The 1,050,928-nt window shown below is 39.9% G+C and overlaps 26 protein-coding genes, 3 long non-coding RNA genes and 1 pseudogene across 50 annotated transcripts; 17 read left to right on the top strand and 13 right to left on the bottom strand.

Annotated features, from left to right (window-relative positions):
- The first annotated feature begins 8,596 nt into the window (after positions 1-8,596).
- On the top strand, positions 8,597-54,191 carry skila (SKI-like proto-oncogene a). The gene is made up of 8 exons (XM_074688468.1): positions 8,597-8,836; positions 12,110-13,398; positions 39,924-40,019; positions 40,747-40,835; positions 43,736-43,878; positions 47,459-47,847; positions 48,297-48,527; positions 49,808-54,191. Exons 2-8 carry the CDS (start codon positions 12,277-12,279, stop codon positions 50,066-50,068), a joined length of 2,331 nt encoding a protein of 776 aa, XP_074544569.1. The 5' UTR covers positions 8,597-8,836; positions 12,110-12,276; the 3' UTR covers positions 50,069-54,191.
- Positions 54,192-56,640: 2,449 nt separating this feature from the next.
- Positions 56,641-61,883, bottom strand: gpr160 (G protein-coupled receptor 160). Of its 3 annotated transcripts, none has more exons than XM_074688215.1 (3): positions 61,680-61,883; positions 58,043-58,157; positions 56,641-57,947 (listed from the first exon to the last, which is right to left on the bottom strand). In XM_074688215.1, the coding sequence occupies exon 3, from the start codon at positions 57,874-57,876 to the stop codon at positions 57,007-57,009; it is 870 nt and encodes a 289-aa protein (XP_074544316.1). In that variant the 5' UTR covers positions 57,877-57,947; positions 58,043-58,157; positions 61,680-61,883; the 3' UTR covers positions 56,641-57,006. The 3 variants fall into 3 exon arrangements, with proteins under 3 accessions (XP_074544316.1, XP_074544315.1, XP_074544317.1); XM_074688214.1 differs by having other exon boundaries at positions 56,641-57,944; XM_074688216.1 differs by lacking the exon at positions 61,680-61,883 and adding an exon at positions 59,040-59,085 and having other exon boundaries at positions 56,641-57,944.
- On the top strand, positions 57,113-78,358 carry nadkb (NAD kinase b). 6 transcript variants are annotated; one of them, XM_074688207.1, is made up of 12 exons: positions 57,113-57,177; positions 66,384-66,656; positions 66,760-66,843; positions 67,429-67,558; positions 68,909-69,017; positions 69,781-69,866; positions 70,318-70,420; positions 71,686-71,846; positions 75,768-75,867; positions 76,014-76,171; positions 77,333-77,415; positions 77,540-78,358. In XM_074688207.1, the coding sequence occupies exons 1-12, from the start codon at positions 57,137-57,139 to the stop codon at positions 77,697-77,699; spliced, it is 1,488 nt and encodes a 495-aa protein (XP_074544308.1). In that variant the 5' UTR covers positions 57,113-57,136; the 3' UTR covers positions 77,700-78,358. The 6 variants fall into 6 exon arrangements, with proteins under 6 accessions (XP_074544308.1, XP_074544311.1, XP_074544310.1 ...); XM_074688210.1 differs by lacking the exon at positions 57,113-57,177 and adding an exon at positions 63,153-63,293; XM_074688209.1 differs by lacking the exon at positions 57,113-57,177 and adding an exon at positions 63,153-63,312.
- A 19-nt stretch (positions 78,359-78,377) lies between these two features.
- On the bottom strand, positions 78,378-91,207 carry sec62 (SEC62 homolog, preprotein translocation factor). Its single transcript, XM_074688206.1, has 8 exons — positions 91,098-91,207; positions 84,328-84,436; positions 83,430-83,535; positions 82,221-82,446; positions 82,044-82,139; positions 81,897-81,957; positions 81,683-81,802; positions 78,378-81,584 (listed from the first exon to the last, which is right to left on the bottom strand). The coding sequence occupies exons 1-8, from the start codon at positions 91,131-91,133 to the stop codon at positions 81,034-81,036; spliced, it is 1,305 nt and encodes a 434-aa protein (XP_074544307.1). The 5' UTR covers positions 91,134-91,207; the 3' UTR covers positions 78,378-81,033.
- Positions 91,208-92,796: 1,589 nt separating this feature from the next.
- On the bottom strand, positions 92,797-96,944 carry samd7 (sterile alpha motif domain containing 7). The gene is made up of 8 exons (XM_074689285.1): positions 96,842-96,944; positions 96,528-96,651; positions 96,302-96,426; positions 96,097-96,178; positions 93,967-94,643; positions 93,768-93,883; positions 93,572-93,682; positions 92,797-93,188 (listed from the first exon to the last, which is right to left on the bottom strand). Exons 1-8 carry the CDS (start codon positions 96,942-96,944, stop codon positions 92,949-92,951), a joined length of 1,578 nt encoding a protein of 525 aa, XP_074545386.1. The 3' UTR covers positions 92,797-92,948.
- A 9,324-nt stretch (positions 96,945-106,268) lies between these two features.
- On the top strand, positions 106,269-108,113 carry LOC141804669 (apolipoprotein D-like). Its single transcript, XM_074689253.1, has 5 exons — positions 106,269-106,695; positions 106,778-106,911; positions 107,057-107,178; positions 107,681-107,769; positions 107,859-108,113. The coding sequence occupies exons 2-5, from the start codon at positions 106,792-106,794 to the stop codon at positions 108,095-108,097; spliced, it is 570 nt and encodes a 189-aa protein (XP_074545354.1). The 5' UTR covers positions 106,269-106,695; positions 106,778-106,791; the 3' UTR covers positions 108,098-108,113.
- Positions 108,114-111,616: 3,503 nt separating this feature from the next.
- LOC141803941 (apolipoprotein D-like) lies at positions 111,617-449,570 on the bottom strand. 3 transcript variants are annotated; one of them, XM_074688062.1, is made up of 6 exons: positions 115,348-115,409; positions 114,041-114,147; positions 113,827-113,960; positions 113,595-113,716; positions 112,044-112,132; positions 111,617-111,948 (listed from the first exon to the last, which is right to left on the bottom strand). In XM_074688062.1, the coding sequence occupies exons 3-6, from the start codon at positions 113,944-113,946 to the stop codon at positions 111,704-111,706; spliced, it is 576 nt and encodes a 191-aa protein (XP_074544163.1). In that variant the 5' UTR covers positions 113,947-113,960; positions 114,041-114,147; positions 115,348-115,409; the 3' UTR covers positions 111,617-111,703. The 3 variants fall into 3 exon arrangements, with proteins under 3 accessions (XP_074544163.1, XP_074544164.1, XP_074544162.1); XM_074688063.1 differs by lacking the exons at positions 114,041-114,147; positions 115,348-115,409 and adding an exon at positions 449,567-449,570 and having other exon boundaries at positions 113,827-113,963; XM_074688061.1 differs by lacking the exon at positions 115,348-115,409 and having other exon boundaries at positions 114,041-114,354.
- On the top strand, positions 115,498-130,038 carry apoda.1 (apolipoprotein Da, duplicate 1). The gene is made up of 6 exons (XM_074688064.1): positions 115,498-115,585; positions 128,072-128,208; positions 128,335-128,473; positions 129,086-129,207; positions 129,319-129,404; positions 129,512-130,038. The coding sequence occupies exons 3-6, from the start codon at positions 128,357-128,359 to the stop codon at positions 129,745-129,747; spliced, it is 561 nt and encodes a 186-aa protein (XP_074544165.1). The 5' UTR covers positions 115,498-115,585; positions 128,072-128,208; positions 128,335-128,356; the 3' UTR covers positions 129,748-130,038.
- and2 (actinodin2) lies at positions 130,914-153,232 on the top strand. 2 transcript variants are annotated; one of them, XM_074689119.1, is made up of 7 exons: positions 130,914-131,063; positions 145,468-145,570; positions 146,081-146,164; positions 147,915-147,959; positions 150,640-150,803; positions 151,265-152,176; positions 152,390-153,232. In XM_074689119.1, exons 1-7 carry the CDS (start codon positions 131,007-131,009, stop codon positions 152,816-152,818), a joined length of 1,794 nt encoding a protein of 597 aa, XP_074545220.1. In that variant the 5' UTR covers positions 130,914-131,006; the 3' UTR covers positions 152,819-153,232. The 2 variants fall into 2 exon arrangements, with proteins under 2 accessions (XP_074545220.1, XP_074545221.1); XM_074689120.1 differs by lacking the exon at positions 130,914-131,063 and adding an exon at positions 138,943-139,060.
- Positions 131,815-138,643, top strand: LOC141804419 (COP9 signalosome complex subunit 9). The gene is made up of 3 exons (XM_074688833.1): positions 131,815-132,036; positions 132,950-133,022; positions 138,004-138,643. The coding sequence occupies exons 1-3, from the start codon at positions 131,941-131,943 to the stop codon at positions 138,039-138,041; spliced, it is 207 nt and encodes a 68-aa protein (XP_074544934.1). The 5' UTR covers positions 131,815-131,940; the 3' UTR covers positions 138,042-138,643.
- Positions 206,550-282,687, top strand: LOC141804835 (RNA-binding Raly-like protein). 2 transcript variants are annotated; one of them, XM_074689467.1, is made up of 9 exons: positions 206,550-206,884; positions 232,954-233,231; positions 271,690-271,765; positions 274,418-274,465; positions 275,248-275,438; positions 277,847-277,960; positions 278,147-278,304; positions 281,154-281,191; positions 281,845-282,687. In XM_074689467.1, exons 2-8 carry the CDS (start codon positions 232,976-232,978, stop codon positions 281,184-281,186), a joined length of 876 nt encoding a protein of 291 aa, XP_074545568.1. In that variant the 5' UTR covers positions 206,550-206,884; positions 232,954-232,975; the 3' UTR covers positions 281,187-281,191; positions 281,845-282,687. The 2 variants fall into 2 exon arrangements, with proteins under 2 accessions (XP_074545568.1, XP_074545567.1); XM_074689466.1 differs by having other exon boundaries at positions 206,551-206,884; positions 232,957-233,231; positions 281,845-282,685.
- Positions 289,256-310,371, top strand: lrrcc1 (leucine rich repeat and coiled-coil centrosomal protein 1). The gene is made up of 19 exons (XM_074688898.1): positions 289,256-289,681; positions 290,090-290,295; positions 290,456-290,521; positions 290,608-290,775; positions 292,737-292,903; positions 295,216-295,431; positions 295,699-295,898; positions 296,452-296,611; positions 301,294-301,442; positions 302,491-302,695; positions 304,259-304,398; positions 305,069-305,270; positions 305,875-306,060; positions 306,288-306,462; positions 306,912-307,075; positions 307,187-307,395; positions 307,561-307,698; positions 309,980-310,115; positions 310,217-310,371. The coding sequence occupies exons 1-19, from the start codon at positions 289,638-289,640 to the stop codon at positions 310,325-310,327; spliced, it is 3,042 nt and encodes a 1,013-aa protein (XP_074544999.1). The 5' UTR covers positions 289,256-289,637; the 3' UTR covers positions 310,328-310,371.
- On the top strand, positions 311,281-322,979 carry e2f5 (E2F transcription factor 5). Of its 2 annotated transcripts, none has more exons than XM_074688900.1 (8): positions 311,281-311,621; positions 313,139-313,248; positions 313,402-313,563; positions 313,954-314,062; positions 315,722-316,034; positions 319,776-319,913; positions 320,228-320,263; positions 321,777-322,979. In XM_074688900.1, exons 1-8 carry the CDS (start codon positions 311,493-311,495, stop codon positions 321,851-321,853), a joined length of 1,074 nt encoding a protein of 357 aa, XP_074545001.1. In that variant the 5' UTR covers positions 311,281-311,492; the 3' UTR covers positions 321,854-322,979. The 2 variants fall into 2 exon arrangements, with proteins under 2 accessions (XP_074545001.1, XP_074545000.1); XM_074688899.1 differs by having other exon boundaries at positions 311,284-311,621; positions 320,225-320,263; positions 321,777-322,640.
- ackr4a (atypical chemokine receptor 4a) lies at positions 326,021-331,099 on the bottom strand. The gene is made up of 2 exons (XM_074689195.1): positions 330,983-331,099; positions 326,021-327,248 (listed from the first exon to the last, which is right to left on the bottom strand). The coding sequence occupies exon 2, from the start codon at positions 327,245-327,247 to the stop codon at positions 326,144-326,146; it is 1,104 nt and encodes a 367-aa protein (XP_074545296.1). The 5' UTR covers position 327,248; positions 330,983-331,099; the 3' UTR covers positions 326,021-326,143.
- On the bottom strand, positions 339,436-341,414 carry LOC141804763 (uncharacterized). The gene is made up of 3 exons (XR_012599654.1): positions 341,275-341,414; positions 340,594-340,978; positions 339,436-340,146 (listed from the first exon to the last, which is right to left on the bottom strand). It is a non-coding gene; the product is annotated as an uncharacterized LOC141804763 (long non-coding RNA).
- Positions 346,326-349,259, bottom strand: LOC141804726 (uncharacterized). The gene is made up of 3 exons (XR_012599651.1): positions 349,080-349,259; positions 348,767-348,928; positions 346,326-346,748 (listed from the first exon to the last, which is right to left on the bottom strand). It is a non-coding gene; the product is annotated as an uncharacterized LOC141804726 (long non-coding RNA).
- On the top strand, positions 365,290-376,940 carry LOC141804724 (plasma membrane ascorbate-dependent reductase CYBRD1-like). The gene is made up of 7 exons (XM_074689330.1): positions 365,290-365,362; positions 367,688-367,760; positions 370,238-370,340; positions 375,156-375,462; positions 375,552-375,760; positions 375,841-375,995; positions 376,088-376,940. The coding sequence occupies exons 4-7, from the start codon at positions 375,288-375,290 to the stop codon at positions 376,251-376,253; spliced, it is 705 nt and encodes a 234-aa protein (XP_074545431.1). The 5' UTR covers positions 365,290-365,362; positions 367,688-367,760; positions 370,238-370,340; positions 375,156-375,287; the 3' UTR covers positions 376,254-376,940.
- On the bottom strand, positions 384,975-427,479 carry LOC141804880 (vasoactive intestinal polypeptide receptor 2-like). The gene is made up of 13 exons (XM_074689535.1): positions 427,189-427,479; positions 409,613-409,718; positions 403,151-403,264; positions 400,340-400,431; positions 395,070-395,167; positions 394,798-394,930; positions 394,034-394,184; positions 393,863-393,923; positions 391,852-391,921; positions 390,349-390,440; positions 389,566-389,695; positions 387,781-387,822; positions 384,975-387,526 (listed from the first exon to the last, which is right to left on the bottom strand). The coding sequence occupies exons 1-13, from the start codon at positions 427,237-427,239 to the stop codon at positions 387,353-387,355; spliced, it is 1,314 nt and encodes a 437-aa protein (XP_074545636.1). The 5' UTR covers positions 427,240-427,479; the 3' UTR covers positions 384,975-387,352.
- esyt2a (extended synaptotagmin-like protein 2a) lies at positions 431,193-484,905 on the top strand. 4 transcript variants are annotated; one of them, XM_074688057.1, is made up of 25 exons: positions 431,193-431,350; positions 432,380-432,771; positions 449,806-449,847; positions 452,431-452,565; positions 453,115-453,191; positions 453,942-454,014; positions 457,756-457,845; positions 462,993-463,048; positions 469,006-469,126; positions 469,201-469,377; positions 469,462-469,544; positions 469,629-469,677; positions 469,765-469,854; positions 469,948-470,043; positions 471,763-471,864; positions 474,277-474,339; positions 477,248-477,322; positions 477,421-477,507; positions 477,587-477,736; positions 478,437-478,864; positions 478,960-479,058; positions 479,153-479,284; positions 479,379-479,484; positions 479,708-479,757; positions 481,328-484,905. In XM_074688057.1, exons 2-25 carry the CDS (start codon positions 432,388-432,390, stop codon positions 481,371-481,373), a joined length of 2,811 nt encoding a protein of 936 aa, XP_074544158.1. In that variant the 5' UTR covers positions 431,193-431,350; positions 432,380-432,387; the 3' UTR covers positions 481,374-484,905. The 4 variants fall into 4 exon arrangements, with proteins under 4 accessions (XP_074544158.1, XP_074544160.1, XP_074544159.1 ...); XM_074688059.1 differs by lacking the exon at positions 471,763-471,864; XM_074688058.1 differs by lacking the exon at positions 474,277-474,339.
- A 1,407-nt stretch (positions 484,906-486,312) lies between these two features.
- Positions 486,313-724,701, top strand: LOC141804092 (receptor-type tyrosine-protein phosphatase N2-like). The gene is made up of 23 exons (XM_074688343.1): positions 486,313-486,626; positions 501,090-501,140; positions 517,440-517,553; positions 526,112-526,226; positions 526,320-526,464; positions 530,032-530,413; positions 530,513-530,821; positions 533,594-533,634; positions 534,542-534,915; positions 541,337-541,423; positions 556,171-556,250; positions 609,804-609,868; positions 653,586-653,798; positions 665,892-666,089; positions 682,421-682,568; positions 686,024-686,097; positions 695,778-695,855; positions 700,164-700,283; positions 702,020-702,186; positions 709,613-709,666; positions 713,521-713,585; positions 718,536-718,609; positions 723,072-724,701. The coding sequence occupies exons 1-23, from the start codon at positions 486,530-486,532 to the stop codon at positions 723,141-723,143; spliced, it is 3,123 nt and encodes a 1,040-aa protein (XP_074544444.1). The 5' UTR covers positions 486,313-486,529; the 3' UTR covers positions 723,144-724,701.
- A 14,943-nt stretch (positions 724,702-739,644) lies between these two features.
- Positions 739,645-755,292, bottom strand: LOC141804674 (uncharacterized). The gene is made up of 3 exons (XR_012599649.1): positions 755,219-755,292; positions 755,046-755,141; positions 739,645-739,696 (listed from the first exon to the last, which is right to left on the bottom strand). It is a non-coding gene; the product is annotated as an uncharacterized LOC141804674 (long non-coding RNA).
- A 25-nt stretch (positions 755,293-755,317) lies between these two features.
- lactb2 (lactamase, beta 2) lies at positions 755,318-758,797 on the top strand. Its single transcript, XM_074689257.1, has 7 exons — positions 755,318-755,547; positions 756,069-756,229; positions 756,334-756,454; positions 756,537-756,715; positions 756,802-756,950; positions 757,062-757,149; positions 757,343-758,797. Exons 1-7 carry the CDS (start codon positions 755,426-755,428, stop codon positions 757,384-757,386), a joined length of 864 nt encoding a protein of 287 aa, XP_074545358.1. The 5' UTR covers positions 755,318-755,425; the 3' UTR covers positions 757,387-758,797.
- Positions 758,798-758,950: 153 nt separating this feature from the next.
- On the top strand, positions 758,951-761,543 carry LOC141804671 (tripartite motif-containing protein 16-like; annotated as a pseudogene).
- Positions 761,544-762,178: 635 nt separating this feature from the next.
- On the bottom strand, positions 762,179-764,717 carry LOC141804672 (tripartite motif-containing protein 16-like). Its single transcript, XM_074689256.1, has 2 exons — positions 764,511-764,717; positions 762,179-764,305 (listed from the first exon to the last, which is right to left on the bottom strand). The coding sequence occupies exon 2, from the start codon at positions 763,971-763,973 to the stop codon at positions 762,366-762,368; it is 1,608 nt and encodes a 535-aa protein (XP_074545357.1). The 5' UTR covers positions 763,974-764,305; positions 764,511-764,717; the 3' UTR covers positions 762,179-762,365.
- A 1,404-nt stretch (positions 764,718-766,121) lies between these two features.
- mppe1 (metallophosphoesterase 1) lies at positions 766,122-791,036 on the bottom strand. Its single transcript, XM_074689598.1, has 9 exons — positions 790,457-791,036; positions 790,252-790,360; positions 786,364-786,467; positions 778,210-778,290; positions 775,663-775,771; positions 775,236-775,316; positions 771,795-771,917; positions 771,434-771,574; positions 766,122-767,179 (listed from the first exon to the last, which is right to left on the bottom strand). The coding sequence occupies exons 1-9, from the start codon at positions 790,708-790,710 to the stop codon at positions 766,994-766,996; spliced, it is 1,188 nt and encodes a 395-aa protein (XP_074545699.1). The 5' UTR covers positions 790,711-791,036; the 3' UTR covers positions 766,122-766,993.
- An 8,960-nt stretch (positions 791,037-799,996) lies between these two features.
- On the bottom strand, positions 799,997-807,003 carry LOC141804468 (cathepsin Z). Its single transcript, XM_074688910.1, has 6 exons — positions 806,812-807,003; positions 804,541-804,704; positions 804,205-804,384; positions 801,422-801,572; positions 800,577-800,742; positions 799,997-800,328 (listed from the first exon to the last, which is right to left on the bottom strand). Exons 1-6 carry the CDS (start codon positions 806,940-806,942, stop codon positions 800,215-800,217), a joined length of 906 nt encoding a protein of 301 aa, XP_074545011.1. The 5' UTR covers positions 806,943-807,003; the 3' UTR covers positions 799,997-800,214.
- A 9,930-nt stretch (positions 807,004-816,933) lies between these two features.
- On the top strand, positions 816,934-934,387 carry piezo2b (piezo-type mechanosensitive ion channel component 2b). 2 transcript variants are annotated; one of them, XM_074688533.1, is made up of 54 exons: positions 816,934-817,058; positions 817,139-817,498; positions 829,195-829,290; positions 835,782-835,907; positions 849,664-849,706; positions 853,104-853,266; positions 855,648-855,912; positions 857,498-857,711; positions 865,437-865,611; positions 870,531-870,647; positions 871,660-871,777; positions 874,734-874,915; positions 878,326-878,556; positions 879,054-879,174; positions 881,089-881,285; positions 881,727-881,875; positions 883,587-883,760; positions 888,916-889,217; positions 893,852-894,012; positions 894,113-894,289; positions 894,379-894,501; positions 897,079-897,279; positions 897,362-897,566; positions 898,075-898,176; positions 898,264-898,429; positions 904,190-904,433; positions 904,510-904,618; positions 906,298-906,463; positions 906,786-906,875; positions 908,605-908,726; positions 911,543-911,611; positions 912,617-912,723; positions 914,515-914,613; positions 914,916-915,036; positions 915,118-915,198; positions 916,169-916,335; positions 916,408-916,601; positions 916,755-916,928; positions 919,096-919,770; positions 919,962-920,220; positions 922,031-922,207; positions 922,439-922,763; positions 922,971-923,103; positions 925,334-925,481; positions 925,817-926,028; positions 926,186-926,344; positions 927,036-927,183; positions 927,531-927,719; positions 927,857-927,949; positions 929,103-929,272; positions 930,753-930,872; positions 931,103-931,182; positions 931,301-931,514; positions 932,812-934,387. In XM_074688533.1, the coding sequence occupies exons 2-54, from the start codon at positions 817,435-817,437 to the stop codon at positions 933,062-933,064; spliced, it is 8,970 nt and encodes a 2,989-aa protein (XP_074544634.1). In that variant the 5' UTR covers positions 816,934-817,058; positions 817,139-817,434; the 3' UTR covers positions 933,065-934,387. The 2 variants fall into 2 exon arrangements, with proteins under 2 accessions (XP_074544634.1, XP_074544635.1); XM_074688534.1 differs by lacking the exon at positions 914,515-914,613 and having other exon boundaries at positions 816,934-817,498.
- A 1,499-nt stretch (positions 934,388-935,886) lies between these two features.
- napgb (N-ethylmaleimide-sensitive factor attachment protein, gamma b) lies at positions 935,887-940,968 on the bottom strand. The gene is made up of 12 exons (XM_074687793.1): positions 940,787-940,968; positions 940,461-940,528; positions 940,289-940,373; positions 940,191-940,208; positions 940,078-940,108; positions 939,884-939,993; positions 939,422-939,488; positions 939,254-939,324; positions 939,067-939,145; positions 938,887-938,966; positions 938,649-938,778; positions 935,887-936,962 (listed from the first exon to the last, which is right to left on the bottom strand). Exons 1-12 carry the CDS (start codon positions 940,840-940,842, stop codon positions 936,825-936,827), a joined length of 933 nt encoding a protein of 310 aa, XP_074543894.1. The 5' UTR covers positions 940,843-940,968; the 3' UTR covers positions 935,887-936,824.
- A 1,701-nt stretch (positions 940,969-942,669) lies between these two features.
- On the top strand, positions 942,670-954,436 carry rab12 (RAB12, member RAS oncogene family). Of its 2 annotated transcripts, none has more exons than XM_074689354.1 (7): positions 942,670-943,071; positions 944,573-944,633; positions 948,560-948,698; positions 948,901-948,990; positions 949,115-949,219; positions 951,429-951,569; positions 951,783-954,436. In XM_074689354.1, the coding sequence occupies exons 1-6, from the start codon at positions 942,846-942,848 to the stop codon at positions 951,534-951,536; spliced, it is 729 nt and encodes a 242-aa protein (XP_074545455.1). In that variant the 5' UTR covers positions 942,670-942,845; the 3' UTR covers positions 951,537-951,569; positions 951,783-954,436. The 2 variants fall into 2 exon arrangements, with proteins under 2 accessions (XP_074545455.1, XP_074545453.1); XM_074689352.1 differs by having other exon boundaries at positions 951,779-954,436.
- Positions 954,437-954,738: 302 nt separating this feature from the next.
- On the top strand, positions 954,739-1,050,693 carry mtcl1 (microtubule crosslinking factor 1). 5 transcript variants are annotated; one of them, XR_012599652.1, is made up of 17 exons: positions 954,739-956,140; positions 962,746-962,970; positions 963,429-963,587; positions 1,001,387-1,001,446; positions 1,003,520-1,004,899; positions 1,011,622-1,011,750; positions 1,015,695-1,015,796; positions 1,017,348-1,017,572; positions 1,020,556-1,020,726; positions 1,025,400-1,025,567; positions 1,031,448-1,031,720; positions 1,034,100-1,034,432; positions 1,036,879-1,036,955; positions 1,037,264-1,038,815; positions 1,038,995-1,039,019; positions 1,042,109-1,042,166; positions 1,049,492-1,049,560. XR_012599652.1 is itself a non-coding variant. In XM_074689351.1 (16 exons), the coding sequence occupies exons 1-15, from the start codon at positions 955,253-955,255 to the stop codon at positions 1,042,145-1,042,147; spliced, it is 5,781 nt and encodes a 1,926-aa protein (XP_074545452.1). In that variant the 5' UTR covers positions 954,739-955,252; the 3' UTR covers positions 1,042,148-1,042,166; positions 1,049,492-1,049,633. The 5 variants fall into 5 exon arrangements, 4 of the variants coding, with proteins under 4 accessions (XP_074545452.1, XP_074545450.1, XP_074545449.1 ...); XM_074689351.1 differs by lacking the exon at positions 1,038,995-1,039,019 and having other exon boundaries at positions 1,049,492-1,049,633; XM_074689349.1 differs by lacking the exons at positions 1,038,995-1,039,019; positions 1,042,109-1,042,166 and having other exon boundaries at positions 1,020,556-1,020,716; positions 1,025,399-1,025,567; positions 1,049,492-1,050,693.
- Positions 1,050,694-1,050,928: the final 235 nt, after the last annotated feature.

The raw sequence follows: 1,050,928 nt of genomic DNA, 5'->3' as shown, positions 1-1,050,928 counted from the left end.
TCAAGAATAAAGTTTGTTGCAGAAAAACTTTTAATGCTTCTTCAGACGATCACTCGATGAATCATAATGATTTAATTGATGCTTTTAACCATTTTATTCAAAAGAAAAAAGAATATTAAAGCATGTTTTTTTTTTTTTTTAAATAATCCATGGAAAAATTGATGGAGTCTTTAAGTTTTAATAATAAAGGTTAAAAAGGCTTAATTAAAAGGTTTGTAAGGTTTAAAAACACTTTCATAGAAAGTGGAAGAAAAAAAAACCTTTATTTAAAAATGTCAGAACACTGCCCCATGAGGCAAACCCTACAGTGGGGAACCTGGGTCAAATCCAACCTGAAGCACCTTTCTCGTACCTCCCTCCCCGTTTCCTGCTCTCCACTGCCCTGTCCTCTCTGAACAGAGGAATAAAAATAAAAAATATAAGAGTAACTTCATAAAAAACAGCTTTTACTGCTCAGATCCAACCTGAGCCCTCAGACTCTCACGAGCGTCTGGAGAGAAGGGAATTAGATGTGAGTCGTTAAGCTTGAGCTTTTCCACTCAGGCTGCCTGAGCGCCCGTGTGTGTTGGTGTGTGCAGGTCACGTGACTCCCTCCTGGCTCTTTCAGAAGACCCTCGACGTGCCTCGGGGTCAAAAGGTCACTGACACCATCGCCCCCCTCCCTCTGCCCTCACACAGCGCTGAGCATCAAGAGGTGAAAGAAAAAGGCGTTGTGGAAATGATGATGTGTCAGAAATAATAAAACGGATTGATTTGTGAGCCGCAATAACTCGCACAATGGTGGATAGAAAGCCATTGTGTGCGGCTTATGTCACATCCCGCACCACTAAACCATTGTATATTGTCTCAATTGAAGCTGATTTCGTGGAAAATTACTCCCCTTGTAACTGCTGCATGAGACAAAAACAGCACAGCCGCACACGGGACGGGGATGAATGTCTTTGCATAATTCTGTATTCCCATGATGGCGTGTTTGACATTGTTCCTGTGCCCTCTGAGGTGGAGAGTGAGGGGTACGCCTCCCCAGGCACTGGGGCTCCACATCACCTTGTGGAAGACACAAGGAAGACCAACCTTGTATAATTAATGATGTAAAAACTGAGGGGGATCTAAAAACATCCTGTTTTAATTGCTCTTATCTTGTTGGGTGTTTTATTTCGTCCCTGAAGGGATTAATTAAGCCGCAGGAAGAATCATACTCGCTGCTGAATGCAACCCCTTAGTAAAACACACACTGCGGTGTGAGGAGCATCTGCTCGGCCCAGGCTGCGTCTTTCTTACTCCATGTGTCTGAAATCTTAAACGTAGCTGAGATAACGAGTTTGTCTGAGTGATGTCACTCTGTAAGGTAGCTTTAAATTGGTGCATGCTGCTCCTCTGACGGTAAATTCACAGCAGAGGCTTCCTCAGATCTTGAAGCAGCCTTCAGACTCACACACATGCTGTGGATTAATAAATGTAGGCTTACAAGTAGCATAATGTTTGAATGACTGCTGTAATGAAATATATTGATTCAAACAGGAGGAAAAACCTCTGATTGCCTCAGACGTACACCGGTGGGATTTATCGCAGATATATCTCATTAGAGAAGATGAAAATTGGATTTAAAAAAAAAAACCATAAACACAAATTACACTCTATAAAATCTTCAGCAAGAAGAACTCTGAATTATTAATGCAATCAGAGTGAAATGTGGGTTGTGTTTGGCTGAATGTCTGGAAGCAGTGGTTGGAAATCCCCTGTCTGATGTGAGCGTCTGACACATTTTGTTTTCTGCAGTTTCAGCTGCTGCAAGTTTCTCTTTCTTTACGCATGTTTGTCTTCATGGTGTGTTTTCACAATCTGACCAACACCATGTCACAGATTTTGAATATTTAGCTTCACAAATGTTAACCCTTTATGGTACCTTGTTGCCTCCAGGCAGCAAATCCACTCACACAACACATCCAGGTTGTCATGAATTACTTTTAAAAAAGAGGAAGGAAACATGTAAAAATGCAAATGTTGCCCATTACAGACTCATCATGACAACATTTTGGTTTACCGTTTTTGGATTTACAAACTGCTCAAATACAAACTGGTCATTAAATTTTTTTTTTACCTCTTCAGTTTCCAACAAGCACAGTCTCATATCCTCCTCACATTTTCCCACAATAAGAAGTCTGTCTCCTGAAAGCCACAGAAATGAATTCTTTTGTTAAATAGCTCATGTAAAGTTGGATAAAACATGTTTAAACTCCTTGACCCATTCATTTCAATGGGGCATTCCTCAGTGGTTCAGTGTCACCTGCAGGGACATATAAAATTATCATTTTCTAAATTTATTTTATTTTTATTTTTTTTACACTTTTTATGGCACTCATTGTAAACTGTTGTGGCCCTCAAGTATTTTTATTTATTAATTTTTATTTATTTATTTATTTATTTATTTTTTGCAAAAAGTGTAAATTATTTTTTAAATTTATTTATTTATTTATTTTATGTTTTCAGTTTTCACAAAGCACAGGCACATATCCTCCACTCATTTTTCCCACAATAAAAAGTCTGTCTCAAAAAAGCCACAAAAGTGAAGTCTTTCATTAAATAGTTCATGTAAAGTTGGATAAAATATGTTTGACACATTGACCCATTTATTTCAATGGGGCATTCCTCAATGGTTCAGTGTCGCCTGCAGGGGATGTTCAGACATGAAATCTTATAAAATTATTATTATTTTTTTATTTTTATTTTTTTTTTACACTTTTTATGGCATTCATTGTAAACTGTTGAAGCCCTCAAGTTTTTTTTTTTGTTTTTTGTTTTTTTTTAATAAAAGTGTTACAATATAAATAAATAACTCCCTTTTGTCATTACTGACCATTTTGGTACAATGTTCCCTCAAGGCTACAAACCCAAAAAATATCTATAAAAAATATTTTTGTGAACATTTCTTTAGATTCTTTTTATTTGATCTATTTTGAGACAAAAAAAAACATCCAAAACATTTTTCTTTAAGTGGTATTACTATGCGTACCATACAGGGTTGAATAGTAATAAACCACTCTTTAATATGCTCATTCCCTCTAATGCTAGATGTACTCCCTCCTGCCCTGACTTGTTAACAAAGCCTCTTTGTAAAGTAATAATAGTAATAATAAAAATGTCAGGATGAAATGAAGCTTTAATTTGCTCTTCTCAGCTTTGAAATGAACTGTACGCACTGTAACTGGTTAATAATGTATACAAATGTAAAAGAAATGCATTAGATGTGTCCTTCAAAGTGCTCAAATGTCCGGTTTTCTGCGAGGAAGTAAAATTGCTTCAGTTGCTCACCCTGTCAGGGTTTAAAACTGCAGAAACATCCTGCTCATTATACAATCAAAGATTAGACATGATACTAAAAGTTTCAATCCAGGAAACTTGAGTTTTCATCAGGTACTTGGGGTATTTGTCTGTACATGTTAGCCCTAGGTGCCACCTCTCCACCAATGACAGCAAAGACAGGCTTTATCCCTCCCCCGCCTCTTTAAATAGCGGTTGTATATCTACTAAACCAGATCTAGGGCTAGGATACAAAGGCCAAGGTCAGATAAAACCTTATTTGTGGTATAAACAGTAAAGTTGATATTTTGGTTAAAGCATACAGAGAGGATAATGAGAAAATCATTTCAAAGCTTTACCAGAGTTTTCAGACACAGAAAAGGAACAGCATAGATTATAGTGAATCAAAATGGAAAAAAAGGATTTAATCTGGAAATGTCAAGGGAGAACTGATGTTCAATGTGGGTCACACAAAACTCAACCAAAAGCTCAAAGAAGTGGAGAGAGTTTGGATGGAAGAATCTGGTTCGTTTTTTATAACACCACACATCAAAATCAGACAATCTCAACCACAGCAACAATGCTGGAGACTGTGTGGACATGTTGACGCCAATCACTCCCACGTCTTTTGGAAGTGTCCAAAAAAATCCAGACTTTTTGGGTGAATGTTTGTGTTACTTTAGAGAAGATTTTTGGTTGATATAGAGTTCCTCTGTTTTTGTTTGATAAGAGAAATTCTTGTTATGCAAAAAGATTCATATCTCTGTAAGATACTGCTCATTGCCTCTGAAAAATATATAAATACATTAAAAAAAATAAAATTAAAACATAAAATAATAATAATAATAATAATAATAATAATAATAATAATAATAATAATAATAATAATAATAATAATAATAATACATAAATAACATCAAATAAAATAACCTGAATAAAGTAAAAAATAAAATAAAATAAAATAAAATAAAATAAAATAAAATAAAATAAAATAAAATAAAATAAAATAAAATGAAATTTAATTTAATAAAAAAATAAAACAAAATAAAAAATAATGAAAACATAAACCTGAGCCTCTGAATCTCAATGAGTGGACAGAAATAGTAACAGAAATATACCAAATGGAAAAGACTAAGAGGAGCATCCTTGCAATAAAATGGGAAAGATGGAGAAACTTTGTCTCAATGAAGAAGAGCACTATCTTCTTTGGACTTATTCGAACTTTTATGGACTTCAACTGGAAAAAATATTCTTCAAACTTGATGTGTTTTATATAAATGTAAAGTTTGACTAAATAAAAAGTATAAAAAACAGTCAAGTTAAAGTTAAGATTGAACTGATATGACTCTTTAAGCCATGATACCAAAACCAAAACCTGGACTTTGGTATCAACCAATACCGATACTGCTCTGATCTGCTATTATCACGTTTACATTCTGTTTCCCTTAATGTGAGGATGAGACCATTATCCCATCTAATGTTTCTGTATCAGCGTCGATACCCAGCACCAGGATGGACTCAGTGCATCCCTGGTTAAACATTTCTGCTTTCAGCTTGTTCAGCACTCTGAAGCTCAGAAACTGCACCTCAGCAATGCTTTGTCATTTGTGCACCAATTTGTTCCAAAGTGTAGAGTACACATTTAGTGAATTTAGTAGAGCACTGGCATCAGTTTCGTACTCAGTATTGGCAGGAACTTTGAGAGAAAAGGTTGGATTGATGCAGCTTGGAGCCTCTTTCTTTCCAAACGTTTCCACTGAGAGTTGAACATTCACACTTGTGGCCAAATGTTTAGTTGTGTGCTGGTTTAGATCTGAGATATGATGCTGGAAACCTGGTTTTAGATATAATTTTATTAATGATTATAACAGTTGCAGAGCAGTTTATGATGTGTGTGTGTGGTTTTGCTGTAATTTATCACATTTTCTGCTCTGTAAAGGATGAAAAAACATCAGATCAGGTGTACATGCTTCATTATTGTCATATTTTTTTTATCTTATATAAAACCTTCCAGGCAGAAGCTGAATCCCAACAGAAACTTTTGTTGAAATAAATGTTGCTAGGCGCCGCCCTGTTGGCTATGGCTGCCTTTTGCAGCAGCGCTCTCTCCTTTGTCCGTTTCTTGTAATTTTTTTTGTCTCTTTTTCGTAATCTTTTTATTTGGAGTGGATCATTACTTTGTATGGTTCATTTGTTGGTCATGGACACCAAACTTTTTGTGGCTTCAGTGATATTTTTACTACTTTTTCTCCTGTGTTTGTGTGGAGATCCTACATGTAACCATGGCTGCATTGTTTACATGTGAACGCAGCTGTTAGCAGCCTGTAGCATGTCAATGCTAACTGGTGGAAGGCCTGATGTTTCCCCACAAGGTGAGGACGACGTGGTTCTCAGGTGTGAGCTAAGAAGTGACGACATCTACCTGTCCTTCCATCCATCGTTATTGGGAACGTAAGATCTATCTCCAACAAGATGGATGAGCTAGCTGCGCTGCCGCTAACCCAGCAACAGAGGGAATACCAGAAGGCAGAGTAGCATCATGCTATTCACAGACATGGCTAACGAAGCTAACATCAGACACCAACACCATGTTGGAAGAGCTTCACCTGCTGTGAGCAGACAGGATCCAGGAGACAGAGACTGAACAGACTGCTGAAGAAATGACAATACAATGGCAATAAAGTTCTGTTCAATTCTATTCTATTCTATTCTATTCTATTCTATTCTATTCTATTCTATTCTATTCTATTCTATATTAAATAAAACTGTAAAGGACCAGGTTTCTCAGCATGATTTGATGTTAACAGGCACAGAATCGCCCTCAACTGTCTGTCCAAAGCCAGGCACTGGGGCGCACTCACTGATAATGTAATCAATGATAATTGGCTGATGACACAAACACTTTAGAAACACCAAGACTAGCCTTTAACGTGGCCTCTGTATCAGATATGACACCATCAGCCCACACGCACCAGAAAGCAGAACATTCCTGGAAACCCACCATGAACTGTCTGACACCTCTGACTGTGTGTGTGTGTGTGTGTGTTTATGTGTATGTAGGTGTGTGTTTGACCTCAGACCTGCTCTCCAGCAAGCATCATTACCTCAAATTACAGACGCATCCTCTGATCAACAGCATTCATATTCCAATATCCCTCATCGAACCCAGACAGGATGTATGGAAACGACTGTCAGCCCCCGAGGGTCCACTTAGCACTGAGTCCAATAACACTTAGACTGAGTGTGGTCTTATCAGTTTGCTGTTAGAGTCTGTCTGTGAACCCCAGCTAACCCCCCACACCGATGCTAATGCTAACATCATCCCTCATCTCTCAGCTATGTGCTTTAGCTCTAATGAACAATCAGTGCAGGTCACAATAAGGCAGATATGAGATTAATTTAGTCCCTGCAGTACACAGAGTGATGTTATTACAGGAAAATCAATGTCCCTCTTGTTGTTCTCAGGGGCTGGACAGGGTGTACGCACATCTGCTCTCATAATACAACTGCTGACCTTGCTGTCAGAGAGCTAGAGAGGGAGAGAGGCTGCAGAGAAACGACCGGCTGTGTTGTTTATCAAAGCTTTATCAAGCCCGTGTGCGCCCACGGACGTGCGACATCAGACCGTGGGTCAGTCAGCCAGGGTGCACTCCAGCTGAGAAAGAAGACGCACTGCATATGTAGACAGGGCATGATAACCTCTGCAGATCAGGATTCAGCAAAATAAAAAATAAAAAAATAAAAATAAAAAAAAGATTATCTTAGGAGGTAGATGTTACTAGAGGTTTTATGAATCCATGTATGATCTATAATTCATAAAACCTCATTATTGACCTGCTCAGATTTTATGAACTCTCACCATCACTGACAGCACAATGGACGCCTGAATGACCCCATGACCTTTTTTTTTTCCAGAGTAGGTCCATAAAAAGAGGGAGAGGGAGGGGGAGGGGATGGGAGGTGGGAGAAGTCAACCCTCCCTTTTGCTCAGTGTGAGTTAGTCCTCATGACAGCACAGTTAATGGATAGAAATTACCGTAATCAAGTCTTCAATGTATTATTCATTCAGCGTAATGTAGTAATGTACATATTTAAAGCACAAGTGTACACACATTTACACATATACTGATAAATACATATACAGTGAAGTCATCAGAGAGGAAAACATTTTTGGAAGTCATGGACAGACCTTTCATGTTTTACATTCTGACTGTATTACAACATTTTGGCTCTGTAGTAGAAGAGAAAACAGGAAACCTTGGCTGTTGAGTGGCTTAAATTCTATATCAGACAAGAATAGGACAACATTTCACTCACAAAACTCTCGAAAGTCAGTTCCTGAATGTTTGATGTTTTGTTTAAAGATGTGATGCAACATACCAGTGAACTTGCCCTCAGCCTAACTGCTCTGAAATGTCTTGCTGACATCAAATTTGAATTTTAAATATATTAATATTACACGTTATTCATAAGACAGTAACATTTTTGTTTTTTTAATTATATTTTCAATTATTAGATAACAACAGCATCAACATTTTACCCAATATCCCACTGTTAATATGAATAATTTATATTATATTTATATTTTTATAAACATAAGACAACTCTAATTTTTTCTTAGTTATGAAATAACCAACTATATACCTTGATTTCAAATGATGTTTAGATTCTAGTATATAACCCAATTGTTGTTTATTTTTCCTTGTGATATGTTTGTGATCAATAAAAAAAAAAAACATTTTATCTACAAAGAATAAATCACATTATCCCAATTATTTCAAGGGAAGAAGGAAAAATATTTTTAATTGTTTATATGGAAAATAGTGTATTTTGATTATTTTATTTTATTTATTTTGAAATATAGGCTACCTTTATATTTGTTTATATTCTAATGCAATTGATACTGGTTGTGATATTTATTGAGCCAAATATGTGAAAATCAATCAGTGTTTGGGTTTAAGGAAGGATTATTATCAATGAAATGCTCATAAAGAAAAAGTGGAATTATGATATTGACTTTTTTTCCATCTGGTTTTGAAAAATAAAAGTAGATTTCAGCATTTTTTTTTTTTTTTTTTTTTAGTGCTTAGTACCTTTAACTGGTTGCAACTGTCTTTTTAGGTTAAATTCTGTCTGGTTTTATAACATTACAGAAATGCTTGAATTGAATTAACCTCCAAAAAGTCCACGGACTCAGTCTTTAGCCTCCTTAGCCAGCCTGCAGTTGACATATATTTCCACTTCTCTCTGCTCCAAGCTTTAACTACTGCTGGAGGAAACAAATCCCTCTCGGGCAGTGTGAGACAGACGCACCGACAGACAGACAGGGAGGGAGGGAGGCAGGCAGACAGACGAGAGACACCCCCGCATAGTTTCCGTCAGCCGGATGACGTCTCCGCCTCTCAGCCCGTGTGCAGTGTGACGTTGCGGGGCTGTAGTGGAACCTCTAGCTGCATCTTGTTGACGGTCCGCCAGGCTTTTCCAGTACGGAGAGGACCACAGGCGAGTGAGGACCGAGCGACACCGCGGCGTTCAGGCAAGTGTTTCCACCATTTAAAAGAATAAATGACACAATAGTGACTGAGCCTTTTCAGAAACCGTTAGGTTTTAATTCGGCTGTGTAATCCGCGCTTGACGATTAACGGTTGAATTCCTGTGTTGAGCCGGAGCCGACGGAGAGGAGGAGGGGGTGAAGCTAACACGGTTTAGCCTGCTGTATCGCTCTCTATCTGGGGTTAGCCTGCTGCAAATGTTAGCGCTCTCGGTCCTTACACTGAACCAGCTTTCAGCGCTTAATATCACATGATAGCATTCCTTAGCCTGTGTAATGTAAGATTATTTATCTTTGATGTTGTCACTGTAAATACTGGTTAACCGATGAATGTTTGGTATATTTATTATAGGGTTAAGTTAGCCTGGGTTACGCTACGGACCTATTGAACGCGACCAATTCGCCTCGTCAAGCTTTGCCTCTCACATTCGTGTGAATTTGAGAGTCTTTTCAATGAAAAACCCGCGGCACAAGGCTGTGTTCTCATAAATTGTCCACAGTTTTCTCATGAGGCGATGATTGCGACATAGTGAAGGAGTAAAAGGAGACGCCGCTTGCTGGTCGCACCGCTCCGTTATCCCAGCACACTTTCCTAAGCGAAGTGGTCGCTTGTAATACACAATGAATTCGCGCGACACTTCGCTTTTGTACTGTCAGCTCGAGTTTGACGCAGCTAAGCTAGTTAGCGCAATTAGTATCCCCCTTTTCAAAGACAAAACGGCTATTTCTGAGTCAATTCTTGGATGAATGCTATTATATTATGTGTCCGCTTGGTTTGTATCTTGATTGTAATGGTATCAAATCATGTTGTTCACAATTTCATGAATGTTTCAGTCGTTTTCGTTATATTTTAATGCCATTTTGGGGGCTGTTTAATCGTCGGGTCGACCATATTCTTGCGTGTGACATCCAGACAAACCGCTGTTGTAGTGAAACCCCCACCGTGCCCTCACCAGGTCGGTGTGTGCGTTACGCTCGACCGCGGTGCCTTCCCAGACCAGACTGTAGTGTAGACAGTGAATGTCATTATCAGCGCTGTCTGCATACCAGTGCAGCAGAGGAGGCGAGGTACAGTTTGCAGACTGGAGAGGAGGAGGAGGAGGAGGGGTTGGAGCTGTATGTGAGGATGGAGCAGAGCGGCAGCAGTGTTATACGCGGTGTCCTTGTAGCAGCAGAAAAAAGGATACTAGACGTGAGAAATATGTCCTGCATACTATGAATGGCTGTGAAGTGCTTTGAAAAATAGTATTCAGCGCAGGGAGTGAGTGTTTGTCTGGGATTTTCTCACCAAATCAAAGCGTGTCTTTGCAAAAACAGCAGGTGAAGTGTGAGGAAAGATCTGCCCCCACCTCCAGCCACAGTATCGACTCTGATGTGATTCTGCTGTTTGTTTCTGTCTTTCTTAAACCGTCCCACGGTTAAGTTTCCAATTAGTCAAACCACATCTGAATAACTCGAGGTTTGCTTTGCAGCAGCTTTTCAGTCAGTAGGAAAAACATTGGATGCTAAAACAAGAGAGAGCATGTAAGCCATTCACTGAATGATTTTTTTGTCCTTCTCTGAAAAGTGGATATGACTGCTTTAGAGCTGAAACGATTCCTCGAATGATTTGAGGTACTCGATTACAAAAATTACTCGAGTAATTTTCTCCGCCTCGAGGAATCATTTAATTTGAAAAAAGATCAAAGAGTGGTATTTCAAATAGAGCTGAGGCCATATTAAGAGAGTTTTCAGACCCCTCAAGCTACCTCTCATACAAAATAGCAACTAGCAACAAATCTAGCTTCTTTTCTGGAGTCTGGAGACTAATGGGTCATTCTACGAAACGGGTGCCATTTGGGTCCGCAACATTTGATGAGATGTACAAGGCACAAAAAACGAGTCAAAGTGTGTTTACAAATTTTGGAGCTACTCTTAGTGACATGCTGTATCAGAAAGTTCTATTTCTTAAAGAGAAAATTTTTCATTTGGAAAATAACTGCTCTTTAACTGAACAAAAATGTATTTTAACCGATTACTCGATTAATCGATGGGATTTTCCGTAGAATACTCAATACTAAAACATTCGATAGCTGCAGCCCTAGATAGAACACCTGGAAGATCAGAAAATTTTGGCTTTTTTTGCCTCCAAAGTGTAATTTTAAAACATGCATATGATTACTCTGCGCATAAATTTATCAGATGAGTTCTGCTGTTTTTATCTACTTTTAATTTTGCAGCACTTAAAGCAGCACATGTCTCTGGCATGGTGTGCATATATTTACTAAGAACTTCAACTCTAATGTTCCTTTTTGTGAGGAAAATGAGCTTAATCTTCTTTTAATGGCTATATTATTTAGTATACAGAACCATGGCTTTGTAGATATTTGATTTACTTTATGGATATTTTAATGGTAAATCCAACAAAACAACAGAAACCTTTAAAAAATGCAAAATGTTGTAATAATGTTGGCCATCACTGTATTTTTGTGACTCAAAATGCGCCCAGTGTGTCATTTTGAAGCCATCTTTTGGTGTCATACTTAAGAAGTAGTAGATATTATCATCCACATTGCATTTTAAATCAGTGTTTACCTTATACAGTGGTTTGGTAACACATATGAGTAAAATAGGGGAGGGCGCCTCTTTCCACATCCCTGCATGTCAAGCTGTGAGAGTGCTAAGGGAGGGGGCTGACTGCTGTTAAAGCTTTTATCAATTGTTTTTCACGGAGCTGATGGGGTCAGCGTGGGGTAAGCAGACCTGAGGGAAGGCTCAGTGTGGTTTGGAAGGACACTTTCATTTGCAAAGTGAAATGTTCTCAGACTATTGTATCAGCCGTGCATTAACAATGTAATGGGAGAGGGGGGTACGGGTGAAGGGTGGTGGGGAATTTCGCTTGGCTTGTCATGTCTGGTCAACTGGTTTCGCTTGTTGAATTTCTCACTCTGTGGCAGAGAGTTTGTCTCTAAAACCTGAATGCGAATTTCCTCTGGGGTTCAATTACAAGGGCTGCAAAAGCCCAGTGTTTGTGTGAAGTATGGTAATGGCCATTTGGTTTAGTGGTCCATGCAAACAGCCATTGACCTCCTCAGCCCCCCGGCTGGGACAGCTGCCGTAAAACATTTAAACTCCTTATGGATATTTCCCTCTCAACCACACTTTTATGGGATAATTCCAGTTTGTTTATTCAACAACCGGAACAGAATTGATTATCTGTGGTGAAGATGTCATTGAATTATTTTTCTGTTTCCTAACTCATTCTTCTTTCATGTGCAGGTTGTGAATCAGAACAAACAACCGATCAAAACATCACTCATCATCATGCATGTGTCTAATTACCAGAAGATTTGTGTTATTTGAGAAGACTTGAGGGAAAAACAGGACTGAGAGGAATACGAGAACTCCTTCAGCAGAGAAAAACGACAGTAACCCAGAGCTCAGACATGGCCAGCACCCAGACCAGTTTGAAAACTCCTTTCAAAGACTTGACCTCATTCAAGGGCAACATGAAACGGCTTTACAGAGAGCGGCTAGAGGACGCACCAATCAAGAAGCGAGTGATGGCGGAGATCAACCTGAAGCGGCGCAGCTTAGACTCCTTTCCTAAAACTCCAAAGGTGAAGAGGGAGCAGATGGAGGATCTGCACCATGACTCTGACATGGATGTGGAGGGAAGGGCTGAGCTGCACGTGGTGGGCTCTGCTAAAGCCCTGGACCTGAGCCCTGGGCTCAAACACACACTGGCTCAGTTCACCCTCAGCAGCCAGAGCTCCCTAGGGGGCCCAGCTGCCTTCTCCGCCCGTACCGGCCACGAGCACTCCCCAGCCGGCATGCCCCCACTGTCCTCTCCTCCTGTCCTGGGAGGGGGCCCTCTGCTGGTTCCCTGTGACAGCTCCACTGAACTCACCCACTCACTGCTGGAAGGAGAGTCCATCTCCTGCTTTGTCGTCGGAGGAGAGAAGCGGCTCTGCTTGCCCCAGGTGCTCAACTCTGTGCTCCGCGACTTCTCACTGCAGCAGATCAACACGGTGTGCGACGAGCTCTACGTCTACTGCTCACGCTGCGATGCCGAGCAGCTGCACATCCTGAAGGTGCTGGGCATTCTGCCGTTCAACGCTCCTTCCTGTGGCCTCATTACACTGACAGATGCACAGCGGTTGTGCAATGCTCTTCTGCGTCCCGGGGCAGCACTGCCGGCTGACCCCAGCGGTAAGCTGTCCACCCAGGGCCTGTTGAAGGAAAGCGAAGCCAGCTTCCAGGTGGAGCACCAGTGTCTGGGGAAGTGTCAGGGTCTCTTTGTGCCGCAGTTCTACACCCAGCCCGAGGCGCCCTGCATCCAGTGTGTCGAGTGCCAGTTGCTCTTTTCGCCACAGAAGTTCGTCATGCATTCACACAAGTCACCTGATAAGCGGACCTGCCACTGGGGCTTTGACTCGGCTAAGTGGCCCTGCTACCTGCAGCTCGCCAGGAAGTACCAAGGCACATCTGAGGAGCCGAGGCTGAAGCAGCTCCTGGACGAGGTCAAAGAGAAGTTCCACTACAAGCTCAAGAGGTCGCTCGACAAAGTAAGAGCTTTTATTTACCTTTCCACCTGTGCCTGTCCACCTGTCCTTGAGATGATATAGTTTATAAAATCTAATTTAAACCTTTTCATTCTGTGTTTTCAAACTCTCCTGCTCCTGTCGGCTCTTTACTCTTCTTCTCTGTCATAGTCCGCTTCCACATTGTGTGTATTCGGCAGCTTTGACCTGGCTGCCTCGCGGCTGGTGTTTTCTTAAACCAGCGTTGACCTAGTGTGTGTGAATAGAGGCCTGGGACAGGTGGTGACATCTGCCCGGCCAGGTCTGGTCAGACGAGGTCCGGCCAGCTGGCCACAGCTGAAGGGGAAGTGCATCATTTGTCCCACAGGTCAGCTGGAGGTCACTGGGAATGTCACAGGACAAAAGGCCAATAAAGAGGGCTCAGGAGCTGCTTCTTTAACGTCTGTTTTCAAACTGGTCTGTCCTTTTGGAAAACTCAAGATTCTCAGACAAAACTTACTGGATGATGTGCAAAATCTGTTATAGAAGTAGTTTTTAAACCATGTTTAAGTTTCAGCAACACAGGAGATCTTTTTGTTTAATGAAGTGTCTTCAGACAGTTTCAGTGTTGGCTCATTAACAAAATTTACGACTCGTCCACCTCCAGGACAAACCTGAGAGTGACTTCATTTCTTCACCACTAGTTATCTCTGAGTCTCCCCAATGATTTATGGTGATGTTTAATGATTATGGCTCTTTTCTTTTTGTTCTTGTTGTGTAAAAAATGTCAGTGCACTATCCAAGCCACAAGGGCAGCAGGGCTATTGAACAGTCAGCATTCAGCTGAGGGGAAAAGCTCTAGATTGTTTCCCTGCCATTGACTGGTTTTTATGTCTCATGACCTCCCTCTGACCACAGCGGGCTGCGCTTGTCCCATTGTTTCATGGGTAAAGGTCGGTGCGTGCTTTCTGTCAGTGATTTTTGGTGAAGTAGAAATGAAGACGCTTTGTACGGCCTCACCGGCTAGAAACGGAAACACAAGGTATAAATTCTGTATTGTTCATGTGTACCTGAGTTTGAGGATGCTTTTTTCTGCTCGACTTAGCCAGCGAATGTTCCGGAAATACTGTCTGCTTTCGGCTCCAGCGTCTCGACCACATTCCTGTCTCGCCTCTTCCCATCTGTCCTCCTCCTCTTCCCCTGTCTCGGCTTTAAGGTATGCATCTTGGCAGACGCTGACTCTTTTTTTTTTTTTCTCAAAGTCTGGGACGTTTTAATGGCACAGAGGAAAACAGCGGTGTCAAAAACTCACAAACAACAAACCAGACGCTCAAAAAATAAGCTGGATGATGAGTCCTATACTCTGTGTGCATGTGTGTGTGAGTGTGTGTGTTCATATGTGAGACATTGCCAGCCTCTGTGTGTGTAATAAGGTGGTAACTGGCGGCTGGTATGACACATCCTCGTCTCACACTTTGCCAGTCTCTCTGGAGCCGCTGTCTCACCACAGTCTCAGGTGCCATCTCCTCTCAGAGGGGGATTTGAAGCCTGAGTTTTTGTTTCATTCTTCTTTTTATGCCTTGCAGAAACTTATCCGTCCACTGTGACATTTTTTGACCTTGTTTGTTTATTTGACCGGGCTTAGTTCAGTGGGAAATGGCGTTAGAAGTTGTTGTAGACACGGCGACATTCCTGGAAACACGGTTGCCTAAAAGTCTGCAGGAAGCAGGTGATTGGAGCATGAAAAGAGGAAAGCATCCCCCCATCGCCTGAACAGATGTAAGGTTTTGTGAAGGTCACCTCATAGTCCCCCTCCGCACCCTGTCAGATAGAGCTGAAACGATTCCTCGAATGATTCAAGGTACTCGATTACAAAAATTACTCGAGTAATTTTCTCTGCCTCGAGGAATCGTTTAATTTTAAAAAAGATCAAAGAGTGGTATTTCAAATAGAGTAGAGTAGAATACTCGAATACTAAAATATTCGATAGCCGCAGCCCTACTGTCAGAGCATGGGATCCTTTTCATTTAACACACTGTGTTTGTGCGTGTGTTAAAGTGTGTTTGACTGAACAGGAAGTGAGGCAGACGGACATGTCTCTCACCCTGAACATCCTCCAGACTCTCGGTGTCCAGCCGCCTCCACTGCACTGGCTGTGTGACTCATACTTTCCACATCCCAGTGGAAGTTACTGGGAGGCCGGCCAGGCAGCTTGTAGTCACACAGGCTTTTTAGAAAGAAGGCTCGCCCCTGCGTGTTGCTCTAACCCCGACTGCAGCCCCCTTTTCCCTGTGGTCCTTATTTACACACAGTGTCAATGTGCACGTTTACAAGCAGCTCATAGTTTCACCCGAGCGCTCGGGGACCTCTGAAAGAGAAGAGACACAAACAAGGGAGCCTTCTGGAAGTTTTTTCCCACCTTCTCCAAACGGCTACTCCTTCCATATCCTGCTCGGCGTGTTTGGTTTGTGAAGGTGTAGTTAAAAACTCCAGGACCAGCTCTCTATAAACGCTGCTTTGTGCCTCAAGGCCCCGCTCCCCTGTCTACTGATCCCTGCTGTGTAAATAGACTTTTCTAGACAGACGCCACCAACAGACAGTAACAAGCTGCAGCCTTATCTCAAGAGTTACTCGAGTATCTGACAGACATTGACTTCATTTTGTCCTCAGGGCTTATGACAGACACTTGTACTTTCCGTCGAGACAAAATCGAATGTCGTCATTTTATAAGGGTGAGTTTTTTTTCCCCGTCAACAAAGTGGAAAGTAACAAACACTCATTTGGTTCATCATGGGTTTTCTTTTTCATCTGTGTTTGTGTCATTTCATGAAGCAAGCGCTCGCAGCTCAGAGCATTACAAAACAACTTAACCCCGAGAACTTTCTGCGGTGTTATTGGTTTGATTCACCAGTGTTGAACTCTCCTCGACGTGTAACGGAACCTGTTTTGAAATAAGAACATCCTGACCTACTATAACAGACAGATTTCCTGTCTCCAGCAAACACAACGACATAGTGAACATAGCTGCGTGTTCCTGATTTGCCTCAGCCTTGTTTGTTGCGTCGCTCTGGCCCCGAGTCAGAAGTGTCAGACGGAGAGAACAGCCTTCCTCTGTCTGTCTCCCTGGCTGGGCTGACACAGTGGCTGCGGCACAGACGGCAGACAGCTGCATCTCTCTGGCTTCCTCTATTTGCTATTTGGAAACCAGTGACTTCATTACCGCAGACCAGTGCAGCTGCACTCTCTGGCTGTCTCCTGAGCTGTCTGCTCTGTCTGTCAGTCTGTGTTCTTGTCAGTCATTCTCTTGGGCTGTGTCTAATTGGATTTTGGCAGGCGTGCTAATCGTTCACTGTGCTTCTTTTGCTTCCTCTGCCTCCATCTTGACATCAGTCTTCCATCTGCCTTTTCCTCCCAGGTACATGTCCTCCACCTTGAGTCTGCTCTTTCTTTTTCCTTCCTACTAGGGGTGTCCCGATCCAATACACTGATCGGTATCGGTGTCCAATATGGCTATTTTTGGAGAATCGGATAGCATCAGATTTCTTAAAGTGATCCAGTTTTCACGTTTTCACATGTCCTGGGCCGAAAACAAATTTTGCTGGATGTAGGGATGGGTACTGAATTAGGTACTTGTACCAACCAAATTCTGTCAAAAGTACCAGGTACCGATGCATGTAAAATCAAAAGGTACCATGTTTAGGTACCTGAATGCATCCTTGTGACTGTGAGGGAGTGGAAGAGTAGGTGATTTTCCATGCCGGACATGATCACAGCATTGCAAGGTTATATACCGAAGAATAAATATGTTAAATTGAAAAAAAAAACATTTTATTTTTAAACAAATTGATATTTTTTACTACATAAACATACAAAAGTACCGAAAATTGGTACCGTTGAGTATTTGGTACCGATTGCCAAGTACCGGGAATTGGTACCATATCGTTTCAAATGTGAAGCTAGCTGGATGATATAATTTTAAGACCAAATTAATCACTAATATGAAAATAATATATTATTATAATGCAGTGTACCCTTTAAAATGCAATAAAACTTTATTTCTCATGAGTATTAGTTGAACAAACCCTCTTGTCATCTCTGGGGTCCAGAGCCTTCAGTCGTTCTGCGACTCATTGACTTTTTTCAAATCCTGACTGCCATCCATCTCATCTGTTAAATCAATTTCTTTTAAACTTTTATATCTACATTGTTACCTCCCGCAATTAGGTTATGTTGTTGGGAGAGTTTGTCTGTTTGTTTGTCTGAGAACATAACTCAAAAAGTAACAAACGGATCTTGATGAAATTTTCAGGAAATGTTCAAAAATGAGACAAGGAAGAAGTGATTACATCACCGCCTGGATCTAGGACTTTTTTAAAGGATTCCTTATCATTGTGAAATAGGGCCGTTTTCACCATTTGTGTATATAACTCCAGGACAAATGGTTGGATTGCTTTGCAAAACAATACAAGACAAGGTCACCATAATTTGTGACAGATGTAAAAGTACGATCCAGATCCCGCAATATTCTGGATACTAAGATCCGATAGACTGTAGCAGACAGTCTGCTGAAAGGGAGTATAACATTTAAGTCGGACTTAAGTGTTGGTGGCAATCACAATATGCTTGGTGGAAATCTGCGCTCTCTGAGTGCTTTTCTAGTCTTTTTTTAACTTCTGCTGAAGTGTTTTTAAACTATGTTATGTACGGCGTCCTTGGGTATCTTGAAATGCGCCTTGAAATAAAATGTGTTATTATTTTGATTGTCCGGCCCCCCAACGGAGAACGGGATTTATCAGAGAAAGGTATCGGTATCATGAAAAAATTGTGTCGAATCAGAAGTAAAAAAAATCTGTATCAGGACATCCCTACTTCCTACCTCACCGTCATCTTTCTTCTTTTTACCAAGGCAGATCTACTGTAACCGTATGAGTCTGTAAACAGTCAATACCCCCAGGGCCCCAATCAGTGGACAGTAACAAAATAAGCAGCCAAATGACCCGATAAGTCGATCGTTACATAAGCAATAAGACCACTTGTGTGCGTCTGCGAGCCGGATGAGAGGAAAGCCAGCGGCTATTGATCGGGTCTCCAACCTTGATGGATGTGGCGAGTTGTAGGGTGACACGGACGCTGAACAGAGGAGGAGGATGGCCTGAAAGAAAAGCAGAAGAAGAGTGAAAAAGTCTGAGTGAGTTAGGACCACAGCTGCTGTTGCATAAGTTCCTGTCTGTGTCCTGACTTCAGCACCATGAGCTCACCTCTGCGTCTGCTCTTCATTTCTGTAACTCAGACAGAAGTCGCGTCAGACACGCAGAAAAAAGGGCATCAGTGGTCAGAAAACACAGCAGCCCCCTGGGGGAGGCACTCGAGCTAATGAGGTTAGGCTGACAGAGAGAAAACACAGGTAGGTGTAGCCGTCTCAGGTTGTCTCTAACTGCTCCTCACTTGAGCTGTCTCTCATAAAACAGAGAGCAGGTTGTTGCACAGAGCTGGGCCCCAACTCTTCTTTCCCCCAGTTAAAAATTAACCTCCGCAAGACCTGAGCTGAACCACAAATCTCGCCTGGAACAGCCCCTCTGGATCGGCCAATCGCATACCAGCTGGCTCACATTTCCCCGGCTCACCGCCACTCCTCTACCTCCCACCCAGACACATATTTCTCTGTCTGTCTGTCTTAGCAAAGAACAATTACCCACTTATGCTAAACACACAGCTGCTTATTTGAACGCTGGCCTTGTGTAACCTACAGTCTATATGCATGTGTACAGTTTGATGTGGGCTCTTGTTCCCTCAACACAACAGGCTGCGGCTTTCAGTGTTTGCTGCCTGTTGTAAAGGGCTAAACGGGGCCCCACAAGGTGGGAGGAGCCAAGCCGAGGGGCCTCTGGTATGTCACCATCAGGTCAGTGCCAGTATCACGGCTCTATAACAGGAGAAGTCATTAGTGGAGAAATCTTCACAGGTTGAAAATGTTCAGAAGCCTCAGCAACGGTTTGATTTACGGCTTGGACTCGTAGCACCAGACCACAGCTCTCCCTGTGAACTCCAGCCCCTCATTAAAATATAAACCACCGCTCGGCTGCTTGTGATTTCCCACCGCAGCAGCAACCTGCTATTTCTCTCTGTTTCCTCGGCCTGGACTCCTTCCCCTCCTCGCCACCAGAAGCAGGAGGAGATAGTCGTGCAGCAGAGATACGGTGGAGCCTCTGCCACGTCTGCCAACAGCCTCATAGACTAAACAAACGGGCTAAACTCCGCCCACCCAAACGTCCTGCAGGCTTTTAAAGAGTCCTGGATTGACAGCCTGTTTGCATGTTCGCTGAGCTCTGGCCCTCTCCCCTCCGGGCGTCAGACCAGTTTGTTGTAGGAAAATGAGAAGAGAGGAGAAGTGAAAGAGAGGGGGATATAATGGGCTGCGAGTTCAAACAGGAATGAAAGAGGAGAAAGCGGCTCGGACCGCAACACAGCCGAGGAGCTCGTCCGGCTTGTTGCATGAGAGCGGGATAATGAGGAGTCTTGGTATTAATTAATCGATGTGTTGATGAGAAGATTAAGTGTCCGCTGTCTGGTCTCCCTGGGAGACAGTCAGACAAACAGGTTGTGTGTGTGTGTGTGTGTGTGTGTGTAGGGGGCAGGGAGGAGGTGTACAGTACAGAGGCTGTGGGAGACTGCCAGCCCCTGCGTGTTGTGTGTAAGCAGAGAGCGCGGCACGTTTGCATTTGAAAGACTCCTCTGTGCTGCTTTCCCGGTGGGAACGGTGATTAATGAAGATATAAATGGAGCGACCCAGAGACAGCGCTTTCCATAGGAGCAGACAAACACACATTACACACACACATTACACGCACACACACCATACAGGCACTTAGGCTCCCCCTCTGTCATATTTTCTCCCACAACCACTGTCTTCCAGACAGGGAGATAAACACAGGATATCAAAGGCGTGTCATGACGAGTCCCACTGGGCTGCATCCACAACACATTAAGCTCAGCCACTACACTGATCAATTATTCATGATGCAAACACAGAAATCATGGTGAAATCGTCAGGAATCCCCAACTCTCCACTTTGCCAACCATTTATTTACGTGTTTGGTAATGGCTCCTCATTTCCATATGGAAGCTGCTCAGTTTCTGCTGCTGAGGTGCACATTTACCAGGGGTGGGATAAAAATAACTTATCCAAGTATCCTTAAATCCTGATCAGTTGTATTTTTCAAATTTAAGTCTTGGATTTTTGTCTTTTTTTACAAGCTGGGTTGAAAAAAATGGATATGTCACATCCCTGAATAAGTCCTAAAAACTGACTCACATGTGATGTGTATTGTTTGGGGAAATATGGCGCCTGATACGGTATGTAGACATCATCATTTAACTTTTCCACAGGGTCTGGGGTTAAAAAAGTAAACAAAAAATCATAAACATGGAATAGTAGGGATGGGTACCGAATTAGGTACTTTTATAGGTACCAACCAAGTTCTGTCAAAAGTACCGGGTACCAATTAACGAAAAAAATCAAAAGGTGCCATGTTTAGGTACCTACATGCATCCTTGTGACTCAGAGGGAGTAAAAGAGAGGCGGTTTTCCATGCTGGACATGAACACAGCGTTATAAGGTTTTTTATTGAATAATAAATATGTCAAATTAAAAAGAAATACATTTTCTTATTAAACAAATTGATATTTTTTACCACATAAACACAAAAAAGTACCGAAAAGTGGTACCGTTGAGTACCGATACTGATTGCCAGTTACTGGGCATTGGTACCGTATTGTTTCAAATCTGAAAGGTACCCATCCCTAAGGAATAGCCACCCCAAAAATTGTAAAATAATCGAATGGTGAAAAAAGTGCATCGTCCCACTACAGCCTGCATGTACGGTGGCCCTGAGAGCTCACAGCGCTGAAACTCAAGAAAACACATGCAAAAAGACAAAACACAAGCAAATTAAGAAAACATCTTCATTGATTTTACAACACGTTAGAAAAACACTCTGCAAATACACCGCAACACAACAGAAGTGTTTCCAGAGGATACTCAAAAGTGATGCACATGTCCCGACACGCTTGTTGCTGACGCAGATTTTCACTCACAGCTTGATTGTGGTTTTGTTTTAGTCAGCTGTGTTGCAAAATGAGGTAAAAAGTATGTGTTTCTTGATTGATTTAACATTGTGGGACATGTGCATCACTTTTAAGTGTCCTCTGGAAACACTTCCGTTGTGTTGCTGTGTATTAGCAGAGTGTTTCTCTAACGTGTTGTCAAATTGGTGAAGATGTTTTCTTAATTTGCTTGTGTTTTGTCTTTAAAGTTGCAGTGCTGTGAGCTCTCAGGGCCACCGTACGTGTGTGATTAATCACACACACCATCGTATGTTTCATGGCCCGTGTTAGTTCTGACCTTCAGCTCACACCAGATGAAAGTAAAACGCAGAGAAACCTCTGTGAGAAGCTAACTTGCCAAACTCTGAGGTGATTACTCTCCGGCCCTGGAAGTCCTTTGTTTGCAGCCTCACCTTTGCTCCACTAACATCAAACACCCTCCAACTGCTTCTTTCCCGTCCACCGCTGGCGGCTCCTCTACCCTGTAAATCCTTATCACCCCGGGGGCCTCACTGATGTGCTCAGGGCGAGGCTGTAAAGTTTGCAACTTGGAAACAGACCATATTAGTGAAGGTGAAAGAAGTCACACTCTGTGGTTTACCCACTCTTCCATACTCCTCTGCCTTCCAAATATGTTTACCTCCCTCTTATTCTCTCCTGCAGTGCTGCCCCTCATGGGACTCATTCATGTCCTTCATTTTTCTTCAGGCAGACACACACACTCACACATACATGCAAACATTCGCTCTTCTTTGCCTCATGCCCCTCAGGGGTCCAAACCAGCTCATCAGGATCCTGTAAATAGGTGACAGTGTCCCTCTGGACCCTCAACAGCCCCTCTGCTCCTCTTCACATCATCAACTAAGTAGTAGCAATCCTCGAGGTCGTTGACCTCCAGGTGCTATTAATTATCTGATGGCTTTCATGAAAGGAATATGAGATGTGTTCATTTTTGAAGGAGTGTACTTCAGCTGCGGGGCCTCATTAAGTGTTGCATGTTTACAGAATGGTGAGGGCTCTCCAGCATCCTTACATACAGGCTGATAGAGGAGTCCTTTTTACCTCTGGCTGTGCGTTGTTCACTCACTGAACAGCCGTGCAGCTGGAGCCTCTTCGGCCTTGACTTTTTCCTTTCGAAACACAGTGAAACTTTGCCTCGTGGTTTACAGTCTGGCTACATTTTAACCAGTTCCTGTGACAGGCAGCTTTGTTATGCCAGACATTTTCTGTGTCATCACTCTCAGAGTTGGGTGGCTGAGGCACATCCTGATCCCAGATGAGGCCAAAAGTACAGTAGAGCTTCAGAAGTTTGACTCACGGTGAGGGAAGAGCTGTAGCCTCCAGCAGAATGATGGTAGAGCTTTGGCAGGCTTGCGTTAGCTGTCAGCTGCTTTGGCCGATGCTCAGGAAGTCTTATTTTCTCTCCTGTGAAAGAAGTTTAGGAGAAGCTGTGGTTGAAATTCAAATCTTCAAGTTTTGCCCTTGTGTCATCAGAAGTGAATGACAAAGAGCCAGACTGTGGCGTGAGTTATGTGATGACCAAGGATTTAATAGTTTTGGATTTTTAGTTTAGTTTTAGTTTTAGTTTTAGTTTAGTTTTTGTTTAATTTCAGTCTAGTTTTAGTGTTTCATATCTTATTAACCAGATGCATGATTCAAAAAGGTCAGAGTAAATATTTTGTAATATTGTTTATTTTCAAGACATAAATTAAATAAAAATAATATAAACTTAATAAAAAAAATATAAACATAAATTATATTAAAAAATGTTGACATAAATTAAATGAAAATAATATAAACTTAATATAAAAAATATAAACAAATTATATTAAAAATGTTAACATAAATTAAATAAAAATAATATAAACTTAATATAAAAAATATAAACATAAATTATGTTAATTTTTGTAACATAAATTAGATAAAAATAATATAAACTTGATATAAAAAATAGAAACATAAATTATATAAAAACAATGTTAACATAAATTACATAAAAAAAATAAATGAATTATATAAAACAATATAATATGAGCTTTAATAATTAGAAACTTGGACTCTGTATCAATAAAGTCAGACTCATGAAATTAAACTATTACAGATGCTCTGAATCATTGCTCCACTACGTTTGGTCGTAGCACAGCGCACAACCAGTCAGTGCAGTAAATTAGTCCCTATACGTCGCTATGATGGTGCCGTACGGCGCTGACAACTGCCGAAAACTGTCGTAAAATTGTTTGGTAAAATGTGTTGGATTAATTTAAATCCTAAAAGCTATTACTATTGTCAGAAACGATAACGAAGGACATTTTGTCTATAATTTTGGTTAGTTTCAGGTAGTTTTGTGAACACAAGATACAGTTTTAGTTTACTTATCGTTTTTCTTTTCTTTTCTAGTTTTTATTAGTTTGAGTTAACTGTAATGTGTTTTAAATTGCAGTTTTTGTTTTTAATTTTGTTTGAGTTAACTATTATAACCTTGGTGATGACATCTCTTATTAGAAAGATGACGCACTCATTCACTCGGGATGCTGTGTGGATGACACAGTGCACAGCTCTGAGTTAAAAGGAAGTCAAACGGGTCAAACACAGCCGAAAACACAGCCAGACACAAGAGACACAATCACTACCACCGTCAGCCACTTCCTCCCGTCACCACGCCAACCCTATCCTGCAGCGTGAGTCACGGTGCTCCATCAGCGCCGCAGTCTGCTCTCAGCTCATCAGCGTCACCGTGGAGCCAGGACAAAGATTTATCACCGTCCCGCTCTGTTTGATCTACACCCAGGTGTGTTCACTTAGAGCTCTGACTCAAACATAATGACATTTACCAAAGCCAGCCACGCTTCGCTCGGGCTGCTGCCGAGCGTGCCTCAAACAGCGACCGTTTTAATCAAAGAAGTCTGCTGATCGAGTGTGGGCTCACCTGCCGTACTTTCTGGTTTGTTCCTATCAGTGCAGGCGGGATGGGTAATGAATAGCCGCCCCCGAACACATGCTGCCGGATTTCTGAGCGCGTAGGTTTTAAAGTTAAAGTTCTTCTCTTAATTATTCAGATTTTACAGCTTAAAAGTACACGTATCTCGTGAATCCAGCAACCCATGAGCTTTTGTAAAAGTAGCGACTTGTTTTGAAAACCAGGGCTTGTCACAGAGAGAAGGAGAGAGTAGAGTCATGGATTTGCATTACTGGAGTGTGTGTGTGTGTGTGTTGTGTGTGTGTGTGTGGGAGAGACAGGCGAGCCCGAGGGGCCGGGACAGCAAAGGCAAGCTGCCCATGCAAAGACGAGCAGTCGAGGCTTCAAACAAGCTCTTGCATGTAATATGGATGAGAGCGGAGCTCCCTGCAGAACAGTCCGAGGACCCAGGGCTGGATTTAACCGTCTCTGCTTCTCCGTGTGTCTGTAATAGATTGAACCCTGCGGGGTGTTTCAGCCAGGTGGAGCGCTCTCTTTAGAGATCACAGGTCAGACCCTGGCTTCACCCTTCAGTTTGTCTTGCTCCTTCTCATTTCCCTCCTCCTCTGGCCTTGTTGCAGACAGCGAGGAGCAGGCCAGCATTGACATTTACTGCAGTATTCCACATTACAGCAGAGCAGCCTCCCGCGCTGAGGAAGAAGTAAACAAACCACGGATCGATAAATGGCTGCATGCGAGCGCCTGTAAAGCAGGGTTTAAGTCGAGGCCAACTCCAGCTCCTGCATTAAAACACATCATCTGAGGCTTTTCTTTTCCAGACTCACACTAAAGACGTCATTAGGGTCATTTCTTCCTGCTTTTGCTTTAAATGTTTTTTTTCAGCGTCAGAAACCAGGGTTGGGAGCAGGTTTCCGATGCATTGACCTGCCACGATAATCAATAAATCGATTAACTTAACGATAAATAAAAACGTCCTCGGTAAGTTTGCCAGCCTCGATCAACTGACACGTGCATGCATGTTTGTTTTCCTCCTCTCTTTCGACCAAAGAGGCTGAATGAGAAGATGGCTCACTACGTCTATCTTTCCTAACATCGGGGTGCATAGGTTCTATAGCGGATTTATAGCAGAGTGAGCATCTGTCAAAAATGCGATCTTTGGGGTGAAGACGGGGCTGCTCGCGCGTACACACGGAGAGAGCTGAAGCGAGCGTCCTGAGGGGTAAGGAGGAAACACACGCTAATATGAGTGATGGCACCAAAGATATGGTTCTTAAGCCGCCTGCCACAGTCCCAGTGTGGGAATATTTTGTTTTTTATCAGAAGGAACTAAGTGTGAGCTCATGAATACCAATGAGCTGATATGTCGCATTTGTTTGAAAATAGTGGCGACGAAGAAGAAGGGGAGGTGTAGCAGAGCCTTGTTCTTTGACAATCCGCTCTTACTGAGGCTTTTGGTCTGCAAAGTAAATAGAAATAAAAGCGCCAAATGGTGGGCGCTCAAAGACAGCTACATTGCCAAAGAAATGCAGTCCTTCAATACGGTTGAAAGCCAGAAATGTTAAAAATGTTTGACAGACAGTTCATTGTATTTTTTTCTCTTTCTTGTTTGTTAAATTTATTATATTTTTTGTTTAATTTATTTTATTTAAAAGATCCTGACCTTTTAATTACAGTTAAATACTCTTAAGAAATTAAAGTTTCTTGCTTTTGATATGGTGTACTCACTTTATTATCCCATTTATCATAATTACATCAATGAAAAATGGAAAAAAATCTAAATAATATTGACAATAATATCGTTTATCAGCAATAATATTTGGGAAAATTATCGTCTAGCACAATTTGTTATCATGACAGGCCTACCGATGCATGTAGAGGATGCTGTAGAAGTCACTGCGAACACAGGGCTGGGCAGTGTCTCCATTTTGTGTTTTCTCTCTGTAGAGATAGCACAGCATTGCTGGCTTGCTGACAGCCTCTCTCGGCTTTCAGTCTGCTTAGCAACGCTCGTCCTCTCTCCGCAGCTCCCTCACTTCCCCCCCTGTCTCCAAGCGCTCCGACTTGTTTCCAGCATCCGAATACTGAGCCGAGTTCCCTTATATAGAAATCCAGGCGGCAGAGTTGTTTCGGTGCAGATAGCGCGAGCATTTCTCTCCCTAATTGCGAATTAGAACAAGTAACCCACCTCCAAACTGCCGCCTCTAGAGACTTTCTCTTTCGTTTTTTGTAAAGATGGTGTAACACACACGCACACTGGCGAAGATGAAGCCGGAGAGATGATGCATACAGTCATCCACAGACAAGACAAGAGCCCAGTGGCCTCATTTTCAGTCCCATGTTTCCTCTGGGGAGAGTAAAGTGTGTCTGCTGATGTCTGTGTGCACGACAGTTTGCTTGCGGTAAAACTACGTCACCCTCTCCATCCTCTAACTCCTCCGCTGTTTGATGGAGCAGTTGCTCTGTTTATTTATGTGTGCATGTGTGTGTTGGAGTGTGTCTGAATCCCGGCCTGGTTGACTTCCATAGGTGAGCCCGACAGCTTTGGTAATTAACGCTCTTGGGGGCACTGGGGAGGGAAAGTGGAGCACACACTCACACACACTCACACACACACGCACACACACACACTGCGCTGTAAGCTGCACATGTATATGCAGCTCTCTTGCGCATGAATGATTTTTAAATGCCCTTCACTGACTCAAATACGCTGCCGTTCTCTTCTGCATACGCCTGTGCAAGATACAGGAAATGAACATCAGCAGCCACGTTTTAAAGCCGGTCTGTAACGCCTCACGTCAGGTCTGCTGACAGGTAGAGGGAGGGGGGGGGGGGGGGGGGGGGGGTGCAGGAGAGGCTCAGATTCATCATGCTCTCATAATCCTGCTCTGAAGGTGAAAAAATGAAAACTGAAACGCACGTTTCCTCATAAAACAGCATGATCTCATGTTGCAATATGCTCCGTCTGGTCACAACCATTAATCACTGAACTCAACATTCATGATTTGATTAGTGCGCTTCAGCCCTCTGATGCAACAATGGTATAGTTACAGCATGCATTTGAGTAATGTCTCATTAAGTTCACATTACGCTCAGCAATATTGATCCATAAATCACAAAGTATGTGACAGCTTTCTTTCTCAAGTTATCAGATTCCTCATTTTTCCGTGCCGAATTCTTGGGATCTGAATCCTGAAAGTGTGTTTTTGATGTCTCTACTTGACGAATGACTTCACTGATTAACGATCAGAGTCATTTTCTGGCTTATCGATCTGCACTAATCATCTCCGTTATAATCACTGAAACTTTTAACATAACACCACGGCGGTGTTTTAAAGTGAAGTCAGACAGCACAGTGGAGATGAAACACGACTGATTGACTGACGGACACTTTGAGGGTTATTGACTCGTTTCATTAATTTGTTGACAGATTATCTGTTCGCAGCTAATCAGATTTGAATGTTAATCATTTTCCAAGTCATCTGTTACGAGAGGGGTGATTTTTTTATTCTGTCTGCCGCACAGAACAAGACATCATGAGAGATTCTGACCTTTAAAGCCTCGATACCAAAATGAATACCTGAGCTTTACTATCAACTGATACTGGATTGGTGCATCCTTTCTTTAACTGTGATGTTTTCTTTCTTTATTAAATGATTAATTTGGGTTTTCCAGAGTTTAGTTTGATGTTGAATTGAATCGTAATGTCTGAACTAGGGAACTAATGTCTGGTTCAGGGATTTGCTGATATAACTTTTCTGGTCTCGATATGGGCTTCAGGTATCGACTGATACCATTTCTGATCCGATACCAGTGTTAAATAATAACCTAATAATGAGGGAGAAAGATGGTTGCCTGGATTGACACCATGGGTCGGCCCCTTCCCTCCGATACTGATCCAGCCTTGAGGGGCACTGGTCCACCGATATCCGACCGGTACCAGGATCGATCGGTGCAGCCCTAGTTTGGTTTTCCTCACTCGGTCCTATTTTCTTTTTCTCTTCAGTTTGAAGCGAGAATGTAGCATAGGGATGCACCAATCCAACACTGGCATCAGGTATTGGCCCAAAAGGTGGATCGAGTATCAGTGGGAAAGGATCGGTCCAAACTTGACACTAAGGCTAAACTATTATTTAGTCTACAATGTATAAAATTTACAATTGAAAAGTCATTTCTGTAAGCTCTAAAGCTTTGTTTTAACTGAACTGCTGTTAGACATTTCAACACTCATAGTTTAAGTAAATATCAACCTCAGTAATTCCATAAGTACCCATTTTATGTCTTTTGCTCAAGTGGCAACCTCCGGTCTAAGAATATGAGACAATGCGGAAGTGCTAAAATTTGTTGTTTCTGGAGTGTTCGCTTGAGGCTGGCTCTGGAAGTAGCGAAAGTCACATCCAGACCAGACAAGTGTGTGTGACCCCAGATAAAGGAGGAGGGCTGACATTTAGACATAAAAAAACAAGAATGGGCTGAAGAAAGTTAATTTGTTGTTCTTAACATGTTTATGATGTTGTTTTTCCTGCTTTCTGTCTCTCTCATGTAATTTCTCTCTCCTACAGAGTCCATGACAATTACATGCAAATGGTTTATTATGCAAATCAGACAGCAGCATCATTTAGTGACTTCTGGGACAGTAAATAGTGACTTTCCTTACTGAGGAGTTGAAACTAGCAATGTTTCACTCAGCTTTAATGATGTTTGATATGGGAAACAGCCTCATTCTTCAGGATTTTCATGACTATACATGACAGAATTGATTAAAAATAATCTGTTAACAGTGGATTATTAGGGTGTGTGGTAATCTGGGGTGTTAAAAACAACAACAATGTGCACCTGAGCCTGTACGTGACGTGGGAATGTGGGTTACCTCGACCTGCTTTGTGTATTCCAGTCAGACAGTTTGTCCATTCATGAGGTAACATTATTACAACCCTGCTCATGCGCTGCTGTGAATATAGACTGAAGGCCGCCGCCGCCTGGGACTGAACCGTGAAACATGAGAAACGAAGGAGGAGGGGAGGAAGGGAGATGAAAAGAAGAATTGATCCAGAGTCTAACGAGAAATCATTTCCAACTTTAACTAAAAAAGGCGGGACGTTCCTCACAGTCACTTTTTTATTTTGCTTCATGTTCTTCCTTTCTCCTCTCTGTTGGGTCCGATTGACCATCAAGGCTGAGGTGTGTGTGTTGTAAAATGGCTGACAGTGGAAGAAGAAGTCAACAACATGTTGTAAGGGGTGTGTAAGTGTGACGTGAATGCGATAACTGTCTAGACGGCGTGCCCATGTGGTGCAAAAAATGTGCCCGGGGCTTAAAGCCAAAGCAACCGGGGAGTGAACCTGTCCTTATCTGCTGTGTGTGTGTGTGTGTGTGTGTGTGTGTGTGTGTGTGTGTGTGTGTGTGTGTGTGTGTGTGTGTGTGTGTGTGTGTTTGAGTCTGCCATGACTCGTCTGGCTGATGCTTATCAGTGTGCTTGTCTGGTTCTGTTCTTTCTGTTTTGTGTTTGGAAAGCGGGAGGAACAGGTGTGTGTGTGTGTGTGTGTGTGTGTTTGTTTGTGTGTGTGTGTGTGTCAGGGGTAAAGACACACAGACAGTCACATGCTGTCTGTGTGTCTCCTCTTCTGTCTTGGCTGTCTGCCTGTTTTCTTTTTTTCCTGTTTGCTCCTGTCACCTGTTTGTCCAAGTGTCCACCTGTCAGACCTGACTTCACCTGCTCGGTTTCATAACCGACTGACGGAGAAAGAAAACACAAGTTGAGAGCTATCTTTTCAAAAAATACTCTTCTTTTTAAGTCAGAAGTGAACGCCTGACCCTCTCTTAGACTTAATGGCTTCACATATCTGTTGGCTGACTTGCTCTGAGTCATTGAAGGAAGGACATAAAACTTCTATGAAATCATTGTAGAGCTGAAACGATTCCTCGAATGATTCGAGGTACTCGATTATAAAATACTCGAGTAATTTTCTCCGCCTCAAGGAATCGTTTAATTTGAAAAAAGATCAAAGAGTGGTATTTCAAATAGAGCTGAGGCCATATTAAGAGAGTTTTCAGACCCCTCAAGCTACCTCTTATACAAAATAGCAACAAATCTAGCTTCTTTTCTGGAGTTTGGAGACTAATGGGTCATTCTACGAAACGGGAGCTATTTGGGCCCGCAACATTTGATGTGATGTACAAGGCACAAAAAATGTGTCAAAGTTTGTTTAAAGAGAAAAATTTTCATTTGAAAAATAACTGCTCTTTAACTAAACAAAACTGTATTTTATCCGATTACTCGATTAATCGATGGGATTTTCAGTAGAATACTCGAATACTAAAATATTCAATTGCTGCAGCCCGAAATCATTGGCATGGATCCAGCGTGCTCACCTGTACGTATACAGGATGAGACATAAATGTTTACGACATTTCCCTGAAAACAAAACTCAGAATCTTTCCGCTTCTGGTGTAGTGTGAGATATATGACACCCTTAGTGACCGGCGACAGACGTGTCCACAACAAATAACCACTCTGGCGCTCAACCCTCAGTCCCAGTCTTCCCATTCCACAGAGCTGACTTAATTACCAAAAGAAAAGTGTATTCCTTTAAATGCCCCACTTTGCAGCCTGCTTCCCTTGTGGGCTGTTATTGATTCTGCTGCTGAAACAAAGTGCGGCTCCTGGTCCATGGATAAATGGCTTATTGGATTAAGACCTCCATATAAAGGCCTCTGGTGTGTGTATGTGCAGGTGGGACCACCAGAGCACCAGTTAAACACAGAAACTGGTTTCCTCAAATGAATCATATAAAAATGACGTCTGCGGCTCTTTGGTATCAAGCCGTCGAATGGTTTCGAGCCAGGAAGTCTGAGCGTGTGTGTATCTGCTGCCTGATCTTTGACACAGTTGACGACTGCAGCAGAACAGGATGTGGTCTAGAAACAGACAGGGCGTGACTGACTGACTGTCTCTGAGTCTGTGTGTGTGTGAGTGTGTGTGTGAGTGTGTGTGTTACTCCCTCGCCGTCTGAGGCAGAATGAAAAGGCACCCAAATAAAAGCTGTTTACTTCCTCCTGAGAGAGGAAGAATGAGTTGCATTACTGCGTCCTCCTCTGCTGCCCACTACCAACCCCCACACTCCTCCCCCTCCTCCTCCGTCTCCGTCCTGCATGCCAGCCTCATGAATGGCTCAGAGGGGGAGGAGGAGGAGGAGGAAGGAGGAAGAAAAGAGGAGGATGGGTGGCACAGTTTTGTTTTGGGGAACCTCTCTGTTCTGGGCCTGCAGCGCTCGCCTGGGGTTTGTTTCCATACACGACCAGTGATGCCCGCGTTTCAGCAGATGTGAAGACAATCGAGCCCAACAGTGCTTGTGTTTTAAGGCACAGGAGGGATTTTTAAATAGATTTTAATAACACACACTCACACACAAACACACACACACACACACACACAGCCTGCCGCTCAAGGATTAAAGGTCAGAACGGAGGCTCGTGTACTCTTTATTGTGCCCTAGATAAGATACGCCATCGGCTTTGTCCAGGCTTGTTGGGATTGTGTCAGTGTGTGAGATCCTGGGCAGGGTTTCACTGTGAGGCCGTTTTGATGGCCAATTCTCAGAAGGGTCAAAAAGTCACGCTCATGGCGTTGAGCTCGCAGCGAAGGCTCCGAATTTAGATTCTCACCCGTTGGTCTGGGACAGGGGTCTGCAACCTTTACTTTCAAAAGAGCCGTTTTGCCTCAGCTCACCTGAATGAAAGTCCTTCGGGAGCCGCAAAATCTACTTTATCTTCACATTAAGACAAAAAAAGTGTATAATCAGGTAAATAATTATCTAAACGAGAAGTTTTCATGTTAGAAATTTGTACGTGTGATTTCTTAGTTTTTTATTTTTATTAATTAATTAATTTAATTAAGTTAATATATTTTTTTAAAATTGGCAAATTTAAGAAAAAAAAAGAAATTTGTAGTGTCATCAATTTTATAAATTAAGCAAAATTTGGAAATTAAAAAAAAAGATAAACAATTTGCAAATTAGAAAAATGAAGTTAAAAAATGTGCAAAATTTCAAAGAAATTGATTAAATGTCATAAATTTGCAAAAAAAAACCTAAATAATGCAATTTCAAAATTTTGCTTAATTTCCAAAAATTGTAAAAAAAAAAAAAAAAATATCTAAAATTGCAAAAAAGGGGGATTTATGTAAAAAAAAAAAATCAAAAATTTGCAAAATCTTTTTAAAAAATGTGGAATTCTTTATCTTAATTTCCAAAAATGTCAAAAAATTAAAATAAAAAAATTTCTAATTTTTTTGTTTTTAAAAAGAACTACAAAAAGATTAAAGCTTTGTTTCAAGAGGTGATGCATTTTTAGTCCAAAAATTGTGATTTTACTTAGTGTCTGTGTTGTTATCATCAAAATATTAAAAACCCTTTATTTTAATAATATTTTTTAAAGCTACAAGGAGCCACTGCAAAGGAGCCAAAGAGCCGCATGAGGCTCCAAAGCCACAGGTTGCAGAGCCCTGGTCTGGGATCTTATGTTTCCTGGTCGAGTCTTCAAAATACGGTAAAATCATAAAAATCTGAATGTGTTTATTAAAAAGTGTTTCGGGACTATTCCGTTTTAAAGGATGTAGAAAAAGCTGCAGATTTGTGTGATAATGTGTGTTTACCCGTCATCCTCTCAGTCGTCTTCGCTTTCCCCTGTTTCCAACTAACGGCTGATTTCCTCCACGGAAAGTACAACACTGGAGTGTGTACATGTGTTAGGGGGGTTGGGAAGCAGTGTATGTGTTTTATTATACATGTATAGAGGCAACGTGTGTATTTATAGCACGTTACTGTTACTGCTTGTGTGTGTGTGTGTGTGCTTATCTGCTCTGAGACGACAGTCATCTGGAGTGTCCATGTGACTTAAGTGGAGGAGGAGGAGGAGGAAGAAGAAGAGCTTGACCTCGGACTTGTTTGCACTGTGCGTGGCAGTGTGTCAGACTGTGTGTGTACCATTAGTTCAGATCTTATAAATTACGACCAGAGTAGAAATGAAGGCTGGCATGTCCAGTTGTCTGTGGGTAAGAAGAAAGATTGGCTCGAGCTGAGACACTCTCTTAGATCTTGTGTCTCAATTACCCAATGGTGTCGTTTTTTTTTTACAAAGTTTGAGTCACTGAGTGGAATTTTAAGTGATCTTGAAATAGTTTCACTCTTACACATATGCTGTTTCACAATCCATGGTTTAAAATAAAATTATCAGACACAAAACTGGTTAATTTCTGAAAGCTTTTTCTCAGCATCTGTGCTCAGATCAGATTTTTCTAAGAGACCATGAATCCACTGACTGCACGTGGACAGGAAGTCTCTTTGATGACGCTACACCGGCCAAAAATTAGCAGCGAGAAGTAGGGATGGGTACCTTTCACATTTGAAACGATACATTACCGATTCCCGGTACCTCTCAACGGTACCAATTTTCCATACTTTTGTTTGCTAAAGTGATAAAAAATATCAATTTATTTGATATTAAAAAATATATATTTTTCAATTTAACATTTTTATTCTTCAATAAATAAACATGTAATGCTGTGTTTATATCCAGCATGAAAAATCCCCGACTCTTCCACTCCCTCAAAGTCACAAGGACGCATTCAGGTACCTAAACATGGTACCTTTTGACTTTACATGAATCAGTACCTGGTACTTTTGTCAGAATTCGGTCGATACCTACAAAAATACCTGATTCGGTACCCATCCCTGGTGAGAAGTAGAACTGGGACGATATGCTATTCTCGTGATCTGATTCTGTTACGATTTTTGGGATGCCAATTCGATATAAATTGTGATTCCTTGATATTACCGATTTTTGCGATGTTAAGTTTCCTTTTTTAACACCAGATTGACTGTACAGGCTGTATCAGAAACATTTCACCCTCTGCTGGAGGAAAGTATTATCTTTTTCCCAACCCAGTTTTGAAACTAAGACTGAAATTAATAATTTGAACTTGAAAAAAATAGGTTTTTAGACAAAGAATCCTGATTTTGATATTGCCAAACATAAAATCTCGATATGTCCTTCTACAATCTCTTACTCCTGGTAAGAAGCAAGATCTGTCTTGGTTGAAGTCACGTCTTTACAACAGTGGGTGATGGTGCTCATGGGAAACGGGGTCTTCATCCTGGATAAACACTAGGGCTGGAATGATAAGCTTTTCTCCTGATTTGATTGTTTTATGATTTTTGGGGTGCTGATTTAATTTCAAATGCAATTCTGTGGTATTCCCGGTTTTGCAATTTTTAGGCCACGTTAACACAATGTTTCAGCTGAAAACGCAGCCTAAAACAGTTATTGTGTTAACAGTCCCTTGGTTTGCTTTTTTAACACCAGACAATGTGAAAAGTTGAATGATGATAATGTCTTCAGACTATATCAGGAGCCATATTTGAAAAATGCACATCACATGTGAGCCAGTTTTTAGTATTATTCAGGGGATCTGACATCGCCACCTTTTTCCAACCCTGCTTACAAACAGAGACTGAAATGAAGGATTTAAATTAAAAAAAAAAAAAAAATTACACTTAGTTTTTTGTCTCCCACTCCTAATAAACCCCACCGATTCCAGCCAGAGGTGTCACTGCAAACAACTCTGAACAATTAGTCCTCACAACGTCCTTGAAAATCTAATAATGAAACTCTTAAACTGCCTTTTTTAGCACCACTGTTTCCAGAAGTGTCCCTAAAAACGTCAGCCTCCATTTCAAACCCCTCTTTGTGTTGAACGATACAGCTTCAAAGCAAAACGTGACCACATGCAACAAGTGTTTTGGAGTTAAAGGCTTGTCGGTGCTCTGCAGCGGTGAGCACAGATGGAGCTCACGGTAAAAAAAAAAAAAAACCCACACAGCTGCAGCTGAAGTGCTTTTACTCTCCTCCACCCGCGCTAGCCAGACTGTGTATGGTAATGTACGGTCATGGATGTCTGTGTCGTAGAGTGGTGCTTGTTATTGTTGGATTTAACAGCACTCAGGCTACACACACACACACACACACACACAGAAAAACACTTTGTGCTCCATTAATGCGTCTGCTTTAGAAATGTCACGTGTGCTAATGGTCTGGGGACCGAACTAAGGCTCTGGAAATGGGTCATTAAAAAAGTTCACATGGCTGTGTGTGTCTAAGGGAGTATGTTTCATCTGGCTGTGCAGTGCTGGGATGTACTGTGTAAATGTGTGTGTGTGTGTGTAGCAGCAGGCAGACTGCTGGTGATTAGGAACAACAGGGCAGAGTTCAGCTGAGCGAGTGTGTGGAATGCTAATCCACATTGTCATACGGCGAGCTTCAGCCTGACAAAGGGTCCAAGACATGAGGGGGTTTGGGGCTGTTTGTGTGTGTGTGTGTGTGTGCTACATGTGTGTGTGTTTGTGTGCGGCTAAGACCCAGATAAGAGAGGTGCTTCATTATGGTTGATCAGGGCAGAGTAGCAGCATGGTGTGTGTTAATAAACGGGGGAGACAGGGAGGAGGAGGAAGGAGCAGGAAGGAGGAAAAACGGGGAACTGTGAAGGGGGAGAGGAAAACAGCTGTGTGTGGAAATGTGCAAACGTTTGCACCTGAACACATTCATTAAGGAATAAAGAGTGCCGAGCGGCAGGAATAATGAGCAGGAGTGTGTGCGTCAGTGTGTGTGTGTGTGTGAGTGTGTGTGTGTGTGTATTTGTGTGGGTGGGTAGTTGGTGTTAAGCTGTCAACTGAAAGAAATTACAGGCAGAGACACAAGCAGCCATTAGTGGAACATGTCTTACCTTTATATGTGGATACACACTCACCCAACGCTCATACACACATGTGTGTAAACATCAAGTCACCAAAGAATTTCACTCATGTGCACACACACACTCACACAGGCGTAGTTACCTTTTAATGAGCTGTCAGTCGTCTCATCAGCAGCGTCGGCTGTCGTCAGGGTCACCAGATGAGAGACCCTCCGCTGACCTTTGGCTAATGTCAGTTTGGCCTCAGTGTGTGTGTGTGTGCTGCACCTAATCACACACATTGGTGCAAAGGGAATCACAGGTTTCACACTGAGGGGAATGTAATAACCACCCTCTCACACACACACACACACACACACACACACACACACACACTTTCAGACAACCTTGATTCAGGGAATCCAGCCAGCAAAGACCCACTGCACCACTGCAGCGGCTTTATTGTTGTTTCTGTCAATTCAACCTTCTCTCTATCTCTGCCTTGTCCCATCACACACACACACACACACACACACACACACACACACACACACACACACACACACACATACACACACACACATACACACACCCCCACCGTCTCTCCTTCTCTGCCTCCCCTCCTCCCTCCTCCTTAGTGCTGCAGTGCTGCCTTCTGGAGAAGGAAAAAAAAAAGGAAAAGCTACCAACCACAAGCGCTCGTAAATGGACGAGCCCCCTTCTCTATAGACTCGCTGGAGAAAGACACACCTGGCAACGCACACGGCTCCAGCCGGTTAGATTTGCATTCACAAGCTCATGCAGCCGTGGCGTTGTAAATAGAGGACTCTCCCCTTCATAGTACAGCTCATATGAATTCACCCCCACTCACATGAGGAGGAGGAGGAGTAGTGGTTGTTTTCTCTTTGACGGGAACGTAACAGGAATGTAAACAGGTGCAGGTGATACAGTCACCATCATCAATGCATCACTCCAGATATAAATGTCCTTGCGTAAAAAACTGTTAGCGCTATTTCTAAGTATCAGTGGCTGACCTGAACAGTCCATTTAAGGCAAAGTTTAGCAGTGAGAAGCAAGAGCTGTCTTTTTCCCTGAAATATTTTCTGTGATTGGGACTGAAAAGGACAGGAAAAAGTAAACAGGAGAATGATGGAGCACAGGCTAAAATGCTAAAGGGCAGCTAACAAGCTTTGTTGCAAAATATATATATCATCTTGTTCAGCGATGGTTACCTTTCACATTTGAAACGGTACGGTACAGATGCCCGGTACCTAGCAACCGGTATCAGGACTCATGGGTACCAATTTTTGGTACTTTTGTGTGTGTTTATGTGGCAACAAATATTAGTTTTTTTAATCATAAAATCTCAAAGCTTTTCAATTTAACATATTTATTTCTCAACATATAACCTTGCAATGCTGTGTTCATGTCCAGCATGGAAATTACCTACTCTAGCACTCCCCTACAGTCATAAGGATGCATTTAGGTACCTAAACATTGTACCGTTTGATTTTGCGTGAATCTTTTATAACCCCAGAAAAAAAATTCATGAGAACGGCAGCTGTCAATCATTGTGAAATGGGACGTTGAGACTCATTTTTAACGTCTTATAACTAATGGAAACAAAACTTTTCAGAATAAAAAAGACCTGGATACAAGGCAACCTAATGTTATCTTTAAATCACCACAAAAATAAGATATGAGAAAAAATTTTACGATGTGTTAATTTTTTAAAGTTTGACCACAGCTCATCTGGAATGACTGGGGAGATGGATTTTTTGACCTATATCGCAGCCAGCCACCAGGGGGAGCAGTTTTTGTGGTGACCTCACTTTGCGCCAAGCAAGATGACGACCACTTTTTTTACAGTCAGACTCTGTACCAATAACATAACCTAATTGGGTACCCCTCCCTAATCTCGTTGCTTTGCATCCTGGGTAAAGTGGTCTTGAACAAAGAGACTGTTTGGTCCACTTTAAACTGACCAGGGTTCGTTTCCCACACTGGTGCGAACCTTTCATGCAGGTGTGAATAGACACAAACGGGTCCATCCGAACTAACTACAGGATACATGCGCCTTTTGGGCCTATAAAGCCACCGTAACCTAACCGTCTTTGGTTCATACCTGATCCTCCATCTTCTGTTTAGCCACGCTGTTGCTGGCATATTGAGGGTCAGGACACGCAGAGCATAGCGTCTCCTTGCTGTGCACATTCGTCTTCGCTGTTCCAAAATTGTAAACGGCGTTGCTAAGCCTGCTTTGAAGGAGCTGCTCTTGAAACTGAAAATGATTTTGCAGCTCTAATAAGAGCACAAACACATGTTTACCTCCATTTCCGGGTCTGTATTCTGTGTGCCGCCTTTGCCAGTGCTGTCCAATGAGAGCAGTGATTGTCACACGTGGATGTGTTTACAGAATATAGTCCACTTGCAAAAAGAACAATCTGAATACGAACCGCACCAAACTAAAGAAAATAAAGTCCGCTTTTGGTCCGGACCAAACAAGTGGACCAAAGGACTTTTCTGGTCTAAATACAGCCTTAATCTTAAACAGAAAAGCTTAATTTGCTTGTAGCTAATAAAAGTCTTCATGGTCTAACACCTGTCACAGGAATCCGCCTGCATTGTTCTGAGGCTGTTTAGCCTCGTTAATGAAAATGTATCAACTGATACTATGCAGTAGAAAATCCTTACATCCTGCAGATGAAAGGCTGTTCATTGTTCACCGTGTGAGTGTGTGTATGTGTGTGTGTGTGTGCATTCTGTGGATAAACGTTTAGATGGCTTTAAAAGGCTTGTAAGTCAATTATTGATGCTTTCTACAACCTCTATCTCTCTTTCTCTCTTCAGTTTTCCTGTTTCCTCCTCTCCTCCCACGTTATCTCCTCTCCTCTCCTCCCCCTCTTCTCTCCTCTCGTCTGTCTTCTTCTCGTCTGTTGCTGTGGGCTAGCTGGCGGTTTTTACTTCTGTAACGCCAGAAAGTCTCGTTCCTCTGGTGCCTGTGCTACCTGTCAGTTCGGTTGAAAGCGCATGTGTGTGAACTGTGTGTGTGGTTGTGTGTGTGTGGTGTCAGGCCTGTCTGCCACAGATAAGCATCAACTCCATCAGCTTGTGGCCTCTTGCTGAGCGTGTCCTGGATTTGCTCAAAAAACACACACACAAACACACACACACGCATAGACACAACTCGAGGCAGTGCCAGCAGTATTTACTGAACACACACGGCTCAGAGGATACGAAGCTGACACAATGAATCATAAACATTCAGCAGAAAATATGTCTTCATGTTGAGCGAATGGCTGGCTCCTACTGCGTCGCATGTATACCAGTGACTCACACACACATACACACAGGAAGCACATAATGACAGGCCGTGTCGTAGCTGTGTTGTAGCCGTGTTGACTACGAGTCGGGCTTCTCTTCTGTTTTATTCATAGGCCTCCCTCAGCGGGCTCATTCAGCTTCTACTCTTAACTTATCCATTTTCCTGCTGCTGCCTTTTCTCCCACAACGCTTCCCAGGCCATAGCTCACTCCTCCTGCTCACTTTTAACGCCATTTATCTCCATCCTCCATCTCCTGGATGTCATTTGTCTCTATATCCTTTTGTTTGAACGCGATTCGTCTTTCCTCCTCTGTGACCACGGCTGTATTTTGTTCCTCGCCGCTTTCTTCCCACGCTCCCCGACAGAGTGTGCATCATTTTAATTGTTAAGAGTATCCTATCAAACACACTAAATACTGCTCTCCATCTTGATTAGGTTTAGCGTTGTGTGTTTTTGATTCTGTGTGGTAAACACCGTCTCCTTCTCTTTGTGTGTTTCAGAAGGCGGTGGAGGAGGAGGAGAGCCAGGTGAGGAAATCCTCTGCAGGACTCTGCTCCCCTGGCAGCAAGTTACCCGACTCCGACCCTGCCAGAAAGGTCAGTGCAGTGTGTGTGGTGTGCTTCCTTCCCAGTATCCATCCAGCCGTCCCTCCATCACCTCCTACTGCTCCAGCATCCCCCCTCGTCTCCTCCTTCCTCCTCTACACATAGGTCACCTCTCAGGGTCACTACCCCCTACCCTGACTGACAGACACACACCCCCTGTTCAGCCATTCATGGCGGCACGCTTCTCCTCTCTGACCTGTCAGGAAATATCCTCACGCTGCTGCTGAAAAGCTCCGCTCTCCTCCTCCTCCTCCTCCTCCTCCTCCTCCTCCTCCCCCCCGCTGCAGCGTGCTCATCAACTTTACCAGCGCACACTTGGAAGAAGCTCTTTATCATGATTATCTTTTTTTCTCCCAGCACGCACACACACACACGCACACACACACACCATCTATCTCTCCTGATGGCTGATGGATGATCCCTCATCCACATGTACGCATGCATATATTAGCTTTATTAGATTACAGCTCCAGGAGCGCCATGTGCAGTACAGCACATTCCCTGCTCCTCCTGCTGCGTCTCTCCATGTCTTCATATATACTATTCAAATGTGTGTGTGAGTGTGTGTGAGTGTGTGTCCCATGATAATTCATCCAGTCAGCTGTGAAATAATGCATGAGGATCAATAATGGGAGATATCATTCTGTGTAATTTTGAAGAGATGATGTTGCAGCAGTTTGTGATTTTTATGTTTGTGTTGTTGTTTTTTTTTCCACAGGGGAAAACGTCTCCATCCACTCTGGTGTTCAACCGTCTCTTCTCAGACATCAAGGAGGAGCCAGGACACCCCAGCCTGGTCCATCCCAGGTACTACATCAGCTTCAACTACAGCGGGGTGATATGAGAAAAAATCCTTTAATGAGAATTTTTTTCATATTAGTGGATTTGTATCTGATAAAAATCAAATAACAATTTTTCAAGCTTAAATACTCGTCGTTGAGACTTTTGACTTGGTTTATTTTTTTTGTCAGAGGTTGAAAATGACAGATGTACTGAAGAAATTTATACAGCTACTTTAGATAAATAAAACAGGTACATCTACTTTACTTTTATTGTACTAGGACTGCGAGCAAACCGCCCTCTTTAAATGAGGATTTAGCTTGTACTACCTGCTGTCACCATTGAGAGTTAGGGAGAGCAGGGTGGCCGTAGAGGAAAAATGAAGTACAAAGCCATGGAGGTGGAGAAATTAGACGTATGGGTCAAAGGCTGCTGCACAGGAAGTGGTCCTTCAACTGAGTCGCTGGCGAATGGAGAGGAAGGTTCATCTCCTGCGCTCTCTAGAGAGCGCAGGAGAGGAAGGTTCATTGCGCACAGGTGGAAAACACAAAACTCCAGTTAAAAAAAAAGCTCAGAAATGGTGTTTAGATAGATATGTCTCCACTGTTTTTGTTTCTGACGGTCCAGCTGTGTTGATACGCTCCCATGTCTTTTATTGCACCGCCACGCCACAATGACCGAAGCTGTTTGAGTGTAGCGCTGTGCCAGTTTGCGCCTTTCAAACGTGCTAGATATAGACATGAAAACAGCAAACACTGACAGTTTCAGGTTTGATAAATGACTCTGTGAGCTCTAAATGATAATATTTGCATCTCCTCGCCCCAGATATGATTGGCTAACCATGTCTCATATTTCTATCAAGGAAAAGTAACTTTTGCGATATGTATCTTAATAGTTTTTTCGCCCAGGCCTGGCTTTAATTCACTAACAACATTCAAGGGCTCCAACTGTCTGATTTTATTTATTTATTTATTTTCTATATTCTTTATTTATTGAAGAAGAGCAATCACTTTACAACCAGCATTTATTAACTGTTGAGTTCAGGAAGTATAGTAGGGAAATTGTACCTGATATTGTTCCAACATTTTAGCTCTGCAAAGTGTTTTTTTTAATAACTCAAGAGATACAACAAAACAGGTTTAACATATTCTGTCCATTTGGACCTTAAGAGAAAACGACAGCTTCTCCAGAATATAAATTTGATATATTATTTAATCCAGTCATCAATATTTGGAGTAACTGTCTGATATTTAGGAACTTATTTGTCTGTAGGATAAAGACTTTAGTTGTTTCTTACATTTTTGAATCTCATTATCAGTCCTGCAATCTATTTATATCTAATCAGAAGAATAAATAAAACATTAATTCCTCATATTTGAGAGATGCAACCAAGAAATGTTGAGGTATTTTTATTGAATGCTGAACATATTGCAAGAAAAGAGATTCATCTAACTCCTATTTTCGTTCCTTTAGTTGAGTAGATAATGCTCCAAAAGTGAAATAATCTCAGAGTATTCTTGTTTAGGCTTCAGTTCTGTTATCAAGCTGAAAAAGAAATCCCCGTCTCTAATTTGCTGCTGCTGCCCTCCCTCCCCTGCTCCATTCGCTCTCCGTCCTCCAGCCTCCATCACGTGTGCCGCTCCCCTTCTCTCCTCGCCTCCCTCCCTCCCTCCCTCCCTCCCTCAGAGCGTACCAGCCTGTGTTTGGATATGGCGCTCTGATAGCTCGCGCTGTAATCTGACCCAGATTAAAAGCTGGAATTAGATGCTTTAATGGCGCCACCGCTTCATGTGACTGCCTTAACATACCGACTGTGTGGAGGCGTGCAGACGTCATGCCAGACAGACTGGCAGGATTAGAAATCTGGTCACCTACCAGTATCACATGACTGCTGCTCCACTCTCAAACCAGTCAGAACTTGCACAGACCAGTTTGGAGGAACGCTTTTATTACAACCTGGAAATAAAAGTCTGAAAATTCACCGCCGCTGGTGGACGTCCACGGCACTTAGCGCTGCATTTGGGTTACCACCGACATCCATTAGCGGAACACTTGTCAAATACAAGGCAGGCTTACATTATTCAATCACATCTTAGGCGTTTCATGTGAAGGAGTTTCAGATTCTCACTCAGGCGAACAGGCAGCTCTTCTTTTACATCCAGAAGAGAGGGAGAGGAGGGAGGGAGGAAGCATCGCTCGGCTGCTGTAGTTTTTCAGGCAGAGCCCCACTGAGCTGTCATGCTTAACCTAGTTCACAGCTCCAGCCTCAGCTCTGTCTGGAGGGGACTGCTGATGGGGGAGGGGTTCAAAGCTCCTCTCCTCCTCTCCTCCATCTGCTTCTCTATCTCTCCGTCTCTCTGTCCTCCCTCCATTTCCCGCCATGCAGCCAGGAATAGACAGATAGTGTTGGCTCACTGGCTTCAGAGCATCTCCAGGCTCTGTATCTCTCTGTTCCTACCTGGACATTGGTGATAAGACCGAGGTCTGTTTGGGCTGATATCCTGTAAACACATGATAAGAAATATCCATATTCAGTGTCTTCAGCTCCTGTCTTCAGACGGAGCAGTTATTGTACACAGGAGCACAGAAATCACTCTTTCTTCTGCTGAGATTCAGACGTGTTTTATCGCAGCAGAGGAAGTAAAAGCTCCATGTGAGTTATAGCAGACGTATGTGTTGTTGTTTATGTATGGCTGCTACAGCAAAGTCCATAACTCGTAACATTTTATTATCCCTCCTGCAAAGACGGGAGTGTGTAAAAGGTAATGCTCCTCACATCACGTCTTGAATAACAAACAAACACAAAGCAGATGCTTCGTTCTTAATGGACTCAGCCAGCAGCAGGGAAACTAATCCCTTCACAGAGGAGCGACGTGTGAATTTTTTGTGTTGGCATTTAAGATTTACCTCCTGTCTTTCTCTTACAGTTACTACCTGTACACGTACGATAAGATGGTGGCCCCCAACGTGTCTCTGAGGAGGGAGGCCGAGATGAGCCCCGAGATGTTTGGAGCTCTGCTCAAACACCACTACAGCCGCAGAGCGCTGGGCCATGACGAGCCGCCCATGGGTCAGTAATGAGAGACACTGTTATAATTCACTCTGTACAGTCTGTTTCCTCTCCTATCTCCTATTTAAACTTTGGTTAAACATTTCCTTATATGTGTCTTAGTAAACATGTGCATGTGAAGTTATAAAGCAGTTGTTGTGTGGTGAAACATCATTTTGTTTTTGTAAGGGTTAAGGCTGGCACATATTACAGGATTCTTCAAACCTTCATACATTTAGAGACTGCATGCTTGGTGATAACAAAAAATGGATCGCACAAGATCTTTCTTCTGACCCTAAAGTGTGCAGTGTGCACTCTGGAGCAAACCACACATTAACCAATTCTTCGGCAGAGTATCTGCTTCTTCACGCTCAATATTCCAGGTCTCACGCAGTAAAACGGGACTTCGGTGTAACCAAACATGACGAACAAACAGAAAAAAGCAAAGATGATTATTTTTGGCCTCTAAAATTAACGAAAAAACTCAAAAAAGAAAAATGATTATGGAACAAGTCGAACTCAGTCAGCTAAGTCAGCTAACATACCCCTTGGAGTGCCCCACACACTACAGGATTTTTAATCACAAATATCAAAGATGTTCATTATCTACGATTTCGCAATCGGAGGTCTTGCGAGCGGCTCCGACCAGAAGAAATCACTCTTAATGCACCCCACACCACAGGAAAATCACACACAATGTCATCTGCAAGCATCAGACAATCAGGACTTTGCTGACTTTGATCGTAAGGGGGAGATCAGGAGAAAAATCAGCCCCATTATCCTGTAGTGTGTACCAGCCTTTAGCAGTGTTGCCAATTTAGCAGGTTTTTAGACCCCTCTAGTGACTCTTTAAAAAAAAAAGTGACTAGCAGTAAGTGTAAACACTTTTGCTGGAGTTTGGAGACTCTGACGTGGAAGCATGCATTGCTCCCACTTTTCTCATCGAGCAGTTGGTCCTGGTGTGGGCTCCTCCTTCGCACCAAAACACTCACAGGGGGACGAGACCTCCTCACTTGCTTGTCTCTTTTGGGTCACTTTTGCTGATTCCAAGCCTGGACAAAGGATGAGGGTTGTTATTTTGACTTAAGAAAGCAAGAATTGACAGAATTATGTTTTTTTTTTACTTTCTGTCTCTCTCAATATGTTATTCCTTCTCCCCTTGAGCATCCATGAAAATAACATGCAAACAGCAAATTAGATGTTAGCGTCATTTAGCTACTTCTGGCTCAGCCAATAGCTCCTTTTCTTACTGAGAAGCTGGCATCACTGAGGGTTAGGGGAGTCAGTACAAACTAGGGAACCAAATTAGGTACTTTTGTAGTCTGTCCGTAGCACTGAGTAGGCCTACCGATTCACAAAAAATGAAATACCTTGTTTAGGTACCTAAACGCATCCAAATGACTGTGCAGGAGTGGAAGAGTAGGTGATTTTCCATGCTGGACATGAACACAGCATCTCAAGTTTATATATTGAGCAATAAATATTAAATTGAAAGACTCTGAGGTCCAACAAATTAAAGTTTATATTCACATAAACACACACAAAAGTACTAAAAATTGGTTCTATTGAGTACCGATACTGACTGCCAGATACAAGGCATCAGTACCGTATCGTTTCAAACGTGAAGGGTACTGGAAACCAACATTGCTGTTTCCTTGTTTACCAAAATGATGCTAATAGAAGCTTAAAGTTTGACCGCTGCACAGTCTGTGGTGTCAACAAACACAAACTGAAGCCTCTGAACTCTTTCTGTGGATTGATTTAACATGACGCGATCTGTCTGCCTCAGAAAGTTAACATCCCCTGCCAATAGATTTCGACCAATCAGCATCAAGTATCTTATACACCTGGAAGATCAGTAAGAAAGTTGGGTATTAAACCCATGTTATTAAATAGTTACAATATTTGAAAAAAGTGCTCGAAGGCAAACAAAATTTGAAAACAGAATAGTAATGTTTTATCCGGCTTTCTCTCTTATGAATTCACTATTTGAAAAGGTTGTTTCTAATATGCAGTAATGTTCCCCACAGACACCATCAGATCATCCCTTAATATGAATTACTATTTAATCAATCCCCTCAGAGTGTTCTCTTCATGTACGGGCGACGCACAAACATGTCTGACACATGCCGTCTATAAATACATGACACACATACAGCCAGCGTGTGCGTTTAACAAACATCCGACATAAGCAGAGGAGACATGCAGATCCTGTTAATGTAACACACAGAGTCACGTGCTTACTGTAAACATACGACACACACACAGCACACACATTAGCACACACACAGGGAACAGTGCAGCCTGCAGCAATGCACATAATCATGCATTGACCTTCACATAAAGACTCTGGGGGCACCTCACTATTGATGAACAGGGGGAGTGGAAATGGCAGTGACCTCGCCTCTCTGCTCCGTGTGTTTTATGTACACTTAGAGTGTGTGTGTAGGCTGCATGAGTAAAGAGTGTTTGTACAGGTGGAGTCGGAAAGAGAAGGAGGGGAAACAGAGGAGTGGTGTCCGTCTGCCGTTATTACGCCACGTCTGACTGCCAGCCTGTCTCCCGCTCGTATCTCTCAGGCATTTTGCTCCACCCCCACTTTTTCTTTTTTCTTTTTTTTCTCCTCCAACCAATCTGTCTCCCTTGCCTCCATCCTCCCTCTCTTTTCCCTGGCAGCGATCTCCACATCCTTTCCGAGTTCGTCCTCCGTCTGCTCCAGCACTTCCTCTTCCATCCATCCATTCATCCATCCTCGTCTCTTTCATCTCCGCCTCCCTCACAGTCTGCTGTCACTTTCTCCCCCCCTCCCTCTTCCTCCCTCCTCCTCCTCCTCTTCTCTCTTTTTACTCACTGAATGCTTTCCTCTCCCACTCTCTGTGTGCCTTTCACTCTTTCTCTTTTGGCTCTCTCCCTCTCCGGCTCTTTTCCTTTCAACCCTTCCCCACATTATCCACTCCTGTTATTTGTGTGCCTCCACTATCCACTTTGTGTGTGTGTGTGTGTGTGTGTGAACGCACATGTGCATGACAGTTGGTGCATGAGAGTCCAGAGATGCAGAGCGTGCTGTTTCCTCTCACGCTCATACAGTATGAGTACATTCAGCGGGTGAACGCCGTTCTGGTGCGCCCTCTGTCATCCTCCTGCCCTCAAACACGTCGACACATGTTTCACTGCAGCATCTTCGCACATGTGAGAGTGTGACTCTGCCTGTTTTCGATCCTTATCTCCCCTGATGTTTACCGTAAAGGCCACAGTGAGGGGACCTGCAGAGTTGGAGCGGAGGAGGAGCCCCCGCGGAGCACTGCAGCTCCCACACACTCTGATCACACACACACACACACACACACACACACAGAATGGTTTTTGGTTTAATGTTTGGATCCTCTGCTGTTGCCATGCTGTGCCTGTGCGCTCGCGCTGAGTTGAGGTGCGAGCTTCTATGAGCCTGTGCGAGGGTGTTACTAAGCGTAGGCGGGAGTGTGCACCAGCTCGGCTCGCACTTCCTGTCGTTCATCCACCTCTTCTTCTCCTCTAATAAAGAAAAGTCGTTTCCCCCCTAAAAAAAACTCCCTCCTTCATCCTCTTTCTCATCTCTCCCCAGATCTCCACGCTTCCCCTCCCCTTGCTGCTGGCGCCGAGGAGGCCAAATCCCAACGTGCCACTGCTGCCTCGGCCACCGAGCGGGAATGCCAAGCCCAGGCAGTTTCCATGGAGACAAGCAGCCCGAGCTGCAAGACAGCCACCCGCATCCCCGCCCACAGCCCTCCTCCTCCTCCTCCTCCTCCTGCGTCGTCGTTGCTGTCACCGTTAACGGAAGTAGCGGCTAAGCACGCGGGCTGTGCAGCAGGCAGCGCTGCAGCAGCAGCGGCGGCGGCGGTAGGGGGGCTGGAGGACGACAAGGACAGGATTGTTGTGGAGATCATGCAGATGTACAGCAAGCAGCAGGAGAAGCTCAACTCCACCTTGCACAAGCAGCTGCAGCTTGAAATGGTGAGTGGGTGCTTGGAGAAGAACAAATGAGCTCCTGACTGCGCCGTAACTGTTCCCGCATATTAAGGATGTCCTTGGCTGAGAAATGGAGGTGATGCTCACCTTCCAATGACCCTCAGTGTCTGCCTCCCACTGCCTGAAAAATCCAAAACGTACTCTACGCCGTCCAAATGTTACTACCAGATGGTTCTACAGTTTCATAAAGCAGTCAGCAACCTGGCTCATGTTAATCACATTGTAAACAACTTTTATTTCACTTTCACACACAGTAAAACAGAGGCTTACTGTACTTTATGTATATTACAGACTTCCACTAGTATTCCAAAAGAAGGGAGCTCACTTACATAGTTTTTTAGCGCTGTTATTTTGTGCAGGACTAGTGAACCATAACAGGCAAATGAGTCCCCTGGAGGTTGGTAAAGTGTTAAACTCATCCTATGTGTCACCAGGAGCTGGAGGCGCTGCGCGGAGGTGAGGCGGCAAGGCTGCGGGAGCTGAGCGCCGAGCAAAGGGAGCTGCGCAGCGAGCTGGAGGCGGTGCACAGCGAGCAGGCGCGGCAGCTCAGCCAGGCCCGTCAGGAGCAGCTGGAGCTGGAGACCCGTCTGGAGCAGCTCCGACAGCAGGCCTGCGCCTGTGAGCCGGGGTCACAACGCCAGCAAGAGGCTCACTACACTGCACAGGTATGGACGAGGAGAAACATCAGGATGAGGATGCTAAAGATGACAAAAATAATAACTATTTTTTTTCTTTGGAGAGTCTAATCACTTCCTGACTCTACCTCCCGACATATTTTACAATCCCAGAAAAAATACATGAGAACGTCAGCTGTCAATCATCGTTAAACGTTACGTAAAGCCTCGTTTTTAACCTTGTAAAACTAGTGAAAACAAAACTTTTAAGAAAAAAAGAGGACTTGGATACAAGACAGCCAAATGGTATCTTCAAATCACCACAACATTTAGACGTGAGCAACATTTCTACCAGGTGTATTCATTTTTTAAAGTTTGACCACAGCTCATCTGGAATGACTGGAAAGCCAGATTTTTTAACCTTTACTGCAGCCAGCCACCAGGGGGAGCAGTTTTTGTGGAGACCTCACTTAGAGCCGAGCAAGCAGACGTCCATTTTTTTTACAGTCTGTGGTTCTGCAACACTAACAACCATGCATTTCACAATTTTTATACCGATACCGATACCGATACCGATACCAGTGTTAAATAATAACCTGCATTCCATACTGTGGAATAAGACTGGTAATGCTTTGGGTAAAAGGCAGAAAATTTGTTTATGGAATTACTGAAGTAAATTTTTATTCAAACTATGAAATATAAACAAAGCAAGTGCATCAGAGGTAACATTTCAAATCAAGTAGCTAAGAGCGCTGGTAGAAAAAAAAAAAAAGAGGTATAGAGCTGATAGCCTGGATCAGCAACATGGATCTCCGACCGATACATTTTTTTAGTGTAAAAATGAAAGAGCAAGACTTTTCACAGATTCAAAAACATCCATGCAACTTTTTAATTTAATAGATTTAGACTTCAGGGTGTGACGTCACCTGATAAACCTTCAACATCAGTTCAGCTGGAGGATGTGAGGAACAAGGTGAAGCCAAACTGTGGGCTTAGAATCAAAACCTGACATCTGGTGGCTGAAGAGTGACTAAAGCTGAGGTTTACAGCCATGAAAGGTGTAGACAACGTGCTGCTTTGATATCAGGATGTTGTCATGCATTTACAGTAACAAAATGAGAAAGATAAAGAGAAGATAAAAGCAGAGTGAAGCCGTCTAGTCATGAATCATCTTTGTCATCAAGCTTTTATGAAGTCTGGAACTAACCACCCCAGCCTGTTGTTTAATGTGATAATGTGTCAGACCACACGTCTTCTGATTAGCTGTAGGCACACGTTGACCTCATGTCTGTCTCTCTGTCTGTGCCCCCCCTCATCTCCTCCTCCCTCAGTTGTCAGAGCTGCGTCAGAGGCTGGAGCAAGCGGAGGCGGACCGGCAGGAGCTGCAGGAGGAGCTGCGCCGGGAACGAGAGGCACGGGAAAAACTGGAGCGCACCATCTCCCAGCTCAAGCAGCAGATGGCCCAGTCTGGCACGGTGGGAGGCAGCCCCTCTCCTCCTCCAACCCCTTCAACCGGACCCCCAAACGTCCACTCCCCGCCCTCTTCCTCCTCTTCCTCCTTCTCAGAGGCCCCAGCGGCTGGCCAGAAGTAACTGCAACCCCTCCAGGCGCCTCCCCTTCCTCCCTTATTCCTCCCTGAATCACCCGCCAACTCTACAGACACAAACAAATCAGCCTGAGGCCGAGAGGAGCTTCACATCTCCGGGCTGTTTTCAACTTGTGCCCCCTCCTCCCTCTCCTCTCTGTTTCACTTCGGCGTAGGACTGACTTTTGTTTGTAATTTAACATCACTTAAAAAGTTTTCTGTTGTGTTTTTATCTTCTTTCGTTTGCTCCCCTCTCCTGTCTTTAAACAGTATTTAAAGTTTTGGGAGCGTATATGTTTTATTTATAATTTTTACTGAACAAACAGCTGCTTCACAGACAGGAGTTAGGTCAGGTAGAGACCAACTCAACATATTACTGTTGTTTTTCCCTCCCTCCTCAATATCCCACCTTCCTCCCTCCTTTGTTGCTGGCTCTGGACTCAGGAGCTAAAGACTTTGAGATGTCAGCAGACACAAAGACTCGTCGTAGCTCCTCACAGATGTCTCTTAACGCTACTACCTGGCACGGCGACTGGTGCCCACGGACACGAAGCGGCAACTGGTTACTGAGCCCGTTTTCCATCTTTGTGTGTGTACAGCGTGAACGCTCAACAACCAGCGACTGCAGGAAACTGCATGAACATTTCAGTTACCCTTTTTTTGTTGCTCCTTGTAAAACAAAAAAGAAAAGTATAACATGTCAAAAAAAATCTATATGGAGGAGAAAGACCTTTACTGTACAAAAAGACAGATGTCGTACAACCTCATGAAAATATGCCAATATTGATGCTGAACTTGAAATGAGTGTTTTTTTGAGTGTGACCCCCTTCGAGGTAGCTGGCTATCAAACCGTCTGGCCTGGCCTCCAGCTGCTCCTCACACAGACTAGCCTCCCTCTTCTCTCTGCTGGCCAGCAACTGGACTCTCCTGTCGCAGACCAAACAGTCTGTCAGTTGATCTACCAGCTGCCCCATGTCTCCACCAACCTCCCTCCACACACACACACACACATACACACATACACACATACACACACACCTCTTCCCTTACAGGAGACCTCACCCCCTCTAGCACCAATGCCCTCTGCTGGGAAACACCTCCACGCTGTTGTTTTTCACCCACTTTGAGCCAGACAGGAAACTCTGCGCTGTTTTCAGGCTTGGCATGAAGAAGCTCACTTGCGGTGTTTTGCACTTAAGGAGCTCTCCTCCCCCAGAATCCCCTGGGAAAGGAATGTGTCTGCACATGGGGGCTGGCTGAGCTGTAGCTTTTCTAAGAAAGAAGAAAGGCAGAGTCTCACATGTGCGGTTAGCTGTACTGTGCGAGTATAATACATACGACACTGAGTGTGTCGGTGCAGTTCAGGCATTCAGGCAGAACAATGGCCGTGGCGTTCCCAGCAGATGATCAAAGCTCTGCTCTGCCCCTGTTTCTGGGCTTTTTTTTTTTCTTATGATTTGACTTCATTGTTAGCAGACGGTTTTATCCACACCCTGTTCCACACCCTGCGTCTTCGGAGAATGTGGGTCGCAGGTGAAAGCAGTTAGTCCAGGGTGGTATGGGCCTCGATTCTGGCCCCTGCTTCACGTTATTCTGCCTGGCTGAACAAACATTACCGGGCAGCGAGAGGAAGCGAGGGGCGGCGAGGATTGAGGGGTGCGCTCAGGGGGGACTGGTGCACTCTTACCCGCGGCAGGCTGGGTGGCCCAGACGCCGGAGGTACAGAGGGAGCCCTTTTTGTTTGGTGCCGTCAGAATGGGGGCAGCTGTTGTTGTCTGGGGGCCTCCACTCACCCTCGGGTGAGACTGTACAGGAGCCCCCATCTTTCAGCCTCCCTCCCTCCCTCCCTCCTCTCCCACAAAATGACCGTCACTTACTCACTCACACGAACCCGTCCATCCATCCCCAGCCCCAGATCAGCTGGGGGTGTGCAGTGTTTTGTAGATGCTCAGGAGAGCAAGCAGGCGTCCTGCCAGAGGAAGAGAGGACTTTATTGTGTCAGTTGCCAGGCAAAAGCGCTTTTTATTGCCACTGAGGAGATCCCTGTAAGCGAGTGTGTGTGTGCGTGTGTGTGTGTGCGTGTAAATAATTGTTTAAAAAGAGAAGGGGGATCGGCCTCAGCTCAACTCTGAGCTTTTTTATGCATCTGCTCTAAATGCAAATTGATAGACATTCCACTGTGCTCCATCCTGTTCGATGCAGAGTTTCTTACACCGCTTCCCTTTACAATAACCGACCTTAGAGACCGGCGGAGGACAGTTGTGGTTTGTTGAAAGTCATATAAGCAGGTGCAGGTGTGCAAACCAGTAAAATCAAACCCATACCGAGATGTACACCCTACTGTTTAAACCTCCATTTAAACCTTTATTAAAAATTATGAAAGAAAATATTTAACATATTAACTAAAGATTTATATTCACTTTGTAAATACAGTAGTCATTAATATATTAACTGTTCTTATATGAAAAATCTTCAAAAGGTTATATAAATTGGACCAGAACTAAGGCTTTGGATGCTTTTGCTTTCATTTATTAAGTGATCTTTGCAGATATCAGAGCGTGACGTTTGTCAGCTGGTTGTTGGGGAGTGAATCGCATGGTTTACTGAGATGTGATGCAGGACAAAATAGGAAAAAAAAAAACTTTGTTACACACTTTCCCCCCTTTCTGAGATGCTTTTTTTGTGGATTTCATCTTGATGAACTTTTTAACGTGTAATGTAACATTTTTTTTTTCCCTCTTTCTTAAAATTTTCCCTGAAGCTAAATTGAAAATTTGTTGAAGAAAAAAAAATCATTTTGGAGAAAAAGAAAAGTAATTTTTGCATGTTTTGCTGCCCCTGATGTTTTGTGTCACTGGGCCACTCTATCAACCTGTTCATTGATTTACAAAAAAATGCCCCCCTCCCCTAACTTTCCCATGTTGCGCACAAATTATTGAGATGGCTCATATGCATGAACATTGATCTGTGCAAGTTTTCTATCATTATTGGATGAGAGGCTGGCTGAATATGGAGTCAGATTATGAAGAACATATAATGTAGCTCATTTGCTTTGGAAATGATGTGCGAGTGTGTGCGAGTAAGAGAGAGTGTGTTTGTGTGTTGGCTTTTACATCTGACTAAAGCACAGCAGCTTTGAAAAAGGGAAAGAGAAACATGCTCATGTAGCTCTGGATGTGTTGTTATATTTTCTGATTCTGATCATAGATCCTTGTCTGGATGTGTTGAAATCACCCAAAAGATAATCAGTATTTGATTTAATGACTAATTATCTCTTGTTGAGCAAACATCCTTAAAAAAATCATTTGAATTAACCATGAACGCAGAAAAATGAGTCTACAATTGCTGTCGATTTACTTTGTGTATGCTGCATTTGATACACAAGGGGGCGTTGTTTAGCTTCTCTTAGTTCACCCTTGTTGCAAAAAAAAAGACTTAATGTTGAAAGAACAGGGAAGGAGAGTCCCTTGTAACAAAATTTGCTGGGCCTTTTTGCATTTTGCAGTGTTATAAAAATTGGATATGCTTTGTACAGAATTTTTACTGGCGTGAAGTTTGCCCAACTGATGAAAACAAAGTGAAAGCAGTTTCTCATGTGAACCACATTTGAATACATGATTTCCATAACCATCACATCCTGGCTTTGTGAAAACAACCATTGAAGTAGTTTTCAGTGTAAGAGACTGATCACAGTTTACTAAGAGGTACATCATGTTTTAATTTACACATTATAAAAATATTATATTATATCCATAGCTTGGCTTCAAACGACCCCCTTTTCCCCCTAAATGCTGTTTATGAAACATGAAACACAGTGTCTGTGTATGACCATTGCATACTACGTTGCCAATACTACAGTGTGATGAGACTTTTGTTCTTGCATGAATCGAGACACTGTTCTCCTACCTCATGTTGTGATATAAAAAGATGTTTTTTAAGCAGAAGACACTGCATCTCTGTTTATCATTGATATTTACGAGTAAAATACATACCTGTAAATGCTTTTAGCTAATACCTCAGTTGTATCTAGTGTTTGTTATTTTCTGTTTATGCCCCTCCCTCAATTTCAAATCTTGTAAATATACCCTGTATAGACAATGAACTTGGATCAAATTCAAGTAAAGTTCCGTAGTGTCAATCCAGTGATGTCTTTGCCTTTCTTATTGAATGATGGATGAAGGATCCTTCCTCCTGATGATCTCTTTTATTCACATTAACACACTAACTCAAGGGTCTGCAACCTTCACTTTCATAGGAGCCATTTTTCCTTGGCTCACCTGGATAAAAGTTATTCAGGAGCCACAAAATCTACTTTATCTTCACAATAAAGACAAAAAGTGTATAAATTTGAAACACATTAAAATCTAGTGAATAATTAGAAGATTTTGTGTTTATAAAATTGTACGTTATGTATCAGTTTTTTGCAAATATTAAAAATATAGAAAACTATGTAATATCATAAAGTTCATAAATAGATAAGATATTTCAGTAAGTTTGTGATGTAAAAAAAAAAAAATACAAAAAAATTGCTGAAAATGCAAAATATTTTAAATTTTAAAACTGTTTTAAAATTTCATAAATTTCCAAAATAAATAAATAAATAAATAATAAAAAAAAAACCTCTGTTTATAAACTTGCTCCATTCAAAATTATTTCAAAAAATGTTGGGGGGAAAATGCAGAGATTAAAAAAAAAAAAAAAAAAAAAATCTAAAAATTTGCAAAATCCTTTAAAAATTAGAATTTTTATTTCCAAATTTGCAAAAAGTTTACAAAAAATAATAAAGTAAAATGCAAAAAGTTAAAAAAAATTAAATAATGAGACAAATAATTATTCAATAATAAAATTATAAATAAAAATTCTTTATTTCGTTGTTATTATTATTATTTTTCAAATCTACAGGGAGCCACAGGAAAGGAGTCAGAGAGCTGCATGAGGTTACAGACCCCTGCACTAACTGAAAGTCATCAAAGCAATATCGGGGTGGATTTAACTAATTCATGATGAATACTGTAGCTAAAACAAGTAAATTACATTCCAAACATCTATCTGTGTAAATGTTCAAGTCAAGTCAAACTGTATCAATATATCACATTTCAGAACAACCTCAGTTGACCAAAGTACTGTACATGCTTCAAAACAAGCTCAATAAAACCTTTGATGAAAAAGTAATTTAAAACAGTAGATAACACAACTTACCCTCAAAATAACATTTGTTTAATATTTTATACGGGACAGCTCAAAGAGATGGTGTCATCTTTACTTTGAGTTGTTTTGAAGCATTGAGTGTTTATTATTTTCAGGTCTGTTGAGCCTGAAAGGTACGCTAATATGATTAACTCATTGATGGGGATAAAATAGGTCTAAATAGTAATTTAACATACATTTTTGTAGAGAAATGACCCATGCAGAGTGAACTTATTGAGGAACATTTTGCGAGCAGGAGGTCGGGCCTACCAGTCCTGCTTTAGCTAATAGCTACTTGTTTCTGCGAGACCAGTAAAATTTAATTCAAACTATCTTTAAAACTGTTTTCTCAGGGAGAACACAATTTCCAAACCCTGTGGTCAGAATTTACGGAGACATAAAAAGCTAAAGCTAGCCTAAAAGGTAAATATGTTCATCATTTAGCGTGTTAGCATGCTAACGTTTGAACTAGCATGATAACCGGAAATAACCAAAGCCGTTGCTTCCGTGGTTCGGCAGGTGTTTGCATTTACCTCGGGCGGTATATTATATTCGTTAATCCATAAACAATTACAGTTTTTAAAAAATAATGATAAAAGGAAACGAGTCCAGCTTGTGCAATTAACTAAAGATAGCGTAAAGTTATGCGTCAAATAGGCTGCTAACAGGTCAGTCAACCAGAAACATTCAAATCTGGTAAAAGTCCAACGGTTGCTGTCATCTTGGGTGGAAAAATCAAAAGTTTCTTGACGATAAAGAATGTTAAGAAACATTTTTAGCTCTATTTATTGGGTAAATAATGTAATTAAACATTTTTGACATCTATAATTAAATGTCAAATTAAACCATATTGTTTGGCCCCATCAAACACTTTGTAACAGTCCAAACAGTGACAGCTCTTTTACCTGATATTACTCAGTTTATGCGCATGCTAACATATATGATGTTAGCAGGAAATAAAGGACTTTTAGTCGACTTTTCAGACACATTTTTTTTCTTAATGTAATGTTTTTTTCTTCTAGAATACTGAGGAAACGGATACCTTGATCAGTGTCAGTTATATCTAACCAAATAAAGTCACTTCCTCAAAGCAAAAACCTTGAGGGTGTGTGTATCACAGTTTTTTGTAAACTGTTTTAAGCAAACATGACAGAAAACTTCAGGGTAGTTGTTAAGTTTCTCATTAATTTCATAATTTATGTATATCTTTATTTTTTTGTGGAAGACAACACTTCAACTTGATATAAATGACACGACAAAACAGCAGATTACACAGCTCAAGTTTTGCCCAGTTTAAAAAAGACTTTGACAAAGAAAAAACATCTATGAATCTAGAAATTAATGCACTTCTATGCTACTCAAAATTACAAACATGGACATTATAGGGTTCAAATTTAGAAGAAAAAGATCTTTGGTACTAATCTTTTGGGGAACATACATGGCTTTTTTACTGTGATAAATTTTTATTGGTTATTTTTCCAGCAGCTTTGGCATTGTAAACATAGCATTAGCAGCAATACATTTGTCATTTACCCTGCCACCATCCAACCCCACTTCAGATGGGAGTATGCCTAGAGCAAAAAAATTCAGAAGACCAGAGCATCTAAGCATCTTTAAAAAAATGGTGTAAGCAGTGCTTTGTTTAAAGTTTTGTTGTTTAAAGCCTTTTTGTAATCTTCTATAGAAACACTTCTGAGACGTTCATGTCAAGGCATCTATTTCCATCTTGTTACATTTGTCCTGCGTGTATTTGCAGTGTCATGTCCTGTTCTCTGCAGCCAAGATAAATTTAATCCTCCACTCACAGAAGCTGTCGGGAGGAACTGCTGCCAAGCCCTGCACGAGTTGTGAGGCTGGACAGACGGCACATAAAAGGAGAGCTATCAGGATGCTGTTGAGGAAGCTCAACCAGACAACGTTCAGACCCAGGTATGCAGGTATTCCCACAGGTAGCAGGAAGAGCACGGCGAGAAAAAACAGGAACAAGACCCAAGTGTTAAGAAAAATATGTGTGATTTGGTAAACAGTAGTTCTTTGGTCTGTGTTTTGGTCTTTTGGTAATTGTTTGTTGTACCGAGCATGAAGCGTTGTATAGCCCAGGGAGAGGAGGAGCAACACAACAACCTGCAGGATCTGAGACGTGTGGAAGACCCAGCACTGCTGAATTTGGTTGTAAGGCACATTTTCAAGGATAGGGTTAAAGTCAGACAGCAGGAAGACGAAGACAGCAGAGAGGTACCACAGGCAGCCCGACACAAATAAATAGACAAGTTGTTTGGCTCTAGTAACGGTGCTTTCTAACCTTCGAGTGAGGGACTTGTAATGATCCAAACCTGCCAGAACCACAACAGGCCACTGCAGATTACTGTACACCTGTCCCAGAATTTGAACCAGCAGACACACATGGAACCTGGTGAACTTGACTCCGATGAGGAGGATGTATCCGTCGTTAAGGAGGTGAACGGTGGCGGCAAAGAGAGTCAAGGCTGTGTCGATGACAGAGAGGGAAATGCTGAAAACTCCCAGGAAGCTTTGGCAAATGTGGTTCCTCTGGATCAACACCAGCGCCCAGTTGAGGAGACATTTGACTCCCAGGCTGAGCAGGATGGAGGGGATGGAGATAATCATGGTGTGCGGTGTGGGAGAACTAACCGGATGAGAGGCTGCTGCTGAGGGCCATTATGAGGACTCAGCTGCTGCTGGAGTGAAATGAAGTTAAATCCTTTACGAAAGACTAAAACAGATCTAAATGTAGATTCCATTCAGGTTTTTCTTGGTAATCAAAAGCACTTACCACTTCAGTGTTCCCTGTGTGGACATGGAGGCTGTGTCTCGCCAACTCTTCCTTCCTTCCATTTGGCTTTTGTTTCAGACTCTTGATGTAGTCTGAAGAGTTTTAAGCCCAGCAGCTGAAATGAAACACCCAGAAGAAGAACTGATTATCTATACATCAAGCTTTTCCCACAGCTATTGAGGTTATATATCTCAAAGGTCTTTTATTTCTGCTTCCTCTTTCAGTAATGTTAGATACATTGTGCTGCTGTCCTGTTTTTAAAGCTATGACAAAGAGCACATCTTTCTGTAACAATAGCTCATTCTGCCCCTCCCTACGAGCCAAAACTCAGCCTCCATCAAGGCTCAGTCTGATTGGATAAGATAAAAGTGACAGTGACCCCATGTAGGAAATAGTTAAGCTTGAATTTTGCCTTGACTGCACATGAACCTGCAAAACAGGCCAGTCCTGACCTGTTTGACATCATAAACTCCATTATAATACTGTTGATACGTGCTTTGCTGATCATTCCTGCAGGTAGCTCCAGTAGTTTCAGCTCTTTTTCAGGTGTCACATTTTGAGTAAAGTAAAGCTTTTGGTGCCAATATTCTTACATGGACGGGAAGAGTGTACACCTTTTAAAATGTTAAGATTTCATCCTGTCAAACACTCTTTTTATTTCTAGAATATGAACTAATCAGTCTTCTCCCTGAGTCTGTATTTGTCCTTTGATTATCAAATGATTGTGCACTTTTAACAAATATAAAACACGTAGGCACTACCAGCTCTCCAGGACTATCCTGGACAAAGAGTGATTCCCATGAGCACCATCACCCTTTGTCACAATCTTAACAAAGTGTGCATTTGGTTTGGAGAGCAGATCTTTTAATCTTTTTAACTCTTCTTAGTTCTAGACAACTTTTCACAGGATGCAAAGTGACAAGGTAATGTATTTATAAGATGTTAGCTTAGTTTAGTGTCCAGAAGGTGAGCAGACTATCTGTTTAGTTTTACGCACAGCCCGTTGCTCTGAGACATGTCTGTAACATGCACATAAGTGAATTCAGTGCTCATATATCAACTTCTTTTTGACAATCAAGCTCCAGAGTCCGCCATTACTGCAAAATAAATCAAAGAAATCATTTTCAGCGGAGAAAAAGACAGAACGTGCTTATCAACGCTAAACTTTGCCTGTTGGCATCGTGCCGTCAAAGACACATTTGGTAAATCAATCTGGTCCTGGACAACCCAGGTAGGGAAATAGCATTTCATGTATTACATTCAGGCAAATATCTAGAAGTGGGACTTCTTCAAGATCACTTAGAAAGTCCTCACAGTTGAAAAGCAAACTTTGGGATCTGTGCAGCACAATTAAGCATCAAATGCAGTATTCATCTGACTTAAACTTAAACTGGTTTTGTCTTCAGTGATATTTTTGCTTTTGCTCTTGTGTTTGTCTGGAGATCCTACATGTAACCATGGCTGCATTGTTTCCATGGGAAATCAGCTGTTAGCAGCCTGCAGCATGTCAGTGCTAACTGGTGCAAGGCCAGATGTTTCTCCACAACGAGAAGACATGAGGACAACGTGCTGGTAGTGAGGTGTGAGCTAAGAAGTGACGACATCGACCTGTCCTTCCATCCATCGTTATTGAGAACGTAAGATCTATCTCCAATAAGATGGACGAGCTAGCTGTGCTAACCCAGCAACAGAGGGAATACCAGAAGGCACAGTAGCATCATGCTATTCATAGACCTGGCTAACAGAGCTAACACCTGGACACTTTTTGTACTATACACTGTCATACTTTTGTATTGCTACTGTGAATCCTGAATTTCACCTTGAGGATATTATATTCTTTCAAAGAATTCATACTTCTTTTTCAATCAGATTTTGGGTCTCATCAAATACATTCAATACAATCCACTGTTCACTTGAAAATGAAGATGATAACTCTTTTATTTGCTCTCAACATAACAAAACTACAAAATGTGCTTCCTTCTGTATTTGAGAGAGAGGCCAAAGTTTGCTTTGAAATGTGAGACACTGGACTCCAAACTGGATCAGTTCCTTTTCAGCTAACTGCTGAAAAAGCCTGCGCCTTTTCTTGTGTATGAATGTGAGTGAAAGTGCTTTGTGTGATTGTTTGATTAGTAAAGGGCTTTAAAGTGCATTTACGTGTAATGCACAATGGGGGATGGCCTGACAAAGACCCATAGCTAGCTTCCCTGTTGGTGCTAATACCTCACTGCTGTGTTTGGAAGACACTCACAAAAAATGCAAATTGAGGGAAATTATAAAAACCCAACAGAAACCACGATCAGAGTCCATTGTCAAACAGGAATAGACTGGTTTGCAGTGTGGCTAAAGATGGTAGAGTCCTCTTACATATTGAGTGTTTACATGTTTTTTTAATAAGTAATTTAACCTGACAGCCTACCTCAGGGGTCTGCACCTTTACTTTCATAAGAGCCATTTTGCTTCAGCCCACCTGGATTAAAGTCATTCAGGAGCAATAAAATCTACTTTATCTTCACAATCAAGACAAAAAAGTGTCTAAAATTCTAAAATTAGAGAAATTCTAAATGAGAAGTTTTTGTGTTTATGAAACTGTAACTGTGATGTCTTAATTTTTTTTTTGATCAATTTGCCAATATTTTTAAAAACTTGAAAAATGTATGTAATAAATGTAAAATGCAAAAATATGTACAAATTTAAGACACTTCAATAAGTTGCAAAATTTTTCAAAAATTAAAAAATTAAAAAATTTGTTGAATTAAAAAAAAACCTAATAAATGTGAAAAGTTCCCAAAAATTGCCAAAATTTCATTAGTTTGCAAAAAAATATAATTTCCAAAATTTATAAATTAAAAAAATATGTCAAAAATTGTAATTCAAAAATTAGCGAAAACTTAATTGCAAAAAAAAAAAAGCTTTATTGCAAAAGGTGAATTATATTTAATTATACAAAATCATAACACTGTTTTATTTAGTGTCAATATCTTTAACCATCAATACTCTCTGTTAGAAAGATAAAAACTCTTTATTTCAATAATAGTTTTTAAAGCTACAAGGAGCCACTGCAAAGGAGTCAAAGAGCCGCATGAGGCTTCAGAGCCGCAGGTTGAAGACCCTTGGCCTACCTAAAAATACCAAGATGCAGTCTGTTACCTGTGCTTGTTTACATCGGGGTAGTAGAGCTTTTATAACACTAGCAGTTATGATTAACAGGAACTACAGCTCAGATAATATTTTATGGTCATTACATCAAGTAGGGTTATTCAAGGACTCCTATTGATCCAGGAGGGAGTGATACTCAGCTTCAACAACCCACAAGTTTTTGTTTTATTTTTTCTCCTATTGTTTGATTGAACTGACCTGCACAGACACTGAAAGCATATTGCACTATCACGAGACGGTTTTGTATCATCAATACACAGATATTAGAAACCACTTGAGGCAGCTCAGGATTAAATGTGTGCTTTAAATAAATATAGACCCTAGGAGAGCCTTGTTATGTTGTATTGGTGTAGAGTACAGCTTCTCAGACCCATGTTAATCAAGTCATATACACTGCATCAGCTTTAAACACCACAACACTCTCAAATCTAAAAAATACACATGCAAAGCAGAGGTATTGTTCTCACAGAGCTGTTACCTTTGTGAGTGCAGAGATGTCGTGTTAAATGCAGCTCTGCATCTGTCTTCGTTTCCCTAAATGATGTCATCAAATATGCTTGATCCAGTTTCAGTGCAGCAGAGATATCCAAAGGTCTCGTCCGTAAGGCGTGGCTGACAGAAGGGCTGTCATGTAGGACTTTCATACAACCCTGTTGGAGAGTTTAAAATGAGCATGCACTCTTGGCTTCACCAGCTGGAAAAGGTGTGGTTTCATGATGACTAAGCCTAATCTAACCTGATTATGTCCATTATTATCCTGCCTGCCATTTCCTCCATGGTGGAAATGACACTGATGCATCAATAAACATGCAAATAGAGAATATGATGAACTGAAAATTTACATTTGAAAGCAGAAGTAAGTATTTTGAAACAAGAAGAGAAAACGAAAGAAGAACTATAAAAGTGGAAATTAAAAACATAAAGGAGATGTTTTTATACAAAACACACATAAAACACAGTGGAGTAGTAAAATCTTTAACTATTTCATACTTTTTAGGCGAATGATATATGCGTATTTCTCATTTATTCCTCATATTATTATGATATAATTGGAATGTTCTAATGTATTTTCAGGATTTTGGGCATTTCTGTTTGAACATTTTTTTAAATTAATTTTATGTAATGTATGTATAATGTTGACAGAATATAGTTTTATCAACAGATTTGTGATGAAAAACTATTTGAACACATTGATAACTTAAGCTTACACTTCTGTTTCCTGTTTGAGGAGGCCTTTATCAATCAGTCATTATCCATATGGCACCAAATCACAACAAATATAAACTCAAGACTCTCTACAAAAACATGAAGTCTAGATGTCTTGTTATTTTTTAAGACCCAACATAAAGTCGGATAAGGAGTCTGACTTAATCTCAACCCACCATGAGTAGAACCCTTTGTGGAAAGCTGGAAAGATTTTGAGAAAATTAACGAACATTCTTACTCTGAAAGTTATTACATGAATAGCAAAGGTGTTTTTATTCCCCCAAGAAAGAATGCCTCTGTTTATAGACATTCAAAACAGCGGGAAATTGAAGCTCACAACATGTTGAATGCAGAAAATCATGAAAGGAGCCACTGATGAATACAGAGAGGTGGTGTAGGCAGGGCAAGACACACTCAGTTCAACATTTTTTTCTGTAATAAAAAAAATTACAGAAAAAAATTGTCCCAAATTTGCAAACACATTATGAAATTTTAATTTTGTGTCAAATTGCTGCAAAAGTTAGGCCACCCTTTTTAATTGATAAACAAAGAAACACCTGGCAGAATTCAGAAATGTGTCCTGGGTTATGTTTTGTATTACAAAAACTGTCCTAATGTTTTTGAACTCGCCCTGTGTTAAATATCCAAACAGCTCGTTCAGCAGGCGGCGCTGTTTCTTTAGCTGACCTTACATCCTGCGCAGTAGTCTGTTTACAGTGGTTCCCCTGAACGCATCACTCTAAAACGTCACACCCCCTATCCTCGGGCTCGGGTCATGCACGCGCTGAATATTTTGTAACACACCAGTTCAAGAGTCTGTCGATGCTTTTTGCCTCTAAATTTAGAGTCTAATTACGCTTGATTCTCAATGAACGTGTGGTGAAACGTTTGTTTCTTCTGACACAGTAAGGCTTTCTTTCTTTGGACGGTTTTAGACCGGTTCAGTTGTTAGCTGTTAGCTCATGTAGCTCTGTTACATTAACTGTCAACAGACCAACGGTCACAACGTCTGGGACTATAACGGCTGTTCGGTTTGTTTCTGTGTCAGTTTGATGGTTAGCTAAGAGACATGAGTTCATATAAAGACGGTCTTCCATCTTTAACCGAGGGCTAAGGTCGGTACAGGGAACAGAGTTACTTAAACTGGGAAATAAAAAGCTAATCTTACCTACAGAGCTGCATGTTGCACTCACAACCTGATCACGTAACGTTTGATAATGTGTTGTGTTATTTGAATATGTGTTGCAGAGCTGAAATAATCAACACGATTGTTATATGAATTTTAATTTAGGTGACATTAAACTCAGTGACCCTCCAAATCACACGCACCAACCCGGTGTGTTCAGCCTTAAGGGCTACCTGAAATAAACTAATTTCTGGCTTTTTCATGTTTGTTTATCTTTAATCTGAAAGTTTGATGATTAAATTCAATTAACCAGCTATTATTTTGCTTAAAACCATATTATGTATGATTTTCTCTGGAATTTGTCCATTAAATAAATAGTTACAATTAAGTCTTCATTAAGAAATCAGGATGACATTTACAAAAGTGCTTGTTCGCCTAACTCACAATTCAAAAACCAGTAAAATGTTTAATTTACAATAATAGAAAATAAGAAAACCCACTTTTGTTTAAGACAGATACAGATTTTTGCAATTACTTTTCTAAATAAGGAATAAAACAAATTATAAAAGCAAGTAACTAATTTAAAATTGAAAGTAAGTTTAAATCACTGCTGAAAATAAAGCCTCAAGTAAAAGCATGAACAACTGAGAGTAGTCAGACAAGTGCAGTGGTTTGAAGGTTTAGGCATCCCTCTGAGGCAGCATAATGGTTTACTCTGTCTTCACAGAAAATGATCCCATTGGCATGCCATTCATTTTCTAATAAAAGCAGAGTACTGGGGTATTTTCCAGACAAATAGCAATATTGTATAATTTTATATATTATATATTGTATAAGTGTAGCAATATTAAGTTGTATGAAATTAAATCAGATATGACAACTAGGCTGTGCAAAAATCCAGGCACCTTTGTCTTTGTGTCTGGACCTCCAGTCTGGATATGGTGTCACTGTGCATCGTTCAACAATTCAATGCATTTTGCACAGAGAGACGCTGTATGGGTGAGTGATGCAGAAGAAGCCTTTTCTGCACACACGCCACATACAGAGTCGCTTGAGGTGGAGGTCGAATGAGTCAGTCACAAATTTGAAGTTACTCCAATTTCAACAGGACAACGTCCTAAAACACTCATCAAAATCTACACAGGCATTCATGCAAAGGAACAAGTAGAAATTTCTGGAATGGCCATCCTAATCCCCAGACCCAAATGTCACAGACAATCTGTGGCATGATTTGAAGCGTGCTGTCCATCAAACCTAAGTGACCTGGAGATGTTTTGTAAGGTCCAAAATACCTTTATCCAGATGCTTATTATGGGCTATGAGCCATCTAGAGGCTGTTATTGTTGCTAAAAGAAGGTTGGATGAGTATTGATGTGATTTTTCTGCTGGAGCGCTAAGCCTGTCACGATAACAAATTTTGCGAGACGATAATTTTCCAAAATATTATTGCAGATAAATGATTTTATTGTCAATATTATTTTGAGTTTTTTTCCATTTTTTCATTGATCTAATTACGATAAATGGGATAATAAAGTGAGTACACCATATCAAAGCAAGAAACTTTAATTTCTTAAGAGTATTTAACTGTAATTAAAAGGTCAGGATCTTTTCTATAAAATAAATTAAACAAAAAATATAATAAATTTAACAAACAAGAAAGAGAAAAAAATACAATGAAAATGAAATGGACTCTCTATTAGAAAAAAATACATGTCAATGAAAATAATTAATACTAATCAAAAACAATATAACATAGACCCTGTCTCTAAAGAAAAAACAAAGCTCCAAAAAAAACCCCAACAATAAAAACTATAGCCTAAATAAAAGGGAGTTAATACAGTTCCTGACTTGTTTGTAACATGTACTTTTTCCCTGTCAATCCGTACTGTCTGTCAAACATTTTTAACATTTCTGGCTTTCAACCATATTGAAGGGCTGCATTTCTTTGGCAATGTAGCTGTCTTTGAGTGCCCACCATTTGGCGCTTTTATTTCTATTTACTTTGCAGACCAAAAGCCTCAGTAAGAGCGGATTGTCAAAGAACAAGGCTCCGCTGCACCTCCCCTTCTTCTTCTTCGTCGCCACTATTTTCAAACAAATGCAACAAATCAGCTCGTTGGTGTTCATGAGCTCACACTTTGTTCATTCTGATAAAAAAACAAAATATTCCCATACTGGGACTGTGGCAGGAGGCTTAAGAACCGTATCTTTCGTGTCATCACTCATATTAGCGTGTGTTTCCTCCTTACCCCTCAGGACGCTCGCTTCAGCTCTCTCCGTGTGTACGCGAGAGCAGCCCCATCTTCACCCCAAAGATCGCATTTTTGACTGATGCTCACTCCGCTATAAATCCGCTAAATCCGCTATAGAACCTATGCACCCCAATATTAGGAAAGATAGACGTAGTGAGCCATCTTCTCATTCAGCCTCTTTGGTCGAAAGAGAGGAGGAAAACAAACATGCATGCACGTGTCAGTTTATCGAGGCTGGCAAACTTACCGAGGACGTTTTTATTTATTGTTCTGTTAATTGATTTATTGATTATCATGACAGGCCTATGGAGCGCCCAAATTTATGCACCTGTCTGATTTTGTTTTGATGCTTTTTTCACATTTTCTGTCACCCTAATAAACCTCATTGCACTACTGAAATAATTCTGTGTCCATCAGTTATTTAATTGATCAAAAAGAAATTGCTGATCCAAACACCCAATGAAAATAGAAACTGTCAGGGGTGCCCAAACTGTTTCATACCACTATAAATACAAAAGCACTGTTTATTATTTAGACATTAACTCGTTTCTTTCTCCTAAATGTTTGTGTCGGGTCTTTCCGCCTTGCTTCCCCATAGAATGGACAACTCAGAGTCCAGTCCCCCTTCAGGGCCCACTGCCCACTCCCCAGCGCCCTCTGGTCAGCTGTCCGACTCACCCAGGCCTTCCAAGCACAGGGAGCACCTGTCCAAGTCACCAAGGAGACGTAGGAAGGGGACCAAGTCGCAGCGGCGGGGGGGTGATCATGAACAGCTGCTCTGGGAGATCGAGCGGCGGAGGTTGCCAGGCCAACACGAGCACTTGGAGCCCTGTGGCTCGGCGAGCGACACAGCAGAAAGCTCTCCTAAGAGGTTTGCTCTGCAGGTGGCCAGCTGGTCCACCATGCCACTGTTGCCCCTGACTTGAGGTGATAGTGACTTGACTTCCACCTCTTTTTTTTTTCCCTCCTCGCAGGAGAGCACACTTTCTTCATGGACCGTACCCAGCTACTCACTTCGGACCCAAAGCCTGCATTCTTCCCAACCCAACTTCAGTCATGTAAGCATGAAAGAGTGGAACTTTGTGTGCACAGACTATACTTTGTTTGTGATTGGGGCCGTTGACACAGAAAAGCTTGTGTAACTTTGTTAGATAAGATAAAGATGAGTACGCTGTGATTGGAGGGGACTTAAAATGGGATGGGTAACAGACAGAGGACTGATGCTAAATGTCACTCAGTCTCATGAGTGTTTCCTCGTACTTGAACTGAAACACAAAATGCCTGTCGTCAGCCGCGAGAATGAGGAAGGAGACAAACGGTAATAAGAAGGAAGGTGTACTTTTTTCTGACAGTTGGAGTTTGGACCTCACTCCTTCAGTAGTTTCATAACAGTTAATGAGTGACAGCAGCTGTTGGTGAGATAAAATCCATCTTTACTTTATTTTGAGATGAGGTGAGCTTAAGCTAGTGATAGTGTCATGAAGTATTTGTCAGCTTTTTTTTTTTTTTTTTTTTTTTTCAAACATATAATTGTAACGTTCTTGTGTGTTTCTTTGCTTTTGTTTTTTAACTTTCTGGTGGGTGACTGTGTTTGGATACTAACTTGTACATCTCTGTCCTCTGTGTCTCTTCCTGTGTCCCAGGCACATCCAGGACCCCGCCAGCCAGCGGCTCACCTGGAACAAACCTCCTGTCAATGTACTTGTCATCAGGAAAATCAGAGATGAGAGCCTCGTTGAGCCTTTCAAAGAGCTCTGCCGGTTTCTGGTAGAGGTAAGGAGCACCAGGCTTTAACATGACAGACTTCTTCAGAGACCATGTCCTGAGCTGTTCAGGTGTCCTGTATCACTCTTCATTCCTTACATTCTTGTTTTTACTGAAAAACATTCAGACAATTTGTGTGCTCTGGAGTTCATCACTTTGACTTGACTACCAACTTCTCTCTGACTCAGTGAAGTGACTGAAAGTTCACAGCGGTGTTAAACCAAAACATGTGCAGAGTTACTTTGCGTAAAGTCTGTGTATGCAGATAAGCAGCAGGCTTTAAATAACAAAAATTGCATATATAGACACCACAAGGAGGAACTGAGGTGATGGAAGAATGTAAATGAGCTCTTTATCAAACATCTGCAGAAGCTGTAATGTCTGCAGCTTTTGTAAACACAAAATGTTAATTCTTTAAATTAAGATAATTGAAATGTTTGTGATTTCTTGTGGTGCTTTCAGGGGTCAGAATCTAAAACTGGAATGTTGAAACAGACAGGGTGTGTCCGCACGGGGATGTTAAACAATTTTGGAAACTTTGAGTGAACAAGTTTAGACTTAAGCAAAAACTGTCTCTGCTGTTTGCTGATATGGCTTCAAAGTTCATGTTTTCATTTTGAAGAAGAGTTTGTTTTGAGCCAACACTTAGTTTGACATAATATCATTTGAATGTTTTCTGGTGCTTATCGTGGTCGTACTGTTTGATTGTTTGTATCAGTTTGAGATAGTGTTGTGTCCTGTTAAAAAGGTTTCCTTTATAGTCTCATACTTTGCCCTGACATATAACATTTTTAAGCATTCTTTGTAGATTAAAAATTTAACATTTTTAAAGAAAAACCCTTTAAAACTCTGGGTTTGTGCTGAGAAAATCACCATGTCCTTTATATTAGATTATATTCTCTCTTATCGTATCATGAAACATGCATCCTAATATTATTTCACTGTGTGAGATCAGTCTGTCACTTTTCCCCATTCTTCTTATAGTTTGGTCTGCCAGTGGCCCCCTGAGAGAAAGTTAAACATCGAGTCCAGGAACAAAATGTTCGATGAAACATTTGTGGTCCTGAAGGACCAACAGTCTCAGATTTGAAGTAAAACAAAGGAAATGACCCAGACATGTAGGTTGTCAGTGAGCTTCTCTATAGTTTCAACACCTTTCAACCACATGTTTGCAAAACAAGCCTTGCTTTGTGTGACGACTCGGACAGAGACATCCAGAAAACTCACTTATTTACATTCCATATGAATTCTGTCGCGTTATAGACATTTGACGTACGCTCAGCTCTGTCCAAGAGAGAGCTCATCTGAGAGGTGTGTGTGTTTTGGCTGTTGCCTCTAAAGCGTGTCTCTGTGTCTCAGGAGAAGCAGATGATGGTGTATGTGGAGCGCAGGGTGGCAGATGATGCTACGCTGTTGAAGGACGAGGCGTTTGGCTCCATCCGCAACCAGCTGTGCACCTTCAGAGAGGGTGAGAGTCTTCATGTCGAAGCACACAGCGTGAACACAAACTGATGCTGGGGGACAGTGACACAGCGTTTTACTCCACTATAGTCTTTGCTCTTTTTCTTTTAGTGGAAAACTTAAATTTGCTTCAGTTAAATAATCTGGCTGCTGGGATTTCACAAAGTATCTGTTACACACAGTTGTAAGGTTTTATTTGTTCTTTAGCTGAAACAAAATGTCCTAAACGTGTTGGTGGACAACAACTTGTGTAATCAGTTCACAGGCTGTCATTTTTCTTTAACAGTAAACTTACAAATATCTGAAACTTATATTTATACTCTTAATTCAGTTTACTAACTTTGAGAATGCATCTCCAAATTATCTTTCTTAGTATGGATCAAATATGTACTATGTTCCATAACTGCATGAAAGCTTTACATGTTAAAAAGGAACATGTTTGATAACATTGATCATACTTTCATATGTCTTGTTAGGCTGTGAAAAATACCTGTTTGAACACTGAAACCTTAAAATAACGTCCCTCAACATCTGAGATTTTCTAGATTTGCACTCATCATGCTTTTTGTCTTTTCTCCTCACCTTATTTGACCCCCATTGACTGAGCTGCACAGAGGACACAAAAAGACCCTCCTCAGGCTACGATAGTTAAAATTCTTGTTGTAGAAAATGTTTTGCTTTGTCTTCTCGCGATTACTCGCTTCTATAACTGTGTTTGTCCATTCAATATCAGATTACATGGAGCTCTTCTTGTTTCTGTTTGCTGGCAGGATATGATGATATCTCTGACTGCATAGACCTGATCATCTGCCTGGGGGGAGATGGGACTCTGCTCTACGCCTCCTCTCTGTTCCAGGTAATTAAACCTGGAAGCAGCTGCAGTCAGATGTCTGTTGCTACTTAAAATTGCTTCTAAGTATGGCTAAAAGATGTCAGCATACATGAAATCAAACATCAGACATTTTAAGGTTGTTGCTTTTTATCTTTGAAAATGTGCCCCTGTAGGTCGGCTTTTGTGCTTTCTGTTTTTATTTCACTTTGAAGCGGCTCTTACACTGATCCTCATGAAACACCTGAAAAAGAAAGTAAAGAAAAGATTTCATTAGTTTGGAAATTCTGTGGTAAACACTTTCCTGGCATGTGTTACATCGTCTGATTTCTTAACGTGATTTGAGGAACTGAATGTATACATATTGCCAAAGTGGTTGTTTTGTACAATCTGTAGTTCCCAGCAGATTTTTAGTCAGCTGATTGTGATTGCAGCAGAGCGCTCAGAGTTTTTTGTACGAACTGTTTTCTTTCTGCAGGGCAGCGTCCCTCCTGTCATGGCCTTTCACCTCGGCTCTCTGGGATTCCTGACTCCTTTCAAATTTGAATCCTACAAAACAGAAGTGGCCAAAGTGTTTGAAGGTAGACTGAAGATTTAAACACAGTACTCTTCATAGGTCTGTTTGTGTTTGTCTGAGCATTTGTATTAAGGATGGGCAAGTTCTGGTATCGGGTATTGGGCTGATACCAGCAGCCGATACTCGAGGCAGAAAAAACCTTAGGCTGAGTAAGACCTTCTTGCCAGTAGTTGGCGCTACATTGCTGTGGCTTTAAAACCACGAGAAATGAGCGCCAGGTCCTTTTCAGACAATATAGAATAGAAAATACTTCATTTATCCCCATTGGAAATTCAGGTGGAGCAATCAAGAAAACAAAAGTAAGAAAGTGTATAGAAAGTGCAAAAAGGTAAAAAATAGATGATGACAGCTTGTCCATCATTGTCCAGTTCAGCCAGCCTCCACCTCCACAGGGTCCAGGACTGAGCTTCTTCAGCAGTCTGTTCAGTCTCTGTCTCCTGGATCCTGTCTGCTCACAGCAGGTGAAGTTCTTCCAATGTGGCGTTGGTGTCAGGTGTTAGCTCTGTTAGCCATGTCTGTGAATAGCATGATACTACTCTGCCTTCTGGTATTCCCTCTGTTGCTGGGTTAGTACAGCTAGCTCGTCCATCTTATTGGAGACAGATCTTGGATGGATGGAAGGACAGGTCCATGTCGTCACTTCTTAGCTCACACCTGAGAACCAGCACATCGTCCTCACCTCCTTCTCCTCACCTTGTGGGAAACATCAGGCCTTGCACCAGTTAGCACTGACATGCTACAGGCTGCTAACAGCTGATTTCACATGTAAACAATGCAACCATGGTTACATGTGGGATCTTCAGACAAACACAGGTGCAAAAGTAGTAAAATATCACTGAAGACACAAAAAGTTTGGTGTCCACGACAAACAAATGAACCATACAAAGTAATGATCCACTCCAAATACAAAGATGACAAAAGAGAGACGAAAAAAAATTACAAGAGACGGACAAAGAAGAGAGAGCTGCTGCAACAGGCAGCCAAAAAAAAAAAATTACTTAAACTCTGACAACTGTTAGTTTTATTTTGCACTTTTGTTGATTAATTAAAAAAAAAAATTTTACACTTAGAGAGTAGTTGGTGTTTTATTTTGGACTTAACAGCAGGGTGACTGTGATGTCTTTGTTAGAAACGATCTGTCACTGTTAACTGATAATTGTGGTATCGGTACTCGGTATCAGTGAGTAGTCAAGTGGGAGTACTCGTACTGTTATCAGTCTGAAAAAAAGTGGAATGGAACATCCCTAATTAGTATGTGTGTGTTTTCAGGTAATGCAGCCATCACTCTGCGCAGCCGTCTGAAGGTGAAGGTGGTGAAGGACATGCTTCAGAGAGAAGGCCAGCAGCAGCAGCAGCAGCAGGATCACAACGGACTCCTTCCTCATGGACTAACAAACAGCGAGGCTGGGAAGGTCACCCTGCAGCTACAGGTGAGAACCAGAAGCTCAGCTTTATTTCCTTTTTGTACTTTTCAGGGAACAAGGAAATAAGTGGCTTAAATCCAGAATCACTTCTTCGAAACTCAACTAAGACCACAGAATATTGCAGGGAGTTATTTTTTACTGGAATTGAATCCAGTGTGTCTGGTCATTCCCTGATTGTTTATCTCAGTAAGAGTTTTTAAAGTAAGCTTCTGTCTCTTTAAGGAACCCCACTCCACAAACAAGCCCAGCAAGTCTGGCAAAGATCTGGTGAAGATCTCATGCTGTGTTTTTGAATGTAAAAAGAGCTGACAGAAAAAAAAGGAAATGAAAAGTTCTGAGAAGAAGAGCTCATTTTAACTTTCTTTTATTGTTTTTTTTTGCATTAATTATAAAATATCTTATTACATATTCATAAAGCAATATTTGCACTCAAGCTTAAAGTAAGATGCATGAATAGTGAACATATAAGCTTTACCAGCAGTACAAACAACACAAAAATTACCATGCCTTGTAAGAAAATGGAAATAGAATAATTTAAAAATAGTAATATGTATTTAAACAAAGCATACCAACAGTTAGAAAATATGTAAAAAATAAATAAATCAATAAATAATTATAATAATACAATAACTTAAATAAATATATTTTTCTAAATACAGCAAATAATAATACTGGGAAGAAGAGCTTAAAATATAAAATTAGTATCTTTTATTTCAAGTTGTTAATGCTACTCATTGGTTTCCACTCGGAGCTTTGAAATGAGCAGACTTCACAGAGTTATTAGTCATGCCCTTCAAGCCGATCCTCTGACCATCAGTCTTCCCACAGCAGTCACGGGATGTAACCGCCGTTTAATGTCATTATGATGGAATCGGAGCGAGAGCGCTACAGACAGTCAGATAACCTTTCCACTGACATCAGAGCTCTCAGTGTCTCTATCCATGTCTGATTTCACTGATTCCAGACGTCAGAGTCATTCATCAGTGAAGTGATAAAACAAGGGGAGAGCTGTGTGTATTAATCCTGTGTGGAAGATGCGCTCAGAGCGATGTCATGTTTCTTAATTGGTTGAACTGATCTTCATGGTTTCCAGATGAAGCTTGAAGTAACATTCATAAACAAATTTCAAGTTTTATTCTGCAGTTTATTTACTTTGATGATGATTTTTCATCAGCCTGATTAATCCCCATGATGCAGTGAGTCAGTGAGGATGGGAAAAGCTTCCTGTGTGTGTGTGAGTGTGTGTGAGTGTGTGTGCAAGTGTCTTTGTCCCGATGTCTCATCATGAGCTCGTTCATGCGTCTTTCACCTGTGAGTGAGCCGGGCTGCCATGGCGACAGTCATAACAAAGCCGAAGATATGGGGAGAAAAAAAAAAGTTGAATGTTGTGGAAGTCCCGCAGAGCGTGGTTGCCATGGTAACACTGGCGTCAACGCAGCTGTCTAAGCCTAATGGAGATGGAGCGAGCTCTGACGCTCTCGGTCTGGCACACGGTGTAACTTAACATCATGCCTCAGTGCTGCTGTCAGACACACACACACACACACACACACACACACACACACACACACACACGCACACACACACACACACACAGACATTTGTTTTGGTCTCCCTGTGAACTTGAGTTTGAGCTCAGTGACATCACGTCTGCAGCGTTTGCTCTGAGCTCAGCTGACGTCAGAACATCTGGCCGCCATCAGCGCTCGTGCAGCTCTCCCTCTGTTTGTGTGTGTGTGTGTGTGTGTGTGTGTGTGTGTTTGACTGTGTCAGGTGAGGAACGTGATTTCAGGCTGTCATCTGGACGCCTTTCTGTGTGTGTGTGGTGTTTCTGTCTGTAATCTGGGATTGTGATGTTATCCTGCTTCCATGGTGAGCTGAGTGATTAATGAAATGACAACATTAACTTTCACGTTTTCTGTCTCATGATTTATTCCTGTCATTGGCTTTCACAGGATTATACATCAGTGGTATAAGTCATTTGAGTTTTGCATGAACTTGGTTACTGTAGGGAGGTGTAAAAAATATTGATCCAGCAATATATCTTGATACTTTGGTCTCTGATACAATATCAATATTTCAACTCTGAATATTGATATTTTTGTAAAACTTTATATTTTAGCCAAGTTGGATAAAAAATACTACTTAACCTTTTTTTAAGCTATGTCAGATTTTTATTAGGAACATTGTTTACATTAATTGACATTTATAATTTTCACCAACTGACCACGTCTTTCACCAAATAACTTCTTTGCAACTTAAGTTAAATGTCACAGTAGTTTATGTGAAAAACTTGATGCATTTTATGTTTTTAAGTTAAGAATATGTGTGAAACACTGCATCTGACTCTTTCTAACTGAAAGAGTTACCTTTGGGAAACACTGGAGGTAAAAATAATAAAAAGGAATAAATAAAACCTGTCAGACTAAAATGGTGAAAAAGTGAAATAAAATGAGTAGGTGAATAAGAAGCTTTATAGCACGTAAGAAAAAAAAAAGAAAACAAATTAATTAGGAAACAAACAAAAATAATAATTAAAAACCTTAAGAAAATTAAAAGCAAATAAAACAGTATATAAAGGCAATTATTAGTTTTATATATTATATATTTGAAAGTTGAAGTGAGTCTTGAGCCTCTTCTTAAAAACATAAACAGTCTCTGTGGCCCTGAGGTTCTCCAGCAGGCTGTTCCACAATCGGGGGCCACAGAAACTAAAAGCCACCTCCTCATGTGGTTTGGATCTAACTTTGGGTATTGTTATTAGGCCTCTGCCAGAGGACCTCAGGGTCCCTGAGGTGACTTTTTCCTCACCTCAGATCTTGGTGCCCAGCCATGTCTCCTCAGCGACAGCCTCTGTATGCGTGAGGGTGTATGTATGTCTGTGTGTATGTGTATGTATGTGCATGGGTGTGTATGTAACTGTGTTGCTATGGGTATATTTGTGGGGGTGGGAGGTTTGGGGTTTTTAGGCTATTCATTTGTTTCTTTTTGTTTGGCTTTATTATGTTTTTGTTTTTATCCTCTGTGAGGCACTTTGTGTTGCAGAATGCATTCAGTTAAGTTAAAGTTGATATGGTGAAAGTAAATCTGATAAATATGCCGGCCCAAGACCATTAAGACATATAAAAACTAGTAAAAGCACCTTAAAATCAATCCTGAAACAAACAGGGAGCCAATGCAGCGATTCTAAAACTGGGGTGATATGCTCCCACCCTCTGGTCCTCGTCAGCACCCTGGCAGCTGAGTTTTGCAGTAATTGAAGGGTGTGTAGGTTCTTTTTGGGTAGCCCAGAGAGCAGGGCAGTCAGTGAACTCATCAGCCCATTTTACTATACCATACCATACCAACTTTATGTGTAGAGCACTTTTAGAACCAACCACAGCTGTAAACAAAATGTTGTACAGGTAGATCAGAATAAAATGATAAAAACAGATAAGAAAAACAGACACATCAAAGAAAACATAGTAAAAACAACTAAAAACAAATAAAAGGGAATAAAAGAAAATAAAAAAAGAATAAGACCAAACAAGTCTCGCTGGGGTTAAAAGCCAAAGAATAAAAATGGCATTTTGAAATGAACTGACCCACACAGCTCACTCTGAGAAGCTAATGAGATTTTTTAAGATACATTTTCATATTTCAGTCATTCAGGATCACATCCTCATCTGTTGTGTTTCTGCAGAGTGAAGATGCACTTAAATGTGTAAGAGCAGGTGTGACCCTCAGCCTGTAGGTGGCACTGTAGAAACATGTTTATCAAAATTAAGATCAGAGATGATAATTTTAAACTTTATGTTTTGTCTCAAGTTAAATATTTCTAACAGCATTTTCAGCCTCAAGAAGAGTTTATGCTGTTTGTGAGTTCTAATCTTTGTTTTTCCATGTGTGTGTGTGTGTGTTTCTGTGTGTGTCTGTGTGTGTATACAGGTGTTAAATGAGGTGGTGGTGGACCGAGGCCCCTCCTCCTACCTGTCTAATGTCGACCTGTACCTGGACGGACGACTCATCACCTCAGTGCAGGGAGACGGTAAAGCAGCTCATTCTCTACGAATGGATTTATCTCAACACAAAAACACCACCAACACAAACAGAAAGAAGATTTAATGAAAAAAACTACGAGAGATGTTTATATTAAATGTGTTTAACCTCCTCTCCGCCCTTTCTGTCCTGCAGGTGTGATTGTGTCCACACCCACGGGTAGCACGGCGTACGCAGCTGCAGCAGGAGCCTCCATGATTCATCCCAACGTCCCCGCCATCATGGTCACCCCCATCTGCCCGCACTCGCTGTCCTTCAGGCCCATCGTCGTTCCCGCTGGAGTGGAGCTCATGGTAAGGGATCCTCAGTACTCTGAATATTCAATATTTGTTCAAACTCAGTGAAATCTTGGACAGGTGCTCCATTAACATGTGACAGACTCAGAGCAGCATGTATGTGTACTCTTCGGCTACAGGAGAGTTCAAGGCCGTCGCTCTCACAGTGATATCAGGACCAACATATTACCTCATAAGTTACAGACTGTCTTTATATTCTCTGTTTACACTTAAACTTTTATCCACGCTCACTGAATCAGATCACTCTGATTTACTACAAACAACACTCCTCTTAAAGGGACAGTGCAGGTTTCAAGTCACTGGAGCTTCTGTGAGGAAGTGAAATCTGAAAAGAAATCCGTTCAGAGTGTAAACTAAGATGTTAATATTTACTCTAGTGAGGACAGTTGATATGTAACTCACTGATGTTTGATCCCACTCCAGCTTTGTGACTTCAGAGTTTTCTACAGAGGCTCAGAACTTGTATGTTACAGTTTTTTTATCCATGTTCCTCAAGATTAAGATATTTTTGTTGTTATTTTACAATAGCAGTGTCTTAAACTTTTCTTTAAGGTGTTCTGTGAGGTGTGTTGTGAAATATTGGACTGAGCGTCTCTCAACTTGTCTCAGATATTCTAGTTACAACTCAAAAGATGAATGTAGTGACGCTTTAAAGGTCCCATATTCTGCTCCTTTTCTGCAGTTTAATATGGATCATTGATGTCTTCATGAAATGGTAGTAACATGTTTTGGTCCAAGAAGCCAATAAATCAAGCACAACAGCATTGTTTCCAGGCTCTCATAGCCCCTCTGTTCAGAACGCTCTGATTTAGTGGGCGTGGCCTTCATATGTAAATGAGCCACCGCTGATGCCGCCCCGCTCTTCAGCGTCACTGAGAGCGGCGCCACAAGCTCCGAGTGCACAATGTTTAGAAAACAGCGAAGCTCGTTTACCGTAACATTACAGGCTAAAACAACAGGCTAACCGCAGCTAAAGTTAGCATCCTGAAGCTAACACAGAGACAGGGGGGACACTGAGGAAAAGACCGTCAACAGATTATCACACATGATGCAGCTGCAGTGGATGTTGTGGAGGAATTAGTTACCTGCTTATCTTTGGTGTATTGGTATAATCTTTGTAAGTGTTAGCATTAATCTTCTCACTTCTCTCCAAAACAGATCACCCTCTCCCCTGACGCCAGAAACACCGCCTGGGTGTCGTTTGACGGCAGGAAGAGACAAGAGATCCAACATGGAGACTGGTACGCTTTATTCACGCACTCCACCACCTGCTGGGTTCACGCACTCCACCACCTGCTGTGTTAACACACACGCATCTCCTAACCCAATCAAAGATTAAAATGCTTCTGTTTTTCACGCCAACAGCATAAAAATCACCACATCCTGCTACCCAGTGCCCTCCATCTGCTGCCACGACCTGGTGTACGACTGGTTCGAGAGCCTGGCTCAGTGTCTGCACTGGAACGTACGCAAGAGGCAGGCGCGCCTGGCCGACGTCTCGGACTCGTCGGACACAGAAAACTAAAATCATGAACTCTGAGGCTTTTTGCAACACAAGAGGCTCCGGTTTGAAACGCTGAGGCTGCAGCGCTTTTAAGAGAGCATCTCATCATTACATTCCACGAACAGATCCATGTGTCGCTTACAGGAGGAAGAGCATGTGCCTAAGATAGAAATAAGATAACAGATTCAAACAGTTAAATTTGATAATAATGTGAAAGTAAAATGTTTTGACTGAAGCACTTTATCATCTCTGTGATGATCGGTGTGTTCGCTTCAGGCCTTTCCAGCACGCTCACAGGCAGTAGGTGGATGTGTTCACACAGAAAGCCTGGGTGGATTTATTTAACGCCATATTTATGTGCTATTTATACTTTGTCTTTGTGTCGGCTTTGTGAGACTTTACCTGTGCTTTCGGTCAGCCAGAGCAGACTTTATGACTCCATACGGAAGCTGTGAAGGATTTTATTTATTTCTGAAGATGTTTGAGCTCCAAATCAGACGACGTGAAACAGAAACAAACAGGAAGAGATGGAGAAAAGTATCATGAGATGTTTTTCATCATTGTTAAAAAGAAATGCTGTATTATCCATTTAATTTATCCATTATTTAAAAACGTTACAGAACATCTGCTGGAGTGCTTCACCAGGCCGATCTGTTTGCATTGCATAAATAAATGACAGAAAACACACTTGAATGCTTTCTATATTTTTATTGCAATGATAAGATACAGACATCCAGTTTAATTAAATTATACTCCAATATTGCATGTGACAGTCTTCAAGAATGACATTGCTCCTGATGTGGACGACTAGGCGATCAAAAGACACGCTTGTTTTCTTTTTTTCTGACCAGAGATAAAACACAGATGTTTGAACAATTTCACTTTTAGTTCCCCCAGAAATGTGCGATGAGAAGCAGCAGCAGCAGCAGCGTAGAGAGTAAGAATAATACTACAATATTTAACAGACCGATACTGTGCAACAGTCAAGAACAACTGGGAGAAGACTTTTCTCTTTTTCTTTTTTAGCAAACTGCGATCGATGACGGCGACTGGCAACTCAGGACGCAGAGATGCACTTTGCCCGATGCGGGGTGAAAACTGAGAAAGGAGATGGTGTGAGAGCTACAGGAGATAAGGATTTAAGGTCTGTTGTGTGGATTAAATTCAGATTTTCCTTCCTGGCAGGTCGTCGTCTGAGACATCGAACGAGTGTGTTCAGTGAGAAATACAGACAAACCATCTACACACACATTCAATGTTATGTCGCAAATGGAAAAGACAGAGAAATGCAAACAAATCCTGTTTTCTCCCCCGGATGTTGAGTTTAAATAGTAAGTACGCTCTTTCATGATAGTATAAAAAATGTATTACAAACACTCAAAATCCTCCGTATACAAAAAGAAAAGAAGAGCGGGAAGAAGCTGAAAAAAAGGAGCTTTAATAGACTTTTAGACTAAGTATGCTATATATTTGATATATCAATAGAATTCATATATAAATGATGCTTTTCTATTTAAATATAATCCTTGCTCTAACTAAAAAGAGAATGTAAAACGCTCGTGGCTTGAGGTGGATGTGAAGGAACAGCTTGGACCACAGACTTCCACTGGAAATGAAACTGGCCTGAGGCTGCGACTTCGGCTGATCTCCAAAACGGATAAATCAGCGGCTCTAGAGAGGAATCGTTTGGTTGAATATCTTTGAGCTACTTGACAAAGAAAAGCAGCAAATCTTTGATTCAAGAAGCTTCTTGAATCTTCTTTTAGTTTCTGAGAAATTGCAGAAAACAGAAATTGATTATCATCATGGTTGGGAGGAATAAACTGATTGATTACATCGACTTAGTGCTTCCGTTGCGGTCTGGTCAGAGGAGCTGTATTCCTGATAATCATAAACAACACAGAGCAGGTTTTTCGATGTGAGTCGAGCTTTAAATGGTTTCATTGAGACCAAAAAATCTTAGTTTAGCTAAAACCTAACAACCTCTAGTTTTATAATCTTTACTTTTCTCCCAAAGTCATGAAAGATTGGAGGAACTATGACATTGCGGTTATAAAATCAAACGGACGTTTACTCGTACGTGTTACTCTGCACTGTTTGAAATCAGCATGCATAACATCTGGTATTGTTTGGCACTAGAGTTAACGTTATATCTTGGTTCCTGTTTTGCAAATAGACTTTACATCATCTAGTTTTTAGTTGTACAACAAATGCTGAAATCTTTTTTTAAAAAAGAAAATTTAAGTACGCCAGCTGTGTCCCAGTTGCTCACATTGACTCGAACAGATGAGTCCCACATTGAACATGAACTAGACTGTGAGAGAGGATTGCACGATGAGCATCAGTCTCAACAAACACTTGTCGTTACGGAGAATGGCGAGTACCTCAAAGAGCCCAACACGATCGGGATTTCTTGTTTCCTTTGAGTCGTTTCAGGATTTGGTCCGTCTGGATTTAACCCTCGTCAGTTTTCTGCACTGCCTGCCTGAGAAAGCGATCAGACTCACTGGTGGTCCTGGAAAAACCATGACACAGTGGATAGGAAGTGAAGCCAAAGGATTTCTAGCTCCCCCTGGTGACTGGCTGCAGTATAGGTCTGCTTGTAAACAAATTAACAAAGTTTTAAAGTTTTATGATTAAAGTTACTTCCTGTTGTGCTCAGTTTTCAACAAGTTATTTAATTATCTCCACAAGGAGCCAAACCAACCATAGCAAACTTTGTTGTTTGATTAATTCGTTAAATGGGACGTCAGTATTGGACTCAAATGTGAAGCACCTGTTGAAGGGAGATTTTGGCATCACTTTTGTAAACAGGAGAAGAATGTGTGGTCCATCTTTTTTAGACCAAAGGATTCCACCAGCAGCTCAAAGACGACACTAAAACCGGAAAAAATGGGCAAAGAAAGCAGCACCAAATCTTTTCTCCGTCGTCTGCGTCTTAGATTTGACCTCGCGTACAAAAGTAACCAAAGACATGGAGGCAGAAATGAAGGTAAACGCTACGTCGTGACAAAGCAAATGAAGACAGAGATAAGAGAGCTGTTCGTTAGTGTTTGACGGTCTGATGGTTTTTCTCCGGACAGCTTCCTCAGGCAGGGTTCTTTCATCCTGACGTAAATCACATCAAACATGGAGGAATCCGCTCCACTGTAAGGCTTCTTTATCATACAACGTGTTTTCCTCATTGTTGCTGTTTGTTTTCTCCGGTCCTGGTCTGTGGGTACTGTGTCAGTGGAAGAGATGGAGCGTCTCCTCCAGACGAGGAGGAGGCGGGACAAGCGGGTCCTGGGATCACAGTAGAGGGGGAGGAAAGGACAGAGAGAGGAAAGTAGAGAGTGATGGGGTAATAAGAAGTTTATGTTTCAGCAGTCTGGCCTTTAGTCTCACTCTCACCCTCTTCTTTCCTCTCTTGCGTGTCCTCTTCCTCTTCTTCCTCCTCCTCCTCTTCTTCTTCTTCTTCCGTGTGCTGCTCCAGCTCCTCCCTGGTGATCATCTCAAAGTCGTTTCCGTTGCTGTGCTGCGATCCTTCGTCCTCCCGCCGGTCGCTGTCTGTGTCTGAGTGTCGATCCGTCCCCTCCCCTTCTGCTTCTTTACTCTCCTCTGCTGCGGCTGCCACCTCTTTGCTCTCCTCCTCTTCCTCCTCCTCCTCATCATCCGCGTCCTTCTTCTCGCTGTCTGATTTCTCCTCACTGTCTGATTTTTGGGCCTTAGTGGAGCCTCCGTTGTCCTTCTCGTCTGTCTTGTCTGAGCCCTTCTTGCTGCTGGCTCGTGGTCCTTTGTACTCGTGGGTGTAGAGCGGCCTGAACGAGTCGATGAAGCCCACGTCTGCCGTCAGGTTCGGGAGGAACCAGAAGTGATGACGTCCCCCGGTCACCACCCAGATGATTAAGAAGAGGATACACCGGGCTGAGGACAAACAAAGATTGGAATCATTTCTTACCAAGAGGAAGTTCATGAAGCTGTTTGAATGTTTTTATGTGTTCAGGTTTTTGTGAAGCACTCACCAACAGCCAGGAGCAGAATACTGGCCACGAAGCAGCCTGCTGCTACACTCAGATAATAAACTCCTACTCTCATTTCTGCCGGCCACAGAGGGAACAGCGTGGCTGCGATCACTGCGATAACTGAGGGAGAAAACCACAGAACAGACAGTTTGAGTTCAGATAACCCTTCAAGCAGCTTTTCTTTAAAACAACTCCTTTTCCACTGTTGACTCACCGAGTATCAGCCCCATCGCAAATGTCTTAAAATGGACTGGATCATAAATCCAGACGTACACCTGAAGAGGGGACACAGGCCGGGTTTGACGTCTTTTCTGATCAGACACACACTTTTTAAAGTTACCCATCTCCTTCACACTCTCACCTCGTTTCCATCGAGGAACAGCTGATCCTCATGAGGCTCCAGTTTGAACTTCTTCTTCACCTCCTTCTTCTTTTTGGGCGTTCCTGGACTGTCATCCTAACAACAAAAACACACCTGAGTCATTATGAACACATCTACCATTTGTAAATCTGAGGCTAACAGCTACAGGTGACGTACGCTCTTCTCTTTCTTGGTTTCAGCGACCTCAGCCTCTTTCTTCTTCTCTTTCTCCTTCTTCCCTTTTTTCTCCTCCTCTTTGCTGCTGTCACCCTTAGCCTTCTCCTTTTCCTTCTCTTTTTCCTTTTCCTTTTCTTTCTCCTTCTCTTTCTCTTTCTTGGTTTCCTTTTCAGGTTTCTTCTTCATCACTTTGAGGGCCCGGTGGAAGAACTGCTTCTTCAGGAGTCTAAAGAGAAAAGAGGAGAATGAAGATTGAAAACTGTTTTAATCATGACGTCTTTTGGCTTTAGTGTCGATCGGAGCTCTATCAGCTGGCACAAAGTTAGAGACTTTATAAACTTAAGATTTAGACCTGCATGAACCATTTTCCGTTCTTTCCTGGATCATTTCTAGATAATGAATAGTCTCTCAAGTCTTGTTTTTCACCCTCAAAAATGTTGCTGTTGTTATTTTTCTTTTTCGTATTGCACCGCTGCTATCAACATAGGATGCTGTGTTGAACTTTAAAAGAACATATTCTGATGGTGCACAGACATTTAACCCTATAATTACTCAACAACAGTGAAAAGACGAGAAATGATGAAACTGAGAAAATTTGAAGTTGATGCCAGCAAGCTGTTTCCTAACAGTTGGGACAGAGGTGTGCTAACCATCCTTTTGCATCACCTCTTCTTTGAACAACACTCTTACCAAACAAAAGATTTCACCTGCTCAACAGCTGATTCTGGTTCTCCTTTCATCATGCGACAGATGTTTTCAGTGGGTGTCAAGTCAGCACAATAGGGAGACCAGTTTAGCCCCTGGACTCCTCTACTACAGAGCCATGCTGTTGTATGTGGTTTGGTGTTGTCTCGCTGAATAATCTAAGGTCATCTCTGAAAGTCGTTGTCTGAATGGCAGCATGTGTTGCTTCTTAACCTGTCAGTATTGTTCAGCTGTAATGGAGCCTTCACAGATCTGTAAGCGACCCATGTCATGGACACTTGAGCATCACCTCACCATCAGGGCCGTGAACTGTGGGCTAACAAAAAATAAATGCCCCCTCTCTTCTTTAGAGAGTTAATGTTTTCTAAAATGAAAATCTCCCGGTTTATTTTTCTGCATATTTAATGAAACTGTTTTTCTCAACATTTGCACATCATCCTAACTGTTTGGAAACTGGGGTTGTACATTTTTAATGTAAGCAGTAAAGTGCTCCACATAGCTCACCTGGTGCAGTAATCCACCACAGACTCCCTGGTGGTAAACACAGCCTCCTCTCCCTTCTTGGCCTTGGCCCACTTTGAGTCCAGCAGACAGTCCACTGCCTTGGAGGCTAAATATAGAGACACAAAGGTGGACGTTAAAGAACACTGGCCCTGAAAATGTCCTGCTGGGATTATGCTCACAGTTATTACAGCTCTAATGACGGGTGAGGAGCAGGAATGTTCTCCTCAAACCTGAAAAATATGACATGAAACCAACAGCTGTGATGTTGGACTCCCCAGGGAACATTGTTTCTATTCATATCTGTTTAAGAAATGTAAATGATCACTCATCTCTGCTTGTTTTTTCTCAGCAACAGATAGAAATAGAGTAATCTAAGGTTTAACTATAAACTTAAAACAAAACTGTAAGAGCAGGAGGAGTGAGGGGAATCAAAGTACAGATCCATAAACAAGCAGAAACCTGCTCCAAACCTCCATCCAGTTGAGAGCAGATTTAGCTGCTACTTCTCTGAACATTCATCATCACAAGCTTTTAAACTGTCACTTCATATTTTCTCATATTACAACAGCATTGACCAGAACTGTGTAAAGAACGTTTCCTGATCACTGTTACTGACTATAAGATAAACAAAGCTGAGGAAATGGTGAGGAAAGGGACTGTAAGGTCACGAGACTGTGCCCACGACTCTGAGTTAAAACAGAACTTCCTATAAACAACAAATGGACCCACACAGGGACAGGAGGAATATAAATACTGAGTGGGAGGACTGGGTCTGTGTGTGGGAGTGAAAACATTAAAGAATCAGACTTCTCTTTAGAAACAGAGGACAGACTTTCTCAGCTTGCAGAGTGTGAAGATGTACAGCTAGAACGACTGTCTGTCCAGACTGAGCACTCACCGATAAAGTAGTCCACTCTGTGGCCCATCATGTTGGTGGACTTGGTGGGGCAGTTGAATCTGAGATATTTGGCCACCGCCTTCTCCTCCTTGGTGGGCTCACTCACCTCCTGTAGCGAGAAAAACACCAACATAAACAACTTTAAATGAAACCCTCAGAGCTTAAAAAACGATGCTTAAGTAGATTTAACTACCAACAAAGCCTCAAAATATGACTAAATTTAATCATCAAAACCACACCCCTTTTACCTTTTAGTGTCTTAATGTGGCAAAGCAAACCCAAAGATCTGCTTAAATCTAGTTTTTACATCCATTTTTTCCAAGCTAACCAGGTAAAGCTCGATTAGGGATGGAACGGTTTGTGCTTCGTTTGGTTCATGTTTTCCTTTATTCTTCATTGTACAGCTCAGTTTGAAGCAAGTATGTAGCTCTGATCATATGCAGGAAACGTGTGTTGTTTACATGACAAGTGGAGAAGATAGAGTTAGAGGGTGTACCTGTGGCGTTCTGCTGTCTGGGAGCTCTTTAGATTCAGTGTGAGCTTTGATGACGGCGGTAAGAAAGTGGAGGATAAAACCACGACTAAGTGTTGCCAATTTAGAGACTTTATCGCTACATTTAATGACTTTTCAGACCCTTTGGCAAGTTTTATCAGAGCGGACAGTTCTTGCAACTTTTCTGGAGTTTGGAGAATCTGAGGTTAAAGCGTGTTTTGATCTCCTCAATGGTCAGCGTGTGTGAGTCCCTCCCCTAGGGATGGGTACCTTTCACATTTGAAATGATACAGTACCAATTCCGGTACTTGGCAATCGGTATCGGTACTCAACGGTACCAATTTTCGGTACTTTTGTGTGCGTAGATGGAAAAAAATATCAATTTGTTTAACAATAAAATGTAAATTATTTTTATTTAACATATTTATTCTCTAATATATAACCTTTTGATGCTGTGTTCATGTCCAGCATGGAAAATCACCTACTCTTCTTCTCCCTCAGAGTCACAAGGATGCATTTAGGTACCTAAACATGGTACCTTTTGATTTTACATGAATCGGTACCCGGTACTTTTGACTAAATTCGGTCGGTACCTATAAAAGTACCTAATTCGGTACTCATCCCTACCCTCCTCTATCCCAAAACACAGACAGACAGTTCTCCTCAATCACAGCAGATGAAATCACCCAAGTGTGTCTCCTTATGGTCACTTCTGCTGGTCCCCAGCCCAGATAAAGGAGGAGGGTTGATATGTTGTGTTTTACCTGCTTATTTCTCTCTCCTACAGAGTCCATGACAATTACATGCAAATAGTTCATTATGCAAATTAGACAGCAGTTTATTTAGTGACTTTTAGTGACTTCTGGGACAGATAATAGCGACTTTCCTTACTGAGGAGTTTGCATGTTGAAACTAGCAATGTTTCCCTCAGCTTTAATGATGTTTGAAATGGGAAACCGCCTCATTTTTTCAGGCTTTTCATGACTACACATGACAGAATGGATTAAAAATAATCTGTTAATAGTGGATTATTAGGGTATGTGGTAATCTGGGGTGTTGAAAACAACAATATACACCAAACCAAACCAAAAACCGTGACCACAAAACTGTGACAAGAACCAGACTGTGGTTTTTGTGAACTGTTCCATCCCTACATACAATGCCAGATAACATAAATAATATATGAAGAAATCAAGTTTTGTTAAATTTTACTGTAAGTTGCACATATCTTGTTTGTTGTGCATTCCACAATTTATGCTGGCTTATCTTATTATGGAAACTTTGAGCAGAAAAAGATGAAAAATATACAAATTAGAGTATAACTGTCTGCTGTGAGTGACAGATCGCTGTGTGATCCGCCTCACATCAGCTTTTTTTAGTTACTGAACTCGTCCTCTGAGGTGTCCCACCTCGTGTCAAAGTATCTGGATCAAAAACTAACAAGATGACATCCTAAACCCAAAGCTTCAGATCATGAATCCAGAAACAAAGCGTGACATCTCAGTGTCTGCCTCTCCTCTCCTTAAACATGCAGTCAGTGTGAGAAACAGCTGCACTCTATTCACCTTCAGTTTCATTGATTTCATTTTACTGTAGACACTGTCCTGGAACAATAACAGACAGAGAGTCTATATCTCCCTCTAACACTTCCTCTTTTCTCACCACATCTGCAGCGTTTGCCACCCTGCCAGCAGCTCTGAACCACACGCCAACACACAGGGAATGAAAGCATCAGCACAATGAGATTCAGTGCTGCTTAAACCAGTCCAGCTGGCTCCGGCTGGCAACACGAGGAAGAAGAGAGCATCAAACAGGCCTTTGTTTGAAGAAGCAGGTATCAGACACGCAGCTCGGTTTCATGAGACCCCTCAGCCAAACAAGCCCCTTGTTACAGTCTATACGATCTACCTGGCTTCACCACAGGAGGATAAGCTGCTGAAACATGCCAGCATCCTTCAAGTCCTGGACAAAGCAGAGCACAGTTCTTAAAACTTATGAGGAGGGAACAAGTTTGCTTCTAAAAGTCACCCACTTTGAGATCCTAAACTCTTTCGTGCTCATCAGGAAAGAGACGTGAACAATGAGGAAGAATTCAGTCAAAAGTTATAAAAGCTGTACTAAGTGCTGATCTTAGAGGGTTGTTTTGTTGAAGTTTACTCGTAAAAGAGATAACAGTTTGTGATGTTATGCAACTGATCTAGGACATTCAGACAGGAAAACGGAACATAAAGCAGTTTACGGCCTGGTTGCTCTGTAGAAATATAGCATAAAGCTAGGCCTGTAACGATTATCAATAAATCGATTAACTGAACAATAAATAAAAACGTCCTCTGTAAGTTTGCCAGCCTCGATAAACTGACACGTGCATGCATGTTTGTTTTCCTCCTCTCTTTCGACCAAAGAGGCTGAATGAGAAGATGGCTCACTTCGTCTATCTTTCCTAAAATCGGGGTGCATAGGTTCCATAGCGGATTTAGCGGATTTATAGCGGAGTGAGCATCTGTCAAAAATGTGATCTTTGGGGTGAAGACGGGGCTGCTTGCGCGTACACACGGAGAGAGCTGAAGCGAGCGTCCTGAGGGGTAAGGAGGAAACACACGCTCATATGAGTGATGGCACGAAAGATACGATTCTTAAGCTGCCTGCCACAGTCCCAGTGTGGGAATATTTTGTTTTTTATCAGAATGAACAAAGTGTGAGCTCATGAACACCAACGAGCTGATATGTCACATTTGTTTGAAAATAGTGGCGACGAAGAAGAAGAAGAGGGAGGTGGAGCGGAGCCTTGTTCTTTGACAATCCGCTCTTACTGAGGCTTTTGGTCTGCAAAGTAAATAGAAATAAAAGTGCCAAATGGTGGGCGCTCAAAGACAGCTAAATAGCCAAAGAAATGCAGCCCTTCAATACGGTTGAAAGCCAGAAATGTTAAAAATGTTTGACAGACGGTAAGAATTGACAGGGAAAAAGTACATGTTACAAACAATTCAGGAACTGTATAAACTACCTTTTATTTAGGCTATAGTTTTTATTGTAGTTTTATTTTTTTAGGGTTTCGTTTTTTCTTTAGAGACAGGGTCTATGTTTTGTTTTCTATTCGTATTAATTATTTTCATTGACATGTATTTTTTTCTAAAAGAGAGTCCATTTCATTTTCATTGTAATTTTTTTCTCTTTCTTGTTTGTTAAATTTATTATATTTTTTGTTTAATTTATTTTATTGAAAAGATCCTGACCTTTTAATTACAGTTAAATACTCTTAAGAAATTAAAGTTTCTTGCTTTTGATATGGTGTACTCACTTTATTATCCCATTTATCATAATTACATCAATGAAAAAATGGAAAATAAATTAAAATAATATTGACAATAATATCGTTTATTAGCAATAATATTTTGGAAAATCATCGTCTAGCAAAATTTGTTATCATGACAGGCCTAAATAAAGCTGTTCCAGAGAGGTTTTAATTCAGCTTAAAGTTCATTCTATCAGCTGTTTTAATCTTTACTTTGATATTCTGTGAGGTATTAAAAGTGGTGGACACAATATTTAAAAACTACTTCAACAAAAGTGATCATAATTTAGTTGTGTGATAAAAAATGGTGTTAAATGGGATTAAAAGTAAAAAGGAACCATGTGTCAAGCAGACATGACTCTTTTAGTTGTGGTCTGCTCCTATCAAGATAACACTATGTGCCGTTATGCAACGCAATGCAAACAAGCAAGAGAAATGACTATGGTTTAGAGAACACACTTTGCTCAAACTAACAGTTTAACACAATATAAATCCTGTTTTATGTTGATTTAAGATATTAATTTGAGGTTTAAATGGTTTCCATAATGCAGATACACTTTGTGTCGCCAAAGCCAACACATATAAAAGCAAAACGCAAAGATTTTACATTCATAAAGGCAGGGATTTCATCAACACAAATGCATTCCAGTCTCAAAAAAGGCAGAGTGGTGATATGACAGGGCTTTGTGTCACTCTGTATTGTTATGCAGCCAAACAGATTATTATGTCAGCCTAATGCCCTGTAACAGGCAAATTCAAGACAGTCTGAGATCCACAACAACAACAGATGGAGCGAGAAAAGTTAGCTCAGCTTTGCTTATCTCTCTGCACCCCAAAGCTGTATTAATGTACTTTCTGAGCAACAGAAATAATAACTTCTGACTTCAGATATAACACACACACAGTGGCACATTTTAAAGGGGACATATCATGCTTGTTTCTCCTTTTCACTATGCCAGACTAGGATGCCTGTAAAGCATTTTTGCCCTCACTACAAGTCATCTAGTTCCTTCATTGCCCCACAATAGCGTTCTCAATATCCTCATTTTAGGCCATTATGAAGATCTCGTTGAAACGCTCCGTCTGGAGAATGACCTCCAGTAACCTCACAACATCACAGCCCTTTGTGCTCTGATTGGTCAGTTCTATCAGAGGGGCGGAGGGGGTAGAGCCAGGGGGTGGTTTTTGCAGCATGGCAGTATTGACAAAATCACCATATTGGATGGGGCAGACCGAGCGAGTTTGCTGTTTGCCAAAACTTCACTGTAAGGCATTGATAGCACTAATAAAATGGCAGAGTGTAGGATACGTCCTTTTGTATTGGACCCCGAGTCAGACCCAGACGGTTCTGCAGCTCAGGAGGAAGAAAATCCACCTCGACACAGATCATCTCAGGACGCTTCAGTGTGGTGAGTCAAACCGGTACTGTAACATGTATAGTTCATACGTGGAAATAAAGGCAGACTTCACCAATAAACTATTTCTATAACAATGCTCCATCTTGCTCCTTCACTTTTCTCTGTCTGTTTTATCCATCATGCTGAAAGTGTAGTCTAAAGATTGCCTCTACCGCCGTTTCGTCACTATGTTATTACCGCAGCATTATTGTGGTCCAGGTTCACAGTGCATGTCAGAACAAGCATGCAAATATCACAGTCTCACCAGTATTACAACGTCTGCTAAAACTACAGTGTTTTATCTGCTAATTCACCATGTAAAGCCAAGCTGCTCAGCAGAGCAGAGTCCCTGCATCCAGCATCTGAGGGGGGATACTCGGCTCTTGGTGGGTGTATCCCTCGGTGGCGGTTGTGTGACTGACTGACATCACAAAGGAGGAGCTGCTTTATCAGATTACTCCAATAAAAAGAAAAGATCCTCGTGTTGTCATGAGGGTAGAAAATTCGCTGCCAACTGGCAATGAGCTATTTTCAGAGGCATCAAATCTCGTTCTAGGATATCAGAAAAAATACAATATCTCATTTTTTGAAAATTCAGGAGGTGAAAGGTCTTGTTTTCAAATTCATTATATTATATGTAAGTATTAAATCAGGGATCGGCATGATATGTCCCCTTTAAAGTACACAACCAGCATACTTAACGATATATGTTTAAAGAAAATGTCAACAAAACTTTTGTCCATCAGGTATCAAAAAGAAAGGCCTGGAAAATAGGGGCTTTTTTGCCAGTGCAAAGAAAAAATCTCTGTTGTTCAGGAAAAGACTCATGACTAAATTACAATTTCAAGCTCGAAGTCAAATTCAGCACTTGCACTAATTGAAAATTTAATGGCATCTGCTTCAGTTCATCCAGGTTACTTTAAAAATAAATGTGATCAGCGCCTGACTATGATGCTACACACACAGACTTTGTGTAAAGATTGATGCCTGCATGTATGTTAAATATGTACACTTTGTACATATTTAACTTTAATGTGATAGTAACAACTCCTCAGTCTGCTGCTTTTAGTTTTTGTACTTTTTCAGTGCTGCCACATAATCTACCTGTGACCTGCACGTTAAGTTCAGTAACATTTTGATGCGCTGAGTTGACTCATTCATTTAAATTCCCTCTGATTGCTCCACGTTATGTAAACACGTCTGATTTGGGCTGACGCAGCTTAGCCTGAGAACGTTTGCAGCCACTTCAACAAAATACAGATGGTTTAGTTTAGAGACAGCCGAGTTACAGATGAGTTAAAGGCTGTTTCGATATGTAGTCAAAGATGTGAGTGTTTCTCAAAGAGATGATAAGCAGCTCCAGAGATGTCGCTTCATTAAATAATTACTTCCATTTGTTTTTGCTAGCGAGCCACAGCTAGCTAACGGTTAGCCTACATTTGGTCTCATTAACCGCCTTTTAACGGCTGCGCACGAGGATGCTGTCGTTAACGGACACCCAGCAGCTCGTCGTCAAACAGCGGCTCGTTTTTAAGCTTTGTACTTCGACATGTTTGTGAAGTATTTCACGTGAATCAGGGGATGTTACCTGGATCCGTTTCTTGTGCCTCCTGCGCTCCGCCATGATCCTCCAACTCAGCTCCGCCAACGTGCGCGAGGCCGAGCACGCGCAGTGAGTATGAGGTATCGCGAGACGACTGAGTAACGGTTGGAAAGATGTTTGTGATCTTCATTCATAAGTTACACTCGTCGCCTCGAGGTTTAATGGGCTTAAATACCATAAATACCATCAGTTAATACGATAATAAAATATAAAATACAAAATATAGGTTCTATGATGAAAAAATATACAACAAAAAACGATTTATTTTCCACAGAAACTCGCATGAAATTTGTCTGATGTTAAAGCAAATAAATAGGATACGCTGGCATTATTACAGTTAAAAAAAATCATGATTTTAATAAAGTGAAGTTTTCTTTAAAATTTGCCTTTATCAAAGCAAACAAAAAAAAAAAAAAAGAAAAGAAAAAAAACCCTGCTATATAATCCCACCTTTACTCATCAAAGCCTGACAGACCTTAGTTTTTTTTTTATTTTTATTTTTTGTAAGTTATCTAATGAGATTTCACTCAATCTTCCTGGAACATCTCCCACAAGATGAATGGATACCAGAGTCAAAGGTTACAGCATCAATTCAATAGGGTTTAGACCCAGAAACAGTGCGGGCCACTCCATTACAGTCAGAGTTCTGGCTGACTGCCTGTTCTCCAGGTATTGCTGGTACATTTTGGAGGTGTGCTTTGGGTCAGTGTCCTGTTTTAAAATGAAGGTGGTCCCAATTAAGTGCTTTCAGCATCTTTAAGTCACCTCACTGTTGATTGTGACTCTGGAATTTGACGGGTACTACTTTGTGCAACTGCAGACCTGTGAGGTGTCTTTAGCTTAAAATACAAACTCTTAATTTTTTTTCTTTTTGCAGTTGTGCATTGGGCCTCCCTCTCCTTTTTTCTTGGCATTAACAGCATGGTTAGAGAATTTCAGTTTTCTCACACTTTCTTGCACTGAGTAGCCTTTAATTTTAAACACAACAATAGACAGATTTTTAAAACTTACAACTGCTGATGCTTCAGATACTAAATAGACTGAGAGAATGCCATGGTCCCCCTTGTGCTCCTTTATTGGTACAACAGTTTTCAGCTGTGCAACATAACTGCTTAAGTCAGCGGCAATACCAAGAGACTGAAGCAGAGGTCAGTTTCTCATAAAAGGTATCTATGCAAATATGTGGATCATTCTTCAAAAATCATCTGATTAATTTTGATTGTTTATTAAACGGCTGAAAATGTTTGTGTCTTCAGAAAATAAGAAATATGCGAGTGATCCCACACTTTTGAGCTGTTTACATTTTTAAAAAGTACTTTAACTTTTCTAATTTAAAGGAGATTCAATACTTTTTTCAATTATTTTCATTCCAATATGTTTTTTTTTTATTTTGGGGATCTTAAAATGTGTGTTTCTTCAAATATATGATCTATGATCTTCTATTATATGTCTCTAGACCTTACAGAAATGTGATACTGAAAGTTTTTAAGTAAAAAACACTTTATTTACAATCCAACAAATGCATCAATATATCACAGCCAATTAAAAAATAACTCATCGTTCAGTTACAAAACCATTACCATGTTATTTATGTGGCCCTTATGCAGGCCTACAGTAGAAATACACTCAGCAGCATGGGAGAGTTAATTTAAAGCTAGAAAAAAACAGACAGATGCCTGTGCTGACGAAGAAAAACTATGTCGACCTTGGAGTTATGAAATCACATCATCATGTAAACAAATCCACCACTGCTGCAGCAGGACACACTGTGCTGAGCTGTTCCCACAGACCGGGACGGACAAGGTCTGCTGCATGTGTCCACGTTATCAGTGCTGATTACGCCGTCTCACTGCTGGCGGATGGAGGCGAGTTATTGTTCTCTGTCTCTTGAAGGTGCTCTGAGGACTTGAGGATATCAGGGTCCCCGGGACTCGGCAGCATCTCCTCGCTGTTGCAGTTGACAGGTGAGCCGATTTCTGATGAGCGGTCTCCGGGCTTCTCTGGAGTGGCCTGCAGGGCGGCGGTGGACAGCGGGAGGTTCATCATGTACAGCATGTTCCCTAGACGCCTGGACACCTGTGGGGCAAAGAGACTTTTAGATATGGCTGGAAACACCAGAGGACACAGCCCACATCATTTGGTAAGAAGAAGTCTTTGGTAAGTCAGACTGTGTATCATGAAAGAGACTCTGTTACAACAAGTAGAATAATATGGTAAATTTGCCTTTTTAAAGTCATTTATTTTTACTTTTACGTCCAGTTAGTGTAAATCTGATTTACTCTGACCTCTATTTTACATTTTGTGTACATTCACTTTTGCTTAGATGTGCAGATCTGAAAGCCCTCAGATGCAAATTTGCAAAGTCCTTCCTTTTTCTAGTAATCAAACCTCTTTTTTTTTTTTAAATTTTGAGGCTTCACTGTGTTTTTATATCTCTGTCTGAAATCTGTGTTTCCCACCTGTGAGCGGATCTTAAGTGCTGGTCCCAGTTTGAGCCCCAGTGTATCCAGCAGATGCTCCTCTGACAGGAGGGGCAGGGTCTCACCGTCAATCATGTGGTCCTTGAACGTCTGAGGAGTGAAATTATGTGTCGTTACACATGAATAAAGGCTCAACAGAAGGAAAACAGTTGAAGAAAATCATAACACAACCAACCTGAGCGTACTCTGAACAGGTAGGTATACTGTTGATGAAGTTGTAAACATCATTCACGCTCCACTTCCTAATGTCTTCCGGCACCTCGTCACCATTCAGAAAGAGATTGGCTGGACCTAGAAACAAAATGACAGACCATTAGTTAGATCTTATCCCACAGGTTTGGTTTGGTGATGTATAAGCTCTGTTGGGGACCCACCAGGTGGAAGGAAACCATTCCCCGGGACTGGGAACATGTAAGGCATCCCTGTGAGTGCGCCCCCTGCAGACGGGTACATGAATTTCTCCTGGAAAGCCGAACACTGGCTGGTTATGTCTTTGTCGTTCGTGCTGCTGTTGGGGACATCCGAGCAGCCGTCTTGGCTGTTCACGCAGGATTTGCGCAGACTGGACTCCCCCTCCTTGTAGTTCTTCCTGCTTCCTGTGCTCAGCTCTGAGTCTATTTTGGCCTGATGGTGGGTCTTACTGGTGGCACACTCCTCTCCCATCTCCCCCTTCGCCTCCACCTCTTTCTCCTCCCCTGACGTGGCCCCTGGACTCTGCTCCACACCTTTATCTTCTGTTTGGCCCTTCAGGTTGGCCGCGTGGCTCTCTGAGGTCTTGTGGGCTGTAGGCCTTCTACCTGCCCGGCGTCCCCGCTCCCTGTGCAGGGTGCTGATTGGTGGGTAGGGGCTGGCTGACATGAGGAGGCTGTTGGAGTGAAGCTCATCCAGGGTGGGGCGATGGACGAAGACATCATGGCCGTCTGGGAGGCGCTGGCGGCTCCTGAACGCCATGGGGTTTGAAGGATATGCCATGGGGTTATTAATTCCCATCAGCCCCTTTTGATGAGCGTTCTCCAGCTCCTTCTGATGCAGTATGGCGTTCATTTCCATCCTAAACAGGAGCAAACACAATTACCGGACTCGTTATAACCTGATTTTTAAAGGGATAGTTCAGAGAATTCAGGAATTTATGAAGGTGCGAGGTTTCAGACACGATTGCTGGTGTCAGCACAACTCTTAAATCAATGCTTTGTTTTGCTCCACTGGTCTATGATGGCCAACTTCCCTAAACCAGAGGTTCAAAAACTTTACTATGCCAAGGTCCCCCAAACAGCATTTGCTTCTGTCTGGGGACCACCTTTGGAAACCAACAGACAATATTTTCTTTACAAAATATGTAAAGAAATGTCAACTTTAAGAATGTATTTTTTAAACTGTTAACTATTTGAAGTAACTATTACATTTGTTTGGAATAGGAAATTATTAACAGATGAAAGCCAGACTCATACAAGTAGGCTGTTGCAAAAGAGACAAAGCATTTTAGCCAAGGTGGGATACTTCTTTCTTACATAAAGCCTGTAGTTAGACAGGGAAAGAGACTCAAAGTTCAGGTCAGATTTTTAGATTTAGATTCACAACAGGCCCAAACCGCCAGGTTGACACAGATCATGACATCATCATGCCGAAGTTGCAGCTGTCACATGAGGTGCAGTTAGGTACACTTGAGAATCTAACGATTGTGGCACTTAATGGGTTGTATCTACAGGACAAATGATTATAAAAATAAATAAAATAAAATAACATAAAATAAAATAAAATAAAAATAATAATATCTTATTTTTTTCCATTCCCTCAAATTTTGTATCACCCCCTCTGGCAGTAATCTTTTAACTTCAAACGAACAGACCATAGTGTTAATAAAAAAAAACCCAAATAAAATAAATAATGAAAATGAATAAATAAAATAGTATATAACAGAATTAATAAAACTAATAATATTAGAAATATAATAATAATAATAATAATAATAATAATAATAATAATAATAATAATATCTTATTTTTTCCCTTCCCTTCAATTTTCTAATGCCCCTGAGCATTAATCTTCAGTTAACTCAGGAATACACAGGAAAAAAGATATATTACAAAACACAAATAAAAAGTATCATTTTAAAACTCAAGGGGAGGCTTTTTCACAAATGGCTCCACTTGGAAAAATAAATATGTTCTGCACAATAAGGCAGCCAGTCCATAATTCTGTTGTTGTGATGCTGGACAGGACAAGTAAAAAAAAAAAATAAATAAAAAATAACAACAATGATTTAAAACAATTAAATAAAATAATAATAATAATAATAATAATAATAATAATAATAATAATAATAATAATAATAATAATAATTATTATTATTATTATTATTATTATTATTATTATTATTATAATTAGATCTAAATTTTTCCCTTCCCTCCAGTTTTCTAACGCCCCCCTGTAGGCCCCCATTTTGAAAACCACTGCTCTAAACATCCAGCTTTATGATGTTGTCTTTGTGAAATCTCTGCACCAACCTTGCTATGTTCTGCTTGTGTATGAGCTCCTGTCTGCGAGCCACTGTCTCCATGGGCTCAGAGGGCAAGAAGCCGTAACCAGCTGAAGGAAAAGAAGGAAAAGAAGGAGAGAAAAAGAGGCAGGCAGGTTGTTAGAGCTGGTTCACATTCCTTAACACAGCCTGGTAATTCTCTCAGGCTCGGACATGCTCTCTGCAATGCTCACCTGCTCCTGGGAATGCTCTTCCAGGCAGGACGTTGGCATGTGGAGGTAGAGGTGGACCCAGGTGAGGGCCCATGTGCATCTGTCTGGCCTCAGAAGCTACCATCTCTGTTGGGGGAACGAGCTCCCTTGAGAAAGAAAGCACAGAAAATTAACTTTCCAGACACTGAAACATCCAGACAGAGTATTAGCTGCTGACGTTTTAAGAGTTTTAAAGTCTAGGACATACCTCTCCATGAAGCGAGGTTCAAACTGTGCAGGAACTCCCTGCAACCTCTGCTGGCCCTGGGTGAGGATCTGTGGAGCCATGGCCATCTGGTTTCTCATTATCATCTCCTGCCTCTGCCTGAGCTCTGCAAGAGAGGGAACAAAAGTAGCAAAGGTCATTCGGCTGAGAGTGTAGCCTTAAAACCTGAGAAACGCACTGAATCTGAAAGCTGGAAACAACGCAAGAAAACTCCTCCTTCTTCTTTTTTCAATCATGTTTTTAATTTTTTGAGATGCTTGATGCTGTTTTATTGTCTTAATGTTTCCACGTCTCACCTCCAGCAGACATGCCATTAACCAGACGGTACCAGTGCTTCTCATCCAAAGCCCCCTGCTCTCCCAGCGCTGTCATCTTCCTCAGCTGCTCCCGTGGGGTCATTACACACTCAGCGACCTTTGACCTCCACCTGGAAGTTAAAGATTAGAAATGTGGGAATAAATCACTGCAGCACAAAACTCTAATAAACTGGTGAGTAGAATATAACACGGTAAATTAAATGGGATGGAAACATATATTAGTAGTTTCTTATGTGGACCACTAGGGGGCAGCAAATATCTTTACATTAAAGAGCTGTAGCTGTTCACTGAAGTTTGTGGGTAAAAATATTTCATTAAATCAACCAAACATGAGTTATCAGTACAGAGGAGGTTTTTTGGACATATTTCAGGTCATTAAACCTTACATTTTTATTTATTTTTTCCCTTATCCCCTGATATATTCAAACACTGCTATGACCGTTTGTGTTTTGTTTGTGTTGGTCCAATCAGAGACCAGAACAAGCTGTCTTCACAGATCCTCATCACTCACAGACGCTGACTAAATTCATCCTCTCACCTTTGATCCTGAGCTTCACCTCTCACCTCTATCCCATCTTTAAGCATTAATCTTAACCCTACCTTAACCCTAACACTCAGCATACCCTAATCCTTCACTTAAATTTAACACCTAATACCAAATCCCAACCTTAATTCCAACTCATTAGAAACGTTGAGATCAGCAGAAATGATTCTTCTTTTTGACTTTTAGGGGATTTTTCCTCACCATTCTTTCATGTTCTTGTGTTTTCTTTAATTCTTTCACCTTTTCCTCTATTAATGGATATTTTTGCACATACAATCATGGTATATAATTCAGCTTGTGTGCACAATAAATCTGACTTAGACACCCTCAGTTTTTCTCTAACATAGCAGAAATCCATTACAAAATATGCACGGTGCAGTCTGATTTTTGGGTGTTTGAAACTCGACCTTATGTCCCTTAAAAGTCTACTTTACAATCATTAAACTTCTGCTCTTTTAAATCATTTTTGCATTGATGCCTTTGTGCAAACTGTGCACATATTTACCCGTCGTCCCCTCCCCCCAAACAAATGCTGCCACAAGATTTGCCCTGAGACCTTGTGCATTATCTGCAGTCACTCAAGTTCCCTCTGAAGCCCATCTAATCTGAGGGCTGTAATCCTCCTATTAGCCCTGCAACAGTCTGCTAGCTACATCTGCTGACCTGCCTGCAGAGCGCCCTGCCAGCAAGTCCAACCCCCTCCCAGCCCCACCCTCTGCAGGCCCCCACCACCCCCAGGATCCTATTAGCTAAGTCCTGGCTATACAGCACTTTAAAGGGATGTGTTGGAGGTAATCCGCACGTTTAGAGTTTTACCCTCAGCAAACCTTGCCTGTAAGCATCCCGGACAATACACCCTAAGTGCTAAGCCTATTAGCCTCCATTAGCTCCCAGGATGTCCTAAAAACACCTTGAGGATAAATCTGGGGATTCAATCGGTTTATGTGGAGCTATGTAGCGCGAACACATGCACCCTGCATCCGCCTACTTCTCTGCCAAAGTCATAAAAATCAGTATCAGCAAATGGGAAGAAATGTAATTCAACATTTATGTCTGTCTAATTCCTAAGTGGGCTCTAAGCCCTGAGCTGCTGGGTATTAATGATTCACACTTTCTAGGGTGCTAGAAGCTGGACTTCAAGATTACTGGACTTTGTTTGTGTCAACGTGGAAGTACATGAAGGATGAGTAGGCTGTTATTAGATCATAGAAGTTAAATAATGAAAGTGTAAACCAAGAAATAAACAAAGTGTTAAAACTTGTGTAAAGTATAGTCCGAGTTAAAGAGTTAAGGCACCAGATCTCAAATAATAAATACTCAGCAATCTTTGAAAAACATTTTCCCACAAAGCTCTTTTCTCTTCCACAGTGCAACAATGGTTTTCTCACTGTTTCTCAAAGTGTGATTGTATTCCCCTGACATGTGTCTCCAGTCTTTTCTAAACCATCAGAATATTGGCGTGCCAGCTTGTGTGAAAATTCAAGATATTGCAGAAAATGTTCGACAGATGTCTCGATGAACTCAGCAAGAGAAAAAAACAGACTTAGATGTTGTGCAACTTTTAAGAAAACAAAGTGGCATAAATATGAAATATAAGTGCCACAGTCATCTTTCTTTGTTGGTTATGCAAAACTCTGGGTATGTTTCGTGCAGAAAAAAGGTTTCCAGACTTGTTTTTTTTGAGGCGTTTCAATGTTTACCTCTGTTGTTAGAGTGAGTTAGGTCAAGCCTTCTGTGAAGCTGACTCCCTTGGAGGAATCCTTCATAAGACCGGCTGGATCGCAGCTAAAACTTTGATTAGTTTTTCTTTTAAGTCTCTTAAGTCATCCTGTATCCTGAGACTTAACTACTGTAACTCTGCCTCTCCAAATCAGACCTCGTCAGGAATCCTTCACCATCTCAACGACTTCAAGTAGCATTTTGGCTTTTTCCTTTCTAACTGAGCGTATCTGTTTTCTTACCAGATACTCTTCTCATATTTCCTCGACAGGCAAGGGCCACATCCCAGCTGCCAAATCCTGGGATTGGACTGGTTGGATTTGCTGTTGCCTGGTTAATCTCATTATAAGAATGAATTAAAGGGAAAAAGTGCTGACGACTTAGATGGAGTCCTGAGGAGGTCATATCAGACAAGACAGAAGTATTGTCTAGTCCTTCTTAATCCTCTCTCAAACAACAAACACATGCTAAAACCAGGTTTACTCTGCATGTTGCATGCAGCAGATTAAACTTTACGAGGGTTGTTTATTAAACCCCGGGATGTGTTGATTTCATAAACACAAAGAGTCAAAAACTCAAATGACAAAATGTGGAAACGTTATGAATTATTGTACAGGAAGGAGAGAGTAGACACATCATACAGTTTCCTGCAAATTCAGAACAAAATGTAAGTAATCATAGCTTATTTTCATAATATCCTACAATTTGTGCTAATTATGAGGCTAATTATCCAGATTTCAAGGTTGTTCCTAATAATCGCATAGGCCTTTAGTTTAATCATAAGCTGAGGGATCTGCAGCCTTTCATGCGCTTTTCTGCCTACGAGACACATGAGACTTACTGTTTGACAGTTTCACATTGTTTTTAGGAAAGTAGAGATATTTTTCAGGGTTACTTTGACATGAAAGTGCAACATTATCCCATTTTTCTTCTTTAATTAGATGTAAGTTGTTTGAAAAAAAGATTTTGTGTTTTTTAAGAGCGCCAGAGTAAATGCAACAAAGTGCAAACAAATAAGAAATGTGTGAGAAGAATGTTGGAAATAAAAGTTTTGACTCACCTGATGTTCACACCTGAAAGCAGAGCCTGAGATTGTTTTTATATCACTTCAGAAAAAGTCAAAAGTGTTGTAAAAAGTCTTCAGACTCGTCTCAGACAGTCTCTCCTCTGTGTCTCCCTCAGGTCCGACTGACCGGCCTCCCTCCAACTCGCCAACTGTCCGCTGCCAGCTAACTGCCTTAACTAAAAAAGACCTTTTAAATACCGATTCATTTCATCTCCATTAGCTGGCCTTATCTCCTGCGGTAAGCCCTCCCTGTACTGACATCACCATGATCTCCCTTCCAACTGCTTGCTGCACCTTGCAACTGATGTGTAATTACTGCAGCAGCCCTGGCCCTAAGCATGGAGTGCTAAACCTCTTTCATCGTTTACCTCACTAATCCCTTGTTAGCACTTTAGACCATAGTTAAGACACCTAAATGCTTAGCTTCCTTTTCCAGTGGCAAAATGGCCAACCCCTCCTGAACCGCTCTGAGGCCACATGCAGAGCAGCTTGGTGATGCAGTGTGTAGATTTTACAAAATCCAAGAGATCAGCTTTGTTTTTGTTTTTCCTCACATGTCCAGTTGGCTTGTCACAAGTATGGAGCACACCAGGGTGCCAAAAATGTTGACCCAAACATGCTCTGTGGTAATTTGCCAGAAATCCGACTAAATGTTGGCTGGATCATCCTCTCAGACCTCTTAATCTGACAGTTTGTGCTCACCCACTGATTATAGCATGCAGGCCTGTGCTTCTGTGAATGATGTTTTTCTTTAATGCGTGGAGAGCAGGAAGGAGGGCTCAGCGAGAGGGGAGATTCTGCTGAACATATTGTAATTGTCACCAACACTTTAGTCCTACTTTAATGTTATACTCCCTTTCAGCAGACTGTCTGCTACAATTTGGTGTTAGTTGCAGGTTTGTACGATAATTTGTTTCCTGACAGTATTGAAAATGATGATGACCCAGTTCATATTTCATATTCTGGATCTTAGTATCCAGAATATTGCCAGGATCTGGATCATACTTTTACACCTGTCAGAAATTATGGTGACCTTGTCTTGTATTGTTTTGCAAAGCAATCCGACCATTTATGGTGGAGTTATATACACATATGGTGAAAACGGGCCTATCTCACAATGATAAAGAATCCTTTAACAAAATCCTGGATCCAGACGGTGATTCAGATCACCTCCAAAGTTTAATCACTTCTTCCTTATCCCATTTTGAACATTTCCTGAAAATTTCATCAAGATCTGTTTGTTACTTTTTGATTTATGCTGTTCCCAGACAAACAAACAGACAAACGCATCTCTGGTATGCACATTCTGCAATATGCATTAAACAATATATGCTGTTTAATGATGATGTCTAAACTTAAAATAACTGCATTAAATGTTGCATTACACATAGATTAGCATCAAAACACAAGCATATTGACTGCTCACGCATTAGCACTATGCTAGCTTTGGAGCATTGAAGAGCAAGAGCCAAAAAAAAGGCTGCTCTCATAAAGGGTTTCCTAAAGTAAAAAGCTGTTTGCTCAATTCAAAACCTTTTAATCAGCATCATTAAATCAGAGCTACAACTGAAAATCCCTTAATATAAAAACAAGTTGTCTGCTTGCTCCCTACATCTATATAAAAAAATCACAGCTCTACCAATGAGCGCCTCAGTCCTTTTCTTTTTTTATTTTCAATTTTTCCATTTTTTAAGGTCCCATATTATGCAAAGCCCACAAAATGTGATATTTGATGACAAAACCTGTACTTCATGGTGTTTGTGAATGAAAAATTCTGACCTAAAACGAGCTGTTTGGATTTTGGGGATTTGCTGACATCAGTGATTCCCTTTTTTTGACCAATCAGGAGGAAGTCTGACCTGATTGGTCCACGTGAGCAGATACCCCGTATCACCTCCCCGCCTACTTCCCTCCCCGCTGCTGGAGAGAAATCTCATCTCTCCAGCAGTGGGGAGGGGAATGCCAAAGTTAAAGAGCCATCACTGCTCTGTTTTTGGCTGTAAACAGCCACATAGTTCCATACACAAGCTTCCCATCTCGGAAGAAGACAAGACTAAGTGGCTGGAGTTCATTTATCAAGGAAATGTTCCAGCTACACTCAGTAAAACTGTGCATGTGTGTGCTAGTCACTTCAAAGCCGACTGCTTTTCCAACTTTGGACAGTACAACAGAGGGCTAGAGAACAGACTGGTCCTGAATCCAGGCGCATTACCAACCATCCTCCAACAAACCTGGGACCCTGGAAATGTGAGTATTTTAAATGCTGTGTGCTGTGGAGCAGATGTACGAGCTTTTCCTGTGTCCCCCCTGTCTCTGTGTTGGATGCTAACTTTAGCTGCGGTTATCCTGTTGTTTTAGCCTGTAATATTACGGTAAATGAGCTTTGCTGTTTTCTCAACATTGTGCACTCGGAGCTTGTGACGTGGAAGAGCGGGGCGGTATCAGCGGTGGCTCATTTACATATGAAGGCCACGCCCACTAAATCAGAGCGTTCTGAACAGAGGGGCTATGAGAGCCTGGAAACAATGCTGCTGTGCTTGATTTATTGGCTTTTTGGAACAAAACATGTTACAACCATTTCATGAAGACATCAATGATCCATATTAAACTGCATGGACCTTTAAATTAATCACTACATTAACCTTATTCAAGATCCCCTGTTGCTGTAACCCCGTCACCTGAGAAAAGTGAAAGCAACAAATCATCAAGATCATTATTAAGAGTGAGAAAATGGATGGAAGTGGTGTTTTGCATTCATTAGTGGTTGCCTATAAGGAGGGGCTGATTTCCTATGATGCCTAACACTTTGGTGAAAAAAGCTTTCCACCTTTCTTTTCTCACCTGACTTCAACACTGGTCTCAAAGCCCTTGTTTGCAAGAGTATCACATCTTAAACATGAAATAACACATTAACATTGAGCTTCTCCAAAAAACAAAGACATGACTGTAAATTCACATAATAAGAACTCACTATAGAAACAGAAACTGTGTTTGGAAATGTTACCTGACGTGCATTTTAGGGGGTGGGTGGTGGGTTGAGGTACTGCTGTTCCTTTCACAGCCTCACAAGGCAAAAATGTGGGCTTTGTCTTCTCTTGTTTGAAAACTTGTTGCTTAGTGTGTTGATGTGTGTGTGTGTGTATGTGTGTTTTGCCAGGTTGAAATTACCCTCAGGTAATGGTGCGGCTCATTATTCTGCTTTTTACTCTCTGTGAAAATTGTAGAGTATCACACATATATGCTTGTTACAGTATATACATCCCAGCCACTCTCACTGCCTAAAGCAAAAGGTGTGTATGTGTCTGTGTGTATGTGTGTGTGTATTTTCGTAGAGCTATTTCATACCATGCAGTGGTTTGACCATTACCTATAATAAGCTTTGCTATTTGCTGTTTCTGACCACCATACATCACTTTTTCATTTTTCAAACTCAGGAAAAGTACTATAAGCTCATATGATCTAATAATAGAAGCAATAACAGAGTTTAAAAAGCCCTTTTAAAATAATGTATTCAAAACTGCACTTTAGTATAAGACGTATCAGCCTCTAAATTTACTTAGATCATATTCATGTACTGAGGGGCTAAAACCAGCTGCTTGGGGATGAGCATGTGATCTTTGTACACATCATTAGTCCCATAGCATAATTGCCAGAGTCATAAAATATAAGAATTAAATTTATTATTTTGTCGGCCTCATAGCATGATTTTCAGAGTCAAAGAACTTAAATAAAATAAATGATTTAATGATAATAATATTTATTTTATGAAAATAAAATTATAAACAGTTAAAAAAAATATAAATATATATGTCTATATGTCTTTTCTGAAAAATTGAGACACAATTTAGAAAATTATGCTAATATTATATAAATATTCATACTTAAGCAAAAGCTAGCTACATCGCTAGATTCTTGTGACATGGTACCATTAATCTGAGGATTGCCGGAAAAATTATAGTTAAATGGAGATACTTCTTTTACTCTTTATTTTCATTTAAGATTAAAAATAAATAAATAAATAAATAAAAACAAAAGAAAGCAACACCCCAGCAAACCCCCCCGAAAAAAACAAAAAAACAACAACAAATGAATAAATAAATAAAATAAAATAAAATAGAAATAAAATAGAAATAAAAATAAATAAATAAATAAAAAATGAAAAAACAAACAAAAAAACAAACAAAATCGGCAACAAGAACAGCAACTTTTGCATTGTTTTGTCACTTATCGGCCAACGTAAAAAGTAAATTTAATTCCATATTTATCCTTATTTTAATGTTAATACACTTACAAACTGCAAAGTAATATAACAAAAAAGCTATTACTGGTTGAAACTTTAATAAAGCCACAGAAGTGACAACATCAGCAGACACATCAGGAGAGTTACCCCACTTTTAGATTTATTAACAGCTCAGGATCAAGAAAGAAACATAATTTTTTAAAAGACAAACAGGACAGAAAAAGTATTGCTGATAAAGAGGAGAAGAATTAAGAGAACAGAGCATTAGAACATCTAAACCTCTAATTAGAGACTCTCCCAGGTGTAAGCTTTTTATAAGGGATTTCAGTCCATGTTGTTTGCACCCAGCATTATAGTGTCACAGTGAGGCGAAGGGATCAGAGCCGGTTTAACCTCAAGAAACAGGCCCAGCTATAAATTCACTGAGTTAGCTCAGGCACGGACACCATCCATCTTCTAATTGCAGTAACAATCTGGTATCCGGATCTCCTGGATTTCCTGGATTCTTCCCTTCCAAATGACAATTGCACTGACGCGGTAATCCCTCAAAGGTTGAGGAATTACGTCTTTTACACTTGGAGAAAATCTTGTTTAGGTCTCGATTACTGCGAGATCCTATATAGAAGGATTCTTCAGGATAATGAATCCCTAAAATACCTGGAAAAGCCTTAGATCTGAGCTGTCTTACCTTCAGGAAGTAGGCCTAACCATGGCCTGAAAGGTCAAATGTCTCGAGTTTGAAAATGCTCAAAGAAAGTTTGTGGAAAATATCTCATCTACCTTTGGATCGCAAAAAACTCTCATCTTTTTAGCTGTCTGTTTCAACTTGGTTTATCAAACATCTGGTTTCAGCTATGAGAGTCAGTCCTGCAACATCAGGGGTCTGCAACCTTTACTTTCATAAGAGTAATTTTTCCTCAGCTTACCTGGATTAAAGTCGTTCTGGAGCCACAAAAATTACTTTACCTTCACAATACAGACAGAAGAGTGTATAAAATTTTAATCACAGCTAAAATCTAGTGGTTAATTATCTTAACAAGAAGTTTTTTGTGTTTATAAAATTTTACATGTGATGTCTTCATTTTCATTTTTTAAAAAAAAAGATTTGCAAATAATTAAAAGAAATTGAAAAAAATTGTGATGTCATATTTTTAAAAAATGCAAAAAGTATGAAATTTCAATACATAAAAAATTCAAAAAATTTAGAAATCTCCGAAATTCACAAAATTTTCTATAAAAATTAAATATAAAAGACAGTCATAGAATTTTGAGATTTCAAAAATTTTCAAAAAATGTCATAAATTTGCCAAAAAATTCCAAGAATGGCTTAATTTTCTAAAAAGTTGTAAGAATTTTCAATTTTTTTAAAATTTGGAAATTTCAAAGATTGACAAAATTTTCCAGAAAATGAAATTTAGTCCCCAAAAAATAGTCCCAAAAGTTTTGCAAAAAATTTCATTAATTTGCCAAAAAAAATCTTAAAAAATGCTTTATTTTCTACAATTGTAAAAATTTTAAGAATTCATTTTTAATCAAAAAAAATAAAATTATTTGCAAAATTAAAGAAAATTAAAGAATTTTGTAATATGCACAAAAAATTCAAAATTTGCAAAATCTTCAAAATTTGTTAGAATTTTAAAAATTGAAATTCAAAATATTTGCAAAAAGTTACAAAAAATTGCAAGAACCTTAAAAATTTTAAATTTTATTGCAGGAGGTGATGCATATTTAGATCAACAAAATTTTACCCTTAATACCCTTTGTTAGAAAAATAAAAAAAATATTTCTTCAATAATATTTGTGAACATTGTGTTTATCAACAAAGGGCCACTGCAAAGGAGTCAAAGACCTCCATGAGGCTTCAGAGCCGCAGGTTTCAGACCCATTTGCAAAATGTTTGAAAACGTTTTTGTGAAGACAGTTAAATAGTCAAAAAAAAAAATGGCAAAAGAGTTACCTGTGAAAAATAGAAATAAATCATGATACTGTGCTCTGTTACTTAACCATGAAACATTTGTTTTCTTTAAGTTGTTATCAGCATCAGTCAAGGTCTGTGAATGTTTACGTGTATCAGTAAGTCACCTGTTTTCTGTCAGAGGCCTCTTCAAACACAAAATACAACCTCACCAGGTGTTAGTTCTCACGTAATTTTCCTAACATAGCCCTCCATGTAAATGTTTAGAAAGGAGGGGGTGCAGCGCTCACACTGAGCTGTATATAAACACCATCAAAACGGACACCTTCACTGCTTCCCAGTAACACAGGTAAGCAGGAGGAGGGCTGGATTCATCTTTTCTTTATGTGACTAGAAAGCTGATTTTACCTCCGTGCTGCTGCTCTCTACAGGTTGAGGAGAAAAGATGAACGCCCTCCAGGTGATTTCCTTCGCTCTGCTGTCTGCTCTGGCAGCCAACGCTCAGGTCATCTCTTCAGGAAGATGCCCCAAGGCGGCCGTGCAGGAGAACTTTGATGCTGCCAGGGTGAATACACCAAAACAATCCTATCTTTCAGTTATTTCTGTCTTTCCAGTGGGTCACAGAAACAGCCACTGAAGCTTCATTATGCAGTAAGTCATTAATAAAAGCTGAAATTCCTGCCCTCATGCTCTCTTTTCTGCCTCTGCAGTATCTTGGTAAGTGGTACGACATCCAGAGGCTGCCACACACCTTCCAGAAGGGCGAGTGCTGCACTGCCACCTACAGCCTGCTGAGCCCCGGAGTCGTTGGAGTCCTGAACAAGGAGCTGCTGTGAGTCCTCAGCCTGTTTCCCTCCCATGAGGGCAGCTTGAATATTAAATTAACTTTTTTTGGGGTCAGCTTTGTGTCGCCTGTAAAAATTCTTAACGATTTGAGGAGGAATATATTTCTCCCTGCAAAGGAAATGAGTGTTCTGTGTTTTAAAACTTTAACTTTAAGTAAGATGATACTCAAGTCACCTCATTTAATGCTGTCCTTAACCAACAAATTCAAGGTAATTCACTTCAGTTGTGACTTTTTTACATGTGATAACTGTAATTTCTTAACAAGTTATACATTTTTTCCTACAAAGTTTAAAAATCCATCATAAAAAGTTATCACCAGTTTGATTTGAAGCCTGGTTTGTGGAGAGGCAGATTAATCAACCATTAAATAGCTCTTTTGTTGCACTTTGGATTCATACTTTAATATATTTATAGTGTGGTGTTAACTTTTTGTTTGCTATGTCCGCTGTCAGTGTGGTTTTAATCCTGTATCCATGTGTTTCTCTCAGTGCTGACGGATCCACCAGCTCCATCAGCGGCTCTGCCTGGGCCAAAGACCCCTCTGAGCCCGCTAAGCTGCAGGTTTCTTTCTTCGAGAGTAAGACCTCTGCTGAAAAAACTAAGATTTCTACTCCAACACTTTATTTCCCGGTGTGACTCCACTGTGCTGTTCCTCCTCTCCTCCAGACTCTCCTCCTGCTCCTTACTGGGTGCTGTCCACCGACTACGAGAACTACTCCCTGGTCTACAGCTGCACCGACCTCGGCGTGATGCACGTGGAGTTCGCCTGGATCATGAGCAGGAGGCCCACACTGGCCGAGGAGACCCTGGAGGATCTGCACAGCACCCTGACTTCCATGGGAGTCAATGTGGGCAAGCTGCTGACCACCAACCAGGACCCAGCTTTGTGCAGCGCCATGAACTAAGAGCCAGGATCCTGAAGAGTCGTTTCAATAAAGTTGTTTACACAGCAGCGCAGGCTCTGGTGTCTTCTCTGGATGGAGTGAAATGTTGGTAATTGATTTCCTGTTTGTAACACAACCTTTGTCTTAAAGGGTTTGACCTCTGACAGTTGCTATTTTCTACGTTCTTCCTTCATTTGCACTTTATCAGTACTTTATGAATCTTTTAGACTACAAACAGGAAATTGTTTTCATATTTAAGGAAACAGATAAATATGAGGAGGAAAAAATGTGTTACCTTTAAATCTAAAAACCAGATGGAAAAGATTAAAAACAGAATCAGGCAAGAGTTTTCTTTTTATGTAACTTCATGTTTGTGAGTTTTTTTTCTTCCTTTCTTGTGTTAAGTGTTAAGTGTTTAGGGGGGCTGTCATGCTTTAAATAGGAGAGGACAGAGCAGGAAACAGGTCAAGAGTGGGGAAAGAGGCCACAGGTTGGAATCGAACCCTAGCCACCTGTGCTAAGGTGAAACCTCATGGTGCATCACTGAGACCAGTAAGCCATCTATGCCCCTGTTTATGAGTTTTTTTGTATTTTACAGTCCAGTTTAGCATTTAGCTGACTCAAAAATATTAGTATTTGCACTAAATTGAAGTAAAGAAAGCATTTAGCAGAGTAACATGTTTTTTCAGGTTTTAAACTACCCTGTAGCATGTCAATGCTAACCGGTGCAAGGCCTGATGTTTCCCACAAGGCGAGGAGGAGGAGGTGAGGACGACGTGCTGGTTTTCAGGTGAGTGGTGTTCTTCCATCCATCGTTATTGGGAACGTAAGATCTATCTCCAATAAGCTGTATAAGCTAGCTGTGCTAACCCAGCAACAGTGGGAATACCAGAAGGCAGAGTAGCATCATGCTATTCACAGACATGGCTAACAGAGCTAACACCAGACACCAACGCCACATTGGAAGAGCTTCACTTGTTGTGAGCAGACAGGATCCAGGAGACAGAGACTGAACAGACTGCTGAAGAAGCTCAGTCCTGGACCCTGTGGAGGTGGAGGCTGGCTGACTGGACAATGATGGACAAGCTGTCAGCATCTATTTTCTTATGGAGCTTTTTACACTTTCTCACTTTTGTTTTCTTGATTGCAGCTGTGACTTCAATTTCGTTGTACTTGTTACAATGTCTTTAAAGTTCTATTCTATTCTATTCTATTCTATTCTATTCTATTCTCTGGTGCCTCTAAGGTAGCTTTAGATGATTTACAGTTAAAAGAAGGAAACTCTCTTCTCACAATGGTGTTTTAGGAAACCCTTAACTGGGAAGTCAGCAGTGGGAATGACTTAAGGGCCGTTTACACAACAACGGCCTTAGGGTGAAACGCAAAAGTTTCTTTGCGTTTCAGCCTTGCGTTTACATGGAAACAGGGTTTCAGCCGACCTTGAACACAAACTTTTGAAAACGGCCTCCAGAGTGGGATTTTTCTGAAACGCTGCCGACACCATTGCCGTGTAAACAATAAAAGCCGGCGTTTTCAGTGGAGATGCTCACGTCACAGTCTGCCTCGCGCGCGTATTTAACAGGATAACAGTACCGTTGGTACGATAGTCACGAACTACCGTGTTGTGCTTGTGCTACTCAATATGCTGTATCTGCTGACTGTCTTTCAACAAAATCTGCATCTGTTGCTCCACTTTTTGACTTGGTATTCCTCAATACACCAGATGACCGGCTCAACTCTACTTCGGCGGAGATCCCACAAAAGCGGCTTCTGGACAAGACAGTTATAGCGCCACCTATAGGCCTGGGATGCTCACTACAGCGTTTTCAGTCCATGAGCGTTTCTGTGTAAATGCAGACTTTTTTCACTGAGTTTTCACAGTGTTTTAGCATTTTCAGATGAAACATTGTCGTGTAAATGGGGCCATAATCTCAGAGTTCAGCGTTCCAGTTGTCAAGCTGGAAAAACCTGCCACAACAGCAGAATTTTTGTATATAAACATTGAATAGTACCATGTATACGTCTTTTTTATTGCCGCAAACACGTGTCAGAAATTCTAAATTAAGTTAATTACGGTTTACCACTGAAGTTGGAATCTCCTACTGGGAACTCAGAGGTGGTGTGGATGCTCCGATTTCCCAGTCGGGGTGTTTTAATTGGGCTTGGAACTCAGTAATTCTGATTTCCGAGCACAAACTAAACGCACCATTAAACCTCCTTTCCTCTGGTTGGCTAGTCCCCTAGAAGCCTAAACTGACCTTGGTGTTTGAGGCCCACCCCTCTAATGTGTCATGAACCAGTCAGGGGCAAGTCAACGAAGATCTCATGCTCTGTTTTTTGAACGAAACTTTTGGATCAGATCCAGGAAAGATTCAGAGATTTCTACAACATATAAACATGTTGGGACATGAAAATTCTCACACGTTGAGTCTGACCATCCAGCGTAGTTACTTTATACCCATGTTTGAAATACGAGAAAGCAGAATACTTCCTCTAATAATTACTCTCTTTAAAAGGAAAAACACACAACGAATGACAGCAGTCACACTTTTGTAAAAACTCTTCAAGGAATTTAAGGTTAACCTGGGTTTTGGCGCCCCCTGTGGGGAAAGTAATACCTGATGTCTCTCTGCTTATATTTATTGTTTCTTTTTTACTTTTTTACTACTTTTTTTGTGTCTTTTACCTACCTACTGTTTTATTTTATTTTTATTAAAATTTGTCATTTTGTGTTTTTATTGATCTTGATTTTAAGCCTGTACTTCAGCACTTTGGCCAACCGTGGCTGTTTAAAGTTTTTTTTTTTTTGAATTTGTTTTAAAATGTGCTACGTGAATAAAGTTCGACTTGACTTGACTAAACTCTGATCACATCCAGAGCATGTGCCGACATCATTTAAAACAGCTTCACAGATATACCTGCTTGTCTTGTTGATGGTCATGTTTACTTTGCTGGGTCATTGAAGGGCATCAATGCTCAGTCGATAACCAGAACTGTGGCTACGTTTACATTCAGTCAATATTCAGGTTAAGGTAAATATTCCAGTTTCTGAAACATTTGGAATAACCTGTTTACATGCCCAAGCAAACAGGGTTATTCCTGTTTACATGGGGATATCCCGATGGGCGTATAAGAGCATATTCTGTTTTTTAAAAAGGGTTATTGGTGTTAACGTGACTGTGCGCAACCGGGATATTGCTAATATTGTAAATATAAAAGGGTGAAAGGTTTGACAGTATGTAAATGTAGCCACTTGTGAATCCTCACAGGAGCTTTAAATGAGGCATGAAAAATCTATAAAAGAGGATAAAAGCAGTTTGACCTGTGAGTTAGCTCTTACTGTTTGAAAGATTTGCTTTAATTTGTGTGGGTAATGACCATACAGCACTTCCCATCTGTTTGACTCCCCAGGCTTTAAACACTTTCATATTTAATCAAAAACCCACACTGGTGTAAAGAATGGGGAAAATGTTTTTGTGGCTCAGGAGGAACACTAATGTAAAGGAGAAAAAGCACAGCAAACATGAATGTTTTCCTACAGGTTTATTGCACTTTTCCTGACGTACAGACAGGCCCTCAGGCGTCTCCGTCTCACAGTCCCGTAGGATGAAACAGGAGTATCTCAGGTTACTCGAACATGGGGGCGCAGTAGGTCTCGTCATGGTTGGTGGTGACCATCCTCTCTGGATTGACTCCAGCAGCAGACAGGATGCTGTGCACCCTCTGCAGGGTCTCAGCGGACATGGTGGGCTCCCTGCTCAGGATCCAGGCCAGCTCCATGCGGAAGAGGCCGAAGTCTGTGCAGCCGTAGACCAGAGAGTGGGTCTCGTAGTCAGAGGAAAGAACCCAGTAGGGACCAGGAGGAGAAGGAACTGGAGGGAAGAGAAGGAGGGTCAGAGCTGTCTGTGGATTAACTAAACTTAATGTAAATGACTGCTCATGTTGGTGTGGATGAGATCACTCTTACTGTCAGCGAAGGAAACCTCCAGCTTGGCGGGCTCAGAGGGGTTCTTGACCTTGGCAGAGCCGACGATGGAGTTGATAGTTCCATCATCGCTGGAAAAAAAATAAAAAAACACAGAAATCTTCATTTTCATTCAGCAATTCTTCACTCTGATTTTTTAACTCAAATTTATCTTAAATCTATGGAAGCCGGTGTCTGCTGGGTAAAAAAAATGTTCAAAATTTCGACTTGTTTTGTCCACATGCACTTTAGCGGCAGTGATGTCTCCACTTCCTGTTTCTTACCCAAACATGCACAGGATGTTAATTTCTGAATAATAATTACTAATTTTAAGTGACTAGAGTGTTTAAAGATTTAACATACAATGTTGTTTTTAATGCTTCCTTTTTGCAGATTTAATCATTGTGAAAGATTAATATTTTACTTTCCCCAGGTAAGTAAAATCTTTTTTTTTTTTTTTCAACTTTTTGGCTTGTAATTTTGATTTTTTTTCATCATAATTTAAAATAGTGTCTCATAAGTTTGAGTTTATCCCAAAATTCCAACTTTTTTGTTGTCATTTTAATTTTTTTTTAACTCATAATTTCAACTTTAAATCTCATACTTTCAATTTGCTATCTCACAATTTCAACTTTTTTACTCATTTTGGCTCAGTATCTCATATTTTTTTTATTTTTTTCAATCTCATTATTTGACAGAATCTCATGATTTCAATTTTTAAACACATTTCAAGTTTTTCTGATATATACAACTCAGCTCAACTTTATTTATAAAGCACTTTTAAACAACCACAATTGAAACAAAGGGCTGTACATTAAAGGTAGTGCAGGAATAAATAAATAAATAAAACAAATAAATCAATAAAACAAAGTTTTTTTAATCTAAAAATTTTCCCTTTCTTAAGCCTCTTAACACATAATTTGATTTTGTACCATAATTTTGTTTTAGTTCCTCAAAATTTTCACTCTTTATCTTAAGATTTTAACTTTTTTTCTTATAATTTCCATTTTTCACTCATATTTTTTTAGTTAACTCTCTCATAACTCTTCTTTATCATAATATTATAACTTTTTATCTCATAACTCGACTTTGATTTTAACAGGAAGTCTAATTTTTTCCCCCAATATTCATTTTTTAACCTTAAAAGGATTGCTATAAAATTAGAGATTTCCCAGAATGCTTTACTTTACTTTACTTTACTTTACGCTGTATTAAACAGAGAGACATCTGCCGAGTCTGATGTGATTACATAAGATGGTTTTTGGCTGATAACTAAGCTGTTCAATTAAGATCCAAACATAAAAGCTAAAAAAAATGTTCAGTATACGTTTGGAGAGTCAGACAATCCTGGTTGGAAACACTTTCTTGAAAACAGCTCTTACTTGGATGATAAAACAACTTTTGTTTTGGTCTTTTTGTAGTTTTAAGATCAGTGGGTGTGAAATTGTAGCTTTGTAACTTTTGGTTGTGTAAGATGTGTTAATGTTTAAGTAGATGCAGATTAAAAATCTATTTTAAAAACATGTATTGAACACTCAGAAGGTCTGTACTCACAGCAGCTCCCTGTTGAAGACTCCGATGACTCCAGGACTCTTTGGGCTGTAGGTGGCAGTGCCGCACTCGCCTTTCTGGAACTGTGTTGGCAGCTTCTGGATCTCATACCACTTACCAACGTACTGCACAGGAAACACAGGATCACATGGAAGTGTTTTTCAAAATCAGGACTGAACAGTTTTGTTTTTTATTTAAATCACAGGCTGGTTTGGAGCTGGAGTTTCAGACTCACCCTGCTGGAATCAAAGTTGGCCTGGACGGGAGGTTTGGGACATTTCCCAAACCTGATGATCTGAGCGCTGGCTGCGAGAGCACACAGCAGAGTCAAAGCAATCACCTGCATGGCCTTCATCTTCACACAACGAGCTGCAGAGGAGAAAACAAGTGAAACTCAGAGAAGAGGACGACACTGGGTGAGGTTTCACCAGAGGGTCGTGTCTGCTCACCTGTATGGACTCAGCGATACTTCCTGTGTGCCTCTTGGTCACATCCAGGGGTCTTTTATAGAGCAAAGCGCCGGCAGTTTCATCACTGATCCTGTTCCTTCCCCCTCCTCTTGTGTTGACACAGAAAAGTGTGAGATGAGGTGGAGTGAGTGTGAAAGCTAACACCTGTTGGAGTGAAGAGGCTGTTCAAACAGGCCTCTCTTATCTCTGTATGTGTAGGTTATATCATTCCTTTCAATGAAACTTGTTTCTGTTTTTTCTTTGCTTCACACATAACCAGTAACCATTAAAACAAACGAGGGAATGAATGAGCGGCAAACGCAGAGAGGATGGAGGAACGAGTCGCTAAAGCTAACAGCTAACGAGCTAAACGTCACAAAACAGCCGTAAAAACATTTTGATCTTTAAGAGTGATGCATGCATAAGGTGAAGGGTTTGTTTGTGAAGCTTTTGCCACATTTTATCTGTTTGTTTTGTGTTGTTTGAGATTATTTATTCCCCCTGCACGCTTGACGGACCGCAAACGCTCGCTGAGTCGTTGTAGCGCATCAAAAATTAAGCAGAAACTCTGACGTATTTACATAAAAACTGTCAGTTTTTTAGCTTTCTCCTTCCACCTATCACACCAACACCTGAGCTGTCAGGCTGACTGACGTGTGGATGCTCTGCTCGGTTGATTTTCTTGCTTTTCAGACAGAAATGTACCAACAGAAGGAAAGAAATGTTGAAGAATCTGATATTTGCACGTTCTTACATCACCTCCGTGAGGTGTTTGTGGCTTACGTATTAGCAGCGTGGAATGTGTACACTGTTAAAGATGAATGAGATCGAGAGTTTGCAGACGACAAAGAGAAGAGTTTGTGCCATTGGAAGTCAAAAACATTCCTGAATGCACATTTTTACACAGTTTTCCGCTCTTGTGTTTGAAACAGAGGAAGAAAAGGAGCTCGTGCAGGAAGAAGAAATCCAGTTTCTCCTGACAGACAGCCAGAAAACATCCATTATCTGCCTTCACCGAATCGAGGCGGCCCGCAAATTACAGATCAATAACTTTAACCGTCAAATTTAAGCAGCATTCTCCTCATCTCACGGCGAAAACAGGATAAATATGAGACATTCATCGCTTTAACTAGCAGGATATTTTCCCCTGGAAGAGGAGAGTTCACTCAGAATATTTATTTTCCCCTGATAGACATCAACGAGAAACTGTTCTCATCAATAAAACACTTTCCCTTCACTCTGTCCAACTCTGGGAACGTGAGTGAAGTCTCAGGGAAGCATTTACTACATCTCCCAGCTCCACAAACCTCATGTTGCTTTTCTCTCCTCACACACACACTAAGGTCGCTAGGAGGGATTAATCAGCCACAGGTGTGTCTCACTTCCTTGATTGCATCTTTCTCTCGCTGCCTTTGGGTTCACCTTTAACCCACTGCGCTCACAGAAAACTGTCAGAGCCTTTCACAGAAACGTGTGGGAAGTGAGGAGGAAATCTTGTACATTGATAGAGAAGAGACAGAATCAGACAGAGAGCTACAGGAGCAGGTAGTAAAATGCATTAACAGCAGTTAACACGATACACTGTAGGGATGGGAATTGACAATATTTTGTCCATACTGATGCCCTTATTGATTCTGCTTATCGATCTGATTCTTTATCAATTCCCCTATCAATTCCTGTTGTGAATTTTCTTGGTACAAAAAGTAGCTTTACAGGTTTTCTGTGTCAACAACGTCTAATTGAGTTTATACTGTAAGTGAATAAAATGTAATTGGTCCCTGAGTCTGGATATTAAACAGAAACAGGTAAAAATTGCACAAAATGTGACGTTGATGTACTGTGTTTTCATATATCAATAATTCAAGTAGGCCATCTAGTGTCTCAAAGTGGTTATAGCAATAGTTTAAGTTGTTTGGAACCTTTCCGTAGTTATGAAGTCAGCCATGAGCCTTTCAATTTCCTGTTAGCTTTTAACATTTGAAATTCTCAGTATTTTTTACAAAGAGTTGATGAAGTTATACTGATGTATGCTAACTGCTAACTGCTAGCATATCACTGCAATTTCCCATATACGTTATCATCAAGCTTGCACTATTTTGTTATTTTGGTAAATAAGGTGATTTATACCATTTCAAATGTACTGAATATGAATCTCCTGAGAGAGAGTAATGTACATTTCTTTATGAAGTCAGTTCTTCAGTAAAACTTCAAGCTGAAAACAATGAATCAGAGTTTTTTTGGGAAACGTTATCTAACTGCTAAGCTAAGGTAGCTGCAGCAAACTAGTCGATGTAAGGCTCAGCGGCTCTGGCACAATGTAAAGAATTGATAAGGGAATCGTTAAGCACAAAGGCTAACGATATCAATGGATTGAAACATTTCTTATCAATTCTCAACAGGAACCAGATTTTTTGATTCCCATCCCTGATAAACTGTTTCCTTAAAAACCTGTCTAAACATTTATAAAAATGTGTAATACCCCCATGAAGATTATCATCCCACTACAGGCAGCTGAAGTGGTATTTTGGCCTTTTTGAAAATGGCTGCTCTCGTGAAATCATCCACATGTTTTATGAAAATCTTTGCTAATTTTTAAGTCTGCTTCATTGTAGTACAGCTCCGGTTATAAGACGCAGTCAGACTCTGAATTTTAGCCGCCCCCTCATGAGATCCATCAGAAAAGTTTGTCTGGAATGCGACTTGTTTTTCAGGATTGTGATTTTGGACATTATAATCTTTCAGCACTACAGCACACTTGTTGCAGAGCAAACACATTGGTTTGTTTTTTGTACTTGGTGGTAAAATAAATATTTTACACTCCACGCAGGATTAAACTGAAGATTTTCCTTACCCATTTTCTGTCTTAGAAAGAGACATGCTATTTACACCTGTGTAGGACTGCTGATGTTAACTTCTCAAACACACCTGCTCAGTGACACAATGCATTGAGTTAGTTGCTAGGTTACGATAGGTGTTGCAGTCAATATTTGAAATAATGTTGAAATTCTTGTAAGAACTTGTCAGTGCTTGTAAAATATTTTTTTCTCATCAGACTCAAATCCTTATCAACTAGTTTGAGGCCACATATGGCCAGCGGGCCGCTAATTGAGTAGTGTAGTAGTAGAGCTGATCTATATTATTACTCATTCATCTATTTTCTGAACTGCTTATCCTGTTAAGGCTCACGGGTGGCCGGAGCCTATCCAAGCTGTCTTTGGGCGAGAGGTAGGGTACACCCTGGACTGGTCACCAATTAATCACAGGGCTTACACAGAGACAGACAATCATTCACACTCACACTCCTTTGGTGTTCAATTAACCTGATGAGCATATTTTTGGACTGAGGAAGGAAGCCGGAGAGAACCCATGCATGCACAGGGAGAAACATGCGCTAACCGTTGTGCCATCGTGTGGCAGACTTGTGTCTGTTTCGGCTAGGTTTTATTGAGTCCCTTTAAGTGTGACCTGGGTCCACTAAAACCCTGACAATTGGGCTCTCAGTCTTTTAAAGGCCCATTAACGTTTATTATTATTATTGATCCAAGTAGAGAATTTCAGTGTTTGTTTGAAGCTGTAGAACATGGAAATTAATCAGTGTTTTAAGTTAAATGCAGCTCGACCTGGGCACGTTTACCTTTTCACAATTTTAGTTTCATTACAGACGCACTGTGAAAGGGCTGTGAGGACTTTCTAAGGGAATTCTCCCTACTAGATATATGCCTGATTGTAATCCACACTTTAAATGACAAGAGATAAATGTGTATTTCTGTGATTGTGATAGTGATGGTGGACACTGGGGCCTAACTGTTAGACAGAAGAAAGAGCAGAAGACAGCTAAACAGGAGAGTGACAGTGCACGAGCTAAAGGCTAACAGGGGCTACAGCAGTTATTGGACCCCATGCAGCCGTTATTCTGCAATGGTCTGTTCAAACCAATTAAAACAGATCCTCCTCATAGCATCTTACATTGCCTCTGCATTATGACATAATAAATTCAATCAGATATCAATAAATTTCAATAAAAGTTCAATATCATGAAGATATTTTTCTTATAAAAATGATGATAGGAGACTGGGGGGTGGGGGATGTCTTTGGGGACTCAGGGATTTATGACAATGTTATTCATTGTGAGTGGAATCCAAATTTTAGTGTAGGTATGTAAGTAAGGAAATGTGTATGTATCTGTGTACATGTGTGTATATATGGATATGTATGTATATGTGTATATTTTTGTGTGTCTTCCTTTTTCTTTTTTTTAAATTTATTTTTTCAAATTACTATTTATTTATCTGTTTTATTTATTTATTTCATAATTTGTTATTGTTATTTCTATTTATATATGTGTATGTGTATGTATCTGTATGTATGTATGTGTGTGTATGTATGTTTGTATATATGTATATATGTGTATGTGTGTGTGTATGTGTTTATGTATGTGTGTTTGTATGTGTATGTATGTATATATGTATGCATGTATATATATGTACTTCATTTATTTATTTAATTTTTGTATGTGTATATATGTGTAAATAAATGAAGAAATATTCTAATATGTATATACCTCTACAACTGAGCCCTCTAGATCCCACTCCACTCTATTCTCCCCCTTTCTCTTTTTTTTATTTTTTCTTTCTATTATTTTTGTAATTGTTTGCACAACTGTTCGGTGTTCCTTATTTGAAGTTAATTATTTGTTAAGATATAATAGTACAACTGGCTAAAAAGAGACAGAGATGTATATTTGGAATGTATGGGATATGAATACTCAATAAAAATCTATTAAATTAAAAAAAAAAAAAAAAAAAATGATGAAACTTCCTCCATTCTGGGCTCACTTGCTGAGACTGAAATTAATATCGAAACCTTTTATTTCCTGTGCTTCACCTGCATCACTTTAATCTGATTGCTGAACATGACTTTTATAAACTTATTAAATCTGTAAATTTGAGGTGCTGGTCACTCCCCACTTTCACCTCTTTTTTTCTCTATAGTGTTGAGTACTCTCATAAAAAAAGCAAACAAAGACTGAAAAAGATAAATTTAAGGAATAAAAATCTTTGTAGGAATGTAAACATTAATCAATCTGAATTTTCTGAATGAAAAAGTCCATTCATCAGTGTAATCAAACATTGATCCATCATGCTTTCACCACATAGTTTCCTTTGTTTTTCTCTTTGCTGTGAAATGACCTTTGACCTCCTACAGTGACACATTCTCAGGCCCACAGCTATGAAAATAAAGGTGACAGGTTTCTTATCACTACTTCACTAACGTTTGCCTGCAGTCTTTGCGGTAACAGCGCTGAAGCTAACAGACGAGTGACTCATCCGTCTCAGGAATGTTTGATGCTTGTATAAATATAATCTCTGACTGAATTAACTTCAGAGGGAGCTGGCCTGTTAATCACAGATATTCTCTCCTCCTCACGAAGTCGCTGCCGTAGGTCATAGATCACTCTTACATCGGCACTCAGAGCTTTTAAAGAAAATGACCTGGATGATATTTTCTTACAGATCTTTTTTTAAAGTCAACAGTTTCGGCTGTTTCTAGTTTCTTACAGATTTTTGGAGTTTACTGCGGCCTGAAAAGAAACCAACACTCTGTGTGATGTCTGGAGGGCTGTAGATGTTTTTTTCAGTTCATCTCTGACCTCGCTCTGCTCTTTTGTACATTTTGTTTCATTCAAGGAAAGCAGGAAAAAAGCATCGAAGAGGAGGTTTATTTCTCTCTTTGAATCGTTTCACAGGTTCAGGTAGAAATTTATAAATCATTTTAAATTAATCATTGATTATTCCAATCAGACACGTCTCATAACCTTAAATTCAATAAAAGAAGGAAAGCGTACATGTGAAACTCGTGCGTTCCCAAAAGCCAAACTAAAATGTATCTGAGGAAACATTTCTTTTACATCTTTTACCGTCAGAGTCCCAAAGCACAGAGGAGCTTTCAGCAGCAGCAGTTTGGACGACAGCCTCCTGATGCAGAAAAACATGTTTACCATTAAAGTCCTTTTATAGGTAACAACAGGAACTCAGATCCAGCATCAATCGGTCTGCTGCAGCTGCAAAAAACATGGTAAAAGAAATCAAACCTTTGGGAAATATTAGCCTCCAGGTGGTGTGAACGCAGTCAGGGTGGTATTGATCCTGCTCAGAGATTGGTTAGATCAGGGGTCTGCAACCTTTACCTCATTTCACCTGGATTAAAGCCAGTCAGGAGCCACAAAATGTACTTAATCTCGAAAAAAAAAGACAAAAAAGTTTTAAAAGATGTTCTAAACAAAATAAAAATCTAGTGAATAATAATCTGAATGAGAAGTAAAACTGAACATGTGATGTTTTAATTTTTTATTTTCAAGAAATTTAAAAATGAAAATGTTTTAATGCCATATATTTCATAACTTTGCAAAATTAATGAAATTTTCATTAAGTTGCAATTTTTTTTCAAAATTTTTGAATTTTAAAAAATTTGCAAAATTCTTTTGAAAAAATTGCAGAAATTTTGAAATTTTAAAATTTTGCCATAATTTCATGAATTTATAAAAAGAAAAATGTATTTGGTTACGATACTTAAAAAAAAAGAATTTAAATAATTTGCAGAAATTCAAAAAGTTGCACAATATACCAAAATATTTTTTTCTAAATTTAAAAAAAATGTCAAAAATTTGCAAAAATTAAAAAAAAATAATAATAATAAAAAAAAAAAAATTATAAGCTTTCTTGTAAGGTGTGATGCATATTTATTTAAACAAAATGTTCATACGTGATTTTATTTAGCATCTCTGTCTTTAAACATTAATACCCTTTGTAAGAAAAATAAAAATTCTTTATTTCAGTAATATTTTTTTAAAAGATACAGGGAACCTTTGAAAAGGAATCAAAGAGCTACATGAGGCTCCAGAGCCGCAGGTTGAAGACTCTTAGGTTAGATGTTGTTATAAATGACAAGCATGAACAGTTTTTAATGCCACAAATATCGTCTATATTTACAGTTATAGATGATTCACACAGCTAGGATGAGTTGCAATCAGCCCATACAGGTGAAAAAACTTACAAGCTTCCTTGTTTCTGATTTTGGCGCCCCCTGTTGACAAATTGATGCATGTTATCCCTTTGCAAGAATCTTGGTCAAAGAAAATGTAGAAAAGACTCTTTCTCCTGAGGTGGATTAATAACCAAGCAGTCTGATACCCGCTGCATATTTCAGGCTTCTTTTATAGAAATAATCAGTCTGTGCTGATGGTCTCGTCTGCTTTAGCCGGCCCAAAAGAGACATCCGCATTAATTTCAGTCTGTTTTATAAAAATCTAAAAGCTCCACACAGAAGCTTTAATGGTGAAATTATTCCAGCCCTCTCAGTGAGTCACTCAGTTTAGTTTCAAAATGTTAACCAAAGTTAAAATCAGCTTTTTAGTTTTCCTTTACTTGGACATGGAAATGTAGCATCCTCTAAAACCCTTCAAATTACAGTCCAGGTTTTACGTCTTTGTTTCAGTATCAGATTTCTCCAGTTCCTAGAAATACCGCGGAGTCAGTCGAGGTTAAAGGTCAGATATGTTGCCTAAGTTGTCCTTCAGCAGCAGGACATGTTCTCAAGCTCTCTCTCTTTGTGTGTATGTGTGTTCATTACAACATATGTTAAAGCATGTTTTCACTTCCACATGTTTAACCTTCACTGTGTGTGTACACAGGTGAGACACACCTCCAGTTTTAGCAACACGTGAGGCTCTCATGTGACGGTCAGTGTGGCTGTGAGTCAGGCGTGTTCACGCTCATGTGATGATAAACCTTCAGGAATACTACACCGCGTTTAGACGTGATGTGAGTCTGTGAAAGAAAGACTCTAACTTCAAGTAACGTGTTTCCAACAAAGCAGACATTTTTGTACCCGTTGGAAAAGATTTTTGTAAATGAACAATTAAAAAAAAATTAGTTGTGTTTTTGCAGGCTGGACTGAGCGCCTTAATAAGATAATTACCTGTGATGGAAAAGATCTGCCATTTTAGATCAAATTACGATGATAAAGAAAGTTTGAATACTACTATATATCAACATGAATGCAAAGGCTACAACAAAACAGGAGTACGGCCACAGCAGAAGTTAAAAAGGTTAGTTATCCTACTGGATAGGAATAGTTGCAAAAGTAAGTAAGTGATTATCTTTTATAACTTCATCTATGATAAATTAAGCTTCATAGGAGTCTCACCTTGTAATATCCTTCATATACTGTAAAAAGTGAAATCTTATTAAGTGTTTTGTCTTATTTCATTTTAGAATTGTCTTCAACTGATTAGTCCAGAAAAATGTCTTGTTTTGAGTTCTTTAAAGATAAGGTCTATAAAAGGTCTAAATTGCTTGTAACAAGTAAAAAAAAAATCTGCCAATGAAACAAGAAATATTTCCTCAAAACTAAAAAAAAAATCTTAATACAGGAAACTTCTTTCTTGTTCTATTGGCAGATTTTTTTTTAACTTCTTACAAGCAATTCAGACCTATTTTTTTTGTTTTTAAATAACCTTAAATAAGACATTTTTCTGGACTGGTCAGGTAATTGTGGCTCATATTAAGTCTAAAAAGACATTTTCTACTGAAAATAAGACAGACACTTGATAAGATTTCAGTTTTGTGCTGTGTAGTACTTATGTGTTTTTTAACCCAAAAATATGTCATCATTTAGTTTTATGAATAAATAGCAATAGCATTAAAGCTGTATTTATCATAGCTGAAGGTAAAAAAAGAAAATAATCATATACTTAGTAGTAGTAGTAAAGTTTATTTCGGACAAAATAATGACAATAACAACAATAGTACTAAAAATATAGTAATGATAAGGATAATAATGATGATAATAATAAACAAACAAACAAAAATACTCTACAGAAGCTGAACACATGAAAAATAAGCAATAAAGAAATATCAAATGATTAAATAGATCATCTGTGTCTGTTAAGAAAACTGTCCTCTTAACCAACGTTGTGGCTGTACTTCTGTTGTGTTGTGACTTCCTCATTTGTGTTTTTGCTCTTGCATTTGTGTTATTCAAAGGGCAACATCCGGTTAGTAAAAATGATGCCTATGTGGAAGTGCTAAAAGTCGCTGTTCAGCGAGAATCCTCTTGAGGCTGGCTGCAGAAAGACAGGAAGTCCCGTACACACCTAGCCATAAAAACTAACTTTTACAGCATTTAAAACATATTTACAGCCTGGTTCAAAAAACAGCTTGGGTCCAAAATGTTGATTTCACTATCAACACACACTGTACGGGGAGTGATTTTTTTCTATCTCTGAGGATTAGAAATTATTAGGAATATTTGATTTTCCAATCAGAGGTGCGGCTCAGGTCACGTGACCATATGGTGTCCTGTAGCTGCCCGAAGAAAAACTAACAGCTGGTGTCATAGTAAATGTGTCTGTGTCGGTGGATTGGCTTCATTTCACGGATTCAGGAACAGACGGATGACGTCGTGGAGGCTACGTCCATGTTTTATACAGTCTATGGTGTTATTGCTTTTACAAATCGGCTGACACCTACAGGCAACTGTAGTTGCCTGGTGGTCATGCTAGCTTAGTTGAGCTATCATAATTCAGGTGTGTCCAAAGTGAGCCCCGCGGACCAACTGTGACCTGAGGACTATACTCATATGACTTCCAGCTTTCAGCTTACAATGTATTAACATTTACATTTTCTGCCAAGACCACAAACAAAACCAAAGTTTATCCAATAACGTCTCTCTAAACTACATTCAGACCGTGCATGAAGCCAAAGTGCTGTTCATCTGCAGAAACTCAACCACTCTTACAGCTGACGCCTTTAAATGAATGGATTTATCATGACGTGAAAAAAAGAGTTTGAAACACACATTAGAGATTGAGGTTATGAAATCGAGTAGAAAAGCTGTTCAGACTGCAGGATCAGAAATATTTGGGTCTAAAACTGTTGTTTGCAGGTTAAATTAGTATGAGTTTGAAAAACAATCTGCTTAAAATTCAGATCCTGATCCTGTCATAAAAACATCCTGACATGCTTACCCTGTATCGCCCCCTAATGGAAAACATGTTCCCTGGTCAGAAGCAGAGTTTGCTGATGTTTACAGCACTTAACTCTGCAGAAAACTGACCACTGATCATCTGGGATCAAGAGACACCTGAAAGACAGGTGAGGTTTGATTTCATCAGTCTGTGCTGGTGGTACAATGATGTTTGAGCAACTGAGAGACTGATTTTTACAGAAACATCAAACAGAGCTTTCATATGCTACCTAGGCTTGTCCCCACAGATAAGTATGAGTGGGGATTGGGTGGTTAAGTTCAACTACAGGTAACCTGAGCAGTGATAGCATTAGCCTTCAAAAGAGAGTAGAGAGCGCCACCCACAGGATTTTGTGACATAAACTCGGACCCCAAAATCACCACAGTGCTGGTCAAACTGCTCATTAGAGTAAATTAGGCACCAAATAGATGTAAGGACTGATAGTCCAGTGAAGCAGCTTTCCAGGTAACTCATCAGAGGCGCAGGTTTCACATTCAAAGCAGAAGATAAAAGCAGCATGGCCCATATTTAAGCTGGAATACTGCAGAGCAACTTCTCTAACACTCCCCCACGTTTAATATTTATTTCTGGATCTGTGAGCGAGTGTGCCGGCGCAGGCTGCTCCTTCCCTTGATCATGAAGTGACCGGTCAGCCTCATCGCCTCCATCCAGGGGAGAAGCTCGCCGCCCCCTCTTCAGCCAGGCTTTGATGTTTCAGGCTGCAGTTAACAAGTTTTTCCTCTCTGAAATGTATTAGCTGGAAATTGAACCTTTTGATCCTTCTCATCTTTCTCATCTTTCATTTGACCTTGTTTGCAGCTGTGGGGCTTTTTTATACGACAGCAGAGAGCGTTAAAGGATATTTGTGTTTGGTTTTTAAACTGTTTGGAGGGTCTAACTGCACTAGAACAGATGTTTACATGACAGCTTATCAGGGACCCTGGTATTAAATAATGTCAGGTAAATGTGTTTGGAGCGTGTCCATGGCTGAAGATGACTTTCTCTGTGAATTGATTATTTTGGCAGATATTCAGCTTGTACCTATCGTGCCAGCTCTCTGACTCTAATGCTAGGACATCAATCAGTGGAAAGTGCTGTAAAACAGTGAGATGAACAACAGAAGCAACAACATCTCCTGAATACTAAAGAAAAAAACTTCATATTCATCTGTAGCGCGAAAGCGACCTTTGGATAGTTCAAGATTGAAATCAAATACGAAAACAAATATTTGACATTATTTCTATTAAATTTGAAGGAGATATTTATGTTCCCCTGAGGATGAATCCTGATAACTTTCCTGATCTCCTGACCTTTCATTTTCCAATGCAACAAGTCTGACATTTGTGACTCTGAACAGATGGTCTCTATTGGAGGGAATATTCTGGATCTCATGAGGATGAATTCAAATAACTTCTGTGATCCTCTGACTTTCTGTCAGCGCTACTGTGCGGTTGACTTTTATGAGTTACAGGCCTCATTAGCAAACATGTAATGAAGAATAACACCTGGAGGCAGCTGCAGACTCTTCAGGTCCTCTGATGTAGTCAACAGATATTTGTTTTGGCATTTACAGCAAGAAACAGCTTCAAATGTGAAAAATGAAGCCAATGTTTTACTGAAAGCTCCAAAATGTCGAAGAGTCCAAGTGAACATCCATATCAAGACAATCAAACTGCAAAAACTGAAATCCAAGCCAGTGTTCACATCTTAATTTAAGTCATAAATTGTGTTAATGGAGACAATATGGGCCACATTCATCAAACATGTCAAGAAAATGTCTTTTTTCAAGATGTTAAAAAAACTAAAAACAAAAAACTGAATTTCTACAACAGCAAAAACAACAAAATAAGAACAGACAAACAAACAAAAAATCTGACAAACGTAATTTTTGATTTTTTTTATTTCTTATTTATTTATTGATTTATATTTAAACTATATTGATTTATGTATTTATTTTCAAAATGCATGTATTATTATTTTTTAAATATATTAATTTAATTGTATTTATTTATTAATTTTCTAAAATATAGATACATTTTTTAAAATTATTTATTCCAAGAATTTATTTCTAAATACATTTATTTATTTATTTTTAAAAAAATATGTATTTAATTTTATTCATTCATTTATTTATGTATTTTCTATATATATATATTTTCTCTCTCTCTCTCTCTCTCTCTCTCTCTCTCTCTCTCTCTCTCTCTCTCTCTCTCTATATATATATATATATATATATATATATATATATATATATATATATATATATACATATATGTATAATATTTAATTCTTTAATTATTTTTCTAAGAAGACTTGTCTTGTTTAAAAAAACTTGGCAAGCAATTAGTTCTTGCCCCATCTGCATTTTTAAAAGCATTTTAGGTGTCACTCTTCTCTTTCACTGACTTAAATAAAACATTTTTTTGGACTTGTGGCTTATGTTGAGGCTAATACGACAATTTAACTAAAAATAAGACATAAACACTTGATTAAATTCCAGTTTTTGCAGTGCATTTTAAGACAGGTGGTTTTACATTTGTTTTCAGCGTGGTACGAAAGATATTTTTGGTCTTAACAGCTGATTTATTTATTCATACAGAATGTTGGTGGTTGGAAGTTTGAAATCCCATTGATTTTATGGACTTTTATGGATTTAATTTTGAATTCTCAAAGTGTGAGAGGTAGATTTGTGTGGTCAGTGGTGTCGCTGAACTTCTTTACACACAGGCTCTTTGTAGCTGTTTGTCAGGCAGATAAAAGCTGGGAGGTTATTGGATTTAGATAAGATTAGATTACACTTTATTGATCCCCAGGGCGGGGGGTTTAGTTTGTTTCAGCATCAACAGGCATGTAAACAATAAGAACAAAGTGGATAAATAGAGCAGAATAGAAAAATCCCAAATTGAACAAAATAAGATTTTACAATCTAAAATGTATTAAATAAATATGAAGTTTAGATACAACATTTAGAGACAGATAAGGGACAGTTACAGAATAGGAAAGCCACATTAAGACTGGAATGAGCGTGTTAAGCTAAAGCTCAGCCTCACAGAAATTTATAAATGGCTTTAATATAGAAATACTACACCAAGTTTCACCCATCAGACTTCTTTTGGGCTCACTGAGTGAATCCACAACATCCTGTTTCTCTCCATATATCATCCACAATCAATACTCCTGCACCAGCTCTGGCAGGCCTGTTCCAGGTGGACTCCACCTGAGTCCTGAGTTTCCCAGCAGCGCTCTGACTGACTGACAGCATCAGGATCACTCATCAAACCTGCTGACAACCACCACAGAGAGAAAGACGGGATTCTGCTCACAGCTCTGAGAGGAAAAGTTAGCCCAGGACTGAAAACATTGGCACAGGATTCACATTATTCTGCCTGTCCTCATAGTCTGACCTTCCCCGCCCGCTCGTTCTCATGTTCCTACTTTTTCTCATTATCACATTTGTCTGCCTCGAGCACTTCCAGATAGGTTGACCTGTTTTGGTCCACATGCCAGTCCTTGGCCACCACTGAAGTCTTAACTGACCCACTTGTCTCTGTTTTGAACATCTGGGCTCACACGTGATTTTTTCTCTGGAAACTCACAGTAGCCAAAAACTTTAGATGTTCTGCTCAGTAGATGTGTGGATACTTCCCTTTAGCATGTAGCACTGCAGCTAATAGAAATGCTAACTGCTAATTCAGTTGTTGATGCTGCTTTGAAAGTAAAAGTTAGTAACTAAGTTTCAAAAAGGAGAAAATTGATCCACTTTAACCATGTTCTCACTAAATTACTCAATAAAAAGCTTAACAAACATGTGGCATGAAGCAGAACAACCAACTTTGAATCAGGATCTTTTTAGAGACTCTTAAACTCACAATGTCTCGTGAGTAGCTGGTGTTTTTTTGTGGCATCCAAGGCAGAGACGCATCCAGACCGTTTTATAACATTTCCCCTGATACGTCCCCCATGACTCCACTTTACTAATAGTTTACTTCATGTCTGAAATAAAGCTGCCTCCACACAACGGCGTCCATTGATGACTCATCGTCCCAGCAGTGGAAGACCTCGTGGAGAGCAGCATCTCAGATTCAGAAACCAGGATTTGTTCGAGGGGGAGAGCATATATCTAAACCACCAGGAAGCAGCGGTAAGAAAAGATGATAAGTTATTCATATTTATATTTAACAAAATAAAAACGAGGTTAATAAAAGACTATATTCTTGCATTTAGAGGAAAATAAACTGATTTTTGCTTCTCCTGATTAACTTTGCAGGTTCCAAGACCCGGTGTCCAACATGAAGAGCTGTTTCATTCTGGTTTTGGCGTTTATCTTTCCGCTCATCAGAGCTCAAGTGCCTCACTGGGGACCGTGTCCAGAACCGACCGTTCAAGCTGCCTTCAATCTCAAACAGGTACAAACGATTCTGCTCAGAAAATGATCCATAATCTGGCTCCACGGTGAGGCAGGGTGATAAGATTTGCAGATTTCTGCTTTGGAAGAAAAAAAATGTTTTATCACATTTCATTTCATCAAAGAAATTTATTGTGTATATAACTATTTTTGCCTTCATTTTTATTCTATTAGACGTGGACTTTATCAATACAAAATTGAAAATTTGCTATGAGGAGTAAGTTGATCAAAGGGTATCAGACATTTACAAGCAGCGCCTTCATTTTAAAAACTGCTTGACACACATTATACTGTAGTTGGTAGCATATATGTCATAATCAATGCATTTAAACATCATCAAAAGCACTAAAAATCCTAAATTATCTGCTTTCTTGAATGTTAAAGTCTAGTGCTGAATTTGGAAATCTCACAGTATCTCTGTAAATGTGGATTCGTACGTTCTTTGTAACATCTACATGTGAAATGAAGCAGGGCATAAGATTGAAGAGGCATACGAGGCAAATACAGCCGCACATTTTCCTGTCTCGGCTAAGACATGTAGATTTATTCATACTCTCTTCTGTCAGCGCTCTCAATTGTCTTTGAACTCTCGTGTGTATTCCTGCCCTCTCAGTTCATGGGGAGATGGTTTGAAATTGCCAAGCTGCCGGCCCAGTTTGAGAAGGGACGATGCATCGAAACCAATTTCACTTTGACGACGGACAGCTCCATTCGGGTGGTCAGCTCGGAGATACTGTGAGTTCTATCTGCAATTTCTTTGTGCAAATGTGAGGTCAAGAGGTAATATTTCCATGGTTTGTGTATACTTTTACGTGACATGAAATTTGAATGTCTGGGCTGAAACAGAAAAGGAGAGCTGAGGAAAATAGAAGGGACCGGAGTCATAGAGGATATGAAGAATCCGGCCAAGCTGGGGATAAGTTACTCCTATGGTGAGAGGACGTTTGATTCAGACTGACTGCAGAGAGCCTCTCTGTCATGTCAGTGACCTTTGACCTTTTCTACTTCATGTAAGAGATGACTCTTTCTTCTTTCACAGTGCTTCCATACTCCCCATACTGGATCCTGTCTACTGACTACGTGAACTCCGCCCTGGTCTACTCCTGCACAGACATCCTGAGACTCTTCCACGTCGACTTCGCCTGGATCCTCGGCCGGACACGAACCCTGCCGGATACAGCGCTCGAGAAAGCAAGAGAGATCTTTGCAAAAAACAATATTGATGTGAGCAGGATGATTGCTAGCAGACAGCAAGGCTGTGACAAAACTCTGTAACAGAGCAGCACAAGATGAGGCTGTTCATGACAAGAGGAGGAAGATGTTAAAGCATCTGTTCCAGAAAAATCTTTCTCTTATTTTTTATGCTGATTGGAAGCTAGATTGAACTTATTTACTCATGTTTGGAGATGTTCTGCCTTGTCATGACAATATAAATGTTTACAGCACAATGACACAGCATGCTTTTCTGTACATTATCATAGGTCATTGTGGTAATCATTTATGCAAAATCAAAATTATTTTGTTGAATGTACCATCACTGGTTGTAATATTAAATCAGAGGGTAACTGGGGTAAGATGTTAATTTTGTCATAACTGACAATCCTTCCTGTTCCATTTGAAGGATGAAATTGAAAAATTAAATTTGAAACATAATATATGAACAAATCTGATTATATGCAGTAGACTGCAAAGTGAACACATAATTAAAGTGTTTAACTCATCTTGTGATTCTTATTCGGCTCTGTTAAAGACTGCACTAAAAAACACAGGGTGACACTGAGGGCAGTTCAGAGATTAAAACAAAATGCAGGCATAAAAGATCAATTTAAAGTAATAAGATTAATGGGTTGATTACTTAAAATGAGCCAGTAATTGAACAAAAAACACTTTGGTTTTATAAGCTTCAAGCCATTAAAGTCATAAAGTAAATGGTAAAAATAACTTTATTTATAAAGCACCTTTAAAATTTAATGTTAACAAAGTGCTTTGATTGATAAAAGCATGGCAGAGAATAATAGGGTTGACAAGAAAGAGATTCACAGTTGTGAAGTGAGTGTAATAACAGACAACACAGAAATGCTAAAATCTGCAGTTCGTGAAGTGTCCATTTGAGGCTGGCCCCGGAAGTACCAGAAACCATACACACCAAGCCCAAACAGCATTTTTGCAGCAGAAATAAAGGTTTACGGCCTAGTACAAAAATGTCTCCCATCTGACTCATCTGAATAGCTAAGCTAATATCAGCACCATCAGCACACATTGAACAGGGGTGATTTTTTGTAACCCGAGGTCGTCCAATCAGAGGCACAGCTCAGGTGACTCCCCCCACGATTTGCTCAAAAATTCCTTTTCAGAAACACAGGTCGGGGAGATTACGTGGTGCATTTGTTATACAGTCTATGGTTGGTTTCAGTTATCAGTTACTGCAGAAGCTGCTGAAATCTCGAAGAGCTGGTGAGAGGTTTGAGGGAGCCGGTAAAGAGGTGAACTCATAGGCTGCAGTAATAGTATAATAAGTTACAAAAGGTAGAGACATGGCGCTGTCCTTTGGCGGGCTTCGCAAAGAGGCCACGCGCCCTACTAAAACTGAGGTAAAGTGTTTAGGTATGATTCATAAACATGTTTTATAATTTTTTTTTAAATAACGCAGTTTAATGTCATTAGCTCTTATTTTATGGACAGTCTGTGTTTCAAATTTCTCCATGAGAGGATAAAGTTGATAGATATTTATCTTGACACCCCTGGGAATTCCTTGAGTACACAGTTCAGTTTTTTATTGTACTAACAGGCAATGTTAAGCATGATGGGGGAAAAAGTGACATAAAGAAGGGTCTTTGGAAGAGGGTAAAAATAAGAGGGATGAAAAGGAAGTAAAACAGTGAGATATGAGGAAACAAAAAAACATGAACAGACCAAACAAATATAAAAATTACACCATAAATATTAAAAATGAATAAGATAAGTAAATCATAAATATAAAACTATTTAAAAAATATATTGAAATTAAAACCCAGTAAAGACGTGAGATCAAATTACAGAAAGTTTTTAAAAGTGAGTTTTAACAAAAGATTAACAAGATGTCACTGAGTCTGCAAGCCTTATTTCCTCGGGATGCTCATTAAAAATTGGGGAAGAAAATTTTAACTAATTTTTTGTGACTTAAGACACAACAAGAAGAATCAAAAAGAAAAGGAAAGGAAAAAAAAACAACCAAGCTAACTGACTAACTAACTAACTAACAAACATAAAAGGTCAGTAGGAAATTTTTAACCGAGGAATTCAAATAATTATAGACATACGGTTAAAACGTTATGAACTTACCTAGCACTACGAGCGGAACCATAGTGTCTGGACTCCCCTTCCACTCCGGATTTATTTTGAAGCGGCACCACGGTACCAGCGCTTGTAGCATCTCTAGCAGTAAATAAATCAATATAAACTGAGGAAAAGAGTCTTTTTGTGTCATCAATGCCACTTAAGGATCAGTCCAACTCCACCGTGATGAAGCCGGCTGTGGACGAGATGTTTCCGGAAGGCGCGGGGCCGTACGTCGATCTGGACGAGGTTTGTTTACCTGCTAGCATGCTAACCTGTTAGCATAGATAAGCAACGTCTGTAACTTCAACCGACGAGTTTTGGTTTGGTCTTGTATATTGCAGTCCTTAGACCACCACTCATTTAACAACGAATAAAAGCCTTTAATTTTTAAATCCGAAAGATAAGGGTATAAACGTTTGCGTAAGCTTGCATTGTAATTTGACAAATAGTTACGTTGCTAAAGCTAATGAATGACCGTTGGTTCAGCTCATTCATTTATTGCAACGCTTATTTAAGGGCTTTGTATTTCATTTAGCCATTCATTTACCCTTCTTTATTTTGGAGGGAAAAAAGTTTCATACTTTAATGCCTTTTTATGCTGATATGGATATATGGATCTGAAATTAAGTATAATGTAAAAGTAAAGTTAGCTGTCTTGGCATTAATACAACTAATGAATCCTGATATATCACACGACATGGCTTGACATGATGTAGTAAGCCATCCAGAATTATGAGTTATTAAAATCAGGCTATGGAAGCATTAAACAGACGCAACATTTGTCTGGCACATGTTTAATTTGTATGGTAATCAAAGAAAATAATTTACAGTGTGATTATCTTATGTGAAATGTCATCATATGTAATCTAACCCAAATAATATTTTAAAGAAATCAGGTATGATGTAGTGTGCCACAAATTTTCTCACTTTTACAAAGAGTTGAATTGAGATAAATGATTGAAATGATCAGTTTTTAAAATTCCACATCTTCTGTTGTTCAGCATCCTGTTGGTTTATAAGACTGTGATCAAAATAATTAAATATTACTGAATTAAATCATTGATTTAATCGTATTTAACTTCATTTTATCTGCATGACTGGGCGCTGCCTGTGAGGCTGTTAAAACTGCTGACTGAGCTGCATGTTTGTCCTCTGGCAGGCTGGGGGAAGCACAGGACTGCTGATGGACCTGGCTGCCAATGAAAAGGCCGTTCACTCAGACTTCTTCAACGGTAAAAAGATTTTTTAAAACAATCTTGCTCCCCACAGACTGAGATCCTCTGTAGTGTAAAAAGCTGAACCCACATTAAAGGGAAATTACCCCAAGGGCAGCAGCTTAGGCTACTTACAGTGATTGTTCTTGATCCTTGTTCCAAAATAAAGGTTGATAAAGGTTTTTGAAAGCCAGCTATTGGCTACAAGTCCGGTAAGCCCTTGCACCCTGTATGGGGAAGTGCACAATTATTGATTTTCCCCTGCGATTTTGCCCACTTAGTGGATGTTCTGTGTTTCGCCATTGACTTCACATGGAAAGAGTTAAAGGCCTGTAGCTCCTGAAGCAGACCTTTTGCCTTGTTGTCACTTCTTCTTGCAGGTTTGTTAATCCACGGTTAGTTTGTGGCCTTACACAGCTCTTAGAAGCTGCAAAATTAGCACTGTCAAACTTTGGGCTTAAAGCCCGTTCACTGATTCATTGTGTTGGTGTTGTGACTCAAATGGGAATTATTTTTAGAAGGTGAGTAAATTTGAGTAGGTGTTTCCTTTGAGGGATTTGGCAGGTGATAAAAGTCGGAAGATCGTCATTCTTGGCAGTTGATTACAGATTTTTGATGAAATTTGGGGCCAATTTGATGCTAATCTGCGCCTTTGGATCAATTTGTTAATCTCTGAACATAAGAATATAAGAGTCCCTCCACAGGATACACAGGAATCAATGCAGATTAATTTATCTACTCAGGTAATTTGAAGTGAACACAGTCCGACATCTTCACTGAGGAGGTTGTCACTCAGGCAGGTTGAATCTATTAGCTCATGATGTTTTTTTCACCCCTAGGCGTCAGAGCTCTGCTGGTTCCACAGCAGGAAATCTCTTTACTGGCCTGAAACATTCCTCATACCCCAGCTCTCCTTTTTACTAACTGTGTTTATAATATGGTGTGATCTCTGTCCTGAGGCGCAGCTACATCAAACAGACACAACTTCTCACCATATGTGTCACAGGGTCCACGCAGACTTCTCAGCAGGGGCTCTGTGCGTGTGAATGTGTGAGGCTCATTTCAGGCGGCAGGCGTTATTCCCTTCAGATAGAGATGCGTGCCTTTTCACTGTCTCCAGGCACATTGGAAGCAACTCCACATCCCCCTGGCCTACATTTGTAAAAGGATTTTAAACGATCATTCATTTAAACAATCAGTGTCACAATGGTTCAGCTCTGTCACAGTCACAAAAGCAGAGCTGTGGTGACAGTTTGCTGCTAATTTGTGTCGCTTTGCACCGTGCAGGAATGCTCAGGCTAACAACAGCTCTGTGGGAAAAAACAAACTTGAGTGTGGGATCCAAATTCTCCATCTTTATATTCAAAACTGAAGCACAAGTCCCCAGTTACTGTAGAAAAACACACTCATGTGTTTTTGTGAAAATGTGCAGAATCAGGTGTCTGTGTGTTTTAAGTGTATGGTTGGAGGAAATATATTTTTAAACACCGTTCATGTGTTGGAGTGTAAATATTTTTGCATGGATGCTGATGTTTATTTATCAGTCCTTATCCACCCCTGCTGCTAGCTTTCTCCTTCTCTGACTCCTTCTCTTTCAATTGACTGCAGGAGCTACTGGCTGAAAACATGACGATAGGTTTGTTTTCTCTTAGGCTTCAGTGCTGTGCTATATAATTGAATCTAAATACACAAAAGTAACAGACTGAAATGTGTTACAGAATAAATATTTTGATGATTTTAAAACTTGTTGCCATGTTTTAAATTGAAGCGCTCTTTAACTGTTGATAAATACTTTACCTTTTCAAGTAATATCCATTAAAACGTTGTCTTAAACAAAGTTCAGTAGTTTGAAAAAGATTTGCGCTCATATGCATGTCCAGCTATTAGTGAGGAAAACGGACTGTTTAACTAATGATGAAAAAAAAAAAAGGTTAGCAGTATGTACGAGCCAGCTTAACGGGCTAAAAGAGCGCTAAATTTAATGGAGGTATACCCCACCATTACAGCGCCTGTTCAGCTGTTTAAAGGCAGATATTTTGCAATGTGTAACTGTTTGAGAAGAAATTTACAAAGAGGGTGGACAATCCTTTTGAAAGGAGGTGAACGATGTGCAGCCAGTGAACAGATTTGATGAGGGAGACAATCGAAGCCTTAAACCGGCAAGGTTTGCTGCCGTCAGTTTAACAAGTTTGATTCACTCTTTGCTTTTATGTGTGTGGTGAAATGTTTGAGTTAATAAACTGCTTTAAGAGTTATTCATCCAGGTACAGGGGCATTGCTGCAGTGCTTGTTTTGCAAAGCAGGTTTCATGTTACTGATTTTATTATTGAGGTTTTCTACTGTGCGCTCAGAAACACCCCATGCATTTACTCTGTTCAAGATCACCAAACTTTCTCTTTCTCTTTGTTTACCTGATTGACTCACTGATAACAGCTGTTTGTGTATTCTTATAAAAGAAATCTCCATTTCTTTCTCTGAATTTTTTTTTTCTTGATCTTCTCTCAGTCACATCATTACTGCTCGCCAGTTTTATTTCTGTTTATTAGTGGTAAACATGTGCAGTTTGAATTTGTTTGATGGGGTTTTCCAAGAGGTTCCCCTTAAAGTGATACTCCGGGATGGAACAAGTTGGGTCCTAACACAAGGTTTAGGGCAGAAATTACCCCTACAGCAGTGATTTTGTGCAGCAGAAGCCCAGGGCGCACGCACCAAACACCCCCTCCCTGCTCCTCTGCCGGTTTCCTCTGCACTCAGACGGGGCAATTTTTACTTGACCAAAAACACAAATAAATGGACTCCCGCTGAAAAAATCTGATATCGGTCTGCATTCACGCTTTATTTAGAGAATTTTCAACGCGTTACTTTCACACAAAAACACCGCTAAATAAGGCTCTAGTTACCATTGTGTCTCTTCGTCCTGGCAGACTACCTGCGTTTGTTTATATCTGGCACGCCGTGCGTGTGGACTGATACACTAAGCAGCGAGTTCCTCGTAGCCAGCTGTGTATCTGCAGTGGAGGTAGCACCGTTTTACAACACGATGAGAACTAGAGCCTTATTTAGCGGTGTTTTTGTGTGAAAGTAACGCGCTGAAAATTCTCTACATAAAGCGTGAATGCAGACTGTTATCAGATTTTTTTGGTGGGAGTCCGTTTATTTGTGTTTTTGGTCAAGTAAAATATGGCCCCGTCTGAGTGCAGAGGAAACCGGCAGAGGAGCAGGGAGGGGGTGTTTGGTGCGAGCGCCCTGGGCTTCTGCTGCACAAAAACACTGCTGTAGGGGTCATTTCTGCCCTCACTTTAATTTTGACATAATCTGCATCGGTGTCTCTTTCATGGTGTAATTAGTTAACTGTGGTCTGTGGTCTGTGGACTGTCTTGCATGTGACTAATGCAGCAGCAGAATTAGCCGTTCCATAACAGTACGTTAGGACAAATGGTCTTTGTTAAGAGCCGTGTCATCCAGCAGTGTGCGAGCGAATCCATCCAAAGATGTCGCTGCAGTCTGCTTCAAAACTGATGGTTCTCATTGAGTCTTTAATAATGAAACATTCAAGACGTATAAACCCATTTCCATTCTATTAAAACCCTTCTTCATTTGGTGCCGTACTTCCTCTCTTCCATTACAGGGAAATATAACAGATTTCATGCACATGAATTATTAATCTATGGGTCCAGAGACAAAATGCTGTTCTTAGAAAATTTCTGGTAGTGATTTGCTTTTGAAACCAGTCAACTATTAACCAAAAAAGATCTAGCATTTATGTTACAAAAAGATATCTGCCTTGTTTTATTGATGTTGTTTCTCTGAATTCAAAACATAAAAAAAAAATTAAAACTGGGATGTATGAGATTTAGATTGAGGGGCTGTACCTGGTGGTTTTCTGAAATTAACCTTGAGACAGTTTTTCCAAGTATTGAAAAAAAGCTACAGATTCTTTTGTGCCATTATTCAACCAAACATGTTAAATTCTTTAGTAAAAATTGGCATTTAACAATGATATCTATGGGGTTTCCTATAGCTTTCGGAGCCAGCCTCTAGTGGACACCCAAAGAACTGCAGGTGTAGTTGTTTTTCCCAAAGTTTGGGAAGATTAAACATTAAAATTCATGAAGCAGTTCTTGAGACAACAAGCAGCTGTGCTCAAAAGTAAATTAGGAAACACTTTCTTGTTGTTATATAACAGTCGCAGAGACATTTTTCATATTCAAACAGCCAAAATATTCACTCTTTGATCTTGTCAGAGCTACAGAATGAGACGATGAGACATTTCAGTCAAGTCTTTATATTTCTGTTGTTGCAGCAGCTGCAGATTGACAGAAAGAATGCTGGGACTTGAGCATACCTGTCTTTTGTTGTGTATTGTTTTCTTTGCGAAGGCTTTAATCAGGCAGAAAATGCTGTTTTCCCACCGTGTGCTGTCTGATTTCTATGTTTGTGTGTTTGATGACTGCTTTTAAAACAGTCAGTCTGCTTACTGTCTGCATAAAGACGACCTGTGGAAGACAAACTCGCTGTATGTACGCTGACAGAGCATCTGTCTCCAAATCCTAAAACTCTGTTGATGTTGTTAAAATATTAAAGAGGAGGGATCTAAAACAGGAAATGTCAGATGTAGACAAAGATAGAGCAGCTCTGACCACAACAGCTTCAAAACCTGCTGAATAGATTATCAGTCAGTCCAAACTGAAAGCTTTCTCCATCCTAACTGTGTCAAATATAGTTTCTCTGCAGAAGTGGTTGATGTGGCACAGCTTCTCATGCATGTTCGTACAGTCCTCCTGCTGACCTTTGACCCCACAAACTATCAGACCCACAGGAAGGCCCTTCCACTCAACTGTTTCCAGATCCCTTAACTTTTACCACCCTGCACCCCTCCAACCCTCTGACCTGTAACGCTGCTTTACGATGAAAAGCCAGGCCTGCAGAAAAGTTAAAACACAGCCAGCTGTTACATAACGAAGTGAAACGAAGTGAAATGTGTTTTTGTTTCCCACAGATTTCGAGGATCTCTTCGATGATGATGACATCCAGTGACTTGATGTATTCAGGGTGAAGATGGATGATATTTGCACCACCCTGCACCTTTTCTCCCCTCCTCAACCTTTATTTTTGTGTGGAAGCAAACCATCCATTTTCTGCCTAATGACATACAATTTGCTTTCATAGTCGTTCTAGTTTCAGGCTTTTTAAAACATCCTTAAAAAGTGGACAGCGGCTCCAGATGTTGTGAAATTCTTCAGATCCCAGGGATTCCTTTATATGTGGTATGTTAGAATTATGAGCTTGTATCCCGCTCACGTCTCAGTCTGCTTCCAAACTGGATTGCAGGTTTTAGTGAGCAGAAGCACACCTGTTAGGAGAGTAATTATACATGTGATGTGCAGAGGCTCCACATGCTGTCGCCCCTCAGCGTGCTGCAGGTGGAGTATGATCGATGATGGTATGTTAAAATCACTTAAGCTATTTGTATGTTGGTGTGTGATAGTCATAGATCATCTGCAGTGGGTCACACATCTGTTATGTCATATTTTGTACATTTGTGTACAGTAGAAATACATAGTTGTATTTTTGTGATGTGACTGTTCAAAGTTAATAAATGATATTTTGTATTTATGATGAAGAATAAAGTCTTCATTTGAAAAGACCAAAAACATGTCTTCTGTCATTTTTTAAAAGATAATCAAGAGTGTTCAAGATAAAGAAGCTTGCTTGATGTTAATTGTTTTTATTTCTTTTAGAAGACCCTGCTTACACGACAGTATTTCATTTAAAAACTCTAAAACTAAATTAAAAAAAATCTGCGTTTACACAGAAACGCTGAGGGACCGATAACGCTGTAGTACACATGCCAGGCCTGTAGTAGGCGCTATACCTGTTTTGCCCAGAAGCTGCTTATGGTAGATCTCCGCCGAAGTAGAGTTGACCTGATCATCTGGTGTATTGGTGAATACTAAGAGCAGAAGTGGAGCAACAGATGCACATTTTGTTGAAAGAAAGTCAGCAGATTGGGCAGCACAAGCACAGCATGGAAGTCTGCAACGATCGTAACAACGGTAATGTTTGACAGTTGCACGCGCTCGCGCGAAGTGGAGCGTGACGTCAGCGCTTCCACTGAAAATGCCGGCTTACTGTTTGAACAGCAACGGTTTCGGCAGATTTAAAAAAAAAAATCCACTCGTTTTCAGTCGGCTAAAACGCTGTTTCTGTGTAAATGTTTGGCTGAAACGCAACAAAACTTCTGCGTGTCACCCAAAAACCGTTGTCGTGGCCCCTTACGTTCCTGTGAGTGAGGAGGAAGTCTCACTTTATATTAATCTGTTGTTATCTATTGTTGCACTTCCTCTCCTGACCACAAATTCACACTGTGTTACATTGGGAGTAGGGTGGCGCTAGTCCCAGGAAAAAAATTAAAGCAGGTGTCCAGTTATATTACAATTCCTTATTTTAAAAGGATGGAAAATGCACTATTTTGGTTTCATAGGAGCAAGTTTTGTCCCATGTTGTTAAGGTTATATTGCTCTAAACGTCTTTGAAGACATAGGTCTAGTATTTGTTCCATATGGATGTTCAGTAATTTCATGCTGTGTAATACAGGAAAGAAAAGTGTTTTCATTTTTAAAATTACTTGCATGAGTATTTGTTTTGCAGAATTATGCTATAGGCACGTTAAATATCATGCACTGCAACAACCCCCTGATATGTTTTTGGCCCTTCGCTGAAATTAATTTTCACACCCCTGACCTAGACCAAATGTCCCTTTGATGACACTAAGCTGGCTGGCAAAGTATAGCAGTTAGAAGTGAGATTTTTTCCCCCCATGGATTTCTCGTATTTATTTTGTAGTAATGTTGAAAACTAGAGCTGGACTGTCAGAGCAGAAGAAAGCCAAACAGGAGAGAGATAGAGCACGAGCTAAAGGCTAACACAGGGGCTAAGCTGTTTATGCTAATGTTCATTCCAACCCACAGTCAGCAGTTATTCTGCAGTGGTCTGTTCAAACTTGAGAGTCTATCAATAAAATGAAGAGTGACGTTATGCTTCGACCTCAATTTCTGTAAATTCACGACTCTCTGACTCTCAACTCAGTTTATTCTGTAATTTCGAAAAAGTGACTGAAATGACCATGCGCTGATGAACAATTAAGGGTTACTGAAGTAATGGAATTGAAAGCATACATCAACTAGAATGAAAATGTTTTGTGAATAAAGCAAAAAAAGCAAATTTAGAGTGCATAAAAAGGGGATAATAATCCAAATAATCAGCGTTTTAATGCTGGTTAGAAGTTCTGATTGTCAATTTTGATTATTTTTAATCACCCAGCCCTTGGTCTCAGAGCACTGAGCTGTGAGTAACACTAAACAAATAGTCTGCTCATCTTCTGGACACTAAACTACAAACTGAGTTTACAAAGTTTGATTGTTGTCATGCTACTGGAACTACTTAACTACAAATAAAAACAGTACCTTGTGGCTTTGAACCCTAAGAATAGTTGTCCTAAACAAAGAAAAGTAGATTTAAAAAGAAATTCTGCTCTCCAAAACAAATGCACATCTCATTAAGAGTCATGTCTTTATGACAGTGGGTGAAAGGGCTCATGGGAAATGAAGTCATTATTCTGTAAAAACAGCAAGGATCCCACATACTCTGCACCGTGCCTTTAGATTAAAGGCTTGAATTCCACAAAATAAATGGCAAAGTGACAAATCAGTATCTTCTGTCGCCTTTCTGCTAATGAATGCATTTACGGCCCCCAGGAGACTATTGCAGTTAATGCCAAAGTCATTCAGGTTTCTCCTGAGCTGCTAAAAAATTTGATTAATGATTCGGAAACTGAACTTACAAACTAAATGCTTTTAAAACTGTACTACAAATAAATTAACTTAGGATGTACAGCTAATATGAGAAGCCAGGAGTCATTTTCCCTTAATAATAATGTCTGTTTGATGTCAATAAAATACATCAAAAGAACATCTTTGGTGTCCGATGCAGAAGAGTTTGATAAAGTGAGAGATTAAGAGTTTCTTTAGTGTTGATCTTTGGGTCACTTTTATTTACATTTTGGATAACAGCATATTTATGTTTTATTATGATTCAGCAGAAGCTGAAGACCGACAAGAGGCTTCTTAAGAGCAGGAAGTGCCAACCTCACATTTTTAACAGCAGTCTGCACAGAATCAGCAAAACTGAGAACAGTGTGGTCAGCAGAGACGTTTCCAACAGTTGTCTACAAGACAGAAGTATTAATAAGAGTGAGAAACTCTCCTCAGAGCAGCCGTAAACAGAAAGAAAGCTGGATCTGCGAACAACAGAATTAACCACAGCTCTCTCAGGAGACAGTCAACAAACGAAAAAACACATAAAATAAGAATAAACTTTATAAATTGAATCAGAAATTGGTACCACACATTAAAAATGTATAAACTCTGAAAGTTGAAGGGGCATAAATAATGTTTACCAGCAGTGATTTAGAGCTATGCTAACAGCTCTGTGGAGCTGGTGCTGCTGGATGCTAACAGCTGACACTCCTTGTTTGATTTCTAAACTTTGCATACTCGCTGTTAAAATGTACTTTTTGGCTCATTAACAGGAAGCTGATGTTGAAATTTCATATTCTTTGTATGTTCTCAGCCAGAAAGCAAAGTATTGATATCTGTCATAAAGATCTTTGTAAGTTTCCAGGAGAAAACCTGTCAGAACACAAACAATAGTCATATTTCTGCCTTTTCCTTGAACTACAAATGTGCAAATGTAGCCCAAGAAGAGAAATCAAAGTGACACCAAATAATTTTGATTTATCACGAACGCCTCAGAAAATGTTCGTGTTGAATCTCCTTCCTTGTCTCATTTGACAACAGCACTGAAAGCAGCGCTGAAGTGCTCACATAAAAGCTTCTGACAGGCACCGACATTTTTACAAGGGTCTGTGTTCCTAATGAGCTCCTCTTTCATAAGAAGCAGGAGCAGCTTTATGGGTTCCAAGCCAAATCTGGGTGAAGCTGCAGTGAATTTTCCGTGCACATAAAGAGACAGACAGCTCTCCTTAAGGCTGGATACTGTGAGCTGGAGAAAATGACCGTTTGTCTTCTCCTCTGACGGCTCCGCTTGTCCTGAAATGTGACAAATGCAGAGATCATGGGTGAAGACGAGCCACCGTCAGATGAGACAAAAATCTAAAGAGACGAAATGTTCTGCTCATTGTAAATCAGTTTGTGGAAACTAAATGGTTTATTACAAAACTATTCCTTTACATGTAAAGATTTCAGTGGGTCTTCAACTGTTTACCGTGTCTTTTGAGCTGGGTTAAGAAAATATGTACTACACCATTAAGATGGGGTGCACTTTTACTCAGCTCTTCATACAATCTCCTATAGGTAGGGTAAAAATCACTGAGTAAGGGCGTTAAGAAAGCTAGCGCTCAGAAGAAATAGTATTAAGTTAAAAAGTAGCTTGAAGTGATGATTTTACAGGTAAAAAAGATAAAACTATTGAAGAAATATCTGACATTAGGTACCCATGAATAAAAAATTGGCTAGAATGTTTCTCTACAAAGATAAATGATGAGTAAAGTAACTTAACAGTGATCAAACATATAAACTAGAGTGAATAATTGGAGTAACAACCACAAAAAGTGAAGAGTAGATATAAAAAAGGGGACATCAAAAAGCATGAAATGAAATAAAACTCTTACAGTTAGCTTAAAGTTATTGAGAAATAGTACGATTTTATAGCGCCAACTACAGGTCTGGCATGCTTACTACAATGTTTTCAGTCCCTGAGCGTTTCTGTGTAAACGCTGATTTTTTGTGATTGCATTTTAGCACTCCTGGATGAAACATTGTCATGTAAACGGGGCCTTAAAGAGACCAATGTCCAATCCAGAGTCATGGTAGCCTTGTTCAATGATGACAACTTACTTCATTTGTATGTTTGAACCATAATGACCAGCGTTAAAAACTGTGTGCTCATCCCGTTGCCCAAATCACTACTTCGCCTGTGCCGTCCTTGTAGTATTCACCTGCCAGTTTACCTAAAGTGCCCCTTGTGGTGATTGTGTATGTGACTAAAAATAAAACAAAAAACAAAACACCTAAGTAAAATAGCTCATACAGATGTGTTTAGGTGAGCAAAGTGTTACATAGATGATTCAAATAGCTTGAGTAATAGATAAGTGTTTGGAAACACTAGCTGTATTATAAATGGACAAAGTCTCTGTGACATCACCAGTTTGTTTCTGATACAAAGTTTTGAAGCCCATCATCAACAGTAGGCTTTTTGGAAATGCTAAACTTTGTTAAAGTTATAGGATGAGGTAGAGAAGTGGGCTTTTAGCCTCTTTGCAGACAGCTATAGCGCGACCACCTGTCAGTTTAGTCAGAAATGACCTTATATGGGCAAAGCTCATTAGTCTAATAACTTCAAAAATGACGAGTTGTTTAAAAATAGCTGCCGGTCAAGTTTGCGCTGACAGAAAAATGAGTTACTCAGACCCAAATCTTTTTTTTTAACCAGGCTGTGAACATGTTTATTAACGCTGTAAAAATCTGCTTATTTGGCTTGGTGTGTGTGGCTTTTTGTGTTTTTGCAGTCAGCCTCAAGTGGATGGTCAAGGAACTGCAGTTTTTGACACTTCTACGAAGGCTTCACACTTTCAGACCAGAAGTTGCCACTTTTCTTAGAGGCTGTTTACACGACTACAGTTTTAGGGTGAAATGCAAGAGTATTGTTGTATTTCAGCCTTGGGTTAACACAGAAATGGCGTTTGAGCCGACCTAAAATGAAAATTTCAGAGTGGATTTTTTTTCTAAAACGCTGCTGAAACTGTTGCTGTGTAAACACTAAGCTGTTTTTTTTTCACAGTGTTTCAGCGTTTTCGGTTGATACGTTGTCGGGGCCTTAAACCAGTGCTGACTGAGATAATTGGCACGAATAAACAGTTGAATAATTTGTGAAAGTTTCCTAATACTCTTAAATTACTCATTAAAAATAGGCTTAAAGTCTATGATACATGGTTAGATTAAACTTAAAGGTTAAAAGTCCTAAGCTAAGGTAAAAGTTGTAGACATACATGGAGTTTTAGATCAGTAGTTGAAATCATTATTAATATTTTTCATTAAAACAGCATTAGTTTGAGATTTTTGATTAAAACTACGCTTCCTTTAAGTTATGGGTGGAGGATTAAAACAGCTCCTGCATCTTAAAGTACAAATAGTGCTCTAAGCATCTGATTCGTATGGAAAATTATTGTAATAATATCATTATCTTTTTATTAGATTGAGCTCAAAAAAAGGTAAAGAAGTGGATAATGGTTGCGTATGGGCTTTCTGTGTGCTCCATATTTTACTGACATAAACTCTGAGGCTGCACGTGCAACGTGGCACAATCAAGAGTAGTTTCAAGAGCCTGCAGCAAACAAACAGAGGAGTTGGCATGCTGCTCCTAATGGCTCCACTTTCCCCCTCAGCATCATCATCATCATCAGCAGCAGCAGCAGCAGCAGTCTCATTGGTAGATGTGCTGAATGAAGCCATGCCTCTCCTGTTGCCTCCACTTTCTCCATTTCTTGTTTCAAAGAAAACATGCGTGTGCAAGAGGGACGTAAATAAAACAAAAAAGTAGAAAGCTCGTAGACAGCAGTGCTCCCTCTGTCATCCACAACAAAAAGCACTGAGCAGGAGATGTTATCAAGTTGTACGAGTGTTTTCTGTTTTGAAAAGCTGAGTAACTCTCAGCCGAAACAGAAAGAGAAATCTGCAGACTTCTGAAAACATAAAGGATGGTGCAACTGTGGCTCTGATGCAGTGATGCAGTATTGCACCACTGAAGTGAAAGGAGTCACGGTCCTGTCATCCTGGACAATATTGCTCAAACGCTTGTCAATACTCTGACGCAACAGAAGAGTTGTTTTGGAAATAGTTCTTTTTCTGTGCAGAGATTAAAAGCATGAATAAAAACTGGAGGTTTATAAAAAGACTGGTTTCTTTTGAAGTAAAGGAAGTTGTTTTTATCCATTAATAGTTTCTTTTCCATCAACATGAGGTTCACTTCTTGTCATGGTTTCTTTCCACTGACAGTTTTACGTTCCTCTGGCCTCAAGCTGAGTGATTTTGACAGTTTAGAGTTTCAGGTTCATGCCCTCTGAGTCATTTCTGTAAATGTCAGATCTGAAAATCAAACTGGAGTCTGATACACTCCGTCTTTCTACACGCTGACCCCTAAATTCCAGACCTGTGAGGGGAAAAAACCTGGTGCTAAGTGGCACCTTGTTAATGTTCCTCCACGGAGAGCACTCGTGCTGCTCACCTCCACTAATTACAGGACCCCTATTGGTTGAACGGATGGCGGTGCAGGAGCCAATCCTGGAGCGCCTACCAGCACGCCGGAGCCGTATGACATGCATTTTTGTTTTTAATGATCAAGGGAGCTCCTTAAAAATGTCTGCCTGCCCGTCCGTCCCATACAGGGGAGCAGAGAGGAAGAGTGTGTAGCTCAGACGTCCACAGCACAGCGACGAACCAGAGAGCCTCGCCTGAGCACAGGAGGCCACATCTTCAGCACCTTTCCAGGTAAAGACTCATGTGTGTGATGCCTGTACTAAAGTTTATAGAAATGTTAAGAGAGCCTCAGAAACTGGCATGAAAAGTGACAAAGCTCTCAGATTTATTCATGGGACAGTCTCTGCTCTGAGCTCAGTAATTCAGCAGCCATCCTCGCAGTGATGGAGAGGAGCATTTCAGCCGTTTCATTGTTCACTTTACTCGCTCAGCTTGATGCTCTGATACTCATAACCAAAGTCTTCTATTTCTTGGTAATCCCTGAAAGGCTCTCTTACAGTGTGTCCTAAATCTTTTCTCCTGGCTTCACTCAGTTAAAGAGGAGCTCCCTCTTTGTGCAGGAAGCTTTGTCTCCTCATTTCCATTTCTAACAATTTACTGAGAACTCTGAAACAATAAAGGAAGAGGAAGCAGGGATAAATCCAATTCTAGCTGCATTGTTGTCAGGGGGTGTAATGGCAGAGGTTCAGGGTGTGTAATCCATCCTCAGTGAAGGTTGATTCTGTTTCTTTTTTTTCTCAGAAAAAGTGAAAATGGCTCGCGTTGGACGACCATCGTTCTTCCTGATCCACACAGGATTCCTGCTGGCCATTGTTTTACTACCAGGTAAGACTTTCAGTATCAAATTTTCATTTATTTGACTTTCTATGAACTGTACCACAAGTGTTCAGTTCAGTTAAGAGATGTAGCGCCCACTCTCATTTTATATTGGATACTCACCATTACTTTAAACAGCAAATACAGGGAGAATTTGATGGATAAGAGGTTATTTTTAAAAAGAATTTAAAGGGTATTTTATTTTAAAATTTTTACTTAAATGAGAATTTCAATTAATTTATTTATTAATTTATTTTTTAAATTTATTTAATATTTATTTATTTAATATTTATTTATTTTATTTTATTTTATTTTATTTTTATTTTTATTTATTTTTAATTAGACAGAGTATTTTGTTAAAACACAACTAACACAATTAAAACCAAAAACACTTTCTTTTTTTTTATCTCCCAGCTGTGAGTTTTTACAAATTGGTCTTTTTTAATTAGGCTTCTTTAAGTTTCTCACAGCTAGAATTTTAAATTTAATTTCAAAAATGGGAGAAAAAAATTGACAAAAACTAAAAACATAGGAGAATAAGATCCTGGTACAACGTCACCTACTTCCAGGGTGCATGGAGATAAAGAAGAAAGTCTGAAAAGTGTCAAAACTTCAGCAACACTTGTAGTAAAAACATACATTTAAATATATATCTCTTTTTTACACTAACATTTCTCAGCTTCTGGCCTTCGTCAGGCTCATAGTAAAAAATATTGCAAATAATACTTAGTATGATATAATATCTTTCATTCAGTCGTCTTCCTTCTTTTGAAGGACACATTACATTTCTCCTTTCCAGTCAGCAGGTTAAAGCCAGGTATAAGAGAGATACTCAATCTTTATATATAATCAGGAATGTTTCCTCAAGCTTTACACACAGATGAAGTCTGTATTTTAATTTAAAACCCTGAATCAAGACGAGATACTTTCTTAAGCACTTTGTAAGATTCCTCAGATTATGGTAGCAAGAAAAATATAAAATAGTGTAAATAAGGCTGTGCTTTGACTTTATTGACTTTTACCTCTAATTTATGATCTATTCTTACTTTCAGTACCACTCATGATCTCAGTATTTCTTTGTTAGCTGGTGTTAAACATGTGCTGGGAGTCCAGAGCAGAGTCCATATTAATTACAGACCACCACCATGCTCCAGTCTATTTGAAACAAAAACCTCATGTGATGCAGAAGCAGCCTGTAAGTACTACATAATCCTGCCCGAGTCATTAAAAGACATCCATCGCTGCTGCTCTGGGAGACTGTCCTCATTATGAAATGAAAGGCGATGGAGGTTTCTGCTGTAATCAGCTGACTCTGCTGTTTTTTTAATCTCTTAAAGTCATAAACTTCTGAAGAAATTCCCTGGTGGAGCAGAGGACACGGCACATGTGGAGACAGGGACGCGCGTAGACACCGTCCTCATTTACAGTGTAGGGGTAATTGGTTTGTGTGAGGGCCCGCTCTTTGTAGTTTTACAGGTAAAAGAGGCCCCCAGTATTTGCACAAACTGCACCACTGTGGTTCAAAGCCTCACCGGGCATGCACAGGTCCTGGTGGGGGTCTACAGGAAGACTTTGGAGTGTTAAACCTGCAGGATGCTGCCTGTGTCGGGGCGCCAGAGCCCCAGCACCTGCCGTGTTTCACCCAGGGGCTTATTAGCAGCTCAGCGTTTTTCTTAATGTGGAGGAAAAGCTCAACATCTGGTCCCAGTCAGCTCCCGGCCCCGCTGCTCCTAATGTGGCTCCTGCTCCTGTTTTACAGAGTTTCTGAGGGCCGTTCCAGTGGAGCAGCTGAAGGAGGAGGAAGGTGAGGCTCTGGGACGTGGCACGTGGGAGGGGACGCTTTAACTTTTTAGTCTCTAAGATCAAAGCTTTGGGAAGTGAAATTAAAATAACCCAAGCATCATCACGGTAAAAGGATCACTCAGGTATTCAGCCTGTGCATAAATGTCATATTATCAAACCCAGTAAGTAACCCAATGAAAAACAAGCAAAAACAAATAATCCAGAACTCCAGCTTCTTTAAATGTTGGTATTTGATACCAAACAGAAAATTCTGGGTTGAAAATTGTTAAACAATGAGCTGTATTATTATATTCAGTAAAGCAGCAAGAAACTTAAATATGCAGTCAGTTATCATCAAACACCAACTGTTGCGAACGTTTCAGAGTTCATTTCCTGTCTGCAGTGACTCAGAGACAAACTTCACAGGTGCTGGAATTTGAGGATATATGTTTTATTTCAAGATGTTCCTGCTGAGGTAAAATAAATCATTGGAGATGAATAATATGTCCTTTGTACTCAGAGAAAATGCCAAAGAACATTAAAGAACATCAAGCTCTAAAAAACAACAACTGTTTGTCCTCTGACAAATAAAACAAAAACAATATCATGAAAACCTCTGAAACACACCAACAGGTCCACTTTTATTGACCTCATAAATAAAACTGTTCTGTATTTGAGGAAAGAAGAATATTGTGAATCTTAACAAAGAAGAAAAGAAGAAAGTGAGAAAAACATTCACAGGACTATGAATCACTTTCCTTTAAAACTAATAAATGACACTATTTTACTTTTTGCACATTTAGCCTGTGAATCTCAAAAAAGGAAAAAAACAAAAACAAAAAACAAAACAAAACAAAACAAAACAAAACAAAACAAAAAACCCTTTGTTTTGATTATTTCTGAGACTTTGTAGAAACAAAATATAAGATTTGCTGCCTGCAGACCAAGCAGTAGCATCTTGTGTTGAAAAATCAAGCCAACATGCAAGTGCGAAAAAAAAAGGTGCAATTCCCCAAATGTCCACTAGAGGCTGACCCCAAAAGCTTAAGAAATCTCGATAGGTCCCTTGTTAAAATGCCAGTCTTTACCATGGCATAAAACACGTTTACAGGGTAATACAAAAACAGTTCTGGTCTCAGGAGCTAGTTTCTTTATTCATTCACATTTTACCAGAGCCAGATCTATTTGTGACCAGTGAAATTATTGACAGACAGGTAATAGTGTTGAACTGTAACCTGAGAGACTTAAGGGAAGACAAAAACAAATAGTCTAGAATGATTTAAATCCTTTGGAAAGTGGCTAAATTTTTGTTTTAACTCCAGACTCTTTGAAGTGAGGCTTTTCTTCATCTTCTTTGCAAAACAATCAAAAAAAAAAAAAAAACCCAAACAAGCAAAATGACCAAAACGAAACAAAACAAAACAAAACAAAACCCTTTACTTTGATTTTTTCTGAGATTTTGTTGAAACTTAACTCAAGATTTGCTGCCTGCAGACCAAACAGCAGCATCTCTTGTTGAAAAATCAAGCCAACATGAAAGTGCAAAAAAAAAAAGGTGCAATTCCCCAAAAGTCCACTAGAGGCTGACCCCAAAAGCTGAAGAGTTCTCAGTATGTCCCTTGTTAAAATGCCAGTCTTTACCATGAAGTAAAACATGTTTACAGGGTTTGGTTTTGGTTTTAGGAGCTAATTTCTTTTCTTCCTTTTCTTCGAGGCTTTTCTTCATCCTCTTGAAAAACAAGACAAAAAAAAAAAAAACCCAAACAAGCAAAATGACCAAAACAAAACAAAACTTTACTTTGATTTTCTTCTGAGATTTTGTAGAAACAGAATTCAAGATTTAATGACAGTTGATCAAACAGCAGCATCTAGTGTTGAAAAATCAAGCCAACATGCAAGTGCAAAAAAAAGGTGCAATTCTCCTAAATGTCCACTAGAGGCTGACCCCAAAAGCTGAAGAGTTGTCAGTATGTCCCTTGTTAAAATGCCAATCTTTATCATGGGATAAAAAATGTTTATAGGGTAATACAAAAACAGTTTTGATCTCAGGAGCTAGTTTCTTTATTCATTTGCATTTTACCAGTCAGCTTATTGACAGACAGGTAAGAGTGTTGAAACGGTAACGTTAGAGACTCAAGGTCACAACAAAAACAAATAGTGTGGAATTTAAATCCTTTAGCTTTTCTTCATCCTCTTGTTTGATACTTAACAGAAAATTTTGGGTCCACACCAATGTCTAAAAAAACTCAAAAGCTTTATATGAAGTTTGGCTTTTGCAAGTCTGTGATAAGTTTTTATCCTATGAGCTCACGGCTTATATTTAGTGAATCAGCAAAAAACTTATTTCTCATTGCCCCAACTGCACCTCTGAATATTTCTATCTTTAGGCAGCATTTTCAAAATTGCTTCAGAAAAATTTTCAGATTCCAGCTCTTGAGTTTAATGATACTTCATCTACATTTTTTGCTGCCTAGAATAGTCCAAAGATGAAGGAAGGCTACAGCATTGACCTTTGTTTTCAGTATTTATGATAAGCTAAGCTAACCAGATAAAACAGCTTGCTGCAGGAAAACAAATTAGCTTTAATTTGAGCATGTTAAAGCTGGTTTGGTTTTAATAAAAAGCACATGGTTGTGGCTAACACGACTTAAGTTTAGTACCAACTCACTTCACTCAGTCTCCTCTCGCCTCTGCTCCCTCAGCACCCGCAGAGTCCGAGGATGTGAAAACTGAAGCCATGGAGAGCCTGACAAAGCTGGTTCGCAACAGAAGGAACGTCCCTGTCTTGGCTGTGCCTCAGTTCAAACGCGTGCCAGACTTCTGGGGATGGTACAAGTACTTCATGGACAGCCACAACCAGGAGGGAGTGAGTGGAGTTTGTTTCACATTAATAATTCAGCTTCTCCCAGCTGGGACTGTGAGCCACAGCTTTGTTTTTCCTTCTGAAAAATGAGGCAACAATCGAGTGCTTCTCCTTCTTTTTGATCATAGATGCACTCAACAGTTTCTGCCCAAACACAGTGACTAAAACAGAAATAAATACTTTATTTCTTAGGCCATGATTATGTAAAAGTATTAATATGTCATTGCCCTCTCTGCCGAGTTATTCCAGTCGTGCTCCAGCAGAGGAAGAGCTCTGTGGATTCAGAGTCAGCAGTGTGGTTTGAGTAACACAACAGGGACTGAAGAAGTGCACGTACTCCCCCTCTGAGGGTTGGAGTTTTCTTTAACAGTTTTATTTTTAGGTTATCTGAGGTCTCTGAGGCGTGTTGGTGATCTGGATTAAGAACAGGTTTCTGATTCTGGGTCCTTCTGTCTTTGTTCCAGCTGGAGGATCTGGATCGTCTGTACATGGCTTTCCTGCAGAACAAGCACAAGTCAGAAGAGGGTCCCACCTTCAACCACTACCTGCAGCACCTCAGTGAAATCTACAAATCCTGCGCCGACTCTGATGACCCAGAATGCATCGCCGAGTCCACCAGCAAGCCAAAGGCTGCCCTGATGATGCCCGCCCACATCAAGTCTGCCGCCATCAGGATGTGCAACCCTTACCTCGACCCCTACTGCCTCTTCCCCCTCCTCCCTCCGGTGGCCGCCCCTGCACCTGAGCCAGCCCCAGCTCCAGCTCCTGTCAAGATCCCAGCCCCCATCCTCACCCCATTGCTGCCCATGCCCCTGAAGAGCCCCACCGGCTTCTACTACTACGCCCCGGTCCTGGAGCCCTTCCTGAGCCCCGAGCAGAAGACTGAGCTGCTGAGGATCTGCAACGCTGAAGATGTCGAGTGCCTGCAGTACCACCTGAGGGCGGCGTACGGCTACCGCCCAGCTCCTGGCCCTGCCCCCTCCTACGCCGCTCTGAAGTGTGATCCCAAGAACCCGTACTGCATGCCAACCCTGGTCCAGAAAGCTCCCACTGGCTTCTACCACCTGGTCTACCCTGGCTGTGACCCTGCAGTCGATCCTCTGTGTGTGACCAGCGTCGCTGCTCCTGCCGCCCTCGCCGAGGAGGAAGAGGAGGCTCCTAAAGAGCAACACTGCAACCCTCTGTTCGACGCCGGGTGCAACCCTCTGACCGCCACCAAGCTGTCCGGCCTCACCAAGCCCGTGCTGGAGTACCTCCCCAAAGATGAGCCTGCACCTGCTGCTCCTCTGTCCTGCGACCCCCGTGAGGATCCGTTCTGCATACTCAAAGCCGCCGCTGCTCTGCGCAAGCCTCCCCCGAAGATCCCCGAACACCAGGTCTGAGAAGTCCTGCTTCTAGGATTATAGTTCAGTATTTTGCTAACTTAGTTTTCTCTCTCGTTAAATGGTTCTTTTAATGTTTCCTTCCTTTAATTTGTTTATTAAATGATGTCGTAAAATGAAATTGGTGTTGCATGATGCTTTCACTTGCTATCTTCCATCTTCTTTTGCATCTGTTTGGACAAAAACACAAATTAATCGACCAACCAGACCCGGTACAAGCTCGGCGTCCCCGGCAAGACCAAGGACGGGCACGACTGCTACGTGCACTATGACAAAGACTGCACCCCGGTGAAGCCTGGCTCAAAGGCCAAGGCCGACATCAAGGCTCCAGCCAAGGCTCCCGCCAAGCCCGCCTGCCACCCGTTCGACCCCAACTGTGGGAAGTTTGCTAAGCCTTCTGGCATCGTGGCCTCAAAGCCCAGCAAGGACGGTATAATCCTGCCTGACCCTGACTGCGACCCTGAGTTCGACTACAACTGTCGCCTGCGACGCGCTGAGCCTGCAGAAGCTGCTGATGAGCCCGCCGCTGCTGAAGCTGCTGAGGAGAAAGCTGCAGACGAGCCCGCCATGGAGGCCGCCGTTCCACGTTTTGAAGACTTCCTCAGAGGCTACATGAGGCAGCACAAGTATTTTTAAAAACAGCGACAACACCAGCTGCACGATGGAGCTCGCCTTGAAGTGGTGCATTTTACAGATTTCACGGACCACACTCTTCAAACGAACAGATCAAACCAATCATAGTCTTTTATTGTGAAAGGGAACAATAACGTATTACAGCTTTATGTGAAACTTGTGGATTAAACCCTTTGTGTGTGTGTGTTTGTAGAAAGAGTCGTGTGTATAAATGTGTGATAGTTTAGGGGTAGTTTGATTTCATGTCACTGGGTAAGAATTTCTCTGTGTTGTACATTCTGTGTTTCTATTTGAGTTATCCAAAGTGTATTTAATGTTGTTTTCCACATTTTTCTCTGTATCTCTGGAACTCATGAAACTTAATCTGTGTAGTTTTTATAAAGTTATAAATAAAAAAAGAATTTATAAACTTTGAAATTGTTTCCTCCTGGACTTTTTTTGCCCATAAGGGCAAGAAAAAGTTTCAAACCTCCTGATAATAACAGCAAAACTTCAATCCCTTGAAAAAAAACACATTTTTTTTAACAATGTCAGAGGCAGTGCAGTGGTTTTATGCGCCTGGTCTTCCAGCTAACGGCCCCCAGATGTTACAAAGAACATGAAGCAGTGTTCGAGCCTCAGCGTGCCAGATGGCATGTTGCACATATAGCATTTTATGCTCCAGCATTAACATAACTTACTCCATCTACATATTTTACACTCAGAAATAATCACCAGGGAGGGCTATCATGATTGTACACCCTACTGTAAGACCCCTAATGAATTATAAATGCACGTTTTTGAATATATTTGCAGAAATGGAAAGTAGATGCAGAATAAATTGGGAATGGCATGCAGTGTCAAAATCAGCATTTATCCATCATGTCTATAAGAGCAATGAGATTCAGAATGATGGACAGAAGATTTCAGCTCTCTGCAGCAAGAGTAACACTGAATGGACATACTGGTGGATTTTAATGGGGCAACAAAACTGCAATGACTCAATTGTCCACTAAAGGCTGGCTCCAAAGTCCAAAGGATCACTACAAGAATCCCATTTCCACCATAGATTGTAAAAAAAAGGCAACATTTTGCTCGGCTTGAAGTGAAGTCGTCACCAAAACTGCTCCCCCTGGTGACTGGTTGCAGTATAGGTCAAGAATATCCAGCTCCCCAGTCATTTCAGATGGGCTGTGTTCAACCTTAAAAAAATTAACACACCTGGTAAAAATCAGTGGTGATTGCTCTAAGACTGCAAGGGAAGCTCAGCTTCACCTAAAATGTCCCCAAAGAAGTGGTGATAAGTTCTGCTGTGTGTGCATATCATGGACAAAATATGCGCTAGAATTCTTTCATCTTTTGTTCAGAATCAGCTGGAAAGATTCCTCGAATGATTCGAGGTACTCGATTGCAAAAATTACTTGAGTAATTTTCTCCGCCTCGAGGAATCATTTAATTTTAAAAAAGATCAAAGAGTGGCATTTAAAATAGAGCTGAGGCCATATTAAGAGAGTTTCAGACCCCTCAAGCTACCTCTTCTACAAAATAGCAACTAGCAACAAATCTAGCTTCCTTTCTGGAGTCTGGAGACTAATGGGTCATTCTACGAAACGGGTGCCATTTGGGTCAGCAACATTTGATGAGATGTACAAGGCACAAAAAATGTGTCAAAGTGTGTTTACAAATTTTGGAGCTACCAAAGCAAGTGCTCTTATTGACATGCTGTATCAGAAAATTGTATTTCTTAAAGAGAAAAATTTTCATTTGAAAAATAACTGCTCTTTAACTAAACAAAAATGTATTTTATCCGATTACTCGATTAATCGACGGGATTTTCAGTAGAATACTCGAATACTAAAATATTCGATAGCTGCAGCCCTAGAATCAGCTCCTATCACAGGTAACTGGCTCCACCTCCTTCTCATTCATCCCCGCAGCGTCTCAGCGCTTTAACACAGTCGGACGCTGAGCGTCTTCTGACTTCAGTGTGGAAGCGTAGAGTGGGTTGTTCCACTGTGGAAACTGGACGGTCATTGGCTAAACGCTGGGCTTTGTCCCGCCCATCGGACCCTCAGCGTCTCTGGGGGTCTGTGAGGCAGTGGGCTGACCTGGACGCTGGGCTTCTGCATGATGATTGGATGATCTGTCTGAGGCTGAATCCCTTTTTGATTGACAGTGAAATGAGCCAGTCAGCGATCTTGAAGTATAACTCTCCACCGGAGCATCTTCTAAGTTTTACATTTACTTGTTCTGGACTGATCTGGAGGCTTCATCGATCCCCAGCGAGTTTACCTTTATTAAAAACGACGAGTGTTGTGTTTAAAGATTCTCTCTCTTTTCACCAATAAGCAGCTACAGCTACAGCTGCAGAGCTTCTCCCTGTCACTCACACTTACAGCCTGTCGTAGTCTCATGTAGCAGCTCCAGCTGATAACAAGTTGACACAGAGGGTAGAATTTACCTTTGAATTTATAGACAAATTTATGGTGTAGACTGGAAAAAATGAGCTTCCCCTTCTTGACTGACCAGCAGCCGCCACTGGTTTTGATCAGGCGCTTCAGCATGTATTTTATGGCGTTTCCACTGACTAATCCTGGGACAGATCCCCCATTAACCAAAATGGACCGACCCACTTTTTGGGGACCCGGATCTGATCCCGGAAGATGGAGCTACAACACTGCAGATCGTTGATTGATTGAAAGAATCGTCACTTATCGTGCTACAACGGTTGCTGTATATCTCCTCACAACACACAGTCTTCTCTGCTGCATCACGCTGCTCTAGCGTCCTACTGTTATGTAACTGATGCAGCTATTGGCGCCAACCATGGGGGGAAAGTTGGCAGTGGAAACACAAACAAGATCAGGCTTAACTGACCCAACCCGCAACATGCCACCGTAAGTTCTTGTCACGACGGTATTTTTCAGTAATATTCTGGGAGGCTGTACGGAAAGCCCTGCGGGTGTGTGTCTGTCTGTTTAATTTTGCACTTCCTGCTCCCTGTGTGTCTAGCTTAGTTTTACCTCCTGCCTCTGTGTTTCCCTCCTCTTTGATTGCATTCATTAATTTCACCTGCAGTAATTAACCTCCTGTGTGTTTAGTCCCTGTTTCCTCACTTTTGTGTCAGTTTATTTGCGTCAATAACCTTGGTGTCATTACACCTCTGCTTACCTGTGATTTTTCCCTCATGGCTGTGCTCCCAGTACGTGTTGAATTTTGTTTTACAAACTCTTTGTTCTCTTTAATCTTATTTAGCATGCCTTCACTTCCTGCTTCTTCTGCAAGCTGCTGAACAATACACCTCTACCTTACCCCAGCTCCTCCTTTGTGCTGTGTCTGATTTAATCAGTGTCATACATGTGATCACCAATGCTCTGTTTGCTGCTGCTCTCCCTGCCTCAGCTCCTTTGGAGTGTACACAAAAGAGAAAGGGGAGGTGTGCTCTCCCTGCTTCAGGCTTTCACCTGCCTACACAGGCAAAATAACTCAGTGCATGCCAATAATTCACCAGTTTTACAGGATTTCAGTCATAAAACAAAGAACTGGAGATTCATAGCACAGCTTTTACACTTGCAAGCTCAACACAGAGCGTCTGAGTCCTCGTTTGTTTCTGTTTTAAAAGTAAGGAGAAATCTACCTTGGAGGAAACTCTTCACTTGTTTCATAAAAGAAACAGGAGGATTTGTTTTTGTGTCGGTACGATGGTGTATGAGCAGGAGGACTTTAGTTAACTAGGCTGACCGAAAAAAATAGGTGTTTTTTACTTACTGAAGACAAACTGACCATGAAGTTTTCTCTCCTGAAGCTAAAACGTTATCAGAAAATACACCGCAGCTGTTGTTCAAGGACTGCAGTGTGCTTTTCAGTTACTGACTTCTCTGCACACAGCTCTCGCCTCAAGGAGAAAAACTCTGCTGCTGCTGACAGTTTAACGGGCTGATAATACACAGCCGGGCCTGGTAATGACCACCTGAACACGACATGCTCTCAGAAAGACTCATGAAGGTATGCTCCTGATTGTAGCTGCCGTCCTGTAAAGTTTGGACTTGTGTTCACTTCTTTCTGTTCAGTTCTACTCGAGTTAAACTGCCTGAGGTTACGTTTTGATACAGTCAGGATTATAAAGTAGGACATTTCACTCTGACCGTTCTTTAAACACTGAGGATGACTTTATAGCTGTACAATTTATTGGGTCAAGCTCTTCTTTGACCTTTGTGAGCTGTGAGCACAGTTTGATTTCAGTGACCTGCGAGTGAATGTTGCTTAACATAACTTCAGTCGGAGAGTAGCTGATTTCAGGTTAGTCAAAAATGCCAAAACACATCCAACAGTTAATCATGTTTTATGGTAGAAATGTTTATTTTTAAAGCTGTTTATACCACAGGGGACACTTTAAAAATCTACTCTCTACTGATACAGCGTCATGACAGGATGCAGAAGTCTCTGTGATGGTGTAATCAGGAGAAAAATTACAGATTAAAGGTCCCGTGTGTGTCAAAAAGACAGAGGACAGACCCAAACCACAACCCTAAAGGAGTCAAAACTACACACAAAAAAAACTAACTTTTACCAAATCTACAAGAGTAACAAGCGCACAGGGACACTGGAAAGAACAAGGGTAAGGGTTATGGTCAAGGTTAGGAACAAGAAAAAGATGAAACAAAGAAGGCTATCTAAACAGGTGACATAATCAAGGCTGTGGTCAAAAAAAGAGGACAATAATACGGACAGTATAAAATATGGGCCTAGTCTCTATGACATCACCGATCTGTTCCTGATACAGAGGATTGAAGCCAATTGTCAGCAGTAACCATAATGATAATGCTGACTCAAGAGGCGGGCTTTGAGTCTCATCACTTACAGCTCTAGGGCACCAGACCTGTCAGTCATGAGAGCTGTGCCTCTGATTGAACAACTTAATATTCTTGATAACTTCCAAACTGCTGAATTAGACAAAGTATCCCTCCGCACAGTGTGCCATTAAAAAAATGAACTATTCAGACGCAAGCTGATTTAGAACCAGGCCGTAAATATGTTTTTAATGCTGTAAAAGCCTGTTTTCTGTTTTTGTTTTATTTTTCTTTTGGTCTAGTTTCTGGTTTTTCTGCAGCCAGCCTTAAATCATCAACAAACTGCAACTTAGAGCCTTTCTTCAAAAGCCGTGTTTCCACCAAGCAGTCTGGTTTGGTTCAGTATGGTTTAGTACGGTTAAGCCTGATCCGGTTTGCGTTTCCACAGCAAACCGTGCCTTCTCGTGGTAGGCGGCGTGTAAACTGGATGTCGGAAGCTGCAGCTGCTAAATAAAAGTGTGACACCGTAGCAATGCAACATAGTTTGCCCTGCTAATAAACCCAACGAAGAAAAATGCGACACAGTAAACAAAGAGCAGAGATGGAAGACATGCAGCATTTCGTCCTCTCTGTGATTGGCATGTAGCTCTTTGATACAAAGAACAATCAATCTTTGTTTCAGAGAAGTCTGTGTCCAGGAGAAATGCAGCCGCTGTCGGAGTAAGTGACGATTCTTTCGACCAATCAACAGTCTGCAGTGTTGTAGCTCCACCTTCCGAGAGCGGATCGGTTCAGTCTGGCTCCCATACGACAGGGTCCCAAAAAGTGGGACAGCTGGTCTTGGTTATTTGGGGATCTGTCCCGGGATAAGTCAGTGGAAACGCCACAAAATGCGCGCCGTACCGAGACGAACCGAACTGGTCTGCTTGGTGGAAACGTGGCCAACACACCTGATTCAAATGATCAGCTCGTCATCAAGCTCTGCTCGAGCCTGATAACGAGCCATTCATTTGAATCAGGTGTGTTGGAGTCGGTAACATCTGAAACATGCAGGTCAGGGGTCCTCCAGGACCAGGGTTGGGCAACACTGATTTAGGATCCCCCAATAAAAGAAGAAAGGAGCAGAATGTAAACCAACGTGCAGTCGGTTTCTTTGGAAAATCCAGATTTTTATACCATGTTCTTTCAAATGGCTGATACAGTGAGACTGTGTTTTCTCTTTAAGCTTTAATTCATGCAAAGAAACTGTACAACCAGAGCCGTCCAGACATAACGTCACACTGGTACGACTGCTCACCTTTATTAGCTAATGATTGTAAATCTAAGTTTATTCAGTTTAGTTGCTGCAACGTTAATGTTTACAAACTCACATTTCTTCAGATGAATACATGACCTCTTGAAGATGCCCTGTATTCTGTTCCTTTGCTTCTATGACAAATACACACTTCGTCAAGAGTCAGACCTTTAGGATAGTGTGTGTAGATTGCTGCGTTCCATTTGTACTCTGAACTGGGAAGTCTGGAGTGGGAATGACATCATCTACGAGTTCAGCGTTCCAGTTGCCAAATTGGAAAAACTTGCCATAACAGCAAAATTTCTGTCAATAAACATCGAATGATACTATGTATACGGCTGAATTTTTACAAACAGTAGTCAGAAATCAAAATAAAAAGAATCTAACGGGAGCTTAATCACTGTTTACTCCTGAAGTCGGAATTTCCTACTGGGAACTCGGGAGGGTGTGGGTGCACTAACGTACAAGTCGGAAATTCTGACCTTGGGGGAGGCGTTCCCACTTGGAACTCGTGAATTCCGACTTCTGAGTACAAATGGAACGCAGCATCAGGACAGTGTGTAAACATATGTATGTGATGGTGCTCATGGGAAATGTAGTCTTCATCCTTACCAGTCTCCTAGTGCCTTTAACAAAAAGTTACATCCCACATCATAAATCAACATCCCCCAAACACTGACAACAACAAGATGAAAAACAAATGTGTTTAAAACAGAATGAAGAAAAATAAATTAAGAATCCAGTCTAGAGACAAAGCATGCTGGGAATTGGGGCATAAGAAGGATTCTGGTGCTTAAAACAAGCTAAAACCTGATATTTGAAACCAACATAATGGATTTTGAACTTTGCTGAAATGTTTATTTTTCTTCTCCTTCAGATTATTTTTCTTGTAAATTCTCCCAGTCAAGGACAAAGTCATTAAACCTAAAGCTGTGTACATTATCACCGAGCTGTTTCTGCTCTCTATTTTCAGTCAGAGCCTCTTTGTTTACATGCAGCCTCCACCAGGTGGCTCTGATCTCCCAGAGCCTCAAACACTGAGGCTTAAAGCAGGTCTACCATCTGCCTGCACCTGCTGTCTCCATCCCCGTCTCACCGTCGGGCCTGTTTAGCCGTAATAAAAGTGCTGATAGTAGAGATACTTGATTGACTTTGATGAAACATTTCAGTACACAAAACCTTCAATGACAAATCTGGATCAGCTGTGAGAGTTTCACAACCGCCCCTCTGGTACATCATTTGGTAATCTGACGGATACAAACACGTTATCAAAGATGTGGGTTTGATACCTGTAGGTGAGACGCTGCATAAAGAGGCGTTGTTTAAAATTGAATTTCATCAAAGGTCGTCTCGGGAGAGCAGAGATCAAACACTGTGAGGAGGAGAAAAAGAAAATGTTTGGAATCAATTTCACGCCTCTGTGAAGAATAATTGCTGTGGATTTTAAACATTATGATATTAAGATAAGCGCCGTTCAGCCTGTCACAGCAGAACGTTTTTTAGTCGACTGCTTTATCAGCGCTGTTAATTACTAAATAACTGATGAGTTTATCTGCCGTGAAAAACACTTTTAACTCCTGCAGCTGCTGTCTGACAGTGTACAACACACAGATAGACAGAAAGATAGGAGGATAGATACATTTAATCCCTTAAATGGGAGGAAAATTACAGATATATGCATGAGGAGACCACACAAGTTGTATAAAGCTTTCACTGAGGAACATTAAAATGCGATTCGTAAAAAACAAACACTCATATCAAGCTTGAAAACATTCAGAAAGCTTCAGAAAGAAAGATTCAGGGTCTTCACATTACAATTCAACATAAAACTAAACTGAAGTAAGAGTTTTCAAAGAATAAACAAATAAAAGTGTGTTTTTCAGTTTCCCTCCATTGGAAGTCATCCAATACTTGAAGTATCTGCCTAAATGTCTCTTAAGTGACCACAGTCTGCCCGAATGCACTTCAGATGTTTCATTTTCTATCCATAAAGCACGCCACATCCGCTCAAGTGATCTTGAAGAACCATTACGACATCCAGCCGATCAGTATGAGCTTTACATCTCATGTGCCTGCCCTGCAAAAGCCACAAACTCACGCTTTCACCACACCCTGACAATCCCACGATGCCTGAACCAAAATGATACAGGGCTTAACTCAACAGCGAAGGCATGTCTGCTTCCTTAAGTGCCCAAAATGAGAGCTCCCTCTGGGATGTGGAGGGACTAGTATCTGCTTAATTTACAAAAAAACAGAGCAGAATTATAATTTTCATATAAACTTTCCTCATAAATTTTGAGATAATTGTCTCATTAATTCAGGAAAAAGCTAACTTTTTTTTTCCCTCTCACATGAATTATGCATTGAATTTTTAACCTCTAACTCTTTCTTATTTATTTATTTTTCACTTCTTTGTTACCGTGGCCACATAAGCTGTGCAAGTGCTGAATAAACATGCTGATATTGCAGGAGAAGTGCACAAATGTAGCACCTGCTGTGTCTTATATCCAGGGGAGTATTTAGTCGTTTTGGGGCCCAAGGCAAACCCAATCATTGGGGGCCTCCATGTCCCTGTAACTCATCATCAGAGCTCGACTGGCCTTCCCCTGGTCATTGTCTTTTTCTGAGAATCAAAGCATGGGATAGTGTTTAACTTGTACCTGGTAACTAGGGATGGGTACCTTTCACATTTGAAACGATATGGCACCGATACCCAGCACCTGGCAATTGGTACTGGTACATAACAGTACCAATTTTCGGTACTTTTTTGTGTGTATGTGATAAAAATATATCAGTTTGTTTAATATATTTTTTCAATGTAACATATTTATTCTTCAATATATAAACGTGAAATGCTGTGTTCATGTCCAGCATGGAAAATCGGCTACTCTTCCACTCCCTCACAGTCACAAGGATGCATTCAGGTACCTAAACATGGTACCTTTTGATTTTACATGAAGTGGTATTTGGTACTTTCGACAGAATTTGGTCAGTACCTATAAAAGTACCTAATTCAGTACCCATCCCTAATGGTAACATAATGCAACTAAATACATTTCCCCAAGTTCTGTACTTTAGTTTGATTTTTATAAAAAGTGAATACATTTTTGCACCGTGTCCTGGGTTTATAATCTGTTACAGTTATTTGACAGCTTAAGTCACTAATTACATAACCATGTTTAAGATAAGAGATGATAAGATACGGTATTTTCCTTTATTTGTCCCACAGTGGGGAAATGAACAAAGTAACAGTAGTAAACAATAGAGTATAAAGTGAAAATCATTACCAAATATTGAATAGAATAATTCAGTACATATCAAGCTTAACATGAAAATCTGCTGAAAGAGGTGATACTTACAGTTTATTATCATATAACAGTTATATATTTTTATATGTTCCCCTGTCCAAAAAATAGATTTTGAATATTAATGACTCAAAAATTTTAAGTTTGATAAAATTATCCTGCTTCCTGAGCTAGATAAAGTCCTTAAAATCTGTCAGAAAAAAAAAAAACTTCATAAATCAGTTTTTAAGAGATGTTTTAGGGCCCCCTGGGAATCTCAGGGCCCCAGGCAATTGCCTGTGTTTCGCTAATTGTAGGTACACCCCTGCTCATATCGGAAACTTCTTTTAGTATGAAGTCTGTATTACTTACTACGGCAGGATAGTGTTTCACACCCAACTTTTTTAAGAAACACTGGATCAGAAAGGTTTCTACCAAAGTTTATAGCTGTGGCCCAATTCAGCGGCTGCAGCCTACAGAGGCTGGATTTGAACTGATAACGTCACAGCAGTACATTGAAGGCTGTCTCAGTTCAGAGGCTCCTCCAAAATGCGGCTGACGAATCTGGCCTCCTTTAGGGTGCCGGTGAATCCCTCTCAACCTCGCATATCCCATGATTCATTGCGCTTGAATGCCGAAGATGATGGACACGGCCGAGCCCCAGAAGGAGTCATGTTTTATCCACTTGTGAAGGATTTCTGGCAACAACTATGTGAATTGTAGTTCTAAAACAGTGAAGAAGATTTTATTTTACTGCGGAGAAATGTTTGTTTAGGCTCTTTTTTTTAAGCAAATTACTGAGGAAAAACAGTTCTTCTTAATAAATCTTCTCGTTATGGAAAAATTCTATGTTCACAAATGTAAATTCTCTGGAAAAACCTTACTTGGTGTTTTATAATTTTTACTTTTACAGAAAATTCAAACAATAATTTAAATCAATCCAATATTCTTAAAAAAATATTTTAAACCTTAACAGCTTACATTTTATAATTTTTTAAGTAAAGCTATTTAAAAAATAACAGCAAAAAACATCCTGTAATGTGAGAACTTATGTAAGCCTGACAGGTCAGGGTGGTGCTGTGTGATGTCAAGAGTGACAAACAGGAAATGCTCCGTCGACCAAACTGTCTCATTTCAGTTTGGTCCATGCAGGTTAGGACTAACTCCATTGCTATCTGGCTGCATCCCTGCTCCGGCAGGTAGCAGCAGATATGCAGTGTGTTATGCCCTCTGCTGCTCCTCAGCAGGAGTACCTCTCCCCCTCCCTCTCTGTGTTTTGATTGAAGGAGTGGGACCTGGTGTGCTGGAGTTGGGTGGCAGCTGTTCCTTGTTGCAATCAGCCTTGTTCTGCTTTATATACTGGGCTTTACCTCCACCATGCAGCCAGATTGTTGACCCAACTACACATTTGGTCACTTTTAGTTACAGCCACCTGAACTCCACCCTGGCTCCTGTCTCGCTCCCCTCATCCTCTGGATTATCCCTCTGTTCTCTGTTCTTTGGACTTTGGACTGACTCTCTCAGGACTAGGTGCTCAGGACTCAGGACAGCTCCATGCCATTCACAAACAAGAGACTTGGAGTATTTTTGGTTTATTAATTTTGGCAAATAAACCCTTTTGCTCCAGCCCTGCCTCTGAGTGTTTGGCGTTCTGCTCGTGGGTTCAGTTACTACAGAAGCTTAACACAATCGTCCTGTTTGCTGGATGCTGGAGCTGTGACCTGTCAATTAAGTGTAGGGCGGATTAAGTGGGACAGGAAGTTGTGCACAGAAACCACTGAGCACATCAAGTGACTTTCAAAATAAAACAAACTGTCAAAACCAGATCATATTTTGCTTGACTCCAGCATGAGCTGTGCCAGACCAGAAGTCAACAGGTTTGAGGTTTTACAGAAGGAGGAGAAGATCATCAATGAAGGAAGTCATCGTGACTCCAGCTGACTGAACACGCAGCCAATGTGACCTGATGGATGAGTGAGCACACAGTCAACATGCAACAGAGCAGAGACAGACTGGGAAAGCAACTGGAATGTTCCCAGCGTTACACACTCAAAAAAGTAAGTGTATGTACATCAGTTCATGATTTAAGACAAAGCAAAGCCGAATTTCTAAAACGTCAAGTTTGCTCTTCAAAACTAACAGAACACATGTTTGTAAACATTTCAGTATCATTTGTTCGAAAGTAAGTAAAACATGCTAAAGTTGTTTAAAAAACTATTTTAACAATTTATATGGATAAAATGATTCATTTTGTGTGTGTCTGAGAAATCTGCGTTACCCAATGAAAAAAGCCCTTTAAATCAGAAATGGTTTGCCCCCAAGTCACATGACCCAAATAAGCTGAGGTCACATCCTTTTTGTTGGGAACCTTGAAGAAAGTGTTGCATATTTTAACTCCTCCGCTTCAATATTTATAAGAATGATTGTTTGTCCATAGGGCGCATTAATTCTTCATCAACTGTTACCAACATTTTCTGGTGTTCTTATTATAAATGTTAAAAAAAAAGAAAACTGTGAAGAAAATGAGCAGAAATATGAGGTGATGGAGGTCAGGTGGTGCCATGTTCAAGGTCTGCAGTTAGCACAAGAGCCAAAAAAATGGAGAAAATGTCAACCATTTTCTCTTGTCCTGTCAACTGGGTTACTGTGATTTTTGTGCCATTTTTTAGAAAATATTTTGTCTAAACTGTGACATAAATGATGAGGAACATTTCTAGAGAGCGTAGCCTTGCATAGAAATGTTGAATAAATCGAAATTCAGTAAAATATGGATTCATGTTGACAGTGGCATCTGCTGGTCAGTCAAGGAGGGGAAGCTCATTTTTTTTCCGGCCTACATCATAAATTTGTTTATTTATTTAAACGTAAATTCTACCCTCCGTTCCTTTTTCAAGAAAATGATCTGTGACCCTGTCGTACCAACCTGGTATTTTACCAGTGTTCTCTCAATGCTAGTTGTTTTTTAGAAAGGTAAACTCGCTGGGGATTGATGAAGCCTCCAGATCAGTCCAGAACAACTAAATGTAAAACTCAGAAGATGCTCTGGCGCAGGATTTTACTTCAAGATCGCTGACTGGCTCATTTCCCTGTCAATCAAAAAGGGATTCGGCCTCAGACAGATCATCCAATCATCATGCAGAAGCCCAGCGTCCAGGCCAGCCCACTGCCTCATAGACCCCCAGAGACGCTCAGCGTCCGACTGTGTTAAAGCGCTGAGACGCTGCGGGGATGAATGATAAGGAGGTGGAGCCAGTTACCTGTGATAGGAGCTGATTCTGAACAAAAGATGAAGGAATTCTAGCTCATATTTTGTCAATGAAATGTAAAATGACATTTTAGTGGAAGCTGAGTTTCCCTTGCAGTCTTGGAGCAATCGCCACTGCATGTTGAAAAAGTTGTCTCAACTTTTGTCCACAATACGGTTGAGAAAGTTATGCTCCATTGTTTTTAATTACTTAAATATCTAAGAATTTAATAGAGCTTAAGCTTCCCAACTAATGGATTTGGTACATTCCAGGTGTATCATTTGCAATCAAATAGAATAACAAACAAAAAAGCACTATTTCAACTTTTTGTTTACCTGAACTGTTCCCCTAATTATAGAACTACTCAGGTAAAGACACCTGTTTCCTTGCACTAGCTTAAATGTCACAAAACTTGCATTTCTTATAAAATCCCGGCAACACAAGGAAAACTAATAATAACATTTGTTCAAAAGTTAAAATGTTTTGAGATAAACCTGAGAGGCAACATTCAACTGTGAGAAATGAAGATGATGTGGAAAATGCTGAAAACTGCAGTTTGTGGACTGTCTGCTGGAGCCTTGCTCCTCAAGTACGAGAAACTGCAACACTTTTACAGCCTGGTATAAAAAGACTAAAGTGTTAGCAGCTCATTTCTTTACAAATTTATTAATTATTTGTTATTTATTATTCTAATTCAGCATTTTGGGATATATTAAGATCACAAGTTTGCTCCATCAGAGGCACAGCTCAGCTGATTGACAGGCGGACACCCTGAAGAGGCTCAAAGGCCGCCTACTAACAAATCACTGAACAATCAAACTAATCATTCCAGGATCTGAGTGTTATTTCCTTTCTTTCTCACCAATTGTATTAATAACAGGAATAAACAATATACTTTACAGAAAAGCAACATTACAAATGCTTCAATAAGGGAGGACAGAATGAAATAGATTGGTCTTGTCTGATGCAATACAGACAGACAAACATAGATATATGCAACTGAAGCCATCAATATTCCCCTGACAGTTTTCCCTGAATTATTCACATCAGGACATTTACATCCGTCAGCTGCAGATTTACATACATTATGCATGGAGACTCAGTGGTCAGCTTTACTTTTGGGGGTATCAGCTTCATGAAATAATATAAAATAAAACAGATTTTTCTTGTTTATAAATGTATGTGGGACTCTGTCCTGAGTCATAGCTCTGCTCAGACAACCATGTACGTCCTGAATCCATTCTTTATACGGCGGCATGCTGTCAAAACTAATGTACAGGGCTAATAACTCTCCAGGAAATATGCTCTTCGGCTCTGAATGGATCCCTGAGCTCCGGCTGCTTGAGGTCGGCAGCCTTCAGAGTCGAGTGGTCGCTCTCATTCCAGTGGACTGACTGAGTCCAGAGTGGCAATAAAACAATATTTCATTTTCTCTGCCTTGTTCACTGTATTGCTTTTTATATTAAAGTGGCAATATGGTAAGAAAAGGTACACTACAGCCACAAATTGACAGCAGTCTGTAGAGACCCACTTTTGCACTTGTGCGTCAGATGATAATTATGTTTTGTGGACCGATCTCTGCTCTCTGCTTTCCGTGTTATTTTGCTGTTTCAAAGAGATGATGGAAAATGCAAATGATTAACAGAGTGGGAGACGGAAAGTTGTGCGAGAAAGTGAGTGTGACAGGCAGAGAGAGTGAGTCATTTGAAAGGTCAGCGCTGTGTAAGCTCTCAGCATGTTTTTGAATTATTCTAATTTTGCATATATAAGTGTTTCTTTGCAGCTGTTGCTAAGGGTTGTGTTGGCTTGTTTTGGTTAAAACAGCTCTGGTTTGTTGAGTTTATTTATTGATTAGTCGAAGAAAAATACCAGGTAAGGTTTTTAATGAAGAATCCTGTTGTGGTGGTATGTTGCTGCAGAGCTGTTAGTGAACAAGAGGAAGTGCAGCAGTAGTGGCTGCACCTCTGTTATCACCTTGTTGTCTGATCAACATTCATTGTGTTTCAAGCCAGCGGTAGGTCACAGCAAGACCGCAAACACGGAGAGAAACCCCGCAGAGATGCTCAGCTGCTGAACAGTGCTGCTTGTGTTCCCAGAATCTGTTTTACCGCATAAACACCCCCCTTAATAAATCCAGCCTTCTATGTTTTTAAAAAGAGAAGCAAAAAAAGAAAGCCTGCAGCTTTGTAGCAGAGTAATTGCACTGAGACGTTTTAAGAGCTTCTTCCTCTTTGCCAAGGCTGGCTCTGTTTTATTCCTTCAAATTATAAGGCAATTTTGTTGTTTTTTAACAGAGGAATTTAAATATATTGCTCTTTATGCCTTTGCTGCCATGTTTGAGGGAACAAAAGCTCAGTAAACAAAGGAGACAGATATTTAGCCAGCCTGCTGTGCCATGAGTTTACAGATATGGGGGAAACAGACATGTCCGACCAAGATTTACAAATAAGCATTTTGATTTGAGACTAAATAACTTAAGGTAAAAGAAGAAAGGCTCTTTATTAACAATGAAAAGTTTGATTTATTAGCCATAAAGTGCACCATTACTCAGTTCAGCTACAGCTTTTCTTGGCGCGTGTGCAGGTGCTGGTGTTTTTGCATGATGTATGAGCCCCTAATGTATTAAACAAATCCTGTTCTCTCTTAAACATCCATTTCCAGATGATGGGGAGAAAATATTTAACTCTTTAAAACAACAGTGTAGCAAGGCTAGCCAGGCACTGAGGCTAGCATCTTAGCATATCTGTCACTCAAGCCCTTTTTGCATTATGAGAGCCTCCACCTTCACTTTGTCTTCATACTTTTACACTGACTCCACAGAGCTGTGTTCATGTCCTTGTGAGTGATTGCATGAAATTATGGCATAGTGGGAAGACAAGACGTGTCAGGATGTCAAGATTAAACTAAGTTTTTTTTTTTGCTAAGTTGTTAAAGAGTTAGATTGAACTTTTCTCTTTATTTACAGTTTTCTATGCTTTGAATAATCTCACTCATCTAACTGCTATTCATCATTTCTCAGCACAGTTACAGCTTTTCTTTCAGGGTGTTTTAGCCTTTAATGTATTACAATTTTTCTCTTTAAAGATACAATGTACAAGCAAGGCCAGGGGTCAAAGCATATGAATCAATGTTTTAGCTAACAGAAGATATGCTGAGACTAGCCGGGCACAATAGCTTCCTGAGCTAGCAACCTAGCGAATTGTTACTAAAGCTCTTTTAGCATAGCAAGTAAAGCAGCTTTGGGGCTTTATACTTTTACACTGAATCCACAGTGTCACAGTTAAAGTACTTGGCTGAGTTAAAATTTACATTTTATTTCTTCTGGTTTATATGCCACCATTAAGATTCAGATTTTTATAGTCACAAGTACAGCAAAATTAGTGCAGTCCTGCCTGGTGCAAAATACAGCTATAAAAAGATGACCATAAAAGTAATAATAATCCCATGCAGTTAGCTGCTACATAAATACAACTAGTCAGGTAGCAAGCTATATGGCTAACTACTTCTAAATCCAAACAAACAGCAACAGTGTTGACCTGATAGGAACCATATCAGGATTCAGATGTTTAATGTTTCAGATCTTGAAATATGGTCCCAAGGTGACCACACAATTTTATTGCGATCGCTCCTAATAGCTGTTCGGTTTTGACTGAGGTTGTGTCTCAAATAGCACACTTCTATACTTACACTTACTATTTTGAGCGTCAAAAGTTTGTTCAAACTGATAGCATTGAAAAACATAGTACACTTTGTTTTCTCTGATGGCCCACTTTAATAGTTGAAAAGTTAAAGGATAAGTTCGATTTATACAGCTTTTACATTGTTTATAGTTCGTTTACGTTTGCCCCTCAAAGAAAGTTTGTTTACGTTTGCCCCTCATAGAAAGGAGGAAGTGGAGTCAGCTCTCCAGAGAGTACTGCGCATGTGCGGAGGGGCAAACGTAAACAAAGTCTTCGTCAGTTCAGAGGTCATTACAGCCACACAGCGCTGTCTGGAGTGACAGACTGCAGCAGAGGACTAACCCGGAGCGGACCCTGATGGAATATTGGTGAAAAACATGAGTTTTTCAATGATTAATGCAGTTTTAGAAGTGGCTCTGTCTATGCCCCGATGGATCCCATTGTACGGACGTCCGCTGCACGATTTTGGATCTAAATATCTCCCGAAGCACTGCTTGGATCAGGAAAACCTTCTGGGTGAGTATTTTGTTCGACTTCATTCTATAAACAATGTAAAAGCTTTAGAAACCAAACTTATCCTTTAAGCATGGAATGCTGCACACTTCTTGCCAAACTCGCCAACTTAGCGGCATGAAATGAACAAATGAAATGATGGCTGCAGTGTTGCCAAACCCCGTGACTTTGTTGCTATGCTTAATGAGTTTTCAGACCCCTCTAGCTTTTCAATAAAGCAGCTAGCGACAAATCAAGTGACTTTTTCTGGAGTTTGGAGGCTCTGAAGTGAAAGTACATTTCATTACTACTCTTCTCATAAAGCAGCGGGTGCTACCATGGGCCTCAGCCTCATCCCAAAGCACTCACAGGCGGACAAGTCCCCCTCACTCACAACAGCTCCTCCCATAGAGTGTGGAGCCTTTTTTCTACCAAGCAGTCTGGCTTAGATCAGTATGGTTTGGTACGAGTTGGCTCAGTTAAGCTTGGTCTTGTTTGTGTTTCTACAGTCAACCATGCCCCCTTGTGGTAGGCAGCATGTAAGCCGAATGCTGATAGCTGCATCAGTAACATAATAGCGGGACGCCATAGCAGCACGGCACAGTTTACCCCGCTAATGAATCCAATGAAGCAGAAAAACGTGACACACTAAACAAAGTCCAATGGTGGAAGACATCCAGCAATTTGTCTTCTTTGTGATTGGCTTTGATATAAAGTGAAATCAAACTTTGTTTCAGAGAAGACTGTGTGCCGCCAGGAGAAATACAGCCGCTGTGGCAGGGTAATTCTTTCTTCCAATTAATGGTCTGCAGTGTTGTAGCTCCACCTTCCAAGAGCGGATCGGTTTAGTCTGTTACCTCTACAGAAGGGTATCAAAAAGTGGGACGGCTTGTCTTGGTTATTTGGGGATCTGTCCCAGGGTTAACGAGAGGAAACGCCGTAAAATGTATGCATGCTGAGACGAACCAAACTGTTGGTTTGGCATACGACTTGTTGGAAATGGGGCTTAAAAAAAGGATGTCATCTTGCTCGGCTCAAAGAGACGATGCTCCCCCTGGAGGCTGGCTACAGTATTGGTCAAAAACTCCATCTCCCTGGTCATTCCAGATTGGCTGTGGTCAAACTTTGAAAAATAAATACACCTCATAAAAATATTTCTCACATCTGTATGCTGTGGTGATATAAAGATATTATTGGGCTGTGTTGTGGTCAAGCCTTTTTGTTTTTTCTTTTCTTTTTCTGAAAAGTTTGTTTCTTATTAGTTATTAGACATTAAAAATGGGGTTCTACATCACATTTGAAGACGATGACAGCTGTTGTTCCTGTGTAGTTTTTTCATAAATAGTAAGATACTTCAGGAAGGGGAGCCAAGAAGAGATCAAACTTTCGAAAGAATAAAAATTAGCCTTTTTTTTTTTTGTCACCGGTCACTACTGCGCCGACTCTAGCTGCATAATGGCGTTGCCTGTGATGGGAGTATTTTGGCTTCAGAACTGTACAATGGCAAAAGGTGGAGCCACGCTGTCTATTCTGTATACAGTCGATGGTCCCTCACAGCTGCAGCCAGAGCAGCTCATGATGTTATTCCTCTCTTTTACAGTTCCCATGATAGTTATATGCAAATAGCCAATTATGCAAATTAGATTATGATATCATTTAGCAACTTCTAGCTCGGTAAGCCAATAGCTACTTTCCTTAGCCATGGAAGTATGCATCTTGAGTCACAGCTTGAGTGTCAGCGAGACAACTGCTGAGTATTTGATCTGACCACCTTGAGAGACATAAAGACATCCAGTAGACGGGAGTTGTAGTCGAAATGTTTCATGCCTGTGGTCATGCTATAACACGTATCTATTAGTTTTTCCTTCCCTGGCTCAAAGTTAATATTATTTAAATAAATATACCGTAGATTCAGAGGAATGACACGCTGACTTATGGGCTAAAAACCCTGACGTCTTGAAATGCTCAAAGCCTGAATGCCTACTCAGTGTTTCTCTGCTCTTCAGAGGACTCCCTTTCAGTAAATAAACCATTAATAAATGAGCCGGATACGGAGACTGCACCACAGGCTTTGGTTACATCTCCAAACATTCCCTCCTACTCCCATAAACCTCTATAAAAAAGAAACATATTGACGGTTGTCAGCTGATCTGATCAATGCTGGCTTGCCACTTCTTTAATTCATTAACCGCATGGCGAACGGTCTTTCAGATGCAATCTAGCCTCAAATAACAGTAAGCTGCCCTGACAGGCTTTGTCATCGATCTGTCGCAGCTCGGCGGCTCTGCCAGCAGCGATCAGACCCATGGGTAAACCTGGAGACGCCCCCATTTGTCAGCGTTGACTCAGACCGAGATGGACGATGGTGGAGGAAGAGGGTGGAGGAGCTGGAGGAGGACTGAGAAGGAAAGCCGTGGTTTATGTTTGATATTTGCACAGGGATACAGTGGGCAGGAAGTGGAGGAAAAACACAGACAGACAAACACACAGGGACAGATGGAGACTTAGAGAGAGGCTGACAGGGGGAGTGAAAGATAAAATGAGGAAACTGACAGATGCACAGTCAAACAGTAAGAGGAGGAGTGGGGTGGATGGTCGGGGCCATGGATGACTTTGAGGTATTGACCACATTCACACTGTGGCTGTTTCCTCTTGGAGTTATGTTCAGAGTTGGAAGCTGAAATGTTTTTTAACCATCAGAAACTAAAAAGAACAGTGAAAAAGGAAAAATATGCAGGGAAATCTGGATGTATCTCGACTTCAGAGCACACATTTATAACCATTAGCTCTCGTCGACAAACAGCTGCTGTTAACATTCAGCTGTGCACTTAAAAACACCACAATTCACCTATGTAGCTGAAAGCTAATGCCTGGTTTATGCTTTTGTGTTTACTCTGTGCCATTGTGAGCCCTGCATTTATGTAAATATGTGTTCTGCTTGTTTGTCTGCAGCCAACATCGGTGTATTGTGTTATTGTGCTGGTAAATGTTGCTGTTGAATGTAGAGGAGATGTCAGAGGAGGATCCCTGATGGGCAACAGATGCAGGGTGAACCTTGACTTGAATGACAGGCTCATTTCGAAGGAGGCAAAGGTTAGTGGTGTTGGCTTTTGGTGTGGAACAGAGCTACGTGGACCTACGCGGCTGATGAAGCGACTGACTTATGTGTTTGTATGCTGAATGATGCTGGAACTCTTTATCCACCCAAATACTCGTGCTCACACAGCTCACAGTTCAGCCTTTTATATGCTTTGTGTAACAGCATTACATCAACAGCAGGATGCACTGAGATTGAATGAATGAAGAGGATGAATGGTGAGTGAGATTAAAGTGAAAACAGCCTCTTTTCAGTCCTGCATCTCAACAGTGTTGACAGTGAATGGTATCTGTAAAAAATAAATAACAGAACGCAAAATCAGAAAGCAATGTCTCTACCGGACATAAATACAGTTTTACTTTGCTATGTAGCATTAGCAGTGCAACATATAGAAAATAAACTATTTTCCACCACATAAACAAACATAATGCATCAAAAAAAAACAACAAACACTCATAAATCACAACCTACACCTGCTACTTCCACAAGAATGGATCACTGTTAACTTTAAAAATGCTTTTGAAATGCTTCTAACCATCGCGGTAATCTTCACTCGCGCTATAAAGGGATTATCAGTCTACGTCATCATAAAGATGCGCACGCATCTTAACCGCAGAAGCAGAGTTTAGCTCCATTCATTCAGACGATTTAGCGCGTTTTAAACACTTAACTCGACCTGTTTTTAGTATAAAAATGTACGGTTGTTCTGTGGTTAGTTTTTAGAAACGATTTTTCACAAGAGAGGCGACGTTTATCAAGTTTGAACCGTCACAGAGCAACCGGTGTTTTGGAGTTAATAGCGACCATGCTAACTGGTGACTCTCAGTCCACAGTATCAGTGAGTAACGGCCGAGAGTCATCAGTTAACAGGGTCACACTTTACACTAAAACACCAGCGACGTCTGCGGGTGAATGATTAAATCTGGACATAGTATTCTGTTTCTTTTATGATGATGGTGTCAGACTTAGCAGTCTGGAAGGGTTTCTGATTTATTGACACGTTTACGTCCTGGTATGTCACAGTCTGGTAAGTGTCCACGGATAATGCAGTCATGAGCATCGAGTGACAGTTGTGTGTTTAAATTAGTCTCTGGGTACACGCCAGATTTCTCCGCTAAAAACGTCTGTTCACCTAATATCTGTCCACTTGCCGATCTCTTCTGTCCACTCACTGCTATTTCACAAACGTGGGAGCCTTTTACTATTCGACATAGTGCTGATTTAGTTTAAAAATGTGTTTTTTGGTGGTTAACTCCTTTACGTCAGTTGAAAAACCATCATATTTCACGGTGCTTCTGCTACCCAAGTTGCGCGCGCATCCGGCGTTGTTGATACACAAATAATATTTACTCTGTACAACTTTTAGGACCCCAGACTGCCCACTTAGTGAATAAAATTGAATATAAACTGCTTATAACACAACAAAAAAGAACATAGGAATTCTTTCACAATGGATTCAGACCAATCAAAATATGACCATTAGGAGAGGACTTTATAAGTGATCATGAAATAATCCCACTTTTCTGTTAATAATCTATAATTTAAATAGATTACCTAAAATTTCTAGATGCTCTTTCTCTGGTCTGACATGAATTGATCCACAGCACAAAGACCCTTTGATGACACTACAACAGCTGGAAAAGTTCAGCATTGAGAAGCAACATCAGGTCGATTTCTGACTGTGAGTAACACTAAACAAATTGTCTGCTCACCTTCTGAACACTAAACTAAAAATTGAGTTCACAAAAATAGTGCTACGTATTAAAAAATAAGTTTGAATCCTAGAAAAAGTTGTCTTGAACAAAGAAAACAAGAGTTGAAAAAGATCTGCTCTCCAAAACGAATGCACAGCTTAGTTACAGTTATGTCTTTACAGCAGAGGGTGATAGTGCTCATGGGAAATGGAGTCTTTACCCTTGAAAGACACTACCCATTCTGAGCAAAGGTGTCACTGCAACCAACGCCAAACTTTTAGTAAGTTTGGCTGACATGTTAGCTAGAAATGGCAAATATGCTAACTGGGAGGAGGTGGAATGATGGAAGTGGAGCTTTCAACTGTTAGCTAACAGAAGCTAATCTGTAACTTTTTTTGTTTTAAATCTTTAAACATGACCTCATGATTGTTTTTTCTTGCAATTACTCCTAACAGCTGTATGGTTATAAGTTTTAAAAAAGACAACAGCTACAGTGAGACGACAATTAGCATTAGCATTCAGCCACTTATAATAAAATGAGTTTATCTGTGTTACCAGGGAGCTGCTAAAAACTTAGATTATTGTTTGTTAGTGATACATGGAATAAGACACACACATCATAATGTGTTAATGTTTGATAAGGTAAGATAAAGGTTTATTTGTAGCTATTGTAATGTTAGCTTAAAACAGGATGCATGATGCTGGTATTTACAGTTTTATTGACTTAAAAGTGAATTAAAACACCTAGATTTACAAAATAAACGTTTAAAATCTGGAAGATAAGAGTATTAAAGCATTTGAGCTCCCACAGAGACGCAGACACATGCAGCGTGTGGGAAGCTGTGGAAAAGTAAGTAATTCTGGACTCCATATTGTTATTCAGCTGGCGCTCCTCCAGTGGACATGAATTTTAGCTGACTAGCTACAAACACAACCCTTTGCTAAATCTCAGCCTGGAAGGCTTGGAGGGAGACCCGGGCGCTGTGGGAGTTTTCTAGGCTGCTTGAGTCAGCACGTGTTGAGGGTTTTGTGCTGACTGTAGCTCAGCGAAGCCTCGGCACCCCACACCTCCGCACAGCGAGAGTAATATCATTACCTCCAATCACATCTGCAGACTATGAATGGGAATGAGAGTAAAAGAAAAAAAAACAGATGAGGAGAAGGAGCTAAGTGAAATTAGCCTCTCTGTATATTCATTACACTCTGATCACAGCAGAACTCCCCAAGTCTGTGCAACACACGTTTTACATTCAGCACACGGCGGGCGTCTGCAGCCTTTCATCAAAAGTTTAAAATGAAAAGCTTCAGAGTGAGCCCGCTGTTTCAAAGGAAAGTTCTGAAATATTCTTTCTCTATGAAACTTAGAGAACTGGCTGCATTTTACATTATTTAGACAAGGCTCTCAACAGATCAGATCTGTCAATATGAAGTAAAGACCCTCACCAAAGACAGCAAACACAGCCTTTTCTGTGTAATACTGTAGCATTTGATGCTCTTCCTGTTGAGTGAGCTACAGTCAACAACGCAGAGGCTGTTTGCTTACAGACTTGTGATGAAAAAGTTGATGTTCTGTAGCTTGTAAATTCACAGAGTTGCTCACGAGGCGTGCGACAAAGTCGACGTAATTTTAAGTGCAACAAGGAACCAGACGAGTCAGAAATGTTTGAAGCCTCAGGGCGGCAGCTGTCAGGCGGTTTTTAGGGAGTCCTGCTGGAAATGCACCCTGAGCAGCACAGAGACATCAAACCCGAGTTTTAAAATGTTAAAGAAAGTCAAGAGGAGGGAAAAAAATGATGGCATCTTTATAACATTTCATGGAAAGACTTTTTTTTTTTATCCTTTTGATACAAATGTTTTTTGTGTTCAAAGGCAGCGATGCTGTCAGAGTGCTTCTCTGCCGCAGGGTTTATTTATAATTTAAACATTTTTTTATCTTCCTTTAAAAATCTTCACCTTAAAGTTGAGAGAGCTTTCCCGTAATCATTTTAATTTCCCTTCAGTTAGCTTTTTAAGAAAATCAAAAACATCCTGCACATTCGGACCTTACCTCGGAGATCTCCTTTAAAGCTCTTTCAAAGACCATTTCTCTTTTTTCCTTGTTGTGCATGAAGCATTTATTAAAAGCATGCAAGGATCCATGGCAGCCCTGTGGAGTTCACTCGTATTGACCATTTTACGGATTGAAAAACACGCACACACACATGCTGCTGAGCCCTGCTTTGAAGCATCTGCTGCCCAGAATATTCCTCCCAGTATAAATTTCTCATAGTTGCTGCATCTTTAACTCTTGTGCTCTTGATGTAGGAGACAGACAGACTTCACAGGTCCGACTCTGCAGCTCTTTGACCCAAATACCCTCAGACTGCTGTCAAACACGCCAAACGTTTACGCCGAACACAGACTTCTGTAGCGAGACCACGCTGGTTCTGCACACCTCTCATAATCTCAGGTGTTGCTGCTGTACGAGCGAGAAAAGCAGCGTTTACCCTGAGTTTTTCCTCTTGAATGAAAAGTCAGAGAAAAGGTGGAGAGCATAATGTGTTTTCAATGCAGGGTTTTGTCCAGGACACACAGAAAGCACATGACTCATGTATTTTTCGCTCTCCGGCCCTCTCTCCTGCCTTTTGTGTGTCATAACACATTAACAGAAGGCCGATGGTTTGCTGCGGCAGAGTGGAAGAGAAAGAGGGCGAGATGACATATTCTTTGTCTGCGAGACTCACAATCGTCTGTGAGAAAAGGGATAAGTAGAAAAGCCATCTTATTTTTCCAGCCTCATTTCTGCAGCAGCAACCTTGAGAGAACAGACTCGCAGTGATTTTTTTGTTCACTCACAGCTGGATGACTTATTCAATGCCCCTGAGGTTCCTCCGTAGCACATATCTCCTCTTTTGTTCTTGGCCCATGAAAGGTTCCAGTGTTGCACTCTACCACATACAGAGCTCAGAGGCAGGATCAGCTGCTGTTTTATCCTCCGGGGGATCATCAGATGCATCTGGACTGTGAAGATGACACCACTACATCAGTCTTTAGCCTGTGTGTGTGTGATGAGGATGACTTAAATTAGTGATGATGAGAATATCCAAACACAAAAACAAGTTTAAAAATACCTGAGAGAGGATGTTGTAGCGCTGGTGACGCCAAACCAAGCGTGATACTAGAACGTAATGAGCTGTACAGCCTTAGAAAGAAAACCTGAAGGAGTTACAAGAGATCTGTTGGTTTGAAGAAAAATGTATTTTTTTATACCATGAGTCAACATTAATTCAGTGAAAACCTTGAAATTGTATGAAAAAAAACTTCAGTCCTGAAGAACATTTGTAGGTATGTGCAGGTAATCACCAATTTCCTTTCTGTTACTTTCAGCCAGATATGACAAACTCTAAAAGCTCAAAAAGTAACAAAGATTTCGATAACTAACTCAAAAAAGAAAGAAAGATAGACGCTAATTGTAGATTTCAGTGATTGCTGTTTGTTTTTTTTCTGACAGATGTGGTTAAAGCCAGGGGTTTCCAATCTTTTCAACCTGTCAGCGATAAATGAGTGAGCCAATCCAAAAACATACAAAAACTGACAATACAATAAAATTCCCAAATTTAGATTTAATTTTTACAATTACGAATGAAAAATTAGACTTTAAGGCCTTGTCTAGAGATGCTGTGAAGATTTAGAGTTGATTGCAGTAACTCTTTTAGTTTTCCAGGTTAAAGACTTCATTTCCCATGAGCGCTGTCACCCACTGTTGTTAAGACATGTCCCTTGCCGAGGCATGCATTTGTTTTGGAGAGCAGATCTTTTTTTTTTACTCTACTTTTCTTTGTTCAAGCCAACTTTTCCCAGAATGCAAAGCGATAGGGAATGTTTTTACTTATTTATTGTTTGAAAGGTGACAATACTCAAACTTAGTAAACTCAATTTGTAGTCCAGTATCTATTTGGTGTTTCTCACAGTCTGGTGCTCTAAGACGTGTCTGTAATGTGTAACGTTAGTGAATCCTGGTTGTGTCCTGCCAGTCATCTACCAATCAGAGCTAACGTAACCTCACTCTTTATTTTATTAATAGACTCTCAAGTTTGAACAGACCACTGCAGAATAACTGCTGACTGTGGGTTGGAATAAACATTAGCAAAAACAGATTAGCTCCTGTGTTAGCCCTTAGCTCGTGCTCTATCTCTCTCCTGTTTATCTTTCTTCTGCTCTTCTGTCCTTTTTCTGTCTGACAGTTAGGCTCCAGTGTCAACCATCACTACAAAATTAATCACAGAAATTGTTTTCAGCAGAGAAAAACACAGATCTCTCTTCTCACTACTAAACTTCATTAGCCTGTGTGGTGTCGTCATAGAGACCTTGATGTGCCATAAATCAGTCCAGTCCTGTAATCTGTAATATTGGTGCTGATTTTTTTTTTCTTATTTTAAAGTGTGGATTACCATCAGGCATATATCTAGAAAAGACACTTTAGCAAGATCACTTTCAAACTCCTCACAGCCCCTTTAAAAAACAAAAAGTATTTTGTCTGGTACATAAAAAAGGAAATCCTGTCACCACCAGGAGTGTTTGTTATTTCCACAATGCAACACAGAAATGGTGATAAACACCCACATGAGCGCGCCAAGTCGGTAAGTGATCTGTTTTGTTGAAACTATATTGAACAAAAATATAAACACAACACTTTTATTTTTGCTCCCATTTTTCACGAGCTGAACTCAAAGATCTAGGACTTTTTCTGTGTACACAAAAAGCCTTTTTCTCTCAAATACTCTTCATAAATTTGTCTGAATCTGAGGGAGCAGTTCTCTGAGACGCCTCATGGTGGAGAAATGAACATTCAATTCAGGTGGACATTCCTGCAGTCAGCATGCCATTATCTAGGCAAAGGAGAAGCGCTCACTCATAGATTTAGACAAATTTTTCAACAATATTTGAGAGAAATAGTCCTTTAGTGTTCGAAGAAAAAGTCTTAGATCTTTGAATTTAGCTCATGAAGAATGGGAGCAAAAACAAAAGTTGCTGTACACTGGATTTGGCTGCTATTCTAGTAACTAGCAGGAACAAAAAGGACACAAACATCGAAGCTGCACACATTTGAGCGCAGTATCAGTCTTCATGCAGGAACAGAGTTTAAACCTTTTCCCTCTGGGAGCTCCACAAATGTGTCTTATAAACCGGTGTGATTTATATTCTAGTTTTTACTTTGTACTCATTGCTCCAGCCGTAAATAATCGGAGACAGTCAGCTCTGTGTAAAGGTAACATTAAACGTCTAACCAGCATCTTTAAAACCCGTGACAGCTCATCTGGGTGAAGAGGTCAGCCGTCAGTCAGTGGAGTCTGTCTCTGTCGTACGCCAGGCTTCATCCTTTTCTTCTTTCTATGCTAAGCTAAGCTAACTGCAGTCAGATGAAGCCTTGGCTTTAACAGGTAGATATCAGAGCAGTATTGATCTTTTTATGTAGCTTTTAGCAGGCAGGGAGCAACAGTTACTCTACCTTCAACAACACGCTGCGAACTTAAAATAAATGACATGAAAACCTTCAGCTGCACTCTGCGACTCTCCCAAAGAAAAACACCTCGACTGCTTTTCTAGTGCAGCCTGAGCCTTTTTTTCCTCTCACATACTCATTTTTTTTATCTTTCCTGGTTGCTCATTATTTACTTTTTAAAAATCAATGCACTGCAGCGGCTCCGGGAACACAGCGATGTGAAAAACTCTGGAAAATTGCAGAACTGATCATTATCACGGCAGTAGGGCTGTTTTATCTCTGAGTTTATGTGCTTTTAATTCGGTCTGTCTCTGCGGCGTGGAGCTGACCAGTCTGCAGCTTCAGGAGGCGGAGGTATGGAAACAGATGCTCGGCAGATGTCAAGGTTAAAACGTGCTCGGAGGACTCCAGTTTCTGTTTAACGGGCTGTGGAAACATGCCTTAAAGGTGTAGCTGGTGGAAGGGTGGAAAAAGTGTCTTTCAGAGGCTGATTGGGCTGATTGTGATAATAAGTGAAAACTGGAGATGACATTTGATAATCTAAGCCAGGGGCCTGCAACCTTTACTTCCATAGGAGCCATTATTTCTCAGTTTACCTGGATTAAAGTCATTCTGGAGCCACAGAATCTACTTTATCTTCACAATTAAATTCAATTTCTACAAAGTGCATGAAATTCTATACATAGTTAAATTCTCGTGAATAATTATCTAAGCAGGTATTTTTTTTTTAATTCATAACATAGTACATGTGATGCATTCGTTCTTTTGTTATTTTAAATACTATAATGAAAGATAAATAAATAAATAAATAAATGATACAAATACAAAAGGAAATTAAGGAAATTTGCAAAATTTTCAAACACTTAAATTTCAAAAAGTTGAGTAAATTGTTTTAAAGCCTTTTTTAGAAGTTTTTTTTGTAACTTTAAAAAATTCAAAAAAAAAACTGCAAAAACTTCTTTTTCAATTTATAAAATAGTATATGTGATGCTTTTGTTTTTTTTAATTTTAAATAGTGTAATGCAAAATAAATAAATAAAAAATAATAAATTTCAAAAAATGCAAACATTTTGAAAAACTTTAAAAAATTGAAAAACATGCTTTTTTAATTTTAAAAAGTTGAAATTTAGTAAACTGGAAAAAAATTAAACAGATTTCAAGTTACAAAAATTTGCCAAAATTTTGAAAAAACTTTTTAAATTCAAAAATTTGCTAAAAGTTTGTCTTTTTTTTAAATAAAAATATTAAATGTAGTAACTTTGAAAAAAAAACCAGTTTTCAAGTTTCAAAAAATTGCAAAAATTAAAAGAACCTTGAAATTTTAAAAAATTGCAAAAACTATTTTTAATTAAAAAATTTAAATTTCAGTTTATTTGAAAAAACATTTTCATTTTGAAATTTCATGAAATTGTGAGTAACATATATATTTTTTAAAGTATCTTTTTTTAATTGAAAAAATTACAAAAAATTTTTTTTAAAAAAGAGATGGAAAATAAATTTTATAGATCTGCAAAACTTTCCAATTTTTTTAAATGATAGTTGTGTTCGATATCATATTATTAATTTTGCTTAATTCATTATTTTTTATTGTTTGCTTATTTTTTGCCACATTTATGAAGCTGGCATGATAGCAGTTGAATGGTGCAATGGATGTATCCACACAGAATTAAAAGTCTTTTTTTTCTTCCAGATTTGTCTTTTTGTAGATGTGGTTATCTTCCCAGGGCTGTAAAACTTGAGGTTAGCCACAGGTACATGGAAAGTTGGTGGGCTGTTGATGTTGTAGGAGGTGAAGTAGAGCGGTGTCGGGCTTTATTGGCAGATGGGATGAAGATTTAGTTCAACAAAATGTTAACCCATGATTTTATTTGGTGACAGTGTCTTTAATCATCAAAACCCTCTGTAATAAAAATAAAAAATAGTATTTTTCAAAGCTACAAAGAGCCACTGCAAAGGATTTAGAGAGCTGCAGGTTGCGGACCCTTGGTCTAAGCCTTTAGTGTTAAGTGTTGGTAACCAGAACGCCCCACTTTCCTTTGGAGGTTTCGGTATAAAAAGATGAACCTTTGCTCTCAAGAGAGCTGTGACTGAGTACACCGAGCCCTGAATGGAGCTGACACTCACTCCTCTCCCCTGCTCAGATTGAAGGCGGCTGGCAGCCAAAGAGGACGTTCATTTTCAAGTTTCAACTTAGGATGGAGCCCTGCTGCCTTTTAAAACTTATAAAAAGAACCAGCGCTCATCTTTTTAAGAGCTACATGAGGGAGAGAAGCCCCAACAGGGATGGAAGAAAAGGCAGATCTCTTTTTCTAAAGAGGCAGCGCGATGAGCAAACCACTCGGGCCTCTTCCCGAGAAGTCAAACTCTTCCTGCTGCTTTGTTTGAACAAATCTGACACATCTAGAAGATAGATGCATACTGATTTTGCGACTTTTATTTAAAATGAGGTGCAATAAAAGGAGGTTGAGAAATATTCTTTGTAATTATACAGAAACAAATCATGGACTCTCTCTGGGAGGAAGCTGTGAGTGACGTTTTTGGATTTATGGCACTGTGGAGGCAGCAGGGAGGCGTCGGATACTTTTTCATCTTTGGCAGTAAAAACTTCTCCACACAACCACCGTCTCATTAACTCAAGGACTGTCATTATCTGTCCGCCATCTTTACAGGCTTAAACCGGCCTTCTCAGCTCCCCATTGTATGTTTTTATATCTAATCCTCTGTTGTTGCATCGTTTGACATTGATGCCTCCAGAAATACAAACCAACGACCTGAAAATGAACAAGGCTGCGTCTTTGTGACGGCAAGGCAAGAGTGGGCACCATCCTGCAAAATTACCCACCTGATGCACCTGAGACACACCACACGCCGGGGGAATTGCTTTCCCTTTTTGACTGTTTGATAATCAGCTGCAGGGAAAATCAGAATGAGGGATGAGCAGCCAAAGGAACGCGTGCCCCTTGAGCGCACAATGCATGCAATAAATATGAATGCAAATCATCCTCTCTTCTTATCCTCAGCCAACCCTGCTCCGCTTCGGCTGGTAACTGCTGTTGATTTATTTATATGTTCTCACTAATACCCTCCGATCATGCTCTGTACAGAGGGGAGGACTCAGCCGCTCTCAGTCCACCTCTCACTCTGAGCCACCGCTCCAGGTCACCGTCAGGTCACCCAGAACCTGTTCAATAATTCAAGCGCTGGACTGCTGAGCGGGGACCCACATATCACACACAATGAGTAAGCACAGTACACTAAACTCCAGCCAGGCAACTCACAGCTTATCATCAGTGGCCGGTTAATGAGCCTCAATGACCCGACATGAGCAGAGAGAGATAAATGAAGTGTGGGGGAACTGGAGAGCAACGCACAGAGGAGATCTGGCTTTAAGACCTCTCCTTTATCCCTTACTGGTTTATCTAACACTCCACCGCTCAAAGAGAAACGTCAATATCTGAGAGAGAGCTGAGAGGAGTTATGAGAGGGGATTCTTCTTTGATGTCTGCGTGGTGTGCATGAGTAGAGGCTTAGCTTAGCTTAGCTTAGCATCGACTGAAAATGTAGGAAGGAGGCCGTCTTACTGCAACCAGAGTAGGGCTACAGTCTCAACTAAATTTTTTTTTCTGATATGCTGAAATTTTCCAACTCATTTTTGCTGATTAATGTTTTGGATATTTTTTCTGCACACCTAGTTGCTGAGATCATCAACTCTCTTTTGTGTTGGAAGTAGCGTACAGTATTATGATGCATGCTCTTATCACATTTGTGCTGTAATGTTTATTACTTGTCCAACATAAGACAAATTTTTAATACTCAAAACTCAGATGATTTCCCTTAGACAATCATAACAACACCCATAACCAGGTCAACTTTGTCCAATTTCATAATTGACAGACGGAAAACGTAATCTCTGTTCCACAGGAACGTGTGAGAAGTGCAACTGCACTGCCGTTTAATCGAACTTGGTTAACTCTTTGACAGTTAACGTGCCTAAATCAGTCAGCGACATGTAACTTAGGGCGTGGTCACAGTGGCCATCCAAACCGTGCTGTGACGAAGCATGATTACCCCATTCCCCTGCTGGAGAGTACTGCCAGTGGTCACACTACTCCAATATGAACCAGACTTTAGCGGGTATCACACACACATGGCTAATCTACGTCATCGTGAAGCGTCTATTTACACAAAGTGCGATCTCACCAGTCAGCACAATGAGACACTGGGGACACTGCTCCAACTTTGGAGACTTTTTGGTTAGTTTAAGCCATTTTGGTTCCACACAGCCTTCTACCACCCTTGCTACCATTTAAAATGATTGTCAAGAGGAGCGACGTTATGGATCATACCTAATGTTCACATGCTTGTGCTTGTGCATGAAGATTAACTGCCCAAACGATCCAGACTTTAGGGTTGAAGCATGTTTCAGCACAGTACGGTTTGCCAGTGTGACCGCGTCCTTGCAGACTGCTCCTTACCTTATAGCAGGAGCCAAATGTGACTACTCAACCTGCACTGTGCAAACAAAATCACAAATAGTCCGTGAATAAATACAGCTTAAGTCCCTCATCAGAACATAAATGAATAAGAAGGCTTTGTTTACACTGCACATCCCTATGAGCTCAAACAATGTGCACTGGAGAGGTGATGTGCAAACAGTATTTAAATACAAAACATATTAGCAGCACCTTCAGTTCATGGCACTGACGTTTGGCATTTAATCGAGTTAGCATCAGACCATTATTTTGTCCGTTTATTGTATCAGACGGTGGTTATCTGATATTTTGTTTTTGAGTCTATATCGGCTGATACTGATAATGTGCCGATAATATTGTTCATTCCTAATCATAATAAGAGCATCATCACATCCAAATTGTTGCAATAAATAAGAAAATGCATTCAAAAAGAACTGATTAAGGTCGCCAGTGAAACCAAGAAATTTGCTTTATTTTTCTATCTGCTTTGTCTCAAGGTTGAATTCATACAGCAAACTGCTGTAATGATATGTAAAAACAACCCCCCCCCCACAGCTTTGCAACTTGGAGAATTAGCTGTTAGCGTCTCAATGTACGTAGGGCAGCATAGAGTGTTGCTGCTTCTACCCCTGATGGCTCTCTGTGTATCCATGTGTTTGAACTATTTTATTTAGGATTTGATTTGACAAATGTGACTCAAATTTTACAGTGTATGAACAGCTTAATTCCCTGAATTAGCATGCAAAAAGCATCTTCAAATTAAAAAAGATGATTAAAAATAAATCAATAAAATGTTCAGGCTGCTCTAGACTGATGTGGCATTCAATTAACACAATAAAAGTTAATTTAAAGGAATATTGACAAACTTTGTGCACGGTGATGCTATTTTTGCTTTTTATGCTATTTTGCATCAGACAGACATTAAACTTGAGTTTTAACCATTTTCAGTCATCTGTCTAAAACAATGTGAAGGTGTTAACTCAACTTTCACCTCTTAAAGTTTTGATTCACACATATTACAGTTACTCTGCTCCTTTTCTGCAGTTTAATATGGGTCATTGATGTGTTCATGAAATGTTAGTAACATGTTTTGGTCCAAAAAGCCGATAAATCAAGCACAGCAGCATTGTTTCCAGGCTCTCATAGCCCCTCTGTTCAGAACGCTCTGATTTAGTGGGCGTGGCCTTCATATGTAAATGAGTCACCGCTGATACCGCCCCGCTCTTCAGCGTCACTGAGAGCGGCGCCAGGAGCTCCGGGTGCACAATGTTTAGAAAACAGAGAAGCTCATTTACTGTAACATTACAGGCTAAAACAACAGGCTAACCGCAGCTAAAGTTAGCATCCTGAAGCTAACACAGAGACAGGGGGGACACTGAGGAAAAGCTCTTACATCTGCTCCACAGCACACAGCATTTAAAATACTCACATTTCCAGGGTCCGAGGTTTGTTGGTGGATGGTTGGTAATGTGCCTGGATTCAGGACCAGTCTATTGGCTAGCCCTCTGTTGGACTGTCCAAAGTTGGAAAAGCGGTCGGCCGTGAAGTGACTAGCACACACATGCACAGTTTTACTGAGTGTAGCTGGCACATTTCCTTGATAAATGAACTCTAGCCACTTAGTCTTGTCTTCTTCTGAGATGGGAAGCTTGTGCACGGAACTATGTGGCTGTTTACAGCCAAAAACAGAGCAGTGATGGAGCAGCAGCTGGGAGGGGGTATCTGCTCCGGTGGACCAATCAGGTCAGACTTGCTCCTGATTGGTCAAAAAAGGGAATCGCTGATGTCTGCAAATCCCCAAAATCCAAACAGCTCGTTTTAGGTCAGGATTTTACATTCACAAAATCTACTAAGTACAGGTGTTGTCATTAAATATCACATTTTGTTGGCTGGGAGGAAAGAGAAAGACCCACACATTTCCCTAAAAGACTTAATAAAGGGATTTTTGCATAAAATGGGACCTTTAATGATAATAATAATGATGCTCTGGACTGTTTCTTGGCTGGATCCAGTTACTAGCAGGAGTCCCTTCTGGTTTCCTGGCACTGTTCACAGCTAACAAGTAGTTTGGCTCAGAGCTCTGATAAAAGTAGAAACTGATGTTTAACACCTCTGTCTATAAGAGTGATGTGTTGAGAAGCTGTAGAGAAGGTGTGATGGAGATCTGGAGCTGCAGTTGAACACGTTTCTACATGATCTGATGTCGTATTTATTGAGTCTCAGATGATTCGTCCTTGGTCTTTCCGTAAAGAAACTCTAAGTGTCTAACAAAGCATCACTACTTCTCTGAAAGTGTGTGAGGAATGTACGAGATGTTGAATTATCTGACATTAAAATCTGCCAACTATATCATTATGTCAGTGTAAGGCTGAGTTTCTGAAAGGAGACAGCTGAAGTGGCACACAGTCATCATTGACTTTGGTCTCCCAGGAAACGGAGCCAGTTGAGGGCCGTCAGAACAGCTGCGTCGTGGATCATTGTTGTCTGAGACAAAGAGCTGATCCTTTGCTCTCAGAGAGAACGCGGGGACGACGGTGAGGTAGCAATGTACGGCGTGGTATATTCACATTGTGACAAAAATGTATTCACTGAACAAGGACAGAACATGGGGAAACACACTGGACATCTACACACTCACACACACGACTGAATATGAATGAGTTTGTTTACATGGCATAAAAAGTGATATCAGGGGATTATGAGTCGAGCTCCTTTGTCATGTAAGATGTTCCACCCAGAAAGTAAAACCTGTTATCACCGCTGAAGCAGCAGGTGCTGCTAGAGTTACCTGTGGGTGTCCCTGTCTGTTCCATCTTTGCTCTGTAGCGTTTTGACTGTTTGCGCTCCTATCTGTTACGTGTTCGATTCCAGACAGCTGAAGTTGCAAGACCGAGGAGTTCCTGCACTTCCCGCTTCAGTGCTGATCCTCACCTTGTTCATGTTGGGCTGTAAATCCTCAAACCTGTTGACTCCTGGTCTGGCTGCGCTCATAAAGAGGATTTGCTGTTGATGTTAAGTTAAATGTATTTTCGTGTTAGTACAGTGGATTTTATTTTGAAAGTCAGCAGTTGTTTTGGGGTTTTCAGTGCATGACTTCCTGTCCCACTCAGTCTGCTCTATGCACAGTGAAAAGACCTGCTGGAGCTGAACACAAACCAGCGTAACCCAACATGAGCAGAAACGTGAAAGATCTGGGTAGCATCTGGGTGGCATCGGAGCGACATCTAAGTAACATCTCAGTATAATCCCACCTGCACCTGAGTGGCATCTGGGCAGCATACCTGCAGTACCAGTACAACTTTGGATTCATTCTATGGAAAATTTACAAAGTGAGTGAGCCTCAGTGAAGCCTCTTGACGCAAGCCAGTGTATTTTAACCATAGACTGTATGAAACATGGACATAGTCTCACCTACGTCACCCGTCTGTTTCTGAAAGGGAAAATGAAGCACATTGGCTGTAGCAGCCATATTGGTAGTGGCAAGGACTTTGCCTACAGCCATAGGGTGCCGGCCGTCACGTGACCCTAAGCTATGCCTCTTATTGGGGGAGCTCACGATCTTAATATCCTCTGAACATCCGTGTTAGAAAAAAATTCACCCCCCGTACAGTGGGAGCCGGTAGTAAAATTAGCGACTCAGATAGGAGATGTTTTTTGAACCAGGCTGTAAATAGGTGAATTTCTGCTTTGAAAACGGCTTTTTTTTGGCTTGGTGTGTATGTGTCTTCTGCTGTTTCGGGAGCCAGCCTCAAGCAAACACTCAAGAAACAGCAGATTTTAGCACTTCCGCATTGTCTCATATTCGCAGACCGGAGGTTGCCGCTTGATTTTAACACATTGACTTGTAGAGAATCGAAAGAGCATCTGTGTGGCATTTGAGGGGCATCTGAGAGGCATTTCAGTGGCATCTGAGTGGCATTTGCATGGCATCTTGGTGGCAACTGAGTTGCACCTATGTGGCATCTGAGGGGCATCTTTGGGGCATCTGTGTGGCGAATGACAGGCATTTGAGTGGAACATAAGTGGCATCTAAGTGGCATATGAGTTGCATATGAGAGGCATTCGAGTGGCATTTAGGGGGCATCTGAGGGGCATTGCAATCACATTTGAGAAGCATATGAATGGCACATGAAGGGCATTTGAGTGGTATAAGAGGGGCATCTGAGAGCCATCTAAGCCACATTGTAAAGTCATTCAAGGGGCATCGCAATCATTGCATCGCATCCTTGCCTGCCACATCCCTGCTGCATCCCAACCTGTGTAAAGCCTCTGTATAGTTTGTTTTTGAATACAGTGTAACTGAGACTTATTAGACAAAGCTTATTACCTGACAAAGGTGACTGAACCTTTGGGCGATGAAATAAAGCAGACATGTCTGTTCGTATTTACAGACTTATCTGCGGAGGATATTTCTTTGATTTGGATCCTGACACCAAGGCGTCTGCTCAAGTAGTTCATTCAGCTGTAAACAATGCAACACGGGAAAAAGACCACGGCTGATGTTTCTCACTGACGCCAAAAATCACAGTAGCAAGGTACCAAGATATACCAGGTCATCTGAAGCAGTTTGTGATTTCCTAAGAATCTTTATTTTCTAATTTGACCCAATGTGGCTCATTCATAGAAGGTTAATGCAAAGATTTATTCTATAGGAGTGACTTGACATTGAACTTTTCTATTGCTAACTTTGAGCAAAACTGATGCTAAATTAATAACCAGGTGATCATGATTCTGGACTTAAAAGTAGCCAAGATAAATCCCTGTGTTAATCTTTTCTTGGGCTGTGAGCTTTATGCCAAGCCCCCTTCAGTTACTGTTGAGAAAAACTTCACCTTTAAAGTCACAACCTTCTCAAGCATTGTTGACCAGAAGAGAGCAAAAGGTCTGACATCTAATAAACCTGTCACTAGATCCCAGAATGATCTCCCCCCTGAGCGCTAACCAAGAGAGTCGGGAAATGAGTGAGAGCATCAAACCTGTCCATGGCCTGAATTAATCAGACGCCTGAGAGGGCTCTTCAGAGAGCAGGCTAGCATAACAGCTAATGACTCCACATCTGAGCACAGTGTGTCCCTAATTGAACTTTGGACACTTGAGAATGATGAGGAGCTAAACAAGGCAGCGAGAGAAACACTGTGTACCTATCCCTCTTTACACAGCAGCAAAAGTTCAGGCTGCATCCTCAGCAGGATACAAAGACACGGCTTCCCGCGGAGGTTAAAGGTGCAAACACAGATTTCCACAGGAGTGAGAGTCACAACGAGTCCTCTGGGTGTGCAGATCACGTCTGTTTCCAGAGCAGCTGCAGTGTTTGGGTTTATTCCTCCTGAATGGGCATTTTCACAGAGGGTACTCATTGTGCAGTAAGACCTGGCTTTGTACAATAGGCACACGTTCCCAAGTGTGCCACAATACATCATGGAGTTTGCATAGCAGGCAAGTCGGTGGTTTCACATCTGCAATGCAAAGCAGCTCCCCCCACACACACGTCTCCTCTCTCTGGAGTAATAGACTCCTGTCATTGATGAGTCCCGAGGGCGCAGTGAGCGAATCCTTTCTCACGTCCGTATCGATCGGCCCCGGAGTCCTACCTGATTTACATTGACAGGAGCACTGGGGTCCAAATGAAAGTAAGCATGTTTTCCAAATTGGAAACACAAGGGACACGTCGCTCCACAAACAGACAGCTGTGAAGGTAAACGCTGACGTTACCTTGGATTGAACGCTGCGGAAGACGGCTGAGTTTGCTACTTTCCTGGCACTTCCTCGAGAGGAGGTGGTCAATTTAAACAAAGTGTCTTTTTTTATGCTCCGTAACACCAGGTGCGTTTGTTTGGATGGAGCAAAAGGGAAGCCAGAATTAGGAGAGTGCTGTGTCAGCATGGGGCCTTTTTGGATTTATGGGCGCAGGGATGCAAGGTTTTACATTTTCTCAGCTATTTTTGAGTAATACAAGCCAAATTTGCCTACTTTATATAAAAATATATATAAAGCCTTTACTAAGAGTAAAAACAAGGAGTCAAAGTAAGGAGTAAGGAGCTCCAATCAAATTTAAAGCTCTTCTTCTGACTAACAAAACATTGATAAGAACGGCTCCTTCCTACCTGGGGTCCCTCATCCAGGTCTACACTCCTTCTCACCCACTACGCTCTGCTTATTAAAGTCGCCTGGTTCCTTCCAGCACAGCATGGCTCTGAATCTCTAGCCAGACTCTTCTCCTCTGTTGTGCCCAAATGGTGGAATGAATTACCTAACTCTATACGATCCACAGAGTCCCTTTCTACTTGAAGAGGCTCTTAATCTGACCCTTCTCCTCTTTGTCCTCAGGGGAACAATGAGTCAGAAGGTCTCAGACTCAGCACTTAATGATTTTTCAGCACTAATTACTGAACGTTGTTGAAGTATATTGTTGCAGTAATTACTTGTGGTTAGTTGGCTAGATTTTTCTATGTTATGAAAAAAAATAAAACAAAATAAATCCTGCACTTAATGGCAGCTCTTGCAGCTGAATAACTTGTAGCACTGTTGTCGTACTGACTAGGACAGGTTTTCCTTCTGTCTTAATTCTTGCTTGTGTTCTACGTCGCTTTGGATTAAAGCATCTGCTAAATGAAACTGTAGAAAAACATTTAACGTTGAAAGAAAAACCCAACATAGAATAAGATCTCAGAAACAGAATCACCTTTATTCACATTGTATCTTCCATACAGAATACAAGGAATGATTTTTTTTTTTATTATCCATGCTATCTGTATAACATAAACAATCTTACACTAAATACCAAAACTTAACTAAAAAAGAGTTAAAAACAACCAAAAAAGAAAAAAAAAGTTAAAGCTTCATCCTTAAACTTGCACAAAAGTTTGTGCACATTGAAATACTGAAAATTAAATTAGGTTGGCAACAATAATTCATCAATTTTTAAACTACTAATTTGTATCATTTTATCTGTTGGTAATGAAACTGTTTTTCACACCCATCATCTATTTAAGAGTTAAATTCTTGTTTCCTGTTTTACTTTGAAACTCAGGACGTCTTCTTTAGCTTTACTTTACATTTCTTGTGTGACAAAGCTGTGGACTCTTTCTGTTTTAATCCTGCTTTTTTGGATATTTAATTTTTATAAATATATATACATATATATGTACTCGGTACCTGGCAATCGGTAACAGTACTCTACAGTACCAGTTTTCAGTACTTTTATGTGTTTATGTGATAAAAATATCAGTTTGTTTAATAATAAAGTAAAAAAAATAAAAAAAATTAACATATTTATTCTTTATTATATAACCCTGCATTGTTGTCTTTATGTCCAGCTTGGAAAATCACCTACTCTTCCTCTTTCTCACAGTCACAAGGATTCATTTAGGTACCTAAACAAGGGACCTTTTGGTTTTACATAAATCTGACTCAGTACTTTGGCCACAATTTGGTCAAACCTTTAAAAGTACCTAATTTGGTACCCATCCCTATGTATATATAATATATTTCACAAGTATTTCTCTAAATCTGCATTAAAGTGATGTTTTAGAGTTAAATGTGGAGAAATGTTATTTGTCATGTGTGCAGCTTTACAATCAGCGCCCCCATATGCGAGCTCTGAGATTGACTCAAACTAGTGTAGTAAGAGTCTAAAACCCAAACAATGCTCACAGGGGTGTATTTAGTGGTTTGGGGGCCCAAGGCAAACCCAGTCAACGGGGCCCTCCATGTCCTTGTAACTCATCTTCCTCAGAGCTAGACCGGCCTTCCCTGGGTCCACCGTCTCTTTCCCAGAATCAAGGCATGAGACAGTGCTAATCTTGTACATGGTAACTTAACGCAGCTAAATGCATTTCCTCAAGTTCTGTACTTTAGTTTGATTTTGAAAAAAGTGAACACATAATTTAGTCCACTTTGTCCTGGATTTGAAATCTTTTATGGTCAATTGACAGCTTATTTGTCCCACAGTGGGGAATTTACAGAGTAACAGTAACAAACAAGAAAGTCTGAAGTGAAAAACATTACAATAGGTAAATATTGAAAAAATAATTTAGTAAAGAAAAAATATGTAAATATAAAGCACAACATAAAACTGGAGAAAATTCTACTGAAAGATGTGATATTTACAGTTACCATACTTTTTGGTACTATTATTTTAAAGTTAATGTATTTTTATTTGACCCCCTGTCCAGTGAGTTATGTATCAAAAAAAGAGATTTTTTTACAATGTTTATCACCAACTCAAAAAGTTTGATTTTGAGAAAATGATCCTGTTTCCTGGGCTAAATAAAGTCCTTAAAATCCTTAAAGTCTTACATGTTTATCTCAGATCTTAGAGCAACATTGTTTTTATTTCCGACTTGGTTGAAAATAAGAAAAAAATGGGAAAAAAGTGTTTTTACCACTTTCTTCCTGAATCAATTTTTCAGATGTGTTGTAACATGGAATAGCCCATTGAATAAGAAGGGAGGGGGAGTACCCAAAACCATCATTAGAGATTAAGCCTTTTGATGTATTTTGAAGCATGTGAAGTAAGATTTAGAAAAAAGAAATGCTTTCAATTGAAGAGAACTTCATAAATCAGTTTTTAAGAGATGATTTGGGGGCCCCTGGGAATCTTAGGGCCCCAGGCAATTGCCTGTGTTTGCCTAATTGTAGCTACGCCCCTGAATGCTCAAGGAAGAGAAACTTAACAAATCCATCCCAATGTTTACAACACAGAGTGCCTCTTGTTTTAGTCTGTAGTGGTTTTGTTACTTATTGGATAAAAATAAAGCAGCAAAGTGTTTTTTCTTTGGGTGTATCGTACAGGAATGTCAGCAGAAGCACTTTGCCGTTTGTTCAAAGTTAAAGTTGAAGCTTCACGTTGCTCTGATTTTGACAAAGAAAGGGAACAATATGATAAGGGAAGTGTGCCAGCTGAACTCACAGTATGACTCAAAGAACCGCAGCATATGGGCGGCCATATTGAGGAGCCAAAAGAACAGATGGACTAAAACCCACATCGTCATTAGGTGTCAGGGCTCATTGAGGAGTCAGCACCATGGTCTGGATGTGTGATTTTAAAGAAGTCAGTATTGCTTTTTAATTTCCGTGGATGCAGTCGGTGTATAAATTACTTCTACAGGCGTAGCTCCGGTAAATAAAAACATCTTTATTAGATCTGAATGATCTGAATCTTCCACCTACGTTCAGGATCACATCGTGTCCAGCGTACCTGACACGCTTGAGGAGCAAAGTGTCTTCAAAGTGAGAACATTAACACATCTCATCCCTGACAGGGAGCAGCTGAGGTAGCCATGCTGACGTAATTATGTTGTTGATGGCGGCTTTGCATGATGTGAGAGCTGACAGGGCCCGCAGCTCAGGGAAATGTGAGCCTTAAAAAATGTCAAGGGTTTCAGTTTCACGGAGGAAAGCAACAGATCTTGGGGAAATGTCAATGTGTAAACACATTAAAAGGTTACGCTTCATCAGACACGTGCACTCCTGGCGGAGGAACAGACAAACGCGGGGGAAACGCACACTCAGATACACAAACGCAAACATAGACTGCACTCGTAAATGACCTTTTGTTTAATCATTATTTTTGAGTAAGCAGCGCAAATGGTGTTTTCATGAATCTCGCAGACATTTAGATTACTTTCCTTGGTGTAATTTCTGTGAGGGATGGCAGCGCATGAAAAGAAAAGCCTGAAAAATGGAGCAGAGCAGAACAGAAGGGAGAAAAAACAGGAGAGGACAAGCACTCAAAATTTCTTCAGAGCTGTAACTTAGACACCATTAAAATGCACATTTTCCCCCAGAGAGTCTTGAATAATCCTGGCAGCATTATACCAGGACAAAGCTTGTTTGGTTTGCACACACACCACTCAGCCACTGGCTCTCACTTCCCTTTCTACATAGCCTAAATTGTATTTAATAGCTTCAATCAGTGTGCGGATGGTGAATCCCTGCTGCTAATGCACTATCTGTGTTTGAAAAGGGAACGTTGTGGGCGAAGCAGCAGTCCCTTTGCCATTAACGTTGCATTACATGTCCTTTTCCCCACATAATTACAGCTCCCGCTCTGCACAGTGCAGACTCATGCTTCGACCTGAGGCGCAGAATACATCCAGCTGTATCAGGTGTTGTGAAGAAGTCACAACTTCCACACACATATACACACACACACACACACCTTGTCTGTGATCGCCCCCTTCGCCTGCGTGACTCTGAGCCGGGGAGTGTCAGGCAGAGTATGAACTAAGACGAGCTGCGTGCCAGATATTGTTGGACTCTGCACACAGAGCGTTGGGATCTCAGCCAGAGAAATCACCCCCGTGCTCTGGGCTGGAGGAAGGTGGATGGAGATGAATAGATGCTGAAATCTTCAGGCGTACTGTGCAGGAGTAGCATCTGCTCAGAGAGTTTTGTGTGACGCTGGGCGGAGAGGACTGCTGAGATTCTTTTTTAGCTTTGCTTTTAGCTGAGCTGACATCTCGGACTGCTGTGATGAGTTGATGTAGAAATAGCAGGCTACATATTTCCATAACAGGGCTGACACGCCACCACTCAGACCAGCTCCTCCAGAAGCTCATCCAACTTTTCACCCAACACTTAGTCTGTGTTTCCCTCTCAGAGGTTCCAGCAGCAATGGATGAGTTTCAAACTGGTTATTTCAAAGTTTAGGCTTCCTAAAACTGTTGTTTCTGGGCAGAGGTGCTGAAGGCCCCTGTAAAAATATCACAGTTATGAGAAATGTGTTTCTCTCCCCTCTGCTTCCATTATGCTCCGTTTGTTCCAGTCTGTAATGTTTCCTACATTCATGCACAGAATCTGTAAATTGAGATTATCATGATCTTGCTGAAACACCTCTTGCTGGTTGCACTGTTTGGATCTGTGATCTGTGTAAATCTATACAAAAAGAAATCTGATCTCCATGTGAACTATACCACAAAGCTGCCGCTATTAAGGCTCTCAAATTGAGTTTTGAACCCCAGAAACTATTCATTTTCGAAATTGTTGTATTTGGAGTGGGTCATTACTTTCTATGGCGTATTTGTTGGTCATGGACACCAAACTTTTTGTGTCTTCAGGGATATTTTCCCTATTTTTGCTCCTGTGTTTGTCTGGAGATCTTATTTGTAACCATGGCCGCATTGTTTACATGTAAACTCAGCTGTTAGCAGTCTGTGGCATGTCAATGCTAACTGGTGCAAGGCCTGATGTCTTCCCACAAGCTGAGGAGAAGGAGGTGAGGACGATGTGCTGGTTCCTCAGGTGTGAGCTGAGAAGTGACAACATCAACCTGTCCTTCCATCCATTGTTATTGGGAACGTAAGATCTATCTCCAATAAGATGGATGAGCTAGCTGTGCTAACCCATCAACAGAGGGAATACCAGAGGGCAGAGTAGCATCATGCTATTCACAGACATAGCTAATAGAGCTAACATCAGACACCAACGCCATCACCTTCACCTGCTGTGAGCAGACAGGATCCAGGAGACAGAGACTGAACAGACTGCTGAAGAAGCTCAGTCCTGGACCCTGTGGAGGTGGAGGCTGGCTGACTGAACAATAATGGACAAGCTGTCATCATCTATTTTCTTATGGAGCTTTTTGCACTTTCTATACACTTTCTTACTTTTGTTTTCTTGATTGCTGCTGTGACTTCAATTTCGTTGTACTTGTTACAATGACAACAAAGTTTTATTTTATTCTATTCTGTTCTTTTTTATTCTATTCTTTTTCCCCCACAAACTATTCGAGGAAATTATTAGGGTTCTTGCCCAAAATGTGAGGACACTATTGTTTTTGCTCCAATTCTTTCTTCTTCTTATTATCACTCCGCACCAAAATTGGCACACACCTTACAATCAGCAAAAAAATTCTATGTAATACCAAAATTCACCCCCAACATTTCATAATTTGCTCTCTAGCGCCACCTAGGCACACTTAATCAGCTTTAAACGGCAGTAGGAATGTCATAGAGAGATCAAACCAAAGTCAAAATGTGTGTCTTATTGAGACGCACAATTTATTATATGACACCCCTGACCTATCTTAAACAGGAAGCCAGCATTTTGCCTTTCGAATTAAAATTTGCCCATATTTTTCACCTTTCTACAAAAATTATCTTCTCCCACACCATAAATGGTATCTGCTTGAAATTTGCTCAGATCACAGAGTGGACCCTTCTTTGCAAAAGTTGTTTGGGAATTTGTCATTCCTTAAACGGTTTTCAAATGGCCCTCAAAGTTAGCGAGGCCCTCTCAGCTTCCCCTATCAGAATGAATGGGAGAATGCAATCCAGCTCCACACAAGCTGCTGCATTTGGGCATCTGGATGAAAAGTAAAAGTGATACAGCTCAAACAATTACACAGATGGATTCCTGACAAAATTTCCTACAGAAAGATCTTATTTTGGGAGAGATTTTGGTCAAAACTGTGGCATCTATAAGGAGTTGTTTCTTAAACTTTTGTTAATGTCACCCCTGACAGGGCAGCAGTTGTTGATGATGTCACACACTGATGAGTAAGGTTTTAATTGGCCAATCAGATTTGTCATGCTATTCCTAGCCACCCCTGAACATGTATAACCAAATGTTGATGAAATTTCTTACTGTGTTTATTTTACATTGTATTAAACATGTCCAAGAGTAAAATGTGTTGTGTGTTCAGGTACTTGTTTAGGCAAATAAAAGGTCTTGGTAATTCGCAGGTCATTGGCTGAATGGAAGAGGAGCACAAGCTTTTGATTGTAAAACATAAAAGATGTTTTCCTAAAGCGAGCCTTGGAAATTCTTGAATTTTAATCAGACCACTCTCAGACCAGCTCAGACAAAAGCAAGGCCTTCACACACGCTCAATGTAAATTCAGTGTAGTTCATCTCCACCAAGCAAACTCTGAAGTAGTAACAAGGCAAAGTATGAAGCTTCCTGTGATTTGAGCTCAAGTTATTTCTCTGTCACATAAACAGCAGTGTTTTCACACACCATGAGATCTGAGCACCAACACAAGTCCCGCCTTGTAAAAATCACCTGAAACGATAAACATATCTGATGGACGTCCCGTGACATTTGCCAAACTCCATCAAACACTTTGTCCTTGTAAAGCGGAGACAAAGCGGCCCGGTAGGAAAAAAGCGTGCTGCCCTTGCATCTGTCTGTCTGTGCCCATCAGCCCCTTGAGAAGTCATTGATCCGTACAGACCCTTTGCTCATATGCCCGGCAGAGGCTGCAGCTACAGCAAAGACTTCTGCTCCTCCCTGACAGCACGACCACTCGAGTTTCCGTCAAGAACGGGCGGGAACCCTGCAGCTGTCAACCTTACAGAGCGGGATCAAATGAAACATGATGACAAGCCAACAGGCTGGAGTTTGAGATTTTCTGACTAAAACTGCTCCTTTTATGTCCTGGAGTTACCTTGATGAGCTGGAGAGATGCCCAATCAATATTTCCTCTCACCTGCCGGCTCCATGTGAACTCATTGGCCTATTAACTGAACTTTACACTCAGTTAAAAACTGCCCCGAGTGTTGACATCCTTACTAATGATCAGTGTTCTTACCAGGCGCCATAGAAACTCGCTTGATTTATCCTTTAAGTAGTTTTTAATGAGCAAGCACCAAGAAGCCTGAGTTGTGATGATATATTGAAACCATCTTCAATCATTCAGGCTAAGATAACAGCCTTTAGCAACAGGGATAATTAGCAAAGGGGACCAAATTTATGTAAATAAAATAATGAGCCACTTGGAGCAATGAGATGAAAAATGCTGTTTGACTTAATTGTGACAAGATATTCCCTTTTATGTTGTTAGTTAGCTCTGGCTGTCATTTCTGTTATTTGGGACTTCACTGAGCTCCCCAAGTTAATTTCTGGGAGGAATGGGAACACAGAGACTAAAGAGAAACAGCAGCAGTTAGATGATCAGAGAGGTTTTTAATGAACTCGGGTCAGACAAACTTTTTAGGAGAGGAGAAAAACTAAGGCAAAGGCTAACTTATTTCTCATGCATATTTATCTCTAAGGGCTGCAGGGTGGTGCAGAGGTAAGCGCTGCTGCAAGAGGGTTCCTGGGTCGATTCCCTGGCTGGGAAGGGAGCTCTCTGTGTTTTTTAACTGAAGAAACGAGTCAAAATTTAGGTCTTAGATAATGAACTTGCCCTACTACTTTCTGAATATCCAGGAACTTTGGGAGACGAGGCCTGAGGGCTGAAAGTTTCTGATTGGTAGAACACCCTCACTATTTTTATTTATTCCTCCCGTTTAGTACCTCCTAAACAATGGTCTTCTTTGGGCCTGATAGCATGAATGTGTCTCTGTCAGCTCCTGGTGTTCCAGTTTAAAGAGTGACCCTGTAAACTGGAGACCTTCAGCTGAACGTGTCAGTGAATATCCAGTTTACAACAGCTGTTCAAACACAGTATTCGTCCTCGGGATGCATCCTAGTTTAGCTTTAAATATGTGTCAGAATCTCCACATCAGATTATTAAATGACAATCCAAAGCTGTTTGAGAAAGATGCATCCTGCTGAAAATCCTCAATCAGCTGACTCATTCCTACATTGAAATACAAGTCGATGCTTAATGTCTTCATCTGAGCGGTCCTGCTGTTTTGCAAAACAAAGTTGTCTCAGGCTTTTCAAACTGGCCTTGTCACTGGAGCTTGTCTCTTTTCAAATGTCATCACATTCCTCTGCATCAAAATAAAACACCATCTAAACCAGCACAGACTAAACATCCTCCATCCAAAACCAACAAACAAACAGTGCATACTGGCTGTTTTCCAAACCGCTTACTCCACTAGTAGTGCCCTTTTATTTTGGCCGAAATGCAGTCTGTAGTAGGCAGCATGCAAAAATGTGCAAAATCTGCAGTATGCCACAAATACCTGGATGTCTTATTGATCCAGAAAAAATTCTCAGTATGCAACAGACCAGTCTACCGGGCATACTGTTTCCCACAATGTACAGCGCTAATGCTGTTTGTCTATGCAGGTAGCACTTTTGGTGAATTACTGCCATCTATTGGAACGAGTTAGCATTACAACTACAATACAACAACACTAACGTTGGATGGTCCGTGAGATAGAAGTGAAGTGATGCGGAATAAACAGAGGTAACTCTTGTAATTTCCAGTTGTAAAAGAGGTGTTTACTTCTACAGATTCATTAAAGCCCATATAAACCACTAATTCAACTTTTTTAAACCATACATGGATTATATAGAAGTGTTTTTTCCAACAGCTGTGAAAAATAAAAATCCCTTTCAGATTTATTTTCAGGAAACAATACAAATCAAATATGATGATTCTGCTATGATTTGATTAACAAAATAACTAAAATGCCAAGATCTACCCAAAGTAGATTTTCTGAAACTGAAAACCAGAACAGTTTACTACAAAACAGACCCAACAGAACAGTCATACTACATACTACAAACAAAAACAGTAGGCAGTATACAGTGCCTACTACATGCTACATGCTAAATGCTACATTCACATGTAGTCTGTAGTAGGTGGTTTGAAAAAACAGCCAATGGGCCTTTTTCAAACCGCCCCCTAAACACTCCCACTCCATGACGGAGTGCACTCCGTCATGGAATCACACTCGCAGCTGAATGAAGTTCACTTCATCAGGGTGTAGGGTATAAATACAGCTTTGGGACAGAAACTTCACTCGATCTCAGGTGGAAACAGATAAACAAAGAAAAAAAAGAAAATATAACGTAGAAAATACAAAAGAAACTTACTCCCACACTTCTTTGGCTTCATTTCTATTTTTTTATTGAAGATTTTTTCATGTTTCATTCTCGCTTTAATAAATTATTTTGTTTTTTGTTAATATTAAATGCTCAAATAAACACAAACTGTCAAAAAAAATGCAAGGCAGACCTTAATGAATAACATGCACATCTAAAGTTGTGAACATCTGCATGACAATTATTAAATGTGTTCAGCGAGTCGGCATCCGTGCAGACTCGCTCGTGGAGGGTTTTATAGCCCACTACCCCTCCCCGCGGATCGGTTTGGGATGGCCCTTAATGTGGCGGACCCTCTGTGAGAACCCACAAACGGAGGGGTAGTGGGTAGGGAGAGTGTGTAGGGGGCGGTTTGAAAAAGGCCCAATGTGTGCACATGATGTGTTGATGCTGGCTTTTCTTCTCCTCCTATGGTGCCATCTTTCCTGAATGTCCTTCATCGTTGTCTTATCGCCCTCTACTTGTCTGGTGGTGTTTTGCAGTTACTTTTTTATTCCTTGTCTGTCACTGGCCTGATTTGTCTACTCAGGTCTTTGGCCTTTTAATGGAAATCCAGCCAAACAATGGGTTGCATGAACTTCCAGGGAATGTTTTAGCAGGAATTAAAAGTTCCCATACCTTGCAACCTGTCCAAGAAATAACCCCACCTGTCGCCCAATGACACCTGGTACAAAACCTGTGGTACAGCCTCCAGGAGTTATGGTCAACAGTTTAGGGATACAAATCTCGTAGGTAGCATCAGTAGATTTCCGATAATGGCTTCTTTTTTTCTGTGCATCAGGCTGAGAAGCAAAAAGGAGTTGAGTTCTTGAAATGATGTCTAATAGCAGACGATTGACTTCAGCTGCATGCAAATGTCGTGCAGCTTTCAGACTGAAAATGAGAGTCTATAAAAAGTCAGACTCTAATCAGCCTGACTAATCACAGCCACACCGCTGTCAGTTGACCACTGATGGGAGCCGGGGATTCATTATAGTGGGCGGTTTTTCCTTTTCAGACCGTTTTCTTGCTAACAGCCAAAGCCAGCTGAAACGCTTGTGAACAATGCTTGTTCCACAGATGGAAACCAGATCACCCACGCATACCTGAAGCCGTCCACTTGCCCACTCTCTCTGCGCTGATATTACATTAACAAAACGACTAAATGAGACTAAATTGCTGGATTCACTACTGTACAATCTGTCTGGTGACCTGGAGCACTCTCCTATTACAGCAGAACTTATCAACTATCATGGTGGGAACAGGAGCAGAACTGAAATTAAAATAATAATGCTGATCATTTTGATTGTGTGCGGAGTGTTTTTTTGGTATTGTATGAAGAGATGATGTTTTCAGGCCTCAATTTTGGCATTTTTTGTTTCAGCCAAGGTCAGACTGAACAATCTTTGTCCCTGCAGATACTTACTGTGTCAGATCAGGATCGGATCAGATCAGGTCACAGAGCCAAAAGGACAGGCATGACATGACGGACTCCATTTCCACTATCTTCAGTTATCTCCTTTGTGTTAGGCCATCTGATTGTTCCATCTTGTGGCGCCAGCTTTATCATTCTTCCTTCACGTAACGTTACACTCAGGATTCTGGGATATTTTGCTGAGCTCTGTGCCGTCATTGGTCAACCTGGCATGACCAAACAAAACCCAACTGGCTTAAAGAAAACTCAAACATGCTTGACTTTCTGACAGGAGGTTTTGAGGTGTCCTGAAAGACCCCTGGTTGTCATTCACTATGACCAGGGATAGGAATCAAAAAAATTGGTAAGAAATATTTCAATCCATTGATATCGTTAGCCTTTGTGCTTAACGATTCCCTCATCAATTCTTTACATTGTGCCAGAGCCGTCAGGCCTTACGTTGACTTGTCTGCTGCAGCTATCTTAGCTTAGCAGTTAGATAACGTTTCCCAAGAAAACTCGGATTCAGGATTTTCAGCTTGAAGTTTTACTGAAGAACTGACTTCATAAAGAAATGTACGTTACTCTCTCTCAGGAGATTCATATTTAGTACGTTTGAAATGGTATAAATCACCTGATTTACCAAAATTACAAAATAGCGCAAGCTTGATGCTAACGAACATAGGAAACTGCATTGATATGCTAGAAGTTAGCATACATCAGTATAACTTCAGCTTCAGAATAGAATTTCAACTTTCATCACAGAAACAAATCACATCAACTCTTTGTAAAAAAAAAAAAAAAAAAAAAAAAAAAAGAGAAATTCAAATGTCAAAAGCTAACAGGCTAATGAAAGGCTCATGGCTGACTTCATAACTACAGAAAGGTTCCAAACAACTTAAACCATTGCTATAACCACTTTGAGACACTAGATGGCTTACTTGAATTATTCATGTATTACAACACAGTACATCAACGCCACATTGTGAGCAATTTTTACCTGTTTCTGTATAATGATGCCCAGAAATATTCAGACTCAGGGACCAATTACATTTTATTTACTTACAGTATAAACTCAATTAAATGTTGTTGACACAGAAAACCTGTGTAGCTTCTTTTTGTACCAAGAAAATTCACAACAGGAATTGATAAGGGAATCGATAAAGAATCAGATTGATAAGCAGAATTGACAAGGGCATCTGTATTGCTGAATCTTATCAATTCCCATCCCTGACTATGCCAGACTTCAAATGAACGATTTGGACCTAAGGAACCTGAGGGTCCTTGGTGGACTGTGTTTGGAAATTGGCGGCTGCCCCTTCATCTAACATCTCTTCATATATTTACCATTTGCGCTTTAAAGGGGCTGTGAGGAGTTTGAAAGTGATCTTGAAAAAGTCTCCCTTCCTGATATATGCCTGATCGTAATCCACACTTTAAAATGAGATTATCAGTGCAAATATTGCTGGTTACAGGTTGTTTTAAATTGCTACTTCTTAGCTTCCAGTTTGGGTCGTCCACCTCTGCTAAAAACGGTTTCTGTGATTAATTTTGTAGTGATGGTGGACACTGGAGCCTAACTGACAGACATAAATAGGACAGAAGAGCAAAAGAAAGCTAAACCGGAGAGTGATACAGCTCGAGCTAAAGGCTAATTAGCCTTTAGCCTAGGCTGTATCCCTCTACGAAACAAGGGCTAAACTGTTAGTGCTAATGTTCATTTCAACCCACATGCAGCAGTTATTCTGCAGTCAGAGGAGGATTAGGTAGTAATGGGCCTCTAGGCTACTCTTTCCGTGGGGCCCTCCTTATAGTGCCTGGCAGTGTTGCCAAGCCCCCCCAAAAACCCAATAGTTGTACTTCTAACTTGCTAGAAGGTGACCTCGCCTTTTGGGCAAGGACCCTTAGAGGCCCAAAAGGTGACTTACCACATTGTGTAATCAATAGACCTCTCGTGGCATAAATATGTGCTTTTGTTTGCAGTAAACATAGACAAAAACAAATTTCCAAAATGTAATCTGGTCAGATGTAATCTGACCAGATAGTTAATCCACCCCTGTCTGCAGTGGTCTGTTCTAACTTGAGAGTCTATCAATAAAATGAAGAGTGAGGTTACGTTAGCTCTGATTGGTGGATGACTGGCAGGACATAACCAGGATTCACTAACGTTACACATTACAGACATGTCTTAGAGCACTGGGCTGCCGGCTGTGCTAAATATAAACGGCTACTAAACCACTTACAAACTGGCAGTGTTTACTTGTTGTCACGTTTGCCTACAGATACGTTTGAGCACAGGGCTAACATATAGCTGGCTACTACAATATTGCTTGATGCCACGTTTCAAACCGTATCGCTACGTAACAGTACTGATAAGTCTCTTACCTCGGTGCATTGTATCCAGTAAAAAGTTGTCTTGAACAGAGAAAATTTGTTTTGATCTGATCTCCATTTAATTCCAAAACAAATACACACCTCACTAAAAGTCATTTACGACAGTGTGAGGCCACAAGGTGGCGAGGGAGTGCAATTAAAACAGATCCTCCTCATAGCATCTTTAATACTGATTGTTGTTGGAATTCAGTGAAAAGCCTCCTGAGACCCCAACTTTTTTCAGGTGTGCATTTCTTATTTCTCTTTGCCCTTTGGGATAAGTAAGACCCAAAAGTTTAATATCTAACTCGGTTTTTGTACAGAGAGTTATTGGTTATTGGTGTTATCATTGAGTTATTGGATAGTTATTGATTTTATTGTACACAAATAAACTGGTTACATTCAGAAGACATGGGTAAAATTTATACCTTTCTCTGTTTTACTTTGGAGCTACTGTACATGTCTTTTGCAGATATCACTGCTGTCATTTTTGCACTAAAATGGGTGTAATATTGTGATCTCACCAAAAGATGACGTGATAAGTGTCCCTAAATGTGGTCAATGGGTCAAAACAATGAAGTATAATGGGTCTGAGAGGCAGAAATGTAATGCCCTCATATGAGTAAGCAGGGTCTTAGGAGGTTAAGCCAATAAAAAGCTATTTTTTTATTAATTTTAAAATTATAGGATAGATATTAAATCATCAGCACAGAGAAAATGGAAAGATAATGTAAGCCTGACAGCTTTTAAGCAATAAACCACAATTTAACTATCAGATTATTTGTCACAACACCAGGCTTCATGTCCATTGAGTCTTTTTTCCAGCTTTATTTGTTCTTTAGAGGGAAGGAGTTATTAATGTATACATCGATTCATCAGTATACAAGCTGGCTGTAGTATCTTAATCTCATAACACTGTGACTCCTTCTTTGTCTCTTTCTTTTATTAATGTAAATGTAATCCTGCTTCTTGTTTACCTTGCATGCTTTCCCCTTTTGTTCTGTTTTGTTGTTTCTTTAAATGCCCTGCATGATGTGAACACTCACTTGATGCTGTTTCCTCATTGTCTTGCATGTATTTCTATGTAACCAGGTCTATGGTTGCTTATCTCCATGTGGCTTTTCTTTTTCCCCAGACCCGGGTAATGTTTAACCACAGGGCGTTATTTGTATTCTAATAACTATCCCCCTACATCCCCCCTTCCTTCATACATTTTATTCTGTTTTATTTGTTTTGAATTGTGGTTTTTAGGAGGCTTATTTTACATCTAGCTGGGGACGCCAGATGTTAAGAAGGCAACCTTTTGGCCAACTCTGGCATATTTAAAGCACGGTTTCTCAAAGTGGGGTCCGTGAACCATAGCCAGGGGGGTCCACGGCATAATTCAAAAACATTATCACTGAAAAAGCAAATCAACAAGCTGGGGTCTCTTAAACTATTAAGTCAGCTAGTTTTCTAAAACTCTTGCCAATTTTAGTTTTGCGCCATTAGATCAAATCTCATATGATCGTCATATGTTTATCACTCCATCATGCGCAACAATAGAAAAAAAACAACCTTGGTGCAGTGGCGTGCACAGGCTTTTTAAATGGCAGGGACAAAAAGAAGAAGAAGAAGAAAAAAAGGCACATAAATTGTTTGTTTTTGCCAGCCAAGAGGGTACTTTCACACATGTTTTGGCTCCTGAGAGGTGGTTTTAGCAGGTGTTTTTTCTTTTTAACAATTGGACCACGAGGGGGTGATTCCCCCCGACCCCCCTCTGTGCACACCACTGCCTCAGAGGTAACATATCCTCAAAGTTTACAAACTAAATCACTTGGAAAGTACAGATATATTCTAATTCTGTTGTTGCAAAATACTAGATAGTAAGGCTGGGATGATATGCTAGTCTCGCAATTCAATTCTTGTACGATTTAAATTGGGATTCTTTGATATTTACGATATTTTTGAGATTTTAAGTTTGCTTTTTTAACACCATACTACGGGAAAAAGTTAAATAATGATGATAAAATCTACAGACTATATCAGGAGCCAAATTTTCCCATAAAACTGCATATCACGTGAGTCAGACCAACATTGCACCCCCTGCTGGAGAAAAGTGGTAACTTTTTTCCAATCCAGTTTATAAACAAAGACTAAAATGAAGAATTTGAATCTGAAAGTAAAAATCTTTTTATTTCTTTTTTTTTTTTTTACATCCTGATTTTGATATATTGATTATTAATTTTTTTTCTCTACCCCATAATATTGATTTTGATATTTACATTAATGAGAGGGTCCTTGGAAAAATATCAAACCTGAAAGGCGTTTATAGTCTCAGAAAGTTTGAGAACCACTGTTTTAAAGAAATGTTAATCAATATGAACTGCCCCTGTATGTTGAATAGAAATAAATAATTAAATAAACAGAAGCTTAAACAGGGATAGGGGATTACAAATGAGCCATGACTAGACATCTGTGTGTGTGACATCTACTTTGCATATCTTATGAAGCTGTTTCATGCATTTGTCTCTTAGATAAAAACGTAAATAAAAATATACAACAGACTTTAAAAACACATTCCTGTTAAAATCAGTTTTCTCTTTTAGGAAAGTCATGACACTTGTATCTGTCATTAAACAGAAGGAGAATCGTGATTAGAGCGGTGTGAACATCCTTTCTGTGTGTGTTCACTCTGATGGATCCTGTTTTACCCCTCACTGATCCGCTCGGGATGCTCTCAGCCAGTCACACCGGATGCTTCCCGGACTCTATTTAGAGGAACTTGAACAGCAGCACACACTGTGCAGAAAAATCAATGACATTACCCGGAGAGGCTCGTATCAATAACATCTCTGAATGCCTGCGCGTGGAAACCTCGGACTGATTCAGAAACTCTGGCCAACCCCGAGTCACGTGACCCCTCCACCGGCAGCGACTGCGAGCGCAAAAGAGGACGCAGAGCCTCGGTGCATACCAGCCTGCACACCACCAACCACCACCTACCTTCCTACCTTCCTACCTACCTACCTACCTACCGCTCTAAACGCCCAATTTCTTTTTAATTGAAACCTTTTACTCCCGCTCGGTGAGTACATTTTCCACTGACATCTTCTCACGCATATTTTTATCCTCTTTTTCTTGCTTTCTTGTCTTGGTGTTGCGACATGGGGGAAACTGTTTTCTCGTTTTCTGCATGCAGTGATTTAAATCTTTGGATGCTGAGTGTTGTTGCTCCGGCGACATCCGCTGAGAAATCTCCCTACGTGCTTGCGGACGCTCTTGGTATTTTTTCCCCCTTCTCCTTTCTCTCTTCCTCTTCTCCTCCCGAGGCAGCTTCTTTTCGCGAGCTCACTTGTTATCATCCCCAACCTTTTCCTTATTTTCAGGCTTTTTCCTCCTCTATCATGGCTTGTTTTGGTGCTGTTTTGGTGCTTTCCTCTGATCTCACAGTGTTTCTCTGGTGTTGGAGGCTGAGCGTCTCCGAGGGCGCAGAAATAACAGTTTTGATTTTCATCTTTGAGGATTTTGCTTTTCTAATAGGTGAGGAATTGAACTTTGCTGGAGTTTGTTTTGGCATTTCCATTTCACTTCTTTACACAGTTTTTTTTTTGATTTTCACGACAAAATGCTCAGACAGAAATGTATTTGAGCCAAACTGTGCTACAGACATTTAAACACTGAAGCTATTTCTTTAGAACTGAGAAAAAGTACATGTAAAAATCCTGTTGCTCTTCAGCACTGAAATAAAAGTGATAAAATGTGCCAAAGAAAGCGAGATTTTTTTGCCCTTCCTTCTACATTTTTTAGGAAACAACAATTAGGAAAAGAATCAAACAAATCTACTGAATGCAAATCACTGCTGTGCAAAACAAAACAGGAGAAACAACAGATTCCTGCCAATGGAACCAGACACAGCTGTGCTCCTCCGCCCTGCTTCGCTTGCCACACACACACACATATACACACACACAAACCTTGTTGCATTTGTGAGTGATAACTGGTGGGCACATCAAACACACGTAGAAGCTTGGAAACTTAAACTAAATGAGCCATCGGGGAAGAGGGGGGGTGTTTGAGGCCTTGGCGATTTTCTTTTTTTTTGCAGCAGCAGCTCATTATGCAAATCAGTCTGATAGATTTTGATGAATATTTTGACCTTGACATGCAGCCAGAACTCGCACACAAACCTGCAGGCGAAAAATTATAAAACACACAAAATCTACAGCAATTAGCAAGAAAAAAAAAAAACTCCTGAGCTCCTGTCTTTTAGAATCCCTCACTGAAGTTTGTTTATGTGCTCTTCTAAAAGAAAAAACTCCTTTCAATCACACTCAACAGATATGACTGAAGGCATTTGACAGCTACTCCAGCCTTCAGACTTTGCAGGTCAGGGAACAGGTGGGGTAAGCCGAGCATGAAATGTGCTGCTACGCAAACAATACTTATCTCTGGCTGGGGATGGAGTAGGAGGCTGGGCTCTGGAGTAGCCAGCAGCCTATATACGCATGCACTGAATCACATATGAGCCCAGAGGGAAATGAAGGAAGGATGCAAGGAAGGAAGGAAGGAAAGAGGAAGGAAGGTTTCCAGCATTTCTGGTCCGGTCTGTAATCTGTCCCCGCTCTGCCTTCTGCACCCGTGGGCCCTGGGATGATCATTGACCCTTAGCAGGTGTAGGACGGGAGAGCCGCCTCAAAGCCACGCACCGCAGAGTCCATCTTTCTGAAAGATACGGATGAGAAACATTTTTGAGCTGCTCCTGCTTTCAGACTTTGGGTCAGAGAACAGATTAGGAGAGCAGCTTCTCTCAGTTCTCTTTTTTATATCCCTGCATGCGGAAGATAACCAAGAAGAAAAACACACGAGGGAGGCCGACAAACAAAAAAGAAGGGCTAAATTGTGCAAAAAAGTGTTTTCTTGGGTTGGGAAAGTTGCAGAGCACCCACATGTATGTGAGAAACTTCTCATAGAAGAGTCTTGTGTTGCATTATGTATGCTGCAATACCCACCGCTCCTTATTAAATCTCCTATTCTTGGATGTGGATGAGAAGTTCCATGCCTGCATTAGTCATATTCAACACATTTTTGGAGCTTGTTATTTCTCAGTTTGGATAAATAACCGCCAAACTATGTGCATGCACCTGATGCTGCGCTCTGTTGTGAATCGTGCCGTTAGCCCGGCAGCATCAGTATCTCAGCACCACGGCCAGCTCCTTTTTTATTCTCCCTTCAAAGAGATTGTGCTTGATTTCAGCACCATGGACAGCTGCCAGCACTTTATTGCTCTGGCAGCTGGAGCGCGCTGATTCTTGCCTGGAAGTCTGGAGAGTCTCTTCTCACTAACCCCTGGCCTCTCCAGCTCACACGTCTTATTTCGAGCTATTTCAAGCTCGCTACCCTCCATTCAAGAGGTTAAAACAGAGGTTGAACTGCAGATAAGGGACCAAATGATAAGACTTTCACAGAAGGTCTTTTTATATTTCTCTAACTTGTTGAATGACTTAATTCAATCTCTTTCATACGGAAACCAGAATAGACTTTATGTTTTCAGAATCAATACGAGAATCTGAGACTTAAACTGCGTCTGTTAGAGCTGAATGTAAACATCCTGATGTGTCATCAACAATAATCAAAAATGAATGTCTCAGAATAAGACTACATGGGGTCAACGACCTTAGATGAACTTTTTAGATAAACAAACAGTGGAGACACTTAGAATTAAGATACGGTGCAAATATAATGGATGTCTTCCTTGACCATCCTGGCACACTGTTTTATTCATTTGTTTTAAAAAACAAACTGCAAAAAACTGAAATCTTGTCAAGTGTTTTTGTCTTGTTTTAAGTACTAATACTCTTAATATACTTTATATGAGCCACATTCAACTGATCAGTCCAAAAAATTGCCTTATTTCATGCTATTTAAAGACAAAAATGAGAGAATGAGGTCTGAATTGCTTGTAACAAGTAAAAAAAATCAGCCTAGGGAACAGAAAAAAAATTCTCAAAAATTTGCTAGAAACTAAAAGGATAAAATAGAACTTTATTGTCATCGTAACAAGTACAACAAAATTGGAGTCACAGCAGCAATCAAGTAAAACAAAAGTAAGAAAGGTACAGAAAGTGCAAAAGGGTCTATAAGAAAATAGATGCTGACAGCTTGTCCATCATAGTCCAGTTCAGCCAGTCTCCACCTCCACAGGGTCCAGGACTGAGCGTCTTCAGCAGTCTGTTCAGTCTCTGTCTCCTGGATCCTGTCTGCTCACAGCAGGTGAAGCTCTTCCAATGTTAGCTCTGTTAGCCATATCTGTGAATAGCATGATGCGACTCTGCCTTCTGGTATTCCCTCTGTTGCTGGGTTAGCACGACTAGCTCGTCCATCTTATTGAAGATAGATCTTACGTTCCCAATAACGACGGATGGAAGGACAGGTCCATGTCGTCACTTCTTAGCTCACACCTGAGAACCAGCACGTCCTCACCTCCTTCTCCTCACCTTGTGGGAAGACATCAGGCCTTGCACCAATTAGCATTGACATGCTACAGGCTGCTAACAGCTGAGTTCACATGTAAACAATGCAGCCATGGTTACATGTAGGATCTCCAGACAAACACAGGAGAAAAAGTAGTAAAAATATCACTGAAGACACAAAAAGTTTGGTGTCCATGACCAACAAATGAGCCAAACAAAGTAATGATCCACTCCAAATACAAAGATTACGAAAAAGAGACGAAAAAATTACAAGAAACAGACAAAGAAGAGAGAGCTGCTGCAAAAGGCAGCCATAGCCAACAGGGCGGCGCCACGCAATGTATTCTATTAATGTCTTAACAGAAGAAACTTTGGTTACACTTTATTTTGATAGTCTGTCTGTTGACCTTCAAGAAGCTATCAGAAGATAAGTAGTTGCATATAAACTGAATGTCAGTTTATATATTTTAAAAGACGAGTCAACAGGCAAGTAGCATACAATACAGAGTTTATCAGTTTATATTTAACAAGACTCCTCAATGTAACAGTTGAAACGCTTACCACAAGTAGGAAAAAGTCGAGCTGCTTCTGGTTTCCCTCATTGGATCTTTGTCAGAAAACAATTGTACAGATGTTTTAGAGAAAAAAGAAGTATAAGTTTACTGAAATGTTACCGTAATTTTGTGTGCCCACTGAGTATGTTTTATGTTTACAGATGCTTTGAGAATACCAAGTGATAGTTGGAGATTTTGTTGACATTTTGCTGTTGACGTTCAACTGACAGATTGATTCAGAGTAGCAGAATATCAACTTACAAGAAGATGACAATCCACAGATAATTGTATGTCAAATAAAAGCATGTTTGAAAAAATATAAGAGAGTTAGGAGACAGTTTTTTTTTAAGTTGCAAAACCTTGAAATGCACCTTATTGTCTACTAATAGTTGGTTGAATGAATGTTACTGGTCTGTTGAAAAATTATGTTGAATATCCTCTGATAGTCGAGTGTCAACACACGGACAATCAAAACAAAGTGTTACTGAAACTTTTCCTTAAATAACTTGAAATAAGACAGTTTTATTGGACTGATCAGCTAAATGTGCCTCATGCTAAGTCTAAAAAGACATTTTCATTGGAAAACAAGACAAAATCATTTGATAAGATTTCAGTTTTATCCAGTGTTGCTATCTGCAGAGGACTGACCTCACACTGAACTGGCGTAGCAGCGCAGAAACACCAGTTTTTACACAAGTTTATTTTCCACACACGTGTCTAACGCTGTCTCCCTTCCTGAAGAAAGCACCCAGGGAGGCAGGTTTCCCCTGGCTCAAGTTTTGTATTGCAAAGCCCCAGTTTTGGTTCCTAGTGTTGAGCTGGAAAGTTTCATAGAAATCTGTGTACAAGCCAAGAAACACAACATAGCTTGAGCTCTGGAGCTGCGTGATGATAATAAAGTTGTGAACAGGCAGGCTTCAGGGCCTTCTGCCAAAACATTGTTTGATCCAGGAAGCTGCCTCCTTAAAGTTAGACTGTTCTCATAACTAGACCAGTGTGGTTTCTTTCTTTATTGTGACATCTCACAAATTGTTGCAGTTTCCTCAGAGGAGTCACATGATGTTGTTGTGACCTGTTTATCAGCTGATTTAAAGAGGTTTGGTTGTCATACATGAAACAGCAGGACGACCACGCTTCTTGTTGTCGGCAGTCTTAAGACAGTATCCCAGGTGTAATGGTGCGTTCCATTTGTACTCTGACCAGGGAAGTCGGGAGTGAGAATGACGTCCTCTCCGATGTTCCAGCTACCAAGTCAGAAAACTTGCCATAACAGCAGAATTTCTGTACATCAAACAACACTTTGTGGATAGGGCTGATTTATTACAAGAAACCCTGGTCAGAAATGGTAAAATAAACAGAATATAACAGGAGATTAATTACTGTTTACCTCTGAAGTCAGAATTTCCTACTGGGAACTGGGGGTGTTCCAGTTGGGCGTTCCCACTCAGAACTCAAAAATCCCGACTTCCAAGAACAAATGGAACGCATCATGAGACAACATGTAGGCCCCAATGTTCTGGTTTACTGTCCTCTGAACCTGCTTCCTTAATCTGTTGCTCTTGCTTCAAGTAGGACAACCAAACCTTGACAAATCAGCAAACAGACGAGTCTCAACAACCGCAGGTGTCCCTCCAGAGGAAGACTGGAGAAAGTCTGCAATCCAAACTTTTCAAGGAAACAAAGAATGATCACTGGCCTAGTTATACTGAGAATACACCAGTTCGGCGTGTTGACTATGTGCTCTGCATGTTGCAGCTAGTATCTGGAGACCAGTGGCGATTGCTGTAAGACTGCAAGGGAAACTCAGCTTCCCCTAAAATGTCCACAAAAAAGTGTGATTTGTTCTGCTGTGTGAACATTTCATTGACAAAATAGAAGCTAGAATTCCTTCATCTTTTGTTCAGAATCAGCTCCTATCACAGGTAACTGGCTCCACCTCCTTCTCATCCATCCCCGCGGTGTCCCAGCCCTTTAACACAGTCATACACTGAGCATCTTCTGACTTCAGCGGGGAAGCGTAGAGTGGGTTGTTCCACTGTGGAAACTGGACGGTCATTGGATAAACGCTGGGCTTTGTCCCGCCTTCGGACGCTCAGCGTCTCTGGGGGTCTATGAGGCAGTGGGCTGGCCTGGACGCTGGGCTTCTGCATGATGATTGGATGATCTGTCTGAAGCTGAATCCCTTTTTGATTGACAGTGAAATGAGCCAGTCAGCGATCTTGAAGTATAACCCTCCACCGGAGCATCTTCTAAAATTCAACATTCTCTATTCTCTATTGTTTTATGGATGGCACAACATTCTCATTATTTGTGTTATGAGTTCTATATCAGTTGTTAGTAGTGTTATTTTACTTAAATGAATTGGTTTTTTTTTCACTAAAATGGGTGTAAAATTGATGATGTGGGCAGTGTCCCTAAATGTGGCTAATAGGTCAAAGTTTCAAAAATGAAGTATCATGGGTCTGAGAGGCACAAATGTAATGTCCACATGTGTAGGTCTCAAGGGGTTAAACCAAATTCAGAGTTGAAGAAGTACTTATGCTGACATTTCTGAACCTTCAAGTCAGTTGATGACGTTTTGGTTGCTGCAATTGGGAAAAAAAATTCTCATTTATGTCTACCATTGTGAAACAGTTGGTGTTTTCAAAAGACGTCCATCTTTCTCCCTGGATAGGCTTAGTAAGAAATTAGGGTATCACATTTAAGGTTAATAATATGACTTTCATAGTTCCCCCTTGGTCATTTTTAACCTGTTTTGGATAGAACAGATAAAGAGAGACAGGAAACCTGGGGAGTAGAGACTTGTAGCTAAGGGTCAGGTCAGGTGAGGAACGATGACTCCCACATTGAGGTCTACCGTAGTCTCTGTGCATCATGCCAATCATACCATACCATTAATATACTGTAGTATACCTCTAAGTATCACACACAATAAAAGGAAAATGTGTGTCCTCAGATGAGATTAAATTCTGTGACTGTTTCTCAAACTGCTGCGAGGTCTGAAGCAACGAAAGGCTGACTCGACTCGACCTTCTGTGATTGGGATCATGAAAACTGTAAACAAACAGAGAAAAACAAGAAAGAACTTCAGCCAGAGACACAACAACTCAACCTTCATTAAAATCTGTTGATGGTGTGAAATAATAACATCCTCCTTAAAAGCTCCTCAGTGTGACTTTTGTCAAAAAAAGTAATTGCGCGAAAAAAACATTTAAACCCACTCTTGTACATGAATCATCAGGATTGACTGATCTTTCTGGATTTGTTTGGTAATTTTTCTGTTTGACAAGAAGTGGGTCTATACTGCAGCCAGGGGTAGCTCTAAACGTTCTGGCTTCATCTGGGCAGGCTGTTGCGCCATGTATGGAGTCTTTGTGTTGTTTCTTCATTTTAAAAACAAACATCGACTCAGATATTTACTCATTGAGTTCAATCATCACCTCTCTGACAGCCTTAATGTTAAAGGTCCCATATTCTGCTCCTTTTCTGCAGTTTAATATGGATCATTGATGTCTTCATGAAATGGTAGTAACATGTTTTGGTACAAAAAGCCAATAAATCAAGCACAGCAGCATTGTTTCCAGGCTCTCATAGCCCCTCTGTTCAGAACGCTCTGATTTAGTGGGCGTGGCCTTCATATGTAAATGAGCCACCGCTGATACCGCCCCGCTCTTCAGTGTCACTGAGAGCGGTGCCACGAGCTCTGAGTGGACAATGTTTAGAAATCAGCAAAGCTCGTTTACCGTAACATTACAGGCTAAAACAACAGGCTAACTGCAGCTACAGTTAGCATCCTGAAGCTAACACAGAGACAGGGGGGACACTGAGGAAAAGCTTTTACATCTGCTCCACAGCACATAGCATTTAAAATACTCACATTTCCAGGGTCCCAGGTTTGTTGGTGGATGGTTGGTAATGCGCCTGGATTCAGGACCAGTCTATTGGCTAGCCCTCTGTTGGACTGTCCAAAGTTGGAAAAGCAGTCAGCCGTGAAGTGACTAGCACACACATGCACAGTTTTACTGAGTGTAGCTGGCACATTTCCTTGATGAATGAACTCCAGACACTTAGTCTGTCTTCTTCTGAGATGGGAAGTTTGAGCATGGAACTATGTGGCTGTTTACAGCCCAAAACAGAGCAGTGATGGCTCTTTAACTTTGCCATTTGGGAGTGGGTGGGGAGGGGGTTCGAGGGTATCTGGTTCAGTGGACCAATCAGTTCAGACTTGCTCCTGATTGGTCAAAAAAGGGAATCGCTGACGTCGGCAAAATCCAAACAGCTCGTTTTAGGTCAGGATTTTACCTTCACAAGCACAACTAAGTACAGGTTTTGTCATTAAATATCACATTTTGTGGGCTGGGAGGAAAGCCAAAGACCCACAAATTTCACTAAAAGACTTAATAAAGTGATTTTTGCATAATATGGGACCTTTAAATTAGACACCTTGAGCTCACGAAACGATGCGCTTGTTGCATAAATGTGGGATGGATTGCGTTATATTTTCAGGTGTAACTACTATGAAAGATTTGTGAAGAGAAAGTAGGACTCTGTCGGATCTTTGAGGCTGAAAATCTTTTATTTTTCTGTCTGACTCATTCCTGCTCATGACACTGTCGATGTTTGTTTTAAATAATCGTTTTATCTTAATGTGCACCAGCGTGGATGTAGCATGTATTCACTCTACTGTCACTGCGTCTGCTCAATCTGTTTTTATCTCTTACACAAGAAACTGAAAACACTCCCAGCTTGTACCGTTTAAAAGCAGAGCAGAGCTGGTTTTTTCCATTTGAATTGCAAATTGTTTCTGAAATGAAACCATAATCAGTTTTTAGCCATGTTTTTCTTTTTTCCACTGTGCAGAAACTCCAAATCCCAGATTAAACCCACGCCTCCTTCCTCACCCTCTTTCACCTTTGACCCCTCGAAGCATCACCTCAATATGACTTGGCACGTCACTCTCCTGCCTGCTTGTGCCTTAAAGCAGAAACCAGCTAATTACTCACAGCTCTAGTGACCCAGTTACTTTAGCCTAGTGGAGCGAATGCTATATTTGGCAGTCACACAAGAGGGGAATTAAGGAAATGGAGAAATTTGTGGGCGCCAAGAGATATGGGAAAGCGTGGTGTATGTTCACATGCCCTGGAGGATTGCTGCGGACTCCCCTGGTAAAACAGCAGGTGGAGTCTTTCCCTCTTGTCCTCCTTCGAATGCACATATTGATGCAGGAGTAATCCCCCGTTTGGATTGGAGTGTCCTCCTCTGTGTGGGAAAACGGGAAAGCCTCCAGATAGAATAGAAAATAAACTTTTAAGAACACTTGAAGAAGCAGCGGGGTGATGCAACAGAGGATGTCAGCAGAGAAAACAGGGTTAAAAATGTTCCTCTTAAACAATGTGTCCCTGTAGAGCCAACCAGGCAACATCTGAGGAGCTGTTTGCCACCAGAGTCCCAGTCTGTGTATCACTTCTGTTTGCAGAGGAGGTGTAAGCTGCGCAAATGATGCACGCTGACCTCCAATCTCACGTTTGTGAAAGCACGTACAAACACCTGATTACAGAGATAATCAGCTTTCCTGTTTTCATAAGATGCAATCTGTAACACGCTGCAGAGATACAGCCTCCCCCCCCTCGCCTCCCGTCTCACTGTATAGGTCACATTGTGCTTTTATCTCCCTGCTGTCATCGTCGGTCAGGGCTATAGGTTGCTCAAAATCAGATTATGGTACAACTCATTTTAGGCACGCTGGTCGTCTGCCCTCCGCCGCAACGCTTCACAGAGTTGCCCATAAATTCACTCTGAAGGGGGAAGAAGGAGGGAGGAGGAGGGAGATAAAGCTGATGGAAACGGGGATGTGTTCTCCATGCAGGAGCTCACAGAGGGAGCGCAGCCTTACAGTTCAAAAAGTGGCTTCATTAAAGGTATGAAAAATATATAAATGATAAAAGGCTGATAGCACGGAAATATAAAAGGATGGAGTCATGGTAATAATTTATAAAGCAGCTCTACCTACCTGCCTACCTACCGCATGATGTATGCCTGCATTTCCCATCTTTGATATTCCGCTCCCAGGCCCGGCTCTAAGCTCCTTGAAGATGATTGACATTGCAAATGTCTTTCTCCTCCTTTCTCTGAACTTCTCTCATTCCTTTCTCTCATCTCAACCTTTATTTCCCTCTCAGCCTCTCCGTCTCCCTCCTTTTGTTGCCTTTCTCCCCTCTCCCGCAGACTCAGGACAGGTATTATGCAGGAGGTAATGGGCTGAGGGAATGAGAATAGCGTGTTTGGTCACCCTGGCTTGTAACTGAGATATTTTAAAGACATTCCAGGAACATATGGAGGAGGCCTCGGAGCGTAAGCTTCATTATATGTGTGCAGAAACAGGCTTTTCTCTATCTGCTCTGCCCCGTTAGCTGGTATTTACTGTACAAGTCCTGCAGGAGAGATTAGATTCCACTGGGCCGCTCTGGGCGGGAGCAGAATGGCCCAGCTAGGACCTCTATTCATTAAGCCCTTAATTGCTAATTGAGGTCTTTGAATGATTCAGCAATAGCTGCTGCTGTTAGGGCATTAGCTGAGTAATTTATGGCTACAAGGGAGCAGACAAAAAGCGAACAAGGGCGAGAAACTCTTATTAAAAAGGACATGGCTGCCTGGAAAGTGTTGTTATTATACTTGCTCCTCGCGTTAACCCCTGAAAGTCCGTGAGAGCTCCACTTGTGCCTGTGTGTGATCAGGTGATTCATTATACCCTAATTACCTGTACATTAATTATCTGTACATTATCACAATCTGCTCGTTGTTCCTGTCATTAAGCGGCTTCGCTGTTCCACTCTCCAGCCTCCATGCATCATTAAGTCTACTTTTTCCATCAGTAATATTTATGTTTTCTTTGTCTCTGTGAGGATTAAAAAAACAAACTGATTTATTTTTCATGTTTCCAGCTAGTGGCAGGAAACTGCAGCAGCCAAACATGTTTTCTTGTAGTGATAGCTCCAGCTCCGTCGTTAAGTGCTTTTTAGCTGGGCTTCAATTTTCAGCTTCCATTGTGTTCACAGGAATATTTTCCAAAATAAAAGCTGTGCTCCAGGCAAGAAAAGTAGCATGGCTGCTGAAGCTGCTGTGCCACAGTATGGTTAGTTTTTTAAACCACAAAACTATGTGTTCAATTCTCAATAATACAAAAAAAAGGCTCAAAATCTGCTAAATGTAGAGATTTAAAGCAGCATTGTGCTGGATGAAGCTGTACAAAAACATGGCTCAAAGATCTTTGTTAGAAAGAAAAAGGAGAAATCTGTGTTTTTTTTTCTGCTTAAAATGATTTCTGGGATTAATTTTGTAGAGATGGTGGACACAGGAGCTTATCTGTCAGAGAGAAAAAGGACAGAAGAGTAGAAGAACAGGAGAGTGATAAAGCATGAGCTAAAGGCTAACAGAGGAGCTAAACTGTCGTTCCAACCCACAGTCAGCAGTTATTCTGCAGTGGTCTGTTCAAACTTGAGAGTCTATCAATAAAATGAAGAGTGAGGTTACGTTAGCTCTGATTGGTAGATGACTGGCAGGACATAAACTACTTGCAAACTGACAGTGTTTGCTTGTTGTCAAGTTAGCCTACAAATACGTCAGAGCACCAGGCTAACATATAGCCGGCTGCTACACCATTTGCTTGATGTCACGTTTCAAACCCTAGTGCTACGTAACTGTACTGATAAACACCTTACCTTGGCGCGTTGTATCCAGTAAAAAATTGTCTTGAACAAAGGAAATTTGTTTTGATCCGATCTCCATTTAACTCCAAAACAAACACACGCCTCTCTAGCCAGGATTTACTAACGTTACACACTACGGACATGTCTCACAGCATCAGGCTGTCAGTAGCGCTATATATAGACAGCTAATAAACTACTGTACACACTGACAGTTTGCTTGTTGACACGTTAGCCTAAAGATATGTTGTAGCACCAGGCTGCCGATAGCACTACATCCCTACTAACAATTTTTTGTTCCCAGAATGTTCTGGGAACAAAAGCCCTGGCGTTCCCGGAAGGGTGTCTTTGGGTTTGTTTTCATGGAAAGTTTGGTGTGTTCTTTTAACGTACTGTGTTGGTTAGGTGTTTGGTCCCCGACGTATATTTTGGTTATACTGACATCTCTCAACATTCCTCCAACCTTTAGGGAATGTTAGATTTTGGTTATCTTTTGGTTATATTGAAATTCCCCCACCACCTTTAAAACCACATAACTGTATTTATACCTGAACTTTATAATTATAAATTAATTTCTCAGTCAGTCAGTAATGAATGAAAGTGCAAGTCAGGCAGGATTTTTTATTTCAATAGAATGAAATACATGTAACACAACAAAAAAATAATTAAACCAATTACAATGTAAGGCAATGGAAAGATAGCAAAATACAAACAATAAAAATAATGTGCCACAATAAGAATGTCTTGTCCAGTTGGTGTCTTTATTCCTTCTTAGCTGATAGCTGGCCTTAAAATTAAAAGAAAAGTTTGAGCATGAGTCCACAAAAGCATGACAATTGACCCTGACATCCCTGATTTTTTGATCACCACAAGTGGTTTAAAGATTTCTAAATCATAGCCGGCTACGGACGTACGGCACAAACTCACAATGTTTGCTTGTTGTCACGTTTCCAACAACAGCGCTACGTAACTGTACTGATCAATACCTTGGGTTGTATCTGGTAAAAAGTCGACTTGAATAAAGCCTTTAATTGGTATTGCAGCATCTGCAAAAGAGACCCTAGTTGAACCACTCAACGGTAACAAAAAATTAACCCTTTGCTCTCTGTTTAACTCTCGGATGAGCCAAGGGGAAACATCTGGTTTAGAAAAATGAAGCTTATCGAGGATCGGCTTGAGGCTGACTACAGAAAGATCGGAAGTCATGTTTTTTTTTTAACTCAGTGGTTTGGAAGTTATTAGGATTGTTTGATTGTCCAATCAGAGACACAGCTCAGCTCACATGACTGACAGGAGCAAAAGAAAGCTCATAGCCGGCGTCATATCAAATGTGGCTGCCTTCACGGATTGGCTTCATTTCACTGTAGCACGAACAGACAGGTGGCATCGCGGAGACTACGTCCATACTTCATACAGTCTATGGGATGAGCAGTCCCACAAGTCTCTCTGACATCACACTGAACCTCCCATCAGGGGTGATGCATTCACTGAACCTTGTAATTCTCAAACACAAATGCCAACAGTGACACATTCCAATTATCGGACACAAATGACCCACCAAGTCCCTAACTGTGTCCAAAATGTCATACTAACGTACTACTCATACTAAGTGTGACGTCAAAAATAGTATGTAGTGCGTTCACATCAAAAAGTATTAAAAGATTGTGTGCGTGAGAAATACCCGGATATTTACTATATCGGTAAAAATTTTAAGTATGGGAGGTGGGCATACTAGTCGCACTGACACGCCCCATAATGCATTGCGAGCCCCGTATTTATAAACGTAAATACAGAATGAGATGACAAGATGAGAAGCAACTAAAGTGGACTTAGCTCTACAGGGAAACCTAAACGTAAGTACAAAGAAATAAAGTGCCTGAGGCGACGGACGGATCGTCTTCGGTGTCTGCGAGGAGTAAACATTTTTTAATTTATTGAAGAGAGATGAATTCGTCTTGAGACCGGTGTTAGCTAAAAATCATCCACTAGCGAACTTCCCGTTTTCAAAATAAAAGCACCAGTTTATCTCCTTTAAGTTCTTTAACCCTTTTGTAAATTGGGCTCTTGTTTTGGAGCGGACTGGAAGTTTCTTCGATAGCATATTGGCGCTCTTAACAGAATGTCCAAAATGTCGAAATTTAATTTGTATCCGTGCGTTTTATGGCTCAAATGACCACATTTTGGTATTCTACGTGATGACTTTCTCGCCTAAAATGTTCTTAAAACTTTCAAATGTGGCGAATCAACAGAGATATTTGATAGCCTGGTGTGCTTCCATAGACTTATGTGTGCTTCCAATTTTTGTCATTGGAGGTTTTGAAATGCATCATGGGAAACCGAGTGGTATACTACAGTGTAAACGGTTGGCACTCTAATCATACTTATAGTATGTAGTATACAGTATATACACAACGACCATGTAGTATGTAGTATGTTAGTATGCCATTTCGGACACAGCCTGTATCTTGTCACATCATTAGAACAGTGGGTGCTAGTGCTCATGGGAAATGGAGTCTCTGACCTAGTTAAACTCTAACAGCACCTTCAAACCTAAAGCTGTTTTCACAGTTTGATTTTTTAAAGTGAAAGACTTCATAAAAAGAAGTAATAAGGAGGCTTTGGGAGTGTTTGTGAGTGGGTGTTTCTTTCACTCAGAGTAACAAAGTAGTAACAGTTTCACTCGTCTTTTAATGCTGACAAAAACTCCTCCTGGAAAAGCTGTGATGAATATAATCGCTCAGCAAGAGAAAAAATTATTGCACCTTATGTTAACTTGTAGAAAATGCTCTTTTTATTGATTGTGAGACATTCATAACCATGCTTTGATTAAATACCATTTAGCCTTAATACAATTACACTTTCATCTTCTGGAGCAATTTGAACGTAATATTGTTTAATTAAGTGTTTTATTCTGCATTTCACGATGGTCCTTCTCTCATCTCTATTTTATAAGTGGAAAATTGTTTCAAAAAGGTGAGCTGCTATCATTATTCTCACATAAAACCTGCCAGTTGCTCAGTCATTGAATGATTTTATCCCAGTTTTTCACCATGCATGAAAAAATTTGTGATTTTTATGCCGCACATGTGCTCAGAAAAAAAAACAACAACAACAGAAAGCAGAAAAATAACTCTTACCTGCACTGCAGCACATTTTATAAATTTAGACTTTATAAAAAAAAGTAATTAGGTTTCAGTCCACATTTATTCTCCTGTAATGCGTTTGGCTGTCATTCAAAAAGCATGAGGCACAAAGGAGAGAAAAGGCTTATTATGTCTGCGTGTTTCATTCTCAGAGCAGACATGTTGTTTCCACGGAGGCTCTAAAAGTTGAGAGATGTTTGTCTCTTGAGCTTTGGCAGGAGGGGACTCGTCCCTGTCTGCAGAGACGCCATGAAGACGTCTGGAAGCTAAACCCAGATGTATTTCCCTCTACAGAGGGTGGTTGAGGTTGGATGTTTCCCCCTTGTACACTGTCAGCTCGCTAGAAGATAAAATACTGCAAAGCAACATTTGAAGAGAGGAGAGCTAGTTTGGCCTGAATGCTGCCTTCACATCCCGTATGCATTTGTCACATTGGATGAGGAGTTTTCATCTCTGAGCGCGAGTCAGCGAGGAGAGATCAGGGGGAGAGGAAGTGCTAAAATGATTACTTTCACCACTTCCTCGCCTCTTTATCTCAGGAGAGTTTAGACTCTGAAGCCCCTGACAGACGGTGTGAAAGGACCAAAGAGGATCCATGAAATACTTACACTTGGAACCTTTGCAGCAGAGGAGGAAGCTGCAGAAAATCACTGTCAAGCACTCACTCCTCTTTTTAGGAAAGACTTTCAAGGGAAAACAAAAAAAAAGTCTCTGCACGGAAAGTAAGAGATGCCAGTGATGAGTTGGGACGCGGCCACGGCTTCACTGATGCATGAAGATGTTATTTAGCATTAATTTCCAGAGCGCTAAGTACGCCAAGATGAATCCAGAGCCGGCGCTGTCTTCCTGTCTTTGCCGATCAAGCTGCTTTGAATTCAGAGCGAGTGTGTTTTCTGGCCTGGGACGTTTCCACCAGCATTTGCCAGCAGTTATGCCACATGTTCTTCTTAAAAAGCTGTGAGGATCTTAGGAACTCATGAATATTGTAAAATCGGCCTTGGAAGTCTCTCCTTTTTTTCATTTTTGAATGAACTGGAGGAATAATGTGAAAGCGCTTTCTTGTTCCTGATTCATTAAAATCATGTAATTGAGGGCAATTAACAAGATAATCCTCAAACCTCTCTGGGATGTTAATCTACAATGATATATGTGTAGGAAGGAAAGCAGAGAGCTTACGAGGGCCACAATGGGCTTTAGATTGCCTGCAGTTCTTTTATATCCCAGCTGCAGCCTGCGGTTATTTAAAGCTGGAGTTCAGCGGTTGCTCAGTGACCGTTTGATGCCGTCAGCTGCTTATACTCATCTGACAAGTTTACAGACTGGGTAGAAAACCACGAAACATTACCCGAGCTAATGTCCTGTGTCCGTAAGTAAGACACAGATATTGTTTCTTTCTCCTCTGTAGTTTATGTTGCTAAACCTACAGACCAGAGAGGGTTTTCTCTTTTTACAGGGAGCATGTTGGACTCAAAAAGTACAAACTCACACTGCTTAGATGTGTTAAGTTACCATTTCTTGCTTTTCTTTGTTACAAAACGTTAGACGAGAAGGTTAAACCACACAAACGTCCCTGTGCTCTGTCTGGAATTCAATTAAACAAAACTTTATTTGGCCCTGAGAGGCACAAAAAAGGCGCTTCGAACCAATTGGTCAATCCCACGAGCAGTGACCCAGAATTATGTCTTTTCAGTCCCTTTCTTATCAAGATTTCAATACAGCAGACAAAACACAATGAGGCCGAAATGAAAACATTAGCTTGACTCTGGTTTAAGGACAAAATTTCAACCAGCTTTTAATGTTTCTTCTAACTGGTGTCATTTTGTTTTTTAACCTGTTAAAAATAAGCATCCATCCATCCATCCTCTCTGAGCTTTGCAGCTGACATAGTTTTGAACATGCATGAGGGAAATGTCCCAGTTTTGACGCTAAAGCTGTCATGTTGATGTCCGGATTGCAGGGCAAATGTTGATTCTCTTTTTTCCAGGTCAGGGCTCTGAAGCTCCTCACGCTGCTTTCTAATCTCTGCCCAGTAACTGTCGTTATTTACAGTCTATCGCTCAAAACCAGCCTGAGAAGGAGATTGAGGCCACGTTTACACACCGCCAAAAACAGTCAAATCTGATAACATTTCGTTGCGTTTTGGTCTTGTGCTTAGATGAGACCGCGTTGCGTTTTGTCTGAAAAGGAAAGTTTTCAAAACGCTCCTCCATCCAGCCCCGCATAAAAACAGAGCAGAGCGTTTCAGGGTCGTCGCCACATGCGCACTCGCAGTGTCAGGTGAAGGTTGCACGCACAGCCACAACTTCCAGTTAAGCCATTCCGTTTCAGTTGGTGGCGGTAATGCGCCTCATGGTTGGATTGCCAACCGTCTCACACAATAAAACGCCAGTAAAAGAAAGAACAACCACAACAATGATGGCTGATTTCCGAGTAGCATATATACACAAATATATATCCACATTGCCAACTACTGGCCTGGCATGGCCACTACATCGTTGTGACTTGTCCTCTTTGAGTTGTATGAACACGGATCGTTTTCACGCCGTCCTCATGTAAACGCAGGTGGCTTTTGGAAACGCAAAGGAAGAATCTTTGCGGGAGTCTCCGTGTAAACGTGGCCTGAGATTTTTGACCACAGTGTCAACAGGCGGAGATGAGAAGTGTTGGGTATGGAGGGTGTTGTCAGGCTCCTTCTGGCATCACTGAGTGTAAAATACCCGTTATGGAGTTGTAGCCAATCAGAGTTCTACTTTTTGTTTTGAGCTAATGAAAACAAACTCAAAAACAAACATGGCGACTGTGGAGGAGGTATTGGTCATTAAGTATAACGCCACAAAAGTTCCACTGTTGTTATTTCTTCTTCGTGTCTCACTAAAGCTACATATTGGGTAGTAACAGCAACACTGCCCCCATAGTTTCTGGAGGTACTGCTTCGTTTGGTCCATATCTGTAAGCTTTCTGGATACGAGCAGAAGTATGGACCAAATTAACGCAGAGCAGGGACAGACGCCTCCGTCCGTATCTGGATTTGTATTTGTTGAGCATCAATGGGCCTTTACATGTGACGTATGACATTTAGAGCTACCATACAGATTCTCTGGATAACAGGGCGGGCCCAGAGACAGTGGAAAAAAGTGCCTTTAAGTTTAAAATTTAGCACACATACATCAGAAATATGGGGATAAAATTTGTTTTACAGAACTGATGTTTGATAGGTTTTCATCCGCCACTTAAATTGGATTAATATAATATGGGTTTATTAGACTGTGTTTGTGCTTCCAGCCAAGACCCCAGCCAATTCTTGGCAGAGGTTATACAATTTAGAGTCTGCTTTGTGAAAGTCTTAAGGCGCGTTTCCACAAAGCAGTCCGGGTCGGTTCAGGATTGGTACACTTAAGCCTGATCCTGTTTGTTTCCACAGCAAACTGTGCCCTCTCGCTGTAGCAGTGCGACACAGTTTACCCCGCTAATAAATCCAATGAAGAAGAAAAATGCGACACAGTAAACAAAGAGCAAAGATGGAAGACATGCAGCATTTCGTCCTCTCTGTGATTAGCATGTAGCTCTTTGATACAAAGAACAATCAAGCTTTGTTTCTGAGAAGTCTGTGTGCCGCCAGGAGAAATGCAGCCACTGTCGGGTTAAGTGACGATTCTTTTGACCAATCAACGGTCTGCAGTGTTGCAGCTCCACCTTCTGAGAGCGAGTCAGTTCAGTCTGGCACCCATACGAAAGGGTCCCAAAAAGTGGGACGGCTTGTCTCGGTTATTTGGGGATCTGTCCCAGGATAAGTCAGTGGAAACGCCGTAAAATGTGCGCCGTACCGGGACGGACTGAACCGGTCTGCTTGGTGGAAACGGGGCTGTAGTTTAGTGAGATCTGATGTTAGAGACAGATGCTCCTCAATTGAACAGAGTTTTGTGGGACTTCATGGTATGTTCATGGCCTGGCAGCCTGTAGCTGTGAGTCTGAACTTCATACAAACTGACAGTGTTTACTTGTTGTCACGTTAGCCTACAGATACGTCGGAGCATCAAGCTGCCGATAGCACTACATATAGCCGGCTACTACAACATTTGCTTGATGTCACGTTGCTTGATGTCAGCACTTCGTAGCTGTACTGATAAATACCTTACCTTGTTGCGTTGTATCCAGTGAAAAGTTGTCTTGAACAAAGGAAATTTGTTTTGATCTGACCTCCATTTAATTTCAAAATAAACACACGTCTCACCAAAGTAAATTTATGACAGTTTGCATGAGACAGAAAGACGGTTGATAAACTCATCTTGCGTATTTAAATTAGTCTAAAAATTTGCAGATCTGTGTTGACGTTTCTAGACTCTGTTTTCAGATCTGTTTACGTAATCATTGACGTGTGAACGTGTTTATAAACCAGTTCACGCACGTTGATCTTTTTTTAAGGTTACAATTGGTTTTTCCACAATACTGTCTCCATACCAGTGACTCTTTGTTTCCGAATGACTCCTGGGCTCTGTTATAATAAAGCAGTTTTTGCTCAAGCGTTTGGACGTATTCTCTGCAATTAAGTACAATTTAAAGTTTGTGTTCAGAAGTACGCCTCAGCTCAGCATGGACTTTGATTAGAGGACTTTTTCACTGCTACATGTGCTGAAGAATGTGCCCTTGCTTGCTCAATCAAGCGTCTAATGGCCTCACCTCAGTGTGTGAGCCGCACAGAGGCTATTCAACGCACCTCACTTCAGTCACTTAGCCGGTGGGGTTAGACAACGAAGCTGTGCGGCTGTTCAAAGGTAGGGATGGAGTGAATGGGATTTGATTGGATCAACCGGTGGGCTTTTTAGTTCTCGGCTCTTTTGAAAGCTAAGTTAATCAACTCCAGAGAACTCAATGATGGCATGACCACATTACGCGGCTGCAGCGGTGTCAAATTATCTTCTACTCCATGAGGTGCAAAACGAATTGTTTCTTTTTTTGAAGCAGAGTGAAGGAGATTTAGCCTGGATTATGTGTGGGTGGAGCTGGAGGATGGAAGTGAGGATCAGGTAGGGTGGAGAAAATTATGATGGGAAGTTTGCCCGTGTTGAGAGTGACTGTGGGGAGTGTTTGCTTTAATGTGTTTTATGTGTGTATGAATAAGACTTATTTTTAGTAAGTCTGGCACACGTCCGTACAGTTTTTATCCTACCTCTGCACCGATGTATTCCTGTTCAGACTCCTGACGACTTTGAGCAGCAGCCATCAAAAAATTTACAGCTTCCTGTTCTGCTAAGTCTCACAGGAGGAAACTAGAAGTCATCAACAAAAGGAGCAGTTTTAAAGCTCCCTTGTCCTAACCTGTGGGGTAAAATTATTGAGAAGCCAGAAGCAAAGATAGACGAGTGATTTTCATAATTAGGGTACATTTCATATCCATGGGATAAACTTTTTATTTTACTAAGTATCAATTTAAAGCAATGACCAATTTTACAGTGGGCCATTTGGGTGATATTTCACTTGTATTTAATACAGAAAGTTAACAGCTTCCATCATTTATTTAGTTAAAAATGCAAATCATGTTGGAATTTGCAGTTTTTATGCTGTCTGTCTCAAATGTCAAGTTCGCTCGTTAAAATCAACACTAAAATACATATCATTTAAAAAATATGACAAAGGTGTTTAAAAAACTATTTCAATAATTTACATGGATGAAATAATTCATTGTGTGTGTCTGAGAAATCAGCGTCAACTGTGCTACCCACTGAAAAAAACCTTATAAATCAGCAATGGTTTGCTCCAAAGTCACATGACTTAAATCAACTGAAGTAACGCCCAAGCAGCAACCTCTGGTCTGAGAATATGATGCGGAAGTGCTAAAATCTGCTGTTTCTCCAGTGTTCGCTAGAGGCTGGCTCCAGAAGTAAAGGAAGTCACGTACACACCAAGCCAAAAAAAGCCATTTCAAAGCAGAAATCAACCTCTTTACAGCCTGGTTCAAAAAGCGTCTCCTGTCTGAGTCGCTAATCTTGGGGTTAATTTTTTTCTAACTCGGCCGTTCAGGGGATATCAAGATCGCAAGCTCCCCCAATCAGAGGTACAGCTCAAGGTCACGTGACCGACAGGCGCCCTATGGCTGTAGGCGATGCCCTTGCCACTACCAATATGGCGGCTATAGCCGATGTGCTTCATTTTCCGTTTCAGAAACAGACAGGTGACGTTGGCGAGACTATGTCCATGTTTTATACAGTCTATGGTAACGGCCCTTTTTTTTGGGAACCTTGAAGAAAGTGTGGCATGTTTAACTCCTCCTTATCAATATTTCATCAGAATGATTGTCTGTACATGGGGCGCTTTAATTGTTCGTCAACTGTGTTACCAACATTTTCTGCTGCTCTAACTATAGATGTTTTTTTTTTTAATAAAACTCAAGAAAATGCTCAGAAATATGAGCTGATGGAGGTCAGGTGGTGCCACGTTCAAGGTCGGCAGTTAGCACAAGAGCCAAAAAATGGAGGAAATGTCAACCATGTTTCCATCACAAAATTTTATTTTGTAGAGACAGGTTTGTCCTGTCAGCTGTGTTACTGTGATTTTTGTGCCATAATTCTTTTGAATTTTGTCTAAGCTGTGATATAAATGAGGATGGAAATTTCTGGGGAGTGTAGTCTTGCATAGAAATGCTGAATAACTCTAAATTTAGTATAATATGGATTTATGTTGGAAAAATAGTTACAACTCCATCACACAGTTGACCAAATATTGCTCAAATTTTTTTTTGGTTACTTATTTAAAAACTCATTAGAGCTTAAGCTTGCCAGTTAATGAATTGGTACATTTCAGGTGTATCATTTGCAACCAAATAGAATATGAAAAAAATAAAAACCGTTTTTTATCAAACTTTTTTGTAAACCTGAAATGTTCCCCTAATTATAGAATCACTCAGATAACTACAAAAAAAAAAAAAAAAAAAAAAAAAAAACAAAGAAAAAAAAAACAGGATTACAATAATACATAATTTTTAAAAAATTATCACTTTACAAGTTTTTCTACTTCATTCCACTTTGGAAACAGGTCTGGTTTAAAAAAAAAAAAAAAAAAACCTTGAGATGGTCGCCAGACTTGCCAAAATTATGATGTCGTTACATGAGGACCTCCTAACTGGTTCATGACAGAGAGGGGGGCCTCAAACACCAAGGTCTGCCCATAGCTGAGCCCCTGACACCTCCAAAAAGCTGGCCAATCAGAGATAAGGGGGTTAGCGTAGCCTTAAGCCTTAAAGAGTCAGTAGCTTAAATGAGTTGTTCCAGACGAGCTGAAACGAGGGAGAAAAATAGGAATTAATTGAGCTGAAAATCAGATAAAGCTACTGCCAAAAATACCAGAGGGACAGAAACAAAGCACAAAAACATACCCCTCTTTAAGGTTACTTGTGTAATACTAATCTCTGAAGCACTCATAAGACTCCAAATGAGTGCATTTACCTTGAGCTTGGGGGAATTACTAATAGAGTACACTTTGTTCTGACATCTTGGAGACAAAACAACCAAGTAGATGAGCTGATAATAGAAGTAATGACTCACAACAACCTTATCTTAAAGGATGAAAAGAAAACTTTCAGGGAGAAAGTTTAATCAAGATAAAAGTCGTAAAAATAATCATTCAGAAAAACTTCTGAGGCTGGCTAGACAGAAAAACAGTCTGTAACTCACAAACACAAATAAAAAGCAAGGATAATATTTTCATTTAATCAGGTATGGTTTGATGAAGTTGTTACAAAAAGCAGCCCACACAGACTGAATCACAATCTGTTTCCTGTGAGGTGGAAGAGTCACTCCTGTCCTATATTTTGACAGATTTCTGCTCCTCCAGCCCCGTGACAGATCCTCCTGAGGTAGTAATGTGTGAACACTTTGTTGAATCAGGGTTTAAAAGCCCCGCAGTACACACTCTCACAAAAACACACACACACACGAATCCTCCCAACAGGGAACTCAAAAGGACCAACAACCTGAGAGGTAATTCCTTCATCTGTGAGTGGATGTATCACCATGGTGACGCTTCCTGATCCCCCTCCAGAGGACTGTTGCATTATGGGAACAAACAGTGTGGGCTGCAGGTGGCTTGTAATTCACTTTGAGTGATAAAGTGTCAGGCTAAATCTGTTTTTCTCCCTGTTTACCTGGATGTTATTTAACAGTAAAGCTTCCACCTGAGCTTTGTGTAATCTGTGTAACGGTGAAAGAAGGAATCTGACTCCTGAGCAACAGAAAAGCGCAAATTCAGCCGTTTAAAGGTGATCTTTTTGACATTTTTCATTCCTGCAATCAGAATAACCATTAGAGTCAATAAAATCATCTCTTATTTAATCTTCACGTCAACACGTCCCCTGTAATTGATCTTGTATTGTCTATAAACGGATAAAAACCAGAGAAGCTGAAAGACGTCTGACCCGCACATGAAGGAATGACACATGAAGGGGAAAAAATGTGGCAAAGCAGCGAAGAAATAACTTTGTGACCTCGTTGTGAAGTTCTATTTTCAAATGTGAGAACACCGCTCTCATCCGTGGTGAGATTCACACCTCTGAGTCTGAGACAGTCTGACAGAGCTCCTCTGCCCTCCTGCAGACACAAACCTGATCTGTGAAGACAATACCTGCTCAGAAGCACGGCAGCATGAAGGCTGTAAGAAGTGTGTAAAGATGTGTAAAGACTCCAGGGCTGAGGTCAACCAATTAGTAGAAAATGAAACTTAAGTCACTGCACTAAATTTACTTTCTTATGTGTCTGTAGTGGTTAATCCACCAGTATGTATAAGCTCTTCAATCAAAATAATATAATTATTGTTATCATTCATCAATTATCAAAAACACATAATTAATTTTTGATGGCCAAATTACTGTTATTTACTTGCATCAACAGATAAAACATCTATTAGTAGTCGTATTTTATCCTTCATTAATTTCAAACTTCTCAGTGAGTTCCAATTTTCTGCCTCAAATTTTGGGGGAAAAAAACGTAAATACAGTTTGAAATTAAAGCACTCAATGATGCTGGATGGAGACGCTCCAATTAATTTGTAAAGTCAGTTTTTTCTTGGCTATCTCAATATTTTACAGATTCTTTGATACTTTGCATTTATACCAAAAGATCTTTAAATATAAAGGCCATGCAGAAGCGGTAAGAGCTGCAGTTCATCAAGTGTCCACTAGAGGCTGGCTTTAGAAGCAACGGAAACCACACCATTCAAAAGAGACTATCTGGGCAGAAGAAATAAACATGCTTGCAGTCTGGTTTTAAAAACAGTTTTGTAGTAAATTGCTTTTTTTTGTATTGGAAAAACACTGTGCAGGGGTGAATTTTCTTAAAAGTACAAGTTTAGTCCATATAAGGGCATGGTTGACTTGACTGACAGGCAGCACTCTGAAGCTAAAGCCCCGCCTCATTGCCTCATCTTCACTCAAACAAAGCTGTTTGAATTCATTGGCAGCTGACGAGGATAGGCTTAAAAACGTTGTATCTGAAACAAATGGGTGACATCACAGAGACGACTGACTGTACAAAGCTATCTTTCAACTGACAGAAAATGGTTGTAGATTACAATATATTTCAGCATATGTCACTGAAATGAATGGTTAAAAGTGTCTAAAAGATGAGATTTTTGGTTTTGCTTGAGCTTTTATTGATAGGACAGCTTAAGAAAGAGATTGGAGATGTGAGGAGAGAGGAGCGACGGTGTCCACCTAATCTGGGCTTGTGTGCACCTCCAGCCTCAAGCAATGAAAACAGAGCATTTGTACCAATGGTGAAAGAAAAAAACATTAGCTGTATCAATGCATCATGTTAAATGATGGTAGACCCAGCCATTACAGGCACTAATGGCAAGATTACTTTAGCTGTGTGGCTGTTTTGACAAGAACAGATCTTCAGAAGTGTAAAAGTTCCCCAGTCATATGAAGTTCTGCACCTGTCTAGCTTTCATGGTTAATTGGCCAATTTTTGGCAGACTTGCATGTGGCTAACTGTACGACCAAATGTGTAGTTTCATAATGCTATATTATAACTAATGGTCTAGTTTGTGTAAAGACTAGATGTGCATACAGGCCTTGGTCGTAACCATAGACTGTATTAAGAGTGGACCGGTGGCTCTGCCATTTACCATTGTACGGTTTTGAAGCCAAACCCCTTCACAGGCGCCGCCATTGGCAGCCAGAGTCTGCACAGTAGAGGCTATGAGAGAATCTGAGTGGAGCAGGGTGACAAAAATATTAATTATAATCCCTTCTTGGCTCTCTCTCCCAACATATTTTACAATCCCCGAAAAAAAAAAAAATCACAAGAACAGCATTTGCTAATCATCGTTAAACGTGACATACAGCCTCGTTTTTAACCTCTAATAACTAATGAAAACAAAACTTTTCAGACAAAAAGAAGACTTGAATACAAGACAGTCAAATGATATCTTCAAATCACCACAACAATCAGACATGAGAAACATTTCTTCGAGGTGTATTCATTTTTTAAAGTTTGACCACAGCCCATCTGAAATGACTGGGGAGATTTTTGGTATATACTGCAGCCAGCCACCAGGGGGAGCAGTTTTTTTTTTGACGACCTCAATTAGAGCCAAACAAATGCTTCAAAACAAGCAATTTCAAACTAGAACAGCTGAATTTTTAACCCAATGACGTAACAAATTATTGATGGACGTCTCTTTTGGGGGTTGTAAAAATAAATCCAAAAATTCTTTGATCTAAGCTTCTTTGATGTGCTGAATCCTGAATCCCTCATAAACTCATAGTGTGAATCTCTTTTTTATGATCCACAAGTGGTGAACAGGCTCATTACAAAATTAATGACTGATCAATCAACTTTGAGAGTAATAACAGCTTCAGTTTTAGTTGAAAAAGAGCTCCAGTGGTGCTTTGGGAAATCATGATCGACACCAAATTGTGATCAGACTTCTTGAGGAAGAATAGCTTCTTAAAGAAATCCGTTCAGGGCAGAGAGGCTGCAGCCTGTTATTATTCACTAAAACTGTAGCGCTCTTGTTTTATAAACAGACAAATAAAGCTTTTAAGCAGCACATTGAAGCTGCTGCATAAAAAAAAAATCTCCTAAAAGCTCTGCAGAGCTTAGGAACACATTTTCTGAAGTTTTCCATCCAGTGGGGTTTAAAGTGGATTTGTTAAAAAACAAAGATAAGTCTAAAAAGCTGCTATTATCTGCAACATCTCCTCCCACTGCTGCTGTGTTTGTCTTTCTGTGTCGATCTCCTCGGTCTAACCTGCAGGCTTCTCTGAGCTCTGTGCTACTGTGTCTCCCAGCAGGCATTGCAGCAGGTCTAGGATGACTGGGAAGACCCAGACCAGCAACGTGACCAACAAGAATGACCCGCGCTCCCTCAACTCCCGAGTCTTCATCGGCAACCTGAACACGGCCGTGGTAACCAAGGCCGACATCGAGGCCATCTTCGCCAAATACGGCAAGATCGTGGGCTGCTCAGTGCACAAGGGTTACGCTTTCGTGCAGTACGCCAGCGAGAGGAACGCCAGGGCCGCTGTGGCTGGGGAGAACACCAGGGTCATCGCAGGACAGTCCCTCGGTAAGGACGCTGACATTTTCATTATATATCAGATTACAAAGAAAACATTCACAATCAGGGGTACAAAACTGTGAAAAATCCTCTGTGTGTTGATTTATTTTACATCTTCTGACTCGGCTCTGCTCTTTTACTCTCTATCACTCATAACATTTTAATATTTCTGCACATAAAACCTCTCTGAAATGTCCCCTAATATCAGTTTGATTTCTCAATAAATCCCAAAAGATAATGTTTGCCAAAACTTGATGATCAAATTTTGCTAATTTGTTTTCTCATTTATCTGTTGATCTATAAATGATCCCATCACGGCTGCATGAGCAGAGTTAGACTGAAGACACAAGAGGAGCAATAATATCATTTGGAGTTTATTTTTTGAAGCCTTGCTTTAGTTTGGGAGCATTATCTTTTCTGGCCTCCACACCAGCAGAAGTTTAGGTCAGAGGCACCAGGGTTAGGGTTTTTCATTTTTGAGCCTGTCCTTGTGAATTTAATATCTCTGGAGTAATTTAAAGTGGCCAAACTGAGAAAAAGCAGGTCATCGTGGACTGAAGGAGAAAGTTTTAAAGTTTTACTTGATTAAAACAAGTGTTTTCTGCACTTTGTGTCCTGTTCCTGCTCACCTTGAAGGGATATGCATAACTGTCTCTTTATAATACAATAATCAATCAATCAGTCATGATGTAGTGATGATGATAGTTGTGAGACTGTAAATAGTCGGAGCAGCTGGAGTCTGCCAGGACAAGAGAGCTCAGGAGCTCCCAGAAAGATCTATGGTCAATAACTTTAATGGGACATTCTCGCTTGTTATCACTTTAAGAAACAGTTACCAACAGATCACAGACTTTTCAGCTCCAAACTCCCAAATTAGCAGAGATCAGAGACCACCTGCTGTGAGAAAACACTAATAGGCCAAACAGACCAAATTGGCCAAAAAAGACTCTCTCATTAGTGTTTACAACATGCTACAGCAGGGGTGGCCAACCAGTCAGAGACCAGGAGCCACAAAAATTACCATGGTAATAAGAGCCACATCACACACATGGTCTTGAAATGACATGAAATTAAATGAAAATCAATACGTTTTTAATTTTCAAAGCAAAATTTGTTGAGTTTGTGTGTTTAAATTCGTAATTGGAGATGTGTCAAAGACAAATGGCTATTTTTACTGCAGAAGAGACAAAGCTCCATCTATCTATCTATCTATCTATCTATCTATCTATCTATCTATCTATCTATCTATCTATCTATCTATCTATCTATCTATCTATCTATCTATCTAGATAGATAGATAGATAGATAGCTATAAACACATGAGCAATTGAAAGGAGCACATGTAGAGAAGAGAAACTGAAACTGAAGTACCAATCTCATCACCCAAGTATTGCTCAATACTGATCCAAACGCTGGCATCAGTATATCAATATTTTAGATCAATCGGCACACCACTACTTATAACTAGTTATATATAAATATGTTGATAAATAGATCGAGGAGCCACACACCAAAAGGCAAAGAGCCACATGTGGCTTGGGAGCCACAGGTTGGCCACCGCGGTGTTATAGTAAAGCCGCGTTTCCACCAAGCAGACTGGTTCAGTTCATCTCGGTACGGCGTGCATTTTGTGGCGTTTCCACTGACTTATCCTGGGACAAATCCCCAAATAACCGAGACGAGCCATCCCACTTTTTGGGACCATTTCATATGGGTGCCAGACTGAACTGATCAGCTCTCGGAAGGTGGAGCTACAACACTGCAGACCGTTGATTGGTCAAAAGAATCATCACAGACTTCTCTGAAACGAAGCTTGATTACACTTTGTATCAAAGAGCTACATGCCCATCACAGAGAGGACGAAATGCTGCATGTCTTCCATCGTTGCTCTTTGTTTACTGTGTCGCATTTTTTTTCTTGGTTGGTTTTAGAAGCGGGGTAAACTGTGTCGCGCTGCTACGGTGTCACGCTATTAATTAACAGCTGAGTCTTTTGGCATCTGACTTACACGCCGCCTACCACAAGAGGGCACAGTTTTGCTGTGGAAACCCAAACGGTACCAGGCTTAACTGTACCAAACTGTGCCAAACCGTACTGAACCAAATCGGACTGCTTGGTGGAAACGTGGCTTGTGACTCTAGGCTCACTAAGTAAAGTGACAGCACTGTATAGAGTGACTAATAATTATATGATCCTCAAACACATCTATAAGAATTTATAAGCAGCATTTAGTGTTTGTACGTAAAGCTTAAGTCCAGTTTAAGAGAGTGGTTTAACTGAGAATCACAAAAATGATACCTTTCTGATTATACATCAGATGACTTTTCTTTCTTTCTTTCTTTCTTTCTTTCTTTCTTTCTTTCTTTCTTTCTTTCTTTCAAAACAGAACGTAATCTTAATTTACAAAATATTACCAAAAATTAAGCAAATCAGGACAAGGAGGGACAGGAAGAAGCTTATCATGTCCTGCTCCTGTTATTAAAGTCTCTTACAGTCATCATCAATTTTCTGTTTGTGTATCACAAAACGATTCTTATCATAACCATGTATCATAACCATAGTATTAAAAAACAACACACAAGTAATTCTTATTATACTAACAATTTGTAATGTTGGAAATTCATGATGTAAACAACTAATATACAATTAAAAACACGAGTAATTTATATTGTGCACACTATTTGTTAGCTACAGTAATGTAAAAACTCATGTACGAGAGCAGAAGATACAAGCATGTCCTTCGTCCATGTCTGACTCATGTCTCTCGTACATGCTCATAAAAAACATGTTTTTACCTGAATTTGAAAAAAAAATGGTGTTCCTACTCATTTTTAATGCATTATCAAGGCCACTCCATAGTGCTACGCCACAAACAGAGATGCTCATGTGTTTTTTTGCTGTGTGTACTGCTGGATGTTTCAGCGTACCATGGTATCTTAAATCATGACTCCCACCTCTAGTGGAAAATATCCTTTGGATGCTTACTGGGACCTTATTTAAAACATAAATTGACCAGTTTTATATTTCACAAGATCCAGAAGTTTTGATGTTTTTAATGCTAAAAGAAGATTTTTGTATGGTCCTGATGACCAGCATGATGGAGTAACCTGATTGCTCATTTTTGAAATGTGCATATCTGTTTCCGGTTGCTTTCATATTTATTACCCCAAATCTCAACACATTATGATAATAGTAGGACAGTATAGTAGGTTAAAACTGTAGAGTCAAAACATGTGATTAAACCCAGAATTCAAACAATGCTATGGTTGGATTTCAATCAAGGTATCATTCATTATACATTTATACTGTTAAATTAAGCAGACGCTTTTGTCTAAAGCAAGCATGTAGACGGAAGGAAAAACCTAGTCAGTGCGACAAAGTGCTCCAAGGTATTTGGTTTCAGGTGCTGCCATTAAGTACAAAAGGGATTTTTTTGGAGAATAATCGAGACAACTACCCACAAGTAATTGCTGCAACAATATACTTCAACAACGTTCAGTAAAAAGTGCTGAAAAATCATTAAGAGCTGGTCTGAGACCTCCTGACACATTCTGCCCCTGAGGACAAAGCAGAAAAGGGTCAGATTAAGGGCCTAAGTGTTCCCTGACCAGATGAGTTTTCAGACATCTCTTAAAGTAGAAAGGAACTCTGTGGATCGTATAGCGTTAGGTAATTCATTCCACCCTTTAAGAACAACAGAGGAGAAGAGTCTGGCTAGTGATTTGGAGCCGGGCTGGGCTGGGAGCACCAGGAGTCTTTCACAAGCAGAGCGTAGTGGACGAGAAGGAGTGTAGACCATAGACTGTATATAGAGTGGACAGCGTGGCTCCGCCATTTACCATTGTACAGTTTTGAAGCCGAAATTTTTCCATCACAGGCGCCGCCATTGGTAGAAGTTGTGCAGCCAGATACGGCGCAGTAAAGACTGTGAGGGATTCTGGGAGAATCTGAGTGGAGCCGGGTGACAGAAACAATAATAATTTTTTTCTTTCGAGAGTCTTATCACTTCTTGACGTTACGTAAAGCCTCATTTTTAACCTCTTATAACTAATGAAATCGAAACTTTTCAGAAAAAAAGAGGACTTAAATACAAGGCAGCCAAATGATATCTTCAAATCTACACAACAATCAGATGTGAGAAACATTTCTACCAGGTGTATTAATTCTTCAAAGTTTGACCACAGCCCATCTGGAATGACTGGGGAGATGGATTTTTTGACCTATACTGCAGCCAGCCACCAGGGGGAGCAGTTTTTGTGGAGACCTCACTTTGAGACAAGCTAGGGAGAGGGACCCTGGGTAGGCAGGAGCTTTACCTTCATGAGGCATTATGTGAATAGCTTGTAATACTTGTTAAACATTGCTGTAAAGTGTTCCCGCGAAACAGTAGTAAGTTTGACCACTTATGTGCACATATTAACGGTAGCTGTTCTGGCATAGTTACATCAGGGCATCTTGAATTCTCATTTTGTATGGTTTATATAAAATTCGCCCTTTATTTTGTTTCCATTTTTCCAATAATGGGTGAAATATGTAAATATGTTATTTGAGACTCTCTGATTGGTGTTTTGGGGTCACGACCTCCACTTTTGGGAACTGCTGCACTAATGATGTAGACAAGTTGAGACATATTTTGGTTTGCAAAGCCTTTAAGACAGTTGATTGACGTCAGTATTAAAGATAAATGAGAAAAGTGTCACAACTTTTCATATAAATGCTGTTATCTCTGCTGCTCACAGTCTGGATTCCAGCTCGTCAGGCCGTGCTCACATCTGTGCCCTGTGACCGTCGTTATCGAGGTGAAATATGACGTTACTTTTGTTACTGAGAAAGTATTTATCACTTCTATGTTACAAGTTTCTTATAAAGTTAAAATATGCCATAAAATACATTAATTGTATTAACTGTTCTACCCTCCACAAAACTATGACGGTAGTTTAATCCTTCATAGAGTTTCCTCCAGAGTCATTTCTTTAATTGCCCCATAAACACAAAGCTGTTAGCTCTTTATTCCCTAACCACGCTGATTCCCTTGTTCTGAAATCTCAGTCACGCTCACAGTTACCCGGTAATAGTGGGTAATTAGACTAAAATTTGTGGTCTGTAATCTAAAGTGTTACTCATGCATTAGTGTTTTAATGAATAATTTAGCATTTTTCCAACATGAAGATGTTTAATCTCCACAGGTGGGAAATTAAACACGAATATTAAGCACAATTTGGTTTAACGAAAAACAAATTTTAATGAATCCTTCTTACATAAGCTCCGTGTCTGAAGTAATAAACACTGAAGCATGTGTGAGAGTGTTTAAGAGTCATAAAAAACAAGTCGATACCTATAATAAAACATTATCTCATAAACAATGCTGCACAAAAGGCGTCTAGGAGAGTAAATAAACAGATTGAGTTCAGTATGAGATCTTCAAGCATGTCGCTTTAAGCTTGAATTGATCAAGTTTTATAAAATCAATAGCGCCTGCAGGTCTCAGGCTGCCGTCTGCTTCACTGTTCACAGATTTAATGTACGTTGATGTCAAACCTTCTTTTGATCACTGAGATGTAATTAGTATTCTCAAACAGGAGGGTGTAAAGCAGTGTCAGCATGCTAAGAGATGTTTCTGAAATAAAACTGTACCGCTCAAGGACAAAAAAGGACAGGCAAACCGACAGACGGACAATAACAAAGAGGAAACATCCAGATCCCCGTGTGCCCGCGGGGCCTCCGGAGGATCCCTGTAAATCTTCCTTATATTACTTATTGATTAGTCCACAGCCTTCTCTCATGGAAAATAAAAGTCTTCCCTCAGCCCTGCTCGCTCATTAAATATGAATCAGAGCGCTCCGGGGTCACATCTGTAATTCCACCTCGTGTTTGCCCAGTTTCTTACGCTTTAGGTGAGTGAAATGACATGTGGGAGTGGTAAAACCTGTAGGGCTGAGTCACTGTCACACTGATTTGTTATATAATTATATGACTCAGGGGCTGTTATTGTAGAAATTTATGATCGATGCTCTTTGAGTACCTGGAGTGAAACAGGATTCATGCTGCTTGTCGGAGGTGTGTTTTGATACTTGGGGACTGAAGACTTTTGACTACTTCTGTTGACTTTCTACTTTTGTTCAATAAAAAACACCTTTCTCCTTGAAAAGTCGGAGAAATTTTAAGAAAAAGGGCCAGGTTTTGCAAAAAATTACAACCTTTTAAACACATTTGAACCAAACTCTGCTGTAATCCAAACGTATCTGACTATAAGCATCCATCACAGCTGACAGGTTGAGCTCTCGCTTTGATGATTCAACCTCCATCCTCAGTGTTTGAAGTTTTACTCCTGAGTTTTTCCCTTCAATAAGAGATTATTGCTCAAATTTCAGGTTCATACTTTTACATAAAGTGGTTGAGGTAGCTGTGCTGAACTCTGTGGCTTGTTTTAAATCTCGTGAGGGTGCAGAACGGCTGAACTTCTCCTGAAATGTGACTGGAATAACTTTGAACATAATCCAAAAATAAAGCCAAAAAAGTTATAGTTCTTCCTGTGACAATTTTATTGCTCATCATTTTTCTCATATTTCATGATACCTGCATTAATTTCAGTCAGACAGAAAAAGAGGCCAAAATAGAAGTAGAGGGTTGATTTCAAATATTTCATTTATTTTCATTTGTTTTGGATTTGCCTTTCAATGTATTCCCATAGTTTGGAGTCATGAGCTGCAAAGTTTAGGGGCTTCTGGCTTTGAAAGCAAAGATTGGCTGCATGTTTGTGATTTGAAATTAAGAAATGAGGCTTGTAAACTCTACCTGTGTTGTGTTACCCGTATCCTGTTTTTATTATGTTGGCCTGCAGTGTTTGTGATTCATTGCAGCACAAATAAAACCTCAAGAACATCAGATTCTTGCAAGAGGATGTTTAAGAGCTGCACACACAAATATCACAGCACATGCACACATATTATCTTGCACTTTTGCAACACTTGTGAGCAACATTTCTCTGCTCTTCAGAGAAACTTTGCAGCCTGTGAGGAGAAAAATACTTAAGAGCCTGTGAAGAAACAGACTGAAATATTTCCCTGTGCTCTGTAGCTTTCATGCTTTCAAAATTTTCAGCTGCTCACTCCGGTTCTCACGGTAGTTGGCCTACATGGCAGAAACTTACAGCCACTCTTGCCATTTTGACATCTTTTTGTTAGTAAAAGAAAAGGGATTACAAAAACTAACCTTTGTTTTAGAAGTGGTTGTTTTATGTCGGGACAAAAGCCAGTGGAAATGTTGTTACTTCTTTAGTCATGCTAGGCTAAGCTAACTATCTCCTAGCTTATGTAAAACATACAGAAATTGGAGTGGTAACAACCATCAATGAAATTATTCTTTAATGAGCAAAATGTACCTTTCTATCCTTTACTTAAGCTAAGATTTTTAGCATTTTCTAAAAAATAAAAAAACAAAACTAACATGCTTATATAAGGCTAAGAATTTTAGCCATTTATCACCACATTTATAAACCTACATAACATGACTTTAACTAACAACTGTCTTTGCTACTTAAGCCAACAATTGATTTATTTAATTTACCTAACATTTACATAACTGTAGCTTACAAGTGTTAATATATATTTTACATATTTACGTTTCTACGGTAACTGTAGCTAAAATCTAAATCTAACAACTGTTGATGTTACCTTAGCTAACAACTGTTGATGTAAATTTAGCTAATAACTGTTCCAGTTACTGTAGCTAATATCTTAAGCTTACAACTGTTTATGTTACTTTAGCTATTGAGTGTTTATGTTACAGTAGCTAACATCTTTAGCTCACAACTGTTCACATTACTGTAGCTAACATCTGTAGCTATCAACTCATGGTGTTACTTTAGCTAACAACCATTAATATTACTTAAGCTATTAAGTGTTTATGTTACATCAGCTATTATCTTTAGCTTACCGCTGTTGACATTACTGTAGCTATCAACTAATGGTATTACTTTATCTAACAACTATTAATATTACTTAAGCTATTAAGTGTTTATGTTACCTTGGCTAACATCTTTAGCTTAAATCTGTTTACATTACTGTAGCTAACATCTGCAGCTAACAACTGTTGATGTTACCTTGGCTAACAGCTGTTAATGAAACTTAAGCTAATAATTGTTCAAGTTACCATAGATAATATCAAACAACTGTTGCTGTTACTTTAGCTATCAAGTGTTTATGTTACAGGAGCTAACATCTTAAGCTTACAACTGTTTTCATTACCAAAGCTAACATCTGTAGCTACCAACTAATGGTGTTACTTGAGCTAACAACCATTAATATTACTTTATCCATTAGGTGTTTATGTTACAGTAGCTAACATCTTTAGCTCACAACTGTTCACATTACTGTAGCTAACATCTGTAGCTATCAACTAATGGTGTTACTCTAGCTATCAAGTGTTTATGTTAGAGTAGCTAACATCATAAGCTTACAACTGTTTACTATATTGTAGCTAACATCTTCAGCTTACAACTGTTTACATTACTGAAGCTAATATCTGTAGCTATCAACCAATGGTGGTACTTTAGCTATTAAGTGTTTATGTTAGAGTAGCTAACATCATTAGCTTACAACTGTTTACATAACTGTAGCTAACATCTTTAGCTATCAATTAATAGTCTTACTCAAGCTAACAACCATTAATTTTACTTTTAGCTTATACTTTTAGCTAACAACTCTTTATGCTTCCTAAGCTAATAACTGTAGCTTACAGCTTAGCTAACAATTTTTAAATTGCTTTTGCCAACAACTGCAGCGAACCAGTCTCTTTATCCTTTTCGGTAGCTCTTCATGTTTCAACATTAGCCTACTGCAATCTTTGAACTCGTCATTTGAACTTTTGGGTTAATTTGGCTCCTTGTTATGACTCATACAGATGCATTTCAGTAGATTTAGATAATGTGGAAAAAGTTTCACATCTCTTGCAGTTATTCAAGACAAGAAAATTTCATTTATTTCCTACATAAACCATGCAAGTTAAAATGTTTGAAACACCTACGTGTCGTGGGAATCCCTGATTTGATCTGAAACTCAGTAAGAAAGTTTCTGTATTCTTTCAAGTGCCACAGAGTAGATTTTGCAATCCTTGGAGCCCTGTTGTATCCTTTATATAATTCAGAAAAAAGACGCTGGAACATTTCTTTAAAGCAAGCTTTTCAAGGTCTTTTTGACAGCAGTAAGTTTGAAATAAAAATCAGAGATTAAGGTAAGGACTTGGTTATGTAAGAAGCTTAATAAAAGGATCCGATTACTGACAAAGCAAATAAAGTCTGATTGCATTTGTAAATATCAGAGAGTTGGAAAAGACAGTTTTACGATGCCGTCAACACTAAGTCATCTGCCCTGTCAGCCTCGTCCTGTCTGCATCATTGCATCCACTTAAAGAGTCCACTCTTATTCCTTTGCACATCCACAAACAACAACACTTTTTACTCTCTGTGAGCAGAACAACAAAGTCATGGTTTGGAGAAATTGAGAGAAAAGAAAAGGGCATCCTGAACTGAAGCAATATGAGCTTCAATCATGAGGAAACAGCAACAACAGTGAAATAGTCCGTCGCCCAGCCCGACATATTGCATTTCCAGTGGCTGAGCTTCTCTTATTGTCTGTGGACACACATGCACACATACACAATAAATCCAGAATAATAACAATGCACCATAAGTGTCAGAGGTATATGAAAGCTGCCTGCAGTGCAGTGATGTCCCTCTCTGCTTTGGAATTCATCTTTTGTGCCTCTCTTTCTGCTGCCCTGGTGAAATTTAACCCTCACGGTCATCATCTTTTAAACATGAACTCAGTATTTGATTAAGCTCGGGGACTTTATCGCTAGAAACGGCTGCAGCCTACACGAGATATGAATTCATGATATTTCCTGAACTTAACACTTTTTTTATTGAATTACATGCATAGAGAGACTGTAGTGTAAAGGTATGACATGTGACAGGAGGGTCAGATGTAAATCAGTAGAGTCCTGAATACCCAGCATGCAGCTGGGTCTGCTGAGCGACCAGAACGTCTCACGCTCGAGCAGATTTAATCGCCTGCGAGATACCAAAGCTCCAGAGATTGCTTTACTCGATTTAATTCCTTCTGACATGACTGGATTGCCGAGACAATGGCTTTAAGTAGTTCATGCAAATAAAAGTGACATTCAATCACAGCAGCATTGGCCTCGGACAGAAGCTACTTAGATGCTGATGAAGATATCTGCTTGTGATGAAGAGCGTGCGGGGGAGGGTTTCTGACTCAGCATCTCTGCTTTCTGCTGCTGTGGATAAAATCTGGACAAAGATGTATTGATACTTTTAAGGGTCATTTTTTATTATCAGAGCTCGGTGTGATCTGCTTTCAAATCATCTCCTGGTCACAGAGTGTGAGAGCTTTCATGTGTGGGTGCCGTCTGCTGGTCTTTGAGCGTCTCTCTGTGGTTGAAAAACTCACTGCACGTCCTCTTATTAATTCAGCATATTGAAAAAGGCACCGATTTCCAACCTTTTAAAAGCAAAAAAGCCTGTCCCTGACTTTTCAGTTAATCTTTTAAAAGACTGACTGAAAAAGTTGCTGCAGAAGGACATTGATGCACTTTTCCAGGTGTCGCAAAGTGCTTCACAATAAAAGTTTAAAAGCAGAACTTAGATTTTCCAAATCAAATACTCATCTGAAAGTGTTTATTCATGCTGAAAGAAGCTGTCAGCTACAAAATGCTGATATTTTTTATGAATAATTCTTAGGAAAAGTTGTGGCCTACCTTGAAAATCTGAGAAAGCACTTTTGGGGAAGGGAATCTGCATTTTAGGTAAAGGTAAGGCATCAGTTTGCAGGTCTCAAACCCTTAATGGGGTCTTCATTTTTTCATTAAAAGCTTTAATGTATTGTACAAGGAGATAGGAATAGAGATAAATCCATTTTTATGATTATTCTCAAATATTATCAAGTGTTATCTCTATGTCATTCTTAAAAACTCATGGCTTATGATAAAAAGAAACTATCTTTATATCTTTTAATTTATTTAGTTTTACACATTAAAGCTCCTGTAAGAATTTTTTTTAATCTGTTTTAAAACACACTGCAATTAATACTGTGATCTCACTGAGAGATACTAAGGTGGAAAAAGGCCTAAATTACCAATTTTATTTTGTTCCTTTGGTTATTTTGACACGTGAAACTGCTGTGACAGACGGGGTAGGTGTCAGATTAACTGATTAAATGCACATTCAAAGAGTTTTGTTATCATTTCCCATTGCAAAAATCTTCAATAATTGGGATATGTTTGTCAAAGGGATAAAGATGATGATTTCTAATGAAAACAACACCAAAAACTAATTAATAAAAATATAGAGGGGACTAGTTTCTCCTGCAGGGGGCACACTAGAGTAAATATAAGGTGAAAGTTCCTTACAAAAGCTTAAGGAATAGATATATATATATTGATTAAAGGAAGTGTAATGAAATAAAGTAAAGCAACCATTAAAAAACTGTTTCAATAGGCTAAATTAATTTGTGTTCGATTAATTAAGCAAATTAAAGCTCCTGTAAGTTACTCTCTATTTATGTTGATTTTGGCGCCCCCTCTGGAAAAATAGTACAGTCACATATTTACTGATTTTGTTGTCTTTTCTGGCAAAGAAATGTATTGTGTATTGAATTGTTATTTTTATTGTTATTATTATTATTATTATTATTATCAATAATAATAATAATAATAATAATAATAATAATAATAATAATAATAATAATAATAATAATAATAATAATAATAATAATATTTTTCTATTAACAATAATAATATTTTTTAAAATTTATTTATTTTATCATTATTAATATATTGTTGTTACTGTTATTATTATTATTATTATTATTATTATTATTATTATTATTATTATTATTATTAATAATAATAATATTATATTTATTATATTTTTTTTATTATTTTAGTGAAATGTGTCACTCTGTGATTATTTGCAGTGAAATTTTTTTATAAAAAAGGCTTTCTACACATTATGCTGTAAATCATCTTGGGATGTGTTATATTTTCCACTCTTGCAGCTTTTACAGGAATCAGAAATTACAACAAAGAGAATGAATTCTGTTTTATTTCTCATTAAAATCTCCTCACAGAGGCTTTAACTGTGCTCTAAATACAGCATTCATTGTGTAACTGTAGATGAGTGAATCTGTTAACTTATTAATCACCAAATCTCTGTTTTAAACTACATCCTCTCTGCTCTAAATTATTTTCTTTTCTCTGTCTATCAGACACGGTTTTTAGCAGCTTTCATGAATTTTTCATCCACATGAACACTAGATGGTGCTGAGAGAATAGCAGTGAGGGAGCCGCGGCCGCCATAACTGGGACGTCTTCATCCTCCCAGCATGTTTGATTCATTTCATTCATCCTCGGTAGACGAATTCATACAGGGATAGCCTGCATGTTGTGCAGAATGTTTGATCACATTTTGCTGTTAATGAAGCTTTAAAAGTTGTACTTTTCAGTGTGTGTGGATGTGATGTTTGCACAGCTTGGAAACAGTTGACTCACGGGTTGTTTAATATTAAGATTTGAGAGTTGTAACAGTGCTGCTGCTACAGCTGCTGCTGGCACTCTTTAGTTTCTTTAGTTAAGAGAAAGTACACAGAGCATGGTTTATGCCTCTGTCTCCCTTTTACATCTCATAACAACAGATGTATTTTTAATTTTCCTCTCAAAATGTCAAAGTGGGACTCTATGAGGAGGATGTCCTTTGATTCCAGTGACCGGAGCGAAATAATGAACCCGCCACACTCGGTCTGAAGGAAAGCATCACCAGCTTTTACTTCACCATCTTTTCTTTCCCAGAACAAAGAAGCTCGGGGAGGATTGAGACGTCAGGCTGTCTCTGAGACATCTGCAAACCCTGTGTCAGTGTAATTAGATCTTACAATTACAAGGCCTCGTCTACAGCACAGAGCCCTGACGCTGAAACAGCTGGGGAATCATGCTGCTTCTCTCACCCCCACCATCCTCTGCTTTTTCAGGCTGTCTCTTAAGTACGGCCCATCCACTTTAGATTAAATTTAAAAAGGGAAAACAAAGAGACGATGACAGGAAGGAGCTGATTTGTGTTTCCAGAGGATGAAAGGAAAGTAATGTAAGACGTGTGAGGTCAAACTGTGATTCTGCCTGTTTTATCAGAGCAAAGCAGGATGTATTTTTAAGTCGCACCGAGAATATCAAACAGGAAATGTTCACTCGTGTCTTTTAAAATCACTTGAAATGTTTGTTCTGGTTGATTTGACATTAAACGTGTTAAGCTGTGTTTGCAAGTCCAGGAAATCATTATACAAAGGACATTTTTGGTTCTTTCTTGACTGCCTCAAATTATAAAACCCAGCACTTTCTCCTTCTTTCTTCCATTGTGTGTTATCAGCAGACACATATTTAATTACATTAACACTGAATTCTCTCCTTTTTATGCAAAAATACATTAACTTCTGTTTATGGTCGTGTTTTTTAATTAGAAAGCCGTGCTAATTAAATACTTGTCTGTCAGTATAAAGAAAGAATGGCTCATAAGCTAATAATGAGATATGGAAATATGGGTTTAACAATCTACTGAGCGAATATATAATAAATGATTCAGGATAAAAGAATAAAAATATAAAGATGTGAATATATTTGTGAATTGTGTGATGCACATGGTTTAAAATGGAGAGAAATCCTGCAGAAATTCTCTTATAGAAGAGACAGAGAGGGCACAGAATCCATTTGGCTCCTTTAATTTTTGATGTTGTTTAAAGTTGCTCTGCGTTTTCCTGAATAAAGTTTTAAGTATGCATGGTTTGCTCTCAGTTGCCCTCTGCAGCTCCTTTGAGCTTTTGAATGTCACTCAGTCCACTGTATTGGTTTTTCTGGCATGCAAAGCTTTATGTTTTGGTCCACTGACAATGACTAAAACACATTATTCCTCGTTATAGCTCTGATAAGCCTGCTTAATTCTGAGCAGCCAATTGAGGATTAGATTAATAGAAACAGTTGCGCTACCACTAACCACTCTAACCATGCAAAATTTGAAAATACAACCTTTAAAAAATAAAATACTGAAAAAAGCAATATTTATACCCTTTGTTTTTTGGGCAACGTAAAGAGGGGGTATGATGTTTTCCCGTATTTAAACATGGATATAGAGTAACAATTCTGGTGCAGATTTTCAAACCAATATAAACTTGAATGTCATAGAAATCCCTGAATCTATCTGTAAAAATGATCAAAATGCTCCGTTCAAAACAGCAGCATGGGATCTTCTTGAGACTTCCTGTTATGATGATGTCATCGCATTAAGATCTCATAACTGGTTCATTACACATTGGAAAGGGCCTGAAACACCAAGGTTTGCACCAAGGAGCAACATCCAGTTTAAGAAAATGAAGCCTGGAAATGCTCAAAGTTGTAGCTTGTTGACGGTCTGCTTTAAGAAAAGAAAAGAAAATGGCACAGCTACAAAAAGCATTTACAACCCGTTTCGAAAAAAAATAACTTGGGTCTGAATCACTTTTTTTCTCTTTTAGCACACTTTCTAGGTGTTAAAGATGTTAACACAAGTTTGTCCAATCAGAAGGGCTGCTCATGTGATTGACAGGTCTGACACCGTGTAGCTGTTTGTGAGGAGGCCCAAAGCCCGCCTCTTGGGTCAACAATTCCAACATGGCCCCTGCCTGGTGATAGACTTCATTACTCTATTCAGGGACAGATTAAACAAAATTACCGTGGTACTACAAAGAGCCACATCACACGTTTGGTCTTACACACACACACACACACTTCCTCTCACAAATTAATGAAATTACATAAAATGAAAAGCAATACATTTCCATCTATCTATCTATCTAGATGGCTATGAGTACATGAGCGATTGAGAGGTGCACATGTAGAGAAGAGAAACCGAAACTTAAGTATCAATCTCATCACCCAAGTATTGATCAACACTGATCCCAATGTAGGCATCAATATATCGATATTTTAGATCGATCAGCACACCACTACTCATAACAATAAATAGATCTATATATTTTTTTTAGGAATAGATCGAAGAGCCGCACACCGAAAGGCAAAGAGCCACATGAGGCTCACGACCCACAGGTTGGCCACCCCTGGTCTATGGTCTGCTTGTAGCTCTGCCCCTAACTGGCCAATCAGAGGGAAGAGGGTTTGTGGAGCAGGGAGTCTTAGGCCCCGTTTACACGGAGACTCCCGCAACGATTCATCCTTTGCGTTTTCAAAAGCCACCCGCGTTTACATGAGGACGGCGTGAAAACAATCCTTGTTCATACGACTCCAGGAGGAGAAGTCTCCTCTTCTGTTCTTTCTTTTTCTGCCGTTTTGTTGTGTGAGACGGTCGGCAATCCAACCATAACACGCAGTACCGCCAACTACTGGCTCAACTGGAAATGTGGCTGAGCGCGGAGCCTTCACCTAAAACTGCGCATGCGGTGACCTCAGCGTTTCACCCTGAGACGCTCCGCTCTGTGTTTACACGAAGCTGGATGGAGGAGTGGATTCAGATCTTTCCACTCTGGGGAGTGTTTTTAAAAGTTTGCGTTTTCACTGAAAACGCAACGTGGTCTCGTCTAAACGGAAGGCCAAAACGCAACGAAATGTTTGCGGAATCGACCATTTTCGGCGTCGTGTAAACGGGGCCTTAAAGAGACAGCAGCTGAAATAGCAGGTTTTCTAAAACACCAGCGTGAGAAAATACAATTATTTTATGCTTTAAATTATACAAAGCTACTATTGGATGTCAGAAGCAAAAAAAAAAAAAAAGAAGAAGAAGAAAGAAAGCAGAATACCCCCTCTTTAACATTTTTCTACATAACATTTATAACACATACTTGTCTATAGAATTACACAGTTTGTAGTTAAAGTTAATTGAAGTAAATATACTATATTACATAGGCAGATTCTCTTTAAAAACAGGCAAAGATCTGTTGTTTTTCTGGCTCCACTTGCAAATTGTATCCCAAACTTCCAATCCAAGGGGTAAAAGAGGTGAGTCTGTACTGCTGGAGCCAACTTTAAAACGACACTTCATAGGCTGTACAATTAAACTTCATGTAGCTCCAGGCTGCTTTAACCGTGCCACTGAAAATTGCAATTTTTCTTGCTGTAAGTCTTCCTATATTTGGAGCAGAGAGGAGTATTTAAAGTGCGAGCTCCCCCTGGGATAGTTTGACAAATGGTACAGTCTGAAGCGGCTCTGCTGTGAGTCTGGAGCTGGAGGTGCCCTCACCGGCAGTCTGTCTGATTTTTGGGGAGGGAGAAACAGAGAAAGAAGGAGAAGAAGAGAAGTCTGAAACCAGAAGAGTTCATATCGTTTGTTTTCCCGCTTGGTATGACCATGTACAAGGGCAGGCGTCGAAACCACAGATGTGAGTAAGAGCCGTTAATTCCAGCAGATGCTGAAGTTAACGAAGCTGCTAATGGCGTTAAGTTGATGAATTTATCTGTTTGTTGCGGTCAGCTCCACTCACTTTGCACCTTAAAAGCTCTTCTATAAATAAGGATGCTTTTTAAAAAAACTAACTAGTAAATATCTGCAAGTGTGAGTTACTTTGCAGGGCATGCGTTGCCTCTTAAACCTCCAGTGAACTCCTGTTTGTACAAAGTATGCGTCAGTATTTGCATGCAGATTTAAACATTGCAAGGAGAAGTCAAACCGTGTTTCATTTGGATATTTGCAGAGAGAAGCTCTGTCGTTGCTTATATCATGCTTGCAGAATTAATTTGAGGGTGCACAGAGGCGGTTATCATCACCCAACCTAATCTGTAACAAATTAGATGATATAAATCAATATCTAATCTTGTTTTTCTGGAGGAATGTTTGAGGGTATTGCAATTCTCTATTTTTTTTTTTTTTTTTTTTTTCAATCTACATCGTGGCATGAATGATGGTCTCTGGGGTTTTGGCAAAGTCTGTCTGTGCAGGGCTGCACAGTGGCTGATGGTGGCTCCAGGTGTGCAGTGCACCTGCGTGCATAAGAAGCTGCATGCTAATGCAGTGGCTCTCAAAGCTGGGGCTGGGACCACCTGGAGGAGTTGCAAAACACTGGCAGGGAGGTCTTGAAATGGCGTCCAAAATCAACGATTATACACACACAATTATTTCATTATTATTATATTTTAAACAAAATCAATGGAGACATTTTAAATTAGAATAGGCTAAAAAATAATCTTATCTTTTTGGTTTTGTCTGTTTTTGGATTGGCCTGTTAGTGTATTCTGACAGCAGGTGGTCACTGCTATTTTGGGAGTATGGACATGCATTTGCATGATTGTAGGTCTGTGGCAAATTGGCATATTTGAATTTAAAAACTCTTATTATGTTAAATTTATACTCTCAGTCACAATTATATTCCATCTTTGCTGCATTTCGGACACCTCCATTCAAGTATAAATTATTATTTGCCATTTTCACTACACTGCTGTGACAGCAGACATGATAACTTTGACACAGGGCATTAGCACACATAGTTCTGAATTAATAAACAATGGCTTATAGATGAGCTTTTAGCTAACTGAGGACTGAAACTTAAGCAGCTCAACCACAGACTGTATGCTGCGAGCTAAATAACTGTTTCCAAACACTTAATGGAAAAAAATGCTAATCCTCAAGAATCAGAAATATTTGATCTTTATCCTGGAAAGTGACACCAGTTTCTTTCCTTTTAGTTGCATAAACCACCGATACAAAAGCTGCTTTATTCACGTTATCATCAGCAGTCATGATAAAAAAAAAAATAACAGAACTGATCAGATGAGCATTTGAAAGCAAAAGTATCTTTACGTCTTTGCTATCACATGGATCTTATTGCAAGATCTAATATCAAAATGCAAAACACCAGGGGAACCTTCAGCCAAAGTTAAACATTCAACCGACTCATAGTTTCTGCAGAGACGAACGCTGCAGAGCAGATGTGTTCTGCTGTGGCGCTTGGTTGTATTACAGCGTCGACTTTCCTCCTCAGTGTTCCCACAGTCACCTCACGGAGGAGCAGGTCAGCCCGAAGCACAGATGTATAAGTGTTTTGAAGCAGGTGTCAGCTGCTGGTTTGTTTTCCAGCTGCTTGCACAGATCTACCAGCTTGTGGGTTAGTCGATGTGATGGACCAACTCGAGGGCCTAAAATGTTTCCAAGTGTTGCACTTAAGAGCCACATAGTTTCATCATGAGAGGAAAAAAAAGCAGGAGGAAAAGTGCTTTAACAGCTCAGGAGAGATGAAAGACTAAATGATCGCCACCACAGGCAATATGCTCATTATGATTTAATGCAAAATCATGGGTTACCAATGTTAAGATGTAGCACAGACGTCTGTTGGGATGCTCTGCAGCATAGGAAGTGAGAACATTCACCTCCTTCCTTAATATTCCCAAAGCACTTTAATGATTACTGTCAACACCTGCATTTTACTACTCACATCATGTTCCCCCTAATGGACCAGAGCTCAGCAGGTCTTATTAAAATATTTTTATTAGCAGCTCAGGAGCCCAGGGATTGGCTGCCAAATGTATGCTCTGCCAAATAACCATTTTCCTAAAGAGGGCGAAAGAGCAAAGTACAAGGAAGTCATTAAGGAAGGACAGCCTGCCGTGTAATTAATTTGAGTGCCCCCTCCAACCAGGGCTGGAAATGTTAAAGCCCTGAGGGTCTCGTGATCAGAACCACTCAGAACAGTCCTTGAAATTAACTGTGTTGACTGATTCAGAACAAGATGAAGAAAGAAGAAATTTAACAATTTAATTGAAAAAAATAAACACAGGATCATCCAGTATGCAAAATTTGCTGGCTAAAGTTAGCAGAGCTAGCACCACCTGTCTTTGGTTTCATTGCAGGTTAACTTCCACATGCCTATGTACAACTTAAGCTTTGTTATCCAAATTCAAATACTTCCAAGCTACATGTGCATGTTTATATCTGGGTAGTAGAGCACTGAAGCATTACAGCAGCAAATTATTGAAGCTGCAGCCCCAGTTGATGACTACAGCTGGGTCTCAACTGTAGACTGTATAATACATGGACATGGCCTCTGTGATGTCATCAATCTGTTTCTAATACAGAGTTTTGAGGCTAATCAAACCCTGTTTGGAAACGAGGCGGGCTTTGAGCTATAGGGCGCCTGCTGTTGGTCGTTTCAGCTGTGCCTCCCATTGGGTAGATTATCATCCTAATATTTTCTAAACAGCTCCTTTCTTGAACCAGGCTGTAAACATGTTTATTTCTGCTGTGAAATTTAGGGATGTCCCAAAACAGATTTTTTGACTTCTGATCCGATTTTTTAATATGTTTTGTCGATACTGATCTGATACCTTTCTCTGATAAATCCCGTACTCCGCTAGGTGATCCTGTTGTAAATGACGAATCATATTTGTTGTATTAAAGTGGGCCCTGTTAGAACACTCACTTTACAAATGTTGGAAGACGCTGTTTGACTTTCCAAAGAGAAGTACTCCCACACAGTGGACATGTTTGCAACGTGGTTTAAATTTACGGTAGCCGCAAAGTGTGACAGTGCTGAAAACTCACAAAAACTGGATCGGTCCAGATCAGGTAATGAAATCCGATACTATCTGATCATCCAAAAATAGCCATATTGGGGTCGATACTGATCAGTGTATCGGATTGGGACATCCCTATTAAAAATAGCTTTTTTTGCTCGGAGTGTTTGTGATTTCAGGCGTTTCTGGAGCCAGTCTTAAGTGAATGCTCGTTGAACTACAGGTTTTTAGCACTTCTGTATTGCCTCATATTTTAGACCAGGTTGCCACTTGGTCACAACATATTAGGGATGGGTACTGAATTAGGCACTTTTATAGGTACCAACCAAATTCTGTCAAAAGGACTGGGTACTGATACATGTGAAACAAAAAGGTACCTAAATGTATCCTTGTGACTGTGAGGAAGTGGAAGAGTAGGTGATTTTCCATGCTGGACATGAACACAGCATTCAAGGCAAGGCAAGTTTTTTTATATAGCACATTTCAGCAAGGGAATTCAAAGTCCTTTACAGACAGAACAAATTAAAATAAACAATTAATATTCATTTAAAAGCAGATTAAAATAAATAAGACACAGAAAAAAAATTAAAATAGACTTTGCAGTGCAGAGTTGCAAAATTGTGCAATTTTTTTTAGTTTTTAATTTTTTTTTAAGAAAAGTTAGAAAAATGAATTGTTAAAATACTCTAATAAAAGGCAGCTGTAAAAAGGTGAGTCTTCATCCTGGATTTAAAGGATCAAAGTGTTTCAGCAGCTTGTTCCAGATATTTGGAGCATAGAAGCTGAACGCTGCCTCTCCATGTTTGCAGGGTTATATATTAAAGAATAAATATGTTAAATTGAAAAAAAAAAAACATATTATTAAACAAATTGATATTTTTTACCAGATAAACACAAAAAAGTACCAAAAATTGGTACCGTTGAGTACCGGTATTGATTGCCAGGTACCGGGCATTGGTTTCGTATTGTTTCAAATGTGAAAGGTACCCATCCCTACAATATATGATGTACAAATTAAATATTTCAAGTTTAACTGGTTTGCATTTTTGAGAAGAGATAGTAGCTTTGCAAACAGAAAAAAAAAATCCTTCCATTAGACTGTAAACATTATTATTTTTGCTCTGAAGGTTGTTTTAATGGGGTGTGTGTGTGGTCTCTGGTGTCTCAGCAGCCAGCCCCCGGTGGACACTCAAGGAACTGCAGGTTTTTGCACGTTTGCATTCTCTTTATGTTTCTGCCACTTGTCCCCCACACATTCTCTGACATACTACATATTTTACATAATTAATTCAAGCATCTGTAAGAAGCTTCCCAGGTTAACTGTAGGTGTGAGTTATGTTTCCATGGTAACAAGGTCGACCTTTCAGTGACACTGAATAACAGCTAGAGCGAAGAACACCAGCTCCTGTGTAGAGATTTGATAACGGAGCTGAATTTAAAGCCGTGGATTTGTTTATTTGTAGGAAATGGATTCTTAATTACCCAGAATTCAAAGCAAATCAGTTTTGTTAATGTAGCGTAGAATGAGAGGATAAACTCAGTCACCTTTCAGAAGTCGATTTTCTGTCTTTGCTGTTTTGTGAAGCCGACATCAAATATTTAATGGACTCTTTGTAATAACTTTCTGTTTATTATTAAATTCATTGCAAGGAGTTAAAGTGATCAAAAGTGGTAGAAAGGTCATAATCTCCACGTTACACACACACACACACACTCATGTAGAAATCCCTGCGCATACCCAGACACACGCTCCCCTCCCTTCACCTGTCACTCACTCCGCACTGCTTGAGAAAACACACTCTCAGGTGTAATAAAAGGCAGAGACTGTGGTGCCCTTGAGCCGAGATCAGAGATTATTCAAGTCCTCCCTGTCAGATTTACAGGGCGCTGGAACACAGGGTAGATTGAATCTGCGATCGCTGTCACGCAGGATGTCTTTTAGTCCCACATTTGTATTCACACAGGTACCTGCATGAGCTCTTCATCAAACACTGCTCACCTGCTTTCAGGATGTGTGTGTTGTTGCAGAGTTTTTTGTGCCTGGAGTGATCCTCTACCTGACAGAGATTATGTTTAGGGATTAGTTCATGGAGGAAACACATTTTCTCATTTCTGTTCCTCTGCTAAATTACACCCACTAAAAATGATTTCTTTATATCGCAAATATTGGGATGCTGCTGCAGTGGTCCTAAAGATTGAGAGTCCATGCAAAAGTCCGAATAGGCTGGAAAAATGTGATGTTGGCAAAAGCTTGCAGCGAGCAATCCAATGCGAAGTCATAATAAGCTACAAGTTCATAAAGGAGCCAGAAAAAAAGGAAAACGACAGAAAAACTCAAATCACAGCATGTACCCGCGCTGAGTTGTAGCTTTAATGACCTGTCCACACCTCCAGAGACGAAGAGCTCAAGGGCACTCTGAGCTCAAGGGTTCATATTTAACTAAAATAGACCCACTCGTATCGACGGCACTAACACAGCAGCACACTGACGGGTAATTTAGCACATTGTCATTAATATGAATGAATCCAAACTGTGTCAGAGCACCCTGAGGTGGTGATGATTGTATTCTTCAAGGATCCAGCAGTGGATGGATAAAACTGTTACTGAGCTCCGCCACATCCCAACCGTAGGAGACATTTAATTAAAATGAGAAGCAGTAAAGTCGGAGATTGATGCTTTTATTCTGTACACAGATGAAGAGAGACGGTTTGAAAACACCGCTATGACCTTATGGGGTGTGACTCACAAAGTAGACTAAACAAGACACACACAGTTTAGAGGTTTTATTACGCATTTAAAGTCCCACTTAAGGATTGGTGGTCCAGAACAAAATCAACAAAAATGTTTTTGCATCATTAAGCTGAAAAATTCACATTCTATATTCTGTAAAGGTGTTTTTTCAGGCTTTTATGCCTGATGTAGAGTGGGAAATGGTGAGAGTAGGGGGTGTACGGTTCGGTACAGTTAAGCCTGATCCCGTTTGCGTTTCCACAGCAAACTGTGCCCTCTCTTAGTAGGGGGTGTGTAACCCGGTGCGACACAGTTTACCCCGCTAATAAATCCAACTAAGAAGAAAAACGCGACACAGTAAACAAAGAGTAAAGATGAAGACATGCAGCATTTCGTTCTCTCTGTGATTGGCATGTAGCTCTCTGATACAAAGTGCAATCAAGCTTTGTTTCAGAGAAGTCTGTGTGCCGCCAGGGGAAATGCAGCCGCTGTCGGGGTAAGTGACGATTCTTTTGACCAATCAACGGTCTGCAGTGTTGTAGCTCCACCCTCTGAGAGCGGTTTGGTTCAGTCTGGCACCCATACGAAAGGGTCCCAAAAAGTGGGACGGCTCGTCTCGGTTATTTGGGGATCTGTCCCAGGATACGTCAGCGGAAACGCCACAAAATGCGTGCCGTACCAGGACAAACCGAACTGGTCTGCTTGGTGGAAACGCAGCTATAAAGTGATAAAGAGGCCCCAGACTGGATTAAAACCTCTACATAATCTGGCTGCAAACAGCTCAAAATGGTCTGTTTTAAAAGATTAGCATGGCATCTTCAGGCAGACACAAGATCATAATAAGACTTGATGAAACGATGACCTTATGAAAGGATCTCTTAACCAGTTTATGACAAATTGGGCCTCAAACACCAAGGTGTGCCCATAGTCCTGCGCCTGAAAAGCCTCCAGAGGTCCAGCCAATCAGAGGGAAGGGGCTTGTGAAACAGGGAGCCTTAAAGAAACAGCAGCTCAAGCAAAGTGTTTCAGTCAGAGGATTCTGGCTAGGAAGACCCAGATGCACAACTCCCAAAAAGAAAACTCTTTTATTGGATTAACAAAGATGAACACAAAATCACAGCTTTCTTGGTGTAAAAACGGCATAAATTTCTCAAAAAACTAAAGCAGCAAAAGGATCTTGGACTATAATTACGAGACATGACATGAGGATCTGGCACAGGACAGGAGAAAGACGCAGATTAAAATACATGAGGTGAAGGAGCACAGGTGAAAACAATAAGGGGCAGGGATGACAATCACAACGGCGGGAAAACACCAGGGCAGGAGATGACGTAACCTGAAACGAGAGGTCAGACCTGACCAAAAACAAAACCTGACAAGATAAACATTAAAACCTTGTCAACCTTGAGAATGAAATGGAAGCGAAAAAGACTCTGCATTGTGCCTTTAGCCCTTCAACTTGGACATCACTGATCATTCAAGGCGAAGTTAGCACTTAGTTCATCCCCTGAGTGATCCCACCTCCTCCTACGCCATTGCCATTATGTTTCAGAGTTGCAGAGTCAAGATGTCAAAGGTTGGAGTCAAACTCCCCGATCGCTTTCTTTATGGTAGCAAATATTAATCTCAACAGTTCTTTCTTTCTTGATCCCTTCACCGTCACCCCAGAATGCCAAAAACGCCAGTGAAAGGCATACCCAAATTAAACTAGATTCTGTTCTTGAACCCTCTGGAGTGAACTTTTAACCTCAGCAGTCAAACTAATTTCAACTGAATAAGTACGTAGCTATTGAAGTAAGAAATTGAATGCTTTTGTCCTCTTTCCTGGTATTTATTTATTTATTTTATTTGATGTAGTGGTACTTGGGAAGATGGTGAAATGAAATCGAAACTTAAATACAGTGCATGGCAGAATCTACAAGACTCTGTATTCAAATCCAAGTCAAAACAGTCCGACAGTGGGCAGCCACTGCCGGTTAAGAGGTGAAGGGTTGGTCATGTTTGTTTTGGTGTTTTTCCACCTCTGCATCTGCTTGTACCTTCTGCCCTCAGTCAACAATGAGCGTCCAAACAGTGCAGCTCCTCTTTATTGATCTGTGTGGATGGCTCTGAGTGCAACAAGCGGAGGATTCTCGGCAGAGGGCAAATCCATAATTTTTTTCCTCAACTACATTCAAACCTTGTTTGAAAGACAGCCAGAACATTTTGTAGATAGATACAAAAATATTCAGGACCTTTAATCAAAAGCAGATAGTAACCCTCGTATTTAGAAGTTGTAAAGACATTCATGGTCATGATAATATAACTAAAACATCAAATCTGGTCTTGGTCCAAGATGTTTACACAGTATTGTAAAGAAAGTCTTATTTCCCCCACACCTACACAGAAATTTGCAAACCAAATCCAAACTTTGCCTCAAGTTAGAAGAGATAAAAACACATATAAACAGCAGCTGTGTTGAAAATACATAAACAATGCAAATAAAAGGCAACAGAAGTCCATCCCTCTAGAGAGATCTCTAAAGTGAATCTGGACACAGGTAAACAAAAATACCACTTTTTCTCTCTTATGTGCTTTCATTAGCTGAGGAACATTAAAGCTGGAGGGACCAGGGGAAATGTTGTTTACGAAGGAGCTTTAGATGGTTGTGTACGTCTGTTTCTGAAAAATAAAAGAACAGCATGAAAACAACCTTTATTTGTACCAAACCTACACAAAACAATCTCCCCCTGTTCCCTTACATCACCTCTCTTTGTGCTCGATGTAAAGTCAGACAGATGTTTAAATCTGTGCTTGCAACAGTTTCATAAGGCTGGCTGTACTTTATTAAAGAGTTTCATGGTTTCATGGTTATGATGAATAAAAAAATTAGCAATTAGCTGATAAACATAATAAGGAACAAGGAAATAAATGGGAATAAATCTCATACAGTTGGGAAGCCTGTTTATTTCCCTTCTTTTAATGGTCCAACACGTCACCAGACCACTAGAGCTTCAAGAAAGAGGAGTTCATGTGCTCCTAACCTCAATGATGATCCTCTCCTTGTTCATATTGGGCTGTAAAACCTCAAACCTGTTGAGCCCTGTCCTGGTTTTCATCAAGCTAGATAAAATCCTGTTTTGACTCAGTTTGCGTGATGGACACATTGGATGTTTTAACATGGTTTCAATGCACCACTTCCTGTCCCAATCTGATCCGATGGGCCGCTGGAGCTGAAACGTAGCATCTGAGGTCAGAGCGAGTTGAAACATTGACTTGAATCGAAGCCTGTCAGATCTGATGATCTTGGAGCAGAGAGCGATCTCGTGTGCTTTGGCCGTAAGGAACATGTATTTGTGGGATGAGCAGGAGAGCTGAGTTTGTGGGTTGTGCCCATGAAAAAAAAATTTCACATTCTTCTCTGACAAAGCCAAACAGCTGATTCTGTGATTGAGTCTTGTGTAGTGGATTAGATGATTAAGTCTGTAGACATATTAGAGGTGAGTATTGGCAAGATCCTCACAATACTTGGGTCAGAATTAGGGCTGCACGATTATCGCAATCGCAATCGCAATCGCAATGTCAGCACATGCAATTACATAATCGCAAAAGAGGATATCGCAATCGCAATGTCAGCACATGCAATTCAGATTTTTCTCCATGATAACCAAGCAAGTCTGTAGACTCATCATGACACAACCTTTTTTATTAAATCGCAAGCACAATCGCAATCGCAATATTTTCCACCTAATCGCAAATCGCACCTTTTCCCCAAATCGTGCAGCTCTAGTCAGAATACAATAGTATCACAATGTATCATGACTAGGGCTGTTCATTAGACTAATGAATTACACCCCAAAATAATTTGTTATAAAAATTAACAATAAACTCAATGGCTGCCAGCCATTTTCAGTGCCTTTTTGAACGATCTTTCAAGACACAATAATATACTACCAAGGAAGAGTGGACCCTCTTCTTTAAAGTCTCTTTTCCTTTTTTTGATTAAAAAAAAAAAACAGACAAAACATGCTTTTTTTGATCATTCCATCTTGGGCGTTCCATCTGAGCATGATTTTGACTGACAACCCCCCCCCCCCGCGTGCTGAAAAACACAATTTACTTACAGTGAACATGTACATTTTAACATTGGCCAGTTGAAAAAAAAAGTGGATTTACAGATCTCTTCTTCATGTATTCATTTGATTAGCCATGCACTACAATTTTGTGGTGTCCTAAAATTCAAATTCTTTATTTGGAGACCTCAAGCACATATGAGATTAAAATGCGATTAATTAGATTAATTAATTACAAATCCTGTAATTATTTAGTTTTTTTTTTTTAAATCGCCTGACAACACTAGTTATGATATAACAATATTGTGATATATTGCGATATCCTACAGTTAACCAAGAAAACAATGTAAATCACACATTACTCAAAATTGAAAGTGAAATTTAGGTTTTCTGTTTTATTGTTTTTGAAACACTGAAAGTCAGATGCAGTGTTTCATAAATTCACTCAACTTGAAGACATAAAGTGCATCAAGTTTGTCACTTAAACTTTGTGACATTAAACAAATGTTGCAAAGATATTGAGTGAAAGATAAGGTCAGTTGGTGAAACTGATAAATGTCATGTATTAACAATGTTTCTCTTAAAAAATCTGATATTGCGTAAAAAAAAAAAAAAATCACTATGAAAATGATTTTAGCAGTGTACTACACAGTAAAAATTAAAATCAAAATGGTTTTAAACCAACTGGCTCAAAAATAGAGTTAAAAAAATTATGTCTATGGAATCAAAACCCAAATCATCAAGTTTAGGAATGAAATTTTTGTCAATATGTTTATTGAATATAGTTAGAGATTATATTTACTATACAGTCTATGGGCAACAAACAGTAGCTCTTCAGTGCCCTCTACTGCAGTGGAGGTGTGGAAGTCATACTTTACTTCTAGCTCTGCTAAAATGTGAATTTTTATTTTTACAAAAATATTGATATTGTATCATAAGTCAAAGTGTTGCAATATATTGCTGTATACATGCCGCTAAGATCGCTAGGCCAGGACACTGTGCAGGCTTTTCTCGATTGCCTCAGTGATGTGAAGGCTTGGATGAGGGAAAATTTTCTTAAATTCATTGAATCTAAGACAGAGATCATTTTCTTTGGAGGACACACCCCCACAATGGCCTGCTTTGCAGAAAATCTGGGCCCCTTGCGTTCTAACATTCAGACTAAAGTTCGGAACCTTGGTGTCATCCTAGATAACCATTTTAACTTTGACAAGCAGATCAGTGCCGTTGTTAAAGCTAGCTTCTTCCAACTCCGTCTGTTAGCTAAGACTAAGGCCTACTTTTCACAGGCAGATCTTGAGAAGACTATCCATGCCTTTGTTACATGTAGACTTGACTACTGTAACTCTTTATACATTGGCATGGATAAGTCATCAATTAACCGCCTTCAGCTCATCCATAATGCTGCTGCTCGACTCCTCTCTAGAAAGAAAAAATGTGACCACATTACACCAGTCTTGGCGTCCCTCCACTGGCTCCCAGTCCGTTTTCGCATTGATTTTAAAATTCTTTTAATTGCTTTTAAAGCCCTCAATGGTCTTGCCCCTCTCTACCTGTCTGAAATGCTACATCTATACTCCCCAACCAGAGCCCTTAGATCTTCTGACCAGCTGCTGTTGGAGGTTCCCAAAACCAGACTCAAGTCGAGAGGTGACAGGGCCTTTGCAGCGGCTGCCCCCAGACTGTGGAACAGTCTCCCCATCCATATAAGAGCCTCCCCGACCATAGAGAGTTTTAAATCTTCCTTGAAGGCTCACTTTTTCTCCCTGGCGTTTCATCAATGAGCTCTTATAAAACAAAGGCACCTTAGTTTTTAGTTTTTAAATTTTTACTGTTTTATTACAATGTTTTTCTATCTTTTTATTGTTTTTATTGTTATATTAACTTATTTCTTTGTATTTGTGTACAGCACTTTGATCAACTGCTGTCTTCTTGAAGGTGCTCTGTAAATAAAGCTGACTTGACTTGACTATCTATATTTTTCACACCTCTAACTCATATTGGTTATTTATTTGTGCTTAATTTGAGAAGCTTTTTTTATAGTACATTTTTTCTACGGTATTGTAGAAGAATTCATGAATAGTTTTTTTTCAGGCAAGTGTTCGCATCCATGGCTTTATTATTCACACAGTGGCTCTGAGTCTGCACACTATGAAACACAAACTGTAGAGCTGACTCCCAGTTTTGTTCCAATGTTATTTTTACACTGCTTCCTGTGCACAGCTGCACCTGCACACCCTCCATACATCATGTTCCTGTAACAGGATGTTTTTTTAATGTATTTTTAAAAGCGATAGTCCAAATGTGGATGTTATCTCTGGATTCATCCTATTTGAGATTCTTACTCTTCAGCCAGCGCTTCACATTAGGCCAGTGTTGTGTGACGGCAGAGCTTTCAGAAGCTCTCAGAAAAAGGTGGAGCTGTGGTTTAATAGTACCTGTCTGGCTCTTTATTTTGTAGTCTCTGTAATTCTTCTGCAGCCAACTTCTGCTCTTAATGGCCTCCGCATGAAGTAACTTTTTATATTCCCCTCAACGTGATTCTTCCCACAGTTTTCAGTATCAATCAGCTCCTAACTGGCTATTGCTTGGCAACACCGCCTCTATTTCTTTCATCTCCAGCCTCAACCTTTTCACGGATACGTACAAACAAGTCAGTCAGTCTCTCCCTCCCCCTCCCTCTCATACACATTCATGTAATTCTTTGTGTATGATTACTATGATGGCTGTAATTAATCAGAGGCTGTGTGTGTGTGTCTGTCGGGGTGTGTAGGGTTGGGGGTGTTTGTGTGAGAGTGCTTTTTAGTACCTGCTCTCTTGATGACCCCAGCAGGGGAGCAGGGGAGGGAACACTTTGCAACATGAACCATTTCTCACATCTTCCTGCAGCCTAATAATAATAATACAGCTGTCCCTGTGCACCTGAGAGCTGAGATACATCCTGGATCCATTAGTCCATTAGAGAGGAGGGAGAGGAGAGAGGTAGAAACGTGGTTAACCTGCAGTCAAAGCGTAGGAGGATCCAGAGACAGGTGCTGGAGTAGAGAAAGGTGTGAAAGAACAGAAAGCTTGTTTACTGAAGCCTGAGATATCTCTCAGTTTTTACTCTTTAAACTATGTGCATCTAAAGTGCAGCCAACATATAAACAACAGAGTCATCACTCAACGGTTTTACACCTGCCCTTTGTTTACCAATATGAAACTGTGTGAGGTGGCTGACAAAGCTTTTTGATTTATCACCTTAATGAAGCTACAGGAGTGTGTCGCCTCCAGCTTGTTGAATAACTGAAGAGGAGGAGTTAGACGATGTTTTGTCTCCTTGGTAGGACAAAGCCAGCATCCACACAGACACCCTTGAACGTCTATCCACAATGAATAAAGGCGTGACAAAGGCTTTATAAAACATGAGCATCATGGGTTTCGTAAGAGGTATTGTGAAGCTAAAAGTGACCATGTCCTGTTAAAAAAACTCCCCAACCCGACTTCCACCAACCAAGACGTCATCAAACAGGCGGGGATGTGCAGACTGCACAGCTGCGTCATTGATTAAATTCACTACATCACCCAAATAAGAAAACATTTTAACCGCATCAGTGGGGTTTACTTGGCTTTTGGAACCAGCTGTCTTCAGGGTTCCCGCGGATCCTTGAAAAGTCTTAAAAGGCATTGAATTCATAATTCTAAAAATAAGGCCTTAATTGGCGTTAAAAGGTCCTAAATCCAATTTTCAAAAGTCTTAAAAATTTAACCACATCAATAAGATTTATGTTAGATTGAACTAAAAACATATTTAGCAAAATGTTTATATTTTTCAAAAAGAATTCACTGATTCACTGTCATGGCAACATCGTGTAATCACAAAAGCAGAAAAAACAAAGCAGTGATGTGGCTGCACCAGGATCTTTCAGAGCAGACGCATGTCTTGGTTTTAACTACAGTGCCTGGAGAGGGAAAAAAAAGGTGAAAAATTGGCAAAAAAAAAAAAAAAGATATCCAAAAGTGGCTTAGGAAAATTGATTATGGCAGTAAAATTGGAAATTAAGTTTGAAATTAAATGTCAAAAATCATGTAAATATTCCAAAAATGTTTCTGACAGTGGTCCAAAAAAAGAAATGGGGGCAAAATAGGAATAAAGTTATAAAAGCAGGCTTAAAAATATAAAAATGGTCCAGAAGTGGGGCAAAGTGTATGAATAAAGGTAAAAAAAAAAAGAGAAGAAATTGCAAAAATGGTACGAAAGTGGAAAAAGGATAATAAATAGGTGCAAAATAGGTATGAAATTGAAAAAAAAAAGGGAAAAATGTGCTGCAGCTTAGGAAAATAGTCTTTGGCAGCAAAATTGGGAATTAAATTTTAATATTAGATTTAAAAAAACATGTAAAAATTACAAAAATGTTTCTGACAGTGGCCAAAAAATGATGAATGGGGGGCAAAATAGGCATAAAGCTGTAAAAATGGGGTCAAAAAGAAGACAAAAAGTGATGTTTTATTTAATATAAACATTAGGATAAAATGGCTTCTCACCCAGGTAAATCATGTGGTGTTTTTATTTTTTTGTTTTGTTTGTTCCAGTTGTGGTCGACTATGTCTTAAATTTGATTTCAAACGGCCTCAGAAAAGTCTTAAATAGTCTTAAATTTAACTTGGCTTGAGCTGTAGGAACCCTGTGTCTTGCACATTGGCTTCATTTTCTACCAGTGGGAGTGTCATGCACAAATGTGGACTAACCATAGACCATACGTTACATGGACCAGGGATGGGCAATGATTCAAGGTTCAAGGTTCAAGGTGTCTTTATTGTCCCCGTGTCTTGAAGATTCGAATAGTCGTTAACATTAAAAAAAAATTAGATAGTTAATGTGATGATCACTTTGTCCTGTCTGCAGCAGATCGTGGTTTTATGCAAGATGCCGAAGCTGTTATGCGTCAATTTCACAAAAACAGGTCAAGCGGGACAGGAAGTTGTGCATGGAATCCATCTAAAACAAGTGCGGTTACTCATTAGAAAAAATAAACAAAAATGAGGTACAGTGCAAACTCTGCAATGTTAGTTTAGCACATCACAAGTCGTCAACAGCTGTGCACAGCCATGCGAGAGCAGCAGAAAGTATGGTGCAGTCTGCAGATCAACAGTCAATGGTAGGCTTCTTTACTCAAAGAAGTAAGTTTGATGGACGTGTAGAGCATAACAAGTATAATTTTGGCAGGTACATGTATGTGGATAGGCGGTGGCTTGTGGGGGGCAATCTTTAAACAAATATCGAACAGTCTCAAGCAACTATCAAATAGCTCTTTCGCTTGAAATGCCCATTACTACCATGGACACAGTATCTGTGACCTCCCCTTCTGCCTATCCTCAATCCTGAACTTAAATGAGCTTTTGTCGAGGTAGTTCGAGTTGAAAAGGTGGGCTTTGAGCCTCCTCACTTACTGTTATGGGGAAAAAAAAATAATCTATTGAGACTGAAGTAAATTTTCGTACCAAGCTGTAACATTTCTCCTATGTATGTGGTTTTCTGTACTTTCGGCGCCAGCCTCAAGTGGACACTCGATGAACTGCAGTTTTTAGCACTTCTGCATCAGCTCCATCTCTTTCACATGGAGGTTGCAGCTTGTGACAAACCCAATTGTTGTGTCCCACTGTTTTCTTTGTGTTGCTACATAAATACGAGAAAAGGGAGAAATCTGTGCCTTGCTGCTCTGTTGTGAACCTATGTTGGTGTCAACTTTCCCTGACCCTGAATAGACAATACCACTTTTTTCCAAAAGAGGAAAAAAAACATCTCATACCCAGACGGTAATTATTTATTGTTAGTACTTCGAGCATGCAAAGCAGTAGTTCCATGGTATTATCATGGATATAATATATCCTTGCTGCCTACTTGTGCTTGTGCATGAGCAGCTGTACAGCATGGAGACCCACCTCTCTGACCACGCTCAAACCTACTCAGACAAACTGGACCTGAGGGGTTGCAGTGTTCTTGGGCATGGCACGGATTGCCCAAATATTAAAACCTCTCTGACACCCGTCAGCTGCTCTGTGCTCTGACTGTGTGTGTGTGTGTGTGTGTGTGTGTGTGTGTGTGTGTGTGTGTGTGTGTGTGTGTGTGTGTGTGTGTGTGTGCAGTGGAGAAAATGTCTAGAATGTAATAAAAATGCTCTTTTTTCTCTTTAAACCAAGCAACCTGACAGACACAGGCTCTTTATGGTTCGTATCAACAGCTCAAAGAGTTTAATTTGAACTAGACTGTTTGCAATATAACTTGAAACCCAATTTTCTGGAATTTTCTGTTTTCTATCTGGGGCTTTTAAGGAGTTTACGTTTAGAGCTTTTCCAGTAACATATATGAAGCTGAGACACCTTTTCATTTACCCACAGATAAAATTAGTTTGATAAACGCATGTAAAACATGGTTAAGAAATATATACTCATTTTTCTCTCTTCGGTGTTATGGATGGATCATGATTTGTAAATATTGACTGAGGGGAGAGAAATGAGTCGCAGATTCGCAATTCAGAATAACGTTCAATTGGAGAAAGAGCAGCACACTCCTCACAACCACAAATGCTTCACTGTTTTCACTTTAACCCTCTGCCCCGCTAATTGAACCCTCCATTCAGCATTAATCCATTAGGGATTTTATACTGAAGTGACTTGACAAGGAACAGGAGGCTACAGCATTTACAAATAAAAAATAATAATAATAATAATAGAAAAGAGCTGATAAAAACTGAACCAAACTAAAGTATCTAAAAGTAAGTATCTAAAAACTAAAATATATATATATATATATATATATATATATATATATATATATATATATATATATATATATTAAAATAAGATTAAATAAAATTAAATTAAAATTCTGTACTAAAAACATCACATCATGGGCTTTTGGGGTTTTATTTTAAAAATTTTAAATATATGAAATTGAAAAAAAAAATTGTTGTTAATTGAGACATATTTCATAACTAACAATCAAACTTAAAAACAAGATCAATAAAAACTAGGGATGTCATTGTAACACGTTAATTAGATTAATTAATCGCACCGCAAATTAACGCATTATAAAAATTAACACAGATTAATCTGGATTCCAAACCCGCAGGGCGTTCAAAGACGCACTTATTTCCAAATGTCTGGTATTTATAAACCGTTTGTCCTACTTGGAAAAAGTGGTGTTCTCATCAGATTTTCAAATTTCCGACGGTCCCGAATGTATCATACCTGACATCAGCAACATGCTTTAAACCGGGGGGAAGCGAGAGTGATACAGTCTACGTCTCGTTTATTCACACGTCTTTTTTGAAAATCTGCAGAAAATCAACCGTTTGCTTTAGCTCAATTCTGTAAAAAACAGATAATTCTACACTCTTTACTGCTTTAAACAAGCTCTGAATTATCGATACATGTCCTGTATTTAAATCTAAAGAATTCTTTGAAAATTTGCTTCATCTTCCTGGTGTCATGTTTCAGCTTGAGGCTGCTCTGCACCAATGTTCAACAGTTTGTAGATTTTGTTAAGGTAGGTTCATGTGTTCCTTATGCCTCAGGGTACCTAAAAATGTGTTGTATATATTATCACCTTATTTTTTAATGTTTTCTAATGTCTTTTATAGTAATTTTAATGTCCTGGAATTCAAATTCTTTATTTTGGGACCTTAAGCAGATATGGGATTAAAATGAGATTAATTAAATTACTTAATTACAAATCCTGTAATTAATTAGATTAATTTTTTTAATCGTCTGACAACACTAATAAAAACACAATGAATAACATCACGACAAATAAAAAACAAATAGTTAATAAAAATAATTTAAAACAGCAGATAGGTTAAAAAATAAGTAAATAAATTTAAAATAAATACATTGAGATACAGCAAGTTTCACTTCACACATTTTCGACTTCTTCACAACTTACTTGGACATCGATCCAAGCTCTCATTGATAACGTGTCCTCGCTGACCTGTCCTTGGTGCATTGACCCACGGGGAACATGCCCAGTGAGTCAATGCACCTTAAAGTTTTACACTTTCCTCCTCGCTCAGGGTTCTGGATAGAGAAAGACTTGTTTTCATAATTTCAGCAACCAAATTGACATCATAATCGAAATTTGAGTAGTCGTCCAGCCTTTCCCAGAAAATAGTCCAAGAATTCCAGATCCAAAAGAGCTTGAGCTCAGACTTTTTGGACAATCTGTCCAAATGCAAAATGTTTCATATGAATTGTGTGATGGTTTTGTAATAAACCCTTAACAAAAGGCACAAAGAGTACAGTCTTTGCTGAGGGTTAAAGTTTAGTGACTGAGTTAGAGAAGTGTCAGTTTGGAGCAACAACCTGTCATTTATCCCTACTCCACGTCATCACTGTAGGCTTAATCTAATTAGAGCTGCTGATAAAAAAGTTCACTCCTCATTATCATCTAAGCCAACAGAGAGGGAGGGAAAGGTTCAGACTCTGGCTCCCAGTGCACGACTCAATTTCAGCTCTTGTCATGACATTTGCTGCTGTATCATCCCCGAGGCGGTTGATTCAAAGGCTGCTGTTTTATCTGTACAACTTTGTGAAGTCGTTGAGGGTGACTCATCCATCAGACAGGGATCTCTCCTGCTCTGTCAGTGTGAGCGTATGCGTGCGTGTTGGAAGGCCGTGTTTGATATTTGTTTATGTTTTCGTGTATGACCTTGGGCAGCACTCAAGGCTGATTGAGTTTGAGAAGAAGCAGCGACGACAAGCCGACAGACTGAATGCAGTGATACCGGCCCGGCGTAGAGCCGTGAGAATCTTGGCAGGTATGAGCGGCTGTCAGTCATGAGCGGCGCCATGCGCTGGGTAAGGATGAGTCACAGTGGTCTGCTCATGCTTTGCCAGGGATTACTTTTGTCTTTTCTCTCATTGAACAAAATGTTTGGAACACTGTTTTGAGCAAATAATGTCACTTTTGTGTCCTAAAGCTCTTAAAATGTTCCAGCTTTTATGTTTCATGTGGTTGAGGAGGTCAGTCAGACTCAGTGAAGTGAAATCACCAAATGAATTAAATCTTTCTGCATTACTCCACCTGGTTAGTCTCATCACAGAGCTCAATGGGTGTGCAGACATCGCAGACCTCTGCCAACCGAAGCATCCAAGCTAACACCGAAAACGGTGATGAGATTTGCAAAACAGAAAAGTGTTTCCAGGTCTCCTTTGGCAAACATTTTTTCAAATTGGCAACCAGCTCTTGGCTTCTGGCTGCCATCAGTGGCAGAACTTTTTAACACAGAATTAGAGCCAGTAAAAAGCAAAACTTTCACCCCAGAGTAGGTCAGAAAACACCCAGAAGGTTCTGTGTGGGAGCCACCGTGGCGGAAAGGCAAGGAGACGATAAAACTGAGTTATTTAGAGGAAGTAAAGCTCATAGCTTAAACTAAATGAGGCAGACAGCTGTCTACGAGTGAGGTGAATTCACATGGGGTTTCCTCTGGTTTACAGGAAGTTACTCTTTACTGCTGTCTCTAAATCGTTTCTCAGTGGTGAAACCTTAAGAAGACTCTTTAAAGAGGGAATGTGTGTTTTCTCATATTTTAAACATGGATCTGTCTCTTGCTCAAACCCCTACTTATTCATATGTTGCAGAAAGACCCAAATCTGTCTGTTGCTCATAATTTTGTGTTCTAAAATAGCACAAGATTTTCATAAGATTGACAAAAAATTTGAGGTAATCTCTTAAGGATTTCCTAAGTATTTCATGTTGGAGGGGTGGGCCTCAAACACTAAGGTCCATTATGGAGTCAGATCAGCCTCAAAATTAATTATGTGTAAGTAAATTCATCCACAAATGTGTAAAATATTTCTGGGTTATTGTGGCACCTTGCAGTCTTGCAAGTGTGGTGCGGCAAAAGAGGATGGATCGTTCATCGTCTGGTGAAAGTAAAAGCTCAAGTTTTTGAATCCGGTTTAACATTTCCTTTCTTTGTTGGAAAAAACCATCAATATTTTTCTCTGTAAATTATCCAAAAGAGCCAAAGAGGGTGTGGAAGGCATAGCGACAGAGGCATGGTGCTACAGTAAAAGAATAGAATAGAATAGACTTTATCTGTCATTGCACAAAAGCAACGATATTTCGCTGCAAACCTGAGCTCAGGCCAAACTAACCCTCTTCTCACAGATTTTGCATACACATTTGCAGATCACTCGCACTTCAGGACAGTCTCATAAAATCTCACGTGTACAAAGACAGCAAATTGGAAGGCCCGCCTCAGTTATAACCAGTGGTTTGTGTGTATTTTCAGTGGAGCTGGGACAGTATTGTACTTGACTCTGTTACGATTCTTGGGGTGCCGATTCGATTTAAATTACGATTTTTGTGATTTTGAGCTTGCTTTTTTAACAGCAGACGGGCGCCATATTTCCCCCCAAAAATGCACATCACATGAGTCAGAGAGAAAAATTTCACCCCCTGCTGGAGAAAAGTTGTAACTTTATCCACTCCAGTTTATAAACAAAGACTGAAATGAAGAATTCAATATGAAAAACAACACAATTTTTTTTGGCAAGAATCCTGATTTTAATACCGTCAAATGAAAAATCCTGATTTTAATAACTTCCAATGCTGTGTTCATGTTCAGTATGGAAACTCTTCCACTCCCTCACAGTCACAAGGATGCAATTGGGAACCCAAACTTGGTACCTTTTGATTTTACGTGAATTGGTACTTGGTACTTTTGACAGAATTCAGTTAGGACCTGTGAAAATTCCTAATTCGGTACCCATCCCTTTTTGTGGGTGCATTTAGACACACACAAATATTTCTCCTGTGCATTTGTAAGTTTTGGGACTGACTCCATAGTCTAGCCATAGCTCTGGCCTTAACAGGCCTCCAGAGGGCTGGCCAATCAGAGAGAAGGGGGGTTTATGAAGCAAGAAGCCTTAAAAAGACGGCAGTTAAAATGAAGCAAAGAAAAAAGGTTTTTCTAAAACACTAGTGTGAGAAAAAAAAAAGCTGGTGTGATTTTTTTTTTAGTGGTAAACCATGCCAAGTTACCACAGGGGCACTAGAGGCACAACATAAAGACTAAAATAAACACAATACTTTATCTTTAAATGAAAGTGCATAGAGTTTAGTTCTGCCTTGCTCCATATGTGAAGTTTAGCTAGCTTTTGTCATTGTTTTGTGATGAAATATGGGTTGCTTAGCAAAGTTCATAGTTTAATAATATGGCCTGGTTTTCTGTGAATATGAAATCTGTCACTATTAACTGTGATTCAAACCCCCCCTTATCATTTATTCCCCATATTGGTTACCAAGTGACACATTTGGGTCATAACATTTGTCCAGAAACCAACTTTAAATATTAACTACACATAGTGAAATCTTTATTTAGCATTTTGGATTTCAGTATGACTTATTTGTGCTCAAACCAGTTGAACAGCTACAGAAGTTGCTGGTGTTTCAGTGTAAATTGTGACCCTCTTAAATGGTAGCTGTCAGCCAACAATCACTTTTTGCAACTTCTGTGGCTCTGTAACAAGTGTAGCTTTTTGCTACTTTTGTTATGTTGAAATAGCTGCCATAAAAATTTGATTTAAAAGGTTTATGTCTCTTTTTGCATTGTTTATAAGCTGCCTCCTTGAAACAATGGCTGCAAGGGGCTCCAGCAAAGACTCGGTCTGGAAAAGTTTTCCTCATGGAATCCATTCCTCTAGGATTTGAGAATAAAATAAAAATGTGAGGTTACCCAAGAGGTGATGTTTAGAAGACAGAGAAAATGAAGTCTGTTTGATGTGTCTGTGTCAGAGAAGTGGTTCAGGGGAATCAGCTCTCAAGAGTTTGTCAGCGACGCTCATCCTCTAATCTCACCTTGCACTCTCATCCTTCTCGGGAGAAAATCCTCTAATAGGAGGCGTCACTTGTCTCCCAAAAGTTGTGACACTGAAAGTTTCTCTGTAGAGTTTTATATGTTACTTTTGTCTCAAAAAATAAAAGTGACAAGTGATTTTGAGCTCTGTGTTTCTGGTTCACAGGGAGAAATATGTTCTCTCTTTTTACTTGTGTCAGAAATGGAAGGTCAAGTTAGTTTAAATACTGGACACAAATCATTGATGCTTTCTGAGCTAAATAATGAACTGAATTGTATTGTGTCCACAGATATCAACATGGCAGGAGAGCCAAAACCATACAGGCCCAAGATTGGCTCCAAGAGGCCTCTCTCATCCCTCTACAGGTCTGTGTGAATCACATCTTATCACGCTGTCAAATATTTCTTTGCTAAACAACTTTTCTCCCAGCACTTACATTTTTGTGAAATAGACACCTGTGTTTTACCAAGGTTAATGTCAGATCCTGTCTGTGCTTTCTTTTCTGTTGCTTATTCCTTCCATTAAAGTTTACTTGAAGGTAACTTTAAAAATGTGCACAGGAAGGGGCATGGCTGACATTCTTACACTAAATAGCTCCAAACTGGAGCTGAAATGCTATGTTTTGACATTTTGACAAAGGTTTGTTCTGCTGTCTTGCTGAGACTTAGATAAGTTATTCAATATCTCTTTTTTTGTCGAAGGAAAGAGTTGGAACCTGGAGCTGTTTAGCCCAGCATGGAGCCACATAACAAGAGAAAACAGCTGTGTTCTCTATCAAATCCAAATGCTAAAAACTTTAAAACTAAATTATTAACTTGTTACTTCTTTTTCTTACCCTGAACTAGAGCTTAACTAGAATAGAAGTATAAAAAATTACAACCAGCCAGGTTTTGGTTTCCTTTATTTCTACTATGTTAAGTTCACAAGTAACTGAACTATTTTTATTTCTGGATTGTAAAAGTGAATCTAAAGGCTGCAGCCAGTTATTTTAGCTTAACTAAACTTAGCTAAAAAGCAGGTAACGTGGAAAGCTAACAGCGGCTCTCCCCATGAACCCTAGCTAAGATGCTTATTGCGTTTATCATATTTGGACATAAATTTACCGACAAGGCAACTTGCCTTTGAGATGAACCAAGGGAAAGTCAAGCTAGCTTTCGAGTACTTTGATTTAGCCCAAGCTGAGCAAGCCAGCACACACAAATAACAGCATAGTGTAAAAAAAATACTTTTGGGAGTTTTTCCTTGGTGAAATTTTAGACAAGACTGCCACTACCAGCATGAGCTAGAAATTGAGTATGATGAAATAAGTATCATTGAGCTCAATTCATCTTAAGTTAAGACAGCAGCTAGTTAGCTTAGCTGAACTACACTGAGCTGAAGAGCTGGGAGCAGGACAGACGGACAAATAGTTAGCTTCTCGCAAACAGTTTTATGTTGTTTAACTTAACAACCAAAGGAAAGTCAAGCTAGCTTGAGTCCTTGCGCTTTGCCTCTGCTAGGCTAACCAACAGATACAAATAATCCACTGTTGGAGTAAGATGGTTTTTAATCAGGTTAAATTTTTGACAAAAATGCCTAAAGTAAGCTAAATTCATTAGCAGTTAGAGACTGCTCTCTTTTCTGAGATGTATAAAAAAGGCTAAAGCCTACAGCTAGTTAGCTTTGGTAATTTCAATTGAAGAGTAGGGAACAGGGAAAGTGAACAGGTGCTTTTCTCGTCAACCCTAGCTAACTGATTCTTTTCTTTTACATATCTGGACAAAAATTTAATGCAAAAAGCCAATTTAAGTTGAACCAAAGAAAGCCAGCTTTGGAGTCCCTGCTCTTAAAGCTGCAAAGACACAAATAACCTAGCATTCAAAAATATTTGGATGAAGTTTAAGACCTAGTTAGCCACTTTTTCATTTATACAGGTAGATAGATAGCAAACCAAATAAATATTTCTGTGTTCTTTCTTAACTAGAAATACTCAAGCTAAAAAAGCTAACGGCTACTACATAAGCTTTGGTGTGGACTGAAAAATACATATTTCTTGTAAATTAGCGAGCTTTTAGGGAAAAGTTTTTTTTTTTTTTTTTTTTTTTTAATAAAAAGGCTAGCTGTTTACATCAACCCTAGCTAACTGTTTCCTTTGTTTTTTTTTACATTTCTGGACAAAATTTAATGATAAAATGTTCCTGAAAAGCCAGAAGCTAGTTTAGCCCTTTTTTGAAGCTACAAAGCCACAAATAACCCAGCAGGTTTAAAAATTTTTAATTTGGATGAAGTTTGAGATGAAGTTCGCCACTTTTTTATTTATAAATGTAGAAGTTAGCAAACCAAAGAAATATAGCCGTTTTCTCTCTTAACTAGAAGTACTCTAGCAGAAAAGCTAACGGCTACTACATAAGCTTTTGTGTGGATTGAATAATGCATATATCTTGTAAATTACCGAGCTTTTACGGAAAAGTTTTTGTTATAAAAAGGCTAGCTATTTTCATTAACCCCTAGCTAACTGTTTATTTTGTTTTTTAACATATCTGGACAAAATTTAATGCAAAATGTTCCTGGAAAGCCAAAAGCTTGTTTAGCCCGTTTTTGAAGCTACAAAGCTACAAATAACCCAGCAGGATTACATCTTTTTATTTGGATGAAGTTTGAGATCAAGTTAGCCACTTTTTCATCTATACAGGTAGACGTTAGCAAACCACAGAAATATAGCAGAGAGCTAACGGCTACTACATAAGCTTTTGTGTGGATTTAAAAATATATATGTTTCTTGTAAATTAGAGAGCTTTTGGGGAAAAGTTTTTGTTATAAAAGGCTAGCTGTTTTCAGCTAACATAAGCTAACAGACTGCTTGCAGTGACCTTACATTTAACGTATGTAACTGTAACTGTCCATGTAAGTATACAAGTAGCTACTGAATAACTTTGTCACCCTATGTGTGTAGCTTTGTCATATTTAGTCTCAGTATGTCTTTTGTTTTGGGACAAAACTTTTTTGTTGAGCTGAAGAACTCTGTTTTATCCTCACAGCGGCTACGAGTTTGACTACGACTACTACAGAGACGATTTCTACAGCAGGTGAGTCACACCTTTTGTTCTATGGTAAATGAAACGGCACACTCCAGCTGCGATTTGTCTCTTTAAATGCTCACATTGTTTTGAAAGCCTTATTTCACTGGATATTTTACCCTTTAGTGTGCACCCTGCTGTAACTTCATTTCTGAGTCGGCGCCTTGGATAAAGATGAGCTTTGAGTAGAATGGCCCCATTTCCATCAGAGGAAAAGTAACTACATTATCCGAGGCATAATGAATGTCGTATCGGGGAGGTTTTTATTCCTCTCTGTTGGGCTTACTAATGATGCTTTTATCCACATAGGCGAGGAGAGAATGTCAGATAGTCCTCCGGCTGGTCATTTGCACCGGCAAGACATTGAATGTATCTTCCTTCTGACATTTTCATTGGTTTGTTTACTTCCTCTACTTTGCAGTATCACTGAGAGTCCAATCCCTCAGCTTTGAGTCATTATTGCTATTCTGGCAATTTGATGTGTCATACAGAGCAAGGAACAGGATTTGATTGAACGGCTTCAGCATTGCTCAATATGTACCACTTTGATTCAGCCATCTTCTGCAGCTTGTCTTTAAAGTGGTTTGTCAACCCCTTTCTGCCCTAACAAAAAAAGAAGGCTGCAAAGTGACTACAAGAAAGAATAAAAACAACTCAATGACACACAAGGCCAATCATAAATCAGAAACCCTCTCTTCCTTTTTAAAGTGTGTTTTTCTGAAGTGTTTTTTATCTTTTGTAACTTTTTTGTTCCCTAAATTGCTGCAACTTTGTTTTTTCTTTGTTCTCAGACTCTTTGAGTATCACGGTCGTGTCGTGCCGCCAACCCGGGCTGTGATTCCCATCAAACGTTCACGGCTAGTTGTCCCATCCACACGCAGAGCCAAATCCTCCTTTCCGGTCAGGGCCTGTTCCTCGTCCTCCTCATCCTCTTCCTCCTCCAGAGCTCTGAATGTTGGCTCCTCCATAACAGCTCCAAAATGTACGTTCTTTTAACCCTATCTTTTTACTCCTTTTGACCTTATACGTTGTAGAAAATTTCTTCATTTTTTTTGTCTTCTGACCAAAAACAGAGCTACAAAAATGACATTATATGATTAAAAAACATCTTTTATTTTTCTCCTTTTTGTTTGTTTACTGTTTGTCATACTGATTCCAAGTGGCCTTGAAAATACATCAGTTCTTTTCACAAATGTATACTTCAAAGCTTTGTGCTTTTGTGCTTATGTGGTCACTTGTTTAAGAGTGGCTTTACATGATTTACAGCTACAGCTAATAGAAAATATTTTTCTCAAAATGGTGCCTCAAAATACCTGCCTGGACCTTTTTATTTGTATTTAGACTATAAAAGGGTCAAAAATGCTTTGGCCCATGTCTCGAACACTTTGAATTTTCAATATCTGGAGTTATTTCCAATTTGCTGCACTTTAGAAAAACACAAGAACAGAATTGGATTTTACAGGTTTGGTGAATGAAAAAACACAAAAAATCAAACACTGGGAGCAGATTTTACAGGATAAACTCAGAGTTTAAATATTTATAAACATATGCACATTAACATTTATGAGCATTGTCTCTTGTTTTGTAAATAAAAAAATCCCTAAAAGCATCACCAGAATCTCCAGCATCCACACAGCTCTTTCTTCTCACACACACACAACCTGAAGATTGCTGATCCTCGTCACGGGACAAAATGAAAGTGAAACTTAAGGAGAAAGGGATTCATCTGGATACGCTCACTGTACAGGACAAATAAGGCTTGGTGTATTGATTTACAAAGGATGTCACACAGTAAAAGCATCAAACCATGCTCACACAGTGAAAAGAAGACTTGGTTTTTACACATCGTCAACAATGAATTTCGTACATATTTTACAAATTGGACTTGGTTCACTATTCTACACAATGCAAGCCTCAATTTTCACATGAAATTAAACATACAAAGTAAAAACTAGACAGAAGTTGCTCCTTCAGTCTCAGAATCATGCAGAAAACTCTGTGGAAGTTTTATAACCAGGGAAGATCTTCTTTTTGACATTTTTAGGAGGACTCAGCTCCGTTTTCTTTGTGCGATCCTGTTATCCATCTGCTCTGCACTCTTGTGTGTATTCATGGGCTTTCTTAAATGCCTGAGTAAAATCACAGTAAAAAACACATATCGACTGAAAAAGGACAGTCTTAGCTTTTAGAATTTTTCCGGTTTTGTAAACCATTTAGGAAAAATGGTCATTCAAAGTCTGACGTGCCTGTGCCAGCACATCCGGTGTTAAAGTGTTAAGAAAACCCTGAATTCAGTCTCTGTAATTATTTTGGCTGCTGTCTCTTTAAGGCTCCCCACTCCACAAGCCCCCTTCCCTCTAATTGGCCGGCCCTTGTGAGGCCTGTTAGGGGCGGAGCTTGGTGATTGAGGCCTGCCCTTCCAATGTGTCATGAACGTAGACTATATATAGAGTGGACAACGTGGCTCCACCATTTACCATTGTCAGTTTTGAAGCCAAAATTTAGCTGTTACAGGCGCAGTCATTGTAGCGGTTGTGCAGCCAGAGTCTGAGCAGTAGAGACTGAAGGATTCTGGGAGAATCTGAGTGGAGCTGGGTGACAAAAATAATGATCTTTTTTTTTTCTTTTGTAAATCTAATCACTTCTTGACTCTACCTTCAGACATATTTTACAATCGCCTTAAAAAATACATGGGAACAGCAGCTGTCAATTCATGTTAAACGTGACATAAAGCCTCGTTTTTAACCTCTTGTAACTAATGAAAACAAAAATATCAGAAAAAAGAGGACTTAAATACAAGGCAGCCTAATGATATCTTCAAATCACCACAGCAATCAGACGTGAGAAACGTTTACACGAGGTGTATTAATTTTTAAAAGTTTGACCACAGCTCATCTGGAATGACTAGAGAGATGGATTTTTTAACCTATACTGCCGCCAGCCACCAGGGGGAGCAGTTTTTGTGGAGACCTCACTTCGAGCCGAGCAAGCGGACGTCCATTCTTTTCAAAGCCTATGGTCATGAACCAGTTTAGAGATGTTTTTGTGATGACCTCATCAGTTGAGCAAGTCCCGTGAAGTTGTCATGGAAATCTTGCTCTGTTTTTAGAACGGACCATTTTGAGCAGACAGATTCAAGGATTTCTACAACATATGAAAATTTGTGTAGTATAAACATCCAACATTTTTACTTTATGGGAAAGAATAATAAAAGAATAATCCCCCCTTTTCATGCATTCTACCAAGTTTATTTATTCATTAAGCCATTGTCAGTGAATGTGTCGACATGTTGGAGAGGCTCTGTAGATCTTTCTCTTGAAACTCTGTGCCTGTCTTCTTGTCAAACATCTCATGACGTTGCTTTTTAAAATTATTTATGTTTCCTCACAGTGAAGACAGACCAGCTCCTTACAATCAAAAAGGAGCTGTCACAGATCAAGACCAAGATTGACTCACTGCTGGGAAGGCTGGAGAAGATCGAGAGGCAACATCGCTCTGACGCTGGTAAGATCTGACAGCAGGGGACGGCGGATGTGCTGCATACACACACACACAGGCTGAGATGGAGGGGTTTGAAAACCAAAGTGTCACACAGGGCAGAGTCACGCAGATAATATTGAAGGTTCATGGAGCATTTCAGAAATTAGAGGTTTTAACTGCAGCTCTTCCTTCATCCCTCTTTTTTTCCAGAGATGCAAAGGAAACAAGAGGAGGCGTGTGAGTGTCTCCATGGCGACGCCGTGGACCACTCTGGTGAAGAGGAAGCAGAGGGGACAGCCGAGGTGGAGGCGGGAGAGATGACGGATGGTGGCGAAGACGACTTTGAAGACGAAGGCACCAGTGATATGGTGAGTGGGCTAAGTGGGCATTTAAGGAGTGAGTGGGCTGACTGAGGGAGCGTGGGTAATGTCTCCCTGTTAGGAGGATGTGTGAGCACTCCAGTATTTGCATTCAGTCAAAAATAGTCCAAAAGAGCTGTTTTATCTTTTCTCTAAGTCAAAACATTTCCAGTTCAGAGATTATCAAGAATATACCAAGAGTTTAAATCCGCAACATTCCTCTCTTTTCACATTTTCTCTGATGTAACATCTCAGTGTGATGATTGATCCTGGACTCTCCTCCAAATGTATAGCTGCTGTGTTGTCCCTGCTTATCTATGTAGTAAGGAAAGGTCATTACACTAAGATAAAAGTGGAGATATACAAGATCGATCCTCACTTTGAGTAAAATAAAAAGAAAACACAGTTTCTGTGGACACTGTGGTTCTTTTTAATCTCTAGCTCCAATAAAAGTGCTACAGACACAGTACGAGGACTGTGTTTCTCCTTTACGACGGTCCTTAAATGCACCTGCAGTGGGAGACTACTAAATGTGTCGAACAGCTCGCCAAACGCCTGTTACAGGGGTGCATTGTTTGTTTTTTCTACAGATAAGACGCACAGTGGGGGAACTATGAATTTTGAATGTCAGACGATCCGCCTTAAGCATTTTGGTATTTTTTGTCAGAGTTTTGAACATCACTGAAGTATTTGAGATTGTCTTCGTCATGGAAGTATGGGTCGTTGTTGAACATTTATTGTCATAATTTTCGTTAGCAGAAATAACCCTGGTTCAACATTTGTGAAGTTTCCTTTCCTTTTTTTTTGTCAGGAAGTTGGATTACAACTCCTGTCCTGATTCTAGACAATTGGACTGAAGTCATAGAGACTCGACTTGACTTGAAGACAATGACTTCAGACTTGGCTCGACTTGAGACAGGCTGACCCGACTTGTAGCATGTTCACCACACTATAGGTTCACACTTTTCTTGATTGATTGATTGATTGATTGATTGGAGACAGGTGTGTAGCGAGATCACAAGCACGCAAGCAGCCAATGGACACACACAACACAGTGCGGTTGTTAGCAAATAATGGTGACTGTCCCCTAGCCTGTAGTCAGTTCTGCTGCTCCAAAAATAGAGCAGTTTGGGTTTAAAAACTTCCACTCAAATGGAAAAAGGAGGAACACCCAATGCAAGATGTGCAACGCTAAAATAAACGAAAAAGAGAGAACAACGTCTGCACACGAAACCAAGGAAGTGAAACCAAGCTAACACTATTAGAAGTGTGTAGCCTCTGTGACTGCATCAATAATATCCATCCATAGCAGCAAGCCCACCTCTTCCAACACTTTATCACTCTTCATAATGAACATCCAGTCGTGACTCGTCAGCAGAGGGAATAACTCCCAAGCTAAACCTTTATTCCTTCTCATTTAGCCTCCCGTTATTTTTTTCCTCTAGCTATAGCTGCATTCAGTCCTCTCTGTTATTCTTTTGAAAGGTGGACAAAGGACACTATGCCAGCAAAACAAATGCACATGGCCAGCTAAATTTGTGCCTGATGATAAATGACATATTAAAATATAATTATACCTCTCCATTAGATCGGCCAGCTGATTTCCTTAATTTTTAAAGATCGGTGATCAGCCCATCCTTACATATGAAACTGATCTTATATATCTTCAGGAAGGTCTGACAGCCAGCCATTGTTGGTTTTTGCTCTGAGACCTAAAACTCTGGACACTTTATTTGTTGTTTAAGTTAAAGCATAAAAATTGTATTGTTTCACAGGTTTTGTTTAATGATTTTCAATAAAATAAGATTGGAACATTGAAGGTATATGCTGTCAGTTATAAAAAATAAAAATTAAAAATTGGTATCGGCCCAGGCTTTTTAAAGATCTGCCAGAAAATTGTTATTGGTGCACCCCTACTCTTCATTATAATATTATTTTTTTTTTACATTTACTTTAGGAAGATAGGTTTCTCTCTTCAAGACATAAACTAGAGATAGACCGATATGGATTTTTCCGGGCTGATACCGATACCGATTATTTGTGGTAAAGAAGGCCGATAACTGATATTTGAAGCCGATATTAATTTGCAGTCAAAGTGCAAATATTGGTGTCAAAATTCTGAACAGTTCAAACTTTAATGCTTAACTTCATTCAAATACCTTTCAGCATGAGTTTATTAAACAGCTCCCAGGCTTAGCAGCATGTTTTATAAAGTTAAATGAAAACATAAAAAAAATAAATAGCTCAAGTTTTCTACAGTAAATTAAGTTTTCCAAAATTTCAGTACAACTGCAGTAACTGTAATAACTGCACTGCTGATTGGCTGTTTCCCAACCCATGGCTCTGCTTGTAACCAATCAGATGATACTGTGGGTGGGACAGTGCTGGGGACTAAGTAGTGACTGCAGACAGCAGAGCGGCTGCAACAGAGCTGTAACAACACAGTTTTAAATTTGTTTCTTATCGGCCATTGGATTAAAATAAAGGCAGATGCTGATATGCTTCAAAATGCCAAATATCGGCCCCAATAATCAGCCCGGCCAATAATCGGTCTATCCCTGATATAGACCTGAGATATAACCTGTGACTCGACTGGACAACTTTGTGACTCAAGTCGACTAGACTGGGACGAAATAACTTGCTTCTCGCTCGGGACTCTGATCGGAGGGACTCGCACAGTTGTCTGCCTGATTCTGTTGGCTTAGCTTAGCTCTAAGTTCCTGATTCAGAGAGAAAACCCAGCCTGGCCCTGCTGAAATTAAACTCTTAGATTTGAATAAAACTTACTATTACCGGCCAGTTGTGTGTGTATGGGTATGTTTGTTGAATTCACCAACCTGTTTTTGTTTTTATTCCAGATGGAGAACCATATATCAGACATTGACAACTGAGAAAGGTGAGTTTTTAATCTTCGCACCAACAGCTTTTCTTTTTATTTATTTTTGAACAAACTGTCGATTTTAGGACATAAAGTCTGACAACATACGCACATTAAGACTTTCCCCCTGCAGCACCATGAGCTCAAAAGATCCGCTGCTTCTTTTTTCCCTGCAAAGCAAAGCCAGAGACACAGCATCTCTTCACAGCCTGTCATTCCCTGCATCTGCGAGCGTTAGGGAAAGCAGCCTCTCTGCAGTTATCGCTGATGACTGTCTGAACAGCTGTAGAGATAGGACTTTGTCTCATCCGCGCTTTCCATCAAACGACATTTAAATTCACTGATTTCCTTGGTATGAACAAATAGCTGTGAGATTTAATTTGCCTCTTGGCTGACATTTCCTCCCCGCCGTCCTCAAGTGCCCGATAACGGAAATCATTGTCTGCCGCTTTGAACGTGATAGATCGTTAAGATGATGGCGTAATGAACTGTGGTTTGCAGGTGATATCAGCAGCATCGCTTTATTGTTTCTCCAGTTAGTCACAGCCTCCACTGGCAGAAACAACCAGAAAATAACACCTAAAACTGAAGCCTCCTTATTTCATACACAGAAACCTGACTAAATCTAATTTTTCTTCCACTTTCTCTGTTTCTTTGTCTCTTTTTTGAAGCTTGGGAGTCTTTCCTGCAGCACGAGAAGTATCAAGAACAGATACCAGCAAAACCTTCTTCATCAAGAGGGTGTATTTGAAATTTAAGGAAATCTACAAGCAGAGTCACAGGCAGCTGAAGAAGAGTTTTTCAGACTTGTTTGTTGCTTGTTCGCGTCATTAAACCACGACACTCCTTCATTAAACGCTGGTTATGAATATTCTCCAGATTTCTGCAAGACCAACCGCGACGAAGCGATTGCCTCTCTGAAACATAAAGGACAATGTAATGTGAGCTTAAATTAATTATAAAACACTCTATGTTGTACATAAAAACACAGATATGTGATCAGTCAGATGAACCATGAACTTTTTGTTGTATCGCAAATGTTTGTTCTGTTTCTGTGAAAACTGTGATGAGCCGTGACGCCAGCAGAGAGCTCAATATGAATGTACGGTGAACACTTTTTATTTAACTCTTGATTATTCTGTTTTTTGCTTGATTTGGCTGAAACGTACTTTATGTTGTTTACTCACACCGCCTCCACACAGTATCGTAAGTATTTGTCAAACACAATAAGATGCATCTTTGAGTTCTGTTTGCAGTTAAGAAAAAAGGACTATTTTTTACTGTCGGCATGTTTAAAATGTGGCTGTTATGGATCATTTGTATTAATTGCATCGGTTGTACAGCTATGGATGATATCCGTTTTTGAAATAAACCTGTTCCTCCCCCTAAAAGATAATGAAACAACAACATCAAACCCTACCTGTGTGAGTGTTGTGGCTTTGATTTTTAACAAGAAAAAAAAAATGAAGTCCAGCATTCACTTGCACGCAGTCTTGAACTCAAACTTTTTGAAACAACCTTCACAGCCTTTTTTAATTAATCTTGTATGACATGCAGCAAAGTTGGAACTCAACTTGAACTTTTCTTCAAGGTTAAAGTCTTTTCACAGTGACTCAAAAACCTTACTGTGTGTGAAAATGTCCTTCATTTAGCTCGTCACTCCAACAGGTTAACAAGAACTTAAAGTCTCTGACCACAGATGGATTCTTACATTCTTAAAGTTCAACTTTTTAAGATCTTTATAAGACTTGAAATGAAGACATCGTCACGGAAGGATCTCTTCACTGGTTTATGGCGTGTTTGAGGAGCAGGATTCATGATGCGTTGCCTTCGTACTCAGAACTGGGAAGGCCAGAGTGGGAATGACATCATCTCTGAGTTAAAGGTCCCGAATTCTGCTCCTTTTCTGCAGTTTAATATGGATCATTGATGTCTTCATGAAATGGTAGTAACATGTTTTGGTACAAAAAGCCAATAAATCAAGCACAGCAGCATTGTTTCCAGGCTCTCATAGCCCCTCTGTTCAGAACGCTCTGATTTAGTGGGCGTGGCCTTCATATGTAAATGAGCCACAGCTGATACCGCCCCGCTCCTCCACGTCACTGAGAGCGGCGCCACGAGCTCCAAGTGCACAATGTTTAGAAAACAGCGAAACTCTTAACATTACAGGCTGAAACAACAGGCTAACTGCAGCTAAAGTTAGCATCCAGAAGCTAACACAGAGACAGGGGGGGCACTGAGGAAAAGCTCTTACATCTGCTCCACAGCACACAGCATTTAAAATACTCACATTTCCAGGGTCCCAGGTTTGTTGGTGGATGGTTGGTAATGCGCCTGGATTCAGGACCAGTCTATTCGCTAGCCCTCTGTTGTACTGTCCAAAGTTGGAAAAGCAGTCGGTCGTGAAGTGACTAGCACACACACGCACAGTTTTACTGAGTGTAGCTGGAACATTTCCTTGATAAATGAACTCTAGCCACTTAGTCTTGTCTTCTTCAGAGTTGTGAAGCTTGTGCATGGAACTATGTGTCTGTTTACAGCCAAGAACAGAGCAGTGATGGTACAGAGGACCCCCTGTACTATGTATATGGCTGATTTATTGCAACAAACACTTGTCAGAAATTCTAAAATAAACAGAATATAACAGGAGCTTAATCACTGTTTACTCCTGAAGTTGGAATTTCCTACTGGGAACTCGGGGGTGGCGTGGATGCTTCGACTTCCCTGTCAGAAATTCTGACCTTGGGGGGCGTCCCCACTCGGAACTCGGAAGTTCTGACAAAAAGACTGAGTACAAATGGAACGCACCATCAAACACTAAAGGCCTGCTCTTAGCTCCGCCCCCAACAGTCTTCACAGGACTGGCCAATCAGAGAAAAGGGGGTTGAAAGATGGGGAGCTTTAAAGGGAGCAACTCAAATAAAGTGTTTCAGACAGACGCTGAAATGAGAGTTTTACAAAACACTAGTGTGATAATATATATATATATATAGATATATGGATTTTTCGAGCAGTAAGTCATTTAAAGCTACTCTGAGGGACCTGAATGCTTCATCCATCACTTGAGAAGTTTGTTTATCTGCAAAGAGACTGATGACTGACACAGAAGTATAACATCTGACAAATTAATTCTTCCAGCTTCAACTGTTTCTCAACTAATCAGAAGTGACAAGTGAACATTAAAACCCAGAACGATGCTGGATTTACAAATTCTCCATTCAGGGTTAATTATCATACTCCTTTATATCAATCCTGCTCTCTAATTGACTCTGAGAAAATCCTGTGCCCTTGAACGCTGCATCCTGTGAGGGATAAGTGGTGGTGAAGCAGATGGCATTTGTAATTCACTCACTTCATTAGCACCAGATCATCATTTGCACAGGTTAAGGAGGGCTGCTGGCTGGGTTGCAGGTATAATTGGTTCTATCATGCCTGGCTAGCAGCCAGTGAGTACAATGATCAGTCATGCAGCTCTTCTAAAATGGACAGTGTTCAGTGTGGGATGAACTAAATCAGTCACCCGGCTGTGGCTGCTGCAGGAATAAGGAGGATAATAAGGGTCAGGATCTTCTTTAATACATCTGTGATTGGACATAGTCGAGAGCAGAGGCACAGCTCATGGATGCATCCACTCACAGGTGAAAAGGCCAAAGACTGGAGGAGTTTAACAACTTAAATCCTACAAAAGAAAGCAAACAGTTAGGGAGAACTATATTTTTAATGTTGCTCTAAGAATAATCCCAGAATGGCCATGTCTGAAGTCATCAGCTTTACTCGGCTGATGCTACGACTCTTAGCTCTTTGTGATCATTTCTGACTCTTTTGATGTTCTGAAAATCGAGTTTTAGCTTTTTCTGTCCATTTTCCCATGGATTATGAAGAGTCTCATAATTTCCCATGAGTGTCAAACTTTCAAACACATTTACTTTCCCACAATAGAAAATATATTTGTGATATATTATACCATCTACTTCAATTTGAAATGTAGCAGCAAATGCCTGCCTACTTCGACTTTCGGCAGCCAAAGCTTTCTGAAGACAAAAGGCTTTGGAGATTTTCTAGGACTACCATTAATTACCTGTAAAATAGATTGAGATGTCCCAGTGTTTCTTGTCCATTTGGATTTGTCTCAAAGACTTAGACTCATAGAAAATAGCAAAAAAAAAAAAAAACATATCAGGAATTTCAGATTGACAAATAGGCTTTACAAAGCTCCTGTGTGAAGTTTTTGGCTAGTTTTGAAACAGACTGAACTGAACTATCAAACCTCATTTCTCATTACTAGCTTCAACAGCAAATAAGTTGTTAATCTTCAAGCTATATGATACATCTTTTTTTTTTTGTTTTGTTTTGCCAAAGCCTCGAAAGACAAAAGGCTTTGGAGGTTTTCTAGGATTATCATTAATTATCTGTAAAATAGATTGAAATGTTCCAGTGTTTCTTGGCCATTTGGATTTGTCTCCAAGACTTAGACTCATAGAAAATAACAAACAATGTATTAGGAATTTCAGACTGGCAAACAGGCATTTTAAAGCTCCTGTGTGAAGTTTTTGGCTAGTTTTGAAACAGACTGAACTGAATTATCAAACCTCATTTCTCATTACTAGCTTCAACAGCAAATAAGTTGTTAATGTTCAATTTATATGATTTATCTTTTTGTTTGTTTGTTTGTTTGTTATTTGTTTGTTTTTGTTTTTTTGTGGTATAAGAAAATTTCAGCTAAAGCAATTCCACAGCAAAAAATCTTGATGATGGATATATCTGTCTCTAAAAAAATATTTAAGGTACAATTCAGACCTCTTTTTTTTGCCTTTAAAAATAGGGGTGGGAGAAAAAAAATCAGAAATTGATGTATCACAATTTTTTGTTTGACAATATTGAAATTGTCAACCCCCCCCCCCCCCCCCCCCCCCCAAATTCAAATTCTTCATTTCAGTCGTTGTTTATATGGATTGGACAAAAAGTTACCTCTTTTCTCCAGCAGGGGGTGAAATGTTTCTCTCTGACTCACGTGGTTAGCATTTTATGGGAAAATATGGTTCCTGGTATAGTCTATAGACATCATCATCATCATCTTTAATTTTTTTTACATGGTCTGGTTTTAAAAAAAAGCTCAACATAACATAACAACAAACTCAAAATTGCAAAAATGAAAAACATCAAAGGATCAGAATTTATATCAAACTGACACCCTAAAATGCAGGATGTTTTTTTTTTTGTTTAAAAACACAACCTTTGAGATGCCAATTTGGCTTGGTGTTGCAGACATGTGCCCCATGTACAGAGACTGTAGCCCAGCCCAAGGCTTCTTGTGATATCTCTCCCACCTACTCCCTGTTGTATTTACTGTCTTTCCTGGTGGAATAAGGAGCAAGTCCAAAAATACATCTTTAAAAAAAAGGATGCTCCCTGTAAGGTAAATTAAAAACATAGATGCCAGTTTCCCCACAGGGGGCACCAAAGTTTCTTCAAACTTTGAGTTCTCATGGGAGCTTTAAGAAAAAACATCCATAGCCAGTATTCTTTTGTATTAACACATTATTTCTGTGTACCCTGAAATGTTCGCTGCCGTTTAAAGTGGAGCATGTTTGCAACTTTTTTGTTCTTCTTCAGCAGAAAGTTCTAAAACACCACATATCTTGGTAAGAATGCAAAGAGAAGCATCTGGTACTTAAAGAATCAAGCATAAAGATATAAGAAACTAAAAGAAAGCTGATAAATATGTGCTTTTTCTCAGCCTCAAGGAAAGTAAACAAAGAAACAATGACAACATCAACGCAGGGAGTGATGGATTCAGACATGCACAGTGATTAAGTCTGAGTTATGTCTCTGGTGAGATAAACAATTTGAAATGATTATAAAAGCTGCAGACGTGGGAGACAATATGCATTTAGATAAACAAGGCTTCTTTAAGTCTTCGTCTTAGATGTTTGTTGTTTACACCATGGGCTGTTTTTAATGTAAAAATCTATGGTTTATAACCGTGGTAGATCGACTTAAGACTCATCTCTGACCCCTTAAGAAGGAAAACAATGGAAGAAATAATCTCACACAAAAGAAGGAAGACATCTGACAGAAGGGGTATTTATACCAAAGAGAGGTTCTGTAATCACACTCTTCTCTCTTTTATCTGTTTCTGGCAACTTTATGACAGGATAACGCAATAATAAATTCCTGGGCTAACCTTTTGATAAAAGAATAAAGCTAGTAGCTAATGGTTTGCAACATTCAGTAATTTTTACATATTTTATTCATAAGTGGATTCTGCTTGACCCCCTCTCATGGGTAGGATGCTTTAATTTAGTCAAACATATTTCCTCAGACTTAGTGTTTTGAGAACGTTGCATTGATTATATGACTTTCAACCTTTCTTCTCTATATTCAGACACTCGTAGACACTCGGGCACATTTAAGGTAAATGTATAAGTGCTTAGAGCTGATCCTTAGTTAATCATAAAGCTTAACAGAGCTCTGATGTGGATCTGAATTAAGTTACACTTATCCATCATACTCATTGGAGTAATAGCTGCGATGATGTTTTATGTTTTTTTAATTGAATGAATGGCTAGAGTTATGTCATTTGTTCGATACAGTGACAGTTGTGGTTTGGAAGAATGTCGCTTGGGCCTTTTAGTTACATTTCTCTGAAGTGAGAGGACCATTTTGTCAAGAAAATGTGCATTTATGAATAAGTAGGCTACTATCAGACAGGGGCGTCTTTAGTCGTTTGGGGGCCCAAGGCAAAACCAGTCAATGGGGCCCTCCATGTCCTTGTAACTCATCTTCCTCAGAGCTAGACTGGCCTTCCCTGGGTCCACTGTCTCTTTCCCAGAATCAAGGCATGAGACAGTGCTAATCTTGTACATGGTAACTTAACGCAGCTAAATGCATTTCCTCAAGTTCTGTACTTTAGTTTGGTTTTGAAAAAAGTGAATACATAATTTAGTCCACTTTGTCCTGGATTTCAAATCTTTTATGGTCAATTGACAGCTTATTTGTGCCACAGTGGGGAATTTACGGAGTAACAGTAACAAACAAGAAAGTATGTAGTGAAAAACATTACAATGGGTAAATATTGAAAAAAATAATTTAGTAAAGAAAAAATCTGTAAATATCAAGCACAACATAAAACTGGAAAAAAAAAATGAAAGAGGTGATATTTACAGTTACCATACTTTTTGGTACTATTATTTTAAAGTTAATGTATTTTTATTTGACCCCCTGTCCAGTGAGTTATGTGTCAAAAAAAATTGTACAATATTTATCACCAACTCAAAAAGTTTGATTTTGAGAAAATGATCCCATTGTGTGGGCTAGATAAAGTCCTCGAAATCCTAAAAGTCTTATATGTTTATCTCAGATCTCAGAGCAACATTTTTTTATTTCCGACTTGGTTGAAAATAAGAAGAAAAAAAAATGGGGAAAAAAAGTATTTTTTACCACTTTCTTCCTGAATCAAATTTTCAGATGTGTTGTAACATGGAATAGCCCATTGAATAAGATGGGAGGGGGAGTACCCAAAACGATCATTAAAGATTAAGCCTTTTGATTTATTTTGAATCTTGTGAAGTAAGATTTAGAAAAAAGAAATGCTTTCAATTGAAGAGAACTTCATAAATCAGTTTTTAACAGATGCTTTGGGGACCCCTAGGAATCTTGGGGCCCCAGGCAACTGCCTGTGTTTGCCTAATTGTAGGTACGCCACTGCTATCAGAGTCTGTCCTGTTAAAACATCTAGCTATAATAATCATACATGACAAATGTGATGTAATATGTAGGTCTGCTGGTAAAAAAAATATGGTAAAATATTATCTATGATGTCTGAATTAAACATTTTGTCTCAGTATAAAAGAGTTAACACACCATGCCACCCATTATACTTAAAATATCCAAATATCAAATTATTGTGTATATCTTCTCAAGATCCATAGTTTGCTTTTTAACTTAAATTTGCCCTGGATCTTGGTGTGTATGGTGTACAAGTATAAACGTCTAGGTAAGAATCTTATTGCAATGTATTATTTCATACTGCATTTTGTACTTTGTTTTGTTATATTCTTAACGTAGAAGAAGACCGAGTTCCCCGGATGTTACCGTTACAAGCGTCATGTAAACAGGAAGTTGGATTCAAGAAGCGGCCGATTCAATTTAACAGAAGAGAAACTGAGAACAGCAACAAATATTAACTACTTCTATGCTTATAAGAGAGTATAAAACGGATCCTGTTCGTGTTTTTAGCGTTTTTAGCTTCAAATGTTCCAAAGTGACTTCTGACCACCTGTGAGCTTGTGCTAGCAGGCTAGGTGGCTAACGCCTTCCAAGTTTACCTCACATAACCAGCTTCGGTTAGATTGAATGCTGTGTTTAAGTTGCAAAGTATGTGAACTGAAGGCTGAAAGGCAACACTCATAACAATTTAAGTGTTGAATAACTACGACGGGGAAATCCGATTGATGTCGTCGTTATGGGAGACAAGGAACTGAGTCTCATTGACAAGAATGTAACAAGGTAAATAACGCTAATTTATCAACTTGTTTTCCTCACAAATTCACTGAAACCAAAAACTGATTCTTGATGTCTGCCTCCAACCCAGTCCACTGTGAAAAATGTACCCAGGAAATGTGCTTCGTCATAAATGCATATTTTACTGTGCAGAATAGTTTTGCCTGTATGTGTATTAAATGTTTTTAATTGTACAAGGAAAAGGCTATATGATTTTATGTAAACTCTTGTAACAAAACAACAAAAAAAGAGTTTGGGTAGTTTTACACAGCAGTCATGAAATTGTTATTTTAGTAGACACACTTGTGTTTTTGGTGTTTTAACAGGGTTTTTAAGAATTCTGTAGATCTACAAAGAACTATGCTTCGATTTGCATGTTGACTCTGTTGCCTCACTCTGTTGTTCTCCCTGCAGTTTGCTTGATGTCCCTTTAAGTCAGACCATTACGTCCCTCAATCTGCACTGCAATCACATCCAAAGGATCGAGGGCCTGACCTCCACTTGGCATCTGCGGCACTTAGACCTCTCTTCCAATTGCATTTCTAAGATTGAGGGTCTAAGCTCTCTCACTTCCCTGAGGACTTTGAATTTGTCCTGTAACTTAATCACCAAGGTTGAAGGTGAGTCTTTAGTCACCATCATAGTCAGACAATGCATGTTTCAGCTTTGTGGGCGTTCTCCAAGTCATATTTCTTCATTACAGAAGTATCTGACTTATCTGTTGTTGCTTTATGGACTGTAAAATCACCCATTTGCTGATGTCTCCTCCCTTTACTCCAGGACTGAATGGCCTCTTGAACCTGACAAGATTAGACTTGTCCTACAATCAGATAAACAACCTCACAGGTGAGTGCTGTGCAGACTGAACATTTTCTTTTTGGACTCCAATAAAAACCTTAACTTGTGATTGACATGCCAATGTTGTCCATCAGGCTTGTTGTATCTTCATGGCACGGACTATAAGTTGAAGCACCTCAGTCTCCATGGCAACCACCTGGACAGTATTGATCACATCTTGCAGTGCCTGCTGGGATTGCAAGGTTTGAGAGAGGTCAATTTGAGTGAGGATGGTAAAGACAACCCTGTGTGTAGGTCATCAGGTAAGACGTGAGAAGATTTTGTAAACTGCAAAAGTTCAGGCTTATGTATTTCCTGTTTAGATAGCCAAGTAGTAGCTGAAATATTGTATTTTTTTTGTCTTTATACTGTCCCTCAGGTATCAATGTGGTAGTTCTACATGATTTAAAGGCTTAAAAATCTCTGTGCTCTCCGAATAGTGATTTAGAAAATCCCTATTTCACTCCAAAACGCTTCATTATAGCATCTCTCTGAGGCTCCCCATTCCATAAACCCCCTTCCCTCTGATTGGTGAGGTCTCTGGAGGCCTGTTACACTGCAAAAAATGAAATCTTATCAAGTGTTTTTGTTTTATTTTAAGTAAAAGTTGTCCTATTACACTTGATATGAGCCACATTCAGCTTTTCAGTCCAGAAAAATGTCTTGTTTCAAGTTATTTAAAGACAAAAATGAGGTCAGTTGCTTGTAACAAGTTAAAAATAATCTGCCAGTGGAAGTAGAAAATTTGCATGAAACTAGATAAATGTCTTAATACAAGTAGCTCTTCTGTTGTACCACTAGCAGATTTTAGTTACAAGCAATTCAGACCTCATTTTTGTCTTTAAATAATAGGGGTGGGAGAAAAAAAATAGAAAATTTATATATCCAGATTTTTTGTTTGTCAGTATCAAAATAGGGATTCTTTGTCAATTTTTTTTTTTTTTTTCAAATTCTTCATTTCAGTCTTTGTTTATAAACTGGATTGGAAAAAAGTTACCACTGTTCTCCAGCAGAGGGTGAAATGTTTCTCTCTGACTCATGTGATGTGCATTTTATGGGAAAATATGGCTCCTGGTATAATCTGTAGACGTCATCATCATCTTTAACCTTTTCACATAGTCTGGTGTTAAAAAAAGCAAACTCAAAATTGAAACAAATATCAAAGAATTGGAATTTAAATCATGAAGTTGTGATAGAATCGAATCTCAAGAATAGCATATTGTCCCAGCCCTATTAAATAACCTGAAACAAGACATTTTTCTGGTCTACTTAGGTGAATGTGGCTCATATTAAGTCTAAAAATACATTTTCTACTGAAAATCAGACAAAATCACTTGATAAGGTTGTCATTTTTTTTTAGCAGTGTTGGGGCAGATGTACAAAAAGACCTTGTTGTTTGAGGCCAGCTCCTCCAAAATGTCATGAAACAACTAGAGAGCCCTATATTTGACTTCCTGGACACTATTAAGGATCTAGAGACCACATTTTTACAACTCTCCCACTGGAACAATTCTCAATACACAGTGTTTTCCCTGGAGCTTGTGTACGAGGAGGATGTTGTGTGTCGAACATTAAAAAACAGGTCACAACCACCGTCATCACTTTTTGTTTGCTCTACGGTTTCTTATGAGACATACTTAATCCAGAAGAGCCCTATGTTTTCCAAAATAACTACCCCATAACCCTCCCTCTTCTGGTTTGTCATAAAATCACCATAAAATCAGTGTGAGTCAAACAGACACTGTGGTCTGTTTATCTCTTTATGCATCTCATGTCCTTGTCGCCCGATAATTAGATTGACAGCAGGACTATAAATGTAAAAAAAAATCATCATCCTCCATTAATGGTGTGCAGCCATTTTCCTTATCACCGTGTTTATAATGAATTCACAGCAGTAGGTGTGGGAGGCATGTGCTTAATTCCATGAGGGCATACTTAAAAGCATTCTTACAACCCTTGCTGTCAACATGAGTGGATACATTTATATTAGCAGTGCTCACTTCTCATTAACTAAGCTGCATCAATAGTTCATGTGAGAATGGCAAGGGTAGAGGAGAGGCTGTTCATTTAGATATGGATTATTTGATTTTATGCAACAGAGCTCCCACAGCACCTTATGATTTATCCAGGTCATAAAGCCCTGATGTGATCATACTGAGTTATGCGTTCTTTTGGACAGTCTAACAGCTTCACCGTCTGTGTGTGTGTGTGTGTCTCTCGGCAGGTTACAGGGAGATTGTTTTGCAATCGCTGCCCCAGATCTCATCTCTGGATGGTGTAGACAGACTGGGAAATCAGTCCCATCAAGGTTTAGGGAATCCTTGTGATATCCCAGGACTGGAGGACTATGTTGACCTCCTGCTGTCCTCAGACACCAGTCACATTGAAGTGGTAAATATTGATACTGTATTACCATTCTGTAGCATCTAGAAACATTTTTACAGATGGCTGAGTTTAATTATTTTGGGATGTCTTTGGAGATAAGATATTCTTTCTGGAAGAGACACCCTGGGAATACATCAGCCTGAGAGTGTGGGCGCACATTCTCAGAGTGTCACACACAGCTCACTACATCCATATGTAGTGTGATAAATTCAGGACATCAGAGGCATTAGGAAGAGACGCTTGACTTCAGATTGTTAAATTTCTTAGAAAAGAGTGTTTGAATGAGGTTGGATTAAGTTTATGTAGCGAAAAGGACTGAACAGAATGGGGAAAGTATAGAAATGGAAATTTGCAGAGCATTATTTGCATCTGGTGCAAGAATGTTTCTGGTTTGATTCACCTGTTATCCTGATTCTTCTCTGCGTGGAGTTTGGTGTTTGTGTGTCCTGTAGGTGTGAGGTTATCAGCCCTGTAATAGGCCAGGTGCACCTCGCCAATAGAAATGCGGTAAAAAGATAAAGGATGGGTGAATCCTTTGTGTAAATTTGGGAGCAAATTTATTTCTCTTTTTGAAACAAGGTTACAAAGTGCGTCACAAACAACAAGAATCAGAAAGGTTGAAAAATGAAATAAAGAGGCAAAAGTTTTGAATGCTGAAATGACAGAAGGAGAAATCAGAGAGATTTATACAATTGTAAAAGCTTCTTTGAAAAAGGAGGTTTCAAGAAAAGGTTTAAACCAAGAAACAGATTCTGCACAGCAAAGTATTTCATTCCTGAGTTTAGGAGCCTGGACAGAAAATGCCTGATAACTCCTACTTATTTTTATATGGCACTGAAACAACCAGCAAACCTTTATCAGCCGATCTAAGAGAGTGTGTAGGTTCATATGGAGAAAGAAGGTAAAATATTCTGAGGGGTCTGATCATGTGGTGCTTTTAAAGTAATTGAATGATTCTGTAATTAGGGGTACATTTCATGTCAATGGGATAAACTTCAAATCAATTTTAACTAAGTATTTATTCATTTCAAGCAATAACCAATTTTACAAGGGAATCGATGAAGAATCAGATCGATAAGCAGAATCGATAAGGGCATTGGATTGACAAAATCTCATCAATCCCCATCCCTTAGTATGACAAAGAAATGTTGAATAACTCTAAATTCAGTATAATGTGGATTTATGTTGAAAAATAGTCACAACTTTTTTCTTAACACGGTTGACAAAATTATGCTCCAATTTTTTTTTCCTCATAAATATTTGAAAATTCATTAGAGCTCAAGATTGCTAACTAATGCATTTAGTTCATTCCAACTGTATCATTTGCAATCAAATAGAATATGAAACAAAAAAGCACATTTTCTTGTTTACCTGAAATGTATCCCTTATTATAGAATCACTCAAATAGTGAAATTTAACTTCAAGGCAACACCTTAATTGGTTAATTTATTTTGATAAAATAGCTTTAGAAAGTCTCCAATAGGTCTCTGTGTTTTTCTGCAGTTTTAAAATAAGTTTCTAGGATTTTATGGACTAGTCAAGTCGTGGCCGGTTATTGCTAAGAACCTCACGTTTCGATTCAATTTTGATTCGATAGCGATTGGATTTGATATTGATATAAATGCTTTGATTTTCGATTGTCATGTCCATGTGAACATATGTGGTATGTCACCTCATGTTTTGGAGCAATAAAACAACCCAAATGTTAGACTTTTAAGCTGAAGGAGCTGGTTTTAAGCTGCTGCTGCTTTGGCTACTGTTTTGTTGTTGTTAGGTCTTATGCGGCCCTCATCTATACACCAGGAATAGCACGCACACCACCCCCAACTCGCCAGGAGGTGAATCCATTCAGAGGATTTGCTGAATCGATATCAAATTGGGCAAGGCAATATTGCGATGCATTGATTCATCAATATTTTTACCCACCCCTAAGTCAAGTTATTTTTTTCTGAAAGTTTTTGCCAGACAAAGCACGCTTCAATCCCACGAACAAGTTCAGTAAAGTAACTTCCTCCTGGTCATCTTACTGTTTTTTGAAAGACCTGATCATTCAAAGTTCCTTCGGTCACTTTATTGCCTGAAGATTATGCAATTTTGGGGTAATTATGCCATCATAGAAAAAGTGAGGAAATCTAATCCCTGGACTAATAAGTTATCTCCCAGTTTTATTGCAGCAGATGGCAAAATCCATCTGTTTTTATATTAGCCAATAAACCGGCGGCAGTGGAGCGTAACACAGTCACAGTGGAAACCCTGATATTAGAAAATGTTCCCGCTTAAACAGGAAAAAAAAAGCTCATTTTAAGTTTCCATCGCAGGTTAGAGGAGATGTTCCCCTCACCACACCCCGCATCGACGAGGTGCTGACCCAGTTTCGACAGAGGATTGCCGCCGAAGCAATCACAGATCCACTCACACAGACAGATCGTCAGGGCTTCCAGCGGGTTCGTTTCGCTGCGGCTGATCCAACAGACCCCGTTAATGAACAACGCATCAGGAAACTGGAGCACCAGGTGTCCCAGCTCATCCAGCAGGTGCTTGTTTAACGCTGCTGTCAGGCATTAACTCCTTTACTGAGACGTGTTTGTGTGAGGTTTGTAAACAGAGGCTCAGATTTATAAAATCAAGAGATGATGATGATGATGATGATGATAGCGAGTTATATAATCACAACTCAGGATTCTCCCCTGATAAGCTTGGAGACTTTCCTTCTTCGTGTTTTTGATTAGTGTATGATGAATAATGTATTTTTCTGTTTTAAATTATCAAATGCTCTGAGTGTTTTTCTGTTACTGACTCAGGCTCCTGCTGATGACAAACCCGTCACCTCTGCTCATCCTGTGGTGACGGTACGGAAAGCCAAGAGGGACACGGACCGCACGTCAGAGAGTGAGTGTGACAGTGGGAAAGAAAACAGGAGGCGCTCCAGGATCCCAAAACATCGTAGCAGCACGACATCGAAGACGAAGCCCAAGGAGGTGAAGGGTCGCAGATCCGACAGGTGATTGATTACGAAATTGTATCAGACTCTCCTCTCTGAATTTTCAAGAACATCTAGAATTTTAAAGCTGAAGAAATTCTGCTTTTCCATTTGAACTTATGCAGTAAGGTGCAGTTTCATTTCATAAAGGTAAAGCCATCAGGTCTGTTATAGAGAAAATCTTTCCTCTGCGGAGCTGAAGGGGTTAATACCGGTAAATTTCCCTCCCTGTACGACGTAGTAAACTTTCTCCTCTCTGTTAGAAATTACAGCTGTCACCTCACTCCCATGATAAACGACCGAACCTCTTTGGTCAACCCCCTCATCTTACTTCATCAGCCTCTGATGACATGTTCTCAGGATTCAGTAATTTCACTTAAGTAATCTCCCAACTGTCCTCATCAAAAGCAAGGTGATTTTTCTCATATTAGCCTCGAATCCAATTCAAAGTTGTTCAGACTTTGCGTACCGACAAAAGTAATCTGCTTTGACCTTTATAGAGCTCGACATTAGCTCTAGGGCTTTAATCAATTTTACAGCTGGCTCAATACCTGTGATTTTGTTTTATGCGCAGCGATCAGGAGAATCATAAACAGAGGAGTTTGAAGTCTGCTGCGGGGACCTCGAGGACGGCTGGAGGCACAGGGGGGCCAACAAGGAGGGCACCTTTGAGAGCTGCAAAGACCTCAAGCGACATGAAAACTAAACCCAGCGAGGAGGAAGAAACCTACAGGGTACAGAAAGGATAGGTCACCTGCTGACTGAATGGCAGCTTCTACTTCTAATGAATGGATGAGTCTAATATAGAAAAGGTCACGAGAGGGGGGGGTGAGATACACGTCTGAGCCTGGGTCTTATAATTTATTTGTTTATTAAAAACTTTAAGCCAAACAGATCCACAAAAACAATCACCCAGGAAAAAAATTGAATACAGAGAAATAAAAAGCATCCCTAACACTTTTACCTGGATGTGAGAAACATCATAACTCAGAGAAATCAAATGATTAAAAGTAGGGATAGACCAATATCGGGGCCGATATTTGGCATTTTTGGGCATACCAGCATCAGCCTTTCTTTTAATCTGACGGCCGATATGAAACCCATTCAAAACTGTTGTTTTGGCCCTGATGCTTCTGTGCACAGAATTTCTTCCTGTCTTCACTATGGAAGCCCTAGATGGTCATCTAAAACCAGTCATGTAAAACCAAACAGAACATTAATTCAACTGCATTACATGCCTGTAAAAGGCAGCACAAACTCAATTCTGTCCAGTTTTATTACAGTTACATTGAAGCTTTTGAAAACTTAATTTACTGTAGAAAACTTTAACTATTTATGTTTTTAAGTTTTTACGTAACTTTACAAAACATGCTGCTAAGCCTGGGAGCTCTTTAATAAACATATGCTGGAAGGCATCTGAATGCAGTTAAGTGTTGGAGTTTGTATTGTTCAACATTTTTTATGCCAGTATTTTTACTCTGCAAATTAATATCAGCTTCAATTATCGTTTATCGGCCTCCTTGCTTACTAATAATCAGTATCAATATCGGCCCCCAAAAAAACATATCGGTCTATTTTTAATTCCAAGTGTAATCAAATACTACGACTGGACTTCAAATTAATTATTTTATTGACACTGACACATTAATATTCAATATCTAGTCACTAAATGTTGCACGTAAGTGTTCAAGAGTCTCCCCACTGACCTACAAAAAGAGTTTTAACGGATTAATATCCAATAATCAAACCCAAGTGGAGTCAATTCTTGGTCCTAGAGCCTCACGTGAATAGCCCCAGTATATTTTTATCCTGATGATTAGAGATGGGTACAAAATTAGCTACATTTATTGGTATTGACCAAACTCTGTCTGTAGTACCCACATAAACTCAAACGGTACCATGTTTAGGTACCTAAACACATCCTTATGACTGTGAGGGAGTGGTAGAGTAGGCACTTTTCCATACAGGACATGAACACAGCATTGCAAATTTACATATTGAGAATAAAGTTAAATTACATAAAAATGAGATTATATTGTTACACAAATTAATATTTACTACCACATAAACACACAAAAGAACTGAAAATTGGTAGAGGGTTGGGTACTGATACCAACACCGATTGCCCTACTGATGATTTAAGCAGCCATTTATTTTCTTGTTTTTTTTTTTTTTTTTTTTTTTTATTTCTTCCATATAACCTTTTAAGTACAATTATACAATGTTCAAGACACAAGTACATAACAAGCATACTACTTTCTTACCTCCTTGAATACAGTTTAAAACTTATATCTACATTTTAGCCTCTATGGACTTGTTTTCTTTTTCTTTTTTTGTGTCAAATTGATAACTTTATACATCCAGAGATAATTTACCAAAAATAAAATAAGTCAAGCAGTGTCAGTAATTTGGCCTTATAAACCTTAAATATTATATAAATAAATAATATATAAAATATAATATTATGATAAATGGAATTAAAATGCATTACAAGAGCAAAAGTTAAAAAAAAAAGTGCCTAGAATGCATTTAGTCAGCAAAGTCAGGTCTCAGAGGTTTGACATGTTTTACCCATTTTGCCCAGTGTGATCTGAAAATGTCAAGCCTTAAGTTTCATTTTCTTGTTCACTTTAACTTCAAGCTCAACTTGGGTTAAGAGTATTCCAACTGGACTGCTCCTATATCATTGAATATTCCTCCCAAAGATCATTATTATTATAATTGTGTCCTGGCCAAGATGAGCAGCAGCACAGTTTCTAAAGTTTCTGACATACAAAGAGCAGTCATACATACAGACACTGTACAAAACAGAAACCAACTAGACATTCACCATCAGAAATTCAAAAACAAAACAGAGTGAAACAAGAAACTTTGTGAAATCCTCCAAAGTCAGATTAAAGCAGAACACCTGCATCCTGATCCCTCTGTTTCCAGATTGTCCAACAGCAACTTAAACTCACTCTAGTAAAACCTGTTCATTTAGCTGCAGCCTTATCCACATTTTTCTCCATGTAAAAGGAGCAAATTTACCGTCTCAGTTTGGACCTTTAGAACAGACAGTAAGGAAAGATCCTGGGATCAAAGAGAGGAAGCAGAACTTAAATAGACTTATAAATAAGAGTACTCTAGTGCTTCAGTCTGCACGGACAAAGAGGAACAACCAGCAAAAGGCAAACAGTGATGAGTGAGAGCTTAAAAGTTAGTGAGAAACCTCAGTGTTCAGAGCTTGTAAGCTTTGAGCAGAGGCATACATAACATCACTACAGTCCAGCACGGACAGAAAAGTGTCAGAAAGCAGCCGGTTCTTGATTCTGATATAAAATTCTAATTTCGATTTTACACTTCTCACCAGCTGCTGAATATGAGTTACTGTACCCACAAGGCAACTCAACTGTCAAGTGTATGGTCGAAGAATCTGTTTTGCTAGTTCCAGCTCGTTGTAGCCTTGAGCCATCAGTCTCCAGTCTCCAGCAGAGATGAGAAGTTCATGGAGCTACTTATTCGCATCTCAAACAACCTTATTTTTTCTATTTTAACTTATAGTTTGAAGCCCCAACAGACAGTTGAGTCAAGTGACTTTACTGGAGGCAGAGAGTGTAGTGTTAGCACCACAGAATGTGGAGAAGGCTTTAAACGGCCTTTTTCCCACATACAGTGGAGAAAATAAGTTTTGGACGCGTCAACTTTTTTCTCACCACATTTATTTCCAAAGATGCGATTCAAACAAAATTTCTACCAGACATTAACTCAAATAATCCACACATGAAAAGAAATCACAATGTTCAGGTCCATAAATGATGATATTGTGGAAATAAGTACGATAACACAGGAAAAAAGTATTGAACACGCTAACTGAGACTCATCTAATACTTAGTGGAGAAGCCTTTGTTTGCAATGACAGCTTCCAGAAGCTTCTTGTATGTTTGAACTAATCACCCACACTGCTCAGGTGTGATTTTGGCCCATTCCTCTGCACAGATTGTCTTTAAATCTGGAATATTCTTTGGTGCCCTCTGGTGAACCCTTTTCTTTACTTCTTTCCACAAATGTTCAATTGGATTGAAGTCAGGTGATTGACTAGGCCATTCTAACAGATTGATTTTCTTTTTTTGAAACCATTTGAGAGTCAACTTTGCCGTGTGCTTTGGATCGTTGTCCTGCTGGAAGGTCCAGCCACGTCTCATCTTCATCACCCTGGTGGATGGCAGCAGATTCAGATCAAGACTTTCCCCATACATGGCTCCATTCATTGCTCCATCAGTTATATGAAGTTTGTCAACACCATGAGATGAGAAACAACCCCATGTCATGATGCTTCCACCTCCAAACTTCACTGTTGGTGTAGTGTTTTTTGGGTGATGTGCAGTGCCATTTCTCCTCCAAACATGGTCTGTAGTATGACAGCCCAAAAGTTCAGTTTTGGTCTCATCTGACCAGACAACATTCTCCCAGTACTCTACAGGCTTGTCAAGATGCTGTTTAGCAAACTTTAAACCAGCTTCAACATGCCTTTTCTTGAGGAATGGAGTCTTGCGGGCTGAGCATCCATTGAGGCCATGGCGGTGGAGTGCATTGCCTATTTTTTTCTCTGTAACAATTGTACCTACTGCCTCCAAGTCTTTCTGGAGCACTTTCAGGGTGGTCCTTGGCTGGTTGAGTACTCTTCTGACTATCTTTCTGACTCCCTGGTCAGAAATCTTCAAGGAGCTCCTGTGCGTGGCCTGTTGATGGTAAGGTGGAGCTTCTTCCACTTGTGAATAATGGCCCCAACGGTGCAGACTGGAATATTCAGGTGCTTTGATATAAGTCTGTAACCAGTTCCATTCTGATGCTGAGCAACAATCAGGTTGTGAATGTCTTCAGAGAGCTCTTTACCTTTACCCATCATGAGGCGTGTGGTATTTAACTGCTTGGTGAAAAAACGACCTTTTTTATAGGACCATCAATTTGCTCTAGCCCAGCTGATGTTGGTTTGCACTAATTGGAAGTTCAAGTAATAATTACTGACAGATTTCAGGTGGTATGGTGCATTTCCTTGCCAGATTATACAGCCTTTCCATGGTGTGTTCAATACTTTTTCCTGTTATCGCATTTAATTCCACATATTTATGGACTTGAATGTCACAATTTCTTTTCATGTGTGGATTATTTGAGTTAATACCAATGTCTGGTAGAAATTTAGTTTGAATTGCAGCTTTGGAAATAAATGTAATGAGAAAAAAGTTGATGCGTTCAATACTTATTTTCCCCACTGTATAATATAACCTCACAAGACCTTGAAATGTGATTCAGCGTGTAACAAATAAGAAGAAAATCTTTGCCTTTCTTATGAATATCATTCAATAAATAATCTGTCCTGAAACTATTGTAAACAAAAATGAATTTGTGATGCCTTTGTGTTTCTTATTCTGCTCAGACCATCGTTGAGGAGCGAGACCAGGAAAGGGAACGGCGCTGGAAGGCTGAGCAGGCTGTGAGGAAACTAACCGAGGATCTAAAGTGCCTGCAGACGAAGGTCAGCGAAGAAAAAGACCTCCAGAGCATGGCCCTGCACACCACTGACAGGCGAGCGGACACACACAGATACACAAGATGTCACTGTGAGCGCTGAAACCTCCACTTGAATCGACTCAGTTGCTCCAAAGCTGATATTATGATGGAAAAGGATAATTGAACTTGTCTCGGTGGATTTTGGTTGTCAACTGCATAATGGATTCTCATCCATTTTCAGCCTCTTCCTCTTTTGTTTTGGCTCTCCTGAGACTCAGGCCTGCTGTCGATTTCCTTCTTGAACAATGAGTACCCATCCTAGCATTAAACATCCTCCCTATCACCGGTCCCATAGCTTCACATAAAATCAGACACACACTCTGGCTCCATTACCCTTAAAGTATGCCTGCAGTTGTCTGTGATAATAACGCTATTTAGTATAAAGATCATTAGCCTACGCTCCCTTCCTGCCTTCATACCTTATATTTAAATCCAGAGGCTGTAATTATCTATAATTAAATATGCCTATCTCCGTCCCTACACGCATGTAAGAACATTCGGCTGTGTGGGCTCTTCCTCCTGCGCTGCTCAGATAGAGCCATGTGCGGCCTTAATGAGCATGTATTCTTGGTTGCATCACACTGTGCTTGGATAAATCTGCATTACGCCCGTAATTAGAATCCCGGTGACAAGCATATGTCAGCATTATTGCAGGAATCAATCTTAGCTGTCACTTTCTAATGACATTGAACGCGTCTGCTTCTGTTAACTCCCTCGCTCATCAGGAGATAGATGACAGAGAAGTGACTCATCACACTGTAGGTGGCTGTATACTCTTTAGTTTCATAATTATAATATGTCCTGGATTCTACTGGCTTGTTTTCCCAGCCTGTCCTTGTGAGTGATCCCCCCTCCTTTCCCCTTCCCCAGTTTCATTTTCTCATGATTTCCATTTCCTCTCCCTTGAGATAAGATTTGACTTTTCTATCTGCTCAATTTCACCAGTCATAACGTCATAACAGCGGGGCAGTAAACGCAGAGGGCAGTGAAGGTTATCGCACCGTAGGTTGCATATACCGATTTTAACACACTAACAGGAGGCGCCCTGCTTCTCCTCATCCAGGCTGAAAGAAATGTTGCTGAAGGAGCGATCGGGGCGATGTGAGCTGCAGACTCGCGTCAAGGAGCTGGAGGGGAGATGTCAGTCTCTCACCCAGCAGCTGGAGCATGCCCGCAGCAGTGAGGAACAACACAAGAGTGTGCTGTGCAGACTGGAGGAAAGCATTTCCCATGGCGAAGCACTCAGGGCTCGCCAGCAGGCTGAGGAGGTACAGAGTTGGTACTGCTGAGAGAAGCTACATTCACCAGCTTCAGACAGATAAGTTTAGGTTATAAAACATTTAATCAACTTAGAAACCAGAGAATCAGAGGTAAATATAACATTAACTTCCTGTTATTTCCAACTGAACACATTCAACTTCACTGAAACTTTATTTATAGAGCACATCTAAAACAACGGAAGTTGACCAAAGTGCTGATCAGATTAAAAGCAGCCCAATTAACAAGATACATTACTAAGATATAAGGATGCACGATATATCGGTATCAGTATCGACCAATGTGTAAAAGTGGGCCGATGGGGGCGGGGGAGCAATAGAAACGCTCTGTCACCTTCAGTTTTGAGTCTGGTTTTGGGGGGTGACCAGAAGCAACTGACCATTTGATCTCTCTCCTGTGGGGTCCCACAAGGCTTCATTTTGGGCCCTGTTCTTTTTTCAGTGTTTGTGCTGTCCCTTGGGTCAATTAAAGCCAGGCACAATCTCTCTTTTTATTGTTACGCAGATGATATACAAATATACCAGATAGTGAAGCCCCATAGTGATAATGCCAAAATGTAATTGTTGGATGGTATTGCTGACATTAAGCAGTGGTTGGCCCAAAATTTTCTTCATTTAAATGAGGCCAAAACTGAATGTATTGTCTTTGGGGACACTGTGACGGATGGCTTTGGCACCTTGTCTGCAAAGCTCAGTCCAACTGTCAAAATCTGGAGGTGATTTCTGACAGTTATATTAAATTAGATAAGCAAATCAATTGTGTTGTTAAGACTAGCTTTTTCCAATTACATCCCCTGGCCAAAGTATAAACGTTTTTAAGCCATCACGACCTCGAGAAAGCCATCCATGCTCTTATTAGTTCAAGACTACTGCAATGCACTGTATGTTGGCGTCTTTCAATCTGCTACTTTTATAGGTATCAACCAAACTCCGTCAAAAGTACTGGGTACCAATTCACATTAAATCAAAAGGTACCATGTTTAGGTACCTAAATGCATTCTTGTGACTGTGAGGGAGTGGAAGAGTAGGCAATTTTCCATGCTGGACATGAACACAGCGTTGCAAGGTTATATATTAAAGAATAAATATGTTAAAATCTAATTTTTAAAAATATTTTATTATTTAGAAAATAGATATTTTTTACCACATAAACACAAAAAAAGTACCAAAAACTGGTATGGTTGAGTACAGGTACCGATTGCCTGGTACCGGGCATCGGTACCATATCATTTTTAAAAGTGAAAGGTACCCATCCCTGTACAGGACTTAACATCCTTTAGGCATTTGAGCAATGTCCCGACAGAACCAGTTGATTTTGAAGTCAAAGGCAGATAGATTTGAACATCATCAGCATAACAATGAAAGAAAATGTTGTGTGTCCTTAAAATCAACCCTAATGGCAATAAATAGAGCAAGTAGAGAATCGGCATGGCACATAACTCCCATCAACTGTACACAACATTTTCTGACACTGTCCTGATAAAATAAATGCAGATGCATCAAAGATTTCAGTGCACAGGCTCTTTGGGCTCTGACTTTCCTGACTCTCCTCAGATGAAGCGGCAGCAGGAGCTGGAGAACAAAGCAGCAGCTCTGAAGAAGGAGTCAGACATCCAGAAAGCCTCAGTGCGTCAACACAAAGACAAACTACAGCAGCTGCATGAACTCTTAGCATGCCGAGAACAAGAGCACAGGTATACGAGAACATCCTGAGTGACGGGCTCCTACACTTTTACACAGGAGGCATCAGGATTTGGGATTTAGTTTGGATTCAGCAGACTGTTTTTATGGTGATGTGCTTTATTTCTGTAAACCAAACAGTATCAGAATCAAAAAAGAGATTGCAAGAGGAGGGTTGTTAATGCTTGTGTGAATGGTTTGAGCACTGATGAAGCATCTTTTGGGTTTTAAACACTGATCAGAAGAATTTAAAGCAATGCTTGAATTTAAAAGCCAGTGTGATCATTAAAACTGTTTTTGCTTTTCAAAAGCATGTTCCACTTTCAGAGCAATCAAGAAGATGTCCCTTTATGACAGGAAAGATTTTTTTCTAAAAAATACTAATCCAAAGTTAATCAGGGCCCCTGCTGAGTCAGACGTTTGATTTTTTTTTTATACTTAGTGACAGAAAATTTTGCTCCACATCAGTTGAACAGGAAAACACTGTTGAGAGAAATATTTTGAGAAACCAGACTAAACTTTTTGTTTTGGTAATTTTTAAAAATGTATTTGTAAACATACAGAATGGATTTTTTCATGTTATGATCTTCACATTTCAAAGCCCATGCCATCCCCCCTTTTCACAACATTCTGGCGGCATTTTAAAATTCCCGACGCACCGCACTTGTTTGCTTTGTTTTACAGAAAACAGCTGGAGTTGCGGTTGCAGCCCGACGGGGCAGATTTCCGTGAGGCAGTGAGGAGAGAAGTTGCATCGGTGGAGCAGAGACACAGCCACAGGGAGGCGGAGCTGCAGGAGAAACTGGCAGAGGGCAGGAAACAGTACGCCGCTCTGGAGGATGAGTTTCGCATGGCGCTTACCATCGAAGCAGCCCGCTTCTCTGAGGTCTGTCTAAACATGGACCGCAGCCACACAGATGGCCTCGACACACAAAAACTTTCCTCCTCGTTTTGCAGAACATCTGAAAACTGATTACTGTGTCCAGTAAAAAGGGAAATGATTGAACTAGATTTGAACCAAATTGAGGCCGCCTCTGAAGTTTTTTCAGCCCGTTGAAAGCTGAGATTGAATAAGATCATCACTGCAGAAGTAGTCTGTGATTGCCACAGGAGGAAAGCTATAGAAAAAGATTGGATTCGGATCAGTCTGCACTTTCTCTTTGTGGTTCAAGGTTTTATTCTGCCTGTGCATAAAATGCAATCCAGTCTGGATTGCTCTTGCACTGACATTATTCTGCTGTACTGTCTGTAACCTTTGACTGGTGGAAAACTGAATAAGACACAGATTGCCGGGGAAACCATCAGTCGTTGAAACGTCTGAAAGATTGCTTTCTTCTAATCTGTAGCTCTAAAAGATTTTCTGCCAGACCTTGGATGTGACATTGATTGATAAAATTATCAAGCCAGTAAATGCTTGAGCTTCTTCTCTCTGTCAAACTCCCAGATATCTCATCCTCATTCACTCCCACACCCTCGCTGTGCCTCTACAGGTAAAAGAGGCTTGTGATCAGATGACAGCAGAGCTTTTGGGGGTCAAGGCGATGCTGGCTAAGTCACAGGAGAGGGAGAAGAAATCGGGCTCCCTGGTGCAGGAGCTCACCGCCATGGTCAAAGAACAGAAGAATCGCATATCAGAGCTCGTCAAAGCAAAAAAAGACGCCGTCACTGATCTAAAGGTACATCTGGCTGATTTTTCTCTTGTGCAGCACCTCAAACCCTTAAAGATGAATTTCTCCGACCAGGTGGACGTGAAGAGATTATCAGTTCCTGGCATCGCTCTTTGCCTTTTCCACATTATTCATCCTGCGCCTGTAGAAGCCATCAGGAATACTGAGCACTTCTGTCAGCCAGGACAGATGGCCATTGATCATTAATACTGCCTCTCTGTCTGTCCTCCTGACAGAGCCGTCTGCATTCATTGGAGGCTGAGGTGGAGCAGGACCGACGTCTGGGCCTGCAGCTCGAGCTGCTGAAGAAAGACAAGGCTCGGCTGCTGTCTCAGCTCACGGCTCAGGAGTCGGTGATCGACGGTTTGAGAGCTGAGAGGAGGATCTGGGGCCAGGAGCTTGCTCAGCAAGGTGAGAAACCCCCAGGACAGAGTCTGAATAAGCCTTTCAGTCCACGATACACAGGGTCGCATAAAGAGTGACTCAGATTTTTGTTTTTTCTGCTCTTTCTTATTTTGTAACAAACCATGGGGGATGTTTCTTATCAGTCTTAACATTTTGGACTTTGTCTGATGGAGTTCACGTGAAATAGATGCAAGTGCTGATTTGGTAAAGTCTGCCATCTAGTGGTTGTTTTTTAGAAAACCCTTCTGAACCTCTCAGACTAGACTGTCAAGATAATTGCACACAGTGGACTTGTTTAAACACATAAAAAGCCTCTCAAAGGAACTGAAATAATGAAATAAATACTGGAATTAAGCACTTAAAGAAAAAAGTACACCAGACGCTCAAGTGGTTAAGGTAAATCTTTCCCCAGAGACATTGTTGAGGTAAGTATTGTATAAATTTCTCTTGAATAGGAGCGTCCTTGGCTCAGGATCGTGGACGTCTGGAGGCCCGGATTGAGGTGCTGAGCACTGAGCTGGAGACTCAGAAGAAACAGAACGAGAAGGACTATGATGCCTTAAAAATCAAATCAAAGATCATCGATGACCAGACAGAGAGCATCCGCAAACTCAAAGAGGTACAAAGAAACCAAGAATGTGCTTTTCTCAAGCAAGTTTTTCTGATCCTGCTTTCACTCTGAGACACTCGACAGAAAAATGTTCTGTATCTTTCCTTTCTGCTGTGTAAGGCCCTGCAGGAGCGGGATGATCAGATCCGACGGCTGAGAGAGGAGTCGGTCCAGGCACAGAAGAGGTTCCAGCAGCAGCTGGAGGATGAAACGTCTCAACACGCTGAGCTGAGGGAGCAAGTGGAGCGTCTGAGCCTTCGCAAAGAGGAGCTGAAACAGCAGCTGGAGGACAAGGAGGGAGAGCTAGAGGGGGTCAGAAGAATTTACAGGCAAGAAATTCATCCGAAAAAACAAACAGACGTTCCATCAAAATGTTGCTTTATAATACCTTAAAGTAAATTAATGTACATTTTGTGGCACTCTTAACCAAACCTGTGCAGAGCTGCTAAACACAGCTTTAACTCAAAGTCTACCTTTATCCGTCCCCGTATTAGTGATTCCAGTAAGAAGTGGCAGGAGAAAGCAGAGCTGCTCACTCGACTGGAGAGCCAAGTGAAGCGCATGAAGGACAACTTTGATTCCAAGGAGCGATTACTCCTGGAGGAAAGAGATGCAGCAACAGAGGCACACAAGTACAGTATAAATGAAGAATTAAAAGAACAAACTCTCCTTACATGTTCCCGTCTTTGAACCACAAAACTACCTAACATGCATATATTAGTCAAGCAGTTATTTAATCAGTAATATTTATGTTTGTAGTATGCTTAAAATAATCAACCACAGAAGTTTGAAGGAGTTTGTTATGACTTTGAATCAGGAGGTCTTCACTCTGTATTTTCATATCTACCACACTGTGAACATACATTTTGTCCTATCATTGTTCACCAGCTGGAAACAGGTTAGGACAGCTTTAAAGCTCTTCTTAATCCTGGAGGAGGGGGAAGTTATGTCCTCAGTCAGAGGAGGATGATAAAATACTTTTTCTACCAAAGCCTAAAGGAAAAAGGAGTGACTTTGAGAGTTTCTTAAAGGGTGAATAGTGAAACACATCCTTCTCTCATCTCTCTCTTACACCCAGATGCTCAGGGCCAGCTCAAGCCAATGTGGAGCTCCAAGATTTATTCATGAGGATTTCTTTTAAGGTCTATAAAAAGTCAACAAATTATACTTCCTAACGCTAAAAAGCAGTTTTTCTCCTCTCTATTTTTGTTTTATTAAACATAATGTGACATGGGAACTAAAAAAACCTGAACAGGTTAATTGATTGGTCTGTTTTAATGCTATTCTTTGCTCTCTGGGGACTTCATAATGTTTAATGATTGAAGTTTGTAATGTTACCCATTAGCTACCAGTATCTTAATATATTATTTGTCTCACATTGCAGTACACTGCAAAAAACTGAAGTCTTATTTTCAGCAAATGCCTTTTTGACTTAAAGGATAAGTTTGGTTTACACAGCTTTTACATTGTTTATAGAATGAAATAGAACAAATTACTCACCCAGAAGGCTTTCCTGATCCAAGCAGTGCTTTGGGAGATATTTAGATCCAAAATTGTGCAGCGGACGGCCGTATAATGGGATCCATCGGGGCAGAGACAGCGCCGCTCCTAAAACTGCATTAATCGTCCAAAAACTCGTGTTTTTCACCAATATTCCATCATGGTCCGCTCCAGGTTAGTCCTCTGCTGCAGTCTGTGTCACTCCAGACAGCGCTGTGTGGCTGTACTGACCTCTGAACTGACGAAGACTTTGTTTACGTTTGCCCCTCAAAGAAAGGAGTCAGTGCTCCAGAGCACATGCGCAAACGTAAACAAAGTCTTTGAGGAGCGGACGTCCCATTATACGGACGTCCGCTGCACGATTTTGGATCGAAATATCTCCCGAAGCACTGCTTGGATCAGGAAAACCTTCTGGGTGAGTATTTTGTTGTACTTCATTCTATAAACAATGTAAAAGCTGTATAAACCGAACTTATCCTTTAATATGAGCCACATTCATCTGACTAGTCCAGAAAAATGTCTTGTTTTAAGTTATTTAAAGACAAAAATTAAGTGTGAATTGATTGTAACAAGTTAAAATAATCTGTCGATGGAACAAGAAAAATGTGTTTTCCATTGGCAGATTCTTTTTAACTTGTTATGAACAATTCAACCTCATTTTTGTCTTTAAATAACTTGAAAAAAGGCATTTTTCTGGACTGTTCAGGAGAATGTGGCTCATATTTAGTCTAAAAAGACATTTTCTACTGAAAATAAGACAAAAACACTTGATATGGTTTCATTTTTTTGCAGTGTATTAATATCAAATTTTTGAGTTCATTCCTCACTAAAAAGTTTCAAAACACACATTTTATTTTTCAGTTTATACATTCTAGTGCTGCATGTGCATTGGCTTGATGATTTAACACCTAAAATGGTGGTAACAATAAAGAGAAATAAAAATCTTCTCCCAAGACATCTGTAATGAGAAGGATGAATTTGACTCTTTTTCCTCTTCCTCTGCCTGAATGCTCTGCTTCTCTCCTCCTGCTGTAAGCTTTGTCAGGTGGTGCATAGCAATCGAGCTACCAAGAGATAGAGGCTGAATGTTAGATGTGATCGAGGCAGAGCAAAGGCAGTATGCCCACATTTAATGTCACGCAGGGCCACACTGAAAACATTCAGGCTTTGAGGCAGCCACCCTTCAGATTGTGGCTATGCCCCCAAGTCAAAGGCCAGATAACTGGAGACGATTAGGCAGTAGTAGCTGTGCAGATTGGGGTTAAATCACAACCAGCATTTGTGAGTTATGTTTCCCTGGAAACAGGAGCAGCAGTGAATGGCTAGGTCAGGTTGAGGTCATTGCTTTATATCGTTCGTTTTACGTTCAAAAGCCAAAACACTTTACCTGATGCTTGTTTCATTGTGTGGCAGAGCTGCGCTGGAGAAGTTACACTGTGTTGATGATGCTTTTCGGAGACAGCTGGAATCCTGCCAGGCTGCTCATCAAACTGAACTGTTACGACAGGCGAATGAAAAACAGAAACAGATTGAACAAGCAAACCAAAAGGTAAAAATAAAGACACTTAGATATCTGTTTTACCTTCTGAAATGACTGGTACTGACGTATTACTCAACATACTGAAGCTGCGTTTGTTTTTGTCTCCTCAGGTTTTTGAAGTGGAGGAGGAAATGCGTCAGCTGCTGGAGGAAACAGAGACTAACAAGAAAATCATGGAAGAGAAAATGAGACGTCTCACTAGTGTATTAAAAGACTTTTGACACCAGATTCGTGCTTTCTTTGGAGCAATGCCAGTGTGCATATTTGTCTGTATATAAACTTGTATTTATTTTAATATTTTCAGATGTATTTAATAAATCTGCTGAAGAAAATATGTTCTGCTTTGAATTTATGTAACATTTTGAGTGCATATGGTTGGAATCCTACAATTTGAAATTTGAGTATTTGTTTATTGGTAGGCCAATAGCCTTATTCTTAATATGAGTCACATTTCTTGCAAAATATCTTATTTTAAGGTATATAATGGCAAAAATGATACCTGGATTGTTTGTAGAGGCTAAAGAAATCCGCCAACAAGGTGAGAAAAATTAACTTGTCGTGTTTCTCGAATTAAGCATGATTTATTCTTAGTTATAACATCATAAGATAATGATGTCACAGATGTTAGTTTCTGCTGTCAATATTTTAGAAACCAAACAAAAAAGAATAAATTCACCTGTTAATATCCATAGGATTTCGTAATAAGCAATCATAATTTGATAACTAGGTAAACTCAAAGCAAATTTCAGATACTAACAATCAGTTAGCAAGGTTCAAAATGTTTAAACAATTAGATGTGTGACTTCTTTCCACTGTTTTTTGAATTGAAGTTAAATCAGTGATGCGACTAAAGCTTTGTGATCCATGTTTTGAAATACAGTGTGTAATTTCTGGGAAAAACAGGAAATAAAGTGAGTGGAAGCATAACTATTAACATCTGGATTGTCAATAACCGACTTAATGGTATAAACTCGGATTTAAAAACACAATTCGAATAATTTTGCACCACTGTTTATACTATTATTAAAAAACAAAGTTTCTGTTATTTTTCCAATATATTTTAATTTCTAATAACTGATTTTATTTCACTTAATTTTGTTAATAAATGTATTTTTTTTTCTTAACGGTTCCGGTTGTAGATTGGGGGCGGGCTTGGTTTAGGGTTGGGGAGGGGCGTCGTTGACAGAGGGGGCACGAGCTGGGCAAGTGTTGCCGTGGCAACTGTCCCCTAACGTAACGTAACGTCCGTTGGTTTAAAAAGCCTTCAGGTACCGCAGCTGTGGAACTTTCGCGCGGACGATATGTAAAAGTACAGAAAAATCATATTTCTGGTTAGATTTAGGCAGCTATTGTAAAAGAAGTTCGACTCTCTTTCATTGAAAGAAGATGGAATTCGAGACGACGGAGACTGTTCGCTCGACACCGAGTCGCCATGAGAAAAGTTTGGGGCTCCTGACGATGAAGTTCGTTAGCCTGCTTCAAGAAGCGAAGGACGGCGTCCTTGATTTAAAAGTGGTCAGTGGAAACACGACGGCTGGCTCCGTTTTGCTCTGTGTGGGGTCGGTCTTTGGGGGTTAACACTGACCGGTTTTCTCCTAGAAAGTGAACAAAGGGCTGTCAGGGTGCCAGTCAGGTGCATTGATTTTCTTAACAGGTGGATTAGCTCGCCGCCATTACCCCCCTGGGTCTCTTTAAAAACCGTCACTTGGCAAATGGGTTGTATGGGTTGACAGATGTTCATTTTGCTTCACAATTATTGTTTAAATAAGCTTATTATGCTTTCAAAGTGATGCAAGGTTTCTCATATTGTGTGTCACAGCATTTGCCATTTACAGTATTTATGTAAAGTAGACCTAAAAGACAATAACGATTCATGTGACCTCTTTCACACAGGTATGATTGACTGTATCAACGAGTCCCTTTGGAAGTAATTAAGGTGAAATTAGCACTAATTAAACTAGAGGTTATTGAAAAACGTAGTCCCTTGAAACCTCTTTAAATGACAGGAGAGATCCCCAGAGGTCAAATGGGAAACCACAACATACTGTACTACACATTGTACTACATACTGTATGTGTTGACACAAATGTGGTTTTTTTCTGATCCTTCTGGTTAATTCTCCCACTTAAATTGGAACTACAGTGTTTAACAGTCTTTTTTGATCTCAAAAGAAAGTAAAACAAAGATTTAATGCAAAAAGTGGAGAGGAAAGAGGGGATTTGTCCAAAGATTATGTATTAATTTACTTTTCAATGGAGAGCACTTTTTTCTTTCCCATCAACTCTTTCTGTCACTTCCTGGGATGTCAGATTCCAGGACCTAGAAATCTAATAAATGTTTCTTAAGCAGTAAAAAGCCATCTTTTTAATGTCAGGAAGATCTTTTTTTGTTTGTTTCTTACAATCACACTCTCAGTATCTTACAGTTTTTTTCCCAGGATTTTCTGATTTTATGTGAGACGGATATCTGAGATGTTGATATGTTAGTTGCAGTTTTGTTTTTGAAAATCTTCTATTCAATTCCTTGAACAGCCACTTCCAAACCTAAGAAAACACTAAATTTAGCTTTTTGAAAAGATAAATGAATGAACAAACCTCCTTGTTAATTTTTAAAGTGGGAATATTCCTTGTTTAAGCATCTACAGGCAACCCAAAGTTACTTTTCCAGACCTACCTGAAATATCTCCCACTAATGCTCTTTTTTTTTTCCCTCCCTGATAAGCACTTTTCCCTCTCTTCTTACGCGCCAAAGCTGGGTAATGTTTACACAGCGGGCTCCTAACACCCTTCTCCCCCCTCCTCCTTCCTCCTCTGCCATTGTATAACTGTCCTCTCCTGCCAACAGGCTTAATTTTCTGTTTGTGCAGCTTAATTTACCAAATCCCTCATTTGTAAGGCTTATTTGAGTCTCTTTGTTTGGCCACCTCAAGACGTAGACAGGAACTCAAAGTTCTCTGTTAGAAATGAAGAATCTTATCAGCTGTGCTTCATATTGAGCTGTCACTGAGTGGAAGTGTTTGTCTGAATTAACAGGCTGCTGACAGTTTGGCAGTGAAGCAGAAGAGGAGGATCTACGACATCACCAATGTGCTGGAAGGAGTGGGGTTGATTGAGAAGAAAAACAAGAACATAATCCAGTGGAGGTTTGAATTTATTACTTTGAATTTATTTCTCAGACTCAGTGAAATGTTTTCTTCCTCTGACATAATTATAAAAATTTCAACTTTGAAGTTTTAACGTGGGAGATGAGAGAATTTTGTGCTTTCTCCTTTCATGTCACCATTTTCTGAATCCAGAGGAGAAAACTCCAGCAGTCAAACTCACGAGGTGCTGGAGCAGGTGAAGGTTTTGAAGGCTCAAATCTCTGAGCTGGAGGCCCAGGAGAAGGAGCTGGACAACCAGAAAGCGAGGCTGGAGGAGAATATCAAACACCTCCACAGTGACTCCATCACCAGCACATATCCTTTTTATCAAGACATCACATGGAGGAATTAAAATCACATATGTAGTGATTAAAAAAGTTCGATGTCTTTACAGAAAAAAATATCTCTCAATGTGAATTATCTTTTATTCTGTCTCTAGTTTGTAATGCTCGTCCTCTGGGATCCTCATCCATTTAGTCCAAGGTGGAAAAGATATCCCTCTTGATTCCTCTTTTCAATCCGTGAAACAGAAACTCTATATCCAGAGGATTATAGATATAATTGCCATTGTCAGTCTTCATTGTGAAATCACAGAAACGCTAATCCTGACGTTCACAATACTCGCCGACTTGTTTGTCCACTTTATTGTTTCCATTTCACCCCCACAGAGTAAGCTCTCCAGCTGTTTCCTTAACACTCTTCCACTTATAAATATGTGACGCATGAGGACATCTGCAACGCCTTCACTGGAGATACTCTCCTCGCTGTGGTGGCTCCTGCCGGGACTCAGCTGGAGGTGCCACTGCCGGAGATGGTGGGTCAGATTTTACAGGTTACTAGTCAGGATATGTTTGTTTATCTACTAACTGTCTGAGAGAGCATTTCTGACAATAATGACAATTATAACACTGAGGTTGCTTCACTTGCTTTATCATTAGAGGTCTCTGAGCTCATAACGTTTATCTAAACTGATGGAAAAACCTTTTGTAGTAGGGCTGAACAATAACAATAACAAAACCAGCATCGCAATGTAATAGACTGCAATTTTCAAATCACAAAAGCTGCAATTAAAAAAAATAAAAGTTTCCTGTACACAGACCTGTAGGGAGTATGGTAACTTGTACTCAGGCTTCCTTAAAACCTGAAAAGACATTATGCAGGTTTTTCTGGCAAAAAAAAAAAAATGAGCTAAAGAAAAACATACAGTAGAATTATTCTGGCCGGCACAGCCATACCCCTTTTTCAGTTTATTCTGTGTAGTTTGTTACCTTTACCAACAACTGGAGGTCAGTAAAATTTTACAAAGTTCCTTTTTCTTTTTTCAATTAAAAAGTGCAAGCAAGAATTAGTTATATGTTGACGGTATCCTTTGTCGTGTTTGTAATACTACAGAATGATTTATATCTTGTGTTTAGTGAACAATGCAGAAGACGAACGTCCCCTCCAAAAAAAGTGCCTGCTGAATTGCAATTGCAATATTGGTCTGAAACAATCGCTATTAGATTATTTTTCAAAATCGTTCAGCCCTATTTTGTAGCCTCGTAACAATAAGAAGAATAATCCTCAAAATGACTCTAACCTCAGCTCAAAATGAATCCTGCTTCACATGATTTAGGAAGGTCAGTTCTTATCGTGTTGTCTTTTAGCTCTTCATTCAGAAACATATCTAGACTCTTCTCCTAGGAAGAAAGACAAAGCACAGCCACTAGAGGGCAGAATAAACATGCGAAATACAAACACAGTGACAGCTTCTTGTTGATGGCAAACTCACTGCTTAATGATAATAATAGTTAGTCTAATAAATATTAGACTAACTGCCTTAGAAACATTGGTTTCAAAGCACTTTGCACTTAAAAAAAGAAATAAAGAATTAAATACATTTGAAACAAGTTAAAAAGGTTTGATAAATAAAAGACAAAAAACCAAAGACAATTTTTTTTTGTGAATCTGGTGGTAATTATGAAAAGAACAATAAGATAAAACAAGTAACAAAAAAATGTAGAAGAGAGTAAAAATATTAGGTTAAATTAAAATGTTAAAAGTAATAACATGGTAAAAGAATAGGAGTGGGAGTAAAAGCCAATATCTGAAGACAGTTAGATGACCAAATTACATAAAAGCAGTTGGTAAAATTTCAACTTCCTGTCAAAAAAGCATTGTCTTCTTTGGTTTAAGCCTTGACTTTGGAACAACCAAGAAGAACCCATCTTTAAACCTTTTATTTTTTGGTTTCCAACAACTCCCGTGTGAAATAATGAGCTCCTGAGGTGTAAAGTGCCTCACTGTGTTCAACATCTAGAGTCTAAGTTTCAGAGCTTTTCATTGTAATGCTAAATTTTAGATAGAAACTTGGGACACGTGCAGTGTTGTTTGATTTCTTTCTATCAGCTCTTCATTCACTGTAGCATCTAAAGATACTGATAACCAGCTGATATAAAGATAATAACCTTGTCTCCTCTCTGCTCTTCCTCAGGGCCACAGTGGTCAGAAGAAGTACCAGGTGAACCTCCGCAGCCACTCGGCCCCCATCCAGGTCATGCTCATTAACAAGGATCTGGACTCAACCGTACCTGTGGTTTTCTCCGTCCCACCAACCGACGACATCTGTCCGATGCCCACTCCACCCAGCACCCCCGCCAGCCTGCAGAGGTTTCCTCTCTCCACCTCCCAGTACTCATCCTCCTCACACTGCAGCCAGGACTCGCTCTGCTCTGACCACCAGGTGGTGCTGTCGGAACAGGATGCAGTGCTTACACCTTCATCCAGCCCTCCTGATGTACAGATGGGTAAGGACGTTACTCTGCATTACTTACACCGTACTTGACTGATGCAAGGATCAGATTTTTATCAGTTTAAGACCCACAGTGATAGAAAGTCATCTGGATCACACACGCAAATATTCACCTCTTTATTTTCAAATTTGCACACAGTCCAAAATGTAAAGATTGATGTAATTTAAGCTGTGTTTCCACCTCATTAGATCTCATATGATCTCACTTATTCTCATCAACAAGCAGTTAAAGAGAAAATGGAAACAGACTTCAACTCTCTAGAGTAATGCTTCATATTTAGAGAACAAAAGGGAGTAATAGGCTAAAGAACAACTATGTTGGGGAGAGTCAGTGTGCAAAAGTCTAACATTCTTGAGAGCAAACTGTAGCTGACTTAAGACTTATTCAACTTTTCCTCACTGGCTTTTGATTTGAAATGTGTTTATATAACTTTAACAGCCCTGATCTTACTTTAAACTCCTTGGGGGGTTCAGAGTTGGACTGCTGACCTTAGGGATGCATCAAAACAATCCTGGTATTAGGTATCGGCGCCAATCCAGCCCCTAAAGCTTGATCAGGTATCGGTGGGAAAGGTTCGGTCCAAACTTGACACTAAGGCTAAACTATGATTTAGTCTACAATGTGTAAAATTTTACAATCAAATAGCCATTTCTGTAAATTCTGAAGCATGTTTTCAACCAAACTTCAGTTAAACATTTAAACACTTCTAGTTTAAATAGATATTAACTTCAGTAATTCCATATGTACTTGTTTTTGTCTTTTACTCAAAGCATTAACAGTCTTATCCCACAGCAGAGCATGCAGCTTATTATTTAACACTGGTATCAGATTGGGATCGATATCGGCCGATACCCAAAGCCCAGGTATCAGTATTGGGACCAGAAAAGCTGGATCAGTGCATCCCTAGCTCACCTTAGTAGAAAGTGTAGGCTGAAAATAATCCATACAGACCCCAGCTAGAGACTCCAGAGTAGGGATAGACCGATTATCGGCCCGGCTGATTACCAGGGCCGATATTTGGCATTTTAAGGCATATCGGCCTTTTTTTAATCCAACAGCCGATGAGAAACAAATTCAAAACTGTGTTGTTGAGGCTCTGATGAAGTCACTACTCAGTCCCCAGCACTGTCCCACCCACAGTACCATCTCATTGGTTACAAGCAGAGCCATGGCTTGGGTAACAGCCAATCAGCAGTGCAGCTATTACATTAATTGCAGTTACATTGAAATTTTGGAAAACTTTATTTACCGTAGAAAACTTTATCTTTTTTTTTTTCACATTTTCATTGAACTTTATAAAACATGCTACTGAGCCTGGGAGCTGTTTAATAAACTTATGCTTAAATGTTTTTGAATGAAGTTAAGTGTTGGAGTTTGTATTGTTCAAAATTTTGACACCAATATTTGCACTTTGACTGCAAATTAATATTGTCTTCAAACATCGGTTAAAAAAAATTCATATTGGTCTATCTCTACTCTAGAGATTGTACATCAGGTATAAACTTTACCATGAGTTCTGTAGTCAGAAAGCAAAAACTCATTTCTTTGTGCATAAAAATATTTTTCGACCAGAGGAGAGTAATACTTTGATATCAGAAACATAGAATATATATATAGACTGAACACATTGGTTGGTTTTAATAGTTGAAAACAGACCACACATAAGACTCTCCACATGTTTAGTAAACTGTTGCCTGGACCTGAGTCACAGCCCTTCAGTAACCCTGATCTCGCAAAGCCTTTCAAAAGGTTTCATTTTTCTTTTTCAAAGTCTAAACTTAATCCTGCTGAAACGACATCCTCCACCCACTGACCCAGAGGCAGTCACTTCCCCTTGTACTCGACATTCATTACTTTTGGTTTGTATATTGAGGGTTGAGAGTCCACTCTGATTTTGGCTCGACACACTGGGAGCTTCGCTGAGATGAGAGCAGAGACAGAGAAATGGAGACCACAACGTTCCTGCTACACAAACAGACTACTTCCAGAAATAATAGTTTTCAGAATTCTCTTTCTCACCAGTATGAACCTGTAACCCAGAATGGGAAACCAGGACATTAGACCAGAAGTGGTGAAAAAAAAAAATGCAGTTGTGCAAAAATCCTGAGGTTTTGATTGACCATTTCCTCGAAAAGTTTGCTGTCGAGCATCTGAACAAGCAATGACACTCTTTACCGGCATTTAGAAAAAGTTTCAGAGTCCCCTGCTCACATCGAAGATCAGTGTGTGATTAAAATGTTACTGCAGCGAAACAAAGGCCCCGTGTTGGTCTGACTCACTGAACTCTTTTTGTACAAGTTTAAAGTGACTAGAGTTGAATTTTACAGCTCTGTGGAAAGAAACCACAAATCAGTGGCTGCCTGAACCAGATAAAAAATGTCTTTTTTCAAAAAATACAAACTAAAAGTGAGTTTATCTTCAATCAAACATAGGATACAATACTTTATGGATCTATCAACGTGTTTTTGTGCTTTTGGTTGAAGGAAAGGCGTTAACAGAACAGCTTCACACAGAGTCATTATTTGGCTCTCCTTTTTATTTTAGAAAAGCCTCGAAAATCTCACAGAGTCACTTGATACCCTGTATCACCAAGACACGTGGAAACCTGTGTGACATTGATTTCTGTATTTTCTCGTGAGAGTCATTCAGTATTCTTAGCAAACACACTGCTTCCTTACCCAGATCTGGTTAAAAGAAAAGGATGAGTCACTTTAAGTTGGCGTGTCAGCGCACACAAAACTGTCCGTGGGAAACCCAGGCAGATGAAAAATGAGGAATTAAATCAGCCGTGAACAGAATATACTGATTTCCTGGCGCGTTAGAGCTAAGCCAAGCTAACCAGCCTCTGGTAACAACTTTATTATTTCAGGAATGAAATTAGATTTCTAGCAATCTAATCCTCCACTTCCTGATAAGAGTGTAGACAAACAAAGCCCCAAAGTTTTGTTAATCTTATAAAATCATGCCCCCACTGTACAAGGAGACTTCATGGGAAAGATTTAATGAGACTGAGGGCTCTGTTTGAAAGTTGTATAGACTTTGTTTGCACCTCCTTGAAGATAAAATTGTGTCTTTTATCTCTGAGGTGATGGAAAAATGGATTGTGAAACATCTCAGTCTTGTTTTTAATGGTCAGTAGTATCACTTTTGCTTGCTGTGCTGTGTAAGATTGTTGCAGCAGCTCTTCCGCCTAACACTTGCTGACAGCAGGGAAATGACTGAGTCTTCATCGATGGTCTTGTGAGAGTTTGTGTGTCGTTTAGGTTTTTTGATACAGTCAAGTTTAATATTTCATTTCTAAAACCAACAATTTGGGTTTGATTTTTACGCATCCCTTTTCTGTTTCCTTAACTTTTTAGATGAGTGGCTTTTCAGGATTTAATTTTTCCATTCAGAATTCCTCATAATATTGATAAGCTGTATAACTTACAGTCTATGTTGCAGTACAAGAATCCTTAGAGGTTGTTGTTTTGATGCAAAGGCAAATCTAACCCACCCACTCTGACTAGAAATGACAAGTGTGCTTTAAAGTTTTGCTGCTTAATATCTACTATTCATCACAGCAGAGCTGCAGATTTCCATAAGCTGCCTGTAAACTTTTGACAGCGGACCTTTGAGTATGACTCAAGGTGTTGATGTATTTTGTGTCTGTTAACGCTGCAGTTTTATTTCCTTATAGACTGATTTTTCACTGTGATCCTGAGTGCTCTCCCTGCCCTCTCATGCTCCCTGCAGAGTGTCACAGCCAGTCAGAAGCTCTACTGGAGCAGCAGCAGATGGACCTGGTGGATCCAGATTTCCAGTCAGTGCTGGAAGTGAGCAGCCTGCTGAAGCTGAATGCTTCTGTGGATCACATGAAGGACGACAAAGAGGGTAAGAGGAATGACAGATAGATGGTGATGTTTCCTTCCCCAGGCCGTCACACTGATGAACAGCTAACCCTGCTATAAACAATCATACATATACTTCATGTACAGCTACAACCTGTCCGTTTCTATTTTGCACAATCATGTTTTATTTTTTTCTTTTGCAAATCGCACAGTTCTTGAAATCCTTTTCAGTATTTTTTTTTTTTTCTTCTATTTTTGTAATATTTAATTTGTGTTTATAATAATTGTACAGAGAGAGTGTGGTTAACTGAAATCAAATTCCTAGAGATTCTGATTCTGATCACTTTCTTCTAGAAGCTGTTGACCTTATTGACGAGTTTATGTCTACTGATGGTAAGTATCTCTTTCACAGTCATCTTTAAATTAAAATACTTGGCAAGTATGGAAAGAGATTTTCAATGGGTGTACTGACAGCTCTGTGAGATTGTGTATTGGCAAAGTGTGAAGAGGAAAAGGTCTGTTAACTTGGAGATCAAACTGTTATAAACAGTGCAGTTAGCCAGTCTCCTGTTCGGTTTAAAGTGATACTCCGGGATGGAACAAGTTGGGTCCTATCACAAGGTTTAGGGCAGAAATTACCCCTACAGCAGTGTTTTTGTGCAGCAGAAGCCCAGGTCGCTCGCACCAAACACCCCCTCCCTGCTCATCAGCCGGTTTCCTCTGCACTCAGACGGGGCCATATTTTACTTGACCAAAAACACAAATAAACGGACTCCCACCGAAAAAATCTGATATCGGTCTGCATTCACGCTTTATTTAGAGAATTTTCAGCGCGTTACTTTCACACAAGAACATCGCTAAATAAGGCTCTAGTTCTCATCGTGTCTCTTCGTCCTGGCAGACTACCTGCGTTTGTTTATATTTGTTTATATCTGGCACGCCGCGCGCGCGGACTGATACACTAAGCAGCGAGCGTCTTGTAGCCAGCTGTGGCTCTGCAGCGGAGGTAGCACCGTTTTACGCCACGATGAGAACTAGAGCCTTATTTAGCGATGTTTTTGTGTGAAAGTATCGTGCTGAAAATTCTCTAAATAAAGCATGAATGCAGACCGATATCAGATTTTTTCGGTGGGAGTCCGTTTATTTGTGTTTTTGGTCAAGGAAAATATGGCCCCGTCTGAGTGCAGAGGAGCAGGGAGGGGGTGTTTGGTGCGAGCGCTCTGGGCTTCTGCTGCACAAAAACACTGCTGTAGGGGTAATTTCTGCCCTAAACCTTGTGATAGGACCCAACTTGTTCTATCCCGGAGTATCACTTTAAACCAAACAGGAGACTGGCTAACTGCACTGTTTATAACACTTTGATCTCCAAGTTTACAGACCTTTTCCTCTTCAGCTGACTGAAATGCTTTGCACAGAAAACAGATGGAGAAAATTAGTCTGATAGTTTCCACACGAGGAGGCGCGTGTGTCAGAGTCTGACCTACAGAAGCACTTCATTCGTACCAGCTGGGGTACACGTAAACAACAAAAAGTCAAAATGACACTGTATTTTAGTTTCATTATCAACTAAGACCTTCTGAATATTTGTTATTCAGATAATTTGTGCATTTTTGTCTGAGAAAAGAAAGAAACTGCAGGTAAAGAAATTACTGCACTGTAAAAAAAAGTATCAAACTTTGCAGTGATGAGTTTCTCTGTAATATAGAAATGGACCTTTTTGTGGCGCAGATGGCCTTGCTCTCTAGGTCCTTGAGAGATTGGCCAGTGTTCAAATTTAACCTGGGGCCTGTTTGTCACTCAACACTACTCAATTCACTGTCCTCTACCATCCCTTTAAAGATACAAAAAGACCCAGAATGTAACTTAATTTTTTTTATTTCATCATTGTTCCTGTCTCCCTGCACAGGTATGTACTACAGCTTCAACCTGGACGACAACGAGGGAGTGTGCGACCTTTTTGACGTGCAGATCCTGGATTACTGATGTCACACAGTACCTCAGCCACACACTAACACATTATTGTGGTGCTTCAAACAAATACCTACCCCATTTTTGTTACAATTGCTAGAAAACTTCATTTCTCTGTGCTGGATTTTTTCGCATCCAGTGTGGAACAATGTGCCTGAAATAAGATGACAGAGACATTGGTGCAGTCAAGTTTTTTTTCTTTATCATCATCTGAGTAAATATTCACAGTATTCCAGAGAGTTAAGACAAAAAATCTCTCCTCAAACATCTTCTGCTGTTTCGTTTGCTCGTAGATTTGTGCCTTGAACAACCCACAGAAAGCCTGAGACCTCATCTGCATCATTCTCAGCTGTGCTTTAGTTCATGTTAACTTTAATACAGGTCCATACAGTCAGTTACTTTTTATATGGACAGTTCAGTGTGTGTAAACTTAACTATTCATAGTTATATTTTATATCATAAAAAGGATTGTATTTAAAATTTATATTGAGTTAACATTTTTTATTCTTATCTTGCTATGAAATGCAAGGACGTTTTCTTTTCTAAATTATTGTGGCACTGCCATCTTTGTTCTCTTGACCTTTTGTTTTATTAGGTTTATACCTTATAACAGTTAAACTGAAATGTTTTTTTAACTTAATTTAAGAAATAATCATTTTTTGGTTTCCAGTGTGTTAAACTGATGCTGGTTGACTGCCTTATGTTGCAGTTTAAAAATTTCTATTTGCCATATTTCTGATCTAAATTGTCCAATGCCAAGAGCCTCAAGTGCCTGTTTGTGTATTTATAAAGTTGTTTTTTTTGTATTTTGTTAATTCACTTTGTTTATATAAAAATTCTTGAAAATATTTTTCATTAAAAACTGTTTTTCTGAAAAATTATTACATTAAAAAAGAGTGACAGAAGGTGAAAAACTGTGAAAGACTTAAACATGCACCACACTTCATTGCCCACTTTTAACAGCAACACTTTTTATTAACAGAGGATTGGTTAACTGCACTGTTTATAACACTTTGATCTCCAAGTTTACAGACCTTTTACTCTTCAGCTGACTGAAATGCCTTGCACGGATGACAGATGGAAAAAATTAGTCTGATAGTTTCCACACGAGGAGGCGCGTGTGTCAGAGTCTGACCTGCAGAAGCACTTTATTCCTACCAGCTGGGGTACACGTAAACAACAAAAAGTCAAAATGAAACTGTATTTCTGTTTCACTATCAACTAGAACTTTCTGAATAATTGTTATTCAGATAATTTGTCTGAGAAATAATGTAACAAATTGCAGCACTCTTAAAAAAAAACATCTAACTTTACAGTGATGAGTTTGTGTCTAATATAAAAAAGGACCCAGGGTTTAAGTTTGGTTCTGCTGACAGACTACAAAACCTCCAGGAACAACAAAAGACAGTTTCATCTTTTTAAAGTAATGTCAGAAGTTGTGCTAAATGTGATGTCCTACCCCTTCAGCCACCCAGTGGTGTGCACAGTGGGGGCAAGAGGGGGTCACCCCCTTCACTACCCAGTTGTTGAAAAACACACTGAAGTGCCCTCCTGGTTGACAAAATACAACTTCCCCCTTCAGTGGCGAGATTGTGCTGTTTGTGCCTTTTTTCTCTTTTTGCCCCTGACCATCAAAAAGTCTGTGCACACCACTGCCCCCCCCCCACACACACACACACACACACACACACACACACACACACACACACACACACACACACACACACACACACATTCTCCCCAGAAACCATGATGTTGATGAGTCAGCACTTTTCTAATCAATTCAGATCCATAACACAACACAGTCATACAAAACACTCTTAATAATAAGCAATTAAAAGTACCCTAGTGAACCATTCAGCTAACTCGTTCGTTAACATGTTCACTCAATTTCACACAGTTTCACACTTGGTCTTGCAATAAAACATCTCTAGCGTGCCACTGACATGCATCATTAAAGGGCTTAGATAGTAGTGTGGACTGCTGTGGCCGGTGCTTCACCTCTTTAAATCCTGTTTGTAGGCTTAAAACTACTTATGTCCATCAGTATTTGCACTTTTGAGTAAATAAAAGGGACATGGTGTTCCCCAAGGCACCGTTCTGGGGCCTCCGATTTTACACATTAAAAGTATAAATTATCGGCACAGGTTGTTTTTTGTGTCTTCAGGTAAATGTCTGAAAAAAATCCTGTTATCAGGAACAATTCTAGATCAGCTCACTGTAACCTTCAGTTTATTGTGTTTTTAAAAACACTAATTTATAAAAAAAAATATATCACCAGCAGGTTTTAAAATGTTTCTCCAGGGGGATGTACAAATGTAAAGTGATGTATTTCAATGCATGTGACTCTGTTAAACTGTCCCAGCCTAGCAGCATATGCTCATTTAAATAATGTATACAAAGTTCTTTCTTCAGCTTTAAAGAAAAACAGCTGTAATGATCAAGTATGATAAATGCTGCTGAGAAGCTTCAGTTTTCAACATCACTTCATGAAAACTTGTTTCACATAGAAACATACAAACTCTTCTGTGTGCTTGAATGTAAAGTGTGTTGAATATTCTCAGTAAATTTGTCTCGGGGAATTTATAAACAACAAAACTGTGGCTTTTCCTGTGAAAGTGAGAAATATGTAAGCTGACGCTAAATGGGATCAAACTCTGGAATTAACACCACACTGAGACCAAGTTCTGGTTTTATTGTTGCCTTTAATTGGAGAATTTTTTGGAGGAAAACAAAGTGTCCTCTTCACTCAGTACACAGGCATGTGTAGCACATCTGGTTTATAATCTCTGCACATGTCTCACATCTAGTGGATGCCCAGTATTTACCTCAGCAAAGATGAGCTGGAAGTAAAAAGGACAGAGCTGCTCCTCATTTACTCTTTCAGTCTGTAATATCTGTTTTTCCTCATAAAGTTTCACATAGAGGATAAAGTTCAGTTACCCTCTTTGCTCTGTGTGGGAAGATGAAAGGGTTAAATGTTTCTCAGAAAGTTTCCTTCCCATGTAAAACCAAAAACAACAATTTAGAGGGCAGTGTGAATAAAATTTTCCACAAATCAATACAGACTCAAGAAAAAACAACCCCACCCACACTTTGAGACAGGGGTAGAGCAGAGATTCTGCACTTTGCCTTTACTTTCTGATTTAAATGTGCAAGAGAAGCATCTGGGTGTTAAAATGCAGCAAAATGAGAGTGGAGCTGTCCCTCAGCCTGTTGGGAATTTGAATGCTTTTCAACTTTTTTGAATTCATCAAGTTTTGGTTAAAGTTTGACATTATTGTTGAATGACACGCTATGATCTGCTTTCCTGCAATTACATTATCTGATTTTGGCATGCCAAGACACGTTTTAGGATATCATAGCCATAGCTAGTATGTGTTTAATAGAATTCCCAAGTTAAACCTCTGAGAGCAATAAGCTAAAGTCACTTAAAGAGGGGGTAGTCTGCGCCCCCATATTTTTAACATGGATTAAAAGTATCAACAAAATGCAGGTATGTTGTAGACATCCCCAAATCTGTCTGCAAACTACCAAAAAAAAGCTTTACCCATAACTCAGTCCTCCAGACAGCTAGCCAATCAGAGGGAAGGGGGTCTGTGGAGTGGGGAGTCTTAAAGAGAGAGTAGCCAAAAAAAACATTTCAGATGGAGGCTGAAACAACAGTTTTCTTTAACACCAGAGTGAGAAAAACTGGGATTTTCCTTGAGATTTAAATCATGTAAAGGAGTTTTTGATCAAACAGCAGTTTTTGTCTCAGCCATAGACTCTATAAAACATGGATCTTGTCTCTGTAATGACAACAGATTAATCCCAAAGCCTATTGTCAGTGTTTGCCATAATGGAAATAGGTTGTTTTGAATTGTTAGACCAGATAATCTTTTTTGAAACCAAGCTTTTTGATGTAAACATCAGCCTTTTTCACTGGGTGGTGCAGAGTTTTTGCTGCTGGCCTCAAGTGGACACTTAAGGAACTGCACATTCAAGATTCTAATTAACATAACAATCCGCTCTCCATGTGTTTAATCTCAAGCTGTGGATAAACCCACTTATTAGCGGAAACACTGAAACAAACAAAGAAATTCAAATGTTCATTTATTACTCATCAGATAGAAAGAGAAATTTTATTTTTTGTTTGAAGCAAAGACAAGTTTATTAATGACATAACTTTGAATTGTCAGGGAAAGGAAACAAAAAGCGTCTGTGTTTGACTAAGTGATAAATATTTACAAGTTCATGGCTTCCACAGATGCTGCAGTCCTGTGGTTTATAACGCAGCTGTCGCTGTGGAGCGCTCTGTGTGACTCAAATGGAGAATGTGTTTGTCTCTTGGGATGCACTGTGGGAATTAAATGACATCTCCACTCCTTCTTCCACTGCAGGGTTCTCCCTTCTCCTCCTCCTCCTCCTCTCCCCAAATTTCTTCGCCACTTTCATCATGTGCTGCTTGAAGGACGACCCCATGAAGGCGTAGAGGATGGGGTTGAGGCAGCAGTGAGTGAGCGCTAAGCTCTCGGTCACCTGTGCCGCCTGATCCAACACTTTACTGGTCTCACAGTGTGTCACTAAGACATAAGCTGAGTCCATTGCTCGGTACACCTTCAGCACGTTGTACGGCAGCTGGGTGACCACGAAAACTCCGACGACAATCAGGAGAACACGCAGAGCTTTCCACTTTTTGCCTCTACTCTCAACAGGGAGGCTCTTTAGCGTCCAGCCCACGCTGCAGTAGCACACCACCATGATGATGAGAGGAAGCAGGAACCCCAGCAACACCTCTAACATCTCCAGCACAGCTTTCCCGCCTCTCGCCATCGATGGCGGGTAGACAGCCATACACACGCTCCTGTTGGACATCCATCGTACTTCTGAGAGAATCAGATCAGGAAGACCGAGCAAGAAAGCCGTCGCCCAAACCAGCAGACACACCTTGCAGCAGTGTCTCCTGGTGAACCTCCCCAGCAGCCCTCTTTGCTCTCTTCCCTGCGCTCTAGCTAACGCTAAGTAGCGATCCAGGCTGATGCAGGCCAGCAGCAGCATGCAGCAGGTGAAGTTAACCGTGTAGCAGGCTGAAACAATCTTACACACCCCCTCCCCGAGCTCCCAGCCTCTCGCCGCGTCAGCAGCCCAGAAAGGCAGCGTGAAGAGCAGCAGCAGGTCGGCCACGGCCAAGTGCGTCAGGAAGGCGTCTGTCATGGTCTTGAGGCGTTTGTGGTACGCGTAGACGGCCACGACTAACGCGTTCCCTGCCAGTCCGACCACGAGGCACACGGTGTACATGATGGGGAGGAAGACGGCAGCGAAGGAGCGGACGTCCTCCTTCTTACAGAGGGCGGGGTAGTCATCATAGCTGAAGTTGAAGCTTATGTTTTCGTGGTAGTAGTAGTCGGACTCCTCGGACGGATCCATGCTGTGAGAGAAGACATTTGGAGTAAGCAGAGAGTTTGAGGTAAGATAACTCACTCTATTTTATGTTTGTTAAGTGAAAAGTGTTTACATTTCATAAAATGTATTTTTGTTTTGTCCATTTTCTTATGAGCAGGTTTATAAAAACAGAGACAATTGTAGGTTGAAGGATCTATAAGATAATTTCTCTCGTTACTCCTCTCTCTGTAGGTGAAGATGAACCTGCGAAAACATGCCTAAGACTTGTTTGTTTGTCCTGGGCTTCTATACAAACCTGTTACGGGAACATGATGAACTATGCGGAAGAGGACTCACTGCCTCCGCAGATATGGAGAAATAAGGTAAAGAAAATACAAAGATTCCTCCTTGTCATATGCAAACTGAGCCTTCTTCATTTTCATTGTCTCTATGACATCACTCATCTGTTTCTGATATAGAGTTTTGAAGCCTATCGTCTCTTGCTTGGCACACATTATAGGATTCTTCAAACCTTCACACTTTTGGAAAGCACACACTTGACAATAACAGAAGACAGATTGCATAAGATTTATCTCCTCTGATCTTAAAGTGTGTGGTGTGCACTCCGGAGGACAGCACACACTGATCAATTCTTCAGCAGAGCTTCAGTGTCTTCACGCTCAATATTCCAAATCTCATGTTGTAAAATCTGACTTCAGTGTAAACAAACATTACAGACAAATGGGAAAAGCAATGATGGTTGTTTTTGGCCTCTAAAATTTCAGGGAAAAAAAACAATCATGGAAAAAGTCATGTAGGATATGGGCTGTATGAATAACAATGCGAGATGGAGGGAAGTAGAGTCATCACAAGTATTACAGACAAGGGGCAACATCTGGTTAGTGAAAATGAAGCCTAAGCGGAAGTGCTAAAAGTCACTGTCAGTCGAGAATCCACTTGAGGCTGGCTGCAGAAAGACCGGAAGTCACGTACACACCTAGCCATAAAAACTGACTTTGATGGCATTAAAAAACACATTCACAGCCTGGTTAAAAAAAATGGTTTGGGTCTAAAAAGCTGATTTCACTATGGGCACACACTGTACGGTAAGTGAATTTTTTTCTGGCTCTGTGGTTTAGAAGTTGTTAGGATAGTTTGATTTTTCAATCAGAGGTCACCTGACCGCTGGGTGGCCTGTAGCCACTTGAAGAAAAATTCACAGCCAGCGCCATAGCGAATGTGGCTGCGTCCACTGATTGGCTTCATTTCATGGTTTCAGGAACAGACGGATGACTTTGTGGAGGCTACGTCCATGTTTTATACAGTCTATGGTTACAGATGGATTTCTGACTTCCTCTTTGGTCAGTCAGCTGAGTCAGCTTGCATCTTAATTGGCTTTGGCACGTGACATTACACGCTGTACCTGCTCAGCTCCTCTTGGAGCGCCCCACACACTACAGGATTTTTAGTTGCAAAAGATAAACATGTTCATTATCTACGATCTCTCAATCAGAGGCAGGACTAAATCCTACTTAAGACACTCCATACCACATGGAAATCACACTCGATGTCATTTGCAGACATCAAACAATTGGGCCTTTGCTGGCTTTGTTCATAAAGGGGAGATCAGACAAAAATAAGCCCGATTATCCTGTAGTGTGTACCCGCCTTTAGGACGATGTAAAAAGGCCTTTAGTCTCTTTCCAAGCAGCCAATGGCAAATCAGCCATGCCCTTATATGGACAAAACTAAGTTTAATAACCAGTTGTAACCCCTCCCTATATTCTGTTAATATGCTTATTAATGTATCTAAAACATACAACTTTTGAATGGGTAAGTATGGGGTTTCTGGTATTTCTGCAGCCAGCCTCTAGTGGACGTTTGATGAACTACAATTCAACAATTAGCACTCCCACCTCCTAAGTTTTAAACGGAGGTTGCCACTTACGAGAAAAGGATAAGTGCTGCTGCTCCCTGTCTGGTTTTGGTATTTCTTTGGTATGAGGTTTTAAATTTCTCCAACCGATAAAACAAACCAGAGGAAAATCCCAGCCACGTCCAAGTTCTTTGAGTTTTTACTCTGATTTTTTTTTTCATTTTCCAGCCCTGTTGAGGCTTGTGCATTCACATTACTTTTACATTTCTCTTCAGCAAAATCAGACAAGTTAGCGTCCTGTGATGCCATTCTGAATCTCAAAGAGAAACTGTAATTTGTAGTGGACGGGAAAAGCACATGCAGCTGTCAAAAAGTCTTGGTCCACTGACGCCAAAGAGTGAAACTGAGAAGAGACAGTTCTGTGTTTCAGAGCGTTTCAGCTTCTATATGACTTTAAAAAGCAGCTTACTGTTTTCACATTGTAGTTTTGAATGCCTGTAGCTGTGGTGGGATAGGTGACAACAATATGAGATTATCAGCATCACGTTGCAGAAACCATCAGGGGCTCTAAGAGACGCTGATTTGTCTTAAAGTATCAGAGAAGCAGAGCAGAAGCAGAAGTCAATCAGGAAGTGATTAACCGGGTGTGGTAATGTCATGGCCAGAAGTCACATTTTTGATGTCTAATTCTTGTAACTCAAGATGAGTCATCAGAAGTATTTTTATACATTAAGGAAGAGGAAAAGGCAGATTGATTTAATGAAAAAATGAGGCATTTCTTTCAGTTGATGAATTATAAAAGCTTTAACGGTGTGTTTCAGTTTACTTCATCGTCTCAGTCCTGTCTCTGTGTTCTTGCTGTTGATTGGCTGAGTGTCTTAAATGCCAGAAGTGATAGAGAAGGAATGACAGTCAGGTGTATTGACTTTAAAACCAACTGTATTTGATATTCTTATAACATTTCTGCGCTCTGAAAGCAGCTGTTTCAACTCTTCACTTCAGCTTGATAACATCTTTGTTTACTCCTCATGTCAACACGTGGACGTCATCGTGTCCTGGCCTGAACCACTCCTCTCTGTTTGTAGTTCAAGTGCAAAGGGCAGCTTTGGAAAGAGCGAATCTTATTAACTATCAGCTCCTGGGATTTTCCAACTGCACTAGCCAACACACCCAAGATAAAGTCCAGTTGAATAATATTCCTTACAGATTAAGTGTCAGAGGCTGCAGCTCACAGACGAGCTGGGCTGCTTTCACAGGGACACAGGATGAGATTAAAGCTGTGAAATGATGCAGAAAGGGCAAAAGTTGGTGCATAAAATAGAAATATTCAGGGTTAGAAATGATTCTTCTCAATCCAGATCCTGATGCTGCCATAAAACATCCCGACATATTTCCCTCATATCGCCCCCTAATGGAGATTTTCATTGGTCAGAAAAGAGAGTTTGCTGACGTTTACAGCACATTACAGTGCAGAAAAACTGACCACTTATCATCTGGTATCAAGAGACACCTGAGGGACAGGTGAGCTTTGATTTCATCAGTCTTTGATAATGACCATGGTTAGAAAATAATGTTTGGTCAATTTCACAAAATCAAATTTAGCCCTTTTGAAGAAAAAAATTATGACATCCCTGCTTGGTAACTTCATGTTGCTTGCAGTATATTTCTACATTTCTTTTACTTTTCAGCCTAAACTAAGAGTAAAAATCTTAAAATACACACTTTTCACCCAAAAGACTAAAATACCTGCAGATATAAGTTACTCTGGCAAACTCCGATGTGCTCCTACATCTAAAGATACCCACTGATGTTCACACACATTCTGTAAAATAACAGTACATGGAGACTTATGTCTGAAACAATCAGATTCAACACAGTAAAGAAACAAGCTCCAAGATCCTTACCTTCAGTTAGTGCTCCTCCTCAGCAGTCAGAGAGTCTGGGTTCATGGATTTAAGGAGACTGACTTTTGTAGCTGCTCCCTCACACACACACACACACACACACACATACTTACACACACATTGTAATCACACTTCTGGTAGAGAGGACACAGAGAACAGGAGAGGAAGAGAGAGGGGAGGAGACCCTCAGACTGAGTCAGAGCACATCCATCAGCTAGAGGACTTTATTGTCTGAATATTTTTAACCTAAACAAACTCAGACATGTTTACACCAAGACCACAACATTTCAGCATCAGAGCAAAAAGATAAACAAAAAAACACAAATATTGACTTTACAGAAGTTTTATGCCAAGAACATCCATAAAGAGACTTGTTCAATTTATACATTAAAATCCCTGCAGCTGAAACCTTCCATTACCAACAATACTGAAGTATTTCTTTTGCTGTAACATGCACAGACATGTTTGTGTAAAACGGTTCACATCCACACCCAGGTGAATAACCTGAGAGCAAAGTGAAACCACTGGAAGAACCTCTGTTGACAGTTTTAATGACACTTGAAGTGCTGCTCGGTCAGATAGTTAAAATGCAGCTTTAGGGTTTGTTTATGTGTAAGTTAACAGCTGGATGCCCCCTGCTGGTGAAAGAGCACGCTTTGCATAACAAAGAAGATAATCTCCAAATTTAGATAATAATTTCAAACAAAAAGAAAATTTCAAAACCTTCTTATTGCATTAGAAAAACATTTCCTGCATTCAGTTTATTATGCTTTCTTTATATAACTATGATTGCTATAGGATAATGAAAGTGAAGGGTCTTGTCTTCATGGCTGTGTCTCAATTCAGGGGCTGTAGCCTTTCGGAAGACCCGGTCTTTGTAGCCTACATAGACTGCAAAGGCCGAATTGAATTATGACAGCCTGGTCTACGAAGCATTTCCTGTTGGTCACCCCTTCACATCACACAGCGCTGCCCTCACCTGTCAGGCTTACATTACTTTCAAACACACATTAACCAAAACCTCACATTTAATACAGGATGTTATTTTACTTTTTTTTTTTACTTTGCATAATAATAATAATAATAATAATAATAATAATAATAATAATAATAATAATAATAATAATAATAATTATTATTATTATTATTATTATTATTATTATTATTATTATTATTATTATTATTATTATTATTATTATTATTATTTTCTTTATTGATAGAGTATAGAACCACCATTTAAGTGAGAGTAAGGCAACAACGTACATTTTCAACATCTAAACAAGTGCTGGGGGATGATAAATTTAAAAAAAAGTATAAAATAAAAGCTGCTGAAATGATTTGTCTTTTTTGAATACTCTGTAAAAAAATTAATAAAATAACACCAAGTTTGTTTTTTTTTCCCCTCGAGAATTTACATTTATGAACATATTTTTATTTAATAATGAGAAGATTTGTAAAGAACTGTTTTTCCTCAGTATGTTACTTAAAAAGAGCCCAAACCACACATTTTTACACAGTTAAACAAAAAAATTACTGATGTTTTAGAAATACAATCACATAGTTGTTGCCAGAATTTCTTCACATTTGGATAAATCAGGACTCCTTCTGGAGGAGGAGGGTGTGGTTAACTGTCAGGTGAGTGGTCATCCCCATGACTGTTTGTGTTTGTGTCATGAGTTTCATGGTGTTTACAAGGTTAAGATTCTGTAATTTTTTTGAGCTGTTAGAAGTTTCTGATAATTTTTGAAAAAATACTCTGCTGTTGATTAGTAGGTGGTATTATTGTGAGCAGTTTCTCTCAGGCGAGGCCACCGCCTGTCTTTATCTTTAAACAACAAAAGACCAAACCACTAGGCCATCCCTGCTCCGTCATGATTTATATCTATATCGTGATCCATTTATATCATGATACTGTTGTTATTGAGAAAATTGTGCTGTAAAATTCTTATATCGTGACAGCCCTCTCTTCAAATATTATCTTCTGTTACATTTTACCATCAAAAGACCATGTGAAGTTTTTTTGTTTTGTTTTTTAAGGAAACTCAACTTCAGCATGTGTATAAAAATTAGCAAAGATATTCAGTTTGTACACAGGGGGCGCCAAATTTACGATGAACAATAAGTATGTCACAGGAGCTTTAACTCAGATTTTACTCAATTGTTTATTTCACATTTTAAGGTTAAACCACGTTTGTTTTCCCATAATGTGTTTACAGGACATTATACACATTTTCTCTTTATCGCTAACAGACAACAATAACTCGAAATACAACGTTTTGACACAAGTTCATTCAATTAAAAAACAACCACCATAAAACAGTTGTAACACAGCAGCAGAAATCTACATGATGAGATACGAGTTATTTCATGGCTACCTGGGAGTAGCTAAGAGCTTAATTAAAGAATTAATAATCATTAAAAGTTTCCCGGCCTTCAGGAGAGACTAATAGATCTGGGACTCTGATTCTGAAAAGAGAGACACATCAGTGAACTGAAGAACTGGAAGCAAGAAGTTTAAGAAAAGAAAACACTCCATGACATGTTTTTGATTGTATTTCAAAAGGTGTAAATACTAACCTCACTTTGGTTGAATCAGTGAGGAACTTCTCCAGGTCTGTTTTGACGGGAGTCTAGGATGAGAAAAGAGGGAGTATGGAAACAAGTTGCTTATCAGGTCAGTATCAAAGCACTAAGTGCAGCATCATTTGTTAGTTGCGTTTGTTTTTTTAAGTGTTCACTTTACCTCCGTGGGACTGGGTAGAACAGGCTGTTCCTGTAAAAGAGCAAACACATGTTACTCTTCTTTCAGTCTCCTCATAAAGTAAACTCCAGATACACTCACTGGCCACTTTGCCTTCAGGCACACCTGTCCAACTGCTCGTCAACGCAAATTTCTAATCAGCCAATCACATGGCAGCAACTCAATGCATTTAGGCATGTAGACATGGTCAAGACGATCTGCTGCAGTTCAAACGGAGCATCAGAATGGGGAAGAAAGATGATTTAAGGGACTTTGAACATGACATGGCTGTTGGTCTGAGTATTTCAGAAACTGCTGATCTACTGGGATTTTAACCAACAACCATCTCTAGGGTTTACAGAGAATGGTCCCAAAAAGAGAAAATATCCAGTGAGCAGCAGTTCTGTGGGACAAAATGCCTTGTTGATGCCAGAGGTCAGAGGAGAATGGACAGACTGGTTGGAGCTGATAGAAAGGCAACAGTAACTCAAATAACCACTGGTTACAACCGAGGTCTGCAGAAGAGCATCTCTGAACACACAACACGTCCAACCTTGAGGCAGATGGGCTACAGCAGCAGAAGACCACACCGGGTGACCCTCCTGTCAGCTAAGAACAGGAAACTGAGGCTACAATTCACACAGCAACACCAAAACTGGACAATAGAAGATTGGAGAAACGTTGCCTGGTCTGATGAGTCTGGATTTCTGATCCACATTCAGATGGTAGGGTCAGAATTTGGTGTCAACAACATGAAAGCATGGATCCATCCTGCCTTGTATCAACGGTTCAGGCTGCTGCTGCTGGTGTAATGGTGTGGGGGATATTTTCTTGGCTCACTTTGGGCCCCTTAGTACCAACTGAGCATGGTTTAAAGTCCACAGCCTACCTGAGTATTGTTGCTGATCATGTCCAGCCCTTTATGAGCACAGTGTACCCATCTTCTGATGGCTACTTCCAGCAGGATAACGCTCCATGTCATAAAGCTGGAATCATCTCAGACTGCTTTCTTCAACATGACAATGAGTTCCCTGTACTCAAATGTCCTCCACAGTCCCCAGATCTCAATCCAATAGAGCACCTTTGGGATATGGTGGAACGGGAGATTCTCATCATGGATGTTCAGCCGACAAATCTGCAGCAACTGTGTGATGCTATCATGTCAATATGGACCAAACTCTCTGAGGAATGTTTCCAGGACCTTGTTGAATCTACGCCACCAAGGATTAAAGCAGCTCTGAAGGCAAAAGGGGGTCTATCCGATACTAGCAAGGTCTACCTAATAAAGTGACCAGTGAGTGTATTCTGTAGCTTTTAGATGGCTGAACTTACCTTGCCGAAGAGTCTACATGCACCTGGCATCCTCGAGCAGTGTGACATATATTGGGCCTGTGACAGAAACAGGAGGAATTCAGTTTATTTCAGCTCTGTCTCTTGGAAACATATCTGAACCTTTTGTTTTCTTCTTAATAGGCGTTTTTAAGGAGCTAGTCTTTATTTGTGTACAGACTGCTATGTGGAGTTTCTACAGAGCAGACAAACTGTACAATGTGTTTTTTTTTCAATCAAGTCAACAGAAAACAAAGCTATTTAAAAAAAAAAAAGAACCCAGGAGAACCAGGATCTTCTTACCGCAGCTGGCCCTTGATGACCAGCCGACCCCAGAGCGGCTGCATCAGCAGAAGTCAAGGTTGAGATGAGCAAACACACGAGCAGCAGCATAGTCCTGTCCATGACTGACAGTCTGAAGAGTTTGACACAGACACACGTCTTTTAAAGCTCACTGATATGTGGGTTAAGAGGAGGGGGTAGAAGACACGTAGGATTAAAAACAGTGAATCATTTCATCATGTTGTTGACTGATTGAAACATCTCCAGGGACATTCCTGCCCGGGTCAGCAAACACATTCTGTGCCAGCAGATCGATAGATTAAACAACATGTTTTCACCAAACTTAGTTCATATCCTCTTTTATTCCAACTATGCCATGATGGGGGCTTTTATTTGGAGTTCAAAGTGCTGAGGATTACATGTTGTAGAGTAGAAGTGGAAGAAAGAGTAAGCTCAGTGCTTACTCAATCAGCTGATCTCTGTTCTGTCACTTGTGCAGAAATACCACAATTCTTCAGAAAATGACTGGTTCCATCTAGTGGTCATGTTGTACTTCTCAGTTTTGATTTAAGATGATTGTGCAGTTTGTTAGAAATAAAAGAAAACAAATTTTTAGTGTTCTTCTTTGGTTATTACTCCATCACCAACTTACAGCCCAGGCTTTTTTTTCTGGTCTTCAGGAGGAAAATAAAACCTGGTCTGTAGGGATATGACTAGCTAAGGCTCTAAGAAACTGATTGCTGATAAATTGTGTCAGAAATGGAGAAAACACAGAAAAGTTTAAGTTGATGAGTTGGACATAAACTGCTTTTAAATACAAATGAAAAACAGATTGTTCTGTATTGCCCCTTGGCACAGTTTGAGTTTCACGCAAACAATCTTAAAAATGTGAAGCCTAAAGCTGCTTTTCCACCAAGCAGTCCGGTTTGGTTCAGTGCGGTTTGGCACGGTTTGGTACAGTTAAGCCTGATCCCGTTTGCGTCTCCACAGCAGACTGTGCCCTCTCATGGTAGGCGGCCTGGACGCCGATAGCTGCAGCTCGAAAACAATAGCGTGACGCTGTAGTAGCACAACACAGTTTAACCCGCTAATAAATCCAACACAGAAGAAAAACGCGACACAGTAAACAAAGAGCAACGATGGAAGACATGCAGCATTTTGTCCTCTCTGTGATTGGCATGTAGCTCTTAGATACAAAGTGCAACCAAGCTTAGTTTCAGAGAAGTCTGTGTGCCGCCAGGAGAAATGCAGCCGCTGTCGGAGTAAGTGACGATTCTTTTGACCAATCAATGGTCTGCAGTGTTGTAGCTCCACCTTTCGAGAGCGGATCGTTTCAGTCGGGCACCAATACGACAGGGTCCAAAAAAGTGGGATGGCTCATCTCAGTTATTTGGGGATCTGTGCCGGGATAAGTCAGTGGAAACGCCACAAAATGTGTGCTGTACCAAGACGAGCCGACCCGTCTGCTTGGTGGAAACGCAGCTTAAGTAAAAGTGTTAAAAACTGCAGTTCATCAAGCATCCACTAGGGGCTGGCTGCAGAAACGTCAGAAACCACATACACACCCATTCAAAAACAGCAACAACAACCTGATTGAGTCCTTGTTAAAAAAACAGCATGGGTATGAATACATAACTGCTTTTTTCTTTTCTTGCTCATCTTATTCTTTTTATCCGTTATAAAGGAAGTCTGTTGATTCTTGACGGATCATTTTTTTAATTTAGAAGTGGGCTCTACTAGATAAGAGAATGACAAATTCTGTAAATCGTCCTGTAATGCACTGAATACTCATTTAAACTACATTAAACATGATTATTATACTTTAAATGTCATTTGATTAAAAGAAGGCTGAGCATTTAGTCTGTTCCAGGAGATTTAACTTTGAGCAAAACAAGTTTCCTCCTGCCACAGGGCTGTAGAGGCCTCCTTATCAGTAATCTCAGACACAAAAAAACAGCATTTCTCTCTGGTTACTGCCTTCGTTTGACAACAAGTCTGATGCAAAGACAAACAGACCCATCAGAAAACAATATTTACAACAGGAGAAGTGGATCTAAATGTTTTCCCATCGGTGCAAAAGCATCTGTTTTTCTTTTCACAGGCATTTCCTGCTTTCAGTTATCAGTGCATATCAGACCACCCAGAGAGTTGGTGAGATAAGATGTATTTAAACTTTTAATAGGACAAGCTCAATGCCAGTTACTGTTGGACGTAACCATGCTACTTTTTTCAATACTGAGTAATCTTTTTAAGCTAAAATCCACAGAGGAAAAAGGGATTTCTGTTCTGCCCTCATCAGAATTCACATTCCTTAATTAGTTCAAAAGGGCGACCCAACCATCTGTAAAATAAACAAACAGGCACGATGTAGCAGTAATGGAATGAAATTAAATGTTTCCGCTTTTTCCAGGTCAGAACAATCTTACTTTTTAACAAAATAACTACTCACACTTCAGCTAGCAAACAAGAAGTTTGTAATAGTTGTAACAGAAATAGATACTAAATGACCATCGTCAACCATCTTTCGTGAATTCCCTCTCAGAAATGTGGTCAGCGGTTATACAATTCCACAATTATAGGTGGCACTGTCACAAAACTTTAGAATTCCAGAAATGTGGTCCTGAAACTGCAGCCCCCCAATAATTCAGGAATCCCCTACTCGACATTGTCATAGCTATCATTAGATACAGCTGTTGCTATAGCAGCGTTAGCTAGATAGTTAAAATTAATTATTCTAAAATACAACCAACAATTCAAAACATGGCTTATATTTACAAGGATCAGCAAAGGATTTGGTAATTGGTAAAACATGAGTATCTTTTCTATGATAATAATTATGAATAATTACCTACATTTGTGTACTTACTTCGCTCTGCCATCTTGCCAGCAGGCACAGTATTTCATGGTAAACTCTTCTTCTTTTTCTTTATTTTCAGTTTCAATACTTGCCTTTCATTGAGGTCCTGGTTTGTCTTCATTTCCGTGGCTTTGTGCCCCTTCTCCTTAACCTTACGGAGAATTGGGACACTCCTTCACTAGACGTGTATGTGCAAAACAAAGGGCTAAGAGGTACACTCGGGATTGTCTGTAAGTCTAATTTCTGCGCTTTAGCCTGTCTGCTAGTTCAAGTTGATGTCTTTAGATAGCATAAATTGTATTGTATGCATGATGGTGACTCAAAAATGTAGCTCCTAAGCTTAAAAGTTGCACAGAACTGAAAATGTAGTTGGACAAAAAAAAAGAATAGCCGAAAGGTTCAAAAAATAAACTACTCTACTAATCCTTCATAGCTTTTCAGTGTTTTCCACAGTAAAATGTGCACATACACTGAGAAATGTGTGTGTTGTAGTTATTTAAGTGTGCAGACTGAGAGTAAGGTGGTTTTACTAACCTAGCTAGCTAGGCTGTGTAGCTCCCTTAAATAATTGCTAATTGTTTTTGAGGTTTGCTGTTCTTTTGTAAACCATTAAAACACCAAGCTCTCATTATAATACAACAGAAGTGAACAAAAAAATATGTGTTTACTATGCTCTGTGTTCTTTTTTCCTCCTCTGAACCCGTGAGGCATTTTTAGCTAACTTGCGCTGTGCTAGCTGGTTCACTTAGTTGCAGATACAACAGAAACTAGAATGATGAAACATTTCTTAATAATCTTTTTGTATGTGTAAACTTTAATTGAGAGAATTGAAAAGTCATTCCTTCCCTTTCTCATCAGAGCAATAGCATCTGCCTTTTTTACACATGCATTTCCTGCTTTCAGTTGTTGTGTGAAGAGTCTACAAGAATCTATGATAGCAGACACAAGGAAACGCTAAAACATGTTAAGAGTCCATTTTCACCTGACATGACTTCTCTTACTGATATCTCTGCTATGGATTAAAAAAAAATATTTGGTTTATGCTTCAAATTCTATCATATCAATGTGAGTCCTTGTAGCTTTCTCCTGATCTAACCCAAAATCCTCAAGTTGATAGAAAAATAGTCTCAAGTCAGAAAAAAACAAAAAAGGAAAATATAACTTCTTAGAGATGTTTCACTTCATGTCATCATTTAATTTAGGAGGAGAATTTTTCTGTCCCATATTTTAAATATGGATTGGATTTTCAAACCTCTGCATATTCATATGTTGTAGACGTCTCAGAATCTGTAAACTGATCAAAATGGTCTTTTCTAGAAAAATTATGAGATCTTTGAGATCTAAACCAGACTTGGTGAGGTAATGAGGACATCATATAATAATCTCCTAAATGGCTCATGACACATTTGAGGGTTTGGGCCTAAAATGTGACACCATGGTCTGCTCATAGCCCCGCCTCCAGAGGGCTGGCCAATCAGGGGGAAAGGGGTTTGTGGAGCAGCAGTTTTAAAGGGACAGCAGCTTAAAATTAACCTTTGCAAACAGAGGCTGAAATAAATGTTTTTAAAAACACCAGTGAGAGGAAAAGGGGATTTTTAGTTGCAAATCATGTAGAGGGACAAGAGGGGCAGAATAAAGACTTAAAAAAGCAAGACACCCCTACTTTGACAGAGCACTCAAAGCTAACTATTGCAGAGTGAAGCAAGGTTACAGTAAACTGTCAGAAGCTTTAAAACATGAGTCCAGAATCATTATTTTTAACAACTTTTTATCTTTTGTTAGTTTTCAGTCTCATTAAATGCAACCACATGTGCAGCATTAGCTCAGAAAGCTAGTTCCCAGGATCGTCTCTGCTGCTCCTTTGAAGAACATGAAGAGGAGGAGAAGTGGTGAAGTAGAAATGTGATGGTTGAGAGCTGTCAGTTGCTGTTCCACATTTCAGACAGACATGAGACCCTTTAAAAAGGAGAGAGAAGACAAAACATCACTGTGGGTGTGTTTAGAAAAGAATAGTCAAAAAGATTGTCCGCTCAAAGTTCAGCACAGTTGTTTTTACAACTACCAGGATCTGACAACTAAACAATGAGCGATATAAAATGCTGATGTTAGCCCTCACCATTCGATAGAGCCATAAAAATTGCATAAAAAGTAAGGACAACACCAAACAAGAGTCAGAGGCAGAATCAGCTGGTTGGCATGGAAGGAGAAAATTTTTCATGAGTGCAACCCACATACTTAGCTCTGCTGCTTATCCCAAAAATACACGTTCCTTACAAATGTGGCTCCATTTAAAAGAAATATCTATTTTCAAGATTATTACAAAAAAAAACTTTTTGTGCCAAGTTTATGTAGATCCTTAAAAACTCTATAGCTAAAACAAACAGAGATATTCTCTGAACTTACCAATTCACCTCCTCCTGGTCTACACCCACTGGTCTTCCTCCCACTGGTCATCCTCCCACTGGTTTGCCCCCACTGGTCTGCCTCCTATTGGTCTGCCTCCAACTGGTCTGCCTCCAATTGGTCTGCCTCCCACTGGTCTGCCTCCTATTGGTCTGCCTCCTATTGGTCTGCCTCCCGCTCGTCTGCCTCCTATTGGTCTGCCTCCCACTCGTCTACCTCCAATTGGTCTGCCTCCAATTGGTCTTCCTCCCACTGGTCTGCCTCCAACTGGTATGCTTCTCGGTTGTCTGCGGATCACTGGTCTGCCTCCTCCTGGTCTCCCGCAAAAGTTGGATGTACAATTACGAGGAACGATCGTTTCTTTTTGTTCATTTCCATGTTGCATCTGTAACAAAACAAAGAAGTGATTTTTCCTCAAATTGTTGAACTCAAATCCCCCAAAGAAACAAAATCTGTGGATGTTCCTCCAGACTGCAGCTCATCAGAGTGAGTAACCAGACATATTTACAATAGAGGTATCAAGGGAGCAGAGTTCAGCTGGTTAAAGCTGTAATAAACCAATAAAACTTTATTATTACCCAGCTTTGACTCTGGTAAGAGTTTTATTATATCTGAAAGTGATGACAGTAGAAAAGACACTTTCTCATCATTCTCCTCATGTTTTAATTGTTTTTTTCTCACCTGATCAGGTGGGCGTTGATCTTCTTTCAGTGTGGCTCTGTCAGTCGAAGTGAAGGCTGAATGGAGCAGGAAAACCTGCAGACAGAAAACCAGCAGCAGCACATTTCTCTTCATCTCTGACGGTCTGCAGAGCTCGATTGAGGGTCAAACACAGGTCTGCTGATGTTCTCCCAGTTTTTATGCAGAAAAAGAGGAAGCAAAAAACAGGAATCCTGTGAGTTCATATACTCAAGAATTCTGTGACACATCAGAAAAACAAATCTATTAAGCAATCCCAAGAAATGTTTTCACATTATTATTGCTGGTATTTGACTCATCAAGATTATTTAGTATAACCACCAGGCAACGCAAATCTTGGGTAAGGTCGTATTAAATGATCCACTGTCTTATTTATGCTTTTTAAAACCAGAACACGCAGGGTCCAGAAAAGCACAAATCCTCAAGCCATTTGATTCCTTAACAGTATTTATTAATTCATTCATTTATCATCTTTCTAGGTGCAAAATCATATGATTTTATAGTATCTTTACTTTCGATAAATTTTGCCACAATCACTTGATTACCGTAGTTTTATTTATCATATCTTACTGTCTGATCAATTTTACTAGATTGTTTTATATAACAGGTGATTTTTACCTTTTTTGTCTTAATTGTTTACAGTGGGGAAAATAAGTACTGACCGCGTCAACTTTTTCTCATCATATTTATTTCCAAAGCTGCAATTCAAACAAAATTTCTACCAGACGTTGGTATTAACTCAAATAATCCACACATGAAAAGAAATCACAACGTTCAGGTCCATAAATAATGATTATGTGGAATTAAGTTTAATAACAGGAAAAAACGTATTGAACACACCATGGAAAGGCTGTATACTTTGGCAAGGAAATGCACCATACCACCTGAAATCTGTCAGTAATTATTATTACTTGAACTTCTAATTAGTGCAAACCAACATCAGCTGGGCTAGAGCAAATTGATGGTCCTATAAAAAAGGTTGTTTTTTCACCAAGCAGTTAAATACCACACACCTCATGATGGGTAAAGGCAAAGAGCTCTCTGAAGACATTCACAACCTGATTGTTTCTCAGCATCAGAATGGAACTGGTTACGGACTTATATCAAAGCACCTGAATATTCCAGTCAGCACCGTTGGGGCCATTATTCACAAGTGGAAGAAGCACCACCTTACCATCAACAGGCCACGCACAGGAGCTCCTTGCAAGATTTCTGACCAGGGAGTCAGAAAGATAGTCAGAAGAGGACTCAACGAGCCAAGGACCACCCTGAAAGTGCTCCAGAAAGACTTGGAGGCAGCAGGTACAATTGTTACAGAGAAAACACTAGGCAATACACTCCACCACCATGGCCACTATGGACGCTCAGCCCGCAAGACTCCATTCATCAAGAAAAGGCATGTTGAAGCTGGTTTAAAGTTTGCTAAACAGCATCTTGACAAGCCTGTAGAATACTGGGAGAATGTTGTCTGGTCAGATGAGACCAAAACTGAACTTTTGGGCTGTCATACTACAGACCATGTTTGGAGGAGGAATGGCTCTGCACATCAGCCAAAAAACACTACACCAACAGTGAAGTTTGGAGGTGGAAGCATCATGGCATGGGGTTGTTTCTCATCTCATGGTGTTGACAAACTTCATATAATTGACAGAGCAATGAATGGAGCCATGTATGGGGAAATTCTTGATATGAATCTGCTGCCATCCACCAGGATGATGAAGATGAGACGTTGCTGGACCTTCCAGCAGGACAACGATCCAAAGCACATGGCAAAGTTGACTCTCAAATGGTTTCAAAAAAAGAAAATCAATCTGTCAGAATGGCCTAGTCAATCACCTGACTTCAATCCAACTGAACATTTGTGGATAGAACTAAAGAAAAGGGTTCACCAGAGGGCACCAAAGAATATTCCAGATTTAAAGACAATCTGTGCAGAGGAATGGGCCAAAATCACACCTGAGCAGTGTGGGCCATTAGTTCAAACATACAAGAAGCTTCTGGAAGCTGTCATTGCAAACAAAGGCTTCTCCACTAATTGTTAGATGAGTCTCAGTTAGCGTGTTCCATACTTTTTTCCTGTGTTATTGTACTTAATTCCACATAATCATTATTTATGGACCTGAACGTTGTGATTTCTTTTCACGTGTGGATTATTTGAGTTAATACCAATGTCTGGTAGAAATTTTGTTTGAATTGCATCTTTGGAAATAAATGTGATGAGAAAAAAGTTGACGCGTTCAATACTTATTTTCCCCACTGAATGAGTGTGAGAGTGTGTGAATCTTGAATCTTTCGTCAAAGTGTTTTAAGTGTTCTTGCTCCTTCATCCTGGTCTCGGCGACAAGTCTCGTCTAAAACTGGATTATTTTGTACGTTATTAATTTAAATCTTGGATTAAGGATCATCTGATGAGCTTGTGCCAATTTACTGCTGATCTCTGCTTATTTAGTGATTAATGTAATGTCTCCGTCTCACTTTCTATTCTGTCTTGCTCTTCATGGGAAACTTTTGATGCTTCCCTCTTGGCCAGGACTTCCTCATAAAAGAGATTTTGCAACTCAGTGGGAGTATTTCCTTGAAATCAAAAATTGAATTAAATTAAACATTACTCAGGCTTGCTGAAAATCAGGATTACTGAAACAACTTCCCTCTCAGCTCTGAGAGCAACTTCAGGAAGTTACAAGCAGGATGTTTCTGTAGAAATTTGGTGACCTGACGTGAAATACCAGGGATAATAATGTGAAAACATTTCTTGGGAATGCTTAATAAATTTGTTAATGTCACAGAATTCTTGTGTATATGAATTCCCAGGATTCCTGTTATTTTGCTTCCTCTTTTTCTGCATAAAAACTCAGTGTGTGCAGGGAGAGCATTAAAAAGCAGACCTGTGTTTGATCCTCCATCGAGCTCTGCAGACCGTCAGAGATGAAGAGAAACGTGCTGCTGCTGGTTTTCTGTCTGCAGGTTTTCCTGCTCCTCTCAGCCTTCACTTCTACTGACGGAGCCACTCTGAGGAGAGACGATCAACGCCCACCCCATCAGGTGAGAAAAAATCAATTAAAACATGATGAGAAATGATGAGAAATGATGAGAAAGTGGCTTTTCTACTGCCATCACTTCCAGAGATAATAAACTCTAACCCAAGTCAAAGCTGCTTAAGAAGAAGTTTTATTGATTTATTACGGCTTTAACCAGCTGATCTTTGCTCTTCTTGATAACCTACAATTTGACGATAAATCACTTCTTTCTTTTATTGCAGTTGCAACAGAGAAATGGACAAAATGTAAGGAGGATTCCCCCAAATTGTACAGCAAGGTTTTGCGGGAGACCAGGAGGAGGCAGTCCCAGGAGGAGGTGAATTGGTAAGTTTAGGGATAGTTCAGGTTTATTTCTTTCTGTTTTGTTCTTTCTAAACGTACCCACAGAAATATTTTGTCTTCTCTCTCCTTTTTAAAGGGTCTCATGTCTGTCTGAAATGTGGAACAGCAACTGACAGCTCTCAGCCATCACATTTCTACTTCACCACTTCTCCTTTTCCTTTTCTTCATGTTCTTCAAAGGAGCAGCAGAGCCGATCCTGGGAACAAGCTTTCTGAGCTAATGCTGCACATGTGATCACATTTAATGAGACTGAAAACTGATGAAAGATAAAAAGTTGTTTAAATTGAGGATTTCAATTCAGTTCTCGTCTACTCCCTGATTTGAACTTTGTATCTGGTGTTATTTATCGGCTTTACCTGATCACTGAGACGATGTGGTCATGACTTCTGATCATGTAACTTGCGGTCCTTTCCTCTGCTGTTTGTTGTTTTGGAAGAAATGTCTCCTTAAAGTGATGATTGCTACAAGTCAATGTATCAGAACTCTATTGTCTGTCTGTCATTACTCTACAACTTTTGTATAAACCCCAATAAAACCACACAGTCTAAAAAAAATGAAGCCAGAATCTTAGGTTGATTTTTTACTCATAGTTGTTTTCATCACACTTATTTTCCCAGCTAGAGATCAGGATTAAATTAAAAGTGAGGGATGTTAAAACATATGCTAAAGTTACCTGGTGGTCATGCTAAATAAACTTGGCTCAGAAGGAAAAGAAATTTGTGTTTGGTAGATTATATTTTTTTGTTGTAACAATGCTTTTTGGTGATAAATCTTTAACAGTTTGAGATCCATTTAAGGCTCTTCCACATGCTACTGAGACTCCTCTTTGTTGAATTTATGTCTTCAGATTTCAAGCTTTCTAACTGTACGAGATTTATTACAAGAAGGATTGTTAGAATAAGGAAATGATCCACCAAACACAAACTCCCTTACCTTGTTGTGCTGAGCAGGGTGAGAAACATGTCTTATCCCGTCAGTGAATCAAAGTTTTCCCCTCAGAGATCATTTAACGAGAGAAAATAAAAAAGGAAAATTGTGCTCTATCATGTTGCTTGAAGACATATAAATGGTTGTTTTCAGAAAATCCCTCTACTGATGCCTCTTCATGTGTAAAACATGTCTCATTCAGACTGTATAAAACAACACGTAGTCTCCAGATGTCACCTGTCTGTTTCTGAGACGGAAAGTGAAGCAGATCGGCCATCATGGCCATATTGGTAGTGGCAAAGGCTTCGTGCAAAATTATAGGGCACCTGACGGTCACGTGACCTGAGCTGTGCTTCTGATTGGGCAATTTATGATCTTGATATCCTCTAAACCGCCGAGTTATAAAAAATTCACCCCGTACAGTGTGTGCTGATAGTAAAGCTAGTGATTCAGACAGGGTTTTTTTTTCTGTACCAGGCTGTAAATAGGTTAATTTCTGCTTGGTGTGTTTGTGACTTCCTGTACTTCTGGAGCCAGCCTCAACCAGACACTGGAGAAACAGCAGATTTTAGCACTTCAGTATTGTCTCATATTCTGAGACTGGAGGTTGCAGCTTGGTCTCATTGTCATTTTCATCAAATCCTGATCTCTAGCTGGGAAAATAAGTGTGATGGAAAAAAAGGATGAGTTAAAAAAACAAACCAAGATTCTTGCTTCAGTGTTTTTAGACAGTGTGTGGTTTTATTGGGGTTTACACAAAAGTTGTTGACTAGTGATAGACAGACAATAGAGTTAGGATACAGTGACTTGTAGCAAGCATCATTTTAAGGAGACCAGATGTGATGATCTGCTTTCTTTGATTAATTTGAAGGACCATTGAAGTAAAAACAGGGAGCATAAATGAATTGTTTTAACTTTATGGTTGATTTCATGTAGCTTAGTGATACACAACATCAAGCTGTCCGGTTCAATTCGTTTTCAGTCTCAATAAATGTGATCACATGTGTAGCATTAGCTCAGAAAGCTAGTTCCCAGGATCGGCTCTGCTGCTCCTTTGAAGAACATGAAGAGGAGGAGAAGTGGTGAAGTAGAAATGTGATGGTTGAGAGCTGTCAGTTGCTGTTCCACATTTCAAACAGACACGAGACCCTTTAAAAAGGAGAGAGAAGACAAAATATTACTGTGTGTATGTTCAGAAAAGAAAAGTCAGTATATTTTTAATGAATGCTACATCCATATAATCCAAATATGGTTAAAAATATATATATATCAGTTTATATTGGCTTTAATACATTTTTAGAAGTAAACACCCCTTCTACAACTAGAAATGACAAGATTTTCCAGGGTTTCTTTTTCGCCACTTTACTTCACTCTTATCTCACAGATATCCTAATGTCAATGTTCTTATATTGTAGTTACAATGCTGACTCATACCAGTAGATAGCGGTAGTTTACCAAACCTGCTGTCCACATAGACCAGGGGTGGCCAACCAGTCAGAGACCACGAGCCACAAAAAATACCGTGGTACTACAAAGAGCCACATCAAAAACACACTTCCTCTTGAACATAAACGAAAGGACACAAGATGAAAATCAATACACTTCCAAATTTTGAATTGACATTTATTGTCTAAGACAAGTTTCTGTTTTTACTGCAGAAGAGACAAAGTTCCACCTATCTATCTATCTATCTATCTATCTATCTATCTATCTATCTATCTATCTATCTATCTATCTATCTATCTATCTATCTATCTATCTATCTATCTATCTATCTATCTATCTATCTATCTAGATAGCTATGAGCACATATGCAAGTCGAGAAAAGAAACTGAAACTTAAGTATCATTCTCATCAACCAAGTATTGATCAATACTGATCACAACATCAACATATCAATAATTTAGATTGATTGGTACACCACTACTCATAACAATAGTGAATGGATCAAAGAGCCACATATGGCTCGTGAGTCGCAGGTTGGCCAACCCTGGCATACACAAACAGCATTAGCCCCATCCATTGTGGGAAACAACGGCTGTTTACCAAACGGCCTACTACACCAGCAGTGCCCGCTATTTTGGCTGAAATTCAGTCTGTTATAGGAAGTATGCAAAAAGTTGCAAAATCTGCAGTAAGCCAAAAATCCCCTGATGTATTAATGTTCCAGGAAAATTTCTCAGTGTGTAACAGACCAGTCTATCTGGCATTCTGTTTCCCACAATGCACGGCGCTCACGCTGTTTGTCTATGCGGTGGCAGGTTTTGGTGAATTACTGCCATCTACTGGAATTAATCAGCATGATAATTACAACACAACAACAACACCATTGGATGATCTGTGAGATAGGAGTGGAGTGATGAGAACAAACACCAATAAATCCTGTCACTTCCAGTCGTAAAAGAGGTGTTTACTCCTACAAATTCATTAGCCCATATTAACAAATAATTACCTTTTTAAACCATACGTCGATCATATAGAAGTGGTTTTTACATCAGCTGTAGAAAAAAAAAATCCCTTTCAGATTCATTTTCAGTAAACAATATAACTTTTGGAGTAAGATCAGAAATCAAGAATGGTGATCCTGTTTAAAGATCTGCCAATTGCTTGTTTTGTATATTTATAGTAAAGGCAAAAAACCCAACATCATCTGTAGCTCCACCTTCCCAGACTGGAAACCAGGGTAGTATACTACTAAACAGACTCAACAGAACATTCATACTACAAGCAAAAGCAGTAGGTAGTATACTACATACTACATGCTACATTCACATGTAGTAAGCGGTTTTGAAAACAGCCAGTATGCCATGTAGACTGGTCCGTTGCATACTGAGAAATTTTTCTGGATCAGTAGGACATCCAGGGATTTTTAGTATACTGCAGATTTTGCAAGTTTTTGCATACTACCTACTACAGACTGAATTTTGGCCAAAATAGTAGGCACTGCTAGTGTAGTTTGTGGATGGAAAACAACATGGGTGAGTTTTTCCACATACTTAGCTCTGCTGTAATACATGTACCTTACAAATGTGGCTCCATTTAAAAGGAATATCTATTTTTAATAAGCATTATTATTAAAAAAAAAAAAAGAAGAAGCTTATGTAGATTCTTAAAAACTCTGTTGCTAAAACAGAAAGAAACAAACACTGAACTATCTCTAAACTTACCAATCCACCCCCTCCTGGTCTGCGTCCTCCTGGTCTGCCTCCTGCTGGTATTCTATCTGGTGGTATGCGTCCTACTGGTCTGCCTCCCCCTAGTCTCCCGCAAAAATGTGATGTACATTTTGGGGGAATTCTCATTACTCTTTGTCCATTTCTCCATTGCCTCTGTAACAAAATAAAAGAGCAATTTTCCTTAAATTGTTGAATTTAAATCCCCCAAGAAACAAAATCTGTGGATGTTCCTCCAGACTGGAGCTCATCAGAGTGAGTAACCAGACATATTTACATCATCATGTTTTAATTGTTTTTTTCTCACCCAATTAGGTGGGCGTAGATCGTCTCTCCTCAGAGTGGCTCCGTCAGTAGAAGTGAAGGCTGAGAGGAGCAGGAAAACCTGCAGACAGAAAACCAGCAGCAGCACATTTCTCTTCATCTCTGACGGTCTGCACAGCTCGATGGAGGGTCAAACACAGGTCTGTTTTTTAACGCTCTCCCTGCACACACAGAGTTTTTATGCAGAAAAAGAGGAAGCAAAAAACAGGAATCCTGTGAGTTCACATACACAAGAATTCTGTGACACTTCAGAAAAAACAAAGTATTTAAGTAGAAATGTTTCACATCATTACACCTGGTATTTCGCACTTCACCTTACCAAATTTCTTCAGAAACATCCTGCTTGTAACTTCCCAAAGTTGCTCTCAGAGCTGAGAGGGAAGTTGTTTCAATAAGCCTAAGTTGTTTTTTATTTTGTTTTATTTTTTTGTTTCAAACTTTATTTAAGCTGTTAAATTCACATTGAGTTGCAAAATCTTTTTAATGAGGGAGTCCTGGCCAAGAGAGCATGTTGGTTGGTCTGATTGGTGCAGACCCCTTGGAAACGACTCTGACTAGAGAAAGGCAAAACAACCTGATCAAACCAAACATATCAAATTAATCCACAGAGAGGAGTTACAGCACATTCAGTGTGTGTACTTTTTATTTTTTCATCTCTTCCTGTTGACAATTTAAAAAAAAAACAAAAAACTTTCAGATAGATAACATGGAGAGAAAATTTCAACACAGCGAGGGATGTTCAAACACATGCTAGCGCTACCTGGTGGTCATGCTAAATAAACTTAGCTCAGAAGGAAAAGAAATTTGTGATTGGTATTTTATTTTTTTGCCATAACAATGCTTCTTGGTGTTTAAGGCTCTTCCACATGCTACTAAGACTTGCTTGAAGACATAAAAAATAGTTTATCTTGGAAAATCCCTCTACTGATGCCTCTTCATGTGTAAAACATGCCTCATTGTTATTTAATCCTGATCTGTGGCTGAGAAATAAGTGTAATGAAAAAAAGATGAGTAAAAAAACAAACCAAGATTCTGGCTTCAGAGTTTTAGACAGTGTGTGGTTTTATTGGGGTTTATACAAAAAAAGTCGTAGACTAGTGATAGACAGATGATAGAGTTATGATACATTAACTTGTAGTAATCATCATTTTAAGGAGACATTTCTTCCAAAACAGCAAACAGCAGAGGAAAGGACCGCAAGTTACATAATCAGAAGTTAAAGGAGATTACTCAGACTGATTCTTCAGTGGCACCATCACCAGTTATAGTTTGGATCAGGAGTCGTGACCACATCGTCTCAGTGATCAGGTAAAGCCGATAAATTAATTTAGATACAGAGTTCAAATCAGAGAGTAGAAAGTATCTTTCATCAGTTTTCAGTCTCATTAAATGTGATCACATGTGCAGCATTAGCTCAGAAAGCTAGTTCCCAGGATCGGCTCTGCTGCTCCTTTGAAGAACATGAAGAGGAGGAGAAGTGGTGAAGTAGAAATGTGATGGTTGAGAGCTGTCAGTTGCTGTTCCACATTTCAAACAGACATGAGACCCTTTAAAAAGGAGAGAGAAGACAAAATATCACTGTGGGTACATTTAAAAAGAAACATCAGTATATCATTAATGAACAAAAAGGATAAACAAGAACACCAGAGGCAGAATCAGTTGGTTGGCATGAAAGGAGGGGATTTGGTAAATTTTTCATGGATGCAACCCACATACTTATGTATAAGTATGATCTACCAAACATGGCCTCACTTTTTGTGCCACGCTTATGTAGATTCTTCATAACTCTGTTGATAAAAACAGAAAGAAATAAACAGTGAACTATCTCTATCTTACCAATTCACCTCCTCTTGGCTTGCGTCCCACTGGTCTGCCTCCCACTGGTCTGCCTCCCACTGGTCTGCCTCCCATTGTACTGCCTCCTCCTGGTCTCCCGCCAAAGTTGGAGGTACAATTTGGGGGAATCCTCCTTACATTTTGTCCATTTCTCCGTTGCGTCTGTAACAAAATAAAGAAGTGATTTTACACAACTTGTTGAATTTAAATCCCCCCAAAGAAACAAAATCTGTGGATCTTCCTTCAGACTGCAGCTCATCAGAGTGAATAATCAGGCATATTAACATTGGAGGTATCGAGGGGAGCAGAGATCAGCTGGTTAAAGCCGTAATAAACCAATAAAGCTTCATCATAAAGCAGCTTTGACTCTGGTAAGAGTTTTACTATATCTGAAAGTGATGACAGTAGAAAAGCCACTTTTTCATCATTCTCATCATTTCTCCTCATGTTTTAATTGATTTTTTCTCACCTGTTGAGGTGGGCGTTTTCTGGTGTCTCTCCTCAGAGCGGCTCCGTCAGTAGAAGTGAAGGCTGAGAGGAGCAGGAAAACCTGCAGACAGAAAACCAGCAGCAGCACATTTCTCTTCATCTCTGACGGTCTGCAGAGCTCGATGGAGGGTCAAACACAGGTCTGCTTTTTAACGCTCTCCCTGCACACACAGAGTTTTTATGTAGAAAAAGAGGAAGCAAAAAAACAGGAATCCTGTGAGATCACGTACACAAGAATTCTGACACTTCCGAAAAAACAAAGTAATTAAGTAGAAATGTTTTCACATTATTATCCCTGGTGTTTCACACGTCAGGTCACCAAATTTCTTCAGAAACATCCTGATTTTAACTTCCTGAAGTTGCTCTCAGAGCTGAGAGGGAAGTTGTTTTAATGATCCTGACTTTTAACCAGCCTGAGTACCAGGTAGTATCCAGTTACCAGGAATATTCCCACTGAGTTGCAAAATCTTTTAAGAGGAAGTCCTGGCCAAGAGAGAAGCATCAAAAGTTTCCCATGAAGAGCAAGACAGAATAGAAAGTGAGACGGAGACATTTCATCAATCACTAAATAAGCTGAGTTCAGCAGTACGTGCACAAGCTCATCAGATGATCCTTAATCCAAGCTTTAAAAGAACTAACAAAATAATCCAGTTTTACACGAGTCTTGAAGAGCAGACCAGGATAAGTTGTTGAATTTATGTCTTCAGATTTCCATCAACCAGTCATCCAAACACGAGTCAGTGGCCGAATCAGCTGTTTAGCATTGGCAGAGAAGATTTGGCAAATATTTCTGCAAATTTTACCCAAGTACTCAGCTCTGCTGCTTATCACACAAACACATGTTTCTTACAAATGTTGTTCCATTCAAAAGAGAAATAAAAAAGCTTTCCAACTGTACAAGATTTATTTCCAAGAAGCATTGTTAGAATAAGAAAATGATCCACCAAACATAAACTCCCTTACCTTTTTGTGCTGAGCAGGGTGAGATAACATGTCTTATCCTGTCAGTGAATCAATGTTTTCCCCTCAGAGATCATTTAATGAGAGAAAATAAAAAACTAAAATCATCCTCTATCTTCATGTCATGCTGCTTGAAGACATATAAATAGTTCTTTTTAATAAATCCTTCTACTGATGCCTCTTCATGTGTCAAACATATCTTATTCAGACTGTATAAAACATGGACATAGGGTGCTTCCCAATGTGCCAAAATGCAGTCTCCTATCTCCTCTCTCCTCCGCGACACCGGAAGTACTTTGTGAGCAGCCATATTGGAGGACATTCCAAAGCGCCAAATGTGCTCGGAGGAGAGAGGAGAGAGGAGAGAGGAGACTGAGCTGGAGGAGGCATAATCGAGGAAACACAAGTGCTGGCTTCGCGGAAGTCTTTTCACTGACAGACACGCCCCCTTGTGACGTATCGGAGCCGGCTACAAAGCGTCAGCTGTCCACATGTGGGAAACGTGAGCTCCATGGAGCAAGATAAGCTGTTTAAGTGTAAAGCCTCGCCCGCACTTCAGGATTCTCGCCCCGATTTAACCCACATTCGGTCCTCCCGACAATCAGGGAAGAAATCTGGTCGTGGACTAAAATCAGCCCCGACGTTCGGCAAAGATTATCTTCTAGTGTGAGCGGTTAACAGATGAATCTTTAGCCCCACGATCGTCTCACTGACTCGTCGGAGCCGCCCCGATAATTTTCAAACATGTTTGATATTTATCTGGATGATTACAACATTCATTCTCACTGAGGATGACAACAGACAATTAGAAAGAGCCCCAGAGACCGGACAGCAGACAACAAGGCTTAAAGTGAAACTGAAAGGCTCCGGGTCAGCTGACTGCGCACTCCACTGGCCCACTCGAGCCAGTTCAATAATGCCTTTAAAAATAACACATAACCACGCCATTTTCATAGAGTAGCAAACTGTTGTTTTATCAGTGATGGGTGTGAGATCATGCAATTATTGGCTGATACAGCAACAGTTTCACCTCTGTCCCTCTGCGTGCGCGTAATGGATGAAAGGCACCGCTGCAGACAGCTCCACTTCTCTCTCCTCCTGTCCCACCAGTGCGCTAAGCAGTGCTTATAGCAGAATAAACACATTATTTATGAACACAAAGTGGCCCCAATATAAGAATTAAAAACTATCAATCTGGGCCTGGGAAAACGTGACATTTTTCTTGTTCATTCATGAACATATTCATGTTAAACTGATCTAAAAGTGAAAAATAATTTTCCGTGGTCGAGCGCCCTGTTGTTTACATTATTTTCCTTAATTTAGTTTCTCCCGTGCGTTCAGACCGGTTGATCCAGCTGTGACGCCGCCATCACTACAAGACTGACGTTATGTGACGCTTCGGAGGAGAGGACATCTCAATGCTCATAAAATGAACCTCCTCGTCTCCTCTCTCCTCTCTTCGTTTCCTCGCGTCTCTGGCATGCATCTCTGGTGGGCGGGACTAAGACGCAAGTGGAGGAGGCGAGTGGAGGAGGCGTGGATGGAACTTTGGAGCTTTGAGAAGCACCCATAGTCTCCAGATGTCACCCGTCTGTTTCTGAGACGGAAAGTGAAGCAGATCAGCCATCACGGCCATATTGGTAGTGGCAAAGGCTTCGTGCACAGTTATAGGGCACCTGACGGTCACGTGACCTGAGCTGTGCCTCTGATTGGGCGAGCTTGTAATCTTAATATCCTCTGAGCCGCCGAGTTAGAAAAAATTCAACCCCTGTACAGTGTGTGCTGATAGTGAAGTTAGCGATTCAGACAGGAGACAGTTTTTGTACCAGGCTGTAAATAGAGTAATTTCTGCTTGGTGTGTATGTGACTTATGGTACTTCCAGAGCCAGACTCAACCAGACACTGGAGAAACAGCAGATTTTAGCACTTCAGTGTTGTCTCATAGTCTGAGACTGGAGGTTGCATCTTGGTGTCATTGTCATTTTCATTTAATACTGATCTCTAGCTGGGAAATAAGTGCGGTGGGTAAAAAGGATGAGTAAAAAATCAACCCAAGATTCTGGCTTCAGGTTTTTTTAGACAGTGTGTGGTTTTATTGGGGTTTTTACAAAAGTTGTAGACTAGTGATAGACAGACGATAGAGTTAAGACACATTGACTTGTAGCAAGCCTCATTTTAAGGAGACATTTCTTCCAAAACAGCAAACAGCTGAGGTTACATGATCAGAAGTTAAAGGAGATTAGTCGGCCTGATTCTTCAGTAGCGCCATCACCAGTTATAGTTTGGTTCAGGAGTGACCACATCGTCTATGTAATCCGGCCTGGGAAAGAAGAGGAAGACAGAAATGATCGGGTTACAGAGTTGTTTCATGGTTCATATGTCTGAAGACTCATCTGTTCAGGAACACTTCGGCACTGAAGCTGAGCCTTCTCCTCTTTGTGCTCAGGGGCAGAATGAGTCAGAAAGTCTCAAACCCAGCTCTTAGTGAATATTCAGCACTGATCACTGAATGTTGTTGAAAGTTGAATTAAATTGTTGCAGCGATTAATGGTGGTTAATTGTGGCAGCCAAATAACCTGATGTGCTTTGCCGCACTAACTAGGTTTTCCCTTCTGTGTAAATTCTTGCTTGTGTTGTATGTTACTTTGGACAAAAGCGTCTGCTTTTTTTTTGTTTTGTTTTTCGTTGCTAGGTGCTGCCCAAGTAGCTGCCTGTTGCAGTAGCTCTCTTTTCTTTGTCAGTTTCTTGTAATCTTTTAATCTCTTTTTTATAATCTTTGTGTTTGGAGTGGATCATTACTTTGTTTGGCTCATTTGTTGGTCATGGACACCAAACTTTTTGTGTCTTCAGCGATATTTTTACAACTTTTTCTCCTGTGTTTGTCTGGAGATCCAACATGTAACCATGGCTGCATTGTTTACATGTGAACTCAGCTGTTAGCAGCCTGTAGCATGTCAGTGCTAACCAGTGCAAAGCCTGATGTTTCCCCACAAGCTAAGGAGAAGGAGGTGAGGACGACGTGCTGGTTCTCAGGTGTGAGCTAAGAAGTGACGACATGGACCTGTCCTTCGATCCATCGTTATTGGGAACGTAAGATCTATCTCCAATAAGATGGACGAGCTAGCTATGCTAACCCAGCAACAGAGGGAATACCAGAGGGCAGAGTAGCATCATGCTATTCACAGACATGGCTAACGGAGCTAACACCAGACACCAATGCTACATTGGAGGAACTCCACCTGCTGTGAGCAGACAGGATCCAGGAGACAGAGACTGAACAGACTGCTGAAGAAGCTCAGTCCTGGACCCTGTGGAGGTGGAGGCTGGCTGAACTGGACAATGATGGACAAGCTGTCAGCATCTATTTTCTTATGGAGCTTTTTGCACTTTTTATTCACTTTCTTACTTTTGTTTTCTTGATTGCTGCTGTGACTTCAATTTTGTTGTACTTGTTACAATGACAATAAAGTTCTATTCTATTCTATTCTATTCTATTCTATTCTATTCTATAGATTATTTTCATTTATATTTATATTTTGTCATAAAATGATGAGGGTAACTTCTTTCCTTAAGGTTAGATTTCTTACTTTGAACCCTTGGTAACAAGGAATCCTGGCATTCCACATGCTCCGTGTCTCCCGCTGCAGTTTGATGTAAATTTGTGTCCTGGATATCCTCTGATGCCTCGTACGCTCATTTCATCCTGAAGAAAATCACATGACACGTGACATTATGAGCCACAATAAGAGATCGACTCATAATGTCAACAAACTCTGAAATAAGACAACCAGGTCCTGACTGGTTTAACTCCTTTTTATAGCAGCCATATAAGCTGATAAGATGATAAAAAGCCTAATTAATAAATGAATCACTCACCCCATCTCTCCTGAAAGAGGAGGCTGAGTCTGGTCTGGAGACAGAGACGAAGACAAAATGATGGGGGTACAAAGAAATTAAGAAAAATACAATGATCTTTTGCTTGTTACTGCACCTGTAAAATAAACTCGTTTCTTACCCAGAAGGTGGAGGAGGAGGTGGAGGTGGACCAAGACATCTTGTTGGTCTCCTTCTAAGTCTGTAATTTCCTCTGAGCCCTTCTCTTCTTATCTGTATCCACAAGGAAAACCATTTTACTCACAGTTAATTTCTTTTAGCTACAAAACTAAAACTTATTTGGTAAAAATCCCTGAATTACAGTTTAGTATGGGAATCAAAAACGTATCTGGGGTACTAATTCATAATCATGGTTACCAATCTACTTGTGTATGTCACTTAGAGCAGTTGTTTAAGACCCAAAAGTGGGTCTCGGAAAAAGTCTGATCGTCTGTGTAAAGTCCTGTGCTTTTATTTTGAAGGGGAAGGTGGGGCTAGTGCCTGTAACACTTGGTGACACGGCTCCTCAAATTCACATTTTGAGGATTGTATTTTTGTGTTTCATCCATTAATGTTTAGATTTTAGTTTAGAAAGTATACAAATGTGGTCTATGAAAAATATGTTTTGCTGTCACATTTTTGTTAACAGCAGATTTTCTACTTTATAGGACTAATGGACACAAGTTAGAGGGGTGATTTCTAACCTACGGCCCCAAAGGACTCCAGGATCTTCTCTGGTGACCCCTTTGGATTCAACACTGAGTCATCGTGTTGCAAAGGAACGAAGAGTCAGCTGCTGGAGCCGAAAAAGAAATTCATAGAAGTAAACTTCTCCAAGTTCTGGTGCAGCATGTGAGTGAGTATCTTTGCCTTGGCAACAGAGACATTGAAATCTTTGAGTTTGTAGATTAAAACGATTTTTTAGATTGTCAATCTTTGCTAAAGCTACATAATTTAAGTCTTTTTTAAAATACTCTTCAGTACTTTCACTTTTCTCATTTTCTGTACTTTGCATAGAAACACCAGCTGAGTCTGTTAAAAATGTGTGTTACGGATTGTGAAGTGATTGAATAGTTTGAATAGTACAGTGTTTGTTACATCATGTTGTTGCCAAAGCTACAAATTTTTAAGCCTCTTTGAAATTAGATCTCAGGAGTTGGACTTATATATTTCGTGTTATTTTAGTTATTTTTGAAACCTTTTGTCCCTAAAATACACATTTTGATTTTAATCAAAATAAAGCTAAAGGCCGTGAAAGGTCATTTTTAGGGATTGGTACTTTGCACATTTGAAATGATACGGAACAGATGCATGGCACCTGGCAATCGCTACCCGTACTCAACAGGAGCAATTTTCGGTAATTTTTTTGTGCTAATGTGATTTAAAAATATCAATTTGTTTAATAATAAAACATTTTTAATTTAACATATTTATTCTTCAACGTATAACCCCGCAATGCTGTGTTCATGTCTAGGGATGGGTACCGAATTAGATACTTTTATAGGTACCGACCGAATTCTGCCAGAAGTACCGGGTACCGATTAACATAAAATCAAATGGTACCATGATTAGGTACCTAAATGCATCCTTGTGACCGTGAGGGAGTGGAAGAGTAGGTGATTTTCCATGATGGACATGAACGCAGCACTGCTAGGTTATCTGTTGAAGAATATTTGAAATTGAAATTTTTTTATATTTTTTTATTAAACAAATTGATATTTTTTACCTCATAAACACAAAAAAGTACCGAAAATTGGTACCGTTGAGTACAGATACCGATTGCAAGGTACCGGGCATTGGTACCGTATCATTTCACATGTAAAGGTACCCATCCCTATTCATGTCCAGCATGGAAAATTGCCTACTCTTCCACTCTTACAGTCACAAAGATACGTTTAGGTACCTAAACATGGGACCTTTTGATTTTACATGAATCAGTACCCAGAACTTTTGACAGAATTCGGTGGGTACCTATAAAAGTAGCTAATTTGGTACCCATCCCTAGTCATTTTTTCACCCTTGAGTATCTGACTTACTTTGCTCACCATTGAACCTGTTTGTTTTTTTTGTTTTTTTTTTGTTTTATTTTTCATGTTTTTTTCATTAAGTAAGTTTGATAAGTTGAAAACTTTCATAATTATGGTCACAGCTGTCATTGAGGGGTGATGGTGGGTCCAGAGGCCAGACCGGTTTAAAACCAATGACTCTGAGGCTTCTTTGTTAATTTCCATAGTTTCCATAATTTCATAGCCAATTAAAACTCCTCACAGGAGCTTTAAACTAAATATTACCCACTTCGTCCATCCTACACCTTCAGCGTTTCCTTACCCCTTCAGGTGAATATGCTCCATCCGTCCCCACAGTGGCTCCGTCAGCAGAGGTGAAGCTTGAGACGAGCAGGAAAACCTGCAGACCCAACACGAGCAGCAGCACAGCTCTCTCCATGATGATCAGAAGAGTTTGATGCAGGTCAGAAACTCAGCTCCTTATATACTTACAGACAACACACTGCGTCTCCACAGATGTTAGATAGGTCACGTACACGCTGATTTACAAACTGTTTGTTTAATCAGAGGCTAATTAAACCATCATTTAGACCTCTGGTATGTTAATCTCATTTATCTGCTTCCTCCTCTGCAGTCCCACGTTGGTCGGACACGTGATGATCATATCAATAAAAACAAAACGAGAGGAAAAACATTACATAACTTTAGAGCTACAAACTGTGAAAAGTTTTTGAATTTTGTTAAAAATATAACATGTAAAAAAGAAAAAAACAAAAGCAGACATGAGCAGAATTAAAAGAATCCACAGTAAAATGTGCGTACACTGAGAAATGTGTGTGTTTGGTAGTTTAAGTCGATTTAGAGAAAGAATCACAAGACAAATCACTTTTTACCACGTTAACTTAGATTACAACATACAGTTTATTATGTCAAATTTTCTGATCTATACATTGGTTCTGTAAAAGCAACAAAAACTAGTGAAGCTGGTTGTTTCCATCATGCTCAAATTATGGGCTCTGTTATTTAGGATGTGGTCTTCATGACGTCACACAAGTTCAATTACTTCAGAAATAAATAACTTTTTTTTTTTTTAAATCACCCTCAAGCAGAAAAAATGAGCCACACAGACAAACTTTTTTGAAGCAAGCTGTTAACATGTTTATTAAAGCTAGCAAGCTATTTGACCTCTTGTGTTTGTACTTTCTGGAGTTTCTGCAGCCACCCTCTAGTGGACGCTCAAAGGACTGCAGTTTGGGCACTTCGCATGGGCTTGGTTCAAATGCTGTCCTGAGATTTCAGTTGGTCGGCTCAGTAGGAGTTGGCTAAACAGAAAGATGGAGAAATTTTCTGTTATTCAAATCTGAGCAAACTAACCCATCATTGGTCTGTTTTCTGTCACTCAGCACCCTGAGGTGATGGAGACCAAGCTCACCTTAACAAAGGGGCCACATCCTCCGATTTTCCAGGAGCAGCCTCCTCTGATCCGATGTTTCGGCTTTGGCTGGTTGTCACTAATTTCCTGCTGAGAATGAAACAATTAATCTCTTATAAACACAGAAAACCACCTTTCACCCAGTTATTGTTAAATTGAATAAATAAAGATGTACCTGTGGTGCATCATGCGGTGTTTTCTGATCATCCATCACCAGAGTGGCTGCATCAGTAGAAGTAAAGCTGGAGATGAGCAGCAGAGCCTGCAGACCCAACACAACCAGCAGCACAGTTTTGTCCATGGCTGAGGAAGTAAAGAGTCTGAGACAATCAGGTCTTTATAAACCTTACACCTCAACACCTGCACGCACATTAAGAGGAAGAAACGCGAACATACCGCAACTTTACATCATCAAAAAGACGTCTGATGGGACAGTGTTTCGCCTATCAGACAGTGAAATAATAAATGTTGTAACAGAGCTGTGGCCTCCCATGACAGTAAGTGATTACAGTTTCTTTGTTACTTAATTCTCAGATGTTTGCAGTGATTTGACAACATGCCAGGGTGTCGGCTTCACCAACCATTTCCGTGAGAACAAAGAAAGAGGAACACAACAAAGATGACAAAACAACAAGAAGAAGTAAGACGTATAAAACACAACAACAAAGCACACCACAGTTTTTTCTCTTTGTTTACCTCTTTGTCTTCTCCATCAATTCAGCTGACTACACTTATTTTGAATATTTCATCACATCCAAACATTTTTTTTTCTTTTGCCTGAAGTGTTTAGGAAAGTTTACAGTCCAAATGCTGAAGCTGCTTTCCTTTAAACACTCAAATCTGATTGGTCGGAGTTGGTTTTGTTGGCCTTACTTTCTCTGGACTTGTCACAGAATCAGAATTCAACCTCACAGTATTTGGGCCAAAGAAATTCATGATATCTGGCAACAATTTGCAAGATAAGTAAGTACGGTGGCTGATACAGGCTTTGGCTTGACATCCACCAATTACGTCTGTATCTTTCTCCGTGTTCATTTTCATTTTCTGAGACAGAAGTGTCAGAATATAAGCTCTGATCAGATCCTGGTATCTGCTATGAGCCTGCTATAGATTCTAAAAGCTAGATCAGATATCAGTGGCAATAGATCAGTCCATCAGGCAGATCTATCTTGTTTCACTCAAGTTAGAAAAGCTTAAAGTTACAAAAACATCTTTCTGAGTCTAATCCTAATATTTCAGAATACAGATTGTTTACATTGAAACTGCTATTAGATTGGGTGTTTTGGCTAATTCCAAAGCCCAGGTATCAGGACTTCAAATGTTGGATCAGTACATACCATACCACTTGCTGGGCAGTGAGGTCGTCACAAAAAAACTGCTCCCCCTGGTGACAGGCTGCAGTATAGGTCAAAAACTCCATCTCCCCAGTCATTCCAGATGGGCTGTGGTCAAACTTTAAAAAAATAAATACACCTCGTAGAAATGTTTCTCACATCCGATTGTTGTGGTGATATGAAGATATTATTTGGCTGCTTTGTATTCAAGTCTTTTTCTGAGAAGTTTCGTTTTCATTAGTTATAAGAGGTTAAAAACGAGGCTTTACATCACATTTAACGATGATTGACTGCTGTCGTTCTTGTGTATTTCATGGGGGGATTGTAAAATATATTGAGGGGAAGAGTTCATTAGTTATCTCCTCTACGGTAAAGTCTTTTAAAGTTTTTTTTTTCTTTTTCCTGGTTTTACACGCTACTATTTGGACAGGATAAGACAGTGGTTTGAGCAGGAAACAGGGTCGCAGCTTGGAATCAACCCGGGCCTTCGGCTCAAGGGTGACCCTCATCGGGCCTTTGACCTACCCACAAGTATATACTGGCACCCCTATCCTTAGTCCAGTTTAAGTCCATCATAGAGGGCCATGACATAATCTGTCCCTGCTATAAGGCATTAGTGGCACAGAATCTTCAGAGTATTCCAAAAGCAAGCTTATTATAAACCTGCTATCAACACTTAAGTTTTTAAAATACAGGAACCCAACTTTTTTATCAATACCACTTATTGCAACAACAATGTCTTTCTGCACATATGAAGGTTGTGGGTGGACGATGCTGGTCTGGTGTTGAAGCAAACAGTGACTTAACAAGAGCCTGTGTGTGGAATTTTGTTCCTCTGGTTCATTTTTGTTTTATTCTTTTGAGATTTTTTATTTTCGTATTATACATACAATATGACAATATGAATGAAATAAAGACCAACTCAACTATACTAAACTAAACTGGTATCATGTTTTTTCAGTTTTGTTAATTAAACAACATCAGAGAGTTCAGATAAATGTTTGTCAGTCTTATCATAAACACCAGAGCTCCGTATCTCGTTTCAGTTTACACAAATGAAATGTTGTGTTTGGGTTTCAGACGCTGAGAGCAGAAACACTCGACTTCCTACACGGAGAGCTTTACTCTGACACTGTTTGCTGTGATGTGATATAAATCTTACCTTTTGACAGTGTTTGACAGTGTTTGAAGTGTTTGAAGTTTGGCCTGTCTGTACATAAAGTGTTGTCTCATTTGAACCTTTGCTACACTGCAAAAAAACTAAAATCTTACCAAGTGTTTTTGTCTTGTTTTTAGCAGAAAATGTCTTTTAGACTCAAATTGAGCCACATTCACCTGACCATTCCAGGAAAATATCTTGTTTCAAGTTGTTTAAAAACAAAAATGAGGACTGAATTGCTTTTAACAAGTAAAAAAAGAAAAACTGCCAATAGAACAAGAGTAAAGTTACTTACTTAAGACATTATTCTAGTTTCAAGCAAATTTTCTGGCATTTTTTCTTGTTCCCACATTCAATTATTTTTTACCTATTATAAGCAATTCAGACCTCATTTTTTGTCTTTAAACGACTTGAAACAAGACAATTTTCTGGACTGATCACATGAACATGGCTCATATCAAGTGTAATAAAACAACTCTTACTTAAAATAAGACAAAAACACTTGATAAGATCTCAGTTTTTGCAGTGCGTGCAGCTTAATGAGAAACAACTGATGATGAGTCTGTTACACAACAGCTGTTTCATAACGTTGTCGGAGGAATCGTTGCAGTATAAAACCACAGCCTTGTTTCCTCCAGTATCTTGATTATCTCCCCTTTAAACCGTCCAAAACGTGGCAGCAAAGTCAAAAACATCTGACACAAACTGATCTGATTCTTCCCTTTGTACACTCAAAAAACTCAAGCAGTGCACATGCTGGATTAGTTGATTTGGAGTAAGTTTGAGATGGGATTTATGTGGTTTAAATTAATTATCAGGATGATAAAGTGGAAGGTTTTTTATTTTTGTTTTTGTTAATACATACACTGTGTGTTTTGTTTTTGTGCTTGGTTTTATTTATTTATTTTTATTTTTATTTATTTATTTTTATTTTTTTTTGTGTGTGCTTACGTTTATGTTTATGTTAAAGCACTTTGTAAACTTGTGTTTTTAAAAGGTGCTATATAAATAAAGTTATTATTATTATTATTATTATTACATGGTATTTGAGTGTTGACATCATCAAATCAGAGCTCTTCCTCTTCTCTCAAACATGAGGAAACTCAACCAGGATTATGAAACCGTGAGAAATTAATCCAGAAATCTCCAAACCGCCTCTTGATGTTGAAATAGTGATCTTTTTGGTCTCATGGCAGAATTTTTAAACACTTACTGGGATCTGTAACAGTGTGTGTGCATCTAACCACCTTTATGGTGGCGTGATAAACCATAAATGTAGAATTTGAGATCTAAGTTCTATGAATAAGTGCACAAAGATGTCAATAAGTATCAAGACAAGTCGAGGCAACATGCAGTGAATGATTTTATTTTAATTTCTGATCACTTTAAAGCAACAAATTTGACCCCAAATCATTTTTCTGATAGTTTTACAGGAAGTTTTGATGAAGTTAAAGATGCAAACTCGTGTCAGATCCTCACTGCGCTCAGCTCCACTTTTGAAGGCTTAGGCGATGGTTTACCAGGAGACTTTGGGGTAAAAATGAAGCACAATGAAAGAGAATTGACAGTTATCGATGTCAAAATTATTCATTTGAACATTTTAAAGAATAATTCTTGTTTAGATAGAGAGAAATAAGATAAAAGTGTTAAAAACTCACCGGTTTCAAAGAGCTACACCCTCCTAGTCTTCTGAAACAGGGAGGCAATTTAGGCCTTCTTTTCCCGATGAGTTTAGGCTGAAACAGAGGAAATAAACATCACTGCACTTGTAGGATTTATAATCTTAAAAATAACAGCTGGATTATTTCTTCTCACCTGCACCCTGGACGCTCGCAGCTGTGGATCATCCATTGCCATGAGAGTGGCATCTTGGGAGGGGAAAGCTGAGACGAGCAGCAGAACCTGCAGACCCAACAGAACCAGGAGCAGAGTCTTATTCATGATGGATGAGGTGAGGAGTCTGCAGCACACTCAGGTCTTTATATAATCACTACTCAACACCTGTGGGCACGCAGAGAGGAAAAAAACAACAGGATACCACAAGTTTACACCATCTGAGAGACGCTTTAGTCACGTGAAATGATGACATTATTCACACGTGCAGGAAATACACTGATGTTTTTAAGGTGGTGTGAGCATGTGCCAAACATGGGACTGAGTAGGGTTAGAAATAGGGATGGGTATTGATATGATGTTATTGATATAAATGCCCTTACCTATTTTGCTTATCGGTCCAACTCTTTATCGATTCCCTTACCAACACCTCTTGTGAATTTTCTCTGGTCAAAAAGTAGCTTTACAGGTTTTCTGTGTCAACAACATTTAACTTTATTTATAAGTAAATAAAAATAAAATTAGTCACTGGATCTGGATATCTCTGGAGGTAGAAAATCAAAAAAAAGGACGTCACGTGACGTTAATGTACAGAAGCGTATTGCACTCACTTGAAGAAAAAAAGCAACTCACTCAAAGTTTTTCAGAGTAATTTATTCTTCGGTTTGTTTTTTAAATATTTTTCATTGGTTTGTTTTTTGTTATAATTATTTCTGTTTTTATGTGTAATTTCTTTGTGGTAATTAATTTTGTTTTTCTGATTAATATTTTTTTATTGGTTTGTTTTTTATTATAATTATTTCTGTTTTTATGAGTAATTTTTTTTCTGTTTTCGATTACTTTTTTCTGTTTTCGGAGTAATTTTTTCCTGAAGTATTGAGATACTTAGAAATCCAGCGAGAACCTCAACCTCCTTTTTTTCGTGGTAATTTTTTTCCTTCTGTTTTTAGGAGTAATTTTTTTTTACAAAAAACAGCAGGTTGAGGTTCTCGCGGGATTTCTAAGTATCTGGATACTTCAGGAAAAAATTACTCCAAAAAGCAGTAAAAAAGTAATCTGAAAACAGAAAAAAAATAACTCATAAAAACAGAATTAATTATAACAAAAAACAAACCAATAAAAAATACTTATCATAAAAACAAAAATTTATTACTACAAAAAACAAACCAAAGAATAAATTACTCTGAAAAACCTGAGTTTTCTTTTTTTCTTCCGTATTAATGCACTATTTTGTAACGTTGTTGACTGAAGTACGCCATCTAGTGTCTTGTAGTGGTGATAGCATCAACTCTGAGTTGTTGAAGCCAGCCATGAGCCTGCATGTAACATTTCTTTCATTTGCCTGTGAGTATTTCGACATATGGAGTTCTCAGTGTTGTTTAAAAAGACTTACTGTGATCATTTTCTGTGTTTAAAGCTGAACGTCTATTTTGAGGCCTGAATTCCACCGATGTATGCTAACCGCTAGCGTAGCAATGCAGTTTCCCCTGTACGTTAGCATCAAGCTAGCGCTATTTTGTTTAAACCGTTTTTGGTGAATATGGAGACTTTTCTGCCATGTTGAGTGTATTGAATAGGGGTCTCTTGAGGGAAAGTAATGTACATTTCCTTGTGTCTTCAGCTCTTTGGTAAAAGAAATCCTGAATCAGAGTTTTCTTGGGTAACTGTTAGCTAACTGCTAGTCTGTGATAGCTGCAGCAGGCTAGCTGACGTAAGGTCAGCAGCTCCGACGTAGTGTAAAGAATTTATAAGAGAATCGTCACAAATAAAGGGTAATGAACATGTCTTGATGATTCTTAACGGGAGCCGGTTTTTGATACCCACCCCTAGTTAAAAAGAGGGTGGGATAGGCCCAAAATTATATATTTGCACAGTCATATGCCAGATGTGTTAGTCTTACGTTATGCAGACTTTAATCCTATAAACTGAAGGATAAATATAACTTGTGAGCTTTGTCCAACAGGTGCAGGTAACAAAGCTGCTTCATGCTCGCTTCTGCTGCCAAAATAATGTAATTATGGTGTCAAAAAATATGAAAAAAATATAGTTGTTAATCAGTCAGGACACAGATTTATTTTATTTCACATTATCTATATAATCTATCTTGAGAATACTGTTTTATTCCCTCAGTTTTAGCTTCTATACCTTTTCAATCAATCAATCAATCAATCAATCAAACAAACTTTATTTGTATGGCACTTTTCATACAGGATTTTGTATTACAAAGTGCTTCAGATGAGAAAAAGATAAAATAAAATAATAAGTGGAATAAAAAGCAGAAATTGCATAATTACATAAAATGAAAACATAAGACCCCCACAATCCCCCCACCCCCAAACCATATTCAACATACACACTCACTCAAACACATGAAGACATGAAAAGGAAATTCTGACAGAGAGCAGAATAAGAGGACTGAGGAAACGCCAGTTTGTATTAAAAATGAGGAAACACAGGAGCTAAAAGTAATATGATACTTAAAAATACTCGAAGATACTAGAGGGTAAGATAAATAAATGAGTAAATAAATAAATTAAATAATATAACAGTGTAGAATAAAAGTTAGATAAATAATGTTGCAAAAAATTCCAAGTAACAAATAAATAAATAAATAAATAATACATAAAATAAAATAAAAATCTGACTGAAATGTAGTAATAAAACAAAATAAAAGGGTTAAAGTAAGATATATATAAAACATAAAATAATATTAAATACAATCAGCTAAAAGCAAGATTAAAGAGGTAGGTCTTGAGTCTGCCTTTTATCACATTCTACTATTTTAGTCCCTCGGTTTTCCAGTGTTTCTTCCTGGGAGCCTGCCACACGGTGAGCTGATTCTGGTCCACTGATTGGGGCACTGTCCCATTGATGGCTCCAGCCCTGGTGGCTAGAGAGCACTACAGCTTGGTATGGGGCCTCCTGTCTGCCTGGGCTGGGGTGGTCCTTGTGGTGGCGCCCCCTGCAGCTATGGGCCATGAGTCCCTCAGGTCTGCGTGGCCCCCAAAGGTGGCTTTTTCCTCACCTCAGATCTTGGTGCCCCGCCATGTCTCCTCAGCAACAGCCTCTGTATGTGTGTGGGTGTGTGTGTGTGTTCGTGGGTGTGTATGCAACCGTGTAGCCATGGGTATATTTGTGTGGGCGGGAGGTTTGGGGTTTTATAGTATTCCTTTGTTTCTTTTTTTTTTTAGCTTTGTTTTGTTTTGTTTTTGTTTATGTAATTATCCTCTTTGAGGCACTTTGTGTTGCAGAATGCATGAAAAGTGCCATATAAATGAAATAAAGTTAAAGTCTGCTAGGGGAGTAAGTGCAAGAGGTGAAGGAATCCTCATTGGATCCCAGCAGTTTTTTGTGAGTGTTGGGTTTCTGTGCAGGGTCCTGAAGGAGTCTGTGAGAAGTAGAGTTTTTGAACAAGTAAGCACAGGAAAAAAAAGGGAATGCTGCCCTTCTAAGCAGAAAATGTGAAAAGGTGCACGTAGACGTTTTTTCTACCTTGTAATGCGTACGCTTTTAACTAATGAGGTCTGATTGTGTGTAAATTATCACTTGGTTGTTTTGTTTTAGTGCTCAGAGTTGGTTTAAAGAGAGAAAGTAGAGTGTCTGTCAAAACAAATCTTGAAATCTTATGACATATTTTGACTGTTTCTCAATCTGTCTGCACGTTCGCAGTGATTTTCCCATCAACATGTTTCGTGAAATAAAGAGGAAGCTTCAAATGGAAACCAGAGCTGAGACATATGATGTAAGTTTGACAAAAAACTGAGACTCCTCATCACACTCAGAACAGTAATAGCAGATATTTATTGATCACAAAGACCACAGACACAAATTGTCTTCGAATGATGAAACTTTTCAAAGAAAACGGAAAATGTCAAAAAAAAAAAAAGATAAAGAACATCACAAAAGGAGGATTAAAAACTACCGCAAGGTTGGAAAACAAGTTTCAGAGAAATCAGAGAAACTTTCGCTCCCAGTTATTTTGTTTCTTATTCTCGTCTCACCACAGATTGGATTGTTGTTGACAAGTGATGCACAATCAGCATCATAGAGAGCTCTGACATTCAGCCACCCCACCCTTGAACCTCTGCAAACTGAGCCAATCTGTCAATCTGTCCTCAGTTCTACAAATCCAAAACGAAGTCATTACAAAGATTATCTCGAGGACTACATCGTCCTCTTCAGTGTTTTACTGTCATGTTGTGAAGTGCCTTTATTGGAACGTGTTCAGATCCAGGTGGAGCCACAGTCTGTAAGTGAAGTGCTGCCAAAATGTTTTCAGAGAGTTACCCGGCGTCTTCTCAGAATCTCTACAGACACTTAGTTGAATCATAGCTGACACCTTTTTCTATTGTTGTTTTTAATTAAATAGTTTCAAGAAGAAGGCCGCCTCTTGTTTTCCTGGAAGTGATAACACAGAGAGCATGCATGTTCCTGCACACTGTGTGTGATGCTGCAAAAATACTGGGGGGGGTACAGTCTGAGTATTGGGGGTAGATTCAGCATCTTTTATCTCCTTTCCGTTTAAAGGAAGTTATTTGGAGGTTTTCAGGAGCTTAGTGCCTGTGAACACAACTTAATAGCCATTACTAGATGGATGTGCTTGATTTAATTCTTCCATTTTAGTTTCAAAAGATTTGGGATTACCGGTATGTCAGAATTTAAAAAAAGATCCCAAAAAACCTCGAGGGAAACCATCTGAAGATCTCTAACAGACTGAAAACCTTCATTTCTTTTAATTATAGCTCAAGGAAAAATTTTGATGTATCTGTCAACACTTAAATGTTTTTGGCAGAAAACAGTTTCATGTGGTAAATCACTTTAGATTGTGTGGTAAAGTAAAACATGAGAACCTTCTGGCTCATGTGTCACCAAATGAGGTTACCAAAAGTTACACAACCTTTAAGTTTCACAATACCACATCTTATGAAATGATTCAATACCGGTTGTTTTTTGTTGATTTATAAAAAACACCATGGTTTATGGAAAGAAACAGATGTATGCTGATGTTTTCAACCGGAAATTCAAAATTTGGTTTGTTTGCTGCTGTAGTTTTGATTCTGTTGTGTCTCTGCTTCATCACTGCTAACTGTTGTCACTGACAGTTAAGGATAAGGTTGTTTTAAACAGTCCCCCAAAATATGTAGAATAGAATAAAATAGAACTTTATTGTCGTTGTAACAAGTACTACAAAATTTAGGAGTCACAGCAGCAATCAAGAAAACAAAAGTAAGAAAGTGTATAGAAAGTGCAAAAAGCTCCATAAGAAAATAGATGCTGACAGCTTGTCCATCATTGTCCAGTCAGCCAGCCTCCACCTCCACAGGGTCCAGGACTGAGCTTCTTCAGCAGTCTGTTCAGTCTCCGTCTCCTGGATCCTGTCTGCTCACAGCAGGTGAAGCTCTTCCAATGTGGCGTTGGTGTCAGGTGTTAGCTCTGTTAACCATGTCTGCGAATAGCATGATGCTACTCTGCCCTCTGGTATTCCCTCTGTTGCTAGGTTAGCATGGCTAACTTGTCCATCTTATTGGAGATAGATCTTACATTCCCAAAAACGATGGATGGAAGGACAGGTCGATGTCGTCACTTCTTTGCTCACACCTGAGAACCAGCACGCCGTCCTCACCTCCTTCTCCTTACCTTGTGGGAAACATCCGGCCTTGCACCAGTTAGCATTGACATGCTACAGGCTGCTAACAGCTGATTTCACATGTAAATAATGCAGCCATGGTTACATGTAGGATCTCCAGACAAACACAGGAGAAAAAGTAGTAAAAATATCACTGAAGCCACAAAAAGTTTGGTGTCCATGACCAACAAATGAGCCAAACAAAGTAATGATCCACTCCAAATACAAAGATTACTAAAAAGAGACAAAAAAAATTGACAAGAAATGGACAAAGAAGAGAGAGCTGCTGCAAAAGGCAGCCATAGCCAACAAGACGGCGCCTAGCAACCTAATATATGATAAATATGTACAAATCAATGTTAGAAACATACATGTTTTATACAGTCTATGGTTAAAAATCACAATCTTTTGGCGGTGATGATCTTATTTTAAATTGTGGATTATAATAAAACATATAGGTTTGGGATAGAGAAGTGAGCCTATTTTAAAATTACTTGAACAGGGGTCTGCAACCTGCGACTTTTTAGCCTCCTTGTAATGGCTATTTCTTAATGTAATTATTATTTATTTTATTTCTTTGTTTTGATGCACAGATACCTTGGAGTTCGAGGTGATACCTTTTTATCATCAACTTTAAAGATGCTATTTGGAGGATCTGTTTGGAGGATCAGCTTTTTACCAGATACCCACAACGAGGTAAAGTATTTATCAGTACAGTTATGCAGCCCTGTTGTTTGAAGCGTGACAACAAGCAAATGCAAGTTTGTTTCGTACAGCAGTAGCCGGCTAAATGTAGCGCTGAGAGTTCTTCACTGCAGATTTTCCCTCACACACTTCTCCTGGATTACTGTTCCTGGTATCTTTCTCAGCTCAAGCATGCAAGGGTTAAAGTTAAATGAAGTGTGTGAAATAAGAACTCTTCTTCCAGGTATCGTTTAAGCTTAATTGAATTAATTTTCTCTGTAGAATCCCTTTGTGTAGATCTTATTCTAAATCCTATAATTGGCCAATTAGTGCTGCTCTCCTGCCAGTCTCATCCTGTTCCTCTGAACCACAGATCTCTGCAACATCTGCCAGGATAAGTTATCAAGCAGCAGTTTCTGCATTTCTGGCTGACTTGTTCAAACACTTGATTTTGAAGGAGGTCCAACTTTCACACCTTCCTCTCCCCAGATTTCTGGAGACGGTCCCACTTTCACACCTTTCCTTTCCCACACACTAACTGTACCTGAGAGCAGAGCCAAAGGACTCACTCTGCACTTCTCAAAGAATCCAGATCAAATGTCAGATCTTCCTCCTCAAAGGCCGCAGTTGCGAAAAACTTTTTAAAGCTAACTGTGGCTCAGCAGTTGTGCTGATGAACTGAACTCGGTTGAACTTCTCCCCTAATACCGTCTGATACATGAAGTCTTGAAGGTAGAACTCAGAGAGTAAGGGTGAATGGTATCCTCTGCCTTTAGTTGTAGTTTTGATGTCCCCCCAAGGTTCTATATTAGGACCACTACTATTTAGTCTTTACATAAACAATCTTCCATCTGTATGCAATGAGTCTGACATCCAGACAAATAGAGCATTCAGTTGTGATTTTCTTTGCTAATAAATTTGTCATTAAGAGCTGCTTACCCTTAGTCAAAAGTCTGAGCAGCCCTGGCCTGAAAGATATCCTGTAAATTTTGTTACGCTTTTGCTGTGGCATCAAACTTCAGTTGCTCTTTAAGAAATTGATATGTTAAAATCAGAGTTTTCCACCAACGCACCAAGTCATCCTCCAGTGGGAAAACAACCAACAAGGAGTTCAAGAGTCTTTGAGCCTCTGAAGAAAACACCTTGCAGTGAAAGCTCAAACTTTTTGACTTCCAGGCATTTAATCCCATTATTCTGTCACAAATGCCTTTTTTTTTTTTTTTGCTTGTTTGTTTTTTAATTTCAACTGTAATGCTGCAGCCACACTAAACGCAAACGCGAATTTACTCGCGCAAATGGCCTGTCACGCGCCGCGTGAATGCCCGAGTCTCGCCGCTGGACTTTTTTGACAAGCTGAGGGGCAAACGCGCGTTAGCCCGGTACTGCGCATGCGGACTAGAGAGCCCGTTCATTTACAGACCAAAAGTCCAAAAGAGCAGCTGAAAAACAATGAGCTGTGGTTTCCAAAGCATGACAGGAGAGTGTGTGAAAGCTTTGGAGATCACAATCAATGCCTGCTGCCTCTCCCTGGTAATCCACCAGCCCTGCTTGGCTGTTCCCTGCGATCTCATCCTCGATTCCCCGAACCTCCGACCCCCCCTACCCCCGACCACCCGAACCCCCAACCCATGTTCCCGGAGGTCTCCCTGGGGATAATGAAGGGGTGGAGGAAAGAGAGGAGCACAGAGAACTTCCATCTTTTCCCTGGCTCTGCCCCTGCCCCGCTCCTCCCTCCTCTCTATCAGGCTCAAAACTCCGCTGAGGAAAACACAGTCGGACTCAGTGATGACCCGTGCAGGCAAATCCAGCTGGGAACGAATGTTTACAGAACTTACATTCAAAACCTGTCTTCTCAGAGACTTTCAACCAAGCCTGCTCTTGTTTTTCCGGTCTCTGTAGAGTACACACGTATCGTATAACTCTGGATGATGACACAACGCACAGATTGTTTTCTCCTCCATCCTCCGGCGGAGTTGGAGCCGGAGCAGGCGGCAGTTGCCCCCCAACGTCGTCAAAACGATGACGTCGGGGGGGGGGGGATATTATAAACTCGAGCGAATTTGCGTCTACCGCCCAAACGCGTGAACGCTCCAAACGCGCCGCCCGAGGCGAATCGGCGGCTAAACGCGTCTTTGCATTGACTTTGTATATAATCGCGCCGCAAATTCGCGTTTGGTGTGGCCGCACCATTACAATTGAGCCGTAAATGTTCAGAGTGGCTTGGGTGTGTGTTAACATAACACAATGAATCAGAATTAGAAATACTTTATTGATTCCCAAGGGGAAATTACTTTTTAGTTACAGTTACTCCCTCCAAAAGTGTTAAAAACAAGAAGTACAAAATATACAAATATAAGACACAAGAAATTACAAAATGGTATCATAAGTGAAATGTTAAATTGAATAAAGGTATGAATTATTATTATGGACATTTACTAAGAATATGGTATGGAAATAGTGACATACTGTCAGTTGTGGATTATTGCACAGATATTGTCATTAAATATACTGCAAAGAAGGTGATTTTGCACATTTTTCTTAAACCAGTAAGTGCAGAGTGAACCTAAAACACTCGGAATAAGGACTTGTACAGTCTGGTGGCCACAGAAAGGAAGGATCTCTCCTGTGACCACCACAGCATTATTTTGGCATCATTGGGAAAAACTTAACGCTGTTTCAGGAAATGACCAATTTTACATTGGGTCATTTGGCTGATATTTTACTTTTATTTAATACAGAAAGTTAACAGCTTCCATAATTTATTTAGCTAAAAATGCAAATCATGTATTGGAATTTGCAGTTTTTGTGCTGTCTGATATCTCAAATGTCAAGTTTGCTCTTCAAAACTAACCTTAGAATACATATTTGTGAATATGACTTATAATTATTATTTTTTAAAAAGTTTTATAGTTTTAAAAACTATTTTAATAATTTATATGGATAGAACAGTTCATTTTGTGTGTGTCTGAGAAATCAGCATCAACCATGTTGCCCGTTGAAAAAAAAACTATAAATCAGCAATGTTTTGCTCCAAAGTCACATGACATAAATCAGTTGAAGTCACACACTTTTGGTGGGAATCTTGAAGAAAGTGTTGCATGTTTTAACTCCTCCTCTTCAATATTTCATTAGAATAATTGTCTGTACATGGGGCGCATTAATTGTTCGTCAACTGTGTTAGCAACATTTTCTGCTGTTCTTATTATAGATGTTAAAAAAAAATGCACAGAAAAATGAGGTGATGGAGGTCAGGTGGTGCCATGTTCACGGTCTGACATCAAAATGTTGAATAACTCTAAATTCAGTATTTTGTGAATTTATGTCAAAAAAATAGTCACAACTTTTGTCCAAAACACAGTTGACAAAATTATACTCTATCTTTTTATTACTTAAATGTTTAAGAATACATTAGAGCTTAAGCTTGCTAATCAATAAATTAAGTACATTCCAGGTGTATCATCTGCAATCAAATAGAATATGAAACCAAAAAGCACATGTTTTTTCACGTTTTGTAAACTAAAATTTTCCCCTAGTTATAGAACCACTCATGTGTTTATAGCTGTTTGAATTCCAGGAAAACATATTTATTAGCCTGATTTATAGTCGAAGACATTTCTTCCATAATTACAGTTGGATCCAGTCACTGCCTGTCTTTCAGAGTTTCTCTGTCTCTGTCACTGTTGTTTCTCTGAAAACAATGTTTTGATTTACGAGTTGGGTGTGATGTCGTGAATGAGGGAGGGTTGATTTAGATTATAGAGAAAAACCTGCTAAAACCTGCTGCTAATACACCCATACTGCTTCTCCATCTACACACCTAGAGCCTGGACTGTTGACCTTGAACTGTGTGAAGTGGAAAAGAAAATGTGTTTGATGGATGGTTAAAAAAAGACAAACAGAAGCAGCTTTTTCATGTCTTTCAAAAAAAAAGAAGAAAGTTACTAAACTCTTCGTGCTGTCTAGGGGTAGATACAGACTTTCTGGACTGGGTCGGCCTATACGAGGCACTGAATGATGCAGGGGAGGAAACACATAAATAAATGATTAATCTTTCTGATATAATATTCCCAAGTCCCTCCTCTGATGGAGATGATAAGATAATCTGATGGAGAAGGGAATAGTGTCTAAACCTGACTTAGAGAGACTGATCCATGCATTTGTCTCCAGCAGGTTAGATTACTGTAACGGCCTGCTCACTGGACTCTCAAAACGAGCTGTAAGACTGCTGCAGTACATCCAGAACGCTGCTGCTCGGGTCCTGACCAGAACCAGGAAATATGACCATATAAGTCCAGTGCTCAGGTCTCTGCACTGGCTTCCTGTGGCTCAGAGAATAGACTTTAAAACAGCTCTGCTTGTTTACAAGTCCCTTCATGGTCTAGCACCAAAGTACATCTCGGACATGCTAGAACCATATGAACCAACTTGGTCTCTGAGAACCTCAGGGAGAGGTCTCCTGCTGGTGCCTAGAGTCAGGACTAAACACGGTGAGGCTGCTTTCCAATTTTATGCCCCCAAAATCTGGAACAGTCTACCAGAAGATGTGAGACAAGCCTCAACTCTGACAATGTTCAAAGCCCGGCTGAAAACAGTTCTGTTTAGCATTGCATACGACAACTGAAAGTATTTTATCTCCACTCTCCTCTTTTAATTTAATTAATCATTTTTTATGTTTTATGATGTGATTTCATGCAATGATTTTATTTTGCCTACTGTGATTTTATTTTATGTTAGCTGTAAAGCACTTTGAATTGCCTTGTGTATGAATTGTGCTCCACAAATAAACTTGCCTTGCCTTGCCTTGCCAATCTCGGGGTGGCGTCTCAGCCAATCGTGGCCAATAAGATTTGAAAGGTGGCCCCCGCCTACCATGGCCACGCCACCCCTCTGCTCCGGCCCTTGTCTTTAACCTCCACTTGAAGCTGGTGAAACTTTGATAACGGCTCATAACTCGATGCTATGGAGCAGGCCAGACACGCTCTGTTCGCCGCCCTCGTGTTCGGGCTCTTCACCACCATATATGTGCTCCAATGGGTGTTCCAGTACAGAGGGGGCCTGTCTGGGGAAGGAAAAGGTCTCTTCAACTGGCATCCAGTCCTACAGCTCTCCAGCTTCATTTTCCTCAATGGACTGGGTAAGAAGCTTTTTGTTTTTTCTTTTTCTTTTTGAAATGTAGAAATCTGAAGAAGAGTCTGTTTGACCTTGAATAACCTCCTCTTGCAGCCATCATGGTCTACAGACTGCCCTCGTCCTGGCAGGGCAGCCATGAACAGATGAAGTACATCCATGCCGGCTTGAACGTGGCAGCCTTCCTGTCTGCCGTCGTGGCTCTCTCTGCAGTTTTTGGCTCTCAGAGCTCTTCACATTTCCCCAACCTGTTCAGTCTGCACAGCTGGCTGGGGCTGACTGCTGTTGCCCTTTTCTGTGCACAGGTAAATACACGACGAATGATGCACCAATTATTTAATAAAGTGATGTGTGAATGTTTTTTTTCTTTGCCTTCCTTGAGCAGATTGTTATCGCAGCCAGCATCTACTTGTTCCCGTTCACGCCATCATCCTGGAGAAAAACCTTCATGCCCGTGCACACCTTTCTGGGACGCTTTCTCTTTGGTGGCATCATCGCTGTGTCAGTCATCGGGATAACAGAGGCTCTCATTTTCGACTTGTAAGTAAAAAAAAAACTTTTAATTGTTGATAAAAATGTCAGGAACTCACTGTCTTTACATTTTTTTGTTTTATATTTTCTTAATATTTTAGGAACGACCCAAAGTACACTGACTCTCCTGCAGAGGCGATTCATGCAAACATCATGGGTCTCCTCTTGGTGGGGTATGGAGTGACAGTCCTCTGGGTGTCCACTCGATCTGGTAAACATGTCAGCCAGTACAGCCAGAGTGAGGAAGCTGAGGCTAAAGTCAAATAAGTTTAATCAAAACTTCTGTGCGTTTCTCGTCTGAACTGGTCCGTAAACCTCAGAAGAAAAAATACTACATGTGCTGATCTTTTTATAGATAACTTCTTGCTCTTGTAAAATAAAAAATGGTGGAAGTGTAATATCGCAGGATAAGGGCACTATTTTTCCCAGAGGACCCAGAGGAGTCAGACTGTTAAAAATTATATTTAAGGAAACCAAGTGAAATCTTAGTATTAAAATCATAAATACAAAAATGAATAAAGTTTTAAGAATGACACAGTTTGCTGCCTTATTTCATATGGTGGCAATTTATATTAACTCTACATTTTGAAGAGTGATGGGATGAATTGCAAATAACTGCAAAGTCATTCCCAGCCGAGTGAATTGAGCTCTTTGAAAAACAAAAATTGGGCCATTCTCGAAACTTTAGGCCATGACTGTGTATTACAAGAAACATAAAACAACAACATGTGAAACATTTGACATTCTGGGTTGGTCCTCCTCTGATTCGGGGTATAAGCAGAAGTGGAATAAAAACTGTAGATATTATGGATCATGAAAATAAGTCATGTATTTCAAAGAAACAGATGCTTTTTGTGTTTTGGGCTTTCTGTGAGGAGAAGTGATTTTGCATTTGTTGATTAAAAAATTTTGAGTCATTGATGTATATGTACGTAAATAATAAATGAGGTTTCTTTTTCGGGCACATCATTTTTAATTTTCAAGAAGTTGCAGTAAGGATAACATCTGAATTTTTACTTTTTTTTTTCTTGTAAAAAGAAAAAAAAAAGTTTTCCTGCATTTAAAGAATGCAAACTTACTAAAAACTTAACCTAAAAAAGTTTCCAAAACCTCCAAATGTGTCAAACGTGATACAAAAATATACATATTATATATAGCATAAGCAAAATGACACAGCAGGGTTTATTCTTGTGGATTTTGTTAAAATAAAAAAAAAAGGCTGATGATAGTTAAGTCATAAAACTGCAGTACTGAACTTATCCACATGGTGGAGCCATTGGACCTTTGACAAAGTGATTGAAAACCTTTCAACGCAGTGATTTATATCTTTTGGGATCTGCAGATCCAATAACAGCCACTGATTAGTCCAAAAAAAACACAAAACAACAGCCTTCTTTTAGCATTGCCAGCTAACAGTTATAATCATATTTCACTTAAGTTTATCTAAAATTCATCATGGATCACTTTTGTTTTTGTAGTGATGGGATCAGGGAAGTCTCTGAGGGTTTGACAGTTTTCTTAACATTGCAGACAATCAGAGATGAGGTGTTTTTTCTAGTTGTTGGTTTTTGAGACAGATTTGTGAACAAAAGCCATTATAACAGCTCCGGCCTTAAGCTTTTCTTTCACAGTAATCACACAGCTGCTCTAAGTGAAGGTGATGGTTCTGGTTTTTATATTATGGGAGTATATAAAGTGTGGGTGAGTGTGTTGGTGTACAGTTTATCAGGCTGCAGGTGACGGTGCTGGTATTGATCATATTGGGGTGTGTGTGATGTGTGTGATGGTAGTTGTTTACACTATATAAAGACGTAGGTGACGGTGCTGCTGTACTCTTTATTTACAGGCTGTAACAGTCTTTGAGGTTATTGTATCCTTGTATCTTTTTATGTCTTAAAAATGTACTCATACCTTTCCATCATCAATAAAAACTTCTGATATATCGTAAATTAGTATAATGTGTATTCTTCTTATGAATATAAATGTTGGTGTTGTTACCACCGCCTGCAGCAGGATCTCATTTATTGATCTTTCTCTGACTCTATATTAAACTACACTTAGTTTCAACCGAGTCATCTGATTGGTCAGGAGGTATTTCTCCTTTAAACATCAAACGCTTCATCCCAAGGTTGAGACAAGATCATGTGTGTCCTAAGATGACATCAGGACAGCCACGTCCTCTATGAACCCTTTTTCTGTGCCGCTGCAGGGGAAATAGGGCGGGGTCAAAGACTGAGAGACTGTCTTTAAAGGCAGGGTTGGCAGTCCTGAAAAACTAGTATGAATTTGAATGTAGCATCTCGTCAGGACTCCTCCTAGCCCCTCCTCCCCCTCCCCTTGGAGCTCCCTCAAAGCAACGCCCCCGCTCACGCGCACAGGTGCCATGATTCGCGACTCTGATTGTGAATGACTGAAAGACGGACTCAGCACATCATTTTATGTTTTGCACTGTCGAGTCATGTCTCATTTAGAGGTAAGGAAACACCAAAACTTTAAAACGTAAAGCTAAAAAAAAATAAACAAACGTGGCTTTTGTCAGTACTCGCGGCTGTCATGTTAGAATCGTCCACTTTTACCTGTGACATGATATCAGGAGTAAAGCTATAATACAAACAGTACATGTACATTTTCTCTAGGACTTACCAAATATCACAGTTTTTGTTTTTTTTTTGCTTGTCAGAGCCCCTGTAGTGAGAGTTTATTAGACTCTGAGCCGAACTACAGCCCAGAGCCAAGTACCTTATCAGGTCAGAGGGGACAGGCCCGAGGTTGAGCGAGAGGGGCAGTAGTTAGAGGCAGGGAAACAGAAAAAGAAAAGAAAGCCTCCGTCTTTCTTTTCTTGCTCTGTTTAGCTGGACGAGCATCAACAGGTAAACAAGGTATAGGTAGCTTCTCCGCCGTTCAACAGCGCTGCTCCTTCCTTCTCAGCTCGGCCACGCGCACTGAATCATGTGCACGCCAGTGAAATGTACGCGCAGGAGGCGGGCAGAACGGCGACGGGTTTTGATTGGTTTACAAAAAAGGTGTCCCTGGAAGACGATTGGTTGGTGTTTTCCCTTTTTTACTCCTGCTTTAGATAGCGGATATTTTCCGCTCTGTGATCTGTACACATCATGTATTCCTTGCCATCGGTACATATAGATCATTTTAACCAGCATATATATATATAAAATCTTTTCATTAATAAGCTTTAAAGAAGATGTTGATTGGTGGATTTCTTTAAACAATCAAGCTGACTTAAAGTGTGAGTCCCAAGACAGTCCATAAAACGTTTTTCTGCATTTTTTCAAAAAGTTAAGATCACAAAAAGCCTGACATCAGTTATCTACTTTTAAAATTCACTGTTATCTTTATTTGAATTGAGCTACAGCAAAAAACTTAAGTGAAATGTTTAAAGTGTTAAGTGATAAAGAACAGGCCTGGAGATGTTTTCATGTCTTGTTGATCCAAAGTAGCTGCTCGATGAACTCCTTGATAAAAGCTTTTGTAAAACTTTGAGTTGCACCTATTTAACATATAATTTCAACATGACCACAGGTAAAGGGTTTTATTATTATTATTATTATTATTATTATTATTATTATTATTATTATTATTAAGATGATGCGGTCATATTGCTGTGTTTAAGTCTTTTTTTGTCATTTTATCAGCAAATTTAACCTCAAATTTATGGTTGCAATCACAACTTTCTACCACTAGAGAGCCCTGTTGAAAATAATGTTTATGATGTGTTTCAACTAACATTTGTTTTTCAGTGAAATAAGTTCAAGGCTTCCCTCTTTTGGTGCTCTTGAGATTTGGAAGAAATACTGAAAATTATGAAACCACTTTAATTTTATATTTTTGGATCAACTTATATGGTAAAGCCTAAATAAAATATTTTTTATTAATCATTTGAATGGTATAGTATTTATCCATAACTGATGGTTCTTGATCATGACCTAGATTATAGTGTGTAGGGGTTCGAGACTGTTTTTGTGAGCGAGCGTCTGAATGCCCCTTCATTGCATTTATTGTAGAAGCCTGCCCCCTAGTGGCTTAATAAGAAAAAGTATACCCCTTAAAGTGTTTAATGATGTTGTGTTTAATCTTATTACTTTACCAATGGATTTAATTAAAAATAAAAGTGTGAAAATAATGGATCAAACTTTGCTTACTCACTTAAGTCAGTTTAGTTTTAGTTTTTCTTTGTTTGATAGATGGGTCTGAACTTTCTCTTGTCAGTAAAATAAACATTTCTAGAGCTTACTGCAAACACCCATCGACCTTAAGACAATCTTATGAAGTTGGTGTCCTTGTTTGAGCTGGGTCACTGAAAAAAATCACCACTTTATGAACTTACTTTGAACTTACTCCACACCTCTGCTCCAAGAACAGTAAATTCAACCAGGATCATTCAGATTCAACATAGTTTGAGATTAATAGAGTTGATAAAAAATGATTTGTAAAATCTTTGATGAATTTGAAGACAAACTGTTTTTCGACTATAAAATGTCTCTAAATGTTATTTTCAATTTTCTATGAATTTACAGTATCAAAGGAACAGAGTGTGGACATTAAAAAAGGTTTACAGTTTTTTAAATTCTTTTAATTAGTTGATCAGAATACAAATGGCAGCATAAGTCATGATTTACATGACAACACTAACACTAGAGACAGACTGATTATCAGCCAGGCCAACAAAGCAAAGCTATAAAAATAATAATTAAGACAATCATAGTTTTCGTAAATTTGTTTAGTACGATGAGTAATGTTAGAAAGTGTCTTTTTGTGTGAGCAATACAAACAACCATCAGGTAAAAAAAAAAAAACACAGAATGTATAATAAAACCCACAAGGGGGCGCCAGGGTTCCACTAAAACCACCACTACTCTGCTTCAGGATTTAAATTTTTGTCTAAATCAGTCCAGTTGAGGTGAATTGTTTATTTTACTTTAGCACAACAACAAATGTACCGTTTTGAAAACCTTAATTTCACCCATGCGATGCTATAAGACTTCTAAAGGGCCTGATTTTGGTTTTATAACCACCCACCCAGTGACACACTTCATACAAATAGCACTTTTACAATCCACATCTGACAGATGATGGGGAAAACTGAGAGAGGAATTGTCAATTTAGGCATCTTATGTTAGACAAAGGTCTGGCAGCCCTCCCATGGTTTCTTTATCTGAGCACATGTTGAGACTCTGAGACACCAAGTGATGAAGAGGATCAATCGGGTTAGGAAGCTGAAGTCTTCTTCTTCTGCTGCTTCTTTGTCTACCCTCTTTGCTGTGGGAGGTTTTGCGCCATATTTATTTTCATCATAATATCAATATGTAAAGTAAAGATGGTTATTGTTGATACATGTATATTGCTACAGCCTACACTTTAAATCAATTGTAAACATGTATTTCTAATAATCTTGTTGAGGCAAAGCTTCCTGGAGCCAGATTCTCCTCCTGTTTAAAGAAGCCTACAGTTGTGTTACCATCCCTCTGTTGGTGCTACTTGGAGACCAGTTTGTTTTATATGTCACATTAATCAGAGCAGAGTTTCCAGAGCTGCTGGGCAGAGGTCTGCTCAGTGTTTCATGTTGCCCCTTCAGAGACAAATAGGTGCAGTTTTAGTCTAACATGTCATAACAGTGAGGTGGTTCTGGAGTCAGCTGGTCCTCCTGTGTTACGTCAACATCTCACATGTTTAACCAGTTCCCTGAAGAGCAAAGAGGTGTGTTGAGTCAGTGATGTACAGTATGTATATACCTTTAATTAGATAGGAGAGAGGACAGTGGATAGAGCAGGAAACAGGGCAGAAGTGGGGAATGATGTCATCTTGCTTGGCTTTTTTTTATGTCAGAAGGTAGAGTCAAGAAGTGATTAGAATCTTGAAAGAAAAAAAAAAATATATATATATTATTTTTGTCACCTGGCTCCACTCAGATTCTTTCACAGTCTCTACTGCGCAGACTCTGGCTGCACAACAGCTACCAATGGCTGTGCCTGTGACGGGGGACTTTGGGTTTCAAAACCATACAATGATAAATGGTGCAGCCACACTGTCTATGTGCAGGAAAGAGGCCACAGGCTGGCTTCTAACCTGAGCCACCTGCGCAAGGGCAGACCTCATGGAGTGTGACCTTTAACCACTAGGCCATCTGCGCTCCCCGAAAGTTGTATTTTAACAAAAGATTCAGTGAGTCCTGAAGGTATCATAAAGATGAGGACAACATTTTTCCCTGTTAAAGCCAAAAGCTCCACCTGGTGTCTGGCTGCAGTACAAGCTATAAAGCTGCTTCTACCAGTGTTATATTTATACACTGCTAAAAACTAAAATCTTATCAAGTGTTTTTGTCTTATTGAAGTAAAAATGTTCTTATACTCGATATGAACCATATTCACCTTATAAGTCCAAAAATGTCTTGTTTTTAGTTATTTAAAGACAAAATTGAATCTGACAAAAAAAAAAGGTCTTGATTGCTTGCAACAAGTAAAAAAAAAAATCTGCTGATGGACCAAGAGAAATTTGCTTTAAACAAGAAAAATGTCTCATTACAAGAATTTTTTCTCCTGTTCCATTGGCAGATTTTCTTTACTTGTTACAAGCAATTCACACCTCATTTTTGTCTTTAAAAAACTTGAATAAGACAGTTTTCTGGACTGGTCAGGTAAATGTGGCTCATATCAAGCCTAAAAAGACATTTTCTACTGAAAATAAAACAAAAATACTTGATAAGCTTTTATTTTTTTTGCAGTGTACCATCATCACAGACTGATGAAATCAAAGTTCACCTGTCCCTCAGGTGTCTCATAATACCAGATGATTAGTGGTCAGGTTTCCACAGCGTTACGTGCTGTAAACATCAGCAAACTCTGTTTCTGACCAAGGAAAATGTTCTCCATCAGGGGGCGGTATGGGGGAAATATGTCACATTGTTTTTATGACAGGATCAGGATCTGATTTTCTTTTAAGACTATCTCGATCTGAAAAAAATATTTCAGATCCAACTTTTTCTGATTTCTTATGCAGCACTTTTTGTCTTTTCAGCTTCATTTTGTGACTTCGACCTGGTCTTGTGTCCTCCCAAATGTTTTAATACAAGAAACAGATTTTTTACTTGTTACAAGCAATTTAGACCTCATTTTTGCCTTTAATTAACTTGAAATAAGAGATTTTTCTGGACTGGTCTGGTAGTTAATTTTAAGTCTAAAAAGACATTTTCTACCGAAAAAAAGACAAAAACACTTGATAAGATTCCAGTTTTTCACAGTGTATTGATGCTGATGCTTACTTTGTTCTGTATCCCTGGTCTTCTTTGCTGCTGCTCTCCCTACCTTGTTTTTTTCATGTAGATAAAAGACAGGGAAGGTGTGCTCTTCCCACCTCAAGCGATGGTTTTTCATCTAAGCATGTAGAAGAGCGGGGAGTTTTCAGAGCAAAATAAAACCTTAGCATCCTGATATTTCTTAAATCAGAATCAGTCATCTGTCGTACATCCTGCTTAGTTCAGCCTCTTACTCCCTGAAGTCGATCATCAGTCAGTCAGACCAACATTAAGTTACACTGCTTCTCTTTTGTGCTGACTCAATTACCCAAAGCCAGACGTGTTGTAGACAAAACAGCCGATACTAACACGATCAATCGCTTGTAATTAGTTCAGTAACGATTGAGCAACACGGAGGAGGAAGGGGCAATGAACTTGAATTTGAGGTTTTGTGTCTTATACAGGAAAAACAGCTCAAGGAGATCGACTTCCCTCAGCAGTCTTTGCTTCACAGCGAGTTTGTTTTGTTGTGTGCACACTGGGATGACAATGTGGGATAAGTTTTGCGGATTAAACTTCAAAGACTGAAAATTTAATACAGCAGCAGCAGCAGTTGATCTTCAATTGAGAAGTGTCTTTAATCCGCCATCTGTCAAACAAAAGGACAATAACCAAAAATAAAACAGAGCGATCAGATCTGTCCAAACAAAACAGGCCTGTGCGGACAAACAGTCTCAGATACGGAGCTGAGGGGGATTTTCAGAATAAAACAGCTTATTTTTATCCAATGTGCTTTGAATTCTTCAAAATAAGATATTGTGAAAGTTAGTTTCAAAACAAAGATTTATGATATCGTGATTCCTCTTCTTCAGTGGATTCTGGGATAAACTTAATCTTCTAAAGTCCTGAGGAGAGTTTGCAGAATTTAAAACAGTAGTGTGAGCTTGATTGAAGCCAAAGTGTGACCTGTTGACACTGTGGCAAAAATATATAACTTTCCATAACCTTCTCAATCTGTAAACAACATGAAGATGTTTATTTCACTACTTGCTGTCAAGGATATTTTGATCCAGATTCAGTAACCGCCTCTGGAGACTCTGGTCTTGACACGTCAACCAGCTACAAGAAGCCATGTGTTCACTCATCGCCCAAGCATCGACCTCTTTTCCCAGCCGCCTCCTCTGTCTTAATTAACGGGGTCTTCGCCTAAAGTCGCTCCAGTGTCAGCTCAGATCACGACAGTTTGTCTACTCAGAGATTACTGGGCATCCAGCTTGCCACCTTACGGCTGTTCAACACAAGGACGGAGACAATATGTTGACAGGATGTGAGCAAGAAGGAGGAGGAAGTGGAGAAAAACGACAGGAATTAAAAAATGTTGGAGAAGTCTGATCAGACTGGGGCTATCAACCCTTATTTTGGGCTTGTAAATTCAACTCTGTGGCATAAAACATTTCCTTAAATGAACTAATTCATAAAAGGATCTCAGGGACACGTGGATTTTACGTATACCAGTTTGTTTATGGTCATGACTTTTTCCAAATTGAATTTTCTACCAAGAAGCTTCAACTTTGTGTTTCAGACTTCTTAAAACCAACAAACTGACAAACTTTAATACCTGTAATATTTAACAGATTGAAAGTACAGGTTGAAATAAGAGTGATGCAGTGGGATGATTACAAAGAAAGCCTTTATCAAACATCTTTTACATGACATTCATGTTATTTCTGTTCAGATACACAGCTTAAATACAGACCTGAAACACAACATCATACAAGTCAACGCACAGGATATGAAGTCACTTTTTAAACCAGCACTTTGAGGACCTGATCACAAAAACACTGTGCTGCTCATTGCACACGCTCAACCTGTGAAAACAAACCAGGTTGTTGAATTATGGAGGATTTCTTTTGGTATTTTCAGAGCTATAGATGTTCTGTAGTTACTTATAAAAATAAAAGTAGACTGTTCAGTCATTTAAGACATAATGAGGCTTTGAAAGGTTTTACCTCTTAAAATATTTACTTTACATCAAAACATTTTTGGACTCACAGTTACTTACAATCATTAAAATTCACATGCAGATTTCAGACTTAAACTGAAATTTAATGGTAATTTATAATAATCTTTTAATACTTTCTTTTTAATTTTACCTAGAGTATGTTTTTACACAGCTAATGTGAAATATGGCGTTCCACAAGGTTCAATCCTTAGCCCCCTACAATTCTCAGCTCTAAAATTGACATTGAAGGATCAAAATCCTAAACACTCTTTAGAAAAAAAAATCGTCCTTTATGCAGATGATGCTCGTATCTAACTCTTTAACCAGGAGACATGATGCTATTGGAGTTTGCCAATTATCTATAGACTCAGGAGCTTGCATTTGCTGACTGCTTCTAGGACATACCGTTGGCCTAACTTAAAGAAACTTTGAGCAGAGCAGTGCCCACCCAATAATCCAGAGTGATGAGTGAAAGGCGCATTTACGCTCAATGTCACATCCAGATCCGGATACAGACGGATCCGGATATGGACAGATCCAGATACAGATACAGATATGGATACGGATATGGATACAGATATGGACATTTATGGATATGGATACGGATATGGATACAGATATGGATACGGATACGGATGGATCTTTCTGTCCAGCCTCTGCTTGCATTATGTCCATATTTCTGCATGTTTCCAGAAAGCTAATGGATACGCGCTGAATGGAGCAGTATCATCGCAAACCGTGGGGGCAGAGTTGCTACCTTAAACGTAGCTTTAGTGAGACATGAAGAAGAAATAACAATGGCGGAACTCTCGCGATGTATTTAACAGCCTCACTGACCACCACATCCTGCAATGCTACCTCTGTTTTTGTCTTTTACGCAAGAGTTACATTAGCAGTACCTCTTCCACAGTCGCCATGTTTGTTTTTGAGTTTGTTGTTGTCATAAACTTTTGACTCTGGGCTGCTCCCCCTGCTGGATGTACTGGTTAACAGCAACACCAACAAGGCACAGAAGCATGACAGCAGTGACGATAACATTTTTGTATGTATAGGGAGGAGAAATGGGCCTTTAGTCGGAGTAGTGTGGTTTCTTTTTTCAGAGCACTCATTCTTTCTTGCAGCACAAGCACCTTGTGGTTAACTCATATGAAATACAATGCATTTAAATGTTTAAAAATTACATGTATTTATATAAAACTTATGGCACTTTTGAGGACAGTAGAATAGGACGGTGTTCAGTTTTACAAATTTGATTCCTCATTGGTGAATCTGAATTGTATGGAGTGGTCACAGTTTGCCATGACAAACAATGTGATGACTTTGTTCCATAAACAACTAATGCAATAATTTCTTTTATACACATTTTGCAATATTCATAAAACAATTTTTGTTTTACTTCTTAAATCTGCAGCTGGCCCGTATTCGAAATGAATGTGGCCCACTGTTTTGTCTTTTTGGCTCTGCCTCTGCTTTTACAGAGACTTCTGTACAATGTTCAGTTCAAGTATTTAACACAAAAAACTTTTCCCTTACTTGCTACCAACTGTTGAAACTACTGATGTCCCCATGAGAGGATCGTCTCTGCTTTGTTAAATGTGTGTAGCTCACACATTTTACAAACGGCTAATATGAAAAGTTTCTTCTCTGTCCTCTCGACTTCTCTCTTCAAGACTTTCCCCTCGACACAGTCAGTAAATACAACTTACATGGCAGTAATGGCAATTATAAATATAAAAGTAGCTCTCATTCACACATATAAATATTTAACTGAAGCATACCATATATGTGACGTTATATACAGACATTTTTTATCAATCTCATAAGTACATGTTGAGGAAAACAGCTCACCAAGTGTAAGGATGTTGATGTTGCGGTGATGGCAGATGTGATCTGTCCTTTTTCAGCTCATGGCATTAATGAAAAAATATGAGTGAGTCCTTGTTTCCAGCAAACATGTGAGCACTTTCAAGCATGGCCCAGACACGCTGAGGGTCCATTTAAGGTACATTTGAAGGCTTGCAGAGATGTAAAGCTAAAATAGTGCCGATCCAAACGACGTAGCACTTCACCTCGACTTAGTAAACCATCAGCCCGGGTCACCGTGGAGCCTGAAGGTGATCACAGCACCGTGGTCTCTGACTGCTGGATGGACTGGGCTCTGGAGTTTCGGCGGAAGTGCATCATGTGCTCTGAACCATTCCTAGAGGTGAACGTGTTGTTGAGGTGGTGCGCTCTGTTCAGGCGACAGTTCAAACAAAAACTCCTCCACTTTCTCTTCAGCTCGCCTTGAACCTGCCCGAGGAGATCAGACCTCATTTAAGAAGATTTTTAAACTCTTGGTCTTACATTTTACAGAATAAGTGGTACAAGTAATTAATGGATGAATTTTTTATTATACTTTTCAACCAAAAATCTAAAACTAAAAGCTGAAAAATGTTCACTAAAGTGTTTATTGGTTGATTGTGATTCCTCAACTTTACTCCTTGTCAATATTATTATGTTATACTCTACACTCTCCTCAGTTACTGTAAAAATGGACATCTTACCTCACTGTTTAGAAAACAGTACAGAATGGCCACCACCAGACCCTAAAACAACAGCACAGAAACATTCAAATATAATCTGTAGCTGTAAATCTTAAACTTTGAAAATCAAATATTGATTGACTTGAGAACAACCCAAGTTCCCAAAAAGTTGTAAAGCTGTCTGATATGTTGATACAAGTTTGATGGCTTACAAATCATTCAAATCCCATATTTAAGTAAAACTAGAGGAAAGACAATCTTTCAAATGTTAAAACTGAATATTATTACAGAAAGCATGTTAGATTAACAAATTGCTGAAAAGGTGTGTAATGCCAAAAAAAAGGAAACTTGAGGAACACCTGTATGGTGGCATGTTGCATTTACTTGGAAAAAAATCCTGTTTTTATGACATAACTATCTCATAAAAAAGGATTTAAAAAAATTTTTTTTTTTAGAATTTCCTGTTTTTACAATATACTATCTTGTAAGGATTTCCCATGATGCTCCACTGGATGATTCATTGCTGTATGTTTTTGCCGCTAACCAGCGGTGTGGGGTCAATACAGGTAAGTGTGTTTTAATTAACAGTTTCATGTTTCTTCATCGAGATGACTTTTAAAGATTTTTAGGAATTCTAAATATAAATATTGAAATAAATAAATTCTTAATTCTAAAATAAATATTTTCTGTTTATAAGAGATATTTTCCCATAAAAAAAAACAGAAAAAAAATGTTTTTTGTTTTTACAAGATCGTATCTTATAAAAACAAAAAAACTGAAATAAATAAATTCTAAAATAAATACTATATGTTTGTAAGAGATAGCATCCCATAAAAAAAGGAAAATCAGAATTAACAATTTCTGTTTTTATAAGATAGTATCTCGTAAAAACAAAAAAATTCTGAAATAAATTCTAAATTCTAAAATAAACATTTTCTGTTTGTAAGAGATATTTTCTCATAAAAACAGGAAAATTTAAAAAAAAATCTGTTTTTACAAAATAGTATTTCATAAAAACAAGAAAATTCTGAAATAGATAAATTCTAAAATCTAAAATAAACATTTCTCTTTACAAGGTAGTATCTTATAAAAACAAGAAAATTTTGAAATAAATGCTAAATTTTTTTAAAAAATCTGTTTTTACGAGACAGTATCTCATTAAAACAGGAAATTCTGAAATAAATTAATTTCAAAATAAATAGTTCTTATTTTGTAAGAGATAGTTAATCTTGTAAGAAAATGTATTTTTTTTTTATTTTTGGGTGAATGCAACATGCCACCGTACATCTGCCAACTAATGAGGTTAGTCTTCACAAGACATTAAAATAATTGTGTATAAAAAAGACGTTTCAAAGAGGCTGAGTCTCTCAGAAGGAAAGTGGGGAAGATGATCACTATTCTCTGAGAGACTGCGTGAGTAAAAAATTCAGCAGTTACAGAATAATAATCCTCAGAGTGAAACTTCAACAAAAAAGTGGATTAACTCATCTTTAGTACACTATATCATTAAAAGATTCAGAGAATCTGGAGAAAACCCTCAGGCAGCACTGCATTAACAACAGACGTGACTCTGTAGTGGAAGTCACTGCATGGGCTCAAATCACTTCTATTAAACAGTTTTGGGAAAATAATTCCTCATAGCGTCTCTAAATGTAGATTAAAAAAAAGCTCACGTTTCTTTCAGGCAAGACATTCCCACAGCGTCGCAACATCTTGGAAATTTGGGTTTTACAACAAAAACTGCTGCAAAAATTAAAATAACATTTAGCGTGGAAAATGTGGGAAGACAAATCTATAAAACATCACCTGAAAAGATCCAAGAGCCAAGTCAAAGAATATTTTGTAATCCTCTGCGATGGACTCAGTGGGAGAAACGAAGACCACGTAGTGGATCCCGAACAGAGGGATGAGGAGGAGGGTGGATTTGGCCAACCTCCTGAAACAGAAACAGAGAAACAGACTTCAAATCTGGCAGAGATGGATTCTTTGCCCTATTCATCTCACTTCAAAAACAGCAAGCTATCCCTTCAATTCCACCTGTAAATAAGAAAAACTGGGGAAAAACTGAACAGAATTTTCACTGCGGCTTTTGAAAAACTTCTCACTGTAATATTCTCATAACTCTCATATAAGACGGTAAAATCCTCCTCTCCAGTTCCTCTCTCCAGCTGTCGGCTTAGCTCAGCTCCACTCTGAAGAACTCTGACACTGAATCTTCTCTTTCACCAACAGCAGAGTCAAACAAATCCAGGCTTTTCATCACCTGACTTGAAACAGTAGATCCCTGCAGCTTTAGGACATGAGAATATCTGAAAACTCAGCACTCCTCAGATTTCCCTGGAGGTGGTAAAACTTCCTAAAGATCAAACGTGGTGCCCAAGATTTACACAGACACTGAATCATGTAAGAATATGTGTCACACAGGGTTTCATGTTCAGTCAAAGTTAGGATCACTCTAATCTGTCCAGTCAGCAGACACTGAGGGGATAAAAACGTAATTTGAAGCTTAAAAACAAGTCTGCTGCTCATGTCTGAGCATACCCAGATGAGGTATGTGGGATTTTTCTGTCCTCGCCGGACGTTTGATACCTGTATTGTGATTGGTCGTTGCCACCCACGTCGGGACACCTCAGCTTCTGGACCAAGATGCGGATGATGCTGATGAAGAGGATGAAGTTTACCTTGTAGACAGGGGGGAAATCAAAGGTGCAGAGTCAGAGGAGCTCATGTGGAGGGGTGGGTGGGTAAACACTTTACTTCCTGTGCAGCTTTGGTTTCATTTTAGTTGTTAAAGAGGGGGTTAATTTTTGTTTTAAAGGCTTTATTCTGTCCTTTTGTTGTCTCCATAGTGGCCTTACATGGTTAACAGCTCAAAAAATAACTATTGTCCTCACGCTGGTGTTTTAAAAAACTTTTATTTTAGCCTCTATCTGAAACACTTTGTTTACGCTGCTGTCTCTTTAAGGCTCACTGTGCCACAACCCCCCTTCCCTCTGATTGGCCAGCCCTCTGGAGACCTTTATGGGGATGGAACTAAGGCGGACCTTGGTGTTTGAGGCCCACTCCTCCAACAACTCATGAACCAGTTAAGAGTCTTATGTGATGACCTCATCATTTCAGCAAGTTTAACGGAAATCTCACAGAAATCTCTTATAATCTCATGGAAATCTTGTGAAAATCTCGTTTTATTTTTGGAACACATTTTTTAACCAGTTTAGACAGATTTCTACTATTAATATGAAGAAGTCTAGAAATCAGCACACATGTCTAATATGAACAAGATCTGTCATTTTAGCGCAAATTAGCGCATTATAAAAATTAACGCAATTACCTCATTGGCTGCCAGCCATTTTCAGAGCATCTTGAACAATCTTTCAAGACCCAAATAATATTGTTTTCTATGATCATGTAAACACCAAAACTACCTAAGAAGAGTGGACTCTCTTCTTTTATTTCTCTCTTCCTGTTTTTGATAAAAAATAAATAAATAACAGCCAAAACATATTATTTTATTGCATTCATCTTGGGCGCTCTATCCTTTGATCCTCTCCATGATCTCCGCCGTCTTTTCTCACGATGGCGCCGCTCTTCCTCTTTGAACTACTGCGGCACATCCTCAGTTGGAGCATGAGCTGCCTGAACTTTTCTGACTTGCAGCGTCTCCCTATGTCTCTGTTTTCACTCATCTTCTCCTCATATCCATGCTGAGCTCTCATCCAAAGAGCACACCGCTCTCACCCACAGCAGTTTACGAGCAGGATTTTGATCTCCTTATATTTATTTGATTAGTCATGCACTACAATTTTGTAATGTCCTGGGATTAAGATTCTTTTTTCGGGACCTTAAGCAGATATAAGATTAAAATGTGATTAATTAGATTAATTAATTACAAATCCTGTAATTAATTAGAGTATTTTTTTAAATCCCCTGTCAGCACTAATATGAACATACCCCCTCTTAAAGTTATATTAATTAAGTTTTCAGATTGTCCCTTTTTTTTGGTTTTGCTTTCATTTACAACCTCAGTAAGGTAGAAAATGAAGAAGAAACATGAAACACCCACAAATAAAAGGTCATCAACCCCAAACCTACCATTATGGAGAATCCAATTGGTCCATTGATCACCCAGTTGGGCCAGGGGTTGTCATTTCTCTCCCAACATCTGAGGGCACAGAAAATCAGCAGAATGAACATGAAGAGCTCACATCTGCAAAATCCCATCAAGAGAAAATACCTGCAAGAGAGTTTGGATGTTTACAAGCAGAGGACACTCTGGAAAGCTTTCAGTCACAAATCCAACATCATGAGGAGAATGTAACCTCCATCAAATGCTCTGTGTGTGCCCCTCAGGTCTCCTTCCAGCTGAATATGTTATGAATACTGGAGGAATCTTTACAACTGGGCCAACTGGGCCAAGCCAATTTAATTGGCTTCTTTTGATTCCAGAGAGCAGAGTTTCTGCCTTCAAACGCCTCAGCCACACATCTCCCTGCAAAGAACACTCATTTAAGACACTTTCATTGGAGATATCATTCTTTCTCTAATTAACCTCAGTCCATGACTGTACACCTGAGGGTTGGAGAGCAGAGGAGCTGGTAATCCAAGAGCAAAACCTTCAGATGCTGCTTCTTTCTTTAATGATGGTCCTTTGGGGATAAAAAGCAATGGACCATAGAAAACTTTTACTTCCAGACAGTTTTTTTGAGACAGATCCAGTATAATGTAGGTTACTGTGGAACTGGCGGGTAGGAACGGGATATTTGGGCTTCATAACAGAGGTTTTTTCAGGTATCTAGATGAGGCTCAAAAAGTCCAGTGGTGACTTGAATTGTTCTGTTTTCTTACCAAAGGCCTGCTGCTTTGGTTGTTCTCCCAGTGGACGTGCCTTGAGTACTGGACGTGTCTTTGTCCTTTGGAAAAACCATAACCATTACATTCTTCTGATCAAAGGGGGGCAGGCCTAAGCTCTTCAGCAAAGACTTCTCATTTCAGCTGCTTTGTTTGAGATCTCTTTCTTACTTTAATTAACCAAAGTCTGTGACAAACCACCTGAGGGTTAGAGACCATAGAGTAGGTGTAACCTTTCACCCAATGACACTTTGTAGAGAACTGTGTTCACTTCTTTTATCCACGCAGTAAAACAGAAAATGAATGTCAGGATGGTACTACACGGGCATATGACATTGGCCAGTTGAAAAAAAAGTGGATTTATAAATTTTCTCTTCTTTGCGTATTCATTTGATTAGTCATGCACTACAATTTTGTAATGTCCTAGAATTCAGATTCTTTATTTGGGGACCTTAAGCAGATATGAGATTAAAATGCAATTAATTCAATTAATTAATTACAAATCCTGTAATTAATTAGATTATTTTTTTTATCACCTGACAGCTCCAGTTCCAACAGTTGAATGTTTTCTTCATTATTTGTTGAACACCTGAAGCACCCCCCTTGAGACAAGACTGGGTGCTCAGGGGCCTTCAGGTAATTTAAGCTTGAGACACCTGCTCTAAGCTCTGAGCTAATTATCCTGCAGAAATATTAAAAAGCACACTCCTTAAGAGCTTAATTCATATTTGAATGCAGTCTAAAGGTCAAGAAGGAGTCTTGTGGTGAAAGCTTTACCGTGGAGCTGTTATTGCAGCCTGTTCCTATTGATCTTCTGCTGTTGAACAATCTTTAAAGTAAACTCTGCTGTAATATGAGCACTTAAAAGAAGCCAATTTGAATCAAAGCGAGAGGTTCATAATGACGACAACTCAATGCAGATCCCTCGAGCTGAATTACCAATACCACGACCATTGACCTCAGAGATAATTGTCTTATCGTCTCAGAAACTGAGCCACACATTTATCCTCCTCCTGAATCTAACCTGTGAAATTTAATATGTGGGTTCCATGCTGTTCCTGATGCAGATTGAATATCAGTGATTGCACCTATTGTCTGAGACAGAAGAAAATAATATTCAGAGATTTGACCTTTGGATGATTATGAAAATTCGAGATAAGCTTTGGAATAATGATAAATATACATGACACCAAAGCTTGTAGGTGTTTGTTATACAGATGTGTGGTTTTTGTTATGATTGGTTGTTTGCACTCACCCCGTGTCCTCCAGATAAATCCTCATCATCACCCACGCGAAGACGAACACAGTGGGGATTCCTGCAGAGCACCAGGAAGAAACTCATCACCACATTTATTTTATTCATAAATCTTTGTTTTACTTCTGCTGTTTTAAATTGAATAAAAACCATTTTCTCCTCACAGCTTACCCCAGCCGATGAACATGTAGACCACAAAGCGTCTGTTCTCAGAGAAGATGACGACGAGCAGAGTGTGGAGGTACAGACCCTCCACCAGCAGCCAGAAGAAGTTAGCCATGATGAAGTACTGGAAAAACACTAGGCTGGCTTTACATCCAACCTGCAAGGAATAAAAACACAAAAGTAAACATTTAAGAAAAAGGACTTACAGTAATAAGTCACAAAACCGTCAGGAAGCAAAACCACGGATGTGAAATTTATCCTTTAAGTTCATTTTCCGGTATCTCTTCAGAGCTGCTTCATTCTCCACGGTTGGTCGGACTCTCAAATCCACAGAGACTTAATCACAGGTTGTACTTTCAGCTTCTCTAAAAGACCAATTATTGAGTTTTCTGGAGGTTTAAAGATGTTAATGCATCAATAAGAGAGTATAAGGTCAAAAGGTCTCGGGTTTTGAATATGAATGAAGAAAGGATACTTTACCATGGGAGCATCAAATAAAGACCCATTTTTTTTATAAGTCTATACATTTTTATTTGAGTTATTTTTGAATCTGAACCCCAATCCAAGCATTAGACACTATCCTCCCTTCTTACTGGTTTTTATTTTCAGAATTAAACTGTTCGAGGGACATTTTAACTCCTTCGATCTCATTCTCCGTCTGTGACAGCTGCACTCTTCACACATGAGCGTGTCCCTCCCTGCTCCTTCACTCCTCTTCCCCCCCGAGGACTCCACCCGGCTCAGTGAGGACAGCGGGGTGATGACCTCACCAGAGACGGCTGGTTGGAGCACTGCGAGCTCTGGTTGAAGAGGATGGCGTCTTTCACCAGCACCGCCACGGCTCTCAGGATGAAGGAGACAAAGAGGTTGAGGTGGATGTAGTTCCTGGTGCAGTGGAGCCTCCTGAGTGCAGGTTACACAGGTTACACGTGGTAAACTTAGTCGTGAGATAAGTTAGATGATGACACAACACACGTTTGAAATCTTATTTGTTGGTCTTAAAAGTGGTTTGCTGTAGCTTCTGAAATAATTTTCCTCTTACCTGAACAGACAGAGGATGGCGCTCCCTGTGGTCAGAGCGATCAACGACAGACTGTGCCCCAAAGTGTAAAGTGTCTGCACAACCATGTAGAAGACCAGCTGCCAGACAGAAACACAGAAGCAGGATAATTGTGTTATTTTCATTATTACAAAACTTTAAACTAAAGGAAGTTATCTCACACTTAAAGCCTTGAACTTTCAGATTAGTGCCCAGTCGTTGAGCAGCCACAGGTTATATTTCTGCTGAACTCTGGTCGGTAAAGGGCAACCAGAGAGTGTAATGCAATAGAACATAATGCAACATAACTCAATGCAACAAAAAAAAATGCAACAAGCAACAAAACATAAAGTAATGAAAACAAATTGCATCAAAGTAAGGCAATAAGACAGAAGATGTTACCCAATGTGACGCAACACAGTGTAATGTAAAGTAATGTGTAGAAACACATTGCAACTTAAAGCATTACAAAGTAGCACAATACAACGTAACACATTGCAAGATTACGCAATGCAATATAACCAAATGCAACAAAACACAACACAGTGTTAAATAATGCGACCCAAAATGTTGCAATGTAACCATTAACAATATGACACAATGCCACAAAGGTTAACACAACCCAGGCAATGTAATGCATCGTAATGTATCACAGAGCCTTGGCTGAGGACCTCAGGTTACAACTGGGCACATATGGACTGAGGGGATCAGGGGCAAGTCCAAAGCGTGCTTTAATAATCAACAATAAATCATTTTCAAATGTCTGGCATTTAAAAACCGTTTGTCCTACTTGGAAAAAGTGGTGTTCTTGTCAGATTTTCAAATTTTAGACGGTCCCTGAATGTATCATACCTGATGTCAGCAACATGCTTTAAACCGGGGGAAAGCGAGAGTGATTTTGGGGGGACTGCCGTCCACATCTCGTTTATTCACACCTCATTTTTGAAAATCTGCAGAAAATAAACTGTTTGCTCTAGCTGTAAAACACAGATAATTCTACAGTTTTTACTGCATCAAACAAGCTCTGAATGATCCATATATGTCCTGTATTTAAATCTAAAGAATTATTTGAAAATTTACTTCCATCTTCCTGGTGTCATGTTTCAGCTTGGGGCTGCTCTGCACCAATGAGCAACAGTTTGTGTGTTCAGAGCATGTAAAACTGAAAATACTTTACTTTTCTTTGATTCAAGACCTGAATTAAGTGTTTTGAACATAGTTCCTTACAGTTTTTAGCCTTTAGCCCTGGTTCTCCTGACCTCATAGAAGTATAGAAGTTCATATTGCAGTAAAAATTGAGTCCACATCGAGTAAAAATGTGACAGAAGCAAAAACCGTCCTAAAAAATCAAATCAGCTTATCGTCGGTGCAGGACTGTGTAGATTTTGTAAAGATAGAACCATAACACTTTTTTCATGTGTTCCTTATGCCTCAGGGTACCTAAAATGTGTTGTATATAGTCCCACCGTATTTTGTTGGGGGACCAGGCGCACTAGCGCTGCGCGGAAGGACACATGACCAGTTAGTTAGGTCCGGATAAATGTTTATATTCCCGAAGACTTAATGCACTTAAAAAATATTTTATGTAGCGTACTCTTAAACTGTGGTATTACTTTTTGATTTTAGTTCTTGTAGGCAGAGAAAATAGCCTTTGAATTTGGTACGGTCTGTCCCTGTTAGCGCCTATTTCCTCGTCACCATTGATTACAGTCTGTGTCTTACTGAGGGAGAAGAGACAACTTTCTACTGCATCTAATGTCCTTAGTGGTCACATAGAGCTCATACAACCCCACTTCAAAAAAACTGAACTATCCCTTTAATGCATCTTAGGTGGCAGGGCAATTAAGAGCACAGAAAAGACGGAGTGCCACATGTGTGTTCATTTCATTTCTATGAAAAGTTCAAGAAAATCAATTCAGCCACAGCAGCCGAAGAGGAGCAGACTGGAGTGAGGAAAATACTTAGTCTAAAGACCAGGACCAAATGAAAACTGGCTACCAGACAGACACAGATATGTCATAAACAGTAATAAACAAAATATTCTACACTCACTTCAGATCATTTATAAAAGCACTGTGGATACAAAGTAAAACAGATTCATCTGATACAACGGCAGAAAGATGAAAACTGATTTATTTTGTTGTGATTTGTCTCACAAACAATTCATGTTTGTCTCTTCCTCCCGTTCTTCACCACAGTACATCTGTCCTGCCCTCTCTGTGACCCTGCGTCCTGCTCCCAGTGTGTGTATGTGAAAAACCTTGTAACGTGTCAGCAGCAATTAACCAGGTCACTCCTTTCATGTAGGACAGATCAGCTGATTCAAAAACAAAACACAGAGGGAGAGGATTCATTTTACTTTAACCAGGGAAACAACAGTGGGCAGAATCAGACCACGAAGCAGTGTTAAACTTCTGGTAAAAGTAGATGTCATTTCACACAGTGATTCATGGCAGGATACCTGTACAAAATATAATCTGAGACAGGGGAAAATATATCTGAAAAGCCTCTAAATTAACGACCAAAAGAGCAAACTTCAACCCAAAATGCAACAAATAACTAAAACACTAGTTTGGTTCAGTGCTTTCTGTCTACTTCTTAAAAGCAGCAAATCAAAGCTAGAGAAAATACAGACCTTTCTTTGAATATGCTGTTTTTGAATTTCTGGTTCAATAATTTATTTTTCAAAGGACAGAACATCTAACCCACGACTGTCTTTTTAGTCCGAAGAAAGCAAGCTGTGAATTTTCTCCAAATGGTTTCTCTTTTGTTCTCGTGTCCAGCCTGTGTGAGCACAAATTACATTTAAAATGATTTTTTAAGTCGCTCCTTTTCACACAGCTCCTAAAGTAACCAAATAAACATTTCCTTTTGTGTTTCAACAGACATGAAGTGCTGTTTGGGTGCTCTGAGGAAAATGTGTCCAAATTACATATGTGCAGAAGACTGAGAGACGAGACGTGGAAGAGAAAAGCAGAGATAAAGAGGCAGAAAACGAAGAACGAGAATTGAGGAGAAAGAGGGGAGAGATAATTGAACAAGCACAATGGGTGATTCAGAGTTAGAGCGGTCATGACCCGAACTCAACCAAGGTGGAAGCAGCAATTATCACAGTCAAGGTCAGACCAGGCTACAAATTTAGTTTTCCACAACTTCCAACCAACAGAGGGAAAGAAGGATCACAACGCAGCAGAAAGAAGTGAGAGAATAATATCAAAATATCAAGTATTGTGATTTTTTGTTTGACAGAATCAAAATCGGGATTCTTTGTCCAAAAAATTGTTTTTCAAATTCTAAGTCTTCTTTTCAGTCTTTGTTTATAAAGTGGATTAGAAAAAAGTGACCACTTTTCTCCAGCAGAGGGCAAAATGTTTCTCTCTGACTCACTTGATGTGCATTTTATGGAAAAATATGGCTCCTGATACAGTCTGCAGACATTATATCATCATTTAACTTTTTCACATGACGTCGTGTTAAAAAAGCAAACTAAAAATCGCCAAATTGTAAATATTGAAGAATCATCATTTGAATTGAAACGGCACCCCAAAAATCGTAATAGAATCAGATCTTGAGAATAGCATATCATACCAGCCGTATTGCTTAGCCCACCTTGCCCAGGAAAGGATCTGGCTCCTCTCCGGCTATCAGCCCAGTTTCCAAACTTGGTCCGTACTGGAACTTGAACTGCCAACCCTCTGGTTTCTAGTTCAATCTCCAGGGACTAGAGTGAACTAAAGGTGAGGAGATGAAACTGGGGTGGGCTACAGTGTGGCAACCTGTCAGGCAATTCAGACTCCCTCTTTGATTGGCCAAACTAGTATCTTTAAAATTAATGACTTCCGAAGGATTTCCCCACCTGAAAGCGTGTGCAGGAATCAGTTTGTCAGATTCAAACCAGATTTTTATTTCAACAAGGCTGTAAACATTCTTGTTTTCATAGTAAGATTTCCCTATTTTGAATAGGGGTTGTATATGGTTTTTGGTGTGCTTCTGCAGCTAGCCTCTAGTGGACATTATATGAACTGCAATTTAAGCACTTCCACAAGTTCTAATATTAACCCTTTAATTCTCACTTTCTAAATGCAAGGGAAATGAACTCTGATTTAAACCCTTAAATGTTCAATCTAACAAAAAATAAAAAAACAAGACTTACATTACCTCCTCCAAGGAGGTTATTTTTTTGGGGAGAGTTTGTCTGTGAACAACACAACTCAAAAACTAACGAACGGATCTTGATGAAATTTTCAGGAAATGTTCGAAATGGGATAAGGAAGCAGTGATTAAATTTTGGAGGTGATCCGAATCACTGTCTGGATCCAGGACTTTTTTAAAGGATTCTTTATCATTGTGAGATAGGGCCGTTTTCACCACATGTGTATATAACTCCACCAATAATGGTTGGATTGCTTTGCAAAATGTAAAAGTAGGACTAAAGTGTTGACAATCACAATATGCTTGGTGGAGGTCTGCGCTCTCTGAGTGCTTTTCTAGTTTGTTATATTTTTGGAGTATTAAGATCAGATACCAAAAAAAAAAAAAAAAAAGGCAAGCTTTCAAAAATCTTTTAAATGCTCTATCCAATGATTTAATAGCAACTCAAAGCATTGAGACCAGGGGTTATAGCTTGATATGTACTGATAGAAATAATAAACTTTATTTATAACTGACTTTTCAAAACAGAGTTAGAATGTGTTTAATACGAAAGAAAAGGCAAGGAAGACAATGGCTGAGACGTAAAACAGCAAAAGATCCATAAAATGATGGAAACGAGGCTGATTAAAAAAATGTTTTGACCACCAGAGATTCAAAGAAATGTAAAATTAGATAAATGTAGAAAATAAAAAATATCAGAAGCATTGAAACAACAAAAGGTCAAAGGTCAAAACACTTCAAAATTCATTCCATTAGTTCACCATAATGGGGATTAAGTCACTTTTGGATCCAGCCTTAAGTGGCCACCCAGGGAACTGCAGTTTGTTTAGCCCTGGAGGTTGCGTCCTTGTTTACAGTAAAAAGGCAACTGAGTTGACTGACATCAGCACTTAACAAACAATAGCATAAACACAAGTGATATTTGATGGTGTTTACAAGCTTTGTTATCTGCACCCAAGTGTTTCTCACATATAAACATGTTCCCCACTGACGCAAAGATTCACTTCAGCATCAATAAACATCAGACCCTACATGTTTTGGATTTTGTCCGACTGGCAGCCTGTGTCAGACTGCAGCTAGTTTTCCTGCTGTAGAATAAGAAAACATCAGTGTCTAAGTACCTTATCTTGGCTGGTGTCTGAGCCACACACACTGGAGATGTTTGGGAAAACTTCCGACCATCCCATCGAAGAGCAGTTCCTGCTAATGTTACCTGTGAGAGAAGAGATGATGAATAATTATTAGCACGCTTCATTTCTGCACCAACAGGAAACTGCAGACTCCACTATCTCATGTCATATTATAGCAGTCTACTTGTGAAAGTGATATTCAGTCAGACACTCTGAGCTCCAGGGGGATGTTTCCTGGTTGTTCTTATTCCAAGTTCACTGCAGTGCACTGGAAGTTCATCTCGTTTGGAAATTCCCAGAATGCATTGTAAAAAGCACGAAGAATTACTGGCTCAGTGGCTGGAAGTAACGTCAGCACACTTCTGCCTGAGCACACTCTCAACAAGCCGTCCTCTCAGTGTCACAGTGGGGTAAACACAGCTAAAGCTGGGAGGACTTTGATTTAACATTCAGAGTTAACGAGAGCAGATAATAATGAAACTCTGAAGTGATGTCTGAGGAATTCTTCTTCTTTCCATAATGATGTTAAAAGCCTTTCAAAGTTACAGAACACATTAATCTGTTTAAAGCCACTCGCGAACTGTTAAAGAACTAGTATACGATGACAATAACAAGATCACACAGGGTGCACTTCCCAGGATGGGTATGAGCGCTCATTATTTGAGAGGTGTTGCACCGTAGACAGGAATGCTCTCTGACAGACTAACAGCAGGATCAGTTAGCGAGGTCCATGTCAGACTGGAAACACAAGCTTAACATTAGTTCAATAATTACATCGTCTGAGATTAACTGATTCCTTCACTCAAGGAGAGCTGAGTGGAAAGTAAGGGTAAGTCAAAATAAAGAGCAAAGGTGGAGCTGGATGAGCCAGATTAAAGAAGACAACTTGACACAGCACAATACATGACGTAGGTGGTACATGTTTAAATATTATAAGATCTAGGTGCTACAAATAAGAAAAAGGGCCCCTGAGTTTATTGTTTTTATTGGTCAGAATTATGATTTTAAACTCAGGATTCTAAGAGATAAAAAAAACACAGAAAATCAAAGTCATCAGTTTAAATTCTGACAAAAAAGGAAAAGACTAAAAAATTGGTGAAAAGTCAAAAAAGTGAGAAGTTTGAGAATAAAGTCAAAATATTTAGAGGTAAGGAAAAAAAAATCAGAAAAGTCAGAAATCTGGAAAAAGTTAGTAAAGTTTAAAGTCTGGAAAAAGTTAGAAAAAGTAAGAAAAAAAAGACTGAAAAAGTCAGAAGTCTGGAAAATGTTTTAGTAAAGTTAAAAGCCTGGAAAAAAATTAGAAGAGGTAAAAAAAAAACTGAAAAATGTCAGAAAAGTTGGAAGTCTGGAAAAAGTTAGAAGAGTTATAAGTCTTTGAAAAGCGGAAAGTTAGAAATCTGAAACAAGTGCAAAGAAAAGGTAGGAAGTCTAGAAGAAAAAAAAAGAAAGAAGTCTAGAAAAATATTGAAAAGTTAAAAGTCTGGGAAAAGGTAAAAAAGTAAGAATTCTGAAAAGTAAGAAAGTTAGAAATCTGAAAACTTAATAAATAAATGAAAATAAATAAATGGAAAAGTTAAAAGTCTCGGGGAAAGTTAGAAAGGTAAGAATTCTTTAACAAAGTAAGAAAGTTAGGAATCTGACACAAGTAAATTGTTAAAAAAAAGTGGGAGGTGTGAAAAAAGTTTAAAAAAAGTAAGAAGTCTGGAAAAAGACAGAAAAGTATGAATTCTTTGAAAAAGTTAGAAATCTGAAATACGGAAAAAAAAAGTTGGAAGTCTGAAAAAGTTACAAAAGTAAGAAGTCTGGAAAAAAGTTTTTTGAAAAAAGGAAAAAAAATTAAAGGTCTTAGAAAGAGTTAAAAGAGATAGATGTCTAGGCAAAAGTAAGAAAAAAAACAATCAGAAATTTCAATTTTCTTCGAAAAAGTAAAAAAAAGTTTTTAAAAAAACTAATAAGTATTAGAGAAAAAGTCAGAAAAATCCAAGCCACAATTATTACTTTTTATTTCTTAAAACTTTTCAAGTTTTTGTATTTCTACCTAATCAGCAAAAAGAACATGCTTACACTCACTCTGAGCTGGATACACTAAAAAAAAGAGTTCTAGAGTAATAGAGGGATTAACTACTGATGTATTTCCTCTGCTAACAGCTTGATTTCAAAATCCAGTTCACAAAGCACCTCACACTGATGACACTTATAAGTGTTGTTGCTCGTTGCGGTTTGTTCTTGTTTAGCGACCACCTGTGATAAACTTTTAACATTGGCAAAAGTTCCCAGACTATTCAGACTAAACGTTGTTTAAAAAAGTAGGAAGAGATGGAAGTGACTTGATGATAAAGAAATTTCAGTGTGACATTATTTGATCAAAACCAAACCCCTGCAGCCCTCAGGATGCTGCTGATGGAACATGTTCCTCTTACATAACGAGTCTTTAGTATTTCTGTAAAATGATGTAACTGTAGGGGGTTTAGATCTGTCCCAAATCTGTTCGGCCTTCAATGTAAATCACAGCATGGCTCTGAGTGGAAATCCAAACCGCCATCTGGTCACTGACTGGAAAAGTCTGAAGGATCAGCGGGGAGTTCACATATTCAGACAGGCAGCAGTGACCATGAGGGGGGTAGGAGGTAAAACCAGGACAGACAGCCCCGTGGGTTAAGATTCAGTAAAGCAGTTTCATTTAAGTCAGAAAAGAAAAGAAGATCTCACTCTTCTATTTGTGTAAATTCAAAGTTGGTTAAAGTACAAAAGCTTGATTCACAGGTCTGAGTTCCACTGGTGGTGAATGAGGGAGTAACTCACCATTTCTGCCAAACACGGTCTTCAGGACTCGTGGACAGGGGATGGTGATGGTGTCTCCAATCTCAGCTCGCTCCCAGCATGAAATGTTGTCCCACTCTCCTTTACATCCCAGCTCTGTGCAAACGAAAGAGAAAAAAAAAAAAAAAAAAAAAAAAAAAAAAACGTGAAAACACTCTCCCTGTATTAATTTTTCTCTCTCATCTTTCTCTCCATTTCTTTCATTTTAATCTTTCTCTCCTTTATCTCTGGTGCTTTCATCACTGTTTTATTTTTTCTACTCCCCCTCTTTCATGTTCTCCTCTGACTCCCATTTTCTCTCTCTTTTAGGTCTCCCTACTTTTGATGTTTTTTCTCTCTCTTTTCTACCTCTTTCTCTTTTTTTCTCTGTCTCTTCCTTATTCTCTCCCTCTTTTAGTTTCTATCATATCCCCTGCTCTTTTGTCTCTCTTTCTCTCCTCCTCTCATTCCACTCCTTTTTCTCTCCTCTTCTCTCTTTGTCTCTTTCTTTTTCTTCTTTTTTCTCTATGCTTTCACTCCTTTCTCTTTTCTCTTTTCTGTCTTCCTCTTCTTCTTCTTCTCTTTGCTCCTTACTCTTCTCTTCTTCTCTACCTCCTTCTCTCTCTTTTTCTTTGCCTTTTTCTCTCTCCATTTTTCTCACCCCCTGTATTTTCTTACTCCTCTTTTTCTCTTTCCCTGTCTAAATTTTTTCTCTCCCTCCTTTTTCTCTCTTGCTCACTTTCTCTGATCTTTTTTTGTCTCCCTCTCCCTTTTTTCTCTCTACCGCTCTTTCTTATCTCTCTCGCTTTCTGCCTTTCTTTTTCTATTTCACCCTCATCTCTCTTATGTTTCTGTCTTACTTTAAATTTGCTCTTGCCTTTTTCTCTCCCTCGTCTACAAAGTTCCCATTGTTTGTTGCAGCACAGCGCCACCTGTGGACCGTCTTTAATACCATTAACAGTCACTTCTAGAATAATTGTTACTGATATTTAAAATATTTTTTCATTATTCATCTCATTTCACTCATTCCACTCTATTTTCTGTCTTTACTTTGTTTCCGTGTCTGTCTGTCGTTCTGTATTAGACCCCTGTAACCACCTCTTCAAGCTGCTGAGCTGGAAACGCTTTTATAGACGGGGCATGTCATAAATTTAACATTGAAAAACATCTCTCTGAATCCTGCTTACTGACACAACAAAGCAGCCAAACCTGGCTCAATGAACAGGATCAGAATCGTGACTGCCTCACTGCCCCGAGACTGAGTTAAACAGACATTTGTGGAGGATTTGGACTATATCAGGGAGATTTAATGAATGAAAACTCTCAACCACCCTCCAGACACAAAAACACACAATGAGCCTCAGAAATAGCTCCCCCAGCTCTAAGCATGAATACTTTTGGGGGATGAAGTCACCGAGGCTTCAGAGCGAACAGATGAACAGAGACAGGGTGTTTGGTAAAACGTAGCAGACATCTCCACATCCAGCCGCCGGAGCAGCAGACCATGAAAAGAGAGAAGAAACTGCTATAAAAAGAAACCTATCAGTGTCAAAAGGAAGTATACAAGGCAGAAGAGATGATAGTCAGTACCAACCAGCAGGATTTCTTCATCTTATAATATTTTAGCTCCATTTTTATCTCCAATCGAGTGTCGATTTTATAGAATTCATAACTTCAGATTCCTCTTTTTGATGCATTTTATCACTTTTGTAAATCTGTTTGCCTTTTGCTGGATGATTTAGAAAAGAAAGAAAGCAGAAGCAAGAGGGAGAGAAAGAGTCTCAAAGGGAAACACTGAAAGGACAGGGGTGAAAAAGACTGAGAGCAGATGTCTTTGGGGTAAAAATGTGTCTGTCAGCGCATAAAGACGACTCCATCTCCCCGCTGAGTGAACCATCCTTTCTCTCTTTGCTTTCAAAGAAACACAGCAGCTCACATCTGTGAGGGAATCCTCTTTGTCTGCTGCTGATGCTCTTTTTCTATGTAATTCACCAACGACAGACGGCCGGCTGAGCACTTCCATTCACTGCTTTGACATCAGACTGAGTGTTATCAGACAGAAGTGGATAACAGGCAAAGACTCGCTTGGCTTATTTTATTCTCATTCATCAGGGGAGAAAATACACCAAACACCAACGTCTAAAAATTCTGGAAAGGTTAACACGACATAAAAATTTGTTTTTAACCTCTTATAACTAATAAAAATGAAACTTTTAAGAAAAAAGAGGACTTGAATACAAGGTAGCCAAATAATATCTTCAAATCAGCACAACAATCAGACATGAGAAACATTTCTACGAGGTGTATTATTTTTTTAAGTTTGACGACAGCCCATCTGGAATGACTGGAGAGATGGATTTTTTGACCTATACTGCAGCCAGCCACCAGGAGGAGCAGTTTTTGTGGTGACCTCACTTCGAGCTGAGCAAGAAGACGTCCAATTTCTTTTTTTTACACGTTTATACCCATACCTGTGCCCGTGCTCATATTACTGTCTGCATCTGTATCCACATTAATACCCCTATTCCTATCATTAGCGATTAACTATACAGACAACCTATTGGAGTGTGAACTCACATACTCAATGCCACTTACACAAACACATAGACGTATCCGTCCATGTAACCGTATCTGTACAAGTGTAACGAGGTCTGTGCAGTCAACTGACAGCAACACTGATTTGTCTACAGGCGCATGGAATGATATGTTTTTCTCCCGATTTGATTTTTATATATTTTTTTGGGTCTGACTGGATTAAGATGGTGATTCTTTGATACACATAATTTTTGCGATTTTTAGTTAGTTTTTTTTTTTTTTCACCAGACCATGTGAAAAAAACAGACCATATCAAGAGCCACATTTTCCCCCAAAATGCACATCATGTGAGTAAAAGAAAAAAAAATTTCCCTCTGCTGGGGAAAAGTGGAAACTTCTTTCTAACCCAGCTTATAAACAAAGACTGAAATAAAGGATTCAAATTTTGAAAAAAAAAACAAAACAAAACAAAACAATGTTTTTTCAAAGAATCTTGATTTAAAGATCCCTAACTGGTATCCTTACCTGTATATGTTCCTTTGTCTATATCTGTACACACACATATCTGTGTCATTAGCTATGTGTACCCATTAATGGTAAGAAGAGAAAAAAATCGACGTATTTGGATTTTTTGTTAGACAATATCAACGTGATTCTTTGTCAAAAACTCATTGCTTTATAAAGTTTAAATTCATTTCAGTCTTTGTTTTTGAACTGGATTAGAAAAAAGTTACCACTTTTCTCCAGCAGAGGGCGAAATGTTTCCCTCTGACTCTGGTGATGTGCATTTTATGGGAAAATATGGCTGCTGATATACTCTGTAGATGTTATCATCATCATTTTACTTTTTTACATGGTCTGGTGTTAAAAAAGCAAACTAAAAATCGCAAAAATCGTAGATATTGAAGAATCGCAATTTAAAGTGAACCAGCACCCTAAAAATCGTAATCAAATCAAACCGTGAGGATGGCATCATCCCAGCCCCAGTATCTATATCGCTTTCCATTAGTTGTATGGACCACGTTACATCATAGATGTAACAATAAATGCTACTTATTGGAGTGTGGGCTCACATGCTTAATGTCACCCCTGTATAATGCTAGGTATGAGTTCTTACCCATATATAGTGTCCTTCCCTCATTCATGCTGGGCTGTTAAACCTCAAAGCTGTTGATTTCTCTCATTATGTCATGTTTTGTTTAAGTAAAGTTGAGACAATGGACTTCATTTTGAAGGTCACTGGATGTTTTAAAGTTGCTTCAGTGCCAACTTCCTGTTTGTCGCTGAAAGTTGTCAGCGACAGTGTGAGGTTTTGGTTTGATTGCTGATGTAAATATGAACCGTCTTGTTTGGAAATTTTAACAAACAGGAGCTACAGCCAGCACAAAAGCACGAGAGCCTCTTTTTACCAATCAAATGGATGAATCAATCCTGAAAGAAAACTGCTTTTCCCAGCAGATTTTTCCCTGCGGACGATTTGAGCCACGTTATTATTTTGCTCTACTTCATGTCATTGAGCTTTAATTACCACAGCAGGGGGGGGGGGGACTCAGCATCCAGCTCACATGGCTGCAGAGCAAAGTCAGCCTCGTTTACACTGCAGCTAACTCAACAGGGCTTTTAGGCTTCATTCCCGTCAGAGACAAGAAAAAAAATTAGAATTTATTTGTTTATTAAGCACATTTCACCTCACTTCACACCACCTGCTGGGAGGCTAATGTGGAGAGTTAGAGTATGTACGTGACTTTACTTCAGAAGTGGAAATGCTGATAAAACACTGGAGAAAAGTTTCCACAAACTTTCCCAATTTAAACTCAGGATAATTGGATTTTATGTGAACTAAACTGATCCATTAAGACAACGGAGAGACAGCTGCCTCTGCTCTGCAGTTAAAGCCACAGCATCAAACTCTATTAAACATTAAGGGGTGTGTTTTTTTAGTCTGTATCCTGTCCCTCTGGTGCAAACATAGCAGCTTTACATGTTTTACCACACAGAAAAAACAACTTTTTTTCTCACTCTGGTGTTTTATAAAACACTTACAGTGGGGAAAATAAGTAACTTTGTCAACTTTTTTCTCATTACATTTATTTCCAAAGCCGCAATTCGAACAAAATTTCTACCAGATATTGGTATTAACTCAAATAATCCAAGGAAATGCACCATACCACCTGAAATCTGTTGGTAATTACTACTTGAACTTCCAATTAGTGCAAACCAACATCAACTGGGCTAGAGCAAATTGATGGTCCTAGCACGATTTCTGACCAGGGAGTCAGAAGAGTACTCAACGAGCCAAGGACCACCCTGAAAGTGCCCCAGAAAGACTTGGAGGCAGCAGGTACAATTGTTACAGAGAAAACAATAGGCAATGCACTCCACTGCCATGGCCTCTATGGACGCTCAGCCCGCAAGACTCCATTCCTTAAGAAAAGGCATGTTGAAGCTGGTTTAAAGTTTGCTAAACAGCATCTTGACAAGCCTGTAGAATACTGGGAGAATGTTGTCTGGTCAGATGAGACCAAAACTGAACTTTTGGGCTGTCATACTACAGACCATGTTTGGAGGAGAAATGGCACTGCACATCAGCCAAAAAACACTACACCAACAGTGAAGTTTGGAGGTGGAAGCATCATGGCATGGGATTGTTTCTCATCTCATGGTGTTGGCAAACTTCATATAAATGACGGAGCAATGAATGGAGCAATGTATGGGGAAATTCTTGATATGAATCTGCTGCCATCCACCAGGATGATGGAGATGAGACGTGGCTGGACCTTCCAGCAGTGTTTTCGTACTTAATTCCACATAATCAGTATTTATGGACTTGAACATTGTGATTTCTTTTCATGTGTGGATTATTTGAGTTAATACCAATGATTGGTAGAAATTTGGTTTGAATCGCATCTTTGGAAATAAATGTGATGAGAAAAAAGTTGACGCATTCAATACTACAATAATAGTATTTTCCTCACTGTATGTAATGTTTAATTTAACTGCTGTTTCTTTAAGGCCCCCTTGCCTCTGATTGGCCAGTCCTCTAAAGGCCTGTCGAGGGCCGTGCTATGGGGACTTTGGTTTTTGAGGCCCAGACCCTCCAATGTGTCATAAAACAGTTTGGGGGTCCTCATTAATTCAGCAAGTCTCATGAAAATCTCATGTAGAGACATACAGATTTGTAGCAGTTTCAAAATCTGCACACATTCAGTATGAACATCCAGCAATGTCAATTTCTATGTTTAAAACACAGGACAAAAAAACCTTAATTACAACCAAAAGTAAAATAATCATGCATAAAGGACAGAAAGGTGTCATTCTTCCTGATCACATGCAGGGGGCACTGTTTTAATCCAGTTTAGAATAAATATGCCATGTGTAGAATACCACACAGCAGAATCCCCAAGTTGAACAGCAGATTAGAGGTTTTAGTGTATGTTTAATTTTAGTTTCATCTATATTTGGTCAGGCAGAGGAATAATCTTATATTTCAACACGAGATATAATCAGATTAGTCAACTCCAGAGGTCAGATCAGGTGAGTCTCACATCCAGATTTAGTCCAAACACGTCCCCCCGCTGTTTCACTCAGGTTTTTGAGCCCTGCTTGTATTTATTCACGGTGACCTGACCTGGAATCTGCTGGGTTTTCATTTTGTGCTGAAACAACATGTTAAACTGCTGGACTGAATACAAACTCTGAGATTAAACTCTGATGTAAATTCTGCTCACCACCTCACATGGCTGAGGTATGAATGTAAAGCATTAAACATGCATGACCTTCATACATAAATACATTATAAACCCGTCTTCAGACTCTGTGTGTTCTCCACATTAAAGGTAGTGAGGTGTAGCTCGGCCTCACAGAGCTTTAAACGTCTTTCATCAGCTGACAGGAGTTTATTTTCTAATGCAGCTCTAATGAAAGTCTGACCTTTTTGGCTCCCAGCAGCCTCCTCCTCCTTCAGCTTCCTCTCACACTCGGCTCGGTCTCTTTGCACCTCCAACATGAAGTTACAGTTTGGGTTTCGTCCGTCCACCTGCAGAGGAAAAGAATTCAGTGCATCTGACTGATATGTACAAAAAAGGAACCCTTTCATATCATCTTCTGTATCAGAGTGAATTACAGTGCTGCTCGAAAGTTTGTGAACCCCACAGCGATGGTCAGATTTTTTGTAAAAAAAACTAAAATAACCTTATTAAATGTTAAGTTATACCCAAATCCACAATACTGACATTCCAAATAATGGACTGAAACAAAAGAAATAGTTATATTGTCATTCTTTATTTAACAAAAGTGGTTGATTTAAGAAAAACTCAGATATCATGTGTGCAAAAGTATGTGAACCCCTTCAGTTAATAGGATATTGCGCCTCCTTTTGCAGAGATTACCTCAACCAAACGGTTTCTGTAGTGACTAATCAGCCTCTCACATCTACTTTGGGGGATTTTTGCCCATTCTTCCTTGCAGAACGCAGTCAGTTGAGAGAGGTTTGATGGGCGTCTGGCATGAACTGCTCGCTTCAGGTCCCGCCACAGCATTTCAATGGGATTTAGGTCAGGACTTTGACTGGGCCAGTCCAGAACACGAATCTTCTTCTTTTTCAGCCATTCCTTGGTTGTATTGCTGGAATGCTTTGGATCATTATCATGTTGCATGATCCACCTTCTGCCAAGCTTTAACTTCAAAACAGATGGCGTCAGGTTATGTTCTAGGATTTGACAATATTCCTCAGAATTCATGATTCCCTGGACTATGTGGAGTTGTCCAGGTCCTGAGGATGAAAAGCAAGCCCAGATCTTGACATTCCCACCTCCATGCTTCACTGTTGGGAGAAGGTTCTTTTGGTGGTATGCAGTGTTGACTTTTCGCCAGACATGGCGGTTTTGGTTGTGACCAAACAGTTCAATTTTGGACTCATCTGTCCACAGAATGGACTTCCAGAAAGCTTCAGGTTTCTCTAGGTGCTCTCTGGCAAAGTTGAGACGGGCAGCTTTGTTCTTTTTTGTGAGCAGAGGCTTCTTCCTAGCAACCCTTCCATGAAAGCCATGTTGATTGAGTTTTCTTCTTATTGTGGAAGCATGCACATGTGTCCCAGATGCAGCAAGAGAGGTTTGCAAATCCCGAGATGTTATGTTTGGGTTGGCTTTTACCTGAATCTTCATTTTTCTTATGGCTCTTTCTGATATTTTAGACGGTCGTCCACTTCTAGGCAGGGTTGTAGTCTTTTTCAGGGCTCTCCATTTGTAGATGATCTGCCTCACGGTGGAACGATGAAGCTCAAGTTTGTTTGAGATGACTTTATAGCTTTCCCCAGACAAATGTGCTGTCACTACCCTCTTCTTGAGGTCCTCTGAGATCTCTCTTCCTCTCGGCATGATTGACCTGTATGGGTTCACCTGGTAAGACTGAAGTGACCTGGTTTTATCTCTGTTTCAATCAGTGATGCGCAATTTCTTCCCTAAACATCTCTCACTTCATTGGTCCATTTCAGCGGTTAATTTAGCCACCAATTTGTCCCACCTGCTGCTTGTTCTAAGCAATGCAGCTCAGGGTTCACTAACTTTTGCACCTACATCAGTTGATGAAAAACTCTTTTTAATTTAGTCTCGACAACACAACTGTTAAAAAAACAAAAAAAAACTACTGAATTGATTAAGCTATACCTGTTATTTCATATAAAAAATAACAGTTCTGATTAAATTAGGAAATCAGGTTGAAATAATAGAAAATTCCAAAATGTTGAGGGGGTTCACAAACTTTTGAGCAGCACTGTACCTTTTAAGGGGATAAAAATTTACAAGCGTTACCTTTTTTAACTGGTATGTCTCAAATGTTACCGTTTTTATTTCTTTCATATTGGGTGGCTTTTATTTTGAAGGCAGCATCACCATACACAAGACGCTCTGATAGGTAGATGGGAACGGCAAGGGAGAATGTTTTTTTATGTTGTGAGTTGATTTGTCTGACTCATAATGAGTCTTGGCTCTCCTTCCTGAAACTACAAAACACTGGCAGCTGTCAATCATCGTCAAACGTGACGTAAAACCCTGTTTTAATCTCTAATAACAGCTAACAATGAAACTTGTCGGAACAAAGAGGACTTGAACACAGCACAGTCCAAAAATATCTCAATATCACACCAACATTTGGATGTAGGAAAGTTTTCTTCAGGGTGTATTAATTTTGTTAAGTTTGACCACAGCCCATCTAGAATGACTGGGGAGATGGATTTTTTTTAACTTTTACTGCAGACAGCCACCAGGGGGAGCAGTTTTTGTGGGGACCTCACTTTGAACCGAGTGACATGATGTCCATTTTTTTTTTTTAACAGTGTATGGCAAGGGTAGGCAACCTGGAGCACGGATGCCATAGCTAGCATGTGAGCCTATTTATGTTGGCACCCATAGAAATATGACAATGAGGCAGAAGACAGAATAAAATAAAATAAAATAAAATAAAATAAAATAAAATAAATTTAAATTAAATTAAAATAGAATAAAAATAAAGAATAAATATATATATATAAAAAAGAATAAATATATAAAAAATAAAACTTGTGGTTTTTTCTTTTTCTCAATTCACAAGAAATTGGGCACACTAAAAATGTTCTTACATACAAATAACATTAGATAATTAAATTAAATTAAATTAAATCACGACGGTACAAGTGCACAAATGTTTTTTGCAAGTGCGTCGCCATAAATCTGTTGGGAGGTCAGTCTGCTACCTAGCAATTGCATCTATTTAGGGGTGTTATCAAACAAACAAAGCAAACAAACCAAGTTCCAGTCATTCTTTTAAGCATGGTTGGACGAGAGATTATGTATTTATCATCACATATGGCCAAAATGAAGTGATATTTGGTCTGTAGGATATCTAGGCAGTGTTAGCAAAGTTTGAGAAACAAAACAAACCATTCAAACTTTCTGTACTGTTAAAATCCAGGCAATGGAAGGAAGTAATACCATTTCTCACTGCACAGATAAGCATGGAAAACCATTCAATGAGACTTTCCCATGGACTGTCAATGATTTTATGAAAGAAGTAAATATTGGCACTCTGGGCATGAGTGTATTTTAAAGTGGCTAGAGTGATGGAAAAGTCTTGCTATTGGGCATTCAATTCTAAACTATCCAGATAATACACAGGTTAATGTATTTGAATTTTCATTTGAAATATTTGCAAGGTACCGGGAGTGGCCTTGCCACTGTCATTTATAAACACACCTTGTCAAATGATACCAATAACACTGTCAACAATGAGTGTTCAAGCTATCCAAGTGGACACAGCCTTTAAATATCCCTTGATGTGTGTTCAAAGACATTAAAATGGATACAAATAGAATATTTAATATGAAAATGTGCCTACTTAACCAAAAATGTATCTCCACGGATCCCCTAGGGACCACGGACCCCCTGTTGAAGACCTCTGGTCTATGGTACCAATTTGGGACAGTTGAAAACTTTTTCCATAAACCCAGATGATCTAAATTTTACAGTATTTAAGTCTCTGAAAATAAAATTAAGTTGTAAAAATTTAAGATAACTTATCTGATATCAGATATATTCATGATCACACCATAGACCATCCTGAGACTGTTTTCACTCTCCAAGCTGGAAAAAACTAGCAAATCTGACATCCACTCAAGACAAAAGTCATGAATCAACTAATTTCACAATTCTGAAAGGACTAGAAATGTTGCAAAGCCCCATTTGCAGGATTACACAAGTAGAAACATAGCTGCCCTTGTTTGTGTAGTGGATTACGTAATCTGGCATTACTGAGCCCAACAAATCAGCTGGCCAAATTAGCTGCAATCAACAGTTTTCTTTCCCCACAGAAAAAAGCATGCGTCTCACATTTTTCTAACTCAACCAACACATTTTAATGTTGTTGTTTTTTTAATCTCTTAAGTTTTCATTCATGTTTTGTTTGACTCTTTTGTTTTTAAAGGAAACTCACAGAGAGAAACGTTTCAGCCAGATACTCTGGAGGGAAGTCACGGTTATGATTGCCAGATAAATACACGGTCAAGATAAGCAGCTTATACCGACTCCCTGTGCTCACTGTGTGTGTGTCTGTGTGTGTGTGTATGTGTGTTAAAAATCAGCAGAAGCAGATGACCTAATGTTCTGTGAGCCACATAAATCCAGCAGATGAAACACTGAGATCCTGCCAAACAACAAAACAACGCCTGTGTTAAGGATCATAACGTTAGCCAGGATGTACGTGTGTGTGTGTGTGTGTGTGTGTGTGTGTGTGTGTGTGTGAGAGAGAGAGTTTAGCATACATTAAAGCAGTAGCAGCAGTTGTGACGATCAGACGACCTGACGCAGTGTGTTCAGTGTGTGGAAAATGAGTTTGTGATCTGATTTCAGTGCTAATGAAAACTGATGCTGACACTGCAGTCTGGTTACGTCACCGTGACATGAAAATATTCTGACGTCAGCGGCACAGAGACCTGAAACAACATGCAAACTGAAAGGTTGGTTTAGGTGTCGTCTCTCAGATTAAATTTTTTACTGATTTTAACTGTATAACTATTGGTCGAGGTCGTCCACAAATGTCCACAAAGACTGATGTACAGCAATGTCCGTCTTTATGCAGATGACACAGTGTTGTTTTATATTCAATATACCAACTAATCCTAAATTGAAAAACAAAGATATTCATGCCTTTTCAGTCTTGATGATGTTGGGAGGATGGGAAGTACAGTTTGCGTGAAAGTCTGGTGACACAGAGGACCATGAGTCAGGTTTGAGCCTGCAGCGTCACGTGACCCATCACCGCAGAGCAAACATTTAACAACCATCACGTTTGACCGCCTTCAAATCATGTTTATGTTTCAGAGCTCTAAGTGATGATTTCAGAGGAATCCAGTCATTTGGATCAGCTGGATTAACCAATCCTAGTTTATCACTCAAATGTGTAAAGCAGAAGGGATTCCCAATTTCCTTGTGCTGAAATTTCGTTCTGTTCTGTTCATATATGGTCTCTTATTTTGAAATTGAGCGGTTGGTAAAAGTTGTTCATGCACCTGACCTGTTCAGGTTCAGTTTTTATCTTTATTAAGCTTGATGCATGCTGGGAAAAGGCTTTATTAAAAACAAATTAGGTGCGTTTTTTAAGCAGAGGCTTCTGGGACAAATCTGAGACGTGTTGTGGCGTTCCCTGTGGAAACTTTAGCACTGACAACAACGGGAACAGATCGGCCCCAAAGTACACAGCATTGACGCAACATGACACGTGCTTTCTGAGTAAACTGGAGGTAACTGTTATCACGTCTGAGACTGAGATGGAAGTTAATGTTTTTGCCACAGTGTCAACAGGCAGAGAAGAAACCAGGCAACCTGTAACTCAGAAATTTCCCAGTTGAAATCTCAGAGTTTTGACTTGAAAGCGTTCCAGGCAAATTACGACTTGGGTTTGAGCGCAAGGAGTTCTGGTATGTAAACAAACCAACATGGCCGACATTATGAGCATGATTCTTAATCATTTCAATCACCAAAGGAGCCTGCAACTTGCTCATTTGAGTGAAGCCCAGGAAGGGAAACGACGGATAAGGGAACAAGCTTATAATTTATATATTATGGTATTTGATGTTATATTGAAACAAATTTTGTATTCGATTAATGCACTGAAAACTAGCTAACACCAAAGCAGCTGCCAATAATGCGTTAACACTAGCAGATGAACAACGTTAGAGCAATTAGGGATGGGTACCTTTCACATTTGAAACAATTACATACAGATTCCCGGTACCCGGTAATTGGTATCAGTACTCAACGGGACCAATTTTTGGTACTTTTGTGTGGTGATGAGGTAAAAAATGTCAATTTGTTAAATAATGAAATCTAAATTCTTTTCAATTTAACATATTTATTCTTCAATATTTAACCTTGCAATGCTGTGTTCATGTCCAGCATGGAAAATCACCAACTCTTCCACTCCCTCACAGTCACAAGGATGCATTTAGGTACCTAAACATGGTTTCCACCAAGCAGTCCAGTTCAGATCAGTGCTGTTTGGAACGGGTTGGCACAGTTAAGCATGATCTTGTTTGCATTTCCACAGCCGACCGTGCCCCCTCGTGGTAGGCGGCGTATAAGCTGGATGCCGCATGTTGGTTGACGCCATAGCAGCACAACACAGTGTACCCCACTGATAAATCCAACAAAGAGGGGTGTCGCGGAGTAAGTGACGATTCCTTTGAACAATCAACGGTCTGCAGTGTTGTAGCTCCACCTTCTGAGAGCGGATTGGTTCAGTCTGGCACCCATACAAAAGGGTCCCAAAAAGTGAGACAGCTCGTCGGTTATTTGGAGATCTGTCCCGGGATAAGTCAGTGGGAACGCCGATGAACCAAACCAGACTGCTTGGTGGAAACTCAGCTTTTGATTTTACGTTAATCGATACCTGGTACTTTTGACAGAATTCGGTCAGTACATATAAAAATTCCTAATTCGGTACCTTGCTATGATAAACTATAAAAAAAGTGATGTGATGTCACAAGTCGTAACTCAGGGTACTCTGATCTGGTGCGAGATCATGGGTGGGAAGTTAAGAGTTTGACTGCCGTTCCAGTGAAGTTTCTCAAGTTTGAGGTTGGAAAAGCACTAGTTACAAGTTGCCTGAAACGTGGCATAAGTGTCTTGAATGTTGCTTTTGCCGTTGAGGTTGTGACCAATCAGAGACAAGTATTCGAAGCATCTTCAGTGCGTCACACCCTGCCACAGCCACGACTATTAATCTCCTCTGCCTGTTGACACTGTGGCAAAAACGAGGGTATTTCAGACAGTTGAGTAATTATCACTTTTTGATATCCGCTTGTTAGATTTTATAAGCCGAAATATTTCATTGGAATACCTGTGATGTTGCAGAGGCTGATCAAAACAAACTGGTTCAGTGATGATTCACATAAAAAATATATAAATCTATATGCTTTCTCAGGAAATGAGTCTTAAAGCTCTGGATTTGAGCCCTTGGTTACCCACCTGTGGTTCATACGTGGTATCAAACATCATCAAATAGATAACTACGTTCCTATAACAAACCCAGAAGCAAAACTCTATTTGAAAGGCTGCACAGTCCTTATCAGGTCTGACAAAGCCTGACAGGAGATGGAGTCTGTACGGTACATCAGATTATGCTGATAATGGAAAATGTGGCGTTCTGGTTTTCTTTTATCACAGTAATCGCACCGCAGGGGGGGACTGCAAAGCTCCACAATCTCCTTATGAATACACTGAGTTTATCTGCTATCTCAGGATTCATCTGAACGGCTCAGAGCGGGTCTGTGTGAAGTTCAGCGCCTTGCTTGAAGGTGCTCTGCAGGGACAGGAGCTGCTCAGTCATTTGTTCAGCTGGTTCAACCAAGCCTTAGCCGGGCAGGAGAAACAGATTTTATTTATACTGTATATCTATACAAAGACACATGAAAATAGGCATCAGAAGAAGACTTGATCAGATGAATCCTCCCAAAATTAACCAGATTATGAGAACAATGAGACGCAGACACCAAACAGAGCTGCTAATATTTTTAGAAGCCCATTATGTTCAGTTCTGTTGTGTGCTGGCTGCGTTTAATGGAGGCGAGTGCTTCATCCCTCATCGTGTTAATGTTCATGCTCACGGCACAAAAGCAGCTAAATCACAGCGCTATGCTTCATCATGGCGGGTCACGCCTCGCTGCTTTCTGTGGCCTAATTACTGACACACAAACAGATTCAGAAATGAAGTTTTCCTCCCTCTGAAGAAGATAACAAAACCCTCTCACTGGAATTAAAAGAAGGGTGTAGGTAGTTTGATGTCTTTAAGATGCTCTGTGATGAAAAAGTCTCTCAATCTTAGATAATCTGATAGGAAATCAAGAAGACTTTGACCCACACAACTGTCTCTGTCACTTTAAGGAACCTCAGAGACTTTCCCCTTGAAGCTAATCGTCATGTTTTCAACTCTCTTCCTGTTGATAAATTATTGTGAGAAAAAATTGCCATATTTTATCTGCTGTTGGCACAATACTTGATAAACCTCCAAATAACAACAAAGGGGAAGTAATGGGAACAAACTAATAGAGGCTGAAAATGAGTTTTTGTTCACCACAGCTTTGACTTTCATAGTTAATTAAGATTTGTGAGGATTAAAAAGTAAAAACACCACAAAAGCCCTCAAAACCCTCTTTCAAAACATTCTCTTCTTATTCCTTATTTTTAAAGCAGATAAGTTGTAACTTGGGCTGTGTGACAATTAATTAGTTAAACTGCGATTAATCTCTAAAATTCATTAGTTAATCACAATTAATCGCATTGTTCGAAATTCCGTTATTTTGCATTTAAAGCCATTTCTAATTCCCTTTTAACATTGTATAAAGCAATTCTTTTCATTATCTCGATTGGCAATCAAATGAATGTAATGGCAACACAACGGGCCACGCAGCTTCTGGTACAGGCCCTTGTGATATCACGCATCGACTGCTGCAATTCCCTCCTAGCAGGCCTCCCTGTGTCCATTTAAACCTCTGCAGATTACCCAGAATGCAGCAGCACTTCTGGTCTTTAACCAGCCCAAAACAGCACACATCACCCAGCTGTTAATCTCTCTCAATGGCTTCCAGTAGCAGCTCGAATCAAATTCAAAGCTCTTCTTCTGGTTTACAAAACATTGACAAGAACAGCTCCTGCCTACTTGGGGTCCCTCATCCAGGTCTACACTCCTTCTGGCCCACCACGCTCTGCTTTTGAAAGACGCCTGGTGCTCCCTGCCCAGCGCGGCTCCAAATCTCTAGCCAGACTCTTCTCCTCTGTTGTGCCCAAATGGTGGAATGAATTACCTAACTCTATACGATCCACAGAGTCCCTTTCTACTTGAAGAGATGTCTGAGGACTTATCTGTTCAGGGAACACTTAGGCCCTTACCCTTAGACCCTTCTCCTCTTTGTCCTCAGGGGTAGAATCAGGAATCATCAATCAAGCTTTGTTTTAGAGAAGTCTGTGTGCTGCCAGGAGAAATGCAGCCGCTGTCGCACAGTAAGTGACGATTCTTTTGACCAATCAACAGTCTGCAGTGTTGTAGCTCTACCTTCTGAGTGCTGATCGGTTCAGTCTGTCACCCATACGAAAGGGTCCCAAAAAGTGGGACCGACATACCGAGATGAACCGAACCGGTCTGCTTGGTGGAAATGCGGCTAAAGACTCAGCTCTTATGAAGAAAAACAAAAAAAAATCCTGCAGCTGAATAACTTTTAGCACTGTTGTCATACTAACTAGGTTTTCCTTCTGTCTTAATTCTTGCTTGTGTTGTACATCGCTTTGAACAAAAGTGTCTGCTAAATGAAACTGTAAACTGTAAAATGTAATGAAATGCACTTTATGATCTTGAATTTAAGATTTCCTTTTCAAATAAATGCTGCTATCACACATCCCATGTAGGGAGGGATCAATGTAAAGTCTTCACTCTATGAATTAAAGTAACAATTTGATGTATTTAAGAGAAAACACTGTTAAACATCCAGAAACATGCATGAACAGAATGTCCAGTTAATGTCAACATTGTCCTCAGAGTTAATCTTGATTACACACAAGCATCATGCACTGAGCCCTGGGCCTATAGCACAAAGCGCAATTAACTCACTATGGGTAACTCACATCTATCCATGATTGACTAATCACAACAGCAGCAATCAGGGTAATCGATAGCACGATGCAAGTTATCAACACGGTGACACAACCTTAGGTTTGTCTCATCAAGAGCCGTGAACGCACACGTATGAAAGGAGGGCTTCAAGGGAGCTGACCAATTGCAATCGTAAGTGCAACAAACACAGAAAAGTAGAGTGACAGAGCGCCCTATTTCCCCTGTGAGGGACAATGTCTGATTATGGTTAAATATGAAAAGGAAAGAGCCTGAGGAGCGGAAAAGGGAACACCTTGGCGGCTGACAATCGCAGGCAAAATGCGAGGCAACACATAACAGACTGATAAATAGCTCAATCTGACACTAATCACACTTATGAATCTAATTGAACAATATATTGTGCAGATGAATTGCGTGTAGTCCAATTATCATCTCATTCCCCAGATGTAATCCCCCTGGAGTAAAAAGGGCATGGGGCAAATAATCTATTATAAAATGTATTTAAAAAATATTTTTGTAAAAATTAAGAGCAAAAACATTGTTGCTTCTGGTAAGTTGGTCTCTTTTATGTCATAACATCATGCAACAATTGAGCTTAAAGTTTTCCTCACAATGGACTCATGTCAAAATACAGAGGTGATGTCTGACCCAAATTAACAATTCACAAATCAGCCGGACTAAAATATAAAAGAAAGAAATTCCTCAACACAATGTATAAAGTGTTGGAATAATATCATGGAATATTGTGCTGTTTCACATCAGCATTACATCCTTTTTATTTTTCAAGCACTTTGCATTTGTCTCAGTGCTTGCCGAACATACAAGTTGTGTGCCTCTGTCCTCTGGGTTTGGAAACAAAAGGCAGTTCATTGTATGGGACAAGCTGATTGGTCAGTGGGAGGGGCATTTTATAGAATCAGATTCAACCTCCAACTTACTCTGCTCCGGAGCAGGTTAGCCATTCAGAGTAAGTCACCGATAAGAAACAAACCAGCTTTGTGCTATTGATAAACCAGGGTTAACCCTGAAGTTACTTAGCTAAGACATTGATCCTGCTTCAGAAGTTCCAGTTTCTTTTCTTTTCTCCGTTTCTTATTTTATATTCCATCACCGTTCTGACACTACTTGTTAGCTGCACCTGTACGCTTAGCTAGAAGATGGTCGCTCAAACTAGAAGCTGATAGAAAAACTTGGTGATACATTCCAGGAAACACAGAGAGCATATTAATTTAGACTTGTTACGTGAGCTGTGTTGGAGTTTTCGAGTAAAAATGAACTGTTCAAAAGCACAATGGTGTTATTTCCTGTCATAGCAGCAGCAGAGAGGTTTAGCGATAGCTTTACAGTCGTGTGCCTAGGCACACAGTCATTTCAAGTTGATGCAAAAGTTTTGTTTTCTCTTCTAAATTAAAGATAAGGGTCTGTAGAACAATTTTGGTCTGAGGGTCAAATAACCAGGTGTATAGAAAATTGTTTTTCAGCTTATTTTCCAAAATGGCCACAATCGAAATTATTATTATCATTATTTTTATTATTTATTTATTATTTTTTAAAAGGCCTTTATTTGCTTTGTAATATTTCTATTGCTAAGGAAAATCAACTTTTGTTCAAATAATTCAAATACTGAGGTTTTGAATATAATAGTTTGGTAAAAATTAAAGATGGCGGCTAATTTTTCACAGCTTTTTCAACCTGAATATATTAGTCACTACAGTTTGGCTGCTACACAGAGGAAGAAATTGTTTCATATTTATTCCCAACTTCGAACTATTTTATGAGTACTGTGAGTAAGGAAGGTTAGGTTTGTTATTTGTTGTATTTCGTATGAAAAATTTTGGTATAATGTGTGTCAAAGAGATTCTATAATCTTACAAAAACATTGTGCCCTTTAGTTATTTATTTTCTTATTTTACATTTCATGAATTATCCTCTCTCTTCTACTGCTTTGATGTGATTAAATTCATTCATCTGTGTGCCTCATTCGCAAACTCCATTTAGCCCCTGCAGGAGGAGAAGAAAACGTGTTTATGACTGAAGCCAGAAGAAACCAGCCGCTGATCTAAAGTTGAAGCGTGCCTCAAAGACGAAAGGACCTGGATGGGCAGAACTCTGAGAAGACTGAAATCATTGTTCTTGGACGTAAAGGGACTTTCTATGACAAGTGGAAACAGTGGGCTATTTTTAAAAGAATTACCCGTAAATTTCTGACCTGACTGACCAGATTTTATCAACTGTAATGAACTTGGGTGATCTCCAGTTAGAGCGCTGGCAGCGTTAAAGATTTCATCATGAGCCTTCCTCTCCTTTCTCATCTCTGGTGACCAAGAGTCAGATTGAATCCCGCTGTGCACTGATTTAGATCTGACTGCTCTTTAGCCCATGAACCTGTTAAGCCTCTGTGGGCGAAAGTCTACTCACACCTGAGTCCCTGCTATCTTTTGATGAACCCAGGCCGGAAAGGACGTCCACCGTCAGGAAGATACATGTACGGACAGAGGCAACTTTTTTACAAACAACAATAAGTTAGATTATGAATCTACAAGATGAGACGTCATCAAAAATAAAACCTGACCCCTTGCCTGATTTCCCCTTCAGAGCTCCTTTTACATTGTGGATTTACTCTAATAAGCAGTACAATCTCACATTAACAAGTGGCAGGATGTAACTGACAACATTTTTGTTGTCAGTAATTTTTCCACAATGGCCACAATCGAGGTGATGATTTTTTTTTTCTTGTTGTTGTTGTTGTCAGTAGGACAGTACTATCTCTCATGAACAAGTAGGAGGACGTCATTAAGAATAAAACACCTGATATCTCCACCCTCCCCTTCAGAGCTTCCTTTACATAGTGGATTTACTCTAATGAGCAGTACATTCTCACATAAACAAGTAGCAGGATGATACTGACAACATTTTTGTTGTCAGTGATTTTTTCACAATGGCCACAAACAAACGGTACAATCTCTCATTAACAAGCAGGAGGACTTTACTGACAACATTTTTGTTGTCAGTACTTTTTCACAATGGCCACAATCGAAATCATGATTTTTGTTAATTTATTGTTGTCAGTAGGACAGTACAGTCTCACAATAACGAGTAGCGAAACATTACCGACAACAAAAATGTTGTCAGTAATTTTCCACAATGGCCATAATCGAAATGATGACTTTTTGTTTTGTTGTTGTTGTTGTCAGCAGAACAGTACAATCTCCCATGAACAAGTAGCAGGATGTTACTGACAGCATTTTTTTTTTTTTTGTTGACAACATTTTTGTTGTCAGTAATTTTCCACAATGGCCACAATCGAAATAATGATTTTTTGTTTTGTTGTTGTTGTCAGTAGGACAGTACAATCTCTCATGAACAAGTAGCAGGATGTTACTGACAACATTTTTTTTTTTCGTTGACAACATTTTTGCTGCCAGTAATTTTCCACAATGGCTACAAACGAAATGATGACTTGATTTTTTTGGTGTTGTCACATTAACAAGTGGCAGGATGTTACTGACAACATTTTTTTTTTTCGTTGACAACATTTTTGTTGTCAGTAATTGCACACAATGGCCACAAACGAAATGATGATTTTATACTTTTATTGTTGTCAGTAGGACAGAACAATCACACATTACCAAGTAGCAGGATGTTACTGACAACATTTTTATTTACGTGATATATTAAGAATTTTAAATGTGATACCTGTGACCATCTTCAAACTTAACAAGGAGATAAACACGACATCAGCCTTTTAGATACGTTCACATCGACATAAGGTCGATCCCTCGCCCTGACCCATCATGACAAGCCAACGTATGAATTTAGAGTTAAAATGAAATGTTCTCATTTCATGCTTTTCTTAAACTGTGTCCTTCCACCTCTGCATCTGACTTAAATCAAGCATGGATCTGGACTCGGCTGTCTCCTGCTGCCATTTTTTTTGGCTTGTTACGTTGGCATACAATTCAGAAAATGAGGCGGAGTGTTACAAGATCATTTGGATTCACACTCAAACCAACTGAAACCTTGTTTCATAGAACATTCAGACCAGAACATGGTGAGAATGTTTTATTTAGACAACAGAGAACTGTGTTAAATGATTAAAGGGTCGTTACGTCATCTTTGAAACCCGTCTTTAGTATGAAGCTTGTACCCTTCATGGTAAAGTTGTGCCAGGCCCTGCTCACCCAGTCGAGGTTCCTAAACGCTGACTTTCTGTTGTCCCTTACTTTAAAACCCCTGTGCTGTTGTACTCTGATTTAGTCCATCCATCTAGATTAGATTAGAATAAATTAGATTAAAGAATTCAACTAATCCTGTTGGGAAACTCATTTGACACAAAGTCTGTTCACGCACTCAACAAACAAAAAGAACAATACGTTCACAATTCTCAACTCAACTCAGGTCAACTTTATTTTTAGACTACTTTAAAAGCAACCACAGCTGAAAAAAAGTGCTGTACAAAAAAGACGAAAGCATAAAAGTAACTTAACAGCGGCTATTCAAGATTCAGGAGAGTCAAAAGACTCTGATAAAAAGAACATCCTGGCAAATATCAAATTCAAATGTCCTCAAGATGAGACGTCTGGACTGAGCCTTATTGAAAAAATACTTGAGTTATACCTCCAATTTAATTTACCGTCACAAACAACATCAGGATATTGTATGACTGGACTGTTTTGATCTAATGATCCTGAAATATCACTGAGGAGACCTCTTCTTTCTTCTGTCTTTCCAATGTTTCATTCAAAACTTTAAACCATGTGAAAAAAATATGTCTTTTTTTAAATGAGAAAGTAAGGTTGCTAATTTTGGTAAGTAGACCAGTTAGGACAGAATCATCTGCATATGATGACAGTGGTAAAAAACAAAAATACAAGTGGGGATGAAACTGAGCCCTGTGGACTCCTGTGTCAGTAAAACTGATCACAAGCCATTTACTATCAAGCCAAGAGATAGTTTAGTTGATCAATTTCAAACTATACCATTCATATGCTAAACCTGTGGTTGAACAGTGTTTAAGATCGCGCTGTTCTTTTATGGAAGTTGTTTTCCAGATTCACAGGCTTTGCTGTGAGTGGAGCTCTGCTGTTCTTTATGTGTCCACTTCTCTCTGTCTAAACACGGCATGTGGCTGAACCTCCCTCTTCAACAACCAGCTTGTTCTTATTGTGAACTTTTCAAACACACTGACTCAGTCAGTGGCTCAACATTTAAGAATATGATTAATCTCTTCCAGCTGTTAGACACACAGCCTTCCTCTTTACTTCATCTATAGACTTAAACTCAAATGATCAAGACAGATGATCATCAGTTAAACTCAAAACACAAAAAGTCAACAACATACTCAAAGACTTCAAAACTTAGGAAGCTGAGAATTGTTATCTGTTGCCAAACTGTGAGCACATGCTCATTGTGCGGTTCTTGGGGTTCTTAAGTGTTACTCAAGACCCTGTTTCCACCAAGCATTTTGTGGCGTTTCCTTTAACTAAAACCGGGACAGATCCTCAAATACCCGATCTATACCATCCCAATTTTCTCAAACCCCTCTGTTGGGTGGCAGACATACCCCTGCTTTGACCCCAGAAGGTGGAGATAGAAACACTGCAGACCATTGATTGGCCGAAGAATCATCACTTCCCGTGCAACAGTGGTGATAAATGACAACGCATAACCCTGCCATGTTTATAATCTCCTGTCAATTTCGTAAGGATACATTTTTTGTTTGGACAATGGCGTCACTCTTTGTTTACTGTGTTGCACTATTAAGTAGCTGACATCTGGCTAACACGCCGCCTACCGCCACCTACCACTTAGATGTGAAAACGCAAACAGGATCAGGCTTTACTGATCCAACCCATACCAAACTGTACTGATCCAAACCGAAACCACTTGGAAACTGGGCTTTAGAGGCTGTCCCCTTACACACAATTAATCACAACCGCTTGGTGTTTATGGCAGCCAATTTCAAGTGTTGGTGCACAAATGTTTCCTATTTCTCCAACAATTTAACGTGCTAATTCTGCTCTCTACGCCTTCATCTTAATGTTAATCACTGGTGGGCCCTCTCGAGGAATTAACAAAGCAAAGCACCAAATAACATCAGCACAATCAGCTCCATCTTTTATCTTTAGAAGCCGTATCTCCTCAATCTACTGTGTGATGAAATAAGCAAATATTCCTCTCCTGTGTCAAAATGTCACCAGAGAGTGTGCGTAACAAAGCAGCTAGAAGTCGAGAAACAGGACCATCAATCTCTGCCAGAGCGTAAACGTACAGGACAGAAACAGGACACCTAATGAGCAGTTTTTTCATATTTTCAGACACAGTGTTCATCATAATTTAACCTCCAAATTTAAGTAGTGTGAAGATTCTGACAGCCCGGCCTTCGTTCATTCAGAACAGGCTCAAGGGGAAGCAACTGTTTACCCTGTGAGGTAGATCAATGTGGAAGAGGATGGATGGTGTGTGATGGGCTGACTAAAACAACTCAGATAACAGCTATAGGATAGTTCGACAGAAACGACTTACAGTGAGACCGTGCTTTGACAAATAGTTCAAAATAATTGTACAAAACTGCTATAGATAAGTCTGGCCATTCTTCAAAATACGAAAGCACATATAACAGCCATTTTTTGCTTTAAAGCTCCTTTGACAATTTTACTGTTTTTGTTGATTTTGGCGCCCTCTGTTGGCAGAGCAGCGCCTCTTCTTTCCCAGCTGATTATGCCTATGTATGAAGTGTTTTATTGTCAACAAAGTCTCTTCAGGTAATATTTGAATTGCAAAATGTGTGATTTATTGGCCATAGAAGATGTTGAAACAGAAGTCCATATTTGCATTGTGATACCTACCCTCATCAATGTTTGAGCACTTAAAACATCACACAGAAAAAGCTTATCTTATTGCTCATGAAGATGCACGTTTCTCAGTTTCAATATGTTTCATAACTGGCAGAAAGCTTCTCATGGTAGCTTTAAAAAATGGGCTGTTACCTTATTTTTGACCATGAAAAAGGTGGTGTTGCCACTGTAGAATTTTATATTTGATTTCGGAGGATATAGCTACAGCTTTTTGACTTATGGGCATAAAAATATAAGAGAACTAGCTGAAATGGCTAAAGAGTGAATACTTGTTGGTTTCCCTTGTTTTAGTGACAGTAAAAGCAATGTGTTTTTGATCTGAACAAAAAAAAGAGGTGTAACTGTTTGATATATTTACGTGTCCTTTATGCACTACAACTGCCCATTAAAATTACAAACCCAATTGAAGACTTTTTTTTTTCCTCAAAAAAATTACCTTCAGCTTGTAGGTACCTTATTTCCAAATCTGTCTTATTTTACTATTTAAATCTATCAAATGTTACGAATTTGCTAATGAGCAGCCTGAAATGATTCCCTTAAGTGTCTTGTTTAAGCATTCACAACCCAAAGACATTAAAAGATGATATATGCATAAAGATACAAAAAGAAAAGATTTAAAATCCAACATATTATTGGTGAACAGTAGCAATAAAACCACTCGACCATAAAATAACTAACTAAATAAATAAATAAATAAATAAATAAATAAATAAATAAATAAAAATAATACAAAATAAAATATTAAAAAAATTATTCCAAAAAAATATTTAAACCACATTGGCCAAAGATTTTTTTTCTCACTCTTATTCTAAACAAAAGGGTAAAATATTTTTGTTTTGAAATCATGAATCTCGAACAATGGCTTGAAGAAATCCTTGGTCATTAAGCTTCTTTCGATAATTATCATGCTAGCAGGCAGTGCACTAATTCAATCGTTTCTTGTCGGTATTTTGCCACATTTGTTACTTTAATTCAGTTTAAATGTTCGTAAATATAATCAAGAGAAACGAAACTTACCGTGAGTGGACAGGTGGATAAACACAGCGTGACAAAAAGCAAACTTTTCATCTTAAATCACTCCTCTGATGTATCAAAACAGGAAGAAGTCCGGACTTTGTTTTATTTCCATTTTGGATCTTTTCCGTCCCGTTATCTCGACCTGCCTAATTTTTTAATTCCATAAAGTTTGGGGGAGAAAGGAGGTGGGGAAAAAGGTAAAGCCACAGCTGGTGATATCTTTTACCACGCTGGTCACTGACTGAGTGCTGACTGTGGAAAGACATCGGTCCCCTTCAGCTGTAGTCAACGGTCAAGTCCTCCATGTTGGGCTCGTTCACATCCGGTAAAGAATTTCACAATAAAACCAACTTCCGTTAACAGCGCGAGGATGATCGTTCGAACAAATTATGGGCAAAACTTGTCTGGGGAGAAACGTGATAAGAAAAGGTTATATTTTACTTTTACTACTGCCTATATGTGAGCCGTTGGTTCCCTGTCTTTGTGTTGGGATCCCAGTTTCAGAGGCATTCAAACATTTTTATTTAAACATAATTTTCTTTTTTTATGATGCGACACCTTCATGTTGTTTCCTGCTTTCTTTAAAAACCCAGGTCAACTCGGAGTCTTGTGACCAGTGTTGTGTGTGGTTCTACTTTAGATTGAGTCTGCTTTTTGTCTTAAAACCCTCCTGTTTTTATTTTTAATTGTAGTTAATTGTCTCCCAGAGTTCATCACCTGAATGTCAAGGTTCATCCACTTCTGTAATTGGCTGCCTGGAATCCTCTTCTGCCCAGACAATCAGAGCTAAACAGAGGCCTTGTGTAAAACGTTCGACCTACATTAGATAGAGACTCAACAGTGGGCTGAATGACACTGGGGTTTGCTTTGTGACTGGGACTAGGACCAATCAGGTACCTCCTAACAATCTTCAATTTGCAGCTTTACAGAGTCTGAGCTCTTAAAGTCACAGTCAATCTAAAAAAAAAAAACTTTATCATATGCAGTCTTGAAAACTTCAAGAAAATGTGAGGGGCCTTTTTTTCAGTTTGATGAATCAGTAGTTGGAAGAAAAAAAAAACTTATTACATGTACTCCCAATATTTTCTGAAATATAAAAGTAATTCAGAGCTCTAGAAATACTCATTTAAGATTTTTGAAATTTCTCAATTACCTCTAGTATAAAATTTCTCCGACATACTGTAGAAAAAAAATCCTAGAACATCACTTTTCCAGATATTGGGAGCACCTGAAATTCTAGAGCATCTGACAACAAGAGCCTGTAGAATTTAGAGCTCTAGAAATTAATATTGGAAAATTCTGGAAAGCTTCCCCAAATTGAAATCCCCTGAAATTCAGAGTCTGCAAATCCTAAACTTTGAGCTTTACAAATGTTGAGCTCAAAACACCAAGAGCACTTGAAATTTAGAGCTCTAGAAATTTAGAGCACTTAATTATGATGTTTTGTAAATTCAGAGCTCCTGGAAAATTTCATAGTTTTATTTCTCCATTAAAAAAAAAAAACTATAGAAAAGAACTTTAAATTTAAAGCTCATGGAATTCAGGACTCTTGAAATTTAGAGCACTCGTCAATAATTTTACATAATTTGCTGGGAAAAAAAAAAGGTTTTCAGTTGATAATATGTCATAATTTTCCAGTGTATGTCCTACTGGGTCCCAGGCTCCCTGCAGAGATTTTTTTTAGGTGTGTCCAATAATAGCTGTGCTTTTTCAAATTTTCCTTTGTAGACCTACAGACTCATTCATTGCACTCAAGTTATACTGTTAACAACTCTTGCACAGTTGTAGTGTTGTATAAGATGATTCACGTTGTATAGCATAAACTGTCTCATGCTGCGCACAGAAACACTCGCTCTATATATTATGAATGTACTCACACCCCGAGATGTGTACATACTTTCTGTCTGGTATGGTAAACTGAGGGAGGCAGAGGGAGGATGAAGTGCCACAGATTTACACAAAGCCTGAGACCATCAGTCGCCCAGCAGTGAGCTGGAGAGTCAACACTACATTTCAGTTTGCCGACAGAAAACTCAAAGCAGTCAATCCCTGTTCAGTATGCATCAAGTGCCTTATGGTGTAGATCTTATTTGAATAGAGAGATGGTGTGAACATATGATTTATTTTAAGATACCCATTTCAACCATATGGGATACAGAAAATGTTATTCAGTCTTCTTTTTCCTGTTTTAAAAATATATTTCCTTTGAGTTGACCCTTTCACCCAGCCCGACCATGACATCTAGTGGGAGAATATTGTCAATGCAGCTCTGAAAAACCAAGTCAACCAGACAGCCTGATAACCACTGATGGCCTCACAATGATCCAGATCTCTTCAGTGAACTTTAAAGATGTTTATAAAGTTGTCCCTGGGTTTAACACGCTAAATGATCTCTCTTTAAATACCTGACGACTTTAAATACATATGAGGTCAACAGCAGATTAGCTTGGTCACATTACAGACAACAAATGGGATTAAAGGGTCAGAGGTCAAGGGTTAGCAGAAATGGATTGGCCAAGTGGTGAGAAAAGATTACATGGAGCTGACTGAACAGGCATGTACTTAACATTCTCTCACCAGAATAGAAACATCTGTAATTTACTGGTATTAAAGCCGCTGTATTAAACCTAAAATAAATGTTAAAGTATTTTTGAAAGTTTCTGCGATTTGTTGTTGTTGTTGTTACTGTTCATAAATCATGATCACATTCTGGTTAAGATAGAATTGTAAAATCCTCATCAAATGTGGTCTGGCTTACCATCAAGAATTTGCTATAGTTAATGAACCAAATTAAGACTATAGGTTGGAGTCACAAGGTAACTCACATTGAGTTAGTTTACAATAAGATGTGATAGGCTGCAACATGACATAATGAAATACACAATGATAAGTTACGCTATCATACAATTTGACATGATATGATACGATACAATCTGCTACAATACAATTAAAAATCAATACAATACAATACATGACAGGAAACAACACAATACGGCATGATAAGATAGTACGCGATTCGACACTTTAGGATGTGACAAGCAAGATATGTTGCCATAAAAAAGGATAAAATACAATACAATAGGATATATTGCAATAAAAACAATAATGCAATACAATTTAATACCAAGAGTTGCATTAAGGCCCAATACAAGGCCCAAAACAGCTTAATACTATTGGCCTTAAACACAATATGGTATCATACAATGCCCCATAATTTCACAGGATACGATAAAATGTGTTACAACACAACATGACAGTACGTGACATGACATATTGCAACAAAACATAATAAGATATGTTGCAACAAGATATGACACCATAAGATATACAATGATACTTGGGATAAGACACAATATCTAAATACGATTCCCACCCAGACTGATACTCAGCATCATGAGATACCATATTTCACATATGACAATACACTTTAAATGGGAATTACGACCTACAACACAACAAGGAACAAATACAATTCTGTAAGCTGAAATTACATGACAATGCTGAAATACATCACAAGATCTGATGGAGGAAGAAGTACAAAACTTTCTGAAAAGGGAAGTCCAGGGGTAAACATTACAAAGAACAACCCAATAAAACTTAATATCGATACATTACAATAGACATAAAATTTGATATGACAGGATACATTACCCCAAACTTGCTCAAGATTCTTCTATAACTAAATAAAGGGATGGAATACAGGCTTACATTAAAGTGCCACTTTGAGGAGCCAACGTATGATGCTGTTGTTTGTCGAAGGAAACGCGTTTTTCATTGTAAAGTTAAAGATTTTTAAAAAAATGTTTAGAAATATTAGTGACATTTTGTTTTTAGATTGAAAAAAAAATGTTTCAAAGCCTTGAAGGTGGAATAAAAACACTCAATTCGTACTCAGCAAAGTTTTTTCCTCGACACAAGATGGCGCCCAGGTCCACCGTTGAGTTTGTGTTTTGAAGCTCCCTCCATGTCTGACCTCTTTCCCGCGATGACAGTTTCCTGCAGGCTAGTTCGGTTCAGACGGACTAGTCGTCCTCACAGCAGGATGTGCTGAAGGGGAGACGGGGTTATCAGAGTTTACCCAGCCGTCATGCAGAGGATCGGGCTGTTGGAGTGATATTTAATTCATTTTTCAGGGAAGAGCGAAGGTAGCTGGTGGAATAAGGTGAGTGTGCTGCGTACTTGAAGACAGAAGTTGTTGTTTTTCTCGCTTGTGTTTGGTTTACGCAGTGCTGGTGGTGAAGCTCAGATACGTGTCACTTTGAGGAGAGAACGTCACAACGGACTCCGTTGAAAAATCTAGTAATTTAGGAGTTGCTTCGCTTTATAGCGTACCCATACAGACAGTGACTGAAAATATTGTATATATGTCAATTAAGTCACAGATTCTCTTTTATTCGGCTTCCTTAAATCAAACAAAACAAATAACATTCATGTATAAAATCATCTTTTGCAACAGCTTCACACTCCGCGGTCGTGTGTTTCGATGGCAGAAGGCAGCTGCGAAAACGACTAAGACACTTTTTGAAGTTGAAACACAACTAAACAATTGTATACAGGTTTACTATATTGATGCCGAATGAGAGAAGACATCTCAGTGTCTCGTATTTTGTGGTATTTTTTGTTTTGTGGAGGCGTTATATGTCCCAAAAGTATAGTGATCTAAAAATGACATCTTTTTAGTGAGGTTTCGTTTTACGTGCTGTGACAGCGAGAACACCGGAATGACAGTTCTCCCTGCAGCCTGTGTACATAAAGCTAATGAAAACATGACTTTGAGTATCCTAAACAAATAAAGTTTTAATTATCTTTAAAATAGAGTTGTTAATGCTGTTCGGTGTCTTGTGGATTGGTTTAGCTATAGATAAGTAATTTGCATATTATTAACTTTTGACTGTGTGCCTGTTGAAGAGATGGTCCTACATAGGGCCTCTGGATAGGATCTCTGTTTCCCGTTTAAATGTTATAGATGTTTTAGGAGGTATTTACATGTTTAAAAAAACATCTTGCTAACATGTCATAGTTTGCTTGTACATTACAAGAACTACTCTGTAACTTAGTTTGTCATGCTTATAATTCCTTCCCTCAAACCTTGAAATCTTGCGGCCCGGGGGCTGTACTTTTAAGCTGCTCTGTGTGTCAAAACACAAAAGTTTGCTATTTAAACTATTTGCTGTTAAAAATGTGTTTCCAGGGGGAGAAATGACAAACAGGATGGAGGGTTCAACAGGACCAGGTTCCAGGGCTAATGGACCCATTGCAGCGCCCAGCAGCCCGGTGAGCTCCTCATTGGGTCCACCATTGTCCCCAGAAGAGCTGGAGGAAGAACAACAGTCGTCTCTCACAGATGTCACCCAAATGTGGATTCATTTTGCCAAGACATTTGCGATTATCTTCCCAATCTATGTCCTGGGATACTTTGAATTTAGCTTCAGCTGGGTTCTGATCGGACTAGCCGGGTTGTTCTACTGGAGGAAGAACTATGGCACTAATAAGGAGTACAGGATAAACCGTGCCTTAGCGTTCCTGGAGCATGAGGAAAAGGCAGTGAAACAAAACTTGCCAACTACTGAGCTGCCACCATGGGTAAGTCCCTCTAGCTTTACTACAGTTCCTGTGTTATCATTGTAGTATTTCTGCTTTGTAACTGGACTCCTTTTAGAACATCATCCCTCTGCCAACATCAAGTATTGGACGTCAACATAGACAGTTCAACTGCCAAAGTGTCTGACAAGGACTACTGCCTTGGCTGAAACTGATCCTCTTAATATTCTCATCCAACAAATATCAAATTTCTATCACTTTCCTACTGATTACTTCAAGATTGAACAGGCTATTTGTGAGTTTACTGCATTTAAAAATCAAATCACTGCCCTGTAATTGCCTTGTTTGGATTTGTGGGGAAGATTTCCAAACTCCTGGGTGATGAAACTGCACCAGGAACAGCAGCTGTGTGAGAAATACACGCTTGTTTCCCAAGAGGGTGGAAAAGTTATTGGTGGAAGAAGCCTTTCTCAGATACCGTTTTTGGCATCAAATAGACAGTTTGATACTCCAAACTACCTGGGAATTGGATGCTTTTTGTATGCTACATAGATATTTTGTGAATACAATCTATATTGGTTTTTAAAATAAGTTTATCACATGATCTATTAATGTTTTAACAAGGAGGGTGATGGTGAAGCAGAAGATAAAAAGTAGCATTAGCTCTGATGCTTCGATTTTTTCACAGGGCAGAACAAATTTGTTGCTGATTGGATTTCCATAGCTGCTTAATCGCTGTTAAAATCATAAATTGGAAAGCTATTTTCTAAGCAAAAAGCCTGACTTCTAAAGCAGAGTGTTTCAGCCTCACAAATAGTTCCATGTGAGTGCGTCTTAAGTTGATAAATTTCTTCTTTAATGATAAGGAAAGTTGGCCTTTTATTTCCTTTATATCAAGGATGAAACCCCTAAATTAAAAACATGACACTACCTTGTAAAACCAAGCATCATCTTCTGGTCAAACATAAAAACTGCAGTTCCTTGAGTGTCCACTGGAGGCAGGCTGCCAAAAGACCGCAAATGACATCCACACCCATTCAAAAAAGCTGATCTTGACAGCAAAATTAAACATGTTTACAGACAAATGATTTTGCCTTAAATGGCCGATTTTTTGTTTATTTATCAGGGTTAATGTTTTATGACTCAGTATATTTGAAAATTAACTTGCAAGGTTTTGCCAAACTAAGGGCATAGCTAACTTGACTCACATGCAGGCACAAGATAGTTATTAGCAAAGAGGCCAAATGCTTGTTTCAACTCAGTCTCTTTGACTCTTGAAATGTTAGCCAAAACTTTTTTGAAGTACTTGAAAGGTTTAAGAGGTGGGGCAAACTTTTGTCGAGATACTAGTGCAAAGTTTTGATGATTCATTGAAAAAAGTGCATAGGAAACTCAGAATAATTGATGATAATTGCACACCAGCTCCTGTTGTCTTCCAGTATCTGATCTGTGCCGAGCTCTTTCCGATATTTTCACTCCAGCCAACCACTCAAAGGAGTTGTAGTCTTCAATGAATAATTCACACCTGGCCTCTGAGCCCCCAGGGTTTCTCTGGGCTGGCACTCTTATAGAAGGAGGGACATGAAACCTGTTCTGATTTTCACTTTCTGGATCTGGCCCCTTGGTGTGGCTGCCTCTCTGTCACTGTGCAGGCAGGTTTCCCTGTGCCCTGATCAGAAACCATGAAGAGAGAAGACAGGCTGCACGCCTCCCACATTGCTGCCATTCTCTCTCTGTTTACTCATTCTCTGGTTATAACATGTGGCAACCCAAATTACTAGCTGCACGCATGCAAGGAATGGAGATTACCATTGGGTGTGTTTCAGAAGTATGTGAGCAAACAAATAACATTCAGAGTTGACTTTTTAAATGAGCTAATGTGGCACGTGTTGGTCGAGATTCACATGAGCTGTGTTTTCCAGAGAGTAGTGTAATGGATGGAAAGCTTCATTTTTGATACCTTTCAAAACCCCCAATACATTATATCTGCTGGATTACTTATGGTCAAAGAGCACAAGATCCATCTTTTGTGATGATTGTCAAACAACAAGATTTGAAAGAGTAACAGTTTTATGGTAGCTCCTTTTATGGAATTATACAATAATATGAGCTCAAACGGCTCTTTAATGATTTAAAACGGTATTTTTGGAAGCTCAAAATAGAAGTTGTTTGGTCAACTTGTAGAGTACAACACTGAAATGTATTAAGCAATGTAAATCTTCAATTTTCAAACCTCATATTTTAAGTTATCTAGGGACGCACCGACATGACACTTTTGGCTGATACAGATATCTGATATTAATATTGTTGCTCTGGCCGATAACCGATATTTACCAATATCAATATTGGTAAAAAAAAATTTAAAAAATAAACAAACAAAAAAACAATCTGAGATGATGTGTCAAGGTAGTTTAGAGAGAAAAAGCGGTGCGATCGTGAGAAAAAACGACCATGAAGAGGATCAAAGGATGGAGCGCCCGAGATGAACATGATGACAAAAAGTATGTTTTGTCTGTTTTTTGTATCAAAAACAGGAAGAAGGACATAAAAGAACTGAGTCCACTCTTCTTCGGTGGTTTTTGGTGTTTACGTGGTCATAGAAAACAATATTATTTGGGTCTTGAAAGATCGTTCAAGATGCTCTGAAAGTGCCGGTAGCTAATGAGTAAATATCGGTTGATACCGAGATGTTAAAAAAAAAAGAGAGAGACCAACCATGTCCGATACCAATATTGATACCGGGGGGCTGTTAACACCACAATGGTTTTAGGATAAAATGCCAACGTGTTGTTATGTTTTGGTCTCTTGCACACACAGAAACTTTTGAAAAAGGCCTCCAGAGTAGATTTTTCTGAAACGCTACTGCCACCGTTGACGTCATGCTCGGTTTCGCACACACAACAGGTCAACCGTACCGCTGTTACGAATGTCGTGGACTACCATGTTGTGCTTGTGCTGCTGAATCTGCTGACTTTCTTTCAACAAAATGAGCATCTGTAGCTCTACTTCTGCACTTAGCATTCACCAAAACACCAGATGATCGGCTCAACTCTACTCCAATGGAGATCTACCAAAAGCAACTTGGACAAGATAGTTATAGCCCCACCTACAGGTGCTATAACTACTCTCACTGTGTTTTGACAACGTTTTAGCGTTTTTGGATAAAACGCTGTTGTGTAAACGGGGCCTCAGATATGCTCTTCCCAGCTCTTCTGCTGGTGCCTGGATTGCAGGACAGGATCTGATTTCAAAATATCCATCCAACTGCATACTGGTTAAAAATTCAAATTAAAACATATGTTTTTACCAGTTTTTCAAATTTTGGTGCTGACAGACTCCAGCAGAAAGAGGGAGGACGTGCAGGACTGGGAATGTCCAAAGATAATTTGATGCGATGTGTGTGATCTGTATTCAAGTATTTGAGTAAAGTCTGGATTTTATCTAATCCCAGACTTGTGCAACAGACACAGCATCTCAGAGGCTCAGAGTGATAAGGATGCTTCTGTTATGCAATGATATTTTCGATGATGATGCAGTGAGAAGCTGAGTGGATGGCAGTGAGCCAGGCAGACCCAAACACAGCCTCCTCCCATCATCACTTCCATTATCACACAGACCTTGAGAAACTCAGTGCTCAGCAACAACGCAGACAGCTTCGCAGCAAGCAGAGACGATGCTGCAGAGCAGCTGTCGTGTTTGTTGTGTTTGTGAGTCAGCGAGCTTATCTTTTCTCTTTGTGTCGTCTTTTTCAACACGTCTGTGTCACTGAGGCTTAAACCTACGACCGAGCGGCTAATAACATTTGAATGTGTAAACCAAACAGTGATGAGTGGCAGCTCATTGTTTGTTTGATTAAAGGGAAACAGAGGATCCAGTGAAAGGCTGGCACAGGATAAATGTGTCTCTGATAAGCAGCCAAACAGTCAGCTGTGAACTTTGACTCCTGAAAGACACTCAGACACTTACAGTCTGCACTCAAGATACTCTATCAACGTCACCTCTATCACACTGACCTCAAAACCCAGTGATTAGGAGCTGATAGATAGTGTCTCAGTCATCATCAGCCACTGTCAGGAGCTTTTTTAGTACAACTGTGACTTACTTCTCTATATGTAAAGGTCATTGGTTTCATATTACATAACTTAAAGAGTGAAATTAGACAAAGGTTTTGGTAGATTAACTTGTTTATTTTAATTATGAGCGTTCTGGTTTTGATCTTATTTGGGATAAGACATTTACATGCACACAGAAAAACCTTTCTAAATTAATTTTCCTCTCGTGATTAATACTTGTATCTCAGTTTATGACCACTGCATGTGATGTTGTGCAATACGAACAGAAAATGAGTTGACTGTGTTTTATTGCTGGTGGTGTAGATATGGCGCATTCACCTCATGTGCACCAGAAGTAGGTTTTAAAATGAAATATCAAAAAACATCCTTGAGGGAAAGATGTGGATATTTTTGCTGTCTTTACTCCTTTATTAGTGGATGGTCCACAGACAAAGTCTTGTTTCTCTACATTTTTTAAAGATCAGCCGAGGGATGCACAATGTTATCGGCACATTATCAGCATCGGCTGATATTGGCTTAAAAATAAAATATCAGCTATCGACCAACACACCAAATTCCGCCCATATAATATATTGATAATATAATGGGCTGAAGCTGCAAATATTTATAATGTTTTTATGGTTTTGTTTGCACAGTTTAGATTGAGTAGTCCCATATTTGGCCCCTGTTTTAAGTTAAACTTGAATTTAAGCAGCAATCTGTAAGGTACATGTATTTGACTCATGTAGGCACATTTACCAAAGTTAGGACCGGTTCATGTTGAAAATCAATAAGAAATGTTTTAATCCAACGATATCGCCTTTGTGCTTAATGATTCCCTTATCGATTCTTTACAATGTGCCAGAGCCGCTGGGCCTTACGTCGACTAGTCTGCTGCAGCTATCTTAGCTTAGCAGTTTGATAGTTTCCCAAGAAAACTCTGATTCAGGATTTTCAGCTTGAAGTTTTACTCAAAAACTGACTTCATAAAGAAATGTACGTTACTCTCTCTCAGGAGATTCATATTCAGTACATTTGAAATGGTATAAATCACCTTATTTACCAAAATAACAAAATAGCGCAAGCTTTTTCCTAACGTTTATGGGAAACTGCATTGATATGCTAGCAGTTAGCATACATCAGTATAACGTCATCAACTCTTTGTAAAAAATACTGAGAATTTCATATGTAAAAAGCTAACAGGCTAATGAAAGGCTCATGGCTGACTTCATAACTACGGAAAGCTTCCAAACAACTTAAACTATTGCTATAACCACTTTGAGACACTAGATGGCCTGCTTGAATTATTCATATATTACAACACAGTACATCAACTTCACATTGTGTGTAATTTTTACCTCTTTCTGTACAATTATGCTCAGAAATTATGACACAGAAAACCTGTAAAGCTACTTTTTGTACCTAAAAAATTCACAACAGAAATCGATAAGGGAATAGATAAAGAATCAGATCGATGAGCAGAATTCATAAAGGCATCGGTATTGACAAAATCTTATCAATTCCCATCCCTAACCAAAGTAAATCATTTTATTCGTTTGGGGTTGAGTTGCTGTACAGTTGCACTTCTTATATGTTCTCTGTGAAAAGAGGTTATGTTTACTGACTGTTAATTGTGGAATTGGCATTAATTTTCTTTGGTTGTGGGTAATGATTTGACTTTCTCAGGAGGAGCATCATCAAGCTTACAAGTAGGATTTCTCTTTTGGATTTTTTTGTCTGAAAGTAATTTTCATATATAAATTTTAAGTTTCAAGTATATATTTTTGTGATTTTGTACAAGAAATGAAACAGATGATCTCTGCAGTTATGTGCGCAGAAAAAATATCGGAATCGGCTAAATGAGTAGTTGAATATTGACATACCAGATATCGGCAAAATTCCAAAATCGAACAAACAGTTACCGCATTAAACCCTAGACACATTCATCCATACTGAAATAATCATACATGTAGGCCAACCAAGAGCTTCATGCTTCAAACTTAAGATGCAACTGATTTCTTACACAAATTTTCTCCTTTCCTTTTAGATTTATGTTTTAAACAATGCCTTATTTTAATTTTTTTAAAGATTTCCATATTTCAGTTATATGTCAGTGCAAACATACAGCATACAGAGAGACATTCAGTGCTTGATACACTCTGGCTAAAAATCCACTAAAATGAACCTAATCTGCAAAATACTGGCAAAAAAGAAGTGAAAATGGATTTTGGTCCAAACCCTGTCGTCTTCCTGGCTCATCTCTCAGAGAAATGTTTCCAGAATGAGGTTTGATAGTCAGTGTGGGCAGCAGCTCAGAGTTAACAGGCCAAGAGCGCCTGAGGTAATAATGTAGTTTTATTTTAGTCATAACACACTTCTCTGCTCAGTGATCGACTCACAGAAAGATGCTTCTGTCAGTGTTTCTTTGCAGAAGCAGATAATGTTTCAGTCTGTTCACGAGCGTATGAAGTCACATCACCGAGTTTAACCCGCAGCCATGAGTCATAAAATCACTTGACACATATAGAACACTCAACACTGTGTATGTTTTTAAGTCAGTGTTGTAATAATTCCTTTTTTTGACTTGAACTTATTCTCGTGTCATCACTGTTTCCTGTCACCACAAATGTGCAGTCTCATGGCAAAGGAAGTTCTTCACACAAGACACTGAAATAACTATGACAAAGGTCAACAGAACAACTTAATTAAAATGTTTGAAAAACAGTAAATGCTTTAAAAGTATGAAAACAGCAAAACTGAAAGGTTATGATGAGGAAATGTAAGCTGAGAAGTGACACAGTCTGACCATGGAGTTCCAGCAGACCTAACTTTTTCTGTAGTTTCAGATGTTTGGGGCATAAAAACCAAACGCTTTTTCTCCATATTTGGTTCTGGCTCTGCGGACACAAGCCTGACAGCCTGAGTGGTCTAGCTTTTTCGTGTCATCGTTAGGGATGGGTACCTTTCACATTTAAAACCATACGGTACCGATGCCTGGTACCCGGCAATCGGTACCAGTACTCGACAGTACCAATTTTCTGTACTTTTTTGGCAATTTTTCTAATAATATATATATATTTTTTTAATTTAACATATTTTTTCTTCACTATATAAACTTGCAATGCTGTGTTTATGTCCAGTATGGAAAATTGCCTACTCTTCCACTCCCTCAAAGTCACAAGGATGCATTTAGGTACCTTTACATGGTACCGTTGGATTTCATGTACCCAGTGCTTTTGACAGAATTCGGTCGGTACCTTTAAAAGTACCTAATTTGGTTCCCATCTCTAGCCATGGTTCCCAAATTTGGGGGTTTGGGACCCCCTGAAGGGCCCTAAGTCTCTGATGGGGACGTCGCAACCTGCAAGAAAATAAAAAGTAGAATTACTTAAACCTGCAAATATTATCCAGTATTGTAAAAAAAGGATAGGCGAGTACTGGTATTGAGTATCAGGCCGGTACCAGCCTTTTCTTGAGGTATTGGTACTCTTGACAGCTGCCGATATTAGCAGCCGACACTCGAGGCAAAAAAATCGTACGTTGAGCAAGTTGTCCTTACCAGTAGTTGGTGCTATTTGCTGCGGTTTGGCACCACAGCAAATATGAGTCGGCATGAATGAACCATGAAGAGTTAGCAGTTAAACTGTTTTATTTTGCACTTCAATTTATTTTAAAATTTCTTAAACCCTGGCAGTTGTTACTTTTGCACTTTTGTTAATGTTTGTTAATTTGTTGTTTGTGTTTCATTTTGGACTTAATGTCAGAGTGACTGTGCTGTCTTTGTTCAAAATGATCCATCACTGTGAATTAAAATTTGATGTTTCAAAAGTACTAATGGTATCAGTACTTGGTATTGATGAGTACCCAAGACGGGGTACTCCTCCTTGCATTGGTCTGAAAAATAGTGGTATCGAACATCCCTTGTTAAAAATATTCAAAATTTCAGATAAACCCACACTATTCAGTAACTTAGTGCCATGACCCTTAAGGAAATGAAGCTGTTCCTCGTCCTTTTGAAATCCAGAGAAGTATTTCAGCGTTCTGATCGGCCTTCAAATTCTTGCAAACGACTTTGAGCAACATTAATCAATGGGGGGTCTCCAGTCTGTGGCAGTTTCTTAGGAGGTTGTAGATGTTAAAGTGTAACCAGGACAATAAGGTTATCTTCGGGGACAGGTAACATTCAGGGCATGATGGGTAATGGTGCAACAGCATTGGGATTTGGGTTAATAAACTAAGAGTGTGGACGTTTTACAGTGGCTGCAGGAGATAAACACCTCGGGTTAGTCTAGTACAACAGCATTCCTCTTGAACTTGAAACCAATACTTCAGCTGTCGGAAGTCTGAGTGTCACAGTGTCTGAAGTGAACGTCAACACATCCTTCTGTCTCGGCAGCAGAGGATGTGAGGGGTTATGGGACAAAATAACCAAATAGTTTGTTTGAAGCTTTTGAAGAATTTTCTGACTTTTTGTTGAGTTTTTTTTTTTTGCTTTTACAGAAACTTAACTTTACTGGTCAGAAACACAGGGACAGATTTAGGAGACAAAGCTCCTGTATAATCAGATTCAGGGGCGTTTAAGTCTAGTTTGTGACAGGATGTGTGCAGTAGGGGGTGGCCTCACTAAACCCCTGACTTGGTCATATTCTTACTCAAGTTTTAAACCCTCACCCTGTGAAACCTCTCTAGTAGCTGTGAGTGGCTTTTAAGCATCTCACCCTAGTGTGAATCCTCAGTTCGACCTCTGACTGACGCAGGAGATTTGGTGTACTGTCTCTTTAAGGCTCTACCTCCCTTATGTGATGTGATGTCACAAATTTTCCAAGAAGAAAAAGCTGCGCCAAAGTTAGTGTTCAGATACTGACTCACCTCACCCTAAGAAACACATTTTTTGTCTTTTATTAAAATGTTTTCTCATGGAATAAATCAAGTGGGAAGTAAAGAAAGTTTGTCATTGTCTCCTATTGATTCACACTAGTTGAAGCTCCCCCTTCTGGTTATAAGAGTAAACGCAACAAGATTGGTTTCACTTTTATAACTTTGAATCCACATCCACTTCTAACACTGCTAAGTTGTTTAGGTCAGAGAATTAAATCAAAAGACATTATTTATGATGAAATGCAGCTAGTAATTGAAAAACAAAGAAATGTAGTGCGTTACTGCAGCATGTGGTGTGTTTTACTCCATTTTATTCTCCTGTTTTCTAATCTCCTATCGTTTGGATTTGACAATAATTAAGTAAAAAGCTCACAAACCATAAAAAAGAGTGGTATCTGATCGAGAATATCATGTTTTTATGAAGCTTTGAAACCTTCAGATGAATAATGTAGAAGATCGAGTTGGAGGTGTGTGGCCTCAGTGGGCAGTTCCTGGGTGTGGATGTGATGATGTAATTGTGCGAGTATGAAGCTTTGTGGTGCTGTAAACAACATCCGGCTGTGCCCAGACAAACCCTCGGCCTGAAAGTTTAACTGGTAAAATGTTGTTGGTCTCTGTTATCATAACCCTTCAAATAGCAGAGATGAAGTTTGTACAGCCGTGGTGTAACAGTCTCTCTCCCTCCGTCAGTTTCTGTTTGCCTCCACCTTCTCCTCCCTCTCCTCGGTCTCTGTGTTCTCATATGACTCTGGCTGGGTGGGGCTTCACCCGTGCCTTTTGAAGTGCTACAGGGCGGGGCTCTGCTTCACAGCTCAGTATGGAAACAATGCGGAGGAACAGTCAGGCCTTGTGCTGCTCTGAACTGCTCTCACAGACAGTCTCAAAACGTTTGGTTTTCTTTTCATGCTGAATTCAAACACAAGGTTTTTAATACTATTTGTTTGATATGTTGCTAGCTGTAATCCTTGTTAGGTGTCTACATCTACCAAACAGCAAAGAATGACTTGTTTTACTGAAAACCACAGCATTAAAGTTTATCCAAAAACCAAACTGTTGCTGATTTAAGCTTAAAATACTCTTTAGGGAGCTTGCATGAGTCATCTCTATTTCCCAAACTTTCCCCTGGACTTCTTTGTATTGTAATGTGACACTACTTTAGGTCTTGTAGGTCTGGGAAATAGATCCTTTCCTCATGAAAAACTTTTGGGTTATGTAATTTTTGCGAGCATCTATGGTCAGATATTTCTACAAAACCAATTTCTTGGTTATTTAAACTGAAACTGAAAGTCTGTCCCACTAGTAAAATGGTCAACAAACAACTGACTGTCAAAATTTAGTCTTAAAACTGTTTCTAGACAGTCTCAGTTTCACTGTAGATGGTAAGACACTAAAAGGCTTCACTTTAGCCCGCTGTAGTGGTGAAAACCTGTAAAAGAAACCCATTTTCTTATTTTTTTTTTTTACATCAATTCAAGAGTCTCAAAAACTGTCTCTAAAAAGTCTCAGTTTCACTGTAAATGTTAAGTTACAGGGAGAATACACTATTGCTGAAGTCACCAAAATTTCAACTCTTAAAACAGTCATACTTACTGGTGGGTCTCAGTTTCACTATAAATGATAAGTAAAGCTTTTCTCTGGCTTACTTTAAGGGTTAAAATCTGAAAAAATACTCCAGTGTCTTATTCTATACACTAATCAACAAGTCTTAAAACTGTTTCTGTAAGGTCTCAGTTTCCCTGTAGATGGTATGACACAAAGAGGCCTCATCTTTACTGTTAATTAGTAACACAGAGGCTTCACTGTGGCCTAATTTGGCACCAAAACCTGATAAACAAATACATTTTCTTATTTTTCCACAGCAAGTCTCAGAAAATGTCTCTGACAGGTCTCTGTTTCACTTTAGATGCTGAGTTACAGAGAGGCTACACTCTTGCTCAAGTCACCAAAATGTCAACTCTGAAAACAGTCACTGTTATTTCTTAGTTTATTAAATCTCAGGGAAAGTGCCTCATTCATCCGTTTTCTGGTAGATCTCAGTTTCAATGTATGTGTTTAATATTATATATATATAATATTTATATATATTATATATATATACACAGAGGTTTCACACTTGTTTACTTTACCAAGATAATAGGCTGACAAATTAATGATTTTCGGGTTTATCACGTTACCGTAGCAGAACTGGCTGGTTGATTACTGGTGGGTCTCAGTTTCACTGTAAAAGAAAAGTAAGCTTCTCTCTGGCTTACTTCAGGGGTTATAAATCAGAAAAAAAATACCCTTTTTTATTCACTAATCTATAAGGCTTCTGGAAGGTCTCAGTTTCCCTGTAGATGGTAAGACACAAAGAGGCCCCACTTTAGCAGAGAAACCTGAGAAAGAAACCAATTTTCTCGTGTTTTTCTGCAACCAAAAAGTACAGAGGCTTTGCTGTGGCCTACTTTGGCACCAAAACCTGATAAAGAAACCAATTTTCTTATTTTACACATCAAGAGTCTCAGAAACTTTCTCTGACAGGTCTCAGTTTCACTGTAGATGATGAGTTAAAGAGAGGCTACTCTCTTGCTTAAGTTGCCAAAATAATAGTGTAAAAAGTGAATACTATTATTTCCTGGCTCAGTACATTCAAGGTGCAGAGTGTGATCGTCCATTCTGGTGGGTCTCAGTTTCACTGTTAGCATGAAGTGCACAGAGGCTTCACTGTGGCTTCTTTGCGCGATATAAACTTTAATAGAAGACTAGTATTCGCATGTTTTTTGCAATTAACATGTCTCACATTTGATACAAAGCCATTCTGATTAAAGTTTATATAAAAAAGTTCAGGCTTGGTCAGGAGAAGAAAAAAAACTGTAAAAAGCCCTTTCTAATTATTAAATTGAGGTCACATAGATCATTTCTGTTACATTTTATGGATTTAAGACACATTGTTGATTTTCTTTGCAAGAAATCAGATCACTTAAGTTGATTTTTTCATTTAGAACAGGTTGTCAGCTGCACATGCCTGTTGATATCTGTTCATAAATATAAATAAATTGTCCTCAGATTGCCATTGATGGAAGCCAGCCTGTCATTCAGGACTAAAGTGAACATAGATTTCCTCGACTGCAGCTCCTGTCTGCAGTTTATCCTCCTCACATCCTCCTGAGCTCACCTCTCCTCTGTCTGAGCCTATATATAGACATCAGCAAGGAGAAACCGTCTCGTCATTTGGGTCTCCTCTTTCTGCTCCTTTCAACGCCTTCTACAGACGCTGATTGAACAGGTCCCCTAGATGTTGTAATATCCCCCTGTGGAGGAGAATCACCGTCCTTTGGCTGACTTTCCATCAGAATACGATGACAGGAAACATTCATAATGCTGCTGGAAATGCAGGTTTCTTTTTCATTTGTCTGTTGAGTTTTTTATTGAATGAATTCCAGCGCTTGTCACCAGCTTTATTAATCCTCTCCACACCTCTCTCTTGCTCTCATACACACATGCTTTGTATGGGGGGTGTGGCTAAGGGTGGCTAGGATTTCCACACAGCTGTTACATAGTTGGACTGTGAGACTCACGCGTTTGATGTGCCGTGACACAAAGCAGCACACACACACACATTCTCGACATAGAGGGATGCCCCAGTCCTTACTGACCTGTGCTGGAGTTTCATTTAACAGAGACACACAATGAAAAACAGGCTAAATGAAGGAAACCACTTTGTCTGACATCTTCCTTTCTTCTGCAGTTTTAGTTACCACAAGTATTTCTGGAGATGATCGATGTTTGTGCTGAATCTGATTTTCTTGTTGCTTTTGTAGGTCGTATTCTGGCATTCAGGAGAGAAGAGAGTTGTTCACTTTTTAATAACAACCCCATTTCCAAAACAGTTTGGATGCTATGGCAGGGGCTACAAAAACACTAAAACTTGTGCAGTGGAAAAAAGGGTGTAATGGAAATACTATAATATTAAGATACGATACACATCACAATATCACAATATGGTGATACATTGGGATATTCTACACAGTTAACCAAGAAAAAATAGAGATGATGTTAATCTAAATCACACACTATTAATCAAAGTTGAAAGGACAAATTAAGTGAAAACTATTTGATTGAAAACAACTTTTCTATTTTGTTGTTAAAATACTGAAAGTCAAATGTAGAGTTATATACATTCAAGTTTGTCACTTAAACTACTGTGACATTAAACTAATGTTGCCAAGAAATTATTGGGTGATAGACGCGGTCAGTTGGTGAAACTGATAAATGTCAATTGGTGTAACCAATATTTTTCATACACTGCAAAAAACTGAATCTTATCAAGTGTTTTTGTCTTATTTTGAGAAGAAAATTTCTTCTTCAACTTAATGTGAGCCACATTCACATGACCAGCCCAGAAAAATGTCTAATTACAAGTGACTCAAAGACAAAAACGAGGTCTGAATTGCTTGCAACAAGAAAAAAAAATCTGCCAATGGAACAAGGGAAAAGTTACGAGGGGTGGGAAAAAATTGTAATACAATACATCGATGATTTTTTGTTTAGCAATATGAAAATAGGGATTTTTTGTCAAAGTTCAATGTTTTTTTTTTCCAATTCAAATTCTACATTTCAGTCTTTGTTTCTAAACTGAATTGTAAAAAAGTTACCACCTTTCTCCAGCAGAGGGCGAAATGTATCTCTCTGACTCACATGATGTGTATTTTATGGGAAAATATGGCTCCTGATACAGTCTTTAGACATTTTCATCATCATTTAACTTTTTCACTTAGTGTGGTGTTAAATAAGCAAACTAAAAATCGTAATCTAATCGGCACCCCAAAAATCGTAACAGAATCGAATCCTGATACTAGCATATTGTCTCAGCCCTAAAAGTTACTTGTATTGAAAACATTATTCTAGTTTTAAGCAAATTTTCTTTTTCTATTGGCAATTTTTTTTTTACTTGTTACAAGCCATTCAGACCTCATTTTTTCTTTAAATAACTTGAAACAAGACATTTTTCTGGACTTATAACTTCAATATGGCTTGTATTGAGTATAATAATACAGTTTTCACTAAAAATAAGACAAAAACACTTGATAAGATTTCAGTTTTTTGCAGCTTATATGAATCTGATGTTGCATAAAAGTTAAGTTGTATTTTACATCCAACTTGGCTAAAATGTAAACTTTTATTTCTAAAAAAAATCCATATTGTATCAGAGGTCAAAGTATCGTGATACATCACTGTATCAATATTTTTTTACACCTCTATTAGCTGGTGTGTTAGCCACCAATAATGAGCTTTTTACCTCAGTCATTGTTTTTCGTCCTTCAAGAGAAGACAAAGTAACTGCAGCTGCATGTTTTATGAGTACAGATGAGTCATTGTTTCCACACTTTATTCCTTAGTGTTGCTTTGATATTGATGAAGCTGAAACAGATGCAGCTGACGGCGCTGTACCACAGAGAAAAACAGAGACTGTGGATACTCTGTGTGTACCACCTTTAAAAAAATCTGTTTTCTCTGTGTGAACTCAGGCGATAAATGATTTGTTTTTAATTTACATGTTGAGGTACATCCCTTTAACCTTGTTCTGTCTGTCCTCTGGACGTGACTTGGAAGTAATAATAATAAATGATGTAACTTTGGTGCTATTTACCGCACCACATATGCATTCCCATGAATCTGTTATTGAAACTGCAATAACATCCATACATGAGATATACTTAGTGCAGATAGACGCTCTGCAGTCTGTGTGACAGAAATAGAAATTAACACCCCTCAGAGTCACCACGTGGCACTGACATGTTTCCCTAGCTTGTTTATGTTTGCAGCACACGGTTGCGTGTATACAATGACTGTTTGGTATGTATTTCCTGGATGGCTTCATGTGTCGCACATGGACACATGAGCCATGTTTGTATTTGACAGAGTGACCTTACGTTGTGGTGGATTGCTGTGAGTGTACGCCAGAAAAGAAACACTATCCTCAAGTGTGGAGTTACAAGGTTTTGGCCTCGAAAATACTTCAAATTGTGGAGTGAATTATCTTAAGTTGTCATTGAAAACATTTACTTAGTGAAGTTCATCCACAATTTTTTTTGATCTAAAAAAGGCAACTGGACTTCATGGAAGATTTCAACCATTTCTACCAACTCCCAATTGCCCTTTTCTGATCAAGCTTTTGAATTGTCATGACCTGGGTGAGGCAGGTAGTCAGCACTCTCACACCAGCACTTACAGTAAGACCTCTGTGGGATATCATCCATTAAACAACAGAAAGGCATACCTGCACTTTGTGGGATAAAAGAAAACACATTAGTCATTGTTTTTTAGCTTTGCCAGCGTCATTAGTCTGAAATATCACAACAGCTATTAGATGAATTATTAACAACATTTTTCTGCAGACGGTCATGGGTTCCAAATTGATGTGTCTTCATATCTTGTTTATTTTGTGGACTTCTGGCTCATGTGTTACCAGTAAGACATTGCACAGTTGTCCAAAACTACAGGAACTGCATTTCTTAGGGTACTGAAAAGTGAAGCCAATGTGCCAGTACAAGAAATTGTAGTACCCCAAATGTCCACTTGAGGCTGACTCCAAAAGCAGAGGAAGACCCATTCACGACTATGTTAAAAACATGCTCAGTGTAAAACAGACGTATCTCAGTGACATGACCCAGTGGATCTCAGAAATGCTTTCCAAAATCAAAAACAACTAGCTATTGCATATTTTATCAATTATTGTAAAAGTATTTAAAAAAAATAAGACAGATTTTTTTGGTTTTTCAAATTTCTGTGTTGAAGACTAAGCCAGGATAAAAACAGTATCTGTGGCAGCAGATTCAGGAAACACAGCAAGTGAGCATATGGGTTGTCTAATTTTCCACTGAGTAGCTAAATTTGGTATCAAAAGCCTTTTTTTCATTTGTTTTTGTCTGGCTTTGATTGGCCTTTTTATATAATCCCATTGCGGGATCACCAACCAAGGGTCACCAACCTTTTTGAGACTGAGGGCTATCTCACGGGAAGTGAGTGGCACGAAGGGCTACTTGTCTGATAAAAACGTTCTCAACACAATTGCACAGATCACTCTTTAATAACATTAATCATAGTAGAATCAGTAAAACTCTGCGAAGAGACTGCTCATAAGTCAATGGTAATTATTTTACGATTATTACTAATGATTTACAGAACAATGATGGTAGGAAGGAGCACCATTGTGACGAGTGCTGTTTTTTGGAACGTGCCTCGCGGGCACCTTAAGCACCCAGGTGTCCACAGGCACCACGTTGGTGACCCCTGATATAGACAGTGAAAAAAATGGACGTCATCTTGCTCGGCTCAAAGTCGGCACAAAAACTGCTCCCCCTGGTGGCTGGCTGCAGTATAGGTAAAAAAAATCTGGCTCCCAACTCATTCCAGATGGGCTGTGGTCAAACTTTAAAAAATTAATACACCTAATAGAAATGTTTCTCACATCGGATTGTTGTGGTGATTTGAAGATATTATTTGGCTGCAGTGTATTCAAGTCCTCTTTTTTCTGAAAAGTTTACTTTTCATTAGTTATGAGAGGTTAAAAAGAGGCTTTACATCACGTTTAATGATGATCGACAACTGCCATTCTTGTGTTTTTTTGGGGGATTGTAAAATATGTCAGGAGGTAGAGTCAAGAAGAGATTTAACATCCAGTTCTCCCAGAATCTCTCACAGTCTCTACTGTGCAGACTCTGGCTGCACAACTGCTCCAATGATGGCGCCTGTGACGGGGGAAATTTGGCTTCAAAACCGTACAACGGTGAATGGCAAGGCCACGCTGCCCACTCTATACACAGTCTATGCTCTAGCACTTGTAGTTTGAGGAGTTTCGAGGGCTGAAAAGTTTGAGAATCCCTTCGGTTCTGGAAGACCAGCATTAATGGTCGCCATATTGGAAATACGGACTCAACTTTGATTTTGTCAGATTTGTGCAAAAAGATACAAAACAAATTCACAAATAAAATGTTGAATTCAGTAGAGGACTCATTTTAAGGGCTTCATATCCTTTTCCCACAAGAGCTTGGTTCATCAGACAAACAGAAAACTGGAGGGAAATTTAACCTAAGTTACTGATGATGGTGGTTTAAAACATTTTAATAATGATTTTGACTCTCTTCTTTCTCCTTTATCATTTCAGGTCCATTATCCAGATGTGGAGAGAGTAGAATGGCTGAATAAGGTAAAAACACACTCACATCCATCTCCCTTCTTCTTGCTCTGTCCACTGGTTTGCTCTGTGTCAGGAGCTGTAAGCTTGTTAGCAAGCAGAGACAGACAGGTAGGGTTTATAAATAGGATCTGAATCTGGAGCTCTGCAAGACCCTGACCCAGTGCTGCAACATCCTCCGAGAGAGGGGGAGGAAATGTGAAGGAGGGAGTGAAAGCCTGAGATTTTATTATAACCTTCATTTATTCACTGAACACTTCCGAAGCCAAGTTTCTTTTTCTTCTCAAAGAAAGAAAAATGAAAGACTGAAGTCAAGAATTTACAAGTGACAGCAAAGATTAAGAATTATGTATTTAAACGACACAACACTGAATTAAAATTAAACCCTGACTTGATTTCCCCTGGAGCAGTTTGTGACAGAGCCTGAGGGCCTTGACAGAAATAGAAAGAGAGCTACATCCAGGAAGAGCACCACTTAGCGAAAATGTACAGATGGACTTCCAGGAAGGAGTAAATGGATTTAGATGGACCAGGAAAGAGATAGTTTTTATTTCCAGTATTAAAAGTATGTCTAATAGCTACACTCCTGGGGCATTGTTTTCATATTTTCCAACCCCAAAGTTTGAAAAGGTTAAATCTACGTTTTAAGCTCTTTCTCAACCCAAACAGCTCAGAAACGTCTCTCTTAAAGTATCATGAATAATGGTTAGAAATAAAATTACTCCCTCAGTTTCACACACACATGGATTTATGCTGTCTCCTCATCTCCTCTCACAGCCCGTAAAAATTCTTCAAAGTTTTTTCTGAGTCACTGAGCAGCAGATTTCACGCTCCGGGAAGAGAAACACTTTGAACTTGCAGCCCTTGCAAAACTGTATGAAGCATATTAGCAGATGAAAGAAAGTTCTGGTTATTATTCTCCAGTTTTATTACGTTAGAGCTGTTCTCTGATAAGAGGGCACATGGGTCAGGTTAGAAATAGAAAAAGAGGTGTGGACGCTTGTTTCATGTATAAGGCCTGACCGATACTGGATTTCAGAGGTCAACCCCAATATTTATATAAATGAGTTGATGTTTGTTTGTTATGAGGAGACAAATGATGAACGTTAAAGCCATTTGTGAAATAAATAGTCAAAAAAGGTCAAGAATAGGGATGGGCATTTCAAGCTAAAGAGCTATTCAATATTTGCTCCTAACTATTTGACGATTATTCGAAGAACGCCCCCGCCACTGCCCATATACACAAACCTGCCAACATTACACTTTGACAAAGATTAGGGATGCACCGATGCAACTTTTCTGGTCCCGATACTGATACCTGGGCTTTGGGTATCGACCAATACCGATCCTGATCTGATACCAGTGCTAAATAATAACCTGCATGCTCTACTGTGGGATAAGACTGGTAATGTTTTGAGTAAAAGACAAAAATGAGTACATATGGAATTACTGAAATCCTGTACCTTATAGTCTAAATCATAGTTCAGTAGAGATGAGTACCTTTTACATTTGAAATGATATGGTACCAATGCCCAGTACCTGGCAATCGATACCGGTACTCAATGGTACCAATTTTGGGTACTTTTTTGTGTTTATGTGGTAAAAATATCAATTTGTTTAGTAGTAAAATATAAAAAAAAATTTCAAATTAACATATTTATTCTTTAGGATATAACCTTGCAATGCTATGTTCATGTCCAGCATGGAAAATTGCCTACTCTTTCACTCCCCCACAGTTACAAGGATGCATTTAGGTACCTGAACATGGTACCTTTTGATTTTATGTGAATCAGTACTAGGTAGTTTTGCCAGAATTCGATAGGTACCTACAAAAGTACCTAATGCGGTACCCATCCAGCTTTAAGGGGCTGGATTGGCGCTGATATTCAATACGAGGATAAGTTACGATCTGCTCGTCGATTATCAAACTTACTTGTTCCGGTGATGAAGCCGAATGCTGACTGTTGATCTGTGGACAGCACCACACTTTCTGCTCTTACATGGCGTGCATAGCTGATGATGACTTGTGATATGCCAGACTAACCTTGCAGAGTTTGCACTGTGGCTCATTTTCGTTTAAAGAGTTTCCCAAATCAATATTTGAGCGTCTCCTCGTTCTTGTTTTGGCTGTAAATCCTCCATCCTGTTGACTCTTGGTCTGGCTCTGTTTGTTATGTCAGGTTGTTGCTGTAGTCAAGTTAAATACGATGTGGTTTTGACTTGTTTTTTTTTTTTTTTTAAAGTCATTGGGCATTTTAGACGGTTTCCGTGCACAACTTCCTGTCCTGCATAACCTGCTTTTTGTGAAATTGACGTGTAACAGCTCTGGTATCCTGCATTACACTGCAACCTGCTGCAGACAGGACAAAGCAATCGTCACATGTTTTGATATTAATGACTATTCGAATATTGTAAATTAATTGCCCATCCCTAGTAGAGAAAAAAGGACATAACCAATGTCACAAAGCACCGAAAAGCAAGTTTACAGCTTGATCTGAAAACAGCTCCTAGCTGCTTCAGACACTGTTGAAAATGGACCAGATACTCCCGTCTGACATTCTCTTTCTCTCCGTCTCTCCCCCTTTCTTTTTCCAGACGGTCAAACAGATGTGGCCGTTCATCTGCCAGTTTGTGGAAAAGCTGTTCAGAGACACCATCGAGCCGGCGGTGAAGGGCGCCAACCCTCATCTCAGCTCCTTCTGCTTCACCAAGATCGACATGGGCGATAAGGTGAGGAGACACCTGCACAGTGACGATTAGATTCACACACAAAAATAACTGAAAATAAACTAAGTTCAAATATAAGGTCAAAGGATTTTAATCTAAAGGAGACTAATGCTGAGGTCAGATTACAGCAGCTTTTTGGTCAGTGCATCAGGAGGTGATCCTTACCTTCATATCACAGAGTGTGAATCCCCTCACGAAAGAAAAATATATTGCAGCATATTGGAAAATATCATATTATGTATTAGGTAATATATTCCCATGAATGAGAATTAGTATTTATATTTTCCAATATATTGCAATATATGGAAAGTGGCAATTATTTGTATATTTTGCAATATATTGCAATATATTTCATGAATATATAATATTTTGTATATGTGCCCTCAATATATTATTCCATGTATATCATAATATATCAATAATATATTACAATACATTTAAAAAATATATTGGTACATATATTTTTCTTTCGTAAGGGTCTAAATCTGTAACCCAGAGTTTTTTCAGACCTAGAATGATTTGTTCACTTTGATCTGTTTTGTGTTTCTGCAGCCGCTGAGAGTGAACGGAGTGAAAGTTTACACAGAGAATGTGGATAAGAGGCAGGTCATCATGGACCTGCAGGTCAGGTAAACAGCAAACTCCAATCTCATTCCTGTTTTCTTTAGGATTCATTTTGGTCTTATAATGTCCAAAAAAATCAATGACCGAAAACTAACTGCCTCCGTTTTATAAATATGGGGTTAAAAAGTGCAAGTAGTCACAAATGCACTGTTTATCAACTGAAGTCTGAGGCTGTTTCAAATATATTAAAAAATGATAATAATAATAATAATAATAATAATAATAATAATAATAATAATAATAATAATAATAATAATAATAATGATAATAATTATTATTATTATTATACACTCAGTAAGAAAAAGAAAGAAGGTAATTTGAGGCAGTTAAAAACAAACAAAAAATAGGATAGCAAATATAAAAGTATGAAATTATAAAGACGTTAAAATAATAAATAATAAAGTAATAATGATATTAAAGCAAAGATAAATTAGAATAACACACTTCAGCTAAAGATAAAACAAAAGGCCTGAAATTGTATCAGTGAAAGGATTAAAAGTGAAACAAAGGTGAGTCATAGATTAGATAAAACCTGAATAAAAGTATTTAACTACATTAATATGTTAACATAACACAACATAGAAGAAGTACATAAATGAGCATGGACTTAAAAGTAGTGGGAGATAAAAGACAAGAGAAAAGCCAAAAAAAAACCAGTAAAGCCAAAATAAGATAAAGATAAAAACAAAAGAAAATGAATATCTTGTCTTAACATTAAACCTCTCGTTACATTTTTTGTCCTTGCTTCCCTCCAGCTTCGTCGGGAACACAGAGATCGACGTTGACATCAAGAAATACTACTGCAGAGCTGGAATCAAAAGCATACAGGTAGGGCTGCAGCATGGCGGGGCTTTTTCCTCTTGAGTCAGTTTTAATCATGCTTTTTTCCTGTGTCCCAGCATAATTATAGAAAAGGGAATAGGGGGATTAGATTTCATCTTTAATCAAGTTTTTCTTCTGATTTTCAAAGAGACAACAGCAGCTCGCTTTTCTTTTCATCCAGTATTTGCAAAGTTAATCCAGCGTTTTTTTAAACGGCACAGATGGAACAGATTGAATAATCAGAGATGCTGTGCATCAACGAGACAAACCTTAAGACCCAGTCGAGGCAAAGTCGAGTGGGCTGAGTGACACATATATAAATGCTGATATGTATATTTTACAAGAATTGAAATCAATTCAACCAATTTCACACTGGAAAAATGGAAATCTTATCAAGGGATTTTGTCTTATTTTCAGTAAAAAAAAAAAATTTTTAGACTCAATATGAGCTACATTCACCTGACCAGCCCAGAAAAATGTCTTATTACAAGTTATTTAGAGATGAAAATGGGGTCTGAATTGCCTGTTACATGTTAAAAAAATCTGCCAATAAGACATTATTCTAGTTTGAACCAAATTTTCAAGCAAGTTTTTCTTTTTCCATTGGCAGATTATTTTATTTTACAAGCAATTCAGACCCAATTTTTTCTTTCAATAACTTAGAGCAAGACAATTTTTCTGGACTAATAAGTTGAATATGGCTCATATCTACTATGCCGTATTAGGGCCACTAAATAAAACAAATAAATAAATAAATTTCGAGTTTCTAAAGATGAGGCTGTCAATTCGGTCCATCTTGCAATGAAGTACATAACAACCTACACATTCGAAACCACATATAAAACTTTGTGAAATTGGAATTTACTGGTCTATTAAGTCTAGAAATTGCGACTTTGTATGCTTGTAAGTTTTTGAGTTCAGTAAGTCGTAAACTTGTGACTTTATAAACTCAAAAATGTTTTTTTTTTATTTCTGTAAGTGGCCCTAATACGCGGTTGTACATATTGAGTATAATTAGACAAATTTTACTTGAAATAAGACAAAAACACTTGATAAGATTTCAGTTTTTTGCAGTGCAGTCAACAAAAATGGAGGAGCACAGTGTTTGAGTTCAATGCCATCCATGTCACCCTGACATCCTCTCTTCCATTAAAGTGAACAGGAAAATAAAATAAGAGAAAGCAACAAAAACACTAAAATACACAGAAACTTAGTGCTTCTGTTCCACAGTTGAAACCATAACAACACAGCACTTTTTGACATGTGTGCCCCTAACGTTGGAAACCTCCTCCTCTGACCCTGACCTCTGCGTTCGTTCGTGACCCCTTCACGGACACTTTTTACATAATGTGTTGACTCAGCAGCTGATAGAAGAGACGTTATCCTCCCTGATGTTGGCGCAGGATCAGGACATGTTTGCTGTTCAGAGATCAGAGGAAAAGTGAGAGGAGGGAGAAAGATTTACAGAAAGAAAAGGCGAAGCTTACGAGTCAATATTTGCCTTTGTGTTTGGCTTAGGTTTTACTGCTGTGGCATGCTGCTCTGTGCGAGCACTTTTTATGGCCTGCTGAAGAACTAAGGAGCTCAGACGGGGAAGGTTTCAGCTTATAACTTAGGATGAGTCATTTTCTAGGAGAAAGGATTTTATGAAATGTCAAACTGCATCACTTTCTAAAACAGAGGGCTTCTTCTTCCTCTTCTGTAAACTCTTCTGTAAAATGGCTTCAGATAAATTATCTGCTGCGAATGATTTAGAAAGCCTCCAGTGTCAGGCAGCTTACAGGAGGGGATAAACAAAACACTATCTTCAATCTTTCCACTGAACTCACTCTGATGAGCAAAATGTTGGTATTTGATTACTCAGAGTGAGCTACGACCAAATTTGGTGGTGCAGACGGGGAGTCTACATATCTGAGGTTTGAGTCACTGCAGCCTCTGAGGAAGCAGCGTCCTTAATAAACATAATAAGCTCTCAGGGGAAATGTCCACTTTTTCTCAGGAATAATAAACCCTTCAGTCAGATTTACAGTAAGAAAAACTTTGATTTGCACCGTTTCTTCTGCTGATTTCTCAGTATCTTTGTCCTGTTTTGAGGATCCCTGTGAGTCTTGGCATCAACCAAAAATTTGCATCCCAGCATTTCACACCTGCTGATATCACAGGAGACATCCAAATTAGCTTTTGGTGTTTTTGAAAGCTACAGAGCTTTAAAAAAAACCACACGGCCACAACACATACCTTCACCAAAGCAGAGTTAAATCTTCCTCGTATGCAAATCTGCTCGACGTCTCAATGCACAGTATGTAAAACTCCCAGAGCTGAACACCCTTAAAGTGCCAACATGTTGAACTGAAAAGTCTTTGCATCTAACTTCTTAACATTTTACTACAAAGTTTTTTATTTTTCTGCACAGACTCCGGTACACTGATGGTTTGAATGGATAAAATTTGTATCTAAGTGTTGTGATGAACAGATTATGAAGGTTTCCAAGTCATCTAAACCTAAATGATGACAGCACTGTCGCTCTGTCAAGACTTGCTGTGTTTTTTCTTCGTTAGCATCCGGCTGATCACAGTCCTTCAACATAAAACTATCATTTTTAATCTGCATGTGTTATTTAATTTAATGTAATGAAAGGATTTCAAAATCCAGCATTTGCTGCAAGGAAATTGATGATGTTTTTCAATGCAAATTAAAAAAAAACAGCTGGAAGAACATCTCTCGGCTTGTGAGGTTTAATCTCTCAGATTAAAAAAAACGAGTGGGTTTTATCATCTACAGTTCATATAGTCATTAAACGATTCAGAGAATCTTGAATAATCTCTGTATGAAAGGAATGAGGAGCAGCACAGCATCAAAAACAGACACTACTCAGTAGTGGAAGTCACCGCATGAGTTCAAAATCATTTCCAAAATCCATTGTCTGGGAGCACAGTTCATCAGTGCACTCACAAATGTTGGTTAAGACATTTGAATTATGGGAAAATGATAACCTTGCAGAGCAGATGGACCTGCCTGATCCAGTTTCTGGAATCCTGCTGATCCATCATCCACGCTCCATTGACTAACAAATTCACTCGGCTAAATTCTGACCAGCCCAATTAGGGATGAGAGGCGATCACTAAGAGAAACTTTCAGTCCGTTAAAAATACCATGAAGAGGTATTGAAAAATTTTAAAAAAGAAGTAAATCTCAAAGATCTATAGTAGAGTAAAGATTTTTGAGAACTTATTCTTGATATCTAACCAACTCAAATATGGACACAAAAATAAGGTCTTTACACTTAATCCCTCTTTGCTGAAAGTCAAATTTTTAACTTTATTTTCATGCCCACATTGTTGGACATGCCCCCGTGTCCTAACGGCGGGGCTAAAACTATCATTCATTTGTTGTTCTCCTCTGTCAAGTTTTGATCTGTGAGACCCAGCCTCATCAGGCCCGGGCAGAAACAGTTGATGTGATTCATTTCCCTTTCCCTGGTACTTTTTTGACTTTTTCATAACTATGAAGGCCATAAAGATCATCCACTTAATGTGTTGCAGAAGTTTCATTGCCTTTTCTTCTCCATGAATCAGTGTAGTTTGGTGAAACCATGACAGAAACTTCTATTTTTACTGATCAAAATCAATGACTGGTTTGAAGAATTGATAATACTTTCAGATGAATAGGCTTTGGTTGATAAAATGATATAGGCAGTTTATTGAGAGGTTTAGTGCCTGATCGCTAACGTTTTGTTTCTCTCTTCAGCTTCATGGAACGATGAGGGTGGTGATGGAGCCTCTGCTGGGGGACATGCCTCTGATCGGGGCCTTGTCCGTCTTTTTCCTCAAGAAACCAGTGAGTACTTTGACCTTTGACCTCCACTTCTCCACTTTAGAGCATCTCCTCCAAGATACTCAAGAGCCTACTTAGAGATGATAACCAGCTGCATTAAATTTTACAATGAATTTGTATCAGACTGAAAATACTAAATATCTTCACCGTGGGCAATCAATGCTAATTAAAAGATACTCACAGGATTTTATTCATAGCTGTACAGGCTGACTAAATAACAGTGTTTTTCCACTTGAGTCTTCCTGAACTCTTCCTCTATTAGTGCATTCCTCCTCTCTAACTGCTGTCTTCCTTCCTGCGCCTCAGCAGATTTTATCGTACAGATTCAGGGTTTGATATCTGTCACTGTCAACATAATAAATGATGAAAAGGCCCAAGCAGAGAGATGTGATCGTCCTATTTTCTCTAGAATTTGTTTATTCTTGTTTAAATAAGGGAAGCATCAGCTATGAGATACAGCACAGTTTCCCTGAGGGTCTTGTTTTGAAGTCTTGAATGAGTTCAGCAGCAGACGTTTTCCTTTACAACCTGTCTCGATTTGCTTCAGTTGTACCGAGCTGACTTGTAACCACGGCTCATTGTTCTGGTGCATTGTTTTCCAGTGATGTCAGTGGATTCACATACCAGTCATTGTTGCCTTTTTGGCTGGAAGCAACAGTTTGATGTTTAGACAAAGAGGAGTTCATTATCTTTACATGAAGAATGTTTCTTTCTGTGAAAAGATCTGGATGTGTTTGGTATGTTTCTATGGTTTCATGAGAACTTGATCTGGTTATGGTTTGAAGTCAAGGTCTGGGTTGTGTTGTAATCAGTAGTCTGGATCCTGTTAACAAAAGAATGTGCACTAAGCATTCCCATTTGCTAAGACTGAAATGAAACAAAATAAGCTATAATGCTATATTTAACCTTGCTATACCTTTTGAATTTTATTTTCTTCTCACCTTGGACTGTAGCTCCTCCTGGTCACTGCTTCCAGATTTTTAACAGGCATACAAAAACATTACCAATACTTCCCTCATCTGGCAGCTCGTCAGCTTTGAAACTCACGTCATTTTACTCCTTGTTGCCTGATTAATTTACAAAATAGGTAAAAAATTGTTTTTGTGGGTTTTTTGCGTTCCTGCAGATACTAAGGCCTTGTTTACATGACAGCATTTCATCTGAAAATGCTAAAACGCAGTCAAAAAAACCTGTGCTTTCAAGGAAACGCCGAAGGACTGAAAACGCTGTAGTAAGCATGCCAGGCCTGTAGTCGGTGCTATAACTGTCTTGTCCAGAAGCCGCTTTTGGGAGATCACCACAGAAGTAGAGTTGGCTGGTCATCTGGTGTATTAGAGAATACTAAGTTCAAAAGTGGAGCAAAAGATGCTCATTTTGTTGAAAGACAGTCACAGATTCAGCAGATTGGGCAGCACAAGCGCAACATGGTAGTCCGCGATGATTGTAAAAATGGTACTGTTTGTATGTGTGAAATAGTTGTTTTACAATCACTCTGTTGTTATGAATTTATCTTTTGCATTCCTAAAAAATAAGTTTGACATCAGTTTTCTGGCCAAAAAAATAAAATTGTATTGTTTTATCTTATGTAACGTATTTGTGGTGACAGTTGTGGCTTTTTGAAAAGTTCACTTTTTGCTGTTTTTAATCCTCTTCCTGTGCCACTCTGGCTGAACGGCGTTGTGGTCCACTGTGCTCTACATCTCGAGAGCTAACTAGGCCACAGAAACATACTCCCACTCCTTTTCTGTCAGACACAAACGCACGCCAGCGGTCACACACCCACATATACATTTGATTTTATGAAATTAGTCACACATCCCTGCCGACAGCTTCTGCTGTTTAATCTTGTCTCAGGACACATTTTAACAGGCTGGCTTTTTTTGCCCGGAAACCAGGCAGCCCCCTCGTTTTAAAGTCATTTCAATGATGTCTCCTGTGTTTGGTTTATTAATTATGTATCTCTAGATTTTATTTTTAGATACTTCTGCATGGCTTGGTTTGAAAACCCTTGTTCCAAAATAATCAATTATTTTATAAACAGCAGAGCAAAGCAGTTAACACAGGAGCATGTTTACTGTTGTGTTGCATCATCTGTTATTTTGACAACGCTCTGCAAACATTCGTGAACCGAGGAGACCAGTTCCTGGAGTTTGGAAAGTGAAATGTTGTCCTGATCTGGAATTCAAGCTCCTTTGCTGTTTTTTTTTGTTTCATGATGCACCAGGTATGTTAGTTTAGCACCTGGACTCTCTGTTCAGTCTCTGTCTCCTGGATTCTGTCTGCTCACAGCAGGTGAAGCTCATCCAATGTGGGGTTGGTGTTTGGTGTTAGCTCTGTTTAGCCATGTCTGGGAATAGCATGATGCTACTTTGCCTTCTGGTATTCTCTCTGTTGCTGGGTTAGCACAGCTAGCTCGTCCAACTTATTGGAGATAGATCTTACGTTCCCAATAACGATGGATGGAAGGACAGGTCCATGTTGTCACTTCTTAGCTTACACCTGAGAACCAGCATGTTGTCCTCACCTCATTCTCCTCACCTTGTGGGGAAACATCAGGCTTTGCACCAGTTAGCGCTGACTTGCTACAGGCTGCTAACAGCTGATATCACATGTAAATAATGCCACCATGGTTACATGTAGGATCTCCAGACAAACACAGGAGCCAAAATTGTAAAAATATCACTGAAGACAAAGCCAGTTTGGTGTCCACGACCAACAAATGATCCACACAAAGTAATGACCCACTCCAAATTCAAAGGGATGACGAAATTACAAGAAACAGACAAAGAAAAGAGAGCTGCCACTTATCACCTCTGCTCATACTGCTGCTACTAAGATCCAGCTGTTTCTGTTCTGACTGCAGCTTTATCCAAGATACTGAGAAGATATCAGGGTGTGTCTGGCATCTGTGCTGGGATTCAGCCTTACCCAATATCACCGCAGTGCATGTTGGGAGATTCCTGCCTGACAAACCCACATAACGCTAAGTTCTTCTTAAAATCTGTCTCCTCTGGTGACACAGTTTGTGAACAGAAGCTTCTCAACTGGGTCAGAAAACCAGGCTACCCCCTCCACTCTGGAGACAATAGTTCTGGGTTACAGAGGTGGATCTTTCTTTGGTAAACTGACTGTGGGCAACTTGTTAGTACCTGCAGACCTGGGTTTCACAATTTCTGCAAACTCTGATTTGTCCAGAAGTTTTTTGCGGCTTGTAATGCCAACAAATATTTGGTGGAGCCCTTAAAGAGGCAGCAGCACCTCCCACATGGATTATATCTTTATACTTATACTGCTCTGTCTGCAGGAAGTTCACAGAAAAGTGGTTCTTTTTCAAAAAGTGAAAAGGGGATCTGTTTTTAAAAAGCTTCCTCACATTTCTGCTTCTGTTGTTTTATTGTCAGGCATTGACGCTAGTTCCTACAGTACGTGCTAATGAAGGGAACAATCAACCTTTTTCTCCTGAAAGGAGAACAGGACATACATTGAAATCCATCACATGACTGCTTATACATTTAATCAGATTAACACAGTTTGGATGTACTTTTCTTTCCTGTGTTGAAACAGCCGTACTGACTTCAATGGGGTCTGTATTGGTCCCCTTCATGTACAAAAAATGAATTCAACATCAAAAACAGAAATCTTATCAAATGTTTTTGTCTTATTTTCAGTAGAAAACGTCTTTTTAGATTTAAAGGTCCCATATTCTGCTCCTTTTCTGCAGTTTAATATGGATCATTGATGTCTTCATGAAATGGTAGTAACATGTTTTGGTCCAAAAAGCCAATAAATCAAGCACAGCAGCATTGTTTCCAGGCTCTCATAGCCCCTCTGTTCAGAACGCTCTGATTTAGGGGGCGCGGCCTTCATATGTAAATGAACCACCGCTGATACCGCCCCGCTCTTCAGTGTCACTGAGAGCGGCGCCACGAGCTCCGAGTGCACAATGTTTAGAAAACAGCGAAGCTAGTTTACCGTAACATTACAGGCTAAAACAACAGGCTAACTGCAGCTAAAGTTAGCATCCTGAAGCTAACACAGAGACAGGGGGGACACTGAGGAAAAGCTCTTACATCTGCTCCACAGCACACAGCATTTAAAATACTCACATTTCCAGGGTCCCAGGTTTGTTGGAGGATGGTTGGTAATGGGCCTGGATTCAGGACCAGTCTATTCACTAGCCCTCTGTTGGACTGTCCAAAGCTGGAAAAGCAGTCGGCCGTGACGTGACTAGCACACATATGCACAGTTTTACTGAGTGTAGCTGGCACATTTCCTTGATAAATGAACTCTAGCCACTTAGTCTTGTCTTCTTCCGAGATGGGAAGCTTGAGCATGGAACAGAGCAGTGATGGCTGCTGTAGCTGCAGCGGGGAGAGGGTTCGGGGGGTATCTGCTCCGGTGGACCAATCAGGTTGGACTTGCTCCTAATTGGTCAAAAAGGGAATCGCTGACGTCGGCAAATCCCCAAAATCCAAACAGCTCGTTTTAGGTCAGGATTTTACATTCACAAGTACTAAGTACAGGTTTTGTCATTAAATATCACATTTTGTGGGCTGGGAGGAAAGCCAAAGACCTACAGATTTCACTTAAAGATATAATAAAGTGATTTTTGCATAATATGGGACCTTTAAGTTGTAAGTCTTAGAAGATAAGAAGCAAATTAAAGAGATAAAAGTGATAGAATGAGTTCACAGTTATAGAAATTGGAAACAGTAAAGAGATTGAAATAAATAAAAGATAAAATAGCATTAAAGGAAAAAAAACAAAGGTAGAATAAATAAAAGCATTTAAATGGATGAAGGATGATCTATAATAGCACATTATTGTATTATATGTAATGTATTTTCCAAACAATATTAGATACATTACCTTATCATGTCCTTCCTGGTCTAATGAGAGCTAACTCAATATGTGCGGCTGTATCGATTATCAGGTCGATTGAGTTCAGAGCAGAGCTCCTGCTGCAGAGGCTCTGCTGAGTCATGACGGCTGTGATCCGTTTTTTATTACATACAGCAAATCAGAGGAGTACGCTCTTTTTTTTTCGAAGGTGACAAGTCTAAAAAGTGAGAGTCTGCTTTTTCTTTATGGGTTCAGAAACTGTTACAGGTTTATTTGAATCTAAATCTTGTGGTTTTTCTGTCTTGCAGTTGTTGGACATTAATTGGACGGGGCTCACAAACATGCTGGACATTCCTGGTGTCAAGTAAGTGACTGCATGCTGTGTCCTACGTAGTTTTAAAGAGAGGCTGATGATCAATGTTTAGTTTCTATGCAAAGTGTTGATGGTAGAAAATAAAGATGGTGTAAGTAAAACAAGGAAGTAAACACAGAGATGGAGAAGAAGGATGATTTTGCATTGAATTGTGGGATGTTTCAGTCCCATAATGGACTGCTGGAAAATTGTTATTGAGTTTGGTTTCATGTCACCAGACTTTAACTGGAGCCTACTTTCGTATGCAAATGTTGGGATCATGCGAAGCCACTGAAGTGACTTTAGAGGGGGAAAATTCAAATGTCACATTTAAATGATGGAGGGCAGTGTCTCGCTGCATTAAACACTTTATATATCTGCTTATGTGACGTCACTGAAAGAAGAAAAGTGATGAGATACCATCTAATTCTTCGAAATCCTGTCAGCTGAAAGAACTACAAATATGCAGAGCTCTCAGTGTTTTCAGAGCGTGTAGCAGCACATCCCTCCGTCTGTGAGTAAATGGAGCTTTGAAGAGTTGTCCCAGTGGACGACAGAGCAGGTCTGTTAGACTCTCAGGCTCTGCTTCTGATACTGAAACCATTACATTAACCCCCAGATCACAGGATGGATTATGACCTTTATTTTCCCCTTTAAGTGTTGATATTTATAGAAATGTGGTTATTAGTAGCAGACCACAGAAATCAGGGGCTCAGTGGATTTGGGACAAACATTCACAGATACAAGCGTAGTACGACCTCAATTCCCAAAGAGTCTGGGATGCTGTGAAAAACTTTGGAACACTCTCTTGTGATGCTGTTTTGCAACAACCAACTGTTGTCAAGTCAGGATGCAGGAAGGCCAGCTCAGCACCTGGACTCTTCTACTTCAGAGCCACGATGCAGTAAAATGTACAGAATGCAGTTTGGTCTTGCTTAAATCTGTGAGGTCTGCCCTGAAAAAGTCGTCGTCTGGATGGCAGTGTATGTTTCTTCTGAACTTGTTTATGATTTTTAGCATTAATGGAGTCTTTACAGATGTGTAAGCTAACCACACCATGAACAATTCTGATCCCCGTACCATTAGGGCACTAGTAACAAGCCAGGTGCTTCCTCTCCTTTTTTAAAAGGAGAGGAAGTGGTTTTCATGATTTCTGAGAAGAATGTCAAATTTTGTGTATTCAGACAAAGCTGGATTGGGTATCGGTGGGAAAGGATTGGTCCAAAAATGTTCGATTAAATAGTCATTTCTGTAAATTCTAAAGCTTTGTTTTAACCAAACTGCTGCTAGAAATTTAAATACTTATAGTTCAGATAAAAATCAACTCCAGTAATTCAAAATGTACTCATTTTTTTGTCTTTTACTCAGAACATTACCAGTCTTTTCCCACAATAGGGCATGCGGGTTATTATTTAACACAAGCCCAGGTATCAGTGTCAGTATCTGTATCTGTACTGGGACATGAGAAGTTGGATCGTTGCATCCCTACCCCAGACAATGGTTTACTGAAGTGTTTTTAAACCCATGCGGTGACTTCCAGTACAGAGTCATGTCTGTTTTTAATACAGTGAGATTCTGTAGATCACGCCCATCCATATTGTTTGGTCCTTTTCCCTGTCATACAGTAATTTTCTAGATTCTCTTTTACTTTAGATGACCACATTTGGTTTCTCTAGAGGGTTTTTTTAATACCCAGAAATGTTGCTAACCTGTCGCAAACTGATAATGGTCGGGGGACGTTCCTTCAGTTGTATTGTTGTCCCCGTCTTAAGTGCTCTGAAACATTTTTCTGATATCAATTTTGATCATAATATCTGTATCAAACTGAGATTAGAGCTGTCACCTCAATGCGTTAATTAGGTTCATTCATTACACTGCAGATTAATGTGTTATAAAAATTAATGCAAAATTAACTCATTGGCTGCCAGCCATTTTCAGAGCATCTTGAATGATCTTTCAAGACCTAAATAATATTGTTTTCTATGATCATGTAAACACCAAAACTACCTAAGAAGAGTGGACTCTCATCTTTATGTCTCTCTTCCTGATTTTGATCAAAAAACAGACAAAATGTACTTAATTTGATCGCGTTCACCTCAGGTGCTCCATCCCTTGATCCTCTTCATGATCTTCGTCCTCTTTTCTCACGATGGCGCCGCTCTTTCTCTCTGAACTACGGCGACACATTCTCAGTTGGAGCATAAGCTGCCTGAACATTTCTGACCTGCAGCGTCTCACTATGTCTCTGTCATCTCACAAGTTCTCCTCATATCCATGCTGAGCTCTCAGCCAAAGAGCGCACCACTCTCACCCACAGTAGTTTACGAATGACAAGCTTCGCCTGACCCCGGCTCTATTGATGTCATCAGCAATTTTTTGGACAAGACGCCCTGAGGTTTTAGTCAATCACCAATAAAAATGTGGATTTACAAATCTTCTCTTCTTCGTGCATTCATTTTATTAGCCATACACTACAATTTTGTAACATCCTAGGATTCAAATTCTTTATTTGGGTAGGTATGATATGAAAATGCGATTAATTGGATTAATTAATTACAAATTCTCTAATTAATTACATTAATTTTTTTAATCGCCTGAAAATATATTTTCAGTTTAACATGGGGTTACATGGGGTGCCATTTGCATCCCATGTTTGGAATCTATAATCCTTGGCATGATGGTCGCTGGTTTGACTCCTGGCCTTGACTGTTTGCTGCATGTCTTTCCACCCATCTCTACTCCCCGTGTTTCTTATTTGTCTTCAATCCTCCTGTCCAGTGAAGGTGAAACTGACCCAAAAATAAAGCTTTTGGGAAAAAAAATGGATGTGAAAACCATGAAATCTTCTGAAAGCAGCCCTCCTTGTGCTGCAGTGATAAACAGCTAGCTATAACAAAAACTGACTCTACAACTTGTATTTTTAAAGGTCACAGGTTGGCAGAAAAGCACAGAAGCTCAGCTTCTACGTGCATCACTCCTGTGAAGGTGTCTGTAGCGCTCTGTTATCTGTGATGTTACTCCTCTGTTTCCTGCTGGTTTGTTCTCAGCTGAGAAACTCTGCGGTTACCAAAAAACAGACTCCGCCCTGTGAAATGCAGCTTTCCTCGTCTGACAAGTTTGTAGGAAAACACCACTTAGTGTGTGTGTGAGTGTGTGTGTGTATGTGTGTCTGCTGTTTGGACCTGCCCTCGCCTCACCCTGCTCTCTTCCTGTGTGTCGGAGTGACGCTGCTCAGTGTTTCCTCTGATGATTTGGCCTGAGAAGAACCTAAAACTCATCCTCTCTGTGTGCAACATCTGAGGTTCTCAGTTTGATGATCGTGTTTTTAAGGAGAGGTCAAACAGACGTGTACGTTTACGTGTGACATTCTGCTCTAAAACTGACCCAGGATCGGCTCTTTGAGGGGGAATTTTTACCACATGGAAGCTTTGCTCCTGTGTTTTAAAGCAGGTCACTAGTGCCCTCTAGAGGCGACAAGGCCAAACATCAACAGAGTTTCTTCATTCATTTATCCATGCTATATTTATATTAAAATGACAGATAAATGAACAAGATTCTGTTTAAAAATAGTCATCAAATCAGTTTTAAATTGTTGAGCATTGTTAGGTAGGGACATTTGGGGATCTTGTTTCCCAGAATAGCCAATCTGAAAGGGTCAGTTTCCCGAAACCATACCAAACACAGTTCTAAGATTTTATTTGTCAGAATGTGCTGTCAAAATGTAAGATTTGAGCTTCAGTAAAGCAGATAATAAAATATCATTATATCTGATTTTGTATTATTTTTTCCCAACAGCAATGTCAGAATTAATCTAAATGATGGAGCTCTCTTAGAGCTTGTGAAACTTTGCAGGCTCCGTTATCTCTCTGATGGTTCCTGTTCACTTTACTATCAGCTGGTCGTGAGTTAAAGCAAATCGAGGAAGTTGAGCTAACAGGATGGGTGTTGCTGATGAAAATGAGGCTGCAGATCTTGAACTACATCTGTTTTTCTGTGATAGTTTTGTGAAAGTAAAGATCGACTCATAAGGCTCTGACCCGACTTCACCCAGGCCAGTTTCAGCTAAATTCCCCCAGAATTTTTTTTGGTCCATCTCCGCTCCAGCACATTACCATTACTGGCTGGGAACTTAAAAGCTGTTACTTTTCTTTTTATATACTTATGTTTTATTTGCTTTTTATGAGGTTACAACAAAAGAACCTGTCGTTCAACAACTTTGGTGTCAGTTAACAAAATATCATACAGCCTCCTCGTAGATAGTCCAATCTCCTCAGTCTTTCAGGTGGGTTTTAAAGTCCATCCACTTCTTTCATTTTCTTTGACAGTTAGATAGGGGTGCACTGATCATAATTTTCTGGCCAATCACCGATCTTTAAAAAGCCTGACCTGCCGATACCGTTTTGGGCCGATACCAATTTTTACTTTTTATTTTTTTATAATTGACAGCATATAACTTCAATGTTCCAGTCTTATTAATTGAAATGATTGAACAATACCTTCGAAACAATGAAATCTTTATGTTTTATCTTAAACAACCAATAAAGTGTCCTGAGTTTTAGGTCTCAGAGCAAAAAGCAGCAAAGGCTGGCTGTCAGACCTTTCTGGACGTAGATATGTGCGGATCGGTGCATGTCTACAATGTCCACAATGTCCAACCAGTGTTTCAGGTTGGACATTGTATTCTTCTTGTAATGGCTTTCTTAGATGCCACAAGTAATATTCTAACCAGGTATTTGTCTTTGTTTTGAATATTTTCCTGTGTTAAGTTTTCCAGATACAGCACTTCACATGTCTTAGGAATGTCAAAGCCCAAGATTGCTTTCATTTCTTTCCACACTTCAACCCAGTACTTGTCCATTTTTACACACTGCCAAAACACACGAGCCTGGTCCACATCATGCTCCAGCGAGGTTGTGGGACAAGTGAGGATTTTCCTTTGATTTTTGGGGTGATGATCGTAATCGTATTATATTTCCCCAGCCATATTCCCTCCATGTTCTAGAGCTTGATGTTTTACTTTGTGTCTTACACGTTATGCCACTCTTCTTTGGTTATTTGTCTCTTTAGTTCTTTTTCCAACTTATCTCTAATGTAGGGAGATGAAGTTGTTGTATTTCTTACCATGTTTTGGTACAGTGCTGAAACTACTCTCCTGACTGTGCCTCTATATGCATTGCATAATGTTGTAATCAATACATTTAATTCACATGTGAAATCAGACTTTATCTCTTTAGTAAAAAAAAAAAACTGATTTGTTGATACATGTAAAAATCTTTGTTCTCTAAATTGAAAACTGGTACTTTTCAAACTGAGGTTTAATCCTGTAAGATTCATGTCACTGTCAGGGGGCAAAAAGTGGAACCAAAATGCAAGTACCTTGTTGAATCATTGAGTTTCAGAAGCCAGCTGTGAATACGATCAGGCTCATATACTGACTCTGTGTCTGAATTTGGCTCACCCTGCTTGTTTGTTTTCTGCATCAGCACCAGCTCACTTTACATTATCACTTACATAATCAGGAAGAAGTGCAGAAATGAAGCATGGCTGTTGATACATTCTCCACCTGTCACCAATCAACCAGCTGTTTAAGGATGTATCACAAAGGTTAGCGGAGTGTTCATACCGCGCTGCCATTAGCGTATCAGGTCACCGCGTCATGCAGTGTAAACACCAGCTGAGTCTGTAGACAGTCTGAGTTTACTGTCGCAGGTTGTTTCCTGTTCAGATCAGCGCCCGCCTGTCAGCCCGTCCATCATCTCATGAATCTCATGTATAAATAGAAACTGCAACCTGAGAGGACTGTGCCACGTGTGTGTGTATTTGTGTTTGTTTATATGTGACAGGCTTGTTGCTGCACAAGTTGGACAAGTGTAAGACCAGCTTCCAGCTTGTTGGGCTTTTAACTTGTCATATATGCACCATTTTAATTCTGTGTTCGTCATTTCTTTCCCTCCTTCTCTTTCTTTCAGTGGTTTGTGCGACAACATCATCCAGGACATCATCTACAGCTTCGTAGTCTTACCAAACCGCATCACCATCCCTCTGGTTGGAGAGGCTCAGCTGGCCCAGCTACGCTTCCCAATGCCGAAGGTGAACAGAGAGACCATAAGCACAGTTTCTTTTGGATTGAGAAGTCCTTGAAATAACTGTCTGTCTTTCTTTAGGGCGTCCTGAGGATCCACTTCATCGAGGCCCAGGACCTCTTGGGTAAAGACAAGTTCCTCGGAGGGCTGATCAAAGGAAAGTCAGATCCTTATGGGGTGATCCAGATCGGGACCCAGCTCTTCCAGAGCAAAGTCATCCACGAGACGGTCCACCCCAAGTGGAACGAAGTGTATGAGGTGAGAGACGCTGTCTGACTCGCTACCCACTGTCAGTGTGTGGAGATGTGTAGATGTTTTAATGAAGTGTTTGTTCATTTCCAGGCCTTGGTGTACGATCACTCGACTCATAACGTTGAGATCGAGCTGTTTGATGAAGACACAGATAAAGACGACTTCCTGGGAAAGTAAGTTTCCTGTTAAAGGAGTTCAGACGAGAGCAGCCTGGTTCAAAAACGCTCTGTGAAAGTTTAATGATGTTTGTTTTTCAGTCTGATGATCGACATGGCCGAGCTGGAGAAGGAACAGAAGGTGGACGAGGTAAACTGCTTCACGTTTGTTCATAACAGGAAATATGTCTCCTTTTTTTGTTATATCTACCTTAAAATGTGATATCTTTGTCCTCAGTGGTTTGATTTGGAAGATGTGGCCACAGGAAAGCTTCACCTCAAACTGGAGTGGTTATCTCTGCTGCCCACACCTGAGAAGCTTGACCAGGTACAGAAACAGCCTCAGACACATTATTCAAAGATATCCCCTGCTGCTTTAACAGGATTTAAATTTTATTGAATTGTGTTTTTGACCTTAAAGGCTCTGATGACCATCAAAGCCGACCGCGGTCACGCCAACGACGGCCTGTCGTCTGCGCTGCTTGTCGTCTTCCTGGATTCAGCAAGAAACCTGCCGGTAAGTCAGTCTCCAAAAACAGCTAAAACGATGATTTCTGCCTTTATCTTCAACAATAACCTCTATACACTGACAAGTATGACACTTAAGTGAATAGAAAAATGATCTTATGATGCTCCTGGTAAGAAAAGCAGCTCTCCTCAAACATTTAATTCTTCATCTGTCTAAAAACCGCCAAGGATATTGTTGTGCCTCTGTGTGTTTTTAGTTATTTTCATGTTGATAAATGTGTGTGTTTTATTAAAATGTTTTCTTTAACTCAAATTTTTACATCTAGGTTGGACAAATCTGCACTTTTGGTGCAGAACAGATTGAAGTTTTTGCTAATTTGAGTTTAAAAAAAGGATAAATCAGGAACCTGTTTGACTGGGACAGTTTAGATTCTACATACAGATGTTGGTGTCGCCATCTCAGAGGTATTGTGCAAATATTGAGCTTTAACAATAATATTTCAAATATTTAACCTTATAAAGTTAAAGGTAGAGCCATAGTTTGGAGTACTTTATGTTTTAATTGGGGACTTGTAGCTTTTGACTTCTGGCGTAAAAGACTCTTTGTATTTGACAGCATTTCTCACCGGTGTTGTCCTTTTATCACTGCAGGAAGTTAATTATCTGTGTCACTGCACAGTTTTTACACTTTCATCCGAACTGAGAGTTAGCCTCAGCCTTCCCTCTGCCTCCTTTTCAAAACTTCTACCTCCTCTTCAGCCCTTCTTTTGTTAAAGCCAGTGTAAAGATGAAAACTAATAAGATATTAGGTGTTTTGACAAAACTAAACTACCAATGCAGGTCTTTACTGGTGTTAAATTTTCAGAGCAGGAAATTTAATGAGTAGATTTTTGCAGTTTAGTCTCTGTTTTTATGGATTTCTTTCTCATCCTTGTTAAAAATACTGTCTGCAGCTTTAAATCAAGAAAACCATTTTCTCGTTCAAAGGCAGTGTCTGCAGGATTATCATAAAAAATGAAATGTCAACTTTTACAGGAATAATCCTGCTTAATTGTCACTCCCGGGCCTCCATACATGTGTGTCGGTGTCAGTCTGCCTTGAACCCTCTCCTCAGCCTGTATATTTATGTTTTAGTTGTTTTGGGGCATTTCTGAGGGAAGAGCAAGGGCAGTTATATCAGCCAATCAAAGCACTCTCAGTACGTGAGTGACTTTTGGGGTTGATTAGCGAGTGGGAGAAGCTATCCTGAGCGGCTACGGTAGTGGATGTAGCATGGAGAAAGAAAAATAAAACCAAAGTGTAATGAAAAGGCCAACACTTAGAGCTTTTTTCTTAACGAAGGTGAAGCTTGACTCAACTTTCACTCACTTTTGGGAACTTGGAGAGCAGCACAGGGCGAAGAGTGGTGCAAGTTAGCTTTCTGTGTCAAATGTGGTTTGCTTGTGCTAACATGCTAAGTCAGGTGCACGGCTCTCGAGTCTCCCCCACGTAGAAACACGATGTGACAGGTAGTTGTAGGGCTAGTGAGTGGGTTCACGTAGTCATGGTTGCAGGCTGTGGGTGTGTGCTGCCGCTGGCACTGAGCCAAGGAGGAGGAGCCCAGTTTGAGTTTACTAGCAAGTAACGGAAATTCCTGCAGACCCTTCCTTTAAAGAGCGGTTAATTGGAAATGTATGTCATAGGTTGAAGTGTAGGCCTCACCTTCCTCTTTTCAGCCTCCTCTTCTTCTCTATCTCTCCTTTCTCCTCCTCTTCCTCCCCCTCTGAAGAGCGTCTTCGAGGGGAACTTGGGCTCTGGATACTTAAAAGAGAGGCGGGCGGCGGGCCTCGTGTTTTGCGAGAACACGGCCTCTCTCTATAGGACCTTATTTGTGAGTGCGCTCGCTGTTTTTCTGCATCCTAGCGTGGTCTGACCTAAACCCAGGTGTAATTAGAGGTTGAGTTTGGTTTTATAGGAAGCAAAGGTTTGAGCTGTTTGACTGTCGAGCATGAATCCCTACTACTGCATGAGTTGAACTCATCAATGTGTTATTTATGATTTATATTTGTAGCTTTTGACTGATCGCAAAGCTGAGGATTTAAAAGAAACCAAAACAACATCGTTGAAGGTTTTAGTTTCACAGCGATCAAAAGCATCCTTCCATTTCTGTTACTTACACTCATGTCGAAGATATTCTTCTTAACTTAACCTATCTTACCAAAATGGATTGTACCATAACTGCCATAAAGGATGAGATAATGTGTAATCTATCATATGGTGTAGTTTGATTTTGTAGTAGCCTTAAAAAAGCTGTTGCTTATTAGAAGATGGTGTTGTTACACTGTTTTGTCATTTGAAGAGGAAGGAGTGCATTTTGATCTTTGAACAGACAGTTCAGAGCAGGCAGGGTGAATTCTCTGTGGATTGCTTTTCCTCCATCTTTCCATTTTTTAACCCTCATCATGTGTGTAAACAGGTCATCTGCCTCCCTTATGGCGATCCATCCAGACTCAGCCACCAGAGGGCAGCTCATGGTTAACCCTCCATGAAACACTGGAGACAGTGGAACTTTATAGAAAACATGAGCCTAATAACCCAGAGCATGTTTCTTTAAAAGCATTTCTTACTTTTGTGTCTTGTCCTTGAGGAGTAACTTAAATGCCATAGGTTTCAACCTTGCTTTTCATGGTATGGCTGTATTTCTATAAACAGTGTTACGCCCCTTTACTTGGTTTGAGAAATGTTTGATACTTATCAAACTGTTTTGGAAATGGGGCCAATGATTTTTAGAAAAAGGACATTAGTACACAAAGTTTTAACAAATGTCAAACCTGAATAAGCATTATATGAACACAAAAAGAGGAAAGTATCCAGCACAAAATGCCTTATATAAAACCAAAATGTTGCGTTGATCGTCTATTCTAAGATTCAAGCTCAGGGTACCAGTGTCATGTGTCTTTGGAGCTTTGCTGAGTTAAAAACTCAGCTAAGCAGGAATTTAGACCTTTCTGTGTTGAACTGCAGTTCCTCAAATGTCCACTAGAGGCTGGCCCCAAAAGTGAATCAATCCCCTTTAAAGCCTATGCTAAAATGTCAGTTTTGTCAGCAGAGTTAAAACATGTTTTCAGCCTAGTACAGATAGTTTAGGGGGTCTATAGCTTAATTATAAATTTGCAAAACATGTACATAGGATTTATTTTTTTGAACTCCTCGGTTTTTATGAAATTAAGGCAAATTATTCATAAATTTGCGTAATTGAGGCCATGGTTGAGACCTTTCTGAGTTGAAAAATATTGTGGGAATGCAAAAAAACTTCAGTTCCTCAAATGTCCACTAGAGACTGGCCCCAAAAGTGAATCGATCCCCATTAGAGCCTATGCTGAAAAGTCAATTTTGACAGCAGAGTTAAAACATGTTTACAGCCTGGTACATCAGATAATTTAAAGGGTCTAGCTTAATTATAAATTTGCAAAACCTGTACAGAGGATTCACTTTTAGAACTCCTCGGATTTTATGACATCAAGGCAAATTATTCATAAGTTTGCGGAATTGAGGCTATGGTTGAGTTGACTGACAGGATATGGTTGCAGCTGTTTCTCATGTCTTAGAATATCTCTTGGTTAGCTGAAAGTAACATTTCCAATATGGCGACTCTTTGAGTTTAAAGGCGTCTTTTCAGAAACCAAAGAGCGATATCGCCAAAGATTAGGCCCGTGTTTCATACAGGCTTTGGTTTAACCTCCATTCCAGTGTGTTGTTTTAAACGAGGTTCATTTGATAAAGATGGACTGAATATAAACATATAAATGTCTCACTGCAGCATAAAACCATCTCAGCTGTCTCTCACAGATTGATTCTTAACTCTTATCTTCATTCATCTCCATTTTTATCAGTGACCTCCATCCTAATCAATGCTGTTTTATTCCGACCAGAGTCCAAACAATACTGACCCCCTGTGGTTGGCCTGTGGCAGATATTGGCAGCAGACATCCTTAATTTTTTGTTTTGATAAAAAAAAATCCCAATGTTTAGTGTCAGTATCTGCCTCCAGTTTTGTTTGGACTCTAGTTTTTCCTCATGTCCAGGTTTTAATCAGGGAATGACATTAACCATGTGATCATCCATATTGTCTCTCTGTCCCTCTCATCGTGTCTCATCGTCTGGTGCTGGTGTGTTTCCTCGTCTTCCTCCCTGCATGCCCCTCTCTTCCCTAATAACCTGCTGGTGTGTGTGTGTTTGTGTTTGTGTGTGTGTTTGTGTGTGGTTTGCTCTCTCCTGCCTTGTCCCTGGGGGAAAATCAAAGCGCAATCCGTTAGAGTTCAACCAGGCGGGGCTGAAGAAGGCCTCGCTCAGTAAGGCCATCAAGGTAACGACACGGTAACGAAGCACACAAACGTACCGCTCAGACACCGAGGAGGGATTATTTCAGAGGAACTACAACTCATTTAATCAGGCTCAAACCCCGAACTGTGTGGCCAAAAGTTTCTGGACACACATGGTTTTGGATTCTTTATTACTTCCTGATGCTGCAATATCAAAACTTTAGAGAAGGGATACTCGATATCCAAAATGACTCACTCCTGATGGTTACCAATAAGATTAATTACCTGTTTTTTTTAAACTTTCATGATTTTAATTTGAAATAAAGGCAAGTTAATTTCCTTATTTGTTCTTTTGTTAGTTTTTGGTTTTCTCTGCTAAACAGCTGCTTCATATTTTTTCATACATCTCCAAAGCAATGATTCAGAATCGCCTTTATTCCCCAAGTTTCTCAAGAATATGAGAAATTGTCTCTAGTTTACCACACTCTCTCTGTACAGTTATTGTTTATACACACAAAATATATATATATAAAAAAAAAGCACTTTAGTTGTAAGATATAAATTAATAATAATAATAATAATAATAATAATAATAATAATAATAATTCTCATTATTATTATTATTATTATTATTATTATTATTATTATTATTGTTATTATTACGATTATTATTATTAATGATTATTAATTATAATAATAATGATGATAATAATAATGTTATTATTATTATTATTATTATTATTAATTTTATTATTTACCATTATTATTGTTTTTATTTATTTATTTATTTATTTATTCAACTCTTAATACTATTACTACTAATAATAATAATGATAATAGTAATAGTAATTATAAAGAACCTTGTACAGAGAAGGCTAAAAAATATACACACATTTAAATTAAAATAAAATTAAAAGTTAAAATAGCGCACTGAAAGAATGTAAATGAACTGAGCAATTTGCAAAAGAAAAAATGAAACATGTATTCTTGTAGTCTTGAGATGCTTGGGGAATAAAGGCGTTATTGATTCTGATACTAATTCAATGTCAACTTTTTAGAAGACTTAAAGATTAGTCGTGTTAAAAATTAAAGACTTTTTTCTACTCTCTGAATGATTGTGGCACATGTTTTGCAATAATCTCTTAAACAATTGAATGAATCCACGCTGAGATGGCATACTGCCCCAGAATGTGTATGCTTTCAATACGAGAGCAAAAAAAACTTCTATCATGGTTTCATGCCAGAATTGGAAAAACAAATTAGCTTATAATTTATAGGATTGGTAAACATCATGCACCTCTACTTTAAACACACAGTGCAAGCCTTAAAGTGTTAACAATATAAAAATAAGCTGCAGAATTTAAGGTGTCCTTTCCTGGGACTGAAGCCCCAAGACCTAATGAAAAAACAATCCCAAACACCTGAAGGTGTCCAAATACTTTTGGCCACACACTGCATCCTGTAATTTCAGGTGAGCACACAGTTTAAAATGCTCTCATAGTGCAAAATATCTGTTATTAAGAGTTAATCTACTTTTTATTGCTCATTTTGCTATTAAAACGACGCAACTGAAACAGTGATCATAAACAACAATTCATACATTGTACATCTTTTAGGTCACAAATCTGGTTCAACAAAGTGTTAAAGAAAGAGGCTTTGAAATAAAAATGTTACATGTATAACTGTTTTCTTTATTATGGTGTTATTGGGGAAATATAATATAAGGGAATTACATCTTAAGAATTTGAATATTTTTTGAGTTTGGGAGAGAACATTTTTTAGATTTTTAAACACTAAAGTTTTTATGAATATACCCATTAAGCTCTCTAAGGGGTGTGTCCACCAGGGGGTGCTGTTACTACATTAGTGACTGACTCCAGAGTGGTATAATTCAGTAACTAAACCGTCCTAACTCACTGACTGTTGCTGTGAATCATTAACAAACTGCACTAATCATGTTTGTGACTAAAGCTGTGTCTAACAATGTGTGTTTTAATTAACAACATTGTTACACCTTCACACCTTTAACCTCTGATTCTCAATCTTTGAAGTGATCTTCTCTTTTAATCCAATCTGGTGTGTTGTTCAGACTCCATGTTGTTCAGACTTCATGTTGTTTCACGTTCAGATGATCACATTTTTCCCCTGAGGGCTGAAATGTGACGACGAGAAGCATCGAGTAGTTTATCTCACGTCCTGTTGTGATTCTGTCGGAGCAACAAATGTGAACTTTGAGTGCTATAAACACACAAACATGCTGATCCAACCATGTTTTAACAGATGTTTGATATAGTGTAGTTTTTTAGTGACTAATTATTGCATGTTTATTTTAATAACTCATAAACACAGTGGTAACAGTAGCAGTTTAGTCTGTTTATTTTGGAGTTGTGACTTTTTTCACAGAATTCTGACTCAATCTCTAAACTTTTTGACTATAAGAAAGGGACTAAGTTTAGGGAAAAAAGGCAGAATTCTCAGGAAAAAATGTTGAAATCTAACTTTAAATTCAGAATAAAATGGAAAAAATCATGACGTTAAACTCAGAACTTCTGATTTTAACTCAGACATCTTAAAATTTTAAGGAAAATCTCAACATTTCTGATTAGTCTTTGAGTCGTCTGGGGAAAAAACTGAATCCTGAGATTAAAGTTAAAGCCCTGAAGATATTTAACAAATATAGAAAATAGACTTTCCTTTGTAACATGAATTTTTAGGTTAAATTCAGATGCAAAACAAATCTTCGCTGGCCCTTTTTGCTTTAATGGCAGTGAGTTTTTGGGCTGCATTTAAAGAAAAATACTTAAGATTTTGAGAATTAAATAAAAATTTAACTGTTGAAATATAAAGATTTTGGAGAACAAAATCGTAGTAGCCTTAGAAACCAGGAGTAACATTAGCAGAGGATAAAGACTGCCTCTTTTTCGTGTGTAACCTGATTTCCTTCTTCTGCAGTCGGGTAAAAAAGTGACCAGTGACCCCAGTCCGTTTGTCCAGTTCACTGTGGGACACAAGTCCTTCGAGAGCAAGGTGAGACTCTAAAACCCTGGAATCCCTTGTTTACTTTGATCCTCATCAGCCAAAACTTTACAACAAAACTTCTCCTTCTCTCCTCTGCCGACGTTCAGACCAGATATAAAACCAACGAGCCGGTGTGGGAGGAAGCCTTCACCTTCCTCATCCACAACCCTAAGAGCCAGGAGCTGGAGGTCGAGGTACGGAGGCGTCATGTGTGTGATTTTTTTCCTCTTCTGTTATAAAAAGACAGATAGGTGATGTGAGTTCATCTTTCAGGTGAAGGATGAGAAACACGAGTGTTCGTTGGGGACGTTAACGCTGCCTCTGACGCGCCTGCTGGAGGCCGAGGAGATGACGCTGAACCAGCGCTTCTTCCTCAAGAACTCCGGACCGGGCTGCACTCTTAAGATGAAGATGGCTCTGCGGGTAAGAAGACCACCTGCCTTTTATTTCTGTATCATAAAAATTATAATGTTGGATAAATGCCTTTTTTATATTTCGCTGCACTGGAGCGCCACAGGAAGGAGAGATAAATATTTAACGCAGAACAGATGTGACAATCCTCCGGGTTTCCTCCTGGAAAGTGGTTATATATAATGTATAATGCAGATTTCTTGAGGAATACCATTAAGTCAGTTGGTTATAACACATTGGAGGTCTGAGGGCTGTTTTTTTTTAGTTATTTTTTGTTCATTTCTATAGTTCTACAGTTTCATTTAGCAGACACTTTTGTCCAAAGCGACGTACAACACAAGCAAGAATTTAGACAAATCAATAAGAGCTCAGTCTTAGACCTTCTGACTCTTTCTACCTCTGAGGACAAAGAGGGGAAGGCTCAGATTAAGGGTCTAAGTGTTCCCTGAACAGATGAGTCTTCAGACATCTCTTAAAGTAGAAAGGGACTCTGTGGATTGTATAGAGTTAGGTTACTCATTCTACCATTTGGGAACAACAGAGGAGAAGAGTCTGGCTAGTGATTTGGAGCTGCGCTGGGCTGGAAGCAACAGGCAAAAACTCATTTTCATCAAAAATTGATTTAAGCTATTATTTTAATAGGGTGACGACATGTTAAAATGAGCATGTGGAGACTTTTTACGATACAAAATGATTCTTTCTGTTGTTCCAGGTGTTGTGTCTGGACAAAAGCGCATCCTCGCCTTCAGACTCCACCCCATCCTCCGTGCAAGTCCGAAAGGGAAACTCGTCTAACTCCACCCCTCGACCCTCCATCTCCTCTGACTCCCAAAAACCACCTTCCTCTGCCTCTGAAATCCCCCGCTCCGCCTCCGTGTCGGCTCAGGATATGCTGAACCGGCAAAGAGAGGCAAATGACCCTTACAGGTCTTCAGGAAGCACAGACTTCGGCCTGGGAGGAGGAGGAGCAGGAGGAGGTCAGGGTCTGGCTGAGACCGGGAGGAGCTCCTCCAACCTGGCCATCTCTGGTTCACAGCAGTACCTGGCTGGAGGGAAAGAGCCAACGCCCAGCATTGCTTCTGATATCTCCAACCCGTACGCTGCGCAGGAGCTGCAGCTGAGACTCCAGCAGCTTCAGAAGTAACTCAGTCTTATATCAGTCATCAAAGACATAATAGAGCTACACATCTGCACGGAAACCTCACATTTACTTCCTTCGCTCTTTGTCTCTGCAGTGGATCAGGCCCCAGTCATTTCCCGCTGGGTGAGATCCAGCTGACGTTGCGTCACAGCTCCCAGAGGAACAAGCTCATCGTGGTCGTTCATGCCTGCAGGTGTGGAGCCGTGAGAGCAGAGCTACACAATTAAACCACATTTACCTAAAACAAGCTAAATACATGCTCAACCGTATTGTCTTTCCTCCCTCAGAAACCTGATCGCGTTCACAGACCACGGCTCAGATCCTTATGTCCGCCTCTACCTGCTCCCTGACAAGCGGAGGTCTGGCCGGAGGAAAACTCACACGTTCAAGAAAACGCTGAACCCGGTCTACGACCACACGTGAGTCACACGTTTTCCTGAATCCACAAGCAAAGCTTTTGAGGAGTAACTGATGTTAATGAGCTGTGTGCTCGTCCTCTTTATCTGTGCTCAGGGTTGAGTTCACCGTCTCCCTTGTGGAGCTTCACAGACGGACTCTGGATGTGGCGGTGAAGAATGGCGGAGGTCTGCTGTCCAAACACAAAGGCCTTCTGGGAAAGGTGAGGTACACCAATACCCTGAAACACAACAAATCCAAATTTACTGGGATCTTCTTCTAGAGCTACACATCTGCATAGAAACCGCACAGTGCAGAACACAATAGAGATCTTCAGCTTCACTGTGTCAAATGACGAATTAGATTTTTATTCCAGATTTTATGGTGCAACTACATCAGCTCCTCTGCGGGGCGCTAAAGCAAGGTGTGTTGTCTTTTCTCATCAGGTTCTGGTGGATCTGACCCACGATGAGATCACAAAGGGTTATACACAATGGTAAGTGTTCAGTATCTACTCTCCCATCCGTCTATAAATTTATCCTCAGGATTTATGCAGTGGACAAAATGTTTTTAGAATTTAATATTGTTGTTTTATTGTAAAAGTCTCCATCTGGAAATTAGGATGGTTTTAATGGTAGTAGTTTTGACAAACACTATGGCGAAAAATATTCATAAATTAACCTTTTTCACGGACAAAAAAAAAAAAAACTAAATAAAAAGTTAGACATGATGACGAAGACTGTGACAAAATATGACGGACACTTTCGTCAACAGATAAAGATGAGACAAAAATGTTTGTGTGGGACAAACACCCTGAGTGGCACCGGGTTGAAAGAATCATAGAAGCTGATAACAGCTGATTAACTGCCACCCGTTACCTTGGCAACATGTCCAAGCACAGGCACATGCAGCAGTGCAAGTACAAACCTTTATTATTACACAGTCAATGGTAAAAACACAAGAATATAGACAGTGAGAAGAGCAAGAGTGGAGCTGAAAAGGCCAGAAATAACAGAAGAAAGGCACCTGACGCCACCATGTGTCGAACTAAGTAACGTTTTCATCAAGACGAGCTGCAGGATGAAAAAGAAACTCCAGATGAAGAGGAAGAAGACAAGATGTAAGGGAATATGTGACGCTGCCTGCAAATCATCATCCAAGTTTATGTATTGTTAAAATGCCACATAACTAAATAGGGGTGGGAGAAAAAAATTGAAAATTGGGGATTTTTGGTTTGACAATATTAAAAACAGGATTCTTTGTCAAAAAAACTTTTTTTTTTCAAATTAAAATTCTTCATTTAAGTCTTCGTTTACAAACTGAATTGTAAAAAAGTTACCACTTTTCTCCAGCAGAGGGTGAAATGTTTTTCTGACTCACGTGATGTGTATTTTATCGGTAAATGATAATTTATTGGAAAATTGGATTTTTTTTCATTTCATATAAATGAGCAAAAAATAAATAAATCCAAAAACCAAAGTTTTTTTTAAGATTTCAAAATTATCATATCAAAAAATGAGCCTAAAATTAGCAAAATTTTCAAAAATTTCATAAAATTCCAAAAAATTTCTAAATTTGCAAAATTAAAAAAAATGATATTTAGAAATTGAAAAAAAAAACATCAGCAAAGTTAAAAAAAAATTGCCAATATTTCATTTACATTTAATTTTTTTCCCAAACATTTAAAAAAATTGGAATTTTAAATGTTTTTTTTACCTAAATGTGTCTTTAATCAACAATACCCTCTGTAGGAAAAATAAAGAATATTTTTTCAGTTATATTTTTTAAAGCGTCAAGGAGCCACTGCAAAGGCGTCAAAGAGCCACATGAGGCCCCAGAGCCGCAGGTTGAAGACCCTTGAGCTAGACTAAAACTAAATGACTTTAAACTAGACTAAGACTAATACTCTTATGGTATTTAGTCGACTAAAACTTGACTAAGACTAAAAGGTTTCAGATGACTAAAAAAATGACTCAAATTAAATTGTGTGTTATTCAAAAGACTAAGACTAAATCAGAGTTTCATGATTTGTTGTCCAAAATAAACGTTTTTTTCTCCTCCTGCAGGTTTGAGCTGAGTGAAGACGGCATGACAAAGCCTCACCAACTATAGACAATCTTCATCTTTATCTTCATCATATCACCATCTACTTTACACACTTCCACTTCAGTCCACAGTGTGGCTTTTTGATTTTTTTTATTTGTATCTGTACAAAAAAAGCAGCTTTTACATTCATTTAACCACATCAGTCGCAAGGCAAACCTCCCCTTTAAGAAGTGAAAGGCTGGTGGACTAAAGGGAGTTGAAATGCATCATAAAGTTCAGCTGTGGAAGTGTATATTCCATATTATAAACAGTCGTAGAGGACAGATATTATCTATTTTTTTGCTGATGCAGCATTTTCACGCTGGATTTTTGGCGACCTTGTAAAAGTTTGTACATATATGCAAAGCAGCTGGAAACAGACGGTGCATTGGAGAAGTAGGAGAGACTAAGGTGTTGTCTCTTACCTGGCCAAATGATTGTTTTAAGTTTTCATATCTAAAGCGTAACATTCTGGATAAAGTTTCCAAAGCAGAGCTGGCAGGTGGTCGCAGGGTGCGACGCCACCAAAGAGACGAGTAGTATTGAATTTTTCCACCCTGCAGGGTTTCGGTAACACATCTGCACTTTGCTTTATTCTACCATAACAAAGTGTGTATGAATAGAAAAGAACTGTTAATACACAAATACTGTGCTACATGTTATGCAGCTGTTCTTTTTCTGTTATCATGCTGGATTAAGATCGTTGTAGAGCGTTACCTTTATCTGAATATTTGCACATCTGTGTTTTTTTAAATGTTCGGGATCATTTTTTTCTTTTAGTTACACTTTAAACGTTGCCTTTATCTGTCTGTTATCACAATGTCTGTCGAAGGGAATCAGGTTTACCATGAATGGGTCAGATTTTAAAAAGTCAGAGCGATGATAAAATCACTGACGACTGTCTGTTAAATATAGAGCTACTGCAAGGAAAGGGCTAGCTTAGCTTAGCATCAAGACTTCAAACTGTGTAGTTACAATACCGGTGATTAAATCCAAAGATGTAAAGAGTCTTCTTGTTTTTAGCAAGTCTTTTTACATTTGTTTTCTTTTTAACAAGAAATCTCCCCCTGCTGGTCATTTGAAATATTGCAGATTGACAGCATTCTCTATAAGGCTACGTCCACTTTTTGGAAACAAATTTTAAACAACTACAAAACTGCAACAATGCAACTCAGCTGGTTCCTAATTTTGAATTTTTTTGTGCATGTCTTTGTCTTGAGTTTTATGATCAGATGTGAAGTTGTTTTGTTTTGTTTTGTGTTGTTTTGTTTTTCCTAAAATTGCCCAGCCTATGTGTACAAATTGAAAAACAACCCATAGAGACCAGAGGTGCTTCTGTATCAGGCAGTAAACATATTTTACCCCTCTCTGGAAATGCTCATTTTAACATGGTACCTTATGGGGAATCATGTCGTTTGAAGCCAGCCTCTAGTGGACACCCCAGGAACTGCAGTTTTAAGCTTTCCCATTGCAGGCTCTATATTTAACACACAGTACTGTCAGTCTTATTATCCAGTTATGTTTGATGAAGGTAACTAGCAACCCCCGCAATTATTGAACACTTCTTTCACAGTAATCCTGCTTCAAAGCGGGCTGGTGATAAGTTAAGTCATATCATTATTGGGCAACTTTTCTTCATGTGTCTAAAGCCACTGTTTGTAGAAGTTCAGTCTTGCTCCCTCTTGTGGTTGTGTTAGAAAATGCTGCAGTGACAGCTAAACTGAACCATCACAGAAATGGACAAATTACAGAGTAGCCATTCCTTCTGATGCCATATTTACCTGCCAGTTGATTTGTTATGAATTCAGTTTTAATCAGTCTGATCCTTGTTGTCAGCTTTTTACATTTACAAAAATTCACTGCCATGTCTTTCATCTCTTCCTGCCAATATTTTACATAAAAAAATCTGCCAAATTGACTCTTATTATTAATGATTTTAATGTTTTACTTTGTAATGACAAAACTGTGTTAGATAGATTTGTGAGGAGATATTTTTTTTTACTAAAACAAGAACATTTTAAAAGCGCATTGAACACAGTTTTAGAGTTGTGTCAAGCTGAATTCAATCCATGATTAGAATCACTGGAGAAGGATGTGTTGAATTGAATCCTCTCACAATATAAGAATTTCAATTTGGTACAACACTAGTACAAATTTGTTTGCAGACCCAACATTTGACTCGCTTAAAAAACGTCATATTTTGTGTTTCACTGACTTTTCTCTCGCAGCAGCTCTAGGTTGTAAATATTTCTGTTAAGTCTTTTCGAAAGCTTCAGTACTGTCTGATACCATTTTTTTTATAACTGGTGGACTTAAAAGATATCCAAATTCTGAAACTTTGACCACCTTAATCCCTTCTGAAACATTTTCATCTATCAATCAGGTCTTTATTGGACAGCTTCAAAGTTTTTTCTTTGCTCTTCTTTGGGACAAATTCAGTATTTACCACTCTTATTTGAGAATCAAAGGTTTACAAACATTAAGGTTTATGGCTTGAAAGCTTCACAGAGACAGCTTTAGATTTCTACAAACAAGAAAGTGTGAAATTTCTACAAATAGTGGCTTTAATAAATAAAAAAGTGACATTTTCCTGATCAGCATGTTGTTTGTCTGAGCGGAAAAACTCCACAACTGTAGCTCTGGGTTGCTCACTTTGTGTTTATAAATCAACATTAGTCTTAACTTGTTGTTTGTGACATTTTAAACGTGTTTTTGTCTTATTTTTTTTTTATCATCAGAGTGAAATAAAGTATATACACTCTGAAACGATATTCTACGGAAGCCCCAAGTGGATATGTACACATGCATTTTTTTTTTTACTGTTTTAAACATTTAAACATAAAAATACTAACAAAGCTTGTTTTCTCCTTTGTGTTGGGCTTTTTAAAGTTATTCATTCGAGTTAAATAAGGGAAGATCTCGAGAAAATACAGGAAAGTGGATTAAATAAAGATTGAAATGTCCGCTAAGGGCTTCCATAAGATGCAAACAAGTGTTAAAATGACGTTTTACTTTTTATTTTTTGCGTATATTCACTGTTTTTTTTTCATGCACATCATATCAAACACTGCTTTGACTTTGCATCACTCACACGGGATCAATATCAGTCATTAACATCACTCATACTCTGTAAATGATATTCAATGCAGAAGCCAAAGAGCAGCAGTCTTGTGTTGATACAGAGGAGGCGTTTGCCCATCATAAGAGTATTCACACATGTGTATGTATGTTTTCCTCTTCTTGTCTTTCAGTGTTTTTTTATGTTTCCTAGCTGTCACTCTCTTTGTCTTGTGTGCTTTTATTTTGTAAGAAACAAAAATGTAAAACATGAAGATTTTAGAGCGCTGCCTCCAGTGTGGACTCTGTCTTCTGAGAGGCGGTTTAGTCTTCTTCTTAATTTATCTTGTGCCTTAAAAATTCACTTGATTCAGAGAAAATATCATGTGTAAAAAAAGAAACTTTAAAACGAAATAAGTTTCCCATGTTTCAGAATGTCTCCTAAATGTCTTTTAAAAAGAAATAAAGAGCTTTAGCTGGCTATTAGCAGCATGAAGCTGTACAGCACTGCCATGTCTGATGTTTCTTTTGTTTACCACAACAGAAGGTTTTCAAAACACAAAAACCTTCTATTTAATTTAATTTACAATATTCACTTCAAGTTTTAGCAAATTAAACACAGAATTTTTTTAAGTGTGTAATTAATCAAGTTTTGGCTGATAACTTTCTTTGCCGTTATCGGTCATAGCGAGTTTCGTAACCATATAACCAAATAAAAACTCCACTCAGGAGCTTTAAGGTAACTGTTTTTAATTTCCTGTGTGAAGTCATCTTATTCACCTGCTTCCTACTCAACCTTAATAATTTCCTACAACACCTGAAGGCAGCAGTAGTGCTGAATCAGAGGACCCAATCCATGAGAAGACCCAGAGAGGATGTTGACAATTTTACCTTCAAAATAAGAGTCTCCAAGGATCGGTTTACATGTAGGAAGAAGTATAACAAAGAATGAACCTCCTATCAAAAATGGAATAATTGCATATTATAGTGGGGTTTTAGACATGAATGACATTGGGGATGTAATTTTCATCTCTCTAACATTCCAAAAACTGTTAAATATCACCAGATTGAAACATTCACCTGGAATAGCTCAACAAACCAAGAAGTTTAAATGCTGGTAGAACAAATCAGACTACTGTTGTAACCCAAATTAATGTTATTTAACAATCCTTTCATGCTAGTAGATCAAAAATAACTTATTCCATGTACTTTTTAATGGTCATATGCTTACATATTTGAAAACAAAACAAAGCAGAGGCAATGGGAAAAGTTAAATTTTCGATACTTAAAAAAAAAACTGTTGTTTGAAGTCTTTTAGATATTTTTTTAACTGATCGCACTACTTTCAGCTCAGCTAGTTTCAGATATAATTGTTCAATTAACTTTAAATTAAATGTTAAAAGACTAAATTTAAAGTCTGGGATTTTTTATAGAGAGTGTTGTGGTGGCTGTACAATAATATGTCACTTTTAACCTCATAATTTTGGCCAAAGAAGCGAAACAGCTGTTATTTATTTTTTTTTCTGTTTTTGTTTTTGTATTATCTGTACAAAAATCAAATCATCAGACATAATAATCATATAAAATTACAAATAAGATTCACATTTATATGATATTATTACATTAATATAGTTAATTTTAAAGCTAAAAAGATGGGAACTACAATAATGTTTTTTTATACACAAAAAAACAAAAAACAAAACAAAAACAACAACAACAAAAACAATTAAATGATAAAATAAAGTTAAATATGCATGGGTGTGTATGTGGCTTTCAGTACTTTTGTAGACAGCCTCAAGTGGCCACTCGAGGAACTGCAGTTTAAGCACGTCACAGAGCTGTTCAGTGTTCTGTAATATGATACCTTTATTTTGAAATCTTACACCGGAAACACGCACACTCTAACTTCTTGAACTTAACGGCGTGAGAGCTCGAGCCCCCAGCAGCAGCAGAAACGCCCTGCATCCTCTCTCCTCTTCCTCCAACATCCATCCACCGTCCGCGTCCCCCGGCTCTGCTCTGCTCCTCTACCCGCAGAGAGGCCACTCTGAGCGGGAGGGAAGTTGAACCAAACCCCGCTGAAAAAAAATGGCTTTTTAACTGAGCGGAGAAATCAAAGAGGAGACATGGATCTTTCGCTGTTTTCCTTCCGCCACCACCACCTCCTCCTCCTCCTCATCGCTTCCCTGAGCTGCTCCTCCGCCTCTGCTGACCGGAGATTTGGTGAGTAAACCATCGATTATTATTTATTTGAGGGATAACGTAACCGGAGCAGCAGTGGAGCTGGAGAGAGCTCCTCTGAGCCATTTTCCTGACAGACCCGAGGAGACGATTCCTGAAACTGATCTGTGTCAACATGAACCGGCGGCTGGTTCACTGCAGCTTCACCTGAGCGGAGGAAAAACAAACACTGTTAACCTGTAAGAGCAGAAGCAGCTGCTAAACATTCAGATATTTCCACCAGCATTTATTAAAAAATAAATAAATAAACCAGGAGTCACACCTGAGAGTAATGCCCAATCAGCAGGCAGGAGCTAATAATTAGCCATTACACTACAGAGAGGGCCTACATCTGCTGCTCTGCACTGTTTGACAACTTAAAGACTCATCTTTAACTGTTAGGTCAACAATAAAACCAAAATAACTCTACAAATATACATTAGGAATGTATTGTTTACAATATACATGCTTAAATCATAATAACTATGCCAAAGTGATCAAAACATTAAAAAAAGGGTGTTTATGATGTAGAAAAATACAGAAAAGTAGCATTTTCATTTGTTTCTTCTTATATTTGTCTTGTGGGAACATGTGGGAGCCTTATAAAATCATTTTATGGGAACATGTGAACGCCTTGAGTGCATAAGATAATAGTTTATTCAAATATAATCATTCTATTGTGCATACAAGATAATGTATTTTGTCACAAGATAAATATAATTACTTTTTGTGACATTAGGGCCCTGTAAAAATACTTTAAACTAATACAGATAAATATTTTCAAGAAGAATACAAATAAGAATGCCAAAACTATATTGGGATAGAAATGAAAACAGTACATCTAAAATGTTATTAGATAGCATGTTCAGTAAATTAATTTCGGAAAATGTATAAATTTAGTAAAAATTGAATGTTTTAGTTTCCAAATTTACAAAGTTTCCAAAAAATGACGAAAATAAAGGACTTGATTTCTTAATAATGAGAAAAAAAACCCCAATTAATTTATGTTTAATGACAATATGTGCAAACTGAAATTGAAAGGTTTAAAAGGGCTTCAGAAAACTATTCACAGTGAAATTACAAAAAAAGGATAAACGGGAATTATCCAGTGTTGTTGTCTTGATTGTGATGTTAGGAAGGTCTAGAGTTGATGTGTAAAGTAACTACACCATGGCGCTTTTTAATGGTACATCTCACTTTAAAGAACTCTAAACCACAGCTGGAAAAAAAATCTGATATATTATGCAAATTGTGTCTGAGGGGATTAAAAAATCACTGACATACTTTAAGTTTGAGCTACTGGCTATAAGCTGAACATGGTACAGCTAATCAGACTGATCTCAGTAGGCAACAGCCAACCAAGCACTAGATCTGTGTGTATAAGGCCTTGTACACATGTAGCCGGGTATTTTCAAAAATGAATATACTTTTATCCACACACAGTGGGCTAATCCACCAGTGAATGTGGCTCAGAGCATGCCAAACCCATAGTGGGCAGTGTTTTTCAGATGTAAAACCTGTGCCATCCAATCAGAATGACCCCTATCATTCAACTGTGACGTTTGAAAACCCAAAGCTTTGTTTTCCGGTGTCTACATGAAACCACGAAACCGGAGTTTTTCAAGATCATCACTTTGGCCGGAGTTTTCTTAAAACATTGTATTTAGTGACATAAAACTGCAGTTTTGTGAGAATGACAGGTGTAAAAATATCAAAATATATGAGGTTTCCCAAATACCTGGCTACGTGTGGACATGGCCTTAGTCACCACAGAGCTGTGAATTAAACTTAAATTGAAGAAATGGGGAAGGAATCCAAACTGGAACTCCTGAAAAGTGCAAATCTTGTTGCATTAACCAGGAATCCTGGGACAGGAGTAAGTGATATGATCTTGGAATGACTTTACACTGTAGTGGCACTGACTAGACTGTATGAACACCCACTCCTGCAGAGTTTTTACATTCTGTTGAGTTAATCTACAAAGAAAGAAATGAATACAAAGAAAAACGGAATCAAGGAATCCCTGGACATGACAAATAAGGCACTCAGATCAGTTTGGTGAATCTGTGCATTTCATTTCATCCATATGATTCTCAAATCATGACACTCAAAGCAGTCATTTACATTGTTTACAACTGGCTTAAAAGAAAAAATAATAGGATTTAAAATATATGATTAAAAATGTGATTAATTGTGATTAATTATGGAAAATCTGTGATTAATCACAATTAAAAAAAAGACACGGTTGACAGCCTTTAATTGCAGAAATCATTATAAAAACACTGCAGCAGCAAACAATTTGATTTTATACAAGATAAACAAATGTTAGATGGATTAAAATTTGTTACTGCGTGTGAGAAAATTGATCGAAAACAAAAGCAGGCAACCATGAATGACAACATCACGCACTCTCCAATGTCGAGCTTTATGTTTCTAACAGAGGAAGCTATCGATCTGAAACATAGATGTGTGTGCGTGTGTGTGTGTGTGTGTGGTTGAAGCCTGAAGACATAATTTCTCCCGTGCTCGGAGTCTATATTTAGGTTATATCTAATATTCCTTTCCTGGTTTGAGATTCAGAGTCTGCAGAGTGACTGATGCAGAGATGTGTTGTAGAAGATGGTGAGAGGAAGAGGAGGAGGAGGAGGAGGAGGAGGAGCGGGAAGAAGCTGGTGCTGCGAGGCTGAGAGGGAGCTGTGTGTGTATATGTGTGTGTGTGTGTTCAGACCCTCCTCCTCCTCCTTCCTTCAGATTACATAACCAGCACACAGAGAGTATGGCAGCCACAGGACAGCTGAGGAGATGATAGAAAGACAACAGAGAGCTGAAGCTGCTGCGCTCAGTTTTCATTTACACAGTTATTCTCAGGAATCATCAGACGTCTCTCAGGAAACCTTTGCAGATGTCTTATAAGGTTTTCCTGCCTCTGCTTTAACGGGGATCTGATCCTGGATGGTATGACCCTGGTTATGTATACTGTCATGGTATGTGAAGTATTCTCATGAAGCGTCCCCCATTTTTGTTTTAGTGTTTCCCCACCTTTGGGTTAATTTCCTTGTTAATAGAAAAACACAGACATGTCGTAAAAAGATAAGAAAATATATCTTTATTAGACTTTAGAAAAGATCAAAAACTGATATATTGAGATTTTTTGCTTGACAGTATCAAAATCGTGATTCTTTGTCAATTTTTTTTTTTCAAATTCAAATTCTTTATGTCTGTCTTTGTTAAAAACTGGATTAGAAAAAAGTTTCCACTTTTCTCCAGCAGAGGGCGAAATGATTCTCTCTGAATGCGATCAAAAAAGTATGTTATGTCTGTTTTTTGGATCAAAAACAGCAAGAGTCCACTCTTAGGTAGTTTTGGTGTTAACATAGTCATAGAAAACAATATCAATTGGGTCTTGAAAGATCCTTCAAGATGCTCTGAAAATGCCGGCAGCTAATGAGTAAATACCGGCCAATACTGATATGATCAAAAGATTACAACATCGGCCAATATCCATATTGATACGGATATATGGTGCATCCCTAGAAAATATGGCCCCTGGTATTGACATTAGAGTTTATAGACGTTATCGTCATCGTTTAACTTTTTCCCAGGGTCTGGTGTTAAAATGGCAAAACTGAAAATTGCAAAAATTGTAAATATTGAAGAATCACATTTTAAATCTAATCGGCACCCCAAAAATCGTAATACGATTTAATCATGAGAAAAGCACATTGTCCCAGCCCTATTAGACACCTAAAAATGTTGATTTCCCGTAACTTGATCAACAACAGGATGTCAGAAAATAATGAAGCGTCCTATATGATGTTTCCCAGAGCTCAAAGGAAAGTGTTTATATTTCAGTGATTTACTTAGCAATCAGTTAATGATGAATAAAGATCAAGTGGAGGAATAAATATTGAAATATGCTCAAATGTAAAGACAAAATATAGATTATTTTTCCTCGATAACGGTTTTGATTAACACTGTTTATCATGAACAGTGTTGTTGCTGTTATCTGATATTTTAAAAATGATATCAACCAATTTTGGATGGTTGCTTTGGCGTTGGTAGCTTTGTGTCGGCAATCATCAAAACAAATACAATTTACATCAGTAGGAGCTTAATTATACACAAACCGTCTTCATATTCAATCTCCTCCGCCATTGTCCTCCAAACATTGTCCTCATAATCATTGTCTTTATAATTTTTATGTATTTTGTCATAAGAATCAGGTGCTGGGACGCAAACACAGTCAAGCGGTCTGCCATGTTAAATGTTTTGGTATGTGACATGTCAAAAATGAACGTTTTGATTGGTCGGATGTGTACTTGTCACAAGCAAAACTTTGGAAAAATCGACCTTGGTCTGAAAAAAAAAAGCCACAGTTTCACTAAGCGAAAAAAAATGTTGCTGGAGTGAAAAACAGTAAATTAAAAAAAATAAAAAATGTGCAAAATATTCACGCAAAAAGTACGCATCTGGTGTGCTAAGAGCTTTAGACAGTTTTCTGTGAGCAGGAAACGGATCAAGAATTTACAGTTTTTTGACCATCGTTGTTAAATTTCCAGTTTAGGAGTTTGAAATGCTGAATCTTTGAAATATTTAGGTAAATTTACTCGCATTGTCTACCTTGTTTGTGTTTCTCAAGCCTGTGATTTAGAGTGGAGGTTGCAGCCTGACACTGTGTGGACTAATGAAGCTGTAATTGCTGTATTGTCACTCAGACATGACAGGCCCTTTTCTGACACCACTTCCTGCTGATGAGCAGCTCTTTATGATCTATTGTCTCCCTGTGAGGTCTCATCAGCCGTCTTTGTCCTCACACTGATTTACCTTCATCATCCTCGTCCTCTCTGTCGTCTTTTCAAAGCTGAATTTTCCCTCCTGGGATTTGTACAATGCTCGGCTCAGGTCTCCTAATCATTAACCTGGGCTGGGAGAAGGTCACCGCTGGTTTGTCTTGTGCGACGGTAACCATAGCAACGCCCATTAACATTTTATTCATGATGATTGGTTGGTTAGCTTGGGCCGGGGCTGCTGAGCTGCTGAGGCCGTTTACTGTTACTGAGCTGTGATCCAGGTGGACAGGGACAGACCCAGGTGGACCAGGACTGTTATGTCATCCCAAAATGTTCGCTCTCCAGAGGTGAACTTTAATATGTGGAAGAGGAGAGGAGCAGTGATGCATCATGGGAAAGCTTTAGCTTGTAACAGTTGTCTCAGTTAATAGATGTCCTGAAAATGATCATTTATTAACTGTGGATTAGGGATGTTACAGAAAATGTGAAACAGTGTTCTTCGGTGCTCTGCTTGGGGGAAAACAACTGATGCTCTTGAAAAATAATAAACTTTTTCTCCCTTAGTGCACAAATTCAGTAGAGTGCACATTATGAAGTGACCTTGGTTGGGACTTTTAGTGGAGGGAACGTGTTAAATCCCAGTGAAAGATCTCTTCCTGTGCAGAAAATGTGAAATTGGGTCCTAATTGTTAAAATTTAAGAGGAGAAAACTGAATCAGATGTCCTTCACGCTGCTCCTACGACGGAAAAAAACAAAATAATACAGGTCAGTCAGGGTGCTCAGTCAGTGGTGAAAACTAGGGATGTTCAATACATCTTTTTTCAGACCGATACCAGTACGAGTACTCCCTCTTGAGTACTGACCGATACAAATACTACTAGTACTTTTGATCCATGAAATTTTACTGAACAGTGACAAATCATCAGTTTATGACTTGTTTTTAAGAAATTAACAAAAGCGCAAAATAAAACTACCCGCTGTCAGAGTTTCAGTAATTTTTCTTAAACTAAAGTGAAAAATAAATCAGTTTATCGGTTAAATCTCCCTGGTTCGTTTATGTTGTGAACAGGACCTGAGGCACATTTGTTAGTGTTAAACCACAGCAATGTAGCGCCAACTACTGGTGCTCAACCGTACCAATTTTGCTTTCTCTTTTTTGTGTTTATGAGGTGAAAAATATCAATTTGTTTAATGATAAAATATTACATTTTTTTTATTTAACATATGTATTCTTCAATATATAACCTTGCAATGATGTGTTCATGTTCAGCATGGAAAATCTCCTTCTCTTCCACTCTCTCACAGTCACAAGGATGCATTTAGGTACCTAAACATGGTACTGTTTGATTTTACGTGAATCAGTACACGGTACTTTTGTCAGAATTCGGTCGGTACCTATAAAGGTATCTAATTCAGTACCCATCCCTAGCTGGTATTGGCAGCCTTTGGAAGTACCAGTACCTTGAAATAGGGCTGATATTTGCCTGATACAGATACCAGTATTCGACCATCTCTGGTGAAAACCTGACAAACCAAGCATTTCAAAACTCAGGCCTAGGGACCAACATTTATGACTCTTGTTCAGAGCTAGGTACCAAACGTTTGTTCTTTTATGGCCCTGACAAAAATGCTTTTGTAGTTTCCAAGAATCAAAACCAGCCTCACCTCAAAGTTTCAGCACCTAAAGGGTTAACCATGAAATCATTATCTGACAATGCCACTGCCGATTGGCTGTAATCAGAGCATGTGAACGGGTTGGAGTGGCGAGGATTTCCGCTCCTCGCAAATCGAGGTGCCTGATTCCATTGCTCCCTACTTAGACCTTATACACTTGTAGCCGAGTATTTTTAAAAACAAATATTCCCCCTCATTTGTTTTTAAAAATACTTTATTCGACATACACCAGGCAAATGTGCCGGTGAATGCGGTTTGCCACAGCATGCCAGACACATATTTGTCAGTGTTTATCAGACGTGAAACCTGTGCCAGCCAATCAGAATGAGCCCTGTTATTCAGCTGTGACGTTTGAGAATCAGAAACTCAGTTTTCCAGCCTCTACACAAAATCATGAATCTTCACTTTGGCTGGAGTTGTCAGAAAACATCATTCAGTGACATAAAACTGCGGTTTCGTGGGGATGACAGGCGCAAACATATGAAAATATATGCAGTTTCTCCAAAACCCAGATACGTGTGGACATGGCTTCAAAGTTTCTTGTTGTGGGGAAAATTCACTTGCTATGGCTGTAGTGTAAAACGTGGTTGCGTCATGCAGGATTGTGTTGCCAACTCTTTATGTAGCGACTTTTCAGATCCTGTATTGTATTGTGTGTAAAAACAATATTTGTTATTTATACTTACATTTTTCTTGTTTAAAACTTAAAAAAATCTGTTTTTTGGGGGGATCCAGAACAGATTAATGGCATCTTTATTCATTTAAATGGGAAAAATTGATTTTTCATATGAGTAATTCCAGTTATGAGCTCCCTCAAGGAACTACCGAAAAATTGCAAGTCAAGTAAAGTTAACACTGTAGTTCATTCAGGCTTATTGATTTAGGGTCACTCGGGTCAGAAACTTGACTTCCTGACTTTAGTGTTGGTACGAGATCCAGGGTAATTTGACAGAACCAAGCTTTTAATTTTTTCCAGCTCAGATTTTATTAGATCAAAACCTTTTCACGTGTTTAGCTGTGAAATTGATTCACACGAGGAGCAGAGGATGTTCCTCTGTGTTCCTGCTGGGGGAGAATCCCTGTCACAAGCAGATGGTGATTATAAACCCTGACATCATCCTGTAGCGAAGACCAGCTGGGAGGAACCAGCGCCTCATTTTTAGGTCTTTGCCTTAGTGCTAATTCACATGTATCCTCTCGATGTGAATCAATACATTGATCCGTATCGGCTGGTGTTCGACCATAAAAGAAAGTGAGGGAGTGTTAAAATAAAGCGTCGCTCTTGGCGCTGCCTGCTGCAGGCTGCTGTTTCAGGCTGTGTTGATTGATATCTCCTCCTGTTTTCTGGTTTCTTCTCACTGTGCAGGTGGAAACACATCTGCTGCGAACATTTATCTGTGTGAAATGTGCCTGTTAGGCCTGCAGGGGTGTACCGTGCCTCCTGCGCACTCTTTCAGGGGAAAGCTTGGAGTCAGCCGGCAGACTTTAGAGGCTATTAGAGCTTTTGATTTCTGTTAAAAACCAAAAACTAATTAAGCTACGAATGTTTTCCACCTTTTCTCTTCATGAGAAAAATGATATTTGTATTTCTAATGCTGAATAATAGAGCGTGATGTTTCCAAGGCTGATGCCAGCAACATATAATTAAAAAGCTCAGCAGAAACTGATTTACTGTAACTCCATAAAACGCTTCTTGAATTCTGGGGATGAATTAAAAATCCAGCAGGCAGCATCAGTAAAAGAGCTCTGAACACAAAGCAGCGCTGCTTCATTTAACCAGATGGATGCATCAGCAGCACAGCTCTGAACAATCAGAGGAGAAGAAGTAGAGAGGAGGATGAGAGGGAGAGGATAAAAGGATGAAGGAGGAGGTGATGGAGAGGCTTGTTTCATCGCTGCAGGGGGGGAAGACAAAAAGAGATTACAGTTAATTTAAGCGGAGCTGCTCAGACACACCTCCGCATTGAGAAATGGATTTCCCTGCTCGACTGTCGCAGAATAAACACCATCAAATGTTGCTTTTTTAAACAATCTGTTATCTCTCAGCTTTTCTGAACTCTCAGGTGAAGTTTAGCGATTGATCTCGCCTCTGTGGAATAATTTAAAGCACAACACAGGAAAGAAAACATATCCTCCATGTAAGAAAAAAAAAACCCAGACGATCAAGGAAAGCCCTTTCTGATAAGCTACAGGAAAACCTGAGAGTGAGTCAGCCTTCAGATAAACTAAAAATACATGTACAAAGGAGGAGAAAGCTCTTAAAAGGCCCACTCCGTTTTCTGTCAGTCTCTGACCGCAACTTATCAACAGTGCAGCGATGTAAACAAACCCTCAGAGATAACATTGTGTAGTGGAGGAGCTGAGAGCTGGAGGCAGAAAGTCATGTGCTGGAAACCAGACTGAAGACCACTTTTCTGTGTTTTTGTGCTTTAAGAAGGACTCTCTCTGTTTTAATCTGTCTCACCTTATTAAAAACAGATTGACTGTAAGCTGAAGTAACAGCTTTTGTATAACTAAGTGTACAGCAAGGACAAAAAACAATATCTGATTCTAATTGTTTTGACATAAATCCAGAGAGCTGTAACTGTAAAAAGAGCTTTATCAAGCAAATCTTTCTCTGTTGTCTCAAAGTGTTAAAAGATATGATTTTATTAACACATCAAATCTTAATGACTCCCCTCAGTGGCTCTTATAACACTATTCGTGCACTTTTAAGGCCCGAAGCATTTTAACATAATGTAATGTAACATAACATACTGAAATATGTCTTTAAACAAACCCTAAACCCTTGCCCTATTATATTGTATTCTATTGTTTTGTGACTTATTGTAAATTATTGTCACTTAACACCACATAACCTGTCATAATGTATCGTAACGTACCGTAACGTACCGTAACGTACCGTATCGTACCGTAACATACCGTAACGTACGTAACGTACGTAACGTAACGTACGTAACGTAACGTAATGTAACGTTCCGTAACGTAACGTACCATAACTTACTGTTATGTACCGTACCACAATGTACTGTAATATAATGTACCACAACATACCATAACGTAACGTACCATAACGTACTGTACCATAACGTACTGTACCATAACATACTGTACCATAACGTACTGTAATATAATGTACCGTAACAGTCCCTAACGCACCGTTACTTATCCTAAAGTACCGTAACGTACCGTAACGTACCATAATATAACCTACCGTAATATAAACTACCGTAATGTAACATACCGTAACGTAATGTACCGTACCATAACGTAACGTAATGTACCGTACCATAACGTAACCTAATGTAACGTACCATAACGTAACGTACCATAATGTAACGTACCATAACGTAACGTAACCTAACGTAACGTAACCTAACGTAATGTATAGTAATGTACCGTAACGATTTTTCTTAAATCTTGAAGATTCACTTTTTAAATTCTAACCTTTAGTCTTTATGGTTTATTAGCAGGGATGGGTATTGATAAGTTTTAAGTGATACCAATCCCCTTATTAATTCTGCTTATCGATCTAAGTCTTTACCGATTCCTTTATCAATTCCTCTTTTGAACTGTCTCAGTACTAAAAGTAGCTTTACAGGTTTTTGGTGTCAACAACATTTAATTGAGTCTATGAGTGAAGATACATGAAATGGGTCACTTGGTCTGGGTATATCTGGGCGTCAATAAAAATGAGTCACGTCGTGTGACGCTGGTGTACTTTTTGTTACATGTTGTTGACTGAAGTAGGCCATCTAGTGTGTCGAAATGGTTATAGCATTGCTCTGAGTTGTTTGGAACCTTGCTGTGGTTATGAAGCCAGCCATGAGCCTGCATGTCACCTTTCTTTCATTTGCTTGTGAGTATTTTGACATTTGGAGTTTTCAGTTATCATCACAAGACTAACTGTGATACATCTCTGAAAGAAAAGTTGAAACTCTATTGTAAAAACAAAGTTATACCGATGTGCGCTAACCGTGTGTCTATACAATTTCCTGTATATGTTAGCATTAAGCTAGCGCTGTTTCGTCAATATTGTTTTTTTGTAAAAAAGGAGATTTATACCATGTTAAATGCGTTGAATAGGAATCTTGTTTGAGAGAGTTCAGTTCTTCAATAAAACTTCAAACTGAGAATCAAACTTTTCTTGGGAAACATTATCTAACCACTAAGCTAAGGTAGCTGCGGCAGGCTAGTTGGCGTAGCTCAGGCATGATGTAAAGAATCGATAAGGGAATCGTTTAGCACAAAGACTAACAATATCGATAGATTGAAACATTTCTTATTGATTCTCAACAGGAACCAGTTTTCGATTCCCATCCCTGTTCATTGAAAACAATGAAAAATCAGGAACCTGGCAAAAAATGCAATATATTTTTTTTCTCCATGTTTGCTTCTGACATTAGGCACTGAAAGATCCCAGATACCACGCTGGACTGGACGAGTACTCAGAGTATTACTGTAGTAGCAGTACTGTTTGTTCCAGTGTGGTTAAGATTGATACAACAGTTGGGGTTTGAAGGTGTAGAGTTTGTTGTGTGTTGACAGATGTTGGACTGGACCACAGTCTGGGTCATTTCATGCTCCACATCGACACGTTTACCCAACAGTTTTAAGGTTGGTTATATCTTTGGCTTCATGTTTCAAGGTGACTGCTCTCAGGTACAATAATTGGCCCTCTCTCTCAGGAGCAGCAGGTGTCTGATTCAAACAGACAGATGGCATCCTGGGAAATGTAGTGCCTTTGTTGTGGCCGAGCGCTGCTTGTAATGGCCCTGCCAGGAGGCATTAAAGGCCACAGCCTGGACGCTGCTCTTTGCTCACAGGGTGAAGCTGATTGAAATTCCCGTCCTCCCGCATCGCCTGCTTGGCGTCAGTCCACAGTGCAAGACTGCAACCTATTTCACACTCTGCTGGTGAGGAGTGATGAAACCAGACAGCAAAAAGTCATGGTGGCTGCAGGAGTAGCTCACAGGGCCGTCTTCTGTATCCTCCACTTTGAACTGGCTTGGAAGGAAAATCTTCTTACTTCTGGATGTGCGTCTTATTTTACCGTAACACAGCTCATCATTATATGACGATGCTGCTGCCATGTAACATTCACATCAGGGATAAAACGTCCACCACAACAAACATTTTGTTCCCAATTGTTGAGTTTGTTTTCATTATCAGGCTTGTGTGCTCTGTGACTTCTTGCTTGTGTGTTTTCTCTCTTATTATGCCGTCTTGATAAAGAAAAAAAACACTGGCCCAAACTCTGCATGAAGGCCCCAAAGCTGCTGTAATGATGCCCTGACTCTTTGTATAAACAGCCTTTTTGTGTTACATGTTTCTGCCTTTAACAAGACTGCAGCTGCTGGAAACCGCTGTGATCACTGAGTCTTTCCCTCAGAGATGTAAACAAATTCAGCCTCCAGTAACTTTCCCTTTAATTCCACCAAAACAGGAACAAAATGGCACAAGCTTTGTAGCAAACGACTGTACTGTATGTCCTCGTTAGAGACAAACTGCATCATGGGTAAGGAGAAAATGAGGTTGCGCTGAAAAGAAATGGGATGAAGCTTGTGAGTTTGTGCAGAGCTGAAAGTGGCTGTAGATGAATTTTGATCTTATGGGGGATTTTTTGTCGGACCATGTCACTGCTAATGTGTGCATGAATCCTCGTGTACGTCGGATATTAGCTCAGGTGCTGGTGAAATTGTGGTGCCATATTCTCTCCAGAGAGATATGAGAGCAGAAAATGAAAACAGGAGCTCCCCGAGTCTGGATGTGGAGGATGATTGCAGAGATACGGGCGGGGGGCAGTAATTGCAGCCACTCTTTGATCCCTGAAAGGCAGAGAGGGACTCATCGACGAGCAACTGTTTCCATGGCTGCAGCATCCCACAGATTTGCTAATGTCATACAGAGCACTCTGGCTCCCTGCCTGTTATTACAGTCCCTGGAGGATTTCCCTGATGCTCCTGTGTGTGTGTGTGTCAGCTTGTGTGTGTACATCTACCAGCTTTTATTTGTCACAATACAAGAATATTAAATGACAATGATGCACGTTTTGATACCACAATGACAAAGATTGAGCTGCTGGGCATTTAAAGCTGAGTTATTATGTTATCGTTATCATAACAACACATTGCTGCTTCGGTAACTCTAAACACAACATTGTATAAATAATGATGTGGGGAATTATTGGTGAAAAATGGGTGTACACTCCTTTCCACACACAGATCAGCATTTATCAATCTGAACTTGCGCTCAATCCCACGACAGGTCTGAGTTCGCGTACCTAAGTTTCATGTCAGTTGGGAGCGGGATGCAGTGAGGGAAATCTGTCTGTGGAGGAGAATCATTCGATCATATGAGGGCAAAACATTTTCAGACACAAAAAGTGTTGTTCATAGGTTCTTTTATAGGAAAAATCAAAAAGATACCATGTTTAGGTACCTAAATGCATCCTTGTGACTGTGACGGAGTGGAAGAGTTGGGGATTTTCCATGCTGGACATGAACACAGCATTGCAAGGTGATATATTATGTTATATATTGAAGAGTAAATATGTCAAATTGAAAAAAAATAGATTTTGTTATTAAACAAATTTATATTTTTACCATATAAATACAAAAAAGTACCTAAAATTGGTACCGTTGAGTACCGGTACCCAGTTCAATGCAAATACAGATGCCACGTAACGATAAGGATGGGTACCTTTCACATTTGAAACAATACTGTACCGATGCCTGGTACCTGGCAATCGGTACCGGTACTCAACGGTACCAGTTTTCAGTACTTTTCTGTGTTTATGTGATAAAAAAATCAATTTGTTTAATAATAAAGTTTTTTTTTTTTTCAATTTAACATATTTATTCTTCAATATATAACCTTGCAATGCTGTGTTAATGTACAGCATCAAAAATCACCTACTCTTCCACTCCCTCACAGTCACAAGGATGTGTTTAGGTACCTAAACATGGTACCTTTTGGTCTTAAGCCGCGTTTCCATCAAGCAGTCCGGTTCGCTTCGTCTCGGTATGGTGCGCATTTTGTGGTGTTTCCACTGACTTATCCCGGGACAGATCCCCAAAAATATCAAGATGATTCGTCCCACTTTTTGGGACCCTTTCGTATGGGTGCCAGCTTGAACTAATCCACTCTCAGAAGGTGGAGCTACAACACTGCAGACCATTGATTGGTCGGTAGAATCAACCATTTCTCCTGTTGGCACACAGACTTCTCTGAAACAAAGCTTGATTGCACTTTGTATCAAAGAGCTACATGCCAATCACTGAGAGGATGAAATGCTGCATGTCTTCCATCTGTGCTCTTTGTTTACTGTGTCACATTTTTCTTCCTCGTTGGATTTATTAGCGGGGTACACTGTGTCGCACTACTACGACGTCACGCTGCGGCTTTCAGCATCCGGCTTACACGCCGCCTACCATGAGAGGGCACAGTTTGTTGTGGAAACGCAAACAGGATCAGGCTTAACTGTACCAAACTGTACTGAACCGAACCGGACTGCTTGGTGGAAAAGCAGCTTTGCATGAATCGATACTTGGCACTTTTGCAACATTTCGGTTGGTACCTTTAAAAGTACCTAATTCGGTATCGATCCCTAGGTACCGGGTTGTGGAGCAACATTGACCTTCACATCTTGAACTTGTAACTATCAGTGCCAAAGATAGCAGGATAGCATAAAAAGCAGCATTTTATTGACTTAAGATGTGTGAAATATAGAGTAAATATCTATAGAGATATAGAGTTGTTGTTCTGGCTTGATTCATGTGAATACTCCCAGTTAAGAGCTTGTTTTTCGACCCCACATGATTGCACACTAATTCACAGCCACAGAGCTGTCTCTATAACAGCTCCTGTCTCTGTCCCTGCTGATGCTGTACATAAATGATCCTTTCACTGAGAAAATGTGTGACTCGGTTACAAAACCCCGTCTGTGTGAGTCTGTTCGGTGTTGACCTCCTAACCTGTTTGTTGTGTGTTCCCACACAGGTTGCCTCTTTGAGAACGAGCTGTGTTCACCCTACGAGATCTGCGTCAACGGTAAGAAGTCTGACACACCACACAAACGCAACTTCATCTTCACTGACCTTTCAAGTATTTGAGTATATTAATGGAACAGGGTTAGTTTTCATGAACATCAAAGATTGTTTTCAGACAGAAGACCGAGCCAATCCCTTTAATGCATGCCTCTACACAGTATCTCCATACGGTGGATACTGCCCACCACACCTCCTTGGGGTTTATAACAATCTGCAAACCTCTGACCTTACATTATGAGCTGTACTCTGGGGTCAGCAGGGTACCAGCGGATCCCTAAAAAGTCTTAAAAGGCATTGAATTCATGAATCTAAAGCCAAGGCATTAGATGGCCTTAAAATGTCTTAAATTAATCTTTAAAAGTCTTGAAAAAGTTTAACGTTTGTATAATTGTAAAGAGTTCCAAATCTTAAAATAAATTATTACATGTATTTATTTTTGTAATATATTTATTTATTTATATTTATTTATATTTATTTACATGCTTATTTTATTTTATTTTTTTGTTTGTTTATAATAATTTATTTATTTATTTTATTTTATTTTATTTATCTTCAGGTATTTACTAAGTGGCTCTTGGAGTAAAACCACAGAATCACGATAGCGCAAACAACAAAAATAGATGTGGTTGCAGCTGGGACTCTATTGTCTGTAACCCTATGAAACTGATGTGGTGGTTTTTCCATTTGTGTTTATTGTGAAACTGGTGTTAATTTAGTTTCAAATGGTATAAAGCCTTAAAAAGCCTTGAATTTACTGTACTTTTAATGTACTGTAATTTTAATGTCCTGGAATTTAAAGTCTTTATTTTGGGACCTTAAGCAGATATGAGATTAAAATGGGATTAATTAGATTAATTAATTACAAATCCTGTAATTAATTAGATTAATTTTTTTAATCCCCTGACAGCACTATAAATTACTAAAGATATAAAGAAAAAAACGAGTGTAGGGCGTATGTACAATGAGGCCAAGGTTAAAGTAATAAACTTTGAATCAGATCCTGCCTTTCATTTCTTTTCATATTTTAACACATCATGCTACTTCTCCCCATACCTTAGTGTGTATTTAATACCATAAAGTATGATGATTTTTAATTATATAGAGTTTTTTTGTATCTATTCACCTTTTTGTGTTGCATATTATTTCTTGCATCATATTTTCTTCATACCCCATTGTTTCTAAAAATTGTCACATCTGTTTGCAAAGTAGCCTAAATCACTAAGTATTTTTTTTATATTATATCATTGCATCATTTTGTATTATATAGTACTGTGTTGTATCTTTTCACATCATTTTGTATAGCTTTGTGGTAATCCTATCATTTTGGAAAGTATCATGTTTTTTCATACTGTATCTTAGTATCTGTATCGTGTTGTGTTGTGTTGTATCTTGTAGTATCATGTCTTATCATGTGATATCCTGTCGTATTGTATCTTTTCTTGTTGTATCATATGGTTGGTGTCTTGAATTTTCCATATTGTGTTGTATCGTAATGTGTTGACTCAAGGGATGGTAGAAATGCTGGATACCGCTTATTCAAACGTTTCATAAGGACATTTAACTGCTACTTTATTTATGGAATTACTACCATGTAGAAAAGTGTTAACTTTTATTAGATTGTGTGAATACAACCACATCTGATTTGCTGCACTGCCTCCTGATTTGTAAACCCGATCTCTCTGCTTCACTCTTTTTTGGCATCGACAGTGAAGAAGGAAACCCTGCTGAGAATCAACCCAGAATCAAAAAAAGCTCATCAAAGACACGGGCAGAAAATCATTAGGATTCATTTTTGAGGCTTGGAAACACTTCTATCTCATCTCGTCTCATCTGGTCTGAGTCAGATGGATGGTGACCAGTTAACGTGTCAGAGTTCAGTCCTCGTCTGTTGCTCGCTAACCTTTTGTTTTCTCTATCAGTGAATCAGAAGCGTTCATCAGTTTACTGGGAAGCGCTCGGGCTTGTTTTATCAGCATCTCTGCAGGTTTTAAACAAAGACAGAGAGCTGACAGAGATAGCAGGAGACTGTAATCTGTGTTATAATCTCATTAAGCATGTGATGGTCTGCTAGGTGGTGCAGGTGGCCGAGCTCAGCTGATCGAGTGTGTTTCTGACCTGCTTCCTGATGTATGTTTATTTCAGGCAGGGTGTGTTTGCTCTGAATTCATTAGCTCGGGCGTTTCCTGTCTGTGTCCTTTGGAAATGTGGCAGATAATCAGATTCTGGTGGCTTAGGTAAAAAAGAAAAACTCAGCTGTGGTGAAAAAGAAATTATAATGTCTGCACCGAGGTCTATTTATAACTGAATGGAGACCAGCTCTGTCTTTTGTTGTGGCTGCCTCAGGTGACCTGGTTTAACTTAGATGAAAAAAGTGATAACTGCTTTTAGTTTATTTGAAAGTCGATCGTTCCACTTTAATGCTCCCTTTATTTTCTGATCTGCTGAACAGATTTAAATCATCTGCTTTTATTATTCAAATAAAGATAACGTCTTCTCAAGATTCATAAAAATGGTAGCTAAAATTATGCTGCTTAAAACGGTTTTAAGAAAATCAGAGTATAGATAACAAGATAGGTGTTTTCACTCACGTGGTTATGTCTTTTGATAAACTTACACTCAAAATATATCTGTTTGGATTAAGTTACATGATGGGGTTGGAATTGCAATTTATGATACAATACGAAAGGATACAGTATTGAAGGATACCACAAGTAATGATACAGAAGGACACAACTTCATACAATACCATATGTGATATTTGGGATTGGATATGGTCACTATACAAGAAGAGATGGGACAAAACAATTTGAATTAATGGGAAACTTTATCAAGCGAATCAATACAATACAGATCAATACCATATGATACAAAATCTTTAAATATACAAAGATATAATTTATAAATATGTGTACCGAATAAGGTACTTTCATAGGTACCAACCAAATTCTGACAAAAGTACCAGGTACCGATTCACGTCAAACCAAAAGGTGCCATGTTTATGTACCTAAATGCATCCTTGTGACTGTGGGGAAGTAGAAGAGTAGGAGATTTTCCATGCTGGACATGAACACAGCATTACAAGATTATATACTGAAAAATAAACAAGTTAAATTGAAAAAAATACGTCTTATTATCAAACATAAACACCAAAAAGTACCAGGCATCGGTACCATTTCGTCTCAGATGTGAAAGGTACCCATCCCTAATAAGGATACAATCTGATACAACACAATATACAACGTTGGGTTATTAGGTGAAAGACATAAAGGGATACAATGTGAAAAGGAGACAATATATTATATCATACATTATTTATGAATTCCATATGAAATGATTGAATACTACATGATTTGATACAAGCCCATTTAATACAAATCTATCATATATGAAATGAAACAATCTAAACAAAACAATATGACATGAAATGATTCAGTATGAAACAATTCAATATGAAACTGTCCTATATGAAATGAAGACGGATCAAAACAAAAAGTGAGTTAAATTGGAAACACTTTAATCTGAAAATATCCGTCCTGGAATGAAATGATTTGACTGGAAACGACTCAATATGGAAAAAAACAAGGTCATTACAAAAAGGTTCAAGATGAAACAGTTAAAGATGGTATGAAACATTACCAATTCATGTAAAACCAAACAGTACCATGTTTCGGTACCTAAAGGCTTACTTGTGACTGTGAGGAAGTGGAAGAGTAGGCGATTTTCCATGCTGGGCATGAACACACCATTGCAAGTTTATGTATTGAGAAATAAATATGTTACATTGAAAGTTTCTGAGATTTTATTATGAAAAAAATGAATATTTATTGCCACAGAAACACACAAAAGTAACAAAAATTGGTACCGTTGAGTACCAATACCAATTGCAAGGCACCAGGCATTGGTACACATCCCTGGCTATGATACCAACAAATTTGACTTGAAAGGATGAAAAACATGATATGTTAAGACGCAATGAGATACACTGATATGAGAAAATGATTTACCAATAGCTACAACAGGAAACCATAACATATAAAATGATAAAATAAAAAGTATACATTAAATACAATACTACATGATGCAATCTGTTAAAACAGGTACAGATCCACCGCCAGGTACAATATGTCTCAGTTTTACAGGGAAAGAAAAGGTGTAAAGGACTGGAGACATTGCAATATCTGATTGTCCCAAGAGAATATAATTTCTCTAAAAAAACAGAGGAAATGTATTTTACAAAGCAGGTTGTATGATCCTGACTAATAGGGGTGTTTTTACTGTAACCAATGATAGAAGCTGGAAGTTCAGAGACTCAACTAACATATTAAGAAAAACTCTTCAGGATAAAACCACTCCATTGTTGGTGTTTTAACATAGAAAAAACATTGCAGTTGTCAGCTAACTGCCACTTATTGTGAAACATCAGCTCATCACCCGTTGGCTCCTCTCCACCTGAAGCCCATGTCTCAGAGATCGGAGAAAGCGTTTCCCTCCCAGGCTGAGTCAGCTGAGGTGAGGTGACGCTGACAGCTGGATCTCTCAGTGGAAAAGCTTCGCCGCACGGCTGCACCTCCGGCCATTGTTCTTACCCGCCGTGTGTCCAACCTGCTTCAATAGCCGCTGTCAGCCCGGCCCTCGCAGACAGAGCCGGTGTGTTGTGTCGGTGATTGGCGTCTGAGGCTCTATCAGGCCTTGCAGCAGCTCTGATTGCCTGAGCCTGGCTATAATCTCCTGGCTGGAAAAACAATGAGCGAGGCTGGTATTGTGTAGCTGAGGACATTCTTTCTCTTTCTACCTGTTTGCCAACAACAAGAGAGGAGTGTGACAACTGAGAAATATCTCAATACCCTGAGGAAACAGCGGGGTTCTGTTACATTGGCAGGGGAAGGCGTTTAGGCACTTTGAAATAAAACTCCTGTTTCTGTGTAGACACCGGATTTGTGACAATTCAGAAGAATGAAACAGTCGTTCACAAATTAATTCAACGGTGGATGACATGGAAAACAAACAAGCACAGAGCAGAAGAGACAAAATACTCAGGGAGATGATTATTTCTACTTACAGTGGGGTAAATAAGTATTGAACGCGTCAACTTTTTTCTCATCACATTTCTTAACAAAGATGCAATTCAAACAAAATTTCTACCAGACATCAACTCAAATAATCCACACAAGAAAATGAATCACAACGTGCAGGTCCATAAATAATGATTATGTGGAATTGAGTACAATAACACAGGAAAAAAGTATTGAACACGCTGAGTGTGATTTTGGCCCATTCGTCTGCACAGATTGTCTTTAAATCTGGAATATTCTTTGGTGCCCTCTGGTGAACCCTTTTCATTACTTCTTTCCACAAATGTTCAATTGGATTGAAGTCAGGTGATTGACTAGGCCATTCTAACAGATTGATTTTCTTTTTTTGAAACCATTTGAGAGTCAACTTTGCCGTGTGCTTTGGATCGTTGTCCTGCTGGAAGGTCCAGCCATGTCTCATCTTCATCATCCTGGTGGATGGCAGCAGATTCATATCAAGAATTTCCCCATACATTGCTCCATTCATTGCTCCGTCAATTATATGAAGTTTGCCAACACCATGAGATGAGAAACAACCCCATGCCATGATGCTTCCACCTCCAAACTTCACTGTTGGTGTAGTGTTTTTTAGTGATGTGCAGTGCCATTTCTCCTCCAAACATGGTATGTAGTATGACAGCCCAAAAGTTCAGTTTTGGTCTCATCTGACCAGACAACATTCTCCCAGTATTCTACAGGCTTGTCAAGATGCTGTTTAGCAAACTTTAAACCAGCTTCAACATGCCTTTTCTTGAGGAATGGAGTCTTGCGGGCTGAGCGTCCATAGAGGCCATGGCGGTGGAGTGCACTGCCTATTGTTTTCTCTGTAACAACTGTACCTGCTGCCTCCAAGTCTTTCTGGAGCACTTTCAGGGTGGTCCTTGGCTCGTTGAGTCCTCTTCTGACTATCTTTCTGACTCCCTGGTCAGAAATCTTCAAGGAGCTCCTGTGCGTGGCCTGTTGATGGTAAGGTGGAGCTTCTTCCACTTGTGAATAATGGCCCCAACGGTGCTGACTGGAATATTCAGGTGCTTTGATATAAGTCTGTGCCCAGTTCCATTCTGATGCTGAGCAACAATCAGGTTGTGAATGTCTTCAGAGAGCTCTTTGCCTTTACTGATCATGAGGTGTGTGGTATTTAACTGCTTGGTGAAAAAACGACCTTTTTTATAGGACCATCATTTTGCTCTAGCCCAGCTGATGTTGGTTTGCACTAATTGGAAGTTCAAGTAATAATTACTGACAGATTTCAGGTGGTATGGTGCATTTCCTTGCCAAAGTATACAGCCTTGTCATGGTGTGTTCAATACTTTTTTCCTGTGTTATCGTATTTAATTCAACATAATCATTATTTATGGACCTGAACGTTGTGATTTCTTTTCATGTGTGGATTATTTGAGTTAATACCAATGTCTGGTAGAAATTTTGTTTGAATTGCATCTTTGGAAATAAATGTGATGAGAAAAAAGTTGACGCGTTTAATACTTATTTACCCCGCTGTATCTTAAACAGGCTTTTTGCAGACCGAACATTTCACGTCTCATTCCAACACGTCAGGTTCAGAACAGAGCGTTGAGGCTGGATTGGTGATGTTTTCACTGTGAATGTGGTCTCAGCAGATGCAGCGATGCCGTGTTAAAGCAGATACTTATCACACTGCAAAAAAAGAATCACCCCTTTGAAAAATGAACTAATGTAATAGTGAGTTTCTAATGCCTGACAGTGTAAAGTTTGACCTGCTTTTTCCATGAATTAACAACCCTCTAAAAGCTTCTCACTTCTTTCCCCATTTTAATTGCTCACCTTCATTAAATAGAGTAATAATTGTCATTTTTTAGGGCGCGGGAACCTGTGCTGACTTCCATTTTTAGTCCCAGCATGCAGTGCAGTCTGGAGGTGGAGATAAGGATGGCCGTCTGCCAATCATACTTACAGTCCTTACCTAAAGCTTCCTGTGTTTCTACATGTTTTAATGTGCACTGCGAAGGATGATTATTTCAGTTGTTACATAATCTGAAAATAAATCTCATAATAAGAGGAACAAAAATGCCGTCATGGAATTTCTCACAGTCCAAGCTGATGTCCTTGAATGTCCCGCTTCGTCAAAACCAATAATGTCTAAAGCATAAAAGACAGTAGTGGAACCTTCATGGTCCAACGTATCTTAATGAAATAATATTAGTGTTATTGGAGAAGTTCCTTAAATACTCAGGCTTGATCAATTTTATTAAATAATCACTTAATTTCCAAGATGTTTCTACAGCGCTTATACACTCACCAGCCAATTTATCAGGCAGCAACTTGATTTATTTATTTATTTATCTTAGTATAATGATATTTATTTCCTGTGCTTAGTCCCTCTCCAGCATGCCCTCCCTCTCAAGCTGGGTGATGATGTCACTGTCGCCCCCTTGGTGTTGATTGGTCCCCTGGCTTCTCTCCCAGAGCTGTAACAGAGCTGATCTGGAAGAAGCTGGCTCAGCATGGAAACAGTGGTTTCCAGCAGAGAATACTGCCTCCAGTTAGGCTTTAATTGGCATTAGTTAACTCAGCAAGAAGAGAGCTGAGCTGCACTGTGTGTGTGTGTGTGTGTGTGTGTGTGTGTGTGTGTGTGTGTGTGTGTGTGTGTGTGTGTGTGTGTGTGTGTGTGTGTGTGTGTGTGTGTGTGTGTGTGCTAGAGTTAAACTGCATTATTCCTGTGCTATTTAAAGAGTCTATAAAGCATCACAAACCACTGATTTTTACCTAAGGGGTTCCTCAGAAAGAGGAGAAGATTTATATCCGACACAAAGCAGGGTGGCTTCTTCAGAATTGATGTCGAGTGAGCTGTTCAGTAGAAGTTTGGAATGAGAAGTTTTCTGTTACTCCCAATTTAGTTTTGACTTATTGGTTGATGCGTGCAGGAGAAATCAGAACAGGACATCAAAATGCAATCAATGTTTAGGTTTTCTGGGAACCAAACTCTCACACAAGCCCGTACCAAAAACACACACACAGGAGTGACAAAGCATTGCTCCATTTCAGCCTCCTCTTGATCAGCTGTGAGGGACAGGAAGCACTCCAGACGCTGCCATGGTAACAGGTGCTGGAGGAGCAACCGGTCGCACGTTGTTCTCCCTACATGTGTTCAATAAATGACATGTCACAGCACGCCACAGCACGCCACGGCACAGTGAGGGCTGAAAATAGATCATACTCACAGTCTTTTAGATGAACCTGCTGATCTGATTATAATGACTTAAATAAACAGTGTGTTAGGTATTATGGGATGTTTGGCTTCTCTTGGATAGAGCCAACATAAAAAAGATGAGCTTTAACAATATTAGAAACTTAAATGTTTTGTTTCTTTCCAAGTTTGATCTGTTCTGTTTCTTGGAGCCTGAAAAAAAATCTGGAAATTTCAAACAAACATGCAGCAATTTGGAAACACCCAATTTGGTGAAAAACTTGGTCGGTTAAATTGGATCAAATTGGATTTTAGTATGAGAGAGAAGCATTCTGGTTTCAGCTTCCATCAGCAGCAAACTGACGATGATTCATTCATTCCTACAAACATACCGCTGCAGCTAACAATCTATTAGCATTTAGATTTCAGGACTTTGTAGAAAGCATCAGAAATGTTTCATCAAATCTCATCCAGAGGCTGTTGAAAAGTTTGATTTTTCTACTTTGTGGGCAAACCTGACAAAGATTGAGTTTTTATGGATGCTATTTCATCATGCTAAAGCTAGCCAAATTCAACATGCTACTATGTGATATCATCCTCTAACTGTGCGTTCAAACCAAAAGAGGCAAAAGCGGCAAAAGCGGCAAGCACACCGGAAGTTAATCCATTTTTAATGAGAGCCCTGAGTGGCTAAAGCAGCTAAAGCTGCACCAGATGAGAAGTTGAGCCTCTTTATGGTAATTAGCTATGACGCAGTTCATCGGCAAACATTGGCAACCAATCCGAGTAGAGATGTCCTTCGACCGAGCGGGCCAAAGGAACAACGCATATAACTTCGACTCCTAGTTCCGTCATGGATATCGGAAAGCTCATAAATCGTTTCCGGGCTCATCCTATTCTTTTTAATGTCCGCCTTTTTAGCTACCACGACCACCAACAAAAAAAATTGTGTCGCGGAGGTGGTAGATTGTTCTGGTGAGTTAAAAAAAAATCTGCAGTAATAGCAGAAAATAGTGAAGTGAAGCGTAGTCCGTGGCAAAGACGTAGCCTAGCCTAGCATGCTAGCATTTCTTGCTTTATCTGAATGAGATGACACCAGGGCTCCAGACGAACTTTTTTCAGCAACAGTCTGAGGTATACGACGGGGGCGCAGGTTACTCTTATAATCAAACAGTCTCCACTGGATCCTTCTGGAACCTTCCGTGGATGGCTTCGTACTGGACTGTGCGCCAGGATCTGAATGGACGCCAGTAACCTGGTTTTCACTTGCCTGGAGTTGGAAGCTATTTCTTGTTTTGTTTTTTTTGGCCTGGTGTACCAGTGATTTTTGTTTCTCGATCGAGTGCTTTTGTTTTGGACTACCTTTTTTCTTCCTTGAGGATTTATCTTTAGTTTCTTGTAGATTAATGTTTTTTTGTGTTACGGAGAAACAGGATTAAAGGACCGTTTAAAATAGTGTGAAGAATGACAGCTTGTATTTTTTCGTTAGTTGGGAACTTTTTCATGATTTTGGTTTTATGAACATTGAGATTATTGTTTTATTTTGGTTGTGATTTATTTTGAAACGGGGAATATGCATGGGTTGCATAGGGGTTTAATTTATTGATTAAAAGATTAACATGGAGTCTGGGAGAATTATTGGTTGTTTTTTCTTAAATTGTATTAATTTTGAGTGCCTTTTATTCCTGGTGGTCAGAGGTTTTTTCCCCTGTTGTGTTATAGCTCCGACTGGAGAACGGTCAGATCGTTGCTTGATTGCTTCCTGCCTGTCAATCTGCTTGCTTTCGCCTTTTTTTTGCCTCTTTTGATGTGAACACACAGTAATTCTTCATCTTTCAACCTCTAACACTTCTAGATCCTTTTTTTCTGATGCTTCCCTCTCCCGTCATCTTCCGTTTATTTTTGTTGCTTTTATGTTAATTATTTATTTCCATCGCTGCTTTTATCCCTTATTTCTATACGGCTTTTATCCCTTTTATATCGCTCTCTCCTCTCTCCTCTTTGTCTTTTTAATTGCTCACACTATCTTTCATCTTTGGTTCAGAGTCCTTCCTGGGTTTTGTGTTCTTATGATGTCTGGGTTTGTTATGCCAAGCGATGTCAGATGTCATTGATCTGGAGGAGTGCAGTTTGTGAGGAATGGACTCGTGTTGTTCCCCAGAGGCGCCGGGGCCATTAAGACGTCTTAATCCAGTTCATTAGGCTGGACTCAGTTTGCTGCCTTCAGTCAGAAACAGACAACAACAAAACAACTCAGCGTTTGTGTGGCCACACCTTGTCTGCTCTCACATCAGGAGACAAAAACGCTTCTTTAATTTTCTCACAGAAGCTTCAAATGACCTGGTCCCAATTTTAATAGTTAACTGCTATGAATCACATTTTCAAACATGTTTTAAACTTGATGGTTTTCAGTGAAGTGAAGTCTGATAAAAGAAGAGAAAGCAAAGTCCCAGTTTGACAACCTGAGGATGTCCCTCAGATCTGAGTGACACCTGCAGTTAGTTTCCAACCTTTTAGCAAACTCTGTAGTTAAATTCTTTTGCTTCGTTTTCCTCCACAGATTTTTTATGATTCACACACTCCTAAATAATGCTTTGCGAGTTTTTGTGACGCTGCTGCCTCCTGACATCAGTTTGATTAGCCGCGCCTGCGTGCTTAGCTCATAGGTTAGTGCTCAAAATCAAAGTACTTTGGTGATATTGTAATTCTGTTTGACTCAAAGTTCAGATTATTTTTGTTCAGTGGTAGTGAGGGTCAAAAGCATTAACACTTTGTGAAGTGAAGTTAGCTTAAGTTCATGCAGGACATGGAAGTCATACACCCTGTACTCAGAAAAGCAGAGCTGTAACGCCAATTCTAACTGTATCTGTTTGCCAATAAATGGTTCAAACCCATACCCTACCATACCAACTTTATTCATGAAGCACTTTTAAAAACAACCACAGCTGTAAACAAAGTGGTGTACAGGTAGATAAAAACAAAATGATAAAAACAGATAAGTAAAACAGACACATAAAGGAAAACATGCTAGAAACAATTAAAAGCAAATAAAAGAGGGAATAAGATTGGGCAAAGAAACTAAGTCTGGCCGAGGTGAAAAACCAAAGAATAAAAATGGGTTCAAGATGCTTTTTTTAAAGTATTTTTTTCTCTTTTTTTTCAAGATACATGACAAGAGTTTTCCTGACTAAGCATAAAAAATGTGTCATTGAATGCCAAATATTTTTCAAATATGCAAAATATTTCAAAATATGAAAAAAATATTTCATAAAAACCCAAAATCTTTCTTGGGAAGCAAAAAAAATTCCAAAAATGCTAAACTAAAAATCTTATAGGATGCATTTGTTATTTCAGCGGGTTGTTAAATTTTTGTCTTCCATAAAAAATCTCTGTATTTTTTACTTTTTTTTTTTGACCTTTGACCTTTTTTTTGCATAACATTTATGTATGGAAGCCCATTTCCACCAGTTAAAACATTTAAAATTATTATTATTATTTTTTTAAGATTTTTTTTGTTGTTGCACATATTAAGACATTAAAATGAGATAAAAAGAAAATTATGAGATTATGAATTTAAAAATAGTTTTTAAAAAGTCAAACATTTTTAACTGGCAGAGATGGGCTTCCATACTCCTGATCTTGATGTTCATGTTGATGAAATGGTTGTAAAATCAACTCTTTGGGCCACCGTACTTTTGACTTATAAACTAGATCATTAGGGTGTTTTTTTTTTTTACTGAAATATGTCAAAAGTCCAGTGTTGATATTTTATATTAGGACAGCAGTGGGAAGCAGGAAGACACGGTGGTAACTTATCTGTAAAGTGCCAAAAAAGGACAAAATAGCACAAGATTAAAAGAAAAACAATTGATTTTATGACCCTAATCACAATTCAATGAAGACATGAACTCTTGCAGCTGTTTCTTGAACATTTTATATTTTTCTGAATCTGTGTGATGCACTTGTGCAGTTATTTTCTCCACAGAAAAGATGATTTGAAACTTGAAAAGTGGTGAATAAGTTTGTTAACATGTTGATTTTTGTAACAAAAGTAGAGGAAAACTACTGACTGAAAAGACTGACTACACTCGTCACTGGCAGGGTTTATTTTAGATGCCACTCTTGATGATTTCTTCCATTTACTTCTGGCATATACAAGCTGAAACTAGATTGACTCAAGTTGGTTTGTACAAAACTGATTTTCCTATTTCAAACCAGCCAGAGGGCAGCTGCAGCTTCTGGTTTACTGCGTCAGTGGGTAGAATGCAGGAGGACAATCCTTCAAAAAGTTAATGGTGGATAGTGTTTCAGCAAAGTGTGTTTTTTATTTTACCGAGCAACATTTATATTAATATTATTGCATCTTAGGGCAACATCTGCGTCAGCGTTGCCGGTCCATCTCCTCCATCTTAACGCAGCCTGTGCTTCTGTGAATCCTCATTCTGCTCTAATCTGCTCCATAAATCAGAGGAAGACGTGTCTGGCTCTGAGTATCAGCCCCCTGGTAGGAAACTGGGATAGATTACAGAGCCTTAGATATGCATGAGTGTAATTATGAGAGATAATTCAAGATGTTCCTTCTGGGAGACGCAGAACCGGTGTTACTGTACGCTGTTTGAGATCAGAGCAGAGGGAGAAGAAAGGCCTGCTGCAGGACTTCACTCCAGAGATTGTTTTCCTTTCCTCTGTGTTTCAGTCTCAGTACAACAAACATGTTGGTATGAATAATCAGCAGGAAACCTCAGTGTTTTTATTCTGGGAGAAAACAGCAGTGTGGAATACTCACAAGCACAAAAAAGCTAGTTGGTTGGTTGGTGTGTGCTGCATTGGTTAAGTTAATCAATGTTCTGCACACAACATACTTGAAAAATGTCCTACTGACGTACAGATGTGTCTATGCTTTGTTGAGGCTTCAGCAAATGTTGAAGTTTCTTCTAGACCTAACTCTGTTAAATTTTGAGACCCAACATCAAGACAGGATAAGATCCAGTCCCGTTTCACATCTTAATCCACCATGAAGAAACCACTGTGCAGCATTTACCAAGTAACAATGGCTCTCTGCTTTAAGCTGGCAGGTAATGGATAAAATCGGCCTCGGACTCTCTAGCTCCATATAATGAGCCTAAAACATTCACACAGTTAAACAAAGCAGCAAGTTTACACATTAAAAACTGTTCATGTTAGACATCAGAGACGACAGCTTTGCCATCATTCTCCTGTCAGCCTCCACCTCCACAGGGGCCAGAGGGTCCACAGGGTCCAGAGGGCAGCCCAGAACTGAGCTGGCCTTCTTCACCAGTCTGTTCAGTCTCAGTCTCCCTTGTCTTGTCCGCCTACAGCAGTTGAAATCCTTCCAGTGTAGCGTTTCTGTCCATATAGCTCCGTTAGCTATGTCTCTGTGAATAGCATGATGCTAATCCTGGTTCAAGGTTCAGTGATCAGATGAGTTAACCTTAAGTGTACAATATAAAAGCCTAAAGGCCTAAATAGTGAAGTACATCAGTATAAGAGACAGGAAGTGTTTGTCCAAACAATAACTTTGCTAAAGAAGATTCCATATAAATTATTTTAAAAGTACCTTTGAGTACATTTCAGGGCCTTAACTTTTTTCTTTTACTTGAGTAGAGATTTGGGTCAGTACCTTTTACCTTGAATAAAGTTTTTATTTTTATTTTTTTACATTGGTATTTTTCGGTCAATCTAAATTGTCCGTAGTTGTGAGTGTGTGCGTGAATGGTTGTCTGTCTCTATGTGTCAGCCCTGCGATTGACTGGCGACGAGTCCAGGGTGTACCCCGCCTCTCGCCCAATGACAGCTGGGATAGGCTCCAGCCACCCGCGATCCTGAATAGGACAAGCGGTATAGAAAATGGATGGATGGATGGATTGGTATTTTTCTTCTACTAATGTTAGGAATTTGGGCACTATCCGGTCTAGCACTTGTTAACATTGGGCTGCTAACAATGAAATGTAATGTTTAAACAATGCAACCATGGTTATATGTAGGGATGGATACCTTTCACATTTGAAACAATATGGTACAGATACCCGGTATCTGGCAACCAGTACCGGTACTCTACGGTACCAGTTTTCAGTACTTTTCTGTATTTATGTGATAAAAAATATCAATTTGTTTAAAAATAACGTTTTTTTTTTTTTTTTTTTTGATTGAACATATTAATTCTTCAATATACAACCTTGCTGTGTTAATGTCCAGCATGGAAAATCACCAACTCTTCCACTCCCCCATAGTCACAAGGATGCATTTAGGTACCTAAACATGGTACCTTTTGGTTTTACATGAATCAATACTTGGTACTTTTGCCACAATTTGGTCGGCACGTTTAAAAGTACCTAATTTGGTACCCATCCCTCGTTATCTGTAACATCTCCGGACAAATACAGAAACAGTTAAGGCCCTTGCCCTCTGTGTGTGTGTGTGTTGGGGCATGCCAAAGATAAAGTAGGTTGCGGTACCTGCTTTTGACCACTGGGTGTAGCCATGACTTTGATACATTTATCATGTTTAGTCATGTTGGTAAGAGATCATTTAAGAATGTGGATGATTTGAATCATGTTTGAAGATGTTTATAATAAAGAACATCACTAGTGTCCAGTAGGTGGCACTATTCCTTTCACTATGCTATCCTATAACTAGAATGCATGTGTATATGAGTCTAGAGTGGGACTGTGATGATGTGTGTTCAGTTGGGTACAGATCCGAAATATATGTGAAAGATACTACCATGCATGTCCAGAGGGTGGCGCTATTGCAGATGTAGAGAATTGCGCATATAGATGTGTTAGGAGGTGGACACACTTTGATAGCACATCTCTCTAAAAACTGACACCAGTTTAACTCAAACTCTGGATAGACGAAGCAATGATTGTTATAAAACTGTATTGCTTCCGGATATTGGGGCTCATTCTTTTGGGACCAGCACTGTAAACCTTAACTGTGACCAGAGAAAATGCTGAACTGAGAAATGGATCCTCTTGTTGTGATCTGTGGGAGTTGTTCAACTAAAGAACTGGGTAGATTTTATTACAGTTTGAAATTTGAAGCAAATTGAACCTTATGTGAAGAAGCTTCAGCAACTTCCTGGTTCATGGTGAGACATCAGAGTTTGACACGACGCCATAGACACTCTTTAACTACAGGACATGACCTGATCAGTGATGCTTTATCAAAGGCTTGGTAGACATTTATGAGCATTTCTGATAGAAATTAATACATTTAAGGAAAGGAGAAGCCGTAAAAATAGTATAAACACCACTGCAAATGTAACAAGTTTGGTGTCCATGGGCAACAAACAAGGAATAAAGGCGATGACAGACTCCAAATACAGAGATTACTGAAAGAGGAGACAAAAATAATAGAAAACAACAAAGAATACGGAGCTGCTGCAACAAATGGCCACAACAATATTCATCCTCTACTTGCTTCCCCTTGATTGAATTTCACGGTGTGCCAGTAACGTCCAAATCTACATTTCTACCAAATCCAAATCCAACACAAATCCATCACCAACCCCCAAATACTTCTGTTGGACTATTAGCAAAACTACTCTGTCTCCATCACCCCATATTCACAACCCCTGTTTAATTTTAGTCACAAACCCTGATCCATGTATCTATTACATTCAGAATCACCAACTGTAACAGCATCCTCCATGTTTCATCATCTGCATTAATCCTCCAGTTTCCCCGCTCTTGTCTCACCCTTCCTCTGTCACCTGCAGCTCACCTCACCCTCCTGTCTCATGTGTACACAGCACAACGTGCTCTCAGTTTAACATTTGTGAGTAATCTCGGCGGTGCAGACCAGCCGACGGTCATCCTTAGCTGGCTGTTAAATGGAGTGTGTGAGTTGATTGAGGCAGCTCCAGTGACGCTGAAACTATTTATAGAGAAGAGGGTTGAGTTATTATTTACCTGCCACACATCCTCTCCAACATACAGAACGAGAAAAACACACTTTTACTTTAAATGATCAATTTTACCATTTTATCTGAGATGAGCTTTGAGGTGTGTGATGTGTGTGTGTGTGTGTGTGTTCACAGATGGGATGTTTGGGAGGTGTCACTCTGTTCCGGTGAAGGAGGTTTACACGTACGACGTCTCTCCATCTGTGGTGCAACGCTTCAGGTCTCTGCTGGAGAAGCTGTCCAACCGAGGTACACACACACACGCACACACACACACACACACACACACACACACACACACACACAGGGGAACACACACACGAACATTTTTTTGCAGCCTGTGGGGAAATAATGAGCCATGATGAGCTCTCTTGTATGGCTTTAATCGTAGCTCAGTATCACATCTTTGTGCAGTAAGCCCCTGTAGTTCTTTGGCCTGACCACTAGAGGGCGTCAGAGACCACTGTAACCAGCCAGTATCTCCCCTACTTTCATCACCCTGTGATATCTTAAAAGAAAAAACCTGGATACAGAAAAAAAGAACCTTTTGCTCGAGCTCTGCAAACAGAAAATGAACAGATGTGTCAGAAAGTGTGAAAATTTGACCGTGATGACTCTTTTCACCAGAACCAGACTGAGCTGCTCCATGCTTTAAAAAAAGAGAACTATGTTTGAGTCGACACATTTTGGGAATCCAGCTGCAGAATTTCAGATTTCTCAGAGGGGAAAGTTTGGAGGCGTTTGTGAGCCGCTCTGAAGTGAAATAAATTATGTAAATGAGACGTTCAGCACGAGCTGTCTGCTGGAGAGATTTAAGGAGACTGAACTCTGAAGACATCTTCATTACAGAGAGGCTGCAGCACACTGTAAAAACATACAGTTTTCTTTCTTTCTTTCTTTCTTTCTTTCTTTCTTTCTTTCTTTCTTTCTTTCTTTCTTTCTTTCTTTCTTTCTTTCTTTCTTTTTGTCCCCCTTTAAATCTTTCTTCTTTTCTCTCTTCCCTTTTTTATTCTTCATCCTTAAATTTAACTTTTTTGTTTCTTTCTTGAGTTTTTTTTATGGTAGTTTTTCTTTCTTCCTTCCTCCCTTGTTTCCTTTCTTTTCTGTATCCTATCGCAATTTTTTTTCTCTGTTTTTATAATTATTCTTTCCATCTTTCTGTCTGGTCTTTTTTCTTTTCTGTCTTAATTCAATCCCTTTTTTGTTTCTTTTATTTTTTCTTTCTTTTGTCCCTAAATAAATCTTTGTATTCTTTTTGCTTTTCTTTCCCCTTGTAATATTTTCTTTCTTGAATCATACATTTTTGTTTCTTCATTTTCTTCTTTTTCCTCCTACCTTGATGCCTTTCTTTTTCTTCATTCAGTCTCACATTTTTTTTTCTTGTTTTTATAATTTTTTCTTCCTTTCATCTGTCTTTCTTTTTGTCTTTTTTCTGTCTTTCCTTTCTGTCTCTATTAATCCCTTTTTCTTTCTTTTTGTTTCTTTAATCATTCTTTTTCTTTCGTCCTTCAACGTTACTTTTCTTTTATTCATTTGGTCTTACGGTCTTTCTTTTCTCTGTAACTTGTCTTTGTCTTTTTTTTTCTTGTGCTGTCTTAGTTTTTCTTTTGTCTTTTTCTGTCTTTCCTTTCTATCTTTATGTAATCCCCTTTTTCTTGCTAATTTTGTCTTTTAAATCTTTCTTTTTCTTTTTTCCTTTAATGTTACTTTCCTTTCATTTATTAAGTCTTACAGGCTTTCCTTTCTCTTTAATCTGTCTTTGTCCTTTGTTTTTATGTGCTGTCTTAGTTTTTCTTTTTTTTTTCTTTTTCTAACCCTAAAGTCATCACTTTTCTCATCTTTTATTCTTTTTCCCCCTTTCTCCCTTTGACCTTTCTGGTGAAATAACTTTTCTTTCTTCTTGTATGTTCTCCTCTTTCTTGTCTTTTTTTTTGTCTTTTTTTTATCATTTTCTTCAACCTTTTTTTCTTTTTCTCATATCTTCCTTTTTTAATCTATTCTTCCATCTTATTTTGAAGACAGCACTGACCTCCTGTTACCGTCTCTATCTTTTAACAAACAACGTCTGTAAACTCTTTCTCTAACAGCTCATATTTTCTGACAGTTGTTCCTGCGCTCGTGTTCACCTCCCTCTCTCCACCCACACACACACACACACACACACACACAGTCACACACACACACACACACACACTTCATCCTCTCTCACAGTAAACCCTGGTCTTCGTGTGGAGCCGTTTTAACGGCACAAAGCTGAGGTCAGATGTGCTGCCAGCCCACAGCGACGGCGCTCCTCTTTAGTTCACGCCGAGCGCTGCAGCTCTACTTGACCTTCCTGTCTCACCTGTGAGGGACGACAGAGCGGCGGTCTGGTGTGTGTTTGTAGCTCTCTGAAACATCTACCGACTCACCACAACTACAAGTGTGTGTCTCTGCGAGGTGTTCGCCACCTCAGATTGTTTTCAAGACGAATCTGTAAAATACAAAGATTCGTGGATGTTCCCTGCTTTTAGAAATACACCGACTCTCGGTGGATAAATAATGTCCGTGGTCGTCGAAGGCTTTAACCTCTGACCTCTTCGCTGCTGCTTGCTCTTCTTTAATTCCCCTCAGAGGAAGTGATGCTCAGTGTTTGCCCTTTTAAACACAACCACGAACTTCAGCCTCTGAATATATTCTGCACCTTAACCCGTCGGTTAGTCGTCTATTCAGACGTGAAAGCACATCTCCACACATCCTCTGCTCGGTTTTATTCGCGAGGAGAGTCTCTCTGAATACCCTGGCAGGGGCTCCAGCGTTTATTAACCTGTCGTGTCAGATGCCGTCTGTTCACCCGACGCTAACGCCCGTTTTCTCAGCCACCACAGCCGCCGTTAAAAGCTGCGTTTTATGGCTCTTTGATGGCGAAGGCTGGCCTGACACGCTGTGCAGCTGTTAAAGAGAGGCTTGTGCCTGATTCCTGGCAGTTAGGGTCGTTATTCATCGCGCAGGGGTCTAAAGAAGTCGTCCGTCTGCTGAAATGTTCATTAACAAGTCGAGCTGATTTAATTAGATTCACTGCTCATCAAGGCAGGAGTGTGGATTCAGTTGTTAGAAAATGAGCCATTGTTGGCTGACCATCAAATGTAAATGAGGGGTTGGCTGTGACTGTGTCTCCTTTAGGATGACTCCATGAAACGCTTTTTCTCCCAAAACAAAGTGGACTTATGGAGACGTTTTGCAGAGCAGGTTAACAAACGTTAGACTTGAGGAGGGCGTGAACTTTTCTTTACATTCACAGCTGAATAACAGACAGATGTAAAGCAAATTGATGTGTTTTCATCATCATCCTGTCACATGGTGTAAACCACCAGCAACACCAGCACATCAAACCCATCTCAGTGCAAATGATCTGTCTCAACTGGATTTAGGGGTCATGATTCAGTGCCATTGAAGTTGTTTAAGGATTCACTGATCCAACTTTTTAAGTCTCAGTCTGATGCAGAGGCTGGACTTAGGGTTGCAGGCATTGATCCGAGAGACGTGCTTCTCTTTTAAGAATGACAAATTTACCTAGTTCAGGAGATTCAGCACCTGCAACTAACGGTTATTTTAATAATCAATTACTCTGATGATTATATTTACGATTAATCAATGAATCAGGAAAAAAACAACAGAAAATATATTGTTTTATCATCAGATTAAGAACTTTTTGGGCCAAAAAAGGGAAAAAGATTAAAATGTGTCCTCAATCTTTTCACCTGCAGGTCAAACAGTTCACCCCCTCTGCCCTAGCTCTATCTGTAGCAGCTAACGCTAATGCTAACGTCAGTTTAATGATGTTTTCAAACGGGGGGACGATTTAATAAAAAGACTAAACGAGTCCTAAAAGACATACCGTGCATTTCAACACATATAAAAGGAGTGTATGTGGGACTTTGTAGCTCCTCACCTCGCTGTTGAGCTTCCTGGCTCGTCATCGATGAGCCCAACATGTTTGTGTTTTAAGTGCTGGATCATTGCAGTCGTACTGCCGTGATATGCAGGTTCGTTTTTGTCAGTTAACACGCTGTGTGCTTTTACTCAGCGTGAAATACTACCAAGCTCTGGAGTTTTTGGACAAATGGCTTCTCCTCCGCCACGCTGATCTGTTTACATGTGACGCATACAGCCCCGCAGCCCAGGTAATTACACTCCAGTCCAGTAGGTGGCGGTAATGCACCAGCTGGTTGCCAAACGCTAAATAATCCAACAAAAAGGAAGAAGACAAATAGACTGAAGACAGACCAAGCGGCAACCTCTGGTCTAAGAATATGAGACAGTGCAGAAGTGCTAAAATCTGCTGTTTCTCCAGTGTCCAATTGAGGCTGGCTCCAGAAGTACAGGAAGTCACAAACACACCAAGCCAAAAAAAGCCGTTTTCAAAGCAGAAATTAACCTATTTACAGCCTGGTTCAAAACACGTCTCCTGTCTGAGTCGCGGGTGATTTTTTTGTAACTCTGCCGTTCAGAGGATATTAAGATCACAAGCTCCCCCAATAAGAGGCACAGCTAAGGGTCACGTGACGGCCGGCGCCCTATGGCTGTAGGTGAAGCCCTTGCCAGTACCAATATGGCCACTATAGCTGATGTGCTTCATTTTCCGTTTCAGAAACAGACAGGTGACGTTGGCGAGACTACGTCCATGTTTTATACAGTCTATGAAACTAACACATTAATGGCGCAGAACAGTATATCAATCATGGATAAACGTCAACACTTTTACTAAGTGATTGTTACCGGTTTTATTGATTGCAGCCCTAGTGTGATCAAATTTCGTGTTGATCCCATTGGAATTCACAAATGACTTCTTTATCCAGCTGTTCAGTCTCATCCTCACAGTTTGAGTTTGAGGCTTTGCTCACTTTATGTATTTACAGCCGAGACTCTTGACCTGATACTTATTTTTAAATCTGAAAAAGGCGTCATATCATCATTCTAAAAATTCAGTGTGTTTTAACTTGAGGATTTCTTTCCTCCTCTGAATTCTTGCAGCATGTTTTTTCCAGTCCATCTCAAAAGACTCAGGCCCAAAGAAGATGCTGGATCATGTTGATATCATAGACTGTATATAGAGTGGACAGCGTGGCTCCGCCATTTACCATTGTACGGTTTTGAAGCCAAAATACCCCCGTCAGAGGCGCAGCCATTGTAGCAGTTGTGCAGCCAGAGTCTGCGCAGTAAAGACTGTGAGGGATTCTGGGAGAATCTGAGTGGAGCCAGGTGACAAAAATAATATTTATTTTTTTTCTTTTGAGAGTCTAATCACTTCCTGACTCTACCTCCCAACATATTTTACAATCCCCCAAAAAATTACACGAAAACAGCAGCCGTCAGTCATCGTTAAATTTTATGTAAAGCCTCGTTTTTAACCTCTTATAACTAATGAAAATGAAACTTTTCAGAAAAAAGAGGACTTGGATACAAGAAAGCCAAATGATATCTTCAAATCACCACAACAATCGGACCTGAGAAATATTTCTACCAGGTGTATTGATTTTTTAAAATTTGACCACAGCCCATCTGGAATGACTGGAAAGCTGGATTTTTTAACCTATACTGCAGCCAGCCACCAGGGGGAGCAGTTTTTGTGGCGACGTCACTTTGAGCCGAGCAAGAGGGCGTCCATTTTTTTTACAGTCTATGGTTGATAAAGGGTGTCATCATTGCGTGGTACATTTTAAGCTGTATTTGTGGATGTATTGATGAACTGTGCTCACAGAAAAAGGTTTTTGGAAAGCCATGCGGTGACTTCTACTACAGAGTCCCGCAGTGCTTCCTCAGATCACCGCCTTGTCTCTTTTGTACAGAGAATTTTCTAGATTCTCCAAATCTTTTGATGATAAGTTGTGCTGTAGAACAATGTTTCTCAAAGTGGTCTGCACATCTGTCTTCTTATCAGATATCTTTAGTGTTATAAGGATTGGGAATAAATGATGTTCTAAATGAATATAAAAAGCCCCCTTCAAAATAAAAGCACAAGATTTTTTCACAACATTTTTTTCGAAATTCCCTTTTTCTTCCCGTCTTTACTCCTGACAGACTCAGCCTTTCTGTAGTTTCCTCTTTAGACCCAGTCAAACATTTATTTTTCTTTACACAATAAAATTAGTCAGTTTTAACTTCTTATGTGTTGTCTTTGCTCAGTTTTTAATCAAATAAAGGCTTTAATTGGTTTGAAAATCAGGATAATTTTTCCCTCTGAGAGGATAAAACTGGAAATGATTTAAAAAGCATCAATAATCTCAATGAGTTGTTGTCACAATCAGCTCAGAGGTCGTAGAAAAATGTGAAAACAGTGAAGTTTCTTCCTCCTCTTCATAACTTCTAGGATGTTCTTCCTGTCCAGAAACTTGAGATAAAGGGTTTATTGCTGACGGCGCTGCTGTTTTATGCTCGTTGTAAAGTGTGCGTCCTCTGCGCTGGTCTCACATCTCATCGCATCACATCTGGAGCTGCAGTCTGTATCACTGGAGTCTTTCAGGAACGTCATCGCTCATCTGCCAGAGCCTTTGGTTCATGTTGTGCTCTGTGCATCGCAGCCATATTTCCGGTAACATTTCGTTCCGCTACCCCATCTGCTGTTGGCGCCCGCTCTTCTGTTCGGGTGCCAAAAAGCTGTTTGGAGGCATGTTAAGCATAAGAAACAGACGTGGCTGCTCGAGCAGCTCATCAGACTTGTCCTTTGTACACTTGCTGTAATGCAGAAGAGACTTCTGTTTTTTCTTCTTTTTGCAACAAACGCTGACACTCTTCACTCGCCAAGTCCAGACAAACACAGTCATGTCTGGATGACGTCAGTACAAAGATTCTTTTTATTACCCAGAGGAAAAGATCAAACATTACTGAAACTGCTAAAAACTTTGTTCTCTTCATGTTTTTTTCCACCTGGAAGACAATTAATTACTGATTGATAACGTCAGAGTGAAGTTAAAGATGAAACATTAATCTGATCTGGTTGATGCTGCATGAGCAGAGATTACTGCATCACATCAGTAAAGAAATATCAGAAGGATTCTTGTTGCAGTTTCAGAGGCAGCAAACTTTTTATATGACGTAATTCTGTATTTGATAAGAAACTTTACATTGTGCACATATGCAGCAGTGACATAGCAGAATACAGAAGAGGATAAAGATATTTGAAATCAGAATTCTGTTTCTTTTTCCTCAGAATTTTAAATTTTTATTTAAATTTTAAAAGCCAACTTTCTTAGTTTAGACTCCTGGGATCAAAGTTTCTCTAATGTCAAAATTCTGAAATCATAGCTTTATTAGTCTCACTTTTGACTTTTTTGTTGAAGAAATCAGAGAAAACAGTTTTGCTTCTAAGAATAAAGACGAGAAAAAGTCTGACTTTTAACCTTTTTAACCTTTTCTATGAAGTATAAGAAAAAAAAGTCAAAATTTGATTTTTTTTTAACTCCCCCAGAATGTCAGAGTTCTGAATATAAGTAATTATTTAAAATAAATACAACAAATTTTGAGTCTTCTTGAGTTCTCAGAAATAAAACTATAACTTTAAAATTGAAGTCAGAAATTAAATATATATTTTTTCATTTTCACTTTTTCAACATCCAGAAAAAGTAATTAATCAAGTACTGGAGCTTTAATTCTGAGATTTATTTTTCCTTTTATACAAATTCCTCAAAGAAAAAAAGAGAGAAAGAAAAAAAATATGTTTTTAAAAAGTTTGAATTTCATTATTTTTCTAAGAAAAAAAGACTGTATTTCAAAAATAAAGTCATATTTTGATCGCTCAAATTATCAAGAAAATGTCATAATTTTCACATTAAAGTAAAAAATCTGAAAAAAAATCAAAATTCTAAAAGTACAACAAAGGCAAAAATCTTAAAAAAAGTACAAAACCTGGAAGAAGTCGATTTTTTTCTAAAGTACAAAAATCAGAAAAAGTCAAAATTCTAGAAATAAGTAAAAAAAATCTTATAAAAGTTAAAATTCTAAAAAAAAATTAAAAAAAATCATAAAAATAGTAGGAATTCCCTTAAAGAAGCACAAAATTCTTAAAAAAGCAAAAATCAGAAAAAAAGTCAAAATTAATAAATAAATAAATAATAATGATAATCTGAAAAATTCAAATTCGAAAAAAGTACAAAAATCTGAAAATGGCAAAAATCTGTCAAAAATTTAAAATTCTGAAGAAAATTCAGACTTCAGCCAGAACTGAGAATATGATGAGGTGTAATCTGTCTCAGTATAGTCTTGCTTTTCTTTGTTCTTGATTACATTGAAGACACACATAAAGACAGTCAACTGGACCATCGAGTGTTCACTTTTTGTGGCTTCACTTGCTGCGCCTGTGCAGTGTTAAGTTGGGAGTCACATACAGGAGAAGACAGCGAGTGAAGCTCCTAACTTCAGGCATTCAGACTTAGACAGCAACCTTTAATCTTGATTTCTGAGTCCATGCTTGTAAATTCTGGGTGTTTCTGGTGAACAGCTTTAAAGAAGCTCACATGAAGTCAGTGCCTCTAAACTCGAGGTGAGAGGAGAAAAGTTTCTGCTCCGTCACTGAACCAAGCGGCAGCTCCCCTCAGTCTCAGAGGGCGACTTCTTCTCTGCTCTTCTAATAACTGACCAAATGAGTTTAGGAAACCTACTGCAAGCTCAGCAATAATGCTTCCTCTATTGTAGACCATATACTCAGGAACTCTGTAGGATGTTTCACGTGTCAAAAATCACAGTTTGACAGCTCTGCTGCCCTGCTGATAACCGTTAATGTAACTGCTCTCTTCTGTGGATTTAAGGGTTTTCTGTGTTTCTGTCTGCAGGTTTGACCTGGGACGATGACATCACACAGCAGGTTCTGTCCAAAGAGTTATCCAAGCTGAGGAGGATCCCCTACAGGCCGCAGCAGAGCGCAGCGGTCTACGACACAGACAGCAGGTCAGATATTCACTACAGAAAGAAGGAGAGGTGGACAGAGACAGAAACGAGCACAAACTCCACTCAATGCAGATCTCTTCTTCTTTCTCTCAGGCCGGCAGCTGAAGCCATGGACCCAGTGGACCAGAGGGTGAAGCCTGTGGAGGTGGAGCTGAGCAGAAACCTGCAGCTGTACCTCCAGCGTCTCGGCCTCCTTCCCAAGACGCTGTCTGCCTCCGGTCTGAGCGCTCCAGGCAAGGTGAGGAAATCCTGGATGCTCTGTCCGCCTTCTCTTCCAGTCTCTGGGGTTCTCAGCTTTTCTTCTTTCTGTTTGGGCGTAGTTTCTTCTGTTTTAAAGTTCACATTTCAACATCTCGCTACACTTTTAAAACATAGAACATAGCATCTGTTGTTTAAGTGAGGTTTTGTGCAATGCATTAGATCAATATCTTTACACTTTTTGACCCTGTATCTGCTCACAAACACCTACACATTTGAGTTCATTGCATCTTTTAACTAACTTGGACTCTATTTCTTCTACTCATTCTTCTTTGTTGTACAGTGTTTTGGAAAATAATAATAATAATAAGTTTTAACTAAAAGTGCTTTTCATACCAACCAAGGTCACTTTAAAAATAATTAAAATGAAGTTAAGATGAAACAACACAAAAAAAGTAAACAAAAAGCTTGTACTGACTGTAAGAATCACTAAGAGTCAAAGTTTTGGCCTCACTTTTGGGGGAGCTGTTGAGCAGCCCACATCTTTTCACAGCATATAGTTTAATGAATGAAGTGTTGCTATTTCATTGGTTCAGCTGCTTCATTTTCAAAGCAAAGAAACAGTTTAAATAGAACAAAAACAGAAAACTGAACCGGGGATCTCTGGTGCGCCCTCTACTGGATCATACGGGAAATAACGCAGAACACTGGGATGCAGAAATACTTTGAACAGCCACTTTTCGTGGTTAAGAACTAGTTTTTATTGATGAAAAATAAACATTAAAAGATTTTTTTAAGCATCTAAATGAATACTCTGATTTTTGGTGCGCCCTCTGCTGGATCTTGAGGATAACTACTCAAAACGGTCTGTTTTGCTAATAGACTGTGCTGCAATTTTTCTTTAAAGGAACATTTCATAGCATAAAAAAATCCAATCAATTTATGAATAGATCTAAAAAACATTAAAATAGAGAAGCTAACCCCATGCGCCCTCTGCTGGTTCACAGGAAAACTACAAGAAGCGGTCTATGAGAAGCTGCAAGGCCGTAGGTTCAAAATAAATCCAATGAGACTGTTTATGAAGTAAAACATGAAGACTGCATGCTAAACTCACACACTCATCAGTATCCAAAGAAACCAACACCCGGTCCCTGCAGGGAGTCCAGTGTCATCCTCCATTGTCAGCCGGCGCTCTGCTCCGTCCTGACTGATGACTTCTCCCAGCGTGACCGTTGGGAGCCAAATAATACCAGCAGAGAGTTCAGGAGTTCACTGCTTTAATTAATAACTCTCCATGTGACTCGCTCCTCCAACACGTCCGCTTGCTGTGGGTGATCGGGCCCCGGCTCAGCGGCCTCAGAGGCCTTCACTGACCCGGGGAGCAGGAGCCTGCAGGCGACGCTCGGGGCTCTCTCCAGGTTCACGTGTTCGTGGTTATGAAAGGGAGCAGGAGGGGCGAGGGGTTCCTTGAGGGTGCAAACTTTAAGAACAATGTGACAAATACCAGAAGGGGCCTCGCACGTACAAATCATAAAAAATATGACAACTGCGAGGACCTTCAGCGTTCGGCAGTTTTGTTATGTTAATTTAACCGTTACAGGGGCTTGTTCTGTTTCTGCGCTCAGAGGTGGGCGTTAATGGAGCCGTCAGTGACTCTGTCTTTTGTTGGAGCTGATGGATCTGTTAATATGATTGCATAAATGGATTAATAACGTGTTTTTTCAAAATGGGCTCTTTTTTTAAGCAAATTATGTTTTTTTTTCTCAGATGTTGGATGAAAATGTTAAACACGTAGGCTGAAAACAGCTTCTAAGTGTTCAAAGGTTTTATTCATATATTTCTTTATTTCCTCCACTTTAAGTGGACTACTTTAGGAATGTTTAGATTGACATCTCTGTCCTTATGAAGCTCTCTGTCTCAGAGCTTTGACGTTTCAGTTCATCACCATGGTAACGGGTTTCAGCAAATGAGAAAGGATCAGTCAGCACAGCCTCATAATGAACATGTTTCAACTTTTTCTTCATACAAAAATTGCTTAATTTTTCCTTCATGGATTGTTCATTAAATTCATTTGGAAGTGAAACATTTGGAAACAGAAAACCAGATCCAAAAAAAGCACTTAAAGTAAAGTCAAATGATGGCGAAATGTCTGAATTTAAAGCTTTTCTATGAATTGTGAGAAAAAAATCAGGATTTGGAAAATTTTTCTTTAATTTCTTGGAAAGTCAGATTTTTGAACAAAAGTCACAATATAGAGAGAATAATAACAATTTTGCCCTTTTCCAGGAGTTCTCATAAAATAATGTAATGAATATTTTTTTCTTTCATCATATGAACAGTAAAAATTCAGAGACTCAAGCCTCTATATTGAGATTTTTTCTTTCTTTTTTTTTTTTACCTTTTTTTTTTTCAAATTCCCTGTTCCAAAAAAGAAAAAAAAAACAACCACAGTCTCAGAATTTTTTTTAAGTTTAAATTTCAATTTTTTTATTTTTTTTTTGCAAATTCTAAGAATAATTTCATAATTTAGAGAAAGAAGAGCTTATCCTGAGGATGAGAAGTCAGATGTCAAACCTCAGAATTATCAGGAAAGGTAGTTATCAACACATTGGGGTTAAAGTTCTTTGGAGCAAATGCTCAACATACTGAAGAAAAGTAGAATTGATAGAGTTATGTCAGGTTTAATTCCCCTCTGTGGTAAAAAAGAAATAAAGACCAGGGTAAATCATGGCCTGTGAGCCACATCCGGCCCTGTGAGAGTCTCTGTAAGGCCCGTGTTGGTCAACCATAAATTACAACATAAATGAAAAAAAAATATTATTAAATATGCCCCAGACAGACTAGATCTTCTTATTGAAGAGATGACATGTATTTATTCATTTTTTGTATAAAGTTGGTTTAAAGTTTTTCTGTACTTATGGAGACCAGTGAGAAAGAAAATGAAACAATAATGCCATGATGTTTTTGATTTTAATGTTTATTGCTTTCATAAGAGTGTTTTCCTATTTGACCTACACACAGGTTCACACATTTTCATACGTATTTTCAGATTATCCTTATTATTCAGGCTGCCAGTATCAGCTAGTCAAATATCCAAGTAAGTGCATTTTACAGTGGGGAAAAGTTAATATTGATCAGAATTTAGTCCATGTTATTGTTGGAGCTGCCCCCGACACAGTTCAGGTTCCTCATGTGACCCTTTGTAAGAATTAATTGCCCACCCCAGGTATAAAAATGGAGCCCAATTTTCAAACTTAATTCATACATTTATGGGATCATATTAACAGATTCCTCAGTGACTACAAAGGAGTTGGAAGGCCTGGACTGGAGCTTAACTCTGACATGTAGCAACTGACAGACCAAGCCTGGCTAACGTTAGCTTTAACGTTAGCCAAGAAGCTGCTGATGAGCACTTTGTGCCATCAGCCTAGTGACAGTCAGTGACACTCTTCAAGTATTTGTTGTTTAATGAGATGAATATGGAGTGAAACTGCCTTTGAGGTTTGGACAAAGTGTGGCGGTCTCTCAATTCTTCAGTCTTTTGGTTCCTAGCGTTGGGTTTATCCAAACCACATCTCCCTCTGTGTTTCTCTCATGGTTCTTACAGAGTGACCGTTTCCAGTCCATCCCTCAAGACTTCTATCGCTCCAAAGCCCAGCTCCAGTCGTCTCAGAGATCATCTCCCTCCAGCTTCTCTCCCGTTTCATCTCTGCAGCAGCAGAGACCTCCACCCGACCAGCTCCTGGCCATGCAGGCTGAAGGTGACCTCCTCCTGGGGGCCCTGAGGCAGTACCTCTCTGGGCGTCTGTCCCTGCACCGTGAGGGCGTGGGCCCCGGCGAGCAGGAGGCTCCTTTGCCTCGTCTACGTCCTTTTTACAGCAGCGGGAAAGAAAACTCTGGGCTCACGAAGGAGACTTTAAGACCCCGGCCTCTGGACTTTGGAAGAACTCAAGGAGCCTTATCGAAGGATCCTCTGACTTCTGTGGATGGTACGTGTTTTACAGATGCAGCATTATGAACATACACATCAGAAAACCAAGAAAACATTTGTTCTCCTCACTGATTTCTCTCCTTTGCGTCTCCTTCAGAGCGGTTCATAGAGAAGGTCCTGAAGAACGTCGGCAGGCAGCACGTTGACGTGGACGAACTGACCCAGCACGACGTAGACCAACTGTCCACCCTCATCGCTGACGCCCTGCAGGTGGTGGACCAGGACCAGAGACCAAACACAGGCCTGATCCGGGATAGACCTGGGCTGAGAGACCTGGAGGAGGAGCAAAGGAGTGTGGAGGAAGAGGATGAGGCTGCCAGGGGTGAGGAAGAGGAGAAGTTGCTTGCCAACACTCCGACGCTGAAGCCACAGGAGAGCGCGTCCCTTGTGCCTTCAGCACTTCACGGTAATTATACAAGGATTAATTTTGTGCTCTTACACAATTAGAGTATCGATCCAGAGCTGCTACATACATAATTGTGTAGGAAGAATAAATAAGGGAGCCCCCAAACAGCTTTCTGCCGGACTGCAACATAAAAATCAATGTGAAAATAAACAGCCCTCTGGTCCAGCTCAGCGTTACACGGCTGGTTTTAATGGTTCAGGGTCTTCAGAGACCACTGGACATATTTACACTGAAAGTCAGGAAACAGCTTAAAGATGATCTGGACTAAAGAGCAGGTAAAGGCTACAACACAACCCAGACCTTTTACTTTGAGGTTTAGACCACGACAATAAGACACAACACATGATGAAACACGAATACATACTGTGTGATATGTCGTGTTATAATACAAGAAGATATGAAACAACGTGATACAATACAATACCATATAAGACGATACAAAAAATAGGATAGAGCAATGTGTCATGATGCATTACATATGATGTACAGAGTTAGGATAAATTACATTATGATGGGTTATGTTTCAACACAATTCAGTATGAAGCAGTAAGACTGGTTATAGCAGGAAACTTGTTATTAGATTATATCATCCTTTACAATATGATACAAATTTATGACCCGATTTGACTCAGTATTTTATATAATGTTAAGTTATTTTGTCAGACAAGATGACATGTCCTAATACGGTATTATGTGACAAGACATGATGCCACATGAGACAAGATAGGAGATAAATTGTAACACAAGACGAGATACAAGACGATATACAATGTTATGATACATTACATTCCCATAGTGGCACATTATACAGTTACATTAAATCAAGTTACATTTACTCAAGTTACATTAATTTGTCAAGTTACACAGTTACATTGCATTAAGTCACATAATGTCAAGTTACACAGTGTCAAGTTACATAACAACAAATTACAGTATATAAAGTTAAGTTATATCAAGTTACACTGTGCCAAGTTACACTGTGTCAAGTAACATTACATCAAGTGACACTGTGTCAAGTTACACTGTGTCAAGTAACAGAATGTAAAGTTAAGTTATGTCAAGTTACACTGTGTCAAGTTACACTGTGTCAAGTAACAGTATGTAAAGTTAAGTTATGTCAAGTTACACTGTGTCAAGTTACACTGCGTCAAGTTACATTACATCAAGTTACACTGTGTCAAGTTGAATTACATCAAGTAACAGAATGTAAAGTTAAGTTATGTCAAGTTACACTGTGTTAAGTTACACTGTGTCAAGTAACAGTATGTAAAGTTAAGTTATGTCAAGTTAAACTGTGTCAGGTAACATTACATCAAGTTACACTGTGTCAAGTTACACTGTCAAGTTACAGTATGTTAAGTTATGTCAAGTTACACTGTGTCAAGTTACATTACATCAAGTTACATTGTGTCAATTTACACTGCGTCAAGTTACATTACAACAAGCTACACTGTGTCAAGTTACACTGTGTCAAGTTGAATTACATCAAGTCAGAGTATGTAAAGTTAAGTTATGCCAAGTTACAGTATGTCAAGTTACATTACATCAAGTTACACTGTGTTAAGTTACACTGTGTCAAGTTACAGTATGTAAAGTTAAGTTATGTCAAGTTACACTGTCAAGCTACATTACATCAAGTTACACTGTGTTAAGTTACACTGTGTCAAGTTACAGTATGTAAAGATAAGTTATGTCAAGTTACACTGTGTCAAGCTACACTAGTCAAGTTACATTGTGTCAAGTAACACTGTGTCAAGTTACAGTGTGTAAAGTTACATAGTGTACAGTTACACAGTTACAAATGTCTGTACAATTTTTCAAGTGACATTGTGTTGATTTCAATTGCATCAAGTTACATTACGTCAAGTTTCAGTATACTAAGTTACTATGCTTTAAGTAACACTAGTCAAGTTTCGGTATGTAAAGTTACATTGCATCAAGTTACTGTGCATAAAGTTACATTAAGTCAAGTTACTTTTTGTTGAGTCACGATTAGGGTTTCATAAAACTGTTTGGATGTTACTTTACTTAACATTACTCAAAGTTATTTTACATTGTAATAGGACATAATAAGATACAACATGTCATGATTTGATGCAATATGTTATGTTACGTTACATTAGGACTAGTTAAAATACATTAAGATTCATTAAGTTATATTTTGTTAAAATAAATACAGTAAAACTCTGCATGATTTGGTTTCAAAAAGATAGAATTTGATAAATATCATAAGATGCATTATGTTATGTTGCTTATGATACAATACAGTGTTATAGAATATGGTGAATTAAGATTCAGTATAGTATGGAAGAACAATTCAACATGACAGGATGTCATCCACTGCTGTGGCATGCTTTACAGTTTGACACAGAACAATGAGATACACATATATTCCAAATATATAACAAGATATGCTTTACTTTAGTATAACATGCTACAATTTCATAATATACTATGCAAGCTTAATGGTACGCATTTTCATGGTGAAGGATCTGTTTTAGAGAATTTTTATAAGATATGTTCTGACACAGTACATTATCATACTATTACTACTCTCAGCGTTTTATTGTTTAAGCATCTGTTGAGTGGTTTCTCTGGTGTTAGAGTTGCACACTTTCTCACTACAAAGTTAATCCATTTAGTTTCTATCAAAGCAACATCGCCACACACACACCAGCCAAAACCAACCTTCATGAGTTTTAGAAAAGAGCAGAAACTCTAAAATCGTCCTCACTAAATGTACAAAAACATTTCCTCTCTTTCTCCAAACAGAGCGCCAAACAGATGCAGAGGAGCAAAGTGTGAAGGACGAGGTAAGCTTTCGGTTTACGGTTTAAAGGAGACAAAAACTTAAAATGTCAGAGCGATAGCTGACATTATTCAGTTATGTAATATTCTGCATGAAGACGGAAATGAAGCCTTCAGCCGGCGCTACTCTGAAGAACTCCAGACTGTGTTTGACATCTGATCGTGTACAAAGGGTGGAGAGAGTGCGCCGTGACTTTGACAAGAACTCAGTACTCCTGTGAGACTGACTTAACAATGGTGTCTGGTTTCTAGAAAGTTTGGGGATTTATTCAGGCATGAAACTTATGAAACTAACTTAAAAAATACTTATTTACTCATTTGGGATTTTTTTCTTATGTTTTCTTCCTGATACTTATTACAGTTTAGTTCAGAGTTGTTTTCTGTTTGAAATTAAGAAAAAAAAAGACAGAGTTCAGCGAAAGTAGTTGTTGGCTCAGGTAGGGTTTGGTTTTTTTGATCTTGACAAGACAAGTAATTACCCTGAATTTATCAGCGAAGGGATAATAGAATATTATAATCCTTTTCATTTCACAGTCCGACAGCTGGATTGTTCTATGATTGAGGGCAATTATTTCCTCCAGCTCGTAGCCGTAGATCGCCAACACTGGAAAACTCCCACCAGCTCACTTTGAGCCCAAAGACAAAAGATCTTGATTGAACAACGTGTCATTAATCCAGTCTGATGTCTGTTTTTTTCAATATGTGGAGGTTTATCAGGAATTCAGCACTCTCAGACACCTTACAATTGGAATTATTTCTCGCTAATTTGTTCTCTGAGAAGTTTGTCAGCCATCGACTACATTTTACGCTTACATTTTTACCAAATTTCCCACTTTCAGCTCTGTTGATGGCTTGGAAAAGTTGCCGTCTTTAAGAATAAAAACAACAATTCCTTCATGTTTTTTTTCCCAGCCCGAGGGTGAGGCCCTCTTCACCAAACTCCTCGCCTACCTGGACAAAACGTCCTCCGACGCCGCCCCGTCAGCACGGACTCGTGATGACGTCCCAGTGGAGACATCCAGAAGCCGCCCGGTGGGGCTGGAAAACGTCCAGAGTCGGACCAGCGAGGTTGGAGTGGCAGTGCAGAAGAAGGACGCCACCCAGTCCGTGGAGGAGGTGTCCGAGGTGCAGGGCTGGATTAAAGAGGTGGCGCCCCCTCCTGCTTCCTTAGTGTACGAGGAGACGCACAAGAAGACGATGCACGTTCCAGAACTCCAGCTGGACGTGAAAGCAGCGGCGAAGAGACCTGAAGATGACGTGTTTGGATACGTCATCACGGACACAGAGTGAGTACCAAGATTTCGTCTTCCTGTAAAGATTCAAGAAAAAGAATAAATGTTTTGTTTGTCTGCAAAAGGTAAATAAATCAGTGAATGTGAGCTTTGACCTGTCCTCACAAAACTTTTAGAGTGCCTGTGAAAACAGAGAGGCCCACTTCATCTAACTTTGACGGGCTTAATTTATTCAAATGGTCTTTGTTTGCTCCTCCAAAACACAAAATTGGTTAATTTTTATGACATTACCAAAATTCAGACAGTATGAAGTGAGACCTTTCAGACAATAGATGTGAAACATAGAGAGAAAAAAAGAGAAAGCTGTAAAAAGCAGAGCAAAACAACAAACCGGAAATCACAGGGTCTGTAAAAGTAATGTAAAAATTAATGATACAGAAGAAAAACTAATGAAAAAAGAAAGCAGCAACCTCCGGTCTAAGAATATGAGACAATGTGGAAATGCTAAAATCTGCTGTTTCTTGAGAGTTCGCTTGAGGCTGGCTCCGGAAGTACAGGAAGTTACATACAAACTAAGCCAAAAAAAGCAGTTTTCAAAGCAGAAATTAACCTATTTACAGCCTGGTTCAAACAACGCCTCCTGTCTGAGTCGCTAGCTTTATTATCTGCACACACTGTACGGGGTGAATTTTTTTTTTTATGGCAGTTTAGAGTAAATTAAGATCACAAGCCCTTACCACTACCAATATGGCCGCAATAGCCAATCTGCTTCAAAAATCTGTTTTAGAAACAGACAGGTGACTACGTCAATGTTTTATACAGTCTATGAAAAAGAGTTAATTTAGAAAAAAGGAAAAAAAAAAAGAAATTACATGAAAATAGACAATTAATAACAATGAATACAGTGAAATGGTGATAAGATGTATTTCCTGATAAAAGTAAAAAAAAAAAAAAAAGACATTTGTCCATAAATAAAGCTTAAGAGCAATAACAGTACACAAAAGTGGGAAAATATAAAAGAAACAAAAGTGGAATTTTATTAACATGTTAAATAGAAAGAAAGAATACATGCAAGAAATAAAAATAAATAAAATAAAATAAATAAAAAAACAATATAAAACCAATTTAAAGCAGGAAATTAATAAATTAATAGATAAATAAAAAAATAAAAATGAAATAAATAAACGGAACAATTACTCAAGACAAAAGTAATTAAAGATATGCAAGAGGTTAAAAAAGAGAAAGTCAACTGGATAAAAAAGGAAACGCAAAAAAATCAAATGGATAAAACAACAAAAATGTGAAGAAATAAAAGGTATATGAAATGATAGCAAAAAAAGAAAAAATATGTAATGGAGGGAAACATTGAAAAGAAAAGATAAACTGATAAAAACAGTAAAAAGAATCAAACCGTTAAAGAAAGTTTTAGCAAACAGAAAATTCTTAAGGGATAAAAATATGTTTTCAAATATTAGAGCTGAGAAAAAAACCCAAGTTTAGTCTATTTCTCACTGATAGTCGTCATGAAATGTTCTAGGCTCAGCCTCAGTGCACGAAGACAACATTTCACTCTGTCAATTAGCATAATTACTCATTGTTCACTTTTGTTTCCAGAATACTTAAACCCTGAACTTTTTTAGCAACAGTCGCCATAAAGTGACTCATCGACTGGCGCCAAAAAAAGACTGCACCAGTTCCTCTCCAGAATCCGTCCTCCCACTACGACCTGAGCTGCTAAGCGTCTAGTTTTGGAGCAGACTGGCTCACAGCTTCCAGATAAATTACAGAGCAGTACTTTTAATAAAATGAAGTATGAAAATTTCATGAGCTCTGTTCTGAGTCATAGTAGGAAATGGAAGTATGAAAAAACGTGGAAAACAATGTTATTTTCTCCTCCTTACTCTCTGCATGGAGCCTGTTCGATAACTATTTTTGCCCGCTGACATTTGCAGCTGAGATCAGAGCCGGTGGGGTTGTAATAGATATCCTCGACATCTAGGAATAAATTCAGACTAAAGGGAAAACTTTCCCATTAAGACGGGCGTAGAAATGCCAGAGACGGGACGTCGTGTTTCAAACTTGTTGTGTTTTCTACCCATGCATTTATTTTGTCTTTGTTCAGTCCACAATAAAAGCTTACATCTTTCCTACCGCGGTAGGAAATGTGTTTTTCCTGTATTACAAAACCTCTGGTCTGTTTTTTGTTATCAAGCACGACAAAAAAAACAGACCTGTCTCGACAGAACAAGTTAATACAACCAAGGATGCGAGGAGAGGACACGGCGGGCCACGTTTTGTCCTTCGTCCTTACTCGCAGCAGAGTGATTCTTTAAATTGATTTCTCTGCTCCAGTTCGAGATCGAAGACCTTTAGAAAACGGTCATTGTAGTGTTTGATTTTTCAAACCTCTCCGGTGCTCGTCTTTAGCGGCAGCGCCTGTAATTTTGTCTGAAGGCCTTTGTGACACGTCCCTTTTTCTCCTCCTCCTTCATCCTCCGGCGTGTCATTCAGGGCGATACAACAGAAAGACGTCAATGATTGCCAAACAGGAAAAGGAGTTTGCGGTGTTGTGGGTGAGGTCAAACTTTGCTGGTCTGCTGAATGATGGCCCAGCACTGAGTGTTTTCAACCTTGAAGCATTTTTTTTTTTTTATTAAAGCTAGTTTAAAGCAGGCAGAAGATGATAGAAATTCATTTTTATCACCTACAACATTAAACAAGACAGTCCTTACCAGAGAAACACTGATTTTTACAGTTTTAAAGCATAAGATCACGTTTTCTGATTCAGTGGGAAAAAAGTATTGAACGCGTCAACTTTTTTGTCATCACATATTTTTCCAAAGCTGCGATTCAAACAAAATTTCTCACAGACATTGGTATCAACTCAAATAATCCACACATGAAAAGAAATCACAACGTTCAGGTCCATAAATAATGATTATGTGGAATTAAGTACGATAACACAGGAAAAATGTATTGAACACGCTAACTGAGACTCATCTAATACTTAGTGGAGAAGCCTTTGTTTGCAATGACAGCTTCCAGAAGCTTCTTGTATGTTTGAACTAATGGCCCACACTGCTCAGGTGTGATTTTGGCCCATTCCTCTGCACAGATTGTCTTTAAATCTGGAATATTCTTTAGTGCCCTCTGGTGAACCCTTTTCTTTAGTTCTTTCCACAAATGTTCAATTGGATTGAAGTCAGGTGCTTGATTAGGCCATTCTAACAGATTGATTTTCTTTTTTTGAAACCATTTGAGAGTCAACTTTGCCGTGTGCTTTGGATGGTTGTCCTGCTGGAAGGTCCAGCCACATCTCATCTTCATCATCCTGGTGGATGGCAGCAGATTCAGATCAAGAATTTCCCCATACATGGCTCCATTCATTGCTCCGTCAATTATATGAAGTTTGCCAACACCATGAGATGAGAAACAACCCCATGCCATGATGCTTCCACCTCCAAACTTCACTGTTGTTGTAGTGTTTTTTGGCTGATGTGCAGTGCCATTCCTCCTCCAAACATGGTCTGTAGTATGACAGCCCAAAAGTTCAGTTTTGGTCTCATCTGACCAGACAACATTCTCCCAGTATTCTACAGGCTTGTCAAGATGCTGTTTAGCAAACTTTAAACCAGCTTCAACATGCCTTTTCTTGAGGAATGGAGTCTTGCGGGCTGAGCGTCCATAGAGGCCATGGCGGTGGAGTGCATTGCCTATTGTTTTCTCTGTAACAATTATACCTGCTGCCTCCAAGTCTTTCTGGAGCACTTTCAGGGTGGTCCTTGGCTCATTGAGTACTCTTCTGACTATCTTTCTGACTCCCTGGTCAGAAATCTTCAAGGAGCTCCTGTGTGTGGCCTGTTGATGGTAAGGTGGTGCTTCTTCCACTTGTGAATAATGGCCCCAACGGTGCTGACTGGAATATTCAGGTGCTTTGATATGAGTCTATAACCAGCTCCATTCTGATACTGAGCAACAATCAGGTTGTGAATGTCTTCAGAGAGCTCTTTGCCTTTACCCATCAGCCTTTTTTCCTGTGTTATCGTACTTAATTCCACATAATCATTATTTATGGACCTGAATGTTGTGATTTCTTTTCATGTGTGGATTATTTGAGCTAATACCAATATCTGGTAGAAATTTTGTTTGAATTGCAGCTTTGGAAATGAATGTGATGAGAAAAAAGTTGATGCACTCAATACTTATTTTCCCCACTGTATGCTTACATGGGGATGCAGAGTGTGGAACTGTAGCTGTAAGCAGAAGCAGAAGACGCCTTCGCTGCAGGAAGAGTTACGGCACGAAGCCCTGAGTTCCTTAAACTTCTTGAAACAGACTCAGAAGCTGAACTTCTCTCTGAAGAGCAGCAAAGATCAAGATATCCTCAGTTTTCAGCGTCCTCTGCACATTCCTCTCTTACCCTTTACAGTCTCTCTTTAAAGTATCTCTTGACATTTCTGTGAGATCACTGAACTTCAAAAGAACACCAGAGTCGTCCCCGCCAATCCTCTCCAAATGCAAAACGCAGCATCAGCCACAACACAGACAAACTGCCACTTCAACACCAGCGCAGCAGAGAAATGAAGTCCTCTAAAGGACTAACAGAGCAGCTTTGTCTGCACCACAGTGATCCTGACAAACAGGTTTCATGGACTTCTATAAACCTGTTTTTTATTGTTTAATCAGTTCACATGAAGCTGAGAGGATGATTTCAAAATTAAACAGCGTAGTTTGAAATTTTACATTATTTCTTTGATGAAGTAGGAATTAAAATAAGATGTCAACTGTAAAGATTTTAGGATGCATGTCACAACTATGTGTGTGTGTGTGTGTGTGTGTTTGTGTTGCGTGACTCATATCAGGTGTTTGTGTGTAGGCTGCACGAAAAAAGACAAACATTTAAGGTCCAAAGGTTAAAATAACCACAGGTTTTTTTTTTGTGTGTGTTTGTTTCTGTCTTCTTCCTCCTCACATCATTAAAGCTTCTTTCCTTCAACTCCCCACCAGAAACCAGAAATGATTTTTTTCTATTTTATTACACTAAGCAGGAGGCATAAAATGTTAAAAAAATATTAACTGTGGGCTGCATTTTTTTTAAAACAAGGATATATGAAATGCAGAAAAACTATTCCACAAAATGTCAACATTTTAAAGACAAAAATCTGGATATTTGCAATATATTCTGGTTAAATACAATAACTAACTTAATCAAAAAAGCAAACAAAAAAACCCTGAAATTGAAAAAAGCATTTTTTGCATTTTTTTTAAATATTAATAATAAAAACAGTCCCATTAAATGCAGAAAAAATCTGATATTGTAAAGTATATTATCAAACAATACCAAAAATTGAAAGATTGTATAAAATTTTATTTTTAATATTTACTGAATAAAATAAAAAAAAATCCCAAACATTTTTCATATCATGAAAAAATTTTAAGGAAATTTTATAAATTCCAAAAAGGCATTTATACCAGTGAAAGTATTTTGTTGAATGAAAAGGAAATTCAAACATTTTTATAAAAAATATAAAATATTATAAAATTGTGAAAGAAAATCCTTCTTCTGCAATGTAGAAACTGTTTCTTGGAACAAAAACATTTTGTGAACCAAATAGAAAAATACAAAAAAATCAGAGAATAAAAAAATGTTGAAATTCATTTAACATGTTAAAAACGATTTTACAAAACACTTTAATATTTTACATGAGAACTGAGGTTTTTTTTCTCTCAACAACAAAAATGTACCAGTTGCCAAAACAATAGTAAGATTTTTCTACTTCATAGTGATTTCAGAAAAGCCCTGGCAGTGACTCGTTGACCTTAAAGGCCACCGTAGGTGTGATAAAGTAGATTCATGTAGTTTGTGTTCATGTGTTAAAAACCCTGGATGCTCTTTTTGTGTTTTCAGTCTTTGTTTCAGCGATCTTGCTGAACAGGATCCCCTCCCGTACCCCTATCAGCCGCTCAAGCAGTGAACGTGTGTGAGAGCAAATGGTGCTCTGTATGAACTCTGAAATAAAAACCTGTAGCAGCCGTCAGAAGCTGCTGCTCGGTCTCCGCGCTGAGTATCAGCGGGCAGGTAGAGTGATCACCTGTGTGAGACGTGGAGCAGCTGCTCTGCTCCGTGGACGGCTGACTCACGCTGTGGGCTGCTGAAGCTGCCGTCTGCTCTTCAGACTGAGGAGGCTGGAAATCGCTGTCGGTCTTTAACATTTCATACACTGAGAATCTGGTGACCTTAACAGTGATTCACTCTCAGTCAGACAGATTATATTATCACTTAAAACAAAGGGAACGCCACCTTTAGACCTGCGCTGTGTCAGACTTTTGTTTCAGGCTGGCTCTGATCAGACGGTGGAGAGTGGAGATTGTTTTTTTTAAACGTCTTTTCTCCTTTTGCGTTACTTCACATCCCTGCTTTTCTTTCCTTCCTCAAACCTAATCCCTCTGTTTGCCTTGTCTTCATCTTCCTCAGTGGGCTGCAGACCGACGAAGGCCTCCACCTGATGGAGGTTCTGGCTCGCATGTCTAAAATCCAGATGACTGACTTCTCCGAGCTCTCGTAAGTGTCCTGCTTTTTGTGTCTCCATCATAAATTCTCTGTCATCTTTCTGTTACGTAGAAGCTGAATGCAGAGTCTGGACTGAGAGACCTAAAGCTGGTGTTTATCTCCAGATTTAAAGCTCTTTTTGTCCAACACTTGAAAACAAATATGATCCATTCACACCTGTTCTGGCTTAAAATGCCGGAGAATAAAGTCTGTGAAACTCTGAAAGAAACACGTTTCACACCCGTCATGGTTTTCACAAACATATGCAGCAACAAAGTGCAGACATCCTCAGAAAGTGGTTTAAAACGTAAAGGTAGTTGAGGCCTTTTATATTCACATAATTACTGTTTCTCTCAGAAGTAAAATCTAATATGTATTGACTCTTATTTTACTGTATCATTTAGCATCTTATCATATTCTTTCATTTAACCTGTGGCTTCATGTAGCGTCATGTCATTTTACAATGTGAAGTATAGATAGCATTGCAATGCATCACATCATAATACATATTACATATTAAAACACATTACACTGTACTGTATAGTCTTGTATCATGATGTCACATTGTGCATATCATATTGACACATATTGCATAATATACCATCAAATGGATTCATGCCACCCCAACATGGTATTAAAATTAAACATGTCAGTCAATTTGCATTGTATCATATCGTATAGATTGTATCATTGTGGATCGTATAGCATCGTGAATCAAACAAATTGTATTGACGTACTGTACCATACAGTACCACATAGTTTGGGATCTTATGGTAAAGTGATGCCTTGTTTCTTTTAGTATCAAATCATGTTGTACCAAGTGTTATCCTGCAGTACAGCATCTTATCACATTTCTTACAGCAAAGTTTCCTTCATCATAGTGTTATTTATAACAATATATTGTATTGTATCATATCTGGCTATACCATATAGTACCCTGACTGTATCATATCCCATTTTTTCATTTCGTATCATATTTGTATTGTACCTGATTCACATCATATCAGTGCTTCCCCTACCATTGTATAGTGGGGGCCGCCCGCCCCTCCACCGCGGAGGCACCTGCTTCCCTGGAAGTCAAGTTAGTTTTATTTTCCAAATAGCGCCAGATCACAGCAGAAGTGATTTAGAGTTATCTCTCTCATAAATCGGGTCTATATCTTGTTTTGTTTTTTTTTTATTAAACAGACTAAGTAGCCTATTCATCTAATATACATTACTGGTATCATTTGTCTGTACATCGTTGGATTCACGCTTTTCCTTGTGCTCTTGAACACACAACAAAGTTCTGCCCCAACGCTTTCACAGACGACACTTGAGCGCATTTACATACACAGACAAACGTATTACGCATAGTGGACAGAGTGATGGGAAAACCACCACAAGACAGCACCTGCAAGTCTCCATGATCACACTATGGTGACCAGCTAAATGCTAAAACACAGGTTGAGCTTTTTGTGAAGATGTTTTATTCTGCAGTGGTCTGTTCAAACTTGAGAGTCTATCAATAAAATGAAGAGTGAGGTTAAGTTAGCTCTGATTGGTGAGGTTGGAGTTGGTAGATGAGCTCTGGTAGGACAGAACCAGGATTCGCTAACATTACAGATACGTCTCAGAGCACCAGGCTGGGAGTAGAGCTAAAAACAGCCGGCTACAAACTGAGTTTACAAAGTTTGCTTGTTGTCACATTTCAAACAAGAGCACTGTGGATTTGTAACTGATAAATTCTTGTGACCTTGTAGCTTTGTATCCGGCACAAAGTTGTCTTGAACAAAGGACAGTAGTGTTAAAAAGAAGATCCAATCTCAATTCATTTTTTAAAACAAGCACACCCTGGTCCTCACGACGGTGTGGCGCAAGTGCTCATGGGAAATGGAGTCTTTATCGCTAGCACTAATGTTAGCTCAGTCAGAAAGTCCTCGTAGCCTCCTTGAATTCAGATATCACAGACACTCACAAGCCTTTTTCCCCAGTGCTCATGTATGCTAGCATGTATTTAATGCCTCCATTTCTTTCTTTCCTCTTTAATCCACCTTACTTTGTCTTCACTAGTAGTAACAGTTTGACTAAACCAAATAAATCCAAATTCAGACCTTTAAATGAATAGATTGATTTATCAGCATTAGACCTAGACATGGGTCTTATCCCTTAATGGTCTCTAAAATCGATGTGTGTCTCGTCACAGAATAAGTGTCTGCTGTTGGTCAGCACAGCCTACAGCTTAGTAGATCGACTCAAGCTCTGACATTGTGTTCAAGGCTACAAATAAAAGACTGTGATGCTAAAACTTGTTTTGCCTTTGGACGCGAAGCCCTGCCAGCTGTCCGACAGCCGAGCAGCAGAATTAAATGAAGAATTACGTCTGAAAAAACCTTCCAGTCCACCTCTATTACATCTCAAAACCTCAAACAATTTTATCTCCAGACTAGAACTCCTGGAAGAATAAAGGCTTTTCGATGACCCGCGGTGTTTATTGTGCGCTGTTACGTCCCCGGCACAAACCATTTCATATCTGGAGGCTCAAGTGGGTGGCAATTTTCTCAAAAGACGAGCATCACATACCAAAAACTTCTCTGAGAAAGATGGAAGAAAGTAGAAAATGAGCACCATACCAAAAACGAGTCGGATCAGAGGAGGCCAGCGGGTGGGATCTGACAGAGACATCCCAGTGGCACACAGCGTCAAAATCAGAATTTAAACCAAAGAAAATCATTAATGAAATTAAAAAAGGTGGCTTTGAATTCAAGGATGCTGGCTGATTTTTATTCTGTCAACACTTTGTCCTGCTCTGAGGGGGAAGACAGCTACGAGGGCTCTTTGTCCACGTTATTGACGTGTTGGAGTGGAGCCTGAGCTGACGGCCATCACTTATTAATGAGACTGAACTCTACCTGAACCTGCTCTCTCTGTCTTTACCTGTCTCTGTGTTCCTCACTTATTCTCTGCCCCCATCTATAATTATTAGTTTGTTGCTTAGATCATTATTATTATCATCTTGCAGTTGTTTTTCTAACTCGTAGTCCGTGTGTTTCCTCCTTTTTTGTGTCAGTTTGTCCTAAACCTCTCCGCCCTTACCTCTTGGTGTCTTACTGACTTTTATGTTCAGTATGAACTATTTAGGAATAAGTTTTCTTTACTTTACCTTTTGATTTTTCTATAATACTTCCTCAGTTGTTTGCACGTATGACTATGAGAAAGTTAACAAAAGTACAAAAGTATGAAAAGTGGAATCAAAGTTCTGCTTGTTGGCAGAACTTGCAGTCAAAACGCTTGTTGTGTCTTGACTGCATTTGTCAACTCACAGTGGCTGGACTGCAGACACATCTGGTGTAATAAAGCAGTTTGGTACGGGTCGGATCGGTAAAGCCTGATCCTGTTTGGGTTCCCATGGCCAACTGTGCCCTTATTAGGGATTGTGGATGCTGATAGCCGCATCAGTTATGAACAGAGTGATGCCATAGCATCACAACACAGTGTACCCCAACAAAGAAGGAAAAATGAAACAGTAAAATCAGAATCAGAAGAATCAGAATACTTCATGATCCCCAAGGGTAAATTTCATTTCACTTAAAGAGCAGCAATGGAAGACATCCAGCAAAGACAGTTATCCCCAGAAAATTGACTGGAAATCAAAACATGGCAGGGTTATGTGTTGTTCTTTGTTACCGCCAGTGCACAGGTCACGATTCTTTTGACCAATCAACACACTGCAGTATGGCTAGCTCCACTTTGGGGTCAGTTAAGTATGTCTGGCTCCCCAACAGAAAGGCACCAAAAAGTGGGACGGTATGGGTTGCAAACTTGGAGACCTGTCTCAGTTGTAGTCATAAGAAACACCACAAAATACGTACTGTACCGAGGTGAACTGAACTGATCCGCTTGGTGGAAAAGGGCTTAGAGGTAGACAACACTAAGAGTGTTTTCTCTGAGACTTTTTGGTGATTGCAAGATGTTCTATGCAGTCTGACGCAAAATAGATATCACTTCTGACTTGTTAGATGAAAAATCAGAGTTTTTTAAAAGTGACATTTACCATTTAAAAAGTTTGTGGGGTTGTTCTTTTTCAGCAGCAGTGGCAAGCAGGAAGACACTGCGGCTGCTTAACTATGGTGTGCTGAAAAGGACAAAATTACTGCTTGACTTCAGATCTGAATGTGTCACACCACAAAAGTAAAACCCTTACACAGGAAATTTTTCTCACCTCCAAAAATGCAAAGAGATCCTTGTTCTCGTCTTTTATCTGCTAAAACTTTTACAACCCACTTGTCAGATTTGAACCAAACAGCCCTGATCTTACAAGACATAGACTTCAGTAGACCTTTGAAGGAGGGCCATGGTATCCTGCGCCTGTGGTATCTGCATTACACGTAAAACTTCAAGTCCGCAGGCTGAGAGGAGAGACAACATTTATCAGACTTTGTTGTCTCAGAGATTCTCTTCAGAGCAGATCAGCTGCTCCAAAAAGTGATTTTAAATGTGAGACAGAGGTAGAGTAAATCTGTGTCCACATTCATGAAAGTCTGTGTGTGTGGACAGGTGGGGATTGGTCGGCTTGGCATGGTGTGATTTTCACACACAGGCAAATACCTTCACACACAATCCCTCACCCCCTCCGCCCGGCACCTCGTGGGGTTGCCGGGCTGCTGGATTGAGTCCCTGGGTGGCCCGTACTGTTCCCCTGTCCTAATGCACCTTTTGTCTTTGTTCTCCTATTCTGGGAATGAAAGGAGGGAGCTTTACACGGGGGAGAGTGATGGATTGGAGGCAGCGAAAGCCACGGAGCGACAGAGAGGGAGAGATATAGATACAGGGAGCCGGGGGTCTCTTTTGTTGCGAGCGCAGTGAAAGCCCAGCAGGGGGAGCCGCCTTGACAATTTGTCAGAGGCGCCATGCTTAATTTCCAGGGCCGCCCTGCTCCTCACCGCTGAGGCAACAACAGCCACCTCCACCAGAGTCAGTAAGCCCAGAAACAAAGACTCTGCACTGACACTGAACCTGCTGACACTCCTGATTTACCCAGCATGCCCCTGGCTTTACCACCCTGCTCCAACACCACCAGGAGCTCGCTGTCAGAGCTTCTTCAACCTCATGAACCTCCAGTTTCTCATCACACAGAAAAGATCTTTCAATTTCACATATTTATTATTTTATGTCTCTTGTCTGAAGCCATTTGATGCTCAAAGCGTGCCAATATGGTCAGCGCTTCTTCCCCTGAAACATCCATGTAAATAAATAAATACATATGGAATACATTAAAGCTTAAGCTCAACTTGGAGAAAGCTTTGAGACAGAGCGATTAAAGGGAATAATTGAGTCCAAAAACACAAAAATTGTAGCAGATGTGAGATTTTTCTGCGAAACATGGAGAAGAACTTCCTCATGATTTTACTACACTCACCAGCCACTTTATTAAGCACACCTTGCTAGTTCCAGGTTGGACTTCCTTTTGCCTTCAGAACTGCCTTAACTCGTGGCATAGATTCAACAAGGTACTGGAAACATTCCTCAGAGAGTTTGGTCCATATTGACATGATAGCATCACACAGTTGCTGCAGATTTGTCGGCTGAACATCCATGATGAGAATCTCCCGTTCCACCACATCCCAAAGGTGCTCTATTGGATTGAGATCTGGGGACTGTGGAGGACATTTGAGTACAGGGAACTCATTGTCATGTTGAAGAAAGCAGTCTGAGATGATTCCAGCTTTATGACATGGAGCGTTATCCTGCTGGAAGTAGCCATCAGAAGATGGGTACACTGTGCTCATAAAGGGATGGACATGGTCAGCAACAATACTCAGGTAGGCTGTGGACTTTAAACCATGCTCAGTTGGTACTAAGGGGCCCAAAGTGAGCCAAGAAAATATCCCCCACACCATTACACCACCAGCAGCAGCCTGAACTGTTGATACAAGGCAGGATGGATCCATGCTTTCATGTTGTTGAGGCCAAATTCTGACCCTACCATCTGAATGTGGAGCAGAAATCCAGACTCATCAGACCAGGCAACGTTTTTCCAATCTTCTATTGTCCAGTTTTGGTGTTGCTGTGTGAATTGTAGCCTCAGTTTCCTGTTCTTAGCTGACAGGAGGGTCACCCGGTGTGGTCTTCTGCTGCTGTAGCCCATCTGCCTCAAGGTTGGACGTGTTGTGTGTTCAGAGATGCTCTTCTGCAGACCTTGGTTGTAACCAGTGGTTATTTGAGTTACTGTTGCCTTTCTATCAGCTCCAACCAGTCTGTCCATTCTCCTCTGACCTCTGGCATCAACAAGGCATTTTGACCCACAGAACTGCTGCTCACTGGATATTTTCTCTTTTTGGGACCATTCTCTGTAAACCCTAGAGATGGTTGTTGGTTAAAATCCCAGTGGATCAGCAGTTTCTGAAATACTCAGACCAACAACCATGCCACACTCAAAGTCCCTTAAATCACCTTTCTTCCTCATTGTGATGCTCGGTTTGAACTGCAGCAGATCGTCTTGACCATGTCTACATGCCTAAATTCATTGAGTTGCTGCCATGTGATTGGCTGATTAGAAATATTCTTCACCTTATCAGTGCATGTACTGTCTTAAATACAAGCTAACTAACTGAAAGTTTTGTCAGCAGTGTCCTTTAACTCTTCAAATCTGAAAGAACAGAGAAGGAAGTCAATTTATCTCAGTTTTCTTCAAACACATGAAAACATCTCTCCCAGGTAGACGTCTCAGAAAGATTTATGCAGCTGTGTTTACAATGACCGGAGTTAACTGTATGAAGTTGTGATAATGTTAATGTATCCCCCTCCTTTTTACTCCCTCTGATATGTTCGGCTCGTCTCAGCCGTTGCTCAAAGTTTCCTCCATCCATTAGCCGGGCAGCAGCCCTGCAGGCAGCTCAGCCTCACACCTCACACAGCAGCAGCATCAGATTAGCATATTACAACAACAAAAAAGCCTCCGAACAAAGCAGCGACCTGTGCCACCTCAGCTCAGTGAAAAAAAAAAAAAAAAGGCAACAAAACTTCCCTTTTCGAGCCGCTTCCTCTCGAGGGGGCCGGAGCCAGAGAGCAGCAGCCAGCCTGCAGCTAAAACTTCCACATCGGCAACAAATGAATCATAAAAGCGAGCCTACACACCGAGCCAGGACACAAAACAAACCTGCAGAGTGACTCACACCCTTACGTTTCATTTGGAACAATTCAATACTGATTAGATAATACTGACGGAGAGCGCTTTCACAGAAACGGCCTTGGAAATGTTTTTAGCTGCCGAGCTGGCCCTGTAGTGGTGGAGGGCGATGGAGAGGGCGGAGGGAAGCGCTGATGTGGGAGGCATGGAGGAGCCTTTGACTGGAGCTGGCTGCCGAATAATGATGGCTGTTGCGTAACTGTCACTGAGAGTAGACTGGATGTTTTTTTGTCTTATTTTTTTGAACAGGAGGGCTGAGGTGATGTAATGTCTGTGTCTGAGATGAGAGGTCATTACAAAGAGCGGCCAGTAGGAGGAGAGAGTGAGCCTGAGCTGACTGGGCGTGAGGATGATGAGGGTGAAGAGGATGATGGACTGGATGTTAAATGATCAAACCAAGAGTTGTTGTTAGGGCAGAATACTGCTAATGTTTTGTCCCGATGTTAGTCATCAATTTGTTATTTTTTCTTGATGGAAAGAAAATTTTAAAAAATGGCAAAACACTTCACAAATGTAGACTCAAAAATAGTTTGATATAAAACATCAAGGCACAGTCATATTGATAGAGCTGACGTTTTTCCATGCATGAAAAAGACATTTTCAGACTTGCTTTCTTCTCTACTCTTTACATATGTGTTTCACTGTAGCCTGATTTTGAGACTGAAGATCTTCATAAACCCAAGTTTTCAGAGTTAAAACCGAATTTTTCTACAGGCAAGACAAGTTGAGTTTACTTTCAATGAACATTTCAGCAAAACAAAAGAAAAAAAATAAAGTGCTCATCAAACAGAATCAAATCAAATCATGAAAACAGACCATTAAAAATCAAACATAAGAGGTAAAAACTGCACAAACAGAATGTCAAGTCTGATCTGGTAACTGCTGAAGTTAAACCAACACAGGAGCATTAATATGGGAGCATGTAGCACAGTGGTTGAGTCGTAGCCTCACAGTCAGAAGGTCAGGAGTTCATACACAGCTTTGAGGACCACATCACAGCCTGCTATGCAGAGTTCACTACAGATCGTCCAGTTTACAGGACGGTTTGTACTAATGAAGATCAGCTCGTAGCTCACAGCTTACCTCACTGTGGTTAGAAAGAGGCGTCTGTTTAGTGTAAGTGTATGAGTTATTATAGTTATAATTAGGGATGCGGGATATTGAATTTTTGCTGATATCCGATATGCCGATATATCGAAACCCCTTTTGGCCGATACCGATAATCACAAGTTTGTTTGTTTTTTTCACTGTAAAGAAAGCTAAGTCTATCCTGTACTGGAATTTATATGTTACTCTAATTGTGACGGTCTTATTTGTTTAAGAAACACACATAAAACAAGACAAAAAACGTTTGATTTTACCATAAATAAGAAATGTATTATTTTCTCAAACTCAAGACATTCAGTATTGAAATACAGAAAATTAATTACTTTAGATCACATGAACTTTAAATGTACAATGCATTTTTAAACATTACCAAGTTGCATTTGATTATATTAGAGCTACTGTAACAACCTGGTGACAGACACAGAGCTCTGCAGTGCAAATAAATGAAGTGCTACATTTTATTAAAGGAGCTTATTTTTCAGATGGAAAAAAATAATAATCCTAACTGAATAGCACCTTATCGGCTGTGACAATCGGCAGAAATTTTCATATCTGCTGATACCGATAAACGTGTTTTTAGCTTTTATTAGCCGATACCGATATTGTGCCGATAACAGTGGCGTGGCATGGGGATTTTTTTTGAGGAAGCCAAGTGAGACAAAGCCTCTAATCTGTATGATTTTTAGGGAGTGTGGTACATAAAGACTATGTTGCAGTTTGTATATCGCTTTTACATGTAACGGAACGACCTGTTAGAGTGCCCAGAGAGCGCTCATTTTACTTACTTGGACACGGACACGCACCCTTTCACTCTCCCACCCTCACTCACTCTTTCAGACACGTACATTGTCCTCTTGACTTTGCTTAAACATCTTATTAATTTACTCAACCGCCCACTCAAATGCACAACCGGCCGCTTCATGCACACTGCTAACGTGCTAATCTCCCTGATTTCATTCAGTGGCTTGATGATGACGACACTGTGATTTGATTGGTTTGAGGCCAAAGACAGGCTGGCTTCCCTTGACACAGTCTTGGCCAATCACAGGTGAGCAGTGTCATGACCGCAGCCTCATCTTATTGGTTAATCTTTTTTCTCGGCTTGGTTTCCTTGCAGACAACAGTGTGCAGTATCGTATTTTCACCACTCATTCCCCACATAACATGTAGGAGGGCGCTGTTTTACACATTGTAAAATTCTCAATAAGAAGAGGAGAGAAATAAGGAAGAAGTACCAGTGGCAAAACACAGAAGAATTATTGAAACTGTTAAAAGGAGTGTTTTCATTAATTCACAGCTACAGTCAGAAAAAAGAGAGGAAGCATGGCTTCCCTTGGCCTCTGGGAGAAAACGCCACTGAATAACAATAAACTTTATTTATATAACACCTTTAAGAACAAATCATTTACAAAGTGCTTTGACTCATAAAAAATGACAGAGAATCTGAGAATAGACTATCAGGTTAGAGGTGAGTGAGATGTTATACAGACGACAAAATAAGGGGGGGGTCACATCAGGTAAAAAAAGGAGAAAGGGTACTGAGAAAGAGATAAAAGAATAAAAACAAACAAACAAGCCCATGATTGAAAGCATAAGACAAAAAATAATGTGTGTGTACACACACACAAAAATGTAGACATACAGCTAGGTCTGTACGTCTACATAATGTACACAAGTACATCTACACATGAAAAAAAGTAAACCAATAACACAACGAGTGGAATTACAACCAAATTAAGTAAATTGAAATTAAAATACAATCAAAAGGGTTAAATCACATAAAAGCAAGTCTGTCAAAGTGAGCTTTAAGAAGAGATTTAAAAGATGTTATTGACTCTGCCAGCCTCATCTTCTCGGAAAGGATAGTGAAAAAAGCCTGATCACCCTCTGATTTGAGTCTTGACTTCAGAACGACCAGCAGAGCTTCACCCAAGGATCTAAGGTGGCGATTAAGGTGTCAACGTACAGCGAGCCCGTAGACAGCAAGGACAGGAGTGATGTGACGCTGTCTGTTAAAACCAGTAAGAAGCCTGGCTGCTTCATTTTGGACCAGTCGGTGTCACACACATGCATGGCCCGCCTACATCATCGTGGAGTGCCTGCTTACATGAAGCGTGATCTCCATTGCTACAACTTTAGAGACTTTTTGACTTGAATTAAGTCGTTTTGGTCAGATACAGCCCTCTAACACCCTGTTACTGTTTAAAATGGTTGACAATAGGAACGGTTGCGGTGATCCTCATCGACTGGACTGAACATGGACGTAGCCTCTGCGACGTCACCTGTCTGTTCCTGAAACCGGGAAATGAAGCCAATCGGCAGACTCAGCCACATTTAGTATGACACCGGCTGCAAGTTTCCTTTCTAATCAAATAATCCTAATAACTTCTAAACCATGGAGTTAGAAAAAAAATCACTCACCGCACAGTGTGTGCTGATAGATAAATCAGCGTTTTAGACCCAAGACGTTTTTTGAACCAGGCTGTAAACATGCTTTTTAATGCTGTAAAAGTCTGTTTTTATGGCTGGGTGTGTACGTGACTTCTGGTCTTTCTGCAGCCAGCCTCAAGCGGATTGATGAACAGCAACTTTTAGCACTTCCACATAGGCTTCATTTTTACTAACTGGATGTTGCCCCTTGGCGATCATACGTCATGGATCATACGTGCTGTCAGCGTGCTTGTGCTCGTACATGGAGTAAACCGTGCTGAAACCCACCTCTCTGACGCGTGTCTGAACGATCCAGGCTTTAGGGTTGAAGCATGCCTGAGCACGGTACGGTTTGCCAGCGTGAAAAAGTCCTCAGTTACAGTAAATTGAGGGTAAACAGAGATTATGTGAATTAGAATCAACAGTCCAGCTCACCCTGTCAGGATTCTAATTTGCATAATCACCTGCTCACTTTGCCCAGTAGATTCTGATCCATCAGGACTGAAACATTAACTCCAGTATACGTTACTCCAGTTAAGAAATATGAGCCTGTCCAGGAATGACCTGAACATGGAGGTCTTGAATGTGGTGTCTTTGTGCAGGAGTCATTCTGTGTGGCAGATGGATACATGATCAGCTCAACATGAGTGATTTTTCTTCTTCATCACACACTTCCCCTGCGCCGGCTGATGAATCACTTCATAGATCTGACAAATCTATCAGCGTCATCGCTCAGAGGAGAAATAAGAAATCAGAGAGCGTGAGCTGAATGTTTGTGTGGAGCCCCTCAGATGGTTTCAGCAGCGACACAAAGCAGATTTTAAGTGGAATAAAGCCGGTACACCACTGAACGTGTCGGTGCATTGAGGTGGAAAATAGTGAAGAAGAAAAGTTGCTTCCTGCTTTTTTTTCTTCTTATTCCAGCGCTTAGCTTTACCACGTTTCCTCCTGGGGATCATTAATTGGACTGGCTGTAATTAGCTCGTGATTTTACCTGAAATCTGAGAGCAACATTACGACCGCACAAAGCGAATGTGAGTTTGGTGCTGTTTCTTGCTCTGATTCACTGACCTCAGGCCCCAAGAAACCCAATTAAAAACACACAATAATAGTTTAAAAAATGCATGGCTGGGGCGTCAAACGGAGGCTGAAACTCTGGAGTTTGTTACCTGGAGAGAGAAAGTGTGCGGTAAAAAGGATTTTAAGAGTCAACACATACACAAATCCACAAACACCAAGTGCTAACTTTCATTGGTTTGTTGGATGCTGATGCAATCATTTATTCGCTTTTAGTTTTTCATTAACTTTACATGATTTACTGAAAAAAAATAAGTTCAGTATCTCAGGATGCTGCCTTTGCCTCATTTTAGCTACTGTCTCTTTAAGACTCGCACCAGCAGAGCATTCCGGAACACTGAATCATTCCGGAACCTTGCTAGAGTCAGCAGCTAGCTTTGTATTAATCCATGCAGTGTGTGGTGCATTTAGCCTTCACAACCTGTGTAGATCACAAAGACTGGACTGAATAGAGACGGTTTGGTCTACGAAAGATTCTCCGTTTGTGTCATTAACTGGTTCTGGTTGAAAATCAGATTCACTAGCAAATTCCCTGGGACTACTAGCGTCATGCAACTTTTTATAGTGTTTAAACAAATTGTTATTGTGTTAAAACTTTATAGAGTGTTTTCACGTAACGCAACACAATTAAGTTCACAGGTAGAATTATTGTCCCACAAATTGTAAATAACTGCCACAAAGAACTGTCTGAAGGACATAGAACAGTTTTGTAGCTAGCTAAGCTCCATCAGGATTTCCAGGACAATAATCTGTCATTAATCTCAACATTTGAGTCTTTACACAGCATTTCCTGCCAAGTAGGTCATGTTCTCTGTCTATGGAGTCTGAAAATCACACTTTAGTAAAATAAATATGTTATGCTAGAGAATAACTTTGATTAAGAGGTAATTCACGGCAATAAGTAGCCTATAAGTAACACTCAGTGTCTTCCAGAGGCTTTTTTAAAGTGTTGAAAAGTGAGCCTCTCACGCTGGCCGAGTCCTTAACAAAGAGTTTTAGAGTAACCCATGCATTTTTTCCATGTTTGTTGGAGCCAAAGACATCTTAAAATCAAAAATCACTATGCACTTTTATCTCCGTCATTTCAATATATACGTTTGTTTGTGTACTTCCAATTTGGCCGCATATCCAGGTAACTACCCAAGTCATGACATTAGTGTAAAAAAAAGGGGTGGGGTGGGGGGGTATGACAACCTGTAGGGTAAAACAAACCTGTCTCACAATGGCTTAAACCAGCTCACGTTCCCTATTAGTGGGTGTACAATCCAACGCTAACAGTTTAACATTTATTACTAATTTGATTTAACTGGTGCCCAAAAACGTATGGGGTATATTGGCCCTTGTCGGCCATCAGTTCACTGCTGTGGCCCATTTCGTCTCAAAAGCCTTGTTGCCAAGTTTGTTTTAATAAGGAATCAACAACTGGTGATGTCGTGAGTTGAGCAAATCTCATCTTGATCTCGTTGAATTCCTGTGTGAGTTTTCGAACAAGCTGTGCAGCTCTTGCTATTTAAAACTTTGCTCTATTTTTTTAGTACTGATGTATCTTTTTTATCTTCATTTTTTTAAAACTTAATCACCTCTTTAAAGGGTTATTGTGTTAAAACATTCAGATATTCTTCCTTCTCTGAATCCTTGCAACACATTTTGCAAGTTTTAAATATGTCATCCTCTTCTGGATTGGTGAAAACATTCGCACAGGTGGTGCTGTTTTTTTTCTTTTTTTTGTCCGCACATGCTCTGGCAGTTTGCAAGTATTTTCACCATTGTTCACCTTCATATGCATTTTGCATGCCTGCATCTTTTTTTGTTGTTGTCTGATTTTCAGTTCCTGTCATTTTCCATCCCCACCTTTTTTACATGTTTGTGCACCAAGCTGGAAAGGGCTAAAAAAAGACTGTCAAACATATTTGGAAATGAAAAGAGAAATATTATTTTAGATACCATCAGTTTATGCTCGCTGCTCATTTTCCGCTGAAAAACAGGTCTTTAACAAACAGCTTCACCAAGGCGAAATAAAAGACCAAACTACAAATGAAAATGATTGTTTTCTACATTTTCTTCAGTTATTTCTCTGAAGAGGCAGACCCCACAGCCTGTAAAAACGCTCCAAATGAAAGTACAATTGCTTAAATCCATCAACCTGAAACAAAAGACACTTTTCTGAATCCCTGAAAAACATTTTGAGCCGCTTTAGGAGACGACCTGCTTCCTCCGTGATGTATTTTCTAACTGTGCTCCTGCAGCGGCAGTCACTTCCTATAGCAGCGCACAATGCTTCCAGGAGGGGATCCTGGTGATATATCTTCCTGCTGGGCTTTTAGTCTGAATTAGAGGAGGAAAAACAAAAGGTTAATCACATTGGGAGACTCCGCTCTGCCTCTGACCACCCACCTTCTCCCCATCGCTCCCTCTGAGTTCGATTCATGCTGCTTTATTGGCATGAATGTTGGAGGGGAAAGAAAAGCAGCGAGGAAAATAATACAGATGTCTTCACGTCTCTTTTCTACTCGTGTCCTCTTTCGTCTCTTTTTCTCTGTCACCCTCAATTTACATCTATCACCACAATATGCGCTGCAATCACCTCACGACGAATCAAAATGTAAATGCTTCTCAAACAAGGCCGCTGAAAATGCATTTGCTCATCTGAGAGTCACGTATCGGAGCGTCCTCTCGTTGATGACCACAAAATCCTCTCATCCTCGACCCCCCCCCCTCCTCTTCTTCATTTCCCGGCGTGCTTAAATGCCGCCAGGCGCATTACATTGAGATTCAAGAGGTTATCTGAGCGTGGTGATGGGGATTGCAGCAGCCTAAAGGATCACCACAGGTTAAAGCTGTTTTTATTTTTTCCAAGCAGCATGTATGGCTGAGCGTTAATGAGCACAACATCTCTCCTCCTGCTGCTGAGAGACAACAAAACACACTCTCTTTTTCTTTTCTTCTAACCGTGTGTGTTTGTGTGTGTTTTTCACAGGGTGGTGGGCCCCGCTGTGACCTTCAAAGTGGGTCTGAACACCCAGAACGTCAGCACCGCAGATGTGGCCAACGTAGCTGGTAGGTTTCTCCTTGGCTGAGTAATGTTGTCTTTACACTGACAGAGAAAAAGGACAGGGCTATTATCTCTGGCTTGCTGCTGCACCTGAGACCCCACATGAACGTTTTTCAAAACTTGTGACTCCCTCTAAATCCCCTTTTTTTATTTTTTTCATCTCTCTGTGTTAATCTGACTCTTTACACCCAGTGTTTCCTCCTCCATGTGTTTGGTAGAGTTTGGTACACGATGAAGGCCAGTCGTGAAGGATATTTCACTGGTTTTCAAATCTGCATCAGCCACATTTGGCTCCATGGTGAGAGTCCAGTGGAGGTTTGAATCTGTGCCTGAGAAACAAGCCAAAAAAACAAACACCAGCAATTTATTGTTTGGCAAATGGGTCCAGTTAATAACGGTTACAGCATCTCATGACGCTGGTTTTTGAAGCTTGGTCCAAATATCCTGTAAAGTCTGTTTGAGGCTAGCTTCTCAGGGGAAGTTAAAAATGACAAGTCTGTAGGTATCGATAGTAGATTAAATCAAAGTAATGGTTAAACATGAATTTCATTTGACAAAATATCACAGTTATTTCAAGGAAGTATCAGACCTACCTCAGTTCCTGCCTAAGCTGCTGAAACCGTTTATCATGATGTAAAATCCGTTTATGTTCATGTTTATGTATAAGCTCTAAAATATTTGCAAAGACATCAGTTGGACAGGAGCAAGTTTGCCAGTTTGTTGCAACACTCTGAATATTTTTTAATCCAGGAGTCCGGTTAGTGAAGAGTTGTCTCATTCTTACCTGATTTGGAATTACAGAAGCTAAAAATTTAGTGTTTCCTTTGTCAATTGTTTGGTATTATAATTTTCATATAGTATTTTCATATGTGAAAACTAACCACAGGTATGCCAGTTCAGTAGGTCTGGGATGAGATGCTTTTCTCTCGATTAGATTATTTTACAATTTTAGTAATTTAAGTTTGCTTTTTTCACACAAGACCAAGTGATAAAGTTGAATGATGATGTTAATGTCTGCAGACTTTATGGAGAGCCATATTTTCCCCCAAAAAGAATGTCACAAGTGAGTAGGGATGGGTACCTTTCACATTTGAAACGATATGGTACAGATTCCCGGTACCTGGCAATCTAAATTGATACTTATTGGTACCAATTTTTGATACTTTTTTGTGTTTATTTGGTAAAAAATATCAATTTGTCTAAAAATAACATGTAAATTCTTTTCAATTTAGCGTAGTTATTCTTCAGTATGTAACAGTGCAATGCTGTGTTCATGCCCAGCATGGAAAATCCCCTACTCTTCCATTCCCTCGTAGTTACAAGGATGCATTTAGGTACCTAAACATGGCACCTTTTGAGTTTACATGAATTGGTACCCAGTACTTTTGACAGAATTTGGTCGGTACCTATAAGAGTACCTAACTGGTACCCATCCCCACACGTGAGTCAGTTTTAAGAATTTTTCAGGGGATCTGACATCATAACTTTTTTCTAACTTAGATAATAAACAGAAACTAAAATGAAGGACTTTAATTTGAATAAAAAATATTCTTGAATAATAAAAGTTATGGTTTAAAATTGTTGGACAAAAAATCCCAATTTCATGACACATTGATTGTTTTTCTGTACCTGGACGCCTCTACTGAGCCATACTGGTGTAATATGCACAGCATGTGGTTTTGTTTAGCCGAAATGTCAGGGATTCCCTGAAAAATTCTTGTCTGGATGACAGCATATGTTGCTCCAAAGCTTTTTTGTTGTTGTTCAGCATTAATAGAGCATTCACAGTTGTATAAGCTCCTGTGACATGGGTGGGCTTTCTTGAGACCAGTTTAGACCAGAGGATTGGGTGTCCATGATTCCAAAAAGAGTGTTACATTTAAAATTGTAAGACCACAGGAAAATTTTCCACCCGGTGTCAGTCCATCTTGCATTTTCTGGTGCATAGAGAAATCTGTCTCTGGATCGTGTCTTTTAATGTTTTTCTCTTCACATGATACAGTTTTAACCTTCATCTAGGGACTCTATGACAAGTTATTCTAACAGACAGTTATTTCTGGAAGGATTTTGAGCCCATGCAGTGTCTTCCACTACAGAGTCATGCCTGTTTTTAATGCAGTGCTGTCTGAGGCTCTAAAGATCATGCTCTTATTGATGATAAAGGAACATTATGCTGAAATTGTTGGACTATTTGCTCACACAGTCTCTCACCGAGCGTCGAACCTCTTCCCACGTTTACTTCTGAGAGACTCAGCCTCTCTGGAGATTCATTTTCATAACCGGTCATGTCACTAACCTGTTGATAATTCCCTTTAGTAACATTCTAGAAGAATTTATGATTATTTCAACTTTGTGTAGCACAGTTCCAGTACAGAATTCAGTAAAACAACAAATGTGACATCAAAAACCAACAGTTAAAGGGTGGGACTGTTCATATAAGAGACAAATTCCTGTGTTATTCTTATTTTTATATTCCTGGTGGTCACACGAAAAACACCCACATCACCAACAGATTACCCTCAAAACTGAGACATAAACCTGTGCTTGTGAAATCTGCTGTCAGGTGTTCTGAGATTTTGTCCACCACTTCTTTATTTTCTGCCTGATGAAAGTGGAGAGAGTTCCTCAGCGATTCTGTTTCAAGATCCAAATCAAAATGACTCAGTGCAGCCTGTTCTGTTTCTTCTGTAATAATCTTTCAGGGTGCAATCCAGCAGTGGAGGCATTGTGTAGGTGTGTGTGAGTGTGTGAGTGTGCGTGTGTGGAGCTGCGGTGTGTGTCACGGTAATGAGGCGAGGGTGTTGATGAAGTGGGGAATAAAGAGAGGAGGAATGTTTGCCATTAGCCAAGCTGTCAGTCCAGAGAGGGACAGAAAGAGACATTCACTGACACTCCCAAGAGTCCGGTTACACACACACACGTAAACACACACACACACAGTTTCCTATCTGACATTGTCATTCCCAAGCAGCGACCTCGGATCTTAAAAAACAAGTGTTCAAAACTGCAGTCCCTCAAGCGTCCACTAGGGGCTGATTGCAGAAATATCAAAAAACGCATACACATCAATTCAAAAAAACAATATTTCAAAGATTTCAAATGTAAAAGGTTTGTAGAAAATAAGATACTGTTATAAATTTCTATTTCAAGGAAAAATCATAATCTGTTTCACACATAACGGCCGACACATTCTCTGAATATTTTTCCCATCATCCTCTCCCTGCATGATAATTACAGCCCCACCTCCTCACCCACACACCCCCGCATGTAAAGACACACTTTGTGCTGATTGTGCACCAGTGTCTCTCCTGGTTTTAAGAGCTGTTGTTGGCGTTCTCATTTCCCGCCCCCCTCGGCTCCGCGGGGGTCACGGATGAGCCTGGGTTGTTATTGATGCAAACATTTGACAGAACGTGCTCAAAATGAAATACGGCGGCCTCTCCGCTAAAGTGCAACAGTGTGGGCGGGCCGTCTTTAAAGTGTCGTTTGTCATATTCGACTAGAATATCAATCCACCCCAAAGCATACATAACCCCCCCTCCCCGCGCTCACTGCCGCGGTTTATAGAGCTTCTCTGAAACATTAAGCTCTACACAGCCTTCGTAATGACGTCCTTTTATCATCATTTATGGACGCTCAGCTGTGGATGCTGGAGAAACAGCGTCTGTGGCATCTGTCACAAACTTGTGGGTTTCAGTGGCACATTTGTCAGACGTGATTCAGTTTTATTCGTCTTGACGGTCGCAAACACATCTGTATCACATCAGTGTGTGCCAAAGAAATGTTAACTTGGTGGACTGATGGGTTTCTGTTGAACTGAGATGAGGCATGTTTGAAAACTGAGGACAGACAATGGGAATTAGTCCAATTTTGAAAATGTTATAGGTTAAAATCTGCAGATGAAAACCTGAAGATGTGTTAAAACTATTCTTGTTAAATCACCCAACAATAAGCAAGTCTCTGAGATACTTTTCATTGTTTTTAGTCACATGACCAGGGCGGAAGTCTGGAGGGTAAAAATGAACGCAGCATCTAAAAACCTCAGAAAACGGAAATATGAAGAGAAATTAAACATTTTTGGCCGTCAGGATCCAGCTGAGCCCATGCCATAACTTCACGTTGATGTTTTTAAAAATATCTCTGTGAAAATCCTTTCCCCATACTCTGCCCTCCCAGGATGAAAGTCTGCAAAAAACTACTGACAGCTGTATGTATTTCTGGTCTTGCTGTGTCAGTGCTGCTGTTGTGTAAGAGGTAAATGGCAAGAAATCCTTCATCATCAAAGCTATGGTGATGGTTGATATTTTTCTTGGACAGCTGTATCACTACCAAACAGCAACATTATTATTTAGCTACAGCTAGCTGGTTTGCTACCAGTGTCAACAAGTTACTGCTGGAGTTTTTAACCAACAAACTTTGTGAGGTCTTTCTATTTGGTGTTCTTTGCAGTGCCACCTGTGGTCAAAATTGAAGAAGTAGAAGAAGAAGATCTACTTTATTAATCCTCTTGGGGGAAATTCTTATTTTCTACACTCTGAACCATGCAACGATTGGTGCGCACCTGAGCAGTTGAGGTTTTTTGGTGCCTTGCTCAAAGGCACCCAACAGTACTCAGGAATGTAAGCCAACACCTCCCCAGCTATCAGCCCAATCCCTAATCCTGGTCCACACCTGGGCTTGATCCAGCGATCCTCCGATCACCAAACTAAGTCCCTACGGACTGAGCCACTGGCGCCCCCCCTCTGTAGTGTTTTTCCATTACAAGGACTCCATTTCCCATGAGCACCATAACCTGTGTTATAAAGTAGTGATGCTTGCCAAGTTGTGAATTTGTTTTGGAAACTTTAGCTGTTTTCCAAACCGCCTACAATAGTAGTGCCTATTATTTTGGCTAAAATTCAGTCTGTAGTAGTCAGTATGCAAAAACGTACAAAATCGTCAGTATGCCAAAAATCCCCGGATGTCCTACTGATCCAGGAAAATTTCTCAGTATGCAACAGACCAGTCTACTTGGCATTCTGTTTCCCACAATGCATAGCGCTAACGCTGTTTGTCTATGTGGGTGGCATGTTTTGGCGAATTACCGCCATCTACTGGAATGTGTCGGCATTGCAACTACAATACAACAACACAAATGTTAGACGGTCCGTGAGATAGAAGTGAAATGATGTGAAAGAAACACAAGTAAATCTCGTTTCTTCCAGTTATAAAAGAAGTGTTAACTTCTACAAATCCATTAAAGCCCATATAGTTGACTTTTTTAAACTATACCTGGATTATATAGAAGTAGTTTTGCCATCAGCTGTAAAAATAAAAAACCCTTCCGGATTTATTTTTAACAAACAATAGCATTTTTGGTGTAAGATTAAAAATCAAAGATAATGGTTCTGGGATGATATGATCAACAAATTTACTAAAATGCCAAGATCTACCCAAAGTTTTTGTTGTACATTTTTAATAAAGGCAAAATAAAATCCATCGGAAAACCAAAGTAGTTAACTATAAAACAGACCCAACAGAACAGTCAGACTACATACTACATCCAAAAGCAGTAGGCAGTATGCAATGTCTATTTCATACTACATTCACATGTAGTATGTGGTAGACAGCCTTTCTTTGTTCAAGACAACCTTTCCCAGGATGCAAAGCGATGAGGTAATGTATTTATTTGTTGTTATGTAGTGCTATTGTTTGAAACGTGACAACAATTTACCTTTGTAGTTTCGTGTGCAGAAGGTGAGCAGACTTTTACTTAAGTGTTACTCACACCATGGTGCTTCTGAGAAAATCTGTCTGGGCCACAGAAACCAAGATTGTGTTTTATGAGAAAATTACTGCGATTAATTTGCAGCTCAAATCTGTCAACACTCAAGCATTTTCTCAATTGTTTCATTTTTTTTTTAATGTTTCACTAGATGTTTTAGTTTGTGACATGTCAGAACTACAGGAAAGCAAGTTCAGCACCTGGACTCATCTACTACTGAGCCATGCTGTTGTAATGCATGCTGAATGTGGTTTGGTGTTGTATTGATGGCAGCATATGTTCCTTCATTTATCCTCAGTCCATCTGAACCCATTTAGACCAGATTCAATTGCTATATACCTCCAAGGCTACATGGGACATGGAGGTCATTTCAAGACGTGACTGATGAAGGTTAGATACGTATTAATTTTGCATCTGGTCCAAAAAGTTCCGGAGAGGTCTCCTTTTTTTTATGGGTCGTGTTTATTTCTGGTTTCTTCAGCTCGAGAATTTCTGACCAGACCACAGGACCTTAAAAGAAAGATATAATTTCCTTTGTTTTGTGCCCTCCCCAAGAAAAACAGAGCATTTTGGGGTATTAATCCTTTGTCAAATAATAAAAAACATACCTTGTGCAAAAGGTGTTAAAACAATGAAAGTGTAAAACAACATCTACTCAGCTAGAAGCCTTTTCTCTTGAAAAGTTTTACTCCAAAGGATGAGGTCATCTGTCAAACTTTTTATTAGCACCAACGTGTTTTTATTGAGGGATTAAATTTACCATCTGATGATCCTCAGGTGTGTAACTGCAAACTCATTTAAAACGGCAATACGGTAGAAAATCTAAAGCGAGTTTTTAGGGTCTCTTTTTTCTTATAAGTGATAAAATAATGGAACCAATTTTGGCCTCAGCTCGGCAGGAGTCCCTTAAACCTCATCATCTCCCTCCGTCTCACACCAGATCGATCCTGACCTCGGCCTCCAGGTGTCAAAAACCCCGATTAATGCAGCCAGGCCGACCAGACCCACTGATGCATTTTAAGAAGCCACGTTACCACTTCTGTCACGTGCGTGCGGCCTTTGTGAGAGGCTGCGGGGCCACCGGGGGCCATTGTCAAAAGAGGGGGTGGATGTCAAGATGGTGGGCAGAGAGGTGGTGACCCTCATTGTCCGGGCTGAGGGTGGGCGGGGAACCTGGAGGCTTCCTCCAGCGGTGCGTCACGGCCGTGAGAACGGGACCCCATGAATGGGCCGGGGGTCAGGGTCAGGACAGCGGGCAGCTCAATTAGCACTTAAAGCAGGAGGAGAGCAGCTGAGAGAGCCTGATCCCTGCTCCGTCTGTTCATCCCACTTCTACTTTCTTATCCACCAGCGCTTGTTTTTGCATACATGCTAATCACGCCTCCCAGGGCGAGGATGCTTACCCACACATGGCCCAAAGCTGTCCACTCTGGGGATTACAGACGGTTTGGACAGTTGCGGTGCTCCGACTCCTCCGTCTTGTCCTCCATCGCAGCTTTTCCTCGAGTTAAACCAACTCGTCTTTGTCTCGGGCGGACAATAGCTGCGTGCTCAGTCAGTCAGTGACGCAGCTGAAGTTTGATTTGTGTGCTGACATGTAAATAATTCTGTGGCGGAGAGGTCAGTATCAGTTTAATAAGTTAAAAAGACATTGTCCGCCTGGAGAGGGGAGTCCAGCAAACATCTCAGTGACATGCTAATTAATGGAAAGAGTTTATTATCCCAGTCCAGTTCTCACATCAGCTCAAAGATAACTTTTTCACAGATTCAGAGGTTCAGAACATCGTTTTCATTCATTTTACTTGCAAAGATATAAAAATTGTTGTAACGCTCAACAATTTCTCTTATTAACAAGTAAATTCTGACTGGGAAGTCGTTTCCTTTGCCTGTATGTTTTAATGAATCCTTAAAGCTTCAACAGTATCCAATTACATTAAAGTTTGAGGTTTTAACTTTTTAAAGGGAGGACAAAAAGTTTGTATTTCAAAGACAAAATGGTAACATTCTTATGGGAATTTTAAAAAGTTAGATTTGAAAGAAGACCTTCAACTAGAAAGTGCTCTGATAATAATTTACTCATCATAACAACACGAGTGGAGCAAAGAATAATTCTAGATAAAAAATATTCAACTTGTGTAATAAATTTGCTCAATGGTGCTCTGCAAGTTAAGTTTAGCACCTGGACTCTTGTACTTCTGAGCCATGCTGTTGTGATGCACGCTAAATGTGGTTTGGTGTTGTATTGATGGCAGCATATGTTGCTCAGTCCATTTAACCTCAGTTCATCTAAACGCATTTAGACCAGATTCAATAGCTACCTCCAAGGCTTGATGGGACGTGGAAGTAGGCATGGGTACCTTTCACATTTGAAACGATACGGTACCGATGCCCGGTACCTGGCAATGGGTATCGGTACTCAACTGTACCAATTTTCAGTACTTTCTAGTGTTTATGTCGTAAAAAAATATCAGATTGTGTAATAATGAAATCTCTTTTTATTTTTTCAACTTGTCATATTTAGTCTTCAGTATATAACCTTGCAATGCTGTGTTCATGTCCAGCATGGAAAATCCCTCCCTCTTCTTCTCCCTCACAGTCACAAGGATGCGTTTAGATACCTAAACATGGTACCTTTCAAATTTACGTGAATCGGTACCTGGTACTTTGACAGAATTTGGTTGGTACCTATAAAAGTACCTAATTTGGTACCAATCCTTATGTGGAGATCATTTCAGACAGTGTCATCATTTCCAAGATGAAGCTGTTGAATCAGTGGTGAATGCTCTGTTTATTATGATTATCATACATTTGCAGCATCCTGCTTTAAAGGTATATACACGTAAATTTTGCATCTGGTTTAAAAAGTTCCAGAGAAGTCTCTATTTTTCTGGGTCATGTTTCTATTTTAGTTCCTCTGTGTGTGGTTCAGTTTTAACAACAAACTGAGTTCTCAGAAAGTGGTGTTTGAAAGAGATTTTTGAGTCTGTGGTGACTTCCACTACAGAGTCATGTCTGTTTTTAATGACTGCTGACTGAGGACCTTATGTAAAGAGATTTTATCCAGATTCTCTGAATATTTCAATATATAGAAGTATATAGATGATGAAATCTGTTAATACTTGGGATTTTACTCTGATGAGCATTGTTCAGAAGCCGTTGAACTGTTGGCTCACGCAGTCTCTCACAGAGTGATGAACCTCATCCAGCTTTACTTCTGGAAGATTCACTCTCTAAAGACTTTCCTTTTTGTACTCAGTCATGATACGAACCTATTGATCATTAACCTCATTAGTTTAGAGCTGTTCCTCCAGGTTATGTTTTTGTCTTTCTTTTTGGCACTACACAACATTTTGTGTTTTGTTGTGCCTGTGCAAACTTCTTTGAAACTTATCGCTGGCATCAAATTTAACTGCAAATGCAACTTTATATACACCATTTTCAGCTTGACCCTGTATTGGTTAACGCTGGTTATGTTCGTTTCAAAGGCTTTACCTCATCAACATGATAACCTTGAAAACCTGTTCAAAAATGTAAAAAAAAAAAAAAAAAAAAAACCTTTTGAGGATGATCATCTCACTACAGGCAGCTGAAGTTGTATTTTGACCCTTTTCAAAATGGCTTCTCTCATTAAATCATCCACACACTTTTATTCAGGAAAATCTTTGCTAATTTTTAAGAGGTTGCTGTAAAAATAACATTAAAATTGTTACTCATTTTTTTTAAATAAGTATTTTCTGCATCAAAAAAATTGAATATTTACTAATAAACTTGCATAAAAAGTTACCCAAACCACCAATTTATTAAAGGAAAAAGATTAACTCAAACAAAATAATACAGCGATATTTTTTGTGGATTTCGTTAAAACAGTTGACAAATGTCTCAAGTTAAAAAAAAAAAAAAAAAAAAATCAACTTCTGTCTGTTTTTCTGATTTGGAACATGATGACAAAATCATCCAAATCTGATTTTATCAGCGTTCTACACAGCCCCAAACTGTTTTGGGATTGAGGTTATTTATCAAAAAGTTGATACGAGTGATGCGATACTAAATGGTTTTTGGACCTAAGGTGTAAAATAGAACAGAAGTGTTAAGTTTTTTCCAGAAATCTCATGTTTGTTCGTTGCCTTGTTTATCCTCATGCTCATCCACTGACGCTTAAAGGAATGAACTTTATGTTTCTGGACTTTCTCCTGATCAGTAAAGGGATGATTCAGTAAGCAGTGAGAGGAGGGAGCCGTGTCAGGCGTCTTTCTCACAAATGATACGTTTCCGTCACAGAGCTCCAAACCGGATCCTGATGATAGGCTCGAGGAAAGGTTTCGGTTACTTTTACAGAAGCATCAGTTGCATCTGAAACCTCTTCGTCCCTTCCCTCCACTTCTCCTCTCCTCGTTTTCTTCCATCTGAGTGGATTAGCATAGATCTCGCACGCTGACAGCATTGACCTTCACTGCAGCTAAACACTTGTCAAAATGCCAAATGTAATTACCGAGCTCTTTAGGTCAAAGTAATGTGTTTCATCTACCTCACTCTCCGCCGTGTTATTGATGTGCGCGGCCCTCGGACCTCAGCCTGCAGTCGAGTCCCCCGTCCTTCCCTCCGGCTCGCTGCATGTGTTTGTCCGTCATAACAAAGCCAGGTAATGTATTTGTGATTACGCCTCGGTAATGCCTTCAAATTGTTATCTGTGTGGACAAGTTTGCACGCCGCTGCACCGCGAGATGTCTTTGCGTGACTTTGCCGGCCTCTACGCCTTCAGATCCTGTGATTATGGACAATTTAAAGTTGTCTCGCAGAGCCTCTGAGTGCTTCGCCAACACTGCTTTTCAAAGACTGTCATCATCACCCTCATCTTCATCCTCATTCCCATTACTGCAGCTCTGGGAAATTGCTCTTCTGGAAATAGTCAACCCTGTGTTGCTGCTTTGACATCAGCATTCAGGGGAGCTTTTTACTCCTCGTGTATTCACGCCGATTGTTAACCTTGAAAGCTGTGACGTTTTTTTTAACACTGATGTAGACGTTAAGTGGGCTGAATCTGTGAGCTTCCTTTTCCTGCTTCTCGTTTCTTTAGGAGAGGGAAATTTCTGACATCCGGCTATCATTAGTAACACCACAGAGCGATTTCGTGTCTCCAGCGTTGGGACGAGGAACTCCTTTAATTGTTGACATCGAGTGGTGGAGTGATTGCATCGGACACAGCTCTCACATCTGTGTCCGTCCATCCATCAGGAGCAGGAGAATCTATCTGACTTCATTTCAGCTCACCTGTTAATCAGTTTTCATCGCACGCTGAAGGCTAATCGATCGTAGAAGTTTCTTTCACCTGTTGCTGCAGAAAAGAGAGAGAAACAGAGTCAGGGTGTGATGCAGTTTGCTCTGACACCACGCCGCGTTTTTATCTCCTCGCCTGTCGTCAAAGCTGAGCTGGAGGCGTTTTGTGAATCGCAAGATGCCTCATCTGAGCTTGAAAAAGCCCGCACACCCTCCTCCTCCCGCCAATCCCGAGTCACCTGTGGTTATTTTGGTCTGACTTCAGAGGGAGCGGGGAGCTGCGAGTTGTCCTCCAGAGCTTTACGAGCATCTGCGAGTCCCGCCGTCGAGCGGAGAGGAGGGACGGGAGGGAGGGAGGGGACACAGGTGTTGCGCAGAGCTGGAGTTTACACAGCGGTGCAACGTGATCCCCGAGCCAGCCACTCAGCCAAGCAGCCGGCCTGATTTCCCCGGCGCTGGCACCGGTCCGCTCCCACTCCCGCAGCTGGCAGCTTCTCCCGGAGTTGGCCTGAGCTCCTGACGTTTGCCGTGGGGTTGGCAGAGCTCTCCCGGATGCCCACCTTGTAGTGAAGCTGGCTTTGAGCTTACACCACGTTTACATCACTCCTTTAACTTCAGCTCGAGCTGTAGCCGAGAAGGTTTCCACAGAGAGGACAGCGACATATCTGCCGCACTGACAGCTTCAGGAGGACAAAGACTCCAGCCTCACACACACACACACACACACCTTACAATCAACTCAATTTTAATTTAAATGTAAAAAACCTCATAATAGCCCAATCTTTTACATTCAACATGATGGGACAGTGTCAAGGTGCCTCTTGGTTTCATATTTTATTTATAATCTCATTTAAATCGGACTGCATTACCTGTAATTTATGTCCCACTGACTGTGTAATCCCAGCAGAACGGAAGGACAGACCTCCCCCTCGCTGAAAACTTGTTAACACTGAGGTTGGATAATTAAAAATACATATTTTACGCAGCAGCAGATGAGAGTGAAATCATCTTAATATCCTCAGGCTAATGAACACGTCTGTGTGATGACGGCCTCTGGACATCATGTTTTAACTGGGTAATGTGTAATATCTGAAGGTAGAGTCTTTAAAATGTAAAAATAGTTTGATAGAGTCAGAAATAATAATAATTGTAATAATAATAACTTTATTTATGTAGCACTTAAAAAAAAAAAGTTTACAAAGTGCTTTAACTGCTGGAACATAAAAACAAACACAAGCTTCGACCAATATGAACCCAGGCAATACAAGAACCATGCAATATAGAATAACAGCACAAGGACCAAGATAAAAGCTAAAAACATCAATCAACAGGAAAAGTTAAATAAAATAAAATAGAAGGCAAAAAGGGGTTGGGAGCAGAGAACAGGACAGCATGTATTAAAGGTCCCATATTCTGCTCCTTTTCTGCAGTTTAATATGGATCATCGATGTCTTCATGAAATGGTAGTAACATATTTTGGTCCAAAAAGATCAATAAATCAAGCACAGCAGCATTGTTTCCAGGCTCTCATAGCTCCTCTGTTCAGAACGCTCTGATTTAGTGGGCGTGGCCTTCATATGTAAATGAGCCACCGCTGATATCGCCCCGCTCTTCAGCGTCACTGAGAGCGGCGCCACGAGCTCTGAGTGCACAATGTTTAGAAAACAGCAAAGCTCGTTTACTGTAATACAACAAGCTAAAACAACAGACTAACTGCAGCTAGAGTTAGCATCCTGAAGCTAACACAGAGACAGGGGGGACACAGAGGAAAAGCTCTTATATCTGCTCCACAGCACACAGCATTTAAAATACTCACATTTCCAGGGTCCCAGGTTTGTTGGAGGATGGTTGGTAATGCGCCTGGATTCAGGACCAGTCTATTCTGTAGCCCTCTGTTGTACTGTCCAAAGTTGGAAAAGCAGTCGGGCGTGAAGTGACTAGCACACACATGAACAGTTTAACTGAGTGTAGCTGGAACATTTCCTTGATAAATGAACTCTAGTCACTTAGTCTTGTCTTCTTCTATGTGGCTGTTTACAGCCAAAAACAGAGTAGTGATGGCTCTTCAACTTTGGCATTCTCCTCCCAGAAAGGGGAGTGGGTGGGGAGGGAGTGCAGGGTATCTGCTCCGATGGACCAATCAGGTCAGACTTGCTCCTGATTGGTCAAAAAAGGAATCGCTAACGTCGGCAAATCCCCAAAATCCAAACAGCTCGTTTAAGGTCAGGATTTTACATTCACAAGCACTACTAAGTACAGGTTTTGTCATTAAATATCACATTTTGTGGGCTGGGAGGAAAGACAAAGACCCACAAATTTTACTTAAAGACTTAAAGTGATTTTTGCATAATATGGGAAATTTAAATGTGATTTTTCTACATTTTCTGTCGGAACCATAACCTCTTCAGTTCTTTGAGTTTGCGCCCCATCAGGATAATCTTAAAACCAATTTTTTTTTTTTACAGGAGGTCCTCCACTTACGTGGTTCTCGACTTACATCGTTTTGACTTTACAACACCAATAAATATATGTATGTAAGAAAATAGAGAAGGTTTCAAAGTTACACCGCTCTGTCAGTAAGCTGATACAACGCGTAGTACTTTGTCTAGAGTTGCGTCATAGTGTAGATTGTCTGTGTTGGCGCCCAGTAATTTTCTTGGTATCCTCACCTTTTTTGCATCATGGACACAAAAAGGAAAGCAGGATCTCTTTTCCCATGAATATGAAGTATAACACATGTATTTGGATAGTTATTCTGAGATTTAGAGGGTATTTAGGGTAAAAACCTGACTTAATCAGAATTTTAGGTTACAACACATCTGAGGAATAAAACTTGTTTGTAACTTGTGGACCGCCTGTGTTTGTATTTGAAGCAGACTGTGATGACTGCGGGAAGAATATAGTATCAAATAATCTGACGTGTCTCTCGGCTTTGGCCCTTTTTGTCCTTGAAGCGTATCTCTGTGAATTTCTGCGGCTGCAGTTTGCAACAATGACATCATCAACAGCAAACAGTCCACAGTCCATCTCTGCAGCAGTCAACACTTCCCTCTCCGCAGGAGGCCGGTCATTTTCCCCGCACTCTAACGGCAGCTCAGACTTTCAGCCCGGTCGTGTCCTCTGCCGCAGCCATCACAGACTGAAGCCGTCTGTTTCTCGCAGCCCGAGGAGGCCGCCTGGACCCGGCCGCTCGTTCTTAGCCGTCTTCAAGATGCCTGATGAGATGTAGCAGCAGACAGCCGGATTGATTGGCCCCTCTCCAGCACACAGGCCTTGATTACAACTGCACTCGAGTGCCCACCGCGTCCCCCTCCTCCTCTCCTTGATTTCTCTTTCCCACCTTGTCTCGAAGTCGGCCTCCTTCTCTCTGCTTTTTCTCATGATTTCTTTTCCCTCACTTAAAACAGAAAAAAAAAACGAAGGTGGATGAGGAGCGACTGCTGAGGAGAGAGTAGAAAGGAGCAGAATGACTAACGAAGATTTGGCTGGAAAGTGGAACAAGGCGAGAATGGAGTCGCCTATTAAAGACCAGTTTGAGATGAATTTGAAACCGTGCTTTGAAGTCAGAGAATTAGATCAATATTTTAAGCACTGAGTGTGGATAGAGCAGATAATTTACAGAAATCTGCCATGGGCTGCTTTCTGGTTTGCATTCATACCCCGTCTGTCCTGTAAATTAGTGTTTTTCCCTCCTCTAAGCGGCTTTGTGCAGGAGAAAGAGAGTGTTAAACAGATTATTCAGCCTCTTTTTCTCCTGTACAAATTGTTTGTGGTGGGTGGAGGCATTTTACTATTTTGGCAGTAATCTAATCCTTTTATTTTTAGATCTTCAAAGAGTGAGGTCACATTTCTGGCTTTACCTCTGATGATTTGCTAGATGCTTATCTTGCAGATTTTATGATGTAAGATTATTTGCTGCTACCACTGTCGTGGTAGCAGCAAATAATCTTACATCATAAAATCTGCAAGATCGACAGAAACTCTCACATCTGGTGTTTTGATCATCGAAGAGAAACCAATGTGATGGGATTCAAGACACATTTCTATTAAGAGCATACTTCCACAGCTCTCAGATCAATAACATTCAACTCTATCGATTCTGGGTCCGACAAGGTGACGTTATGTATCGAATAGAGTTGCAGCGTTTAAATGAAATCACTTGTGAAGAGGTAATCACGCACAGCCAGCAGGTGGTTATGCACATTGAGGGAGCAAGAGTGCAGAGATCTTTATAAAGTCTCATTTTTGTGTATTTACTTGTTCGTAATTCACAATTTAGATTGAAATTATATTCGGGTAGCTCTTAGAAACATGATCTCCGTCCGGGTCAGTTTAGTACGGTTTTGGGACGGTTTAGTACAGTTAAGCCTGATCCCGTTTGCGCTTCCACAGCAAACTGTGCCCTCTTGTGGTGGGCAGCGTGTAAGCCGGATGCCTAAAGGTGCAGCTGTTAAACAATAGCGTGACGCCGTAGCAGCGCGACACAGTTTACCCCGCTAGTAAATCCAACAAAAAAGAAAAACGCGACACAGTAAACAAAGAGTATAGATGGAAGACATGCAGCATTTCGTCCTCTCTGTGATTAGCATGTAGCTCTTTGATACAAAGTGCAATCAGCTTTGTTTTAGAGAAGTCTGTGTGCCACCAGGAGAAATGCAGCCGCTGTCGCACGGTAAGTGACGACTCTTTTGACCAATCAACAGTCTGCAGTGTTGTAGCTCCACCTTCTGAGAGCGGTTCAGTCCGGCACCCATACGAAAGGGTCCCAAAAAAGTGGGACCGCTCGTCTCGGTTTTTAGGGATCCGTACCGGGATAAGTCAGTGGAAACGCCGCAAAATGCGCGCCGTACTGAGACAAACCGAACCGGCCTGCTTGGTGGAAACGCGGCTTTGGTTCCGGCTGAGGCGGTCTTGACTACAAGACTACGCCTTGGTAAGAGTCATGTGGGTGCTGGTGCTCATGGGAAATTGTGTCTTAAACCCAAAAATACACAATCAATTCAGGTGTCCCTGCTATAAAAAAAATTATTTTACAGTTTAACACTTTTACAGAAACTTATCTTGTTGGCCTTCTTCAGGGACAAACATCAAACTAACAGTTTCAGTTCATGGTAAGAAAGTTAACTGATGTTAAGATATTCTACATTTTTCTTAGGCCTTGTACGCACGTAGCTTCCTTTTTATTTTTATTTTTTTAAATGAATATTCCTCATCATTTGTTTTCAAAAAATCCTTCTGTGGCTGCTTTTTTTTACAGACCTGAAACCAGTGCCAGCCAATCAGAAAGAACCACCATCATTCATCTGTGACGGGTAAAGGAAACAGTAAAATCAGAGTTTTCCAAAATCTTCAAAATGGACAGAGTTTCTGGAAACATCATTTTTAGTGACATAAAACCGTGCTTTCATGTAGACCACAGGACTAAATGTATAAAAATATCTGTGGTTGTGGTTACACGGCGCCAACAGGAAGAGGCAGAATATGTCAGATTCTTTACAGTTTTGATATTAAAAATGTTATTGGTGCATCTTTATAAACATGCTGCTGATGACTGTTGTTTAAAGATTATAAAGAAATATGAAAAAGAGAAACAATGGGGGGTGGGCCAGAACAAGCCGCACAGGTACATCATCTTTCTGTTTAAACTGTGGATCAGATCCTTAAGACTCATGTTTGAGAGGTCAGCACTGAGCTATTTCCTCTGCCGCCCTTTTTGGACCCTTCTGAGCACAAAACTGGAGCTCTCACCTCACATAAGTGGAGTGCACCTCGCTCTCACACTACACCTTTCTACTTCTTTAAGAGCGTCTTCCCTGAAGTTGAAATGTCCCTCACCGTTGCCGACTGTGTGCGCCGTGTTTCATGTAGCGGGGAAGTGAGAGACAAAGGCAGTCGACGGCTTCAAAGGCTGCGGGTGACATTTAGCGCTCAGTATCTTCAAAGACCAGGCCCTCTTTTGTAGTTCTTCCTTTAGTGTATAATTAATGTAGGCCTTCCCACGGATTTCTCTCCTCCACTTCTTCCTTTTTACCTCGGTTTTGGAGCTGGATTAGAACAGCAGATTAAGGAAGCGCACCTTAATTTTCAATTTGCATTCAAGGAACTTCAAACTGCGGCGCTGGCGATGAGATTTTCATAGTGAGTGTGTTGTGGTGGAGAGGTTTGAAGGGGGTTGTGTTTGTTGGTGTTTGGTCATGTGATCAAAGATCGCTCTGTGACTGAAGTCTCAGGTTTCAGGCAAGAAGAAGATTTGGGCTTTTTACAGATAAACATTTATAGAGTGATCAGAGTCCAATACAGAATTGGGAAAGCTTGTTTTTTTTTTAGTTGTTGTTTTTTTGTTATGGGCGGTTACGGTAAAAATCTGAAATATTTCATGGAATTTATTGATAGATAGTTGCCAAGGGCGGTCTTGAACAGCCTGTAGAAGCTTACTTTGTTCCAAGCATCCCTTTATTTACAGCTAATCAGGTTAATATATATCTCTTAAATTACCTACGTTTCCTGAAGGCATCATCACCTGAAAAAGCCCTGAGCCTTCTTTGCTACGCTGTCACTCACCATTCTACACTCTTCTCAATCAAGACCACCCCCCCACACCAGAACAGGGCCAAGATTTGAATCTGTAAAAAAGACATAAAATAAGAAAAAAAATCTGAAAGTTGAAAAAAAAAAAAAACAGGATCCGAAAGAGAAGAATTACTTACGAAAAAAAATGGATCCAAAAATTACAAAATCACACCTGAAAAAATTAAGACCTTATCAAATGTTACAATATATTTAAGGATAAAAAAAAAAAAGTTTAAAAAAATAAATAAATAATTAAAGCACTGAATAAAACTATTTTTGGATTTAAAAATAATTTGTTTATGCTTATTTTTGTTTTGGTGTAGTGTTCCATTTCTTTTAAATTCAGGATCAAACTTACAGTGGCGTATTACATTCACTTTAAAAAAATCTTCTGTTTTTTTTGACATAATTGTCTCATTAAAACAGGAATTTATTTATTTTTGATTATCCTGTTTTTAAGAGATACTATCTCTCAAAAACAGGATTTCCCATGATGCTCTATTGCAAGACTCGCTGCATGTCGCTAATCAGAGGTGCGAGGTTAATTCAGGTAAAGTAGGCTTTTTACTGTGTTTTAGGTTCCACTTTACTTTAGAGGTCCACAAACTTGATATCACTTAAGTAATTATTAGACATTTTTTTCCTTATTTCTTTTAACTTATGCCTTAAAATTTTCATGAGAATTTGGTGAAAATGAGCACATTACTTCTGTCCAGATTCTGTTTTGCAGTGTGCCTTTACTCACAGTGTCTATCACAATCAGGTAAGGCCAATTTACAACCCCACTCTTGGTGAATATCACATCTGAAGCCTTCAGTTATATCATGTAAAACATTATAGACCTATTCATAAATGTTTATCATTTTGCATTTGATCTCAATTATGCATATCAACAAACTCTGTACTAAAGTACTTGGTGAAATCAAATAACAAATAGCCAACCATCAACAAGTTATTGGGAAATTAAATTATTATCTGAACATTTTGAAGGTAATTATCAGAGGAAACAATGAACCTAACTTTTGTTTTCAAGAACTAAGCAGCTGTTTATCACCTGCTTCTCTGGAAACAGCAGAAATATTGGGATACTTCTTGAAACATTTTGTGGTGGGTTGTGATTTAATTTCAAATAAATTATTTGCTAATCGTCACCTTCTTACTTTGGAATTTGGAGTAAATTTCAAAGAAACTGGAAAAAAAACAGTAACCTACCAACTGTGACTTGCGACGATAAATTTGGACATTATTTTAAAGAAGTTATGTGCTAATTTCAAAGAAATAAGAAATAACTTTGTCTAATTATTACCTAAGAGTGATGATATTTGTGGACCTCTAAAGTGTTAGTGTTACCGTGTTTTAGTTTACAGTTACATGTTATAAGTCTCTTCTAAGTCTAGGGATAAAAGATTTTCAGGAATTCCATTACTTTTTATGTTTATGTTTAGTAAATTAAAAAAAAATAAACAAAAAATCATGTTTCTATGAGGTAGTTATGTCATAAAGATTGGAGGATCTTTTTTTAAATTTCTGGTGAATGCAATACGCCACCGTACAAACTTAAAATTTCTGGTTTCAGTTTGTTTTTTGTTTTTGTTTGTTTGTTTTTTTTTTCAAAATTACAAAACTTTTGGCCTTGAATTAGCTCCATAAACATTGAGCACTTGATTTTTCATAAATGAAACTCATCTGGAAGTGCATTTTTTCCTCCGTATATGATACTACGTACCTTGAAGTCAGTGTTTCATTCTGCTTGAGCTTTGTCTAATGTGTCAAAAAGCTGCTATTGTTAGAAAAATTAGCTCTGGGGTGAACACGACAGACTGATTTACATCTCTTAAATCACATTTCTGACACGCAGCTTCCCGTTGTAAAGTCAACAGCGTAATAGACCGACAGAGGTCAGGGCGCTAACTTGGATAAAAACCAGTGAGTGTGTGTGAGTGTGTGTGTGTTTGGGGTTGATGCGGGGAATATTGCTGTCCAAACACTTTGTCTAATTCCACTTGTCAACACACAGGTGAGAAAATCACCGTGACGGTAATAAGATTGTGGAAAGTGTTGCATTAGCACCTTGAAGTGTAAATAGCTTCTTATATTGCCTATTAGACCCAGATAACCTGGCAGGGTGGAGGGTGATGTGCATGTGTGTGTGTGTGGGTGGAGGGGATTCACAGGAAAGCATATTAGCCGTGTCAAAACAGTCAGAAAAACACACAGCAACTCCCGAGAATATAATTAGGAATCTTTCTTCCACCCCTCTCTCTGTTTGGGTTTTAATCTGCTATTGATGAAAGACGGGTTATTTGTTTCTTCAGCTGCACACTCGCTGCAATTTCCTGTCACCCTGGCTGCCTGCTAAAAGAAATATCTGCCTGCTTCACCTCTCCTCTCCTCTCCTCCCCCTCCAGCTTTTGCATCATAAAGAGATTTCATCTCATCCACCTTTAGCCAGGTTTGCCTTTGATATTATTTATTAGCGCCAGTATCGAGCAGTTCACCAAACTAGCACCTTGAATGGGCCGCCCTCTCCCCGCAATCAATACTGTTCCACATTACGTATACATCAGCTCAGAGTGCAATATCGCCCGCTCCCAACCTGCGGCCTAATTAAAAAGATAAGCGGCTTCGTTTGAAGCGGCTGCTGCCTTGTTTTAGGCGTGAATATTGAATAGAATCATGACTTTGCTGGAGATTCAGTTCATTTCGTGAAGATTAGTCCGACATGATGAAGGGTCTGAATCTCTGGGTGTCGTCAGGACAGGATCATAGCGCCGTGCTGTTCTACCTGCAGTGTGCTGCAAAATCAGGACATGACTTATTCAGCTCTTAGTGAGCTGGCTCCACTTTTAATTGGGAGAAAAGTTTTGGAAATAAGTTCATACCCTCGTCCTTTATTTCTATAAATGATACAAATTTGTCCCTCTACCTTAATTGCAGTTTTTAAGGGTTACAGATTTTACCTGAGATAGCAGAAGAGCTTCAGGGATCCTTAAATTGGTCTGTCAGTCTGAGAGTCGCTCTTAAAACTGTCTCCTAAGAATTCTATTTAAAGTCAGCTCCTTTGGTGTAATGGTTGAACAGGAGGTGTGGGTGTGCCTGGATTGCAGGACAGGATGTTGCTCCACTCTTCCGTGTCACAGATGGCTGGGATCAAGTAGCTCCTCAGGTCTGAGATGGATACTATACCAAGTCTGCCAGAGCATATCTTTATTTTTACGTGCTGGAGAGAAATTTTTCACACACACACATACAAAAAAAACTTTTGGTGAACAACAGTACAATCCTTGTATATGGGCTTGTGTCCAGACAAACTAAATAAATATAAAAATTATGATAAACCATATTTTCCGAAACACAGACATGTCCTTCAAAAATGTTTAAAAAAATGATAGCGTGTATTTCAAGTAAAAAGCAATGCAGTGTATGAAGTAACCACTGTGCTTATCGTAACGTTTTTATTGTTTACCCTTTCTACCGTATTTTTGCTGAATCATCGGTGGAAGAAAACAGCGCGTTGGGAGATGTTAAAATGCAACATGAAAGTGTAAATTTACAGATTTTATATGCAAAAAGAAAGTTTGATCTATCTTATCTAGTTTCAAATCTACAGAAAATTAAAAACTTGATATGCAAATATTGGCACTGGTGCTAAGCTAAGCTCTACGGGGTCGGTGATTTTTTTTTTTTCCTTTTTTTTCAAAGTTAGTTTTTGGCCTTTAATGATAGAGGAAAGGAAAGTGGACAGAATAGGAAAGAAAGTGAGAGCTAGGAGTGACATCCAGCAAACAGACCACAGGCTGGACTCAAACCTAGGCCACGTGCTAGAGGGCAAACCTCACGGGGTGGGACCTAGACCACTCGGCCATGTTTGCCCCTTAGGTGATTCTTAACACCTTACACGCCCTGAGGATCCCTCACCTCACCTTAGATTAACCTACTAGTTTAATAAAGCTTTATTGCTAATCTACTAGTGGCAATAAAGCCACTAGCAGCGGAAGTAGCTCAGTCGATAGGGACTTATGTTTGTAACCTGGTTGAAGTACCGGCATGGACCAAGATTGGGAATTGGGCTGGAGAAGTGTCAGCATTGAGCAAGGTACCATATACCCCCATTTTCACAATGTAGTACGGCGCTTAGGACAAAAGTGAAGTGAAATTGTAAATTGTAAGTGGTGGACAGGGTGTCTTGCACAACTGACCCAATCTCCCCCTCATTTCATTTTAGAACCTACAGAATAGAATCGATAAAAAACAAAACACATCACATCAAATAAAATATAATGGGCAACAATAATTATCATATATAATTAGTCTTAAAAAGCTGTCTCTAAAAAGAGTCTCCACCAAACGGCAGCGAATGAGGAAAGTTATCGAGAAAGTGGAGAGTTTGTGACTGAGGCCAGAGCAGAGACACACAGCAGACCTGGCTTCTGCAGTGAACACAAAAATCTACAACTTTCCGGCTTGATTGTGTAGATGTCGACATACTTTTAAGTTCTCTGAAGTCTAGTCTGAATACAACGTCTTTTTTAAGTTTTGCTGCTTTATTTTTTTAAACCTTTGTTTTTCTCCAGACGGATCGACCACCCTCTGTGGACAACTGTGGTTAGAACAATAGTTTCTGTCTCTGGTTTTAAGAGTTGGGCCTGCTTTATTTATCTGCGTTGACTCTGTGCTTTAAGAGGTAAATGCTTGTTCTTGAGAATGCCCACATTGCCCTGCAGTACTCCCACCTGTACACTAGTGGGCAGTGTGATTTCTAAAATAGTCCTATCACCTGATCCCTCCACAGCACAGGAAAATTTTGCAACTCCAAGGAAGGAGCTAATGAATGTCAGGTCGCAGGGGCTGGAGTCATTTGGAGATAGGTGGCTTAGGGTCGCTAATCTATCTCCAGGCCAAACACACTCACCCCACTAAGTGTCAACCAATGCTCTACTGTGAAGCCCAAAAGTTAATCACACAACAGTACACACAAAGAGGACAAGAGATAAGATGTTTGAGGAGATTGGATGGACAATTGATGTACAAGAAGTCTGGAAATACGATGCGACCCAGTTGACCAATCACAGGACTTGCACTCTGCACTTTTTTGGTGCATACTTATATTTTTGAGGAGATGCATGTCAGCTTCTGCATATTTATGCTTCATAGATTTAATGTAAAAGTAAAAACCAGGCTGTAACAGGCACAGATGTGAGATGAGAAACATCCCCGATAAAAAGTGAAGCAACATCTTGTCCTGCAATCCAGACACCAGCAGCAGCAGTTGAGAGCTTCTCTGAGCTACTGATCTAAGTTTAAAGATCAGCTGTCTGAGTACAACACCGATAGTAAATCAGTAAAGAGAGAAGGGAAGAGGAAGTATTTGCTTAGTGTTCACCATGGATAGAATTATTTAACTGTAATTTATGACAGGAGTAGGCCGACGTGTAGGCGGCTGACTCAGACTGTCAGTTTTTTCAATGACTCCTTTGTGACAGGATCTTGAAGAGAGAACCGCTGTCCTCAAAGTGTCCTCGTGTCCCTCAGAGAGGACGAGGAGTATGAGCCGAGGCTTAGAAAAGAGACTGAAGATTTTCTGCTCTGAGTCTTGAGCCTTGATGAAAGGTTAGATATGACGTGTGTGGCTTTGTGTGTGTTCTTGTCCTCTGTGTTTGGTCTGGGTTGGATTTATACACACGACCTCGGAGGTTCATCTCAGGTGTTGGTGATACAGCCTCACTGAGCTCTGACTGCCGTCCAACAGCAGAACAGATTGAAACGGTGCTTACTCTCCAGCCTCAGCCCCCAGACAGCATCAAAATCAGCTGGAGGAAGCCCGTGTGTGTGTGTTTTGTGCTGCGATGTGTGTGTTTAAGTGTGTATGACAGATTTTTGGATCGTCCAGCAAAGGCACATTCCTCCAGACGCGTGGCCCCGGCCATCGCATCCCTGACTACCAGCTGCTGAGAAGAAGAGAGGCTCCTGACACAGACACACACAGAAATACACATGAACACACTCAGGCACACACTGTTTTTACACTTCTGTTCTTGTACACACACTCACACACACACAGACAGGCACACACACTTGCTCTCTCGCTCCACTGCCTGCTGGCGTACCACCAAGTCCTGCATAATGGTGCTGCCAGAGCAGATATGTTCACCAGTTAACTGGCTGCTGCCATCGACAGCCGCCTCCAACACACACACACACACCACACACACACACACACACACACACACACACACACACACACACACACACACACACACACACACACACACACACACACACACACACAGAGGGAGATGTTGAGCTGGATCTAGTTAGAATCACACATTTTTTGGTCAAATATCCTTAAAAATACCGACGAAAAGCAGTTTGCAAACTTCTTTCAGCAATTCACTTCTTGACATTCCCAGGAGCAGCTTCTTTTTATTTTGTACAAATTTTATTTTATTTTGGGTCAAAATTTTTGCTGTTTGAAGGTGTTGTAGAGGTTAAAACTTGGAGATTTTTTCTAGAAATTTGGGCCCTTAAATAATTTACCCCCCCAAAACAAGCTCCAGTTTCACACAGTAAGACATTTTTTTCAGTCCTAAGAAGTTGTTGCCATTTCTGGCCTCAACAACATGAAAGCATGGATCCATCCTGCCTTGTATCAACGGTTCAGGCTGCTGCTGCTGGTGTAATGGTGTGGGGGATATTTTCTTGGCTCACTTTGGGCCCCTTAGTACCAACTGAGCATGGTTTAAAGTCCACAGCCTACCTGAGTATTGTTGCTGACCATGTCCATCCCTTTATGAGCACAGTGTACCCATCTTCTGATGGCTACTTCCAGCAGGATAACGCTCCATGTCATAAAGCTGGAATCATCTCAGACTGCTTTCTTCAACATGACAATGAGTTCCCTGTACTCAAATGTCCTCCACAGTCCCCAGATCTCAATCCAATAGAGCACCTTTGGGATGTGGTGGAACGGGAGATTCTCATCATGGATGTTCAGCCGACAAATCTGCAGAAACTGTGTGATGCTATCATGTCAACATGAACCAAACTTTCTGAGGAATGTTTCCAGGACCTTGTTGAATCTATGCCACCAAGGATTAGGGCATAGATAGATAGATAGATGGATAGATGGATAAATATATAGATAGATATGATTTATGTTTTGTATGGTACAGATTCAAGCTGCAGTCATGGCTGCAGGACACGTCTTGTGCACAGGCAATGGTTTTTAGATGTGATTTTCAGGTTTTGTTTTTGGGAGAGTTTGTTTGTCTGTGAACAACATAACTCAAAAAGTAACAAACAGATCTTGATACATTTTTCAGGAAATGTTCAAAATGGTATAAGGAAGAAGGGGTTAAATTTTGGAGGTGATTTGGATCACTGTCTGGATCCAGGACTTTTTTAAAGGATTCTTTATCATTGTGCGATAAGGCCATTTTAACCATATGTGTTTATAACTCCACCATAAATGGTCAGATTGCTTTGCAAAACAAAACAAGACAAGGTCACCATAATTTCTGACAGATGTAAAAGTACGATCCAGATCCTGGCAATATTCTGGATACTAAGATCCAGAGTATGAAATATGTAATGGGTCATCATAATTTTCAACACTGTCAGGAAACAAATTATCGTACAAACCTGCAACTTACACCAAACTGTAGTAGACAGTCTGCTGAAAGGGAGTATAACATTAAAGTAGGACTAAAGTGTTGGTGACAATCACAATATGCTTGGTGGAGGTCTAGTTTAATGATAAAACCTCAAAGTTTTTTATTTGTCATATTTATTTCTACCTAGAAAAGTACCTTATTCGGTACCCATCCCTAATTATAAGGGACTCAGTTTCTGCGTGAAGCGGTCTTGTTACTAACCTGTCCTTAACCTAATTACTTGAGAGATGCTCCTCCACGTGTTTTTTCAGCATCACGTAACTGTCTTGGTGTTTTAGTCAAATATAGAGATTAAAATTGACATCCCATCTCTTGATTTATTCCAATGCAAGTGTTTTTTTCCCTATATTTCTGAATCAAGCTGTAAGTTGAATCATGAAGATAACACATCAGAAAACCAACATTAAACTTTCATATTTGACAGTTTTCTCTTTCCTTTGTCAAAGTACAAAGTCTAACTGCAGAGAGTGAATTTTGTGCAGCCTGGAGAGCAAAACACAGGTCACACAATCTGCTACTGGCTCTGTCCCAAGTCTCCCCAAACCTCTCTTCATGTCACGTCAGCTGAATGACCTGGAGGTATACCGCTGCAGTTATCAGATGGAGTTATCTCCCCCCGTCAGACGGCGTTCTGCTGACACCCCCCGACGCTGCTGACACTTCTGCAGCATCTAGATGTAAACATAAAGTGTCGGCAAGTTGTTGCACAGGTCAGATCTATATTCTGCCCAGCAGACGTTTTGGAGGTCTGGAGTTCAGGAGGAAGTGCCTACACGCTACATAAACTTCTCTTTAATACCCTGAGATCAGACCTGGTAAATGAGGTCAGCCGCTGGGTCATGTTTGCATTTCCTCCGTCGCCGTCTTTGGACAGATAGAGATTTTCCCAGAGCCTGTCTGATTCAGGATGTGATATTGTTGATTTTCTCTGGGGTCACAGATCAGGATGCAGCAGCTCTGTGCCCCCCCCCCTCGCCACGCCACGGGGACGGGCGGGTTATCGACGGCCGTGGCCGCGTGGCGTTTGCAGGATCTTGACGGACACGGTGTGTGATTTGCAGCGACAAGCGGAACAAATGTCGGTAATGAGGTCACCTTGGGCTCCAGGTCTGCGTCTGACTCTCAAGACGGATCTCTCTCCATCTCCTTTACACACACACTCACACACACACACTCCAGTAAATACACAGTGCTTCAGAGGAAATCATACAGCATTCACAGCCAGTCGAGCGAAATTGAAACAGGTGGGATGCAGAAAAAGATGAAGGAGGCAGAGTGAATCAGATCTGTCTACCTGAGGATGCTGCTCTTTAGTTTTCCGTTTTATAAATGCACCTTTTCTTTCTTAATGCTTATTTATTAACCAATCAGAATAAGGTCAAATACATAAAAAATACAATTTACTTTTTATCAATGTATTCAATCATGGAAAAACAAGAACAAAAACTGATGACGTGTGAGGAAAAGAGAAAAAAGTCCTGTACTTGTTCATAGAAAAAACAGTGGTTAAAGGATCTTTACCAACAGTTTGGTAACTAACAACTTCACATGTGTCATTTTGTGATCATATTTACAGTTTAAATACGTGTGGGTGGGGCACTGGTGTTTTTCCTCCTCTGTGGTGGAAAAGATAACCACTTTCTGTGAATAGATTACTAAACTGTGATTCATAAGCTAGTGTCGTTGACTATGGACCAAGTTTTCTATATTTATGGGCGGGCTTGGGGAGTAACAGGATACATACTGCAAAAAAACTAAAATCTTATCAAATGTTTTTGTCTAATTTTAATTAAAAATTGTCATAGTACACTTGATATAAGCTACACTCAACTTATCAGTCCAGAAAAATGTCTCATTACAAGTTATCTGAAGACAAAATGAGGTCTGAATTGCTTGTGACAAGTAAAAAATTCTGCCAATGAAACAAGAAAAATTTGCTGAAAAATTTGCTTAAAACTAGAAAAAATGTCTTAAAACAATTAACTTTTCTCTTGGTAATGAGATACAAAAAAACATAAGTGTAGTCCAATACAGTACAGAAAAGAAAATATGTAATCAGATTACAGATATATTTAATAAAAACGGGGACTAATCAGCAAAGTTACATGTTAAAATCAAACAGGATGTACCACAATGCTGCAGACACATGCAACATTTAAAGTTTGCTTTGAAAAAACAATTTCTGTCAACTTTGTAAACAACACTGTTTGTAGGAAAACACTTGGGTGTTTTGAATCAGAATTCGCTTTATTGTTTTAATTTTCTTTTTTCCTTTTTCAAAATTCAGTACATGTCAACGAAGATTTCATCATTGTGTGTTCCAAAAAAAATAAAATAAAATACACCAATCAGACGATACATTTTTCATACTCTCGTCTTTATCTGCTTGTTTGGTATTGAAGTAATCCAAAACAAATTTAAAGTTACAAGGTACATTACTTTAATATTGTGATACTTAGAGTAAGTAACTGATTAAATTTTTTAACAGGCAACTAGTAACTGTACTGGATTACATTTTTAAAGTAACCCTCCCCACCCCGTTTATGAGCTGGGATTTGTTAACATGCCACAGACTTAAGAACAAAAAGCAGGGATTTATAATCTTTGTCAGACAGTCAGTAGATTTGAAAACTTTTGATGATGGGGAGTGGTAAATCTTTAAAAGGGTTTGTGAACCTCTGGGTTAAAAATTAGTAAACTTAGGGGGCTGTTTCATAAAACCGGAAGAGGATTTGTAAATCTAGTGCATGGATTCTCAAATCTTGAGCAAGTAGTAACACACAGCTGGATTTGTAAACTGTGAGCAAAGATTTTTCAACCTTTAGGCTTAAATTTGTAAATTGAAGGCAGGGTTTCATAACTTTGAGCATAGCTTTATATATATATATATATATATATATATATATGTGTGTGTGTGTGTGTGTGTATGTATATGTATATATATATATATATATATATATATATATATATTTATTTATTTATTTATTTATACACACACACACATATATATACATATATATATACACACACACACACACACACACACACACACATATATATATTTATTTATTTATCACATATGATAAATTGGGTGGTTTTGGAAACTTTTTTCTTCTTTTTTTTTTAGCAAAGTTTTAAGTGAATATTTGTTCTTTCAATGCAGAAAATACTTCTTTTTTTTAAGTAACAATTTTAATGGGTTTTTTTCTGCAACTTCTCAAAAATATCAATGATTATCATTAAGAAAAAAAGTATGTGGATGATTTCATGAGAGCAGCCAAAAATACATCTCCAGCTGCCTGTAGTGGAATTATAATCATTAAGGGGGCAGAAAACATATATTTGTTTATACATATTTTTAGGGAAACACTTTATCGTTTTGATGAGGTAGAGGTCTTTCAAACTCACTAAGCAATTACGATGCGTTTGGCTATGAAGGGTTAAAGGTGGATTTATCACTGTGTGATAGTTTTGGAAAGTTAAATAGGTACAATGATACAGTATTACAGCTTATTGTGGCAGATTCTCTAAAGAAAGATCAAGACAGTGTCTGAAACCTGTCCACAGTTTATGAAAATACACCTTAAGTTTGCAGATCAGTGCGTTTACATTTTCAGGATTAAAGATCTACACATGGTCAAAGTTTCAGGAGGGAAGAAAACCATCCTCATCCTCTGAAACTCTCCGGCTGATGTTACGTCTGATTGGTTGCTGGCAGCTTGACTCCAGTTTACCCACCGGTCTCTTCCCCGTCCTGTTTTTTTTGTTTCTTGCTCTAAGTCTGCCAGCCTGGCAGAGAGCCCAGGCTGGCTCCTTTAGCGCCTCAGGCTGCCCTTTATTTACAATCTAGACTCTATTGCTCCTGCTCCTCTGGGGCGCCGTCGGTGTTCTGTACCAGTCCTAACACCTCCTCCTCCTTCTCCTCCTGCTCAAAGTCATTTGGCACCTGTCCAAAGCTGAGCGCTCCTCCTCTGCAAAAACTTTTTTAATTTCACTTTTGTCACTACATCTATAATTATTACTCTAACTACATCACTGAGGTGGTACCAAGCCTGGTTTCTATCCTTGAGCCAGGCGCCTCAGTAATAGATCTCCACTCGCTCGACAGATTTCAGCGCTCGCTGTCACTTTTTTTGAATTTATCACCTCTCCAGATTTTTGTCCCTGCCTGGATCGTAATTAGGAGCCGTGGGACGATGGCGTGTTTGTCAAGGATAACGTCTTGATGTGAAGGTTTCTCTTATTGTAGGTTTTACCCATCAGGCCACTGTGCCCCCAGGCTGTTTTGATACCGTGATGTCCGGCTCGGCAGCTTGTCTGATGTGGCCATGAAAGTCAGTCTGCAGGCGGGAGATGTGATTATGGGAGTCCGAAGTGACCAGACGTTACTTTTTCTGCTCGACTTATTACATTAAAGCAAACGTGGCGTCACGCTGGTTGACTGGACGATAAAAAGATGGATGAACTTTGACCTCTGAAGGTGAAAATAAAGCTGCATTTAAAGCCGGATTTAACTGATAACACTGGTTGACATCAAATTTATTTAATGTTTTAGCTGATTTGGGATATTTTTGATGTGCTGAATCTTAAAATCATGTTGTTTTTGCTCAACTATGCTACATTTTTGTTCACATGTACAGATATTTTCCCGTCACATGATGCAAAATTCTTTCAAATTCTGAAGATTTTGCATGTGCCAACTTATGACTAATTGTTTTTTTTTATATTACAAGTGAATGAAATGGCTTTGACTAGAAGATCATGCAAAAATAAGCCTGACGTATTGTGCTACATTTGCGGTGAATACACCATTTTTCCAAACACTAATCTCGTCACAAGTTCCATAAAGCGTGCTTACTGTGCTTTTTTTGGTTTTAAGTTGGAGAAAAACTCAATGAACAAAGTGGAACTGGAAGCATAGAAGGCTTTTTTTCTGGGTCAGCGTGTATGTTCAGTCATTAAACAAACAGGACCATTAGTCCTAACGTTCTGTTATTGAACGGCCTGTTTGGTTGCAGCGTTTAGCCACATGTACAACTGCAAATAAATGTCCAGTTAACTAATTACACCATGAAAGAGACGCAGGTGCAGATTACGACATTATTAAGGGGAACCTCCTGGAAAACCTCATCAAACAAACTTGAACTGTGCATGTCTACCACTCATAAACAACAATAAACCTGGTGAATGATAACGGTGTGACTGAGAGGCGCTCAAGAAAAGCATTTTTTGAGAGTCAATCAGGTAAACAAAGAGAAAGAGAAAGTTTGGCGATCTTGAACTGAGTAAATGCATGTGGTGTTTCTGAGCGCACAGGAGAAAACCTCAATAATAAAATCAGTAACATTAAAGCTGCTTTGAGGAACAAGCGCTGCAGCAATACTCTAGTATCTCGATGAATAACTCTTAAAGCAGTTTATGAACTCCAACGTTTCACCACACACACTTTGGAAGGACCCAGACGTATAAAAGCAAAGAGCGAATCAAACTTGTAAAACTGACGGCAGTGAGGCTCGCCAGTTTGAGATTTCAATTGTCTCCCTTATCACAACTATTCTCTGGAAAAATGTTGTGTCTCCTAAATCTAAATTTGCTGTATGGCTACACATCCCCACCTTTCCAAAGGATTGTCAACTGTCTTTACCTGTAATCAGCCAAACAGGCGCTGTAATCCTCCCGTTAGCGCCTGTAATGGTGGGGTATACCTCCATTAAAGCAAACACTCTTTTTGCCCGTTAACCTGACTCATGCATACCGCTTATCAATTTTTTCTTTTGCTGTTAGTACAAATGATCTGTTTTCCCCCCTAATGGCTTGTTTTGCATACGGACCTTGGTCGTTAAGAACTTTCTTGGCAACAAGGCCAGGATCGATGCAGAACTTGTCTCTAATATGCCGAAACGTTCAATTTACATGTACTCATCTTTATCAATGTCTACTATTCCATTTACAGAAATTAAAGTTTGTAACATTTAATTAATATATTTTTTTAGAAAATGATTTTTTTTTTCTCATAAAACCTTTTTTCAGATGAGAATCAACTGATAACGTCACAAAAAATGAAATCAATTAAGTCAGATGATCAGATTTTTCAAAATCAAATTAGCATAGAAACCTGGCCGGATTGAGAAAACCAGATGTCGTTTTTGGATTTGGTAGTGCAAAATGGTCTTAATTCAGTTGAAAAAACATAGATAACTTACTTTTTTTGCAACCCAGTGTAATCGTTGGTTGATAAGCTACTGTTTTATACACAGCCGTTTAGATTTTACCAGAACATCTTAACAGAATTCAGCTAATTTGGTAAACATCTGTGATTGGTTTGAGCTGAATCCGTTCAGTTGTAAACTACTGAAAAGAAGCTAGCTGATTCTACTTAGACTGTTATAAATCAATATAACCATCAAATGACTAAAATCTGATTGAATTCCTAAGAAAGTTCCTCTTCACACTCACATTTCTCCTGCTGTAAGATTCTTTCAAACTGTATTTTCTGGGAGTTGAAGACCTTCAGTCGATTTAAGCGAAACATTTCATCCATTGACGGTTTTGAGCCAGGGTCAGTCCTACTGCATGTTTTACCAATATTTCCCGCACTAAAGCGGATCTTTTTGTCATGACTCTGAGTCGATACAGATCCTGAAGAAGTAACCACAAGATGAACAACCTCGAGCGTCTCGCGGATAGATTGCTGCACGGCGCGGAGTGAAGAGGCGGGTAAAAACGATTGAAAGCTCAAGGTTTCCTCCTCCAGCGTTTGGGCTGCTCGTCCTCCCTCCAGTGATAATAGAGGATATTTCCTCTAAGTGGAATTTCAAGACGGCGCGATTCCCCCGCCACCTGACTGCCGAGCTGCACGGCCTTGGCTGCAGCGCCAAGCCAGCGGCTGCATGAGAGGTGAAACACACACAAAGTTGTGTGTACAAGACTTTTAGATTGAAGAGAAGCTAAGAGAATGAAAAATACTCTTAAAGCTGTGACCAGAGACAGGAGGGTTAAGACATTTACCTTTTCTTTGACCAGCGGACTTTGGCTCTGCCTGGACGATTGTAAAAAAATGACAGATGAGTTTTGGGAGGAAGGACGAGGCATCAAGAGAACATTTTAAAGGCTAAAGTTTACAACACAATGAAAGATTTTAAAGGGATATTATTGCTATTTGGCTAAAAAGAGACATTTCAGCTCGGTACAAAGCTGAATGTTGAATTAAAAGCAAAACACCCTGATGGACACTTTCTTTAAAGTCTGTATCATTAGCACAAAGAGTCTGATTTTAAACTTGACTTCTCATCAGTATAACTTCATCTTGTTTTTTTTTCTTGCACTTTTAAGGAGTTTGCTTCAGGTGTTTTTCTGAAACATTTACGAAACTGAGACACTTTTTTATTCTCCCACAAATAAATAAATACTGTAAGAGATGTGTGTAAAACCTGCTGCTCTTTAAAAATAGATACTCAGTTCAATTCTTGCTTTAGATGGTGGAGAAAGACTGATTTTCCTCAGGAGACTGACACTTTCCCATAGTCCCCTCTTTTTGGTGATATGGATGGATCTTAATTTGTGAATATTGACTGAGGGGAGGGTCGCTGATGCGCGATCCACATCGACATCAATGCTTAAGAAGTTGTTTGACTTTTACCTGGAGGCAGTCAAGTCCCATCTTTCATAGAAACCCTCTGTCCCATCAACTGAACTCTCTGTTCAACATAAATCTGTCTGTTCATGAGAAAGTAACATAAACTACCTGCAAAGTGGTACCTGTTCTCAAGCAGGGGTGTGACCAAAAATTATAGACTGTGGTGCCCTGACCAAAGCACTGACTTATGCAGGGGGGGCTTTAAGTTTGGGAACTAGTGCTTCAAGAAATAAAATACCATTTATTGTTTCAGATATGTTCTGTAAATAAGGACCTATATACAGTGGCTGGTGGGTGTCAGACAGTTTGCAAAACAACACAAAGGAAGTTAAAAGAGGTTAGTTTTCCGAAAGGACACAAAATTTGCCTAAGTGAGTTAACGGTTATCTTTTTAATAAATAAAACTTTGTTGGGATCTCACTTTGTAATATCCTTCATAGTACCTCTATTTATTTAACAGAAAAATATGTTATCTTATATTAAGCTTTATAAATCAATAACACAAGCATTAAAGCTACATTTATCAGAGCTGAGAGGGAAAAAGAAAATAATCATTTACTTACTTTCACAACTTTTCTGTGTCGGTTGGGAAAACTGGCCACCATATCTCTTAGCTACAGCAATTACAAAAAAAAGAATGTAGTGTGTAAAACTAAACCAAAGCTTAGCCCATAAATGCCTAATTTTTTTCTGAGTTGAAAGGCATATATTTTTTTCGGTTGAGTCCCTCTGAATCATGTCATGTATTTATTTATTTTTTTCCATTTTGTACTTTGTTTTGAGGAAAATGTCATTTTTATGACTGGCAACAATTGTTGTTGGTGGTCACACAGCTTGTCGCTAGGTCACCTAACAGTTATATAGAAATAATACTAATTATGATAATAAAAACGTTATAACAAAATAATAATATAGTCATGACAAATTCAATAAAGGGGGTGTGTATTGGGGGGTGGTTTTGGCATTAGCTATTGTAAGTACTTACTATTTTTTATAAACCAAATCTTTGTCTATGTTGTCTACTAGCATGTAAGTGGGAAAAGTTGCTTAAGTAACTTGAGATTTTTTTATTGTGAGTTAAAATGACAGTGATAGACTTCCGCAACAATTGTTGCCAGTTGTCAAAATGGGTTAAAAATGAAAAAAAAAAATTAAGCTTCACAGTAGTGGAATCAGTACTGTCCAAACTGTATTTTCAAAATGTATAGAAATAAATAGACTTGTGTTTTTAATTGAGAAATACATTCATCACAACTACCAGTATCCTCTGTATGTTCTTTTATAGCAAAGCATGTAAACTCATTTTACTCTTCATTAAAATCCTGAATCGCAGTCACAGTATTGACCCAAATAATTGTAATCGGACACTTTTGCCAAACCGTGCAGCACTACCCCAGTTGTTTTTGAAGTTTCCTCATGTCGTACTCCTCCTTTCCCACTCCATCTACGTCACCGCTCCGTCTGAATGTCCTCCTCCTGTAGTACCTGCTGCTCAGACAGCCAAGGAGAACAAGTGTCTGCTTAGCCGTGGTTGGCGTCGCCGCCGTTGGCGCTCTCCCTCACTCTTGCGCTCTCACCCAGTCAGCCAAGAAGATGAGTCATACATACTGTAAAGGTCATCCATCAGAGAGGGGGAGGGAGGGGGGAGGCAGCAGGGGGAGATAGAGGAGATAGAGGAGCTGTGGGAGAGTGATGGAGGAGGGAGGCGGTAAGTGTTAGCTTTTCCATGTCAATTTTTCTGTCAGGAGCAGTAAGTGGGGCCTCTCCTCTTCTTCCTCTCCTGCTGCTTTTTCTTCTCACTCCTCCTCCTCACTGTTATCACCTCTGACAGCAGGAAGGCCCCTGAGCAAAGGCCAATCTTTCCCCTCATGGGTCCTAACATTTAGGATTTTATGTAATGAGCTGCAGCTTTATTTATGTGACATTTTCAACCATGTGACACAACAGACGTCCAAACTTCATATACGTCCCGTCTCCGGTTGCAGTGACCTGAAACGTCCTGACGCAGTAAATTTCAGCCCCATCAGCACAGAAACAAGCATCCAGCATTATTTACAGAAACTATCCATTGAGTGTCAGCCGGTCTGTCAGGGACTTCCTTCAGTTTGTGAAGATGGAAAGCTGTTGCCTTTTCCTCCCTCGTTCCTTGGCTGGGCGACGCTTGGCTCGACAGTCGGAGGTTTGATAGATGGCGTCCCCGGCTTTGGCAGCCTTATCTCCGGCCGCGCCAAGCGATCGTCATCTGCCACTTATCAGCCCCATAAACACCCCCCACAAACACTCTGCTTTGGAAGGACGGGGGAGGACGGGGGAGACCGGGAGAGGCGGGGAAGGGAGGGGAGAGGATAAGAAATGGGCGGCTGGAAGATAGAGGAAGATGGAAGTGAGAGGAGGGAACAGAGAGTGAGAAGAGGAAGAGGAAGTGAGTCAAATAGAAGGTTGATGGTACCTCAATCCAGACCTGAGTGTTTGATAGGAGGACAACCGGTGTGGAGGACACCTCTAGAAACTCCCAACATACCACCAGGAAAGAAGGAAAAACGCACTATGGGGTACCTTAACACAAACTTATGAACACATCCGCCACAAGAAGAGCAGCTGAAAGAAGTAGAGTACCTAGAACAAAAAAAGAAAGAGGCTAATGGGTACCTTAAAACAGAAATGACAATTAAAGCTGCAAGAAGCGTTAGATGGATCCTCGGGTCCTTTCTGCTGGATTGTCATACCTGTTCCCTCTCCACTGGCGAAGTATTACCTCCACGGTCAGGGTTTCATCCCTTTCTGGCCCTCTTAGTGCTGTAACAGTTGATACCATGTATTATTTCCTCTGCTGAGTCACATGACCAGCTGCACGGAACTCCTAATTAGTGTGTGACATCATCACAGAACTGCAGAGGGAGGATTCCAATTCCCAAATTCCCAAAAGGTTAAAAACAACTCGTCATATAGGCCAGAACGTTAACCTAATCTGTGTAAAAATATGATATTTTTGTGGGAAATTTTGTCAGGAATCCATTCATGTCATTTTTAAAGCTGTACAAGTTTTGTGTTTTTGAGTAGAGGCCCAAATGCGGCAGCCTGCACGAAGCTGAAAACTGAAATTTTATTTTGAAAGGTAAATTGCCAGTTTCCTGTTGGAGATAGGTCAGGGGTGTCAGCATATAATTTTTTCATGTCAATGAGACAAACATTTTGATGTTGGTTTGATCTCTGTAGGACATTCCTAGTGGCCGCTAGGGCCATTTTAGTGTGCCTAGATGGGGACAGAGAGCATATTATGGGATGTTAGCGGTCATGTGTGGTATCATATGGAAGAGTTTGATGCTTGTAATGTGTCTGCCAATTTTGGTGAGTTTCTGAGCATGTTCAGGGGGTCTAATAAACGATTTAGTGGAGGAGGGAGGAATCATTTCCTCTGCTGGGTCACGCTAGTTTTTGACGCTAGTCTGTTATTTAAACCCTGGAATCTGTTTACAATAGAGAGCAAAAAAGACGTGACTGAACTTTTAAATCACGATTTCAGGCACCAGGAGCTGTCACGGTGTCCAAGACCGAGGCTGGTTATTTAACACATACGCAAAAACAGGAAGACAAAAGATGCTAAGGGTACCTCAAAATATACTTGCGAACATATTAAACAAAGAAAACTAATGCATAAGGTATCTCAAAACAGACCTGACATGCCAGACAAGAGGGGAAATTGATGCTGAATGTCCCTTAAAATAGACCTCTCATCCTAAAACACAAGAAGAAAATAGTTTCCAAAGGTACCTCAAAACAGTCCCAGCTAAATACCAGATAAGAAGGGAAATTGATGCTAAATGTACCTTAAAACAGGCTTTATAACAGACACTAGATGGTGAAGGTACCTCAAAGACCTTACAGCAAGTTGCAAACAAAAAAAATATTAAGGTTCTTTAAAACAGACCCCATAGAGTGTATCAACCACACAGCATGCCATCAGCCGGGCCCCTTTTCAGAATTATGTTCATGGAACCATGATGTTAGCTAGGCTTTTAGCCGCAGCAGGTTTGGTCAGCTTTAGCCACCAATTTAGCAGATATTAAAGAGCTGAAAATAAAACAAAAGTAAAATATTGACAGTATAGCTTTGTATTTGTGAAGTGCCCCATGTAAAACCATCTCAATAGTTTTTAACTATCCCTTTAAAAATCCATAACAGCACATCTGGAAAGGAAAAAGAAACACTTGCTTTTAACCTTTCTCGGGTACCTGGAAACAACCTTAACTACATGTTAAGAGATTAGCTTTCTTGAATTAGACTCAACACAATGTTCAACAGGAAGAAATCAGATAGAGATATTGGAAAAATAGACCCAACAAGTTGTGAAAAAAGAAGAACATAAAGGGTACCTTGAAATATCCACAGGATGCCTGGCCTGGAACTCATCCACACTTTTTATGTAGAAACACTTGATGATTAGTTGAAGTGGGCAGCGTCCTGAAATGAAGAAATGTCTGAAGGCATTTTTTGCCCAATTAAATTCAGTTACATCACATTTTTTGGAGCCAGAACAGGGTATTCTTCAAGGTTGCTCCTGCCACACACTGGAGGTCACTTCTCTTTTGTGGAGTGTGGAGTATTATGACTCAGAACTCTATTTCTCAAAGGTCACCTCTACCCTGGGAATATCAGTTTTTTATGAAAGCTGCCTCTAAGAAAGAAAAATCTTTACCTACTCCACCAAAGGGAACACTGCATGTTCCCTGTGCGGCCACTGGTAAAAGCAAAGGTTAGAGAAATTAGCTGATAGATTCTGGTTTAATTTTCAAAGCGTGAGCGGTAATCTGCTAATGAAAGCTCGTTACTGGCTTCCTGTGTCTGTGCAGCGAGGCGGCTGCTGATGTGAGGTCATTAATTGTCGTGGGTGGCCGGGATATGTTTTCCTGCCGGGGTCCCTGGTGTCATATCAGCTTAATGAATTGTTTATGTAAACTAATCGGAGTGTTTAATACCGGCCTTTTAAGGTGTGAATGAATCAAACAGAGCAGAGGCAAAGAGGTAAATGTCATCAATTAAAGCGCTGAACAGTGTTCAGCACAACAAGGCAAACAAACACATTACGGCTGTTGTGGAATAGTAACTTGATAATGGAAAACGCCTCGACGAATAATAACGTGGGAGGTTTGGACTCAGTGTCCTGCTGTTACAAACACAAATCCTCAAAATAAAACAAAATATCTTCATCATGAAGTCATTGTCACGTCAGAGGGCGAAACATCTCTCCTGTGGCAGCAAAGTCTTTGACAGAGCAATGAGTCATGGGAAAGTTTCAGATTATGAAGTGAATGTGTGCTGGAGTGATCCCAGGCTGCTCTGAACAGCTTGTTCCAAAAGTCACAGGAGAGTTGTCCAACGGGGACACAAGATTAGCTCAATTTGTGCCGCCATCTATTGGTAGACGTCTTTGAAAGAGCCAAATAAATACAACATGTACCAAACATGTCCTTCCTTGTTGCTGGGGATATTCTTCTCCCTCCTTTCCCAAACTTCCCAGGTCAGAGTCGTGCTCACAAATACAAGTCCAGGTGTCATAATTTTTCATTTCAAAAAGAGAAACACCTTCGATGTGAAGCAGGCTTTCGATGACCTCGCCAAATGGAGGAAAGTGGGCTTATAATGTTGTGTCAACACCATGCACACATTTGGACTCCAGAGTAATCTGTTAGTTGTTTCATTTGTGAACAAAACTTGCACAAGAGTTCCCCAAAACAAAGTCATTTGTGCTGATAACTTGCAGCATGATTTCTTTTATGTATCATTTTTGTGAGCTTTTTGTACTTTTATTTAGGAAGGACTGAACAGTACATAGAGCCAAAAAACAGGGTTAAGGCCTATTTATGCTTGATGTTAAATACAGATCTGGATAAGGACGGAGCCTTCTGTACATGCCATGGGGGCAGTGTTGCTGTCACTACCCAATACGTAGCTTCAGTGAGGCATGAAGAAGAAACAACAATGGTGGAACTCTTTGTGATGTATTTAACAACCTCGCCAACCAACACCTACTTCTATGCTGCCTTATTTTTGTCTTTTCTGTGAGAGATACAACAGCAAAACTCCTCCACAGTCCCCATGTTTGTTTTTGAATTTGTTGATGTCATACACTTTGACTCTGGGCTGCTCCCCCTGGTGGATGTATTGGTTAACAGCAACATCAACATAACGGACACATGGAAGAAAATGGGCCTTTAGAGTGGGGAGTGACATACAGGAAAGATGCCAAACTTTGTGTTTGTACCTGGCACACCCACTCAAGGGCTAGCCTAGTGGGCTAGCAACCTAGACCGCTAGGCTATCCCAGCATTAGCATCACCTGACAAGAACTTGAGTCTGATTGAGTTTTTGCATCAACTTTACTCACAATTCATTGGTGAAGTTCCCACTTATTTAGAAAGCCCTGTTTTAAACTTTCTAGATTTAGTCTCGCTAAGTTTTTTTTATTTTTTTTTATTTTATTTTATTCCTTCCTGTCTATCCTTTGGTTGTTTTCTCTAAAATTGTAAATGCTTTTGGTTAGCAATATTGTTTTGAACTTTTTTCATGTTGTATTAATGAAATGTCTGTGTTCTTGATGGATGGATGAGAAACAATCAGTCTGAGAAAATATATTTAGTAAAACACTGTGGCAGCTTAACATAATTTATACCTTTTTAAAATCTCATTCTGTTGATTTTTGTTGGAAGTATTTAACTTTTATTTTATTAGTTATGATTAGGAATGGATACCTTCCACATTTGAAATGATATGGTATCGATGCCCAGTACCTAGTTATTAGTACCGGTATTCCACGGTACCAATTTTCAGTGCTTTTTTGTGTTACTGTGGTAAAAAATACCAATTTGTTTGATAATAGAATATAAAGTGTATTTCAATTTAACATATTTTTTATTTGATTTATAACCTTGTAATGCTGTGTTCATGTCCAGCATGGGAAATTGCCTACTCTTCCACTCCCCCACAGTCACAAGGATGCATTCAGGTACCTAAACATGGTACCTTTTGGTTTTACGTGAATCGGTACTTGGTACTTTTGACAGAATTTGGCTGGTACCTATGAAAGTTCCTAATTTGGTACCCATTCCTAGTTATGAATAAGATCTCTGTATCTATGTTTCGGGTATGAAGAACCGTGAGACTGCTGTTTGTCCTGATGGTGTGGCGTGTCAGACAGGCCACCATGTACCACAGGAAGAACTAGGTGCTGACTGACTGACTCTGTCAATCCAGTCATTTCATTTTTTCCCACTCACGTCTGTGATTTTGCATCCTTTTCTTTTCAGTGGGGCACAGGGCTACAGGCACAGACATGTTTACTTGTGATTTCCTGTGACTTTCTCTCACCCAATTAATGATGAGCACTTATTCCACATTTAAAATCAACCAACGAACTGCCGTTTATGGTAGGTGAATGCAAACTCATGTTGAATTCAGGCAGAGTTGTGCTGCGTTCAAGGCAAACCGGAAATACGGGACAAATTGCGTCCCGTATTGATTCAAAATGGGATGCGATGTTAAGTGTGAAACATGGGACGATTGCGTATTGTACGTGTGGCGATTCACACACTCTATAACTCAGCTGACTTATGAGATGCAGTTAGCTGCGTCTGCATGCTTAGTTCACAGCTGCTAGCTTAAACTCAAAGTTCTTTGGTGATTTTGAGTGTGTTACTTTTGACGAGTCTGCCGAGTTGTCTGGGACTTATTGGAGGTGAAATATGTCACTGAATGATGCAGTGGTGTCATTATTTTCCATCATGGGGGCAACAGGAAGCAGTGAGACACTGCTGTTTGCTGCCATGACGGTGTGCCAAAAAGGACAAAATAGCAGGCAATTAGATAAACGTCAGACTTACATGCTCTAAAAACAATATCACACTTTGTTTCAGTCGTTCCTCTTCTCTTTTCCTCCTTTATCCCTCTGTTCCTTCATTTTCTTTTTTTCCTTTCTCAACTTCTTTTTTCTCTTTCCTTCTCCTCGGTCTCTTTCTCATGTCGTTTCTCCATCTGTCCTTCCTCCTTCTCTTTACTCCTCGTTTCTCTTGTCCCCACATCTCTTTCTCTTTCTATCGTTCTTTCTCTTTCTCTCCTCTCATAATGGTCTCCCGTCCCCCAGGTGGCTCTGGATACCATTTCGGCCCCCTGCTTTTGAATTTAATTACACGTGGCATTGTCTTCGAGGATCCCCCCCACTCCACCCACACACACACACACACACACACACACACACTCACACACTCTCATACTGCAGGCAGTGACACCCAGGGATGAGGAGGATGGGAGGATCAACAAGGAACAGATTGAGGGCTGAAAAGTTGATATTGGAAATCAAATTAATGGAAGTGAAAGTGAAACCATATCAAATTAAGACGCGGCTGAAAAAATGACAGGCAAATCTATTTGGACAGAAATAATCATGAACGCTGTCCGTCTGTCTCTCTGTCTGATTATCTTTGTTTTTGATGAAAATCTAACTTCACAGGTTTTGTTGAATCATTTAAACCTTCGAGAGGCAACTACCACCCAAAATGACGCAGCTCCCTCCTGTCTCCTTGAGAGGATGACCGACAAGCTGAAAAAGAGTTAAAAACTTTCATGTCAGTTGACGAGTTTGTATAAAATAAATTAGGCATACTGTTTAATGAATGGGTGGATACGTGAATTACAACCCCTCTCAGTTTGAGCATGACCCCAACGCAAACAAAAACGCTTAAAAACCCATTGAAGGGCATGTGTCCCACTTTACAAGTGATCTTTAAATTATTGTAATCCTCAAACCAATTCTGACATTTTAAGGCCAAAATAACAAAAAAGTCGAGGTAGCCTTTATGATATCATAACCTAACTAACTAATGCTAAAAGCAAATTAACTAAAGAAAAACAAATGATTCAAAGGCAATTTGTTTTGATTCAGTCACTCTTGTTTTATATTTTCTTTCTCACCTAAGTTTTGTGTTTTATTAGTGATTATTTCTCCATGATTCTTGTTTTGTGTTTTCTGTTAGTCTATAATTTTTGCACCTCATAGTTTTTGTTTAGTTCTTGTCATTTGTGGGTCCTTCCATGTTTTCTTAGTGTTTCCTTGTTTTGCATGAATCTTGTCTCTGTCTTTAGTTTCCCCTTGTTTGGTTTAGTTTTACTTGTGTTTTCCTCCTCTGTTATTGCCTCTCATGTGTTTCACTTGTGTGTCGTTTCACACCTGTGTTGATTGTCCTGTTTCTATTGAGGTTACAGAAAGACTGATATGGATTTTTTCCGGCCGCTACCGATTATTTGTAGTCAAGGCGGTCGATAACCGATATTTGAAGCCAATATTAATTTGCAGTCAAAATGCAAATATTGGTGTCAAATTTTGAACAATACAAATTCCAACACTTAACTTCATTCCAATACCTTTAAGCATGAGTTTATTGAACAGCTCCCAGGCTCAGCAGCATGTTTCATAAAGTTAAATGAAAAATTAAAAAGATAAATAGCTAAAGTTTTCTTCGGGGAAAAAAGTTTTCCAAAATTTCAATGTAACTGCAATAACTGTAATAACTGCACTGCTGATTGGCTGTTTCGCAAGCCATGGCTCTGCTTGTAACCAATCAGATTATACTGTGGGTGAGACGGTGCTGGGGACTGAGTAGTGACTGCAGACAGTGGAGCAGCTGTATCAAAGCTGCAACAACGCAGTTTTGAATTTGTTTCTTAAAGGCCGATGCTGATATGCCTCAAAATGTCGAATATCGGCTCCGATAATCGGCCCGGCTGATAATTGGTCTGTCCCTAATTGAGGCCATGTTCACACCAAGCCGGGTATCAGGGAAACCACATTTTTATGTGTTCACACCATCCACATGAAAGCGCTGCTTTACGTCACTAAAACTACGTTTTCTGAAAACTCTGGCCAATGTGAAGATTGTAAAACTCCAGTTTTGTGGTTTTGTGTAGACGTCAGTAAACTGAGTTTTCAGTTTTTAAACATCACAGCTGAATTATAGGGGGGGTTCATTCTGATTGGCTGGCACGTGTTTTACGTCTGGAAAACACTGACAAATATAGGTTTGGCATGTTTTGAGAGGCACTTAGTAACGGATTTGCCCGGGTACATGTGGACAAGGTCTTAGTATCAGTGTTTCTTAAGTTTCTTGTCAGTTCATTTTCTGCTGTCGCCTCACATGTCTGGTTGGTCTTTAGTGTAAATTTTCTACTGTTTTTGTTTCTTTTGTTACCGTTTTTGGGTTTGAGTCTTTGGTTTTTGAGTTTAGTTATGTCGTCCTCTCTTAATGTCCTGTGGATAGTCCCGACACAGTTATTTTTAAATTGAAAACTACCAATTATACTGTTAAAAAATCCTTTCATTCTTAGTAAATTTTCACTACTTTAAAATTGCTGACAGAAAACTGACATTTTTGCCACAGTGTCAACAGTCAGACATAAAATTTGCAAACCTGCGTGATCAGGTTGTGTAGCCTATAGTGTCATTTTTTGCTTTGAAGACATAATAACCTGTTGCTATGGGGTTTTGACAGTAAGAATTGAGTGTTTTACGCAAAGACTCATGTCAGTAAAACAATATAAAAAACAAAATATCCAAACAAATTTAAAACTGTTATCATGAGTTAACTTAGTGCGGAGTTTGGCACAAAGCTCGACTCAGGTGAAACAAAGAGGCTCTTTATGTGAGTAAGCTCATAAAGTACTGAACAAAACAAATCACAGGCACACTTGGAAACTTGATTAACAAAGAAACAACAAAAGTTCACAGTAACTAGTGGAGGTTTAACAAAAGAGAAACAAGAAACCCGACACAAGAATCATGGACACAGCTAGCAAAAAAGACCCAATGAAGAGTTTTATTCAAGCAGTGATGGGGCACAGGTGGAAACACTGAGGAGTGAAGGTGAAGCTACCTGAAACAAGAGGAAAGAGCAAAATAAAAGCAGACATGAGGAAGAAATGAAAGACAGGGGTTATGTAAAAAGAGCAAACTTGACATAATGGACAGGACATGACGTAACTGAAACAACCACTTTGGAAATTTCTTAGCCTCAAACTTTTGTAGTTTTGGACGGGACAAACAGACTTCCATATTCAGACACAGAGACTAACTAGCCAAGAAAAAAAGGTAATGACTGATGACGTCAGGATCTGAAAAATCTGAAGTTACTGGTCCAAACTTTCTCTAAAAGTCTGGATAAGAAAACGCAGAAAAAGAAAAATCTTTCTGTTTTTTTTTTTTTTTGTGCCAATCTGACTTGCACCGTGTTTTACATACCAAAGAGAATGGACATTAGACACTTCACAGATAAAACATCCGTCTGTTTATTTACTGTAACCCAAGCCTCGTCGCCTTCATGATGAACCAAGATGATTACATCCCTGCTCTGAGTCACGGCTCCTCCTGCCTTTTGGATTTGAAGGATATCTGTTGTTGTCTTCTCATTATGCGGCTCCTGAAATGTGCCCAGGAGTGAGTGAGTGAGGGGTTGAGGGTAGTGTGGGCGGGGGTGGTTAGTGTTTGAAATAACGACCCCTCGGTGCTGTAAAAGCATCCATTCTGTTGGACCAGGACTCGTGGAGCCAGCCTGGGCCTTTCCCTTTTGTCACCAGTGAAAAATGAAGCATTTCTGAATCCCCGGCACTCGCTGTGTTTCCCTCTGGGCGCCTCAGATACATTGAGTTAACATAAAGCAAAACTCAGGACAGGGGCGGCCTGGGTGACAAATGAAGCGCCTCTGTGTGTTTTGGAGGGAAAATAAAGGGGCCCCTTTTGTCGAAATGAGATTTGGTCGTTACTTCCTTCAGGCTCTTTTTTCTGCAGCCTGACTGTATCCGAGAGCTACGACAGAAGATGGAAAAACGGAATAATCCGAGTATAGATCATTTCCCTTCATCACGTTTCAGTCTGCAGTCCAATCGCTGCTTCCTTCCCATTTTGTCGCATTATGGCTTATTTTCACGCCGCGCCGCCAGCCGGGCAGAAAGAAAAGTCACCAGCCGGTTTGATCACGACACCGAGCCCATCGCAGTTTCTTAAAAATGGATCCAATTTGGGTTTTGGAGAGAAAGCTCGCTGGGGTACAAATGAGGCACCTCGGCCCGCCTGTTTGTGAGCAGTGCTCTGGTCCGGCTTCGACTCATTTGTAGTCTGCAGGAGAGGAGAGGAACGGTTGGTCCGGGTAGCGCTCTGCTAGATTTTGGAGAGGCCGCAGTGGTGTGGCATTGGGAGGTCCAAAGACTTGTTCGCTAATTAGACAGAGAGCTCGCCGCCTGTGATGTAGTCACGCTCGCTGGCTGCGTGGCAAATCACTCCTGGAGACCGGACGAGTGCTCGTGTTGCTGCTGAATTTTCTTATTCCGTCCAAATGAAAGTCTCGTGGAGCTCTTTCATGTTTGTTTGTGTTTGGATATATCAGGCCTTTAACTCTGAGTCTGTTTCGAGAATCAGAAGTGTGTGTTTCAGAAATGTTCCCCCGTGTGTGTGTGTGTGTGTGTGTGTGTGTGTGTGTGTGTGAGGGGGAACTTGTCAATTAGGCTTTGCTGCAGATGCAAGTCAAATAGGTTTTGCCTCACCAATTACCAAAGGCACTTTAGGCAACACAGTCTTTACTTGTTTGACTGAGTCTGGTCCCAGAGCTTTCTGCTGTTTACAATCTCTGACATTTTCTTTTTTAGTTGAATTTAAACTAATGCAGGGCGGTATACTGGTGTTTAGGATAAACCATTGACCAACTTATGACGGTATGGATTTTAGGAACACCACTATCCTGTCATGTCTCATTATATTCCCCACGTGCTCTTTATGAAGGCACGCCACCTCTTTTTATACTAGAAATTCCTGGGTTGGGCCGAGCCAAAGTAAAAAATTAGAACAGTAATAGACTCTGGGTTTGGTCTAGACCAGGGGTCTGCAACCTTACCTTTCAAAGGAGCATTTTGCCCCAGCTCTCCTGGATTTAAGTCAATCAGGAGCCAAAAAATCTACCTTATCTTCACAATCAAGAATAAAATAAAAAAGGTTAAGACTCTAAACATAGTAAAAATCAAGTTAATAATTATCTAAACAAGATTTTTTTTTTATGTTAATAAGTTGTGCATGGAATGTTTCAATTTTTTATTAATTTGCGAAATTCATGAAATTTCATTAAGTTGAATACAAAAAAAAAAAAAAATTGAACTTTGTGCCAAAATTAAAAAAAAAAAAAAAGCCAAAATTTGAACGTGCAAAAATGAAAAGTTGTAATAATTTTAAAAAATGTGCCAAATTGGAGAAATTAAATGTAAATAGTTTGAAAAATCTGCAGAAATAAAAAAAAACTGAAATTGGCAAAATCTTTTAAATAGGGATTTTTTTTCTTAATTCACAAAAATGAATCTAAAAAAACATGAAAAATGTTCAAACAAATTGGCAAAAAACTTCAATAAAATTTGAAACTTTTATTGACAGATGTCTTCAACAAAAGTTAACGCATTATTTTGTTTAGTGTTAATGTCTTTAATCATCAATTCACTCTGTAAGAAAAACAAAAATTCTTTATTTCAATAATATTTATTAAAGCTACAAGGAGCCACTGCAGAGGAGTCAAAGACCCACATGAGGCTCCAGAGCCACAGGTTGAAGACCCTTGGTTTAGACCAATTTAAAAAATGAAACAGAAGCTTCTCAGTTGGGCCAAGCCCAAATCTTTGATCTAAGTCCAATCTGCAAAACTAAGTATTTGTTATTGAGAAACTACCAAACCACTGATAACACATTCACACACAAACAAAAAAACAAACAAACAAAAAATACCTTGACGTACTGTGGTACTGTCAAAATCTTAAAAAATACCCAGCCCTAATTTGAACTCAATCCTTCAGAAAAGTTGAAACAAACCTGACGAATTCAACGTTCATTAAAGGCGACAAAAGCTGAAGTGTGAAAGAAATGGAGCTAATCAAAACACTGGCATGAAACCAAAACAAGATATTCAACCTGAAAAAGAAAGTAATTAAAACTGATTCAGCTCTGTTTCAGTGGAGTCAGTGGTTTTGTTGAAGAAACATTCAGTTGAAGAGCCATAATTAAAGGTACAAAAGCTGCTGGAAGACCAACAATTATCACTTTCTGTCTTGCCAAACACTGAGCTTAACTTTGCACAGTTTTTGATAACGTGGGTGCAACGAAGAGGCATCTTTGAGCACCAATAAAAGTGGCTCCTCTTTCCTTTTTGGGAAGTAATGGGGAACACTTGGTTTAATCCAACACAAGAAGAAAGTGGAGGAAAGATCCACGAGTCTCTTTGGAGGCTCTTTGTGGGCGAAACCATTCAAGCATCCTACCTTACTAAATAGACAGAGGAAGACAGCAGACATGTGTCAGTACCAAAACAAGAATCACCAGACGTCTCCATCCAACACGTGTAGTCCTGAACCAGAGGCCTCATCCAGCTTTCATCACTGAGCAGAAAAAAAAGACACCACCGTGGACAAACCAATTCAGCCACTTCAACTTCTATTTCTCACCGTGGAGAGCCGAGCGTGGAGTCCCTACTTGCTGACAGCATTATTAAGACATGTCAGCCCACTCGGCTGTCACAGAAAAGGTGTTCATACGTCTCCGTCTGGGGCCTGCCAACCAGTCCGCCCATTCTTCTTCTTTTGGAGATAGTCATCTTATTTTGGTGTGTTTCAGTCACGAGTTTTCGTACTGTCATCATAATTCACTCTGAGGTTCGGTAGCTCAAACATACCAACATTTTATAACTGTACAATGTTATTTATTAGCATTTCAGAGATGTTAGGTCAGCATTTATTTTCTTAGCAGTGAATGATTTTTAATTTTTAAAAACAGACTGGAACAGACCAGTGGTCAAAGTGTGGGTCACAAAATGCCTCCCAAAATCAAAAACTATTCACAACTGATACAAAATAGTTGATTAATTTAAGTTAAAATCAAGGAAACTTAAAAGTTTCTGATCTTTTTTCCACATCTTTATCTCTATCAGTGCCGGCAGATAATTCAGGAAAAAAAGCACTTTGGTCACATAGAAAGTATATTTTTTTTTTTACATCTATCAGCTAAATTTAGTATCTGAGGCCTTTTTTTGTCAGTTTTTCTATTGGCTTATTAGTGTAAACCCAAAGTAGAGTGCCCCCGGTCTACAGCATCGTTATTTGGAGGAATGTGGGCTGTAAAGTTTGGGAATCCCCGATACAGATTACTGTTTTCAAAAGAGACTGGAAACCGCATCCTAAAAGACCTTCAACCATACTGTTAAGAATATTTGAGCAAAAATTTAAGAACTGGGAAGATTAAACTAACTTCAATGCAAATTCCAGTTTTCTACAACTTTCAGTTATCGAGTTGGACACTAAGCTTGAGCTGGTCCCAGTTGAATCAAGAAAAAACTAGAAATTTATTTCATGATCCGTCCATTGGAACAGCTCTTGAGCTCCTCCAATTCAACCCTGGTCTTGTGGTCTGAAGCTTCTGACTGTCAGTGTTGGTTACTTGTTTTCAGCTGCAGGACCTAGGAGTACAGCAGACCGTTGGTTAGATCTCCAGAGGTGTGAACTCAAGTCATGGTACTTAGACTCCAGTCAGACTGGAGTCACAATTTTGATGACTTTGGACTCGACTTGACTATATCATTAAAGACTTGCAACTCAGCTTGGACTCTCACATCAATGACTTTGGACTTGACTCGGACTTAAGTCTAATGACTTGAAAATACTTTTGGTTTTTCGAAGAGGGAATGTGCTGGACGCGAGTCAAACTTAGGTCATAATTTTGATGACTTTAGACTCGATTTAACAATATCATCAAAGACTTTGACATCTTCAATTTGGGACTTGACTCTGACTTTAATCTAGTGACTTGGGATTTGGGATTAAAGACTCGAGACTTACTTAAAACTTGCAAAGCAATGACTTGCTCCCACCTTTGTTGATCACACAAACCTTTTAAAGTTACCGGTGTAGGGATAGAGTTGGTAGTTTCATCCAAGGATAGCCGGTTGGCATCAAGTATGAAGAGGACAGAGTGTGACTTTCCACAAAATTATTTATTGTGCAAAACTTTGACTGTATGACGCCGGGTCTCCATGGTACTATATTCACTTTTTATACCCAAGATAGACATCAAACCTTTAACAACTCGCTACTGATGAGAGTCCTTCACTTGGTCAGGAACATAACAGCGACTGAGCAAAACAGCTAGTATGTTACAGGACCCAAAACAAAGGTGGTGCCACATGATGGCGCTATTTGGTTCTGCCAAAGCATAACCGCATCTTGACTCTGATTGTTACAGGAAGTTATGGGCCTTGAGCAATTGGGACTCTACCACCAGTGTCATATGCTTTTTCAGTGATGCTCACTCTGTTGTGTACCTCTGAGGGTCTTGGCTAACGCTCCCCCTGTCTTAGCATTCCATATGTGCACATAATTTAATTTTAATTTTAATCTTTTAACATACTTTTTTTTTTGCTCTAAACATATATTTAGTGTCTTACTTAGATGTCTTTTAGTTTTATTCTTTATTCTTTACTCTCTTAGATGTCTCTTTGTTTTATTGCTCTGCTTTTTCTTGTAACTGTTGTTATAAATTTTATCATTTTGATTAAACTTCTGTGATGTGCATTAGTCCAAAAATCCTCTTGACATCCTACCAACCATTCATTACAGTTATAGTGCTGTGCTTTGAGCTGCGTTTGAATTTGTATGAACTGTGCTATATAAATAAACTTTGATTGATTGATTGATTGATTGATTGAGTGATAAAAGGGAGGAGGGATGCCATATCACCAAGTCCTGGCTGTACTGAAGCAATTTATTTTCACACATCAACATTTCTGCTTCCATCTTCAACTCCTTTTAATGTCAGTAATTCAAAATGACATCGACTGTCACCTTTTCAGATTAGTTAGGTTTGGTTGGCTGGTTTCATGCTTTCTTGTTTATTGTCTTGTGTTTTGATGCTCACCTTTTCCTCTGGTCTGTTGACTACCTGCTTCCTTGCCGTGTTGCACCTCTGCCTTGTTATTCTAACTTTCAGCTCAGTCTTTACTTCCCTCTGTTCCAGTTCATCTTGTACCCTTGTGTCAACACCCTCGCCTTGTTTGTCCTCGAGTTTGATAAGTTAAATCCAGTCTTTGCATTCACCTGGTAATTTGAACACCTTTGCCTGAACTGTTCTGACTTTGCGACCTTTGGTTTGATTGAACAGACTTTGCTTCATTTTTAATTCCTGTATATTCCACACATTTCTACAGTCAAAGCTGAATTTCCAGTGCTTTTTTTTGTGGTTGCTCGCACATAGAAACACTGCTGCATTACGCTCTGACAGATTGAAAGACTGATTATAAAAGCTGTTGGTGAATTTGGAGGACTAAAGCAGAGTCATTTGCATATCCTTCATCTGCCTGGTGTGTCAACAAAGGAGCCTCGCTCCCCGTCTCCACACCGGTGTATTCAGATGCAAAGTAAAGTGAATGTAATTATGTATCCTCTCTTTTTTTCATAACATTTTGTTCTCTCTTTAATATGTGCGCTGTGGCGTATTTCAATTGTAAGCCTCTCATTTGTTTCCCTTTAGGAGATGAAGAAAGAGAGCTGTGCGGGGTTTAATTCTATTTGCGTGGAAATTTGTTGTAATACTTGGCTGGCGGCGGGTCAGGTGAAAAATTCATTTTTCATAAAGCGGGATTGTGCCACAGTAATAGCTCATTTAGCTCTGGAACAGCACGGCGGAGGAGTTGTTGGCCTGTGTCAGCAAATCTCCATGTCTGGTTAGGGCTGGTATGATAACCCACATGACATCGAACATTAAAGTGGTGGAGTTATGGCAGATTTCTATTAGTTATCTCAAACTTTAAGCAGCTGCAGGGCTTTACTCACCACTCACTCACCTTGTTGAGCCGAACATTGGTTGCTTTGCTGACTTAACGCCCGCGATCAATAAGATGAAAACATACTGGAGGGGAAACTCCTGACTCTCTGTGCTTCTTTGATTTTTTTTCTCTCGCAGCTTCTTTGGGTCTGCTGGGTGGCGTTGAATGAAAACATCGACAAATTCAGCCTCAATCATCTTGAATTGAATTAAATCACCAAAATATTTGGAGTTAATATGCATCTTCACCTGACAGTGGTTAAATACTTTTGATTCACCCACACTTTGAATCAAATTGCATTTCCGGGTTGTTTGGATCAATGCGGTCCTGGTTCTGCTCTGTATATACGTTGTGTGTTTAAAGCTCAGGGGAAAGGAGGAAACATTGATTTTCTGTGAATCAGTCAAGCACAGAGTTTTAAAGCTGGTTTGGTGGAAGTCGTTTTATTGATTAATAGCAGTGCCTATGCACACATGGAGGACACCAGGGATTAATCCAATTTTCAACTTTATGCAGGGAAAAGCAGAATAAGAGCACTGCCTCGTAGATTGTTTTAAAGCTTTTAGAGTTTGAGTTTGCCTTAAGTTTTTAAAGTCTAATATATTGTATTTGTTTGGCCTCGTTATTGAGCTGTTTTTATTTTATAAATCAAGGTTTTTTTTATGAAAACTTTTCACTTTATCACCTCAACCGCAAAAGAAAAAAAAAGTTGCAGAAGTGACAAAAGATTTATCATCAGTAGACAATAACAAGAAGGAAAGGAAGAGAGACCGTTTTATAGACTGTTTAAAACATGGGTGCAGTCTCTGTGATGTCACTCATTGGTTTCTGAGGTGGATCGGGGATTTAAACCCAAAGATGACAGTCTCCATGTTGGAAACAGTGGCTTAATCTCACTTTTAACCAAAAATCTGAGTCTGTCAGCTCAGCCTATTGTACAAATAAACGTTTAACATCTTGTCTTGGTTGATTCCAAACAGGTAATCCTTTAAGGTCACAAATGCACTAAAACTTTATCGCCACAATAAAAAAAATAAAAAATAAAAAAATAAAAATAGCATCATGCAGAATAATCAAAAAGTTAAAAGTTTTTCTTGAAACCAAGTGGAAACTTCTAGTTTTAAGCAAATAACAAAGTGTTGAGAACTGCAGTTCCATAAGTGTCCACCAGAGGCTGGCTGCAGGAGCAACAGGAGTAACACACACATCCATCGATTAAAGCTGGTCTTTACTGGATAAATAAACATGTTTTCTGCCTGTTTTTTTTTTCCTGCAATTTTTTTTCTGAAGATATTTAGGTTGGGAGTTTTTCCTATCACGACAGTTGTTTTATTATTTTACATTATGCAAGATAAATATAAATAAAGGGGCTGTGAGGAGTTTGAAAGTGATCTTCCAAATATAAATCGGATCATAATCCACACTTTAAAACGAGATTATCAGAGCCAATATAGATTAATTTGAAATGCTACTTCGTAGTTTCTTTTTAGCTTCCTGATCGGGTTGATAAAGACTGGATTGATTTATGGCACAATGATTTACGAAGTCTCTACGACAACACATGATGTAGTGATGGTGGACACAGGAGCCTAACTGTCAGACGGAAAAAGTGCAGAAGAGCAGAAGAAAGCTAAACAGGAGAGAGATAGAGCACGAGCTAAAGGCTAACACACAGGAGCTAAACTGTTTGTGCAAATGTTCGTTCCACCCCACAGTCAGCAGTTATTCTGCAGTGGTCTGTTCAAACTTGAGAGTCTATCAATAAAATAAAGAGTGAGGTTACGTTAGCTCTGTTGGTAGATGACTGGTAGGACATAACCAGGATTCACTAACGTAACACTTTACAGACATGTCTCAGAGCATCAGGTTTTCAGTAACACTCCGAATAGACGGCTACTAAACCACTCTACAAACTTACAGTTTACTTGTTAACACGTTAGCTTACAGTTACGTTGTAGCACCGGCTGCTTGTAACGCTACATATTGCCGGCTACTGACGTATGGTTCAAATTCACAACAATTGCTTGTTGTTATGTTTCAAACAACAGCAACTGTACTGTAACTGCATTGATAAATACCTTACCTTGTTGCGTTAAAAGTCACATCTTTACGACAGTGTGCATAGGACCCCGGGCCAGAAGGTGGCGATGTAGTCCAATTAACACAGATCCTCCTCAGAGCATCTATAAATTCTGAGAACATTTTGTAAAATGTTGAATATTTTTGTCTTTCGTGAAATATTTCAGCTTGTTGATAAATGTTTCATTCGTTTTTTGCATGTGGTGCAATTCTTTCAACGTCCCATAAAATGTTTTTCTTGGTCATTAGAAGTTACAGAGTTGACCTGTGAGCTGTAGTATTGACACGTCATAAATCATCCTCACCCTTATGAAATATTTACAGATATTTACCTGAATTTCATACCTACGGCAGTTTTTATACTGCTCTGCCGTAAAGTTGATGTTTATACATGGTGTTGATGCGGCCTCCTTAGCTTCTACAGCAAGCCTCTAGTGGACACTCAAGAAACTGCAGTTTTTTCAACTTCCTACTGGCTTCATCTTCCAACACTGGAGGTTTCTGCTTGATCTGAACTTATCAAATACATTAGATAAAAAAACACAAACATCACTTCATTCCACCTGTACCATATAAAGCTTTCCATGCAGGGTTTGTTACTGAGCATCATTTAATCTGATGAGTTATAACTCCTCATCATTTTGAACTGTGAATTAATGACAGTGTTTTTCTCTTTGCAGTCAAGCAGAAAGCGGCTCTGGAGAAGGAAACCAAGCTCAGCATCCTGGAGGCCGGGGTCGCAGACGTGAGTACTACAGTTAACTTTCCAACACTTTCAAAAAACTTGATATTATCAGAGACAAACCATTTAACACTGTGAGGCTACATGTGTAGTGTGGAAAACCCCAGCCCCAGCAGCCTCTTCTCTTAAACCTATTTGTAGAGATCTGCAGAAATTTTGCTATGGGAGCACTTGAGAGTCCCACCACTGAGAGAGGAGGCTGATTACTGAAGGTTCAACCTCTCAGACTCCTCAAAGAGGCGTGAGATACAGCAAGATGCTGGGAGCGTAGAGTTTTAGAGGGGTACGAGGGCATTACGTGTTTGTTTTGTGTTGATGTTTTCATGCTTCAGCGATTTGTGGCAATTGTCCCTATAAAGCTTATCATGAAAATCAAGAGGTGCAGCGTGGTCTTGTATATTCCTGTCATTTCAGTCGCGCTGTTTTTGGAGTATGTTTCATAATTGTGCTTGAGTAAATCAATGATAAACAGCGACTTTAAGCGAGAAGCATCTGGAGAAAAAGATGCTAACTTCTCTAATGTTTCGAGCCCTCTCCATTATCCCTGCTACCTCTCTCAGCTTCTCCCCTGCTCAGTTTTCATCTCCGGACATTGCTATTCTCCACCATCTCTGCGGAAAATAGACTGCTGAGTGTCTGCACTCGCCTATTGATTCAAGAGTTAGTCTGCACCGATGACGGCACGCCATTCACCACGCTTATCAAAGTAGCAGCAGCGAGGTCTGAGAGAGAAACGCTCGGAAAAGAGGAGGGGAGTGCAGAAAGAAGTGGAGCTGGTGGTTGTGGAGGAGGGGCGAAATGGAGGGTCCATGGTGGTGATCAATACTTAGCAGCAAACAGGAGCCAATTACGGCCAATCGAAGCTCTGTTGTAAGAAAGAGAAGGGGAGAGAAGCGGAGAAAAACCCCTCCATCACAGGCTGCTAGATAAATAGCCAAAAGCTGTGGGCGAGGCTCAACCTGCAACAAAACATCCATCATCACCCCATACTGTGCTTATTATGGTTTTATCATACACTGTGAAATAAGAATATTAGCATACTTCATCACAGCTGACACTTTAAAACACAAAACAGAGGAGTTAGCTTCTCCAGAGTGAGCAGCAGAGGATGTGTGAGCTCCTCTCTGGGAGCAGATTTTGCACAGGACGGCCTGTTGTGCTTATTTGTCAGACAATGAAGTAAATTCTCATATTTTCAGCGGTGCCTGTGAACATTTGAAAAGAAGATAACATGGGAGTTTATTGATCCCAGTGGGGAAATTAGTTGGCGCAGCAGGAAAGGATAATGGGGAAAAATAGCATGTGATAAAACCAATAAAGACAAAAACAGTCCAAGAGTTAAACAGAGCGTAAATTATTGTGGGGTTGTATAAGTTTATGAACCCAATGATGGAGCATGTGCAGTGCATTCTGGGTGTTGGAATCACATGTGTGGAGTTTGGCGAGTCATGGGACAGACTTGATTACGTGCTTTGGGGTTTCATCATAAGCTGCAAAAACTAAAATCAGGGTAACAGCACAGAAACACACATTAAACATCAAAAAGAAAAAAACCCAATGTTTAATACAATTTGATTTTTTTGAATGGGTCACATGACCTGAAAATATCAAAGGGGTTTAAAACACTTTAAACCCTTAAAACACTTTATTTAATTTATAGTTTTGGAGGTTGAACCGTTCAAAAAAATATTTTTGTTGTATTTTTTTTTTCATTTTGACGCTAATGTCAGAAATCTAACTTTTAATCTCTAAATTTTGCCTAAAGGTCCCATATTATGCAAAAATCACTTTATGAAGTCTTTTAGTGAAATTTGTGGGTCTTTGTCTTTCCTCCCAGCCCACAAAATGTGATATTTAATGACAAAACCTGCACTTAGTAGTGCTTGTGAATGTAAAATCCTGACCTCAAACGAGCCGTTTGGAATTTCCGGGGTTTGCCGACGTCAGCAATTCCCTTTTTTTCAGGAGCAAGTCTGACCTGATTGGTCCACCAGTGCAGGTACCCCGGAACTCTCCAACTTCCCTCTCCACTGCTGCTACAGCAGCCATCAGTGCTCTGTTTTTGGCTGTAAACAGCCACATAGTTCCAGGCCCAAGCTTCCCATCTCAGAAGAAGACAAGAATAAGTGGCTAGAGTTCATTTATCAAGGAAATGTGCCAGCTACACTCAGTAAAACTGTGCATGTGTGTGCTAGTCACTTCATGGCCGACTGCTTTTCCAACTTTGGACAGTCCAACAGAGGGCTAGCGAATAGACTGGTCCTGAATCCAAGCGCATTACCAACCATCCTCCAACAAACCTGGGACCCTGGAAATGTGAGTATTTTAAATGCTGTGTGCTGTGGAGCAGATGTAAGAGCTTTTCCTCAGTGTCCCCCCTGTCTCTGTGTTAGCTTCAGGATGCTAATTTTAGCTGTGGTTAGCCTGTTGTCCTAGCCTGTAGTGCTACTGTAAACGAGCTTCACTGTTTTCTAAACATTGTGCACTGGGAGCTCGTGGCGCCACTCAGTGACGTGGAAGAGCGGGGCGGTATCAGCAGTGGCTCATTTACATATGAAGGCCACGCCCACTAAATCAGAGCGTTCTGAACAGAGGGGCTATGAGAGCCTGGAAACAATGCTGCTGTGCTTGATTTATTGGCTTTTTGGACCAAAACATGTTACTACCATTTCATGAAGACATCAATGATCCATATTAAACTGCAGAAAAGGAGCAGAATATGGGACCTTTAGGAAGAAAAGGAATAAAGGGTCAGTCCCATTGACTATATAACATATAGACAAAGCACCTATGCATTCCTGAAACCGTAAAATGAAGCCAATCCGTGGAAGCAGCCACATTTGATATGACGCTGGCTGTGAGTTTTCTTCAAGCAGCCACAGGGCGCCTGGCGGTCAAGCTCACCTGAGCTGTGCCTCTGATTGGAAAATCAAATGATCCTAATAACTTCTAAACTGCAGAGATAGAAAACAAATTCACTCACCACACAGTGTGTGCTGATAGTGAAATCAGTGTTTTAGACCCAAGCTGTTTTTTGAACCAGGTCGTAAATATGTTTTTAATGCAGTAAAAGTCAGTTTTTATGGCTGGGTGTGTTCATGACCTCTGGTCTTTCTACAGCCAGCCTCAAGCAGATTCTCGACAAACAGCGAATTTTAGCACTTGTATAAAATGAACCATAGGCTTCATTTTACTGACCAGATGTTGCCCCTTGGTCAGTCTCTGGTTTCTGTTAAAAAGAAGACAGAACTGACTCTAAACCCTGAAACCTGACTTTTTCCCCTCAAAATTCAATCACTTATCAATTTCTTATCCCTGCCCCAGTTGCCTGACTTCTTTTCTAGAAAAGAATAGAATAGAATAGAACTTAGTTGTAGCACGTACAACGAAATTGAAGTCACAGCAGCAATCAAGAAAACAAAAGTAAGAAAGTGTATAGAAAGTGCAAAAAGCTCCATAAGAAAATAGATGATGACAGCTTGTCCATCATTGTCCAGTCAGCCAGCCTCCACCTCCACAGGGTCCAGGACTGAGCTTCTTCAGCAGTCTGTTCAGTCTCTGTCTCCTGGATCCTGTCTGCTCACAGCAGGTGAAGCTCTTCCAATGTGTCTGGTGTTAGCTCTGTCAGCCATGTCCGTGAACAGCACGATGCCGCTCTGCCCTCCGGCAGCCCCTCTACCGCTGGGTTAGCACGGCTAGCTCGCCCATCCCACTGGAGATAGATACCACGTTCCCAACAACGATGGATGGAATGACAGGTCCACATTGTCACCTCCAGAGTTGGGGTCCGTTACTCAAAAAAGTAAAAAGTTACCTGTTACTCGTTACTCTTGAAAAAAGTAGTGCCTTACACTACTTGATTACTCCATGGAAATAGTAACGAAGTTACACTACTTTATCCCCCTGATACATCTTTATATGCTTCAAGAGATTCGCAGTTGTGTTCCACGCAGTCTTCAGCCTCTTATTTCCTGGGCATAACTTAAATTTTACGGTCACGTTCTTCTCCTTCTGCTGTACAAAATCCAAATAATGTGCATATGAACTGTCACAGTAAAATTGGTTGCCTTATATAAATCTGTGCCCCACTGACAACACTGCACTCCCTCCCACTGTAAATGCCCCTTTTAAAGGATAAGTTCGGTTTATACAGCTTTTACATTGTTTATAGAATGAAGTTGAACAAAATACTCACCCAGAAGGCTTTCCTGATCCAAGCAGTGCTTCGGGAGATATTTAGATCCAAAATCGTGCAGCGGATGTCCGTATAATGGGATCCATTGGGGCATAGACAGCGCCGCTCCTAAAACTGCATTAATCGTCCAAAAACTTGTCCCTCAAAGAAAGGAGTCAGCGCTCCAGAAAGTACTGCGCATGCGCAGCCAGCTCTCAAGAGAGTACTGCGCATGCGGAGTAGTTGCTTGTATGGCCACCGTTCAATCTACTGGTGGTAATAAAAAGAACTCTGCTTAAATAGTGATATTTTGGTTGCTCTATTTGCAGTCATTGTAAAAGTAACGATCGTGGCGTTTCATTTGTAACTCTAGTTTAACTACTAATCTAGGAGGAGTAGTGCGGTCACACTGCTCGTTCCTATCAAAAGTAATTTAACTACTTGTAACGTTCGTTACTTGTAGTTATATACCCAACTCTCGTCACCTCCCAGCTCACACCTGAGAACCAGCACGTCGTCCTCACCTCCTCCTCCTCACCTCCTCCTCCTCACCTTGAGGGAAATCATCAAGCCTTAAACCAGTTAGCATTGACGTGCTACAGGCTGCTAACAGCTAATTTCACATGCAAACAATGCAGCCATAGTTACATGTAGAATCTTTATGATTCTTTGCAATAGTTGTTGCATAATATATTGCACATGTATCAACTTCAATTTAAAATATACACTCTACCTTGAAAAAGCAAGCAAAAAAAATAGTAGGAAAGGAAACAATCAATGTTACAGATGACTGCCCTCCTGTGTTTTGGAGGGGTACTGCAGAGCTGCATCAGCCACTATGGTGTAGGGTCCAAGCAGAAGTAGAAACCAGGGTTAAGTTGATTTCTTTTACATATTTTAGACAACCATAAAAAAACACATTTTGCACATATCACAACAGCATAGTTATGTAGTAGAAGAGTCCAGGTGCTTAAACTGACAACAATGGGGAAACTTTTTGCTTTCCAAACTCTCGAAACTGGTCTATATCATTAAACGTTTACACTAAAAGGTCTAGGCTGCTGCATTCGAGCATATTTTATTGTAAACGTCTCGTCGTTGCATGTATATTTTACTGATTGTGTGTTTCTGGCTCAGCAGAGCTTCTGTTTAATCAGGACATGTGCTTGTTTTTGATTCTTCATTTCTCACAGCGACTCTTCAGTGTCTTTAATAGATTACAGGCTCTCACAATTATCTCAAACAAACTCATTTCAGTTCTTCTTGAAGGTTCAGACGACACACTGCTGCTCCTAACACGACTGCGGCCTCTCTTCTTTTTCCTCCAGTCTGACCGCTGTTACCTCTCATGGCTTCACCGTTGAACACAGCTCTCCTCCAGGCCTCAGAGAGCACATCACTGTTGTTTCCACACTCAGACTTTCGTCCAATTAAGAAAATGTGTGTGCGTGATGGGAGGGGAGGGAGGTTGGAGATAAGGTTGCTGTGGCAGCAACCAGATTATAATTGTCTTGGAGTGGCACTAATCCCCCTCCGACCCGGCCAGCTCGTTTTGTTCACAGCAAATCAAGGAGCGTCCAATCTGTCTGAGAGACCGCTTTCACAAATGGAGGGAGGCAGGGAGGAGGGAAGGAGCTAATGAAACAAAAAATCAACAACAGTAGATTGTCTTTTTCATCATCACACTTACTACGAGAGAATACAGAGCAGGCGGCCGACACTCGGATTCACTCAGAGGAGCTCGCTGCTCAGATGTTAATTGTTACAGGAGCTGATTTCATCGAGTTGAGCTGGAGAGGGGTGAACTCATCATCTGTTGGAAATTTTGGTTGATTGTTGCTCAAACATTTCAACCTTGAGGCTTACCGGCGTTTGACTAAGACTAAGCTCTGTGATGAAATGCTTCACAAACAGTTTCCAGAAATCATTCTCCTTCCCAGTCAGCAAACGTGTTTATGGGGTTTAAACCATTCAATAAACTACTAGGATATTTTAAGATCTGCTGCAAAGACTTTGACCCCTATAGTTCTTCTGAAACTACAACTAGGTATGGTTAGCTTTGAATTGTTACGGTACCGATGCCCGGTACGTGGCAAACAGTATCGGTACTCAACGGTACCAATTTTTGCTACTTTTGTGTGTGTTTATGAGGTAATAAATATTAATTTGTTTAAAAATAAGATCGCAAAATTTTTCAATTTAACATGTTTATTTCTCAATATATTAACTTGCAATGCTGTGTTCATGTACAGCACGGAAAATCCCTTGCTCTTCCACTCCCTCACTGTCACAAGGATGCGTTCAGGTACCTTAACATGGTACCATCTGATTGTACGCAAATTATGTTGAATGTGACTCCCCTGGATTGCAGGACAAGATGTTGCCTTACTCCGCACCTCTTTGGGGTCCAGTAACTCCTCAGGTTGCTCTCAAATCTGTGTTGTTAACTGTTATTATTTACAGACTTGTAAGACCAGCCTTGGTCTTGCAGCAATGTGGAAACCAGTGTTTTTGCCACAGTGTCAACAGGCAAAGGTAGAATGTGCTGAAATTCCTCAGTGTGGATAGATTTTGTGAAATCAGGTCGTCCCTGAAGTTGCTTTAGCCGACAATTTTTGTACTTATGATCCCAGTGGAGAAATAATGCTTTTTTGTGAGCTCCTCCAAAGCAACGCTCCCCGCTCACATGCACGGGCGACTCAGCACATCATTTTATGTTTCGCACTACATCAAGTCATGTCTCATTTGGAGGTAAGGAAACACCAAAATGTTAAAGCATAAAGCTAAAAAACAATAAAAAAACTTGACTTTTGTTAGTACTCACAACTGTCATGCTAGCATCATCCACTTTTACCTGAGACATGATATCAGGAGTAAAGCTATAATACAAATAGTACATGTACATTTTCTCTAGGACTTACTGAATATCACAACTTTTTTTTTGCTTGTCAGAGCCCCTGTGGTGAGAGTTCATTAGACTCTGATCCAGACTACAGCCTAGAGCCAAGTACCCCATCAGGTCTGAGGGGACAGGCCCGAGGTGGAGTGAGAGGGGCAGTAGTTAGAGGCAGGGGAACAGAAAAAGAAAAGAAAGCCTCCATCTTTCCTTTCTTGCTCTGTTTAGCTGGAGGAGCGGTTACTAGTAATCAGGGTATGGGTAGTTTCTCTGCCATTCTTCTACTGAGTGCGAACCTGTACACCGCTAAACTCGGGAACACGTATTGAGTCAGGGGCAGTGCACGCCGGTGAAATGTACGCGCAGGAGGAGGGCAAAACGTCAGGACGGGATTTGATTGGTTTAACAGATCGGATCCTAATTTGTGATTAGCTGATGTTTTCCTAGGTTTTTTCCTGCTGTAGATAGTGGATATTATTCACTCTCATTTAAGAACACATCATGTATTGCTTGCCATTGGGACATATAGATCATTTTAACGAGTATAACAAAGTGTATCTAAATCAAACTACCAATTATACCTTTAAGAGACCTTAAAAAGAAACAATTGTTTAGCTTTAACCAGTGGTACAGTAATATTTTTACCCAGTCTTTTCCCAGAGTCCCTCTTAGACTCAGTCTGTTTGAAGAGCTAATGCAATCAATGTCAAACTCTGGGAATCACCAGAGGACATAACAATAAAGGAGTGCTCTGCAACTTGTGCACAGAAGTCAAAAAGCATAGTTATGGAGGCCCGTTACATCCAAAATTAGAATCCCTTTGTTACAACAATAAACCAGAACAATGGTTTAGTTTTGAAAACCACCTCCAAAGCTGTAGCTACCATTGATTTTTCCATGAGACGGGCGGCAGAACTATACATTCAGTTCTGTTTTCTTTAGCTAGAGACCTCCAACCCAGACAGCTAATTTTCATAGTGTTATTTATTAGCTTCAAACCCTTCTTCACATGCTTCAGTTACCATCCCAGTCTATGATGTAGCCACCGTGGCTGCTTTTGTACATGTCCAAATAAAACTGTAAGTAAATCTTTTCATGTAACAAACAGACAGAAACCGTCTCTCCAAACCGTGTTTTCGTCACATTATTCACCAGCAAGGTATGGAGGAATGTAATCTCCACATAATCCCTATCTACACCAGATAATCTGGATTTTAGGGTTCATCCTGGTTTCACAATATTACAGGAGACGTTGTTGAATAAAGCCTCTCACCCTTGCAGCGTTGTTGTCTGCCTGAGCTACAACGCCCGTCTTTCATAAAGGTTTCACTGAGATTATATTCCTGTCTGAGGAGAGCTGAGTGATAGCATCGCTCGTAATGACAAAGTATTGTTGTGTACCGCCTGCCCAGGTGCATGAAAACACAGCTGCATTTGAAAGAGAATATTCATGAGACACACACTCGCTCACGTTGGATCAAGGATGTCTGCGCTGTTCATGGCGCTGAGCTGTATCCGTTATTTTCATCACAAAGAGCAAAATAAAGCAGAGAAGATCAAAACAATACCATGCATGTGAACTTCTCTACATACATGCATTGAGTAGAAGTGCATGTGCGAGCAAAAAAGTGCATCTGCGCGTGTGTTGTCTCCTGCCATAGATATTTAAATGGCTACATGTGAAAAATTGAATCGAGAGGCTGTTGAAGTGCTGGCTCTTCTTTTCTTTCTGGACCAGACACGGTGCCCGAGTGGCCTTTGATATGTTAATGAAAGCCCACTGTGAAGGCCCACAGGGTGAGATGCATGCTGGGATACATCCCAGGTGTCAGTCGTAGTGTGTGGTCTACCTGAGTTTGAGGGAAAATCTGGCAACCTACACAAAGTCACTGGGTTTTTACGAGGGATGGGTGTTGATAAGATTTTTTTTTAAACCAATGCCTTTATTGATTCTGCTTATCGATCCAATTCTTCTTTTTCAATTCCCTTATCAATGTCTCCTGTGAATTTTCTTTGTACAAAAAGCAGCTAAACAGGTTTTATGTGTCTACAACATTTAATTTACTTTAAAAGTGAATAAATATGAAATCGGTCACCTGATCTAGACATCTCCGGATGTAAATTTATTTAGAAATGAGTAAAAATGTCACGTGATGATGTACTGTTTTGTGGTTTTAGCAGTTGTTTAAGTTGTTTGGAACCTTGCCTTAGTTATAGAGCCTTTTCTTTCATTTGCCTGTGAGTATTTTGACATTTGGAGTTCTCAGTTTTTTTTTTACAAAGCGTAATTGTGATTTGTTTCTGTAATGGAAGTTGAAATTACTTCTTTTTTTTTGAGAAAGTTATTTTTTGGGGCTTTTCATGCCTTTAATCGGAGAGAATAGGACAGTGGATAGAGACAGAAACAGTGTGAGAGTGGAGAATGACATTTGGGAAACAAGCCGCCGGCTGGACTCAAACCCGGGCCACCCGATTGAGGGTAAACGTCATGGGGCATGACCTAGAACGCTTGGCCATCTGCGCCCCCCGAAAGATGAAATTCTATTCTGAAGCTGAAGTCATACTTACGTATGCCAACCACTAGTATATCAATGCAAATTCTTATATACGTTAGCATCAAGCTAGCGCTTTTTTGTATATATTTATTTTTGGTAAATAAGGAGAATTATACCATGTTGAATGTATGAATAGAAATCTCCTGAAAGAGAGTAATGTACAATTCCTTGTGATCTTAGTTCTTCAGTAAAACTTCAAGCTGAAAATCTTGAGGCCTGGACCACACGTATATGGATATTTTTTTGACCGGATAACTTTGTCCTCGTTTAAAAAAAATCTCTGTCCAAACCACAGAAAAATCTCTGTCCATACAAAGAGGCAAAACTGAAAACGATCGCCACTGAAGCCTGCAATGCCATGCCTGGCCGATAAGTGGCAGGTTGGCAAAATGTGAAAACCATAAGAAGAATGTTATGAGCATGTGCAGTCAAAAACAGTAAGAAGAAGCAGTCAACAGAGTAAAGAGATGGCAAAAAAACAAACACAAAAACATTACATTCATTTGTAGAGCTGTAATAAGGGCAAAAAGTGCAAAGAACACAAAAATAGTTTGGTAAATGTCAGCCATCGTTCTTGTTGGTGCCAACTGTTGCTACAGTGACTTGTTACTAGGTGCTTGACGTCATCTCGTCAACACCAGCTCCCGGATCCACTCAACCGGATGTTTTTTTTATTTCCTCACTTTTTTGTCCTTTTTAAAAAATCTCAGTTTATGTGGGTGAGATCTTTGTGTCTTTGTGGTTGAGAGGCCCAATTGGAAAGAAAAATGTGCGTTTAGGAGTATATCCATATTCGTGTGGTTCAGGCCTGAATCAGAGTTTTCTTGGGGAACGTTATCTAACTTCTGAGCTGCAGCAGACTGGTTGACATTAAGTCTGGCAGCTCTGGCATCATGTCAAGAATTGATAAGGGAATGTAAAGCACAAAGGCTAATAATGTTGATGGATTGAAACATTTCTTATGAACTATCAACAAGAACCAATTTCTGATACCCGTCCCTAGTTTTCACATCAACCACGAAGGACAAAGATGTCTTTCCTTGGTCTTGCTTTTCAACAATTTTACAGACTTCTTTAAGATTTAGTGTCAAGCTGACATGAAAACCAGGTCAAAGGACATTTGTCATTCATATTGATTGTGACACTCCTTTTTATTTCAATGATGGATTATTACAACAATCTAAAACACTTGGGTAACAGGTTTTGCTGAGGTAAAGAAGAGGTTGGCTGAAGTCCGTTCTTTGTTCATAGCTATCTTTTCCCGTATCTCTTTTTCAGAACCAGGTGTGCCTGCGGGCAGATGTGTCACTCTTATCGACCGTATATGAGGACATAGTCTTTGTCACTCATCTGTTTCTGATATGGAGATCTGAAGCCCTGTGTTGTTGGGAACTTTTTCGGAAATGCCAAACTCAGCTTAGCTTAGTTTGGGCTAACCCAAGCTAAGCCAGAACTGTAACATCTTCTTAACTGCTGCTAACCCTAACCCTTAAGTTATTTTTTTTAACCAAGCCATGAAAATGTTCCTATTTGGCTGTAAAAAATCATCTTTTGGGCTTGGTTGTTTTCAGTGCTTCCAGAGCCAGCTTCAAGAGGATGCTTGATGAAATCCAGCTTTTGGCAACCCCATATCACCTTCATTTCTTGTGTCTACTTAGTCACTTTTCCAACAATGTATTCCAGTGAAAAATCCATGTTCAAGTTCAATCAATTCAGAAACTCATGTTATTTCAACTGAAAACCTTAGTACAGTTATAACAATCAGCAACTTCCCTAACTCGCAGACATGCACACCCTTCTTTTCTGGCATCCCAAGATCCTAGTGGCTGCAGAAAAACAGCTTTTGATGCTTGTTTGGCTTTTAAAATAATATTTTTTCCTTTAAATTGTGCTCATCAGGAACTTTCAGTGCGTTTAGACCTTTAATGGTACAACACTTTGCTGCTTCTCTGAGTCAGTATTGACCTTTCATTAGAGCGTATTGAGTGGTCTTGTTGTCCACCGTGATGCAGGGTCCACCCAGACTGCAGCTGCAGATAAACACATTTTTCCTTTTGCAAATGGATTTTAGGAGTAAATGATGTTTTGAAACCTTTTGTGTTGGCTGAACACAAGCAAACCTTGAACACGGAGGTGGCAGATTCATAAACACTCATATTAGTCGTCTTATTACGGCCAGCTTGGAAGGAAGTGAAATAACAGGTTTGTTATTCAGGCATGCCCACCTGTAGCGTCAGCACTCATCTGCTGACGTCGTCAATGCTACATTTGTACATCCTTTGATTTTCCACTTACCTCCATCTGGATGGTGAACATTTTAAGCTGCAGAGGAACTGACAGTCTGCTCTGTCATGGCCCTGCTGCTCTATTAGAAATCAATCTCTAAACTAATGTTGATGTAACTTATTTAAAGACTTCCGATGTGGACTTAAACACAGCAGAGAAGAGGGAAGTGTGTTTCCTACTTTGTCACCATAGCTTAGCATCTCCGGAGTCTGAAAGGGCCAGCCTCATGTCTGGTCTAGTTTTATCTCCCCACTGTAATCACATCACAGAAAAGTTGTGTTTTCCTCTGACATCTGAAGAGAACAAGACTTTCAAAGACAGGGTATATCACAGGGTCACAGTTAATTACAAGATTACAACTTGAGTCCTGGTGGGCTTAGTTCAAATCCTCTCTCAGGGGTCACCCAAATGAAGAAATCTTGAGCAGAAACAGAGGAAGAGTTCTGTGAGTAGTGGAGTGTGCTATCTGTGGTTATTAACTCATTGGCTGCCAGCTGCTGTCAGAGCATCTTGAACGATCTTTCAAGACCCACAGAATATTGTTTCCTATGACTGTGTAAACACCCAACTACTAAAGAAGAGTTGACTGTCCTCTTTTATGTCTTTCTGTCTTCGATTAAAAAAAGAGAAAACATACTTTTTAGAACGCATTCGTCTTTGGCGCGCCATCCTTTGATCATCTCCGTGATGTCTGTCGTCTTTTCCAGTGACACATCCTCAGTTTTAGCGTGAGCTGCTTGAACTTTTCTGACTTGCAGCGTCTCACTATGTCTCTGTCATCTCACATCTCCTCATATCCATGCTGAGCTCTCGTCCAAAGAGCACACTGCTCTCACCCACAGTAATGTACAAGCCTGAAATCGAGCCTGAAAGCCTGAAAGCTCAACCAAACCCCACCTCCCTTCACTGTGAAACATAGTCTTCTATAGACGCAGTAAACAGTTGTAATCAAATAAAGGTCTGTAGACATCAGTGGCAGCCATTTAGTTAAGGTCAATACATCAGCTGTGGTAGCTATTAGCTATCAGACAGCTATGAAGGTTTTTTCTCATTTTACTCTGATTTTTTCACAGATTTAAGAAGAATGCACAGTTTATATTGGTTAAATAAATTTGCAGCCAATAATGGGAATGTTTTGTTGTCATTATAAGGATGGGAATCAAAAACTAGTTTCAGTTCCAGTCTTTTGACTCTTGCTGTACTAGAAATTCCTGGGTTTGGTCTAGCCCAAGTAAAAAAGTAAAACAGAAGCTTCTCAGTTGGGCCAAGCCTAAATCTTTGAGCAAAAGGAGAAAGAGAGGAGACTGCAAGTGCTTGGTTCAGTTCTCCGACTCGCTCAACTTTATTCAGGTATGCAGGGTATATAGTGTGACCGACAAGGTTGCATAATTGTGACCTTACAGAAAGCCTCTGAGACCATCAGCTGTGCACAATGTGACACTGAAATGACGAATATTTAACGTAATTTTTGATGTCCAAATCAGGTCTCCTGAAGGTGCAGAATAAAAGTTTTTATTGGGTCTTTTTTGGACATTGTATGGAGGTCAGATTAAGGTCTAAAAAGCCCTACTAATGATGTCTGAATGTTTGGTTCCATTTTGAACGTCTCATTGATGTCTAATATTTGGTCTGCAAATGCTGTCCAAATGCTGAACGTCATTCCAACATCCAAAAAGGTCAGATTCAGATGTCAAATTTTGTACCCATTTTGCATGTTGCTCTGACATCTACATATGATCTTGGACCCAATACTGACGTGATCTGCATGTCTCTCCGATGTCTGATGTTTGGAGGGAAGCAGTGCACAGTATATGGTGAAGTGGTATTACTGATAAGTCATATAAAAGGTGAATCTTGAGACTAGAGATCCTCTCCCTACATGGGTCTATTCTAAGCACATCTATGTAATTCTGTTATACCAACTTTATGCTTAATGGTTCCCTTATCAGTGCCTTCCATGTGTAGGCGCCGATTCCATGGGTGCCTTTGGGTTTGAGAACCACAAGCACTCATGGAGAGTTGCTGACTCTGTAGTGCGTCGCTGTAAACTTTGTTATATAAAGTTTACAGCAACATGTGCTAAACTTTGTATCTGTCTTCTTAAAGCTCCAGGTGGACTAGTAAGAGCAGAATTAATTGATGAAAATTCACAAAAACCATTGCAGATGTTGATGAGTGGCTGACTGGCATGCATTGATTTACAGTTTTAACTTTCAGAACCACGGACAGCTCTGTTCTTGATGGCAAAAAGTACAGTGCATTGTTCAGCTATCTGCAGTGTGGGAAGTCAGATTTCAGACACTGGAGCTTGTTGCATTGATAAAAAAGACAAAAAATTACTGGTGTCTTCCGTAAAACTTCTGCGATTACATGACTGTGTGCATTAATGTAACCTGCATGCTTGTGATGCTTTTAGATAACAAATGTGCTTAAACTCAGATTTTTGCTGCTTTATCAAAGTGGCAGTGATGCAAGTTTTTAGCACCCACCAGTACAAAAACAAATCTAAAATTATTTAGCTTTAGCACCCAAATTTGAAAAGCTTTCAGCTGTTTACAGTAATCAAATTATTCAGATAAGATTTAAACAGCTTGATACAAATATTTGCAAATGTTTTCTCCAATTTCTGCCAAAAAATGTCACTTTAAGTGACTGTTATAGTCTTAAAATGATCCAAAAACTAAAGTTAACCTTTCTAACATGCGTGTTAATGGGGTTTCTGTGGCTTTCAGAGGCAGCCTCAAGTGGACACTAGAGGAACTGCAGCTCTTTTGCACTTTTAGGTTGTTGGTTGGTTTAACTTATGGATATATGCTTTTAACCACTTCCTTTCAGCTGTTATTTTCTACAACATGAAGCTTGGCTCAAGATAATTCACAACCTGAGTCGGTCTTATGAGGTATTTAAGCAGCGCTTTGGAAACAGAAAGTTAAAGAGGATTTTCATTCACTCTTGTCTGATTTTATATTGAATGTATAAAGATCTTAAACCTGTATCTGGAAAATCTCGAACTCTTGTGTTTCTCTCAATAATTGAGTCCTATAAAGAATGAAAAGGAAAAAACATAGTTAATACATGTTTGTGCACATTGTTTGGTTGTTCTTCCTCTGCACATCTGCCTTCCCAAAACCCCCTCTCGTCCTGGTGATCTGAACATCAGCACCACACACTGCGTGGCATCTGCAGCGAAAGGTTTTTGGTAGCTCGAAGCCTGCCTGCTCGTCTGCCGAGCCTTCCAGACACTGACAAGCAGGCTCCGAGACGCCGTTACCCAGGCACGGCACTCCCCAGGTGGGCACATAGAGGACCGTCAGTGCCCTCAGGCTCAGCCATAATTACCCCCTCCCACCACAGCAACCATTACAAGCTCCCCAGAGTGTCTCCCTCCCTCCATGGGGTAAGCAGAATGCATCAGGGGACTGGCTGATGAGCACTGCAGTCCTGCAGCTGCTGGGGCTAATGCGCGATGGTGGACTGATCTGTTTATACAGCTGTGGTGTGGGAGTGTGTGCAGGCGGCGTGCCTCTGGGAATGCTAAATTCATGCACGTATATAATGACACACACTTCAGTCATACGAGGTTAATGAACATTTACAGAAATAGAAGCACCAGAGGAGGAATAAACGCTCTATTTAGAAACAGTTTGGAAGAAAGCTGTCGGTAGATCGTTTTACCGACGCTTTGTGTTGATAGATCATTGTGTCCTTTGACTCGTTAGTGATTGATGACGGTTGTTGGAGTCATCTTTCAAACAAAAATGGCAATCACTGGCTCATTAAAAGCCCTGGATTACGGAGTTTGACTTTATAAATTAACCAAACTAAAATTTGAAACTGCTGGCGTGGGCTCAAAGCACCTTAAATAAGCTCAGTCCGACAACTGTTGCTTGTATGAGACTGATGAGTGGATGAGAAAAGCCTCTGTGATTGCACGTACCAATCAAATCTCCAGCAGTCTGACTCTGAAAGCAACAAGATTTTCTCCACTTTCCAGAAATTTGACTGAAAACAAAACTGAAGAGTCTTTGATGAATGTGACGCCACACGACAGAATAATTCCCCGGCATTTTACTGACGTTAAATTGGAATAATAATAACGCCTCTGAATTGTTATTTGGTAGAGGCCTCCAGAGATTCGCCGCTGTCAACCGGCATTACCTTTTTTTGCTGCCTCCTCGGAGCAGACAGCAGGCCCAGAAACAAACATTTAAATGTACATTTGAGGCGTTTAGCAGATGCTGTTTACTCAGGGAGACTGGCGGTGACCACAACAGCAAAACAAAGCATCAATCACATGATACAGGCAATGAAATAAAGCCGTTGCTTGAATGATATGTGACAGGTAAAACCTGCAGGATACAAAAAAAGAGACAAAATGGCGACATGATTCATGGTGAAATGTTTTTATCGCTCAGCGTGTTGTCCAGTCTAAACTGTGTAAAACAGAAGTGTCAGTTCCCACAAAAGCCTGATTTACACGCCAAAAGTGTTTGAAGAGATTTAAACTTCAGCACGCCAGAAAAACATCCCACCGAGAGCCACTGGGACTCAAAGGTCACACTAATGTCACACTGTTTGGCTTGTCTCCTTTGTCGTACGTCTCTGCTTGAAGCTTTGGGGCCTACAGCAGGTAAAAGCAGTTTACATGTTCAAAATGCACCATAGAAACCAGGGGAGTGCACAGAACAAGCTTTTTGTTGGCCAGTGTCTGGAGCAATGTGTGAAGATTGACTCATAAAAGTCTGCTTCTCAACCGAACAAAAAGGGTGTTCCCCAGGGCTCAATACGAGGCCCACTGATTTTTTTGTTCAGTATTTACTCATGATTTGCCAGAACGTTGTTATTGAGCTGCACCGAGGTTGTAGATATCTGTTCATAAACTGCTGATAAAATCTTTACTTTGGCCGCTCTCCTCCAAATTCCTCTGGGAGAGCCAGTCCTGAAAATCTCAGGGTTGCTTTTTAAAGTGGTGATTCTTAAATCACTGGAAGAAACATTTTGGTTTGGTGTATGAAGTTGACTGGTAAACAAGTTAGCTGTCTAGGAAGGGTCCAGATGCTGAATTTCATTCTCTCAAGTGTCAACTTCAGTCTCACCAGACACCATGTAATGAAATTAAGATTACGAAAAAGAACGACGTTTGAATTTTTGTTTTGTTTATATTCAGTAAATCAGGCTGCACAGTGTTTGTGCTTGTGTCTGTGTTCCTCATCTTGCTCGGCTCGAAGTGAGGTCACCACAAAAACTGCTCCCCCTGGTGGCTGGCTTCAGTGTAGGTCAAAAAAATCCATCTCCCCAGTCATTCTAGATGGGCTGTGGTCAAACTTTAAGGAAACTAATACACCTGGTAGAAATGCTTCTCACGTCCATATGTTGTGGTGATTTGAAGATATCATTTGGCTGCCTTGCATTCAAGTCCTCTTTTTTTCAGTAAAGTTTCATTTTCATTAGTGATAAGAGGTTAAAAACGAGGATTTACATCATGTTTAACAATGATTGACAGCTGACTTTCTTGCACATTTTTTTCAAGGAATGTAAAATATGTCTGGAGGGAGAGTTAAGGAGCGATTAAACTCAGGAAAGAAAATAGTTATTATTTTTGTCACCCTGCTCCACTCAGACTCTCTCATAGCCTCTACTGCGCAGACTCTGGCTGCCAATGGCTGCGCCTGTGACAGCGGTATTTTGGCCTCAAAACCGTACAATGGTAAATGGTGGAGCCACGCTGTCCACTCTGTATGCAGTCTATGGTGTACCTCACCTCTCACCCTGATACAGCTGGGAAAGGCTGCAGCCACCAGAGACCCTGAACAGGATAAGCGGTAGAGGATGAATATTATTGTTATCCAGGGAGTTTGTTTTCGACAAGACAAGTATTTCCTTCAAAAATGAGCATATTCTTCTTCTTCTAACACTTGGAAGTACTTCTTAAAACCTAATTGTTTCCAGATTTAAAATTCTTATTTCAGTATTTCTTACAAAACATAGTTTTAAAGCATTTCAACAAAAGTTAAAACAAGAAAATGGATAAAGTTTAAAAAGATAAATGATTTAAAAGATAAGATGGATGGGGAACAGTCAGGTTGTAGATGAGTTTTGAGGACGATAAAAAACGTTAAAAATTAAAAAGTTACTGACAAGCAGCAGCAGAAATTCACACTAGCGTTCACTGGAAGTTTCATAAACATGTAGAAAATAGACAAAGAATAAAACTTATAAAACTTTACAAGCTGTATTGTGTTTTGCAGCTCTAGGCAACATTTCTTTTCTGAAAGAAGTTGGAAATAGCGCTTTTGATAGCAAAGGTTGCAGACCCCTGCACTAAAGAAAGCCAATTAACCAGTTACAGAGTCGAACCTTCTATACCTTCTACAATCACAGCTACATTTTTATATCCAAAATTTACAATTTATGAAAGTTTTACCCAAAGTTTTGCTCTTTAATTACCACGGCTGATGTTCTGAAGCAGGGTCGTCCTCTTTAAAAGTGCTCTTTGAGCAACAACCAATAACATATGTGATTGAGTCTGACCTTGGCAGCTTTTATCAGTCGATACAAACTTTGAAAAGATTGCTCCATTTTCCCGACCCAACCACAGCTTTATTCCACCCCCAAATGTCCCGTCCTTTTTGCCTTTAAGCAAAAGCAGAAAATAAATAATGGCGATTGTAGATTTCAGGAAACTTATCATTCCATCATAGAAAAAAAAAAGATATGAATGTTGATGGACTCTTGTATCTGAAAGGACATCTCAAACACAGTACCCTTGAAACTGCAAGTCCTGACACACAACAGACAACAGAGCTGCTCGACCATGACAAAAATGATTAAATAAAATGTCAGAAATAAGTTACATGACAGTACAGGCATCTGGACATCTGGGTAATCCTCTGGCTAATTTTCATATGAGGTGAAAAGATGACAGCAGACAAGTTTGTCACTGAATTAGTCATATGTGAGTCATGAGATATTTGTTCATAAACTGATTTGACAGTCCAATATTTCATCTCTCAGATCATCAAAGGTTTGCTAAGTTTGGGTTTTACCTGCGTTTCAAGCCAAATGCTAAACACGTCCAAGTTCATTCACTTTATACTGAAGTTCACAACAAACTCGCTGCTCCTCAGCACACATCACAGCACACACTCTGCGGTAGTAAATCCTCAGCACCTTGCCCAGACACTTTCCTCCCTCTGAGCTCCGGCCGCCAGCACACGCGCCGTCTCATTAGCATTGGCTCGGTTTCCTCAGATTAGCCATAATTAAACTGTGAAATTGGAGCCGTTACCTTAAGTCAGGACACGGGGAGGACACCATGAGCTCGGTGACAGCGCCGGGCGGGATGCTGGGGATCGGGGGTGGAGGAGGGGGGCGTCCTGGCTCGCTGCCACTGGTCTGCTCTCTGAGAAGCAGACGGTCAGTTCATGAAATAGAGATTCCCAGCGAGGAGTCTGCTCTGAGATCAAGCCTCAGTGTTGATGTAGTTTTTAACCCTTTTACTGCGTTCATGGAAATCCCTTTTCCTCCACTTTCACTGAGTCTCTAAATCATCTGCATCTGGAAAATCTGTGTGTAACATTTTAAGTATTGGATACAGTCATTAGTGGGACTTCAGAGATATGTGACTCAGCTAACTTTCACCGTTCTTCGTCTTTGTCAGTTTTATAAGCGTCTTTGCACCTGACTGATCACAGTAGAGCGCCCCAGCTGCATCAGCATGCTGCAGTAACTGCAGTTAAAAACGGATCACTAGGTGCTGTCCTCTGAGGGTTGTGTTTCATAAAAACGCCATCAGACTCTGGCGAGGACAGAATTTGGTGACGGTAGATTTCTATGGAGGAAAAACCCTGTAGTATGGTAATACCTCATCCCACACACTAGGGGCGCCAGCTTACAGCCACAGATGTTTACGGTGATTGGGTGATTTGATGGCTGCCTGTTGCAGCAGCTCTGTTTTCTTTTTCTTTCTTTTACATCGTATTTGTTTTTGGATTGGGTCATTATTTTGTATGGCACATTTATTGGTCGTGGACACCAAACTTTTTGTGGCTTCAGTGATATTTTTACTATTTTTGCTCCTGTGTTTGTCTGGAGATCCTACATGTAACCATGGCTGCATTGTTTACATGTGGAATCAGCTGTTAGTAACCTTTAGCATGTCAATGCTAACTGGTGCAAGGCCAGATGTTTCCCACAAGATGAGGAGAAAGAGGTGAGGACGGCAGCTAAGAAGTGATGACATGGACCTGTCCTTCCATCCATCGTTATTGGGAATGTAAGATCTATCTCCAATAAGAAGGACAAGCTAGCTGCGCCAACCCAGCGACAGAGGGAATACCAGAAGGCAGAGTAGCATCATGCTATTCACAGACATGGCTAACAGAGCTAACAACAGACACCAGGAGACAGAGACTGAACAGACTGCTGAAGAAGCAGTCATCTGTTTTGTTGTGGACCTTTTTGCACTTTCTATACACTTTCTTGCTTTTGTTTTCTTGATTGCTGCTGTTACTTCCCCTTGAATTTCCCTTCAGGGATAAATCAAGTATTTTCTATTCTATTTTATTGCCAGTCATGTGCTCTTATGCTCAGAAACTCAAGTATTCTCGATAAAAATCACATTTTAAAAAATGTGATATGAGGAAGTGACTGAAGTCTTGAAAATTTGTTTGAAATTTTCTCAAGTGTATCTTCTAATTCGTCCATATGGACATCAATAAGTCTTCAAGAAACAGCACAAATTCTGTGGCCTCTAAAATCATTAAACATCAATTATTAATCAGTTTCATACAAATATCTAACAGATGAAATGATGACTGTCTTTATTCAGAGTGTCTCAAAGGTCGACTTCTAGAAAAACAATTAGTAGGGGATTATTCTCGCCATGTTCTTGCGAAGTGATATCTGAACAGAGCCTGGAGTAATGTTATTACATCGTATTTATTCTTGCTTTTTCTTTTATCTCTGAGATAACGGTGCAGTCCAGAACTGATAAGTGTTCAATCTTCTCTCAATCTACCCTTTGGGCAGCTTTTCCTTCTGCTGCTCAGGAAAAAAATCTTCTGATCGCCACAAGAAACAGACACAGACAGAGAAAAAGAGACGTACTCTGATGTTATGGCCCTCCTGTTTGTGATCGTGTTGAGCTGATTTCTGTTAAACATAAACAAAGTTATGATGTTTTACTTTCAAGCATGAAGTGGTGCTCCAGTCATTTTCAGTCAAAGGGACATTACACCTCCTGTTCTGGGTGGATTGAGCGATAACCTCTGGTGATGAAAACTAAAGCAGAAACAGAAGTGAATAAACCAGAGCGTCCACTTCAGGCTGTCTACGGTGGCCAGTAGGTGTAAGACAATCTGCAAGTTAAAAATGCAAAGCAAAAAGGAAAAAAAAAAAATCACAAGAAAGGTTAAAAGTGGTAAACTTTACAAACAAACACAGAAAAATTGTAAAATAAAATTAAAACATTATTTTTTAAATTCAGCTATGATTGACATAGTTTGTAGGGGTCTCGCTTTGTGATTTCCTTTGTGGTAAACTTTGTGGTATTTTTATGATATTTATGTCATCTTATATTCAGTTTTAAGAGTCAGTCATGCTTTAACATCAAAGGTGAAATCAAAAAAGCAGGAATTAGGAATACTTTATTAACCCCGGGGGGAAATTTGGTATTACCATTGATCTTTACATAATACAATAGTTGGAAATAAAAAAAGAATGCTTTACACACTTTACTGACTTTTACAACTTTTCTATGTCCATTATAAAACCACAAAACTTGACTTCTTGTAACTTCTGCTGTGGCTGTACTTCTGTTGTGTTATGGCTTTTGCATTTGTGTTTTTCATTGGCGTGACTGTGTCGTTTCCATTTGCCAAGTGTTTTTAATTTGCAAACCATCTGATACCTACTGGCCACTTTATGTGTCCATTTTTTGAAGAAGAATTTAACATATAACAACATAGTACAAAATTAAGGACATGTAACCCCTTTAAATTTTACTGATTTTAAATCACACACACTGTGTCTTAAGGAAAAGCTGAGGCTAAAACTGTGTTTTTATTTTAGAGGTACAAGTTGAGTCTTTTCTTTTGAGGGTTATAACAAATTACAAACCTCTGCTTTAGCGACCTGTACGCTCCTACCCTGGTACACCTTCATTTATAAGGCAGGTCTTGGTCTGCTTCCCCTCTATCTTTGAAAAGGACTGGACAGTCTTTGGCCTCTCAGGAGCTCCTCATGCTCTCTGTCCCAAACGCTCCGACACAAATTGGGAAAAGGGCTTTTGTGTACTCTGCACCCTCAGCTTGGATTCAGTTGCAGGACGACTGAAAGTTTACAGTTTATAGTTTAATTTAGCAGACACTTTTGTCCAAAGCGACGTTAAACACAAGCTAGAATTTAGACAGAAGGAAAAACCTAGTTAGTGCGATAACAGTGCTACAAGTTATTCAGCTGCAGGTGCTGCCATCAAGTGCAGGCATATTTATTTATTTTACTTTATTTTATTTTATTTTATTATATTTTATTTGTTCATTTATTAATTTTATCTTATTTTATTTTATTTTATTTTATTTCATTTTATTTTTTTTGGGGGGGGGGGGCAACAAACCACAATTAATCATTGCAACAGTTTACTTCAATCTTCAACAACATTCAGTAGTAGTGCTGAAAAATCATTAGAGCTGAGTCTTAGACTTTCTGACTCATTCTACCCCTGAGAGCAAAGAGAAGGGTCAGCTTAAGTGCACAAGTGTTCCCTAAACAGATAAGTTTCCAGACACCTCCTAAAAGTAGAAAGGGACTCTGTGGATGGTATAGAGTTTGGTAATTCATTCCACCCTTTAAGAACAACAGAGGAGAAGAGTCTGGCTAGTGATTTAGAGCCGCGCTGGGCTGGGAGCACCAGTCGTCTTTCACAAGCAGAGAGTAGTGGGTGAGAAGAAGTGTAGACCTGGACTTATAGCTCCTCCTAAATATGAAATGAAAGACACAGAAGAAGTTTCTGTAAGATATCCATGGTTTAGCTGAGCTGTTTGAAAAAGTAAACCTTTATATGACTCATATGACTCTCCATTTTCAATCAGTAATGATGTGCTTTGTGAATTGTTGTGTCTCTGTATTAAAATGATTTATTTCAACATATTTTAGAGCTGGCTTTGTAGGAGACACAATAGTTGGACCCAGTCCTTCAGGTATTTTTCAGTTGGCAAACTCTAAGAGTCACATAATGCAACTTGGTAACAGGTCATAACTTGAGCTTTAGCTTAATTGTCCCTGAAGAGAAATTAGTTTGCGACCATAAAACAGAAATAACATCAGGACACTGGCACCGTGACAGATCTTTAAAATATGTAAATAGAAATACAGAGCTGATTTAAGATTCTTTATAGGTTTGTCCTTAACTTGGAAGGACAGAACCAAGGACAGAGTAATTATGATTACTGTTAACATGTCGCAAACTGTTTTAGGGTAAGTTTGATGAACTCAGGAACACAAAAACCATCCTGAAACTCCTGAGGTGCAGCCACTTTTCCTTGATTTCCTACCAGACGTCAGTCAGGCATTCACTCATATTGATGTTGAAACATATCAGTCCATAGGTTGTTGTTGTTTTCCATCTTATTTCATCGCCATGCTTCCCAGTTATCCCCCACCTACCTGGTTTACAAGTCACATCCTTTCCTCATGATGCAACTTGTGTGTAACAAACGCATTTCAACATCCCGTTCATATCAGAGCTGCAGAAACCACCTTTTCTCCAGGAGAGGCTGTTTTAATCTCCCTCTGTGAATTAGTTTTGAGCACATTCACAGCTCTGAGTTCATGTCCCTCTCTGGGTTTTTGATGTATTTGGTTGTTTTTCAGCTGCAGCTGCTTCTTCCTATTTCTCTTTGTCTCTCTCAGGGGTTATTTCTCCTCACGTACGTAGTTTGTTTTTCTTCTTGGAGTTTTGTTTGTGAAGGTAGAGAAAGTTACGTCATTACCAAGGAAGTAGATTTATACCTGTATGTAAAAATGTGAAGCCTGTGTTTTTCAGCGTTACTGTATTATCGAGGAAACGGACTCAAAATGATGGACTGTTTTCGTCAGATCAGCTTCGTGTTGTTTATTCACCGTGACTCGTAGGTCCTGATGAGAGTCTGAGGATCAGGGCCGTCAGCAGCGAGCGCTGGTTTCTGAGTGTTTCTGTGCCAAGCGAGGAAGATGAGGGTTTCAAACAGCGCTCCTGCCCGTCAGAGAGAAGCCCGGCAGCCATGTTTAGTCAAGAGGCCGTCCCATTGGAGACGTGAATTTGAAGGGCGGGCGGGATGCAGCGGGAGGTGAGGAGGGGGAGCATAGGGGGATCCAGGCCCAGGGGGTCGTTGCCATGACAATGACATGGGTTTGGACCAATGGGGAGCAGCTAATGATGAATAATTATGCAAGGTTTCCATTCTAATATTGTTGTTCTTTCCCCTCTTCCTCCTGTTGTGAAAATTGTGACCTTGCCCCTGATTTCCTGGTGTTTGGAAAAACAAGAAGTGACTTTGATGAATGGAGAATAAACGGTGTTGCAGAGGATCCTGCTCCTTTTTGCAGGAACAACGCTCCCCTCGGGCAGGGTCGCTGCCATTTTGTAATGTGTGCTCTCCGGGTCATATGTATTTAATATTCCACAGTGGGCTGTTTGCAGCTTTGCCAAGTGCAGCTAATGGCACCGTGCTAGCTTGTGCACGGTGCATTAGTGCCTGCACTGAGCTCTGCTGATGAATTAAAGCTCACATTAGAAGCAGGGAGGTTCTAGTTAACAAGTAATAAAGGAAGGAAGCCAATATGTAGAGAGAGTAATCAGCCGGCTTATGGAGGGGATCTGAAGGTAAAGGTGAAGTCAGACTCTCGTCCTTAAAACTAGGAAGTGTAGAGCCTCCCCTGCAGGGTGAGGCTTTTTTAAACATCATTTCGTTGTTTTGTCAAAAAAAAAAGCTGCTGAGAAAGTTAATGATTTTTTAAAACACAATAAAAAAAAGTCACTTAACCAACAACATGTCCCTTGATGTCACTTGAATCGAACAGATAAATACACCAAGCTGGATTTGAAGCCAGACTTTTGGTTTTAAATGAAAAAATCCCAGCAACCCCTCGACAGATCTCTTTGACATCTTTTAAACCAGTACCATGCATAAAAAACAAATCTGGTTTGAAGGAGTTTTATTTGGTTGTTGCTCGTTTCACCTCGAGTTTCTGCTTCTTTTCATGAATCCCTCAAACACTCCCTCAAATAGACTCTGAACTATGAGTGAGGTAAATGTTCAAAAGGATTATTTGTGCAGGAAAACATTCACTACATGGATGATAGAGCTTCACACACACAATTTCTCCACAAATTAAGCAGAAAAGCTCCTCATATACACTTTCCAATGAACCCACGTTACATAAAAACAAAGTTCCCAAAGTTTTTTTTTTTGCCGTTTTTGTTCCAGTTGAAGTAAGCAGCTAACTTTGGTTTTGAAACTCAAAATCAGTGTGAAAGTGCAGAACTGCAGTACCTCCTGTGTCCACTTGTGGCTGGCTCCAAAAGCTTAGAAAATCCAGGAATTTTTGAGTTTTACAGGAAATTAAACATGTTAGCTTCCTGGCACAAGAATGTCTTAGTCTCAATGGATTATCAAAACACACGATGCAGGGTTTAACTTTACGACTGAATGTATGAATAAATGTGCGTAAATAGTAGGTTAGAGGTTAATGTGTTGTTGCTCTTTGTCAAATTTTAGACTGACAGAAATTTAGCATGAGTCAGCTTTTTCAGTACGGCATCCACCATTGCTTGGCTTCATTTATCCTCTCCAGAAACCGATGAATGATGTGACTCAGACACAAAGACACAAACTGTGTGTGTGGTTATCAAGAGGGATGAAAATTCACAAGATTTTGTCGATACCAGCGCCCTTACTGATTCTGCTTATCAATCTGATTCTTTATCAGTTCCTCTTGTGAAGTTTCTTTGCATGAAAAGTTGCTTTACAGGTTTTCTGTGTCAACTGTCAACAACATTAAATGAGTTTATACGTGGATAGATATGTAATTGGTCACTGGATCTGGATATCTCTGTGGGAAAATATACAGAAAAAATAAGTAAAAATTGCATGTCATGTGACATTGCTGTAATGATTTGTAAAATGGTATTTATTCCACTAGGCCATCTAGTGTCTCGAAGTGGTTATAGCATTATTCTAACTTGTTTGGAACCTTGCTGTAGCCAGCCAAAAGTCTGCACGTAACTTTTCTTTCATTTCCCTGTGGGTATTTCGAAATTTGAGTGCAAAGAGTAAATTTGATATGTTTCTGTGATGAAAATTGAAATTCTATTCTGAAGCAAAAGTTATACCGATGTATGCTAACTGGTAGCATATAAATGAAATTTTCCATATACGTTAGCATCAAGCTAGGGCTATTTCATTTGTATCATTTTTGGTAAATAAGGAGATTTATACCATGTTGAATGTATTGAATAGGAATCTCCTGTGAGAGGGTAATGTTCATTTTTTTGGTTGTTCAGTTCAGTGAAACTTCAAGCTGAAAATCCTGAATCAGAGTCTGCTTGGGAAACTGTTATTATCTGCTCAGCTAAGCTGGGGCAGGCTAGTCAAGTTAGGTCTGGCAGCTCCGGCATAGTGTAAAGAAACATAAATGTTTAACGTAAAGGCTAACGATATCATTGATTCTCAAGAGGAACTGGTGTTGGTTGGTTTCTTTGGTTTCTTGAGAGATGTTTTGAGGCCCAATATTAGTGATAACCTTAACTAAAACTTAATAACTGTTCTTCAAACTAAGAGCAGGCAAGAGCCAGACATTAAAACTTCATGGCAAAACGCTAAAACACAACTGCCAGGCCCTAGATTATTTGAATATACATCAATGTGTAAAATGTAGCCTTTTTTTTACGTCAACTTTAGCATTACAAGAATAGTCAGTCTTTATCAAGTGATGAAAAATAAATAAATGAGCCACAAACCCACAGATGTTTTTGTAGTCTAAAAAATGCTCTAAATTCTGCTGTGAAAAGGACCGAAAGGTGACTCCTTTGACTCTAAAGACATGCCCCTAGTGGACACTTAAGGAACTGCAGTTAAACATTGGTTTCACTTTCAACACTAGAAGTTGGGACCTCTTGGGTCAAACTCGCGCTGACTGTTGGAGGACAGAGATCCTGATGATGACCCCGGGTACAGTTGTGAAAAATGCTGTAAGTGCTCCTCATGAAAACATCATAACAGCACTTTGAGAAATATGAGGATAACTCTCCGTGTTGTGGCTGCAGGCCTGCTGATGTACACCACAGCAACACTTCTGCTTCTATAAGATATTTATTTGTCCCACAGAGGAGGAAGACAATCCACAGGGACCCACAAACAGATGTAAAAACGTCTCTAATGACGAGAGAGAAGTCGCCGCTATCTCCTTCCTCTCAGTCTGCGTCTCATAAGAAAAGAACCCTCAATTTATTTCACAGAGCTGTGAGGCATCGTCCCCTCAGCTGAGGATAAGCTGATAAAGGTGATGGTTGAGGGGGATCCATCCATCCTTCTCCCGCTCCCCTCCTCCTGCTCTCCTCCTTCTTCTGCATCCTGCCTGTGTCCCTGAAAAGACTCCATTTGATGTGTGAGGAGGCAGAGACGGACAAAAGCCAGCTCTTTCAAAATGTCATCGCTTTCTCAGGCAGGTGGTGGACGCACTCTGCCCTGAACTGGTCGCATCGAGTGGCTGGAGGCTCTCGTGCTCAGTGAGCGGGAATACGTGATATCCGAGAGTGAGCCGGCTGGAGCGGTGACGTCATTTCTGATCTGTGCTGCAATATCCTGTAATATCATACTGTATGAAGACAGAGCTCTGCTGCTTTAAACTTCACCGTCATCCTCAGCTGTCTTTTTATTTTCTAATATCTAAACATGCCGCAGCACATTAACCCAGAGACAGTCGCCATAACTGCAGGAACAAGGGTTGATTTCACATTTCTGATGCCATTTTCCTGAGTGACACTACCTAAGATGAATCATATCTGGAAGAAAACTTGATTTTTGGGGGTCGAGCAGACACAGCTGTCACAAACAGATGGTGAGGTGAGAGGAGATGGTGTTGAGGTTCACTTGTGGAAACTTTCCAATGCTTAAATAAGACAAATCCAGCAAATTCAGGGCCTGCTGACAGTATCAGAGAAGATTTAATGCTTTCTTATCATTATTTTTTATCCTGAAATTTGGCCATGTATTGTACCATGATTCATTTCTGCAACTGTAGAATAGTTGCCTTTCCAATCCCTTTTTCCCGGTGGTCACAGTGAGAAATTCAGGAGGAGTCACAGCAGCAATCAAGAAAACAAAAGTAAGAAAGTGTATGGAAAGTACAAAAAGCTCCATAAGAAAATAGATGCTGACATCTTGTCCATCATTGTCCAGTCAGCCAGCCTCCACCTTTACAGGGTCCAGGACTGAGCTTCTTCAGCAGTCTGTTCAGTCTCTGTCTCCTGGATCCTGTCTGCTCACTGCAGGTGAAGCTCTTCCAGTGTGGCATTGGTGTCAGGTGTTAGCTCTGTTAGCCATGTCTGTGAATAGCATGATGCTACTTTGCCCTCTGGTATTCCCTCTGTTACTGGGTTAGCACAGCGAGCTCATCCATCTTATTGGAGATAGATCTTACGTCCCCAACAACGATGGATGGAAGGACAGGTCCATGTCGTCTCTTCGTGGCTCACACCTGAGAACCAGCACGTCATCTTCACCGCCTTCTCCTCACCTTGTGGGGAACATCAGGCCTTGCACCAGTTAGCATTGACATGCTACAGGCTGCTAACAGATGATTTCACATGTAAACAATGCAGCCATGGTGACATGTAGGATCTCCAGACAAACACAGGAGAAAAAGTAGTAAAAATATCACTGAAGACAAAACCAGTTTGGTGTCCACGACCAACAAACGAGCCAAACAAAGTAATCACTGGGACTCTGTATCAGCAGATACTCGAAATCAAATGACTCAGGCCTTTATCAAATGTTAAATTTTCTCTCCAAATAACAGGAGATGCTGTGCTATGGACTTCAAGCTGTGGGTTTATTTTTGTTGCTCTAAAGCACAGTTGCTCTTTGCATCCTTAATTTAGCAGCGTGCCATCTTTGCTGCTGGTAACACCTCATTTTAAGACCAACACAACCACAGGTGCAAAGGTGGGAACACTGAATGGGAAAATGACGAGTGTGTGGGTTGGAAATGATTGAAGCTTGCACACTTGAGATAAAAGTGGGTCTGATAGCTTGAAAAAGCTAGTTAGGGCAGTTTAGCTATCCTAACGTCTACCTCTGTCACATTTATGACCTGCGGTCTATGTTGGAAGTAGTGAAGACCTTTCTGAGCTGTCTTCATAAGAGAAATGACTTTTTCCTCCCTACGTTTTCACCCAGTCTTCTTCCTGACACAGTTATGTCTTTGTTTTATTTTGTCTTTAAGATTTAGATTTAAAGATTTTTTAACATCTACAGAGAAATCCTATAATGCATCACCATGTTTTGTCTTATAGTCTGATTATCGCAGCCCATCAAAGTCCGTGTGTCAGTCAGCCCAGATGTTACCCTTTCCAACTGTATGTTAAAGATTTATGTCCCAGGGGGCCGAGGGGCGACCACATCATGAGGATGATGGCTCTTTTGTCTTGGGTGCCATCCCTGAAGACCAGGCGAGCAGGAATCCTAAATATGTTGCAGACACACAAAGGCCATCAGTTCGATGGTCCTGGTCTGAATGAGCTGTCACTCGGACTCTTTTATTCCGTTTCCACTGCTGACCGTTTGAATGTCACACGAGCTGTTTGTGGGTATCCAGGCGATGGCCAATGACGGCCTCTGATGTCGCCTCCATCTGACAGAGCTGACAGCAGAGATGATGTCCACGTCGCTCTGACAATGAGACTGAGGCGTCTGTCTGTTAGCTTCTGGGATGAGTGATGTTTTCTGAGGAGGCTGTTGGTGTAAAACCCTGTATTTATCCTCACATAACGACAGGAGAGGCTCTCTGCGTTTCTACGGGCCCCTCGGTGATGGAGAGACTCAAACGGAGCAGTCATGCAGAGAAGAGAAATGTGGAGTCACCACAGATCAGTGACACATCGAGACGGACATTACTCCTCTAAATGTTACTGAAGACAAACGCAAAGATGTGAATGAGAAATCTAATGAATACATAACCAGTTATTAAGCCAAATCTTTAAGAACAATCTGCGAATGTATAATTAATGAAAGAGGATTACAGCAAGGAATTAAAGAATCTTTGATTTTAAGGATTAAGTTGTACACTTACCAAAATAGAGTTGTAATACTGCAGAAAAACCTTGTTCAAAAGAAAATCCCATATTTAGGGGACTAAAAAAAATGTAAATTTTCGGGGCTAAGATTGCAACTTTTCAAGACATGTGTATTTACAAGAATAAAGAAGTAAAACAGGAAAGTTCTTTATTTTGGAGAATAATTTTGCTAGTTTTGGGGGGACTAATCAGAATCAGAAATACTTCATTGATCCCTGAGAGAAACTTGCTTTTAGTTACAGCTCCTCCCTTCAAAAACTGTTAAAAACAAAAAGTACAAAATCTAGAATTATAAGATACAAGATAAAAAGTTGTTGACCTGTTGATTAAAAAGCTATAAATGTACAAGAGTTAAAATTTATGCATAAGAAAAAACAAAATATACAAAATAAAAGAAAAAAATCATAAGAGGAAAGGCAACATAACAACACAAGTTGTATTTACATGAGTAAAGTTAAATGTTGACGACAATAAGTTTTTTAAATGTTGAGGATAAGGATGTTAATTTAAGGGAATAACGATGGAAGTTACAAGAATATAGTTGTAAGTAAACAAGGATTTTTTTCTGAAGCAAACCTCCCTAAATTTAAGAGTATAAAGTGGTTTATTTTCAGAAACAAGCCAAAACATTTTGAGCTTTTTTTTGTATTTAACCACAAAATTAACTAATAGAGAGTTTATTGGTTAAGAGGCAGCCGCACAAAAAAAGAGTGGTAAGAAAAAATGGTCACAAATTAAAAGGAGCAAACTTGAAAGAAACCTGTTTTGGACTCTATTTCCATAGGACGTTGAGAAAAAAAAAAATAAAAAAATAATAATAAAAAAAAATATATATATATATATATATATATATATATATATATATATATATATATATATATATATATATAAAATGAAATAAAATATCACAAAATAAAATAAAATAAAATAAAATTAAGTAAAATAAAATTACATAAAATGAAATTAAATTAAAAACAGCAAAAAATAAAATAAATGAAATCAAATAAAATACAATGAAATAAAAATTAAATAAGAAAGTTTTAAACCCCAAAATAAAGACATAAATTTACAAAAGTGAAACCTTTGGGAACAAAAATGTAAATTCAGGTTAATATAATGGATTATTTAATAGAATAAACATAAAGTAACAAAAATATTATTGAGAATTTGCAAGAATACACCTAAACAATTCCAAGAGATTAATAGACCCATACAAAGTCCAATAGGGTCTAAAGTTTTTTAAGTAAAGAATTTTGCATAAAAAGTTGGAACTTTACAAGAATAAGAAGTAAAAGAAAAAAATCACAAACTAAAAGTGAAATAAAACCCCTCATATTTATAAGAATCAAGACCATATTAAAAATAATAATAAAATCTTTATTTTGTGGGAATATAGAAATGTAGATTTTCAGGAATATAATCCCATTTTTAAGACAAGGACTTTTTTTATAGAATAAAGATGTAAAGGAACAAGAATGTCATTTCCAATTTAAGAGAGTGAAGTATTAAGAGAAAAGGTCGGACATATTCAGGAACAAACTCATAAATTTCAGAATAATGTTCTATATTAAAGAGGCTAATAAACAACGTCCGCTGTGTTCTTACAATTTTAACGAGAAGAAGTCAGAGTGAAAATTTTAGCTGGATTTTGACATTTAGGGAAGATTTTAGGAGATTTGTAAAGCTAGAAACACACCAGAGTGAAGTGAGAGGCGTTTTCAGGGTCTGTGACGGAGAGTTTCACCTCCTGCTTGTAAGCTTTTGTTTCAGAGAGAGGCTGCAGGTAGAGGTGTGTGTGTTTGTGTGTGTGTGTGTGTGTGTCTGTGTGTGTACGTGTGAATGCTTTGGGGTGAAGCTGCAGAGAGCTACAGTCTAATGAGAAGCCGCTTTTCTTTCTGCTGAAAGGGGAAGGAAATGAAAATTTGGCGCCTAAAGCTGCTCCTTCAACTCTCTGTCTTCGGTTAGCTTGTGTTCAGAGCGCACAGAGTTGGAAAGGTGGGGGTCGAGAGAAGTATTAAGTGTGAACGGGGTGTGTGTGTGTGTGTGTGTGTGTGTGTGTGTGTGTGTGTGTGTGTGTGTGTGTGTGTTGGGGGGGGGGTTTACACACTGAAAGGCAGTGGTCACCCCCGCCCCTCCTTCAGGCAGAGCAGGGTCCTCACTGCCTGCCACCTCCAGCTGTCGCCAACAGGGACAAAAGGAGGTGTGGGGGTGTCCGTGAAGGAGGTGGAGGGTGTGGGGAGGTGTTGAATAGAAAGATAAACTGAAGAGCCCCCCTCTCCTCTCACTCTCACACACACTCACACACACACACACACACACACACACACACACACACACACACACACTCTCTATGAAGAAGAAGAAGCCTGTCATCTGCATTAGGCAGCATCTCCTCTGTTTGCACCCTTCACTTTCTTTTCTAAACACACAACGGTACCACACACACTCACACACACATTTCATCTCAAACACACTCATGCAGATGCCTCCAAAAGTGTCTGTAAGTCATGGATGTGTACACGTTGATTCACACACTTTCTCTGACCCTCCTCCCACGTTTGCTGCAGCTGTTGGTCCTCCGTCAGCCTCGGCGCCTCCTTCTCCACTCTCCTCGGCTAATAACTCATTAGCTCTATTTGTTGATTAAGCTTGGGTGAAGCCACAGTGTTTGTGTGTGTGTGTGGTTGTGTATGTGCGTGTTAGGGCTGGACATCTCCCTCGGTAACAGCACAAACACTAACGGTCACCTGCGCTCTCTGTGTCTTTGTGACGTTGAAATAAGAGCGTGTGTTTTTAAAGCGAGGAGTTTTTATTTGGTTATGAAAAGGAAAGAAATCAACAGTGACGCCTTTTTATGAGCTGCAAAAGCAAACAAGACCATTAACAACATGATTGACTGTTTTTACGGTGTCACTTCGATGAAGCCGTTAAAAGCACACTGATAAAAAAAATGCTTTCTATACTTTTTATCCAGCAAATGATGCTTTTGTCTGTCTACATGATGGTACCAGACCAAAGGAAGACAGGTTGGGCAAGACGCCCAGGTTATCACCTGCTGTTGTAATCTGTGCAGAATGTGGTTTGGTATTGTCCCACTGAAATATGCAAGGTCTTCTCTGGAGCTGCTTTTCTTAAGAGTGGAGGATGGATGTCCATGGTTTCCAAAAAGAATGTCAAATTTTGAGATCACCTTGAAACAGCATCAGGCAGCGCAATCGCTGGTGTTTCTTTGCAAAAAATCACTTTTACAGCCTGCATTTCTTGATGCAGTGACAAACAAATGATTTTGCAAGTGAATAGTGACTTCCACTACAGAGTCACATCTGTTTTTAATGCAATGCTGGGTAAGGGCCTGAAGATCACGTCCTTGTCCCTTTGGTACAGACTTTTCTCTGAATCTTTTATTGATGTTATGTTCCATAGATGATGAAATCTATCACTTCCTTGTAGTTTAAAGCTGAAATTGTTGAACTACTAGCTCACGCAGTCTCTCACAGGGTGGTAAGCTCAGTCTCTCTGGAGTGTCCTTTTTAGACCCAGTCATGTGATACATATTTTTCAAGATACGAGGTGTCCCTTCCTTGGCTGATTTTTTAGATTTGAGTTGAGAGCTAAAGTTAGGTCGCGAGCTAGCTCCGGATACCCCGACATTGGCATAGGGAACACCACAGTCGACGCCACAACATCCGCCCAGCACCCCTGTTTCTTGTGTGTTGTGCTGTCAGTTATTTTGGAAAACTTTTAGACTTTATTCAAAAGAAACACCCAGAAAAAGTTGCAACTGGCCGTGCGGGCGCTAACTCATAGAAACATCCCCGGAGGAGGCAAAAAACAGCTTATTAGGCAGATTTTTATGGAAAGTGGCTGTAGATGAAAGCAAGGAAAGAGTAGAGAAAAGGGGAAAAATCAGCCAATCAGATTCAGGTATTCAGTTCAGCCTTTCTCCTCCACCTCCGTCAGCATCTCTAAGTCGTCTGATCTCCAAGGTAAATGTGTATATCGTACTTAATACTTGAAACCAGTTTGCTACAGTTCACTTTGTTGTTTTGTGTTTTTATACAGTATTTCTTATTCATAGGCACATTTTTCTAATTTAGAGACATGTAACAAAAGATTGCGATGTTAATTTGGGGGTCCATAACGGATTAATGGCATTTCAATTCATTTCAATGGGGAAAATTGGTTTGACATATGAGTAATTTGAGTCACAAGCTCCATCACAGAACAAATTTAACTCACAAGTCAAGGCAACACTGCTCTAATGTTTTGGTAACATGTGGCTGATGTTAGATTTAAAAATTAGTATGTGATACAAGGGCTTTGCGCTAAATTCAGTCAAATGTAGGGCATAAATAACTGAAGAGAAGATAATACCTTTAATTCACCCAACAATGAGAATTTTACAAAGTACTTGTTGTAATTCAGAAAATAAATATCCAAAATCCAAATCCACTTTATTTATATAGCACATTTTAAAAACAGACAAACGTCTCCAAAGTGCTGTACAAAAGCAAAAACCATAAAATAAATAAAACATAAAAAAAAATAAAAACATGAATAAAAATGATAAATAAGATAAAATAAATTAAAAGGCACAGAGGACCACACAACTCACGCGGTGTTAAAAGCCAGAGAATAAAAGTGGGCCTTAAGACGAGACTTAAAACAGTTCACTGTGGGGGCCATTCGGATGTGGAGGGGCAAAGCGTTCCAGAGTTATATCATAAACTACAGTAAAAATGTAAGTTACTGCACATTCGTAAAATACACAGGGTGTTCATTAAATCCAATTACAATTCAAAAAATATTACGAAGGCAAATTTGTTTTCATATTAAAATTAATTCAACAAAGATGTACTTTCCAATCCTTATTTTGTTACAGTTTCCACAAATTTGCCTGTTCATTTTTTTTTTTTTTTTGTTAAAAAAGAAAAAAAAATGGAAAGACACTTTATGGACACTGTGTAGAATTTCTACATTAACAGGGCTAAAAGTTTACAGGTGATTTTAAAATCTGATACTGAGGTCTGACCGTGGCTGGAGAACAAGACGTGTGTTTTCTCCACGGGAGAAGGAGTCAGCCACTGAAAGAGCTTTCCAGTGATGTTAGAGTCAGAAAAGTAAGATTTGAGACTTTCAAACCTTCTAAATCTTCTTTTCAGTGGTACCATGATGCAGAAGCGAAGGAAAAAAGAGTCAACAGAAAATACTGCAGCCTTAGAAAACCCCTCTGCTATGGCGAGCTAGCTAACTGGCTAACTGCTGTTTCCAACGGGGCTAAAAATAAAGGTTTCATCGTGCAGTGAGTGATCTTGCGAGATTCTCAGTATTAGCACAATCCTTTATCTATGTGGGCGTCAGACTTAAGTCTTTTAAAAGTCTTGATATTTTCTTTTTTGAAGGGTTGGTGGAATCTGTTACGACGGTTAGCGTCTCAGATAAGACGATCACAGAGCCACAGATATCACGGTGTTATCTGACCACTCATGCTATGCTAATGCTTAGTTAACCACTGGCTAGCTGAAGTACATCTCAACGCATCATAGAAGCGGGACGTTGCTGCCAGAGCTCCACAAACTTCCCCTCTGTCTTCCAGCTCAATCTAACAGCATTAACTTCATTGTTTTCTGTCACGTCACCGTTTGGTTTGTTAATGCTCATGATTTTAGTGCGTTCAGAGCACTCTGGACGTACCATAGTGGAGAAAATAACAAAAAAATAAGTGTTGGATTTTCTGTTAGAGGCACATCTGAAAACGTGTGGTTCAACCTCATCGTTATGGAGTCACGCTGTAAGGTGGAGAAGCACCTGTGACTGGAGGTGATTCCTTGAATCGAGCAGCAGAAGACAGAAAATAAAGCAGCATATCTCCTTCCTTCCTTCCTTGCTTCCTTACATGCTCTCCTATCCTCCTTGCCTGTTTCTTAAATATTCCCCTTTTTTGCACACCCCTTCCTTTCCCCTCCACGTCCTCACCTCCTCTTCTCCTCACTGTCGCCAACATGTGGAGCCGTTGCGATGGCAACGAGGGGAGGTGACATGTGCTGTAGACAGGCAGGGGATGGAGGGAGGGATGGGAGGAATATAAGGAGGAGCCCCACGGCGCACTTTGTAGTCTCTCTCCCACTCTCTGGCTCTCTTGGAGGAAAAAAAAAATTGCATCTCATTCCTCGGTGTGTGTGGAAGCGGGAGAAGCTGCTCCTCGTACTCCTCTCTTCTCCTCTCCTCACGGAGCGAGGGTTGAATTACGTCAGGGAACTGCTTTTGGTGCATTTCTTCCTCTTTTTTCATTTTTTTCTGCAATGGATGAGAAGCAAAAGGTAGAAGAGGACGGAGGAGGAGGAGAGGAAGCTGGGAACTTTCTTTCCCCTCTTTTTTTAAGAAGAGAGGATGATGGGAGGGGATGAAACTCCCTCTGATTTCCTCTCGCGCTCTCCTCCTCTTCCTCCTCCACCGCCGGTGAGGTGCTGAATCTGAGGCGGTAGTTTCGGTGCAGCCGGACTGGAGTGGGAATAGACGCTGGAGGAGGTGTGTGTGCAACACCTCAACATGGATTTTTGGTATGTTTTCATCTTTATTCTGAATGTTCACACAGTGTTTCTCCTTAAATCTTTGTGCTGAAGAATCTGAGAGGTTTCCTTGAAATGCTCAAGATGATGATGCTCTTGTTTCTCTGCTGCACACTCCCTGCCTATTTTAAATAATGCATGCATTATGATAAGCTTGTGATGATTAAAATAACTTAAAAATGCTCGATAAGTCCACGCAGAGGTGGCCCAGCGATGGGAGTAGCTGTGGAGTTTGGACGTTGATTGACGGCGCGCCCCGGTTGAGCTGCTTCACGCAGCTGCACCTCACCGTTACGTTGCAATAACATTCAATTTTATGGGATTCTCTGCTGTTTTCATTTTCTGCGGCTGCAGCTCGGCGCTGCTGGAGTGCAAACTTTAAATCCAATAAATCCACTTTTATGTTACAACCTGCAGGAGTATCCTCATTCGTATGCAAAGTGTGATACCGTCACACTGTCTCGCCTTGCAGAGAATTAGAAACCATAAAAAGTGAAGTTATGCTTTAAAAGCCTTACTGATAAGATGGATTTTCGGTACTTCAGGGTGAGTTGTGGGGCCTGATGATGCTTAGGTGTGTGTGCAAACATGCAGTTGGAAAGTGTGTGCACCTGCAGGAAATGTAGAATCACTCTGCACACAGATGGATGCATGGATGTAGTTTGCTGAAACTGAGAGGATCAGGCCGCAGAGAAGAGAAACATGCATCCAGGAAGTCATCAGCAGCATTTCGTGAATTTAAATCTTTATTTGAAGTAGAGATGCACGATAACTATCGGTATCAATATCGGCATCAATATCAATATCAGTATCGGTATTGGCCGATATTTTCTCATTAGCTACTGGCATTTTCAGAGCATCTTAAATGATCTTTTATGGCTCAAAAATATTGTTTTCTCTGACTGTGTAAACAAAAAGACTAGATCCTTTTCTTTTATGTGTCTTTTCCTGTTTTTGATCCCAAAAACGGACAAAACCTACTTTTTTTTTAATCACATTTTGATCCTTTGATTCTCTCCATGGTCGTCTTTTCTGATGATCATGCCGCTCTTTCTCTCTGAACTACCTTGAAACATCATCTGTGTCAAGATTTTTACTTATTTTTTTATTTTTTATTTTTTACCTATAGTAATATCGGTAAATATCGGCCAAATCAGCGATATTCATATTGGTATCGGCCCAAATTTCTATGTCAGTGCATCCCTGATTTGAAGTCTATCTGAAATGTAGACTCACTTTTGAAAAGGTGTGACTGTGCTCACTGATGCACACATCACGCCGTGCAGCTGTGTGTGTGAGTGTGTGTCTCTGCATTAACGTGCATGAGTGTGCGTTTGCTGAAAGGTTTAGTTAAAACCCTCGGCTGAACTTTTTCAAAGGCCCCGGGATGAATCGGAGGTGAGGGACGGATCTTTGTTTCCTACAGCAGTCGTCCTGGAGGAAAACAATAGCCGGCCGCCGCTCTCCCTCTGACCTTTTTTCACTCGCTCTGAATAAGCCGGAGCCGTGCAAATCCATCTGCCTTTTGTCTATGGGAGCCCCGGCTAATCCACACACACACACACACACACACACACCCTCCTCCTTCACACTCACACACACACACCATGAGACGTAACCCCTCCACTTCTTAAGCTCCCTCTCAACTCCTGATAGAAAAAATTAGCCTCACATTTATTTCTATTAGAGCCTCTTAAAAAGCGCATTAATTGGTTTTAACACCATTTTCTGCAGCAGATATGTTGAAACGCTGCCTACACGTTCCAGGAAGGAGGATTTTCCCTGCACAACTCTTTACGAGGTTTCTCCTCTCTGTGCGAAGACGCCGGTGTGTCTGTCTGTCTGCAGGGAGTGTGTCTGATATTTGCAGAAAAAGGGCTGAACCCAGCGGCGTGTACAGCATCCCTGGCAGCAGCTATGTTAATGCTTTTCAAAAAACACTCAGACAGGAGGAGCGGCACACTGTATGTCAAATCACCGGCGATGTGAAATGAAAATTTGCAAGTACAATCGCTCCGGCTCGGGCAGATGGACAATGGGAGGTGGAGGCATGAAAAGAGCTTGCTGCCTTTGGAGAGGCAACATTCACAAGCTTCTGGTTTGATTTCCCTCCAGAAACAAGAGGATTTTTTTTTTTTTATTTCCTGCATTGTTTGATTCAAAAAACGCCAGAGTCGCTTCATTTCCGCCTCACTTTGATTCCACTTCCACAGGAGGGAGAGTCGTGGCAAGGCCTCACAGCCAAGCCACGACGTGCAAATACTGCACACTTTGCTCAGTGTTTCCAAGTGTTGCTTTTCACGCCTCTGCACGCCTCCCGTCCTGAGCAAACATTTGATTTTCAATCATTGCAAATTTCTGCTACATCTGCCTCTGCAGCGCCGCCTGAATGCCTGCTCGTTTTTCATCACCGCAGACTCACACACACACACACATACACACATGCAGCACCCTCCTTCACTGCTGCTAACAACTGCAACCAAACTTGATTAAGCAGGTGGGGTCAGGCTACATTTGTTTGAATCAATAGACAGACATGATAAAGAGAGCACAGGGGGTGGAGGTGGGCTCCAAGGAGGAGGAGGTGGTGGCTGCTTTGGAAAAACGCCGGCATCTGTCCCGTGAAAGATGACAGAGCTGTTACAGTTAGAGCTTTGAATTATGGGCCATTACCAGCCGAGCTCGACGCAATCCCTCTCCGTGAGACGTAATCAGAAAGAACAATGAGAGGACTCGGGGAGAGAAATGACAAATGAAGTTATTTGATCCGTGGTGGAGGGGGGAAAAAATACATTTTGCAAAAGATGATTGCAGTGGAAGCATGTGGAATCAGCAGTAATGCATTATTAATGGCCCCGCCAAGCCCGCGACACGTTCAGGCTCCTGCTCGGCGACTTCTGTTTACGACGCCTGATGCTCCTGCTTTACATTAAGACCTCATTAATAACAAGAAACATTAAAAAAAAATACGCCATCAATTAATATCTGCAGCAAATCGAATGTAAACACAGCTCCTGCATCACGTTACTGATTTATGAAGAGCTCCAGCGCCAACTCGGCGATAAATCTTTCATACCAGCTGAACTTTAGCTGGATTTCTCACTTTTTTTTTTCCCGGCTTTATTTTTATATTTCCACCCCGAGCTCTGAGAGAAGCAGCTTTAGTCAGAGACGCCCACTGTTTCCTTTCAAGGCCGTCACATTACTATGCAACCAGCTTTTACAGTACGGCTTAGAGCTCCCCCAAGCAAATTGGACACCCCACAAAGCATCGGACAACTGTTGTCCCCCATTGTGGGACTTTCTGCGGGCACTCTTTATCAGGTGCTGAATGCAGAAGCAGCAATGAATGAAATCATAGGGGGTGAGGGGAAGGAGAAAAAGGGGCGTCCTCGAGTGGTGATAGTGGAGAAACCTCACAAGAATTTCAGAACAATCCGAGCGCGGGGAGGAGAGCGGTTCCTTTTCCCCCCCACACCTCCCAGGGTTTCAGGGTTTCAGGGTTTCTGTGCGCTGACAGGCAGGCAGGAGGGATTCGACAGGGCTGCCCCCTTTTTCTCCGCGCTGCTTTCAAAGCCTCCTTTCCATTAACTCACCACGCCGCACCTCGCCTAATCTCTGTGACCTCTGCCACCGAGGGAAAGAGATTTCTTTACCCCCCTTTTTTCCCACAGCAGAGACAAGCCTGCTACCTTTTCTGGTGGAAAATAAAAACAGGCCCAGCTCGTAACGTTGGACACTTTCTCTTTCTGAGATCTGAACAACAGGTCGTGTCAGGAAGTTTTTTCGGGATAGATTTCTTCTGATAATTATCGCCTTGGTCTTGTCATTGGAGGTGCAATTTGTAGCTCTTCTCTTTGGGTTTTCTCGCCTCGGTCTTTGTTGTCACGATCATTACGCTGTGTGTAATAACAGGGAATTATGTTGCCTTTTGTTAACTCTTAGTAGTCAGATATAAAGCGAGCAGCAGTTGGAGCCGCAGTTCATAATGAACGGCTCAATAAGACTTTCTTCCTCGACGCTCCGAATGATCGTTGCAGTTTTTTTTCTCCACGGCTCAAACAGAGACTTTCTATCGTACAGTATGTGTCCATTGTGTTATCTCCAGCAGCAGCAGCAGGCTCTGTGAAAAGAAATCTTTCATCTCCAGTTGTTTGCTGAAGGATCTGGTTCTCACGCGCTAGATTAAAGCGCCGCCGAGGTCGAAAAACTGCCAGAGCACTCTCACAAGACGGCAGATCTTCCCTTTCCCTTCATTCAGCGCGGTGAAAAACTCCTCCAACATCTCAAACGGTGTTCTGCGAGCTGTCGAAGCACATCCAGAGTGCTTTGCTAACAGGAGTTTATGCATTCTGCGCACTCCTGGGCACAGATGGTGGAACAAACGCCTGTGATTATACTTTTCATCGAGCACAGTGATATGCATATTTATGTCTCTCCCCCAAAAAAAAGGAGAGGAAGGACCCATGTGACTTACGCTTTCATCTGCTGATGCTGAATCAAACGTCTTTTGGGGGAATCATGGAAAGCGTTGGGACGCTTTTAACGCGGTTCAGATGAGATTTGGTGTGATCATTTTTCAGCTGGAGGCTTTGATCTGGAGGTTTCAAACCGTGTGGCCTCAGAGTCTGCATGGTTGTTCCAACAAACCCTCAAACCAGATGAGGCTGCAGACCGGGCCCTTTTGTCTGATGGTCGGTAAACTCACCTGATGTGATCCTTTCCACCAACAAATACACACATCTACCTCAACGATCATCACAGGTGGAGCGCAGAGGCCAGACGGCCCGTCTAGGTGGCGCTCCATGAGTTTCGCCCTTGCACGGGTTTGAATCTATCCGGTGACCTCTTTCCTGCATCTCATTCCCCACTCTCACCACTTTCCCTGCTCTATCAAATTATAGGTACAAAAGCCCAAAAAACATCTTTTATTAAAAAAGAAAACATTTGATTGATTGATTAGTTGATTGACATATTTCCTCAGGTGGGTCCAGCCCACACCTGAACAGGTCTTTGTGTTGATTTGAAGAAAACACTCCTACTTATGGAACCAAATGCAGCAGGAGCCTCATTGGTCAACAGAGCTGTCAATCAACCATCTTTAAAAAAACTAAAAAAAAAAAAAAAAATGAAATGAAAAATAAGAATTAAAAATCATAACCTATACTGTGGGTAGTCAGCAGGGGGAGCTCTAAAAATGTTGCCATCATAGACTGTATAAAACATGGATGTAGTCTCCCTGACGTCACCCATCTGTTTCTAAAACAGAAAACGAAGCAGATCGGCTATCACAGCCATATTGGAAGTGGCAAGGGCTTTGAGCACAGCTATAGGGTGCAGGTCAGTCACATGGCCTGAGCTGTGACTCTGATTGGGCTAGCTCGTGATCTTAATATCCTCTGAACTGGCGAGGTAGGAAAAAATTCACCCCCGTACACTTAGCGATTCAGACAGGAGATGTTTTTTGAACCAGGCTGTAAATAGGTTAATTCTGCTTTGAAAACTACTTTTTTGGCTTGGTGTGTATGTGACTTCCTGTACTTCCAGAGCCAGCCTCAAGTGGACACTGGAGAAACAGCAGATTTTAGCACTTCCACATTGTCTCATGTTTTTAGACCGGAGGTTGCCACTTGGTTGCCATCTGTACCATGCCATACCCAAGCACAATTGCAACACTATTGGTCACACTACTTCAAAATGAACCAGACTTGTGTTGTTTTACGACACACATGGCCTTCATATGTCATCATGAAGAATCTGCTTGGAAAACATAACATGGAAAACACAACCCTTTGGCTTACTCTAAGTCGAAAATGATTATCGAGAGGAGCAGTTACAGTGATTCTACGTCATGTCCTTGTTTATGTGTGCTTGTGCTTGTGCATGAAGTGTACCGTGCCAAAGCAAAAGAAGCGTACCATGTCTGAGGACGGCCAAACAAGCATGGACTTTAGGGTTGAAGTGTGCTTGGGCACGGCATGGATGGCCATCGAGGCCGCACCCTTATACCATCTATGCCTCCTCTCACACACACCACACCAACAGCTCTCCTCTCTTTGTACACACACACAGTGGTGTCCTGCCCCGTCTCCTACTGTTTTTTGGTTTTGCACGTCTGATCTTTGACTCCCAGAAATCAGTTTGGGTGAAGCGGTGCTTCATTTAGGTCATGAAGTCTAGCTCGGCCTACAGAACATCAGCTTCTGTTTTTGTCCTGCTCCTTTAAAGCACTTTGCAATCCACCTCCACCCTATCTCTTCCTTTTATCCTGTGTCTGAGTTCCCGGCACCATATGTATCGCCACTTATGTTTGCTCTGTTTGTACCCTTGAGAGTCTTTGCTACTTCTCTCCCTGCCTTGAATGTCCATGTATGTATATTAGGAGGTGTGCTCTTCTCAACTTAGGCTTTGGCATAGCAGCATACTGCACAAAATAATTCATCCTTTAGAAAAGAGGGGTCCAGACTGATTCCATACATTCAATACAGCAACAGGTGATCAACTGAAGGGCCTGGCTGTAGGACTTTTCATCAGATGTGAGGGGCGATGTGATTGCCTAAATCCTTGAATGCAAATCGAGCTGTATTTTGGATTTTTTTAAAATGTAGAAATGTTTGCCAGTGCTCTTTGGTGGCTGAAAATAAACCAAAGTGGCCTGCCCAGGTGTTGTCTATGTTTGGGAACCACTGCAGTTTAACAGCCCTGCAGATTACTCCAAACCACTTGCCTCCGACACAAGCATCGACATTTTTAGCTCAGTGGATGAATCAAAACTCTTATCTCACCTTTGAGGGTACTACTGTCTCACTGTTCAGCCGCTACACAGGAAACCACTCCTCACAGATGAAACACAAACAGGAATGTATTAGTAATCCTCTTTTTTGTCTTCTTTTTTAACTCCTACAGGGAAGCCAGATCAACCAGATTCCAACCAAGTACAGCCAGGCCGAGTCCACCAAGTTCCTCATCCTCACCGTGGTGTCCATCCTCTGCATCGTTGGGGTTCTGCTGGCGTCTACGGTCGTCTACTGCCTCCGTCACCGCTCACACCACAAGATCAAGGAGAAGCTCACCAATCTGGGGACAGATACTGGAAGTGATGCTACCGCCACCTATCAGGTAGGAGGTGTTACTGTGCCATCCATGAACCAAAAGCTTGTACACTCATCCTTAGTGGCATAGGTTCAACAAGTTATTGGAAACATTCCTCAGAGAGTTTGGTCCATATTGACATGACAGCATCACACAGTTGCTGCAGATTTGTCGGCTGAACATCCATGATGAGAATCTCCCGTTCCACCACATCCCAAAGGTGCTCTATTGGATTGAGATCTGGGGACTGTGGAGGACATTTGAGTGCAGGGAACTCATTGTCATGTTGAAGAAAGCAGTCTGAGATGATTCCAGCTTTATGACATGGAGCGTTATCCTGCTGGAAGTAGCCATCAGAAGATGGGTACACTGTGCTCATAAAGGGATGGACATGGTCAGCAACAATACTCAGGTAGGCTGTGGACTTTAAACCATGCTCAGTTGGTACTAAGGGGCCAAAAGTGAGCCAAAATAATATCCCCCACACCATCACACCAGCAGCATCAGCCTGAACCGTTGATACAAGGCAGGATGGATCCATGCTTTCATGTTGTTGACACCAAATTCTGACCCTACCATCTGAATGTGGAGCAGAAATCCAGACTCATCAGACCAGGCAACGTTTCTCCAATCTTCTATTGTCCAGTTTTGGTGTTGCTGTGTGAATTGTAGCCTCAGTTTCCTGTTCTTAGCTGACAGGAGGGTCACCCGGTGTGGTCTTCTGCTGCTGTAGCCCATCTGCCTCAAGGTTGGACGTGTTGTGTGTTCAGAGATGCTCTTCTGCAGACCTCGGTTGTAACAGTTATTTGAGTTACTGTTGCCTTTCTATCAGCTCCAACCAGTCTGTCCATTCTCCCTTGACCTCTGGCATCAACAAGGCATTTTGTCCCACAGAACTGCTGCTCACTGGATATTTTCTCTTTTTGGGACCATTCTCTGTAAACCCTAGAGATGGTTGTGGGTTAAAATCCCAGTAGATCAGCAGTTTCTGAAATACTCAGACCAACAACCATGTCACGTTCAAAGCCACTTAAATCACCTTTCTTCCCCATTCTGATGCTCTGTTTGAACTGCGCAGATTGTCTTCACCATGTCTACATGAATAAATGCATTGAGTTGCTGCCATGTGATTGGCTGATTAGACATTTGCTGACCGTTCTTCATCCCCCTGTGATAATTTGTTGTTGGAGACCTGGAGCCGTATCACCAATCCAACAGGTTTTCCACCTCCAGTCATTTCCATTCCCCTCCTCTCCTCTGCTCGCTGTAATTATCCTTTGGCCGGAATAGCCTGGTGTGAAATTTAATTTACACAATCCAATATTAAGTGGCTTTTTGAGCAAAGAATTAGATTGAGATTTTTCCGTCTCTCTGCCTGACCTTTTCCCCACCATGTTTTTAAATGAGAGTGGTCCTGTGAGCATTGATTTTCTAATGAGCCCAGCCCATCCCCTAAGTGCTTACATTTTACGCTGTTCTCCGGGGGTTTTTAACTCCTGAAAATAGACCGTGCTGCAGCGACGCAGGTCTACCTCACCACCGGGGACTCGTGGGGATTCATCGTGTAAATCCTCACATAAAGATTTTACCGCAGAGAGAGAATATGAAACTTAAATAATGACTCTTTATTTACATTCTAGCTGCTCGTGAAAGTCTGGCTGACATTTCAGCGGCACACCTTCTCCTCTTTGTCGGAGACTTCAAGGTTTCTTACCCTCAAGTCTCTGCAGGCATGTCATTGAAAAGTGGTAATTAATATTCAGACATTAAACTGCATTATTTATCTGATTAATAGATGAGAAACACACATTTCAGAAAGCTCTGCGTGGCTCACACTCCCAAAGCTCCTCCGGTTGATTCTCTCCCCTCTGTCGTCTTTATCGAGTCTCGACAGCGAGCCGTCGTCATCCTCGGTGAAAGACTTCAGTGTTCAGCTCCCATCTTAGCTGTGTAAGCCTCGTCTCTTTGTCAGTGCTGCTGTGTGTAGGGGTTCCCTCCCTGGGCTGGATTCTGCCTGTGTGTGTATACATGTGTGTGTGTGTGTGTGTGTGCAGTCTCTAGGGCTACATGCAATTAAAGCAGACAGGAAGCGGCAGGCTGCCTGACGGCCTTACTACTGCAGCTCCCTCTCACTGGCTGTCAGACACACACAAACATGCACCAACACACACACATTCTGTATATTCATGCACACACTCGGCAGCCTCTGCATGTTAATGATTCTTGCCCTTGGCGCGTTTGTTTGAGGCCTGGCTTCACACACTTACACATTCACCGTCCCCCCCTCCACCTCCACCTCCAGCTCCCCGCTCCCTCGGCTTGTCAATCACACGGCCCGGCAGAAACCGCGGCGTGGGATTGGCCGACGCCGACAAAGGAGACATTGATTGACAGGCGTCGACAGAGGAGTGTGTGCAGTGTGTCTGAGCGCCGGACGAGGGACGGTGGATGAGTCTTGTCAGGTAGTCCCCGGATTACTCCGCCGCCGGCATGGGAGTCTACATCTGTCGCCTTCGGTTTATCTTTACATCTGATTCAAACTTTTATCAGCTCTTTAAAGTCCTCTTTTTCCTGGAGGTTGGAAAAAAAAACTGTCCTCCCAGCAGAGTGAGATTATTACACTTGATTGCAGTCAAACTTCTGGCACAGAGATATCATCTTAAAGCAGAATTATCTTATTTTAAGAAATCTTCACCCTGCAGCATGAAACTTCTGGAAACACAAGAAATGAGTGAAAGTATCTGCACATTTCTGGAGTCGCTTGCGTTAAATGACTTGTTAGAGATCTTCACCCCGTCTCTTCTTGCTTCAATTCAATTTCAGCGACCTTCACTGACGCGATAACATCATCTTTACGCTGCTAAAGAATAAGTGCAAAGCACATTTCCAGTACATCTGGATTTAGATTAAACAAGCAAACAATAACTCTGGCTCCCTGACCGTCCTGAGCCTCTCTCCTCTCTGTGTCAGTCCTGTGTTTTATTTCCTCTTCCTGCTGCTCTGTAAGCTGATAAAACCTTTTATTAAAGATCAGACCAGTTTCCAGTCGTCCACTAACACGATAAAAGGATTGATTACACGTCATACAGTTTATTAACGTTAAAACACTCGTCTTTGAGGAGACCTTCTCCTCACTGAGTCTGATTTGATTGCAGTATTATAACATTTCATTAGTGCTCAGTGGGGGGATTAGCAGCAGTAACAATGGGATCTGTCCTCGTGCAGCAGGAGATGCATCCAAGAGGCTTTACTGAGCAACCGAGGGACGTGGAAAACATATAATCCTAATATTTCCAAATCTTTTACCAAATACTTAACGTTTACAGCCATAGTAGACACTCCAAAAAAATCTCAGTTTTGAGCGTTAGTTGAGGCCGTGAAGTCAAGCTCAGTAGACAGAACATCAGCCACTATCAGCTGATCACATCCACTCATCTCTAATTGGCATTCTGCACTGCAAAAATCTGAAACCTTATCAAGTGTTATTGTCTTATTTAAAGTAAAAATTCTCTTGTTATACTTGATATGAGCCACATCCAACTGGTCAGTCCAGAAAAATGTCTTATTCTAAGTCAACTCAAGACAAGCACGAGGTCTGAATTGCTTGTAACAGGTAAAAAAAACAATCTGCCAATGGAATCATGAAAATTTGCTCAATCGGCAGATTTTTTAAAACTTGTTACAAGCAATTCAGACCTCATTTTTGTCTTTAAATGACTTGAAATAAGACATTTTCTCTGGACTGGTCAGGTAGGAATGGGTACCTTTCACATTTGAAATAACACGATAGAAATACCTGTTTCCTGGCAAGCTTTATCAGAACTCAGCGGTACCAATTTTTGGTACTTTTAAGTGCGTTAATTTGGTAAAAGATATTAATTTGTTTGATAATAAAATCTCAAAGTTTTTTATTTAACATGTTTTCTCTTTATATAACCTTGCAATGTTGTGTTCATATCCTGCATGGAAAATCGGCTTCTCTTCCACTCCCTCACAGTCACAAGGATGCATTTAGGTACCAAAACATGGTATTGTTTGATGTTACGTGAATTGGTACTCAGTATTACTGATTGAATTTGGTCGGTACCTATAAAAGTACCTCCCCCGGTACCGATCCCTATGGTCAGGTGAATGTGGCTAATGCTAAGTCTAAAAATTCATTTTCTACTGAAAATAAAACAAAAAACTTGAAAGATTCCAGCTTTTTCCAGTAACTTCCCCCCGAGGCTCTTTGCTGATGCTCTCCCTGCCCTGGCTTCCCATAAAGGATATTCTAAGAAACATATTGAAAGGCAGGAAGTTTCCAGAACAGAGCCACATTACCAAACATGACTTATTGCATGCAGGGTTTTACTTTTTAAAATTTATTTATTTTTTTTTTTTTTAGCTAGGGTGAAAAAGACTTGATTTTTTTTTTCAGCTCCACTCTTGTCCGACTTTTTTCTACTTACTTAGGTTTCATGCAGTGGTTATCAACTTTGTCTGGTTTCAGGACCCAAATCAAAGAAAGTTTAAACTTCTCTGATTTATTTGATGAAAGATCTTCATCATCATCATTATTTGAGGAAATCCTCATGTAATTGTACTTGCACGCTAGCCGGTCAACCTCAACACTGTATCAGTTTGCATTTCCGCCACCTACCGGTAAAGCCTGTAAATAGACGGCACTCTGCTGCATAATAAACCCCCGTCAAAATAAAAGCACAGGATTTTTTTCTCAACATTTTTTATTTTTAGCCAAGGCTAAGGCCTACCACAGTCTTTTGGGTGGACAGGTGACTAAATTAGAGACTTGGGAATCCTAACAGCTATACTGCCCCTAGTGGATGTTACAAAAATGATCACCTTAAAGGTTTTTTTGGGGAAAGAAGTATTAGCGTGATATTGCAAAGCTGCACAGAATTTGTTACTCTCTGTTGCACTTTGTAATTTAGAGAAATTACTGGTGCACTTACAATGCCTGACCAGCAGGTGTCAGTGTATGAGACAACACAGTGATGCCCACTGAAGTAGCTCGTGTTAAACCAATCCAAACCAAAGAACTGGATTCCAAAGCAAAAGGGACCCTATCAAGACCTAAATTAATGTAAACGACCTGGTACCTAAAGTAGTCTTGGTCTTGAGTCGCCATTTCTCTTTTTGTTCATGTTGTACGTGGGGTGATCTTTTTGGAAGCTTTAAGGAAACAGGTTTAATTTCCCTGTAATGTTTGTTTTGACTCTCTGTGGTTCAAGCGGCTTCTTTTATCTTTACGTTATTAGTTCTACACTGGTGTTTTTCGGTCTGTTTTTGAGAAGTCTCATGTTTGTTTGGTGAAAATCATCCCTGTATTCCTGCTCCTCTCTGTTTCAGTCCCCCTGCTCCCCTCAGCCTCCCTCAGCTCCCCCATATTAGCATCATGTCGCCTCTTTATTTGTTTGTTTGTTTAGGCACAGAGCGAAGCGCTCGGGTGAAGGCCCCTGCATTTGTTTTGGTCAGAGGGGCATGTAAACAGAGGCGCCCCTGTGGGCCTGATGGGCTCTGCTGACACACCCCGACCCCCAAACCTCCAGTCCTCTTTCCCATTAGCAGGCTTTCACAAAGAGGGGAGTGCTTTGGGTGGCACACGTCGCCCGTCACCGACACGCCTGCTGTCGCCTCGGGGTGATGCATGATTCGAGACGGTCATGTGGCGCCAAGTGGATTCCCTGGCATGATGCCCATGAGAGGGGGTGGTCGGGGTTTTTAACCTTTATTCATGCAGGGAGAGTTGATGAGGCACACGTACAGCTCAAGAAAACCAACACTTAGGAAAAGTGTAAAAAATATGTTGGTCTCTTTGCCTCTGTTTTTTGTAAAACTTCACGTTAGCTGGTAGTTGTAGACCAACTTATTCTTTATTTTACCTCCTGTCAGTCTAAAACCATCTGTGTCTCTTTAAATCAGCCGTCTCATCATTTCAGACATTCCACTTCCTGTTTTTCCATTTTATGAAATGTTACGAAAATATCCCGTCATCTTCGCCAAGTGTTTCTCAAACGCTGACATCAATTCCATGATTGATTTTCTGGCTTCCAGACGGACATTTGTCCTCATCAATCCTGTTTGTTTTATTTTAAATCAATTTGAAAAGACTGAGTAGAGACTGGTGATCCATCACGGTGAACATTTATCCACCTTCGTTCAGTGTCACAGTAAATACCGTTGCGGGAATGAATGGACCATCGTCTTACATCAAAAGCCAGTCTGCCAAAAAGCCTTCAATTTATGAGCCGCGCTGTCAGAGAAATGAAAACAGACGAGCAAAAAAATTAGCTAATGTGGATGTCCTGGGAAGGATGATATTCTCATTTGTTACTCTGAAATGTTGGACGTCCTTGGTGGCAGCAACAATGGAGACATTTAAAGGTCTTGAAGGCCATCGGAGTAACAATGTAAAGTTAAGACGAGGTCCAAGTTTCATCAAAACTCTGGAGAGAGGATTTGGCTAGTTGTTTTACTCGCTTTAAATTAATACGAATGTCTTTTTCTGAACTAAAGACCAAAAGACTTAAGACTGACCATTTCTAATTGGTTATTTTTAAGATGCAAAATGACACAATGAAGTAAGTGAGAACTGTTCTTGTGGAAAACGCCATCATTCATTTAAAAGGATATCTGCAAGTAGATAAGAGGTACCGCCGTAATGGCGCCAAAATCAACGCAAACCATTATGTCCTTACAGGTGCTTTCTGTAATCTTGAAAAAACCTAGACGTTAATTAAAATTTATCTGATAAAAACTTTTCAATTTGCATAAAGAATACAGTCAGCAATAAAACGGGGGTTACTCAGTCCTTCAGTATCCTACACTTCCAAAAACTGAAATCTTATCAAGTGTTTTTGTCTTATTTAAAGTAAAATTGTCTTATTAAACTCTTCATGAACCACATTCAAATTATCAGTCCAGACAATGTCTTGACATTTTTCAGACAAAACCACTTGATATGATTTCCAATTTTTTGCAGGGTAAAACTGATAAGCTCAGGATATGAGGCTCTACACTGCAAAGAAACTGAAATCTTCTCAAGTCTTTTTGTCTTATTTTAAGAAAAACTGTCTTATGATACTTATTATCAGCAACATTTACCTGAGCAGCCCTGCGATTGACTTGCGGCCAGTCCAGGGTGTACCCTGCCTCTCGCCCAATGATTGCTGGGATAGGCTCCAGCCACCCGCGACCCTAAACAGGACAAGCGGTATAGAAAATGGATGGATGGATTTACCTGAGCAGTCCAGAAAAATGTCTTGTTGACAGTTATTTAAAGACAAAAATTAGGTCAGAATGGATTGCAATAAGTAAAAAAAAAAAATCTGCCAGTGGAACAAGAAAAATGTGCGTGTCAATTTTCTTAATGCAGCTAACTTTTCACTATCCCATCCCATTTTTCTTTATTTACTAACTACAAGCAGTTAATACCTTATTATTTCTTCAACAAACTTTAAATAAGACATTTTTTTCTAAACTTGTCAGATTAATGTGATTCAGATTAAGTTTAAAAATACTTCTTTTTTTATAGAAATTAGGACAAAAACACTTGCGATTTCAGTTTTTGTTCAGTGAAGTCTCTTTAGCTCGACGCTACAAAGCTGAGGGCTGTTGCAACAACTGATATTGATGATTTATTTTTTTATTTAAAGAATTCAAATGTTGATTCGTGCTCAAATTGATCATTCTGTAATATCATGGTCCAAGATTAGTGTGGTAGGAGCAGGAGAGAAGGAAGAAGAAGATCCAGTAACTAGCCAGCTCACTAGACTTTCCCACAGAGTGGAGCCTCTACGACAAAGAACATGACGCAGATTAAAGCAAGGTCTTCAAGGTTTCCACACCAAGTTTTTTTAGATTTTGTTTAAAAAAAATAAATAAATAAATAATAGGGTGTGTCTGGATGTTCCAGTCTTCTGGAAATGTGGAACAGAGTAACTCCAACAAAGAGAGAAAATGAACAACAGACAGAAAAGCAAAGTTTCAGTGTCCAGCAAACTGTGATTTTACACAAAAACTCTTCATCCATGGAAAAGTGTTACCAGATGACCAGACAGGTTGAAGTTTGATCTGACCAACATTTTTCCAACATTATTTAAATTAAAGTAGCACGAGGAGAAATAAGAATGACTGACAAATTTCTTTAAGTTGATGACGTTAGGTCTCAGACCTCTTCCTTAAAAATTCTGATTTTAAACGCAACAAGTTTTTTTCTTCTCTTTTAAAAAGTTAGAGAAAAAAAAAACAAATATTGAGAATTCAATATTGCCTTTTTTCCTTTTTTTTCTCTGATTTGGGACTTGATAACGAAGAAAACTTTTTGACAAACCTGTCCTACTGGCATTTTTCTCCAGTGGCCCTTATCCTCTTCCGCAATTACGCAGTAATATCCAGATTTCTTTGTTGGGCGTCAGGGTCTTGCTCACCTTGTCAGGATTTTAACATGCGTCATCACCCAGTAACTGTATATAATTGCTCCGGTTACCCTGCTGCCAACTTAAAACTGAGACTTATTTACCACCATTATGGGGTTTCGACCAATCAGAATTGAGTATTTAACACAGCTGGACAGTTACCTTACAGTCGTGTTGTTTGTCAAACTGCTAACCCCCTTTGCTACCACACTAAACAGGATGCTCTCAGTTTTTCTGGAGAGTCTGTTTATCTCACCTGTTCTGTTTTTAACATTAAAAACTCAAAATTAATGTTAATATTGAAACAAAGCTGAGAAACTGCCGAGCAGCCTCCGATCACCATCATAAACCACAGTGATTAACACCACACGTCTGGCCTCCTGATGAAGTGTGTCTCGTTGAAAAATCAATCCGCTGTAAATAAAGCTACTTGTGTCTGTATGGACGCAGCTCGGGGACGGAGAGGTGCTCGGACGTTGCAGTAAATATTCTCTGTTCAGACTCTAAACCTGTCCTGTGTTATATTGTTTCTTCAAATTTTTGCCTCTTTGTCCTCTAATTGGCTCTCAGGGGGTGAAGCCATTTTTAAAACAGTTTTAATTACATCATAAAAGGATATGCTGCTGCAGCAAAGTTCAACACATGGGCTGGTTTGAAATATGAAGGCTGGTGATCATGTGGTTCCCCTCCCTGACAAAACGCCCACAATGCACTGTGTGTGTTTGGCTGACAGGGTTACAGGTAATGCTGTAGAGGATGTAGGAATCTGTTTTTATTTAGCATCAGGAAGTCACCAGTATAGATCGCTCAGCTGCAAAACATTAAATAAATAAAGTTTTCTAACTGAAAATTCAGAAGCATGGAGTTTAGCATTTAAGTTATTAAAACAAATGAACAAAAAATGTTTTAATGTGTCTTTTTTAAATTTAAGAAATAAAAAATCCTTTTTGTTTGTTAGAAATCTTTAATTTATTTCTGTTTTTTAATTTTATTTTTTCAATTGTTTTATTTTTCTCTTTCTTTTCTTTTTATTATTATATTTACTAGCATTATTTATTTTTTATTTTATTTATTTAATTGTAATTATTTTTTTTTCTGCTCAATTGCTCTCTTGATTTTTGTCTGTTATAATATTTTTATTCTAATTTATTTTTATTTTTATTTCAATGTTTTTTTTATTATTTTATTTTATTTTGTTTTATTGTATATTTCATGTTTCATTTTGGGGATTTTATCAAATTTTGTTTAAATTAATCAATAATTTGTTAGTACAGGACTTTGTTTTATATTACTTTTGCATTAAAGGGGCATTTCAAACACTGATTGGAAGAGACTGACTAGGCTAAGTAGAATTGAAACTTTATCATAAACTAAAATCTCCAGTGAGAAATTGTCAGATTTAGTAGCAGAAAAGGTAAAAATAATTTAAAAAATGAAAATTCTTGGTGAATTGTTTAAAATTCTATTTTTAATCTATTTTGGGGCTTAAATTCCTTTAACTTAGATCGGGTCTTGTGGATGGAGCCGGAAACTGAGAGGTGAGAGTAGAGCAGGACATATCATAATACAAAAGAGCCTGTGAAAGAAACCACTGAATCACTTAAAGAATAAACCCATTAGTGATCAAAATGTAAAGTCACGGTGCCCTCAGGGAAGACAGTAAGCTCCACATGTCCAGTTTATTGCATCTCCTCGTATCTTTGTGAACAAATGTCACCTGTCACTTCCTCTCTATGAGGACCCATACATCACCTGCCTCCAGCAGCAGACCTGGGCCCCTCTCCGAGGCTCCCTGAGCGTCTTAATGACGAGATGCTGGTGATTAACCGACGAGGTGTTTGATTGACGGTGGAGGTAATGTGAGCAGGCCTTCATTAGTCTGTATCTGATGTGACTGATATCCTCGTAGGTCGGCTCGCTGACACTGATCTACGAGCTCGGACACAGACTCATAAATGTGAGCGGATTATTAAAGTGCTCCAGTGACCGGCCCAGGGGTACTGACTGCACGAGAGGTGGGAGGCAAACACAAACAGAGCTGAGAGTCAATGCAGAAAGAAGAGACGGATAGTGTTGGTGCAACTGAAGATGAGGTGTAGTTTGTAAGACCTGATTCCCGAAGCACTGACTGTTCAATGAAGGCATGATGTAACTTCATCTTCACGATCTCCTGCTGTCCAAGGGTTTTGGGGGCAGACGTTGGACCTGGGTTTGCTTCTGGCGGCACAGCCAGCAGTGTTTGTACTGATGACCATTTAGTGGAGTATCCTCCGCCGTCACTTTGTGTGAATGTGAGAGTTCTCAAGACTACAAAGTGCTTTTTAAGTACAACCCATTTATCATCTCTGTGAGTCTGGAAGCTTTTATGGCTCATAGAGAAAAGGTCACACATAAAGAACAGTGCACTCCTGCACCCCAAAATCTACACTAACACAGTCATTCACTCCACTCTGTGGAGGTCTCTGGCTGGACGTGTGAGGGGTCTGTCTGAATGAAGATGAGCAGAATTTATGGGACGCATGATAATAGATTCTTCTCAAATTTTAAAACCCAACTTGGATAACACCGATATCACCAGCACTTTGTTGTTGGTACTTTTTTGAAATTTGGTGCTTTTTAGGATGCGAGGTCCTGAGATACACAAGAAGAAGAGGGCTGTTTTGCTCTTTTTCACATTGCTTTTGCTTCACAAGCATTGCAAATCCTTTTTTTCTGTCTGTTAGCAACAATGAAAAAAATTCCTACATACAGCCTACATACTGAATCTCTTTTCTGGAGAAGTAAATTTCTTTCTTTCTTTCTTTCAGCTTTTTGGATTTTAAGGTTACAAAGTAGGTTTGAAATATTAGGTTAGAATTGAATTGAATAGAAAATACTTTACTTATCCCTGAGGGGAAATTCAGGAGTCACAGCAGCAATCAAGAAAACAAAAGTAAGAAATTGTATAAAAATTGCAAAAAGCTCCATAAGAAAATAGATGCGGACAGCTTGTCCATCATTGTCCAGTCAGCCAGCCTCCACCTCCACAGGGTCCAGGACTGAGCTTCTTCAGCAGTCTGTTCAGTCTCTGTCTCCTGGATCCTGTCTGCTCACAGCAGGTGAAGTTCTTCCAGTGTGGCATTGGTGTCTGATGTTAGCTCTGTTAGCCATGTCTGTGAATAGCATGATGCTACTCTACCTTCTGGTATTCCCTCTGTTGCTGGGTTAGCATGGCTAGCTCATCCATCTTATTGGAGATAGATAATGTCATTTCTTAGCTCTCATCTGAGAACCAGCACGTCGTCCTCACCTCCTTCTCCTCACCTTGTGGGGAAACATCTGGCCTAGCACCAGTTAGCACTGACTTGCTATAGGCTGCTAACAGCTGATTTCACATGTAAACAACGCAGCCATGGTTACAAGTAGGATCTCCAGACAAACACAGGAGCAAAATTGTAAAAATATCACCGAAGACAAAACCAGTTTGGTGTCCATGACCAACAAATGAACCAAACAAAGTACTGATCCACTCTGAATACAAAGGCAATGAAAAAGAGACGAAAAGATCTCTTGGTAAAGGTTGGCGGAGCACTTTCCTGGTGTCCCTTCTTAGGTTAAATTTAGATCAAATCACTTTCCTACTACTGCTAATGAAACTGTTCACCAGTCTCCTGCTGTACGACAAAATTGACTCAACCTTCCTTGTTTTGTTTTTTTCCAGGAGCTCTGTCGTCAGCGCATGGCCGTCAAACCTCCAGTGGAGCGTCAGGAGCCCATCTCCTCCAGGATCAACAGCGTGTCGTCTCAGTTCAGCGATGCCGGTCAGGCCGTCAGCCCGTCGGCACGGAGCAGCGTGTCCTCCTGGAGCGAGGAGCCCGCTCACTCCAACATGGACATCTCCACTGGTCACATGATTCTGGTAAGTATCCTACAAGTCTGCATGCTCTTGTTTTGAGTTCATTCACCGCCTTTCCGCTTGAAAACAACCAGCCAATCAGACTTTACAAATGAGAGTGTAACCATTGTACAATTCTTCTTCGAAATATGCAACACTCAGGATGAATTGTGACACAAAATGGCCTCAAAAAGGTGATTACCATAGATGAGACGGATGGTGCTGCTTATAAAAAGCTCATATTTCTTTGAACATTGTAAAAGAAACATTGCACAGACTCTCCCAGGAAGCATTGAAGCAGCTTATGTCTTCTTTTAAAAGACATTAGTGGGATGGAAACGCTCCTTAACGGTTATGGTGTAAACAAAACGAAATACCATGGAAGCCCAAACATAAATTTGCTTTTATTAAAACGAGTGAATAATTATGTGAAACTAAATGTCAGATCATTGATTTCATGCAGTTTTAAGAAGTTATTTTGCAGATACTGATGAGTCAGTGTAACCTGGGCTTGATTTTGCAGAAGAAGAGAGATTACTCTGTGAAATTAAAGATTTAGATGTTTTCATCTTGCATACATCCCTACGTGTAGCTTCTCTTTCCCTTCCTCCTCCCTGTCTGCTCTCCAGTTTCTGCACATCTCATTACACCCACAGTTTCCATAAGCAGGCTTCTTACCCTCTTCTGTCCTGCTGATGTAAATCTCGTCTCACTTCAACCACCCACTACCTTCGGCTACACCACCACCTCCTCATCCCTCCCACCTGCCCACACCTCTCCTCTCGTCTCACTCCTTCTCCCCGCACATTACCGGTTAGTTGTGACAGAGCGGGCTTTCTGATGTGTTCAATAGGCACAGAGATACTAATTACCCCCGAGAGTTGGACCTCGGTTGTGTTCAGGAGAAACGACTCCCGCCGCAGCCCCGTGCAGCTGCCGCTCTGTTGTTTCACACAATCCCGCTAAATGCACCCACATCACAGCGAGGTGCGTTTGATGCGTTACAGGCGTATGTAGGGGGGAAAGTAGACAGCGAGGTTTGAACTTCTTCAGGTGCGTTTGCTTTGTCTCCGACTGATGAAGCCTCCTCAGCAGAGGCGGCTTCACTCCAGAGGAAAGAGGGATAAAATGAAGTGCTGTTAATGTATTGTTGAGTGTTCATTCAGCGTGTGGGCCTCAGATTACTGAGTCTGTTACATTAAAGACGCTGATATGTAAATGATGTGAGGGAAGCAGAGACTGAGTGCACCAGACGTGGATGGATGTGATGATTAATACACTTTGTGTAGGTGATGGAGATGGAGATCTCCTTGAATGCTGATATTCTCCTTAAGGGCCTGTGTCCACCGACAGGGTTTGTGTGCTGGCTGCACCCACGACCTTAATTACAGAGCTCTTTACAACAACACTCAAAGTTCTGAAAGTTGTCTCAATGCACTTCCGCCCTCCCTCAGGAGTGACTGAGTCTATCCAAGTCTGTTTTTAATTCGTATGATTTTTGCTTTAATTCTACCGAAAAAATGCTAAAAGTGTTTGCAGCTGCTCTAGATCTGGAGAATGTTACCACAAATTCTCTTTCAACACTTGTGTTGACAAAGTTGGGACCAGAAGTCCCACCCCTTGTTGTTTTTGATTGACTGTGAGGGAGAAGTGGCATCGATGAGCACGACTCTTGTCCAAAAATTATTCAAAACTACTCACTACTGCTACCATTGGAAAAACATCGTTTGTGAATGCTTAGGATATTCTAAGCAATTAATTTCAAAGTTGTACAAAAGAAAATTTAGGTAATGACTAAATGACTAGTTTTGGGTAAGAAAACAGAAAACAGTCTGACTCAAAAATGATAATAACGAATTTTACTTATGTTTATATAACACGGTTAAACTGCTGGCTTGGTAGCTAGCCAGAATACACCATCCCCATCACAAAAGCACATGTGTCAAACTCAAGGCCCGGAGGCCATATGTGGCCCGCCACGCCATTTTTAAATAAATTATGTTTCCCGTAATAGCTACCGATTATGCTACCCATAAAATGACAGCATCTGGCCACTAGATGGCAGTGTTTTCAAATCAGTGCCATTTTCCGAACTAGTGGAATTGAAAAATAAAACAATGACCCCAAAAAGTCCAGGAAGAGAAAAGTTGAAGCAGATTGGAGACTGTTTTGGGAAAGATGGGAAGGCAAATTTATGTTTGTGCTTCAAGGAGAAAAACCGGTATGTCTTTAGTGTTATGAGACTGTTGACAGTTGTCAAAGAGTACAATCTATGTCCGCATTTTGACACCAAACATGGAGCTAAGTACGCCAAAGTGAGCCTTCAAGAAAAACAACAAATAGAGCAAGATTTAAAATGCAAACTGCAATCACAGAAGGATGTGTTCAAGAAAGCCACAACCAAAAACAACGCAGCAGTTGGTGAAAGCTAGCTTGATTATGGGTGAAGAAATTGGTTGCGCTGGAAAGTCTTTTTCAGAGGGAGCGTTAAGTTACATTTAGCTACATTTTATACTGTCTTATAGTTACATCCGGCCATTATGCTGATGTGGCCTTCAGTGAAAACGAGTTTGACACCCCTGCTTTAAGGATATGTTCAAGTTTCTGTTTGTTGGTTCTTTAATAACATTTTCTATGCTCTCCCCTGAGTTGAAACCAAAAACTCAAATTTAACAGAGTATTACTCACCCATTTCAGAATCCACCACTTTGTCTGTGTTGGTGCACAAAGTATCGTGGGACATGTTGGGCCGTGTAGGGATATATTCAATGCCAAAAATGGTTGCTAGGCTTAGCAGAGCTTCAGTCCTCCCTACAGGTTTATGTCCATGTCTATGTTGATTACACATTATTCTAGTTGAGTCGTTATATCCCAGTCTCCAAAAAACTGACAAACTGTCAAGGATTAATTAAAATCAAACTGAACCTATCAACTTAAACAACATTAATCTGTATCATCATGCTTATTTATCCTAACACTTGTGCTTCTTCAGTTGTGACTGTCAGATCTTTTTTATAATGCTCTGTTTGCTCTGTTTCTGCATTCTTTGAATGTAATTTAACAGTGATGAACTGTTAGTGCTGCTGCCTCATAGCAAAAAGGTTCCTGGTTTGAATACCTGGTCAAAGAGTCTTTTGGTTTTTCTGGGTATTATAGCTTCTTCCCATAGTCAAAAATTCTGCTTGATTAGTCTTTGAATTGTCCTTAGACTGTGTGCACAAATTGTTTTTTGTCTCTACATGTTAGCCTTACCATAGGCTGGCAGCCTGTCTAGGGTGTACCCCACCTTGTGCCTGATCACAGATGAGATAGGCAGTAAAATGGTAGAGATAATGCCATGTCAACGAGAAACTTTGAAACTATTTATAGAAATCATGTCACAGGATCAGAACCGGAAATGCAACCGCAAAAAAACAAGCAGGGTGACTTTTTGTCTTCTGTACAGACCTCAACTGTTGCTGTTTACAAAGTTGATTCCAGAAGTCCCGCCCCTTCTTGATTCTGATTGGTCAGTGATTAAGAAGTGCCAGTTTCTAGATTTAAACTTACTTCAACTAAGGTTTCAGTAGAAAACTGATGCCTTGAGCTTAAAAAGAGCATTAGTGTGCAGGGAACTTTGAGCTACCAGTTTTAGTGTGCTATGAGAGATTAGTGTTTTTGCCACAGTGTCAACAGGCAGAGGTGAACTGTACCAGACTTGTTTCTAGAAAGATTTGATATGGCTTGTGTTGTCCCCAGTTTTTCTTTGGTTGTTTAGAATTACTCCCCACTGTAGTGGGGTTTTGACCAATCAGAATCAAGTATTCAACACAGCTGTTTGATTTGAAGACGCCAGGTAAGGTGGTCCCCTCTGAAATCCTGCTGCAGATGCCTTAAAGGGCTCATCCGTGACAGACAAAGAAACTCTTTGCCTCTCCTCTCTACATCCAGTGATTCAGCAGCCAGTGGTTTCATTTCCCTCTGCTACACTTTGGTTTTAATATATAGAGAACAAAAATAGTCTTCCCCTAGCATATGTGGTCTCCTTTTAATTACAGCTCCCCGGCATTATAGCCATTAAACATGTCCAAATGCTCTGGGCCATTATGTGCCTACTGTGCTGATGTGAAGCTGATGGTAGATTTAATCCCGGAGAGGAAATAAAAAGGAATTATCATCTCGTCACAGGCAGGATGCTTACTATTACTGAAAAGATAATGTGAGATTGTTGGTTAATGGGTAGGAGCTGTGGATGTTTGGACGGCTTCAGATTCTGTGCAGTTATTAGACCTAAAGAGAAGTAGAGGAGAGGAGAGGAGAGGAGAGATTTGACGCTCCCGCTGAGCTGGTGAGTGTTTCAGCACCTTGGACAGCTCCACACATTCAGGAAAAGAAAACCTGCAGCTCCAAACGGTCCACGCCATCCCCATCCTCCCACAGCAGAGACGTTCAGCAGCAGAGGGGAAGTTACATAATGCTATTGTCAGGTGGAGACTATATATCTCCAGAATGTCAGCTTTTTGAGACTGAAAGAAACTCCACACTCTGCTTTTCCACCGGGTCTTTGACCGTGTTAATTCTGCAGCTCTTTCAGATTGAGTCTTTGTGAGGAAATGCTCATGAGTCGTCGAGGTGGCTTTAGAGTCATCTTGAAATAGTCTCACTTTTAAATATTTGCCAGTTCATGATCCACAATTCAAAATGAGATTATCAGCACAAAAAAAGTTTTTATCTAAATGCTATTTTTCAGATTCGGTGGTTGGATTTTTTTTTTTCGTGAGATCATGATTTCATTTACAGGATGTAGACTTAAGCATAGTAACATTACAATAAGTAAGACAATAAATTACGTTACAACCTGCTCTGCTTTAAGGTTTTCAACCTATAATGCCACTGTAGCAAAGTGATGTCATGCCCCAAGACGGTCTGACTCTGTACCCCACATACACTGCAAAAAAATGAAATCTAAAGTGTTGTAGCTTATTTCAAGTAAATAAAAAATGTGTTTTTACACTTGATATGAGCCACATTAAACTGATCAGTCCAGAAAAATGTCTTATTTCTAGTTGTTTTAAGATAAAGAATAAGGTCTGAATTGCTTGTAACAAGTAAAAAAAATAATAATAAGCCAATGGAACAATAGAAATTTGCATGAAAATTTGCTTGAAACTAGAAAAATGTCTTAATACAAGCAACTTTTGGCAGATTTTTTTAAACTTGTTACAAGCAATTCAGACCTCATTTTTGTCTTCAAACAACTTGAAACAAGACATTTTCTGGACTGGTCAGGTAAATGTGGCTCATAATTAAGTCTAAAAAAACATTTCTACTGAAAATAAGACAAAATCACTCGATAAAATTTGCAGTGTAATGGTAGTAAATTCTTAACTGCTTTATTTCCCATTTGTTTTTAAATATTATTCATTTGATGAAAAATAATGAAAATAAATATATATTCATTTTATACATTTGATCCCTGATTGAGATGTAATGTCTCATTCCAATCAAGTCTGTAACCATGTGATTGGTCCTGATTTCCGATTACATTATCTGATCATGACATCCCTAACTACTATGTATATCTGTATTTGTTTTTTATTTGCACTTTATCCTTTAATCCTGAAAGCCTCTTTGAGTATTCTGAAAAACCACTCTGTAGATAAAACAAATTATTATTATTATTATTGGACGTTATAGACAAATCTCAGAGCACCAAGCTGTGAGGAACACTAAACAGTCTGCTCAAATTCTGGACACAACAAACTGAGTTTACAAAGTTTGATTGGGGGTTCCCGGGGATTAGGGCTGGGACAATATGCCGCCCTCGCGATTCAGTTTTATCACGATTTTTGGGGTGTGGATTCGACTTAAAGTGCGATTCAAAGAAGCCAGTCGTTGGCGGGGGCCATGTTGAATATGAACTGGGCTTTGAACTTCCTACTTAACTGCTAGAGGGCACGTGAGCTGAGCTGTATCTCTGATTGGACAAAACTGTGATCTTAATATCTTTCAAGTCGCTGAGTTAGAAAAATATTCACCACCCCTGTTGTGCATGCCAGTTATGAAATTAGTGTTTCAGACCTAAGCTGCTTTTAAAACCAGGCTGTAAATATGTTGTTTTAATGCTGTAGAAGTCTGTTTTTTAGCTAAGTATGTGTGGTTTCTGTTTTTTCTGCAGCCAGCCTTAAAGTGAATTGTTGATAAATACTTCTGCATAGGCTTCATTTTTCTTTTTTTTCTCTTCCTTTTTTTATTTATTTATTTGTTGTTGTTGTTGTTGTTTGATGCCTTTAAACGTATAGTAGAGAAGACAGTGGACAGAGCAGGAAACAGGGCAAGTGTGGAGAGTGGCATGCAGGAAAGACGCCACAGGCCACCTCCACTCTGGCTTCATTTTTCTAAACGGGATGTTGCCCTGTTGTGCGTGGTATGGCAAGAGTCACGTCTTGATGACAGTTGGTGCTAGTGCTCATGGGAAATGGAGTCTTTATTCCAGAAATACACAACCAATTCCAGCCACAGATCCCGCCTTATGTCACTTAAACTGATGTCACTTGGTAGCAGGGTAGTGAGGGTTTACACCCAGGAGCACCCCTAACCAACCTGACATGTATGTAATCACAGATTTGAAACATCTGGCAGCCCACTTCTCACATTTAAGTGAAGTTTTGGAAGCAAAAAAATCCATGTCTTCAGAGTTTTCATCACCAAAGATGTGTTTTTAGGTCGTCAGCGCTCCAATCAGACGCCCCATAGGTCACATTGTTCCTCATCCCTCAGAAGGAGCATGCACGCTGCTCGAGTAAAAAGTTTGAAAGCACTAAAAACCAGAGTTATGAGGTTTTCACAAAACAGTGACAATCTGGGAAATTGCTGTTTAATGTCTTTTACCGCCTCCCTATCATCTTCTTTAGTGAAGGTTTTATGGATTTGCACCCACTATCCTCCATCTTTCATTCATTAGTTTTACTGCTCCATGTCGCTAATTTTATGTTTTCTTATAGTCGTTTCCCACGCTTCTTTCTGTGTACTAAACCTCCCTCTTTCATTACTTTTTCTCCTTTATTGCACATTTTCCATCACTTTTTATTCGACTCATATTTTATCTGAACACTTTTGTCATTCCTCTCCTTCTTGCTGTCATTTTCATTTTTCTTGGCGTTGATCCCTCGCTTTTTTTTCTTCTCCATGTTTACTTCCCCTCCTTTTCTTCCTTCCTTTCCTCCCTGTCAGGCCTCGTTCCAAATTATGAGAAGAGAAATGACAATTCGGTGCTGTTGATATTCTTCCCTCGCAGCTCAAGCTGTCAGTTTAACAAAAAATATTCACACTTACAGGGGAACTCATTTCAGATTCACATCATGATGTCTACCAGAGCCCGAGCAGAGTTTCGCAGCAGCGTAACCAAGACCCAGTCGACACGCTTTAGCGGGAACTCAGAGCTGAGGGAGACTGCGGCGTCACAGAGAGGGACCAAATCCATCAGAAAGCGAGACGAGTGCAGCAGCCGCGCCGTGGAAAAGCAAATATTTCATGTGACGCCCTGCCACACAGTGGAGTGAGGCGACTGTTGGACAATTAATAAAAATCACAGGCGTCAAAAAAAAAGAATAACTTGATCGCTGAGGAGCTGCGGGGCCACACCTCGCCCTGGAAACCCACCCAAAATTAATCGCCACTCGTAAACCAGCGCAAATACTATGTCATCATCCACCCACTGGTTTTAATTTGAGGAAAACAGCTTTCACCATCTTATCTGAGTTAATGTATTACTTGGTCCCATGTGGCAGGGACTGAGCCACCCCTGCACCACCACCACCGCCCCCCTACATCCTCTCTGCCTGTGTCTTAAGAGGATTAACCGACTCTATATATAAAGCACATTATCTTCTCTTTTGTTGCCGGGACGAGTAAGTGTTATAGATTCTGCTGCAGAGAGAGCCTCCTTCCAGATTAGCCGTGCCGGGGATTTGTTGTGGTGCTGGTTTTCGTAGCTGGCTAGCGGGGCCAGCTGGTGGGGTGTGATCCGTGGAGTTGGTAGGTCGCAGGGCAGCGGCTGGAGGACGAGCAGGGCCGCAGGAAATGGATGTTAAATCACTCTAATGTGCTGAGAAGAGGAGGAGGAGGAAGCATTCAGCTGCGGAGAAGTTGGACTCATGTATCAGGATGATGTGATTAACTAAAAATAAGACGGCAGCCTCTGGATGATGGATGCAGATTGACTGTTGATGATTTATAACATGTTTGTGAGAGGTTTCATAAATGGAAAGATTTTGACCCGTATCAATTTAAGAGTCTGGGCTGTGTTGATGTACGCCTCCAACTTCAGAAAAGTTAGGATGATGTGAGAAAAGTTGGTGTTAACAGAATCTGATGGTTTGCAAATCATTGAGACCCTATCTTCCATCAAAAATAGAGACTCATTTCAGCAGCTAGGTTCAATCACATCTTCTTTCTCCTGTCACCTCTTCATTTCTGGGGTTTGGAAGGTGAAATGTCGTCTCCATTCTACCCTGATAAAAGACCTGGACTCTTCTACTACAGGGTCACAGTGGTTTGGCATTTTCTTCCTGAAAAAGTCAATGTCCGGATGGCAGCCTATGTTGCTCACAAACCTGTAGATCACATATGTCAAACTCAAGGCTAGCAGGCTAAATGTGGGCCACCACACCAATTTTTGTGGCCTGCTTGACCTTAAAAGGTCTGATTGTCTCATAATAGATAAGTCAAAAGGATGCATTGAACGTAAACTACATTTCCAGTGATAGCTACAGATTATGTTACCCATAAAGCGATGGCACCTCGCCACTAGATGGCAGCGATTTTTCATCAGTGCCATTTTCCGAACTAGTGGAATTTAGAAATAAAACAATGATCCAGAAATGTCCAGGAAGAGAAGAGTTGATGCAAATGGAAGGCAGTTTCAAGAAAGATGGGAAGGCCGGTATATGTTTGTGCACAAGGAGAAAAACCAAGATGTCTTTTTGTGATATGAGGCTGTCAAAGAGAATAGTCAACATCAGCGTTTTGACACCAAACACAAAGCTATGTACGTCAAATTGAGCCTTCAAGAAAAACAACAAATAGAGCAAGATTTAAAATGCAACCTACAATCGCAGCAGGATGTGTTCAAGAAAGCCACAACCAAAAACAACACAGCAGTGAAAGCTAGCTTTGTTGTAGCTGAAGAAATTGCTAAAGTTGAATTTATTTTACATTACATTCAGTTACATTTAGCTACATTTTATACTGTCTTACAGTTACATCTGGCCCTTAGAGGGCCACCCTTATGCTGATGTGGCCCTCAGTGAAAATGAGCTTGACACCCCTATGTGTAGATGTTGTTCAGCATTGATGTATCTTACCATGCCATGGTCACTCATGCGTCCTTATACCATCAATGATGCTGGCTTTAAACTGTGAAATGAGAACAAGTTATGTAGTCCCTCTCCTTTTCATAATGGAGGGTGCATTGTCCCAAGCAGCAGCCTCCAGCAGTGAGAAATTAAGATAATGCAAAAGTGCTGAAAACTGCATTTTTTCTACCTCAGCGGTTTAGAAGATATTAAGATCACTAGTGAACCCATTCAGAGGCACAGCTCAGCTGACTGACAGGTGGACACCCTCAAACCCCGCCCTAATTCCAATATGGCTCCCAACGACGATGTGCTATAAAACTCTGAATCAAAGGCAGAAAGGTGATGTCATCAAGATAGATAGATAGATAGATAGATAGATAGATAGATAGATAGATAGATAGATAGATAGATAGATAGATAGATAGATAGATAGATAGATAGATAGATAGACAATACATACAAACAGAAGAGGCAGAATTTTAGGCTGTTTGCTGTTATTTTGGAGGGTCACGGCTGAGGGGATGACGGGTTTTTTATAAATGTTTTCCAGGCCAGTGGAACTGTATATCAACTGCCTGATGGCAGTAATTGGAAAGAGTGATGGAGGGATTAGAGAGGGGTCCTCTGAGATCAGGGTGGCTTTCCTGACCACAGATCATTGATGAAGGTCCAAACAGGAGGGCAGAGGTGAACCAGTTATTTTGCCCGCCTGATTAATTACACAGGAAAGTTTGTTTTTAATGCTGGTGGTGAGGGAGTTGTACCAGGGTTAAATTAGTGAGACTGATTTGTGTCCTTGGTTTACCGCTCAATTATATGATTTGAAGGAAGAACATCAAACCACACGAGAGTTTTACTCTTTACTAGTCTATTTAAACCGGCCCAAGCCCTAAAAAGTATCCAGTGTTCAGACAATAGTTTTTAGAAGCCCATGCGGTGACTTCTACTACAGAGTCTTGTCTGTTTTCAATGAAGTTTCAGTGTTTACTTTTCAGTTTCAAGAGTTGATGTGTTGCCTTAAGCTGAGTATTTTAAGTGTATTGTATCATGATCAGGTTGTTGTTCATATCAGAATTACTGCTTCATAATCCCCCACTCATGATAAGTAGATTATCCTGAGAATAGTGTTAGACTCAGCTTTACTAAAAATCAAAAACTTATCAGGGCAGCGGTAGACAAACAACTCCAGTTCTCTGTAAGGTAAAATTGCTGGTTATGGAAGTGAGAGTTATGTTAGTTTTTCTTCTTTAAGAGGATGCTATGCATTGACTAAAGGTCTATGATCCCTTCTGTTTGGTTTTTGGACTCTGGGAATAACAATCTGAGCCTGTCAGTTGCAAAAAATAAGCAATTTAGTGGGCACACTTTAATTTTCCCACAGGGATAACCTTGCATCCATTAAAGCCTGTGCAGTTGCTGTCCATTGAAGCAATTTACCGAAGCAATTTCTAAACTGTTTGGCAGCCATTAGTCATTAGAGCCTCCCAGAAAAAACAGGTTCAAACAAGGTAAGGCTCATGTTTTCAGAAATTGAGCTCTTGATGAATAAACTCAGAGGCTCTCTCTTCCCTGCTGAGTAACTGCATCCCAGAGCAATTTCATCCCCCCATCCACTTCCCCTTTGTGGATCCAAAATGGCGGCTGCATTACATCACCTCCCATGCGACCGCCGGCTTTCAAGCTCCTGCTCCCTACAGGTGCTCGGAGGGTGCGTCAGAGCCTCGGTGGCGACTCGGGCTTGGGTTTTTTTTTTTATTGAGCACCTTTGGCAGCTGTAAGCCCCCCCGCGGTAAGGGGATTATTCAGTGTTTGGACGACACATGGTGATCTCAGCACCTCCTGATTGGATTGCAGTAATCCCTTTACACAGCCACAAAACCCTATTACTCTGGCATTAGGGAGGAGGGGGGCATCTTCTGGAGGACAGTGAGCATACATGTGTGTGTGTGTCCTGTAGGAGTGTGAATGATTGCAAGGTGTGTGTGATTGTTTCTTGAACACATACATATATGTGAGTAGGTGTCTGTTCTTTCAATCTATATGGACATTGTGTGTGTGTTAGTGTGTGTGCACCACTGCTTTTGATTGACTTCTATGGAGCAGTGTTTCAGCGACTGTATATTGTGTTTGGTGCGTGGGCGGATGTGTTTTTGTATATGTGACCTTTATACGTGGATTGTGCAGTATACGTGCATTTCCTCCATCCTGGAGTGTGTATTTTTGTGCGAGTGTGTGGATCTTTTGATGGATTTGGACCGCCTGCTGTTGATAAGCGTCTGTGTGCAGGTGGAGGGTCGCAGCGCGCTGCTTCCTGTTACATCACAGCTGCTTTTAGCAGCTCTGGAGCAAATATAATAGAGAGGCAACACTAGAAGAAGGAGCGGCTAGTGTTACTGAGTGAAGGCCTGTGTATTGTGTGTGTGTGTATACTGTGCTACACACAACGCAACTTTGAAGGATGAAGCCGGATGTGCACAGAGCACGGCTGCTCAGTTGAAAAACAACAGACGTGATCAGCTGTACATTTGTGAATGTGCATTCAGTCCTTCTCACACACACTATGGCTGTTTTTCAAACCACCTGCTACATACCACATGTGAATGTAGCATGTAGCTGGCACTGCATACTGCTTACTGCTTTTGCATGTAGTATGTAGTGTGACTGTTCTGTTGGGTCTGTTTGGTAATATACTACTCTGGTGTCCAGTTTTGGCAAATGGAGCTATAGGTGATGGATTTTATTTTGCCTTTATTATAAATGTACAAGACAAACTATGGGTAGATCTTGGCATTTTAGTTATTTTCAGAATCAGAATCAGAATCATCTTTATTGGCCAAGTATTTTCAAGAATACAAGGAACTTGACTCCGGTTTAAACTGCACTCTCTCAGTACAAACGTGGATAGAATTACACGAGTAGAAAAAAATAGAGTTTAAGTAGTAGAAAAAGAATAATGATTATTACAATATTAAATAAAGAACTTTGCACAGAGTAAATACAAAATATACACACAATTTAAGTTAGGAAAAATAGTGCACTGAATAAATGTCATAAAAAATGTGCAATTTGCAACAGGGAATGTAAGATGAATGTGCAATAGAAACAGAAACAGAGACATGTTTGTTTATCATATCATGGCAGAATCGTCATATTTGATTTATATCGTTTACTGAAAATATATCTGGCATGGATTTTTATTTTTACTGCTTATGGAAAAACCACATCTATAGACAAGACTTACTTGTGTTTCTTTCGCTTCACTTCTATCTCATGGATGTCCAACGTTAGTGCTGTTGTATTGTAGTTGCAATGCCGACTCATTCCAGTAGATGGTGGTAATTCACCAAAACATGCCACCCACATAGACAAACGGTGTTAGCATCCGTTGCATACTTAGAAATTTTCCTGGATCAGTAGGACATGTGGGGAATTTTGGCGTACTTCAGATTTTGCGAATTTTTACATACTCCCTACTACAGACTGAACTTTGGCAAAAATAGTAGGCACTACTATTTTAGTATGTGGTTTGGAAAAAGTCTATTTCTTTACCTTGATGCTTTCAAACACACTTCTGAGCTTCACTTTCTTCCTTAAGGAAACAAATCTCTCTCTGTAGATTCTAGGGCTGCAACGATTAGTCGACATAATCGACTCGTCGACTATAAAAAATTCATTGACGAAACTTTTAATAGTCAAAGCGTCGTATTATTGTTTTTTGTTTTTTGCACGAGGGAAGTAGAAGTAGCGCATGTAGAGAAACAAAACTTAACACATTTTTATGAAGAGCTGGGAGAGAGTCTGGTGGGATTATACAGAGAGCAAAGCCAGCCCCAATAAGCAAATAGACATTAAAAATAAGCCCAAAGTCACTGATAAGCGGTCTTGCCAACACTAAGAATAACAACTTGATTTCCTTGTTACTTGCTTCATTCATTTTTAAATTTATTTTGTTTTGTTTTGTTTTGTTTTTTGTAGTGTGCTTATATTTTCATGTCATCATGAATGAAATAAAGACAAACAAACAAACATGACACAGGGCTGACCAATCAGAGGTGAGAACCTAACTCTGGGTAAATGCAGTGAAAATGCAACACACAGGTTGAAATATAAAGGTCTGCACATTTTAAAGGCTGAATCAGGTTGAAACACAAAATAATCGTGATTAGTTGACTAATCGAAAAAATTATCAACAGATCAGTCGACATTAGGAATAATCGTTAGTTGCAGCCCTAGTAGGTTTTGTACCCAAACATGTTTAAAACTCACGTATTGGCCTTTATCAAGACACTTTTTGGTTGTCTCGCAACTTTTCTTAGTGGAGAGCCTCAAATTGAACAAAGTGTTTGGTCAAGCCAAGCCCCCAACAGTTGATCTGATTGGGCAAAACTGTTGTTCAAGGTTTAACATAGGAGGGTTTTGACCTTTTTACAACCAGCCAGCAGGGGGAGCTCAAAATGTGTTGTATCCCTGGGAGTCTTTGCTACTGCTCTACCTGCACATGAAAGACAGGGGAGGTGTACTCTCCCAACTTTCGGCTTTGGCATTCCACTCAGGCACATGGAAGGGCAAGGAGATTCCAGAAGTGAGGCCAAATTTGGCTCACCCATGCCATTTTTTCTCACTGATCTGTTTGGACTCTTTCAGTATTAAAACAAACCCCCGTCGGTGAGATATCTGATTCAACTTTACTAAATGTGACTCAATTGTTGCACAACTTTCCAAAGCTACCTCATGTTTGCTTAAAAAAACAGATAAAAGATTAACAAAAGACCCGTTTCCATTACCTTCCTCTGCCGGACGTGTGGTCGAGCCGCCTTCCATTTTTAACAAACTCTCATTTTAGCAGAAAGCCATTAGGCCTTTTTTTTGGGGAGCTAATTCTGATTAAGATCAGCCCCATTTGTAACTGCCACCATAAATCATTGCAGGAGCCATTTAAAGAGCTCATTTGGTTCCCTCATCCATTACCAAGGATTGTACCATCCATATTTTGACTGCACGGGCCGCTGATTCTCACGGCTGCAGAAAACAAAGCATCAGATAGTGAACGACCCAACAGCTCACGTCGTCCTTCCTGTGGGCCTGTATGCCAAAATCCTTCTCCAACAGTTGATCAAAGTCACATTATCTTCTTTAATTATGACCGTTGTACTGTAAGTAATGGCAGGGCTTTAATTTAAAGAGTCTTAGAGTAGATTCAACTGATAACAATGATGAGGAAAGAGCTTTGGGAAGCAAATCACATGAGGACAACAAGCAAAGGCAAGAAAAGACACTGGCTCTGATGGTTCTCGGTCTTTGATTCCAAAATATTGAAGGATCTCTGAGTCTTACACAAACCAAAGTGTGGTAAACTCAACCCCTCAGCTGCTCATTGAGGGTACCGTAAATGTGTCACATTTACCCAACAGCAAAGATCAGGGATTGCAGAGTAGTCGGGTCAACTTTTCTTGGATTGACAAACTAACTGTTACGTGGATTTCCACCTCCCACACCTTGGAGATAAAAATCAACTGAAACTAGCTTTTCAAACAGTTTAACACTTTCTTTTTGACTGCTCAGACATAATTTTTGTATAACTTGGATAATCAATAAAAAAATGAAAGAACAAATTGATGAAAAAGGTTAAGAAACACATCAGGGCACAACATGGAAATTTTAATGAATAAGAGCTACGTAAACCTTCAAAAACCAAGCGACATCATACTCTGACCAGGCTCTAAAGCAAGGCTAAGCCTCCATATCTGTCATTGTCCCCACAGTTGTTATTTATGCCTCTATTTTTGAGTGAAGCTATAGCTAGTGTATACAAAACCCCCCAAACATTAGAGCAGAACAAAGAGTAGGAAAATGTAGCAAATAGTGAAATATGACACCCCCTGTAAAAACCATGCAGTCAATTTGACTGCTATGGCCAATCGAGGTAGTAATTCGCAGATCTCTTTGGTGTTTTTCAGGGTCCTATTGGTACATAGGTTTTATTACAACAAAGCTATGGTGTTGCAAATTTTGAAAGCTGAGAAAAGACTGCCTTGGTAGTTGGAGTGTTAAAACAAGTAAATCTGATTCTCCAACCTCAAGATTAGCGTGAATTAGGGGTTCACCGATCACAAGTTTCTGGCCGATCGCTGATCTTTAAAAAGCCTGACCTGCAGATTGACGTATCTGTCCTTGAAGAAGGATCACTCCTGACTAACTGCTTACTACCTTTGTGGTCTAAAGTCCTAATGCTGGCTTGAAGAAGACACAGACTTCAATGAGGAGATGAGTTCAGGCTTCTTTATTCAACACTTTATTCAAAGCAAGTTGACGCAAAGATGTCCCACGGTCAAAACCCAAAATTTAGTGTTCAGTCTCTGCCTTATATCCCCCTCTATGGAAAACAGACTCTCTGTCCCTGGGCAACATTTTATTCTTGAGGTCTCTCTCTGAGTGAGCAGATCTTGGTCAGGAACAGCTGAAAGCATTAAATCTATCAGTCCTGGTGGAGTGGAGCCTTCTTCGCGGTTGTCAGAGGGTCAAAGGTTAGCTCCTGCTCTGGCTTCTGCACACGCTGCAGACTTCAGGCCTCATGAATCCACAACACGATACACATTTTTTATTTTTTATTTTTTATAACAGGACAGCATATACATTCAATTCCAATCTTATTTTATTGAAAATCATTAAATGATACTTGTGAAACAATAAAATCGTTATGTTTTGACTTAAACAACCAATAAAGTGTCCTGAATTTCAGGTCTCAGAGCAAAAAGCAACAATGGCTGACTGTCAGACCTTCCTGGAGGAATATAAGATCAGTTTCATATGTAAGGATGGCCAATCACCAATCCCTGATCACAAATCCCCCTAGAATTAAGAAAATCGGCAACAAATGATCAGCCAGCCGATTGATCGGTGCATATCTAGCGTGAATATTTGTAGACTAACAATCCAATTCCTGACATCAACAAATGTCTCATCTCCAGCTCTGATTACTCTCAACTTATCCTCCATCTTTTCTGTCTTCTCCTTTAGTCCTACATGGAGGATCACCTGAAGAACAAGGACCGCCTGGAGAAGGAGTGGGAGGCGCTCTGTGCCTATCAGGCCGAACCCAACGCCTGCACCATCGGCCTGAAGGACGGCAACGCCAAGAAGAACCGCTCCACTGCTGTTGTGGCGTGTAAGCATCACAGTCTCTGTGTTTCACTGCTCTTTGAACGTCAGTCTGTGTTTGTTGGTTTCATTCTTTCAGTCTCGATGAGAATAAGTAAGCACACTCTGGCTTTGACATGGTGCCTCGTTAGGCATCGGACAGAATGTCTTGAAGTTTTCTGGTGTCTGTTTGGTGTCTAAGTTGTGTCGACCAATCACCTTGAAGCCAGTTTTGGTTTTGCACAAACAACCACATAAAAAGCAAAAGAAGTTTAAGACACAGCCCAAGAAGAATCCCATAGTCCTCCAGCTCTAGAAGTCTGCAGTTATATAAATTAGAGACAAAACTCCTCACAGTGACTTTAAAGTAGATTCTTCATTGTAAGAGTAAAGTAAAAAGCTTATACACGGGAGAGATTTGTTTTGTAATCCTCTTTTTTGCCTCTCTTGAATTAACATGTTCTAAACAGAACCATGACTTGCAGTAAAACAGCCTCATCTGCTCATTTGAGGGTTGCAGAAAACCTCTAATCCCTCAGCAGAACCTCAGTTCAGCTGATGTCGGTCTTTCAAACACGGTGACCTCACCTTCACCACCTCTTGACCACACTCCCCAAATACTCGAAGCCCGGCGTCTATTATCAGAAAGCCGGAGCAGATGCAGCGAGCAGAAGGGTTGTAAATTAGTTTTCTATTAAAGCTCTCCTGCACCGACCTCATCAATGATTAAAATTTCTAAGCTTCTGTGGAAATAGCCCGTCTAAAAAAGTGCTGTCCCATTCTCTCCAGCGGGCCCGGGCTTAATGAAATCCAGGTTGTCAGCAGGGGAAAGCAGTTTGTCAGGAATAATTTGTGCTCCCTATTTGAAGCACCACTGGCTCCTCTGGAGAATAAAAAAAAGCTGTTTTGCCACTATCACTGGAGACTCCACAGTTCTGCTCATGAGTGTTAAAAGTACGAGGTAGAAAAATTTGTCTCTTCTGAAAATTTTAGTTGGACCATTAAACACAGAGAGATTCTCCCTGAGCTGAAAAAGACCAAATCCATCCTGGTAAACTCTGAATATGACAGAGGATTAGAGACACAGTTCAGAAAATAAATAAAACCAAGATTTCTAAAGCAAAGTTAGTACAAATGAGAAGATATCCTTATACATATTTCAGCATTCAACTAGATTACACAAAGCCTTTTATGAAGACTTCTCAAAATAAAAGCATCTTTATTCCTTAATATTACAACCTCATTTTGATTTTAATCCCATTGCATTGGGATTTTAATTCGAGTTTTCTTTTAAGATACTTCAATTTAATTTGTAGTTTAATCCCTTCACTGCAAAAACTGAAATCTTATCAAATGTTTTTGTCTTATTTCAGTTAAAAATTTTCTTTTCAGACTTAATATGAGCCTCATTTTCCTGACCAGTCCAGAAAAAAAATGTCTTATTTTAAGTTATGTAAAGACAAAAATGAGAATTTTGGTTGTATCAAGACATTCTACAATTCTGATCTTGACAAGCACATTTCGATTACCCTACTAGTATTTTTTTTTAATTGTTTTAGGTTGTGTAGACCTCATTCACCTCATTTTATGGAAGAGGATAAGGGCCATTGAAAACAACAAACAACAAACAAAAAAAAATCCAATTTTTTATACCCTTTTTTTTGTTTTTTAGAATTCTGAGATTAAAGTCGTTAATTTGTTTTTTTTTCTTCAGAATTCTTAGAATTTTGACTTTTTTCCCAGAAAAAAATAGTATATATATATATATATATATATATATATATATATATATATATATATATATATATATATATATATATATATATATTTTTTTTTTTTTTTTTTTTTTTTTTTTTTTCCTTTTTTTCAGTGTCCCTAAACCTCTTCCGTACGTCTTGAAAGAACTCTAAAGACATATTTTCTGGGCTGGTCAGGTGAAAGGGGCTCATACCAAGTCTATAAAGACATTTCATCTTTTTCTAAAAACACAAGTGAAAAACACTTGATAATATTCCAGTTTTTGCAGTATAAACAGTACAATTTTATTTGGACGGAAATGTGACTTAAATCTTGTGGCATTTCAACTATATCATAACTTGGGTTTTCTTACATTACAACTATTACAACTTAAATTTGAATACATAACATAATAACTCTTTTTTTAGATCAATCTTGCAATCTTACAAATTGAATTCCAAGTTTTAATCTGATATTACTACTTCATGTAAATGTCACTTATCATTCAATTATGACTTTATTAACATTTTAAATTCACATTTCTGTACTTAAATGTTGTAACATTACAACTTTATTAAACCTTTAGTCTTGTAACATTGTGATTTATTTAAATTTTAGATTGTAACCCTTCAACTTTGCTCTTGAAACCAAACTTTATTCTTTTTGGGGGGTATCCTTGCTTAATCCTCAATACGAGGGTACGTACTCACAAGACATTTTTTTAACATATTTTGATATTTAACTAACTAAGAGGTAAAAAAAAAGTTTTGAAAGTCTGCAGATTTTAACCCACAGCTGTGAAATATATGAGGGTGGGCTGAGAAGTTCATAGCCGGACTAGGAAGGAGTTATTCGACATTTTTCAACTCATTGGCAGACATTTTCTTGGGTTGTTGCTGTGGTACAACGTTTATACCTTGGGTCATCTTCAAGGCTCTCCCTGCCCCTCTTGAATTCAGCTGCCTACTTTTTCATGGTTGATAAAGCTGGAGCATCATCCCTTAATGTAGCAACCATGTTGGCGTAAATGTCCTTGGGCCCCTTACGTTTTCTGTTTGCAGATATCTGATAACACCACGGTGCCAAATTTTATTCACAAAATGTCCCTGGTTCTACTTTTTAAAGTCCTCAAACACTACATCAGCGTCAGTCAATCTGAATAATAATAAACTATGCTATAAGTGTCAGAAAATGTTGAATTTGATGCACACCACGCTTCATCACAATGGCATAACTCCTTCCTGGTCAGGCTATGAACTTTTCAGCCCTCCTTTTTGGTTTTAGTGAAACACAATTAAGTTTTCAGCACAACCGAGTAAAGAAGCTGCAGAACTTTATCTGTCTTTCTTATATCATTGTTATCAGCTCTTTATGGAACTAATTACTCCTTGGCTCCTGGTATCTGAGCCTCTTGGTGAAGTGTTAAAAGAGTTGAAACAATAAAAAATCAGGAATTAGTCTTTCAAGTCTCAGAGGATATGTCAGATTTTTTTAAACGGCTGTCTTTTTTGTTTGTCTCAGTAATGAAACCACATTTAGACCGAGTTAAATACAACCGTGACCCATCAGCAGGTTTTGAACTCTGTGGGTCATGGAAATATCGTCCCTTAGCTCCTCACAGGAATTTAACGAGTCTACAGTAGGAGTTGCACCCAGCAGATCCTTCATTACGATGCATGTTGTGTCGCCGCGGAGCTCTTGCATTCCAAAGACAAAATGCGCTGAATCCCTCTGTTTGTGTTCCAGATGATCACTCCAGAATCACCTTGAAGGTGGAGAACAGCCAAGGCAACTCTGATTACATCAATGCCAGCCCCATCGTAAGTACCTCCTCTGCATTCCAACTCTGCGCTGCACACCCATCGCCGCCGCCGCCGTGCCCGCTCCCACAGGGGCGTCACGGGAACAAAGGCAGCCTCCCGTTGTACAATCTAAATTTTGATGCAACGCTTGCTTAGCTTCAGCGGCAGCCCAACGCTGGTGTGTATGCTCTGCTCCATGAATATTAATGATTGTTACAGCAAACACCGCGGGCCAGTGTGCGCTGAGGGAAGGCGTGGGAAAGGACATGCGCACGGATCTCGACTCGCTTCTCGTTTGAGAAAACAAAATTGATCCGCGGGGTCTTGGGAATGATTGTTTCTGACCTTGGGTTATGCTAATTTGACACTAGTTTGTGTTTACTGTTATGGTGTGTGCAACTCGCCGAGGCCTTTCCTTGGCGCAGCGGAGATTTAAGTAGCAGAACAGCTTGTAGGAAGGAGAGGGGGGAAGAAAGAGCCATGTGCATTCAGTAAGTCAGTGTATCAATTTGGAAACCAGTGTTGGAATAGTAGGTTTATGTTTCCCTGGAGGCAGATACAGTGGTATTCCATTAAAAGCAACAGAAACGCTATGCATTTCAAATCCAGGCTCCGCACCAAGACGTGGCTGAGTGTGTGTGTGTGTGTGACTCATGTGCATGTGAGCGTGTGCGACTGACAGAGGGAGAGAATCAGAGGGATTTAAAACTGTACGAGAACAAAGGAGCAGCAAATACCAGGAGCACACAACTGCTAAAACAAGCTGCAACACATGTACCCACACACACACACACACACACACACACACACACACACACACACACACACACTGGAGCATACTCACACAAGGATGCATGCTCACCAACGTACTACACATGCACAGACATGCAAAAGCTCACAATACTTGAACATTTTCCAACACTTCTCCCACACACACACACACACCGCACACACACACTCACACATTAAAGCCTGTGTATGTAAGACTGTTAAGACCACATGGGTTATTTCAGGAACATCCTCAGCTGTCGGTTTGATTCTCTCAGACCTCGTTTTGATGGAAAGAAGACCGTAAAAACACAATGTTGGGGTCTTGCTGTGGCGGTCTGACAGCTCTAAAGAGCAGATAGATTTCCACTGACACATGTGACCTGTGGCCATTTCTGCTCCACACACTTTAAGACTCTTGTGCTTGAAGGCCTCAGTGATGACACCTCACCGGAAGGAACTAGGAAGAATCTTATTCTGAGTCGTTTATTTTTTTGTAAAGCTAGTTTTTCATATCATGGACAAATAGTCTGTTCAATCCAATCCAGTTCAGTCCATTCCGATCATTTTAATTCTGTTCCACTTCACTACAGTTCATTCCACATTATTCCACTCAATCCAATTCCACTTTATTCCATCTCTAACTATTCCATTTTGTTTATTCTATTCCAATCCACTTGATCACCTTTGTTTCAAATCAATTCCATTGGCTCACATTCTGATTTATTCCATTACACCCCACTCGATTTTTTTCCATTCCACTTTGTTCTACACCCCCCCCCCTTTATTCCATGCCATTCCAATCCATTCAGTCCCATTCTGTGTCAGTCCATTTGATCCTATTTCATTCCACTCCATTCCATTTCAATGTGTGCTGTTTCACTTTTTTTAAAATTCCATTTTATTTCACTTTGTTTTATTCCAGTCCTATCCTCAGCATTCTATTTCATTTTATTTGATTCTATTCTACTTTATCTCATTTGTTCCAGTTTGTTTCATTCTGTTCAACTCCTATCAATTCCATTTTGGAGTATTTTTTATTCTCTGCTATTCCAAAAGATTCCATTCCACTTTGTTCAATTTTCCTGTTTTTGATTCCACTTGATTCTATCCCATTCCAATCAAATTCATCCCAATCCATTCCTTTTGACATTATCCCAGTTCATTCCACTCCATCCCATATAAGTCCATTCTATTCCACTTCATTCCGCTTTATGTCACTCTAATCTACTCTATTCCTTTCTATTCAATTTAATTTAATTCTCTTCCACTTTATTCCATTTCACTTTGTTCTATCCTACTTCTTTCTATTCCACTTTATTCCAATCTATTACATTCTACTAAATTCTATTCCACTTTATTCCACCCCGTCCCACTTTGTTACATTCTACTACCCTGTATTCCTTTCTATTCCATTCTATTCTACTTTATTCCACTTTATTCTATTCTACTTTATTCTCTCCTATTCCATTTTACTCCAATTTATTCCATTCTATTCTACTCTATTCCTTTCTATTTCACTTTATTCCATCCCGTTCCACTCTGTTACATCCTATTCCTTTCTATTCCACTTTATTCAACTCCACACCATTCAGTTATATTTTATTCTATTCCAATCCACTTAATGCTATTTAATTACAGTGCATTCTATTGCACTGTATTCTGGTCCATTCCTATTTATTCCACTGTTTCCAACTCCCCTCATTCAGTCTTTGAAGTGATCACAAGATATCAGCGATTGTTGCCATATCTGAACACTTTACCTTTTTAATATCTCAGGTGTGGTTGTAAAAGAGGTTCTATCTGACGACTCACATTTGTGATGATTTGATACGTTCATTACACCATCAGAACAGTGTTTACACTTCATGTAAAGCCCCCACCCTGTTCACTTATTACAGCTTTATTTATTCAACAAATAGAAATTACGAAGTGTTGAAGACATTTCTGAAACCCCTGAGTTAGAGTTTGCATGTGAAAATTTGAGCCCCTGCGCTGAGGGTGTGACACGAACTCTTGCAGCTTATATAAACCGCCGTGTTGAGGGGGTTCATTTGTCAGATGCATGTCAGGTGTGAAACCAATGCAGCATAGGTTACTTGACTTGACCAGCCCACAGGTTGCTCCATAAGTTGCAGTCATCGCAAATAATGTGACAGTGTTGACAGACTTTGAATGCATTAAACCACTAAAATGATAAAAATAGAAGCAACTCCTGAAAAGCTGAAATTCTCAGCTTCAAGGTGGAAAAACTGTACTTAAGTCATGACTGAGTTTCTATGGCTGGTTTAATGAATACTTTTCTTAAAGAGGGCCTGTGTTTCAGATCTCTGAGTTACTATAAGTTTTTCTGTATATTTTATACAGTAAAAAAAGGGTGTCACACCTTTCACTTCACAGGTGTGGAAAAAGTGATGCAGCTTTGGCACATTTAGGAAGCTTTTAAGCGCTACAGCTGCGTTCAGGCCCCATTTTTAAAGGAATCAGCGGCTGAACAGTTGTCATACAGTCAACCAGATGTCGTTCCCGAGCTAATGTAAGGGTAAAATGAAAAGCTAAATTACATAATTAAAGCCATCCTAAATGTTACATGCTCTGTTTCTCATTAAATGTTAGTTTGAAACGCCCTCCCGCTGAGATTCATTCCACACCAGCAGCTGGAGGGTTTCAGAGGATGATTGTCGCTTTTATGGGCTTCGTTCATCACCTGTGAATCTATTTCCTGTTGGATGGTGCATGGTCTGACCAGCGAGATATGAAACTCCCAATGCTTTGCAGTGATTCAATGGGCAGAGGGTAGAGAAATATTTAATGACTGCTGCTCAAATTTGAAATCTCCTGCTAAAAACTCTCCGGTATTGGCTGATTCTTGCATCACGGTTACACAGAAGAAAATCTGCCAGGCGCACAGTAGAAATTTGACATTTTCAGACAAACACAACTATCTTTTTCCCAGTTTGACACTTAAAGCTGGTGTTCTGATGTCAGCTGTTGTGTCAGTTAGCATAAAAAAGTAAAGTTGAAGCAATGGTGGAGTTTAGGGGCCTTACTTTAAGTTAACGCCACCGCTTACTTTAAAATCTCTATCTCATGTGATGCCACATGCATATATAATCAGCTGCAGAAACTTACTCACAACAAACACGATTAATCACTCACTGTCTCCTTCAGGACACACACAGAAAGTCCAAAACAAACTCGATCGCTTCCTCAAACACTCGGTCAAACACACACACTTCCTAAGACATAATCAATCAGTCAGGTACCCATCAATCACGCACACAGACGATCAAACACACACTTTCACTCATTGAGGTGCGTGTCATGTGCAGATAGCAGCGAGTTTAAATCAGCCTCACAGCTTTTATTGACAGTTTAATCGACTTTGTTTGACTTAAAAGAGTCACACTGAAGGAAAAGGAAAAGACTGCGGTTTGTGTGGGACGCTTTTTAACTTTACAACACCAAAACACGCAACAAAAGGCGCCTCAATGAGACTTTAGAAAAAGGATAAAGTCTGTTTTTAATAAAATAAACAGAGAAGACAAACAAACCCAAACTGAATCAGCAGCAGCAGCAGCTCCTGTGGGCTGTGATGTTAAATTACTGTTTGTCAATGGAGTCTGCTGGCTTTGAAGAGAACAATGTCTCAGCAGTTTTACCAAAACAGCACATTTAATAGTCTGAAAAAAAAAATGATAATAAGTTGGGAGGTAACAAATGGACAATTGAGGAGACACAAAAGCAGAAAGAAAAGGTCTGTTAGGCTTCAGAAAGATGATTCTGTCTTACTTTAAAAGAAAAAACTGCAAGATTTACAAACACGTTCAGCCTCTAATACCAAAAAAAATGGTTTGCCTCCAAAATGTTAATAAAAATTAAATCAAAAGGAAACAGGTTATTTAAAACCCACACTAAATTGAAAACAGTACGAGATATAAGATTTCAAACCAGCCTTATGTTTTACAATCATTGTCTTGCAGCATTGAAGAGTCTGAAGAGTGAAATGTTGCCCTTATTATCGCCTGATATAAAATTCAATTTCTGCTCCATTAATGTCAGTTTAGCACCTGGACTCTTCAAATTGTTGTAAAATGTGCAGCATGTGGTTTGGTATTGTCTTGCTAAGGTATGTCAAGGATGCAATCGAATCAAATTGTGAGCCCATAAAAGCAGATGTTCCTCAGTGTACATGATTTCCAAAAAGAATGTCAGACTGCAGGACAGATTTCTTAATCCCAGGAAGAAATCAGGTTTCTGGATCAGGTTTCTGGATCAGGTTTCATCTTAGCATAGAGTGGTTTTAATGTGCATTTGTGGATCCAGTGGTGAGCTGTGTTCAAAGACAATCGATTCTGGAAGTATTTTTGACCCCATGCGGTGACTTCCACTACAGAGTCATGTCTGTTTTCAATGCAGTGCTCCCTGAAGAGTCACAGTCTTGTCTTTTTTGTCCAGATATTTCTCCAGATTCTCTCAAACATTTAATGATATTTGTACTATTGGTGATGAAATCCACTTGTTTATTTTCATTTTACTCTGAGAAACATTATTCTGAAACTGTTAAACTGTTTGACCACGCAGTCTCTCACAGAGCAGTGAAGGTCTTTCTATTTCTCATTCTGAGACTCTCGGCTTCTCTGGAGTTTCCTTTTTTTAGTCGTGTTACTAACCTGTTGTTAATTAATTGCATTATTTTAGAGACATTCTTCTAGTTGATTATTTTTTAACTTGACACACATTTTTCAGTGTTTTGTTGGATAAAATGAGGAAGTTTTGACATTTGATGTGTTGTCTTTGGACTGTTTTTAATTAGATATCAGCTTTAAATGATTTGCAAACCATCAAAAATCTGATTTCTCAGTATTTTACAGAGTTATAATACTTTTTTGGAATCAGTATTGTAGATGATGGCTACTAAATGTGGCAAGAAGCTTCTATTTTCATTTCTTTGTAGGAATTTTTGCATCTATGAAATAGGACCAGGAGACCAACAGCTCTTTGTGGTAATGAAGATTTTAGGGCGATTTCATCAGTCAGCACAATGAGACACAGGGAGCACTGCTACAACTTTAGAGACTTTGGGACCGATGGTAAGTCGTTTTCGCCCAACACAGCCCTCTAACAACCCTGTTTCCTTTAAAATGATTAGCGAGATATGCACTTACGGTGATCATACGTCATGGATCACACGCGCCGTCCGCATGCTTGTGCTCGTGCATGAAGTAAACTGTGCCGACTCCCCGAAAGCGTGCCAGAGCAGAGAAGTGATTTATGTTCAAGCACGGCATGGTTGCGGTCACACTGGCCCTTCAAAACGTGCTTTAGGGCTGAAGCGTGCATAAGCACGGCACAGTTTGCCAGTGTGACCGCGTCATTAGTGTCAGTACATGGGATGGTCGTCTGAAGCACCAAGCCACCAGTGCCCAGGCATTAATATTCCCACCATGGACCACTAGAGATGTGTCAGACAACAGCCACATAAATCTAAAAGAGTGTCACAAACATACATCTGACGTCTTCGTACCCTTCAAAGAAAGACGAGAAGTACAACAACAGAGATAACAACCATCTCACATCCTCCACTTCAGGTGTTATGAGTGTATTTCAGGAGGAGACGGGAAGGCGGTTGTCTCCTGTGACAGACACACACGTGTCACAGAGTCTTTAATGGCAGGGTTTAAATCTGGAGACACTCTCAGATGTCAGGACACAGTGTGTGTCCACGGTGATAGAAACAGACGGAGAGGGAAGAGACAGAATCAACCATCAAACGTCTGTCTTTGTTCCTCAATTCGTTTCTCCTTCTTTGTCTTTCCGGTTCTTTCTCTTTCCATTTCAGAAACTCCATGTTTCTTGTAATTTCACATTGTTCCATTTCCAAGGTTTACATTTCGGTCTGAATTTTGACACAGTGTGGACTTTTGTGCTCTTGAGCACTGATGTATTCTGATTTCCAGTGCCTCACCTTCATATCTGACATTTCTCTTCCAAGTAGCTTCTATATGAGGTGAGAAGGACAAATGTAAATGTTCCTTTTTTCTTTTCGCTGTTTTTTGCAATTTTGCTTAGCCCTTGTGGAGTAGTGAGGCAGGATTGCTGACATCCCTGAAGATGGCAGTGCGTAGTCTTGGTGATGAGTGTCAGTAAGTTGGTGATGTTGGAGACGGTTGGGCGGGGTTTTATAGAAATACACTGTGTTGTTCAAGAAATAAGCTCTCCAGGCTGAATCCTGTGCCGTGAAAGTAGAATTTCTTTTCATCGAAACAGTCAGCATCACATACGTACGTGTAGCAAAAGAACACAGAAATGTCCACCTACCTTTGGACTCAGGACAGGTGTAACCCTCTGGCAAACCACCGTCTGAAGCCTCAAAAGCACACTTTAGCCTGCAGCTATGTTTCTGTGGAGGCCCGGCCTGCAGCTGTGGACGTTTTAATGAGCAAACCTCCGCGGTACTATGCCACCTTTTCCCTCTCAGCTGCTACAGTTTTAGTTCATTAGAGTTGTATTGTTGTTTGGCATTCAAAAGAGGGAACAAAGGACCATTAAAGACAATTTTGTTCAAGGAAAAACCCCAGAAATTATCTGTCCTGCCTCTGTAACTGCTTCCAGCTAAATTGGTCTACCTAATTATTACATTTACCGTACAATTTGCATGGTAATAGGCAGGGGTGTCACTCACTTCCTCGCGAGTTCACCTCGCAGTCGCCTCCTGTCTTTTGCTCTCAACGCCTACGCCACGCTTCTGTAATTTCCATTTAAGTCGGGAGGCAGCCGAGACACTGAAAAGTCTCACCTCCTACACCAAGAAGCTCCCAGCTGTGAGTGGAGGAACAGGAACAGATGGTGGATACCTGCAATTTAACACAGATTTAAGATGCAAAATGTACTGAAACCAAAAATGAAGGTCAGGGTTACTTTTTTTATTGCTGTCTGACGGACCAGTGTCTCTTCTTGTTGTTGCATCGTACAATTCTTTATATCCTGATGCTTTGAGGTTTATTGATACTGTACTGCTGTATGCTGATGTGAGATGATTTCATTGGTCTACTTTTATTTATAGTGCTATTAACACTTTATTGTTACAAATTCTTGCTCTATTAAAAAGAAATCAACACATGACATACTTATTCTAATTCTTGCTAAATTCCCTAAAATCTTCATAATAAAGCTGATGTTAGAAAGTGAAAAGTTTAGAAAACAGATCTGAAAATTTAAGACCTTCCTCTAAGGTGGCCCAGCTTCAAATTAAGGCTTATTATAGGGCAGGGTTATTATTGTACCAACCAGGTAATAGAGGCAGGTTGAGCACAATACAGCTTCAGGTAAATTAAGTGTCCATTGAGGAGATTAAGACCTCTTTTTTGTCTCTGTTTCTGACTTCACAAGATTTTTTTTATTCCTCCACAGGCAGACTTTTATTTTCTTAATATCGGCAACCCTGTCTTATTTTTGGCTAAGCTAGTTTAAGCAGTTACAGATTCAAAATTCAAATTTTGGCTGACAGAACATCAACTGCTTTCAGCACGAGCACCTCTCAGCTTTTCAACCCACTTCCACACCAGCTCCTCTTTTTCCACTGTGTCCGATTTGATCAGGGTGATACATATATATTGTCAAGGATGCTCACTTTGTTTTCAACCCAGATGTCTTTGCTAGTACTCTTTCTGCCTGTGCTCCTTATGTGCACGTGAAAGAGGGGGAAGGTGTGTTCTCCCCACTTCAGTCTTTGGCATTCACTTGTGAATTTCGGAAGACAGGGGGCTCAACAGAGCCATTTCCACCAGATTAAGTTTTACTTCCTGATTATTATTATTATTATTACTATTGTGTGAAATATCAGAGTAGAAATTAATCAAGCAAGTTTTACATTAAAAAAAGTTCAATTTCAACAACTGTTACACTTTTTTACTGCTAAACCATGACTTTTTTTGAGACTAATGAATCTGAAAAACCTGAAATTATGTGTAGCCTTGAGTTTTTGCAGTGCAGTCTTAGAGATGTTTGCACATATGCCTTTGTTTATGATATATGTTTAGGTATATTTCTTATTTAAATGATACTGTTTTCAAATCATGGACTCACACCGTGCCCTTGTTTTCTTTTACCTGGATTTTGCGTCCATATTAACCCCTTTGCACACCAAACACATATTTTTTGCTCCAATATTTCCCTTTTTTTTCTGGATATACAGTTTTTAAATGCAAGCTTTCACACCAGCAACATACTTTCGCAGAGCAAAATCACGGCTTTTATTTTTTTCAGATCAAGGTTGATTGAAATTAAGCCTGTTTTTAACCTTTCACTCCACAAAATGTAGCCCGAGGGCTCAGAAACTTCTAGGGTGCGTCCGTGAGGAGTGTCCCCAGTGGGTTTTTTTAAAACCAGGTTTCAGGTCTGAATTTCAGAAAACACAGTTTTATGCTGGCTAATTTTCAGGGTAAATTAAGCATGTTTTTAGCCTTTTACCAAACAGGCCATGACTCCACAAAATGTAGCTCGAGGGCCCCGAAACTTTTAGGGTACGTCTGTGAGGTACCTTGGAGCGTCCCCAAGTACACATCCGACAAACCAAAAAGCTTGTTGTTGACAAGTCACTTTCCAAAACTTCAACATGTTTGGAGGAGAACAGCTGTGGAGAATGAATATGACACCTACAAATTTTTTTCACAATTTTTTGCTGTTTGTTCGTGTCACTGTTAGTGTGCAAAAGCCTTGAGGATTAGTTTAGTTAGAATTCTTTTTTTCCCACCATCTTGTTCAATCTTGACAAACTGTTTCCACTGTTTAAATTCAATGCAAACTAGTGTACATGAAATTCATTTTTTAAGTCATTACAGATAAGAATCGTGTAAAATATGTTGACGTCAGTTTACAATCCAGAGAGTTGACCTTTTGTCTCCTTCCTTGTTTTCCTGTCTCCTCAGATGGATCATGATCCAAGGAACCCCGCCTACATCGCCACTCAAGGCCCCCTGCCCTCCACCGTGGCTGATTTCTGGCAGGTAAGAAAGCACACACAAAGCACACACACAGACACACACAGCACACGAGAACAAAAATCAATACACCCCCCTCTCTAAAACAAGAGTTAGCCGATTTTTATTAGTACAGCGAGCCACACGGGAGACAGGCTTGTTCTATGGATGTCGTCATTAATCTCTCCTTCACTATCACGCTCTCTGCCCAGCCTCCACTACACACACACACACACACACACACACACACACACACACACACACACACACACACACACACACACACACACATACACACAGTCAAACACAGAGCAGCCTACAGTGGGACACATTGTTAATTCAGAGGACGACAAACACTTTTCCCACCGTCCCAAATGTTGAATTGTGTTTGAATCTGGAGCAGGAGATCGACAAGTTATTCTGGCCAGTCGCGGCGGATAAGTGTGTGTCAAGGGGAATAATGCGGGAGAAGTGGGTGTGTGTTTGTGTGTGGAGGAAAGGTCCCCTTGTCAAACATGGTCGGTTCCAGCTGCTGTCCCACAGGAGCCGGATACTAAGCAGGCTGGAGATGGAGAATAAGTGTTCAAGGCTAAACTGCTGCTACTGCCAATCAGCTTCAATCACGGCTTATCAGCCATATCTTAATTTACCAAAACTAATAACAGGACAATATAAAATGACACTTTTTGAGTTTGATCCTATTTTCTGTAAAAGCAACAGCCTCAAATGTTCAAAAATGAAGCCAGTGCTGAAGTGCTTGAAAAGCGCAGTTCCTCAGCTGTCCACTTGGTGGCGTCTCAAAATGCATATGAAATCCTATCAAAGCCCATATAAAAGCGCTCATTTTTATACCTGAATAAAACATGTGTACAGTGTCTTACATCAACACTGTTGGTTTCTATAACTCAGTTTTCATTTCAAGTAAAGTGTTAGAAATATGTTTTTTCATACTCAAATTTAGATATGTGCCAGATGTGTGTGATATAACTACATCATTTGGACAAGTTGTGAAACATCTTACTTTCTCTTACCTGGATTGTTTGATCATGTGTGCACACAGCAACCAAAAAGTAGTTCCTCACGAAGAGTTTGCATGAATAAAAGTAGTCATGTGCTGAATTTGTGAGTCCTTACAGACAGATAGTCTTTATTCCTAACTCACTTACCTCCTTTTCATTCCTTATTCGATGTAAACAAGTAGAGTTACAGAGTTCAGGTAAACTGCACACTGTTAGCATAAATTTGTCCTGAATTTTCTGGTGAAATAAACCTCTGCAGGTCTATTTGGTCTTTTGACAATGGAGGATCTCCATGCTAGTTGGCTATTTGGGGCGTGAATGTTTTGCTGAAGAACAGATCGTGTTATGTTGAATATGTCGTCGTTACCTTGCAGGCTTGATGGCTCTTAACTGCAGTATAGAGTCACCAGTGATATATCGAGATCTCCTTCCTGTACGTGGCCGTTTGCGCTGATCACACTCATAGAAAAAGACTACAGGGGTTGGGTTTGAGCTGGAACCTGAACCAGACTTGATTTGGATTCTTATACTTTCAAGAAGCACAGGGAATATTTACCACTTTATGGTGCATGAGGCTACCTCTCATTCACCGGAGAGCACATCCACACACCTTCCTCGACAAACGATATTTCCCATCGAGCAACCTTCTTAAAGGTGTAACTTTAACATTGTGTTTAGGGATGGTACCGAATTAGGTACTTTTATGGGTACCGGACGAATTCTGTCAAAACTACGGGGTACCGATTCACATAAAGTCAAATGGTACCATGTTTAGGTTCCTAAATGCATCCTTGTAACTGTGAAGGAGTGGAAGAGTATGCTATTTTCCATGCTGGACATGAACACAGCATTGCAAGGTTGTATATTGAAAAATAAAAATGTTAAATTGAAAAAAATGTATACTTTATTATTCAACAAATTGATATTTTTTACCACATAAACACAAAAAGTACCAAAAATTGGTACCGTTGAGTACTTGTACCCATTGCCAGGTACCAGGCATCAGTACCATATTGTTACAAATGCCATGTTACCAAAAAGAACGTCTGTTTATTTCCATCTTTACATCAACTTTGCATGTAATCCACCTGTGCTGAACATCAGCAAAGTCTGTCCAGCAGGTCAAATCAGAAGAATTTATCCATCTCATCTCTTGAAACTACCGTACTTGTTTCTTGTCCCTCATATGATGTGGCCAAAGTGGCGAAAGTCCCTCTCACTGACTGTTAAAAAAAATGGACGCCATCTTGCTTGGCTTGAAGTGAGGTCTCCACAAAAACTGCTCCCCCTGGTGGCTGGCTGCAGTATAAGTAAAAAATAATCCATCTCTCCAGTCATTCCAGATGGGCTGTGGTCAAACTTTAAAAAATTAATACACTTTGTTGAAATGTTTCTCACATCTGATTGTTGTGGTGATTTGAAGACATTATTAAGCTGCCTTGTATTCAAATCCTCTTTTTCTGAAACATTTAATTTTCATTAGTTATAAGAGGTTAAAAATGAGGCTTTACCTCATGTTTAATGATATTTGACAGCTGACGTTTTTGTTTATTTTTTTGGGGGGATTGTAAAATATATCAGGAGGGAGAGCCAAGAGGAGATTTTAGTCACCCGGCTCCACTCAGATTCTCTCAAAGCCTCTACTGCGCAGACTCTGGTGGCACAACGGCTGCCAGTGGTGGCGCCCATGACCGATGTTTTGGCTTCATTAGTAAACGGCAGAGCCAGTCTGTCCACTCTATATACAGCCTATGCTGTGAACGTCTCTATTTCTGTGAGTAATGTCCTCTATTTGCCAAATGTGCTCATCTTCCCAAGTATTGATAACGCATTTGACCTCCTCGCTGCTCCAAGTCAAACAAATGACCCATTTTGTCGACAGTTAAGACCCAAACGTGGTTTATGTCTTGGAGGTGGCTTCCTGTGTTACAAAGTGAAGGGGTGTGAACAAAAAACAATCAAAAGAATAGAATAAACCATGTTTAATTTCATCATCCAAACGAGCAACAGGTGTAAACATCAAAACAGTCAGATCCAGTCCCCAGGTCTGATGTGTGAACCAGAATAACTCCTCATCATGGATTTACCCGCCTGATGAAGTGTTGTGTTCAGGCTTTCCTCAGCCTCTTTGTTTTGTTGTAGCCCACTCCACCTCACTTTGTCTTATCAGGGCCCCTTAGTCAGGAGCTGCAGAGGTTATTACACCTCATACATCACGTTACACAACGTCTTCCCCATCAGGATTCAGCTGAAGCAAAGTACCGAAGGCCATAATGTCAGACTTCCAAAATGTAATTCATGAACCGATGTGAAGGAGCACGGCTCTCAAACAAACAGCATGGGGTGCAGTAAACTTTCTCACAGGATAGATAAGAGATAAATTCAGATTTGTTTAAAAAAAATACTCCAGTTTTTTAAGTGTCTCCTCACCCTGTCAGCTCCAGCAAATTAACACCATTCCTCAAAAAAAGTGCAGCGTCACATCTTTAGATCTGCGAGACCAACCAGGAGAGCTGTGGGAGCCGAGAGGGGACGTGCAGTAATTCAAAACCCGCCGCAATTAATGACGGTTGAATCTCCAGTAAGGTGTGGCAGCGCTCTGACTGAGCGGCAGGTGCAGCCATCTTGATTATGTAGCGTGATGATGTGGGAGCGGTATTGTTTTATAGCCTCCATTAACGGCTGACTGTTACCTCTGATCAGAGCCGAATGGATCTCCAGAGCCGGCCCACCCCTCCGGCTGTGAGAATATGACTGCCAGCAGGAAAAATACGACGGCGTGCCGGGTCCTCGCTGCAGAATGACCGAGCTGAGGGAGGGAAACGCCCCAACAGCAATCACTTCTCATGCCACGAGGCGGGACGGGCTTTTAGTTTCTTAAGTTTGAAACAGAAAACATATAGTCTGGGAGTGATTGGGTTGAGAGATTTCTATTTCAGCCAAACAGGAAAACTTAAATGTTCACGCTCTGTCGTCGTTTGGAAGGGTGAAGATGTTTTTCACTCTTGTCCAATAAAAAGTCTCAAAATAACGTCATTTGTTGAGTAGCAGCAACCTGCAGAATTGACAAATTAAGTCAATGCAGTTTTGTGTAAACCTGTAGTTCTTCTAGTTTCCACTCAAGGAACCAAACACCAACTCAAACGTTCCTCTTTTTGGAAAAAGTGCCTGAACTGGACTCATTTGTTCTGAGAACAGAGAGGTGTGGCTGATTTCGTTGACAGATGGGATCCGTTAGGTCCACCTCTTCCCCTGTTTTTAGATACTTCATGAAATATTGCTGTGATAAATCTTACAGAGTGTGTGTTTCTTGCAGATGGTTTGGGAGAACGGCTGCGTGGTCATCGTCATGCTGACGCCCTTGGTAGAAAGTGGAGTGAAGCAGTGCTACCACTACTGGCCCGACGAAGGATCCAACCTGTATCACATCTATGAGGTGAGTTTGGGAATTCACCATGAAAACTGGGAAATGATGATGTGGAAAATAAATGATCCACTGCCCCTGAAACACATGACTCCAGCTTTAATCTCAGAGTAGTGGCTGGATTTTAAAATCTTGGTTTCAATCTTAAAATTCTGACTTTGACTGTTAATTTTTGGCATTTATTAATTTCTGAGAAGTAGCGAAATTCTGGTTGAGGTAGAACTCCGAAATTTTGACCATTATCTGAACTAGGGATAGGTACTGAATTAGGTACTTTTATAGGTACCAACCGAATTCTGCCAAAAGTACCTGGTGACTGTGAGAGAGTGGAAGAGAAGGCGATTTTCAAAGCTCGACATGAACACAGCATTGCAAGATTACATACTGAAGTGTAAAGATGGTAAATTGAAAAAATATATATATGTTAATATTAAACAAATTGATTTTTTTAAAACATAAACACAAAAAAGTACCAAAAATGGTACCATTGAGTACCGGTACAGATTGCAAGGTACCAGGCATCGGTACCATATTGTATCAAATGTGAAAGGTACCCATCCCTAATCTGAACAACCTGAGATTACTGTCAGAATTCAAACTTTTCTTTCCCAGAACCCGTCAGATTTCAGAAAAAAATCATTGGCAGTGACACAAAACTTCTAGGTTTTCCCCCTTAAATTTATTGAGTTGACTGATTTTAACCTGTTTTCTGAAATAAATTGTCCATCCATCCATTTTCCATACTGCTTATCCTGTTCAGGGTTGCAGGTGGTAGGAGCTTACCCCAGCTGTCTTAGGCCTTGTACACACGTAACCGGGTATTTTAGAAAACAAATACTTTCATGTACACCAGGGATCTCAAACTCGTGCCATGGGGGGCCAAAAGGCTGCAGGTTTTCTTTCCAACCAAAAACTTCACCAGCTGATTTCACTGATTACCTCACCTTCAAGCAGAGAGTGGGGACTAATCAGTAACATCAGCTGGTAGAGTTCTTGGTTGAAAAGAAAACCTGCAGCCTTTGGGCCGTCCATGGCACGAGTTTGAGATCCCTGATGAACACACAGTGGGCAAATCTGCCAATAAGAGCTGCTTGAGGCGTTTCAAACCCATATTTGGCAGCATTTTCAGATGTAACACCAATCAGGGTAAGCCCCTGTCATTCAGCTGTGACATTTGGGAACCAAATAACAGCATCCACATGAAACCATAAAACCAGAGTTTTACAAAATCTTCACTTTGGCCGGAGTTTAAAAAAAAACAACGTTTTGTGTGGACAACGGGTGTAAACGTATAAAAATATCCGTTCTCCCAGATACCTGGCTACGTTTGGACATGGCCTTAGGGCGAGAGGAGGGTTACACCCTGGCCTGGTCGGCAGTCATGAACACACAATCTGATGAGCAATTTTTTTTCAATAGAAAGCCAGAATTCTTTTTTTCATCTGAATTCTGATCTGAAAGTTAAAACAGGATATTTCTTGGCAAAATGTTGTTACTTGCGTCTCTGTGGTGCAGACAAACTTTGGAGCCACTGAGGTTACAAACTAGTTAGATTCACCCTGGTTAAGTAGACTTGGCACTCTGAACTAAGACAGGGCTGTATCAACAGGCCATAGACTTCAAAACAAACAAACATCATATGTAACAGATTATCTTAATCACTGAAGAGTTTCTTTGACCTTTCTTACGTGTCTTATTGTTTCATGGTTGTGAATGTTTGAAGTAAAGGGAGTTTTGTGTCCTCGCAGGTGAACCTGGTGTCTGAACACATCTGGTGCGACGACTTCCTGGTTCGTAGTTTTTACTTGAAGAACATGCAGACCAACGAGACACGAACCGTCACCCAGTTCCACTTCCTGACCTGGCTCAACCAGAACGTACCGGAAACCAGCCGGACGCTCCTCGACTTCCGCAGGTAGGGAACTCCTGCTTGATCACACTAACATGTGAGAAACCAGGTGTGGCAACAAGACTGTGACCCACCGCCGGTACTTCCTGTCAGAAGTGGCCCCACTGGCTTTTTAACAGAGGTCTGGACTCCGTGGACTCACAGCAAGCTGTTTCTCCACCGTCCAGCTACCAAAGACTTTTATTTCAAGAGTTTGGTTTTGTTTGAAGTTCACAAAGTACTACAGCCTGCTTTTATTCCTCGATAGTGGAAACACAAAGGCTTTAAAAAGAGCCTTCTGGAAGTTTGTTGGAAGTTTTTTTTCAGAGGCCTTTGGAGAAAAAAACTTTGATAACAGTTATTTTCCAAAGCAGAGCGTAAGAAGAGCACTTTGTGTGATGTTTTCAACAAAAGACACCAAAGTCTGTCTCTCAGAGCAGCTGGTTCCCTCACTTTGTCTTTAGCCGAACAAAACCAGCGTGTGTTTGTGAAGAAGTTCACTTCTACGTCCACAAAAGAAAAGCATAAGAGCTGTGTGATTGCTGCTGGAATTCAACACTCCAAAGCAGAGTGATAAAATGTTTTCACCTTCTTTCTCAGTTTTTCTGCAAAGTACAAAATAGTCCTGTATCCCCCTCTTACATTCAGGAACTGAGAAGTTCTTTTGGTGGTTTCTTTGCATCACTCTTCATCCAGCATGGACAATGTCCAATGCATTGTTGAAAGCAAAATAGGGTATCATAAAACTGAAATAGAAGCTGAAATCAAGAAATCTGCAACTTTTAGGACTTAGAACCGTGCTATCTGACCACAAGAGACAAAGGTGTCGGTAGCCGTGCAGACCCAATCACCTGTTCCTGATGAGTCAGGTGATTTTTGGCTTGTTAGAAATGTTGGTTGGGCAACAACCGTTGTTTACCTCTTCCTCTTGGCTCTTGTTTTCCAGATTCTTTGAATCTTTTAATGATATTTTGGACTTAAGATGATGAAATCCACTGATTATTTGTCAATTTATCTTTCATTTTCGTAAATTGTTGAGGTATTTGCTCACTCTGTCTCTCACAGAGTGGCGAATTTCTTCTGTATTTGCTTCAGAGAGACTCAGCCTCTGTGGAGTTTCCTCTTATACTCTGTCACGTGACTGACCTGTGAATCATTAACTACAGGGATTGGGACATGCCCTCTCAGTTTTTTAACATTGCACAAATTTTTCACAATTTTCTTGTCCCTTACTTTAAAAACAAGATTAATGAAAGCCCATACTTTCAATAAAACAACAAGAATGTTCAGATTCAGGCGCAGGCTTGGCCTCACGATAGATTACCCACCCATAAACACTGGAAAAAAAACTGAAATCTTATCAAGTGTTTTTGTCTTATTTTCAGTAGAAAATGTCTTTTAAGACTTAATATGAGCCACATTCACCTGACAAGTCCAAAGTAATGTCTTGTTTTAAGTTGTTTAAAGACAAAAAAAGGTCTGAATAGCCTGAAATAAGTAAAACTTTCTGCCAATGGAACAAGAAAAAAGTTTCTTGCATTAAGACAGTACAGGCGGTCCTCAAGCTATGAATGAATTCCGTTCCTAGGATGAGTCCTAGGAAAACCTGAAATTCAAAAATTGGATTTTTTACCCTAAATACCCCTAAATCTCCAAATAACTGTCTAAATACGTGTATTATACTTTCTATTCATGGAAAAACAGATCCTCCTTTCCTTTTTGTGTCCACAAACACAGACAATCTACACTATGACGAGACTCGAGACGATGCGGATGACAGTGTAGCATTGCGTAGCTGTATATTTCTACGCGTCTAAAATTACCACATGTCGTAGGAGCTTATGAACATCGCGGCGTAACTTCGAAACTTTCTCTATTTTTTTACGTACATATATACATATACGGCGTTGTAAAGTCGAAATGGCGTAGGTCGAGGACCTCCTGTATACTAGTTTCAAGGAAATTTTCTAGCAATTTTTTCTCGTTCCAGTGGCCGATTTTTTTTCCTTTACTATTACAAGCAATTCAGACCTAATTTTTGTCTTTAAACAGGACATTTTTTTCTGGACTGATAACTTGAATGTGGCTCATACCAAGTATAAGACAATTGTTACTTAAGTTAGACTAAAACACCCTATCCACCGTCCTGTCCTCGGTGAATAAAAGGTTTAAAAGCCCAAAATATATAATTTACAAAGAAAAAGTTAACTTTCACCATTCGAAATGTTGTTTTTGCTAAGCATTAAAATCTTGACATATTACAGAAAAACACGCTAACTTTTTGGGAACGTAGTCCCAGATCTCCTGTGAAAAGAGAAAGTGTGTGTTTGTGAACGTTTCCTCAAGGCTTGATTTCAGTATTAACAATAAAAGCAGGCTTTAGTTCTCAGTGTACTTCAAATAAACTCTTTCAATAAAAGTCTTTGTTACCTGGCTGCTACAGCAGCTCTGTGTGAGTGAATGAGTCAAACTGTTCAGTTACACTCAGTTAAACATCTCCTCTGGCTTTATTTGACGATTATAAAAATACATCTGGCAGATGAGATAAGATCTGTGATTTTTTTCTGATATCGAGTGGTGCATCTCTAAGAGGGGGGAAAGTATGACTAATCCTGCAGAGTGTCCAGAGGTGAATCTGAAGGTTTGGGCGAAGTTTTGAAGGGTGGAGTTATTTGAAGCTGCAGAAATGCTTCATTTAGACTCTGGGAACAAAAACCATAAACCTCTCCTGGATTTCATGTGGAAGAGAAATATCTGTGTATCCTCAAACATCCTGAGTGTTTTCCATGTTTCTGTCGGTGAAACTCAGGATGCATGGGCTGAGCTCTGCAGGAGCCATCTTTTATCCGCGGCGCCTTTATTGCCGCTCCCCGCCTTCGACCTCTTTTAAACTGATATACTGTATTACCTATTAGCTGGGAGCCGCCCGGCCCTTTCTCCTAACTCACTGTGGATTTTTCCAGAACCATAGACCCCAACTCAGTTTTATATATCGGTGCGGTGTTGCAGCGCTGCTGGCGCACATCAATTAAGTGAGATATCAGGAGTGAGAGTTTGTGGTCACAGCTATTATAAAAAGGTCTGGTGGGCGTCACCACCCACCATCAGTGAGGAAATATTGCCTTTACTCACAGGGCGGCGAGGTCAGCGCACAATGAAGAAAGCTCAGAGGGATATTTTTCACTTTTATTACACGGGATGTGGTGCTTTCGCTTTAACAACCTGCCCTCCTTTTTGTTTCTTGAGGAAGTCGTGATCTCTCCTTCTCCTCCTCCGGCATGTTGTTTTTGGTTTTTTTTAACCTCACTTACAACCGACTGACCAAGCGAAGCACTGCTTACCAACCCTCCGTCATTTCCCCTCCTGTTTACCAGCTAACTAGCGGTTGCCAGTGTCATTTTTGTGATGTTGCAGCTAGTAATATAAGCCCAGTTGCATAGTCACAAAAGTGATCATTGGAGACTGTGACTCTGCAACCAAGGGGCCTCACGGACCCCGACCCCCAACCCTTCCTCTCCTCCTGCTCCTGTGTTTCCACCTCTTTCTTCTCCTCTCCTTCATCTCTCTCCGGTGACCTGAGATGACCTCTCGCCTTTTTGCTTGCTCATGGTTTGCTTGGTTACCCACGGTTTCTCCCCTTTCCCTCTCACACCACATCTCCTTTTATCTCGTGGTTGCTTTTGTCTTCTTCTTTTTTTAACCCCGTACCTCTCGCTGTCTCCTCCTTCTTACCTCCTTTTTGATCAAAGTCTTTTTATTTTTTGTGCGTTAACACAGAGAGAACATGAACAACAAACAAGCAGGACAGTCAGGGACAAAAAATATATATATATATATATATATATATATATATATATCGTATATGTGATATATAAACTCACCGGCCACTTTATTAGGCTCACCTTTCCAACTGCTCGTTAACGCAAATTTCTAATCAGCCAATCACATGGCAGCAGCTCAATGCATTGAGGCATGTAGACATGGTCAAGATGATCTGCTGCAGTTCAAAGCGAGCATCAGAATGGGGAAGAAAGGTGATTTAAGGGACTTTGAACGTGGCATGGTTGTTGGTCTGAGTGTTTCAGAAACTGCTGATCTACTGGGATTTTAACCCACAACCATCTCTAGGGTTTACAGAGAATGGTCCCAAAAAGAGAAAATATCCAGTGAGCAGCAGTTCTGTGGGACAAAATGCCTTGTTGATGCCAGAGGTCAGAGGAGAATGGACAGACTGGTTGGAGCTGATAGAAAGGCAACAGTAACTCAAATAACCACTGGTTAGAACCGAGGTCTGCAGAAGAGCATCTCTGAACACACAACACGTCCAACCTTGAGGCAGATGGGCTACAGCAGCAGAAGACCACACCGGGTGACCCTCCTGTCAGCTAAGAACAGGAAACTGAGGCTACAATTCACACAGCAACACCAAAACTGGACAATAGAAGATTGGAAAAACGTTGCCTGGTCTGATGAGTCTGGATTTCTGCTCCACATTCAGATGGTAGGGTCAGAATTTGGCCTCAACAACATGAAAGCATGGATCCATCCTGCCTTGTATCAACGGTTCAGGCTGCTGCTGCTGCTGGTGTAATGGTGTGGGGGATATTTTCTTGGCTCACTTTGGGCCCCTTAGTACCAACTGAGCATGGTTTAAAGTCCACAGCCTACCTGAGTATTGTTGCTGACCATGTCCATCCCTTTATGAGCACAGTGTACCCATCTTCTGATGGCTACTTCCAGCAGGATAACGCTCCATGTCATAAAGCTGGAATCATCTCAGACTGCTTTCTTCAACATGGCAATGAGTTCCCTGTACTCAAATGTCCTCCACAGTCCCCAGATCTCAATCCAATAGAGCACCTTTGGGATGTGGTGGAACGGGAGATTCTCATCATGGATGTTCAGCCGACAAATCTGCAGCAACTATGTGAAGCTATCATGTCGATATGGACCAAACTCTCTGAGGAATGTTTCCAGGACCTTGTTGAATCTATGACACCAAGGATTAAGGCAGCAAGGTCTACCTAATAGAGTGGCTGATGAGTGTAGATACACTAATATACCTAACACACTCTTAAACACACATATTTTACATTCATACAGGGTTCGGGTTTCAGACGGTCAGAGGGTCTGAAGATTTACGTGAATGAACACAGAAGGAGGGAGTAAAGCATCAATACAACCCCTCCCAAAATTTCTCTCCTTGACCAAGTGATGCATAATGGATCACACACACACACACACACACACACACACACACACTGCCTTTCCACATTATGCTCCTGCTGAATATTGTTATTTGGAGTTATCTCCATGAGACAGAATCAGAGATGATCTCCTGCTGGGATCAAAGTCACGCCTCTCTGCTCCTCGCTGGATGTTTTTCAGCTGCTGTCGTGAATGTTGATGAGCAAGGTGTGAATTTTTTACCAGTTTTTTTAAAAAAGGTTTCAAACATGCACTTTGAGCCGACTCTCCTCTTTTTTCAACATGTTTGTCGGCAGAGACAAATCTGAATGCTGATATTTCATCTCTTATAAGACGTGGTGAAGCAACAGGATGTTTTCAATCTTTTAAAGACGTGTGAAGGTGTCCGCACTGAGTGTTCTGAGGTCTGAGAACAACGACAGTCACAAAATCAGATCATGTGGAGCTGTTATCAGTTTGTTTATCAGATGATTTATACTTAAGAGTGTAAAATAATCCAGTTTTGGTGCCTTAAGTCTTGGCTGCAGGATTGATGAGACTTGGGTATTTTTCTTTGGCGAGCATTTGTTGCAACAGTTTTTCTTTTGTCATCAACTAAAAATTGTTTATAAACCATTTTTAGTGGCATTTTGTGGTTGAATGCACTGTAAACCGTTTCTTATCTTATAAACTATTTTGACATTATATCCATCAGCTAACTAGTCTGATTTTTTTTCTCTTTTCTTTCCAGTTAGTCAGCGTTTATTCATCCCTGTACACCTGAACACCCATCAGTTATCAGTTATCACTAATTTTCCTAAACTAGAAGAATATGTTAGTTCACTTGGGGACCAATCTTGCCAGCAAAAGTCATTATTTTCTCAGTTACACTCACTTATATTTGGTGGTATCACTCTAAGGCTGCAAGGGAAGCTCAGCTTCCCCTAAAATGCCCCCCGAAAAAGTGGTGATATGTTCTGTTGTGTGTACATTTCATCGACAAAATATGAGCTAGACTTCCTTCATCTTTTGTTCAGAATCAGCTCCTATTACAAGTAACTGGCTCCACCTCCTTCTCATTCATCCCCGCAGCGTCTCAGCGCTTTAACACAGTTGGACGCTGAGCATCTTCTGACTTCAGAGGGAAAGCGTAGAGTGGGTTGTTCCACTGTAGAAAATGGACGGTCATTGGATAAACACTGGGCTTTGTCCCGCCCATCGGACGCTCAGCGTCTCTGGGGGTCTTTGAGGCAGTGGGCTGGCCTGGACGCTGGGCTTGTGCATGATGATTGGATGATCTGTCTGAGGCTGAATCCCTTTTTGATTGACAGTGAAATGAGCCAGTCAGCGATCTTGAAGTAAAATCCTGCGCCGGAGCATCTTCTGAGTTGTTCTGGACTGATCCGGAGGCTTTATCGATCCCCAGCGAGTTTACCTTTCTTAAAAACTACGAGCGTTGAGAGAATTCTGGTAAAATCCCTGGAAAAAACACCTGGTTGGTACGACAGGGTCACTGATAATTTTCTCGAAAAGAAATGGAGGGTGGAATTTACATTTAAATAAATAAACCAATTTATGATGTAGGCCAGAAAAAAATGACCTTCCCCTCCTTGACTGACCAGCAGCCGCCACTGCTTTCCATATACCACCAACGCAAGCATCAGTGAGAATAGGTATGACCCTGGTCAAATCAGACACAGCATAAAAGGAGGAGTCAGGTTGTAAAGAGGTTTGCAGAGGAGACAGAAAGAGTAGACACGCTTGAAAAGTTTAAATAGAGGGTTTTCTAAGGTGTTAACTGCATGTGTTGATGTAAGCTGAGCTGTCCATGTGTTTTAGTAGATACAGTCATTACAAGGATGGATGTTGATCTGGGGGGTCAGGGTGACACACTCACAGTGGTGAAAGGAAGTCGTCACCTGGTGGTTAAGGATCTTTAAAATGACTCATTTTTACATGTGACATGTCTGAACACTGAACACACTGTGGGGTCAGTGTCACCTGATTTATCGTCTTTGATTCTCTGAACCGTCTCCAGATGATGTTGGTTGCAGATCCCTTCCCTGTGTCTGCCCCCTCCATTTGTCAGGGACATGTCTGTGTGTTATTTCTCGGATCAGTAAGAGCACAGTGGATGCTGCGTGTGCTGTTCTCCGTGTTATTCTTTTTAAAAAGCTCTGGTACATGATGTCCTCACTCTGTGTGTCTGTATCTGTGATGTTAACACTGAGCTTGTTTTTCTGTTCTCTCCTTTTTTTTTTTGCAGGAAAGTTAACAAGTGCTACCGGGGACGCTCGTGTCCTATCATTGTCCACTGCAGGCAAGTACCAGAATAACCACAGCATTTATTGTCTTTCTCATTAATTTACTGCTTACATCAGGGTTATAAAATGTGGTTTGTTCAGTCTGAGCTGTGATTTGTGGTTAATGAGCACATGCAGACCTTCTGACTGATACCCACAAACTTCCTGCTCGGATGATTTGATGCTGGACTTGGCCAGCTCCCTCGTGGTTTCTGTTATCCGGTCCACATTACCGTTTAATTTCCTACAAGCGCTAGTGTCACTTGTCAGCATGGCGGAGGATGGCAAACATTTAAAGTGAGAAATTAGCCAGAAAGTTGTGATTTAATTGGACAAACTGTCCACGGAGGAGGGTAACTTTTAATTGGAGGCACTTCAAAGTTTGCAGCGTGTCGGTCAGAGCCAGCGGGTGAAAGAGAGAAAGAGGGAGGATGGGTAAATAGAAACAGGATGTATTTGCTGCATCGGTGTGTGTGATCACATCTGCATTTCTCCACCACCTTTAGAGAGCAGCTCAGGCCAGCGAGACATAATTAAATCTGTATTAAAGAGAAAAATCTGCCACGGTTTTCTGTGGAAAAACTCTGCAGTGATTGGATTAGAGACAAAAAATATCTCCCACAACAGATCGCTCTGATCTGTGGGCTCGCTCCTGCGCTCAGTGATTTATTATTTAATATGGTCTAATGGCTCTTCCAGGATGATGAAACCCAGCGTTTCTTGGCTGAACTGCGGGCTGCACCAGAGAATCAAACCTGTCTTTATCGAGCTCCAGGTAGCCGCCAGTTACCTGAGACTAGAGCTTTGAGATTTTGAATACAGGGCTTGTAAAAATCAAACCATATTTATCTGTGTGTTAACACCACAGATTCAAAAACTGAAATCTCGAAAGGAAGAGTCGTAATAACTGGATTCAGCAATCTTTGGTCAGTTTTTCATCTCTTTCCGTCTTCCCTCGTCTCTCCTGCCTCTCATTTCACCCAGAGTGAAAGGAGGCAGCAGACATCTTGACGTGTTTACTCACAGCCCTCAGGCTTCTGCTCACACACACACACACACACACACACACACACACTCAGACACATCACATATCTTTGATCGCCTTGTAATGATCCTGGCAAGGTGCAGCGATACGACAGATCTAATCAGGACGTAATAACCTGTGGGAGACACACACACACACACACACACACACAGCTGCACAGTCATGCACACACATGGTCACACACGTACCTTCTGAGATCAGAGTGATAGTGTGATATGTGTAGGAGGCACTCATACAAACACACACACACACACACACACACACACACACACACACACACGTACAAACAGATACAGTGATGGTACTGCTCAATTACTGCCTCACAGTGTGTTGAAAAATGCAGCTGTGTGTGTTTGTGATTGTCCGTGTGTGCGTAGCAACTGAACACAAATTTGAGCTTGGAGCACACATACTAGCCTATTAAAATCGACAGGTTAGGGTGCAGACATCAGTTTGCAGCTCCTGACATGAATCTACATCGCTAATTTAGCAAAATAATTTTAACATACATCCAAAAATCCACAAATGCATCTAGAAATGTAGAAGTGCAAGTATTTACAGCAATCCGTACAGATGCCAGAAAATGTGTTCAAAGATCCACAAATGTGCAAAAAAGTTTCCATTACATAGAGGAAAAAAAAAGCATGTATACAAAGTGGTAGGGTTTTACAAGCGCAAAAATCAAGTATATGCACATGGATCCAAAAATGGGAAGAAAAACTACAAAATAAAGACAAAAAATGTGCACATGCATCTACAAATGTGCAAAAGATTCTATCACATGCTAGGAAAAAAACACTTGAGTATGAATACTTCTAGGGCATCAAATGTGCAAAGATTAAAATGTATCGGCATGGATCAAAAAGTGTTCAAAAGAAGTTGCTAATGGGTAGAAAGAGCTACAAATGTGTACACATATCAGTTAATGCAAACGTAGAGCTGTGACTTCTTTTATAGACCGTTGAATGTGTGCATTTACCAACATATGTGCACATGGACCAAGGATTGTATAAATCAGGGGTGGATAAAAATAGTGATGAATCAATGCATCAAAATATTTCCTTGCCCAATTCAATTTCAATTCTGTAATTTCTCTGAATCGATTAATCTCCTGGCAAGTGAGGGGGACTGTGTTACTTGCGTTGTCTGGACGAGGGCCACCAGAGACCAAACAACAAAAAATGGCAGCCAACGCAGCAGCAGCAGCAGCAGCAGCAGCAGCAGCATAAAGCCAGGTCCTTTGGCTTTAAAGTCTGACGTTTGGGTTGTTTTATTGCTCCAATAGATGAGGTGACATACCACATATATTCACATGGGGCACGAAAATGAATAATCTAGGCATTTCAATCAAAATTAAATCGAATCAAATCAAATCCTGAAGTGCTTGGAAATACCCAACCCGAGTATAAATGGAACCACAAATGTGCGTATAGACCGACAAATGCACATGATCGATCTTAAAAGTGCAGAGATCTAAAAGTGTTCGTAAAATCCTGAAAAGTGAACTAAAACCAGCGTGACTAATTCAGCAAATGTGCAAACACATAAACAAATGTGCACATAGATCAGTAGAGCCACATGTGCATTCGTGCAATTACAGATCCATAAATTGTGTCTATGGGTCAACAAATGTGCTAAAACAATCATCAATGCATGTAAACCCACAAATGTTGTACTTCACCTTCAAATGTGCAAAAATCCAAATTTGCATTTCTGCATTTGTTTGTCTTGGTTCGTCCCTGCCTGTACAGGAGGCAGGATTTGGGGTACATGTGGCTTTTAAAATCCCATAGACTGCTGCACAGTTTTTTTTTCTTTTTCTTCTGAATTGGGTTGACCTGTTATTGGTTGTATGTATAATCTATTCAGTTATTTATAATTTCTTTTTTTTCTTTTTTTCATTTAATTGTATTTTTTTCTTTTTTTTCTTTCAATTTATATTGTGTTTCCAATATGAAAATTCACAAGCACGATTATTTTTATTATGCATCTTGAAAATCTCAATTAAAAAAAAAAAAAAGTGCAAAAATCCCAAACTACTCGCTAAGTTACAGAAATTTCTATATGTGTGCAATTGTGCAAAAATACACCCAAAAATCCTTTGATATGTCAGTGTTAAAAAATGTGTCACTTTGTCTAAAAAAGAAAAAAAAACACAAATACACAAACAGATGTGCACGGAGATGGACAAAATGTGAACAATCAACAAATGAAAAAAGATAACTAATACAAGATACACTAATGTTGACATAGATCAACAAAAGTGTGCACTTTCCAAAAATACATATAAATATATCAAATTTATACATGGACCTGTCAGTATATATAAAAACCAACAGAGATGTACATAAAATTACGAATGCATGAATAAATCCTCTACGTCTCTGTCAGACAAACACTGGAGCTGTCCCGCTGTCACTGAAAAGCAGAATTTTGTATGTGTCTTTAAATCCTGACCCAAAATAAAACCCCTTTCAGTCTGTCTGTTCCATAATTATACACCTTTGAAGTTGTTTATCCCCTTGAAATAGCATTAGGAGACTCATCAAACCAAAACATATTAAATCTGTCTGACTACCTCTCAAACGCTGAGCACTGGCGTCTTGTTAAATCTGTTTTCAGAGCAGAAAAAAAACAATCATTTAAATTTTAGAGATGGTGGGAAACAAGTTGAATTGTTACTCAGAGCGACAGCCGAAGCAGAGACTTACTGAACATCCAGTTAACACCTCAGATTAAATCATTTTGTTTGTTTGCACACTAATTTGAATTAACAGCACAACTTTTGGTCTTTGTTTAAATCATGTTTCTTTCTCTCTCTGGCAGTGACGGGTCGGGGAGATCTGGGACCTACATCCTGGTCGACATGGTCCTCAATAAGATGGCTAAAGGTGAGTTTATCTTTTCTCGACTGTTCTTTCTGTTCGCACGAAAAGGTTTAACAACATGAAGAACTTCACAAAATTATTATCACCACCATTACAAAGTAATTTTGTCAAATTGCGACAATGACTGCATCGGAAATGATGAGATTTAATGAGATAATTACTGTGACTAGCAAGTGAAAATGATATTTTCTATTAGCACAAAGCAGCTAAATCACTGTTGAGACTTTTGTTTAATTACTACTAATTAATACCTGTTTCATTATCTCAGCCCATGATGCACTCTTTGAATCCTTACGGCAGTTTTTCTCTCTCCTGGAGCTCCTAAATCATACTCACACCCTTTCAAAATAAAAGCATAAGTGATAAAACTTGTGATAAAAGAAGCCCTGAGTTTTTTGTCAAACTTTAAAGTCTAAAACTTCTTTTTGAAGTCGAGCAGTGGAGCTTGAACTTTATGTGAAGTCTCACGAATTTGTTGCATGTTAAACACTCTGTGAGAACAGGGTAATTACTGTAATTTTAGATGTAATAAATGTAATTATGATATCATAAGCACAGAGATAATTATGTAGAGAGCTGAATCTTTCATGAGGCGGTGAAAGTTCATGATATAACATAAAATTAAGTGTCAGTTCTCTAAATTGTGTTGGATTATATCCAGTCATTAAGCAGCATTAAGATACATATTTAGGCTCCACGGAGGAGAACATGGAACTTTGGACACTGCAATAAATCTGTGTAGGTGTATGAATAAGTAAAACTTTCTTAAATTCTGTCAGTTTTGAGTTTCCACACAGATGAAAACTCTTAACCAAGTAGCTGAGATTGAAATGTTGGTGTGAAGGATAATGTATGCAAAATAGAGTCCCAACAGGAAACGCAGGACCCTGATGTGAAGGCTGTAGCTTTTTAGGCTTTTATGTCATGTTTCAAAGATGATAGAGCAAGAAAGAACCAGGGCTGCCCTCATGAGGACTCAAACCTCTGTACATGGGGTGACTTTGTTGCTTTTTGTTTTTATTTCATATCTATCATAACAAGAGCGCTGGGCTCACTAGCAGCTCCAAGGTTCTCCCTCTCTTCAGAACACTCGGATTTAGTGGGCGAGGCCTTCATATGTAAATGAGCCACCGCTGATACCACCCCGCTCCTCAGCGTCACTGAGAGCGGCGCCACGAGCTCCGAGTGCACAATGTTTAGAAAACAGCGAAGCTTGTTTACCGTAGCATTACAGGCTAAAACAACAGGCTAACCGCAGCTAAAGTTAGCATCTTGAAGCTAACACAGAGACAGGGGGGACACTGAGGAAAAGCTCTTACATCTGCTCCACAGCACACAGCATTTAAAATACTCACATTTCCAGGGTCCCAGGTTTGTTGGTGGATGGTTGGCAATGCACCTGGATTCAGGACCAGTCTATTGGCTAGCCCTCTGTTGGACTGTCCAAAGTTGGAAAAGCAGTCAGCCGTGAAGTGACTAGCACACACATGCACAGTTTTACTGAGTGTAGCTGGAACATTTCCTTGATAAATGAACTCAAGCCACTTAGTCTGTCTTCTTATGAGATGGGAAGCTTGGGAATGGAACTATGTCGCTGTTTACAGCCAAAAACAGAGCAGTGATGGCTCTTCAACTTTGGCATTCTCCTTCCTGCTGCTGGAGAAATTTCTCTCCAGCAGCGGGGAGGGGGTTTGGGGGTATCTGCTCCAGTGGACCAATCAGGTCAAACTTGCTCCTAATTGGTCAAAAAAGGGAATCACTGACGTTGGCAAATCCCCAAAATCCAAACAGCTCGTTTTAGGTCAGGATTTTATATTCACAAGCACTACTAAGTACAGGTTTTGTCATTAAATATCACATTTTGTGGGCTGGGAGGAAAGACAAAGACCCACAAATTTCACTACAAGACCTAATGAAGTTGTTTTTGCATAATATGGGACCTTTAAATCAAAGACGGAAATTATGCCTTCAAACTGAGTTTTTAAGGTAGTTCAGTCTAAATATAGCAATGTAAGTACAGTTTTGAATGGTTACGTAACTCTGTTGAACAGTTTGAAATAGTGACATCACAGCTCCCGTTAGCACATGTCTGTTATGTTCAAAGTTTTTGAGTGTCCTCTTTATGTTTTCTTGTACTCATTACTCAATTAATGAAGAGCTTAATGCACAGATGCATATTTTTTCTGTGTGTTGCATAAAAGTACTCTGCCACCTACTGGTCTGTTACCCATTTTCTGTTGTTCACAGGTTTTGTCCATGACAAATTTCCCAATGGAGACATTAAAGTTTATCTAATTTTTTTTTTTTTTTTTTGGTGAGCCTCTCCATTCAAGTCCCATGCCACTCCCACTTCTTTTAGTTTTCAGGCAATACATTGAATTAGATTTGATTTACTCTTTGTAGATTACTGTTGGCTTCTGGGAAGTGTAGTTCTTTTCTCTTCCATTACAGTGTAGGATTATTGGAAATAAACTACGAAACGGCGGCGCATGTCGCATATTATATTTTATCTTCCTGATTGGTTCCCTCTGCTGTCTGCTCTTGTCAACTTTTTGTCCCATACCGTCCCAATCACGTGATTAATAGTAAAGTCGACTCCCATCCCACGGGAATCCCACGATCTCTGTCTTCTTGGGAATTTGACTTTGTAGAGATCAGCAGCTTAAAGATGCTCATGCCAGTACTGCTGCTGGTGTCTAGATTGCAGGGCAGGATGTTGCTCCAGGCTGCTGCTGTTTCATGTTGAGAATGAATAACCACTGTTATTTGGTGTTGACCAGTCAGAGGCCTTAAGTTCTGTTCAAATCGAACCGTTTTGCCACAGAGTCAACAAGCAGAGGTGAAGCGTGTTGTAACTTCTTGATTTGTGTTGAGTTTGTTCTTGAGAAACCTGACCAATCAGAATCAAGCTTTTAACACGGCCTGGTAATGAAAGAAAAAGGACCCATAACTCCTGTCTTGAAAAGTCAAATTAATCGCTACAAACCAAAACGTCTCGCTGACATCGTGGTCGGCAGAGAAACTCCTCCTTTCCCTCCAGAACATGTCGGCTCTCCTCCCCTCTTATGTTGGAGGTTTTTGTCAGTCCTGAGAAGCTGGAGGCCCTGAGGTCTGCAGGCTCCCCCGATCCTGATCAAAGACTCTTCCCACCACCTCCTCCTCTTCTTCTCTCAGCCTCCAAATTATTCCACTTTTCCTCACCCTCCTCCTCCTCCTCCTCGTTTCCACATTCCCACTCTTTTCCTCCTGATTGTAAATTCGTGTGAGTACAGCCGTGTTGCAGGGCTGAGGAGGTATTTCTGTGGTTCTCACGTTTTGTTTTCCCGTCTTATACTTCTCCAAAAGGCTTTCCCTCTCTCCGCATTACCCCCCGCCTCACCACATCACCTCCTCCTACTCATCACCCTCCTCTTCATCTTAAGAATCGAATGAAACCCATCGAGGGCTGCAGAGCTTTTCAGCACCCTGTGTTTCTTTTTCCCAGCTCAGCCTTGGTTTTCACCAGTCTTTTACGGCCTCTTCAAGGACTTTCTTTCTTTCTTATAACATATTCTCCCTCCTTCTCCTCCTCTATACAACCCCTCCTCCTCCTCCTCCTCCCTCCTCAACCCCACTCCCCGACCTCCACCCTGAAGCGAGCTCTTGCAGGGGAGGGAAGTTCAAAATGAGGCCAGAGTTTTTTTTTTTTACACCACCCCTCTTCTTTCTTGCCTCCACCACGTCTGCAAAAAAGGAGAAGCTTTTTTTTTTTACACCGTCCATTTGAGGTTTATCAGAACCTGCACAATAGCCCTCAGCTTGTTAATTCCTCTGCCATAAAAAAAGAAACTACAGCAGCGAGTAGTGTGCTGCAGCTTTTCCTGGCTCGAAGGGGGTCCATTGTGTGGGAGACAGAAAAAAAAAACTCAAAACCTGTGAAACCGAATAAGAAAACGGTGTGAATGAGCAGTTCTCCCAGCATTCAGCTCCCTCCTCATGCAAGAGAGAAAAAGAAGTGTTATTATGTGTCACAACAAGAAAGAGGTAAAGAGAATTCTTGCGCTTTTTTGTCTCCTCTGGATTTGGAAAGAGGAGGAGGAGGAGGAGGAAGGAGTGACAGAAAACAAATTAAATGTTTTATTTATTTCTTTTGTTCTTTGCAAATGTAATTATTGCCCCCGTCATCTCCCTCATCCCCTCTTTCCAGGACTTCCCTCGTTTTTCTTCTTACAGTATCTTTCTTTCTTCTCGAAGGGCAACTGAGTAATATTTCATCCGTGCAGTTTTTTTTTTTAATTAATTTATTTTTTTGACACATTTTGGGATCTAAATGACAAATAGTTGAAGTTTTGGGAATGTTCCCGTAAATTGCTTTTAGTCAGTTTCTGCAGAAGACGCTGCATCGCAATCAGAAGAGCGCAAATCAAATTACAAAAGTACATCCTGAAGAATGAAAGAGCGCTCAGGAAAGTCGTAGTATCAGATGATTAAACGGAAAAGATACTTGGAAACAGACTAGACACTTTTTCTTGACTGATCGGCCAAAAGAAGGAAAGGAAAAAGAAAAACATTATTCTAATGTGTGTATTTCTCTACATGTACATTTATTCTTTGTGCATGAATTACATCAAATTGTGAATTTCGATGTGTGTTAGGGCCAACTTTTAGAAAAATATCACAGCTTTTAGATCGAAAATCTAACCAAACAAGAAAAACAGTCCAACTATGAAAAGATCAAACTTGTTTCTTAATGAACATTTATACATAAAAGACTTTTAAGACGTACACGAACAAACAAGATTTTCAAAAAAAACCACATGAATTAAAACTTTAAGCAGATTAAAATCACACCCTTAAGAGACTGAAGTGATGAGACGAAGGTAGAAACATTAATGAAACTGAAGTCATGAATTTTCTGCAGCTCAGATCTTCCAGCTCTGTGTTTCAAGCTGTGTGTGTGTTTGTGTTTGACAGGTGCCAAGGAGATTGATATTGCAGCCACTCTGGAGCATCTGAGGGACCAGAGGCCGGGCATGGTCCAGACTAAGGTAACACAGACACACACATGCATACAAAAACACACACACACATACAGAAAGAGAGAAAGACAGTAAAGTAAGCACTGTTTGTTTCTGATGAATTTGTTCTTTGTTTTTTCTTACACTGGTATCTGGTCAAAAAGTTTGTCATCACAGGTTTCTGCCACAAGTTGTTCATCTATAGATAGATAGATAGATAGATAGATAGATAGATAGATAGATAGATAGATAGATAGATAGATAGATAGATAGATAGATAGATAGATAGATAGATAGATAGATAGATAGATAGATAGATAGATAGATAGATAGATAGGATGACAAATAGATAGACAGATGACAAATTTGATGGATGGATGAAAAAGATCATTATAAAAGTCATTATATGAAAAGATGAAAGGAGGTGATTGAATAGGTTGATGACAGGATGGATGGATGGATGGATGGATGGATGGATGGATGGATGGATGGATGGATGGATGGATGGATGATTAAAATAGGTGGACAGAAGGGTGAATTTATGATTATTAGTTGGATGAATGGGTGGAACTTATGGATCCACTGATTGGTGGAAAATTGGACAAATGGATGGAGGGATAAACGAATGGATGAACAGATGAAATGATATAAGGGTTAATGGATGGATGGATAAAAGGAGTTTGGAGGATGAATAGATGGATAGATGGTAGGATAGAGTGACTGGTGTATTGATGAAGGAATGAAAGGAGGATGTTTTATGGCTGGAATGGAGGAGGGAAGTATTGATAAAAGAAAGGATGGATGTTTACAAAAGAAGAAGATGGATGATGATTTTATGATAATTAGTTGGATAAACGGAAAAATGGATGGAACTCATGGACCCACTGATTGGTGGAAAATTGGACAGATGGATGGATGGACGTAATGAAATATGGGTTGATGGATGGATGGATGGATGGATGGATGGATGGATGGATGGATGGATGGATGGATGGATGGATGGATGGATGGATGGATGATTAAAAATAGATGGACGAAAGGATTTATGATGATTAGTTGAATATTTGGATGAAACTCACTGATTGGTGGAAAACTGGACAAATGGGTGGATGGATGAACAGTCAAAATGATGGGTTGGTGGATGGATGGATAAAAGGAGCTGGGTGGATGAATTGATAGATGGATGGCAGGATAGGGTGACTGGTGTATTGATGAAAGAATGAAAGGAGGATGGTTGATGACTGGACAGAAGGAGGGGTTATTTATGAAAGAAAGGATGGATTGATAGAGGGATGGATGAACGGATTTATGGTTAATGAGATAGGTAGATGAACCGATGGATGGTAGGATGGAGTGACTGGTGTATTGATGAAAGAATGTAGGGAAGATGGATTAATGGCTGGAAAGAAGGAGGGATGAATTTATAAAAGAAAGGAAGGATGGATGGATGGATGGATGGATGGATGGTAAATAAATAGGTGAATGGATAGATGAATTTTTGATTAGTTGCAACCCATAGATCCACGGATTGGTGGGAAATTGGATAAATGGATGGACAGAGTAATAAAGGATGGATTGGTGGATAGATGAATGGATGGATGGATAAACAGATTTCTCATGCATGTCTCTCTAGAAGACAAGTTTCTGGACGAATTGATAGAAAACAGATTTTTTGTCATGTGACAGTGCAAAGGTGGAACATCCTCTTTAAGATCACGGTGTACCTGAAAACGAAACTTCATCACCGTCAGAAGAGTCTGCAGAACAAAGTTTGAGTCAGTCTGTCTTTCAAGTCACTGAAAACGACAGTTTTTTTCATTGTTGAATCAAAGTTTCATCATTGACAGCTGCTGGGCTCCAACCTGTGACCTTCAACATCACAAAACTGTCTCCAACAATCCGTCACACCTTCATTAAAACTTCTTTTATTCCAAAATCCATCTGATATTCCTCCTGCCCCTTTGTCAGATCGGCTGGATTAGCAGGTTTCTTTTTTGGGGACTCATTTCTCCCCGTCAGGCAAGATCAATCGATTTCTGAGAAGTAATAAAGCAGGTATTATAGTCAGGTCTGCCGAGATCACGCAGGAATATGTATGGAATTCAAATAGGTGTAATAATCTGCTCTTAAACCGGCTTCAGGGGGATCAGGAGTTCTGTGGCAGCTTTTTCAGTTTTATGAAGTGAACGAAAAGCCGGGAGTGAGTTTTGATGTGGAAATGGAGTTCTTGCGCTCTTTGCTTTCACACTTTTCATACACTTTTTGATTATTTGAAGAGTGAATAATCAAGGTTTTGGGAGTCAAACACTGGAATGTTCGCAGATATTAAAGATGGAGAACACAGCGTCCATTAAAACATGAGTTATTCCATTGTAAGAGCCGGCGTTAGAGCCTCCTCTTGCAGGGTAAAGCTGGGTCAGTGAAACTTCAATTACAGCTGATCTGTGGACATAATTAGAAAGAAAAAAAAAAGGTGTGTGTATAACATCCGTCGTATCGATCCAGGCGTTATTAAACCATGCATCCTGAGAGGAGCCGCTGTCACCGCGCTCTCCTTATGTCCCCGTCAGATTTCATTCTGATTATGATCACGAAAAATGACGTTTGTTATGATGTAATGCACAGAAATGTTCCCTCTCCAAACGTGACTCAGAAATGACTTCCATAGATTTAAAACGTGAAGTGTTTTTCTACACAGAGCTGTTAAGTTCACCACAAGGCTGTTTGACTGCATTAATTAATATTAACATGAATGATTGATGATGCTGTATGTGCAGCACTGCTCGGTGCAGCCTGAGCTTCCATTAGTGTGCAACTCGAGACACTTTTAATTAAACAGTGCACAAACAGAGGAGGGTTAGAGTCTGAGCTCGGGCAGCAGAGATCCAATAATCACAGCGTTACGGCAGCCTGAGAGGAAAACCCAGGGAGGGAAACCAAACCAACAATAACCTTCTGAAAGTTATTTTACAACCTTCTCCACGAAAAGTGGAATCATCAAAGACAGATATGTACTCAGAGTTTTAATGGGTCATTTGTCTATCAGAGGTGCAGTTGTAACAAGCTGTTGTGACGTCTGTCCACGAGGCCCAGATTTCTAAATGTCTCCCGTGCAGGAACAGAGTTTAATACCTTGCACAAACTCCTTTTTCACCAAGTCAGTTCCAGTGATGGTTTGGCTCAAACAGACACATTCTTTGTTTTTCAACCACCACACTGTAAACCCAGATTTCTGATCGTTGTTAATAACATACATACCTTTTGATGCAGTACTTAAAAGAGTATACTTTGAATTTTCAGGTGTATTCTGCTCACGCTAACATATGATTTAGGCTCCAGCCACCTGTAACTCAAAAAGACCAAAGCTGTTAAAATGATGGATGTATATTTTTTAATGGTTTACTTGAAGACTGAACTAACCTGGATTTAAGGTGGTTTCCTGAGATTTTACAATGGATCTACTCAAAATTTAACAAATGGTTATCTTAACCAGAAGTTTTTTTTAATTGATGAAACTGCACATGTGGTGTCTTTTTTTCATTTTTAATAAATTTGCAAAAAAAAAAAAATCTAATTGAAATTTAAATTTTTTTAAGATTTCAAAATTATTCTATCAAAAAAGGAACTAAAAAAAAGTAGCAAAAATTTCAAAAAAAAATCCCCAAATTTGCAAAAATAAAAAACAATATATAGAAATAAAAAAAAAACATTAGCAAAGTTTAAAAAAATATTCTAAAACTTTTTTTCAAACAATTAAAAAAAAATTGGAATTTCAAAAAATTTTCTTTTTTCCCTAGATATGTCTTTAATCATCAATACCCTCTGTAAGAAAAATAAAAAATAATTTTTCAGTAATATTTTTTGAAGCTTCAAGGAGCCACTTCAAAGAAATCAAAGAGCCACAGGTTGAAGACCCTTGGGCTAGAAGAAGGAACAGCTTACATCAGGGGCTGGAGGTAGAGATAATGCAGGATGTGTTATGTTACTACATGAACCTTTGTCAGGGCTAAATAACGCTACAAATGTAAAAAAAAAAAAAAAATCTGTAAGTGACAGAGGAAAGAAGTTTGTCATTGATTTTTTCAAACATTTATTTCCAATTTTAAATCCAGCACAAGCAAGTTCCTCTACTTCCTCCAGTAGCCATTAAATGTTTTTTATTTTATTTATTTATTTTTTGTACCATTTTTTTTTTCATTCTTATAAAATTGAAGGGGAAGTGTTTTTCTTTGACACCTCCACCACAAAAAAAGTACTTTCCAAAACACCAGACCCTGTTTTTCCTGTTTGTTAGGGTAGAAAAAAGACCTCTTCATCAAAACCTTGAGTTTATTTGTGTTAGTAAACCATCTCTGGCTCATTTAGTGACGTGATGATGCAACTCTCTGGTGGCTCCTGACAAACTCTGATCTCAGGGTGAAACTTTGTTTTCCCTTTCACCGTCTTTAACCACCTTCTCCCTTTTCCTTCCCTCCTCTTTGTGTCTCTGCAGGATCAGTTCGAGTTTGCGTTGACGGCCGTTGCTGAGGAGGTGAACGCCATCCTGAAAGCTCTTCCACAGTAGGAAGGAGCACCTCCTTCTGATGGACCTTCTTCTTCCTCCTCGTCTCCTTTCTCATGTGGTGGACGGTCCTCACCTCCTGTTACCTTAGTCTGAGTCGCTGTTGTCACCCCCTTCTTCCTTTGCTTTCCTTTGTACCCCATTTTTTCCGTCTCCTTTCCCTCCTGTCCCGTTGTTTCCCGTTTCCTCCTCTTCTCCGTCTTAGTAAACATTGTGCCAGGAATCCACTGATCCAGTCGTGTACATAGATAGACCTCTCCTCTGTTCTTCTGATCCATGCAGCCTGTTTTCCAAAGTGACACTGAAACACATTTTGACAGAGTCATAAAGATGTTCCTCTGTGTTCTTTTAAGAGTGTATCTATCATAGTTTATTTGGGTTGGAGTGTGAGGGTTGACCTTAATGGGCGTTTGATGGATTTGGCTCCTCTAACAGTTTGGGTATCACTAAAATAACTTCAGTCAGAGAGTTTTTTTCTGTTAAAGTTGTTGTAAAAGTCATATATTTGTGTTTTTGTACCGTTAGCTGGACAACTCCATCAATCTGAGAAGTTGCCACATCCGTTTTTCACAATTACATAGGTTTTAGGGATACAAATGGAAGTCAAAGGAAGTCTAAATGACCTGGACTTGAGCATGAGTTATTTAATTTCTCCACTGTATAAAATCCATCAACCTTTGTGAAAGCAATATTTGTATTCCTCCACCCTGACCCATTATCTCTTGTGGCTTGTCAGTGAAGTTACACTCATGTCTGCCTTAATAAAAACACAGTAGATGTGTTGATGAATTCGTCCAGCCACGTGGAAACAAGGCTCGGCTGCAGCACTTCATTTCCAAACGCTCGTATTCCCGTGGATTAACCTGTGGGCTAAAGGTTTGCTGTGCTGCGTCTTAATGAAAATCCCTCTGATAAACACCGCAGTCTTTAATAATGTAAAGGCCAGAGACAGAGTTACCTCCCGTCTTGAAGTTTGTGAGAGTCTTTGAATAACTTTGACAACTCTAATCTGCTGTGATGAGGCCATTGTGAAATGAAGTGCTGCAGACTTTTATGATAAAAGAGGATAGTCTTGCTTTGGAATAGCAGCTCTTCTATGTAGCATTAAAGGATTATTTGTACACGTACAGTAGCTCAACCTGTAGTGCAGTTTAAACTAGTTCACAGTGACACTTTGAGGCTTGTTTTCTCAGACGCGTCTTCAGACTAAAGGGATTTATTTCATGTTGAAATAAAAGGAACATATCAAAATTAGTTTAAAGATCTCACTATTTGGAAAAATCCTACCCAAATAATTATCTTGGATTTCATGGATGTATCTATGACAGTCAGTGGTCTCGATCCATGTCTGTCCATCACAAGCATCTCACTAACTCAAAAGGGAAACAGACCCTTCAGATGAGACTTTTCTATATTGTTAACAGTTGAATTACTTTAATCTGAACAGGGTAAAAAAAGCTGCCAGAACGTAGGAAAGGTGTGCCAAAGACATATGTAAGTCAATAGTAAATACATTAAACAAAATATACAAAACACTACTAATGAACTAACATATCCCACACAACAAAAAACACATTAATACAACTTTTATTAAGTCGGGTCAGGTTAGAGGGGTCTAATATGTAATGAATTTATGAGGAAATAAAACTGAAATCAGTTGCTGACAGAAAGATTACAAACTACAGTTGCAAAAGGATGGGAAATTTCAGAAACTCTCCATGGGAAGTTAAGCTTGAGAAATTTGAAAATTTTCTGAGTTGTTTTGTCAAAACTTACCTGACTTTTTGTTATGCGCAGGTGGTGCTTTTAATGACTTTTGTGGTTAACAAATACCGTAAATATTCAAGGAAACTTGCATCAAATTTGGTTGTTTGAGCCAAAACGATGCTACAATATATATATATAATTCTTAAAAGTATATTTAGGATATTTTATTATTATAATTTGTTTTTATTCCATATGAACAGAGACAAACGTCTTTATGTAAAACTTTTAATGTAATGTACTAACTTCTGCATAGGAGATATAAAGGTATAAAAAAATGTCTAGAAGTTAAAATCATATTTTTCAGAAATAATGGAAGGAAATGGCTAAATACAATTTCTAAAATATAATATGTGCATAAAAAGAGTTCAGTAAGGGCCTGTGTCCATCATGAGCATTTTCCATGATGTTGATTCCAGAGCAGTTTTTAGATGCAGTCACTGTTAGTTTCACCTGCTGGATACAACTGGGAGGAAGGAGAATTAGTGTCGCTTGCAAACCGTAAAGTTTTTCCTTAATGCGCAGTTAAAAGATCAGAAGACCAAAATAAGGTCAGAAACCTAAGGTCAAATTCATAATTCTGAGATGACACCCAAAAGTTGAAATCAAAACTCTGAGACAGAGACAGCAGAGGGAGGGTAGAACTCAAAACTGTCATTTTTAATGGCCCCAATCTAATTTTGTAACTTTTGAAGAAATTTTAAAAATATTACAAACATGACGGCAAATTGTGTGCATGGATAACCCAGTCAGGTTGACAAACTTTAAAGTGGAAGTCCTGCCTCTTCTTAAATTATTTTTGGCATAAAGGGAAAAAAAAAGTATGTAGAAATATTTTTGAAAGGAAAGACTCTGAGAGGGCATAAGGAGGAGTCTTTATTAAGTATTGGAAAAAATAGGCCCTGAAAGAATGAGTCCTAAGTGGACACAGGCCCTTCTGTTCATAGACTTACCTTGTTTTAAAGTAAGTGGACACAGGCCCTAACTGTTAATAATCTAACCTTGTTTTTAAGTAAGTGGACACAGGCCCTTACTGTTAATAAACGTACCTTGTTTTGAAGTAAGTGGACACAGGCCCTAACTGTTAATAAACTAACCTTCTTTTGAAGTAAGTGGACACAGGCCCTTACTATTAATAAACCTACCTTGTTTTGAAGTAAGTGGGCACAGGCCCTTGCTGCTACCTTGTTTTGAAGTAAGTGGGCACAGGCCCTTACTGTTACCTTGTTTTGAAGTAAGTGGACACAGGCCCACTCTGTCAATAAATTTACCTTGCTTTGAAGTAAGTGGACACAGGCCCTTACCATAAATATGTTTACCTTGTTTACAGTTAGAGCACTGAAATACCAAAGCCTCTCAGTCTTATTTCTCATGTTTCACCTGGTAACTCTGATAACAGATCTAACATAACCCACTTTCAGAATTTTGCACCTTGTGTTTAAAAGAAACAGAGATTTTTATTCGACTTGACAAAGGATGATTATCCTGCAAGATAAAATCCTTTTTTTCTGAAGATGACTTTGCTTAACAAGCTCACAGTTTCACTGCTTGTAATTGGCTGACTGTGAATGGACAGTTTTTAAGTCTCTAACGATCCAATAGCAGATGTTTGCTCTATCTATTTTTGAATCCCTTATAGTCTGACTTGCAAACACTCTGCTACTACTGCATGGCTGTGTGTTCAGCAGAGAAGCGTGCTGTCTTGTGGCCTCAAGCAAACAAACAAATATTGGTTTATCTCTTCACTTTATTTCTGACTATGTATTGCACGAGAATCTCCAAGGACCTTAAAAGTGCAAAAGCCAAGGATTATCATCTCTAAAAGTGTGCAGATAGTGGTTAAAGCGAGTTGAAAGGTGGTGCAGTATCAGCATGATGCAACACTGCAGCAAGATGGTGTCATGTTATTGGGACGGACTTCATTTTTCATCACAATATTGAAACACGCTGCAAGAAAATGCTCCCAACAACAGCTTCGAGAAGAATTGGATCGTTAATTTCTGCTTTTTTAGAGATTCTGTTGTAAACATTAAGAAAACGCTAAAAAAAACTGCATTAAAAATTAAGATGCTGACAGTATCACATTTTAATGTTTTTTTTTGCAGTGTGTCTTTTCTCCACACCCTCCATCAACATCAATAGATGCCTGGTCTGTTGCATTAACTCTGTACATAAACCAAAAAGTGTCAAAAGCAGAAGATATTTTGTTCTATCGGTGTAAACAAAGTTGTGAATAAAGTCTTATTGTTGATGCAGTATTGTAATGCAATCCTAACTCCTGAGTGTCGTCTTTTTGTTCTTTCAGTATTCAATTTATGCTAAAGATGCAGTTATATACGATGATTTGTGCCATCTGGGTGGGTGGGGAAACATCTGTTATATGTAGCTCTATGATCCTGAAGGGGGCGTCAGGTGAGGCGAGGTATGAGTGACACACTGAAGTTTAAACTGTGTTTGCAGCTCAATAATCCTGACTTTTTTTTCACACTTTTTCAAAGTTTTTAAGGAACAACTCCCCGTCTTCTTCAGCGTACTGACATTGAGTGATTAGTATTTTTTTTTAGTTAGGGGTCAGACAAACAGAAAACAGATTCACATGTGTAACCTGTGACTGCTCTTTGATCAGGAAGAAGTGTTTTAGACGTTGAGACTCATCCTCTCTGATTGTCAGTGTGTCACTGAGGATGGTAATCACTCTCACACTCTCACACTCTCATCAAACCGTCATTTTAACAGGTTATTTATCAGAGGTTTTACCGGGCTCATCAAGTCACATCCAGTCGTAAAAACACGTTTGCACAATCACCCACCGGGGAGCCTCCAGCAGCAGCAGCAGACTGCTGTCACTCAGCTGTTGAGCGCTCATTTAAAGGACACCAAGGAGCTTAATGGTTATTTTTGAACGTTCGCATGTTGAGATCTGACCTTTGAAGTATCTGTTCAGATAAAATAAAAAATTCTGGCTGGAGAAGGCCTGGTAAGCTAAAGAAACAAGGTGACATAGAGTTACATTTAAGGACAGGTTGGAGAAATGATTTTCAGGGAATGGTAAATTAAAAAAGCATCATGATGTGTTTAAATGTCACGTTTAAGAACAGGAAATTTTATGTTCAAGCAGAAAATTTAATTAAAACTAAAAAATACAACATCAAGACACTGATAACAAAACATCCAAATTGAAATAAAAACAAAAATATTTTTCCTCCTTATGATAAGAGTATTTAAATTATATAATAATACAAACCTTGGAAAAACATTTTAAAGAGATGATAAATGTCAAATTTAATTGTGATTAATCCAGAGTCAACAAGGGATATTTTTTTTTAATGATTAATTACTCTAATTCATAAAACATTTTCCAGCCCAAACTTTGGTTAACTTTGACTCAACATTTTTTTTCATTCTTTTTCATTGATTTTTAAAATTTAAATGCACAAATAGTGAAACAAAAATAAAAAGAAATGAACACAACATTTTAATGCCCCTAGTGGCCGGAGTAAGTAATATTCTGAGATCAAAGATCTCGATTTAAAAAAAAAAAAAAGTGTATAAAATTGTAACTATTTATGGGTAAACTGAAAATAATAATTCCATTCATCACAAATTCCAAAAAAAATTAGTTACAAAAAAAAAGTGTTTGAATTAAATTACAGTGAGTTAACTATTGATAAGTGCACTTAATTGCAATTTCAAATAAATTGTTTTTTTGTTTTTTTTGCCACAACCTTAATTGATAGGCCCAGAGCTAGTCATGGGGCAATGAAAATGCAATTAATTGGAAGTTTACTTTGAATAATTGTGCGATTAATCACAAAATTTAAAAAAAAAAAAAATTGCCAGCCCTGACTTTAACTTAATTTGAGTCATTGCCCCGAGAGGCCGAAGGAAGTCATATTCTGAGATAAAAGATCTTAATTTTTTTTTTTTTTAAAAAGAAAGTGTTTAAAATTGTGATTAATCTTGAGTTATCTATAAATAATAATGCCATTCATCACAAATTCTTTAAAAAATAGTTACATAAGAAAAAGTGTTTTGATTAAATTTCCATGAGTTAACTATGGATGCTTGTGTGATTAATTGCAAATTTAAAGAAGTTGTTTTTTTGCCACAACCTTAATTGATAGGGCCAGGGCCAGTCAGTTTTTGAGATGAAAGATGTCGATAAAGAAGGGGGGCAATAAAAATGGGAGTAATCAAGAGTTTACCCTGAATAATTATGCGATTTATCATGATTTTTAAAAAATAATTGACCTGACTCTAATTAATTTTGAGTCAATGCCCCTAGTGGTCAGAGCAAGTCATATTCTGAGGCTGATGTAAGAATGTATGACATGATTTCAAATTGATTAAAAGAAAAATTAAAAATGTGATTAAATTGCGATTAATCATGAGTTAACTATGGTTATGCGATTAATCACATTTTTTTAAATAGTTTGTTCAACACAAATTGTGGGTTTTTTTTTTTTTTTTTTTGGTATTCTGAGATTAAAGACAGAATAATTTTTTAGAACCCAAGAAATAAAATAAATGTTGGCCTGATCTCTAAATTGATTTGCATCAGAGGCCACCGTGATCTTCATTACACAAGATTTACTTGTGAGCACACCAGATGAGAATGATCCTTTCCTCAGGACTCCTGTTGCTCCATAGCGCCCTCTGTACGTCACCCTACCTCTCTGCTTTTGTCCTTTTTTCTCAGCCTGTCCCTGTTATCTGAGCTCACATTAAATTCCCCTTAAATCAACGTTTCCCGCCCTCTCACGTCTGAACCGCTGGCTGTGGCGATCAGGAGGTTGTTCCATGTAATACTGAAGGTGATCGGAGCACTTTAAATGATTTGAGCTCAATTTATAGCAAAATTATAATGTAATTAAAGTCACACAACCTCCAGGTTTATTTGCACGACACCGTGCAGGGTTTAAACGATTCAAAGGGACTTGAAGGAATTATTGGAATTAAAAAAATAAATTCCTTTAATTTAAACTCCCCCTCAGATCTCCTCTCATTACCCCTTCATCCAATCTGGTTTCTAATGGTCACACGTGTGACTCTCAGCACCGCTCGGACTCAGCTCCCCTGACCAGTTCACCTAATGTGAGGACACTTCTGGCATTTAGTTGATCATTTTCATCAGTGCCGCACGTGCACTGCCCCCAATATCGCCCACCGTCACTCATCATTAGCACGTTTATACGCACGCGTCCACCGGCGGCCCTCACGGGGAATTTAACCATTTGCATAGAAAAATTGCTTTCCTCCACGAGCTGAGAAATGACTGTTTTGCATAATTACAAATGATGTGCGGCTGCTGGACCAGACTGACACGAGCACGTGGGAGAATTAGGAGGAGAATGAGGTTGGGATTGATATGATGTGTGTCGGAGGACATCGAGGACGATCACAGCGAGAAATTATTCGGCTTCATGTGTCGAGAGGAGGAGAGTTTGATTTTATTTCTGGTTTCTCAGGAAATAAAATCAAATGTTAGTTTCTTCTCACTGGAAGGGGGGCAGGGGGTTGTTGTCGTGACAAATGCCATGCCTGGAAGTCGACTCTTAGACGCTTTATACAAAAGCTTTTAAAACTGCTCTTAAGAGAGGATCAAGGCTAGAGGAGGGAAATTAGAGAAGCGATTGGACTGTCACATGTTGCCCTTTTTGATCTGTTTTCTGTTTGATTGTGTGTGGATTTTTTTCTTGAGTTTCTTTAGCCCCATTTCCACTAAGTGTTTCAGTTCAGATCATCTTGGTACGGCACACATTTTGTGGTGTTTCCACTGACTTATCCTGGGATAGATCCCCAAATAACCAAGAAGAGCCGTCCCACTTTTTTGGCAACCTTCCTTTGGGGTCCTAGGCTAAAGCCCAGTCTGTCTTCACTGCCTGGTCTTGTTTGCGTTTCCACAGCCAACCGTGCCCCCTCATGGTAGGCGGTGTGTAAGCCGGGTGCTGATGGCCAAATCAGTTAAATAACAGCGTGACGCCATAGCAGCGTGACACAGTGTAGCCACGGTTACATGAGGAGTTTTTCGTCTTTCTGAATGGAATCTTTCCGAATGACTTTTCCAAAAACAATAGTATACATGGAAAGGGATATTCCAATCTCTGGTCTACATGCGGCGTTGTAATCAAACAGAATAGTCAATGGAGCATACGTAAAAAACATAAACATCACGAGATTAATCAAAGCTGGAGGACCACAGTTTGTTTATCGCGGTGTTGCAATACTCCGTATTGCGAGTTTGTCGTCCGTCCAGTCTTGAAATTATGTTCATTTCTTTCAAAGTTTGGATCAAAAACAAACTTTTTCACAGCAGTCCAGTGCTGACAGCTCGCCGCCATTTTTAAAGTTGAGGAACATCTCTAGTTGCGTCTTACGTCATATCTGAGCACGCGCTGAAAGAACGCACCCTGACAGCCTTCCATTTAAGCGGATACCTCAATCTGTTTGGGAAAAGGAATATTCCACCCCTGTGAAACCGATTAAATGTCCATTCGGATTGGCACTTTTCTTTCGGAATTAGGTGTATACAAAGGTTAAATTCTTTCCATTTGAGCAAATAAACCGAATGCAAGCAGAATATTTGGGTCTATGTATACGTGGCTACCGTTAGGGATGGGTACCGATTTACGTACTTTTATAGATACCGACCAAATTCTGTCAAAAGTACCAGGTACCGATGTAAAAAACTAAAAGGTACCATGTTTAGGTACCTAAATGCATCCTTGTATCTGCGAGGGTGTGGAAGAGTAGGACATTTTCCATGCTGAACATGAACACAGCATTGCAAGGTTATATATTGAAGAATAAATATGTAAACTGAAAACTTTTTATACTCTATTATTGAACAAATTATTTTTTTTACCACAAAAACACAAAAAAGTACCAAAAATTGGTACCGTTGAGTACTGGTACCAATTGGCAGGTACCACACAACGGTAATTAAAGAGCAAATATGGGAGACATCCAAATTTGTCGTATCTGTGATTGGAATGCGGCTCCTTGTTACACAGTGCAATCGAGCTTTGTTTCAGAGAAGACTGCGCGCTGTCAAGAGAAATACAGCTGCTGTCACACGGTAAGTGACGATTCAACCAATCAACGGTCTGCAGTGTTGTAGCTCCACCTTCAGAGATCGGATCTGTTTAGTCTGGTACCCCTATGGAAGGATCCAAAAAATTGGGACAGCTTGTCTTGGTTATTTGACGATCTGTCCCGGAATTTGTCAGTGGAAATGCTGTAAAATGCGCGCCATGCCAAGACACGCCAAACTGAACCACTTGTTGCTTGTTGGAAACAGGGCTCATACCGATCTGATACCAGAAGGTGGAGCTACAACACTGCAGACCGTTGATTGGTCGAAAGAATTGCCACTTACCGTGTGACAGCGGCTGTATTTCTCCTGGTGGCACACAGACTTCTCTAAAACAAAGCTTGATTTTTCTTTGTGACAAAGAGCTACATGCCAATCACAGAGAGGACGAAATGCTGGATGTCTTCATCATTGCTCTTTGTTTACCGTGTTGTGTTTTTGATCTTCGTTAGATTAATTAGCGATGTACACTGTATTGTGTTGCTATGGTGTCACATGATTATGTAACTGATGCAGCTATTGGCATCTGCCTACAACCCGTCCACCACAAGGGGGCACAGTTGGCTGTGAAAAGTTAAACAGGACTAAACTTAACCGATCCAAACGGTACTGATCTAAACCGGACTGCTTGGTGGAAACGGGACTTTAGAGTCAAGAGTTTTTGTCTGTACGTCTTGTTGTTAGTGATCCATGTCTTGTGTTGTTTTCCTGTTTTCACAGTTTTAGTTTGTTGTTCTTACACCCTGTGTTTCTCAGTTTTACCTCCTTCTCTTTTGTTTCCTTCTTGTCTGATTGCTCCTCATGAGTTTCACCTGTGTATTTGTCGCACCTGTGTCCTGTTGCTTGTTATCATTCCTGTAATTTTTCCTCCACCTCTGTTTTCCTACCCTGTGAAAGTGTTTTGGGACTTTTGCTTCAGTTTGTCTGCACTATAGTCTTTCTTCGTTTACTGCTTACAAACAGAGAAGATATACAAAAGCAGACTTTTAGAAGTTTGTGCCGACAGAAAAAAAAACTCAGAATTGAAAACTACTGACTTACAGGACCCGAGGATGCGGATGAGAGGGAAAACCTGCTCAATACAGACAACGCGTTGGAAAATGGGTGACAGCAGGTCTTACACATGTGATGGCACAGAAACCACAACATTTATCACCTCAGAGAGAAACTTCGCCAAAAATAAGCAGAAAATAACCTTATCCTGATCATATCCAGTGTTCCCGAGACGTCATAAACTCTCAGCAGAGTGGAGACGGACTGGACACAGATCTGGTGGAAGTACGGATTAGAGGACAAGTGAAAGGAGAAAGCAGGAAGTGGGCTCTCACTGAAGCACCAGACATGTCAATTTGTAGATGAACACTGATTAGCATGCCGGATTATGACTTTAACAAACCCTGTTTTTCATTATAAATGTTTTCCTTCGATGAATCTGACGCAGTGTTTCGGTTCCTGGTGCCGAGGTGAGCGTTGTTTTTCCTCCCCCAGCTCTCAGCTATCCCTCTGTGTACACTGGTACCCTGTGTTTGTTAGAGGCCTGGACTCAGACTTTCACCACCCAGCAGAACTTTCCATCAATCCCATTTCTCGGCCAACTTCCTCCTTTATCTGTCTCGCTCGGTTGGCGCCGGCAGTGGAGGAGAGAAGCGCCGAGCTGAAAACCACGAAGAAGACTGGAGGTGATAACAGAGCAGGAGATAAAAAGAGACAGAGGAAACACACACACAAGGATGTGTTTGAGAGCTATTAGAGCCTGTCACAGTTGGCTTGTCATGGATCTGGCACACACACACACAAACACACACGCGCACACACACACACAATCACGTCACACAGCACCTTGCACAAGTCTAATTCTCACAAGTGTGCACGCACGGGATGACATACTCCCCACTGTGGCAATCACACACAGACACAAACTGGCTTCCTTCCTGTTCAACACCCTCTTTCTCACACAAACACACACACACACACACACACACACACACACACACACACACACACACACACACACACACACACACACTCACACACACACACAAACTGAGACACATGTCTGCCTGCCATCTCGAGGAATCAAAGAGTGCAGCAGCAGGTATTTTCAACGTGCAGACTTGAGCAATTTTCAAAGATAAGAGCTGCGACTGAGTGGCTTCTCTGCCATCTGGGTTGTGTGTGTGCGTGTGTGTGTGTGTGTGTGTGTGTATGTGTGTGTGTGTGTGTGTGTGTAAAGAGAGTGTGAGAAAGAGAAACAGACCACAGACCAAACACTTCTGTCTCTGCAAATGTAATCCAGCGGAGACAAAAACGGACACCTGTAAGCAAGAAGTGTAATCGACAACTTTCAACAGAGAAATCATACGTTTTGGAGACGACGCAGAGTTAGCAAAAGATTTCCCTGCCGCCAGTGTCCACAGGTTTGTTAGAAGAGTGTAGAAGAGTTGGAACAAGTATTATTTAGAAATATTTGAAAGGAGTGTGGAAACAAAGAATTTGAGTCTGGTTCTGCTCATGGTCATCATATTGAACATGTATATTTACTTGTGTAATGTCCAGATTCTTCAGAAGTATCTGTGTGTTCCTTCAAAATAAAAGCGTAAAGTAAAATCAGTCTCATCAAACCATGTTATGTGATTTTTTTCTACTTTACATCCCAAGTTCTGGACTGGTAACAGACACTGATGATAATAATAATAATAATAATAATAATAATAATAATAATAATAATAATAATAATAATAATAATAATAATAATAACAATAATAATAATAATAATAATAATAACAATAAAAATAAATAAATAAAAATAAATAATAATTAATAAAAACCATAATAATAATAATAATAATAATAATAATAATAATAATAATAATAATAATAATAATAATAATAATAATGGTTATTGTTATTGTTATTATTATTATTATTATTATTATCATTATTATTATTATTATTATTATAAATGAAAATAAATAAAAATAATAGAGTTTTAAATGATGGTCAAATTTGCAGTCATTTGTGGCCACGCTTACTGAGTTACAAAAAATCTTTTAATAACTTTTCATCATTAATGTGTGCAGCATAAACAAGCCCAGTTTGGAGTTGATTAGATGAAAAACCTGAGAGTAGTTGGTTGAAATACGTACCCTGTAACTGTAATTCTTCCTATTGCCATTTGGGGGTGCTGCACTTTCTGGTGAAAATAATAACATGGTTGCGTCCAGGCCATTACGCTGAACATGTGTGTCTGTTTTCATGAAGATCAGACATAGCTGAAAAAATGCAGAACTTTTAGAACTTGTCCTGGCCACACCCTTTGAGATTCTATAAATGTTTTAATAGCTTTTAATCATCAATGTGTCTACTATACACAAGCCAAGTTTGGAGTACATTTGATCAAAAACCTCAGACTAAATCGTTCAAATACATACCCTATAAATCGTCAAAATCAGATGTTTTAGTCCAAATACGAACTTACTGTTCGGAATTCACCATGGTCATGGGACACTTCTTTGTAGGTCTTGGCATGATTGTTATGCCTGCAAATTTTCAGGGCTCTAGCTCAAAGTAGCCCAAGGGACTACAGTTTTAGGCCACTAGGGGGCGCTATGAAGCATATATTTTTGCACTGAATTTTGTGCCTAAGTGCGTTCACATTTATCTCGAGCAAAAGGCATGCAATTTGGGGTTAAAAAAGGGTAAGAATAATCCTTAAGGTTTTAAGAGGGCCTTCGTGATAATAATACTAACAATAATAATAATAATTATTATTATTATAACTTTATTTATATAGCACCTTTAAAAACAGCAGTTGTCAAAGTGCTTTGACAACAGACAGGAACACAACAAAAACCTGACACAAGAACAAGACTCTAGCAAAAAGCACAAGTCATAGGAACCCCGACAAAACAAGAACCATGCAACATGAAATGAGACCCTTAATAAATAAAGGCTAAACATACACTCAACAAGAAAAAGAAAGAAGGCAATAAAAGGCAGATAACAACAAAACGCAGGACAACAAATATGAAAAGATAAAATTATAATGATGATAAAATAATAAATAATAAAATAAGATAAATAAGAATAATACACATGGGCAAAGAATGAAACAATTAAGGCCTTAGAGGATATCAATGAAGAGATTAAAAGTGAAGTTGGAAATAAAAGAAAAGAGAAAGGCTTAAAGACAGTAAAGCAAAAATAAGAAAAAGATGAAAATGAGATACGAAAGACGGAATCACATAAAAGCCAGTCGGTAAAGTGAGTTTTTAAAAGTGAAAAGAAGCGTCAGACTCTGCATGTCTTATCTGCTCTGTCCTGTCGTTCCAGGAGCTCTGATGGAGAAAAGCTCCATCACCTTCAGTTTTGAGCCTCGACTTAAAAACGGCCAGGAGACCTTCATCAGAGCAAGTTCATAGTAATCAATAAAATCTTAAACTCAACTCCAAAACTCACAGGAAGCCAGTGTGAAGAGGCTAAAACTGGAGTGATGTGATGGCGTCTACTAAAACCAGTTCAAGGCGAGCTGCATTTTAGACTAGTTGGAGGTGAGAAAGGGATTTTTTTATTTAAACCTGGGAGGACAGTTACAGTAGTCCAGTCTTGAGAATATGAAGGCATGGATTATTTTTTTCAAGATCTGGTGGGGTGAGTATTTGTTTATGATGAGGAGAAAGATCAAGTGAGAGTAAATGAAAGGTATTAGGAAACGTCTTAGGTGAGAAAGATTCAAAATGTAGGTTTTCAGCTGGAGGAATCTTCTCAAACGAGGATTCATATGCACAGGAGTGATCCTGTGATGCAGTAAAAGTGCCTCCCAAAGTCATTAGAAAAGAGCAGAGTGGATGTGTTAATAATCACCTACTGCACACGACCTGCTCTGGATTAACACAGATCTGAATCAGTGATACAAATCGGGAGGATGAAATGAGAGTGTGAGAAAAAAAAAAAAACGACAGAGACAGAGACGGACAGAGTGAGGGTCCAGTCATCAGCATTTCAAATCCAACCATCCATAATGCATCACATGTCTCCTAGCAACAGCCGGCAACCTAGCAACAAGATCTCGGCAACAGCATCAAACTGCCGCCTCCTCGTCCTGCAGCCAATCAGGGCGCGGTTTTACCGATTTACTGCAGCCAATCAGGATGGGCGAGAGGCCTGTTAGCGAGTAAAGTGGGTGTGTTTTCTCGCACAGCTGATTGGGCACACAGGGATACACACTCAGACACACACTCATACACACACAGGATGCAGAGGGGCACAAGTGTTATTTCATGCTTTATCTTAGGTTCCTGCAAATTTTGCATTTTTTAATTAATTTTCCACAAAGTTCTAATTTTCATTGCAACAAAGAGAATGTGCAAATAAAATGTGCATAGAAAAAGAAATAAATTGTGTTTTGAATAAGTTATTTACCAAATAAAAGCCTCAAGTACCTTAAACTTGGTCCCAACCGTTTTCTTCCTGCAGGTAAGAGTTAGAGTTCTTTTCTCTGGTTTAACATTTTTTATTCAACCTAAAATATTAGAGTGGTTCATTTTATCTGCATGTACTTTGCAGAGGTAACTTACAAGCCTACATCAGAGTTAATGACACTGAGAAGACAGCATTTTATATAGAGCATTAAACAGCACCATTCACACGTATGACTTGCTAAATTTGTGTCGCATAATTCACAAATCCTGAGAGGAACTCAAGTCTTTACATGTATTCACTTGCACTAGTGGCTTCCTTTGTGTTTGGTGGTAACCATAGACTGTTTAATACATGTGGTCGTCTCAGTGATGTCACCCATTTGTTTCTAAGGTGGAGTTTTGGCAGTGTTGGTAGGTGCTATGTTAAACAAACATGACTGCGTTGTACAAAGGATGATTTACAGATGCAGATATGAGGCAGGCTTTCAGGCTTCCTTACTAACAGCTATAGTAGCTGTTTGCTGTTATATGGCTGTGTTTCCATTACTCCTGGAATTGCGCAAAACCTAAATATCGCAATTGAAAAATGGTCACGGAAATGCCAAAATTTGATAAGATTTTTATGCTCTCCTGAAGTGGTTTTTCCAAAAGTTTTGATACTGAAGTTTATCCCAAAAGTGCAATGGAAACACCTTTTTCGGAAAAACATGTCACATTGTCATCACAACATACCTTCCTAACCTCTACATACGTGTCCACTGCCACACAAACGGACTCTGCGTTCATATTGTAACAGCTCTGCTGTTAGCTCTGTGTTCAGTACAGATGTTTGAGTTTTTGACCGTCAGTAGAAAAGGCGGCTGTGAGCAGGTCGGAGTGCATTTCATTTCATTCTGTGTTTTGTTCCTGTCTGTTTTGAGTCGGCATAGTCACGGCTGACAGTTTGACCAGAGAATAAAAACACTAATGTTCACAAATTGGCATCATCATCAGGGTACAAAGGGACATTACGCATTATTTTACTCAAGTTGTGCACAATTCTAGTTGTATTGAGTTGAAACTTGAAACTTCAGAAATATGGCTTTTGTTTTTGTAATGGAAATGCATTATGGAAATGCAGCTCATAAAAAAGGGAAGCGTAAAAAAGTCACTCTCCCACAATTTTTTGTTGATAGAGAAATAGGTTATTTGGACCAAAACTGTTTTGTTTTTCCATCCAGGCTGTAAACATGTTTATTTCAGCTGTAGAGATCAGCTTTATTAAATAGGTGTGTGTGTGTGGTTTCTGGTTCTTCTGCAGCCAGCCTCTAGTGGACACTGAATGAACTGCAGTCTTAAAAACTTCCTTATTTGGCCTCACACTGCAAAAAAACTGAAATCTTATCAAGTTATTTTTGTCTTATTTTCAGTAGAAATTGTATTTTTAGACTTAATATGAGGCACATTCACCTGAGCAGTCCAGAAAAATGTCTCATTTCAAGTTTGGCAGGTTTTTTTTAACTTGTTATAAGGAATTGAGTCCTCGTTTTGGTCTCTAAACAACTTAAAACAAGACATTTTTCTGAACTTTTAATTTAGATGTGGCTCATTTCAAGTATATTATGACTATTTTTACTTAAAATAAGACAAAAACACTTGGTAAGATTCTGTTTTTTTTTTTTAATAAATGAAGCACAAAGGCTCAAAAAGCTCTGAAAAGACAGACTTAATAGGGTTCAACATCAAGTCCATGTCTGAATACGGACCAGAACTGGACCATGGTTAGATATTTGGTCAGTTAGATGTTAGGCAAAAAGTGCAAGTATTTGTTGGGAGGTGAAAAAAATCCTCCAAAATTGGTGCTTTGATATTTCCAATATCTGTTTTATTTTCAGAGTTTAAACGCTGAGGTGGAGAATACTGCTGAGTCCATCTCACTGAAGGACGCTTTAAAAGCCTCCCCTCATATCTGCTCTTTCTCTCCGTTGTTCCAGCGGCTACAGCTGATATCAGCCCTCTCCTCCACACACCGCGGGGCGAAAAAAAAAAAAAAGAATAAGAAAGAAAGCCCCATCTTTAACTTTAAATGAGCTGTAATGGCGTCTGGAGGCCTTTCCCAGATCCAATACGGCCCCGCATCCTGCAGACACACGGGGGCTTTTCAATTCTCAGGGCCAAAGGTGCGAGTATTATCTGGAGATTCATTCCCTGGACTTAAATGGAAGAATGAAAAGTGAGGCTTAACTCACCTGCCTTTTTGTGAGCTTGACGCAGCTCAATCTCTATTCAGTGCCGGCAATCTTCAAAGCAGGAGGAGGAGGAGGAGAAAGGACGCCTTTTAGTCAAATTGCTGCCCCACATTGTGATAAACACATCCAATAATACAACTTCATTTGGAAAAAAAAAACAAAATTTGTAAGCAGGGATTTGATCACACACCCTTCTATCCAACTTGTTCCCTGTGTGTTTGTATGGACACTTTAGGAGTATGACTTTAAAAGCGTTGGTTCTGCTCAGGAGTAAAAAGTGAGCTCCTTGGACAGGTGATCCCTGGCAGAGCGTCGATGGAGAAAATAAAACTGACTCTGCATCAGTGAAGGGTAACACAAGGCACTTTAAAAGAAGTAATTAAAGGCAACTTGCTGTTGACATGACTCCCAATCATCCAGGTTCACGCTTGGATTTTTGGATATTTGATATTTAAGCCTTTTCTCTCACAAAGCTCATTCGGATCTAAATTGCAAATCTCCTCAGGTCGCAGGTAGAAGAAACTGTGCAGTGGATGTGATCTCAGAGAGGTGAAATGAATGACAGAGTAATAAAGCAGGTGTGTGTGATGATGAGCAAGTCTGAATGTTAGTGTCTGATGGTCGACAACCAGATTTAAAAATATCTGATGAACAAGAACAAAATCAAGAGTTAGTTTGACAAACACTGGTTGCCAGATTGCTCATTTCTGCATGCCAGACTTTCCGGCACTCATCTCTGGACTGATTCCCTGATACCGACCCAGCCTTGGACCTGTCTCATCTCTGCCCCGGCCAGTACCTTCACCTTGTGTCCCCAACATCAAGTTTTGCCTATGCCTTTCCCGGAGGCTGGCTTCCTCGTCCACTCACAGTCTTGTGCCACTTTCAGTGACACTGCAGTAATGGGAATATGTGCCACAGTTTCCAATTTTCTTTCTGAGATCTCCGGGTGGCAGAAGAAGGTTCTTAGGGACTAGGATGGGGACTTCTGAGTATAAAATAATAATTATTTTTCAATTTCTAAAGTCTAATCTCTTCTTGACTCTACCTCCCGACATATTTTACAATCCCCCCAAAAAATACACAAGAACGGCAGCTGTCAATCATCGTTAAACATGATGTAAAGCCTCGTTTTTAACCTCGTATAACTAATGAAAACAAAACTTTTCTGAAAAAAGAGGACTTAAATACAAGGCAGCCAAATGATATCTTCAAATCATCACAACAATCAGATGTCAGAAAGATTTTCACCAGGCGTATTAATTTTTCAAAGTTTGACCACAGCCCATCTGGAATGGCTAGAGAGATGGATTTTTTTTTTTACCTATACTGCAGCCAGCCACCAGGGGGAGCAAGATGACGTCATTTTCTTTTACAGTCCATGCTCATATCACACTGGATCTGATTCATTGTGTCCTGGTTGTTGGAGCTGTGACAAAAAGCAGATTGAGCAGACAGGGCAGGAAGTTGTGCGCAAAAACTACCTAAAACCGCCCAGTGATTTTCAAAATATAAAACAAATTGAGCGGAGCCAGACCAGGAGTCAACTAGCTTGACGTTTTACAGCCCAACATGAACAAGGAGGGGGTTACTAATGGGGCGGGAATCAAGGGTCTCCTCTGTTTGGCGGTCAAGCAACAGGCCGATCTGAACCCGTAGCCAAGATGATGTGAGAGCACACAATCAGCTTGCAACAGAGTGGTCAACTCACATCAGCTAGTGTTCAGCTCTTTACAGGACTGCTAAACAGCTAGAGTCCTGACACCTAGGAGTTCCCGCGCTCCTCACACCAATGGCAAACCTCTCTCTGTTAATGCTGGGCTGTAAAACCTCAAACCTGTTCACTCCTGGACCCATATGCATGTTTCAGCCGTTAAACAAACAGGACCATTAGTCTTAACATTCTGTTATGGAACGGCCCTTTTGGCTGCAGCGTTAGCCGTATGCACGACTGCAAATAATCGGCCAGTCAACTAATTACACCATAAAAGAGATGCAGATGCAGATTACGTCATAATTAAGGGGAACCTCTTGGAAATCCCCACCAAACAAATCAAACTGTGCATGTCTACCACTCATAAATAGTAGTAAATCTGGCGAGCGGTAACAGTGTGACTGACTTTTTCAGCTGAAGAAATGGAGATTTGATTGGAAGAATACACAAACAGCTGTTCTTAGCTCATTGATCAAATAAACAAAGAGAAAGAGAAAGTTTGGTGATCTTGAACAGGGTAAATGTGTGCGGTGTTTCTGAGCGCACAGGAGAAAACCTCAATAATAAAATCAATAATATGAAAGCTGCTTTGAGGAACAAGTGCTGCAGCAATGCCCCAGTACCTCGATAAATAACTCTTAAAGCAGTTTATGAACTCCAACATTTCACCACACACATCTTGAAGGACCCAGACGTATAAAAGCAAAGAGTAAATCAAACTTGTAAAACTGACATTAGCGAGCCTCGCTGGTATGAGACTTCGATCGTCTCCCTTATCTCATCTGTTCACAGTATAAATGTTGTGTCTCCTAAATCTAAATTTGCTGTATGGCTACACATCGCCACCTTTCCAAAGAGTTGTCCACTGTCTTTGCATATTTTGTGTAAAACAATCACGCATCGCACGATGTCTACCTGTAAACAGCCTAACAGGCGCCGTAATCCTGCCGTTAGCGCCTGTAATAGTGGGGTATATCTCCATTAAACTCAACACTCTTTTGGGCCGTTAACCTGGCTCATGCATACAGGCCTTGGTCTAGCTTCACTTTATGTCGGTTTGTTGTTGTTGTCAAGTTAAACACAATCTATTGCTGGCCTGTTTATCTTACTTTGAAAGGCAACGGAAGTTTTAATGTGGTGTCTGTGCACAGCTTCCTGCTTGATCTGCCTTGTGTAAATTGATGTGTCGTTGCTGAAATGAGGTCTTTCGAGTACGATCTGGGGCTGGGGTTGGCACATTTGTTGACACATTGACTTGTATTGAAACCTGTAGTGTTTCATTCAAGTCCAGCCTGAGGCAGAAAATGAAGTGTTTGCCTCAGCGTCAACAAGTAGAGGTGAAATGTGCATAAACTCCTTTCAGTGGATTGGTTTGATGATGCGCGTGTGATCAGGTTGTCCATGACACCTTTCTTCCTGTAGGGGATGTATCGATTTGGGGGTTCCACCAATAAGAATCAAGATTTCAACACGGCTGAGTCTCCGGGTTTGTCCTAAAATGCCACAAGAGAGCAAACTGACAAACCATGACCAAAACATACATCATCTGTGGAAATTCAATCAGTTTATGATCACAGATAAACGAAATGTGGTTTGTCCAATTTCCAAACAGCACCATCCAGTTAATTTCACCGTCTGCAGCCAGTCTGGCTGTCTCGCTTCCTGTTTTACACCCAAATCCAGCGTGGGTGGCAGGGCCGAGGAGAGCACATCACATTTTCTGTTTTTTATTTTAAAACTGACATGCTGTCGAAAGAAGTGTTGCTTGATGGCTGGATGTGTGCCGGGATAAAGAGCAGACCTGCTCGTAAGCAAACGCAGAGCTCCATGTTATGTCTTTCCTCGGTTACTCTGCTTCTCACTGTCTGTGTCGAACATTTTCTAGACAGGATTTTTATATTTTCCTCAAGATATTCTGCTCTTGTCTGTCTCCAGGGTCTCCATCCTCCACGTCTGCCTCTCCATCCTCTGCTCCTGTTCTCCTCTCCGTCTTTATTCGGCTCACTTTGATTCAGTTTGTTTTATTGGCATGAATGTTGGATGAGCAGAAGAGCTGAATCAGTTGAATAATAGTAATACAAAATATCCACGGCGTGACAATAAATGGCTCTGCATCCCTCTTTTGTCACAGGCTGTCATACTGTGCTGCCTTCCTCACACACACACACTCACACACACACAGCCTCCCAGCCCTCTCAGGATTTTTTCTCCATCACTGCTCAGATTAATCAGCAGCTTCCTGCCAGTGTCTGACAGTTTTCCCCTAGTTGGCCGGCCTCCAAATCAGACAGTGTTAGACATCAGCTCACTGTCCTGTCTGCCTGCCTGTCTGACTCTCTCCGTCATTTTAAAACCCTCTTTTTCTCCTCAACACACTTAGCATTTATGCAACCTAATGGGATAAGACTGGCAACTTTAAAATGTCAAATGCCATGAAAATATCAGAAGCAATAAAGCATTTGTTCGTCTGTCACATTCAGTGTCTGAGTATATGTCATCATTTAGGATGCAGGGGAGTTTCCTCTGAGTCCATAACTCAAATTATCAGCAGAGAAGTGCCTCAAAAAGTAAAAACTCAACCACTCTGAGAGCTGATGTGTTTGAATCAGGTGGGTCAATTGATTAATATATTTGATCGTGATTAATTGTATGATTGTTCATAGTTTACAGGCGATTAATCTCAAATTGATCGCACATTTTTTCATTTTTTCCAACTGTACTTTAAAGTGATACTCCGGGATGGAACAAGTTGGGTCCTATCACAAGGTTTAGGGCAGAAATTACCCCTACAGCAGTGTTTTTGTGCAGCAGAAGCCCAGAGCGCACGCATCAAACACCCCCTCCCTGCTCGTCAGCCGGTTTCCTCTGCACTCAGACGGGGCCATATTTTACTTGACCAAAAACACAAATAAACGGACTCCCACCAAAAAAATCTGATATCGGTCTGCATTCACGCTTTATTTAGAGAATTTTCAGTTTTGTTACTTTCACACAAAAACCCAGCCAAGTAAGGCTCTTGCGCAAGCTTAAAGTCAGGGTTGGCAGCCCTGAAAAACTAGCATGAATTTAAATGTAGCATCTCTTCAGGACTCCGCCTAGCCCCTCCTCCCCCTCCCCTTGGAGCTCCTCCAAAGCAACACCCCCGCTCACATACATGAGCTCCGCTGATTCACGACTTTGATTGTGAATGACTGAAAGACGGACTCCGAACATCATTTTATGTTTTACACTACGTCGAGTCATGTCTCATTTAGAGGTAAGGAAACACCAAAATGTTAAAACATAAAGCTAAAAAACAAATAAACAAACATGACTTTTGTTAGTACTCACAACTGTCATGCTAGCATTATCAACTTTTACCTGTGACATGATATCAGGAGTAAAGCGGTAATACAAATAGTACATGTACATGTTCTCTAGGACTTACTCAATAACATAATTTTTTTTTGCTTGTCAGAGCCCCTGTGATGAGAGTTTATTAGACTCTGATCCAGACTAAAGCCCAGAGCCAAGTACCTCATCGGGTCAGAGGGGAAAGGCCCGAGGTGGAGTGAGAGGGGCAGTAGTTAGAGGCAGGGGCACAGAAACAGAAAAGAAAGCCTCCATCTTTCTTTTCTTGCTCTGTTAAGCTGGAGGAGCAGTTACCAGTAATCGGGGTATGGGTAGTTTCTCTGCCATTCTTCTGCTGAGTGCAAACTCGGGAACACGTATTGAGTCAGGGGCACTGTGCGCCGGTGAAATGTACGCACAGGAGGAGGGCAAAACGTCAGGACGGGATCTGATTGGTTTAACAGATTGGATCCTAATTGATGTGATTGGCTGATTTTCCTGGGTTTTCTCCTGCTGTAGATAGCGGATATTATTCGCTCTCATTTAAGAACACATCATGTATTGCTTGCCATTAGAACATATAGATCATTTTAACCAGTATAACAAAAAGTGTATCTAAATCAAACTACCAGTTATACCTTTAAGCACGGTTCGCTTCTCTGTTTTGGCACGCTTAAGAGAGGTGGGCTTCAGCCAAGGGGCAACATCCAGTTAGTAAAAATGAAGCCTATGCAGAAGTGCTAAAAGTTGCTGTTCACTGAGAATCCGCTTGAGTCTGACTGCAGAAAACAGGGAGTCACATTCACATCCAGCCATAAAAACAGACTTTTACAGCATTAAAAAACATATTTACAGCCTGGTTCAAAAAACAGCTTGGGTCTAAAACGGTGATTTCACAATCTGTGATTTAGAAGTTATTAGGATCGTTTGATTGTCTAATCAGAGACACAGCTCGGGTCACATGACAGCCAGGTACCCTGTAGCTGCTCGAAGTGAAACAAACAGCCTTCATTTCACGGTTTCAGGAACAGACAGGTGACGTTGTAGATGCTACGCCCATGCTTAAGACGGTCTATGGCTTTGGCAAAGTTCACTTCATGCACGAGCACAAGCACGCGGACAGCGCTTTTTGGGTTGTCAAAATACGGCCACCCTAATCTGGTATCAAGAGACAATTAAGGGACAGGTGAAGTTTGATGGCACTATCATGTTGGACCACTCTGAGACATGAGAACTCTCTAAAAGAAGTTGTAAACAAATAGAGATTTAATATGTTTCTGTCACGGTTAATAAATATGTCAGTAAGAGCTGCTGTATGTGAAATGACAAATCCTTTTTTGCCTATATGTAGCGTCTGTATCTGCATGTTTGTGGGGAACATTTGGTGGTGACGTAATGTAACAGTTGAGTTTGAATTTTAGCATCACTGAGCTAAACAGCTTGTTGAGCGTCCCTGCTCTCCCCTTTAACTCTGACATCATTTTCCAGCCGTCCTCCGTCAGCGTCCGTCTCGTGTGTCACAGCTCGTCTGTCTGCAGTGAGTCAGCGAGTCGGTGCAGAGTCACCTTAATTTGGTCCACAGGGAGCCGCCTGTGTCTGCTGCACAGCGACCGTCTCTCACATTCAGCGCGGCGGCTCATTAAGAGGAGCGGCCTGATGTTAGCCTCACAGACACACACAGCTCCAGGTGCTGTTTCTGAGCAGGAACAGGTAAATATGTCAGCAGACTTTCAGAGGTACACTATCAGTCTATCTTCAGCTTTTTTCTTTCTTTGCTCTTTCCTTTTTTCCCTTTCTTTCTTTCTTACACTTTTCATCTCCATTTCTTTCTGTTTCTGCATTTTTTCCCCTCCGTCTTCTCTTTTTTCCCTCTTCATTTCTTTCCCTTTTTTTTCCTTAAGCTCTCTTATTTGTTGATTTTCTTTAATTTTCTTTCTTTCCTTAAAGTTGCTTCTCTTTTTATTCATTTTCCTTTTTTCTTTCTTTCTTTTCCCCACTCACGCGCTTCTTGTGTTTTTTTTCTGTAGCTTCTCTTACTATTATTTTCACTCGAGTATCTCTTTCTTTTCTTCTTTTCATTCATTTTCTCTACTTTTCTATCTTTTCTGTCTTTCTTTCATGTCTTCCCCACTTTCTTCTTCAATTCCTGTTCCTTCTTTTTTTTCTTTCTGCTGTATTCTTTCCCTTTCAAACCTTTATCCTCATTTAATTTCTACTGTCTTTCCTTTTCTTCTTTGTTTTCTGTACTACTCTCTTTCTTCATTTTTCTACTTTTTTCCTTTTTTGTTCCTTCCATTATGTATTTTTCCTTTTCTTTCTTTCTTTCTTTCTACCTTACCGTTAGTTTTCCTTTCTTTTGATTTCTGGATTTCTGCTTTTTCCTTATATTTGTTTCCCTTCTTTCTTTCTTTCTTTCTTTCTTTCTTTCTTTCTTTATCCTTTGCTCTTTTACTATTTTTGTTCTTTGATTAAATTTATTTATTTCCTTTATTCTTTCTTTTTCAGGTTTTTCCTCTTTTTCTTCTTCCGAGGTTTCTTTCTTTATTTTTTCTGTCATCTTTTTCTCTATAGTCTTACTCTTTTCTTTGTTTCCTCTCATTTTCTTCCTTTCATTTTTCTTTCTCTTTTTCCTGTCATGTTTTTCCCTCTGTCCTTCTTTTTCACTTTTCAGTTGTCTTTTTTCCGTCACTGTCCTTGAGTTTTGTGTCTTTCTTGTGTTTTCTTCTAATTCTGTCTTTCTCCTTTTTTCTTTCTTATTTCCATTCTGTCTTTCTTTATCTTTGCCCAGTGGTTATTTGTTGAATCAGAAATCAAATACGCTGAATGGAAATAACTTTTTAAAGCATGGATGTTTTTGTCTTTTCACTGTGTTTTGTTAATGATCCACATCATGTATGTTCCTCATCGTGACGCTCTGTGTGTTGGCTGCTGAAGATGAAGACTGAGCTCGTTCTCTATGACGGACCTGAACAGTAGATTGGAGTGGACAGAACAATCCTCTAACATATAAAATGAGCATGACCACGTTTGTTATAATCAAAGTGAACTGTGTTTCCATAAAGTAAAAACTTTTTCTCGTGTATACGCTATAGAAACTGCCTCCACTGACAGCTACATTACGTCTCAGCACCAAGTAAGAAACACTGACTTAAAGTTTCACCATTTTCCAGCCCATCATTAATTCATATAATATTGCATGTTGGAATGAGGTCCTCCATCTGTCATGTGAGCTTTCACTAAAGATGATATCAAGTTAATATAAAATTCACCTCATATCAGAGATCCCACTGAACATGGCACCTTTGATACCTGCGACGAAACGGTGAAAAATCTCCTCACAGCTCCGGTCTGCGCTGAGAAATGAGGCAATATGTTACTAAACTGTATCGCAATTCATAATTCAAAACGCTGCGTGATTAACTTTCTCCTCCGAAGCCTTAATGTGATACCAAATTAAATAAGAGCAGAGAGAGGAGGGGGGAACCAGATATCAATTTAGAGGCTGAGGGAGTAAGAGTCAGAGTAGACGGCAGGACCAGAGCGTGAGGGAGGTAACGAGAGGTGATGGAGGAGGGAAAGAGAGAAGAAGAAAAACAGAGGAATGTTTGAAACTCTCCAGGTGATGAGTTTGTTTTGGGATGCAGCCAAAGGACCAGATACTAAATGGAATGAGCTTCTAGAGCAGCTTTTCCACCAGAAGTACCAGGAACTTCTTTTCAAGGAGCTAAATGGTTCCTGTGGCCCACTGTTGCCAGCTTTTCCATTGAGGCCTGAAGTCTCATGAAGATTATACCAATTAGGGAAGTGAGTTATAGAGTAACTGGTGTAAACCTGGGGTAAAAGTAACTGAACTTTAAGTGCACAATAAAAATCTGTTTGGATTCATCCTGCTGAAAGTTATCAATAAACAGGCTCATTTTGAAGCTGAAAATAAAGATCAATCTTAGCTGTCTTCATGATTTGAATGGAAGAGCAGTCCAGTGTTTTACTGATCAAACTTTTTCTGACATTTAAAAAAATCTCTTCAGACCGGCAACTAGCAAAGTCTCCTTTCAAGTGTTGATTCAACAGTTCCCTCTCCAAGGCTAAAAAGTGGTGTCTTTTTTAGTGATTTACCCCCTGTGAAGTGTTTTTTTTCCCCTGCCAATTATAACTAGCCGCTAACAAGCAAAAAGCACTTTTGGTTGAAAAAAAAAAAAAGACAGCGCTGTACTATTTGTGTCGATTGGATATAACATTCAGTCTATGAACTTAAACCAATATTGGATTCAAACATTGATTGAACCAACGGCTTTAAAGGAATTTTGCTTCGTTGCTATTTTCTCAATATAAACTTTTGAATCTAACGCACCCACTGGAGCACCTTACATACCCCCATTTAAGAACCACTGCTATAAAGCATGATGAGGCATTTTTCGAGGACGCCTCTTAGACGCTTCCCTTGTGAGGTGTTTGGGGCATGTCCATCTAGGACAGGGGTGAAGGGCCAATCAGGATGGAGGGTCGCAGGCTGAAGCTAAAAATTTATGTTGCAATGCATGATATCAAATGTGTCTACAGCATAATCGTGCAAAATAAATACTTATACAAGTAATTTTAAAAAATTAAAACACTTTTCTTTGCTGTATTTCACCACATGAAGTTACTGAACATCCATATGGCACAAATACTAGGCCTATGTCTTCAGAGATAACTAGCGTAATTTAACCTAAACAACAAGGGACACAACATGCTCCTTTGAAACCAAAATAGTGCATTTTCCATCCTTTCAAAATAAGGAATAGTAATAAAACTGGACACCTGCTTTAGAATTTCCCTATAAATGCATTAATTTACAGTATATATTGGATAAAAATTCAAACATTGGCAGTGGGCTGAAAAAATACAATTGGACAGCCCTGATATAAGAAAACAGACCCAGGACATGATGGGTTCATCAGTAGCCACGTTAACATGGACCCAAATATTCTGCTTGCATTCGGTTTATTTGGTCAAATGGAAAGAATTTAACCTTTGTCTACACCTCATTCTAAAGAAAAGAGCCAATCCGAATGGACATTTAATCTGTTCCACAGGGGTGGAATATCCCTTTCCCCAAACCGATTGAGGTATCATGTATCCACTCAAACGGAAAGTTGTTGGGGTGCATTCTTTCAGCCCATGCTCAGATATGACGTAAGACGCAACTAGAGACGTTCCTCAATTCTACAAATGGCGGCGAGCCATCAGCACTGGAGGAAAGTTTGTTTTTGGTCCAAACTTTGAAGAACTGAACATAATTTCAAGACTGGAAGGACACTCGCAATACGGAGTATTGCAATACCGTGATAAAAAAAAACGGTTGTCCTCCGTCTTTGATAAATCACGTGATGTTTACATTTTTCTGCACATGCCCCATTGACTATTCTGTTTGATTATAGCGGCGCATGTAGACCAGAGATTGGAATATTCCTTTCCATGTATACTATTGTTTTCGGAAAAGTCATTCAGAAAGATTCAATTCGGAAAGGCGAAAAACTCCTCATGTAAACATGGCTATTGTTATAACTCTCAGCAAGCCTGGAAACGCCTCAGTATCCCACCATAGCGCGGCTTTAAGTGAGACTGCCACAAAAACTGCTCCCCCTGGTGGCTGGCTGCAGTATAGGTCAAAAAATCCATCTCTCCAGTCATTCCAGATGGGCTGTGGTCAAACTTTAAAAAAATGAATACACCTCGTAGAAATGTTTCTCACGTCCGATTGTTGTGGTGGTTTGAGGATATCATATCAAGTTTTGTTTTCATTAGTTATAAGAGGTTAAAAACAAGGCTTTACCTCATGTTTAATGATGAATGACAGCTCATTAATTTTTTTCTTTACTGCACAAACTTTGGCTGCGTGACGGCTGCCAATGGCGGCGCCTGTGACGGGGGAATTCGGCTTCAAAACCGAACAATGGTAAATGATGAAGCCATGCTGTCCACTCTCTATACAGTCTATGGTCTTCACTGATGGCATTGCTGCCCCCTGGGATCTGGACCAGTGGGAAACAGATGAATGGAGGTTACCCATGAACTAAATTTAGACCTGCTGTTACAGTATGCCTTTTACCCAAAGGTTCCGGGTAAAGTTCCTGCTTGAAAATATCTTAAAAGATCATTTCCTCACTCAAGCCGTCTTTAAATGACGTCACGCCTGGGATAAGAAGCACCAAAGTTTTTAGTAATAGTGCACAGCAATTTTGTTGAAATATGTAAGAATTAAAAGTGATCAAAACATAATTTTTTTTTCTGTCCTTCTTTACATATCAGTATTTTAACAGAGCTTCTCAAAAATGATCCACTGCAGGGATCAGATTGTGTAGACCAAGTGGGCACTTCTCAACTCTGCAGGGGCTCCAGCAGAGGGCGCTGCTGTGCCATACAAATCACCAGTCTCAGTAAAGGATAAGGAAAACATTTTTTACAACACTCCCACATTAAAAATAGGAAATTAAGGACAAATGTTAGGACCAAATGCCACTTCACTCCCCATACTTTTTCCACATAGTTCCAAAGAAACAGCCTCAGTTAGACCAGGACCTCAGTCTCTGGTCTTCAAAGTTCACGTCCAATCTGAAGACATTATCATAAAGACGTACATGACTTCTGGTAAATATAAGTGTGGATTTGTGTGGAGATCAGACTCCACATTTACACACTATACTGTTCCTGACCTCCCCCTCCTCCCCCTTCCTCCCCCCCAGTCATTTACATTTATATTGAATTAGAAGCCGTGGTGGAGAGCGAGTGGAGGCAGCCGAGACTGATTATAATGGGAGATTACGGGCCGACTGCACCGCCATTATGTCGTGTAATTACAAAGAGAGTGAGGGAGAGGGAGAGGGGATGGGGCCCTTGGACGCCCAGATGTCAGGATCTATTTCATTTAGGGAAATAATGTCTCTCTGCCTCCCCCTCCGCCTACTCCACCTGTAAATATTACAGAGAGCACAGTTCTGGCTGCTTTTACTCCCGCTTTTAAGGGTCACAATTTATAGGAGACAAATATCAAACAAGGCATTAGGGAGGATGTGCGGGTCCCCAACAGGCGGTTTAGCGCCACGTCTCCTTCCACTTTATGGCTTCATGTGACTGCCATCGATCTGCTGTCGTAATGCTTGTAGGATTACGGGCCATGTACTCAGGAAAGGACTAATGGGTTCAGCATAATGTGGAGTCTGTTTGAAAAGATCATCTGCTGGAGCCTCCTTTATAAAGCACTACAGAGGAGGTGACAGGTAATTCTGCTGTTACAGGAAGAGTTATGTCACAGACGTAGAGGTAAATTAAACAGACATTAAAGGGAGGGCAAAACCACTATGACAATATGAAAATCATTTAAACTAAGTTTTTGTGTAGCACCTTTTGAACATAGCTGGAAACTAAACACAGGAGAAACCTATGGAAGACAATTGGGGCCACTAATAATGGTTTATTTAAGATGTTAAATTTATTTCTGACCTTTTTTTCAGATCTGACCCTTAAGTCAGAAATTTGACTTATTTTCTTAGAATTGTATGGAAGCCTGATTCTGCCAGATTTATATTGAAAAAAAAAATTATAGGACAAAAAGGATACTGCCCAAAATAACGAGATACTACATCCAAATTACCTGTTTAATCCCACTGGCAATAATAGTTTTATTTCAGCATTTCTATTTATTTATTATTTATGGAATCTCTTGGGTAGCTAATTTGAGTTTTAAAATGAAAGAATATGGAAAAATAAAATAGAATAATAAATAAATCTTAATTATATAATAAATAAATAAATAAATCTTAATTATATAATATAATAAATAAATAAATAAATAAATAAATAAATAAATAAATAAATAAATAGATGGATAGATAAGAAACAAAATATTACACATATCATTACCAAGGAGGTCTGAGGAATGAACTGCATGCACTTATTTAGTGGGGGAAAAATTGGGATTTAAGGGGTTAAAAGAAAAAGCGAAAAATTATCAGGTCACATTACAGTGCAGTTTTACCATGAAAACACTTCAGATGTCGCAAAGTGTCAAGCTGCAGCAACAAATTTTAAATTTTTACTTTTTTAGATTGTAACTAGGGTTAAGTATCTCATAATTTAAAGATATTATCTTATGATCTTAACTTTTTATTTTTTAACTTTTTTGTAATCTTTGCCTGGCAGAAACAGGCTTCCATAGAAGCTTTTAAGACAGTGCCTTTTCTACAAAAAAAAAATTCCAATTACACTGCTTTGTGCAACAGTCACTTCTAAGTGCAATATACAGTCTATACGCACAAAATATTTTTCCAACTTATTTGTGATTGTTATCTAGCCTAATTCAACATTTCTTACTTTCTATAGAGCGTTTTTTTTTATTTCTATCGTCCATTTTTACCCACTGCTTTTTTGAAGAGATGCCAAACTGCCTTTTGTTGTTCACAATAATGACAAAGATTATTTTGTCTCAGAATTGTGATTAAATTGACTTTTTTCACAGATATATAACATTTTCTTTTAACTTTTTTTTTTTTTTAACTTTTTTCTTCTAACTTTTTAAGGCGAGTTTTGACCTAGACACAAAATTCTGAGATAAACGCCAGAATTCTGACGTTTATCTCAGAATATTTTTTGAGGAATGAGAGTAAACAATGCCCTATAAGCAGCTTCATGATATAATAATAACAAAAATTTCAAATTCATTTTGTATTTTTCAAGAATTATTCATTTTAATTTTCTATAATATTTCTAATACTTCCCCCCCCCCCCCCAATATAGGTATTTACTTTTTTTTACTTAATAACTTGTGCACACAAGATATTTTTCTTGTTTGGACAATATAAAGATATTTATTTTTGAAGACTTCTGTAGTTTCAGTAGACTAGTAGTTTTTTTTTTTCTGTGAAATCACATTTTAACCACATTAAATGACAGTAGCAATAAAGTTCTTTTAATCTCAAGTTTCATTCACAGGGATGCTATTTCTTACTGTAATGCTTCGAGAAAGAGCTTAACAAACTACAAACTTAGTGTAATCACAATATATGACCACCATGCTAGCTCTCACCATCCGCAACATAACAGAGAAATATAGAAGTAGAAATCATACTTACAGGGGAACTTTTGTTTGCTTTGTCACATTGTGATGCAAAAACTCCCTTTAAATACAGACAGTTAAAAAAATCAATCTGCCTCAACTATTATTTGACACTCATAGTCCTTATTCATTGTGTGGTGTTATGTTGCTAATCATAAGTAAACGATTTGGATTTTATCTGTTTGAGGTCTAATAAAAACACATCTTTGAACAGCCAGGACTATGAAGGCAATAAAAACAGTCATCATTTTGATATTAAAGCTTGAGTTATGGGGAGTTTAAAGCATTGTTATCATGACTGAGTGATAAAACATCCATGCTGTAAAATCCAGATTATACAAGACCCTTTCAGTTTTGAAGCAGCCGTCATCCAGCTGGCCAATGGCCCCATCTAGTGTTAATGTGAGCGACTGTAAATGGATTTGGCCAGGTGACATTTATTGTGACAGATATGTCAGTAAATACGCAGTAATGGTCAGAGTCATTTGTCTCCAGCCTGCCTGGAGATGCATTAGCTAAGTGAATACCTCTATATGTCTATTTAACCCAGGAGCCTGTGTGCAGAAGGTTTAAGTGTGGCTAATGGTGATGTAATTTGTGCACATGAAGACTGTAATATGGGTCATTCTGGCAAAATGGTGCAAACAGTTGACTTTTACAATTCCATAAGTTAATTTAAAGCATGTTATTATATACTGATACTTAAAAAGATATGTTTCACAACAACTTTATATCATCTTTAGGAAGTACTTTTAATTAGAGTGTCTGTCTCAAACACAAAATTCCTATTTCATTGAAAATATACATTCATGACAATGCATCTAAATTGATTTCAGAATATTTTCCAATGTTTGTTTGACAAGGATCTCTTTTTTGATACTTTTGTTTTTGTTGTAAACCATGGCAATTAATGGGAAGTATGTTAAAAGCATGTAACATTGGGGAATGCCACTTCTAAAGACTTTTATTTTGGTATTAAGCACACTTCTTTTTCTGTAAAACAATAAAGAAAGTGCTAACAAACCATGATATAAATCACAATTAAGTTTGTTTATATGTCTTAAAAAAAAAAAAAAAAAGAAAGAAAAAAAAAAAGACTTTTATTTTTGTTTGTTTTCCTGTGAGAAGAAGTTTTATCCAATAATTTCCCAAATCTTTACTGATTTATTTTCTAAATTGCACCACCATGATTTTAGATGTTCATAACCCATATTTCCGAACTCTCAAAAGAAAAAAAAAAGGTTTTAATTCACTTGACTTACCTATATTGTTAGCTAAAGGTAGCATGATATGTCGTTTGGCCCATCACAGCGACCAGCCCGTATTGCTCTCCAAAACGACTGATAGTGATCCTTTTCCTGTTAAGAAACAAACTTTTATTTATATAGGAATATCACTTAACAAACGTTTAAGAGAAAGAGTTCAAACAACTTACATGAACTTGTTACCGCATATCCACACCATTGAGATACTGCGAGAGAACGAAACTTTTATTTTGAAGGCTGCTTTAAACTCTACCGGAAGTAAACATTGATAACGCTCAGATTCCGTAACATCCTGTGTGGAGGGTTTGCTTCTCAGAATTTTACCCCCGAATGCTTTATTTTTCTCTTTTCTATCTTATTTTGACTCCGTTACGGATATGAGTGCGATAATCCCGCGGATAGAGCAGCTGTCCGCCAGAGTCATCCGGGTTTTGGGCTGCAACCCGGGACCGATGACCCTGCAGGGAACCAACACTTACCTGGTCGGCACAGGTCAAAGGTGACAGTCACGCTTCCCCCCGGCAAAATATTGCTCATTTAACGTCTTACCTTCTTCAAGCTTTACATATTTAGAAACTACTAACTACTTTCTTAAAATAAACAGACTTAACGTGTTTGATTTCCATGTAGCTCATATTATGTTAGCATATGGAAACGGACGTCACACCAAAGCCCATTCAAAAATATCTACATTTAATTTTTTCTTGTTTATAAGTTATAGCTGTTTGAATTCAGCCAAGCACTGATAATGTTAATGAAATAATCGGGATTTACTTCTTAATTCGGCATACATACATTGCCATAAATACGAAGTAGGAAATACTTAAATAAAAGTATTTGTCCTTTGTTATTACGACCACCAGGGTCCATTTCTGGCACCCGGGAGCTGAAACTGAGTAAATAAATGAATAAATCATCTAAGTGGTCAGATTTTTTTTTTAAATATTTGTGTTTATGTGAGAAAGATAATTATATTTGTCACACACCTGACCTTGTGTTAAATGTGTAATTTTATTTCAGGAGAGTGCTCATAGACACTGGAGAACCCGCAGTTCCTGAATACATCAGCAGTCTGAAACAAGCCCTGAAGCAGTTCAACACCAGCATCCAGGAGATCATTGTCACACACTGGCATCACGATCACACAGGAGGAGTGGAGGATATCTGCAGGGACATTGCTGGTAGCTAGTTCTTGACATAAAGTATATTTTTAGATCAGGATCTTGATCTGCAAAATGGAGTTGAATAAAGACTTACTTTCTGTTCTCTGTGCTGCTTTGCACAGGCTCTGACATCCGAGTCAGCAAACTGCCACGTTCCAGTAAGATCACAGAGACAGCTGGGAACAAAAGCTTCACTTACCTAAAGGACGGAGATGTTGTCCAGACAGAGGGCGCCACACTAAAGTGAGTCCTCTTTTTGAGTATCCTTTATTAATCTGCATCTGGAGTCAGTTAAGAGAGCATGTTTAACGTTTAATCCTCTCAGAGTGCTGTTCACCCCGGGCCACACTGACGACCACATGGCATTGCTGCTGGAGGAGGAAGGGGCACTCTTCTCAGGAGACTGCATCCTCGGTGAAGGCACAGCTGTGTTTGAGGATCTCTACGACTACATGAAGTCTTTAAAGATCCTCCTGGATGCTCGGGCTGACCTCATCTACCCTGGTGTGTCTTTGAAAAAATCTTTACTGAAAACAGAAATCTGACCACATTTAGCCCAGAGAGTAACTGTGCTGCTTGTCTTGGTGCAGGCCATGGGCCCGTGGTTGAGGATGCTGGCGTTAAGATCAGACACTACATCAGCCACAGAGACCAGAGGGAGCAGCAGATCCTGACAGCCATTCAGGACGGAGCAGGAAAGCCTTTTTCCTCCATGGAGCTGGTCAAGATTGTGTATAAGGTGAGGGGAAAAAATCTGCTTTTATTCTGATAGTCTGCTTCCAGAAAACTAAAAAATTATCACACATATGAGCTTGAATCATATATTAAAAATCCCACAATTCTTTTCCAGGACACCCCTGAAACTTTGCACTTTGCTGCTAATGTGAATTTGGTCCATCACTTAAAGAAACTGGAGAAAGAAGGCAAGATCACACTCGGTATGTCATCTTTTAACTTCTGCTGCAGAAAATAGACAGAAATTAAAGTCGAGACATCTTTTTTTGCTGAGATAGTTTGTAGCATTTTTTGTATTTTGTGGGACTAAAAGTTTTTTAGTAAATTGGAGAAAATAGTTTTTGCTCACAGATTGTTAAATAAAATATGATTAATACGGACTCTTCTTCCTCTCAGTGAATGAATCTCCACAGACCAAAAAATGGAAGAGTAACCTGTGATGTCCACAGAAGCCATGGAGGAATAAACTCTCATTGATCTTTTGATGATTTAAAACAACTTCAATCAAAACTGATCAACTTTGGATGTAATTCCTATGATCTGTGAATGGGAGAAAAAGAGGACGGTGGGGTCGCACATGGTGCCTTGGATGTTTCCTGATTCATATTGAACTGAATGTAACTTGTATTTAGAGGACTAGGCGTCAACATCCATCAAGGAGTGAAAAGATCCAAACTTTTCTCTTAAGTTTATGCTGCAGAAGAAACTTTGTGAAGCTGTATGAGCTCTGGTCAGAGAATCTTGGCTGAAAAATGTGTTTTCAAGGTGAGTACATGATTAAAGAGTTTAAAAACCACAGAATGACCACACTATGCTTAAAAGGTATGAAATAAGTGACTTACTCATGTTAATGGTGGGTTTAATCAGGAAAACTATCGTCAAAGAGGACTATTACTTGCATGCAATGTCTTATATTTGGCGATCTGTCTCTGTCCTGGGTGCTCCCTGTCTTTCCATGTGCCAATGTGGAATTTCAAAGCTGAAGTAGGGAGAAATTTTGGATTTTTACCTACGCCAAGGAGGTTATGTTTTTGGGGGAGTTAGTTTGTCTGTGAATAACATAACTCAAAAAGTAACAAACAGATCTTGATGAAATTTTCAGGAAATGTCCAAAATGGGATAAGAAAGAAGTGATAAAAATTTTGGAGGTGATCTGGATCACTGTCTGGATCCAGGACTTTTTTAAAGGATTCTTTATCATTGTGAGATAGGGCTGTTTTCACCATATGTGTATATAACTCCACCATAAATGGTCGGATTGCTTTGCAAAACAAGACAAGACAAGGTCTCCATATTTTCTGACAGATGTAAAAGTACGATCCAGATCCTGACAATATTCTGGAAACTAAGATCTAGAATAAGAAATATGTACTTGGTCATCGTAATTTTCAACACTGTCAGGAAACAAATTATCGTACAAACCTGTAACTAACACCAAATTGTAGCAGACCGTCTGCTGAAAGGGAGTATAACATTAAAGTAGGACTAAAGTGTTGGTGACAATCACAATATTCTTTGTGGAGGTCTGTGCTGTCTGAGTGATTTTTTGGTCTTTTTATTTGATGCTGAAACTGAAGCTCCTGCAGTCAATACGATGCTGCAGTCAGCAGGTGGCACTGTTGGTTTATTTTGAGCAAGGCTATTAATAGCAAAAATAATTAATGCTTGTTGAAAATGTGTATGAAAAGATTGTTAAAATACACGATTTAAAGTGTTCTGCTGTGTGTGATGATACCTTCTTTCTTGCAATGTGTGATTTTTTTGTAACATCCTCCTGAACATATCGAGTGATGAGTTGTAGAAGTGTTAATATATCCATTAAAAACCCCTACATAAAGTATTAAAGTGAATCAGATTCATGGATTTGCGATTGTGGTTGACTTACTTGTTTGTTTTTAATTTCTCAGTTCAATCAGCTCCATCCAGTCATGTTTCTCTCAAACTGCTCCTCCTCCAGGAAGAAATCTGATCCGCCTCTTCTTCCTGCTCGCTGTCAGCACCACAGATCTACAGTTTAAAGATGGGTTTAACCAACATGGAGGAGCTGACAGTTCCTATCCACAGCACAGACACATGTTTTGTAGATCAGCGCTTACATTGTTGTTAAATGTTGAGGAAGTAAACTCATATGGGTGTTGTTCCTGAGAGAAGAGATGGCACAGACAGGATTTCAGCTGGACCCAGAAACTTTCTCTTGTTCAATCTGTTTGGATCTCCTCAAGGATCCAGTGACTGTTCCCTGTGGACACAGCTACTGCATGAGCTGTATTAAAACCCACTGGGACAAAGAGGATGAGAAGAGAGTCTACAGCTGTCCTCAGTGTAGGAAGAGCTTCACACCGAGGCCTGTGCTGGAGAAAAACACTTTGTTAGCAGCGTTAGTGGGAGAACTAAAGAAGACTGGACTCCTGCTGATCCCTGCTATGCTGGACCTGAAGATGTGGCCTGTGATGTCTGCACTGGGAGGAAACTGAAAGCCTGTAAGTCCTGTCTGCAGTGTTTGGCTTCTTACTGTGACAAACACCTTCAGCCTCATTATGAAGCTGCTCCATTAAAGAAACACGCGCTAGTGGAGCCGTCCAAGACGCTCCAGGAGAAGGTGTGCTCTCGTCATGATGAGGTGATGAAGATGTTCTGTCGTACTGATCAGCAGTCTATCTGTTATCTCTGCTCTGTGGACCAACACAAAGGCCACGACACAGTCTCAGCTGCAGCAGAAAGGACTGAGAGGCAGAGAGAGCTGGAGGGGCGTCGAGGAAACATCCAGCAGAGAATCCAGGACAGAGAGAAAGATGTGGAGCTGCTTCAACAGGAGCTGGAGGCTATCAATGGCTCTGCTGATAAAGCCGTGGAGCACAGTGAGAAGATGTTCACTGAGCTGATCCGTCTCATGGAGAAAAGACGCTCTGATGTGAAGCAGCAGCTCAGATCCCAGCAGCAAACTGAAGTGAGTGGAGTCAAAGAGCTTCAGGAGAAGCTGGAGCAGGAGATCACTGAGCTGAAGAGGAAAGACGCTGAGCTGCACAAGCTGTCACACACACAGGATCACGTACACTTTCTCCACCACTACCCCTCACTGTCAGCACTCAGTCCATCTACACACTCATCCAGCATCAAGACCCGTCCTCTCACATACTTTGAGGATGTGAACAAAGCTGTGTCACAAGTCAGAGAGAAACTACAGGACGTTCTGACAGAGGGATGGACAAACATCTCACACACACTGACTGAAGTGGATGTTTTACTGTCACAACCAAGACCAGAACCAGAACCCAAGACCAGAGCTGAGTTCTTAAAATATGCATGTGACCTCACTCTGGATCCAAACACAGCACACACAATGCTGTCACTATCTGATGGGAACAGAGCGATTAAACTCCTCAATGAGGATCCTTATCCTAACCATCCACACAGATTCACTGACGTTTGGCAGGTCCTGAGCAGACAGAGTCTGACTGGACGTTGTTACTGGGAGGTGGAGTGGAGAGGGGAAGAAATGTATATAGCAGTCTCATACAGGAGCATCAGCAGAGCAGGGAGCTCAGATGAGTGTGGATTTGGGTACAACAACAAATCTTGGGCGTTATTTTGTTACCGTACTTATAGCTATACTTTTTTGCACGACAGTGTTGAAACTCGATTCTCTGCGGAGGGATCCTCGAGGATAGGAGTGTACCTGGATCACAGAGCAGGTATTCTGTCTTTCTACAGCGTCTCTGATACCATGACTCTCCTCCACAGAGTCCAGACCAAGTTCACTCAGCCTTTACATGCTGGACTACGAGCTGAATTTGCATATTCCTTCGCTGCTGAGCTGTGTAAACTGAAATAGACTTTTAAAGGGACACTGAGTCAATATTTGTGTAAATGTGAATGTAAATTTATCTTGCTCTGAATTTTGTTTACCATCTTCATGTGTTTTGACCTTGTCTTCACTGATGATGTGTCCTTGAGAAACACTTGATCTATCTTGAATTTCATCACTTAAACATACACACATACCACATTCAGTGCTTATGAGTTCAAAACCATAACACTGATCACACATGTAAGGGGAAAAAGATCCTTTTCTGATATCTCTGCATGAAAATATAAACCTGTCCTGACCTGAAATGTTAACCTGAAATATCATTCAATTTGATGCAAACAAGATAGTTTCTGCTTGATATCAAAGATGTACGAGAACGCCCCCTGGAGGGCATAAAGGCTTGCTACTGCTACACACTGCTGCCAACTACAATGGCTATAAATCTACAGTATTGAAATGAAAGTAAGTTTAGTTAATGTAGAGTCCTTCTCCTGACAGCATGTTTACTTTGCCCCATCTGCATGAATGATATCAATGATATCCACATATTTGTTGTATTAAACGGGCCTGGTATAGCATATAAATGGACTGTGTTAAAGTGCATTCTGTATTAATCTGTTCTGGGGAACATGACAGAGGCAGTATGAAACATGCTGCGTGATTGGCAGAGCAGCAAAAGAGTTGACTTTTGAGTGTGTTGCTGAATGTTCATTTTTGACTGAAAGATAATATCCTAATAATATCCTTTGTCTCTGTGCATCCATTGATGTGTGTTCAAAGACAATAACATGAGTAAAAACTGAAATACTTTGGAATTATTGTATTAAAATATATATAAAAAATGCCTAATCAGCTAAAAATGTCACAGACCCCCAACTGGCCACTGACCCCTGTTGAAGACCTCTGCATCAGAGGGTTAATTAAACAGACACTGTGTGTTGACATATATGTATATATATGTATATGTATATATATATATGTATATGTATATGACATATATGTAATTCATCACTGACATTTAAAATCCTCGATTGGTTCTAGTTTGACTTTTTGAATTAGGGTGACTGAAAAAAAAACTCAAAATGTAAAGAATAAAAAAAAAGCAGTCATCTATTTGGGAAAAAAGGTGGGCAGTTTTTGTTATTGGCCTTGTCATACTTACTTTCTCCACATGGGGGAGACATTGGACCATTCAAAGAAAATGGAAAGCCCTCTTAAGCAGCAAGTCTTCAGCTGATACAAAATAATATTGAAATATGGATGGTAAAAAATTACAGCTGACCTTATTTGGGCTCAATTCCTTAAAGGAATCAACAAGTTCAAGAATACTCTACTACTCTTCTGTTTTAGATGGTACAGGGCTGTTTAAAGAACTGAAGTCGGGACTTGTGATCTTTTGCACAAGTATTTTTTTTTCTAAACAAAAAAAGACAAAGAATCAAGTCATGCTAGTAAAATTGGTTTATGACACAAAACAACTATTTTTTACAGAGGCTAAACCACCTTAAAAGGAATAACAAACGCTTTTATGAACTTCAACAATTGTCGACATCAGAAATAATACTTGTTGAGTGAAAACCAACATCACAAAATCACACACTTTCTGGATGTCTACCTCAGTTTACAGATCTCAGCGCTAAGCCCAGCAGTAGGAAACCGCAGCCACAGTGCAACATGTAGAGGATGAACAAATCTTGTCTGGGCTCTGTGGAGGAGAGTCATGGTCTCAGCGATGCTATAAAAGGACAGAATACCTGCACTGTGATCCAGGTAGACGCCTAATCTGTTGGACCAAGGTCCAGAGACAGGGGTTCTGATAAAATTGTGCCAAAAGTCGTAGCTTGAGTCCAAACATTCGAGCGCCCACGCCTTGTCGCTGTAAGGTAAACAACAGTCATCTGAGATCCCTTTCCTGCGGATGCACTTGTACACGACAGCAACATACACTCCTTTTTTGTTCCACTCCACCTCCCAATAGCAACGTCCAGTCAGACTCTCTCTGCTCAGGACCTGATTGTAACACATGAATCTGTCTGGGTGACTCGGATGAGACTGTCTTTTACTCATAAGTGTAGCTCTTCTGTTCCCCTCAGAAAGTGACAGACGCATATTAATGGTGTTCGGATCCAGAGTGATGTCACGAGCATAGTTCAAGAAGTCGGCTCTGGTCTTTGGCTCCGGTTGAGACAGTAAGCCATCCACTTCGGTCAGTGTCTGCGAAATGTTCGTCCACTCCTCCCTCAAAACCTCCTGTAGTTTGTCACTGCCTTCTGACACAGCCGCTGTCACATCCTCAAAGTATTTCAGAGGACGGATGTTGATGCTGAATGAGTCCTTGGATTCACCGAGTGCTGACAAAGAGGGGTAGTCCTGTAGAAACTGGTTGAGGTCGTCCTGTGCGTGTGACAGCTTCTGCAGCTCTGCATCTTTCATCTTTAACTCTGCGATCTCCTGCTCCAGCTTCTCCTGAAGCTCTTTGACGCGATTCACTTCCGTTTCCTGCTGGGATCTGACTTGCTGCTTCACATCACAGCGTCTTTTCTCCAGGAGACAAATCAGCTCAGTGAAGATCTTTTCGCTGTGCTCTACAGCTTTGTCAGCAGAGCCACTGATGGCCTCCATCTCCTGCTGAAGCAGCTCCACGTCGTTCTGTCTGTCCTGGATTCTCTGTCTGATGTTTTTTCGAATCCCCTCGAGCTCTCTCTGCCTCTCTGTCATTTCTACAGCAGCTGCGATGGTAGACTCAGAGTCTGTTTGGCAGAACGCCTCTTGAAGCATCTTGGAGGGCTCTGCCAGCTTGTGTTTCTTGAAGGCAGGAGAAACATAATGAAGCTGAAGGTCTTCCTCACAATAAGACACTAAACACTGCAGACAGGACTTTGAGGCTTTTCTTTTCCTCCCAGTGCAGACGTCACAGGCTACATCTTCGGGTCCAGCGAAGCAGTGATCAGCAGGAGCATCTTGAAGTCCGGATTTCTGCAGTTCCCCCACTAAATCTGCTAAAACTGTGTTTTTTCCCAGGACCGGCCTAGGTGAGAAGGTCTTTCTACACTGGGGGCAGCTGTATACTCTCCTCATATCCTGTTTATCCCAGTGGATTTTAATGCACTCCATACAGTAGCTGTGCCCACAAGGAATCGTCACAGGATCCTTTAAGAGATCCAGACAGACTGGACAAGTGATGAACTCTCTTGTCATCTGAACTCCTTTCTGGGCCATCTTGACTCCTGGTGCCAATTCTGTCTTTGACAGCTAGACGTTCCTCAATTCCCACAGGTTTTTGTTGCTCTCATGTCAGAGTTTTATATCAGTGAGCAGGCGAGAACAAGTTTGCTAGCCCTCAGTAGTGGGCATGCTGTACGTCCATGACGCCGTTGAGCTGTCTCCTGGGTGATTTGGTTCACAATGAAAACAACTTTAGGCAAACGTGTAGCACTTCACAGCAAACACAGATGAGTTGAACAGAAGATCGTTCCAATGTTTTGATGTAAATGTGCTCCCTGTTTCAGCTCAGCATCTTCCCACGGCAGAAGAACCCAGAAAACACAGGCCTGCATCAAAAAACAAGGCTAGATTTTAACTACTTATAGGCAAAATAAATGAAAAGTCGATTAACAAGTTAGCAAATAATCAAAGTGGGTTGATAGTTGTGAAATATAAATTCGACGTCGGTAGAATTCACTTGTTATTATTTCTAACGGTTGGTTTAGCCCCACTCTGTGCACTACACCGCTATCTGCCGCACAAACAACTTACCAGTTCCGCTGCTGAGGGTTTAACTCGTCATCTTTCCGGTCACAAGTTCAACTCCGTACAGCTTCCTAGTTGTTCATAATAATAGCTCAGCTTTTCAAACGTTCATTCCTCACTTCTTTAAAGTTCGCTGGACATAGCCCGCGCTCTAAACTGTAACGTCTTTCGAAGCTTCCGGGTCAAGACAGCAAATCCAGGCTACTGATTGGCCATCCGTAGTAGCGCGAGATCTACCAAATCACGGAGTACATATTCAGAGTACAAATATAACTTAAACTAGACCCACGACTACAAAATCACAAAACAGATTTCGGTATTATTAGAAAATAAACAGCAGCTGTTTTGATTTTAATTTTTTGACCACATTAACTATGTCTGGAGAACCAAAACTGCCGAAATTAAAAATAAATAAAAGTGAAAATGGCAGCAAAAATTAAAAAATAAACTTTAAAAATATAAATGGAAATAAAAAAATGTAAAAACATATAAATAAATAAATAAAAAATAAATAAATAAATAAATAAAAGTAAGAAATAAATACAAACACGTTAAAAAATAATTTAAAAATATTGAAAGGAAAAGAAAAAAAGTTTGGAATAGATACAAAAATAGATCTGAAGCTAGAAATAAATATTAATTTATTAATAAAAGTTTTCTGCCTTTATTTATTAATTTTTTTCTTATTTTTTATGCTGCAGACAATTTCAGCATGAAATACAGAAGGAAATGTTATTTAAATGAGTGGGCGGTCCTAAGTGTGGTGACCTGGGACAAACCAAAAACTACCAGACACAGCTGTGTGTCCTTTTTGCTAGGTCACAGTGTGCACTTATTTGTTGTAGTTTGTAACTACAAGTCTTTGACACATCTACTGAGGGCTCCCAGCCATTTCTTCTCTAAAATCTTTCAGGCTTCTCCAGATTTGATGCTTTTCTGGAGTGGACCATGGTCTTCAGTTCAGCCCCCCCTTACAGGTTTCAAATTGGATTTAAGACAGGACTTTGTGCAGACTAGTCAATTGGGTTCACTTTGGTTTTCTGGAGCTAGTTCCTCACAGGAGCCACATATGTTTTGGCTTGTTGTCCTGTTGAGGGACAAAGCCACGGCCCAGATCTAGACCCAGGTTTTCTTTCTTCATGATTCAACTTTTAATCTGGAGGAGCAGTTCCAGACTGGGCACTGAAGGATCCCCACAGCATGATACTCCCACCACTGTGTCAAACTGTGGGGTTCAACCATCAAGAAATGGACTAAGAAGTTTTCACTTCACTTCTTGACACTCGAAAATGATGCTATGATGATTTATCTTAATGTTTCATGCTCCTTCTTTTTAAGCATCAGCTGTTCTTTTTTAAGTCCATTTTAAAGCAATTTCTTCTTTCAGCTTCTTTCTTCCAGTGACTGCTCAAAGCCTAAGCTCAGCTTCTTATTCTGTGTGCAAAGTAGAGGACAACCCTCAGTTTGAACTAGATTAATTGAAAAACCAAAAATATATTCAGAGGCTAATCATTTTAACCTCAGCTGTAGAGCTTCATGTCGCTTTGATATGGCAAATTTTGAGGAGTCAGGGTGATAGTATGGTTTACAGGGACATGGCTTCAAAGAGTTGACTTCTGAAACTTTCTTTTTATTAGACACAACTTTTCATTTGCAAACACTTCCTTGAGTTTGAATCACATTCATATTTTTATGTGTCTATTTCTGCCACCATCAGAGGTTTAACAAGTCATTAAAGACTCCAAACACCCGAGACATTTAGCATTTCATCCATAAAGTGATCAAGTGATTCAAAGTGATTCTTAATGCACATCGACCTCTAGTTAACACCGTAAACTCTCTAAAACAGAATTTAAGATTCTGGTTTGTTATGTACAGCTCGTCATAAACATTTGAACAAGTTTGGCAAAAACCCTCACGAACATTTGGCACAGAAAGTCAGCAATAAATATTCTCAGATATGCTTCTTAAAAACAATGAGAAACCTGGATGGGTTATCAGACGTCAAGGACAGAAAACAGAGAGCGTGTTCACATCAGGTCACAACAAACATCAGAGTGAAGAGACAGAAACCAACATCTGACTTTACCAGACCAGGGACGGATTGTATTTACATGTGTTCTTCTTCAAACTGTCTCCTTTTAATGCCACAAACACAGGAAAACTCTCATAAAATCAGTGACTGGGGTTAGCTTTTCTTTAACTCCCACCGTCTGGCACTCAGAGATGATTTGAGACAACAATTTGGCACATTCCTGCTTCCTGATCGCTGGCTAAAACCGTAAAATTGTCAAAATTTTCAGCAGGGATAAAATCTGAGTCCTGAAGAGACATCTAAAATATAAACTCCTTCACAGTTTGTACAAACAGCATTCGACCCGTTCTGAGGAGGAGGAGGAGGACACGACGTCACATCTTCAAATCCTCACATCAAGTATTTTACCAACTGGCTCAGTCCTGGGGCTGTGGTGCACTCTGGGTAATGAAGTTCACAGGGACTTGTGCTTGCCCAGCAGGCAGAGGCTGAGGCACTGCAGCAGGCCTTTCATCCACATACAGTGCGCCAGGAAGAGCAGCAGCATGCAGGCGCCGGCCGAGCAGTACACCCCGATCACTGTGCTCTCCTCCGGCAGGAAACACTTAGACAGATTGTGGCTGTCGGGGGACACCGCCGCCTGAGGAGGGTGGAGGAGGAAGAAGTTTGGTAACACTTTAAGCTTCTTCGGTCAGATAAAACCTCATTTTGAGTCAGTTTGGTGCATCCCAGTAGATCAGCTTTATGGTTATTGCAAAATTTTGACATATGTATGGAAGACCAAAACTGCCAAAATTAAAAATGAATAAAAATTGAACATAAAAACAAAAATTAAAAAATAAAAAATAACATAAACAAATAAATAAAAGTGAAAATAAATACTTAAATAAATAAATAAATAAATAAATAAATAGGAAAACAAATGTGGGGCTAGATGCAAAAAATATCTTATAAATAGAATTAAATATCAATAAATAAATTAAAGTGCTCTGTAGTTATTATTTAGAATTTACTTATTATTTACTTATTTATTTATTTATTTATTTATATATTTTTTTGGTTTTGTTTTTCTTACTTAAAAAAAAAAAGTCTTAAAACCCATTTTTATTATTTGGCTTTTAATCCAGCCTGAGACTCTGTTCATGTTTTAGTGTTTCTACGTTTTTGTTTTTATTTTGTTTTTTTATCAATTGTTTTGTTTAAAATTATTTTTAGAACAATGTCACAATTTATTTTACTATTCGCACCTTTGTTTTAATGATTTATTTGCTTTATTAACTTATTTATTCCTGCACTACTTTTATGTACAGCACTCAGTTTCACCTGAGGTTGTTTTAAAGTGCTTTATAAACAAAGTTGAGTTGAGTTTTTAATCAATTCTCTTTTTTATTTTTTTATTTTGGCAGTTTTTGTCCTCCATACATATTTGGATAAATTCTCTAAGGGCTTTTTATTTTAGTGTCACGAAAAAAAAAAAGAATAAATGTGTGCGTTACAGGTAGAAATACAAGTTGTGGTTGAAGTGCACCCATTCAGCCACTAGAGGGCCTCCAAATGTTAAAAATATTAATCTATAGCAACCATAGACTGTATACAGAATTTATAACTTCTACTAGCAGTCTATAGGACAGACCTTTAAGATGCATTTTTGCTACTGAAGCAGCTTTAAGCTCCAGACATGTTGCCATTTTTTTTTAACACTTACACCTGTAAGCAGCGCAAAAACGTCTGGTTGTTGCCAGATGTCTAACTGATATCAGGAGGTTTTTTTAACCCTGTTTTTTTTTATCACAGAATTGTGCCGCGACTGCTGGACTTCGACATTTCCTGGCGGTAAGGTGAGTGTTAGTGTTTCAATTCAGAGCAACCAAAGCCACCTGAGGAGCGTGGTTTCAGACTGTGGGAAAGATGCAAACGTGGATTTGCATGATTCAAAACAGGAGGACATAGTGGTAACCACTGCATCACCATAAATAATGGTGACAATGAGTCTGTCACATGCAAAAAGCTATCACACAAAAAAATGGCACAGGTAAAAATTCTTAAAAATAGTAAAATTATGTGTCCATGCAGCTAGTTCATTACACTTCACAGGAGAATTTCAGACAAGGATTTTGAATCTAGAAATAAATAGACTTTCAGAAGTATTCCCAAGTGTGAAAATGAGAAGAAAACTTCCTGAAACACAATAACAAATGAAAAAATCAAATTTGTAATCTCAAAGTAAGCAAATAAATGCTTAGGGACAGAAGAAACAACTAATTTAGGAGAGAAAAAATATCTAAGAAGAAAAGTATGTGCCAAGAATAAACAGTTTTTGATTTATTCTTGCCAATAAAAGCAGGGCTCAGGATTTATAACTGTAAGAGGAGTTGTGGTTTTGGTTTGTATTGTCCTCTACATTGTTTTTAACATGTCTGAGCCATTAAGTTAGTAAAAACCTGTTTCCAATCGATGTAGTCTGTGTTAGTCTTAACCCTGTAAATCCTGACCCATCAAAACAGAGTGAGAACATTCTCATTTTTTGAATTGAGATGTTTGTCAACCCTTATGACTTTAATTTTCATGTACAACAGCTTGTAAAAAGGTTGAGGCTAAAGCTAGGTTTAGAATCTGATCCTGCCTTTCCTTTGAAGCTAAGAAGAAACTTGTTGCTGCTACTTTTCTGTCAGTTCTCGATTACAGTGATATCTTATACCTACATGCCTCTGCTCTTAGCCTGCATGCTCTGGATAATGTGTACCACGGAGCCTGGAGGTTCATCACAGGCTTTAAAGCATTTACTCACCACTGCATGCTCTATTCTTATGTAGGGTGGCCTTCCCTGTCGTCATGCAGACTAATACATTGGTATCGCTTCATTTACAAGTGTATACTAGGTCTGCTTCTGTCCTGTCTCCTTACCTATATTGTGCGGAGGAGTGCAGGAACTCATGCTCTTCGATCACGGGATAAATATAAATCCTCTTTTTTATTAATCCCACACAAAATAAAGTGCAAAAATGTAAATACAACCCAATCTCTTGCTCATCCACTGAAAAATGTCAACATGTGGAATGCACTTTTTTATAAAATGAAAAAGAAACACTGTGTGATAATAAATATAAAAATGAATTGTGTAAAAAGCTTACTGATCTCTCATCAGTAACAAAAAACAAACGAAACTAATTTCTTTTTTAAATTGCAGCCTTTCCAATTGAAAATTGCATTCTATTACATTGCGATGTCAGATTAATTGTTCAGCCCTAGACTGAACTTGGCAAAAAATCTTTCAAGTTTGCAATGCCCTCCACCTGGAACAATCTACAGAGAGAGTTGAAACTTTGTGAACTGTGCTCTCTGGATGCTTTTAAGCTAGGGGTGCACCATCACAATTTTCTGGCCTATCACCGATCTTAAAAAAGCCTGACCTACTGATACTGATTTGGGATGATACAGATTTTTAATTTTTACAACATATACCCTCAATGTTCCAGTCTTATTTTATTCAAAGTTATTGAACAATACCTGTGAAACAATAAAATCTTAATGTTTTAACTTAAACAACAAATAAAGTGTCCTGAGTTTTAGATCTCAAGGTAAAAAGCAACAATGGCTGAGGAATATAAGATCAGTTTCATAAGTAAGGATGGGCCGATTGCTGATCCCCCAAAATAAGGAGACCAGCACCGATTAATGGGTGCATGTCTATTTTAAACAGACCCTTAATGATCTGGAGGCAGATCCAACTGTCTGGCGTAAGATGTTTTAATTCCTGGAGGTATTTGCCATATTTCCATGCTGTGTTGTGCAAACTGTGTATTTGTGTCTGTGGTGGAAATGTAACTTTGCTGCTGCTCTCTTGGCCAGAACACTCAAGTAAAGAGATTTTTTTATTTCAATTAGTCTTTTTTTCCCGGTTAATTAAAGGTTTAATAACATACTGCTATATCATTTTGGTTATGATATATTGATAAATTGGGCATTTTTTTTTGTAATTTTTTAGTGAATTTTTATTCTTTCCATGCCAAAAATACTCATTTTAAAAAAAGGAATACTTTAAATGTTGTTCTCTGTGCAACTTCTTGAAAATTAGCAAAGATGATTTGATGAGAGCAGCTGTTTTGAAAAAGGACCAAAATACAACTTCAGCTACAAACTCATGTATCAGATACGATGTGTTGGGCTTTATGGGGTTAAATCAGACACGTTCAGGGTGTAACTAAAACTTCTAACAAGTTTTATTTTGATGAGACTTTTGGTGAAAGGACCAACTCAGTTTATTTGCATTAATTTATACTCACTTTTTATTATTCTTGAACTACCCGAGACAAAAAGACATGTTTATGCTTAGTTCAAGAGTATTCTGCAAACTCTGCCACATATGTTCAGGTCTGAGGTCTATTCCCATACACACCCAGCTTTCAACTGACATTGTATCAAACATGTCACTGAGAGGAATCATCTTCTTAATTATGTGAACGTTTACATTTTCTGTTGAGTGCACAACCAAACCAAAGTCTATCTAGTCAATTCTCACCAAACTACATTTGGACTGTGCATATTCTGCTTGAATAACTTCCTTTCTTCCTCCCTAACTTTCTTATTCCTCTCTTCCTTCCTTCCTTCTGTCCTTCCTGCTCTTCCTTCCTTCTTTTGTTCCTTATCTTCCTTCTACCCTTCCTTCCTTCTGCTGTGTTAGCAAGTTAGAACAGTCTGAGAATGAAAAACTCTCCTGATAAAATCCAAATCCTGATCCTGCCATAAAAACATCCCGATGTGTTTTGCGGACATAATGGAGAAAAGGATGTTTGAGCACGCTTAGTGACTGATTTTTAGAAAGAGTAACCTCTTCCTTTCTGGAAAAGAAGAGACAGAGAGAAAGAGGGGTCTCTGATGGAGGTTTTTGACCCACCAGGATGAAGCTGGGGTTGTTTCTGTTCCTCCAGCTGAAGGACGGCACGCTGATCTCTGGGTACTTGTTGTCATGGACAACCTCACATCCGCTGTGGGTGTGTCCACTCAGGATGAGGCGGGGCTTAAACCACTGCAGCAGCTGAGGAGGACACGGAGACAGAAAGAGAAACCGGTTGCTGCTCACTTACATCATCAGTTTCATCATCATCATCTTCCTCATCAGGATCTGCTGTTTCCATCCAGGGCTGGCTCTGACAGCAGCGGCTGGACTGTATTTTAACTGGATTAAACCGCTCCGGGAGCTCTGAGAGGGGAAAAAGCGGCGGTGTGGTGTGATGAGACTGCAGAGTGTTACTCACCCTCTGCGAGGCCTCCTTGGACAGCACGTCGTACTTCTCTCTGAACAGCAGGTGTCGCTCTTCAGGCGGCGCCGCGTCCTGACCGGTGCAGCTGGCATCGCTCACTCTGTACAGGGGATAGTGCTGCAGGACACAGAGCACAGAAAGATCAACACTTCATATCATTTTACATCACATCTCTTCACTGTCTGATGAGATGACACTCTTTATACTCCCTGAACTCGCACGGATGGATGTTTTTCATCACTTTCTCTTATCCTAAGACCAAATAAAACGTTCTGAAACCCTTCTCTTTTCTCCCGCTTTTTTTCTGTTTTAGTCTCTGAGATTATAAAAATCCTCTTATTCCACTCTGTCTGTCTGACAGTCTCACTTATATTCTGTGTCAGCTCTTCATTTAAGCCGCAGTGTTATGAAAAGTCATTTAGGGGTTTCTTTAGCTCAGTCTGGCAGCATATTTTTAGCAGCACACGAGAATGATGATTCAGCCCGAGATGACGCCTGTCGATGTGTGAAAGCGCCCGAGCTTTGGGGCAGACTGACTCCTGAGAAAGTCGGGACAAGATTTGCAAAGAAAAAAGAGAAAAAGTTCTATATCTGATCTATGATGACATGAAAACTGAAAATGATGAGGCACTCACTCCATCAGTAAATCAAATCACCATCCAGCTATCAGTTTTTATCACTTTAAGATGAGTTTTAAGTTTTTTTTCCAGCATAAATAGAAGAAAATCACGAGCAAATGCTTTTTTTTTACTGTAAACAGTGACTTTAATCCTTCCTCTTGTCCTTGAACAACTCCACAATGTTTGGAAAATAAACTGGTAATACTTAGAAAGATAAAATAAGTGCTAGAAATTCAGTATCATGATAAAGGATGGCAAAAATATACATACCTTTACAGTTTTCTACTTTATTTTTTAGGAGATGTTGATTCCCAAATAAGACATGGAGATAAATACCTTTTTGGCATATTGACCTCTGCCTGTAAAAAATCTATTACTAGAAAGTGGTTGCTTTCCAAGTCCCCACAATACAGGACTGGATTAAAATTGTAAATCATATTTATGCCATGAAAAGGGTTACTTTTTGTTTACGTCTGCAAAAAAGATGTTTTTGTTAAACGGTGGAAAAACTGGGTTAAATATGTCAAATCCACTCAGAGATTTTGTCTTTTGTTCACTCTGTCTCTCCCATGTTAAACTTAGTTCCTTATACTTAAAAAAGAAAAGAAAGACTGAATTCTATAATCTCTCTATGTTTTGTCCTGATGTCTGCCTTTCAGAATTGAAAAATGAAGAATTAAAAAAATATTTTAATATGAGGAAGTTTTGAAATGTCTTTGGACCTTGTCTCATAAATAAAAAGTAATAAATCAAGAGACAGGAAGTCAAATATCGAGACACACAGCCAGATATATCAATCTAAAAAAGCAAAATTATAGGATTAAAACCCCAAATTAGAAGAGAAAGGGAGTAAGAAATTTGAAATTCAAAGTGAGAACAAGAAGTAAAGTTGACATTATGAGAAAGCTGGATGTGTATAAAAGCTGTTAATTTTGGGGAAAGTCATATTTTCAAATCCGCTCAAAATAAAGGTGCAAAATCCCTATTTATGAGTCAGTTAAATAAAAATGGGAAACTCTGTGACTCAAGCCCAAAATTCAAAGGGATAAAAAGGAGATCTAGAATGTTCAAAGTGAAAATGAGAAGAAATGTTTAGAAATGCTATAAGGAGGATCTGCTCTAAGTGGACCGCCTCGCCACCTTGTGGCCTGGAGTCGCCGCACACTGTTGTAAATTACTTTTAGTGAGGTGTGTGTTTGTTTTGGAGTTAAATGGAGATCAAATTGAAAAAATATTCTTTGTTCAAGTCAACTTTTCACTGGATACAACTAGGGATAGGTACCAAATGAGGTATTTTTATAGGTTCCAACCAAATTCTGTCAAAAGTACCAGGTACAGATTCGCATAAAAGCAAAAGGTACCATGTTTAGGTACCTAAATGCATCTTTGTGACTGTAAGGGAGTGGAAGAGAAGGCTATTTTCCATGATGGGCATAAATACAGCATTGCAAGGTTATATACTGAAGAATAAATTTGTTAAATTGAATTTTTCTTATATCTTATTATTAAACAAATTGATTTTTTTTTACCACATGAATAAAAAAAGTACCAAAAAATTGGTACCATTGAGTACCGGTACCGATTGCCAAGTGCCGGGCATCAGTACCTTGTCGTTTCATATGTGAAAGGTACCTATACCTAGATACAACGCGCTGAGGTAAGGGACTTATCAGTACAGTTACGAAGCACTACAGTTTGAAACGTGACATCAAGCAAACGTTGTAGCAGCCGGCTATATGTAGAGCTATCGGCAGCCTGGTGTTCTGAAGTACCTGTAGGCTAACGTGACAACAAGTAAACATTTTCAGTTTGTATCTAAGATGAGCCTGTAGTGTGTAACGTTAGGAAATCCTGTTTATGTCCTGCCAGTCATCTACCAATCAGAGCGAACGTAACCTCACTCTTCATTTTATTGATGGACTCTCAAGTTTGAACAGACCACTGCAGAATAACTGCTGATTGTGGGTTGGAGTCAACATTAGCACAAACAGTTTAGCCCCTGTGTTAGCCTTTAGCTCGTGCTCTATCGCTCTCCTGTTGATCTTTCTTCTGCTCTTCTGTCCTTTTTCTGTCTGACAGTTAGGCTCCAGTGTCCACCATCACTACAAAATTAATCACAGAAATCGTTTTCAGCAGAGAAAAACACAGATCTCTCTTCTCTCTACTAAACTTTGTCAGCCGACGTGGTGTTGTCATAGAGACTTGGTCGTGCCATACATCAATCCGGTCCTGTCTAATCCAATCGGGAAGCTGAGAAGTAGCTTTAAGGAAAAAACAGTAATATTGGTGCTGATAATCTCATTTTAAAGTGTGGATTAGGATTAGGCATATATCTAGAAGGGAAACTTTTTCAAGATCACTTTGAAACTTCTCTCAGCCCCTTTAAATAATGAAAAAGACAATGATAGGGAGATAAAATGTCAAAGTTATGAGACAGTAAGTCACATTGATGAAACTAAAAATCAAAACTATGGGATTTAAAAGTTAAAGTTAAAGCTGTGGTTTTAAAAACTCCTTGAAGAAACTATTTAATCACAGAAATATGAATAAATGAGAAACTCTTTGTGGATATTATGAAAGAATGACAATTTTTGAGATTTAACCCTGTCATGATGAGACAGTTATTTAAGAAAATTTAAAAAGATAAGACACTACGTCACAATAGAGAAACTTCAAGGCCAGTGTGGACAGGAGAAACATAGATATTAGTTCAGTTATCTTTGGATGTTGAATGAGTTTATCTAAAGGTTTATTTTAGTCGACTCATGCAGAGCGAGTGGATCCCTGCCAGTTCCAGAGTACAGCTCCAGTTTACCTGCAGCATGATGGGGGGCGTTGGAGGGTAGAGCTGCGAGCCCTCACAGCTGTCCATCACTCCGCTGCCCGTCTGCGAGTTCTGCAGAAAAAAAAAGGACAACATAAAGAATTCATCAGCTGCCTCGTCGGCCAGCTCGCAGCGTGTCCTCCAACATTTTTCATCTCATATCTCTCCAATCCCTCTGTTTCAAGAAGCAGTTTGCAGGAAGGAGGAAGGAGAAGCAAACAGCCAGAACTTTGAACGTGCTTCACAAACAGCGAGTGTGAAGAAAGCATCAAACACCTGCTCCAGATGAGGCTGCTCTTTGGGTTTAAGCTGATTTCCTCACTTAGCTCTTACACTTCATGATCGCCGGCAGCAGAGGGTGTTTGAGGCGCTGCTGAACGTGACAGCGTGTGTGTGTGAGTGGAAATGTCCCGCCTACCTGAAGGGAACAGTTGAGGTCTCTGGAGAGTTTGATCAGCTCCTTCTCCACCGACTGGCAGATGGGACAACCGTCGCCGTGCAGGGCCACGCTGTTCACCAGCAGAAAACTGAGCAGAGGAGGAAAAAGGTCTGAGCGAGTCTGGCATGAGACACAGGAGAGCCGCAGAGAGGCTGCAGGGATCAGACGAAGCAATTTGGCCGACCTTTAAAGAGAAACACTCGGCGTACTACGCTAGGAAAGTGCTGCTGAGCTTTAAACCAGAAGAGAAAGTGTTCAAACCACCTGTGAGGTGAGGATTAACAACAGAGCTGTGGAAACCAGGTCACATGACACTTACATTTCTTCAAGGTCACAAACGAAGCAAAGTCGATCCAAACACGTCTCACTGCATGACGTGCTCAATGTGAGAGTTACAAAGCACATCAGAGCCCACAAGACAGGATCAAAGTTAAAAAAATATCCCACCCACTCCTTCCTACCTTCCTTTCCTTCTTTCCCCTTCTATCCTTTCTTTTTACCTTTCTGCCTTTCATTCTTTTCTTACTTCTTCCCCGTCTCTCCTATCCTCAATCTTTCCTTCCTTCCTAGCTTCCTTTTCCATTTCCTGACTTTCCCTCTTTCTTCCTTCTCCCCATTTTTCTTTCACCTAACTTTTTTCTTCCTACCTTTCTTCCTTTCCCTTACTCCTCTTCTCTTATCTTCCTCCCTTTCTTCAATCCTTCCATCCTTCCTTCCTTTTTACCTTTGACCCTCCCTTTGATAATATTCCCCCTCCTTCTTTCCTCATTTTTCCCTTCTTTTCTCCCCCTTTTTCCTTCCCTTTCCTTCCTGTTTTCCTTTGTTCTGTCCTTTCTTGCCACCTTCCTCCTTCCCTGTCTTTCTTCTTCTTACGTCCTTTCCCTTATTTCTTCCTTCCTCTTTCTCCCTTCTTCCTCCCTTTTCCTCCCACTTCCTTCCTTCCTTGATTTATTTTTTACCTTTGTTCCTTCCTTTTATAATATTCTCCCTTCTTTCTCCCTTCCTACATCCCCTCTTCCCTTTTTGTCTTTCCCTCACTTTTTTCCTTGCTTCCTTCTTTCTTTCCCTCCTTCCTTCTTTGCTTCCCCCTTTTCCTTCCCCTTCTTTCCTGTTTTCCTTTGTTCCGTCCTTTTTTGCTACCTTCCTCCTTCCCTGTCTTCCTTCTTCGTACATCCTTTCCTTTATTTCTTTCTTCCTTTCTCCTTTCTTCCTCCCTTTTCTTCTCACTTCCTTTCTTCCTCCCTTTTCATCCCTACATCCCCTCCTCCCCTTTTCTTTCCCTCACTTATTTATTTGCTTCCCCCTCTTTCCTGTTTTCCTTTGTTCCATCTTTTCTCGCTACCTTCCTCCTCACCTTTCTTCCTTCTTATTCTTACTTCCTTCCTCTCCCTTCCTTCCTACTTCCCTTTTTCCTTCCCTGACTCCCTTCTTTCACTGTCATCCTACTTCCTTCCTTCCTCCCTTCCTCTCTTCCTTACTGCCTCCACCCCCCCCCCTCTTTCCTCCCTTCCTCTCCCTTCCTTCCTTCCTTCTTTCTGCTATGTTTGCAGGTTAAAATAGTCTGAATAAGAAAATTAAACCTGATCAAACCCAGATCCTGATCCTGTCATAAAAACATCCTGACATATTTCCCCCATATCGCCCCCTAGTGGAGAACATGTTCCTTGGTCAGAAGCAGAGTTTGCAGATGTTAAAATAGGACGTAACACTGCAGAAAAATGACCACTGATCATCTGGTATCAAGAGACACCTGAGAGACAGGTGAGGTTTGATTTCATCAGCCTGTGATAATGGGACGAAGATGTTCGATGACATTTAGTGACTGATTTTCTGAAAGAGTTGAAAAAAGTGATTTCAATTTTTACTAGTTTAATAAAATGTCAGTAAGAGCTGCTGACACTTAGTCATTTTCACAAATTCAAATGTGCTCCCTTCTAAAAAAAAACCCAAGGCCTGCTAAAAGCTCTGCCCTCAACAGGCTTTCAGAAAGCTAGCCAATCAGTGTGGAGGGGGGTTTGTGGAACAGGAGCCTTAAAGCGACAGCAGCTAAAATGAACAGAATGATCAGACAGAGAAGTGTTTTATAAAACACAAGGAAGAGAAAAGTAGGGATTTGTTGAGCTGTAAATCATGCAAAGAAATAACAGCTGGCACCAGAGAGGCAGAATAAAGACTTAAAAAATGCAGAATACCCCCTCTTTAAACTGTTTAACAATCAGATTTAGAATTGTTTAACAGGATAAACCTGAACACCAAACTTCATAGGGAGGCTTGTGCAGTGGGTATAAACTGATGACACAGAGTGAAAACAGGACGTGGTTGATCATTTGTGCCCTTCATCACATGAGTTAAATCTCAGGAGCAGTTCGGGGTTTTCCCTGTCTGCTCTCTCGTATAAAAAGCCTTTTTTCTGGCACAGACTGAAGCAGGGGGATTAAACCTGCGACCTTCCCGCCTGCTGAGTCACATCCCTGCAGATGTGTCACAGGTCACCCTGTGCATTTCCACGTCCCCAGCCACACTCACTTGACTCCCTTCTTGGTGACGATGCGTGTGGAGGAGGCGTTGAAGACCTTCTCGAAGCGCTGCAGCTTGAACCAGTCCATCCTGCAGGGAGACACAACGTACTCGTCACGCTGAAACACAAAACCTGCTGCTCGGCTCTGCTCTGCTGGCTCTGTCTGTCTGTCACACGATGTTACATAAGCGCTGCGAGCCGTCTCCCTCCCTGCTGCTCCAGTCAAATAAATAAAAGCACACATGAGCAGCGGCTGTGTGTCGACATAATCCTGCATTTCTGAATCACAGACTTCAAATACTAAAAGTGGAGGAGGATTTTATGCATCTCCCTGTATCAGCTTTCACTGCCTGACCCCCTGAGAAATTAAGAGGAAGAGTTTCTAACAAAGAGAGGGTTACATACACAATAATGCAACATCCCTGCAACATAATGCAATCCAATTTAACAACAGCACAAAAACACAGCCTTCAACAATCACTGTGAGATCAGGGCCTCATTAAATCTGCACGCGACACCTCCAAAGGTGATTTCCTTTGTGCAAGTTTCAAGATTGTTTTCTCCAAGATTTCTTTCTTTAACTGGCTGACTTTTCCAAACCACGTCTTTTCCAAGCCCTGTTATAAAAAGATGTTTTTGAAGAGTATCAGTAGATCAAAATGTGAGGATGTAAATGTGTTTTGTTTTTCTTTTTTCCTGGAATTGTTGGAGGACATGTACTATTAAAAATTATATCAGATTAAACACATCAAAGTTTTCAACCATTTCTTGTGAAGATGCGAAAGTTGAAATATTCCTCTTTGTTTGATTGGTGACTGTATCTTAATGTTTAAATCTTTTTTTTTAAATTTTATTTAAACTAATGTGTAATTTTTTTTTCAACTTCTTATCTGTCCTTTATTATTATTAGTTTTATTATTATTATCATTATTAAAACCTTTATTTTTTACTTCTTAAGCTCTATTTTTTTTCCAATTTTTGTAATATTTATAAAATTAAAATATTTATAATAATTGTACAGAAAGAGTGTGGTTGACTGAAATATTTTAATTTTAAATTGTGTATATACTTTTTTAATTTTGTCTGTATAAAAGTCCTGTATGATGCTAATAATAATAATAATAATAATAATAATAATAATAATAATAATAATAATAATAAAAACAATTATAATAATAATTATTATTGTCATTATTGTTTTTATTATTATTATTATTGTTTTTATTATTGTTATCATTATTATTATTATTATCATTATTATTATCATTATGATTATTATTAATTATTATTATTCATTTTTTTTATTTTATTATTTCCATTATTTTGACTACTTAAGCTCTATTTTTTGTACTATTTTTGTCATATTTATTGTGTGTTGATTATAATTGTACAAAAAGAGTGTGGTGAACTGAAATACTTTGAGTTATTTTTTTACTAACATGTAAATACTCACTTATCTTTTCTGTACAAAGCCCCTTTTAATCATCATAATTATTATAATCTATATTATAATAATTAGTAGTATTATTACCTTTATATTTTACTTCTTAAGAGCAATTTTGCCAATTTTTGCAATATTTATAATAATATTTGAAATGTTTATAATAATTGTACAACGAGTGTGGTAAACTGGAATATTTGAATTTATAATTTTATCTTAACTTAAGTGGATAAACTTTTTTTTATTCTTATCAGTACAAAGTCCTTTATTATTATTATTATTGTTATTATTATAATTGTTATTATTATTGTTGTTGTTGTTGTTATAATAATAATAATAATAATAATTATTATTATTATTACTTTTATTATTATTATAAAAACTACTTTAGCTCTATTTCTTTTTCCTATTATTGTGATATTAAGTGTTTGTTAATAATAATTGTATTGACAGAGTGAGGTTAACTGGAGTCAAATTACTTATATTCTTGAAATATTCTTTGAATAAAGGTGATTCTGATTCTGTATTTACTCTGTGTATGAGATTATACTGTAATATACAATGATGTGATTAGTAGGTAGGAGCAGGCTCATATAAGCTTTTAGTTTCCTTCTGTTCCTTCTCAAACATTGCAGGTTTGTCTATTTTATAATTTGCATTTTTTTTTCTTGGCTGTTAATTTCATGGTTAAATGACACTGGATTACTGTAACACCGTTGCTCTTTGAGCAGCAAATTTTGTTATTTCATTTTTCTTCTTCTCATCTACAAACCTTTGAAATAAATAAAAATTGAATTAAACCAAAATGCATTTTTTAACTCTGTATTTGCGTTAGATGTTAAATGTATAAGGCTGTGCTAATAGACCCTTTACAACCTCACGATGTCACCACAAAGGAAGGTTTGGCTTCATTATTTCAGATGAGTTATCTTCTTTAAACTTTGAACCAAAACATGGTCTGTTCTCAGAAAAGTTCCTCCACCATGGATTCAACTTCTGCTGACTTCTGACCGGATCATGACTGTTACAGAGCATCCAGTGTTTTGGAGTAAAGTGACCGTGCTAACTGAAGACCTTCAGCTGATCATATCAGTGATGGTCAGCTGACAGTCACCAGTTAACAGGGTCACACTTTACTCTGAAACACCAGAGCTGTCTTGTGGCTGTCAGTTATCAGATGTGTTTCCGTATCAACTTCAGTTAACCAGGTTTGACTGTGAATAAGTCATGGATGAAACTTTGAATCCAGTTTTGACTTTGTGGAGTTCATAAAAGTTGGTTTGAAGCCAAAGCCAAGACCAAATACAACACTTCAGAGTTGATATGAAAAGTTATTAATTAGAGGAAGTTTGAAGAAACAGTTTTTTGTTCACAGTAAAACATCTGTATATAATCAAACTATCAACTATGGGAATTATCAACCCTAAAATACTAAATTGTTATTATAACTATGATATATTTGGTGCCGAGCTTCTCCCACATGCATACTGCTGGCTAACAACTCCTCAGAAGTCAGAAGTGAGTTGAAACAACGGCTCCAAAAACTGGGAAACAAATCACACTTGGAGAGATTGCGAAAGAAATTGGCTCCTTGTCAAACAGCTTTCACAATAAGATGAAATCCCCCTCTCAGGCCTCCTTGAACTGTGTCTTAGAGGACATTTATCTTTGTACGACTGTCAACAATCCACTCTGTGACCCACTGATGCAACTGTTCTCTTTAAATGTTTGTTTTAACATTCATTCCTCTTTTTGTTTGTTTGTTTTGTCTCTTATGTACAATATTTCATAACCCCCATCATTTCTTTTCTTATTTAACTTTTAATTTTGTTCAACCTTCTTGTTTGCCTTGTAATTGCCTTAAAACCTTTTCTTTAAATGGCGCCCCATGTGGACAACTTGCTGATGTCTTTGATCCACTCACTGATTCATCATGAAGCTTTGAGACGTTAACTGTCTGACAAAGTGATGTTATATAGATAAAAGTCACACTTTCTGGTGGTGAACCTTCTTATGGAGCATGACAAACCATTGTACTCCACAGTGCTTGCTTTCATTTGCTTAGTTGTTTAATGTTTTTATCCTTTTATCTCTCTGTCAAACCTTTTTCCTCTTTCCTCCTGATGTGATGTTGTCATTTCATATATTATTATTATCATTATCATTATTATTATTACTATTATTTCCAGTTTTGGGGTCTATTAAAGCTCCTGTGAGGAGTTACCCCCTGCCCCAGCGCCACTTGAAGACATTAAAATATAATTTAGTAAATTTCAGACTTTATACTTAAGAGTGATTCTGTAATTAGGGGAACATTTCAGGTTTACAAAAAAGTGAAAATGTATGTGTTTTTTGTTTCATATTCTATTTGATTGCAAATGATTCACATGGAATGTACTAAATTCATTAGTTGTCAAGCTTGAGCTTTAATGAATTCTTAAATATTTAAGTAGCAAAAATAGATTTAAAGCATCATTTTGTCAACTGTGTTATGGACAAAAGTTGTGACTATTTTTGCAACATAAATCCATATTTTACTGAATTTAGAGTTATTCAACATTTCTATGTCAGACAACGCTCCCTAGAAATGTCCTTCATCATCCATATCAGTATCACAGTTTAGACAAAATTTTAAAGAATCATGGCACAAAAATAACAGATAGCACGGTTGACATTTTCTCCATTTTTTTGGACCTTGTGCTAACTGCAGACCTTGAACATGGCACCACCTGACCTCCATCAGCTCATATTTCTGCTCCTTTCCTTCACAGTTTGTTTTTTTAACATCTATAGTAAGAACACCAGAAAATGTTGGTAACACAGTTGATAAACAGTTAATGCGCCCCATGTACAGACAATTATTCTGATGAAATATTGATGAGGAGGAGCTGAAACATGACACACTTTCTTCAAGGTTCACACCAAAAAGGATGTGACTTCAATTAATTCAAGTCATGTGACTTTGGAGCAAACCATTGCTGATTTATAGGGATTTTTTTCAGTGGATAACACAGTTGAAGCTGATTTCTCCGACAAACACAAAATGAATTATTCTATCCATATAAATTAATAAAATAGTTTTTAAAACACCTTTGTCATGTTTTAGTGATTATTTTAAACAAATAATACTGAAAATAATATTCACAAATATGTAGTCTAGTGTTAATTTTGAAGAGCAAATTTGACATCTGAGAAATCGGACAACACAAAAACTGCAAATTCTAACATATCATACATTTAAATGTAGCTCTAATTATAGAATCACTCTTTAAATGCTGTTTGTTTATGTAAGGAAACATAGAGAAATAAACGTATTAATTTCAGCATAAGGAGCTGAAACTTCCTCACAGGAGCTCTAAGTTGTGTTTGTTGTCTATGGGAGAGGTTTAGTGCTTTCCTTATTAACGACCTCTCAGATTTAAACTTCTTTTTTTTACATTTTTTTAGGAAGGATTGTGTGCCAAAAACAGCTGACTTGACACTCATGCCAACTGGTAAAAAAGGAAGTGAGAAAAGCATACACACCCACACACACACACACACACACACACACATACCATTCACCTATCCTTCTTCGGTGACTCTAAAACCGGTTTTACTGAAACTTGTGGTGCCATCACTGCACCCATCGAACATCTTGCTCCACTTTCATGAAAACTTTGCCCTGCACGCGCCCACGTTTGTTCGGCTGTGGCCACATGAGAATGTCAGACCATGAGCCGGGCTGCATTTCAGGAGGATTTGCACCTGTTATCTGAGAGTCGTCTGCAAACACATCCCCAGGTCCTCTCAGGATAAGGCTTGAGTTAACATGTATACTTTTTTTTTTTGGACAAATAGAGAAAAATCCGACTTTTATTCCTGTGACTCATAAAAAACTGAAGGTGAAATCTTTCAAACTTGAACAAAAAAGATGTTTTATATCATATTTTGTTTTCTGATTTTTTTAAAAGCTCGAGGCTCCTGTGAAGTCACTGAAATTAATACTTGTGTTTCTCTATGAGCCACAAAAACAGGCAACATCTTCAGCGCTAATTGACGCTAATTCAATAATAACTTCTAATGTCTGTAATGTCTGTAATAGCTGGGGGAGGGGGTGGTAATATCGAATTTTTACATCAGATATTGACATTGATGAGGGGATGAAATTCTTCCATACTTAACAAAGACTCTGTTGTCCACAGGGGGCGCCAAATTTACACAAAGCAAAAGTTCCTTACAGCAGCTTTAATAGACTTCAAAACTGGAAACACAAGCATCCTGAATGGCAGCATAAGGTAGCAGCACCCTGACAAAGTGCTTGTTTAGCCCTCTTATCTAGTCAAATACGACTTTTTTTGTGAATTATTGAAGATACAAATGGGGCAAGAATGGGAAAAAGAGACACGAAGAAGAAAAACTCTGCTGAACAACCTGCAAATGAGGACAATACGGATAACAACAACCGCTCACCTACACGTGCACATGATGCCGAAGTTAAAAGCAATCCGAACCAGAAGGACGTAAGTTTGGCTAATGTCTTGGAGGAGATACAGGACTTTTGAAGAGACAAAGAACAGCTAATCGACATTAAGGGTGAACTGTCTAACGTTAATCAAAAAATAGCACAGGCAGAGACATGGATTGAAGGGGTAACATGGTAAAAGTGATAAACCACCAAGAAAGTAAGCTACTCGACCAGGAAGGGCGATCCAGACGGGAAAATATAGGAATATATAGTGTTCCCGAGAAGCTGAGGGGTCATCTATGTTGGACTTTGCAGATAAGTTACTGCAGGACACACTCGAACTTCCACCCGATATGGAGCTCTACGGCAAGAGAGCACACCGTGCACTTGCGCCGAAACCCCCCTGGGACCTGGGGGACAAACCGAGAACCGCCAGGCTACGAGTTTTTTACGAGGATGTGACACGGCTGTATCAGACGGCGGAGGAAGCGACTACCGATATGAGGAACAGAGGGCTACCCGTCAAAGTGACCACACCGAAAGAAAGTCCGGCTGAGCAACTATCCCGCACTGCGTGGGAGATGGTGAAAAGATCCAGACCATGGGGAACAGCTGAGAAGCGGGAGAAAGACATCAGGGAAAAACTGTGTGCCTTCAGAAGATGCTCTTGGGTGGGCTGAGCAGAACTTGAAATCTAAGGGGATATTAAACAACTTCTGTTAGAAGCATCTTTCTTTACCCATTTAAATGAAAAAACACACAGGGGGTAACTATAGAGAGGCAGTCCTGCCTTATGGACAGTGACTTTTTCTTTTTCTATTTCTTTTTTGGACGCTGCAGTGGGGGCCCTCTGATCATGGCCGAGAGAGGCTACCCCCCACATCTAGGCTCTTTTTCCAGCCTAGTTGGGGGTCATACAAGGGAGACCCCTATCTTGGAAGACTTCATATTGTTTGTTTTTGAGACTCTTAATGGCCCAGCTCCTCAATACCTGGCCCAAACTTCTTCATCATCACGTCCCTGCCAGGACACTGAGAATGACCAGTCACCTGTTTTAAAAACCAGGTACAAAACTAAAGGTGACAGAGACTTTGACCGCTTCTCACTGGCTTTCAATCAAAGTTGACTGAACATCTGGCACCATTTTAATTAAATTTTGATTTTCTATTTTATTTTATTTCATATTTGCTTTGGATTAGTGTCTTTATGTATCTTAGTATCGTATCTTGTTATTTGTGCTGCTTTTAATCTGTACACTCCAGTTGTTTTAAATGTGCTCTATAAATAAAGTTGAGGAAGTAGACAGACATTCAGAGGATGAATCCAGACACGGAGTCACCGGATGTTTTTGACTAAATTGTCATTTGCCAGAAACCCTCCCAGACCAAAGACCAGCACATGGACCGCTGAGTCTGAGACCAACGTCCAGGCAGAGAACTGCTCCAAATCCATCAGAATTATAATGATTCAGTATTTTAAGATTGATAATTATCACACTCCAAACTTCTTATAATTATTTACTCTCCATATTGAGTCATTAGTGTTGTTTTTGGTCATAACCTCGACTCCAAACCAACTTTTTCATGAACAAAGTAAAGACTTGATTCAGAGTTTCATCAGTTAATATGAATTATTCACAGTCAAATCTGGTTAATTCAGGTTGATACAGTAACACATTTAATAACTCACAGCCACAGACACCTCTAGTGTTTCAGTGTAAAGTGCAACCCTGGTAACGAGTAACCAAGCCCAATTACCCAATCCAATCACTGGCATGGTCAGCTTAAGGCCTCCACTTTGCAAGGTCACTCTTTACCCCGAAACACCAGTTGCTTTGTAACAGCCATGATCTGATCAGAAGTCAGCAGAAGTTGAGTCCATGGTGGAGAAACTTTTCTGAGAGCAGACCATGTTTTAATTCGAAGTTTTGAGAAGCTAACTCATCTGAAAGAATGGAGCCAAACCTTGCTTCTTAATAGAAATACTGGTAATACTAATAAGACATGATAAGTGCCCCTACAGGTTGGTCTCGTCTAACTGGCTGTAAATCCAACAGTTCCCAGGTTGTGTAACATTGTCCTTCTGATTTGTTTGCATAGTCTTTGTACAGTTTTAGGTTAGTGTTGACTTTTGTCCATTTTTGGGCGTCTGTTTTTAGATTTTTCCTAACTGGTGCAGTGACAAATTCATCACAATCAAAGCTCAGTGTTAGAGGAGACTGTAGGCTGAGCAGTAAAAACAGTCAGACAAAGAGGCTTTAAGGCAGGTGCTTACTCATAATGGAAACCGATGTCGTGATTCCCAACCAGTACAACCAGTTCTGTGTCTGTGGAGTGTCTGAACATCCTGTGGAAGCGACGCACGTCGTCCTCCCAGTGCTGCAGAGACGGAGACAGAGAGAGGAGGGACAACACAAACACAGCTGAGGCAGGTTTCAGCACAGGCTCTTAATAAGACAACGCTCCCGCTCGTGATCCCGGCTAATGGGATCTCAGAGGGTCACCCAGCAGCCCCCATGGGCGGCCGAGCCAGCTTGTTTTGATTCCAGATCCAGTGCACCTGCAGGACTGAAGCAGTTCACCGGAGAACAATTAGTCTGCTCACTGAAGATTAATGAGGAATAGTTTCAATCATCGATTGTTCTTTGAGGTCATTTATCAGACACAAAACAAAGAACATGTTTGGGTTCAGGTTCTAAAATATTAAGTTTCTTCATGTAAATGGAAAATTTGGGAAACAAAAACCCTCATAAAAGATGTCAGTATATTTTTTAATAAACATCATTTTTATCTTGTATCCATGTTCTCTCAACTTCTGACGTTTGAGTTTCTACCGAAGTCTGAAATCAGATTAATGTCATATATAGAAAAAAAAGTAACTGCACCACACCACCAGAGCAGTAGAGGGCAGTAAGGGTTGCTATTTACTGTACTGAACATGGATTTGTTGACACTTGAAAGAAGAAGAGCGCGAGAGGCAAAGTAGTTTCAAAAAGCTCCTTTAAACCAGAGAAACACCGCTTGATCTCTGCCGCCAAAAAGTATGAAGATGGCAGAGATCCAGCGATGTTACGGCTTCAAGTCCGACCCTGTTGACTGACTTTTTTAGATGTCTTTAGATTTTATTAAATATCTATCTGATTAAGAGATTTTGACACATAAACGTATAAAAAATAAAACCAGAATGTATTCTCGCGGCCTTTGTGTTTCAACAGCTGTTGTAAACTTGTTGTAAAGTTTACACTGTTGTTATCAAACAAACGAATGTGATCGTTGATAACCTGGTTTAGTCACCTTGGGGGTCTTGAACAAAGAAATGTATAAAGCAAATCAAACATTTATCTGTTTGTATTTTTTTGTACAAGACTTTCAACCCTTATTTTTGTTTAAATTTTAGAAGAATCAATTAAATATGCAGTTGTTAATATATTTTTTTTACATTTTTGGAAAGCATTTCATGACCAACTTTGAGAACTACCGGATCATAGGAATGAGTTTATAGGGGAAATGTTTCCCTAAGAGTAACGATAAAATGGACTTAAACTATTAACTGAGGATATCCCGAAACTATCAGGGTCGTTTTCTGACCCTGGTACCAAGTTTTTAGTTTTCAATATCTGTGGACAGTGAGTCCTGATCTGATACTTGGGTTAGCTAAAATATGTCTTGAGCTTACTAATTCCATTAAACTTAGTCCGACTAGTTTTGATGTTAAAGTCATCTTATCTATTTTGCATGCTCTTCTGTACAGTTCATACAGAAACAGCATTTTAGCCGACCTAGAATGCCAACTTTTGAAAACGACCTCCAGAGTGGGATTTTTCTGAAATGCTGTCACTGTTGCCATGTTAACACTAAGTCAGCGTTTTCAGAGGAAACGTTGACATCACGCTCCGCTTCACGCAAGCACATACAACAGTACCGTTGTTGCGATCGCCGCAAACTACCATGTTGTGCTTGTTTTGCTGAATCTGCTGACTGTCTTTCAACAAAATGATCATCTGTTGCTCCACTTCTGCTCTAAGTATTCACCAATACACCAGATGATCGACCATAGACTGTATAAAACATGGACGTAGTCTCCCTGATGTCACCTGTCTGTTTCTGAAACGGAAAATGAAGCACATCGGCTTTAGCAGCCATATTGGAATAGGGCTCCATAGGGCGCCTGTCAGTCACGTGACCCTCAGCTGTGCCTCTTATTGGGGGAGCTTGCGATCTTAATATCCTCTGAACGGCCAAGTTCGAAAAAAAATCACCCCCTGTACAGTGTGTGCCGGTAATAAAATTAGCTATTCAGACATGTTTTTTTGAACCAGGCTGTAAATAGGTTAATTTCTGCTTTGAAAACGGCTTTTTTTGGCTTGGTGTGTTTGTGACTTCCTGTACTTCCAGAGCCAGCCTCAAGCAAACACTGGAGAAACAGCAGATTTTAGCACTTCAGCATCGTCTCATATTCTCAGACCGGAAGTTGCCACTTCTGATCAACCCAACTCTAGATCTACCAAAAGACACTTCTGGACAAGACAGTTATAGCACCACCTACAGGCCTGGCATGCTCATTACAGCATTTTCATTCCCTAAGCGTTTCCATGTGGTCCATGTGCTTAAATCCAAACGTAAATATTAGACACTAGTGCGACTATTTCCTGTTTCTTTCTCCTTTCAATGAAATGTGACTGGCCTGAACCATCCCAACTTGGAAAGTAAAGGAATCATAGCAATGTGCTGTGAGGCTCAGCAGAAACACGAAAGAAACGTCTGGTGTCAAACTAATCACATCACATGTTGACATGGACTGTGTTGTACAGCTCTAGTGAGGCAAGACGGCTAACAAGACATGGATAGTGAAGCTTTTTGGACACTCTCTCTGTCCGTAGATATTTATCCGTTCTTTCCTCTGTCAGTGGACTACGCTGCATGTTGTTTTAGGATGTTTTAGTTGTACTGAACGCCTCATCAAAAGATCATAACTCATAAATATATTCACGTGTGGCTGTTGGACTGTTCTCAGACTGTCCCGTGCTTGTTTTGGCCTTTTTAGACCGTATGTCCCTGGAGAGTTACCGTAGGGTGCTGTGAAGCAGATGTTATTGCTGTAATGTGTCTGGTTGTGCATGTGCTCTGTAATAAAGCTAAGTGAGGCTGCTGTTTCACGTCAGAGTGCTTGGTTTAACTGACACATGAGGGTCAAACTGTGCTCACTGACAGCTAACGTGAAAAATCGGATGAGAAGATCGGCTAAAATATCGATCATTGATCAGTTAGAAGATGCAAAGATCAGCTAAAATCTGATACTTGAGTTCAGTATCGGCACATCCCTAAGACTAAATCTATACACTTTGATATAAGACAACTCAAATACGTCAAATGACGGCTTCTAGGAAACACATCTAGGTCAGTCGTTCTTCTAAACATCACTTCTGTCTCTGGTTTTAACAACTAGGACATCACAACAAATCTCAGAGACGTTTCTTTGTTCCTTTTGGTTAATCTCAGATAATTTATTCCATTAAGGACATCATCTCTGCCTTTCCCCCTTTTTTCTAATCACACGACCCTGAACCCACCAGAGTGGAAAATAATCAACAGATTGATCCGCATCAAAAAACTGTAGCCCCTGACCTACTTCTAGTTTTTCTCTTTCCCAGAATTCAAGAATCCGAGTCCTTCCCTCTTTGGAAAAGTGCACAGAATACAAATCACGAAAGACACGCCAACCAAGTGTGAAAATGAAGAAGGACGCTGACGGGGGAATGTTGTAGATTAGTGGAGATTTTACAGTCAGTGAGCTCCTTTTTTAATGAGGCTTTTCTTCCTCTCTCTTACTTCTGAGGTGACTTATCCTCCTTGACAATCCAGCGATGGATGTTTGAGGATTCTCAGGGGATTTTTTCTCCCCTAAGGATGATGTACTGAGGATGTCTGAGACAGAATAAGGAGGCTGCTGCTGCTGCCGATGCTGATGTTGTTACTGTTTTCCTCAAAACCTGCAGGCCTGGTGGGTACAAGATGATGAGGATGATGATGATGATGTTGATGATGACAAAAGAGAGCTGGCCTCTGTTCTGCATCCACGAGCATCATCACCATCATCATCATCCTCATCATCCTCAGTGTGCAGACAAAGCAATGAGGAGAAAAACAGGGAGCTCTGCGTTACCTTCTGCGAGCTCCACTTGCCTTCGTCGAAGATATCCCCGAGAATAAAGACAATTTCAGGCCTGAGCAGCCACAGAGCGGTTTGGAAAGCCCTCTCCATCTGCCATTCCCTTTGGAGACAACAAGTCACCGTTTTAGCTTGTTTTTGTTTACAAATCAGAGGGAACACATGAAAGAACAAAGCCGTGAAAGGGTGGTGATTTTACCTCCTCAGTTTGTCGAACCAGTGTCCCCCCACAGCTCCGAGGAGATGCGTGTCCGACAGCACCATAGCGCGGACTGTGGAGTCCGCTGACCGGCCGTCGATGCCCTCTCCGCCGGCCCGCGCATGGCTGATCTCCGGCCAGCCGCACTTGAGTATGGTGGGGAAGTAAATGAGATACTCGCAGAAGAAGAAAGCACCGCAGACCACCACGATCAACAGCACCGCCACCATCCATCTGACGCTAAAACGCGGCATGTCTTTGTTATTCGGTTGGGATGCCCTGAAGTGGCGCACTGGTGGTGATGGAGCGGTCCATGAGGCATCTTCTTCCCCTCTTCCAGACCCGACTGCTCAGCTCTCCGGCCGTGTGATGCTCATGGTAAGTTCCTCTGAGGCTGAATGGAATAAAAAAATAAAACACCCCCTGTGGCCTTAAAGTGATTTAAAAACCCGAATCACACAAAGGAGATAAAAAGTTGTATAAAAACCGTCCTCTGTGTGTGGGAACAGCGGTGAGAGCAGCAGCAACCTGCCGCTGTTCCACAATAACTGAGCACAGCTTGAATCAGAACATGACTGTCAAGTTAAACGCATTTCCGGTTTCATTTTTTCCAAAATAAAATAAAAAATCCTGGCAATGTGTTAATTATTTCCTCATCTCATTGTCCCCAGCATCAAAATAATGATACATTTATTTTTTGGTATCAAATATCTAATATATCTTTTGTTATTGAGTGCAGTAGCACCAGTAGTGTCTCATTTTGAAGCCTACTGTTGTCAGACGCTATATTAGAAATTAAGCTAGCTTCTGTTTAGTTAGTGTCAGGTAAAGAGTCAGGTTAGAGAAATGAGCATCAGTCTAAAGTCATTTTTTACCAAACAATAAAATATTCATCTTTGGTGTAAAATGTATCTTTTTGAATGAGTATGCATGTGGTTTCCATTACTTTGGGAGCCAGCCTCTAGTGGACACTTGATGAAGTGCAGTTGTTAGCTCTTTTGCATTGGATAAACAGAAATAAATAAATAAATATACCATAAAATACATTAAAGGAAAACATAAAATGGGTTAAAATACCATAGAATTAGTTTTCTTTAAAATGAAATGAACTAAAATAATACCAAACTTTTTAAATGAAAAAAATAAATGTTTAAGATTAGATTTATTAAAAAATAGAGATAAATAGAGATATCTGAAATGGTCGTGAGAAAAGTGGTTATAATGCAGTCCAGATGTTTTTGGTGTAAAAATTAGCTTTTTGAAATGAGTTTGTATGTGGTTTTCCATTACTTTGGGAGATAGTCTCTAGTGGACGCTCTATGGACTTCAGTTTTTAGCTCTTCTGTATTGGATTCTTTCTCACTGTAGGAGGTCGCCTCTTGAAAAGAACAAAGGGAAACGAATCCTAGTCTTAAATATGCCTCATCTACCTTAACGTTGTTCTGGTCATTTTCAATAAAAACCCTTTGAAAGCATAAACCTCTTTTTTACTTGCTTTTGTTCACTGTGAGTATTTTTTGCTTATTTGTTCATTTTTCATGTATCTTGTGTCTCAAGCTTGTACATAGCTTCGGTCAACTGTAATTATTTAAGATGGTTCTTTTATTGATAAACTCTCTCAATATTTATTTATTTTCATTTACAATTTGTAACTATTTTCGTTTAATTAAAAAAATAATAATTGTATGTTTTTTAATTTCATTATTTTTATTTTAAAATTATTTTAGTTTATTTTTTAATGATTAATTATTATTTTTTATTATTATTTATTTTATTTATTCATTATTGTTTACTTTTTGTTAATTCACTTTTTTATATTTGATTTAACTTTTTTAAATTAATATCATTTGAACAAGTTAATCCTGGTGATTTTATGGCATTAACTGGATCGTGTAAATGCTACGTTTTTTGTGTGTGTATGTGGTTTTTTTTTTTTTTTTTTTTTTCCTTTTTTTATCTATTGAACTTTTTAATAGAGAGGTCATCTTACAAATTGCTATTATCTATCGCCTCTTACTTTATGAAGCACTTTGGTCTGTTAAAATATGAAAGGTAATTAACAAAGATGACTTTAAGTTTAATGCTTGTTTACATTAATGAAATCTCACCTAAAGAAAGGAAAGCAAGTACTTATGATGGGACTTATTTCAAATGTTTTAATTGTTTCGAAACGTTAACTTATTTTCATCAGCTCGTGATGTGGAACTGAAAAATTCTCTCATTTGAAGCTTAATTTAAAACGAAATCCCCCAACATCCGGTTCTTTAAGGCTAACACGCGCCAACTTGACCACGTGTTTTTGTCTGCGCTCGGGCATGTGCGCGCGAGGGCGAGCAGAAGTAGGGGAGGAAAGGGTGTAAAGACACTCAGGTTAAAAGTTATTAAAATCTGTAGTTATTTAAAAGAAATCTGTACAATTATTGACAAATCCTGGTCTGGTCAGGGATCAGTGAGAATCTGGCTTCTGTCCACACAAACACACAAATCCCAGCAGATGGAAAAGAGCCAAGGACTATAGGACAAATGAGATTAAGTGATTTACAGCAGAAATCTAATCACCAGAAGACGGCTTGTGTGTTTGTACTGCTCTCGGTATGAGCTCTGAAAGGAGAACCAGGGGAATTTAATTTCTACTGAGCGCTCACACAAACCGGCCTCAGAGCCTTCAGCTACCTGATTAACCAGTCAGTTTGCATGTCAGCTCTGTCATGCAGGTTCTTCTGGAATGGAGGAAAAGGAGTGCCCTGTCTTTACCCTAACCCCAACACATTAGCTCAGGCAGGCGACTGTCAGAGCTGAACCCGACTCCAGCAGAGGAGTGAGGAGCAGCAGCAGCAGCGCAGAGGGAAAGTGATGTTGGGCAGCCTGATTACAGGGGAAGTCAGCTCACATCTCAGATTTAGGCTTGGTTTGTGGTCATAGATGAGCAATTTTGTCCCATAAGAAACCATAAGGGTGGAGTCCGATAGCTCTGATTCCCTCCAGATGTGTAGCCTGGTTTTGCTCCATAAATGACACAAACAAAGAAAACCAGCCAGGAAATCAATCATTAGGAGGAGCCCCAATAATCCACAAAAATACAAATGTTTGGGGCAAAATTCTGTCAAAAAGTGGGAGAAGTGTCTAAATGGAAGCGAGAAAGCGGTTTCTATTTTCAAACATACCCCAGAAACACCCAGAAAGTCTAGTCCTCCACATTGTCCAATTATTTACAGAGACCTCATATGAACTCACCTTGAAAAAGCACACGGTAGCAGTGAGGAAAAAAACTCATAATGGGCAGAAACCTGAGCACAATCAGATTCACCGTGAGCAGCCATCTGGAAGGACTGGACGGGACTGAGAAAGAGGATCAAGAGGGAGAGGCACAATCAAAAAGAGAAGCAACATGCAAAACAGACTGATGGGTACCATGCCAACATCTGTGTACAACAGGAAAAACAACATTTTAAATGGAGAAGTGTGTGTTTGGAGGTGAATTCATGTCTGATTAAAAGTGCTCAAAACATGTCACCTTCTGAATGACAGAAGAAAACGTCCAGGTAGGTGCTGGAAAGACAAACTGAAGTGCCCTTAGAATGTCTTTCCAGTTGATCACATATAAACAAATCCCCTCCACCTGATAAAGGTAAACAAAATTGAAAAGAAATAGATGTCCTCAAGTTCATAAAATATAAAAAAAAAACCCTCTGGATGCACTTCCAGTTGATAAAATGTGAATAAATACCTTCTGGATACCCAACATTGGAAAAAGTGTAAATGAAGTGCGCCCTAGATTCCTTTCCACTGGATGAAATGTAAACAAAAGACCACACTAGATGTCCTAAAAGTAGATAAAAAAAATATAAACAAAGTGCCATCTGGATGCCCTTCCAGTGGACCAATATAAGGTAGCCCCCCTGAATAGGTTACCAGTTAATACAATGTAAAAAAAAAAAAACCCTCTAAATCATAAATAAAGAATCCTTTTAATGCCACCAAGTGAATAAAATTACACAACATGTGCACTGGATACTCTTCCAGTGAACAAAATATAATCAAGTGCCCTCTGGATACACTACCCTCAGGTTAATAAAATGTAAAAATAGAATCCACTAGATGTCCTAAAAGTAGATAAAATATAAAGAAAGTGCCATCTGGATGCCCTTCCAGTGGACCAATATAAGATAAGGCCCCCCTGGATAGGCTGTCAGTTCATATAATGTAGAAAAAAATAAATAAATAAAAACCTTTGGAAAAAGCTCCTTTTGGGGAGAAAAACCATGAATAAAAAACCCTTTTAACCCCCTCAAGTTAATAAAATTTCACAAAATGTGCACTGGATACTCTTCCAGTGAACAAAATATAATCAAGTGCCCTCTGGATACACTACCCTCAGGTTAATAAAATGTAAAAATAAAATCCGATAGATGTCTTCAAAGTAGATTAAATATAAACAAAATGCCCTCTGGATGCCCTTCCAGTGAACAAATATAAGATAAGCCCCCCCTGGATAGGTTGTCAGTTCATATAATGTAAATAAATAAATAATAAAAAACCTTCTAAATAAGCTCCTTTTGGGGAGAAAATCACAAATAAAGGGCCCTTTAAATTCCCTTAAATTTATAAAATTATACAAAATGTGCACTGGATACTCTTCCAATGAACAAAATGTAAACAAGTGCCTTCTGGATGCACTGCCCTCAGGTCCATAAAATGTAAAAATAGAATCCACTAGATGTCCTTAAAGTAGATACAGTATAAACAAAATGCCCTCTGGATGCCCTTCCATTGGACAAATGTAAGATAAGGGCCCTTAGATAGGTTAAAATGTACCGGATACTCTTCCAGTGAATAAAATGTAAACAAAATGCCTTTTGGATGCATTGCCCTCAAGTTTATAAAACATTAAAAGAAGTACCTTCTGGATGCCCACCATTGGAAAAGTGTTTACAAAGTGCACTCTGGATTCCCTCCCACTGGGTGAAATGTAAACAAACACCCCTCTGGATGCTCTTACAGTTGATAAAATGTTTAAAAAAATAATAATAATAATAATAATTAAATCCTTCCACTGGAAAGAATGAAAACACAGTGCCCCTGGATGCTCTTCCAGAGGATAAAATTAAAAAAGTGCCTTCTGAATACCCTTCTAGTTGACAATTAAAATAAAGAAGACGAAGAAAGCCTTCAGCTGACGAAATATCAACAAAGCCCTTTGGGTGCTCTGTCAGTTAATAAAATTTGAAATTTGGAAGAAAAAAAACAGCCGATATAGTAATAGTTAATCGCCTTCTGGATGCCCTTCCAACGGCCTGACATTCACCACTGAGTAAACATAACAGTCAGCTTGTCTTATATTTTCACAAACAGTGATAACAGCAATGACATGTGCCGTTCTGATGCTCTTGGAGTGAAGTGGAGCTCTGAAACTCCAGGGGAAGTTTGCGGTTAGTATTCATGGGATGATAAAGTATGTGGCTGCATTAATATGACATGAATGAAGTCGGAGAAAAGGCTTCTCATTACGGGCTGAAAGACAGAATGTGGGGAATTTAGAAACTGAAAATATAACAGTCTCATGGTTGTTCTCACTACACTGCACTTACTGTTCATACTATTTTAAGCACATGTGGTCATTTTAGATCAATTTAATCTAACTCAACGGTTTTATCACTTTCACCCAACATTTGAAAAATGTGATCTGAGAATTTCTTCAGTTAATTTTGACACCATCAATAACCATTCGTATTCTGCAGCACATCCCAAATGAAATGCTCAAAAACTCATTTGAATAAGCATTAAGTCCAAACTGCCCTCTAAATCTGCATATCTGTGGTTCAAACGCTGAAATACACAGAGCTGCCCTGCGTGAGTGACTCCTCGTCCTTCACTTTCAAGGAGAAAGCTCCAAGACACTTACAAACACCAACACCAGCTCCCACACTCATGAGCCCAACTTTCAATTTGCAGCTTTTGGCCAGAATCACAGCTCACACTCTTTAATAATACAAATCCTTCTTTGACTCTCAGTCGGGGTCTTAGCCTCTATTCAGGTCTCTCAGGTCAAGACTTCAATGGGAGAGCTTAAAACCTGGTTATAAATAGCATAATTTCCTTCTCCCTTTTTGTGCTTGTGTTAGTTTTCAGGCTGGTTGAGTCGTAAGCGCTTCAAACACCACCCAGAAATCCATGTTGGTGAAATGATTGGAAGTAACAGGCCATGTTTACTGTGACATGTCTTGCAGTCGTCATTTTCAACTACCAGAGAACAAATCCCCTGACGGTGCTCGCAGACAACTTATTCAGTTTGCTTTTAAATTATGTATTTATACACACATTTCCTGTACTTTAGGTGAAAGGCTGCTGGAAAGGGCATTGCCTGCACACTGACTCCTGTGTTTATTAATGCGAGAGAGTAGGAGTGCAAAGACGGGGAATGCATCGAGTATATATGCATTAAATTCAGAATTATTCATGGAAAGGCTCAGCTTTAACATACATAAAGTCTACCCTCAGCAGCCACTTGATGAGGTGAATCTGTTCAACTGCTGGTTAATGCAGATATCTAATCAGCCAATCACAGGAAGGTGATTCAAGGGACTTTGAACATGGCGTGGTTGGTCTGCAGGAGACCATCTCTGAAATGGGAGGTGTATCAAAGCTTTTCGTTAAGTTGTGGGATGTGAAGTCCCCCCATGGGTCCCCCAGCCCTTAATGCACCTCTTTGTTTCTAACACTGATTCATGCAGCCATTACCATAGGCAGTGGGGAGATTACCATGTGAATGAGGTTTGAATCTGATGAAAAAAAAGCTCCTCACTCGGGTGACAGGAAGGAGGTTACAGTACGGTACATCATGTAATGTTCAGTGTTTCAGTAAGTGTCAAATTAGTCTGCGGCGGTCAGCCTCCAGACGCTCGTTAGAAGCTGTTAGAGCAGATTTCATCCTGTGCGTCACACTCAAAATTTAACAGAGAGCCCAAGTTTCCCGAGCGCTGCCAACGCTTTCTCTTCTGCAGGTGAATTTAAAGTGAGTGACTCAGCTCGCCCGTCGTTTGAAGGAATAAATAGTTTTCTTAGAAATGTGTGATAGCGGCGCAGGAGTGGAGAGCCTGCAGTTCTCTAAGGAGTTATTTTCAGAAGAATTCAGGAACAGTTGATTCTTCTTTTTAGTTTTTTTTTTTCCCCATTCATGTTTGAGGAATCATTGGCTGAATTTGTAGAGATCTCCTTTTGAATTAGGGGTCTGGATGAAGAGTCTCTTGAAACACAAAAAGAGCTCTCGGCAGGATGAGATTGGGTGTAAAACACAGGTTACGAAGGTTTGAAAAGCTTGTTTTAAGAGCGGGAAGGCAAAAGGAAAAAAAGCAATCTTAACTTCAAAGCTTGTATGAAGAACTTAATGGTTGCTTTGATTTTGGCGCCCCCTGTGGACAAAGACACACTTCTTAACAATGGTTTTGTCCAATGAACATGAAAGTGAGGTTTTCTGTTAAATCAAAAGTACATCCCATCCTGTTTTCTCCAAATAAGAAACTCTAAAACAAAAAAAAGATTACTTAAAAAATCACCTAGATAAAGTGTATGCTGATCAAAATGAGATATTCAGACTCAAAACGGGGTTTAAATCAGACTGTTAACATATTTATTTCTGCTGTAAAAATTTGCTTTTTGAAATTGTTGTGTGTGTGGTTTCCTGTGCTTCTGCAGCCAGCCTCTAGTGGACACTTGATGAACTGCAGGTCCTCTAACACTTCCTCAATGGCTTCATATTTTAAGAACAGAGGTTGCTGCGTGGTTGAGGCAGAAGCTAATGCAGTAGAACTGCAGTTCCTCAAGTGTCCACTTGAGGCTTCCTCCAAGATCAAAGGAATGTAAAACAGCGTGTTAAAAATGACATTTTACAGCAGAATTAAACACATTGAAAGCGAAGTAACATCATTGTTATTGTTTCCCCGGGATGAAGAGATAATTTTCTGCTGATCTAAGAGTAAAATCAGGAGGTATTACTATCATTGTCTAGTAGAGAATGTGCCAAGTGATTGAAAAGTGAAGTCTATTCCAACATTTCTCTGTGTTTTTTCCTAATGTAGCAAAAAACACAAAGAAACACAAAAGAAAGATTTGTTTTCTTGAGAAAATCAGATATCTTTTTTCTGTTATCTCAAGAAAACAAGTGTGTTTTTTCAGGTGAATTATTCCAGAAAACAAGAGAAAGATAAGTCAAGAGCTCGAGGAATCTGAAAAACAAATGTTATCAATCATGATCTTTTGATGCTTCTGAAAAAGCTTCACTGAGGTATTTTCAAGGCCCCATCTTCACCTTCCCACACACGCTAACAGATAAAAATATACTCATACACACTGATTCTTGTATCATTTGAAATAATTTAAGAATTGTCTGAAAAATGATCACACAATTTTTACTTCCATGTTTGAAACTCGAGGCTTCAGATTTGAGGATCAGAGGATGCTGCTTCATCCAAATGACATCAACTGCAGCTGCAAAATTATATTCCAGCATTTTATCTATAATTTTCACAACTGCCAGCTATACGTTTATTCCTTTATTTATGTAGATTTTTTAAATATTTTTTTTAAAGCTTTTACTGCCTTTGTTCAGAAAGAAAGGGAAGAAGCATGGTGGTATACTGACGTCCCTTCATTCTGTATTTTAACACATCAACATTAATTAATCAACACGTTGTTCTCTCTGTTTCTGCAGCTAGCGCCAACTCCCCGTCTAAAATCTTGAATTTTTTTGTAGAAGTTTAAAAGCTGCAGTTCTGTGAGTGTCCACTAGAGGCTGGCTGCAGAAGCATAAACCACATAAACACTAATTCAAAGTAGCTGATCTTTAAAGCAGATATAGACATGTTAGTAGCCTGGTTCAAAAACAGTTTCAGTCAGAGGGTCTTATTTCTCAATCCGCACACACTACGCAAAGGGTGAAGTTTGTCATTACTTTTAATTTTTGTGGTTTTTAAATTTCAGAGTTTTGCTCATATAAGGGCACAGCTGACTTGTCTGTCAAGCGGGCACCCTGAACCTTGTAGATGTCTGCAAACTGACAAAGGGCCCACCTCTGTACATCAACTTACGAAGCAAGCCAGAGTCTACGCAGAGAGACTATGAGTGAATCTGAGAGGACAAAAAAAATAATTATCTTTTTCTTTCAAGAGTCTAATCTCTTCTTGGCTCTACCTCCCGACATATTTTACAATACCCGAAAAAATACACAAGAACGTCTGCTGTCAATTATCATTAAACGTGACGTAAAGCCTCGTTTTCAACCTCTTATAACTAATGAAAAAGACATTTTTCAGAAAAAAGAGGACTTGGATACAAGGCAACCAAATAATATCTTAAAATAGACACAGAGAAACGTTTCTACAGGGTGTGTTAACTTTTTAGTTTGATCACAGCCCATCTGGAATGACTGGGGAGATGGATTTTTTCACCTATAATGCAGCCAGCCACCAGGGGGAGCAGTTTTTGTGGCTACCTCACTTTAAGCCGAGCAAGATGACGTCCATTTTTTTTACAGTCTACGGTCTCGCCTTAGTACTATTCAGTTTTTTGGCACAAGTCTATCCCTACCACCGAGCCAAAACCACCACCAGCATCCTTTAAGCTCCACAAACATTAATTCTATATGAATAAAGAAATATAAGAATGAGAAGTTTTTGTTGTTTTAATGAGATTTGTTGTTTTGAAATGAGAAATGTTTACTTAAATAACCAGATATTACACTTTTTAGGACTTTATTTTGGCGCTCATGTTACAATAGGGTCTCCATATGCACAGTTATTCTCAATACCCAGGTTGAACCAGTTCCCTTTCCCTCCTTTGTACACGCTGGTGACGATCCTCGCCCAGCCGTGTTCTCCCTGAAAACAGAAACAGACCGTACATTATTTACTCCGTCAGCCTCAGTGAGAACAACCTTGTCCAATCACCGGCTGTTCTTCCCTGAAGCTTTTGTTTTTGAGCGCCATCCAAACCAAATGTTTAGGTGAATTCATGACCTCCAGAGTCGAGCTGTGTGGGTTGAGTAAGTGTGTGTGTGAGTGTGTGAGTGTTTTGGCTGCTGAGCTCATTCATGTCAAACTGGAGGGCGTGGTGGAGACAGACTCACCCAAAACTCTCCCCAGGAGTTCCTGACGATCCAGTACTCAGTCCCGTCCTCCGTCACACCCCAGCCCGCCACAGACACGATGTGATTGGGCAGAGACAGAGGGTGAAACTCTCTGAAGACACCCCCGGAGTAATTCTCCAGGCCTCCTGTGGCCATCAGAGCACAACTGCAAGACAGATTGAAGAGCGATTGAGTGAAGTCCTTCACTAAGGCAGAATCAAATTGGGGTCAGGAGTGTGAGTTCTCTGCGGCTGTAAAATCAGGGACACATTTTGGAGTTACTTAAAAACGTCGCAGGCGGTGTGTGGGCTTAAAGCAGCGAGTTTCACACTCAGCACTGCTCTGAATCTGCACTGAGATGGTAAAAAGCATGCTTCCTTTTCCAGGACTGAGATTTAATCATCCTAAAAATGGCCACAACTGATATGTTCAAGCTGCAGAAAAGGATCACAGCCTCTTAGGTTTGTTGTCATCAGAGCATGATAATATTTCCAACAAAGCAGCAGGTTTAAAGAAATGAAAGTGAAGAGTTATACAGACCTCCTGAATGCTTTATAGGATTCATTAGAAGATCATTAAAGCTGCCAAAGCAGAACTTTCCAAAAAGAATAGCAGCTAATATGTGTGAAGGTAGAGCAGATGAATATTTCAGGGTTGAATTCATGATTTAAGGAACATTAAGACTCGTCAGACTGAAATAAAAATTCTTTTAACGCTCTGAAAAAGATTAAAACGCTCTGCTGCTGAAGCTTCATCAGAGGAAGAGCCGCTCAGTCTGATGAAGTCACACAAAGAGAGGAGGAGGAGGATGGTTAGAGATGACTGTGGAGGAGGACTTACTCTACCTGATGGGCCCGTTGGTGTAGAGCTCAGCTTTCATTTTGTCTCTTCCAGAAACTTCTCCGTAATCGCCCACTTTCCACACGGTGTAGTTCTTCACGATGGCACATGATTCGAAGAAGGAGCAGGTGCCGCACTGGTTGAACTGCTCACACTCTGGAGACAGAACGACACAGGAGTGGGGTTTTTTTTTTTAGGATTTACTGTGATGAACAATCATCATTTTATTGATCAATCCTTCTACTTTAAAACCTCACAATTTCTTTCTCATTAATTTGTGATGATCTTACAAATTTCATTTTTTTCCCTTGAGGATTTGTGACTTCATAAAGTTATGGGTTTGAAATTTTATAACGTAACAATTTTTTTAACTTCATTCTCAAAAGTGTGTGCAAAAATCCCACATTTGTCTTTTTATTGTAAAATGTTGAAACTCTTTTTTAAGCAAATTTGGGATTTTGAGCTCTCAGATATTTCTGGAAACGTTACCAAATATTTGACTATATGTCAAATGTCATGGATTTGCAACTTAATGATCTCACAAATTAGCTACTTAATTCTTACAAATTTAGGATATAAATGCAGCAAACTTGAGACAAAAGTTGCAAATTTATGTGAATCAGGCAGAAAACGCTCTAAATTAAAGACTTTCTATCTTATGAATTCACATCTTTGGATCCCCAAAAAATTGGAATAGAATTTTTTACTTAACTCTAAAAAGTTAAAAAAAATTTCATGAATTTGCAATTTTAAAATCTAACAAATTTCAACTTCTTTTTGACACAAACACAAATTTTAACCGTCACAAATTTTGATAAATAAAATTAATGATAATAATAAAATTAATGATAATAATAACTTTATATGTATAGCATTTTTTAAAAACAGAAGTTTACAAAGTGCTTTGACAGCCAGAACATATAAACAAACATAAGCTTTGACACATATGAACCCAGACAACACAAGAACCATGCAATATAAATTGATAGCACAAGGACCAAAATAAAAGCTAAAAACATCAAACAATGGGGAAAAGATAACAAAAATAAAATAAAATAATTGAATAATAAAATAAAATAAAATAAAATAAAAGGCAAAAAGGGGTTGGGAACAGAAAACAGGACAGCAGGTATCAAAAGGACAATGTTAAGAGTGTTAATAGAATAATAAAACAATGAAATAATAATAATAAAAGTGATGATAAGATAATGAACAAGAAATAAAACAGTAAAACAAATGTAAAAAAGAAATAAGTGAGATAAAAGATAAAAGACAAGATAAAGGACAAACTGACATTAATGGATTCAAACAAATGTGTGACTTTTAAAACTTTGTGACCTTATAGGACCCTAAAATCTGACACACACGAAATTTTCTTACAATTTCTTCTTAAAATACTTTTTTATCGTCATCATGTTTTAACATTTGATATAAATCTTTTTAAATTCAACATAGGGATGACAATATTTTACATTTTTGTAATTGATATGGTGTCGGAAAAATGTGTCCCCCATCTATGAGACAATAAATAGATTGATACAAAAATGAGTAAATAATTTTTAAAAAGGCAGCGACAACAACAAAAAAGAGTGGAAAAGAAAAATAAGTAAAATTTTTCTAGCAAATTCTGGCGGTTCAGTTTCAAAGAATCCAAACTTCAGCCTCAGAATTTCCTGACCTCATGTTGTAAGGCTTTGCAACTTCATCATCACATAAATTTGTGACTTTAAATCTCATGTTTGTTTTTTCCTCACAATTTTGTGACTTTGTTTTAAAATGTTAAACCCTTTTTTCTGACAAAAGAACGGTTTAAAATTGTGCAAATTTGCTACTTCATTCTCTAAAATTTCCGGCTTCTTCTCCCAAATTTGTGAAGTTGCTTTTTCACGGTCATGATGTACAACTTTGAAATCTGACAATTTTCCAACTTCTCCCACAAACCATAACTTTTTATTTCATATTACCGAAACTTTTTTTCTCACACAGCTGCAGCTTTGAATGAATGAATCATGAATTTTAAATTTGATCATCTTACAAATTTGTGAGGAAGAAGTTCAAATTTTCTGGGACAAAAAGTTTTTTTTTTTCCACATTTCAAAGTTTTCAAGTTCAAAGCAAATTTTTAAGAAACAGAAAAGACTCAAACTTCGGAGAATTTAGTCTAACGATGCAAATGTTGGAGACCTAAAGTCACAAATCTCTGACATTTGTTACTTTTCATCCAACGAGTACCATTACTGTGACAACTAATCACACGAAACAATTATCTACACAGATAATAATAGTTTTGTGTGATTTGCAGATTAAATATAACCTAAAAACTACTTAATCTAGCATTTAAAGATCCTTCTTTCCTTAAAATCACAAAATAAAAATACTTTATAACAGATCAGATAACCTTGAGTCATCTGTAAAATCCACCACATCTCTCCTCCTCTCTCTGCCTGCTGCTGAATATCACATCCTCAGCTCATGACTAAAATTTAAGATCTGGGACTCTGCTGCAAAGATTTTCTCCAATTCAGCCACAAATGCATAAGTGAGGTCAGACTTTGCTTGAGGGCTGGAGCATACAAAGTTTTCAAAACTAAACTGGGTGAAAACATTTCTTCAAGGACCTCACCTGCACACTTAGCTGTAAAAAATGAAAGCATGATTGAATTCCCCCGCTACGAATGAAGCAGTCGGGCTTAAAGCACAAACTGTAAAGTAAATCTTTACGCTGGAGAGTGTAAATGTGTGAGCAGACACAAAGCTGAGAGGAATGATGGACAGGGAGGGAACGTACTTTGGTTTTTGGCCTGGTAGTTGTTGCAGGTTTCGTCAGGGATGCCTTTCTGGTGTGCGTAGGCGTACACTTTCAGATGGTCTCCTCCAAAACAGGAGCCCGCCTTCCCACAGTCGATCACGTTCTGGACGGACAGGTAAGCTGACGGCCACACTCCTCCACGCTTTATGTTGATACGGTCTTTAGAGAAAGAATGATAAAGTTCAGACTCATTAAATAATCAAATCCCCCTAAGGTTGTGACAGTTTCTTTCTTTGTCTCCTTAAGCTAAATTTATGAAGGCTACTTAAATATTCTACTTGGCTCTTCCCTCCATCTCCCCATCGCCGTCATTACCAGCCAGCGCGCTGGTGGCTCCCATGGCCCAGCAGGACCCGCAGTACTGTGGGATGTGCTGGTTTCGTGTGACGCTCACATAGTTCTTCCCCTGGATGTTCCTCCAGTCCCAGGACAGAGGAAGGTCCGACACCTTCACAAACTCATGTGGACGAGGATGTGTCCTGAAAGACGGCATGGAAAGAGTTCACATCTTCACATTCAGGACAAAGAGACTCAAAGGCTTCATACAGGAGCTTGTTTGGACTAGAATGAGGTCACCAGGAGGAGAGGACCTGTCATACGGTCACCTCTAAGTTACAGATTAGACCGGGGGGAATGCCAAGAGGCCCGAACCGGATGATCTGAGGAGACCGGAGGTTTTGAGAGGGCTCAGGAGGTCAGTCAATCCTGAAGCAAATTAGGAGCCGGTAAAGAGAGAAGCCTGAGAGAAGCGTTTTGGACCAGAGATGACGGCAGACACTGGCGTACCCAGAGTTAGAATAATCTGGAATAATCTGATTTGTGGGTGACAGGTAATCTGCGAATTTTGCCAAACAAATAGGGCCCACCAATCAGAGATTATCATACCAAAGTGGACCAGCAATGCTGCTTTTCTCCCACAAATTTGACTTTTTTTTTTTTTTTTTTTTTTTTACAAATGGTTAAGAATTCAGGAGCAAATTTGTGAGATTTTAAAGAAGCAAATATTTAAGACATAAAATCATTTATCATTACATTATGTCGCTGCAAATTTTGGAGTTAAATGTTTCAACATGAGGGGAAAAAAGCCAGAAATTTGTGTTTTTTTTAATCCTAAAAAATCCCATACTTTATAAGGTCCTGAACCTGAAACTTATAATAAAGATGCCACTTTTTCTTTGCAACTTTTGTGAGATTTAAAAGTTGTGTGAAAAGAAAAGCCTCGGCTTTGTGAAACATAGTCACAAGTTTGAATTTTGTTAAATAAATAAACATAAATCTCAATGTCATTTCTTTTTTTGTTTTAACTTTATCTAACATCTTATAAATGTGCAACTTTTTACCCAAATTTTCACGTTTTTTTTTAAGTTTTTTTTTTTTTTTCAACCTTTTAAAGTTGCTTACTGGGACCTCTACTTTGTGAGAAAAATAAAAGAGTGAATCAGGCTCATGTGTTTACAAATTAGGTAAATCATGAATCTCAAACTTTTTTTTTCTTTTTATCTTACAAGTTTTAGACTCTATTTTCATAAATCTGCACCTTTTTTTCACAAATTTCCATTATTCACTGACTAATTTGTGAATTAAAAGCGACGAATTTGCCACTTTTAAAACTTGAAAACGTGCCACTTTGTTTTCTTAAAAATTTGTGAGTTTTTGTTTGCCAATTTTTTTTCACAACTTTGTGATATTAAAGCAGCAACTGTTGAGATTTGATGTTGCAAATTCACGACCTTGTAAAGTTAGAAAGCAATTAGGAAAAAGTTGCAAACATGTGAGAATAACAGTGGCAGGTTTTTAAACAGAAAAGTTGCAAATGACTTCAGATACCAGAGACCAGAGTTCATAAAAAATTTATATCATGGTGTGAACCACGTTTTTAAAGGCAATTAAAGAGAGCATTTGTTTTATTGTAAAAATTGTCTCAAATGAAAGACACTGCTGTTATCTGGAGGCCAAACTTAAAAAAGTGTAAGAAACGTTTTTTTTTTTTTTTTACATCATTTTAAGTATATCATGTATAATTAAATACAAGGATTTCAAGAAAACAGTAGTAGTTATAATATGTGTTTTTTTATTATTATTATAATTTTTATTTCTCAATTAAGGATATGCAAAAACTGCTCAACTGACAGATAACGATTCTTGTTTTTATCACAAAATTAAACTAATATGGCATTTATTGTATGAATCTGATGATTCTCTAATTAACACAAACAGTTTATTGATACGTGATAATATTGTTCGTGTTGCTGTGCATTTCATTTATCCACATTTCATTACGTTTTGTCGCATTTTAAGCATCATAATACTTAAATCTCCGGAATCTCCATTCGAACAGTAGTCTGAGCATGCGCAGTGTTTACTGGCGCCTCATTACCAAACACGTCTCAGAAACATTAACGCAAACATTAGAAACTCACAGAGACGTTAAGGGGCTCACGGTGACACATTAATAACCCATTAAAGAGTTTAAATATCGGTTCGTCAGGTCTGAGAAACTTTAGTCCACTCAGGGGTAAACAACGAGCTCAAATCTTTGATAAATTCACTTCCTGTCCGTTTATAAATCACGTATTCAACACTCACCGCACAGAGTCCGGCCTGTCGTCTCTGAGAGGTTTGTAACACGGCTCCGATAGAAGACTACAGGAGCCTATTTGCATAAAAAATGAAGGTAAACAAAACAGCAGCAGTACAGAGATGACTGGGGACACCATCTTGGCTCAGGCTGGTCTCTAATGTGATGCTCAGAGAGCGCCCCCTGCCGGCTCCTGCTGCCACGACAGACTCCACTGACGGTTGACACCAAACTGTTTTCTTTATAATGATACGAGTTTTATGAGACTAAGAATTATGTTTCAAAAAAGCCAGAATACAATGATTGAAGTCAGAATTACCACGGAAAAAAAACAGAACATTGATCCTTAAAATCCTGAGTTTAAAAAATACGACTTTTTTTCTTAAATCTGAGAAAAGAAAATCTGGATTATATTATATTTATATATTATATACTTTAGATAGAAATTATATTTTTTTCTTCACAATTTTGACTAAAATCTCAGATTATGGAGAAAAATGTTTGGAATTTACGACTATAGTAAGTTTTGGGATTCAAAATAAGAGTTTTAATTAGTTTCTTGAGGATAATCCACGCTATAAAATTTGTCAGAATTCAGAGAAATAAAAAAAAATTGTACTACAAAGGGTAAAATATGATTGCAAATTTAAAAAATAAATAAATTTCTGAAATATAGTCAGAATCCTGTGATCAAGTTCAGAATTATAACTTTTTACTAACCATTTTGATTTTAATAACAAATTCTCTAGAAATAAAACTTAAATTAATGACATTCAAATTTTTCAGGAAATAATAAACAAATTCTTTCTTCAATTGCAGAAATTGAAGTAAAAATTCTGACTTTAATCCAAAAAAAAATCAGAGGGAAAAGTCTAAATGATGACAAAATAAATAAATAAATAAATAAATAAATAAATAAATAAATAAATAAATAAATAAATAAATAAATAATTTTAAAAAAATACAAGAGTTTAAGTTGAATACAGGAAAAAAAAAATCAAAGTTCTGAGGGATAAGATTTAATGGGTGTTTTGGCATTACAGCTTTAGAAAAGTCAGCAGGAAACTTTTAGACACACTCAGGTCCCAAAATCACATTATACACCCCTGACACAGAACAGACTAATGATGTTTAGACTTTTAATAGATGATGTGCAGCTCTTAACACGATTATTATTTCACAGGATGAGGCTCTACCTCAACCACGCTCTGTGTCTGAGAGGAGGAAGCACTATGTTTGTGCTCTTAATGATTAAAACTGCAATCAGATTAGACGTGCATTAGGCACCTAATGAACCCTGAGCAGGAGCAGTTCATAAATCACTCAACAGTTGTTATCTGTGGTGTGATCCATCTTCAGATTGCAGTCTTTTCCTGGAGGAATCATCATCATCATCATCATCATCATCATCATGCTTTGTATCTCATGTGCTTTTAAAGCTGCTCAGCAAAAAGAGGAAGAGGATGTTCATGAGTTCATGTCAGAACAAACTACAGTAGACAGACTTAAAAAACAAACTCAGTCAGAGCTGGACTGATATTAAACAAGAGAAAAATAGAGGAAGGGAACATTTGAGCACAAGAAGGACTCTTTGTTGAATTATGATCCCACACTCTACCATTTGATATGATCGATATAGATTTACATTTCTCTATATCACAGTTTGTTACATTACATAAAATTACTGTTACATAATGTTACATTATGAAGTGTTTTATTATGACCTTAGGTTTGTTTGTTAATGACCAGGAATTAAGTTAACAGAAGGGGTATGTATGTTGCTATGCTACTTTACATTACATTACACCACACTATGTCACATTACATTACAGAGTGCTACATTGTGTTAGTTTACATTATGCTACGTGTGATTTCATTTTCATGTCACGTAATGTTAAGTTTTGTTCTGTTATATAACATTCTGTGACATTACTGATACCTTATATTATGTTTTTTTTTCTCATCGTGTCGTAAAACGGCGCTACCTCCGCTGCAGAGCCACAGCTGGCTATGAGGCGCTCGCCGCTTAGTGTATCAGTCCGCGCGCAGCGTGACAGATATAAACAAACGCAGGTAGTCTGCCAGGACGAAGAGACACGATCCGGAGTATCACTTTAATCGCTACGGACTCTGCGGATCGAATCGAATACTGTACAATAGGATATGATACTATCAAAATTTGGTAAAGCACGATATGATCCATTGAAAGACAGTACAATAGGATGAGATCGGTAACAGTGATTGATGTTACTGTAATGAATAATAGGGTATGATGAAATCCTTGTATGTATAAACCAGCTTCAACATGCCTTTTCTTGAGGAATGGAGTCTTGCAGGCTGAGCGTCCATAGAGGCCATGGTGGTGGAGTGCATTGCCTATTGTTTTCTCTGTAACAATTGTACCTGCTGCCTCCAAGTCTTTCTGGAGCACTTTCAGGGTGGTCCTTGGCTGGTTGAGTACTCTTCTGACTATCTTTCTGACTCCCTGGTCAGAAATCTTCAAGGAGCTCCTGTGCGTGGCCTGTTGATGGTAAGGTGGTGCTTCTTCCACTTGTGAATAATGGCCCCAACGGTGCTGACTGGAATATTTAGGTGCTTCGATATAAGTCTGTAACCAGTTCCGTTCTGATGCTGAGCAACAATCAGGTTGTGAATGTCTTCAGAGAGCTCTTTGCCTTTACCCATCATGAGGTGTGTGGTATTTAACTGCTTGGTGAAAAAACACCTTTTTTATAGGACCATCAATTTGCTCTAGCCCAGCTGATGTTGGTTTGCACTAATCGGAAGTTCAAGTAATAATTACTGACAGATTTCAGGTGGTATGGTGCATTTCCTTCCCAAAGTATACAGCCTTTCCATGATGTGTTCAACACTATTGTCCTGTGTTATCATTTTTAATTCCACATAATTATAATTTATGGAGAAAAAAGTTGATGCGTTCAATGTTTCCCCATTGTATGTTAAGTTACGGCTTGGTTGTAGTTGGGATTAGATTGTAGTTACTGAATGACGACTACTAACATCAGAAAATTTATATGAATCTACCAGAGACCTGGAATGAACTATTCCCAGAAGGCGTTCCTAACCTTAAATAACTTATCACTCTGAATTAAACACAAACAAACAAACCTGAGCCTCACTTAGATAAAATGATGTTTATTTGTAGCAGAATAAACAGCTGAAGGTCTTTATAACCTGATCTTTTGAACTTAACGTCTACTTCAGTCATTAAATCACTCTCTCTGTGTTTTTCACTGAGAGCAGACGCCACCTACTCCTCCACAGAGGCTTTTGTCTGCTGAAGGACCAGAGGAATGAAGTCCCGGTGACCTTTGACCTCTTAGGTCATTGTCGCTTCGTTCAAAGCTGGTCTGCTTTTGCTTTGAGACGTTTTGGAGACACAAACAGCCCTCAGTAATACACTCAGCTGTGTAAGTGCTCCAAAGTGATGTAATGTTATAACCAAGGACGTCTGTCTGTCCACGCACAGGCTCTTTAGAGCACGCCTGACATCCTGGATCTGTGCATTAACATGAACGTCTTCCTGCCTGCTCATGTTGATGGAGTTTAAGTTAATGTTGATGACTAAACATACATTCAATCATCAGTCAATGAATGCTATTATCTGTTTCAATTTGCATCATAAAATAGCTTCTAGCTGGTCTTTGATATCACTCAGACTACAAATGTTATCAAACCTTTTTAGCTCCGTCCATTTGTCTTACCTGTCGGTGAGTCGGATCTACATACCTTTACAGCTAATGCAGGTATTCCTCTGGGTTTAATGGATGTGTCTTTAATAGTGGGAGTCAAAGCCGTTGGCTATAGCTTCTCATATCTTCAGAAGTGTTTTCACTGTATACGGGGTGAAAACATCAAAACATCTCGTCCCTTCAAGATAAATAACGTCTTAACAAGCATTCCTGGCTCTCACAGGTGGGACCCCACTGACCTTGGTGCTCCTCTCAACCTAGCAGGAACAAAAGTTTATCTAAGAGTTACAAATCATTTTAAATATTCAGACATAACCTGCATTTTGAAACAGGCTGATAACATATTTATTTTCACTGTAAAAATCATCTTTTAAAGCTCGGTATGTGGCCTCTAGTGGACGTTTGATGAACTGCAGTTTTAGCACTAGGCTTCATATCTTAAGACATGGGAGATTGCTGGTTTGTTGTACCAGAAGATAATGCTGTAAAACTGCAGTTCATCAAGTGTCCACTAGAGGCCGGCTCCAAAATCACTGGAAACCCAAACATAACCTGTTAAAAACAACATTTTTACTGCTGAATTAAAGGCGCTAGGAGGACTGCTGTGCTTAGCATGCATTTTTTTTTGGAGAGCATATCTTTTTAACTCTACTTTTCTTTGCTCATGATAACTTTTCCCAGGATGCAGGGCGACAAAGTCATGTATTTATATGTAGTTATGAAGCAACAAAAACCAAACTTTGTAAATTTAACAATAATAATAAAAAAACACCCATAAATTTAGCTTTGCTTACCTCAATCTACTGGTTTAATTTTTAGATTACCAGAAAGTTATCTTGGGATTGCAGTTTCTCAATATAACTGGATTTTTTTTTTTTTTCAGAGTTAAAGAGATAATAAAATAATTCTGTCGTCTCCAGAAAATTATAGAAAAATATGTCTAGAAATCAAGAAAACTGAAGAAATAAAATGTAATTAATCGTGACCTTTTAGGACTACCGTAGAAAGCTTCTCTAAAGTAGATAAAACAATTTTCAAGCCCCCCACTTCTTTTTTTGCAGACACATTAACAGATAAATTTACGCTCATACACACTATTTTTTGTATCTTTTGGATTTTTTAAACATTTCTGCAAAATAATCAACTTCCATGTGTGTCATCAACCTAAAAAAAAAAAAAAACAAAAACAAAGAGAGAATAAAATTTGCAATTGGCAACCTCCAAACTTGCATGAGTCAGGCTGAGTGAGAAGTTGTTATTTGGTGTGAATTCAATCACTGAGCTGACACAGTTACTAATGGTTGTGTTTGGATGGTGCAGTGATCATGATACCTTCAGTTTTCTCTCCAGGTGTGAAGGTTTTGTGGAAGGTGCCCTCAGTTTGTGTCTCGGCCCACAGCCAGCGCACAGAGACAGCAGAGAGCCCACTTAAGCAGAGGCACCTTCAGAGTGCATGGAAAGTGCATCCATGTAAATCCTCAACGCACACACAGTTTGGATTTCACTCACCGATCAATGTTGAAGCAATCTGGACGTTAATCTCATTTGCACTTCTGTTTTCTTCTGGGCTGAAGCTGCTGCAGGACGCCTGTGAGGCCTCCGGCGGGATTACAACACATTCAGAGATTTTCAAGAGATTCACACAAATATTATGACTGTCAGGGTTCGATGCTTGAATGATAATCAATCCTTCTTTTATCAACACTGTTTTTTTACTTTAAGACCATTTTTGAAGACTAAAATCAAGCTGTTAAAGAATTTATTTCTTTTTAAGCAGAAAGAAGACTCGAACTTCTGCCATCAGAAAGTTCCTGTTTGTTTTTGCATGATAGAAAAAAAATCTACGGTTGCTGATGATCTTTTAAATAAATGACAATTAATCCTGCAGATTTGGGAAAAATGATTTATTTTTCAAACATAACATTTAGAAAACGATAAATGTCTTAGATACAGGATAGTATTTCAGTAAATCACTGTTCAGCATGAATACAATTTTTTGTTATATTTATATTGTTATTTTCTGGAGCATCAACATGGAGGTGGTGATTTTCAAACTTCTTTCTTTTTTTCTTTTCTTTCTTTCTTTCTTTCTTTCTTTCTTTCTTTCTTTCTTTCTTTCTTTCTTTCTTTCTTTCTTTCTTTCTTTATATTTTTTTCTTTCTTTTTTACTTTCTTTCTTCATGGCTATCTTCCTCCTTTCTATCTTAATGTCTTTGTTGATTTCTATCTTCCTTTCATTTCACTTTTTCTTTATTTCATTTTTGTGTTTCTTTTCTACCCATATGTCTTTCTGTCCTTTTTCTGTTGCTCCCTTTCTCTTTTTTCCATCCATCTCTCTTATTCTCTATCACTCTTTTTCCTTCTTTTCTTTTTTTGCATTCTTTTCCTCTTTTCTTTGCTCCTACCCAATTTCTTGTTTTCTTTTTTCTTTCTTTCTTTTCCTTTTTTCTTTGCTCTTACTTTAATTTCTTCTTTTCTTTATTCTCATTTTCCTCTCTTCTTTGTTTCTTCATTTTATCTCTCTTATGTTATAATTTTTTTTATACTTTTGTTTTCTTCCTTCCTTTCTGTAATCTATTTAATGTATTTTCTTCTCTCTTGCTTTCTTCCTATGTCTTTTTTTTCTATCTTAATTTTGAACTATCTTTCTTCCAATTTTTCTTTGTATCTCTTTTTCTGTACTTCTTTCAATTTATCTGTCTTTCCTTCCTTCCTTCCTTTCAGCGATAACAGAATCTTTCAGCTCTGAATGAAGTCAATCTGAAGCAGTAACCATGGTAACGTGGTGTGGGCACAGATGTAACTCAGTGATGGAGGTTATTAAGGAGTGAAAACACACTCAGACCCCTGGGCGCTGGTTTAACTTGGTGGTTAAAGCTCACACACACACCACACACACACACACACACACAGAGGCTGCAGTCCTTGTTTCGAGGGTTGCTGGCTTGATTCCTGTCCACGATGTCATCTTAGCTCCCAGATGATCTCATGTCTTCCTCTCAGTAGCTGATCTTTGTAAGGAAGAAAGCATGGAGTCAAAGGAACAGAAAGCCTCAGGTATATCTGATAAGTCCTGACACTGAGGTGAGTCAGGAACACCCGACCTGAACCGTCTCTGTGCTCTGTGTGAACTGCTGCGTCCATTTAGCCCCAGAGTTTTATCAATAACTCCCTCTCACGAATCGGATAAATAATAAATCAAAGACAAATGTTACTTAAGATCCACATCCATCTGAGGGATTAGATCAGCAGGTCCTGACTTCAAACAGCAGAAACAAATCGAGGCCTGGCATGTTCTGAGGTTGGTTATTGATTATGGCTGGCTGCAGTTCAGGGCCTCGTGGGTGACTCTCAGCCTGCTCCCACATCAGCGCCGCAGCCCAGCATCCAGCCGCTCTGGATTTCCAGGGAAAAGAGACGCCTCGGGGCAGAGGTTGGCAACTAAAAGGACCGTGATCTCCCAAAGTAAGCTTTTCCCTGGGCTGCATTTAGCTGTTTGTTTTTCTTATTTTCATTCACTGGATCCGGTTTTGGTGATTAGGCCAAAAGCGGTGATTCATCACATCACAGGCAGGACCTCTGCTGCCTTAAGTGCCCTGTGTTTTCCACGTGAGGGCCGAGGAGGGTCATTTGGCTCGGTCCTGATGACTCCCATCATACCTTGCTTCCCTCCTGCCTAATGTACCTCAGAGGAAACAACATCAGAGATGGTTTTCTTGTCAATGTGGTCATTAAATATATTGAAGCCTGCATGATTGATTGGTTATGATCATGTTTTAATGCTGCAGTTAAAACTCGGTCCCTCCTTTTTATCTCCTACACAATAAACATGAAGTCAGCACAGGCTCCTGGCCTTGTTTGGAAACGCAGTATCCTTCAACAGAGGGGATAAATAAGCCTGTGTGGGGGCTTTAATGTGTTTCTGATAACAACTGTCAGTAATTTCAACATGTACATAAAGCCTGTAACACATTTAGTTCAGTTAGCGCTCTATTTACCATTAATATCAACCAAAAACAGGAATTTATTCTCAAACATGATCTTTCTTTAATAGTATTTGTTTTGGTTTGTATTGTGTCCTTCTGGTGCCCCTGTAGTATCTTTACATGATTTACAGCTCAAAAAAAAAATCAGTTTTTTGCTCATTGGTGTTGTGAAAAGCCTTTATTTCAGCCTCCCGTATGTACGCTCCATTTTTGTTGCTGTCCCTTTAAGGCTTCTGACTCCCAAAGGCCCCTTCCCTCTGATTGGTCAGCACTCTGGAGGTCTGTCAGGGGCAGACCTTAGTGTTTAAGGCCCTCTGACGTGTCGTGAACCAATTAGGAGATCCTTATGTGATGACATCATCATCATTTCAGCAAAAGCTTGGAGAACAATTTTTTTTAATTATTATTATTTTGGATTTATTTATTTTTCTATTTTTTTGGGGAGGAGTGCGTTTTGATGAGTTTATAGACAGATTCAAGGATTTCTACAACATATGAATATGTAGAGGTTTGAAAATCTGCACATGCTCAGTCTGAACTTCCACCGTTGCTATTTTATATGCAGAAGCAGAACATCCCTCTTTAAGTACAAACAAACAAACAAAAAATGACATGTTTGAGAGACGGGCCTCAAACACCAAGGTCTGCCCAATGAGAGGCCTCTAGAGGGCAGGTCAATCAGATTAAAGGGGTATGCCTTAAAGAAACAGCAGCTAAAACAGAGGCTGAAATAAATGTTTTCTAAAACACCAGTGAGAGATTCACAGAGATTGTATGATCTATAAATAATGTAAAGACACAACAGGGGCACCAGAGGGACAGACTAAGGACTAAGAAAAGCACAACACCCCCTCTTTAAGCAAATTACATATTGAGCGCAGACCTCTACCAAGCATATTGTGATTGTCACCAACACTTCAGTCCGACTTTAATGTTATACTCCCTTTCAGCAGACTGTCTGCTACAATTTGGTGTTAGTTGCAGGTTTGTACGATAATTTGTTTCCTGACAGTGTTGAAAATTACGATGACCCAGCTCATATTTCACATTTCAGATCTTAGTATCCAGAATATTACCAGGATCTGGATCGTACTTTTATATCTGTCAGAAATTATGGTGACCTTGTCTTGAATTGTTTTGCAAAGCAATCCAACCATTTATGGTGGAGTTATATACACATATGGTGAAAATGACCCTATCTCACAATGATAAAGAATCCTTTTAAAAAAGTCCTGGATTCAGACGGTGATCCGGATCACCTCCAAAATTTAATCACTTCTTTCTTGTCCCATTTTGAACATTTCCTGAAAATTTCATCAAAATCTTCAAAAAAACTTTCATGTATTCTTCTTCCTTTTGGAATCCAGAAGTACCACTCACTGTGAATTTTTCTTGTGGGAAGCGCAAAAAAAAAAAAAAAGCTGTCAGCGTCCTGTCATCTTCTTTGATGAGTGGGTGCTTCGGTCTTCTCCAGGCTGAAGTTGCTGAAAGTGGAGGTTTCAAAAAAGGGCTTTAAAGCTCCATTGAGGAGCTTCCTGTTTGGCGCCCCCTGTGGGGGATTTTATCTTCTAATGAAACATTTACGGCCTCACATTCCAAATATGTGTCGATAAACTTGTTACAGATAACCTCTTTTCCTGTCACAGCTCATAAAAAGCCAGTCGTATTAATTTTACTGTTGTATAAGTAGTTAAAAACTATTTACAGTAGCTTTAAGGCCTTAAATTCCCTTTTTTCTGGCACTCTGAGCGACAAACCATCTGGCAGCACTGAGTCTGTCACAGTGATTTAACCCATCGGCAAACAACCAACCCACAGTGATGCAAACCAAACCAAGTGTCCCCAACCTCTGAGCGCTTTGGGGTTGAGGTTTGAGTCATGTTTCACTCCTGAGTTTACTCAAAAAGCTACTGGATTAAACTTGATCCCTGAATTTGTTTTGGCTGCAGAGTGTTTAATTATTCTCAGGGCAGAAAACATGTTTAGTAAAATCATTTCTCCTGCCTGTGATGGGAAATCTGAGCGGCCTGTGATGGTGTAACAAGGATTAACTGGAAATGCTGCTCTGCTCAGTTTGGTGTCCCTCCGGTAGGCGTCGCTGTTTATCTCTACTGAACAGCTGGACGGCAGACCTGAGGAGGCAGTGATCAGAGGAGGTCCCGGGACAAACCTTCTCAGACAAACATGAAATCTGTTAAATCCATGAGATGCCTCTTGAAGCTGTAGAGCGCGGGAATATGGTTTGTAAAAAAACAACTTTGGATGGATTTTTACGCACCCATCCTCACCTCATCTGTCCCACCTCTTGCTTTCAATTATCACAAAAAGGGCTGGACCGGGTCCCAGATGTAGACTTCTGATTGGCTCATGAAGCTGCCAGTCAGTGTAGTTGTCCTGTAGCCTCCTGTTGGCAGATACACACCACACCAGAAGTCAGAAAGTCAAATTTCAGCGAGGGGACTTAACGGGAAGGCTGAAGGATCCAGATTTTCTGAGCGCTCCTTTCACTCTCCAGGCTAAAAAGTGAGATTTACCTCCGGGACGCTTCTCTTTAAGGTGAGTTTGGAGTGAGGAAGGAGGTTAATTGGACTTAAGGACTTGTTGGTGGTGTGGAGGTTTTTTTACGCGCTTTTCAGGCGCAGCTGTCCGCGCACCTGAGCGTCAACATGACCCCGAGCGACTGAAAGAAACCCCACCACGGTGACTTTACCTGCCTGTGACATGCGTGCTGCGGTGAACCTGAGTGCTTTGAGCTGCTGTGGAGTAACCACCGGGGTCCAGGTGTCACCGGGGAAAGCGGATGTGGCCGTTTTGGGGGAGCGCACCAGTTTGATGTCAGCTGGGATTTGACAGAGAGAAGGAGTCTGGGATGCAAGAGAAACTCTAAGAGAGACAGTCCTCGACTTCTTTTACCTGGATTCAACCCGGAGTCATGGCCTCTGAGGTGGTGTGCGGGCTGGTCTTCAGGTTGCTGCTGCCTATGTGCCTCGCAGCTGGTGAGTCCTGGATTAAAACTCCACTTTTTACGCAACAGATTTTCCAGATTCATCATCAAATACTTCTGCTTTCTATTTAATTCTCTGTTATTTATCATCTTCTGATAAATCTAGTGTTAAAATCTGTGATAACAAGTGTACAGAATCTTAAAAGTAGATATTAAATCTATAAATTTAAGGATGTTTGGACCTCAGAGTCTAAGATCTCTCCTGTCAAACCACAACAGTTGTGTAGCTGCGTTATCCTTCACCTGACTGTCACCATTTAGTGGAGGAAGCAGAGCAGACAGCAGAGCTTCCCTGCAGAGCTGCAGAAGCTCAGACTCTGTTTGCACACCCTGGATCAGACACATAGAAGTGCATCTTTCTATTTTTGGAGACTTCAACTCCTTTATTGTGTTTTTTTTTCTCAGACTATTTCTAAATGTTTGGATGCTGAACTGTGAATATCTCATGTTGTGTGAATGAATCATCAGTGTTGAGCTTCTGCTTGTGGATGAACACTTTGCCTAACCCTCAGAGCTTCTGCTGCAGCCTTCACATTCCTCTGAGTTGCAGTCAGCGGTGGACTTTTGAGCTTTGTTTACAGCATTTGTAACTTTGTTAAGAAAAGCGCTCGGCACAGATGCTGTTTTGGTTTGATTCACTCGTCTGCTATGCAGATTGAGGCGATGAAACCTGGCAGAGGAGTCTCATCTCTGGCTGCAGAGGAGAAGAAGAAGAAGAAGAAGAAGATGAAAGCACAATTAAACACTGATAAGGTGTTTTTGGTAATTGGGTGCAGACTTTATTAAATGTTTTGTGGCAGACCACAAGTGGAAACTGCTCCTTCAGAGGCCGAGGCACTTTTAAAGCTAACAGCATGCTTTCTATAGATAAGACCCACTCAGTAGCACCATAATGCATCACTTGACAGCCCGACGCCCGCTTTATTTCCAAAAGCAACAGTGAGGCCCATGCATTGTCTCCATTAATTCGTGGAAAGTCGTTTTAACAGTATGAATTAATAATGCGGTTGCGAGGGAGAGAAGAATTGCCTTCCCCTTTTATCGTAAACATACCTTTAATATTTTATGTTTTTTCAAAGTGCAAATGAGCACTTGTCATTTAGTGTGGCTGTGCAGGGTAACGGACAGGATGGAGGAAATGTAAAGTGGAAACAAAGGAAGGTATATATAAACGCACCAATGAGGGAGGGGGAGGTATTTTTGTCAGGAGGATCAGCTGATGATGATGATGATGATGAGGTCGAAATGATCAGTCCACACATGAAACTTTAAGGTTGTTTTTCACAGAAATGTCCCAAACTCTGTTAAACAGATCAGAGAATTTTTTAACAAAGCTTTTACAAACATCTTAGTTTTAGTTTGGAGGCTTACCAGGGTCAGGTTCAGGTTCTGGATCACAGCAGAAGTCATTCGTTGACACGTCTCCAGCCCTTTCTTCTCTTGCAAATCCTTCAAGCTCCTTCAGACCTGATGCTCTTCTGTCATGGGTCCTGGTCTTCAGTTCAGCCCCCCTTACAGGTTTTCATTGGGATTCAAGTCAGGGCTTTGTGCAGGCCAGTCGATAACATTCACTTTGGTTTTCTGGAGCTGGGTCTTCGCCAGGAGCTAAGGCTGGGACGATTCAACTCTTTTATGATTTTTGGGATGCCGATTATGATTCTTTGATATTTACGATTTTTGAGGTTTTCATTTTGCTTTTTTAAAACCAGACCATGAGAAAAAGTTAAATGATGATAATGTCTACAGACTATATCAGGAGCCATATTTTCCTATAAAATGTACATCATGTGAGCCAGAGAGAAACATTTCGCCCTCTGCTGGAGAAAAGTGGTAACTTTTTTCTAATACAGTTTATAAACAAAGACTAAAATTAAGAATTTGAATTTGAAATAAAAGATTTTTTGACAAAGAATCCAGATTTTGATATTGTTAAACAAAAAATCCCAACATATCGATTTTTGATTTTTTTTCCCCCACCCCGACCAGGAGCCATGTTTGTTTTGATTTGTTGACATGATGGAAGACAAAGCCACAGCCCAGACTAGGCCTAGCACAGGCCTAGCTTTGCTTTTTTTTGCTGTATCTCAATATTCTGATTTCTCCTCTTAATCACCAAATCAACTTTAAATTCAACCCTTTGATGCACAAAATGACCGCAGTATAACAATCCAACCAGAACCTTCAGTTGGTTTTTCACCTCTGCAAAGGAGGTTATGTTTTTGGGAGAGTTTGTCTGTTTGTTTTTGAACAACATAACTCAAACAGTAACAAACAGATCTTGATGAAATTTTCAGGAAATGTTCAAAATGGGATAAGGAAGACATGATGAAAAGAGGATTTTTTAAAGAATTCTTCATTATCGTGAGATAGGGCTGTTTTTTACCATATGTGTATATAACTCCACCATAAATGGTCGGATTGCTTTGCAAAACAATACAAGACAAGGTCACCATAATTTCTGACAGATGTAAAAGTACGATCCAGATCCTGGCAATATTCTGGATACTAAGATTTGGAATATGAAATATGTACTGAGTCATCATCATTTTCAACACTGTCAGGAAACAAATTATCGTCTGTGTCGGTGACTAGCATACTATGCTTGGTGGAGGTCTGTGCGCTCTGAGTTCTTTTCTACTTTAAATTTGCAAAGTGAAGGAAGTGAAACTCAAAAGAGAATCAAAAACCGAAGTCTTAAAACATTTACATGACAATTTGTACTCGATGGTCACGATATAGTCATTTTATACATCTCACGTGCAACAACCTGCAGTATAACGAGTATATTCAATATTTCCGATATTTTCCTCTAACTTAGAGTTTTCTTTCTTCATGATTCAATCTTCAACTTTGAGGAGATTCCCAGCTCCAGACTGGGCCCTGGAGAAACTCCATGTCTCTCCAAAGAGCTCTAGTTTGGTCTCATCTGACCAAAGAAGACTTTGTCTGCTTCCAGTCTGCAGAATCCAGCTCCATCCTTCAGTCTGCTGGCTTGAAGGTGGCTCTCTTTCCTCTGTAGAAGTAGAGGTGTAAAAAATATATCACAATACTTTGACCGCCAATACAATGTTGATATGTTCCACCCCTAATATCGATATTTTTGTAATAATGAAAACTTATATTTTAACCGAGTTGGAAGTAAAATACAACCTCAGTACCTCCACTGCCATAGATGGCGCTGAAGAGCTACTACCCTGGTAGTTACCAATAGATTATAGGATAAATGTAATCCCAAAGTTTATTAAATAATCAATTTTTTCCTTGGTGCTTTTGATTTAAGTAATATTTTGATTTGAAAATACATCATCTCTACTTTTTTCTTAGTTAACTGTGTAGAATATTGCGATAGATCACGATATTTTTATACTTGATGATATCGTGTCTCAACCCAAGTATCGTGATGCGTATCAAATTGGTTCTTGCCCTGATGTAGAAGCAGAGTTTCTCTTGGCTTTTCCTCCTCCACAGCGATCCAGTCTGAGACATCAGGGCTCTAGTGATGGTCTTCTTTGACACGGACTAGATTTCTTTCTGGAGTCCATTTTGTAGTCTTTGTCCTCCTTTCTCTGTAGACTTGATCCGGACTGTGTGGCTCTATCTCTTTTAATTTCTTGATGATAACTGTGTCAATCTTTCTCCTGCTCTGTAAGCATCAACAGCTCTTTTTAAAGTCCAGTCTGAAGTAATTTTTTCAGTTTTTGATGCTCATGATGTTTTCAGTTTCAGTGACAGCTCAAAGCCTGAGCTCAGCTTTTTATCCTGTGTGTGTAAAGTGAAAGAAAACCCTCAGTTTGAACTGATTAATTAATTGATTACAAGCTGTGAGCGCTTTAAATTGAAGGCACAGGATTAAAGAACAACAGCAGCTGATGATTCTGACCCTGGTAGATTTTTTTTTTTTGTATAAATAATAAAAGTTGGATGTTTGGAGAAGCTGTGTTAAAAGTTGATTGATCTGCTCGTGGGAAATTTTGGAAAAACTTCAGTTTTTCGTGTGAAAAGACTAGATGATAAATTCTCCTTCATTTCCTTCCAGAGGATCTATACGTTCACTGGTGTTATATACGTCGCTCTTATTTGCTCTTCTCTTGTCCCAGTGAAAGACTTGTCAGCTGACGTTACATCGTCTGTGCTTCCTGTCGCCCGTCTGACAGCACCTCTATTGAAAAGCACAGAAACTGCCGGGCCCGTGTGTGTACACAGCCACTCTCACACACACACACACTCACACACATTTGTGCACAGCCACAGTTTGGCTGATCAAACACACAGCTGTTTATGTGTTTACTGGAAGAGTTTGGAGTGTGAACATGATTATGAGGCTGCTCTCGCAGCAAATGTCTGATCAGATATCAAACTGCTGCTGTGAGTGTGCAGACGGAGCGGCCGGCTCGGTGTGTGGAGGCTGCAGCAGAGAGGAGGAGGAGTGGGATGCAGATGATGAGAGCATCCGCTGAATCCTGAAGCTTTAGATTGTAATTTTAATGAGAGAAAATAAATGAGACAGACGTCATTCTTTATGTGTTTGTTGCATTACACATCCTGAGGGAAACTTTTAACAAATTACTAATTTCATAATACTAAAAACAACAACAGATGAGTTTAGCAAGGGCTAAATTTGAGTTTTCTTAAATTCTGATTAAAATTTAACCCAATAATAACTTATGTAAGACTGTTCTGTTGGCTCCATTTCTATGCTACCCTTGGTTTCATTTCTGGAAAACTTAGTAAATCTTGACATTTCAGTCCTTAATGTGCTCAGAGATTTTCAGATGGAGAATTAATATAAATCACTCAGTGGCTGAAGATACAGAAACAATACAATAACAGATAAGTTAAAGTAAGGGTAAACAATTTCCATGTAAATAAAGTTAAACAATGAAAGAAAACGTTTCATCAAGGAGTTCTTTTAAATTAATTGTGTTTTTTTTTTGTGTGTGTGTTTTTGGTCTTTTTAGTGTTTTTAATGGTTTGAGGTTCATTTTGGCTCTATTTAGAGAAACAAGAAACTCAGTAGGAGATTTCAGGGTCCTTTTTTATTAGTATAACAATTTACAAAAGCAAAGAATTGTATCAAAGCAGAAGTCACCATATTTGATTTTTATTTTTACACCCAAATTTATGTTGTTTATTGAAATGTGGAACAGACTGACTTTTTATTTTTACGGCTGAAACAAAAAGCTTTTCTGTATAATCTTTGACCAAAAAATCGAATGATTGGTTTATATGGATTATGATGAATTCATAGAAGTCAAAGTAAATCTCTCTTTTGTTTCTTTCACTTTACTTCTAGGGGTGAGATGAAAAATTGATATTTCCAATTATCAGGATTTTTTGTTTAACGTTTCTAAATCTCTTTTTTTTTTTGTTAAAAAAAAAAGACACATGTTCTTCAAATTTAGATCACAAGCTCGCCCAATCAAAGGCACAGCTCAGGTCACGTGACCGACAGGTGCCATGTAGCTGGGCTCAATGCCCTGTCACTTCCAATATGGCTGTGATAGCCGATCTGCTTCAAAATCCATTTCAGAAACAGACGGGTGACGTCAGGGAGACTTTGCCCATAATTTTACAGTCTATAGTACTGACCATAATCTGTCTGTAGTACTGAGTACAGATTCATGTAAAATCAAACAGTACCATGTTTAGGTACCTGAATGCATCCTTGTCACTGTGAGGGAGTGGAATAGTAGGTGATTTTCCGCACTGGATATGAACACAACATTGCAAGTTAATATGTTGAGAATAAATGTGCTAAATTAAAAAAAACTTTGGGATGTTATTATTAAACAAATTAATATTTATAACCACATACAAAAGTACCAAGAATTGGTATCGTTGAGTACCAATACTGATTGACAGCTACCAGGCATTGGTACAGTATCATTTTAAATGTGAAAGGTACCCATCCCTAATCACAGTATATCACTATGTGGTGATATTGTGATATTATCGTATCATGAGGTTCTTGCCAGTACCCACTCCTAGTCCTGTGTATGATGATCAAAATTAAGTTTATCGTCCAGGGTGAATCCGAGATGTTTGAAAGTTTCTCTATAATTTTGTTGTTGATGCAGATGGGGGTGTGCATAGGATTAAGTGCCTGGTTGTTAATGCTAGAGGAGAGGATGACCAGTTCTTGTGTTTTTGTTGCACTCAGCTGGAGGAAATTGTCCTTGCACCATTGTGTGAAATGGGAAGGAAGTGACAATTTCTGAAACAAGAGGAAAGATGTGACCACAAAATAAAAGCGGACATGGCAAACATGAAAAACGAGACCTAAGTAAAAAGTGCTGATAAGACATGACAAGAGGTATCAGCTGAGGTTTCATTGACTTTGCCGTTAAAATACCCCCAAAATCTGAAATTTTATCAAGTAATTTTGTCTTATTTTCAGTAGAAAATGAATTTTAGACTTCACATGAGCCACATTCACCTGATCAGTCCAGAAAAATGTCTTATTTCAAGGTGTTTTAAGACACAAAATAAGGTCTGAATTGCTTGTAACAAGTAAAAAAATCTGCCAATGGAGCAAGAGAAAAGTTTCTTGTATTAAGACATTTTTCTAGTTTCTAGCTCAACAATTTTGTCCCATTGGCAGATTTTTCTGCTTGTTACAAACTATTCAGACCTCATTTTTGTCTTTAAATTGTGTAATACAAGACACTTTTCTGAACTTATATAGTATATTAAGACATTTTTTACTCAAAATAAGACAAAAACACTTGATAAGATTTCCGTTTTTTGCAGTGTGTGCTGTATACCATAGAGTAGAGCCATCATAAGAAGATTTATGTCTTTTTTTTTAAATATAAATGAGATAACAAGAAGCCCTTGGGAAAACATTACTGTCAAAGTTATCAGGAAACAGTTTGACTCACTTCATCTGATTTTTGCTCAGCGTGGAGTAACCATCAGCGTGTTTTATGATGATGTTATGGAGGCAAAACAGGTCTATACTTACAGATCTATGCTCAGGTGTTCTGATTATTTTAGCCTCCCCTGTATGTGACAGTTAAAGCAGTCATTGTTGTCTGCGTTGGATGCACAGAGCCAGCTTAGAGAGACGTGTTATGTCAGTGTGAGACGCTTTGTTTTGGTTAGTAAGAAGGTTTTTCCTGCAGCTTTCATGTGGTACTTGCTGTATTATTTCCCTCTGAGGGTTTGAATTCCTCTGTTATCTCCCGGTGCTGGCTCTGGCCCGGCACCGCAGCACCTTATCTCATTTCATGACATTTATGTTTTTGGGCTCGAACTCCCGAGGTCAGTCCGGCCTTGATTTCACATCCAACGCTCGCTCTTTCTTGTGTTTAAGCTCTACGATAACAGCTCTCACCACCAGAGACAAAAAGAGCAGTAATCTGATGTCTGAAAACAACGGCGGTTTATTTTCCCTTCTCGGTGTAAAAATCGTCAGATGGTGAGTCATACGGGGAGAGGAAGACTGCGGTGGAGTGTCTGCAGGCTAGCGGCTGGAGCGGAGCCGTGCAGATAGATTATCTGTATCTCTTTGCAGATAAAAGAGACTTTTATAGATTTCTATCTGAACAGAGGAATAATGTTGGCAGCCGGCTCCAGAGTCCTAACTTTGGGCTCATTTAATGCCACATTTCACAAAGAATAAAGAGCAGGGTGGGGACGGAAATGCTGCGAGGGTCTGAGAAGTGTCCCAAAGTCTTGAAAAGAGATGAAAAATGAGTTTCATCCTGTTTCATATTTGACTTGTACGTCTGTGACAGATAACCTCCTGGTGGTTTCCTCTAAGATGACAGCGCCATAACATTTATTAACTACTCTGGGTCTCGTTGGTGTGTGTCTGCGCACAGAGGCTCACTTACAGTAAAGAGCTCCACCGAGGGAACAGCCGGGGCCAAGTCAAATGTCAATGAATAGCTCCATTGAGGGTGCAAAGATAAATAAAAGCCCCATTTTTCAGCAGTTAAGCGTAATTTTTCAGAAGTTAAAGCGCAGGAGCTGATAGCAGCTCACGCAGACGACCGGGTTATAAACTTTGGGCTTGTTGGTTTAACCGTGCCGAGAAATTCAGGAGGTCAGACTGAGTGTTTCTGTGTGCTGAACTAACTCCTGACCTATAAACGTTCAAAGAAACACCCAACAGGAGGCGTTTATCACATTTTTGGTGCAGAAACTATCGCTGCTGTAAGAAGCACACAGGTTTTACGAAGCCCAAACGCGCCTCAGCGGGTGAGTGTTTGTCTCATTTGGGACGCGTTAATTGACGTTCAGTCGGCAGGTGATGGGAGACGTTTAACTGGTAAAAGCAGCAGATGGTCACTCCGACTCGGGGAAGTGAGGCGTGTTTGGGATCAATACATCAATTAATGGTTTTTTGGAAGTCATGTTTGCACTTAAGCGTTTTAACTTTCATCACCAGCTCAAAAGACTTCCTTCATGGGGCTGGAGCGAGTGTGTTAATGTGTGTGTGTGAAGAGGGAGTGTGTGCGGGAAAGAGTGAGTGTGTCGAGTTACATAATTCAGTGTGATGCAGGGTGACACATCTTTATACTCAAACGCTGCATCAGAAGGAGCTTTATTGAATTGTATGGCTCAATCATTGTTTTCTTCATCTTTGAATCTGATCTTTTTTCTTTTGGTCACATTTTTTAAAGGACAGTAATAAATCAAAACTTCCAAGAAATTCCTTTTTTTATAATGAAATAATAAAAAAGGGGGATAAATTCTTCCAAAATAGTCATCTTTAACAATAAATTGATAACAAAACAGCTCTTCTTATCATATTACTGCTTCAAACTGATCAAAACTGACTTTGTTTTACTGATTTCCTTCATACCTGAAACATCCATAGCAACCTGGATTATATCAAAGGTCTTGTGAGGAGTTTTTGTGACCCAGGATCTTTGTCTAAGACAGTTTTGGCCCACTGGTGTGTGAATAAATGTCTGGAAAAAAGGTGAAAATGCACCCATTTTAACTCTTGCCAAAGAGCAGCGAAGCATTTTCAGATTGGTGTAAACATTAAATCCTGTTCCTCATCCTAGATGTTTACACTGCAAAAACTGAATTCTTATGAAGTGTTTATGTTTTATTATGAGTAAAAATTATTTATTCGACTCAGTGTGAGACACATTCATCCGACAAGATGAGAAAATGTGTTAAATCAAGATGTTAAAATACAAATATGACATTTTCAATTGCTTTTCTTGAAATAAGAACAACAAAACTTTTCTTACCCAACTGACAGAGCCTCATTTCTGTCTTTTGATATCGTGAATTAAGACATTTGTCTAGACTTGTTTTTGGAGTGTAGTTCTAGTAAATTTGGTATACAGCAGAGGAAACTCCGGTCTGGCACAGATAGGGATGGGTACCTTTCACATTTGAAACGATACAGTACCAGCGCCAGTACCAGGTACCTGGCAATTGGTATCGGTACCCAACGGTACCAATTTTGGGTTTATAACCAATTTCTTGTTTATATGGTAATAAATATTCATTCATTCATTCATTTTCTGAACTGCTTATCCTGTTCAGGGTAGCGGGTGACCCCAGCAGTCATTGGGCGAGAGGCGGGGTACACCCTGGACTGGTCGCCAGCCAATCACAGGGCTGACACAGAGACAGACAACCATTCACGCACACACTCACACCTACAGACAGTTTAGAGTGATCAATTAACCTGGTGAGCATGTTTTTGGACAGTGGGAGGAAGCCAGAGTACCCGGAGAGAGCCCACGCATGCATGGAGAGAACATATAAACCCCACACAGAAAGGCCCACCAGCCAAGCTGGAAATCAAACCAGTGACTTTCTTGCTGTTAGGCTGCAGCACTAACCATTGCGCCACCATGCAGCCCATAATCACTTTAATTTGTTTGATAATAAAATCTAATTCTTAAGTATTTAAACTTGTAATGCTGGATTAATGTCCAGCATGGAAAATCACCTACTCTTCCACTTTCTCACACTCACAAGGATGTGATTAGGTATCCAAACATGATACTGTTTGATTTTTCATGGTACTACAGACAAAATTTGGTCAGTACTGATAAAAGTACCAAATTCAGTACCCATCCCTAGGCACAGACTCTGATAGGTTTTTATTCAAGTCATTGTGTCAACTTACACTGGGTCCACTCTGTTGCAGCCCTCGGGATCAGATCCACAAGTGTCCTATGTTTTGCAGAATGCCTGAGCAGCGAGGTGTCAAAGTGAAAAAAGTGGATCAAGCAGCACAGGAAGTTGTGCATGGAAACCACATAAAATGCCATCTGCCCTTCAAAATAAGACAAACCATGTCCAAACCAGATGATAATTATCTTGACAACAACAAACCAGCATAATGAGCAGAGCCAGGCCAGGTGTCAACAGGTTTGAGGTTTTACAGCCCAACATGAGCAAGGAGAGGATCATCACTGGGGTGGGAATCCAGGGATGGACACAGATCAGGTGTATTCTTGGCAAAATGACGTTCCTCTCCTGTTGTTGTAGTCGAGCTAGTCTGGTTTTGAAATGGTTTGTTTATTTTGAAAGTCACTGGACATTTAAATTAGGTTTCTGTGCATGACTTCCTGTCCTGCTAGATCTGATTTTTCTTTCTACTTTGACGCCTTGCTGCTCCAGCATTGGCAGAAATCAGAGGCTTGTATATCTGATCTGGGGTTTCTGGCTTGTCGGAGCTGGGATACAGCTGTAACACGACAGAGCAGAGACAACATATACTTAATGTCTACAGAAAACGATCCAAAGAAAGAAAAACTTGTTAGAATTGGTGTCAAGCTTCATACTGTGCCTTTAAACTTAAAGCTCCAGTGTGGACTTTTTTGGATGTGTGTATTTTTGTGATTCCTATGGACAAATTGCACCCTTTTTTTTGATTTATCAAGGATTAAAGAAGCTAGTCTTGGTTTATTTTGCACCACACAAGGAGAATCTGCAGTGTGCACATTACAATCGTGATGACACCTACCCCCCACAGCAGCTTTAAACCTTAACTTTAACCAAAAGAAGTTTAAGCTTGTGCTTTTCTGTGTTTTTGTAGCTTTTACAGAGACATTAACATTAATTTAAAGCTTTTTTGTCCTCAAATAGAGACCTCTCACAGGAGCTTTAAAGTATTATCTAAAAAAGTAAAAAATCTGACTCAGTATCAGCTGTCAAATCTAGTTTTTGTCTTTCATCTGCAGCACTAAAAGTGATTCTTTTCAGACTCGGGGTCGTGACATTTCAAACTCTTGTTCCTCTCTGTGCGTGTGTGTGCGTTTGTCTGTGTTTCATTTCAAGTTTTGGCAACCGAAAGTCTTTTTTCCTGTTTTCCAGGAGCATCTGGTGCACGACAGATTTTTTAGAGTCTGATCCAGTGTTGATAACACTCACAGTCCATGAAGGGGTGTTGTAAATGAAATTGTCGTACATGATGTTGAGCTGACCACAGGCTGCGCAGGGACTTCGTTGTCTCTTTTCACACCCTCAGACTTCTGGGTGATCACTGTGCTCCAGGCTTGTGAGCGTAAAGTTTGGTTAAAGGAATGTTCTGGTGTTTTATTACTAACAGATTTCTTTTTTAATGAGTCTCACCTCGTGTTTCTCTCCAATCTGTGTTTAGTTTATCTCAGCGACAGCTCCTGAAGCAACGCAACATAGAGTAAGAGTGTGATGTCTTTAAAGGTGTGTATACGCCGAGTGACGTGTGTCTCCTTCTCCCCACAGCTTGCCTCTTCAGGTACAATGTCCTCTCCTTCGTCTACCTCATCTACCTCCTGCTCATCCCACTTTTCGCAGAGCCCACAAGCACAACAATGCAGGGTAAGATCTCCTCTTTTAGCCCTTCTTTGGTTTTCACCCGGAGACTCTTGACTGTTTCCCAAAAAGCCTCGACGTTGAATCGTAATATTGTTCTCTGTAATGTAAACCAGCCCTTCTCCAGGGGACTTGAAATTCCTTGAAATCATGAAGGATTTGGCGCACACTTCAGTCCATGAAAGGTAATATCGGTTAGAGCGGGCATGAGTCCATCTGTAAAAATAAAAACCAGCGAGATCTGAGATAGTAAGACGTGATCCACAAGAGCCAGATCTGATGTCCACTTGATAAAAATTACACTATTTTGACTTTTTGTTTTGTTTTTTTGCCTGAGCACACCAGCCCTTCAGCTGAGGAGAGAAACCACATATAGAGCGTGAAATCTCCTTCAAAGGAAGCAGTCTGTTTTTGATAAAATAACCACTTCAGCTGCTCCCGAAGCTCTGCTTGTTTTTGAAACGGGTCTTATTCTCCAAGAGCTGTGGTTTTGTAGCTCTTTGATTGTTTCGTTTAAAAAGATTTCAGTGAATAAAACCTCCCGATCGAGCTTCCACCTCCTCTCAAAGACACATAAATCACCCCGAGGTGACCGCTCTCCTCGCAGGTGATGATTGTGGGGAGTGTGGTCGCCAGCTTAAGCTGCGCCTTCACGCTCTCCCTCTCACCACAAAAATACTAAACATAAAGAGGAGACCAGCAGGAGACCACATGCAGTGTTTAATAATACATAGAGGCATATCGGTGGAGGGGGCAGCATCCAGTCGGAGAGCCTGTCTCTGCCCGTCTCCAGCTGAAATAACAATCAGGAAGTAAAGGAGGAAGAGGAGAGTGGACCACTTACACCCTCATCAATAGTTAAAGAGGAAAGTCTTGGAGTAAAGCTGATAGCTGCTGACTTCAAACCAGGTTTGACAGAACATACATGACCAATCAATTCAGTCCACCACCGCCAAAATAAGTGGTTAAAGAGGGGGTATGTGCTTCTTTTTAAAGTCTTTATTCTGTCCTGCTAGCGTGCTGAAAATTTCTATTTTTCTCTCACTGCTGTTTTAAAAAACTCTTATATCATTTTAGCTGCTGTCTCTTTAAGGTCCCCCGCTCCACAAACCCCCTTCCCTGTGATTGGCCAGTCTTTTGAAGGCCTATCAAGGCCAGATCTATTAGCGGGCCTTGGTGTTTGAGGCCCATCCCTCTGACGTGTCATGGAGGAGATCATTAAGTGATGACGTCCTTATTTAAGCAAGTCTTGTGATGTTGTGAAGAACTCGTAAAAAGATTTGGTGTTTTTTTTTTCTTTTTTTAACAGAGCGTTTTGATCAGGTTACAGACAGATTCAGGGATTTCCGTTTTCCTTCTTTGCACTGTTTTCAGTTAAATCCTGGGTTTAAATGGTTTACAAAATATCAAAAGCAACTGTCTTTTTTTTTTTTTTTTAACCTTAGATTCCCTTCTTTTCTGGCCTTTAAGTTATATTTTCAATTCAAGAATATGTGACTAATCGGTTTTTACATAACCCTATACCGCCAAACGTGTCATATTTGGTACATGAGTTTGAAAGACCTCTGACTCATTAAAATTATAAATAGTTTCCTTAAAAACCTGTTAAAAACAAAATCAGAATAAATAAATAAAAATATAAAGACAAATCATCACTAATTTTCAAGAAGTTGCAGTAAAAATAACATGTAAATTGTCACTTATTTTTATAATAAGTATTTACTGCATTGAAAGAATGAATATTTACTGAAAACTTTCCTTAAAAATTGCCAAAGCTGCCCAATTGATCAAATTTGATACAAAAATTATATCATAAACATAATTATATGGCAATATTTTTTTAAAGTTTTTTTTTTTTTTTGTCAAAAGGGTAAGTAACATCTCAATTCCCCCAAAAATAAATTTTCTGTCTTTTTTTATGTGTCTGACCTGACAGGGTTTAAATCTGCCACATGTAGGATACCACCTCTTTAAAGGTTAGTTAAACAGTAAAAATAGTTAGAAAGATATAAAAAAAGTTTTTTTTAAAGAAGGAAAGATTAGGTGAAATAAATCGAAAAGAAAAAAAAAAGTTTTAAATTTAGGTTTATCTAGCTTGGATTTCCACCTAGGACACCTCTTTTTTTATTCTGATGTTAGAGTATAAAAGAATAAAATACAGCACTCAGACCTTGGTCAAATAAACAGGCACTCATTCTGTAACAAGGTTTAAATAAATAATAATAATAATATCTATAAACATGAGCCAATATAAAGCCAATAAAACCAGGTAAGGCACTCAAGGCAATAATATAATTAGATAAAATAAAACAGGAAGTCGCAGCAGTTGAGGAAACAGGGTGTGTTAGTTCTCCATAGACTGCAGATGTGATGCTTCTGAGTTTGAACATCTCTGATTGGTGGAGCAGACACAGTGTTTTCATTTTACACTCCCTCTGTCCACAATAAGATGACCCCCAAAACAATAGCCTTCTTTGTGCCTGATAGTGTGAATGTGTCTCTGTCAGCTCCCGGTGTTCCAGTTTAAAGAGTGACCCTGTAAACTGGAGACCCTCAGCTGAACGTGTCAGTGGATATCCAGTTTACAACAGCTGTTAAAACACAGAAGAAGTCCTCTGGAATGCATCTTAGTTTATTTTTATAAATATAAATGTACACATCAAAATCTGTAAATGCCCTCTGCTGGCTGGGTAGTGTAGTGCAGCTACTTTTATTTTCTACTCGTCAAGCCCAGCAGAAACTAATTTCCTTGCTCCTCTCTGGACATTTCGATCCCCAGCCTCAAAGCAGGAAAATCCGATGAAGACGCTCAGAGTTTGCTCTGACAGACATCAGGAGCTTTAAAGCTGTGTTGAAAAGAAACACACGGAGCATTTTTGATCTGTTTTGAAGGGAATTTAGACATGAAATTGAATTAAAATCAGCGTATTGTTTTGATGGTCTGCTTCATTTTGTCTCTTGTATCTTAAAACACACGTGGCCGTCAAATCTGTGAACTTTATCCAAACCAAATGTTGCACATGAATAATGCATTAGTCCTGTTCTTTCCTGAAAAGCCACAGTGGTGCACGGCGCCCACGGATATGTCCAAACACTCCTGATTCCTGACAAGTGATATCTTATATAACCTGTTGTTGTTTAACGGCAACATTAGTTCCTCGTCCTCCTGAAGGCCGTCAGCTCTCAGAGGAGTTAAACAAAACCCAAACTGCAGCTCTCACACAGGGAGCAGGGTTTTAAGAGCCCTCACAGTGGGTGCTGCGAGGGGAAGTGACATGAAGATTCCTCTCTGGGGAGTCCTTAAGCACTGTTGCATGGGTTTGTATAAATATTTGATGTTATGGATGATTTATCAGGTTTATGTTTCGGCTCATGGACTTTAAACCAAGGATGACTGAATCCAGCTCATCTCTAAGACTGGCCGTTAGATGATCTTTAATCCTTTATTTAAAGAGGGGGTACTGTAAATTTTTCACTCTGCATTTTTGACCCACTGGTGCCCCTGTATTATTGTTACATGATTTAAAAAAAGTAATCCCTATTCAGCAGGTCTCATGAAAATCTTGTGAGGGAGGAAGAGGAGGGAGCACTTTCACCCTCATCAATAGTTAAAGAGAAAGTCTTGGAGTAAAACTGATAACTGCTGACTTCAAACCCGGTTTGACAGAATAAACGTGAGTAATCGAGTCAGTCAGGGGCTCACAATCTTAAGGCCATGACCCTCAAAAATAATAATGTCAAAGGCTGGAGACCCCCATTGTCCTGAGGTGGTTAAAGAGGGGTTATGTTGCTTTTCTGAACCCTTTATTCTGTCCCTTTGTTACCTCCAAAGAAGCCTAATTTCTGAGTTTTGGCTGCCGTCTCTTTAAAGAGGCTTTGAGGAGCTTAAGGGTGATCTTGAAAAAGTCTCCCATCTAGATATATGCCTTTTGTAATCCACCATTTAAAATGAGATTATCAGCGCAGGACCAGACTGATTTACAGCACGTCTAAGTCTCTATGACAACACCAACGCCGGCCGACGAAGTTTGGTAGTGAAAAGAGGGATCTGTGTTTTTCTCTGCTGAAAATGATTTCTGTGATTAATTTTGTAGTGATGGTGGACACTGGAGCCTAACTGTCAGACAGAAGAAGGACAGAAGAGCAGAAGAAAGATAAACAGGAGAGAGATAGAACACGAGCTAAAGGCTAAAAGAGCTAATCTGTTTGTGCTCATTCCAACCCTCATGCAGCAGTTATTCTGCAGTGGTCTGTTCAAACCTGAGAGTTTATCAATAAAATGAAGAGTGAGGTTACGTTAGCTCTGACTGGTAGATGACTGATGAGACATAACCAGGATTCACTAATGTTACACATTACAGACATGTCTTAGAGCACCGGGCTGCTAGCTACACTAACTGTAAACAGCTACTAAACTACGTACAAACTGACAGTGTTTACTTGTTGTCACGTTAGCCAACAGATACATCCAAGCACCAGGCTGCCGAAAGCACTATATACAGCTGGCCACTACAACGTTTGCTTGATGTCACATTTCAAACCCCAGTGCTATCTAACTGTACTGATAAATACAAACAAAAATTGTTTCGATCCAATCTCCATTTAATTCCTTAACCTGCCTTGTAAAGCAGCTGTAAACTCAAGGCCCATTGAGCAAAGACCTGAGATGAGGGAGAGTGAAACCTCAATGTAGTGAGGATGACAGGTGATGATGATCTAGAGATCAGTGTGAGAATAAATTATATTATTGCATTTTGTTTCTTGCATTGAAAAGTGCTATATAATATAAACAAAGTATTATTATTATTATTATTATTATTGTTTTTGTTGTTATTTTTATTTTTTTTAAAACTATTTTTATTATTATAAAGTGAGAATAAAATCACCAAAGGTGTACGATGTGAAATATTGAAATAAAAATTATTGAAAAAAAAAAAACTAAAAAATTAAATTAAAAAATAAAAATGAAAAAAAAAATATTTTTTTTTTATTTGAATTTTTTTTTAAAAAAAAAGCTTTTCCGGGGCTTGTGTCTAAGCTGTAAGATGTCTGTGTTTCAAAATTTCTACATATTTGTCTTTTAAAAGACTGAAGACAATAAAAATCACTTTTCCATGTCCAGAAATTCCTCTGACGAGAACACATTTAACTATCCGTCTCTTGCGCTCAGATTTTGTAGCGTTACGTGGTTGAATCAGATCTAAATTTTCTCAAATGGATCCAATTATCCGATTGATTTGGGGGAAAAGTAGAAACAGTAAAAACTGAACAATGCCTTCAGTTTAAGGTGCATTAAAAAGCTCTCATGGGGGCAGCACTTTAAGACTTGATGGTAAAAAAAGTGAAATGCATAATTAAGGTAGGAACACAGATGGCTGTCACACGACAAAAATGCTTTATTACTGAAAGGAAAGCGCAAGAAAAGAGCCAAAGCTATAACCAGTTTGTATGCAGGAGCTCGCTAACACTTTTCAGACCCTGTATTTACAAGCATTCTTTTCCCTTTTGGGAGAAGCCCGGGGAATTGCAAAGGGAAATTAGCACAAATTGTTTTCACTTCAGTATTTAATTTGCCTGCTGTGGTCTATTGTTGCTCACGTTGTATACAGCCCAGGCCCTCCACGTCCTAAGGCTCAGCAGCACTGCTTCACCTCAGCCAGGATATTGTGCCATATACTACAATAAAACTGTTATGTGCTCCCCCCGCGAGGCTGCCGTAAATTTAATGAGATGGAGATGTTGCCCTGTGAGGACCCGGTGGACCAGAGCGTGCAGACGACTCCATCCTTCAGGGCGATTGTGTCATCACCTCCTCAGAGAGCAGGAGTCCCATCAGGCCTGTTTTCCCCACGGGGTGAACATTTCCAATTTCCCCGATAAGAGAGGGTCTGAGGAGTCCTACTGTAGAGAACGATCACCATAACAACTCCTGAAATTATCCCAAATACCTGTAGGTGCTCTATAAAACAAGCATGTGCGGTGCAGCTGTGGCAGCTGCTCGCCGCGTTCCCATCCTACGCTCTCAGGATCTGTAACGTCCGCTGACAGCTGTGATCGTACAAACCTGACCTTCAGGATCCTCTTAGACAGCAGAGCTTTCTCTGCCACCAAACGCAGAAACTGAAGAATCAAATCAGGTATGAAAGCTTGTTTTTCTCCACCTGCGAAGAATTCGAGGTCCTGCGGTCCACCAGGATGTTTATTTAACTTCTCTAAAGAAATAAACTTTACTTCATGGAAGTGTTGCCAGTTCTTAACCAGGATATGTATTGTGATCCACAGAAAATCCCCTTTGGGTGCTCTCCCAGTCACCTTTCCCTTTCTCACTAATTCATTCAAACCAGCTCCAGACTTCGCTGCTGAATATAAATCGTTGTTCTGCCCTGAGAGCGCTGAAGAATTCATGACTACCAGACACTTTTTTAATGCTGCACCACTCAAAAAACGCAGTTTGAGCCTCCTTCTTGTGTTACATGGATGTCTCCTCTCTCCTCCAGGACACACGGGGCGTCTGCTGCAGTCCCTCTGCTTCACCAGTATGTCCTTCCTGCTGCTGCACATCATCTACCAGATTACAGTCACCAGCCTCCTGGCGGGGGACTCCATCGCCTCTGACTTCAACTGTGAGTACACTGAAGCCTCCTAAATGTTTCAGAGTCTGGGGAGAATCTAAACCAGGGGTCTGCCACCTTTACATTCATGAGAGCCATTTTTCCTCAGCTCACCTGGATTAAAGTCGTTCAGGAACCACAAAATCATCTCCACAATAAAGACAAAAAAGTGGATAAAATTCCTTGCATAGTAAAAATATAATGAAACCAAAAGTGTTTGTTGTTTATGTAATTGTACATGTAATGTTTAAGATTCAGTGAAATAAATTTGCAAATATATATTTTTTTAATTGGAAAAATTGTAATGTCATGAACTTCCTACATTTTCCAAAATGTATGAAATTCTAACAAGTTGCAAAATTTTTCAAAATTTTTTGAATTCAATAAGTTTGCAAAACTTTTCAAATTAAATTAATAAATTAAAAAATGTGCCAAAGTTTGCAACCTACCCCAAACTTACCAAAATTTTGAGAGATGTCATACATTTGCAAAACAGTTTTAAAAATTTTAATTTCAAAATTTTCCAAAAATTGTGAAAAATTTTCAAAAAAAAGGATTTAAAATAATTTGCAGAAATAATATATGTATATATATGTATTTTGCAAAAATTACAAAAAATGCAATATCTTTAAAAAAAATCAGTTTTTTTGTTAATTTTCAAAAATGTCAAAATAAATTTAAGCTTAAAAAATCTGCAAAAAAATTTAAAACAAAGTTTCAAAAATCTTTAAAAAATTTGAAAGCTTTTTTTGTAAGAGGTGATGCATATTCAATTGAACAAAGTGATAACTCGTGATTTTATTTGATGTCAGTGTCTTTAATCATCAACACCCTCTGTAAGAAAAATACAAATTCTTTATTTCATTAATATCTAAAGCTACAAGGAGCCACTGCAAAGGAGCCAAAGAGCCGCATGAGGCTCTGGAGCCACAGGTTGAAGACCCTTAATCTAAACCAAGGTGCAGAAAGACGGATGAAGCCTCTCTGAGATAATAAAGTGTGTCAGGAGGAAGCTGCAGTCTGGTTTTGTCAGAGGCTTACTGTAGAAACTGTTGTTACTGCCTGGATTAAACCCTCTGGAAACACGGTTAGAGCTGCGGTCACTAAGTTTGGAGAAACCTGTGAAAGTAAACAGATTTTGAAAGCATGCAACCCCAAAAACTCACAGCTCTTCCTCTTAGGCCGCTCTGGCTAAACACAAGAATGTACGGCCCGTCTGCTGCCGGAGGACGAGAAGAGGACTAGAGGAGAGTGCATCGTCTTTTTCTGCCATTCCTGTACAACAAGCTCACTCATTGGAGGAAATACATTAGCATAGTTTTGAGGGGGACAGAAAGCCTCATGTTTGTGTCTTAGGAGCTCTTAGGAGCTCAACTGTGCTTGTTCAAGTCACAGTTCATGTCTCCACAGGTGCGTCAGTCCCAGAATTCTTACCCCACTCGGCTGTGCTAGCTGAACTGAAAGTCAAAAACAGGAACAGCATACACTGTCAATTTTAAAATAAAAACCGCATAAAATGAGTCCTGCAATGCCCAAAATATCGACACCAGATGCTTATATTGCCCTTTTCTGTGGCAATATAGTCAGAGACCGATCAAAAAACAGATAAAGAAAAGACTCGAGATGCTACGTCTACCTATGTCCACATATTTCTAGTTCCTAAATTAATCTGCCTCCATGAATACCGTTTTTTTAGGGGTGCACCGATCACAATTTTTTGGTCGATCACCGATCCCCAAAAAGCCTGACCTGACGATACTGATTTTTATTTTTTATAACTGACAGCATAAACCTTCAATGTTCCAATCTTGTTTTATTGAGAATCATTGAACAATACCTGTGAAACAATAAAATCTTTATGTTTTAACTTAAACAACCAATAAAGTGTCCTGAGTTTTAGGTCTCAGAGCAAAAGCAACAATGTCTGGCTGTCAGACCTTCCTGGAGGAATATAAGATCAGTTTCATATGTAAGGATGGGCTGATCACCGATCACTCAAAATTAAGGAAATCAGCACCGATCAATCAGCTGCATGTCTAGTTGTTATCCTGGTTTGGTCACCTTGAAGGTCTTCAACAAAGAGACGTTTTCTGTTTGCATTGTTTTGTATCAAATTTTGTATCTCAAGCCTGTGATCAGTGATTTGAGACCTCCACTTTAGGAACCAGTGCTTTAAAAAAGAAATGATAAAAAACAGCCACATAAGCTGTGCTTTAACAGGCAATTGCAAAACAGCATCAGACCAGTAGAGGGCAGTAAGACTAGAATGATGTCCATTCATCAAAAATAACATTATGGTAGAAAACTGATGAGTCATGCTAACAGTTTTACTACAGGTAGCCTGTTAGCATGGAGGAGATTCAGTCTCGCCACAATGAGTCTTTTTTTTTGCTGGCTAGAAAAGAAATTCCCATGTTACATCTGTCATATTTGCACATTGATGATGAAAATGTCGTCTGTCATTTTTTTTGTTTTTTAGAACAGGTTCTATTTTCAACGTTTATTCGCATTCGTCCAGGTTGTATGGAGGGTTTTTTGACTATTAAGAGACGCTGTAGGCTAAATGCAACGTCGCCATCATGTAATTTAGCAGGCAGATGTAATAATCAATGACAATACTTCTCAGTGAAATGGGCCAACTCATTTTCTGTCATTTTGGGTTATGTTTTGATGATGAATGAAGAGCTCATTTTTGTGTGATGCTAAGTGGATTTTTGACTCTTGTGCTGGAAATTTCAATGGCTGTGGTGACGTGTTTTTATTTCGTACTCTAGAGGGCGCTGCAGCAGCCATAGCATAGAGAAGAACAGAAAAATATATTTGAAGTGGATTTTAATCTCCAGTTATGTCATAAAAGAGGAGGCAGCACCTTGGCCTATGCTAGAGCCAGCCACCGGGGGAGCTCTGAACAATTTGGCCTCACATTCATGGAAGCTGTTTCACTGTACATGTTTTTATCCAGTCTCATGTAAAAAACAAAACAAGATACTTGAGTTGAGTCATGGAAAGAGTCACATGGAGGATTTACCACACCGCACTGATCTGATTTAAAAATCTGATGAAGTTAGACATTGACGGACAAATTATTGGACGTGGAGGATGGATGACTGGGTGACGGTTTCAGCCAGTTGGAGAGGGATCCATAGTGGATCGGAGTCCCAGAAGTTGAGTCACCAGAGTCCATTACAGGCCTCAGACGGGTTAGACACGGTCATAAAACAGAAGGTTAAAGGAGGTAAGAGAGGATGGATGGAGGCTTTCAGGGTGTTTCCTTCACTCTAAGAAGTCTCTGCAGCCTCCTTGGGTCCCACTTTGAAATGTATGGGATGTAACTTAGATATTCATGGGAAAATGGCTCTGTATTGTGGTGTGAAAAACCGACATGTTTCAAAACTAATTCCCATCAGTACGGGTAGATTTTCACTCCCTCAGTGCTCTTAAAGTCCAACCACGAGGGTGAAATCTGTTCCTCTTTGATGATACATGTTGATGGCTGCCTACACACACACTCACACACACAAACACACACACATGGGTCCCATCCATCACACTGGCTGTTTTATGCTCAAACCCTGACCCCAGCTATTGATGCTGGCTTGTATTTCACCAGTGAAGGTGTCGTTTCTTCACAGCGTCAGGGAAAGTTTCCACTCCCTGAAGAAGCGCCTCCTTTACAGCGCTCTAAGAAAGATGCTCTCTAACAATTTCTAGAAAGATCCCCACTCTGCATTTGCCACATTACGAAGATTTATGAATCTAACACCTTCTTTGATGTAATTATCCTCCTCGTGCCATATGGCCACACAGAGAGGAAGCCGCTCCTGCAGCCAGTAAAGCAGCTCCTGACGCAGCGTTGGGAGGTGTTAATAGTTGGCTTCAGGTGTCTCATGAAACTGTATCAAAGTGTAAAAATTTAAATGTGTCTAGACAGTATACGCCTGACCCTGTGTCTCTCTGGCTTGTTCTTTCTAATGCCAGTCAGTGGCTCTCCAGGCAGCTCTGCTCACGAGGCAGACCGGAGCTCATCATCGCCTCGGGCAGAGAACACTGAGAATCCTTTCACACATAGAAATCTTTATTACTCAGGTCAATCTGCTTTATTTATCGATTTAACGCATGTTTTACTGTGGATAGACTTACGCGTTTTCAAGGTTATTACTTCCATGATTATTTCTAAAGATCTTTTTTTTCTGGAGGCTAAACTGGAGTCAAAGCACTAAACAGAGATGTTCAAAATGAAGTCCTGACCAGTTCTGACAACTCCTCAGTAAGAAAAAGTAACTATTGGCTGTCCTCCATGTTGCTAATTGGCGTCATTGCCTTATTTGCACATAATTACAAAAAGTGGGTAAAATACACTGAAAATATGTTTAAAGCAACAAATTATTCTTCTTCAGCTGATTCTTGTTTTTATGTCTGAGGCCAAAATAACAACCCTTCTTCTCTATCTGGGCTTGGGACTGGCAAAAGTGACCCAAAAGAGACACTTTGGCCACAGGAAGGTGGACTTGTCTGCCTGTGAGTGCTTTGGAAAGGGGGGCGGGGTCTGTGGCAGCACTTGCTGCTTGTTTAGAAAAATAAGATTAATATGTGCATTTATGTCAGTCTCCAAAAGAGTTGCTTAAAGTGATACTCCGGGATGGAACAAGTTGGGTCCTATCACAAGGTTTAGGGCAGAAATTACCCCTACAGCAGTGTTTTTGTGCAGCAGAAGTCCAGGGCGCTCGCACCAAACACCCCCTCCCTGCTGTAGGGGTAATTTCTGCCCTAAACCTTGTGATAGGACCCAACTTGTTCCATCCCAGAGTATCACTTTAAGGGGTCTGAAACTTGCAAAATATAGCATCAAAGCTGCTACATTGACAGAACTGGTTTTCATGTTCGAAGAAAAAATTGGGACAGATTAGAAAACGTGCAGTATCAGAAAGAGCTTCTCTTTTTTTACTGAAAAGTTCCAGTCTTACAAAAAAAAGAAAGAAAGAAAGAATGAAAAGAAGGGGAAAAAAGAGACAATATCTAAGCCAGTGATTCTGAACTGGAGGGTTGTGACCCAAAAGTGGGTTGTGGACCTGTTTTCAGTGGGTGGGCGGCCTTTGGTCAAAAAAACAAAACAAAAAAAGGTTTAGAAAAATCTTTTGCTTGTATAATGAAGATAACGCTACTTGACAACTGCGGTTTCACAGTAGAGAGGAAGATCCACCAAATTCATTTTGCTTGGGAAGCATTAAACCGTCAAAACTGAGGCAACATTTAAAAACAAAACACTTTGCTTTTAAAGATAAACCTGTTGAGTACTTTCAAAGACGACTTCATGACCCGAGGGCTTCATAAACGAGTCTTCATTTTCCCTACTTTGGGTCATGGGTGGTCTTTTGGGGGGTAATGGTGGGTCCTGAAGCCAGACCGGTTAATAACAACTGATCTAAGCAAAAATGAGTGTAGATGTTTCTTAAATTCTCTATGAAATTTAATTTTAAAAATAGAAATATCAACACCACCATTTGCCATGTGATTGATGTCCAAAAGTTCTTTTGACAACACCCCGTGTGCCAGCAAAGTTTAACAGTGAGAAGAGAGATTTGTCATTTTTTCTTTTTCTGGAAGAAAAGGATTTCTTGGATCATTTTTGTAGTAATGGTGCACGCAATTGTGCTATGTAACTACAAATAAACACATTTCCTTGTCGCTTTGCGTCCTGGGAAAAGTTGTCTTTTGTCTTGAGCAAAGAAAAGTAATGATCAAAAGATGCGCCCTCCAAAACAAATGCACACCTTTCCAAGAGTCACTTCCTGTCAACAATGGGTAATCATGGGAAACAGAGTCTTTGTTGCAGAAAAATGCTAGCTTTTTCGGGCAGTCGTCACAGCACTTTTAAATGAGAAGATCTGAGGAGGACATGTTTGTGAATGAAGAGGGCCAGGTCACAACATGATCTCGTTCAAAAGCATGTGATCACAATTTATAATATCGTTTATAACTATAATACTTCCTCCCAATGTTGCAATTTGGTTTGTTTAGTGGATTCAGGAGAAAAAAACACCAAAATTTCATTACACAGACAGACTTTTTTGGCTTTAGACAGATTTTGTCCTGTCTGAGACTTCCCCACCTGTTGTTGAATGCATGATGGATGTAGACTCTCTTAAAGCCCAGGAATCCAGGGTTTAGTCTGAGGCTCTTCATCATAAACCTCCACTGGCACTCGACTGAATACCATATCCTCTCATTATCTGCAACATTTAGCAGTAAAGCCTTTGTGTGAATACTCCCAGGAATGATTTTATAATGAACAGCTGGTGGATCACAGCTGCTATTTCACGATTAATGAGGCACAGGGTGTAGAGCTTAAACATCACACTCACCGTAAAAAGTAAAACTTCTCATGGAGCTCTGGAGACGATGACAGGCTGTGATTGAAAAGTTGAGATAAGTCTAAACATTAGCTTCACCACTTACTGAAGGCTGTGTAGGCTCCATTCCTGCAGGTGAGAGGCAAACCGCTCTGACCTGATGAGACATGGGTGACATCTGAAGGTCTGTTGTGGTATCTGGCACTAAGATGTTAACAGCAGATCCTTTGAGTCCCCAGATTTACAACATGGGGCCTCCATGGGTTGTACATGGAAGTCCAGCACATCCCACAACTACTGAACTGAATTTGGAGAACAGGTCAAGTCAAAAGCCACAAGAGCTGCTGTTTTGAAGATGCTCTGACCAAGCCGTCAAACCAAGTGGTTCCCAAACGTTTCAGCCCATTAAACTTATCTACTTCAACAACACTGATTTAAGATGCCATCAAGCAGCAGCCTCCAATTTTGAAATACGAAGCTTATGTGCAGTTCCTCAAGTTTCAACTAGAGGCTGGCCACAGAAACACCAGAAACCACTAACACACATTTAAAAAAGCTGATTTTTGCAGCAGGAATACTTAAAACATTCATTGCGCAATAAAACAGGCTATCTAAAACAAATGGGTGATGTCACAGAGATAAAAAATAGGCTCAAGGAAAAAGAGGTAGTGCAAAAATATAAACGTTTTCTTTTCATCTACAGTCACAAATCACACAGCTGTGGCAACATGTCACTTACAAATGTACATATTTACAATTCATATACTTACATCCATAAATTATTCCTATTTTTTCTTTTTGGTGTTTTTCCGCCTCTATTCTTTGCTTCTCTCCACTGGCTCCCTGTGTGTTTTAGAATTGGTTTTAAGATTCTACTAATCACTTTTAGAGCTTGTTGAGGTCTTGCACCGAGCTATCTCTCAGAAATTTTGCCGTTTGAGCCATCTCCCCACCTCAGATCCTCAGATGGAGCTCTCTTAGTCCTTCGGAAGTAGAGGCTTAAATGAAAAGGGATCCAAAGGGGCCCCTTTGGACACTGGAGCAACTATACAGAGGAGGCTGGCAGAGTCAGTGTCAGACATCATTTAAATCTCTTCTTAAAACTCACTTTAAGAGATAGACTGATGTGTTTTTTCAGGGCAGGTACCAATACCGATAATTAGTAGTCAAGGAGGCCAATATTTATTTGCAGTAAAAGAAAAATATGCCTTTAAGAATATGTTCATCAAGCAGCTCCCAGGCTCAGCAGCTTTCTTATAAAGTTTGATAAAAACTTAAAGAAACTGGGAGCGGGATGTTTAATCTTTAGAGTCTGCTGCCTTAACTGGCCTCCAAAACTTATATCTGCTCTCAGGAAGTTCTCCACTTGTTTAAACCTTTTCTCCTCCCCGCAGTGTGTGTGTGTGTGTGCTTGCACAGCTTTCACTGCTGATTGGCTGTTGTCTGAGCTGTTGCTCAGCGTGCAACCAATCAGATGATGCTGTGGGTGGCAGTGTAGGGACTGCAGACAGAGAGGCACGGCTGCATTGTAGCCAAGAAAACACAGTTTTAGATTTTCTTATCAGTCGCTGGTTAAAGAAAAAGGCTGATCTGCTTCAAAATATGAAATATCGGGGGAAAAAGTCTACTTTTACTCATTTTTTAACCTTTTTTTCAGTAATTGTCTCTGTCACAACCCTGTCTTTTTTATCACCTGATGTGATGTGGTGGGATCGTTAACCCTCCAACCCTCCCTCATATTGCGCTCACTCAGCACTTTTCTCCATCTGCTCAATATTTCTGGTCATCTCCCTTCTGTCATTGTCTGTCATGTTTTAACCATCAGAGCACTTTGTCAATCTCTCTCTCTTTTTTTTTTTTACTCTGTTCCTCTTTGCTCAGTTCACTTTTCTCACCTAAAGTCAAAAAGGACTTGCATAGTAATGAAGATCACTTATAAACTCTTGGTCTGTGATAAAGGGTGTTAAGAAGCTTTGTTGATTCAAACAAGTCGCAGTAAACAGCTGTGATAAAGGACCTGAAATGCATAATTATTTCTATTTCCAGCTTGCACCCACTGCTGTGATTTACACGTCTATTGTTTGGGTTCCTACTTCCTGAAGTCTGTCGTTTATTTTTGGGCTCCATAAAACAGGAAGTCGTACATCATTCTTTGTCCTCGGCTCCAACAAACTGAGAAAATACCTTATCTCATATTTCTGTATCTGGTATTTGGCCTCCTGACACCTCTTTCCTAGAAACAACCAAGAATAAACCAGGACTTATCTGCTGCATGTAGGCTGGTGTCCTCCCTACAGAAAACCTGATGTAATATCCTCCATCCACCGCCGCCGAATACGCCGTTAAAGCAGCAAAATGAGCGTGTCAGAGAGAATCTAACGCCTCCAGCTGTCAGAGCAGGTCAGCGGCTGGCCACCAGATGACTCGAGGTCTTCCTTTGGAGTCATTTGTCATTCCTCTGTGCTGACTCAACAAGCTGGGAATTGAGTTTACTAACAGGCGTTGGCGTTTGTTTTAGCCATCAAAGAGCACCAGATGGGTGGAGCTTACTCTGTTTCAGATAATGCTGACTAAATTATCAGATAGTGAGAGAAAGTCGACCCTTACTTTTCAGGCGATTTCCTGTCATTGTGTGGACTGGCAGCCTCCTCCCAAGCAAGATAAAACGAACCATAAAACAAGAGTGTGCAGATTTAATTCAGCTCATTTCTCTCAGGATTGGATGTTTCGCCAGCTCTGGAGGAGCAAACCGCCCATTTAATGGATGTTTTGTCGCCAATCAAGAGCAGCATTGACCTTTATCTCTGTGTCCTCCTCACACATCCTGTTTTTTCTTTAAAAACGACATTTACCAAAACCTCCCTCCTCTGACTGAGCCTCATTAATATGATGGTTTGTTAACACAGCACATCACAAGTCTCTTTGGTAAGGGTGACTGCCCTGAAGTTAACGGCCCTGCAAGTACAAAGAGAGTTTTATGGCGTCCACATAAAGTGTGAGGACAGGTATTTTTGGTGCTCAGCTGGGGAAGAGCTGCCTCGCCTCACCTCGACGCACAGGAACTCTCACACTCTTCTCCAGAAGTCTGCGTGCTGCGTTCAGGCCATGTTACACAACTTTCCCCTCCTCGCGGCGAGGAGCAGAGTGGCCTGACTTAACCTCCAGCATTCCTCGTGTAAGATTTCACACACGATGGGTTTCCTCTTAAACCAACATGTCCTCCTGTCTTTACTTTTGGAGTTTGATTCACTTGATGCTTGTTGACATTACCCTTACTCTCGTTCCTGGAAATTCCTCCTTGTATAGTTTTTTATACGTGTCATAATCTTCTTATCAGATCAGTATTTAATGATGAGCTAAAGCTGTTGAGAAGGATGCATCCCGCTCAAAGTCCACAATCAACGGGCTCCTTCTGAAGCTCAAACACGGCTCCATCTCTGCGTCTCCATGCTTAGTCTTCTGTTTCTCCACTCAGCTGTTTGGGGCTTTAGAAACAGCTTCAACCAACTTCAGACGAGGGATACACCAATCCAACTTTTCTGGTCCCGATACTGATACTAATACAGATACCTAGGCTTTGGGTATCTACCCATACTGATCCTGATCCGATACCAGTGTTAAATAATAACCAGCATGCTCTACTGTGGGATAAGACCGGTAATGTTTTGAGTAAAAGACAAAAAGTGTGTAAATGTTTAACAATAGTTTGGTTCAAAAAAAGCTTCAGAATTTACAGAAATGACTATTTGATTGTAAAATTGTATACCCTGTAGACTAGATCATAGTTCAGCCTTAGTTTCAAGTTTGGACCGATTCTTTTCCACTGATACCTGATCCAGCTTTGAGGGGCGGGATCGGCGCTGATACTCAATACCAGGATCGGATTGGTGCATCCTTACTTCAGACGGTTTTGTCTCTGGAGCTTGTTTCATTTCAAGTGTCAACAAATCCAAACCTGCACAGGCTGAATATCCTCCATGCTAACAGGCTAACCCCATTGCTACACGGCTTGTCTGTCTCTTTCTATGGTGTCATTTAGGGGCCATTGACACGACAACAGTTTTAGGGTGAAATGCAAAATAGTTATCGCGTTTTAGTCCCGCGTTTACACAGAAAAAGAGTTTTAGCCGACCTAAAACTCAAACTTTGGAACTTAAGGAAACGCTGACGTCACACTCTGCTTCATACAACAGTCCAACAGTACCGTTGTTTCGATAGTCTCAGTCTACCTTGTTGTGCTTCTGCTGTTGAATTTACTGTATCTGCCGACTGTGTGTCAGCAAAATGAGCATCTGTTCCTCCACTTCTGCTCTTGGCATTCACCAGTACACCGAATGATTGGCCCAGTGGAGATCTACCAAAAGCTGCTTCTGGACAAGACAGTTATAGCGCCATCTACAGGCCTGGCATGCTTATTACAGCGTTTTCAGTCCCTCAGTGTTTCTGTGTAAACACAGATTTTTTTCACTGTGTTTTAAGATGACACGAATGAAACAGAGCCTTACACTGAAAGGCCATTCATTGTTTTCTTACTGCCCTCTACTGGTCTGGTGGTCCACTACAATTCCTTTTTTTTTTTTTTTTGTGGTATTTCCCTACGTCAGTGACCTAATTTGGATCATCTACCTGAGTAGACTGTAAAAAGAAATGGACGTTGCTCTTGCTGGAAGTGAGGTCGCCATAAAAACTGCTCCCCCTGGTGGCTGGCTGCAGTATTGGTCAAAAAATCTGTCTCCCCAGTCATTCCAGATGGGCTGTGATCAAATTTTTAAAAATTAATACACCTGGTAGAAATGTTTCTCACATCTGATTGTTGTGGTGATTTGAAGATATTATTTGGCTGCTTTGCATTCAAGTCCTCGTTTTTCTAAAGTTTTGTTTTCCTTACTTATCAAAAGTTAAAAACGTGGCTTTAGGTCACGTTTAATGATGATTGACAGCTGCTGTTCTTGTGTATTTTTTTGTAGGTTGTAAAATGTGTCAGGACGGAGAGCCAAGACGAGATTAGACTATCAAAAGAAAAAAATAATAATTTTCGTCACCCAGCTCCACTCAGATTCCCTCAAAGTCTCTACTGCGCAGACTCTGCACAACAAATACCAATGGTGGCGCCTGTGACGGGGGTATTATGGCTTAAAAAACGTACAATGGTAAATGGGGAAGCCAAAATGTCCACTCTACACGCCTTGACCCGGTCTAGTTTTGATCCTTGGTCTCGTCATCCAGCTACACCCACAGATTCAGCACTGACCCATGTTCTTTTTAACCGTCTTCACAGCTGCAGACGTGTGAAGGTGGAGTCTCCTCCAGTGTTTTCACAGATGAGTGGATGTGGTCTGTGGGTGCAGTCTTTGGGGTCAGAGGTCATGTACGGGGTCAGCCATTCGGGCTCCTCCCTTCACAGATGAGCAGGTCTTCATTTAGCCGAACACAGAGAGCATGTGTGAGAGTCTGAGTGACCTCTGATGAGTAATGAAGACCCAGCAGGGCTTGTGCTGACAGTTCATTATTGTTTTATCCAGAGCTCAGAGTCTGATTCCTGTTCCTGACACAAGACGGTGACTCACTCTTTACAGGGTTCTTGGTTTTTGTTATGAGGGAGGAAAACTTTAAAAGCCAAAAACAGCTTCAGAGTCTTTCTGTTCTCCTTTGTATGTTTGTTTAAAGCAAACAGAGAAAACAAAAAAAAACAATCAGGTTTTAGGAATCATTTTAGACATTACTTATATATCTGAGCATTAAAGGTGGAAACAGGGAAGTTCATCATCTGGTCTGAGATAGTTTTTCTTTTCTTTTCTTTCTCTGTTGGCTCTTTCTTTCTTTCTTGACTCCCTCCTTTTTCCTTGTTTTCTTTTTTCTTTTCTCCTCTTTCTTGTTTTCTTTTTCTTTTAGTCTTTCCTTTCTTTGTTTGTCTTTCTTGGTTGTTTTTTGTTTTTGTTTTCTATTTTTAAAATTTCCTTTCTAGTCTCTTTCTTTTTCTTCTTCACTTTCTTCTCTTCCCTCCTTCCCTTTTTTCTTCCTTCTATGTACTTCCCTCTTTTTTTCTGCATTATTTTGAATCTCTTTCTTGTTTCTAGTCTACCTTCCTTTCTTGCTTCCTTCCTTACCTCCTAAATTGTTCCTTGCTTCTTGCTTCCCTCTTCCTTACTTCTTCCTTATTCCTTGCTTCCTCCTCCCTTGTTTCACCCTTACTTGCTTCCTTGCTCCCTTCCTTCCCTTCTTTCTTGCTTCCTCCTTTCTTGTTTCCCCTTTCCTGGCTTCCTTGCTCCCTTCCTTCTCTTCTTTCTTATTTCCGTCCTCCCTCCTTTCGTTCTTCCTTGCTGTCTTCCTTCCTCATTCACTTCTTCCTTGCGTCTTTTCTCTCTTCCTTACCTTCTCTCTTGCTTCCTCAACTTCTTTCTTCCCTTCTGCCTTGCTTCCTTTTTTCCTTCCTTCCCTCCTTTCTTGCTTCCTCAACTTCTTCTTTCCCTTCTGCCTTGCTTCCTCCTTCCTCCCTCTTTCCTTGTTTACCCCTTACTTGCTTCCTTTCTCCCTTCCTTCTCTTCTTTCTTGTTTGTATCGCTTCCTCTCTTTCTTTCTCCCTCTCTTCCTATTCCTCAATCTTTCATTCTTCTGCCTTTAATGTTTCTTTTCTTGCTTTCTTTCCCCTTTTGTTTTCTTTCTTTGTTTCTTTCTGTCTTTTCTTGTTTTTTTGTTTTTCTCACATTTTTCCTTTTCCTTATTTGTTGCCTTTTCTTCTTGCTGTCTTTCTGCCTTTGATTATCTTTTCTTTCTTCCTTTCTTTCTTTGTCTTTCTTTTCTCCTGTTCTGTATCAACTGGTTTCTTCTCTCTTCTGAAAACGGTTCATTCCTCTTTAATGTGGATTTCTCTGATCTCGCTCAGCAGCCTCCTGATGGACGAGCTTCTCCATCTATCCTTGTTTTTAAACTTTCTCTGTGTTAACTTCAGCTCCTCTGAGTCTCAGTAACATGTCTCTTAACATCTCTTTCCTCTTCTCACTGCGCTTCATAAAGCAGAACTCTGTCACACCTCAGCAGCAGCAGCTCAGCGTCTCATTATTCGCCTCGTACACAGAGAGAGGACGGCAGGACACACGGACATGTCATTCAGTCCAGATCCTTAAAGTCACACTCTGATGTTTTCTTTCCCTGTGGCAGAAAAACAAAGAGCTGCTGCTCTCTGTGTGCGGGGTCAATACCTGGAAACCTCTGTCTGAGCAGAGGAGTGACGTTCAGGAACACTTTAACAACAAAGCAGGGATGAAATGAAAGATTTATTGCTACAAATTAACTGGGAACTTTTGAAAAATGGACTATTCTGCCTTTTTTAAATAGTAAAAGGATGTTTTTTTAAGCTGCTTTTATTTTGTTAAATATACAAATTCTCATTAACTGATTTCCTGTTTTTTTTCGTCCAGGTTCCTCTTGGGAGAAATCCATCAGACAAATCGGCTTTGAGAGGTGAGACGCTTTCAAACAAAAGCATCAATCTAAAACTCATAATCAACATCACGGGTGCAGATGTTTCCTGCGTTTGGCCCTCAGAGGTCTCACATGTGTCTCCATCTTTGCATTACCAAACAGCAGGTTGTGTTGTTAGTAAAGACCCCCACTCTGCTATTCAATTAACCACCACTCTTTGCATCCCCTCCTCCTCTGACATGCTGCTAACCTGTCCCCGTGTGGATCTCTGATGAGCAACAAACCCAGTTAACAACCAGCTGACAGGACGATACCTCGGAGCGTTTGCTGCTGTTTGTCTCCTCACGCGCCTGTGATCGTGTTAAATGTGGTTTCCTAAGTACGGGAATGTCCAAACTCAGCCACATCCTTTTTCCAGTACTCAACAGCCCTCGGTGGATGCTTGGCTGTAAGTGGCGGAAGTGGAGCCGTAAACATTTTATCCCGCCTGCATTTACCTGTTTGTGTTGAGGATCGTTTGGAGGGAAACGCAGCAGATGTGCGAGCTGTGTTTTGATTCTTCACACACACAGATCCTTCACTTTCCTCAATCCCCTCACATGATAAACAAAGAGATGATAAGTGCGAAGTCGCCAGCTGCAGCCCAAGATGCGGCGATTTCTCTGACTGAGCGTTTTCCCCCGGCTTTGTTAGCACCCTCTTCTCAACTTGTTAACTTTTATACGCTTGTATCCATTCGAGGCCAGAACCAGATTAAAATGACCGGTGGCTTTATAGCTCCCTGCAAACGCTCGGCCGGCTTTCTTCCTGCACCACCGCGTTACTTCACAGTAAACCGTTTAACTACAGCCGAAGCGCAGCGTGAAATGTAAAGAACACGCTCAGCCGTCCAAACGCAGGATGCTGAGTGATTCCTGTAAAAACCAAAATAGAAAACTGCTTAGCATGATAAAAGTCTGTTTTAAAGCTTCTGAAACCTGTTAGTCATTTTAAGGACACTTTTTATTTGCTTTAATTGCAAAAAGCAATCATGACACCTCATAAAGTCTGTCCTCGGGCAGCTCCAACACATCCCAGTGCTTCCTTCAAAGCCTGGAGTTACGGCGGCTGTCACGGCTTCAGCTGGGCGCCACCGCTCAACTTCCTGTTCGAGCGACTCCCTGAGTTCTTAGTTTGTGTTATCACAGAGGAAGACTTGACAAACTTCAGAGTCCAGCGTCAGGACGTCTGTGCTGCACTTCATCTGATCGTTAACAGTTAAAGCAAACAGAAAAGAGACATGGATCATTTTTATAGTTCAGTGTTAAAGTCAGACACAGAAAAGTTCAGTATGTGGACGTCAATCTAAAATTTGTAACATCACATCAGGAAAATCTCTTTTCTTATTTCTTTCCTTTGTCTTTCTTTCGTTTCATTTTTCCTTTATTTTTCTGTTGTCAGTTTATTTCATCCTTGACCTGTTTCTTGTTTTTTTTCTTGTTTCCTTTTTTCTTGTTTCTTGTGTTTCGACCATGATTTTCTTTCTTTCTCCCAAACTAAGTTCCCTATTTTTCCCTTCATTCTTTTTGTTTCATGTTTTCTTTCTCTCTTTTTTCTCTCCTTGTGTCTAGTTATTTAGTTTTTCTTTCTTTCTTTCTTTCTTTCTTTCTTTCTTTCTTTCTTTCTTTCTTTCTTTCTTTCTTTCTTTCTTTCTTTCTTTCATTTGTGTATCCTGTCTTTCATTTTTTCTTCTTTCACTTGTTTTCTATCTTTTTTGTCTCTTTTATTCATTGTTTTATGTTTTTATTATTTTTCTATCATATTCTGTTTTTGTTCTTTCTTCTTTTCTGTCATGTTTTTGTTTTTCCTTTAATCTTAAACTTCTCTTAATGTCTTTCTCCCCTTCTTTTTTATTTCCATTCTTCTTTCCTTTACTTTTCTTCTCTTATTTTTTTTTCATTCTTTTCTCTCTTTCCTTTTTACTTTTATTCTTTCTTCTTCCTCCTTTTATCTTTCATTATTTTGTTCTTTATTTTTTTTATCCCATCACTTATTCTTCTTTCTTTCTTTCTTTCTTTCTTTCTTTCTTTCTTTCTTTCTTTCTTTCTTGCTTGCTTTCTTTCTTTCCTTCTACTTGTGTACCCTTTATATTTCTTTCTCCTTACTTGTTCTTTTTATTTCTTTAAAATTGTATGATTTTCTCTTGCTACTTTTCTTATTTTCCTTCTTTGTATCTTTCTTTTCTTGGTTGTTTTTCTCTTGTTTTCTCTTCATCCTACTTTATTTTAGTAATTTCCCAGATTTTTTTCTGTATTGCATTTCTTTTATTTCTTCTGTTTTTGTATCATATAACCTTTTAATCTTAGTTTCATTTTTTATTTTTTCTCTATATATTTTTTTTACTTTTGAGCATTTTTTATGGACCCTAAGCCACGTTTTTTTTTTTTTTTAAGAAAAATTTCGTTTTTTGATGTGAGCGATCAAATCTAAAGATAAAAGTTAGAGTCTTTCTTCAAAACTTCAAACTCTGTCATATTCAGTGTATATGATAGAAAACCTGCTCAGCCAATCAGAACAGGAGTTTATGTTATTAATCTAAAGCTCCACACAGTTTTTGTTGTTACTTTAACATTTCAATCAGCAGAAACTCACGAAAGACAAAAAACAAATCTGAAAAACTCCTTTTATTTCTCTTCTGTTCATCGGGTAAAGAGCGATTACTGAGAACTGTGATTCACTCTGAACAATGGACGTAATTTTCGAGGGAGTAAACATGTTTTTCCAAGTTTTAATAAACTTAGTTTTACAAAACAACAACAAAAGCCTGGTGTCCGTGTTTGTTTGACTGGGATTTCACTCACTCTGAATCCAGCTCGCCAGCTTTCATTAAAACGGGTGGGACTCCTTATAAAAGCTGAAGCAATCAACACGCTCGCATTAAAAGAACAGCTGAGCTGTGGAAACATGCAGATTCCCATGCATCCATGTGAGCAGGTATTGTTTTCAGAGCGCTGTAATCACTGCGGTTATATCTGCTCTGATGAGGTTTGGAGTCCAGGAAAATAATGCTCAGGGACGACTCAGTGAGTTTTAGCTCCGTCAGGCTTTCTGAAACCACCACAGACGCGTGCAGAGAGAGACGGACGGCGAGTGAAATGTGACGAATCGTCCTTCACACGACAGCAAAGTCATTTCTGGACTTCATCCAAGTGAACTACACAAGCAACCACAGGCCCCGGGATTTCTCTGGGAAGCTGGTTCACATTAAACGTGATCATCCACGGACAGTTCAGATTGTTGTACTCCGTCCCATTTTCCATCACTGCCTTTTGATCCCAGCTTCAGCATCGCTCCAAATCCCAATTTTTGGGGGACGCTTTGGAATTGATCCCCCTTACAGTAAACGAGCGCCTGCTCTCTGTCAACACGCCTGCTTTGTTTTTGTGTTTGTCCTCAGTGTGATTGGTGCAGATGCAGGGAACGGCATCCGAGTGTTCATCCCTGACATCGGCATGTTCGTGGTGGGACTGGCCATCTGGCTGCTGTGTCGCAGCCTGGTCCAGAAGAGGCCGCCTGAGGACATGGCGCAGTACAACGCCGACTTTGACGCAGAGGAACAAGTGGGTTTCATTTACAGTGACATGTACCGCCCCGTCTTTCTGTCCGTCTATAAGCTCTTATATATGTTTTCATACATCTATCATGTTTATCCATCAATTTTTTAAATCTTTCTTTAGACAAACTGTGTTATTCTCTTTTGTCTTCAGTCTTCTCGATTCACTGTTTCTCAGGATCTGGTTGGTTTTTCGTCTTTTTTTGTTTATTGTCTTTATCTCTGTTAACTGTGTAAACCCCTAACTTTTAAAGATGCTTTTAGTTCTACATCTATCTTTATACTGCATTCAACCTAAACTTAAAGAGGGGGTGTGGTATTTTTTTCCACAACTTTATTCTGTCTTTTGGTGCCCTCTTAGTATCATTACATGGTTGACAGCAAAAGAAAACCTCTTTTTTTTCTCATCCTGGTGTTTTTAAAACCCTTTATTCACCCTCTACCTGACTCCACAAACCCCTTCTCCTCTTATTGGTCAGGGCAAACCTTGGTGTTTGAGGCCCTGGCCCTCTAACATGTCAGAAAGTCTTGTGCAAATCTCTATCTTTTCTTTTCTAGAATAGACTGTTTCATTCAGACAAATTCAGGGATTTTCAGAATAGCAGAATACCCCTCTTTAATCTTTAAAGATTAATTAAGATATCAATGTCTCCATCCACCCCAGAAAAGTTGAAATAGTTTATGACAGTCTGCGATATCTAGCAGTCAGATTCTTGATTGGTATGAACTTGACCCATCTGCTTCAAGAACTTTGTCATATGTTAACTAAACAATGTGCAGTTTCTGGAATAGGGGTTAAACTTTATTCATTTATTTAGTTTTTGTTAGGGTATGAATTGTTCCTTTCAGAAAAAAATGAAACTTGAGGGCCAATTTTTGTTAGCCAACAAGGTTTTTCATAAAAACTGACCAAAAGACAGTTAAAGAGTCTCTTACTTGTCTTCTAGAGAAAGTTTCAGGACTCTGAGATCCTGAGAAACTTTCAAAAGAGCCAAAGTTACTTTCTCAAAATCCTGAAACTTCCGTGTTGTCTTTTCATGAGGATATCCAGATCCTTCAGGATCTAAAGACACTGAGGAACCTTTTCAGTTTCCTTGATCATTTTCAAAGGGGTCTCAAGAAAATGTCTTAAGGCTCTAGAAAAAGTTTTTTAGGGTTCAAGAAAGTCACTTTTCTCCACAGTGTCCCTGAATCTCCAGAAAGAAGCTGAATCTCAAAAATACAATCTTTAGACAGTCAGAAAGTTTCTCGGGCGTTGGAATAAGTCTTTCAGGAGCTTGAGAAAATAACTCAGTATCACCCAAGAGTAGCCAGAGCAACACTGTCAAGATCCTGAACGACCTCTTCCTGGTTTTCTGGAAAACAAATAGATGGCAATCAGGGCAAAATGCCTCCTGAGAGTGTGAAAGTTTAATCTGAAATCAGTTGTAAAAAGCTCTTGAATGCAGATATCTGTTTGTGAAGATGAATCAAGTGAGCTCTGTGATATAATACAGCAGATGATGCTCCTCCTGCTTTTGCTCTCCATACAAACAAAGGTCGATGTGGTGACCCACAAAACAAACAATAACAGCTCAGTATTTTAAGGTTTTTAAAGCAGGAACCTTCCCTCGATGCAGGCGGCCACATGTGGCGGCGTAAACAGCTGTAAACAAGCTGTTTTGTATTTTAAGGGAGGGAAACAGAGGAATTTGAGCCTGCCGTCAGTCACAGACCACAGAGACGTTGACTGGCAGGTTTGCAAACAAGTTCAAACATCTTGACTGAAATCCTCTCTCTGGTTTGAATCTGTAGACTGAAGGTAGCTCTGTCTGTGTAACTTCCCTGTGCGTGTTGATGACTTGGAATTCAGCCCTCATCTGCCGGCAGCTCGTACTCACCCTTTATGACTCAGTGTTGATTAAATCCACGTTTACTTTCACTTCTACTGTGCAGCTCTGGCTGGCACAGATGGGACTGCTTCCCATCACACCAGGAGTCCACATGGAGATCCTGTGTTGTGATTTCATCCTGAGGCAGTCCTGCTTCTTGGTTCAGGGTTTTTTGTTGTGTTGAAGTCACAGAGAGCGGCTTGTCAGTCATTGTTTCTGTTTTACTGCCTGGAGGAAAAAAGGGACACGGAGATGAGCAGAAGGAGCAGCCAAGAAAGATCTGTCTGTTTTAGATCACAAAGTGGAAAACATCTGCTGAGAGCTGCGTAAATATCTCCAGCTGCCGCACAGACCACATGTATGTTTCAGTAGGCTGTAAACACGCTCAGACACACAGGGAGGGGTCGACGTGCTACCTGTCAGGAACAGTCTTCAGCACCACGGAGAGCTCCCACCTTCAGACTGCTCAATCCTTCATCCCCGATTTATAATCTGTCACTGTCACCCACCCCCAAAGGAGGAAGAGGAGAAGCTGAGCCTGGACGACAACATCCTCCTCGAGGAGGACTTCGAGGCGGGGTATGAGGCCGAGGAGGACGAGGAAGACGAAGAGCTGGAGGAAGAGGAGGAGGAGGAGGAAGAGGAGGAGGAGGCCAAAGAGAGCACCAAGATGAAGATCCTGCGGCATGTTGCACAGGTGGCATCCAAAGTGAAGGAGGTCATCGGGAACCTGATCACCACTGCCGGGCAGGTGGTGGTCACCATCCTGCTGGGCATGACAGGTGAGCAGCTCTTAAAGGAGCCAGTCGACATTTCTCCAAAAACAGATATTCAGATATTTTTGTCAGTTTTTTTAATTTGACTTCTACTCTGACAACATCTTAGAAGTCAAGAGAAGTTGGATTAATATTTTCACTTTGTTTTTGTTTTTTTACATCTGATGAAAAAATGAACTAAAGAAGAGAAGGAGCAGTGACACTTTTTGGAAAAGACTTTAAAGAAGGAAGTCTGACAAAATTATGGATTTACAGTCAGATTTAGAACCAGGGATTATAGAATTTTGTTTTTTCCAACATGATTTTAAGTTTAAAGCCAAAACTCTAACAATAATTCAGAATTTCTATTCCTCCAGATTCCATCAGATTTTGGAATAAGAATTCTAACGATAATTCTTTAATAAGCAATCTTTCTCCCTGCCCAAAGTACTAGTATAACAGTCCAAAACAATTCTAGCACTCTTTTAGTTCTCTCTGGAATTCTGTGATTTGGAGTCAGATCTCTAGCTGTAATTCTAGAATTCCTTTTTTTTTCAGAATTACATGAATTTGATGTTGATTCTAGAATTCTGACTTCCCCCTCAGAATTATGGGATTAAAGTCAGAATTTAGCTTTGATTCTGGAACTTTTACTTTATTTCCTCATTTTTCTTAACTGCAATTTGAGATTTTGCCTCTCCCTCCCTCTAACATTTAAGTCACTGGAGTCAGTACTCCAGCTACTGTTCTGAAAGTCCCAAGGTATTAATGTCATAATTCCATCTTAAATTCCAGTATTTTAATTCTTCTTCTTTCCAGAATTCCGAGGTTGAAGAAATTTTTCTAACATTAATTCTAGAATTGTAACTTCTTTTTTCCTGCATTGTTTAAAGCTTAAAGTCAGAATTCTGATGTTGATTCAAGAATTCTGACTCCCCACTCCAGAATCCAATGATAAGTCCAAATTCAAATCATAATCATTGAATTTTTACTGTGTTTTCTGTTTTCTTCTACAATGCTAGAGTTCAGAGTTCTAGAATTTTGGCCTTTTTCCACCCAGAATTCAAGGATTAGAATTCTAGAACTCTAACTGAAATTCTCAAATTATGACCACCCCCACCCCTGGACTTAGAGTCTAAATTACTAAATAATCCCAGTAATCATAAACCTTTAACAACAAATCACATTTTTAACTGTAATTCCAGCATTCAGATTTTTTCCCCCAGTATTCTGAGATTAATGTTGGAATTCTAACTGGGATTCTTTAACTTCCTTCCAAACAAAAAGTCAAAAATATAAATAATGATTACTTAAAAGAATCTGCATGTTAATTTTTGATGAACATACAGTTCTCCATGTCACAAAACGTAAAACGTATTTTAAACATTGCATAATTCTCTTCATGTTAAAATCAGAGATATTAAAAAATTGACAACTTTCAAATTTTTGCTCTTATTTTAACCAATCTGTGTCTTGCTTGTGGTCTCACTGGGACTTAGAAATTTGTTTTAGTAATTTCTGATTTGAAGTTGACATCATCAATCACGCTGATAGTTTTGTCTTTTCATGTCTTCCCACCAATCGCTGACACCACTGTTTCTTGTGTTTGCAGGCATCATGCTGCCATCGCTGACCTCCGCTGTTTACTTCTTCATCTTCCTCTTCCTGTGCACCTGGTGGTCCCTCTGCCGCACCTTCGACACACTCCTCTTCAGCTGCATGTGCGTGCTGATGGCCATCTTCAGCGCGGGACACCTCATCGTCCTCTACCTCTACCAGTTCCAGTTCTTCCAGGAGTCCATCTCCCCGGACGACAGCTACATCAGGTCAGAGACACAGACACGAGCGAATCACAGAGATGTTTATGTCATGTGTTACGCTTCATACGTTCATGTTAAATCTGGCTGCGTTACGTCTCTTTACAGGTAAACAGTGATAGAACAAGCCCACACTCAAAGACGTCGGGCTCTTTAATAACATGAAAATACACGATGTGATGATAGCACTCAGACCTCTTTGGACTCAAAGTTATTCATCAGGCTGCAGACAAGTTTGTTTAAAGGCTGATAAATATTTACTATTGTTACAAACAAGAAGGAAAAGGCAAACGCAGCTGCGGCGGGATGCTGTATATCTAAATCTGCTCGCAGCACATCAATATCAGCAGCAGCAGAGCTTTTAGGCTCTTCACTACGACAGGCTTGTTTTATTATGCATGAGAAAGGAGACAATCAGCTGTCTGTGGCTGCGGCGGTGAGACGTTGTGGTTGGAGTGAAGCCACATTGTTGCACTTCTTGCCAACATATGTTAGTCACAGCTGGGATGAATACAGACTCTGTGGCTGGAGGGACGACGACTCGCTGAGCTCACTGTGTCCGACTGACACCCTCAGTACAAAGATGGAGTTTTATTTACTTGTTTAAAAAATACTTGAAGGCTACCACCCAAGATGAGTCACGTTCACAATTTTCTTTTCTGCTATGCCAACAAAAATGGAACATTTAAGCCTGATTAAGATCTGTTTTAAACTCAATTTTGCATGAAAGACAACTTGTAGTGCCAGTGTCTTGTTTTAGCAAAATCTGCCTTTTTGTCTAACGTAGCATCATTCTGATTGGCTGTGCCTGCTTGCTTAGCTCATCAGTTGTAGCTCACAGTTTTGGCACTTTGGTATTACATCCTTTAGTTTTTTATTTTTGAGCTTTTACACCTTTACACCAAGCCCACAAAATACTTCTGTGATCTTTTCATTTTCTCTTTTGATTGGTCAGCTGAGCTGTCCGCGTGTTTTAACTTCCTGAGACCTGAGTTTCTGTTTGCAGTTCATGGATTTTATGTGTTCATGATTTTATACAGCACATTTAAGCTAGGCAATTCAAAGTGCTTTACAGAGAAAACATATTCAAAGAAAACAAATAAAACTCAATTAAAAAGCAGTTACAAAAAATAAGATACAATAAAACAAAGTAAAATCGCAAAGTAAATAAATAAAAATAAAAAAAGACCTAGTGAAATATTTCCAAGAACTAAATTAATCCTGTGGCCCATTTTTGTCTGTGTTTTTGACTGTAGGGATGAAGACCTGTGTAGATATTAATCAAAACGGGACAATGACGTATGGAGAAAAAAAAAAAAGTTGTTGCAAAACAACGCCAGACCAGTAGAGGGCGGTAAAACAACAAACAAAGGCCTGCCAGTGACAATGAAGCAATAGAAAAAGACAGACAAGCTGTGTGGTGCTGCAGTTAGCCTGTTAGCATGGAGGGTATTCAGCCTGTGCTGGTTTTGATTAATGCCCTGTTTACACGACAACGCTTCATCTCAAAACGCTAAAACGCAGTGAAGAAAAACTGTTTAAACGGAATTGCAGAGGAACTGAAAACGCTGTAGTAACCATGCTAGGCCTGTAGGTGGAGCTATTACTGTCTTGTCCAGGAGCAGCCTTTGGTAGATCTCCACTGAAGTAGAGTTGTGTCGATCATCTGGTGTATTGGTGAATGCTAAGAGCAGAAGTGGAGCAACAGATGCTCATTTTGTTAAAGACAGTCACAGATTGAGCAGCACAAGCTCAACACAGTAGTCTGCAACGATCGTAACAAACAGTTATGTTGTCCTGTTGTATACGCTCTCGCAAAGCGTAGTGTGATGTCAGTGTTTCCACTGAAAACATCGGCTCACTGTTTACACAGCAACTGTGTCGGCAGCGTTTCAGAAACATCCCACTCTGGAGGCTGTTTTTAAAGTTTGTGTTTTAGTTTGGCTGAAACGCCGTTTCCGTGTAAACGCAAAACTTTTGTGTTTCACCCTAAAACCATTGTCATGTAAACAGACCCTCATTGACTCTTAAAAGGAGACGAGCTCTGGAGACAAAGCCGTCAAAAGCTGGTTGAAACCGTTTCTAAAAGTCCCAAACAGCTTCAAGTGGAGAAACAAGGATGTGACCGCTCCTTGTCTAAATCATGAGGACGGCAGAGATGAAGCCGTGTTTGAGCTTTGAAAAGAGGCTGTTGATTGGTTGGTTAGACTTTGAATGGGATGCATCCTTCTCAGACATTTAAATCATCAATGAATACTGATCTGATGAGGAGATTATGACACATATATCAAACTAAAATAACTAAGATGCATCCCGAGAACGACTTCTGAGTTTGAACAGCTGTTGTAAACTGGATCTCCACTGACACGTTCAGCTGAAGGTCTCCAGTTTACAGGGTCACTTTTTAAACTGGAACACAGGGAGCTGACAGAGACACATTCACGCTATCAGGCTCAAAGAAGACCATTGATTAGGAGGTACTAAACTAAGTCCATCACAGCTGGGGGTCAGCTTATCGTGGACGGAGGAAAGGAGGGGGAAAAAAAACACCGTGGGTGCTCCACCAATCAGAAACCTCTGGAAAGTGAAGCTTCGGACCATCAATCCTGACTGCCCAACCTGGATTACAGTATGCACAGACTTCAGCAATTGAACAATGAATTAAGAGACTGAAATTATTTATCTACACATATCTTTCACATTGTTAAATTCTGTTGAAAAATGCAACTGGTAAAAAAAAAAAACTTCTCAGGATTAAGATGAGTAAAAGTCAGAGCTAAAAACAGAGGTGATAAATGTTATTAAAACGAATGCATGTAAAACAGAAAACAGTCTCAAAAATAATTAACAGCACGTTGCCGTTTGGCTGTTTAATGAACTTGCAGCACCGTCCCTGCAGCCTTAAATCATGCAGCCTTTTAAACCTCACCAGCAGCACTTTAGCCGTTGTCTCTCTCCGCAGCTTTTGTCTCAGTGCCCTTGGTGTCGGAGGGTTTTATCGATCTCACAGTTTCTCATTTGAAAGCTGTGCCGCTGAGTGTCAGGAGCAAGGCTATTTACAGCTATGTTTAGCTGAAACTGCCTTGGACAAACCTTGTGGCCTCTTCATCGCGCTCCAGGTTGAGATGGCTGATAAGATGTGATTACGGCGCTGCATTGATGGGTTTGTAGTTAGAAAACACTCATTAGAATAAATGGACCTGTTTCACGCCATCTGCACACTCAGGAATAGTCTGTTAAAACTATGCATGCTGCACTTAACATTACAGCCCATGGTTTGACCACAGAAAGTTCTGGAGAGGAAAATGAGACAAGCAATGAAAGAGGAGAAATTCACAAGCTCCTTTTGTTGCATTTAAGAGTCATTCAAGAGAAAATAGAGGATATTTTGCCTCTTTGGAGCTGTTAAGGTAATCAATACTTGACAATTTCACCTCACTCATGGGCAAAACACCGGATCTCTTATTTATGGTGTTCCTCAAGGGTCTGTCTTGGGCCCAGTACTCTTCTTTCTTTACATGCTGCTCCCAGGGTCAGTTTACAAGAAATTTAGTGCCTTTGCTTTGCCTTTAAGTTCAAAGAGACAGGATCCGTCGGGGTCAGATACGCAGACTTTAATTAGCCTGCAAAGACTGAAATTTTAGCAGATTTGATAGAAAAGGAAGTTGGACGCTGAATCAACATTGATGAAAGCTAGGGATGTTCAATACCACTTTTTTTTCAAACTGATACCAATACTGCCAGAACTTTTGATACTTAAAATTTCAATTCACAGTGCAACATCATTTTAAACAGTCACCACAGTCACTCTGCAATTAAGTCCAAAATAAAACACAAACAACTCTCTCTGAGTTTACTTTTTTAAAAATAAATTAACAAAAGTGGAAAAAAAAAAAAAAATTAAACTAGCAACTCTCAGATTTTATTTTATTTTTTTAAATAAACTGAAGTGCAAAATAAAAGTGGCTCTGCCATTTACCATTGTACAGTTTTGAAGCCAAAATACCCCCGTTACAGGCATCGGATGACAAAAATAATAATTATTTTTTTTTCTTTTGAGAGTCTAATCACTTCTTGACTCTAGCTCCTAACATATGTTACAATCCCTGAAAAAAATACACAAGAACGTCAGCTGTCAATCATCATTAAACGTGATGTAAAGCCTCGTTTTTAACCTCTTATAATTTATGAAAATGAAACTTTTCAGGAAAAAGAGGACTTGAACACAAGGCAGCCAAATTATATCTTCAAATCACCACAACAATCGGACTTGAGAAACATTTCTACCAGGTGTATTAATTTTTTAAAGTTTGACCACAGCCCATCTGGAATGACTGGGGAGATGGATTTTTTGACCTATACTGCAGCCAGCCACCAGGGGGAGCAGTTTTTGTCCTTTTTTACAGTGTGGTGTTTAACCACGGCATGTAGCGCCAACTACTGGCAAGGAGGACTTACTAACTTGAGTTTATTTTTTACCTTTGAGTGCCGGCTGCTGGTATCGGCCTGATACTGATACCAATGCCAGTACTCGCCTATCCCGAATTAAAACCAATTAAATACTGATTAAAACACAGATTTCCTAATAAAATAAACTGTGTTGATTATTTTTCACTTTGCTCTAACAACCAAGTGATTAAAATGATTGGAGCCAGGCCTGGAGTCAAAAGGACTGAGATTTTTTTTGAGGTTAATGAGGAGCTTCTTTTGACTTTTAGGTGATTTAAAAAATCTGGACACCGCCTTACCTTCTGATCTTTGTAATACTTCAAATGTAGAAAATTAATTTCTCTGGGCTTCTCAAAAAGCTGGAAAATTTAGTACGGGAAACTCACCTTTAAGTGCCTCTGAATATCTTTCTAAGAGACCAAAACACTCACCTCACCCTGAACCACACTGACGCTGTGTGTTCTGATTGGGGTCATTAGTGGACCGTGTGGTATTTAGAGTCTTGAGCTAATATGGTCCTGATTTTGGAAACTTTGCCCCCAGCCTCTTTGATAACTCCTCACCTGAACAGAGGAACTGTTTCATCATCTGCGTGTTGACTTTCCACAGCCTTCAGGTATTTCTGTCTGCTGCCGCGTGGAAACCCGGTCCCACCACGCTCTGCTCTGATCCTGTTTCCTCTGCGGCAGTCACACAGACACTCTCACACACGTAAATATGTGCACCCCCCTCCCCGGACAATAGGCCACCTCAGTGCCTGCCCTAATTGTGCTTGTTGACAGTGACTCGGCCTTGCTGTCGGCCTGGTGTTGAGTGGGACTGTTGAGAGGTCTGGCTTCCACTCCACTTCCTGCCTCCCTTCCTTACAATGGAAGTCCCCAGTCATGTGACCGACTTCGTGCGGCCTTCCCCAGCTGCAACGAGAAAGCGTTCAGGAAGTGGTGAGGTCAGAGGCGGTGTTCACTCCTCCTCAGTCCAAAGAAAAAGAAGACTCAGGAGGCATCTAAATCTGTGGGGCTGACGCTGGGAGACGTCAGCGTGCTTCCCGTCAAGCCGGTGACCTTCATTCTGCTCGGAGGAAAAGGAGTGAATCACATGGCATCCTTTATGGCACAAACAGATTTTCAGCTCCTGTGCATTTTCCAGATTCCAGAGAGAGCTTCAAAGAAAAGAGTTGGCACCAAAACCCAAACATCTCTCTGGAGTTTCCCAGATTCGGGAACCTCTGGTGAAACAGTTGACCCAGCAGGGAAAGCATGACTTTGCAAGTTGCTCCAATCGTGAGCTCATGCACTTTGGCTTTTTTTCTGGAATCAATAATGAGATCTATGGACTCCAAAGGCTCCCACGCTGAACAGAATATAATGAATTAAAGTCTACACTTATCTCAATGAGAACAGCTCAGCCCCTGATAAACGCCACCAGCACAGTTCACATCAGATGGAGCCCATTCAGCACAGAGGATTTGTGTTTTCAGCCATTGTAGAGAAAAATGAAAGGAAAAAGAGGTTGTTTCATATTATAGGAAAGAGAATAATAAATATAATACAATACGATTTGATGTGTTAGGAAATGATCCAATAGGGTAAGTTGTGATCTACTCACAATAAGATAGGATACAGTATTATAGAATGTGTTACAGTAACATATCGTCACCTTCTTAAAGTGATAGCGTTGGAAACTGAGCCAAACGTCATAAGGAGCAAATTTAGGCAAAAAGACATTTTTGTCAAAAAAATGACATAGCCATTATTTTATAAAGTTACTTTATGTTAGGCTGTAACAGGATATGAAAATACAATACGAACAATATGATATAAAAAAGTTCTATGGGATATGAAACACTATATAACTGTATGATACAGTACAATATAAAATGATATGATGAGAGAAATGGCACAGTACAATACGAAATAATATGAAGTGATGGGGTATAAAAGGATAAGGTCAATACTAGGGATAGACCGATCAACGGCCGGGCCGATCATCGAGGCCAGTATTTGGCATTTTGAAGCATATCGGCATCTGCCTTTTTTCTAATCCGATGGCCGATAAGAAACAAATTTATAACTGCGTTGTTGCGGCTCTGATGCAGCCGCGCTGCTGTCTGCAGTCACTACTCAGTCCCCAGCACTGTCCCACCCACAGCACCATCTGATTGGTTACAAGCAGAGCCATGGCTTGGGAAACAGCCAATCAGCAGTGCAGCTATTACAATTATTGCAGTTACATTGAAAGTTTTGAAAACTTAATTTACTGTACAAAGCTTTAGCTATTTATTTGTTTAAGTTTTCATTTAACTTTATAAAACATGCTGCTAACCTGGGAGCTGTTTAATAAACTCATGCTTGAAGGCATTTGAATGAAGTTAAGTGTTCTCTGCTATTCAAAATTTTGACACCAATATTTTCACTTTGACTGCAAATTAATATCAGTTTATATATATTTTATATATATATATATATATATATATATATATATATATATATATATATATATATATATATATATATATATATATATATATATATATATATATATATATATATATATATATATATATATATATATATATATATATATATATGTGTGTATGTGTGTGTGTGTGTGTGTGTGTGTGTGTATGTGTATTTACTTTTCTCCAGGAGAGGGTGAAATGTTTCTCTCTGACTCACATGATGTGTATTTTATGAGAAACTATGGCTCCTGATGTAGTCTGTAGGAAATTGTCATTATCATTTAACTTTTTGACATGGTCTGGTGTTAAAAAAGCAAACTAAAAATTAAAAAAACGTAAATATCAAAGAATCACAATTTGAATTGAATTAGCAACCTAAAAACTGTAGTATAATTAAATCGAAATAACAGCATATTGTTACAATTAATAACTCAACATTGAAGCACATTTAAACTTAAATTTATATTCACACTTTGGTCTGTAACTGGGTTGTTCTTGCTGCTATTTTTGACAAACCAACAGTCCAAACCTTTAGAATATTCAGTGAACTGTTTGATGTACCTGTAAGGTACAGGAAAGCAAAAACTTCTAACGTTAGAGGTAAATTTTCTGTGAATGAAGTTGTATGATCTCTATGAGAAACAATCATCTCAAAACAGTTTACATGTTGACAATGGCTTACATTGATTTATCAAAACATTAAAATATCCTTATCTGTACCAGTCTGCTGTTTTCTGGACATAAATAGATATCAAAGCTCAAAGTTCATGTCCTTATATATTTCTAAAGTAGCGTCTCCTCATACTCCTGTGTGTCTGTCTCTGCAGTGAATTTGGCATCTCTCCCATTGTTCAGAGCAACTGCTCCTACACATGGAAGCTCATCGTGCACCCCGAGCGTAAGTGGTACCACTTTGTCAATCCCATCATGCTGCTGATCCTCTACTACACCCTGGCCACGCTCATCCGCCTCTGGCTGCAGGAGCCCATCGACCAGCTGACGGTGAGGACCGCAGACACAAACACCATACAAACACAGAGAATAGGCGCTCAGAGCTCGAACGTGAGAGATTAAGACAAAGAGGTTTTTTACACCGTCTGACATGATGAAGGTGTTTTGTTTCAGGATTCAGGCTTTTTTCCTTTCCTTTCTCGTTTCAACACCAAAGTTAGACAATCTGTGATATTCTCAGGAAACTGAAAGACATGTTTGAGCTGTGAAATCCTCTGAGCTTCTGAGTTTATAATATAAAATCAACCTTTAAATCATCCTGCCTCTGGAATGAGCTCCAGCCTGGAGGGAAAGCGTATTCACAGCTCCAGGTAAAGCTGCGGCTGAAGCAGGCGGTCAGTGGGTGTCAAAGATATTAAGCTGTATTTGGCACCAACACCTCCACACACCTCCTCAGTAAATTCCAGACAGAGGACTGAAATAGAAACAGATTGGATTAAACGGGCAGCCAGGTGGCCTCGTGAGCAGAGAAGCTGCATTGATGGAGGCTCACAGGAGGATCGATGTGTCAGCCGTAGATCGGGTGTTATCTGAGACACTCTTGTTCTAATTCTGACAGAGCGTGAAGGGAGGAGGCTTCTTGGCGCTGGGTTTCAGTGAGCAAGGACTGAACCAATGAAACTGTTACGTAATCACTACACTGACATATGGAGAGGTTGATGTATGCGTGTTCAAAGAATATGTCAAAGGCAGAGAGCTTCGTGTTTGATATCTTACATTTGGATGAAGCTTTTCTTACAGAAGAATTTTATCCCACATAACTTGACAAAGATCTGGGGTTCAAATAATTAAAGGACAGATTCACACACAAAATGTCACCCTTTGGTTTCTGAAGCAGAATTATGCAGCTGATCCATGACGGTCATGTTTGAAATGTCGACTCAACCAAACTTTAGGAAGGCTTCAATGAAATAGTTACCAAAATGAACTCATAAGACTCTGAAAGAAGTGTTTGACCTAGACCTCCAAAAGAAGGATTGTAACACTAAAAGGAGTTTTTGGAAGAGAAAAAAAAGTACCTTTTACAAATACTTCTGACATCAACGGTTAAAACTTGAATCCCCCCCTCTTTTTGCCTGTGGTCTGAGAAAGTCTCTGAAATCTCTTTAACGGTGGAAATGACTGACACTTTAAGAAGTGTAAGCAACAGAGGAAGCATTCTGTTTACTTAATTTAATTGATATATTCTTCCCTCTCTTGTTTTTATTAGTATTAAATTATTCTCTGTGGAGTTTTGTAACAACAGATGGATCAAAATGTATGAAACAATTTTACTTCCACTTTAAGACCTACTATCATTCAAGTCTGCCAGGACATATCATTTCATTTTTACACACTTATGTGCAACTATTTGGACTATTTTTATTTACTTGACATCCTTATAACCCCCATATCCCAGGTTTAAATATGAGTATTTATGATTATTTTACTTGTGTCTTAAATACCTCGATAAATTAGTTAAAAGTGTAATAAACCTAGAAAAAAATAAAAAATAAAGAATAAAAAAATTCACATTACTCTTTTAAATTAGTAATGTTAAAAAAATACTAAATTAAATTACTTTAAACAATACTTTAAATTCCACATAGCTGTTTCCATCTAACTTGTAAATTTTAAAAAAAGTTGCAAAATATCCTCTGGAACCTCAAAAAATTTATTTGGAGTCTATACATAACTTGCTTTTGTGAGATATTTAAAAAAAAAAAAGAATAACAGTGCAAATTTTGCAGAGTGATATCTTAACAAACTTTTTACAACAGTATAATCAAATTTCTAAGTTTGCCTATTTTTACAAATCAATCACTGCAACAAAAAAGTGCTCGTGGACATGGCGAACGTGTGAATCATAGTGTTGCTCTCCTGATTTGATATGCAAAAATAAATATTCTATCCATTAATTTGTTTTAAAATCAACCAACAATCAGAAATAAATTTGCAAATTGTAGCGCCAGCTGTACGCTAGACTCTGTGGGGTTAGGGTGTTTTGTGGATCATCCTGAGTAGCTGGGATTGATTCTGAAACAAACTTGTGCAAAAGAAATCTTTAAATTTATTTATTTTTAATCCACATGCTTCTCGGCCTCTGTGATGTTTTATTTTAGTGTGAACTGACCCTTTAAACACTGCACATGCCCTCACTTTTATTTAACAGTCATTTAGAACTGAAGCTGCCGCAGCTCCTCTATGTGTCGGACGTTAAAGCGACGCCGAGGTCTCCTGGTTCCTCCCTCTGAGGTCCCGGCTCAGCTCCTGGTCCTGTAATGGAGTTATAGATCAGTGTTTTTATAGTGGGGTCAATACTTCCCTGTAAACCTGCAGGACTGTATGCATTATTGATCTCCCCACAGTGTGTGTGTGTGTGGGTGTGTGTGTGTTTCACCTACTCTTACGCTTTAAACGAGGCTAATAATAAAACGTGATTGGAGGATAAATCAGCGGCTGACAGCAGAGTTCGAAGGTGAAGACGTCAGATTATGATCGACTTCATCTACACGGAAAAGAGGAGAAAATCTGGATCCTCTGTTTCCTCATCAGAGTCGATTCAATCCCTTCTTTTGTTGTTTTCTGTCATTATTAATTCAGTTCAGACTTAATTTGTTTGACATGATTAGCTTTGCACCCACAGAAAACACAACTAGTACAAGATGAATAAAAAGAGAGACGACATTCTGTGACATTAAAATGATAGAACATATGCTGTTCGTCTAACCGTTAAAATAATTCATCAACAATGAGAAAAATAATGAGAAAGTTTTGTTTAATAAGATGCAGGAAGAATCTCTCCTAAGCCCTGGACAACTGGAAAATTGAAGTTCGGATTTAACTTTTGAATTTCAGTGTTCAGTAATTTGGAAGCAAAAATGAACAGTTAATCAATAAATGACTAAAAACCCTGAATCATGCGGGAGGTTTAGGAAGTGATTTGATTTGCAATGAATTTGTCCTCTTTTTATTAACAATAACATTAACAATAACCAGCCCGAGGCAGGACATGACAAACAGAAGTGCTCAGACCTTAAGAAGGAAACTCTCATCCAACAGGAAATGGGTCATTCTTTAATAACGTTGACTTTCCTGTTCCTGCGTCATTCACCTGGAAAATGCTCAAAGGTTTTAGACAGTGATTCAAAATGTACGTATTTTGTTGTAGCTAAAATGTGTTATTGTGATGTTTTACACAACATTCAATAGTTAACACTTTAAGTATATGATATTTCAAATTTGAAAACTTAAAGACAATTAGCTCTAATGTTATGTATAAAAGTAAATAAAAGAAAGTTAAAAAAATCCACGTTTATTCCTGTACACATAAATATTTAAACTAAAGTGTTATGATTTTAAAAAAGTCTTGATGTCATTAACCTTTTCCATGTATATGCAAATTAGATAGACCAATTACAACCCAGGAAGCCTAAATTTAATCCAAAACAACCCTGTGAACAAACAGGCAGAACAAGCATTTATTTTTTTTAAACTTATGTAATATAAATATTAAAATAGATTAAGCTGTAATGTTTGTTGATTTATATGATAAGTGGTTAACTGTCATGTGACTGTATTAGTTGTAAAAAAAAAAAAAAAAAAAAAAAAAAAAAAAGTGAAGTTGCTGTTCGAAAAGCCAAATGAGTAATTAATAAAAACAAGATGGTAATAAAATAAAAGTTTAACAAATATAAAATGATAAAAAATTGTTGAATTCAATCAGAGCAAATGAAGTATTAATGTAATGAGACACAATAATCTAACATTTGCTTGAGGGACTGTAGGACTTAATGAATACTTTGTTAATCCAAGGGGGGGATTTGGTATTACCATTGCTCTTCACATGATACACCAATTGGAAAGTAAGATGTAATAGGGTTATGAAATAAAATAAGGGTTGGGTGTGCAATAAAATAAGCAATAAAGTATGAGTAAGTACCAAATAAGCAATAGTTGGTATTTTAAACTCACACTCATGCTGCAGTTAAATATGAAAATTAATGCTCACCAAGTCTTATAATTCTATATTTTCATTCAGTAGATTCTTTTGTCAGAGTAAGCAAGAATTTAAACAGGAGGGCGACTTTATTGTCGTTTATCCCCTTACAGCAAACGAGACAAGGAAAGTCAACTCATAAAGCAACATTCAGCCACAGAGTGAAAAACAAAACAGGGGAAGTAGAGATGGGTACCATCATTTGAAAACAACAAGGTACCGATGCCTGGTACCTGGCAATCAGTATGGCAGGGGTGGCCAACCAGTCAGAGACCAATAGCCATAAAAATGACCATGGTACTACGAAGAGCCACGTCACACAGAGGGTCTTACAAACACACTTCCTCTCTTGCATTAACGAAATGACATAAAATGAAAATCAATACATTTCAAATTTTCAAAGCGAGATTTACTGTTTGTGTGTTTAAATTTGTACAAGAGAAGAGAAACTGAAACTTAAGTATCATTCTGTACACCCAAACATTGATCAATACTGATCTCGTTGGCATCAGTATATCAATATTTTAGATTGATCAGCACACCACTACTCATAACTATATATACATATTTTTATGAATGGATGAAAGAGCCACATGTGGCTCACAAGCCGCAGGTTGGCCACCCCTGCAGTATGGGGACTCAGCGGTACCAATTTTTCGTACTTTTGTTTGTGTTTTTGGTAATAAATAAAAATTTGTTGAATGAAAGAATCTCAATTTTTGCAATCTAACGCATTTTTCTCAATATATACACGTGTAATGCTGTGTTCAAGTCCAGCATGGAAAATCATCTACTCTTTCACTCCTCAGCTACAGCACGTCAGCGTCCAACAGGCATGGATTGAAACACTGACTCTTGAGAGTATCATCCTCTGTTTTCTAACATGAGTAAAGATATTTTACTCCTGAGCTTTCTATCTGTGTTTTCTCAGGACGAGAAAGACGACGTGTGCGAGGAGGAAGATCTGGATGGAAACAGAACAAACAGCTCTGCCAACAGGAAACGGCAGATGTGGTGGGAATCACGCCAGGGCACGGACGAGAAAAACGTACGTCAGGGTCCACGCACACACGCACGTATAACAGGTTATTGATTACTGGACAGGTCATGAAATATGTAATCGTCTAGCTACTGTAAAAACATGAGAACAGTTTCCTCATGACACAGGAACAGTCTGATTAATCTAACCTTTAAGTTTGGAAGTGTTCATGCTCGTTCAGGTCACTCCAGCTTTGAAATGTGGTGAAGTGAGGTGGATGTTTTAAGCAGAATAATAAAATTAAAGACGGAAACCAAATCTTTGTTAAAAAATAAACTCCAGCACTTATTCCTGGAAAGATCTCAGCTGGAAAAGCGCACACACACATTCTGACCTTGTTCCCAATCAAGGCCCGTGGTCTGTCTCCACCGGCCACCTCCTGAGGTTTAAAAGCTTTTAGGATGAGCAGACGCAGATGAGTGATGGGCTCGATTTACAGAGTAGTGCAGCTGGACTTTGTTCCTGCGTATCAGCGACTATAAAGAAGGAGGAGGAGGAGGAGGCCTTTGACTCCAGCAGCTCGTCGATAACACACCTTGCCTTGTATGCTCTTTTCTTCTCCCAGCTGCTCTCCACCCAGGATGGCATCAGCACGACCGAGGTGGGGCTGCTCTGGATTCAATCTGTGCATCTTAGCGTGCTTTGTCCTTCTGTCTCACTGCAAAGTGCTTTTCACACTGCACCCTCACAGAAAACAATTATCCTTTAACAGAGTGTGAGTTTAACTCTTTCCCAACCAGAGGATGCTGAGCTTATCATGGCTGCAGTTTGGGAAATTTTAGGGTTACATGTCTGATTGTGTTAATCTAAGTCGTGCAGTGTGAAAAGTATAACTGTCCCTTTAGTTTCCCTGCTAAGTCAAAGAGTGGAGTCAGAAACAAACAGAAACAGTCTGTTATATGTTGGGTTAGCATGAAGCTGGTGCCTCTTTTTGTTTTGTGGGTCTGGATCCAGTTTGGTGCTGTAATCCTGTATCCAATCCACTCCTGACCCACTGATACATCTTGCTCATGATCCACAGGCTGTCCCCACCTCAAACGGGACCTCTTTTGACTTCGTCACCACTGAGAACGGACCCGTCTGTCTGGACCTGTACTCGACCCCTCAGTATAAAATGGACCCAACCGGTGAAGGAACAGGTGAGCAGATCATCACTTCACTCTCGGGCGTAAGCTGTGAAAAATGCTTGATTATGATTGGTCAAAACCAGTGGCTGCTGCTGGTTAGTAAAGGAGGGGAAGCTAATTTTTTCCCAGCCTACATCTTAAATTTGTTTATTTATTCAAACGTAAATTCTTCCCTCCGTGTCAGCTTGTTAGCAGCTGGAGCTGCTACGTGAGACTACGACAGGCTGTAAGTGTGAGTGACAGGGGGAGAAGCTCCACAGCTGTAGCTGTAGCTGCTTATTGGTGAAAAGAGAGAGAATCTTTAAACACAACAATCATCGTTTTTAAAAAAGGTAAACTTGCTGGGGATCGATAAAGCCTCTGAGTCCAGGCCAGCCCACTGCCTCATAGACCCCCAGAGACGCTGAGCGTCCGATGGGCAGGACAAATCCAATTTATCCAATGACCGTCCAGTTTCCACAGTGGAACAACCCACTCTAAGCTTCCCCGTTGAAGTCAGAAGACGCTCAGCGTCCGACTGTGTTAAAGCGCTGAGACGCTGCAGGGATGAATGAGAAGGAGGTGGAGCCAGTTACCTGTGATAGGAGCTGATTCTGAACAAAAGATGAAGGAATTCTAGCTCATATTTTGTCAATGAAATGTACACACAGCAGAACATATCACCACTTTTTGGGGACATTTTAGGGGAAGCTGAGCTTCCCTTGCAGTCTTAGAGCAATCGCCACTGATCAAAACCTCTTTACAATTATTTCTAACGTTCATAAATGTGAGAAACACTAAGGGCAAACAATGCGGCTAAAACAGTTTGTCTGTGTTTGCATTATATTAACTTCTGTTAGCATCATATTGGTAAACAAAATAACTAAAACCATTAGTTCTTATTAGCATCACATTGATAAGCACTGTGGCTAAAACTGTTAACTTCCATTAGCATCATTTTGGTAAACAAAGTATGATTAGTATCGGTTAACATTGGGTTGGTAAACAATTTGTCTATTACAGTTATTTAAAAAGGGCCGTGAGGAGTTTCAAAGTGATCTTGAAAAAGTCTCCCTTCTAGATTTATACCCAGTCGTAATCCACACTTTAAAATTAGATTATCAGCGCCAATAAAGGTTATGTTGAAATCCTACTCTGTAGCTTTCCGACTAGATTCATTCACAGCAGGTCTAGGTCTCTAGTCCAGAAAGTTCGAAGAGATATCTGTTTTATTCTCTGCTTAGAAACAGTTTCTTTAGTCAATTTCGTAGTAAGTAGGAGCCTAACTGTTAGACAGAAAAAGGACAGAAGTTATTCTGCAGTGGTCTGTTCAAACTTGAGAGTCTATCAATAAAATGAAGAGTGAGGTTACGTTAGCTCTGATTGGTAGATGACTGGCAGGACATAACCAGGATACACTAAAAGAGCACATTACTGACATGTCTTAGAGCGCCGGGCTGCCAGCTGTGCTAAATATAGACGGCTACTAAACTACTTACAAACTGCCAGTATGCTTGTTGTCACGTTAGCATAATGATACGTCGTAGCACTGGCTGCTAGTAGCGCTACATATAGCTGGCTACTGACATATGGTACAAACTTACAAAGTTTGTTTGTTGTCACGCTTTAAACAGTAGCGCTACGTAACTGTACTGATAAATACCTTACCTCTGCGTTGTCTCCAGTAAAAAGTTGAAAATTGGTCCCAAAACAAATACACTCCTGGTTAAAAGCAAGGGGAAACATCCAGTTTAGAAAAATGAAGCCTATGTGGAAGTGCTTAAAGTTGCTGTTCATCAAGAATCCGCTTGAGGCTGGCTGCAGAAAGACCAGAAGTCACATACACACCCAACCATAAAAACAGACTTTTACGGCATTAGAAAACATATTTACCATCTGGTTAAAAAAAAAAACAGCTTGGGTCTTAAACACTGATTTAGCTATCAGCACACACTGTAAGGTAAGTGATTTTTTTCTAACTCTGCGGTTTTGAAGTTATTAGGATCGTTTCATTGTCCAACCAGAAACATAGCTCAGGTCATGTGACTGGCGAGCACCTTATAGCTGTTAGAAGGGAAACTCACAGCCAGCGTCACAGGGAATGTGGCTGCGTCTGCGAATCGGCTTCGTTTCACGGTTTCAGGAACAGCGGGTGACGCCGCGGAGGCTACATCCATGTTTGAAGGTCTAGCATAGCATCTTCAAACAGCTTAGCTAAAATCATGATTTTTTTTTAATGATAGCATCTAATTAATAAACAATATGTGTGAAACTGAAAGATATCTGTTAGCATCATTCTATTTAGCAATGTGGCTAAAGCCTTCAGTTTACATACGCTGTTAGCAAATAACAATAAACAATACTTTTTACATTTTTTATTCCTGTTACTGTCTTTTTTTAGCTGTTGCTGTATGATCACAAGTAAAACTTCTAAGTAATTTGAAAAAGAAAAAGACATTTTCTTAGTTTTATTTTAACAAAACTTGTCTTTATACTTTTACTTTGCACTTTATGGATTTTAAATGTCAGGCTTAATTCACCAGGCTTTTGTTGGTGGTGATTCTGTGTATACAGCTGTTTAATGTCTGCTGTGACTCTGACAGAGCTTTACAAAGAAAGAGAAAACAACTGAAGAGTCATCACTTAAGCACCCTGTGGAGAGCGACTCTATCTGTGTGTGGGGAGAAAGTAAGGCAGCGTTTTAACAGCATCACTTGAGACGTACTTAGAGAGAAGTCTGTGTATACACACCTCACACTTTGAGACTCCAGACAAGCCAAACTTTAGGTTTTCTGACTTCAGGATGTTTAATCAAGGTAACATGTCTCTGATCGAGGACAAACAGTCAGGATACTTTGGCCGATGTTTCACAGGTTTTATAAATTTGTACCTTAAGTCCTTCTGGAGTCTCTTCCCTAAATCACTCCTCTCTTTATAAGACCGCTGAGCCTTGTAACTAACAGTGAGTTGTGTTTCTGTGTCCAACCAGAGAAGAAGGAAGAGTGTGTGTATGAAGTGTGTCTGCCTCCGGAGGATTCAGCGCTGGAGGAAGGAGAGGAGAAGTCTGAGGACACGGAGGATGGGATGAAGAAAAGAGGAGTCGGTGCGATGGTGAAAATCTTCCACTTCATCATGAAACAGAGCTACATCTGTGCTCTCATAGCGATGATGGTGAGTAATGCAGCCCGCAGATGGTGTTAAAGCTACAGGAGCTGGCACGGCGACAGAAACAAACAAACAGTTGCTAATGAAGACCTGACGCTTGTTTTCCAGTTTGGATTAACAGTTTAGTTTGAGTCCTAACCAGAAGCAACAGGTCGAAACCCGCAGACCTGCTCCGAACATGCTGCTGTGATTACTCAAAGCCAAACACTCCTGCCTCCCAGATCAGCTTTGATTAAGATACCTTTGAGCAAGGCACTGAAGCCTGCGCTGCTTCAGTGGAACCGCTGGCTGACCAGCAGGAGGAAACTGTGGCTGTACCGGGCAGCTCCCGTGGCTGAATATCTGGCATGATATAACTCAGAAGGAGCATCTGTTCTGAGTTTAAACATTCCTGGATGAATCACTGTTAAATAAATTTGACTAACAGCTACTTTTTGACTTGATGGTGGCTGGGGAACACACAAACTCTGTGATTTATTGAATGCCACATGGAAAGTGGATATTTCTCTGCAGCTGAGAAGTGTTGATGACTCACTGCTGCAACTTTATGCTCGAGTGTTTGTCTGCAATTAATGAAGATTAGAGTTCAAGTGAGCTGCGTTGTTCACATCCTTACAGGAAAACTGAGTGAGGGAGAGAAATCTGACCTTTTGCACTCAAGACGATAATGAAAGTCCCTCGTCTCATTTTTTTATACATTTGCCTCTTCATAATCCAGGATTTGAAATACTATCATCAGAGCCAAAATCAGTTGTTTCTTAATCATTTCTCAGTTTGCACGGTCGAGTTGTCGAACATAAATCTATTCATGTCACAAAGACAGAAAGAGCAACTGGCTCGCAAAGTTAAGCAGTGAGAAGTAATATCTGTTTTTTATCTTGAAGAAAAGATTTCTTGGATTGATTTTGTACTCAAGTTGAAAAAGAAAAAAGGAGGTCTGAGCTTAAGGAAGCTAAACAGGAGAGTGATAAAGCACGAGCTAAAACACGGGTCAGGCTGTTTGTGATGGTGTGAAAAAGAAGATCATCTCTCAAAAACAGATGCACGCCTTTGCACGAGTCTTTGGTTTACTACAGTGGGTGATAATGCTCATGGGAAATGATGTCTTTACTGGAAAAACACCCACTTCTCCCAATAATCCTGTAATTTAGTTTCTCAACCAGCTTTTGGGATGTGGCTGCGCCTGCATGCTTAGCTCACACCTTTAGGAAATCTGCAGTTTTTATTCTAAGCCACATTTTTGGGCTTTTACAACTTCATGCAAAGCTTGTAGAAGCTCCTACCTGTGTGTCCATTTAAACCTCTGCAGATTACCCAGAATGCAGCAGCACTTCTGGTCTTTAACCAGCCCAAAACAGCACATGTCACCCTGCTGTTAATCTCTCCTCACTGGCTTCCAGTGGCAGCTCCAATCAAATCAAAGCTTTTCTACTGGCTTACAAAACATTGACAAGAACAGCTCCTACCGACCTGGGGTCCCTCATCCAGGTCTACACTCCTTCTGGCCCACTACGCTCTGCTTGTGAAAGACGCCTGGTGCTCCCAGCCCAGTGCGGCTCCAAATCTCTAGCCAGACTCTTCTCCTCTGTTGTTCCCAAATGGTGAATGAATTACCTAACTCTATACGACCCACAGAGTCCCTTTCTACTTTAAGAGATGTCTGAGGACTCTTTTGTTCAGGGAACACTTAGACCCTTAATCTGAGCCTTCTCCTCTTTGTCCTCAGGATCAGAATGAGTCAGAAGGTCTCAGACCAGCTCTTAGTGAATATTTAGCACTAATTACTGAATGTTGTTGAAGGTTGATCTATATTGTTGCAGCAATCAATTGTGAGTAGTTACGGACACATTATTCTACATGAAAAAAAAAAAATCTTGCATTAAATGGCAGCACCTGCAGCCAAATAACTTACAGCACTTTGTTGCACTTAATAAGGTTTTCCTTCTGTCTAAATTCTTGCTTGTGTTGAACGTTACTTTGGATAAAAGTGTCTGATAAATGAAACCATAGAGCTGTAGAGCTGTAGAATTGTCCACTGTGCGGTCTCGGTTTTTAGAGCTCCTAAGACCCCAGTTTTTGCCATCAAAAAAAAACTTGTGGTCCCACCTTTAGGACTGATCTTCAAAGTGATGTCTGCTGTGTTATATACAATGGAGAATTAAAGCGAAGAAAGGGGAGAGATGGACTTTTTGAGGTTCAAGTTGTACTAAATAACTAAATTTGATGTCACATGTCACACAGCACTTGTAGCGCCATCTTTTTGCCTACTACAAAGAAATAAATTACATCTTCACTTTGCATCCTGGGGAAAGTTGTCTTGAGGAAAGAAAAGTAGAGCTAAGAGTCACATCTTTTGGACAGTGGGTGATAGTGCTCATGGGAAATTAAGTCCTGGTCAGCTCCACCTGAATGCTTAGCTCACACCCATAGACTGTATAAAACTGTTTTTGAAATGGAAAATGAAGCATATCGGCTATCACGGCCCTATTAGTAGTGGCAAGGACTTCCCATACAGCCATAGGGTGCCCGTTGGTCAAGTGACCTGAGCTGTGCCCCCGATTGGGCGAGCTTAGGGTCTTAATATCCTCTGAACCGCCAAGTTAGAAAAAATTCCACCCCCCTTTAGTGTGTGCCAATAGTAAATTAGACTCAGACAGGCTGTAAACGGATAAATTTCTGCTTTGAAAAATCCTTTTTTTTTTGGCTTGGTGCGTATGTCACCTCTGGTATTTCCAGAGCCAGCCTCAAGTGGACACAAGAGAAACAGCAGATTTTAGCGCTTCAGCATTGTCTCATATTCTTAGACCGGAGGTTGTCGCTTGCTCACACCTTAAGGATATCTGACAATTTATTTCAACTTAGTTTGACAAAAAAGTACCTGAACAACTTTCCACGTCTCATCTAAGCTGTCAGAGTTTTTTAACCTCCTTGGAATCAAAGTTTTGTTAGCAACTAATGGGAGTCACGTGACATCACACAGGACTTGTGGTGACATCTTTAGCACTGGCCTGGGACAGAAAGTCGAAAGTGCTTTCTACTACTTTATCTAGGCAACGATGGAGAATTGGAGCGAAATGAGAGGAAAGAATTACTTTTCATAGTAAAAGTAACAAAATTTCATTGAAGAAAGAAAAGTAGGGTTAATAAAAAGATCTGCTCTCCAAAACAAATGTGTAAAAGTCACGTCTTCAAGACAGTGGGTGATGGTGCTCATGGGAAACAGTCTTCATCCTGGAAAAACAAAACAGATTCTTGCTCCAGGTGTCACCATAATCAACGTCAAACAGATAGAAATGAAACAATTAGAAATGCCCCCCTCAAACATTAAACACCGCCAGTGACATTTAGTAATTCCTCCTGTCATGGGGGTTTTGTGAATCCTTTGTTTTGTTTCTCTTGTGATCCGTTTCCTCCAGGCCTGGAGCATCACATACGTCAGCTGGCTGACGTTCGTCTTCCTCATCTGGTCCTGCGTCCTGTGGATGGTCCGGGACCGGAGGCGTTACGCGATGCTCTCCTCCCCCTTCATGGTGGCGTACGGCAACCTGCTGATCGTGCTGCAGTACATCTGGAGTTTTGAGAACCGGCAGGGCGTCTCGGGGCTGTTTGTCAAGAAGAACAACCCTTTCCACTCGCTGTCGTCCAAGGTTTGGGAGTCAAACTATGCTCTGCATACATGAAGTCATTAAAACTGACCTTTAGATTACAACTCTGATTAAACATGTTTCACTTCTTTCCTTTTTAAAGCTAACATTGTCAGACTGTTTTTCCATGCACCATTAATTTAAAAAAGAGGGAAATCATGCAGAGTATTCCTGAGGAGAAGGTCAGCGTTGTTGTGTTTTGACATGTTTTGGAATAGCTCACATTGAATCCAACCTAAATGTGTCCTAAATGAGATTTTATACTTTCACACAGCGGCCTTAAAGAGGTCAGGACACTTTTAGGTGATACCGTACGTGTCTCGCAGGTCACGGCTTAGAAAACTCACTCTGATCTGTATAAAAACATCCACGCTGACTTTGTTCAGGCCGCCCGCATCGTGCTCCCCGTGTGTTTAAGTAAATGCTGATGATTTGTGCGCTCACGTCCTCTCTTCTTGCCGCTCCTCTGTTTGTCTCAACATCTTATTTATTGTGTGAAGGTTCTGTGTCTGCTGAGCTTCTGGCTGCTGCTGAGACAGACGCTCACAGAGAGACGAGACAAACAGAAAGAAGACAGCGCCGGGCTCTCAGACGTTCATGTGGAGGATCAGAAGAAGAAGGGTAAGCTCAGATTTTATTCATATTAAAGTAAAACAGTCGCTAACAGCGAGGCTGTTTGCAGACAAAACACGCTCAGTGGTTTGTTTTTGCAGCGAGAGAAGAACGCTGAGGCTCAGGTCGAGGTTTCTAACCCCGTCTCATCATGAGGGCGAAGGTTTCAGCACCAAGCCACAGAAAAATCTCAGCATCAGATAAAACTTCTGTTTCCAAAAGGCTTTCTGTCTCTTTTAACGCTGAGTCAAAACATTTCCAATGTCAGAAAGCTCCAAAGAGGCGTCACTGAAGAAGCAGAGTTCATGTGAAGTCAAACTCATGTGGTGTGAAGTATTTTTAAGCATCTTTAATTTAAGGCTGATTGGATTTGGTTTGGATGTAAGCTCGAGCCGACACTTGATGGAAATGTGTTGTCTTATGCAAATCATTTTGGGACCTCCATATTTGTTTGTTGCCAACTCAGCAACTTTTTCACTATATTTATATCCGGCAACTTTTCAGACCCATTGAGCCACTCTTTTTCAGAAAGGTGACAAATTTAGCACCTCTTCCTGAGTTTGGAGACTCTTACGTGATGACAGATCTATGTCTTATTTTGGGTCACTTCTGCCAATTTCAAACTTTTTAAATTACAAGGGTTGATATTTTGTTTTTGTTTAAAAACAGAAATCACCAAAAGAAAATTCAGTTGTATCTCTCATCATATTTACTGTGTTTATACTCACTTTTTGTCTCTCCTATGATGTTATTCCTCTCTCCTACAGCAACAGAGGTTTTAGAGCAACATTTACAAACTTATAAACAAAGAAAAGCTACTTGTATGTCTCAAAACATACAATATTTGCAGTTGATTTCTTACATTTAAAAAACAACCCATTGTATGTGTGGATTGTAAGTTTTTTGGAGCGGGCTTCTGCTGCTGCTGGTCTTGCCAAGAAAAACTGGAAAAAACATTTTGAATCTCAATGATACGGGGGCCAGTGGGTAGAGCTGAATGATTTGGGAAAATAATCTAATTGCGACCAATATTTTTCTTTTTTCTTTTTTTGGAGAGGGGGGTCTTCTGCATTTTTGAGCAGGACCAACAGGACAAAAGATACTGTTAACAGATCAACTCTTCCCTGTAGGCCAGGCTAAGGTGTAATGATGAAATGAGATGAATCGATGTATGAATGATAGGAATAATGTATCTTTATTTAGGGCTAAGGTATTGCTGAGAACCTCACGATTCGATTTGATTCGATTTCGATTTGATTCCATATTGATTTAAACGCTTCAATTATCGATTTTCATGCCCCATGTGAACATATGTGGTATGTCACCTCACCTTTTGGAGTAATAAAACATAATATTAATAATAAAACTTTGCTTTTGCAAATTCTCTGACACTTACCAGCCACCGTACAATGATCTGTGTTGCCAATTCCTCATCAAGGAAAGTAGCTATTGACTGTCGTAGGAATTGCTAAATTATGTCATCACCTAATTTGCATGTAGTTGTCATCAAGACCTTAAACATGTTTAGAGCTACATATGAACTTTCCTCTGTGGATTATGTGACATTACAGAGCATGCACAGCAACATCTAACATCAAAGCAAGTGTGTTTGTTTTATTTATGGTGGAATTCATCTTTTTAAGAGCCACATTCATCTTGTGAGTCTAGAAAAATGTTTCAATGTTTAATGTTTAATTCCAAGATATTAAAAGCTAAAATGCCACCTGAAGTGTAATAAGACATTAATCTCATTGCAAGAAGCTTGACAAGCACATTTTTCTTATCCCAGTAGCAGATAATTTTTTCATCCAGAGTTCTGTAGGACTGAACAACAAGTGAAAAAGCAGCGTTGTGTCTATGCACGGACAAAATAAAGTATCAGCGTCGTATCCGAGCGTTCTGATTGGCTGCTGTGTTTTATAGAGGAGGAGGAGGACCCTGAGGAGGGAGGGGAGCAGGACATCATGCAGGTTCTGGGAAACATGGTGATGGCCATGCTGGTGAAGTACTGGATCTACATCTGTGGCGGCATGTTCTTCTTCGTCAGCTTCGAGGGAACCATCGTCATGTACAAAATCATCTACATGATGATGTTCCTCTCCTGCGTGGCGCTCTATCAGGTACCAAAACACAGCAGTTTTTTCTGTGTGACTCAACCTGACGGACATGTTTAATGTTTTTGAATATTTTAGATCATTAAAAAAGACAAAAATAATCATAAATGACTCTTAGATGTCATGTATGATTACAGTGACTGTGTACAAAGTGATTCTGTATCTGTCTGATCCTAAATCAGGACATGGGTACCACGCTGTAAACTTTCCAAATTCAATTTCCCAAGGACAGAAGGTGCCCACAGTTTAATGTGTGTCATAAAGTTTGTGTACAGCCGGCTCATAATCCAACTGCTTTATAACCTCTATCACAGTAAAACAGAAGCGTCCTCCTAAATCCAGACGTCCCCCAGCATCATGTTTAATTTGATGCGTTCATTTGAGCCGTAAATGTCAGACGATTCATATCCTCTGAACAACATTCATCAGGTTGTTCCTCTTATCTAGGTGCACTTTGAGTGGTGGAGGAGGATCCTGAAGTACTTCTGGATGTCTGTGGTGATGTACACCATGCTGGTCCTCACGCTGGTTTACACCTACCAGTTTGAGACCTCACCGGATGTCTGGTCCAACATGACAGGGATGACCAAGAAGAGGTGAGGCCGAAAGCTCGGAGGAAAAACATAAATATATGAGTTTTTCATTTGTGTGTTTGTTTTGGTTTCACTTTCAGTTTTTCTCAATTTTTCTTTCACTTTTTTATCTTAGCGTTATGTTTTTTATTTCATTTTTTGTAGATAGGGTAACTTTTCAGAGGTGAGACCCAAAGGGCCTAAAAAGTATCACATCATTGAAAAACAAATAAAACTCAATAAATGAACTACGACTCCCCAAAAAAACTAAAAAGACAAACTTAACTGCAAAAACTTGAATCCCATACAGTGATAATGTTCACATTTTTTCCTGGCACAATAAGTTATGAAAATACTGCTTAAGTTAGGTTACATCAAGTTAGATTACTTTATGGAAAGTAATGTTACATTTAGTTGCATTAAGTAACTTAATGTTAAGTAACATTATATGAGGCTACGTTAAGTTACACTACTTTGAGTTAAGTTACATTACGTTAGGTTAAGTTGAGTTACGTTGCAGTCAGTTTTTTTTCATGAATTATATTACATTAAATCAAGTCATGCTGAGTTACGTAACGTAATTTTTAGGTATGGTTACCTTTCACATTTGAAACCATACGGTACCAATGTCCAGTACCCTGCAATTGGTATAGGTACTCAACGGTACCAATTTTTTGTATTTTTTTGTGTTTATGTGGTAAAACATATCAATTTGTTTATTGATAAAAAAAAAAAAAAAAAAAAATTCAATTTAACATAATTATTCTATAACCTTGCAATGCTGTGTTTATGTTCAGCATGGAAAATCACCTACTCTTCCACTCCCTGAAAGTCACAAGGATGCATTTATGTACCTAAACATGGCACCTTTTGATTTTACATAAATTGGTACCCTGTACTTTTGACAGAATTTGGTCAGTAAAAGTATATATATAAAAGTACTACAAAAGTACCTAATTCGGTACCCATCCCTAGTAATGTTACATCAAGTTAAGTTGTGCTAATAAATGCTATGTAACGTTAAGTTAGGTTACTTTCAGATACATTATGTTAAGTTACATTAAGTAAACTTTCATTAAGTTACAATAGGTTACATAGAGTTACATTTGGTTATGTTATGTTAAGCATGGTATTATTAAGTTTGGTTACATTAGGTAAAATACTCTACATTAAGTTAAGTTAAGTTATCTTATGTTACAAAAAAATTACATTACATTAAGTTTTTCAACATAAAGTTAAGTTTTGCTTAGTCATGTTAATTAATGTTACATTTAGTTACGTTGTACTTACGTTATCTAAAATTACATAAAATAACATCACGTTACATTCAGTTACATTATGTTATTAAGTTTTATTGCATTAACTTTTATTACGTTAAATTATGTTACGTAAGTAAGTAACGTTGTGTTACTTTAGGTAACTTTACATCAAGTTATGTTACGGTAAGTTGCATTATGTTAGGTTAGGTTACAATGTAGAAAGATTACAGAGATAGTAAGGACGGGGGGTTCATGTGTTGTGGGCTTTTACTTTGAAAAGTCAGGTTTTGAGATGGTTTTAAGATGAGTTAGTGTTGCAGATGTTTGTAGTTGTAGAGTTGAAGCATTGCTTGGTTTTAGTGAAAAAGGACAGAAGGTTGGCATCTTCGTGACGTGTGTAGAGATGTTTTTCTCTGAAGGCTTCACAAACTATCGTCTTAACGTCTGTTTCTCCCTCGTTCATTAAACGAATGCAGTTTGGAGGATCTGGGCTTGAAGACGTTTTCGGTCTCAGAGCTGTTCACCAGGATTTTCATCCCCACGTCCTTCCTGTTGGTGTGTATCCTCCACCTTCACTACTTCCACGACCGCTTCCTGCAGCTCACTGACCTCCAGGCTGTGGTGGCCAAAGAGGAGAGCACCATCTATAGGTGAGGCACAATAAAGTTGTTTTTTGTGTAGCTTAACTTAGAGATACAGGATGATATTCCCCTCTCCAGGGTCAGAGGAAGAGTTTCTGTTGAGCCTGTTATTTACATTTAAACAGCTGAAGGTGTTGGGTAAACTCTTACTATCCACAAAGTGGGTCTTTTGAGGTCCTAATGAGTCCACAGGCTCCTCCAAATATGACTTGTTTGGTCTGCATAGGACACAAATGAAGACTTAGTCATGGCCCTACATATCCCATAATCCTTTGACAGCCAATTCAAATGAAAAGGCAGCCAGTTGAGTGTCAGCTGTTAAACTGAAGAGTTTGGAAAGACATTTCGCCTCTTATCCAAGACGCTTCATCAGGTCCAAATTGCTGGTGAAGGAAACAGGTGTTTCTGTTACTGGGGAAAGAGGGAGGAGGAGCTCGCAAAACAGCGAGGCGTGCATCATGTCACTCTTCCAGATTGGTGGTAGTTTCTTCCTGGGACTGGATTATTTAGCGATCAAGAGGCAAAAACAAGAAGGGCTTTTTGACCTGGGACCAACCGGTTCCTGTGGCCTGTGCCTTGTCTCACCAAGGCCTGAAGTCCAGTGAAGCGTAGAAAAAAAGTAATTGCACTCCATGGCTAAACCAGTAGAGGGCGAAAGACAACGAAGATGGTTTTTCAGCAAAGGTGACGCTATAGAAGGAGAAGAAAGGCCGACATCGTTATTAGCAACCTGTGCTCGTCTCCCACTGCATATGGATCACGCAAAAGTGTCAGGCACAGAGTAATGATTTAACAGTGGAGACAGGTGATCGTTCTCAAAAACCATGGTCTTTAGTCAAGCAAAGTTCGTAAAACAGACGTCAAAAAAGGGAGGGCAAAGGGTGACAAGTTCGACAGGCAAGAATCAAGAACGAGGTCTGGAAAGAGCTGGTCACGCATGAGGGATCTGAGGGAAAGGGGAGCGCATGTCTGGATCACCAGTGAGGGATAACTTAACAGGAACTGAAAAAGACAAGAGGCAGGGTTAGCAAAATAAAACGGGAGATGAAGAATAATGAATTAACAAGTCTGAAAAAGGAGACAAGAACATGAATCTGGTTTTAGACCTTTAAGAAATGGCTTCAGAAATAGACCATTGGTACTAACGCCGAAAAAAATAGATTAGTGGTATGCATGAGCAAGGTTAATGGGCCGAAAGAGCGTTAGATCTGATGGAGGTATACCCCACCATTATAGGCGCTAACGGCAGGATTACAGCGCCTGTTTGGCTTTTAACAGGTGGACATCACATGATGCGTTACAATTTGAGACAAAATATGCAAAAAAAGTGGACAATCCTTTGGGAAGGTGGCGATGTGTAGCCTTACAGCAAATTTAGATTCAGGAGACACAACATATTTTAGAGAACAGATGAGGTACGGGGGAGACGATCAAAGTCTCAAACTGTTTAGGCTCACTGCCGTCAGTTTTACAAGTTTAATTCGCTCTTTGCTTTTATACGTCTGGGTCCTTCAAGATGTGTGTGGTGAAATGTTGGAGTTCATAAACTGCTTTAAGAGTTGTTCATCGGGGTACTGGGGTATTGCCGCAGCGCTTGTTCCACAAAGCAGCTTTAATATTACTGATTTTATTATTGAGGTTTTCAACTGTGTGCTCAGAAACACCACATGCATTTACTCTGTTCAAGATCGCCAAACTTTCTCTTTCTCTTTGTTTACCAGCTGTTAGTCCATGTGTATTCTTGAAATGAAGTTTCCATTTCTTCCTCTAGAAAATATTTTTCTTGATCTTCTCTCAGTCACACCATTACTACTCGCCAGGTTTATTGCCATTTATGAGTGAGACATGCTCACTTTGAGTTTGTTTGACAGGGTTTTCCAGGAGGTTTCCCTTAATCATGATGTAGTCTGCACCTGCACCCTTATTTGCAGTCGCGCAGGTGGCTAACGCTGCGGCCAAACAAGCCATTCCACAACAGTACGTTTGGACTTCAGGTCCAATTATTTAAAAAACTAAACATGCATATGGACCCAGGAGTCTAGGGTCTTCGAAGCAAAGACAGCAGAGATTAACCGGTGTTTCGACTTAAACTGCTACCTTGTTGATTGATGACTTTTAGTGAGGGTATCATTGCTGCTTCACTAATGAGGATATTTCAACACAATTATAAAACTAATCTAGAAGGCTTTCCTGAGGACTTCTTCTGTGTTCGAACAGCTGTTGTAAACTGGATATCTACTGATACATTTAGCTGAAGGCCTCCAGTTTACAGGGTCACTCTTTAAACTGTTACACCGGGGAAAGCAGCTACTGTTCCTCGCAGACATGATTCCTCTGAAACTCATTATCAGTGACAGTCGGTTATTGCCTGGTACCAAAGAACAGCGCTCGTGTTGAACCTTCTGATCTGCGTCCAGCATTAGGTGAAGCATTTCTCCCATTATGAGCCACATCGTCATCTCTCAGCTGTCAGTGTAAGTGTGTGTGTGTGTGCTCTCTGTGTCGTTAACTCTAATAACATCTGCTGTTGTGTTTTCACTCTAACTCCTCAAACTGTACTTGTGTCGCTCGGCTCTTCTCTGCTCTGCCATCTCACCTCTCACACCCTCTCCCACACAGCCACGCTAAAGTCAATGGGCGTGTCTATCTGATCATGAATAGGTGGGTATCTGCTCGCATCCTGTGGCATCCAACACCATCCCACCTCACCTCTGAGTCTCTACTTCCTGTTTACACCCTGCACTCCACCTGTCCCTCTTGCTCTGACGTTATGTCGATGATACTCTGATATATTTAACCCCTTGTTTTGGAGTTTCAGGATGTTATTATTTTGCCTGTGGCCTTCTCTTTTCGACTCCTCTCTTTAACCCTTCTTCCTCCCCAATTCTTCCCTCCGATGGTTTCCAAACTGTCAAGAAAGCATGTTTGAATCTGACAGCTCTGTTTTCTCCTTCCAGTATCTGGATCCTTTTACCCTTTTCTGCACTGAAAATTACCCCCGTCCTTAAAAAAAGCTTGATCTCCCCTAACCACAGGAGCCTGTTGGCTAGTTTTATGCATTCTTGTAAAAATACGTGAACGATTTCAAGTGTCAGTTTCAGCCTGTCTTTGTCAGTTTCTTTCCTCACTGTTCGTCTGTGTAACTTATTTATCCCCGAGCAGCATCAAGCAAAAAATCCCAACTCAGCAAAGCAAGTAAGTGCGACCGCAGGGCTCAGCCAAAATGCTTGCCTTGATATGCGTCCGGTTCATGCAAGCCAAACCTAACCTTTGACCTCGCTCCATTGCCTGAGAAGAATTAAAGAAAGGGTTAATTCCTCCCATCAGCTGCTAACATTTACAAGAAAATCCCCCAGAAAGCAAAAAAAAAATCAGCTCAAAGAATCGACAGAGTATGTTTGAAAGAATGCAAAAGGAATGTGCACTGCCTGATGAAACGCCATGCCGACCCGGAGCTGATGATCCCCATCCAAACATTTAAGCCATGGCCTCTTGAGAAGCACCTGGACCGTGAAGGAGTGTGTATTCTTATACTTATGAGGACAGAACGTGATGTGAAAATGTGACAGGTCAAAAATCACATCAGAGGACACAAGACGAGTTCAGAATGAAGTAAACAAAATAGTCTTAGATCCTGCCATAAAAAGTCCTGACAGACACTCACCGGCCACTTTATTAGGCACCAGGCTGAACCCCCTTTTGCCTTCAGAACTGCCTTAATCCTTGGTGGCATAGATTCAACAAGGTCCTGGAAACATTCCTCAGAGAGTTTGGTCCATATTGACATGACAGCATCACACAGTTGCTGCAGATTTGTCGGCTGAACATCCATGATGAGAATCTCCCATTCCACCACATCCCAAAGCTGCTCTACTGGATTGAGATCTGGGGACTGTGGAGGACATTTGAGTACAGGGAACTCATTGTCATGTTGAAGAAAGCAGTCTGAGATGATTCCAGCTTTATGACATGGAGCGTTATCCTGCTGGAAGTAGCCATCAGAAGATGGGTACACTGTGCTCATAAAGGGATGGACATGGTCAGCAACAATACTCAGGTAGGCTGTGGACTTTAAACCATGCTCAGCTGGTACTAAGGGGCCCAAAGTGAGCCAAGAAAATATCCCCCACACCATTACACCAGCAGCAGCAGCCTGAACCGTTGATACAAGGCAGGATGGATCCATGCTTTCATGTTGTTGAGGCCAAATTCTGACCCTACCATCTGAATGTGGAGCAGAAATCCAGACTCATCAGACCAGGCAACGTTTTTCCAATCTTCTATTGTCCAGTTTTGGTGTTGCTGTGTGAATTGTAGCCTCAGTTTCCTGTTCTTAGCTGACAGGAGGGTCACCTGGTGTGGTCTTCTGCTGCTGTAGCCCATCTGCCTCAAGGTTGGACGTGTTGTGCGTTCAGAGATGCTCTTCTGCAGACCTCGGTTGTAACCAGTGGTTATTTGAGTTACTGTTGCCTTTCTATCAGCTACAACCAGTCTGTCCATTCTCCTCTGACCTCTGGCATCAACAAGGCATTTTGTCCCACAGAACTGCTGCTCACTGGATATTTTCTCTTTCTGGGACCATTCTCTGTAAACCCTAGAGATGGTTGTTGGTTAAAATCCCAGTAGATCAGCAGTTTCTGAAATACTCAGACCAACAACCATGTCATGTTCAAAGTCTCTTAAATCATCTTTCTTCCCCATTCTGATGCTCGGTTTGAGCTGCAGCAGATCATCTTGACCATGTCTACATGCCTAAACACATTGAGTTGCTGCCATGTGATTGGCTGATTAGAAATTTGCATTAACAAGCATTTGGAAAGGTGCGCCTGATAAAGTGGCCAGTGAGTGTATGTCTGCCATATCGCCCCCTAATGGAGAACTTTTTCCTTGGTCAGAAGAAGAGTTTGCCGATATATATGCTGCACGAAACACGGCAGAAAACTGACCACTTTTCATCTGGTATCGAGAGACTTCCTGCCTGCTTTTGCTCTCCATACAGTCAGTTTTTCATGCATACACCAAACTGTGCTGGTATGACATCAATCAATACTTAGAGTTAAGGCAGTGATCACTGAACGTCCTCATAAGTATAGAAATACTCATGTTTGTCCCTGTGGGTCTGCATGAATGTGCGTCAGTCTCACACCTGCTCACCTGTCTCCAGACTCGTCCACCCCGACGGCAGCCTGGCAGACCTCACCATGCTCAGCGTCAGCTCGGTGGAGGCCACGCTGCCCAGAGAGGAGCAGGAGCCGCAGGGGGAGAAGGAGGAGGAGCCAGGGGAGAAGGAGAAAGAGAAAGAGAAGGGGGAGGAGAAAGACCAGGCGCTTGTTGTCATGTTGTGTGACATCAAGACAGGTGATGAGAAGCCCCAAACTTTCTCTGATGGGCGGCAGTCCAGCACGGATGAGAGCCACCAGTGCAGCGCCGGGGACGAGCCGGAGCCGAGCACCGAGCAGAGCTCAGGTAGGAATGACAACACGACAGAGACAGTTTGTATCTTCAGTCAGCACATGGGTCTTATTTTCATTAACAGAGGATTTTTTTTTGGCATCTCAAAACCAAGAACACAACTTCCAAATACTATCTTTATTTCAATAACAATCATTTTACTCTTGTTGACTTATAATTACTTATTTATTAATTAAAGCTTTATTAAAGCTTTGTGAAGAGAAAACGAGACCATCAGAGAAAAAACACTTGAGTTTTTTTTAAAGTTTCAGATTTTGACCTCAAAATTAAGAGAAAAATGACAAAATCTAGTTTGTGAAATTAAGATAGAAAGAAATCACTAGCCTCACCTCCAAAACATTTTTCAATTAAAATTCCAATTACATACCCTAATTTTCTTGTTTAATTTTCAAATCAGAACCAAATCATTTCCATAACATGACATTTTAAATGGCTATTGATGGGATCTACTTGAGTTTTGAAGCAAGCCTCAAGTGGACACTTTAAGAACTGCAGTTTTTTTTGTAGTCTATTGATCTGTCTATCTGTCTATCTATCTATCTATCTATCTATCTATCTATCTATCTATCTATCTATCTATCTATCTATCTATCTATCTATCTATCTATCTATCTATCTATCTATCTATCTATGTAGAGAAGAGAAACCGAAACTTAAGTATCAACCTCATCGCTCAAGTATTCATTAATACAGATCCCAACGTTGGCATCAATTTATCAATATTTTAGATCAATCAGCACGCCACTACTTATAACAAAATATATTCCTTTTTTTTTTGAATGGACCACACAACGAAAGGCAAAGAGCCACATGTGGCTTGCAAACTGCAGGTTGGCCACCCCTGAGCTAGAGGGCGACTTTGTGAGGCTCCAACTGGAGACACCATTATTTAAACATCCAAGCTCACTGCCTAATCTATAACCCAGAAAACGTCAACTATGATCAAAGTTGAAACTCTAAAATGTTCCCGCCTATAAACCCGCTCTGTGATCATTGTGGACGGCATTTGCTCCGCCAAAAGCAAGCAAAGCCTTGGCCGAGGAGCTCAGGTTATGCAGGAAGAGACTGAGGAGATCGGAAGTGTGTTTGGGAGAGAGTCCAGGGTTACAAATCAGAAATTTCATCTTAAAATGGACCTTACAGTTTATCATAAGGCAGTGAAGAGACGCTGAAACAGTGATGTGGTTTCTCTTTGGTTCTGGTGGGAAAAAAGTCCAAACCTAAGCAGATAAAAGCATGTCTAAGATTTTTTTTTCTGGTTATAAAACAACCTTATTTGGATATTCTCTCCAGCTTCAGGTGAATTAAACTCAGACAGTCTTCAATCCATGCTGCACTTTGTTCACTCGTCTGTGAACTTTTCCCAGACTGTGATTCATCTGAATGTCCCGACATAAACAGTTCAGTTATGTATGTGTAATGATAAGAAACATGTATATTCATCTACATGGGAATCTGCTGCACCTTTAGCTTTGTTTAACTTCATGGTGACACTGAAGTCACAGGTTTTATATCGTGTCATCTTGAAAGCATGTTTTTCTGTGTCTGAAATGTTTGAGGTGCGCCACAGCAACAGTTTTATGAACCCGTCGTCTGCACCCTCTAAAGAGATGCTCGGCCTCTCTGTTTTCCTCTAAAGTACATTAAAGCTCTGCGCACCGCGGGGCGTGTTTGCTCTCCTCTTTGTGTTTACGGCTCAGACTTACTGTGCTGTAATGTGACGCTGCAGACGTCCTCAGACACGAAATGTTTTCCCTTACATTTCTCCCTGTCGGGGCTCTCTGCTCGGCTCAGAAGACGTATGTTTCTCACAGTCTTAAGAGGCCGGGGCTCTCCGTCTGCAGCCTGAGTATCTGCTGCCTGCAGTCTCACCAGCGACACATTCATCATCCCAAGTGAAGCTGTAAAAACCTGGTGTATTGCAGCTTTTTGGGAGTTTGTGAGATTTACCTCCAGTTTCCTGCTCTGACACAGTGCATAGCTCAAACACTCACTTCCACCCATTACAGCGCTCTGCTGAAGCTGACCATTGCTGCACCATTCGCGTATTTACACAGACACTCACAGTGCTCTTAAATTAAAATGTTGTTTATATACACAGAAAATAAAATAGGTGATAAAACCCGACCCTGCAGGGCCTCTCAGTTTGTAATGAGGTGTGAGCTGTTGCTGCTATGTGCCCTCCACACAATGAGGCCTCTATTACAACCTGAGATAACTTAGTGAGAACACACACCCACCACCTGAGCCCAACTGTTTCTGCAGATTTTATATCCTGTGTGAGGATATAAAACAAATGCTAAGCCTACATTATCAGGTGATTAAAACAGCAGTTTGGAATTTGCTCGTCAACAAATTTGGTTTCCATACGTCAAGATTTGGACTTTATTGTCTCAGAGAAGAAAAAAGCAGCTACAATGTAAAGACAGTTGACGGATAAAGATACCCATCATGCAACACAGTTTAATGCCACTGCAGCAGAGAGTAGGATAAAGATCCTACATCTTGAATGATCTTTCAAGACCCAAATAATAATGTTTTCTCTGACAATGTAAACACCAAAACTTCCAAAAAAGAGTGGACTCTCTTCTTTTAGGTCTCTCTTTCTGTTTTTGATCAAAAAAACAGACAAAACATACTTTTTGATCACATTCATCTCGGGCGCTTCATCCTTTAATCCTCTACATGATCTCTGTCGTCATTTCTCACACAATGGAGCCGCTCTTTCTCTCTGAACTACTGCGACACATCCTCAGTTTTAGCGTGAGCTGCCTGAATTTTTCTGACTTGCAGCGTTTCGCTATGTCTCTGTCATCTCACATCTTCTCCTCATATCCATGCTGAGCTCTCATCCAAAGAGCACACTGCTCTCACCCACAGTAGGTTACGAGGAGGATTTTGATTGACAAGCTATGATAGACCCTGCCTCCCCCTGCTGAAAAAACATCATATACTTCTATAGATGCAGTAAATGGTTGCACAACGTCAATGGCAGCTATTGATGCTAGTTTTTGATATTGGCCAGTTGAAAAAATGTGGATTTACAAATCTTCTCTTCTTCGTGTCTTTGTTTGATTAGTCATGCACTATAGTTTTGTAATGTCCTAGAATTCAGATTCTTTATTTGGGGACCTTAAGCAGATATAAGATTAAGATATGATTAATTAAATTGATTAATTACAAATTCTGTAATTAATTAGATTATTTTTTAATCGCCTTACAGCACTAGTTTTTATTCATGCTAGTCGAAAAACAGCAGGAGGGAGCAGATCTTTGACTCTTTGACAACATTTCACTGCAAAAAACTGAAATCTTATCAAGTGTTTCTGTCTTATTTGAAGGAAAAACTGCCTTAAGCTACTCAATATGAGCCACATTCAACTGGTTGGTCCAGAAAAATGTCTTGTTACATGTTATTTCAGGACAAAAATTAGGTCTATTGCTTGTAACAATAAAAAAAATCTGCCAATAGATCAAGAAAAATTTGCTCAAAAACTTGCTTATAACTAAAATTATGTCTTAATACAAGTAACTTTTCTCTTGTTTCATTGGCAGATTTTTTCAAGCAATCCAGACCTCATTTTTGTCTTTAAAAAAAATAAAACAAGACACATTCTGGAGTTGTCAGGTGAATGTGGCTCATATTAAGACTAAGAAGACATTTTCTACTGAAAATAAGACAAAAATACTTGATAAGATATCTTTTCTTTTACCAAGCTGTAGCTCAATAAAATCTCTATTTTTCTCTCTTTGGTGTTTTCGAAAACTCTTATTTCAGCTTCTTTGTTTCAGCTGCTGTCTCTTTAAAGCTCTCCGCTCCACAAACCCCCTTCTCTCTGATTGGGCAGCCATCTAAAGGCCTGTCAGGGGCAAACCTTGGTGTTTGAGGCCTGCCCCAGCAATGTCAGGAATCCCTCGTGTGATGACCTCATCATTCAGCAAGTTGGAAAGATCTTGTTGATGTATCTTGCTACTTTTTTGAGCAGTTTACGGACAAATGCAGGGATTTCTACAACATATAAATATGTACAGGTTTGAAAATCTTAACACATTTAGTCTAAACATCCAGCATTGTTACTTTGTATCCATGTTCAAATATGAAAATGCAAAATACCCCCTCTTTAAACTGAAATATGATGAAATAATGAGGCCATCACATTAGGAGCCCCTAACTGACCTCAAACACCATAGTCTGCATGTAGCTCCGCCCCTGACAGGCCTCCAGAGGGCTGGCCAATCAGAGGGAGGGGGGTTTGTGAAGCAGGGAGCCTTAAATGGGTTTTTTAAAACACCAGTGAGAGAAAAAAAAGAGATTTGTTTGAGCTGTAAATCATGTAATGCCACTATGGGGGCACCAAAGGGACGGAATAAAGACTAAAAAAAGGACACATAACCCCTCTTTAAAAAGTACTTGCTGAAAGAAGAATAAAGGATATCATGTGACAGATTCTGGTTTCTGAGCTGTGTCAGAGGGCGTAAAAACACAGTGTGTAAGGAAAGATAAAAGTCTTCAAACGGAGGATGAACTCCTGTAACTGGGAGGTTAATCCTGAACACGCTTCTCATGCTCTGTATCCATGTTGTTGTTTCCATGTCAGCGTGTCTGGTTTTCGTCTCTTCCTCTTTAGATCTGAAGAACAAATGGCACCTCGTGGTCGACCGGCTCACCGTGCTCTTCCTCAAGTTCCTGGAGTATTTCCACAAACTGCAGCTGTTCATCTGGTGGCTCCTGGAGATCCACATCATCAAGATCGTGTCGTGTTACATCGTCTTAGTGTCTGTCGACGAGGTGTGAGGATGCGTCATAGCCTTCTGTTGTTACTCTTCGGCGTCTTCCTGGTTTGGTTTTATTCCTGAGCTCCTCCTCTCCTGTTGTTCCTCCTCTGCAGGTGTCTCTGTTAAACTGTGTGTTCCTGGTCTCCTGGGCCTTTGCGCTGCCCTACAGCCAGTATCGGCCCCTTGCCTCCAGTGTTTGCTCCGTCTGGACGTGTGTCATCATCGTGTGCAAAATGTTGTACCAGCTGAAGTCGATAAAACCCCCACAATATTCAAAGAACTGCACCATGGTGAGTGTAGTTCACCTCGCCGTGCTCACTACATGTTACGGGTCATATGGTGAATAACTTGGCCTAAAACATCTATTCTCCTTCCACAGCCAGGCAGCTACACAGAAGAGCAGGAGAAAGAGATGAAGGAGTCTCTGCTGTATAAGGGACCGGTGGAACCTGCGCACTGGGTCGGCCTGAAGAAACAAGATGATCTGCTGGGATACCTTAGGGTGAGGAGTCTGAAAGCTTACACATCGTTCAACCAAGGACAGAAATACTATGAATTCAAAATCACAGAAGAGGATGGGATTAAATTTATTTGATGGTGCAGGATCAGAAACATTTGGGGACAAAAAGTGGTTTGCAGGTCAAAATATTCTATATTTGAAAAACAATCCTGATGAAATCCAGATCCTGATCCTGCCATAAAAACATCCTGACATATTTTCCTAATGTCGCCCCCTAATGGAGGACATGTTCCTTGGTCAGAAGCAGAGTTTTCTACCAATTTTCCCCCATTGAAATGAATTTAAATGTCATTAATACCTTCTGAACCCCCTGAACCCCACAGTTTTAAATGAGTGCTCTTTTTGTGGTTTGTCAGAGAATGTTTTTCATGTTTTTTTCTGAGTGAAGGAGACTTAATGTTTTTTTTAAACTAGTGTTTTTAATATTTTTAAGGTTGTTTTCTCCAGTTCTGTTTTTATCTGTGGCGTAAAGTAAAGAAGAATAACTTTGATTAGTGAAGCCAAAATGGCGATCTACCTCATTTGGAGGTACAAACTACAAGCTGCACCTGAGCTGAATCCTGTGGCTTGGTGGATATGCAACATTAAGGCCAGACTGAGGCTGGACTTTCACTTCTACAGGGCCACAGGAAATATGGACACATTTCAACAACAATGGGACTTTCAAGGAGTTCTATGTTATGTTTCTGAAGGAAAACTATTAAAAAAAATGTCTTTGCTGACTTCACATCATTAGCTTTTGAACATTCAGCACCTGCCTGTTTGACCCCGTTGTAAATGAAGTTTTTGTTAAAAATACAAAAAAAAACTTCTTCTTCTTCTGCTACTACTCAGCACTGTCCTTTGCACTGACTTTCCTTAGACTATAGACTGTATAAAACATGGACGGAGTCTCGCCGACGTCACCCGTCTGTTTCTGAAACGGAAAATGAAGCAGATTGGCTATAGCGGCCATATTGGTAGTAGCAAGGGCTTCGCCTACAGCCATAGGGCGCTGGCCGTCACGTGACCCTCAGCTGTGCCTCTTATTGGGGGAGCTTGCGATCTTAATATCTTTCGAACAGCCGAGTTAGAAAAAAAATTTACCCCCCGTACAGTGGGTGCCGGTAGTAAAATTAGCGACTCAGACAGGAGATGTTTTTTGAACCAGGCTGTAAATAGGTTAATTTCTGCTTTGAAAATGGCTTCTTTTGGCTTGGTGTGTATGTGATTTCCGCTACTTCCAGAGCCAGCCTTATGTGAACACTCGAGAAACAGCAGATTTTAGCACTTCAGCACTGTCTCATATTCTCAGACCAGAGGTTGCCGCTTGCCTTAGTCCCATAAATGGAAAAACAAAATTTTGAACGGAAAAAAATTAAATCTCATCAAGTGTTTTGTCTTTATTTAAGTAATTTTTTTTGTTATACTCAGTAAGAGCCACATTCAGCTGGTCAGTCCAGAAAAATGCCAAATGTTTCAAGTTATTTAAAGAGAAAAATGAGTTCTGAATTACCTGTAACAAGTAAAAAAAATCTGTCTACAAGAAAAAATTGCTTGAAAAAATTAAATGTTTTAAAACAAGAAACTTTTTTCTCGTTTCATTGGCAGATTTTTTTTCTTGTTACAACCAATTCAGACCTAATTTTTGTCTTTAAATAACTTAAAACAAGACATTTTTCTGGACTGATCAGTTAAATGTGGCTCGTATTAAGTCTCAAAAGACAAATTTCTCAAAATAAGACAAAAACACTTGATAAGGTTTCATTTTTTTCCAGTGTACATAATAACTGAAAGCACTAATGTGAGCACAACACTGATGCTTCCGCTGTGAGCAGTGAGGTATCTGAAGTTAGCTCATAACCCAAATTTTAGCTCAAGGCAAAAAACTTAAAGTAAAAAATCAGTCAAGTGCTTGCTCATATCTTGAAAAACTCCTTAGTTGGGACATTCTTAAGTAAAGACATCAAAGGCGGTGTGTGACACCGTTAGCCACATCAGTTACATAATAGTGTGATGCCGTAGCAGCGCAACAAAGTGTACCTCGCTAATAAATCCAATGAAGAGGAAAAACACGATACAGTTAACAAAGAGCAAAGATGGAAGACATTGAGCAATTTGTTCTGTCTGTGATTTCCATGTGGCTCTTTGATACAAAGAACAATCAAGCTTTGTTTCAGAGAAGTCTGTGTGCCGTGAGGAGAAATATAGCCGCTGCTTTCGCACAGGAAGTGGCGATTTTTTCGACCAATCAATGGTCTGCAGTGTTGTAGCTTCATCTTCTGGGATCAGATTGGTTTAGTTTGTTTATTTGGGGATGTGTCCCAAAAATTAGTCAGTGGGAGCTCCATAAAACGCCATGCTAAGACGGACTCAACTGAACTGCTTGGTGGAAACGGGCTAAATAGAGGGTTCATGTGTTATTGTGGTTCATAAATTAAGTCAGAGCTGCTGGCCCTTTCTCATTTTTACAGCATTCAATGTGGTCCTCTTTGAAGATTTGACGCTCATGCTTCAGATAAAAGAATCAAAACCACAGAACAATCATTTCTGAAATCATCTTTTCTCCTTTTCGTACAGAACAACCTCTTGATGCTCGCTCTGTTAGCCTTCGAGGTGACCATCTACCGTCACCAGGAGTACTTCAGACTGAGGAACAAACTCTCCCCTCCTGCAGCCAGGATCATCTTCCACGACATCACGCGGCAGCATCTGGACCTGGGCATCATCAGCTTCATCAAATACTTCATCAACTACTTCTTCTACAAGTTCGGGCTCGAGGTAAAGACGAGCGACACGGTGAGATGAGTGTTATCTGAAAAAAGTTTGCTTCACTTGTCTCTCCTTGACGTGTGGTTCTCAGACGTGCCTGCTGTTAGTGGTTAACGTCATCGGGCAGCGAATGGATTTCTACGCCATGCTGCACGCCTTCGCTTTGATTGCAGTGATGTATAAACGCAGGAGGAAAGCCATCGCTGAGATCTGGCCAAAGTACTGCTGCTTCCTGGCGTGTATGCTGACAGTCCAGTATTTCATCTGCATCGGGATCCCTCCGGCGGCCTGTAAAGGTTTGTCTGATCCCAGAAACAAAAAGTGTCATATTGGTTCCTACCTACACCGCCAAAACAACCAGAAGCTGGTTCTGTGTCCATCGTATTGGGTTTATAAAAAGGGAACGTCTTTTTTTTTCCTTAATGTCAAAAAAAGCTCCAGTGATGAATTTAAAACCATAGAAATGAAATAAAAGATGCTAATTTTTAACCACTTTGGGATACACTAGAGCCACCTACTGGCAGGAATACAGAATAACAACCACACACTTGAAAAATGACAAAATTATTAATCTGTAAATGAGATAATAATCATAACAATCCCTCCATGTAGTGGTGAAAAAAGTCTTCAGAGACGTCATTTTTAATCCGTTAATCTCTCTTTGTGACGTTCTCTTTCTTGATTCATCCATTACCGTCCGAAGACTCTAACTACTGCTCCTCTTCCAGTCAAAGTGCTTCCACAAATAAACCAGACATCAAACTGACGTAAGTGCGAAGATAATGGTGAATGTTTTAATTTTAGATTATCCCTGGAGGTTTCCGGACTCTACTACAGACTCTAATGTGGTGAAGTGGCTCTACGTTCCAGATTTCCTCACCAGTCCCAAACCAACGTTCCTCATCTGTAAGTGGAGATCCAGTCAGACCCTGTTCCTCTCCTCACCCTCCATAAAAGACAGAGTCCTGATCTGTTTCCTCTCTTTTCCTCCAGACGACTTCATGCTGCTGCTCTGTGCCTCCATGCAGAGGCAGGTCTTTGAAGACGAGAACATGGCAGCGGTTCGTCTCATGGCTGGAGACAACGTGGAGATCTGTCGAGACCTCGACGCGGCGTCGTTCAGCGTCCACAACCCCGTCCCGGACTTCATTTACTGCAGGTAAAGCAATTTTTCTTTCTGTATTCTTTTTTAAACTTCCTTTTCAAACTTATTACAACCGTAGAAAATAATAAAATAAGCTGAGATGTCACTTTTGATAACTCCTAGTTTTCAGTCACATGACCAGCTCAGAAGCCTGGAGGACAAAAAAGAGTGTACACTGCAAATACAACTTAATCAAATGTTTGTGTTTTATTTTTTTTTAATGAATTGTTTTATTTGACAAAAAATGAGCCACATTCACCTGACAAGTCAAGAGAAATGTCGTATTTCATGAAATTAAAAGACTAAGGGCGAGGTCAGACTGGCCGTATGTACCATGCCCAAGCATGCCTCGACCCTAAAGTCCAGTTTGTTTGGCTAGTGTGAACACAAGTGTGCCCGGCTCAGGACAGTACACTTCTCTGCTATGGCATGTTTCAGAGAGGTGTGCTTTGGCATAGTACGCTTCATGCACAAGTGTCACTGAAAATGGTTTGTGCATGAAGCCTGAATTGCTACTTTGAACAAGTCAATTTTTCTTACTCGGGACTGCACGGTGGTGCACCAGTTAGCGCTGCAGCCTCACAGCAAGAAGGTCACCGATTTGAATCCCAGTTTGCATGTTCTCTCCGTGCATGTTGGGTTCTCTCCAGGTCCTCCCACTTCCTCTCTCAGTCTAAAAACATGCTCACCAGGTTAATTGAACACTGTAAATTGTCCCTAGGTGTGAGTGTGTGTGAATGGTTGTCTGTCTCTGTGTCAGCCCTGTGATTGGCTGGCGACCAGTCCAGGGTGTACCCTCCTCTCGCCCAATGACAGCTTGGATAGGCTCCAGCCACCCGCGACCCTGAACATGATAAGTGGTTCAGAAAATGAATGAATGAATGAGTTGTTCCTGCTCTATTGGCAGCTTTTTATCCCCTTTACAAGCAATTCAGGACTCTTTTCTTTATTTATTATCTAGAAAAAGATCATTTTTCTGTACTTGCCAGGTTTTTCTTTTTCATTTATTTAACCTTTCTTTAACCAGGAAGATCCCGTTGAGATTAAGAACCTCTTTTTCAAGGGAGTCCTGGCCAAGAGGCAGCAAAGTTACACAGTAAAATTATGGCGATTTACAATCAAAATTAATATTATGAAAAACAGGTTCAATTTGAGGAGGCTGTCTCAAGTGCTCTCAGTCTGGGTTTAAATGCATTTATAGAAACAAGATCAGTTAATTTCCAGTCTTTTTGCAACATGTTCCATGCAGAAGGAGCAGAGTATACAAATCTGTTACCCTGTTCTGTGTGGGCGAATGGAACCGAAAGCAACAAGAGGTCGTTTGAGCGCAAACCATAGGAATTAACACATCTCAGAGTGATCAGGTTGCAAATGTAGGAAGACAGTAGTCCAAGGATGGCCTTATAAATGAAAGTGTACCAATGTCCCAGCCTCCTGGTGGACAAAGAAGGCCATCCCGCTCGAGAATACAGTTCACGATGGTGGGTCAAAGGTCTACTGTTGGTGATGAACCTCAGAGAAGCATGATACACAGCGTCGATATGTCTAAGTGTTGATCTGAGGCAGTCATATACAACAAATCTCTGTAATCTAAAATCGATAAGAATGTTGCATTGACAAGGCAAGGTAAATCTATTTTGAACAAAGTCTCTTTAGACGTTTTTTTTTTTACCAGAATCAAGACACAAACATTGTCTTAGATTGACTTTTTGCAGTGTAAACATACATTTCTTCAAATATTCTGTATTAAATTCAACTCCCTGTTCTAGAAATATATGTTTTAGGACCTCAGAACCTTGATCGTTGTTTTGTTCCCTCATCAAACAGCATCGATCTATAATCTCTCCTTCTGTAGATTTTCTGACTCAGATTTGATTCTTTGGCGGAATAACAAAAGCTTAACTCCTGGTCAGCTAACAGTTACAGCTTAAGGATTTTATTTATTCATTTTTTTTATGATTTTAACACTTGGTTGGTTAAAGAATCAGGGGGACTGTTCCATAAGTTTGACATCGAGAGTTAGTTTGTTGTCGTAGTCGAGATAAACATGATCTGGTTTGGACACTGTGTGTTTTATTTTGAAAGTCACTTTGAGTTTCCAGGTAGTTTTTGTGTACAACTTCCTGTTCCACTCAATCTACAGTTTGAAAATTGATGTGTCGGTGCCGTGACAGAGAGGGGATGCATTTGGTGTATTTTGACTGTGGGAACAGGATGAACGTGAGACTGAGATTCATCAGGTGGTCAAAAATATTGTTGCTACATCCCAAAGTATTTAGATCAAATATGCAAGACAAATATTTTAGCCACAGCAACGACACCTCGATTTGCACAAAGCAGAAAGAGCAGGACAGGAAGTAAAGCAAAGAAACCACAATAAAACATTCTGTGACTTTCAAAATAAAACAGACTGTGCAGCTTGACTACAACAACTACAACAACAAACCGACATAATGAGTGGAGCCACAGGAGTCTGCAGGTTTGAGGTTTGAGGCACCTTTGATCTGATAAAGCAAGTGGCTAAAATTAGCAATATTTTAAAAGCAAGTCATTGTGCTGATTTGCTACTGCCGAGTTAAAAAGCTATTAAATCTGGTTGTAGAATTTGGATATGAAACATAAAACCGATTCAGCAACAACTCCCGAACTCAAGAGAAATGAGCCACTCGCTGTCCACATCAGCCTGTGTTTGCCAAACGCAGACTCAGGATAAAACTCTTCTTGTTCTTGGCTGCAAACTGTGCAACTGTAGAAGTCTTAAGTGAGGCGGTGCTGAATAAGAACTCCTGTGCTCAGCGATCCCTTATCCCTGCAAGAAAAAGAGGACAGATGACAGTATCTCACGCCAGGAGCAGCCCCACAGCTCACATCACCATCCTCAGACGCTGGATCCTGACTCTGCATGTGAGAGAAGAAGCTCAGAGAAGGTTTGGGAGGAAATACAGCGAGAGCATCCTGACCTGTCCACAGCCATTGATTATGTGCTCTTCACATTCCACTGTTTTGATGCACAAAGTGGACAAGTCTTTTATTAACGCACTCTGTGTCCATCAACAAGCCCTACAGAGGAGAGGAAGAGAGCTGCACAGCCCGTCTGTCCACGCCGCAGCAGCTCTGCACTTATTCCATCGTTTCCCTCCAGGATCGAATTACGGATACGGGGCGGGGGGAGAAATCCATAATCCACAAAAACACTCTGTCCGTCACTCTGCGACTCAGACGCTTTTGCCCTGTACTCTAACTCAATAAATAGCTTTTAAGTATGGAAAAGGTATTTTCTCCCTCTGATGAAGAAGGACACTCACTCAGCTGTTCTCGCCGTCCCCTCCTTCCTCACAGACTTCATCAAAGCTGCAGCTCTTCAATCAGCACACACACATCATGCTCTCATCATATCACACACACACAAACACACATGTATGCAAGATTCTGTCTGAGCTGTGCGACAGGAGTCAGGTTTCACTCCGCTTCACTTTTATCGATCGGACTCTTACCGGTGTCCTGACGCTAAGTGAAACACTAAGTGTGATTGATGGCTCGATTACGCTCGCTGCAACACAATGAACTCAAATGTTGTTTCGACTTCTATTTAGTGGCAAACGTGCATCCTATCAGCAGCTAATGTAACATCCTATAACTAACTTTGACCCTTTTTGATCCCGAAAAATTTTAAAGCTTCACCACTGCTCCAAAACTCGCATCTCAATAAATCAAATCTCAGTATCTTGAATTTTAGAATTTTCCACAAGGGCAATAAAAATGATTTTTAAAAACAGAAATGTCAGCTGTCTGAGAAATATCATCATTTATATTCACTCAACACTTGGTTTGAGCCCCTATAGCTCGAAGTACAGAGTCAATGTGGTGTGTCATGGTTTTGGTTCTTTTGGCGCTGCGGGCAGGAGCCACAACCTGATGGGAAATTAACCCAGCATAGCTGTATAGCCTCAAGGAAGCATGAAGCACTCTAAAATATCATCATAGAGGCCAGAGTTTTGGGCCAACACTGCAAAAAACTGAATCTTATCAAGTGTTTTTGTCTTATTTTAAGTAAAATCTATCTTGTTACACTTGATATGAGCCACATTCAAATTATCAGTCCAGAAAATTGTCTTGTTTCAAGTTGTTTAAAGGGGCTGTGAGGAGTTTGAAAAAGTGTCCCTACAAGATATATGCCAGATCATAATCTACACTTTAAAATGAGATGATCAGCATACAGGTTATTTTAAATTGCTACTTCTTAGCTCCAAGTTTGGATTGACCAGGACCGGATTGATCTACGGCACGTCTAGGTCTCTGCTGAAATTGATTTCTGTGATTGATTTTGTAGTGATGGTGGACACTGGAGCCTAACTGTCAGACAGAAAAAGGACAGAAGAGCTGAAGAAAGATGAACAGGAGAGAAATAGAGCATGAGAAAAAAGGCTAAAAGGGCTAAATCAGGGATCTCAAACTCGTGCCATGGAGGGCCAAGAGGCTGCAGGTTTTCTTTCCAACCAAGAACTCCACCAGCTGATTTCTCTGATTAGTCCCTGCTCTCTACTTGCAGGTGAGGTAATCAGTGAATTCAGCTGGTGGAGTTCTTGGTTGGAAAGAAAACCTGCAGCCTCTTGGCCCTCCATGGCACGAGTTTGACATCCCTGGGCTAAACCATTTGTGCTAATGTTCATTCCAACCCACAGTCAGCAGTTATTCTGCAGTGGTCTGTTCAAACTTGAGAGTCTATCAATAAAATGAAGAGTGAAGTTACGTTAGCTCTGATTGGTAGATGACTGGCAGGATGTAACCAGGATTTACTAACATTACATATTACAGACACGACTTAGAGCACCAGGCTGTTAGCTGCGCTAAATATAAACAGGTACTGAACTATATACAAACTGACAGTGTCAAATTGTTGTCACTTTAGCCTACAGATTTGTCAGAGCACTGGGCTGCCGATAGCACTACAAATAGCCGACTGCTACTACGTTTACTTGATGTCACATTTCAAACCATAGCACTACGTAACTGTACTGATAAATACCTTATTTTGGCATGTTGTATTCAGTAAAAAGTTGACTTGAACAAGTGAAATTTGTTTTGATCAGATCTCTGTTTGATTCCAAAACAAACACACATCTCGCTGAAAGTAAATTACAACAGTGTGCGGATACTCAGGGCCACAAGGTGGCAAGGAAGTGCAATTGAAACAGATCCTCATCATAGCATCTTTAAAAACAAAAATGAGGTCTAAATTGCTTGTAACAAGTAAAACAAGAATCTGCCAATGAAACAAGAAAAATTTGCTTGAAACTAGAAAAATATCTTGACACAAGAAACTTTTACTTATTCCATGGGCAAATATTTTTAGCATGTTTCAAGTAATTTAGACCTCATTTTTGTCATAAGATAACTTGAAACAAGACATTTTTCTGATCTAGTCAGGTGAATGTGCCTTTTATTACATATAAAACAAACTTTTCTTCTGAAAATAAGACAAAAACACTTGATAAGATTTTTGTTTTTTTTGCAGTGAATGCAGAGCTGAGGTGAAGCAGATGTGTGAGGAGAAAGGGTTGATAGATTGTGGAGTTGTTGAAAGATAAGGTCCGATTACATAAACGGTGAGCTTCAGAGAGAGTTCAATCACCAGATACTCAGAGACTCGAGCTGTCGCTTATTTCTGACGAAGGCCTGAAGACGTTTATCTCAGAAATCACTCGTGTCCTCACAGTTTGAGCTCAGAAACACCTGAATCACCAGATTAACGTGGACTCTCTTCTCATCCTTCAGGTCGTACCTGGACATGCTGAAGGTCATCATGTTCAGCTACCTGTTCTGGTTCGTCCTCACCATCATCTTCATCACGGGGACCACGCGGATCAGTGTCTTCTGTATGGGTTACCTGGTGGCCTGTTTCTACTTCCTGCTCTTTGGGGGCGACCTGCTGCTCAAACCAATCAAAAAGATCCTCCACTACTGGGACTTCCTGATCGCCTACAACATCTTTGTGATCACCATGAAGAACATTTTGTCTGTGAGTGGTTTAATACATCCTATGATGAGGTCATGATCCTGAGTAGATTAAACTCTAACAACACGTCTGGTCTCAGATCCTGGCCTGTGGCTACATCAACTCTCTGCAAGTGAACCACTGCTGGCTGATCCAGCTGCTCAGTCTGGCCTGCACCATCAAGGACTACAAACCCCCCATGGAGCAGCGTGAGTGAAACCAACATTTGACTTCTTTTAGCATCTTTTGATCACCAACACTTTTCATTTTTTGTCTTCCTCAGAGGAGTCACTGTTCCTGTGACTGGTTTATCAGCTGATTTATAAAAGTTTGGTTGTCCATCCACACCCAACTCCTGTTGTCTGACAGTTTGAGGACAGAATCACAGATACCAGCATTGAAAAAGGGGCTTCATGCTGTCCTATGGTCATGAAAACCCTGAAATAATTAAGCTGTTTCCCATTTCAAACCTCATTAAAGCTGAGTAAAACATTGCTAGTTTCAACACGCCAGCTCCTCAGTAAGAAGAGTCACTATTGGCTGTCCCAGAAGTCACTAAAAGCCACTGAATGATGCTATTGTTTAATTTATATAAAACAGGTCTAAATGTGAGAATTTAAATCTTGGCTAGTGCTGAAGAATTATCAGAGCATACCACTGAAGGTTATTTTGGCCTTTCCTGTTTAAACACTTCTCTACAACAGGAGATAACCATGGTGGAAAATGTAGATTACAGTCAGGATTTTCATTTGGTATCGACCCAGGAAGTAACGCGTCCCTTTAGGTCCAGGCAAGGATGTCAGACGTTGTGATGTTTGTTTCGGGGTCAGTTTAATTCACCAGGATTTTATCTTAATCCCACCGAGCTACTGATTAACACTGAATATAAACACGACCACAGTCGGTCAAACAGTGAAACCAAACGCTCACAGTCTACATTATGTTTCTATAGGTGAGAGTGTTTGCATTTCTGTTGTAGGTGGTTGGTGCGTCTTATTTTTTCTTTGTATTTTCTGTTTGTTTTTTTAAAGCCTGTTTGATAACATTTAGGTTTTTGTACATTTTGTTCAAATATTTGATTTGTGCTGTCAGTACAAAGCTGTGATTACTTCATTTTTAATCCTGCTCAATGCGAAAACAATCTAGGTTAATTTTTTTTTTTTTAAATGTCATATTAGATTTAGTATGAGCCAAATTAACCTGAAGTCCAGAAAAATGTCATATTTTAAGATTATAAAAGACACAAATGATGCCTGGATTGTTGTAAAGAATAAAAAAAAAATCTGTAAGTGAGGTAAAAAAAATGTAACTTGTTCCATTTCTTGAGACAGACATTATTTTTATTTAAAGAAAGTTCAAAAATTGGGTTTTCTGGTCCTGTAAATATGATTTTTTTCTGGACTTGTCTGGTAGTTGTGGTGCAGATTACGTTTAATAAACATTTTAACTAGAAACAAGACAAAAGTTTGCTTGGACTGAGTTTTCTTACATCTCAGCTGTAATTATGGGCTAAGATTTGTGTCACGAGAAACTGAATTTGATAATTTTGATCTGAAACCAAATTTAACCTACTTGAAAATTCAAATCTGTTCCTTAAATTCAGAAATAAAATTCTGTTATAGTCCAGCCTGGCATTAGCTATGTCCATGAGAAAGAGTCGAACATAGATTTGATCCTCTTGACGTCCGTGAAAATATCTGTAGAGTCTGAAACTGAAACTGAAGCTGAATTTGAATGAATTTGATTTGATACAGCTCTTAAAGCAGCACAGTTCACCTCATATAAAAACCTTCATCTTGTTTATGAATGATGATAGATAGAATAGATGTAATATGAACGAGTCTTTAACTGACTTTTACTCAGAGAATTTTCTCCTCTCATGTTACAGCTTTGGATCCTGATAAGAAGCCGTGTGAGCTGCCCTCTAACGAGGCCGGCATCATCTGGGACAGTATCTGCTTCGCCTTCCTGCTGCTGCAGAGACGAGTCTTCATGAGCTACTACTTCCTCCATGTGGTTGCTGATATAAGAGCCTCTCAGATTCTCGCATCCAGGTACACAAAGGCTAAAAAACACTACCAGTTTCTGTTTTTTCCATCAGTTTGATTCATGTTTAGGAATGTTTATCATCCATGGATGTTTGAGGGTAAAATAGTCGCTGAGCTTTCAGAGTTGGGTAAGTGTTTTGCTCAAAAGAAGAATGAATTGGATGCATCCTTCTCAAATGTCTTCAGATCATCAAACTGCATTGACACGTTTTGAGTTGGGATCTGAAAATGAAGAAAGAGGCGTGTTCATCATTTGAGTTGTGACCTGTGTGTCTGTGTGTGTGTGTGTGTGTGTGTGTGTGTGTGTGTGTGTGTATGTGTGTTTCAGAGGGGCGGAGCTCTTCCAGGCCACCATCGTGAAGGCAGTGAGAGCCCGACTGGAGGAGGAGCGCAAATCTGTGGAGCAGCTGAAGAGACAGTGAGACTCTAGATAGTAGACTGGGACTAGGATTGGGTTTTTGTTTTCTACATTTAAACATTTAACTTCAATAAGAAATGATTCAAGACCTAAAAACACTCAAAGTCAGGGTTTAAACACACACATGTAAAGCCAAACATGTTGAAAATGTCTTCCTCCAGGTTATTTTAACCAGACATCCAGTAAGAACAAACATAAAAAAAAAAAAAAAAAGCCAAAGATAACCTTCAAACGGCAGTTCTAATCCAATCCTGCTGCACTTTTTTTGTTTTGTTTTGTTTTTTTTTTACCTCTGGAATCTCTTGAGGGGGGGTTGATTTTGGATATCTAATTTAAGTTTCAAAATAAAAAAAATAAATACTTTATTAAAAACATTATTATTATTATTATTATTATTATTATTATTATTATTATTATTATTATTATTATTATTATTATTATTATTATTATTATTTATTTTTTTATTTTTTATTTTTATTATTATATCTATTATAAAATTATGCCAATCATTTTGAGGTAATAAATGAGATAATCAAAAAACAATACTAAAAATTAGAAAGTAATGGGATTAAAATATTTGAGAGTTGTTGAAACAGACAGAATTAAAACTTTATAATTCTGTCTTTAAATAATTTCACACAATATAAAGTTTAAAAAAAATGTAATTCAGTTAGAAGTGACACCAAACATCTGTCGAGGGACAAACCAGCAACAGCCAAATGTGGTATGTGTCTAGAAAGTGGCTTCTGGAAATACACCATAGAAGAAGAAAGTTCTGCTGATAGAAGGTTTTGACACAAAAATGTTGATAAATACAGGATCACACTGAGGGATCCTTTAAGTTAAAGATTATATTGCTTGATTTTTTTTTTGCCTGACATATGTTCTACTTGAAACTGAATTCAAATTTAAAGAGATTTAAAACTGAATTAATTTGATTTAAAATCATATTTTAACCCACTTTGACATTCAACTCTTTATACTTTTTAAAATTCATGAATTAATTTGAGTTCATCTCTATGGTCTTGCATGCAAACAAGATCGTAGAGGAGTCTCTGCAGACATGAATAGGAGTTTTGTGAATCCAGGGTTGAGTTCTTGAGTTCTAGGTCACACCTTGCTGAAATGATATTAAAAAAAAAAATCCATTCCTCTCTCTCACTCTGTTTCTGTCTCCATCCACTGCCCTTTCCTCTCTGATTTAAATAACTTAAAAAAAAAAAAAAAACCTGAATCTGAGCTGTGTGAACTAAAATTGAATTTTGACTCTCTGAATTTTAGGAATATTAAAAGTTGAATGTTTGAGTGGGTTAAAATAAAACTTTAAAGCAAATAAATTTAGTTTCAATATAACTGTTTTCTTTTCTGGCCAATAAAATATTCCCTTTTTTTTTCACACTGTACCTTTAAGAAAAGCCCAAACTATGCTGCGTGTTTTGGTCTTTTAATTGTAAACTGTAAACAAACCTAATCAGAAATCCATTTAAGTCTGCTCAGAGTTCAGATCTGAAAAGTCTGACTCTGTTTCCAGGAAGCCACCTCTTAGTATATGATCCCACATAAAGACAATGTATTTCCACCACTTACAGTTATCTCAGGAGTCACTCATAAGATAAGACCCACTCACGCCCTAATGAGCACTCTGACGTTACATCACTCATTTCCATACGGAGCCGGGAGATTTTTACGTGCTGTTCCTCTGTGTCGATCGTCTCTCTGATCTAATCAGGATGGAGCGCATTAAGGTGAGGCAGCAAAAGTTTAAGAGGGGCAAGGAGAAGATGCTGAGCATAGCACAGGAGTCCGGAGAAGGACAGACCCTCGTCCAGCCGGAGGAGGATGATGATGACGGTAGGATGAAGGCTGCCAGGGTCTCACTCTGTTAGACCCCTTTTCCACAAACAGGATGCTGGTGCTGGTTCAGAGCCGGTTCAGAGCTAGTTCCACTTCAGAAGTGTCTAAAAACAGCCTGTTTTTTCACAGGTTAGTGTCACGTCATTACACCATAAAACAACTCGAATGAGTCAGGAAACACTCGTAAAAATGACGACGTTTACCCCCATTAAGATGTTTGTTTTACTGAAATACGTATAAATATGATAAATATATTTTGACAGATTAGACACAGTAAGAAAAAAAACATTAACTTTATATTTGTGACTAGGCCAAACATTCACGTTTTCATCTCTGTAACAAAAACAAAACATACCTGTGTCAGATTTTATCAGAGAATTATTATAGCTCATCTTCCCCTCCTGTCTTTGTCCCAGAAAAATAGGTAGTAGACAAAAATTTAACATCGTAACAACCAAAGTACACCAGGTCCATCTCCAGTCCGGCTCCACTCTGTCACCGCACTGGATCAGATTACTTTCTATTCAAGTCAACGCGTCAACTCATACTGGATCCACTCCGTTGTGGTCAGGACAGCGTCCAATAAAGAAGAAAAAATATGACAAAGTAAACAAAGAGCAACGATGGAAGACATCCAGCGATTTGTCCTTTTTTGTGATTGGTATGTAGCTCTTTGTGACAAAGCGAAATCAAGCTTTGTTTCGGAGAAGGAGAAAAACAGCAGCCACTGTCGCATGGGAGGTGATGACCAATCAACGGACTGCAGTGTTGTTGCTCCACCTTCTGGGTTTGGATCAGTATGTTTGGCACCCTAACAGAAAAGCCGCATTTCCACCAAGCAGTCTGCTTCGGTACGTCTCGTTACGCACGCATTTTGTGGCGTTTTCACTGACTTATCCCGGGACAGATCCCCAAATAACCGAGACGAGCCATCCCACTTTTTGGGACCCTTTCGTATGGGTGCCAGACTGAACCGATCCGCTCCCAGAAGGAGGAGCTACAACACTGCTCCAAAGAGTCATCATTTATCATGTGACAGCGGCAGCACACAGACTTCTCTGAAACAAAGCTTGATTTTTCTTTGTATCAAAGAGCTACATGCCAACCACAGAGAGGACGAAATGCTGCATGTCCTCATCATTGCTCTTTGTTTACTGTGTCACGTTGTTCTTCTTTGTTGGATTTATTAGCGGGGTAAACTGTGTCGCGCTACTATGGCGTCACGCTATTGTTTAACAGCTTTCGGCATTCCGCTTACACGCCGCCTACCACGAGAGGGCACAGTTTGCTGTGGAAACACAAACAGGATCAGGTTTAACGGTACCAAACTGTGCTGAACCAGACTACTTGGTGGAAACGAGGCTAAAGGTACCAAAAAGTGGAACAGTACGGGTCTGTAACTTGGGGACCTGTGCCGGTTTAGTCAGAGTAAACGCCACCAAATGCGTGCCATACTGAGACAAACCAAACTGAACCCCTCGGTGGAAATGCTGCTTTAATAATCGGAAACAGTCCAGGAGTCAATAGGTTTGAGGTTTTACAGCTCAACATGGACCAGGAGAAGATGATCATTAGGATGGGAATAATGGGATCGTCTGGAGCTCGTGACTTCAGCTGTTTTGCGGTCCTGCTACTTTTAACGCACGCAATCTACACAGAGCCAGAACAGACACACTGCAAAAAACTACAATCTAGTCAGGAGTTTTTTGTCTTATCTTCAATAAAAATGTGTTTTTACACTTAACATGAGCCACATTTACCTGAGCAGTCAAGTAAAATGTCTATTTCAAGTTATTTAAAGACAAAAATGAGGTCTGAATTGCCTGTGAAAAATAACAAGAAAAATTTGCTCAAAAATTTGCTTCAAACTTGAAACATGTCTAATTACTGGTAACTTTTCTTTTGTTCCATTGGCAGATTTTTTGACTTGTTATAAGCAGTCCAGACCTCATTTTTGTCTTTAAATAACTTGAAACAAGACATTTTTCTGGACTGCTCAGGTGAACGTGGCAAAGACATTTTTACTAAAAATGAAACAAAAACCCTTGATAAGTTTTCAGTTTTTTGCAGTGCATGGATCTGGTGTAAGCAAAATCAAAACTAATTCACAGAGAAACACTTGAATGTTATCAGGCTTCAAGTTACCTCATTGAAAGCAGGAAAAAACAGGTGAAAAAGTAAGTCCAATCCTGATGATAGGAGGAGGGTTAACAGTCAGAAGAAGCGCGTGAATCTGCAGCGCAAGCACAGCATTATCATTACAGTTTCCTCAAACTAGAGTTAAGAGAAATTTACAGTAACAGAAAGAATTAGAGAAAGTTTTGTTGGCTTTAAACATGGGAATATGTTTTAAAAATCTACAATTCATGTCGTCTTTCTATCCATCACTCACAGAATTTTATTCAGCATTTACATGAAATGAAAATTAAAACCTGCAGTAGGAATTTAGGACTACTCTATAGCCCTACATGTCTAGAAACCCTTTATTTAAGATGTTTTTAGCCACAACGTAATTATTTTTTTTTACCTTGCCTCAAGCTCCTACTTCTGCAAGGATGGCGCTGCTTTAAAACTGTTCTGTTCTGTTCTGATTAGGGTTAGGTTTTTGCAGTGGAAACACAGAGAACTGGTACCAGGTTAGGCTCTGAACCAGCACTAAGTCTCTCTCGGTGGAAAAGGAGTCTTTAGACCTGTTAGATTGAAGAAAAAGTGATGAAAATGTGTTTTCATATTGTGTTTTTGAGTCAGAAGAATTGTGCCTTGAAGTCTGCAGAGTTTTCTTATCAAATGTTGCTGTATTTGTGAAATTTTAGGAGCACAGCGAACGAAAGCCAAGACCAAAAAAAAGCAGTGGTGGAGGCCGTGGGTTGACCATGCTTCCAGTAGGTTGACCCCCCCAAACTCCCTTTTTTCTCTTCCTCCACTCTGATTGGCCCTTGTGTCCTTGACCAGAACGCTGAGGATTCCCATACTGCCCCTGGGCTCTGAAGGCACCACCGTAGCCTCATCCATCCAGACTTTAGTCCTTTTCTGTCTCTATTTAAGGCTGGCCCTGGTAACCTGTGGCTCCTGTGAGAGGCTCTTCAGTCTCAAGATGATCTATAAAAGCGTGTCAGTATCAGCGCAGAGGGAGAAGGGTGACCTTAAATAGACACGGTGAGACAGCAGAGAAAAAGACTAATGGCTGGAGGTTTGTCTTCAGCATCACGTGAAGCGTAAACACCGCCTCTGCCCTCAGAGTCCACAGTAGAGAATCGCTCTGTTGTGAAACACTTTCATGCAAAGACATGAAGTCGACTCGCCTTTATTCTCAGCACTGGAATAAAGGATCAGGAGAGTTCGTTCATTCTTTGCTTGCAGACATGATCACCAAACAGCGACGACTGATCCCACCAAAAACAGAACATGTGGCGCTAAATCAGGCATCATTCTGAGCTTCCTGTTTGGTCTGACCTCATGTCTCATTTCCCCCCACGTGACATTTCCAAATCATTTCTCCATCATTCGATGTTTTGTCTCCATCCCCCAGCATCCCCCCTCACTCCCCGCCCACTGCGGTTCTGTTCAAGGACATAAGTCAGCCTCGCCTATCCCATTGCTCTAACTCTTAGCTAACACAGACAGGAGTCGCTGGCTCTGTCAGAGTTTAAAGACGACTCCAGGAGTATAAAAGAGTCGCTCTTCATTGTGCTTAGTGCTCACAGATAAATCAGCCGTTAGTTTCTGATGTGTTTCCTGCATATTCCTCTGTTTCATCCTGTCATTTCTCTGATGTCTTTGAACCGTACTGTGTGCTAGACTTTAACGGTAGACTCTAACGGTAAGTGGTGTGTTTCTCGCGCGGTGTCTCTGTTTGACCGTGTGTAACTGTGCCTTCTGCCCCTCAGTGGTTAGAAGTGGAGACTATTACCTGTTTGAAACCGACAGTGAGGAGGAAGCTGAGGAGGAGGAGGAGAAAAAGGACGAGGAGCCGCCAAAGAAGTCGGCGTTCCAGGTGACCTCAGGAAACGACTTATCTTTCTCTGATATGGATATTTACAGATAAATACATCTTTAATTCACATTTTCCAACTCTAGGGGGAGATTTTCTACTTTTTGCTCTTTTTTTTCCTTTGTGTCAGAAACATTAAGATAAGATAAGATAAAATAAGACAAGCAAAACCCACCATTATTATTTTTTCTGAGGAAGCCTCCTAAGAAATTTTGTTAACCCCAGGACAAAATCAGAGTTTGAAGGTTTGGTTTTGCACTCAGGGGTTAACAAAATTGATGCAAACTGAAGTTTCCTTATCACAGCTTTGAATGTACTTTATCCAGTTGTTGTTAGATCAGCTTAATGAGGGGGTACTTATGAACTCTAGTATGCCAAGTGGTTAAAAAAAAAAATCCCTATTTTCCTCTTAATGGTGTTAAAGGACGTATTCAGACCTGGACTGTTTGGTCCACTTTAAATGGACCAGGGTTCGTTTCCCACGCAGGTGTAGACTTTTCATGCAGGTGTGAATAGACACAAACGAACCCTGGAGCGGACCAAACAACAGGACCGAGACCCACTTTTTGAGGTGGTCTCGGTCCACTTCCAAACGAACTCTGGTGCGGTTCGTGGTTCTCCGGTGCAGGTCTGAATACAAACCAAGGTCCATCCAAACTAACTACAGGATACATGTGCCTTTTGGGCCTATAAAGCCACCGTAACCTAACCTTCTTTGGTTCATACCTGATCCTCCGTCTTCTGTTTAGCCACGCTGTTGCTAGCATGTTGTGGGTCAGGACACGCAGAGCATAACGTCTCCTTGCTGCGCGCATTCGTCTTCACTGTTCCTAAATTTGAAACGATGTTGTTAAGCTGCTTTGAAGGAGCTGCTCTTGAAACTGAAAATGATTTAGCAGCTCTAATAAGAGCACAAACACGTTTACCTCCATTTCCAGGTCTGTATTCTGTGTACAGCCCTTTGTCAGTGCTGTCCAATGAGAGCACTGATTGTCACACACGTGGATGTGTTTACAGAATATAGTCCACTTGCAAAAAGTACAATCTGAATACAAACCGCACCAAACGAAAAAAATAAAGTCCGCTTTTGGTCCGGACCAAACAAGTGGACCAAAGGACTTTTCTGGTCTGAATACAGCCTTAGAAACTCTTATTTCAGTCTCTGTGTGAAACACTTTGTTTCAGCTGTGGTCTTTGTAAGGTTCCACAAACCCCCTTCGCTCTGATTGGCCGGGCCTCTGGAGGCCTGTCAGGGGCAGAGCTATGGGTGGTGTATATATTTATTACATATGAATACTTAGAGGTTTAGAAATCTGCACACATTTAGTCTGAACATCCAGCTTTATTACTTTAAATCCATGTTTAAAATGTCTGATATGAAAATACCCCCTCTTAAAAGCAGAATACCCCCTCTTTAATATTTTTGGGATGATCAAGAAATTTGGTTGAACACCATTTTTAGGCCAACCAACACTTGCCTAGTTGACTGACACCAACTCATGTTTATCTCTGTATCATTGTGTCAAATTAAAGCTGGCAGGCTTTTGTGATGTTGTTGTTTAATTTCCAGGTGTTTTATTTCTTGTACATGCAACCATTTTTTTTTTCAGTGGGTTAAAAGACTTACAGTTATGACCACTAACACTCGAAGAGAATATGTCTAACAGCTTGATATCCTCTTCTTTTCAGTGTTTTCTAACAAATTTAACATCCTCAGTGTCTAAACTTACCTAATGATCTTCCACTAACGCATTAATTAACCCACTAACCTCTGCCTCTGTTGTCTCTCTGTAGCGAGCTATCGGGAAGTTTGTCTCTGCTGTTCTGGCTTTGCCCAAGTCTATCATTAAGCTGCCTAAAACTATCCTGCAGTATGTGATGAAGGCAGGAAAGGTACTCACCATCAGCTAACACGGCTAACCGCTAACACAGCTTCAGAGCGCCGCCTCTTCCAGCTCGTGTTTGGTCTCTGCTCTGACTCCAGTCATCAAGCATGAGCTGGAACAGAGATGATCTGAACTTCTGCATGTTTTATTCTGAAAGGGTATTGGTTTGTTGAAGTGTTTCCTGTTTTGTCTTCGTGTGGTAACTGTACACAATTTATCAGTTTCTTTCCTTTTGCTTGCTGTTGCATGTTTTGCATGTGAGAATCCTTTCCCTTTCCCCTGTACTCACCCCTTCCTCTCTGTCTCTAGTTTCTCTACCACGCCTGGATCACCGACCCCAAGGCTGCGCTGAGAGCTCGAGGCAAAGAGAAACGCAAGTTCTGGAAAAAATACACCAAGGGGGTACGGCACAGAAAGAGCAAGAAAGATGGTGAGTGTGTTCTAGAGATGAAAACTTACAGGAAAGGAAGTGGAGCGTGAAACATGACGAAGTGTCTTCATGGTTCCTCAGCAGGTCATGTGACCGTGGACCTTGGAGAGCTCTCTGATGGCGGAGATAAAAGTGAGGAGAGCAAAAAGTCTGGAAGTCCAGGTGAGTTCAGGAGAAATACTCTGGTGATTTTGTACGGTGATGTTTTTTCAGTGTAACTTGACACATTTGCATCAGGTAATTTTATCTTTCTTTTCAACTGTCATAAAAAAAGAATATTAGGTATCTCATTATTAGATGTAAGTATCATAAAAATAAAAATCCCCTTATCTGGAAGATCAGATAAAAAGAGTCATGGTACTTCTCCTCTTTTAGAAGTAGTAGTAGTAATAGTAAAGTTTATTTCTGACAAAATAATAATAAATACAAATCATATATCCAAAATGATCCCGTCTGCTCACAGCAGGTGAAGCTCTTTCAATGTGGCGTTGGTGTCTGGTGTTAGCGCCGTTAGCCATGTCTTTGAATAGCATGATGCTACTCTGCCTTCTGGTATTCCTTCTATTACTGGGTTAGCACAGCTAGCTTGTCCATCTAATTGGAGATCATACGTTCCCAATAACGATGGATGGAAGGACACGTCCATGTCGTCACTTCTTAGCTCACACCTGAGAACCAGCACGTCGTCCTCACCTCCTTCTCCTCACCTTGTGGGGAAACATCAGGCCTTGCACCAGTTAGCATCAACACGCTACAGGCTGCTAACAGCTGATTTCACATATAAACAATGCAGCCATGGTTACATGTAGGATCTCCAGACAAACGCAGGAGAAAAAATAGTAAAAATATCACTGAAGACAAAACCAGTTTGATGTCCATGACCAACAAATGAACCATACATATTTCAAACACAACAGAATAGAAAAGTTGTTTTCAATCAGATAGTTAATTGTGCAGAAAATTGCATATTATCACAATATTGTGATATCATAATATTATCTTATCACGTCCCAAGTATCGTGATGTGTATTTTACTGATTTTACTGACAGCAGGAGACACAAATTTTCAAGTTTCTCATTTTTCCCGACACATTTAACAACAGTTTATGATTGTGTGTCTGCTCTCCCTCAGATAACATTATCAAGAGAGTCTTCAACATCATAAAGTTCACCTGGGTGCTCTTCCAGACGACCGTGGAAAGCTTCACCAAGTGGATGAACGACATGTGCAGGGAGTACATCGACATCTCCACCGTGCTGCGCATCGAGCGCTGCATGCTGACCAGAGAGGTCAAAAAGGTAAGACAGGAGACCATGTGAAGACCGGACGACCAGTTTGGAGTTTGAACCTCACAAGATTCCTCCATTCAGGGAAACGTGCCGTCCAGAGAGAGCATCCACATCTACTATCAGAAGGCCATGAGGCTCAACATGTCCAGGCAGGCCAGCATGGACATCCTGAGCGAGGACGACTCTGCGTCAGGATCCTCCAGGGTCAGGAGGAGGAGAGGAAGGTATCCCATGGAGAGTCAGGACTCCACGGCCTCTAGAGACAGCATGTCCAGGTACAAAGATCCTTCTGTGTCATCATACAGAGACATTTCACCCTCATTCTTCTGTGTATTTTAAGCTTTATTTACTCCATGTCATCCGTGGACCCTAACATAGACTCCATCTCATCCTCCTCATTCCCATCCCTCACTCCCACCACCTCTCAGTGCTTTGACTGAAGCAACCACGCTCCTTTCTCGCCAATCCACGCTGGAGGACTTGGACGGGATGCCGGAGTGCATTCCTAAAACCAGCGAGCGTGCCAGGCCCAAGCTGAGAAAGATGTACGGCCTGGACATGTCCAATTCATCCGTGGACAGCTGCAGCAGCTTTGTGTCCAGGTGCTGGGTCTTAGCATCACATGTCGACACTGCTCTGAGTTTATACACAGAAAAACGATTATAAACAATCATAAATCCCTGTTTTAGTTCTCTGCTTCCTTTAACGAGCTCAGGAAACTGTTGGTTTATTTGAAGGGTTTTAAAATTAGAGGCCTGGTGTTACAAACTGTGGTAAAATCCCAAAATGAGACACCCACTAACGCTGCTAAAAGCTGAATACAATTATTATAACACGCATTTCTAAATCTGAAACTGCTGCTTCAGGAATGAGCCCGTCCCTGTGACAGCTTTCATAGAGGCTGCCACGTCATGTTCATTATCACAACCACTGCATCTCCAGACGTCTGTTCTTCATCATCATCATCAACACATATCTGAGATCAATCAAGGGTGTAACATTTTGACTTTTATGACCCAACTTTCAAAGAATCTAATTCTGAGGGTATTAAAAAGCCAATGTTCAAAGATGCCTAACAAAAATAGTTTTGGCTTCATTGGCAGATTCTGAAATCTGGGTAAAACAATTTTTTTTTTAAGTTTTCAAATTTGGAGCTCAAAGTCACACCCAACTTTTTTTCCCCAGCTCTTTATTTTGACGAAAATCTGACTCCCGAATATAGTCCAAATTCAGTCTTTTCTCCTCAGATTTCCACCTTCAAAAATTGTCAGCAATGAGATTTAAGTCAGAATTTTGACCATTTTTCTGATGGTTCATAGTCCTGAGGACATAAAAGATTAAGATCCTGACTGTCTTCTAGTACTTCCCCTTCTAAAAAGTGCCATCTTTAAGATTTAAAATCTGCATAAAAAAAGTTTAAAGAATAAAACAAACATTTGTAGAAAAGTCATGCAGCATGTCAGCTGCATTTTGAGGACTTCTGTTGGGTTGCCTAATTCTGGGAATTTTGCAGTTGGAAACTTTCCATGAAAAATTTTGGAAGTTAAGAAAAATTAATGGGACTTAACAGAATTTTTTTCTAGAAATGTATCACTTGCATTTACCTGGTACACATATACATAAATCAATGTTAAACATTTTTTTTTAAGCAGACGTGTGCAAACATGTCTAATGTTTTTTAAAGGGGCTCTGAGGATCATCTGGAAAAGCTGGTGTTTTTCTAGGATAAAGACTCCGATTCCCATGAGCACTTGCACCCACTGTCATTAGGACATGACTCTCACATGACGTTTGTTTTGAAGCAATTGAATGGAGCACAGATCTACTTTTTAGCACCACTTTTTTTTGTTCAGTTTAACAACATAATGGGTTTTATTTGTTTTTGGAAACATGACGACAATCGAAATTTTTAAACTCAGTTTGTAGTTTAGAAGGTGAGCAGACTGTTCAGTGTTCCTCACTGCGTGGTGCACTAGGCCGTGTCTGTTAGTGAGTGGTTATGTCCTACCAGTGCTAATCTACCAATCAGAGCTAACGTAACCACACTCTTCATTTTATTGATAAACCCTCAAGTTTGAACAGACCACTGCAGAATAACTGCTGACTGTAGGTCGGAATGAACATTAGCACAAACAGTTTAGCGCCTGTGTTAGCCTTTCTTCTGCTCTGACCTCCTTTTTTTGTCAGTTCAGCTCCAGTGAAATCCTTTTCAGCAGGGAAAAACACAGATCTCTCTTTTCTGCAAAGCTTTGCTGGTGTGGTGTTGTCATGTGGACTTCTATGTGCCATGAATCAATCCAGAGAGACTTTTTCAGGATACCTTTGAAAGTCCTCAAAGTCCTTTTAAATAACATAAAAGTAAAAAAGGATTTTTCTTTTTGGGAGTCCCTTTCAAAAATGTTAAAATATTGAGTTTAGCTTCTCTTCAGGCCATGCTGTGTACTCATCAAGGACCTGGACCTCATCGTATTCAGTGGCTGCTGAATGACTGGTCTTAATCCTAGTTGTCACGAAATGGCTTCTTTTTTTTTTTTTTTTACAGAAAACTGGGAATGGTGGAAAATAAAACAATTTTAGAGCAATCCAATTTCTAGAAAAAATCATTTAAGTTGAAAGTACAAATACTTGAAAATTTCCAATATTCCCATAGCTCAAAATCCTATGAAATTTTTTTTAGAAACTTTCCTGAAATTTACCAGAAATTTCCGCCCTTTGCCAACCCACCACAAACTGACATTAAGACACGCCGGCTGTTTTTGTCCTCTGCAGTGAAGAGACTCAGTGCGTCATGCTCTACTCCAGACAGGGCACCACAGACACCATCGAAGAGGTTGAGGACGAGCAGGACCAAGGAGAGGACCGGCAGCAGGTTCCCTGGGAGTCCCAACAGCTGGATGGGAGCCAGGGGGCCGAGGGCGGGCCCTGGAGTGACGGAGAACCCAGGGAGAGCGAACAGGAAGAGGAAAGAGAGGAGGGTGAGGAGGATGAAGGCCAGGAGGAACTTCAAGGTGAGGAAGGAGGAGAGGTACAAACTGAACAAGAGAGCAAAGAGAGAGGAGCAGGTCTCTGGGAGTCTTTTGGTCCAGATGAGGGGCCCTCCCTCAGGCCGGAGGAGGTGGACTCCGCCCCCTCCGGCCTGGACAAAGACTTCATCACTGAAAGCGAGGATGGAGGGGGACAGCAGGACTTCATGTCCACAGAGGGGCGGGGTGGACTGCTCTACACCCCGGACACTGATGCCTCCAAAACCTCTGATGCTGACGTGCCCCCCAGCTACAGCAAAGCCGTCAGCTTCGACCGTCTGGAGGTCAGCGACGACGAGAGCGACATGGACCGGAGGAGGCGGATGGTGATGACCTCTGACAGCCGCTCGGACAGCAGGTCGGACCTCGTGATGCCCTCCATGACCACGGAGCTTACCGCCAGCGAGCTGCTGCTCAACAAGTGAGTCAATAAACAAGAGACCACGTCAGTATTTGATGTTTTTTTGGTCAGGATATTTTATTATTTAGTGTCTCCTTGTGCTGTCATTGTATCATGTCCTAACCTCAAAGAAGCTAGTGAAAACATTTATTCATAGTTCTTTGATATACATTACATAAAAACTTACCAGTATGTCTGTTTTTGTCTCCCAGGATGTTCTACGATGAGGACCTGGAGGAGTCAGAGAAATTCTACCAGAAGCAGCCCCTGATCCTGCAGCTGGTCTACGCCCTCTACAACATGCTGGTGGCGCACTCAGAGGTGGTGTGCTACCTGGTCATCATCATCAACCACATGGTGTCGGCCTCCTGTGCCACCCTGGTCCTTCCCATCACCATCTTCCTGTGGGCAATGCTGTCCGTGCCACGGCCCAGCAAGCGCTACTGGATGACGGCCATCGTCTACACCGAGGTACAAACATGAGGACCATTAGGCTCAAGAGATGAGCAAGGCACTGATGTTTTAATGGTCTTATAGATGTTGATACAACCAAGCAATAACCTCTGGTGAAGTCTGTGCTAAAGTTTTAGAAGCTGCAGTTCCTCAAGTGTCCACTAGAGGCTGATTGCAGAAAAATAAGAACCCAAATACACACCCATTCGAAAAAGCTGATTTTAACCAAGCGACAACCTCCGGTCATAGAATATGAGACAATGCTGAAGTGCTAAAATCTGCTGTTTCTCGAGTGTTCGCTTGAGGATGGCACCGGAAGTACCGGAAGTCACATACACACCAAGCCAAAAAAGCTGTTTTCACAGCGTAATTTAACCTATTTACATCCTGGTTCAAAAAGATCTGTCTGAATCACTAACTTTACTATCTAGCATGGGGGGTGACTATTTTTTCCAACCCGGCGGTTTAGAAGATATTAAGATTGTGAGCTCGCCCAATCAGAGGCACAGCTCAGCTCACGTGACCGGAGAAGCATCCTATACCGGTGCTCGGAGCCCCTGTCACTTCCAATATGGCTGCTAATGCCGATCTGCTTCAAATATCTGTTTCAGAAACAGACAAGTGACGTCAGAGAGACTACCTCCATGCTTTATACAGTCTATGATTTTAACAGCAGAAATGAACGTTTACTAGGGGTGGGAGAAAAAAACGAAGTATGATATATCAGGATTATTTGTTTGACAATATCAAAATTGGGATTCATTGTCAAAATTTTTTTTTTTTTTTTCAAATTCTTCATTTCAGTCTTAAAAAATGATTGGAAAGAAATTCCACTTTCCTCCAGCAGAGGGTGAAATGTTTCTCTCTGACTCACGTGATGTGCATTCTATGGCAAAATATGGCTCCTGATATAGTCTATAGACATTATCATCATCATTTAACTTTTTCACCTTGTCTGGTGTTAAAAAAAACCCCTAAAAATCACAAAAAATCTTAAATGTTAAAGGATAGCAATTTATTTTCTGATCAAAGTCTTTATATTTTTTGTGTGTTATCACAGAGGAAAATACATGAACAACAACAAACAAGTAGGAGAGTCGAGGACAAAAAAAAGCCCCTGCCCTATTCCCCCTTCCCCAAATACAGGGTCATCAATATACAGCCATTAAAAAATAAGATATGCAATAGGTAAACACACAATTGTACCTAATAAAAAGTAACAAAGAATCGCAATATTAATTGAATTGTCACCTCAAAAATCATAACAGAATTGACTCAAGATGTGTGTGTGTGTGTGTATATATATATATATATATATATATATATATATACATATTATGATTTTAATTTGTAATTTATAATTTCATTTTTGCAATTTAATAATTGAACAATCTCACAAATGTATGAATTTATCGCGTCACACTCTGCTTATCCAGATGTTAGTTGTTATCATGACCTTTAGGGTCGACGAGGACTCTTAACAAGATAAGGATTTTTTTTTTTTTCGTAACAGAGCATTTTTTTTATTTTGAGGCCTCATCATTTTAAAAGGACTCATGATTTATATCAGTCTTTTTCTTCTTTTCAAAATTCACAACAGATAAAACAATAGTGAAAACCACAACAACAACCTAGGACAGGTCAGGGACAAACAGATAGCCCGGTCCCCTTCCCCAATCTCTGATTACTGGGTCTTCAGTAACCCAGACTGAACAACAAAAATATACACAGTCATGGTCAAATGATTAAATTGTTGAATTTCAATCTGGACTGGGATTGGAAGATTTTAGACTCTTACAGGTCTGTGTTTCCTGTATTGTCTCTCTAGGTCACCATTGTCATCAAGTACTTCTTCCAGTTTGGCTTCTTCCCCTTCAACCACAAGATGAACAAAAACAAACCCTACCACCCTCCAAACATCATCGGCGTTGAGAAGAAAGACGGATACGTCCACTATGACCTGGTCCAGTTACTGGCTCTCTTCTTCCACAGGTCCATCCTCAAGGTAAACACGGCGGGCATGATCTGAACAGTGTTACCCTGATAGGCTACAAGAGGTTATCCTAGTTTAATAAGAGACAGAGAAAGGTTTGACTGTTTGCGTTGAACTGATTCTCATTCCAAAAACTGAAATCTGAAAGCGTTGGTGCTTTAATTCAGTAAAAATGGTCTTAAATGCACTCACAAGACGCTAAATGGACATAAAGACATTCATTAATGTTGTCTCTGTTTCCAGTGTCACGGTCTCTGGGACGAAGACGACCCAAAAACCAGGAGAGCGCCGTCCCGTCAGAGCGAATCAGAGGATGAGGGAAAGGAGAAAGAGGGGAGCGAGAAGGGATCTGAACCGGCATCCTCACTGTTCAATGAAAGCAGAAGCTCCACTCACACACTGAGATCTATGACGTTTGGGACGTCCATTGATTCGGGACATTCGGGAAATTCAGGACAGGTTCAGGTTCATTACCCACAGCAGCAGACTTTTCAGCGCCGGAAGAGCTCCAGCGGCGGCTCGCACATTTCTCACCGATCCCTTCACTCCTCTGCAAGGTCCAAGAGAGGTGAAAGAAATCTCTTTTGTTTCTTTTACTGTTGTTTCTCTACAAGTAAGACACATCACGTTTTAAAAGTCACAAACATCATAACAGGACACCCTTTGTTTTGTGTCTAGCCTTGACCCCAGGCTCAGGTTTTTGTGTTTGTGAATCCGAAGCCTTGGTGCTTAGTCACGGTTTATTTACAACCTGAAATGTAAACTGCTCCCACAGGAAGTACCGCTTCCCACAACAGCAGCCGAAAGGAGGGCAGCGTGGCCAGCGTCCACCAGAAGACGCGCAAACAGATGATCGTGGAGAAGCTCAGGGAGCAGCTCTTCAAAGGGAAAGCGTTCGTCTTAAAGCGGTATGATGAAGCATTCAGGGTTGATTGAAGTGTCTGATTTCATGTCCTCTTCTCCGGCAGTTGCGACTGTAATTACTCGGCTTGATGAGAGTGTCATAGACAAATAAATAGAAAAGGCATTGTGGGAATCATATCAGTGATGCAACATCTGAAACATCTCCACGGTCTTAATTTAGAGCTTTGATTGGAGTGTTCCTGTTAGGAACTATTAGCACAGGATTAGTACTACACTGCAAAATGGAAAATGTTAATTCAACTCCTATAGAGTTAAATTTAACACTTTCCCTGAGTTTATATAATTCTCACAGACTCTGAGTTAAGTTTAAGTTTCAGCAAGTGTTGATATATTGAATTTTTTATAGTGTTAAAATTCTAACACCCACAGTGTTTTTTATCACACAAAAAGGTGTTTTTTCACACTAAGTGGTGTTGTTTTGTTCCACTAGGGGGTGTTAATTTCTAGCACTTGCAGTGTTAAAGGGCACCTCCGGTTTTTTGATACCTGGACCTTATTTATAGATGTGTGCATGCTCATATACTCACTCAGACAAACATTGTGCAGCTCGGAGTCCTTCAGAAGTTATTTAGATCCAACCAATTTTAGCCGCACTTAGCGGGGGCCACGGCAAGGGAGCTTTAGCGCGGGACATAATCTCTGCAAAATCGCTCATTTCGGCTATATTTTTTCATCCATCCCCAGTGTTATAATAAAGTTAGCTGAAACAATCGGGGCGGCACTTCTCTTCAGGTTCTGACGCTGTGGTTCCTGGCCCTTCTTCTTTGGCTTTGTGCGAATAAAGTCCTCAGGAGCGAAGTGAGCACTGCAGACTCTGTGACTGGCCTGCTTCAAACCCTCTATTTCAGTATTCGGATCCATTTTCAGTGCAACAAGCCACACTTTTAGTAATGCCTGATAGTCCAATGGAAGCCTGTGGAAGCTAAACTTTGAAGAACTCGTCATTTTATTCAGACAAAGTGGGAATATGCACCAGCTGAGTGTGAAACAGCATGGATGAAATCAGCTGTACCTTAGTGTGGCGCGGCTATGACGTCATCTAAAGTTTGTTTACCAGGTCAGCTCTGGGGCAGCTGACCCACCTGAAGACGGTAGACGAGCTGACTTTATGATAACACTGGCGATGGATGAAAAAATATAGCCGAAATGAGCGATTTTGCAGAGATTATGTCCCGCGCTGAAGCTCCCTTGCCATGGCCCCCGCTAAGTGCGGCTAAAATTAGCTGGATCTCAATAACTTCTGAAGGACTCCGAGCTGCGCAATGTTTGTCTGAGTGAGTGTATGAGCATGCACACATCTATGAACAAGGTCCAGGTGTCAAAAAACCAGAGTTGCCCTTTAATACATCACCCATTCAGTGCACCTATGACACAAGTTGTGTTATTACCTTACACTTAACGAGTAATTTTGTGGTATCCATAGTGTTATTTTATCTCCTAAGTCCATGCCATGCAGCACACAGACAGTTTGTGCCATGCTGGGCACAGACAAGCAGTCCAATGCACCAAGCACAAACAGCCTGTGTCTTCATGTATCTCATATCCACTGTGTTTCCTCCTCACTCACGGTTACTAAACGCTGCCATGGCAAAAATTACTTTGTGAAAACCATTGTCTAAAAATGTAAAGGAGCAGTTTTTTGAAGTTTAGTTACAGAGAATGTTTATTGAAATGTGTAGAAGGTTAGCTTGATTTGAGTTGGATTAAAACAAGGTGATGATATAAAATTACTGAGCACATGAGACGTAAACCAATGATGTTAGCCAAACAAAAAAAAAGTTATTTGAAGAAACTGTTACCAATTGAAACATTTTTATTAAGTTGGATCAACTGTTTGTTTTTACAGGGCAGTGTAGTTTAAGTCTAGTACTTTAAGCATTGAAATTGAGCCTTCTTCTAAACCTTTTATTTAGTTCATCATGACTCAAATCATTTGTGTGCAATCACTTGCCTCAATTTTAAAACAGTGCAGTTCTTGCCAAAACTTCAGTTTCATTTTGATTGAAGTAAAAGTTATAAATTACCCACTCATAATTTTTACTGAAACTCTACTGAGAAGGTTTGCTAACAAACAACCTCTGGGTTAACAGTGCAGATGTATGGTTTAACACCAGCATAGAGTTAAATACCTCAAAACAACACCACGAATTTAACACTTGACTTGAACTAACTGGAATTTCACTGGTGCCTTTGCTTTTTCTGACTTCTGTGCAGGTTTATGGAGATCTACCTTCCCATGAAGCAGTTCTTCTATAACTTGATCCATCCAGAGTACAGCGCGGTCACGGACGTCTACGTGCTGATGTTCCTGGCTGACACAGTCGACTTCATCATCATTGTTTTTGGATTCTGGGCGTTTGGTGTAAGTTTAAAAGCATCTTTTTCATTTTAAAGCTGTTCAGGTTAATTTGTTTATGACATCCGAACTAAAAAAAGAAGATATTTTAAGAAACAGTGAAGCACATGTGTGTATGGGAGAAAATGTGCACGCAGAAGCTACATCATAAAGTATATAAAGGTAACGCAGAGCTGTCAAACAAGGAGAAAAACAGTTTTTACCATGAAAAAATGTAGAAACTTGTGAAAAATATGAAACAAAATCTGGATGCAGCTTAGTAAAGCTGTATTAGTCTTGTAGGAGTAACAGGAGTCCTGACATTGATCCCTGAGGAACGCCATGTTTCATTTCTCTCATAGAAACACTCAGCTGCAGACATCACGTCGTCTCTCTCCGAGGACCAGGTCCCGGGACCTTTCCTTGTCATGGTCCTGATCCAGTTTGGGACCATGGTGGTGGACCGGGCCCTCTACCTCAGAAAGTCTGTCATGGGAAAAGTCATCTTCCAGGTCATCCTGCTCTTTGGCATCCACTTCTGGATGTTCTTCATTCTGCCTGGAGTCACTGAAAAGTAAGACACCAGTCACCCAGAAAGTGGGCTCAAAGTCAAAAAGCGTTAAGGAAACGTTTAATGGAATCATGAAAAATTAAGACGTAAGATTCTTTGTGATGTTAATAACTGAGAAAGGAACAAATGTTACAAATGTCTCTCTGTGTTTCCTTCACAGACGTTTCAGCGAGAACAAAGTTGCTCAGATGTGGTATTTTGTCAAGTGCATCTACTTCGCCCTGTCCGCCTACCAGATCCGCTGCGGGTATCCAACTCGTGTTTTGGGAAACTTCCTGACAAAGAGCTACAATTACATGAACCTCTTCCTGTTTCAAGGGTGAGTGAAGCTGGCAGAGGGTTATTTCTTCAAGCTGAGCAAACAGATCCGAGGCTTGGGTCATTTTCCTCTGTTTCATGTCACTGCTTTTATAAATATTTGGATTTTTATTTTCTTCTGTAAGCTGTTTTGACCAGTAAAAAGTTTCACAACATGTCACATGCTCTTTTGTAAATCAAAAATTAATCATAGTAACTAATAAAATACTTAAAGAGGGGGTATTGTGCTTTTTTCACAATTTATTCTGTCCCTCTTGTTCCCCCATAGTATTTTAAAATTATTTACAGTTAAAAAAACAAACATTTTTTTTCAAGCTGGTGGTTTAGAAAACTTTTATGTCAGCCTCATTTTAGGTGCTGTCTCTTTAAGGCTCCCCACTCCACTAACCCCCTTTCCTCTGATTGGCTAGCCCTCTGAAGGCCAAGGGCGGAGCCATGGGCTCAGATCCTGGTGTTTGAGACCCCATCCTTCTAATGTGTCATGAACCAGTTGGGAAATCTATCTGCATAGATCTACTTTACATCCATGCTTTAAATATAGGGAAGTAGCATACCCACTCTTTAAGCTAAATAGGATCCGTCACTAAATCAGTTTTAAATCCGGGGCTAACAGATGAGGAAAGATAATGAAACCGTTTTTCTCCAGCCTCATATTTGGAACGATTCAGTAAGGTGGTGCCTGTTGTTTCCAGATTCCGCCTGGTACCGTTCCTGACAGAGCTGCGGGCCGTGATGGACTGGGTTTGGACGGATACCTCGCTGTCTCTGTCCAGCTGGATCTGTGTGGAGGACATCTACGCTCACATCTTCATCCTGAAGTGCTGGAGAGAGTCTGAGAAGGTGTTTATCATGTGTAGCGTCAGGAATTGGTCTCAGAGCCAGAGCCCGTCATGCTTGAATTCAGGCTGAGATGTACTTTTGTGATTTGTTGAAGTGAAGACTTTGATAAAGACGTAAGGTTTCACTTCAGATCTGGAGTCAACGAATCAGTTTTAGATCGCTGTTAGACTTTGTGGTCGATTTTATTTTTAAAGACAGTGAACAAGCCTTAAAAAAAATACCTTCTGGTGTCTCAGATTCATCTTCACCTGGGGGATTTGGTCTCGTATATATATTCTGATCCAGTTAACAGCGTCTTCAACACAAATTTACAAAAAACGAATACAAATTCTGGCCTTTTTCTGCAGAGGTATCCTCAACCGCGAGGCCAAAAGAAGAAGAAGGTGGTGAAGTACGGGATGGGAGGGATGATCGTGATGCTGCTCATCTGTATCGTCTGGTTCCCGCTTCTCTTCATGTCCCTCGTCAAGTCTGTAGCTGGGGTCGTCAACCCCCCGATCGATGTCTCCTTTAAAATCACCCTCGGTGGATTTCAGGTAGGAACACAGTTCCTTGAATCGGAATCAAATGGAACAGATTTGTGATTTATTCTGATTTTGTTTCATTCAAGAGTTAAAGGTATTTATTTACAATCATTTTCTGCCATCTTACGACGGATACCTTTCTCTTTCAGCCCATCTTCACCATGAGTGCTCAACAAAAACAACTGCAGACTGTTACCGCAGAGCAGTTTAATAAGTTTGTGGAAAGTTACGGCCTTTTTCCCGTAAGTACGAGATGAAGTAAACCAAGATTACAATTTTACTTTTTTTAAGAACAGCTTTAACCCCTCTTTTGGGGTGAATGAATTTAAATACCCTGGGAAATGGCATACAACAACTGTTTTTATTTGACCATGATGATCGAAGGCTTTTTTTGTAGGTCTTGGCATGATAGTTATGCACAAAAAGTTTCATGCATGTAGATGGAAGTGGCTGGAGGGGCTGAAGTTTTCAGTCACTAGGGGGAGTTATAGAGCCCATATCGTCAGAAAAGCACAGAATTTTTTAATTTTTTTTCCAGCAGGTTTGATGCATGTGCTTTTCTGCACGATACAGCCCAGAACTAATATCTTGATATTTTTGATCTATAATCCAATACACAAAATAAATCTTGATTTTCTAATTTCTCCTCTCTATCACTGAAAAAATTTAAATTCAACCTTTGATGCACAAAATGACAGCAGTATAACGGCTCAAGCAGACCCTTCAGTTATTTCTTTTTATAAAAGCAACTTTTTCCTCCCCTTCCTGATGCAAAAACATGCATCTGCAGGAGAGTTTTCTGGGTGGGTGGGGGAGTGTGTTGCTTGCTGTGGCAGGAGCACCAGCAGAAAGTGAAGGAAGTGACACCCAAAAGAGAATTATACACTGACGTCTTCAAATATTTACATGACAAATTGTATTCGACTGTCTGGATATGGTCATTTCATACAACTCACGTGCTACAACCCACGAATTATCGAGTATATATTCGATGTTTCCCCCACCTCTACTATAGACCCCATTAAAATGCACAGTTAAGTGATGTATTTGTGTGAAACTGTTTTTTATTGGCACAATTTCATCATCAGACATGTCACAACTTGCAATCTCAGCTTTCAGAAACAATCCCATCCAGATCTGAAAAAAGCGTCCAGCCTTAGTTTTAAAATCATAATACTTGTTTAAGTATCACCAAGTTGACCACACACACACACACACACACACACACACACACACACACACACACGCAGACGCAGAAGTAGTTGAAATCTGTAGCTCACACTCATAGTTGGCTTAGAACACCCCGTGTTGTTTTGAGATTACTGATTTATTCTGTTATTGCTCCCTAAGAGTTTGTCTCATTGTTTCTCTCCTCTGTTGTGACCCTGTTGTCAGGAAGCTCTGGAGTGGCTGGAGGGCTACACAGAGCAGGACCTGATCATCGCAGAGCTGCAAGGCAGCTCCAACTCTCTGTGGACCATCAGCCCGCCCAGCAGGGAAAACCTGATAGAGATGTTGGACAGTTCGATGAATTTCACCATCACTGTGTCCTGGACTGTGCAAAGGTAACTACATCGAAAGTTGTCACTTTGTACTTTCATTTGCCTGACACTCTGGAAACCTGCCTCTGAGGCTTTGTTGACATGTGCGCACATGTGCACCTGTCACCAAATTAGTGGAGCAGATAACTGTAAAATTTCAAGAGAATCGTTCAAATGATAATGCAAGCATGAAATTTGGCACAAATACTCTCTTAGGGACACTCTTTTGAAATAAACGATAGACACGCCAAAATTCAAGATGGCGGCCATTTTAAAAGATGGACGCCATTTCCATTTAACGCTCATTGTTTTGACAGTTGAAATGGTGATGCAAGCATGAAAGTTGGCACAGATACTATCTAAGGGCCACTCTTTTGAAATAAACGATAGACACGCCAAAATTCAAGATGGCGGCCATTTTTATGGATGGACGCCATTCCTGTCAGAAGATTCTTATTTCAAAAGTTCTAATGGTGATGCAAGCATGAAATTTGGTACAGATACTCTCAAAGGGACACTCTTTTAAAATAAACGATAGACACGCCAAAATTAAAGATGGCGGCCATTTTTCAAAATGCACGCCATTCCCATTTAACGCTCATTGTTTTGACAGTTGAAATGGTGATGCAAGCATGAAATTTGGCACAAGTTCTCTCTAAGGGACAGTTTTTTGAAATAAACGATAGACATGACAAATTCAAGGTGGCGGCCATTTTTAAAGATGGCTGCCATTTTGTTAAACACTTGTTATTTTAATATATTTCTATTGATGATGCGAGCATGAATTTTTGCACATACACTCTCTAACACTCAAGAAAAATGGTCCTCATCATGAAAAATGGTCACCAATTTGAATTTTGGGGTGTCAAAATTAATTTTTCATGAGTCTGATAGTAATGGCGTCCATCTTTAAAAATGGCCGCCATCTTGAATTTTGGCGTGTCTAACATTTTATTTCAAAAAACTGTCCCTTAGAGAGAACTTGTGCCAAATTTCATGCTTGCATCACCATTAGAACTTTTGAATTAAGAATCGTCTGATAGAAATGGCGTCCATCTTTTAAAATGGCTGCCATCTTGAATTTTGTCATGTCTAACGTTTTATTCCAAAAGAGTGACCCTTAGAGAGTATTTATGCCAAATTTCATGCTTGCATCATCATGTGAACGATTTTTTCACTTATCTGCTCCACTAAATTACAGCTGTGGAGGGTGCACTCCGCTTTGCGCCGAGAATAGACCAGGTCGGAGCTGGCGAGCTTTCAGTGCACTTTCTGCGCTGTTTTTGGCACGAAATTGTCACTGCGGCAACATGAATCTGCCGACACCTCCCCCTGGTGCACCGTCACACCCATCTCTGCGCAGACGGTCTACCAAATTGTCAAATTGGCAGCGCACAGTGGTGCGCCGCACGAAATTAGAGCCCAAACAGATCATCCTCACAGAGCTTTAAATAATGTAAAGATAATTCTCTGAATTATTTTCTATATGTTTTTGTGGTTTCAGAAACCTCTCACTGGGTGCAAAGGCTGAATATGCGACTGGAAAGCTACAAACCAACCTCCAAGATCATGAAAAGAAAGACCTCAAAAATCTCCTCACAGGGAGTCAGAGTAATTCCTCAGCGTGAGTACATCGGCGCCGCATCGCAAATAAATGTTGTCTGCTAACCAGAGGGTTCTCAAATGTTGAAGACATAAAGTCTGTGTGTGAAATAAATATTTTTATTTAAGATAATGAACAATTAATGAACATACTGTAACATCCTGAGATATAAACTAAATTAATTACTGCTGCACCAAAACATTCAGCTGTGTATCACTGCAGCAGTAACATCCTCTCCTCTTCTCCTACAGGGTACTGATGGATATCTTCCCTCGTTTTATCCGAGCCCCGAGTGACTCAGATGCTACGACTGTAGACGTTCTTCATAAAGGTGAGCGTCATCATCTTTATGAGGGAACAGATCTAATGTGGGTCCATTAAAAAGTACAACAGACGATCACAAGTTTCATTCTGAAGACATAATGTGATCCTGTTCTCTGTCTCTGCAGGTCCAGAGAAATCAAAGATGCTGAACATGACTGTGACCCTGATGCGAAATGCAAATGGTCCAGGTCTGGTTCAAGAATGGTGGAAAGTCAACCAGACGGATCCTGGCCCAATAAATGTTAGGGGAGACGAAAAGAAGAATGCAGAGGGTCTTGAGTTCTACGTGTTCAGTGACCAAGTCAGCCCGCCCAGTTTGGGCTTTCTGGCTGGATATGGGTACGTGTGATTGGGTAGTTGTTTTAAATTTTTGAATTCACAACTTTGGACAAGTTAAAGTATTTAAACTTTTTTTTTTTTTTAAGTTTTCAATCTTAAACGATTGTGAAGTATTATGATCTGGATATTATAATCAAATATTAGCAATACCAGAGCAATTACCTCCGCCAAGGAGGTTATGTTTTTGGGAGAGTTTGTCTGTTTGTTTGTCTGTTTGTGAACAACACAACTCAAAAACTAACAATGGATCTTGATGAAATTTTCAGGAAATGTTCAAAATGGGATAAAGAAGAAGTGATTAAATTTTGGAGGTGATCTGGATCACCGTCCAGATCCAAGTTTTTTTTAAAGGATTCTTTATCATTGTGAGATAGGGCTGTTTTCACCATATGTGTATATAACTCCACCATAAATGGTCAGATTGCTTTGCAAAACAAAACAAGACAAGGTCACCATAATTTCTGACAGATGTTAAAGTACGATCCAGATCCTGCCAATATTCTGGATACTAAGATCTGGAATATGAAATATGTACTGGGTCATCATAATTTTCAACAGTCAGGTAACAAATTATTGTACAAACCTGCAACTAACAACAAATCGTAGCAGACAGTCTGCTGAAAGGGAGTATAACATTAAAGTAGGACTAAAGTGTTGGTGACAACCACAATATGCTTGATGGTCTGTGCTCGCTGAGTGCTTTTCTAGTTTTAAATTATTTTTAAACCCCATTATTTATTAAAGAGGGGGTTTTGTAATTTCTTTGTCTGTATTCTGTCACTCTGGTGTCCTTGTAGTAGCTTTACACGATTTACAGCTAAAAAACAACTCTATTTTGTCACACTTGTGTTTTACAAAATCCTTATTTCAGCCTTTGTTTTAGCTGCTGTCCCTTTAAGTGTCCCCATTCCACGAATCCCCTTCACTCTGATTGGCCAGCCCTCTCATAGCCTGTTAAAGGGCAGAGCTGTGAGCAGACCTTGGTGTTTGAGGCCCACCCCTCCAAGATGTTATAAACCAGTGAAGAGATCCTGATGTGATGACCTCATCATCTCAGCAAGCGTCAAGAGGATCTCGTGAAGATCTGGAGCCATTTTGAAAACGGGCTGTTTTTTACTGTTAACAGACAGATTCAAGGATTTCTACAAAATACAAATATGTAATCTGCACAAATTTAATCTGAACATCCAGCATTGTTACTTTATACCCATGTTTAAAATATGGTACAGCAGAATACCCCCTCTTTAAGTTACACCTTTAAAGTGTAAAGCATTAACTTCTTCCTCTTCCTGTCCAGGATCATGGGACTGTACGCCTCTGTGGTTCTGGTCATTGGTAAGTTTGTGCGTGAATTCTTCAGCGGAATCTCCCACACCATCATGTTCGAGGAGCTTCCCAACGTGGACCGCATCCTCAAGTTGTGCACGGACATCTTCCTGGTCCGAGAGACCGGGGAGCTGGACCTGGAGGAGGACATGTACGCCAAACTTATCTTCCTGTATCGCTCGCCAGAGACTATGATCAAGTGGACCCGGGAGAAAACTGAATAAGAGTTGAAGGCAGGAAATTTACAAACAAAAACAAGGCGTGAGCTCTTTGACCCACGAGCTCTGCTCACCTGCTGAAGGAGCAGCTGAGGACCAACGGTGTCCTCTTCAGTGAGACATCTTCTGCACACTTTTTTGAGTTTTAAACTGGCATTTTCTACTCTTTACTGAAGAAAAACAACCACAAATGTTCGACTTATCAACAGATTTGCCGGTGCCGCATTTATCTGGCAAAACGTGGCTTAGTTTGCATCCAGTGGATTAAACAAGCAGCTGGTGCTCGGCTGCAGACTCATAAACCCTTTTGGACAATTTTACTAAATCATACAACCCCCCTCCCTTATATACAGAAAGGTTTTTACACTCCTCATTTCTCTTTCGATTGTTTTCACAACCGCAGGCGAAGAGAAGCTCAAACTGGCTGCAGCTTTAATCTTTAAGGGCTTCCCATCTACAAAGACGTGCACAGTGACAACCACACGAGCACAATCTCTCCCCAACTGGAACGTTTCGACTGTGGGACTGTGCAATAACACGCTTTCACTCCTCTGAAGTTTTCCAAAGGAAGTGGATGGAGAGACATGAAACAGCTTTGTTTTTCAAACACTATCAGACAAGCTTTACTTGCCTTATTTTGTTTGTATGAGATGAACTCTTATTGACTACATATCTTTCTCAGGAAGAGCTGTTTTCACAGATATTCAGTGTATGAGTTATATGTTACGACATGTAGGCTTGGATGGATCTAAACCAGATTGTAGAAAAGATGAAACTATTTAAATGGCATGAAATTTAATGTGGATATTGTTCAGATGGACTGACTCTGAGTATGTGTACTGCACAGGCTGTAATAAGGAAGAAAATGTACTGCTGTGGACTGTTTTCCTGACAGAGGTTGAGAATAATTTGCCAACTGTCCGAGTTCTGAATCATCTTCACAAGTTGGCTGGGTCGACGCCAGCGGAGGGCTGCTTCTGAATCAGGGTAACATGCACAAGATGGAAGACTCTCGCACATCACTTGTGAACCTCTTGCTGTTTTTAACGTTCGTAAACACAGCCGTGCTTTCAGTCACCACGGAAGAAACACACAAAAAAAGATTCTTCAAAAATGAAGGGCTGAACCACAAAGCCCTTCTGTCCAAACTATGCATTAGAGGACTTGTAGCATGATAGAAAAACTTCATTATTGTCATGATTTTCATTACATGTACATACAAAGAGTACGGGGACAGGACAGGGTGGAATGAAATGTGAAATTGTACTTGTATGTTAAGGCAATGTGGTATAAGACAGGTCCAGACATCTGCAAATAAAACGTCCGGAAAGGTGTGGAGTTCTGCTTGGTTAAAGTTGCATTTCATTGTCCCGCCGCCACCTTTTCCACCACAAGGTCCAGGAGGTGTAAGTTCCTGGAACTACTCTTCTATGAAGATTATCCAAATCAGGTCAGTGATGTCTGGAGAAAAAGATAAAGGTAATTTCAATACACCACCAGACCAGAAGAGGGCAGTAAGATAAGGATCATACAACAACAATGACTTCATATAGAAGCCATGGACAGGCCAGCATTATGTGCAACCAAACACTTAGCCTGTTAGCATCGAGGAGGTTAAAACAGTTAGATTGATTTTTAAAAGGTGACAGCTCCAAGTGGCAAACCAGAAACTGTCTTTTTGAAAAAAATCAGCCTGTGTTTTGACTTAAAGATTGACCCTGTTGATTGATAGCTTTAAGCAGGATGTAGTTTGCTACTTTATCAAGCTATTAGTTATGTTTATTAAGTATATACTCGCATTAGTTGTCTTAATCCAGCAGTTAATTCTCCAGCCTTTATTCTTCCATACATTGGTTAACCTCTTCAGTCATAAATTAGCTTTTTCCACAAACTGGTTAGCTTTTTTTGGCTGTCAGTTAGCTGCCTACAACTGTTGGTTAACTTTTTCCAGCCATTGGTTAGCTTGTACCAGACATAAGTTAGCCTTTTCAAGTCATTTATTAGCTTCTTCCACAAATATACAATACTTTGCCTCTTTTATCTGCCAGTTAGCTGCTCCTAGCTCTTTGTTAGCATCTATTTCAAACTCTTGGTTTTCTTCTTCTGGCTGTAAGTTACCTTCTCAAAATTGTAATTAGCTTTTTTCTATTGTCACCTCTTCCAGCTGTAAGTTAGCTTCTTACAATTGTAGATTAGCTACTTACAATTGTAGTTTAACTTCTTTTGGCTATTAATTAGCTACTTCCAGACATTAGTAGGCATTTCCAAGCCATTACTTTGCATTTTCATGGTGGTAGTAGCTTCCAGCTTTAAATTAGCTATTTTTAAGGGTTGATTAGCTTTTTTAAACCATTAGTCAAGCTTTGCTTAGTCCAAAAGCAGCCAGGTTCCTTCATCCGCAAGTTAGCTTTTTCCAGCCTTTATTCAGCTTCTTTCTTCCAGCTGCCAATTAGCCTGTTCCTGTTAGTTAGCCTTTAGCTGTTGGATGGTTCTTGTAGCTGGTAGTTTGCTTCTTAAAGCTGCTAGTTGGCTTCTCCAAGCTGTAAGTTGGGGTTTTCCTGCTGTTAGTTAGCTTAGCATAGCTAAAAGACAGGAAAAGGGAACACATTATCTCACCATTATGTGGATGAAGCTAGTTTAGCCACTAGGCATGCATATCAGACTCATGCAGAACAATAAAAACTGTACATTAAACGTTGGTTAGCAGGGAGCTATCGTTAGCTACCTTAAGCGGCAGTCATTTAACGTCTTTGAGAAGCTGCATATATAACAGCAGACATCTGCAGATGCTAACTGATATGGAAAAACTGTACAGAGACCACAGGATGTGACATAATGGAAATGTTTATTGATGCAAGTGTAAGGTTTGGAGATATGCTTCGAGGAATATATAGGAAGTGGGCAACAGCACAATTTTAAAAAAAATGTAAACAATCCCTTTTTAACCTTTAGTGACGCAGTATGAGAATCTGTTTTTATTGGCATGTTATTGATCATACCAGGTAGAGTACTTATGAGCAGAGAGTAAATCACAAATACACCAAATCAGCATCCAGAAACGTACATCACATTTGTTGTCCCTTTAATCAGTTTAGTCTCTTAAATCTGAAGATTTTACCATGGAAGCTGGAAATTAAGACAGCCAAGATTATTTTGAGGTGGAAATGAACAAACCCAGAGGTAGACAAATGGAAACAGTCTGAAACCAGGAGTTCTGCTGTTTAATTTAGCGCTGAAGCTCACGTTATTGCCAATCATTTTGTAGCTTTGAATCAGATTACCTTTGAGTTTCTTCAAACATGCATTTACAAGCTGATTGCATATTTTCCAGTCGTATTTCAAGAGGCAGAGCGATGAATACTGATTAAATTAACTCTGTACAAATAAACACCTATACAATAACTTCTTAGATATACATATATATTTTTAGTTTCTGATCTTAACACATCTGTTTCTTTATAGACTCTACTCACAGACAATAACAGCAAAATGTACAGCTTCACAGAGACGAGAAATAATAGAGCTTTTACAAACAACAGGCTTTCATACATAATTGAACATCAAAGATTTGTCATTACATCGAGGATCCACCTCAAATAAGAACACAAATTAAAAGGCTGACTCTTCTGCAACACCTACAGTAACTGCTTTGTATAGGTTATCTCTTAAATTTTCACAATGATAGATCAAAACAGCCAAACATCTGGGTTTGTAACGGTTTGCACAGGTGGTGTCTTGGTGATGAGAGTGTGGCACTCCGTGGAGGCTAACACAGTCCTCCCTCGTAGTCATCCTCCTCCTCGGCAGGAGCCGGTGCCCCACCAGCGCCACCCTGTGGGGCGGCAGCCTTCTTCTTCTTTCCTCCTCCTCCAGGTACCCGCAGGGAAATGGCCAACTTGGCATACTGGGAGACGTGAAGGAGAAAAAGAGCTTTGGTTTTCTAATCGGCTTCAGACTTTAATCACTGCTGGTCTGTGTGATGAAATTCTCAGCTGGAATTTTGTTTTCCTCTAAAACACAACCACAACAACACTTTCTAGCCTTGTCATTTTGGCTACATTTTGAAACCTGGCCTGGTTGCTTTTTATCTACCTTTGGAATAAATCCAGTTTGTGGAATCAACCTCGCATTTCGAAGAAAATCACTGAGTTGTTTCCTCATAAGAAGCTCAAATCTTATCTTTTTCATCTATTAGTTTAACTTCCTGGTTTGAGGGAGCCAATCAAGCTGTTTTATAAAAGGGAAAACGTCAACATGGCAAACAAAAAAGGAAATCAAAATAGAGAAACCCTGTTAAACTTCAAGTGTTGATGGTAATCTCCTTTGGCCTTCCTGTAACAGTCGAAATACTGTCTTGAATAAATCATTTAAACCTCCTCTTTTAGAGCAGAGAAGTCAAGTAGAAAAGCTAACAGTTGATGGAATAGAGGACAGTCTGTGCTGCACCTGGAGACTGAATCATTGCCTGCAAAGACAGCTGCACCTGAAACTCCACATGTTGAGAATTCTGAGGCTCCAGGTGCTGAATATTATTGAAAAAAAACATTAAAACTAGACATGCACCGATGGGTGCCGATTTCCTTAATTTTGGAGGATCGGTGATGGGCCCACCCATACATATGAAACTGATCTTATATACCTCCAGGAAAGTCTGACAGCCACCCTTTGTTACTTTTTGCTCTGAGACCTAAAACTCAGGACACTTCATGACACTTTATTTAAGTTAAAAAATAAAGATTTTATTGTTTTACATGTTTGTTCAATGATTTTCAATAAAATAAGATTAGGACATTGAAGGTATAAGCTATCAGTTATAAAAAACAAAAAATACAAATCGGTATCGGCACCAAATTGGTATCGGCAGGTCAGGCTTTTTAAAGATCGGTGATGGGCCAAAAGATTGTGATCGGTGCACCCTCAATTAAAACTTTCAGCACCCCATCCTTGGCACTGCCCTCTCCTCTTTAAGATCATTCATCTCTAATAAACAACAATTCATCTCTATGAACAACTTATCTTCCTCCACAGCACCTCTGTCACAAGGAGTCCCCCAGGGTTTGGTGCTGGGTCCTCTCCTTTTCCTTCTCTATATGCTCCCACTTAGCAACATCTAAACACTCACAATTTCCATTTTCACTGTTATGCCGATGATATCCAAATTTATAATCCCATCCAACCCTTCACTTCCTCACTGAAATTAAAACCTGGATGCAAAAAACTTTCTTCAGCAAAACTGCAATAAATCAGACCTTTTAATCATCGAACCAAAAAACGTCACTACAACACCACTCTTACTTCATCACCTCGCATCCACAATCTAGGTGTAATTCTGACACCAACCTCACCTTTGAACAATGTGTCACTCAGATCACCAAACCCCGCCATCTTTCTTCTCAAAAACATAGCCTGCATCTGCCCACTACTCTTCTCTGCAGCTGAAACCCTGATAAACGCCTTCATTTCATCCAGATCTACAACTGCAATAGCATCCTGTATGGTTTATCATCAAAAGTCCCCAATAAACTCATGGATAAGGAAGAACCAAAAGGATATTGTTGCACAGCTACAAACGTAAACAGTCATTACTCACATCATTGTCCATGTACTTCAGTAAAGGTGAGTTGCACACCCGGTACACCTGGTCCTCATCCTGCTCGTCATAGCCCTGCAGTAGTGTCTCCATCGCAACGCAATCTTCACTCCCACTGTATCCAGGCAGACTGACAGAGACAAGCAGAGACTCTTATATAATGATCCTTAATTTAAGGTTTTAAAGGTAGTTTAGAAAGTGACAGATCACAGAGATGACATAGTGTGATGAAACTTACCTGTAACTTTCTCTGACGCATTTATCAGCCGCGACGTAATCCCCTCGGTGAAGGTGAATCAGCACTTGAGCTGTTGTTTTCTAAAAAATGGGACATAAGGTAAGGGTTTGGTTGAAAACAGCCTCTAACACCTGGTGTTATCAGAACTATTTATAGCTCAAATACAACAAAATCACAAACCTTGAAGCACATGGGGAAGTTCTCGATTTCTTTGTACATGTTTTTTTCTTTGTGCAGAGCCGCAGCAGCTTCATCCAACCTGGTGACAGAGGGCAACAGATGATTCAGGGATACACCCAGAAGTAACTCTTACACTTTGGCAGCATTAGTAAAATGTGTCAGTGTCTCATTCAGTTTCTTGCTTTACCGTTTTAATCTCACAAGAAGTCTGGAGGCTTTTCCTAAGAGCTCAACAGCCTGGCGCAGGCGGTCCTCATTCTACACACAGACAAAACAGAAGTGAAAGAAAATAAAATAACATCCATCAACACAAAAAAAAAAAAAAAAAAAACAGTTTTAGGGAGCAACAGCTCACCTCAAATACTCCAGCTGCTTTCTGGTACAGGTCCACAGCCTTCTCCAGGTTAATAGGCTCGATCAGTCTGAGTAAAACAGGAGAAAAGGGTTTCAGATAAAGTCTGCCTTGTCCCTGAGTTTGTCGTGTGGCAGATACAGCCATCTCTCTCTGATGTAGAAAACAAGACTGAGTGCTTATTGTCGTGTGAACGGTGATGAAACAGGTGCAATGAGAAACAATGAAGGCAGCGCAATACACATAAAAATAGAGAAGCTAAGGAAGAAAAATAAATCATAAGCACAAAAATATATGGACTGTGCAATAAGGACAACGGAGGCATTAAATGTACAATATATACAATAGTGCACAGAGGGGGTGCAAATATGGACTGTCAAAAGAGTTATATGTAGACTCCTTTTAGCTTTTTAGTGATGGCAGTGGGACAGAAGGAGTTTTTGAGTCTGGACTTTGTATTCTTACTTTCCAGCCCGGTCCAGAGCCATTGCGGCAGTGTCAGGAGTCCCATTCTCCATGTACATCATACAGGCTTTCTCAATATACTGGATGGCCTCTGGCATCTTCTTTTGTTCCTGTTAAAGTGCAAACATCACAAACTTGCATTCTCTGCTGCACCTGTATAACAGACTGATGTTTACACAGAGGACAAAACTCACCTTCATCATCATGCCTGCTTGTTCAATAGCCCTGAGAAGAAAGAACAGTGTTGGAATAAAAGAGGTTTTGTGTGTATTTATATGATACTGGGGTGGTAACATAAGATACTTACTTTGCAGCATGAAAAAGCCTGCAGGGTGAGTTAAGGAAATTACATAAGATGTAAAAACAGCTGTGTCATAGTATGCAGTAGAAGTACAGAAAGGATACGTCTTGTTTTCTGTGTGATATTCAGCTTCTTTCAGGTAAGCATCCTTTGCCTGCTCGTACTGCTTCGCATTCTTAAAGCACACAGCTGAAAATTGGGATAATAAAGGTATTAAGTAAAACAGAGGGTTTAAAAAATGTAAGATAAAGGAATGATATCGAAATATAAGGGCACCTGCTTTGGCGTATTCAGATGCAGCACTATCATAATCAGGCTTCCACTTTGTCAGGCTCGTTTTCAAGCTACAAAAACATGATGACAGGCAGTTTAAAACGGCTCATATAAGCACAACAAGCTGGAGCATCACTGATTGATCTACAGGACAATAGAAAATTTGATTTTAATCACAGTTCAGCTCACCATAGCGTGTTCACAGTATAATCATGTAAATCAAGTAACCTTAATAAAAAAACACCTCAGGGGCCTGTTATCGTTAGCTAGCTTCATTCAGTAGTAAATCAAACGGCTGAGACGAATCGAGATTTTAATCCGTAACTCACCATTTTTCAGCTTTAGCTATATGCTCATGAGCTTCGTTTATCTTCTGAGCGGCCATCTCCTAAATAAATAATAAATTTATAAAGGTATCACTGTGTTTTGTATCGATAAATTGCTCTAAACGTCGATGTTTGGATTAGCAGGAACTCCTCCTCAGGCGCTACGTCACTCAATGTCGCAGGCTACGGGTGCCGCATAGGACATATCTGCCTGGAACGAGTGCTTGTTAATTATGGGCAGTATTTATTAAACATCAAATTTTATTCATAAAGTGTGTTTTTTATGCATTTATATTTGATTTAAGAGTGTTACAAGATTTTTTTCAATAAAATATAATTCCAAAACAATTGGTCATCACAATATATTTTATAAATTGCAAATAAACTTGGCTTAAAACAGCACCCTTTCTTTTTTCTTTCTCTTCCTGCCTTTCCAGTACCCACTTTTTTATATGCATGGCTTAGCTTAGAAAGAAAAAAAATGTGGTATATAAAACTTACTGACATAAATTAGTAAACATGTAAGCACTAAGAAAAAACAGTCAATATAATTATTGATATAAGTAAAGTATAATTATTGATATATAAGTTAATAAACAAATAAATAAACAATCAGGTTAAGGTGGGATAATGTACATTGTTTATACATGCATCCTCACACACACTGTCCCACAAATACAGTGCATTTTTAATTTGGTGATAGAAAAGAAGTAGTACATTATACATCATTATCATTAACTGAATTTTAATAGTAGTGATAAAACATTATAACACATTCTACAAACAAAACAGACAGTAATAATTTTAACAAAACCAGCCGTTAATTAGATTAAGAAACTGAAAGTTTACTTTAGTGAAAGTTAGTTATATAAATAGCAGAAGTAGCATATATAGAGGAGGAATAACATTAAAAAAACATCAAATAACTGATGGCCTTTTTGACATACTTGTTAACTGTAGAAGTAGAAGTAACTATGAATTCTCAATCTGTTAATTATTCATTCATTTTTTATTGTTTTTAATAATTTGTGGTCACTAAGTGTGCTCAAAAATCCTTGTGCCAGCATGAAAGGTCTCTAAAATCAAACCTCACCTGTTCCTCAGTTGTCTATTGATACCAGATGATCAGTTTTCTGCAGCAAACTCAGCCCCTCAACAAGGAAAAGTTCTCCATTAGAGGGCGATATGGGGAGAACATGTCAGGATGTTTTCATGGCAGGATCAGGATCAGGATTTTATTTCTTTTTTCTTCTTGACCTGCAAACAACAATTTTAGCCCATATTTCTCATGCATTTGTACACAATTTTACAACTTTAATCTAATTTTGAGTCCTGTAATCTGTTTTATGAACTCTCACATTTTTGCAACATCATAAATACATTACTTAACAGACGTCACTTGTAGAGTTGGTGAGTGTTTGCTGAACAAACAGAGCTTTGGCTTTACACAAGTAGTCTAGTCCAAATGCAGTTTGGTGATATGTAACTGGATATACTTTGGTTTTGTTTACAGAGCAGTTTCATGAGTTACAGGCAGCCATTTAAACAGAGAGGGTCTTTTGTTCCTCAGATTATTATTATTGTTATTATTGTTATTATTATTATTATTATTATTATTATTATTATTATTATTATTATTATTATTATTATTATTATCATTATTATTATCATCATCCTTATTATCATTATTATTATCATAATCCTTATTATTATTATTACTATTATTATTATTATTATTATTATTATTATTATTATTATTATTATTATTATTATTGTTATTATTATTATTATTTTGTGAACAGTTTATTTTCTCTTGAGTAAAAAATAATAGTTTAGAAATTTCCAGACAAGCGGCGGAAGCGGAATCGCGTTGACGTACTGTCAATGACGTAATGACGGCCCGGTCTCTAATGGCTGAACAACAACAACTATCACCGAGTGACAAACTTTCGAGAACTACTATACGGACAAAAGAAAGTTGTAAATCTTCCTCAGTACCTTCTGATCATTAGTGAAAGTGTGCTCGTCCCTTCTTCTTGTCATTACCAATGTGGAGTATCTGATGGATCCGAGATATGACATCCCGCGGAGGGCCGCTGCTGGTGGCGGGGGCTCCGCGAACTCGTCCCCCGCTCTAGGGGCTCAGTCGCGCCGCAGGAAGATGCCTCCCCGCCCCGCTGACTTTAAACTTCAAATTATCATTATTGGCTCCCGTGGTGTTGGTAAAACCAGCCTTATGGAGAGATATACTGACGACACTTTCTGCGAAGCTTGCAAGTCGACTGTAGGTGAGGACAGGAGGCGTTCAAGGACTTGTTTTTGTCAACTTTTGTAACGCTGGGCTCTGTCTATTTACTGGGGAGCTGTTATTTTAACCAACCTGTGTCCAACGCTATAAACGCTTTACCTTTTACTTTACTACAAGAAGTGACTATAAAAAGGTTATACTCCTGTTTTTCGATAGCTAACTTAAGCTAACTGTCACGGATTTGACTGTCGCCCCTAAAGAAAACGTTAGAGCTAATAGAGCATGTACAGCTGTGCTCTTTTGTTTACTTATCCGTGCAGAAGTTAAGAAACACAGGCAGAAAATATTTCTCATGTTGATAGAAAGTGGCCAGGTGAATTTATTTTTTTTTATAGTTCATGACTGTCTATACCCTTTTTATAATTATAATGACCAAAATGTTCATACCTATGACTGTTTGGCCTGATAACATTCACACCGGTTGACACACACACATGTTGACATGTCACACACATGGAGAAAGCAGAAGATCTGTTCAAGGACCTACAGAAAGGGTAGTTTAAATTTGCAAATCAGGAAAGGATATGAAAAGACATCAAAAGATTTGAAAATGCCAATCAGTCGTGTTCAAACTCAAGAAATGGAAAATTATATACCAGGGTATTTAAACTGATGAGCTCAACTGTAGCTCTGGTGGTATCAGGAAAGCACATGTTAGAGGCTTCTCATGTTTTTAACTGCTAAAACACAGTATTTAGATCATTACACAAGACCACTGGAAGACTTAGTTGCTTGATTGAGAGCAGCCATATTGAAAAAAAGTAAATTTCATTTCTTATTCCACTTTAAAGCAAGCTAAAATACTCTTCGATAGTCATTGCAAACGAATTAATTTTATTCAAATAGTTCCTGGCCCCCTCTGCAGTCATAACGAAACTGCTAAACTGTTTTTGTTGAAGTTCCTCCCTGAACTCTCCCTGTTTTATAAGCAATAGACACTTATACTACCTTGTGTTATTTTGATGTTTTTGTTATTATTGAAGTTTTATTCTACCTTAATCTGGTGGTTGTTTCACATTGCAACAAAAAAAATTGAAAAAAAAAAGTTAAAGATGAGATTCTAGTCACCCGCAATATGTGACTAGTTGCTTGTGACATATTTCTGTATCATCAATAAAGTTTTGTGAGCTTAAAGGGATATAAACCTGTATATGTCATAGGTGGAACTGGGTAAACAGTCCTGTGACCAAAACAACAGTCAGTCACAGTGTACCATCCCAAAATAGTCACACACACACACACACACACACAAGCAGCTGCTGCAGCAGAGCTTCACTTTGCACCCTGTCATTCCTGTGACACAGTCTACCGAGCTCTGAAAGCTGTGCGTCATGAAAAGTGTGCAGATGGAGCAGGGAAAAGCTTTCTTGAAAATGTCTTACTTTGTCATTTCTATGTGCATAACATTTATATATTATATTATATTCCACTCATGCATGTCCACTTGTGTGATTTTGTTTTGTTTTGTTTTCCTCTTGTAGGAGTTGACTTCAAGATAAAGACGGTGGAGCTAAGAGGGAAGAAGATCAGACTACAGATATGGTGAGTAATTGGTCAGAAGTCTCCAGTTCCTTGTATTCCTTTGCATGGAGCATTTCCTGCGTCCATCCTGTCACTCTGCAGGCTTCACTAACTCACTAACTACGGGCTGAATGAGAGAGCATCTTAACTCTGCACAAGTTACAATACATATCTCTAAAAGTTTGATGTAATGTATTTTTAGTGATGCATGATATCTGTTGAAAAAAAAGCTTAAAAACTTAGTTTGTAGTATCCTATATGAGAATTCAGACAGAATGAATGGCTGTTAGAGGTTAACTATGCACAGTTTCATCTCTAAGGGCCTTGTTTGAGAGGTCTTGAGCCAGCAGTATCACTCTGAAACACTGACAGAGAGGATGTCATTTCTTTGGTTTGATTCCCTTGTGTATCTACTCTTGTGTGTCTTGTCTTGTGACTTCTGTTAGGCCTTAATTACATTTTAAAGGCATCCAGTGTTTTTGTCTGTAAATCCCAGCAACACGCCACTAATTACAGGTTTTGTACTGACATTGAAGCTCTGCAGCCTCATGCAGCTCTTTGACCCCGGTGGCTCCTTGTAGCTTTGAAAAAACAATATTGAATAAAGAATTTTAGTTTTTCTTACAGAGGGTATTGATATTAAAGACATTGACACCAAATAAAATCATACATTGACTTTTGTTGAACTAAATATTCATCACAAGTGTCTATAAAGCCTGCCATCGCTCTACTTCACCTCCTACAACATCAACAGCCCAAAAACTTTCCATGCACCTGTGGCTAACCTCAAGTTTTACAGCCCTAATAAGATAACTATATGTATAAAAAGACTAATCTTGAAAAAAAATAGAGATTTTAATTCTGTGTTGATGGGTTTATTCAACTGCCAATGTGGCTACTTAACAAACATGCTTGATATGTGGAAAGACATCAGCAAACAACAAAAACTGATGAGTTAAGTGGTATCATCAGTATGTTATCAAATTCAAGTATTATTTAAAAGATGTGAACATTTTTGCAAATTTTGTAATTTCAATATTTTTCTTTTTCTTTCACTTTCAAAATGTTTTGCTCTTGTGCATTTTTTGATTCAATTTTTTTTTTGCAATTTTTTGAAATTAGAAAAAAAGATTTTTTACAAATCAATTCATTTCAAAATATTCTGAAATTTCTCCAATTTTTAGAAATCTTTTTTTTTTTTTTTTTTAGCAATGTCAAAATTTTTACATTTGTTTTGTAAATTAAAAAAATAAAATAAAAGAAAATTAGACATCACATGCACATTTAGATAAATTAAAAAAATCTTCTTTTTTAGATGATTATTCACTAGATTTTAACCACGTTAGAATTTTTAGTAGTCATAAACACTTTATGGTCTTTATTGAGAACATAAAGTTGATTTTGTGGCTTCAGAATGTCTTTAATCCAGGTGAGAGAAGGCAAAATTGCTCCTCTAAAAGTAAAGGTTTCAGACCCCTGATTTAGGGCTACAAAGTGGGGACCTCCATCCATCGCTTGTTTCACTAACTGTCCTGTTCACTAACATCCACCTCGACCTCCCGTCCCATTTCACCACCCTCCGTCCTCAGCGTGTCTCGTCTCTCTTGTTGAACTGCTCGTGTCGAGCTCCATCACTGCCTAACCTAACCCTGCCATTGTGCCGCTGTGTCTGTCTGCTGTGCTGCTCATAAGCCTGACTGTGACTCACATGGGGGACGGGGAGAGACTGTCTGACTGAAGGTACAGTAACACTGCTCCAAGAGTGAGAATTCACAAACACATTTACACTTCTGTCTTTTTAAATGAGGAGTTACTGAGTAGTGGGGATACATCTTCTTGATGATCCACCTGTAACAAGTGTTAGTCCTTTATGAAGAATGTATCTTTTAGCATGTGTGATTAGAGTATGAACATGCCTTCAAGAATCTATCACAACCTGCCCAGTTAAGTGCAGTTATAAGATTATTACACCTGTTTTATAATATGCATTTGTTTTTGGTCACCAAAGCTCCTCTTATGGAGACATTTTTAAATCTAGATGCACTTTTACTTAGCTTTTATTGTTTTTGATTGCTGTTTGCCAATCTACTTTCTGGCGCAAAGGGTGAGTTATGGTGTAAGTTAGGTGTGAGTTATCACTATATGCACCTTTAAGCTATGTTTGCAGCAGTGTCCACTATTTATAAAAGTATTTATTGTCAGTTGTATTGCAGGCAATGGGTTAGCGGGTTTCTCATTCAGAAACTATTCTCCTGTAGTTTGTTAATGAGGCCATTGGTTCCCTTTTCAGCCCGTGACCCCCTAAATAGCGATGCTAGAGACATGTGACCCCCCCTTCTGTGGGAAAACCCTATCAGGCCAATCCAATAACAAATAAACAAAAGAAAAGCCTGTGATTCTTACTTTAGCTGTTCAGTAGAAAATTAGACTACCTTTGATCACACATTGCTGTGTCTCCTAAATTAATCAGCCTCCACTGATAATGTCGTTATCCACTGCTGGCTCTCTTGGGGGTCTTTAACAAAGAAATGTGAAAAGAGATCAAACGTTTTCTTTTTGCATGGTTTTATATTAGTGCAGTCAAGTGATTGAAAAAATTAATTGGGTTAATCACATGTGTTTTCTGTGATTAATCATGATTAATCACACATTTCCCTTGGGTTTAATAAAGTCTATAGATACCATCTATCTATTCCACTACTACAATTGGCTTGAATTTTGTACTTAGTCATGCTGTCAAACGATTAAAATAGTGAATCACATTAATCACAGGGTTGCTGTGGATATTAATCATGTTTCATTTTGCTAGAACAAACAGACTCAAGAAAGAAGGAAATACTTTTTAATTAAATACCTTTAACAATTCATATTAACAAAAATCTTTGTGCTTCTTGATGGAGCCTTTGGGAAGACCCAAAGCAGAAAAAAAAACCTTGTTCCTGCAGAGCACGCATAATACTTTACGGTGGTTGACTTTTTTAGTGTATTTATTTATTAATTAATTAATTTAAGATAATTGATTAATGTATTTATTTACTTTTTAAAATAATGAATAATTTATTTATCTTATTTTATTTATTTACCTTTTTTTGTACTCAAATCTACATGAACAAACTGAAAACTCCTTTCTGCAGTGTGCATAATACTTAATGTTTGTTAACTTTAATTATTTTATTTATTTTTTTATTTATTTTAATGTTTTTTTATTTATTAAATAATTTATTAATTTAATTTATTTTTTATTTTTTGTTCTCAAATCTACATGAAAAAACTGAAAAACTCCTTTCTGCAGTGTGCATAATACTTAATCTTTGTTAACTTTAATTATTCTATTTATTTGTTTATTTATTTTTATTTATTTATTTATGAAATAATTTATTAATTGAATTTATTTCATTTCGTCAATTCCACATTGGAAACCCCTGAACTAAATGACTACATGAGAACCAGATTCAACCCACGAAATGAATTTTAAAAAACTTAGCACAAAGAGTAAGACCATTTGTGTTTTGTGGATGATTTATTTGTTGTAACAAAACGTCTTGGCAACAAATCTTATACTTTAGTAAAGCTTGTTTATTTCCTATTTAGAATGAACCACATTTGAAGAAACATGTATTTGTGGGATGAGCTGAGTTTGTTGGTTGCACCCATGATACATTAGCCAAACAGCTAATTCTGCTGGAACCATCTCTAAAGTGAAGGGTGTCAGCACTTTCTACAGTTAGCTGGACAGTTTGGCTACCAAACAAGAGTCAATAGTGGAATCAGCTGTTTGGCACTGGCAGAAAAGATGTGGCTAATTTTTAAAAACATAAACTACAGAATTTGATCACACAGTTTTATTATTAGTCATACACATCATGAATTCTTTTAAATGTCTGGACGGTGAAAACTTCATCGACACACACTGATCATTGATATTCCTCTCCTTTTGTTCCATCCAGGGACACTGCTGGTCAGGAGCGGTTCAACAGCATCACTTCAGCCTACTACAGAAGTGCAAAGGGAATAGTTCTGGTGTACGACATCACAAAGCAGGAGACCTTCGACGACCTGCCGAAATGGATGAAAATGATAGATAAGGTAAGCAGCTGTGAGGCTGATGAGCTGCTGTATGTGTAGTATCCTCTTCTTAACAACAGACCAACACTGGTGTGTAGTGTGTGCTTTACTGCTGCATGTTTTCATGCTGAACAGGACATTAAATTGCTTCAGTTTAGTTTCACTTTATGAACTATAAGGCTTATGGTTTCCTGATGGATCCCCACTCTGCTTTTCTTGGCAGTATGCCTCAGAGGAAGCAGAGCTTCTTCTAGTCGGGAACAAGCTGGACTGCGAGAGCGATCGGATCATCTCCAAACAGCAAGGGGAGAGGGTGTGTTCAACATTGTTCAGCGTTGTAAAGTGTTTGTGATATGTTGCTCTGTTCAGTTCTTCTGTGGAATGATTCTCACGTCCTTTGCTCACATTGAACTCATTTGACTCTCCTTGTGTTCCAGTTTGCCTCGAGAATAAGTGGGATGCGTTTCTGTGAAGCTAGTGCCAAGGATAATTTCAATGTCGACGAGATCTTCTTGAAGCTTGTGGATGACATTTTAAGCAAGGTCAGTGTGTGAGCAGAAAGAAAAAGAAGACGTTATGATGGATATTTCTCTTGTCCATCATTTTTTATGGACAGGGTTGTAAAAATTCTGTCAAAATGATCCCTCAGTTAAAATATTAATAATCAGACCTATCGGTTATGAATTTTATATTTTAGCACGTCATCACAAAAGTGACTCAAATACAACTTGTGACATTAATAATAGAATAGACTAGACTTTCTTTATCCTGGAGGGGAAATTCAGGAGTCCCGGCAGCAATACAAGAAAACAAAAGTAAGAAAGTGTGCAGTGGAAAAAGGTTCAATAAAAATAGATGATGCAGGACAGTTATAGTGCTTATTGGACAGAAGAAGAAAATAATAGACAAATAATAGAAAATAGGAATGATATTACCGATCCTGCTGTCTAGAGCTTTTTAAAGCAAAAAAAAACTGTCTTATAGCAACTGTATAACACCTTTTTCATTAAGCCAAAAAGACTACGAACTGTTTTCAAGATGAGTTTCAAGTCAAGTTTTTTTGTATTCCAGTTTGCCTGTGCTTAAACTGCTGTATGTGATTAAAGAATTGTGTGTGACAATGAAAGTGATGGACTGGATCTCTTTTGGGGTGTCTAATCCATCAAAATAACGGCAACCTTCAGATTTTTTCGTCATTGCTCAAAAAATTATGTCAAAGACAGAGAATACTCAGTTAATGTGACCTCTGCGCTGCTTTGTTTTTTATTTAAAAAAATGTAACTTATATTGGCAGATGGATTGCCTCAGGGACCGTGGTGTCAATGAACAGTCAATTTTAAAACTTTAAGGTTTTATTACATAAGAGCTTTTTAAAGAAAGCTTCTTTCCTGCCATGTAATCTATTTGACTTGCATTTTGTGTGCATCAGCCAGTACTCCTGAAGCTGTAATCACACAATCAAAACTAGGGGTGCACCGATCACAATTTTCTGTCAGATCACCGATCACTGATCTTTTTGGGCCAATACCAATTTTTATTTTTTACTTTTTATATCTGACAGAATATGCCTTCAATGTTTCAATCTTATTTTAGTGAAAATCATTGAACAATACCTGTGAAACAATAAAATCTTTCGGTTTTAACTAAAACAACTAATAAAGTGTCCTGAGTTTAAGGCCTCAGAGACCCTCCTGGTGGTATATAAGATCAGTTTCATATGAAAGGATGGGCCAATCACGGATCCCCCAAAATCAAGGAAATCTGCACCGATTGATTGGCAGCCAGCCTATGAATCGGTGCGTGTCTAATCAAGACGGTTGTATCACCTGCGTTAAAACAAGCTACAAGTCTTCAAAACCCATTTTAGGTGACGTTCTGATAGAATATAGCAGTCATGTTCTGCAAGCAAAGCTGTAATGTCTTTAATATGTAATCTATGGTTGAAATAGAGCTTTACTAAAGCCCTTTGCTCACCAGACGAGTATTTTTCGCACGTTATTTATTTTTTTCAAACCTAATTTTTTTTCCGTGCAAGCTTTAACACCAGCAATGTTCTTTTGCTACGTAAAATTACAGCTTTTATTTTTTCAAACCAAAGTTGATTTTTTCAAAGTTTCACTTGTGACGAGTACACAACCGACCAATCAAAACACTTATAGACAAGTCACATACCAAAACATTCAACATTTATTGTGGTTGTGTCCCAGCACCTGGTTCCTTACAACAAAAGACATAAAAACTACAAAGACAATGTTTGGAGGAGAAAAGCTGCAGAGATAGAATATGAAGCCTCCAAATGTTTCGCAGTTTCATGCTAGTTTTTTCGCATCGCTTTTGGTGTGCAAAGGGCTTTACTCCTTGGCACTTGCTGGCCTCAGGTGTGTAATTGGAGGGCGAGACAGTTTCATGTGTGCATGGAAAACTTTCTCCTGGATGCAGGAAACTTTCTTATGAGCATAAATTGGTATAAAGTGCACATAAATGATACTTTCTCTTTAATAACTTTATCGTCAAATAGATCTTTTCATTGCTCTGCTTATCTTTGATGGTTTACCTTCTCATAAACACCTTTTCAAAGTCTTTGTCACAAAGCCACAAATATCACTAAGATGCTGTGATTTGTTTGCCTCTTACAGATGTGTACTTTGTTTTCTTTCTTATATTTTTGCTATTCCAGTTTCAAAATCTCAGTAAGTCTCAGTGCACATCAACTCCACCTTCTCTCTCTAAATCCTCTTTTCTCCTCCTCAGATGCCTCTCGAAGTCCCCAACAAGGAGCTTTCCAACAGCGTCCTTTCTCTGCAGCCTGAACCGGAAGTGCCTCCGGAGTTGCCGCCTCCTCGCATGCGTTGTTGCTGAGAGTCGCAGTGGTTCCCCCCAAATCCTTTACACCAGGGATGTCAAACTCGTGCCATGGAGGGCCAAGAGGCTGCAGGTTTTCTTTCCAACCACAAACTCCACCAGCTGATTTCACTGATTAGTCCCTGCTTTCTGCTTGAAGGTGAGGTAATTAGTGGAATCAGCTGGTGTAGTGTTTGGTTGGAAGGAAAACCTGCAGCCTCTTGGCCCTCCATGGCACGAGTTTGACATCCCTGCTTTACACACACACACTCACACATGCAGAGTACCAATCTGACCACCAGGGGGCAGCAAACAGCAGCAGTTTGGAGCTCCAGCTCCTTGTACTCTGTATACAAACAGTATTATCTCCTCCCCTCTTCCCCTGTAAGTGCACACTATGACATGTCCTACACTAACACTTCGGCCTCGTAAATCATCCACTTCCTCCCACCAGTCTGTCTTCACTTGACCCTGACTACCTCATTCCTCAGACCGTCAGGCGAGCTGTGTCCCACAGGTGCCTTGGAGGTAGAGAAGGATTACTGAGGGCCTTACAGCTTCTTCTCTTCCCTTTTTTTTATTAATCAACAGTCAACACAAACACTGCACACTAAGATTAAAGAAAGGGACGACAATATCTCACCGCAGCTGAAATTCTGGCTCCAGGTACAGCAGTTTTGTACTCTTTATTTGAGGTATCATTACAGCGAGATGAGTCGACTTGAGGTAAACAAAAGCACATGATGTAAATAAGCTGACTGGACGAGGTGCAGGTTTTGTTACCAGCAGAGCGTAGTCGTGTGGGTGTGGGTGATCATATCACTTTGTTTCCTTTGCCTTAAGGTATTAAAGCGGCTGGAGTGACTAATATCCTGATGTATAAATTGTAAAGATTTGCACTACAGTTCAACTTACCTAGTTAGTGTCACAGGAAGAAAGCACAACTGAAAGTTGCTGGGTAGTGTAGTCTTTGGATCTCGATTTGTGTTTCCCCAGAGGCATCCTTCATATGTAAGGCTGGCTTTTTAGTGGAGTTAGAGACACTTGGGGTTGGCTTTTGATTTAACTGTGTTACTAATATTGCAAAGCGTTTTATTTTCTATGTTCTTCCTGTAATTCAGACGCTTCTGAGAGAGGAAGTTGCACAGTGTCGTGTTTGAAATGGCTTATTTTGGCAGTTTGCTCAGTGTTTCATGATAAATAAACACACATCTTAAAGCTCCTGTGAGGAGTTTTTGACGTGCAAGGGAGTTAAGTTTTAATACCTTGAACCACTGTGAGGGAGATGTGTCAGACACTAAAGAGGGAGCCCTTTGTTACTGCAAATATTCACCGTGATCTGTTTCAGTGTTGAAAAGGCAGTTGGAAAAAACTTACAGTAAAAGTGCTTTTCCACCAGAAGGTCCAGAATGTATTTAGTTCCTGGTAAAAACTCATTGGAACTAAATTTTTCCTGTAGTCCAGTGTTGGTCTGTGTTTCCACCACATGCTGAATACCAGGGTAGATTATGTTAAAAAAATAAAAATATAAATAAAAATAAAAAAAGTTGCAGTACACCACCAGACCAGTAGAGGGCAGTAAGATAACAGCAACTTGCTCTGCAGATGGATTCATTGGCTTAAAAAGTGACCCTGCTGATTGATGACTTTCCTCTGGATGTATCCTTCTCAAACTGCTTTAGATCATCCTGAAAAACTTGCTCGTTTAAAATATTCTGACTCACTTTATCTGAGTTTGAACAGCTGTTGTGAACTGGATATCCACTGACACGTTCAGCTGAAGGTCTCCAGTTTACAGGGTCACTATTTAAACTGGAACACCAGAAGCTGACAAAAACACATCAGGCAGGGAAATTTTCAAAACCCTAGTTCCTGGGGTAGAAAATATCCTATATATAAAACAGCCATGTCCACAGGGGGGCGCCACATTCAACACTAACAGGAAGCTCCTCACTGGAGCTTTAAAGATGAAATAATTTCCAGAAACAGGATGTAAAATCTAACTTTTTTTATTTAAAAATAATTAATATGACATGGTTGGATCAGAGAGTTAGCTTAGCTTCACTCCTCTTTGCAGGTTAACATCTACACTTTCTGTTAACAGATAGTCGAGTAGTGCTCACTAGTGGTGGAAGGATGCACTGCAGCTTTCACAAAACATGACAGGTGTTTAAGCCTTAACTGATGAAATTAATGTGTTAGATCCACTCGTAACTTGAGTACCGACTGCTGAAGGTGCACATCCTTTCCTGGAGTGAGTCAGCAGTTTTCTCTTGTTTCATCATCATTAACTGCATTCCTGTGAAATGACTCTGCATGTTCAGCTCTCCCGTCTTCTTTGACATTAATAATCCTTTAATTCTTCCTTTTTTATCAGTCAGACAGTAGCACTGCAGCCCCGTGAATCCTCATGTTTCTTTCATACATGTCGGAGGTAAAGCCTGATGAGAGGTTGAGGGAGACCGACCTCACGTACCTGACCTGATTCAAAGTGACTCTGCTGGTTAATTCTGTTTTGTTGAAGATTTATGTTAAACCCAAGCAGCTTTGGTGGACTTAAAAGGGCACATTTTGTAGTCTAACAGGCGAATAGTGAAGTACCAAAACAAAGCAAGTTACTGACGGCAGAAACACACCACGCCACGAGAGGATGAGGCAGAACCACAAACTCCTTCTTTTTGTCTTCTAGCATTCGGCACTAACCCCGTGCTCTTTGTTTTTAACAGTGTTTTCAGCATACATTTAAAAAAAACTGCTTTTATTTCAAATGTTTCTCCTTCAAGATGGAAGACTGTACTTTGTATTAAACCTGTTACAAGTCTGACAAGTTTTGGCATGTTAAAAAAAGAGGTTTGTGGTATTTATAACTTGTGGCATTCTCAAACTAATGAAATGCAATAAAAGATCTATATTTATTACCAGATTTTTCTTCATTTTACTGTGTGATAGAAACTGAAACAGCACATTTTAATTAATTAGAGTAAGTCATCAAATGGTTTTGTTTACCTATAAATAAAAGAAAAGGTTATTTCAGATTAAAATCTAGAGATTAGAGTGATTGATGGGATTTTCCAGAAAGAGGTGGCATCCCTGAGTCCTGTGAAAGTGTTCATAAGCCAATTGTGTGTGTGAGTGTGTGTGTGTCATTAGGGCATGCGCACCAAAGCGTGTCAGACCTGGTCCCAGAGAAAACAAGGGGTGTGCTCGGGCGCTCGGAGGCAGCAGCGCATGCGCCCCGCACGAAATCACGGGCGTCGAGCCTCACACCGCAGCGATTGCAGATCTTACATGTCAGATAGGAAGGAGTGGGGAAGGGGTACGAGACACGGGGGGCCCAGCACTCACAGCCCGGTGTGAGCGAGGGATGGAGAACCGATCCGCAGAGGGAGAAGAGGGCTGACGTGACTCCGCCTCGCAGTTTTTCCTCCTAACTTGAGCCTCCTAGCTCCTCTCTGCGGATGCAACCTGTCTGTCAGCCCCGGTAATCCCTTTTTTATTGCAGCGTTTCCTCCGAGGAGGCTCCAGGCAAAGGGGACTACAATGACAACCTGGTGAATGCACACGAGATGGAGTGAAACAGTCAGCAAACGCAGGATGCGCATCCCCAGCCCGACAAGGAAGAAGGTAGAGAAACCTGGCTGCTTTTCTGCTCTTGCGCGTCAGAGGTTTTCCGCGGTGTTGTGGATTGATCGTTTCCTTCATCGCCCTCCTCCTGCTGCCGGTGTCGGTGTATAATGGAGAGCTCCAATGGCTCTGGCAGCGACACCAAACCGCAGAACCACCAGTTGGAGAAGAAGAGACTAAACAGAGCTCCTTCCCCGGCCAGACCTTTCCTCAAGGATGTGCACTCCCGCTCCACCAAACCACCTGCCATCGTCCCCAAATCCCCAAAACTCAGCAAGCAGCAGCAGCAGGCGTCCTCACTGCCCCTGGCCCATCCGAACCGCAGCTCCAGGCGCAACACACCCGGGCCGAAGGAGAAACCAGCCCCGGTGAAGAGCAACACAAAGTCCTCTGTGGCCAAGAAGCCCTCCAAGCTGCCTCAGCATGCCGCAGCCGAGCCCAAGCCCGCCAGCATCAAACCGGACTGCACCAGCAGTCCCATCCTCGCTAAAGGCAAGAAGGGGAAACTAGCCTCCCAGACCGGGCCTCTCAGCCATGGATCCCCGATCCGGGTACCGACTGGTGCGCCTCTCAGCCGGGTCTGCCAGACCGACAGCAGCTCAGACCTGTCAGACTGTCCGTCAGAGCCGCTGTCGGACGAGCAACGACTGGCACCGGCTGCTAGTAGCGACGCCGAGTCCGGTACCGGCTCCAGTGACCGGGATCAGGTGGGAGCGGATAATCCGCGGGGTGAAGCGAGCGGAGCAGCTGCTGCTCCTGCTGCAGCTGCTCCTCCACCACCACCGACACCACCGCGCACAACCGAGGCTTCCTCCGCCAAGGGAAGCATGTCTCAGGCTCAGCCCGCTCCGGGGGCGCACGGAGAGAAACACAAGCCGGAGAAACCTTCATCATCATCATCAAGCGCACAATTCAGACTGCCAGGGAAGAAGGATGTAGCTGAGGAGGATCTGCAGCGGGAGGTGGAGGACTTGAGATCTGAAAACGACTACCTCAAGGTACGATGATGTTTCCTCAACAAGTTAGTGACAGAGAGATGGGCTCATTGCTGGTAGCAAGTTTATTTTTTATCCACTTGTGGAGACAAAGCTGCTCACCAGTCTGTCTCTGGATGGGACAGGAAGTGTGGCAACTTTCTGCAAAACTTTAATGTTGGAATGGTCTAATTTTCTGGAAGCTCAGTATGTAACACTACAGATGTAGTTCCTCTCTTAAATAGGACTCCAAACGGCAAATTTTGCAAAGTAGAAACACGTTTTTTGCTGTATTTTGGCGCTTCCCCATGCAGACCCTATCCTGTCCCTGCACAGGACAGTCTCACACTGTAAACCCAGATTAGTTAAGTTTACTTAACTTACGTAATGTATAATGAAAACTTAAGTAAATATAACTTAAGTTTTGTAATTACAACAACCTTAATGCAAAGATCATTTAACTTGCAAACTTTTGCAAAGGCAATTACTTTGCATAATGATTAAACTTAAAATTTAAAGTTTATTGCACTTAATTAAATGTTGATTTAACTAAAATGAATTATTTAGGGTGATTTTTAATAAAATTTGATTTAACTAAAATATATATATTTTTTTAATATAAAAGTTGATTTAACTAAAATAATTTATTTAGGCTAATTTTATAATAGAAGGTGATTTAACTAAAATACTTTATTTAGGTTATTTTTAATAGAAGTTAATTTAACTAAAATAATTTATATAGGTTGATTTAAAAAATACTAAAATAATTTATTATTATTATTATTATTATTATTATTATTATTATTATTAAAAGTTGATTTTAATAAAATAATTGATTTAGTGGGTTTTTTATTAACATTTAGGAATTAAATTTAGTGACGATAAAGTCAAAAATGATTGTTTAAAAAACAAAACAAAAACAAACAAACAAACAAACAAACCATAAAGAAATGGTTAGTCATCATTTCCAAAATGAAAACTTGAGCTCATGATCCTATTTCAGTAGATGGAAATTTAAAGTTATAGGTTGAACTTAGTGAAATAACTTGGAATGAAATCTTCAAAAGTTTTGGGAAAAAAAACCTTTTTGTAATATTTGGGTTAAATTAATTTAATTCAGAATAAAAAGGGAAACTGAAACATTTCAACAAACTTACTTTATTTGAGTCCAGAAAAAATGGAATTTATATTTCCTAAATAACTGATTGAAAACATATTGAAGCTTCATTAAGATATCATTCATTATTTGTGTTTTTTTTCAATTATTTTTATTGATTTTTTTAATATGGTTTATATAAGGTATATATTTACACATATGTACACATACACATACATATTCAAGCATACAAGGTTAACTTAATATTTTGAAAATGTGTACAATTGTAGCAGTAGAAAATTCTAATTAATAAAAAAGCAAATGAAATGACAATATTATTGTTTTATTTTAGTTTCGGTTTTAACTTAAACAATAACTTGAGAAGTCAAAGAAAAAAATGCCTTGCTTTATGAATCCCTGCAAGTTTTTAAAATTTCAACCTTTGTATTTATGACAAAACTGACAACATCGATGATGATGAGAAAAAAGCGTCACCTGACTTGATGGTCCAGAAGATGAAGTTGTAGAGAAGATACCTTTACCTGCAACCTAAAATGTCAAATGGCGCACATTCAAAGGAGCTGAAGAGGTGTGGGTATGACTAAAACTTAGTATTTCAAAGGCATTTAACTTAAGTTCATGCACACAATCAGCTTTGTCTGCAAACAAGTAGAATATACTTTGTATTTTAAAGTACTGCAGTCAAACTCAAGTTGTTAAGTATAATGTAATTTAATCTTTTAATTAGATACAAAGACCCGGTTTCCCTCCACTTGCTCCCTTCATATCAAACAAAATCAAAACGTAAAATCAAGCATCTCATAAACGACCTTTACTGCACAGCTGTCACCAACGAGAGATCCCCTCTGCCATCTCTCCATCTGATCCATCATGTCGTCTTTTTAACCTTCCTGCACTTCCTGCAGTTTGACCTTTATTGATGGGACTTTAATGGCTGGTGGCTCCCCTGGTGGCCTGAGACTTTTAAATCGTAGCTGTTGAATCATCAGAGTGTGAAAACCTGACAGGAACTTCTAACATTTCCTAAAGTGTTGCGGTGCACAATCACTGCACTCAGAACTTTTAAATCGAGCTTTGTTTGCAACTGTTTCATAATCTGAAATCACCTTTTGCTTGATTTAATGCACCACCCCCTCTTTTCTATCAGTCGGGGAGGGGAGGCAAACAGATAATGCGGCAAACACTCTTGCAGCCCTCTCCGTCTCTCTGTTGTGGATGTGAGCAGGTTTATTTGCATGTTACCCTGAGTATTATTCCAAACTTCATCACGCATGCCTGTCTCTGTCTGTCTCTCTCTTGGCGCGTTGGAAACACAGGAGAGTTAATCAGCTTTACTGGCTCTGGCTGTAATGGCTTTATCCCACAGGAGTTGATAACAGTCAGATGTCCCATGTGTGTTGGATTCAAACACCCTCCTGCCTGGCTGTCAGTGTGCCAGCTGGGCCTCGGAGGCTTCCTCCTCCTCCTCCTCCTCCTCCTCCTCCCCCACACAGCATGCCCCCAAAATGTCAGGGAGTCCCCATCATGGCCACCTCTGCTGCCTCTGCTACTGCTGCTGGAAAAACATGTTTACCACTTTTATCGCATTTCCACGCCGACCACTTTCATCTCTAATGTCACTCATCTCACTGTGTTTCTCATGCGTTTGTTATTCTGTTTGTCAGAATTACAGAAAAATGACCGCCCTGGTTTTCATGAAACACCTGTGTCTTAATAATATTTAATCCTACAAACAAACAAGCTCTTACACCAGTTTTCTCAGAAGTGACTCTCCACAGTGTCATAAAACGTGGTTTCAGGGCATGGCAGTAAACTTTGATAACTTAGTTACAAGAACAGATGCAGAGCCGACTCTTGCTGAGCAACAAAATTGGTCAAATTGTGCCACCAATAAGAAAATTTACCCCTGGACCCAGGGACTTAGAGGTGAGCCTCTAAGTCCCTGGGTCCAGGGGTTAATGTAGACCCTTGTTCAAACGGTGAAATGCACGCAGTTACATGGAAAGTTCCCATGGTCCAAACGCAGCTGAAATAATCAGATCTGACTCAGACAAGAAATTAAATTTGCCAAAAAGAAAAAAAAAACCTCTGTTCTGTTTTTCATGAAACTTAGTGAAAAGATGAGACATTAGCCAAAAAAGCATTTCTGTATCTGGATGTGTGCTGCAAACATTATGGATGAGTCCTGATTTTTGAAACAATCAAAAAATCATTTAATTAAATAGCTTATGTGACTTCTATCTATTCTCAAAATGTACTTTTTCCCATTACTTTTGAAGAGTCCCCTGATATAATGTGATAAAACAGCCAGACGTTGGATCAAGGGTTAGGAGTTAGCTCATTTGTGTTAAGTCACAAAAAACTAAAGTGGAGGAAAACACAGTTTCTGAAGCATATAAACAAAAAATAAGGTTAAAGGCAAACTTTTCAAAATAAAATATTGATAATAATAAAAGTATCAAAGTGTTTTGTAAAGAAGAGAATTGGGGCCACTGGAAAAAATAAATCGTCCATTTTTTTTTTCTGAGATTAAAATCAGAATTATAAGGTAAAAATGTCAGAATTTTTTTTTTTTTTCCAGAAAAAAAAATTATTAAAAAAATGCCTTTTTCAGTTGCCTTGATGCCCTTCCATTGTTTTGTTACAGCAAATAAACTGCAAAAAAAAAAAAATAGATAAAAGATCAAAAAAAAAATTTTTTAAAAATCCAAGAACAGAATTCTGCAAAATTTTGGCATTTTTTCCGGAAAGATCATGAAAAGAATATCTGATGGCTTTTCTTCCAGATGGCAACTTATTTACATAGCATTTATTTATCATATTAAACAGCCAGAATCCAAATTATGATTTTTTTGGGGTTGACAGAAAATTAGCGAGCAAGGTCAGGCCTCATGGCTGACCTGAGCGTCCGTCCACACAACAGACGGCCTGGGGTCACCTCCAGGCTGCATGTCATGCCCTCACTCTTTACCGTACTTTCCAGCACTATCCATCGTCCTAACCCCTCAAATAAAGGCCTTAAAAGACACAAAAATATACCATAAAAAGAAAATTATTATCCTATATATATATATACCTTTATTCGACTTCCGTTATTTTTCTGTCACAGGTTTCAATCTGCCTGTTCAGGCGTCTCAAAAAGAGGGGATTTGCTGCTTTTATTTGGTCATGTTTGATCGTTAAGTTGTTTCTCAGTGATAGACTGAAACATGGTAGAAAAAATCATGAGGATGTCATTTTGGGGTCACCAGGTGGACTAATTGCAGCAGACACTCTTGTGCTGCACACACTTCCTGTCCCTCTCAGCCGACCTGTGTTAAAGGTGAAAATGTTAGAACAAAACAAGCAAGAAAAACAAACAACTGGACTAAAATATTAAGCTATAAATCTGATCGTCAAGTCAGTTATTTTTAAAGAAGCTAGTATATAAACACTGCATACACACGTGTTCAGTAGATGCCTGTTTGAAGGATTTCATGCCAAGTAAAATCTTGGTCCTGTTGCTGCTGACTCGTAAACTCTCCCAGGATGCCGTTCTCCTCCCTGCAGCCGTGCTTTTAACCCAGCCATCGATTGATTCGACCCTGTGCGAGGTCATTAGCTCCTTCCTCCTGGGCGCTCCTGACATAACAACGCTCTCTGAGCTTTCCTAAATGAGGATAGGTTTAGTTTTCATTAATTGACACTCACTTCCCTCAGAATCCAATCGTCTTTTCATCAGGTGCCAGTCAAACCGTCTGATCGTAACGTCTCAGGGGAAATAAAGAGAGTAAACTGACTCTACAAACGCAGAAACCTCCTGAGATCACTGAACAAACTGAGAATGGATGAATCCATTTCTTCCCCCTCCTCCGTCAGAGACCAGGTTGTTTCCCGTTGATAGGAGATGATAAAATGGACACATCCAATCCAAGAGATAAGATGCTTAGAGCCAGTTAGTGCTCTTACATCACCGGCTCTAAGAGTACTTGCATCACTGGAACTGATATGTAATCACATAAAAGTATTAGTATAATCTACAAAGGTAAAGTACATGTCATCTCTTTATATACGCTGGATGCCTGACTCTTTCTTAAGCACGTTAAAGAGCCCAGTGTGCAGCCTTTGTTTACTGAGTGTCCTGGTTGGCCGTCAACTTAAAGAGGGGGTATTGTGTTTTTATTGTTAGTCTTTATTTAGTCCTTCTGGTGCCTTTGTAGTAGAAAATCGTTATGTTCCTTTAACTGGTGTTTTAGAAAACCCTTATTTCAGCCTCTGTTTTAGCTGCTTTCTCTGTAAGGCCCACTACTCTACAAACCCCCTTCCCTCTGATTGGTCGGGAGCAGATCTATAGGAAACCTTGGTGTTTGAGGCCTGCCTTTCTAACGCAGCATGAAGCAATTAGGAGATTTTAATGTGATATCATCATTTTAGTAAGCTTTGTGAAAATCTTGTGAATATTTCATACCAATGTTGAAAATATGGGAAGGCATGATACCTCCTCTTTAACCCATTAAAACTGGAAGCTAGATTTATGTGCATATACCTCTCAGGCCGGATACCTATAATCAAGTTTATCCCTTTAAGACCAGATGGGAATGCATAGATCATTTACATCGCATTTTGTTAGTCACGTCTTGAAAATAATTGAAATGACTAACATGGTGCATTCAGTGACAAGGTGTACCCTCGTAAATTTAGCACCTAGTCTAAATGGGTTGACATAACCATGGATGACACGCCTCTACCTCCTGTTCCTCAAAACAGAAGCCACACACCTTACATGAAAGGCTCCGACAAAATGGCAGAATTTTTAAAAACTGCAGTTCTTCAAGTGTCCACTAGAGTTTGGCAGCTGGTGCAACAGAAGCCACATACACACCAATTGAAAAACGTCAATGTTTACAAAAAAAAAACCTGTTATCTTTGACCGGAGGCTGTGATGTAAAACTAGGGATAGGCTGATTATCGGCCCCGATCTCAAGCATTTTGCAGCATATATATATATATATATATATATATATATACATATATATATATATATATATATATATATATATATATATATATATATATATATATATATATATATATATATATATATATATATATATATATGTATTTAAGTTTTCATTTAATTTCATAAGACAGGGAGCTGTTCAATAAATAGATGCTTGAAGGTGTTTAAACAAAGTTATGTGTTGTAGTTCATACTATCCCAAATTTTGACACCAATATTTTAACTTTTACTGCAAATGAATGTCGGCCCCCTTGACTACTGATAATCGGTATTGGTATCGGCCCAGGAAAATCTATATCACTCTATCTTTATCTATAATCCTCTGACTTTTCCTCTGAGCTCACCTCCTTTGTAAATATCTGTTTGTAGAGAGGAAGTATAAAAATATTCAGATGTATTCAGACTCTCCAGCTGCTGAATGTAAAATGTTTTGAAAAGTTCACAAACTTTTCTATAACTTTGTTTTTAATGATGTAGACGTGAAGCTTTCAGCTCTGTGCCTCCCTCCCTCAGGATGAAGTGGACGAGCTGCGAGCAGAGATGGAGGAGATCCGCGACAGCTACCTGGAGGAGGAGGTGTACCAGCTGCAGGAGCTGCGGCGGGAACTGGACCGATCCAACAAGAACTGCCGCATCCTGCAGTACCGCCTGAGGAAGGCGGAGCAGAAGAGCCTGAGGGTCGCTCAGACCGGACACGTGGACGGAGAGCTGCTGCGGAGTCTGGAGCAGGACTTGAAGGTTTGTGTACAAAGGTTGAACAAGTTTATCTCTGCAGCTTTTCAGAGCTTTGAAACAGAATCTTAAAAACACTACAGCTCTCTGCAGGACTCGTGCTGGATGAAATATGTATTTCTGACTGAGGTTAAGTTCCTTAAAGTGGTGACCCAGAAAATTTTAACTGAGGAAGTATTTTTGATCTTGTTGCATCTATTACTTCTTTAAAAATGGAGAATACTGTTCATATAAACTCCCAGAGCCCCAGATTACAGCTTGTTTTCCTTGATGAAGTCAAGAAATTTGCGCAACTATTGCCAAATATGACATTTCTCCTGTATTTCTACCAGCTTTAACCAGACCTTGACTGTTAACATCTCAGCCCTGATAAATAAACGGAGAAATGATGAATTGTGTTCTTACAAGATTAATCTGTCTGCACTGTGTATGAACTCTGAACTCGGACATGTCTCTGCTCTCAGGTGGCCAAAGACGTGTCCGTGCGTTTGCACAACGAGCTGGAGAGTGTGGAGGACAAACGCAGCAGAGCCGAGGATGAAAACGAGCTGCTCCGGCAGAGGATCATCGAGATGGAGGTGTCCAAACAGGCGCTGCAGAACGAGCTGGAGAGGACCAAAGAGGTGAGATGTTGATGGCGTTTCGAGAAAAAAACGATGCATCCACTGACCATGAGACACTCTGATGTGTTGCTGATGCGTCTTTGCTCCCTGCATATAAAGAACGGGATCAATGGTGATCATCAGCCTGATCAGCCGGCCGGCTGCGGTGCATTAATCCCATCACTCACTTCCCCTGACAGAGCGATCAAAACAGCTTCTCAGAGCACTGATGCACAAACTATCCCAGCGATTTCTGCACGCAACAGTTGCAAATATAACGAAGCTTTGAAGCTGCTGAGCGATGGTGAGACTACTGATATTCAGACAGAGCTGCTGTTCTTTCTGACACTACCTGAAGTTTTGTGTGTGAGGTTATTGGTAGTTGAAAGTTCACCTCAAGGCCAAAGTGAATTTCAAGTTCGCTTACATAATGAAGAAGTTTGACAAGATTTTCTGCTCAGGATTCTCTCCTGATCTGCAGCTCTGAATACATTTCTGAATTCAGCCTTTGGAAGCTGCTGTGAAACCATAAATTTTAAAGACAGGAACAGTCAGTTTGCATGTTTGAGAATCTGCATCCTAACGTCATGTGAATCTGCGTTGAGGGCCTGTTGGTGTTCACTTCAGCTTTCTGTCTTTGAGCGTTTCCGTTGCTCTCAGTGAGAGAGTTTTTGCTTCATAGCGCTGAGGTGAGTCCCTCTCACAGGTAACGAGATGAGCAGAGGCTCGGGTTCAGCTGCTAAGACTAATCGATCCTGACGAGAGCAGGTCACGTCCAGTCTGGTCGTCAGGAGAAAGTAGGCTAATACCACACCAGTCAGTCAGTCAGTGAGGACGTGTGAGGGTCTTTTCCTGCTCACTTGTTTGGTGTCTCCATTGGTTGAAAATCCATACTTTGATTGATCTGTGTTGCAGCATTGTTGTTTTTGAGTTTGTCTTATCAGCGTCAAAGGAGACATAAATCCATGTCTGGTCTGGATGAGCTCACGCAGCAAATGTAAACTCCAGTTCGAGGTGTTTTTCAACCAGAGGGTTTAGGAAACAGATTTAGTTCCAGTGGATAAACATACCCCTGAAAATTGCCTCACCTGGAGGGTAGTGCTGCCCAGATGTCCAGGAACTTTGGGGGCAGGGCCTCATCTGACTGTTTCTGATTGGTGGAACAGTAGCAGTGTTTTGATTTCCCCCTCCCTCTCCAACAACCTGACTCCCAGCTGTGATGGAGTTTGTTTAGTACCTCATAAAGAATGGTCTTCCCTGAGATTAATGATGGTGATGGTGTGCACAAAAAACTAAGAGAAAAAAAAATCTGCATTTACACAGAAACGCTGAGGGACTGAAAACACTGTAGTTAACATTCCAGGCCTATAGTTGGCACTATAACTGTCTTGTCCAGGAGAGGCTTTTGGTAGATCTCCACCGAAGAAGGGTTGGGCCGATCATCTGGTGTATTGGTTAAGACTATTTGCAAATTCAGCAGCACATGCACAACATGGTAGTCCTCAACAACCACAATGATGGTACCGTTGTACTGTTGTATGTGCTTGTATGAACCAAAGTATGATGTCAGCATTTGCTGTTTAGGCGGCAACGGTGGCGACTCTGGAAGCAGTTTTCAAAAGTTTGCGTTTTAGGTCGGCTACAACTACGGATGGGTACCAAATTAGGTACTTTTTGGGTACTGACCGAATTATGTCAAAAGTACCGGGTATCCATTCGTGTAGAGTCAAAGGGTACCATGTTTAGGTACCTAAATGCATCCTTGTGACTGTGAGGGAGTGGAAGAGTAGGCGGTTTTCCATGCTGGACATTAACATAGCATTTCAAGGTTATATATTGAAGAATAAATATGTTAAATTGTAAAATATATATATATTTTATTGTCAAACAAATTAATATTTTTAACACATAACCACAAAAAAGTACCAAAAATTGGTACCCTTGAGTACCGGTACCGACTGCAAGGTACAGGTTTGCTCTTTCAGCTGGAACAAAACCAGGCTGAATGAATATCCTCCATGCTAACATGCTAACTGCAGTGCTGCACAGCTGGTCCGTTTCCCTCTATGGTGTCTGTTTTGCTGAATAGCCTTCATTGTTGCATTACTGCCCTCTACTGGTCTGGTGGTGTAGTGCAATTACCCCTATTTTTTTACATACTGTTGCTTACCCTAGCTAATCATGCTTCCCATGCTAACAATGATCCTCAACTTGTTCATGTTGTCTCAGCCTCTGAAAATCTTGTACATGTTAAGTCCTGGCCTGTTTTAGCTCATTGTATTTTGAAAGACACCAGATGTTTTAATGTGTTTTCAGCGCCTGACTTCCTGTCCTTGCTCCAATAGAAAAATGTTTAATTATCTGATCTGCAGCTGGAACATGAAGGAGCTGAGCCAGTGGGAGTTAAGCTATTGACTTGAATTGAGACTTATCAGATCTGGTGATGGGCTGAAGATAAAAGTAGTGCAATCCAGTCCCCAGGGGCTGGGGCACTCTGGTCAAAAAAATCTGCATCCGCCCCTGGTATTAAAGAAACTTGCAGATAAATGGCTGAAAAACGACTGAAGTTACAGGAAGCTCCACATGAGGTGTTTCTGTGCGGTGGCTCCTGACCTGTATTTCACGGCTGCGGTGTTGCGACTCACGACACACGCTCTTTTGTACACAGCAGAAAAAAAACAGGCAGAGAAGGAGTGAGTCTGAGAAACAGGCTGCTCTGAATAATTGCAGTTTTTTTTTTTTTTGCGTTCCCCTTGAGGTTTGTCCCAGAAAAACATGAGCCGTCTCCGGATCCGCACTTCCAACGTCACGTGACGGAGCGTGTGTTTATAATGCAGCACCCCAACATTTTCTATTCTGTTGCATGAAATCTACGGCTCGCTTGTCCTAGATTCCTCCGGTTTTAAATCACCGTGTACTCATTATGCAGGCCTCTGATTCCTGTTATCATAGAGCACAGTAGGTAACCTCTTACATGGCTTTATTGTTGATAGCAGGGGATGATAAAAGCATTAGCAAACATTTAGTCAGGGCGAGTTGTAGAGACAGATAAAGCTCAGACAGACAGAGAGGAGAGAAGAGGAGGATAAGAATGTGGTCTAACTGGACCTGAAGGTTGTTGCTTCCTCTTTCTGCTTTAATTAGACGTTGGGAATCGTGACGCAGGTGTGATGTCGCACTGTGAGCAGCAGAAAACCTCCAACTTGACTTGATTTTCACAGGTTTGTTGGGTTTCTGAGGCTGGCACAGGAGCTTTCTCCCATTTCGCTCCCTGCAGTCTCTCCTGCAGTTGTTTTAACACCAAAGTAAGAGCTGGAATACAAACAAGCCTCCTGAAACTTTCTTACTGCAGAGGTGAAATCGAACCAGCTCAGACAGTATCATGGTCTGCATCCTCTTCAAGTCCATCACCTGTTTTCTGACTCTGACCTAGAGACTGGCACCACTACATGCATAAACCCAACAAGTGTCAGAGTTAGCCGGCTGGTGGGTTGACAGGACCCTCTGCTGCCACAGAAAGAGCCTGAGGAGGAAAAATGTGCGTCTGTGTGGTCACTTTGAACGTGAACAGATATGTTTCCCTCCTCTGGCGTCTGAAGAAAGACTCTGATACGAGTAATGAAATGGAACTAATGAAATGTCAACGTGCATAACACGAGCAGCAGGTGATTTATTAGGTGTTGTGAGTACGCTGTGATAAGTTCATCTTTCATTAGCAGGAAGTGATAACGCATCAGGGAGAACCGGTTCTGTTTCATGTCAGACTTCCTGAGTCCACATGAGATCGCATGAGGAGACAACATCCAAACATTTGAGAACACGTGTTGGAGAAAGTCTAGTACAGTGAAGGTGTGGGAGGACCACAGGCTGAGATCACACTCGTAAGACTTCAGCGAGGTGTGATTCCACTATAAAATAGATTTAGCCAGCTCTCATTAAGATCCTTGAAAGGTTTTTTTGTTTAAATGAGATTTTATGACATATTCAGGGGAGTGTGCCACAGATTATGCTGATCATTCGGGCTCCTCTGCTGCAAATTAAGATAACTGAAACTGATGTTGGCTCAAGTGTCTTTAATAAAGTAATATGACTGTCTGAAAGCTCCCCTGCTTAGAAAAATCCAGACTATGCTTTTAAAGGCAGCTGTAGCGTCCCCTTTTCATTTCTTCATCTTAATGCTATTAATAAAAACACACACTTTAAGAGCAATCCCAAAATGGAACCATCCAAATAACCACAGCAAAGCTATAATATTTACAGCATTAACTCAAGATGAGTTAAGAAAGTGGTAATGTCTCAATTGGAGACGATCTCGGCATTTCCCAATTCGTCTGTATTTTTGGCAATCCATCACTCCAGTTGTGGATCAGAAAGGTTTCTATTTAAAGCAATGTGTTAACCATAGACTGTATAATAATTGGAGGTAGTCTCCCCGACGTCACCTATCTCTTTCTGAAACAGATTTTGAAGCAGATTGGCTGTCTCGCCAAATTGGAAATGACAAGGGCTTTGAGTACAGCTATAGGGCGCCTGGGTCAGTCACATGAGCTGAGCTGTGCCTCTAATTGGGTGAGCTCCCGATCTTAATATCCTTCCAAACTGCAGAGTTAAACAAAAAATTCACCCTCATGTGTGCTGACAGTGAAAATAGCGACTCAGACGGGACACGTTTTTTGAACCAGGCTGTAAATAGGTTAATTTCTGTTGTGAAAACGGCTTTTTTTTTGCTTGGTGTATACATGACTGCCAGTACTTCCGGAGCCAGCCTCGAGCGGACACTCGAGAAACAGCAGATTGTACCTCTTCCACATCGTCTCATATTCTTAGACCGGAGGTTACCACTTGGTCTCAACTTGCACTGGATCCACCCCAAAGCTGAACGGCTGCATCCCTGCTCCAGCAGGTCACAGCAGATACACAACAGTCCTATTTTTGACAGATGTGACACATACAGGAAGTCATGCACGAAAAAAGCATAAAAATGCCCAAATACTTAAGTAAAATACTAAATAAGGTTTGGTACATTGATGTGGAACAGCAGCCACACATAGCTTGGCATATTACAGCAATAACAACTGCTTTAGGGTCCTTCCTACTAGGGCTGAGACGATATGCTTTTTTCCTGATTAGAATTGCAATTATTCAATATTTCTGCTCTTTTAAGTTTGCTTTTTTAACACAAAACTAAGTAAAAAAGTTGAATGATGATAATGTCTACAAACTATATCAGGAGCCATGTTTTCCCAAAAAATGAACATTGCATGTGAGTCAGTTTTTAGGATTTATTCAGGGGATCATCAGGGGAACAAGTCTGTCGATCCTTTCCGTGTCCGGACCAGGTGAGGTTCCCCGTGTTGAGTCAAATAAAGCCACAGGCTCCACTCCTGGTTATGCCCTTCCTTTAAGTTTCAGCTTTGCAACCGCACCCCCCTCGGAACCCAAAGACTTTGGTTTCCTGGTACGCTGCCCGGTGGGTCGTGGTGAGGACGCTGCCAGATCTCAAGTCGGCATCGTTTATGGTCGGAACTACGACGGCATCCGATCTGCTTCAAACCTCCGACTTTCATTCTTGATTAATGAGAACATTCTTGGCAAATGAAATCTCAACTCGTAGAAATCTCAACTTTTTTTCAACCCAGCTCATAAACAAAGACTTAAATGAAGGATTTAAACAAATAAATTAGAAAAAATTGAAATAAAAAAACAAAAAACACAAACAAAATTTAAAACCATTAAATGAAAAAATCCCAATTCTATGATACATCAACTTTTTTCCCACCCTTACTTCTTATGACAACTCTACATGTAAATACTGCTTACAAAAGGAAAAAACAAAGAGCCTGTTAGCTTAGCATAAGCAGCTCTGCAGCTTCAATCTCAGCATCATGGAAATTTATCAAACTAGAGCATGAAAACAGCTTGAGATACACGTTATCAAATTTATGCTTCAACCTTTTCCTCCAATCCTAAACAACATGCAGCGTAGTTTACTAACTGTTTTAGTTTTTCTGGACTACCCTGCTGTTCAGACACTTGAAACGCTGACTGGGACATTTCCAGTTATAATAGTGTAAGTTTTTGTGGTGTAGTTAGCATAGAGCATCATTAGCGCTGGGTAAAACTGTCTCAGGTCTTCCTGAAGGTAACGCTGTAAAGGTGTCTCCACATTTTAAATATCACAGCGCTGTTATCTTCATCTGAGCAGAGGTTTTTGTTTGTTCCTGCTGCTGTAAAAATAGAAACTGGGGGTATCTGAGAGTCTTTTCCACCCTCACATCGTTTGTTTCTTTGTTTCACTCCTACAGAAGAAGGAGCAGGGGATGCCTGCATTCTTAACGTGTCAGCAGCGTCTGAGTGAGAATCACTGCAGACGTCGTTTGTTTCATGTCGGAGCAGCCGCCTCCTGCTCCTGCTCTCACTTCTTCTTCTTCTTCTTCTTCTGAACTTTGAAGATTCTCCTGATTCTCCTCGTCTCATCTCTGCTTCTCACGACTCCTTCACATCTCTCCTCCGCGCTCCTCCTCTGTGCTTCCCTGTCGGAGGAGTGTGAAGGAATCTCATTGACCTAGTTAATATCTGGTGTCTGACTCCACCAATGGGAAGGAGAGCAGGCGTGAGGCGAGGAGAAGCGCAGGGACTCTGCTGTAAATGGAAATGTGCTGCAGTGACAGGCGTCCATACTGAGCTTATCGACACACCGCGGCTGTGCAGCTGGCTCACTTTCCTCATTTACATAATGGACAGGAGAAGGTTTTTACACGTCAAATATCTCTCTAACTCAGGTGGAGATCGTTGAAACGACCTTTAAGGCTTTAAATAAATGACTCTAACACATTTCTATCAAATGTGACATTTAAAGAATCTGTATGTCTTTTTAAAGTAGTAACACAGACACCCTACAGACAAACTACCACCAACAGAAAGCAAATACGGAATCCATCAATTCTGCATGAAACCCCGGAGTAATGTGTTTTAATTCTGCTGCAGCGCTTTGAAGTCTAACACCCTCAAAAAATGAGATTCCTCCTCCGTATGAACGACTGTTTTAATTCACACAACTATCAAAGCTGCCACGGAGTAATCTTTAAACATCCTGAAGCATTCAGAGTCGAAGTTAAAGTGTGTCTCTGAGTGTCTGCAGCGACTTCAAGGGTCTAAAAATAATCTGCATCCTGATCCTGAACTCTCAAAGACATGTTTATGCATGAAGAAAAAGTCAAGGAATCAACACTGGTTGGATCCCTCCCCTGGGGACGATGATTAGGGGAAGAAAAAAACAAACCTGTTCATTATCATCTCATTGGTGTTTCGTTAAGCTTCTAGTGTCAGCGCCACCTTCAGGCCAATGAAAGGTCTAATGTTCCACAAGACTGGTGGGATACATCCTCTGAGGAAACTGAAAACATGTGGGACAAGACATGAGAAAATTTTGCTGTAGAAAAAAACTCATATTAACCTAAGCATGTTATGTAAGGGAAAGTAAAGGGTTTAATTAAACTGGAAAGATTCATCCACTGAACATTTTTCCAAGGTGTTCACATTGAACACCTTGGAAAAATAAATAAAAACAAAAACAAATTGTTATCAACTCATAGGTGTAAAACTTGTTTTCCTAAACCATCCTCCATCGACTGCATTGTTGCTTTGATGAACAAGTCAAATGATCTGAAACATCAATTTGATGTATCGTCTGAGGAAACCAAAAAAATGTAGGAGACAAAATATGTAAACAAGCAATTTCACAAATGAGAAAAAACCTATGATCAACACTCTCATCTTGCTCAGTTCGAAGTAGACTTGCCACAAAAATTGCTCCCCCTGGTGGCTGGCTGCAGCGTAGGTCAAAAACTCTGTCTCCCCCATTCGTTTTAATAAGGGTGTGGTAAAACTTTGAAAAATAGATACACCTCGTAGAAATGTTTGTCACATCTGTATCCTTTCTTTCAGACTCTTCAAAGAAAGAAATTTGATTTTTTTTGTTACCTGGCTCCATTCAGATTCATAACGGCCCAGCCTTTGGCTTCAAAACTGTGCAATAGTTGAAGGCTGAGCCACGCTGCCTATTTTGTAGTATAGTCAATAGTCTATGGCGACTAAAGATTAGTAAAATAAATCAACTAAATTGGCAGGATTTATCCTCTAGGGACTCAAAAACCGTTAAAAACAACAACACTTTACTTGTGGGAAAGATTTTTTAGACACGCTTATGAAACTATTATGAATCGACTGCTTTGTTGTTTTTAAAAACAAGTTGAAGATCAGCAACATTAGCAGGGTATTTCCTCTGAGGACAATGAATACAGGCGGTCCTTGAGTCACCAATGAGTTCAGTTCCTACAAATTCCGTGCAAGTCGGATTTTTACCCTGAATACCCCCTAAATCTCTAAATAACTTTCCAAATATATGTATTAATTCTTCATATTCATGGTAAAACAGATCCTGCTTTCCTTTTTGTGTACATGATGCGAAAAGGTGAGGATACCGTGAAAATTATGGAGCACAAACACAGACAATCGCAACTCGAGAATGAAGTGGATGATGCTAATCTCTATTTTCTTACGCACATAGATTTATTGGCGTCTTAAAGTCAAAACGACGCAAGTCCAGAACCACATAAGTCAAGGACCTCCTGAATTTTTAAAAGTAGGTATTACTGAGCAACAGTCATATAAATTTGTCCAATTGAATCCATATATTACCTTAGAGTGTTACAAAGGAGAAGTCAGGGAAACAACATCATTGGGTAGGTCTATCCCCAGGACATAGAAATGCTTTTTAAAAAAAAATGGAAAAACAGGTTGTCAAACAGGTTGTTTGAAACAAAACTATCAGCTGATTGCTGTTGAAATAACTTACAAACTTACAAAAGACAAAAAAAAAACAAAACTAAATAATATTTCCAGATTGATACATGGAGGAAAACTTAAACAACCACTGTGGTAGGATTCATCCCCTGGAGACTGTCAAAAACAAGTTTGTAACAAAAATAAATAAATAGATAAATAAATAAAGAAGAAGAAGAAATACTATTACAATCATCTTAAAGGTGTTGAGACATCTTTTTAACCACAGTAATATCTACTAACAGTGGGATACTCTCTGTGAAGCTTTAACCCTATCATGACTTGAGAGGACATGTCATGAGATCAACAGTCAAGGTGCATCCTTCGTGGACCATTATTACCATATTCACAGACGTTCATAACAAATCTTCAAATAGCTGCTAAGATATTTCAAGGACAGACTCTGCTGTTGCCGATACCACAGCTAAAAAACATCATCCCACAGAACACCGCTGCTCGGCTTAACCCAGATCTGAAAACAGAAGAGCATCCACAGAGCCCGTCCACGGTTGCTCCTCTGCCTGCTCCTCTGCTGCACTGTAACAAATGGGTTTAGCAGTTATATTTAGGGAGGCTGACAGCAGCTTGGCAGGCTGTAAGTCAGTCTGACTCATTGTGTTTCTCACCTCTCCTCCAAACACAGGGAACAGACAGGCCGTCAGAACAACACAGCTCCCAGTGGTGTGATGGGGGACGCAGCCTTGAGTGAAATACAGTCCTCAACAAAACAGATTTTGGCCTCGCTGAAGGTTTTCAGAGAGTGGAGATGTCGGGATTGATCTGAGTTATGCAGCTGAGGCAAGATTTTGGAACCACTTGTTTGCCGTTTCTTACTAATAGAGAAAAAAACGTCTTCAACAGGGCGCTCCTCGTTTAATCATCAGGTGTGGATTTTGCGTGTTGTAGACAAGCTGACAGGGCGTTGCTGTCTCAGATTACCAGAGAATAAAGTTCTAACATCGACTATAGAAGAAAAATGTTGATAGCTTGCTTTCAGAGAAAAAAAAACAAATAAACAAGAATTTTTTTTTGTCCAAAATTAAAGCAAATCCTAAGTCATTCAAAGATGGCATCTTAGGTTCCTCCCACAAACATTTTCAGCATTTTCTGACTTTTTATTGAAGAAGCCACCAAATGATTACCTGTAGTCTTACATTTTTTAGAATCAAAAGTTTAACTTTGAGCAGTTTTTATTATTTCTTCAGCTTATTCTTCAGCATTTCTTTTACTGCAATGAAAGAGGACAGCTTAGAAAAGACAGGAAATGGCCCTGATACTGATCGGTTTCGATTCAAGTCAGTTTGTCAGCTCACACCAGCTCGGCTTCATTTAGTGTAAGATACAGATCAAGTACATAAGACTTCTGTTTTTGCAAGATGCTAGAGCGAGGATGTATCACTTTGCACTCAGTGTTGTGACAAGCAAGTTTTCAGACCCCTGGCGACTCTTTTTCAACAAAAAAGCCACAATTTTTTCAGGAGTTTGGAGACTCTGCTGTGAAAGCACAAATTGATCTTACTCTCTTCAATGAGCATTTGATTTCTAAACATATTTTCAGTGTTTTCCTATAGTGCTGTCAGGTGATTAAAAAAATAATCGAATTAATTACAGGATTTGTAATTAATCAATTAATCAAATTAATCGCATTTTAATCTCATATCTGCTTAAGGTCCCCAAATAAAGAATTTGAATTCTAGGACATTACAAAATGATGTTTTTCAGCAAGGGGAGGCGGGGTCTGGTGGAGCTTGTCAATCAAAATCCTGCTCGTTAACTACTGTGGGTGAGAGCGGTGTGCTCTTCGGATGAGAGCTCGGCATGGATATGAGGAGAAGATGTGAGATGACAGAGGCATGGTGAGACGCTGTAAGTCAGAAAAGTACAGACAGCTCACGTTCCAACTGAGGATGTGTTGCGGTAGTTCAGGAAGAAAGAGCGGTGTGATTGTGAGAAAAGACGACGGAGATCATGGAGAGGATCGCCCAAGATGATCACAATCAAAACTAGTATGTTTTGTCTGTTTTTTGGATCAAAACAGGAAGAGAGACTTGAAAGAAGAGAGTCCACTCTTCTTAGGTACTTTTGGTGTTTACATAGTTGTAGAAAAAAATATTATATGGGTCTTGAAAGATTGTTCAAGATGCTCTGAAAATGGCTGGCAGCCAATGAGTTAATTAATGAGTAATTTTTGTAACGCATTAATTTGAATTTGAAATGAATAAATCTAAATAACACGCCAAATTGACAGCCCTATTTTTTACAATTTTTTCTCTCCTACGGCAAATGACCTATTTTGTAAATTAGGCTATTGCGTCATTTACAACTTCTAGATCAGCCAACAGCTTTTTCTTCCAGAGGAGTTGGCAACACTGTTTGCACAGAGTATATCAAGCAGGGGGCTGGAAAAACAAACACTCGGGTGCCCTCCTGGTTGGCAAAACACACTAAACTGCCCCTTTGACTGGTGACAAACATGATGAACTGCCCATTTTGACTGTCTTTTTGCCCCTTCTGCTTCAAAAGGTCTGTGCATGCCAAAGACATTGAGTTAGGCAGGAAGCTGGGCACCAATAACACATTCATAGATTTGCTGATTTTCAAAATAAAATGCACCATGTTGACACCAGATGGTGTTTAGTTTGACTACAACAACAAAGAGTTATAATGAGCAGAGCCAGACCCCGAGCCAACAGTTTCAAAGCAAGGGGCAACATTCAAGCGTATGCAGAGGTGTTAAAAGTTGCTATTCATTGAGAATCTGCTTGAGGCTGGCTGCAGCAAGACCAGAAGTCACGTACACACCAAGCCATAAAAACAGAATTTGACAGCATTACAATATATTTACTGCCTGGTTCAAAAACCATCTTGGGTCTGAAACGCTGATTTCGCTCTCGGCACACTCTTTACGGTGAGTGATTTTTTTTCTAACTCTGCAGTTTAGAAGTTATTAGGATCATTTGATTGTCCAATCAAAGACACAGCTCAGCTCACGTGACCAATAAGCGCCCTGCAGCTGCTCTAAAGGAAGCTAAAAGCTGGTGTCATATCCAATGCGGCTGGGTTCACGGATTGGCTTCAATTCACGGTTTCAGGGACAGATGGGTGACATCGTGGAGATTACACTCATGAATCATAAAGTCTATGGTTTGAGGTGTTACAGCACAACATGAACGAGGAGAGGATCATTAATGAGGTGGGAAGTTCAGAAACTCCTCAGCCTTTTATTTTGCGGGGCTGAACATACAGCAGGATGATATATATTCATCAATGATCAGTTTTATGCTCTGAAAACGAGTTATAATAATTAACTGATGATAAAAATGTTAATAAACGTGGATTATGTTTTTATTGGCTGTGTCCAATCTGCCCAAAATACTAGCATGTGCTCCTGCAACAGGCGTTTATCGATCTGTTATCTGGTGTGAGTCTGCGTCCAGGCCTTGGCACTCCACATGAGCATGTGGAAGGGCAGGGGACTCCCAGAACAGAGCAAAATGAATTCCTTTGATGGGATTGCTACATCATGCTTTTAAACCACTTTCTAAATCCACGTGCACAAACTACCAGTTTCTCCTTAAAGTAGATTGCTGTGTTCAGTGGGTCCTGCAGTATTCCTCTGAGCCCTCGATCACATTCAAAGTGCTCTATTTTGAGCTGTATGGCCGTCTCTGAAGCTGTGTGAGGGAAAAGCCCCCTGAGCGCTTCATGTGTTTGAGCGTCGTGGAAGCCTATAGATCAACGCTTTCATCTGAAGTGAAGCGCTCGTTATAGAAGATGAGAAGAAGCCAAAGAGTGGCGAGGCAGACGAATGCTGGCACTCCCGGCTCTCTGGGGCTGTGTGTTGCACGCTGTCATGATTAAATGATGACTTCGGCGGTGAAGACGGAGACCTGCCCACGCGGCTTGATACACTCGGACATCTTTGTGACTCTTATCTGTCCTCCTCTGAGCTCTCAGTCACTCTTCTTCTTCAAGATAATCTCTTCTTTACCGTCACAGCTGTAAAACATCTCCGCTAGCTGCTACAACTTCTCTCAGGGGTCACCTCTGAGTTTTCAGAATCTGACACTAAAAATGAAACCGCCATCTACAGAAAAAACACCTTTTCTGCACCGTGCAAACGCTTAAACCAGCTAAAATTAACATTGAAATCACGTTTTGTGTATGTGTGCTGTCCCATTTTTCAATAATGCCACTATTTCTAACCGGATTCCTCTAATCCCCACTGTGACTCATAATAAGTGACAGAAAGCTGTAGAATAAAGATAAATAATGACACAGATTTACAAGCTTAAGGTTTGCACATTTAATGGCATTGAAACAGAAAGTGGTAAAAATAACTACAAGCTGTCAGCGCCTCCTTACACTACCGCTATAAACACATGAGAATCCCCCAAACACATTGATAGAAATTATATAGGCTCTTTAATTCTGTCTTTATAAAATGTGTTCAACCCAGGCTTCACACTGGTTATCATAATTATTCTGCATTACAGCCAAATTTATCCCCTTTATTCAGGTTGTTCTGTTTTTTAAGACTCTTACAGCTGACGTTTTTAAAGGGATGAATTTATCATGATGTGAAAATGTGAGAGTTTATAAAACTCATCAGAGGACTCAAGATGCGATTTAAGTTATGAAATGGAGCAGAAAAAAAATTAGAATGCAGGATCAGAAATATTTAGTACCAAAAATATTGTTTGCAGGTTTGAATAGTCCTAACCTTTAAAGACGGACCACACCAAGTCTGCAGCTGTAGGGTCCCTCTGCATAAAACTTTTGCTTAACATCAATACAACCCTAACATCCCAGACTTTAAAACTGCATAAAATTATGTCCAGATTAACCAAATAAAGTGCTGAAAAGTGCACTAAATCGTAAAATAATGAAAAATTTACACATTTTCTAAAAATACAGAAATTTCATGGCTTTATTACTCAAAAATAAAAAGGTGAAAAACCTATATACTGTATTTTTGCAAACAAATCAGTGGAAGGGAACAACTTTCTGGGACATGTTGTAAAAAAAAAAAAAAAATAACTCCAGATTTTATTTGCAAAAAGAAAAATCAATCTCTTATCTAGTTGCAAATCTACAGCCAATCAAACCTTATCATAGCTCTGGCACCATGACGTTGGGGTCTATAGGGTTCGTAACGCTACATAATGTAATAACACCCCAAAATGTAAGAATTTAATAAATTGCCGCATATTGCAATAAAATTCTTGAATGCAACATATAATAAACTCTGCCACATTTTGCAACAAGTTCTTACTTATTGCATTACTTATTACAAAATGTGGGTTCCTGCATGTGATTAGTAAGAACTAATCACAGAATGCGGCAAAGTTTATTACGTATTGTGTTCAAGTGTTGTGTTCCTTACCGATACGTAAAGGCTAATGGTCCTGTTTGTGTAATAACTTAACATGTATTCAGGCCTGATCCTTACATAAAAAAACTGACATATTTTCCCCATATCGCCCCCTAGTGGAGAACATGTTCCTTGGTCTGAAGCAGAATTTGATGATGTTTATGTAGCACATAACACTGCAGAAAACTGACAGCTAATTATCTGCTATTAAGAGACACCTGAGGTTTAAGTATGTTTGACAGAAATCACAAGAAGGAATAGAGAATTCATTTATTTTCTTAGTTAATAAATTTGTCAGAGCTGCTGGTGCTTGGACATTTTCACACAATCAAACATGGCACTTTTTGTGTAAAGGTTGTTGTTTCTAAACTGGATGCACAGGGAGCAAGAACTACAAAAGAAAACAGGAACCACAAGAACACACAAGACAAGGATCACAAAGCAACAACACAGAGAAACACAAGAAATACTCACAATAGCCTTGTCGCATGAATGCAGAAAAGAAATTGAGATTGCAGAGGCAGAATTCAGAATTTGATCAATTTTAATCTTCTTTGCCTTTCAGACTGATCTTTTACTGGATTTCGGAGCGTTTATTTTGGGGACAGGTTTATGGATGGAGAAGGAGACCAGGCGAGAAAGTTGGGTACCATGTGCAGCAAAAGGCCGGGAGCCAGATTTGGACTTGGGCGACCTTGGTTGGCGGCTTAACCTCGGTGCATGGGGCACATGTCTTGTTTCCTGAACTGAACCGGCACTCCCTTCATTATTTCTTTAATCCTTTAAATTTGATCTGCGTTTGGCGTTTCCTAAGTGTTCCCAGAGCATGACTCTGCAGTTTATATTACTGATATTAGATATTAAAACCTTAGATACTTTCTCCTTCTCTTTCTTCTTCCGTTATTGGAGGAATATGACACCTCCTCATGATTCATAGTCCCAGTTACACTTCAAACGCCCAGTTCCTTTTACTTTCAGGTGTGGCTGCACATTTTGCCAAATAAAGGCAGGTCTCGACTGGAAACTAGGATACCAACTACTAACAGACTGACTCAAATAGAAGCCCGGGCTTTTAATCGAGGTTTAACTGATGCTGCGTCTCCTCAGTGCCTGGGATTGTCCTCCAGCTCAGCAGAAGCAGATATCCCCTCTACAGCTCCAGAAACCCCCAAAACTGCTCTTCAGCTGGTCAATATCCCACTAAAGGACTCAAACCTATGACTCGACCCTCCATCTGTGCTGATAATGGGTCCTTGTAACGACCCTCCAGATAACTGAGGCTGCCACCTGAGCTCAGAGCTAGTTAGCTTTTACAACGCTCGCTGGTTCCTCTGGAGTCTAAAATACTGTACCATCCTCCTCCAAAGCCCCCCCCCTCCTTCTCAGACAGCATGTGTGCAGAGGCAAAGACCCCTCCCTCTCATTACCAAGCTATTGTCAACCTTTGGTCACACACAAGGGGACGGTGAAGTGCCGGGTGGCGGAGAGTGGAGCGGGGGCGAGGACGACCTCATTACCAGCCAGCTGGACGGCCTCGCCGGGCCACACGTACCCCCCCAGTCCCCCGTCCTGCACCCTCCTCCTGTCCAAACTCCTGTCAAAATGAGAATGGTGCTCTGTTGTCTGGTTCTCCGTAATGAGGAGAGGAAACATGGCTCCAGTCCAAAGGTGGAGCCATCCAGACGGAGTTATAGAAGTTTATACAGAGGAGGAGAATTAGGCCCACTGAAAAAAAAAACGTCCACATTTTTTTTTTAATTTCTATTTTTTCCAGAATTCTGACTTTTTTCTCTTTGCTCAGATCACTTCCATATTGGCGTGAGGATGCTTTGGCATTTCTGGTTGCCGAAAGTGTCTGTCAATGATATACAGAGAATTGTCCAGGTATTTGGCACAACACCATGTAGCAAGACGTACAAAGGCTTTAAAATGTACCTATCTTTATTTCTTTGGTGCAGTAAGTTTAATCATATGTATGTGGCTCTCACTCGGAGATAGAGTTCTATGTTCTATGTAAACAGATCTGTTATATAGCATTCACGAAGGTTATTTAGAGAGAAATGTACTGTTAGAGGATAGAGAGGCAGCAGGCGCTCACAATCTAGCAGCTTTTCATTACAGGGATCAAACATCGCCATTTTTTCCACAATAGTGTGAAAGTTTGGGTTAGGATTTAAAATTTGTAGCCCTAACAAGCTGTTCATCTGTAAAATAAACTCCCTGCTGCCTGTGGGGTTTGTTACGAGCTAAAAAGAGACTCATTCAGGCTCCATGTCTCTTTGGACAAACGTGTCTGCCAAATAAATTCATCTGAAGACAGAATAACAAAAGCGTCATCCTCAAGTCTCCTGTTCAGAGAGTTTCTTAATCTCAGCTGCACCAACCGGTCCAGGAGCGGGAACATGAAGATAAGAGCTGATCCTCCTCTTTTTACGTCTGAGTCGATGACATTTGTTGTGGCAGGAACAGCACGGGGAAACATAGTATCACTTCCTGCTTTTGATTTGTCAGCATGATTTCGCCTGGAGGAGCAGCAGTCAGGAGTATCTCTGTGATGGTATCCGTGTCCTCTGTACATCATGATGAAAACAGAGTGACATTCGCCTCCTCTGCCCTCTCCGCATGGCTCTCTCTGTCTCTATCTCTGCACATTACACACTGGCTGGCACGCCGCCAGTCCGCCCGTCCCAGAATACTCGGCGGGACCTGCCGAGAAGTTTGCGGGCAGATGACACAGCAGCTCTTCCCTCCTCCTGGCCTTCCTGAGCCTCAGTGTCATTTATAGCTGTTAGCGGTGCTCCACAAACAGGACGACTCCTGTGACATGTTGAATGTCTCTTCACGGCCTCCTTTTGGTTGTAGTTTGAACTGCTGTGAGTGTGTGAGGTAGAGATGACCTCCAGACGTGGAGAGGGTGAATGCCTTTCAGATGTATCGGCCTCATTCTGCCACCTGTGTGCCCCTCGTGAGGGTTTTGCTGAGACTGCAGCCTTTAAAATACGATCTGTTTATAGTTACACACAGTCCCACCTGGGAGCTGCTCGCCACTGTCTCATGGCATCACCGATCACTGTCAAGGAGGAATCGAACATGCCTTTCTTTTCCCTAGAATTGATTTATCTTTCTTTACCTTTAGGCTTTCTGCAGCTCCTCTCCTTGTTGACACGAATCCCCCTCCTAAAATAAAACACATCATTAAACATTGAGTATATTCTTGGAGTTTTGGAGAAGAGAGAAATTTGCAACCTCAGAGTCTTTAGAAAGACATGAAGTGGAATTAATTTTTTATGGCTCTTGGAAAGAAAGCAAATCAATCTTTAGAAAACAATGTGTGACTTCTAGTGGTGGGACTTGGTAAATATTTTGTAATTAATTAATCACGATTAATCGCGATTAATTACCATTAATCATATTTTAACTGCATATCAATATGTTTTCAATTTAAATGGATTTTGATTTATGACTAAATAAATGAACAGACAAAAACAAAAGCTTCAACAAAAAAATTATATTTATTTTCCATTAAAATACAGTTTTTAAATTGTTTGTTGTTCAGGTTGGGGACCCTGTGGGCTCGTACTCAGATTAACTAACCATGTACAGACCGCTACATGTCGAGCACTGAGGTGATACTGGAGGCTTGAACTACTCAGATGATACATAAATTCTGTGTTGCATGATTTCCACAAAGAATTCCTTTCAAGTTAAAATTGAATTTTCTATCCACCAAATTGAATTTTCCATGATTGGTTGTCAGCCTGTCATTGCTTGGGCGCTTTCTTCACAGGAATTTGGGGGAAGTCACCTTGTGCATTGCTATGGTTAATATAACTGGAACTTGTGCACCGAGAAGTTCTCTGTGTTGTCTAAAGTGCAACAATAACCTGCAATAAAATCTGGAAAAATAAATATATATATATATATATATATATATATATATATATATATATATATATATATACACAAAACTAATGGGAAATGACTTAATTCACCTTTTTGAGTTTATTTTACTCAAAAAATAGTTTGATTTAATTTTTAAAAATAGTCAGAGAAAAAATACTTACAGTTTTGAGGTTCTAAAAATATTATCTATGCTAACTCTGCTGCTCTCCATGGCATGCTTGTTTTGGCTTCATATTTTGTTTATTCGATGCAAATTTTCACAAAAATATGACTCTAATAATAAAAATCTCATCAACCAAAGCTGTTTCAGTACAACTTTACTAAAAAAAATCACCACAAGTTACTCAGACATGGTAGAATAGTTGTGGTGTAGCATTAGCAGCAGCTCTAGATAGTAACAGATGATGATAACGGAAGTCTTGCCCCTTCTTGATTCTGATTGGTCAGTGATGGAGAAGTGAATCAAACGACTCCAATCTTCAATTATTTTTAACTCTGTAGCTTTTACTGCAATAACTGAAATCTACATTTTGTTCCTTTTTTTTTTTTTTTTTTTTAGTAAAACTGTTGATAAGACTCAATCTAAGCCACATTCACCTTTAAAGTAACAAAAATGTATATTTTAAAAGATATTCAAAGGCAGGAATGATGCCCAAGCTGCTTGTAAAGAATAAAACAAACTGTTTTTTTGCGATCAGGAGGCTGAGTGATGAAAATGCTGAACTGCACTGGTTTGCAGTGATGAAAATGCTGAACTGCACTGGTTTGCAGTGATGAAAATGCTGAACTGCACTGGTTTGCAGAGAAAGTTGGCACACCAAGCGCAAAGCTTTCAGGACTCATAGACCCTCCAGCTTCTTCTTCTGAAGGAGTGTAATAGCTCTGATAGTAGAAGTATTTATTATTCCTTTTAATCTGATATTCTGTGTCTGATGTATCAAAATCAATTCAGAACCCCCGACAATTAAACCCAACAAAACCGCTGTGAAAAGATGATGAGAGCTGTTTTTGACATGCTTTTTGTCTCGGGGGTAGAAGTCTTTTCAAATGGATTAAATCTCCCTTATTTGTTCATCCAGCCTGACTGTCTCTCTGTGTCTCTTTTAGAACAAAAAAATCAATCAGCACTTCCCCCTCCTGGCCTCTAGCAGTCTGGGACCCGTCCCCCTGCTAGACTCCACCATCAGCTCCCTCACAGAGCCGCTGGTGGAGGTTGCCAGTTCTGCACTCGTCAACCCTCCACGCTGAATCGGGCCCGCAGCGGCTCACTGTTCAGCACGGCTGCTTTTAGTCCTTCAGTTTGTTCTTCCAGTGATGGATCGATCGTTTCAGAGCTGGATCTAATTTAGTGTTCTCGGTGTGGTTCTAAAAATGATCAACGACGGCTCGAACAGAGGCTGCTTTGTAATTGTATTGTTTGAGTGATGATAACAATTTACAAAATAGCTCTTGGTGATTTTTCTGATCTGATTGGCTTTGACAGACGGCCATGGATTATAAAAGAAATTCTAAAACACTACAACAGACACGCTTAATTGTTTTCTTTCTTAGCTGTTGATTATCAGAATACAGGGGGCAAAATTTAACACTGTTTGCTCTGATTGAAGTCGCAATACTTAGCACGTTTAGCTAACAAATGTTTGCAGTAGTAGCCAAAATATATCCAAGACTTCAGAGAATATCATGAAATTTATCATGAGGTTGTACAATCTGTAATATAAGGAAGTAAAACAAAGACAATTCACAACTTTCACAACCTATCTGTTGAATTTAGCTAGCGTGTGAAAGCTAATGTAGCCTAGGCTAACAGCGTTTGGCAGTTAAGCCTGGGTAATACTTTGCATTTAACCCATTTAGATGGGATGCCACATATGTATGTTTATCCCCTTTAAATTGGATGTCATATATAGGTCATCTTAGCTATCAAAAAGCATTTTTAAAAAGAAAGGAGAATTAGCATAAACTTTTCACTTCCTCTATGAGTATTTCAGCAAATCACAGTGTATTTCATTGGTCATGTGTCTTGGAAATGATAACACCGTCTAAAAAGACCTACACGTTGCATCTGGCTTTAGATAAGATATCTACGAACTGTTACTACACACAGACTGTTACTAAACAAACCCAAACCCCTGTGATTGTTTGGCTGGGTGGGATCATGCTACAACATTTTGTTACGTTTCATCTCCTCTGATGCCTTTTCTTGATGCTTCCTGATAATAGCTGCTGTAAGAAATACAGCAACGTCTACCAGCTTTAGTCTAACATAATACGCTTAAAATTGCTTTAAAAATGAATGACTGTAAACAGGTGATCTTGCGATCACACAGACCACACCGCCCTCGTGTTTTGGAGGGGAATTGCAGAGGGATGCAGACACATCAGATCTACAAAGCAGGCTTTAACCCAGTGGCAATTGCTCTAAGACTGCAAGAGAAGCTCAGCTTCCCCTAAAATGTCCCCAAAAAAGTGGTGATATGTTCTGCTGTGTGTACATTTCATTGACAAAATATGAGCTAGAATTCCTTCATCTTTTGTTCAGAATCAGCTCCTATCACAGGTAACTGGCTCCACCTCCTTCTCATTCATCCCTGCAGCGTCTCAGCGCTTTAACACAGTCGGACGCTGAGCGTCTTCTGACTTCAGCGGGGAAGCGAAGAGTGGGTTGTTCTATTGTGGAAACTGGACTGTCATTGGATAAATGCTGGGCTTTGTCCCGCCCATCAGACGCTTAGTGTCTCTAGGGGTCTTTGAGGCAGTGGGCTGGCCTGGACGCTGGGCTTCTGCATGATGATTGGATGATCTGTCTGAGGCCGAATCCCTTTTTGATTGACAGTGAAATGAGCCAGTCAGCGATCTTGAAGTATGACCCTCCACCGGAGCATCTTCTGAGTTTTACATTTACTTGTTCTGGACTGATTTGGAGGCTTTATCGATCCCCAGCGAGTTTACCTTTCTTAAAAATTACGAGCGTTGTGTTTAAAGATTCTCTCTCTTTTTACCAATAAGCAGCTACAGCTACAGCTGCGGAGCTTCTCCCCCTGTCACTCACACTTACAGCCTGTTGCAGTCTCACATAGCAGCTCTAACTGCTAGCAAGCTGGAGGGTAGAATTTATGTTTAAATAAATAAACAATTTTATGATGTAGACCGGAAAAAAATGAGCTTCCCCTTCTTGACTGACCAGCAGCCGCCACTGTTTTAACCATAATATAAGAAACTGTTTCTCTTGTGATGCTAAATTAAACAAGGTTACTGTTTAAGTAGCCAAACTGCATTTATCAATATTTATGCAGATGATACTCTCATATATGGTATGTAGCAAGAAGTAGTGTGATAAAAACTCATGGTAAAATAGTGATATGTATTTATGTGAAGCAAACTACTGTTGCTGCAGCATGAAAATGTCAAGTTCAGCCACTGGAAGCCTCCCCTGTCTGTCACTGTGTTTGTGAAATACCAAGGGCACAATATGCTAATGTCACTGTAACACTTCAAACCAACCATCCTCATCATACTAAATCATGCCCTCCATCCGATGAGTTAAAGAGGCCTCCAGCTCCTCGTCTAAATCCTGTTCCAGGTCAAATTTGTCGATCTGCTTCTCTCAGGCCATCCATTACCATGGCAGCCTAACGGACGGCCCAGCCAGGCGACGGGTCGTTAAGTACAGCGAGAAGATTTCCTGTCTTCACGACTGTTCACAAGGAAACAGAGCGATGTATCCTCTGACTGAGACACATCTTCACCGTTAATTACCTGTGTCTGAAGAGGACAAAAGCAGAAGTTTCTGGAGAATATACAGCTGGTGTTTTAAATGGGGTTCAAATGACACCTCATCCAGATTAGTGGGTCCAAACTTAGGGGTCAGGACTTCCAGGGAGTCTCAAAGTGATTTACATGAAGAAAAGAGCAGAAAGAAAACAAACTTAAGATTGACAGACATCTGTTTCCTGCGAGGAGCTTTCTGATTGGACAAAAGCAATGCAAGTTTCTTTTTGTAAAGATTAGTTAGGCTTTTAATGTTTTTGCAACAAGTGCGATAAGTGCAAAAACTGCAACAGTCAATCTCAAGGTCTGATTCTCAAAGCAGATAGCTCTGATGATACTCTGAAAGTTCTGCAGTTTGCTCCTTTTTGCACCAAAATTTGATGGAGATGAGCTGTTAGCATCTCAGTGCATTATGGGGCAACCTCAGACAGCTCTAAACTGATTTATTTTGATCGTAATTCAAAGTTTTAAGTTATGTTAATAGATTATATATACAGATATATTTTTTCTTGTTTAATTTGAGGTGAATTGTTTTGATCTCTGAAAGTTTGGGCCCAATAACCACTTACCAGGAGCTCTCAGCAGACAGTAACTGTTAGCATCAGTGCTAGTGAATTAGCTGTGATCAGGCTGTATAATTGTTGGACGTAGTCTCCCTGACGTCACCGGTCTAGTTTTGAAGCAGATTGGCTATCACAGCCATATTAGAAGTGATAGGGGCTTTGTGTACATCTAGGGCACTCGTCAGTTACATGAGCTGAGCTGTGCCTCTGATTGGGCGAGCTCACGATCTTAATATCCTCTGAACTGCTGAGTTAGCCTCAAGCGGACACTCGAGAAACATCAGATTTTAGCATTTCAGCATCGTCTCATATTCTTAGACCTGGTGTTGCCGCTTGGCTGTTATTTGTGCTCAGGCTGATTTTAAAAGAGGAGGCTCCCTTTTGCTTATGGAGCATGTGTTTTTGAGTTATTAGACAATGTCGTCTTGGCTCAATAGCTCACTTTTTGGCAGGGCACAGTCCGAGGAATCCTTACTGAACCAGGTCCTGAGTGTTCATGTGATTCTTGTGTCGAGTGCACTCATGGCTCTGGGATGAAAACTGTCTTTTCTCTTTGTGTGACTCCAAAAAATCAGCTGTTGGAGTGTTTTCTGGAGTATTGTGCCACTTTTAAATCCACATCATGAGCAGCCTAGTAGCCTTCATGCTGTTTTTATCTGAAACAGAACAACTGAATGCCTTAAAACGAGGAATGCACGATACATCGGTATCAATATCGATAACGGCAGTATTTACTCATTAGCTGCCGGCCAATTTTAGAGCATCTTTAGCAATCTTTCAAGACCCAAATAATATTGTTTTCTATGACTATGTAAACACAAAAACTACCTCAGAAGAGAGGACTCTCTTCTTTTATGTCTCTCTTCCTGTTTTTGATCCTAAAAACAGACAAAATGTACTTTTTTTAATTGTGTTCATCCCGGGCACTGCATCCTTTGATCCTCTCCATGGTCGTTTTTTCTCACGATTGTGCCACTCTTTCTCTCTGAACTACTTCAACACATCATCTCAGATTGTTGTTTTTATTTTATTTTTTACCAATATAAATATCGGTAAATATCGGTTATCTGCCATACCGACAATATTAATGTCGGATATCGGTATCGGCCAAAATTTTCATATCCGTGCATCCACAAATGTGAAATCTGACAGGCTTGTGCAGATTTCCTGCAAGTTTTTCTGATTCTGCGTTACCTAGTGTGAATTGCATGCATATTCAGCTTTAAATCTGACTGAGCTGCAGGAAAATGTGCTTTGCTGATTTGGAAGAACGATTAGACTCTGCTACCAAGGTCAGGTATCACTCAGGGCTCATATTTAAGATTTCATTTGTAGGAGTCATGATAATATGATCACAAAATCTTTGAGAAAAGAGAAGTGTAGAGATGACTCAGACCTTTCCAGGATGAGGGATTCATCAGCTCTGATGGTGTGAACAGCTTTTTAACACTTAAATCTGTTGTATCAAGGTTGAATCCTCTCCCACTTTCCTCTGCTAAAAGCCGCAGCTCTGCTCGTCGCTTACTACTTTTGCTCTGATATTTTAATGCAGATGACTTTTCTCTTACACATGTCGGGAGAGCTGTGGCTAAACTGAATGTAAATGAGTCCGTGTGTCATGTCGGGACCCTGAGCTGATTGTAATTGTACATTTCAGAGAAGCTAAACCTACTAATGTGAGTGCTCGCTGATGTGTAGCCTCCTCCTCCTCCCTCCTGTGCTCCTTCCTTACTCCGAGATCTGCCGACTCAGCACGGCACGTCTGAGCTATTTGAGAACCTGTTCGCCTGCATGTTTGATGTATCATTCATGCAACACACACCTGCACACACACACACACTCTGCTCTTTGGTTGCAGCTATTACACCATAATGTTCGCTCAATTGTTTCGTGCTTGTTCCAATCAAGAAAATTGCTGATAATTATTTGCGTTTAATTGCAGCGCTCTTGTTGTTTTGTTTAAAGCAGCGTGGAGCAACAGCAGCGCTCTGTTCTAACAAGGGATTAGTGCACAAACTCCTGAGTTTCTTGTCGCTTATTTTAGTCCCTCTCAACCTTCAGTTTGGGCCAGTTGGCACGATGGCGGCGTGTTTTCTGCGAGCAGCATGCCAGGCTGTCAGGTTGTTGAGGGAGATTTGTAAAGCGTGAGTGAAAGCGTAGTGACACGCCCCATAAAAGCTCCATTGTGCTTCTCTTTAATGCATGTCGAGTCTCAGACTGGGGTCAGGGCCGGCTTAGCCGAGGGGAACAGCGCGAGTGACCCTCCGCTGCTCACACGCCACCCCCTGCAAACACACACACACACACAAACAGTCAGCTACACACACATGCACGCTCTCTGAAGGGCGTTTTGTTTTGATGCTGCAGCACAGGATGATAAATAACCTGTACATGTCAGGAGAGGCTGCTGGAGCTAGCAGCAGAGACTCCTCAGAGAGTTCGTGTTTTCTTATTGGACCTTAAAGTCTCCGGGGGACGACCAGGAATAACCGTGTTTACGCCTCACGACTCACCTGTTGATGCACGGCCTATAGATTCTGTCTGTGTTTCTCCTGGTCTCATTTGTTGTTGTTTTTGTTCTGTTAGGTCTGCGATGTCTAGAGAAGTTATAATCCAATTGGCTTGAAAAATGGCTCACAGATACTTTTCATCAGTTAATTAGATTTTGGTCTCCATACAGATCATGGATTTCCTGAATTATTAGATTGTCACTCTTCAGCTGATTACACGCCACATTCAGGGACAGGGTTTGGGAGGAATCTGACAGTCAGGGCTCATTAATTTCAGTCACAAAATGTGAAGATATACTTTTAAATTCTTTGACTCGTCGTGTTGAGTATTTTTAAGTTCATTCTTTAAACTTCCTTCATGAAATTCAATACAGGACCACATTTCATCACCTGAGCCTCACTGGCAATTTTTAGTTTTTGATTCAAGAAGAATTAAGGAGCACTGTGAAAGTTTTTTTAAGAACATAAAATCTTTAACATTTCTTTATTACGAGGAATAGCCCCTTGAGATAAGTGATCTCGTTTTCGAGGGGATCCTCAGATTCAAAACAACGTAAGGAGCAGAATAGCGTAATACAAGATAGAAAATTATATATACACATGAAAAAGTATATGTAAACATAAACAGCAATAAAAAAGATAATAATAATAAAAAAAAAAAAAAAAAATAACAACAAAAAAACAAATCCAAATAAACACAACAAGCAAGAAAATAACAGCACACACACACAAACATACACACAAACCAGCTCTGCTTGTTCACCTCCCCCACCCAACACCTCCATCAACGTCACACTACATCAAATGAAAAACATTACAGTAATAATGCCATTACAATAATTTATAGTCACTCAAAGACAAAAAAAAATAGTAATAAAAAGCATATGACCAAGCTCCTCTATGGTCCCACAAAGCAAAGCAACCAGAACAAAAGTGAAAAGTCACATGACCAAGTCCGTTTAAGGTTGTACAAAGCAAAGTAACTCCAGGAAAAAAAAAAAAAAGAAAGAAATTACAAAATGTCCTTGAACCTGGAAAAAAATCAAAATATGTCTTTCATTTACTTAAGATGCAATATTGGATTAACTCAGCTCTATGTATAAACTGGATGTAAACTCCCTCGTTACACCTCATGTTTGGTTTATAACACTAAAATGCTAACAGTCATTTATTTATCAGTCGTTAAAAGAAGTTTGTTTTTTTTTCAGCATTATTTCTTTAGTAGGTTTTACAACTTGAGGAGAGACAGAAAATGTCCTTACAGACACCCCAACAGTTAGGCTTCTTCAGACTTAATAGCTCTGTTTTGGTCTCCACCAACTCCAGAGAGAATTTTTTTAGTTTTTTAAAGGTGCATCATGTTTACCAGCTGTCATTAGTTTCACTTGTTTTAACTTATTTAATCCTGTTCAGTTGAATATGAATTAAATCTGTTCATTCAATTCAGAGTAAAGATAGTAAATATTGTTAACTTAATGATTAGATTTATGCTCAACTTCATTCAATTCAGTTTCATTCAATACTGTTTCTCTTCTTTCCATTCTGTTTTCATTTCCTCCATTTCAATTAAATTCATTAGTACTACATTTGAATTTATTCTATTCCATTCAATTCTATCTACTTTTTCCCATTCAAACTCATTCCATTATATTGCATTTGATCAAGTATGTTCTATTCTATTCTATTCTATTTCTATTTCTTCCACTGTATTCCATTTTATTCAGGTTTTTTCATTTTATTCTATTCTATTCTATTCTATTCTATTCTATTCATTAAAATTGCATTCCATTTCTTTGTATTCTATTTAGTTTAGCCCATTCTATTCTTTTCTTTACTATTCTTTTCTATTCCATTCGATATAATCTATCCCATTCTTGTCTGTTATGTGTAACATTGTTATTATATTCCATTCTATTCCTTTTCATTCTATTCTATTTTGTTCTATTCTCTTTGATCCATTCAACTTCACTGTATCAGAGTCAGAAGTTTCCGCAGCTGGTCACCTTTGTGCGAGGCATCTACTTTGTTTGCCGTCTGAAGTTTTCCTGCATTTGTCCCTGACAGAAAAACAACAACAGTTCACTTCAGTGATACAAACAGCATTAAATTTAGCATAAGAAAAAAAAAACATCAGTATTATTAAGTAAAATCATGTCATGTCATCTTTGATGATGTCTTTCTCATTCTCAAAGACTTTTAAAGTTTTAATTTGTTGTTTACGTGTTGAGAGTTTCGGCTACAGGTCATCAGTGTTACTATAAGAGAAATATACATGCTCCTCTTGCTGCAGATGAAATTGAACAAAAAAAAAGAGCTGGAAGTGAGATCGCATGCCAGAAAACCAAAACAATAAGCTGAAACTGCTTCTTAGGATTGTAGGGACTCAGGGTTTTATGATAACTCTGTTTGAGCTCATCACTTGACCCCTTCACTCTGCATTCAGCCTTATCCTTTGTTTATATATTAATACTGATTAATGCGGCTTTAGGAAGCGATGTGATGCCTTTCCTGACCGGTGGAGAGCTTAAAGACGAAGTAGGTCGTTGTCATTGCAACTAAACAGGAGTTTTTTTTTAACGTTTTGTAATGTGCTGCGTGTGACGAATAATTATGCATCCTCTCCTGTCTTCAGCTCTGGAATATAAGGGTCTCTCTCCTGCGTCTGACGAAAAGGAGTTCACTCCAACCTCAGAGAGTGGAGAGCAATCTCTTGACGGATATTGATATCACGATGCAGGGAGGATGTCGTGGTCAGAGTCTGTTTACAAGATGCTCACATCCATCCATCCGCCGGGGGAAGGCCTGACATTGGAGTGACCTCAGAGAGTGCTGCAGTCGGCCTGTCTCACTGCCCAACCTATGGAGCGTGCACACACTGGCAGACGTATATGAACCCTCCAACCCTGCACCGTCACTCACACACACACACACACACATAGACGCAGACTGATGCAAATGCACACGTTCCCAGACACATGTGGGAGACTGATGACTGCAGATGTGCACGCGTGTGCACACAAACACACGTGTGGGCATCGGCGGAGCAGCGCACTCTACTGGATTACTTTAATTCTGTTAGCTTTGATTGGTTTAGGGCTCTTTTGATACATCACTGCAACAGCTCGCCGTGCAGGAGGGGGGGCTTGTGCGTCATTTTCAGGCTGCAAATTGAATTCAAACGGCTTATATTTGGCTGATGAAGCATAAACACATGCTCTATATTTAGACTGTGGAGGTATACTGCAGCCAAAGATTGATCACAGTCATAAAAATATCTTGTAAGGGGTGCACATGCTTAAGATTGCATCCCTGGGTTGCAGAAGCGTGAATTAAATGTGCGTTTGAGACTTCAAGTGTGTGCTGTATTAATTAATTTATCGTTACGGATTACAGCCCAGATTGAGCGCTCATTCATCCAGATCTGGCTAATATAATCTGCCTCTAAACATTTCATAGCGACTTATCTCTCTGAGCTCTGCCGCCGGGTGAGATATTTATTCTGTTGTGTTGGAGTCTTAGCCTCCTCTGTCAGGGCTCAGAAGGGCTTTATCTGCATCCAGCGGTCGTCGCAGCTCCTTTTGTGCTCCGCCCTGCCCCCCTCCCTCCTCCATCCCGCCCCGCTTTCCCCCGCTCACACCACATTTCCTGTTAAATCCCATTACTGGAGCCAGACACTGCTGCTGCTGCTGCTCTCTGCACTGTGTGACGGCCTCTGAGCAGCAGCAGCAGAAATAGGCCGAGTTGAGTACAGATGCTGCTGAAAATACACTCACTGCGTTCCCTTTCTTACTCATCCTCCACCTCCTAAATATTCCGTCCTAGCTTCAGTGGGGATTTTTTTCGTGATGTCACCGTACGATGTCATCCAGAGCTTGTTCCAGAAATGTCAGAGAGGCGTGTCGGAGCGCACAGCGTTCTGCTTTTCCCGTGTGAATGCAGCAGAGCTTCACCGAGCAACACTTCAAACAATCTGCTTCGAATCAGCTGGAGGAAATATTTCCCCTGAGGCCGGCAGTGACAGCAAAGCAGCTTCACAAACACCATGAGGGACACTTAAAACACTTTACTCATTGTTAAGTGAACAAAACAACACACAACTGCTCCAAAATACACAAATCAAACTGGGTTGAGCAGTAAAAATTTCTACCAGACATTGGTATTAACTCAAATAATCCACACATGAAACAAAATCACAACATTCAGGTCCATAAATGATGATTACGTGGAATTAAGTACGATAACACAGGAAAAAAAGTGTTGAACACGCTAACTGAGACTCATCTAATACTTAGTGGAGAAGCCTTTGTTTGCAATCACAGCTTCCAGAAGCTTCTTGTATGTTTGAACTAATGGCCCACACTGCTCAGGTGTGATTTTGGCCCATTCCTCTGCACAGATTGTCTTTAAATCTGGAATATTCTTTGGTGCCCTCTGGTGAACCCTTTTCTTTACTTCTTTCCACAAATGTTCAATTGGATTTAAGTCAGGTGATTGACTAGGCCATTCTAACAGATTGATTTTCTTTTTTTGAAACCATTTGAGAGTCAACTTTGCCGTGTGCTTTGGATCGTTGTCCTGCTGGAAGGTCCAGCCACGTTTCATCTTCATCATCCTGGTGGATGGCAGCAGATTCGCATCAAGAATTTCCCCATACATGGCTCCATTCATTGCTCCGTCAGTTATATGAAGTTTGCCAACACCATGAGATGAGAAACAACCCCATGCCATGATGCTTCCACCTCCAAACTTCACTGTTGGTGTAGTGTTTTTTGGTTGATGTGCAGTGCCATTTCTCCTCCAAACATGGTCTGTAGTATGACAGCCCAAAAGTTCAGTTTTGGTCTCATCTGACCAGACAACATTCTCCCAGTATTCTACAGGCTTGTCAAGATGCTGTTTAGCAAACTTTAAACCAGCTTCAACATGCCTTTTCTCGAGGAATGGAGTTTTGTGGGCTGAGTGTCCATAGAGGCCATGGCAGTGGAGTGCATTGCCTATTGTTTTCTCTGTAACAGTTGTACCTGCTGCCTCCAAGTCTTTCTGGAGCACTTTCATGGTGGTCCTTGGCTCGTTGAGTACTCGTCTGACTATTTTTCTGACTCCCTGGTCAGAAATCTTCAAGGAGCTCCTGTGCGTGGCCTGTTGATGGTAAGGTGGTGCTTCTTCCACTTGCGAATAATGGCCCCAACGGTGCTGACTGGAATATTCAGGTGCTTTGATATAAGTCTGTAACCAGTTCCATTCTGATGCTGAGCAACAATCAGGTTGTGAATGTCTTCAGAGAGCTCTTTGCCTTTACCCATCATGAGGTGTGTGGTATTTAACTGCTTGGTGAAAAAACAACCTTTTTTATAGGACCATCAATTTGCTCTAGCCCAGCTGATGTTGGTTTGAACTAATTGGACCAGGGACAGTCATGAGTCAGTTAAAACAACTCTCCAGCAAAAGTTTTCTGCATGACTTTGTGTTTTTGTAGCGATAAATGATTTTACTGTGGATGTAAAACTTCACCAATGCCTCCAGAAAGTGTTGTTTTATCACCAGCCAAAAGAAGAGACTTAACTGGGCTCTGAGGGGACAAAAAGAAAATATGGAGCAACAAAAACAAATCTTATTTGTTGAGGCTGAAATGACCTCACTCAGACACTCCTGGTTGGTTCAGGGAGGAGAAAGTCTGTGTGTGTCAGTGAGTGCACACAGCACCCGGTTCATTCAGTCCCATCTGGGTAACAACTGTGTAACTACAATCTACTAATCCTGCAGCCTGGCAGAGACCCAGGGGAGCAAGACCAGCAGCACCAGTACTCCAGCCTCCCCGCCTCCTGCATGACTGGCTGCCACTAACCCATGCTAACAGGCCTGTGAGAGCAGAGCATTCAGATGGTGATGAGGAGGGAGGCCTGCGTGTGCTTTTCTGAGTGCAATTGTGTGTTAAAGTGGAAGAAACACAGCCGCGTTAAGAGATGCTGAACAGTTTTCGTTCACACTCGGAGGCAGAGCGGCTCAGGAGGTGACAGTCGTCTCAGTCTGATGCTGGGATGTGGGTCTGAAGACGTGTGAAATCAGGATCTGTGATTCCTTTTTTTAACTCCACACTGCTTTTTGCTTGTGTCTCAATTTTAAACACACGTGAACTGTTTACAGGTCAGGATCTCTGATGTCAGAGGTTGAATGTCAGACAGCGTTGGTCTCTCATGCTCAGAGGGTTTAGTACTCAGCTTAAAGGTACTTCAGCACAGAGAGATGGACCATCTGTTCCAGGGATCAAACCTGTGACCCTGCCCCCTCCAGCATCTCCCATTGCACTGTTTATGTGACCTCTTTGTGTCAGACCCTGATCCTATTGATCCTGTACAGAGTGATTAGGATTGTGGGTATATGAAGGGGAGTGCTGATAGGAACACATCCTCAGGAAATCCCTTTAGCTGTGCAAACACTTTCAGCAGCTTCTTTGGAAATATTTGTTCTCATTCAGTTAAAACACTTTATTTATCCTCGTCAGAGCGATTGGTTTGGAGCAGTGGCACAGAGACGGCTATAGACTCCAGATCCTGAGCTGGGTCCATAAAGTCTGAGCGACTGATGCCCTCAGAGTCTCTGCCGTTTAGCATTTCTGGTGGAAAACAAGAATCTAATTCTGTGTTTTGGTCAGTCATTCACACAGAAACTGTGATAAGAGTGTCTAAAATCATTCTTTGAAGGCACAATCCCATCTGTTGCTGTGTAAATAAGTGGAAACCAATCGCCCCAGTAGATGGACTACTGTGCCTTTAAACTGTCCTTTTGGTTCCTTTTCAGAACTTTTGTTTTGTGTCATTTTTGGCGCCCCCTGTGGACAAACCAAAGTGTAAATAGTAAAGGTGTAATCATATTTGCAATGAACTATTTCAGTATGCAACATTGGGTTTGGTGTACCATGTGTGTGTGTACCATAACAGTTTGGTGCATACTTGTCCTGTTCTTTAAAGAGGGGATATTGTGCTTTTTTTAAGTCTTTTTTTGTCCCACTGGTGACCTTGTAGTGGCTTTACATGACTCAAGGCTTAAAAAAAAAAAACATTTTTTTTCCTACTGGTGTTTAAAAAAAACTTTTTTTAGCCTCCATCTGAAACATCCCGTTAAAGCCCATGTCTCTTAGAGCCTGAAATGTCACGAACCAAAACATAATTAAAAAAAAAAAATCTAATAAAACCCCAAATGTAATAAATTGTCATTTCTGGCAAAAGTTATCAAATTTGGGGTTTTGGGGTTTTAATATTTTTATTTTATTTTATATTTCAGGCTCAGTACGTTTGTTACATTATGGGTTGTTGTTACATTTTGGGCTCTAACAGAGCTCCCTGTTACACAAACCCTCTTCTATCTGACTGACCAGCCCTATGGAGGCCTGTAAGGGGCAGAGCATGGGAGCAAGAGGCCCCTGAAATTTGTCATGAAGCAGTAAGGAGATCTGTATCTTACGATCTTGTGAAAATCTGGTGAAGATCTTGTGCTATTTTTGGAATGGGGTGTTTTGATCAGTTTACAGATGGATTCAGGGATTTCTTCAACACATGAGCATGTACACATTTAATCTAAACATCAGGGATTGTTACTTTACATCCATGTTACAAATATAGGGAAACATAAATACCCCCTCTTTAAAGCAGAATACCCCCTCTTTAAAGCTTTTGCAAACATACGTAACAGTTTCAAGCATGCATTCACAGGGCCAGGCTTCCATTTTCAGTTTTGGAAAAAAGGAGGCAATAACAGCCACACTCATCACAAAACTGCTTCTTTAGCATCAACTTATCAGTTAGCATTGAATAGCGTTATGCTAGAAAAATTAAGAGTGTCTTTTGGGGAAGATATCACTTCTCCAAGAGACAAGATCGACTTATGTTTTGTTACTGTTAAGCAAAACATCCTTGTTTCCACTGACTCTGGCTAAAACTTTCTTCTTCTTTTGCTTTTTAGGACTTTGAGCATTCTTCTTCTTTTGTTATTTAATGTGGTTAGCGAACAGCTTTAAAACTGGCTACATTATATGATACTTGTAATAACTCTCTGATTGCATTGTCGTTTGAATTCTAACACAATGAAAGACTTTTCTGACCCTATTTCTTCCTCTGTAATTTAATCCACAGATTTACAGTCTCCTCTCTTACAGTAATAATAAATTGTAAGCTCTGCTGAAGTCACACGGAGTTAACAGCACTGCATTAAGATGTAAGATAGACGTCAGATTCCTCCGTCTCCTGTTTACAGTGAACAGGGATCCCTGCTTGTGGCGGTCTGGGGTTCTGCGGAGCTTTGCACAAGACGCAGCCTAATCCGCTGTCTCCCCAGAGAGATTAGCCTCGTCACCAGGGCTGGGAATTAAAGCGCGACTGGTGTTTGAGATAGTGACACAGACACAAAGCAAAGACCGGACCAGTAAGAGGGGGAAGGGACGGAGTTTGATCTACACTGTAAATAAATAAGCAGAGTAAACTATGAATGAGTCGTCAAATAAAATCAATTTCAGACTCAGAGAGGATTCCTGGAGCTGAAGTTGACGGTTTGAGCTAATCTGACGTCCAAAATGGAGTTTGACAAGTTAGAATATGGGAGTAAACAAACCTGTTTACATGTCGTTTGAAGGGAAAACAAACACTTAGTGCGGTGATGGGATGAAACGATGTGTCAAAGATTTTCTCTCTGTAAATATCTCCATGTTTATCTGCATTCAGCTCAGAGATGGTTTCTCTCGTAGAGGAGCTTCAAACGACACCGCAAAGGCAACAAGAGGGCAGACAGAAACTCTAAAACACGGTTACGCATTCAAAAACATGTTGATCAAAGAGTAATGAGGAAATACTGATCAGGAAAAACACCTCTGAAGGCAGAACTTCAGACAGACTTTAATCCTGTGATTCCAGGAGTTTTTCAAAACATATTCAGGTCTAACTCAGACTATCGTAGGTGAAATAAGAGGAACAGAGCTCGGCCTGTTGCTGCCATCCCACCGTGTGGTCATGGGCGCTCCCTTCCTGTCACAGAGCCAGAGACTGACTCAAGGTCTGTCTCAGCTCCGGGCAGAACAGGTTCATCCTCACACTTTCCATCCGTCCGGCCATGAATGATTCACTCTGTCCTGCTGCTCTATTTTGGCTGGCAGCGGGGCTCGTACGGTGAAGCGTTTGCTTTTTATAACGTAGAAATGAGGGAGAAGTAAAAGGGAAGCTTTGTGTCCCTGAACGAGCTGACACACACAGGGAAATAATACTCTGTTTGCTAATTTAAGAGGTCTATTTAAGGGGGACTGGATCCACATTTAAGTGACGATTTACATAACACAAAGTCAAACAAACTGTTAGTGGAAATAAAAAGTCTACACCGGTCTCAGGACTGTGTCCAGAGTATTTCTTGCAATTTCTTGCATCTATCCACAATAAGCAAGGCAGGACAAGTCTTTTAACGTAGCACAGGAATAAAACCATTGCGACTTTTAAGGGCTGGATTGGCACATGTTTTCTCTTGGCATAAAAGTTAACACTGCTTTGTGATGGACTTGGTTTGGTACCTCTTCTTTGAGCCTGATAGTGTGAATGTGTCTCTGTCAGCTCCCGGTGTTCCAGTTTAAAGAGTGACCCTGTTAACTGGAGACCTTCAGCTGAACGTGTCAGTGGATATCCAGTTTACAACAGTTGTTCAAACACAGAAGAAGTCCTCAGGAATGGATCCTTGTTCAGTCTTAGATACGCCTCATAATCTTCTCATCAGATCAGGGTTTAATGATGATCTAAAGCTGTGTGAGGAAGATGCATCCAGCTCAAAGTCCTCAATCAACAGAGCTCAAACATGGGTCGATATCAGCCGCCTTCATGAGATTTGGCTTTTCTGTCTCCTTTTATGATGTCATCTTCACTGACGGACCTTCATTGCTGCCCTCTTCTGGTCTGGTGGTGTTTTGCAGTTACTCGTATTTTATCTCCATATGTCACTGTCCTGTTTTTCATCACCTACCCAGGTCTTCTTCCTGTGAATTAGACAAAACAATGAGCCACAGGAACTATTTAGTTCTGGGGAATATTTGAACAGGAACTAATAGTTCAGGGTGCCGACCTCTAGAGATAGGCACTTTTCATACCTCAAACGATACAGTACCAATACCTGGTACCTGGCAATAGGTATCGGAACTCAACAGTTCGAATTTTCTGTACTTCTGTGTGTTTATGTGGTGATCAATTTTATTTGTTTCATAGTTAAATCTCAAAGTTTTTCAATGTAACACATTTTTTTCTGAATATATAAACTTGCAATGCTGTGTTCAAGTTCAGCATGGAAAATCACCTACTATTTCACACTCTTATAGTCACAAGGATGTGTTTAGGTTACGAATAGGTTTGGGTGAGGGCCAATACCAGCCTTTTTTTAAGGTATTGGTCCTCGTGAAGGCTGCAGATACCAGCAGCAGATACTCTAGGCCAGGGATCTCAAACCCGTGCCAGTTTTCTTTCCAACCAAAAACTCCACCAGCTGATTTCACCGATTATCTCCCCTCCAAGCAGAAAGAAGGGACTAATCGGTGAAATCAGCTGGTGGAGTTTTTGGTTGGAAAGAAAACCTGCAGCAACTTGGCTGTCCATGGCACGAGTTTGAGATTCCTGCTCTAGGCAAAAAACATCTTACGTCGAGCAAGTCCTCCTCACCACTAGATGCTGCTAATTGCTGCGGTTTAACACCACGGGAAATGTGCGCCAGGTCCTGTTCAGACAACATAAATGAACCAGGGAGTTTACTGTTAAACTGTTTTATTTTGCACTTTAGTTTACTTTGAAAAATACTTTAACTCTGACAGTTATAAGTTTTATTGTGCTCTTTCAATATTGTTTTTTAAAATATTTATCAAAGAAATCCTAAACTCAGAGTTGTTTTGTGTTTTATTGTGGACTTACTGTCAGAGTGACTGTGCTGTCTTTGATCAAAATGATCTGTCACTGTTAATTGAAATTTATGTTTCAAAAGTACTAGTAGTATTGGTACTTGGTATCAGTGGGTAGTGGTATTGAACATCCCTAGTTACGACACATGGTACCATTTGATTTTTCGTGAATTCAGTTGGTAACTATAAAAGTACCTATTTCAGTACCCATCCCTATAGGCCACAGATCTGGATTTTTGTGATCCACTGCCTTGGCTTGGGTAAGGACCTTAAGATAAAGACAGGGACTAGTTTCTCCAGACCCTGCTGACTTAAAACATGAAAAACAGGCTACAAGCTGACTTTTATTCATCATCACAAAAACAGTTATTTAAACACAGCTTCTGATTCATAACTAATCGACAGTTGATGCCTTCACATAGGGTGGTGTTCACAGTGTTCGAGGAGTGACCAAATGAACGCCCTCATCTTAGGGTATTCACTACATAACCGGAGTATAATTCGTGGAAAGCTCTGAGTCCATGTTTGACGACTTTCCAGAAAATTGTGTCATGAGGGGGCTGGGGCCTTTAGCACAAATAAATATAAATAATAATTCTTTAGTGAATTTCCTCGTGAAAGTGGACAACAATTGAAGTGGATGTTGCTGTTGCCTCAAAATCCTGTTCTTAACATCTTCTTTGATCTGAATGCCGTGACTTTAAGGAACAACCACACAGTTTGTTTGCATGTGGTGTGAAAACCACGAGGAGGCCTTTTCTAGTGTTGAACTCTAAGAGAGCTCTCTGCCAGCAGAGGTTAAATACTTCAGTACAGATATATAATCTATAAACTCTCAGATCTACGTCTGAGGGGATAGAAAAGCTTCTCGTCTTCAGTCCTTTGAACTGAACTCCTTCTCCGTCACTCCCTCCAGCCCCTCAGCTCTGAGGCTTTGCAGATTTCCCTGTATCATGTAAACTGCAGCAGGAGTACATCCTGAAATATGATTACGACCCAGAGATTTATTAATATCAAGTTCTGCTTCCTAGAAAGGAGCTCGGCTTAACTGATCACCAGAACCTTTAAATAACCGTGCCGTGGGACGCAATCTGTTCCTGGAAAAAGGTTCCTGTTTGACAGGGGATTTCTTCCCTTTCCTCCTCTTCTTTTCTTTCTTCTCCTGTCTTCATTTCCTCTCCCTTCTGCTTCACTTTGACCCTGTCTCATTCTGCAGAGCGGCGGTGGGAGGAGGCATACACACTTGATAAAAATGAATGATTTTATTGGAGGATAAGGCTAAGCTGGTGTGCAGAAGGGCCTGTTTTATCCGGGCTTTGCGTGCGATGTGTAGTATTAGCTACAGGACAGATTTCCCTGCTGGACGGGCAGATGCCCCCCAATCCACCCCGCCCCGCCCCTCCCTGCCCCGCCCACATCGCTGTGGAAACACCATGTGTCACTGACTCTGAGCTGGGATAAGACGTCTGTCACACTGAGCTCTGAATGGGATCCGGGCATCATACTTTAAAGTCATGTGGAACATCCTCATCATCTGTCCTCTGCGTTTTTTTTCATTAACGCTCATCAGATTGAAGAATCTCAGCGTGTAGAGTCCGTTCATTCACTCCCTAGTTCTGACAGATGTCTGTGTGTGATACAGGCTATTACCACGTCTGTCATGTGATCCTCCGTCTGCATTAGAGTAAATACTTCCTCATTAGTCTCAGCTCTGACCCGATGATGGAAATGTTACGTAAGACGTGCACATAGATTAATGTCCTTCATTTGGCTCCACGTTAGCTAACACATTAACTCACTGCACCGGTGTTATGAGGAAACCATCATCCCTGTGACCTTCAGTCAGTGCACATGTGTGTAAACACTGGAAATACTAATAAAGATCTTCATTATTAAAGCTTCTTCACTGCTTTTATTAATGTGGTGTTTGTTTTTGTGTTTTGCAGACGGCACTGAGGAGACGAGGAAGCAGAGAGACGTTTAAAGACAAGAAGTCCACGAGTCAGGTAAGAAAACTTTGAGTTACGATCAAGTTCTGGTTTCTAAACTTCACTGAAATGTTAATACCTCTGGGTTGGGCCTGGAGGTTTATTTTTTTATTTCATTTCATCTAACCTTAATTTAACCAGGTTGGTCCCATTGAGATTAAAAACCTCTTTTTCTATGGAGACCTGGGCGTGACAGCTAGCACAATAAAGAAAGCACAGTCAATAAAGTTAAGGAGACATTTACACAACAATTTTGGGATGAAACGCAAAAGTATTGTTGCGTTTCGGCCTCTCGTTTCCACTGGAACAGCATTTTAGTCAAACTAAAACACCAATTTTTGAAAACTGCCTTATGAGTGGATTTTTTTTTTAAGACGCCATTGACTGTATAACTAACAGATGTAGTCTCCCCGATGTCACCCCTCTGTTACTGTAATGGATATTTGAAGCAGATCGGCTCAAGCGGCTATATTGGAAGTGGCAGGGACTTTGAGTAGGGATGGGTACCAAATTAGGTACTTTTAAAGGTATCGACCGAATTCTGTCAAAAGTACCGGGTATCGATTCACATAAAATCAAAAGGTACCATGTTGAGGTACCTAAACGCATCCTTGTGGCTGAGAGGGAGTGGAAGAGTAGGTCATTTTCTATGCTGGACATGAACACAGCATTGCAAGGTTATATACTGAGAAATAAATATGTTAAATTGAAAAAAAAAAAAGAGATTTTACTTATTCTTTCATTCATTTTCTGAACCGCTCATCCTGTTCAGGGTCGCGGGTGGCTGGAGCCTATCACAGCTGTCAATGGGCGAGAGGCAGGAAACACCCTGGACTGGTCGCCAGTCAATCACAGGGCTGACAAAGAGACATACACTCACACCTACAGACAATTAAGAGTGTTCAATTAACCTGATGAGCATGTTTCTGGACTGTGGGAGGAAGCCAGAGACCCTGGAGAGAACCCACACATGCACGGGGAGAACATGCAAACTCCTCACAGAAAGGCCCACAGGCAAAGCTGGGACTGGAACCGGTGACCTTCTTGCTGTGAGGCTGCAGCGCTAACTGTTGCGCCACCATGCAGTCCATTGAGATTTTGTTATTGAACAAATTAGTATTTATTACCACATTAACACAAAAAGTACCGGAAATTGGTACCATTGAGTACTGATTGCCAGGTACCAGGTATCAGTACCGTATCGTTTCAAATGTGACAGGTACCCATCCCTAGCTTTGAGTACAGCTATCCCTATAGCCTTGTCGGTCATGTGAGCTGAGCTGTGCCCCTGATTTGGCGAGCTCGCGATCTTAATATCCTCTGAACGGCCGAGTTAGAAAAACATTCACACCTCTACAGTGTGTGCTAATAGTGAAATAAGTGATTCAGACACGAGACGTTTTTTTGAACCAGGCTGTAAATAGGTTAATTTCTGCTTTAAAAACAGCTTTTTTGGCTTGGTGTGTATGTGACTTCTGGTACTTCCTGTACTTCCGGAGCCAGGCTCAAGCGGACACTCAAGAAACAGCAGATTTTAGCACTTCAGCATTGTCTCATATTCTTAGACCGGAGGTTACCGCTTGTGAAACGCTGCTGCCACTATTGCTGTGTAAACAGTAAGCCAGCATTTTCAGTGGAAACGCTGACATTAGTTCTGCCTTGTGCATGCACATCCAACAGTATAAAAGCATCTTTATTACGATTATTGCAGACTACCGTGTTGAGCTTGTGCTGCTGAATCTGCTGAATCTGCTTGCTGACTGTCTGCCCTTTTTGTTCCCCCACTGCCCACTGCCCTGTCCACCCTTAATAAAGATAAAAAATCCCAAAAGTTTGTCTTAAGATCCAGGAAAATGCCTTCCTCAAGGCATGGCAGGATAAGGGCCTGTGTCCACAAATGGCATCTTCCATTCTAGGTTGACGGTTTTCAGCTCTTCTGTTTCCCTCAGTTGTCCAGCTTCAGTCAGATTGAATTTCCCTGAGGCTGAGTGTCTCAGACAGGGTCAGGACATCACAGCCCTTTGTTAGATCTTTGTTTCAGGCTGTATTGTCTTTGTAATTGAAGTTTCCTCGTCTCTATCTCCCCTTTAGGAGGACAGTGCAGACCTCAGGTGTCAGCTCCAGTTTCTGAAGGAGGAGTCCAGCCTGATGAGAAAAAAGATGGCGAAGCTCGGCCGTGAGAAGGACGAACTGGAGCAGGAGCTGCAGAAGTACAAGTCCGTCTACGGGGACGTGGACAGTCCTCTCCCGCTGTCTGAGTGCGCCGGGGGTGGCCCTCACACCACACGGGAGGCCGAGCTGCGGTTACGGCTCAAGCTGGTGGAAGAGGAGGCCAACATCCTGGGCAGGAAGATCGTGGAGCTGGAGGTGGAGAACCGCAGCCTGAGGGCGGAGAATGAGGACATCCGCTGTCAGTACGAGAGGGACTGCTTCGGGAGGGAACCCTTCTCCAGCATGCCGTCTTCGCCGTACGGAGGGGACGCGCTGGAGTCGGCGAGTGAGCTGCGGCGGCACCTTCAATTCGTGGAGGAGGAAGCAGAGCTGCTGCGGCGCTCCATCTCAGAGATCGAGGACCATAACAGGCAGCTGACGTCTGAGCTAAACCGCTTCAAGTTTGGGCCGAGCGGCAGCAGCTCCGGACCCGAGGAGGGAAGTGAGGCGGGGTTGTTCAAACCCGGAGGGAATGGGAACGGCTCCAGCAGCGGGATGATGATGGAGGAGCTGAAATCCGCCCGGCTGCAGATCAACGAGCTGAGCGGGAAGGTGATGAAGCTGCAGTACGAGAACAGGGTCCTCATGTCCAACGTGCAGCGCTGTGACCTGGCTGCCCACCTGGGCCTGCGGACAGGAAGTCCTAGAGACAGCGACGCGGATAGTGATGCAGGCCGGAGAGAAGCGGCGGATGAAGAAGAGGCAGGTCGACTTCTTCTCCTCCATCCCAAGAGGGAAGGTCCGATCGGCGGCGAGAGTGACTCTGAAGACCTCTTCGAGAAAACAACAACCACCTCAGGGTTCGGAAGTATTAAACCTTCAGACGGCAGCGAGTTGAGCGCCACCGAGCTGGCCAACCGCAGGAGGGAAGAGCGGGAATCGTTCACCAACGTGAAACGTGAGGCGGATCGACTCGGGAAGACAGTGGACCGCCTCATCACGGACACGGACAGTCTGATCTTTGAAGGCCGGCTGCTGGTGACGACAGGCGAGAGCCTGGAAGGAGGGGAGGCATCGGGAAGCAAACCGGACACTCAAGTCTTGGACACCATCAACACCCGGATGAAGGCTTTCCGCACTGAGCTGCACATCTTCATGGAGAAGCTGGACCACGTTGGAGAGGGGCTCAGAGAAAGAACTGATGATCTGTCGCCGATGCCAAACCTCACAGAGTCCAGCAGCTTCCTGTCCACCGTCACCTCCATGTCCCGGGACTCCCCCATCGGCACCTTCGGACGGGACCTGGTGACGGACTTCCAGGTAAGATTAGTGGATCTTGTTGCCTTTCTTTTCAAGGTTACATTTCCCAGAACATTTCTGTGTTTTCTTTCTGCGGCTGCTTTGTTCTCTCTACAAAACAACACAGAGGAATCAGCTTTGTAGTTTCCTGCAGCCTCCGCAAACAAGACGTAGAGTAACTCAAACACCACAGGTTTAATTTCAGGAGAAAGACTCTGAAATGGCTTCAGCAGGAGACAAATTGTTCGTTTGCAAAGTTATGTAAAGCAGCCAGCAGCATCCTCATGTGTGAGATGATGCAAACCCACCGGTGTACTTAAGTCTGATGAAACCCTCGATGTGCATCATTTGTTGAACATTTAAAGTCACAATCAACCAAATGAGATCCTGAGTCAGCGCTGTGAGCTCTAATTAACGACACAAAGCAGCGGCGTTCATCTCAGGCAGAACACACACTGTCCACAGCCTCCTCCGTCAGCGGGAATCTAATTAAGCTTTAAGGATAGGTTCGGATTTTTCAAGTCCATCTTTATTCAATATTCAAACGGCCGTTCATACTTTGAGTGATTTACAGGTCGCTGTGATCACTTCCTCTCCCTGTAATGACAGCTTTGTGACTCGGATGGAAGAATTAAAGGAGAAAATTGCTTCGTGGGTGATGTAGCCGACAGGGTTTGACAAAGAGAAGAAGGTCTGAGTAACGGGCGGTCACAGCAGCTCCCTTACAGACGTTTAGTCTTTGTTCAGTTTAATAACAGTGATTAAAAGTCTAAAGTCAGGGATAGACTGAAGCTGGATAGAGTTTATTTCAGGCTTCAGGGGTTTTTAGTTTGCCAAATTAAACACACATCTTCTAAAAGTTTGTTCCAGTTTTGAGTTTAGCCAGTTTAGCATCGTGTTTTAGTCATTATCAAATGAAATTGCAAACAATCTGACATATTTTGCTATTTTCTAACTCGTCAAACACTTAAAGGTCCCATATTCTGCTCCTTTTCTGCAGTTTAATACGGATCATTGATGTCATCATGAAATGGTAGTAACATGTTTTGGTCCAAAAAGCCAATAAATCAAGCACAGCAGCATTGTTTCCAGGCTCTCATAGCCCCTCTGTTCAGAACGCTCTGATTTAGTGGGCGTGGCCTTCATATGTAAATGAGCCACAGCTGATACCACCCCGCTCTTCCACGTCACTGAGAGCGGCGCCACGAGCTCCGAGTGCATAATGTTTAGAAAACAGCGAAGCTCGTTTACCATAACATTACAGGCTAAAACAACAGGCTAACCACAGCTAAAGTTAGCATCCTGAAGCTAACACAGAGACAGGGAGGACACTGAGGAAAAGCTCGTACATCTGCTCCACAGCACACAGTATTTAAAATACTCACATTTCCAGGATCCGAGGTTTGTTGGTGGATGGTTGGTAATGCGCCTGGATTCAGGACCAGTCTATTGGCTAGCCCTCTGTTGTACTGTCAAAAGTTGGAAAAGCAGTCGGCCGTGAAGTGACTAGCACACACATGAACAGTTTTACTGAGTGTAGCTGGCACATTTCCCTCATAAATGAACTCTAGCCACTTAGTCTTGTCTTCTTCTGAGATGGGAAGCTTGGGCATGGAACTATGTGGCTGTTTACAGCCAAAAACAGAGCAGTGATGGCTCTTCAAACTTTGGCATTCTCCTCCCGCTGCTGGAGAAATCGCTCCAGATGTCGACAAATCCCCAAAATTCAACAGCTTGTTTTAGGTCACGATTTTACATTCACAAGCACTACTAAGTACAGGTTTTGTCATTAAATATCACATTTTGTGGGCTAGGAGGAAAGACAAAGACCCACAAATTTCACTAAAAGACTTAATAAAGTGATTTTTGCATAATATGGGACCTTTAAATAACATGAAATACGACACTTTAATGGACTTATCAGGTGAATGTGGCTTATATTAAGTCTAAAAAGACATTTTCTACTGAAACTTAGACAAAGTCACTTGATAAGATTTCAGTTTTTTGTGTTGTATGTTATGATACGATCTGATGTGATGTGATGCGATATTAAACACCACTTCATTATTCCTGCAGGGAAACTTTTCTTTGACTCTCTGCTCATGTTTTTCTGCCTTTACAGAATAATTCATAGTTTTTGATATTTGATCCCAGCTGTCACAGGCATCTTTGTAGACATTCGATGCTGAGTCTCAGGCTGTATGGGAGCTATGTGATACAGCTGTGAGCATCAGAATGCACTCATCATGTATCACTGTAACTTCTGGCATGAGCAGCTTATGTTGCATAAGCGTTTCTGTGATACTGCTTTATCCTCTACTTTGGGCTTTTCCAGGTATTGTTTTTGTTTTTTTTCTTATTGTTTGAAGCAGATATTGGGTTTTAGAGGCCAGGTCGGTGACTTTTAGCGAGAGGATGAGACCAAAGTGAGACAGGCTTGAAAAATCCGAACCAATCCTTAAAAGATTCAGGAGCGAGCAGATTCTCAGAGACCTCCAGAGACAGTGACATGAGCCACCCAGCTCAACCACACTGGCCCCACTGCCACAACCAACACCACCCCCTCCCCCCCAGACCTCCTCCACCACCATCGCTTCTGCTGCAGCGGCTCACATCTGCATCTCCATGCACATCCTCACCCTGCCTGCCTCCACCCCCTGCACTCTCTGTCTGCAGCCAGGGCCCAGAGAGGCTGCTGGGAGGTTGCTTGGTGTGAATGGGACTGGAGAGGTTGTGGCAGCTTCTTCCATCTGGCTCTGCTCACAGTGAACTCGTGCATGATGAAGTTCAGTAAATATTTTCCTCTCTGCAGCTCTGCTACACCATGCTTTCATCCGTATGACTCATTATGACCCATAAACGGTGGAGCTGTTATGTTTGTACAACATATCATCACACACACACACACACACACAGGACTGATCCTCTAGTGTTGCACAGGAGATGAATTATAAAATGTGTTTAAAATAACCTCTGTGTGATGAAGACGAGTGTAACCAGAGCTGCATGGTGCTGTGTGGAAGACCCTCGCTGGCTGCTTCGCTTCCTGCTTTGTCTCCTCGTTTTATTGCAGCTCAGTCAACACGTCCACATCCCCCCCGTGCTTCCCCAAAGCAGGTTCATTATCTGTGCTCTGCATGATCCAGCAGACATCTTGAATAAAACAAACCGCTGCTCAAACATCTCCCCTGTAATCTGCTCTGTAGAGAAAAGTGAAGCTGGCTCCGTGCTTGTGTTTCTGCTTTGCTTCGAGGACTCGCTGCAGAGTCCCAGGGAGGCTGGGTGGTTTTGGTCAAAGCTAACAAAGCACTAACAACCCAAAGCTGATCAAAACAAATAGCCTTTTTCTTGGTTTAAGGATGTTTAATGTCACAGGTTGCTGCAGCAGTGAAGAGTAGGATTAACAGGAAATGCATCTACAGGCAGTTTACCATGTTATATAAAACCAACATATACGACCAGAGGAGCATTCACCAGAGCACAAAATGCACTTTTACAAATTAAATCCTGAAGTTACTTTTTTTCATACAAAAAAAAAATCATCATGAAGTTTTAATTTCTTTGAAATAGTTTTGTTAAAGTATGACCTCTTATAAAACGGCTGCAGCGGTTCCCAAAGTGGAGGCTGCGAAACACCTTTCAAGATCCAAAATCTATTCACACTTTCATATTTTTCCTCCATTATTGTAAAAACTTCAACAAAACAGGGGTCAAATTTGATTTGATAGAATCCATACAAACAGAAAATGCTTGATCTGTTTTCAACTTTCCTTTGTTGACGAGTCCTCAGGTCCAGGATAACGACAGTATCAGTGGAGGCAGATTAATAAAGGAAATATAATACCTGCACAAACTAAGTTCAATTTCTTACCAATTGGCTAAATTAAGTATCTTAGATATTTCATTTTAATATGTATGAGTAAAAAATAGTGGTGGCCTTCTGCAACTTAAGCCCAAGTCTTTCCTTTGAACTGCTGAAATCAGCTAAATGAGGTCTGAACTTGAAGCAGCCATTGTTTTCAATATTCCTCTTTATGAGGAAAATGACCTAAATCTTCTTAAGATGGCGCTATACCATGGTATATGGAGCATAAGGATTTGGGGGTATATTAAAAGACAATTCCCCAAAATAAATGAAGCCTTCAAAGTATGCCAAGTGTTCAGATAATTTCAGCCACTGCTGTAAATATAACAATGTTGTCTTCACACGAAGTGAGTTACATGTAAGATCAATGTAAAGACGCAAGAAGGAGCTGGTTCTTGTTGGGTGTCTGAACTCACATGAATTCATCATGCCATGATAGCTGGCAAATATCAGACAAATTAATTAAACTGTGAGCAGCTCCCTGAGCTCGGAGACTTTAACATTTTTTTATGGGAACAGGAATAAAAAAGAGCTCACTTTGAGGGAATCATCTGGTTAGTTATAAACAAGAGGCGAGATCTGGTCTAAAAACTGCGGGCTAACTCAGCAGGTAAGATGTAAAAGTTGTCACTTGATTGACAGATTTGACTTAAAGCCCGCCTCTTGAGTCAGCAATTCCAACGCAAGGCTTCAAAACTCTGTATCGGCAACAGATGGGTGATGTCACAGACAGACATTTTTTTTTAACCATCTACTGTTGTTCAGCTATAAGTCGTACTAGCAAGTTAGCACAGCCAGCTTTACCTCATAATAGATAATGCTAAAGTGGCGTCTTAAGAAAGGCCATCTAACATTTCAGCAATCAAAAATGATGCCACTTGTAGGTGTGAATTAGGCAAGAAAAAAAAAAAAGTTTGTTAGCATACAGATTGATCTCATCTGGTGTGAACGTGACATAAACATGGCAGACTTGCAAAAACTGAAATCTTATCAAGTGTTTTTGTCTTATTTTGAGTAAAAATTGTCTTTTTACACTTAATATGAGCCACACTCACCTGGCTAGTCCAGAAACTTGTCTTATTTCAAGTTATTTAAAGACAAAAATGAGGTCTGAATTGGTTGCAATAAGTAAAAAAAAAAAAAAAAATCTGCCCATGAAGGAAGAGAAATTTGCTAGAAAATTTGCTTGAAACTAGGGTAATGTCTTAAGTAGGGATAGACCGATTATTAGCCAGGCCGATTATCGGGGCAGATATGTGGCATTTTGAGGCATATCAGCCTTTTTTTTATCTTACAGCCGATAAGAAACAAATTTAAAACTGTGTCGTTGCAGCTCTGATGCAGCCGCTCTGCTGTCTGCAGTCGCTACTCAGTCCCCAGCACTGTCCCACCCACAGCACCATCTGATTGGTTACAAGCAGAGCCATGGGTTGGGTATCAGCCAATCAGCAGTGCAGTTATTACAATTATTGCAGTTACATTGAAATTTTGGGAAACTTTATTTACTGTAGAAAACTTCAGCTATTTATTTTAAAGTTTTAATTTAACTTTATGAAACATGCTGCTGAGCCTGGGAGCTGTTTAATAAACTCATGCTTGAAGGTTTTTGAATGAAGTTAAGTGTTGGAGTTTGTATTGTTCAAAATTTTGACATCAATATTTTCACTTTGACTGGGAATTAATATCAGCTTCAAATAACTGTTATCGGCCTCCTTGACTACAAATAATCGGTTTCGGCCTGGAAAAATCCATATCGGTCTGGCTCTAGTCTTATTACAAGTAATTTTCTCTTGCTCCATTGGCAGATTTTTTTTACTTGTTTCAGGGAATTTGGACCTAATTTTTGTCTTTAAATAACTTGAAATAAGTCATTTTTCTGGACTGGTCAAGTAAATGTAGCTCAGATTAAGTCCAAAAAGACATTTTCTACTCAAAATAAGACAAAATCACTGGATAAGATTTCAGTTTTTTTGCGGTGTATTTCCTCAGAAGAAAGATTTTAGCATTTAGCATCCAAAAAGTGGGAAAAAGTTTGTTTTATTTGTGCTCTGCTCTAACTAAAACAGATAGTTGTGTTTACAGTGGTTTTGTAGTCACAACAATGAGTCTGGTTTTTTTTCCTTTGGTGAATGCTCCCTCCTCCTGTAGCTACAACAACCACTAACACCTGCTGCTCTAAAGTTCACCTGAAGCCTTTTGCTGTGTAAAAAATGCTGTAAAGTGTGAGAACAATGTGCATCGTGCAGCCTTAGCCGACTCCACCGCACACGGCTGTGCCCGGGCATGTGTTTTAAACCTTTAGCGTTGCTAGCTCTGGCTCTGCAGTTTGCCGTGGTATCTCTCAGCTGTTGGTTTGGACTCATGTATCCCTCATTGCATGCGCTTCATAACAAGTGTTTTGCATTCTTTTCCCCCCCGACTCCCTCTCTTTGTTCCTCTTTGTGTTCCCGCCAGATGTTTCAGCCCATGATTTTGTTCATCCTCATTCTCGTTCTCTTCTCATCTCTCTCATACGCCGTCACCTTTAAGTTGGTCTTTCTCTTTGCGCTTTTCTTCGTACTCTAGTCCGTTTGTTCTTCTCCTCACCGTGTAGTCTGTTAGTTAATTTCCCCCTCTGCTTATATTCTTTACCCATCTTCTGTTTTTTTTTTTCCGTTTGTTTTCCCCGCCCGCTTTCTTCCCGTGTCCCCCCTCACCCCGTTTGTTGTGTCTGTTTTGTCCACGATCCACCTCACACATCTCCCCCCAACCACCACCACCACACCACCACTTCCTGCACCCCTGTATCCTGCACCCCATCACCCCCCAAACCCTCACACCCATCACCCCCTCCCGCCCCCTCCCCCTTCCCCTCTCCCCCACCCCACGTCACTCACAGTCCGGTCAGAGGGATGAGCTGGAGTGGCGTCTAGGACAGGAGCGAGGCGTGGAGCCCCAGAGCCAGGCCCAGAGCAGGGGAGCCCCGGGACTCACTAGGTACCACAGGCCCCTGGCTTTGAGAGCAGAGGTCAGTGCCTCCTCCCTCCCTCCTCCATCTCCCTTCCACCTGTGGGACTGAGCTGACACTGGCTCGACTACGAGCCTCAAACACGGGCTGGACTCTCCTTTCCAATCCTTTAAAAATCTGTGACACTAATCTGGTTTCTCTTTGACGAACAGCCCTTTTTTCTCATCGTCAGCTGCTGTGAGCTCTTTAAAACCACCCAAAGCATGCTCTTTTATCTCAACTTTTGCACAATAAGACAAATAAATCAAACATTTAATATATCCTGCTTCTGCAGAATATGAGAGTCATTATTCGCAATTAAAAGAAAGGATGCTTTGGGTGCTTGAGTGTTTGGTTTTTGGAGAGTCTCTTTGCGCGAGAAGCAGCTCACGATGAGAAAACACAATGAGGCTTAAGGATCACAGGCAAAGTCAGAGGAGTTTGAGTACATTTGGGAGTCTCCAAATTATTTCTCAAGTGTTTTTGGCTCAGTGTGCAAAAAAAACTTTAATCGAAACGATCCAAATTTTCCAAATGCCACTCAGTCCAGCATGTCTGCTGACACTCCACACTCATTTTTTGATGCTCAACACGACTTCACTTCATTCACTCTTTCTACTTTCACACTAAATATCCACTCCTACAGCCACTGATCTTTATTTTCTCTTCTGTTTTTTTATTGGTTGATCATTTCTTTATGCTTTTTGAAGTTCTTGCTATGTGGCCCCCGGACATTTTTGTGATTGATTTGTTTACTCCTTTGAAGAAGTTTAGAAGTAAATCTCTTTTATTGCATCATATTTCTTACGTTTCTTTATGTTGCACAGATAGCAGCTCATGTCTTTCTGACTCAGAAAGTCGAGCGCTAACGCTGCAGCAGCAGGTTTGTTGGAGCCGTTCAGTGACTCGGCTCTTCGCTGTGATTCATAATCGCTGCCTCATGCTCGTGCTCACAGAGAAGCCGTTATGTAACGCAGGGAGCTGGCAGCGCCGATGTGACACATTACTATTACAGTTACAGTTATTCATTTCTTTGTGTCCCCGTGCTCTCTGCTGCAGTCTAATCTGAGAGAGCGAATGAGTGAATGAATGAATGGATGGGGGGGAAAGCAGCTTGGATATGGCGGGATTAGCGCTGCACTGAAGGCCTGGGTGATTTGCGTTTGACATTGGGCTGACAGGGAGGTGATCCAGGGTCTGGTACACACAGAGCAGCTCAATTTACTGTTAGAGTGTGCATCCAGAAATCGCCTTAAAAACAGGAAGTGATGTGAGAGGAGTCATTACATTCAAACCATAACATTAGCATCTCATCCCCCTTTGAGCATTTTATCTTTTTTATCTCTTCTGGACACATGAAGAAAGAATAAAAGTTGTTGCACTACACCGCCAGACCAGTAGAGGGCAACAATGAAGGCTGTTGTTAAGTGTATCTCTGCAGTTAGCCTGTTAGCATGGAGGAGATTCAGCCTGTGCTGGTTTTAATCGTGTTTTGTTTCACTGCAGATGGATTTGTTGAGAAGACTTTGGAGAGACAAACTCTAGCTGTTGAAAAATCCAGTTTTGAGGGCAAACGCTAGACAATCTCTGCTGTTTAAAGAGCAAAGACAGAGAAGATCAACTTGTGTTTTGGTTTAGGAGACTTTAAGATGAATGCATCCTTCTAAAACGTCTTTAGATCTTCATTAAATACTTTCCTGATAAGGACAATTTGATACAAATACAGTGGTGCCTTGACTTACACTGCAAAAAACTGAATCTTATCAAGCAATTTTGTCTTATTTTCAGTAGAAAATGTCTTTTTAGGCTTCATATGAGCCATATTCACCTGACCAGTCCAGAAAAATGTCTTATTTCAAGTTATTAAAGAAAAAAACGAGGTCTGAATTGCTTGAAACAAGTTAAAAAAATCTGCCAATGGATCAAAAGAAAAGTAACTTGTATTAAGACATTTTTCTAGTTTCAAGCAAATCTTTAGTACATTTTTCTTTTTCCGTTGGCAATTTTTTTTCAACTGTTACAAGCAATTCAGACCTCATTTTTGTCTTTAAATAATTTCTAATAAGACATTTTTCTGGACTGATATGTTGAATGTGGCTCAAATCAAGTGTCCTATGACAATTCCTCATTAAATTAGTCAGAAACACTTGATAAGATTTCATATTTTTTGCAGTGTATGAGTTGAATCCGTTTCATGATGGTGCTGGTAACTCAAATTACTTACATGTCAAATTAATTTTCCCCATTGAAATGAATTGAAATTCCGTTCAGTTGCTCTGGGCCTCCAAAAAACACAGCAACTCTTTTTGTTACATGTTTTTAAACAATAAAAATATATCATTTAATAAGGAATACTGTATACAAACACAATACTACAGAATGTACTGCAGTAAACTGGTTTTATTAGGTATAATGATCAGAATTTATCTTGGAGGTGAAGTAGAAAGGCCAAACTGAATTGCTGAATCTGATTGGCTGATTTTTTTTTTTCCCCTTTTCTTCACTTTATCTGCAGGTTTTTTTTCATAAACACCTGTCCACTCAGCTCTGTTTCATCCTTCCTATGAGTTTGGCAAGTGTCATAGCACACACCCAGTTGCAACTTTTTCTGGGAATTTCTTTTGAAAAAGTCTAAAACTTTTGCAAAATAACTGAAAGCACAAATGCGAGCACAACACTGATGCTTCCATAGTGAGCTAATCGTTTACAGTGAATGAGTGAGACACGGGATGCTGGGCTAATGTAGCAGTGTTAGTTCTGGCATTCACTGTGCCAGAAATCAGGCATCTGAGGTGAAGTTTAGCTCCCAACTCAAAGCCAAAAAAAAACATCAGTCGGGACACTCATGAGTCAAGATACCACTGTATATCCAAAACTTAACGCTGATGCATTTCTGGGGATGTCTCCAGTTTACAGGGTCACTTTTTAAACTGGAACACCGGGAGCTGACAAAGACACATTCACACTATCAGGCTCAAAGAAGACCAGTGTTCAGGAGGTACTAAACCAGGTCCATCACAGCTAGAGGTCATCTGATGCTGCGTTCCATTTGTACTCAGATCTGGGAAGTCGGGAGTGGCGTCATCTCCGAGTTCAGCGTTCCAGTTGCCAAGTCGGAAAAACTTGCCTCAAGATCAGTATTTCTGAATATAAACATCAAATAATACTCAGTATACGGCTGATTTTTTTTGCTACAAACACTGGTCAGAAATTCAAAAAAAAAAAAAGAATATAACAGGAGCCTAATTACTATTTACCCCCGAACTCGGAATTTCCGACTTAAAAGTCGGAAGTTCCGAGTTCAGGGGGGGGCGTTCCCACTTGGAAACTCTGACTTCTGAGTACAAATGAAACGCAGCTTTAATGTGGATGGAGGGAGGGGGAAATAAAAACACTGTGGCTGCTCCACCAATCATAGACATCCAGCTTGCAGGCCCTACCTCTCAAAGTTCCTGGAACTAAATTTAGACCCTGGCTCCTGCAGTGAAAAAGCACCTTAAGTTTCTATTATATTGTTCGACATGTAAATATTGCAGTTGTTGTGTTACCTTTGAGCTAACTTAGCTGTTTCCAGGTCGTTTTCACTATATGTGCTAAGCTAATCTAAGCTAGGCAGCTGTGAGTTGTGGCTTAATAAATGATAAACTCTGGTGTTACTGTATGAAGAAATGTGGAGTCAAGCTCAAAAAGTGCTGCACTGAGTTACTATCACCCCGAGACGTTACAGAAGAAGATATTCTGTGTCTCTGTTTGTGTGAAAGTCAGATATATATTTTATTTTTCTGTGGGAACTGAAGGGAAGAAACACACAAAGTGGAATCATCTCATCCATAACTCCTCTTCCTCTGACAGGCAGATCAAACTTTAAAGAGGGACAAACAGAATCATAGTGAGCTTTCAATATGTGATGAAATGTGTTCAGAGTCGGTTGAAAGTGACTGTGTGCTGTGCTGTTGTGGGTTCAGCTCCGGGACACGCCTGCTGCTGACATCCAGTTCCGCCTGGATCACGAACGGAGGCTGCGAGCGGCGACAGAGGAGCGGGAGGCTGTCGTCTCTCTGCCTCAGGTACAAACACAGAGTCAGACACGCCATGTCGGAGTTACTCAGAAATTTAACATGAGCAGAGAAAAACTGGACACAGAATACAGAAGAGAGACTCAAACTCTTTAAGACAAATACTTTGAGATTCATCCATCCAGACAAAAGTTACTGGAAAACTTATTCCTTCTCTTTAACTTTATCAACTGGACAAACTTACAGTTTAAATATTTATTAAATGTGTCATCTACACCAGTAAACGATCTAAAACAGCAAAGCATGAAACACTATGAATCCACGCGTTAAAGCTCCAGTGAGGAATTTTTTAGATGCTTCTGAAGTTTGTTATACGAAGTTTGTTTTCTCCTTTTTGTTACTTGAAGAGGAGGTATTCTGCTTGGGTGTGGGGTTTTGTTTACTTGCTCTTTCCAAAAATAAAAATAGAAGCCCCGTGAATGCATTAAATATGTCTGCAGAAACATTAAAGAGGGGGTATTCTGTTTTCCTGTACTGTAAACATGGATTTAAAGTAACAATGCTATCTGTTCAGACTTAGCATGTGCAGATTTTCAAGCCCCTACATATTTGTATGTTGTAGAAATCCCTGAATCTGTCTGTGAACTGATCAAAACATTCCACTTTAAACATACATGAAATCCTCATTCATGTATAATCAAACAGTACCGTGTTTAGGTACCTGAACGCATCCTTAAGACTGTGAGGGAGTGGAAGAGCAGGTGATATTCCATGCTAGACATGAACACAGCATTACAAGTTTAATTATTAAAGAATAAAAAAGTAAAATTTTAAAAATTTGACATTTTATTATTAAACAAATTAATATAAATTACACACAAAAGTTCAGAAAATTGGTACCATTGAGTATCATTTCAAATGTGAAGGTACCCATCCCTAGATTTCTTTGAGTTGTACATCTCTTAAAGAAACTACAGGGGCACCAGAGGGACAAAATAAAGACTTAAAGGACCACAATACCCCTTCTTTAAACTACCCCTACACTTTATCTAAAGTGCAACATCGATTGTACCAGCTTCAAGGCCTTCTTAGACTTCTGTTGTTTTTAGATAATGTATCCACGATATTAAAGTTATTATTAGAATTAATAATTTGGTTGGAAAATATATGGAAATAAAACCCTCCTTTAAGTTTTCACAGGAAATAATGAAACAAACCTGCACGGAAGAATCTAAAATTAACTAACTATTACTTAAAATAAGACAATAACACTTGATTAGATTTCAATTTATTGCAGTGTAAAAAAAAATCTGATATTCCTTGAAAAAAGTTACATAGTATTTTACATCAAACTCAACTAAAATATAAATTTTTGTTTTTACAAAAAAGTTGATTTTCAGAATTGAAATATTAAAATTTGTATCATAGGTCAAAGTATGACGATATGTTGCTGTATTCATTTTTTTTCACACCTCTAACCTCAATTACTGTACTGAAGTAGTTCGGTAAACATATGTTTACTTTTACACCCCTATAATTTCCACATGAAGAGCACAAGTCATGCTTTGTCCACAGGACATGTCTCGCTGCTCCCTCTCACAGCAGGACGACGAGCGCCTGCGTCTGGAGGCCCAGCGTGGCGCCCTGGAGCTACAGGGACTCCAGAGCCACGAGGTGCCCTGGACCCAGGAGAGAGCCATGCTCCAGCAGGAGGTCCGCCTCTTCAGACGCAACACCATCATCTTCTACATGAAGCTCAGGTCCATCCTTATGCACTGGAGGCTCGGCCGCAGGGACGAGTCCTCGGAGGAGGCGGGGCAACCAGAGGTGAGCCTGTTTCCTCTCCGGCCTCCTGTTGATGAAACTCGAGGTTTAATCTTTCTCTAAATTTGTTTTTATTATGTTGACTGTAAACATGAGCAGCATTCACAAAAACCCTCTTCGTGGCCGTCACAGTAATACCCCACACTTACTTTCCTTTGTCGCCTAATATCTTTCTAAATCCAAGTCGGGCTGTGTTTATGCAGCTCAGTTAGTCTCAAATGAGCTTCTTATTCATTCATCGCCTCGTCGTGAATAGTAAATTGGTGCTGCAGATGGTGCAGCGGAGACGAGCTCAGGTGGATCTTACCAAATGTTTATCACACGCCCTTGACTTGACACAGAATATTTTCTCATTTTCTCAAGTCGATTTATTTTCAAAGCCCTTAATCGTAGCTCCACAGGGCTCACAGAGGGAAACAGGTGAATGAAACGAGGCCTTTTGATTTAATAAATGAGTTGAAAACAAGAAAGAACGGCAGAGATTTGTCTGTCGTTCATGGACTCAGACTCTGATGCTCTTTCTTGATTACCTGTGTGAAGCTGTGTCACAGACTGCTGAGTCTGAGACCAGGTTCATAATAAAAGAACCAGAAAACTACATCCAGAGTTAATTATTCACCCGCAGACGTCGCTGGTGTTTCAGTGTAAAGTGTGACCCTGTTAACTGGTGACTCTCGGCCGTTAATCACTGATACTGTCTGCTGAGAGTCACCAGTTAGCATGGTTGCTATTAACTTTAAAACACTGGTTGCTCTGTGAGTCCAAACCTGACAGACGTTGCCTCTGTTGTATAGTATCGTTTCTAAAAAACTGACCACAGAACAAACGTACATTTTTATGCTGATCAGGCGCGTAGCTACAATTAGGCAAACACAGGCAGTTGCCTGGGGCCCCAAGATTCTCAGGGGCCCCCAAAGCATCTCTTAAAAACTGATTTATGAAGTTCTGTTCAATTGAAAGCATTTCTTTTTTCTAAATCTTACTTCACATGCTTCAAAATACATCAAAAGGCTTAATCTTTAATGATCGTTTTAGGTACTCCCCCTCCCTTCTTATTCAATGGGCTATTCCATGTTACAACACATCTGAAAATTTGATTCAGGAAGAAAGTGTTAAAAAACACTTTTGTTTCCCCTTTTTTTTTTTCTTATTTTCAACCAAGTTGGAAATAAAAACAATGTTGCTCTGAGATCTGAGATAAACATATAAGACTTTTAGGATTTTAAGGACTTTATCTAGCCCAGGAAACAGGATCATTTTCTCTAAATCAAACTTTTTGAGTTGGTGATAAACATTATTGTACAAAATCTCTTTTTTGGATACATAACTCACTGGACAGGGGGTCAAATACAAATACATTAACTTTAAAATAATAGTACCAAAAAGTATGGTAACTGTAAATATCACCTCTTTCAGTAGATTTTTTTTCCAGTTTTATGTTGTGCTTTATATTTACATATTTTTTCTTTACTTAATTATTTTTTCAATATTTACCAATTGTAATGTTTTTCACTTCATACTTTCTTGTTTGTTCCTGTTACTCTGTAAATTCCCCACTGTGGGACAAATAAGCTGTCAATTGACCATAAATGATTTTAAATCCAGGACAAAGTGGACTAAATAATGGATTCACTTTTTTTCTAAATCAAACTAAAGTACAGAACTTGAGGAAATGCATTTAGTTGCGTTAAGTTACCGTGCACAAGATTAGCACTGTCTCATGCCTTGATTCTCTGAAAGAGACAGTGGACCCAGGGAAGGCCAGTCTAGCTCTAAGGAAGATGAGTTACAAGGACATGGGGGGCCCCCATTGGCTGGGTTTGCCTTGGGCCCCCAAACGACTAAATACGCCCCTGACGCTGATAACAGGTTGACTTTAGTGTTTAAAAAATGCTAACTCGTCTGAATGAATGGGGCTAAACGCTGCTTCTGCGGTTAAGATGCGTGCGCAGCTTTAAGATGATGTAGACTTATAATCCCGACATCACCGCTGGAAATGCTCTCGTGCTGTTGCTCTTCATTTGTTTTGGCTGTGGTCAAAGAAAGTTTGTCACGTTACACTAAAAAATGCTACAACAGCGTAACATGTTTGCCTGAAATTCGTCCTGCAATGGCGGCATTCATGGTGCTTGGAGTATGAAAAAAACGCAGGAACGTTCAAAGGTACATTGAGTTAAGAGCAAAAATAGGGATTTACTTGATTTACTTAGCTAGATTACACCTTATTTTGTGAGGCATCCTGCTCAAATCACAGCATTGTTTTTTTGTGATTTGGAGGAATATAAATGAAGGTTTGTGCATTGATTGCCTTTTATTCACTCAGTAATTATTCATCAAGTGTGGTTTGATGAAACATCAGACAGGACAGCTTATAAATCAATTATTTACAAGCTGAATTTTGCAGTATGGCTCTGTTCTGGGGGGCCTAATTTGCGAAAAAAACAAAAGCAAAACAGATCAAATCAGGCTGATAGATCAAGTCATACAACTCCAACTCACTAAAGACTTTAAAAATCTTTTTTCCCCTGACTAAGCTCTACTTTTTTAGGACTCTGTGGTACGAGGCGCTCATTAGATCCAGTAAATCAAAAGAGTTTGCTTCTCCAGACGTAGAGATCAAAGATATATTGGCTGTTTTCCCAGGAGGGCTTTATAAGTCTGTACTCAGGAGTTCAGATCATTTTTTTTCTCACAGAAAGAGAAACTACACTCCTGTACAGGTCACAGTTACACTTCCTGAAGCTGTCGTCTCATCTGTGAGGAGTGGATCAGTTATGCTCTAATTTAAAGAAGTATCATAAATTTAATAAAAAAAATGTACATTTGTGTTTTAATAAATGCACACAGATTCATGTCTTTCTACGAAGTGCAGTCTGGGAAAGGCTGAGCAGCATGGAGCCTGAAACAGAACGTGTTTGTCCTGAAAAAAGCAGCGAGCACATGAATTAAAAACACAGACCTCTCACGGCTCTGTCATCTGTTCCAGTTTGAGAAGTTGGAGGGCATCCCAGAGCTGGGAGTGATATCGGAGCAGGCGGAGGGGGAGCCGGAGCGAGACGACAGACTCTGTTTACCTCAAACTCTAGGGGACGTCCGCGACTCAGGGCCCTTCATCCCTCTGCCGTCACCTGACCGACACCTGCAGCACCAGAGACAGGTACTGATGTGGATACAGAACATCCGCTCTGACATGGTTTGGGCTGAAGTTTTGAATAAAATCTGCATATTCAGTTCGGATTTTAAAATCAGTTCAACAAAAAAGAATGTGTCAGTTATGGCCCTGTTTGAGCTGCAGTGTTTCAGACCAGCTGAAGAGTTTTTAGGGACTTATTAAAGGAGGATGGATGGATGGATGGATGGATGGATGGATGGATGGATAGATGGATGGATGGATGGATGGATGAGATATTATTTATCTCAAGGAAAATTCAAGGCATCCAGCAGCGGCTACAATACAAACTTGGCATGACATAAAATATAGCTTCCTACTAATCAACCCCAGGGACTAATGCCCCCCTCCCAAAAGCCCGTTATTAATATAAAAATATACTTTTAATAAAAATGAAACATTCATAACTCATGCAAAATAAATACAAAAATGTCTGTCAATTTAAAACACCAATAAATAGGGAAAAAGATCTGATCTGAGGTTATTAAAAAGTAGATAGTGCAAGATCCAATCTAATCCAATCCAACTTTATTTGTTAAGCACTTTAAAAACAGACCCTGTTGACCAATGTGCTGTATAGATAAATAAATAAATAAATAAATAAATAAATAAATATTTTTTTTTTTTTTTTTAAAAAGGGAAAACATTTTTTTATTATTATTATTATTTATTCAAAAAAATACAAAAACATAAAAAGACAAAAAATGTAATTAAAAGGCACAAAAAAAAACAATAAAATAAAGATATTAAAAAGTATATTAATAAATAAATGGGTGAGTAAATCAATACATAAAATCAATAGTTATTGTGTGTTAAGGCCAGAGAAGAGATGGGTTAAATTTAACTAGCATAGACAGTACAAACATTAAAGGTGATAATTAAATTATTGTGCTGCTATACAGATATGTCGGAAACTTAAAGAGGGGGTATTGTGCTTTGGTTTTTTATAGTGTCTGGTGACTCTAAAGCTTCACATGATTTACAGACCTAGAAAAAATCGGATACTCCCCTCACTGGTGTTCAAAAAAAACCTTATTTTAGCTTCTGTTTTAAGCACTTTGTTAAAGCTGCTGTCTCTTTAAGGCCCCCAGCTCCACAAACTCCCATCCCCCTGATTGGCCAGCCCTACTGGAAGCCTATCAGGGGTGGGGCTACGGGTATGAGACCCAGCATGTCATAAAGCAGTTTGGAATTCCTTATGTGATGATGTCATTATTTCAGCAAGTCTAGTGAAGATCTCTTGAAGATGTTGTGCTATTTTTAGAACAGGATGAATGTATAGAGGTTTGAAAATCTGCGCACGATTGGTTTAAACATTCGAGATCATAACTTTATATCTATGTTTGAATATGTAAGAGCAGAGTACCCCCTCTTTAAAACTGATTTAATAATGTCACCTACTGCAGCTTTAATACGTTGTTCCAAATGATTTAAACTATGAAACAACAACTTAACTTGTTTTAAAACCCACACAAGTGGCAGTGTAACTCTCAGGCGCTAAGTGCAAAGGAAATGTACCCATTGTACGTTTTATTTCCTTTTTAAACGAGTGTAGTGATGGACTCTGGACTTCTAATGGGCCTTTTATTTTGGTTTTCATTCAGTGTCATTGTGTGCAAATGAATGTCTGGCAGCCGTTCATGGGAGCTGTGTTGGCATGGTGTGCTGATGAGAGTTTTGGCCTAGATAACCAGTTAGAGGCAGTAATTATTTTGAGTACACCCAGTTTTGGGCTTACTGTTCCAACAACATGAGTTACATGCACAGAGGACATTTTGCTCCATTGCTGCATGCTCTGATGTCTGTTGATCACTTCTCTCTCTGCAAAGACAGAACATGGTGTTTTTGGTTGGATGCATTATTAATCAGCTGCTAGTGCTCTGAAAAATAGTTTGTGCAGCGATCTGATGTCGTCATTTAACTTTGGGCAGCTTTCCACTTTCACTCGCTTCAGCCACAGAGGAGCAGACTTGCTTTAGTAAGCGTTTGTACACATGGCTCCTACGGCACAGATGATAAATCCTCCAGCTGGAGGTGAGATAACCGTATCTTGATTTGTGAAAACGTCAGAGACGTTTCTAGGCGTGGACCTGGATGTTATTTAAACAGTTTGGCAGCGTCAGAGAGGAGACACCCTGATTCATCTCGTCTGGAGCTGCTGTTGTCTGAAACTGTTTAAGAGCTTAAGTTTATTTAAACACACTAAACGAGATGATTCGATTTCTTACCCCATGTAGCGATCATCTCATTAAGTGCAGGAAGCTTTTATTAGTTCATGAGAAACACACAAAAAGGACAATACTCTCAATGTGACATAAGAGACCTCAGATCAGCTGCAGATATCTGGAGCAACACTTAGGATGATTGAGTTTTAGCAGCCGCTGCTCTCGTTACGTCACTGTGGAGTCCTCAGTTTGAACCTTTCTGTTTCTGGAGTGAGACGCGGTAAATCGGGTCCCTATGCTCTGGTTTCTCCAGAAATTTAAAGACATGTAACGATTCATTCATGGGTGAAGATGGTGATATCCTTCATTTGTTCGCCTTAGAGGAAGTCTATATTTGACACTCTGGTGTTTCAGTTTTCTGCAGACAGGCTGAAATATGCGCACATGCACAATCAGCCATGGACACAGTCTCTGTGTCATCAACTATTTGTTTCTGATGCAAAGACTTTAGAATCAGTCGTTGACCGAGGTCATATTCAAAATGCTGAACTTAATCTACCTTTGTTTAAGTTAGGTTGGGGATAAGAAGCGGGATTTTAGCCTTTTTGCAGACAGTTACAGGGTGACCCCCCAGTCAGTCAGGTCAGCTGTGCCCTAATATGGGCAAAACTCATAAGTTTATTGACGTCAAAAATAGTGTGTGATGAAAATAACTCAGCTCCTCTAGAGCGTGCTGATAGAGAAAAAATAAGATTTTATATATATATATATATATATATATATATATATATATATATATATATATATATATATATATATATATATATATATATATATATATATATATATATATATATATGTATATATATATATATGTATATATATATAATAATTTTTTTTAAAAAAAATACATTTTTATTAATTTTCAAAAACAATAATGGTAGCAGGAGACAACAAAACAACATAAAAGATCCTCATAAACAAATGTGTAAAATCAAAACGGCAGAAGAAGAGGGTCCACGGATCCCTGGGACGGTGGGGAAGATTAAAACAAAACAATAAGAAAGAAAGATAAAAAGGTAAATAAAAGAAGACAAAATGGACAATAATGACAGTATTATAAAAAAATCCAAAAAATAAAATGGAATTTATCGAAATAAAAATTTGAAATAATTAAAAAAAAAAATTAAAAAAAGCAAAGCAAAACTGTTTCATCATCTCTTCTTCTTTTACATTTTTAAAAAGGAGCTAAAAGAAATGAAACCTAATAACTTTGAAATTTTAATTTATAAATAGTGATCCTGTCAGCTTACACCATATAAATGTGGAAACAACATTATGATAAAAAAAAGTCATAAAATGTAGACAAGAATAAAGATTTTGGGTTAATGAAACTGAAAATTAAGAACATGATGAACTGTAGAAATGGAGTAAAAAGCAAAGGCAGTAAGAGGCAATAAAAAGACAATGTCACCTCAAAGCTAAGTGTGTTTAAAAACTGTGTTTTTAAGTGTTCTTGTAGCAAGCCTCTAGTGGACACCTCAGGAACTGCAGTTCTTCACTGACTTTATTTTTTAACGCTAGATTGATGGTTGGTTGTGAGGCGCTGCCTCCTCCTCATCTGTTCTGATCTCTTAGTCACGTCTCCGTCACACCAGAGCAGAGTGGTTCATCTCCTGGATCCACTGAATGTTTCCAAAGTGACAATTAGTTTCATGAATATTCAACAAGTCCTCAGCCTCAAGGATACACACCAGTGTAATTGGGTGAAAGACTCTCGGCGTAAACATAAATGTGTGTTTCTTTTTTACGAGGAAAGTCCTCAGAGTCCTTTTAACTTCAAATCATCTCATTAAGCATGTGAGCCAGCTGTCAAACTACACAAACTTTCTTTTTAAAAATCAGCTCTTATCTTTGGGGTTTGTAAGTTTTTTCTTCATGAGAGAAACTGTAACATTAAAAAAACCCTTCAGTGATACCTGAAGTCAACGTGGCCTTTGTGCTTCTCCACACGCTGAACCATCTGAAGTTCTCAAATCCCCGCGCTTCATACCTGACTAAAATAAATCAGCACGTTGGATGGCCAACAGGTTTTAGTTGCAGCTCTAATTACAGCTCCACTCCTCAGGGATCTCTCTTAATATCCTCTGATCTGTTTGTAGGATTTTTAAAAAGGGGGAGCTTACGCTTACACACACTGGTGTGTTCATATTTTGGGAGCTTGAAGGCAGAAATATAGAAAAGATGGATGAGAAAGAACACAGGTTTAGAAAAGAGGGCAAGAAGACGGATGGGACGGAGGAGGAAGTGGAGTCCCGTTGATTTATACGGCACTTACAGGAGCAGGTTGGTCTCAAAGATAGACTGAGGATGCTCAGGAGGCTCAGATAAAAACAAGAGATGAGTTTATCATGATAAGACGCAGGACACTCTCCGTCCGTGTGTGTGTGTGTGTGTGTGTGTCCTGATCATGCACTTTCATTTCCTCCCGTGCAGTTTGGTGAAAACCGACAAGTCCTGCAGGCCCTCCGGACGCTGCTGGAGGAGTTTCGGGAGGAGCTGCAGGAGGAGGAGACGCGGCGATGCCAGCTGCAGCAGGCCTACGCCAATGACAAAGCCGCCTGGGAGGTCAAGTGGACGGAGATGAAGTGCCAGGTCGCACAGGTACAGATGGCGTCTCAGCGCCCACCTTAAAGAGACAGGACACAATCTGGTGCTCGGTGCGCTCCGTGAGCGGCGAGGTGACAGCAAACATAGCTCCACTCAGGGCAGAGCGCTAACAAGCTGAAAACAACAAATCTGTTTAGCTCCTCTCCTCGGGCTGTACACGGGCTTTCTAAAAGAGCTGCACAGAAATGAAGCAGGTTATAATCTGTCGAACGCAGAGAGTGGGGATCCAGTTTGTGAAGCCCCCTTCAGCAACGGAGGCAGGAAAGGAAGGACGGCTTCCAATGAGACAACAAAGATGATGAATCTCTTCCTGTGCGGCGTGTAATCGCTGTATTCTGTCACCGTGCAAACGTGTTCATTCAACTCTCTGCCTAATTGTGCGATGTGCTTCCTCACATTTTCATAATGCACATCCATCAACGCGCTCTCCTTTTGTCTGAGTGTGTGTAAATACTTCTCAGTCTTCCTCTCAGCTGAGCTCAGAAGAAGAAGAAGAAGGAGGAGGGAGGGATGGATATTTGACTTTCAGTTTGTTGTAGAAATCTATGAACCCACTGTGGGGATATCGCTCTTTCAGAGGATGTAGCTTTCAAAGAGAGGAACATCAGTGGGCTTGGGGCTGTGGGTGGTTGATTTCAGCGTATTGACTCAGGGAAACATACCCTGAACATCTGACCCAGGGAAAAACCACGGCTGAGAACATAAAACCCTTTGAAAGATTTCCCCACGGCCCGCACAGACAGAGGGTTTCTTCCAGGTAGCAGGATGCTGTAAAAAACGAACCATGATTCTCCTGAGAAATGAACCCTTCAACCTGCGTTAACAGCTATAATTAAAGAATGAGACCTGGATTATTTAGCTCTTAATCTTGAGGCCATTCTTAACGTATTAATATGATGAGAACAGACGAGTCATCATTGATCCTTGCAGTTTGTGCACGATAAACACGATCAGGTGGGTGTTGTAGCTGTTTGTCAGATGTGCAGGCTCCTTAACAGGATTGTAAACTTGCTCGCAGCTTTCATTAATCATCCAATGATGCGTTGAACATAAACACAGATACAGAGTAGCGGTGACGGTTAAAAAAGGAAAGTTGGTGGTAAAAACTGAGGCCTCACTTATCCACGGCTGAGGTTTACAGGTAAACTGTAACACCTGTCAGTGTTAGAGATTTACTCACTGCACATTTACACATTTATAACTTCATAAATAATAATACACTCAGTTTAAATTTATTTTAGTTTTATTTAGTTTAAAAAGTTAGAAAAACATCCTCATACTGAGGAATAGAGTAGAGCTGAAACGATTCCTCCATTGATTCGAGGTACTCGATTACAAAAAATACTCGATTAATTTTCTCCGCCTCGAGGAATCGTTTAATTTCAAAAAAGATCAAAGAGTGGTATTTCAAATAGAGCTGAGGCCATATTAAGAGAGTTTTCAGACCCCTCAAGCTACCTCTTATACAAAATAGCAACTAGCAACAAATCTAGCTTCTTTTCTGGAGTTTGGAGACTAATGGGTCATTCTACGAAACGGGTGCCATTTGGGTCAGCAACATTTGATGAGATGAACAAGGCACAAAAAATGTGTCAAAGTGTGTTTACAAATTTTGGAGCTACCAAAGCAAGTGCTCTTATTGACATGCTGTATCAGAAAATTCTATTTCTTAAAGAGAAAAAAATGTCATTTGAAAAATAACTGCTCTTTAACTAAACAAAAATGTATTTTATCCGATTACTCGATTAATCGATGGGATTTTCAGTAGAATACTCGAATGCTGAAATATTCGTTAGCTGCAGCCCTAGAACAGAGACTCTTAAAGTAATACCAGTTGAAAACATCGGCTCAGTATTAGTGTTGGCAGATACTTGAGCCCAGGTTGGGGTCTTAGTATCTGGACTTTAATAGTTAGATCAGTGTATCCTGACTTGCCGTGTTGATGACCCTATCTTTAACTTAGATGGGGGCTTCATAGTGTCGCTTCAGCAGAGGTGTCAAAGTATTCACATTCATCACTTAAGTAGGAGTAAAGACACCAGGGTTTAAAAAGACTTTTGTAGAAGGTGAAGTATAAACTCAAGCTTTTTACACTCAGGTGTAAAGGTACTGGTTTCAAAACTGCTTAAAGTGTAAAACTAAAAGTAACTTAAAGGGGGAGAGGGGAGATGCCACGTCAAAAACACACAATGACTTTCAATAGGGTGCTGGAATGGTAATACATTTCTACATCAATTCCATACACAATTAAATTCACTATTTCCGGATGGCGCAATTTTTGTTTTGTGTCTTCTTGAACGATGACAGCTGGGGTGAAACAGGGGTAGCAAGGCAATTCTTAACGAGGCTATTTTTAAAATGTGTGGATCAGAAAGTACAGATATTTGCCTGAAATGTAAGGTGTAGAAGTAAAAAGTCAGCTAAAAAAATAATTACTCAAGTAAAATATAGATACCCAAATTGTTAACTTAAGTGAGGTAACAAAGAAATTTTTACTTTGTTCCCTGATTCCTCTGCTCTTCAGGATGCAGTGACACCTCTGTAACTGGTGTAACTGCTGTTACAGGGGGCACAGAGTCAGTCCTGAAGGTCTATAGGGTCATGTTACTTAATTTTGACAAAGGTTAAGGGACATGTCTTCAGTTTGCTTTGATGCAACAAGCTTGCAAGTTTGAGGATAACAGATAGAGAGAGATATATAGATATTTATAAGTAGACATATATTTACATCCACCAAGGAGGTTTTTGATAGAGTTTGTTTGTTTGTGAACAATATATCCCAAAAACTAACAAACAGATCTTGATGAAAATTTCAGGAAATGTTCAAAATGGGATAAGAAAGAAGTGATTAAATTTTGGAGGTGATCCAGATCACTGTCTGGATCCAGGATTTTTTTTAAGGATTCTTTATCATTGTGAGATAGGGCTGTTTTCACCATATGTGTATATAACTCCACCATAAATGGTCGAATTGCTTTGCAAAACAATATGAGACAAGGTCACCATAATTTCTGACAGATGTAAAAGTACGATCCACATCCTGACAATATTGTGTATACTAAGATCTGGAATATGAAATATGTACTGGGTAATCATAATTGTCAACACTGTCAGGAAACAAATTATCGTACAAACCTGCAACTATCACCAAATTGTAGCAGACAGTCTGCTGAAAGGAAGTATAACATTAAAGCAGGACTAAAGTGTTGGTGAAAATCACAATATGCTTGGAGGAGGTCTGCGCACTCTGAGTGCTTTACTAGTTATAACTAATATGATTATGGCTGACAATGGCATGCTAATGTTTACTTTATTTATGATGTACAACAGTTTAAATGTAAATCACCCCCGTTCACACTAAAATCAAGACTGCATAAACTTTAAACATGACAGGTCATTATCAGGTAGTCAGTTATGAAATGGTTGTATATAAGGTTGTGCTCCTTTTATTGAGGTAGTTGGATACTTTCTGGACTATGTCACTCTAGATAGATAGATAGATAGATAGATAGATAGATAGATAGATAGATAGATAGATAGATAGATAGATAGATAGATAGATAGATAGATAGATAGATAGATAGATAAACAGACCACTTATACTGATCTGTGCCGAGCTCATTCATGTAAAATAAACTCTCACCATTCATGTGTTTACTCTCCACCACAGTGCTCAAAGATTAAAATCAAAAAGCCACAAAGTCAGGGTCTAAGCTTCACCTCCTCTTTGCTCCATCTGATTAAAAAGGGAAACGGAGGCTTTGGGAACTAATTAAAGAGTTTGACTTATCGGAGGAGGATTATCTTTGTAACTCTGAGCAGATTTTACATGCTTCATATCCTCACACAGAGCAGAGGTCGCCGAGGGCCGGGATGAGAGTTAATTCATAGTTTCCTGTGATCTCTGATTAAGACTGGAGATACATGCCCTGATCTGCTGATCATTTCTCAGCCCAGCAGAGCAGAGCAGGATGGGAAATCACCCTCACCTGTGTTATTTTTACACAAAGATATGTTATTTTTGTTGGTCTGTTGGATGATATTAATAAAGAGTCTCAGGCCGGCTCGTGTTTCAGGTGACACACAGCTTTTAAAATATCCGTCTGTATTTATAAAGCCTGTTAGCGTTCAGTCGGTCAGGAGCTATGACTGCACGTGTTCCCTCTCCGCTGGTTTAATCAGTTTAAAACCTACATGAAATTACACCAGACAAACACGGTGAATGGGAGTTATGTAAGCTGACGTCTCTTCACACACAGAGCTGCACACTCCAGTTTGGGCCGTTATGTTGGGAGATCAAAACACGCTGAGGAGTACAAAAGCTCCGGGAAACAGAAGCTTCACTACGTCCCTCTGCTGCTTTGAAGATTTCTGCAGCACGACGGACTTCTGGGGTTAAAATTACGGTGAAGGAGAGGAAGATTTCTGCTCCATCAGCAGTTAGAGTGAAGAAAACAGCCGGCATCAAAACAACTCAAAGGTCTCCATCGACCTGAGAGGATTGGAGAGTGGTGTAATGTCATTAAGAACATCTCCTTAAGTGCTTAAACCAGTTTAAATAAAAGGTGATCGTTCCTTGAAGGATTACGTACGAGCTTCTGCCTCCAAAGTGCACAAACAAACAAAACTCTTTCTAGTAACGTCTCACTGAACTACATTTAGACCACAGACTTTAAGAAAATGGTGAGGTCTCCACAAAAACTGCTCCCCCTGGTGGCTGGCTGCAGTACAGGTCAAAAAATCCATCTCCCCAGTCATTCCAGATGGGCTGTGGTCAAATTTTGAAAAATGAATACACATGGTAGAAATGTTTCTCACGTCCGATTGTTGTGGTGATTTGAAGATATCATTTGGCTGCTTTCTATTCAAGAACTTTTTTTTCTGAAAAGTTTCATTTTCATAAGAGGTTAAAAACGAGGCTTTACGTCACGTTTATTGATGAGTGATAGCTGCCATTTTTGTGTACTCTTTTTGGGGATTGTAATATTTGTTTTGAAAGAAAAAAATATATATTATTTTTGTCACCTGGCTCCACTCAGATTCTCCCAGAATCCCTCACAGTCTTTGCTGCGCAGACTCCAGCTGCACAACTGCTACCAGTGACGGGGCCTGTGACGGGGGATCTGATACACTGATCAGTATCTGCGCCCAATTGGACTATTTTTAGAGGATCAGATAGCATCAGATTTTGTTACGTGATCAGGACCAATCCAGTTTTTAAGCGTTTTCAGCACCATCACGCTTTACGGCTGCTGTAAATTAAACCACGTTGCAAACATGTCCACTGTGTGGGACTGCCTCTCTCTGGAAAGCAATGATAGTAAAACAGAGTCTTGCAACATTTGTAATTTGATACGACAAATATGATTCATCATTTAGTATCAGAAATATTTAGGAATGAAAATGTTGCTCCTGAAAATAAAATCTAGATCTTGATCCTGCCATAAAAACATCCTGACATATTTCCCCTAGTGGAGAAAATGTGCCTTGGTCAGAAGCAGAGTTTATTGATGTTGATTACCACACCTAAGTACACTTAATTGACCCATTTCAATGTTTATTATGTCTTGTTTGCCTCTTCAGGTCTTTGTTTATTTATCTATTTTTTTGCTAAAACAAAAAGTTCCCCTCAGAGCAAAGAAAGTCATTCAAAAATTGTCATACTTGTAGCTCAATGGTCACTGTTGACTCAAAGACAGAACAGTTGTGTGCATTAGTTGCATCTGACCTCTAAAACTCTTAATTATTAATAAAAAAAGGAAATGTAAAAAGGTAAAACATGTTTTATTGAGTGTCTTTTTATCCATGGAAAGAAAAAACAACAACACAATGACTAATAAACCCATCATCCCTCTGTCTGTTCTCTCTGTCCAGTCAGAGGAGGAAACTCCAGCTAAAGAGCGAGGTGAAGCCCAGGGAGGTGAAGAGGAGCCGTCAGGCGACCCGGAGCAAGCCCTAAAGCAGGAGCGTGAGGAGCACCTGCGCCTGCTGGCCGAGAGCCACAGCGCCTCCTTGGACCTCCGCTGGAAGCTGCAGCACGGCGAGAAGAGGTGGGGCCGCGAGAGGGCTGAGCTCCTGGAGCGCTTCGACCGGGAGCGGCAGGAGTGGGACGGCAGCATGAGGGAGCTGCACCGCAAGATGGAGAGGGTGAGAGACACACTGAGTGTGTGCAGGTTTTCAAACCTCTGTGTATTCATACACTTTAAATATCCCATTCTAAAAATAGCACGAGATCTTAATGAGATCTTCATGAGATTTCAACAAGATTTGCTAAAATGATGACATCATCACAAAAGCATGTTTTTTTTGTTTGTTTTTTTTTGGGTTAATGACAAGTTGAATGTTTGAGGCCTCAAACACCAAGGTCTGCCCAGAGCTCTGCCCCTGACAGGCCTCCAGGGACCTGGCCAATCAGAAGGAAGAGGGGTTTGTTGAGCAGGGAGCCTTAAAGAGACAGCAACCTGTGAAAGAAAAATGTTATTTTGTTTGTTTTGAGCTGTTAATCTTGTAAAAAAAATACTACAGGGGCACAAGAGGGACAAAATAAAACTCCTGATACCATGAAATGAAGCCAGTACTCAGACACAGCCACATTGATGACGCCAGCTTTGAGCTTCCTTTTTAACAGCTACAGGGCGCCCATCAGTCCTGTGAGATGATTGGACAATCAGACGATCCCAATAACTTCTAAACCACCGAGTTAGAAAAAAAATCACCCACAGCTCAGTGTGCGCTGCGAAATCAGTGTTTCCAACTCAAGCTGTTTTTTGAACTAGGGTGTAAATATGCTTTTTAATGCTGTAAAAGCCCATTATTTTTGGCTGGGTGCGTACGTGGTTTCAAGTCTTTCTGCAGCCAGCTTCAAGTGGATTCTTGATGGACAGCAACTTTTAGCACTTCTGCATTGGCTTAATTTTTCTGAACTGGATAAAAACTTTTAAAAAGCACAATACCTCTCTTTAAAGGACTTTAAAGCTATGGTCTACAAACTAAAACCCAATCTGGCTGATGAGACACATTTGAAAAACGCAGCCCTTTTTCAATTGGACCGGCACGATCAAAACCATAAACTAGCAGGGCGAAGCGGGTCTGGCATTGCCACTGCCAGCTGATCAGAGCAGAGCCGACTGTGGGCGAGGCTTTAGCTTTCTCGGCGTGTCTTTACCAGCTCAGTTTACAATGCTAGCACTCGGCTGTCTCAGCGTCAGTCTTCAGTCCCAAATCCCTCTGCAGCTTTTTCCACCGGTCGAACATTTCTCCAACATTCAGCCTCTGTTGGCACCTGAATTGCTCATAATTCTTCCCTGGTTCAGCCTTTTCCTCAAAACTTTTTCCTTTTCTTCCCTTCCCTGTGGAGGGTAACAATAACAGCTTCCTGGTTTCAGTAGCTGAGCAGCTAGCTGACGTGAGAGGGGTAGTGGGGAAGGACAAGGCGGGACGGTGCAGAGCAGGGGAGACAGGGGATTGGATGGACTGACGCAGTAACCTGAAATGAGGGGAACGGCGGTTCGGATTGGTTAGTTATTATGCCGATTTGCAGCTGATGTACTGAATGGATTTTTTTGTTTTGTTCTTTTTGCTTTTTATATTGCGTAGATCGGACCATAACAGCCTCATAAACGGTGTTCTTAATAATTACCAAGCTTCCAAATCATAGACCACAGCTTTAAGGTATCTATATTAAAAGATTTTTACTAATATCACAACAAAGTTTAAAGCTCTCAGAATGCAACAACTCTAAGATGAAGATTCTGAGATAATTTGTGTCTGTTACTCTTTATAACACTTTTATTTCTTTAATAATAGTCCAATAACCAAAAGACAATTCACCAAAATGTGAACTTGTATATTTGTCACCTTTAAGCTGATTTGAACTGACCTGCTTTCTAGAGATCTGATCCAGAACAGAGAAAACACCACAGTATAACTCGATGCATATGCTGATACATCTACATGAATAAAACGGTGAAACAGCAACAAAGCACCTGATGATGATGATCAGCTCTGTTGTTTGGTATTTTAAAAATGTAACCTGATGCAAAAACTTCAGAGGGAGATTCCTGAATAATTTACATCCTTTGGGAGATTTAATGAAGCGCGCTGCAGCTCCTCACCTCCCTAACGTTTGATGTCCCAGACAGGAAGTGGGAACGTGAAGTGGTTAATATGATAGGATGGTATTAAAACATAAGAACAGGAAGTCCCTGTGAACGCAGCTCGCTTTCAGCAGCAGAAAACAAACTGCTGATGCACCGCTGAACGGAGACAGCGAGCAGGACGCTGGGATGCATTATTCAGCGACGCTGCAGCAGATTGTAAAACACAGGTCACCTCCTGAACTGCTGCGAGTGGAGAGCGAAACAGTGGTGTGACTTCTGTCCTTCAGGCCTGAGCCTGAAACAAAGCACTTAACCCCAGTTTAACAGACCGCTCACAGCAGAGGGTGGAGAGGAAGAGTGGTTTGTCACAGCAGAGGAAGAAAAGAATCACACTCCTCCTCTCAGACCACTCTGTGTTTCTCTTCAGATGCAGAGAGAGCTGAGCTCCAGGCGAGGCGAAGGCGTCGACGTTAAGGACGGCCTCAGGGGAGCGTTCTCACCTCAGGACAGCCCGTGTAACGCCCCACGGTCGCCCCGCTCCCCACGCTCCCCCTGTACGTCCACACCCATCTCCGTCCCACCCACGCGCTCCCACTCTGACTCTGAGGCCATGCTGGAGGAGCAGGGCGCCGCCATGAGGCTGAAAGGACCCACAGAGAACCTGTTCCTGGACGCTCTGTCTCTGGATCCTCTCAGTGGGCTGGAGGTGCCTCCTCCCTGCCGACTGGAGAGTGAGAAGAGGTTTCCCTGCATGAATGAGGTAACACAAACACCAGAGGGGGTTTGGATCCATTTTAAGATATATCTACTGGGGTAAACATTTATTAGACTCATTATTTGAATTTGTTTAGATCTTTGGATAGGTCAACACCAGTTGAGTTATATTACAAGATCTAAGGCAACAAGTTTACTAGATTTTATCAAGTTGAGTTTTTTTTTTTTTATTTATTTAAGTTTTATGACACCAACAAACAATACAACAAAAACACAAGATACACCCCACTCACCCTCACCTCCCACACATAATTACACATGGTACACCCAAAAAAAAAAAGTATGTATACAGACCAATTCAATTTACATTTTCAAAAATAAATCTTTGAGAACCTCCCATCTCCTTTCATACTTTTTGGCATCATTGTCAGTTTCGACCATATAACCTTCTAAAACTATATATCGCTGGATAAATCTTTTAAAGTAAATAATATCAAGTGAAGATCTATTTATGGCCTCAAAGATAAATCGTTTACCCAGAACAATAATTAGGTTAACTAAGTCATTACTATCTACGAACTCTCCTAAAAGTACAGAAACAAAATCTAATTTTAAAGACAAGCCGATTTCTAAACACATTTCCTCTACATCTTCCCACTGTGCCAAAACAAATGCAAGGTGGATTCAGACTCCTGATTACAAAAACGACAATCATCTGTCTCAGCCATATTCCATAGTTTTAACATTTTCCTTGTGGGTAAAAAATTATATATGATTTTAATTTGAAAGAATCGATTTTGTAGTTTTGTAATTTAATTCAAATATTTTTTTCCCATGGTAATGGACAGTCAAAAGTTTCTTCCCATTTTCCATATGTATTGTATGGGGCAACCTTTAATGATTGCTTTATTAAATAAAAATTATATATTTTTTTATTTGGTTTTGTTCCATTTAACCAATTAGAGTTTTTTATTGATGTTTTACAGACCAGCAGTTTATTTTTTTCCATAGTTAATTGTTTGTTTCCACTTTTTCCCCAGTTTATTATCTTATTAAGTAGAGTTAACTTACACAGGGTTACAGTGAGGGGACATTATGCCAAACATTATGCTGTGGCTAAATCAACATGTTTTTGATGTCACATCCTGTCCCCTAAGACTCATCTCCTGCCTTCAAACCAATGCCTCCCACAAGTAACTTTAGGAGCAGTGTTGGGCCTGTTACTGCAAAAAGTAATACCAGTCATTGCTCCTTACTCTTTTTAAAGTTATATAATTACTTTACTTATTACTTCCTGTCAACAGTTATAGATTACACTACTGATTATGTTAATTTTATTTGCACCACTTAAAATCTGTAATTCTCTCATTTCTCCTCATTATTCTGAGTTTGCCCACGGCCTCTTCTCTTCAGCCATCCACACAGACATCATTTTTGTCATTTAATATTTTTAGATCAGACATTTTTCCAGACTTGTCAAGTGAAGATGGCTCACATTAAATCTAATGACTTTTTTAAAAAAATAGTTGTAAAAACTTGCTTGGATATAATTATTTTCATGTTTTCTGTCATTTTCTCATTTCCACAGCCCCCCAAAAAAATGAGCCATAGAGACTGATTTTAAGACAAATTTGCTACCACTGTTAATCCCTCAAATTCTGGTAAACACCATAAAAGTACAGTTTTTCCTAAAAAAAAAAAAAAAAAGGACTAATAATGGAGAAATGGAGAGTGAACTTTAAGTGAGAGTTTATGTTTTACATTTGTTAAAAATGGTTTATTAGACTTACTATGAGCCTCTTTCACTTGACAAGAAACTAAGAAGTAACTAAGACAAGAAACTAATCGAGTACATCTTCATACCACATGAATTCAGGCATCATTTTTGTCTTTTAATATCTTAAAAAATACATTTTTCTGGACTTGTCAGTTGAATGTGATTCACTTTAGTCTAACAAGACAAATGTATCAAAATAAAGCTTACACACTTGCTTAAGATTCAGTTTTTGCAGTGAACTTTTATTTTCATGTGTCCATCAAACTGTCTCTGAAGCTGATGAAAAAACTGGACTCACACAGTGTCCGTCTATTCCTCAAAAGTTTAAGGAGCTGCTCCAGGATGGTGTGAAGTCTTTTTATTAATAGAAATTAATCTAAATGTAAATGTAACTTAAATCCTTGTTCACAGACCACTTTACACCCTGCAGTATCTTTATAACTACATTTCTATGCAGAACATCGCAGATTAACTGACTTTTATTACGTTTTAATGCGCCTGCTTTAGCAGAACGAGCTGAAGAAAGATGAGGTGTGATTCTGAAACGTTTATTAAAGGCAGTAATCAGACTTTAAAGGAGGTGTGAGGAAAGTAAACCACAGTCTGAGGATCGTTAAATCCGTCACCCAGTGTCTGTTTTCTATTATCACCCAAATTAAATGTCTCATTATTTGCTGCTGTTTTCTCTGTCACATGACGACCTTTTGTGTTTCAGGCTCTGAACAAGATTTCCGAGAGAGAGGAGACGCCGGAGTATCCCGAGGAGGAGATGGGCGGAGGGAGTCTGCTCAGGTAACCTCGAAGTTGGGAGTTCAGAAAGTTTTTCACAGATGACTTTTTCTTTGAAAGCGGATCCTAATCCACAACAAAACTTCTGAAGATCCACTCTTAATTCTGTTTACGGCGACTTAAAGTGACTCGAGATTCCCCTGATGAGTCTTCTCTGGAAGTTTCTGATGTTGTAAAGAAGTTTTCTTTGCTGTTGAATAATTCAGTTGTTAAAACAATGAGCGGCTTTGAGCTGATGCTGATGATTAATGTGTGTGTGTGTGTGGGTGTGTGTTTGTGTGTGTGTGTGTGTGTGTGTGTGTGTTTTCCAGAGCCAAGTCCGTGTGCTCCATGAGCGACTTCCAGCGCCTGATGGACAGCTCCCCGTTCCTGCCGGATAAAACCCGACATGACCGCGACCAAGACGACATCACCCCTCCTCTGTCCCCCGACGACCTCAAGTACATCGAAGAGTTCAACAACAAGGGCTGGGACTTCCCATCATCCACCTCTGGTCCCCTTCGGGAGGCATGGCCCGACAGACCGCCTGAGGCCCGGGGAGGGGAGCCCATTCTCGATCCATTCCAGCCAGCTTCCTGGTTCCTCACCACCAGCGCCACCCTGACCACCAGCACCCTGAGCAGCCCCGAGCACTGCCACAAGTCCCCGCTGAGGGGCAACGGAGCAGGGGCGGCAGGGGTGGGACTGGAGCACTGTGGGGTTCACCTCCTCCACAGCCCGACCCGGCCTGGAGCTGCTGAGCACCCTACTGCCCAAGACCCGGACTTCCTGTACGCCAAAGGGACCAAAGCCAGAGGTGGAGGAGAGGCCGGGGTGGGAGCGGGCGCGCCAGATGAGGTTTTCAGCGGCGGGCGGTGGCCGTGTGGGCTACTTGAGGGTGGGGGGTTGAGGACTTCTCCGAACCAGTCTCCTATCTACACCTCCTCTCTGGAGCTTCAGCTCTCCAGGAACCTGAGCGACGACATGAAGGAGGTGGCGATCTCTGTGAGGAACGCCATCCGCTCCCCTCCTGGACCCGTGGTCCGGGACTCTGCCTGCCAAACCAATGGATTCACCACAAGAGGCACTCAGACGACCCAGACCATCAGTGTGGGTCTGCAGACAGACCTGCTGAGGAATCTAACCAGCAGTCCTCACCGCTGCCTCACTCCCAAAGGCGGCAGCACGCCGATCTCCTCGCCGTCCCGCAGCACCCGCAAGATTCAGTACTCGCCTGTCGTTCAGAGCAAGTTTGAGCGACCCTGCTGCTCGCCAAAGTACGGCTCCCCGAAACTCCAACGAAAACTCTCCACATCCAACAAAGCGGATCTACCCAACACCAGCCGTGCTCCCACGCCCACCACGCCGCAGAAGGGGAACAACGAGTCGGCGTGGGCTCGCTCCACGACTACACGGGACAGCCCCGTCCACACCACCATCAACGACGGCCTCTCCAGCCTCTTCAACATCATCGACCACACCCCGGTCTACGACACCATTCAGAAGTTCAACAAGTCCCCCAGTCGCTCTCGCCCCAACGCTTCCTCCACCTCTGAGCCTGGCGCCGCACAAGCCGCTCTCGCCACGGATCCCCGGATCGCACAGGAGTGCTTACGGACTGCTCGCGGGCGCTCCCCCAGCCCCGTGCAGCTCATCGTGGAGACGCAGGGGGACAAAAACCAGGAGGTGGTGAGCATCCGGCAGGACCTGTCGGCCCCGCCGGGCTACACGCTGGCGGAAAACGCAGCTCGCATCCTGAACAAGAAGCTGCAGGAGCAGAACTTTAGAGAGGAGAGGAGGCTGCAGGCCGGGGCGCAGAGCGGCCATGGCAGAGACAGCGGCAGGCAGGCCGACTCTGACAGGGGACAGTCTGGATGTATGGAGGTAAATATACAGACGCACTGGATCCATCGCTTCATCTTTCATTTGATCTGGGGCCCATGTTTTATGACGCATTGATGTTCCTGACTCTGTAACGCTTGACGTGAACAGCATGTGTGGTTATTTAGAGACGAGCTAATCAATCGTAACATCACTAAACGTGTTAATATTTTTCTTCTCAGATTCAAAGCACTGACTGATGCAATGGTAATGTCAAATATTTAACCCTCTTCGATGACTCTCAGCTTTCCTTCGCCGCTCTGTTAGACACTCTGAAAGGTTTCTTCTGCTGTACTGTCTCTCTGACTGTAGACTCTCTCTGTAGCTTTTATTTCTGTGCTATAACTCTCAACGAGGCCCGACCGAAACCAGATTTAAGTGTCTGATCACTGGAAGGATTAAATTAATGTCTCACATGAATCATCTCGGTGGGAGTCTCCGATTAATGCCGCTTCCAGTTCTCGAGGTGATTTTATCTTCCCTGCAAAAATAAACCCACTAAGCGCTAATTTTTAAGAAATTAGCGCTCTGACACGTCGGTCGGGCCTCTTTCCACCACCCATTCAGCTGACCTGAGGGGAAATAAATCAGAGATACATATCACTTATTGGCACGCCTCTCATTTGTCTCTCCAGATGGATTAAAAGGACAGAAAACACCAACACACCCCACACTCATGAGAAACATCGTACCACATATGGTTCTCACTGATCTGCAGAATTAAAGTCTGATATGTGGTTTTGAAAGTCTGATGGTGACGGCTTTAACAGACAAATAATGGATGTGACCTACAGCGGTTGTGAAACCCTGATTGTTGCGGCTGTCCTTCAAAGGTTCATCTAAGTAGAGCGCTCCCTTTTTGTGACGTGTCCAAAAGATACAAAAGAGTCCAATAATCAGTTGAAAGTGTTTAATGTCCAAAACATCCAAAATCTAAAAAAACCCAACATGTAGTTAAGGCGGAATTGGAATTTATACTGGATGAAAACCAAACAAATGATGATGGTAAAACTGGTAGAGCTGGGATGATATGCTATTCTCGCAATTCAATGCTATTACGATTTTTGGGGTGCCAATTGCGATTCTTCGATATTTACGATTTTTGTGATTCTCAGTTTGCTTTTTTTTTTTTACACCAAACCATGTGAAAAAGTTAAATAATGATGATAATGTCAAAAAACTGAATCAGGAGCTATATTTTCCCAAAAAATGCATGTCACAAGAGTCAGAGAGAAACATTTCACCCTCTGCTGGAGAAAAGTGGTAACTTTTTTTTCCAATTCCAGTTTATAAACAAAGACTGAAATGAAAAAAAAATTAGAACAAAAATCATTTTTTTGACAAAGAATCCCAATTTTGATATTGTCAAATAAAAAATCCCAATACAACGATTTTTCAGTTTTTTCTCCCACTCCTAGAAACTAATGTGAAAAGAAGTGAAAATGAAGATGAAAATGACGGTCAACAAAAAAAATGCGAGCTCCACACTCTGTTGGTCTGCTCTGCATTGTTCTTAATGTCTGCCACCACACACAATAAGTAAAACAAAACAACCACACACGGAATACATCGAAGTAGTGATGTCATCAAAGTGATGATGTCATCACTTTGATGTTAAAAAAAAAACGTATCAAAGAAACAGGCTTGATATATTTTAGCTTCTGCACAGATGGTGGGATCAAGAAACAGCTCTCAAAATTTATTTCAATGTCTGATTCAGGCAACTTTATTAATCCCACATGGGGCAATCTGTGTGGAGCAGTTTGTACAAAACAGATACAGGCGGTCCTCGAGTTATGTACGAGTTACATTCGGACTTTGCCTCATAAACTGAAATTCTGCATAAGTCTGATTTTTACCCTAAATAAACCCGAAATCTCTAAATAACTATCCATATACATGTAATAACAGAGATAAAGTGGACGATGCTGATGACCACGTAGCACTGTGTAGCTGTGAATTCATACACACTCCACGTCAAAAACTAATTTAGTCTTAGGAGCTTACGAACAGAGCGGCGTAACTTTGAAACCTTCTATATTTTCTTGTCTACATATGTTTACTTGCGTCGTAAAGTCGAGACCCTTAACATTGAACATATCGGTAAAAAATGTGTCGAACTGGCTAAATACAGAATCACAACTTTGTAATCCCTGGCAGTGGTCTTGGTTGAAAATACTCTACACTTAACAATTTGTAGTTTATATTAAAAGGAGGTCTAACTGAAGCGCTGCTGGTCAAGTGGTTTTAGCACCTGCCCCATAAGAATAGTCTCTCACTTGTCTATCATTTGTTGAACTCGGCTAAACTTTTCCACAAGCAAAAACCTTAATAACTTCAAAAAATAAAGAGTTATAAAACATTCAGCCCAAGTACAGAGTGAGCTACTGGGAGTAAAACACATTTGTTTCTGCTGCGAAGATCAGCTGTTTTGAATTGGTGTGTGTGTGGTTTTCTGTGCTCCTGCAGCCAGCCTCTAGTGGACGTTCTATGAACTGCAGCTCCACTCATACTTTTAGACCGACTGTTGCCACTTGGTTTCTAGTTGTTCTATCTTTTAGTTGTGAATACGCACAAAACTATGTGTTGAAAAATAAATACAAAAGAGGTGTGACTGTAAAGACCAGGACCAAGACCAGGTCTGCTGGAAACCAATCTAGGATCCAGTCCAGGGATGGATGAGCGCACTGATTTTTGGTGGGGTGAACAGAGGCGATCACAAAGTTTAGAGCTCCACATAACTTTCTCAAAGCTCAGGTACATTTCCTAAAACCATCAGTTCATCTATGATTTAAATACAGAAAAGCAGCAAATTAACACATTTAGGACCAGAAACTAGAAAATAAGCTTAATAAATGTTTTAATCTGAGTTTGTTGAACCAGCCGATTGAAGATGTTAAGAAACGCCTTCAAATAGCTAGAATAAAAACATCAGGGGAAAAGTTTACATCCTTACAGTATTTAAACTCTTGTAGGAACTTCTTTTTGGAAGTCCTCTTTATTGGATGTTTGGCTGCCTCAAACACGGTGTGAGTGTCTCCTTTGTGTATTTCCAGGTCTAAAGTGAATGGGTGTGTGTTCAAAGATGTCTGTGTTGTCTTCAGGCTCAATCAGCCTCTTTATTTCTCTGAATCATCCTCTCTGCTGCTGCTGCTGATATGCCAGACTTATCCTTTCAGCCCAACTTTTACCAATTAACATTTCCTGCTCTATCTCCCCTCCTCCTCCCCCCTTTTCTCCTCCCTTCTCGGCTTTATCTCCCCCTCTCCCTCGCTGTCCGCTGTGCTCTGATCCAGAACCACACTGTCATACTAACAACACCTTGGGGACTCTAACTCTGCTTGTCTCCGTGATGTAAGTTCCTCTTCCTCTACGACCTTTGGCGGTGGATTCACCGGCCACATGGACTTCTCACCTCACGCCCCGCTGACCTCCCCCTTCCTCCTCCTCCTCCTCCTCCTCACCCTCCTCATGAATGCATGCTTCACAGGACAGCAGAGTGACAGTTTATGAAGCCATGGGAGTGGTGTCACAAGTTGTGCGACGGCCATCCATCCTTTTCTTCGTGTTACTGTGCGCATGCAGAGTTTCTTTGGTGTAGATCATCTGTTCTTTTAAAGGACCATTACGGTGATTTTGCATGTTTGAGCCCATAAGCCATAAATCACTACTACTATTTTCTTATCTCATACCATGCATTCTCAGATTATGGACTTTAACTGAAATTTGATGCCAGGACAATAGGAAAAAGAAAAAAAGGCGACTAAGAAAGGGTAAAATAAGAAGTTAGTAAAGTTAAAAAATAAACTACTTAAAGGGGCTGTGAGGAGTTTTTAAGGAATCTTGAAAAAGTCTCACTTCTAGATATGTCTGATCCTAATCTACACTTTAAAATGAGATTATCATTGCCAATGTTGGTTGGTTACGTTAATGCTGCTTCTTAGCTTCCCAATCAGGTAGGGCAAGACTGGATTGTAGCACAACACTTTAAAATTTCTATGACAACACCACACTGGCCAACAAAGTTTAGCAGTGACAATATTCTGTGATTAATTTTGTAGTAATAGTAGACACAGGAGCCTAACCATCAGACAGAAAAAGGACAGAAGAGCAGAAGAAAGCTAAACAAATCGCATTGTAGAACCTAAAAAGGTGTCTAACTGTGTCTTTGGTTGAGCTAGCAACAGGCTAACGAAGACTACCGATAACTAACTAGTGCTAGCAAAGGAAAACCTAAAGTTTTGGCTTTGAAAGTTGTAGTTGACTTTGATTATCCTACTAGATTAGCATTACACCAATTCAGAGTCATGCTAAAGTTGATTATATCTGATAGCGCTAACATGTGTTGGTTGGATGCAAAGAAACGTGCTAATTGTGGATCGCTAATCGACCTAAGTGCGCACATCATACAAACCAAGGATACGCATGCTTTGTCTCTAATCTGATACTACCCTTATTTAGTTAGTCTTACATGAAATAAACAGAGAAAGTTGCAGTTCTTAAGGAGTATAACCTCACACAGGAAATGAGTGAACACAACGAGCTGCACAGCTAACAAAAGCGCTAAGTGTATTCCAGAAAGGAGACAAATCAAAAAATATATCTAGACTTAGTGATGCCCATCTTCAAGCCATACCGAAGGTTTCTAACTGCCACCTCCCTCAGAGGAAATGAGGCACAGCTGTCTGAGAAGAACTCAGACTGGAACCTGAAGGAGCCTCCTTGTGACAAGATGCTGTCATTGGTTTGATTGATATGTTACCACCTCTTCCGCTACGTAGCCAAAGCAGTGACTGTTAAGGCCCAGTTGTCTTCCCTTTAGGTATGAAAATGTATCCGTCTGCTTCTAACAATGTTACCGTCACTGCTCGCATACTGCTACATGTCCTTTGCGTTGGCATTGCAGTTAACCAATACATTTACCAGGGGGAACTTCCCAGAGTCAAAAGTTTATGACAACAAAACTCAAAAACAAGCATGGCGACTGTGGAGGAGGTTTTAATAATCCACCGCTTGCATAAAAGACAAAAACGGAGGCAGCATTGTAGCCGGCGGTGGTCGGTGGGGCAGTTAAATACATCACGATAGATAGACAGCCATTTTTAATTCTTCTTTGCGTCTCACTAAAGCTACATATAGTGGGGGTAGTAACAGCAACACTGCCCCCATGGTTTCCAGCAGTACTGCTCCATAAGCTTCATGGAAATAAGAAAAAATCCGGACAAAATGAATGCAGAGCACGGACAGAAGGCTCTGTTCATATCCGTAACTGTATCGGTACGCTACGTTGAGCATAAATGGGACTTTAAGCATAAGAAGTGTCCGGCATTTTACACTCAACTTTCTGACTGTTTTGAAAGTATGTGCACAGTGCACTCACTCAAAAATGTATACATGAGTACCCAAGAACATGACCTGAGATTGATGTTAAAAATTCAGCTATGTAATGTAATTCAGCAAGCTAGCTAAGCCAACCCATAATTTATTATTACTAGCTAATGTAAGATGCTAAAGCCTGGTTTATACTGGGCTAACCCTGCACCAAAAGCTACATACTCCTGCATGTATCAGTATTTCTCTGCAGTACTCCTCCCAAACACATGAGGGCAGTGCAGTTTGTATGATCGTCAGATTGCCTGTTTTCTGCTGTTTTTCTGTTTTTTTTTGTTTTTTTTTGTTTTTTTTTTTTAGAGCAATTTTGATCATATTCAGTGATATCAGAGCTGAAACATGTTGCCACTAATCATACAGCAACTATTACAAGAAAAGTTATGGAGGAGAGGACAGACGAATTGTGCAGTAACGGTGGTCTTTTCAACCTGAAGCTACAGTGCTTTTCACTTGTTTAAAACACAATCTCAAGCTTGCACAAGCTAAAAAATAACCATTAAAAATCAACAAAGAACATGATAAATTGCCAGGATGATAATAAACAAAATTTTAGTCTGCAGTTAACATCTTAAAGCATCTGGTTGGAGTTAACCTGCAGCATGTCTGTGCAACAACTCAGACAAATATGAAGAATGAAGGTGCCAGATCGTGTTAACTTTTAAAAACCTGTAGCATTGGCTGCTAATGTTGACCTTTTAAGGACAAACCTGAAATCTAAGAAAGGAGAAGGCATTTTCAAAGTTTCCCAGGGTTAAAGTTTATCCTGAATGTAAGGGAGCAGTGTGTTTATACTCTCTGTAATGGGTTAAATTCTACATAATTACCAGAATGGTCCTTTAAAACCAACACAGACTCAGTTTATGTGAGATTTTCACCCCGTCAACACAACACGAGAAAAGAAGACCTGCCGCGTCTTCTCCGGACTGTTACCTGCTGTCTCCCGGGACTCTGCCGCTCTCGATGGTTTGTTCTAACACTGTGTTTCCACCAGGATGTCACCCTCTGTGCCACTGGATGGGCTGAGATGGTTTTTCTTGTGATATTTTACTTTTGTTGTCTGCACAGTTTTCTTTCCTCCTCGCTCTTTCAGCCATCCCCTCACACTAACAAAGCTCCAAAGACTAACTGACGACCAGAGACGCTAACACTCCCTGTGCTCTGTGGGGCTGTGTTTGATGTGTGGAGGGTATTAACGGTTACTCTGCTCCATTCTGCATGCTTAAAGGAAAAATCCACCTATAAATTATCTCAGGCTGGAATCTGATACATGAAAAATGTGTTTTTATCTTCATGAGCGCTGGAATTTGATTTTTCAACCTCCCAAGCATAAATCAACATCCTAAATTAAATAAGTAATTCTCACATTGTGCATAAAAAATGAAAACTTTTTTTTTTAGTTTCTTTCTTTTAATTTCCAAGTTAAACTTCTTTCTTTTGTTTAAACTTTAAAGTAGACACAAGGTGTACGTTTTCATTTCGACTCCTTAGAGAGGGGGGGTTTTCATTTGACCATTTTAGCTACTGTCTCTTTAAGGCCCTGTGCTCCTTTAACCCCCTTCCCTCTGATTGGCCAGCCCTCTGAAAGCCAATCAGAGGCAAAGCTTTGGGCAGACCTGCCTTTCCAACATTAGTTAAAGCAATTAGGAGATACTTATGTGATGACCTCATTATTTTTAAATATCGTGAAAATTTGATGCTACTTTAAGAAAACTTTTAAATTTTTTAAACAGTTTAAAGACAGATTTGGGGATTTTTACAACATGTGAATACGTTGAGGTCTGAAATTTTAGTGTAGTTTGATCTGAATATCAAGCATTTTTACTTTATATTTATATTTCAAAATATATTCCATAACCTCATAAGCATAAATCAACATCCTAAATTAAACAAGTAATTCCACATTTTGCATAAAAGACGAAAAATTTCTTTGTTTCTTTCTTTTAATTTCCAAGTTTAACTTCTTTCTTTTGTTGAAACTTTAAAGTAGACTCAAGATATACATTTTCATTTCGACTCCTTAAAGAGGGGGTGTTGTCATTTGATCATTTTAGCTACTGTCTCTTTAAGGCTCTGAAAATTAAGTCTAGTTTAATCTGAACATCTAGCATTATTACTTTATATCTATGTTTCAAAATATAAGAATGCAGAATACCCACTCTTTAAAGCAGAATACCCCCTCTTTAAAGAATTAAGTTATCTTTTGTAGTCTAAAATTTGATCTGCTTTTTTTTTTTCATTTTATTTTTTTCTATTGGATATTTTTGGATTCATCTCTTCCTTATTATTATTATTATTATTATTATTATTATTATTATTATTATTATTTTAATTGATCTTGTTTTTGGCATATGAAACAACATTTGGCACCAATTCTTGCTCCGAAATCAAAAGTCTGAAAGCTGCAAATTTTCTTAATTTGACTGAAAACAGAGAATCTGAAGAAAAATCATTGATAAAAAAGTTGGTAAACACCTTAAAGTTGCAGATTTTTAAGGTGGACTTCTCCTTTAAGGTACCTCATTAACAGAGCAGCTCAAACTGGTGTGGATTTGTTCACGTTGCTGTTTTCAGCGGTCACTCTCCCACACTGACTTCCTGTTCACACTCCTGGTGCATGCTCTGTGGTGTCGTGTGATTTGATTTTCAGCATCACTTAGATGATCTGGTATTAACCCACAGGCTGCTCTGTTCTTCCTCCGTGTACTCAGCCCATCACGTTCATTCATTAACAGATGAATTATTGATGGAGACGTGTGTCCTGTCCTCTGCTGTCCTCACTTTTCCTGCTGGTTGCTCTGAACTTCCTGCAGGTTGTTTGACACGTCACTGGTGGATCTATCTTTTCAATCATCTTGCTTTTTTCTTTTTGCCTTCACATCATCCTCTCACGCCAGCCTCACCGCCGTGTATTTTTAGCAGATCTAGATTGTTGCTTCCCCGGGCTTGATGTCCCACCATCCTTCAGCTGAAATCTAACGCCTCGAGACGGGCTATTTATAAACTGGGCCAGTGGTGTGATGTCCCGGTGTGATCATTCACCCAATCACGCTCTGACATCATACCCAGGGTATGGAGCGGGGAGCTCAGCTACTTTCCTCTCTCCTCATTCTGTTTCTTGCTCTCCTGAACCATATTTTTAATCACTGTTTGCATTTATCTCTTTATTCATCTTGTGACATCATGCAGACGTGCATTATGTAAAAATAGACGTAACGGCACCACATTCGTCCTCTACAAGCAGCCCTTGTGTGTCATCACACACCTGTGTGACGGAGGAGTGTTGATTCAGCTGTACTTTGTTGCAGCGTTGCAGTTTGCTTCCTTCGTGTTGTGTAAAACAGACAAACGACGCCGATGGGTTGTTTGCGTCATTGCACACCTCATAGCTACATCACTGCAGGGTTAGTTCAGCCAGGAGGAACTTAATTAAGAGTGAGCAACGATTGATTTTACAAGACTTAGAGATGGGAGTTTAATGTGCCACATCTTTGATGATTTGCCCCCGTCCGTGAGGATGTGATGGGCAAGGATGTGAGTAGCTGGAAACCATCGAAACATCATGCACTGCAACAGTTCAGCATTGGTCAGGGTTAGTTAAGGTCAAAAAATGTTGGAGTCATATCAAAGACGGGAGTTCAAAGCTGCCAGAACATCCCTATGCTGCAAGACCTTTAAAGCCTCTCAAGGTTACTGAACTGACCTGAGATACAGGAATTTAGAAGCTGATTTAACAACTTAAAGAGGGGGTATTGTGCTTTTTTTAGGCTTTATACTCTCCCTCCGGTGCCCCTGTAGCTTTTTATACATCATTTAAGAGCATTATAGAGGTTTGTTTTTTTTTTTGTTTTTTTTTAGTGTTTTAGAAAAATCTTTATTCCAGCCTCTAATTTAGCTACTGTCCCTTTAAGGCCCCTTCACTTCTTACAAACCACCTTCCCTCTGATTGGCCAGCCCTGTTAGAGCCTGAAATGTAACAATGACCCAAAATGTAATTATTATTTTTTTTTTTTAAATAAAACCTGGAATTTAATAACTGATTGATAATGTAACAAAAGTGCAGAGTCTGAAAAAAATGTAATAAAACCCAAAATTTAATAACTTGTCCAAATTGTTACAAGTTGTTAAATTTTTTGGCAAAAAAAAACCTTTGAATTTTTTTTACATTTTTTATATGTTGTTGTAATATTTCTAGCTCAGCATTTTTTATATATTTTGGGTCATATGTTACATTTACAGGGTTTTTTTTTTTTTTTTTTTTTTTTTTTTTTTTTAAAAAAAGCTTCTTTTTTTTTTAGATAAAATTTTGGGTTGTTCTTCTCTAACAAGCCCTCTGGTGGCAGAGCCATAGTCAAACCATGGTGTTCAGTAAGTGATTACCCACATTATGAATTAAATACAAGCAAAGAAAAAGGAAAACTGCTTATTTGTTTGAGGAAAGTTTGATTTTTCTGACTGGTTGTTTACCTCCTCAGAGGAAGCAGATACATTAGAATGAACAATTTGGGTTGTGTTTTTTTGGGCTACATTCTGACCCTTTGGGGCCCCTGTAGTAGCTTTACATGATCTACAGCCAAAAAAATCCTTATTTTTCTCTCACTGGTGTTTTGGAAAACCCTTACTTCTAAATTTGAAACGTTTTGTATTAGCTACTGTCTCTTTAAGGCTCCCTGCTTCAGAAAACCTCTTTCCTCCTACTGGTCAGGGGCAGAAGACCTTAGTGTCTGAGGCCTCAGCCATCCAACCTGTCTTAAAGTCCTTGTGCGATAACTCTATCATTTCAGCAAGTCTTGTGAAGATTTTTACTTTCTGGGTTTAGAATATGGGAAAGCAGAACACCCCCTCTTTAAACCAGAAAACAGGGCTAAACTATCATCTGGATCTGGATCATTTCTGGACATGCAGAATCTTGCTGAACACACCCTGTTACAAATGCCTGAGCCACCCATCATGCTTGGTCTGAACAAAACTCCATCATTATTTGAGTTAAAGATGTGCAGATCCTTAGTGAACAATCTAAATTCAAGGTCCATTTGATGTTTTTTATTATGCTTCCCTCGGTTATTCGTGATCTTTTTATGAGATGAGCTCCAGGGTTGTCAGTTCAGTTTTTCCTGCTTTAAAGTCTTTTTATAATCTGGATGATTTATCACACCATATTTCCTAAATCTCATCCATCCATCACCCTCCGCTCACTAACGCACTGGTTTCTTTTTCTTTCATCCGTGTTTCTCACCTTCTGCTTCAGCCTGCCGCCCTCCCCTCCTCTGACAGCGTCTTCTCTTTGACAGGACCTGCCTCGCTCTCCGGTGGCCCCACCCCTGGACTCCTGCTTCCTGAGACCGGCCCGCCCGGCCAACCGCCGCCCACCCTCCCGCTGGGCCGCCCGCTCGCCCTCCTCCTCCCCGAAGTGGAGCGAGGGCACGAAGAGGAGGTTCACCTTCCCGCCGCCGGGGCACCGCAGGACCATCCTGGAGGGCGAGGAGCCGGCGTGAGCCTAATCCTCTACCTCCTCTTTCTCTCTGCTCCACCTCAGCCTAACAGACCCAGTACCTCAGAGACCCCCGCCACACAAACCTAGAGACTCCGCAGGGGGCGGAGCCTGGAGCGGGGGTTTCATGTATCCACCCAGTAGCACCAGCTGACCATCGAGGAACCAGAAGAACCTGGAATGTACTGTAAACCATCCAAAAAGGACTGAAACACCATTCCCATCAGAGGTGCCTGCACACACTTGAGTTCATCATCAACCCATGTGTGTGTGTGTGTGTTGATGTATTTAACACATGTTTCAGTTATAAACTTTTTCCAGCTGATTTTTACAAAGTTTACACCTTTTTGTTTACACTTTCTTTTCTACATGAAGCTCTCCTGCTCTCTTCATCTTCACTGTTTTTTTTGCAATAAGAGCATACCTTTATTTTTTTTTCGTTGCCAGCGTTTCAAGCTCCACTTTTATTTTGTTTAGAGGAAAAAACAACACAAGCAAACAAACAAAAAAAACTGCTTCTTTGGGTCTGAAGCAGAGACACATGATGTCATTTCTGATGCTAACGTTCTTTATTTACGTCGAATGTGCGACTCCGTCAACGCGTAGAGGAAAAGCTGACGACAAACTGAGTAACTTTATGCATATTTGGAAGGCAGTTGTACAAATATGGGTGAAATATTTGCATGCCTTTTGAACACTAGCACTTTAGTGCATGTACATACGAGCTCTAGTCATTCGTGATCACTCGGCTCCGCTGTGGGGGGAACGTGTCGTGATGGGAACTCTCGTTTTTCTGTCGTCACCTGATTTGCATCGATGAATATGAAGACTTTTTCAGTAAATTATTGTACCTACAGGCTGTCTTTGTACAGTTGTTACTATTGGATATGAACTACTTTTTTCTTTTGACAGGAAAAAAGGGATTGTGGGAAAAAAAATATGAATGTTTCAAATGTCAAAAAGTCTACGGATCCATAGTCTTATGTAAATAATAAATGGTAATAAACATGAATGTGTATTTACAAATCTGTGAGAGTGTGTGCTTGTGTCAAACAGCCCATGAGAGATGCTGAATCCTGTGTGTGTGTTGGATTACAGTTGCAGGGACCACAGGATTACAGTGGGTCAGGGGACACACACACACACACACACACACACACACACACACACACACAGAATGTGAATAAGAAGATTGTGTCCTCCCAGAAGTGAAATCCTCTTGCATCACGGTCATACA

Source organism: Halichoeres trimaculatus, unplaced genomic scaffold (assembly GCF_033239565.1).
Source record: "Halichoeres trimaculatus isolate MK-OKI-2021-1 unplaced genomic scaffold, fHalTri1.1 fHalTri1_scaffold_15, whole genome shotgun sequence".
NCBI classification, from domain to species: Eukaryota; Metazoa; Chordata; class Actinopteri; order Labriformes; family Labridae; genus Halichoeres; species Halichoeres trimaculatus.
This window is presented reverse-complemented; position numbering and strand designations above follow the sequence as displayed.

Bases quoted from the DNA above. Each gene is read 5' to 3' on its own strand.
- apoda.1 (XM_074688064.1), top strand. From the start codon at position 128,357: ATGAAGAGCTGTTTCATTCTGGTTTTGGCGTTTATCTTTCCGCTCATC. The intron at 128,474-129,085 runs GTACAAACGATT...CTGCCCTCTCAG, and splicing joins CTGCCTTCAATCTCAAACAG to TTCATGGGGAGATGGTTTGA. The intron at 129,405-129,511 runs GTGAGAGGACGT...CTTCTTTCACAG, and splicing joins GGGGATAAGTTACTCCTATG to TGCTTCCATACTCCCCATAC.
- LOC141803941 (XM_074688063.1), bottom strand. From the start codon at position 113,946: ATGAAGGCCATGCAGGTGATTGCTTTGACTCTGCTGTGTGCTCTCGCA. The intron at 113,717-113,826 runs GTGAGTCTGAAA...TTTCCTGTGCAG, and splicing joins CCAACTTTGATTCCAGCAGG to TACGTTGGTAAGTGGTATGA. The intron at 111,949-112,043 runs GTAAGAGTGATC...TCTTCCCTCCAG, and splicing joins GGAGGTTTCCTTCGCTGACA to TTCCTTCTCCTCCTGGTCCC.
- piezo2b (XM_074688533.1), top strand. From the start codon at position 817,435: ATGGCCTCTGAGGTGGTGTGCGGGCTGGTCTTCAGGTTGCTGCTGCCT. The intron at 911,612-912,616 runs GTAGGTTGACCC...TCTGCCCCTCAG, and splicing joins GTGGGTTGACCATGCTTCCA to TGGTTAGAAGTGGAGACTAT. The intron at 923,104-925,333 runs GTATGATGAAGC...ACTTCTGTGCAG, and splicing joins AAAGCGTTCGTCTTAAAGCG to GTTTATGGAGATCTACCTTC.
- LOC141804468 (XM_074688910.1), bottom strand. From the start codon at position 806,942: ATGGTGTCCCCAGTCATCTCTGTACTGCTGCTGTTTTGTTTACCTTCA. The intron at 801,573-804,204 runs GTACGTTCCCTC...TTCTGTCTCCAG, and splicing joins CTACCAGGCCAAAAACCAAA to AGTGTGAGCAGTTCAACCAG. The intron at 800,743-801,421 runs GTAGAGTAAGTC...TCTGTCTTGCAG, and splicing joins TACACCAACGGGCCCATCAG to TTGTGCTCTGATGGCCACAG.
- sec62 (XM_074688206.1), bottom strand. From the start codon at position 91,133: ATGGCGGAGCGCAGGAGGCACAAGAAACGGATCCAG. The intron at 84,437-91,097 runs GTAACATCCCCT...TTCTCGCTACAG, and splicing joins GGCACAAGAAACGGATCCAG to GAGGTGAGTGAGCCCACCAA. The intron at 81,958-82,043 runs GTGAGAGTGTGA...TCCCCTCTTCAG, and splicing joins TGTTCCTCGATGGAAACGAG to GTGTACGTCTGGATTTATGA.
- LOC141804880 (XM_074689535.1), bottom strand. From the start codon at position 427,239: ATGAAAAGTTTGCTTTTTGTCACGCTGTGTTTATCCACCTGTCCACTC. The intron at 400,432-403,150 runs GTGAGTTACTCC...CTTCTCTCACAG, and splicing joins GACCGTGTTTGGCAGAAATG to GTAACATTAGCAGGAACTGC. The intron at 389,696-390,348 runs GTATCAAACGTC...TTTCTGTTTCAG, and splicing joins AACGACCAATCACAATACAG to GAGGTTGGCCAAATCCACCC.
- lrrcc1 (XM_074688898.1), top strand. From the start codon at position 289,638: ATGGGAGACAAGGAACTGAGTCTCATTGACAAGAATGTAACAAG. The intron at 292,904-295,215 runs GTAAATATTGAT...TTTCCATCGCAG, and splicing joins ACACCAGTCACATTGAAGTG to GTTAGAGGAGATGTTCCCCT. The intron at 307,699-309,979 runs GTACAGTATAAA...ATTGTGTGGCAG, and splicing joins GCAGCAACAGAGGCACACAA to AGCTGCGCTGGAGAAGTTAC.
- LOC141804672 (XM_074689256.1), bottom strand. From the start codon at position 763,973: ATGGCCCAGAAAGGAGTTCAGATGACAAGAGAGTTCATCACTTGTCCA.
- LOC141804669 (XM_074689253.1), top strand. From the start codon at position 106,792: ATGAACGCCCTCCAGGTGATTTCCTTCGCTCTGCTGTCTGCTCTGGCA. The intron at 106,912-107,056 runs GTGAATACACCA...CTGCCTCTGCAG, and splicing joins AGAACTTTGATGCTGCCAGG to TATCTTGGTAAGTGGTACGA. The intron at 107,770-107,858 runs GTAAGACCTCTG...CCTCTCCTCCAG, and splicing joins GCAGGTTTCTTTCTTCGAGA to ACTCTCCTCCTGCTCCTTAC.
- lactb2 (XM_074689257.1), top strand. From the start codon at position 755,426: ATGAGTGCGATAATCCCGCGGATAGAGCAGCTGTCCGCCAGAGTCATC. The intron at 755,548-756,068 runs GTGACAGTCACG...ATTTTATTTCAG, and splicing joins CTGGTCGGCACAGGTCAAAG to GAGAGTGCTCATAGACACTG. The intron at 756,951-757,061 runs GTGAGGGGAAAA...ATTCTTTTCCAG, and splicing joins TGGTCAAGATTGTGTATAAG to GACACCCCTGAAACTTTGCA.
- samd7 (XM_074689285.1), bottom strand. From the start codon at position 96,944: ATGACCCCACGGGAGCAGCTGAGGAAGATGACAGCGCTGGGAGAGCAG. The intron at 96,179-96,301 runs GTGAGCATTGCA...CTTTTCCTTCAG, and splicing joins AAGAGCATTCCCAGGAGCAG to CTGGTTACGGCTTCTTGCCC. The intron at 93,189-93,571 runs GTGGGAAACACA...TTTGCCCCACAG, and splicing joins CACTTAAGATCCGCTCACAG to GTGTCCAGGCGTCTAGGGAA.
- LOC141804092 (XM_074688343.1), top strand. From the start codon at position 486,530: ATGGATCTTTCGCTGTTTTCCTTCCGCCACCACCACCTCCTCCTCCTC. The intron at 526,465-530,031 runs GTGAGGAAATCC...TGGTTCTTACAG, and splicing joins GTCTGAGCGCTCCAGGCAAG to AGTGACCGTTTCCAGTCCAT. The intron at 556,251-609,803 runs GTAGGTTTCTCC...TTCTCTTTGCAG, and splicing joins AGATGTGGCCAACGTAGCTG to TCAAGCAGAAAGCGGCTCTG.
- LOC141804835 (XM_074689467.1), top strand. From the start codon at position 232,976: ATGACTGGGAAGACCCAGACCAGCAACGTGACCAACAAGAATGACCCG. The intron at 233,232-271,689 runs GTAAGGACGCTG...TTGTGTCCACAG, and splicing joins CATCGCAGGACAGTCCCTCG to ATATCAACATGGCAGGAGAG. The intron at 275,439-277,846 runs GTACGTTCTTTT...GTTTCCTCACAG, and splicing joins CTCCATAACAGCTCCAAAAT to TGAAGACAGACCAGCTCCTT.
- napgb (XM_074687793.1), bottom strand. From the start codon at position 940,842: ATGGCCGCTCAGAAGATAAACGAAGCTCATGAGCATATAGCTAAAGCT. The intron at 940,374-940,460 runs GTGCCCTTATAT...CCCAATTTTCAG, and splicing joins ATCTGAATACGCCAAAGCAG to CTGTGTGCTTTAAGAATGCG. The intron at 939,489-939,883 runs GTAAGAATACAA...TGTTTTACTCAG, and splicing joins GCTCTGGACCGGGCTGGAAA to ACTGATCGAGCCTATTAACC.
- nadkb (XM_074688207.1), top strand. From the start codon at position 57,137: ATGCTGTTGAGGAAGCTCAACCAGACAACGTTCAGACCCAG. The intron at 67,559-68,908 runs GTAAGGAGCACC...TCTGTGTCTCAG, and splicing joins TCTGCCGGTTTCTGGTAGAG to GAGAAGCAGATGATGGTGTA. The intron at 69,867-70,317 runs GTAATTAAACCT...TTCTTTCTGCAG, and splicing joins ACGCCTCCTCTCTGTTCCAG to GGCAGCGTCCCTCCTGTCAT.
- mppe1 (XM_074689598.1), bottom strand. From the start codon at position 790,710: ATGCCGCGTTTTAGCGTCAGATGGATGGTGGCGGTGCTGTTGATCGTG. The intron at 786,468-790,251 runs GTAACGCAGAGC...CCGTCTCTGCAG, and splicing joins GCAAGTGGAGCTCGCAGAAG to CACTGGGAGGACGACGTGCG. The intron at 767,180-771,433 runs GTGGGTCAAAAA...CACCCTCCTCAG, and splicing joins ACAACCCCAGCTTCATCCTG to GCGGCGGTGTCCCCCGACAG.
- and2 (XM_074689119.1), top strand. From the start codon at position 131,007: ATGGCGCTGTCCTTTGGCGGGCTTCGCAAAGAGGCCACGCGCCCTACT. The intron at 145,571-146,080 runs GTAAAGACTCAT...TTTTTTTCTCAG, and splicing joins CATCTTCAGCACCTTTCCAG to AAAAAGTGAAAATGGCTCGC. The intron at 150,804-151,264 runs GTGAGTGGAGTT...TCTTTGTTCCAG, and splicing joins ACAGCCACAACCAGGAGGGA to CTGGAGGATCTGGATCGTCT.
- rab12 (XM_074689354.1), top strand. From the start codon at position 942,846: ATGGATCCGAGATATGACATCCCGCGGAGGGCCGCTGCTGGTGGCGGG. The intron at 944,634-948,559 runs GTGAGTAATTGG...TGTTCCATCCAG, and splicing joins AAGATCAGACTACAGATATG to GGACACTGCTGGTCAGGAGC. The intron at 949,220-951,428 runs GTCAGTGTGTGA...TCTCCTCCTCAG, and splicing joins TGGATGACATTTTAAGCAAG to ATGCCTCTCGAAGTCCCCAA.
- e2f5 (XM_074688899.1), top strand. From the start codon at position 311,493: ATGGAATTCGAGACGACGGAGACTGTTCGCTCGACACCGAGTCGCCAT. The intron at 313,249-313,401 runs GTTTGAATTTAT...TTCTGAATCCAG, and splicing joins AAGAACATAATCCAGTGGAG to AGGAGAAAACTCCAGCAGTC. The intron at 313,564-313,953 runs ATATCCTTTTTA...ACACTCTTCCAC, and splicing joins AGTGACTCCATCACCAGCAC to TTATAAATATGTGACGCATG.
- skila (XM_074688468.1), top strand. From the start codon at position 12,277: ATGGCCAGCACCCAGACCAGTTTGAAAACTCCTTTCAAAGACTTGACC. The intron at 40,836-43,735 runs GTACTACATCAG...TTTCTCTTACAG, and splicing joins CCCAGCCTGGTCCATCCCAG to TTACTACCTGTACACGTACG. The intron at 48,528-49,807 runs GTATGGACGAGG...CTCCTCCCTCAG, and splicing joins AGGCTCACTACACTGCACAG to TTGTCAGAGCTGCGTCAGAG.
- LOC141804724 (XM_074689330.1), top strand. From the start codon at position 375,288: ATGGAGCAGGCCAGACACGCTCTGTTCGCCGCCCTCGTGTTCGGGCTC. The intron at 375,761-375,840 runs GTAAATACACGA...TTCCTTGAGCAG, and splicing joins TTGCCCTTTTCTGTGCACAG to ATTGTTATCGCAGCCAGCAT. The intron at 375,996-376,087 runs GTAAGTAAAAAA...TTAATATTTTAG, and splicing joins GAGGCTCTCATTTTCGACTT to GAACGACCCAAAGTACACTG.
- mtcl1 (XM_074689348.1), top strand. From the start codon at position 955,253: ATGGAGAGCTCCAATGGCTCTGGCAGCGACACCAAACCGCAGAACCAC. The intron at 1,001,447-1,003,519 runs GTAAGAAAACTT...TCTCCCCTTTAG, and splicing joins ACAAGAAGTCCACGAGTCAG to GAGGACAGTGCAGACCTCAG. The intron at 1,025,568-1,031,447 runs GTACAGATGGCG...CTCTCTGTCCAG, and splicing joins TGAAGTGCCAGGTCGCACAG to TCAGAGGAGGAAACTCCAGC.
- esyt2a (XM_074688057.1), top strand. From the start codon at position 432,388: ATGACAAACAGGATGGAGGGTTCAACAGGACCAGGTTCCAGGGCTAAT. The intron at 463,049-469,005 runs GTAAGTGACTGC...TCTTTCTTTCAG, and splicing joins CTGGACATTCCTGGTGTCAA to TGGTTTGTGCGACAACATCA. The intron at 469,678-469,764 runs GTAAACTGCTTC...CTTTGTCCTCAG, and splicing joins AGGAACAGAAGGTGGACGAG to TGGTTTGATTTGGAAGATGT.
- LOC141804419 (XM_074688833.1), top strand. From the start codon at position 131,941: ATGCCACTTAAGGATCAGTCCAACTCCACCGTGATGAAGCCGGCTGTG. The intron at 132,037-132,949 runs GTTTGTTTACCT...GTCCTCTGGCAG, and splicing joins CGTACGTCGATCTGGACGAG to GCTGGGGGAAGCACAGGACT. The intron at 133,023-138,003 runs GTAAAAAGATTT...TGTTTCCCACAG, and splicing joins TCACTCAGACTTCTTCAACG to ATTTCGAGGATCTCTTCGAT.
- ackr4a (XM_074689195.1), bottom strand. From the start codon at position 327,247: ATGGATCCGTCCGAGGAGTCCGACTACTACTACCACGAAAACATAAGC.
- gpr160 (XM_074688215.1), bottom strand. From the start codon at position 57,876: ATGATTATCTCCATCCCCTCCATCCTGCTCAGCCTGGGAGTCAAATGT.